The 893,610-nt window shown below is 39.5% G+C and overlaps 37 protein-coding genes, 5 long non-coding RNA genes and 1 pseudogene across 62 annotated transcripts; 21 read left to right on the forward strand and 22 right to left on the reverse strand.

Annotated features, from left to right (window-relative positions):
* Positions 1 to 68,652: 68,652 nt before the first annotated feature.
* LOC6052791 (oxysterol-binding protein-related protein 8) lies at positions 68,653 to 140,128 on the reverse strand. 8 transcript variants are annotated; one of them, XM_038249530.1, is made up of 13 exons: positions 139,590 to 140,128; positions 129,838 to 130,225; positions 111,145 to 111,297; positions 80,426 to 80,481; positions 74,158 to 74,307; positions 73,869 to 74,100; positions 73,486 to 73,716; positions 72,723 to 73,157; positions 72,459 to 72,610; positions 72,219 to 72,397; positions 71,292 to 72,156; positions 70,915 to 71,231; positions 68,653 to 70,861 (listed from the first exon to the last, which is right to left on the reverse strand). In XM_038249530.1, the coding sequence occupies exons 2-13, from the start codon at positions 130,031 to 130,033 to the stop codon at positions 70,582 to 70,584; spliced, it is 3,246 nt and encodes a 1,081-aa protein (XP_038105458.1). In that variant the 5' UTR covers positions 130,034 to 130,225; positions 139,590 to 140,128; the 3' UTR covers positions 68,653 to 70,581. The 8 variants fall into 8 exon arrangements, with proteins under 8 accessions (XP_038105458.1, XP_038105461.1, XP_038105466.1 ...); XM_038249533.1 differs by lacking the exon at positions 111,145 to 111,297 and having other exon boundaries at positions 139,590 to 140,127; XM_038249538.1 differs by lacking the exon at positions 72,723 to 73,157 and having other exon boundaries at positions 139,590 to 140,126.
* Positions 140,129 to 143,224: 3,096 nt separating this feature from the next.
* LOC6045611 (proteoglycan 4) lies at positions 143,225 to 154,114 on the forward strand. Of its 2 annotated transcripts, XM_038260166.1 has the most exons (3): positions 143,225 to 143,550; positions 150,082 to 150,117; positions 151,572 to 154,114. In XM_038260166.1, exon 3 carries the CDS (start codon positions 151,605 to 151,607, stop codon positions 153,135 to 153,137), a length of 1,533 nt encoding a protein of 510 aa, XP_038116094.1. In that variant the 5' UTR covers positions 143,225 to 143,550; positions 150,082 to 150,117; positions 151,572 to 151,604; the 3' UTR covers positions 153,138 to 154,114. The 2 variants fall into 2 exon arrangements, with proteins under 2 accessions (XP_038116094.1, XP_001862930.2); XM_001862895.2 differs by lacking the exon at positions 150,082 to 150,117.
* LOC119765837 lies at positions 143,587 to 150,819 on the reverse strand. The gene is made up of 3 exons (XM_038250087.1): positions 150,751 to 150,819; positions 149,385 to 149,854; positions 143,587 to 143,602 (listed from the first exon to the last, which is right to left on the reverse strand). Exons 1-3 carry the CDS (start codon positions 150,817 to 150,819, stop codon positions 143,587 to 143,589), a joined length of 555 nt encoding a protein of 184 aa, XP_038106015.1.
* A 2,215-nt stretch (positions 154,115 to 156,329) lies between the features above and the next one.
* Positions 156,330 to 161,802, forward strand: LOC6045590 (thioredoxin domain-containing protein 9). 2 transcript variants are annotated; one of them, XM_001862896.2, is made up of 4 exons: positions 156,330 to 156,488; positions 160,111 to 160,315; positions 160,384 to 160,743; positions 160,805 to 161,802. In XM_001862896.2, the coding sequence occupies exons 2-4, from the start codon at positions 160,139 to 160,141 to the stop codon at positions 160,919 to 160,921; spliced, it is 654 nt and encodes a 217-aa protein (XP_001862931.1). In that variant the 5' UTR covers positions 156,330 to 156,488; positions 160,111 to 160,138; the 3' UTR covers positions 160,922 to 161,802. The 2 variants fall into 2 exon arrangements, with proteins under 2 accessions (XP_001862931.1, XP_038104342.1); XM_038248414.1 differs by having other exon boundaries at positions 156,332 to 156,406.
* Positions 161,803 to 165,934: 4,132 nt separating this feature from the next.
* Positions 165,935 to 166,869, forward strand: LOC6045591 (protein THEM6). The gene is made up of 2 exons (XM_001862897.2): positions 165,935 to 166,088; positions 166,163 to 166,869. The coding sequence occupies exon 2, from the start codon at positions 166,172 to 166,174 to the stop codon at positions 166,757 to 166,759; it is 588 nt and encodes a 195-aa protein (XP_001862932.2). The 5' UTR covers positions 165,935 to 166,088; positions 166,163 to 166,171; the 3' UTR covers positions 166,760 to 166,869.
* A 2,720-nt stretch (positions 166,870 to 169,589) lies between these two features.
* LOC6045593 (protein THEM6) lies at positions 169,590 to 177,152 on the forward strand. Its single transcript, XM_001862899.2, has 2 exons — positions 169,590 to 169,697; positions 176,417 to 177,152. Exons 1-2 carry the CDS (start codon positions 169,605 to 169,607, stop codon positions 177,005 to 177,007), a joined length of 684 nt encoding a protein of 227 aa, XP_001862934.2. The 5' UTR covers positions 169,590 to 169,604; the 3' UTR covers positions 177,008 to 177,152.
* Positions 171,769 to 173,392, forward strand: LOC6045592 (nucleotide exchange factor Sil1). The gene is made up of 2 exons (XM_038249868.1): positions 171,769 to 172,026; positions 172,090 to 173,392. The coding sequence occupies exons 1-2, from the start codon at positions 171,918 to 171,920 to the stop codon at positions 173,313 to 173,315; spliced, it is 1,335 nt and encodes a 444-aa protein (XP_038105796.1). The 5' UTR covers positions 171,769 to 171,917; the 3' UTR covers positions 173,316 to 173,392.
* On the reverse strand, positions 177,053 to 201,465 carry LOC6045596 (vacuolar protein sorting-associated protein 13B). The gene is given in 10 exon segments (XM_038249862.1): positions 177,053 to 179,418; positions 188,575 to 189,226; positions 189,281 to 189,495; positions 192,394 to 192,928; positions 192,986 to 193,098; positions 193,157 to 194,719; positions 194,775 to 197,865; positions 197,932 to 199,114; positions 199,117 to 200,631; positions 200,688 to 201,465. Coding segments are annotated over 10 exon segments (11,370 nt in total). The 5' UTR covers positions 200,953 to 201,465; the 3' UTR covers positions 177,053 to 177,180.
* On the forward strand, positions 189,976 to 192,398 carry LOC6045595 (serine--pyruvate aminotransferase, mitochondrial). Its single transcript, XM_001862901.2, has 3 exons — positions 189,976 to 190,768; positions 191,785 to 191,880; positions 191,938 to 192,398. The coding sequence occupies exons 1-3, from the start codon at positions 190,098 to 190,100 to the stop codon at positions 192,350 to 192,352; spliced, it is 1,182 nt and encodes a 393-aa protein (XP_001862936.2). The 5' UTR covers positions 189,976 to 190,097; the 3' UTR covers positions 192,353 to 192,398.
* Positions 201,466 to 224,923: 23,458 nt separating the features above from the next.
* Positions 224,924 to 237,594, forward strand: LOC6045597 (facilitated trehalose transporter Tret1). Of its 2 annotated transcripts, none has more exons than XM_038249866.1 (6): positions 224,924 to 225,076; positions 231,904 to 232,021; positions 232,079 to 232,213; positions 235,086 to 235,271; positions 235,340 to 235,584; positions 235,647 to 237,594. In XM_038249866.1, the coding sequence occupies exons 2-6, from the start codon at positions 231,919 to 231,921 to the stop codon at positions 236,415 to 236,417; spliced, it is 1,440 nt and encodes a 479-aa protein (XP_038105794.1). In that variant the 5' UTR covers positions 224,924 to 225,076; positions 231,904 to 231,918; the 3' UTR covers positions 236,418 to 237,594. The 2 variants fall into 2 exon arrangements, with proteins under 2 accessions (XP_038105794.1, XP_001862938.1); XM_001862903.2 differs by lacking the exon at positions 224,924 to 225,076 and adding an exon at positions 226,971 to 227,312.
* Positions 237,595 to 240,529: 2,935 nt separating this feature from the next.
* LOC6045598 (facilitated trehalose transporter Tret1) lies at positions 240,530 to 261,154 on the forward strand. Of its 3 annotated transcripts, none has more exons than XM_038249863.1 (4): positions 240,530 to 240,906; positions 258,170 to 258,307; positions 259,541 to 259,702; positions 259,771 to 261,154. In XM_038249863.1, the coding sequence occupies exons 2-4, from the start codon at positions 258,187 to 258,189 to the stop codon at positions 260,934 to 260,936; spliced, it is 1,449 nt and encodes a 482-aa protein (XP_038105791.1). In that variant the 5' UTR covers positions 240,530 to 240,906; positions 258,170 to 258,186; the 3' UTR covers positions 260,937 to 261,154. The 3 variants fall into 3 exon arrangements, with proteins under 3 accessions (XP_038105791.1, XP_038105793.1, XP_038105792.1); XM_038249865.1 differs by lacking the exon at positions 240,530 to 240,906 and adding an exon at positions 257,311 to 257,418; XM_038249864.1 differs by lacking the exon at positions 240,530 to 240,906 and adding an exon at positions 257,949 to 258,062.
* A 5,005-nt stretch (positions 261,155 to 266,159) lies between these two features.
* LOC6045599 (facilitated trehalose transporter Tret1-like) lies at positions 266,160 to 268,435 on the forward strand. The gene is made up of 3 exons (XM_001862905.2): positions 266,160 to 266,538; positions 266,772 to 266,927; positions 266,986 to 268,435. Exons 1-3 carry the CDS (start codon positions 266,478 to 266,480, stop codon positions 268,185 to 268,187), a joined length of 1,419 nt encoding a protein of 472 aa, XP_001862940.2. The 5' UTR covers positions 266,160 to 266,477; the 3' UTR covers positions 268,188 to 268,435.
* Positions 268,436 to 268,641: 206 nt separating this feature from the next.
* LOC6045600 (facilitated trehalose transporter Tret1-2 homolog) lies at positions 268,642 to 270,302 on the forward strand. Its single transcript, XM_038248234.1, is given in 4 exon segments — positions 268,642 to 268,719; positions 268,780 to 268,927; positions 268,929 to 269,191; positions 269,249 to 270,302. Coding segments are annotated over 4 exon segments (1,401 nt in total). The 5' UTR covers positions 268,642 to 268,670; the 3' UTR covers positions 270,190 to 270,302.
* Positions 270,303 to 270,358: 56 nt separating this feature from the next.
* Positions 270,359 to 280,960, reverse strand: LOC6045601 (disintegrin and metalloproteinase domain-containing protein 33). Its single transcript, XM_038248232.1, has 4 exons — positions 280,515 to 280,960; positions 274,990 to 275,252; positions 273,436 to 273,597; positions 270,359 to 273,379 (listed from the first exon to the last, which is right to left on the reverse strand). Exons 1-4 carry the CDS (start codon positions 280,654 to 280,656, stop codon positions 270,656 to 270,658), a joined length of 3,291 nt encoding a protein of 1,096 aa, XP_038104160.1. The 5' UTR covers positions 280,657 to 280,960; the 3' UTR covers positions 270,359 to 270,655.
* A 4,293-nt stretch (positions 280,961 to 285,253) lies between these two features.
* LOC119765312 lies at positions 285,254 to 286,624 on the reverse strand. The gene is made up of 4 exons (XR_005276634.1): positions 286,476 to 286,624; positions 285,777 to 285,970; positions 285,627 to 285,722; positions 285,254 to 285,561 (listed from the first exon to the last, which is right to left on the reverse strand). It is a non-coding gene; the product is annotated as an uncharacterized LOC119765312 (long non-coding RNA).
* A 17,840-nt stretch (positions 286,625 to 304,464) lies between these two features.
* LOC6045604 (zinc metalloproteinase-disintegrin-like EoMP06) lies at positions 304,465 to 314,512 on the forward strand. Its single transcript, XM_038248931.1, is given in 6 exon segments — positions 304,465 to 305,008; positions 311,670 to 312,042; positions 312,100 to 312,298; positions 312,359 to 313,843; positions 313,846 to 314,080; positions 314,083 to 314,512. Coding segments are annotated over 6 exon segments (2,517 nt in total). The 5' UTR covers positions 304,465 to 304,866; the 3' UTR covers positions 314,166 to 314,512.
* A 1,170-nt stretch (positions 314,513 to 315,682) lies between these two features.
* LOC6045606 lies at positions 315,683 to 380,230 on the forward strand. The gene is made up of 9 exons (XM_038250088.1): positions 315,683 to 315,890; positions 315,949 to 316,236; positions 373,051 to 373,157; positions 373,217 to 373,408; positions 373,469 to 373,626; positions 374,016 to 374,121; positions 374,180 to 375,716; positions 375,785 to 375,932; positions 376,605 to 380,230. Exons 1-9 carry the CDS (start codon positions 315,683 to 315,685, stop codon positions 378,754 to 378,756), a joined length of 4,896 nt encoding a protein of 1,631 aa, XP_038106016.1. The 3' UTR covers positions 378,757 to 380,230.
* Positions 380,231 to 380,677: 447 nt separating this feature from the next.
* Positions 380,678 to 384,446, reverse strand: LOC119771232 (elongator complex protein 6). 4 transcript variants are annotated; one of them, XM_038267029.1, is made up of 2 exons: positions 384,296 to 384,446; positions 380,678 to 381,456 (listed from the first exon to the last, which is right to left on the reverse strand). In XM_038267029.1, the coding sequence occupies exon 2, from the start codon at positions 381,443 to 381,445 to the stop codon at positions 380,714 to 380,716; it is 732 nt and encodes a 243-aa protein (XP_038122957.1). In that variant the 5' UTR covers positions 381,446 to 381,456; positions 384,296 to 384,446; the 3' UTR covers positions 380,678 to 380,713. The 4 variants fall into 4 exon arrangements, with proteins under 4 accessions (XP_038122957.1, XP_038122960.1, XP_038122959.1 ...); XM_038267032.1 differs by lacking the exon at positions 384,296 to 384,446 and adding an exon at positions 382,044 to 382,227; XM_038267031.1 differs by lacking the exon at positions 384,296 to 384,446 and adding an exon at positions 381,697 to 381,937.
* LOC6045607 (mitochondrial dicarboxylate carrier) lies at positions 382,174 to 386,557 on the forward strand. Of its 3 annotated transcripts, none has more exons than XM_038267027.1 (4): positions 382,174 to 382,295; positions 385,155 to 385,628; positions 385,685 to 385,817; positions 385,871 to 386,557. In XM_038267027.1, exons 2-4 carry the CDS (start codon positions 385,216 to 385,218, stop codon positions 386,189 to 386,191), a joined length of 867 nt encoding a protein of 288 aa, XP_038122955.1. In that variant the 5' UTR covers positions 382,174 to 382,295; positions 385,155 to 385,215; the 3' UTR covers positions 386,192 to 386,557. The 3 variants fall into 3 exon arrangements, with proteins under 3 accessions (XP_038122955.1, XP_038122956.1, XP_001862945.1); XM_038267028.1 differs by having other exon boundaries at positions 382,202 to 382,220; XM_001862910.2 differs by lacking the exon at positions 382,174 to 382,295 and adding an exon at positions 384,684 to 384,840.
* Positions 386,558 to 387,348: 791 nt separating this feature from the next.
* Positions 387,349 to 650,597, forward strand: LOC6051155. 2 transcript variants are annotated; one of them, XM_038248624.1, is made up of 13 exons: positions 387,349 to 387,790; positions 395,005 to 395,906; positions 476,749 to 476,950; positions 485,654 to 485,775; positions 547,708 to 548,225; positions 555,787 to 556,480; positions 577,476 to 577,616; positions 604,650 to 604,774; positions 623,117 to 623,245; positions 644,894 to 645,062; positions 645,135 to 645,282; positions 645,349 to 645,916; positions 646,210 to 650,597. In XM_038248624.1, exons 2-13 carry the CDS (start codon positions 395,762 to 395,764, stop codon positions 648,196 to 648,198), a joined length of 4,950 nt encoding a protein of 1,649 aa, XP_038104552.1. In that variant the 5' UTR covers positions 387,349 to 387,790; positions 395,005 to 395,761; the 3' UTR covers positions 648,199 to 650,597. The 2 variants fall into 2 exon arrangements, with proteins under 2 accessions (XP_038104552.1, XP_038104554.1); XM_038248626.1 differs by having other exon boundaries at positions 387,349 to 387,776.
* LOC6051158 (parkin coregulated gene protein homolog) lies at positions 581,134 to 602,805 on the reverse strand. The gene is made up of 4 exons (XM_038248627.1): positions 602,465 to 602,805; positions 602,310 to 602,391; positions 583,336 to 583,447; positions 581,134 to 581,431 (listed from the first exon to the last, which is right to left on the reverse strand). The coding sequence occupies exons 1-4, from the start codon at positions 602,749 to 602,751 to the stop codon at positions 581,196 to 581,198; spliced, it is 717 nt and encodes a 238-aa protein (XP_038104555.1). The 5' UTR covers positions 602,752 to 602,805; the 3' UTR covers positions 581,134 to 581,195.
* Positions 650,598 to 653,931: 3,334 nt separating the features above from the next.
* Positions 653,932 to 655,290, reverse strand: LOC119765214. Its single transcript, XR_005276574.1, has 3 exons — positions 654,451 to 655,290; positions 654,234 to 654,392; positions 653,932 to 654,175 (listed from the first exon to the last, which is right to left on the reverse strand). It is a non-coding gene; the product is annotated as an uncharacterized LOC119765214 (long non-coding RNA).
* Positions 655,291 to 659,558: 4,268 nt separating this feature from the next.
* LOC6051153 (signal peptidase complex catalytic subunit SEC11A) lies at positions 659,559 to 661,509 on the reverse strand. Its single transcript, XM_001867601.2, has 3 exons — positions 661,174 to 661,509; positions 660,964 to 661,100; positions 659,559 to 660,136 (listed from the first exon to the last, which is right to left on the reverse strand). The coding sequence occupies exons 1-3, from the start codon at positions 661,240 to 661,242 to the stop codon at positions 659,788 to 659,790; spliced, it is 555 nt and encodes a 184-aa protein (XP_001867636.1). The 5' UTR covers positions 661,243 to 661,509; the 3' UTR covers positions 659,559 to 659,787.
* A 636-nt stretch (positions 661,510 to 662,145) lies between these two features.
* Positions 662,146 to 663,955, forward strand: LOC119765261. 2 transcript variants are annotated; one of them, XR_005276604.1, is made up of 4 exons: positions 662,146 to 662,767; positions 662,840 to 663,155; positions 663,216 to 663,409; positions 663,475 to 663,955. XR_005276604.1 is itself a non-coding variant. In XM_038248777.1 (3 exons), exons 2-3 carry the CDS (start codon positions 663,369 to 663,371, stop codon positions 663,899 to 663,901), a joined length of 468 nt encoding a protein of 155 aa, XP_038104705.1. In that variant the 5' UTR covers positions 662,779 to 663,155; positions 663,216 to 663,368; the 3' UTR covers positions 663,902 to 663,955. The 2 variants fall into 2 exon arrangements, 1 of the variants encoding a protein (XP_038104705.1); XM_038248777.1 differs by lacking the exon at positions 662,146 to 662,767 and having other exon boundaries at positions 662,779 to 663,155.
* A 3,009-nt stretch (positions 663,956 to 666,964) lies between these two features.
* LOC6051152 (probable cytochrome P450 304a1) lies at positions 666,965 to 676,760 on the reverse strand. The gene is given in 5 exon segments (XM_038259598.1): positions 666,965 to 667,707; positions 669,055 to 669,247; positions 669,309 to 669,387; positions 676,053 to 676,620; positions 676,623 to 676,760. Coding segments are annotated over 5 exon segments (1,560 nt in total). The 5' UTR covers positions 676,720 to 676,760; the 3' UTR covers positions 666,965 to 667,084.
* An 802-nt stretch (positions 676,761 to 677,562) lies between these two features.
* Positions 677,563 to 680,480, reverse strand: LOC6051151 (probable cytochrome P450 304a1). The gene is made up of 3 exons (XM_001867599.2): positions 679,727 to 680,480; positions 679,315 to 679,583; positions 677,563 to 678,229 (listed from the first exon to the last, which is right to left on the reverse strand). Exons 1-3 carry the CDS (start codon positions 680,377 to 680,379, stop codon positions 677,604 to 677,606), a joined length of 1,548 nt encoding a protein of 515 aa, XP_001867634.2. The 5' UTR covers positions 680,380 to 680,480; the 3' UTR covers positions 677,563 to 677,603.
* Positions 677,623 to 747,915, forward strand: LOC119768737. Of its 2 annotated transcripts, none has more exons than XM_038259643.1 (4): positions 677,623 to 677,638; positions 679,637 to 679,668; positions 745,308 to 746,119; positions 747,181 to 747,915. In XM_038259643.1, the coding sequence occupies exons 3-4, from the start codon at positions 745,325 to 745,327 to the stop codon at positions 747,880 to 747,882; spliced, it is 1,497 nt and encodes a 498-aa protein (XP_038115571.1). In that variant the 5' UTR covers positions 677,623 to 677,638; positions 679,637 to 679,668; positions 745,308 to 745,324; the 3' UTR covers positions 747,883 to 747,915. The 2 variants fall into 2 exon arrangements, with proteins under 2 accessions (XP_038115571.1, XP_038115561.1); XM_038259633.1 differs by lacking the exon at positions 677,623 to 677,638 and adding an exon at positions 679,440 to 679,566.
* On the reverse strand, positions 680,957 to 681,976 carry LOC119765893 (probable cytochrome P450 304a1). Its single transcript, XM_038250089.1, has 3 exons — positions 681,878 to 681,976; positions 681,611 to 681,830; positions 680,957 to 681,267 (listed from the first exon to the last, which is right to left on the reverse strand). The coding sequence occupies exons 1-3, from the start codon at positions 681,974 to 681,976 to the stop codon at positions 680,957 to 680,959; spliced, it is 630 nt and encodes a 209-aa protein (XP_038106017.1).
* Positions 682,317 to 684,239, reverse strand: LOC6051150 (probable cytochrome P450 304a1). The gene is given in 4 exon segments (XM_038259656.1): positions 682,317 to 682,745; positions 682,748 to 683,209; positions 683,272 to 683,540; positions 683,597 to 684,239. Coding segments are annotated over 4 exon segments (1,404 nt in total). The 5' UTR covers positions 684,109 to 684,239; the 3' UTR covers positions 682,317 to 682,584.
* LOC6051149 (probable cytochrome P450 304a1) lies at positions 684,387 to 686,611 on the reverse strand. The gene is made up of 3 exons (XM_001867597.2): positions 685,728 to 686,611; positions 685,223 to 685,491; positions 684,387 to 685,164 (listed from the first exon to the last, which is right to left on the reverse strand). The coding sequence occupies exons 1-3, from the start codon at positions 686,378 to 686,380 to the stop codon at positions 684,539 to 684,541; spliced, it is 1,548 nt and encodes a 515-aa protein (XP_001867632.1). The 5' UTR covers positions 686,381 to 686,611; the 3' UTR covers positions 684,387 to 684,538.
* LOC6051159 (probable cytochrome P450 304a1) lies at positions 690,737 to 702,341 on the reverse strand. The gene is made up of 4 exons (XM_001867596.2): positions 701,736 to 702,341; positions 692,058 to 692,358; positions 691,712 to 691,995; positions 690,737 to 691,649 (listed from the first exon to the last, which is right to left on the reverse strand). Exons 1-4 carry the CDS (start codon positions 702,088 to 702,090, stop codon positions 691,021 to 691,023), a joined length of 1,569 nt encoding a protein of 522 aa, XP_001867631.1. The 5' UTR covers positions 702,091 to 702,341; the 3' UTR covers positions 690,737 to 691,020.
* Positions 703,986 to 706,430, forward strand: LOC119768741. The gene is made up of 4 exons (XM_038259672.1): positions 703,986 to 704,615; positions 705,330 to 705,568; positions 705,760 to 706,026; positions 706,089 to 706,430. The coding sequence occupies exons 2-4, from the start codon at positions 705,476 to 705,478 to the stop codon at positions 706,203 to 706,205; spliced, it is 477 nt and encodes a 158-aa protein (XP_038115600.1). The 5' UTR covers positions 703,986 to 704,615; positions 705,330 to 705,475; the 3' UTR covers positions 706,206 to 706,430.
* LOC119768747 lies at positions 711,857 to 712,369 on the reverse strand. The gene is made up of 4 exons (XR_005278201.1): positions 712,265 to 712,369; positions 712,121 to 712,207; positions 711,993 to 712,063; positions 711,857 to 711,938 (listed from the first exon to the last, which is right to left on the reverse strand). It is a non-coding gene; the product is annotated as an uncharacterized LOC119768747 (long non-coding RNA).
* LOC119765902 lies at positions 712,531 to 713,883 on the reverse strand. Its single transcript, XM_038250098.1, has one exon. The coding sequence runs from the start codon at positions 713,881 to 713,883 to the stop codon at positions 712,531 to 712,533; it is 1,353 nt and encodes a 450-aa protein (XP_038106026.1).
* Positions 713,915 to 718,440, reverse strand: LOC119765908. Its single transcript, XM_038250111.1, has 2 exons — positions 714,024 to 718,440; positions 713,915 to 713,919 (listed from the first exon to the last, which is right to left on the reverse strand). Exons 1-2 carry the CDS (start codon positions 718,438 to 718,440, stop codon positions 713,915 to 713,917), a joined length of 4,422 nt encoding a protein of 1,473 aa, XP_038106039.1.
* On the reverse strand, positions 718,580 to 719,448 carry LOC119768745. Its single transcript, XR_005278200.1, has 4 exons — positions 719,209 to 719,448; positions 719,065 to 719,151; positions 718,937 to 719,007; positions 718,580 to 718,882 (listed from the first exon to the last, which is right to left on the reverse strand). It is a non-coding gene; the product is annotated as an uncharacterized LOC119768745 (long non-coding RNA).
* On the forward strand, positions 733,896 to 734,817 carry LOC119768744. The gene is made up of 2 exons (XM_038259683.1): positions 733,896 to 734,361; positions 734,419 to 734,817. Exons 1-2 carry the CDS (start codon positions 734,270 to 734,272, stop codon positions 734,789 to 734,791), a joined length of 465 nt encoding a protein of 154 aa, XP_038115611.1. The 5' UTR covers positions 733,896 to 734,269; the 3' UTR covers positions 734,792 to 734,817.
* LOC119768749 lies at positions 734,803 to 735,527 on the reverse strand. The gene is made up of 2 exons (XR_005278202.1): positions 735,308 to 735,527; positions 734,803 to 735,235 (listed from the first exon to the last, which is right to left on the reverse strand). It is a non-coding gene; the product is annotated as an uncharacterized LOC119768749 (long non-coding RNA).
* On the reverse strand, positions 737,476 to 738,562 carry LOC6034215 (annotated as a pseudogene).
* A 2,834-nt stretch (positions 747,916 to 750,749) lies between the features above and the next one.
* On the forward strand, positions 750,750 to 756,982 carry LOC6053768 (eukaryotic initiation factor 4A-III). The gene is made up of 3 exons (XM_038259663.1): positions 750,750 to 751,021; positions 751,106 to 751,664; positions 756,269 to 756,982. Exons 1-3 carry the CDS (start codon positions 750,886 to 750,888, stop codon positions 756,774 to 756,776), a joined length of 1,203 nt encoding a protein of 400 aa, XP_038115591.1. The 5' UTR covers positions 750,750 to 750,885; the 3' UTR covers positions 756,777 to 756,982.
* A 2,002-nt stretch (positions 756,983 to 758,984) lies between these two features.
* LOC119765267 (uncharacterized protein K02A2.6-like) lies at positions 758,985 to 763,864 on the reverse strand. The gene has a single exon (XM_038248789.1). It carries the CDS (start codon positions 763,650 to 763,652, stop codon positions 759,318 to 759,320), a length of 4,335 nt encoding a protein of 1,444 aa, XP_038104717.1. The 5' UTR covers positions 763,653 to 763,864; the 3' UTR covers positions 758,985 to 759,317.
* Positions 763,865 to 771,817: 7,953 nt separating this feature from the next.
* Positions 771,818 to 784,329, forward strand: LOC6053766. Its single transcript, XM_038249572.1, has 5 exons — positions 771,818 to 772,402; positions 778,964 to 779,126; positions 782,694 to 782,836; positions 782,930 to 783,071; positions 783,135 to 784,329. The coding sequence occupies exons 1-5, from the start codon at positions 772,351 to 772,353 to the stop codon at positions 783,364 to 783,366; spliced, it is 732 nt and encodes a 243-aa protein (XP_038105500.1). The 5' UTR covers positions 771,818 to 772,350; the 3' UTR covers positions 783,367 to 784,329.
* A 30,285-nt stretch (positions 784,330 to 814,614) lies between these two features.
* On the forward strand, positions 814,615 to 862,897 carry LOC6042425. The gene is made up of 5 exons (XM_038248566.1): positions 814,615 to 815,167; positions 840,544 to 840,724; positions 854,560 to 854,702; positions 856,584 to 856,725; positions 859,616 to 862,897. Exons 1-5 carry the CDS (start codon positions 815,122 to 815,124, stop codon positions 859,863 to 859,865), a joined length of 762 nt encoding a protein of 253 aa, XP_038104494.1. The 5' UTR covers positions 814,615 to 815,121; the 3' UTR covers positions 859,866 to 862,897.
* The last annotated feature ends 30,713 nt before the right edge of the window (positions 862,898 to 893,610 follow it).

Raw genomic sequence — 893,610 nt, forward strand, 5'->3', positions numbered from 1 at the left:
AACTTCTAAAAAAGATCTCCTAGACCCACCTTCAAGTATACATATCTAATCAGGACCAAAATCAGAGCAAATGTCTATGTGTGTGGTGGTATGTTGATTAGCAAAATTGTCACTCGATTATCCCGGCACGGCCTGAAACGATCTTGTCCGTTTTTGCATAATTCGATCCGTCTTGGGGTCCCATAAACCGCAATTGAAAATCATCAAGTTTAGTAAAGTACCTACTTCAAAAGTTATGCTTAATAAACGATTTTGACTAAAGTCCAGAAGATTGAAAAATGTGGTTTATGCAAACAATAACTTAAGACTTGCTTAAGACTATTAAAAGTCCTTTCAGAGACAAAAATATTGAAGGTCTGACAACCCTATCAAATTTTTTATGCATTTAAGTGTTATTTATTCATATTTTAGAGGCCAGATCGCAAATATTTTGACGAAAACGTTGAGCAACATTTGAAAAGGGCACATAAGCATTTTGACAGCCAGAACTATTTTGCAAATTCCGAGCCAACAGGTAGGGGAGAGTGGGGAGACTTGATCCCAAGCCTGTATCTAGAAAGTTGTGCGAAATTGACTAAAACTCATTATACAAAACAAAGAAAAAAAATTAAAAAATGTTTAGATTGAGTTACACACATTTTTCTAAGAAGTGCTGCAAAAAACTCCCAAGAGATCTTTTTTCTTTGTTTTGATAAGTATAGAAAACACTCAAAAATTATTTAAAAAAATATTTTTTATACATGAATTGTTTGATAAACATATCAACTCCAAAACCCTTACGCATTTGATGTTAAATTTATCGTCATACTATTTTTACAATCAATTGTTTAAAAAAATGCGTTTAGGGAGACTTGATCCCTGCATTTTTACAGTCACTGGAATCAGCCTCAAGATTAATTAATTGGACTGGGTTTTCGTACATAGTTTCCTTTAGTATAGTTGTACATAACTTACTGCAGTTTGGACAATTTTTCAAAAGTTTTGTAAACAAAAATTACCAGCTTTTGTAAACATGCTCAATTTTGGTCTAAAAAAGGAAATTTTAAGTTTTTAAATATTTTGCATGCTAAACTTGTTATATTTTGAACACAAACGTACAGGTTTAATGTGAAATTGCTGTAACTTATAGAAAATCAAAAGTTTGGATGACTAAGAAACATTTTGCTTAAGATTTCTTCAAAATGTTGAAAGGGGGATCAAGTTACCCCCAACATTTTGAAAATGCCGGTTTAAAATATTTTTTTAAAACGCTTGGCATGATTCGTAGAGTTTATCTGATGAAATACCCTTATCAGCCAAACATAGTTGAATGTTTAAGCTTTCAATTCATGCAAAAAGATCATAGTTTTGTGAGAAATTGACAAAGTTATGTGAGAAACAAAAAAAGGGGATCAAGTCTCCCCACTCTCCCCTAACTGTTTAACAAAACCCGCAGAGTTAAAAGGTAGCTGAGAAGGCCAGCTTCTATTTTACATTTCGATTTTTGTGAAAAAGTCACCTGTTGGCTCGGAAACTGCAAAATAGATTCAGCTGAATGAGATTGAAAGCCCAAAAAATTGAATATCTGAAACACCTATCAAAAGTCATGAGTACTTAAGCGTTATTTACACACTTTTTTTAGGCTGGAGATGAACGATGATGAAAATTAAGTCTGAATCCATCGTGCGGCCCATCTTGGATAAATAAGTATTAATAAGGCCTATTTAATAAGCCCAAAATATTGAAGATCTGATAACTCTAATAAAAGTTATGAACACTTAAGTGTTATTTATATACTTCTTTAATGGTGGGTCTCAGTTATTCTGTTGGAAATAATGTTCGTATCCAAAAATGCTACCATTAAATTGCTAATATGCGGATTTTAAAAGAGATTTACGTCGATTTACCTGTTGCAAATCAAAATAATCCATTCTGTTATTCAAATTAGGCATGTTCTTTAAATCTGCTTCATCAAGTGTCATCTGTTATTCGCAAAAACCTATTTCAACCTGTAAACAAAGTAGTTTTTCTTATTTTCTTTTGCTTCAACCGCTGAACAGTTACTGTCAGGGAACAACAACCCAAAAAAATCACAGACTTCTCCCGAGAAATCAAGCAAACCAGACTCTCACAGCATCCAGCATTTTCTCTCCACTTCCTTTTATTTTCTCTCCACTCTCTCAATCACGAGCCCCGAGTGTTATCACCGGAGAAGATAAACAAACGCGATTCGGGCTCTCGCGTGTCATGCGCAATTTTTCCACCCATAAAATGTGTTGGCTGGAAAATGCACCTTTGCTTTGTGTGTGCAGTGACAGTTCAAAACATTGGAGCTTTTTGTGCGATGAATGCTGGCAACTGCCAAAAGTCTTAACCCAGGGCAGTTACCGGTGAAATTTGACAGCATTTTTGAGCTTTCGGAGAGACGCGTTCATCGTGGAAAATGTGGGTGGAATACAGACATGGGTTAATTTACGCATTCAAATTTTTAAATCGAAATAATGGAGCATTTCCATTCGAGCAGTTTTTTGCTTTTTTCTACAATTACCGATTCTTAGCGAAGCTACACCAAAATGTCACTTTTTTCAATTTTCAATGTGATTTTTTATAAGAAAAATTTCATTTTAATTATGATCCAATAATTGCAATGTGCTTTAAATGCGTTTTCTTATCTGAAATGCCAAAAATATTGACCAAATAAGGTCTACAAGTCATTGAATGTGAGAGGAGTTTTTTCATAAACCAGCTCCTTTCGTTGTCCCGTCACGAAAAGAAATGGCTGGCAAAAACTCAAATCTCAACCAAATCTTTCAGTTCAAGGAGCAAAAGATTCGTTTTTCAATTTGTGATAATGTGTAGAAGAGCAAAAAATTTAAAAAAATCAATCTGGCAAAACTGTGTCGATTTTTTTGGTGTGCCTTTTAAAATTCCAGTTTTACGATGTTGTCCCGTCACGCTACATTTTCATTTCAGGAGAAGCACAGGTATAATATTGTTCATTATGCATGTCATTTCTATGTTGGAAAATCAATTATCTTTTCAAATATGTAATAACATTGGGGGGTTTCTTCTTTAATTGTGCCACTACAGCCAAAACGCTGAAAAAAACCTGGGAATTTTTTGAAAAGGAGCCGAAGAATCGGTCCAATGTATTCCTTATGGGAGAATTGTCATTTCTACCACTCGAATCGGGTGCTCCATTGGCAATGGAGCACCCGCAGTCGAGCAGTTTTTGACAGTTCGCTCCATAAGAAATACATTGTAGAAAAAAGCAAAAACTGCTCGAATGGAAGTGCTCCATTACGATTGCCCTTGTCTTAAATAACAAATAATCAAATAACTAAATCACCAAATCACTTGGTAAATAAAAAAACATATCTTGAGAAACATTTGATGACAGCATCACGTCAGTTGATGTTTACATCTGAAACGAGCAGGATAGACTCTTTGTTTACACTTCGGCTTCGGCCATATTACATTGTTTTGCTTGATTTTGTGCAAATGCATTTTGGCAGCTATAACTGTTTTGCAAATTCCCTGACATCCGCAGTCAAGGTAGGAGAAATATGCCCATTTTAAGCCTAATAAACGGTTGTGTTTGAATGATGCTGGATAATCTGGATGGTTCCTTGAAATTCACTAAAACCAATTACACCATCGAGTAGAGCAACTTTTTGTGAACATTTCTGTTTATTTTCGCTTTTATTAAAAGTTATGCTATTCCTTTTACAAACATTTAAAAAAAATATTTCAAAAATGCATTCTAATCAGTCCAGTGCATTGGGCCACACCCATTTTTCTATTTTCAGCTTAGTTCTTTTTTCTTCCTGCGCTCTTTTGGGTCTGCTCAGTGCTGCCAAAAATGATGAAACTTTAAGCGAACACTCACGAAAAGTAGCATTCATAGCGAAAGTTTCCTGGCAGCACTTGCTCACTCTAGCAGGCGCTGCACCAGCATGTTGGTGGTGTTGATGGCCACCCTTTGTTCTTTATTTGCTTTCGCTCCTCGCTCGGTTTTCTTCAGCCTTCGATTGGAATGGATATTCAAAATTGAAACGTCAAAAGACTTAACGCGTTTGTTTTTTTTATGGTGCTTGCTAATTATTTACATTTTTCGGGATTATTTTTCAAGTGAGCGACTAAGTAATGGTCAAAAGAACATGTTGCCGGTAGTTGGAAGCAATTTTATATCTTAAGCGCTTTGAAATCGTTAGCGCAAGTGAAAAGATATTGATGGCGACTTTCGTTAAGCAGTTAACCTCTGATCTTGCGTGTGGATGTGTGTGCCACCAAAATGATGAGAAATGGTCTCGCAAAATAGAAATTATGATCAAAAGTGCATTAAATTTGATCTTTTTGGCCAGTAAATGTCATAAATTTGCGTGCTTACTCGAGGCGATGCTGTTGCTGGTAAGTTTATAGCCTAAATAGTATTTTTGGAGCTTTCAAACACTCCATATCTGGAGTTTTTTTTTGAAAAGGTCCAATAAACCAAATTTTCAGTTTTTTGCTTTTTGGGTGTTTTTGAAACCGCCTTGAGTCAGAGGTATTAAAAAACACCCAAAAAGCAAAAATTGAAAATTTGGTTTATTGGACCTTTTCAAAAAAACTCCAGATATGACGAAGATAGGTGTTTGATTAGAAAGGGTATATTTCCCCTAGTTGGGGAGGTGCAAAAGCTGGCACTTCGAGTTGTCTCTGAATGGAGCACCCGATTCGAGTGGTACAAATGACAGATCTGCTCGAATAGAAATGCTCCATTTGCAAAAAAAAACTCCAGCTTTCAAAATACTTATTTTTTGTGGTAATGTGCAATGTGCATACTGTACTGTTCTGTACTGAACATCGAACATTCACTAAAATTCATAAGATTTAACCTGAACATGCTAAAAATTATCCTAAATTCAGGGGATTTGCACTTGAATTTCCGTTCAAATTGTATGGTTTTTTTTTTTTTTTTTTGAGAAAAAACGTTTGCTTTCTGATGCAACAGCCCTACGAATAACAAAAAAACAAATGATTTAAAAAGCGCTGCCATCATTTTTTTATTCCTCGAAAAAACTCAATCAAGAATAACTCAAGTCATCACGCTCCGAACTAAACACCCTTGAAAGATGAGCTGGAACAGCACCTTCTCCAAAGTAAAGATTAAGGTACCGTTCGCTGATTATGATGTCACACTGTGTTGTCACTCGAGAAGGGACAAACAGATTAAATTTACCGGATTAAACGGATCCCGCTGCTCTTCCGCCAGCACGGATTCCGCCGTAGGTCTACGGACAAAAAAAACACTCCCCCTGCATCGTCGAAATGTTTTCAATTTATTTCAAGCGGCTTCACGGAAAGCAAAATAGCTTCCGGGCAAGAAACCTACGACGACGACGACGGACTTTGGACCATGTGACACCGGCACCGGAGCCTCACGGGGCGTATCAAGTGGCTAATCGGTTCCGGCTGTTGGCTTCGAAAGTGAGCTATTAAAAGCTGAATGTCCCTCGGGCTGGGACTGAATCTGGGGTTTTTTTTTTTTCTATGGATTGAAAATGATTTTCCCAAGTTTTGGCGAACAACCTTCGCTCACCGTTGATTGCGTTCGCCCGCCAGCCACAAATTGAAAACAAATCCACCCAACATAGGGCTCAGCCAACGATGGGATAATCCTGGTCCGCAAAACAATCACTTTTGAGAAAACAAAAAAAAGAGGACCGCTGGCTGACGGGAATTTTGTAGGGTAGAGGACCCAGTTTTCACCCACCTACTTGTTCAAATCTGTATTTAACTAACTTATGCCATTTTTTGTTGAATCCTGTGGAACCAGTTTCCCACTCAGTGCTCAAACTCAACCCAATTATGAGTCATCTCTGCGATACGGCTTTACGCAGTAGGCCTGGCCGCTTTAACGCTTGTGATGTTTCAATGCATTCTGATGCAATGGCGCACTACAAATGTTAATGAATGACAAGAAGAGTGCTAGGCCCCGCATAATCAAAAACCATCGGGGGAATAGTCCAAACTATATTACTACTAAAAGAGATGTAGTTACCACATACTTAACCATTATCATATAGTTACGGCACTATACAAAACCATAACGAAACTGATCGTCAAATGATGACGTTTTTATTGAAGTAAATCTAATGATTCTAACTATTTTTGAACTATTTGGGGTACAATAACCTTACACTAAACAGTTCGGATTGTTTAGACAACGTGACTCAACGAAAAAATGTACAAGTCCAAATAGTTCAAACAACTTATCAACTTTATTGAGAACAATATAGCAAAATTCCACAGATTTTAGATTTTTATAGTCAGAACCTGTAAGAACTAAAAACTAAATGCTATAGTAGAACACAATTGATGGCGGCCACATTTTTTTCGATAAGTTTGTATAATCCGAATAATTTGTCAACTTACATGAAGTAAAATTACTATACACCATACTATTTTGAATTAAAATTTCTATAAGTCCAAATAGTTCAAACAATATTTCAACAGTATGGAGTACAATTACAGTTTGTTATATAATCCAACTATATGTTAAACGATTGGTACAAAAATTTCAACTTTTATCAAGTAAATTGATCACAGTCGATTCCTCTGGATGATAGAGAACCTTCAACACCCCACTTCTCCTCAGATTATCAGAAAACTCCCCAAAAGAAGAAAAATGTTACGAGGGCTCATGAAATTGACTTTCACTATTCCAGAAAAAGTAGGCATGCTGTTCTTACCATACACCAAAAATATGTGTACTACATGGTGGACTATTACTGTTCACTATAAAATGAGTCAATTGTTTGGACTACTTGGACTTATCGAAAAATACTTGCCCCCGAGCTTGCTCCCTTCTAACACAACATGTCACCAAAACCACTGAAAAACCACCAACAGATATAGATCAATCGGATAAGGCTGCAGCAGTTCGGCAGCAACGTAAATAACATCACATATAATGGCGGTAAACATTCACCAACTATCGATAGAACTTAAAAATCAAATTTGATTATATCCGAAGTAGTTATCACAACAATTGTAGGGTTCATTTTTGCGGTCTTTTTTAAAGTGTCGGCAAAGTAGTGTCGGTAAAGTAGTTTTTCAGAAACTATATAGGGAATAGTAAATTTTTTGGGCAATGACTATTTGACGTAAAATCCAAGTATATAAAAATATTTACATATGTATGAAAACCTCATATAGTTTTCTGCCTAACAACTAATTTCTCATATAGTAAAATCGACCAAAACTATTTTGGGAATGGAATTAATGGTTTGATATATCGTACATATATAGTTGGGTTACAATTTAATGAATAGTAGAGACCATTTGATAAATAGTTGAGTAACTATTTGTCATAAAGTAGTTATATAGTTCATGACTATGCGGGGCGTCATCTAACCTAAGGCACTCTCCAGGATCCCTTCGAAAGATTGGCTGCGCTAGGGTCTGATTAGATTAGATTAGATTAGATTAGAATCCTGTGGAACCAGTTTCCATTTGCCATAAAAACGTATCTAATCGTAACGAAAAGTATTTAGATATATATTTCTAACATTCTATGTTATTAAAGTTAAATAAATCGTACACAGCAAAAAATCCGATGGTAAAATCACATGCAAAAGCATGCACATCACCTTCGTCAAAATAATCACTTAATTTTACACACTGCATGTACAATTTTTGCGGCGCTTTCTGGGTCCTCTACCCTAGTCATAGCAGAAATTTTTGTTTTATTGTTTCATCAGATAACTAACATGATAACGAAAAAGAAGTCAACTGCTGGAAATGCCGAAAGGTGTTTTAAAAATTCCCATCCCGCTTAATAAGCGCCGGACGTCACGAATAGTAAAACATCCAGAAGTGGCTGAGTTTTGCTCAGTTCCGGTGAAAAATGTACATCGTTGCCCGCTAGCGCACCGATAGAGCTTCAGATCCAACGAATATTTCCATATATGAGCATCATACGCCATTTTGGACATTTTCAATTTTATTGTACAGTCTGATAAAGAATCTTAAAAGCTACCTCCTGACGAAAGAATTTTTCAAAAAACTGCTCTGGGGCCCATTTTATTAAGCAAACAAACAATGATGTATACGCCAATTTTACTCATCATGATGTATACATTGAGAATTGATAGAAGTCTAATTCAATACTGTTTGAATGTTGATTTGAGGTTTTGGGACCAAATCAAGACTGGGCAATATTTTATTACATTATTTCAATTTAATTCTTAAGGGGGCGTCCATTAGGCATCATCCATAAAGTACGTCACGTTCTGAGAGAAGAGGGGTTTTTTGAGAAAGCGTGACGTTGCGTGTTAAAAGCATAGGGAAATCGTGACAAAGGGGGGTGGAGTAAATTTTGGCTGATTTTAATGTGACGTACTTAATGGATGACACCTTATCCACATTCACGTAGACACTTTTTTGAAAAATCTAGACCCACCCACCTCCCTTGCTGACAATTGTTCATGCAAAAAATGTGTTTATGGAGCATAGACAATCGCTAAGGGAGCGTTCTTTTATTACGAAACGCAAAAAATTGGATTTTTAGACCCCCCCCTCGTAACAAAATTTCCATACAAATTTTAAAAATTTTGTATGGAGCGTAACACGGCCTCCGACCCCCCTCCCCCCAACTGCGTTACGTAATAAGAGAACGCTCCCTAATACCTTTCCCCCCCCCCTTATAGTATCCACGTGGACAATGCATTATGGGATCCACTCAGCTATCAAAATAGCTGGCACAAAAAATAAAGCCAGCTTTGATCGCTTTGATCGAGCAATGTATACATACATCATTGGGCAGGAAAAGTAGTGATTTTTTATTGCTATTTTTTCGGCCAAATGATGTTTGTGGTTTAGAATCGTAGAGAATAGGAAAAAACAAGAAATTTTGTAGGGGCCACATTTTTATTGTACTTTTTAACAGTTTCTACAGAGCAGACCTCAAATTAGTCATTTTAAATTGAAAAAATGAACAAAAACAGAAAATCGTGTCTACAGCAAAATCACCTCAATGGCGTATACATCATATCGCCGTAAAACGGCAGCATAAGGGTGTCTCATTTAAAAGCCATGGAAAAAGTGAATAGTAAATTTCACATCACCAATACAAAATTAAATTTCGATTAAGAATGTTAAAATTATATTTTATTATATTTATTTTATTCTATTCCAATCTTAAAGCAATTTAATTTGTCCGAATACTGATGATCATGATAAATTTAAGAGATTTAACTCAATTCCAGTTTTGATAATTAAATTTAGTTATTTATTCCATAGAAACTCCTGCACGAGTTCGACCATTCAAGATGCGTGAAATTCAAGGTGAAATTATATTTTAACTCTTAACAATATCATTATAAACTAAAACGGACTTATCGAGTCCACTTATGGCACCAGTGCAAAACTTTATAAAAAATATATATATGGCATAACATTATCAAAATAAAACTAATCTTCGAGCTGGTCAAAAAATAATCTTTCCAGGGTTGTTACGGAGAAGTCGAAAAAAATCCGCGCCATATTAAGAAAAAATAATTTCGCGACAAAGATTCAAGAAAGTTTCATTTTTTTATTAGAAAAAGGAGAGTACTTGAGAACAAAATTAAACTCGTTTTATGTTGAAGGGCTCTGTCAGAAGGAACGCAAAAATCACAAACGTTTTAATAACGTTGTATTCAATAAAAATAATTTTAAATCCAGAATAGCCTCATGAGCCCGAATCTTAGAACTCTGAATCTTGAAAAGCCGAATATTTAATGGACAAATTTTTGCTAGGGTAAAGTAAACCAAAGGGAAAAGCCATAACAATAATATTGTAAACAATAAAAAAATTCAAAATTTGAATATAAAAAAATAAAATAAAATTCAATGCATTTTTTTACAAAAAGCATAAAACAAATTCATAAATCTAAGGATTTAAAAATTTAAGTACAGTTCGTACTCGATGATCCTCACCAAAGTGTCACTAAGTAAAATCGAAACACGAAATCTGTAACATTTTCTTTTCTAAATTTCTCTAACCTAAAATATAACTCCAAAAATGTTCCAAAGTTTTCAGATTTTCTGTAATCTAAGATGGTGACAAAACTGTTAAAAATCAAAAAAATAAAATTCTGCTGTTTTTTATTGTGTGAAAAGTCCAGAATTTAACAAAAGAACAGTCATCTGTCATATTCGGAACAGTTTACAGATTGGCCAATGTTCAAAAAATCATAGCAAATCGATAACTGTACTTAATGATTCGCTTTTACCTTCAATTCAAAGCAATTAATTTTTTTTTTTTTTTCAATTAAATATACTTTATTGAATCTTTCTTATAATAATTACATTTGGTTTACATAATAAGTGGTCAGCTGTGGCTCTTCAGCTTTAGTTTGCTGTTCGTGATTTAAACACTGTTCATTTTCTTAACTTTAAAAGTATATGATTTATCATTTTTGTAACACTAGGTACAATGAGGAAAAAAAAATTGAAGAAAACATAACCTAACCTAAAACTAACTTAATCTTACCATAAACTAAACCAATCCTTGAATCAAGGGGTATTCAGATATAGCACATTTTTCCCTGAATTTCAAACATTTTTCTTGAATCTTCTGATCCAACATTTTTACTTCTGCTAATTCATGAACCTCACTTGATCTTGTCCAGCCAGGAACATTCAAAACCATTTTGAGTACCTTGTTTTGGACACGCTGGAGCTTCAATTTATGAGTTCTAGCGCAACACTCCCAAACAGGTACTGCATACTCAATAACGGGGTAAATTATTTGTTTGTAAACTGCTAGCTTATTTTTCAAAGATAACTTTGATTTTCTGTTAATTAAAGGATACAAACACCTGATGAGAATGCTGCACTTGTTCAATATTTTATCTACATGCTGTCGAAACAATAGTTTCGAGTCAAGTATGAGACCTAAATATACAACTTCCTTTGACCAGGGTATTGAAACATCATTCATTTTAATCAAAACATCATCCTTTGGGACAAATCTGGCCGATTTGGAAAGTGGAAAAATGATGGTTTGAGTTTTGGCTGCATTTATGCGAATTTTCCAGTCGCCAAAGTATTCGGAAAGAACGTCAAGACCCTTCTGAAGACGGCCAACTAAATATCTGGTTATTTTACCCTTATAAATAACGGCAGTGTCATCAGCAAAAAGTGACAACACACCATTACCAGGAAGAGTAGGCAAATCAGATGTAAAAATATTGTACAGAAGTGGGCCAAGAATACTTCCTTGGGAACCCCAGCATCAATGTTGAATAATCCAGAAGCAATCCCATTCAGAAAAACCTTGAACGATCTCTCCGAAAGATAGTGCTGGATAATTTTGATAAGATACATTGGAAAACCGTATAAATACAGTTTATGTATCAAACCATCATGCCAAACATTGTCAAAAGCCTTCTCAACATCCAACAAAGCCATAGCAGTTGATTTAGACTCAAGCTTGTTCTGCTTGATGATTTTAGTTACTCTCGTAAGCTGATGAGCAGTATTATGTCCCTTTCGGAAGCCAAACTGCTCATTCAAAATTATATTATTATCGTTGGTAAAATCCAAAAGCCTTGAATAGATGACCTTCTCAAAGAGTTTGGACAGACTACTCAAAAGACTAATGGGACGATAACTTGTTGGCGATGTTGGATCTTTTGAGGCTTCAAAATTGGTATGACTTTGCCCAGTTTCCAATTGGTGGGGAAGTAACCAAGTTGCAAACATTTATTGAAAATATTGGCTAGATGTTGAAAGAACTGATCACTCTGTTTTTTCAACACTAGATTAAAATGTTATCAAAGCCTGGAGCTTTCATATTTTCATTTGTTTAACTGCAACTTTGACTTCCTCACCAGAAACATGGGAATCTGCAGGAAATTCAAAGGTAGAGTCATTGATTGTTGAAATACTATTGGCAACTGATGTTTCTTTACGGCTGGTCATGGAAGCGCCAAGATTATGTGAACTAACAAAATGAAGCCCAAGTGCATTTGCCTTTTCCTCGGATGTAATCAAAGGAGAATCCTCAACAATAAGAGGAGGAATAGGCTTTGGTTTGTTTTTAAGAACTTTTGAAAGTTTCCAAAATGGTTTTGAATAATTCCCAAGCTGGCTTACATGTTTTGAAAATTCTTGATTTCTGATATTGTCAAGTCGGTCTTGTATGATTTTGTTCAAATTGTTCACTGAAATCTTTTGTCATAGTCCCCAGTCCGTTGATATTGTCTCCTATAAACATTCCTAAGTCTAATCAAGTGTTTAGTATCTACGTCAATATCAGTTACCTTAAAATTAACAGGAACCTCCCGAACGTTGGCAGCCTCTGCTTGGTTGATAGCCTGCTGGATCACCTCCAGCGAACGATCAATATCAGCAGAAGTTTCCGGGTGTTGATCATAGTCGATGTTGCTGTCTACCACTTGCTGAAACTGCTGCCAGTCAACGTTGTGGTAATCTTTCCGGGTTGGTTGCCGCTGCGGAGTAACGGAAGCTCCAACCTCCACAACCACCGGATAGTGATCAGAACTCAACTCTTCAAACACCTCAGGATGAGCCACGTTCTCAGCCATATTGGTAATGAAGAAGTCGATGATTGAGTGATTCCCAGACCGAGCCACCCTCGTTGGACGATCCGGACTCACAACGTTGTAGTATCCGTTTTGCAGATCGTTGTGCAGAATCACTCCGTTCCGATTCCTCCTGCTGTTGCCCCAAACTTCATGCTTCGCGTTGAGGTCACCAGCGATGATGTACTTTGCGCTCCGCCGTGTCAGCTTCTGGATATCGCCCTTCAGTTTTGCTGCTGAACCATCTCTGGCATTCACCTGACGTGGGCAGTATGCAGCAATGAAGAGTACTGGGCCAACCGAAGTGGGAATTTCCACTCCAACGGCCTCGATGATGTCCAGCTTAAAGTGTGGCAGCCGGCGTGGCTTGAGATCACGATGAACAGCGACAAGCACACCTCCTCCTCCAGAGGTGGTCCTATCGAGCTGCGTCGCGATCTTGTAGTTTTGCAGATAAACTTTTTCACCGGGCTTCAGATGAGTTTCCGTGATGGCAGCTACGTCGATCTCCTTCTCGCGAAGAAAATCCACCAGCTCTAAGTTCTTCCTCCTAATGGAGCAAGCGTTCCAATTCAGCAGCTTGAGGGACCTACGATCCATACTGGATGACGAACGAGGTCAGCACTTCAATCTGCTGGGTCTTGGTTTTGCATCCACGCAGTGCAGCGGACATCTGTTTGAAAATATTGAGGAGTTCGGTTGAGGTGTAAAGATCATTACCATTTTCCTCAACTGCTGGTTCTTGGGTTGGTCTTGGCTCCTGGCTGAAGCCCGGTGGTGGCGGTCTCGGCTCCTGGCTGGAACCCGGCCGTGGATGATTCATCTCAGCTCTCTTCCTGGGATCCAACGGCAACGGTGCCAAGTTCGGGACCTGGCGTCGCGGTTGAAGAGGTGGAAAATTTTGCTCCACCAGGGCTGGAGGAGTTCTACGACGCTGAGGCTGATTCTTCGTCGATGCTTGCTGCCGAATTTTCACGAACTCAGCTCTCTTGGGGCACTTTCGGTCGGTTGACGAATGCTCACCGTTGCAGTTGAGGCACTTCACCAGCGAATCTTGGATGCACTGGGATGTGATGTGCGCATCGGTACCACATTTGGCGCAACGACGCTTCAGGTGGCAGTTCTTACCTCCGTGCCCGAAGCCCAGGCAGTTGAAGCATTGTGTGACGTCACGATGCACTGGTCGGTATCGCTCCCACGACACGATAATGTTGAAAACCGCTCGAATTGCCTTCAGCTCAGGAAGCGTCGTCGATCCCTTAGCCAAATGCAGCAGGTAGAGCTGGTCACGGTACTTGATGTCTTTGTTGCGTCGGCTCATTTTGTGCACGGCCAACACATCCAGTTTCAAAACTTTTAGCTCGGCAGCTAATTCCTCCACTGGCATGTCGTACAGACCTCTGACGACGATTTTGAACGGCTTATCCATGACGACATCATGGGTAAAGTACTCCGCCTCGTTTTCGGTCAAGTAATCCTTGACCAGTTGATAGTGCTGCCTGGATTGCACCAGCACCTTAAATCCGTCCTGACACAGACGAATGTTGCCTAGGACTTTCCCAGACTTGATGAGTTCAACCAGCCCCGCTCGAAAGTCGATCGTTGCTGCTGATTGCCTCACATAAAAAGGAGGCAGTTTCTCCTTTCGCTGTTTCACTTCATTCTCCTTTGCTTCCGCTACCTGGTCCTCGTCAGGCAGTCCAGCAAACTTGTTGTTCTTCAATAGCTGCTCCTCGTGCGACGAAGAGTTCTCCTCCTCCTCATCCATCGGTACAGTACCGTCGCTCTTTTTCGTCTTTTTGCTGTTCGATGTCACTTCCAAAAGCACCTTCCTCTTGGAAATCCCCGGTTTTTGGCCATCAGTTGAGGCCTCAACCTTCCTTTTGGAAATTCCCACTTTTTTGCCTGCTTGAGCCGCAGGTAGGGCAATATTGCCGGCGTTTTGCGCCGGGACGCGACGAGTCATGTTGATTCAGACAACCTTCACCAACGAATGCTCGGATAACAATTTTCAATTCAAAGCTTTTCTTGCGATCTTTCGAATGCTGTATCGAACAACTGCAAATTTTAACTTTTATTTCAATCCACAAATTCGGAACACTTTTTCTTACAAAATAATGACTTCACGCATGAAATTCAAGCTGAGTTATGTTTTATGAATGATCTGATAACTTTTTTTTGTGAAAATATAAGTTAAATTTAGGCGTTCCACAATTGTGGGAGGCACAATAACATCCCACAATTATAGAACAGGCAATTTGAAGGCAGTGTTTTGCTGCTCTGAATAAAATAGTCTCGTAATGCAGTTTTTTGTTCAAAAAGTACTACTTTTACTAGTGAAATAGCAAGAGAATGTCCAAATAAAGGTCCTAAAATAGAAGGGTCACCATAAAAGCTCCATTTGGCATGCTATTGACAAATTATCGTTAAAGTGTTCCGAATTTGTGGGTGTTCCGAATATGTGGGATGACTGTACCGTTCTTTTTTTTAATGGTCCAGAAATCGGGAATTTTGGAATTTTGGAATTAAAGAATTGAAGAATTAAAGAATTAAAGAATTGAAGACTTGAAGACTTGAGAATTGAAGAATTGGTGAATTTAAGATTTTAAAAATTTAGGAATTTTGGTATTTTAAAATTTGAGTATTTAAACATTTGAGATTTTAAGAAATTGATTATTCAAATGTTCTTTCATTTGATTGTTTTTAACTTTTTTAAATTTTTATTTTTTTTACATTTAAAATTGTTGAATTTAGAAATCTTTGACCAATTTAATTTCATGAGTCTAATTTTAGGATTTTTTAAATTATTGAATCTGAATTTTTAAATTTTAAAACCAATTAAATTTTTTTGCATTTCATAAACTTTGAATTTTGAATGTTGGAGTCGTCCCATCAGAACAAGCCCCAAAAAAAATTTTAACATCCTAATATCTATATCTTCGGAAAAAGTGAAACATATGATTCACAAGATTAAAATTTTAATACATCCTGTATTAAATATACAATAAATAAGTTTAAAAACATAACTCATAACTGTAAAGAAATTAAACAGCCAGCAGGAGATGTTCAAAAATTAGTTGAAAAACAACAATACAATACAACAATACACAACGTTTCTCATGAAAAAAAACAAACAAGAAACTAAAAAACCTACAATTTTGGAAGAAACATCAGTTTTGTGTGTGTGTAACAATTTTAAAGAAATCAAAGTTTTTGCATTAAACGAAAAAAAAAAACTAATTATTTTTATTCGTGATAATATTTTCTTTATAACTTGAACGTAATACTATCTCTTTCAATTAATTTATTTACCATCAGTGGGGGTGACTATGGGTCAAAAAACGATACACCTCTCGTATTTTCTTAACCCTCTACAACCTAACCCCGCCTTTAGACGGGCTTCGATCTAAAAAATCGCCAAAAATCAATTTTCCAACCGATTTTTGATCTTTAAAAAGCATTGGAAAGAAGAACTCTTCAAATTTTAGAAAATTTCAGGGTTGGAAGTTAAACTTGTTTTATGTGACTTTGCCAATGTTTTTAAAAATGTCATTTTTTTAGGGGTCAACTTTGGCAGTGTTTTTTACTAACATTTCCTATATTTTCAATAAAAAGAAGTATGCAGTAATTTTTGTAGTGTCCCAGACTATGCCTCTACGCATTTTTTTGCAATTTAAATGATGATGGTGCGATTCTATAGCAGAAAATGTGAAAAACATGCAAAAAATTTAAAAAATGACTGTAAAAACATGAAAAAATTAGATAGGCGAAATGTAATTATATTAGGTGGTAGAGTAGGCCAAATACTACCAAATACAAACATAAACTAAATAAGATAAATGCAAGTTAAAATACTATAAATGAAACAAGAAAAACATAAAACAAGAAAAGTAAAGTTTTTCGTAGAACAAAAGTTGCTCAAAATGACCTCCTGAACACGGGAAAAATAAATATTTTCGAAAAAAAAATTTTGGGCAGTAGAGGGTTGATACCAAAAACAATTTAAATAACATCGAAAATCTTGCAACGTAGATTTGTTCTTAAATAGTTTACTAACATTTTCCCAAAATATGGTGGATTTTGATGAACACTACCTTAAATGCCAATAGTTTGAAAATTGACCCAATCTCACCCCTTAGAGGGGGTGACATTGGGTCAAATGAAACTAAAATGATGCTCAAATACAACGATATGGTAAAAACAAGTCATCCAACAGTGTTTCTTGTTCGAGGGAATCGTATTGACATGCTACAATGTTTGAAGAGATTTTCAAACATTTGGGTTGTGTTGGAACCCTAACATCTCTAGTGTTCCACGGTGTAATTCTAAGTAAACAAAGCACCCCTCGCCAAAGCAATGTGGTGAATAACTCATTGTCACTCCACACAAAACAAACACAACGTAGGGCAGTATTGTTATTTGTTACGAATTCAATCTGTGATAATTAACCTGTAAGCAAAAGTGAAAATAAACGATCTCTTCTAATCCAACCTCCGAGAAGGCAAGTTGCCTCTCTCGGAGCATCTGAAACCCTTGAGTTTTACTTACCCGAAGTCTGGTCCGCTGCTACTTACCGTCCGCTGGAGTTGTCTGCTGCTGCATCGATGGGATCCTGGAACCTGAAAAGAAACGGTGGGTCGTCCGCAGTTTTCTGAGTCGGCCCCCTGGCCGAACAGGTTGTTTTCGAGCAATTCTAACAAAAGTATTAGAAAAATGATTTTTCAAGAGGTCATTTTTGGCCAAAAACGTACCTCAACTTTAGACAGCTGTCAAAATAACAGGATTTGCTCTAGGAACGAGATTTTTTCAGCGAAGTCATCTTAAGATGTCTTCTACACAACCCTTTTAACAGAATTCAGTTTAATTGAGAAGAATCTGAGAAATGGTGAAATCCGTAAAAAATCACTTTGACCCAATCTCACCCCCCAGACCCAATGTCACCCCCACTGACGGTATCAAAAATGCCATCCGTGCGAAATCCGCGCTTGCCAGCTTATCTGCGCCAAATCCGCGCCATCCGCGCGATCCGCGCCGTCAGTAACAACCATGTCTTTCACTATAAATTTAAATATATTGTTGACTAGAGTTTTGTGAAAAAATAGGTATAGAGTCAAATAAACAATTTTTGAACAACATTGATAAATGAGTTGATTTACTGGACATAAGGCCGCTGCACATATTTTTCAAAGTTTATGTCATGACCCTGAAAATGTATCAATATTCACTCGGCTGGAGATCAACTAGCTGAAAGTTATTTTACAATTGGGTCCTTGAATTTGAAGAATGACTTTAGAGAACTCAAGAATTCATTCACAATTATATTTAAAAACGAAGCCTTCCCAATTCCTTATTCAACAAAAGTGTAATTTGAGCCTAAATCATCTATCTACGAAAGATGCACTAATGCACAAAGCTGCATCCCTCGCCCGTAGGCCGACTAGTACGTTTTCTTTCGCTAATGACTCCGGGAATTTAAGCATTGTTAGCGCTCAAAATGGTCGGCCCAAGCTCGGCAAAGCCCCAACCAAGGCTTAGTAAATTAGTTTCACTTTGCTCTGCACAACCAACAGCTAAAACTGGACAGGGCAAGGCCAGGTCGAACGCGCGTATGGCCACATGGCATTTACATTTTTTGAGCTTTGGGCCTGGCATTTTGTTTGCGGAATCCCTCGCCTCCACACTCGAGCGAAGGTCTGTGTAGTGAAAAATCAATTTTTTTAGATGTAAGTTTTTTTTTTTTTTTTTTGAGTATAATACAAAACATTTTCTTCGTTTTTCATATTATCGAAGGTGTATCAACCTTTTTCAGGTTCTTTTCAAATTACAAAACTGAGGACTTTTCCAACGCTGCTTCCTGGAAACGTGAAACCTCATCTCGGCTCTGTTTCCAGGCTGCAGAAAGTTGTTGTAAGCCGGTTTTGCCTCGTAGTTTTGCAGGCACATTTGTGTGGTTTCGACAGATCCGCAGCCCAGAGACCCCGTCCAGGGACCTGTGCGACCTTACAGTGGGCTGGACCCCGCTGGAACAGCTTCGAAGGAAACCTTGTCACGATGTAATCCATCATATTAATTACAGTCTGAGTATGTGAGTTTGTTGTGGTCAGTGGTTCACGTATTATCCAGAAAGATTGCATTGTAGTGTTATTCGAGTTGCAGTGGTCACCCGGGGGTGGTCATTGTTAATAATTAGACTAATGTCGACTGCTGATAACGAGAGTCTTTTGTATTACTGTTATTCTAGCTAAGTAGAAGTTCATGTCTTTAAATGGGCACCAAATATCTAATTGACACTTGGAACATGGGATTCGAACCGGTGGCCTCTAGATTATTGGTCCAGCGCTCGCTCTTATTGAACCATAAAGGCAGGCAATTATAAAGGTTGAAGTAAATCAGATTCCGCGTATCCCAATTTCCAGCAATCGAGGCCAAACTTTCCTAATAAGCTCCCTAACGGGGCTCGTTCCTGGAAGCAACGCCAAAAACGGATCTTCCCTGTATACGGATATGATTGGTTTTGATTAGTAAAGAAATCCAGTTTTCGATATAGTGACGTAAAATTTTAATTTGTTTAATAAGTTTCAAATGAAAACAAAACTGTAAAGAAAATTGCTTAATATATTTGTTTTTCAGAATTAAAAAAGAACAGTCGAGAAACAGTGAAAAAAAACAATGACAAATTATAGAAATCATTGATCCCTTTGATACCAAACCAAATAATTAGGGTTAGTGATTTTTCACGATTTCGCGGACAGCGTGAAATTCGTGAAATTTTAAGATTTCCGTGAAATCCCGTGAAATTTGTCGATTTTCTGAAATTAATTCGTTAAAATAATAACATAATCAATATTTCTTCCATTAATGACTTTTTAAATAAATGTTATTAGTTTTCAATTGAAAAGTGTGATATGAACCATTTAAAAAATTGTTAGAAAAACCTACATCAACATGAAATTGATAGAACATTTACTAAGAAGTGAATGCAGCGAAAACTACAATGATGTTAACAAAAAACCAATAAAAGAAAAAAATATAATCTCGCATTTTTTTTATAAATTCTGTATTTTTCAACCAAAACTTGTTAAAAAGTGATATTTTTTTGATTTTTTTTAGAAAAAAATAATAGCAAACATTCTTGTAAAAGTAACATCAAGTGGAAAAAGTCGTCTTTCCCTTTTCCTCCGGTCAACGATCTAACCGGAGATTGACAAATTGAATTTCATCAGTGTAAAGAAAAATATTAAGTAAATAGATTGCTATTTACTAGATAATCTAAAAATGTTTATCAATATTACTTAGAACTAACCTGGGTGCTGAAAAGACAGAACGCGTAACGTGATTTTCGAATGCTCCCTACTGCTCCTCACTACTACAGCTGCAACACAGCTGTAAACATAAACAAAGTAGAAGGCTATGTTCAAGCTCAAGCGTGACATATTTTTTGCTGCTGAAGTGACATGTTTTGATTTTTTTTGGATCTATTGCTTCGCGCTTGTTTTGTTCGTAGACTAAGATGGGTGACCAAAAGAGGTCTTTTTTGTTTTCTACGTGACGAAAAATTGCGTCAGAAGTGGATGAAATTTTGTGAATCAGAAGAAGAACCGAATGGAAGTTCCAAGATTATGTATCTTTGATGCGCAGCGATAATATCGGAGTAAGATTATATAATATTTTTTGGCAGGTGCCATTCATAATTTTCATAAATTTTAAAATTATTATTGAAATGTTTGCGACGAATTATGCTAATCTTGATTTCAACTCTCTTCTAAAGATTTGTTGTCTTTGAATATCTCAAATATAAAATTATTATAAAATCAAAATTAGTTATGGTTGATTACAATACTTCCCACTTCATGGAATCATTTTGCGAACAGTAAATTGGTTCCGCTTTGACAATTCTAAATTGAGGCCGCTTTGTAAACCACTATTCTGCACCCAGGAACTAACCTAATTTAGTAATATTTTCATGACCCCTAATAACAATTTAATCATTATTGAATTTGATATTTGAAACATATAATTTTATAAGAAATTCAAAGAGTCATGTTTATTCAACATTAAATTATTTATTTGTTAGTTTTTTTTCATTTCAGTTTTTTTTATCTTTAAAGTCACCTCTTAAGAACATTTCACCTGTTTAATTTTCACGATATTTCATTATTTGCGTAAATGGCTCCCGTGGAAATTAAAACAAAATGTTTGTTTTCTGTTCGGATTTTTTAATAATATTTTGAAGATTTCGTTACAGATTAAATTATTTTTGCCTATTGATTTTAAATTAACTTTTTGAAAAGTGAAACTTCATTGAAAACTCAAAAAATATTTTCAACTGGAAAAATGTCGCAACAAAGTTATTTTAATTATTAGATTGTGTTGTTGAATTTGGATTTGATATGAAATTCAATAAAATGTAAAGGATAAAATAGTAGCAAATCAGCGAAAACTGTTTAGCTATTTTAGTCGAACATTCAAAAAGAAGCTCAATAAATGGCTTTACGTGGATTTTTTGAAAGTTACTATAAGTTTTTTTAGTGTCCCGTTAAAATTAAGCTATGATTTTTTCAGTTTATTCAAAACAAGCATGAAAAGTACTTTCTGAGATAGTTTTTTGAATATTTTTCAAGTTCAGCGAAATTTCCGTGAAATTTGGTGTTTTAAAATTAAGGTCCCCGTGAAATTTGCAATTTTTGAGCGTGAATAATCACTAAGTCTACAAATAATCAATCCGACTACAACCACATAGGACAAATAAGCTTCAAAATTCAAAATTTTCATAGAATGGCGCCTCAGTTTCACAATAGATGCCTCCGGCTTGGCATTAATTGAGATAATACAATTAGGAATTCTCTCTCTCTCTCTCGCTCTCCGGCCGACATTGGCCAACTTGGATAGTGTTGTGCCCGAGGCTGCCGGTGGGATCCACGAACGGAAACCCGTTGACGGATGATTAATCGGAAAAAAAGCTGTGGCAGCCTTTTAACGTCCGCGAAAAAGTCAATACAGTCGGGTAATTTTCAAATGTTTATTTTTTTATTTAATTCTAGTTAAAAAAATATAAAACATTGCAAATTTTTTGCTCAATCATAATTTTAATATATTGCAGTTTAAATAAGAGTGTTTTAAAAAAAAATGTCCAATTACGCCAAATTTGAGGGCGGTGCCAACAATCAAGAGAGATTCTTGCAGTTTCTGGTAGCATAAAAAACCAAACAGATTTTTCTGAATCAGAATAGGTCAATACCGTCAAATAGAGTGAATCGGGATTGCAGTCTAAGTACAGACAGCAGTTTTTAAAGCACTTCGTCGCCGTCGTGCTAACTTGTCGTACGTGCATTTTGGGCCAAATTGAGTTAAGAACGCCATTTTGTGCAGCTCACAATGCCTCACCTTTTGACCTTCACAGATCCCCAAAATTCGATTTCAATCCTGAGATATTCAATAAAAACCAAAAAAGCTCCGCGGATTTTTGTCGCTTTTCACACGAAAGAAGTTTCAATCTTGTCGTGCTATCTTGTCACTCCCTGAAAATTGATGTAAGTGCGACAATTGGCCAAAGGGATTGCAGGTCAGGATGTGTTTGACGCACGTACAAGTAAGACTACCGTAAACATTTGTAATCATAACTCGGGAATCCAGCAACCAATTTCAACCAAACTTCGGGGCAACGCATTGAATGGTCATTGTTTACATTGCGTGCTCTCGTTTTTGTTTGTTCAAGGTCAAACATTTAAACGCGTTTTTCTCGGTACGTTGAAATGGCGGGTGCGACATGATAGCACGACAGCGTCGAGCTTGAAATTTGAAAACGATGCACATTTTTTTTTTCTGTGTCTATTCTGCTAGAATCGATGCCCAATAAAAATTTTTTTGCAGTAACAAGGCTAAAACAGCTGTCTCAAGTCGCCCCAGATGACGAAACTGTGTGTTTTGTTAAATAGTTGACCCACACATCGGCTTATAACCATTTTGATTCCCAAAATAAAAAAAATAACTAACTTTTTCATTTTTTTAAATTACAAATCCGTCTAACCATTGCCATGTCACCCCACACTCTTAGGCGAATGTTTTGGCTACAACAATGTTTGCGCGTACAAAACTTTGAATCCCTTCGACGAGGTTATTATTAACAAAATACCAATCCCTTTTCCCGCGGGAAAGAAGAGCCAAATTATGCCCTAAAGAGGAAATTTTCCAAACTTTTCCCACTGCCTAACGCCTACCAACAACGGGCAGTGACTCAGGAAATGAAAAATTGTTACGATTTTCCACGACCCCAAATGAGTTCTGAACGTGAAAAAACAATAAAAATCGATCACGATCATGATGTTAATCTGTCTGGTAGTCTCGAAAAGTATCAAACATTAAGAGTAAAATTGAACAGCTGTTCCCCAGTGAATTAACATGCAGATTTCTTGCAATTGGAAATAAAAAAATACGTTTTATAAAACATTTTTCTTGACTTTCAAGGTCCCAATTGTTGGACATCAACACTTTGAAAAAATAATTGTCAAGGGAAACAAAAAACAAAGAATTAGCCTCATTTTTAAACATAAATCTGGAGTTTTTTCTAAAGATTCAATAAACCAAATTTCCAGTTTTTGCTTTTTGGGTGTTTTTGAAACCGCCTTGAGTCAGGAGTATTGAAAACACCCAAAAAGCAAAAACTGAAAATTTGGTTTATTGGACCTTTTCAAAAAAAAAAACTCCAGAAATGTTCTGGTTGCGAGTAAACTATGCTTCTAAAACTAATTTTGAGGTTTTTTTTGTATCGTTTTCATTACGTAATGATTTAAAACAATCTTTTTGATTGCCCAAGCTTTTTTTTTTGGCCATATAGTTTCGTTTTAATGTCTTAACGAAAACTTTTCAAAAATAAAAATTAAGCAATTAAACTACCGGGTACGAAAACATTACTCTTCATGGCTCAACCTTCTGTCATTTTCCAGTTTCGGGGGGAATCGCTCAGCAAACAATGTTCGAGCGTAAATTAAAATATTTAATCACCACGCGAAAAGCAAATTTGTTCTTATTGCTCCTGTGACTACAATTTTCCGGGTAAAAGTTTTTTACTGCTTGTCATATTTACACTGTACACAAATGAAAATGTTTGGCATGCCAGTATCTGCTATGCTTGAAAAGATTTTTTTTATGAAATGTAAAAAATATTCATAGTTTTTTTCTGTATGAATGGAAATTCCATGACCCAAATGTTACAAGCAATCGACAGCGGCCAATATCACTTTATTTTCTTCCTAATAACCCAATTTTCAATTATTTTCTTCCCTCCCAAGAATACAACTGTTTACATCCCTTCCCTCAGGGAGACGTAAGAGGGGATCACTGCCTCGAAACTTTCGTCAGCGAAGAATCGCAATCGCAGATTATTAAATATTCATCGAGAGTGGCTAATTTGAAGCAAAACAACCTCCGTACTTGCGTCGTTACTACTTCTTCTCCGAAAGCAAGTTGCTGCTGATTATTTGCATCCGCGAACGAGTTTGCGGAATGTAATTTAAAGCACTTAAATTTCGCCGAAAATTGCTTTCAACAATTTCAGTCTGCCTAGGTGGGGGGGAGCGAGCAGAACATGAAGGGCAGATCGGATTTTAATGATGGAAGATGCGGTGGCAAGTGGCTAGGGTGGTTTGAAATTCAGGAAAAAAACGGGGAAATTTGAATTTCACCACCAGATGGTGTGGTTCACGGAGGACACCCTAGCTGAGCGTGTTGCACTCTTTGAGGGTGTTTCGTGATGGAAAACTTAAGAACTTTCGCATTTTCTCCCGATTAAAAAGTAATAGCTGTTGGTAGCTTAACATATTTGCATGTGCTACTTCTCTTTTGCTCTGGCATGCCATTTCTGGGTAACGAAAAGCGTTACTTTTTATAGAGGTACTGAGTGGGACGACCTCTGGAAACTGTGCGTCTTAGCGCTGCGATGTTGTTGGAGCGCAACTTTGCTCCAGTAATTCCGGATTCCACTTGAAAGCCGTTGAACATCCTGTCGGAGACTTTATAATGAAACCGATGCTATTTGCAAGCTTTCAATAGTTGTTATGCTAGTAAACACAAACCTGTTATTGTAGCAGTATTAAAAAAAAAACTTCTTCAATCCCAACCATCCGTGCAATAGGTCATTGGCAAACATAAACATAAATCTAACTTTGTTTTGATTGACCAGTCGTGTAGAGTTAACTAGATTTTCTCGGAAATACTTCATCCGTTAAACTAAAAAAAAATATTCTTGCAGTTGCAACTGCTCTGATCGCATGGAGGTGAGCATTAGGGAGTCACAAACTTCATGCCCACTACTCTTTTTTTGATGTGAATGAATGAAATGAACTACATCGGTTAAGGTTGTTCTGCTGGTTTTGGGAGAAATTGTTTGCATTGGACTAGCAGATTTCGTAACGTAAACAATACAAATTAACAGTACTGGAAGCAGAGTTCTAGCAATATATCTCAATTGGTGAATGTTTGCTGGAAAAGTTTTCAAAACATAATTCTATTTGTTTTGACATGTTTGCGAAAAAATTCCCCCTTCACATCATGGTATTTGTTTACTTACGCGTTGGATTGTGAATATTTAATTTCAATTGAGTGGTCGATTTCACTGCACTTGTTGAATTCCATCAATCAACTCTGAGATGAGAATGACAACTGTCATTTCTGCAGCTCCCCTTACAGTAGAATTTATGCCAGAGTAGGGGAAATTCTCGTATGTTTGGCAGGTTAAGCACTCGCTCATAACTCCATCCAATTTGCGGATTTTCACTATTTAAACAACTAATTTTGCAAAACTTTTGATGGAAACTTGCTTGCTCACTACTCATTGAGCTATTTATCACTCGATTTCAGTTAAAAATGCTTTTAATTAGCTTTAATTGAATGTCAAAGTTCTGACCTGTCAACATTAGAAGCACGCTGGAATTAGATGCTGTTCCCCTAGTAGAGAACTACGCTGTAAACAGCGAAAAGTTTCGCTAGATTTTCTGCTGTCAAATAGTGAAATTTTTCGCAAATATCAGCAAAATCAAACCAGGAAAATCCTTCTGTTGATTTGGCGATGGATCCCCTTTTCGTGTAGGGTTCTAAATAAAATCTAACTTAATCCACCTATGTGGTTGATGCCTTCCTCACTCTTTAGAAACAGTAGGTGACTTGACGGGACACACACGTTTGGACACAAATATCATCTATTTTTTTTAAATCCGGAATAAAAAAGTACACATATATCACATAAGTGGTTATAACTCGAGACAGGGTTGCCAGATCATCAATGTTTTGGACTCGTTGGAAGGGTCTTTCGATTACCTAACCAACGGGATCGGATGATAAATCCGGACATAGTTTACATATATTTAAGTGAGATTCGGATATAATCAGGATATTTGCAAAACACATTTTTATGCATAACTTTTGAATTCTTCATAACAAAATCGGTTTAGCCAGTGCTGAGAAAACTTGGTAAGAATTTTGGTCACACACATATACACATACACATTTGTTAAGTTTTCGATTATGAGTCGATAGATATGCATTTTTTGCTGATTTTTTTTATTAGGTCCTTTTCGGTACTGGGACCTGGTTAGGACCGAGTCAGCTTTTGTAATTACATTTTTCTTAGGGCTAAGTGTAATTACAGAGCATCTTGGGTGTAAATTTTAGCTTAAGGGGAGCATAGGTGCATGAAAGTGGGTCATAAATGCATGAAAGTGGGTCTACGGCGTTTCTGAAAGAAGATCATCTTTTACCAAGCAGGATTATAGCCTAACATTAAGTGAGGAAGGCAAAATGTTATGATTTGTTGCGTCGCTTTGGGTCATAGTTTCCATTTGGTGCGAAAGTTCAACTTAAACTTTCCGTATGTATTACATCTGTACAACCTGTGGCTATCCATTAAATAGATTGATGTGCTGCAGGCATTTTAATGATTTGAAATCTATGCATACATGCATTCTTTTTTTTAACAATTTTCTGGGCTGGTCATTCAAAATGGACATAAGAATAAATGAAAATTTGTATCTTGTATATCTCACTGTTTTCACCAAAATTCAAGCCAAGGGTTTAACTTATTATTTTCCCTCACAAACCAAGGGCTGATTTTCTTAAACCAAAAAGTCATCACATTATAAAGATGAATGAGGTAAATTTAAAGTGGGAGGATCAAGTGAAATATCTTGGACTTGCTTTTGACAAAAACCTTACTTACAAGGATCACATTGAAAGTATCCAGGTTAAATGTAACAAATATATTAAATGTTTGTATCCACTTATAAACAGGAATTCTAGACTTTGTCTCAAGAATAAACTGTTAATTTATAAACAAATTTTCAGACCTGCCATGCTTTATGCTGTGCCGATCTGGACAAGCTGTTGCCTAACCAGGAAGAAAAAACTTCAGAGGATTCAGAACAAAATTCTGAAAATGATTCTGAAACTTCCTCCTGGTTCAGCACTAGTGAACTTCATCAATTAGCCGAAGTTGACACTTTGGATGTTATGTCCAATAAGATAATTGATGCATTTCGACAAAAATCATTGCAGTCTTCAGCTGCATTGATCCGCTCTTTATATAGTTTATAAGTTAGTTTTAAGGTATCCCTTTTCCCTTTTGTACATGTAGGACCTCCTACATTTGAAATCACTGAATAGCGAAAGCTACAATATTTCATGAATAAATGAATGTTGCTAGTATTTAAAATTGAGGTGAAAAGTCATCGTTTGTGATTGGACACTCAATAATATTTTAACTGAATGAATGTACATGGAAAAGAAATTTGAATAAATATAAATTTAAAAAAAAAAAAAAAAGCCAAGGGTTTGATTTGAGATTAATATTTTTGAATTTATCGATTTTTTGCAATTAAAAAATATTTTATGAAGTAAAAGTAGTGCAGAACACCTATCTAAAGTGCGCAGGGATCCCTACGTCAACTTAGTGGTATAGATGTTTGTAGGGAACTTTTTGGCTCAATGTTAGAAGGAGAGGTAGAACCTCGAAAGGTATTGTGGGTGGATACAATTTGATTTAATATTTTGACAGTTAAACTCGCACAGCCGGCTGTACTGAGGAAAAGTATAGTGTTTATGGTGATTTATTTAATTTAATTATAAAAACAAACGATCTGGTATTTGGGGATTGAACCGACCAAATTTATATTTGATTTTCTTTTTTTACGTGGTATGCGAACGAAACGTGATTAAAAAGATGTTAGAATTTTAAACTCAAACAGCCGACTGATCTGAAAATCTACCATTTATATCAAAATATTTTGAAACTTATAACTCCAAATATTGAAATTAAATAGCAAACTGAAATTGAAAAAATACAAAAAACACGTTAAGTTTGATTCAAGTTATCAATATCGAACGAGGAAACATGTCCCGCGAAACAAAGGCCTGAAGGAAAAGCTTGTAATAAGAAGCGCCTCACCAAATTATTACTCTACTCAATTCCCTGTAACGTTTTGTGTTAAGACCATTGTTCAAACACGCTTTTTTCCTAGGATCGAAATATTCGACTGTAAACCATTTTTTTCTCTATTATTTAACTGAGAATCCGCTTACGAATCAACAAATGGCAGAGCACATCGTTCACTAAAATTAAAAAAAAGTATTGTCTATTTTCCAATTAATATTCCAATAAAAATAATGTTAATAATCAAGATTTTTTTTGCAATAACAAAGAGAAATTGATTTAGAGGAACTTTTGAGTAACTGGACTCAACTGGCCGCCCTAGCACCCCTTCGAGGTTGCGCCAAGCTCAGAACAAACAAATATTTTACTGCCCAGCACAGAAATGGTAGGGTAGTGTAGTCATCAATGAGACATGATGGCTCTCACAAGTCGAAGTTTCAAGTAATCAGGCTCATTTGGGGAATTTTGGGGAAAGGTGTGTCTACTGGATACACGTCTGCCACATTAGTAGCTTTGGTTATGGACTCTCCCTTGAGAAGTTTTTCAGAAATTTTTGATTTTGGGGTTTTAAAGTAAATTGCGGGCAAAAATTATTCTTTCGCATGTAGGCTGCCATTAATACCAACACTAAAATTTCTTCAGATTTCTTTCGACGTTCCATAAGGGATGAGTTGGGCTACAATGTCTTTTCAATAGGTTTGACCAAAATTTAGTATATACCCAGAATCCTGGGCTGTCTTATTGATCCCCACTCCTTTCAACCCGTGGGTAACAATGAGACACTTTGATTTTAATTAAATTTTTCAAAATCTATGTAAGTGTTAAAAAACATGAATAGAAAGTTATATTTATTGGTTTTTTACTCTATTTCACCAAAAATATAAAGTTAATTGGTATAAATATATGGATTTTACAAAATGTTAATACTTTTTACTATAACTTTTGTTAATTCTATTTTCAAGTGAGCAAAATTACTTTAAAATGTTCAAGGCAAGTCACCTGCAATGAAAATTACAAAAACATGTTGTTTTACTAGAAAAGTAAATTTTCTGTAGATTGTCTCTTTGTTCCTGCCAAGACAGTTGAATAACTCTGGATGTAGAAGTTGGATCAACCTCATTTTTTGGTCAATGTTAGAACGCATTAAAACAAAGAATATGCAACAAAAAGCTCATTAAAATATGCTGATGAAACCAAAAGTGTCTCATTAATGCCTACCCTACCCTACGTTAGTTTAAAGAGCCAGTGTGGCAATCTCATCTAGACGTCCTTAAAAATCACTGAAAAAAAAATAATTAAAAAATAATGAAATGGTAGCAACAAAAAAACACCCAACCAAACCACATAAAATTTATTTAATCATAATTGAATGACATTTTTTGCTTTTGGTCACGAAAAATAAATTGACTTAATAGCGTGCTCTTGTTTCACGGATCACGGATGAATAAAACTCACAATTTAAGGTAACAACGATAGGCGTAATGTTTTTGAATGGATTCAGCAACAGCGCCTTTCGAGAACGAGTGTTGCATTTTTTACGTCTGACCAGACTCGGCATTGTTTAATTTTCTGTTCAACTTTAATTGTTCCATTCGTGCTTGCAATTTAAACTTAATGTTCTGAATTATACAATGCTTTGCTCAAGCTTTTCTTTACCATATTTTTTCAATATGATTCACCTATAAGAAACCCTCAACAAAACCTTAGAAATTCTTCGAATGCTATGAGAGCACACTATCATACGCGTTGCTCTGCACTGCACCATGGATTCAATTACTATCACTTATCGATGTTTTCCGGATAATCGACTCTGAAAGAAAGCGTTACACAGATCGCTTGCCCCCGAGAAGGTAAAACGCGTGTCCTATAGTGCTGCTGGAGCTTTTATTCTGCCTGAGAGCATAAATCTTTACATCTGCACAGGAGTTTTCCTGAGAAGTATCGAGAATTCTCGAGAGTTCTTCTCGAGAAATGATACAGACTGGTTTTTTTTGTGTGTGCAAGAGAGACAACTCTTAGCAGAATTCGACTTTTTAAAAACATGGACAAAAAATGTTTTTTTTTTCTTTTAACCGTTAATTTTATTTTCAACCTGTGTGATTTTTAATCATAAACCAATGATAATAAGAATTATCAGTAAAAGCAAAAGCGATAATTTGTAAGTAATTGTAATTTTTCGGTGTGTGTTTTTGTCAAAACATAATATAAAAATCTTTATCGAGTTTTTCACTTCCGAATAAGAATATTTTTAAAAAAAATTTGGACTTTTCAAGGTTGTTCCCCCTCAGGAACTGGGAAAGATTAGCTTTTTAACTTTACTTAGAACTTTTTGCAATTTCTGAGAGTTTTTGAATTGATTCGAACATGTACAAATCTCCGAAAACAATGAGTTTTAACACATGTTATTTGTCTTTTTTTTTTCATCAAAAAATGGTATTATTAAAAAATTACTTGCATTTTTTTAAACCAAATGACAACTTGAATTAAAAAGTATAAAATAAAAAAGTATAAAATAATGAGCTTTTTGCTAGTAAATTCAATTATCTTTTCAAAAGATTGCATTCGAGTGCTGGCAGCTCTGGCCCAGCTCGGTTGTGTATTTCGTCGCGTATTTTGAATCGAAGTTTTAAGTGAGAAACTCGACAGGAAACTGTGGGAAAAGTGATTCATTCGATGCGGTAGATCGGGCTCCTCACGAGCAGCATGGAGTTTCTTCGAAGTTCGAGGAAAATAAGGAGTTTTTCGTCAAGTTGTTTTGTGTTTTTTTCTCTATCGGGCTTGTTTTACGTGACAGGTGGTGCGGTTGGTTTCGTATTTTTTACAGTTCTCTATCGAAGTTGCGTGGAAGTTGTCTTGCAACTTGCGTGCAATATTGATTTAAAGTGTTAGAAACCAGGATGCCAGAGGTTATAGAATTTAAATCAGCCCTCTGTCACTGCCGCCATGTTTATGAAACCAAAATATTCGATAACGAACATGAAGACAACAAAGAAGAAAACCACGGTGTCTACTGTCAGATTTTGAAAAATAAACAAAGTGCAGAGACGTTTTTTAAATTATGTTCTTTTTCACACGTGACAACTTGCTTGCATGTCCAGGACTCTTTAAAGAATGTTACTTATGAGTGGAAATTTGCGATCCCGGTCCTAGATTTTCCCGGTCGAATCGGATTTTTGCTTTAAATTGGTTAAAACTACTCCTGCTTATCCGGCTGCTCATCCCACCATCCGATTCAAGAGCTCCTTTGACTCCGGCCTCATACACAAACATAATATGTCCGGAAATCTGTCCTAGATATACAGGACAACTCGCGTGACCACTTCAACCGAATTTTGTAATAAATTTACACCAAAATATTATTTTTGGTTGACCTCTTTCGCGTTCGCCATTTCCCTATTTTGATGTAAACAATCAGAATACACCAATATTACTTCATCCAAAGCTTTGTTGATGGTGGGCTCTTCACACATACTAATGCACATTCTCTATCCAATGCATTGTTTATGGTGGGCTCTTCACACATACTAATGCGTGGGCTCTTCGAGGTTTTGGTGACTGTCAAACGTTCTAGACGTTTACAGTGGTGCCAGAGGGCTGATTTAAATTAATTAATAGCATTTTAATTTTTGTGTAAGCTTTGGAAAGAGATGTGCATCCGGGATTTAGCGCATTTCTCGTTGATTTGTGTTTTATGAAATCATTGGTTTCGCATGAGAAGTAGTTTTTTTCGGTTTGTGTTGGGCAAATGTTGGTCATGTAAAAGGCGCAAAGCTACGTGCAAAGGTGTCTGCTAGAAACTGGTGATAAAGCACTGAAACTCATGATTACTCTCGGAAAGAAAAGGGACACTGTATTCATCCAAAATCAGCAGTGCATTGTCTGGATTGCAGTTAATATCCTTTTCAAGAAGTCTAGATATTGGTTTCTCAAATGTTTTCCTAATTTTCCTTATCTTTTTTTTCTTTCACTATCTTCTGATAATGTTTTTACCGAAATCCGAAATCATTAAGTAGAACCCACCCATATTTTTTTTAAAGCCCAACCTTTTTTTATCTATTACATTTTTTCTTAGCGCTGTCGGTTTACTTAGACCGTTTAAGCTCAAATTCGAAAATCTTTTACTTTGAACAAATCTTAACTATCTTACTTTAGCCTCAGTACTATAACCTATAACTGTCCACCATACCTGTTTAATAATTACATGCAATTTTAAATATTTCAGCTGGGTATTAAGGTAATTTATTATAATGATAAATTGACATTATATTGAAATTATATTTTACACATGACACACCCTACACAATGCCAATGCAATACAAATATCGGAGCGTTTGGTACGGTATGTCCACGCATCCTTCCTCCCCTGTAGATTCTGCGAAATGTGATCCGTTCTCAGAATCCTCTCTGCGGTAAACACAACGCAGTAGGGCTGGCCGCTTTAATTTTTGTAATACATTTTCGGGTGTTCTCGGATGTACTGCAATTATTAATAATGACAAGAAAAGTGCTTGGGGCGTCATCTAATCACAAGACTTTCCAGCATGCTTTCATCGGACTGGCTGCGTTTGTGTTAGATTAGATTAGATTAGATTATCTTTTCAAAAGATTGCATTCACCGAGTTATAAATTTTCGAATCAACACTATTTTTTCAAAAAATCGAAATATTGGTTGCAAAATTTTTTTTTAAATAGTCGCAGTTTTTCATTTTTTTAAATTAGTGCACGTGTTTACACACTTTTGAAAAAAATATTTTTGAAAAATTCTCTATATTTTGCTTTTTTGGACTTTCCGGAAAAAATATTTTCATTTTTTTCTAATCAAGACTAACATTTCAAAAAAGGCGTGATATTGAATTTTTGGCACTTTTGAAATGTTAGTCTTGATTTGAAAATTTTAAAATTATTGTTTTCGGAAAGATCGGAAAATTTCACGAATGTTTCATATTTTAACATTGAAAATCGGACCATTAGTTGCTGAGATATCGACGTTAGAAAATGGTCGGTTGTTGGGTGAGACTTAGAAAACATCAATTTTCCTGCTTTTTAAACCTTTGCATGGCAATATCTCAGCAACTACAGGTCATATCAACAAGGTTCAAAATAGCAAAATATAGAGAATTTTCTCAGCTTTTCAAAAATATTTTTTTCAAAAGTGGGCAAACATGTGCACTTATTTAAAAAAAAAATTGAAAACTGCGACTATTTTGAAAAAAAAATCCTAAATATGGCTATATCTTGAAAACGATGAGTTACATCGAAAAATTAAGTTGAAAAATTTTTGCGACCAATATTTCGATTTATGTTGATTCGAAAATTCATAACTCGGTCAAAGATTTTTTGCACAACCTGGAAATTTCTGAAAAGTTGGCATTTTATGTCCCCTAAACATATAAAAAAAATAAAAATAGTGTTTTTTTGCAAATCAAGTTTTAGTAATAAAAAGTTAAATAAAAAAATCACCAATTTTTTTTTACCATGTATCATTTTTTTCCAATGTAGTCCGTATCCATACCTACAACTTTGCCCAAGACACCAAATCGATCAAAAAATTCCTTCAAAAGACACAGATTTTTTAATTTTCATATATCATTTTTGTATGGACAGCTGCTAAATTTGTATGGAAAATTATATGGACAAACTAATGATGCAAAATGGCTTCTTTGGGCATACCGAAGGCACCAAAAAAATTTCAGCCGGATTAAAAAATACAAAAATTAAAATTCAAAAAAAAGATCGATTTCGTAGAGAACTGCTCATGAATATGAGTAGTTCAATTATTTTTTCATATGTTATAATTTAAACATCACCAAATTTGTACAAATATTTATAACTTACTCGTGTTATGAAAACATAAATACTCCAAAGAAAACTGAAACCTAAATCATGATATTATGCATCAATACAATACAAAACAATAATACAACAAATTGATTCAAAATTAAAGGGAGAGGAGGGGGATGACGTTAATCAAAAGTATCCAAGCATGGAAAACAAAAAGGTTAAGATATACAGTGTCGATCAAAAGTATATACAATCATCAGGCATAAGCACAGGAGCCCACTCGCAGTTGCTTCTCCGGTATTGACCAGGACCTCCAGAAGTTACATCCACGAGCCGTGGAAGATGAGTGGGAGCAATCTTTCCTCGCTTCGCAACTTCTCAATCTCAAAGGCCCCTACCATGCTGATCAGTAATGGCGCCGGCTTCGACCAGTGGTAGGGTCACGTGGAAGTGGATGGGAATGTTAGTCCGATACTTGAGTGATAGAAACCGCCCAATCGACTGCATCTCCGACAAAGTATCACATGAGTTTTGAGGGGGTTAGTCGATGGGCATTTTGTTTATCGGTTGAGTATTTTTAATCTTAGGCAGCCGGCTGCGGACAGATAAATAATTGATTATTTGAAAAGTGTTTTAACCCTCTACAACCTAACCCCGCCTTTAGACGGGCTTCGATCTGAAAAATCGCCAAAAATCCATTTTTCAACCAATTTTTAACTTTGCATTGGAAAGAAGAACTCTTGAAATTTTAGAAAATTTTAGGGTTGAAAGTTTTACTTGTTTTATGTGACTTTGCCAATGTTTTTAAAAATATCATTTTTTTAGGGGTAAACTTTGGCTGTGTTTTTACTAACATTTCCTATATTTTAAGTAAAAATAAGTATGCAGTAATTTTTGTAGTGTCCCAGACTATGCCTCTACGCATTTGTTTACAATATAGATGATAATGGTGCCATTCTATAGCAGAAAAAAAGTGAAAAATAAGTAAAACATTGAAAAAGTGACTGTAAAACATGAAAAAATTAGATAGGTAAAATGTAATGATAGAAAGTGTTAGAATAGGCCAAATACTACCAAAAACAAACATAAACTAAACAAGATAAATGAAAATTAAAATACTAAAAATAAAACAAGAAAAACATAAAACAAGAGAAGTGAAGTTTTTCGTAGAACAAAAGTTGCTCAAAATGACCTCCTAAACACGGGAAAAATAAAAATTTTCGAAACAAAAATTTGGGCAGTAGAGGGTTAATCGAACGCGTGACAACCGAGCAGTAGTGCTATGGGCTGGACTTATCAATATATTTTTACTGTTTTTTACAATTGCGCAAATTTCAAAAATAGTTAATAAAAAACGCTTTATTCTTCATAAAATCGATAGTTTGATGAGTTAATACTAAAACTGTCGGTTGAAATAAATTATTACGACCAACGATTATAAACAAAACCGATTGTAATGAAATTAAAACAATAACTTAATCGAACTAAACCGGCGGCGTGCCTTCCAATCAACGATGATAAAAGAAGGACTTATGAAAAACACGTTGCAGGTCCCGCTAATCACAATCGAATCAAAAAAATTAAAAAAATGTCAGCGTGTCTTTCCATAAACGTTTCTATAGAAATGAGTTTTTCACCGTGAAAATTTAACACATTATTTGAAAAATAATCCTAATTAGACTCATACAATCAGTCAATAAAAATTAGAAATATCTACAAAATTTTAAGAGATCCTAGAAAAATAATAATTAAACACATTTAGTCTGACTTTAGCAGAAGAAATTGATAAGGTATGGTTGAAATCCCAGTAAACGCCAGCCAATTCAATTTTGAGAAATCATCCAATTCTTGTGAACGATACTGTAAAAAAAATCTTAGAGGCATTTGGCATGTTTAGAAATTTGAGCCCATTTAAAAAAAAGGTAATAAGAGGGTTAAGTTAAGTACACCCACACCGAACCGGTAAAAAGTCATCTTCACACGAAACGAACACGTATTCGATATTTATTGCATTTCGCACGAATGGAGCTCTCCGATCGTTCAGTCGAACTCAGGTAAGAAATGCACTAATACAACATTCTTGAGGCAGAATTGATTTTGTTTGGTAAACCTCCAAGCAACCAATTCTTGAAAAATGAACTTAACAGAACCCGTCGGATTATTTTTAATATTATTATCCAGCAACAACTCAACGGAATGCATCCCGTTCGGATTTGAGGAAGATACTACAAAAGAAAAATTTATTTCCCGAACATTAACCAGGAATTTTTATATTGAAACCCCTTTTGCTAGGGTGCGAAGTTATGCACGTACATAGTGCATAGCTTTCTTCTCTCTTCACAGTTATAATTTAGCTCTGATGTGTTGAGCTTGTTTAATCGAAATATCTTAAAAGTTTTTTTTTCATTTAGCAAAGGTGTAATTTATTTAATATTGATAAAACTGAAATGGTTCGAAAAAACTCCATCTGCATAAGTCGATGGCCACTTTTCGATACTGGACAGCAGGGCACGCATCGGGCCTCCTCCCCCAAAGGCAACACAACTTGCTGTCCACATCTCTACGGAAAACACTTTACCCGGAAAAGCAGGAAAAGCACTTCCCCTTCTCCCACCCGACGATGAGCAAACGCAAGCGAGCGGAGAGGCAAAATTATGAAAACTAAGTTTGAAATATATATTTATTTTATGCATGAAAAATAAATATCCGCACGAGCAAGAGCGAAAGAAAAGTCGCTTTTCCTGGACCCTGGAACCGACACACCCACAAACTCCCTGGGACGGAAGGAAAAGTTCGAGGTTGGGTGCAACTTAACGCACACACACACACACAAACACACACGTGCCCGGCCTGGTGGCAGTGACGGTACGTGCATTTCCACGGATTTCCCAGGCAAACATTTCTTTTCCATCGTTGTTGTTGTTGTTGCTCTGATTTTCATCCTGAGTGGAATCATTTTTTCGCTACTTTTCCGCCTGAAAAGTACTTTGCAGGTTCGCCCCCGATTTCGCTTCGGTCAGAATACCTCCGGAAAGTTTTGGGCTGGCTGACCGGTTGACTAAATTTAGAACGCAACGTGTTGGAATAATGAGAAAAACGGTCAATTTAAAATCTTAGTTCCGGAGATCGTCACGGTGGCGCTGGTGTCATTAAAGCGAATTTCTTAACATAGTCAGGCAACCGTTTAAACTTGACACTGCTAGGGAGTTTCGGGGCCGTTTCTTATGAGATTTTCCACCCATTTCAGCTAAATTGCAGGTCCGAAACGTGATGCAACACTTTTCCCCGTGTGCGACGTCATCGTCCCCAGCGTTTATGCATCCTGGAATGCATAAACATGCAAACGAGCGATGGTGATTCTGCAGTGCAACAACAGAAGAGAAAAAAAACACACACACAACATGCTCACACTCTCGTCGCAGTTAGGCCCTTTTTCGAAAAGGGATGTGTGTTCAGTGTATGTGTGAGGAAAATTGTTTGGAATGTTTGCATTTATCATTGTAGTTACATTTTAAAATGGTCTATTGAATTGTCAACATAGAATCGATCATTTTCTGCAACTTTCCTTAAATCAACAATGGACGAGGCTTTTTAGAGCCTGTAACAATCCGGTAGAAAGGAACATTGCAAAAACGAAGTTGACTTCTGGAGTTTTTTTTAAAAGGACCAATAAACCAAATTTTCAGTTTTTGCTTTTTGGGTGTTTTTCAATACCCCTGACTCAAGGCGGTTCTAAAAACACCCAAAAAGCAAAAACTGGAAATTTGGTTTATTGGACCTTTTCAAAAAAAACTCCAGACTTTATAGCTGTCGGCTACTATTGCTTGTACCAACCACTAGTGTCTTCCTTTTATCTACAAGGACTTCGCCGCCCTGGGCTCTTAAGTGTATGAAAGCATGGCACGGAGCGACGGCGCCGAATACCCATATTTACACAAAGAATTTTAGAGCGCCCGCCGCGGGATTCGAACCGGCGACCTCTGGATTGTGAGTCCAGTGCGCGGTCCGATTGATCCACACGGGCGGGACGGAACATTGCAGTTGAAACATAAAACAGAAATCCAGCCTTCAATTTCCCATGCTTTTGCATCAATCATCGCCGGCCGCTTCTGATGTTCTAAAAGACTTCCGATCAGCTCATCAATCCTAGCATTAATTTCTAAATCACCTGCAGACAAAACTTCTTGAGCGCATTATTAGCAGTTTATTTTCAGCCCAGCTCTTCCACACCTTGCGCCATGAATATTTATGAACCGTTGGGGATGAAATATTCGCTCGCTTCGCGTAATTATTAGCGGCAATTTAAAATCCTTCAGCCACACATGCTCCCGTTTATCACGGCGTAGCGTTTCGCGACGTCAGTTTCTTAACCCTCGAGGGTACACTTTTGACTCTGAATATATTTTTTTGCAGATTGTTCAGATTGTTGAATGTCCTGTAAATAATAAAAAAAAATATGTGGAATTATTTATACAAATAGGGATGGAAATCATAAATTAAATATTCGTTTTTAATATAATTAACTAATTTTCACAAAATATACAGGTTAACTTTCTGCGCAAATATGAAACAGTCTCGATTTTCCTTTTTCTTCCTTAGGACGAAAACGCCCAGAAAGGAAGCTCGAATGCCAGCGAAACAGGACTAATTACTCACATACAGCAGCAGCACACCCACACTGGGCGGGGCTGCGTACGAGAGCACCGGAAGTGGATGGTGTTTCCTTCCGATGAACATTTTGTACTGAAGAAGGTTACTTTTCGTACGGGATCATCGTAAGGAACAGAGGGAACAGAGATTTCGGCAGCTCTAAAGTAGGGAGAGAGAAATGAAGAGCTGTACTTAGTGTTCGTTTTAATTTACGATAAATACGTTTCATATTTAACGTTGTATCTGGCTGGCAGTTAAAGATTGAAATTTATCCAGCATGTCGCGATCAACAAAGTATTTAATTTTGTTTGGACGATGTTCAAGACATATTGAAAATAGGAAAAAAAAAACCGATTTAATCCCACCGGGGGTAAGATAGAGCCTTTCTTACTAAAGAATATAACTTCTTTCAATTCAAAACATCGACTTTGTTTATTTATAACGTCCGCACAAAGAAAGTGACATGATACAAAAAATCTTATGATGAAAGCAAGGTATTATCAATGATGTGTTTTCCAAAAGAAATTGAAAAAGCAATTTTCACCAAAAGAATATTTTTAATCGTACAAATTCTAAATCAAACAAGCGTTTATGACAAACGCGAACATAGCAAGCTTCCCATGCGAAAATGACGACGCACAACGCGGTTTTGGTGTTCTAGTATTGGTACGAGTCCATAAACCGAACAAAGCAGGCGCAAAGCAAAACCGAGGTACAAGTGAACCGCGTATGTCGCACGGTGCAGGGAAGCTTGCCATTCAGCTTTAACGAAAGTGAGAGAGTCAGAGATAGCTATTTTTACAACCACACCACTACACTCAATCGCGATACCTTTGGTAGATAGCCATTGGCGTCGCGAGCATTATTGAAAACTTTGAAAACGATATAAACGATGAAAAGCTTAGAAAGCTCCTTTTGGAATCCAATGAACTCTGTAAAATAAACTTACGAAATCACGACAAAATGAAGCCTACTAGGCGAATTTGGGAGCACACGGGAAACAAATTGTTTGTAGCCGGATGAATGTCCTATGACACAAAAGTTTTTGCATAAAAACTGGACAGTCTCCGTGACTAAATGGCTACGGCTTCTGTCTCACAAGCAGAAGGTTCAGGGATCAAATCCCGGTTGGTATCTTTGATATTTGGAATCATGAATTTGAACAAAAAACGAAAAAGGTGGGATTCAAACCCACACATTTGCATTGGGACACTAAGCAGTCGGCCATCAGAAGGTTTACACTCTAGCATTGAATTGATCCGTAGTGTTGAAACATGTTATCTTCTCATATTAAATACGCGCTGATCCCTGATTTGCCTGAGGGGATTGGAAGTCTAAATATAGAGCGAATTTCCTTCAGATGCTTGCTTCTATGCATTGGCGGGGCCGAACAATGCCCAGTGACCTCAGAATTGGGCCGCAAGGAAATCTGTCATTCTAAAATGGGTCGTTGAAAGCAGCGTGAGGGCTATCACCACCACCAAGCTGTATCACCATTCGGCATATGGGTCATTCCATCTGAAGCTGAACAGCATTTGAAAATTACCCTCTCCGATCCTGCTCAAATTTGGCAGAGCTGTTGATACTATCAAAACATGCAAGAATCCCGAATTTCATCCAAATCGGACCACCCCCTCCATTTTTGTACCTCCCCAAAAAATCGACTTTTTGGCGATTTTTGGCCAAACCTCCTAGTTTCAAACGGCGATAGCTCAGGAACCACAAATCTCAGAAGGTCGGTCTTAGACTCAATTTTGAAGGAAATTGGACGTAGAATCCATTTCCGTGATCAAAATGTTGATTAATTTATTTTTTCTACCTGTATTGCGCAATTGAAAACATTAAACGGCCGTATCTCAAAACACCCCAACTTATTTTTTTTATTTGACCTCACCATCGTGTTTCCTGGCCAATTTTACATAAGAATCACCTATCGACAGAAATGAATATGTTTCGTTCCAGAGATATCGAATTTTAAAGTTTTGTGTTTTCGAGATTACCTGCATCAGCTTCATTCGCCGCATCTGCTAGAAGCACACAGGCGGGCTGATCAATAACTGCTACCTGGCCATTTATTGAAATAATATTTCATCATAAATAATCTTCATCAAATTGAGCAAAAATTAACTGTATAATACTGTAGGAAACTGAAGTTTAATCGCAAATGTTTATCTGCTCAAAAAATTAATGAAGTGAATTTCTGTGTTAACCCACTGGACAGAGCAATGACGACACACAGTAAAGGGCAGAATTGGATTCCGACGGAGCGAGAGGAAAATGCAATTCTCGGATTAGTTTTCAAAAAGCCGTAAGAGCCATTGTTAAACAAAGTCCTTTTTGCATCGGTATTCGACCTACTTACGAAAAACCAATATCAAAATGCTCGAGATTGTTCATCTACACGTCCTTCAAGTGCCCCAAACTTAAAATAAATGAAATTTTTTGTTTCGTTTATTTTGGATCTAAAGTAATCATCACAACGTCCTTCCTTAACCTGATAAAAAGTATTATACTAACAGGCTATCGTTTCCAATAAATTACAAATTACAAAAAAAAAAATTTTCTAGAAAAACGAAAATTAGTGTCAGAGGTCACAATGGCTCTTACGGCTTTTTAAAAACTCACCCGAGAATTAATCTTGTTAGTAACACTGAAAAATAAGTGCACGATACATTATTGAGTAAAAATATGAATTAAAATGAATAAAATTTGTTGATACGTTGTACTCTAGTGAAGGACGATCACAAAGAGTAGGAAAAGGATTTCTGGAATGTATAAAACTGAAAAATGTAAGAAAATCACAAAGTTTGATCTGCTGCAAAGCGGCTAATTCTCCAAATTTAGTTGCGATGATTTCGACACCGTCCGAACAACAGTGTTTTTTTCATCTATCATTCTTGGATTCTTGGAACACAATACGGCTGCTGTCCTCACGTATAAGGATTTTTTTGATTAAATGTACCTTGACCAAAATCATATTTTAATGAAATGGAGCTGGCTCACTATATAAAAATTGATTTAATATGATCAATCTTAACCATGCATCAGAATTATGGTAAAGTGTCAATAATAAGCTATAATAATAATAATAATAAAGCAGGTTTTGGGGTTTTTGCTGAATGGCACTATTTTGCTCCACTTCATTAATTTTTTTGAGCAGATAAACATTTGCGATTAAACTTCAGTTTCCTACAGTATTATACAGTTAATTTTATCTCAATTTGATGAAGATTATTTATGATGAAATATTATTTCAATAAATGGCCAGGTAGCAGTTATTGATCAGCCCGCCTGTGTGCTTCTAGCAGATGCGGCGAATGAAGCTGATGCAGGTAATCTCGAAAACACAAAACTTTAAAATTCGATATCTCTGGAACGAAACATATTCATTTCTGTCGATAGGTGATTCTTATGTAAAATTGGCCGGGGAACACGATGGTGAGGTCAAATAAAAAAAAATAAGTTGGGGTGTTTTGAGATACGGCCGTTTAATGTTTTCAATTGCGCAATACAGGTAGAAAAAATTGATTAATCAACATTTTGATTACGGAAATGGATTCTACGTCCGATTTCCTTCAAAATTGAGTCCAAGAACGACCTTCTGAGATTTGTGGTTCCTGAGCTATCGCCGTTTGAAACGAGGAGATTTGGCCAAAAATCGCCAAAAAGTCGATTTTTTGGGGAGGTACAAAAATGGAGGGGGTGGTCCGATTTGGATGAAATTCGGGATTCTTGCATGTTTTGATAGTATCAACAGCTCAGCCAAATTTGAGCAGGATCGGAGAGGGTAATTTTCAAATTTGCACTTTTTCGTGCACAGTTGAGATGGAATGACCCATATGCAAAGTCTGGTACAAATTATACTTTCCTATAATATCGCTACCAGTTAGCGGGTATTGGATTGGAACACACAAAATGTCTCAGACGATGTCTGGGTGTTTGTGTTTTTTTTTTTATTAAATATATCTTTGTTGATCTTTCTTATAATAATTACAATTCATTTACATTCTAAGTGGTATGGCTTGTATGGCTTAATGCTCTTCATCTCTGTTGTATTTTTCGTTTACTAACTATTCACATTCATTTATTAACTTCAAATTGTTATACATTTTTGCACTTGGGTAAAAAAGAAAAATCACTTTAACAACTAAACCTAACTTAAAACTAAAATATAAACTCATTGAAATATTCAAAATCATTAGAACGAGTAAACTACGAACTGTACTTTAAGATGAATGCTCCAAGCGCTCTAACTTGTTCCTGGCGAGTTTTGCAACCACGCTGTGTTGTTGTCATCTCGATGAAAATGTTCAGAAGTTCTTGTGGTGAAAACAGGTCACTACTGCCTTCATCCGTTGATGATGGTTGATTTTCCCTCGATTGCTGACTGAAACCTGCAGGTGTTGTATTCTCTGCAACTTTTTGCCGCTGATTCAACGGCAATGGCTGCAGATTTGGAACCACTCGAACAGATCCCGCTCCAGGTGACGCCAAAGCAGGAAAATCCACGTCCTTGAATGCTGGTGGTGTTTACAAACTCAGCTCGTTTTGGGCAGCTCCGATTCTTGGTCGAATGGTCACCACCGCAATTGAAGCATTTAGCTTCGATGTTCTTGAGCTTGAGTTTTGTGTTCACCTCCGCAGGTTGCACAACGACTCTTGATGAAACAGTTCCTTCCACCATGCCCAAACTGCAAACAGTTCGAACACTGCGTCACGTCACGATGCACTGGACGATAACGTTCCCAAGTCAAGATGATGTTGAAAATTGCCCGAACTGCTTTCAGCTCAGACGGCGTTGTCGATCCTTTCTCGAAATGAACCCGGTACAGTTGATCACGATACTTGATGTCCTTGTTGTGTCTCGTCATCTCGAAGACTTCGCTCACGTTCAACTTAAGAGTTTTTAGCTCTTCTTTCAGCACACTCACATCGATGTCGTACGGGCCTCGGAGGACCTGTTTCATGGGTCATTTACCTGGATCGTCATGGCTGTAGTATTCAATCTTTGTGTTGTTCAGGAAATCCCGAACGTAGTTGTTATCCTTTCTGGTAGGTAGAAGAATTTTGAGTCCATCAGCACACAAGCGAATGGAAGCTCGTAAAGCACCAGATTTGATAAATCCGGTCACCAGTCAAATCTGCCGATCCTGCTGGTGAGGACCGCCTCTTTTTCTGTCGTGAGGCATTTTCGCACTTTTTAGCACTTTTCAGGAGCTAATATCCAGGGGTACCTCTCTCATTGTTAGTTCCCAAAGGAATGAGTGTTTGTGTTTGATTTAAGCTTTGCAGCGAAATCAACGGTAAAGACAACCAAAACAAAACCACATCCTCCAACCTCAATGTCATTTTTTTTTTCAAATAAATGAACTAATAGAACACACATAAAAAGCTTATTCAAACTAGAACGCGGACACACACACACAGAGAAGTTGCGTGAAAGTGAAATACCCAGAATGCGATGGCGTTTATGTAAATTAGCTTCAGCTCCGGCTTAGGGGTCGGGCAGTCACTCACATACAACTTTTTCCCCTTTTGGCATGTTTTATTTGCACACTTCATCGACGGCAAACAAACACACACACACAGATGGACACCACATTTGATGCACTTTTTAGTTCTGTCTTTTTTTTTTCATCTCGCAGTTGGAAAATGGCAAACGTGGGGAGATGCACGGAAAAAGCTTGTTTCAGTCTGAACCAGACACCAGGGGAGATGCTGGCAAAGCTTACGGTGTTGCTGGGTTGGGGCTTCTAGGTAGAAGGGATGTATGGCTTTGTCTTCATTAACCGTGTGCTTTCGCACTTGGGCGGCTGCAGACGATCACGATGGCGATGCTACTTTTGGGAAATATGCATCGAGGGGTCTACCACAGCAGAAGTATGATTTTTGGAATCTGATAAATGTTTTTCAGGTTTTATTCGAAGACTTTAATGCTATTTGTATTGATTGCCAACCTGTCATTGAGTTTCAACAAAAACTTGTGTTATTATGCAACCTAACCGTTTTTTTCTTTGTTTTGATTAGCGAGACAAGATAGAACGAGCATACACGGAAAGGAGTTCCATCTTAAATTTAACAATTCAAATTAGCTGGCTTCAAATTGGTGGAACAGTGATTTTTTTGATTAAATTAGCTAAAATTACAGGTAAATTTACCAACTTGGGATTGGTGAAACAGCTAACCCTGATTGCTGATTTGCTATCCAAAACTGACAGCCCAAATCAAAATGACAGGAGAGATTTCACCAAAAATAATGGTGTTTCAGCACAATTTTGCCTACTTTTTACCGAAAAACTAGCTGGAACCGGCAGCATGGATTTTTTGACAGATCATCAGTTCGAGACCAACACAAGGCAAGAGAACGTCTCGTATCGTGTTTGATCCTGTTTAAGCCGCTCAGTTCGCGGAGTTTTGTGACGATTGAAAGTCGAAAGTGCAAGTGCAAAAGGTGGAGATGGTGCGTGAGTGAATGGATTGAAAGCCAGGAAGACTTTCTGCGGGCTGAGATCTTCAGTTGATTAGGTGAGAAGTTTTTTTTTGTGTTGAGGGAAAGAGGTTAGAAGTTGAGCCTCTAATTTTGTTTGGACGATTGGTGGCATCCCTTTGTCGTGAACCCTTTGGCGGGGGAGGTGGAGGCTGGCGTTTGTCCACACTCCACTTTTTTTGTATAGACATCTGTCTACGTGGGGGGAGGCTGCGGGTACAGAGTGTCTAGATATAGACTGGCCAATGTTTGACAGGTCCGTACGAGCAGGGCACTTTATGCCTTTGAAGCACATCAAAAAATAGAGTTAAATAATGTTAAATTACTTTAAATTAATTGAAAGTTAATTTGAATTACATTTGGTTGAATTTAGAAAAAAGTAGAATTCAGTTAAATTAAGTTAAATTGATTAAATTTTGTTAAAATCAGTAAAATTTAGATAAATGTAATTAAATTTAGTTAAATCATGATTAATTAAAAATCAAGTATAATTAAGTAAAGTTAAGTTCAGTATAATTAAACTGAACATAGTAAAAAAGAAATTAATTTAGTCAAATGTGGTTATATCTAGAAATTTTTGTTAAATTTAATTAAACTAAGATACATTTTTTGAAATTTTGTTACATTTGGTAGAATTTTGTTCAATTGTTGTTAAAAGTTGTTTGGTAAAATTAAGTTAAATTAAGTTAAATTAAGTTAAATTAAGTAAAATTAAGTTAAGTTAGGTTAAATTAAGTTAAATTAAGTTAAATTAAGATAAATTTAAGTCAATAAAGTTAAGTTAAGTTAAATTAAAGTCAAATTAAGTTAAATTAAAGTCAATTAAGTTAAATTAAGTTAAATTAAGTTAAATTAAGTTAAATTAAGCTAAATTAAGTTAAATTAAGTTAAATTAAGTTAAATTAAGTAAAATTAAGTTAAATTAAGTTAAATTTAGTGAAATTTAGTTAAATTAAGTTAAATTAAGTTAAATTAAGTTGAATTAAGTAAAATTAAGTTAAATTAAGTTAAATTCAGTTAAATTCAGTTGAATTCAGTTAAATTAAGTTAAATTAAGATAAATTAGGTTAAAATAAGTTGTATTAAGTTAAATTAAGTTAAATTAAGTTAAATTAAGTTAAATTCAGTTAAATTAAGTTAAATAAAGTTAAATTTATTGTATTTTTGTATTTTTGTATTTTTTTTTTTTTGTATTTTTGTATTTTTGTATTTTTGTATTTTTGTATTTTTGTATTTTTGTATTTTTGTATTTTTGTATTTTTGTATTTTTGTATTTTTGTATTTTTGTATTTTTGTATTTTTGTATTTTTGTATTTTTGTATTTTTGTATTTTTGTATTTTTGTATTTTTGTATTTTGTATTTTGTATTTTTGTATTTTTGTATTTTTGTTTTTTGTATTTTTGTATTTTGTATTTTTGTATTTTTGTATTTTTTTTGTATTTTGTATTTTTGTATTTTTGTATTTTATTTTTGTATTTTTGTATTTTGTATTTTGTATTTTTGTATTTTTGTTTTGTATTTTTGTATTTTTATTTTTGTTTTTGTATTTTGTATTTTTGTATTTTTGTATTTTTTTGTTTTTGTATTTTTGTATTTTTGTATTTTGTATTTTTGTATTTTTGTATTTTGTATTTTGTATTTTGTATTTTTGTATTTTTGTATTTTTGTATTTTGTATTTTTGTATTTTTGTATTTTTGTATTTTGTATTTTTGTATTTTTGTATTTTTGTATTTTTATTTTTGTATTTTTGTATTTTTGTATTTTTGTATTTTGTATTTTGTATTTTTGTATTTTTGTATTTTTGTATTTTTGTATTTTTGTATTTTTGTATTTTTGTATTTTTGTATTTTTGTATTTTGTATTTTTGTATTTTGTATTTTTGTATTTTTGTATTTTGTATTTTGTATTTTTGTATTTTGTATTTTTGTATTTTTGTATTTTTGTATTTTTGTATTGTATTTTTGTATTTTTGTATTTTTGTATTTTTGTATTTTTGTATTTTTGTATTTTTGTATTTTTGTATTTTTGTATTTTTGTATTTTTGTATTTTTGTATTTTTGTATTTTTGTATTTTTGTATATTTGTATTTTTGTATTTTTGTATTTTTGTATTTTTGTATTTTTTTATTTTTGTATTTTTGTATTACTGTTTTTATTTTTTTTAATTTGTCAATAGAATAACAAAGCCGCACTATAAGGATGATCAACTATAACATAGTTTAAACAGCCTGGAAACTATTGAAACATCCAAAAAACTTGCTGGACTACCAAAAAACGTACCAAGAATAGCGGAAAATCATACTACACCAGCATAAAGTCTTTTTGAAAATATAATACAACTTTACAGGCAGCAAGGGATTTTTAAAATGATTTCGAAATTACCAGTTAAAACAGTCGAAAAATTAGCTGGACTTACCGAAAAACGAAGCAAGAACAAAAACAGAAACGAGCTAAATCAGCCAAAAGGCTGGGTGAATAATGCGTGCTTTGCAGGCAGCAACGGAGGCTTTTGAAAGAAAACTTGTAGAAATAGTGGAAAAATTAGCTATTCCAACCAAAACACCTACCAAGAATAGTGGCAAAGTTAGATAAACTAGCTAAAAAGATGTGTGAAAATACCTGGCTTCGCAGCCATCAATGGAAAATTTTGAGAATAATTCCAAAAAAACTAGTTGAAACAGCCTAAAAACTTGCTGGGCTAACTATAAAACTTCCTAGAATACCATAAAATCTAGCTAAAATAGCTAACAGACCTTCTCAAAACATACAGCTTTTGAGACTGACAGCATTTTTCCAGCTTGCAAATTAGTAAAATTTACTAAAAATTTAGCTGGATTTATCATTTTTAGGACCTGGATTCAGCTGTCAAATCCAGGATTTATTTTTAGGATTTCCATATAAAAAAATTGGTGGTTGAAAAAACAACCAATTTTTTTAGGATTTTTAACCGAAATTAAGTAAGATTCACGATAAACCTTCTTTCCGTGTATGTATAAAAAGAATTTGAAGTCATAAACACTTGCTTTAAAAAGTTTGACGTGATATAAATAAAAATCCACTTCTGATATATTAGGCCGATGCAAATATTTTTTAAAGTTTTTGTTCCTTGGCTCTGGGTCTGGCAAATAAATATAAATATTGTAATAACAAGCCAAGATTCAACATTTGCATGGAAAAAGTGTTTTAAAATTTTACACTGGTACACAGTTGTTTTGCAATCATTAGTCGAAAATTTTCTAAAATTCTAAAAAAAATTAAATCAACCCAAGCATGCTAAAAATGTTTCTAAACGCAGGGGAATGCATTTTAAATTAATTTCAACTGATTGCACTTAATTTTTCATTGAAATATTTAATTTTTTTTGAAAAAAAAATTTTGTCCCCTGATTTTTCGGGACAACTTTAAAAGGGGGAAGACAAAAACTTTAAATAAAATTTGTACCAGCCTTACATAAAATAAAAGTTATTCTCCCAACCAACATTCACGGACCTCCCGGCATGCGCTGAAAATGCACATTTTAGCAGTCAGCAGCAGTAGTTCCAGTGTATGTTCGCTCATATTTACACACGTGATAGATGCAAATGCGCAACTGGCCTCTTCTCTGTATAATAGGTGTCTTTCGGTCGTTAACCCTCAGCTGGTCACACTTTACATCATTTTTGCGAAATTCTAGATTTTTACGTTTAATAGGATTGTTCTTTTTAAATTTCATCACGAAAAGATAAATTAGGGTTACAGCGCCAAAAACAAACAGACAATACAGGGTTAACATTTGCCACAAACTCAAAAGGGTAAAGGAACTACCCTGCCAGTGCAAACATTGCCTTCCCAATCCTCCCAAAAATGGCAGAACTCGTCCAGCTGGAAAAGTTCAAACGGTGGCAAATTCTACCTTAGCTTCTCAAATTTGGAGCGTTGGAAAGTTCAGTGAGAAGGGGAAAAGCAGGAAAACTGCGACGGAAACTATTTGTATTTAATTAACAACGACCAAAAAAAAAAGGACGGAAAGTTGTGCCTTTGGGCGCAAAACCTGCGAGAAAGGTCCACTCGGGGTAGAAATATTTCAACATTTTGGGGGCGATGGGGGCGCGCAACAGACAAAGTTGTTCGTTGTGTCAGAAATCTCCCTGGGAAGGAGGTATAATGAAAAAATGTTGGATAATGTTGTAATCATCATCCGAGGATATGTGTGTATGAATCCTGTCCCAGACTGAAACACTTCACTTCTGATGAGTTCTGCCGAAATTCGAACAACTGAGCCTTTGGCAGCGATAAAAGATGAAATCCGGAAAATCATGAGTAGTAGAAATTTTTACAATATATGAAACAATTTTGCATCAATAATTTTGCCTCTAAATTTTGCAGGTTGGTCTTACTTATCACGAGAATTGATTTCCTAAATGATTCGGTGTCTTGGATTAAGTTACAGTTCTAAGCAAAAAAAATCAAATTATTCGCTCTACAATGCCTTGGCGTGCTCCTTTGCGAGATTCCTATTCGAAACTAGGTGTCCGAAGGCTTGATTGTTGAGGCAATTTGCAAAAGAGGTTTTACACCTGAGCTTCCTTCCATCCCGGGATTCGAACTGACGACTCTTGGATTGTGAGTCCAACTGCCTACCAGCGACTCCGCCGAGGCAGGACCCAGGGAGACGACTCCTACACCTGGATTGAGCTAACGACCTTACCTTCTAGGTTAGACTGGGGCTAGCATTTACTTCCCCGTCCGACGGAAGGCGTGGTCAGACAAATCTCGTCTAAAAAAAATGCCACCGAGGCAACCTAAAATTATGATAAAAATTGCAATTCCAATGTGAGACTACTTTTTTTCTGATGAAACGTATGATGAAACGGTTTACTTTTACAAGATAATCGAAAAGGTGTTATAAAATTAAATTTTCCAGCATGCCAGCAAAAATGACTATTTCGATACTGTTTTGGAGTTTGACACAAATCTTGTCGGCAAATTACATTTAAACGGGAAACAAACGTTTTACTAAAAATGCCAATCAATGGGCGTTTTCCATAATTGCAAAAAAAAATGCATTCAACTTGTTGCAAAACTTGATTTTATCAACACTCGTCGTCTACATCTCCGAAGTCTTCGGATAATCAAGTCTGGACTGTACCTCCCTTATATTTGAAACACCTTAACCTCCAATAGTAACTTTATTACGCTAAACCGAGTACATTTAAAACGCCACAACTTCGTGTAATATTTTAAATTTCCCAGTCCAATTCACTTTATTTTTCACGCCCCCAGCGCATTAAAAATCAATTTTCAAATGCACGCGTCCACCGCAAAAACCGCATAATATTTTCCACAATCATTCGCATTGCTGGTCAAACGTTTTTTTTTCCTCACCACTTTTTTTTTCATCCTCTAAATGGGTCGATTAGGCCCTGGCAGCGAGCACAAACAACTGCACCAGTGTTGCCAGCGCTCAATGTCCCCTTCAGTGACGGGAAAATTAAATTTTCTTTACACTTTTTTTCACATATCCCGCACGCTCTATCGGAACGTGTCATAGCAGCTCGCTTGCATACAATGTAGCATTTTGAACCGCAAATTTGCCAACATTGGGCGAAAGTGTGCGTGTAAAACGCATACCAGCGAGCAACGACGAAAAAATGAGTCCAATTGCATACATTTGAGCCGATTTGCCTGTTGAAGAGAGAAGGGTGACAAAGGAGCCTATTTTGTTTGACAGCGATAATGGCTTTGTTGATGCAAGACAATTACACGCTGGCAGTGACATGGCAATGCAATGTACGGTTCATTACCCAGCAACACTGACACTTGTTTGGCACGAATAATTGATGCTGTATTGGACACTCGCAAAGTGTAGTCTAGGATTGATTGAAATCACGAACAAGAGCGTCTAAATTTCATTTTTATTTTTGGTTTTTTTTTTATAACTGTTGTTTGTTGGAGATTTTGACATGATTTTTTCAATAATTTTAAATCAATACTATCAGAAATAAAAGTTATCCAATAAGTTTGTATTTCTGGAGTTTTTTTTTGAAAAGGTCCTATAAACCAAATTTTCATTTTTTGCTTTTTGGGTGTTTTTGAATACCCCTGACTCAAGGCGGTTCTAAAAACACCCAAAAAGCAAAAATTTAAAATTTGTTTTATAGGACCTTTTCAAAAAAAACTCCAGATTTTATTAATTCAAAAATGTACAGAAAATTTCAGTACGATCCTTGTCCTTAAAAAGTAAGATGAAGGGGTGAAATTTAAAAATTCTTCAATAGTTATAACAAGTAAATTTGCATAAAAGGGATTTTGTAAACTTCAAATATTTGATCAAAATGACCAAAACACAATATGAGCTTTTTAGGTAAAAATTATGTATCAAAATGGTTGTCGCGTGCCTTTGCTCCAATCTACTCTAATGGGACTAACCATAAACCACGTGGACACTTTTTTGGAAATGTCAACCCCCATTGGCCTTTAGGGTGACCAAAAATGGCAATTTTCGTAAATTTTTCGCAAAATCCACATTATTCAAAAAATCATAGTTCCGCATAATTTCACCCGATTTCAGCTATTTGAGATGCAAATGAAAGGGTGTTAGTTGGCCTTTCAAGGAAAAATAATTCAAGGACCGAAAAAACCGTGCGCAGATACGGAAAAATGACGAAAACGAGAAAAAATTAAATTAAAATGTAATATTACATGTATAATACATGTTTGGGTAACAAAAGTTGCGTCTTAAGAAAATTTTATCACGCAAACATGCAAAGGTCACCGCTGAAAATTCAAAGTTATCGTAGTTTTAGTGAAAAAAGTAGTTTTTACCGTTTTCGTCATTTTCTCGATATTGCACACGTCGCGCCGAAAATCCCAGTTTTTACTTTCAAAAAATTATATCTCGGAATCCTGTAACCGTTGGTCACAATCCTTAACGAATTCATGCTTCGCTTCAGTATTTTTATTACACATTCACCACACTTGACAGTTGGAAAGGGGTGAAGCGTGCCGCTGTAAGTGAAGCCGATGTCCATCTATTTCCCGATGGGGCAGCATGGCAGCGCCCATGCGACAGAGCGGGAAAATGGATGGGGAAATCCTGGACTTGGGATCAACAATAAAAGCGCCGATCTGGGGAGGATCGGCCTCTTTTAATCTACAGGCGTCCGAGTGGACAGTTCGCGCTCGTTGGAGTGAAGGTAGCCAATCGCCTTCACGCGGAAGTGCGGGACCAGGAGGTTCCGTGAGCGCGCGTTCACCCGGATTGGTCGGCCTAGGCAGTATAAGTCGCGTCGCGCTCTGCCTACGTCTAATCGTCGTAGGACCACCCCGTCGTCTGGTGCCTCCCGCGCCATAACCGTAAAAGACGACAACCCTCAGGCCGCTGGCCTTCATCGTCAAGGAGGGACCCCTCTCGGCACGCTCGAATCGGTGGACTCCGGAGCGTGCCGATTCGTCAAGGAGGGAAGACGCCTGCCCGAACGAAGCCTGCAACGCCCGCTGGTCGTCCAGAACAACATCCGGCGAAGGAGTCCGGAGAAGAACCGCTGCACCGGCGACGAAGACCGGATCAAGCAGCCCGTCAGCCAGCCCCCCCCCCCCAGTGGGACCGACGCCGCAGAGTGGAGCTGGAGCTCCTCTGCCGGCCCGTAACATCGCCGGAGCGCGATCATCGGCTGAGCTTGTAACGGTACGTTAGCCCCCAACAACCCACACTAAACACACCCACACCCACACTTACAGAAACAAAAATAAAGTGCTGAAAGTGAAAATTGAATCCGTCGTGTTTTTCTGTTCGATCACCATCTCCCTTGAATCACCTAGTAGTTTGCCGACCCTGGGATTACCCAAGTCGAGTCTCGTGTTACGCTGGCCAAGCCATTAGTTTCAATCCTGTTAATGAACACCTCCAGTTTTCGAGTATGTTTCGTAAAATTGTCCAGGGAATCCGATAAAAATATTTTCAGCCATAGGTTCTTTAGTTCAGACACCGTCAAGTAAGTTTTTAAGTATCAATCGACCGTTTCAAACGTTGGGCTTGATTTTTCGGTCTTTAAAATATTTTTGCTAGAAAGGCCAACTTTTCACCTTGCGTCCAAGACAACTAAAATCGGTTGAAATGACGTGGAGTTATGTTTTGCCTTTCTTAAAAAAAGGTTTAAGGTTTGCTTTTGGAAAAACGCTTTTCTCAGAAATCTTTAAAAAAATCGTGCACGGCGAGGAATCGTTCCAGAAAAAATCCTATTACTAAATAAAAGGTTTTGATGCACTCATCCGATTGAATTTTGGCCCGAAATCCGGAACTCAAAGCCTGATCTGTATCCGCTCTTAAAAATTTGTGTATTCCATCATTGGAAAACCGTTCGTAAAACCCACAATTTTTATATTTCAGATTTGTAGCCGTGGGGTTGGAGACGAACATTTTATTTTTCGATTCACAATTTTCGACCAGAAAATGTGGTCAAAGACATTTTTAGAGTTATTTTGGACTATTTTACAGATAACATTATCAAATTAGAAGAATTCAGTTTCAAACAAAAAGCCATTCGAAAACATGCGCCACAAACTGTTTGGGCCCAAAATTTATTTCCGGAGATATAGCCATATTAGTGTTTTACGTCTTATTTTTATCCTATTTTTTCTATTAAATTTTAGATTTCATACAGGATCGTATACTGAACATCAAATTCGAAGTCCCGGCTCGTTCTCGCTCGAAAGATCGACAAGTCGCTGCGAGTGAAAGTGTTCTTTCTGGCTTCTCATAATAGATCGACTATGTGCAGTATCGATACATTTTTTTTTAGTTAATCATAGACTAACATTAAAGACTGTGTACCCTTTAGTTTTTTTGATAATGTCAATTCAATATGTTTTTTTTACCTCTGAAATTAAAAAAATGGCGAAAGATTCGAAATTTTAGGTCAAATTCTCACTGGGTATCATTATGTTTCTGAAAAATTAATTGCACCAATATATTTGTCGGAGAAACGCCCTGATATTAAATTGGGGTTTTTTTTTTTTTTTTTGAAAAAGTGTCTTTTGCTAAAAATAACTAAAATGGCAATTTTCAGAAACACCCTCTAGCACGGTGTAGGTCACCCTAATGGCCAAGCAAAAAAAAATACGGGTCGAATTATTTTGGCCAAGGAACCCCCTCAAATTTTTGAGCCCAACAGCAAAAAAAAATCCGATGGTAAAATCGAGCTGAGAGGGTTGGGGCGCGGACTTGGTAATCTGAATATGACTCTCGCCGGATTGATGTTATTTTAAAGGTGTGTTAAATATATGTTTGATTCTTCCGTACATGCTTTACGTGTACACGTTTTGCCTTCCTCACTGAGGTAAGCCTATAATCCTGCTCTATGTATACATATCGACTCAGAATCGAAAACTGAACAAATGTCTGTGTGTATGTGTGTGTGTGTGTGTGTGTGTGTGTGTGTGTGTGTATGTATGTATGTGACCAACAAACTAGCTCATGTTTCTCGGCACTGGCTGAACCGATTTGACCCGAACTTGTTGCATTCGACTTGATTTAGGGTCCCATAGATCGAGTTTTATACAGATTGAAGTTTCGATGAGTAGTTCAAAAGTTATGTATAAAAATGTGTTTTCACATACATCCGGATCTCACTTAAATGTATGTAAACTATGTCCGGATCCACCATCCAATCCATCGTTGGTTAGGTTATCAGAAGATCTTTCCAACGAGCCTATAACATTGATGATCTGGCAACCCTGTCTCGAGATATGCCCACTTAAGTGATATTGATGTACTTTTTGGAAGCCGGATCTCACTTAAATGGATCCATTGTTGGTAATAAGTGAGGAAGGCTCCAACCACATAGGTGGATTAAGTTAGTTTTTTTTTTTCATACAATATTACATACTTTTGCTCACAAGGGTGATGTACATGCTTTTTTTTTGCTGTATACATAACTGCCTTAAGGGGCTACATATCACCCAACTGGCAGTCGCATGATTGTGATGCATGGCGGCATGAAAGTATATCAGAATATGCATGAAAACTGTCCTCATGCATTTTTTGCGATATAGGAGTATGACATTTTTGCCCGTTACCGACAATTATCGACATTACCGACGGCTTTTTGGTTGTATTTCACAAAAAAACACTTAGCAGAACGAGGATTGAACCACCAACTTCTTGGTTATTGATCCGACACGCTACCACCGCGCCATGGACGCTTGATGAAAAGTGAGTGAAAGAGCACCAATATATGCTTCTCTTTGGAGTGTTGCTCGGAGACGGGCCAGCATTATATGTGTTGGTGAGAACTGCAGAACGCTGAAATTTTTACACGCGGGCAAAAATGATCTACGGGCTTGCTGCAAAAAATGTTATAAAATGTGACATTTTTTGCAGCAAATCCAATGATGCAGACTTTGAGATATATTTTCCCTTTGGGTGTAGAATACCAATAATACCTGTTATTTTTTCCTCAAATACATTTTTTGAGTCACTGGTTGCTACTCTGATACGACACTCTACCTCAATTTGCCCTTAAAATCACGCAAATGAAGCATTTCTTCACAAAACTCCAGTTACTTTTTCCGGAATCAATTTCCGGCACCGGGATCTTCCAACTTTTACCGCACGGCGACGACGCCACGCCGCCGGTGATAAATATCATAAAATCTTCCCACCAGTTAAGCAGCGCCGCGCCGTCAACAACTGACTCTGAGCCGGTGTAAATACCTCGCGCGCGCCATTTTCGGTAATTGATTTCATGCAATAAAAGTCATTATGGCCCGCCGGAACGAAGTGAATTTTATTTTTTCAACTTTTCAGAAATAAATTTTGCTACCGCGCTACGCGATGTTGCTGGTGCTGGATGGTAAATATGCTTTAGTTCAAACATAACGGCGCACACTTTTCAAACGGTGCTATGTCTCACGCAAAGCCTTTGCGTAACTTGCACTATTTTAAATGTTAGCGTCGATAAATCAGCACGGAAGCTCAACACTTTGGTGCTTTCGCAAGAAGCGGAAATGATGGCTTCTGCATATTTCAGTCTATAATGGGTGTCTTGCCTTAAGGTTAAATCAGCTTTTGATAGCTTAAGAAAGGAATAATCGCAAGAAGAAGCCCTGGAAATTTAACTATTATGTACCTTAACTGCCACGTCAAATTGATCATCCGAAAAGCGATTCTCAGAAATAAGTGCGAATCTATCCAATTGTATTGCGTCAAATTGTTGATATACCAGCTGTACCACCCCTTTCAGTTGCCGAGCGTTTGTCCAGCTGCCACGACATGTCAGATTTTGATTTGCAAATTTATTCATTTGCATGTGGTGTGCATGTGACACTCAGCACTCTGGAATGTCAATGGGTTAAAGTTTTCTAAACTCTATGGGGTTCGTTGATTTGTTGATTTGTCGATTGATTTCTTGACTTTTGATTATTTGTCAATTTATTTATTAATAGCACTTTATCGCTCCAACTTAAAAGGTCACTATTATTTGAATTTTATGAAGTAATTTGAATACAGTTACCTTTGTCTTCAACCGTACAATCCCATCGGATGTTCATGTGCACATTCCTAGCACTTGAATTTTATCGTCATCATAAATCGGCCAGCAACATTTGGCCGGTTCTCGCGCGACAAACCATAAATTTCCGTCTCGATTTAAAAGCGATACCGACCAACCAACATCATCATCGTGCCAATGTTCCGACGCGCCGTCCTGGCCGTGGCCGTTCTCATCATCAAATGGGCATTCATCGCGGCCGCGTGACTCGCAATCGCGGTGATCATCCGTTGGTCATTCCGCGAAATCCCACTCGCTTGCACGCTTTTGGAGGGGGAAATTACCAATTATAAATTCATTCTCACCTGTCACCGCAATCGCACCATTAAAACCCCACTTCCGGTGGGACCTCGATTCCCCTGCCAAAAGTTGGCCAAACCGAAGTGGTGCACCGGTTGATCCGACTACGGTCATGTGAACTCGCCGAATAAACCGGTGAGCTGTAAATTGTCGAGGTGAATGAGTTTCAGTACGACCAAGTGGGCCTTTAAATGAATGCACACCTGCAGAAAAAATGAATACCATTTTGATAAACTTGCAGACTACTTCTAGATCTTTTGCTATTTTTTTTTTTTTTTTTTTTGAATAGGTCCAATATGAAACACAATAGAACCTCGTCAAAAAACAACTCTAGATTTCTCTTTTTTAGTGTGCCAAACCAATACAGACTAAAAGCAACACGATTGCCTAAATTTAGGCGCAGCGTACTCTGTTGACACTTGGTCAGCCGTTTTATTTGTTAGTATCAGCATCATGATGCTGCTGCTCCAGTCAGGACTGAGCAATTTGAGAAGAGATTGCCCGCCACACCTTGCCACCAGACGACTTGTCTACGCAGCCGTTGATTGGCAGAGCAGGACCGGACAAAGGGAGCTGCCGAGGGTTGGCAAGTGTTGAACAAGATGAATTGACCGTGGCAGCAGATGTTGATGAAGGGACGGGCTGGAATTTCGATGACCCAATTATTCTCACGTGCACGTGACACGAACGCATTTGAGGACTTTATTGGATGCAGGTCAAAATGTTCAAAGTGTTGCGGAGTGCGGAATAACTGCTAACATCTTAAGGTGAAGCCGTTGATCATTTTTGAAGAAAATTAATCATCACTATAAAATATTCTGTAGAAAATTCAATTTAACGAATTTCAGCACCAAAATGAATCAGCATGTGCCGGTTGTTGCCTTCTTGAAGCCACTGAAGGAATTTTTGATCTAAATCAATTGTGCTTCAAAATTTATATAATTTTGTGGCACAGTCATTGACGTCCTAGTTGGCAATCATTGATTAATGACGATTTCCATAACTTAACAAGGAATGGAATAATCGTTACCAAAAGGAATCAGCATGTGTAGGGCACTACTCTAAACAACTTGTTGAAGGAATTTTGTCAAAATATTGAAAGCAACGCAAAATTTATATCTTTATAGGAAAAATCATGACAATTATGGAAGTCTTCACGTTAAAGCTGATGGTCTGTTGATTGTTGATTGTTGATTGTTCATTGGTGCTTGTTGATTGTTGCTTGTTGCTTGTTGCTTGTTGATTGTCGATTGTTGATTGTTGCTTGTCGATTGTTGATTGCTGTTTGTTGCTTGTTGCTTGTTGCTTGTTGCTTGTTGCTTGTTGCTTGTTGTTTGTTGATTGTTGATTGTTGATTGTTGATTGTTGATTGTTGATTGTTGATTGTTGATTGTTGATTGTTGATTGTTGATTGTTGATTGTTGATTGTTGATTGTTGATTGTTGATTGTTGATTGTTGATTGTTGATTGTTGATTGTTGATTGTTGATTGTTGATTGTCGATTGTTGATTGTTGCTTGTCGATTGTTGATTGCTGTTTGTTGCTTGTTGCTTGTTGCTTGTTGCTTGTTGATTGTTGATTGTTGATTGTTGATTGTTGATTGTTGATTGTTGATTGTTGATTGTTGATTGTTGATTGTTGATTGTTGATTGTTGATTGTTGATTGTTGATTGTTGATTGTTGATTGTTGATTGTTGATTGTTGATTGTTGATTGTTGATTGTTGATTGTTGATTGTTGATTGTTGATTGTTGATTGTTGATTGTTGATTGTTGATTGTTGATTGTTGATTGTTGATTGTTGATTGTTGATTGTTGATTGCTGTTTGTTGATTATTGTTTTTCAACTGCAGATACATAATTTCAACTTTACATCTGGAATTCAAAGTCTCTTCGCTAAGATGGCGATTGATCAAGTTCGGGCTGGAATTTCGATGACCCAACTATTCTCACGTGCACGTGACACGAACGCATTTGAGGACTTTATTGGATGCAGGTCAAAATTTTCAAAGAGTTGCGGAGTGCGGAATAACTGCTAACATCTTAAAGCTGATGGTCTGTTGATTGTTGATTATTGATTGTTGATTGTTGATTGTTGATTGTTGATTGTTGATTGTTGATTGTTGATTGTTGATTGTTGATTGTTGATTGTTGATTGTTGATTGTTGATTGGTGCTTGTTGATTGTTGCTTGTTGCTTGTTGATTGTTGATTGTTGATTGTTGATTGTTGATTGTTGATTGTAGATTGTCAAGTTTTGATTGTTGATTGCTGTTTGTTGATTATTGTTTTTCAACAGCAGATACATAATTTCAACTTTACATCTGGAATTCAAAGTCTCTTCGCTACGATGGCGATTGATCAAGTTCCAACTTGTTTGATCTTGCAATTCTTTGCATTCACTCACAAACTCGCACACACTTTGTTCGACAATCCAATTGAAATAAACAATCAATCGTTTTATTTGAACTGTGAAATGAGTTTTACATTTTCGAGTGCCGTCGCGCGCGAGACTTTTTTTTGTATTTCCATTCCACGTGTGCACTTCAAACGGCATCCTCGCAGAACAAAAAAAAACGCAACGATTTGGTGATGATTGAAAAGTTGTCGGCGAGGGTGGAAGTCGCGTTCCACCTTTTTTTTTGCCGCTTGTCCGAGCACGAAAAATGGTTCAATGAAAGCGCGATGTTGGTAAACAAAGTCTGGCAGGGATTTTGCGAGAAAATTGGTGGCGGCAAAAAACATTCATTTTTCGTGATTATGGGAGCGAACATTACGTTATATTGAAACTTTTGAAACTATTTCACCGCGCCGAAACAGGGCAAGTCATCGGCTTTGTGAAAATAAAAGCTTGTCTAAAAAAAGACGATTTTTTTATGTACAGCTTATCCACCGACGCGTGACAAAAATGGAGTTTAAGCTGAGTGTGACTCAGTATTACTACGGTGACTGTCACTCTTCTAGGAATTTAGAATTTTAGCATAATATGAATGAATTTTGGTTTCCCGCAAAACTAACTTTTCTCAAAAAATGATGTAAAATTTAATATTTATTTCAAAAATTCGGGAAAAGCTAATACAAACTTTAGATATACTTTTGTTCAAGCCCAAAACTACCCCAAACAAGGAATACAAAAAAAGAAACTGATATAAGAATTTAAAAAAAATTGTCAAACCATAATTTCTAAATATTTAATCAATGTCAAAAATAAGTTATCTAACTCTTTTCAATTTCCACTCAGTTGGCTTTCTATAAATCCAAGGGTGCACCAAAAGCTACATAAACCGTGAACACATTTAATTAAAAGTTTTTTATCCGTTTCATTCTATTTCAATCGACTATCGGAAAACATAAAACTGTGAATAAATACAAAAGAGATGACAGATAAAAAAAAGGTCCAAATTTTTGTATGCAAGCTCTCAGACTAAGTGATCGGTCGGCCTCGCTGTAGTTTAGTAATTTGGATAATCGAAGCAGAGACAAAATCGGTAGGAAAAAATACACGGGAATTGCAATGAAATAAATAAATAAAGCAAAACAAGAGGATTGTTATCCGAGCATTCGTTGGTGAAGGTTGTCTGAATCAACATGACTCGTCGCGTCCCGGCGCAAAACGCCGGCAATATTGCCCTACCTGCGGCTCAAGCAGGCAAAAAAGTGGGAATTTCCAAAAGGAAGGTTGAGGCCTCAACTGATGGCCAAAAACCGGGAATTTCCAAAAGGAAGGTGCTTTTGGAAGTGACATCGAACAGCAAAAAGACGAAAAAGAGCGACGGTACTGTACCGATGGATGAGGAGGAGGAGAACTCTTCGTCGCACGAGGAGCAGCTATTGAAGAACAACAAGTTTGCTGGACTGCCTGACGAGGACCAGGTAGCGGAAGCAAAGGAGAATGAAGTGAAACAGCGAAAGGAGAAACTGCCTCCTTTTTATGTGAGGCAATCAGCAGCAACGATCGACTTTCGTGCGGGGCTGGTTGAACTCATCAAGTCTGGGAAAGTCCAAGGCAACATTCGTCTGTGTCAGGACGGATTTAAGGTGCTGGTGCAATCCAGGCAGCACTATCAACTGGTCAAGGATTACTTGACCGAAAACGAGGCGGAGTACTTTACCCATGATGTCGTCATGGATAAGCCGTTCAAAATCGTCGTCAGAGGTCTGTACGACATGCCAGTGGAGGAATTAGCAGCCGAGCTAAAAGTTTTGAAACTGGATGTGTTGGCCGTGCACAAAATGAGCCGACGCAACAAAGACATCAAGTACCGTGACCAGCTCTACCTGCTGCATTTGGCTAAGGGATCGACGACGCTTCCTGAGCTGAAGGCGATTCGAGCGGTTTTCAACATTATCGTGTCGTGGGAGCGATACCGACCAGTGCATCGTGACGTCACACAATGCTTCAACTGCCTGGGTTTCGGGCACGGAGGTAAGAACTGCCACCTGAAGCGTCGTTGCGCCAAATGTGGTACCGATGCGCACATCACATCCCAGTGCATCCAAGATTCGCTGGTGAAGTGCCTCAACTGCAACGGTGAGCACTCGTCAACCGACCGAAAGTGCCCCAAGAGAGCTGAGTTCGTGAAAATTCGGCAGCAAGCATCGACGAAGAATCAGCCTCAGCGTCGTAGAACTCCTCCAGCCCTGGTGGAGCAAAATTTCCCACCTCTTCAACCGCGACGCCAAGTCCCGAACTTGGCACCGTTGCCGTTGGATCCCAGGAAGAGAGCTGAGATGAATCATCCACGGCCGGGTTCTAGCCAGGAGCCGAGACCGCCACCACCGGGCTTCAGCCAGGAGCCAAGACCAACCCAAGAACCAGCAGTTGAGGAAAATGGTAATGATCTTTACACCTCAACCGAACTCCTCAATATTTTCAAACAGATGTCCGCTGCACTGCGTGGATGCAAAACCAAGACCCAGCAGATTGAAGTGCTGACCTCGTTCGTCATCCAGTATGGATCGTAGGTCCCTCAAGCTGCTGAATTGGAACGCTTGCTCCATTAGGAGGAAGAATTTAGAGCTGGTGGATTTTCTTCGCGAGAAGGAGATCGACGTAGCTGCCATCACGGAAACTCATCTGAAGCCCGGTGAAAAAGTTTATCTGCAAAACTACAAGATCGCGACGCAGCTCGATAGGACCACCTCTGGAGGAGGAGGTGTGCTTGTCGCTGTTCATCGTGATCTCAAGCCACGCCGGCTGCCACACTTCAAGCTGGACATCATCGAGGCCGTTGGGGTGGAAATTCCCACTTCGGTTGGCCCAGTACTCTTCATTGCTGCATACTGCCCACGTCAGGTGAATTCCAGAGATGGTTCAGCAGCAAAACTGAAGGGCGATATCCAGAAGCTGACACGGCGGAGCGCAAAGTACATCATTGCTGGTGACCTCAACGCGAAGCATGAAGTTTGGGGCAACAGCAGGAGGAATCGGAACGGAGTGATTCTGCACAACGATCTGCAAAACGGATACTACAACGTTGTGAGTCCGGATCGTCCAACGAGGGTGGCTCGGTCTGGGAATCACTCAATCATCGACTTCTTCATTACCAATATGGCTGAGAACGTGGCTCATCCTGAGGTGTTTGAAGAGTTGAGTTCTGATCACTATCCGGTGGTTGTGGAGGTTGGAGCTTCCGTTACTCCGCAGCGGCAACCAACCCGGAAAGATTACCACAACGTTGACTGGCAGCAGTTTCAGCAAGTGGTCGACAGCAACATCGACTATGATCAACACCCGGAAACTTCTGCTGATATTGATCGTTCGCTGGAGGTGATCCAGCAGGCTATCAACCAAGCAGAAGCTGCCAACGTTCGGGAGGTTCCTGTTAATTTTAAGGTAACTGATATTGACGTAGATACTAAACACTTGATTAGACTTAGGAATGTTTATAGGAGACAATATCAACGGACTGGGGACTATGACAAAAAGATTTCAGTGAACAATTTGAACAAAATCATACAAGACCGACTTGACAATATCAGAAATCAAGAATTTTCAAAACATGTAAGCCAGCTTGGGAATTATTCAAAACCATTTTGGAAACTTTCAAAAGTTCTTAAAAACAAACCAAAGCCTATTCCTCCTCTTATTGTTGAGGATTCTCCTTTGATTACATCCGAGGAAAAGGCAAATGCACTTGGGCTTCATTTTGTTAGTTCACATAATCTTGGCGCTTCCATGACCAGCCGTAAAGAAACATCAGTAGCCAATAGTATTTCAACAATCAATGACTCTACCTTTGAATTTCCTGCAGATTCCCATGTTTCTGGTGAGGAAGTCAAAGTTGCAGTTAAACAAATGAAAAATATGAAAGCTCCAGGCTTTGATAACATTTTTAATCTAGTGTTGAAAAACAGAGTGATCAGTTCTTTCAACATCTAGCCAATATTTTCAATAAATGTTTGCAACTTGGTTACTTCCCCACCAATTGGAAACTGGGCAAAGTCATACCAATTTTGAAGCCTCAAAAGATCCAACATCACCAACAAGTTATCGTCCCATTAGTCTTTTGAGTAGTCTGTCCAAACTCTTTGAGAAGGTCATCTATTCAAGGCTTTTGGATTTTACCAACGATAATAATATAATTTTGAATGAGCAGTTTGGCTTCCGAAAGGGACATAATACTGCTCATCAGCTTACGAGAGTAACTAAAATCATCAAGCAGAATAAGCTTGAGTCTAAATCAACTGCTATGGCTTTGTTGGATGTTGAGAAGGCTTTTGACAATGTTTGGCATGATGGTTTGATACATAAACTGTATTTATGCGGTTTTCCAATGTATCTTATCAAAATTATCCAGCACTATCTTTCGGAGAGATCGTTCAGGGTTTTTCTGAATGGGATTGCTTCTGGATTATTCAACATTGATGCTGGGGTTCCCAAGGAAGTATTCTTGGCCCACTTCTGTACAATATTTTTACATCTGATTTGCCTACTCTTCCTGGTAATGGTGTGTTGTCACTTTTGCTGATGACACTGCCGTTATTTATAAGGGTAAAATAACCAGATATTTAGTTGGCCGTCTTCAGAAGGGTCTTGACGTTCTTTCCGAATACTTTGGCGACTGGAAAATTCGCATTAATGCAGCCAAAACTCAAACCATCATTTTTCCACTTTCCAAATCGGCCAGATTTGCCCCAAAGGATGATGTTTTGATAAAAATGAATAATGTTTCGATACCCTGGTCAAAGGAAGTTGTCTATTTAGGTCTCATACTTGACTCAAAACTATTGTTTCGGCAGCATGTAGATAAAATATTGAACAAGTGCAGCATTCTCATCAGGTGTTTGTATCCTTTAATTAACAGAAAATCAAAGCTATCTTTGAAAAATAAGCTAGCAGTTTACAAACAAATAATTTACCCCGTTATTGAGTATGCAGTACCTGTTTGGGAGTGTTGCGCTAGAACTCATAAATTGAAGCTCCAGCGTGTCCAAAACAAGGTACTCAAAATGGTTTTGAATGTTCCTGGCTGGACAAGATCAAGTGAGGTTCATGAATTAGCAGAAGTAAAAATGTTGGATCAGAAGATTCAAGAAAAATGTTTGAAATTCAGGGAAAAATGTGCTATATCTGAATACCCCTTGATTCAAGGATTGGTTTAGTTTATGGTAAGATTAAGTTAGTTTTAGGTTAGGTTATGTTTTCTTAATTTTTTTTTCCTCATTGTCTCAGTGTTACAAAAATGATAAATCATATACTTTTAAAGTTAAGAAAATGAACAGTGTTTAAATCACGAAAAGCAAACTAAAGCTGAAGAGCCACAGCTGACCACTTATTATGTAAACCAAATGTAATTATTATAAGAAAGATTCAATAAAGTATATTTAATTCGAAAAAAAAAAAAAAAGCAAAACAAGAGGGGGAAAACACTGCCGCCACTTTACAGAACCGTTCCACCGTGATTTATACCGTGAGAGAACATAGTTTGCAGCTATTTTTCGACCGGAAGCCGATTTATTGCTCGATTTGGTTGTTCAGCTGGCGAGGAGCGAAACAAGAACTTGCGAAACAATCGACGTCTTACTGTCGATTGGAAAACGCTGCTCGTCAGGATGGACAAAGCGGTTTTGCTGCCGACGGAAATGCGCCAACAAAATAGATTCGAGTGGATCAAACGTTGAGACACGGAGGAAATTTACTAGGATTTATTAACATTAAAATTTGGCTAGACTTGAAAAAAAAATCAAAATTGATTTTCCAAAAACAAGTTTGCTTAAAAACAATTGAAAAAATCGAAACATCGTAGTTTCCTTCGTGACATGGAAATCACCCAACAGAATTTGTCGTGATAAATTTCCGTTTGAGAGGTTCGCTTGTCCCACCACCACTACTGCACCTTTCCCGGAGATTTCCATCCCGGAGAGTATCTTCCGCACCGAGAAGTACCATTACAAAAATTGAAAAATAACAGCAAAACAGCAAAGCGCCAATGCAAAGATTTGACTTTCAGACTTTGAGGACAACTATGCTGAAAAAACCTTAAAACAACTGACGGAATCAACAATGTGTATAATTTAATGTAGAAAACGACGACAGGGCGGTCCTTGCCTGCCAACTGAGTAAAATCCGCCGCGAAATGCATGGATTTCATGTTAAAAAAAAATAAACAATAATAAACAAACCCTCGGAAAAGGCTTTTAGTAGACCAAATTCAGTTTGAGCTCGAGGTTGTGGCGATCTTTTGACAAATAAAACGTTACTTAATCCACTTTTAGGTGGTTGGTGCCTTCCTCACATTCATATAGTCAATACATTCAGTAAAAATACCAACATTCCCCCTTAACATGTTTAACAAATCAACTATATTAGGGGAGAGTGGAGAGACTTGATCACAAGCCTGTATCTCGTCAGCATGTGGGTAAAACAATTAGCTTTGTTCTAGAAAGTTGTACGAAATTGATAAGTATAGAAAACACTCAAAGTTATTCAAAAAAATATTTTTTAGACATGAATTGTTTGATAAACATCAAAAAAAAATCAAATTATTCGCTCTACAGCATTGCCTTGGCGTTCTCGATGGCGAGATTCCTACTCGAAACTTGGTGTCCGAAGGCTTGATTGTTGAGGCAATTGCAAACCTCTTTTTACACCTTAGCTTCCATCCACCCCGGGATTCGAACTGACGACCTTTGGATTGTGAGTCCAACTGCCTACCAGCGACTCCACCAGGACAGGACCCAGGGAGACGACTCCTACACCTGGACTGAGCTAACGACCTAACCTTTTTAGGTTAGTCCGGGGCCAACATTAACTTCCCGTCCGACGGAAGGCTTGATCAGACAAATCTCGTCTCAAAATTTGCCACCGGGACCTTCTGGGATCGAACCCAGGCCGACTGGGTGAGAGGCAATCACGCTTACCCCTACACCACGGTCCCGTGATAAACATATCAACTCCAAAACCCTTACGCATTTGACGTTAAATTTATTGTCATACTATTTTTACAATCAATTGTTTAAAAAAGTGCGTTTAGGGAGACTTGATCCCTGCATTTTTACAGTCACTGGAATCAGCCTCAAGATCAAATAATTTTGCTGGGTTTTCGTACATAGTTTCCTTCAGTATAGTTGTACATAACTAACTGCAGTTTGGACCATTTTTCAAAAGTTTTGTAAACAAAAATTACCAGCTTTTGTAAACATGCTCAATTTTGGTCTAAAAAAGAAAATTTTAAGTTTTTAAATATTTTACATGCTAAACTTGTTATATTTTGAACACAAACGTACAGGTTTAATGTGAAATTGCTGTATCTTATAGAAAATTAAAAGTTTGGATTAATAAGAAACATTTTGCTTAAGATTTTTTCAAAATGTTGAAAGGGGAATCAAATTAACCCCAACATTTTGGAAATGCCGGTTTAAAATATTTTTTTAAAACGCTTGGCATTATTCGAAGAGTTTATCTGATGAAATACCCTTATCAGCCAAACATAGTTGAATGTTTAAGCTTTCAATTCATGCAAAATGATCGTAGTTTTGTGAGAAATTGATAGATTAAGTTAGTTCGCATGGAAGATTCAGACAATATTTCTATCACAATATCTGAAATCCGACCTCCAAAAAGTGTATAAATAACACTTAAGTGCTAATAACTTTTGATAAGGTTGTCAGATCTTCGATATTTTAGGCTCATTGTAAAGGTCTTTTTAATACCTTTCTGAAAATGTGTAACATGATAGGTTTTCCTGCAAAAACCACCCTTTTTACAATCTTCCGGACATACGACAAAATCGTTTTTTTTTAGCATAATTTTTGAAGTACTTAACTAAACTTGCTGATTTTAAAAAGAGACCCCAAGACGGATCGAATGAGACTAATACGGTCAAAATCCGTTCATACAGTCCGGAGATAATCGAGTGACATTTTTTTTGTCCACCCACCTACACACATCCACACAGACATTTGCTTAGAACATGATTCTGAGTCGATATGTATACGTGAAGGTGGGTCTACGAGGTCAAATTATTATGTTCATTTTTCGAGTGATTTTATAGCCTTTCCTCAGTAAAGTGAGGAACGCAAAACTCACCGTTTTAAGATAAAAATTAGAAAATGGAATGTCAAATATCTCAAAAAGCGTAAGACAGATTCTATGCACTTCATATAAAACATTAAAGATTAGCAATGATCTATCTTGACGATTATATTCAATTATGAAAACCACTAATCGTGAATTCACTTTATTTTCAACTAAACCAAAAGTTGCCCCACCAGAAATCCCTAAGTCACAACTTCCAGGAAAAAAATCCAGATTCCACTTAATTTTGCGATCTGGACCACTGTGCAATTCCCTCTTGACGCTTATTACTATTTTTTTTTTCTTTTTGGGAGGGCATCTCCACTGATTCTGATTTGGCATCAGGGTTCTGCCGTCGACAAGTAACTGTGAAAGCGGAAAATTATTTGTCTCCAGCTAAATTTCCATCCTTTTACCCTTTGCTCCGTTTTTTTTTTCCTCTGCCCCATACTGTGAGCACTCTTTTCTCAAAAATAACCACAACTCTTATTTGTTCTCCTCTGGCCCGATGAACCGGGACGGGTCGCTAGCCAAGATGCAAGATTAAATTTGGGATTGGTTTGGGTGCCAAGTCGCAGTGACTGTTGGATAATATATTTTTTTAGGAAGAAGCAAATCATAACTACAATAGAATCTCAATTTCAATGGATTGTATTTAGACTTTCAACAAAAAACAAACTATTTCTGTTTGTCCTCCAATTTTACTTTGTCACCCACACGAAATAAAAGGCATTCGAAAAAAAAGAAGAAAAAAAAACATTTACATAAAGACGTCCATTTACGCCCATAAACAATTGAATTTATTGTTTTCGATTTTCTTTCGCCAGCATGACTAAGATTTCGCTGCAGCTGAATAGCGAAGGCAAATGGAAGAATGAAAGCGAAAGACTAATCCCTTTTCATAACCCAATTAGTAAATCCCCGCGCGCGCTTCAGACAGAGACTAAATTTGCTAGCTCATCTTGAGGGTGGTTAGGGGGGGGGGGGGGGGACTGGATAGTTTTTCACGATAATTTTGAGTCTCCGGATTTTTTGTTTGCTCCTTTGTCCATCGCGGTTTGTTTTCTTGGGAACAGTTTCATTTTTTAGCACATGTTTAAAATCTTGGTGAGTGAGTGATGTAAGCGATGAGTGAGTGTGAGTGATGAGTACATCAACTTTACATAAAAACTGTTGAAACGACAAGTAGAAGTAAGATGTTTAGACGATGAGACAGACAAATGAATTCCCCAGATAATTTCTATTGTGAGTTTGAATTAGAATGTTTTGTGTACGTTACGATGTATCAAAGGAAAGTTCTTCTGTTCTGCAATAAATCAATAAACGAGCCCAACCTTTAGATGGCACCATCTTAACTCCATACAAACGAAGGAAAACAATGGAATGTCATCTGAGATATCGAAAAATCAAAAACAGATATTGTAACCATTTTAGTTTTTTATTCGCATTCAGTAACAATTGAATTCATATAATTTGTTATTTTCCCTTTTGTGTGGGCATGTTTGTGTAAGTGTTTTTTTAAGTGTGTTTGTATGTGTATGTTTTATTATTTCTTGCAAAGCAAACTTTTTCAAATAACCAGCACAAATACATGTTTTTTGTATATTTTCAATACCGCTGAACTGCTTGATTGTTTTCTCGACATACTGTTTTTCGCGCTCTAAAAAACATGCTTTCCAAATTAATTCCGAACAAATTGTTCGCGTGTTAGAACCAGTGAACTTAAACCTCCGGGGCGGGTTTAACATTTTAAAATTTCCTGTAGTTTGTTGTAAATGGTTAGGATTTAATAAGTGGCAAACATGGGTAATTTACGATTGCATTTTAGCACTGTTTAAATTTAGTGCTTTACTTAAATTTACCTGACTTAAACGTTATGTGGCTTTCACCATTTTACACAATATACACCAAAACTTGAACCATTTTGTGATGGGGTGGAGGAATCCTTCGGTTATGCAATATAATTCCACTTAACAGATACACTTAAAGTAGGATGAAGTAAGGTAGAACCTACCAAGGATTTACTGGTAAACTTAGGAAGCAAAACATGAAATATTACACAGTTCTCTAAGCGTCCCAAAGTTTCAAATAGTTTTAGTGGGCGCAATTATCCAGCCTAAAAGCGTGCCAGAACATGAAGTCAATGCAAACACTTTTTCTCTCTTCTATCACTGCACTCCATTCTCTTTCAACCTTATCCTTTATTGCATTCGATTACCGTGTGACTAATTTTTGTAAGTGTGTAAGTGTGTTGATTTGTTCATTCAAGGACCTAATAATTTATTCTTCATTTAGTTGCTCAAGCTTTTTTAAACTGCTTCTTTTTCACTACAGAGGTCCTTCTGCTACCCCGCTAACCACAGATTCTTCGATATTCTCAGCAAATCAAGAGCTTTGTCTTTATGCTTTATGTTTAGGTCAAAAACCTAACGGAATGTAGAGTAGATAACGTTTTGGAAGAAGGGAGGAAATGGCAAAGCTTTCCACAGGATATCCACTAAAAGGCTGAAGTTACTTTGCCAGAGTGGTGAATACGTGCGGATGGTTTGTATCTTGACTGTTTGATAGAGGGCTAGGTGTCTTGACTGCAACAGCTCTAGTGCGATTCTGTGATTATTCGAACCGTAAGAGTCCTGCTGGAATCTGGTTTGCAATATGCTCCTACCACTGACCAACTAGTAATACCAATTATGTTTGGGATGTGCTTTCCTAAAACGGACTTCAGAATCAAGGTATCGTCGGATAGCATGATGAGCCAATGAAAAATAACAAAAGGTAAGTGAAGTGCTAACATTGTGTTGTGTGCTGAGCAGTGGTAAGTAGATGTGACTATAGCCGAAAATGTGGATATTCGCTACAAGGTAAGTAGGCGATTCTGGTATTTGTGTCATTTCTATGCGCTGAGTTGTTCCAGCGCTCGGATAAAACGATGCGATTGCACTTCCCGCGGGAAGATTGTGTTCGAGTAGAAACGTCACACGAATCGCTTCGATCGAACGCCTGGAACAGAGGTTTGTCAAAAATTACTGAAAAGCCTTCATTTTATCGTGATCTATTATTTTCGATAGTTTATAGGAAATTCCAAGCTCTATGAAGTGTGTTATATTTAGTTTTCCACCAAATGTTGGAAATTTAAGAAAGCAGTCATATTACGGTGATTTGCTATTGACTTATAGTAATATTCTGTTCTATTTCTAATCCACCACTCGAAGCCTTTCCTGTTCCCCTTAAATAAACCCTTCAAAGCTGTCCTGCTTCCAGCAGTTGGCAATTGTTTCGATTATTGATTGTTCTTGATACTAAAAGTTACACCGAAAATGTCCAAAATATAAAACAAAACAACATTCTATTGACTACCAGTGCTGCCAGCACCACCGGAACCACTTCCGGTGGCTGCCGCTAGTGACCGTTTCGTTAGATACCATGCGATAAAGATTTGCAACAACAGCGCCAACACTCCAAATGCGATCCCCCGCAAGGTGGTTGGACTTACGAGACCCCCGAGGGCACTACCTCCCTGGTTCTTTGGCGCCCAATAAATCTTGTCCATGTCCAACTGTAGCTTCGACAGCTTCTTCGAGTGTTCTTCCAGCTTGCGGTTGATATCGTCCAGCGATTGAATAACCCTGAAATAAAGTTGGATTGTAGGTTGGAAGGTAGAGCTACCTTGGTAACCTACCTCGTATTGGAGAGCCCGGAGTCGTGGACGTCGTTCGAGTGACTAGAGTCCGAGTTGGGATCGATAAGATCCGGTGTGGACGTGTTGGACGAGATTTTACGAGACTTCAGCACGCCCGCGGTCAGAGCGCGTGTCTTACGCAGCGAGCCCCTCGATTCGACCTGCAAAATACTCAACGGATCCGAGCTTACCACGGACGCCGTCCGGACCATCGGAGCCTGGTGGCGTGTCTTCGTTTGTATCCGGTAGTTGCTCTCGTATTGGCGAAGATCGTTGCGCGGATCCCAAGGGCGCAGGTCGGCATACTTGTAGTGGTACTATGGAGGGAGATACATTTGAAAAGAAAGTCTACAAGAATTATGGAGCGGACGCCGTACCTGCCCGGTGACCAGATCCTGCTGGAACAAACCCGGAATCCACTCAGTGCAGGTAGCCTTCCGTTCCTTGGCCGAGATTCGCTGAGCTTCCTCAAGGGCGGTCTTTTCTTCGGTCGCTCCGACTTGGTCGTCCCTTCGGATCGCAGCGGCCACATGTTGCCACAGTCGTTCCGATTCGTTGGTTCCCTGTGATTCCATTGGAACGGTGAACCGCTTCAACCGCTGGGCACGTACTTCCGTGGTGGGATTAAACAGGACCGAATCTTCACCCGTTCGGGAGTCCTTTATCCGGATCTCTCCGTCCCAGTGGCCGTTGATGGTGGCCAGCGTTTCCTTACCGAGCTTCAGCTTACCCGTGACTATGTTAATGTACTCGTTACCTCCCAAGAACGGCTTCAGCTTGAACTCCAGCTCCGTCTTGTAGCCGGTATTTTCGCACTCCACCGATACCTTACCACCGAGCTCCATCGAAAGTGTTCCCATCAGAATACCCTTGCAGTGAGCGTACGGAACCGTCAGCGTGTAACTCTCTCCCCGGGGCAGCAACGTCAACGTGGCCACACCCTCCAAAATGGCCGACGTGCTGTTGCCGTAGAACTTGGACTTGGCCAAAATACTGCAACTAATGCAGAACCCGTCCTGTCGGTTTGTCACGTAAAACACCGAAATCGGAGGATGATGCGAGACCTGCTCGGCAATGTAGAACGTCCGGCTGCCGTTCTCGTGCTGCCAGTAGCAGCGGAACGTTTCACCCAGAATCGGATTGTACGGTTTCTTAAGACCTTTAGGTTTCTTGTAAAACCCGGACAGGTACCACTGAACTACCGTCTTCATTCGCGTGAAGGGATCGTCCTCCAATACAGCCCTAAAAGGAGAAACTTTTCATATTTTTCACACACACACGGAACAAGAAGTCCCTGAACTTACTTTGACAAAAGATCTGCGTGGTAGTACGAATCCGCAAGTTTGTCGAGAAAGGAGCGCGGCTCCAGAATAAACGTTGGTAGTACAACCTTGCTCAGATCCATTCCGGGTCGGACCTGCTTCACCAGGAACCAGATTAGGCTTTTGTGCTCCTCCGGAAGTTCCTCCACTTGTTCACCGGCCTAAAACGAGCGCATGCGTAAATTTTACTGCTTTACTAACAAAAACAGAGCTTTTGCTTACCGCACCAAACTCCTCCTCCGGCGAGTGCACGTACGGCGTCTCCGGGAACTCCTCCACCTCCACCATGCCTTCGCCCATGTCCGACTCCGAGTCAGACTCGCCGGCCGACATCACGAGGGTGCCCTGGTCCGGCTGACTATCAATGTCCAAATCTACAAAATCAATCGCATGTTAGAGCACTGTGGTTTTTAGCCGGATATCAACTAAAAAGCGTTCAACACTAAGATCATCAAACAACAACTCCACCCTCAATGCAATATTGACCGTCAGAGATCCGGATCGTGATTCCCGAGTTGGCTTTGCTAAACTCTGCCGGGCTGCTCCGGCGGCGTTGCTTTTCTCCCGGCGTCGAGTAGACCTGCCGCGCCGGAGAGAACCCAACCTGCAGCGAACTGCGCCGTCGGCCAATATCGCCCGCTTCGTCAAACACATCGTCCGACGGGGAAAGCATCCCCGAGCGCAGCTGATCGTCCTCGTCGAACCGCCCAGGTGACCGCGGAAACAGTTCCGGTGAATCCCGCAGGTAGCGCTCCCAGTGAGCCACCGCCAGGTACAGCTGCTGGAAGATGGGAGTCGGCGAGGGACACGAACTACGGGGTTGGGACTTTTCGATCGAGACTACCGGGAGGTGCCGCTTGTCCGGCGGCGACGGCGGGAGGTACTTCATCAGGTAGTTCAGGTGCTCTTTCAACTTGGGAACTGTGCGTACGTGCCGGGGGGGTGCCAATTACAGAGGCAGGATGTAGTACCGGGTTAGCCAACGGGGGGGGTTTGATGGGGTTAGATAGCACAAGTACAGGAGGACACAACGACAACGAGAGATGGCCCAATCAGCGGAAAATATTAGCGACCGTGAATCATGTGTGAGATTGCGAGTTTGCGCGAGGTGCAAGCAAATTTCAGACACGAAAGAAAAATAAAACGAACGAAAAAAAGGAACCGAATTAGTAATGATCAGGGCGAAAAGATCACGGGTCTAGGGTAATCACCGAACCCTTGCATTTCTTCACACTGGCAAGAAACTTACCATGCTCGTCAAAGTGCTTCTCGTAGTCGGCTTCGGACCACTGGGTCTCGTGCGTGGAGCTGGCCGTTCCCAGGTCTTCCACCACGCTCATGTCGATGGCCGGAACGGACCGCACCAGCAGGGCGGAACACCGCAGTGACAGTTCCAGCGCGTCCAGCCAGCACTTGCCGGCGGCCTGACTGGGTGCCCGGAAGATCAGATAGGACGTGGGCAGCGGTTGAACCACGGCTCCTACAAAAAAAAACGTTAGGTTAGCTTTCCCGATTACGGACGTAAGATTCAAGGTACTGTTGATCAATTTGACAAAACTTCGAGGTGTTCAGTGAAGTGTCAAGTGAAAATCAGTAAAGGTAAGTAAAAGTGAATTCAGACTAAAGCCTCACCCATCGTCTCCTTGTCCGGTCCCCGCGGGGCCCATATCGTCTGGTCCATCGGGTGGAACAGCTTGAAGCAGAAGCCATCCTTCTTGCTGGGCCGCTCGATAACCTGGCAGGACGTCAGCAGCACCGTACCGACCCAGTGACTGCTCTTGGTCTTCGGACTCTTGTAGATAAACAGCAGACCCGGCTTCAGCACGCACCACAGCTTCGTCCACGACTTGAGCGTGCCCCGGATCTACGGTGAAAAGTTGGATTAGAACTAGTCTGAACGGGGTGTCGTGCTGGAACCTACCTTCAACCAGTCCGCTAGGACGATGACGGCCGGATCCTGGAGGGAGTTGAGCAGCTCCGAAGCTACCCGTTTCTTCTCGCGGCGGTAATTCTTTCGTTGTGCTTTGTAAGATTCCTTGCGGTTTAGCTTGGCGGCATCGTTGTTCGATTGCTGTAGCACGATTCGGTTAAAGAGGAAGAAGATCAGATGAGTGTATCGATGAATAAATATTTTACCAACGCGTTAGATGGTGGTATGCCGTTCTTGGAAATACAAAGGAAAATATCTGAGCGGAATACATTAAACGTTAGTACCGCGAGTCAGTCTTCGGGACAAGGTGATGCAGGCGAATCTCGCTCGAATGGAGGCTCTCAGCTGTGTGACTGAGAAGATAATCCAATTTGATGGCAGAATAATTGATCAACTCTTCGCTTATGGCTTGTAATGAAGTTGGTGGGATGGCATATGAAAAATTATGATAATGGAGTGATCTGATGCGGTCTGCCAAATGCAGATATTTCTTCGTTTATTTACGAAAAAAATGATAATTGCTAAGTTTTTACTGATTTAGGCAAGGTTATAAAATCTATCAATTCACACTCGTTAAATTTCCAAGAAGTGATTGCTGAACTGAAACCGTGCTCAGCAATATCTTCCACGAACTAGACATAATGGCTCCACGTGGTGTTCACACACACACAAGTCGGCGATTAACATGAAAGGCGCGCCTGAACCATAAATTAATCCTGTCGCAATACCGCTTTCTCCGAACGCTACCCACAGTTTTCCTCCTCACGTGATCCACGAAGACGTGTTCGGCGGGAAACTATAGCCGATGCAAATTGCTTCACTAATGAATGTCGGAACGATTTACCGGGGCAGGAATTCTGGCCGGAATTCATGCGCTGCTGCTCGCAAAAGAAATGTTCGCTCGAAATCGTTCAAGAAGCTAGACAAATGGCACCATCTAAGGTGCCGGAAAGCATTTAGCAAAGTGTTTGACTTCTGCACCTGTTTGCTCGAGGAACTGCGGGAAGTAGTTACAGCGCTATTCAATCACGTCCGGGATTAGCGAGCAGAAAGGTCTGGAGCGTATCAAAGAAGATGGCTCTCTTGTGGAGCTCTACCACTAAAGACATGGATGCATCTGGTAAATGGTACCAGAGTCTAGCTGACTACCCTAACCCGGCGAAACTCGTTTCAGCTTAAGCTGTAGCTTTTTGAATAGGAGCGGATAAATACAGGCAGGTTTACACCCTTGAAAAGGATTATGGACAGCTTTCTCGTCAGAGTCAGAGTGCATAGGAAAATCATACTTTTACGAACTTCATAATGGTGGATAGAACTCAGAGTGAGTGTCAATAATGAAAATGTGATAACGTGATGTAATATTCAGGTTATTACTGGTAAGTAAATTTTATCAACTGTAAATTCTGTCAAATATGTAGAAGATTTTTTTTAATTGATGCGTACACGGAGAAAAAAGAGTTCCGAAAATCGTGAACAAGCGTTCATGCAAATGGGAACCACGAACAAAGTGTTCAAATCCCATGGTACGATTTTCAAAAACGTACCATGGGATTTGAACACTTTGTTCGTGGTTCCCATTTTCATGAACGCTTGTTCACGATTTTGGGAACTCTTTTTTCTCCGTGTAAACATAAAAGAAATTATTATCAAACAATAACAATAATCGCTAAAGATTTCCACAACTTTTCTTTGGAAAGAAATCCTGTTCAAACATTTCAAACGCTTTCCAACCTGGAAATAGAGCAGTAAAAGTTTTCCGACCAACATTCCTGCCCGCAAATTCCCTGTGCACATTTTCCCACAACCTCATTCTCGTTACCATTTCTTCGACATCGTTTTTCCAGCTTTCCCACAAAGACACACACACACACTACCGCGGGAAAACACAGAAGAGATAGGTGGGGAAAATAAGAATGTTTCCCGAACCGGTAGCGGGCATTTTTTTGTTTTGTTTGCGGACTTTAAGAGAAAACCGGCGACTCGCTGGGAATCATAAAATATTTAAAAAAAAAGCATAACAACTATAAGCGGTTACGATTGGTCACCGTAACCCACACTACCGCAGGACAGTCGGGAAACGCTTTCACGTTCCAGAGTTGGAGCAGGAAAAAAAAACTTTTGCGGACGAATAGTTGAGCAAATCGTTTTACGAGATTTTTACTCGATGGGCAATTAGAATAGCGTTTTCGTGCATTAAATATCGTGCTGGTATGCATTATTCATGGCGATAAGCGGGCTATGAAAATGCATGTTCGATGGCGGGGGAAAAACTAGTTGTATAGATCGATATCGGTTTCGTGGCGAGCGTCAATAAAATCGCCAACATTGAGCTAATATTGGTTTACGAGGGTTGATAGCGCACAGCTGATTCGATGCGCCTCCACGTTATGGCTAAGCCTGTGGTGGAGGTGCTCTTGAAATTATTAAATCTCGGGTGAGTTTTCAAAAAACCGTCAGAGCCACCGTGACCTCCGTCACTCATTTTCGCTTTTCTTCAAATTGCAACAATATTTCATTTGTTTTTAGTTTAGGCTACTTAAAGGACGAGCATTTTCGAAATTGGTTTACACAATCAAAAAAATCCGTGTAAAATCGCATGTAAAAGCATGCACATCACCTTTGTGAGCAAAAGCAAGTAATATAGCATGAGAAAACGTGTACACAAAAAGCATGCACGCAAGAAAAAAAAGATTTTGCAGACCCCAAAAATAACATTATTCCGGTGAGAGTCATATCCAGATCACAAAGTCCGCACCCCAACACTCTCGGCTATCTCGCCGCTGTGAAATTGACTGGATCAAAAAATGAAAAGTTGTCAAATCTTCGGTGCTCACCCCTACAATGATAGATTAGGATGTCAGGAACAATGTTTTCATACAACAAAAAATTCCCAAAAATGGTTTACAAGTCGCGCGCGGAGCTTGAATGAAAAAAAGTGCATTTTTCGAGTATTTTTCAGAAATGCGCGTAACAATCATACTAAAGTCATTCAAATTTGGTCGCCTTGGGCTTCAAGTTATAGTTTAATGTCCCCTGAACAAATTTCTGTGCAGAAATAGTCCATAAAAGCTTGTGTTTGGGCATGGCGGAGCGTTTTAGGGAGAAAAATTTGTATTTTTTAGCCAAAAAATTTCAAAATCACTCCTCAAAACGAGCCAAAAAAATTTGCAGCCAAAAGTAATGCATTAAGCTTATAGGAAACTTTACGGAGATAATTTTGCTTTTTTTAACATTTAATTTTTGTCCACGCAAAGCCGAGATATTTGCATTTTAGTGAACAAAAAGTGACGAATTTTCAAAATTCTTGGTATATAAGCGTTTTTAGCACATTAACATTGGCTACTATGATTACAAACGGGAAGGCATATATTTTGGATATTTTTATTTTGCTCGCTCAAAAACGATAATTCTGGAGTTTTTTTTTTTTTTTTTTGAAAAGGTCCTATAAACCAAATTTTCATTTTTTGCTTTTTAGGTGTTTTTGAATACCCCTGACTCAAGGCGGTTCTAAAAACACCCAAAAAGCAAAAATTTTAAATTTGGTTTATAGGACCTTTTTAAAAAAAAACTCCTGAATTGGTTATAACATTTAATGAAAAAACATGAGGTTTTCTCACAATGTGCACACGCTTGTTTGTTTATGTTTTGATTTTTTGATAGAAGAGAAACGTCAACGGTCAGGGTTTGAATATGGCTGCGTACGTGCATTTTTCAATCAAGCGTCACCAACGTCACGCTACGAAATCGAAAGAAGGCATTTGCGGATTCGGAAGCAATGCTTCCTGCTAACGAGGTGGAAACTTTTGTTTTCGATCTTCAGAGCAAATCGAAAGCAAAGTTTCCGATTCCGCAAACCGATTTTTGTTCCGTGTGACTTAAACGACATATTTATAAGTACTGCTCAGTGCTCTTCTCGATATGAACAAATAAAGCTCTAAGGCCGATGCAAATATTTAAAAAGTTTTTGTCCCTCGGCCCTGGCCGAGGTCAAGGTGGGGGGGCAAAATAATAAAAAAATATAAAAATTTAAATAACAAGCAATAGTCTTCACATTTAAATGAAAAAAGTGTTTTAAAATACATTTTACACTAGTTCAGTTGTTTTGCAATCTCTAGTTTTCAAAAAATCTAAGATTAGCATTAGCATTAGCATTAGCAATAAAGGTCGCACAATTCCGGATGGCTGCACAACGCTTATCTTGCTGTTTAACTGTAATTAAACGTATGATAGCACTAGACTCTCATCCGGTTACAATATTCCAACACGGGAGATACCATGTTTTCCTCTTTAGATGAGCGTGTAATACTATCCAGTAAGATAAGGGGCTCCTGGCCGGTACCTTGCTAACCTCGGGGATTGGAAGGTATGTTAGTAAACATCTATCTAGAATGCGCAGAGATCTCTACGTCACCTAGTGGTATAGATGTTTGTAGGGAGGTTTTGGACTCAATGTTAGTAAATTGAACGTTTGTTTTTTTTAACACCACCACCACCACCACCACCACCAAAACCATACCATCACCACAAAAAGCCATGCTAGATTTTAATACAAATACATTACAAAACGAACACAACCATAAAACCATCTTCCTGGCCCTGCTGCGTACACGATACTCTTCAAAAAATCTAAGATCTGACAAAAATAAAAATTGCATCGAAAAAAAAGATTTTGCATCGAAAATTTTCAAAAAAAAATAAGATTTTTTAATAAACCCAAACATGCTAAAAATGATTTTAAACGCAGAAGAATGTATATTTTAATTTGATTTCAGCTGGTTGCACTTGAATTTTCATTGAAATTTTGAAGTTTATTGTAAAAATATTTTTTTTGCCCCCTGATTTTTCGGGCCAATTTTGAAGGGGGGGGGGGGCGACAAAAACTTTTAAAAATATTTGTACCAGCCTAATGGGTAATGGGTTTTTTATTTTTTTTTATAAATGAATTTGTTTCATTCGAATGTACATATACATAAAAAAAATCACGTTTACAGCTTGGAGATAAGAACTTTAATAAAATAAACTTTGATTTATGATTATTTGTCGTTTACGTCACATTGTGAGATTATCTCATGTTTTTTCATGAAAAGTTGTTAACAAATATCGTTTTTGAGCGAACAAAATAAATATATCCATAATATATGCCTTCACGTTTGTAATCATAGTAGACAATGTTATATGCTAAAAACGCATAAATACCAAGAATTTTGAAAATTCATCGCTTTTTGTTCACTAAAATGCAAATATCTCGGTTTTGCGTGGACATAAATTGAATGTTAAAAAAGCAAAATGATCTCCGTAAAGTTTCCTATAAGCTTAATGCATTAGTTTTGGCTGCAAAATTTTTTGGCTCGTTTTGGGAAGTGATTTTTGTTTTTTTATTTTTTTTTTGCTAAAAAATTCAATTTTTTCTCCCTAAAACGCCCCGCCATGCCCAAACACAATCTTTTATGGACTATTTCTGTACAGGAATTTGTTCAGGGGATATTAAACTATAACTTGATGCCTAAGGCGACCAAATTTGAATGACCTTAGTATGATTGTTACGCGCATTTATGAAAAATACTAGAAAAATGCACTTTTTTCATCCAAGCTCCGCGCGCGAGTTGTAAACCATTTTTGGGATTTTTTGTTGTATGAAAACATTGTTTTTGACATCCTAATCTATCATTCTAGGGGTGAGCACCGAAGATTTGCAACTTTTCATTTTTTTTGGGACGGCCTAATCAACACCGATGTACGGGAAACGTACATTGGCATTGAACCTTGATTTAATAAGACAGTGAGATAGCCGAGATGGTTGGGACGCGGACTTGGTAATCTGGAGATTTCTCTCACTAGATTGATTTTATTTTTGGAGTGTGCGAAATCTTTTTTTTTTCTTGCGTACATGCTTTTTGTGTAAACGTTTTCTCATGCAATATTACATGCGTTTGCGTGCTATTTTTACAATCGGATTTTTTGCTGTGTATAGTAAGTAGGTCGAATACCGATGCAAAAAGGGCTTTGTTTACCAATGGCTCTTACGGCTTTTTGAAAACTCACCCTAGAAATGTAATGACGATAGGCATGTGAACCACTTAGAAGCTTGTACGATAAGCAAAACTAATACGATGAGATGTTTTAAATGTCGAAACAATAAATTTGGCTCAGCTAAGTTTTAAGTATTTCAGTGAACAGCAGGCAAATCGAAATCCACAAACATGAGGTGAGTAAATGATTTATTGATTTTTTTGTTTGTTGTATATTTTCTTCAACTTACCTTATCTGGAAAGCCGGAGTCGATTTTGGGACTGCTCTCGTTCCATCCTGAGATTCCTAGAAAGAATTTCATAGCTCGATATAGTGTTGGCGGTGACGTTTTGTTACTGCTGTTGTTGTTGTTGTTGAGGATTTTTGCAGATTTCTGAGTTTGAATTATTTTCGCCACAATGTAGCTTTCTAACACGGCAGCTGTTGTTTTCGCAGTCTCGTGCTTTCTTTCTGCCTTCCCAGAACACTTGGCTTTTGTTCAGTTTGTTAAGTTATTTTTATTTAACGCCACCACACGAGCCGTCTGGCAGATTTGGCGTCATGCTTAAGGTGCTAACGACCTAACACGCATCGCAAATGTACTGTCACTTATCACATGCTTCAAAATCTGCTAAAAAAAATCACTACCAAGATAGCAAAACTCGTACAAATCTCTACTTAAAGTCAGCTGATTTTTTATCGGGTCGACTTTGGGATCAACACATCGGGGTCGCGATTAACCGGGCTGTAATTTAAAATCGCTTTCGCAAGTTGCATTTCCCCTTAAAACAAACAACAAGCCTGTTGTCACTGTTGCAATAATGCCGATGACGCGAAAATAAAAACAACCTCAAAGTTCAACGACGACAACGGCTCCTCACTCATTAAAATTCCCTAGGGCGAGACTTTGTTTATTTCTTTCCCGGTTTAGGTTAGATTCGACACTCGACTCGAAAGTGTGAAGGAAGAAGGAACAACCACCAACTTTCGCACAAGCAAACAATCAACCAAGGATAAACAAAAACAGAGAAAAAGGCGGTTGATTGCGAATTCTCGCCGAATGACGACAGTAAAATTAAGGTATTTGACACTAATTTTCGTCTAATTAGGAATATTAAACTGATAATAATTTTAAAAACTTATTTTTTTTTTAATTCAAAGTCAGTTTTTTTTTAATCAAAAAAAGACCTCTCTACCCTTAAAAACGGAAGAGGGGCCAATCTTGCGATGATGCAAAGTTAGTCAGAAGAGTGCGGAAAACGAAATTGCTGCAGTGGACACGAGCGTTATTCTGAGGTGCCGCGCGAGGATATAAATAAAAGTAAAGTCACACAAAGCGTGGGAAATTTTTAATTTGAAAAATTAAAAAAATCCAAGTATATCCCGAATGCAAAGTGGTAGCAGAAAGAATAAAACATGCTTAACTAACAGATTATATTGAAAACAAGAATGTAGCTCGAAATTGCTGGAATCATTATAACCAACCATACGCAGTCCTTTTTAATTTTACAAATTTATATTTTGGCAGGTACCTAATTCATTAAAATTTGGTTCCCCCCAAGTTGTCCACGTGGTTTATGATTGGTCCCTATAACAGCTTTAAATTTACATGGTAAATATCATAGCTCTACAGTACCCTACTTTAAATGAAAAATAAAAAAAAAAAACATTCCCAAAAAATTAATCTGGACTAACAATAAACATTCCAAACTACAACTTGCTAACAACACAGATTGATACACATGACAAAAAAAAACCAACCCTTCGAAAAATAATATCATCAGCAAAATTTTAATTTATTTCTGCCAAACCTTCTACGATTTCAGTAAACACCTAAGCCCACCTAATAAATAAAAACAATAAAAATTACAAAACTAACTGCGCAACTGCCACCTCCTAAGCGAATTGAATTCCCAAAATCAACAACTGTCGGGTCACGTTTGGCCGAGCAGTGCAGAAAAAGAAAACATCGCGATTGCACCACAACATCCACTAACTGGCTATTGACGATGACAACAACATCTCCATCCTGACCATCATTTCTTCCACTTTTCATTCACTTTTTCGGGGGACCCGTGGCACGTTCCATAAGTCACACTCGACTAATCAATTAAACCGACACAATTGGCACGTGTTTAATTATTCTTCGACCCGGCACTTTAGCCTTGGTATTTTGGCCTTCGGTACAAATTTCTCCCCGGCTCAACCGTGAAAACAAGGCCACGTTCACGGTTCCCCAAACTCCCAAACAGTTGACGAGACCTTGGAGACTTTCCCCAAACCTCTTCTTAGCAACTCGAACTGGTTCAAGTCTCCCCGAAGCGACTTGGACAGAACCGCGCGAATAACAAATATCGGAAAACGCGTCGCACTAGCGATGCACAAAAGAAAAGAAAAACGTCCGTTCGGTAGGTCGAGTCGCGACACTCTGAGGAGCCGGACGTCGACACACACATGGTGCGGCGGTGGTATCGTCAGTCGACTGACCGAAGACGTGGTACACGACCACGAAACCAATACAGTACAGTGGGCCCTCCCCATTGAAGAAGACGGTCAATACCAACAGCAGGCAGTAGAGCCCAAGAAAGAATGAAAAAAAAAAACATCAACAGCCGGTGCGGTCATCGTCAGTAACGGTCATTGTTTTTGCGGCGCGGATCGCGTGTCATCGTGCCGACACTTTCGTATTTGTGCAATATGCATATGAAGGAAGGAACGAATCAACACCAACAACAACGATGATGATGATGCCGGGCGCCATACCGAGGGGCACGCTGACGAGTTGTGTTGTGAATACGTAATCATTGTTGGTATACTAAGGTTAAACACGATGCAGGAAATCTTTCTTCTGGACTCTCAAAAGAACATCACTGAGTAAACTACATTTCACTAGATCTGTTTAATTTTACCTCGTTGATTGTCTACAAACGTGTGTTGTTACAAAATCTGTGAAATTCTGAATTTTTTTTTCAATAATTTTTTTCCCTCAAGATATCAGATACCTAAATGTTGTATCTTCCCAAAATCTCAGCGCACTTATTTTGATGACAACACAAGGAGCTATTAAGCTATAGCAAACAAACAAAAACAAAGTTGCTCATTTTGACAGTTTGTCTGCGTTGGTTGTTCGCCATCATTTGCTCGCAGAAACGTCAACTTGCATACATTTTGTCTTGTTTGCGAGTTTGGCAAACTGTCAAACGCGAAAAAGTGCTAGTTTGTTTGTTTGTTAGGCATAGTGTAATAGCTCCTTCAGGCAGTCTGCTTGCCTTGAAAGCTCGTCGACGTGGCACCCGAGCAACAATACTAATGTTCTGTACTTGAGTGTTCAACTCTTTTTAATCTTATTCCTTCATCAGCAGGTAGCGATGGACGTAAAGATGCCGAATAGAATAAACGAACGAAGAACAACAACATTCATCCGTGTTTGTTATTATTTTCATCAAAACCTGGACTGTTGTCATAAAAAAAACTATGAAAACATATTCAGATGTCACCCAAGTTAGCTCTGTTATGTCTGTTAGGTATGTTGAGTAAAGCCTTTTAGACATTTTGAATTTTTTTGACAATTAAAACAAATTTAAAAACTTAAAAAATGGTTATGAAGGTAAGAATTTTCTCTACAGATCTGATTCAATAAATATTTTTGAGATCGATCCAAACAATCTACAACATAAAATTTTCGAAAAATGCATTTTTACCGATAGAATATCAATGTTATTATAACATTCCGTTTTCCGATTCGAATTATTTTTCATTAAGAAAATCATGACACTTTGAGAATATTATATAACATTTTCGAATTTGGGTCCTAAAATTAAGCTTAAATTGTTGATGTTATTGTACACGACGGTAAAGCTTATTTTCCTGAGTGCAATGATCCTTCCCAAGTAACATTTTTAAACCAACTAGCCACCACCTAGTTTTATTGGGGTTTTATGATAAAAGCTAAATGGCTTTAAATAAGGTTTCATGGAAGTTTTAAGAGAGTCTTGAAAACCCAATAGCAATGTCATGCCAATCGGTTTTATCGAAGGCTTTTTTAAAACCCAGGATGTTTTAGCTGTCAAGTGCCATTAGGCGTGTAAAAAGCTTACTTAAAACCATAAGCTCCTGAAAAAGCATTTAACGCGGCCCATTAGCATTGCATAAATATGGCGCTAAACGCGTGTTCTGATTGAATTTAATTGACCGCCATCTTGGTTGAAAAAATAGAAAACTGAAAAATTTAATTTAAATTTGATGATCAAACACATTTATGCTGAATTTCTGGTATATTTTGAACATTTTTTTCAAAGACTTGCAATAAAATATTTTTTAACATTAAACACTATGATTACAAAATATTGGTTTTTGATGAAGGGAGTTGAATTTTTTGGCACTATCTCCCCTACATTTATCAATAAAATTTCAATCGCAAGTGAATTTGAGCCATCAATCGCGAGAAATAAGCTTTCAAATTATTTGATTACCTCTAATATCTATTATTTATTATCGCCATTTTTGACAACCATCTCCATAATTTCATTCGGCAAGACGAAGACTTATTTAATTTTGCAAAAATAAAACCTATTTGGCATAAGACGTTTGAAGACGTATGAAATGTCATTTTTCCATAACTCTTGACTAGGTTTTAACAAAGGTTTTATCAAGGCTTTGAGGATGTTGTTAGGATTCAACTGTAAAGCCTTGAACTCCTATGTAAGTTTTATATAACGTCATGAATCCGGACACTTAGTAGCATATCATTTTTGTTATAGCTGGCAAAAAATCATGTAATAAGTTGGAAATAAAGAAAAATCATAAGGATATGAATGAGTCAGTCAGTTTCAAGAAAATGCATGCAAAATATGCCTTTTCTAACAATTTTTCATCAGAATTTTAAAATTAAAATGACTTGTTGTGCTTCGAATTCCGGACACTGATAAAAGCTGATTCGAAATCCGGACACTTTTGCTTCGAATTCCGGACACTCCATTTTACTTATGAATCGCACAAATTAGAACTGAAATGTTAGTGATTGGCATTCTTTAGGTCTCAAATAAGCTGTTAACATCAAAACAATCGATAGTTTATATAAAAATTTGCTAGAATTTAAGGAAATCGAAACCATAAATTTCTGCTTTGCCTTCCCGGTGCTTCGAACGCCTATGAAATATTTCAAGTGAAATGTTTCGCATTTTTGGTAAACTTATAATTTTATTGTATGTAATTGTTTTGGCATTAACTACAGCGTTCAAACAAACTTTAAATGAAAGTTGATGTTAGAATTGATCAAATAACACAGGTTTGACATTCATAATGCGAACTTATATCCAAATAATTGATAAAACAAGATGAAGTGTCCGGGTTTCGAAGCGTCCGGGAATTCGAATCATGACGTTATAAGCCGTAACAACCTTTTGCGGAGGTCCTTTTGGGTTTTAAGTGTGGTTTATCAAGGTTCTGGGGAGTTTGTTACGACTAAGGGGGTTTTTATGTTGGTTTTGGCTGATAGGTTTTATAGCGGTTGTGACAGCTTTGATAATACCTAAAACGTTACTTGGGTTTGTACGCCTGCAAAGGATTTGAAATTGATTTTTCATCCAATTTCATAAAGTTAGCAGCTCGTTCCAAGGGCTCAAATGTAATCCAACGTGAAATGATGTCTTGTCATTTTTTTTTACTTTAAGAGTGCACAGCAACAAAGGCAGTGATTGGCTTCTTATTCCAAAATTGGCAAACTTACGAACAAGGGATGCCACTTGGTTTATTAAGACGTCTGTAAAAAAAGACTGTTTATGTCTGTGTATTTGTCAAAAATTCAAATATACCAATTTACAGTCATTGAATTCCATTAGAAATTGCATTTCACAGTTTTTACTTAATATTAAAATAATGAAGTTTTTTTAAAAGCCTATGCACCTCAAAAATATCTGGAACAAGCATAAAAGTTTGTAAAACACAGACAAATCTGTGCATCTGGCATCCTTGTTATAGACCCAATACTGCAACAATCTGATTGTAAAAATATTCAAACTTCGTTGTGAAATATTTTGTAGGCAGTACTTTAGGAGATGAATTAAAAAATTATTGATTGTTCCCGTAGTTTTGATGTTACTAAAATGTCTGTAACAAAAGACTTGGCGCAAACACCCTGGTTGATGTGTACCGTTAAAATGGAAAAAAGTGATCAGAAATGGTATTTGATCGTGTTTTATTCTACCGTTGTACATAACATTGGCAAAGGGCTATTGTAGTTAACTAACTTTTTAAACGTTTCAAAAGTTTAAGAAAGCTTCTTGTACTCCTCATTTTACGGAGTATTTCAAAGCTATCAAAGTTACCCCGGCTGTCAATGTCAACCCAGTTTACGTTTAGTGGTATTAGGATCTTCAAGAAAATTTTTATAAAACACGTATCCAGCTGTGTTGTTATCAAGTTAAAAAAAAATGTTAGGGCCTACAATCTTTATTAATGAATTACATTGCAGTCATTTTAGGTTTCCAACCGACTTACCCCTTGGTTTTGAATCCCCGGCGATTAATACAATAACTACCTGCCACACCACCATCACCAGATTCACACAAAAAAACACCCACTTTAGTGCGGCAATCCGTTCACAGAGTGCGCACGTATTATCCTCCTCTGTCCTCCTTTGTCTCTCTACACCGTTGTTGTTGTTGTTGTTGTTGTTGTTGTTGTTGTTAATACTGTCATTTAACTTTTACGCGTTTACTACCGTGTATCTTTGTATCGCTGTATTCGTGTTTTTGTTTACATTTCGTCGCTTTTGTTGTTACTCTACCATACCTCCGATTCAATCAGTCAAAACAAAGACAAACAGACGTTAACCGTTAAAACCGTTGCTCGATGGATTTTGAAAGAGTTTTACGTCTGCTTGTCTGTGGACAAACTTTCCCGTTTGAGAGCAAATCAAGTATTTCTGCTTGTTTTCGTCTAAGCTTGTTAGACCAATTAAGAAGTTATTGCGGATCTTATTTATTTTAGAGTGTAACAACACGTTTTGTATCATTTTACTACCTACTTACAAACACTTCTGACAGAATTATCTTAGTAGTACGACGCCTCTGTGCTCTCTTATGCTAACTAGATAGGAAATCCAGCAAGCTTAGTACAAGAGAGCACAGAGGCAGCGAGTAGTTGATTGTTGTTGTTCGAAAAGTGGTTTGTTTTTGTTATTATTGGATGATGCCATAACTAAATAGTTGTTGCGGAAGAAAGGTTGTGCTTGCTAAGGTGACATCATCCTCATCGTTGGTTTGTCGTGCACGTACAGGATGATGCACTTTTTTTAGTTGGAGGGATTTGCGGTTGATGTTTGTTTTTTTTTTAAGAATTGAAAACATTTTATTCATTGTTTTCGAGATACTTCAAAGCCTTGTAGTCTTGTCTTGTTACTGTAACCAAAACAAACAACAATTTTCACAATTAACCACCCTTGAACACGTTGCCACAACCCATCACTTTATAGTGACTACTACTAGTGAAGAGGGGCACGCTAAGACGCTTAATTACAGGTGATTATTCCGCAGCACGTGTTCCACACGCGAACTTTCTAGGTCATCGTCACCATCACCAGTCGCGCGGAACATCGCTCGCTCGTACAATTCTCGACAACAACAAAAACCATGACCTTTGACTGCGACAAATTTTGCTGCCTGGTTTGGTGGTCGGTGGCGCAGTAACTAAATTTGCATAATTCGACACGTCCAAATCTCGCCGTGTACAACCCGGCGCAGCCCCCATAAAGCGTGAAATTAGCCCGTAAATTCTATATGTACTTCAATTGCGGATGGTACTTTACGGGGGATGCACGGTGAAAAATGATAACGCAAGTTTTGGCTTTAGGTTTAGGAGTCGGAGGCCGTGTTACGTCCACGCTTTATGCGTTACGTCATAAAGGAGCTCTCCCTAACTAATTTTAAGTGCTCAAAGGTTTCATGAGCATGAGCATGAGCATAAGCATGAGGGATCACCCATGGTTGCCCCTCCATTGCTGAACAGAACCGTAATATCCTTTCAGCACTACTGATCATATGCTTCGACGATCTAGTGGTGTTTCCCTTATCAACAGCATGTATGAATGCGCCGGAAAGATAAAACACCATGATTGCTAATACTAGATCGGTTGCGAATAGGTAACAGTCATTGGCCACCAACGGCGCCCGCCATGTCAGTTTGTAGATCTCGATTTTAAGGGACGGGAATGTTAGTTAGCGCAGGTTGCTACTAGGGCAGCTGATTAAATCTGTGCTTACACCCCACGAGCGCCAGGAATCTGAAAATTTAAGTGCTCAAAGGTTTCAACAAACCTTTTTGTACGATCCTCAACTGTCAAAACCATCGAAATCAAAACACAGGTGGAGGTGTTGTGCACCGCAAAACTTTTCCCCGGCCTCCGTGTCAACTACACTTTGTCACGAGCCTGTGGTCGTGTAGACTAGGTTTTTGTCATCTCCGCCCAAGTGGCAGTCGCATGACGGGAAACGTAGTGCAGCGCGCGCAACCAGTGAGTCTCCACCGGAAAGTGCCGGAAACCGGAAAAAACGGGGAGGGTGAAAAGTTTTACAGCAGCTTTTTCTTTTGCTGCAAGTGTGTGCATATCACTGCTGGACGGGGCATTTCCTGGGCAATATTGTATGGGAGGTGGAAATTTACGGCTTGCTTTCTTTTTTGCATGCCGCCCGAACTGATTCTAGTTTTTCCACTGGCATATTTATGGGATTGGTTGTAAATTTTACTTGCGGACCACTTGAAATAAATCGTACAAAATTTACTCTTATTTTATTGTTCTTCTAGTTTTATACTTAGTAAAAAGTATGCTAAAGATATCAGAAACATGTCGCTTAATCAAAAGGTGTCTGTAACCAACGCACGTAAATCAAGTTAATGACTTGTGAAAGTGAGCGCCATCTTTCGTCGGCGGTGGTGCGTGGCGTTGCATAATTTTGGGAGTTTTCTACTAAGAAATTACCCCCCCCCGCTTGCACAAGGGTTGGGAAAATTCCTGGCAGTCGAAAAAGTTCTGGCAACGACACTTAATTAATGGTGAAATCGGATTCATTTTGGCTTGCTCCGTAAAACCAACAGTTGATGATGATGATGAAAATCATCAAGGGGATTATATTCCAAAGGTCAGTTAAAAAGGATCAATCTTGATGTCGAGGAATTTCGCCTTAAACATTATTGATAAGAAGTCGAGAGGATTTAAAAGAGGAGAAAACGCAAAATTGACAGCGCGTGGGCGGTAAAAAAGGGTACCGAAAGCTTCTGAACTTTTTTTTTCTCTAGGCTAATATTATCTAGTTCAACTGTGATAAGAGCCTGTCTGTGGCGAACCGGGTGTGAAATGGAGATAAGGGAAAAAGTTGGGCAAGTTTTTTTTCCGCCTGTTTTTTTTTAATCTAAATTGCACCCAAACTTATTATACATTGATTTGTTTCAATTACAAAAAATAAGAAAGGAAAACAGTTAAGTAGTTTCAGAAATAAAAGCCAAGCTTCCTAAAAGATAACCTCAAACAAGAATTCCCCAAGAGCCATAGCAAAACGTGACAGAATGACAAAAATGTCTTCAACAGGAATTCTCACATCCCACAGGAAAAAGTGCACTGCTGTTAGAAGGTTGCACCAGGTCAACTGCAATGGTAGCACCAACAGCACGTAACCGCAGTAAAATAGCACAAGCAAATGGGTAGTGCAAAGTTTTGCTGAACAACAACAAGAGCATCGTCACGCTCCAAATTGGAACGAAATTGGAAGCTGCAGCAGGGTCAACAGATCCGATGATAATGTGACTCATCACTCACCAAATTGGTGCCAAAAATTGAACCTTCTCTCCTTGATTGAACCGCGCGCACAAACAAATTAATCCTCTGTTTTCGATTTGGCACGACGTGGCGTGACCTGGACTCCGGAAAAGCCTGTGCAAAGTTGTCACGAGCCTTCCGGTGTTCGGAATGCTGCATGCATACAGGCGCCATGCTCCCCCGTGCTGCCATCTCGGGCGAAAATTGAGTTTATTTGTGGAACTGCCGGCACGGCAAACTGAAATGTTGATGAGCCCTCGCCGGGGATCGCGTGTGACGTTTCAATTAATACGCTTTGCTCCGAAATTTAATGTGGAAAACAAATTGCATTCCGAATTGATGGGGCACGAGTGACGCGGTGCCAATTACGGGCAGATACATTTGAATTTGCTGAGGTGGAGTATCCTTCCAAATAAATCATATCGGACACATTTCGACGCTGTCGTGCTATCTTGTCACAACCGCCATTTCGAGATTCCGAGAAAACCCCGTTTTAATGTTTAACCCTGAATAAACAAAAACTATAGCACGCAATGTAAACAATAACAAACAAGTTTTGTTTGGCTGGCCGTTATTAGCATTTTCTTGAAATTTAGGCGGTCTTGTACGTATGTCGAACGCGTTCTGATCTGAAAGCCTTTTGGCCAGTTGTCGCACTTACATCAATTTTCAGGGAGTGACAAGATAGTGACAAAAATGCACGGAGTTTTTTCGGTTTTTATTGAATATCTCAGGATTGAAATCGAATTTTGGGGATCTGTGAAGGTCAAAATGTGAGGAATTGTGAGCTGCACAAAATGGCATTCTTAACTCAATTTGGCCCAAAATGCACGTGCGACAATTTAGCACGACGGCGACGATTTGGTAATGAATTTAAATGTGATGGTAAATGCCATACTTTATCTTGACCTTTTTTATTTCGGACAGACTTACAAGGAAAATCAAATAGCTATTATACTTTATTTTCTATTCTGAAGACCCACTTACCAGTTCTTGAGTTAAGCAGTTCTCTAGGATTTCGGTCATTCGATTATTTTTTGTATTTTTTAATCCGACTGAAACTTTTTTGGTTCCTTCGGTATGCCCAAAGAAGCCATTTTGCATCATTAGTTTGTCCATTTAATTTTCCATACAAATTTGCCGGCTGTCCATACAAAAATGATGTATGAAAATTCAAAAATCTGTATCTTTTGAAGGAATTTTTTGATCGATTTGCTGTCTTGGGCAAAGTTGTAGGTATGGATACGGACTACACTGGAAAAAAATAATACACGGTAAAAAAATTGGTGATTATTTTATTTAACTTTTTATCACTAAAACTTGATTTACAAAAAAACACTATTTTTTTTTATATGTTTTAGAAGACATAAAATGCCAACTTTTCAGAAATTTCCAGGTTGTGCAAAAAATCATTGACCGAGTTATATATCATTGAAACAATACTGATTTTTTCAAAAAATCGAAATTTTGGTCGCAAAAATTTTTCGATGTGAAATCAAATTTGCAATCAAAAAGTACTTTGCTGAAATTTCAATAAAGTGCACCGTTTTCAAGTAAAATCCATATTTAGGTGAGTTTTTGCAAATAGTCGAAGTTTTTCATTTTTTTTAATTAGTGCACATGTTTGCCCACTTAGGAGCGACCGTGGCTGACTGGTTACGGTGTTTGCTTTTTAAGCGAATGGTTCTGGGTTCGATTCCCATCTGCTCCCAACGAGAAAGTTAAGAACACAGAAATTTGAAATGATGAATGTTTATAAAAAAAACCAAAGTCACTCGAGGCGGGGTTCGATCCCCCGTCCTTTGGATTGGTAAGCAAAAATGCTAACCACTAGGCCATGACGACTTGGTGAGTATAGACTGGAATTAGGAATACTGTTACAACCAACCCGCAACGCTTTTCGAGGTGTATCCTAGGGTTCTACCTCTCCTACTAACATTGAGTCCAAAACCTCCCTACAAACATCTATACCACTAAGGTGGCGTAGGGATCCTTGCGCACTTTAGATAACATTCAATATTACGCCCTTTTAAAATGTAAGTCTTGATTTGAAAATTTTGAAAATGTTGTTTTCGAAAGGATCGGAAAATTTCCCAAATATTTGATATTCTAACATTGAAAATCGGACCATTAGTTGCTGAGATATCGACATTCAAAAATGGTGGGTTGTTTGGGTGAGACTTGGAAAACATCAATTTTCCTATTTTTAAACCTTTGCATTGCAATATCTCAGCAACTAAAGGTCGTATCAACAAAGTCCGAATAAGCAAAATATAAAGAATTTTCTCAGCTTTTCAAAAATATTTTTTTCAAAAGTGGGCAAACATGTGCACTAATTTAAAAAAATGAAAAACTTCGACTCTTTCAAAAAAGTCACCTAAATATGGATTTAACTTGAAAACGGTGCACTTTATCAAAATTTCAGTTAAGTACTTTTTGATTGCAAATTTGATTTCACATCGAAAAATGAAGTTGAAAAATTTTTGCGACCAAAATTTCGATTTTAAAAAAAAAAATCAGTATTGGTCAATGATTTTTTGCACAACCTGGAAATTTCTGAAAAGTTGGCATTTTATGTCCTCTAAAACATATCAAAAAATAAAAAAATAAAAATAGTGTTTTTTTTTTGCAAATCGAGTTTTTGTGACAAAAAGTTAAATAAAAAATCATCAAATTTTCTTTACCGTGTATCATTTTTTTTTTCAGTGTAGTCCATATCCATACCGACAACATAGCTGAAGACACCAAATCGATCAAAAAAATTCCTTCAAAAGATACAGATTTTTGAATTTTCATGCATCATTTTTGTATGGAAAGCTGCCAAATTTGTATGAAAAACTACCGAAGGCACCAAAAAAGTTTCAGCCGGATTAAAAAAACAAAAATTAAATTGTAGAAAAAATACCGATTTCGTAGAGAATCGCTCACTTTATTTTCTATTCTGAAGACCCACTAACCAGCTCTTGAGTTGTGGTAGACATCTAAGAGACGTCACACACAGAAGCTGATTTTGCTTTAGATGTTTGAAAAGGTCAAAGAGCAAATTGGTAACAGACTCTATTGTTCCGGTCTTGAACTGAATTCTACCGACTCAATTTTCCTAGACATTTGATACCAAAACACACCGTCCCATCAATTCCTGGAGCAATTTCGCATCCTGTTTCCGGTCCACCTGGCATCATCCGGTGTACGACAAAACACCTCTTCCTTCGGTATTGAAGCACATCCGTTAGATCTTCGACAAGGACTTCCGATCGTCTTACTCGCCCCGGCTTCGTCACCGGCCTCGACACGTTCAATTTGTTATCCGACGATGCGCCACTAACAACCCACCCCGCATCCAACATCGATGGGTGCTTCTCTCTAAAGTGCAAAATGCTCCACGGAAAGGATATAAACTTGCACAGGAAGAAACGTTGAAAGCGACAGCTTGGCGTCGAAAGTTTAATGAAGCGTAAAGAAACTTATCGTGCAGAATTGATGAGATGCATTATCTGGATAGCAAAAACTGGAGTTGCTTTTAGGTAAGTTCAAGATAGATCCAGAGATATAAACCGTGGTATCATACAAACAACCCGAACACATTAATTATCTCGACAACGAGCCTTCATCTCCAGAGTTATGTCACCGTCATACCAGAGCACAGCACAGTCAGTTTGCATAATCAACTCGGCAAACAGCGGTTACTAAATTAAGCAACTCTCTCTCGAGCGGGGAAAGGTGACGTTCCCGGGGCGTGTATATCTTTACATTGTTAAATCACGGACTAATTCGTGAGAGCATCTTGCTGTACCTGTTTTCGGAACGTCCCAGCACGGTTCCTTTCATCAGCAATGAAAAAAAAAGGAACAAGTAAACAGCGCTGTGTTCTTCCTCCACTTGAGCTCTTGTACCAAGCCCATAGAGTCAGAAACATACACGAACCGCCCCTCGCGAACATCTGTTGTCGAGAGCACCACCCTGTACTGATAGTACAAAGAAGATGACTTCTCTGCAGAATACGATGATGATAATGACGATGTCACATCGCAATGTTGCAGGTTTGATGTCAGAATGTGGACGAGATAGGAGAGGAAGGTCAACACAATACCCGTTGTTTCTCTATTCCGGACTACAAGGTTGAGGTATCACGTTGTAGCTTTTCGGACAGTGAAAGTGCAATGGTTTTGAATGAATAGGTAAGAGTACAAGTGAATAGTGCGAAGCAGCATAGGGGATGACTCAATGGTAAGTGTTACACCTGACAATTTTGTTCAAATTCGTGAACAAACAAAATTCACGAAGTTGAGCATCAAATGTTATTCAAAACTGTTAGAGCAATTCCAACTCAAATCAGGATTTTTTCTGGTACTTTTGTTCCCGACCCTCTCAATTTTCAATGAAACTTTGTAGACATGTTATCCTAGGCCTATATAAGCCATTTTTGTGTATATGGAGCCAATAGTACTCGAAAATAACATTTGAGAAGGGCGTAAGGTATTTAAATATTTTTGTATTTTGTAATTTAAAAATTACTGTATCTCGAAGCCGTTGCGTCGTATCAAAAAGTGGTCAAAGACAAACTTGTAGGAAATTGGACGGGCTTTCTGAAAAAAATACACTGAAACAAAAATACACGCCACATCTATGAGATTTTTTAATTTTTAAGTCTAAAACTTAAATTTAAAGGTGATGTCACGATTTTTTTTCGTTCGAATTTTTTGATAGCCTAAAATATAACCAAAAGACTGACGAAAAATGCAGGATGGTATGTTTCTCCTACAAAAATACAAAAATCACTTACTAAAACTGTTTTTTGAAAAGTGGTCTAAACGACAAAATTTTTGAAAACCGGTAGTGGTAATCGATTCTCCAGACAATTTTACATAAAAGTCTCAATATTCACCATTGTCCTACGTCCAATCCTTGGGAAGAAACAGCGGTTTTAAAAATGAAAATGTTGTTTTTATGGTTTTTGGAAATTTCCATATGACAGACTTGGTTTTTCAGTCTCGTAAATATGTTTACCGGAAAGCTCGTCCAATTTCCCATAAGTTTGCCTTCGACAGCTTTTTGATTTATATCGTTTTTATATTTATGTAATCAAATTTACTATCCTGGTTTCTACCACACTGAAAAAAAAATTTCTATTTTCAATTATAAGCAATGTAATTAAGCTTATCTCTGTAAGCCCTTACATCCAATTGAAATGCTGCCAATGGGAAATTGGACGAGCTTTCCGGTAAACATATTTACGAGACTGAAAAACCAAGTCTGTCATATGGAAATTTCCAAAAACCATAAAAAATCCCGTTTCTTCAACATTTTTATTTTTAAAACCGCTGTATCTTCCCAAGGATTGGACATAGGGCAATGGTGAATATTGAGACTTTTATGTAAAATTGTCTGGAGAATCGATTCCCACTACCGGTTTTCAAAAATTTTGTCGTTTAGACCACTTTTCAAAAAAACAGTTTTAGTAAGTGATTTTTGTATTTTTTTAGGAGAGACATACCATCCTGCATTTTTCGTCAGTCTTTTGGTTATATTTTAGGCTATTTCCTCAAAAATTTTGAACGAAAAAAAATCGTGACATCACCTTTAAATTTAAGTTTTAGACTCAAAAATCAAAAAATCTCATAGATGTGGCGTGTATTTTTGTTTCATTGTTTTTTTTTTTTTTTTTCAGAAAGCCCGTCCAATTTCCTACAAGTTTGTCTTTAACCACGACGCAACGGTTTCGAGATACAGTAATTTTTAAATTACAAAATACAAAAATATTCAAATACCTTACGCCCTTCTCAAATGTTATTTTCGAGTACTGTTGGCTCCATATACACAAAAATGGCTTATATAGGCCCAGGATAACATGTCTACAAAGTTTCATTGAAATCGGAGAGGGTCGGGTACAAAAGTACCAGAAAAAATCCTGATTTGAGCTGGAATTGCTCGTTAGTAGTTTCAAACATTTACCACGCTTCCCTATAAACCGTACGTCATCATCTCGCTCATACGTCAAACAAAATAAAACCTACACCGACGTTCCTCCTGCCTCCACAAACCACTACGCTCTGTTTGACTTTGCAATTTGGCGTCACTGCGAATTTCGGCTACAAATGTGGGAACATGAGTATGAATACATGTGCGAATGTTGGTACTCTGTTGATTCAATTAGGAGCGCATCAGATGATGAGATTTCATGATCCGGGCGACGTGCCTTCCAGGAAGCTGAAAATTAATCCTGAACTTCCAGGAAAGAACCGCAAAACTTTCAAGTAAGCCAAATGCTGAAGTTGGCCAAATTGGAGGGGGTGGCCGCAAAAACTTTTGCAATTTTCCAGAGAACTAAAATGAAATTTTCTTTTTCCCCAAAACGCGGCATTCGAGCAACGGGCAGACCGGTATCAAGTAAGATTATGTGCTTCGTTATTTTCTTGGAAGGCGTCCAGGGCGCGCGCTGTTGCGGCCGGACGGAAAATCTTACGACCGGTGAAGGTGGGAGTCCAGCACTGTGCAAAATTGAATGTGCATTTAAAGCAGACCAAAAGTTGACAGCCAAAAAAGTTTGGATTGTTTGCGTAAGTAGCGGTCGTCGATGACGCGAGGAAGCTCTTGCGTTTGTTTTTTTTGTTCTTAATGCGGGCCAGCAGGTGGAACGGCGAAAAAATAATACCTTTTCAAAGCAGTTCCGCCCTGGAGCGCTAAAACGCGATTCAGCGCACTTCATTACGGTTGCGGAATTTATGATTGTATTTTTAAGTGCACCCTTCATTTCGAATTGGTTGAAAAGCGGCCGTCACCTTGACTGTGCAGTAGTGGAGGGTAGGGTTATTTTGTTAGCTTTAAGCACTTCTCTAGTACGGACGTCAACATTGAGGTATATTGGGATCTTTTTCAAAGGCAGTGCTCAACTGAATCGGTAAGTACAAGTGAGAAGTGGTAGAGTGCAGTGAAAGTTGGTGTATAATCATTTGGTAAGTTATCTTCTGTCAAAACTAACAACTCTGTGTGATAACAAATTGTCAAACTACCCCGATTGAGACTATGATGCTGTGTTGGTTTCAGCGCTTCCTTCAGCTTCCAGGCTGGATGGTATTGTTTCAAAAATAGCTCCAATTTACACCAAGTAGGTACAGTGAGCCATTAGGTAATACCGCATAATGATTCTCACCTGACTGTGATGTGTGGCATGTACCTACGACGGCGGGTGGAATCTAGATCGATACGGCTCACGGTATGTCGTAAGGATTCCCTCAAAGTAGTCGTCACAAGCTGTGAGGCACTTCCTTTCGGTGGTCGTACACTGCACGACGAGAGCCAGAACTTGATTGCTTTTTCAGCACGAACCAGTGTGATACACAACTGGCAGCGTCATAAATGGGTTGGATTGTTTTTCTTGGATTTTTTTCACTGCCTTTTACACTATAAAGCGTCCCAGGGACTAAAGATTGACGATCTTTGTAATGGCTTACTTAGTGGCTTCAGCTAGTACAGCAGCAGATGTGACGAAGTCACGGGCACAGTGAAAACCAATTATTTTGAAAAAATTTCTCATAACAAAAGCAAAATTTTCGTAACAGTGGCAGAATCGTACGTCGCTCTGTTACTTTACGACGATGACGACCAGCCGGACGCTGAAAAGGGTCCCTATATTTGCTATAGGGCGTCCTTCCATACGGATGGAACGAAACGATGACATAGGCGATGGCCTCGAATCCACGTAACACACATCTCACTGGATGGTTTTTGTGCCATTTTTCGTGCTTGGCCATTTGACCTATGGACCGGCATGGTAGCATCAGATGGCGCCCTCTGGCACTGGAACTTTAATCCCACTGGGAGGCCTCGTATGGTTGACAAATTGTTGGCAAATTTTTAACACTGTGGTTCGGTTTGTTCAAATTCATCAATCTTAGAGTGAAGGACAAATTTTAAGACATTTTTGCTTATTTTTGTATAACGAAGCAAAACTGAGGACCAATCGTAAATGAAGAACGAAAAATAACCCTCAACTGTTTTAAAAGGTATTGTCAAAATCTACTGACATGTCTTCAATTTCTCAAAAAAAAATCATTTTCACCCATCTGAAGGTTAATGCCGAAAGAGCGACGTCACAGTTTGTGGCCGCGGTACGCCATCGTTGTCGCAGTTGTCATCGCTGTAAGCTGATTATATCGCAGCAAAGCTCAGACGTCCCAAGGCACAGTGGTGTCAACTACCTTCTTTTTTTTCTGCTCTTCGGTGATACACAAACACCACCTAATGGGATAACCATGTGCACGAGCGCTTTTCCAGGCATGGTTGACGATATTTGGCGGAAAATTATGCTGATTTTTTTTTTGTTGCATTTAAATGTTGTTTGGCGTCTTAGTATGAAATACTGACAATATTTCCCTAACACGGACTTCAATTCATAGAAGCCGTTTCTTCCATTTGGTTAGTGGACTCTTCTAAAACGGACGTCAATATTGAAGTATATTATCTATGTTTAGTATAAATGGTAAGTACAAGTGTTAAGTGAACAAGTGAAGCTGAAATTAATGGTAAGTTTGTAACTGTCGAAACTGAAATTTTAGAAAAAAAGCTGCACACTGAATTGTTCGCTGTTCCAAACAACTCTGTGGTTGAACTTTTTTGCCTTCCTTACTAAAGAAAGGTATAGGTTTTACTTTATGGCTGGACGTCATTTTCATCTTCGTAAATAAGACGATACAGCATGAATATTAATCGGAAAAATCGCCAAAAAATCACACTGCATTGATTTTCGATGTTCTATCGATTCATCTTGACAGAACTCGTCTATCTCCAACCCTCGAATTTTGAGAAAATAAAGTCCGTGGAGATCGAGTGATGTTCGTAAGTGGTAAAATTTTGCAAAATTTTGTGTCGCGCCGTTCTCACCTCCCATAAATCCGATTTCGATTCTTCTAAATGCAGATGAAAGCTAGTGTGCTGAACCTGGGCGAGTTGCCGCGCAAATTTCGAAATATCCATCTGTTTTCGGATGTGGACAGACTTTTCAACAAAATACACAGTTTTCAAATGAAAATATGGTCAATTTTTTTCATTTTCATATCTTTTATTTATCACAAAAATTGCATTTTTCGAGCTCTACAACCTCCCAAATTTTCATCCAGATTCATAATATGGTTCTGGAATTAGAGCCGTTTGATTAACCTACCATAAGAAAAAAAATCCCTAAAAAAAGGTCACCTGGTGTCTTTCGCCAACATTTTTCGTTTCTAATTTTATCCAAAATTTCTTCCTACATTCATGGTACAGACCATGAGTGAGCATCTGAAACAAAATTGACATCGATCGGGAATCCCGAACAACTTTTAGAACGATTTACTTTTTGCCTTTCTTACTAAAGAAAGGTATAGGTTTTACTTTAAGGCTGGACGTCATTTCCAGCTTCGTAAATATGTCAATTCAGCATGAATTTTAATCCGAAAAATCGCTAAAAAATCACACTGCATTGATTTTCGACGCTTCGTCGCCAAGTTGTCAAGTTGTGCTTCGAATACTGGCGCGAGAATGCTGGCGCATATATGTTTTGGCTCGACTTATACTCGTTTGTAGTAGCTTGTCTACTAGGGTGCCCAGAAAAAATGACCCCCTGCTCCACAAGCGGAAAACGGTTTTTTGGGTTTTTTTAAGCATCTGTGTAAATTTTGAGCGGAATTGGATGAGTTTAACCCATTGATACCCGAGCCTAAAATTGGTCAAAAAAACTTTTTTCATGCAAAAATGACTTTTTTAAATTCCCAATAACTTTTCAGGATCAAGTTTTACAGCTTTGGTGTGTTCTAAAAAGTTGTAGAGCATTAAATTTCCAATAAGAATCTCACTTTTGAGAATATTTGGATGGAAGTAGCGCACCATGCAGACCAAACCGTAAGAAACTTGGGATTCCCATACATTTTTTCGATTTTTCCCATACAAACTTCACCTCCGAGTATCAATGGGTAAATGATGACCGATTTTGCTCATATTTGGCCCAGAGTCCTAAAATAGGTCAAGGAACAATATTCAGCTTGTGGAGCGAGGTTTTGAAAAAAAGTCACATATTCTGGGCACCCTATTGTCTACCGATGTTTCCTTAAACATGGAAGATATCGAAGCTTTTCGGTTTCTTTTGCTCTGTCCTAGGACTCTGTCTTAGGACATTCGTCCCGCTACAAACAATTTGTTTCCCGTGTGCTCCTAAAATCGCCTTTAAGTAGGCTTCATTTTGTCGTGATTTCGTAAGTTTATTTAACAGAGTTCATTGGATTCCAATGGGAGCTTTCTAAGCTTCTAAGCTTTATATCGTTTTCAAAGTTTCAATGCTCGCGACGCCAATGGCTATCTACCAAAGGTATCGCGATTGAGTGTGTAGTGGTGCGGTTGTAAAAATATCTATATCTGACTCTCTCACTTTCGTAGATGCTTAATGGCAAGCTTCCCGCTGCACTGTGCGGTTAACTCGGTTTTGCTTTGCGCCTGCCTTGTTCGGTTTTTGGGCTCGTACCAAAACTAGAAAACCAAAACCGCAGTGTGCGTCGTCACTGGCGCATGGGAAGCTTGCTATGCTCGCGTTTGTCATAAACGCTTGTTTGATTAAGAATTTGTACGATTAAAAATATTCTTTTGGTGAAAATTGCGTTTTCAATTTCACATCATTAATAATACTTTGCTTTCATCATAAGATTGTTTGTATCAAGTCTATGTTATGAATTGAAAGCAGTTAAATTCTTTAGTAAGAAAGGCTCTATCTCACTCCTGGTGGGATTAAATCGGGTTTTTATATTCTATCCACCAACTCAAACGAACAAATAACTTCACGTAAATATTCCAAACTGCCGCAGGAAATGAAACTTTGTGAAGAATTTCCGCTTCCCGTAAGTGCCACAGTTGGTCATTGTTGTTGTTGCGAAGGGGGAATTGGGAGCGCACAGGGGTCAATTCGATACATCAAGCAAACGAACAACTTGGCAGGAAGCAAGGCCTGGGCTTTGACAACATTTGCGGTTTTGCCGGAAATCGATTGGAAAACTGTATGCCGTAACGAAGCCCCAAAAAAAAGGAACCCAGCATCCATCAAAAATTCCATTCCGGCGGACGAACGCTTGCAGATGAACTACGAAATCCCCAATGCGCCATCACCATCCATCGACGTTTGCCATCAAAAATTGAAAATCAATTAGGGCTATAGAGTCCTGAAGTTACCTCCGAGTCGAGGCTTCGACGGCAGTTGATCCCATTTTGTCATTCTGTATCAGAATTTCTGATCCGAACTCGGATCCGCTTTAAACCATTCCCCCATTCGATTAAAGGAGTCTCCCACAAATGACGTAACTGCAATATTCGCCAGCAATTGGCATGCTTTTCAAGCCGATCAATTGGAGTGAAAAAGCTCTCGGCACAAAAAAAAATCCGACGCAATCTCCTCTCTGCCGCTGTAAATCCCAACCATCGATATGTGAAAATCGCAAGTGGAATTTTGATGTGAATTGACGCGTTCGGTACAGCGGACGGTGATTGGGTTTGGGGGGGGGGGGGGGACGTTCGTAACGGCGGCAATAATTGATGTGGTATGCGGCCCTCCACAGACGGCGTCGACACGTGGTATTTTCCCGAACTGTGGTGTGGGATGGACCACACTCCCTCTGCACGGGTGGGATTATGGCAAATGAGCGCCGAAATTGGCAGTTTTACTGACGCGAGTAGGCCGGGGTTGATTGGTATTTTGTGTGAGTTGTTTTAACCTTTGCTGAAATGTCGGGTTGAAACTTGAAACCATTATTCACTACATTCCGTATACAATTCGGATAATTTTTTTTTATTTTTTTTTTTTTCAAAATAAAATAAAAAGGACATTGCAGTTATCATGTAGTCGGAGCCAACAGTTAGCTTTTCCTCCTCCACGATTACGCCCACATGTACCACAATGGCTCCTTTATTTTTTCTCTCCTAGTTTAAATTTGCCGTGAATAAGTTATTTTCCGAGTTTGCTCTATCCTGACTTGAATAGAAGGAAACAAAAGACTCAAACAAATAATGACAGGTTTATTTAAGCTTTGAGCAGTTCTCTACCAAAACCGGAAATAGATTTTATTTGTTTTTTTTTTATTTGGCTCAAACTTTGTGGGGGCCTTCCCTATCCCCTCCATACAATTTTGGCTGCTATCCATACAAAAATGGTACGTACATATTCAAACAGCTGTAATAGTAACTTTTGAGTGAATTTTCTAATCAATTGGTGTCTTCGGAAAAGTTGTAGGTATTGTTGAGGACTATTGAAAAAAAAAAAATAGTAAAGTAAATCTTTTCCTGTCCCTGAGGGGAACACCCGTGAAGAGTATCGGGGCCGGCATTTACAAAGCGGATTCAGTGACAGTTTATTAATCAACTTAATGTTAACATATTAAGGTTAATGTTAACATTCCATTGCTTGTCTTCCTAAGGTGAATTGATAAGGTCCAGTTTGTGACGATACACTACCTTCCCCTTTCTAAGCAATCGAATCCAGAAGAGCAATTCTCTGAGATTTCGGTCATTCGATTTTTTCTGTATTTTTTAATCCGGCTGAAACTTTTTTGGTGCCTTCGGTATGTCCAAAGAAGCCATTTTGCATCATTAGGTTGTCCATATAATTTTCCATACAAATTTGGCTGTCCATACAAAATTGATATGTGAAAATTCAAAAATCTGTATCTTTTGAAGGAATTCTTTGATCGATTTGGTGTCTTCGTCAAAGTTGTAGGTGTGGGTATGGACTACACTGAAAAAAAAATTACACGGTAAAAAATTGTGATTTTTTATTTTAATTTTTGTCACTAAACTTGATTTGCAAAAAAACACTATTTTTAATTTTTTTTTTTATGTATGTTTTAGAGGACATCGAATGCCAAATTTTCAGAAATTTCCAGAATGGGCAAAAAATCTTTGACCGAGTTATGATTTTTTGAATCAATACAATTTGTTTCAAAAAATCGAAATATTGGTCGCAAATTTTTAATTTTTAATCAAGAATAACATTTTAAAAAGACCAAACATTCACTATTACGCCCTTTTCATATGCTAGTTCTGATCTAAAATTTAAAAAATATTTTTTTCGAAAAGATCGGAAAATTTCACGACTGTTTCATATTTTAACATTGTAAATCGGACCATTAGTTGCTGAGATATCGACATTAGAAAATGGTAGGTTGTTTGGGTGAGACTTAGAAAACATCCATTTTCTTGTTTTTAACCCTTTGCATGGCAATATCTCAGCAACTCAGGGTCGTATCAACAAAGTCCGAAAAAGCAAAATATAGATAATTTTCTCAGCATTTCAAAAATATTTTTTTCAAAAGTGGGCAAAACATGGGCACTATTTTTTAAAAATCAATAACTGCGACTTTTTTTAAAAAAAAATTACATAAAAATGGCTATAACTTGAAAACGGTGCACTTAACCAAAATTTCACTGAAGTAATTTTTGATTGCAATTTCAATTTTACATCTAAAAATGAAATTGAAAAATTTTTGCGACCAGTATTTCGATTTTTTGAAAAAAGTTGTATTGATTCAAAAAATCATAACTCGGTCAAAGATTTTTTGCCCATTCTGGAAATTTCTCAAAAGTTGGCATTTGATTTAAACATATCAAAAAATTAATAAAATTAAAAATAGTGTTTCTTTGCAAATCAAGTTTTAGTGTCAAAAAGTGAAATTAAAAATCACCAAAAAATGTTTTACCGTGTATCATTTTTTTTAGTGTAGTCCATATCCATACCTACAACTTTGCCGAAGACACCAAATCGATCAAAAAATTCTTTTAAAAGATACAGATTTTTGAATTTTCACATATCAATTTTGTATGGACAGCTGCCAAATTTTGGATGGAAAATTATATAGACAAGCTTATGATGCAAAATGGCTTCTTTGGGCATACCGAAGGCACCAAAAAAGTTTCAGCCGGATTAAAAAATACAAAAATTAAAATTAAAGAAAAAGACCGATTCCGTAGAGAACTGCTCAGAAGGGAAAAGTTGTGTTGGTCCGAGCCGGGATTTGAACCCCAATCTACCGCTTACAAGGCGGAAACGTTACCACTGGGCTACATGGCTCTGTCTAAAAAATAGGTACACGGAAAAAAATTGCAGATTTTTGAATCAACTTTTTTATTACAAAAACTCAAATACCCAAAATACGTATTTTTTTAATATCGAGATTTTTTGATATATTTAAGGGGACCAAAACCCGCAACTTTTGAGCCATAGAGAAACATGGTCAAAAAATCTGCCACCGAATTATGAATTTTTGAAAAAAAATGGTCACTCATGGTCACTATTTTTAAAAATAAAAAAACTACAAATATTTCGCTAAAATCAAACTTTCGTTGGCTATATCTTGAAAACAGAGCCTTTTATCAAAAAATCTGTTAAGTACTTTTCGATTCGATTGGAAATTCAACTTTACATTAAAAAATTTGTTTTTCCAAAAATCACCATTTTTCAAAAAATGATAACTCGGCGACAGGATTTTTGACCATGTTTCTCTATGACTCAAAAGTTGCGGGTTTTTGTCCCCTAAAACATATAAAAAAAATCTCAAAAATTGTAATCGTAATCGTAATCGTATTTTGGGAAATTGAGTTTTTGTAAGATAAAACTTGATTAAAAAATCTGCAATTTTTTCCGTGTACCTATTTCTTCTCAATAGTCCTCAACAATACCTACAACTTTGCCGAAGACACCAAATTGATCAGAAAATTCACTCAAAAGTTACTGTTTGAATATGTACGAACCATTTTTGTATGGACAGCTGCCAAAATTGTATGGAAACGTGTATGGGTGAACCAATGGCACAAAATAGCTTCGTTGATCATAGGGAAAGCCCCCACACAGTTTGAGCCAAATGAAAAAATACAAAAAAGTGAAAGTAGTCGAAATCGGCCGATTTCGTAGAGAGTTACTCCTCTGTCATTTCAGGCGGATTGGTTGTTCATTTTTCTCAAGAACAAAACAAAAATACTTCCCTAACACGGACTTCAGAATCAAGATACCTCGAAGTATAAATATAGATCTCGGACTAAAATGGTAAGTACAAGTGAAACAGTGCCTTTGAATAACCGCGGTTGAAGTGGTAAGTACTTTTGTCAAACTGTCAGATCTGTCAAGTTTTAAATGATATGACTAAATAGTCACTAAATTCAACGCTTCATCATTATCTTTTTTTCCCCAGTAAGAACTTCTTCTGTTGCATCTACTTAATTATCTTCCGGACAGTTCACCGTCCCCGTCCAGAAAATATCTTATACTGCTCTGTGCTAATCATCATTTCATTAGCCAAAAAAAGCGCTCCCAACTTGCTTCCTAATACCATCATTTTGCCCTGTCACTCTGATGAAATTAAATTCGCGCGCCACTAATTGAAGCCCGGTGTGCGTCATCAAAAATGGCGCGCTCCTCTTTTTAAAAAGATCTCCACTGCCCATGTTCGCATTAATGTCCCATATGCATACGTGTTGTTTTTACGAAAAAAAGGATTTCCTCCTGATTTCTAGAACAAAGTATTGATTGTTAGGCTTTTCTGAAAGAAGATATGATTTTGAACTAAACTCATCATTAACTCAAAAGTGATGAAAATGCATATGGGACATTTATGCGATCAGGGACAGGTCAGTGTTGTTAGAGAAAATGTCCGGAGAAATAAACAGACAAACGCAGACTACGTTTAATTTCCGCCCCTGCTAAAAACGGTGGGGAAAATGTTTCACCAGTAACTGTTACCTCCCAAAATGTCTCGTGAAGAAGGAGCTCTTCTTTTTTTCTGGCTGTGGTTTCCAAAGACCTTCCGGGAAGGTAACAACCCAGAACAAAAAGCGAGAAAATCCGATAACCGAATTATTTTCACTTTGTAATTAGTGCTTGCCTTAGATCAAACGGTTATGCGTGGACAACAAAGCTTCTCCATTGAACGAATGAGCGTGATAGATTTTAGAGGAGCCGCTTGGTTGATCACGATTGTTAACGTGAGCCGATGCAACCAAATTGTAATCCGATTTATCATCAGCTGAACGACTAACTGAACAACGGCAAACAACGAACCAGTCTGTCATCTGTTGGGTATGGATCCACCCACGCTAGGCCAGCTTTCAATCAATATTCCCCCTCATCATCGGAAGCCATCAATTAGACGATAGTGCACGGTTGCGGTTGATTCCGTTCGAACAAGACCCTGGGCTAGTGTTCCCATTTGAGGTGCAGTTCTAATCGACACATATCAGGTTGGGGTTGTCCCTGAGTAACCACCCAACATTTTCAAATCGTTCAAAAATGAGTAATAATATTCCTTCACAGAATAGCTAAACAAATTGTTCCGGAACGTCTACGTAATTTAATGATGTCCCACACCAAAAATCAACATTATTGATTGGCACGTGATGACGTGAACGAGAATTTGAACATCTGAAATGGACACATAAACCTAACCTCAAATCCCCTGCTCGAAGTGACAATCGCACTCAATCAGCGTTATCGGGACTATGACAAACTGCGTTCAGAACTGTGCTCTTTTACGATAGTTTACCTCGACATCATGCAGTTTTTTGGTCGGATTAAATCGACTTCTTGTTTACTTAGCAAAAAAAAGCAGGAGTATTGTTCCAAAAGGTGTTCACTAGGATGACAAGAAAAATGGGAAATTTCTGAAAATTCTAGGTGACACTCCCTGGCTCGATTCCTTACACAGTGATAAATTTTGTAAATTTGTAAGGGTTAATTTTGGAAGGTTGAATAATACCTCTTCAAATTTGTAATTTTACCTCAATTTAGACTGGAAAAGTATCATTACACTAGTAAAGTGGAGCAATTCTCTGAGATTTCGGTCATTCGATTTTTTCTGTATTTTTTAATCCGGCTGAAACTTTTTTGGTGCCAAACATTGAATATTACGCCCATTTCAAATGCTAGTATTGATCTAAAAATATTGTTTTCGAAAAAATCGGAAAATTTAACGAGTTTTTCGTGTATTAAAATTGAAAATCTGACCATTATTTACTGAGATATGGTAATTAGAAAATGGTGGGTTGTTTTGGTGAGATTAGGAAAACATCAATTTTCGTGTTTCTTTTTCTTAAAGCGGCTCTATCTCAGCAACCCGAGGTCCAATCTTCAATGTCTCTTAGACAATTTTATAGCAAATTTTCTGAACTTCTCAAAAAAATATTTTTAGAAACGTTCACTCATGGTCACTATTTTAAAAAATTGAAAAACTGCAAATATTTCGCTAAAATCAAACTTTCGGTGGCTATATCTTGAAAACGGAGTCCTTTATCAAAAAATCTCTAAAGTACTTTTCGATTGCAAATACAATTTTGCATTACAAAATAATGTCGAACTTGTTTTTACATGAAACTTGGATTTTTTCCAAAAATCACTATTTTTTCAAAAATTCATAACTCGGCGGCAGATTTTTAGACCATGTTTCTCTATGGCTCAAAAGTAGGATTTTTGTCCCCTAAAACATATCAAAAAATCTCGAAAACCAAAAAAAGGAATTTTGGGAAATTGAGTTTTAGTGAAAAAAAGTTGATTAAAAAATCTGCAATTTTTTTTCCGTGAACCTATTTTTTCTCAAAAGTCTTCAACAATACCTACAACTTTGCCGAAGACACCAAATTGATCAGAAAATTCTCTCAAAAGTTACAGCTGTTAGAATATTTACATACCATTTTTGTATGGACAGCAGCCAAAATTGTATGGAGACTTGTATGGATGAACCAATTACACAAAATTTTTTATTTGGTCATAGGGAAGGCCCCCACAAAGTTTGAGCCAAATAAAAAAATACAAATAAAATCCATTTCCGGTTTTGGTAAAGAATTGCTCAGCTGTCCATACAAAAATGATTTATGAAAATTCAAAAATCTGTATCTTTTGAAGGAATTTTTTGATCGATTAAGTGTCTTCGGCAAAGTTGTAGGTATGGATATGGACTACACTGAAAAAAAATGATACACGGTAAAAATAATTTGATTTTTTATTTCACTTTTTGTCACTAAAACTTGATTTGCAAAAAAAAACACTATTTTTATTTATTTTATTTTTTTATATGTTTTTAACGAGAAGACTTTCATCATTGTCATGATTTTTCCTTGACAAAATTCCTTCGAAAATGATCAACGGCTTCACCTTAAGGACATCAAATGCCAACATTTCAGAAATTTCCCGAATAGGCAAAAAATCTTTGACTGAGTTATGATTTTTTGAATCAATACATTTTTTTCAAAAAATCGAAATATTGGTCACACAAATTTTTCAATTTCATTTTTCGATGTAAAGTTGAATTTCAATCAAAAAATACTTCAGTGAAATGTTTATAAAGTGCACCGTTTTCAAGTTATAGCCATTTTTATATAACTTTTTTCAAAATAGTCGCAGTTATTGATTTTTTTAAAAATAGTGCCCATGTTTGCCAACTTTTGAAAAAAAAATAATTTTGAAAAGCTGAGAAAATTATCTATGTTTTGCTTTTTCGGACTGAGATGAGACTTAGAAAACATCAAAATATAGAGAATTTTCTCAGCTTTTCAAATATATTTATTCAAAAGTGGGTAAACATGGGCACTATTTTTAAAAAAAAATATTTTTTAAAATCGATAACTGCGACTCTTTTGAAAAAAGTTACATAAAAATGGCTTTAACTTGAAAACGGTACACTTTATCAAAATTTCACTGAAGTACTTTTTGATTGCTATTTCAATTTTACATCGAAAAATGAAATTGAAAAAAAAAATTGCGACCAGTATATCGATTTTAAAGCATAAGCATAAAGCATAAGCATAAGCATAGGTGCCCACCCGCAGTTGCTACTCCGTTATTGACCAGGACCTCCAGAAGTTACATCCACGAGCCGTGGAAGATAAGTGGGTGCTATCTTTCCTCGCTTCGCAACTTCTCAAAGGCCCCTACCATGCTGATCAATACCGGCGCCGGCCACGACCAGTGGTAGGGTCACGGGGAAGTGGATGGGAATGTTAGTCCGATACTTGAGTGATAGAGACCGCCCAATCGACTGCTTCTCCGACAAAGTATCACATGAGTTTTGAGGGGTTAGTAGATGGGTATGAGGTCAGGATTCACGAGTGGCAGTGATGTGACCATGAGCATTTTGTTTATCGGTTGAAATTTTAAATCTTAGGCAGCCGGCTGCGGAAAGATAAATAATTGATTATTTAAAAAGTTTGTTTTAATCGAACGCGTGCCAACCGAGCGGTAGTGCTATGGGCTGGACTTATCAGTATATTTTTACTGTTGGTACAATTAAGATAACGCGAGCAAATGTCAAAAAAAAGTAGATGAGTTAATACTAAAGCTGCCAGTTGGAATAAATTATTACGATCAACGAATATAAACGAAAAGAAAACAGGACACCACGTAACCGATTGTAATGAAATTAAAACAATAACTTAAACGAACTTAACCGGCGGCGTGCCTTCCTATCAACGATGATAAAAGAAGGACTTATAAATTTAAAATATAAGAAGACTCCAAAAAATACGTTGCATAGTAACCGCGAAGTCCCGCTACTCACAATCGAATCCGAAAGATAGCTATCTAGAATTTTAAATATAGTATTAATTCGACCGCGATCCTCCAGAAATTCTTCGTCGGCGTGCCTTCCGATCAACGGTGATGTAAGAAGGGCTTTATTCATTAAAATGATTTTATATCATAAGCCTTAAAACATATTCGTCGGCGTGCCTTCCGATCATCAAATTGCGACCAGTATATCGATTTTCTGAAAAAAGTTGTATTGATTCAAAAAATCATAACTCGGTCAAAGATTTTTTGCCCATTCTGGAAATTTCTGAAAAGTTGGCATCTGATGTCCTCTAAAACATATGAAAAATAAAAAAATAGTGTTTTTTTGCAAATCAAGTTTTAGTGACAAAAATTTAAATTAAAAAGCACCAAAAAAAATTTCCGTGTATCATTTTTTTCAGTGTAATCCATATCCATACCTACAACTTTGCCGAAGACACCAAATCGATCAAAAATTTCCTTCAAAAGATACAGATTTTTGAATTTTCATACATCATTTTTGTATGGACAGCTGCCAAATGTGTATGGAAAGTTATATGGACAAACTAATTATGCAAAATGGCTTCTTTGGGCATACCGAAGGCACCAAAAAAGTTTCAAGCGGATTAAAAAATACAAAAATTAAAATTAAAGAAAAATTACCGATTCCGTAGAGAACTGCTCAGTGGTAAAATTACACATTTTCAGAGGTATACTTAAATAAATGTTACATAAGAGATGTACCTATCCCCAGAGAGCAAAATCAGTTAAGATTTAGGAGTCGCGGTGGATGGAAGATAATAATGTAGGTAGAAATTTGGAGTTGTCTTAATAAAACTCAACTTTATGCCAATTTAACCACTTTAGGACTATAAGGGACCATCCATAAACCACCTGAACACTTCCATACAAAAAAAAATGTTTTGTATGGTAATTGACCACGAAGAGGGGGGGGGGGGGGAGGGGTCTGAGATGGTCCCTAAAAACTAAAAGTATTTTTAAAAACTGATTGAACTCAGAATCAATAGAAAACTAGACATAAATTCTAACATCAAATCAACTACTTAGCGCAAGGCGTTCAAAAAGATGAAAGAGCCATGTTCCTGTGACTAGAATTTTCATGTTTCTCAAAAATATTTTTTATTGGCTTCTGAATAAAAGCAATTAAAGAAGTATAGATGAGCAATCTTAAGCTTTTTGTCATTTTTATTTGTTTTAGATTGATCAAGAACCAATGCAACTCTACATCATTCCAAGGTTACAATTAGGGTTTTAGTGCAATGACTATCTACGTAAGGTTTGATTGTTGGTTCGTTAATAAAGACAACAAACAAACTATTGTGTATAATACATTTACCATAACGAGTCAATAAAGTGTTTTGGTTTAGATAAGTCATTCACCATAACAAGTCAACACTTGTCGCTAATACGAGCATCTATCCTATACCTAAACTAAAACATCTACATAAGAAATAAACATCAACATTAAACATGGGTTGCACAGTTTCCGGGGCATCTGGCTCCGTAATGGTGATCACAACAGCGAAAAAAAAAATGTCAAGGTCAACATTTCAACAGGGGACCAAAACATAAATTTAGTTTGAAAAAAGTTGCGCTTCACCTGGAGACGCCGGTCCCGGACTGGGGCTGAGACTCTCCATCGATGGCCGCTTGGGCAGTGGCACCATCAGCGACGTCCGGCGGCTCTTCCGATCGTCGGCCGGGGTCGGCGGGCTGACCACCGTCGTTATAGCGGCCGCTGCCGACCGGGGATCTGTACGATCCAAAACGCGCGCGCACACACACACACACACACACACACATACAGCGATCCGACAAGAGACATTCGAGACAGTATTTTGGTAGTGGTGACGGTGAGTGGCAACGATGGATGGTGCACCAAAAACGAAAAAAAGAGAAGAAAATTTTACACGAAAAGAATAGAAAAACATTTCAAGTACTAGAAATGTTACCCAAGAGCTTAAAGAACTACATTTTGGTATGAGTGAGTATTGTGTACGCTGGACAGTTACGTGCGTGTGGGTGGTAGGTACCAATACGGCAATACAATTTTCATGACCTGACAAAAAAAAACTGCCTTGCAGCTCTGCAGGATTGTTTTTGCTCGATAGTGAGAGAGCTTTTTTACTGTAAACAAATACAAGTCATACACACACAAAAATCCGAATGTTACATCATTTACTGGATAACATTTGTGAGCAAATCTATGAAACATTTTTATGAAGTATAAATATTACTGCTGCAATGATGCCAATCTAACGTAACAGTAAACTGCAACGTTATAAGATTCACAGAAAAAAAATCATGGTAATATTACATCTGGGAAGGGGTACATCTTTTATGTCAGAAAAAATGTGTAATTTTACCTCTGGAAATGTGTAATTTTACCTCTGGAAATGTGTAATTTTACCACTTTTCTGGTGTAATTTCACTTTTTCAGTCTAAATTGATGTAAAATTACATCATAAAAGAGGTAATATCCAACCTTCAAAAATTACAGCTTCCAAATTTACATTATTTTTTTCTGTGTTCTTGACCAGACGTTTTTTTATGACCGTCTATGGGTTCTTTCTGGCCTATCGGAGTCCGTTGGAGGAAGCTTTCCAGCATACACTGGCCATGCTCTTCGAAGGGGAGGGGGGACTGAAAAAGTGATTTTACACCAGAAAAGTGGTAAAATTACACATTTCCAGAGGTAAAATTACACCTTTTTTCTGACATAAAAGATGTACCCCTTCCCAGATGTAATATTACCATGATTTTTTTTCTGTGTGGAATTCTTCAAAGGAAAACCCAATCAATAGCGTTTGTTCACTCTTGAAAATGATTGCAAATGAAAAAAAAAATTATTCATAGTTTGACAACAAAAAACTTACAACTGCGATGGATCAAAGTTGCAGGTCAAAAACCTAGTTTCCCCATCAAACCCTTTTTGATCGATCCTTGAAAGCATCACATCATGTTTCAAAAGTTCGTTGCCAAACATAACCTCAAGTCCATTAACCGCCCATCGAGAGAAAGCTTAAGCTGCGAAAATCCCTGTGAAAAAAAACCTTTGCCCATTTCACTAGTTTCGACAAAGTCAAACAACCGTCGCGGGACTTGTGGGGATTGAAAAACTAGGTCGCACGCACACCTACACACCCACAAACAAACGAAACCAATCATGTTACCACCGTCGTTGGGGTAGCTTTATCGATGTGTTTGCTTTTTTTCAATCGAGGACACCGCACAGACTGACTCCGGACACTGTACCCATAGACAATTGAATTTGAAACGTTAAACGACATATTTTTTTATTTTTCAGTATTAAAAATCATCAAAATGTAACAGTTTTACCCGAAAATGGGTAATATCAAAATGTTGGTGAATTTTCCACAAGCTGAGCCTCAGATCTTTTTATTAGTGTATTACTTAAGTTGCGTGTGAAAGGGAGGTCCTTGCGAAAATATAAGCTCCGTTAGAGAATTCCCCTAGCGAAAGTTACATGTTTGGATCCATTAGCCGTAAAAGGTTTTACCGCACGCACCGTGTGGTTCGATTCGGCAACGGCATCCATCGCATTTGTTTATGTTTTAGCTAAATTTATCGACACATAGCTATGTGAATGTTAAAAAATCTTTTGAAATTACATTAAAAACAAAATAAATTAACGGAATAAATTCTTTTTGCAGGATTATTGTGATCAAACTTTGTGAGGGTCTTCCATATGACTAAGGCTACCAACTGTACGGATTTTTTCCGTACCATACGGATTTTCGAACCTCTTCGTGGATTTTTAACAGGCCGGAATTTTTGTAGGGAATTTTACGCATAATACGGATTTGTACGGAATTTTAACAACTTTTTAATCATTGAATTGCTTTTTTGATTTGGTTGAAGGATTGGTTAACTAGAAATTTTTGGTTTCTGTGAGTTTGATTTAAAAAGGGAGAGTTTTCCGGGGTTTTCTTCAATTCAAACTTGATTATCAATTATTCTAGAGTTTTTAAACTATTGTCTTGCTTATGTTGATAGGACCTTTAAAAAAAACTTTAGAATTGTTCTTCTAGAAATTCCTTACTAAATATATTCCATTTCTAAAAGCTTTCTAAAACTTGTGAAAACATTTGAACATTTAACAATTCTAGAGTTTTTTTAAAGGTCCTATAAACTGTTGTGTTTCACATACTATAGGACCTTTTCAATAAAAAAAACTCTGGAAAAGTGTTCGTGAAAACACTAAGAGCGATATTATTCGTAAAAACAATCTTGACATTTCGTAAACTTCTGAACGTTTAACAAAACAAAATTGAAGAACATAATTATTTAATTCAAATCATGGTTTATTTTATGAATACTTTTAAACGTGCAAGTTATAAGCACTCTGATAGCATTTTGTAAAATTTGTTAGCTGTAAAAACGACACAGTTGTATATTTTTAATTCTAAGATTTATTAAATTTAATTTATCTAAATAATTCGATGACAGTTTTTGTTATACCATGGTGGCATATCGGCTAAGTGTACGGATTTTTGCTCAGCAAGAGTTGGTAGCCTTACATATGACCAAAGAAGCCATTTTGTTTCATTGGTTCACCCATAAAGGTCTCCGAACAATTTTGACAGCTGTATTTACAAACAAAATAAATATTACAAAAATCTGTATCTGTTGAAGGAATTTCCTGATCGATTTGGTGTCTTGGGCAAATTTGTAGGTATTAATAAGGAGTTTTCAGAAAAAAACGAAATAATTTCCCGAAACTCATTTTTTTTTATTTTTGAAATTTATGATATGAGCAATTCTCTACAAAAACCGGAAATGGATTTTATTTGTATTTTTTGATTTGGCTCAAACTTTGTGGGGCCTTCCCTATGACCAAATATGCTATTTTGTGTCATTGGTTCACCCATACAAGTCTCCATACAATTTTGGCAGCTGTCCATACAAAAATGGTATGTAAATATTCAAACAGCTGTAACTTTTGAGTGAATTTTCTGATCAATTTGGTGTCTTCGGCAAAGTTGTAGGTATTGTTGAGGACTTTTGAGAAAAACATAGGTACACGGAAAAAAAATTTGCAGATTTTTTTATCAACATTTTTTTCACTAAAACTCAATTTCCCAAAATACGTATTTTTTGATTTTCGAGATTTTTTGATATGTTTTAGGGGACAAAAATCCGCAACTTTTGAGCCATAGAGAAACATGGTCAAAAAATCTGCCGCCGAGTTATGATTTTTTGAAAAATAGTGATTTTTGGAAAAAATCGAAGTTTTATGCAAAAACAAGTTTGACATTACTTTTTAATGCAAAATTGAATTTGCAATCGAAAAGTACTTTACAGATTTTTTGATAAAGGGCTCCGTTTTCAAGATATAGCCACCGAAAGCTTGATTTTAGCGAAATATTTGCAGTTTTTCAATTTTTTAAAAATAGTGACCATAAGTGACCATTTCTAAAAAAAAGTTTTGAAAAGTTCAGAAAATTTGCTATAAAATTGTCTAAGAGACATTGAAGATTAAAGACAAAGAAACACGAAAATTGAACTTTTCTAAGTCTCACCCAATCAGCCCACCATTTTCTAATGACGATATCTCAGCAATGAATGGTCCGATTTTCAATGATAATACATGAAACATTCGTGAAATTTTCCGATCTTTTCGAAAAAAAATATTTTGAAATTTTTTAAATCAAGACTAGCATATTAAATGGGCGTAATATTCAATATTTGGCCCTTTTAAAATGTTAGTCTTGATTTAAAAATTCTGTTAAGTACTTTTCGATTGCAAATTCAATTTTGCATTAAAAAGTAATGTCAAACTTGTTTTTGCATGAAACTTCAATTTTTTCCAAAAATCATTTTTTTTTTTTCAAAAATTCATAACTCGGCGGCAGATTTTTTGACCATGTTTCTCTATGGCTCAAAAGTTGCGGATTTTTGTCCCCTAAAACATATCAAAAAATCTCGAAAATCAAAAAATACGTATTTTGGGAAATTGAGTTTTAGTAAAAAAATGTTGATAAAAAAATCTGCAATTTTTTTTCCGTGTACCTATTTTTTTCTCAAAAGTCCTCAACAATACCTAAAACTTTGCCGAAGACACCAAATTGAGCAGAAAATTCACTCAAAAGTTACAGCTGTTTGAATATTTACATACCATTTTTGTATGGACAGCAGCCAAAATTGTATGGAGACTTGTATGGGTGAACCAATGACGCAAAATAGCTTATTTGGTCATAGGGAAGGCCCCCACAAAGTTTGAGTCAAATAAAAAAATACAAATAAAATCCATTTCCGGTTTTTGTAGAGAATTGCTTACTTTCTGATCGAATTTTTGAAATTTATTATATGTTTTAGGGGACAAATGTTGTGATTTTTTTGAAAAGTTCAGAAGATTTTTTTTTAATTTCGTCTTAGAAACATTGAATCTCTGATTGTCGAGATACAGCGGATAAAAAAACAACAAACAGGAAAATTGATTTTTTCAAAGTCTCACAGGCCCCATTTTTTACTGCCAATAACTCAGCAACTAATGGTTCAATTTTCAATGTTCAAAAGTGAAACATTTCACAAAGACGTAATGTTGAATAAGCGAAAACATTTTTTTTCTCGCTAAATTCGCTTCTCAGACTACTGTGCACTGTGCAATGATCCATGTCGATCAGAAAGCAATGATGCTTCTGAAAATGCGTGTCAATCTAGCCTTCACGCAAAGCTTTTCAAAATCATGATAACCAGTAAGAAGCTTCCTTATCATAACTAACCTCTTAACCAAGTACCTGAGTACCACCTCCCACCACTCTAAAGCCATCACCAAACTTACACACCGCCGATAATTATCCCTCATAATTACGTAATTCCACGCCGGTCTGCTCCGGATGATGAGCCAGCGAGGGCCTGCTTCCTACCCTTGAAGGCGAAGGTAGAGGAAAAAGGTGTGTAAATGCGGTTTGCTTAATTGGACCACTTCTCTGAGCGACTGCGGGCCGGTTCTTCCGGAACACCCCGCAGGAGGGTTAATTTATGGGTTCCGCCAGCGCTCTCGGCCAGTCGATTAACCAAAGTCGTTTGCACTTTCACGCGTGCCCGCGCTGGACAGCTGGACGTACTGGTTTGTGCACTATGTTCTTAAAGAAAATGAGAAAGAGAGAGGGTGTAGTCTCTTTAAATTGTGTTCAAAGTCAAAAGAAAGTACACAGAAGCCCCGCAGCTCCAAGTGTCAATCCGAGTTAATCTCACTCACCAGGGAAGATTGTTAAATGCTGCGGAACAATGCTAGGGCAAAACAAAATGCAGAAGCCAAGAGCCAGTTTCCAGCTGAGGTCGTGAATAATTGATGAACGCGTGGCCTCTAAACGACGGTTTGCGTGTCACTGGAGGGGAAACTGGTGCTAAATTCTCTAGTTTAGCTTTGACTAGGACAGATTTTCATGTGTTTTGCAATATTAAAAAAAAAAATCGCTCTGCAGCATTGCCTTGGCGTTCTCGATTGCGATATTCCTACTCGAAACTAGGTGTCCAAAAGCTTGATTGTTGAGGCAATTGCAAACCTGTTTTTACGCCATAGCTTCCATCCACCCCAGGATTCGAACTGACGACCATTGGATTGTTAGTCCAACTGCCTACCAGCGACTCCACCGAGGCAGGACCCAGGGAGACGACTCCTACACCTGGACTGAGCTAACGACCTAACCTTTTTACGTTAGACCGGGGCCAACATTTACATAAACATAAGCCGGTAGTGGGAATCGATTCCCCAGATAATTTTACATAAAAGTCTCCATATTGACCATTGTCCTATGAGCAATCCTTGGGATGATACAGCGGTTTTAAAAATAAAAATGTTGAAAAAACGGGATTTTCGGTGGTTTTTGGCATTTTCTATATGACAGACTTGGTTTTTCAGTCTCGTAAAAAAAATTTACCGGAAAGCTCGTCCAATTTCCCATAAGTTTGCATTTGACAGCTTTTTGATTTATATCGTTTTTATATTTATGTAATCAAATTTACTATCCTGGTTTCTACCACACTGAAAAAAATATTCTATTTACAGTTACGAGCAATGTAATTTAACTTATATTTGTAAGGCCCTACATCCAATTGAAATGCTGTTATGGGAAATTAGACGAGCTTTCCGGTAAAAATATTTACGAGACTAAAAAACCAAGCCTGTCATATAGAAATTGCCAAAAACCACAAAAAAAACAGTTTTTTCACCATTTTTATTTAAAAACCCGCTGTATCTTCTCAAGGATTGGACATAGGACAATGGTCAATATGGAGAATTTTATGTAAAATTATCTGGGGAATCGATTCCCACTACCGATTTTTAAAAATTTTGACGTTTTGACCACTTTTCAAAAAAACAGTTTTAGTAAATGATTTTTGTATTTTTTTAGGAGAGACATACTGTTCGACGATAGCTCAGTTTAACACTTTTTGAAATTCGCGAGAAAATGGAGGGGTTCTGACGGGAGAAAAACACCGCGCGACTTGTCTCAACAAAGGTTCGGTTTATTCTGTTTTTTCTCTGCTTACAGGGTTGCCAGAAGGGCCATCAAAATTTGTCTGCCGTTTTAACGGGCCAAGAAATAAAGGTGCAAACAAAACACAACATCTACTTTTCCTTGGGCAGTGTGCCCAAACATTCTCCCCCCGTTGAGGCGTCAGGCTCAACCGAAGGCATCAAAGCAACCTTGGTGATTGCTCGCTTGAACTCGCTCGTTGCAGTTTTCACTGTCACCACTCTGACAGCGCCGTCTTCTCCGGGGTGTGTAGCGACGATCCGTCCGCGCCGCCACTGCTGCGGAGGCAAGTTCTCGTCGATCAGCAGGACCAGCTCACCAACCTTGAACTCCTTGACTCCAGCGTTCCACTTCGGTCGTCCTTGCAGCTGATGGAGGTACTCGCCAGACCATCTTTTCCAAAAATGTTGCTGCATGTACTGGATGTGTTGCCATCTGCTAAGACGTCCGACTTTCTCATCCGCGTACGACGGTTCCGGTAGAGCCACTCCAGACCGGCTGATCAGGAAGTGCGACGGCGTCAGCACCGTCAAATCGTTCGGGTCTTCAGACATCGGGCACAGGGGCCGGGAGTTGAGGATGGCCTCCGTCTGTGCCAGGAACGTCGTCATCTCCTCGTACGTGAGCTTGGTCTCGCCGACGACCCGCTTCATGTGGTGTTTCATGGACTTCACTCCTGCCTCCCAAATCCCTCCGAAGTGGGGGCTTCTCGGTGGAATGAAGTGCCACCGGATGCCCTTGAGACTGCAAAATTCCTCCAGCTTGTTCTTGTGCAGTTGACTGTTGAACAGTTCTCGAAGGGCTGCAAGCTCGTTGTTGCCACCGGCGAAGCAAGTGGCGTTGTCCGAATGGATGTCGCTGGGGAGCCCACGTCGGCTAGCGAATCGCTGCAGCGCGGCGATGAAGTTGTCGGTTGAGAGGTTGGTCACGAGCTCGAAATGGATGGCCTTCACCACCATGCATACGAAGACGACCACGTACGCCTTCTGCAGCCTTGATCCTCGTCCTCCGGTCTTCAGCATGAACGGACCAGCGTAGTCGATGCCCACCTTGGAGAAAGGTGGCGCGGGGTTGATCCGGTATCCTGGTAGGTTGCCCATAAGCTGACTACCAGGCTTTGGGTTCTGTCTGCGACAGATTTGGCACTTCGTAACGACTTGTTTGATCAGCAGACCTGCTCGCAAGGGCCAGTAGCGTTCGCGAACGATGGCCAACAGTCCGTTTTGGCCAACGTGGAAGTTCTCTTCGTGCATCTTGCGAACCAAGATCTTCGTGACGTGGTGGCCGTCAGGTAGGAGCACCTGATGCTTGCCGTCGTAGGGTATCGCTGAATACTTCAAACGGCCACCGACTCGGATGAGACCGTCCTCTCCAAGGAACGGCGCCAGATTGGACCACGAGTGTTGCTTGTTGGAGTTCGACCGCAGCAGCTTCAACAGGTCACCGAATGCTTGCTTTTGGACCACCGCAAGGATGGTTTTCTGCTCGGGCCACCTCGTCCGCCGAGATGCCAGATGTTTCGCGCCGCTTGTGCACCGCCAGGTTGATGTAGCGCTCGACGTACACCCACGACCGCTGCAGTCGTCGGTAGTTGCTGCATCTCGTAAAGTCGATCACTGGTTTCGGGTTGACGACCGTCAGGACGATCGCCGGCTTGAGTTCTGGTAGTTGGGACTCGTCGAACGGCTCGGACAGGTCCTCTGGTAGCTGGTGTTCCCACAACTCAGGTGCGCCGTCCTCCCAAAGCTCGTGCTCCAGCAGGTCTTCCGGCAGCGCTCCCCGGGAGAGCACATCGGCTGGGTTGTGTTCCGATCGGATGAAACGCCACGTGAACTCTCGAGTCAACTTCTGTATTGCGGCTACACGGTTCGACACAAACTGCTTCAGTGCCGATGGAGGTTTCTTGAGCCAGCACAGAACGATCTTGGAGTCGCAGTGAAGCACCACGTCGTCGAATGGAACTTCCAGGGCGGCCATGACCTTTTGAGTCAACTCCGCCAACAGTTTTGCGCCGCACGCTTCCAGCCGGGGATTGTTTGCTCCTTGAGTGGAGCCACTCGTGATTTGCTGGCAGCTCGGCACACGCTGATCTCGCCGCACTTGTTGACGCTCCGGATGTACAGCACACCACCGTATGCTCGCTTCGAGGCGTCCGAAAAGCCGTGGAGTTGCACGTTCACCGCATCCGGGGCGATCAGGCATCGCTTCTTCCGCATCTTGCTGATAGCTGGCAGCTGCACTCGAATCAGCCTCCACCGCAGTGAAAGCTCGACTGGAAGTGGTTGGTCCCAAGTTAGCGCACGAACCCAGACGTCTTGCATTACCAGTTTGCACAGCGTGATTATCGGCCCTAGGAAGCCGCAGGGGTCGAACAGGCTGGAGATCTCCGACAGCACGATTCGTTTTGTCCATTCCTCGTTGATGGGTCGGGGCACTCGAAAGACAAAGTAGTCCTCGAGCGGGTTCCAAATGAGTCCGAGAGTTTTAATTGTGTTGTTGACATCGGACTCCCCGAAATCAACCTGTTTCTCGTGCAGCTCAGCTGGAATCGCTCGTAGCACCTCGGTGCTGTTCGAGCAGAACTTGTGGACGCCGAACCCTCCTCGGCGCAGCAGCTCCGTCAGTTCTTTGTAGATTTGGACAACTTCGGCGACGGACGAACCACCGGTCAGGAAGTCATCGACGTAGCTGTCCCGCTTGACCACCCGCGCCGCGAGCGGTAGATCCTTGCCTTCATCCGTGGCCAGTTGAACCAATGCCCTTGTTGCGTGGTGAGGTGAGCTGGCGAGGCCGTAGGTCACCGTCTGCAACTCGTAGACCTTCAGCTGTCTGTCGTCATCCAACCACAAAATCCGTTGATACTTGCAGTCGTCTTGGTGCAGCTTGACCTGCCGGTACATTTTGGGATGTCGGCAGTCAGCACGACCGGGTGGGTGCAGAACTTCAGGATGATCGACAGAAGGTCGTTTTGCACTGTTGGCCCAACATCCAGAGTATCGTTCAGCGACAGACCAGACGTGATCTTCGCCGAAGCGTCGAAAACGACTCTTGTCTTGGTGGTCGAACTTGAGGCCTTGTACACCGCGTGGTGTGGGATGTAGTAACCTCCGTCGTTCACGTGTTGCACTTCCTTCATGTGGCCCAGTGTGAGATATTCGGTTAAGAACGCGGAATACTCGACACGCTTGGCTGGGTTCCTGGCCAACGAGATCATCAACTTGTCCAAGCGCTTCCGCGCGTTGTTGTACGAGTCGCCCAGTTGACTCTTCTGGTTGTTGAAAGGAAGCCGGACGACGAACCGGCCTTCGGCATCTCGGGAGTGGGTGCGCTGGAAGTGTTCCTCGACGGCAACCTCAGCTACGGTCAGGTCGGTCTCTGGGTGGACGCACTCGATCTCCCAAAACTTCACCATCGTCTTGTTCAGCTCCTCCTCGAAGTGGTTCAGTTGGCACACACGCGGGCATGGTTTGGCCTTTCTGGTCGGTACCGCTCCTCCTAGGACCCATCCGAGTTCCGTCTCGGCCAATGTTGGCGCGTTGCGGCCGATCTTGACGCGACCGCTCTTGACCAAATCAAAGAAGATTTCGTTGCCGATGATAAGGTCAATCTCTCCAGGGGTGTGGAACTTTGGGTCAGCTAGTTGCAGTCCTGGCGGCAGGGGCCAGGCTGCGACGTCGATCTCAACCACGGGTAAGTTCGACGTGATGCGTGGTACGACCAGGAAATCCAACACGGGTGAGGCGAAGGCGTTGACGCAGGACTCGATCTTCGTGGACAGCAAGTACTTCACTCGGGTCTGGATGTCGTTCAAACCGCTCACCGGTAGGTCCACGCGATCCATCTTCAGCTTAAGCTTGTTCGCCAACTTCTCGGTGATAATGTTGCTGTCAGACCCCGAGTCCAACAGCGCACGACACTTGACAGTGGAATCGGCTTGGCCGATCACCATCACTTCCGCCGTCGACAGCAGCACTTGGTGCTTCGCACCGCCGACGTTTGCACAGAGGGACACCGCGCTGCTCTGCTGCGCTGGAGCGGTTGCTGGACCGCCCGCTGGAACCGAGGGTGCCACTGGCAAGCACTGGCTCGATTCTTCCTTCTTAACTTGACCTTGGTTGCTTCGTGTACCACTGTCGTGCAGGAGACTGTGGTGCTTGCGGCCGCAGCCTTGCACCTTGCACAGAGTCTTGGACTCGCAATCACTCACCCGGTGTCTCGCCTTCAAGCAGTTGTAACACAAGTTTGCCTTGGTGGCAACGGACTTGCGCTCCGGTACGCTCAGGTCTCTGAACGTCGAGCACCGGTAGATCGGGTGATCCTCTTTGCAGTGGCCACACACTTCCGTTGTGGCCTGCACGAACGACTTGAGCTGGGGCTGGGCCTTCTGTCCGAACGCTTGGCGTTGCTTGCTTGGGGCCACTGTTGACTGCTGCGCCGGTTGCTGCTGGGAGCGATTTGTGCGCTGCAGAACACGCCCACGTTCCCGCAGGAACTCCATGAACTCCTCGAATTCCGGCAACGCTCCGCTGCCGATCTTCAGCTCCCACTGCTCTTGCGTCTCCTTGTCGAGCTTCTTGTAGATCACGTTCACCATCACTAGCTCGGCTAGCCCTTCAACTGGATACCCGTGACCAGCCAAAGCTTCACTGTGCTTCGCACACACCTCGACCAGCTTGAGATGGACTTGCCGCGGCTCTCCTTGGCGACTTTTGGGCAATCCAGAATGGCGTCGATGTGCGTGTCCAGAATGAGGCGTTTGTCCTCGTATTCGTCCTCCAAAATCCTCCAGGCCGCGTCGTAATCGTTATTATTTACGACGTCCTGGTCGATCTTGTCCTTGGCGTCGTCGACGAGCGCATTTCGGAGGTACAGAATCTTCATGGCTGGGGGGTCGTTCGTGTAACGAGACATAATGCTCTGGAACAGGTTCTTGAAACTGTACCAGCCCTCCGGTTTGCCGTTAAAGGTAGGGAATGGAGCTTGCAGGTGCGGGACCGGCGCTGGGGCTTGGATGTAGACAGGTTGCGGAGGGGCAACTGCGGCGGCCGGTGCCTTCGGCAGTTCCAACAGCTTCGTGGTGAGCTCCGACTCGGCGATCTTCGCTTGCAACTTCTCGTACACGGTACTGTGCAGCTTTTCAAACGCCGCGTACTTCCCACGCTGCTCGGCTCTTCTTTCCTTTGGCAGCAGGACGATGATGTCGGAGTAGTTTTTGTCGTAATCGTCCGCGCTACGCCGCAGCGTCTCCTCGTAGAGCTTGAGCAGGTGGACACTCACTGTCACATCCTCCAGCGAACCTTTCATCCGCTCCAACTTCTCGACGAGCATGTCCCGCCGATCCTCCAACGCTTCCAGGTTCTTCTCCATCCTGCGCTTCTTCTGCTGGGCTTCTTGTTCGACTTTCTGCTGTGCGACGGTTTTCACCACGCTTCCTTTGGATCCCGTCAGAGCGTCGAGAATATTCCTCCTCGTAATTCCGGACGACACTCCCGTGGGCGTCTGCTGGTCGCTCATCCGTGCACACTTTTTGCCGCTTCAATGGCCACTTTTTGTTTTCTCGCACTCACTGGTCTCGCGCAGAGACGGACTTTGTTAGCACTTGCCAAGATGGCGTCCTTTCGACGTGCCACGGGCACACACGCACACACACTACTGCAGCCGATCGCAACCGGCGTCAGTTTTCCACGCCAAAATGGCGACCACTTTTTCCATTTGTGCCACGGGCACACACACACACAATTTTGGTGGCGTAGCGCCGATCCCAAACTTCCGTCCAGTCGAGCGTTCTCAACTGGTTCTAAATTTTCCGTGCCACGGGCACACACTTTCTTGGTGGCGTAGCACCAACCCAAGAGTCCACTTCGCCCAAGATGGCGACTTCCCGGAACTTGTGCCACGGACACAAGAATCGACTTCACTTTGGCCGCAGCCGAACTTAGCACCGGGCTAATCACTCACGAACCGGGAACCAGCTCCAAATTCTCCGAATAATATCCGGGAGAACGGACCAAAAAATGTTCGACGATAGCTCAGTTTAACACTTTTTGAAATTCGCGAGAAAATGGAGGGGTTCTGACGGGAGAAAAACACCGCGCGACTTGTCTCAACAAAGGTTCGGTTTATTCTGTTTTTTCTCTGCTTACAGGGTTGCCAGAAGGGCCATCAAAATTTGTCTGCCGTTTTAACGGGCCAAGAAATAAAGGTGCAAACAAAACACAACATCTACTTTTCCTTGGGCAGTGTGCCCAAACACATACCATCCTGCATTTTTCGTCAGTCTTTTGGTAACATCTTAGGGTATTTCCTCAAAAATGTTGAACGAAAAAAAAATCGTAACATCACCTTCAAATTCAACTTTTAAACTTAAAAATTGAAAAATGACATAAAAGTGGCGTTTATTTTTGTTTCAGTGTATTTTTTTCAGAAAGCCCGTCCAATTTCCTACAAGTTTGTCTTTGACCACTTTTTGATACGACGTAATTTTTAAATTACAGAATACAAAAATATTTAAATACCTTACGCCCTTCTCAAATGTTATACTCGAGTACTATTTGCTCCATATGCACAAAAATGGCTTATATAGGCCTAGGATAACATGTCCACAAAGTTTCATTGAAATCGGAGAGGGTCGGGTACAAAAGTATCAGAAAAATTCCTGATTTGAGCTGGAATTGCTCTATAAGGTTTTTCAAAGAAAATATTAATTATTATAATTATTGATCTTTTGGAATAAAATGAAGTTAACAGGAGGGAAGAAATAAAAAGTTCTATCGACTGACATTTTGATTTTATTTTGCTAAGTTACATTTTTCATTGCAAATTCTGAGATCCGGAGTGAAAATGCGAGAATGAGGTTAGATTGCTAATTTTGAAAATCATTCCAATTATCATTTTCCAAGCAGAGCTTTGCTGTTACGGTAGAAGTGACTTAAGAAAATATTTGTCCACTTAGATAATCTACATTCTCAATTGATTAGTTAGGTTTTAGTTGATTAAAACATTCCCTTATTTTGAATCAGATAATGAACAGGTTAAATCGGCCATCACAAAAATATTTTCGTTTACAGACATGCCTCGGTTTAGCACCGCATATGGAGGATGCAAAACCGAGGCGTGAATAACCGAGGCACAGAGCTTATGGGATTCTGGCTATATGGGAGACATTGGCTATAATCGTATGAAAAATCATGCAAACATAAAATTATTGTAGTGTATTGGAATCGGGATGATGTCAGCTATCCATTAAAATTATAATTTCATGAAAATTTTCACACAAATACGTATTTTTTCTGTAGTTTTAAAATGCACTTTTTTTCTCTAAAGAAACCAAAAATATATTGTTCTTCCTATATGGGTATCAAATGATCAGAATTTTGCATACATTTCGAATGTAATAACTTTTTTTTTGAAAATACTTAAAATTTTCACAAAACTACGTATTTTCGAAAAAAAAATACTCAAAATTTCCGTTTTTACAATATGGTCGTCAAACGATCGGAATTTCTTCATAAATTTCGAATGTAATAAAAACATTGTTTGAAAACACTCAAAATTTTCACAAAACTACGTATTTTTGAAAAAAAATTCTGAATTTCAGTTTTTACATGCATTTTTTCATGCATTTGCAAGTAGTTTAGTGAAAATTTGGAGTATTTTCAAAAAATGTTGTTATTACATTCGAAATGCATGAAAAATTCCCGATCGTTTGATACCCATATTGTAAAAACTGAAATTTTGAGCATTTTTCGAAAATACGTAGTTTTGTAAAAAAATAGTATTTCCGAAAAATGTTGCTATCACATTCGAAATGTATGAAAAAATCCTGATCGTTTGATACCCATCTTGTAAAAACAGAAATTTTGAGTATTTTCTCGAAAATTCGTAGTTTAGTGAAATTTTTGAGTATTTCCTAAAAATGTTGTTGTTACATTCGAAATTTATGAAAAAATCCTGATCGTTTGATACCCATATTGTAAAAACTGAAACTTTGAGTATTTTTTTCGAAAATACGTAGTTTTGTGAAAATTTTAAGTGTATTCAAAATATGTTGTTATTACATTCGAAATGTATGAAAAAATCCCGATCGTGTGATACCCATATTGTAAAAACTGAAATTTTGAGTGTTTTGAAAAAAATGGTTTTACATTCGAAATGTATGAAAAATTCCAATCATTTGATACCCATATTGCAATAACAATAATTTTCTGTATTCTTTCGAGAAACATTGCATTTTCAAAATACAGGAAAAATACGTATCTTTGTGAAGATTTTCATGAAATTATAATTTTAATGGATAGCTGACATCATCCCGATTCCAAAACACTATAATATTTTTTGTTTACATGATTTTTCATACGTTTAAAGCCAATGTCTCCCATATAGCCAAAATACCATAAGCTCTGTGCTTCAGTTGAGCACTGGGCCGTGCTTAACCGAGGCAGCTGTACGAATCAAAACCGGGGCAGTGCAAAACCGAGGCGTGCAAAACCGGGGCATGGCTGTATATCAATTAAGCGTTTTATGTCTTACCTGAAAATGGTATAATTTGCTATAAATTTCGTTTTTATGATGAAATAAAACAATTTCAAATTTCAAACCAATTTACTCGCTGTGTGTTATAATGAAAACATCACTCCGGGTTTCAGCGCCCTCTAGTGGGGGGCAAGGATGCCAGATGCACAGATTTGTCTGTGTTTCACAGACATTTGAGCTTGTGTCAGACATTTTTGGAGGTACACAGACTTTTGAAAAACTTAATTAAATTAATATTTTGCAAAATTTTTAACCGAAACTTATTAAGTTAGTTCTCAAATGCCTAAAAACGCAATTTCTGATGGATTTCAATGACTGCAAATTGATATATTTAAATTTTAGACAAGTGCACAGACATGCACAGACTTGTTTACAGACATTTTAAAAAAAAACCATCTGGCATCCCTGGGGGTAATTTTACAATGTTCATAGTAATTTTCTGGAAACAGCAAAAAAAAGAGATGAAAATGGTAGTTTAGGACAAAAAATATAAAAATTTGAATTACATTTGATGTTTTTTTTACATTTTAGTGAAAAAGTGTTTTAAAATCATACATATTTCTCATGATTTAGAAACTAGTTTAACAGTAATCTTGTTTGTTTGGTTCAAAATGTGAAGGCTGCTGCAAATTATTTTTCATTTTTTTTTTTAAATTTTTGTCATTACCTGAGTAATGGAACTAAATCTTTAAAATATATTTGCATCGGCTTAATACGAATTCAAATAAAACACATAGATTTAACAAACTGTTAAACTAAATGTATGTATGTATGTATGATCCCCATACCCGCAGGCAACTTGGTCCTGGAACACATGTGAGCGCTAGGTGAACAATTCGATCATCTTTTACTCCGTAATCTGTACACCCACGTGCATAAGTTTTTTTGCACGAATTTTAGTGCTACAAATACCGGCGCATAGATCAAAATGGTATCCATCTACCCTCCCCAAGGCGCCAGAAATTTGTAGCGGGTGTAGGGACACTTCGCATAGACGCCCTTGCTCCCATCACGTCACTGAGGGTATGGAGCGACGAGAAATTAATAAGCATGCCCCCTCAGTCGAACCTTCATTAGAGAAGCAGGCAATCCACAACTCACAGCGAACGACCAAGGGAACACCCTACCGCGTATATAGTAAAGTGGCGTAGTTGTCTTCATTGAAATGTATGAATGTTAGAATAGATGAAAGAGTTATTTGAAAATAATAATGGAAAGCTCTTACCAAAAACACGAAATCTTCAAAAACAACTCCAAGCGTCTCGGGTGAAGACTCGCAAGACATATCCCGTGTTACACTTGAATCTTCACTTTACTTGAGTTCTTGTCTTGAATCGGTCTTGATCAGCAGAACTTTCGACAGTACTGGTACCGCACGATATACAGCAAGCACGACTTTAGAGTGGCAGGACGAAGATCACCACCCAAACCTTCTTTAGTAATTCTTGATTGACGCTGTTGTCGGCAAGGATCAGCCATCAAATACATCCCCGATGCCGTCCTGGCAGGAACTGGACTCACAGGAACGCTTGAATGGATGGCCACATCGCGAATGTATTTAACAAACTGTTAAACTAAAATTTAAAAAAAAAACTTTGTAATTTTACATTTATAAGAATTCCATAATTCCATGTAAGTTTCCATACAAATTTAAGGGGTGATCAAGATAATACAATAATGTTTCAAAAATCTGTATCTTGAGAAGCAATTTTAGAATAGGATGACATTAAAACATCGACAATAGGAATACCCCTTGATTCAATTCCTTGGGCCAAAATAAGTACCGTAAACCGGGTTGACATTGATAGGATTTCAATATACAGCCATTCCACGTCAAACAGGAAGTCTCCAAATCAAAAGTGTTCCGATTTGGCTCAAATTTGGAGTGGGAGTTCTTTGGCCCAAATAATTAGACCCGTATTTTTTTGTTTGGCGATTAGGGTGGTCCTATCCGAAATAGGGTGATCCAAAAAATTGCGTTTTTCGTTGATTTTCGCAAAAACCACATTTTTCAAAAAATCATATCTCCGGAACGGCTGAACCAATTTTGGAGCGCCACAATTCGAAAGAAAGGTTATAAGTTGGGGTTTTAAGGAAAAATATGTTGAGGTCCAAAAAAACTAGCTGAATATTTGAAAAGGTCATATGAAAATTTCATTTGCCGATTTCAAGGTCTCGGGACCAAAGAGCCTATGTCTGAAAATATTTTTCCCTGATTCCTTGTAATATTTTACATAACATATCAAAAAATTGCGAATATCCATTAACACGTTTCGGAGATATGATTTTTTGAACATAAAAACTGGGTTTTCCGACGCGCCACGCGCAAAAACTGAAAAATGACGAAAACGGGTAAAAATCAACTTTTTTCACTAAAACTGCGATAACTTGAAAATTTCAGCGATGACCTATACATGTTAGGGTACCAAAAGTTGCGTCTTTCAATTTCAATTCCCCCACTCCAAATTTGAGCCAAATCGGAGCAGTTTTGATTTGGAGACTTCCTGTTTGACGTGGAATGGCTGAGAATATTTTCCAATTGTTAATGTTATTTTCAAGATTATTGAATTGATTTTTTTTATTGTTAATAGCTACAGCTACAACCTTGACTGGGGCCGAGAGCCCTTCAACCCCGAACCAATGGATGACCGTGGCCAACCACCCATTAATCCCCACAACGAAATTCAACCAAGCTATAGTTGGCGCCAAAGATCCTGCCCGACTTCGTTTCTACTTCCCTGGATGAAACAGCTGAATAATCGGCCCGGAGGCAAATTATTGCACAAGACTCCCGACACGACGGCCGACGACGACGATGATGTGATAAAATTAAATCACCTGACACGAACGAACGAGTGCCAGCATGAGCTTTTCTAGAGATCTGTGTAGCTGTAGAGTTTTGTGCGTTTTTCTTTTGTAGGTGGTGTGTTTCATTTTTCCAAGTCTCTAAACAATCACTTGTCACGCAAGCTTGTGGGACGGGTCATCCCTTAAGGGCCGGCCGGAGACGTAATCAATCTTACAGGATGTGGCTAGCTTAAAACGGACCGTGACAAATTTGTACTATTTACAACCGAAAAAATCTTGCTCGAGATAAGACGCGATCCCTCAAATTTGCTAGCCTTCAATTTAACAAGCCAAACTAAACACCGAGACTACAGTTTGGGAGCTACCGTAACAACTAGCAGGTGTAACGACTCTAAGTAAACCTCAACTTTACAATCAAACATGAGAAAAGTGAACCAGCAACTCACCAAGAAACTTTCCCCCGGAGGCCGACCCGGCGGAGCTGCCCGGATTCGGCGGGGTCGACGCCTGTGACGAGCCGAGCGCCGGGGCCGAGTCGGGCCGCGCTCCGGCGTTGATCGGCGTCGAGACGACACTGACGGTCGCGGAGGGGCCACCGGTTCCTCCTCCTGCTCCGGTGGCACTGGTGCTGCTGGCACTCATCGTTTTTCGTTTTCAACAGAAAAACACGGTAATTTCCGACTAGAATTACACCGTTTTTTTTCTCCTTGTACAATTTTTGGAGCACTTTGCACGCTCAAAACTGCCGAAAGCGGGGGTGTGGGTGGTCCTCTCGGAGCAGGGTCTAGTTGGGAGACATTGCACCTGGGGCAGGAACACGATCTTTTTTGTCACCTGGAAGGAAGAAGGAACATACAGAAAATTTTAAACTCGTTAAAGTCAGTTTTTGATTAGTTTTCAGTTGAGAGCAAACCTTGCATTATTTTTTGATGCATGCTAATGCGCTGGCTGGTATTGCTGCTGCATTTAGGTAAATGTACCGTTTTTGCTTTTTAGCAACACACACAGCAGTTGCCCCGACCCCTTTTCGATTTGCGTGAAACTTTGTCCTAGGGGTAACTTTAGTCCCTGATCACGAATCCGAGGTCCGTTTTTGATATCTCGTGACGGACGGGCGGTACGACCCCTTGCATTTTTGAACATGCTAAAAAAGAGATTTTTTCAATAATTTGCAGCCTGCAACGGTGATGAGATAGAAATTTGGTGTCAAAGGGACTTTTATGTAAAATTAGACGCCCGATTTGATGGCGTACTCAGAATAAAAAAAAACGTATTTTTCATCGAAAAAAACATTAAAAAAGTTTTAAAAACTCTGCCATTTTCCATTACTCAATTGTAAATTTTTTTAGAACATGTCATTTTAAGGGAAATTTAATGTACTTTTTACCCAGAAGGGTATTTTTTTTTTTCATTTAGAACAAAATTTTTCATTATAATATTTCATGTTTTTTCTTACTTTGCAGGGTTATTTTTTGGAGTGTAACAATGTTCTACAAAGAAGAGCAGACAATGAAAAAAATTCACGAGTCACGAGTTATCGCGATTTTACGAAAAAGTTACTTTTTGCATTTCTCTTTGTTTCGTTGTCCGTGTCTGTCGGGGGTGATCATTGGGGTTAGTGATATTTCACGATTTCACGGACAGCGTGAAATCCGCGAAATTTGGCTTTTTCCGTAAAATCTCGTGAAATTTTATGTTTGTGTGAAAATGTAACGATTTTTCTTCTTTTTATCAAAATCAAAAAAGAATAAAAATAATCTTATGAACTACTATAGAATTAAGCGAGTGAATACCCTGGTTTAATTACTAATATAGGGTTAGTGCAGGCCAAGGATTGATACCTAAGAGCATGCAATGGCACTGACCGTGTTGCGTGCTCTTCGGTTGACGTCCACGTAAGGAACATCCTGGAAGGAGCGTAACTAACTACATCCGTAGTTCTGTTAGATCATCCGAATTATCTTGATCAGAACAGTATAGCTCTGGTTCCTTGCGAGTGTCCTATTGTCTTACCTCCACGTTGGCTTGGTTTTCATGATGACCTAGCTGGTGGCCTGTGGAAACGGATTGTAAACCTTTGACCACCGCGGGTCAGAGTCGAGACGGCTAAAAGAAAGGGGCGCGACAATGTGGGAAAGGGGAGGTAATTTGTGATTGTAGACGGTATTGTTTTGATTCGCAGTATGTTGAGTCAACTGCTGTGGATGTACCTGAAACATCGCACAACGGGGTTTCTCTTCTCTTCATTCTCAGCTACCACCTATCTCCTATTTTTATTTTGCTCTTCTGATTCCCAATTTTTCACTGATTCTTCTATTTAATATCCAACATTTGATTTTAATTTTACTAACTTTTGATTCTCTTATCTCTCAAAGCTTTTCCACTCTTTTCTATCAATTGATACTGCTGTAACAAACTTTGTTTTGATTTTTTTTTCCTTAAAAATATACTTTTCCTTAATGTACTAGTAATACCAAGTCTATTTATGATTCGCCTAATCTTTTTTGATTTTATTGCGAATTTATTTATTTGAATAATTCTTTATCTGTCCTATACATTATCATTACTATAATCTTAGCTTGTTTTGTATCTCTATTTATTAACTATTGTCTAATTTTACATCTAATACATCTAGCTTCTCATTTTTATTCTTCAAAATACGCTCATCATTCTCTTACTATTGATACTTGATTTTTATAAAATAAATTCTCTTTTACTGTCTATTGTTTTCAATCTTCACCTTTTTTTTTCAAACAAGTGAGGTTTGAGCCCTTACTCAATTTATGGAATGGTTAAAGTATTAACACAAATATTACTATTGTACTTTTGGTAAACTTTTATAACATGCTTAGGACCAAAATTGTAACAAAACACCGCGACAAAAGAAATAGCAACAGATAAACACGACTCAACACCAGGAAAGATTTCAGGAGAAAACAATACACAGTAAAATAACAATTAGTTTTTGAATTCAAACTAAAATAAAACAGTTTTTGCTTTAATGAAAATTGATAGGCACACTATAAATGGTTAGGCGCTTATACTTACATCAAACCCTACGTAATGTACCACCCCCGGCCGAGTTAAAATGCGTAACCGGAAAAGAAGGTGTGCATGCCTGGCACGAACACTCAAAGCGTGTTCTAGCGTGCTGCTCGTACTGACTCAGACCAAGGGTGAGATGTAGGTGTAAGGGCAGTGCGTGTTCGTCGGGAACCTAGTGCATAAGATCGGTCAAGGCCTGTTCTTACACTGAAAATTGCGAATTGCGAATTGCGAATATAGGGTTAGTGATCTTTGACGATTTCGTGGACGGCGTGAAATTCGTAAAATTTCTAATCTAATCTAATCAGACCCTAGCGCAGCCAATCTTTCGAAGGGATCCTGGAGAATGCTTTAGGTTAGATGACGCCTAGCACTCTTCTTGTCATTTATTTACATTTGTAGGGCGCCATTGCACCGGAATGCATTGAACCATCACAAGCGTTAAAGCGGCCAGGCCTACTGCGTAAAGCCGTATCGCAGAGATGACTCGTAATTGGGTTGAGTTTGAGCACTGAGTGTTCGAACAACAACACAATTCTGAATCGACAGGGGAGGAAGAAGCGTGGGGACACACCACCATACGCTCCGAGATTTGGTTGTATTCGTTGGGAGCACCATGCTAAGAAGGTTTGGTACTCAAGGACCCTTTGGGATGGGGCATTGTATTTCCACGAATGCCCTGGACACTATTTGCCGTGGTTATAGCGCCACAACTCGCTCTCTGTAACAGTATTACTAATTCCAGTCCACGCTCACCAAGTCGTCATGGCCTACTGGTTAGCATTTTTGCTTACCAATCCAAAGGACGGGGGATCGAACCCCGCCTCGAGCAACTTTGATTTTTCGTTCATATTCATCATTTCAAATTTATGTGTTCTTAACTTTCTCGTTGGAAGCAGATGGGCATCGAACCCAGAACCATTCGCTTACAAAGCGAACACCGTAACCAGTCAGCTACGGCCGCTCCCAAGCGTGAAATTCGTAAAATTTATCAATTTTCTTAAATCATTTTTTTTAATATCATTAACATCTTAATAAATATTTCATCCAAAAAGACTATTTCATTAAATTTTATTAATTTTCAATTAAAAAGCTTGAATATATATGTATATCAAATTGATATGAACCATTTGAAGAAATGTTCAGATTTTTGAGTTTTTTTTTTAATTAACTAAATTAAGTAAATTTCATCGCTGTGTTAAAAATTTTACCGCTATTTTATTTGAACGTATTGTGTTGGAAGAAATTAAAAGAATTTAGCTTTGTTTTATTCTAAATAAAATGAAGAGTATTTTTTACCTTTGGAATTACATTTTAAAAACATATCTAATTTTCTTTTTGGGCCTGTTTAATTTTAACAATATTTGTTTATTTGGGTGGATGATTCTCGCGAAAATAAAAAAAATATTAGTTTTTTTTTGTTTTCTTTTCTCATTTAGAATAAAAATATGTTAAAAATTATATTATTTTTGCAACTTGTCAAATTTAGTTTTTGAGAAGTGAATTAAAACCCTTAAAAATATGTTTAATGGGCTAAATGTCACAGAAAATTCAATTTATTTTACTTGTTTTGACCGAAGAAGATTGTTAAAATCTTGCTTCTATATTAAATTCAAAAAAATGTAAAATGATATAACAGAAGCAAATTAGCGAAAATATTTAAGCTTTATTAGTCGAATATTAAAAGCGCAGTAAATGAGAATACGCGTGCCCTACATTTTGTTTCAAAATATATATCCATAAACCAGGAGGTTTTTTTTATTTTGAAAATTAGAAGTTTTTTTTGTGACGCATTCAAATTTAGTGAGGATTTTTTAGGATTATTGAAGAAAAAGATATGATGAAGCATTAAAAGTGGTTTCTGTGATTAAAACATAGGATTTCCAGAGTCATTTTACCATTTTTCAAGTTCCGCGAAATTTGCGTGTAATTTGGTGTTTTGAAATTGAGAACCCCGTGAAATTTGCAATTTCGGAGCGTGAAAATCACTAAGCCTAGTGATCATGAACGGTCATGATCAACGACGACCAAATTTTTCAAAACTTTTTTTCGTAAAATCGCGATAAATCGTGATGTTTAGAAGCAAACCCCTTATGTTTATATATCTACAATTTTTGTAATTGTCTGCTCTACAACTTTGTAGAACATTTTAACACTCTAAAAAATAACCCTGCAAAGTTAGAAAAAAACACAATTTTTTTTTTTGTCATTTTAAAATTATGTTATAAATGAAAAAATTACCCTTCTGGGTCAATGTAGATTCGAAAAGAACATTAAATTTCCCTTAAAATGACATGTTCCAAAAAAATTTACAGTTCAGTAACGGAAATAGGCAGAGTTTTTTTTAACTTTTTTAGTGTTTTTATGAAAAATACGTTTTTTCGGAATTCTCAGTACGCCATCCAATCGGGCGTTTAATTTTCCATGAAAGTCCCTTCGACACCAAATTTCCATCTCATCACCGTTTGAGGCTGCAAATGATTGAAAAACAACTCTTTTTTCGCATGTTCAAAAATTGAAGGGGTCGTACCGCCCCTCCGTAACGAGATATCAAAAAACGGATTCGTGATCAGGGACAAAAGTTACCCCTTAGGACAAAGTTTCACGCAAATCAAAGAGGGGTCGAGGCAACTTTTCCCGATTTTGTGTGAGTTGGTTACGAATTACCCTAATACCAAAACTGGAAAACAATGTTTATTTCAGCAAATTTTTAAACAATAAACATAAAAAGGAACTAACATAAGAGATAACATGTTATTTTGTAACACAACTACTTCGAAGAACTCAACAGGGGTCGTGCCACCTGATCAACAATGATAAAGAAAGGACTGATATTGTCATTGCTAGCGAAAAATCTGACGGCCAAAGAACACGACCTGCGAAGCAACCGCGTGGCCCCGCTGCCCACAATCGACTTCACGAACAGCGACACAAAAGAAATGAAAAAACATGAAAAATCAAGACATCACGTCCCCACTGGCAGCGCATGACTTTGCTTCTCACACAGAACTCACTGATAAAACCATTGACAAAAAAAATGTCATCTCAATAGATGAAAGTTTAACCGCCACCAAACCACCTCTTTCGCTCCCTTTAAACAGCCGTGGTAAAGCCGCCAACACTTTTCCCGATCAATTCCGTCCATTGCTGCTGCTGCTGGCGATGCAAGCGATTACATCAAATGCAACAACAACAAAAACGCTGCTGCCGGTGCACTGCACTGCCATTATTACACAACCCGACCGGTTGCACTCGCTCTCTCTCTCTGTTTTCTCCATGCATGCATCTGGCTCTTCCTTTCCCTTCCAGTTTTTAACTTGTTCGAGCTTCAGTCTCAGTGGTCGGGCCCGCGACGGGATCGCGCCGAAAGTCAAATAATGTGGGCCAAGTGTGGCAGGGTGGCGACTTGGTTTGAAATAAAATAAAAAATCAAATATTTAGAACCTAATGAAAACTGATATTACAATCGTGTCTGCACCAAAACAGTGGAATAACTCCCTCAAGTTTAGAAGCGATTTGTTGCCTCCACAATTTGCGGATTGCATTTAAATTTTGTATGGGTAATTTCATGTCAACTGAGTATAATTTTTTTACTTGACCTTCACCGGACTGGACCAAACTTGGAGGAAACGTTTATCTAGCGATAATTAACAGAAATCCCAAGTCTATCCCTCTATTCCCTCTATTTTCGGCAATAACAAAAAAATTGCGCTTTTCGAAAAACTTTTTTTCCGCATAACTATGCAGACTTTCTTTAGGTTGCATTTTCTAGTAAATTGTCCACAAGAATAAATGTACAGTTTTATTTGAAAAGGTCCTTTAAACTTATAAAATGTTATAGCAATTTAATAAGACTTTAAAAAAACGTTACAGTCACGATGCCTGATTTTCTTTTACTTTTATATTGAAATTACATACAAAATGTAACTGGAATTTAATATAGGCACCGGATCTAGATTGTCAACCAACCACGTAAAACCTTATGATTTCGCCTGAAAGTTATGCAAAAAGCTACGCATTTGAATACGCCGGAGCTTTATGGCATGGGCATTTGGGTGTACTAAAAAAGCTTTCAAGGGATTTCCAGTGCTGGCCACCAGAGGCAAACACAATTCTGCATTCTGCACTCAAAGTCAGAATTGCCCTGAAAAGGGGAACTTGCGACCTTTTCCACAATTTCTTTTAGAAAAGAAAAATAACTTGTTTTGGAAAAGGTGGCAGCGGGTAGAGTTAAAAAGTGTAATTCTAATTTTTACTGCAAGTTTATATAATTCAGTAACCACTTTTCAAAAGGGCGAAACCCGCAGATGTAAACAAACTGGGTTTTCGTCAGAATCATGTAAAGCGAACAAAACTGATTCTAAAAGACCCTCCAACATCTCAAAATTCCAAAACTACGTAGTTTTAAAAGCAAAAAACAAAAGGGCTAATCAACAACCTCAATCAAAACAAACCAAATTGAGTTCCCGCCCTTGTGTTTTCACCCAACCACGAGGGGCGAATGTAGTGTTTTCTGCAAGTTCCGACGTATATTTAGAAACACCAACTTTTCGTTATAATTTAGTGAATTTTAACCTGACAATCCTAAAAATGGATCAAAATGTATGTTTCTGATGTCTCTGACCACAATTCCACAACAAACACGATAACTCAGGAACCATAAATCTTAGAGAGTCGGTCTTAGACTCAATTTTGAAGGAAATTGGACGTAGAATCCATTTCCGTGATCAAAATTTGGATTAAAATATGTTTTCTACTTGTATTGCGCAATTCAAAACTTTGAATGGCCGTATCTCAAAACAGCCCTATTTATTTTTTAAACTTGACCTCAACATCGTATTCCCCGTCCAATTTTACATAAGAATCACTTATCGACAGAAAGGAATATGTTTCGTTCCAGAGATATCGAATTTTAAAGTTTTGAGTATTTGAGATTACCTAAATTAGCTACACTCGCCACATATGCTAGAAGGACTCGGGCGCGCTGATCAATAATTACTACCTGGTGTTCTGTAAGATGAATTATTTTTATAATTTTATACGATTTTGAGATAATCAATACCTTGAACAATCTATTTTTGTTTAAGGAATATTTATTGGGTAATTTTGAATGCACTGTTTTTCCTGATGTCAGTGTCATTGAACCATATTAGGTAAAATTTGAACTTTCAATATTTATTTGCAAATGCTACAACGTTTTTACAACACAATTAAAAAAAATCTATTGTTTTCATATTTTTCCTAATTCCTCATTTCTTCCCACTTTATCAAATTATTTCTTTTATTTGAAGCAAGAACAAATGTAGAGCTGGATGTAGTAGATGAAATAATTCTCATGGGTTCTAGAGCTTTTGCCATGTGCGGTATCAAAATAGTGTCATTCAGCAATAAACCCCAAAATCTGCCTTACGGTTTGAAAGATTGAGCATGATCATATTAAACTGATTTTTATATTGTGAACCAGTTTCATCTGAAAAATTGATGATTTTTTCAATTCTGGTACATTTAATTTCAAAAACGAAACCATATACTTCTGATACATGTGGACAGCAGCTGTATCGTCTTCCAAGATTTCGAAATGATTGACAAATACAAAAGATAATTGTTCGAACGGTTAATTAATCTTTGTGATTTTCTTACTTTTTTCAGCTTTATACTTTCCAGAAATCCTCTTGCTTAATCATGCTTCACGAGAGTATTATTCATGTTAATTCATAATTTTTGATACGATAATGTATTGTACACTTTTTCTTAAGTGTTACTTACAACATCAATTTCAATTTCCTGCTAGCACAGCGGGAATTCCATTCTGCTCTGTATTGCGTGTCGTTCTTGCTCTGTCCTGTGGGCTAGCACATAAATTCACCCCATACTATTTTTTTAAATTTAAGATTAATACAGCATTTTCCTACAATTTTTGCCTAATTTGCTAATGATTAATTGGGATGAAATCGTATTTCAATAAATAAACAGGTAGCAGTTATTGATCAGCGCGCCCGAGTCCTTCTAGCATATGTGGCGAGTGTAGCTAATTTAGGTAATCTCAAATACTCAAAACTTTAAAATTCGATATCTCTGGAACGAAACATATTCCTTTCTGTCGATAAGTGATTCTTATGTAAAATTGGACGGGGCATACGATGGTGAGGTCAAATTTAAAAAATAAATAGGGCTGTTTTGAGATACGGCCATTCAAAGTTTTCAATTGCGCAATACAGGTAGAAAACATATTTTAATCCAAATTTTGATCACGGAAATGGATTCTACGTCCAATTTCCTTCAAAATTGAGTCTAAGACCGACTCTCTAAGATTTGTGGTTCCTGAGTTATCGTCGTTCGAAGATAGGGGTTTCGCTCAAAAATAGCCAAAAAGTCGATTTTTTGGGAGGGTACAAAAATGGAGGGGGTGGTCCGATTTGGATGAAATTCGGGATTTTTACATGTTTTGACAGTCTCAACAGCTCTGCCAAATTTGAGCAGAATCGGAGATGGTAATTTTCAAATTTGCATTTTTTCTTGCACACTTCAGGTGGAATGACCCAATTAAAATTTCATAATTATTATTGTGAAATTTTCAAAATGAATTTTTTATAGGTGGACCAACACGAGAAAATAAAGAGTAAAACTTTTGGATTATTTTGCAAATTTAACAGTGCTGGTATTAAAAAATTGTAGTTGTAGATGTTCATATGCTTTTGGGGAATCTTTTTTTATTTTCAAATTTTGCTCCAGATATATTGAAGCTCTTTCTAAAAACAAATTCGAGTATCTACCCTTTTACCAGCACCAAATACGAGTGCACCACAAACATCGTATGTTTCGTTCCGGCGATGACGACGACCGAAAAAATTAAAGCAACTAAACACACTAGTCCCATTTTAGGAGGGGGGCCATCGTGGATCTAGTTTCTGGCCTCGGGCCGCAGCAGCAGCATCAACTCACACGATGATGGCAAAGTGCAAAAGTGGGCCCTCTTGAACCTGTTTTGTACGGCAAGTGGGAAGTGACGATGCCTGGGGCAGGAGGGTAGGAGGTCAAAGGGGTCGTTCCTTCCCCTACCCTTCCCTGGACACAATGATTGACTTCAATTAGAACCAACTTCCCATTCATGGAGAGAACCTTTTTTCCAGAGATGATTCAAGATTTGACTCACTTTCTGCACGCGAATCTTTCCAAAGGACAGCTTCTGGTCGCCTTCTCGAAATCCACAAACTCCCGCAGTGGCAGAAAGAGAGAAGTCTTCCGGCACGTCACCTAAAGTTATCACCGTGATGATGTTTTACGATTTTTACTCTTTCAACGCTGTGCTGCTGAGGGGGCTCGCGAAAGAATCGAAATCACTAGAAAAAAAAAACTGCACAAACACGCACACAGCGAAAGCGACTGGGGCACACACGCACCCGCGACCCGCCGATGGCCACTCCGCTTAGCACAGGCTCCCCTCGCTGTCTCCAACTGGTCAACAGAAGTGACGAAGGCTACTTTTTTCTTCCTTTTTTTGCACAATAAAAAATCGACCCACGGAACTCCGGCGGGTGGAGGACGTGTACACACGGACAAACACACAGACACACACGACGGGACCGCACGGGAAATCTGGACCGAAGTGGGTTCGAAAAAATCGCGATCCGTTCCGGGACTTGAGCTGGTGTTGACTGACGAGCTGGTCAGCGAGTAAAGTGCGGATGATTAAAGTTTTTTGAGTGTGCGAGGAAAAAAAATGACAACATCACGATGACAGCGGCGGCGCTGTCAAGTTGGCGGCAGGGAAGCCAGATGCACAGATTTTTTAGATATTTTAGTTGCTGCAGATATTTTTAAAAAATTACAGACTTTGGGATTTGAAAACATAAAAGTTTAGAAACGATTTTTTTTCTAGATTTGGGTTCAAAAATAGCTATTGTCCGTTTCTTTCAAAGATACACGCCGCGCGGCATTTCAGAATGTGCCATAGACATTGTTGCCAGCGATTTTCTGCACTTTAAGTGCAATAAAAATCATACCCGGCAACAATGCCATGCAATTCGAAGAAGAAGATCAACAAAAACAAAACGCGCAGTATGAGATTTGACAGCGCGCTTTTGCCGAAAGTACGGCGCGTCGTTTCGAGGCTGGTTTGCCGCGTGTCTTTCTCGGGATTACGCGCAATATTTTCTAGAGTTAACCCCTTTCCGCCATGAGCAAAACCGATTTTTTTTGTTTTCCTTGCCATTTTCTACACAATTGGGTTCTAAAGCCCTATGTCAATTTTTATGTACAACGGTAAAAAACACGATTAAAAACAATTTCTGATCACTTTTTTTCATTTTAATGCAAAATTTTTTTTTGGCTAGACAACATTTTTTCGGTGGATCAACTATGGTCCCCTTGGAACGAGCTGTCAAGTAGGAACTTTTCTGTCAAGAAGGACCGCGAGGTTAATTTTTCAAAATTGATTTAAAAATCCATTTTAAACTCTTTGTGGTCGTACAAAAGGTCATTGTACTCAGAAAAATAAGCTTTATCTCTGTGAACAATAATATCAGCAATCTAAGCTACATTTTAGGACCCAATTGGATGCCACGCAAAACCCACACAACACAGATCTGTGTAAAAAAATTACACAGATTTTGGAACAGTTCCTGCTGTCAAATCTGTTTAATTTTTTAACACAGATCTGTGTAAAAAATACACAGATTTTCAATAGGCTTCCCTTTAAAATCTGTGTAAAAAAGTCACAATACTAAGATGGCGTCGTTCATGCAGAATCAGATGCTACGAGAACTTGGTAATTTTTTGGTCTTTTGATTTTAATTGGGTACTAAAGCCCTATGCCAATTTTTATGTACAACGGTAAAAAACACGATTAAAAACCATTTCTGATCACTATTTTTCATTTTAATGCAATTTTTTTGACAAGACAACATTTTTTCGATGGATCAACTATGGTCCCCTTGGAACGAGCTGTCAAGTAGAAGCTTTTCTGTCAAGAAGGACCGCGAGGTTAATTTTTCAAAATTGATTTAAAAATCATTTTTTAACTCTTTGTGGTCGTACAAAGGGTCATTGTACTCAGAAAAATAAGCTTTATCGCTGTAAACAATAATATCAGCAATCTAAGCTTCATTTTAGGACCCAATTATATTTTGTTCATTTGGTTTCATCTTTCAGATTATTTACATTCCGGTTCCCGGTGTCGGGAATATGAAGAAGACTCATGATCCTGCTTTTCGAGGTTCATTTTCTGCCATCTGCAGTTTCGTCTGCTGCGAAACCTATCTGGCAGCCTGCTTAACCAGCCGGAACTTCTTGTATCCGGACGAATGTCAATGTCAGTCTAAAACAATTGGGCAAAACATTCCAGCCGGTTCCGGTCGAGGTGTTCAGGAAACAGCAGAAACAAACGGACACTGCGGTGCGTCCAAAAATGTGTCAACCTCGTGTCCAAAAGAAAGAGTAAATAATGTCTTATGCATAAATCTTCAAATTGAGGATAATAAATGATACTGTTGTTTTGTTTCTATTTATCAATTAAATTTAGTTTTATATTAAAAACCAAGATAAAATTCTACCCAGATTCTGTGTATTATTTAACACAGATCTGTGTAAAATTTTACGCAGTTTTCATAATCAAAATTTCACAGATTTGACAGACAACGGCTGTACACACATCTGGGTACAAGACTTTTACACGGATTCTGTGTATTCCCGGTTTTGGGAAATCTGTGTCAAATTTTACACAGATCTGTGTTGTTTGGATTTTGCGTGTGGGATTTGAATTGGAGGCAGTAAACTACAGACTGTCTAGGGGAAACAGACTGGCCGATGCAAAATAAATACTGGCAACGTATGTTTTGTGCTTGCAACACTGCCAGTTTTGCTAAACGTAAAGGGCGTTTGGTGTCCAGCGCGTTTAGATCAGTCAAACATTGGCCAAACTGTTTCCTAGATAAACTGTAGTAAACATCTTAAATAACACTGTGCAGGAAGAATGAGATCATTTCATTCATTAGTTTTGAGAAACTGCAATTAGATCTAATCTAATCAAACTGCAATTTGAAGTGAAAAAATAGTGGTGCTCTGGAGCACCCATGGGCATTAGAGGGTTAACCTCGACGTTGAGATTGCTTATTAAATTAAGCTTAACAATAATTCTTTTTTTCTAAGCACATTGACACTAAAAGATTGTTGGCACCAGATTTACAAAACAATGGTTGCATTTTTGAAATACTCGAGACGAGACCAAGGCAAAATCACGAAATATTCTAGCATAGCTGGTTCTACGGTATATCTGATATTCAGCCCGATTTTCACCAGATTCGTCTGAGGTTACGCAGAACCAGGCTAAAACAAGTGTGCCAAGTGTGTCTGAACTGCACGAAAAACGTACTCTTCTGTGCCAGACAACCAAATTCAAAAAAGATTATATTTCGACCGGGCAGTGGCGAATCGAGATCTAACCCAAATCTTGTTTTGCTTTCTCTGAGCGTGTACACCCTTACCAAAAATCATGATTTTTTGAGTTCCAAATCCCACTTTTCATACGAATTTTTCAGTTCAACCCATATAACCATTTTTATGGTTGTAGTACCTGAACTCAAAAAATCGTATGAAAAGTGGGATTTGGAACTCAAAAAATCATGATTTTTGGTAAGGGTGTGTAAAGCCCGGCTGTCGATGTTTTCGCACCTAAACCCCGGCTGTCACTTTATCGCACTCTTTTGTTCGACCTCCTCGTCTGTTTCCTCTCCACTCACTCTCGTCGCGCGGCGTGAGTTCCTCCTTGTGCTCGCCTCAAAAAGGAAGGGCCAACAAATTTCGTCAGTTGTGTTGTGAGCGTCGGTCCGTTTGGTCGTGAAGTTGTTATCCTCGTGCGCGTTATTTTTTTGAATTTCTGGCTGTCCCCGTGTGTGTTGCCAAAGCAAGAGGGAAGAAAGAAGCAAAAGTTCGTTGCGTTTCGATTCTGGTGGTTCGTGAAAATTGTCTCGAAAAAGTGTGATTGTTGTGGGAAAGTATCGCCGTGCAAATCGTTTGTCGGATTTGCCGTAAACAAAAAGGATTACCTGCAGCAGAAAAGCCGGATAGCTTGCTTGGAAGAGAATTTTCAACCTGAAAAGGTCGCAGCATAAATCGAGGTAAAGGAAAACTCTTCTACCGCGCGTAATTTATTTTTAGCCCTTCTCTGTTCTAAAAGAAGCAAAGAAATTTGAACAAATTGTCAATGGATTCGGCAGATTCAAGGGCTCGAAAAGGATTCGTGTTGTCCCGGCCGGCGCTCCGGACAAAGATTCCGGGGCAGGGATCGTTGAGATTCTTCCGCGGGTTCGAAAATGGCGTCCGCACACAGGGAACTCATTCGCCGAGGACTTCTTTGCGAAGAGAGCCGGGCGCAGTGGCGGACGCGAAAAAGGATGAAAGAGAGGGGCGCAATTTTATGTGGAGGAGGAACAGAGGAAAACAGAGAGAGTATGAAGAAAAAACTCATCATTTTCATGTGGCTCTTTGTGTCCCATTTGGCTTCTAGACGAGATGATTTGCGTTGGAGCGAGGCGAGGTTTGCCTTAATTACCGGACCGGTTGTAACACGGCTAGAATCAAACCGGAAGTTGTGCCGGCTGATTGGAGTGGCACAGCACGCTTGACGAGAGCTAGAAAGTGACGCTGGAAAAGGAAAATAATAACAGTTTTCACCGTTGCCAGGGAAACCTGTGCCGATAGCGTGCAAGGTGGGCCGAAGAGAGGATTTTCTGTTAAAAAATGCCAATGACGAATTTACTACTGTTGTGAAGAAAGGCAAAACGAAACTGTAGCGGTTGTGTCGCAGACATAACCGGAAAGGCGACGAACAACTTAGTTCCGTAGTTACAGTTCAATAGGGCTAATCTCTTTTGCTCAAGTCACGGTTCACCTCAAGTAAGAGGGGGATAGATTATTTGTTTACTATCGCAGATTCGCCCTATTGAACTGTTACTACGAAATTAATGTCAGTCAAGTGACTTTTTTGATTAGGTTCTGTAAACATATTTATACATTTTTTTATTAGGTCCTATAAACATATGAAATACAATAGCTTATAGGACCATTTCAAATAAAACAATGATCCGTTGTTCAAACTTCAAAATTGCAGACACAAATCTAATCAAACATTGCACCTAAAAAATGTGTTCAAACGGAATTCCCGAGATTAGAAACGCCCTACAAATTTAAAGTTTGTTTGGTCTCCTAAAGGTTACAGTGGAATAATTTATAATCTTTGCTCAAATCATAATTGATTTTAATGAAGCATAAAAAAAACTTTGGACTATTGAAAAAAATATAATTTAACCCAAAAATGAAGAACTCTTCGTCACGGTGTCCTGATGCAAACAAAGATCCAGCTCGAGCTGTCATAGTTCTGCGAAATGTGTTGGCTGACATATCAGACGGTCTGTTAAAAAAAACAGCTAGAAGTCGACTGACTAAAAACTTTTGCTAGAGAGAGATAGCAAATCTGATGCAAACAAATCCCCAGCTGTAACGTAAACATACTTTGAATGTGTTGGTAAATTTCTGACTAGAAATCCTTATACACTCAAACCCCGATGGGATAGAAAATTTGGTTCCAAATCGCTACGCCCAGCAACAGAAGCAAGTCGCAAAGTGTGCAAACCTGCAGTCTCAACCAAACTGTGAACATTTGTGGCTGTACCAAGCTTAGAAAAGAGTATACTCGTGTGCGCAATAGTACCTTGACAGAACAAAAAACTTTACACTACATGTTTCTAAGGTATAAATATTCAACTAGTTACGTATTGTAATCCAGTCTTTGAAAACAAACTTTCAATAAGCCCAAAGTCACGTGCTCAGCATCTTCTTTCAACATGCACCCCCGCACTCATTTCCTTCACCAAAATCTACGCGTGAAATCCATCACCATCTCCCACCAGCAGCAGCAAGCATACAGCGAAAAAAAAATCATACATTCATTTCGCGCCGCCGCGAGCCACACGGAAAGTTCAACCACCTTTCCCTCGTCGACGCTCCACTCTACCGGCGGGAATCGAAACAGAAAATAAATATCTCTATGTGTACTACCGCTGGGACTTGCGCCTCCTAACTTTACGATACGCTTGGAGAGGATGCGAGCATAGTGGTAGCTACTAACTGACCAAATCTCAACTCATCATCACCCTGCCTGCGAGACGACTATTTATAGAACCCAAATCTTGAGCGTCTCAGAACGCACACCTCGTCGACTGTCGCTGATATCTCTTGAAGCGACTACCAGCGATAGCGGCTACACGCACTGATTGTATAATCAAACCCCTCTCGACAGTTATGATAATGTCCAGCGGAGGGAAGAAGCGACGACGATCTACTACAAAATCCGTTAACCACAACCGAGGGGAACGTGACGAAGGCTACAAACTTGGCAGCATACCAGCGCGCACAACCTGCTGCTGCACCGTCAGCGAAACCGCATTTTAAAGGAGAAACAACAAAATCACGCCGTCTCGGCTATACCTCGGCTGACAGAGTCGCTAAAGAGAAAGAAGAAAGCTGATGTGTACACAAACATAACAACGGGCGCGAAACACTAGCAGAGTGCCTGCCTGCGCTGGGCTGCATAAACTGAAATAGTTGAGAGGCACCCTGTGACCGCTGATGGAACCGGATTCGGGCTGAGTTATTACACTCGGATGAAAGTTATGTTTTGGCTGTTTTTGGCGCGAACCGCGACATTAGAGAAAGGTCCAGTTTAGAGATTTCTGCACCGCTAACAAAAAAACAAGAAAAACGACTCTAATAGTCGCGAAGACGACGCTCATTAGCTGTTAAGCTACCTGTGAAACCGGAGAGGACAAACGCATGAAAAATTCCAGAGAAACCTGTTTTCATGCGATACGTGCCTCGTGACAAACTTCCAGTTGCTACTATTCCTCGTCCCGTTGATAGCAGCTCAATAGAACAGTATAAAAAAAAATCAAACCTATCGCAAACAATTGCCGCTGCGTCGATTGATGAAGCGATTCGCCAAACTCGGTTACGTCACATTGACCCCGATTCGCCGCCCTTTTGTCCCAGAAATTCTGCGCCGATTCGGGAGTGTCGCCGCCAGTCGAGCGTAAATTGTGTGCGATGGCCTCGGCGCAGGCAAAACGATGTGAAGATCGCTGGCAGACGATGCGGGCCGACCAATTTCCGGTCGCAGATGTGAGGGCGCAAAAGTTGAAGAACTTACCTGAGAGTCGGCGCGAGTTTCGGGTGTCGTCTAGTCGTCGAGAAACAAGGATTTTGGCGTCCTTAATTGTTGTTGAGGTGACTAATTTCAGACTACAATGATTTTACCTGACAACTCGTGGAGATTGCTGATCAAATGAAGGAAAGTGTCGTTAAAGTTCTGAGAAACCTGCAGAGAAATAGGCAAAGTTGACTAATGAATTGACGTGAAAAGCAATATCATGCAAGCTCATTGACCATTAAGAATGGTTCTGAAAAAACCCACAGGAAAATCTTCGAAGTTGAAGCATGAATTGTCATGACCATCAGTGAAATCGAAGAAATTCGTTCATCAGTGAAAGCGAAAAAAAAACTCTATTTAGAACTGCGGAACATATGAAGATAAGTATATCTTAAGGTCATTGATGAATTTCAAAGACCTTCAAAATAGTTCAGGAATACCTCGGAAATACGTACCTACAGACGTACGAATTCAGATATCGAAATATCCGTTCCGGGCTGGCACCAAACAAAAGTAATTGAATGCTACGTCCGTATTAGAGATGCGATTCCTGTAAGCTGTTTAGAAGCAAGCATTCTCTGTCCCATAAGTTTCCAAACCCAACCGCTTATCCACTCGATTTGATCAACGAAGCCAGCTTAGATGAACGATGGCCCCGCGTTAATTAGCTTACGTTTACCTCCACTTGATATCTGTCTATCTTACAATTCGTTTCCAAAAGCAAACACTCGGGCAAAGTAAATATTTGCTTTCCCAACAAACTCGATGTGACCACGACGCGGTCGACGAAGCTTGGTGGTGGTACAGCATTACAAAATAAACAACCAGAAAAAAAAGATTCGACTCTTCCGATTTGCATGCGTAAGCTGTATTTAAGACGGCATTTTTTTAAACAAGATCACCTAGATTAGCCCAAGACAATCAATTGGTTGTTACAGCACCGCAGTAATTGACTCCCACGAACACTTTTCTTGCGGAGCCCATCGGTCACCGCACCTCGCAGTGTTGGGATCGCCTCCCAAGGTTCTGGGCCGCTATTTTTAAACCCTTGGCTGGTCGTCAAAGCCGATTGTGGCGAGCACATTTGCGAAAAAAAAAGCGACACAAATAAGCGAGAGAAGAAAAGTTCAAATGAATTTAAACCCACCGCACACACGCGTTAGTCTGAGTGTGTGCTAAGCCGTGTTGGTCCTGTACCCACTAGTTTGCGCTAGTCGATTCGCCGTGATGTCCTACGCGGTGATATATGGTTTAAAATAGATCCTAGTTTTAGACGGAACGCGATCATGTTGTTAGAAGCTTGTGAGCGAGATATATATTTGAAGACCACGAAAAAAAGGTGGTGCGTACGTACGTACTATCCGATTGACCAAGCGCGAAGTGATAAATGGTGGTAAACACCACCTGAGTCGTCGGCCGGCGTAAATAAAACAAATAACGTGCGGACAAATTTTGTTTATAGCTCGTTAGTAGACAAGCGCGAGCGGCGAAGCCGCCTTCTTCCGTACACTTTAAGTTTGTAGGTAGGGAATCAGAAGCAAATTTGATTTGAAGAAACTGACAAAGCAACAAAAAAAAAGAAAAATGAACGAGTAGCAGTAAAAACGATAAGGAGAAGAACGAGCCAACCTCAACCATTCCACGAGATAACTATGATGGAGTGGCTTATGCTCACCAATACACATTCGCGTGGCGAAAATGTGTCCGAGGTTCTTAAATTGAATAGGGGAACAGCATCTAATTCCAGCGTGCCTCTAATGTTGGCAGGTCAGAACTTTGACATGCAATTAAAGCTGAATAAAAGCGTTTTCAACTGAAATCGAGTGATAAATAGCTCAATAAGAAGTGAGCAAGCAAGTTTCTACCAAAAGTTTTGCAAAATTAGTTGTTTAAATAGTGAAAATCAGCATATTGGATGGAGTTAGGAGCGAGAGCTTAACCTGCCAAAGATACGAGAATTTCCCCTAATTACCGCATACAAACGGCGATGGAATTCGATGTCAACGCCGTTGCATCGCACACTTCCTCAACAAGATCTCGCAGAAGTGCAAACGAACGTGGAGCTGTGGTCAAGTGCACGAGATGTAATGCAATCCGCTGCAACGGGGTTCCAATTTCCCGCTCGACGTTGTGTGGCGCGAGACTGGAAGAGTGATTTCTCGTCGCTGCGCCGCGGTGATTGTCGATTCTGAGATGCTCAGCCTGGGTGCGATTGCTGATTAGAGGTTCCAGAATGTTTTTGATGTCCGAATCTTAATCAGGTTTTTGGGAAGAACGATTCATGGTCACTGGTAGAATACATTTGAAAGGTGTGGTACGATATCCTCTTACATTTATTTATTTATCATCTTTGCAGACTTCAGGGTTTCTTACTAACTAAGCAACAAAATTCTACTTCTAAACACAGATTTACACACATTAAAGTCAAAATTTTCCAAAATAGTCGAGTGATTGAACTTTCTACAGCAGGCGTCAAGAGGGTTGTGGTGTCCGTAGTTCGTCGTGTGTCTTGGTATGTCGAGAAGCTGATGGTTCCGAAGTTCTCTTGAGGGAACTCGGATGTGGACTTCCTCGAGTAGGTCACTGCAGTCGATGTTGTTCCGCAAGACGTCAAACACAAACAGTCGTTGAAGGAGAACTCTTCTGTGTTGGAGTGTTGGCAGGCCGACCAGAGCGCACAGGTTCGTGTAGGGTGCCAGTGTCACAGGGTCGTTCCAGGGCAACACTCGAGCTGCAAACCTTACGAACCGACGCTGGATACTCTCGATCTTCTGCTGATGGACGGCGTAATACGGCGCCCACACCGGTACGGCGTACTCCAACACACTGCGAACTAGCGAGAAGTACAGCGTTTTGAGGACCCTCACGTCGGTGAAACCAGCAGCATTTCTTCGAAGGAAACCGAGCATAGCGTACGATTTGGCCACGGAGATGGAGACGTGCTGGTTGAATTCCATCTTGCAGTCAATCGTGACGCCCAAGTCCACGATGGAGTGAACGCGTTCGAGTGTGGATCGGCCCATGTTGTACTCCGCAAGATTTGGGCTCCGAATCCTGTAGAACGAGATCAGCTTGCACTTTTTCTCGTTCACTTCCATTCCGTTCTGAACGCACCAGCGAAGCAGCACGTTGATGTCTTCCTGGAGAGCACGGACGTCGTCAGAATCGCCAATTCGCCGGAAGATTTTGAGGTCATCGGCGTACAGCAGCTTGCATGACTGGAGACGGGAACACAGGTCATTGATAAACAGCACGAAAATCAACGGCCCAAGGTGGCTTCCTTACGGCCTCTCATTACACGCGTTTAAATGGGACGAGCGGTCGCTGTTGTACCGCTCCTTTCAAATGTTGCCCAGATGTCTTGATTCATGTAAATTGTCAAAAGGTTACGAAAAAGACGAAGCTAATTATCTGCTGGTACCTAATTTGAATATTTTTTTTACAGGTTATCCGTGCAGTATATGCAAATAAACGATTGAAGGTGAGATGGATCAAAAGACGACCAGAACTACTTAACACTTGGATCATTAATCTACCAGGCTTAATCTGTTGTGAAGAAAGATCCTGCTCATTGGTCGAATCATGCAAAATCTACAGGAACAAGCAGCACACGACTGCTGGTTAAATGAATTTAGACAATGTAGTTCAATGGTCTGCTGAATCCAATGTTGAATCAAAATACCATAAGTTTATCATCAGCGAAATCGATGAGATTGCACTTGAAGTGTTGATAAAATGTTAACTGGTCTGTTACAGAGGCTCATGTAAATGATCAAAAAAAATATCAGAACATTTTATGCAACACAGGTCTACTGAAGATGACTTTCTCAAAACCGACGTGTTACTCGATCACTTCCGAGATATTATACTACCGCATTTTTGGAGGTACTTTGAATGCTAAGTCCGTGTTTGGGAAACGCACGTTTCTAGTAGCGATGCTTGGATTCCACATGGTGATACATAACCCTTCCTTTCGTCTGTTGTAACATGACTCCCCAACCCGTTTCGGATGTATCGTTTAACCGAAAGGGCAACGCCTGAAATTCGCTCACCATTTCGCCAACCGACCATCGAAACGTTTGTTTTGGGTTGCCAATCCTTCAATGATTCTCACTTCTGCATGTACAATGTATATACCGAACTCGAACTCGCGCACCACTCTCAGATACGGGTCGTTAATCATCATCAACAAAGAGCGCACATAAACGCGCCGAAAGAGAAGCGCGCGCGCACACACATGTCGGCCAATTTCTCTCCGTGTATGGGTTGTGCAACATTCACAGACCAACCATCGTACCGCCGGTCAACCCACACTTGCCCGAACGCAACTCGTATACAGCAAAACACACGCTTATGTACGAAACAGGAAGAATGCCGCTTCGGCTAGTCGCCCGACCTGTTGGCCAAGCGTGTTTGTGGATGAAAACAACTCTTCTAGACGAAATTTGCCGGCTAGAATGAACCCGCGCGTTGGCGGCCGGTCTCTAAATGCTTAACAACTGCTGCTGGTGGCAAGCGCGCGGTTTTTGTTTCATTCGGAAATTTGAAATGGTCCGAGATTTTGACGGGTTTCACGCGTTGATCGTGAACCGACCTGAACGTACTTTCGATTGTGTTTCTTTCTTTGGGTGGTTGTTGGAGATACCGATTTATGGTTTCCCAAGAATCGAGGGAGGGGCATTATGTCGTAAGACAATAAAGTGTCACGTGTTTTTTTTTTTTTTTTTGGTTGGAACGGACAAAGTTGTTTTGAATGAGGGTTTAATGTTTGGTAAGAATGCAAAACTACTTGAGCCTATAATCACTTGATCTCCGGCTTCTCGCAGGTTGGAATTCGCTCTGAGCAAGCTGTACGACCCTCGAAAATTAGTTGAACTGACTGCAAAAAAATGTTATCACAACTTCTAACAACCTCCCATCTTCTCTCTGTTTCAGATCTTCCATCAGCTAAAAACACACGCACACGCCATGTCACTGCAGGTCCAGTCAAGCCAACCGGCAGCCGCTCCGTCCGGTCGCCGTACACCACAGGTGTACCAAAATCTGGTGGCCACCCCACCGACGGCTCCGGCCAGCGCCACCCCAACTCCGCCCACCAACGGCAGCAGCAACAAACCGTCATCAGGGAACAAGCTCTCGCTGAAGGGTTCCACCAGTGGCAAGTCCAGCCCGGCGGCTTCTTCGGGCAAAGCCAGCCCGGCCCCGGCTCAACCAACCGTGACGGTCACTCCGGCGATGCCGCAGTCAGCACCCATCGTGGCCATCGTCGATCTGGTAGGCGACGAGAAGGTGGCGTCGCCAGCGAAGGCCACCGCTGAAAAGAAGGAAGTCACCAATGGCAAGGACACAAACGGCAAGCACGAGGAGGCGGCGAAGGAATCTCCGCGCAAGGAGACCAAGTCCAGTCCGAAGGCTAGCCCGAGAGCGACTCCGCAGAAGAGCATTCCGGTGGAGCAGGTCAAGACACCGGAGACGGTTTCGCCGAAGAAGCCTGCTGCTTCTGCTGCAAAGGAGGTTAAGGAAGCTGCTGTGGCAGCGGAACCTGCAAAAAAGAAGGTGGACAACTCGTTGGTCGGAGAGAAGACCCTCAAAGGGTTCACCGCCGAAGGAGACGAGATGGAGTCGCTGGTTGTGGAACCGTCCGAGTACGAGGATTCGCCAATGCCGCCACGCACCGGTGGAAAGTCCAAGCTGCTGAAGGGAGGCCCACCAACCCGGGCTCGAATCAGTCCCTTCCGAGTGGCCCAGGAAGCAGTGGCCGTGGCCAACGCTAGCACCGTGGTCAACCTGAGCACCGTCAGCGAGGGACAGCACGCTGAGTCGAACGAATCTTCCCCGGCGGTTGACTTCAACCGACCGCTGCGCGCCATTTCCGGCCGTCGCTCGACGCGTCCCCTGACCGATATCCAGTTCTCGTACCGCAAGCCGACCGCCGATCTGAACGACTCCTCGTCCAGCCTGAACGTCACCGTCGGTTCGGAAATCCACAACGACAGTCTGCGCACCCCCGCCGGCTCGTCCCGCAAGCGCAAGGCCATGACCCCGGAATCGACCTCCGACGCGCTGGACGTTAAGGAACACACCGACAGCCCCAAACGCACCCGGCTCGACTTCAGCGGCTTCCTCGGAATCGTCGCCAGCCCAGTCACCATGCTGAAGAACCGCTTCTCCCGGGTCCGGCTTCACGCCAGCACGCCCGTCGCCAAACGCAGCTTCGAAACCGAGGAAGACCTCGTCGGCAAGGTCGTCACGGCCGAAGCCACCACAACCACGGCCAACATCTCCGGTGGCGCCGCCGCTGACAACAAAATGGAAGTCGAACCGGCAGCGGAAACCGCCGACAAGACCGAGCAGAAACCGGAAGAATCCAGCACCACGATCAAGGACGGCCAAACCGATGTCCCCGCCAGCGAAGATGCCTCCACCGCCGAAGAGGCCAAAGAGGACTCGGTCGAGGTCAAAGACGTCACCGACAAGCAGCGGCGTTGTGTCATCATGTAAAGTGACCCCTTTGTATTGTAATTTTACTCTCTCTCTCTCTTCTTTTAATTTGCCCCCACCCCCCGTTTATTTCGATGCAAGTGTTGCATTTTTCCGCAACCCCCGAATGCGTGAGGGCACACCTTAAAAAACACTTCTTTTAAATGTTTTGTAAGTCCAGCACACCTTAAAAAAAAGCGGGGTGGCGTGAAGAAGAAGAACCGAGCGCGCGTTCTTCGACCGATTACAAATAAAGCTAAAATATGTTTTTTTAAATATCCGGCAAAACCGTGTCGCTTTGAAATCTTTTTCACCATTCATCCAAATCTCCAGATAACTACTCTTTAGCAATTCTCTCCGAAATCGGTCGATTTAAATTAAATTTAATTTTTATGTTTCTTGATCTGGCTAAACCTTTGTGGGCCATCGCTATCAAAACCACTTTTTTGCATTAACTTGGTTTGTCAGTGGCTCCACAATGTTGCAACCAAGAAAAATAAAATCCCGGTTTTCGTAGAGAATCGCTCTCTTATAAATCTACGATTTTAGTTTGTAACGGTTAAATTTATATGAGATTTGTTGTTAGTACCTTTTGGGTTAAGAAGCATCATCGGAAAACAATTAAAAATGAGGTAAATCAATTGCAATAAAAAGAAGAAAAAAAAGATCCTTGCTCAAATGCGAAAGTAGATCTTCCCTGAGCAACTATTGTGACCCATCTTGCAGATATAGGCTAGCTGTGGCAAATAAATGCAAACGTATCTTAGTTTTAGTAAAAGAACACACCCACATAAACCATAAACAATATTGGAAACGGATCGATCTATGAAAATTGATTGCAAACAAACAACATATTAAGAATGAAGAGTTCGGTGTAGTTGTAGAATTATCACAATCATAATCATTTTAAAATAAAATTGATTGAGTTCGGTGAAAACAAAACACAGACATTAAAGTATAGAACAAGAGAAAAACTTTGTAGTAAACCCAAAAAAAAAGTGTAAAATGTCAAAAAACAAAAAAATATATCAAATAAACTTAGTTTTTAAACTATTTGTGTAGTTTTATTTTTCGTAAATCCCGTTACAAAGAAACAATTTGCATGTCTGAAGGTTAGATTACTGCTTGCAATTCTAGAGACCAACCATCAAACCATCCACTTTCACGACCCCCGGGCCTTTGTGGTCTCTATTGCAAGTTTCTGCTCGAACCTAGGAGTCCCAAAGGCTTGAATGGGGAGAGCACTCAAACCTATTTTTACTCCAAGGAACCTTCCACCCCAGGGTTCGACCTGACGACCTTCGAATTGCGAGTCCAACCGCCGCCAGCGATTCCACCGGAGCAGGCTTGGTTTGGTGTGTTGTTTGTACTTATGACTTAACGGCCTTACAACATCCTAGGCCGGGACCGACGTTTTACTTCCCCATCCGATGGAAGGTTGGGGCAGATGGGAATTGAACTATTCGGCCAAGCCCATGTTGCACGCAGACACTCTCACTGTTAATAGAGTTATCTACGTGCGCATGTATTGCGTGTACGTACACGAAAAAGATTGAGGTTAAATTTTGTACCGTCCAGCAAAACAAATGGTGTGCTAGTGTGCGTGAGCTCGGGCTTAGATAACTCTATAGAGCTTTATGACGTTTCGCGTACGCACACTAGCGCACCATTTGATTTTGCTGTCCGGACAAAATTTAACCTCAATCTTTTTCGTGTACGTACACGCAATACATGCGCACGTAGACTATTACTCGGTGGAATAATGTATGTATAGAGGAGAAAATCGTGACGTCAGAAATGAACTCAAATCACTCAAAGTTCATTTTGTGAGTGACTTTAACATTTTGGCCTAGTTTGACAGCTACCTCGTTCCCAGGTTTTCTGTGGGAGAGAAAAGGAGGCGAATACTTTATGAAAATCATACCTGTCAAAATTCCTAGCCTCAAAATTTTGTCGCGAGTTGCTTTTCTCCTCTATTGCATGTACGTATACGTTGCACGCCTGCTACCAGCAAACTTTATTAGGTTTTACGCCGTGACGGCATTTGACAGCTCGTGTGCACTGTTTACATGGTCTTTGTCGATTGTCGACGAATTTCCCCGAACAAAATCGACGACCGCATCGAACCGCCCTGAAGAACGTTTGCATCCAGGGGCCCCGGTGACGGCCTGGTATGAGCTACCGAACAACATTGGCAATATTAGGTTTTACAGCGTGACGTCACGAGCGCACACGCACACACATTTTCGCTGAGACACACGTGCCAAAAATGTAAACAGCCAAGCTGTCAAATTTCTAACCTAAAAATTGAGTCGGCGTAAAACCTAATGGCGTCGTTTGTTTACAAACATGGGATTGTTTGTGGACGAACCGAAAAATTTAGTTTTTTGTAAAACATTCTATAACCGCATTGTGCAATAACATTAAGTCTCACAAAACAGACAAAATTTCTATAAATTCTTGACCAGAATTTGTTTTATTATTATTTTTCAATTTAAACCTCTTTTAACAAGATTCTGATCAAGATTGCACATCAAATTTTCGTGCCTTTAGTGTATCTTTAGTTTTCACATCGATTTGCTGTAGATTCGTGTTTTAATTTTGAAATTTAGCATAAATCTTGGCATAAATTAAAATAAGTTGCAAAATTCCCAACCATGTGCAACAATTTTTTTATCACCCATGCGGGAAACCGATAATGGGGTAATTCATGCGTTCCAAACTGTCAAAATTCCAAAACGTCATTGCCAATCTTCGGTACGCTTTTTTCGGATTTTGTTCGTGTTTGAAGTTTCGGGCCGAGACTCTGTTTGCATCAATCGGATTCAAACGTTATTTAAAACTTCCGAACCCTTGTCAAATGGACAAGGACCCAGCACGTATATAGTTAGAAGTGACAATATACGCTGCAAAACCGTTGTACATAAAAATTTACATAGCTATCCTAGGATTTAAGGACCCTATTCGAATTGAACTGAAAAAACCAAAAAAAAAAGTATTTATTCCATTTTAGCGTGTATGTGTACCTCTCAGCGCTCTCAGCTCAAAAATGAGCTCCCGCTGAGTGCCCAAAACCCGCGCTTCCACTCTGTTGCGATGTTCTTTTCTCTGCACCGCTGTGTCACTTTGACAGCTTGGTCTCAAAAGATTGTCTCTTTCGTTCACAAATCGTGCGCTCTCCCTCCCCCCGCCCAGAATCGCCCACACGCGAATGTTTTGCATCAGTGAGCCTTGACTTGGGACTGTGGACTGGCTTCTGTCATTGTGTGTGCAGAAGAGAAAAAAAGAGGGTAAGAGTTTTCTCGGATTTCGGCAACATTTTTCTAACGGGAGCCGGGAAAAGTGCTCAAATTCACTCGGATCAGCAAATTGGTACGTACTTCCGAGTGTTCAGCGGTTATTTAGGGCGTGGGGAGAAGCCTTCCGATGGAATTGGGTTGAAATCAGTGATTTTTGGTGCGAAATTTGCCGAAACATGAGTCATGTGCTTTTCGGTCTTTTTTTTTTTTGATTTTGGTTTCTTGCCCTCAATTCTCCCAATCAGACTATTTCCTACCGGTTCCTTCATCATGGAACCACGACAGATGACAAATGGTTAACCGGAAATGTTCTCATGTTTGAGCTAGAACAGAACTTTGACTACCGTCTAGTTCAGTGCTTGAGGAAAACTTGCTTGTTGCGCTCTTCACCCCACCCGGTCTATGTTCGAAGCAAGAGGTCTGCGGCAAATCAAATTGAAAATGACGCACTTTGTTCGTGTGCATGACAGTCTCGCACTTCTCAACATCACGGCTACCGTCATCAGGAGTGACAATGGGTCTGGGGGGTGAGATTGGGTCATACAAATTCCAGCGTTTTTGTGTGACCAAATCTTACCCCCAGACCCAATGTCAACCCCTGATGACGGTACAGGAAGTTTATGTCCGTGTTAGGGAAGCGCCTTCTCTGTGACTAATTTTATGTAATTAAGTTCTTGAAGTTCACGTCCGTGTTAAGAAAGCGCACATTTTGCTAGGAAATATTTTAGAACATTGATTTTATTTAAATAGGGAACTATACCCTTTTTCAGCCTTTTTCTATTGTTGGCCTATCAGCACTTTGATCATAAATTACAGCTTTCATAATGTGTTTCTGACTGTTCCAAAGTGATAAATAGCTCAAATTAAAGTGAGCAAGTAACTCTCCATTGTTGATACATCTGAAAATGTTGATTTAATAGCAGGAAACGGCAAAAGTGATGAGAATTGGTCGAACGGCATAGAGTGATTAAAAAAGACAATTCTGTAGGGCCGTAACTCAGGCCTGCCCAACGTCCGGCCCGCGGGCCGGATCCGACCCGTGTAGCCATTTCATCCGGCCCGCGACGGCTTTTCAAAATAGTTCTTTGATTGGCCCTTGAGGCTGTTCATGAAAAATTGGATAAATTAGTTGAGTATCAAAATTTAAAATATAGGCTTGAGATCAAATCTTTTATTAGGAACATTAAGTTTTTTTTTGCTTTAGCAATTACATATTTCGAAGTCAACGTATTATTTTGATTATGCTTCAGTATATTATTGAAATGTTTTTGTTTCATTTTCAAAAAAAAAAAAAAACATTATGTTTGAATGTAAATCTTATCATTGAAAGTGAATTATATGAAAAACTTGTATTATTGTCTATTAATGTTGGAAAAGACACTAAATATTAAATTTAATCAGTTTTACTTTGTTACTTCCAATTGACTTTTTTCTATTTTGAGCAACTTGATTAAAATTGATTTTCAAATAAATAAGTGAGTAGCCTAAAAATGATGTATTTTACTGAACAAAGTTTCATTCATTCATTCAAACTTAAAAAAAGGAAATTAATTATACTTAAAATAAAGATTGCTGCAATTTTTTTCAAAGCAATTTAAATAAGTAAAGAAATTTGGGAGCAAAAAGATATTTATTTTCATAAATTTCTAAATACTTATTCTTCGTATTTAGAAATTTATAAAAATTTAATTGAAAACTATTCAAAATATACCTTTTTACAATGTTCAAGTTTGGTGTGTTTAGAATTTTTTTTCAAATGTTTTATAAAAGTGAGGAGGTGCATAACAACGCCAAAAGTGTTTTTTTTTTTTTTGTAAAATAGATTTGAGTTCAAATTTTGATCAAATCAATTTATCATGAATCATTGATTTTTATATTTTTATCTGTTGAGCAAATTAATTTGTAAGAAATTTGAAAAAAAACATTCAAATTCGAATGTTTTTAAAAAGTTATAATGTATCAGAGTATTTAATTGCAGTTGACAAAAATAATTACAATATAATTTTAATTTTAAGTAATACAAAAAAATAAATCAGATAAACACATTTTTGTAAGTAATCTTTGTATTTCTTTTTTTAAGCAAAATATTTAAATCATATTTCCAACACTAGTTAAATACTTTGTTTACTAAACTGCCGTTCTACGCATAATTGTCCCATGTTCAAAAAAGGACAACTGAGAAAAACGCGATTGAAATTTTTCGATCGATTTCTGTGTTTCTACGCATAATTGTCCCGTGGGTCTCTTTCGCCCTATATGTCCCTAATCACCCCGGTTAACATTATATTACCCTTATTTGTAATCCTCTTGCAGGTAAACAGGTAAACAAGATAAAATGCTACGTAAAACTCATGATTTCCTGATAGAAAATACTTGACGGGACAATTATGCGTAGAAGTTCAACGATGGGACAAACAGACTTGGTGTTGTTTTTGATGAGTTTCCGAACAAAGTACCAGATTTTATGTGTGTTTCTTAAAGTATACGTAAAACTGAACTTAAAAATGATAAAAAGTCAGAATCGTCAAAAAATGACATGGGACAATTATGCGTAGAACGGCAGTAAAATGGACCTAAGAAATTAATTTTATCAGAAAAAAATTAACAAACATTACTTCCGGCCCGCCACTGCTTTAGAAAAATCAGATCCGGCCCGCAGGGTTGAAAGGTTGGGCACCCCTGCCTTAGATGTAAACAAGAAGCTTATGGGCTTATACAACCACTTTAATTAAAACATTGCACTTATCATAGGAATTTGAATCAATGGAAATGAATCTGATCTTCTCAATGGAAATGTAGTCAAATTAGAAACTTGACTCTTATGGTTTGGAATATTTCAAAATCTACAGTAAGTTGACGTTTCCATATCAAAGGTAAACAAACAACAGTTACTGCATAGCCACATATATCAGCCCAGCAAGTTTTATAAGTCGATTGTAGATGACGGCCGTTTGTTGCGTACTTTCCTAAGTAGCTTATTTATTCTACTTTACTTAGATGATCTAAACAAAGTGATTGTAGATAGCCCATTATTCTATTCACACAGACAACTTGAACCCTAGAGCCAGTTGGATAGACTGTCATTCAAGGTTATTCCAATAATTGGACCGTTGCTGTCAGTTTGACTGAAAATTACCGATTTTTTAAACAAATGGTGCACACATTTTGATAGCGTTTGAATCCTGACGCAATTTTCTTGATTGCCTTCTATGTTTTAAATACTTACTCACTCGTGTAAACTTCTTAAAAGCATCAACTTTAGAATAGAGAGTAGCTTTAAGACTCGGATTTAGTTTAAATTGAAAATAATCGATCGGTTTTTACAGAACACGGTTAATTATTATTTATCATTAAATCTGGACACGGTACCAAGTTTTTTTGCGAATGGCACCCCAGTCATTTCCTGCTTGTCTAGCTTCTTTTTATAAAAAAAAATCCAAAGATAACGTTCGTTAGTTGGCTTTGTGCTTACCATATCAATACGCACACTTCATCTGCTGTTTGTTCCTTGTACAAACGGCATGCAATTTATGGGTTGTATTCAAGTGTGACAAGTCGCCCTAATTCTGCATACAAACATTGGAGAAAAACCATTGGATCTTGTTAAAAAAAATGTTTGCAAAACTCAAAGTGCAAGTGTTTCTGGGGACCCCAAAGTAAATGCTAATTAACCGAACTATACTCCACGCACACAGTTTGTAAAACACTACCACCACCACCACCATGGAGCAAGTGCTGCAGAACTCACTCATTTCGGCCGCCGTGCAGCTTGAGAAGCAACTGGATGGCGAGTTGGCCCGGCTGGACAGCCTCGGTGGCGAAGACCTGGAGAAGCTGCGCGAGCAGCGCATCGCCGAGCTCAAAAAGCAGTCGGCCCAACGGCAAGAGTGGAAGAACAATGTAAGATCTGGGGGAAAAGGGGTTTTTTTGAAAGGAAGTTCACACTAAACGGTTGTTGGTTTTGCCAGGGTCACGGCGAGTACCAGGAGCTCGCGGACGAGAAGGAGTTCTTCGAGGTGAGCAAGAAGTCCGCCAACATCGTGTGCCACTTCTACCGCGACTCGACGCCCCGCTGCCGGATCGTGGACATGCACCTGAAGATCCTGGCCGGGCGCCACCTCGAGGCCAAGTTCTGCAAGGTGAACGCGGAAAAGTGTCCCTTTCTGACGCAGCGGCTGCGCATCAAGGTGATCCCCAGCATAGCGCTCATCAAGGACAGCAAAACCAAGGACTACATTGTGGGCTTCACCGATCTGGGCAACTGCGACGACTTTAGCACGGAGATGCTCGAGTGGCGGATCGCGCAGTCCGGCGCGATCGAGTACAATGTAAGGGGGAGAAGGGAAAGCCGCGGTCTTTCCAATTTAATTCAACTCTGCTTTTTTTTAGGGTGACCTGCTGACGCCCCCCGATGACAAGAAGAAGAAGAAGTCGACGTACGCGGCGAAAAAGACCATCCGCGGCGGTTACGACTCGGACGATTCCGATATCGACTTTGACGATTAGAGAGAGAGAGAGAGAAATTGCGAGTAGAAGCATGCACGAAGAAATCAAACTGCTCTGGTAGCAACTAGAAACAAGTGGAAGGGACGATTTTGGATCGCGACCGTGTAGTGTTAGTGTAGTTTTTAAGGATCTCTAATTTTGAAAACAATCGATTCAAATCGCTAAAAAACACGCTCTACGAGCGCATAATTTCACGCACGACTCAGCAGCATACTCAACTTTTTCTCCCAATGCCGGCTAACCCTTTTCTTGTGAGTTTTGTTTAATTTTAATCGCTATGTTTTTTCAACCGCCCCATTTTTGTAATCTAACAAGGCACTAGAATAAATTGTATAAGTGTACTTTAGTGTGTCGTCCCAACTCGAATGTAGCCAACATATCCTTTGCTACCTCTCCTCGTGACCATCCCTCCTCTTTCGCACTAGAGAACCGGTTTGTGGCTTAAACTCTTTGTCCGCTAAAATCAAATGTTCTTTTCTAAATTGTAGTAAACACGTCGATACAAAAATGTAACAAACCTGACACAGTATTTGCGAGCTCTACAGTAGGGAAATTTTACAAACAAAAAAAGACACCTTTTAGAACAAGCGAAAAACTATAATATCGAACTCTCTAGCGTGTTACATCCGTTTCTTAACGAATTTATTCACACACACACACACACTCTGGTAGACCCCGTTGTACGTTCGTTCTCTCTGACACTCCTTAGCCGTTTAACGTTAAAATAACTAAATATACAATGAAAGAAGAAGGGTTTGAACGAGTGCACGAGCTTGCATAACACTACTTAACTTTTCTACGACAAAGTTGAAACGCATGCGAGCGAGATAGATTTTGGCATAAGCTAACGCAGGAATTATTAAGATGAACAGCAAAAAAAAGGCAACATCTAGTAACTAATAATAAATTATTTAAGTTTTCTATTACTGATGGAAAATTTTTGGCTATTGATTTCTATCACACAACTGTAGGTTGTCAATCCTCATCCCTAGTCCTCGAATCGCGGTCTATTCTACAGGGTTGTTACGGACGGCGCGGATCTGGCGCGGATTTGCTGGCTAATTTTGCTCAGGCGCGGATAGCAATTTTGATAAACAAAAGGAAAATATTATAAGAAATTAAATAAATTCAATCTTTTTCGTTGAGTGAAAAACATCAATTTCTATTATCATAACATTACAACTCATTATTTTTAAAACATCTGCTTAAAAATTCATATTAATAACAATTTTATTAAAATCAAAATAACAAAATTCGAAAAATTACAGAATTTAAAAAAAAACTGAAGTTGTGAAACTTTTTAGATTTTCTAAGTTTTTACATTTAATTTAAAAATGTTTGGTTTATTGGAAAAATTAAAAAATATGTTGCCACTCTAATTCAGGTAGATTTAATTCTACTCCCAACTATCACAACATGACGAAATCCACTTAGCAATCTGCAAAATCTAAAAGCGAAATGTAATGTTAAAATTAAAAAAATAAGAAATCTGGAATTCAACAATTTGGAATTTCAGAATTTACATATTCAAATAATAAAAAAATAGAATTCATAATTTGAAATTACCAAAACTTACAGACTCAAAAAACGTAAAAAAGTACGAATCATTAAGTTGAAAAATTACAAACTTATTACAATGGTTTTTTTTTATAAGATAGTTCTTAAGTTATCAAATTATTAAATTATTTAATTATTCAATTATTCAATTATTAATTTATTAAATTATTCAATTATTGAATTATTGAATTATAAAATTATTAAATTATTAAATTATTAGATTATTAAATTATTAAATTATTCAATAATTAAATCGTTAAATTATTTAATGATGTGATTATTCAATTATTAAATTAATTCATTATTTAATTTTTATATTTTTAAATTTTGAAATTGTTAAATTAATGAATTATTGAATTATTAAATAATTTAATTATTGAATAATTTAATTATTTAATTATTTAGTAATTAAATTACTTAACACTTGTAGCCCCAACGGGGTCTAAAAAGTTGGAAATACGTTTTCACCCGCTCATACAACCCTTGGAAAAAAGTTGTAAATGCCTTTTTTATTATAACTTAAGGTAGACGCATCTGTTTTGGATCTACCTTGTTGTAGGTGATTCTTGACATCCGGATCAAATGCAACAAGAATAATCCAAATCGGTTGAGTTTTCGCCGAGATACAGCCTCTTGAAGTTGCATTTCCAACTTTTTTGACCCCCTTGGTGCTTCGCGTATGTTTTGACCCCGTTGGTGCTACAAGTGTTAATTATTAAGTAATTAAATTATTAAATTATGAAATTATTGAGTTAATAAACTATTTAATATTTATATTTTTAAATTAAAAAAATATTAAATTATTATTAATTTTTTTTTTCTTGCCATTTTCTTAGTTCGGATCATTTTCGAAGTCATATTTTAGTTTAGAGAAATTTAGAGAAGAAAATAAAAGAAATTTCGTGTTTCGATTTTCCTGAGTAAAATTTTGGCGAGAATTATCAAGTAAAAAATCCCTATATTTTATAATTCGGTGATTTATTTTATGGTCTTATTTTTTTTTAATTTTTGAATTTAATTTTTTTTCCTGAATTTGTTTTTTAAGCAACGATATTTAAGAGCGAGTCCACGAGCAAAGCATACCCATCTCGCATCTACCTCACTAATCTGCCTGAAATTTTCAGGGGTTGTTTGTACATATAAAACTAGCATCTGTCCAAAATATGAGCACTCTAGGTCAACGGGAAGTGGGGCAAATCGGGACACAATGTTTAAAGGTTCAAAAATCGTAAAAAAGCTGTAACTTGGGCAAAATTCAATTTAATTTCAAAATTCAAAACGCATCTGAAAGTTAAAAAAATCTTCGATTCACATTTATTGAAATTCAAGTTCGTTTCTAAGAATACTAGATGACACCAGAAAAAAAGAAGCATCTCAATTTTTTTTAACTTTCATTCGAATATGATAAAATTATTATCAGAAAATGGGATCTAAGGGGTCCCCCGAGCAAAAATTTACAGCCAAAAAATTCACTAAAAGTAAAAGTATCTATTTGATGTGTTAAACTGCCTTACCCAAAGCGTTCTCTGTCTAAGATGGTAGTCCCAGATGTCCCCTACAAGCTGCAGGTCGAACCGAGTTGATATCTGGATGGAACACTTTTTTATTTGAGTTTGAAAATAGTGCTATTTTTTTCACTAAAATGCCAATAACTCCCTTTAGATTCAACCAATTGGGATGCTCTACCCTGCATTTTGTTGCATTTTTTAAGCCCTTTCAGATTTTGAAATTAAATTGAATTTTGCCCAAGTTACAGCCTTTTTACAATTTTTGAACGTTTTTGAACCTTTAAACTTTGTGTCCCGATTTGCCCCACTTCCCGTTGACCTACAGTGCTCATATTTTGGCCAGATGCTAGTTTTATATGTACAAACAACCCCTGAAAATTTCAGGCAGATTGGTGAGGTCCAAACGACGTCCCATACAAAGGGGTATGCCCTGTTCGTGGACTCGCTCTTAAAGTGTTACAAAAAATGCTAATGACCGATTTTTAGCGAAGCTACACCAAGATGTCACATTTTGCAATTTTCAATACGATTTTTAATATGAAAATAGTAGTTTATGCAACAAGTTGCAAAAAAAGGATTTTTTCAGCACGAGTCGTACATTTATTCAACGAGGTTCACCGAGTTGGATAAATACGAAGAGTGCTGAAAAAATCAAGTTTTGCAACGAGTTCCATACAACATTTTTTGCAATTCCAAGAAACACACACTGAGTGAAATTTTATGTAAAATTTTCATGTATTTTGTCAATAAATCGTTTAAATCAATAAAATGTTGAAAAATTTTACTTTTCGAAACAAGTGCTGAAAAGTTCAACTTTTCAGCACCTATTTGAGTGCTAAAAAGTAGAACTTTTCAGCATTTATTTTGAAAAGTGTTGCTGTTCGATTCTGTTATTTTTAGTTCAGAAAAGTAGGCTATTTCGTAGTTCAAGAATGACAGGAAAAGTAAGTAGTTTCACGACGGAATTGCAAAAAAATCATTTTTATTATGATTCAATAATTGCAATGTGCTTTAAATGCGTTTTCTTACCGTAAAAGCCAAGAACATTGACCAAAAGTGGTCTGCAAGCCATTGTACGGGAGAGGAGTTTTTTCATAAATCTGCTCCTTTCGTTGTCCCGTCACGAAAAGAAATGGCTGGCAAAAACTCAAATTTCATCCAATTCTTTCAGTTCAAGAAGCAAAAGATTCGTTTTTTAATTTGTGATAATGTGTAGAAGAGCAAAAGTTTTTAAAAATCAAACTGGCAAAACTGTAGCGATTTTTGTAGTGTGCCTTTTAAAAGTCCAGTTTTACGATGTTGTCCCGTCACGCTACATTTTTATTTCAGGGGAAGCACAGGTACTATATGGTTCATTCTGCATGATATTTCTTTGTAGGAAAATTAATTATCTTTTCAAATATGTAATAACATTGGGGGGTTTCTTATTTTATTTTGCCACTACCGCCAAAACGCTGAAAAAACTAGGATTTTTTTTGAAAAGGAGCCGAAGAATCGGTCTAGTATTGTTTCAGAAATGACAAAAAATGTTCCACTTGGTGCAGGTTGGATATGAATCCACAAGTGATCAACGGTACTGATCCAAATGCTTTCTGTTTTTTTTTTCTTTTTTCGTTTAAAATGTCATTCATTATGTTACTCTCTTCTATGCTTGTTGCAATTTTTTTATATGGCGCGGATTGGGTTTTGGGGTCGGCGCGGATCTGGCGCAGATTTTTTTTTCGACTTTTCCGTAACAACTCTGAATCTATTAAATTGACAGGGTGACATAATTGACAGATCTCACTTTTACTTACCATCACTTCACCATCAATTTTTCTCTTACACTGATTTGGTACCTCAACTTCGACGTCCGTGTTTGGGAAACGCAGCACTGTTAACGATTCAGTTTACAAAAGCTGTACAATATTGCACACAAGATGTCATGCAACATAGTATACACCTCTAATTACTAAGAAGAGACAAACACAACCTTCTGTGTACTGAGTAAAACAGCTAGTACACAGTATCGATTTGTAGCTCTAGCAGCGAACAACACTCTGCTGCACGGTTCGTGACAATCACAACAGTTGTACTTGAAGAGGTAAACAGAGCGTTATTAGGTAAGTGATTTGCACTTTGCCGTACGAGCCGTTTCAAGTGCACCCTCGAGACTGATACGTTTCCCACCCTCAAGTCCGTCATCATGTACTGGATCATCGCCGTCCTTGTCCTGCTAGCGTTCGACGTCAACTACTACGTCCGCTTCATCTGTACCCAGCTCTCGCTGAACATCTCCAACCTGTTCCACAAAAAGAAGCTAACGGACACGGTCACGTCGTACGGCGTCTGCACCACGCAGGACATCGACATCTTCCTCGATCACATGAACAACGTGCGGTTCCTGCGCGAGCTCGACTTTGCCCGGTACCACTGGTTCGGCCGAACGAACTTCTGGTCCAAGCTGCGCTCGCGGGGAGCTTCCTCGGTGCAGGGCGCAACGTCGATCCGATACCGGCGCATGATCGGACTGTTTCGGCCGTTTCGCGTCGAAACGCGGCTCGTTTGGTGGGACGAGCGCAGTTTGTACCTCGAGCACCGGTTCGTCACGCTGACGGATGGGTTCGTGCGGGCGGTGGCCATTTCGCGGCAGGTGGCACCCGGACGCTTTAACATGGGCGAGCTGATTGAACAGTTTGACGAGTGTCGCGTGAAGCCGGAACGACCGGAGGAAATTGGCCACTGGCTGGAGGCGATCGAGGTGTCTAGTCTGAAGCTGAGAAAGGAGCGATGAGGGTGCAGTGCCGAGTGTATCAGTGGTACCAAATGTTTGTACTTGAACAACTGGCAAACCAGTATTAATGAAGAATACAAATAACCGGGAGGGCGTCATCTTAAATTTGATTATTTCTTTTTATTTAAACCAGAAATTTTATAATTGCTGCGCTAGTCGTCTTAAAAAGTTCTTGTAACATTTATTGTACAACATTAATAAATTACAAGGTCCCATGTTCAAAAAGTACTGAGAAAACGTGATTGAAATTTATCGATCGATTTCTGTGTTTCTACGCCTAATTGTCTCCCCTTTTCGCCCTATATGTCCCTAATGGCAGTAAGTAAGCAGTTTATGTTTTTTATTTGTAATCCTCATGCTATAAAACAGGAAAAAAAAGATAATATCGTACTTTCAAATAGTGACGATTCCGTTAAATAATGAAAATACTTTATGTTGCTTTCCGTGTGTTTCCAACGAGGAACTAGATCTTACGGTTTTTTTCTGGCAGAATTTTCAAAATTTTCAAAAAAAAAATCAAATTTCTTAAGTTAAAAAATTAAAAATCTCGTCAAAGTTGAATAAAAAACTGTTGTTTAAAAAACTAATGATTAAGATTGAGAAATTTAAAAATCAATAAATCACGGATTTATAAATTTTAAAATAAAAATACGCATTTAAAAAATTAAAAATTGAATAAATAATAAATTCAAAGCATCAAAAATTTCAGTGATCAAACATTTTTCAATTTGGAATTATTTTACGAATTAAAAAATTTAAAATTCGAAATATAAAAACTTAAAAAAAAACTAAATTTTTAAAATTGTAGATTTTAGATATAACATCAAAAATCAAAGATATTAAACTATTAAATAATTAGATAATTAAAAAAAAAACAAAATTTAGTAAATCAAACATTTAAAACTCGCCACAAGAATTCAAATATTGACCAACTATATAGATGAAAAAAACAAAGAAGTTACATATTTTTTTAATTCAAAACTTTAATAATTAAAATATACAATTTCTAGAATTACAAATTTTAAAATCTCGTTAAAATTTTCAATCTTTAAATTCTCTAAATTGGAGCATCTAACCTAAAATATGACTTCAACAATGTCTTTTTTTAAATGAAGGATAACAGCATTTAAAAATTTTGTAGTAAAAAAAATCTAACAGCAACTGAGGAATTTGACAATTTTAGACTTTTAGACACGAAAAGAATGCCAAACTTTTCTTGACCGCGTTCCTTCCGATCTCCGTACCGTACTTCATCCGAAGATTCGGTTAACCCTCTACCACCTAACCCCGCCTTTAGACGGGCTTCGATCTGAAAAATCGCCAAAAATCCATTTTTCAACCAATTTTTGATCTTTAAAATGCATTGGAAAGAGGAACTCTTAAAATTTTAGAAAATTTTAGGGTTGGAAGTTTTACTTGTTTTATGTGACTTTGACAATGTTTTTAAAAATGTCATTTTTTTAGGGGTCGACTTTGGCTGTGTTTTTACTAGCATTTGCTATATTTTAAGTAAAAATAAGTAGTGTCCCAGACTATGCCTCTACGCATTTGTTTACAATATAAATGATAATGGTGCCATTCTATAGCAGAAAATGTGAAAAACAAGTAAAAAATTGAAAAAAGTGACTGTAAAAACATGAAAAAATTAGATAGGCAAAATCTAATGATAGGAGGTGTTACAAAAGGCCAAATACTACCAAAAACAAACATAAACTAAACAAGATTAATGAAAATTAAAATACTAAAAATAAAACAAGAATAACATAAAACAAGAGAAGTGAAGTTTTCGTAGAAAAAAAGTTGCTCAAAATGACCTCCTCAACACGGGAAAAATAAAAATTATCGAAAAAAAGATTTGGGCAGTAGAGGGTTAACCGAAGTGAAATTTTTCCTAGGCCTTCGGATAATCGATCTCGACCTCGACTGTAGTAAAATTGGAGGAAATTATATGGCAATATCAGGTTAACTGGGGCGAATCGGGACTACAGTCTGTATGGGGATTGCATTTTAAGAGCACTTTACAATTTTTGTTGTTTTGTGTCTGTTCTATCTGAAATTAATAAAAAATATCCAAATGTTGAGCAGTCAAAAGACTAAAACAGCATTCTCAATTGGGTCCTAAAATTAGGCTTAAACCAAGGACCAAGGTCCAGACTCGATTCTCTGAAGGCCTAAGAAAAAATTCACTTCGGTTAATGAAACCTTCGAATAATCAAACCACAAAAAATTGTTTTCGTTATCTTAGATATAGTGACAGTGGCCAAAATGCCGGTGATGAAATAATAAAAAAGGCATTTTGTAATTTTATAGGCAATTAACTTTTTAAATTTGTCTTAAATATGGTCGAAAAACTATGAAAGTAAAGTTTTAGCAATTTTGCTCAATTTAAACGCTCTTGCATTAAATTCCCATACAAAATTGAAACGCTTTGCGGAAAGCCGGGCCTTCACCGATTGTTCCCAAATGTTAGGGGGTTATTTTAGAGGCCTAATTACGATCAGAGAATAGCTGTTCTGATTAAATTGGATAGTTTTTAAAGATTTTCCATGCAAACTTCAAGCCACCCTAGTACATACACACATAACAGCTGAATGTGCAAAACTGCATCTCCACGATTGTAAAACCAGAGTGATCGGGAGCTTACAAACACACTTAAATTTCAATACAGGTGAGAATAGTCCATCCATAAATAACGTCTCAATTGTTTCAGAAAGAAATTCGTCAAAACGAGGATTTGATTCTCTTCACATAAGCTAAAATAAACATTCAGATGTTCAAACAACGTAATTTAGAGACATCCCTCAAAGACACCTCAGCTAAACTGACTGCAAAGCCAGACTACGAAATGCGCTTCAGTCGCGTTTCGATCTTGAACTTGAACGCATCGATCGCGTGGCACATTTCGTGGGCTCGTCGTCACACTATTTCAATCGCCAGGGTGAGTAATGAATAATTTCTGGTCGTACCGAATTGTATTATCGAGCTAACTGTGCCCTGGAAGAAGCAACCTGAAATGGAATCTAGCGGGGGAGTTTCTGGCTTTTGAAATAAATCGAAGCACAGTCAATTTGAAAAGCGGAAATGTGAAAGTTTCTCGCTTTCTTCATTTTCGGCTTTAACGTTTTGGAAATGAAGTAAAGGTTTTTTTTTCAAGCTAGCCAGTACAATTTAAATAACTGGAAATAACCTTCAGACTAACGTGTTAATATGCAAAAAGAGGTCACTTTAGTTGGGCCCTGGTTAAGTAATGTAGCTTGGATGTTCGACAAAAGTGAAACTCATTCCGTGACGGAGAACTTCTCTGAGCTCACAATCGACACTGTGATATTTGATAATTGCAATTATAAGGTAAAATCATGTTTATAGAAATAAAGGTTAGTTATACATCGTTATTTGTTATAAAAGATCAGAGTATAGAGGTTTTTTGAAACACCATGAGGAAACATGTATACATATTTAAAATAGACATATTTAAAGATAAAACTGCAATCTTATGTCTCTCAGCATTGGCTGGTCCTACAAGATACAAAAAATATAATTTCCTAAATTAAGCGAACTGTGTGTAAACCTGAATTCTTAGATAACTCACCACAGACCAAACAATTTTTCCACAGATATGTAGGAACTGTCTCTCTCAACGATTCTCTTCCAAGGAAATGTTGGTGCTTTCCATTTTTAGGCGCAGACTTGATCAAAGAGTGACCCGTCCAGGTCACGCCTCGATTCGGTCGGATCTAACGTTCGTCCATTCGCGACCGCTGCCACCGTGCCATGTCTTGCGGTCTATAAAATAAAATGAAAATAATGCGTAAATTGAGCTACTCTTTGTGAGATTACGTCCAAAACGCACCGAAGCTCTGAGTCCTTCCGACAGCGAGGTCGTCCAGCCGCGTCGCCTTGCCTGGGCCCTCTGCATGCGATCCAGCTGCACCGAGTCCCCGGAGAACATGACCACTCCACCGGACGGCCTATCCGTCGGTATTTCGTTAGCGCTGATGATAATCCGTTCGATTAGTGTGCCCTGTCGACGACCCTTTGGCCAGTCCGCGGTAGTTCCAGGACCGCCGCTCTGCGCGGTTAGGGTGCTGATTCCGTGACACGATGCCATGCCCAGTAGGCCAAGCAGCAGTACACAAATCGTAGGCTTCATTCCGAGCAGTTTGGGCGCAGTTTCATCCCACTTTTTTACGACTGGACAACGAAAACAAAGCGCGTCCTTGAGCGCGAAGTGTGCAGAATTGGATGTACTATCTTCCGTCAACTGAAGCATGTACATATTTGTGTGCTGCATTCTCGCAAATCACACATATTCGCATCTCGGCAGTAGATTGCAAGATTTGCGAGCAAACTATTCTCTGAGCACGCCACACATACCACGTGGGATGATAATGTGAGTGCGAATTGGCACCCGGTTGCATCCTTCTTCCCACTGGACTTGCCCTACACGTGAACTTCTTTTCTCTCTGGAATTTTGCTTGATGCACACCAAGACTGAGCTGCATTTATAAACAAACGTTTGGCTGTATTCCTGCTCAATAACTTGGCGGCTTTCCAATCACCGACGTAGAAAAGATGCTCTTTCAACAAGATCGTTGCAGGCAGCGTGTGATCTCGAATAAACGTTTCGTTATTCTCTGGAACTTTACTCTAATGCATCGTTTTGGAAGTGTTTGACCTTGACTGAACTAGATGTCCCTTAGCAGCGGATGTTGTTGAATCATTCGCGAAAATAGCAGGAACCTCCATTCTCTAATTTGAACAGTTAACAGTAGCCCTAAACGGCAACTTCTGAAACGAAAAGAGAACACAATGTTAGTAAACATCTCGACTGACACGTTTAAAACCAAACTTTACCCTCAGCATCTAGTAGTCTCTCCTATTTCTTGCATGCAACGTCGCAAGTTTTGCTTTCTCCGCAAGCCTTGGTTCGCGCATGCATGGCTTATGTGCCACCACAAACACCGCGTGTTGTGTTTGTGTTAAACCGGTCAGTCGAGCACATGGTTTGCTGCGATGGTATGCGTGCGTGTCATCTCTTCTGACCACTGACGTGTGAATAATGTTGGTGGTCGCCGTCAAGCATATTTTGCATTCTACGTCGGGATTTGAAGTGATAAAGTTTGTCTCCCTCCCTGTGTTATAATAGTTTAATTCAGTGATGAAAGTTTTGGCTAAAGTGCTGGTGGCTTTGCTGGTCACGTTGTGTTACGCGACCAAGAATGACACGGTTTTTGTGGCCACAGATGAATGGCAGGAAATCGGCGACGGTAAGAAACGCCTCGCGAATATTTCGCTCTGACTTGCAACTTATCGGGATCCATTTGTTCAAGGTCAAGCAATTCCACAAGGACTGCACGTGCGGATAAATCTTCAAACGGGTAAAAAGGAAGCCAAACTACTGCAGCAGGAGTCTAACGACACCAGCAGGTCGACACTGTCGACCGTTCCGGGCGCAACCGTTCAGGACCATGACGTGGGCAGCTCGGAGCGGCTCGCCAACATGGAGAAATTAAAGGAAGCGCTGCAGCGCATTCCGACGGACGATTTTAAGTTTGACGAAAATGAACTGAAAAAGGTCAAGGCCAAGTACAAGAGCTACGAAGAGATTCGACAAGAGCTAAAGGATGCCCAGCTGGAAATCAAGACCGACAGTGACATCATGGCCGACCTGTTTGAACATTTTAACGAGATCCGAGAAGCGGGTCGATTAGCCGAGGCGGCAGTCCAAACAGAGCTGGATGTGATATTTGAAGATCTGCAATACCTAGTTCACCAAATTGACAACGCGGTTGACTTCATCAGTCGCCAAGGAATCGAGCAGATCATCTGGCCGGCGCTAAACCAAACGGAATCTTCCACGTTGAAGGTTCATGGCTTCAAGCTACTCGGAACCGTCGTTCAGAACAACCCAAAAGCCAAGGTGGCACTTTTTGAACGCAACGGCGGAGGCATCCTACTGACCAAGCTGTCTCAATCCAGCGACACGAGCGAAGTTTCAGCCGGTCTCTACGCACTGGGCAGTCTGCTCCGTAAATTTCCCTTTGCCCAAACGGAACTTCTCAACCCCCACGGGTACAGTCTCCTCTTCGAGATATTCAACAAGAAGCTCGACCTGCGGGTCAAGTTCAAAGTCGTCAAACTCATTTCCGACCTCGTCCAAGACTACGATCATGCCCTGACCGCACCGGAAGTCGACGCCCTCACCAAGGAACAATACCGATCAACCAATCTCAAAGAAGGTCTACTGAAAGCGGACTACTGTAACCAGGCCCGTGAGTTCTTCCACCACAACAAGGTCGGCTTTGCGCAAGACGAGAATCTCACCGAGGAGGTCGTGGAGGCGTTGCGTAGCGTTAGTGCGGGTATGTGTGCGGACACGTGGTCTCGCTGCGCCCTGTTCCGGCACACGCTGCTGGTGCTGCGAAACACGCTGGATACGCGACTGGGAGAACTTGGCGGCAAGGATGGAGCGTACTTGGGCGAGGTTCAGGCGGAAGTGGTGCGGTTTCTGGAGGAACTGTACGGCAAGCCGAAGGAGAGTCGCGATGAGCTGTGAGGTCGGACGGGTTTGGTGAACTAGATGCAGAGAGAATTGAAGATTGAATAAATTATTTATTTTGTTTAGCAAAAAAACTGTTGTTTCAATCTTAATTGTTATTGTCTGTGTGTGTGCGTGTGGTTCAATCTAATACCCGGGGACCGGCATCGAAATTATAAGAAAGAATAGTTTGTACAGTCGCCTCTCTAGCTGTCGATCTTCTCGATATCAATATTGTTCCATCTGTCAATTAATCTTTCATTTCCTTCAAAGGCATGCTTTGATTTTTTCGTTCTATAATTTGATACCTCCCACTCTCGACGGTCCCTTCAATATCGACACAGAGAGAGTCCACTGTATATCAGATTTGGCCCTCACGCTGCTTCCAATAACCCATTTCAGAATTACAGAGCTATAAATTTTTAAATTCATAAATTCTTGAATTCGAATGAATTTCTGTGGCATGGCATTCTAGGAAGTGGTCTCTTCTTGGGAATGGGATATGTGAGATCAGATTTTCATACGAACTTTGGCAAAGACGGATAATTCTCGCTTACTGAAGAGGGGTAGAGTGAAGAAGAGGGAGAATACTCACTGGTCGCACAAGTTCAAGTCGCCAATGAAGGCAACGGGGTTAAAATCTTTTTCGTTGACCGATGTTATTTTTGCGAAGAACTCAATCCCGACGGTATCCCGCGCCTGGGTCCACAGATGCTCCATTGTCAGCAGGTAGTCATCCGGGAACTGTTTGCCCGCCGGGGGTGAGTTCTCCAAGCAGATGACCGTTGCGTGCCACTCCTCGCCTTGCCTGACCAGCCGCATGCGGTACAGCTTACTTGGTACGAAGATGGTACGACATGCCGTTATCTGCAACGGACTTATTGTCCACAGCAGATCCCGGTCATGACCACCACCCTCCTACCTTCAGCGTAGCGTTTGTCCCATCTCTCCATTTGTACCCACGGGCCTGCATTCACCTCCCTATCCATCAGCACACAGAACGTCAAAACATCTGACACTGCTCAGTATGGTAGTACCTTGAATGCCATCTGCGATAGCATGTGGAACAGCTGAAGATGTTCCTCACGGCCGATGACGTCCACCGTCTGGATTTTTTCGGCCTTGGACAGCCCTTTTTCGACCGTTATTCCTGTGCGAGGCTGCAAAGTAAAACAAAACCGATGGTAAAATCGCATGCAAAAACATGCACATGCACTTTGTAAGCAAAAGCATGTAATATTGCACGAGAAAACGTGTACGAAAAAAAATAGTTTAATAAAATATGTTTAAAAAGAATACCTTTTAAAATTTTTTTTTTTGAAAATGCTGAAATTTTGGAAATCTTGCAGGCCAAGGATTGATACCTAAGAGCATGCAATGGCACTGACCTTGTTGCGTGCTCTTCGGTTGACATCCACGTAAGGAACATCCTGGAAGGAGCGTAACTAACTACATCCGTAGTTCTGTTAGATCATCCGAATTATCTTGATCAGAACAATATAGCTCTGGTTCCTTGCGAGTGTCCTATTTTCTTACCTCCACGTTGGCTTGGTTTTCATGATGACCTAGCTGGTGGCCTGTGGAAACGGATCGTAAACCTTTGACCACCGCGGGTCAGAGTCGAGACGGCTAAAAGAAAGGGGCGCGACAATGTGGGAAAGGGAAGTAATTTGTGATTGTAGACGGTATTGTTTCGATTCGCAGTATGTTGAGTCAACTGCTGTGGATGTACCTGAAACAACGCACAACGGGGTTTCTCTTCTCTTCATTCTCAGCTACCACCTATCTCCTATTTTTATTTTGCTCTTCTGATTCCCAATTCTTCACTGATTCTTCTATTTAATATCCAACATTTGATTTTAATTTTACTTTAAACTTTCGATTATCTTATCTCTCAAAGCTTTTCCACTCTTTTCTATCAATTGATACTGCTGTAACAAACTTTGTTTTGTTTTTTGTTTTCCTTAAAAATATACTTTTTCTTATCAAGTAGTAATATCAAGTCTATTTATCATTCGCCTAATCTTTTTTGATTTTATTGCGAATTTATTTATTTGAATAATTCTTTATGTGTCCTATAAATTATCATTGCTATAATCTAAGCTTGTTTTGTATCTCTATTTATTAACTATTGTCTACTTTTACATCTAATACATCTAGCTTCTCATTTTTATTCTTTAAAATACGCTCATCATTCTCTTACTATTGATACTTGATTTTTATAAAACAAATTCTCTTTTACTGTCAATTGTTTTCAATCTTCACCCTTTTTTTCAAACAAGTGAGGTTTGAGCCCTTACTCAATTTATGGAATGGTTAAAGGATTAACACACATATTACTATTGTATTTTTTGGTAAACTTTTATAACATTCTTAGGACCAAAAATTGTAACAAAACACCGCGACAAAAGAAATAGCAACAGATAAACAGACTCAACAATATAGGGAAGATTTCAGGAGAAAACAATACACAGTAAATAACAATAAGTTTTTGAATACAAACTAAAAATATAACAGTTTTTGCTTTAATGAAAGTTGATAGGCACACTTTAAATGGTTAGGCGCTTATACTTACATCAAACCCTACGTAATGTACCACCCCCGGCCGAGTTAAAATGCGTAACCGGAAAAGAAGGTGTGCATGCCTGGCACGAACACTCAAAGCGTGTTCTAGCGTGTTGCTCGTACTGACTCAGAGCAAGGGTGAGATGTAGGTGTAAGGGCAGTGCGTGTTCGTCGGGAACCTGGTGCATAAGAGGTCCCGTTCTTACACTGAAAATTGCGAATTGCGAATTGCGAAATGCTGAAATTTTGGAAATCTTGAGATTTTTGAAAAAGATCTAAGAATCGAGAGCCGTCAGTCGTAATTTGTCGATGTTACATACGATCGTAATATTTCGATCGAGTAATCTCCATCGTGATTCAATATTTAAATTACGAAATATTGAGATCGAGTGCAATAATCACCACGATGAGTTTTCAATATGTTTTTAAATGTTTTATGGGACTCAAAAAGACATCTTTTGTGCCATAATGCAAGAGACATGAGTTTTGGTTAAAAATTAATGTGATCAAAAAGGAATAAAATAAAATTTAAATACGTCTTACCTTCTCTACAGATGTTCTCCTGCGGCCTCCTCATCACGCTGCTGGTGCTGTACATTATCTGGGATGTCAACTACTTCATCCGGTGCGTGGCCACGCTCGGCTACGGCATGCTGTTTCAGCGCAAACGCCGCGTCACCGACCAAACCTCGATCTACGGGCTGTGCACCACCCAGGACGTGGACATCTTCATCCGGCACATGAACAACGCGCGGTACGTGCGCGAGCTGGACTTTGCGCGGTTTCACTTTTACGCACTGACCGGAATCTACGGCAAGATCAAGGCGAAGGGTGGTGGCGCCGTGCAGGGCGCGTCCAGCGTCCGGTATCGGCGCACGATTCCGATCTTTAGCGCGTACAAGATCACGACGCGGTTGGTTTGGTGGGACGACAAGGCGATCTACCTGGAGCAACAGTTTGTGACGCTGGGCGATGGGTTCGTGCGGGCGGTGGCCATGTCCAAGCAGTGCATCACGAAGGTCGACGTGGTGGAGATGATGAAGCAGTTCCCGGGGGCGGAACAACGACCTGAGATGCCGGAGGAGTTGCGCCAGTGGTTGGAGGCGATCGAGACTAGCAGTCAGAAGTTGCGGAAGGAGAAGTGAATGCTCGCGAAGGGACGTTCGGAACAGTGAATAGCGCGACGGGGGTTTGGTGCAAAATAACGTTTTTGTTTATAATTTAATACCTTATTGCATTCCCATGGAGTGGTATATAAAATAAAATAATACACCTTTGTTTAAAACAAAAGAAAACACTGACTAAAATTTCCTCTCCCTTACCTCGCATCGAACGGTGCAAACACGATCGTTCCGGCCGGCTGTTGGCACTTTTTCAGCAGGTTCACGTACCGCACCAGGTAGCGGGCCAGGTTCTCGTCCACGTACAGCACCAACCGGCGTTCGTTGTTGATCGCGTCGGTGTCGTGCTCTCCCTCGATAATCGGAACGTCCACCTCTTCCAGAAGGTGCCGACCGTTGTCGTCGTCGTCGTTGTCATTCTCGAGCGTATCTTGCTCGATCTCGACGACCGTATTGTCGGGGTCTTGTTGCGTGACGGCAATCAACGAGCCCGATGAGTCAGCGATGGTTCGTTTGGGTGGTTGGACTGCTTGAACCTGCTGAGGCCTGACGGAGGTCAACGGAGGTGGCAACGTGTAGGAGGTTAGCTTTGGCAGTTGCAGCGTCGATTCCTGCACAAACTGGTACGTTCGACTGGAGATGGGGTAGGAATCGTAATCCGTTGGCGGAGGAGGCAGCTCCGGTCGGACTCGGAGCAGAACTTGGGTTGGATCGGACGCGTCTACACTGGGGTAGACGGTCTTGAGGTCAATCACCTCCAGCAGAACGCTTTGATCAACGTCTAGAAGGACGAGCGTCTTTTGGTAGACACCAACTACAACCAGCTTGTACTGATTCCGGCTGGCGTAAGTCGCGTGGATGGTGAACAGCAGAGGTCCATCGTACAGGGCTTGAGGTTCCCAGAGGGTTTTGTACGGTATCGGTTCCAGTCGTTGCAGTGGTTGTTGGCTGTACTTTGGAGTTGGCATCGTGTTGTACCCGACACTGTGTAGCATTCCTTGCCCGGTTAGGGCGACCAGTTCCGCAGCTCCACTGATTGGTTTCGTAAACGCACCGACAATTCCCTTACCAACTCCGGTCACCACATCGATCGGACTCCTGGCCTGAAGAGGATGATGTGCTAAGCCGCCGACGGCTCCAAGAATGCTGATTCCCAGCCCGGTGAGACCCTGAGTGAACCCCTCGGTCATACCCTGAGGTCTTCGACGGCGGAGAGCGTCCGTCCTCTGCACGTGCTCCGAGTCCAAGGTCAACCGATCGAGGTTTCTCGCCACCGACGTCGCCAATTTCGTGACCGAATTCACCGTACCTGCGGTGATGTTCCGCACCAGCGAGGTCGATCCTTGCGTAAAGCCAACCAGGAATCCCCAAGGTCCACGGAACAACCCCTGCACCGGAAGCGACACGAAATCTCGCAGTCCACTGGTAACCGAACGGGCCAACCCGCTGGGACTACCGAGAATCTCGAGCGAACCGATCACCCAGCCTCCGCCAAAGATCGCCCCCGACAAATAGTGCATTCCCAGCGAGTTCCCAAACCTGATCGGCAGCGACCGGATGCTGGTTCTTTCGTAGGCGGAAAAGTCCAACGGACTATGGTCGAGCGCGATGTACAACCTCATGCACGTGTGCACGGAAAGCAGCACGTGGAGAGGTTCTATCCGGATGTACCGGAACTTGATCGGATCCGCCAGGTACGTAGATTGCTGAATCACCAGCTTCGGCACCAACACCTGCCCTGCCGGGCACTTGATTCGCTCCACGGCGACCTCCGGCTGATACAACAAGTTCATCGGCAAGCATTCCATCATGTAGTCCAGCAAGATATTGATATAAGTGTCCTCGACGTACGCCCGGATCGGATTGACCTTGAACCTCAACCCCTCAACCGCCGTCCAATTACTAGCGTCCATTTCCACATAAATCGAGCACAACGCGTTCAGCGCAAGCTGCTCCAACGCCTCGTTCAACCGATATTGGCTCGGCACCACAACCGGCTTGCGCTGCTTAGCTTCATGATCCTCACTGCACAAAATCACCGGAAAGTCGTACTCCCCGTTACAGTGCAACTCGTTATCAACCTGCACGTTGACAAACTGAACCAACGCCCGGTTGCTATCCCCGCCGGAATTCGCCTCAACCCCCAACCGATCAAAGCTGAACGAAATCAGGTCCGTCTTCGAGCAGCACCGAGCTGGCTGATCGCTAAACAGAGTCAAATTCAGCGATTTAAAGTAACCACGGAACGATACGCGCTTGGTGGGTGGGCTCGGAGTGTGTGAGTTGGAAGACGCTGGAATGCTGGAGGATTGTTGCTGCTGCGGTTTGGGTTTGTGGGCGCCACCTGCGCTGCTAGAACTCGAATCGACTATGGTCGGTGCTGGGATCGGATTCGACAGGCGCGTGCGAATGTCCTTGGCGGAGAATTCCAGGTCCTAGAATGGAAGGCAATAGGCAGATCATTAATCAACCATTAATATCATATTTAAATTTCAAAATGAAAATAGAAACTCAAAAATCAAAACGATTTACAAAATTAAGAAATTCAATTGTTTAAAATCTCAAATTTAATTTATTTCACAAATTTAAAAAAATCAAAAACTAAAAAAAAGAAAACTTAAACAAAATGAAGTTTTTGAATATTTCGAATTTTAATTTTATTTTGCCTTCCTCACCTTACTGAGGAAAGGCTATAAAATCACTCGAAAAATGAACTTTTATATATATTTACATATCGACTCAGAATCACCAGCTGAGCAAATGTCTGTGTGTTTGGCTGTATGTAGACATGTGTACCGAATCAATGTCACTGGAATAACTCGTCAGTGACTGAGCAGATTTTGACCGTATTGGCCTCATTCGATTTGTTTTGGGGTCCCATAACGTGAAGACTTCCATCATTGTCATGATTTTTCGTTCAAAGATATAAATTTTGCGTCGCTTTCAATATTTTGACAAAATTCCTTCAACAAGTTGTTTAGAATAGTGCCATACACATGCTGATTCCTTTTGGTAACGATTATCCCATTCTTTGTAAAGTTATGGAAATCGTCATTAATCAATGATTGCACAATTGATTTAGACCAAAAATTCCTTCAGTGGCTTCAAGAAGGCAACAACCGGCACATGCTGATTCCTTTTGGTGCTGAAATTCGTTAAATTGAATTTAATACAGAATATTTTATAGTGATGATCAATTTTCTTCGAAAATGATCAACGGCTTCACCACTTGAAGTTTATAAGATTTCGTAAAGTACATCAAAAGTTATGCTTAAAAAACTGCTGCATATAAATTTCACAATTTGCCAAAAAGTGTGCTTTTTGCATGAAAACCTGTCATATTATATATTTTTAGAAAGGTTCTGATATGACCTTTCTTGTGGATTAACAATTTTCAAGATCTGACTTACCTATCAAACCTTACAAGCAGTTTCGGGTCAGATCGCCACGAAAAAGCCGTGAAGAGGGATGCCATTTTCCTCAAAGGCGGTGTTTGTATAATCTTGACAAATTATTTTCCCTAAAAGAACACCCAGTTAGCAAAATCTAAACTTAGAAATATGTATCCTCCCTGCAAAGGCTTATGAATTGATCTCAGTTGAAAGGTTCTCCAAATCTCTGAATTGCAAATGTAACATCCTGGAGCAGAACTGTTAAATTCTAATAAAAACACAATTGAATTGAATTGAAAGTCTGTAGGTAGTCTGTTTTTTTTTTGCTCGTCACTTATTTTTATTAGGACCTCTTAGGTGCTGCAATCACGTTAGCGGAGATCTATGAACTATGTGGACACTTTAGGGGGGTTGGAATTACTCTATAAATTAGAGGAAGGCACCATGCACCAACCACCTAATGGTGGATTAAGTAACGCTTTCTATTTCAATTTTGTAATTTGAAATTTTTAGCTCCCCATATATATACTTGAATATTCTTGAATATTGAATCCTCATCTCAATGAGGAAAGGCTATAAAATCACTCGAAAAATGAACTTCTTTATTCGACCTCGTAGACCCACCTTCACGTATACCTATCGACTAGTTATTATTATGAAGTTTAGAAAAGTACTAAAAACGATTTTAGCTAAACTTCGGAAGATTGTAAAAAAGGTGGTTTATGTGAGAAAATTCGTCATGCTATATATTGATTGCCCTCTCCCCGTGCCCATACCTTCACACTTAGCAGACCCGGGAGGCGGAGTCTTGTCGCAAAAAGAACGATACACGCCTGTGGATCCGTTGACGAAACCGCAAGGTTTAAGAGGGCCACATTATAAGGTGTTACGTCGATTCCGTTTTTTTTTTATATACAGAGAATCCTCTTTTTACGCGGTGGCGTTATTGTTTTTGTTTCGTAGATTTCTCTAGAATCATACAATATTTTTGCAAGTTTCAAAAAGCGTTTTGTAGATCTGAACAAAACCTACAAATTGCTTTTAAAACATTGCAAAATTGTTTGGTCGTTCCTGAGAAATCGCCAAATTAGAAAAACGTAACGCACCGCGTAAAAAGAGGTTTCACTGTATTGTTAGAAAGGTATTTGAAAGACCTTTTCAACACGTTCAAAAGATTGAAGATCTGACAACCCCATCAAAAGTTATGATCACTTAAGTGTTATTTCTACACTTTTTTGAGGCCGGATCTCAAATTTTTGATCAAGAAGTTGTCCGGATTTATCATGCGACCCATCATTGGATAGGTAATCAAAAGACCTTCCCAGCAAGCCCAAAAGATTGAAGATTTGACAACCATATCAAAAGTTATAAGCCCTTTAAATTAGTGTTTTTTGTACACCTTTTTGAGGCCGGAACTCAGATATTTTGATGAAATATTCTTGGGGCAGAGGTGGAAATAACACGTCTAGCGTGGGTTACGGTTAAGAACAGAATGAAAATTTATTGAGCTGCCAGGTAACAAACTAATAACTACAAATCCATAGGTTGCTTGATTATCTCCAACACTCCTCCTCAACCTAGGGATGCTGCAGACCAAGTTGATCTCGGCAGATCTCCATCTTCGTACGGCACAGCGGTTTGGTTAGACCATCCGCTGTTTGCTCCTCGCTCCGAACGTAGTCCACGACAACCTCGCCTTTCTCCAGTGCGTCCCGGATGAAATGGTGTCGTATGTCGATGTGCTTTGTCCTCGGATGATAGCCACCGTTCCGTGCGACCGCGATCGCACTTTGGTTGTCGCAGTGGATCGTAATCGCCTCCTCCGACTCGATACGTCCCCGCAACCGGCGCCACCAGAGCGCCTCCTGCACCGCAGCCGACAACGCCATGTATTCGGCCTCGCAGGTCGAGAGTGCAACGGTTTGTTGCCTCTTGCAGCTCCAGGACACGGCTCCACCTTGGGTGGTGAACACGTACCCCGTGATCGACTTCCGGTCCTCCAGATCAGCAGCCCAGTCAGCGTCCGAAAAACCTTCGATCTTTGAAGCTCCTCCTTTCTTGTAGGTCAGACGAAACTTCGAGGTCCCGCGCAGGTAGCGGAACAGATGCTTCACACCACACCAGTGCTTCTCACCAGGGTTCGAGTTGAAGCGGCTGAGGATGTTGACCGCGTAGCAGATGTCCGGTCTGGTGCTCTGGGCCAAGTACATCAAGCACCCAACGGCTTCTTGGTACGGCACGGACTTCATCCTCTCCTTCTCTTGATCAGTCGATGGGCACGCGTCGCGCGTCAACTTCTCGCTCACGTTCATGGGCGTACTGACGGGCTTGCAGTCCGTCATCTGGAACCGACTCAGGATCGCTTCCACGTACTTCTCCTGATCCAGGGCAATCTCGTCCTTGCTCCGGCTCACCCGGATCCCCAGAACGTACTTCGCAGGTCCGATGTCCTTCATCTTGAACTCGCGGCTGAGTTGGGCCTTGATCTCCGTCTTCCAGCGGTCACAGTTCGAGAAAATCAGGACATCATCCATGTACACAGCGACGAACAGCATCTTGTCGCCGCGCACCTTGGTGTACACACACGGGTCGTAATCGGTGCATACCAGGTCAAATTTTCTCAGGGCAGCATCCAACTTCTTGTTCCAGACACGACTGGATTGCTTCAGCCCGTACAGCGCCTTCTTGAGTCGGCAGACCTTGGACCGCTTCTTGCCGTCCACGAAGCAAGGGGGTTGCTCCATGTAGATCTCCTCCGACAGTTCTCCTTGCAGGAAGGCCGTAATTGCGTCCATCTGGTCAACCTTCATGTCCAGACGGGCAGCCAGCGCGAAGAGATATCGCAGCGAACTATAGCGAACGACCGGGGCGTAGGTCTCTTCGTAATCTACCCCCTTTCGCTGCGAGTATCCTTTGATGACCAGCCTCGCTTTGTACCGGTCGATGTCCCCGTTCACGTCCAGCTTGGTCTTGTACACCCACTTGCACTTGATCGCCGAACGTCCTTCTGGTAGATCGCACAGCTCCCACGTTCCGTTCGATATGAGGGCTTCGTACTCATCCTTCATGGCCTGTTTCCAGTGTTCAGCGTCGTCCCGAGCCAGGGCTTGTTGGTGCGTGAACGGATCATCCAGAAGCGGCTGTGGATTGTCGATACCAGTATCGGGTGATTCATCAGGGTTGTCAGAATACTTGCCTTGGGGCGGGCGCCCCCTATCGCAAAGCATCAATCGTTGTTGACCGTCATCGGCAACTGATCTTTGATAAGAGCACGACGGGGGCGCAGCGGCAGGATCCTCGGGCCTCGCGGCTGCGTTGGTCATCGTCGTCGTCTTATCTGCAAATTTCGTCACGGGTAGGCCTTTGTTCCCAAGTTTAAAATCTTTATACTTGCCTGGAAGAAAGCGCTCCCTACCACTGAGCCTCAACCCCGCTTTGGGTGGTTCTGAAGATGATTGTGGCGGGAGCGCGGGCAACGGGTCATCTTCAGTAAAGGACACGTCGTCGTCGCTGCTCTCGGCCGACTCGAATGCATCTTCAGGTTCTTCGTCAGGCTCCTTTTGTGGTTCCGCGGCTTCCGGTGGAACAACCTCTTGAACGGCATCCGTTGGCACGTACTCCCAAAAGTCCAGCCGCACACATGTCCGCTCCGGTCCACTAGCCCTCGGTTCAGCGGTCACTCCACGCTTGACCACTCCTTCCGACACGAACGTCACGTCTCGGCTGTTGATGATCGACCTCGTCTTCTTGTCGTACAAGCGGTACGCCTTGGTGTCCTCTTCGTAGCCAGTGAGGATGCATTCCACGGCTTTCTTGTCCCACTTGCGGCGCTTCTGCTTCGGTACGTGGGTCATCGCGATCGTGCCGAACACTCGTACGTGTGACAAGTCCGGCTTGCGACCTGACCACGCTTCCTCCGGAGTCATCTCGATGCCCTTCGTCGGCGACCTGTTGATCAGGTAGATCGCAGCAGCCACAGCTTCTGCCCAAAACGGTTTTGGCAGATCAGCTTCGAACAGCATGCATCGAGCGCGTTCCACGGCAGTCCGGTTGACCCTTTCTCCGAGTCCGTTCTGCTCAGGGGTGTACTCCACGGTGGTTTGGTGACGGATCCCCATCCCCGACAGGTAGTCCTGGAACAGCCGATTCGTGTACTCCAGGCCGTTGTCCGTCCGAATCACCTTCAGTTTGCGGCCCGTTTGCCGCTCAGCAGTCACGTGGAAATCCTTGAAGCACTGCAGAACCTCTTCTTTGGACTTGGTTCGCAGAAAGTAGACGAAAATCTTGCGCGTCTTGTCGTCGGTGAAGCTGAGATAGTAGCGACAGCCACCCAACGACTTCTCTTCCATCGGGCCGCAGATATCGGAGTGCACCAGGTCCAGGATTCCAGCCGCACGGGTCCCTGCGTGGCTGAATGGCAATCGCGTTTGCTTACCTTCTGCACAGACAATACAGCCTCTGCCACACTCGTTGCCTTCAAACTTGATTCCGTTGACGAGACCGTTCTTCAACTTGATCAGGTTCTTCATGCACATGTGTCCCAAACGCTTGTGCCATAGCTCAGCAGTTTCGCGGGAAGAGCACGCCAGCGCTCTCGGCTTGATCTGGTCCAACTTGAACAGCCCGTTCGATCTGCTCCCAGTTGCGAAGACACTGTTGTCTTCATCGATCACCTCACATCCATCTTTGTTGAACACGACGGTATGGCCTTGATCCACGATCTTCCCGACGGAGAGTAGATTGACCGCCAACTCCGGTACCAGTTCAACGTTCTCGATCTCGATGATGTCGTCGTAGCACGTCGGCTGCAACGTCGTAGTTCCCTCAGCAACAATCCTCATCGCCTGGTTGTTCGCCGCAATTATGCTTCCAGACGTCGTTCGGGGATTCTCCAGCAGCGCCTCGTTCCTGGTCAAGTGCTTCACAGCTCCTGAGTCGAAGTACCAATCGTTGGCGTCGTCCGAATCCAGCACCGAGAGCACGGCACAGAAAGCTTTCTTCTTGCCGTCGCGGTCGTTGCGCACTGGTTCCTTGGCTGTGCAGTCCCTGGCGAAATGGCCAGCTTTGCCGCAGCGATGACACTTCGATCCCTTCGATTTGCTTGAAGCAGCACTCGGTTGAGGCTTGCTCTGCTTGTTGTCCTTGTGGCGCCCCTTGGACACGTACGCTTGTCCTCCGGCTGGTTCCACGGGCAGGTCGTCTTCCTGGAGCAATTTGGTTTTAATGGCGTCACCAGTGATTGCGATCCCGGAATTCTCGAGCCCCATGACCATCGGACGATAGTCCAGCGGTAGTCCCGCCAGCAGCATCATGCCGATCCATTTCTCGTCCAGCGGGAAGCCGATTCCGATGAGCTGATTCGCTGTAGTCGTCATCCGGTTCACGTATGCCTCCATGGACCCACTGCTCGCCAGGTTCGTCGTGATGAGCTTGTGCAGGAGCGCCCACTGACGGGTTAGTCCAGTGTCCTCGTACAGGCCACACAGCTTCGTCCACAACTCCTTGGCAGTCCTCGCGTTCTCCGCGTGGTGGAAAATCGACGGATCGAGGAAGAAAATGATTTTCCCTCGGGCGATCCGGTCCTTCTTCGCGTCGACGGCCGCGCCTTGAGCTGGTTCAATCACGTCCCACAGGTCCTCTATCTCCAGGTACGTGCGCACTGCGAACCTCCACGTCCGCCAGTTGTCACGTCCGACCAGCCGCTCGATCGGCGGATGGCCCCCGGCTCCGTAGTTCTGGCCACGAGCCTCAGGTTGGACAGCACCTTGAGCACCAGCACCGCTTCCGTCTCCGTTAGGCATCTTCTCTAGATTTTCCTACTTCTTCATAAGCTTCAGTTGAAAAGTTAAACTTCTTGAGGTAGATTTTTCAAGTTCTTCAGCGTTCCGGAACCCACTCTGGGCCCATAACCTCTTGGGGCAGAGGTGGAAATAACACGTCTAGCGTGGGTTACGGTTAAGAACAGAATGAAAATTTATTGAGCTGCCAGGTAACAAACTAATAACTACAAATCCATAGGTTGCTTGATTATCTCCAACAAATATTAGTGTTATTTATACACTTTTTTGAGGCTTCACTTTATGCATGCGAGGAAGGCACAAATCACCTAAAGGTGGATTAAGTTACGTTTTTTTTGAATGCTTTGATTTTTAAAAAAAATTTAAATACCTTGGTATCTTGTTTTTTTATTGTTTTTTTAACGCTGTTTTTTTTTTAATTTGTAGTCATCTTTGATTTTTTTTATGTATTGATTTTTTTTCTAGTTTTTTTTTCTAAATTCTTTGATTTTTTAATTTTTACATTTTTTGAATTTACAATTTGTTTATGTTTTGAATTTTTTAAATTATTAATTTATGTCTCAGATTTTATGAATTTTAAACATTTTCAAATATTAGTTTGCGAATGTTTTGATTTTTTTGTTAAACTCCGTAAATGTTTGAATAGGGTATTTGTCCCTATTTTGGGGCCTACTAAGCCGAGCACACTTTTAATTTCATGTATTCTCAAAGGCTGCTATAGGCAGCCTTGCTTATGTTACATGAATAAATTGGGTTTTTAATGCTAATGCTCTTACTTAATCACATTTTTGACGAAAATACCTTATATTTCTGTAAAAGACCGAGAAACTAAAACATTTTTTGTCCCTATTTTGGGGATATTGCTCCTAGCATACGACCTTCTCTGTGCATATTTTCGGCCTGCCTTCTGATTGGTTGAAATTTCGAAGCACGTGGCGAACTTTTTTGACGTATACGGTTCAGCCCCAGCTCGTACAGTACAGCCGCACAAATTCGGTCGACAAACATGTTATATCATTGTGATGTTTTAAGCCATAAATCAACATTAGAATGATTGATTTCACTTGCATTACATGCATAATTAGCTTGGACATGATTTATATCTTTCTTTACGAGCGACACAAAAGAGACGGAAAATAACACGTAAAAACAGTACTGCGCGTCCCTACAGGCACTGCACTACTCATATTGCTTTATTCCTAATTTAATAGAAAAAGTGAATTATTCTTGGCCACCGAAATGAAGGCAATGACAGCACGAATCATTCTCAAGTGACAGATTTTTACCAGATTTGGTGAAAAAATGCTCAATTTCGTTGATTTCTGTTTGGTAGAAATAGGTACTAGGCCCAAACTAGGGACAAATACTCTATTAAGTTTTTTTTTTTTCTGAAACTTCAATATTTTTTGATTTTTAATTTTGAGCTCTTTTTTTAATTTTGGATTTGTTTCTGTTTTTTTCCGAGCATTTTTTTTAAATGTTTTGATAAATTTTATTTTTTTAAATTTCTTGAATATCAATTTTTTTTATTTCTATTAGGCCGTTGCAAATATTTTTCAAGATTTATGTCCCCCCCCCCCCTTCAAAATCGGTCCGAAAAATCAGGGGGCAAATTGTTTTTTTTTCAAAAACCATTAAAATTTTATAGGAAATAGAAGTCTAACCAACTGAAAACAATTAAAAATGTTTTTTCCTGCATTCAAAATCATATTTAGCATGTGTTGGATCGATTTTGTGAAAGTCCAATGTACAGCACCGCAAAAAGTTCAAACAAAAAATCTCTTCAATACATGCATATTTTGAACACTAATGATTGCAACACAACTGGGCAGGTGTAAAATGCATTTTAAAATACTTTTTTCATTCAAATGTTGAGACCATGGCTTGTAATTTAATTTTTTATATATTTTTTTTATTTTTTGACATTTTTGTGATTTACATTTGGTTATGTTTTGAATGTTTTGAATTATTGAATGTTGCTTAAGTTTTTTGTTGTGATTTTAAACTTTATAGACTGTTAGCTTTTTGAATGTTTTGTTTGTTTTTTTTTTTAATTTCGTGAATGTTTTGAATATTTTGTTTTTTTCCATTTTCAAAATTTCAAATAGTTATATTTTTTCTTGAATATTTTTTTTAAATTTTGAGATTTTGTGATTTTTTTAAATTTGTTCCTACTTTTATCATTGCAATGCAAAAAGGATAGCAAAGTGAAATCCCAATGCACTGAGAGCAAGCACACTACCGCGACATGTACCGCGGTGAGCTTGCCGTCGGTTACAAACTTTATTTGCCTCGGTGTTTGCCCCGCTGCGGGGACACCCTTAGGTAAGAATCAGTCTCGTTTAGGTGCTTACCACACGATTTACATAATGCAAAACATATTAATGTGCAAAATTCTTACCTGACTGATGTAATCGATCACAATCTCCGTGGTCCGATTGCGCACGTTTACGGCCAGCTTCAGATCCCCGTACAGTGGAATGTTCAGGAAGATATTTTTGTTCTCGTCGATCCGCACCGGGTGCGACCACCGAATCGCACTTCCGCTTACGCAGGCAAAGATCAGCGCGACCTCAACGGTCTGCGCCTCCGGGAACACGGCGTCCAGTTCCGGCGGCGTGTAGAACACCGTTTGACGCGATCGTACGATCTGGTACCACACAAAGTTCGCCTCGGCCGGACACTCCGGAACGGCTTCGGCCGGTTTGCTCGCGTTGGTGGAGTCCGCCTGGGCCACGTAGATGTTAAAGTCGGTGCGGTTCTCGATCGCGTACGACGGGCACGGGTCGTCGTAGATCGAGACATAGTGCTGACCGTGGTGGGTGACGGTCGACAGGGCTAGCGGAATGTAGCGATCTTCGTGGGTGGGGGTGAGATGTTGCACGCAGAAGCTGCGCCGGGAAACGGGAGCGTTCAGGTGGATTGGGAGCGAGAATTCGGTGTCGGTTCCGTGCTGGTACAGGGCCAGATAGCACTGGTACGAACTGTTGGGTTTGAGACGGTTCTTGTGTTGGGACAGGTTGCTCAGGACGGTTACCGCCGAACCTTGGGGACTGAAATAAATAAATCAGCAATCGAAGTCTACAACCAACAATTTTATAACGTACTTATCACACTTCCGGTCATTCCGCGGAAGTCCAATGCACGCGGTATGTTGGCTCCGCTCGTCCTGCCGAATCTGATCGAGCTGTTCGTTGTCGAGCACGGCGAAGCACCACCCGTACAGCTCATAGCTGGAATAGTTGGTCACGACAAACTGCGCCGCTACGGTGATGACTCGGATGTTGTTCTCCGTGGTGGACGACAGGATGACGTTGCTGACCTAATGTGACGGGAAAAAATATTGTGACTTACATTGCAGAGCAAACAATTACGCACGGTGCTATTGGAGAAAGGTTGTTATCAGTTGGCAAATGCGAACTTCGAGTGCGGCTTAAAACCGCAGGCAAAACTGCGTAGGTCATCGATCTGGAAGATCATTCTGGAGAAAAGTGACCATAAAATCACATCTTGGTAAGAGGAAAACCGCACAGACAAGCTGATTAAACAGAGACTGGTTGATCTGAAATATCGTCTGAAGAGTTGTAACATATGGAAAGAAACCACAAAGTCTCGCGTTCACCGCGACAATGTGTTATCAGCAGCGAGTTCTCTTTCATTCGCTCTTTCTCTTTCCACGACTAGCCGGTGAGAAGGTGGAACAGCTTCAAGAGAAAACAATGGTGCCATTTCAATTCACTATCAACTGATTAACTCTCAAAACTTTTCAGCAAACCTGGCACCACTGATCCGAGAGAGAAACAGCCCACGTACGCAAGCTTAAAAACCGGTCCGTTCACCGCTCGTCCGCTCATTCAGTCTCAACTCTGCCTTCCACAATCATTCAACAAGTGAAAGTTCTCGCGCCAAAGCAAACTACGTCGAATGGAGTACAAAGTGACCTCTCCGGCGGTTCTCCGCGAACCCCTGGTCGTTCCGGACAAGCTGCTGATGGGACCGGGTCCGTCAAACGCTCCCCAGCGAGTTCTGGACGCCATGTCAAAGCCCATTCTGGGCCATCTGCACCCGGAGACGCTCAAGATCATGGACGACATCAAGGAGGGCGTTCGGTACCTGTTCCAGACGACGAACGCAGCTACCTTCTGTTTGAGCGCGTCCGGCCACGGCGGTATGGAGGCCACCCTGTGCAACCTGCTCGAGGATGGTGACGTGGTTCTGATTGGTCACACCGGACACTGGGGAGACCGATCGGCGGATATGGCTACGCGGTACGGGGCCGATGTGAGGACGGTCAAATCGAAGGTCGGCCAGTCGCTCTCGTTAGACGACATTCGCACGGCATTGGTGCAGCACAAACCGTCGGTACTATTCCTGACCCAGGGAGATTCTTCGACGGGAGTCCTCCAGGGGCTGGAGGGCGTTGGAGCGCTATGCCACGCCAACAACTGCTTGCTTATTGTGGATACGGTCGCGTCGCTGGGCGGAACCCCCTTCTTCATGGACCGCTGGGAAGTGGACGCCGTTTACACCGGTTCGCAGAAAGTGCTCGGAGCACCGCCGGGCATTACGCCAATGTCGTTCAGCCATCGAGCCGTGTAAGTACGGGGCTGCTATCTCTTGACGAAAGTTTGTATTTATAATGTGATGATGAGCTTGTTCGGGGAGACAATCTTATCTGTGGGGCAGTGGTGGCACCGGTTTTATTGCTCTGTTGTGTTTTTGAAGGTCGATGTGCGCACCGCGCCCGGGGGGAAAAGTTATGGTTGCAATTTGGAAGATTCGTCTGACGTTTTGCGACCCGGCAGATAGCGACCGCGCGTGATTGGATGCGTAAATAGCACCGCTATTAAGTAAAATTTGCGATAAGTGGGCTGTTTCTTGGAGGTAGTTGAATGCAGAGCTGTGCAAATGCATTCGAATGAATGTTCATTCTGTGGCCTCCTTAAACTTTTTTGTTTGCAATGCGTACTCACGAATTTTCCTTTTTATTCTGTTTCTCCATGACTTCTGCTTTTTTTATTGTTTACAATGCGTACTAACAAATTTCCTACTTTTCTTTTTTTATCGATCCATTTTCAATTTGAAACTTATATTTAAGATGCCTTCAAATTTTTTGTTTAGTTCTAAACAATCCCGAACAGCAAAGAACAATGCATGACAAGTTTGACTGACAGACAGCATTTTAAAAACATCAGGTTGACAGTTTAGTGCCCAGCGAGTTCAACACTGTGCGAATTGGGTCCTAAAATGAAGCTTTGATTGCTGATATTATTGTTTGCAGCGATAAAGCTTATTTTTCTGAGTACAATGACCCTTTGTACGACCACAAAGAGTTTAAAATGGATTTTTAAATCAATTTTGAAAAATTAACCTCGCGGTCCTTCTTGACAGAAAAGCTCCTACTTGACAGCTCGTTCCAAGTGAACCATAGTTGATCCATCGAAAAAATGTTGTCTTGTCATAGAAATGTTTTGCATTAAAATGAAAAAAAGTGATCAGAAATGGTTTTTAATCGTGTTTTTTACCGTTGTACATAAAAATTGACAAAGGGCTTTAGTACCCAATTGACTTTGTTTTCTCTGTAATAATCTTTTTTTTATTCTTCTTCTAGGGAACGCTTCAAAAGCCGTAACACGAAGGTCAAGGTGTACTACTGGGACATGGCGCTGGTCGGCGATTACTGGGGATGCTTCGGACGACCACGCATGTACGTAACAGTCACGTTTGTAACAACAATCTGTAAAGTGTTCTCCCGTCTTTCCAGCTATCACCACACCATTTCGGCCACCCTACTGTACGGCCTGCGCGAAGCCATCGCTCTAGCTTGTGAGGAAAGCTTGCCGACGTTGATCGCCCGCCACCAGGACTGTGCACAGCGGTTGTACCGTGGACTGGAAGCGGCTGGCTTCGAGTTGTATGCCAATTCGAAGGACCGGCTGGCTACCGTAACCACCATCAAGGTACCCCAGGGGGTCGATTGGCTCAAGGTGGCGCAGTACGCGATGAAGACTTATATGGTGGAGATCAGTGGAGGTTTGGGACCTACCGCTGGGCAGGTATTCCGGATTGGCTTGATGGGACAGAATGCTACAACCGAGAGGGTCGATCGCGTACTGCAGGTGTTCACGGAGGCCGTCAAGTCATTGCAACCAAACGTGCAGATTAAGGGCAAGATTTAGGCTAGTTTTAAGAGTACTTGTAGTGAATAAAGATGACTTACCCCACTTTCCGATCGTAAGCATATCTCAACCGAACCTTCCGCCGGCAGTACGTGGCTGTTTGGAGCCTGCTTTTTGACCGCGTCTCCGTCCAAGTAGATCACTTCCGACTGCAGCGCGAACCCAACGTCCAGCTCCAGCGTGAAGCTGCTCTCGATGTAGTGCGGCATCACAATGTTGTTCGGCTCGATCAGGTTCACCTCGTACGAGTCGCAGTTCCGAACGCGCACCGGACAGCCCAGCTGGTTGATGAACAGTGCCCAGGGAGCAATACTGAGCATCAGACAGCAGGACAGTTCGTGCGCTGCGGAACAGTTGTACAGGGGGAACGTCGCCTCCTGGATCGAATTTTCCCGCCGCCAGCGAAGTTCTTCCTCGCGCGAGCAGGGCCACGGAACGGAATGAGACTTGCGGAGCATTCCGATGGCCGCTTCGACCGTTTTGAAGCGATCGGGCACCTGGAAGAAGGTCCGTCCGTCGATCAGACGGTACGAGAGCAGCGCCTTGCGTTTGTCTTCGCCGTGCGGGGAGTTGAAGCTGGAGATTTTGGGGATGGTTAATTGCTGGTACAAATTCATAATTGGGTTAACTCACTCCATTCGGAACTGCAACTCGTGCTCGTCCGAGTTTGTTCCGGATACGAGCAGCTGGCGCCGTTCACCTTGTCCGTAGATCGAAAAGTTCTGGTCGATTTTCTCTTCGTGAGCCTGGAAGAAACGTTCGTATTACATGATCTTGTCGATCACCTCACCCAGTCAAACTTACTGTCGTGTTCACCGTCAGCATGGACTGTACCATAAATAGCGGCCAAACGACGACCAGTACCCGCTCGTTGAACGACTCCTTCAGCTCGGCGTGATCCCCAATCCGTTCCCGAATGATTCGCACCCAATAGCTGATGTATCCCTCCGTCGTCATCCCCGTAGGAATTTTCACCAAGTACGGCTTCGATCCGTTCATAATCTCCCGCATGGGAATGTCCCCGGACCAGCCCTTCCGCTCGCCGTCGATCGCCAACTTGATGCTCTGCTGGTTCTTGTTGTTGGCCGCCCCGAACACGTTCCCATCGGAACCCTCCTCGAGCAGGAAGCTCGTCGATACGTAGTGCTTGTCACTGTTTGGGACGACCTTGTAGAATCGGTACTGAACCTTCAACCGTTGGCTGGTCATGTTGAAGAAGCTGATTTGACCCTCGATCGTGACGCGCTTCTGAGCGCTGCTCAGATTCTCAACTCGCACCACAAACAACTTGTCGTCGTCAACGTCTTCTTCGTGAACCGGCAAAATCCGAACGTAGAACAAGCCTTCTTTCGTCACCTCAAACGGTTCCGTGCTGATTTCCTTGTAGTTTTCGTTGAACACAATCTGCAGCTTTTGCGGATGTCGGAAGCTTCGGAACACGTACTGACACAGCTCTTCCGTTCCCAGGAAGATCCCTTCGCCTGTACCGAACTGACCAATTCGAATACCTACGTGGGTGTGGTTGCAAACGATGTACTTCCCATACAGTAGCGTATTCTCAGGCTGCGTACAGTTCCAGATCTTCTCCGCAACGAGCAGGTTGTACCCGATCGATGGCCCATACCGCACCAAGATGTCGTCGGAGATCGCCTTGAACTCGAGCGAATCTTCCTCCGAAGATACGATCGCCTTCAGGTTGACCACTTCCAGCGCATTCTCAAACGTGAAGTGACTGTAGTCAAGCAAGTCACACTGCAGGTTCATCTCACCGCTCAGCAGAAAGTCAAAGTTGTCGTAGATTGTCGCGTGAACCCGGAAGTGCTGCGCATTCAGCATCAAGAACTTGTGACTCCTCGATTCCGACGATTCCTTGCAAAACCTGTACCGCTCAAACGGTTTCGGAAGCGTTACGACCTCCGGTCGTTCGATCACGTTGAACAGATTGACCTGCACTGGACGCAGCTCAACAGTGAGCTCCACGTTAGGGATCATGTTTGGATTGAAAATCGAGTCAACGCGCATGCAAGCCACGAAGATCTTCGGATGCAGTCGGTAGGGTAAACTCACGATTCGACCCGTAGACAGGTAGGTATCCTTCAGGGCGTCGGTTATGTTCGAAATCAACGATCTGCTCGACTCTTGCGGGTCGTTCTCGTCGTTCGCGGTGGACTCTTCCTGCTCATTACCCTCGTAGATCACGTTCTGGGTCATCACGATGCGCCAAATCGGGGATGCGATCTTGCTGGACGGTAGCCGAAGGTCGATTTTCTCATTTTCCGACAGTGTGAACTCGCACAGCTCGAAGAAGTCACCGTAGATTTCGGAAAAGTACTCCAACTTGCACTGGATATTCAACGACTTGGAGGTCTGAAACAACGCGTTGGTTATCTTGAGGTACAGTTCGGAATTCCATCATACTTACATTCATCGGCACCGGGAATACGGTAACGTTGTGCAGGGACCTCGGCTGCGGGTACCTCCAGCAGATGATGCCCACGTCTCGGTTGATGATCTTGATCTGGTACGGCAGCGGAAGTTCGTTCGCTCGCGTCGACTCGATGAACTGGAACGCCCCGGCCCGCAGGTCATCCTGGTAGTGCTCTTCCTGCGTTTTGGAAGCCTTGCTGAAGCTAGGCGCCGCTATTGGGATGAGGTTGTCGCGACTTGGAGTCATGTTGGCACTGCTGATCTCGGTAGTACGGGCGATGTCTTGTTCCGCGGATGATTTGGAGTTGAGTACTTGGTTGAACAGGTCAGTCATTTGCTGAATCTCGGTTAGGTTGTTCGGGTTAAAGTCCAACTGGAGGTAGCTCGATTTGAGCTTGGTCTGAATGAGGGGATCTCGCTTCCAGTACTCTTGCGTTAGAGTAGCTTGCAGATTGAACGAGAACGGATGAATGATCGTGAACGATTCCTGGCAGAAGATTAGTTCTTCGAGATCCAGCGTAAAAGACATACGTTCGGGGCGTTCTTGGACACGCAGGGATGATTGGATCGACGTCAGTGATAGCTTACAGTTATAGGCTTGACTATCTTCGTCGTGCAAATGGATCATAGCTTGGGACAAACGTAGACTGACTTTTTCGATGTCGTACATGTTTGACTTGATCATCTTGAACTTGTTTCGACTTAGAATTGGTTTGGGTAATTTTCTCACCTGCTTTGTAGTGGACTTTTTCTGACCACCTCCGACAGCACCGTCCAGAACGTCCACAAGATTTTGCAGGATCTGCAATTTCTGATGAGATATTGTCAGCTTGATCGGTCTCCGGAAGTCTACGATTAGTTCCTTAGTTTTCTTCGTGAAACTGTTTACAAATCGCGTTTTGATGATTGGCTGTGGAATTCCTAGATCGTCAGGTTCTCCAGAAAGGGTCTTCAACAAGGAAAGATCTCCCAGGTCGATAACCAGATCAAACAGCGAAACTTGCATGACATGCTCCAGCAAGTTCAGCGAAACCAATCCGTTCGGTTGAGCCATAACCATACGGAACAACATCTTTGGTTCCTCGGTATCCTTGACCTTCTTTTCGTACAAATTCACCTTGAAGTAACCTCCCAGGAAGCACACCTCGTATGGAACTGTCTGCTGCTCAACCGTAGTCCCCGCCGCCGCTGTCTTGATCTGGTCGGACGACCTGCTGGAAATCTTTCGCTGGCGCGAAGTCACGCTACGCCGACTGCTGGAAGTAGCTTTCTTCGCCTCAGAAGCCCGGAACGACTCCACGCCGGAATCTTCCTCGAACTTTGACAGCTTGGAGTGACTGCGGCGGAAGGTTCGGGCCGGTGGTAGCTGTTCGGACTTGATCGAGTCGATGCTGATCGTGTCCTGGCTGGTGAACAGAGTCGGGTTGAACTCGACGACGCTGCTGCGCGACGAAGAAGCGCTTGCTGGAGGAGGTGAAACGAGATGCGCGATCGAGGATAGCTTTCTGGAGATGTTGCCGGCGAGGCGGAGTTGATCGATGTCGAGGTTGATTAGCAGATCGGACATGCAGTTGAGTTCCATTGCCTGGCTGCAGATGAGGACGTTCTTGTAGATGATGCAGGGTGCGCAGATGACGGAAAAGTGGAACTCCTTGAAGATTGTGCTGACTTCGAAGTCGGACGATCGCTGGACATCTTGGAGATTGTTCCACTCGAAAGCTGGGTTATCGTGATGGGTTGTTGAGGAGGTTTGCTCTTGGATGTAGCCCAGGATGTCGGACCAGCTGGCGGTACTCAGCGAGATGTCTTTTAGTAGCAGTTCGTACTGCCGGTCTTCGATTTTGGATCCGGGAACGTTTAGGATTCTCATCTGGGCGGCTTTGGTGTAGATATCTGGTCGCAACGGAACTCGACAGATTGGATTCTCCACGTTGTGATGCATCGTAATGGAGTTGATCTTGAAGATGTACGCGTTACACTGCTCCGGACAATCCCGAAGCGGAATAAACAGCCGCAGTCCTTTGCTGGAGAACAAGATCAATGGGAGATCTTTTACCCCTAGAACACCTGTGGGTGCCTTTTCCTTACGTTGGAAAATAGTCAGAACGTCAATGCACTGTTCCAGGAGATCCAAATCCAACCGTAAATCAATCTGCTCCATTTTGGCAATCACCTCGATCAAAGTATCGTTCTGTTCCCGATTCTTGCGAACAGTATCCCACTTGGTGTGAACGTTTTTAGTCTCGGCTTTTGTTATTGTCAGATTCAGGAATGTATCGTTGGCGGACTTGCTGGACCCACCCGATTCCGTTTGCACCGTCAAACCCAGCGCTTCGTTTTTGACCCACGATCGTTTCGTCCCGTCAAATTCGTAACACTGCCCGTTCATTCCGCCGATCTTTGCCTTGATCTGCAGGTACACGTCCTGCATGTCCAAACTGTAGATGATGTCTTCCATCTCAAACACTAGCTTAACCTTCGACTCTCCGGAATCTTCCTTTACGACACAGTTGACCGTTACCTTGGAGAACGTCCATTGCAACCAGATGGACAATGGCATTGATTCTACCTTCACCTCCTTGAGCGTTTCCTCCGACGCTCCACTGGAGTTGTGAGTCAAGTCCAGAAACTCTTTCAAATCCGCAGCCGTCGTTGCACCACCAGCTTGCGATATCTCCAGCACCTGCGGTTGATCCTTCTTCCCTCCGATACCGACACCTTCCTGACTTTGCTGAAACATTGGCAGCGCAAGAATCCGGTTCAGCGTTGCACCGACCAGCACCAGCTGCTCCTTGAACACGTTCACCTTCAGTGGTGAGGTGTCCACGTGGAAGCAGGCCGACGTAGCCGTACCGTCTTCCTTGAAGTTTAGCACCAGCGAGATGTTGGTGGTCGTTTCTTCGAGCAGTTTGTCCATCGTACGGTTCTGGTACGTCCAGCTGGAGGTGTTCGCCAGCGATACCGTCCACGGGAAACTTTCGCGATCTTCGGGCCATACCGATTTGGCGAGGCTGATCGGAAAGCGGTTGATCGATGCCGACAGGCTACTGGACTTGAACGCGGAATTTACGGTGATTAGCGGGAGTCTGGAAAAGGCGGGTATCAATCACAGTATGTTTTGCATTTTGCATGGATTAGCTCTTGGTACTCACTTCAACATCACGATCTCGTTGTCTCCAAACTCCTCCTCCGGCAGTCCAGACGCGCCGCCGCTCTCCTGCACGATACTCTTCTCCGGAAAGTACACCGTACAGTGCGAAAACTCCAGATGAAAGATGATCCTCCTGGAGAGCTGCTTCCAAAAGTCCTGATCGGGCGAGCTCGTCGTCGCGGCACCAATTTCCAGCCCCCCTTCCCCTTCCTCCTCGGCCACGGTAGACGCGATCGCGGGTAAAGCTGCCCCATCGACCGCATCCGGTCCCATCGGCGGGTCCACCTGGTCCGAGCTGGAGTGTACGGACGTGATCGGTTGTGAAGTGGTGGTGGCGGTCTTTTTGGGCAACAGACGATCGGCGGATTTGCGCGGTGAGAGCGAGTGCCGGTGGGCGCGGGAGAGGGGATCTTCCGAGCGGGACTGTTGAAGCTCGGTGAAGATGCGCAGGAACTCGTGAAGCGTTGGGTCGACGTTGAGGGAGAGGTCAAGGAAGCGGCCGTAGAAGAGCGGAGGGTGATCGAGGGTGGTGAGGGTGCGATCGATCGGGAGTTGCACGATTACGGTGAGGAAGTCTTCGTCGGTGGGATAGTCTGGCCAGAGGGCGGTCAGGGAGCGTTGGGAGGAGGCGGTTGTAGGTGTGTACGTTAGACAGCGAAGGCTGCGGGATGTCAGCTTGAGGCAGGAAGTGCGCTCGGAGAGTACCTGACGCGCGTGGACGTTGGAGATGGTCAGATCTAGGATCGGAGTCGATGGTGGGTTTAGGTTTGAGAGCAGTTCTTGGGATGGATTGAAAGATGGGATCTTGTTGAGAAGGGAGGAGAGGATCGAGGATGCCACGATGGTTTGCTGGGGATTTAGGTAGAGTTTCACGTCGGAAGCGCCAAAGTTGTGTTCGGTTTTGTTGAGTTCCGCGTTGGGCCAAAGTTCCGGAAAGATCAGGTAGCGATGCTGGTGATTCAAGTTGATGGCCGTGGCGATTAAGTGGTTGGAGTCCGCGTAACGCAGCTTGGCTTGTGCGCGTTCCAGATTTCCTGAGATCGAGTGGAAGCAGCTGTCGAATAGTTTGGACGGAGGTTCTGGCAGTTGGCAGGTCGTGAAGACGAGGCGGTTTTCGTAGAGCGGAGTTAGGATATTGCACTCGATGCGGTTGAAGTCGACCTCCAGCAAGGGCCCAAGATCGGTTGTTGTGGGGTTTTGGAAGAACTTCGCTTGCGACCGAGCTGGAACCGGCCGTGATCGAACGGATGAAGTTCCAACGTTGGCGTTACGACAGTAATGTGGATCTGTTTGAGCGGGATTTCGCTCATCAGAGCGTCATAGTCTTCCGCCGATGGCGGTGGAAGTTGGGACAAACTTGGCGTCGGTTTCTGCTCGTAGTACGGCTGGTATTCGTAGGCATCCTTGTAAGAGATCAACTTTTTCACCCGATGAAGAGTATCTGCGCCGAATTTTAACCGGAATTTGCCCAAAAATCCGCGAATCATGTACTTCTCTGACAGGTTGCTGAACTCAAGATCGCTCCCAAACTCGGACGTTCGGCGATCGTCCGGAATTTGTACTTCGTGTACAATGTCCATCGCGATCGCGGGAGATCTTGCCAGCAAAACCTGTTGGGTGTACGTCCCAAGGTGATAATTCCAGTTGACGTTGTACTTCCGACTTTCACCTGTTTTTTCGTCAAAAAAGGACCCACTAACATGTAAATTCTCTTCCGAAACAGCTGCCTCACTGGTAAATATCTCCTTAATACCCATCGGATGTCCGCAGGGACAGCCTTCCAGCGACTGCAGCCCGACTTTGGCGATACCTCCGCTTAAATTGAACCACTTCAAGCCGCAAATGACCACCTCTCCATGCACTCCGTTCAAATCCAGCTGCAAAAACGGGTTGTACTTGATCTTCCGCGCCGTTCCCACCACACTATCCCCAACCAGCTCCTGCGTCTTGAAGATCATCCGCAGCCTATCGATGTAGCAACCGGCGTGAAATACGTGAAACTCATGGTCGTCCGTACTATCGGATTCACTCTCTTCCGGAAAGAACGATGGCAGCAGGTTCCAAGCCCACGACAGCAGCGACTCCTGGTTGGCCTCACCTTCCCCTTCCCCACCGCTTTCCGCCGTCAGCGAAGTTTCGCTCTTGATCTTACCCTGCTTCAGCGCCATCCCAAGCTCGTACAGCCGCATCAACATGGGAAACTGCTGTGACGAGACGTTCACGTCCAAAAAGTTGCTGTGGACATCGATTCGGGTAATCGACGAGCGGTCCTGCGATGCCGGAGCGTTGCTATATCTCATCAACACCCGTGCCTGCAGCGTACTGCGATAAAGGACCGGTTCCTGGCAAACCTCAATCTTTCCCGCCGAATTCCGCTTGTCCAAGCATATCGTCAGGTCGACAATGTTGATCAGCTTCCTCAGCGAGACCCGCGTCGGCGAAATTTCTATAAACGCCGGATTCCAGCCGGCATCCGCCGACTCCATCGACAGCTGCTGTATGTTCATCGAGACAACTATGTCTTCTTCGACATACTTGAGAATAACGTTGTGGCACCGTATCGTGATGTTGTTGGCGATCCGATTAATTAGCGAGGCCATGTAGCCGGGAGGGGGCGCCTCTTCCGTGTTTTTGTTCTTTCGCGAGGCATCTCTGCGAGGTGCGGCACGACTGCCCGGTTCTTGCAGTTTTAGGACAAATTCTGCAGAAATAAAATTTTAACATTTTAGTTCAAAGTAATTTAGCTTTCGCTTTTACCAATAGTGTTAATCGTGATGACAATCGGTTCCGACGCGATCTTGGTCCACGGCACCCGGATGGCCAGCTCGTGGATGTGGCCGGACAAGAACTGGAATGGCAGCGACAGCTCCTCCTCCAGCACGTCCAGCTTCAGGTCCAGATTTTGGAAGACCACCTCGCCGCCCCACAGCGACACCTGCGAATCTTCCGGCCGGATGTTTTTGACATACTTCTCCAGGTATGTCAAAATTATCGGCGTTATGTACGATTCGATTTTGAACATTGCGCTATCCGGAACAAACGACGGGATCAAAACATAACGGGACTCCTTGAACCACAAATTTTAATTCACGCCACACATTTGGATATCAAAAGCATTCGTTATCAAACAAAGACACCCGCGTCGATAGTGATAAGCTGCACACAATTTTCTCGTCTTTGCCTTTTTGTGACTAATTTTCGCGAGAAAATTGGCTCTGATAACGAGCCAAACATTCCACGGAGTCAATTTTTTTTTCACTCTGCAGGTCTTCTTGTTCTTCTTCTTGTTCGGTGGAATCTTGCGTTTTGTCACGAAACCGGCGATAAACGTCAGAAAGGGGACAAAAACAAACTACGAGGTTTGGGGGGTTTGGGTTGCCGGTTGTCGAAATCGAACTGGCCGAATGAATTTAAAATTTATTTTTGTTGGAATGAAGTTACTCAAAAACCAGTAAAACCCGAGTTGCATTGTAAATTTGATTTGGCTAACTGCGGTGGATTTTCTACCGGTGGATACTTTTATACCACAGTTTTTTGTATGATCAACATGGTAGATGATTTGATGGATTTTTGGCAGTTCGAATTATGTATTTCAAGAAAATCCACCGCGGTTAACCAAAATCAAATTAATAATACAACTCTACTAAAACTTACGCTCCATTTAAAAAGCTAAAACTGAGTAGGTATGTTAAATTTGTATGGAAGTTTTGTAACTAAGAGGGTAAAATCAAAATTATTGCATTATGTATTTAATAACTCAAATAATTAACAACGCAGTGGAATTTGTGGATGACACTTTGCTTGCACAATCGGTTACGCCCAAACGGTATGCAACCGCGTTTTTTTGCAGCGGCCGTAGCGACCGGGCAAGCTCGGGCGCATTCTACAGCAAAAGCTTAGTCTATAAACGCAAGCTTTATGGCATTGGTAAATTATTATGGTCAATCAGTTTGCGGTGCTGGCCACCAGCGGCAAACCCGAATCGTACACTGAGAATCAGCAATCCCTCTCGAAAACAGCATGATTCAAAAAAAAAGAAAGTTCTCCGAGCGGGCTCAAAATTTTTCTTGGCCCGTATTTTTTTGTTTGGCCATTAGGGTGACCTACGCCGTGTTAGGGTGGTCCGAAACATGGCCATTTTCGTCATTTTTCGCAAAAACCATTTTTTTTCAAAAAATCATATCTCCGCGCCATTCAATCCGATTTTATCTGTCTTAGACGCAAAAGAAAGGTAATTAATTTGGCCATTTGGAAAAAATAGTAGGAAGTTTCAAAAATCTAGCATACAATTTTAAAAGGTCGTATGAAAACTTAAAATGCTGTTTTGAAGGTGTCGGGACCAAAGAGCCTATGTCTGAAAATATTTTTACCTGATTCCTCGGAAAATTTTACACAGCATATCAAAAAATTGTGAAGTTATGTTTTAAATTTTCTGAGATACGATTTTTTAAACATAAAAACTGGGTTTTTCGACGCGCCCCGCGCAAAAATGGAAAAATGACGAAAACGGCAAAAAACGACTTTTTTCACTAAAGCTGCGATAACTTGAAAATTTCAGCGATGACCTATACGTGTTAGGGTACCAAAAGTTACGTATTTCAATTACACCCATACACTGCTCTAAAATGATTCATAATTTTTAAATCCAAGATGTCGGCCAAAATGGCGGAGATAACTCATTAAAAAATTGCAACTTTTAATTTAAAAGCCAATCAATCGCATAACTCGAATTTGACGATAAACATAAGAAAAAAAAATACGATTTTTTGTCATGATTCGACTTTTCCAAGTCCCATTAATACCTTCGGATAATCGAGGCTTCGGATTATCGAGTCTGTATACATATTTTTAAACGTGGGTATTTTTTTAATTGTTTTTGACTAAAACTCAATCGCAAGAACATTTTTTGAATAACTAAATTCGTATTCATGGAGTTTTGAAGACGTATTAAAATAGGAAATGTGTAAATATTGACGAAATCACATTTTAAAAGTCTAACACATTAAAATGCTTATCTAGAGTTACACATATGAAAGACAATAGCTTATAGGACCTTTTCAATAAAAACTCTAGATATTAAAAAAATTGTGCATGATTGGCATTTTTTAAAAGCTAAAACTGAAAAAAATATGCTAAAAGCAGTTAAGGGTGATCGTCGTCAAACATTTTATTTTGAAAACCATGGTTATATTAGCGAAAAGTAACAACCGTTTAATTTTAAACCGATGCTAAAAAAAAACAATTACATTGATAAATTGTAGAAAAATTTCAATGCATGAGGTGGCTTATGAAAGGGGAAATCGTCTTAAAAATAACTTAAAGGCCATTTTTAAAATTCGAGATATCTTCACCTTGATATGTCAAAATTTTAAAGAAAAGTTATATATATTTATTTTCAAAAGCTTTTCTAGACCTTCTGAATTTTTGCCATGTGATAAAAATAGTATTTGATACCAATTTTCAAAAATATGTAGGAATACTCAAACAGTCGTTTTTGGCGCCCCTAGTCTTACGTAAATCACTTTTCAAACATTTCAATCCTTAAAATAAAGTTATTTTGTAGTTCTACTTTAACTTTTGGTGCCCTTTCTGTTTTGAATATTGCCCATACAGAGAAAAATGTCTTAAGGCAACCCTAGATTTCTTAGCAGAGTGCGGACATTTTTCTCTGAATCGATTATAACGTTTATTTTTCATAAACATGTTAAACACTGTTTTTCCCTTTAAATCTATACATATCTGTACTGATCAGAGTGTAACAAAAATGACTTTTTGGTGGGCATTCAAGGGTTTGTTCCGATGGGCGTATTGAGCCCAAATCCAAAATATGAACTTGATTGGACGTAACAGGAGCTGGCGTTTTGCATTTGAATTTTAAATGGGATTTAACCCATAAAAAAGATTATTTTTTCAAAAACGTCACTTTTTGAGGCATTTTGGCCACTAATTTCAACATCATTGGCGTGTAGGCCAGATCCTTGCGCATCTTTTGGTATATATACACCCAGAACTGGGCATCGGCATACGAGAGGATAAAGAGCACGATTCGGTAGTAAAATGCTACTGTGTGCGGACGGAGAGGATACATCCCGAAATTACCGAGAGTACTTTACTCATGGCTCATTTTCCAAAAAAGTTCATCTATCAAAAAAAAGTACCGGTACCGAGACTCGAACCCAAGACCTTTGGCATATTGAACCGTGCCTTTGCAGTACGGGCCACCATGGTTTGTTGACTACGTGGCGGTCGTTTGTCCATATAAGCCACTCATACAGGGCCGTAGCCAGGATTTTTGTTCGGGGGTTTGGGTGCAAAAATTCAAGGAGTATAAAAATCAGCAAATCATTTATACCATCACTTGGTTTGTGGTATAATTATTGAGATGAATTGTAAAATTTTAATGTAATGTATGCAAAAAAGTTTTCGAAGATTTTCATATTAAGTTATCAATGTATTTATTGAAGAAACTCGTTCGTCTTTTTTTTCTTTATTTTAACAGCTAGTTTGTATTAAAGGAGTAGAGAAAGTGTTTTTTTTTTAACATTTTCTTGAATTGTTTAATTGTAATCCAATTTCGTGATAAACGTCGCTATATTTAAAATATACTTAACTCGAATCAAATTTTTGAAAGCATAAATTTTTTTAAAAAGAAATATCGATTTATCTAACCATAAGTATTATGTCTGGATTTACATTTTCAGCTGTGTGATAATTGTGATGGTTTATCTAACATTTTTCATTTTTTCTATTTTCTAGCACAACATAAAACTCATAACTGGAATATTTGTTTTTCTTAAAATTTTATAAACAAACTTAAACAATGTTTTAATTTAATTGTTCTAAGCTATTGAAGCCATTTCATATTTTGCGAAGCTCCTGGTGCTCTCAAAAATAAATAATTTTAATGAAATACCAAAAAATATAATCGTTGAAATTTCAGCTTCTGAAGTGTCTCCATGGCAACAAAAAAAAATTACGTCGAATCTCAAGTTTACATCAACTGAGTTTACATGTGATTCATTTTTTCCGTGTCGAGTAAATTCACATTTTTTTTCTGTATAGGCCTATAATAAATATATATTTGAAGAAAAGAAATCAGTGCCTGTGTTTAATTTTAATGTGTTAAAAAATTTAGATAAAATGTATTAAATTAATTTTTTTAACGCCAAAATATTCACTGGAAGAGTTGTGAATAATGCATATGTAACCATTTTTAAATGCATATGTAACCGTTAAAATTTTCCTCAATTGCATCAAACATTAAAACGAATCATGTTTAACTTTAATATTCCGACTAAACGCCATTTTCAAATTCATTACTCATTGTATTCTGAAAATTGGTCCAGAATTTGAGCAAAAATAAAATTTTAAAACATGACAAAAAAATTTAATCAGATCTCAATTCTAAAGATAATTTTTAATAAAATTTTAATCTATATACATGTTTAATAATTTAGGATTGTAACCATTTATTAAAATCGATGTTTGTTCAAGCAATATCTTGACTCTAGGAATGGTTTAGAAATTTTATATTTACGAAACCTTGCTAAATTAAAAATAAAGAAAACTTTATGTAAGAATTCATAAATTGATTAGTTTTATCCTGTAAATCTAATCTTAGTCTGCACTTGAATTCAAACATACCAATATTCGAAGCATCAAAAAAATAAAATTTTTAAAACATAATTTATTGAAATGATTGAAAATTATTTTTTGAATATCTTTATTTAAAAATGATAAAAAATGTTTTTTTTTTAATAATTTAAGGATTTTTTTAGTTGTAATTATTTTATGATTTTTATGTATTTGATTTTTTCATTTTTGGAATTTCTGATTTTTTTGAAATTATCATGTGTAATTATTATCTTAAATTTTTGTTTTAAAAGTAAAGAATACTTTATGTAAGAATTCTTAAATCAATTACATTTTTCCTGTAAATCAAATCTTAGTCTGAATTTTGCTACAAGAACTATATTTTACTTTCAAACGAAAATTTTAAAAAATGTCCTGTAGTACGGAGACTCTTAAAACTCCATACAAAAAATCTCAAGGAACGGTCAAGAAAAGGTTTACGAAAAGACTTCTCTTAAGCGGTACGCAGCTGAAAAGGAACAGAAACAAAAGCGTCGTTTGATATTTCTTCGGGAGCAATATGTGTTGATGAGATTTTGATTTGTTTATTTGGATGCGACTGAAAATAACGTTTGAAAATAATGTATTCGCTTAAATAATATTGAAGAATTGCCTCATGAAGCTGACTATCAAAACGCTGAATCTTAAAATGCTGAAATAAGGGAAAAGCCATTACAAAAATCACTTAATTTTCTGGTAAATATAAATTAATTTAGGAATACTAGAATTCAAACATAAAAATATTTAAAGCATCCAAAAATTAAGATTGAAAAACATAATTTATTGGATTTTGAATAACTTAATTTTAAAATGATATTTTTTTAGTTTAGGATTTCTTAAGTATCAATTATTTTATTAATTTTTCAGTTTTAGATTTTTTAATTTTTGGAATTTCAGATTTTTTATATTATTCTGTTGAATTGTTATCTTAAATTTTTATGTTTTTATTATTTTTATTTTTGATTTCTGGCATTTCTTTGTCTTATACCAAAAAAATTAAATCAAAATTATGAAAATTTAGAAATTTGAAAGTGTAAAATTTTTAAATCTTCAATTAGCCGTTGCGAATATTATTCTGAAGTTTATGTCACTAAACTCTGACCAAAGTTGAGAGGGTTACAAATCAAAACTACAAGCTATGGTTTTATTATTTTAAGTGTTCAAAACACACTTTAAATCAGTACAGTTGTTTTGCATCATTAGTTTTCAAAATATCTAGCTGATGGCGAAATCCTTTTTTCGTGAGAAAAAACTTTCCGCGGTTCCGCGACATGTTACAAAAATTCTAAATATTTTTAAACGAGCCCAAACATGTCGTATATGATTATCAAAGCAGGAAAAACATTTCAAATTTGTTTTCCGGACCGACCTGGTCGCTGGTCCTAAAAAGACTTAATCGAATTTTTTTTAATATTGTTTTTGCTTTCTGTTTTTTGGTCCATTTTGAAAAGGTGGCAACATAAACTTTGGAAAATATTTACAATTGATATTCAGAAATTAGAAATTATTAAAAAAATAATAAAGAAATTTTTTAATTTTCAAAATGCAAATTCCAATCTGTAAAATCCAAAAAATAGAAATTAAATAGTTTGAAAATGAATTATTGATCAGAAATTATATAATTTGAAAGTGATGTTTAATTAATTTAATTTCAGAGTTGTTGAATCCAAGCTTAAATTTTTTTTTACGTTTTGAATTTTTATCATTTTATTTCTTCCTTTAAAAATCGCAAGCTCATGCACAAAGTGAAAATTAGTTGATAATAAGTATTCACTTAGTTGATCTTCCGATTTTTGATATATTAAATAAAAATTGGAGATTGGCCACGGTGGAAACTAAAAAATGTGACCAAAAGAAAGCATTTTGGACGAGTGGTTTCGGAAAAAAGGTTTACGAAAAAGTAATAAAAAAAATACACGCAGATATTTCTCAAGCATTTTTCTCTAAGGTCTTAGATATGTAACTAACCATATTCTTAAAACCAAAACGATAAAATTAGAATTGTATTTCTGATAATAGTCAAAATTCACTCAAATGTTTTTCATATTAAATGCTTTCGTTTTTGAAAACAAAATCTAAATATTTTTGAGAAATTATGATAAATTTTGAAAAATGTAGAGAAAAACATGTATTAACAGTTTAAAGGTTTTAATGCAAATAAAGGAGGGCTATTAATTTTACAATCCAAATTCGACTAGCCGAAGCCTCGATTATCCAAAGTTTCGATTATCCAAAGTTCGAAGGACTTCGGATAACCGAATCAGGAACAAATGAAATCGGCATGTTTTATTTGCTTGTTTTTAACATCAAATTCGGCATCTGTTTTTAATGGTCCAATACACCAAGTTTTTGCTTTTGGGTGTTTTTAATACCCTGACGGTTTCAAAAGCACCCAAAAGCAAAAACTAGAAATTTGGTTTATTAAACCTTTAAAAAAACACCAGAAATATTTCTTGACCTCCATTTTGACCGCCACATTGAATCCAAAATTCTAAATTATTTTATGGTTCTTCAGGGGTCATACTCTACAATCAAAAATAAGACAACAAGATCTAAGGATTTTTGCTGTCCCTATTCAGACTGTAGTCCCGATTCGCCCCAGATGACGGTAATTATTTCTATGTAGCCCCTTAGAGCAGTCCGCTCGGAAATTGCTATTTTCGATGGTTAATAACTTTTAGCAAAAACCCAAAAAATAAGGTGTCTTCGGGAAAGTTTTTCCAAATTTAAAGAAGATATTAGTTCTGAAAATTGATAAGAACTGGATAGTTATTGCGCCTTCCATTGGTCAAAAACTGAAACAGTTGCTTTTCTCCATACAATTTGACGATTTTGCCCAAACTTGGTGGTCAGTGGTCAGAAAAAGCTCAAATTTTGGAACTTAGGCTAGTGATGCGTAAATCTTTGATTTCAGGGGATAGCCCCAAGTAAGCCCAGATTTGGACCATCCTAACCAATGTAATGCTAAAACTTCTAGATAAATGAGATGTTACTGAATGGAACAATGTTCAAATCTGCAGCTCAATTTTTAAATATCCAAATTTTGGATCCATAATCTACAAAAACTGAGCCCGGCAACGGACAGGCAAATTACTTAGTTTGATCAATCAATTCTTGATTCTCTATCTTAGAAATTATTTCTGGGAAGAGAACACACAATCATTGATTTAAGATTTTTTTAAGGTAGTTCAATTTTAAAAAAATTGGAAAAAATTTCGGGGGGGGCTGCAGCCCGGAAGCCCCCCCCCCCCCTGGCTACGGGCCTGCGACTCATAGGATGAACTGTTCCAATGAACGAATGAACACGCGAGAGGACTATACTCTCACAATATAGCACTTTCCTCACGTTTCTTTTCGTGAGGACTATCCCCTCGTTCTTTAACATTGGGTGTAACATTGAAATTTGGAGCACCCTGGAGCTCGACCTTCAAAGTTTGTATTTTTTTTTTCGAAAAATTGACCCCAGCAAAATCAAATGGCGCCTAGGGCGTCATTTTCGAAAAAAATCGTTTTTTACGGGTTAGATCCCATTTAAAATTCAATGCAAAGCGACAGCTCCTTCTACGTTCAATCAAGCTTATATTTTGGATTTGGGCTCAATACGCCCACCGGAACAAACCCTTGAATGCCCGCCAAAAAGTAATTTTTGTTACATCCTAGTACTGATAAAACAAAATCAAATCTTACTGTGCGACATTCACCAACACTAGAAAGCCGCGTTTCTGGGGGCTCGTCTCTTGGCTTTGAAGTACGCATGCTCCTGGCCAAATATACAACTTGAAGGGCAAAGAACCGCCAAGAAGAACGCAAATAGTTCGTTCAGTTCGGTAGGTATTTAAATATTTACCCGCCGAGACACGATAAATCATGGAAACAGAAGGTGCGAAAGGGAATGATACCAAACTACGCTGTCATAAGGATAGTTATTTTTGTTTTGTTAGATAGATGATTTTAAATTTTCATTTCTTTATGCTAGATGTCCAATATCAGCGCGTCAAAGATGAAGTCGTTTGAAATCCAAGTTTCGTCTCACGTTAATTACGTATTCTCATGCATTAAAACTGCACACTCATTAGCAATATAACACTATTCTGCTTACTTGAGATCTGCATGAGAATACGTAAGGTATTTGTCCCTATTTTAGGCCTAATAAGCCGAGCGCACTTTTAATTTGATGTATTCTCAAAGGCTGCTATAGGCAGCTTTGCTTATATTACATAAATAAGTTGGTTTTTTAATGCTAATGCTCGTAATTAACACTTGTAGCACCAACGGGGTCAAAACTTACGCGAAGCACCAAGAGGGTCAAAAAGTTGGAAATGCAACTTCAACCGGCTGTATTTTGGCGAAAACTCAACCGATTTGGATGATTCTTATTGCATTCGATCCGGAAGAATGTCAAGAATCACCACCAACAAGTTAGATCCGAAACAGATGCGTCTACCTTAAGTTATAATAAAAAAAAGGCATTTCCAACTTTTTTCTCCAAGGGTTGTATGAGCCGGTGGAATTGTATTTCCAACTTTTTTGACCCCGTTGGGGCTGTTAATAACATTTTGATAAAAATACCTCATATTTCTGTGTAAGCCCGTGAAACTGAAACATTTTTTGTCCCTATTTTGGGGATATTGCACCTAGCATACGACCTTCTTTGTGCATATTTTCGGCCTACTTTCTGATTGGTTGAAATCACGAAGAACGTGGCGAACTTTTTTGACGTACGGTTTATCCCCAGCTCGTACAGTACAGCCGCACAAATTCGGTCGACAAACATGCTTAATCATTGTGATGTTTTAAGCCATAAATCAACATAAGAATGACTGATTTCACGTGCATAAGAAGCATTTGTTGCATAGCCAAACAAAAAAACCCGTAATATGCGAGAATTTCGTTGAATTAAGTTTGATAGACCCAAAATAGATCCTAGGCCCATAATAGGGACAAATACCTTTATTAGCATAACCATCATAGTGCACAATATTTTCCTCAATTGATTTTTGTTCAAATATTTCTGATTCTGCATCAAAAACTAAATCCAAAATAAGTAACACGTATAAGAAAAAGAATGATGCTCAGCAGTTAAGGTGAAATTCCAAGCCACAAAAAAATGGCCGAAAAGGCGACCGTCGTTGGCCCTTAATTTCCTTCAATGATTTTTCTCACGACCTTGAGCTTTACCATCGAAAAAAACACATTGCTAGAAAATTAGCTCTTACACCAACATTTTGCCACCTACCTTACTCAAAAGTTAACTCCGAAATTGTACCGGCATAATCAAGCTATCTTGATACACATTCTTATTTTATTTAACAAAAAAATCGAATAAACTTAAAAAAATTAGGAGGCACCAACAATTTTCACTTCGGGGTCTTCTTTTTCGTCTTAGTTTTCCACGTTTTCCCGTTTCTTCTTCACAAACTTGGTCACAACATTATTCACTTAAATTCCGAGTGTTCCTCTGGTCAGACTGGCTTCACACGATATCACACAACGTAGTTTGGTCAGAACTTCCCGGAACACACCTTTTGACCCGACGAAATCCGAAATTTTCGATCAAAATGTGCCGATTTTTGCAGAACCCGAGCAATCCATTGAAAAAAGTATTCTTGTTACCGTCTCAATCCGTACACACAAATCTTTCCATGTATGTGTGAACCCATCATTTCTAAATAAACATTTGAAAAAGACATACTGAAAAACTGGCTCTTCCACTGCAATCAGTCATAATAAGCCATATTCAAATAATTACCAAAAAAAGATGTAGGAAGTGTTGCTAGACAAATGCACGAGATAAAATAAATAGATTTTATTTCAGCTAAAACACTCGTAAAATATAATAAAATTTACATGCTTTGTGAAAAAAAAACTTTTGAATTACCCTTGCATATTTTTTTAGCAAATAAGAGCAATTTAAACGAAAATAACACCCGACGATTTTATTTTAGTCACACTCAAACTAGCATCACTGGCACTGCCACCGCAGACAGCACCGCTGTCACAGCTAGCAGCGTTTTGAAGTTTGAACAAACAAAAAACAAAGCAGTCAATCAAAAACAGGAAAACGGGAAAATCGCTGTCGGAGCAGATTCGTTCCGCCGAAATCACCTTTTCGAATCCGGTTTGGAGTTTAGTGCACTGGTTTTTGCACTGTCGGTGTAGGTTGGCCAGCTCGGCTGTTCGAGACGGATTTTGCAAGCCGGAATAGAGGTTCGACTGCACAAAGAGGGTTACTTGCTGCTCGTGGGGTACAGCTGTGTGGTCAGGTCGCTTGTCCGGTTCCGGAAATCCATCGGTTGGTTTTCAAGAGGAAGGAAAGGAGTTTAAGAATAATAAAACCTTCTCATTTCAGGCAGCTTAGAACGGGGTCGGGTCAATCGGCAGAAAACCGAACGGCAGAATGCCGAATGGCAGAATGCCAAATGGCAGAAATTTCAATCGGCAGAAAAATAAATGGCCGAATGATAAATGGCAGAAAAGGTCAAATGGCAGAATATAATATGGCAGAAAAGGTCAATCGGCAGAAAGGGTCAATGAGCAGAAAATTAAGAAGCCGAAAAATCGAAAGGCAGAAAAATCAAAAGGCAGAAAAATTAAAAAGCAGAATAGTTAAATGGCAGAACGTTAATAAGCAGAAAAATTAATTGGCAGAAAATTAATTAGCAGAAAATTAAATGGCAGAAAGTTGATCAGCAGAAAAAATAAATAGCAGAAAATTAAATGGCAGAAAATTAAACGGCAGAATAGTTAGTTGGCAGAATAGTTAAATGGCAGAATAGTCAAATGGCAAAACAGCCAAATGGCAGAATAATCAAATGGCGGAATAATTAATTAGCAGAAGAGTTGAATGGCAGAATAGTTAAATGGCAGAATGTCAAATGGCAGAATAAATAATTCACAGGAGAGTTGAATGGCAGAATAGTCCAATGGCAGAACAGTCAAATGGCAGAATAGTCAAACGGCAGAATAGTCCAATGGCAGAACAGTCAAATGGCAGAATAGTCAAACGGCAGAATAGTCCAATGGCAGAACAGTCAAATGGCAGAATAGTCAAATGGCAGAATTCACTTGATTTAATATTATAGTACGTTCATTTGAAGTGCCGGTGCGGTACTGAGTGCCGCACTCGTCGGTGCCAGTTTTGATTCAATCGAACGTCATTTGTCAGTGTGCGTGGAACTCGCATGAAACTGAAAAAATATCGAGTGCGGCACTAGAGTTTCAGTTCCAAGATGGCAGCGAAACTCGTGCGGAACTAGGGGAACAGCATCTAATTCCAGCGTGCCTCTAATGTTGGCAGGTCAGAACTTTGACATTCAATTAAAGCTAATTAAAAGCGTTTTCAACTGAAATCGAGTGATAAATAGCTCAATAAGAAGTGAGCAAGCAAGTTTCTATCAAAAGTTTTGCTAAATTAGTTCTTTAAATAGTGAAAATCAGCAAATTGGATGGAGTTAGGAGCGAGTGCTTAACCTGCCAAACATACGAGAATTTCCCCTAGCGCGAGTTTTTCCAAAGAAACACTTTGGTTATATTGTAACTTCAGTGTTTATTCAACATAAACAGTTTATCAAACAGTTCATGCAATAAAAGTAATAATTTTTAATAAATTGTACTGTTTAACATTTAGAGTCTTTTGAATAGGTCCTTTAAACATATGAAACACAATAGCTTATAGGACCTTTTTTTTAAAAAAACTATGAACCGATGGAGGTTATGTTACACATGACCAGTCTGCCCAAGAACTATGCAAGAAGCATGTTGAAATGGTGGCAAATTTTCGATTCGGACAATGCATGTGTTTAAATGGGGAGAAAGACCGCAATGTAGTACCGCCCTTTCAAATGTTGCTCCAGCCAGCCCAGTCACGAAATATTCTAGCAGAGCTGGTTCTGCTAAAACCCTGCTAGAACGGTGGAGCATTTCTGCTAGAATGCTGTAAGAATTTCCAGCTTTGTTAGAACTGTGCTAGATCGTCGTAACTGGGAGATTTCTACCACTTGAAGCAGTGTAAAGCAGTGTAAATTTCAAATGGGCAACAACAGCAGCGAAAGCAAGCCAGAGATGGTGTAGAAAACCCCCCAAAAAATCGCTTCGTTGTTCTGCTGTTCGTAAAAATGTTTTTTGACTCCATTCCCTTTCGAGCTGCGTACTAGCCCTGTGTCCTAAATAGTTCCTTAGTAACTTTTTAAAATGGCGTAACCATTAATGTAAACAAACAGTCTATCCCACTTGCTCTGGTGACAGTTATGGTTGTGTAAGAGTGAGATAGAGTTATCTACGTGCGCATGTATTGCGTGTTTGAACACGAAGGGTTTTTAGGTTAAAATTTGTACCCGCCAGCAAAAACAAAGTGTGCGTGAGATCGGGCTTAGATAGCTTAGATTTTGATTATACTATTTTCGAGTATTGTAAGATCAGTTCCTAGCTGGACTCGGTCACTGGAAACGACCGGCGACTCAGTGACCGATGAAATAGGCGGCGGGCCAGATGCGGGCATAAAATGTCAAAATCTCTTCCCCTCACTTCGTCTCACCGTTCAGCTGCAGCTTTGTTGACAAACAAACGGAGCACGCGGTCGCATGATGGCGGCATCGAGCCAGAATTAGGGGTGATCATGTGATTAAAAATGAAAGTTTTTAAGAAAAATAATATTTTTCCGACCGAATAAAAAATTGCGAGCATGTTCAAACAATTATTCCTGATGTCGGAGAAGTGATAAAAAGCAAAATTTTAATCCATAATTTTTCTATAAATTGAATTTTTTCACTCCAACTGGGAACCCCTATCCACGACCGTTTCCAATGACCGCGAGAAGATGCCAGAAAATCCAGCTACGAGCTAAATCCACAATTGTCTGCCTGTGTGGATCAATCGGACCGCGCACTGGACTCACAATCCAGAGGTCGCCGGTTCGAATCCCGGGGCGGACGCAAAAAATTCTAAGTGTAAATATAGGTATTCGGTGCCCTCTCCCCGTGCCCATACCTTCACACTTAGGAGACCCGGGAGGCGGAGTCTTGTCGCAAAAAGAACGATACACGCCTGTGGATCCGTTGACGAAACCGCAAGGTTTAAGAGGGCCACATTATAAGGTGTTACGTCGATTCCGTTTTTTTTTTCCGCTAAATCCACAATAGATCAATCGCCTGTAAAAACCAGCTGTTTACCACGTGCACCACCACAGCTGATTTTGACAGACGAATCATTCTACTCGATTTGCCTAAGTATGCGTGTCAATTTTGTTACGAACTAACACACCCTCGCGCGTGAGAGAAACCGAGAAATTAAAAGTGAGAGTGTGTGCGTGCAACATGGAGTTAAACTTTTTGAAAAGCCTTGGTAAGCTTCACAGCAACTGCACAGAAAGTTTAACTCCATGTTGCGATTTGACAGCTCGATAGAGCTTTCTAAGCCCGATCTCACACACACTAGCGCGAATCTATGACATTTCCCGAAACCCATATTACCGAAGGGACATTTCCCGAATGCCACTTCCCGAATTCCTTTACCCGAATTTCCCATTTCCCTAATCGTCCACATCCCCGAAAGTCATTTTCCCGAATGGGCCACAATCCCGAATGCCACTTACCCGATTAGTCATATCCCTGAATAGTAATTTCTGAATGCCATTTCGAACGCGGTCAAGCGGAAATTTCCAGGGACCCCGGAGCACGCGCGCTCCTGGTCACCGGGCATTTCCGCTTGACCGCGTTCGGGGAAATAGCATTTTATAAGAAAAAAAATGATGGCAATTTTTATCACATCAAACTACATATAATATTTCTTAAAAGGTTCGTATTGGCCTTGAATGATCAACTTTCTTTTTGGATTCCCTCAGAACAGACGTAGCATTTTAGGGGGAAAGGGTGTTGAAAGGTTTGGTACTATTCATTCAAATACAATGAATATTGTTACAGACTTTTTGTTATATATTCTCAAAACAAATACTTTTTATTATAGACATGATAATAATAATGCAATAAAAAGTTTGTTATTTTTTATGACTCAGAAAACATACCGTGCGATTTTCGTAGTACAGAACCCCGTTCACACTGATCGTTTTATTCACATTGCTGGATTGAGATTTGGCGAAAAGTATAATCAACAAAACTTTAAATAAAATTTGTACCAGCCTTATGTACCTATTTGTTCGATTTTGGGTTCTTGAACAAAATTCGAAAGAAGACAAATTTCTCAAAAACAACATCTAATTATGCGGTTGAATACAAATGTTAATTGAACAAAAAAAATTCTAGTACAGTCCAGACTCGATTATCCGAAGGCTTCGGAAAAATTTCACTTCGGATAATCGAATCACGAAAAGAATTTTTTTTTTCGATGCCTAATTTTTTATTGTCGAGCTTAAGTATGACCCCTAAACTACGTTAAAGTGATTTAAAACTTTTAAATCCAAGATGGCGGCCAATATGGCAGTGCTGTAGTGTTGAAAAAATGCATTTTATTATTCAACAGGCAATCAACTATTCAAATTTGACTAAAATGGGGTTGTAGAACTGAAATGTTCGTGATTTAATTATCCGAAGTCCCATACAAACCTTCGGATAATCGAACTTCGGATGGTCGAAACTTCGGATAATCGAGGCTTCGGATAATCGAGTTTGGACTGTAATTGGGTCCTAAAATTAAGCCTAAATTTGTGATATTATTGTTCACAACGATAAAGCTTATTTTTCTAAGTACAATGACTCTTTCAATTTTTAAAAATTCACTTCACGGCCCTTCTTGGCAGAAAAGCTCCTACTTGACAGCTCGTTCCAAGGGGACCATAGTTGATCCATCGAAAAAATGTTGTCTTGTCAATAACTTTTTTTTGCATAAAAATTAAATAAAAAACTAACTTAATCCACCTATGTGGTTGATGCCTTCCTCACTTTTTACCAACAATGGGTAATATAAGTGGTTTGGACAAATATTTCAGCCATTTTTTTAGATCTAGAAAAATACTGGACTCGTTGGAAAGGTCTTTCAATTACCTAACCAACGATGGGTCGGATGTTGGATCCAGACATCGTTTACATACATTTAAGTGAGATCCGGCTTCAAAAAAGTACATAAATATCTCTTAAGTGGTCATAACTCAAGACAGGGTTGCCAGATCTTCAATGTTATGGACTCGTTGGAAAGGACTTTCAATTACCTAACCAACGATGGGTCGGATGATGGATCCGGACATCGTTTACATGCATTAAAATGAGATCCGGATATATGTGAAAACACATTTTTATACATAACTTTTGAACTAGTTATCGAAACTTCAAACAATTCAATAGCGATGTATGGGACCCTAAACCAAGTCGATTGCAACTGATTTGATCAAAATCGGTTCAGCCAGTGCTGAGAAAACTCAGTGAGAATTTTAGTCACATACATACATACACACACATACACACACACATACACAAACACACACACACACACACACATACACACACACAGACATTTGTTCAGTTTTCGATTCTGAGTCGATATGTATACATGAAGGTGGGTCTTTGAGCTTTTAATAAAAAGTTCATTTTTAGAGCAGGATTATAGCCTTACCTCAGTGAGGAAGGCAAAAACGTTATCAGAATTGGTTTTTGATCGTGTTTCTTACCTTTGTTCATAAAAATTGACAAAGGGCTTTACTACCCAATTTACAACATTTAATCAACAGCATACCCGAAAAAGCTGTTTGTTCGGTAAAATTGAGAAAGAAAATAACTGTTAGTTATGGAAAAAGGCTTTAGCGAAAATGAAGATTAGGGAATATAAAAATTCGGGAAAATTTAAATTTAAATAAACGGCAATTGGCGTAAGTGTCACTTCGGGAAATGGCATTCGGGGAAATGGCCGATTAGGGAAATGGCATTCGGGGATATAGCCGATTAGGGAAATGATTTTCGGGGAAATGGCATTCGGGGAAATGAGCTAGACCCCACTAGCGCACCATTTGTTTTGCTGGCTGGTACAAAAAAATTTTTCGTGTACGTACACGCAATACATGCGCACGTAGATAACTCTATCTCACTCTTACAAAACCATAACTGTCACCAGAGCAAGTGGGATAGACTGTTTGTTTACATTAATGGTTACGCCATTTTAAAAAGTTACTAAGGAACTATTTAGGACACAGGGCCAGTACGCAGCTCGAAAGGGAAAGGAGTCAAAAAACATTTTTACGAACAGCAGAACAACGAAGCGATTTTTTGGGGGGTTTTCTACACCATCTCTGGCTTGCTTTCGCTGCTGTTGTTGCCCATTTGAAATTTACACTGCTTTACACTGCTTCAAGTGGTAGAAATCTCCCAGTTACGACGATCTAGCACAGTTCTAACAAAGCTGGAAATTCTTACAGCATTCTAGCAGAAATGCTCCACCGTTCTAGCAGGGTTTTAGCAGAACCAGCTCTGCTAGAATATTTCGTGACTGGGCTGGCTGGAGCAACATTTGAAAGGGGCGGTACTACATTGCGGTCTTTCTCCCCATTTAAACACATGCATTGTCCGAATCGAAAATTTGCCACCATTTCAACATGCTTCTTGCATAGTTCTTGGGCAGACTGGTCATGTGTAACATAACCTCCATCGGTTCATAGTTTTTTTAAAAAAAAGGTCCTATAAGCTATTGTGTTTCATATGTTTAAAGGACCTATTCAAAAGACTCTAAATGTTAAACAGTACAATTTATTAAAAATTATTACTTTTATTGCATGAACTGTTTGATAAACTGTTTATGTTGAATAAACACTGAAGTTACAATATAACCAAAGTGTTTCTTTGGAAAAACTCGCGCTAGTTCCGCACGAGTTTCGCTGCCATCTTGGAACTGAAACTCTAGTGCTGCACTCGATATTTTTCAGTTTCATGCGAGTTCCACGCACACTGACAAATGACGTTCGATTGAATCAAAACTGGCACCGACGAGTGCGGCACTCAGTGTCGCACCGGCACTTCAAATGAACGTACTATTAATATTAAATCAAGTGAATTCTGCCATTTGCAGGCCAAGAGTGAATGATACTGATATGATGCCTCTTCGTCTTCAGTTGACGCTCAGGCGAGGAACATCCTGGAAGGAGCGTCACTGACTACGCCCGTAGTCCTGTTAGTTCATTCTTGATCAGAACAGTATAGCTCTGGTTCCTTGCAAGTGAGCAATTCTCTACCAAAACCGGAAATGGATTTTATTTGCATTTTTTGATTTGGCTCAAACTTTGTGGGGGCCTTCCCTATGACCAAAGAAGCCATTTTGCATCATTAGTTTGTCCATATAAATTTCCATACAAATTTGGCAGCTGCTCATACAAAAATGGTACGTAAATATTCGAAAATCTGTAACTTTTGAAGGAATTTTTTGATCATTTTGGTGTCTTCGGCAAAGTTGTAGGTATTGTTAAGGACTATTCAGAAAAAAATAGGTACACGGAAAAAAATCCCGATTTTTTTATTAACTTTTTTTCACAAAAACTCAAATTCCCAAAATACGTATTTTTTGATTTTCGAGATTTTTTATATGTTTTAGGGGACAAAAATCCACAACTTTTGAGCTATAGAGAAACATGGTCAAAAAATCTGCCGCCGAGTTATGATTTTTTGAAAAACTGGTGATTTTTGGAAAAAATCGAAATTTCATACATAAAATTTTTTTGACCTCATTTTTTTAAATTTGCAATCGAAAATTACTTTACAGATTTTTTGATAAAGGGCCCCGCTATAAAATGTCTAAGAGACATTGAAGATTGGACCTCTGGTTGTTGAGATACAGCGGCTTAAAGAAAAAGAAACACGAAAATTGAAGTTTTCTAAGTCTCACCCAAACAGCCCACGATTTTCTAATGACGATATCTCAGCAACTAATGGTCCGATTTTCAATGTTAATACATGAAACATTCGTGAAATTTTCCGATCTTTTCGAAAAAAATATTTTGAAAATTTTTAAATCAAGACTAGCATTTTAAATGGGCGTAATATTTAATGTTTGGCCCTTTTAAAATGTTAGTCTTGATTTAATTTTTTTAAATATTTTTTTCGAAAAGATCGGAAAATTTCACGAATGTTTCATGTATTAACATTGAAAATTGAACCATTAATTGCTGAGATATCGTCATTAGAAAATCGTGGGCTGTTTTCTGAAATTTTCAAAAAAAAATATTTTTAGAAATGGTCACTCATGGTCACTATTTTTAAAAATCGAAAAACTGCAAATATTTCGCTGAAATCAAACTTTTGGTGGCTATATCTTAAAAACGGGGCCTTTTATCAAAAAATCTGTTAAGTAATTTTCGATTGCAAATTTAATTTTGCATAAAAAAATGAGGTCAAAAAAATTTTATGTATGAAATTTCGATTTTTTCCAAAATCACCAGTTTTTCAAAAATCATAACTCGGCGGCAGATTTTTGACCATGTTTCTCTATAACTCAAAAGTTGCGGATTTTGTCCCCTAAAACATATAAAAATCTCGAAAATCAAAAATAAGTATTTTGGGAATTTGAGTTTTTGTGAAAAAAGTTAATAAAAAATCGGGAATTTTTTTCCCGTGTACCTATTTTTATGAATAGTCCTCAACAATACCTACAACTTTGCCGAAGACACCAAAATGATCAAAAATTCCTTCAAAAGTTACAGATTTTCGAATATTTACGTACCATTTTTGTATGAACAGCTGCCAAATTTGTATGGAAATTTATATGGACAAACTAATGATGCAAAATGGCTTCTTTGGTCATAGGGAAGGCCCCCACAAAGTTTGAGCCAAATCAAAAAATACAAAAAATAAAAATGGTCGAAATCGGCCGGTTTTGTAGAGAATTGCTCAAGTGTCCTATTTTCTTACCTCCACGTTGGCTTGGTTTTCATGATGACCTAGCTGGTGGCCTGTGGAAACGGATCGTAAACCTTTGACCAGCGAGGGTCAGAGTCGAGACGGCTAGAAGAAAGGGGCGCGTCAATGTGGGAAAGGGAAGTTATTTGTGATTGTAGACGGTATTGTTTTGATTCGCAGTATGTTGAGTCAACTGCTGTGGATGTACCTGAGCATCGCACAACGGGGGTTCTCTTCTTTCCATTTCAGCTAACAGCTATCTTCTGTTTATTTTGTTTCACTGATTTTCTAAAACGGCTTCTGTTTACTATCCTCCATTTGATTTCGATTTTACTTATTTGATTCTCTTATTTCTCAACGCTTTTCCACTCTATTTTAACAATTGATGCTGCTGTAACAAACTGTCTGCTTTCCCTTAATTTTGTTTATCATGTGCCTTTTCTTTATTTATCTATTTGAATAATTTCTCATCTTCCCTGAAAATTGCCCTCAATACAATCTAAGCTTGTTTGTTACCTCTATTTATTAACTATTGTTAATTTCTTTATCTACTTCATAAATTACTATCTTTCTTTTACTATTGATTCTTTACATAGTATATTTCCTTCACTGTCCATTGTTTTGAAACTTCACCTGTTTCTTAAGCAAGTGAGGTTCGAGCCCTTACTCAATTTAGGATAGACACAAATATTACTATTGTACTTTTGAAAAACTTTTCTAAAATGCTACACAGTAAATAACAATTAGTTTTTGAATTCAAACTAAAATAAAACAGTTTTTGCTTTAAAGAAAGTTGATAGGCACACTATAAATGGCTAGGCGCTTATACTTACATCAAACCCTACGTAATGTACCACCCCCGGCCGAGTTAAAATGCGTAACCGGAAAAGAAGGTGTGCATGCCTGGCACGAACACTCAAAGCGTGTTCTAGCGTGTTGCTCGTACTGACTCAGAGCAAGGGTGTGATGTAGGTGTAAGGGCAGTGCGTGTTCGTCGGGAACCTAGTGCATAAGATCGGTCAAGGCCCGTTCTTACACTGAAAATTGCGAATTGCGAATTGCGAAGTGAATTCTGCCATTTGACTATTCTGCCGTTTGACTATTCTGCCATTTGACTGTTCTGCCATTGGACTATTCTGCCGTTTGACTATTCTGCCATTTGACTGTTCTGTAATTGGACTACTCTGCCCTTCAACTCTCCTGTGAATTATTTATTCTGCCATTTGACATTCTGCCCTTTAACTATTCTGCCATTCAACTATTCTGCTAATTAATTATTCCGCCATTTGATTATTCTGCCATTTGGCGGTTCTGCCATTTGACTATTCTGCCATTTAACTATTCTGCCAACTAAGTTTTCTGCCGTTTAATTTTCTGCCATTTAATTTTCTGCTATTTATTTTTTCTGCTGATCAACTTTCTGCCATTTAATTTTCTGCTAATTAATTTTCTGCCAATTAATGTTTCTGCTTATTGACGTTCTGCCATTTAACTATTCTGCTTTTTAATTTTTCTGCCTTTTGATTTTTCTGCCTTTTGATTTTTCGGCTCTTTGACTTATTCTGCCAATTAATTTTCTGCCTTTTAATTTTCTGCTGATTGACCTTTTCCGCCATTTAATATTCTGCCATTTGACCTATTCTGCTATTTGTCCTTTCTGCCATGTAATTTTCTGCCATTTGGCATTCTGCCATTCGGCATTCTGCCGATCGATTTTCTGCCGATTGACCCGACCCCGCTTAGAACTGGCTAGATCTTCGAGAACTTATTTGCCCAGCATCCAGCCGGAACGCTGAATCGGCCGTCGTGAAAAATCGCCTAATTTGAATATATTGGCTTTTGTGAAATTCTCCTGAGAGTTACGACCGTATTGGACCGGCTACGGAAACAAGCTCCCGCACTTCTCCAGGTTGAGATGGCTACAGAACGACAAAGTAGATTCCTGGAACGATTCCACAATCCGCATGGGATCGCCGACGAGTTTTACTTGTGTGTTCTGCAGCACAGCCCGCTCGGTGACCGATCACAATCTGGAAATTTTTAGGTAAATTCTCAAAGTTGGTCAACAAGGCGATTTCGAGCAGATGGAGACAATAGTTACGCACAACACCGGTCTGACTGTAAACTCGGACAGGGCTCGTTCCGGTGAGGAAAAGCCGACATAAACTTTTGAAAAATACGCAAAAACGAAACGAAACTATTGGCACTACGCCCCCCGGGGTATGGCCTTCCTCTAACGTGGGATTTCTGCTCCAGCGCCTCTGACGAGACAGGAGAAACCGGGACCGACGTTTTACTTCACCATCCGATAGAAGCTCAGTGGATAAGGCGGGATCGAACCCGCGTCTCATAGCATCATCGGGATCGGCAGCCGAAGCCGCTACCCCTGCGCCACGAGACCCAAAATACGCAATGACCTAATAAACATTTTTTTTTTGAATGAATGGAAATTAAATATAAATTGTACTTTGAAAAACCAATACTTATCTTTACCCTGTCTCGAAATATTCTAGAACGTCGCGAGTTAGATGGTAACCCTTGGTAAAAGTTAGACCCAAAGAAGTAAGTTGGGCTGCCATGCTTTAGAATTAGACCTGATTAAATTTTAAATTTAAAATTTTCCAATGATTTGTGTACCGTCAACTGGGGCGAATCGGGACTAGAGTCTGAATAGGTACAGCAAGTTTTAGAAACTTAAACTGCCGTTCTACGCATAATTGTCCCATGTTCAAAAAAGTGCAACTGAGAAAAACGCGATTGAAATTTTTCGACCGATTTCTGTGTTTCTACGCATAATTGTCCCGTGGGTTCCTATTCACCCTATGTGTCCCTAATCGCCCCAGTTAGCAGTTTATCACCCTTATTTGTGATCCTCTTGCTATACAACAGGTAAACAAGGCATAATGCTTAGTAAAACTAATGATTCCGTGTAAGAAAATACTTGGTGGGACAATTATGCGTAGAAGTTCAACGATGGGACAAACAGACTTTGTGTTATTTTTGATGAGTTTCCGAACAAAGTACCAGATTTTATGTGTTTTTCTTAAAGTACACATCAGACTAAACTTAAAAATGGCATAAAGTCAAAATCGTCAAAAACTGACATGGGACAATTATGCGTAGAACGGCAGTAAAAGCTTCAAATTTGGGAATGACTACTAAAAATAACAAAGTCACCACGAATAAATTGGAGGCTCGTTGACGTTCAAAGAAAGGAAAAAAAATGAAACATGGTAAAAGTCACGTGTACCAAGCCTCCTTAGTACATTCACATAGAGTAATAAGGAAGCGTTTGAAACTTGCTTATCGGCTTCAGAAATAAAATTTATGTCGGAAAAACCAAGCCGTGGTACCGCTGTAAATAAAATTGAACATTGTCCAATTTTCAACACCCTCGCCTACTTTGTTATAGAGTGCACGTATTCAACACGCCCACGCACCACCTACTCGTTGGCTGTAGAAAGAAGGACACTTGGAGGTTAACCAGCGGCCCCTTCGAAACCTTGACCAGCTTTCCATAATCTTGCGATGATTCATCCCACCGACGGCAGTCCGTTGACTTTTGGACCCATTGCGTGCAGATAATTTCGGGGTTATGTACCGACGTATTGACCTCAGTACGATGGATTTTGATTCCAACATGAGTCACCACCAGTAATAAATTTGTCCTAATTCAGTTATAATGGAGCTCATTGTCAGGTCTGTTGTCATGTCAATTTGTTTTTGGCAAATAACAGCCAAAAACCCTCCACTGCCAATGCCAAAATAATGAATTACTGTACGTCAGAAAAACAATTCGTTGTGCTGAATGGTGTTTTGGCGCTCCCTTCTTATCCCGTTTGTTGGCAAACAAACTAATTGGCTTCTAACAAGCAATAATTATGGTGATTGTGCGCGGAAATATTGCCCTGCGTCATTGGGATGCGACCGCTTAAGATAAACATTTAGGTTTAATATAAACGTCAAACCACGCCATAATGGCGGCTGCCATAAAAGGGCTACTGATAAATTCGGAGTGACTGAATGTTTCTGACAGGACATTTCATCTTAATATTTCATCTTAATATTTTTTCCAGGACACCTACGCAGGGAACATTTCAGGAATGACGCATTTCGGTTACCGCTTCTTGCGTCAGCTTCAGAAAGAGTCAAAAGGGACGTGACCCTTCTTTACTTACGCTCGAATGATGAATATGAGCGACATAAACAGGAAATTCCAAACATTGGCACCATTCCGTCTCGTCGCTTGTTTTACAACCATACAGAGGTATGAGAGCACCACCACGTGGTTTTTTTCCTGAATGAGATAGGGGAGAGAGGGAATGTCCTTGTGTTGGTCCTTCCAGCATCCCTCGCGCTCCTTCAAACAGTTAAGGGGGTATGACGTCACTAATGGTGTGGTTCATTTACATAGGTATTTGTGTAACTTTGTGATAGCAGAGGGGAAAATTTCTAGTCCTGCTTCTTGCACGTGTCTGTGTTCGGTCCCCCGCAGACACATAATCGTCCCGATTGTACTGTAGCGAGAAAAGAAAATCGATCACTTCTTGGCTGGTCCTTCGGGCGGACAGACGTGACACGTCGTGACGCGAGAAAATCGTGAAAAATTAGCAAAAAAATAACGGGAAATCAAGAGTGTTACGCGTGACATTGGTGTAGTGCATTGTGACAACGCAGTAGGCGGCTTAGGAGGTGATTGGCGTGCGAGGTTGCATACTTTAAGGGGAAAACGCAATAGAATTACATAATTGCCAAAATTTGCGCTGCAAAAACTCTCACTCGTGTCAATCACACTGGTTTGCGGGAGAGCAAATTTGGCACCGAGTCGTGAAGTTTTCGGACTTTGTTGTTAGTTTGGCGTTCGATGAGATAATAACATGTGTTAAGGGGTGGTGTGTCTGCGGACCCGTCATAATGATAGGGCATTGTATTCGAAGAGTGTGTTGTTGTCTAAATTTGTGCTTCCGCTCCGCCCTAGACATGTGCTTTAACAGATGTACATGTCACCGTGAACGTGACATTCTGAAGACTAGTGATAGCGAAGTTTGATAAAATTTGGGTATAGATAATGACTTTCAAAAATGGCAGATTAACATCAATGCATATGCCAGAATTGATAGGGACAGTTAGGAATGTTAGTTGAATTAACCAAAACAATTTTTTAAACTTCATTATTTTTATCGTAATTTCTAACTTAACTTATTAAACTATCAAATACTTAAGATGAAGTGAGAGACTCCAGAGGAACCTTTATTCTGAAGTCCGTAGTAGAGAAATCAATCCTTCTTTATTTGCAAATATTTGTTTCATTGCCAAAATGTATCTTTCGGTCAAACGAACATTCACCGAGTACTTTATTCAATCACCCTAATTACCGTTCTCATTCACAAAAAAAACCTTCTCCAACACCATCCAAATGCAATTGACAGGCCGGACCTGCTGCCGCAAGGTCATTCATACCGGCGGCGGTAGGGCCCAAAAGTGAAAGGACCGTCGGGTGGACGTCGGTACCCATGCCAACGGAACAGGACGCCGCTCCCGTCGAGACGGAAGGAAGAGTTTCGTTGTATTGGTGTGTGGGAACGTGCCCTGTACGGCGCATGTCCACCTCCGGTGCAAACTTCCGATTCCCCTGAAAAAGAAGTGCAAATGACCTCGCCGCGTGGGAGGATGTTTTGTTGTTGTTGTTGCATTGTAGCAGGTTTTGACAGATTACCATAATGGAGGATGCTATAAAATGAGTTTAATTGTATTTTTGACATTATGGTTGATTGCGCAGAATAATGATCGCTTAACATTTTTTTCTGTGCCGCTGTAAAGAAACATAAAACGCTCAGTCTTGAAATGATCGGGAGACCAAAATGTAAACAAAATGCTCTATCTGAAGACAAACAAATGCCGTGACCAAATTTTTAGTCAAATTAGGTCGCTTCAAAAAGCACAAACATGATTGATTTTCCTGACAGTTCCATTAGTGAGAATCCGGAAACTGTTCGACTCCCACGTGGCTTATCTTGCACACACATTCGAAAACTATCGAAACTCAAACAGAGTGACACACAGAGAACGAACATTAATTTTACGACATTTGGCATTATCTCGGTTCCAAAAAAACGACATTCTCTCCCAAAATTGTTGCTCTCATTTGGACCTTGCACTCGCTCTTCGGCTCCAATCGTGCTGGTTGTAAATTTACTTACACGAATACTAACACTATGCCGGTTTGAGGGAGCTCTTTTAGATGTTTGGATCTACAACAAGTTTTACAAATGTCGTAAGATTTTTTTCTAGGAAGCTGTTCATAATTTATAAGACCAATCTGATAACTAGATTTTTCAAAATACATTTCATATTTTCCGATAATTCTGAAGATATCTATACATCTTACTCAATAGATGTTCTTGGATTCCGCTTCTCAGCCATGAATATTTGCCTCTAAGCTGTACAGAGATGTTTATCATCTCTCGATTTTGTCCTCTCCCGCCAATATTCCTGCATCCCGGCGTCCCCGAGTCCTCGTAATATATTTATATATTTTCCTCTCGCCGTGTACAACACCCGATTTCCACGAGCAGTGCGATGGAGGCCCGACCGTCTTGCGCGCGCGTTTTCTGTACTCGAGTGAGTTTGGTCCCAGCCGCCGACGAACCGAATCGAACCCGACTGTCAGTCGACGGTTGAGCTTCGAACGGGCAAGTTTAAGGTGCCGACACCATCAGCAGCAATTTCACCTTAAGGAGCGCGGAGAGAGGACAAACCGTGTGGAAAATTTGGGCCGGGAAGCGAGGAAAAATACGACCGATTGAACCTTGGAACGTTGGGTTTTAAAATTGTAAATCGACAGCTTTCGCGGGGTGTTAAAAAAGGACTTTTGGCAGCTTGAAAAGTGAAATTGTATCGACTAAGTCGGTTCCGTGGGAAATTCTAGGTGAGTGGAGACGGTTAGAGCAATTGGAAACCAAATATAAAGTGACTTGGAAATAGTTAACTCGATTTTTAAGAGTTTAGACTAACTTTGCAAACTTTCTTAGGCGTTGTAATTTGGCGGGAACAAAACTCATTTCGCACAAACTCAGCCAGTTCAGCTACAAAACCACTTTCATTTTCACCAAAATTTAAGAAATGAATAAAAAGTGAACTATCAACTTTCAGTATTCCACATGCGTGCTTCAAGATGGGGAAGGCACAACAATACAACTGAAAGAGATCTGTGATAAGAAAAAAAACGCCCTGCATAAAAAGTAAAAGAGCAAATCAAAAAATTAAGGAAAATAACGTGTTGTGCCTTTATAAATTGGCATCAAGCTGTGAAAAGTGCCGTCGTAAATATTTATATCCCTCCGGCAATTTCTTCGAACGACATTGTTTGCTTCTGAGGGAAATGCAAACTCGAGGGAAATCAAGGCGAAATACGTTCCGATCGCATTGCAATCCAAATTGTTTGGCTAATATTGGATTAAAGGCGATTATGCAGCGTGCCGCTGTAAACAAATCAACGTTTTTTTCTTTTTGCGCGCTTAATTAGTGCGAAAACGCATCTTTACAATTGACGGCAGCCTCCATTATGGCTAAGTAACTGTCAAGTGTCAGAACCGGTTCGATCCTGGGCAATTGCATGCTGCAGTAGCGCAACAATTCGCAATTCCATGGAAAATTTACGACCGTTCAATTGAATTGCTACGGCAAATAGATTGATTGACTGGGCACTAGGGACGGGCCTAAGTGATATTGGACGCCTGCAAGGTTCAACGGTTTGCATCCAATCAACGATGGTCTCCAAAGGGAAAGTACTTGCCAGTAATTGGGCCATTTTGCTTACAGCGGCACCATGTTCCAGGACAGCAAAGGTTGTCGAAAGGTCACGCAAACACTTTCAGATTGATTGCGCCTTATCATATCATTGTTTCGGCAGGTTCTCTTTGGTGGACTTTTGTTTTCTTGTTCAAAGCTTTTTGAGACCATCGACAGCGACAGACAACGCGAGCGCCGTCCAACAATAGAAAACTCGGGGAGATAATGTTACGTCTGCTGGAGGAAGAACGTCGATAACGAGACGAAAATATTGAATTTCAGCTGTTCAATCTCGAAGATGCGATAAGCCCAATGTTTTCTTCCACGTTGACCTTCGCAGATCTAGCAAGCGATTCCCCGACCAGAAATGGTACGCTTCGAGTAGACCTGGGATGGCTGCCTACGCGCTTGAACCGGTTCAAAACAGATAAACCTAAGAAGGCAGTGTAAATTAGAATAAAAATTCACATTCCGTGTCCCGTTTTGTGGTAACGACGCGCCATGTCTGGTTTTGGTCCACGAGGGAACGTTAATATGGAACACGGGAGAAGCATTTCAATGAATGGGACCGGTTTAGCAACCGTTCGGCGTGGATGTTTACGGTGTTGATGTCAACTGATTTAATTTTAGCACATTGGAATTTGATATCAATCTATAGTGTTTTTGAAAAGGTCCTATAAGCTATTGTCTTTCATATCGACCTAATAAAAAAAAGACTAGAAATGAAAAAAACTAGAATAGTTAAACCAGACTTATTCCATTTTAAACCAATATTTTACAATGTAAACATGTATACATGCATTCGGTTTGGCGCTATAAAACCGCAGATTCTCGGATTTTTATACCAAATGCCAACCTTGCCTGTATGCAAGCTGGTAAACTGGTTTGAACTTTTATTTTGATTCATTTTCATTAAGGTGGCGATTTTGCATCGTGTCGTACCATTTTCTGACGCTTTTGTTATCGTTAAATGAGTTACGTAAAAGTAGTTCAAGCATGTCTTTCAACGCACTTAAAACAAGAAAATTATAACTCCATCCCACATCGAACAATGTCGAGCATACGGTCAAAACGCCGGGCGTACCGCTACAAACAAACGCTTTCCCCCTAACCCGGAATTGTTGATCGTCGAAATTTATGGGTGTTTTCCTTCAAATTTGCCCTGACCATGACGATTTTTCCCCAGCACAAGCGACAAGCGTCCTCCGAGTGACCTCTACGGCACCGGCTGACGTAGGCGGGCGGAAAACACGAAACAGTTTTTCCTTCGTTTGCTCGGTTTGTTTACAACTTTTCCGACCGAAACTTTTCTCTCTGTTGTTTCGCTCTCATTTCGGACGATGACGTCAGAGTTGGTTTTGGCTGGTTTGGCCGAAGCACGTGAGGCCGCAACAGGTCGATGGATTACGTACGTGCTTCGGTTTACGATTTATTGACGTTCTGGGGGGTGCGAACCATAAAAGCATGGGCTCTGTCAAGATATGAATTTTATGGCGCTTGTTTAGGCGCCTGACGGCTTCTGGTAGGGTGAGCTGATAAGCTAGCTGGAGCCATGGCTTTTGTTAGTTTATTGATAGTTTCGAGCGATATTTTGACAGATCATCACAAGGTTGATAAGACAACTTCTTAATGGGCGCTTGCACATGGAGTACATAGTTTCAAAACTAGAATCGTTCGACTTTCAGCGATACGTTGTGCTGGTTATCGCGATGAGCTGACCGGTATCAATAAATTTGTAATCTGTAATCGGCCATAGCTCTGATCCCGATAACCTCGTGAGGGCACCCAATGATGCGCCTTCGGCTGCCACCAACATCGAAACGGCAGCCATATTTATAAAGTTTGAAATTAGTCTTTCTCGGGAAATTATTAAACGCAATCAGGAAAATAATAGCATCAACACGAGATATCGCCTGTAATCTTCTTTTACTCAATAACGCAACCGCTATAAATAAACTGGTTGGCCTTATTCCTTAACTAAATAGCCTGAATTTAAATGTGCTACAAAACATCAATTGAATTGTTAAAATGAATCTCAATTCACAAGACAATGACAGTTTAATTCCCAAAATCGGGTTTGCCAAATTTCTTCCAAATCAGGTTAACGACTGACCGGAAAGCCGGCAAGCCAGGCCGAGTGCCAAATCAATTTACATAATTTGCATTGTAGCTGCAAACAATGCTTGGACCGGTGCCAAATACGCGACGACACCCCTTTAGAATTTAAGGTAGTTCTTACTGTGATGGTCTACCGATTCACGATTTTAAACAATGGCCGAAAATGACGTTCAACAATCGGTACAGTACCCCTCTCACTGTAGACAGGTACGCGATTATAAAACCGGTCACGGTACGGTGACCGAGACAGCAGCGCCGAACCACCGTAACACGAAGTCGTGTTACGATTTCGACGGGGAAGGTAGAGAGAGAAGAGGTTTGCTTTTAAAATTCCGTTCAAAATAGCCCAACTGTGGCATAAACAATCTGTTTACATATTTATAGTTGCCGGTATAGTACGCTACACTTAGTTGCTATCTGTTTGACTACCGGTATGCTCAACAAATGAAGTGTGTTCATGCAAAATGCGCGGCTTTTAAATTTTATGAAAACTTGCAAACTGCCCTAAAAAGTTGAACTGAACGCGGCCCTAGTGGAGCTCAACTGAATTAAAATGGATAAAAAGTCGAATCTAGTTGTCTATGTCAGTATGATGTGTACACAGAAAACGCACTACACTGAGCAAAACTTACACAGCTCAACGAAGTGTTCTACACATGATCTGGCCCTGCTGTACAGAGCACTCAAATATCAATCGCAAAACACTTGAAATTTCGGTGATTGGCCATGAAATAATGTCAATAGCCAAACACTTGAATTTTAAATGGTGTTGAAAAATAAAAGTACGTACAAGTGATTTACAGGTTCTCGCTTGCTAGTCGTGCACGCTACCACTGCGCCGGCCGGCCAGTTGAAGACGGGAGAGTTTTTTGTGCTCTTGGTTCTAGCCTCGCTTCTAGCCTTCGATGAAAGTCGCGCAAAAATCAATCAGTGAAACACATTAAATTCATGTGCATAATCACGTTGACTCTGAATAGTGCCTGTTTTGGGTAGATCTTAAGATCATTTTCAAGTGTTTTGCTCATCACTTTGAATAGTTCAAGACGGTGGGACAAATTCATGAACAAAACAATTGAAAAGCTTGAGCCACCCGAATGAAAATAACATGTTAAAAAATACCAAAAAGTCAACCGCCCAAACACTTGCATTTGATAGTGGTTTGGATTGATGTTGAAACACAAACCAATTAGATCTACGATGTGACTTTATTCAATCATTCAAGTGTTTGGGCACTTGAATAAAAAGTGTGGCATATTTTCAGTGTATACACTATAGGAATTTAAACCTGAAGAGGAAAAAAAGGTGCAAACATTCTTCTTTCTTCGTTTTTTTTTGCCAGCTCATGAATGACGCGTCGTCGTCGTTTGGTGGGTGTGTTCCCGCACGGTTTGGCACCGGTTCAAAAAGTGTTTACGTTTTGGCGCACGTAGTGCAAGATGTTGTCTCCTTGGCTATCGTACTTCAAGTGCACGCTAATGGAAACCCACGAAAAGCAAATAAATCGCGTGCACATGTTTGGTCTTTTTGTCACTAGGACGCTGCAGTCACGTTTTCGCTTGGTAGAAGTGTGCCGCTGTAACTAAACGCAGTTATTCTGGTTATTTTTTCAGACAATTTAAATCACAATGAGTAACAATGGCCCAGGGGTCACGAACCCCATGCTGTACGACCCACCGGAGGGTCAAGCGTCCAACACAAAGCTGATGCAGTTTGTAGCCGGTGTTGGAGGTGAGTTGAACCTTCGTTGTCTGAACTTTATAAATCAAACATCGTCATTCTTTTCAGTGTCGTTTGCCGCCATCAGTGCAGGAACTGCCCTCGGGTGGACATCCCCGGTGCTGTCCCAGCTGACCCCGGTTGTTGAAAATGGAACGACCTCCAGCAATAGCACAGATGGATTTACAATTACGGCAGAAGAAGGTATGCGTTTATCAATCAGTCGCCACCGTAATGCCTCAGATCGATCGTTGGACTTAGCGGTGGAATTGTTCCAGAAAGCACACGATACGGCTTATCGAATCGTTTGTAATTTTATTACCGAACGTATTTCCGAATCGTTGAGACAGATTAGTGACGCAATGACAGCGTGGGGAGCCTATCTGGCTATAGTCCTTTGAATCACTCGGGCAATTCGTGATTTGTGCATTTATGGATTGGCAATAAGCGATTTGGCATTGAAATTAGCAACGTGAAAGATAAGCTGCTTCTTAAGAGGCTTCAATTTACTGATAATTTGATGGAAGCAAGCTATTAACGAATTGTCATAAACAGTACCGCTGTAAATGTGTCGTTTTGACGTTCTTCTGATTTTGAGCTGGTTCCCAGTCAAATCAATCCGAATTCTGAAATGGAATTTGTATACGATACTAATTAGATTCCGTTTCAGAATTAAGATTGAGTTAACTGGGAATCTGCTAACACATCAAGGGTTGGCTTGAGACATTTTTCTCTGTTATGGCAATACCAATGTTTTACTTGTACCCCAGTCCCAAAACATCATATCAATTACCCCGAACTCAACTCACCTGCATGACAACCCCTACACCACGGTAGCAACCGCACAGGAATCCCGCAAAGGTATTCCAATAAAGAGCCTTCACTCCATCCACCGAACCTGCCCAGACGTCTAATTGGCCTGTGACCGCGGTGACGAGATTTAATGAGCTTCAATTAATCTTGCATTTATCAAGTCGCGCCATGTGCGGGAGGTTCAACAAAGACAAATGCGTCCACCATTAGTCAGCCTCCGTCCGGCCAGACAGATTCCGGTTTGAACCGCTGTCTACAGCAGCCCAGAGAGTTCAAAATTCTCGTCGGCGGCGACCGCGCGTTCTAATTATTCGATCACGCCGATTCATCGCGCGATACTCAACTTTATTGGGTCTGCGGGAAGAGGAGGACGAAAAGGTCAATTTGTACGGGTCAGGAGAAATTTGGTCTTTGATGAGCCGGTGGGCGATTGGTTTTAGTCACTTTGTGGCGTGACATCTTGGCGTTGACGTTTATTGTGCGATTTTGCAGTGGTTGCCATAATGGCGTTGGTAGTTTTTATTCACAGCGGAACGTCAATATAGGATAGGTTGCCAAAAAGCGAAGCTCTTTTCACTCTTTCCAAGACTAATTAAATTATTAGCGAGTTTAAGCGCTAATCTTTCACTTACTTCAGGGCCCGCCTCGTCATTTGTCGTGCGCGCTAGTCAACGAGTTTATTTCTGCCAAGCTACTAATTTGTATCAGTAATTACCGCCAATTAACATCCATCGATGTACCACTGGTGGGCAACCGCAGGAGACTGTCAGTTTCGATATTTCACTTTGGCTCCATGCGTCAGATCATCATCACGATTAAGTGGGCCAACGTGTACTAAATTTAAACACTTCCCGTGGGGTAACCCTCTGCCATACAATTTTATAAAAGTTTTTAAAGATGTTTATTCTTAATATGATTTTTTAAACGAGCCGCTACATGATTGCGCTTAGGCAAAATTAAATTTTAATGATAGGAAATTATTCGTTTTTTTCTGTAATCAGAAAAGGGTTGACATTGACAGCAATCTCACTTAAACGAAATGGATATCCTCTGCTACTTTAAATAGATGTTTGTCGTAGCAGCACTCGCTTGACTTTTAATGGAGATCATAAATTAAAATGGGTTCCATTGAAGGGAAACGGGATACGAAAGGGCGGCGTAAAGTATTCATTTACACGGCGTCAATATTTGCATTTCGCTTCTCCGGCGGCAACGCGGTGGACAAGCCTCTGAAAAGGAAGCTTGCAGCTTGTCCAATTGGTAGATTATACCGTACTTTACTTGATTAAAATGGACGCAAAGGCCACAAGGAGGCTTGGTTTATGAGTGACAGTGTTTTACACCTTATGGTTTGAGAAAAAGTTGACATTATTTTGTGATATAAGTTTTAAATTCAACCTTAAATCTACTATTTATTTGTTTCTGTGTTGAACTCTAATGGAATTATGTAATATTCGAATCTAAGCTATTGCTGCAAGCGCTCTACTTCATACCTTTTTTATCCGCTCTACAGCATTGACCTGACGACCTTTGGATTTGTTAGTCCAACTGCCTACCAGCTACTCCACCGAAGCAGGACCCAGGGGACAACTCCTACACCTGGATTGAGCTATCGACCTAACCCTCTAGGTTAGACCGGGGCCAACATTTACTTCCCCGTCCGACAGGAGGCGTGATCAGACAAATCTCGTCTCGAAATATGCCACCGGGACCGTCTGGGATCCATCCCAGGCCGACTGGGTGAAAGGCAACCACGCTTACCCCTACTCCACGGGTCCCGGTGTCAATTTATACGCACTTGAATTTGCTAACTTCCTTGATGATAATGGAAGCGGCCAAAGCTGGAGTGCATACTAAATAATATAGATTATTTATTCTATTGCGTGCTTTGCAATCGCTTTATTTCCAGCGGCACCATTTTTCTGGAGATGTTGTCAAATGATTTACGACCGCCATTATGGCGACTCTTGAAAGCACTCAATCACTGCTAATCGTTGAGACAATTTGTTCTCGAAATATTAGCTCTCACTTCAGTTTAAACTGTTTGTGCGGCCCGAAAGTAAACAGATCCCAGAACAATAAACCAATCAACTTGAGTTCTACAATTTAATCGCCCCTTGGAACGCCCTTAAGCCTAGGCCGTGCAAACGTGCCCTGAAGTGGCAAAACGAGCAATAAAAACTAGTTTCGAGTGTGTTTGTCCAATATCTTCAGCAATCTAATCAATAAGAAATCAATTTTACTCACGTGTCTCCATTTTCAGGATCATGGGTCGGCTCGTTCCTGGCCATTGGCGCCTTTCTCGGAGCGCTCCCGGCGGGTGTCCTCGCCGAGAAGATCGGTCGGAAGTACACAACCATGTCGCTGGCCTTGCCGTACCTGCTGAGTTGGGCTTTAATCATCTTCGCCAATGGTGCCGGAATGCTGTACGCTGGCCGGTTTCTGATCGGTATGTTGGGACTGTTTTGCTTGCCATAATGGCGTCGGCGTTGCTATAATTCGCGCGTTTCTTCGCAGGTATCTCAACGGGAGCATCGTGCGTCGTGGCACCCATGTACATCTCGGAGTTTGCGGAAATTTCGATTCGCGGAGCGTTGGGCGCGTTCTTCCAGCTGTTCCTGACGGTCGGAATTCTGTTCGTGTACGCTATCGGTCCGTACGTTTCCTGGGTGTTGCTGAGCGTGATGTGTGCCGTCTTTCCGGCGCTTCTGATTGTGGCGATGTTCATCGTGCCGGAGAGTCCCACCTACTTGGTGAAAACGGTGAGTTTGAGCGCGGTTAGTTGGTCAAGTTTTTTGGTAGATAACGAGTTGCATTTTTTCAGGGTCGACGCAGTGAGGCGGCTGTGGCTTTGAAGTGGTTCTGGGGGCCAAATTGCAATACGCAGAATGCCGTTGAGGCCATTCAGAGTGATCTGGATGCGGTCAAGGGCGAAGCCAAGGTGTCGGATCTATTTACCAAGGCCGTCAACCGTAATGCTCTGTTCATCGCGTTGCTGTTGATGTTCTTCCAGCAGTTTTCGGGTATCAACGCGGTCATTTTCTACACTGTGCCAATCTTCCAGTCTGCCGGCAGTACGATGGACCCTGCCATCTGTGGTATTGTGGTCGGTGTCGTTCAGGTGTTGATGACCTTTGTGTCTTCAGTGCTGATCGATAAGGCCGGTCGCCGAATTCTGCTGCTGCAGAGCAGTTTCATTATGGGATCATGTTTGGTTGTCCTCGGAGTGTACTTCAAGCTGCAAGCCGACAAGGCTGACGTGTCCGGAATCGGTTGGCTCCCGTTGGCTTCAGTGGTCCTGTTCATTATCAGCTTCTCGCTCGGATTTGGACCGATTCCGTGGATGATGATGGGTGAACTGTGCGCTCCAGACGTGAAAGGACTAGCTTCGGCCCTGACGGTCATGTTCAACTGGTCGCTGGTATTTTTGGTCACCAAGACCTTTGGAACGATGCAGGAAACGCTGGGAGCCGATTGGACATTCTGGTTCTTCGGCTTTTGGATGGCGGTCGGCACGTTGTACGTGTTTTTCAAGGTTCCGGAAACTAAGGGCAAGACCAACGCAGAAATTCAGGCTCTGCTTGGAGCAAAGTAATTTCGATGCAGTCTCAATGACTAACGCACGCATACACGGGAAACGCTTTATTTGTGAAGATTTCTATGTTTTATTAGGAGATTTTCGACTGTAAGTTCGTGTTTGTACATATTTGTTTTACGTCGGTAAGAACAGAGAGTCAATTGGAAGCAATCACCCACCTTCTGAAGCCCGGGCGCAAAATTATGTTGTTATAATTTTCTGCCATAGTTACATCAAGTAGCAACATCCCTTCCAATGTTTCAGGTGTTAGATTTTAGTTTGTTCGATGCATGTGCAAAGCAAATTCGTTAAATTATAAGTACTACAGTGTAAATGTTTTACTATTTTTTTTGTCCAAATTGTAACTAATGAAAAGTCTAGCTAGTTTAATGCATGCAGTACAATAAAATAAGAAAAAAATACAGAACAAAAAAAAACATAACATGGGTGTGTTCTTAGTCAACCAAATTACTCAAATAACCGAACCTAGAGGTGTCCAAACAGCGATTAGACCATATCACCCCTTTATTTTTATAATGAAACTCAAACAAAAAATAATAATACAAACCACTAAACAATCAAGCACTGAAACAAAAACGATGAAAATACCTCTCTCAGACAGCATATTCCGAGATTCGTTTCGGGAACCTCGCGAGGTTCCCGCTCATTTCGCTCGCATTAGGAATTATCTAGAGATTTTGTTAAGTGCCATATCATTTCGAGGAGTCGGCAGTCGGTTACGGTTTTGGGCGCCATCTTGGCCAAACGCTTTGCGCATACGTGTGACGCCATCTTGCGGAAAGGACAAAATGTGTGGAAGCCATATTTACAAAACATAAGCATATATTTACACAGCAATACTTACGTGTGTGCGTGTGTGCATGGCTGGGTGAAGATATTAGTGGTTCTAAATTGTTGTTTGTTCGTCCAAATACAACTGTTCGCGCAGGACTATAGTGTTTCATGACAGATACAAATAAACCATAATGTTGGAAACTAAAATATTTAGCAAAAATTGATCAGAATGAAAAGCAAGATGTAACCGCAAGAATTGTTATATTAGTCATAACTAAACGTACAGCTATACACTATATACTACCAGAGAAAAAAAAAAAACAAAAAGGTTAGTCCAAACTCAAGCCCGCGGCGCCATGAAATGTTGGAAATAAACGAAACTGAATGAAACTATGAAAAATCTTTGTTTGCCATTTGCTAAGAAATCACTTCAACCTGTCTTATCGAATCGCGACCGCTATTTATTGAGCAAATATTTTTCGATTTGTTTGCACCTCAACTTCCGAATCACGTTTCACCGATCTACGCGTGACCACCAAGTGAGTATCCTGTATTATACATCGATGAATTGTGTTTCAAATTAGTTCAGCAAAATTATAACTTTTATTATTAAATTTTATTATTATATTTGACGTGGAATAACCAGAGCCCCGGCGATGGCCTGATATGTGCTACCGAACAACATTGGCAATATGGCGTCGTTTGTTTACCAACATGAGATTGTTTGTGGACGAACAAAAAAAATCTTTTTTTTTGTAAATCTTCTATAACCGTTGTGTACTTATTTTAAAGTCATACATAATAAACAAAATTTCGTTAAATTCTAGAACAGAAAAAATATATATATATTTTTTAAAAATTTAAACCGCTTTCATCGCGATTCTAGGCAAGATTACGCAAAAAATCGTCGTACCTTTAGTTTATCTTTAGTTTCTAAACCGGTTTGCTTTAGATTGTTGTTTAAATTTTTGAAATTTAGCATAAATTAAGATAAGTTGCAAAATTTCCAACTTAAACCATGTGCAACAATTTCCATTTCACCCGTGCGGGAAACCGATAATGGGGTGTTATTCATGCGTTCCAGACTGTCAAAATTCCATCTTTTATTATTTTACATTTGACGTGGAATAACTGCTAAGAGATGCCATAATGGCGGTTGCCATAATATGTCATGGGCTTAACCTTATTGTTTGTTGTCAACCATCGCGCGTCTCCATCGGGTTCCTCTTGCCATAATTTTGCTTCGTCCTTCACTGCAGCACCCAAGGTGAAAAATGCATGGCATCCATCAAAGTGACGCGCCCAAGAGAAATGGCGCAATCGGAAAACATCGTTGAATGCAACACAATTAAATAAACAGCGCTCCGTTTTGTAAACATAAACAGTGAAGCGGGGATGCGTTTCTCCGTGAAAACGATGACGTTGACTGAGTCGAGAGCAGTTGCAATGTACACACCAGCGTTAAACAAATTGCCGGCATCGATTTTGTAATTAGTGGCATTAGAAGCTCGTTTTAATCTTAAATGTATTTTTTTGTATGGAAAATTAGTCATTTGAGCCCTTATCACTCGTGACGGCTGTCTTTTTTTTTCTACTAACCTTTTGGGTCATTCTCATGTGTCACTCTATTCCGGGATTAGTTGGGATCGATCGGGGTGATAAGAGATGATATTTTCTTTATTTTTCATCTGTTCCGGCGCCTTCAAAGGGAATTGGGGTGAAACAAATTCATTTTTTTAAACTTTAACATTATTATAATCATAAACTTTCATTACACGTAAATTTAAATAAAATGCGTAAAAACTGCCTACAATAAGATCATTCTGCTTGGCTGGAATAACATTTTTGTTACCTTAATAAAAAAACGAGCTTGAAAACAATTTATGAAATCCATACAGGATTCCAACAGACTAAAAATCTCTTCCAAACTGATAAAAGCTTTAGGCAGACATGATCCTGCGGGATCTTTAAGGAATATTTAAATTAAAATGTTTGCCTTTCGGCAACGGAGAAATTTTCCAACGAGGTTGTTTTGTCAAGCCATGTAATGAACTTCTGTAAGACTGTGTAGTTATTTCTTGTTTTTTCCACATTGCTCCATTTCCCCCATTAAATTCAAACAAATCGTCTTTTCTAAATCTCACTTAATTAGCCGTTAACCATTAATAACGAATAAGTGTGACGGAGATAGAGCATCCTCTATTATCAGCGCAGATAAGCCTTGAGGATGATGCCGCGGTTGAATCTGGGTCCGCGATCGGCCATTATGGCACCTCGGCACCACAGCATCAGTTTCGGTTGACAACCCAAGCCGGGAAGGCGTGGTCCAGGATCGTGAAGTGAAAGTTAAACTATAGTTTATTTTCAAGGAAATTGTAAAAGTATTGTAAAGGATACTTTGGATTTGTGTATGTTTTTCTGGAAAAAGTAAAGGTTTGTATTTTTAGTTTTTTTTGTAGAAACTAGTTGTTACTGAAGTAAAAAATTAGTGAGATATATACATTGTGAACGTCAAAGAATGAAACAATATTTTAACCCTAAAATATACATTATTTAGATTTGGCGATAAAGAAAGCACTGTGGTTGCAATTCTTGAAAACAAAAATAGAAATCACGTTTGGAGTCCAACAACAGTTTGTTAGTGGGTTTGGTTGGGTACAAATTGGCTCAATAAAAAAACACTCATTAAATAGATAAACATATGTTTAACACCAATCCTATTACCATCAATTGCTTAAATTGTAATCCTGAACCATCAGTTTAAGCAAAACACTCCCGCAAACAACGCCATAATCGTTGGTAGCCTTAATGTGCCATTTCTGGCGACACAAACTGCAGAACAAACGGGGAAAACGTGTGGAAAATGTATTGCTGCTTGTTTTTCATATTTTTTTTCCTAGACGGCATGTGTACGTATCACAGTGAAGTGGCAAGTGTGATTGATTTTAACAATGACTTGGGATTTTCCTGACAATTCACTACCAACATTTTAAAATTATGCCATTGCACTATATTTACAATTAAAATTTAAATGTTTTCTGAGAAAAAAAAATTCAAACAAGAGAGAAAAGAATTATGTGAAACGTTTAACATTTTCTAGGTAATTTGACGCGATATAATTTTGACAAGCATTGGCTTTCGAGGGGTGCAACGATTTAAAGTAATCTTATTTTTAAATACTTAGAATTCTGTATAGAACCACCCTCACTCCAATACTAATCGCCTCCAGCGTGCCTGTGTTTGCTCATGTTGTGAGAGAATTTGCACATTTTTTATTCCCCATTTTCATCGCCTACTGTTGACTACTACAGCTGGACACGATCCGCCGCGTGTTCTAGATCAACTCGGGTCCCCCCATTTGTCCAGGTGCCTCGTAGTGGGGCTCCCCTGGTCAGTTTGGGAGTGACCACTGGCGGCGAAGGACGTTCTTTGTTTGAATTTGTGTAAATTATGTGAAACCATACAAAGTGTTTGCGTGCGTTTGTGTTTCTTTGTTGGGCGTTCTGATAACTGCTCTAAGAAGTTCTGCTGACTGTTGTTCTGATAACAGACTCTCTGTGCAAGAAGTCATTGCAGTGTTTTAAATTTCTCAACTCGAAAACAAAAACAATAGAAAAAAAGCAATTGTGAAAAATATTATCAAAATCCAAACTTTTGACAGTTGAACAAAGATCTTGGATTACAGAAAAGTGTCAATCATGGATTCGCACAGGTTAGTTACTTTAATTGAAGTAATCATGTTTATAGCATCATTTTTTTTTTGCCACTCATGCACGGACAACAAACTTCCATTTCACGTGAGGAAAGCCTATTACAGTTCAATCCCAGGTGTTCATCTCTAAAATTGCCCGCATCATTACACTTATAGAACAAGATTGCTCTTCCCTCGCGAGCCATATTGTTCCGCTCTCAGCAGGGCAGCTGCCAGTTTATCGCAAACCATTTCCTCCCATAGAAATTTGAGCTATTTCAGAACTGCAACACGCCGGCCGATTAAGGTTGACCTTTCGCTTGCACTTAACGCGCGCGCGATTGTGTAGCATTTTGTTGCCAGCGCGCGTACACGTGGGGTGGATTTTGACAGTTTTGCCATAATGGCGGCTGCCATACTGCTTGCACTCTAGAATGCAATGCAGACACATTGATAGACGTATTCTGGGATGGGATAAACAAAGAGAAAAAAACCTATTGTCAAACTAAACCACTTTCAACATGGCCGCTTCTGTCAACCTAAACCAGTCCTTTCTTATGAGGAGAAAATGAGAAGTATTGTAATTTGAATTGAAAAAAATTTAAAAAAATAAATCAATTTCACAAAAAATTGTAATTGCATGAATAGATTAATTAAAATATTTTCAATTGAAAGGCATTTATTTCTATCGTACACCGAATGTTGACTTATCAGCATTTTCATTTTAAAAAACAATACATTTCATGAACTGACTATTCTTTTTCCCATTTAAAACTATTGTTATTTTTTTTTGCGCGTTATATAGAAATGTCATCTAGATTGAACAATATTAAACCTGTGCTTCCTATGAAATTAAAATGTGGCGTGAAGAAACAACACCGTAGAACTGGATTTAAAATCAAACAAAAATAATGGCCACAGTTTAGCCTATTTGATTTTTTCGCACTTTTTTATTTCAACACATTGCCACAAATTGAAAAACAAACTTTTTTGCTCTTTGAAGTGAATGAATTGGTACAAATTTGAATTTTTGCCAGCCATTTCTTTCGATTCTGACACCTTAGGGCGAGCTCCTTATGAACGGATCCACCGTAAAACGATGGAACATAAACTCAGGATTCTCCACCCACGTCCAACCGCAAATTTTAACAGCCAAATCAAAAAAAATCTGCGAGGAAAAACTAAACAACCTTTCAACCAAAGAAAAAGTCATCCGCATGCTTGAGCACTGAGTTGAAAAACATCATCAAGAAAATTTGAATTGTCAAGCTATCTGAATCACAGATTGCTTGATATTTGTTTTCGAACACGAATTTTCTTGCAAAAAACAGAAGAAGAATACAAACGTAAACACTCAAAAAGAAGACTCTATCCAGCCGTCCCGTCCCAGGACGTATTGTGTAAAGAGAATTTCGATTTTTTACTTTTTTTTGACAGTTTGCCATAATGGCGCTTGCCATAACGAACCACCCTGCTCCTGCCGCCGGTTTGAAGAAGCGCGTTTGTTAGCACTTTTTTGGCACCATTTCGATCCGTTTAGCACCTTCCACGTGCTCTCCGATTTTCGCTGAATAATGATTCGTCAGGGTGGAATTTCACCAAAAGACTGACAGTTTGCGACAGTTAGCACCATGTTGTTTTGTTTGCTGCGCACCTTCATTGGCGATAGATGCAATCAGTGTTTGTCGCATTCTTGCAGGTACGGGACATTCTGCTGCACGCTGTTCTAGGGCGTTGTCTCATACAAAACTATCGAGCAAACAAGTCCCGCATTGCTCATCACTGCTCGTGGACTCACGTGGACAGTTTTGATATTCTGTCACAGAGGCTTGATAGCGCGTATCGCGTAAATTTCCTTTGTCAAGTAGTTTGCTAGTCACAGCCGATTCGATGTAAACACATTATGCAGCTTCTTGATGACTTTTATAGCACTTGTCGCGGTAGCTGAAGCAATTGCCACCGTCGCCGGTGTTCAGGAATTTGTGTGTAAGCAAATGAAGCTTCTCCTCCCCAACAACCGGCAGGCACTTGATGGAGTCCCCACATCTGGAAACTGTTTAATTTTGCCGTACATCATTTCGGGAAGTGGAAAATTTTGCATCCCCCTGTGATATTCTGGAGTTTAATTTAATGTTAAAACTTTATTATTTATAATACAAACGGGAGACAGATGCTCCATCTTTATTTGTCCAAATCTGACTGACCCCCTTCACGCATGCTGCGCACTACCACACTCGCAGTTCTACACGCTGCCAGCGGTTTACCTAATTTACACTAATATTTAGGATACCACATCCTCCCCTTACTAAAATGATAGACAAAACAAGTATAAATAACCAACAGTTTAACAATTACATAAAATCCATTTTTGCTGCCTGTACTTCAATGCTGCAACGCCTCGTAGTCGATCCATCACCCTGCTGCTCATTGAATAACTCCATCCAATTGCGTGGATTCCTCGATTGACGTTTTTCCATGTATTCCTCCGGGAAACCAAAAATTAAAAAAAAGAAAAAAAAAATAGAGCAGAAAAAAAAATGTTGGAAAAAACAAAATATCCTGAAAATAATAATGTTAAAAATAAATGATAAATCTTCCGACATGGCTAACGTCGAAATCAATATTCGTTTGCTATATCTTCCATTGATTCAACCAAAATAACTGAAGAAAGCATATACCAATTGGTTCACGAACCCATATGATCAAAATATAAAAAAAACCCCACATTGAATAAAATTGTCTTATGATAACTTGTAAGAATCTGTACTTGTAAGGATCAGTATTTTTTTTAAATTCCATTAATTAATATGTATTTAACTTTTAATTTATTTTTTTACATAGAGTTTTCTTTGACATTGTGAATACTAAGTACTTATTTTATAATGTTTTGTAGCTCCAAATATATTTTATTATAGCTCGTTAATCTTTAATCATACTTCTAGTGTTTATTTTGATGATAAATTACTTATTTTTTTCTCTCTTTCGCCTCACACAACAATTGACAAAATATTTAAAATATTGAATTTTAATGCATGACCTACAAATCATTTTTGTAAACATTTCAAAATATATTTGGTTTATCAGTTGTAGCAGGCTATTATTTACTTGATCTAATTTGCTTCTGCTTTCTCAGTATTTTGTTTAAAAACAACAAAATGCCCGTAGTTAGAAAATATTATTGAATGTTATCTGTTATTTTTCAAATTATTTATGTGATATTTCTCAGAGTTCGAAAATAAGTATTTTTTCCTATTGATTTTTGATTCAAAGCCCCAAAATCAAGATAACTTCTTATTTTCACATCACTATTATTCATGCTATGATTTGCTTTTATCTTATACTTGGTCATTTTTCTTACTATGATGAAAATTAATGTTTATCATGGGCCACAATCCAATCATGTATGTACTTTTTTTTTGCGCAGTTGGCCTTGGGCTAAACCCGACTCAACTTTTCTTCGTGATTGGCCTTGGGCTAAACCCGACTCAATCTATTGCGCAGTTGGCCTTGGGCTAAACCCGACTCAACTTTGCTCCGTGATTGGCCTTGAGCTGAAACTCGACTCAATCTTTTGCGCAGTTGGCCTTGGGCTAAACCCGACTCAACTTTTTCTTCGTGATTGGCCTTGGGCTAAACCCGACTCAATCTATTGCGCAGTTGGCCTTGGGCTAAACCCGACTCAATTTTTCTCCGTGATTGGCCTTGGGCTAAACCCGACTCAATCTTTTGCGCAGTTGGCCTTGGGCTAAACCCGACTCAACTTTTCTCCGTGATTGGCCTTGAGCTGAAACTCGACTCAATCTTTTGCGCAGTTGGCCTTGGGCTAAACCCGACTCAACTTTTTCTTCGTGATTGGCCTTGGGCTAAACCCGACTCAATCTATTGCGCAGTTGGCCTTGGGCTAAACCCGACTCAACTTTTCTCCGTGATTGGCCTTGGGCTAAACCCGACTCAATCTTTTGCGCAGTTGGCCTTGGGCTAAACCCGACTCAACTTTTCTCCGTGATTGGCCTTGGGCTGAACTCGACTCAATCTATTGCGCAGTTGGCCTTGGGCTAAACCCGACTCAACTTTTCTCCGTGATTGGCCTTGAGCTGAAACTCGACTCAATCTTTTGCGCAGTTGGCCTTGGGCTAAACCCGACTCAACTTTTCTCCGTGATTGGCCTTGGGCTAAACCCGACTCAATCTTTTGCGCAGTTGGCCTTGGGCTAAACCCGACTCAACTTTTCTTCGTGATTGGCCTTGGGCTAAACCCGACTCAATCTATTGCGCAGTTGGCCTTGGGCTAAACCCGACTCAACTTTTCTCCGTGATTGGCCTTGAGCTGAAACTCGACTCAATCTTTTGCGCAGCTGGCCTTAGGCTAAACCCGACTCAACTTTTCTTCCTGAAAAAAATAAACAAAATGAAATATTAAAAAAAAAATCTTGTATATTTAGCATATTTTTTCAGTCTAGACGGTATTCATCCATTATCAATTCTTCAAATTCCTTGCGTGAATGTGGACAACGAGGAAGAACTGAATTCATGTTTTAATAAGTGACTTCATTAATATATCTGTTGGGAATTCTTCCAAAACACAATGTAAGTGTAATAAAAATAAAAAAAAAATATTTTGACAATGTGTTGACAGGCTTTCTAAAAATCTTTGATGTTTCGCTAAAACGACCCATAGTTATCTCTGCGCCTTTTCGTAAAAATCTCCCTAAATATCTAACAACAGAAACGCAGCAATATGCATATTTTTTTTTGTTTGCTTTCCTATCATTCCCAATCGGAGTTTTTTTTTTTTTTAATCTGAACCCATAAAAATCAGAATCAAAAATGCGCAGCTCACAAAATACAACAACTTCATCATTTTACAACTTGGAAATCCTCTCAGCAAGAACTTCAAGAGAATCACCCATCGAGCATCGCAAAATCAATACATTAATTCGTGATCAGCAACAACTCAGCCAAACTGTTTAACGTGAAGACTTCCATCCTTGTCATGATTTTTCCTTCAATGATATAAATTTTGCGTCGCTTTTAATATTTTGACAAAATTCCTTCAACAAGTTGTTTAGAATAGTGCCCTACACATGCTGATTCCTTTTGGTAACGATTATCCCATTCATTGTTAAGTTATGGAAATCATCATTAGTCAATGATTGCCAACTAGGTCAATGACTGTGCCACAAAAGTTTATAAATTTTGAAGCACAATTGATTTAGATCAAAAATTCCTTCAGTGGCTTCAAGAAGGCAACAACCGGCACATGCTGATTCCTTTTGGTGCTGAAATTCGTTAAATTGAATGTAATACACAATTTTTTATAGTGATGATTAATTTTCTTCGAAAATGATCAACGGCTTCACCTTAATTACAATATGTTTAATTACAATATATTCCTCCAGGTTTTGGAAAATTACACAATCATTTCGGATAATTATCTAAACAAAATTCAACAAAATTTATTTCCATCAACTGACTAAAAATAATTCTTGTTTCCATATTTCAATTTACGATTTTATTTTAATGAAATCCTTTGAGCTAGTAATGGAATGGACTGAGAATGTGGCTTAAAAATAATAACTTTATTTTTATTAATGCATACGCAAAATTCATAACTTCTGCACAGCTACTCTTGAGAACCCATATACATATGGGAAAAGGATTATCTTGAATAACAATTCATTTTTCTAACATATCGTATGTAATTTGGTAATTGCATCGCTCAAATTGTTGAACTAGAATCATAAGTGTGCGAGCATGGACTACACATACGTGTGTAACGGGAATTAAAAAGAGAGAGAGGGCAAAGCTTCGATCGTTGCATCAGGTTGCGTGACATGATGAATAGAGTTATCTAAGCCCGAGCTCACGCACACTAGCACTCAATTTGTTTTGCTGGCGGGTACAAAATTTAACCTCAATCTTTTTCGTGTACGTACACGCAATACATGCACACGTAGATAACTCTATGGAATACATCTCCAAAACCTCTCTCTAACATCCAGTCCTCCTTGGAAGACTCACAGCAGCCTGCATTCAACAACCCATGAACAAGCTAACAGAATTAACTGCGCACTGTAAAAAAAAAAAGTACCAAAACTTCTGGCATAAAACGGAAAAAACTGATTATTATTTTTTTATGTAAAATTATACCACCATTCAAGTTTAAAAGGTAGTGTATGTTTATGAGTTGATATTTTCTCAATTTATGTGCAAAATAAACTACTAAAGTTGGGATCCTTAAGAACACATCTGACCGATAACTTCATTTAAAGTTGTACTTTTATCAAATGAAACATTTAACTGAAATACTGTGTATTTTGAATTTTACTACAGTAAATCAGAATTTATGTCATAAAAAAAATAATAAAAAATATTTTTGTTTTTACTGTGCGCAGTTTGCGCATGAATCTCAACCCTCAAGATGGCTGCCTTTAGCATCCCCCTGGGTCCATGAGTCTAAGATAGCAGTCTTCGATATTACCTAGCCAAACATTTGAAAATGGCGAAAAAATAAGCATTCTGGAATTATTTTCCTGAAAAAAAAAACTTGTTTACATATACACCCCGTTTAAAAAGTAGTCTAAAACAGTTGGAGGGAGCGTACCGAGAAAGCCGTGACAAAATAAAAGTTTCCCATGCGAATTCTGAGTTGCGTATTTTACGGACGGACTCCAACGAGCAATTGACATCTGTCGATAGCTACGCGCAACTCACGAAAACTGTCAACTTAGGGTACGAGTCCTTCAACCTCCTCCCAGAACCAAATCGAGCCGCTCACTATCAAACCCTACCTTAACGGCTCATCCAAGCAGGCCGTGCTAGTGTTCATCACACACACACACACAAGTGGCTTTTCGCTCCACTTGCCTCCAACAAACAAAACATAACAACAAAACCAGAACATGCTCACCAAAATCCAGCAAAGTCCTTCCCGCTCGTTGTCTCGTCAATGGCAACGTCAGCTCTGGCGCCCACGACACCGTCCTGTAGCGCGAAACCACCGGAACACACACCGCGTTTTTACCATCCTTTCGCACAACACACTGTTTATCCCCGATCTCGTCACTTTCACAACTTTTCAAATATTCAAAACTTTTCCACGATTTATCATCATGGCAGGATCGCCAATGTGATATTCTGGAGTTTAATTTAATGTTAAAACTTTATTATTTATAATACAAACGGGAGACAGATGCTCCATCTTTATTTGTCCAAATCTGACTGACCCCCTTCACGCATGCTGCGCACTACCACACTCGCAGTTCTACACGCTGCCAGCGGTTTACCTAATTTACACTAATATTTAGGATACCACACCCCCAAGGGCACTTTTCCTGTTTGACGAACCCGACCGTTCCGTTTTTTTTTTTTTTTAATTTATATTTATTCAAATTTCTTTTCCATGTACATTCATTCAGTTAAAATATTATTGAGTGTCCAATCACAAACGATGACTTTTCACCTCAATTTTAAATACTAGCAACTTTCATTTATTCATGAAATATTGTAGCTTTCGCTATTCAGTGATTTCAAATGTAGGAGGTCCTACATGTACAAAAGGGAAAAGGGATACCTTAAAACTAACTTATAAACTATATAAAGAGCGGATCAATGCAGCTGAAGACTGCAATGATTTTTGTCGAAATGCATCAATTATCTTATTGGACATAACATCCAAAGTGTCAACTTCGGCTAATTGATGAAGTTCACTGGTGCTGAACCAGGGAGGAAGTTTCAGAATCATTTTCAGAATTTTGTTCTGAATCCTCTGAAGTTTTTCTTCCTGGTTAAGCAACAGCTTGTCCAGATCGGCACAGCATAAAGCATGGCAGGTCTGAAAATTTGTTTATAAATTAACAGTTTATTCTTGAGACAAAGTCTAGAATTCCTGTTTATAAGTGGATACAAACATTTAATATATTTGTTACATTTAACCTGGATACTTTCAATGTGATCCTTGTAAGTAAGGTTTTGTCAAAACCAAGTCCAAGATATTTCACTTGATCCTCCCACTTTAAATTTACCTCATTCATCTTTATAATGTGATGACTTTTGGTTTAAGAAAATCAGCCCTTGGTTTGTGAGGGAAAATAATAAGTTGAGTTTTTGCAGCATTTGGAGTAATTTTCCATTCTTTCAAATAAGAATTGAAAATATCCAAGCTTTTTGTAATCTTCTTGTGATGACACGAAGGCTTCTGCCTTTGGCGGAGATGCTTGTGTCATCAGCAAAAGTGATTTCTGACATCCTGGGGCAAATCAGGCAAGTCAGAAGTAAAAATATTGTATAAAATTGGACCCAAAATGCTTCCTTGAGGGACGCCAGCACGTACAGGTAGTTGATCAGATTTGCTATTCTGATAACATACCTGCAGAGTACGATCCGTCAAATAATTTTGAATAATTTTCACGATATAAATCGGAAAATTAAACCTTTTCAATTTCGCAATCAAACCTTTATGCCAAACACTGTCAAATGCTTTTTCTATGTCTAGAAGAGCAGCGCCAGTAGAATAGCCCTCAGATTTGTTGCTTCGAATTAAATTTGAAACTCTCAACAACTGATGAGTAGTTGAATGCCCAAGGCGAAATCCAAACTGCTCATCAGCGAAAATTGAATTTTCATTAATGTGCGTCATCATTCTATTAAGAATTATTCTTTCGAATAATTTACTAATAGATGAAAGCAAACTAATGGGCCGATAGCTTGAGGCTTCAGCAGGATTTTTATCCGGTTTCAAAATCGGAATTACTTTGGCATTTTTCCAACTACTGGGAAAATATGCCAAATCAAAACATTTGTTGAAAATTTTGACCAAGCAACTTAAAGTTGCTTCTGGTAATTTTTAATTAAAATGTAAAAATGCCATCCTCACCAGGGGCTTTCATATTTTTAAATTTTTGATAATAGATTTTATTTCATTCAGATCCGTATTAAAAACTTCATCTGATGAAAATTCTTGTTCAACAATATTCTGAAATTCTATTGAAATTTGATTTTCAATAGGACTCAAAACATTCAAGTTGAAATTATGAGCACTCTCAAACTGCTGAGCAAGTTTTTGAGCTTTTTCCCCATTAGTTAATAGAATATTATCACCATCTTTTAAAGAAGGGATGGGTTTTGAGGTTTCTTAAGAACCTTTGAAAGTTTCCAAAAGGTTTGGAATAAGGTTTAATTTGTTCGACATCTCTTGCGAACTTTTCATTTCGCAGGAGAGTGAATCTGTGGTCAATAACCTTTTGCAAATCTTTTGAATTCGCTTCAGTGCAGGATCACGAGAACGTTGATACTGTCTTCGGCGAACATTTTCAGACGAATCAGAAGCTGAAGATCGTCATCAATAATGGGAGAATCAAATTTGACTTGGACTTTAGGAATAGCAATATTCCTAGCATCCAAAATTGCATTAGTTAAAGATTCCAAGGCTGAATCAATATCAGCTTTGGTTTCTAAAACAAAATCATGATTTAAATTATTCTCAATATGATGCTGATACCTGTCCCAATTAGCTTTGTGGTAATTAAACACAGAACTATTGGGTCTGGTAACTGCTTCATGAGAAAGTGAAAAAGTTACTGGAAGATGATCAGAATCAAAATCAGCATGAGTCACTAAAGGACCACAATACTGACTTTGATTTGTCAACACCAAATCAATTGTTGATGGATTTCTAACAGAAGAAAAGCAAGTTGGCCCATTCGGGTATAAAACCGAATAAAGACCAGAAGTGCAATCTCTGAACAGAATTTTACCATTGGAATTTACTTTTGAATTATTCCAAGATTGGTGTTTGGCATTAAAATCACCGATGATCAAAAATCGAGATCTATGCCGAGTAAGTTTATTCAAATCCCCTTTGAAATAATTTTTATTTTCCCCAGTGCATTGGAATGGCAAATATGCAGCTGCAATCATAATTTTCCCAAAAGAAGTTTCAAGTTCAATGCCCAAACTTTCAATAACTTTTAACTTAAAGTCACGTAACGTGCTATAAGTCATACTACGGTGGATAACTATTGCAACTCCACCGCCATTTCGATTCATTCGGTTATTAGTTATAACTTTATAATCTGGATCACTTTTCAAATAAGTGCCAGTTTTTAAAAATGTTTCGGTTATAACAGCAACATGCACGTTATGAACTCGTAAAAGTTGAAAAATTCATTTTCTTTCGCTTTTAAAGAGCGAGCATTAAAATTCATAATATTGATGGAATTACTTAGATCCATGATTAAACTTCAGGGTAAGAACAACATCATTCGCAAATTTTAATCCAATCTGGATTGCTTCCATCATGGATGTAGCATTACTCATTGTTTGAATCAAACCAAACAGTGAGTTTTGCAAAAAGTCATTTTTCAAACGTAACATCGCCGAGATCAGAAGATCCCAAAGCGTTGCCAGCAGAAACATTTTCAAATGAGATTTGAGGTACCTGCCCAATTTCAGAAAGATTGGTAGAGGATTTAAAATTCGTGGATGAACCCGAAACGACGTTAGCATAAGAAATGCCATTGTTGTTACCTAACTTTTCCACGGTAGGGGTATTTCTAGAATTGTTCGAGTGAGACAGCACGAACGTTTGATTTAAAGATGCAGGTACAACCTGACTTTGAGAAAATTTCGGTTTGGATTTCGGCTGATGCTTAGCACGAGAATCCAAAACCTTTTTCTGATGGGGCAATCCCAGAAATTTGATTTGTGATTTCCACCACAATTTGCACATTTAAATTGGGTGACTTCTTTCACGGGACAATTGTCCTTGTCGTGAGAAGAATCCCCGCAAACCATGCATTTTGGAACCATGGCGCAATGATCAGTACCGTGACCGAATGCCTGGCAACGCCGGCACTGGGTCAGATTCTGGCCATTACCGCCATGTTTCTTAAAATGCTCCCACTTTACCCGTACATGGAACAAAAACTGAACTTTGTCCAAAAGTTTCAAATTGTTGATTTCATTTCTGTTGAAATGAATCAGATAAAATTGTGAAGTCAAACCAAAGCGAGAAATATTCCCGTTTGATTTTTTCTTCATTGGTATTACTTGGGATGGGGCAAAGCCAAGCAACACCTTAAGTTCGTTTTTGATCTCATCCACCGACAAGTCGTTGGAGAGACCTTTCAAGACCGCCTTGAATGGCCGAGCATTCTTGGTCTCATACGTGTAGAAATTGTGTTTGTGGTTTTTCAAATAACCAACAAAAGTTTGGTGATCTTGTAAAGATTCCGTCAACAAGCGACATTCTCCTCTTCGACCAAGCTGGAACGAAACCTTCAAATTGCAAGTTTCCTTGCAATTCTTCAGTTGCGTTCGAAAGCTGGCCAAATCGGAGACGGAAGTCACTACAATTGGCGGAGCCTTTACTCGTTTCTCGACGGCAGAAGGCTCAGTACGAGGAGAAGGTTCCTTGTCATCAGTTTCGGATAAAACACCGAAACTGTTTGTCAATGGAATTGGAGGATTGACCTCACATTCAGAATCAGAATCAGACCTCAGAAGAGGCTGTTTTCTTTTTCTGTTTCCGTTAGCCGGTTTAGCGTTCAAACGCTTCACCGACGTAACGACCAAATCTTCAGAAGATTTGCGTTTACCTTTGTTTTGACGCATTTTGCAAGCAAAGTTCTCTTAAAAGATGGCTTCGTTTGTAAAATACAACAAAATTTCAGGCGGGGTTAGTCTTGAAAAGACTGTTTAGAATTTTGGAAAATAACTCAGGTAGTCTTTAAAAAGACTGTGAATTTTGTTTTGAAATAACTCTGAGCTTAGGTAGTAAAAAATACCGCAGCTCTAGTGTCCGTTCACCACGAAGGTTCGCAAGACACTGTCCCGACCGTTCCGTTCCAAGCGTCAACGTTTCGTTTTGTGTAATTAATTCAAACTGTTTATTCGTTATTGGCGTTCAGCTCACGTTTTGCACGGCCGTTGTGGGTTTTGGACGGTGCGTGTTTGACATTGGTTTATTCGAAGGGAACCCTTGGCTCAAATCTGGAATAAAAGACTTCAAACTATTTGTCATTTTTTTAACAAGAAATATGTTTCCAATGTGGTGGGTCTCGTGGCACAGGGGTAGCGGCTTCGGCTGCCGATCCCGATGATGCTATGAGACGCGGGTTCGATTCCCGCCTTATCCACTGAGCTTCTATCGGATGGTGAAGTAAAACGTCGGTCCCGGTTTCTCCTGTCTCGTCAGAGGCGCTGGAGCAGAAATCCCACGTTAGAGGAAGGCCATGCCCCGGGGGGCGTAGTGCCAATAGTTTCGTTTTTTTTTATGTTTCCAATGTATCCAGGTTTTTAAGCGAAAATGGCGTTCGAAAGGTGAACGCCCGAAATGTCGAAATCACACAGTGGTACCAACATTACGAAAAAAGTGTGCCATGGCATGACAGCCACATTTTTTTGTGTTGTTGGTGCTACTGCGCGATTTTGACATTCCGGACGTTCACCATTCGAACGCCATCTTCGCTTAAAAACCTGGATATAAAATCCATGATCAAAACTTACTGTCATTCATCACGAGACAATTTCAATTGTTCTAGGTAACACAGTATTGTCACAGTTGATTAAATTTTGTAATGAAGGTGGTTTTCCGCTGTTTGCAATGGTTTTATCTATCGTCAAACATTTGATTACCGTTTAGGTTTACATAAGAATGGCCTTTTTGTCGTTGAGGCTTCGTCACTGAATTTGTGATTATTTGTTGAATAAGTTTACCATTTTCATTTAGTTTATTTAAAAAAAAATAAGTATGTGGTTTGCCCTCGGTCTTGCCATTAAAAAAAAAAAATTAAAAATAGACTTGGAATTGAATTTCTTGCCAATAAATAAAATTGTAAATTTTGGGTATACTTGGAATGGAATCATCTTTAAAAAATAACCATGCGCACTTATACGTGGTGGGTCTCGTGGCGCAGGGGTAGCGGCTTCGGCTGCCGATCCCGATGATGCTATGAGACGCGGGTTCGATTCCCGCCTTATCCACTGAGCTTCTATCGGATGGTGAAGTAAAACGTCGGTCCCGGTTTCTCCTGTCTCGTCAGAGGCGCTGGAGCAGAAATCCCACGTTAGAGGAAGGCCATGCCCCGGGGGGCGTAGTGCCAATAGTTAAGTTTACTTATACGATTATGGGTCTTTCCAGGTCAACTGGGTACACCTTTGGACTTGATCTTCACCTAAATTCATTTTTTTATTTTTGAAGGGCTGTATTTCGGCAATGGTTTGGTTTAGTTTGGATATGCATTGATTCTTATGTAAAATTGTCCGAGGAACATGACGGTGATAAAAAAAACAAATATATGGAATGGGTGAAAATCACGTTTTAAACCCTAAACTGCAATGAAAAAATATTGGAAGGCACTTGAGGGTTGATATTTTATTTTTGATGAATTTCTTGGACAATTTTCTATAAAGTGAAATTAGAAGAAAGTTTTTTGGTGTAATAGTTGGAAAGTTATGAGTAAAAGAATAAAAAGGTTTGTAATAAAATCATCAAAACCCACCGACAATTTTGGCTTGAGCATGAATCGAGTCGAGTCTCGAGCCAAAATTCTCGGTGAGAAAGTAGCGGTGCCAAAAATAGAAGGATGGTCCAATCTTCACCAAACTTCTGGATTTCTGTTAACTATCGATAGGTGAACCTTCCCTCCATGTTTGGTCGAAATCGATGAAGGTCGAGTCCAAAGGTGTATCCAGTTGACCTGAAATGACCCTTATACGATGCTCTTAAGATAATCAGAACGTGATAAAAACATTAAATATAAAGAGTTCTGTGAGTAAAATATCAATCCATGTGGAACGATAACCGTGAAAAGAATGACTGAACTTTTTTTTTTTTCTTAACTTATTTTTATTAGGTCCTTTTAGGTGCTGTGACCAGGTTGGGACCGAGGATCAGTAAAACAATATATGATAACAAAAAAAAAAAACTCCTTGAATTCCATACTTGGAGATCATGTAACTGACGAGGGTTACTTGGTCCAAGCGGGTCTTGCAGGTCTTGAACCTGCCGATGTACTCGGAGAAAATCCCCACAGCTCAGCCGAACTGTAGAGTACCTCCCGGCTTCCTTCTCCGTGGCTCCACCGTCTCGGGGCCACCTTGGCTGCTTCCTGCGGGACGAGGGCGATCCTTGGATTTTCCGTCCGGAACTGCGCCCGGCAGCGGAGGGAACTCCGCCGGCGTAAACGCCGGAACTGCTGGACTCTGCTTCTTCGCCTTCCTTGCCGGCGGTTTCGGTTTCGACGCCTGCTGGCGCCTCCAGATGAAATCCGCACGATTAGGGCAGCTGCGGTCCGTGGCTTCGTGGGCTCCAGAGCAGTTGGCACACCGCTTCGGCTTGGCTTCTAGGACTTTGCACTCGTCCGTCTTGTGGGGACCCCCACAGTTGTTGCACCTGCCTTTCAGGTGACAGTTCCTGGTTCCATGACCCAGCTGCAAGCAGTTCCTGCACTGGGTCACGTTTGGCCGCTTGTTCCGGTAGGCCTCCCACCGGATGATAGTGCTTGCCACAACTTTCATTGCAGAGAGCTTCTTCAGATTGGTGTATCCCTTGGGGAAGACCACAATGTATGGAGTTTCGTCCACGGTGGACTTTTCCTTCCGCTTGATGATATGCACCTCCAGCGCGTCCAGCTTGAGATCCCTCTTCAGAAGGTACTTGACCTCGTCCGGTTTCAGTTCATCAGGAAAACTACGAAGAACCACCCGATGATTTCGTTCGCTCCGCCGATCGTGGGTGTAGAATTCCACTTTCTTCTTCTTGAGTAGCTCTTGCAACTTGTCAAAATCTTTGACAGAGAAGCAGGTCACCTTGGTTCCAAATCGGGTTAGTTTGTAAATCGGTTTGAAACCTAATTTACAACTTTCCACTATCGCCACGAGCTTGTAAAAATCGGTGGTGTTCTTCACCACCAAAGGTGGTTGCTTTTGTTTACCTGCCGACTGGCCGGGTGGTGGAACCACCGGGGCGTCCCCTCCTCCTGCTGGGCTGGCATTGTTGTTGTTTTTGTTATCCGCTAGCGGGCTGAACTTGTTGTTGTTGAGCAGGGTCTTCTCAACTTTTCTCCTTCGATGCCGATTCCAGTGACCTCGCTGGACTTCTTCCGCTTCCGATTCCCGCAGACGGGCCGAAAATCTTCCTCCTCGGAGGATTCCTCCACCTCCATCTGTCAAAAACTTCCAAGCACGCGAGATGACAACACGAGCAAAACACGTCCTAAGTTGTCGCTGGTGGTGGTGCAAGAAAGTATTTTATATTTTTTCTTGTTTAAGAAAACATTGTTTCTAAAATCATAATCTATCATTTAAGAATCAAGCACATAAAATTCCTTGACATTACCTCAAAATGGGACAGGTTAATACGCGCACCCCCTTATTTTTGTAAACCCCACAGATAAACATGGGTACGCAAATCAAACCAATCAAACCATCCACATTAACGACCCCCGGGTCTTTTGTGGTCTCTATTGCAAGTTTCTGCTTGAACCTAGGAGTCCGAAGGCTTGAATGGGGAGAGCACCCAAACCTCTTTTTACTCCAAGGAACCTTCCACCCCAGTGTTTGAACTGACGACCTTTGGATTGCGAGTCCAACCGCCGCCAGCGATTCCGCCGGAGTAGGCTTGGTTTGGTGTGTTGTTTGTACTTATGGCATCGAGACGACTCCTACACCTGGAATGACTTAACGGCCTAACAACCAAGGCCGTGACCGACATTTTTCCTCATCCGATGGAAGGTTGCAGCAGATGGGAATCGAACCCAGAATCATCCGCTTACAAAGCGGACAGCGTAACCATTCGGCCACGCACTGCCAACATGGGTACGCATGGTTGTTTAAAATGTTTCCACAGAATATATACCCGACATTGAGAAATCAAAAAGAAAGATGTGAGCCGGTAAAATGGAGTGCAACTTTTGTAGCTGTCATGATAAACTTCACAGCAGCTTGACAGAAAGTTTAACTCCATGTTGCACTTTTAATTTCTCGATTGACAGGAAACTTTATAAAATTCAATTCCGTCGAATGGAGCGTGTTCAGGAAGATCAAATCTTTTATACCTTGACGGAACTGAAGCGATTACTGACATCAACTTAAAAAATGACGAGTTGTGTAACTGGTTGATAGTATCAAGATTTCGATTGCGTCTAATCTTTTGCTTCATTTTTAAAAAGGTATGTCTTTACAGGACATAATGCAGACGATATTTCCAAGTCAAAAACAAATTATCTAAAATAAAACCAAAAAGGAGAAATTTTGCTTAAACGCTATGTTTGCTCTGAAATTAAGGACCAGCATAGCTAAGGGTTAGTGGTGGGAGAGGCAAGGAAGATACACAAACCACAAGGAAGTATTCTCACATTAAGGAAGCAAAACGGTTTATTGGATGATGACACCGGGATTGAGTTGATGTATTGCAAGCTTGTTCAGAGGATTGCCGATCGAACATTTTGGATAAGCAGGCCGACGACGATGACTGATCAGTTTGAGGTTGACCGGTGTCCAGTCAGGTTGGCGAAGAAGGATTTCCATCGAGGTTTGCTAGCTTTTAGCGTGTAAATTGAGATATTCTTTGTAATGGAATTGTTTTAAAAAACCAAGCGTCTCCATTAAGTTAAGCTGGTGGAATCGCATGGCACTTCGAGATTTCTTCACACTTTGTCCTCACAGTTGTCAACAACTGTGATTCAATTCAAATTTTCCAACGAGTCACTTTCCATTGGTCGATCATGAACGGCGCCTAGTCACGGAATAATCGGTTCTGCGCAGACACAGTAAAATGGCGTCAAATTTTAGCTATCCCTTGGCTCAAACTGCACTTCACTCGGTTTGTCCCACACTCGAGTGTCCCCGGAATCTGGACGGCACACTTCACCTGACGCCACCGCTACCGGTTTGATTTAGATTTACTCGCTGTATTTTGCCTGTTACTTATTTAGAAAATCGTGAAATATTTAGTTGCGGCGATTGCCGTTCAAGATAAGGGCGGTCTCTTCTTTGCAAAATGTGGCAACAACTGGACACTTGAGAATCTGCTGAGGGTTATTTAAGGCGATCTTGGCTTTAAAAAATGCGTTAGTGGCCTTTTAGAATCAGTTCAGTTTGAGTCTTATTGTTGAGCGTAGTGAATGGTTTGAAGAAATCTCATGATTACTTTTTTCTGTTGAAAATAGTTTATAAGTGAGTTAACATTTTATTATTTGAAAAAAAAAAAAAGTTAAATTGCGATATTAAATGTGAAAAATAAACTTAATTTTATCTGTGGGTGAACTGTGCAATCTCGACAGGCCATTGGTGAGAATCGATGAATCCAGCTGAGCTCAACTACCAACCTGTGGCAACGTTCGAGAATTACGAGAGCAGTCGCGCAAACTACAAGATGGAGAAAGGTGCCCCCACGCGGCAGTTTATAGCGGGTGTTGTTGGTGAGTTATTGTGTGGTGAAAGAAGTTCGCAAACGAAAAGAAGAATTGAAGCAAATTTTAAGACTTTTGGGTTTTTAAATAGAGCTGGAGCGTTTTATGGCATGGTTACAATTATGCACATTTTTATTGTCTTTGTGGCAAAAGTCTACAATATAAACTGGTCGATTTCTTTTTTCTATTCCGTTCAAGTGAAGGAGTGTTTAATTTTTTAATTCAAGTTTAAGATGATCTTATAACTATTATGGCAATGATTTTTTACTGTGTAAATGATTCGATTCTTATCATTAGAAAAAGTAGTATTATTTTCAAGTGCAAAAGCAAGAACAAAAAAGAAGTTTGCAAAAGGAAGTGATTGCGAGGTGTAGATTGGGATTGAAACTATCAGAAAATAATAAAAACTAAACAAGATAACTGTGGTGCTTTGGTTTCAAAACAAGAATCTATACGATTGACTGTACAGTCGATATTCGATTTTCCGAAGCCTCATTTACTCGATGTTTCAATTATCTGACGTTCTTTTTTATTTCTTGTTTTCAACATTAAATTTAAGTTCAACGAACCTATATTAGTCAGGGCGTTGACTGTTTCATTACCAAGTACATTATTGCAATATTTTATCATCGCCTTATTGGTCACCATCCTGAATTACAAACTCCTAGATTACTTTGCTCAACACTGGTTTGTTTATTGTTTAACTTTTGTGATTTTTAATTTGTGCATTACCATTTTTCATGTTTTCAAGGCATAATGAAACAAAATCAAAATTCAAAAACTAGATTTTTTCCATTCAAAACTTCATTCTAATTTGAATTTGAAAATTTCACTTATAAATCCCAAATAATTTTTGAATCAACGCAACGTTATTTCTACTGTGATGTCTAGTACTAGTTTTAATCTCAAGTACAACAGCAAAAATAAACACAACAAACTAGTAAAAGATAGTGGCTAGAAATTGTGGATTAGGATTAGTCCTATCGTAAACTGATACAAACCATGCATTAATTGTGCAATCTGCTAGAAATGAAAAAAAAGGTAAAACACATCTGTAGTTTGTTGTAAAATAAAGATGCATTTGAATAATTGTACAATAAAAAAAGTTAAATTTAAGAATATTATGTTTATGATTTTTGTAAATACCATGAATAGAAAATTCAGTGATGTCTGAAAATATTGGAAATCCTTTAAAATAATAAGCTATTGTTGCCATCATAACTAATTCCATACATTTTCCAGTCAACCTCGCCTCGGTGGCCCTCGGAACATGCTTGGGATGGACATCCCCCATGGGCCCAGTTTACTCGTCCAACGACACCAGTGTCAATCCTTTGGACGTTATTCCCGACACCGGCGAAAAGTCCTGGATCGGATCCCTGGTGGCTATGGGAGCGCTCATCGGTACGATTCACCATTGAAGCTTGTTTGGAATGATTTTTGCAATTAATAATCTTTTTTTTTCATTCCAGCTCCCTTCATCGCTGGTCCCTGCGCTGAAAAGTTTGGCCGCAAGCTAACCCTCCTGGGCAGTTCGGTATTTTTTGTCGTGAGTTGGGTGCTGCTGTTGACCACATCGACCGTTGGTCAGCTACTCGCCGCCCGGTTAATCCAGGGTTTCGGAGTTGGCTTTGTCATGACCGTGCAGACGATGTACATTGGGGAGATCGCCAGCAATGAGTACCGGGGCGCGCTCGGATCGCTGATGCAGCTGTGCATTGTCAGTGGAATCCTGTACGTGTACGCCATAGGTCCGTACGTGAGTTGGGCAGGGTTGCAGTGGGCTTGCTTGGCTCTGCCGGTCATTTTTGCGGGGACGTTCTTCTTCATGCCGGAAACCCCCACGTATTACCTAACCAAGAGTCGCCGCGATGATGCCATTGCTTCACTTCAGTGGTTACGTGGCAAAACGGCCGAAGGTGTACAAAAAGAGCTGGAAGAAACATCGGCGTCGGTTGATGAAGCCATGAAGAATAAAGCGGGTGTCATGGATCTTTTCAAGACCAAAGGAACTACAAAGGCGTTGATCATTTGCGCGGGCTTGATCAGCTTCCAGCAGCTGTCCGGAATCAACGTGATCCTGTTCTACAGTCAGACTATTTTTGCCAAAACCGGAAGCACCATGTCTCCGGCCATTTCGACAATCCTGGTCGGCATCGTTCAGGTTTTGGCAAGTGGCGCTACCCCACTCATCGTTGACCGGCTGGGTCGCAAGCCGATCTTGTTGGTGTCCGCAGGCGGAATGTGCTTGGCTCATGCAACCATGGGATTGTATTTTTACATGGACTACATAAAGTCGGACTCGGTTGACAGTATCAGCTGGTTGCCAATTTTCTCGCTGATCTTCTTTGTGACGGTGTACTGCATTGGATTTGGACCACTTCCGTGGGCTGTCCTGGGTGAAATGTTTCCGGCCAATGTCAAGTCCGTTGCTTCGTCTATCGTGGCGTCAACCTGTTGGGTTTTGGGCTTTTTGGTGCTGCAGTTCTTCTCGACGCTGGACGAGGCTGTTGGATCGCACTGGTCGTTCTGGATTTTTGGCATCATGTGTGCTATAGCGTTTGCCTTCACCCTGACTCAGGTTATGGAGACCAAGGGAATGAGCTTGAACGAGATCCAGGAAGCGCTCAATAGATAAAATGAAATCGTTTTGTGGGCCATGTTGAGAGTGTAAATGTTTGTGCTTTACTGTTAAACAAAGAAGGGTGTTTTTATTAGTTACAGTAAATTAGTTCCTCAAATTGTAAAAATCGATATATGTTTTTGATAATTAAGATTTTATCACGCCGTTAATCGCTAGATAGGGAACCAAAGTTGTTGTGTTACTGTGGTCAATAAAAAAGATTTAAAAAACGGGTTTGTTCTATTTCTGTCTCTCTTTCTCTCTGATGCAACTGATTCAATTGGCGCATTGACCTTTATCAAACATGTTGTGAATAAATTTTGAAATCTGGAGATCTGTGAAATTAACAAACGCTTATAACTTCGTTCAGCAAAATCGGAATGACACGAGTTTTGCTCCATCCGATTCAAAATTTTATCAGCAATTTTCTTTCTAGAATCATTTATAAATAACTAAACTAGTCAGTCGCGTTGATCATAGCCGTTCATCGTCGACCGATATGGACGACAAAACGAAAAGAAACGCAATTTTTTTTTTTTTCAAAACTCGTGAAGTTCATAAGCAAACCCCTAATGTTTATATATCAATTTTTTTTCTGCTCTACAACTTTGTAGAACTTTGGTACACTCAACCCCCGGTCGTTGGTCACTTTTTCGTTTGACACTTTTTTAGTTTGTACCCCGTTGGTTGGTCAAAGTAAAACTAAAAAGTGACGAACTGTCACTTTTTACACGGCGCTCACGCACACTATCAAAACAATCGTTTGGTAGTGTGTGTGAAATCCGTGTAAAAGGGGTGTCAAACTAAAAAGTGACCCCGTTCGTTTGACAACAGTTGGTGTCAAGCCATCGGGGTTTGAGTGTACACTAGAGTGTAACAAAATTGACTTTTTGGTGGGCATTCAGGGGTTTGTTCCGGTGCCCAAATCTCAAATATGAGCTTGATTGGACGTAACAAGAGCTGGCGCTCCGCCCTTCAATTTTAAATGGGATTTAACCCGTAAAAATACTTTTTTCCACAAAATTGTCTATTTTTGAGGCACTTTGGCCACCAATGCGTTTACCAAAAACATCACTGGCGTGTAGGTATATATATCATTGAAGTTTGGAGCACCCTGGAGCTCGGTACAGACCATCAAAGTTTGGCATTTTTTCGAAAAATTGTCCCCGGCAAAAAAGATATGCGTCGCTCCTCGCGACGCCCGAGACGCAATTTGATTTTGCCGGGGCTGAAAAAAAATACTCTGCAAAGTTAGAAAAAAAAACGCAAAAATTTTTAAAATGAAAAAGAAAAAACAAAATGTTCTAAATGAAAAAAATACCCTTCTGGGTTAATGTAGATTCGAAAAGTAAATTAAATTTCCCTTAAAACGACACGTTCGAAAAAAAAATACAATTGAATAACGGAAAATGACAGAGTTTTTTAAACTTTGTTTGTGTTTTTTCGATGGAAACTTCGTTTTTCGGAATTTTGAGTACGCCATCAAATTGGGTGTCCAATTTTACATAAAAGTTCCTTTGGCACCAAATTTCTATCTCATCACCGTTTCAGGCTGCAAATTATTGAAAAACACGTCTTTTTTCGCATGTTCAAAAATGAGAGGAGTCGTACCACTCTCCGTCACGAGATATAAAAAAAAACGGATTCGTGATCAGGGACAGAAGTTACCCCTTAGGACAATGTTTAAACAAATCAAAGAAGATTACTTGAAAAGGTACATGAACTGAAACGTCGGACAGAGTAACAAACTGGTGTTTACTTTTAAATAAATAAGACCGAAAGCCGAGCATAACCCCCAAACTGCACTGTCGTCTCTGTCGTCAAATTACACAAATGTTTCCATACAAGTGTTTTTTTTTTGCAATGGCAAAAAATGCTGTATGGAACGACTCGCGTAAACTTCTGTTTACATTAGTCCAGTTGTTTTCATTGTTTTCAGCATATGTTGGTATCATCATTAGGGATGACATTAGGTCTAAGGGGTGAGATTGGGTCCTACAAAAAATCAAAATCAAAATATTTTAAAGCGAGCTCATACATGCTCAGTATGATTATCAACGCACGATTCTAATTGTTTTAAGTTGATTTGACTTACATTTCCATAATAAAATTAAAATTAAGAAAATCTATATGATTTGCCTACCTAATATAATTTTCAGGCTTACTTGGAAGGGGAGGGCATCATAAACTTGGAAAAATATTTGCAAATAACAAAAGCTTATTACCATCAACGCCTGCACCTATGCAACCTCTTACCGAAGCCATTTCATCGCGAGAATCCAAATCATCGCAACGCTACTTCCCTGACTGAAAAGTCCGTCGGACGTCCGTCGTTTGTCGTCCGTGCAATCGTACGACGTCGCACGACAATGTCGCACGACTTTCGCACGAATGTCATACGTTTTTGCACCAAAATGTCGTATTTGTCGTACGATCGATCATCGAAATTGTTCGACATTGTCGTACGACATTCGACCGACGTCGCACGTTTTTGTTATTTAGGATGTCGTACCTTTGTCGTGTGCTGTCATTTCGGATTTTTAGGTTATGTTATAATAAAATGAACATTTTTTTTTTCAAATTTTAAGGCTTTATTCAAAGATAAATGTCGCTTTATCACCTACAATACACACAAAACAACAAAAAACATTGAGTTTCTAATATTATCTGGCAACGTAAAAATGCGTTTTCAAGTCTGATTTCCTTTCTCTCTGTTTGTCCGGCGGTGATGAATGTCAGCTGATCTCTGGGAGGAAGGGGACTGCCGCATGCTTTCGGGATGTTCGATGACGCCAGGCCATCCTCTGGGGAGCTGCACCTCGTGCATTCGATGGTGGAGTTGAGCGCCAGGCCTGCCGGTTCTACGGTGGTCGTTCCAGCAGGTTCTGCACCGGCGTATTTGAAAGCCATGATCTCCGAGGAACAGCACCACTTGCGTTCGATGGCGGAAATGAGCGCCAGGCTTGCCGAGTCTACGGTGGTCATTCCAGCAGGTTCTGCACCGGCGTATTTGAAAGCCATGACCTCCGAGGAACAGCACCTCGTGCATTCGATGGTGGAGTTGAGCGCCAGGCCTGCCGGTTCTACGGTGGTCGTTCCGACCTTCAGCGCGCGTCAGTTTGTCGTAATTTAACACCGAATAATCATGTACCTAAGTCAATAGAGAAATGAAAAGGAATTGAAATAAACATGTTCTTTTTTGAAGTATTCAAACTTACGCTGATTGGTCCAGCAGGTGCTGCACCGGCGTGAACGCCAGGTTTGTCTCCTGACCTCTGGGGAGCTGCACCACTTGCGTTCGATGGCGGTGATGAGCGCCAGGCTTGCCGAGTCTACGGTGGTCATTCCAACAGGTTCTGCACCGGCGTATTTGAACGCCATAACCTCCGAAGAACAGCACCTCGTGCATTCGATGGTGGAGTTGAGCGCTAGCCAGGCCTGCCTGTTTGCTGAACGCTCGTTTGGAGGCGGAATTGAAACGCCGCCTTTTGCAGGTTCTGAAAGCGAGGTCGAGCTTATAAACTTGACGTTCCTACGTGGAAAAAGAGAGAAAAAACCACTACATTGAATTATCTATGTAATTAAGTAACTTACGCATGACTGATTTCTTAGAATCATTGTCTATAACAACTCGTGGCTTTTAAAATAAAGTCATTTTTTAAAATTATTAACAATCAATCCTACACTTGTTCGTCATCACTCTTTTGAGTGCGTTGGATGGTTTTTTTATAAGGTCCTAAACATATGTAAACATTCAGTTATCTAAATAAGGTGGAAAAGGGATACATTTGCTAGCAGGACTTAACCCTCTACAACCTAACCCCGCCTTTAGACGGGCTTCGATCTAAAAAATCGCCAAAAATCAATTTTCCAATAGATTTTTGATCTTTAAAAAGCATTGGAAAGAAGAACTCTTAAATTATTTTGAAAATTTTAGGGTTGGAAGTTTAACTTGTTTTATGTGACTTTGCCAATGTTTATAAAAATTTCATTTTTTTAGGGTTCAACTTTGGCTGTGTTTTTTACTAACATTTCCTATATTTTCAGTAAAAATAAGTATGCAGTAATTTTTGTAGTGTCCCAGACTATGCCTCTACGCATTTTTTTGCAATTTAAATGATGATGGTGTGATTCTATATCAGAAAATGTGAAAAACATGCAAAAAATTTAAAAAAGTGGCTGTAAAAACATGAAAAAATTAGATAGGCGAAATGTAATTATATTAGGTGGTAAAGCAGGCCAAACACTACCAAAAACAAACATAAACTAAACAAGATAAATGCAAATTAAAATACTAAAAATGAAACGAGAAAAACATAAAACAAGAGAAGAAAAGTTTTTCGCAGAACAAAAGTTGCTCAAAATGACCTCCTGAACACGGGAAAAATAAATATTTTCGAAAAAAAAATTTGGGCAGTAGAGGGTTAAAACCATCAAACCCTACACCCTCCCCCCTACCCGTCAATATCCCCATCCCTCCGGTTCCACAATATCAATTTAAAAACATAAAGCGAAAACTTACCTGGGATTTCCAAAAACAGGTTTTCTCAGGCACCAGCCACACATTTTTTATGTACGTAGCAACCAGCAATTTGTTATATAAACAACACAAACTAAAACAAAATTTGTTTTGATTTAATCATAACTATATTGATATCGATATCAACTTTATACAGATTTGCTGTAGGAGTATAAGTGCCGGATTATAATCTATACTTGTAAGCTGTTGATTTCCCGATGCAGTTTCATCTGTTTACAATGAAATTATTCGATATCAAGCCACTTTTCCAACACCAATCGCACAACAAAACACTTTCCGAAAGCAAAAGATAAACGATACGACACGCGAGCGCGAAAATAAACCAGAAAAACATTTAAAAATACGGAGAAAACATTTTATTCCAGCTGCACCACAATTTAGAAAATTTTCTCTATCACGTCAGAACAAGATCGACACTCTGGTTATAACTGTCAAAGGAGCATCGACTAAAAATGTCGATCGCTCAAAAAATCGATGGAAAAAACGATGTCGGACATGTCGAGTGTTTGTCGCACGTTTGTCGTCCTTTCGACCAATCGATATCGAAACGGTAAAATCAAAACCGCGCGACAGCTCGCACGACGTGCGACATTTTTCAAACAGGGTTGGCGCGTACGTTGCTCTCTTCAACTTTCCCATACTCAGAGATGGGCGCAAAACACACTTGTCCAGCCGGGCTGCAATTGCTCTGCACTGACTGTTTGCACCGGATTATCAAACTCGGCGGAAGCCAGTACCATTCGGTCATCTCGGGAGAGAGGTTGACTCTTTTAATAAGGCAACGAATTGGTATAAAGAACTTGGGGCTGGCCATCGCTGCCTTCAGTTCAGTAGAACCTGTCTCACGAGTTGGACCGAAGAATACATGAAATCATTCAGTAAATGTTGTTATTTGAGGTTGTTTACTAAGTGACGACTTGTTAGTAATTATAATTAGTGTCGCGTGTGGAAGCTGTGAGGTCCGCCTCGGGGTGACCTGGCGATAGTTTTGTTGACAGTTTGGACGAAGGCGTGCAATGATTCAACTGCTGCTTAGTGCAATCAGGAAGAAGCGACAGTATGTGGCTGCACTGATAGGTGGGTTGGGATTCTTTTTGGGCTGACCTCAACTGGAGGAGACGTTATTGTCTAATTCATCCAGCGCTGATAACAGCAGTCACAATTTGGCACCGAAAGGTCAATGTCGGTGAAAGCTGATAAGTTGACTTTTCGGAGGATCTGTGATGAGTTATTCAAATTAAGTGTCCGCATTTATCTATATGGATTGATTGCAGCGATAAACAACGGAAAACTAATTAAATTTCTTGCAGCGAATCTCGCAATTGCTTGCATGGGTGCCAGCATGGCGTGGACATCACCGATGGAGTCCAAGCTGAAGGATATGGATGAGTCACCCCTGCCAGAGGCTCCTACGGCAAGTGAACTATCATGGATTGGCTCTATATTGACACTGGGATCACTACTTGGTATGGGTGTCAATTTCTAATACTTTTTTTCGTATCAATGATTATGCCTCCATTCTAGGTCCAGCTTTCGCCGGCTTTGTAGCTCATCGCTTCGGGCGAAAGCTTGCCCTGCTGATCAGCGCCGTATTTTTCCTGGCCGCGTATGTCCTTTTTCTTACGACTCAATCCGTGGCGCAGATTTTGGTTGGTCGATTCCTGCAGGGATGTGGAATCGGTTTCGCGATCACAATTACTCCGCTGTACGTGGGCGAGATCGCTACCGTAGAGCGGCGAGGAGCTCTTGGCTCTCTAGTGCAGACCTTTATCACACTGGGACTGCTTCTGGACTACGCAATTGGGCCTTACGTCAGCTACGGTGCCTTCCAGTGGATCCAAATGGCACTGCCTTTGTTGTTTGTAGCTGGCTTTGTCCAAATGCCAGAGACGCCTCATTTTTACGTGTCCAAGGGAGATTACGGGGCAGCGGCTCGATCGTTGGCGTACATCCGAGGAGAACCAATTTCCGAGTTGCAAGCTGAGTTTAACTCAATTCAATTTTCGGTCGAAGAATCGCTGCGTAACCGGGGAACAATAAAAGATCTGTTTATAGATCATGCCAACTTCAGGGCATTGATCATCTGCACCGGAGTGGTTGTGTTCCAGCAGTTCTCTGGCATCAACCCGGTGCAGTTTTTTGCTCAGACAATATTTGACCGCACGGGTACCGATATACCGGCAGATCTCTCTGCTATTGTGTTGGGTATCTTCCAGGTAATTTCCAGTATTGTGACGGCAGTGATCGTAGACAGGGTAGGTCGACGACCTACGCTCCTCACCTCGGCCTTGGGAATGTGCTGCTCGTTGACCGCCCTCGGGACGTACTTCTACCTAGACAACCAGAGCTCAGAAGTGGCAAGTACGCTCACCTTCCTACCCGTAGCTTCGCTCGTACTCTTCGTCATCATGTTCTGCACCGGATTTGGGCCCATTGCTTGGGTTCTTCTAGGAGAGATGTTTGCACCCAGCATTAAGTCACTAGCGTCCTCAGTCGTGTCTTCAATCTGCTGGCTGACATCCTTCTTCATCCTGTTTTATTTCACATCACTGGACGACGCCCTCGGATCCCATTGGTTGTTCTGGATCTTTGCGGTGTGTTGCGCGATGGCGTTTGTGTTCACGTACGTCTTCGTGGTGGAAACCAAGGGCTTGAGTTTGCCGGAAATTCAGGCCCGTTTAAATGAGAGTGCTCCAGTGATGGCGTCAGCTAGTGACAAATGTTGAGCGGGTTAAGTTTTATGGTTCTGTTGTGGTCCTCGAAGGACTACCTTGGCAATAAGTGGCTAATTGATGGCTTTTGCCTCATTTGTAGTGAAGTAAGGTGGGAAATTCAAGATGCCAAAGGCTTTTGAAGTGTTTGAAGTGGTAGCGGCTTCTTCAAAAGAATCTATGATTGCACAGATAAGTAGAATCATCCAGTGAAAGTATTACTTAAACCATGTGTTGTAAAATAAATGTTCTCAATTGACGAATGCGGCTCTGTTGTGAGTAAGATATGAAAGAAAATCACTATTGATCTCCATTTCGAGTGGTGTACGATTATTCACCTAACATTCAACAATAGCAGATGGTCACAAACATCCCTTGTAGCACTATCAACAATGTCTATTTGCCCACCGACTTCTCGCTTTTCGATAAAAAAAACCAATATCTTGGTAGAGTGCTCTGATTTGCTATCAGTTTATAGTAGAACCAGTAGCAGGTAGAATGCATCGCTCCAAAGCAACGTTTCGTGAATTTTTGGTGGCCGCAGTCGGTGAGATCATTCCGCTCAGTTTTTTTTTCTGGGATTAACAAACCTGCACCAACATTCCAGCGAATATCTCGGCGATCTGCGTCGGGCTCACTGTCGGTTGGCCGTCCCCTATGTTTCAGAAGCTGACGGATCAGGGTTTGTCGGATAATCCGATCGGTTACCCGATCGTCGAAAGCGAACAGTCCTGGATCAACTCGGTGCTGGCGGTCGGGGATTTTTGGGCCATTCGCGGCCGGCTTTTTGGCAGATTGGAAAGGTCGTAAGCTGGCCCTTTGGTTGTCGGGAGTTATTCACATTGTCGGATGGATTATGTTGCTCCAGTCGACCTCGGTGCCGGTGATGATCGCGGCTAGATTTGTGCAGGGATTCGCCGGCGGTTGCATTCTGAACGGATTAACCATGTACATTGGAGAGATTGCCAGCGATGAGTACCGCGGGATTCTCGGGTCTTTTCTGCAGATTGGGCAAACCAGTAAGCATACTTGTATAGCTTATCCAGAGGAAAACTCAAACATTTTCTATTTTTCAGTTGGTACGCTGTACGTCTACTTGATCGGTCCATATGTTAGCTACATCTCCTTCCAGTGGATCTGCTGCGCAGTTCCACTCTTGTTTACCATTCTGTTCTTCTACATGCCGGAAACGCCACACTTTTTCATATCGAAAGGTCTCTACCAGCAAGCTGCAAACTCGCTTATGTATCTACGAGACGCATCCTTAGAGGAAATTCAAGGTGATCTGCAACTTACCAAAGATTACGTTCTGCAAGAAGAATCGGTACAAAAGTCGAACGCCTTCCGCAGTCTTTTCACCAATCGAGCAAACCTGCGGGCGCTGATGATAAGCTTCTGCTTGATTTCTCTCCAGCAATGGTCCGGAATCGACTGTATCCAATCAAACAGTGAGCTAATCTTCGAAAAGGCTGAAATAGCACTGCCCAGCGAAGTTTGCACAATCATAATGGGAGCGGTTCAGGTCGTGTTTGTGTGTTGTGTCATATTCTTCGTAGATCATTCCGGACGAAGGCCAGTTCTCATGGCTTCTACACTGGGTCTTTCCGTAGTGTTGGCGCTACTTGGTGCATACTTTCTGATGGATTCACTGGATGTTCCATCGCAGAGTATTAGCTGGATTCCACTGACCGGAATGATTGGCTTCATCTCCATCTACAACGTTGGCTTTGGACCTGTACCGTGGGCTATCGCAGCGGAAATCTTCGCACACGATGTTAAAGCACTAGGAAGCATGATCATCGTCTCCAGTTCATGGGTTCTAGACTTTTTGGCACTTCGCTTCTTCTTGTTGATCAGTGAATCCTATGGTTTCGAGTGGGCTTTCTGGATCTTTGGGCTGGTCTGTGCCGGAGCGTTCCTGTTTACGTTGTTGTGCGTAATCGAAACCAAAGGTCTTAGTCTGCAGGAGATTCAGAACCGACTGGGCGGTGGGGGAAAGAAGGTGGAGGAGGAGTAGGACATTGCGGACAAGCAATATTTATTGCCATAACAGAGAAAAATGTCTCAAGCCAACCCTTGATTTCTTAGCACATTGCGGTCAATTTTCTCTGAATCAGCTATATAATGCGGTTGTTTGACCAAACTGCAGCTGGATCTTTCTCAATAAATAAATTAAACCAACGTTATAAGTGTTTAATTGACTAGTTATTTGTATTCAAGAGTTCATCGCTAAGTACTTATAGGTGTATTGCAAGCAGTCTAGTCGAGTTCGTCGAACTCGTATTATGATATGAGAGTTTCTTACAATCTATTTAAAAGTACTTCTCCGAAGTTCGTTACAAATCACAATAAAACAGTATCAAACGCATACATTCCAAAAAGGAGCGGAACGTGCGATTCAAAGTTTAACGAATGCCCAAATTGCACTAGAAAATACTTCCAACAAATACACAAAGTTTTTAACAGGTTCGGAAGCATCCACGTTACCGTTTGATGCCACCGCCAATTTGTTCCAGGTTAAGTCTCGCCTTCAGCGCAGCTACGCCTCCTCCTTCGGGAAGATCCGCCGCTTCGTCTACCACAACGGCAGGCTTCCGCTGCAACGGTGGACGACTGCGGTTTGGTCCAGCGCTCGGCAGCTGTGGTAGCTTTCGAGACAGTTTAGGCTTGCTCGCTGCTTCGCTAGACTGTTGATTGTCTACATTTTGTTGAGCCGATGGCTTTTGAGGTAGAGTTGGCTTTAATCTATTGATTGCGGGTTTTGTTAAGGGTGTTGGCTTGCTTGTTGCTGATTGTTCAGCGGTAATTTCGTCCAAGTGTTCTCGACTCAGATGAGGTGTTCGGGTTTTTGTCTTCTTCAGGGTAACGTGTCCGAACGGATTCGTAGGAGGTTCCTCTGTCGCTGGACTTCGTTTGGGATGAACTTCTGCGATGACACTTTGGAATTCTCCTATGGTTTTCTGCCTTGGCAGCTCTGGTAGTCTTCGTGGAGGTTTCTCGTCACTCTTGGAACGGTTTGAATGGAAATCGTGCACCTTTTTGAGCTTAACTTGACTAATTTGTGCTACTAGATCAGGTTCTCGAGTTTCAAGCGGTGGTGGAGTGTCGAGTACTGGTCGGTCTACGCTTTGTCCGAGCAGTGGACCTTCCGAATCGACGCTGATTGAGCGTTTCTCGAGAATAGCAGGTGTTCCTCGTGCTTTCATCTCGTGCACAGCTTCATGAGCGTCCAGTAACGTGGATTCGAGAAGGAACGGTGAGTTGACCACTTTGTTTTCGATCGTGATTTTACCCTTGTTGATGTTAACTTTAATAAAGTGCTGAGCAGGTTCAGTTTGTGGCTTTGGTGGAGGTGGAGCAGCTCTTGATGGAACGGCGTCCAGTTTGAGTGTTGTGCTGTTTATAACAGGTTTAGATACTTGCAGCCTAGCAGTTTTTGCAACTCCCATGATGGATGGCGATGCTGGTGGTACAACGTGACCGTATTTCCGCATGCGGAAGTCTTGTAAAACATTCTTTATGTAATCCCACAGAAATACTCGGTAGAAGTACACCGTTCCAGTAAAGATCATAAATAGAAGAATTGTCAACGAGATATAAAGAGCTAATGGTCCCTTGGAGCTGTCCGGATCAACAGTTGGTCCGCTATCTACCGAGCCTCCTAAACCAGCAGTTTCGCAGAATTTACCACCAAAACCTTCGTCACAGTGGCAGTTTCCTTCACTGTTGCACACTCCATGATCACTACAGCCTCCTTCGCACTCTTCACCAACGTCATTCTCCTTCAAATGAGCCAACGATACACACTTCTGGTTCCAGCACATCTTCCCCGTTCCACACTTGGCTCCATCCGGGACCAGCCCGGGGTTCGTAACATCTAGTCCTAAATCTACAATGGCGGCATTACAAACGGTGTCCCGCACCGTTCCTCTAGGTCCAAAATGGGTAAACTTGGTTGTCGTTAGCTTAGAGTACGCACCCATTCCGTAATCCAGCTTCTCATTTCTATGGCTACAGTGCAGCAATCCACACATGATGTCCTCCTGGTTGCACTTGGTGTAATCTCCCGTTAACAGGTTATTGCCACAGTTACCAAAGATGGTACCGTTGCGATTGGTTTGATAGCAGTGATCATTGAACGATCTGCCTGTGGATCCCCACAGCAGTTTGCACTGTGAATCACGGGTTCGACAACGTCCTTTGAAGCAGTAAGCTTGTCCTCCGGCACAGGGTTCCGTATCTCTGAGGTATACATCCTTTGGACAGATCGGAGACTGTCCATTGCAATGTTCCGGTAAGTCGCACTCTCCCACTGCCGATCGACAGCTTGATCCAGCTGACTTGAGCTGACAACTATCGAGATCGCAGCATTCCCCCGCTGCACAAGTTGCGTTCACCGTCAACCGACAGGTCGTGGCATCACAACACTTTGTATCACACATCTCGGACAGACCACAGTCACATTCTTCTCCAGGCTCTAGCAAACCATTGCCACATGTACTCTTGACCAACATTTTGGCCGGTTTGTTCTTCAAACACGCCCCAAGCCCATGTTGTAGACCCGTTTCAAGATGTTCGACGCTGCACGAACTCCACCGGCTAGGCGCCTTCTGGCTGCGAACCGTCTTCGCTGCCATGACGCAGTTTCCTCCAGGACACCGACATTCCGGCCCATCGTGGTCCATGTTGAAATTGTGGCCCATTTCGTGTGCTACGGTACTGGCTTGCAACGCCACGTGTTTTGTATCGACGACTTCCACTCCACCGGATCCAGCAAACGTACACATTGAGCCAAGTTCGGCCTTTCCAACGACAACTCCATCACCACTACTATCCCCAAAGTGCACTCCCGTCAGCAAGTGTGCGTTGTCGTGGGGAATCGACTGCAGCAAGGTGTCCCGCCGATATCGGAGAAAGTTATCCAGCGTTTTCTTGGAGTCCGAGCTCATCTCGATTTCGTCCTGCTCGGTCCAGATGACGACTCCGACGAGAACTATATAAATATTCAGCGGACGGTATATTATGTTCATTATGTTGACCAGGTCTAGGCAGTAGTTGTAGACCTTTTGGACGTTCATATTTCCGAGGTATAGGGCGCGATCGATCACCAGGACTAGTTCAACGTAGTTGGACTCTCGATTTGAGCGGAATGCCGTACTGAAAGCCTCTGGATGTGGCTCGTGGAATGTCTCAAGGGCACGTTTGGTCTAAAATTGTACGAAATTTAAAATATGGTTCAAGACAGATTCATCAGCTAGCTTACCCGATCCTTCTTCAACAAATCGGGATTTCGTTGTACGTAGTGGCTCTGTTCTGAGCTGTCGAATTCTATCAGGTAAGTATCGTGCGTGTCGTAGACGATGCCACTGATGCCGTCGCACGTGGACAGAGCTACCGAAGATGAGATGCTACCACGAACTGTGCCCTGGTGGATGAAGGAGAACATTGGTTAAAATTGTATACTCAATTCATTTTCAACAAATTTACAAACATTTACATTGATGAATAGAAAACCATCATTTTACACAAACATCGCTTTTTACGCAATTTTGTTATTTTTAAAACAATAAAAAAGTAGTTTATGCAACAAGTTGCAAAAAGAGGATTTTTTCAGCACGAGTCGTACATTTACCCAACGAGGTTCACCGAGTTGGATAAATACGAAGAGTGCTGAAAAAATCAAGTTTTGCAACGAGTTCCATACAACATTTTTTGCAATTAAAAAAACACACACTGAGTGAAATTTTATGTCAAATTGGTCATGTATTTTGTCAATAAATCGTTTAAATCAAATTTTTTTTTAAAAAGTGTTACTTTTCGAAACAAGTGCTGAAAAGTGTTGCTATTCGATTCTGTTATTTTTGGTACAGAAAAGTAGGCTGTTTCGTCGTTCAAGAATGACAGGAAAAGTAAGTAGTTTCACGACGGAATTGCAAAAATAAAATTTTATCGTTTATCTGATCATTGAGACACAATGCAAACTCCCCAAAAATAAAAATTCAAAAATTTGGGAATCATTCGGTATTTGTCTTCTTTTTTTCAAATTGATTGAAATGTGTTGACAATTTTGGTATTTTTTAGACGAAAATGGTGCACCACACATTAATGTTTTTTCCTAAATATAAATTTCATAAAAATAACCATAAACCTTCATGTTCATGGAAAAAATCAACTTTCTTTGCGTGGGTTGAATTTGTCAAACGAGCTGCTCAACCATTCTGTTACCGAGAAAGAGTTAATTCGAAAGGGCAAAATAAATCCATTCACAAGAAATCTCTTCACATTCCATGAAATCCACATAGGATGCTAAAAATGTATTCCTAAGCCCAGATCACCTACGTAGAGCTTGGGACAATTATATGAGACGAAAATTGTAACAATTGAAAATTCATGAAAAACCTTTGCAGAAAAAAATATGGTTAGGTAGAGGTAACTTTGTTCAAATCTTTCAGTAGGAATTTCAAAACAAGAAGAGATTTTTCATAATTATGTATATTAATTATATTCTTTCGACAGTTACTTCCTTGACCTGATAAAAAGGGTAAACTAACAGGCTATCGTATAAATAAACGCTCAGATTTAGATTCAGATTATTTTTTTATTGTAATCTATTCTTAATACGTTCATGCTTCGAAAACGAAGCAAAAATGGTTTGTCACGGTTTTATCAAAAAAAAAAAAAAAAAAAAACGCATACTCAAACAGTGCAAGGAAAATTTACTTCTTTGTGACGTCAATTGCTTATAAAAAGAACCGTGATAAATTTTAAATGAATAAAATCATAAATAGCTTTTACTCGAAATTTCCCCTCCACTTACGTGATACTGACACCGCTCCAGTTCATGTTCGGCCAGCTGTTTCCGGTGGGTTTCCCCGGACGCGCTTTGCAACAGCAGAAAATGTCCTTCGGGAGCTACTATTTCATCATTTCGCCACAAATCTAGGGTGACATTTTCCCCGTCAAGCCGGTAGCTAATGGTGAGCCGCTGTTCTCGCCCACGTGGTTTGCTGGCATTTCCATCACCACCACCGCTGCTGTCATGGAATTCCGGGAAAATCCGAGCATATCGTTCGAATGTGGCTGCAATAAAGAACCAAAAAAAAAGTAGATCAGCACATAAATTTTCCAACCCCACAGTACCCCGGGGTACAATCCCCAACAGGCAAAAGGAGAATTAATTATTCAAACATGACGAGGCGTAAGCTTTGATTGTGTCCTGATGGCTGGGAAAACCCGCTGGCGCTGGAAAAACTCGAACTCGTCGCAGAAAGAAAGCGAAAAGAAAGTGACAACGACGGCGACGTCATCGGTGACGACATACTTCCAACCAACCGACCACGTGCAACAGGTGAATCCGGCCTCGTTTTTTCCGCGCGCACGGAAGACTCACACGAAGTCACGACTAAGTTAGAACAACCGGTGAACCTCGACATTCATTTTACGCTTCGCGGGGCGGATAGTGAGTAAGCTGGGTGGGGCAATTTGCGAACGGATTTAGGATTCGACGGTTATATGATGTCAAGAAATAAATCACCAATAATCATGAGTGATGAAACAAACCTGTTACACTTTAAAAAGTTAATATAGAGATTGCCATTTTGCCCAAACCGATAGTAGATGCAACTTATTTGCGGATACCATTCAGTCAAGTCTAGTGTAGAAGTATAAGTACGTGCTTCTTCGTTCCATATCTGCTGCCTTTCTGAATGATACCGTTTTTTTCGCAATGTTTACTATACTTGGGTCGCCAGCCGTGCCCGTGTGAACTTCCGGACTTATTGAAGCGTTCAGACGGTGAACTGCACCTCGAGTGCAGTTCGAGTGGAAAACCGTATCGTAAACCAGCTGACTGGCGGTTGTTGATGAGTGTTTGACAAAAGATATAGGAAGTCAACATTTTGTTGGACGGTTTTGTTCAATAAAATTGTGATTTGATATTCACGTTAAAAAACGCCATTGGCTCTATCATGTTTGTTAAAAATAAATGTTTAAAATACACCGAGCATCATTGATATGTGTTTCAAGTTCAAGTTCAAGTCATGTAAAGAGTAACCCACCCTCCCTTCTTAATTTAAATAAATAAGTCAGAATCCAAACAACAGTGTACATTAGGTTAAAAGGAAAATTACCTTTTCATTGTAAAACAATAGAAAACATTCTATGAATTCAAATTCCTACGCTACGTTCAATTTTGTATGTAAAGTGATTAGTGATTAGTGATAGATGCTCTCAAAATACAGATCCCGATTTGCGTAAACACTAGGGTGGGTGAAATGTGATTTTTCGAGCAGCCCAAGCCAAATGTATTTTCCGAATAATTTTCCGCATTCTGGCCCTTCTATTTATTGCTGAAACTGATTTTTCTTTCAAAGCGTCTGTACAGAACTTCAGAATTTTCAAAAATTGAATGTTATTTATGCCAATTTTATCGCAATAAGTTGGTCTAAACTGCCCACGTTCGCATAAGTGTCCTACCCGTCCCAAACATTTTTCAGCTGTTTTTTGTGTAAAAGTTAAATTTTTATCAAGTTTTCAATTGGGGTTTTTTTAATCCAATTGAAAATAAATTTTATGGTATAGTAACTAATTTAGACTAAGTAGTACTTATATAACTAAAGTCTCATTTTTAGGGTTAAAAACATTGTTATAATCGGATAAGTTATATTTGTTGGTCCTATTTTGGCAGAAATACTATTTTTAGTGATTTTGAATCAATTTTATCAGAATTAAAAGTTATCCAATGTGATCTTTTTAGGGAAAATGATGGTAAAAATAAGAAGAAGAGAAATTTCAAAAATTCTTTAAGGGTTTGCAAGGTAATTAGCTAGACTAAACACTAGTTAAATGGTTTCAAAGATTTCGTGAAACTGAAGTTTTGTTATCCTTATTTGGAAAACTTCAAATATTAGATCAAAATGGCCCAAAAGTAACTTTTTCCAATATCCTTCACAATTTTAAATTTCATTTTCATTCATTCATTCATTTAAACTTCATTTTTGTAAATACATAAAATTGGCCCTAAGACAAGTCGAAACCCCAAATATGAGCTCTTTAGGTTAAAATTAAGAGCGAGTCCACGAGCAAAGCATACCCATCTCGCATCGACCTCACCAATCTGCCTGAAATTTTCAGGGGTTGTTTGTACATATAAAACAAGCATCTAGTCAAAATATGAGCACTCTAGGTCAACGGGAAGTGGGGCAAATCGTGACACAAAGTTTAAAGGTTCAAAAACGTCAAAAATCTTAAAAAGGCTATAACAAAATTCAATTAAATTTCAAAATTCAAAATGCATCTGAAAGGGCTCAAAAAATGCAACAAAATGCAGGGTAGAGCATCCCGATTGGTTAAATTTAAAGAATCTTCGATTCACATTTATTGAAAATCAAGCTCGTTTCCAAGGATACTAGATGACACCAGAAAAAAAGCAGCTTAATATTTTTTTTTAACTTTTATTTTTTAAAGGGTTAAAATGGATCAAAATAAACATTTTTATGCATGTTTCTATTGTTAAATTGTCTTAGGAACACGAATATGATAAAATTATCACAAGAAAATGGGATCTAAGGGGTCCCCGAGCAAACATTTACAACCAAAAAAATCACTAAAAGTAAAAGTGTCTATTTAATATGTTAAACTGCCTTACCCAAAGCGTTCTCAGTCTCAGATGGTAGTCCCAGATGTCCCCTACAAGCTGCAGGTCGAACCGAGTTGATATCTGGATGAAACACTTTTTTATTTGTGTTTGAAAATTATGCTATTTTTTCACTAAAATGCCAATAACTCCCTTTAGATTTAACCAATCGGGATGCTCTACCCTGCATTTTGTTGGATTTTTGAGCCCTTTCAGATGCATTTTGAATTTTGAAATTTAATTGAATTTTGCCTAAGTTATAGCCTTTTTAAGATTTTTGACGTTTTTGAACCTTTAAACTTTGTGTCCCGATTTGCCCACTTCCCGTTGACCTAGAGTGCTCATATTTTGACCAGATGCTAGTTTTATATGTACAAACAACCCCTGAAAATTTCAGGTATGCCCTGTTCGTGGACTCGCTCTTAAGTATTTAAAGCTGGTGCCCCGTGCGCACTTTTGCCCCGTACCACTCTAATTTGCAGCAAACTTTATCAATAACTCAAATATAGAGGGTTTTGAGCGGGAATTCTCGGGAATTATTTTCCAGGAAATTGAATATTTTTGGAACTTTCGATTCCCTGGAAATTTGGTCGAGACTCCCGGGAATTTTGAAACTTATAAATATAGAAGCAAAATATTATAAAGCCATTTTACACTCAAACCCCGATGGTTTGGCACCAACTGTTGTCAAACGAACGGGGTCACTTTTTAGTTTGACACCCTTTTTACACGGAGTTCATACACACTACCAAACGTATGTTTTGATAGTGTGCGTGAGCGCCGTGTAAAAAGGGACAGTTCGACCAACCAACGGGGTACAAACTAAAAAAATGTCAAACGAAAAAGTGACCAACCAGGGGGGGTTGAGTGTATATAGATTACTGTTGTTGTTAATTCATTCATTTCTGGCTGATAAATCCTTCTTGATCATTCGCCGCCCTATTCTATGAAGAGCCATATTGATGTTCGATTGTTTAAATGCTTCAGTAATTTGGTGATTGAAAAAGTAAAATCAAACTTGATGAAAATGCCAATAACTGTTGATGATGACATGACTACTAAGTTGGGGTCCCAAGAGTTTTACATAAAATAGTAGTTTATGCAACAAGTTGCAAAAAGAGGATTTTTTCAGCACGAGTCGTACATTTATCCAACGAGGTTCACCGAGTTGGATAAATACGAAGAGTGCTGAAAAAATCAAGTTTTGCAACGAGTTCCATACAACATGTTTTGCAATTCCAAAAAACACACACAGAGTGAAATTTTAAGTCAAATTTTCATGTATTTTGTCAATAAATCGTTTAAACCAAAAAAAAAATGTTGAAAAGTGTTACTTTTCAAAACAAGTGCTGAAAAGTTCAACTTTTCAGCACCCATTTGAGTGCTGAAAAGTAGAACTTTTCAGCATTTATTTTGAAAAGTGTTGCTATTCGATTCTGTTATTTTCGGTACAGAAAAGTAGGCTATTTCGTCGTTCAAGAATGACAGGAAAAGTAAGTAGTTTCACGACGGAATTGCAAAAAAAATAATTTTCACTTCCAGATTTGAAAAATCTGAAGTAGATAATATAAGAAAGGCCATAAATCATTTTATACTTTTCATTGGCACTTAAATTAAATACGATTAAAAATATATATGCATTCTGTGAAAAATAATTTGTGTTTATTTAATTTTCCGTAAGTACTGTAAATATTTATTCACTGAAAATTTAAAGTTGTCCTGGCGAGGAAAAAAACTATTTAAAATGTCGTTATTTATCATCTTAGAGAATCATATCTAAGATTTTTTTTATACATTCGGATTAAATCTTCTAACAAATTTTTGTTAGAAACATAGGAAAAATCATTCAGCATGAAGAATACTAGCGTTCTGTGACGATCGTTTACTGAATATTTTGCAAATTTAACTTCATTGGTAAATTAAAGGTTTAATTTAAAATCTAAACAACCTCAATACATTGTGGCGAAAAAATACCTACATTTCGTTCTCCCAGCAATGGTCTTCCCATCTGGAATTTCTATAAATCACCACACGCAGTCATTTCTTGTAGCCAGATGCGTTATTCCTTGAGGCAAAACATTTCCCTCAATCGGCTGCATTGTTCGTTCTGCTCTTTGCAAACCGCATAATGCTGCACGTGTCCCCACGTAGCCATTTCCTCCCAAGTTTTTGTTTAGGGAGAAACAACCTGACTCCTATTTCTTCTCCCAGCCGCCGTTTGAATACGTGCGACTACGAATGCTATGAATCACAAAATCGCGCTCAATCAGTCTGAACACCGCCGGGAGCGGTCTGTTCGCGGAATCACCTATGCCTTCTTCACCCACCAGCCAGCGTCCCCAAAAGTACCGCGGAAATTTGCGCAGCCGTTCTCCAATATTTACACTGGCTGCCGACGTCGTCGGCGCTCAAGAGTTGTTGGTGAAGTCGTCAATAGCTTCTCTTTGAGCTTCTGTCAGCAAGGCAGTGTTATAGGTTTCTGTACATCTGATGCGTTCCTCGTGTTCACTTTGTATTCCTACCCAGCAGGAAAGTCTAATGATTCATCAGCAATCGTATAGATATTTAATCGTTGCACGAGCAGACATAAAGAAATGATTTCTTGGAAGTGCACGCGCCATGTTTGAATCGTCACCAAAATTGAGCAACACAATGCCGGAACCAGCGGTTCCGGTAGCTTCAGCACGGTCTACCCCACCGATACCAACCTTCATTTCCGCTTCCGGACGAATCCTGCGATCCAGCGTCGGAAGGTTCGCTCAGACGAGCCGTCTGGACCTGGCCGCAAACCACCACCACTATGACCACTATCACAGTCGTTGAGATAAAGGCACCCGGCGCCGCAAGCATAGCACTTGTTTCGAACTTCGTCAAAGCCACAACTAAACTACAGCTGCTGAACACACGCTTTCGCGCAAGACGATCTACTCCAAACTTTTCGGGAATTATCGTCCTAAGCTATCGACACAACACATTCGCCAAACACTTGAAAAACTGATATATTAGCCGTTTCACTTAGCTTAAATTTGCGCGGCGTTCCTCACTGCATGACTAATAAACTGGTTCTTTTTTTTCCCAAACACACAACCAGCTAATTCTTATGCTCGTTCGTGGGTATTCGAGAGGTAATATCTTGGAACGTCCAGCCGCGACCGTGGACGGGTTAGTTCTGACGTTGGGTTTCGCGCTATCGGCACGACAGTCCACGGGGTGGCACATGGCAAGCCCCTCGTGAACAGTTCATTCGCTCGATGAAGTTAGTCTCTCTCTCTTTCTTGGGTTTATAGGTTTGTTGGGGTTCATTCGTAGCATTGTGCCTGTTATGTTTTAATTTATATAAAATAAAATAATATTCAAAGAAAAGTGAGTTTTTTTTTTTAAATATGAACATTAGTTTATTTGATGAAAACTTCCTTTATTTTCAGTTCAATTCAAATTCTATATTCAGAGAAAACATAGTTTTCGCACATTTAAACTCCACGTAAACTCACAACACTTGAATCTCATCTACAAATGGATTTTACAATCTTATTTAAGCCAAATATATAAGAATCTTATTTACAATAACCCAGTTGAATAGTTCGCAATCCTTGTTTAAAGAGTTCACTTGAAAGAATTCATCCGCATGGTTTGCACATTATGCCATGAGATAGGATCAAACATTTTAACAAGTCTAGAAATTCATTGATTGTTTCAAATTTGAAATCGAACGTGCATTAATAAAAAAACGAGAAAGTCAAATTCAGGATATGGCGGTTTTTTTTTTCAATACACCAACTTGAAATTTTATTCCAGAACCTCTCATTGGTATTTGTGGCCACGCTCATCTCACCCATACCCCCAAAGACCGCTTTATTATCAATGAAACCGCGTGATTCATGCTTTTTCTACTACGAACGTTGCCAGTGTTTGGGCCCGGCATCGGCAGGTGTTTGGTGGTATGGAAAGCGGGTCATCGACTGTTTACATCTGTACCAGTGTAGAGTCCACACACACCCACGAAGAGGGGTTTCCCCAGGAATTTGCTGACCGATGGTGGAGTTTGGACAGGACGTTGTGGGGGGTTTGGGTACCGGTTGCAGTGATTTTCCCAAATTTTCCATCAATTATTTCATTTGCATTTGGTGAGTCAGCATTTTGGATCGGTTTTGGTGCTTTTGCAACTTTTGTTTTATTTTTTCATAACGGTCTTACACCAAGGGCGACTTATTTTACGACTCCGATTCTACCTCTAACTTTAACGACTCCGACTTCAACAAAACTCCGACACAAAGGGCCTTATTCTACATGGAAGGCGACTCGAATCGACCACTTAAATTATGACCCAAAATTGTTGAAAATTAGCCGACTTTAACTCCGTCTCTGCCTGATTTAGTGACTCTGACTCCAGCTTCTCATAATTTGTCAACTTCGACTCCGACTCCAACAACACAACTTTGTGTCATACTTCCCTTCTCAGTAATTCAAAACTATTTAAATCTCTTTTTTATAACTTGGATCTTATGCACCCTTCGACAAAGTTGCAGGGAATTAAATTTTCTACAAAATGCTCACTCTTGTACAATTTTGGGCAACACTTGCGCCACCTGGCAGAAAAATACTAAAATGATGTTTTTCTGCATACATTTTTGCGATTTTCCCCATATAAACTTCAACGACAAAAAGCGACCCCTTAACATTAACCGATTTGGCTCAAAATTGGCACAGGGTATCTCTTCAGATTTTCCAAAATTTTCATTTTTTCTTGTCACCTAGTGTACAAGTGTAAACTACGCCTAATGCAAGTTAACCCTCTACAGCTCATCCCCGCCCTCGATTAAAAAAAATCGCCAAAAATCAATTTTTCAACCAATTTTTGATCTTTGCATTGAAAAGAAGCACTCTTATAATTATACAAAATTTATGGGATTGAAGTTTTACTTGTTTTATTGACTTTGTCAATGTTTTTAAAAATGTAAATTTTTAGAGGTCAACTTTGGCTGTTTTTTTTGCTACATTTCCTATATTTTAAGTAAAAACAAGTATGCACTAATTTTTCTAGTGTCCCAGACTATGCCTCACTTCAGAAGAAATCGGTCAAGAAAAAATATCAAATGGGCAGCAGCGACAGCGAAAGAAAGACAGAGAGGGTGCATGAAGAATAGCCCCAAGAAATCGTTTCCTTTCCTTTGTTCTGCTGTTCGTAAAGCTATTTCTTGACCCCTTTTCTTGGAATTGCGTATTAGCCCTTAAATGATAATAGAGCAGTTCTCTACGGAATCGGTATTTTTTCTTTAATTTTAATTTTTGTATTTTTTAATCCGGCTGAAACTTTTTTGGTGCTTTCGGTATGCCCAAAGAAGCCACTTTGCATCATTAGTTTGTCCATATAATTTTCCATACAAATTTGGCAGCTGTCCATACAAAAATGATGTATGAAAATTCAAAAATCTGTATCTTTTGAAGGAATTTTTTGATCAATTTGGTGTCTTCGGCAAAGTTGTAGGTATGGAAACGGACTACACTTTGAAAAAAATTTGGTGATTTTTTATTTAACTTTTTACCACTAAAACATGATTTGCAAAAAAACACTATTTCTTTTTATATGTTTTAGAGGACATTAAATGCCAACTTTTCAGAAATTTCCAGGTTGTACAAAAAATCATTGACCGAGTTATGAATTTTTTTTATCAATACTGATTTTTTCAAGAAATCGAAAATTTGGACGCAAAAATTTTTCATCTTCATTTTTCGATGTAAAATTGAATTTGCAATCAAAAAGTACTTTAGTGAAATTTTGATAAAGTGCACCGTTTTCAAGTTAAATCCATATTTATGTGACTTTTTTGAAAATAGTCGCAGTTTTTCATTTTTTAAAATTAGTGCACATGTTTGCCCACTTTTGAAAAAAATATTTTTGAAAAGCTGAGTCTCTATATTTTGCTTCGTCGGACTTTGTTGATACGACCTTAAGTTGCTGAGATATTGCAATGCAAAGGTTTTAAAACAGGAAAATTGATATTTTCTAAGTCTCACCCAAACAGCCCACCATTTTTCAATGTCGATATCTCAGCAACTAATGGTCCGATTTTCAATGTTAAAATATAAAACTTCTGTGAAATTTTCCGATCTTTTCGAAAACAATATTTTCATAATTTATAAATCAAGACTAACATTTTTAAAGGGCGTAATATTGAATGTTTGGCCCTTTTGAAATGTTAGTTTTGAATTGAAAATTTTGTAAATATTGTTTTCGAAAAGATCGGAAAATTTCACAAGTGTTTCATATTTTAACATTGAAAATCGGACCATTAGTTGCTGAGATATCGACATTGAAAAATTGTGGGCTGTTTGGGTGAGACTTAGAAAAAAACAATTATCCTGTTTTTAAACCTTTGCATTGCAATATCTCAGCAACTTAAGGTCGTATCAACAAAGTCCGACGAAGCAAAATATAGAGACTCAGCTTTTCAAAAATATTTTTTTCAAAAGTGGGCAAACATGTGCACTAATTTTAAAAAATGAAAAACTGCGACTATTTTCAAAAAAGTCACATAAATATGGATTTAACTTGAAAACGGTGCACTTTATCAAAATTTCACTAAAGTACTTTTTGATTGCAAATTCAATTTTACATCGAAAAATGAAGATGAAAAATTTTTGCGACCAAATTTTCGATTTCTTGAAAAAATCAGTATTGATAAAAAAAATTCATAACTCGGTCAATGATTTTTTGCACAACCTGGAAATTTCTGAAAAGTTGGCATTTAATGTCCTCTAAAACATATAAAAAGAAATAGTGTTTTTTTGCAAATCATGTTTTAGTGGTAAAAAGTTAAATAAAAAATCACCAAATTTTTTTTTACCGTGTATCATTTTTTTCAAGTGTAGTCCGTTTCCATACCTACAACTTTGCCGAAGACACCAAATTGATCAAAAAATTCCTTCAAAAGATACAGATTTTTGAATTTTCAAACATCATTTTTGTATGGACAGCTGCAAAATTTGTATGGAAAATTATATGGACAAACTAATGATGTAAAATGGCTTCTTTGGGCATACCGAAGGCACCAAAAAAGTTTCAGTTGGATTAAAAAATACAAAAAAAATCAAATGACCGAAATCCTAGAGAACTGCTCAATAGTGCCATTTTATGACAGAAAATGTGAAAAACAAGCAAAAAATTTAAAAAGTACCTGTAAAAACATGAAAAAAATACTTAGCCCAAATGTAATGATAGGAGGTGGTAGAATAGGCCATATACTAACAAACATAAACTAAACAAAAGTTGCTCAAAATGACCCCCTGAACACGGGAAAAATAAAAATTTTCGAAAAAAATGTGGGTGGTAGAGGGTTAACTTCATTAATGGAAAAAAAAATTAATGGGTATGGAAAAACACAAAACGCCTAGGTTGATGTTGCTTTCGTTCTTTAAAAAATATGAAGCATGTCAATAAATATCTTATTGCTTCAACAAAAGTTGAATTATTTTATTACAAACGAGGGATTTCTAAAATTTACAACAGCCCGTCAGGCAAATATCAACAATATGATAGTCTTCCATCCCGGACGCCGAAGGTGATGCACACTTGCAATAAATCAAACAGGACGACAACAACAGTAATAGAAAAGAGACTGCACTTAAGCCATAAACTAACTCTTTCGGAACTGACTGATCACTTTGATTAGATTTATTAAAAACTATGAACACGTAAGAATCTTGGCCTTCAGTTAACATCCATTTGGTTTTATCGTTACATAATGACACGTTTGACTGCAAGTAAAAGAAAAGTTTTTAATTGCAAACATTTTTATTTGAACCATCTTGAATTGCATTACCTGTTTGATTGAATCGTGTGATTCATCGAGTTGAGTGCTTCTGGTTACATTATTCAAATATTCTAATTGTTGAAATATAGGCAGATTTCCCGTTGTCTAAAAAAAATGAAGCTTTAAATATGTTTTTTTTCAATATTTGAGACGATTTACCTGTACAGAACAATTCTGAACCTTGATTGTGTCTTCTGTTATAACGCCATTTTTATTGTACACTATTGGCACTTTATTCAGTGCAACGTCCGTTAAGTCCAATAACCATGATGTACCGTTCAAAGAATACGCAACGGTAGCGCCATAAGCGTTTCGATTAATTGTTGGCTCAATGTACCATACATTTGGAGTATCTGAAAATATAAAAGCTTGCATTGTTGAATTATTATTTTTATAGTTGTTTACGGATTCTTCCATTAATGCTGCTAATATGGCAGAGAGAAGAAAGAACGCAATACAATGATTTTAGTATTCCACCAACACAGCTAACGCTAAAAATACGTTTTTTTTTCATTTTGCTTTGGTGCTAAGGAACAGTCTATACTAAGCATTCCGTTTGAGCAGTTCTGTTGTTTATCTCGGTGATTATTCAATTTGCGGTAAATTAATTGAAAATGATAATTCCCAGAAAATAAAACACTTAAAATAAGATAAGTATAATGCCACTGTTGCATTCACATTTTTCTTTAAAAAAAAACGGGGAAGGTTTGTAAAATTCCTCATCCGTTATGTGTTTTCTTTCCTCAGAAGAGGTACCCAGATTATTTATTTTTAGGTCTGCTACAATTTTTGTTGGATAATGATAACGCTTCAATGAATCGATTTAAAAAATAATGGATTTTATGTTGAAATACTCACTCTGTATGTCTTCTGATGCTACCATATGACAGATGAAAAATAATGCACACAACTTTATTTTAAAACTCAACATTCTGGCCGCACACCCTCAACGTGTTCACATGATTGTCTATACACAAATTGTGATGGCTGTATCAGCTAAAGTGACTGCTGAGAAGATGTTGGTAGTGTCAACTGAGCGTGCACGTCAGTGTCATAAACGTTTCTTGAAAATTACTCGTTATCTCAATCATTTACTACAGTTTGATCGACATCTTGATTGACAAAACATACATTTTTATTCAAGTGTAAGTGTTAACGTTAGTTGTTTAGGACATTTTTGGAGTAAAAGCTGAAAAGGAAGACTTTTATTTATTTTTAAATTATTGTTTTATTATCTGCCTTAAAAAAGACATTTTGAAAAAAAAAACTGGTACCATTCATTGTAAGCTAAATTTACACTAAGATTTATTATTATATTATGTACCCTCCCTGCAAATCCTTTTGAATTGACCACATGTCCGGGCTAGTATACCACTGTGAAAATTGAAAACCTTTAACTTTTACAAACATTCAAAGATTAATAACCTTGACGCAAGTATAGTATAAACTGCAATACTGCCCATAATTGAAAATTCGGCTATTATGCCAAATCAAGTATTCCGAGAAAAACGCGTTTTAGTGTTTGACACAAAATCTCCGTCAAGGTAATTTCCCATAAGAGTGGCATATTAGCCGTTTAGTTTTTCGCATCGGCAGCCAAGTCTAGACACTATTTCAGTAAAATTCAAGTTCCAGAAGATGCGTTGGAACGTCCTCTCTCGTTTTTGCCAAAAGTGGATATTAGCCATTTTTTCAATGGTGGGCAGAATAAACCGACATATCGTCTGTTGTGTGCTATCTTGTGACAACGACCATTTAGTACTTTTCGAGAAAATCGAATTTTAAAGTTTGATGGTAAATAATTTCAAAACTATGAACAATGGAGTCAAACTTTTTAAGCAATCGATTCGTATAATATCGCTAAACAAACGCTCTAAGTTTCAACTAATTTGGTTACACCAGTTAAAAAATACAGTAAATTATGTTAACAAAAATCTGAAAAGCACGTGTCACAAGTGTGTTTTAAAAGTAATATTGTACTACGTGTCACAAGTGTGCACAGAATTCCCATACAAACTAAAATAAGCTCAAATCAATGGTTTAATCAACTTAATCAGTATATTTTCTCAAACAAAAGATGGATTTGATTTAAACAATAAGTATCAACACAAATCTATGAAAAATTTGAATTTTTTTCCACATTTTCCAACAACATGTATGACGTGTCACAAGTGTGCAAGATAATTTTGACGATAAAATGGTCTATGTCACAAGTGTGTTTTGCGATATCTGGAAACGGAAGCGAATTTCCGAAATCGGATTAAAGCATCTTGTAGTGTTTATTAAGTACAGCAAAACGTCATCATTAACTCATTTTCGACCAAAATGGTCGTTGTCACAAGATAGCACACAACAGACGATATCATGATTTCCTCAATCAGCAAAAAAACCTCAAAATCACCTGTGGATACCCAAAATATCTCCGGTAGACAGGGACAATTTTTCCAAATCTGATCATATTCTAAAAATAGGATAAAATTCCCAACTAGGTGGATCAAATTTGGTTCGTTTGTAAAATTCTTCGTTGTAACGCCACGGAATGTACAGCGGCTGCAAAAAATAGACTTTTTTTTCGAAAACCAATGATGGCATTCGATTTAGCATTCAATTTTACGTTAAATAACATAAAAAAGTCTAGTTTTTGTTGATTATCAGAGCAGAAACACAGTCTTTTTTAAAATATAATGAAGGAACCAAATTCTTCACCGTTGTAACGTCGAGTTAGGCCGTTGCAAATATTTTTCAAAGTTTATGTCGTTTATGTCCCCCCTTCAAAATTGGTCTGAACAATCAGGGGGCAACAATTTTTTTCCAAAAAACTTCAAAATTTCCACTAAAATAGAAATCTTATCAACTGAAAACAATCTAAAATGCATTTTTCTGCATTGATTATAATATTTAGCATGTTTGGGCTTGTTAAAAAATGTTTTGAATGTTTATCCCGAGCATGGGTAAATAACAAGGGAAATGCGTAATAATACCTTTCTCTGGTATCAATACCAAATTTTGGTATTCCTGGACCCTTTAAAATTTGTCTTAAGGATTATGAAAGAGCAAAATGTGGTATCATACCAATTTAAGGTATTGTTTTGATATTGAAAAATTGCAGAATTTGTCAATGGTCGAACACCACATTTTGGTGTTATTTTGGTATTAAAGTGTTTTATCAAATTCCTCTGAAACTATGGGAAAATTTTGACCAATTTTGACAAAATAATTAATTTTGCATTAAAATGATGTCTCAAAGCTTTCATTGAAAACCGGAAATTTCAAACTTGATTTTAAACATTTTTGATATACCCCCTACAGAAATGACTTGAAATTGTGGAAAATTTTCTAAGTCAGGATGGCACATTTTGGTATTATTTTGGTATTTAAGTGTTTTATCAAATTCCTCTGAAACTATGGGAAAATTTTGACCAATTTTGACAAAATAATTAATTTTGCGCTAAAATGGTGTCTCAAAGCGAATGCTTTCATTCAAAACCGGAAATTTCAAACTTTATTTTAAACATTTTTGATATACCCCCTACAGAAATGACTTGAAATTGTGGAAAAAATTTCAAGTCAGGATGGCACATTTTGGTATTATTTGAATATTGAAAGGTTTCATCAATTTTCTCTGAAACTATGGGAAATTTGTTAAAAAAATTTACGAGTTAATTAATTTTGCGCTAAAATGACTTGAAACCCAAAAATGTTAAAGATTATTTTAAAAATTAGTGTGATATACCCACTAATATTTTTTTCAAAAACGTTGAAATATTTCTAAGTCGGGATTACCAAATACTTTGAAAAACGAGTCAATCGACAGATTAATGAATTTTTGTGAATTTCAATTCAGTTTCATTTTAATAATACTTATTTTTCAATCTTGTTATTTTTCAGAATCTTCAAGAACTTCAAGCACAGGCCGTTCATCAATGACAAATGCATTCGGTGTGGTGAAGAATATCACTAATAACAACATGGAATCATCAGGTGAGTAGATTTGGCTGTTGCATAAGGATCATTTAAGTTTTTTTCACTAACTGCAACTGCTGCACTAAAAATGGTATGAAAATACCAAATTTTGGTATTACTTGTTCAAATACCAGCGACCATAATGTGCTCTTGGTTGCCCAGTAATAGATGGTAAAATACCATGAAATCATACTAAAATCATGTATGTGAAAGACCACAGAAATACCAAAATATGATTTTCCAAGTGCGCGGGAATACCTAAAAATAAAACCATGGTAATACCAAGTTTTGGTATTCAAGCAATGTTCAAAAATCCAGAAGACTTCAACTTGGTATTGAAATGGTTCTATTTTGAGGTATTATTTTACCCTTGGAATAACATGGTTTGGTATTGTTGTGCCCTTACACATACAAGATTTTGGTATGATTTCATGGTATTTTACCATTTATTACTGGGCAACCAAGGGCACATTTTGGTCACTGTTATTTGCCCAAGTAATACCAAAATTTGGTATTCCCGTGTTATTTACCCCTGCTCGGGATGAAATTCCAATGCACAGTACAGCAAAAAAAAAAAAAAAAATCGCGAAAAATAAAATTTTCGTCAACACTTAGATATTTTGGAAACTAATGATGGCAAAAAAACTGGACAGGTGTAAAATGCATTTTAAAACACTTTTTTCATTAAAATGTTGAAACCATGGCTCTTAATTTCTATTTTTATACACGTGTTTGCTGTGAAAAGGTAAGACGTGTCACAAGATAGCACACCAGCGACGCCTTGTCAAAAATGACTGATGAATGAGACTTAGTTAATTTTTCTTCTAAATTATTGCTGATTTCAGAGATTTTGCAACAATTGTGAAAGTTGTAGAAAGCTCTCTAACAAAGTGTACACCTCAAACTAAAGCAGAAAAAAACTAGTTAAGACACACTCCCTAGTTTGAAACTGATCTAAAGTGGTCGAAAGCATAAAAGCTCAGTCGAGACTCGCACCACTCTAGGCGAGCGGGGTGGGGAAGGAATTTGATTTTCATTGTGCAAATATTTTGTGTGCAGTTATGATTTGCACAGGGGGAGAATTTGGTGCAAAGTGTGCAATAGTGATCAAAAACCAATCAAAAACTTCCCACATTGAATAATTTAAAAAAAGACGTTGACTTTTGGCAAGCCGAAATGTTTGACAAATGAATGAAAATGAAATTTGGATTTGTGTACTTCCTTCCCCTTCCCTGTTAACAAAATTTCCATACAAAATTTGTTTTTTTTAAGGTGCATAACACGGCCTTCGACCCCCATGTCCCCAAACTGCGTTACGTAATAAAAGAACACTCCCTATAAAGCATTTTTTCTATGCCGGTTTGTTGATGCTCTAAACACGTGTTGATACTCAGGTTGTTTGGTGAGAATGCGAGAGAAAGTGAGGTGGAGAGGTATCTAATAAAATTATAAAAGGGTACTATTTTTATTACAGCAACGAGTGATTTGATAGTTAATATTATAAATATATTGAGTTTTGTCTCAGTTCCATTATAAGTCATTATGTTTAATTCATTTTCATAAAACATTTTCCAAAAAATGCATGCGCCTGAATAGATTGAGAGAGAAGCAGAGAGAAAAGTCATCAGTGGTCTTTGTGCACAACAAATTGCTGAGTGGTAGTGGTATTTTCGGTATTCATGAATGAATGTTGAAAGCTGCTCGAATATTGGCCTCCACAATTCAGAACCAGATGGCAGTTTCTTGTTTTTTTGAGGATTTTTTTATCCTTTTTAATTTTTTAACCCTTTTAGGCTTGATGGGTCATATATGTATCAAAATTTTCCAAAGTAGCCTATAGTTTTTGTATGAATCATTTTCCCATCGTTAACTAAAAAAAGGTGCAGGTGGTTATGTTCTACATGACCAATATGACAAAGAACTTTGTACAAAACTCCTAAAAAATATTCTATTTTATTTTATATTTTTAAAACATTGCCTATGTATTTAATCCTAAATAATTTATTCCTATAAAATGTGTTCAATCTTTGGCACCTCTGTGGAAATAAATTGTCAAAACAAGTATGGTTCGGAAAATGTCCAATCAAAATGGTAATTTTCATGTCCAGTATCAAAAACCATGAATTTTGGTACCCATATTGCCCCAAGTCGAATAGTTCGATTAATGTCCCCCCGGTAGAACCTTCCCGAGGGCACTGGCCACTCCGGGTATGGCAAATCCAGTCAAAATGGCCATTTTCATTACCAGTTTCAAAAACCATGAATTTTGATACCCATATTGCCCTAAGTCGTATGGTTCGATTCATGTCCCCACGGTAGAACCTTCCCGAGGGCACTGGCCACTCCGGGTGTGGCCAATCCAGTCAAAATGGCCATTTTCATTATCAGTTTCAAAAACCATGAATTTTGATACCCATATTGCCCTAAGTCGTATGGTTCGATTCATGTCCCCACGGTAGAACCTTCCCGAGGGCACTGGCCACTCCGGGTGTGGCCAATCCAGTCAAAATGGCCATTTTCATTATCAGTTTCAAAAACCATGAATTTTGATACCCATATTGCCCCAAGTCGTATGGTTCGATTAATGTCCCCCGGTAGAACCTTCCCGAGGGCACTGGCCACTCCGGGTGTGGCCAATCCAGTCAAAATGGCCATTTTCATTATCAGTTTCAAAAACCATGAATTTTGATACCCATATTGCCCCAAGTCGTATGGTTCGATTTATGTCCCCCCGGTAGAACCTTCCCGAGGGCACTGGCCACTCCGGGTGTGGCCAATCCAGTCAAAATGGCCATTTTCATTATCAGTTTCAAAAACCATGAATTTTGATACCCATATTGCCCCAAGTCGTATGGTTCGATTAATGTCCCCCCGGTAGAACCTTCCCGAGGGCACTGGCCACTCCGGGTGTGGCCAATCCAGTCAAAATGGCCATTTTCATTATCAGTTTCAAAAACCATGAATTTTGATACCCATATTGCCCCAAGTCGTATGGTTCCGTAAATGTCCTCCCGGTAGAACCTTCCCTCAGGGCAATGGGCACTTCGGGTGTGGCCAATCCTGCCAAAATGGTCATTTTCATTACCAGTATCAAAAACCATGAATTTTGATACCCATATTGCCCAAATTTGTATGGTTCCGTAAATGTCCTCCCTGTAGAACCTTCCCTCAGGGCAATGGCCACTCCGGGTGTGGCCAATCCTGCCAAAATGGTCATTTTCATCACCAGTATCAAAAACCATGAATTATGATACCCATATTGCCCAAATTTGTATGGTTCCGTAAATGTCCTCCCGGTAGAACCTTCCCTCAGGGCAATGGCCACTCCGGGTGTGGCCAATCCTGCCAAAATGGTCATTTTCATTACCAGTATCAAAAACCATGAATTTTGATACCCATATTGCCCAAATTTGTATGGTTCCGTAAATGTCCTCCCGGTAGAACCTTCCCCCAGGGCACTGGCCACTCCGGGTGTGGCCAATCCTGCCAAAATGGCCATTTTCATCACCAGTATCAAAAACCATGAATTTTGATACCCATATTGCCCAAATTTGTATGGTTCCGTAAATGTCCTCCCGGTAGAACCTTCCCCCAGGGCACTGGCCACTCCGGGTGTGGCCAATCCTGCCAAAATGGTCATTTTCATTACCAGTATCAAAACCATGAATTTTGATACCCATATTGCCCAAATTTGTATGGTTCCGTAAATGTCCTCCCGGTAGAACCTTCCTCAGGGCAATGGCCACTCCGGTGTGGCCAATCCTGCCAAAATGGCCATTTTCATTACCAGTATCAAAAACCATGAATTTTGATACCCATATTGCCCAAATTTGTATGGTTCCGTAAATGTCCTCCCGGTAGAACCTTCCTCAGGGCAATGGCCACTCCGGGTGTGGCCAATCCTGCCAAAATGGTCATTTTCATCACCAGTATCAAAACCATGAATTTTGATACCCATATTGCCCAAATTTGTATGGTTCCGTAAATGTCCTCCCGGTAGAACCTTCCCTCAGGGCAATGGCCACTCCGGGTGTGGCCAATCCTGCCAAAATGGTCATTTTCATTACCAGTATCAAAAACCATGAATTTTGATACCCATATTGCCCAAATTTGTATGGTTCCGTAAATGTCCTCCCGGTAGAACCTTCCTCAGGGCAATGGCCACCCGGGTGTGGCCAATCCTGCCAAAATGGCCATTTTCATTACCAGTATCAAAACCATGAATTTTGATACCCATATTGCCCAAATTTGTATGGTTTCGTAAATGTCCTCCCGGTAGAACCTTCCCTCAGGGCAATGGCCACTCCGGGTGTGGCCAATCCTGCCAAAATGGTCATTTTCATCACCAGTATCAAAAACCATGAATTTTGATACCCATATTGCCCAAATTTGTATGGTTCCGTAAATGTCCTCCCGGTAGAACCTTCCCTCAGGGCAATGGCCACTCCGGGTGTGGCCAATCCTGCCAAAATGGTCATTTTCATTACCAGTATCAAAAACCATGAATTTTGATACCCATATTGCCCAAATTTGTATGGTTCCGTAAATGTCCTCCCGGTAGAACCTTCCCTCAGGGCAATGGCCACTCCGGGTGTGGCCAATCCTGCCAAAATGGTCATTTTCATCACCAGTATCAAAAACCATGAATTTTGATACCCATATTGCCCAAATTTGTATGGTTCCGTAAATGTCCTCCCGGTAGAACCTTCCCTCAGGGCAATGGCCACTCCGGGTGTGGCCAATCCTGCCAAAATGGTCATTTTCATTACCAGTATCAAAAACCATGAATTTTGATACCCATATTGCCCAAATTTGTATGGTTCCGTAAATGTCCTCCCGGTAGAACCTTCCTCAGGGCAATGGCCACTCCGGGTGTGGCCAATCCTGCCAAAATGGCCATTTTCATTACCAGTATCAAAACCATGAATTTTGATACCCATATTGCCCAAATTTGTATGGTTCCGTAAATGTCCTCCCGGTAGAACCTTCCTCAGGGCAATGGCCACCCGGGTGTGGCCAATCCTGCCAAAATGGTCATTTTCATCACCAGTATCAAAAACCATGAATTTTGATACCCATATTGCCCAAATTTGTATGGTTCCGTAAATGTCCTCCCGGTAGAACCTTCCCCCAGGGCACTGGCCACTCCGGGTGTGGCCAATACTGCCAAAATGGCCATTTTCATCACCAGTATCAAAAACCATGAATTTTGATACCCATATTGCCCAAATTTGTATGGTTCCGTAACTGTCCTCCCGGTAGAACCTTCCCTCAGGGCAATGGCCACTCCGGGTGTGGCCAATCCTGCCAAAATGGTCATTTTCATTACCAGTATCAAAAACCATGAATTTTGATACCCATATTGCCCAAATTTGTATGATTCCGTAAATGTCCTCCCGGTAGAACCTTCCCTCAGGGCAATGGCCACTCCGGGTGTGGCCAATCCTGCCAAAATGGCCATTTTCATTACCAGTATCAAAAACCATGAATTTTGATACCCATATTGCCCAAATTTGTATGGTTCCGTAAATGTCCTCCCGGTAGAACCTTCCCAGGGCAATGGCCACTCCGGTGTGGCCAATCCTGCCAAAATGGTCATTTTCATCACCAGTATCAAAAACCATGAATTTTGATACCCATATTGCCCAAATTTGTATGGTTCCGTAAATGTCCTCCCGGTAGAACCTTCCCTCAGGGCAATGGCCACTCCGGGTGTGACCGATATCCTACCAAATTGTTCCCAATAATTTCGGTATTCCGGTGACCGTTCTGGCTACCGTCAATAGACAAATCCAGCGAAAGCTCAACGCTGCTTTTTGATGGTGAGAGATTTGACAGCTCCCATACTAAGTGTCTCGATTTTCATACTTTTTGTTAATTTTCTTCTAAAATAAAATACTTAACATATGAAAACTATATATTTTTGGTGCCCAAAATTCCTGCTGAATCGAATGGTGTACTTATCCCAATTGCAAATTTTTCGAACAGTTTTTATTTTAATAATATTCTAGACACATTTTGTACACCTAATCAATCAATACTTTTATCATAAATAATCATTTTATTGCTTAAAAATTTAGTTTTCCTGAGCTCCCATATTCAAATACATGAAAGCTGTCATTTCTAACACCATTGGCCACCTAGCGGCCATTTCAAACTGGATACGTCTATAACTTCTTGGACTCCTCTCAAGTTCGTGCACCACCTGCGTGTGTGTGTGTGAGCAATAAAATTCCCAACGTAAGGTCCGTCTTAGATGAAAGTCTGATGGACACTAAATCCTCCAGAGGCTAACTTTTAGCTTAAATAGTTTTCACGGCATCTACGCAACAGAAACAGAATGTCACGCCGAGGGCTTGCGACGGTAACGCTACATTTTCGAAAAATTTTGCATTGACACCGCAGATAGAGCTTTAAGACAAAGTCCTTTGTCAAAATATTGTTTTGAAAATTCAGGCCTGAACGGGTTGAACCACTCTGCCCAATCCTCAAAAAAAGTTCCAAATTTGTTTTCTTTTTAACAATTGGAAAACTTCCTTTAATTTTTTGATCAAATATTACTATTCAGAAAACAACGTGACTAAAGCTGACATTTTGGTTTTTTAACTGCTTCAAAATCTTTGCTTAATAGCATTTACAAGAAAAAACAAGTAGTAGTAGAGTACAGTGCTTCTCCTTTAACCTTTTCAGGATATAGGACCCAAAAATGAAAATTTCCAAATCTAGCCTATAATTTTCGTATGGTCTGAAGAATCATTTTTCCAGCATTAAATAAAAAAAATATTTTTTGAGTCAGGCTTCAAAGGGTTAAATGGAGACTCGTATTTTTTCATTGTTTAATTGGTTCCCACGGTGTTGCCAACAGGTGGAAACTTACAAAGCGCATAACCTCATTTGTCCTGTTTGAACATCTTCTTAATAAGGTCTTTTCAGCTCAGCGCTAATCGCAAAATCAGCACACGTGACACTTAGTTTGCCCGGGGCAAATATCTAATCACGCTGTAGTTGTTACTGCTTTACGTTGCGCGGGCGCCCAGCTGGCTTCTAGTTCCAGAAGTTCAAGCAGACGTCGCGACGGCGGCCCTAAAGCGGAAAACATACACTAAACAAATAAATAAATAAACAAACATGCCACAGTTGGTATTGCTGGCTATGGAAAGATTTAGCTGTTCGATTATTAAATACCAAGTTAAGGATGTGTAAATAAGGAGTGAACGAGCTCGCAAAAAAGGAAATTCTAGCGGTGTCAGTTTTTGCACGACTTGAAAATGTAAGGACAAGGAGATAAGGCTACTTCTCAATGGTTGAAGAAATTTAAATGACACTCATGGCGAGGAAGTGTTGAACTCGAAATTGACCTGTTGGTTGAAAAAGCCAAATTGAACCTTTCGCTCAACAAAGAATGTTGAATGCTATAGAATGTACAGTATCGCACCTCCATAAAAATATGTTCCAGGAATAGAAAAGTTCCACCAATTCAAGAAGATAGCTCTATTTTTACGAGCATACGACAGGTACTATACAGCAGCTCCAGAGCGTTAACTTGACACCCGATACGTTTTCCATCGCCGTGGGCAGCTCTCGACACAGCCCCGACCCCGAGTAGCGAGTCAGTAAGGTAAATGCAAACAAAATGAAGATGAATTTCACCAGTGGCACATAGTATCACTTGCAAGCTGTTCAACGGTGTGGTAGGTCAAGTACGAGGATTGTGGCCAGATATGGCAATGTTCAATGTTTGTCAAAATATTTTATTAAAATTTCAAGCCGAACGTTCAACAGTGAAATGGTGGATTTACAAACATTTCTTCAAAAATATCTGCTTGTCGAAATTTCACAGCATTTAAATAAATATTCTACAATTCCGTCGTGAAACTATTTACTTTTCCTGTCATTCTTGAACGACGAAATAGCCTACTTTTCTGTACCAAAAATAACAGAATCGAATAGCAACACTTTTCAAAATAAATGCTGAAAAGTTCTACTTTTCAGCACTCAAATGGGTGCTGAATAATTGAACTTTTCAGCACTTGTTTCGAAAAGTAACACTTTTCAACATCTTTTTTTGATTTAAACGATTTATTGACAAAATACATGAAAATTTGACATAAAATTTCACTCAGTGTGTGTTTTTTTGGAATTGCAAATAATGTTTTTTTGGAACTCGTTGCAAAACTTGATTTTTTCAGCACTCTTTGTATTAATCCAACTCGGCGAACCTGGTTGGATAAATGTACGACTCGTGCTGAAGAAATCCTCTTTTTGCAACTTGTTGCATAAACTACTATTTTGCCTACTTTTCTCTACCAAAATAACAGTGCTGAAAAGTTCTACTTCCGCATAAGGGTGCGGTATCAAATAGTAACATTTTTCAATATTTGAAAAAAAAAACACATGGGTGTATGAAATAAAATTCCATTCAAAAGGCGTTTTTCGGAATTACAAAAAATGTTGTAAGCAACTCGTTGCAAATCATGATTTTTTCAGCCCTCGTCTTATTTATCCAACTCTGTAAACCTCTTTGGATAAATGTACGACTCGTGTTGAAAAAATCTTCATTTTGCAACTTGTTGCATATACTACTATTCAGCAAACATTTTAAGAGCTGAAAATTTCAACGTTTCACTGAAAAAAATCCAATTCAAAAGGTGTTTTCTGAAGTTGAAATAAATATGATTGAATGCAACTAAAACAAAAGATTCGCCAATTTTTCGTCGGATAGTTATTTATAAGATAGGACATAAACAGCAAGGCGAAATCCTAGTTTAAAAAAGTGAGTACCTGATCAGGGGGAGATAAACGGCTGATATTGGTAGCGTTGATAGTCTTAAAAGAAATTTTCAATCATAAGCTAGCAAAAAATGTAAGATTTGTCGTAATAAAAAATGTATGAAATTTTCTCAGCATTGTTTTTTTCTGTAGATGTGATTTTTCTTTATGAAATATTCTTAAATCACAACAAAACTGAACATTTCTAGCAAAACATTGCAATAGGGCCGAAGCCGAAGTGTAAACAAAGAGTCTATCCTGCTCATTCCTAATGTAAACATCAACTGACGTGAGCAGGATAGACTCTTTGTTTACACTTCGGCTTCGGTCCTATTACAATGTTTTGCTTGATTTGTTGAATATTTTGACCTAGAATACCTGTAACTTGGAAACGGCGCACTTTATCAAGAATTGTATTGTCAGTTTCGATCGCAAATCTGGTTTTATCCCAATATAATTGGTTATATGACTGTATGTTTGACATTTACGTAGAGAATTACTCAAATATTACAAATACTAATAAATCCTACTGGCATCCCTGCCCCACTGAAATCAGCTTCACCGCGAAACTTTTTCTTCTTCTAGGAAGTCTGGCACAACTTTTCGTCTCGGTCGAGAATTTTTCTTCATGCCCCACTGCCACCCTCTCCCGAGACAGGATTCCTCCTCATGTTCCCAGAACACATAAAGGATTATTGCCAGCGTTCCTCGCAGGTTGTTGGGCTGCTAACCTTGTCCGCTTTTCAGTGCTCTCACTCTCCCAAAAAGTAGCACCCTCTCTCACACTCGCTCTCTTGTGGAAATTTTTCCTTTGTCTAACGCCGGGAAAATTTCTCTCATTTTGCCCCTTTTTCAAAGTGCGGTAGGTCCTGGTCCCAAAATTCTGTGAGCTTTTCCTGGGAGTGGGATGGGTGAGGGTTCGTCGCCGGGGCCAAGTTCAGTGCTACTTCCTTGTTCTGTATGTGCTGTGGAAGGCACTGGAACGATGCCACTTTTATGACCGAGTGCAGGAGCCGCAGCAGCGCCAGCAAAGGTCGTAAAGAGTTCTTTATTCTAATTTCAAACTTTTCGTGAGTTGGGTGGGGGGGGGGGGGGGGCGGATGTCCTTTTTTTCGCGGGTAGGTTGTTGACCGGATGGAATGCAGCAGAGCTACACACCTGGCTAAAGGATCATTTCGTGTCTTTGTGTGAATTTATAACCCTTTCACAAGCAGGAGAAAGCAGCGCAGTGTCACCGAACTCATTAAGGCATTTCGTCTCTATAAAGAGTGGTGGCTTTCATTTTGGAACAGGTGAATTGAAATTTCGTAACGGTAACAGACCGTTGAATTGGATGGAATTTGCCGAATGAAATTTTATAGAACAAAAGAGATCTCTTGAGGTTGTGGGAAACTCTTCAACGAAAGAAAGGTTCGAAAGTAAAATTAGTAATATAGTTATCATTAAAGGAACATTAATATGGGAAGAGAAAGCTATAGATGTTTTAACTATTTATTTGGTTCAAACTTTGTAGGCAACTTCCCTATGACCGAAAAAGCCTTGGTTCACCTATACAAGTCTCTAAAAGATTTTGACAGGTTTTCATACAAAAACGGTACGTAAATATTCGAATTTTGTGATCAATTTGGTCTCTTCGACAAAGTTGTAGGTTTTTTTTTGCCGATTTTAAAACAAAAAAAAAGTCATTTTCTGATAGAATGCTCGTCTGGTTTGAGGTTTTCATTTTTTTCAAGTTCGATTCTGAGGTCTTTGCCTTAATTAGGAGTACATACGCGACTTCTTCATTACCAATATGGCTGAGAACGTGGCTCATCCTGAGGTGTTTGAAGAGTTGAGTTCTGATCACTATCCGGTGGTTGTGGAGGTTGGAGCTTCCGTTACTCCGCAGCGGCAACCAACCCGGAAAGATTACCACAACGTTGACTGGCAGCAGTTTCAGCAAGTGGTAGACAGCAACATCGACTATGATCAACACCCGGAAACTTCTGCCGATATTGATCGTTCGCTGGAGGTGATCCAGCAGGCTATCAACCAAGCAGAGGCTGCCAACGTTCGGGAGGTTCCTGTTAATTTTAAGGTAACTGATATTGACGTAGATACTAAACACTTGATTAGACTTAGGAATGTTTATAGGAGACAATATCAACGGACTGGGGACTATGACAAAAGATTTCAGTGAACAATTTGAACAAAATCATACAAGACCGACTTGACAATATCAGAAATCAAGAATTTTCAAAACATGTAAGCCAGCTTGGGAATTATTCAAAACCATTTTGGAAACTTTCAAAAGTTCTTAAAAACAAACCAAAGCCTATTCCTCCTCTTATTGTTGAGGATTCTCCTTTGATTACATCCGAGGAAAAGGCAAATGCACTTGGGCTTCATTTTGTTAGTTCACATAATCTTGGCGCTTCCATGACCAGCCGTAAAGAAACATCAGTTGCCAATAGTATTTCAACAATCAATGACTCTACCTTTGAATTTCCTGCAGATTCCCATGTTTCTGGTGAGGAAGTCAAAGTTGCAGTTAAACAAATGAAAAATATGAAAGCTCCAGGCTTTGATAACATTTTTAATCTGGTGTTGAAAAAACAGAGTGATCAGTTCTTTCAACATCTAGCCAATATTTTCAATAAATGTTTGCAACTTGGTTACTTCCCCACCAATTGGAAGCTGGGCAAAGTCATACCAATTTTGAAGCCTCAAAAAGATCCAACATCGCCAACAAGTTATCGCCCCATTAGTCTTTTGAGTAGTCTGTCCAAACTCTTTGAGAAGGTCATCTATTCAAGGCTTTTGGATTTTACCAACGATAATAATATAATTTTGAACGAGCAGTTTGGCTTCCGAAAGGGACATAATACTGCTCATCAGCTTACGAGAGTAACTAAAATCATCAAGCAGAACAAGCTTGAGTCTAAATCAACTGCTATGGCTTTGTTGGATGTTGAGAAGGCTTTTGACAATGTTTGGCATGATGGTTTGATACATAAACTGTATTTATACGGTTTTCCAATGTATCTTATCAAAATTATCCAGCACTATCTTTCGGAGAGATCGTTCAAGGTTTTTCTGAATGGGATTGCTTCTGGATTATTCAACATTGATGCTGGGGTTCCCAAGGAAGTATTCTTGGCCCACTTCTGTACAATATTTTTACATCTGATTTGCCTACTCTTCCTGGTAATGGTGTGTTGTCACTTTTTGCTGATGACACTGCCGTTATTTATAAGGGTAAAATAACCAGATATTTAGTTGGCCGTCTTCAGAAGGGTCTTGACGTTCTTTCCGAATACTTTGGCGACTGGAAAATTCGCATAAATGCAGCCAAAACTCAAACCATCATTTTTCCACTTTCCAAATCGGCCAGATTTGTCCCAAAGGATGATGTTTTGATTAAAATGAATGATGTTTCGATACCCTGGTCAAAGGAAGTTGTCTATTTAGGTCTCATACTTGACTCGAAACTTTTGTTTCGGCAGCATGTAGATAAAATATTGAACAAGTGCAGCATTCTCATCAGGTGTTTGTATCCTTTAATTAACAGAAAATCAAAGCTATCTTTGAAAAATAAGTTAGCAGTTTACAAACAAATAATTTACCCCGTTATTGAGTATGCAGTACCTGTTTGGGAGTGTTGCGCTAGAACTCATAAATTGAAGCTCCAGCGTGTCCAAAACAAGGTACTCAAAATGGTTTTGAATGTTCCTGGCTGGACAAGATCAAGTGAGGTTCATGAATTAGCAGAAGTTAAAATGTTGGATCAGAAGATTCAAGAGAAAATGTTTGAAATTCAGGGAAAAATGTGCTATTTCTGAATACCCCTTGATTCAAGGATTGGTTTAGTTTATGGTAAGATTAAGTTAGTTTTAGGTTAGGTTATGTTTTCTTAACATTTTTTTCCTCATTGTACCTAGTGTTACAAAAATGATAAATCATATACTTTTAAAGTTATAAAAATGAACAGTGTTTAAATCACGAAAAGCAAACTAAAGCTGAAGAGCCACAGCTGACCACTTATTATGTAAACCAAATGTAATTATTATAAAAAAGATTCAATAAAGTATATTTAATTCAAAAAAAAAAAAAAAAAAAAAAAGGAGTACATACGCAGTAAAAAGTAACACTCTTTAAGGTGAACCAGGAAGCCTGCATTGACTTGCGTTTTTAGAAGTACCTTTAAGGAAATGCCGTAAGTAACAAAAATTATGTGGCAGTCGACTCCAGAAATTTATTTTAGTGGACAGGGAGTTTGGAGGAAAAGTTATACCTCAAAATGTTCTAATTTATCATCACCAATAATAACTATGCTAGAATGTTTATTATAGCACTTTTATACGGGCTTAAAGATTTAAAAGTGGACTTGTTTAGAAAAGCCAAGGGGTATTTCTCGAGATTTTCCAAAGTTTGAAATTTTTCTTGTCGCCCTAGTGGTGAATCAAGCTATGAAACTTGATATACTTAAATTGAACGGATTAAAAATTGGAAATCTTCATTATATTCCAATGTACTCTACTTTGGCACGTTTGACCTGAATTCGACACATCACGTTATCAATAACCCCCCAGGGCGCCAATTTTTCATAACCGATTGCCAATCTACAAGGTGTTAATTGCCGGACAATTACAACTCGATTAATCGTTTGTTAATCACAGCGAAGGGTCATTCGCAAAAACGTGCCTCCCCAAAAGCTAGAGGAATCAATCACGCGTCATCGCGAGTTCAATGCCGTCAGTATAGGGTAGAGTAGTCATCAATGAGACACAGGGAACAATGATAAAATGGCTCTCACAAGTCGTAGTTTCAATCAATCAGGCTCATATTTGAGGGAAAGGTGTGTCTACTAGATACACATCTGACATAATAGTGGCTTTGGTTATGGACGCTCCCTTGAAAAGTAATTCATAAATGTTTGATTATGGGGTGTAAAAGTAAATTATGGACAAAAATTACTTTTTCGCTCGAAGGCTGCCATTTACACCAAAACTAATATTTCTTCAAATTTCTTTCGACGTTCCATAGAGATTAAGTTGGGTTACAATGTCCTTTCATTAGATTTGGCCAAAATTTAGAATATACCCAGAATCCAGGGCTGTCTCATTGTTCCCCACTCATTTCAGCCCATGGGTAACAATGAGACACTTTGATTTTTCTTCAATAAACTTTTCAAAATCGATGGAAATCTTTCAAAACATGAATTAAAAGTGATTTTTGGCATATTTATAGAGTTTAAACTTCATTTAACCAAACATACTAAGTTATTTGGTATTAATATATGGATTTTACAAAATTTCAATACTTTTTAGTGTAACTTTTGTTGATAAAAGTTTCATGTTGGCAAAATTGCTCTAAAATGTTCAAGGCAAGTCACCTGCAATGGAACAATACAAAAACATGATGTTTTGCTAGAAAAATGTTGATTTTCGTAAAGTGTCTCATTGTTCCCCAGCTGTCTCATTGTTCCTGCCAAGTGCGTCTACAATGAGACAGTTGAATAACTCTGGCTGTAGAAGTCGGATCGATCTCATATTTTGGTCAACGTTAGAACACATTAAAAGAAAGATAATGCAATTAAAAGCTTATTAAAACATGCTAATGAAAAAATTAGAAAAATCGTTGAAAGTTGAAAACCAAAAGTGTCTCATTGATGACTACCCTACCCTAAACAATGAAAGAGTATTGCAGTGTCCGACAATCAAGTGCCGACCAAGTGGAGGAAACATCTGCTCTGTGGGGACGCACGGTAGCACGACATGGGGGGAGACCCCCAAGTAGGCGAGCGTTACAGCCTAGCCAACAAGTTGACGAGAGACGACTCAGCGCTGCCTTTAGGGTAAAGCCGGCAATAGTTGATTTTGAAAGGATGACAAGTTAGAGTGAAACTGTCTAAGTGCCATAATGGCGTCGAATTTGCTATAAAATCTTTAAAGGGTATCAACATTCGCTGTTTGACTTTACATGAGCTATGAAATGAGAGGGTCTTACGTTGACGTTGGGGAATTATCTCTCATTTTCTCAGCTTGGAAGAGAGAACGGCGTGAACAATGTGCTCTTCTCGCGGTTAAGGATCCTGTCCTGTCGACGCCAATTCCATTCATCAGTTTCAGTTTGAACGTAGAGCTGAGCAGTCGCGACTGTTCTGAACCCTAAGTACAAGCAAAGGGATTCGTCACGTCTGAGGCCAGCAAGTGTGTCTGTGGCCAAGATTTTTCCGTTACAAATCTAGGTTAGGATTTGCTACAAGAGGGGTGCGACAAGTGAAGTGAAGTAAATCATAATTTCGTCGTCGTCGTCGTTGACTTGACCATCCAAGTGGGGGTGGTGATGACCGTGAGAGTGCTACCGACTGCTCGCTGTTGGATTTAATTAGAATTTCGGGTGTAATTGAGCCAAAACGGCGAAAGTGTCGCGAGAGCGTCGACCATGAACCGCAGGGTTGACAGCGTCTGACGAAATCGAACCCTCGCGATCCTTGGCAGTCTTTGTCCACCAGCGTGGAACACGCACAAAGAAGATGAGCAGGATGAAGACTACTCTACTCAGTGGCCTATCGCTACTGTTGCTGATAGGAGTAGCCCTTTGTACTCCCGGGATAACCGCCTCACCAGGAGCAGTGACTCATCGTGTAGACTTCGACGACCGAGCACCAGATGTTGGTAAGTTTTGCGGAGGAGGCTCGTCCCGGTGTCGCCAGCATGGCGAGTCACATCCTTTCTTTCCCCCCGTGCTGCTTTCTCGACACGTCTTGGAGTCAAAACAACGAAACGTGCTGCGTTGGATATCTTGTACGGGAGCAGGCGGAGCAGAGCAGTGGAGGCACGCTCTAATAAAAGAGTCCGATCGGCAGACTTGGCCGTTTCCTCGGTTTCCAGATAACGTGACGAAAAGGGAGAGTCAAATGAAGGAAAAAAAAACTATGTCGTCTAGCCTAGTAGAGGATACCCATAGGGACTCACATGCCAAATATCAGCCCATTTGGTTGAGAATTGGGCTGTCCCCAGCGGTTCAAAGTTTACATGTAAATTACTATGGGATTTTTATGCTTTTCGTTCAATCGTTCCTACAGGTCTGGGGACAACATGGATTCACTCGGAATAAAACAGGTGTGTAAGGGATGGTCCAATGAACAAATTCCAGAAGGAATTAGGGTTGTCCATTCTGTCCCCAAGGTGCGCATTGGATCGACGTCCGGTGTCTCCAGAATCAACGATTCACCCTTCAAATGTACGCATTGTCCCTAGTATGCTATGACGACTAGCTGAAAATTACGACGCCCCATGTCAGACGGTGAACACGTGGGGAAGCATCGATTGCATTATTATTACAAAATCATAATGTTACGTTATTTGGAATAGTTTAAATTGTTACAGGAACATCAAAAATTATAATTTTATTACTTTAAAGTATGTTTCTGAGCCAAAACTTGAGTGGATGCTCTGCCACGTGTTCACCGCCTGACATGGGGCGTCGTAATTTTCAGCTAGCCGTCATAACATACTAAGGACAATGTGTACATTTGAAGGGTGAACCGTTGATTCTGGAGACACCGGACGTCGATCCAATGCGCACCTTGGGGACAGAATGGACAACCCTAATTCCTTCTGGAATTTGTTCATTGGACCATCCCCTACACACCTGTTTTATTCCGAGTGAATCCATGTTGTCCCCAGACCTGTAGGAACGATTGAACGAAAAGCATAAAAATCCCATAGTGATTTACATGTAAACTTTGAACCGCTGGGGACAGGCCAATTCTCAACCAAATGGGCTGATATTTGGCATGAGAGTCCCTATGGGTATCCTCTACTAGGGGAACCTCGGTTTGCCTGATTCTGAGAACTTTTTTGTTTGGATGAAACACCCTATTAATCATATTCTGTACCAGATTATGCACTAGGGTGGGTACGTTTTTCAAAAAGTTCTCGGATCAAGTTTTAGTATGGTTCCCCTTGTAGGGCATGCCCATAGGGACTTTCATGCCAAATATCAGCTCATTTGGTTGTAAACTGGCTGCGCGCATCAGGTTTAAAGTTTACATGGAAATTACTATGGGAAATTGGAACTTTTTGTTCAAACGCTCCTACAGGTCTGGGAAAATCACGCGCCAACTTCTGGTATGGTTAGGCCTATGGGGAATGGTCTGGAGAACACTTTTCCCGAAGAGAGCATATGGATTCGTTGTCCCTAGACCTGGCGCATCGGCAAACAATCCGATGTCTCCGGAATCAACGGTTTTCCCTGAAAAAGCATCACATTTTCCTTAGCATGCTATGAAAGCTTGATGCACACCGCGACGCCATATGTCAGGTAGCTGCCACGTGGTTGAAATATTAGCAATAAAACACAAATTTGCTATGCAAAGATTCTGAAATCGACTAATTAATATCAGGATTGCTCAAAATGTTCATTTTCTAGTTAAAAGAATTATTGCAATTGAATATTCCAGCTATTTGCACGTTTTTTCAAATTCAAATTTTGATGTAACTTCGCTCGATTAAGTAATCTTGCAAACTAACGTGAAATTTCCCGATGATTCCGAATAGTGTCAAAATGGCACATAATGCTGTCTTTTTAGCCTACAGGGCAAAAGTTTACGTTGAAAATTGTTTGCTATAGAAAAATCGTAAAACTATGAGCAAAACTGCAAATTTTGATGTACTTCAAAAGACCTTTCGAATACATCTAAGAGAGTTGGAATTGATGAAGTTTTACGGAATTGCGAGCAATTTTAATATTTTTTTTCATGTTTTTTTGACCTCAAACTTCAATGCCAGTTTTACCCCACTTCACATGAATAAAGATTCATAAAGATTTGATTCTGCAAGTCATGATTTGCGATGTGGCGCGCCGAAAATCCAACTTTTTATTTTCGAAAAATCATATCTCGGAATCCTGTTCATGAAAACCTGCAGTTTTTGAGTCAAATAAAAAAATCAAATTATTCGCTCTACAGCATTGCCTTGGCGTTCCCGATTGCGAGATTCCTACTCGAAACTAAGTGTCCGAAGGCTTGATTGTTGAGGCACTTGCAAACCTCTTTTTACACCTAAGCTTCCATCCACCCCGGGATTCGAACTGACGACCTTTGCATTGTTAGTCCAACTGCCTACCAGCGACTCCACCGAGGCAGGACCCAGGGAGACGACTCCTACACCTGGACAGAGCTAACGACCTTACCTCTAGGTTAGACCGGGGCCAACATTTACTTCCCCGTCCGACGGAAGGCGTGATCAGACAAATCTCGTCTCGAAAAATGCCACCGGGACCTTCTGGGATCGAACCCAGGGTGAGAGGCAATCACGCTTACCCCTACACCACCTGGCTAAGTTTTTGAGTCAAAAATCAAACCATCCACATTAACGACCCCCGGGTCTTTTGTGGTCTCTATTGCAAGTTTCTGCTCGAACCTAGGAGTCCGAAGGCTTGAATGGGGAGGGCACCCAAACCTCTTTTTACTCCAAGGAACCTTCCACCCCAGTGTTTGAACTGACGACCTTCGGATTGTGAGTCCAACCGCCGCCAGCGATTCCACCGGAGTAGGCTTGGTTTGGTGTGTTGTTTGTACTTATGGCATGGAAACGACTCCTACACCTGAATGACTTAACGGCCTAACAACCAAGGCCGGGACCGACATTTTACTTCCTCATCCGATGGAAGGTTGCAGCAGATGGGAATCGAACCCAGAATCATCCGCTTACAAAGCGGACAGCGTAACCATTCGGCCACGCACTGCTGTTTTTGAGTATGTTACGTACAATTTTCCGAGGAATCCGATAAAAATATTTTCAGACATAGGCTCTTTGGTCCCGACACGGTCAAAACGCCATTTTAAGTTTTCATACGACTCTTTCAAATGTTTGGCTGGCTTTTTTTTGGTTCACAAATTATTTTTCCTTGAAAGGCCAACTAACGCCCTTTCATTTGCATTTTAGACAGCTACAATCGGTTGAAATGGAGTGAAGTTATCATTTTTTGAAAAATGTGGTTTTAGCAATTGACGAAAATGGAACACCCTAACACGGTGTAGGTCACCCTAATGGCCAAACAAAAAAGTACGGGTCTTATTATTTTGGCCAAGGAACTACCACAAAAGTTTTGAGCCCGATACGAGAACTTTTTTTTTTTGGTTTGTGACCTTTTCAAATGGAATTGTTGTGATTGCTATTTTATGATGTGTGCAGGTTGAATCAGATGAATGAGCTGCCAGCCTGGATTAATAAAAAAATGATTCCATCGGAAAAAAATGATTATGACAGGTTGCTTGAAAGAATTGCACTTAACAAGCATCGACTAACACATTGCGTATTTCAATTACGAAAATTGTAGTACCCAAACAAATATAGGTCATCGCTGAAATTTTCAAAAAGGTAGTTCTTCCCATTTTCGCCATTTTTCCGTTTAAACACCATTTTATTTACCATTTTGGGTATGTTATGTAAAACATGCAGAATAAAACCTGAGAATACCTGGTTCAGTGTGTTCCCAAGGTTTTTTTTTTGAAAAATACTGAAATCGTTAAAAACACTCACATTTTAGGACCAACCATTGCGGGTAGGATCACCCTAATCACCAAAAAAAAAAATTATAATATTTTGGCCTAGGAACTCCCATGACAAATCGCTGTTATGCTATACACAGCTTTTATGATTTTTGAATATAATTACATCACATTACAATTACACAATTTTTCGGGAAATCTATTTTCCACCTAATTTTGTGATCTGAACCACTGTGCATTGCCAAGATTGACACTGCTCTTTATTAGTCTGTCAAGAAAGTTTATCTGACACCAGAACATAATAGTTTAAAGTTCTCGGGAATCTGTCTTTCAACAAATTCTATATCAAATACATTCGAACTTTGACATTCCTGGTACTAAAGCCCTCTATCAAGCGCAAAACTAGAAATTCTCCATCATTGGTTTGCACAATTTATGCTGACTAATGGCTCAACATTGCACCTAGCAACATCGAAACCAATCCACTTTCAAACGTCGGTCGTGGTTTCCACATCCCGGTCGGAAGGAAGCTAAAACTATGCTTACTGGGTAAGGAGAAGGATGTGGACGTCATGCGCTGCATTTATGCAAAACGTTTTCTAGCTTCCCGTCTGTGTGCTCTTTATATACCGACGTATTTATGGATCTTTTTGTGATAACAAATTGCGATGTGACCGGGCACTTTTTTTGTGCAGGCTCGGTTCTCCGGAACGTCTGGGCAATCTGTTGAACTTTCTTGCCAGATGGATGTTTTTGGCTTCAAGTTGAGTGGTTTTCGTTCCAATGAAAATAAGATTCTAGATAAATTGTTTGCTGGTAATTGCTAGCGATGTTGTTACAAATAATGCCAAGAATTCGTTTCGTGCTTTGGAAGCACATTTGGAACATAATTGAAATTATTTCATTCTTATAAGAATTGTTCAGGGCCACGATTTTTCAGGGCCAACAATTTTTTTTTCTCATCGACGAAAGAAGGACGTGGTGATACACGATGAAGAAAAGCTCACCCGAACGAGTATATTCGATAGAAGAAGCGAATAAAGTTCTTACCGATGTTGATGTTGATTTTATGAACTTTCATTTCACCGATATTTCTTATCAAAGAGAAGAGAAACTCAGTCTGTTTCGATATTTTCTCCCAGTGAGTGCTCATTGAAATATTTGTTATCAAAGATTCCTGTATCGCTTTTAATAAGTCATTGTAAACAGGTTTTATATTTTACAATAAACAATTTTAGTCAAAAATCCATTCACGTGCATCGTATGAAATACAATAAAACCACATTTGTTTCCTCTCTGAGTTGTTTGTCGATAATCGAAGTGATTAAGTTTTCCGTCAAATGTTGCGACTGAATCACACTTTTAAATTCTTGTTTTTGTATGATTTGTGCTGTTAACAAGCCACGTGCACTTACTTTCAAATCACCGCGTAATTAACAAATGAACCATACAGCATTCATGGCCGAACAGCTCCCGTCAGTTGCAAAGAACGCACGCAAAATCTTTTTCGACAGCAGCCGTGTTCTTACAAGAAGATCTCACCAGACCAGGGTTTTACTCTAGTCGTTTGAACGACGTGCAATTGCCCCGAAGGGTATCTCTCAGTCTGGCACCGAACTTATATTTTTTCTATTCCAACGAAAACTGAAATTCTAACGATTCATGCTTTAAAATCGTGACACGGTGACTCACATATCTCACAGCAGCACCTGAGTGTCTCAGTCCAGTGTGGTGTCGTGATGTACCGAGGAGGCAAAATGACAAATTTTCCGTTTTAGAAGGGAAAAGACACCCTTGCGCTCCATTTTCCCAATGACGTGGCGCGCTCGTAAGTTAAACTGCCAGATGGTTATAGTGAGCACTCTCGAATTTCTGTGGTGGGGTTGGTCAGTTTTGTAATACGTGTAATCGAGGATTTGGTGCTTGTATCAATGGGTTTTTTTATGAAAATTATGTACGAGATTAAATAACATTGAACATTAAGTGAAGCGGCGTTTACGTCACTATGCCGAACATATCTTAGAACTAATTGACAGGGTTGACAGATTGACAGAATATAACACCAAACTTGTACTTACCCCAACGGCAACATCAATATTGTTTTCAAACGACTGTTTGGTACATCAACCCTGAAGTCCGTAATTGAAAGCTCCTCCAACAATACTGAGCTTCAAGCAGATTTGCAACTTTATTGCTCACAACTGGCACCGTTCCCTTAAAATTACCCTCCATAAACATCAACTTTACTGACTGCACAGCACATTTCGCCCCAGGATGGCCTCTTCCCCTCGGGGGAACATCCTGCGCAGCGAAAGGGGTTTCTCCTTGCCGTAATGGACCTTTTTTTTCGTACGAAACAGCTGATCACCATCAGCGTAGCGTCCTGGTTGGCATGACTACCGTCGTAGTAGTCCACGCTCTCTCTCGTCTCCTTAGATGCTCCGACGAGCTCAGAGGCATGGTGAGAGTTTGCTCGTCCGCTCAATTTTATGAATAATATAACAGAAAATGCATTAGCAATCGAATAAAGTAAAAAGTTTTCAATTTGAACAATTCGCAAGCGGACGAACGCAAGAAGTGGTTGCTCGTTAAAATCAGATTCCGATAGACAACAAAGCACCGCGGTTGATTGACCCTTTGGCCCAGCTGACGAGTTCGATGTCTTTATGTCGACATCAGTTCGTACTACTGCTCGGAGTACGCCCATGGTCTTAAACGTTCCAAATTAGCATCACCAATTGCCACCATCATCATCACCATTTCGGAGGAAAGTTTGCCTTGGATTCTCAGTTCGTTCTTCTTCGTTTCTTTGATTTTAGCTGGGCCAACTGCTGCTGCTGCTGGCAATGACCGGATTCCGATAGTGCCTAAAGTGGAGCACACGCGATTCGGCAATGGCACTGGTGCCACCCTAACCTACAGCCTGGACGACGACCGGACCGTCGTGGTCGAGCTGCGAGAACGATTACCGCACAGGACCTTCTTGGAGCGGCAAGGCCAACGGCGCAACGAGCCACCGATTGTGGAGTACTTTGACGAACGGTGCTACTACCAGGGTTGGATCGTGGGCAGGCCCGGCAGTGCAGTGGCGCTGTCGACTTGCGAAGGGCGCGTCCGCGGGACGGTGCTGGACCTTGACGGGACGTACTACATCGATTTCGATGAGGCCAGCGGGGGTCACTACGTTCAGAGGTGATGAGAAGCGGTTGTGGGTCGAGGAAATATTCAATAAACGTCTTTTTATTTTAGGTTGAACCACCCTGAAGGTGCTGGCAGAGCCAAAAGGAGTATGACACCCAGAATGATTACCGGACCGTTTAACGCGAACCGCCACTCAAAGTACGTCGAACTAGTTCTTGTTGTGGACAACTCACTGTACCGGAAGTTCAACTCGGACGTCTGGGAAGTGCATCGCTACTGCACCGACATCGTGAACCACGTCAACATGGTAGCCTCAAACCTCAAACATCGTATTCGCCAATCGTCTTTACCTAACGTTTTATTCCAGTTGTTCAACCAGCTGAACATCTTCGTCGCCCTAACCGGCATCGACGTGTGGGATCGTTACGACAAGATCCAGGTTAGTCAACGAGCAGACGACACCTTGAACAACTTCCTGCAGTATCGCCGGAAGGAGCTGCTCCGGAACCACCGGAACGATCACGCACAACTACTGACGGCGGTTGAGTTTCAAGACCACGTGATCGGGAAAGCCAAACTGGGTGGAATGTGCACCAGCAACAGTTCCGGAGCGGTCATAGTGGTCCATACGAACAACATCGGAATCCAAGCGGGAACGCTGGCCCACGAGATGGGCCATAGCTTCAACATGGAGCACGACGTGGATGGAGAGTGCCAGTGTCCTGATCAGAAGTGTATCATGACGGCAACGGTGACCGGACGGTCACTGAAGCACTGGAGTTCGTGCAGCGTAGAACAGCTGTCGCTGGCATTCAGTCGGGGGTTGAACCACTGCCTGAAGGATCGTCCGGATGTGGTGTATTCGGCGAGTTGTGGCAACGGATTCGTTGAAGAAGGAGAAGAGTGTGACTGTGGACTGGAAGAATCCTGTGATAATCCGTGTTGTGATGCAAAGCTCTGTCGGTTGAAGACCGGAGCGGTTTGTGCGACTGGAGAGTGTTGTGATTTGACGAGTTGTCAGCTGAAGCAGGCAGCAACCGTTTGTAGGACGGCTCATTCGGATTGCGATCTGCCAGAGTACTGTACGGGAAGTTCGGAGCATTGTCCGAGGGATGTGTTCCGAAGGGATACGGAGAGTTGCGCGGATGGCAAAGCGTACTGTAGTAATGGAGAGTGTAGAACGCGGGACGATCAGTGCCGCCTGTTGTGGGGACCTTCCGGGAAGTCTTCGGATGATGCATGCTACGAGGTAAACGTCAACGGGACAAAGTATGCAAACTGTGGGTATGATCGTGATACTCACAGCTTCCGAAAGTGTGCGGAGCGTGACGTTATGTGCGGATTGTTGTTCTGCCATCAACTGAATGACAACCGGCTTGAGTTTGGTTTGCGGGTGTTCACCGAAGAAAGAATTGGAAGAGCTCGAAAAGGTCGGGAGATGGTGGAGTGTCATGCAGCATTCATCGATCTAGGTGACACCAAACAACCCTCGTTGGTTCCGGATGGGACGGCTTGTGGGGAGAACTGAATGTGCTACCAACAGCATTGTTGGGACGTGGACAGCTTAAACGAGCGTGGAGTTGGAACTCCCTGTGAAAAGGATTGCAGTGGTCATGGTGTGTGTAATAGTGAAGGTCACTGTCATTGCGACATAGGGTACGCTCCTCCCTTCTGCGAGCACTCGGGATCTGGAGGATCCCTGGACAGCGGTCCAGCATCCAGAGGTTCCTACCTCGCACTTCTAATCACCCTCGTCATCGTCGGAGTCGTCGTAACCACCCTCTTCTTCGCCTACATCATAATCCGTTTCTGCAATCCGGATCGCTGCCGAACCCCACTCAAGATCTCCGGCTACCGTTCCCCAGCAGCCGCGGCAGTCGCCACAAACTGGTCGCCACCGTATCATCTAACTCGGCCGTAGTCCGGGACATTTCCGCACCGAAGCTATGCTCATCCACGAGGGATATCGAAGGCCCTCAGTTTACCCCAATTGCAAGACTGAAAAATACGCACAATGTGGCGTCGTCACCACCGGCGGTTGTGAACAGCGTCGTGTCGGTACGTTCCGTTGGTCAACCTTCGGTTGGCTACAAACGTATGTGGCACCTCCAGTGCCCAGTAGCCCACGGCGCCTTCCCAAACCGCCCTATCCGAGCTCAGGAAGATACTCGTGAGCGGTTGCTTTTACCCAAACATACCTCGTAACTATCTCGACTAACTAATCTTATCGTGTAACATTTTAGGTGTAGTTTTGTAGCTTTTTTGATACCAATCGTATTTTTAGCTGTTTGTGCTGTATGTGAATCTGAATGTGTACGAAAACGAAAGGGATTCAAAACGGGAAGGATGTTCGCGCGAAGCTGTAGCGGATAATAAAGTCTAGTCACACGTGGTCGTGCCTAACGGCGCACGTTATGCGGCTCTAGTACGTAACGGGCGGGTGTTACTTTACTGAACGCTTCGAAAGCTCCATAAACTTGAGGTAACGCTGTTCTGCGATTCATTTCATACTACGATGAAATTTCACGGCAAATGTAAAAGAATGTTGATGTTTTAGAGTTATTAGTATTGGTGAAAGCTTGAATCAGGTTGATGTATGTAGTGGTAACATTTTCTCTTATAAATCAAACTGACTGATTAAATGTTGATATTCCTTGAAATTGTCTTAAAATTCGTTTGTACTTTAATCATTTGAAAATTAATGCTCAACATTACCAATAAATACTGGTTATAAATAAACATATGTTTTGAATGCAATTGATAAAATGACAGATAATTGACAGTTAGACAGATTATTGACAGTTTGAAAAAATGACATTTAATTCTTTTGTACTTACCTGAAATTTAATATCACCAGACCAGAAAATTTGAAAAAAAAGTCAAGAAAACTCATTCAGTTATATCACTTATCGTGAGATCTAATTGCCTGTTTATTTGCTGATAACTTTATCTTAACCTGCAATTACTTCAGCTGACCACGCTAGTGTGACTTCCCATCAATTAAATTTGAAAGCATTTTGGGTGCTTTCACCGAGTTGTTCCTGACTGACAGATAACTATTTAATCCGCCTGACAGCACTGTCTTACCGCTGTATTAGTGCAACATAGTTTTTCAAATTCATAGGATTGGTTCAATCTGGTCACTGAAGTTTGAGTGTGTATCGTGTCTGTATACACCAAATTTTGAGGTTAAATTTTCTTACAACAGGAAATAAACATGTGTTCGTGAGGTCCGTTTAAAATAACTCAATTCTCTCCTATTCTCTCTGTTGTGGTCGAGTTCGTACGCAGACATACCAGTCGGACTCGGATAGCTTCAGATGTGAAGCGTTAGCGTTCGAGAGCGGACGTGTCCGACGGCGGTTCCGTGTGTTTCAGTACTATTACGGCTGTTTTCGGTGGTGGTTAATGGTACTCCTTTGGTAGCCGATGCGTTTTTTTTCTTGTGTTTACGGTGAAGAAGTCAACGTTCTTAGCCGAGAGACCGCGAGTGCTCGTAATCGTGGTAACACATAGAGGAAGAGAGGTCGCATTGGATGTAAGCGCCTCCAGAGGGTTGTATTGGTGGAAGTGCTGGAAGATTGATTACTTCTCAAGTTCGGAAAGAGGGAATACGGAGGAAAAGAAGCTGCAGATGCATCTGGCCATGCTGCAGGGTGTGTGCGGGCAGTTGCACTAGATTTGAGAGATCATGGGCACGGCGACTTTTCCGTCGTTGGTGGCACTGCCGCCGATGAAAACAAAGAAGCATAATACCACTACCACTACCGGGGGAAGTGTCGTGACCGCCAGCACCACTACAGCGAAAAAAGTCCGAAATAATCCGAAGAAGAACCTATGGAATAACAACAGTCCTGCTGGAGTGCTGGATCATCGGTTGCTGGCAATGGGGGTCCCAAGTGACCCTGAAGTGTCGTCGTCGTTGTCGCCTTTGAAGCAATGCAGTATCCAGCTGTTGAACGGTAGCAGCACTGGCCAGCATCCGGCGACAGAGCGACGGCGAATGTCGGAAGTCGAGCGGAGACATCGCTGGCGACGACAGTGTTCCTCAACTGGGGGGGCTCCGTTGGGGAACGTCGACGGCGGTGGGTGTGTTAGTGTTTATCGTAGTATTTATTGATCTATTTTGTGCGAGTGCATCGTCATCGATTCATAGCAGTAGTAGCGGCAGTCATCGAACGCTGGAACATGCAGCAGTAGAAGCAGCGCTAGCAGATCTTAGACTTTCGGAGATTTATGGAAAAGGTAAGTCGCGCTGTCAAAGTCGTCGACATTTCTGTAAAACTATTCCCTCAAGGGGAAGGGGGGTACGCTCTGTCTAATCGATATTTCAATTCGGTAGCTCAACGGAATAGTTTAGGTGGGGAGAATGGAAAGAATGCCGAGTGTGGTTAGAATTTATAACTAGGAATTTTTGGAGACTCCGTGCCGTGCGCTGTAGGGCTGCTGATTTATGATGATTTTTTTTTTGTTTTTGAGGTGGTATGAGCTCATCCATTCTTGGATAAGCTGGGGCTTGAGAAAGAGAGAATGGTAGTTGTTTTTCTTTTCTTTTTTTGGGGAAACAAAAGTTCGTTGGTCTTTGAAGTGTGGCGTTTCGTTCTCACGATTATTGCAGTGTTCTTTTGTTTGGTTTTATTGATGGTATCATAAATCGATAAAATTTAAACAATTGATAATATGCTAATTTGTTATATCTCAAATAACGGATAATGAAAAACAATCGATGCAGTAGAGCTTCCTTATTGTTGTTTTCCTCAGTTAATTTATTATCATAAATTTGCTACGAAATATTCCTCAGTAGGTAAAAAGCCAATTTTCACCAAACATTGTTGAAAAATAATTGATCATTTTTCTTAAAGAAGAAAACATTGTAGACAGTTCTTATGTTTAAAAAAAAATCGCTGATTTTTTTCTCATTGTTCACAGTGCCTTGGTTTAAAATTTTCTCAAATTGAAATTATTTCCGGTGACCTATTTTTACTGATGACATTTAATGTTCTCAGAATCTGTCTCTGCGGGTAATGCAACGCAGTAGGCCTGGCCGCTTAATTTTTGCAATACATGTTCGGGGTTACTCGGATGTAATGCAATAATTAAAATTGACAAGAAAGGACTTGGGGCGTAATCTAACCAAAAGTTCTTCCAGGATGCTTTCTTCGGACTGGCTGGGCTTGTGTTCGATTAGATTAGATTAGACATTTAATGAAACGTAAATCTCAAAACAATCCAGGCCATAATATTTTAATAAAAATATTTTCTTTAATCATTACTTCACTAATAAATTCTGATTGCTGAGGAGTTTTTTCTTGATTTTCTCGAAATTGCAGACTCTCTGGAATCCATTTCCAAATTTAAAAGCTTTAAAAGCTCTAACAACTGCTGTCCCTATTCAAACTGTATTCCCGATTCACTCCAGATTAAATTTCAGAATAAAGTACAAAAATAATAGTATTACTTTTGTCCGAGTTAGTTTTTGCAAACTTTCACGATAAAAGTAGGTTAGTTTAGATAGGTTGTTGAAATATGTTTTCTTTGTGTGAAGGTCAATTCTCGCTTACTTTTTCAAAAGGTCCTATGTACATAGGAAACCCATGGCACATTGATTGTTTTGAAAAAGTAATCTAGAATTATTCTTTTTTTGCGTTGATGATATTTTTTAGCATGTTTGAGCTCATTTAAAAATATTTAGAATGCTTATAATTTTTATGATTTTGAAAAAAGTTAAAAGTTAGATGTTCATAATTTGTTTACTCTAGAAAGGGAGAAAGATTCAAAACGGAGTTGCAAAAAAAAAACAGTTTTGCAATTCCGTCGCGAAACTGTTATCTTTTCCTGCCATTTTTGAACGAAGAAATGGCATATTTTTCAGTACCAAAAATAACAGAATCGAATAGCAACACTTTTCAAAATAAATGCTAAAAAGTTCTACTTGTCAGCACTGAAATGGGTGCTGAAAAGTTAAACTTTTCAGCATTTGTCCTGAAAAGTAATACTTTTCAACATTTGTTTCAATTTGAACGATTTATTGACAAAATACATGAACATTTGACTTATAATTTCACTCAAAGGGTGTTTTAGGAATTGCAAAAAATGGTGAACCTCGTTGGATAAATTTTCGACTCGTGTTGAAAAAATCTTCTTTTTGCAACTTTTTGCATAAACTACTATTAACGGCTTTTAACTTTAAGGGTAAACAGCAACCAAGGAAGATGTTGTTTCTCATTCTAAAATCGTTGAACTTATGAATTCAATCCTGAAATAATTTGATTATACAAATTGAGAAATTTGGTAGTAAATCATTATGGAAATATAGCTTAGGGAATGAATAAAAAATTATATCGATAGTTGCTGTAGCTTGGAAGATACTAATATGTCTGTAATAAAAATCTGGATGCAAAAGCCGTGGTAGATGTGCACCCTTAACGGTGCACATTAACCAAAGCATTTGCTCTAAATTTCTATCTTCAAAAGTATGTACATCAAAATTTGTCAAATATAAAAATCAGATTGTTGCAGAATTTGGTCTGTAAATTTGTCAATTTTGAAATAAAAGTTTTTTCAAAAACTCAAAAAATTAGGACGTGGGCCAACATTTTTAAAGTTACAAAAAATACTTTACATATATGAACTAGGATTGTACATTATTAAGATAGCAATTTAAAACATTATTTTTCGTTTGTTATGCTTGTAATAACAGTGCTTAAAAACACTGTTTTGCATTTTTTTGCAGTTTAGACTTTTCAACCTTGTTTATTTTTGAAATTGAATATTTTTTGTAATTGGGTACTAAAGCCCTATGTCAATTTTTATGTACAACGGTAAAAAACACGATTAAAAACCATTTCTGATCACTATTTTTCATTTTAATGCAACAATTTTTTTTGCCAAGACAACATTTTTTCGATGGATCAACTATGGTCCCCTTGGAACGAGCTGTCAAGTAGGAGCTTTTCTGTCAAGAAGGACCGCGAGGTTAATTTTTCAAAATTGAGTTAAAAATCCATTTTAAACTCTTTGTGGTCGTACAAAGGGTCATTGTACTCAGAAAAATAAGCTTTATCGCTGTAAACAATAATATCAGTAATCTATGCTTCATTTTAGGACCCAATTCAAATATTTCTTTCCACTTTCACAGTTCCTCTAAGAAATTCCCCGATCGGAGTGTGTTGTTTTCGTTGGTCATCCCAGCCCAAGCACACTCATGTTCTATTTTCGGCAACTTTGCTCCAATGATCCAGATTGAGATGACGATGAGTAACGCCACTTGGCAAGAGATAGATTCTGATCCGTCGAGTCAGGAGTTGTTTGCGAAGATTTTGGTCACAGTTTTCTGGTAGTACATTTTTTGTTGTAGATTGTTTTGAAACATGGAAAAAAATATTATTTGCTCACCAACAAGCTTGATTTAGAACCCCAAATAATCGTACGATGTGTCACAGACTCGTTTCATGTGTGTGTGTGTAGTATGTCACCCGAAACCCCGCAAACGTTGCTGCTCTCCTCATTATGTCCATTAATATTTGCCACACGATCTCCCTACCAGCCGATAGCAACCACTGGGACAGATGAGACATCTCGATGATGGATGTCGTGCTGCCCCTCAATTTATGCAATCAAATGACACAGCCGGCCGGCCAGCCTGACCGTCATCATCGCCGTTATGGGGATCGAGTTACAACGGGAGTGGCTGGGAGGAAAGCGTCGTCTATTTTAAGCGACCCTGGCGAAACTAAACCGTTGCTTCTCAGCGGGATTCCCCTTTAAAAATTAAGCTCAGGTCAAGTCTGGACCGTGTCAAGATCGATGGGGGTTGTGTTGTGTTGTTTGGTGTTTGTTTGGCAAGGTTGATTTAGTGCGAAGTTGCCCTTGAAACTGTCGTGAAAGGGCGGACACATACAATTGTTTTGAGTAATATTATCAAGATTCGCTGGCAAAAGTTTCTTGAAATATTCTCACAAACTTTCGTTAAAGTTTCAGTTTCAATTCGTTTCACTGAACCGTTTTTGAATGGTTAACTTTACTTAAGCGTTAACAAGAGGGGAACAGCATCTAATTCCAGCGTGCCTCTAATGTTGGCAGGTCAGAACTTTGACATTCAATTAAAGCTAATTAAAAGCGTTATCAACTGAAATCGAGTGATAAATAGCTCAATAAGAAGTGAGCAAGCAAGTTTCTATCAAAGGTTTTGCAAAATTAGTAAATATAAATAGTAAAAATCAGCAAATTGGATGGAGTTTGGAGTGAGAGCTTAACCTGCCAAACATACGAGAATTTCCCCGATATCAAGATCGCGTGACCAGAAAAAATCGCGCAAAAACAATTATTTTGTGCAGATGAGTTTTTAACAGCCGAGAGCCATTTCACCGTTCCTGGTGTCGTTTCCGAGCACTGAGTATTAGTGCTAAAACAACGTCGAGCAAAAAAAAAAAAAACACACGGAAAAGAGTTCTATCCAAAATTTAACAATTCAAATTAGCTGGCTTCAAATTGGTGAAACAGTGATTTTTTTGGTTGAATCAGCTAAAATTACAGCTAAATTTACCAACCAGTGATTGGTGAAATAGCTAACCCTGATTGCTGATTTGCTTTCCAAAACTGACAGCCCAAATCAAAATGACAGGAGAGATTTTACCAAAAATAATGGTGTTTCAGCACAACTTTGCGTAATTTTACCAAAAAATTAGCTGGAACCGGCAGCATGGATTTTTTGACAGGTCATCAGTTCGAGACCAAAACAAAGCATCGTCTTGTATCGTGTTCGATCCTGTTTGAGCCGCTCAGTTCGCGAAGTTTTTTGATGGTTATGTGTGCTGTTTGAGTGCAAGTGCAAGTGCAAAAGGTGATAGAATGTGTTGTGTGAGTGAATAAATCAAAAGCCTGGAAGGTTTTCTGCGGATCGGCACCTGAAGGTAAGTTTCAGTAGATAAGGTGAGAAGTTTTTTTGTGTTGAGAGAAAGTGGTTAGAAGTTGAGCCTCTCGTTATTGTTTGGATGATGAGTAGGTCCACCTGGAGGGGCGGCGGGTACAGAATGTCTAGACATAGATTGGCCAATGTTTGACAGCTCCGAACAAATAGGGTGCCTAATGCCTTTTAAGCACATCCATAAATATTGTTAAATATTGTTAGAAATGAAGTTAAATTAAGTTCAATTAAGTTAAATTAAGTGAAATTAAGTTTAATCAATTTAAGGTTACTTAAATTAAGTTACATTTGGTAAAATTTAAATAAAAATGTAGAATTCAGTTAAAATCAGTTAAATTGATAAAATTTAGTTAAAATTAGTTAAATTTAGTTGAAATTAGTAAAATTTTGTTAAAATTGATTAAATTTAGTTTAAATTAGTAAAATAAAGTAAAGTTTAAATAAGTTCAATTAAATTTTGTTGAATTTAAAAAAAATAGTTAAATTAAGCAAAATTTAGTTAAATTCAGATACATTCAGTTGAAATTAGTTATTTTTTGTGTGATTTAGTTGAATTTGCCCAAATTTGGTTAAATTAAGTTGTGTTAAGTTAAATTTAGTAAAATAAAAAAAAATTAGCAAAATTAAGTAAAATTAAGCAAAGTTAAGCAGAATTAAGCAAAATTAAGTAAAATTAAGCAAAATTAAATAAAATTAAGCATAATCAAGTAAATTATGTAAAATTAAGTAAAATTAAGTAAAATAAAGTAAATTTATGTAAAATTAAGTAAAATAAAGTTACATTAGGTAAAATTGAGATGAAATTATGTTAAATTCAGTGAATATATATCAAATTAATTTCAATCAAGTTTAATTAAGTAAAATTAAATTAAATCAGTTAAATTGAGCTTAATTAAGTTGAAAATGGTTATATTTAGAAAAATGTAGTTGAATTTAGGTAAATGTAGATGAATATAGGTAAATGTAAGTACATTTATTCAAATGTTATTACATTTGGCAGAATTCAGTTAAAATTAATGTAATTTGGTAGAATTTAGTTAAATTTAAAGTTATTTGGTAAAATTCAGTTAAATTGAGTTTAATTAAGTTAAGTTAACTTTAATTAAGTTAAAATAAGTTTATTTAAGTTAAATTAGGTTAAACTAAAATAAATTAAGTTAAATTCAATTGAATTAAGTTAAATTAAGTTGAATTAAGTTCAATTAAGTTAAATTGAGTTAAATTGAGTTAAATTAAGTTAAATTAAATTAAATTAAGTTAACTTTAATTAAGCTAAAATAAGTTTGATTAAGTTAAATTAAATTAAGTTAAATTTAGTAAAACTTAGTTAAATTAAGTTAAATTATGTTGAATTAAGTTAAATTTAGTTAAATTTAGCTAAATTAAGATAAATTAAGTTAAGTTAAGTTAAATAAAGTTAAATAGAGTCAAATAAAGTTAAATTAAGCTAAATAAAGTTGAATCAAGTTAAATTAAGTTTAGTTAAGTTTAATTAAGTTAAATTAAGTTAAATTAAGTTAAATTAAGTTAAATTAAGTTAAATTAAGTTAAATTATGTTAAATTAAGTTAAATTAAGTTAAATTAAGTTGAATTAAGTTAAGTTAAGTTAAATCAAGTTAAGTTAAATTTAGTTAAATTATGTTAAAGTATGTTAAATTAAGTTAAATTTAGTTAAATTAAGTTGGATAAAGTAAAGTTATTTTGTTTAAGTGAAAGTAATTTGATGTTATATTTAAACTTTGTAAATGCAAAACATAGTTTAAATTTAACATGAATTTACTATAATTTAACCAAAATAACTTTTGTAAGTTTTTTGTATTTTTGTTTTTGAATTTTGTATTTTTGTATTTTTGTATTTTTGTATTTTTGTATTTTTGTATTTTTGTATTTTTGTATTTTTGTATTTTTGTATTTTTGTATTTTTGTATTTTGTATTTTTTTGTATTTTTGTATTTTTGTATTTTGTATTTGTTGTATTTTGTATTTTTGTATTTTTGTATTTTTGTATTTTTGTATTTTGTATTTTTGTATTTTGTATTTTTGTTTTTGTATTTTTGTATTTTTGTATTTTGTATTTTTGTATTTTTGTATTTTTATTTTTGTATTTTTGTATTTTTGTATTTTGTATTTTGTATTTTGTATTTTGTATTTTTGTATTTTGTATTTTTGTATTTTTGTATTTTGTATTTTGTATTTTTGTATTTTTGTATTTTTGTTTTTTGTATTTCTGTATTTCTGTATTTTGTATTTTGTATTTTGTATTTTTGTATTTTTGTATTTTTGTATTTTGTATTTTGTATTTTTGTATTTTGTATTTTTGTATTTTGTATTTTTGTATTTTTGTATTTTGTATTTTGTATTTGTATTTTTGTATTTTTGTATTTTTGTATTTTTGTATTTTTATTTTTGTATTTTTATTTTTGTATTTTTGTATTTTGTATTTTTGTATTTTTGTATTTTTGTATTTTGTATTTTGTATTTTTGTATTTTTGTTTTTTGTATTTTTGTATTTTTGTATTTTTGTATTTTGTATTTTTGTATTTTTGTATTTTGTATTTTGTATTTTTGTATTTTGTATTTTATTTTTTGTATTTTTGTATTTTTGAATTTTGTATTTTTGAATTTTGTATTTTTGTATTTTGTATTTTTGTATTTTTGTATTTTTGTATTTTGTATTTTGTATTTTTGTATTTTGTATTTTTGTATTTTTGTATTTTGTATTTTGTATTTTTGTATTTTGTATTTTGTATTTTGTATTTTTGTATTTTTGTATTTTTGTATTTTGTATTTTGTATTTTTGTATTTTATTTGTATTTTTGTATTTTTGTATTTTGTATTTTTGTATTTTTGTATTTTTGTATTTTTGTATTTTTGTATTTTTGTATTTTGTATTTGTATTTTGTATTTTGTATTTTTGTATTTTTGTATTTTGTATTTTTGTATTTTTGTATTTTTGTATTTTTATTTTTGTATTTTTGTTTTTGTATTTTTGTATTTTGTATTTTTGTATTTTTGTATTTTGTATTTTTGTATTTTGTATTTTTGTATTTTTGTATTTTGTATTTTTGTATTTTTGTATTTTGTATTTTTGTATTTTGTATTTTTGTATTTTGTATTTTTGTTTTTTGAATTTTTGTATTTTTGTATTTTTGTATTTTTGTATTTTTGTATTTTTGTATTTTGTATTTTTGTATTTTTGTATTTTTGTATTTTTGTATTTTTGTATTTTTGTATTTTTGTATTTTGTATTACTGTATTTCATTTTTTTATTTGTCAATAGAATATCGCAACAAAGCCGTACAATTAGGATGATCAACTATAACATAGTTTAAAAGCCTGGAAACTATTGAAACATCCAAAAACTTGCTGGACTACCAAAAACGTACCAAGAATAGCGGAAAATCATGCTACACCAGCAAAAGTCTTTTTGAAAATAAAAACAACTTTACAGGCAGCAAGGGATTTTTAAAAATGATTTCGAAATTACCAGTTGAAACAGTCGAAAAATTAGCTGGACCTACCGAAAACGAAGCAAGAACAAAAAAGAAACGAGCTAAATCAGCCAAAAGGCTGGGTGAATAATGCGTGCTTTGCAGGCAGAAACGGAGGCTTTTGAAAGAAAACTTGTAGAAATAGTGGAAAAATTAGCTATATCAACCAAAACACCTACCAAGAATAGTGGCAAAGTTGGCTAAACTAGCTAAAAAGATGTGTGAAAATACCTGGCTTCGCAGCCATCAATGGAAAATTTTGAGAATGATTCCAAAAAAACTGGTTGAAACAGCCTAAAAACTCGCTGGGCTAACTATAAAACTTCCTAGAATACCATAAAATCTAGCTAAAATAGCTAACAGACCTTCTCAAAACATACAGCTTTTGAGACTGACAGCATTTTTCCAGCTTGCAAATTAGTAAAATTTACTAAAAATTTAGCTAGATTTATCATTTTTAGGACCTGGATCCAGCTGTCAAATCCAGGATTTTTTTTAGGATTTCCAGCTAAAAAAAATCGTGGTTGGAAAAACAACCAATTTTTTTAGGGTTTTTAACCGAAAATTAGTAAGATTCACGATAAACCTTCTTTCCGTGCAGGTATGAACATCGTAATCGCCCGGAAGGTTAGCCTGTTTGCTCCCGCGAGTGGAACAACTACGGAAGAGCACCGTTTTTCGGTGGTTGTCTCGCGGCTGTAACACCACCGAGACTATGTGTAGACAGTGGCGTTTCGTCGAGTACGGTTGATGTTGGGCTTGCCAGTACAGATTTGAACTGCACGAGACCTGAACCACCTTGATGCACGATTAAGCCGTTGCCACCCTGCGGGTGAAAACTGTGGCGGTACCGGTTTAAGCCGTGTTTTAGTTTGGTTCTGGAAATTGGACGACCTGCTGCAGGTGCAGAAAGCTAGTCACGTGACGTGATCACGGATCAGAGATTTCATCGCTTGCAGCTTAAAAGTGTGAAGCCGATTATCGAAACTACGGTGGCAGGTGCCGTGCGCTCCAGATTTTGAAATCGTGCTGAAATTGGGGCAGACTAGAGAGTGCATGTCAACGAATATAATTTGAGTTTTTGGAAATTTTGTCACGGAAATCGATTTTTGCCTTCCTCACCACAATGAGGAAAGGCTATAAAATCACTCGAAAAATGAACTTCTTTATTTGACCTCGTAGACCCACCTTCACGTATACCTATCGACTCGGAATCAAATTCTGAACAAATGTGTGTATGTCTGTAAGTCCGTGCACCGAAAAATATGCACACGATTATCTCCGGATTGGCTAAACCGATTTGGACCGTGTTGGTCTCATCCGATCCGTCTTGGAGTCCCACAAGACCCTAGTTAATATTTTGAAGTTTACTAAAATACTTCAAAAGTTATGCTAAAAAAACGATTTTAGCTAAACTTCTGAAGATTGTAAAAAGGGTGGTTTTGTAGGAAACCCCGTCATGCTATATATTGTTAGAAAGGTATTTGAAAGACCTTTCCAACGCATTCGATAGATTGATGATATGACAACCCAATCAAAAATTATAAGCACTTAAGTGATATTTATACACTTTTTTGAGGCCGTATCTCAAAAATTTTGATGAAAAAGTTATCTGGATCTATCATGCGACCCATCGTTGAAAAGGTAATCAAAAGACCTTTCCAACGAGCCCAAAAGATTGAAGATCTGACAGCCCTATCAAAAGTTATAAGTACTATAGTGTTTTCAATACCCTTGTGCCTTCCTCACCTCAATGAGGAAAGGCTTTAAAATCACTCGAAAAATGAACTTTTTTATTTGACGTCGTAGACCCACCTTCACGTATACCTATCGACTCAGAATTAAATTCTGAACAAATGTCTGTGCGTGTGTCTGGATGTGAGTCCGTGCACCGAAAAATATGCACTGGATTATCTCCGGACTGGCTGATCCGATTTGGACCGTTTTGGTCTCATTCGATCTGTCTTGGGGTCCCACAAGACCCTAGTTAATATTATGAAGTTTAGAAAAGTACTTCAAAAGTTATGCTAAAAAAACGATTTTAGCTAAACTTCGGAAGAATGTAAAAAGGGTGGTTTTTGTAAGAAAACCCATCATGCTATATATTATTAGAAAGGTATTTGAAAGACCTTTCCAACGCGTTAAAAAGATTGAAAATCTGACAACCCCATCAAAAGTTATGAGCACTTAAGTGTTATTTATAGACTTTTTTGAAGCCGGATCTCATATATTTTGATGAAAAAGTTGTCCGGATCTATCATGCGACCCATCGTTGGATAGGTAATCAAAAGACCTTTCCAACAAGCCCAAAAGATTGAAGATCTGACAACCCTATCAAAAGTTATAAGTACTTTAGTGTTTTTGATACACGATAATTTGATAAAAAAATAAGTGTTATTTATACACTTTTTTGATTATGTGTAGTGTCTTTACTTTATGAGTGTGAGGAAGGCACCAACCACCTAAAGGTGGATTAAGTAACGTTTTTGAGAACGGATCTCAGATATTTTGATAAAACAAAGTGTTATTTATTCAATTTTTTGAAGCTGTGTAGTGTATTCACTTTTATGAATGCAAGGAAGGCACCAACCACCTAAAAGTGGATAAAGTAACGTTTTTTTGACAGGAAAGGCTTTATGGAATATTTGAATTTTATGAAAATAACAGATTCGAAGTAATAACGTTATTCTGGCAGTCACTAGTTTTTCAATATTCACTAATCTAAGCACTTCATTTTTGATTGGAAACTAGGTACTTAACCCTTACGTATGCATTAGAGAAGCCCTTTTTGATATATTGAAAAGAGCATATATTCAATTCGAATAATTTGTATTTGATATGAAAACAAATCAGAAAAAAGCATTGAGAGACCTTAACTGCCCATGTTCGCATAAATGTCCCATATGCAAAAACAGCAAGCTGAGAAAAACGCATTTGAAGTTTGTCCCATACATAAGGCTACGTGTTAAATTTTCGCGAAAAAACTGGATTTTCTCCTGATTTCTAGAACAAAGTACTAGATGTAATAGGCTTTTTTGAAAGAGCATACGATTTTGAACCAAACTGCATCAATAACTCGAAATCGATGAAAATGCATATGGGACATTTATGCGATCAGGGGCAGTTAACCCAATCGCCGATCAACAAACTCGGGTCATTAATCTGTGGAAACTTTGTTTCATTTCCATCATAGCTCGTTATCAACCAACACTTTTTTCCCAGCTGAAAAGTTCCCCAACTCTCGCTTTCACGAGCCATTACACAAATTGTCCGACAGCGGCAATTATGGCTTTTCTTGCCCCGCAACGTTACTCAATTTGGCAAGTGAAATTACGCGGCTCTGTTTCCGTCCAAGTTCAAAAACTCTAAACAAACCCCTTTTTTCCGCCAGTACTGTCAAACTATGTCAAAACTCGTCGTATATTGACGTAATAAATGTCACAACCGGGCTCGTAACTTGTCTTTCCCGTCCCTCGAATTTTCCAGCCCCGGCAGCGGTTGTAATCATCAGTGTGTTCAAAAGTTCACACCACAAGTCGGAACGACCATGTCAGACTTTATCGAGTGCGAGTGAATTTATTACCCACCGGGCTTATGCTGCGCTGTTCTCCTCGCGTAGCTCTTTCTTTCGTTGGATGTGTTGTTGTTGTTTCCACCCAGCACATACACATAATTTCTTTAGCTTTCACTTTCCGCGTTACACCACCCTCACCTCGCCTGCCGAGGTCTTCGGGTTGTTCTGAGAAGTTTTTACCAGCAGCGTTTGCTCGCAGTCTTCAGCGTTCATCTATGCGCTCGAACTTCTGCGGAACTCTCTTCCTCAAAGTTGTTTTTGTTTTCCTCGGCGAAACTCACTTCTGTTTGACTCTGGTTTTCCTGGGTCTCTGGGACGCGATTCGATGTTTTCACACAACGTAAACTCAATTAACTCTAGTCGTTTGGAAGGAATTGGTTCGCCGTACGGCGTTGTTTTCTGTTGTCGAAGCTGATGCAATCACCCAAGGGTCTGGAGATGTTGAGATGCTAGTGATGTTGTTGTTTTTTGTTTTGTGGGGCCAGAGTGCAGGTTGTTATGCTTAAACCACGACTTCCTGTACTTGTGGTTTAATGCATCGGTTCTAGAACGTGGCGTGCACGCAATACACTGCGGAAAAGGGTAGTAAATGAAACATTTGTTGGACAAAAGAATAGGTGCTTTGAATAATTTTCTAAAAAAAGCTTTTCAAAGCCAATCTATTTGCAATCCGGAATAGCTAAATGTTTTTTTTTTCAACAGTTTTAAAATCACTTGCAGGCTTGGAATTGGGAAAAGATGTACTATCTGTCCCGATTTGTCCCAGTTGATGGTAGCATGATTGACTATAGTAGTTCTCTGCGATTTCGCAAATTGACTTTTCTTTGTATTTTTTTTATTTGGGTGAAACTTTGTTCATACATTCCAACAATTTTGCGGGCAGACCATACAATTCGCATTTCGTATTTGTTTATTGAACTCAAAAATACATCTTTTGAGCAATAGCACATAATGGTGCAAAATTAAGTTCAAAAGTTGTTTTGTTGAAAAACAAAAACAAAAATAGCGAAAACGTGGTCAAAAACAAAATCAAAAGATTATTTTTAAAACCCAAATCATATTTGCAATCGTAAAGAACCAAATTGTTGATATAGAGCAAGAGCACCGTTTTGGAGTTATCGTTACTTTGAGGATATAATTTTCGAAAATTAAATAAAATATATATTTTTTTAAATATTTTATGACGGAACCCTGAAAAAAGATATTTTTGAAAAGCTGAAAAAAGTCTTAATTTGAATTGGACAATTAGTTTCTGATAAACAGCCTCACGAAGAATTGGAATCGATGGAAATGAGTTTTTCTTAGTGTCAAATAATAATTATAAACCTTTAATTTTTATCTGACGATATCTCGGAAACTATTGGTTTGATTTTCAATGTTCAAAATAAAACTTATGTTGAATTTTTAGATCTATTCAAAAAAATTAAAAACAAAACAAGAAAATCAAGCATAGTTTTTGAAAACGTCACAAATAGATTATTTTCGCCATTTCATATTTTAGATGAAAAAAACAAAGAAATTATTTTTATTGATCTAAAATCTAAAAAAAAAGTTACTTAATCCACCTTTAGGTGGTTGGTGCCTTCCTCACATTCATAAAGTCAATACATTCAGTAAAAATAGCAACATCCCCTTAACATGTTTAACAAATCAATTTTATTACTGATTTCTTTTGATAGGGTTCGCAGACCTTCAATTTTTCTGGCTCATCGGCAAGGTCTGATAAAAAAAAACCTATCCAACGAAAGTTCACATGGAAGATTCAGACAATATTTTTATCACAATATCTCAGATCCGGCCTCCAGAAAGTATATATATAACACTTAAGTGCCAATAACTTTTGATAGGGTTGTCAGATCCTTGATGTTTTAGGCTCATTTGAAAGGTCTTTCAATTATCTAACTAACGATGGGTCGCATGATGGACCCGGACATAATTTTTACTGAAATATCTGAGATCCGGCCTCCAAAAAGTGTGTAAATAACACTTAAGTGCTAATAACTTTTGATAGGGTTGTCAGATCCTTGATGTTTTAGGCTCATTTGAAAGGTCTTTCAATTATCAAACTAACGATGGGTCGCATGATGGACCCGGACATAATTTTTACTGAAATATCTGAGATCCGGCCTCCAAAAAGTGTGTAAATAACACTTAAGTGCTAATAACTTTTGATAGGGTTGTCAGATCCTTGATGTTTTAGGCTCATTTGAAAGGTCTTTCAATTATCAAACTAACGATGGGTCGCATGATGGACCCGGACATAATTTTACTGAAATATCTGAGATCCGGCCTCCAAAAAGTGTATAAATAACACTTAAGCGCTAATAACTTTTGATAGGGTTGTCAGATCTTCAATATTTTGGGCTCATTGGAAAGGTCTTTTTAATACCTTTCTGAAAATGTATAAAGTGATAGGGTTTCTTGCAAAAACCACCCTTTTTACAATCTTCCGGACATACGCCAAAATCGTTTTTTTTGCATAACTTTTGAAGTACTTAACTCAACTTGCTGATTTTAAATAAAGACCTTAGGGACCCCAAGACGGATCGAATGAGACTAATACGATCAAAATCCGTTCATCCAGTCCGGAGATAATCGAGTGACAATTTTTTTGTCCACCCACCTACACACATCCACACAGACATTTGCTCAGAACATGATTCTGAGTCGATAGGTATACGTGAAGGTGGGTCTACGAGGTCGAATTAAGAAGTTCATTTTTCGAGTGATTTTATAGCCTTTCCTCAGTAAGGTGAGGAAGGCAAAAAGTGTCCACTTGATGTATCGATGGTCCCGTACCGTAATGTTACTGAAAAAGTTCGCAGCTGTAAGATACAAAATAAAATCCCAAGATAAATTATAACGCGAATTCAAATTTTGAATAATTTACATCAGCTGAATTTACGAGATTTTGATTTTTTTTATTTGCTACCAGTAAAGTAAGTGAGTGTTGTCATAATTTTTAACAAAATGAAAAGTTTAAGCTAAATTCCATTAACAGTCCAGACTCGAGTCCAATTTTCGATGCCTTTCTGCCGGGTCGCAGGATTTTTGGCGTTCGTCGTCGGTGTGATTTTCGTTTTTTTCGCGGGTCGCAAGATTTTTCGTGTTCGTCGTCGGTGTGCAACAACAACAAAACCTTTGGATACAATTTCAGCTCGTCGTTCGCTTCGTTAATCAGTACCTCACTAAACATCAATCATTTAAAACTCGTAAAAACATCTTAATTTAAAAGTCAGACTGTTAAATTCTTCATTCTTTAATTACAAATTCCACAGCCGGCCGTCTACGATTAAACCATTTCATTTAAAATTTAACAACCAATAAACAGGAAAACTCTCATCCGCAGCATCCGATTGCTTGCCTTGAGAATAATACAGAATACCGTTCAACAAACACTATGATTTTGGGTCGCATCATCATCTTCTATGATGAATCCTGACCATTTTTAGATTCCTGGCGCTCGTGGGGTGTAAGCACAGGGCAAACCAGCTGCCCCAGTAGCCTAACTAACATTCCTGTCCCTTAAAATCGAGATCTACAAACTGACATGGCGGGCACCGTTGGTGGCAAATGACTGTTACCTATTCGCAACTGATCTAGTTTTGGCAATCATGGTGTTTTATCTTTTCGGCGCATTCATACAAGCTGTTGATAAGATGGAAAGGACTTTTGATTACCTGTCCAAAGATAGGTCGCATAATGTATCTGGACAACGTTTTCATCAAAATATCTGAGATCCGGCTTCCAAAAAGTGCATAAATAACACTTAAGTGCTTATAACTTTTGATAGGGTTGTCAGATCTTCAATGTTTTGGTTGCGTTGGAAAGGTCTTTCTAATACCTTTCTGAAAATGTATAACATGATTTACAAAAACCACCCTTTTTACAATCTTCTGAACTTCAGTCAAAAAATCAAACCATCCACATTAACGACCCCCGGGTCTTTTGTGGTCTCTATTGCAAGTTTCTGCTCGAACCTAGGAGTCCGAAGGCTTGAATGGGGAGAGCACTCAAACCTCTTTTTACTCCAAGGAACCTTCCATCCCAGTGTTTGAACTGACGACCTTTGGATTGCGAGTCCAACCGCCGCCAGCGATTCCACCGGAGTAGGCTTGGTTTGGTGTGTTGTTTGTACTTATGGCATGGAGACAACTCCTACACCTGGAATGACTTAACGGCCTAACAACCAAGGCCGGGACCGACATTTTACTTCTTCATCCGATGGAAGGCTGGAGCAGATGGGAATCGAACCCAGAATCATCCGCTTACAAAGCGGACAGCGTAACCATTCGGCCACGCACTGCTAACTTCAGTCATAATCGTTTTTTAGCATAACTTTTGAAGTACTTAACTAAACTGCATAATTTATAATAGCGACTTATGGGACCCCAAGACGGATCGAATGAGACCAAAACGAACTAATCGGTTCAGACAATGTCGAGATAATCGAGTGACAATTTTTTGATCAACATCCCACCACACACACAGACATTTGCTCAGAATTTGATTCTGAGTCGATAGGTATACGTGAAGGTGGGTCTAGGAGGTCTAATTGAGAAGTTCATTTTTCGAGTGATTTTATAGCCTTTCCTCAGTAAGGTGAGGAAGGCAAAAAATCGAGTTATTTTTATTTAAAAATTACCTTATTTTTTACAATATAAAACGCTGTTTCACATTTTCTCGAGCTTCCTCAAACGCCACACACATTTAATTCCAGATGTTAACAAGCTGCCACGCAATACGGGACATTAAAAAGTTTGTAGTCTGTCTGTCGATACACCAATTATGACACAACGAGAATGACGGGGGACGTGGGCGTTTGTTTTCCCTCAGGACGAGACGGCGGCTCTGTCTGGACTGCAACGCGGGAAGTAAAACCTCTTCAAGTTTCGCTGGTTTTGCCTCATTAATCAAGCACAATTTATTCAATTATTATATTAGCATCCCCGTCGCGGGTTGAGTCTTGAGTCGCCATCGTCGCGGATGCAGTTGTTGTTGTCTGCGCGATGGGATGAAATTATGAAGAAATGTTTACTGACTCGACTCGGGGCTTCGAGATTCTACAGAATAGATGATTAGACGACGAAAACGATTCGCGGAAGTGACTTACTCACTGTAGCTCCAAATTGAGAAATTTTCCCCAATTCGTCGAAAGGTAACTGAAAACGAGCAAAAGTCCCCCCCCCCCTTCAATCAATATCTTGAAACGGGCCCATCAACGGAGACAGTAATGGCGCCTGAAATCCTGCCGAGGGTCTTTCTCTTGGCCGTCGGCGAACACAACCGTGACTAGACTCGAAAGCAGCAGCACGAAGTCCATCCGACACTCAGCCATAAAAGTAAGGACGGATGAGCCTCCCCGTTTTGTCCTGTTTTGCTGCTAGCTTGTGTATCACATAAATTCACTTTGTCAAAAGTTTTGCCCATCACCGGCGTCGTTTACCGGTTCGATGACGGCGATGATGTCCTTTTGATAAAGTTCGGTTCCGATACAGGAGGAAAAGTATGGCCGAGAAGCTGTCGAGATCATCTGGTCGGAGTTCTCTTTGGAAGAAGATGTAATCCATTCCTCCGTCCTAACCAACGCAATATGAGCCCCGGGGGCTCGGTTGTTGGATATAGATGGGTTGATCAGAGACAATGATACTTTGAAGGTATCAACTCAGAGATTCTTTTTTTTCGAATTTCGAAAGGTTTTCACGGTATCGCCAGCATTATTGACAGAGTTTTTTGACAGAATATTGACAGAAGTACAGTCATCCCTCATATTTGGAACAGTTTACAGATCGGCCAATGTTCAACAAACCATGGAAAATCGATGATTGAACATAATGATTTGCTTTTACCTTCATGTGAAAGCTTTCCTTGCGATCTTTCGATTGATTTATAGACCGGCTGATTATTTACGTTTTATATCAAGTTTTTAAAGAAAAACATTGACCCTTGAAATCCACAAATTCGGAACACTTTTTTCTTACGATGTAAAGAAACTTTTTTTTCTCTCCAGGAGTACTTATTTTTTACAAAATAATGACTTCACATTCTGAAACCAATAAAACTCATGCTTAGTAATGTTTTATGAATGGTCTGATAACTTTTTTTGCGAAAATATCAGTTAAATTCAGGTTTTCCACAATTGTGGGAGGCACAATAACATCCCACAATCATGGAACAGGCAATTTGGAGGAAGTGTTTCGCCGCTCTGGATGAAATAGTCCTGAAAGGCAGTTTTTTTTATTTAAAAAGTACTACTTTTACTAGTGAAATAGCAAGAAAATGTCCAAAAAAAGGTCCTAAAAATAGTAGGGTCGACAGAAAAGTTGCATTTGGCATCCTATTGACAATTTACCACAAAAGTGTTCCGAATTTGTGGGTGTTCCGAATATATGGGATGACTGTACTTACCCTTTGTGAATCCCGCTGCCAACACATTAACCTTTGAGAATTGTTTTTGGATTTAAAAGTTTTGAAGTCCGTAATTGACGTGAACATGTCATAACGCGATATCGCGTAACTTATGTGACATAAATCGTAGCACAATTCAACAAACCAAATTCGATTTCCACATCCCATTATCCATGACTTATTCATTTGGATGTTTTTCCTTTAAGGCTTCTTCCTTTTTTCTCTCGCTTTCTGTTGGAGGTCATGGCACGCGATCTGAACCGGTTTTTCGACCGAGAACGAGCGCGTGGGTGTGTCCGTGGTGGGATGACGACGACGACGAACACCGGAAACGACTTACACATGGACACGTAATGATGTTTCCTGGCTGGCAAGGCTGTCTGACTGGGATAATCAACTAAATTGAGCAGGATTTGTATGATTTTCGGAGAAACGATTTCTCAGATTCGTTCTCGTTTAGTGGAAGTTTTTTTCATTTAATTTGTGTTAGTAAGGAAGAATCTTTTAGTTTAAATATCGCTGCCAATTGACTTAGATTCTTATTCGTAAATGGCCAATAAATTTCTCATAAAATTGGTGTAAGAGTAAATTCCTCACAACTTGTCAAAAGTGACACAAACCAAACCACGCCGTTTCGTGTGAACAAAATTGTTCCAATTTTTCCATATAAACAAACCTCTCCGAAACTCGACACCCCATCTATACACTAAATGTCCCAGAGCTCAGAAAACTCTCGGATTCCCCCACCAACAACCGTCTTCTAACCCTTTCGCTGTGCATCGGCTTCATCAACCAAGTCTTAAAAAGTGTCGAGATTCAGACTCATAAAATCGGCTCTCGCGTAACACAAAACGATTTGTTGTGGAACTGCTTGGCCAGAAAACGAACGCGCTGACGTTCAACAGAACATTGCTCGTTGTGTGTACTGCACAGTGTACAACTCCTCGGAGAGGAAACCCTCCCAAGATCTGCAGCGAAAATTGTATCAACCATAAATGCTGGGATAGAGGGCGTATGCTACGATAGTGCCGGCTCTGTTACATGCCTTCAGTGTTTGAAGGAGGAAGAAGAACGCCAGCCAGACGGAATTCGATGCACATCTGCATCCGATATTTAGAGCACATTCGGTCTGTGATGTTTGGAGGTCTGGGATGCTGGGAGTAGAGAAAAAAACACACGGAAACACTTTGGTGCTCTCTGCCAAAAAGCGAGAATCGTGTTTAGTGTCAAAGAGGTTAGAAAATGTGCCATGTTTACAACACCATTGTGCAATTTAAACTCGTGTAATCGAATATCTTTGGGTTTTACAACCAACCTTTTTTTCAGTGTAACCCAGGAATCAACATCAGCTGAACAGAGACCGAGTCTGGCAAGTTAGCAAATATGGTTTGCATCCTGCTGGAATGTTAAAACCGGATCGCTTAGCTGCCAGAGCGGAACAGGGCAAACCAGGGCTGGAAGTCTAGCGCACGTCCCAGCAGATGCGAAAGGGTCTGTTCCGTAATCTGGGTTTGAGGGTGTAGCAAAAGATGTAATCTATGGAGTGGATTAAAATGGTAGTCATTCCTAGCATGGGTGGCACATTGTTGGAATGAAAATGTTTGCATTAATGTATTGAATGGATTTTGAAAGATGTGAGCAGTCGAGAAAGGCAAATAGAATATCAACATAAATTTGTACGTAATCGGTAGGCTAGCCTCACTTACTCTTCCATACGATAAAAATGGCTCCCCTTAAAGTCTGGCCTCATAAACGAACTTTAATCGTTATTGATTTCATCGATCGTTGAAATAAAGACGTTTTGCCTTCCTCACTTCAATGAGGAAAGGCTATAAAATCACTCGAAAAATGAACTTCTTTATTTGACCTCGTAGACCCACCTTCACGTATACCTATCGACTCGGAATCAAATTCTGAACAAATGTCTGTGCGTGTGTATGTCTGTAAGTCCGTGCACCGAAAAATATGCACACGATTATCTCCGGATTGGCTGAACCGATTTGGGCCGTGTTGGACTCATTCGATCCGTCTTGGGGTCCCACAAGACCTAGTTAATATTATTAAGTTTAGTAAAGTACTTCAAAAGTTATGCTAAAAAACGGTTTTAGCTAAACTTCTGAAGATTGTAAAAAGGGTGGTTTTTGTAGAAAAAAAACCTCGTCATGATATATACTGTTAGAAAGGTATTTGAAAGACCTTTCCAACGCATTCAAAAGATTGATGATCTGACAACCCAATCAAAAGTTATGAGCACTTAAGTGATAATTATACACTTTTTTGAGGCCGGATCTCAAATATTTTGATGAAAAAGTTGTCCGGATCTATCATGCGACCCGTCGTTGGATAGGTAATCAAAAGACCTTTCCAACGAGCCCAAAAGATTGAAGATCTGACAACCCTATCAAAAGTTATAAGTACTTTAGTGTTTCAATACACTTTTTTGAGACCGGATCTCAGATATTTTGATAAAACAAAGTGTTATTTATTCACTTTTTTGAAGCTGTGTAGTGTATTCACTTTTATGAATGCAAGGAAGGCACCAACCAACTAAAGGTGGATAAAGTAACGTTTTTTTGACAGAATAGACAAAAAATCACCATATTTTACAAATTCCATACACGCAATTCTTCGAAGATTGAGCACTTGTCTAATAAATTGATTTTTTGTAGTTTTTGATTTGGATGAAACTTTGAGTTTGACATCATTGACGAACAATAATAGTCTCCATACAAGTTATAGATATTGCTTAGGACTTATCTAAAAAAAAACAGTTACACTCTTTAAAAATATTACCCATATTTTTATTTTATTTTTCGCAAATTGTGAAATGACCATAAAAAACGAATTTTGAAAAATCTCATTTTTGAATTGTTTTATTTCATTCATTTTCAGTGTTGCCAGTTTTGGACAAAATAATTATTTTTGAAAAACGTGGAAAAAACGTTAAACACATTTTTAAACTTTAAATTTTTTTGATGAAAAATCAATCTCTCAAAAAGAACATTTTTTTCAATTTGCCTTAATATTTAGAAAGGCCTTCACACTTCGAAAAAATCGTGTAATTTTCTGTTGTTTCAATGCACATAACTGGAGCGTCAAGTAAGACGCAAAATTATGTCTCATTTGAAAATTACACGAACCACACAACCAACCGAGGTCGTGTAATATTAAGCTTTACGCTATTCTTGTGGGAAAATATTCTTATTGGAATCGACTATTTCTTACTAATGAAAGGAAACATGTTTATACGGTTTATACTCGCTTTTCTCGATATTTTTTATTGAAAAAACACCATAATTATATTTCACTCATCACAATTTTTCACGTTAAGTCACAACACTTCAGTTTGTTTTTCCTTCTAGTTTGATCATTGAATTCCTTTAAAGGTCAGATGTTGTTCCGTTGCCAAATTCCTGACGGGTCTCAGGTCGCTCGCACTCAGTTCTCTTAGCCATTTATTGTCCTCACCGGGCTGAGTTCGTCCTAACAGGTCGTGACCACCCAGCTGATTCGATCCGATCCCCATGGTTCACTTCGGTAGTAGCTTTTGGTTCCCCACGGCCAGATCACTTTTCTTCGAAAACTTGGAAGTTTGGTGGAAGTTGCCGTCTGTTACGGCCTGATCAAAGTGGAAATTCCTGGACGAATTCCGACGGAGAACAGCATCTGTGAAATCATCGAAGCAATTAATTATCAATCTGAAAAACACAAAAACCAGTTATATTTACCATTATGGACGAATTCAGGTCGAATTTTGAAGAAAGACTGCGCCTCAACCGCTGCCGCTGCAATGTTTTGATTTACAACAACATGGCTGACGTTTGTTACACTGCCAAGCAGAATGAAGCAAACCGTCGCGAAATTAAGTTTCGTTTCACTTAAAATTACATCAAAGTACACGCTCCAGTCATGTGCATTGAACGAAACGTAAAATTAAATCGAAAGTGTTTTGTTGATCATTTCATTTGATGTAATATTCTAGTTTTGTTTGCGCGGCTAAAATTTTAACTGTTGTGTGATAATTAACATTATTTTACATCGCATTTCGGATTACATGCTTTGTTTTTAAGTGAAGTTTGTGATTACGTCATGTGTAAAATTCATATTTTTTTAGTGTGTAACATTTCATATGGTAAAAAATCAGTGTTTCAATCACACTATTATTTTCGAAGTGTGTAGGATTGATTTGAAATTTTGAAAAATAATAGCACAGTCCAAACTAGATTATCCGAAGACTCGATTATCCGAAGTTAGATTATCCGAAGGCTTGTACGGGACTTCGGATAATCGAATCACGAAGGTTTTTTAGAGTTTTAAATGCCAAATCCCTTTTTCATTATTTGAACACCGCCATTTTAGTCACCATCTTGGAATTAGAAAATATAAATCACTTTAGAGCATGTTTGGGATCATATTGAAGCTAAACAATCAAAAACAAGACAACGAAACAATTTTTTTTTTCATGATTCGATTATCGGAAGTGAAATTTTTCCGAGGCCTCCGGATAATCGAATCTGGTCCGTGTTGAAAAAAAAGAAAAACGGAAAAATTTACTACAGTTTCATGTTTTAGATTTTGAAAATCGAAAGCATGTTTGCTGAGGCAGGTATTAGACTATGGCAAACAAACAAACAAACCCGCACATTTTCGTGTTGCACAGTTGTCAAACTTGTTTTCGGCAAACTCGCAAACAACTCAAAATTATCCAAACTGACGTTTCTGCACACAAAGCAGACAAACTGCCATACTGTCAAAAAGTGCGAGTCTGTGCGAGTGTGTACACCCAAAGTTAAAGAACGAAGGGATAGTCCTCACGAAAAGAAACGTGAGGAAAGTGATATTTTGCGAGAGTATAGTCCTCTCGCGTGTTCATTCGTTCATTGGAACAGTTCATCCTATTGAGTGGCTTACATGGACAAATGACCGCCTCTTAGTAATCGAACCATGGTGGCCCATACGGCAAAGGCACGGTTCAATATGCCGAAGGTCTTGGGTTCGAGTTTCGGTACCATTACTTTTTATTTTTTGATAGATGAACTTTTTTGAAGATGAACCCATGAGTAAAGTACTCTCGGTAATTTCGGGATTTATCCTCCCAGTCCGCACACAGAACCATTTTACTACCAAATCGTGATAAAGATCCTCTCGTATGCCGATGTCCAGTTCTGGGTGAATTCTAATACCTGCTTGAGTTACAGTCACTTAAACATTGACGATGTTTTGGGGATGCATTAAATACTTAGTTTTTCTTAGGCAAAACAATAAGTTTTTCTTCCAGAGCCTGCATCCATTGATCCAATCTTCTATTTATTTTAAGGGTTGTTGCCTTCTTATTACAACAATTGTTGAGCCAATTCTGAAGTAATTTGATTTCGAAAATTGTCATATTTTGTTGTAAATCCTTTTGGAGATTTTAGGGGATGAATCAAAAATTATAATAAATTATGTTTATTAGTTCCCGTAGTTGCAAAGATGCCGTGTATGTGTGTAACAAATAACTGCTCCAGGATCTGGTTGATGTGTGCCGTTAAATAAATGTGTAAGAAATGTTCTGATCTTAACGATTATTTTCAGAGGTGGTCAAGCTTGGTCGTGACTTCTGTACATACATTTAAAAATGAATTTTGACCAACTTGTGCCATAGCTCAAAAGATCCATTGTAAAGTTCGTATCTGAAGTGATGAGCAAATAAATACAGTATATCTCATTGTTTGCATAGCAAAAGCCTCCATGTTTATTTGATTGATTGATAATGGAATAATTTTAACATTGGTACAAATTTGCACTGACACTTGCATGTTGCCGAATTTTCTGCCTTCAAACTTCGAGAAAATATTTATAGTCACTTCGAGACTTTGAAAAATCTAACATAATGTACTCAAATCATCACTGAAGTTCGTATCCGAAGTGAAACTTTCCGACAAACCTTGCAAAAGTTTTCACCCGTCTAGATTGTTTCTGACCACAATTTAAGCCATAAAATCTTATCGCCCGAACCACGGTCTTGATGAGAAAAGCTGGCCAGACTGTGTGTGCGGTCTTACCCGAGCAGGGGTAAATAACACGGGAATACCAAATTTTGGTATTACTTGAGCAAATAACAGCGACCAAAATGTGCCCTTGGTTGCCCAGTAATAGATGGTAAAATACCATGAAATCATACCAAAGTCTTGTATGTGGAAGGGCACAACAATACCAAACCATGTTATTCCAAGGGTAAAATAATACCTCAAAATAGAACCATTTCAATACCAAGTTGAGGTCTTCTGGATTTTTGAACATTGCTTGAATACCAAAACTTGGTATTGCCATGGTTTTAATTTTAGGTATTCCCGCGCCCTTGGAAATCATATTTTGGTATTCCTGTGGTCTTCCACATACATGATTTTGGTTTGATTTCATGGTATTTTACCATCTATTACTGGGCAACCAAGATCACATTTTGGTCGCTGATATTCGCACAAGTAATACCAAAATTTGGTATTTTCATACCATTTTTAGTGCAGCAGTTGCAGTTAGTGAAAAAACGGAAATGATCCATATGCAACAGCCAAATCTACTCACCTGATGATTCCATGTTGTTATTAGTGATATTCTTCACCACACCGAATGCATTTGTCATTGATGAACGGCCTGTGCATGAAGTTCTTGAAGATTCTGAAAAATAACAAGATTTAAAAAAAAGTGTTATTAAAATAAAACTGGATTGAAATTCACCAAATTCAATAATATTTCGATTGACTCGTTTTTCAAAGTATTTGGTTTTTTTTTTCAAGTCATTTTATCGCAAAATTTATTATCTTGTCCAAATTGCTAAAAAAAATCCCATAGTTTCAGAGGAATTTGATAAAACACTTTAATACCAAAATAATACCAAAATGTGCCATCTTGACTTAGAAAATTTTCCAAAATTTCAAGTCATTTCTGTAGGGGGTATATCAAAAATGTTTAAAATCAAGTTTGAAATTTCCGGTTTTCAATGAAAGCATTCGCTTTGAGACATCATTTTAGCGCAAAATTAATTATTTTGTCAAAATTGGTCAAAATTTTCCCATAGTTTCAGAGAAATTTGATAAAACACTTTAATACCAAAATAATACCAATATGTGGTGTTCGACCATTGACAAATTCTGCAATTTTGCAATATCAAAACAATACCTTAAATTGGTATGATACCACATTTTGATCTTGCATAATCCTCAAGACAAATTTTAAAGGGTCCAGGAATACCAAAATTTGGTATTGATACCAGAGAAAGGTATTATTACGCATTTCCCTTGTTATTTACCCATGCTCGGGTATCTCTGCTACGTAAAGTTCACCAACTGCACACATTCCGTGTCAGTTTTGCAGCATGCAGCTTGTGTTGTGACCCTGAAGTGACATGGACTCGTGTGACTCGTTGGAATTTGGCGCAAATAATTTTTCGGCTGAATTCTGCTCCGAAGAAGTGCACTTCATCTCCGAAAAAAGCATGTCTGAAGAGCGCAGCTGTTGTTCGGTCAATCTCCCTCTCTTCATTAAAGCATAAGCACATTACGAAACATACTTTTGGTTTTCTTTTCCGAGCTTCCGCTATCTTGCAATGAGTACAGACACTCTTCAAATAAGAAAAAAAGAAGAGAAAAATCCAAGTGTTTACTTAACATCAAAAATTATAACGAGCCCGAGCGAACGCAGCACACTGTCAAAGGAGGAAACATTTCGCGTCGATTTATTATTTCGCGCGTAATTGTTGGACTTTGAGTTTCCCATTCCGTCTGCCGAGACGCGCGCCCGCCGAAAGTTGAATAAAACTGTGTATAAATATTTAAAAATAAACGCGAGATGGCGCTTCGTGCGAGGGCGTGATTCACCGGCGGAAAATTAACTTTTGTGCCAGACGCGGAAAATGGTCCAACACGTGAATTTGATTGGGATGGGACACAGGAGTTGTCGGCTGTTTGATGAGGAAGAAGTCGATGTCACTTAAGATTACTGGGATGTTCTAACGTTGAGAGCAACTGTAACATAAGGTTAAAAGCAGTGTTGGAATTCGAGCGAGAAGAAGGAAAGCATTGCTCGCGAGCGAGCGATGGAGAATCTCACCATCGTCCTAGAATCATAAAACCCCGGCTGTTGTCCTCTTCAGAATTGGGTCCACTTACCCCTTTCTGTGCCAAAAACGAAGAAAATACATTCAACTAGGGCAAGACAAAATTTATAACCCTTCACTTTGCATTTTTTCCTCTAGCTGTCTCCGTTGGCCGTTGTTTTGCACTGCTCCTCGCAAAAGGTCCCCAAAAATTCTACAAAATACTCGAACAAGACCCAAACAAAAAAAAAAAATAGCAAAAAATCCGGTAAACATGACCAACGCATCGCCATCACCCGTGTGTGTGCATTTAAATATAAACATTAGCATAAAATCTACACATGCGATAGTGTCGCCACTCTCTCTGGGTTGGCCTTCCTCGTGGTCCGTGTTGGCCGAATATCGCACGGCTTAGTTGTCGAGTTTCGGGAGGAGCATGACCCTGTTTTGGGCCTTACGTTTGTACCTATTTTCGTGCCAATTTTAGGTCGAAATAATACCCAAAATAGGGGCATTCCCGCAAATTCAACCACATGGGAAACCCGTGGCCCATAGATTTACAACCTCAACGGCGACGACGATGCGTTGATGCACCGCTTTCGCCAAGCTGCACAACCCGCCGGCGACGGTCATCTGTTTCACCAGGACCAGTTTTTAATGCGGGTCACGCCCACCACCGACCATTAGCTACGACCACGTGAAACTAGGCGCGCGAACCGCAACCGTGGTCGATGACCCCGGAACGATTTACGAACTCCCGAGCCCGGAGAATTCCGCCTGACACTGTTCAAATATTGAACGACCGTTCGAGACACGGACCGGGGGGAGGGTAAACAAGGGCTAGATTTACACTTTCCCGCTTAAACGCTACCTTCTTCAAGGTGGTCGTCGGGGTTAACACTGAGTGAAGAGTGCCGAGGGAATCGGCCGGATATCGGTCGTTAGTCGGTACTCTGGCTTCGCTTCCGGTTGGTTGATAAGAACGAAGTGACCTTTCCACTCGTAACTTGACGTAACGAATGTAAACAGTGCTGGAGATAAGACATGGGAACGGTTTTTTTGCGCACTGATTGCTGGAAGTGTAATCTGCCTGGGGAAAGTTGTACGCTGAAACCATAGTTGTGTCATTGCCGGGTTAGTGTGAAATTATGGCGTGCGTATTGATCCTTGCACTGTAACTTGGATTTGGCCCGCACTTTTCTCTCGCACTTTTGACAACAAAATTTCCAAAAACTAGGCAACCAGCAGTTGTTTATTTACATTTCTAATCGCAGTTTCCACCAAACTGGCCATTCGCACTTTAAAATTGCGATTGACAGGTGAGCAACATCGGCTCGCTTTGATCATTTTTTGAGAAAATTATAATTTCCCAAGCCAGTTTGACAAGTCGCAATAGTGCGATCGATAGCAATAATTTAGTGCGAAGTCCAAGTTAGTGAGAATTGTGCAATATAACTCAAGTCAATATCTGTCATCCAAATGTCAATGTCAGCGCATTTTTTTCTCTAAAATTGATAAACATTTCCGCGGAAATGACGATTGCAACAGTACTGCTTCCCACCCTTTTTTACCAAGTTCACGCTCACATATAGGTGCGCCCAAGTGTCAAGTTATAATTAATGCGCTCAGTTTCAGCAAAACAACAACAAAAAATACACCACTGAAACGTTACATGTTTCATGAAAACTCACGGGTTCGCGCGTGTTCAGTACATTTGCATACATGTGCGTAATGTGCAACCGGAGTGTTGTGGCCTTGTTTCCTGAACTGCTGCTGTATGTGTGCACTGTACGTGTGCTCGCGGCGTAATGTTTATGATATCATGCGTGCGCATAAGCATGGCAACGGAGTTTCATGAAGTAGCATAGAGTGGTGTTTTGTTTGTTTTGTTTTAGTTGTTTTTTTTGTGACATTTGTCACTGCAAAGTGCAGGATGTTGTTTATTTTGGGTGTATCCCATTTGGCATACAGCCATTTGGCATAATGCCGTTTGGCATAATGGACGTTTGGCATAACGGTCATTTGGCATAATGATGTTAAAATTTCAAAATAAAGTAAATATTGGAATTGCTTTAAGAAGACCAAATTAGGTTGTGATAACTGCCGGCGAAAGCTGTTTTTTTCTTTCTTTAAGATTTTTATTTCTTGATTTGAAAACTGCTGGCTATGGGTGCCCAGAACATGAAACGTCCCAGGGCTATTTTAAGCCATTGAGCCAAATATGTTTGACATTTATAAAGGTTAATATTTCCTTTAAAGAAAGGGACACTTTCTAGATTTACGGCAACTGCACAGAAAAAAAGTTGAATTTTGGAGGTTAAAAATTTGGTTGGTTGAATATAACCCCTTTTCTGAGTAATATTACCTAAAAAAATATAAAAATGTGAACCTGATCAGATAATCATGATGAATATTCACCAATTTCTTATGTAAATTAATATTTATTTTTTGGACACCAAATCCATCACCATTTCCTGATGAATATTACCATAATTTATTTTGTGTGCGCTGAAAAAAGTTGAAATTTTCTTCTTAAGTTGAATTTTCTTCATTAATCAGGGGAAAATACGCTTCAGCTGTGGTCACAACTTAGGCGAGTTTTCCCTTCTTTTTTAAAAATATTCACCTATATCAGCAGTCAAAGAGTTTTCCCTTCTTTAAAGAAGGGAAAATTCAATTTGTATCAGCAGTCAAGAGAGTTTTCCCTTCTTTAATGAAAGGAAAATTCAACTCATGTTAGTAGTTATCTCAAGTCAAAGAAAGTTTTCACTTCTTTAAAGAAAGGTAAATTTAACTTGTGTCAGCAGTTATCACAAGTCAAGAAAATTTTCCATTATTTAAAGAAGGGAAAAAAACTCACTGACTTGTGATGACTACTGACACAAGTTGAATTTTCTCTTCTTTAAAGAAGGGAAAACTCTCTTGACTGCTCATACAAATTGAATTTTCCCTTCTTTAAAGAAGGGAAAACTCTTTGACTGCTGATATAGGTGAATATTTTTAAAGGAAGGGAAAACTCGCTTGAGTTGTGACCACAGCTGAAGCGCATTATCCCCTGTTTAATGAAGAAAATTCAACTTAAGAAGAAAATTTCAACTTTTTCAAGCAGTTGTCACAAGTCTAGAAAGTGTCGCTTTCTCTAAAAGAAATATAAACCTTCAGTCAGCAGTTGAGAGTTCAGAAAAAATGAACCGCGTTTTTTGGTTAGATCCAAAGCTGAAGACGGTGAATTAATATTTGCCTACGTATATGACAAAGTGGAATGCTTTACATTTCAAATAAAAATCTCACTTTTGTGTTTTGTGAATAAATAAACAAAATGTGTGAATTTTGCTAGCATTTCAGGGCCCCAGATGAACTAAGCCTGAATCCCAAATATGAGCTTGATTGGTTTTGACAGGACCTGGTGCTTTGACTTTAAAATTTAAATGGGATAATCGGTGCGTTTTGGCTTGAGTTTTGAGTCCCTTAATGATTTTTGAATTTTTCATAGACCTCATGAGCTCATAGTTCGTGTCCAGGGAACAACCCAGGAACAACCAGGGAACCGAAGAGTGCGAAAAGATTCTCCAAAATTAAGAATGTTACAGAATTTATAACACCACTGCTGAAAACTTCAACATTTTCTTTAAGCTCTTCTGGCAGCACTTGCTGCTACTGCAGAAAAGATTAAGGCAGGCGTCGCGACTCTCATGTAAACCACCCACTGAGAATTTTGCTTGAGCCTCGACTCGATTCAGGCTCGATCTCGAACCAGATCGACTCGAGGCTCGAGCCAAAATTCTCAGTGGGCAGGCAAGCAAAAGTTGAAATTATCAGCGGTGGTGTTATAAATTCTGTAACATTCAAAAAAGTGCATCGTTTTCTAAATGTCAAGCTTTAAACTGTTCTAAAAACTGCTGTCCTCATTCAAACTGTACTGCCGATTGATCCCAGTCTATGAAAGTGAAATAATTTTGAAAATTTAATATCATTATGCCAAATGACCATTATGCCAAATGGCCATTATGCCAAATGACCATTATGCCAAATGGCATTATGCCAAATGGCATTATGCCAAACGGCGTTATGCCAAACGGCATTATGCCAAATGGCTTTACGCCAAATGGGATACACCCGTTTGTTTTGCTGGCTGACATTTGAACTTTAGAATGATGCACTATTTCCTAATTACAACATTTATTTGATGAGAAACCTCTAGCTGGAAAGTCACACACGGAGAAAAAGAGATCTTAAAATCGTACCATGGGATTTGAACACTTTGTTCGAGGTTCCCATTTTCATGAACGCTTGTTCACGGTTTTGGGAACTCTTTTTTCTCGGTGCACGTAGTGTTGCCAGGTTGGAGATATGGAGATAGATATGAGCTTCGATTTTATTTTTAAGGTTTAAAATTTCAGTTGAAATCACCAGTTTTACAACAACACAAAAATTAAAAACAAAGTATTAGACCGATTGACAATGTTGCCAGTGGCAATCAAAATTCAGGAACAATTTCAAAATCCCGGTAAGATGCATAACATGACACTTTCCTGGAATTTGATCTTTTTCGAATGCATCCAGCGAACGCTAATTGGAGTGCAAATTTCTGCGATGCATCGAGTAAATCTTTTGCTCGGCGGAAATCGTGCATAATTGAGCAGCTGGATGCCGTGAGCTCGATCCAAATACTGCAACTTCGGCGTGCGTGGTATTTTTAGAAATTTCTGGGACACACTGGGTAAACATTACGCTCCAGGGCTGCTCTCAACCTTCACTTTAATTAAAAGAAAAGTCCATCTTTTTCGTTAAAAAACTCAACTTTCCAAAAAACAAGTAATGCCTCCTGGGCTAGTTGTCCAGCCGAGGTTGACCAGCAGCAGCAGCAGCACCAAGTTCACCAACACGAGTGTACACACGACAACTATCTCCCGAAGGCTGTACACGTCGTTTTTATGGCACTGGAGTAGGTTCGCTGGAGCCCCGGCGGCACGGCCTCGACAGTCTTTTTTCATTTTTTTTTCTGCTCTCCCTCTACACATAAAGGGAAGACGCTCGGGCTTGTTAGTGAAAGTTTTATTGGCATGTTTTGCTCGGAGCTCTTGTTTTAGAGCGAAAGATGGCACCACTTTTTTTGCTCTCTTTTTGCTAGATTTGAACAAACACTTGAAAAACAACCTGAGGGAAGGGTGGGGTCGTTTAGTTTCAAGTTTCAAGGTCTTCCGGAGCTTTTGTTCCGGGATACCTTGATGGGCTGTGATCAGATTTCATGGCCGTACAGCGTAATACACTTCAATTAGTAACTTTGTTCGGCGAGCTTTTTGTTCACACCCGGGCGGCGCAGATGGGTCATTTGAATATCCCGGAATCATCGCCACCGCTGTGTAGGTTTGAACAAGAGACAGTGGATTGTGTAATTTCACGCCTCGGTTGGTCATCAGCCAGTCTTTGTTCCGAAATGAATTGTGATGCTAAATGTGGGACTTTTGAAGTTATACTAGGTTTTAATCTAAATTTAAGTCTTGATGATCGTTGAGTTTAGAAAAGGCAACACTGTTTTTTAATGTTGATTGATTTTTTTCTTTGAACATTTTGTTCCGTCCAAAATTGTTTTTCTTAGATTTTGATGTATTAGCTTAGTATGTGTAAATTTCCCTTGATGCAAAGTGCCTAATTCCTCCCCGAATGACCCATTTCAAACCCTCATTCCCATGATTACTACCAGAACCCTAAGTCATCGTCGTCCTTTTCTCGATGATTAATCACTCCACCTCGGCAGCGCCCAAGTTGGCACAGTTGCCGGTTATTACCCCACAACCAGACCAGAATGCGAACCTTTCGCTGTACTAAGCTTCCATGACCACGTTCTTCGGTTATAAATATTTCCCCAAGTCAAGCATGGCGGCAAGTTCTAAAAATAACCCACCCTTCGAATGGCATTTAGCAAGCCTGAAGGAGTCCCTCTGACGGCTTTCGAAAAGTGAAAGTTTTCACCTTAAATGCCGGTGCTCTGTGGGGAAAAAGTGAAGTGAAAATCATTTTTTTACAACTCAGTATTGAAACCACTTGTCACGAGGCTCGACCGCGGGACGCCACATGTTGGGGACATGTCGGGCACCTTCATCATGGATGCGGTGATTAACTCGGGAATGGCGGGATTATTGCGTTGTTTGTTTTTACTTGGCGGGGTTTCACCGTAGACAAGCGACCACCATGCAACGCCAGTGAAAGGTGTAATGGACGACAATTGGCTTGTCACATTTCAAGCGGGACGCGTCGGCTGGGGTGCCTAAAGTGTGACAGTGTTGACAGATATTGACCGGGGTGACAGATTTACTTACCGGAATGCACTTGGAATATGGATTATCGCTAACAGTTGTTTAGGAAAAGTAACGTAGGCTTGACAGAGTAATCTTTTGATAAAGTTCAGTTATGTTGCCAATATGATGGAATTAGCAATTATTGAAGTAAGCCGGATTAAATGCGTGTTTACATCCAAGGTTGCGCCCTTTTGAAGTGTTACCTTGGTCGCAGACAAACAGACGTAAATCAAGTAGTTTCAAACAAATGTCAAATACTTGTAAATGAGCTGTGGTGAATTCAAATTCACCGTGGTGAGTTTCACATCTTTCAAGTTGACCATTAAGTTGATGATTGATGGATTTAAAAAAACGATTTGTGTTTGTTTGTCTGTGCTTTCGTCTTGCGTATTATTACAAAATGCTCAGTAATAAATATTTGAAGTCCGGAATATAAGGTCATATAATGAGAATAATCAATTAGACTTGTTTAATCATAACAAATCGTTTTTTGTTTTCTCTTTTTCAGGTATGACAGCTTCTTCCGTATGCCATACATTTTGTTAAGGTAAATTTTGTATTAAAATACAGTATAAAAGCCACCTGGTTAAATAATCAGCAAAAGTGCCTAACAATTATCTCAGCTGTTAAAACACTAATAAAAACAATTTTCCTCACTTTTACTCGCCTTTCGCGTGTGGCAAGTGCTTGCAACCGACTGACATTTCCACCGTGGTGCTGACCTCTGGACCACTGGAAACTGTTTAGGAATGCATTTGGCGAGCGTCGCGACGCGTTGGCCGTCGTATAATTAAGGTGAAAGTCACGCGAAAGCTTTTCCCCCGTGGAGAGTTGTTGATGGTGGCAACCCGATTACGGCGGCATCTCTAATTGTTTCAATGCAATTACATTACTGTTTTTCTTGTTGAATTAAAAAAAAAAACAACTTTAACGTTGCAAAAAAACTGTTTGAGAATGTATGCACTTTGATTTAAATTATTTTAAATTCAGCAAAACTTTAATTACTAAACTGCAGTTCACACGCAGACAGAACTCTCATAAAAATTCCTACGATTGTTCCTTTTTCAGTCTGGCGGGGCACATAAATGATTCTTTTGTCTGCACACAAAACACGCTAAAAGCCGGAGAGTCAGACTTCCCTTCCAACCTTCCAAACAAGGCAAATTAATTGCAAAGTTCCTTTATATTTTATACTTTTTTGCGCAACCTTAAGCCCAACTCTTGTTCTCGACTCTCTCTCTCACACACACACAAACTTCGTGTGAGTAACGGTTTTGTAGTAAACAAGACAAAAACAAAGAAGAAAGATAAACCGTGAAGAAAAATAAAAAGAACATTGCAAATATATGTATATGTGCAGCTAAACGGCAAGAACAAAAAAGGGCGAAATCCGCAAACATGACGCACACAGCTGAAGCGAAAGACAACCAGGCCCATATGTCACATCTTGGCTCTATGGTTGGCGGAGTACTACGAGCGCGTCATATAATGACAATAAGAAAAAGTGTCTCCTCAATCATCGTTGCGATCACGTTCCGCAGCTGGCGTGGCTCTTAAACGGGGTTGAGGGTTAAAATTTAATAAAAATAAACTTTCAAATTAAAAACCTAATTATCAAAATTTGAAGCTAAAAGTGCAAATGGTTTCTCTCAATATTTTGCCACCGCCATTTTGACCGCCATCTTGGATTGGATGTTCCCAAATCCCTTTAGAGCATTTTTGGCTCAACGACCCAAAACAAGCCAACGAAAAACAATGTTCTTTTGTGTTCCAATTATTAGAAGTCTTTTTTTTAGAAATTAGGAATGTCGAGTCTGGACTGTGTGACAGTTATGCTACAGCCACAAGTTGGCAAAATATCGATGAAAATATTTTTTTTCATAGCTCAAAATTGCTTAAAAGATTCAAAAAGCCTTTATTTTAATAAACGCGCCCCCTCACTCCTTTGGTAAAAATTTGTCCTAGATTTGTCAGCGGGTAATTCACAAATACCGTAACCAAAAAAATTCTAATACGATTGACCATTCTTCTCATCTCTTATTGGATGAATTCTATCAGTAGCCCAGGTTATTTTAGCGAGGTATTTTTAGATTCAATTTCTACTGCGCTTGCAATCTTGTTTGAGTTCTGATATTCAACTTGCATTCAATTTTATTCTTTGTCCGATTCTTGTAGTCAACTATATCAGTCTCAGTCCTCCTCAAGCTACCAAAGCTCCACGGTTAAGTAAAAAAAAACTAACCTAATCCACCTATGTGGTTGATGCCTTCCTCACTTTTTACCAAAAATGGGTAATATGAGTGGTTTGGACACACATTTCAGCTTTTTTTAGTTCCAGAAAAAAACACAGATAGAGCAATTCTCTACCAAAACCGGAAATGGATTTTATTTGTATTTTTTGATTTGGCTCAAACTTTGTGGGGGCCTTCCCTATGACCAAATATGCTATTTTGTGTCATTGGTCCACCCATACAAGTCTCCATACAATTTTGGCAGCTGTCCATACAAAAATGGTATGTAAATATTCAAACAGCTGTAACTTTTGAGTGAATTTTCTGATCAATTTGGTGTCTTCGGCAAAGTTGTAGGTATTGTTGAGGACTTTTGAGAAAAAAATAGGTACACGGAAAAAAAAATTTGCAGATTTTTTTATCAACTTTTTTTTCACTAAAACTTAATTTCCCAAAATACGTTTTTTTTATTTTCGAGATTTTTTGATATGTTTTAGGGGACAAAAATCTGCAACTTTTGAGCCATAGAGAAACATGGTCAAAAAATCTGCCGCCGAGTTATGAATTTTTGAAAAAATAGTGATTTTTGGAAAAAATCGAAGTTTCATGCAAAAACAAGTTTGACATTATTTTTTAATGCAAAATTGAATTTGCAATCGAAAAGTACTTTACAGATTTTTTGATTAAGGGCTCCGTTTACAAGATATAGCCACCGAAAGTTTGATTTTAGCGAAATATTTGCAGTTTTTCAATTTTTAAAAATAGTGACCATGAGTGACCATTTCTAAAAATATTTTTTTTTTAAGTTCAGAAAATTTGCTATAAAATTGTCTAAGAGAGATTGAAGATTGGACCTCTGGTTGCTGAGATACAGCGGCTTAAAGAAAAAGAAACACGAAAATTGAAGTTTTCTAAGTCTCACCCAAACAGCCCACCATTTTCTAATGACGATATCTCAGCAACTAATGGTCCGATTTTCAATGTTAATACATGAAACATTCGTGAAATTTTCCGATCTTTTCGAAAAAAATATTTTGAAATTTTTTAAATCAAGACTAACATTTGAAAAGAGCCAAATATTGAATATTACGCCCATTTACTATTTCTAAAAATTGAAAAACTGCAAATATTTCGCTAAAATCAAACTTTCGGTGGCTATATCTTGAAAACGGAGCCCTTAATCAAAAAATCTGTGAAGTACTTTTCGATTGCAAATTCAATTTTGCATTAAAAAATAATGTCAAATTTGTTTTTGCATAAAACTTCGATTTTTTCCAAAAATCACTTTTTTTTCAAAAATTCATAACTCGGCGGCAGATTTTTTGACCATGTTTCTCTATGGCTCAAAAGTTGCAGATTTTTGTCCCCTAAAACATATCAAAAAATCTCGAAAATCAAAAAATACGTATTTTGGGAAATTGAGTTTTAGTGAAAAAAAAGTTACCGTGTACCTATTTTTTTCTCAAAAGTCCTCAACAATACCTACAACTTTGCCGAAGACACCAAATTGATCAGAAAATTCACTCAAAAGTTACAGCTGTTTGAATATTTACATACCATTTTTGTATGGACAGCTGCCAAAATTGTATAGAGACTTGTATGGGTGAACCAATGACACAAAATAGCATATTTGGCCATAGGGAAGGCCCCCACAAAGTTTGAGTCAAATAAAAAAATACAAAAAATAAAAATGGTCGAAATCGGCCGATTTCGTATTGAGTTGCTCAGATATAACTTATGTGGTCATAACTCGAGACAGGGTTGCCATATCTTCAAGGTTTTGGACTCATTGAAAAGGCCTTTTAATTGACTGACCAACGATGGGTCCAGACATAGTTTACATACATTTAGGTGAGATCCGGCTTCAAAAAGTACATAAATATCACTTAACTGGTCATAACTCGAGACAGGGTTGCCAGATCTTCAATGTTTTGGACTCATTGAAAAGGCCTCTTAATTGCCTAACCAACGATGGGTCGGATGATGGATCCGGACATAGTTTACATACATTCAGGTGAGATCCGGCTTCAAAAAAGTACATAAATATCACTTAACTGGTCATATCTCGAGACAGGGTTGCCAGATCTTCAATGTTTTGGACTCATTGGAAAGGCCTTTTAATTACCTAACCAACGATGGGTCGGATGATGGATCCGGACATCGTTTTCGTGCATATAATTGAGATCCGGATATTTGCGAATACACGTTTCTACTTATCGAAACTTCAAACAATTCAATAGCGATGTATGGGACCTGAAACCAAGTCGAATGCAACTGGTTCGATCAAAATCGGTTCAGCAAGTGCTGAGAAAACTCAGTGAGAATTTTGGTCACATACATACATACACACACATACACACACACATACACACACAGATATTTGTTCAGTTTTCAATTCTGAGTCGATATGTATACATGAAGGTGGGTCTAGGAGCTTTTAGTAAAAAGTTATTTTCAGAGCAGGATTATAGCCTTACCTCAGTGAGGAAGGCAAAAAGTGGAAAGCATTTTTGCTTGCCAATCATAAGGACAGGGGATCGAACCCCGCCGTGAGCTTCAGGTTTTTCATTTGATTCAATTTTGTTTAGTGAGTCCATAACATTCTCGTTGGGAGCAGATGGGTATCGAACCCAGGACCATTTGATTATTAAGCGAACATCGTAACCATTCAGCCACGACCGCTCCCCTGTTCAAATTCCATGGTTCATTTTTGGAAAACTCTTTTTTCTCCGTGTACAGTGTATTCTTGATGAATACAATCGATATTACTGTAAAAGGTAATTTTCTTGGAAAAAAGTTATCTGGACATTTAAAAGAGATATGCTGCACCCCCAATCGGTTCTCATAACTCTCCATTGCATCGCATGGATGATGTTTTATTGCTGCATGATGTGATGACGAATGATTTCATCAATCAATCGAGTAGTGGTGGCGCCCCTCGAGGGAGATACTGACTGCGGTGACGATGACAAGGGATAATCAATCTAATTGAAAGTTCCGCCCCTGGCCGCATATGGCTGGGTTCGAAAAATTGTAAAATGTTCTCGCTGTCGATTGGCTGTCCCGTAAATTGAATTAACGAAACTTTAAATGTGATGCTGCAGGGTAGTATTTTCCAGTTTTCACTTTGCTCAGCTCGACCCATAATCAAGTTTGCTGCTCGCGGCAAAAGCTGACAAAGGCCTGGCATTACTGTTAATTACGGCTAATTGAAAGCTTCTTGTCACTTTTGCTGGGTTCTCTCGAAAGAGAAAAGAAAGCCAATTTCGCGTTTTATTTTGCACTTTTTGCAGGGCCTCTGTCATTATCACTTCATTGTGACAAACTGGTTTCAGACGTAAATGAACTAAGTCAGCACATTTCATTGAAAAAGTATAAATCAATTTAAATAATAATGATAGTAATAAAAAATAATATTTCAATTAGATACAAACACTTTCATGTTAACAAATAATAGTGCTTATCTGCTTCGTCAAATTAAGGTGAAACGGGAAAGCAGCGCCATATTGACTCTACGACGTGAGAGTTAAACATGTTTGAATTTGAATAGAGGAATAGAACTGGCGTCCCATTTCACCTTAGAGAAAAAGATCAAAGAAAAAAATCGAATTATTGGGATGGTTCGAATCCAAAATTCAATTTTCAACTTTAGCCATCCACACGAACGTCATCTAATTGTGAATTGACAAATTGTCATCCAGCTGTGGTGAATTCAAAATTCCAGTGTGATTTTCCAAGCATTCATATTTGCCGTCAAACTATTGAATGATTAATTTAAAAAGAAATCAACTTCTGTTTGTCTGTGATCTCATTTTGATAATATTATCAAATCTAGCTCGCTCAAACACCTCTCGACGCTGGCGGTGAGCTGATCTTCCTACAACTTGGTTCCAATTTGCATTTAAATTTAATCGAAAACGCGTGAGCTTCTGGGGTGTGTGTGGGGGTGACAAAGTCGGAAAACGTGCGTTTGGCATCAAACGACGCGCAATGTCCTCACCCTTTTCGGAATCAACTTCCGACAAAGTGACGTAAGAGATACTTTCCTGTTGTGGCGCTTACTTCATCGTTCTATTTGTTTGCCATTTCTAATATAAAAGAGTAGAATTGGGTACTAAAGCCCTATGCCAATTTTTGTGTACAACTGTAAAAAACACGATTAAAAACCATTTCTGATAACTTTTTTTCATTTTAATGCAAAAAAAAATTGACAAGACAACATTTTTTCGATGGATCAACTATGGTCCCCTTGGAACGAGCTGTCAAGTAGGAGCTTTTCTGTCAAGAAGGACCGCGAGGTTAATTTTTCAAAATTGATTTAAAAATCCATTTTAAACTCTTTGTTGTCGTACAAAGGGTCATTATTCTCAGAAAAATAAGCTTTATCACTGTGAACAATAATATCAGCAATCTAAGCTTCATTTTAGGACCCAATTGAAAGCTACGTGATGCCAAATTTATTCGCGCTACTTCTGAACTTGATTAGTCAGATGGTGTGGATTTTAGACTGAAAATCAAACAAAGGATTAGCGCGGAATTTTCCCCATTATTATCAAATGGATCGGGTAATTATCTGATTCACGTAGACATACACTACCTTGTGACACGTGTAAAGCCATTGTGACTTAATGCACAGACAAAGAGACGTAAATCATATGTATATTTTATAACAAACATCCATCAATCACTTCACGCGAGGATCATCTAGTTGTCTGCACAATTTTAGCAACTGTCAAGCGCGGTTAATCACGCTGTGGTGAATTTAAGTTTGCCTTGGTGAGTTTGCTAGGCAAACGATAAATAGTTGATGGATGTATTTTACGTCTGCTTGTCTGTAATTTGAGTTTTTGTTCCGATATGTGCACCCACGCTTCAATCGACCCAATCAACCTGTTCGTACGAACGCAGTTGCACAGTGCATTTCCATGGATTGTTAGTTGAAATTATGCGTAGGTGGTTGCAACAACGGGATGCAAATTTTCCTACGTTTTCGCTAATAAAAATAATCACTTTTCATGTGGGGTGGGTGGATTGTTTGTTATTCATATAGATATAGTTTGAAAACATGCGAAATCGCACTTTTTTGCATTTCATTGAGTTGCAAGCTTAAAAACTACTTTAGTTGCATATTTAGCAGTCTGTTGAGGTTATAACTTGAATACGCATTTGCGTTTAATCAGCTGTGGTTGATTTGAAATGACGTATCCCAATACATGAGTACTATTGTTAATTTGATTTGGTTAACCGCGGTGGATTTTCTTGAAATAATTCGAGCTGTCAAAAATCCACCAAAGTATCTACTACATTGATCGCACAAAAAACTGTGGTAGAAAATTATCCACCGGTAGATACTTTGGTGGATTTTTGACAGTTCCAATTATTTCAAGAAAATCCACCGCGGTTAACCAAATCAAATTAACAATAGTACAGTCATCCCACATACTTGGAACGGTTTCCAGATTGGCCAGTGTTCAAAAAATCATAGCAAATCTAGAATTGAACTTAATGATTTGCTTTTACCTTCATTTGAAAGCTTTTCTTGCGATCTTTCGAATGCTGTATCGAACATCCGCAATTTTTAACTTTTACATGAAGTTTTTGAAGAATTACTTTGACCCTTGAAATCCACAAATTCGGAAAACTTTTTTCTTACGAATGTAAACAAACTTTGGATCTCTCCAGGGGTACATATTAATTACCAAATAATTACTTCACACACTGAAACCAATAAAGCTCAAGCTTAGTGATGTTTTATACATGGTTTGATAACTTTTTTTTTCTGAAAATGTCAGTTAAATTCAGGTGTTCCACAATTGTGGGAGGCACAATAACATCCCACAATTATGAAACAGGCCATTTGGAGGCAGCGTTTTGCTGCTCTGGACAAAATAGTCTTGGAATGAAGTTTTAGTTCAAAAAGTACTACTTTTACTAGTGAAATAGCAAGATAATGTCCAAATGAAGGTTCTTAAAATAGTAAGGTCGACAGAAAAGCTACTTTTGGCATGCTATTGACAAATTATCTTAAAAGTGTTCCGAATTTGTGGGTGTTCCGAATATGTAAGATGACTGTACTATGATGTCATGAAATTGAGTGAAATTTCAAACTCTGAATTCATGCAAGATTCCAACGACCTCTCCAAATAACGGCCAATGTCGGAAGCTGCACGGAGAAAAAACCGTTCTGGATTTCATGAACAAATGTGCATGTCTACGCGTACTTGCGCTGTTCATGAAATCGTGAACTTTTTCATGATATCATGAAGAAAATAACACGATATCGTGCATATAGTCCATGAAATAGCGTACTGAATGTTATGTCAGAAAAAGCTTTCTTACAAAAAGTTTGTGTTTGAATTACGACGCCACCTACCTGTGAACTTAGATTGGGCTAGGAAGCTTTCTAACATTTCATGCACTCACACTACAGTCTTTTGTTTAAGTGTGGAGCAATACGAAGTTTGACATGTTCAAACTGGTTTCTAATGATCAATTCACTTATTGGCGAAGCCCATGCTTTCTTATTATAATACGGTGATGGTATTTTTTTTGCAGTATAGTAGATTGAAGATAAATGGGAAAAGTTAATCAATAGAATTTAAAAAAATATGTAGGTAATTATGTTACAGATGACCAATGTGACAAAGAACTTTACCAAACTTTATCGTTGAAAATAAAAATTGACCAGATTCACCAATAAAGCTTATTTTTCTGAGTAAAAGACCGTGTTTACGACCACAAATTGTTTAAAATAGATTTTAGAACAATTTTGAGAAATTTATTTCTCAGCCTTTCTAAGCAGAAAGTATCTTACTTGACAGCTCGTTCCAAGTGAACCATAGTTAATCCATCGAACAAATGTTGTTTTGTTAATAGGGTCCTAAAGCCACATGTAAATTTTTATGTACAACGATAAAAACACGATTAAAGATTATGTCTAATCTTTTTTTCATTTTATTGCAAAAAATAACAAGACAACATTTCACGATGGATGAACTATCATCCCGGTGGAACGAGCTGTCTAATGAACAAATGGTACGTTCGTTTGAGCTGTCAAAGTGTTTTTTAGAAGAAACTCGCACTAGTTCGGCACGAGTTCTGCCGCCATCTTGGAACTGAAACTCTAGTGCCACACTAGATATTTTTTTCAGTTTCATGCGAGTTCCACGCACACTGACAAATGACGGTTGTTTGAACCAAAATTGGCACTCAGTGCCGCACCGGCTCTTTAAACGAACGTACCAATAGTTGATCCATCGAAAAAATGTTGTCTTGAAAATTTATTTTTTTGCGTTAAAATGATAAAAAGTTATCAGAAATGGGTTTTAAACGTGTTTTTAACCGTTGTACACACACATTTACATTGTGCTTTAGTACCCTATTGGGTCTTACAATTAAGCTAAAATTTGTGATATTATTGTTCACAACGATAAAGCTTATTTTTATGAGACCGCAAAGTTTTTAATATGGATTTTTATTTAATTAAAAAATATACCTTCGAGGACCTTCTTAAAAGAAAAGGTTCTATTTGACAGCTTGTTTCAAGGGAACCATAGCTAATTGATCGAAAAATGTTGTCTTGTCAATATATTTGTTTGCATTAAAATAAAAAAAGTGATCTGAAATGGGTTTTTTTAATAGTGCTTTAGGACTCTATTCAAGCGTAACTTTAGGGTCAAATTCATTATTTTTTTCAATTAATAAAGTGCGATATAAAGTGCATTAAACAAGTGATCAGATATGGTTTGAGCGTTTTCCTACCGTTGCACATAAAAATTTACATGAGGTTTAGGACCCTATTGAATTAAAATTTGTTCTAATAAAAATGCTATTATTCAACTAATTCTCAACTCAACTAATAAAGTTATAATTACATTCAACAGTTTTTGCAAAAAAAATGTTTCTGATTGTTAAGCAAAATCAAATCGTTACGTAATATCTGAATGGTTTTCCATTTCCGCGTCGCGTAATCTTTGCGCGTTCCCATAAAAAGCTCTGACGACGCAGTAGACGTCACCAATCAACAAAACAAGTTCAGACGTGTAAATTTCCTCAAATTTTCTGCTGAAGGGGACCGTTTTTTGAATTTTGGCCTTTGTTGGATCCGGAATATTCAAGATTCACCAAATTTTGGTAAGTAAAATTGTCATTTGAGCATTTCTATGACTGACCAATGAATATTTCCTACAGGAAGAAATCGCTCTCAGTCATCGAGTCGTGAAAGTACCCGGCAGAAGAATCATGAACTTCCGTTGTTCCAGATTATGTACTTACACGGCCGCCCGTTTGAGGAACCGGTCGATAATCAACGGAATCGTGAGTCCAAGGTGGATAAACAGCAAAGCAGCTGGAAAGTTTCGGTGGATATTTCTGGTTGAAAGTGTGTGCAAACTGCCTAAGTTCCAGCTCATGGATCTGGTAGCGGCCACTCACTGCCGGAAGATTTTACCCGAGTGGACGGAGGAATCTGGCAAACAACTAAATTTCAAGTGTAATATTTACAAATTGTGACATGTTATTATTAGTAATATTGTGAATAAAGTTGAATCATTTTCTCTTGTTTTCTGCAGTACAAAACATTCTTGAAAACTAATTCGTTTCATGGCAATCAGAAAGCTTTATGCTTACATTAACCACCGCTAGATGGCGGGTCAAAAGCTTCGAGTTACAGTCGTGATCGATATTCAGATGGCGCTGTTACTATTACATAAAGCTGAAAGCATTATCGATTTTAAAAGCTTGGCGGCGTGAACAAGTGTGCACGATTTGCATTTAGTTCATGGAAAGTGTTCATGGTACGTTTTCGTACCGTAGAAATCGCGTTGTTCCCAAATTCGTGGTACGTTGTTCACGAATTTCGGAACGGTTTTTTCTCCGTGTGGTGAGCTTGTTTCCGCCATGGATACGATGATGATTTTCTCATTTCATCATCAACTCAGCTGATGCGAAGAAGTAACGCGCCAAGATATAAACTCGCGTCTAATCAAATTAAGCAAATCACCTTGCCGGAGCAATCAAACTCAATTACCACGGAGAGCAACCACATCCACCACCAGCACTGGGCTTCGAAATCGTAACGACGAAGCGTGGCCAGGGTGCCGTCGGGAAGCTGATAAAGATCCGGACAACCGCCGGTGAAAAGTTCGCACCCAAAGACGCTGGATTGGTAGAGTTGATCAAATTTGTACGGGCGATCAACGCACTCGATTAAATTAAGCTGGAGCATGCAGTGGTGCCAGAAATTCCAATGAAAACTTAGATCATTGGATAATTTATCACAGACAAAGAGACGCCATAGCTGACGAACTCGCCTTAATGAGCCGTGGTGCAATCGTGGTGAGTTTGTATACTCACCAAACAAATTAAATAGACGCCAGAATTGTTGTTTAAAACAATTTTAACATCAGTTGTGAAATCGCAAATCACTGGCAACCTCGTTTAACCTTCTCGCAACAGGCCAACGACTCGCCCCAATATCTGGGCGCACTGTTTTTTTTTTCTTTCGCAAAATTAAAATTAAATCACGTGCGCTCTCTCTCCGTCGACTTTCCCCACGAACTTTTTCTTGCTTCATCAATCCGGCGCCGGCTGATTGCGTGATAATTGGACAGCATTTTCCGTTTTCGTTCAGGCTCAATGGGGGCCCCTAATTTTCGGGTCAAGGTTTGGCAACTCGAGCCAAAACAGTGTTGCCACCGGAAGTGCTTAACAGTCCCGACGGTGTCATGCATTATTCAACACCTGCAAGTTGGTCAACCGTCACCTCTCATGAGAAGGTTTTTCAACTATATACTCTATAGACGTATCCAGTTTGAAATGGCCGCTAGGTGGCCAATGGTGTTAGAAATGACAGCTTCCATGTATTTGAATATGGGAGCTCAGGAAAACTCAATTTTTAAGCAATAAAATAATTATTTATGATAAAAGTATTGATTGATTAGGTGCACAAAATGTGTCTAGAATATTATTAAAATAAAAACTGTTCAAAAAATTTGCAATTGAGATAAGTACACCATTCGATTCAGCAGGAATTTTGGGCACCAAAAATATATAGTTTTCATATGTTAAGTGTTTTATTTTAGAAGAAAATTAACAAAAAGTATGAAAATCGAGTCATTTAGTATGGGAGCTGTCAAATCTCTCACCATCAAAAAGCAGCGTTGAGCTTTCGCTGGATTTGTCTATTATCAGGTCGTAGAGACGGTCACAGATCTGTGACGTGTCATGGTCTGGTGAATGTTGCCCTTTTTTCTGCAAACAACGCGATTTCGAGTAGAATGAAGCAATGGCGGAATTCCGGGTTGACTGTGGTTATGGTTGAAATCGGGTTTGTTAATTTAAGAACAGTTTAGTTTGGCTTTATTCTATCAGGAAGTTTTTAAATGATGTTATAATGAATCTATAATTTATTATTAATTAATAAATTATTTTATGATTTAAGTGACGAACAATCACATCAATTCAAACTTTGTAGGAAGTTCGGTGAAGGATATCATAAGAATATTAATCACGTTTGACAATATTATTGGTCAAAAAGAGTGAAACAAAAAAAAATAGTTGTGAATGTCTGTCTATCTCCATTAAAAAGCTGAGAATTTTATTAAATTACTATCTTGAAGATTTGATGAGCAGTAGTGATTCTGTTAAAGATGATTGTTTGTAAACATAGAAATTGTTTCTTTTTTATTTATTGTTTTATATGACTTCTTCAAACCTGTTTTTTTCAAACCCAGAAATCTAGCTCATTTGAAACACTTTCACCTCATTCGGTGCATCAATTCAGTTCAATCTGGTTCTTCCCTAATGAAGAGTGAGAATCGTGTTGAAGCAAATCAAAATTCAGGCCACTTCATTTAACACTAATCGGACGACGAGCAACAGCCGCCGTGCGACTTGAGGACCACTAACATGTACACACACGTGCACAAGCCCACTCATAAACACGTTGATTAATTATGTGATTTATGTTGGCGAAACCAAGCATCACACATACACGCTTAACATAAATTAGCATCATCAGCAGCGTTGCATGTGCTAGTGGCTGGGGTGCAACGAAAGATATTTAAAATGTTCTATTTTTTTTAGTTCTGATTGCACTACCAGAAGAAATTACGAAGTTTTATTTTTATTTTTTTAGAAAACTTTTTTTCTATTTTAGATTTTTCGTCCAACAGAAATTAAGAGTGACATTACACGAACTGTCAAAACATGTACATTTTTTTCTCAGCGTGCAATCCACCAACTTCCAGCAAAACAGCTGGAGAGGCAGACAAAAGCCCTCTCGACCGGATGCATTTAGATTCCGAAAGATTACGGCTTCTGCTGACGTTCAAATGGGGCCCATGTGTTGTATGAAACGAGCTTCTGTGTTCCTACAGAATGACAGTTGCCAACAACAACGCCCGCAAATCTAGCACATCATCGCTCGCGCATTCGAGCTCGCTATTGCTGAAACAAATTAAAACATGAATCAATGATGAGTCACTTTTCGCCTCGTGGAAGTTCTCCCCCAGATCCGGTGGAGAAAATTGGAATTTTCATTACCCAAAGCTCATTTTACAGTCATTTGAGAAAAGTCTTACCCCTCGCTCTCCTCCCTGCTTTGGGTTGATGGTTACGAAATTTAATAAAAATCGTAAATCATTTCCCCGCTTCGAAAAAAAAGGCGTGCTCACTTCTTTACGACTTTTTCCAGTGCCACTGGCAGCACTGACTCGCGACGTGACAATTGGATTTGTGACGAACGCACCGTAGCTTACCGTAGACGGCACTTCCGGTCAGATCCGGCCCACCTTCGAAGAATTGGCAAAGAAAGACGTCAAGACGTGTCGTACATTAATAGCACTGGAGGCATTGGCGCCGGTTGATAGCTGTCAAAATGGGCAGCAATCGGCAGTTTTGTCATGGGTCGTAACGTTTGGGCGAAGTGTTGAGTAGTTTTCCTGTATATTTGACTTTGCTGAATCATGGGAAAATTTTTGAAAGGTATTGGTTGGTGGATTATTAGGAAGAAGGGATTTTAGAAGAATTGTGTTAAAAGGTATCCTTTTTACAAGGAAGTTTATTTCTTTAGACAAACCTAATAAAGGATTCACAGAATATCTCTTAATAGCGATAATACACCGCTCATTAGAGATGATCCTTTGGATATAAGACTCTTTTATTGGGTACTGCTTTCCGCCTTTCCGCACGAAGAAAAAACGTGCTACAAACAAAAGCAAAGCAAACATTTCTTTTCGCAACCATTTTTCTCCCCATTTCTTCGAACCGGCCACCAGCGGAGCAAATGGGACCTTTCGACCGTTCCGGTCCTTGAAATTTAATCCATATTTTGTTTGGTTGGAGTTTTCCAAAGCAGGTACAAACGTGGTGCGAACAAGGTGAAAATGAAGGAAATTTAAACAGCTGGTTTGGACTTTTTCTTTGTTTGATTTTTCGAGAAAGAGGGTTCACCGGTTTCGGTAATCTCAAACTAAATGTTTGATCTGTTGAACATGTGTTTTGAAATTTAATTGTTTTTAATCTCTTTACTTTCATTTGACAATAACAACAGTTGGAAAAATCCGTAGTAACAGTTCAATAGGGCGAATCTGCGTTTGTAAACAAGCAGTATATCCCCCTCTTACTTAACGTGATCTGTCACTTGAGCATAAGGGATAGACTGCTTGTTTACAAACGCAGATTCGCCCTATTGAACTGTTACTACGGAAATGATTACAAAATTGTTCCTCTTTTTGAATTATTTTTACTTTCAAATTTGGTTGTCTGTGGTTGATGAGAGGAAATGGGCTTTTGCACGCTTGTTTGATTGTAAATAAAAATGATGCTGTATTTTTACGCATTTTAAAATTTGTCCGAACTGTCAAAAAGTGCGTAAATATTGTTTTGACCAACTTTGTCATCAAATTAAAATGACAAACGAATCAATCCCCCGGCAAGCTCCAAACGTAAACAAGGAAGTGGCCTTATCTGCACCGGCGGCGACAACAAGTTTAACGACGCGGCCAGCAAATGTTTACATTTTGCCTCGCTGCAGATTAGTTACACGCTGATGCCAAACGAGGCAACTTTTTGCTGACAAAGTAGAACAGCGCTGAAGTTGACTGCCCCATATGGAATCGATTGCCAGTGTCTGCCAAAGAGGTTGAGCGTTACGATTCTGATCATGTGGTATGGAATGAAAGCAGCTTTCTCTGGGCAAAACTTGTACAGTTAGAAGGACGACGACGGCAAGCACAAACAAACAAGAACTGGGTAAATGCACTTTCTTGTTTACGTGTGCCTTTTCAAGGAAACTTGGCACAACTCGGTACGTGATGGTCAGCGTGGTCAACGAATCTTGTGAAAGTCGTCAGAGACAAGGGGACGCTGGAGATTCGTTGAAAGGGGTTGCATAACTGCAGGAGATACCGCTAACGAGCCTTAATTTATGCACATTTGCTAGCGAAAATGACAAATTGGGACCGCTGTCAAACCCGCTCACATTCACCTGTTAGTCAACGCGGACAAGCACCCGTAATCATTCCCCGTGGTCCATCTACCAACTAAAAAGGGCACGTCAAGAAAACCACAAAACAACTTCCATATCGGAGTTGGTAGGCATCGACAGTGGTGTTGCGGTTAAACTTCGTGCTAATTTCTTCCCCTTTCAGCGCAGAAATTGACGTTTATTGCAGTGTAGAGAACCTGTACCAAGGAAGCGAAGACAGAATAGTCTGCTTCAAGACACAGACTCAAATTTGGATTATTTTGAATAAGCGTGTAAGCATTCCGAGTGTCTACACCTCTTCAGCACAGGCTCCGCCCTGTTTAGCGGTAAATCTATCCAACTCGCGTAGACCATCACAGGTGCATCCAGGTTTTCGCGAATCGTCGAAATGAAAGAAAAAAAATCCGCAAACAGCCTGCAATACCTGCCCGATGATTGGAGCGATTTATAGTGGAGCCCATACGAGCTGCTGCACTAATTGAGGTTAAGTTCCGCGAGGTTTACAGTTATGGCCGCCCCGCCGGCGGCGATTGCGGTGGGAATGGACCTTCTAATAGCACTTTTCACACTTGTTGATGAAGCCGGTGGATCAATATTTGACGAAATCCTCTCCAATGGTCAGCCGAAGGTTAGTGGCAAGAAAATCCCCAAAAAAAACGAGCAGCCAACCACATCGTTTTGTGGTTTTCGATTTCAGTTTCGGGTCGGCTAATGTGGACTACTCGGTCTCGGTGGTATGCCGCAGACCCATTGGAACCGTATCTAATCGGTTCCTGAACAGAGCAGAACCAGCTGCGCGAGCACCAGCAAGCTAAATTTGGCCTAATACAGATAAATGAAGTCATATTTGGTGAAAGAAACGTTATAAAAGAAACCCACTTGTTGAAAATTGGGTTGAATTCGGTTCAACAGATTGATGCATAAGTTTTGATAGTCGTGTATTTGTCAAAATAATACACGGTGAAATGAAGCAGTGTTAAACTGTCAAAACAGTGCACGCTGGAAAATGCCTACTGAATGTCAAGTGTTTCATCAAAAATTAAGTTCAACCAAGCAATTAAACTCAATTTCAGCCCCGGTCAATCAGCTACCGAACCGATTAAACAATCATGCCGGTCCGCAAATATTTCGACGACGGACAAAAACAAACAATTTGGTTCGGAATCGTCACCGGGACATAATTCGGAATAACGAGCCGGCGGGCGCCATCGTGGACACGAACTCGGTCGAGGGCAGTGTTGGGGTTGACACAGTAAAAATCTTTGTTTTTGTCTAAAATTTGTTAGAGATAGTTTAGCGTGCACAGCTGTCAAACTGCATGGTTGAAGAGGATTATTCAACTTTCTAGAAAAAAGTTGTTTTTCATTTTTAGTTTTAGTGACATCTGCTCACAAATTGATAAAGTTCAAATTCAGGTCAATTAGTGAGTTTGGCCGTAGCTCAAGAGGCAGCAGCTTGGACTTCTTATGATGCGCCCACAAGGCATGCAAAATTGCCCTCGATCTTCGGCCCAGCAAGGTCGTCCCCACTGGTCCTGGCCATGACCGGCAGTGTCCCATTTTTCCTCCAAGGTCCTCCAAATAACGATGCCATTAGTGCGCTGTGTAGGAGAGGTTGTTAAATTTTCCAATCCCCGGACCAGACGGAAGATGTGGTCCCATAAAACCGCACCTTGTTGCGAATTAATGAGTTTTATGGGGTTTCTTTTTCATTATTATATTTGCTACAAGTGAGTCACGGGAGTGGGCGTGGGCGCTAGGACCACGGTATCGACGGCAATATTTTTCTTTTGAAACAACTTTATCTTCGGCGAAGTGCGACGGAAGTTGGCCAATTCCGATGGCCAAAGGCGTCTTCTGAATTGAATTCGTCGCATCTGCCGCCGACAATGATTTGCATGACGTTAACCTTTAAGAAGCATGGACTCAATGTGACAGCGATGAGCTTTAATAATACAGAATAAATCAGTTTTTACTAAGCGTGTGCTAACAACAGTTGCACGCTTATATAAATTTATCAACTCATTTTATCTAACAAAAAAAAAATTATATTAGAAATATGATGACATTTTTGTTAAAAAAAAGTAATTTAAACAAACTGGCACTCAAAGGTTACCGGTGTGATATTGAGACGGGCACGTGCCAACGAACAAATTTCTTCCAACAAAAAATAAAACAAGAGCCGAAATAAAAAATGTCAGTCGAGCCTCCTTTTCCACGGAGGGCGCGCAATTTATTTGCAGTACATTTTATTATGTTTGTTTTATGCCGCAAGCAGCTTCGAGGAGCGCGAAACGGTCGCGAAATTGAGTGCCGATCCTGAAAGGCAGATTCTTGGTTTCGAGGAAGCAATCGAAGAGATTGACGCCAGGAAATTGAGTTCGAACGATTTGGGCTGAATAAAATATCATTGGAAGATTTTAAAGACAATTTGGATTTCAAACTTTAAGCGTGTAGCTGTCAAGGCATGATCTTTGTGAAATAATCAGTCTCGTTTGAACATTTAAGTTAAAATTTAAATTAAAAAAATATTTTCAGAAAATTTGTGTTGGTAGGGTTGGTTTTACGCTAGTCTGCATGATTGTTGACTCCATAAAAATGTCATTGAGACTTTTGTTTTCTGTGATTTTTCTGTGTAATTTGTGAACAATGGACAAGGTTATTTGGTCATATATTTTTCGTTTCTATCTAATGCTTATCTTTTTCGTCAAAAAATCCTTATTGGGCTAGAAAAACTTTCGATTCCTTTTTTTCACAATCCAAAAATCATAACCTCTAATTCCCTGAAATTTTGTAAACATGGCCTCCTTTTTATTCCAGTCCTCTCATCAAAGCCCTCCATTATCATCAATTGTGTTTGTTCCCTCAATTTTGTCACCCTTTGGATCCCGACACGCCTCTCCCAGCGACAGATAGATGGCGCCATTAAATTTCCCCTCATCATATAAAATTTAATTCTATTTGGCCATTACTGCTCGTATATATGCCAATCAATAGCCGGCGGATGCGACACTGTTTGTTGTTAGTACCACAAGCCGGGCCCCTTTATGACAGGGAAACCACTGACAATGAGACACTTCACTCGCAAAGCTCATTGTAATTTGTTTTTTTTTTTTTTTTTTTTTTGAAACATACTGTGATGTTCTGATTTTTTTTAACTACTGCTAGTTTTACTCAAAATTTGTATTGTTTCTAGTTTGAGTGTAGATGTCATCTTCAACTGTCAGAACAATTCATTAACTTTGAAGTCTAAAAGTCTTTGAGGGAAGGCCAGTCAACGTTCACAGATTATCGCAATTGAGGCACGAGCGCCGTCCACCGCCGATGCTGGTCCAAATAAAGTATGTGGCCGCCATTTACTTTGTACGGATGATGACCAGGACGACTCTGGAATACGCAAGTCTTCCCTTGTCAAGCAGCAATTGTTTGCTAATTTGTGCCGTAAACATTGAAAAAAGAGCACACATAAAGACTGAGAATTCTATGGCGATAGTTCTATTCAATAATTGATTTAAAGTAAATCCTTCAAAATCAATTTTGTTTTCAATTTTCAAATTTTACCACATTAAAAATATTATTAAACAAAAAATGCAAAAAATATTTCCTCTAACTCATATAAAAATAATATTACAATAACAGATATTTCAACTAAGCGTGTAATTTCTGCCAAGAAGAAGTGTCACAATTAGAATAGATGACATATGACAACGCCAGCGTCATCTTTAGCCCCTCCAAGCCAATTAACGCGACAGTGTGAGAAGTTCAATGAAATGCATCTAGGCTGATGCTGGTGCATCAGGCAGCATCGATGGCAAAAATAGAAAATCGCAAAAATAGTGCAACTCACTCTCTAGTTCGATTTGCCGGGTAAGCTCACTTGGTGACGAGTTTTTCATTCACCAACCATCAGGTGCCCTAAAGTGGGACGTGGTTTTTTCTGTGGTCTTTCTTTTTTTTTGCATTTGCCTCTAATGATTTCAGACCGTGTGTTTGGTCTGGTGACTTTATTTTCACTCATTTCACTTTGAACGGTTGAATTTCATTACGTTAGATCCTTTAGGTGAAATTTGCATTGCGAGTTATATAAAATCATATTTTTTGCCTTTTTATTTTTCATTCGAATAAAAAAGAATTTTTAAGCTCAACTTTTTCAAAGCGTGAAACTGAATTCGCTCTGCATGAGTCACCAAAATTCAACCAAAAGGTTGCGATCCCCTCGTTCAACCGAAAAGTCACCCTTTATTTTCGGTCGACCTGTCAAATTTCGGCTTTTTTGTTACTCTTTTCCCACCTCCAATGCTAATCAAAAGTGAGTCATATCCAGCCGGTGGCAATCACATTTGGTTACCGCTCTAGAACCCCAGTTCGCCAGAAGTAAAAAGAAAAACAAAAACTCCAACTCAGGAGCGTCAACATTTCCCAAGGGGTCATCAAATTTGCTTCCCCACTAACTGACGTTTGAGCCGCGACTCACCCGACTGGCAAGGCCAAAAAGTAAAACCAATCTTGATTTCGTTTTGGGTTCGTCAGCTTTGGTTGGAGTTTTCTCGTCCATAACCTTAACGAGCACGGAATGGCTGCAAATGCTCGTTTTATATCAAAATAGAGTAAATTCGGGCATTCTTAATTGAGCGTGTACGATTTTGACAGTTCGATAACAATACACGTGTGAATGAACTTACACACTTTCATCTTAACTTAATCCAATCAAAGAAACTTTGACAGTTACTTTACAGGTTATGTTTTGAAAATTGTCTTGAATGACTCACGTAACTTTTCCGTGCTCTTTACATCAACCGGCAGCAACAACTACAGCAAACAAAACATAGAGAAAAAACAAAGGGCAAATTTCGCAAAATAAAGTGGCAGCCGGTTCGCTCTCTCTCACGTGTATTTATAAACTGACAGAGCCGCTTATTTCTTTATTTACGTTCAGACATAAGATTTCTACAATCACACACACACACACACATTCGACAGTTTCTGCGATGTTCTTTTTGGTTTACCAGCTCCCTTTGTGAAATCTGACGGCCGGCGGCGGCGTGTCTATTTATGGAAAAAAGGTTATGTTGGTTTCTGGAGCAACATATGAAAAGGGCGTTACACGCAATTCTGACAGCTTAGACAGCTTTTGAATGAGTCTGGTCGTTTGAGAGAAATAAAAGTGAAAAAGTTTGAAAATTTTGCAAAAGTTCCACCTTGCTCTAGTAGTTGTGCCCTCGCGCCTTTACAGGTCAGGATGGTCTGGCCCTGGTACCTTTTCGCGACCGACCATGTGTTATTAACCTTTTGGTGGAGCGCGTGCTTGGAGGTGATGCTGTTGCATGCGATAAGATATGTTTAATCGTTTAACATCTAGACTCCAATGCTCGTGAAAAATGTGAATATTGGTATGTGGTTTCCATCTTTTTCTGCGAGTTTAGGGGTTAAGATGATAATGAAAGCTTTCCGTATTTATTATAGCATATAAAATAATCGAGCCAACAGGACATTAACAAGATCCACTTCTTTCACATTGTTTTGCTCGATAGGAAGTTAATGGAGCACCGGATTCGAGTGATCTCTCATAAGGAAGACATTATAAAAAAAGCAAAAACTGCTCGAATGAAAATACTCCATTATTCGCTGATGCACGAATTCATTTGTTTACCTTTTTTGTACCCTCCGCAAACGTCAAACCACAGACAAACAGACGGGACACTCGAGTTCGGAACCATCGTCCTTCAATATCCGAGCCAAAACGGTTATTTCAAATGCAATTTAGCTTCGGCATCCACTCACCCGGCGCTGATGGCGCTGCTGTCGTGACAGCTCGCCCGTCTTTCCTCAGTGTGTGTAATGTGTTTTTGTTGTTGTAAAGTTGAGCGTGAGCACGTGGAAAATCAGGAAATCTAACGGTGATCCATATTCCAGGCTTTGCGGGACAAGATTGGGGCAGTTTCGACCAGGGTCAGATGAGCGACTGACTAGCGAGGACATACCCTTTACCCCACTATTAACCCGGTAGGCCTGCCGCTGCCGAGGCTGCTGATGAGGCGTCCGCTACTGCGGAGGAAGCCAGATTCTGTGGTGAAGTCATCTCCTTCGGAGCAACCTTGAAGCAACCTGCTTATCCTTCATGGATTGCTGCTGCTGGTCGTCCTTTTGGTGATGTTGCGTCGATCGTGAGCGCCACTCAATCTTCATCCACAGTTGTTCGCCGTGAACACGTTTCCCGCGGATGTTTCGAAACGAAACGCGGATGTTTTTGGGAGCAACGGGGAGGACCAGTGGTTTGGTCCCTGTCGTTGTGATTGTGGTGCGTCGTTGCTGATGCTGCCGCATGGTTTGGCCGTCATCTTCGGCCGTCGGTGTTAATTTTTATTTTTATTTCATCGAGTACTGACGATAAGCAACAACAACATTATTTAAATCAGCTGTTGATGATTACAATCGTTAAGGCTTGATTGTCTCACGCACACACTGTCATGACACATGACAGTAATGGGTTTGTATTGGTATGTTTGGGCTGCGCTTCGGCATAAGCTCACCAGGCAGCGCTGGCGTCGCCGTGATTTGGTGGTTTGATGAAGGACGATGAATTTCAAAAATTATTTGTATGGAGAGTCACGTCTGTTTGTCTGTGGTCAAACCATGCAAAATGGAGCACCCGCAGTCGATCCAACAGCAATGGAGCACTTCCATTCGAGCAGTTTTTGCTTTTTTCTACAATGTATTTCTTATGGAGCGAACTGTCAAAAACTGCTCGACTGCGGGTGCTCCATTTGTTGTGATTTGACGTTTGCTGAGGGTGCCGAAAAGTTCGGTTATGTTCTGCTTGCAAAAAAACAATATAGGTGAAGATTTCATAATTACACTTCAAACAGAGAACATGTATTTTGACCTTGCCGAATTTGCACCATATTTTTTACACTGGGTTTACAAAAGTCGTTGCCTAAGAAATCTGTGGACTGTATTTATACGTGACAAAGTAATTCCATTTTTAAATAGAACCAGTATTCATTGTGAAGCTTTTTTCCCTGACAGCTTCATTAGTGTCATCCCAGGTGCAAATGGCATTTCCATGTTATCCTTGGGGAAAATTACCCACATTCATCAGCATCGATTTGCATAAATATCTGCAATTGTTGACCTTCCCCGTTGTCCTGGAAATTCACGGCCAATTGGCCTCGAACCGACCCATCTGACCCCGGCCTGGACCCGATCATTACTGGCATATCACGTTCCCGCTTGATGATTTACTGGCTCGAAATTACCCACCACGCTGTAGCATGATTTATGCAAATCAATTATCATCTGGGACTAACGAACTGGAAGGCTTCGGCGAAGTGAGAGTTATGCACGATGGCTAATGACTGTTATTTGGCCAATAAATTGTAACTTGCTTATTCCAGCAACGACACCTGACGGGATGACTACAATTGTTGGTTTTTTAAGTGTTTTGAGTTGGTGTCGGTTTCGAGAACGGATTACCAGTTTCCTTATTTGGACAGTCGGAGAATGGTGCTGAAACTGGCCGCAGGTAGAAGACGCCTCAACAGTGCAGCTTTTGAATGACAAGATATAAATAAGTGATTTTATATTATTACACCAAGAGCGTCGTTCAGACACTGAAGAACTAACGAGATATGTGGAAACCATCACAAACGTGTAGGAGTTGGGGCTAATGAGATGCTTCAAAGCTATGGAACACTTCCACTCGAGCAGTTTTTGCTTTTTCTACAATGTATTTCTAAGGGAAGAATTGTAAATTCTACCACTCGAATCCGGTACTCCATTGAATTTGTGTTACTGCGGTCTGCAAAATTGGATCAATGGTCAATTTTAAATTATATCACACATCCACATTTTTAAAGTTATGTCAGTAAACGCTTCAGTTTCGTCAAGGTCTGATAGATTTGGGCTCCCTGAATACGTTCCAATCGAGTGAATTGAAATTTAGAGAACTCCCTGCCAATAAATACAAATTTTAATTTTGGGAATAAATGTTATGGAAGCATCTTAAGCAACCATGCGCACCCTTGTTAATCTGTAAGGGGAGGAAAATAAGGTGGTGCACATGATTGCTCACAAGGGGTATCAAAATCAGCCCAGACTTCGTTTAAAACCTTTGAAATAGGTAAGCAGTCCTACCCAAGTTCTGGTGGAGCGCATTCCATCGCACAACTAACAACTTGTTAGTAACAAGTTTAGTGCAAACAACTCCACATCACTCTGAACATTGCTGCGTATAAAATGTTGTTGACTAGCAATAGAAAAAAAAAAATCCGCGTCACTTGTTGTTTGCCTAGACAACTATTTGCTTGCACTGCCGGATTAACCGGGATTAGGAGAGCTTTTCCAGCGATTTCCTTGTACTATTACGGGTCGAAAGAGTTATGGCAGGTTCACGGGTGCAAGCTCTTATCAGCACCACCAGTGATAACGCTTGATTGATTGTGGATTTGTAAATAAGCTCGTGCGCTCAATGGGACGCTATCAGTCGGCCATTGAGTGGACTGTAAATTTGCATTGCTCTCGACACTCTAAACTAATTCGTTTCTTTTACTTTTCTTTCATTTTTTCAGATGACAGTCGGTTTCATCCCTCCAAAGAATTCTCGCGTCACAGCAGAATCCAGCCACGGCTAGTCCATGGCCGCCACAAGCGTTCTCTAGTGAGCACCCGTGAAGAGGTACACGACCCCCCTATTGCTTCAATTGAACTCCTTTAACCTCAAATCGTCCTTTCCAGAACGGACTTCACGCGTCGCACCTCACGCTCAGCTACCGGCTCAGCGACCGAACCGAAGATGTGATATTAGATTTACAGTTGAACGAGCGGCTTATCCCGCGGGGGCACTTCCTCAGCTACCAGCTGCCGTCGGGGGACAAGGTCGTGCAGCGGTACAACCGTACCGACGAGGTCGAGCTGTGCCACTATCGGGTAGGTCTGGACTTGATTCAAGCGTTGATCTTTTCAAATAACATTATCTGCATGTTTTAGGGTGTAATCCGGGACGTTCCGGAGTCCTCGGTAGCGCTATCGACCTGCCACGGGATTCGTGGAGTCGTCTTCGACGGTCACGATACGTACTACATCGAGAGTGATGTTAAGGCGGAAGGGTTGGAGCGGATAGATCTGGCCGATCACTACATCTATCGGTTAGTTATATAAATCTGTGAATTTAATTGTTTAAAAGTTTTAAACAAATGCGTAAGCGTTTGTACACCCAAAGAAAACATCTCTGACAGGCGATGCGATAACCTAACATTCACACTAATTGGCAGCTGTTTTGCCATCTCATGCGATTTCTCAGCCTCACTAGGTTTTGGTAAAAGAGAGAGAGAGAGAGAGTTTATTAGGCAAATATCGTCTTGATTCCAGCTATTTTTTTTATTTCATGTAATTTAATGTTTTCAAAACTATACCAATGATATAAAAAATGAGATCCAAATAATAGGTTTACAAACTTTCCTGAGCGTCTTCATCTGTCAGAGCATTTGGCTTAAAAAAATGAAATCTTAAATTGAGAAATGATTTTCCATTGCAGGCACTCAGACCTTTTAACGAGCCCAAAATGCGGCTACGAAGGCGGTTCTAACGCCACCCACGACCCGGAACTCCACCGGGAGTCGGAATTCCAAAGACTGTCGAGGGTAAGTCACACCGAACTCACCAGAAAGTCCGCCTTCAAGTAACCAATCCCTCTTGCAGCACAAACGGGCCACCGCCAAATCTTCCTCACCGATCAGGGGTCCGTACAACGCAAACAAACACTCCAGCTACGTCGAGCTGGTGATCGTGATCGACAACAAGATGTTCAAAAGCATGAAGGAGAACTTCAAGGTCGTGCAGCAGTACTGTAAGGACATTACGAACATAATCAATGCGCTGTACGAACCGTTGAACATTTTCATTGGCCTTGTCGGGGTGGTGATCTGGAACGAGGCGAACGAGATCGAGCTGTCGACGGACGGTGAGGTCACGTTGAAGAACTTTTTGCACTACCGGAAGAAGGTCCTGTCGAAAGATCACCCGAACGACAACGCGCAGTTGTTCACGAAGGAACACTTTGAGGGTGGAGTCGTTGGGAAGGCGCTAAAGGGACCGATCTGTACGTACGAGTTCAGTGGCGGGGTTGAGATGTACCACAGCGAGATCATCGGAGTCCAGGCGACTACGGTGGCGCACGAGATGGGGCATAACTTCGGAATGGAACACGATACGCCGGATTGCAAGTGCAAAGAGGACCGCTGCATCATGTCGGCGTCGAGTTCTTCCATAGCTCCACGGCACTGGAGCAGTTGCAGTATCGATCAGCTGAACTTGGCTTTTCATCACGGCATGAACTACTGTTTGAAGAACAAGCCGACGCAGTTGTTCGACTCGCCGGTTTGTGGTAACGGGTTCGTTGAACCTGGTGAACAGTGTGATTGCGGCCTGCCAGAGTTCTGTGACAACTCTTGCTGTAATCCTCGGACTTGCATGCTCCACTCGAATGCGTCCTGCGCTACGGGACAGTGTTGTGATCTGTTGACATGCAAGCCCAAAATCGGTGGAACCGTATGTCGAGAAGGCGAAGGAGAGTGCGACCTACCGGAGTATTGTTCAGGAGAATCCGAATACTGCCCAAACGATGTGTTCAAGAGAGACACCGAGACTTGTGACGATGGGAAGGCGTTCTGTTACAAGGGATCGTGCAGGTCGCAAAATGACCAATGTCGACTCTTGTGGGGACCTACCGGCAAGTCGTCGGATCAGTGTTACAAGAAAAATGAAGAAGGTACACGGCATGGGAATTGTGGGTACAATCGGGTGAAGAACGAGTACGTCAAGTGCGACGATGGGGACGTGTTCTGTGGGATGTTGCACTGTAGACATTTGAACGAGCGGCTGGAGTTCGGCATGGAGTCGGTAGCCATTCTCTCCCACAGCTTTATGACGTACAACGGCAGTGTGATCCCGTGTCGGTCGGCGATCGTTGATCTGGGACTGCAGAAGGTCGACCCGGGGCTGGCCCCGGACGGAGCTAAATGCGGTGAGGGAAAAATGTGTCTGAACCAGGTCTGCATGGCCGTAGAGAGTCTACGGGCGCAAGGCAGTGGCGTCGAATGCCCGGAAAACTGCAACGGGAACGGAATCTGTAACAGCGAAGGAAACTGCCACTGTAGTAAGGGCTTTGCACCGCCACTGTGCAACAGTCCCGGAAATGGAGGATCGGAGGACAGCGGGCCGGCATCGGATCCAAATGGTAAGTCAACCACGAGCATCAAATTCCCAAGCAACCAACCTAATGACCATTTTCTCACGCAATTCCAGCTGGTAGCGGCTTCACCCGGTTCCTGTACATCTTCTTCTGCGGCGTCGTGCCCACGTGCGCCATATTCTCCTTCTTCGTATACTACCTGCGGCGGAACGGCAGCGGACTGCTGGCAGCCAAGAAGCGCAAACCTCCGTCGGCTAGCGTGTACGTACAACGAACCAAGCGTTCGCTTTGCAATGTCTTGTTCCGTCCGGATGTTTCCACCTCTTCCCATAATCCTTCCTCCTCTTCGAACTCTGGTGGAAGTCGGGCCGGTACCGGTCCGAAAAAGCATGTTCAAATTAGTGGAATGCAGTTGATCTCTAGTACTAATCCTGAGCTACTAAACACTAGCACTGCGCTGCATATTTAGTTTGTCTTTTTTTAGGTTATGTGAACGTGTTTTTTTTTAATGTTTTAAGTCAAACATCGCTTCTTGTCAGCTTAGTTTGTAAGGTTATGTTCATTGGTTTTATTTAGCGCTAGTTTGTGTCTGCTACTTCATTTGTTTTAAATAATAATAATTTATTTGTGATTGTAAACAATGGCTTTTCGTTGACTGTACATTTTTAACCTCAACCCCCCTCCAATGTATCATACAAAATCAAATCGAAATTAGTTTTAGTTCACTAATCCGACTATTTCTGTGTCTTTGTGTACCTTTGTGTTTAATCCAGTTCCGTTTTCGTTTACCATTACCATGGTGTGTAGTTTTTAGTCGCATGTCCGCACACGCAAACACACAAACATTGCCCTGGGTAGGTGTTGTTGGTTATGTTCATAGTGTTCAACGCGAGGGATCACCTTCAAAAACTAATCGAACCAAATTCCTTGCAGGTCTACCGGAAACATGAAGACGGATTCATCGCGCAGCACCGGATCGACGCATACGATGGTTCCGTCCTCACCAAACTCCCCGGACGACATGAACTCTGCCCTGTTGAGACCCTCCAGCGATGTCGACTTCAAAACCAACAACCACATGTTTGGTAAATTCAAGGGCTTTACCCTGAAACCCCTGCCCGAGCCGGGATCGATTCTCAAATCGCCCAACGTTGCTTTTGTCCACCCAGTGTCCAAATATAGTGAAGATCCCGCTAGTACCGTTCCCAACCGCCCAGCGCCCCCAGCTCCAAAGCTTGCCAACAGTAACAAGCCAGCTCACACTGTTCAAATCGGTAACAGTACGTACAACAAACCGGCAGGTATTCATCAGATCAACGGGTACAAGCTGGCGAATCATGAACATCAGCTGGATAGTGCTGGAGCTCCGGCTTTGCCTCCATTGAATCCGGGATCCACCGCGAGACCAATCATCTCCAGTCCTATCCTAGAGTCTTCAACGTGCACCAATCGGGAGCTAGCCAATAACAATGGAAAGGTTCCGATTCGACCTGCTCCAGTCCTTCCACCGCAGGTTCAGTCCAATCCGTCCGGATCGCAGGAAAATATTGAAGTTCTGATTAACCCTACCAGCAAGGACAAGAAGCCGAAAGAGAGTAAGATAAATAGAATTACATCTTACTTGAAGAAAGAGAACGAGAAGCCACCCAAACCGGAACCGAAGAACATTAAGATTGCGGACAAGGAAAAACTCAAAAATATTGAAATTTCCGCACCGATCCCCATTGCTGGAAACGATCTGGCCAAAAGCATGCCCAAGCTGAATGAAGCCGAACCTCTAAGCCCAAAATCTGCGGCTATCCAACGCGCCAAGAGCATGCGCGATCCGGAAATGTCCGAGAAGCGATTGCCGGGAGACGGGCAAGCTTCGACGGAATCCGCCCGGAAACCTTCAACTCTTAAACGCCCTCAAAGCATGGTCGGTCACCGTCCAACGATGCCTCCTCCAAGACCTCCCGTTCCACCGGCACCTGCCATCACTGGGATGAAGATTCCGGGCGTCCCAGGCTACCAGAATCCTCCGGCGCCAAAGTCGGTCACGATCGTGACTCCTCCCCGACAGCACGACTACGACGACTGCCAGGACGTGGAAGATTCCACGACCACCACAACGGCCGGCTCGTCACCGGCACTCGGCCATGACAACATCTATTCCGTCATTGACGAATCTCCGTCGCCGCCGAGCATGCTCTCACCTCCAACGACTCTTTCGTCGGGCAGTTCCGAAAGCATGGGACTGTTGGGTGAGATTGTAAACGAAATCGAGAGTCGGGGTAGCGACTCCGTGTACATAGCGACCACTCTGAAGCGGGACGGTTCCGGCAGTGGTGTCCGACGGAAGATGGCACCACGTGCAGAGGAAGAGGATGATGAGCCGACGTACGTCAACACTTCGGAAATCCAAGACGACGAAGACGGAGAGGACGCTACGGACGCCGAGGAGGAACCGTATCCGGCCAAATCCAGTGGAAGCACCACGTCCAGTAACTACCTGCGACCATCGGCCATCAATACTCCGATCGCGCGGGTAGCTCCCACGAAGCCAGAAAGTGTTTCAACTAGCTTAAGTAGCTTTAAGAATAACGCCGGCCCAACGAACGTGCTGAGCACGCTCCAGTTCGAGGGACCGACCGTTGAGTCCGCCACGAAACCTCCGCTCACGGCCAAAACGTACAAACCTTATCACAGTACGTTGACGAACGCGCGACCCGGTTCGGTGGTGACCGCCACCAAGTCGAAACTGGCTAACGGAGACGTTGGCAAGCCCAAGCTGAACCGAACTGTCACCCCGCCCGGGCTGAGTGGCGTGACGAAAAAACCCGCCACCGGTAGCACCAGCGTCCGAACGCGAAGTCCCTCGCCCAAGGGACGGACCGCGAATGGGGGAGTGACTACGGGGAAGGCATCGGCGGCCGCCGTGTCGACTACGGCGCAGAAGCCAAAAACGGCCGCCAAACCGGATGCGGTTGTAAAGGGAAAGGTGGCGGCCAGTGGGAGTAAGATTTTGACGGCTGCCGCCCGGCCTGGTCCCGGTAAGGTTTCCAATGTGGCCTCGTTGCAGCAAAAGTTTGAGGCAAAGAAGTAAAAAGGGTTGACGTAGAGGGGTGATTTTAACAGTTTTGTCAAGTTGTTGATGTTTTATGTTTTGAAGTTATTTTCCAATTGTAAATATTTAATGTATTTATTTATATTTGTGATTAATATACGATATTTTGTTATGATTTTCAGCTGGATGATAATTTTCGGATACATTTTAGAAATTCTTATTTTGGGCCTCGAATTGTAAAGTTAATTTTGACAGCTTCATGTGTACACAATTATGTTAAGGCGAGGGGTGTGTCTTTTCATTTTTAAGGCATCGCTACCTTTAATTTAAATAAAATATGGTGTATCTTATTTTTATTGGAAAAGATTGGAATTTAAAATCTCCATTAATTTTTTCAACGAATTTTGAGCAACAAAAAGTTGACTGACGCAACATGACATTTAAATCGCCCCTTTGCGGTTACCCAAAATTAGAACAATCCGTACTAACTCTGAAATAAAATCTAACATCGATTCATATTATGTTAATATGATCAAATTTTTGGCTAGCGATATCAAAAATTACTGTATAATGCAAATATAGGCTTCGGTTACGAAAAATGCTTTGCGAAAACAGTTTTTTTTGCAAATCGATTACAGAAAACTATTATCAAATTAAATAATCATGTCACAAACAAATACTATCGCAGACATCGCCGAGAACAATCAAAATTTTCTAACGAAATAAAAACTCCACTTAAACCAGTAGAAAACCTGTCGTTGTTATACTCCAAGCCCAATAAACAAGAGACGCCGATAAACAGACGACATTTTTACGTGAAAATCAATGATAAAGTCGTCTGTTTGTTTTTGTCTTTAAACCAATCAAAATCGATTAAATCGCCAGTGGCTATTTGGAGAACTTATCCCGCTTAACTCGCTGTATAGAAAATGTTGGCTTCTTGATGTTTTATACCCACAAATCAGAAATAAACGTTGCGTTGATCTCTCCCCCTTACACCACTAGATTGATTAGCACCGTCTCGTCGTCTGTGTCTGTTCATCCCACGTGGCCCGTTGGAGCAGAATACCTTCCCCATTCCTAGCAAGTAAATCTAATAATCGAACACCTCGAATACGTCGCGATAAATGATAGAGTAATCGGAGGAAGATGCAACTAAACTTTGTAAATAGCAACCAAAGAAATGATTTGGAGATCGAAGAGTTCAGGGTCGTGTACAGAGTGGGAATGTTTTGGAAATAGTGGTATTTAAAATTATAAAATATGTTTATTAAGAGATCACAAAACGAACCTTTCGAAGCTGGCGTGGTTTCGTACCAGTGCTATGCAGATAGTCGGACGTTAAAATAAACGAGAATAATATTATTTAGTTCATATAAAGTTCTGAACTAACTTTGTCCAGAGTAACCGGTTACTGTCGGAAATGGTCGATTTTCCGTCATAAATAAGCTTTTTTTATTATAGCCGTCAGTGGAACGAATAAAAAAGTGAAATAAAAACTTTTTAAATATGATGAAATGTGTTTTACTTCAAGGTTCTTCTAGATTCTGAGTCTGATGACATAATTAAAAAAATATAGGATAAGAAATTTTTTAGTTCACAATTGTGCATTTTCATCAATCCACGGAACTAAATATAATCAAATCAAAATTTAAATATTTTGAAAAAAATTAAAAATTCAATTTTGAATGACATGATTAAAATTGATTACTACAATATGGTTCTCAAATCCTTGTTTGGCCTCCAGCCAATCCAACAGTAATTATGTCTCATGCCCACGCAATATAGATAATAACAATGGCAAATGTTAGAGGCAGGATGAAAAAACACAAGAGAAAAAGGAACGTATCTAAACGGCGGCCATTGAGATTTCCCTCTGTATTCAATCATCAGAACTCACGAAAATCTTCGTCAAACGCAGCTTCATGGCTTTCTCTATTGCAGTCCAAACGTGGCCAGATTTCCAACAGCAAATCTTATAATTCTCCAACATACCTCACAGATTCTTAATCCCCAGCTCGCCCGGCACAAACACCTTCACGTTCCGTTCGTTTACCTTAAACAGCACCTGCCGTTCCCGCTGCTTCGTCTGCACTAACGCGTCCTCCTCCTCACGCACCCTGCTCACGGTCAACCGCCCATCTACTTCGCGAAAGTTGCCCGACGTCAACCGCTCCAGCCGCAGTTCCGTCGCGGCCAGATCGTCCAAGTTTGCACCCAGCACGTCGTACAGGTCGGCCGTGTTCAGCTTGATTACGACCGCTTGATTGGGACGATTTAGCCCGGTGACGATTGCTTCGACGAAATCGATCAGCTGCGACTCGATGTGACCGAGGTTGAGGAAGAAGGTCAAGTCATCGATCAGAATTGTTGCTTGTGGTGAACTTTGGAGGAATACTTCGATGTGCTTCTGCAGGTCGCTTAGATTGGGACCTGCTTCGGGGAAGTTCTGGAATAGGTCGGCTCCAATGTCCATTGTTTGCAGTTGTCCAGAGTCTCGGGATGGTCCCAGGTTGTAGTTCAGCTTGAGGCAGGCCGAACTGTAGTGGGTGAAGTTGTGCTGGGCAGCGATCAGCAGGACTCGATGATCTTTGGACGTTTTGAGGCGATGGCCAAGAATTGCGACAATTAGGAAGCTACCGTCTACTCCGGAGTCCTGCTTGATGAGGGTGAGTGAAGGAATGGTCGCTTCGTTGAGGCCACACGTAGCTAACACAGGTTGAGCCATGTTTTAGAGTTCTGTAAAACAGACATAAAAACACGATATAGAACAACCCCAACACTCCACCTCTTTAAATATAAACCAAAAACATATAATATGTCTGCACTCATCGTGACTCAACAAGTTTGCAATTCTCTCTCATCGCACAATCCAAAAATCAATGCATAGAAAAGCTTTCAAGATTAAACATAGTATAGATTTTTTTAAATATTTCGACAGCTATCACTTTTGAAACAGTAATCACTTTTGGTATTTACATGAAATTATCTTGAACAATTCTTGAATATCATTCTTTTCGCAAAAAATGCAATTAGCAACACGAAGTTTGGCAATTGTCGCATATTGTTGGTTGGACAGGAAATAACTTCGCCAAACGCGACTTCGAGCGTCACACCCCCTGGTTATTTTAAACAATGGCGTCAGTATAGAGTGAAAACATTCATCAACAAAGTTGTCAACATCACGAAAAAAAAATCGAGAAATTCTTGGTGTTGAGAAGTTGTTGGGTAGGGTGACCAACTTGTTTGTTTTATTTTAATGATTTTATTTCAAATTTTTAACAAAAAAAAATTTTTTTTTGACCCGATTTGTATTCCTGACTTACCAAAAGACAACCCTATCTTCTCTGTCTTATCACGATTCTCTCGCAATCTCTCTCGCACTCTCACCCTGTTCTTCTTGGCACGCGTCATTCATCAACCAACTGACCACCGCCAACCAAAGCCCACAGATAATCTGATCTTGGAGGTGCCCAGCTCAGTCCGCGTTCGTCAGTCAACCGGTGAGTGTTAGATTGTACTCCATCAGCTAGTTACGGAAGAATTGAGTGGTCGGTTCGTCGTCTTGGTTCAGCGCAGTAAGTGTCATAACATTTTTTAAAGGCTGATTTAAAGCTGGGTGTTTTTACATCATAGCGCGAGAGTGAGGGTTGCAAGTGATAAGAAGTTCAGAGTTATTTAATTGGGTTCGTTAAAGGCTTGGGAAATGTAAGACAGGAGTTTTGAGAGAACAGAAGAGTATTAGCAAAAAAAAAAAACGGGAGCGTTTTGGAAAGAAAATGATTGTTCTATAATTTAATATTTAACCCATATTTGCAAATACGAAAGTAGGGAAAATATATCCATTTTAGGCCTAACAAGCAGTCGTGTTTAATCTGGAGTGTTCCTTGAAATGAAATGTGTTTAATTTGATTATTATAATTATTTTGCTCTCCGTATGGCAAAAATATGTGTTTGATTAAAATAGGCATATGTGCCTTAACTAATTTGATTATTCGACCAGTTTCAGAAAATCTCAGGGTAGGTACCATTACACAGTTCAACAAAAAATCAAATGTTTCTTGTCTCTGATACGAGAATATGTGTTCCTAGTAGATTTTTGCCTGCTGAATCCGAATCCGGGTCCAGAATTGCTCCAAATGGTCCCAATTTTGAGATACACCCGTTTGAAATGTTAGTTTAGGCCAAAATCAGCTACTTTGTTGACTATTTTACAAAAGAACTATTGAATAAACAAATAAACCAATACATGTAACTTAAAGTTCACGTTCTCCTCTTTCTGAAACACCCCTGGTTTTTTTTTAAATTTGATTGTTTCTACGCATATTTATAGCCATTTTAAAATTAGAATTTGACTTGCATGCAAGTTGGAAAAACTTGAATGAGAACCAACTGAAAATATAATTTTAAAATGGCTATAAATATGCGTAGAAACAATCAAATTTTAAAAACCAGTGGTGTTTCAGAAAGGGGAAAACGTGAACTTTAAGATACATTTATTGGTTTAATTGTTTATTCAATAGTTCTTTTGTAAAATAGTCAACAAAGTAGCTATTTTTGGCCTAAACTAACATTTCAAACGGTTGTATCTCAAAATTGGGACCATTTGGAGCAATTCTGGACCCAGATTCGGATTCAGCAAGCAAAATTCTACTAGGAACACATATACTCGTCTCAGAGACAAAATCTTGTTGGACTGTGTTATCGAATAGTTTTTACGGTTTGAAAATAATTTCTCAAAAGTTTGTCATAATTAAGCGAAAAAAATAAACTGTATTCGTGATTCGATATATTTAGCGCATTCGGATTAACGACCTGTGTCAAAGACAACATCCCGAGTTTTTTAAAGAGCTCTTTTAAGATATTGTTTTTGATATGTTTACAGGACCTTTTATTAAAAAAAAAAACCATGAAAATAATTACTTAAAGTTCGTATCAAAAGTTGAAAAAAGTGTGTTAAGAAATTGTAAAAAATAGTTTATTTTTAATTTGCTGAACTGCATTTTCTATCTACTGGCCCCTCGTTAATTGTGTTATTGTTTGTAAAGTTAGTTTGTTACAAAACCAGCTAAGTTTTTCTAGCTGTCAATATGATCAGGGATGTGTAGTCGGTGGAGTAGAATATGGAGTTTCTAATTCTCTGGAAGCTGGAGTCAGAGCCGCTCAATTTGCAAAAGTTATCTGACTTCGCAACCCCGAGTATGATACTAGCTAAATAGTTGGGATTAGTAATTAATTTTTCATCAATAGTCAAAACATTAAATCTACATAATGGAGTTAAACTTTTTATCCTGTTTATGTGAGGTTTACAATGGCAGCGACGAAAGTTTAACTTAATGTGGGGGTTTGCTACTCTCCTAGATTCAATGTCTCGATAAATAGAACTTCTAAGTTGGTTAAAAAAACGTCCTTGCTATTTACGGCCAAATCCATCTCAAAAGTGATTGACACCCGCGAAGTAAACAAATACTTTTGCATACACACGTCATTAGCGAGTGTTACGCACGGCTAGCAACATCCTGCCTTAAAAAGTATCTCAATGTGGCCAAACTTCGGCTAATCAGACAGATAAACTCACCATATATCGACGGCGACGATCTCTGTTTGGATCACGCGGATTGTTCACGAGCTAAAGGACAGAACTTTGTTATCACCACCGTTCGAGTGGCACAAGTAAACAAAACTGCGGCGTTTGTTATTGCTCAGAGCGTCTTCATTTTGACAGCTCGGTAGGGCTGTGCCGCTGGTGATTTGCTTTCTGTAGGGCTGTGCTTACTCATGTTGGTGAATAAAAATGAGTGAGGTGAATAAACAAAGTTCCTTTTCGCGAGCTTGATTAAGCATGATTTGAGCTTAATTAGTGGTGATGACACTAATAAAATGTATTTATATTTTTTTTAGCAATTAATTGTTGGGCTCATTGAATAGTTCACAAGAAAAAACTTTTTAGAAACCTGTTTTCAAATTTATAATTGCAAACTTATTGGTGGGAACAAACAAAATCAGCTGTCAACAACCCCTCCCCTCCAACTCCAGGACTTGTCTGGAGACCTTGAATTCACTGTCATTTAAGAATCTTACGTCATTCCTCTCGTCATCTGGTGGCTCGGCACCAACAGCACGGTACGTTTATTTTCGTTCCTCTTTTTATCTTGAGTAATTTCATGCCGTTCTTTATCTATAAATATCCACCAATGTGAAGTGCATGTCTTGAGACGATGAAATTAATTCGCGTCTCAACAAGGGAGTGTCCCGAAGAATGCGCTGTCGCGCACCGTTTAGCATCACTCTCATTTGTTTACATTCTCAGGCAGCTGTTATGTCACTCATTAAGAAGAAGATGTCATCAGCTGATCGTCGTCGTCGTTTGGCCTTTGATAAACGGCCAAGACGGGGTGCAATGAACTAACCCTACCTACTGCCTTTTTGTTTTGTAGATCACTACGGATCCCAAGGTCACTTCCGATTTGAACACTTGCTAACCCCTCCCGATCCAAGATGGCCGATGACAAGCGGAAACGAGTATCTTACTGGTACTTTGGAGGGCTGGCCAGCGCTGGAGCGGCGTGCTGTACCCATCCGTTGGATCTGCTGAAGGTCACACTGCAAACTCAACAGGAGGGTAAGATATCTCTGTTGCAGCTCACCGGCAAGGTCGTCCGTACGCAGGGCGTTCTGGCGTTATACAATGGGTTGTCGGCATCGCTGCTCCGACAGCTGACCTATTCCACTACCCGGTTCGGTATCTACGAGGTCGGCAAGCAAGCCATGGGCAATGATTCGGGCTTCCTGGGTAAGGCGGCTTTGGCCGGAGCTGCGGGAGCTGCCGGTGGTTTCGTGGGAACCCCAGCCGATATGGTGAACGTACGCATGCAGAACGACATCAAGCTGCCACTGGAGCAAAGAAGAAAGTAAGGAAAGGTTAAGTCGGCAAGACGTTATTTACTAACAATACCGTTTTTTACAGCTACAAGAATGCCATCGACGGTCTTTTCCGCGTCTATCGAGAAGAGGGCTTCCGTCGGCTTTTCTCAGGTGCAACAACCGCTACCTCACGTGCCGTGTTCATGACCATTGGTCAACTGTCCTTCTACGATTTGGTAAGTCGCTGCTTATACTTTACCCTACTCAAATGACTAATGTTTCCATCCAGGTCAAGGACCTTCTGCTCAACTCGGGCTATTTCGGGGATAACCTTACGACCCACTTCCTGTCGTCGCTGACGGCGGGAGCGATCGCGACCACCATGACTCAGCCGCTGGACGTGCTGAAGACGCGAGCAATGAACGCCAAACCGGGCGAGTTCGCTAGCGTGTGGGACATCGTGAAGTATACGGCCCGGCTGGGACCGCTTGGGTTCTTCAAGGGCTACGTGCCGGCCTTCGTCCGCCTCGGACCGCACACCATCCTGACGTTCGTGTTCCTCGAACAGCTGCGGATGAACTTCGGGTATCTGAAGCCGGAGAAGAAGTAACGGGAGGGTCCTACATGTTGTGTGTTTTGTTGATGTTGTTTCCTTAGGATCAAAATTTAGCTTTTTGTTGCGATAACTGTCTTTTCCGAAATAAAACGGGTAGGTTTGCCACAGTTACTCAGTACTAGGTTGAAAATATTCTAAAAATGCATGCATTTCGGTTCCTTAAACGGACAACACCAAACGAGGGAATTCATTCTTTTACCAGCTGGAGATTACGAATTAGAACTAACATTCCACTGACGCTAGTTACTACATTTTTAAAAAGGATCTACACATGTTTTATTTCTATCTGTTCAATTATGAGATCAAAGTTGCACTCAGTGCATCGTAGGGAATGAAGAATAAAGGGAACTATTTATGTGATTGTTACTGTGTTGTTAAATGATGAAAGAAAATTATCTCAAGAAATGAATTGTGCCTCAATCCTAACTATTGACTTAGACATTGTTGACAAGTTGAAAGTTTGACAGATTGACAGAAATTGCACACAAAACTTACCTGATTTTACTTACATCTATCCCCTCAAACACTTACCTGAATTCACCTTCGAATCATCACTGAATCACACGGAGGTACCTCAATTCTGACGTCCTTGTTTGGAAAATACTCTGCCGAACATCACTCAACACTACTGTTTGGCCATCAAATAAGTGCTGCCATCTCGCCGTCAACTGCTTGTCACTTGTGTGTCAGCTGGTGTAAACACTCTCGCAGGTTTCCCTGTCAGTAACATCGCAATCAAAACAAAACTGCACCAACCCCCTGCCCCTCCCGTTCCGCCCACAACCTTTCCAATAAGATTCTAGTACTGCGCACATGTAAACACACGCATACAGAGGTAAACTTCTCGCAACATCAAAACACTACTCGTCCAGCGCTCAGTCTCTTCACGGTTAATCTGACGTGTGTGCGTGGTATGTTGTCAATAATTGAACCATTCTTCAGCAGACCACCAATACTAAGGCGAGCAAAGCTCTCGCCGAATCAGATACTGGGTGGCTGCTAGTAGGCGGAGGTGGTCGGTGGAGCCGACCAAAACAGGTTTTTCTCGCCTGCTTCCCTTTTTGGGATACACGCTCATGTATTGGTGTTGCGCCGCAAGCGCTCCGTCGTCACAAGAGCGAATCCATGGCCTACTCTGCTGTTGAAGTCACTCTCAGTCAGTCAGTTGTAGTGAAACAGTAGTCTCGGTAGGACGTCTCCGCGGTCGTACGTAGTCGCGCCGGGAAGCACACTAGAGCTCCTAGAGTCCCCAGTAGTCTAAGGTCAGCTCTTTGGGGGATTAGGACTTTGATCGGGTTTATCGGGTTCGTTGTGGCGGGAAGGCTTCCGGGAAGAGTGCGTACGCGTCGTCGATCCGGAAGTTTCGTGCGAAGGGGTACGCGTGTGTATTCGTCGTTGTTGTGGTGGAGACAGACTACGGAGAAGGTGAACTAGTTGCCGTGCTCCATAAATCTTGTGCGTGTTGTTTTTGAAGGATAGAATAGACGTAGCCAGTTACCATGACGTAATTTCGAAAGCCCCGGGGAAGGATCGTAGTTGGAAGTCGTCCCTTCCAGGAGACAGACCAGTGTAGTGTTCGGTGGGTGTTCAAAGGTAATTATTACCTCCGTAGTGTCTTGTACAACTTTAGTGTTGTGTTCTGTGTTGGCCCCCTTTCTTCTCCATCGTTTCCGTCGAGAAACGTGTCAGTGTCTGCGTGTATCCGCTGGAGATGTTGAACTTTGCCAGTTCAACCAAAATAGGAACCACTGGAAGTTAGGGTTCCAACTCGAAACACCTGCAACCAACTGGAAAACGAATCTTGTCAAAGTGTCAGCCGACAAATCAACCCGCAAAGGACCCTCATTCTGAAAGTTTTCGGTGTAATGTTACCATGTTATGTCCAAAATTGATTCCCTGCGAACGTGCATGTGTAAGCGTGAAAGCTCTATCCCGCTGTGTACGAAACTTTCCTAGTGTTGGTGTGCCTTGCTGCTGTAAATGATGTTTTATTGTGGTCTTGCAAAAGGTGAAACGGTTTTGTGCTAGCAACGATGGTGTGAAGACGTCGGAGGATGATGTATAGGGAGGATGAAGCAATGTTTTTACCAGCAGCGATGTACTCGATGGACACAATGAGAGGATGTACAACTATGCCCCGTCGAGTCGCGATGTGATGGAATGGATGTCGATGTTGGCGATTGTTGAAGTATTCTGACAGAGCTGGACTAAAGTTCTGAAGTAGTGGATAAAGGGGTTGTAGTTTCGTTTGATGTGGAATAATTTACTCGGGAATATGGTAATCTCGTTTGGGGCTTCAGAGCAGTTGGTTCAATTGACGGTTGAAAAGTTTTCAATGGTCCTTACGCTTTTATGGAATGCAGTGAAGCGTTGTGGGTTCTGTGAAGCGTGGGGCTAAAGTTGTATTTATATGATAAGCAGTTCAATTAATTCAGCAAATGAAGTAGCTCTGCTATTGAAGAGATGCTTTTTCCTCTTTATTATTGAAATGACTAGTGCAAAGAATATAATTTAACCCAAAAATGACAAACTCTTCGTCACAGTGTCCTGATGCAAACAATGATTGAGTACGAGCTGTCACAGTCCTTCGAAAAATGTTGACTGACATATCGGGCGGTTAGTAAAAACAAACCAGCTAGAAGTCGCTAGGCAGAAAACAATTTAAGAAAGAGATAGCAAATCTGATGCAAACAAACACTCAACTGGCATGTAAACATACTTTGAATGTGTAGGTAAATTTCAGACTAGAAAGCCTTATACAAATGTCGCTTCTTTGAATGTCCGCTAATTTGAATGCTCGCCAATTCTAACGTTTTCGAATAAAAAACTACTCAAACGTTATTTTGTGCTTTTCGCAGCTTTCAGTCGTTTCGCTTATACAAATGCATTTCCATTCGAATTAACGAATCCGCTCTGTATACTAGTACCCACTGTAAACAATATGGTTGAAGTTTACCAACTTTAAAACTAACATCACACAGAGGTTATATGACAAAAACCATTTTTTTTTTGTAGTGGCTGAATTTTAGAGACCTGAAACATTTTACATAAAGCCATTCGTTCCAATCAGCTGGCTAGGCACCTGCTAGTAGTGACGGATGTAACCCTCCCGACCATTCCGTCCATCACTTCTCAACACCGTTCGTTCTTGAATTCTTTGCACATTTCCTCCTAACTATGAGCATCCCGTTTTGGCTCGACTCCAGCATACAGTCGTCGGACAGCGTCGCGAACCGGTTCGGACTTGTGCGTTTCTTGCAAAACTGGTTCTCCCTCTCGCTGATAACAATCATCTGGGTTATAGAACGACGGCGACGACGACGGAGGAAACGGTTCTTTTGCGTCCAATCAAACGCACCCAGAAGAGATAGATGCAAGGAATAGTGCTGATGATGCAAGCTCAAATCGCAAATCCAGTTAGAATCCCCTCTGGAAATTCCCTCGCTCAAGCGTTGCAATTCTAGTATGAATTGTTTTCCCCACCCACCCCAACTACGACTCTGGTGTAGTTTGGATGGGTGAGGGAAAACTTGTTCCGTTTAGAATTGTTAATCAGTCACTATGGTTTTATTTTCAAATTGGATTTATTATTTTATGGATTACGCTTTTGATACAACAGTTTTAAAGCTAACGCAACGTTCAAGTAAAACATGGAAATCGTTCTTGGAATGGTTTGCTTAATACCTTTTTAATTAATTTCTGCACCAAGATTAATTATTTGTTCTAAATCGAATATTTCTCATTGTAAAGCCTTCCTTAACTTAGAAATGGGGATAGGAACATCGTTACTAAAAATTAAATCTTTTTAACAAGATTGTTTACACTGAAAGATTTTTTTTAAAGTAATTTTGAATGTAAGTCAATGTACAAGTATTCCAGTTTTTCTTCGGTTTTTATTGCAGTTTAATACATATATTAAAATTTTGTTTTGTAGATGCCGCTACATGTTATATCCCAATCTGCGAAACAACTCTTCACCCCAAATTTGTGGGCAACGTTGCGTGTAATCTTCCAAGAATTCATCACAACCACTCCAGAACTTTTTATCTCTTGACCAAACTCACCGTAATTCCCGGAAGAGCGTCTCGCACAATTCAATGACCTTTCACTACTCTACCATCGACGCCAGGCTGACAAAAACAACTCCACCCACCAAATTCGTTCCCCTCGTCAATGCCGGTTCCGTTTCCATAACAACCCAATCGAGTGTCCCTTGGGCGAACAACAAAATATAAGATAGGAGACAGAAAAAAACACCCCCGCCTAAGCTGGAGGAAGCACAAAAAGTCTCGAACAAAAACCACAATCACTCTCTCTCTCTGCCGGGGCTTTCCGTTTTCGCAGTAACCACCCTTAAAGCAAGACACAATTCGTCCCTTGATTGCGCCCCCCCTTGCTTTCCAACCTACCCTCTAATCATTTTAATTTATCATACATGCGAGTTTTTATAGGATTTTCCCGGTTTGTGAGCAAAATAAACAAACAGCCCAGCGCATTGGCAAATAAATTTTCTTATCTGTTTTCACCCCACAGCCCACCCCCTTGTGGCGGGCACTCAGAAATTTCTTGAGGATTTTTCTTTCCATTTTATTTTATATTTGTCTCCAAGACGAGAAACTCAGTGCGCGCAAGCAAACAGGGTCCCGCTCTCCTTAATTTATGTTTCTTTTCGCTCCCGCGCCTGACGTGCTGCAACACTCCGTGTCCGTGTTGTAAGGAAAAAGAAAGCGGGAAATGAAAAAAAAAGCTGGGTGGCATACTTTCAGGCGCGCACCACCAAAATAAATAAACTCCCCGGGAAAGAAATTTATGATGAATGGTAAGGGGGAGGAAAATTGCTCACGCAACGATTTTAGTATTGGGTTGAGAAAATACATACATAGCTGAAGAATTTTGTTTTTCAGGAGTGATAAAATTTTCTTTGAACTCACTCTAAATGACAAATTTTAAGTTTTTTCGGAGTTGTCATTCTTCACCTTCATACATTTTTTTAAAAATTTGATGGTTTCGTGCAATGTACACCCAACTGGCAGTCGCATGATTGTGATGCATGGCGGCATGAAAGTATATCAGAATCTGCATGAAATCTGTCCTCATGCATTTTTTGCGATATAGGAGTATGACATTTTTGCCCGTTACCGACAATTATCGTCATTACCGACGGCTTTTTGGTTGTATTTCACAAAAAAAACACTTAGCAGAACGAGGATTGAACCACCAACTTCTTGGTTATTGATCCGACACGCTACCACCGCGCCATGGACGCTTGATGAAAAGTTAGTGAAAGAGCACCAACATATGCTTCTCTTTGGAGTGTTGCTCGGGGACGGGCCAGCTTTATATGTGTTGGTGAGAACTGCAGATCGCTGAAGTTTTTACACGCGGGCAAAAATGATCTACGGGCTTGGTGCAAAAAATGTTATAAAATATGACATTTTCTGCAGCAAATCCAATGTTGCAGATTTTGAGATATATTTTTCCTTCGGGTGTAGGATTCACTCCACTGAGAGTAGTCTATAATCCTGCTCTAATCGATTCCTTAAAAAGAATATAGCATGAAGGGTTTTTTTAGGGCTAAAAAAACATAACTGAAAATAATGTACCGTAATCTGGGGTGAATCGGGACTACAGTCTGAATAGGGACAGCAGTTTCTAGAGCACTTAAAGCTTTTAAATTTGGAAATGGATGTACACATTTTGTTGGCCTGAGTCTGTTCTAACCGAAACCAATCAGAAAAATCAAAATATTGTATTCCAACATGGTTAAAACTGCTGTCCCAATTCACCCCATGTGTCCCGATTGACCCCAGTTTACGGTAACCATTTACACGATTTTAATTTTTTAACATGATTTTAAACCAATTTTAAAATATGTTAACTTATGTGAAATTTCAATATACATTTGATATATCAAGTAAGGAATCGTTTGTACCCAACCCTCTCCGATGTCAATTAAACTTTATATAGATGTTATCCTAGGCCAGGGGTGCCCAACCTTTTGGCCCTGCGGGCCAGATCTGATATTTCTGAAGTAGTGGCGGGCTAGTTCCGGCTAGTTGTTTAATAAAAGTTAAAAAAGTAAACATTTTTTAATAAAAAAATATTTTATTAGGTTGTTTCAAGTAAACAAATAAATAAACTAGTGTTGCAAATATGATTCATATATCTTAATTTTAAGAAAGAAAAAACAAAGATAACTTCCACAGGTGTGTTTATTGGATTTATTTTTATTTTGTTTTGGGTAAAATTGTCTTGCAATTGTTTATGTCGATTGAAGTTTATTACCTTAATATCATTAACTAAAAAAAACCTGCAAGTTTTTTTTTTAGTTTGAAAAATCTACGAGACAAGATAAAATTTATTGAAGTGGAATTAGATTTAGTGACACGTCAATATTTCTTCGTATGATTGATTTTCTTTTTTAAATGTTTTTTTTTTTCAGCAAAACTTTATCAGTGAAAAGTTGTTCTGAAAAAATAAGTTATTTTTGCTTATCCATTTATGAAAAATCAATTTTAATCAAAATCCTCAAAAAGTAATAATTTAATTAGAAGTAAAATCAGCAAAAACTTTTTAATTAAGTATTTTTTGCAATCTTTTTGCAAGGTTGACAAGAATAAAAATCAAAGAATGATTAAATGTGAAATAAAAGCATTTAAAAAAACAAAGGCAAAATCCAAACAAAACTTTGAATTTGTAACATGTTATGTCAAAAGTAAAAAAAAATCAAATAAGAGTTTTGTTATAATACCTAAAAGATTGATCTCAAGATTATTTTTAAAATTTTGACACTCGATTTATTTATTAAGTATTTCATGAAGAGCCTTAAGGGCCGGTCATAGAACTATTTTGAAAAGCCATCGCGGTTCTGATAAAATGGCTTCACGGGCCGGATACAATACAATGTACGAGAAACCTATTGCTGCATTGGCGTTGAACCAAGTTTAAATAAGACGGTGAGATAGCCGAGATGGTTGGGACGCGGACATGGTAGTGAAAATATACCCTTTCTAATCAAACACCTATCTTCGTCATATGGAGAGTTTGATGCTCGATTTAAGCTCCAAAAATACTATTTAGGCTATAAACATACCAGGAACAGCACCGCCTCGTGTAAGCACGCAAATTTATGGCATTTACTGGCCAAAAAGATCAAATTTAATGCACTTTTGATCATAATTTCTATTTTGCGAGACCATTTCTCATCATTTTGTTGGCACACACATCCACACGCAAGATAAGAGCTTAACTGCTTAAGTCGCCATCAATATCTTTTCACTTGCGCTAACGATTTCAAAGCGCTTAAGATATAAAATTGCTTTCAACTACCGGCAACATGTTCTTTTGACCATTACTTAGTCACTCACTTGAAAAATAATCCCGAAAAATGTAAATAATTAGCAAGCACCATAAAAAAACAAACGCGCTAAGTCTTTTGACGTTTCGATTTTGACTACACATTCCAATCGAAGGCTGAAGAAAACCGAGCGAGGAGCGAAGGCAAATAAAGAACAAAGGGTGGCCACCAACACCACCAGCAGCGCCTGTTGGAGTCAGCCAGTGATGCCAGGAAACTTTCGCCATGAATGCTACTTTTCGTGAGTGTTCGCTTAAAATTTCATCAATTTTAACAGCATTGAGCAGTCCCAAAAGAGCGCTGGAAGAAAAAAAGAACTAAGCTGAAAATAGAAAAAAGGGTGTGGCCGAATGCACTCGACTGATCAGAATGCATTTTTGAATATTTTTTTTTAAATGCTTGTAAAAGGAATAGCATAACTTTTAATAAAACTTAAAATAAACAGAAATGTTCACAAAAAGTTGCTCTACTCGTTGGTGAACTTGGTTTTAGAGAATTTCAAGGAACAATCCAGATTATCCAGCATCATTCAAACACGACCGCTTATTAGGCTTAAAATGGGCATTTTCCCCTAATCTGAATTTGACTCTCGCCAGATTGATGTTGTTTTTGGGGTGAGCAGACCTGATTTTTTTTTCTTTTGTACATGCTTTTTGTGTACACGTTTTCTCATACAATATTACATGCTTTTTCTCACAAAGGAGATGTGCACGCTTTCGCATGCGATTTTACCATCGGATTTATTGCTGTGATATGATGCCAGTTGCACTCGAAAACAACATTTGAGAAACACTCAAGTTATTTAAATATTTTTTGTTTTCGTAATTTAAGTATAACTGAATCTCGAAACCGTTGCATGTTTTAATAAGAGGTGAAAGACAAACTTTTAGGAAATTTAGGAAATACATTTACGGACCCAATATTTCAACAATGTGATTGTTAAAATCATTAAACTTTCTTTTAAATTAAATTGTAGACATTACTTTAGTGGATGAATAAAAAATATTCCGATAGTAATTTAAATTTTGCCTAACAAAAATCTTGATGCATGACCGCTTTTGTTTTTATTTTTCGAGACTAGAAAAAAAGAAACTTCATTGATGGTAAGATTCTTATTGCGAAGCAAAAGGAACTGAATGTTTTCAATACCACTCATTAAACTAATGCGCAACTCTTTAAAATCGCCATTAAGCCCGTCCCTGAACGAATCTTCTCCGTCATCACTGCTGTCCTGACTCACCGATTAAAACTTCCTGGTCCCTAAAAAAGCCTTGAGATCGCTAATAGGCATCAGAGGGAAAAAAGTTTCTCAAAAATCCACTCATAACTCATCCACTTAAGCAGTACTCCGGCTCTTGGTCAGCGAGTTGATATCACTTTTTATTTTTGTTAATCATCCCGATTAATTCAAGTTGAACTTTTTCCATCTTGTTTTTTTTTTCGCTTGCAGACCTTGGCGAGTTACCAACTCATCCTCCGGCGTAGAAGACGTGGTAGACCGACACAAGTCCAGCTGAACTCCAGCGGCGTACTAGTTCAGAGAGGAAGCACCGAAAATTATAATAAATGATCGTTAATTAGAACTATGACTGGAAGCTTTTCAGTCGGTCGCCGGCACTTCACCGCCAAGCCAAGTTTGCCAGAGCTGGTGCCACGAGTGTGGTGAGTTGATGATTACCGCGAGTTCGAACTAGCGTGTGCCCTCTAGTTCAACCATCACGGCTTCTTCGTGTGGATAACGCCAACAACCTCTGCTGTGCAGTGTGAAATATTTGATTACCTTTGGAAAAATAAGCTGTATGAAGAGAGTGAAGGAAGCATAAAGTGTTGGAAAGGTGAGAAAATTGAAGAGAGATAGTGATCAACAAATAAAAGAAGGTAGAATTGGGTGGAATTCTGGAAAAAGAAAGCGAGGAAGAGCTTCCACCATTTTATAATAATTTCGCCTAATGTGTCCTAGAGTAGTGCTTAAGATTTCAACCCCGTCAAATCAGTGTCTATTTGGTGTTTTAAACAGTGAAAATCGCATTGAATAGCTCAAGTAGTGAATAGTCAAATTAGGAAAAAAAATCCACAAATTAGTGCTCAATTGGTGAAGTTGTCCAAGCCATGACGTCGTGCTCAGTTCCGACCAAAACCGTTCTTCGTCGTCCTTCCTCCTGGTGATATGTCACTGCTGCGAAGTGGTGGCGTGGACGACGAGAAGAATGAACTGGATCATACTCGGGGTGGTCTTCATCCTAGCCTCGCCGCAGCTCCGTACGGATCGTCTCTCCTCGCCGTCGTTGGAGTCACTGACGAGTTTTGTCGGTGGTGGGATAGCCGCCGTCCAGGGGACGCCACTAGTTTCAGGTTAGTGATCTTATTCAAGATTTTTTTTGTCGGTTTGAAGTCTTAGATATAGACTTAGGAATGTTTTCCATTCCTTAAAATTCCCATAAAAAATGTAAATCGATTTAAGGTTACCAAAAATGTAGTTTTAGCTAGAGACCCTAAATAGGGAGACTGGTCTAAGCTTGCTAAATCGATCTGGCAACGTATGTTTTGAGCTTGGCAACACTGATAAGTTTTGCTGGGCGTAAAGGCAAATGCTCGTTTGGATACGTCAAACTCGCGTCTGTTTGTTTACGTCACATTCACTTCGTCCAGTCTCCCTATTTAGGATCTCTAGTTTTAGCTCCTTTTCTAAATACAGTCCAGGCTCGATTATCCGAAGTTTCGATTATCCAAAGTTCGATTATCCGAAGTTTAAAATAAAAACTAACCTTCTACCTACATGATTGGTGCCTTCCTCACTCCTAACCAAATATGGATCACACGCAAAATCCGGAAATAATTTCCATCTGGATTATAAATTTATTGGAAACAAAGTACGAAGAAAACAAGAACTCAGGTATGGAATTAACTAAATTCAATTAAAATCTAGCTCAAACAGTATTGACAGAGTCGCCAGATTTTAGATCTTCCAGACTCTTTTGGATGGTTTTCAATAGCCTATTAAACGATAGGTCGGAAGATGGTTTCGGACATAGTTTTCGCTCAGATAAGTGAGATCCGGCTTCAAAAAAGTACATAAATATGATTTAAGTGGTCTGACAGGGTGAAACAGGGATGCCAGATCTTCAATATTTTAGACTCGTCTTTCAATTATCTATCAAACGGTACATAACATGATGATTTTTGATATGATTTCCGGGCATTTATGTAACATTAGGGTGTAATATGGTTGTATGGAAAAAAATAAAGTTGTCCAAATTTAGTGAGCACAGCACTTTTTTAGTTCCTTCTGGGGTCCTAAACAACTCCCCAAAGTTTGGGACCGATTGGTTTAGTCCTCACTTTGCGCAAAGCGATTCAATTTTCCATATAAATTTGTATGGGGAAAACCATTTTTTTGGATTTTGGTATTTATCAAATCCACGTTTCATATTATATCAAAACCGGACTCATATTCGGATGCTCTGGAATGTCCTCTACATTTTTCCCGAAGAGAGTATGGTGCTAGCTTGCCCCTAAAAAAAGATACAACGTGTTCAAAACTCGTCTAAAACGTGTTTTTTGCTCGAAAATCACGTTTTAGACGAGTTTCAGGGTGGCCACTCAAGTCGGGAAATCGGGAAAGTCGGGAAAAAGTCGGGAATTCGTCAAAATCCGCCAAAAATCGGGGAAAAGTCGGGAATTTATGATTTTATGTAAAAAAGTCGGGAAAAGTCGGGAATTCTGAGCTTTTTTAACTCTTGAATAAATTTTGAAATATTTTGTACAATTTTCAAATTGAATTCACTAATTTCTGCTTTGGTAACTTACTTTAAATTTAAGGTTATTTTCACTATTTCAATATATTGAGTATGGAAAAGCTGTTTAAGACCTTTAAAATCTTTATAAATATTGGAGTCTTTCACACAGATTTTCAAAATATTTTTTTATGAATCAAATGATCACTTTTAATTTTTGTTCACAAAACAAGAGGTAAAGTTGATGAAAAACTAATATAAAAATAGAGCGTAATGGCCAGCTTAGAGTTATGATTCTATTTCATTTTGTCACAGAATTGAATATTTGAAACAGGATTCGAACTTGAGTTTGGCAATAGTTTTTTTGAATAAATATTTGTAATTGTTTAACTAAATTCATTAAGTAATTTAAAATGTGTTTTTTCCAAATGTTGCCCTTGAACTTTTTTTTGTGAGTATGGACGGTTTCCACGCGAAATCGACCATAAAAATACGATTTTGAACCGGACCATTTCCGATCTTAATAAAACTTGCTGGATCGTTTGTCCTGCTCATATCAACAACTCCTGTGCACTCAGTTTAGTAATTCACAATGGCATTTGAATTTTAGGAATTCTTTTAGTTTTAAATTATTGGTAATTACATTTAAATTTTAAAAATCATATCTTTTGAAGCAGATGTTCAAAAAATCGATCGAAAGTGTGTTTTAACGAAAATCGTGCGCTCTTTTCAATGAAAATATTTCCACAAGCCGAAACTTTCATTTTCGATCAAAAAACAGCCAAAAATCAAATTTTCTTCGAAAATCAGGCTGAATACACCCTTTGATTCAAATTTTGCCATTACCATTCGAAAGAGCGGACAATTTCCCACTTTTCTTCCATAGACACCAAGTTGGAGCGAAAGCGTTTTCGAGTGGTTTGTAAATAAAAACCTCTTTTCGTTTTTTTTTAATTTTTCCAAAAAAATAAATTACATGTTAAATGGCAAATTTTGTAACAGATCCCTTTTTTAAACTTAAAATAAAGTTCTGCTTCCGTGTTTTTGAGTTTTTCCTTGACGTACCAGTTTCAAATACATATAAAAGGAACGAAATAATTACTAAAGATAACCAAAAAAGGTGCACTTAAGGTAACATTTCCTGAACCACTTTTATTATGGAAAAAATGTTTATCTCACTCGTCAGTGTTGTTAATACCTGCAAAATATTTTTTTCCTATTTTTTATGGGTCTTAGGGTGATTTCTGTAGCGTCAGGGCGGTTCAAAGATGACAATTTTGAGTATTTTTTAATAATCATTGTCAAACGCCGTTTAAACTGAACTCATGCGTATTTTTCCTTGAAAGCCAAATTAGTCACTTTCCATGTTCAAACCGGATAAATTAAGTTGGTTTAAACAATGTCAAGTTGTTTTTGGAAATATGTGTTTTTTTTTTTTTTGCAAAATCGCCATAATTGTCATTTTAAAGCACACCCTGACGTGCCAGGAACCACCCTAATTACCTAACAAAAATTATGTATAAAACCCGAGAATTCCGGAGATTTGAAGCCGATCCGAGCACTTTAGAGTTTGGCCATGCCGTTTGCCTGGAAAATTGTTGTAAGTCACTTAGCAGAATTTTGTAAGATGTTCAATAATTTGTCAACGTATTTTTTTTCCTACAATTAAAATTAAATTCAAATCCAACACAGGATTTTTGATTTGTCATCCTGAGAATAATTAAAGTAATAGTAGGACGAAAAGGGAATAAATATCACAGATTTTTACAATTTGCAGATTTTCTATACAAAAATTGTTGTAACTTTTCAGAGATTTGATGAAATAGCATGTTTATTCTGCAAATTTATGCTTGATATAATTAGCTTCAAATCTACGCAAATAGTTTTGATAAACACGAATAAATGATGTTTCCAGATGAATTTGGAAAATATAAAAAGAAAAAAACGTTTTTGCATGTATTAACAACACTGACGAGTGAGATAAACATTTTTCCATAATAAAATGGTTCAGGAAATGTTACCTTAAGTGCACCTTTTTTGGTTATCTTTAGTAATTATTTCGTTATGTATTTGAAACTGGTACGTCAAGGAAAAACTCAAAAACACGGAAGCAGAACTTTATTTTAAGTTTAAAAAAGGGATCTGTTACAAAATTTGCCATTTAACATGTAATTTAGTTTTTTGGAAAAATAAAAAATAAACGAAAAAAGGTTTTTATTTACAAACCACTCGAAAACGCTTTCGCTCCAACTTGGTGTCTATGGAAGAAAAGTGGGAAATTGTGCACTCTTTCGAATGGTAATGGCAAAATTTGAATCAAAGGGTGTATTCAGCCTGATTTTAGAAGAAAATTTGATTTTTGGCTGTTTTTTTATCGAAACTGAAAGTTTCGGCTTTTGGAAATATTTTCATTGAAAAGAGCGCACGATTTTCGTTAAAACACACTTTCGATCGATTTTTTGAACATCTGCTTCAAAAGATATGATTTTTAAAATTTAAATGTAATTACCAATAATTTAAAACTAAAAGAATTCCTAAAATTCAAATGCCATTGTGAATTACTAAACTGAGTGCACAGGAATTGTTGATATGAGCAGAACAAACGATCCAGTAAGTTTTATTAAGATCGGAGATGGTCCGGATTTTGAGTGGTCGATTTCGCGTGGAAACCGTCTATGGGTAAATTACCTGCCATAGATAAAGCTTGATTTTCAGTTTACGGAAAACTTAAATATCGAATAAAATCCAAAATTGAAAAGATTTTTACGTTTTGAAAACATAAAGAAAATAATGAAATTGAAAAAAAATAATCCAAGAAATTTTGAGTTCTTGCATAATTATTCAAAAAAATTGTCTCTTCAAACAGTCGCTTAAAATAAGTGGGAAAGCATAAAATCATATTAAACTGAATTTTCATTGAAAAAAAATAAAAACAGTTAAATTCAATATCAAAAATTACGTAATTAAAAAGGGAACTTGGCAAAAACATTTTCTTTTATGAATTCCTTGACATTTTTCTAAATCCTTTGAATGAATAATAACAGAAATTACGTTTTAATCATTTTTTGATTTAAAATGATGATGATGTTAAAAAATATCAAAAACTATACGTTTGCCAATTTTAAAAATACCATGGATGTTATAAGTATTGTTGAACTTTCGATTATTTTTTTTAAAGACTAATTGTTTGTGTTTCTACTCTGAATCATAATAATGAAATTCCATTTTTGAAGTTTTCTTTATTTACTCGGATTAGTTTTTTGTTGTTTAGTTTCTGTATTTTCAAAAAATACCAAAATTTGTTTTTTTTAATTCATTGAGATTTTTTTTTCGGTGGTTAATATTGACTTTTCTTATAGAAAGTTTTATGTTTAAAATCATTCTTTAGATAAGAAATGCCTATTATTTGAGCATTCTGGAAAAGTCTGGAAAAAAGTCGGGAAAAAGTCGGGAATTTGAAAATGGAGTTTGAGTGGTCACCCTGGAGTTTTGAGGACGCTACATCTTCTTTCAGGAGCAAGTTAGCACCATACTCTCTTCGGCAAAGTTGTAGAGGACATTCTAGAGCATCCGAATATGAGTCCGGTTTTGATATAGCATGAAACGTGGATTTGATAAATACCAAAATCCAAAAAAAATATTTTCCCCATACAAATTTATATGGAAAATTGAATCGCTTTGCGCAAAGTGAGGACTAAACCAATCGGTCTCAAACTTTGGGGAGTTGTTTAGGACCCCAAAAGGAACTGAAAAAGTGCTGTGCTGGAAAATCGATTTTGATATTACACCCTAATGTAACATCTGAATATAGACTAAAACACATTTGTTTGTACACAATAACTTTCGAATTACTTATCAAAACTATTTTTAAAAAACTCGATCTATGAGACCCTAAACCGAATCAAATGCGACCGGTTTGGCATACACACATACACACAGAAGGAATGGCATTTGTTCAGTTTTCGATTATGAGTCGATAAGTATACGTGAAGGTGGGTCTACGAGCTTTATGTGAAAAGATCATTTTCAGAGCCTTTCCTCAGTGAGGAAGGCAAAATATCAACTATGAAGTTTGATTTCATAGCAATGAAAAGTGAAATGAAAAAAGGGAAGTCTTTTAGATAAATATTTTTTTGTTGAATTCTCCTTGCATTTGCCTACAAGTTACTTGATAATATATCAACAAATCGAAATGTTTTCAGTGCAACACATATTGGTCAAGCGGTACTTTCCAATTAAAATGCCTAATTTGAAAGTGCTAGCTTTCGTCCCACATTTAAATTTGCGAAAATTGCTTTTGGTCACAGCCAAACCGCCTCATCAGTTCGCGTTTTGGCTAACCACGAGCTATGCATTGACGTGCGTTGGGGTGGTTGACAAGCAACTGTCAAAGGCATATACACTCAACCCCCGGTGGTTGGTCACTTTTTCGTTTGACACTTTTTTAGTTTGTACCCCGTTGGTTGGTCAAAGTCAAACTAAAAAGTGACGAACTGTCAATGTTTACACGGCGCTCACGCACACTATCAAAACAAACGTTTAGTAGTGTGTGTGAACTCCGTGTAAAAGGAGTGTCTAACTAAAAAGTGTACCCGTTCGTTTAACAACAGTTGGTGTCAAACCATCGGGGTTTGAGTGTATTTGAGCAGTGGTGAGTTCAAATTTTGCCTAGTGAGTTTCAGAGCATTCTAATTGACCGTTAAATTGTTGACTGATGGATTTTGCATGAGATTTGTCTGTGCAGATAAAAAAAGTTGCTAAGCAATTCCCTTACCCACTGAAAATTTTGGCTCGATCTGGCTCGAGATCGAGCCTGAATCGAGTCAAGGCTCGAGTTAAAATTCTCAGTGGGTAATGATGTCAGATTACCTAGAAGATCCGATTTCTGGGCTCATTGTTCATCTGCCCTCGAAGCAGGTGCGGAGATAGTCAAAAAAATTAGTTTCGTTTTATGTTTTAACTTCGCAAAAAAAAAGATTAACAAATTACACAACAGTTCGATTCGCAATCGCAGTCACATTTCCCACGAGATTGATTGACATGCGCTCGCACACATTCTTCGCCTTCGCCAAATTTGGCCCCAAAACAAACTCGGCTGTCGTCGCAGCCGTCAGTTCAGCTCGCGCGCGCCCTTCTTTTCTGACCCAAAAAGGCGCCAAACCGTGAAGGAATCCGCGCCTAAAAGTGCATTTCGTTCGGCCAGAGTAGCTTTCGTCGATGCTCGCAAAACCGTGAAGAAAAGGCAGCGAAGTGGGCGAAGCATCAAAAGAAGAAGAAGAAGCAGAAGACGCAACAAAAACAAACAAATCCAAGGCCACGTGGTCGTAAGAGGGAGGAAGTGGTGTCGGTTGGTCGGGTACTCTCGTTACCCAATTATCTAATTGCATCGAGCCGTGTCAAATGCCGATCAACATCTCAATGTCCCGATTCGAATGGCTTCATTTACATGCGCGGTTCTTCAGTGGAAAACAAACAAATCTAACGATGCAAGGCTCTGCGCGAGAGAAGCGCCACCTTCACGGAGATTGGCACCCACAATTGGCTTTAATTCAGCTTTATAAGCCAATGTGAAGCATTCTAGTCGAACATTTTTCATTGATTGAGCGTTTCGTTCCGTCCATCCAATTCACAGTGCATCTTCAAAGCTGACATTCTGAATTTTGAGGGGGAGGCCAAAGTCAACGATCCAATTAAATCGTTACCCACCTCACTTCCCCAAATCACCACTCACCGGTGGCAGCGGCGGTAATGATGAGAAAACAAAAATCTCGTCAAATTTGTACGCCCGAACCAAATTGACTCAACGACACGCGGTCCGAAACTGGTCTTGAAAGATCGCGTAAATCAGGGGTGCTCAAAGTTTTTGGAGACCGGGCCAAATTTGAAGCTCAAATGAGCTTGCGGGCCAAATAAGATATTTATAAAAAAAATACGTTATTTTAATTTATAAGAGACTAGAAAAAAAAATTATCAGCAGAAGTTTTTTTTTTAATTTCTATCATTTTTCAACATTTTTTTTAATTAAAAATAATGAAAGACACAAAAGCTTTTAGCTGAATGTACTTGTGCTCTCCGTGAAATTTTACAGTTTTTTTTATATTTTGAAAACGGTGACATGTAATCTGCCTAATTTAGTATCGGCGTAATTTTATCTTAAAATCAAGTGTGACTAATTAAATATCGTAATTTTATCTTTGAATTACGTGTGACTAATAAGAAATCTTTGAGAGCAAGAAATTTAACAATTCCATGAAACATTTTTAGAAAATGTTTTAAGCACCCGTAAAGATGAATTGTAAATGTAAACATTTCAGCAAAAAAAAATTCATCTAATTTTTTATGATCCAGAACATGCTCAAAATGATTTTAAACGCAAAGGATTGCATTTTTAATTGATTTCAGCTAATTGCACTTAAATTTCTATCGATATTTTGAAATTTTTTTTTTTTTGAATTAAATTTGCCCATGAGCCAATTTGTAATAATGGGAGGAGGGGAGGGTTCTCGAAAAAACTATGTAAAATACTTGCAACAGCCTTACTCCTCCGATTTCAACATTTAATCTGCCTTAATCCTGAAAGCCTGAATTTTCAAAAAATGTTCGATGAATATTTACTAGTTTCACTCACATTGAAACTTGTGAAACTGTGTCCTAAAATAGGGATCAAAACATTAATAAATCATTAGTATTTTTATCAGCAAAAAAAAATTAGCATAAAAATGTAAGTAAAAAAACACTTTACAAGTGATCATCGGGCCATTATACATGATTATTCAAAATGGGTCCGCGGGCCACAAAAAATCACCTCGCGGGCCACGTTTGGCCCGCGGGCCATACTTTGGTCACCCCTGGCGTAAATGAATTGAACCATATACACCGCCATGACCTGACACAAACGCGCGTTCACACACAAACGCACGTGTGGTGGGTGAGACGTGAGTGCGACCAAGTGGTGAATAATGTATACCGTATGAATTGACCCAATTTCTGGGGTGACCGCAGCTTTTTGTTGTTTGTTTTCTTTTATGTGGTATTTACGGTGTGTGGTCTTCCATGTGAAACTGAGTGGTTCCATGATTTTTTCATGTGTCACAACTCATTGGGATGTTAATGGACGCGATGGTACGGATGCGTTTCCCTAACGGGGACTTCAACGCTGAGGTTTACGTTGGAGTATTGTTCAAAGATTAAAGATTAAAGCTCGGATTAAAGTGATAAGTTTTAAGTGAGAGATTATCAATGAGAAGTGAAAAACACTAGGGGAAATATACCCTTTCTAATCACGATGCTCGATTAAAGCTCCAAAAATTCTTTTCAGGCTATAAACTTACCAGCAACAGTACCGCCTCGAGTGAGCACGCAAATTTATGCCACTTACTGGCCAAAATGATCTAATTTAATGCAATTTTGATCATAATTTCTATTTTGCGAGACCATTTCTCATCATTTTGGTGACACACAAATCCACACGCAAGATCAGAGGTTAACTGCTTAACGAAAGTCGCCATCAATATCTTTTCACTTGCGCTAACGATTTCAATGCGCTTAAGATATAAAATTGCTTCCAACTACCGGCAACATGTTCTTTTGACCATTACTTAGTCACGCACTTGAAAAATAATCCCGAAAAATGTAAATAATTAGCAAGCACCAACAAAAAAACAAACGCGCTAAGTCTTTTGACGTTTCAATTTTGAATACCGATTCCAATCGAAGGCTGAAGAAAAGCGAGCGAGAAGCGAAGGCAAATAAAGAACAAAGGGTGGCCACCAAAACCACCAACATTCTGGTGCAGCGCCTGTTAGAGTGAGCAAGTGATGCCAGGAAACTTTCGCCATGAATGCTACTTTTCGTGAGTGTTCGCTTAAAATTTCATCAATTTTGGCAGCACTAAGCAGACCCAAAAGAGCGCTGGAAGAAAAAAAGAAATAAGCTGAAAATAGAAAAATGGGCGTGGCCCAATGCTCTCGACTGATTAGAATGCATTTTTGAAATATTTTTTTAAATGCTTGTAAAAGGAATAGCATAACCTTTAATAAAAGTGAAAATAAACAGAAATGTTCACAAAAAGTTGCTCTACTCGTTGGTGTACTTGGTTTTAGTGAATTTCAAGGAACAATCCAGGTTATCCAGCATCATTCAAACACGACCGCTTATTAGGCTTAAAATGGGCATATTTCCCCTACGTGCTGTCATATTTCTGTCAACTATCTGTTAAAATTGTAAACTTTCAAACACAGGTTAGAGTCATTTGTTGGTGGTGGTGGTAACGAGAACTGCCTTCGCAATTATCAAGATCACATCGTTCTTGATCTTATAAATTTGACACTTACAAAAGCTGGAAAAAGGCGCACTGTCAGACGCACCAGCTCGAGCTTTGTCTCCGCAAACTTGGTCTGGGATGGTTTTTGCGAAAGGACTGAGCCGTCAGAACAAAGACGCGCTGCAATAAAGCAACACCTGATGCTGTGTCGTGGAGTTCGAACACAATGCGCAATTATGCACACACGACAAAGCTGTGTGAAAAAGTGGGTAAAAACGCACACACATACACATAAAGACACACACATTTTGAAAGGAGAAGAAAAAACAAAAGACTCGCGTGTGACCATTGCGTCGCGAGGTAGTACTAAATGACCCTATATTGGACCTAGATGCTTTATTTGGCGCATTTTTTTCTTACATTAGGTCCAAAATAAGGTCAAGAACCTCACGTGGGGACAAAAACCTGGTGAAGCAAAAAAGAACAAATAAATCATCGTGTGAGTCGCGCACTCTCGATGGTGAAATGACCCGGTTTTTTTTTTTGCTTTTTGCTATGTTCGGAAAGGGACATGTGGCTCCTCCGCCGGGGGCCTGACACACGCGAGCATTCCGGTGGAACCGGAAGGCGAAATGCCGTGTTCTGGTGCTAATTGGCTCGAATGAGGGCTGTTTGAGAGCGTGGTTTACGGGATGTCGTGCCGCTGTAAACAAACCCTCTGACATTTAGTACTATGTTTCAACAAGCTTGTCTAATGACCGCTTTGAAAGATTTTTCAAAAGCCAAATGGTCAGTCCAGACCGACCGCCACAAATTACACCAGCCATATTTCCCAACCCATGATTAATGACAGCACAACGGCTGCAACAGTTTATATAGATCGTAACAAAAAAAACTCCTTTGCGGAGCCCTTTTCGCGACTGGCATTTCTTCATCCCTCGTGCTCTACGGGAACAGATGGCCACAGCTCCAACCCTACAACTAATGGAGGTATATCTGTCTATGTGGTCATACCGGCGGATTGGAGCCCACGCGTCACACTTACAGGCTCACGGGGGAGTTTGTACATTTATTCAACCTAATTTTAATTTGAGCCTAAAAGTTTGTGTGACGTTGGATCAAAGTTGTTGTTATTACTTGATTTGGTTAAGCTTCAATTTGAACGGAAAAATCCCATTTCCAAAGCCAAGTTGCAAAGCACAAAATCTAAACAAATCCCAAAGCTACTGCTACTACTACTGACCATACCCCTCTCACCAATCCACCCACCGAGTTACTTCCACCTTAGCCAGCTTACCACCTTCTTGGTAGTGGTGTGTTTGTGTGTGTGTGTGAGCGAGAAGGCAGAAAAATACACCTCGTACTTTATAATTTAACGCTTCTCGCTGTTTTGTTTTTCTTACTACGTTCTTCATCCTCCGCCGTCGTAAGCTCTATAACTAAGTACGTATCTATGTATCTACTTGTACCGTAACTGAATGCCAGTTTGACATTTTATAGTTGATGTTAACCTACATATTATAGTCTTGCTTTCAGCACCTCATCTGTCAAAAAATGGCGAGCATGTAGCCCTTAAAAGTATTCCGTCTGCCCTACATCTGACCATTCTTTCGTCTTTGTGTATCCTTTGAAAAATTAGGGACAGAAATTTACCGGTAAAAACTGACTGCACTACTGTTTACCATTCCGCGTTGGCCCATTTACATAGTCTTGTATGACTTGTTCACAACTTCTGTTCAACATCGGGCAGTCGGACTAGAACAGCAGACACAGTTTGAAGTCCAAAGTAACCCCACACCACGCTTTCCCACCCTCGGTCCCAAAGCTGCTCGACGTGCCGAGACTCTGGCCGGCAGACCCCGCCGGACGAACCGACCATCCATTACATCATAATTAGTTACAGTTTGTTGTGGAACTTTGCTTGCACTTTTTCTTCTTATTTTGTTTGCCGCTTCTTCGGCTAGCGTCCATCCTCATCGATTTCTTCGGGTACTCACACTAGCCCGCCTTGCGAACAATTGAACTTTCCAACGGGCTTGGCCAGACGCGGTTCGGGTTCGGATGGTGGGACGGGACGGGACAAGATCGCAGCCAGACTGCGGAGTTTGTACAGCTGCCGGTTCTAGCTATAACTGGGTTCTGCTGGTCGATGCTTGGTAGGAGCACAATTGGTGTCTTCCATTTTGACTTGTTGTGCTCTTTGCGTGAGTTGTTCAAATTGAACGCACCTAGAATTAATCAAGAGGGTTGAACGTTTCGCTGAGTTGCGATGGGGGTTTTAGATTTTTTTTTTTACAATTTAGTTTACATACTTTACTTATTACTAATTTTGACGAAAAACATGTTTAGTTTATAAAAAATAGACTTGAATTAAATTTTGTGGACCCTATTCATTGCATCACCTTCAATTACAGTTCGATACAGTGAGGTAGAAAATTATTTAATTAACTCTTATCTAGCTGACTCAAATATTGAAAGTGCTTACTGGCGTTTCATCTGATCTTTAATTTGCTTTGCCTGGACAAATTAATTTGAAAAACGGCGTTTACGTTCTAATTTTACGTTCCATCGCGATTCCATTGACACGGAAAGTTTACCTACAAACACGAGGACAGTTACATGCCTTACTTTTACTTACTTTTACTTACTTTTACTGCTCGTACAACCTCCGGGTCATGAGCTGTCTCCAGATGCGCTGCCACTGGACTCGGTCCTGGGCTGCTACTCTCCAATTCCGCTGCGGAACTCCCACACTTTCCAGATCTTCCTCCACTTGGTTCAACCACCGTGCACGTTGCGCCCTCCGCCGCGTTCCAGCCGGCTCCGAATTAAACACCAACTTCACCGGATTGATAGTCTGGTTCGGTTGGCGCGCATCCAGCGCGTCCGGCATTCTTGCGACGTGTCCGGCCCACCGGATTCGGCCAGCCTTGGCGACCTTCCGAATACTTGGCTTGCCGTAGAGTTGCGCCAGCTCGTGGTTCATCCTTCTCCTCCATACAGTGTTCTCACGCACGCCGCCAAAGATCGTCCTAAGCACTCGTCGCTCGAAAACTTCAAGCGCTTGCAGGTCCTCCTCGAGCATCGTCCACGTCTCGTGCCCGTAGAGGACGACGGGTCTTATCAGCGTTTCGTACATGGTACACTTTGTACGCCGGGAAAGGTGACCAGACCGTAAGGTCTTGTGGAGTCCGTAGTAGGCACGACTACCGGTGATGATGCGCCTCCGAATTTCTCTGCTGCAGTTGTTGTCCGACGTAACCAACGATCCGAGGTACACAAACTCCTCCACAACCTCGAACTCGTCGCCGTCGATCGTCACGCTCGGTCCTATGCGAGTCCTAAGGGACTCGGTTCCTCCTGCCAGCAGATACTTCGTCTTCGCCACATTCACCTTCAATCCAACCTTATCCGCTTCCCGCTTCAATTCGGTGTACCGCCTGGCCACCTCCTCGAACGTTCTGCCGACAATGTCCATGTCGTCGGCATAGCAGATGAACTGGCTGGATCGGTTGATAATCGTGCCTCGCATGTTGAAGCCCGCCCGCCTCATAACACCTTCAAGCCCAATGTTGAAACAGAGGCCGGAGATACCGTCGCCTTGTCGCAGTCCCTTGCGCGATTCGATCGGGTCGGACATCGCTCCCGAAATCTTCACGCTGCACCGCGCCCCGTCCATCGTCGGTTTCACCAGTCTGATCAGCTTCCCGGGAAAGCCGTTCTCGTACATGATCTTCCATAGCTCTTCGCGATCGACCGAGTCGTACGCGGCTTTGAAATCGATGAATAGGTGGTGCGTCGGGATCTGGTACTCGCGACACTTTTGGAGGATTTGGCGTAGCAAAAAGATTTGGTCCGTCGTCGATTTCCCCTCCACAAAACCGGCTTGGTACGTCCCAACGAAATCCTTTGCTCGCTCCGACAGACGACAGAAGATGATCTGAGACAGCACTTTGTAGGCCGCGTTGAGAATAGTGATAGCTCGATAGTTCTCACATTCCAACTTGTCCCCCTTCTTGTAGATCGGGCATATTACTCCCTCTTTCCACTCCTCCGGTAGCTGTTCTGTGTCCCAGACCTTGACTATCAGCCGGTGTAGACAGGCTGCCAGCTTGTCCGGGCCCATCTTGATGAGTTCAGCACCGATACCATCCTTACCCGCTGCTTTGTTGTTCTTCAGCTTCTTGATGGCATCCTTAACTTCCCTCATCGTGGGTGCTGGCTCGTCCTCGTCGTCCACCATACCGCTGACGTCGTTTCCCCCGTCGCCCTGGTACTCCGCCTCTGGGCCGTTCAGGTGCTCGTCGAAGTGCTGCTTCCACCTTTCGATCACCTCACGCTCGTCCGTCAAGATTCCCCTGTCCTTATCCCGGCACATTTCGGCTCGCGGCATGAAGCCAGTCCGGGATTGACTGAGTTTCTTGTAGAACTTGCGCGTTTCGTTGGAGCGATACAGCTGATCCATGTCCTGGCACTCCAACTCTTCCAAGCGGCGCTTCTTATCCCGGAAGAGATGGGTTTGCTGTCTTCGCAACTGTTTGTACGACTCCTTGTTCCCACGGGTGTTGTGCAGCAGCCACTTGTCCCGCGCTGCTTTCTTCTCGTCCCAAATCGCCTGACATTCCTCGTCGAACCAGCCGTTCCGTCGAACTCGGTCCACGTACCCGATGGCGCTCGATGCCGCTGCGTTGATGGCTGCTTCCATATGGCTCCAGCAGGCCTCCAGAGGGGCTTCGTCGAGCTCACCCTCGTCAGGCAACGCAGCTTCGAGTTCCCGCGCGTACTGGGTAGCGACCTCATGGTCCTTGAGTCGCTCCAGGTTATACCGCTGCGGGCGACGGTACCGGATCTTGTTGACCTCGGACAGGCGTTGGCGCAGCTTTGCCACCACCAGGTAGTGGTCCGAGTCGATGTCCGCGCCACGGTAGGTTCTGACGTCGATTATGTTCGAGAAGTGCCGACCATCGATGAGAACATGGTAGTTACATGCCTATTAAATTTAAAATTTAATTTATTTCAGATACACATCTAATGAAAGATCTGAAACTGATTTGAAAAATGTTCAAATAATTTAGATTATTTCATGGTTCATTTATCACACATCAACATCAGAATTTATTTATTGTAACGAAAATTGGGTCCTAAAATGAAGCTTAGATTGCTGATATTATTGTTCACAGCGATAAAGCTTATTTTTCTGAGTACAATGACCCTTTGTACGACCATAAAGAGCTTAAAATGGATTTTTGGATCAATTTTGAAAAATTAACCTCGCGGTCCTTCTTGACAGAAAAGCTCCTACTTGACAGGTCGTTCCAAGGGGACCATAGTTGATCCATCGAAAAAATGTTGTCTTGTAAAAAAAAAGTTGCATTAAAATGAAAAAAAAAGTGATCAGAAATGGTTTTTAATCGTGTTTTTTACCGATGTACATAAAAATTGGCATAGGGCTTTAGTACCCAATTAAGTGCATCGAAAAAAACCATGCCCTTTTCAGAATCGGCAAACAAAAAAAAAACGGCATGAACATAAAATACATCGCCTGCCAGAATAAGTGTTTCAGCTAGAGGGCGTGCGCACATAATGAATTGTTAATAAATTGCACGGAAAATTGTGTGTTAGTGCGCAACATGGAAAAAGTAAACAAAAACACGGTGGAACAGTCGGTAGGAATCGGGGAAGTTAAAACAAAGTAGGGAGCTTATGAAAGGATTTGTTTTTCATAATAATGCAAATAAAAAAGAGTAAATTTTTAAAATGTAGCAAATGATTTTCCAAAAATTAATCATTTCTACAAAACCGGAAATAATGATGACTCTTTGAATATTTGTTTTGTTCGAGTAACATTCGAGAGGGTTTTTTTCCCAATAATTTAAACAATAACAAACAAGTTTTGTTTGGCTAGCCGTTATGCGCATTTTCCCGAAGTTTGGTTGAATTTGGTTGCCGAAGTTATAATTACAAACGTCAACCGTAGTCGGACTTGCACGTATGTCAAACGCGTTCGGATCTGAAATCCTTTTGGCCAGTGGTCGCACATACATCAATTTTCAGGGTGTATCAAGATTTCTATCAAGATTTCTAAACACTTTAAGATTGAAACTTCGAAGTTTTTTCGGTTTTGAAAATCGAATTTTGGGGATCTGTGAAGGTCGAAAGGTGAGGCATTATGAGCTGCACATAATGTCATACTTAACTCAATTTGGCCCAAAATGCACGTGCGACAAGATAGCACGACAGCGACGAAATGAATACTTGAATATCGGGAGGTGGTAGTGGATAAATCCGCGTTTTCGAGCTGAAAATCATTTAAAATTTGTCGTAATAGAAATCAACAAAAAACCCCCTATCATAAGATATCAAAAAATAGAACTTAAATTCATGATTAGGAACCAATATTTCCCTTAAGTTTCCTGAAAATTGAATGGAGGTTGTGGCAACTGTATAGTTAGGCAGAGGGTGATTCATTTTTTATTTTTAGTGTTTATTTTTAAATTTTTGTTATTTTCATTTGTATTTGCTTAGATTAAAAAATTTCTTCCAGTACTAAAACCTCAAATCATTACCATTTGCCTATTTTGGGTGTTTGAAATTTTTCTAGTTACTTTTTCAATCAATTCATTGATTGGCGTTTTTATTTATTATTATTTTATTCAGCGATTTTTTAAACAGTGAGTTTTTCAAATCAAAAATGGTAATACATTGGTAATACATATTTCATGACAAAATTAAAGTGTGTTATGCAATTTGTTTGTTCTTGATTCAAACATAACAAAATCCAACGCTACAATTCCAAAATGCATTTCTGCTGCCAGTCTGGCACGTAAGTTTTTACTTCCCCTCTCGGGCCGTGCTCGACGACGTCAGGGTATTCCATTTGGCTGCTTGCTGCAAAGCTGGAAGCTGAGTGGGTGGTCCCTTCAACGTAAAGCTCCATTTTCTCCCTTCCCTTCTCCATCATTCAGGTGAAACAACAAAAAATCGCGCACTTAATGGTGTGTATGTGTGTGAATTTTTGTGTGGCAGTTTGAGTGTTACTATCCACTATTTCCTGAAAAAAGGGCACCAAAGCAATATCAACAAAATAGACTTTTGCAAATGCATTTTCCTCCCACCACCACCTCGCCACGCTGTCGTAAAAACAAATGGCGTGGATTTTAGTTGAATTTATGGTGTTAAAAGTACGGAAAAATCAACACACAAACACTTTTGTATGGAGTGAACGAACATATTCGCTAAACGATTTCAATCGGAAAATTGCACCAAATTGAACGCAAATGTGGGCCAGTTGGTTTGAGCGTGCACTAAATAAAGTGGAACAAATATTTCAGAGCATTTTTTTCGTTATGTATAGAGCTTTATGACGTTTCGCGTACACACACTAGCGCACCATTTGATTTTGCTGTCCGGACAAAATTTAACCTCAATCTTTTTCGTGTACGTACACGCAATACATGCGCACGTAGATTACTCTATACATTTCCTCTCTACACTAAACCAACAACAATGTTATTGTTAATTGTTGGTAGTGCTCACGCGTACACGTTTAAACAAAACAAACAGCAAAAAACTAACCTAAACAAAACAAAGTGAGAAATCAGCACTCACCCACACCGGCAGCATATTTTACTACGTTAATCAAGCGGGCGAGCGGTGTTGGTTTGATTCTGAACCGAACCGGTTTTGCTTCATTTAATTTTTTTTGCGAACATTTGCCGACCGGTGCAAATTTGATCGCAATTTGTCCAACTATTTCGCGCGGGGGATTTTTTGTTTGCGTTAGTTGCAGTTATTTTCGCGATGTGTTGACTAACGGTGGGAATTTGCTGTACTTTTTGTTCAATGGACTTTTAACGCAGGAAACAAATGCTTAGGCTTGTTTTCAAGTTCAAGCTAATGTTTTTTTGTGTAGTTATAATCAATTTGTAGACTTTGATTGAGTATAGCATTGATTTAAAGAAAAAATTCTGACATAGTGAAACACGATGGAAAAATCTTTTGCGAGCTCTTTAAAGATATCAAAGAGAAAACGATCATTTCGTGAATATCTTTGCTATTTTTCACATTGTATTGTATAGCAATATTGCTCTTCTACGAAAAGTGAAAGCACCCACATTTAATTTAAGCCTCTTTATAAAAGTGTAATAAAAATTTCTACAAAAATTTTGAAACTCGTTTATCTGGCTTTCATTCAACCCACACTTGCACAAGAGAGATAAACACTCAAATACTTGTATAACAAACTCTGTTTATTCATCGCTGGTTAGTGTATTCAAACAATAAAATAAATGCCAATGAAATTCAAACTTTTTTTTATCTAAATTCTTTATCACATTCGTGATTTTTTATTATAGTAATTTTTCTTACAATTTTACAGAAATAAAGTAAGAATTATGGGAAAAATAGGGATGACAACAACTTGCCAAAGAAAATTATAATAGGCAAAAAGATTGAAACATCTTTATTTAATTTTTCAGAATCAGCACTGTGTCATGACCAACAAAAGATAAATTTTTTGTGCATTCATAATTTGGAATAGCATCATGAATATAATGTTTAGCAAATACAATCACAATATTTTGATCAGAACATAGCAAATATGTTTAGCCATGAAAAAAGCTTCTGAAAAACAACATTTTTATTTATTCCTCTGCCCAATTTTTTTTAACATCATTTTTTCAACTTGTCGTGTTAACTAATCTATTTTGGAAAATAATTGGGTAATTAAATTAAACCTAAACTACCAGATTTATTTAAGAGAAATGGCTAATTGTTTGGCCAAAAAATAAATAAGAGATTCAAATGGGGCTTTAAGTTATAAATCTTGTTAGAAAGTATCTTCTTCGACAGCTCCATAGAAGACTTATGTTGATCTAGCCTGTAATTTGTTCTAGTTCAAAAATCCGCAGAATAAAGCACCTGAGCAATTCTCTGAGATTTCGGTCATTCGATTTTTTTTTGTATTTTTTAATCCGGCTGAAACTTTTTTGGCGCCTTCGCTATGCCCAAAGAAGCCATTTTGCATCATTAGTTTGTCCATATAATTTTCCATACAAATTTGGCAGCTGTCCATACAAAAATGATGTATGAAAATTCAAAAATCTGTATCTTTTGAAGGAATTTTTCGATCAATTTGGTGTCTTCAGCAAAGTTGTAGGTATGGATATGGACTACACTGAAAAAAATGATACACGGTAAAAAAAAAAATTGGTCATTTTTAATTTAATTTTTTGTCACTAAAACTTGATTTGCAAAAAAACACTATTTTTATTTTTTTTTAATTTTTTGATATGTTTTAGAGGACACAAAATGCCAACTTTTCAGAAATTTCCAGAATGGGCAAAAAATCTTTGACCGAGTTATGATTTTTTGAATCAATACAGATTTTTTTAAAAAATCGAAATATTGGTTGCCCAAATATTGGTCATTTTTTAAAAATAGTGCCCATGTTTGCCCACTATTGAAAAAAATATTTTTGAAAAGCTGAGAAAATTCTCTATATTTTGCTTTTTCGGACTTTGTTGTACGACCCGTAGTTGCTGAGATATTGCCGTGCAAAGGTTAAAAAACAGGAAAATTGATGTTTTCTAAGTCTCACCCAAACAACCCACCATTTTCTAATGACGATATCTTAGCAACTATAGGTCCGATTTACAATGTTAAAACATGAAACATTTGTGAAATTTTCCGATCTTTTCGAAAAAAATATTTTCAAAAATTTAAAATCAAGACTAACATTTCAAACGGGACAAACATTCAATATTACGCCCATACGACTTGGGGCAATATGGATATCAAAATTAATGGTTTTTGAAACTAGTAATGAAAATGGCCATTTTGACCGGATTGGCCACACCCGGAGTGGCCAGTGCCCTGGGGAAGGTTCTACCGGGGGGACATTAATCGAACCATACGACTTGAGGCAATATGGGTATCAAAATTCATGGTTTTTGAAACTGGTAATGAAAATGGCCATTTTGACCGGATTGGTCACACCCGGAGTGGCCAGTGCCCTGGGGAAGGTTCTACCGTGGGGACATTAATCGAACCGTACGACTTAGGGCAATATGGGTATCAAAATTCATAGTTTCAAAAACCATGGACATGAAAATTACCATTTTGATAGTGGTGGCCACAACCTAGAGTGGCCGGTTCCCTCTGGAAGGTTCTCCCGGGGGGACATTTTCCGAACCATACTTGTTTTGGCAATTTATTTCCACAGAGGTGCCAAAGATTAAAACATTTAATTAGGATTAAATAAATAGGCAATGATCTAAAAATAAATATACAGAAAAATTAAATAATTTTTTAGGAGTTTTGTACAAAGTTCTTTGTCATATTGGTCATGTAGAACATAACCACCTGCACCTTTTTTTCCATACAACCATATTACACCCTATTGGGTCATACAAATTTCAGCATTTTTGTATGACCCAATCTCACCCCCAGACCCAATATCACCCCTGATGACGATTTTCTTCTCGTTTTTGCGCGTGGCGCGTCGAGAAACTCAGTTTTATTTCTAAAAAATTATGTCTAGGGAACGTACTGGTCGACATTTCTCATTTTTTTTATTTGTTATGTAAAATTTTCCGAGGCATCCGATACAAATATTTTCGGTTAAAACGCTATTTTAAGTTTTTATTTGACTTTAAAAATCATCAAATTATTATAATTATTTTTACTTGAATGGCAAACTAATCTCCTTCCATTTGCGCCCAAGACAGCTAAAATCAATTTACGAAAATGTCCGTTTTTGAGACCGCCCTATCAAGATGTAGGTCACCCTAATGGCCATAAAATACAAAGTGGAGAACTTTTTTTTTCGGTTTATGCTTTTTTTTGAATGGAATTGCGATAAAGTTCTTAATTTTTGTGAATTTTATTTAAAAATATTTTTTTATCAAAACCAATGTAAAAAAGAAACAAAATAAAATCAAACTGTCTCCTTTTCTGGTTTTGGTAGTTTTCCCGGGTATGTTTTTTTTTTTAAAGTTTTGCTTTCCCACTCATCAATTGTCCATTTTAAGAGAAGGTATAGTGCACTTTTTAAGCATAAGCATAAGCTTGGGATAAGCATAGGTGCCCACCTCGCATCCTGGGGAGTTCCTTCTTTTTTGTTTCGTCCTTCCGCGGATGAGCTTTTCCGAACAGCTTTTCCCCGGCTTAGAAGGACGAAAAAGGGGTTGAGGCGAGGAAGCAAAAGACAGTGCGCACAATTTGTGCGACAGTGATAATAATGACGGTGACTGCTGAAAGCATGTGTTTACGACCGTCACCAACGGCTCTCCCGAGAACGACGACGATGGGACAACAATCAGACAGGACGCCAACCATGGCGTTAACGCTGACGACCGACCGACGGTGATGTCCTTTGGTCTTCCGTTTGTGCTTTTTTTTTGTTCTTTGCTACTCTGCTGCTGATTGTTTGTTCGTTTGGTCGGGTTTTATGCTTCTTTTTGCTCATCTTGATATTTTTGATTTTTTTGTTTTGTTTCTTTTCGAATAAAAAAAAAGTGACTGATGAACTTTCAACAAAATATTCATGAGTAAACGATATTTTTAGAGTATCTTTGTAATTACGCTTTCGCTGGTCTTATTACCCACGATTTTGACATCCTTAACTTCAAATACAGACATTAAATATGTTTCAAAATTAAGATTTTAGTCACTTAACCAACTATTCGTCCATGTTATCATACATAGGTTCACATCTGGCGCTTATTACCACAAAATCTTTTCCAAAAACTTTTCCCGCAAACTTTCCCTAAAACTGCATTCAACCGCCGGGCTTTATTAACCGAGAACTGATGTTGCATCTGGCTGAGGGGTGGCAGCACGCATCCACTACCTCGCTGTTGGTCCCCAGGACGACGACGACGAACACACTTAGCAAACTCGCTTTGAATGCTTAAGCAGGAAGTTTTGCGGAAATTCCGCCCCCCGCAAGCCGTCGCCCTTTCCTGCCAGTGGAGCGCCCGACTGTATGCAATCAATTTTTAATAAACTTTCCTTGATCAATAATTGCATTTTCGTCCAAGTTTATAATTAAAATCCATTTGAACCGGAGGGCAGTTTGGGTGAATGTTGGAAGGGGGGGATGAAGGGTACCAAGTGTAAATTCAATTTCTGGAGCACGCTCCCACTTTACCCACCCCACCCCCTCCGGAGAACCCCCCTCTCGTACACCCATAAATTCTTGTTATAATAATCGAAAGCACCGTTCCCTGAGTTTTCCTCGTTCTTCTCGCAAAAGTTGGGCCAAAAGTTGGACCTCTCCGGCGGGGTGGGTTGCGCGCGCGAAAAATAGAACCATTAAAATTGGAAAGTTATTGCTTCCTGTATAGTACACTTGCTTGCCTTGCCCATCAGAGCTGGCTTCAGCACACGTGCACCGGTGTGTGGTGGTTTAGTGCGATCCTCGACGATTGCGCGAAAAGAGGGAGAGCACGTGTGTGAATTGTGGATAACGTACACACACACACACACACACACACTCACTTTAGTTTGGGGTGGAAAAAGCCATGATTGAGAAACGGTAACGAGAGGGCGGTTCGTCGCTTGTTTCGTGTTGCGGCTCTGGCCGTCTTTTTTGAAGTACAGTTGTAATCAAAGTTGTAAAACTGTTTAACTTTGAGATACCGTATGAGTGATATTTCTCAATTTGCTATTGGCGATCAAACATGTTTTCAATACATCCAGAGAGCAAATTAGTTTAAAATTCGAAATTGTCTTATTTTATTTAAAAATCGACATCAGTAATACATTGTACCATAAATTCCCATAAACTTTCTTCATTCATACATGAAAGCCGTCGTCATCACTTTGGTACAGCAATAGCACCCCAGAACAAAACTCCATGCAAGTTAATATTTCACCAACGTTTTAGCTCGGCGCACCGGAAATTTCCCTTGATTGCTTTATGAAATTTTCACAACATTAATAACTTCACCGACTTTCGGTCGGTTGTACGAAGTCTGCTAAGATCCAAGCTTCAATCAGCAGGGGGAGGGGGAGTAAGAATCAAAGCAAAGGAAGCTTTAACCTCCCCCACCTTCTCACACGTTTGAAAGCTCGCAACTATTTGCTATCGATTTGTTGTTCGTTCTACTACTCCGCGTGCGAGCATATATTCTGAGTTGCGAGGATTAACCCGGACCACTTTCGTCTTTTTGGAGCTAACCGGCTCCGTGGCTTAATGGTTACGGCTTCTGCCTCACAAGCAGGAAGGTTCAGGGATCAAATCCCGGTCGGTTCCTTTGAAATTTGGAATCATGAATTTGAACTTTGAATATAAACAAAACCACAAAAAAGAAAATTAATCAGGCGGGATTCGAACTCACGCCTTAGGACTGGTGGTCTGGGACGCTAAGCAGTCGGCCATCAGAAGGTTTACATTCTAGCAGTGAAATGATCCGTAGTGTTGAAAAATGTTATCGTCTCATATAAAATACGCGCCGATCCCTGATTTGCCTGACGGGATTAAACCAAAAAAATAATAAAAAAAATAAAAGTTGGAAAAAATCAACAAATCTTTTTTCATGAAACGATTTTTTCCAAGTTATTTTAAAGTAAATAAATAAATAAACAAGTATTATATTATATTTTTTTATGTTTGTTTTTGTTTAAAATTGTATTGTAATTATAGTTCAACTTCCTCAACACACCAATATATTTAAAAATCAATGAAACATAATAAAATTTATAATCAAAATATGTATCGAAATCTTCTTTACAAAAAATACCATTTGTGCTGTTGTGCACCTTAATTCAAATATTTTTCAAAATATTGTAAAATATATTTAAATAGTGTCGAATATATATATACAGCAATTCCATTTCAAAAGAGCCTAAACCGAAAAAAAAGTTCTCCAATCGGGCTCAAAATTTTTCTGGGGGTTCCTTGGCCAAAATAATTAGACCCGTATTTTTTTGTTTGCCCATTAGGGTGACCTTCATCTTGCTAGGGTGGTTCGAAAAATGGCAATTTTCGTCATTTTTCGCAAAAATCACTTTTTTCGAAAAATCATATCTCCGCGCCATTTCATCCGATTTTAGCTGTCTTAGACGCAAAAGAAAGGTGATAAGTTTGGCTATTTGGGAAAAATAGTAAGAAGTTCCAAAAATCTAGCTTAACTATTGAAAAAGTCGTTTGAAAACTTAAGATGGCGTTTTGACCGTGTCTGGACCAAAGAGCCTATGTCTGAAAATATTTTTATCGGATTCCTCGGAAAATTTCACATGCTATGTGTAAAAATTGGCGATGTCGAACCGTACGTTTCCAAGATATGATTTTTTGAAAATAAAAACAGAGTTTTTCGACGCGCCACGCGCAAGAACAGGAAAATGACGAAATCGGCAAAAAATCAACTTTTTTCACTAAAACTGCGATAACTTAAAAAAATTCAGCGATGACCTATACATGTCTGGGTATCAAAATTTTTGTAATTGAAAGACGCAACTTTTGGTACCCAGACATGTACAGTATGTAAAAAAAGTATTTACACCCCTTGGGCACTATGCACATTTTGTGATGAAACATGTAAAAAAATTAAAGTTTGACAGGAACCTAGTACTACGTTTTGTTCAGAAACTCATGCCAAACATTTTGCTACAAAAGCTCATGAAAATATGTTTTCTATAAAAAGTTATATAACAAATACTATTACAAAAATAAAAAAGGTGCAAAAAAAGTTTGTACACCTTTCGAAAAATTAACATAAATAAAGTTATTTGTTGACAAATCACCATAAATCCAGTCTCCCAACTCCAAATATGCATCCTTGACTGATTAAAAAAATAATTTGGATTGAATATAAAGTTTACTAATTACTTAGTATAAAAGTTTATATAACTCTGGAAATTCTATATAAAACTTATCTAAACTTAATTTTGCAAACTTTCAATTTAACTAAATGTCAATATATTACCATAGAATTGCTAAATAAACATTTTGGAGTGGGTATAACACCGTTTTGGGGGTCTTTGTATCGCTAGAATAGATTTTTCGTTGGAATTTCGTACCGACCCGGAATTACGTCGTCGAAAAATCCGCCGGCATCCAAACCGGTCCACGATTCACAAGTCAACCTATGTGAAATCGGAAAGGGCATAAAATTTCCGATCTTTTGATACCCATACATCTAGGTTTTCTAAAAAACCTACGTTTTTAAATACCAGGGCAAAAAGTAAGTTTGATCCACGAGAACAAAAATTACGAAATTCCATACATTTTTGGCAGATTGCTCTAACGAAACCATAACAACGTTTTTGCCTAGGTATTTAAAAACGTGGGTTTTATAGAAAACCTAGATGTCTGGGTATCAAAAGATCGGAAATTTTATGCCCTTTCCGATGCCACATAGGTTAACTTGTGAATTGTGAACCGGTTCGGATGCCGGCGGATTTTCCGACGACGTAATTCCGGGTTGGTACGAAATTCCAACGAAAAATCTATTCTAGCGATACAAAGACCCCCAAAACGGTGTTATACCCACTCCAAAATGTTTATTTAGCAATTCTATGGTAATATATTGACATTTAGTTAAATTGAAAGTTTGCAAAATTAAGTTTAGATAAGTTTTATATAGAATTTCCAGAGTTATATAAACTTTTATACTAAGTAATTAGTAAACTTTATATTCAATCCAAATTATTTTAATCAGTCAAGGATGCATATTTGGAGTTGGGAGACTGGATTTATGGTGATTTGTCAACAAATAACTTTATTTATGTTAATTTTTCGAAAGGTGTACAAACTTTTTTGCACCTTTTATTTTTGTAATAGTATTTGTTATATAACTTTTTATAGAAAACATATTTTCATGAGCTTTTTGCAGCAAAATGTTCGGCATGAGTTTCTGAACAAAACGTAGTACTAGGTTTATGTCAACATTGAATTGTTTACATGTTTCATCACAAAATGTGCATAGTGCCCAAGGGGTGTAAATACTTTTTTTACATACTGTACATGTCTGGGTACCAAAAGTTGCGTCTTTCAATTACAAAAATTTTGATACCCAGACATGTATAGGTCATCGCTGATTTTTTTTTAGTTATCGCAGTTTTAGTGAAAAAAGCTAATTTTTTGCCGATTTCGTCATTTTTCTGTTTTTGCGCGCGGCGCGTCAAAAAACGTAGTTTTATTTTTTTTAAATCATGTATCGGAAACGCACGGTTTGACATCGCCAATTTTTTGATATGTTATGTGAAATTTTCCGAGGAATCCGATAAAAATATTTTCAGACATAGGCTCTTTGGTCCAGACAAGGTCAAAACGCCATTTTAAGTTTTCAAACGACTTTTTCAATAGTTAAGCTATATTTTTGGAACTTCTTACAATTTTTCTCAAATAGCCAAACTCATCACCTTTCTTTTGCGTCTAAGACAGCAAAAATCGGATGAAATGGCGCGGAGATATGATTTTTTGAAAAAAGTGGTTTTTGGGAAAAATGACGAAAATTGCCATTTTTCGAACCACCCTAGCAAGATGTAGGTCACCCTAATGGCCAAACAAAAAAATACGGGTCTAATTATTTTGGCCAAGGAACCCCCAGAAAAATTTTGAGCCCGATTGGAGAACTTTTTTTTCGGTTTAGGCTCTTTTCAAACGGAATTGCTGTATATATATTGAATACTTTCAATGAGTTATTCTTCAAATTTGTAAAACTATTGAAGTTTATGAAAAAATATAGTTTTGCTTCTCGATTTCTTGACAATTCGAGGCTATATTTAAATATTTTTTTAAAACATTTGCAGTGATTTTTATTTTCACTTTGAATAATTCGCGGTTTCAAGCCTTTATTTTTACCAAAACTTTAAGCATGAGCATGAGCATGAGCATGGTTGACTGCCAATGAGCTGCTACTCCGTTATTGACGGATCAGCTGAAGTTACACAATGAACCAACAGATGATTAGTGGGAGCTAATCATCCTCACTGTATAACCCCTGAAGATCTCTGCTTCAAGTCAATACCGGCGCCCCCCCAAGGAGATGCAGTTCAACAAAGGTAGGAATGTTAGTCCGATAGTTGAAGTTGCAGACTCATCAGACACAGAGTTTGTCGCTCTATACCTGTTGACACCGCATGAGACCGTTGAATCCACAGCATCTCCTTCAAGCATCACGGGAAGTGGGGAATTGTGTTAGTAGGGAAGGAAAGGGAAGGTCAGGATTCATCTTGGTAGATGATATGACCAGAAAGTGAAACATAATCGTTGCCTTCCGAGCTACGACGCTATAAGAAGGACTTTTCACATCTTACCGCCGGCGTGCCATCCGAGCAACGATGCTATGGGAAGGACTTTCAAAATTAAATGTTATTGTATTTATCGATTTATTCGGCGACGTGCAATTTTAAATAGATCAGGGAAACATAATCGTTGCCTTCTGAGCTACGACGCTATGAGAAGGACTTATCAATTCCTCAATCGCGATTTTTCACATCTACCGCCGTCGTGCCATCCGAGCAACGGTGCTATGGGAAGGACTTTCAAAATTAAATGTTATTGTATATATCGATTTATTCGGCGACGTGCAATTTTAAATAGATCAGGAAACATAATCGTTGCCTTCCGAGCTACGACGCTATGAGAAGGACTTATCAATTCCTCAATCGCGATTTTTCACTTCTACCGCCGGCGTGCCATCCGAGCAACGATGCTATGGGAAGGACTTTCAAAATTAAATGTTATTGTATTTATCGATTTATTCGGCGACGTGCAATTTTAAATAGATCAGGGAAACATAATCGTTGCCTTCCGAGCTACGACGCTATGAGAAGGACTTATCAATTCCTCAATCGCGATTTTTCACTTCTACCGCCGGCGTGCCATCCGAGCAACGATGCTATGGGAAGGACTTTCAAAATTAAATGTTATTGTATTTATCGATTTATTCGGCGACGTGCAATTTTAAATAGATCAGGGAAACATAATCGTTGCCTTCTGAGCTACGACGCTATGAGAAGGACTTATCAATTCCTCAATCGCGATTTTTCACATCTACCGCCGTCGTGCCATCCGAGCAACGGTGCTATGGGAAGGACTTTCAAAATTAAATGTTATTGTATATATCGATTTATTCGGCGACGTGCAATTTTAAATAGATCAGGAAACATAATCGTTGCCTTCCGAGCTACGACGCTATGAGAAGGACTTATCAATTCCTCAATCGCGATTTTTCACTTCTACCGCCGGCGTGCCATCCGAGCAACGATGCTATGGGAAGGACTTTCAAAATTAAATGTTATTGTATTTATCGATTTATTCGGCGACGTGCAATTTTAAATAGATCAGGGAAACATAATCGTTGCCTTCCGAGCTACGACGCTATGAGAAGGACTTATCAATTCCTCAATCGCGATTTTTCACTTCTACCGCCGGCGTGCCATCCGAGCAACGATGCTATGGGAAGGACTTTCAAAATTAAATGTTATTGTATTTATCGATTTATTCGGCGACGTGCAATTTTAAATAGATCAGGGAAACATAATCGTTGCCTTCCGAGCTACGACGCTATGAGAAGGACTTATCAATTCCTCAATCGCGATTTTTCACTTCTACCGCCGTCGTGCCATCCGAGCAACGATGCTATGGGAAGGGCTTCCAAAACTAAATGAAAGTGAATATACACACGACGACGTGAATCTCTTTTCAATGAAATCCAGAAATCTCCACCACTTTCTCGCGGATTCTCGCGCGCGACGTCACACACCGATCCCCCCGACGAACACCACACGACTGATGGCCCAACTTCCAAGGCCTCGACGCGAACTTCTTTTCAATGATTCCAGAATCTTCCACCACTTTCTCGCGGATTCTCGCGCGCGACGTCACACACTGATCCCCCCGACGAACACCACACGACTGATGGCCCAACTTCCAAGGCCTCGACGCGAACTTCTTTTCAATGAATTCCAGAAATCTTCACAACTTTCTCGCGGATTCTCGCGCGTGACGTCACACACCGATCCCCCCGACGAACACCACACGACTAATGTCCCAACTTCCAAGGCCTTGACCCGAACTTCTTTTCAATGATTCCAGAATCTTCCACCACTTTCTCGCGTATTCTCGCGCGCGACGTCACACACCGATCCCCCCGACGAACACCACACGACTGATGGCCCAACTTCCAAGGCCTCGACGCGAACTTCTTTTCAATGATTCCAGAATCTTCCACCACTTTCTCGCGGATTCTCGCGCGCGACGTCACACACCGATCCCCCCGACGAACACCACACGACTGATGGCCCAACTTCCAAGGCCTCGACGCGAACTTCTTTTCAATGGTTCCAGAATCTTCCACCACTTTCTCGCGGATTCTCGCGCGCGACGTCACACACCGATCCCCCCGACGAACACCACACGACTGATGGCCCAACTTCCAAGGCCTCGACGCGAACTTCTTTTCAATGAATTCCAGAAATCTTCACAACTTTCTCGCGGATTCTCGCGCGCGACGTCACACACCGATCCCCCCGACGAACACCACACGACTCCCTTTATTTTTACCAAAACTTTAACACCGTAAAGTTGTTCTGAAAAATACATTATTTTTTGCTTATTTATTTATTCAAAAATAAATTTTAATCAAGTTCCTCAAAAAAAAAGTTAATTCGAAGTAAGCTCAGAAAAAAATATTTAGTGTCTGTTTGTAAATTTTTAGACAAAAATTCAATTTTTCATATATTTTACAAAATGGATAATTTTGTTTTCTTGCTCAGTTTATCAGTTTGATAATTGATTCTGAAAATATCAATAAAAAAATAATAAGAATTAAATTCCAACATAAAAAATTTTTGAATTTCAAACCAAATTTGAAAAAGTACAAAGGCAAAATTAAAAAAACTAACTTAATCCACCAATGTGGTTGGAGCCTTCCTTACTTATTACCAACAATGGCTGATACATTGGAATTGTACAAAAAATTCATCTATTTTTTAGATCCGGAATAAAAAAGCACATAAATATCCCTTAAGTGGCCATACCTCGAGACAGGGTTGCCAGATCATCAATGTTTTGGATTCGTTGAAAAAAGGTCTTTTGATAACCTAACCAACGATGGGTGGGATGGTGGATCCGGACATAGTATACATACATTTAAATGAGATCCAGCTTCAAAAAAGTACATAAATGTCACTTAAGTGGTCAGAACTCGAGACAGGGTTGCCAGATCTTCAATGTTTTTAGACTCGTTGGAAAGGTCTTTTGATAACCTAACCAACGATGGATCCGGACATAGTTTACATATTTATTTATTTTTATATTCAAAAATTTGATGTTAATCTCATTTCTTTTTAATTTGAAAAAATAATTAATTAATCTAATATTCCATGGACAGTCTTATTATGGAATTATTTTGAAAAGCCGTCACGGGCCGGATGAAATGGCTTCACGGACGTTGGGCAGGCCTGGTTTAATGAAACAACTCTATTAGGTTATAAGAAATGGGAAATTGAGAATTGATTCTTTACTTATAACTAAATGAAAGAATCTGAATTGAATAAATAAAAAGAAAATCGAATTATTAAAAATATACACAAAAACAAAAAAGATATGCAAATACAGTAGATAGGAGAGAAGTAAGCACTGACCACAATAACAGAATTAGAAATACAGGAAATCAAACAGTAGAAACTTGAATAATCAAAAGTTCGGCACTACGGAAGACGTTCAAAATATTGTTGAAACCAACTGTAAACAAATAGTGAAAGTTCGTGGCACAAAAAAGAAAAAAAAAACATTGCGACTGAGTACCAAACCCCCAAACAGTTAGCAACCCCAAAAGCCAAACATCCCACCTCTGTTCACTGTGTGCGAGTGGGTGCTCGTTTGTTTTCCTGCTGTTGTATTTTCGTTCTCCTACTATCCATTTGGTCAACACGCCGATGTCACCGCAGCAAATTAGCGACTGTGTGCTAATTTCTGCTTGCTGACCAGCTATTCTGTCCGGCGCAAATTCTGTTGGCTGAAAGCTTCTCGCAGTCGTTAACGGTTCAAGGTGATAAAAGTTGAGTGGGAGCGACACGATGATTTTGGGGAATTTTGCACGATAAAAGCGGGTTCTTCTGTTGATGGGTTCTTGTTTGTGAGAAGTTGCCCAGTTTGACCTGGATTCGGCAAAACCCCCACGCATGGTGTGGCTGGAAGTGATGATTCATTGAAGCTGAATAGCTTTTGTTCAAGATCAAGATCACGACGAGATTGGAAATATGTCCACAGAGGCGAATTTGAGAGTTCGTCGCTTAAAGTTGAAATCTCTTTAAGAAAAGTCAAGTTTTTAACCAACTTTATGCATTTTCACACCTGAACGTTACATAATTTAGTTCCAGTTGTTCAAATTGTATCATTTTGATTCCCTTTTAGCAATTTTTCGCTATAGTTCAGGCAAAGTCATTCTCCGAAAGAAGCAAATTGTCTCCCATGATTTGCCCTACCTGCGCGCTGGTCATTTGTTTTGTCACTCAAGCTACACGAACCATGGGAACGGTCTGTCAATCGTGCAAATAGCCACAGGTCAATCAAACCAGTTTTTGCACCTATCTGGATCAGTAGTGTCAATGGGAGCCAGTAAAAACAATTTAACCCTTAGACTTGTGCTTTTTTTTTAAAGTTCGCTTTTGTTTGTTTTCATTTTCATATTTGTTTGTTTTAAAATCAATACATTATGATTGCAAATATTTCAATAAATTAAAGAGCATTAAAAAAAAATAACTGCCCCTGTTCGTCAAGGGATAACCCCGGGTACACTATTACCCACCAGCGTCCGCCGTTTGCTTTAGTTGATTATAACTTATTGAAGTAAATCACACTCTCGGCTGGACAAACGAGCTCACATTGATCGACTTTTGCAACGCGCTTCGATCGCGCTAATTGATACCGATGAGCGTGGCCTAACGTGATTGATTGATAGTTGGGAGCACTGTTTGCTCTTTTTTTTTTGCCACTGGCTGGTTACAACTTTTTGTTACATATCGAGTGAGGGTACTCACTTTGTCAACAATAGAAGGTGAAGTGTCAAATGAGCGATAATTGTAGCGTGTTTTTGTGTTTAAACTCTACCCACACGAAAAAAAAACGATATGAACTAATTCAACCAACTTTAAGATACAAGATACAAGTCTCTCAGCGCAAAGGTTATGCTCTCTTCAACGTCATCAACGTCATCAACGTCATACTTCGGACGTCTTGACGAAAAGTTGGTGCTGACGCGCAGACACTGCTAAGACGACATCAGAAAGTGCTGTCTTTTTGGAATTTTTGTCTATAAATTTCAAACTGCCATGTGTGACATATAAAATGAAACAGTTCAAATAACAATTAAGTATATGGGTCATTCCTTCTCAAACGTATACGGCACTCGAAATCAATCTCAAATTTGGTGAGGCAAGCAAGAATCTCGCTTTTCGTCCAAATCGGATCACCCCCTCCTTTTTGATGCTAACTTTAAGTTTTTCACAAAAAATGTGATAACCCTCCATTTTGAAACTGCGATATCTCTGGAATCATTAGCCGTACAAAGTCGAGCCAGGGCTTTCATACTCTAACCAATTTTGAAGGTGACACAAACTTTGAAAAAACATTTGCAACAACCTAAGACTGCATTTGTTTTGTCAGTGTCAATTTTTTTTATGTTTTCATTGGAATTACATAAGATATATTTTGATTGATCTTATATAAGAATATATATTTTTTGATTTTTAACCTCGGAACAATTTTTATTCATGATTTGATCATTCGAAGTCCCATACGAACCTTCGGATAACTGAACCTTGGACAATCAAAACATCGTATAATCGAGGCTATGGAAAATCACTGTATATGTGGACTGTATACGAATTGCACAGAAGCATATTATTTACCTTTTGCTGGGAACTTTACCGAAACTCTTGATTCTAAGTAACGTCTTGATTCGAATTCCCGGACGCTTCGAAACCCGGACACTTCAACTTGTTCTAACAATTATTTGGATACAAGTTCGCATTATGAATGTCAAAACTGTGTTATTTGATGAATTCTAACATCAACTTTCATTTAAAGTTTGTTTGAACGCTGTAGTTAATGCCAAAACAATTAAATAAAATAAAATTATAAGTTTACCAAAAATGCGAAACATTTCAACGGAAATATTTCATAGGCGTCCGAAGTACCGGGAAGGCAAAGCAGAAATTTATGTTTTTGATTTTCCTAAATTCTAGCCATTTTTTACATAAACTATCGATTGTTTTGATGTTAACAGCTTATTTGAGACCTAAAAAATGCCATTCACTAACATTTCAGTCCAAATTTGTGCAATTCATAAGCAAAATCGAGTGTCCGGAATTCGAATATAAAGTGTCCGGATTTCGAATCAGTTTTAACAGTGTAACAAGTCATTTTAATTTTCAAATTATGATGAAAAAATGTTAGAAAGGTCATATTTTGCATGCATTCTCTTAAAACTGACTGTTTATACTAAATCCTGATGAAATTTCTACATTTTCAACTTATTACATGATTTTTTGCCAGCTATAACAAAAATCTCTCTCTTGACCGAGCCACGTAGCCCAGTGGTAACGCTTCCGCCTCGTAAGCGGTAGATCGGGGTTTCAAATCCCGGCTCGGACCAACACAACTGGTGATCTTTTCCCTTCTGGAATCGATTGCTTAGTAAAGGGAAGGTAGTGTATCAGGGATGCCACATGATTTTTTAAAATGTCTGTGAAAAAGTCTGTGTATGTCTGTGTCTTTGTCTAAAATTCAAATAAATCAATTTACAGTCATAGAAATCTATCAAAAATTGTGTTTTTAAGCATTTGAAGACTAACGAAATAAGTTTCGATTGATATTTTAACAAAATAAAAATTTAATGAAGTTTTTAAAAAGTCTGTGTACCTCAAAAAAATGTCTGGCACGAGCTCAAATCGTCGCCATCGTGCTAACTTGTCGTACGTGCATTTTGGGCCAAATTGAGTTAAGAACGCCATATTGTGCAGCTCACAATGCCTCACCTTTTGACCTTCACAGATCCCCAAAATTCGATTTCAATCCTGAGATATTCAACAAAAACCGAAAAAACTCCGTGCATTTTTGTCACTTTATATATGAAAGTAGTTTCAATCTTGTCGTGCTATCTTGTCACTCCATGAAAATTGATGTAAGTGTGACAAAAGGCCAAAGGGATTTCAGGCCAGGAAAGTCAGGATGCGTTTGTCGCACGTACAAGCTAGACTACCGTAAACATTTGTAATTATAACTCGGGACTCCAGCAACCAACTTCAACCAAACTTTGGGACAATGCACAGAATGGTCAGCCAAACAAAACGTGTTTGTTATTGTTTACATTGCGTGCTCTCGTTTTTGTATATTCAAGGTCAAACATTAAAACGCGTTTTTCTCGGAACGTCAAAATGGCGGGTGCGACAAGATAGCACGACGACGTCGAAATGTCTGTGAAACACAGACAAATCTGTGTATCTGGCATCCCTGTAGTGTATCGTCACAAACTGGACCTTATCACACGACACCTTAGGGAGGCGACCATTAACATTAACCTTAACATGTTAACATTAAGTTGAGAATGAAACTGCCACTGAATCCGCTTTGTAAATGCCGGCCCCGATACTCTTCAAGGGTGTTCCCCTCAGGAACTGGGAAAGATTTACTTTTATAACAAAAATAATATTGTACTAAGTGTCCGGATTTTGAATCATGACGTTAATTAAAATGATTTTGCTTTTCATTCGAACCAAATAACCATTCTTCCCGAAAGCGGCAAATGAATTGAAATATAAAAATATGTTAAATTTATTTATTTAATCTGGAATTTTATTTGGTATCCTTTCCTATGACTGAAATAGTAGAAATAGTCATTACGGTGACCTAGGGTGGCCAAAAAAAGTTGCTAAAATTCAGGGCTGCGGAGTCGGGTCATATTTCAAACGACTCCGACTCCGGCTTTCTCAGATCAGCCGACTCCGACTCCGACTCCGGCTCCGACTTTCAACTAATGGTTGGCTCCGACTCCGACTCCGACTCCGGCCTATCAACTCTAGCCGACTCCGACTCCGACTCCGACTCCAGCGTTCAACAAATGGTTGGCTCCGACTCCGACTCCACATATTTTTGAATGTTTTTAAAACATTGATAAAAAGGATTATTTAGATACTCTCTAAACATCATGTTTTTCTCAAGAAAATAAGTTCGAATCACAAAATGGAAAAAAGTTTCTAGGTTACAAGTTTCATACGTCATGGAAACAGAAATCAAAAAATGTCTTCAGTTGTAGAGGCATTTTGAGAAGAACAGTTTTGTAAGTAAATTTGGATTCATTTGCTTAACCTCAAATTTTCAATTAATTTATTCAAAGCTAATAAATTTAAACATTATTTTTTTATTGTTGAATGAATAATTAAAAGAAACCTGGCCTTAATGATATATTGAACATAAGAATTCAATTTGCTCACATTATAAGAAGCACAGTAACAGTCACCTTGTTTTTTAAATGACAATTTTAAACGAAAAAAAAATTTTTTTTTTAAGACATGCATGGACATCACGCCATGGCTGGAGGAGATTATTATTGCAAATCAATGTATCTGAACAATTTCTTCGTTGAAAGGACGCTTAAGAGGTCCTTTTCAAATATCTATAATATATTTGTTCTATAATTTTTTTATTAGTTCATTTTTGTATTGAAATCTTGAGATTTGTTCAACGATAATTTGCAACGATATCATAATAGTTTACCTAACATTAACATCAACATCAACATTCAATGATTAATTCAAAATTAGTTGCAACTTTTTTGATATTTTTTGTTAGTTTCAATTATTTTAAATGCAACACTTTGATTTTATTGTACTCAGTTATAAACAAAATGCGCATGTTGAGTTCCAAGTAAGAGATTGTTATTATCGTTGTTTATTTGTTACAAAAGTTGAACTGTCACTGACTCTTTTTCGATTTCCAAAAACATTAAATACTATTTTTGATCTTTTTATGTACCTCGTAATTTTTTTTCCCAGAAAATGATTTAACTTAAAACCTCCAAGACATTCGCTATCGGGGTAAAAGATGACTGTCAAGAATCAATTAGATAACCAACCAATACATACATAACCAATATTTTTATATATTTTTTTAAATAATGATGCTACATACTTGGGTAAGAGGTTATCATTAAAAGATTATTGTGAAATAGCACAATTAGAGCTTTTCAATCACAATAAAAAGCTTCAAAAACAAAATGGCATCTGAGAAATCTAAAAAAAATGAAAATAATGGCGACGCAGTGCATGCGACGTAAAAATCAATTAAAAATATAATAAGTTTTGTAAATTAAGCTGTTATATAGCAAATACTGAACAATAAAAAAACATATTTTTTGTTGAATTTGAGATAACTCCGACTCCGACTCCAGCTCTTAAAATTTAGCCGACTCCGGCTCTGACTCCGACTCCAGCTGTTCGAGTTTTGATGACTCCGACTCCAGGTCCCCAAAAAAGACCCGACTCCACCGACTCCGGCTCCGACTCCGACTCCGACTCCACAGCCCTGGCTAAAATCACACTCAAAAAAAACTTTAAACATTTTCTCCCAAAAAGCATATCTCAAACCTTTCGTTTTCATTCAAGACAGCTTAGCGTGGCTGGAATAGTGCGGAGTTATGATTTTTGGAATAATGTGGTTTTTGCAAAAATCGACAAAAAGGCCACACGGCGTGAGTGGGTGGCCAAAAAATACCGTTCTAATTATTTTGGCAAAGGAAACCCAAGACAAATGTTGAGACCGAAAAACTTTTTCATTCACTTGTGCTTTTCGTGGGGAATTGCTGTATATAAACAAATAAAAATTTTAAAGTATCAGAATTCGAGAACAAATTTTGAGTAAAAAATCGCTTTTGCATAAAATGTTTAATAAATAAATGAAATAATTTTCATTAGAATCAAAAAGTAAGAAAATGTCAAAAACGATTTTAATTGTGATAATATTGGTAGTTTTAGAAGAAAATTTTAACGTCAAATTTAACATTTAATTTGCTCAGCCCCAAATTTATATCCATTTTTTAAGTAACTCATAACTTGTTAATTTTTTAAAGTTGAAAATTGAACTATTTCATCAAAATTACACTAAGTGTTCAAATGTAGCGTTCAGTGTTGATCAATTAGTTGAATCAGAACCACGATAAAACGTGAACACAAGTGTTGAATGAAAAAGTGAAGTTCACCTGTTTGGCAAAATAGTAACAAATTAATTAAAAATATTTGTGTTGCCTTTGCGGATCACAAATTTTTACCTGCAGAAAATTCAACCTAACTAATTCCATGTCCATAAAGAGAGATTTTCCCCGGGGAAAAGCACAAAAACGAGGGTGTCGGACAAATTTCGTGCCCGCTTGATTTATTTGCAATTTGTCATAAGCGATAGCAAGAGAAGGTGGCTGATGGGGCAGAGGGAGAAGGACAGTTTCCTGTGTAGAAGTTAGAGGGGGAAACAGTAAAATTACATGCTGTGCAAGTAAAGTTACTGCGAACATTGATGATGGCGGGGGAAAAGTTGGCCCTTCGTTGTCTGTGTTTGGCTGGCAAAAAGAAGCTGGAAGGGATGGAGGATATTTTCCTATTCTAGGGAGGCTAATTGAGAGCGTAGTCGTCGTTCTAATTGATGGCTGGATAATGTCCAAAGGGGTGTAGGAGGGGCTTTTCCTTGTCAAACAATACAGACAAGCATGAATTGTGTGCTAATTTTAATCTTGTTTTACTTTCCTTTCTCTTTTCAGGTTTGTATGATTTGTGGGGGTGTTAGAGATGTTCCTTCCAAAGACAGGACAACGAGGTGAATTGATTGTGTAACTAAAGGATCGGTGAGTTTATGATTTGAATTTTAATGGTGTAATGGAAAGATTTTCCGCCAAATCAACTTTCAACGAAGTGGATTGAATACGAATCAGCATGCAACAATTTTTGCTTGAGATGATCAGGAAAAAAAACTGCTATAGCTTGAATATCAAAAACTTTCTTCAAAATAAAAAAAACAACCAGGTCAAACAGTTTAGGCTGACGTCAACTGCAGACCAAATTTCGCCAACACCCTCACCCTCCTTCTATTTTTGCATAAATGCCGCCGAAAAAAAGAAACGAAACAAAATCTCGCAAAGATTGCTTTTCACTCTCCACTCACACACTTTATTGGTCAATTTGTTCATCATTTTGCGTGTGCATGTCAGAGTGCAGCCTCATACACACCTCTTTTTTTGTGCTATCGTTTATCGCTCTTTCCAGGTTAATTGACTCGCGCGTCGATCTTTTCCCTTTTCCCACTCACACTCACTCATTTGTGATATTTTCATTCGATCGCTCTCCTCCGAATCGGGTCGTTTCGATCCGGAGAACTTTTTTGTCGCGTTTTTGGCGTTTCGTTTTCTAAACGATGCGTGCGAGCAGAAAGTAATTACTTCCGGTTTGGGAAGCGAACATCTTCCCCCTTTTTTGTGTGAGTTGGGAGAAAATGACCTTTTTTGCTGGATTTTTTTTAACGATTTCCCATGATGGTCACAAAGAACTGTCAAATCGAATCGGGTTGAAAAAGATATAAGATGCGGTGCAAAGTTTTATCGCTGTTGGAATCTATTGGAAATTGAAATGGGAAGGTCTCTGAGGGAAGGGGAGCCTTTAGTTAACCCTTAACCGATGATGATTTGGTTGTCTTCTTTTATTGTACCGACTCCGAGACAGTTTACTAAGAGAACGACTGTTGGATATAATTTTTTTTAATTCTAATTAAATTTAGAAAACAAAGTGACTCGCTGATGATCTTCAAACATTAAAATTTAAAAATAACGGCTAAAGAATTTTATATATCCCTAGCATGTAACAAATCGATGCTTCTGTGCTCTCTTGTACTAAGTACTACAAAACCAAATTGACAACAGAATTGAAAATTCAGACTAGCAGCTAAGGGTTATTTCCTGTGCCAATTTTGCGTTCTCCATTGATTGAGTAATTAAATTCATCGAAATTGAAAGAATCGCTGAAGCGAACCAGTTCGCTGAACCAGCAGTGATACTGTTCAAGATTGTCCAACTGTTTCTGGTTTCTGGCCAGAGCTGTTTCTCTTTCTATTTGAGTTTCACAAGTTTGGAAACGCTTTCAAATGATATTAAATCAATCACCTGTTTGCTGTTTAGATTCAAATCTGCGCTATAAAAATGTGGAAAATAAACCAACTATTTCGAAGTTGCGTGTCAGAAACACATGTACTACATCGTCACTAAAGCATAAGACAGCTTAGCACCTTTCCCACCCCAAAAAGGTACATATGATGTTCACATTTTCCAGACGTACAGCAGTCACGAACTCTCGTGAACCTCTAGGAAGCAGCTCAAGAGGGGGACAACCCATCAGAGCGCCCCAAGTTTTCCAATCTTGCAAATGCTCGCACACGGTCTGCATCCACCCAGCTTTCTTTGCGGGCCAGAACAGGTTGCGAACTGAACTTAGAAGTAGTCACCGTTCACAACACGAGCTGCACCTTCTCCGCTTGCAGGCGTCTGCAAGTCTGCTGTTCCAAACTAGTTCGAGGTTCTACACCAGATGTGTATCAACCTGCCTGCGGCGCGGAGACCAATGTTTTTCGTGTAATTTATATAAGATTAGTAGCGAAACTAAGTTAATTACACACATCGTGAACCCCGTTTTCAAGCCAAGGCCCAGGCTGCTAGAGTCTAGTTGATGGTGGCGGTTCCGCAAGTCGAGCTTAATTTAGCTCATTTTGTCGGTGCCAGCAGGCTAAGAAGAAGAAGAAGCATCTCGGGTGATGACAAACACCTTCGAAGGGAGAGCTAGCTTGCTAGAGTCGGAAGATCAAATCAGCTGCTGGTGGAGCAGTCTGCAGCAGCAGCAGTTTCCAAACGGTGTATATTACTGCTGCTACCGACTTTATTGCAGTTGTGGAAGAGTTGTTTTTTGCTGAATTTGTGAAATGGATCTTGGCTGACGTAATTCATCTCGAAATGACATCTTTGAAAATTATGAACAAACACAGTAAAAGTATTTTTTTTTTGTTATAAAATGCAATTTAGAAGTTTTACCGTAAATGAACTTTTTTTCCCGAACATTAATTTATGCTCAGAATCTAGATATACATTTGAGCCTATGTTAAATGAATTTCACTTTTAAACACAAAGTTGCATTCTCAAAATACGTTTTTTTTCGAAATATTTTGTTTCTCTACTTTTGCGCCCGATTTTAGGAAAGTGGAATGTGGTATCGGAGTTATGAATATTTGAAAAAAAGATGATTTTTACAAATTTTTGAGAATGTTGGAAATAAAATGATGGAATATATTCCATCTGCATTCTACAGCGTTGTTTTAGAATTAAATGATTTTTTTCTCTGCTTTTCTTATACAGTCATGCCTCGGTTTGGCACCGCATATGGGGGATGCAAAACCGAGGCGTGCATAACCGAGGCACAGAGCTTATGGGATTTTGGCTATATGGGAGACATTGGCTTTAATCGTACGAAAAATCATGCAAACATCAAAAATTTATAGTGTTTTGAAATCAGGATGATGTCAGCTATCCATTAAAATTATTATTTCATGAAAATTTTCACAAAAATACGTATTTTTCCTGAAAATGCCCAAAATTTTCACAAAACTACGTCTTTTTGAAAAAAAAAAACTTAAAATTTCAATATTTACAATATGGGTATGAAACGATCCGGATTTTTTCATACATTTCGAATGTAATAACAACATTTTTAGAAAATACTCAAAATTTTCACAAAACATCGTATTTTCGAATAAAATACTCAAAATATCCGTTTTTACAATGTGGGTATTGAACGATCGGGATTTTTTCATACATTTCGAATGTAATAAGAATATTTTTTGAAAATACTCCAAATTTTCACAAAACTACGTATTTACGAAAATATACTCAAAATTTCTGTTTTTACAATGTTGGTATCAAATGATCGGGATTTTTTCATACATTTCGAATGTTATAACAAATTTTTTTGAAAATACTCCATATTTTCACAAAACTACGTATTTCCGAAAAAAATACTCAAAATGTCTGTTTTTACAATGTTGGTATCAAATGATCGGGATTTTTTCATACATTTCGAATGTTATAACAATTTTTTTTGAAAATACTCCATATTTTCACAAAAATACGTATTTTTTTAAAAAATACTCAAAATTTCCGTTTTTACGATGTGGGTGTCGAACGATCGGGAATTTTTTCATATATTTCGAATGTAATAACAATATTTTTTGAAAATACTCTAAATTTTCACAAAACTGCGTATTTTCGAAAAAAATACTAAAAATATCCGTTTTACAATGTAGGTATCAAACAATCGGGATTTTTTCATACATTTCGAAAGTTATTGATAAAATGAACATACTTAAAATTTTCACAAAACTACGTAATTTTGAAAAAAAAATTGATTTGATTATTTGATACCCATATTGTAAAAACTGAAATTTTGAAAAGTTTTACAAAAATACGTAGTTTTGTGAAAATTTTGAGTATTTTCAAAAAAAAAATTGTTATTACATTCGAAATGCATGAAAAAATCCCGAGCGTTTGATACCCACATTGTAAAAACGGAAATTTTGGGTATTTTATTCGAAAATACGTAGTTTTATGAAAAATAAGAGTATTTTCTAAAAATGTTGTTATTACATTCGAAATGTATGAAAAAATCCCGATCGTTTAATACCCATATTGTTTAAATTGAAATTTTGAGAATTTTATTACAAAATACGTAGTTTTGTGAAAATTTTGAGTATTTTCTAAAAATATTGTTATTACATTCGAAATGTATGAAAAAATCCCGATCGTTTGATACCCATATTGTAAAAATTGAAATTTTGAGTATTTTTTTCGAAAAAAAGTAGTTTTGTGAAAATTTCGAGTATTTTCTAAAAATATTGTTATTTTATCCGAAATGTATGAAAAAAACTTGATCATTTGATACCCATATTCCAATAACAAGATAATTTGGATTCTTTAGAGAAAAAAAATGCATTTTCAAAATACAGGAAAAATACGTATTTTGTGAAAATTTTCATGAAATAATAATTTTAATGGATAACTGACATCATACCGATTCCAAAACACTATAATTTTTTTGATGTTTGCATGATTTTTCATACGATTAAAGCCAATGTCTCCCATATAGCCAAAAACCCATAAGCTCTGTGCTTCAGTTAAGCACTGGGCTGTACTTAACTGAGGCAGCTGAACGGTGCAAAACCAGGGCAGTGCAAAACCGAGGCGTGCAAAACCGAGGCATGACTGTTATATATTTTTGAATTGAAAAAAAACCCTTTTCCGAAATTTTTAAACATAAAAACCAATAACTTGAAAACAGTGCATTTTATAAAAAAACGTTTTTATTGTGAATTTGACTTTACATCTAAAAATGAATTGAACAATTTTGTAAGACCATATTTTGATTTTTAGCTTTAAAACATCATTTTCAAACATTCAATACCTTAGAACCAGATTTTGCACCATTTTAACTCCGACGAAAAAAAAATCCTTTTTTGTCTATTTTGTTTTCCTCAAAACAAATTAAAAATCTCTATAATAATAAAATCTATTTTGCGACAAATTTGTAAAAAAATATATAGCGGTAAAAAGTAAAATCAAGAAATTGAGCGATTTTTTTCCTTGTACACATTTTTTTTAACAGTCCTAATCATAACGAATTACAAAATCTGAAAATTCGAAAATTGCAAAATTCTCTTTTCTAAACTTTTTTTTGTAAATGATGTTATCTTATTGAAATTAGGTCTCAATCCATATGACTGGGACGTTTTACAGCACAGTGAAAAATGTGTAAATTTATCGTGTAATTTTACCTCGAATAAGAATGAAAAAGAGGCAAATCACTGAAAAAGTGGTGACTCTACACATTTTTAGAGGTTAAATTATACACTTTTTTCTGACATAAATGATGTACCCATTCTTATACCATGTTTTTTTTTACCGTGTGTCACAACTTTTTAAACTGAGTGAGAAAAAAATCAAAGTTTTCGACACAAGTGTAGTAAAGTTGAATGTTTTAGCACTCAAGTGAGTGTAAAATAGATAGGGGAGAGTGGGGAGACTTGATCCCCGGGGAGACTTGATCCCAAGCCTGTATCTCGTCAGCATGTGGGTAAAACAATTAGCTTTGTTCTAGAAAGTTGTGCGAAATTGACTAAAACTCATTGTAGAAAACAAAGAAAAAAAATAAAAAATGTTTAGATTGAGTTACACACATTTTTCGAAGAAGTGCTCCAAAAAACTTCCTCGAGATCTTTTTTCTTTGTTTTGATAAGTATAGAAAACACTCAAAAATTATTAAATAAAATATTTTTCATACATGAATTGTTTGATAAACATATCAACTCCAAAACCCTAACGCATTTGACGTTAAATTTATCGTCATACTATTTTTACAATCAATTGTTTAAAAAAGTGCGTTTAGGGAGACTTGATCCCTGCATTTTTACAGTCACTGGAATCAGCCTCAAGATTAAATAATTTGGCTGGGTTTTTGTACATAGTTTCCTTCAGTATAGTTGTACATAACTAACTGCAGTTTGAACCATTTTTCAAAAGTTTTGTAAACAAAAATGACCAGCTTTTGTAAACATGCTCAATTTTGGTCTAAAAAAGTGCTCAATTTTGGTCTTAAAAAGAAAATTTTAAGTTTTTAAATATCTTACATGCTAAACTTGTTATATTTTGAACACAAACGTACAGGTTTAATGTGAAATTGCTGTATCTTATAGAAAATTAAAAGTTTGGATTAATAAGAAACATTTTGCTTAAGATTTCTTCAAAATGTTGAAAGGGGGATCAAATTACCCCCAACATTTTGAAAATGCCGGTTTAGAATATTTTTTTAAAACGCTTGGCATTTTTCTAAGAGTTTATCTGATGAAATACCCTTATCAGCCAAACATAGTTGAATGTTTAAGCTTTCAATTCATGCAAAAAGATCATAGTTTTGTGAGAAATTGACAGAGTTATGTGCAATACAAAAAAAGGGGATCAAGTCTCCCCACTCTCCCCTATGTCTCAATTTTTTGGGTGGTATAAAGAAAGTATTGCAGTTCCATTTTTGAAACATAATAAACGATAAATTATGTAAAATATGTTAGTTAGTTTTGCTATTGATTAAAATAGAAACTTTAAACTCAATCTCTGTCAAGGGAAAACTACTACGGTATTAATTATTGCTCGCAAACTTGGCACATCACTCACATGCGAGCATCCGACAAGACCTGCAACTTCTACACTACACTTGATAATTTCAATGACGTGCAATAAAGATCAGGTTTGGAAATGTTTCTTCTTAATTTTAGAAAAAAGTTCTAGAGTTTTTATTTTTTTTATTTTTAAAAAGGTCCTTTAAGCTTTTTTGTTTCATATGTTTATAACCCCCTTTATTTTAAAAAAACTCTAGATTTTTAGATTTTGGCATTTTTAGTCCTGTTTCAAATTAGGGATTCCTCTTTTTTGGTCTCACCTAGAATCCAAGCCAGTGACCAACACATAACGTGAGTCGCCCTGCGACCTGCAGCCATGGAGTGTATATCTGTGTACGTGCACAAAATGGTGTGGTGTGTATCGAGCGAAAGACCGACGCCAGCGTCGACGTCGGACACCGAGGTAGAATTAAAACTTTTTCCATTAAAGCCAAAAATTATGATTAAATGAGCGAAGAGCCGCGACAACTTTGACAAATTTGGATTTTTTTTTTCTTTCACTGGGAAAATTTTACCACCTCTTCACTGCACAGGGCGATGTTCTTCGTCGTGTTTTAATTGTGAAATTCTCGCGAGGATTTTTGAAGCCGAGAATAGAACAATGAGCGATGCAAAAAGTTGAACGTCATAAAGTCGGTGAGCAAGGATGAGTTGAGTGGCCTGAGCGGTACCGGGAAAGGGATTAAATCTATTCATTAAGTAATTAGTCAGAACCAGCGAGGACCTAGAGAGTGAGGTATCTCCCGGCGCAGTCTGTCTAGCTTTAAGCGATTCTTCAACCTAGCCAGGTGTTTTGCAACCTGGGGAGAAGTGAGGAAGTGATGAGTCATGAGCTCTGCAGAGCTCGTGGCACAACGGTGAAGAAGTGCTACGGAGAACAAAATTCCCAAAGTGCAAACACTGGCGAGAATTGCTTGGACAGCAGATCAAGTTACCGTTGCCGAGGTGGGCTTTGAAATTGCATAATTATTGACAGTGGAAAAGCTGAAGCCCATGCAGCAAAACACAATGAAAGAAGAGCTTTAACTCAAACACTGGGTACTGCTTCGTGAGCGTGTAACTTGACAGGTCGTTCCAAACCAACTGCCGAGACCTGTGTTTTCTCTTCAAACAGCTATCAGCGATTCTTGTCGGATACCTTCTGCACACAAACGCACTCACCCACAGCGATGAGCTGGCCAGTTCTCCTTTGTCTGGGGGCCAGTCAGTCGGTGACGGGTCGGTGAATGCGCCACCACCTTCGTTCTGACAACAACGCTCAGACAGGCGAGACCGTAGCACCGCGCCGGTCAGTGGCACGCGCGATGGGTGCGTGCCGTGAAATTTACTGTTACACCTGGGTCAACGAATCCGTCGGTCAACGGGCTGGCTGGCTAGCTGGCTGGTCGAGACTCTAACCAGTCAGCCAAATTTAATAAACTTTTCATTCAAAAAAAAAAAAAAATCTTCAAAAATGGTAAAACTATTAAATGTTGTACAAACATTACTCCCAAAGAGCGAAAAAGCGTTGGAAAAACTTTTCCAACCAAAAACCGACAAACCGACGGGGAAGCAGGTCACCCCGTCCGGTTTTAACCATGATTGTACATTGCCATGTACACCTCAACAACAATGACGGTCGCGTCATTGGCCGTGTCCGAGTTTCCCCCTTCCTCCTTAGGGAAGAACGACTGACATAGTCAGTGGTGCTAGCCGGACTCCCGGGGTGGCAATTATCTGACCGGGCGAAGCGCCGCAGGTCAATAATATTGCTGGTTGGGCCAAATTTGATATTAAAATTTGCAACCGTACTGAGCCGACCTGGAAGTTGGTACAGTGAGTCAAATATTTGTCCGTACCCCCCCGTACGGGAAATGTTTGTGATATAAAAGTACATAAAATTCGACTAAAGTGCCATGTTTTATACATCAATCGACGCGGCAAAATGTCCTCTTTAAGACATTATCATTGGATTTGCAAAAAACTTTTTCTTGAAAAATACAAAATTGTTTACTGAAAAAGTTAAAAAAGAGGTCAAATAATTGTCCGTACCCCTAGTAAAAGTAAAAATCTGATCGATTTAAGTGAATTCATTTATGAAATGTTGTTTCAGTGTCAAATACTAGTACCTTTAGCCAGTTTGTGACAACTTTGAACTTCTGATAAGTTTGTTTAGTTAATTTATATTAAAAATTGGATTAAATTTAGTTTTTAAAGTAAAACTTATCAAAACATTAGTTTATAAACAACTATTTTTATAAAATTGCTATTTTGTGTTGTAAGAGTCTCTATTGAACAAGTTTCAACAATATTTGTTCAAAATATACATTGTTTTCATCTTTTTATTAACATTTTTCGACCAAAAATACTGTTTCGGAACAATACCGTTAAACAATCCGGATTGTCCCGGAACCGGTTCAACCCTCGGAGGAAATTTTGTGGTGATCAGATAGAGGACAAAACCCACCTCTTGCAATTTGAAGCATCAATTTCGTCCACTACAGCCCGATTACGAGTCCCTAGTCTGAAATTTGAAATTTTCACTTTCCGTGCTGAGAATTTCTGTACCGTTCTGGGTCAGAATGTTTTGCTTGGGGAATTTGAAAATTTCAAATTTCAGACTAGGGAATCGTAATCGGGCTGTAGTGGACGAAATTGGATGCTTCAAATTGCAAGAGGTGGGTTTTTTTGTCCTCTATCTGATCACCACAAAATTTCCCTCCGAGGGGTTGAACCGGTTCCGGGACAATCCGGATTGTTTAACGGTATTGTTCCGAAACAGTATTTTTGGTCGAAAAATGTCAATAAAAAAGATGAAATCAATGTATATTTTGAACAAATATTGTTGAAACATGTTCAATAGAGACTCTTACAACACAAAATAGCAATTTTATAAAAATAGTTGTTTATAAACTAATGTTTTGATAAGTTTTACTTTAGAAAACTAAATTTAATCCAATTTTTAATATAAATTAACTAAACAAACTTATCAGAAGTTCAAAGTTGTCACAAACTGGCTAAAGGTACTAGTATTTGACACTGAAACAACATTTCATAAATGAATTCACTTAAATCGATCAGATTTTGTACTTTTACTAGGGTACGGACAATTATTTGACCTCTTTTTGACTTTTTCAGTAAACAATTTTTGTATTTTTCAAGAAAAAGTTTTTTGCAAATCCAATGACAGTGTCTTAAAGAGGACATTCTGCCGCGTCGATTGATGTATAAAACATGGCACTTTAGTCGAATTTTATGTACTTTTATATCACAAACATTTCCCGTACGGGGGGGTACGGACAAATATTTGACTCACTGTAGTGACCAATGATTGCAATATCCAGAGTTCAACCAAGGTGGGAAATGCTATTTGCATGGTGACCGGTCTGCGGAACTCCGGCGGATGGGTCAAACCAATACAGGATGGACAGAGGCCAACTCATAGAGACACACCATGGAAATGACCGAGCCCTCGGGTGGCCACTGGAATTCAATTTACGACCCGGGCAAAAAACCACCCACTCAACCCGCGGAACTGTGCCAATTGTTCGTTCGTTCGATTTTTCGTGGAAAATTCCCGCGGGAAATAATTGAAACTCCGGTACTAATTGTGAAGGGTTGGAAATTCCCTCACCAGCACGGCTGCGGTGTCCTTTGAATGACCACTCCAATTATTGGCTACTACTGACTGATGTGCACTACTGTTGGGAGATCCTGCACTAGTGACTGCAATTTATTATGTCCAATGATTGCTAATTCCGGTTAGATAGTGGGGAGGGATCAATCCTAGTCACTAGCGAAAAGTGAAATGCAATGCAATTAGCGTTGGGGTTGTGATTTATTGAAGGGTTCGTAGTAATGTTACAAATCAAAGTGGTAATTAGAAAGCACTTGGCTAGAATTCTGCGAGCCAAATTATTAATTTTTTGATAAATTTTATGTTGTAAACTAGAGCTTTCTGTTTTTTGATTTATTTTAATTGTTGTATAGAAGAAAGAGTAGGGGAACAGCATCTAATTCCAGCGTGCCTCTAATGTTGGCAGGTCAGAACTTTGACATGCAATTAAAGCTAATTAAAAGCGTTTTCAACTGAAATCGAGTGATAAATAGCTCAATAAGAAGTGAGCAAGCAAGTTTCTACCAAAAGTTTTGCAAAATTAGTTGTTTAAATAGTGAAAATCAGCAAATTGGATGGAGTTAGGAGCGAGAGCTTAACCTGCCAAAGATACGAGAATTTCCCCTAAAACAGTTTAATTTGGAAGGTGGGAAACTTGATCGTTGAATATTACCTCTATATAACTATTTGTTCGGCCATAGGCCGACTTCGAATTTCCTACGTTGTGTCTTCAATTGATCCAGGCGCGTAGAATCTTTCATAGTAAAAGAATAAAACTCGGGTTAGTTTTCAAAAGGTCGTAAGCGCCAGTTGTCCAAAATTGAGTTTTTGGCATGGTTGCACTCTTCTAACGCCCTACTGACGATCTACTCGAGCAGAATTTCCAAAAAAATAAATTTAAACAAAAATATCGCCCGCATATAAAAGGTCGAATGTGCTTTTCATATGCACAGAAAAAAATAATGTAAATTTGGAAGCTTTAATTTTGGAAGGTTGAATATTACCTCTTTTATGATGTAATTTTACCTCAATTTAGACTGAAAAAGTGACATTACAACAGAAAAGTGGTAAAATTACACATTTCCAGAGGTAAAATTACACCTTTTTTTCTGACATAAAAGATGTACCCCTTCCCAGATGTAATTTTACCATGAAGTCACATACGTCCTTGGTGATGCAAGGTCGTAAGTACTGATAATTTCAAAAATGTACTTACGCTCATAGAAAAAGGACGTAAGTTCAGGTTTAATTGCTTTATGATTATGCGCACATGAGTTTGTACGAAAAATAAATGAATATTTGCTATCCCGTTAAAAACATTGCGCTGATTATATGACTTAAAGGATGCGCGAACAATATTTTCCAATTTTCCAGTCAGCAAAACCCAGTTTCAGTCAATAAATAAATTTTATTACGGAAGAGACGGCTAGCTTCCCCCAAAATCATCATTTTGTGTGGCAGCCTAAACCAACACAAAATCAAGTTGCATACCCGAGCAGGGGTAAATAACACGGGAATACCAAATTTTGGTATTACTTGTGCAAATAACAGCGAACAAAATGTGCCCTTGGTTGCCCAGTAATAGATGGTAAAATACCATGAAATCATACCAAAAGCTTGTATGTGGAAGGGCATAACAATACCATACCATGTTATTCCAAAGGTAAAATAATACCTCAAAATAAAACCATTTCAATACCAAGTTGAGGTCTTCTGGATTTTTGAACATTGCTTGAATACCAAAACTTGGTATTGTCATGGTTTTAATTTTAGGTATTCCCGCGCCCTTGGAAAATCATATTTTGGTATTCCTGTGGTCTTCCACAAACATGATATTGGTTTGATTTCATGGTTTTTTACCATCTATCACTGGGCAACCAAGAGCACATTTTGGTCGCTGGTATTTGCACAAGTAATACCAAAATTTGCTATTTTCATACCATTTTTAGTGCAGCAGTTGCAGTTAGTGAAAAAACGTAAATGATCCTTATGCAACAACCAAATCTACTCACCTGATGATTCCATGTTGTTTTTAGTGATATTCTTCACCACACCGAATGCATTTGTCATTGATGAACGGCTGTACTTGAAGTTCTTGAAGCTTCTGAAAAATAACAAGATTGAAAAATAAGTATTATTAAAATGAAACTGGATTGAAATTCACCAAAATTCAATAATCTGTTGATTGACTCGTTTTTCAAAGTATTTGGTTATCCCAACTTAGAAAAATTTCAATGTTTTTGAAAAAAAATATTAGTGGGTATATCACAAAAAAAAAATTAAATCACCTTTAACATTTTTGGGTTTCAAGTCATTTTAGCGCAAAATTAATTATCTCGTCAAAAATTAAAAAAATCCATAGTTTCAGAGAAAATTGATGAAACCTTTCAATACCAAAATAATACCAAAATGTGGCATCCTGATTTAGAAATTTTTCCACAATGTCAAGTCATTTCTGTAGGGGGTATATCAAAAATGTTTAAAATCAAGTTTGAAATTTCCGGTTTTCAATGAAAGCATTCGCTTTGAGACATCATTTTAGCGCAAAATTAATTATTTTGTCAAAATTGGTCAAAATTTTCCCATAGTTTCAGAGGAATTTGATGAAACACTTTAATACCAAAATAATACCAAAATGTGGTGTTCGACCATTGACAAATTCTGCAATTTTGCAATATCAAAACAATACCTTAAATTGGTATGATACCACATTTTGCTCTTGCATAATCCTTAAGACAAATTTTTAAGGGTCCAGGAATACCAAAATTTGGTATTGATACCAGAGAAAGGTATTATTACGCTTTTCCCTTGTTATTTACCCATGCTCGGGTAATCTGTTCAGGAACAAGCGATAAAGACCGCATCCATCTTATCACGCATAAACGCGCTCTCAAAACTCCAGGAACCCCGAGTTCTTTAAGGTCCTATAGACCACTGAAGAAAAGATAAACAAATCAGCGTCATTTTGTTCGTGCTCTCAGCTAGCGTATGAGCCAAAGCGAGAGAGGGAGAATAAAATCTGTCAGGTGGACCTTTCTCCTCTGTGATGTTTTCTCCCAATCTCACACAAAACATCGACTGCTCTCTTTGCGGGGGGTGTTGAAACGATGTTCAAAATAATAATGTTTGATTTAAATGTGGTTTAGTCAAAAAATAAAAGAATTTTGCCAATGGTCGTATTGTCATTCTTACTCAAAAAAAGTCCCAAGTACAGGGATGTATGGAACAATTTGCTCATCTAAAAGGTCGAATCAAAAAACAAGGCTAAAACACACATTAATTGTTTAAAAATATTAATTCACTTGATATGGCAACCATAGCTTATAGTCAAAGCAATGATTTTGACTAAAAATATGGCCTTGAAACCCAATTACACATAAATAATTATTAAAATAATGATCGAAAACTTCAAAAAATCAAACCATCCACATTAACGACCCCCGGGTCTTTTGTGGTCTCTATTGCAAGTTTCTGCTCGAACCTAGGAGTCCGAAGGCTTGAATAGGGAGAGCACCCAAACCTCTTTTACTCCAAGGAACCTTCCACCCCAGTGTTTGAACTGACGACCTTTGGATTGCGAGTCCAACCGCCGCCAGCGATTCCACCGGAGTAGGCTTGGTTTGGTGTGTTGTTTGTACTTCTGGCATGGATACGACTCCTACACGTGGATTGACTTAACGGCCTATCAACCAAGGCCGGGACCAACATTTTACTTCCTCATCCGATGGAAGGTTGCAGCAGATGGGAATCGAACCCAGAAACATCCGCTTACAAAGCGGACAGCGTAACCATTCGGCCACGTCCTGCACATCGAAAACTTGTTCATGGGTTTTCCCCACTTGAGGGGTTTGGCCCTTACGACGTTTTGAAAACTAACCCGAGAAAACAACTCGTTTGTGTAGCTGCTGAGCCAACCGTCTCGGACGGTGGTCAGAGCGCGAAGAGGCAGAATAAAAGTTTATTGTTCTCGAAAGGGTACGGAAGTAAACACACGGATACAAATACCGTCTTGCACGAACACTATTACATTTTCCTGACACAACATATGTCCAAATTATCAGATTTTACACATAACCATGTTTTTTTTATACTGTTCAACACCACGAGTTGTGGTGGCCGAAACTGTAAAAGCATCGTAATCATTATTCAAAGTAGTGACGAATGACCTCACTTGGTTAAAGTCACGTTAATAAAATAAACAACATCATTATTCAAAGATCGCTTCCCACGATCGGCAATTTTGTTGTTTTGGCATAGGTAAACTATTTTTAAGGATGAAACTGCGTGTAAAATGCTCTAAATCAAAAACTCCTTCGTCTCAGCTAGGTTCTGCTTGATAAGCCTATGGCATTGCAAATCACTAGATCTGAGGCCTTCAACCTTGAGCCATTCGTGGGATCAATCACACTCATCAGAAAAAAACGTTTCACGCACATAAAGAAAGCCATAAAGCGGCACCTTCTCATCAGTGTAGCATCATCACCTTCAGTTCACAGCTTTAAGCTGCTGAAAATTTTGTCGGCGAAACAATAAAACGAACGGTTGCGCGATAACAACAATAATCCCCTGCTCTGTGCTGAGATGAACTCGCCCAAGCCTCGTCAGAGTTGTTCAACCTGGCTGATTGCAGTTCAAGTTGCGTCACACATACACAAACACATGCCGAGTTCAAAGTATACCCACACCTGCAAACAAAAAGATACCTTCAAAAGTTCCGCGCGATGGCCAGGTTCAAAGGAGCGTTACGATTTTTTACGATTATGATTTTTTTTAACTTTTGTGCTTTCTTCTTTTTTCTGGCATTCTAACCGGAGTTGATGCCTTCATGCGCACCCAGCCAAATAATTATAACAAGAATGAATATTTAAGCAGCTTCAGGGGAACTGGAAAGTTGCCATCGCGTAGGTCGGATTTTTGCCCAGGACATGAACTTTTATGCTCGTATGATTCTGCCAGCTTCGTTCAGTTTCTGACATAGATTAGTGGACCACAGAATATTTCTTAAATGTGAGATTATTTTAAGCTGTTTTGCGTCAGTGCTAAACCCAATAAGCTTGCTCAACTTTAGGAACATATTAACATTTTTCTACATTTTACTCGGTTTGTGGTAGAGGTCGTATTAAGGTGTCCCAATTTGTATGAAATTTTCAGCGTTTATTTGAGCTCTCTGTGAAAAAATTGAGGTCTGAAAAGCATTAAAAATCTTTATATTGCTCACATTTTCGTAAAATTTGATGAAATCCAATCCTCCATATGGCATTTAGAAGGACTTTTGAAAAACTTCAATTACGTAGCTCAATCAATAACAAAAAAACCTGAAGTTTCCACTCTGTTTGTCTGTGCCCAGCGCACTGCAAACCGAGCTGCCGAAATGGCACTTTCAAAAGGTCGTTCCACGTGTGTAATTGTTACTGCCACTACATACTACCAATTATAATTTGAGAATTTTTATTGCTGTGCTGCTGCCACTTCTTTTGGTGCTATTCGTACGGCGAGAAGGTGTGCCACCCCAAAAATGGTTTTAGCTACATTTTTGGATTCCCTCGCAAAAGTAGGGGTCCTTCGTTTCGTTTGCCAGCTATAGGGTACAATCCTTCTGGTGCTATTGAAGTGGTTATGAAACTTGAGAGAAGCTGGTTGTAAAAGGGATTGTCTCGTTATTTTGTTGCTACAATGAACCTTCAAAGTTACATGAAAAAATATAATTTCGTTATTGGTTAAAATTTCAAAAAAATAGTATATTTAATAATGTTTCAAAATATTCGCGGCATTAAGATATGCTGAACTACAAACATGTTTCCGTTATTATAATTTTCATTTTTTCAAAGTGCGTATACGGGGAAAAAGGAGTTCCGAAAATCGTACCATGAAATTTTAACACTTTATTCGTGGTTCCCATGTTCATGAACGCTTGTTCACGAATTGCGGAACTATTTTTTCCCGTTTAGGCATGTCTTTAAACTGGTGAAGTCTCAAAGATAAGATATTCTTAAGCTTTGGAGGATTTATATAATAAAAATATATAGATTCAAGCGGCAAACAAGTAATTCTTCAAAATGTCTTCAATATATGCAAGTATGTAGGACAGTCCTACCAAATTAGTAAGTCTACGTGAAAAAATAAGTTTCCAAGTTGAATAAGTCGCCGTAATAAGGTTTGACGCCGACTAGATTTTGAAGTTAGGATTATGACAGTTCGCGTGCATTGTTTACATTTTTGCTGCACAAAAGCTGTCAAATGACGACACGGCGTTAAACATAATTTGAAAGACACAATAAGTCTCAAAGCAAGCACAACAAACAAGTCTCCATAACGTCTGTAAGATATGCAAACCTTCAAGATGTACCAATCTCTAAAACTGCAGCTTTCCAACTCTCTAAATTCACGTCCATCACCAGCTCTTCAAATCACTACAAACCTTCAATCTAAAATCCGATAAACGTGATTAACGCCCCGCGTCCGTTCTCAAAACTACTCCACCTTCCAAGATGATAAGTCGTTTTGCATTAAAGCTAATTTAGTTGCACTATACGGCTAGCCTGTCATTAGGCAGCTCTCGTGACTTAAATGACACGGCGCGTGCCACTCCATCTCCTGGGCAAAATGTTGACGTTTGCAAATGCATAGCACAAACACAATCTAGCCCCGCGCACGCTGCCACAACCACTACTCGGACTTCAAGGTCCGACTTCAGACTTAAAGTCTGTTTTTGTCTTTGCTTTGTTTCGTTTGTTTTAGTATGTTTTTGCTTAGTCGTAGCGTTGTTGATGGTGATGCAATTCGCTCATAAAGTTAGTTCCGCGCGCTCAATTTGAATAAAACCGAAAAGCAAACTAAATATTGTTACTTTCAATTTCGTACGGTTTGGACCGTGTATGACTGCTCGAAGCGCAAAGCAAGCCACCGGTTACGAGTTATTTATGAGCGGGATTTCCTATTGACAGCTGGCGATCAAAAAAAAAATGTGGCGGAAAAAGTGCACAACAAAAGTAAATAATAACCAATTTGGAGAGTTTTCGCTCTGTGCTTAATTGGCTGTTAGGACCCCCTCCGGCTTTTTGGCATGCAAAACAAACGTAACTGAGTTGTTTCATTTTTCCACTTTTTTTTTTCATTTTGACTGGAGTGAAATTTTTCGATTGCTCATAACTGGTTAGGGCATTTTCACCGCTATATCTTTTTTTTTTTTTTTGATAACTGTCAAATGGCAGTGCTTTCAGTTATTTATTTTTAATTGAGTTCGTTTTATTGAAATTCATTGCAGGTAAGGTTATTCCGTATTTTATAAAACTTTGGGAATAATTTGCTTGCTCACAACCCATAAAGTAATTTACGTCAGAGGTGATATGACAACATTAGATACACGGTGCAATCATATGCTGCTCCTCATATTTTCTTCAAACACAGTAGAGAGTGTATTCGCTTATTCGAATGGAACTGCATTCGAATGGGCGATTCCGAATTCGCTAATAGGAACGATTGACAGCTGTCAAAATCGTGGGGTAAAATGTCAACGTCAGTTTGACAACTTGTTTTGACGTTAAAGAGCTTTTTAATTCGAATACGAATAGCGAGCATTCGAATTAGCGGACATTCGAAGAAATTCGTATTAACAAACCCGGTTTGTACAGTATTTTCGATACAAGTTGATAAAGAGTCCGTCGCTTGTGTAGTGTACTCGAAATTTGCTCAATGTTTTCAAAGATATCATCATGAATATCGCGTAAGCAAGTGTCCGTGTACATAACGGTAATGGCGTTGTATTCATAGCTTAACATCAACAGATCGGCAATGTTGCAGCAAAAGCGATTATGGTACCACGGATTTCGTTACGTTTGCATTTGCATAGGACAACAACCTAACAGTGGCTTGATGTTCCGGCTGTCCCAGGAGGGTTGTCAGTACTTGAAGGTGCTTTGGTACTAGAGCTATTTTGAATTCTTCGGATTCACACCAACATATTAAATGTCTACAAATAAAAACATTTAAATCACACTGAAAAGTTTAAACTTAAACGACGCTAACCGCTGCCTTAACCTTAACTCATCAAGCCGTGTCTAATGCGTCCTTAACTACGACCCCCGACTCACGTCGACTAAGCGCCATTCGAATCATCAAAGAGCTTTTCCAACCCAATGTTCTACACCACCGCCGCCGCCACCATTGTAAATTTATTGTTTGCCCTGGGTAAACAAAAGCCTGTAAAACTTTCTCCCTTTCGCTTTTGTTTCCTCCCGAAGCTCGGTGTTAACTGGTTCGAACAAAGCCGGCTGTTGTTACTTTTATACAGTCGGATTCGCGTTGAAAGAAATCACTCAGATGACGCGGGGGGACCTTTCAAGATTTTGCGGGTTGGCGACCTAGAAAAGTAAAAAAAAAAAGATGAAATCTTGACGCGTAACGAATCAAGCTCCAATGTCATCCACTGTGAGGTTAGGCGTGACAGTTGATGAACTCAAGTTCACGAACTTGCGCGTTTAGCAAACAAAACAAAACAAGTCTAGTAATTGACAAATCACCCGCCGTTGAAAGCTATGAAAAGTAAAAACAAACAAAGAGTTGAACTCAAGCGGCGGGGAGGAGACTTGAACTTGATCTGCCATATTGGCAAGCTGACTGACACGCTAAAGAAGCATACACTCACGCACGCATGCGGAGTTAATCTGGAGAAGAAAAGAAGCGAGTCTGTGTGCGTGTTTGTCGACGAAAAGTTCAACAAAAGTGTGTTTGTTTTGTTTTTGGACCATTTGTACCTTTAGGTGCTTGGTAGATGGCAAAAGTTTGAGTAAATATTCTCTTGTAATAGATTAATATTCATGACTGAGAAAGGTAAGACGGCGTGCTCAATCTTGAATATCAGTCTATGATTAACCTGTGCATGACCTTGCTGCTGTTCGCTGGAATACTGATGGAATCTGGCTGCAGTCTTCCGGTACATGTGAAAAGTACTTGAAAGGTTCGATGAAACTTGAATAAAAAGGTTAATGTCATTAATGATCTGTTGACATCATAAAACATCTACCTTGTTTTCCCATTTTGGATGACTTAGTCGGAAACGAGCTGTCAATAGTTTGTATACATTACACGTAAAACCAAGTCCCAACAATTTTAGCTTCATTTTGATTTTGCTGCATGGGCTTTCATTGCATAATCTGTATTACTGTTTCAAGCCACTAGAAAGTGTCTTTCAAATGTTAGACAAAACAACATGATGTCATCAACCGTCAAAAAACCCTCCCGCTGATTCATCTCGCCGCAAAGAATCACCATCAATTTGTCAACCAATATGTCGGCGACACAACTTTCGAAACTCATTAAGCTACATCATATCATTCGCAGCTAAAAATAGTTGCCGTAATCGGTCTCACTTTCACACTGCCTGCGCCGGCGGTCATTCATCGACATAACCTCACTCTCGACGCGTGATGAGCCCCTAAATCGGAATTCCATCACTTTCCATTGAGCGCCACGACAACAACCATATCGAGTCACTGATCATCACCACCGCGTCAGGACCGGATTGATGAACGTTATCACAAACCGGGGCAAAGACTTTCTCAGCTGGACCACAACTATTGGGTTTTATGGGGCCTGTCACCGCCAACGGCCACTGACGGCGCAATAAATCTGGTTCCGAAATAAGGAGCAACAGGCACGCGGCAAGTGTTAATCAGCTTCTTGCTGTTTTATGGGGTAGTTTTGTTTTTTTTCTGCTTCTTGGTTATAGTTGTTCTGGTTGAACTTGTTGGTACCTGTATGTTGTTTAGATAAACTCCGATGGTTTGACACTGTTGTCAAACGAACGGGGTCACTTTTTAGTTTGACACCCCTGTTACACGGAGTTCACACACACTACCAAACGTGTGTTTGATAGTGTGCATGAGCGCCGTGTAAAAGTTTCGCAGGGACTGTGACAGCTCGAGCTCGATCATTGTTTGCATCAGGACACTGCACAGTGGATGGCAAAATTAAGTGGGAAATGGATTTTCCGAAAAGAGTGCAGTTTTGAAGCACCAAGTCTTCTTTCTTTTCAATTAAATACCCCTGGGATCATCAGCGTTAATAGTGCTAGATTTCCTCTTTGGAATACAACCCTAAAATGGCTGTAACTTATGACCCTTAATTTCAAATTGAATTGTCAAAAAAAACAGGATTGTGTCACGTTCCCCAGAAAACCATTCCCCCGAATACCATTCCCCAGAAATCAATTCCCCAGAATGAACCGTTCCCCAGAATGTATTATTCCCCAGAAAACCATTCCCCAGAATGTTCCGTTCCTCAGAAATATTTATCCCGGTGATTATAATTATTTCCAAAATTTAAAAAAAATCCAAAATTTTCAAAATTTCTGAATATTTTTAAAAAAAATCCAAATTTCCCAAATTTTCAAAATTTCCAAAATGTTCAAAATTTCCAAAATTTTCAAAATTTCAAAAAAAAAATCAAATTGTCTAAAATTTCTAAAATTTCCAAAATTTCCAAAATTTCCAAAATTTCCAAAATTTAAAAAAAACCCAAAATTACTAAAATATCCAAAATTTCCAAAAGTTCCAAAATTTCTAAAATTTCCAAAATTTCCAAATTTTCCAAAATTTTCAAAATTGCCAAAAAAAAATTCAAATTGTCTAAAATTTCTAAAATTTACAAAATTTCAAAATTTTCAAAATTACCTAAATTTCCAAAATTTACAAAATTTACAAAAATTTTAAAGTTTCCAAAATTTCCAAAATTTCCAAAAATTCAAAAAAAAAAAATCAAAATTTTCATAATTTCAAATTAAAAAAAAAACTAAAAAAAAATAAAATTCACAATCGTTGATTTTTTTTAATTTTTAAATTTCTTTTCTCTTTAATTTCGATTTTTGAATTCCAAACTTTTTGATTTTTTTTGAGAATTTTGAAAATGTTTTTAATTTGACTTTTTGACTTACCATTGACAAATTATGATCATAATATTTAGATCGAAAAATCTCGAACGTGATGCGAGAATTAAAGATTGAAATATTACGCTCGAGTGCAATAATCACCACGTTATTTTGTGTCAGCAGTTATTACAAGGCTAGAAAGTTTTCCCTTCTTTAAAGAAGGTGAAATTCAACTTGTGTCAGGAGACCTTAAAAGAAGGAAAAATTAGTCAGTTATTGTAAGTCAAGAGAGTTTTCTTCTTCCAAAAATGATAAATTAATTTTTGTCACCTTAAATCAAATTTAGAAAAATTAAATCATCATGCAAAATGAGCAATATGCCAAAGGTCCAATATGTCAAATGGAATTATACCAATGACACCCATAATCATATTTTAATTTTAACAAACATTTTTCTTCTTTGCAAAATAAAAATAGCATTCACGGAAAACAAGAAATAAAAAGAAACTGCAATTTATTCGTCATTTGTATAACAAATTTAACATGACTGAAAAAGAAGGAAAAATTTCTTAGAATAATAGAACGAGTCATAAGCCGAATTAACATTTTCTGTTATTTTCTCAAGAATTGTTGTAAAAAAAAGGAAAATTTCTTGGCATGGATAAAATAACCTTGTCTAATTTATATATTTTCTAAGAAATTTCAAACAAACTAATATTTGAAACTACTTTGATTTTTCGAGAAAGAAACTTTTCTGGGGAATGTTTTTCTGGGAAATGGTACATTCGGGGGAATGGTTTTCTGGGGAACGGTTTTCTGGGGAATGGTTTTCTGTGGAACGTGACACAATTAAAACAGTTTGTTTTTTAGAGCTCTGAAAGTGCCCCGAACATCACTTTTCTCTTAAAACTTAACCCTGTGATTGCTACGTTAAAAAATTGATTTTTGAAGGTTTGCTCAGATGCTTTCTTGAAATTCGGCCTTAGAAGCAATCTACGCGATTGCAAAATAAAATGTTGGTATCTTGGACAAAGTTGCTTGGCCTTATTGCCACTGTTTTAAATAGTGGATTTTGTCAGTTCTTTGCCCAAAAAATAATTATAAAAAAGCACTCTGTACATTTACTGTGTGTTTCGCTCAGTACTTGTACAGAGCCAAATTAGAAGGCTAAAAGACTTGATCACACACACATACTTCCTCAAATGGCCCTTCGCTGACTTAGTTTCCGTCCTTTATATCTTCTTCTATGACTCCTAGTTGACCTATCCACCTAAAATTTCATTATCTTTCTTTTAAAATTTGCGTCAGATTTCACCGATAAAGACCGATTAGATTAAATTAACTTTTAAAGAATGTTTTCAAGCCTAATTTTCAAACTATTGCTCCAAAGAGTATACTTTCACTGCAGCTCATTAAGGTCACACTTTATGCAGTGCCCAAACATGTCTATATTGGTTTCGTTTCCTGTCAAGTTTGTGGCGCCAACACTGGATGATGTTTACGTTGTTGTTGTTGCCGACGATGATGATGTCGGATGCAACCAGCGACGTAATTACGGTGGGCAACTTTACCTCCTATATTCATAAGCTGTGAGTTTATAAATTGTTATTAAAAGCATATTTTTTCACATTTTTTAGCGTGTGGGAGAGAGTGCATGTGTCAAATCGGATGACAAAATCTGTCAGGATAGACCACGGGGATGTGTCACTCCTGTTGCGGCGCCACGCTGAGGTTGGCAGTGGATTAATTTAAATTTTATGAATCCCAAATTACATCAAGTGCATGTCGTTTTTCAGACAGACCACAATGTTGCACCATAAATGCATTAATTTACTTGGCCAGATTGGAGTGCATTTAAAGGGTCTTTTTTCCCTAGAGAATTTAAAGCTTGGATATTTATTCACGATTTCCCACAGATTATCACCCTCAAACCTAGTTCTCACCTCCGGTAAGATCTAGATATCTCCAGAATTCTCAACCTCAACCTGGCAGGCGGCAAAGCCCGGGTAATTCAAGGTCTGTTACGCAAAGCAAGCCCGCAAGCAACGCGATTAGATCGTCGCGGTTGATGCAGTTGGCCACAGACAAACGGACAAAACATTTGGCGCTGGCAAAGTAATTCGTGTTCAAACGAGTTTCCCGTTTGTTTATCGGTGCCGTCACGGTTGGGAAGGTCGAACTTCCTCGCGCACTGTTTTCAAAAGGGTTGGGAAATCGGTCTTAAGAGAGGTGCGTGTCGAGCGTGTGGGTGGGTGGATGGCGTGGCGAAAACATGGCCGGTTTTTCATTGGCAGTAGTGTGAAGGTTACCGACGGCTGGTTTAGCTCAAGACAGGTCGGGGCAATAATTGGCCCTTGCCTGGGTAAGGATGATGAACCGGCTCTGCCGACACGGAGTGAAACCCGCGAACCGGTTCAGGTGGCGTAATTGAAGGGCTGCTCAGGGAAATTGCTAGCCTATGAGCATTAATTGAAATCGTCAGAGAGACACGGGATCGCCGTGAGCTTTTGTTCTTGTTTTTTTTTTTTGCTTATGTCGCATTTAAGGTTTTTAAATAGTTGACTCCAAAGAAAGCCAAAAAGTAATTCTGATTTTCACAGTATTTTTTTTTCTTTTTTTTCATTTCATTTAATTTTGTTGTTGTTAAAGCATTACTTGAATGAAGTTTTTATCCTAAGCTGAGACGCGGACTACCATTCAACATGATAACCATTCAAAGTTGGGAACAGAGTTTGCGGGTGCTTAAAGAATCGAGTAAATCTACTGAAAGAAAACTAACTTAATCCACCTATGTGGTTGAAGCCTTCCTCACTCATTACCATCAATGGCTGTCCACAAATTTCAACTATTTTTTAGATCTGGATTAAAAAAGAACATAAATATCACTTAAATGGCCATATCTCGAGACAGGGTTGCCAGATCTTCAATGTTTTGGACTCGTTGGAAAGGTCTTTTGATAACCTAACCAACAATGGGTCGGATGGTGGATCCGGACATAGTTTACATACATTTAAGTGAGATCCGGCTTCAAAAAAGTACATAAATATCACTTAAGTGGCCATATCTCGAGACAGGGTTGCCAGATCTTCTATGTTTTAAACTCGTTGGAATGGTCTTTTGATAACCTAACCAACGATGGGTCGGATGGTGGATCCGGACATAGTTTACATACATTTAAGTGAGATCCGGCTTCAAAAAAGTACATAAATATCACTTAAGCGGCCATATCTCGAGTAAGGGTTGCCAGATCTTCAATGTTTTGGATTCGTTGGAAAGGTCTTTTGATAACCTAACCAACGATGGGTCGGATATTGGATCCGGACATAGTTTAAATACATTTTAGTGAGATCCGGATATATATGAAAACACATTTTTATACATAACTTTTGAACTACTTATTGAAACTTCAATCTGTATAAAACTCGATCTATGGGACCCTAAACCAAGTCGAATGCAACAAGTTCGGGTCAAATCGGTTCAGCCAGTGCCGAGAAACATGAGCTGGTTTGTTGGTCACATACATACATACACACACATACACACACATACACACACACACACACATACACACACATACACACACATACACACACATACACACACACATACACACACATACACACACACACATACACACAGACATTTGTTCAGTTTTCGATTCTGAGTCGATATGTATACATGAAGATGGGTCTACGATGTTTTTATACAAAGTTCATTTTTAGAGCAGGATTATAGCCTTACCTCAGTGAGGAAGGCAAAAATGTTTCAAAATAACCTCCGAAATAGCTAATAAATAGTTAGAGGAAAGGAGGCGTTTCTTATTCTTGTAATTATTTTTTTCTTGGTTTTATGATTTGACTCTTTATCAGTAAAAGTTGAATTCCCAAAATAACCCAATAACGAAATCTTTCTATTAGGTTTTACGCCGACTCGATTTGGAGGTTAGAAAGGAGTGCACTGTTTACATGGACTTAGCACAGTTCGATGCGGTCGTCGATTTTGTTCGGGGAAATTTGTCGACAATCGACGAAGACCATGTAAACAGTGCACACGAGCTGACGTCACGGTGTTAAACCTTATTGTGACAATTCTGAACGCATTTTCTGTTGTGATTTGAAATGTCAAAAAATTCAGCTCAAGTACAACTCTGAGTCTTAAAGTTGATTTAATTTAAGCTCGACAAATTTACGAAATTCGGTTATCACCAAGTCAATCGCACCCGGGGAAAAAAACTCATTTGGCTGTTATTTGCACACATTCGTCCCATTTCATAATTAAACCTTCCATAAGCTGATGAGCACAGAGATTTACAGTACACCAAACAAGCAGGGAGGTGGAGGTCAAAAATTAACAAACGTAAATTTCCCGTCCCTTGGAACGCACGCGGGGGAGGGACACTGAACTGAAATCCCAGAAAGAAATGATGAGGTACGATGATGAAATAATAACACACTCGAACAAATATACTCAAGTACACACACACAAGTGCTGCAGGCAATCCATTGTGGCAGAGTTCTCATCCTTCTCCACAGGAATGGATATATTTTTATTTGCTGTGTGTGTCTGTGTGTGTGTGTACAATGCAAATAGAACCATTTTACACACATACACACATAAGTGTGTTCATTTTCAAACGTCGTCACTGTGTAAGTTGTGGAAAATCAGGACAAACACCCGGAAGGGGAAATGGAAAGACTCACACACATGCACACACCATTTTGCATGTTGAACAACTTTATCATTTCCATTATCGCACACACACACACACACAATTGCACAAGCTGGCAGTTCTGGCTCATCATCGCATTAAGTGTGCAAACTTCGTCAGAAGCATTTTCGGGATGGCAACGGTACTAAATTATCATCATCATCGTCAGCGACGTCAGCTTGTTTTGATGAGCCAACTCCAACCCTTCTCGGAATTTGAAGTATGATTTTTATGACATTTCCAGCGAACTGAGGCTTAGCATCAAATTTGCACGCACATAATTCAAATTGATGTGAGCATTTGAGAGTTATTTGCTTTCGAAAGACCAGTGTTGCCAAAACACTTTGATTTGATTTATATTCTTCAAATGCCTCTGAATTGGATTCAACCATTTTTGAACATTGCTATCTTATTTCATCTTCAAGACCAACCTCAAACCTCTGCAATAAAATTCAAAATATTTTTTTGCTTTCTCTTTCGACTACCACATAAAACATGACTTTTGGTACCACTGTTCAATCGCTTTGCCAAAATCTCGAAAAATGTTTGATACTTTATGACTCTTTCACATTTGCTTCCACAATGCTGTCAGAAATTTTGTTCATAAAATGAAAAACTTTTTTAGCGAGTCTCAGTTGGTTAGATGCTACTAGTTAGGTACAAGACTGTTTATTTTATGTCTTGATAAAAGGGTCAAAGCATGTTGTCAGGTGTGGTATTCGACAAAAGAACGACGAGCTGAAATTGTCTGTTCGGTTTTCATTATAAAAAAAATATTTCGATGGGAAATAATGTTAAATTTGATAATTCAAAATATTTCAGTTGAATGCAAAGAGCAAAGCAATCCACTTTAACGACCCCCAGGTCTTTTGGTGGGCTCTGTTGCAAGTTTCTGCTCATTTCAAGGCATCCGAAGGTTATGTGTGGTGGTGACCTCTTTTACGCAAATGGACCAACGTTTTACTTCCCCATCTGATAGAAGGCCAGGAGGATAAGGCGGGAATCGAACCCGCGCCCCATAGCATCTAAGGGATCGGCAGCCGCAGCCGCTAACCACCGCGCCACGAGGCCCTCATTTGAATGACAACCTTCAAAATAAGATAAACAAGAACGCAGAGCAAATATAGAACGTCATTGTGTATAAATCAAACATAAAAAAAATAAAATAAAAAACAAAAGAAGAACCATTATTTCAACTAGTAGCTTCCTCCCTTATCAGACAACAAAAGCAAACACAGCAACCACGGCTCAGCTCAAGTATACTGTCAGGTAAAATGATGTCTCATTATAAATTACATCCTCCTTCGCCTGTGGAACAAAACCCCGAGTGTTCACAAAGGAAAACTCTCTCATTAGCCGGACTATTATTCAATATTCATTCCGTACCCGCGACTTGGCAATTTCAGTCAATCACGAGGTCCTTCCCCTAGCCCACCCTACTTCCTTCCTCCTTCATCAATTTCAAACATATGCACGGGTAAAAGAATAATTGGCTAGACGCGCCTTGCATGGCCACACAACTGGTGATTATTTGTAAACAGAGTGTGGTATGTGCTTAGAGAGCACAAAAAACATGAATATTATAACATAATATAATATAATCAATGGTATCTTTGTTCAGACAAACAGACGTTAAACTTGTCACAAAATAATAAATCAACAATTTAATGGTAAATTTGAATGAGTGTATAATTCATCACAGCTTATTTGACACTACACTGACAAACAAAAATTGACTTAAATGACTGCGCAGGCTCAACTCGAGGGGAAGCATGAAGTTTGGGGTCCCCAGAAGCACTTGCACTTTGAATTTTTCCAAAATATTTAGACAGGACAGAATGTTTTTCTCCAAAGTTTGTTTAGAGAATTAGAGCGGTTCGTCGCCTTTGTATACAAGCAAAAATTGCATGCAATATATGGGAGCAGCGAGCAGCACTAATTCTCCAAAGAAACTTCTAATCTAATCTTATCTAACCCTAGCGCAGCCAGTCTTTCGAGGGCATCCTGGAAAATACCTTAGGTTGATTAACGCCTAGCATCCTCTTGTCATTATTAACAATTGCAGTGCCCCAATGCAATAAATTGCTTTGAAACATCACAAACATTAAAGCGGCCAGGCCAACTGCGTAAAGTTTACCGCAAAGATGATTCGTTGAAGTGGGTTGAGTTTGAGCACGAATGTTCAAACAACAACACAATTCTGAATCTACAGGGGAAGAAACGTGGGGATCCCCCGCTCACGTTCCTGTTTGTTAGAGCAATAAATCGATGGGAGCACCATGCTAAGAAGTTTTGGTGCTCCGGGACCCTCGGGGATGGGACATTGTATTTCCACAAATGCCCTGGGCACTATTTGCCGTGGTTATAGCGCCACAACTCGCTACGCACTAATTCTCCAAAAAAACATTGGAGAAAAGCCATTTGGCCCTGTCTAAACATTTTTGAAAAATCAAAGTGCACGTGTTTCTGGTGACCGCAAAGATCATGCTTCCTCTCGAGTTGAGCCTGCGCAGAAATTTTATTTTTATCCTTCAGGCTTTCTTTACCTTTATCTTGACCATTTTTAAGCACACTTGCAGTATAAAATCCTTTGCAATCTTGATTTTGCATGTCGTCAATCCTTTAGGCCGTTGTGGTTCGAAAAATCGGGAGCAAGTTTCAAGGGAAAAAGAAGTATAATGAACTGAAAATAATTTGGAATGCGTTTTCCTGCGTTTATGCAAAAGTTTTTTCGACAAAAAAAAAATATTTCGCCAATACTTTAATATTTTGAAAACTAAAGATTGCAAAACATCTGGGTTAGTGTAAAATGCATTTTAAAACCCTTTTTTTTTCTTCAAATGTTTAAACCATGGTACAGTGGGCGAAATGGAACCCAAAATCGGACTTAGGGGGAGAGGGGGTAATATGCACCCAGGGAGGGCAAAATGCACCCCCTGCTTTTCTCGGTATTTGGAAGAATTTTCCGGGGAAAAAATCATAGAAATTGGAAGCTAAACATTGCTAAACCATGCTGGAAAATTTAGAGCATCACATTATAAAAACAGCTTAAGTTATTTGCAAAACTTTAAATTGTTGTATTTTCATCTAATTGTCATTGAACTTTTATTATGATTTTTGGACAATATAAAAACATTTATTAATATTGTAAGTGTAGAGGTATGCATACAGTTTTTGCCATAATGTTCAATATTCTGTAGATAGATAAGTTCAAAAACATCAAAAAATGCATTTTTAATTATATTTTCTGCAAAAAGCGTGGTCGGGGCAAAAGGCACCGCTGTGAAGCTCCTTTGTAAGCGGTGTCATCTAGTGGCGACTAGTGAAAACTTTTTTTACCCGGTGCATTTTGCCCCATGTTGTGGTGCATTTTGCCCCGAATGGTTATTTGAAATGAATCAAAAATGTTTTTAGAAATTTGATATTTTCGAGCAATTTTGTAGTTTTTTAAGACATTTTTCACATGGATGACAAAGAATAATAGTTGTTTTAGAACATCAAACAAAATTCTTCCAAAGTAATGCTGTAATGGTTGAGAAATTACAGTTTTCCCTTAGGGGGTGCATATTACCCCCTCTCCCCCTAATTGAACGCGGCTGGTTCCCTGGTATGAAAAATAGTGTTTCTTATGTAAAAAAAAAATTCCGGAGAATCGATTGGTGATGGTTTCATCCACCGCACGAAACGGCAAAGGGCCCATTTTGCCCAAATTCCCCATTTTTACATTTTTTCTTAAAAATCAGTCTGTATTTAGAGCGGAGGCTTCATGCGGCCATCCAAAATGCACTTAACTTATGTGAAAATGTCTCAGAAATCCAGTAAGATTTGGTGGTTAAATCATCTAGGGTCCATTTAACCCCAATTCCTCTATAAAAGAATTTTTGGCTGTTTTCAAATGTTAGGTCAGATTTTAAAAATCTGAAAATAGTTTTATCGTAAAGATCAGACAATTTTACATTAGAATGACGATTTGCACTTGATAGTTTGATACATTTATGTTGATTTAGAATTTAAACTAAATAAAAAGATTAAAGAATCAGTTTTAGACCAATTTTCCCAAACGCAGAATAAACTGCCTTTTACATATTGCGCAATTCTCACTAACTTGGACTTCGCGCTAAATTATTGCTATCGATCGCACTATTGCGACTTGTCAAACTGGCTTGGAAAATTTTAATTTTCTCAAAAAATTATCAAAGCGAGCCGATGTTGTTCACCTGTCAATCGCATTTTTAAAGTGCGAATGTCCAGTTTGGTGGGAACTGCGACTGAAAATGTAAATAAACAACTGCTGGTTGCCTAGTTTTTGGAAATTTTGTTGTCAAAAGTGCGAGAGAAAAGTGCGGGCCAAATCCAAGTTACAGTGCAAGGATCAATATGTTTTTATTTTTATCAATGTGTCAAACTATCAAGTGCAAATCGTCATTCTAATGTTAAATTGTCTGACCTTAAGGTAAAAATATTTTCAGATTTTAAAATCTGACCTAATTCCTGGGACATTTTCACATAAATTAGGTGCATTTTGGATGGCCGCATGAAGCCTCCGCTCTAAATACAGACCGATTTTCAAAAAAATGGGGAATTGGGGCAAAATGGACCCTTTGCCGTTTCGTGCGGTGGATGAAACCATCACTAATCGATTCCCCGGATTTTTTACATTAGAAACACTGTTTTTCATACCAGGGAACCAGCCGCGTTCAATCAAATCCGATTTTGGGTTCCATTTCGCCCACTTTGCATGGCTTGTAATTGCAATTTTCCTCATCCCCCCACCTGACGTTGGCCAGAGATATAAAGTTTAAAAAATAGTTGCAACGGCCTGATTTTAAATTTTAACGATCATATTTTCTTTTTTCAGAATTCAGAATCATTTGGAAATGCTGCATTTCTAAGCGTTTTTCTAAGCGTTTTTTACCGTTAGAGGTTTTTTCATCTCTGCAATGTCCCATCCCAGAGGGTCCCGGAGTACCAAACCTTCTTAGCATGGTGCTCCCAACGAATACAACCAAATCTCGGAGCGTATGGTGGTGTGTCCCCACGCTTCTTCCTCCCCTGTCGATTCAGAATTGTGTTGTTGTTCGAACACTCAGTGCTCAAACTCAACCCAATTACGAGTCATCTCTGCGATACGGCTTTACGCAGTAGGCCTGGTCGCTTTAACCCTTGTGATGTTTCAATGCATTCCGATGCAATGGTGCACTACAAATGTTAATAAATGACAAGAAGAACGCTAGGCGTCATCTAACCTAAGGCACTCTCCAGGATCCCTTCGAAAGATTGGCTGCGCTAGGGTCTGATTAGATTAGATTAGATTAGTTAGAGGATTTTTTCGTCTCTGCCGTAGCCTTAATACTAGCACTAAAGGTATTGATTTGAGTAACTTGAAATGATTGGAAAGCTTTCCCTAGAATAACATGGCGCATCGCTAAAACACTTTGAAGTAACAATCAAGATGCAGCTCTAAAAGCGCTGCGGTTGAATTAACAGTTTGACAGCTATGACATGGCAATATCAGTGTAATTCGCAACACTTGCATTTAACATTGAAGGAATGACCTTTGAACTTTGTTTCACTCTTCCTTTTTTGAAGGGCAAATTTTCAATTAACTTAAATTTCCTCGATTATCCCGCAATTAGCTCGACCAGACACTTTAACAACAGTTTCACTCGCATTCTCAGCTATCCTTTTATCCCAGAGCCTTGAGAAGAACCCCCTTTTCAAAGAAATTAAACTTTCACTCGCTACAACACCAGCAGCAGTGCAGGAAAGCTTTCGCGTACTTGACTCCCCCATTGTTTCCGCGGGATTGTGCCATTGTGTTTCCGGTATTGTTTGTGAATCGTGAAAGAGCACACAAACAAAGCAACAACAAAACAATACGGAAAGGATTTTAAACTTTGTCTGCTTCTCGCTAGTCGAGCCGGAAGAAGAAGTGTGAAAGTTCACGCCCGGAAGCTCTCGCGGAGCTTGATTTGAGTGGCGGCAATTAAAGTGTCGACCGTTTACGAAAAACTCACAAAATTGACAAAATTAGATTGAGCACGAACTTTAACCTAACTCAACTAGCGGTCAAAATGTAGTGCTGCCAGCTGATCGGAGCAAACCGGAAACCGCAAACACTTGACCGGAAGTTTTTGAACCTGGCTAATTTTGCTTGAGCTGTGAATTAAGGGAAAACGAGGATGACGGGGAGAGCCACTTTTAATTAAGTTTTCAACTAATGCCGTACGCCGACGGGTTTGTCAACAAACTTTGGATGCAGTTTCGATTGCTGACTGGTAGCTGTGTGTACTTTTGACAGATCAAGCTGTCAAAAACACGCTTTCGCAATGTTGCCGAGTTTTCCCATCAAATCGGGAAATAACTAGACTAGAAGAATTGTGTTGATATTATGAATGGCCGCGTGATTTTTTTTTCTGTTTTTTTTTTGTTTGGGACCGAAGCCTTCTTTTTGGACTACCGGAACAAAGACCGTTACTGATGGGGTGTCTCCCGGCCATTTTCCGTTTCGCTAACCGGTGTGGAAAGACAGAAGAGAAATTGATTTTTGCTTTTATTTTTATTTTTTGTGGAATCGTGCACGTGTTAGTTTTCTGTTTGCTTTTGTAGTTTTTCCTTTGTTGTGTTTAAGGTGTTTCAAAGTTAGAATCGATTTTTTGACATAATGATTTCGTATTTTTTAAGGAGTGCTAGTAACCGATGATGCAGTGATTGGATGTGTTTGGTTAAGTTTGTTTTTTAGTAGTTCTGGTTTTTTTATTTACTTTGTTTGAGTGAGCTAGTGAGTATGCATTAGGGTGACAAGAAAAATTGATTTTTTTGAAAATCTCAGCAGATACCCTCTGGCTCGATTATTTAGAGAAAAATAAGTAAATGTGCCAATTTTGCCGCTAATTTATCGTTGAAATTTGTATGGAAAAAATCGAAAAAATGTACGGGGAAAAGCAAAAATTCCAAAATTCCACCAAAACGTGGTGTTAAATGTGTCGGATCATTTTCAAGTGTGAGATTCTTATGTAAAAAACAACTTTGTCGAAACCGCAAAACGATCGGAGTTAACCCTGACGAGTTATTAGCGATTTGTTTGTTTGTTATTCACATTTCTTCATTTTAAATAGAATAAAAAATATGGACGGATTTATGCAGGAATAAAAACTAGTTTTAATAAACATTGCAAAATAGCTAATGATTTAAAACATGCAGAGAAATTCCATTACATTGAACGTTAGAATGTGCGTTGGTTATTATTTTCGCTGCTGTTGCCCCCGTGTGGAAAGTAAATTAGTGCGAACAGGTTCACTTGTGTGTGTGTGTATTTGTGTGCAAGAGTTAATTACTTCTCACGGGGGTAACTTTATGTTGCGTGGCATCAGCAGACAACCAAGCTGGATGTTGGTGTGATGGAAATATGTGCCAAGAGGTAGGTAGACCCGACGATAAGAAATGTGATGTGATCGTCGGCGAGGTTAAGTACCGACCGAGAATGCCTTCATTAGTACGCGGTACGAGGTTATAAAGGTCTTGATGATTACTTGTTGACCTTAGCAGAAGTTGGAGAACTGGAAGTGAATTCATTGGTCTAAATTATTTCTTGGTTTTGAGTAAACAAATTTGCGTGTTTATCTGTGATGCAGCGTTCCTATTCTTGGGAGGTCTCAACGATTTTTACTAAAACAAATGGAACATGAGTTCTTCATGTTTTTACCTTCCGAGGTGGATTGAAAACTGTATTGTTGTTTGAACATAAGAGTTCAAAATCAGTTCAAATCCAATCGTCCTTTTGTCAATTTTACGCAGCGGGTCTGACTAACCTCAAAAAAAAAAATCATGGTAATTTTACATCTGGAAAGGGGTACATCTTTTACGTCAGAGAAAATGTGTAATTTTACCACTATTCTGGTGTAATGTCGCTTTTTCAGTCTAAATTAAGTTAAAATTACATCATAGAAGAGGTAATATTCAACCTTCCAAAATTACACCTTCCAAATTTACAAAAAAAATCTGTGTTTATGTTATTGATGTTTCATCGCTTCTAATTCTCCTGAATGCCCGGGTAAATTTTCAATTTTATAAGTTTTAACACGTTGACAATGCTGAAACAGTCACTAATCCAGCTAGATCTATCCATATGCCGTGTGATTTTCACTTCGCCGCTGGAAACCACAATGCCCCGTAAAGCTCTCCGGAGAATTGACTTGCAAATCCCCTTCTCTCCACATATCACCTAAAAGTCAGCCCTAAACACTAAACCGTTTGAAGGTGCTAAACGGTACCGTTCCCTAGCATTCCATTCCAAACCCTCATTCGATAAATCTGTGCCCGCCTATCATCATTTGTAGCTGGAAACGATTGAATAGTCCTTTCGTTTTGCAAAGGACCCTTTTGGAAAGATTGAAAAGATTTTGAATCATAATTTTTACCGGACTGAATCAAACTGTGAAGGGCACGCCAGACAGGAACAATGATTTCTTGGAAAAATAGTATGTCAGTTGCTTTCAATAAACAGAGCTGATTTCATCAAAGTCAGGAAATTTCAACAAAATTAGTGGATTTTAGCGAATCTCTTTGAAGTCTGAAGACTTTAACGTCCTCAGTTAATCTCAGTGACTTAATCGAGATGAGGTCTGTCGACCTCAAGGAAGTTTGTTTGGTCTCGTGTCAGATTTTTTCACAAAATGAGCAAATTCAACGGAGTCTGTTAAAATGAATAAATATCAGTCGATTTCAACGAAGTCAGTCGATCTCATCAAAGTCAGTAGACTTCAAGGTACTCAGTAGGTTGAATCGAATTCATTGAATCAGTCGATCTCAACAAAGTCTGCAGATTAAGAAAATTATAGTGGATTTAATCGCAGTTAGGCGATATCAACGAAGATCGTTGACCTCATTAAACTCCGAACACTTTAATGTACTTAGTCGATCTTAAATTAGCCATTGAAGCTAAATGAGTCAGCTATAGTGACACTCAACGGAGTCAGTTGGTCTCAATAAATTTAGTAAGCCTAAACGTACTAATTCAATAAATCCTAACCTATCAGTTGACCTAAGAAAAGTCAGGATACGCATTCGATCTTAAATTAGCCATTGAATCTAATGATACGTTCGTTTAAAGTAGAGAACCTTCAAAAAGAAATGACATGGCACTAGTGCGTCCATCCCGGGAATTCCCGGGACAAAAATCCCGGGATTTTTCCAAAACTGGGAATTCCCGAATCCCGGGAATTTTCATAACTTGTCACGGGAATTCCCGAAATTGAAAAAAAAATCAAATTTTGGGCTGGAAATTCAGATTTGGTTATAGAAATAGATGAACAGTTAAATACATAGTAATCAATCCGAATTTTAAGGCATTAAAATTTGGCTTCGGCATATATCAGCTTTAATTTGGCTTATTAGGGAAAATGGTTTAAATTTTAGTTCACAGATACACAAAATGCCTGACGCTTTGAATATTTTCTATTTAATTATATGTTTTTTAAAAGACTAGGTATTATATTTATATTTAGGATTTTAAATTTGAAAAAAAAAAATCTTAAATAATTTTTCATCAAACACCGGAATCAAGACAGTTAGTACACCGATTTCCATTTTTTTTGCTCTGAAATCCCCTGTACCTTTTTAGTATGTAGTCCTGAATTTCCTCAGTTGGCGCAAGTAAGTAGTAAAATATGTTTTATATAAAATAAGACATTCCAAATTTATCTGAAATTTTACATTGACTGGTATTATTTTATTTCCAGAGATTTTTTTTAAATCTCTGTAATTACTCTTAGCTTTAAGGGGTTACATACATGTAAATCGTCAAAAATGTCAGAGGTTGGTTTGGGAACAAACTTAAACTTTTTTTAAATCTGTTTCCAGGACAGTACAATATACATTTTCAACTTTCATCAAAATAAATTTTAAGACATTTGGTTGTACCGTTCCCAAGATACAGCTATATGAAGTTAGCATATTCAAAAAACGGGTGCCACGATATCTCAACACTGCCTTGACCAAATTGGCTTAAAATTTTGGTGAAGACTCATTAAACCGGTCCCGTGTGCATAAAGAAGGCCGATTTTCAAAAAGTTTTATTTAAAAAAAATTAAAAACATTTTTATGTTTTTCATATTAAAAATCGTCAGTTTTTGATTTTTGTATTTTTTTAAATGCAAAATTTTAAAATCGGGCTTCGTCATGCACACGGAATATGTCTTGCGAGTCTTCATCCCAAATTTCAGCCGATTTGGTCCATCCCATCTCGAGATATCGTGGCACCCGTAAATCAACTCGTTGTTCAGAGAAAAACGCTCGCAAAGCTTTGCGCATGACAAAATTTTCAGCTTAAATCGTCTCTTACTCAGTTTAATCGTGAGATATCTTCATGAAATTTTCAGGAGTGATTGAAAATCATCTTTGAAGTTGATTTAATAAAATTTCCGTAATATGAAATGTTGTGTTTTTTTTACATGTATGTAACCCCTTAAGAAAAATGTAATTACAAAGGCTGACTCGGTCCTCACCAGGTCCCAGTACCGAGAAGGACCTAATAAAAATAATTTTATGATTTTTTTTTTTTTTGAAAACATGAAAGAAAATAGCTTATAGGAACTTTTTTTTTAAAAAAAGTCTGGTTTTGTTGTCGCTTCTCGTTTTTGAAGACATTTTTGCAGAAATTTTTCAAGCTTTTCTAGTTATGGCATATAAAAATATATAAATGAAATATATTTATAAAATACTTAGGCCGCTGCAAATATTTTTCAAAGTTTATGTCGCCCCCCCTCCCCTTCAAAATTGGTCTGAAAAATCAGGGGGCAAAAAAAATATTTTTCCACAAAACTTCATAATTTCCATGAATTTTTCTGCATTGATAATCATATTTAGCATGTTTGGGCTTGTTTAAAAATGTTTTGCATTTTTATGAAATTCCAATGTACAGTACCGCAAAAAAATATTTTTCGCAAAAAAAAATTGTCAATAGGGTAGGGTAGTCATCAATGAGACACTTTTGGTTTTCAACTTTCAACGATTTTCCTAATTTTTTCATCAGCATGTTTTAATGAGCTTTTTGTTGCATTTTATTTCTTTTAGTGTGTTCAAACATTGACCAAAATATGAGATCGATCCGACATCTACAGACAGAGTTATTTAACTGTCTCATTGTAGACGCACTTGGCAGGAACAATGAGACAGCTGGGGAACAATGAGACACTCTATGAAAATCAATACTCATGTGCTTCTAAACGAAGAAACTCAATTTTGACAAGTAATTCAAGCCCTGCACTGAGTGACGACGCTTCTCTCTCAGGTTCTCTAGTTTAAAGAATCGGTGCGGCACTGAGTGCCGCACTCGACGAGTGCCTGTTTTGGTTCAATCGAACATCATTTGTCAATGTGCGTGGAACTCGTATGACACTGAAAAAAAATCTACTAGTTCAATTCCAAGATGGCGGCAAAACTCGTGCAGCACTCGCGCGGGTTTCTAAAAAAAAACTCTGAGTGCGGCACTCTGTGCGGAACTCGCCCTCCATCGACCGTACCATAAATGATGTTAGTTGAGTGGTTCACTTTATCAACATTTGACTGAAGTACTTTTTATTGCAAATTTGATTTTACATCGAAAAATGAAGTTGAAAATTTTTTGCGACCAATATTTCGCATTTAAAAAACAGTATTGATTCAAAATTTCATAACTTACAGATTTTAAGAACAACGTGGAAATTTCTGGAAAGTTGGCATTTGATGTCCCCTTAAACATATCAAAAAATAAAAATAAATAAAAATAGTGTTTGTTTTGCAAATCAAGTTTGAGTGACAAAATTTTAAATAAAAAATCACCAATTTTTGTTACCTTGTATCATTTTTTCAGTGTAGTCCTTATCCATACCAACAACTTTGCCGAAGACACGAAATCGATAAAAAAAATCCTTCAAAAGATACAGATTTTTGAATTTTCATGCATCATTTTTGTATGGACGGCTGCCAAATTTGCATGGAAAATTAAATGGACAAACTCATGATGCAAAATTGTTTCTTTGGGCAAAGGCACCAAAAAAGTATCAGCCGAATTAAAAAGAACAAAAATTAAATTAAAAAAACGATTTCGTAGATAATTGCTTCATTTGAAAAAAAAAAATCAGTCTGATTTTGTCTCAACCGAGTCGATGCTTCTTAACAATTCCTTTCCAATTGGGCGTTCTAACGAACCCCTTGAGGCGTAAAAAGTGAGGTTAGGCTTCACTCTAGGCAACAACAACGTTTCATTAGTATTCAGGACCAAAACTGCTGACACGGGGGCTGCGTTCAAACCCTGATATGTGTTGGAGAGTTCGACTGAAAGAGGGTCGGTCAATCGTGCTGTTTGTGGTCCTTTTATCCCTCTGGCAGGGCAGGGTGGCTAGTCGTATGTGGAGCCTTAATTAACATAGACTCACACACTCCCGCCCTTTTGTTTCCTTCGCAGAGAAGATAAACTCGACCCCGAAGATGCGTTTCTCATCTTTTCGAAGTATCGTTGTACGGGATGGGTCTGAGTTGGGTGGGGCAGGATTAGACTCGTTGAGGTTTTTGTGGGAAACCGCAACCTTTTCTGTTCTCCTCCCCCACCCACTTTCTCCTTGACGGGACGTACAAGTATCAATCATTTGCTCGTTAGATACTTTAGGAAGTGGTTGGGGCTTCGATCTGAAGTGCTAATTCCTTCCAGCTATGGGGGTAAGTTGGGATCGTTTAACGACTCCGAGTGAGCAAAATTTATGATCCAATAGTTGTTGTTTAGAGAGAGCTAGAACTATTAAAGGTTTACATAGCTTTGGCCCTTTTTCAGTGCCGTTCATGCAAGCTTTAACAGTTTTGTTTTCGGTGTGAAGGGAAGCATTATTTTTATCGTCTTACAATTTTTGATTGCTGTCATTTTGGAAGGAGATTAGGTCAAATCATAAGCTGAAAAGGTTATTTCAACTCTGAGTTTAACAAAATAAAAACAACACAAAGTAAAATTAAAACACAATTTTCCCGTGGAAAGCAAGGAACAAAAATCGATTTTCCCCATACTTTAAGCTTTCGGGTGCAAAAATGAAAACCTGCCTGCTTCCCCAGTATTTAGTGCGGTAATACTGTGACGAAAGCAGAAAGGGAAGAAGCAAACTTTGGAATAAAAGTGTCACAGTGGCACGTGCTTTGCATACCTTGTGGCGGTGCCTTGCTGACACTTTACCATTTTTTGTGTTGTAGAGGTTAGGGTAGAGAACACACACACACACACTTGTTTCAAGCTCGAAACAACGAAACTAATAATAAAGTGAATATCGGGAAGTGGGAAATGAAAGAGACACGTGTGTATGGGAAGTCGTGGGAGTGCCAAAGTAGGTGCGAGTGTATAGTACTTACAAAGCCGCATAAAAGTTGATGGTGGTGGCATTACGACAAGGGAAAAATACCTGGAAAAGCCCACTTCTGCTGTGAATTAAAGACTGCCGTTGGAGAGAAAAGCTGCGACCTGAATATGGTAGGAGTAAAATATTTATTGATAAAATATGCATATGCAATTTTAAAATAAATATTTTTTCGTGAATCAACCTCTGCTTTAACGTATAATCCAGAGGTTTTATCTCTAACGAATCTTCTTATGAATTCCAAGAAGATTTCAAGCGCCTTCAGACGTTATAGCCCACACTTCAAAAGCACTCAAGTCAAACACCTCAACTGAAAGCCGGTATAATTTTCTTAACAAACAGAATTGAGAGCAAGAAAAACAAAACTCGTAGTCATCCTGAAAAGCCTATCATTTATCAAATTCTCACCTGCAACACACTCGCAAGAAAAGGAGCAAATTTTATTCACCTTGGCTTGACGCCCACCTGCTGATTGACTTTGATTAAATTGGACAATTTAGCTTCTTTTTTAGATTTGTTGGAAGGGGGAAGAATTTTTCTAAATTAGATTTTGTAAAGATAAAGAGGAAAAACTTGTTAAATAATTTTATGTTGAGCTTGAATTCCAGTGATTTCAAACAACTTTAAATTTAAAATCATCCAACAAATTAAATTAAAATGAAAATCTACTCAATTTAGTCAGCCACCACGTTAAACTCCCTAATGAGTTTCAATTTCAAGCAACGCCACGAGAACAGGTGTTCAAGCCAAGTCTCCGAGCTAGTTGCGGGTATTTCTAGCCTTGAACTTGACCTAAAGACTCTGCCAGCACTGCCGGCTCCATGAAGTCATCATCGTTTGGGTCGTGCTTTAAGCCGCTGACCATCGTGAGATGACGACGGAATTCGATCTTGTGCCAAAGTCGGGTGAGTCACGGTGATTGATGAGCACTCCGGACAATGTTGCTCCCTCGAGGGCAGGTTGAAGGTTTTCTTGGAACGATAACTTTCCTTGCCGAAATCGTGACCCTTGGTTGTGGGGCGTAATTTGATTGGATTTTTGGAAGCAGAAATTGTTCAAAGGTTATGTTTTTAAATTTTTTAGATCCTGAACATTCAACTGCAAGGATAGTTCTAAAATTGAATCTGCCTCAAAACATTTCTAAAAACCACTTCAAAATCGATCATTTTTCCAGCGGTAACGTTGGTGACGTCCGCGTCAGAAAAGCTACTCCACGGCCATATCAGAGGAGATTTATATTCATATCCTTCCCCGTTCAATCCAGTGATGTTTTTATTGGCATTCAAATCCGGCATCGCAAACGGGGAACCACACCACCATCATCACCCCTAAAGGGATAAAGGAGTGGCTGGGTTATTGATCCAGCTTGCCCCGTTGAGTTTTTGCAGTCAATCGAAAAGTCGTTTTGCCTTCCTCACTGAGGTAAGGCTATAATCTGGCTCTAAAAATGAACTTTTTATTAAAAGCTCGAAGACCCACCTTCATATATACATATCGACTCAGAATCGAAAACTGAACAAATGTCTGTGTGTGTGTGTGTGTATGTGTGTGTATGTATGTATGTATGTGTTCAAAAATCTTGCAAAGTTTTCTCAGCACTGGCTAAACCGATTTTGATCGAACCAGTTGCATTCGACTTGATTTAGGGTCCCATACATCGCTATTGAATTGTTTGAAGTTTCGATAAGTAGTTCAAAAGTTATGTATAAAAATGTGTATTCACACATATCCGGATCTCAATTATATGCACCTTTCCAACAAGTCCACAACATTGAAGATCTGGCAACCCTGTCTCGAGTTATGACCACTTAAGTGATATTTATGTACTTTTTTGAAGCCGGATCCCACTTAAATGCATGTAAACGATGTCCGGATCCATCATCCGACCCATCGTTGGTTAGGTGATCAAGAGACCTTTCCAACAAGTCCACAACATTGAAGATCTAGCAACCCTGTCTCGAGTTATGACCACTTAAGTGATATTTATGTACTTTTTTGAAGCCGGATCTCACTTAAATGCATGTAAACGATGTCCATCATCCGACCCATCATTGGTTAGGTAATCGAGAGACCTTTCCAACGAGTCCACAACATTGAAAATCTGGCAACCCTGTCTCGAGTTATGACCACTTAAGTGATATTTATGAACTTTTTTGAAGCCGGATCTCACTTAAATGTATGTAAACGATGTCCGGATTCATCATCCGACCCATCATTGGTTAGGTAATCAAGAGACTTTTCCAACGAGTCCACATAATTGAAAATCTGGCAACCCTGTCTCGAGTTATGACCACTTAAGTGATATTTATGTACTTTTTTGAAGCCGGATCTCACTTAAATGCATGTAAACGATGTCCGGAACCATCATCCGACCCATCGTTGGTTAGGTGATCAAGAAACCTTTCCAACAAGTCCACAACATTGAAGATCTGGCAAACCCTGTCTCGAGTTATGACCACTTAAGTGATATTTATGTACTTTTTTGAAGCCGGATCTCACTTAAATGCATGTAAACGATGTCCGGATCCATGATCCGACCCATCATTGCTTAGGTTATCGAGAGACCTTTCCAACGAGTTCACAAAATTGAAAATTTGGCAACCCTGTCTCGAGTTATGACCACTTAAGTGATATTTATGTACTTTTTTGAAGCCGGATCTCACTTAAATGCATGTAAACGATGTCTGGATCAATCATCCGACACATCATTGGTTAGGTAATCGAGAGACCTTTCCAACGAGTCCACAACATTGATGATCTGGCAACCCTGCCTCGAGTTATGACCACTTAAGTGATATTTATGAACTTTTTTGAAGCCGGATCTCACTTAAATGCATGTAAACGATGTCCTGATCCATCATCCGACCCATCATTGGTTAGATAATCGAGAGACCTTTCCAACGAGTCCACAAAATTGAAAATCTGGCAACCCTGTGTCGAGTTATGACCACTTAAGTGATATTTATGTACTTTTTTGAAGCCGGATCTCACTTAAATGCATGTAAACGATGTCCGGATCCATCATCCGACCCATCGTTGTTTAGGTGATCAAGAGACCTTTCCAACAAGTCCTCAACATTGAAGATCTGGCAACCCTGTCTCGAGTTATGACCACTTAAGTGATATTTATGTACTTTTTTGAAGCCGGATCTCACTTAAATGCATGTAAACGATGTCCGGATCCATCATCCGACCCATCATTGGTTAGATAATCGAGAGACCTTTCCAACGAGTCCACAAAATTGAAAATCTGGCAACCCTGTGTCGAGTTATGACCACTTAAGTGATATTTATGTACTTTTTTGAAGCCGGATCTCACTTAAATGCATGTAAACGATGTCCGGATCCATCATCCGACCCATCATTGGTTAGGTAATCGAGAGACCTTTCCAACGAGTCCACAAAATTGAAAATCTGGCAACCCTGTCTCGAGTTATGACAACTTAAGTTATATCTGTTTACTTATTTTTCTGGACCTAAAAAAAATAGCTGAAATATGTGTCCAAACCACTCATATTACCCATTGTTGGTAAAAGGTGAGGAAGGCATCAACCACATAGGTGGATTAAGTTAGTTTTTTTTTTTTCATTTTGACAAAAGGCCTATGAATATCGTCCCACCCCAACGCTGAATGACGGCTAATGGAGAATGTGTGCTCTGGAATGTGTGTTAAAACGAAACATTGATTTATGAATGCACTCAACTGAAAGGCCACTTTTCGATTGAAGTTATTTTGGGAATGTTGATGCACTTAGATGGTAAAGTTACCAATTTAAACTATCGTCAATTAAATTTCAGAAACTCTCAATTTTTGATAATTTATATTATTTTAATTTCTTAGTTTCTTAATTTAAAATTGGATTGCAAGTTTAAAGTTAGTTCGAGGATTCGTTTGAATATTGCTTTATATTTAGACGGGTCCTGTCAATGCCTAATGGCCTCGAAATTTGGCCGCCAGTTTCTCTGCCAATCTGAAAAAGGGTTGTTGGCTGCCTAATACTCGGGACTGGACTAAGCTGTATCAGGGTATCCCAAGACTGATATAAACGATACTTTCCCATAATTTCGCTGCCGGCCAGTGGGTAGTATGATAAATTACACACATTGGCCTTATAATTTCCCAAACTTACACGCTTAGTAACTTTTCTACATTTTGTAAGCTTATCATTTTTGGAATTGAAAGAAAATGCCTGTGCCTAGTATTGGGACACCAACCCTTTGCATCTTGTGAATTTGACGCACGCAAGTTTGCACCCGTCTATCATTCATCTTTCAAAAAAAAACTCCACGAGTAAAAGCTGAATGCCTCGCGGCATTTCAGCTGACGAATTCATCGTATTAATTTGATTCGCTTTCAATAACGTGTGTCTGTTTCTCGCTCCGTCAATTGCAGATCCCATTTCGGCATCACTGCGTGCGATAAATCCATTCATCAAGCACTGGGAACCGGCGCGGTTCGACCGGGCCCAGCTGGAGGTGGCCCACCGGCACCACGAGGCCCACCGGAGGCGGCGACGGAGCGTCAACTATGACCACGGGGCGGCCAGCTACGGCCCCGCCAACGTGGTCCGGCTCAACTTTCGGGCCCACGATCGGTAAGTGACAAATAGATTTCGTTTTCGTGTTAGAGCAGCGGTCATTATGGCACATGTCGATTCTTAATATTAAGGTAATTTTACAATAAGACGCAACATAAACGTTTTCAAGAAACGGTACGTCCTTTTGAAAAATTTCTTTAGAATTATGATATTAGAAGTCTTCAAACTAGTTTCCCATACATCCTCTTTTGAAATCAGTTTGTAGCATCACTGTTATAGCATCCGCCATACAGGCTCCACGATTGCCAGTTCTTGCTACGAAGACTTTCAACCAACTCCTGGGCCCCAAAAGCCCTAAATCCCCAGTCCCATCAACTCAAGCTCACCACAGAACAACATGTTAACTCGTTCGAGCTTAATTACAATCTTGCGAAACTTCTCACTCTAGTCGCACACTAATCACAGAAACTTTTTAGCCAAAAATGCCATCACCACAAAGCGGCCGGGAGACACAAGTTCTCGCAAATTTCATCCCTCTTCGGGTGCGAATATTCGTCTCCTCCCGCTTGTTTTGAATGATGATGAATCCAGGCAAAGCTGATTCATCTTCTTCCAAAGCAGGAATCGCTTTCACGACAGTCAGCTGGAATTTATCCATTAAATTGGACTCATCTCAATGTCAAAGGATCTGACGTTTAGGGGTGATTGCAACATTTTAGTCAGAAAATGATATTTTTTTTCAAGTTGCAAATTAAATTAAGCTCATTTTATTTTGTCATGCGATGAAATTAGAGCGTCCAATTTCCCGTCCCGGGAATTCCCGGGATTTCCCTAAAAAAAATATATTTCCCGTTTCCCGGGATTTTTTAATTTTACCGGGAATTTCCGAAATTCCAGCGCAAGTATTTTTTTAAATTTTTGGTACATTTTTTTAAACTTATAAAAAAAACTCAATTCTATTTTATTAAATTCAATTTACTGTTCTTATTGAACTTATCAGTTCGTCTGAAAATTTCATGTCAAGATTTTAATAGGTCCTATAAACAAATGAAAGACAATGGCTTATAGGACTTTAAAAAAAAAAACTCTAGATATTCCGTTTATTTGTTGGGCAACAAAAAAATACGACATTATGGAATGGGACCATTCATAAACCACGTGGACACTTTTTAGGGAATCTGTACTTAAACGAAAATTATTGTTATATTATTTGAAAATAAGGTACCTCTTCCCCCCAAGATCAAAATTGATTTTGATCGGTTTGAATTTGAATTTTGAATTTGAATTTAATCGGTATCATTAAATGTATCGAAGAGGATTTTTGCTAGAAGAATTAGGTTGATTTGTTTAAAAGAGTTTGAGAAATTACAGTTAAAAGATGAAAATTTATAAAGCACTTGAGTTACCAAATGGCGTAAGAAGTTTAAATATTAAATTACGAAACTACTTTTGCCTTCCTCACTGAGGTAAGGCTATAATCCTGCTCTAAAAATGAACTTTTTATTAAAAGACCCACCTTCATGTATACATATCGACTCAGAATCGAAAACTGAACAAATGTCTGTGTGTGTATGTGTGTGTGTATATGTATGTATGTGTCAAAATTCTTGCCAAGTTTTCTCAGCATTTGCATTCGACTTGGTTTAGGGTCCCATAGATCGCTATTGAATTGTTTGATGTTTCGATAAGTAGTTCAAAAGTTGTGTATGAAAATGTGTTTTCACATATATCCGGATCTCACTTAAATGTATGTAAACGATGTCCGGATCTATCATTCAACCCATCGTTGGTTGGGTAATTGAAAGACCTTTCCAACGAGTCCAAAACATTGAAGATCTGGCAACCCTGTCTTGAGTTATGACCACTTAAGTGATATTTATGTACCTTTTTGAAGCCGGATCTCACTTAAATGTACGTTAGTGATGTCCGAATATATCATCCAACCCATCGTTGGTTGGGTAATTGAAAGACCTTTCCAACGAGTCTAAAATATTGATAATCTGGCAACCCTGCCTTGAGTTAAGACCACTTAAGTGGTATTTATGTACCTTATTGAAGCCGGATCTCACTTAAATGTATGTAAACAATGTCCGGATCTATCATCCAACCCATCGTTGGTTGGGTAATTGAAAGACCTTTCCAACGAGTCCAAACAATTGAAGAACTGGCAACCCTGTCTCGAGTTATTACCACTTATGTTATATTTGTACTTTTTTCTGGATCTAAAAAAATAGCTGAAATTTGTGTCCAATCCAAGGCCGAATCATTAAAAAAATCATTATAAAAGGTGGCCAAAAATGCAAACATGTTTCAAATACTCGCTCCAAACATTTGAAAACATTACATAAAATCAAAGTGGTATGATACTAGTAAGATTTGTTCTGGATAAAAAAGTTGCCATGATTTTTTTTTCTATATTATTTTTTTTTCATTTCAATGTTATGCCATGAAAATTATATTTGCTTATCTAAACTTTTCTTTGTCATATTCTCTCAAACTGGTCACCGAGACGTATTCAAAAGCTTTTTTATCGTTTTGGAACATGGATTTACTTTACACACTTTCCAAACACTGTGATTAAAAAAATAATACCTGACTACGTCTTATTAAAACAAAATACTTATAATTATTATTTTTTAATATTTTTAACGAATTGAAAGACAGCTTATATATTTAGAAAATTTGTATATTTTCTTGAAGTTGTATGTTTTTTTACATGCAGCCAAGGTATTAACATTCCAACGCCCAAGGCTCCAAAAAAGTTGGAACGGTAACTTCAACTCAATGGTTCTCGGGCATAACTCAACCAATCAAGATGATTCTTCTTTCCAGTGATTTGTAAGGATGTCTAGAAGATTCTAGACCTTTGCAGAACTAAATTTGATCAAATCTGTAATTTTTGCGATCAAAAACATCGTTCCAACTTTTTTTTTCGAGTGTAAAAAAAAATTCGCGAAAAATTCCGCGGAGGCAGTCGTTTAAAAAAAGTTGGAACGATGTTTTCGGTCGCAGAAATTACAGATTTGTTCAAATCAAGTTCTGCAAAATTTTAGGATCATCTAGACATTCTTACAAATCACTGGGAACAAGAATCGTCCCGATTGGTTGAGTTATGCCCGAGAAAGGGCGTGTTGAAGTTACCGTTCCAACTTTTTTGGGAGGCTTGGGCGTCCGTGTAAGTTGGACATGCGTTGGGCGTTCCAGTGTTAATTGAACCTTACATTTATTTTGACCATTAGAGTTGTTATTCTATAAAATTTTGTTGCAAAATATTAATCAAAACCCAGGATTAGAACAATTTTTGAAAATTAAAAATTTCCCGGAAATTCCCGGGATTTCCCGGGAAATTTGTTGAAAATTTGCCGTTTTCCGGGAATTTTGTAACTCCGGGAAATTGGACGCTCAAGATGAAATATCAAATTATCATTTAAGAAGTTCCACTGAATATCTGATTGAGACGTTTCTCTTTCGATGAGTATTGGTAAAATGAAAGTTAAAGAAATGAATTTCAGCCGAAGGTGAATCGTCAAACGCTGATAAATTGAGAGACTTTAAGAACTATTTTCTGCACCGTTATTTCTAACATTTGATATAATTGTTAAAAAGTTAAAGCAAGATGCAACACTTTGAAATCTTTAAAAATTAGATAATTTTAATCCTGTGATTTTTTCTTGTTTATTGTAAACGCCATTATTGCCAAGTTACCCTACAATTTTCCATACCGACAACACGTGACGGCTTCCCGGGAAAGCCATTTTTCCGCTGTTTCCCACTTTTGATGTGTGCCAGCCCCAGCAGCAAGAAATCTGTGTTTTCTTCCTCATAAGCTCAAAATTAAGCCACATGAATCGCACCCAAGACGGCACGGCAGCAGTGGCGTCGCAAAGCTCAACGATCTCAAGTTTCGCGTCGCGACGTCGAGCTTTACCTCAGGTACAGGTAAGCTTCTTATACCGTATTCATCGTCTTGCTGGTGTCACCTTCCTTTGATGAATGGTGTGTTGGGAGGTTTTTTTTGCCTCTTTCTTCTTGTGAGCCGGGAGGAAGACGCTGAAGTGTTCTAATTACGAAACCTTGAAGATTTGCCTCGAGCCAGGAGGGCAGATTAAAAGTTGCTTTTGAATTGGTTTTGTGACGGGAGCTTTTGGTTGAAAGCTTAAGAACAAGAATTATTACAATTGAAATTTTGTTTTGGAATGACGCGATCAACTTTCAAGAAGTTTTTCGATGAAGTCTTTCAATTTAACAACACAATGAAGGCTTATTTCGAGATAACCTTTTCCACCATATGGGTCACATTGGCCGTCGTCGTCACCGGGGTTTTGCAAGCGATACAACTTTCCTGTCCCACGAAGAATCATCTGTTGGAAGCAAATTTTAAACTTTGGGCCATAAAAAACGAAGCCAAGTTAACATCGGTCGCACAGCCAACCCGGAAAAAGTTTGCCTATAATATTTCAGCAAGTGTTTCGGCCTTTCCTGCATTGTGGTGGCACCTTAAACAAGACAACGATGAACTACGAGAACCGTAAGGTGGGGCGATCTTGAAAAAAAGTGTTTCTTAATTGTAAATAAAATATTTGTTAGGCGTTCCACCCAAACTACGAAGTCATAAAAGGAGCACATAGGGGAAATATACCCTTTCTAATCAATCACCTATCTTCGTTATATGGAGAGTTTAATGCTCGATTAAAGCTCCAAAAATACTATTTAGGCTATAAACATACCAGCAACAGCACCGCCTCAAGTAAGCACGCAAATTTATGCCACTTACTGGCCAAAAAGATCAAATTTAATGCACTTTTGATCATAATTTCTATTTTGCGAGACCATTTCTCATCATTTTGGTGGCACACACATCCACACGCAAGATCAGAGGTTAACTGCTTAACAAAAGTAACAAAATAAAAGCGCTTAAGATATAAAATTGATTCCAACTACCGGCAACATGTTCTTTTGCCCATTAGTTAGTCACTCACTTGAAAAATAATCCCGAAACATGTAAATAATTAGCATGCACCATAAAAAAAACAAACGCGCCAAGTCGTTTGACGTTTCAATTTTGAATACACATTCCAATCGAAGGCTGAAGAAAACCGAGCGAGAAGCGAAGGCAAATAAAGAACAAAGGGTGGCCACCAACACCACCAACATGCTGGTGCAGCACCTGTTGGAGTGAGCAAGTGATGCCAGGAAAATTTCGCTATAAATGCTACTTTTCGTGAGTGTTCGCTTGAAATTTCATCAATTTTGGCAGCACTAAGCAGACCCAAAAGAGCGCTGGAAGAAAAAAAGAACTAAGCTGAAAATAGAAAAATGGGCGTTGCCCAATGCACTCGACTGATTAGAATGCATTTTTGAAATATTTTTTTTAAATGCTTGTAAAAGGAATAGCATAACTTTCAATAAAAGTGAAAAAAAAAATACAGAAATGTTCACAAAAAGTTGCTCTACTCGTTGGTGTACTTGGTTTTAGTGAATTTAAAGGAACATTCCAGATTATCCAGCATCATTCAAACACGACCGCTTATTAGGCTTAAAATGGGCATATTTCCCCTATACGCTGAAATGAAAAAATATCAAACTGTATTGCGCATTTTGCACTTTACTAGAGTGTTGCGCAATTATTTTCATCACAGTATTTTTTCATCACAGTGATTTTTCTTCACAGTGATGACGAAGATATGCGTTGCTATGGCAGGCTGTTTATGTTTATTTATTTATTTTTGGAAATTCAGAACTATTGGCTCGTCAAGCCTAGAAAGTTTTACGGACTGGCAAAGTGATTCAAGGGACGAAGGCTTGTTCCGGAATCGTGGTCTCCGGTGATTTAAGATGGATCTTTGACTTATTGCCGGACGGATGGTGGACAACCAGCGTGCGTTGCAGGCTACGTTGCGGACAGGCGTCTTCAGTACCCGATGATCCTGCGATGCCCAGAGGGGCCCCTTCATGGCGATGAAGGCCAGTGGCATGAGGGTTATCGTCCTCTACGGTCCTCATATGGGGAGGCGACAGACAGGGGCGGAGGGATTCACGCTACCGATCAATACAATTAATACGAGATGGACGAATGCTCGGAGTTTCGTCGATGGAGAGTGATTCAAGAAATGATTTGTTACCCTTCGCTACCCTGGAGCTTGTCGGATGTACCAATGCCATTTAATACATGTAATCTTTTCTAATAAAGTCTTTTAAAAAATATGTTCTTTCGGTTCTAGCACTAATAGGGTAATAACTGTTTTTACTGAAAAATGTAAAGGCTTCTTTCGTCTAAGAAGGATTGATTTTAGCCAGAACTCTGTTAAATTTATAGCCAATTCATGGTACCGTTTACGGACTCAGCGAACACATCTCGAGGTGGCCGATAGAATTATGCCCTCGAGCTCATTAGGAAAAAAAAAATAACCTGTAAAAAAAACTCACAAGTTCCAACTACGAGAATCGAGCCAGGAACCTTTAACAGACCATCTCAATGACTTACTGCCTCAACTATCACAGCTTGGTGACTAGATTACGGTTAGAAGGCGATGCATTACAGTTGTTTTGTTTTGATAGTGTGATGGAAAATCAGTTTGCCAACTGTGATGAAAATTTTCCCGCAGCACTCTCCTGAGGTGCAAAGTGCGCAAAGTTGACAGTTCTCAGTCCTGCAAAGCAGTGTGATGAAAAAATCTAGGCCTAGCACGATTGACACAAAACTCTAGAAATTGCTGCAAGGCGCAATATTTTAGGTGAGATTTGTTTGCACCCATCGATGTAGTGGACTGTTTGTTATAAACTGTACCAATCAAAAGTTAGTTGTGCGGTAAAAAAAGGATTTTTTTTTACTTTTAGGAAAAATATCAATCATTTCTTTCAATTTCCGTTACATGACGGTACCACAAAACTTTCAACTCTGATCCAGTGGGCTTCCCTCGGTCTATCTCGGGTTGCTGCGAAAGTTAGTACATCGGTGCCGGCTAGCAAGCCGAAAGCTTGACAAAGTTTCCGGCCATCTTCCGGGTCCAAAATGGCCCATTTTGAAAAGAAGGGAATGCAAGGGCAAAGGGAGTGCTAAAGTAGACTATTTTCCAACAGAATGGCGTAAAACCGGCGATAAAACACACGAAAAAGGCCGAAAAGTTTCGTTGGACACCCATGGCGTATGTTTTTTTGCTCACAAGAACAGGAAATGAGTAACAAGACTTGGACAACCTTTTGGCAGGGTGTCTAGTGCAGGTTTATGATTGTAGTTCGACATAATTTTTAATGTGAAAGACGTAATCTTCTAGAAAGCTTTTTTTTAAGAGCTCATCAAACTCTTCTAAAAGTGTAACATCAGACCATCCATGTCAGGAGTACCTAATTTGATTCTGTTTAAATTTAGAAAGAAAAAAAATCATAGGTTTTGAGTACATTTTCACTTTATTTTTAATATTTTTTGTGAGCGTTTATTACCTCAATTCTTTTTTATTTATTGGTTGAAATTAATTTTATCCAAAATTCTAGCTGACAGCTTAATTATTCAATGTCACAACTTGCGCCCACCGTGTCAATAATTATAATTACTTTCCAATGAGCTGCAGTTGCACCAAAGTCCATTATTTGGTCACGGGAACCAGCAGTAGCGTGCGAAAGGCCTGCCAATCTGACCACCTGCCAATTCCGGGTGCGCGCACATGAAACAGCCTTTCAATTCCGACAATCAATTCAACGAATATCGAATGCAAATCATCATAGAGGCTGGATCGATTTTAGGATATCTGAATTCACAGTAAAACTATCGTTCTGTCTCACGCAGTTGTCAGTGCTTCGGAGGTTAACCACACAAGCCTTCACATGAGTGAGCGTTGGAGGCCAAAGTTGGTTGTTGGGCTTCTGGTAACTTTCCAAGCGTGCACTTGTCGAAGAGGTTGACAGCTTACACTTCTAACGAAGGATACCCATTTGAAAAATTCGTTTGAACAATAATGTGATACAGTAGATCTGACATTCATTGAACTAGAGTCAGGACCATTTCCAGGGAACTCGTACCAGACAATTGGTCGCTTGTTATCCTGTTCCGTAGAAGAAAACACAATTGGCAAATGTCAACTTGATGACGCCACCTCGACGTCCAAACTGATTAATCAGAGCCTCGGAATTGCTGTGGGAGTTTTCAATCCCGTGGTATCACCGTTCCGGAGAATTGCTGCTCGACCCGTAGACAATGTGTTGAACTCAAACTAGGTTGTTTATGGTCGAGCGGCGGCCGTTCTGTGTGGTTAAAATAGCAACCACAGGAAAACGAGCATGTCGTCACAGCAGTGATATCCTTGTACGGTTGCCGACGACGATGGTTGTCATTGTCACCGTGCATCCTGGAAACCCCGGACTCTGTGTGGAAAGGATGTGGCGAGCCTGTCATTCATCCCCTGGCCGTGAACATAAATTGGCTTTTAAACTCTTGTCTGCAATGCAAACCAACTGGAGTGGAGAGCAGACAACCCTTAACTAGTTTAGCATTGTTCAATAACGGGAACGCTTGCTGCAGTTCAGATCCGCACGGAACATGCCATAATGGCGGATGCTATAAAGCATACATTGACAGATTGCAGTTATCGCCGTTTCCACACGCTCATTCAAAGAGACTTAAATTAAAGCTACACGCGAAAAAAGTTAAATCTGAAAATTAAACATCAATCACAACTATCGGAGACTTTGAGTTTTAAAATCTATTCAAAGTGGATTGTTACAACAAATGTTAACCCAAAAAATATTCTTTTCTTTTACTTCCAGTGACTTCCGGCTGGTGCTGCGCGAGGATCCGACCTCGGTGTACGCGCAAAACGTGCAGATCGAGAACACCGAGGGACCGGTCGATTACGACCTGTCCCGGGTCTACACCGGCATCGTCGAAGGTAGGTTGAGGAGGCAGGTTTAGAAACAGAGTGAAACAATTTACTGAATTGTCAATGAATGCACATATTTTTTCACAATTCTTAAAAAAAAAATAGTGATCTTGAATTTAGGGAGTAAGAGCTGAGGGCTTTTGTTAATTTGATTTGGTTAACCGCGGTGGATTTTCTTGAAATAATTCGAACTGTCAAAAATCCACCAAAGCATCTACCGGTGGATACTTTTCTACCACAAATTTTTGTGCGATCAATGTGGTAGATGCTTTGGTGGATTTTTGACAGTTCGAATTATTTCAAGAAAATCCACCGCGGTTAACCAAATCAAATTAACAAAAGCCCTCTGAATTTAGTGGAGCTGGTACTTTTGGACCTTAAATCATTAATGATTTTGGACATTTTTGATTAAAAATATTGAACATGTTTAGTTATTGATATAACTATCATTGAAGGATGAATTGTTGTGAAATACTTTATATATATTTTTTGAATGTTCAAGGTAAATCAAATTTCTTAAATTTCCTGACATATCCCGATCCATTTCCGTCCTTGAATGTCCAAGAAAACAGACAAAGTGTTTGCCAACAATTTTCTTATTAATATTAAGAAAAAAACGAGCTTCAAACTTGGCTCGTTTCCAACACAATTTAACTTTCTTCCTCAAACGTTTGCAGGACATCTGCTCTTCTCCCCGAATAGCTTTTCTTCTACTGCAGTTGCAACTGCAGCCGGCACAGAACACAAAATTCACGTCTATGCAGTTTCCCAAAATTCAATTTCTTGTTGCCGTAATTTTTTCCCTTTGAAGGTGGGTCAAAGAGAGGAAAAAAAAAACTGCCAATCTCACCAGAACTGTGTGTTTGCAGTGTGTTCATAATCCGTATGGCCACCCCTCTGAATGGCCACCGACGGAACCGAGCAGATCATAACGTTTGGAAATGGACATGCGACCGACCGACCTAGGTTCGTTGGAAGGAGGACGACACCGAAAAACTAATCCCAAGTCTTTGCTAGGGAAGCAATTGGTTGGACTCACGTCGCTGGACATTCCTTCCAAGTCATGAACTTTTTGACTGGTTTTGTCCCGAGGACATTGTGAGGTGGCCAAAGTTCAAATTTCGGCATGTACTAGGTGCAGTTAGCACTTTCCAGGGTCGATTTTTGGGTCGTCTGGTCAAACTGTTTGTCAGTTTTTATTGTTATTGCAGTGGTGTACAAAGTTATTCATTCTATTTTAAATATATAGCCCATCAGTATGGGAATCCTACATGACCGAAATATGAAGCTCATATATGAGCAATTCTCTACAAAATCAATTTTCAAAGTTTCGGAATCCCTGGCTCCAACCTCTTCAGTTCAATAGCTTGCCCTCAAAGATGACCAACATGCGATTTGTGTCCCCACTAGAAAAAAAGTGCGCTCACACACACACCCTACTTTGCTCATTTCAAAGCTTTCCTTTAGCCAAGTCTCATCCCAAAGATTTCCATGAAGTAGAATATTTCATTGTACCCGCACTAGCCTGTCCCATTTTGAGGTCATGTCGAGGAATTTCAGGTGCTCACTTCTTAAATGGTAGATTATGATGTTAGGAACAATGTTTTCTTAGACAAGAAAAAATAATAAAATACTTTCTCGCACCCCCTAGTCGATTTACTGAAAAAAGTCACTTTTTTGAACAAATTTTCTAAAATCGCTTGGAATCAATACAAAAACTGTTTCGATCAGGTGTGTATTATCTTCAAACGATAGGTTTTTGTCCATAGATTAAGATGCACTATCAATATTGGACGAAAATTTAAGTTTTGGACTCTCCCAGGCGGATCTGTGTCGAAAAATCGCATTTTTTCGAAACTTTTTTCAGAAATGTTCATTTAATTCAGGGTAGCCTATTTTTCCCAGTGAAACCAATACGTGCAGCTTGTAGGAAATTTCATGGCGAACATTTTTCTCTCTGAGAAAATGCAATTTCGACACTCCAGAGCCAAGATATTTGAGTTTTAGTGAGGAAAAAAGTGCCAATTTTCAAAATTTCTCAGAATTCTGAAGCAAGGCCTACTAATTACACGATGTAGCAAGCACATGTCTCAAAGGTCAGGGTATGCTTTTATAGTAATTTTGGCCGCTGAATCCGAATCTGAAATCAAATTTCGTGCAAACAGTGATGTTTTGGAGCTACACCCTTTTGGAATGTTATTTGCGTGTTTAAGAGGCAGTTTTTGTAAATATTGCTCGGTTTGTTCTAGAGTCGTATCGAGGTGCTCCGATTTGGATGAAACTTTCAGCGTTTGTTTGTCTATACATGAGATAAACTCATGCCAAAAATGAGCCCTCTAAGACAAAGGGAAGTGGGGTAAAACGGGCATTGAAGATTGAGGTCCAAAAAACATAAAAAATCTTAAAATTGCTCGTATTTAAGTAAAACTTCATCAATTTCAACTATCTTAGATGCATTTGAATGGTCTTTTGAAGCACTTCAAAATGAGCCATAGACATCCAAGATTGGTTTAACTTTTCTCATAGCTTTTGCAAATTACTGTTAAAAATTGTTTTTTAAACCTCAATATATTTTTGCAACACCCTCCAACACCCATACTCTTTTAGTTCAAGTTAGGGAATTTCATGGACTATAAGCCTACAGTAATAACTTTTGGCCAATCGCAGTTTTTCTCATAGTTTTTCGATTTTTCTATAACAAACATTTTACAATGTTAGTTATTGTCCTGTTGTTTAGTCTCACTTTTGTCATATTCGAAATCCTCGGAAAATTCAAACTCCAAACTGGCATGAGTTCATCTCATGTATAGACAAACAAACGCTGAAAGTTTCATCCAAATCGGAGCACCTTGATACGACAACAAACCGAGCAATATTTACAAAAACTACCTCTTAAACACGCAAATAACATTCCAAAAGGTGTAGCTCCAAAACATCACTGTTTGCACGAAATTTGATTTCAGATTCGGATTCAGCGGCCAAAATTACTATAAAAGCATACCCTGACCTTTGAGACATATGCTTGCTACATCGTGTAATTAGTAGGCCTTGCTTCAGAATTCTGAGAAATTTTGAAAATTGGCACTTTTTCCTCACTAAAACTCAAATATCTCGGCTCTGGAGTGTCGAAATTGCATTTTCTCAGAGAGAAAATGTTCGCCATGAAATTTCCTACAAGCTGCACGTATTGGTTTTACTGGGAAAAATAGGCTACCCTAAATTAAATGAACATTGCTGAAAAAAGTTTCGAAAAAATGCGATTTTTTCGACACAAATCCGCCTGGGAGAGTCCAAAAACTTAAATTTTCGTCCAATATTGATAGTGCATCTTAATCTATGGACAAAAACCTATCGTTTGAAGATAATACACACCTGATCGAAACAGTTTTTGTATTGATTCCAAGCGATTTTAGAAAATTTGTTCAAAAAAGTGACTTTTTTCAGTAAATCGACTAGGGGGTGCGAGAAAGTATTTTATTATTTTTTCTTGTCTAAGAAAACATTGTTCCTAACATCATAATCTACCATTTAAGAAGTGAGCACCTGAAATTCCTCGACATGACCTCAAAATGGGACAGGCTAACCCGCACCCACCCCCTTGGGAATGGTTTCGCTGCGATTTGTCCCGTTATTAACACCGCCACCCCATAATGTCCTTTCTCCTCCTAAATTTCTCGACTTTTTGAGGTTGTCCTGGGCAACCGGCAGGATACGACAAAGAGGATGTTTTTTTTTTATTCGTTGGAAAATTTGAACAAGCCAAGCATGGAAATTCTGACCGAGTTCGAATTAGTCATCCCGAGCTCGGGGCAGAAAAATTGGCCACGGGATTAGGACCGGACAAATGGTCGAGGTTGTCTCCCGGAGCAGTGCTCTTTGTTCCGAGGACAATGCGCTGGGATTTACATGGATGGGGAATTTGTTTTTCATTTTATGAATTGAGTAAATTTTGGCGGGTTGACTGCAGATAGCTCAACGAATCATAAATCATAAATGATCATAGTGATTTGTTATTATACAGTGATTTTTACAGGAGATGTATGATTTATGATTTATGATTTATGATTTATGATTTATGATTTATGATTTATGATTTATGATTTATGATTTATGATTTATGATTTATGATTTATGATTTATGATTTATGATTTATGATTTATGATTTATGATTTATGATTTATGATTTATGATTTATGATTTATGATTTATGATTTATGATTTATGATTTATGATTTATGATTTATGATTTATGATTTATGATTTATGATTTATGATTTATGATTTATGATTTATGATTTATGATTTATGATTTATGATTTATGATTTATGATTTATGATTTATGATTTATGATTTATGATTTATGATTTATGATTTATGATTTATGATTTATGATTTATGATTTATGATTTATGATTTATGATTTATGATTTATGATTTATGATTTATGATTTATGATTTATGATTTATGATTTATGATTTATGATTTATGATTTATGATTTATGATTTATGATTTATGATTTATGATTTATGATTTATGATTTATGATTTATGATTTATGATTTATGATTTATGATTTATGATTTATGATTTATGATTTATGATTTATGATTTATGATTTATGATTTATGATTTATGATTTATGATTTATGATTTATGATTTATGATTTATGATTTATGATTTATGATTTATGATTTATGATTTATGATTTATGATTTATGATTTATGATTTATGATTTATGATTTATGATTTATGATTTATGATTTATGATTTATGATTTATGATTTATGATTTATGATTTATGATTTATGATTTATGATTTATGATTTATGATTTATGATTTATGATTTATGATTTATGATTTATGATTTATGATTTATGATTTATGATTTATGATTTATGATTTATGATTTATGATTTATGATTTATGATTGAAAACAGCGCTACGTGAACTATTTTCATATTCTTATTACTTTTCTAGGGTAATAAAGTTCTCATTACCATACGAAATTGTACCAAAACCATAGGGACAAAATGTTGAAAAAGTCAGGTAAAATATCTCGTCTCGACTGTTAGATAAAGAGGATGCATCCATGATTGCTCACTGGATTAGGTTTTTCAACGTTTGTGTGATATTTGTAACTTCGTTATTGTTTATGATTAGGGCTAGTCATTTTTCACGGCCAAAAAATCGAAATTACGGGACATGTTAGTTTTTGAAACCATGGTTTTCACGGCACTCTAAAATTTGCTCAAAATAAACATAATGTACTTTGTTTATGCATAATTATGTACAGAAAAGTGTCTTAAATAGTAAGCAGTAGTTCAAGATACAAATAAAACTACCTCAAACATATTATTCAATTTCCAAAAAATATTGGTATTTTTTTTAAATTATGCAGAATTTGCGTCAGCTAAATTATGATTCAGCTTTTTTAATTTTACTGAGATTTTAGAAATTGATTTTGCTAAAAAATCTCTAAATCGAAGCAAAACCTAAAAGTAAAATCAGCAATAAAAATGTTATAAAAAAATTGTTTGTTTTTATAAATTTCAGCAAAAGATATTTTTTTGCATTCAAACAAAGATCAGAAAATTATGATACCATACAAAATGCAAAGTAAATTTTATTTCAACCTGTTCATTTATAACCAAATATAAAAATTCTCTTCTCTTAAAAATATAAAATAGCTTTTTTTTAACTTTTTCTTTTACTCAATAACGTTATTTGACAAACTTTTAGAATTTTGCGAAGTCAAAAAATTTAGCTAGAAATTTTCAATTAATAATCTGTACATCAAAGAATGAACTATATTTTCAAAAAAATCTAAATTTGCGTTGCATTTTGTTTAATTTGGAAACTTGTAAAGCGTATGAATAAAAATTGCTCTGAAAAGTAATTTTCTAATAACTATTTCAAATTTTGCGGCATTTCACAATATTTACTAAATTTCAAGGCCAGGGGCGAATTTCACGGATTACGCGGCTACCGCGAAATCGCGAAAAAATCACTAGCCCTAGTTTACTTGGAAACCTGATTAAAATTTTATGATTTTAAAGCAATTACTGAAGATTTTAATTTGACATGTTTAAACAAGCTGGCTTGCTTAGCCCCCATGAAGCGCAATCTTCTAAATGACGTAATAAACCTTCAAGAGAAAGAGATTACAAAACACACTCACACACACACACATACACATCCCAGCAAATCCACCGAAAACTTGTTGAAAAGCCATTTATTTTTCATTATGAATAAAATTACTTCCTCTAGCTGGGAGATGCCACTTGCATCAAGTTTCCAGCTATTCGCCACCAGAGTGCAGCAGCATCAGCACGGTTGCCTAGTTGTCGGCGTTTTTGGCTTACAACCAACCAACAGTGAGTTAAGCGCTGCAATTTTGTGTGTGTGTGTGTGTGTGTGTGTGTGTGTGTGTGTGTGTGTGTGTGTGTGTGCACAAGTGGGGACACACTCTAAGCAAAATACTTCGAAAAACTCGGAAAAAGGGAAAAAAACATTCCGTAGGAAATGAACACCCGAGAGGTGGAAACGTCACTGGGGCAGCAAATGCAAAGTGAAGGCAATTTGTTGGTGATGGGCAGTGTGGTAGAAATCCACTGTAAATCAAAAATGCAATAGTTAAACAAAAAGAAACATTTAATAAAGTCTGCCAAACGAATCAATGATTTTGTTATCTTCAAAATTATTCAAACTAAATTTAAAAAAAAAAACACCTAAATTAAATAAAAAATAAATAATTATTCTTGATTTTGTTGAACCACCCTAAAGACCACCCAACTTTCCCGAGACAAACCACTTCGAGTTGCCAGAATTAGTTTCTCTTCAAGCCGAAAAACAAGCCAGCCGGGTCCCGGAAAAGTGTGTCGTCCTGTCGCTGTTAATTCGCATTGTTGTGACAGTTTCTATTGGTTGGCTTGGTGGTGGTGGCAGGGTTTTGTAATTTTCCGCTTTTCCACCCTGCTGCTGAAGTCAGGCTTTTCCATCACGGACTTTAGCTTCAATATGCAGTTTTCCATCTTAGGGACCATCCATAAACCACGTGGACACTTTTTTGGAAATCTTCGACCAACCCCCCCCCCCCCCTCCTCCCCCCTCACGAACAATTTCCATGCAAAACACTCTTTTGTATGGAGCGTGGAAAATCGTCTAACCCCTCCCCCCCCCCCACGGGGACCACGTGGTTTATGGATGGTCCCCATCTTGGTTGGGTTATTTATTTTCGGTGAGTTGTTTGGAACTTTTTCACGAAAAAAGAAGGGGACGAGAAACGTGGTTGTCTACAGTACCGTCGTTGATGGAGAGCCCGAGTGAAGTCCGGAATTAAATTCTTGACTTGCTTTCAAGAAGAGCGGCAAAGCTCGTCGAGATGGAAAAACTCGCCAAACAGGAAAAGTCGTCCTTAAAAGGGGGAAGAAAAGTGGAAGCACAGCAAACTGCTTGACTTACTTTTCTCCGACAGTGCACAGTGGGCGAAATGGAACCCAAAATCGGACTTAATTGAACGCGGCTGGTTCCCTGGTATGAAAAATAGTGTTTCTTATGTAAAAAAATCCGGGAAATCGATTGGTGATGGTTTCATCCACCGCACGAAACGGCAAAGGGTCCATTTTGCCCCAATTGCCCATTTTTTACATTTTTTCTTGAAAATCGGTCTGTATTTAGAGCGGAGGCTTTAAGCGGCCATCCAAAATGCACTTAACTTATGTGAAAATGTCCCAGGAATCCAGTAAAAATAACCACTTGCACCGCAAAAATCATCTAGGGTCCATTTAACCCGAATTCCGCTATAAAAGCATTTTTGGCCATTTTCAAATGTTAGGTCAGATTTTACAAATCTGAAAATATTTTTTTCGTAAAGATCAGACAATTTGACATAAGAATGACGATTTGCATTTGATAGTTAAACACATTTATTTTGATATAGGAATTAAACTAAATAAAAAGATTGAAGAATCAGTTTTGGCCCAATTTCCCAAACGCAGAATAAACTGCCTTTTACATAATTTTTATTTTTATCAACATAAATGTGTTAAACTATCAAGTGCAAATCGTCATTCTTATGTAAAATTGTCTGATCTTTACGATAAAATTATTTTCAGATTTGTAAAATCTGACCTAACATTTGAAAATGGCCAAAAAATGCTTTTATAGCGGAATTTGGGTTAAATGGACCCTAGATGATTTTTGCGTTGAAGTGGTTATTTTTACTGGATTCCTGGGACATTTTCACATAAGTTAAGTGCATTTTGGATGGCCGCTTAAAGCCTCCGCTCTAAATACAGACCGATTTTCAAGAAAAAATGTAAAAAAAATGGCATTTGGGGCAAAATGGACCCTTTGCCGTTTCGTGCGGTGGATGAAACCATCACCAATCGATTTCCCGGATTTTTTTACATAAGAAACACTATTTTTCATACCAGGGAACCAGCCGCGTTCAATTAAGTCCGATTTTGGGTTCCATTTCGCCCACTGTGCAGTGTGTACCGGATTGTTGGAGCCCTTGTTGCTGACTGAATTTTGAAATTAAGCTGATTCAGATGTCCCTGACCTGTCCAATTTCAATGACATCTGAGGCAAATTAACGTTTTATTATATTTTTTTTTTTCATTTAGGCTGTTACAAATTTTACTTAAAGTAAAATAGATATTATGAACTACCAGCGTTTATGGCTAAAAGACTCCTAAAAAAAACAACTAACAGCTAACTAACTGACTGTTGATTTTTTTTGGTTAATACAGTCATCCCTCATATTCGGAACAGTTTACAGATCTGCCAATGTTCAACAAGTCATAGAAAATCGATAATTGAACATAGTGATTTGCTTTTACCTTCATGTGAAAGCTTTTCTTGCGATCTTTCGATTGATGTATAGACCGGCTGTACATTTCTACGTTTTATATCAAGTTTCTAAAGAAAAACATTGACCCTCGAAATCCACAATTTCGGAACACTTTTTTATTACGATGTAAACAAACTTTTTTTTTCTCACCAGGAGTACATATTTTCACAAAAAAATACTTCATACTCTGAAACCAATAAAACTCAAGCTAAGTGATGTTTTAAACATAGTCTGATAACTTTTTTGTGAAAATATCAATTAAATTCAGGTGTTCCACAATTATGGGAGGCACAATAACATCCCACAATTATGAAACAGGCAATTTGGAGGCAGTGTTTTGCTGCTCTGGATAAAATAGTCTTGAAATTAGGTTTTTTGTTCAAAAAGTACTATTTTTACTAGTGAAATAGCAAGAGAATGTCCAAATAAAGGTCCTAAAAATAACAGGGACGGCAGAAAAGTTGCATTTTGCATCCTATTGCCAAATTACCACAAAAGTGTTCCGAATTTGTGGGTGTTCCGAATATGTGGGATGACTGTACTTGGAGAATACTGATTCTTCCCTAAGATCAAACTTTTAAATATTTGGTTCTTGTTAGGTTTCAGCTATAATAGTTAATATAAAAAATACAAATCTAAAATGATGCATACTCTTAAAAAATACCAATAAATACGGAACGGAATCCCACTTTAACCAACAGCAGATACCAAAATTCGTATCCCTAAAAAATTGTCCCCACGGGTCCCATTCGCAAGAACCGTTTTTCGGCCACATGGCGGCTTACGTTGCATCGCCCCAACCAGAGGAGTCTCCCCTGAGCGGAAGTTAAAAATATGAGAATTTATGTCCTGATGGCTCACCAAATCCGAGTCCCGAAAAACAGCTCACCGTCTACAAGGAAAAACTTGTTCACTCTGGCGATTACCAGACCGTACTGGTGAGCGTGAATCCTTTGTTTGCCACTCTTCCGGAAGGGCCATCAAACGGTTACGGGACTTGACAGCGTGGACGTCCTCCGGGATGTCCCGTTTAATGGGCTGTCATTTGTCTCAATTTGAGTGGTTTGTGCTTAGCGGCTTTGTTTCGGTGCAGTCTGCTGAGATTGTGGACAATGTTCTTTTTAAAATTATTTGTTTGAAAAAACGTGAAAGCTGAACATCCTCGGATATGAGTGTAAATTGTCAAAACAAGAAGAGCTGTCATTTTTACACGCTAAAATTATGTAGGGGGTCAGGGGGTAATATGCACCCCCTAAGGGAAAACTAGGATTTCTCAACCATAACAGCATTTCTGTGAAAGAATTTCGTTAGATGTTCATAAGTAACTATTATTCAACGTCATCCAAGTAAAAAAAGTCTTTAAACCCTCAAAATTGTTTAAAAATAGCAGATTTCTAAAAATATTTTTGATTCATTTCAAACAACCATGCAGGGCAATTCGCGATTAAAAGCTCCATAATTCCGACAGATGGCGCAAAGCATCGAAGAATGACGATTCAAATTTTCGCTGTTCGGTTACATAGGAATGCAAATTTAAAATTGAATTTACAGCTCTTAGAACAACTTTTGAGAAAAAACTCAAGTAGTACGAGTGTAAACATTTTGCCCACTATAAATTAACGCAATAAAAAAAATTTTAAAACAAAAATAATTTTGAAAAAATAATATTGTTTAAAATGATAGAGCATCAAAAGTTAACAAAGTATCAGCTCGAATTTTTGATCAAAAATTGTCGTTCAAGAGCCAAACGACATGCGACACCTAGTGTTGAGTAGCAGAACAGAGCGAAGAATGTCGATTGAAATTTCCGCCCTTTGAGGTTATGTATGCGAATTCTGTTTTGTTAAATTACAGTGTTCAAAACAACTTTTGAGCAAAAATTCGAGCTGATACTTTGTTCACTTCTGATGCTCTATCATTTTGAACAATTTTTTTCAAAATTATTTTTTTCAAAATCTTTTTTATTGCTTTAATTTATAAAGGGCAAAAAGTTTACACTCGTACTACTTGAATTTTTCTCAAAAATTGTTCTAAGAGCTGTAAATTCAATTTTAAGTTTGCATTCCTATGTAACCGAACAGCGAAAATTTGAATCGTCATTCTTCGATGCTTTGCGCCACCTGTCGGAATTATGGAGCTTTTAATCACGAATTAAAAATGCATTTTTTTTTGTTTTTGGACTCAGTTATCTACAGAATAATGAAGATAACAATAAATGCTTTTTATATTGCCCAAAAATAATAATGAAAGTTCAATGAAAATTAGATGAAAACACAACAATTTAAAGTTTTGCAAATAACTTAAGCTGTTTTTAAACTACGATGCTCAAATTTTTCCAACATGGTTTAGCAGTGTTAAGCTTACAATTTCTATGATTTTTTCCCCGGAAAATTCTTCCAAATACCGAGAAAAGCAGGATGTGCATTTTGCCCCGGGGGTGTATATTACACCCTCTCCTCCTAAGGTGTCTCTATGTATGACTCTATTTTATTAATGCATTTTCGCAACTCTGCCTTCGTTGACTGTCCGCCATGTTGACACAACTTGAAGACCTTATTCTGGCAAAAGTGGTTTCACGGCTGAGTTTTTCCACGAAGAAGGCTCAAATCCGTCCCCTTCCCTCCGAAAATCAAATCCTTCATTTCGTAACCGAAATTTTCCCCGAAATCCTGCCAGCTGAAATAAATTATTACAACTGGGCAAAGCCTCCGGAAGGTTCGCAATTGTTTCGCGTCACTCCGACTGATTCCCACCTTGGAATTCCTCGGAGGGTATCAACAATTTTTGCAGAAAAGGGCAACAGTTGCGCAAGAATCCAACCCGACGTCGGTATGCTTCCGGCTTGAAAGGGGGGAAAAGTGTATTTTTCCCTCTTACTGAGCTTTTCCGGATTTCCACCTTTTTTTTCTTTCTTTGGTTCAATAGAAAAGGTTGAATGTACATTTGCTGGCTTTCCCGGAACAGGGTCCTAAAGCCCTATGCCAATTTTTATGTATAACGGTATAAAACACGGTTAAAACCCATTTCTGATCACTTTTTTTTTTCAAGACAAGACAACATTTTTTCGCTGAATCAACTATGATCCTCTTGGGACGAGCTGTCAAATAGGAACTTTTCTGTTTAGAAGTCAACCAAGAGTGTTGTCATTTTTACTATACTTTCCATTTTTTTTCAGACTGTTATTTTGATAGCTCTCAGTATTGCATGTTTAACATTTACAGTTTTAACAGTAAGCAAATTTACCCGATTGTAAAAAATCAACTTAAGCGAAAAATCAGCTTAAGCTCTGAATAAAGCAATTTTCTCTTATTTGACCTGTTTCTACCTCATATCAAAATCCGGAAAATCTCGACAAAAAAAAACACCCACAACATCATTGCCCAGATCACATATTTATGAGCCCACTACACATTGATGTGGCGAAATGTTTGTGCCCTGGCCAAACCTGAGATTTATCTTGCCCCGAGTCCCACGCCGCACGGTGTTGGCCATGGCAAAGCGTCGAGGACGACGATGTCGATTTCGTCGATGGTCCCTAGTTGCTTCTGGGAATCCCACGCAGCTAATGAAATCAAATCGAATTAATATTTATCGTTCTCCGAGTCTCCCTGCCCGGGACTTCTCCAGGAGCTCCCGAGAAGCTCTGGAAGCTAAGCGTCTGAAATCGGATCTTCGAACTCTCCCCCTTTGGCTTTCTAGGAATGTAGCCGCGTCTAAGAATTCATATCGAAATGTGGAAAGGTGAGGGACAGCGGGATTTGGGGAGAAAGTGGACAAAATTGACAATTGAGAATAAAAAGCTTCTGGATTTTTGATTTCAAAATGTTGATATCGTGGATTTTAACAAAAATGCAGTTTAAAGTATCATAATTTAAATTAATTAAGAAGATTGTAAAAAAACATACAATAAACAATCAGAGGTAAAAAATTGGTTTTTGGTGATGTTTTAACAGTGGATCCAATGGACGTTATAGTTATTGGCAATATTGATTTTACCAACTTTTAGTGTCTTCCCTTTTATCTAGAAAGACTTCGCCATCTTGGGCTTCTATCACCGAGGAATACCTGGAATTTGGCTACCCTAATGTGCTGTAAGATGTTTTTCATTTTTCATCTTATGAACAGCAGAGGAAAATAACACGGGAATACCCAATGCTGATCCTTCTTGGGCACAACACAGCAACAATTGAAGTTCATTCAGAGATTTAAGCAAACAATAAAATTATTTGTAAATGAAAGAAATTATTTGGAGTCATCGTGATACATTATTAATCACTTTCCACAATAATGTCAATGTTTTGAGAAAGTGATTAATAATGTATCAAGCTTGGCCACAAACCAAATATAAAAATCTTGATTTTAAGATGGGTAATTCTCCACCAACTCACTAGGCAGTTGCCCCGACCCCTCTTCGATTTGCGTGAAACTTTGTCCTAAGGGGTAACTTTTGTCCTTGATCACGAATCCGAGGTCCGTTTTTTGATATCTCGTGACGGAGGGGCGGTACGACCCCTTCCATTTTTGAACATGCGATAAAAGAGGTGTTTTTCAATATTTTGCAGCCTGAAACGGTGATGAGATAGAAATTTGGTGTCTAAACTTTTATGTAAAATTAGACGCCCGATTTGATGGCTTACTCAGGATTCCGAAAAAAACGTATTTTTCATAAAAAAAACACTAAAACAGTTTTAAAAATTCTCACATTTTCCGTTACTCGACTGTAATTTTTTTTGGATGTCATTTTATGGGAAATTTAATGTACTTCTCGAATCTACATTGCACAGTGGTCCGAAACCGAAATCTAACGTGACAAAATTGATAGCGGCCACACGTTAAGATTTAGAGCTTTGATGTCTTCGGGACAAATGATCAGGGTCAATAGAGGCATCTTTTGGTATGGTGGGCATTAGGGTGGTCCAAATTTTAGGGTGGTTCAGAATTTTTATTTTAGCGGGATGACGAGATAGCGCTTTGGTGTCTTCAGAAAAGTTGTAGAGATCACCATTCTGAGCAACTTTGCTCAAGAGCACAAAGCTCTATCTTCAAACGGGAAGTTTCTAGAGCCATTTTTGTAATTTAGGTTAGGTTGAAGTGTTTATGAAAAAATGAGTTTTTTTTAATTTATCAACTCAGGCTTGTGTCGTAGCGAGTTGATGTCTTCTAGACATTTGTAGAGCTTATCAAAGCACACATTTATCTTCCAAGAGAGCAAAAATCGGACCTTTAAAACGAAAGTTATAGCCAAAATACGACGAAAAAGACGCTATTTTGAAATGTGAATAACTCGAAAAGGTGGTGGAGTTTGACCTCGCTCTTAGAAGCATCTGAAAGTACACATTTTAGAGTACATTTGCTGAAAATATCTCGGGGGTCTTTTTTGTTTAACTTATTTAATCTCAATTTGAATATGAGCATTTTTTAATCGTTTTTTGCCCATAATTTTTGATAGAATTGACCAAAATTCATTTTTCAGGAATAAAAATGTTCATTTTGACAAGCTCTACAATTGTCTAGAAGGGCTCAAAAAATGTACAAAATGATCTAGTAGGGGAACAGCATCTAATTCCAGCGTGCCTCTAATGTTGGCAGGTCAGAACTTTGACATTCAATTAAAGCTAATTAAAAGCGTTTTCAACTGAAATCGACTGATAATTAGCTCAGTAAGAAGTGAGCAAGCAATATTCTATCAAAAGTTTTGCAAAATTAGTTGTTTAAATAGTGAAAATCAGCAAATTGGATTGAGTTAGGAGCAAATGCTTAATCTGCCAAACATACGAGAATTTCCCCTAGTTGTAAAAGAAGAAACAAGTTTTTGCTGAAATATTTCAGAAATAAATTTAATTATATGGAGGCCTACAGGGCAATCGAAAAATCGAAAAACTATGAGAAAAACTGCGATTGGCCAAAAAGTTAATACCGTAGGCTTATAGTCCATATAATTACCTATCTTTTGACCTATGGAAGTATGGGTGTTGGAGGCTGTTGCAAAAAGATATTAGGGTTTTAAAAAAATCCATTTTGAACAGTAATTTGCAAAAGCTATGAGAAAAAGTCAAACCAATCCTGGATGTCTATGGCCCATTTTGAAGTGCTTCAAAAGACCTTTCAAATGCATCTACGAGAGTTGGGATTGATGAAGTTTTACGGGAATGCGAACAATTTTAAAAATTTTCATGTATTTTTGACCTCAAACTTCAATGCCCGTTTTACCCCACTTCCCTTTGTCGTAGAGGGCTCATATTTGGCATGAGCTCATCTCATGTATAGACAAACAAACGCTGAAAGTTTCATCCAAATCGGAGCACCTCGATACGACCTCTAGAACAAACCGAGCAGAATTTACAAATACTGCCTCTTAAAGTAACATGTTCCACAATTTTTTACAGTCAAGTAAAGGAAAATGGCAGAGTTTTTAAAACTTTTTTAAGTGTTTTATTCGATGAAAAATACGTTTTTTCGGAACTCTGAGTACGCCATCAAATCGGGCGTCTAATTTTACATAAAAGTTTAGACACCAAATTTCTATCTCATCACCGTTTCAGGCTGCAAATTATTCAAAAACACCTCTTTTTTCGCGTGTTCAAAAATGGAAGAGGTCGTACCGCCCCTCCGAGATAACAAAAAACGGACCTCGGATTTGTGATCAGGGACAAAAGTTATCCCTTAGGACAAAGTTTCACGCAAATTGAAGAGGGTTTGGGGCAACTTTTCCCGATTTCGTGTGAGTTGGTAAAGAATTACCCAGATTATCTTTTCTCATGATGCCACATGAAATTTGTTGAAAATTCGCAAAAATGCTATACAATGTATTTATTTTAAATTGTTTACAATTAGTTCTTCAAGTTCTAAATAATATGCTTTAATTTTTAGCAATAATTATTATTTCTGCTCTCTGTTTTTTTGGTGATTTTTTTGAAAAGAAAACAGGGATAAACATTTGAAATAAAATTTGCAATGGCATAAACACTGAAATGCGTTCTTGTCGGAGCGTTAAAGACCCTTAGTTTGTTTGCAAATTAGAACCTCGAAAAAATGTTCAGGCGTGTTTTTCAATCGAACTGCATAATTACAAAATGCTACCACTTTTTGTACCAAATGCAATACGGGCAAATTGAATTTGGTGGTTGTGGACTTGTTGTTCGGACATCGACAAACCGGCATGCACAAATGTTCGTGTTTTCAGCAAGGTAGCCAATTTATTGACAGCTCTGTAATGAGTTTTCCACAATGAGGTGCGTGAAATTGTGAACGTTTCGATGTAGCAGGTTGTTAGATTGAATTATTAAATGTCTTTTACAATGTAGTTGTTAGATTGAAACGAATAACGTTGAGCTTTCCCTAGCTAAACGCAACGCATGAATTTGAATGTCAATAAGGATTTTTTCTATATCAATGTGGTATCAGTGTCGATTTGTTAAAAAAAATGCAACATACAAATTTTCCCACTGTATACCGACAATCGAAAGGAAATCAGCATCATTCCTGGTTGCAGGAATTGCAGGAAACATACCACAAGGTTGGTTATTGATTGCAGAGACCACTGCCACTAAATAGAGTGTAAACAGTTCGGCAACAGTAGGCGGTGACAAAATCGAAGCGGTTATGATTTCCAGCTTAGAATTCCCACGAGAATACGGTTAGGGTAGCTGCTTGAATCTCCTGATTGGATTGGACGGTTTGGTTCAACGATTGACAAATCCCGCAAAACTTTCGCAATCATTTTGGCTCAACCTTACACCATCCGCTTGCATAATTTATCACGCAACTATCGCCCAACGAACTTTGCGAAGAAAGCAGCAACGACCACTTTTAGTCGGTGATTGATTGATTTGCCCTTATCGACCTCCAGGGACACTGGCTCGTAAGGTTAACCTTCCGCAAGAAGTGGGAGTTTTGGTTTATCTTTTCCCGAGCAAGATGGTAATTTGTTAGCACAATGCTCCCACGCGTCGTCTTGAAGTTGCGCTATGGTAGGGAACAAACACGCACTGATGAGTTCAGAAACATGGGAATATCTCAAATCAGGTCACGTGGAACGCTTCGGGAATCTATAAATTTGTACGAGTTCTGAACGATTGCATAACTTGTGGGGGGAACTTTCCGGAAAAGCCTTCCGGTCACGATTTTGACGAAGAGCTGAACCAGAGAGGGAGCGAAAACTTCAAAGGGGAAATTGAATTTGCTACGGGACAATGACGAAGAGGAAACTGTCCAGCTATACCTGTATCGGAGAGTGGAACGTTCTGGACTTGGACAGAAACAATCCTCTTTGTATGAGAGGTTGACTTTGATCTTTCCAGGTTGAGTGGGAAAAGGTGGGAGCAAATGGCAGCTGTTACCGGTTCTTTTGCGGACATCCCTTGGTTCAAACATGTCCAAAGGCCAATGATATCAACAGGTTGCTCGATGACTTATGTAATCTCCTGTCTATGGGACTAAGACGCTATTTTGCAGTCGACATTTTCTTTGATATAGAAGAGGTTCTGCAGGTTCTGGTGGCTTGAAATTATGGTACAAATGGAAGAACTACTTTTACAACGGCAATTGAAGATAATCCGAAATAACGATTGAAAATGGTTTACAAGAAGTTTGATGTTTTTGAATAGATGAATTTTAATAAAATGTTATGAGCATTTTCTTCACAATCAATTGTCATTTTTTTAAAAGCACCTTTTTCTGATTATAATAAAAATACATTCACAGTATAACACTCTAGCAATCCAATTTTCCCACAAGAAATACTATACTCACAGTTTTGCAAACAACGAATCCATCCACAACCGGCGCTCGCGATCCCCTTGAGTAAACACTAATTTTACTCCTTAATTACAAAACCAGGGCTTTCCCGCTTTTCAAACCAACGAGAAGGGGTGGAAAAACTTCATCATAAAGTTGTTATCCTTGTTCCTTGGTTGGTATCACATGGCCCCTCGGAATCACACGTGGAGCACAGACAACACGAAGCTGGTTTTCAACCCGGCTAGGTTTTTTTTATCTTCTGCTACTTGCTCCTACACCGTGAGAACATAAATCAGAAACTACACCAGCTCCACTGGGTAGTTTTCCTCCAGAATCCGGGCTAAAAGTTACCCGTTCCCGATGGAAATATGCCTCGTTCCCGTGAAGTACAAGACACGGCAAGAAGGTTAATTTTCCTCTTTTTCCTCTTCGACAACGTCACTTTCCATTTTTTTTTTGCTTTCATCAGCACGACGGTCTCTAAACCAGGAAAGCCACTTTGACTTCGATGGGCCAAGGTTGAGGAGGCATGTGTCCTCCGAGGCTTGTCCTAGTTGCCTTTGTACTGGTACTCGACCTCCCGCTCAATATCGGAACTGAGAATAGTAAAAATGGAGATCTACACAGAAAAAAATATGTGAATTTACTCGACACGGAAAAAATGAATCACATGTAAACTCAGTTGATGTAAACATGACATTCGACGTAAACGGTTGAATCATACGTAAAATCATGTTTTTACGTATAATTTGTTGCAAATTTACATGAAATTGCATTTAAATATAAATGTTTAATGATGTGCAAAGGTGTTACATCATAAATGAGGTAACATTCGGAAATATTTTTTTGAGTATAGTTTGTCCATATAATTTTCCATACAAATTTGGCAGCTGGCCATACAAAAATGATGCATGAAAATTCAAAAATATGTATCTTTTGAAGGAATTTTTTGATCAATTTGGTGTCTTCGGCAAAGTTGTAGGTATGGATATGGACTACACTGTAAAAAATATGGTACACGGTAAAAAAAAATTGGTGATTTTTTTATTTAAGTTTTTATTACTAAAACTTGAGTTGCAAAAAAAACCCTATTTTTATTTTTTTTATTTTTGATATGTTTTAGAGGACATAAAATGCCAACTTTTCAGAAATTTCCAGGTTGTGCAAATAATCTTTGAGCGAGTTATGATTTTTTTAATCAATACTGATTTTTTCAAAAAATCGAAATATTGGTCGCAAAAATTTTTCAACTTCATTTTTCGATGTAAAATCAAATTTACAATCGAAAAGTACTTTAGTAAAATTTTGATAAAGTGCACCGTTAAATCCATATTTAGGTGACTTTTTTGAAAATAGTCGCAGTTTTTCATTTTTTTAAATTAGTGCACATGTTTGCCCACCTTTGAAAAATTATTTTTGAAAAGCGTTTCTCCATATTTTGCATTTTTGAACTTTGTTGATACGACCCTTAGTTGCTGAGATATTGCCATGCAAAGGTTAAAAAACAGGAAAATTGATGTTTTCTAAGTCCCACCCAAACAACACATCATTTTCTTATGTCAGTATCTCAGCAACTAATGGTCCGATTTTCAATGTTAAAATATGAAATATTCGTGAAATTTTCCGATCTTTTCGAAAAAAATATTTAAATTTAAATTTTTAAACCAAGAATAACATTTTAAAAGGGCATAATATAGAATGTTTGGCCCTTTTGAAATGTTATTCTTGGTTTAAAATATTTGAAAATATTTTTTTCTAAAGGATCGAAAAATTTCACGAATGTTTCATATTTTAACATTGAAAATTGGACCATTAATTGCTGAGATATCGACATTAGAAAATGATGTGTTGTTTGGGTGGGACTTAGAAAACATCAATTTTCCTGTTTTTAAACCTTTGCATGGCATGGCATCTCAGCAACTAATTGTCGTATCAACTAAATTCAAAAATGCAAAATATAGAGAATTTTCTCAGCTTTTCAAAAACATTTTTTTCAAAGGTGGGCAAACATGTGCATTAATTCAAGCAAAACAATGTAAATGGGCCAAAACCGAAGAGTAAACAAACTGTCTGTCCTGCTTACGTCATAGGATGTTTACATTAGGAACGAACAGGGTCCATTTACATTGTTTTGCTTGAATTTATAAAATGAAAAATTGCGACTATTTTCAAAAAAGTCACCTAAACATGGATTTAACATGAAAACGGTGCACTTTATCAAAATTTCACTAGAGTACTTTTCGATTGCAAATTTGATTTTACATCGAAAAATGAAGTTGAAAAATGTTTGCGACCAATTTTTCGATTTTTTTGCAAAAATCAGTATTGATTCAAAAATCATAACTCGCACAAAGATTTTTGCACAATCTGGAAATTTCTGAAAAGTTGGCGTTCGATGTCAATCAAAAAATAAAAAAAATAAAAATAAAAAATCAAGTTTTAGTGACAAAAAGTTAAATAAAAAATCACCAAATTTTTTTTACCGTGTATTATTTTTTTCAGTGTAGTCCATATCCATACCTACAATTTTGCCGAAGCCACCAAATCGATCAAAAAATCCTTCAAAAGATACAGATTTTTGAATTTTCATACATCATTTTTGTATGGCCAGCTGCCAAATTTGTATGGAAAATTATATGGACAAACTAATGATGCAAAATGGCTTCTTTGGACATTCCGAAGGCACCAAAAAAAGTTTCAGTTGGATTAAAAAATACAAAAAAAAAACGAATGACCGAAATCTGAGAGAACTGCTCTAATGTTTTTTTTTGGTTTATGTGGAGGAGCAACAAAATAGTAGTTTATGCAACAAGTTACAAAAAGAGGATTTTTTCAGCACGAGTCGTACATTTATCTCACGAGGTTCACCGAGTAGGATAAATACGAAGAGTGCTGAAAAAATCATGTTTTGCAGCGAGTTCCATACAATTTTTTTTGCAATTCCAAAAAACACACACTGAGTGAAATTTTATGTCAAATTTTCATGTATTTTGTTAATAAATCGTTTAAATAAAAAAAATGTTGAAGAGTGTTACTTTTCGAAACAAGTGCTGAAAAGTTCAACTTTTCAGCACCCATTTGAGTGCTGAAAAGTAGAACTTTTCAGCATTTATTTTAAAAAGTGTTGCTATTCGATTTTGTTATTTTTGGTACAGAAAAGTAGGCTATTTCGTCGTCCAAGAATGACAGGAAAAGTAAGTAACGTCATGATTCGAATTCCCGGACGCTTCGAAACCCGGACACTTCATCTTGTTTTATCAATTATTTGGATATACACGCAACTGGCAGTCGCATGATTATGATGCATGGCGGCATGAAAGTATATCAGAATCTGCATGAAAACTGTCCTCATGCATTTTTTGCGATATAGGAGTATGACATTTTTGCCCGTTACCGACAATTATCGACATTACCGACGGCTTTTTGGTTGTATTTAAAAAAACACTGCGCAGAACGAGGATTGAACCACCAACTTCTTGGTTATTGATCCGACACGCTACCACCGCGCCATGGACGCTTGACGAAAATAGAGTGAAAGAGAACCAACATATGCTTCTCTTTGGAGTGTTGCTCGGGGACGGGCCAGCATTGTATGTGTTGGTGAGAACATCAGATAGCTGAAATTTTTACACGCGGGCAAAAATGATCTACGGGCTTGCTGCAAAAAATGTTATAAAATGTGTCATTTTCTGCCGCAAATCCAATGTTGCAGATTTTGAGATATATTTTTCCTTTGGGTGTAAGTTCGCATTATGAATGACAAAACTGTGTTATATGATGAATTCCAACATCAACTTTCATTTAAAGTTTGTTTGAACGCTGTAGTTAATGCCAAAACAATTAAATACAATAAAATTATAAGTTTACCAAAAATGCGAAACATTTCACTTGAAATATTTCATAGGCGTTCGAAGCACCGGGGAGGCAAAGCAGAAATTTTTGGTTTCGATTTCCTCAAATTCTAGCTAATTTTTATATAAACTATCGATTGTTTTGATGTTAACAGCTTATTTGAGACCTAAAGAATGCCATTCACTATTATTTCAGTCCAAATTTGTACGATTCATAAGTAAAATCGAGTGTCCGGAATTCGAAGCAAAAGTGCCCGGATTTCGAATCAGCTTTTATTAGTGTCCGGGATTCGAAGCACAACACGTCATTTTAATTTTAAAATTCAGATGAAACATTGTTAGAAAAGACATATTTTGCATGCATTTTCTTGAAACTGACTGTTGATATTTCCATAATTTCCAACTTATTACCAAGGGGTTGGAAACTCTTAGAGCTTTATTTATTATGTTCACCAGTATATCAAAATATATGTTAGTATACTTATTATTTCCTTTACATATCGCCAGTATACTCACCAATATACTGAGAGTATCTTTAATATACTAACAGTTTATTGCTTTTCAGTTAGTATACTAACAAGTATACTGGAATATCGTTAGTATACTCAGTATTCCTAAGTAATATTAGAGTTTCCAGCCCCTTGCTTATTACATGATTTTTTGCCAGCTATCACAAAAATGATATGCTACTAAGTGTCCGGATTTAGAATCATGACGTTAGTTTCACGACGGAATTGCAAAAAATATTTTTTGATTTGCTATTAAGAAAAATACTTAATTTATTTCAAAAATTTCAATGCGTATATTAAAAAGAAAAACAATGTGAACAATAAGGTTAAAACAAATCAAACAATTAATGACTTATATTTTAATCAAAATGTTCAAGTTAAATCTTATGAAATTTTTTTTTGAAAAAAACATCTGATTTGTTACGCATCTTTTTTTAGATTTGTTGAAAAAAAGTTTGAAACAAAAAGTAAACAATCAATTTACTTAAAGGATCATCTATAAACCACGTGGACACCTTAGGGAGGGGGGAGGGGGGCGGGAAGGGGTGGTAGGTGATTGTTCACGCTCCATTTAAAAAGATCTTATTTGTATGGAAATTGTCCACGATGGGAGGAGGTAGAGATCTCTAAAAAAAAAGTGTCCACGTGGTGTATGGATAGTCTTTTTATACCTCAAATAATTAGAAACTGCCTTCAAAGTGTAAATCTTCACACCACTACCGTCCCACTAGCCCCTCCCGGAAATTGAAATCCTTCGGCAAACTTGTTCGGCATCCCCTTTCTTCTAAGCGAAAATTGCTTCGTCAAGTGAATTGGCCTTTCTTGCCAAATAACATCCCCCCTTCCACGAAATTTCACCTCCCTTCCGAGGCAATAACAACAACAACAACAACTGCAATCCCCAGTCGGTGAGCCATGAAAATTGAGGAAAATCGCTCCAAGCATAGTTTTTCCAGGTGAAACAGGAAAGCGTTCCCACGATATGCGGGAGGAAGATTCGCTATTGTTCTTTCACCCCCACCGAAACTTGCCCCCGAATGTATGCAGCACCAGAAGCCGGGGCGTTGATGGCGAAAATATCCGCTGCTGAACTGTGTGGGAACCATTTTCCAGCTGAAATGCTTCGACGACGACGGCGACGATGAGTTCTGAGTTGCGGGAGGACGATGTTTTTGGAAGGAAACAATATCGATTTTTCCACACTTCCTTATCTTTGTGTGGAGAGTGGGAGTTTGAAGGAAAGTGGAAAAACGACTCCCGGCGTGAAAAGTGGCGAAAAAGGATACGATAAAGTGCCGAAAGCGAAATTGAACCAAACTGGCGATAAATTTGGATTTTTATCGTCGAACGGTTTGTGTTTTGTTCTTCTTCCCATATTGGAACAGATAACCGATCGCCAGGAACGTCGTCATCGTTTGTGTGGAAAATATGGTTAAATATTGCTCTCCTCGAGTAATGTACAAACACAGAGGCAGTGGCTCAAACGCTATATTGGCAAAGTTTTGACTAATCCGGGCCAAACAAACAAGCGAGATCATTGGGCGAACGTCCTAATTTGCATCAAATCTCTCACTTTTGGCGGAGGACTAACATTTTCCCACCGATATGGAGTAGGAAAAGCCTTCGAAAAGTTAAAATTCCATTCGAAATGCCAACAAAAATTATAGGTACTTGACAAAACCATAAAAACCACATTTAAAAAAATCAATGATCATTTTCAATTCATTTAAATATTGGAAAAATGGTATTTTTCATGAATGATAAACCAACATTAATTTAATGTTATCATGATCATTTATTTACTACTTAACGTTATTTTTTATGTTAAGGCTGTTGTAAATATATTTAAAAGTTTTTTTTCAATTCTGTCGTGAAATATTTACTTTTCCTGTCATTTTCGAACCGCGGAACAGCCTACTTTCCTGTACCAAAAATAATAGAATCAAATAGTAACCCTTTTCAAAACAAATGCTGAAAAGTTCTACTTTTCAGCAATGAAATGGATGCTGAAATGTTGAACTTTTCAGCACTTATTTGAAAAAGTATTTTTTGATTTAAACGATTCATTGACTCAATGCATGGACATTTGTCCAATAATTCTGTTCAAATGGTGTTTTTCGGCTTTGCAAAAAAAAAGTTGTATGGAACTCTTTGCAAAACTTTATTTTTTCATCACTCGTCGTATTTATCCAACTTGGTGAGCCTCGTTGGCTAATGTACGACTCGTGCTTAAAATATCATCTTTTTGAAACTTGTTGCATAAACTACTATTAAAGTAAAAAAGCAGAAAATTACAAAAATAATCATTTATGGAAAAAATAACCAAAGATGCCTAAAAGTTCAAAATCGTGCACCTCGGATTTAGATTTTTCATCATCCAGCGAAAAATGATTTTATAATCTTCTTAAACAAAATTCTTAAATTGTTTTACTTTTTGGCACTGAAATTGATGCTGAAAAGTTGAGATCAGCATTTTTATCGACATAGTAGTAGAATAGAATATTTTTCCAGCTCGACATTTATCCAACGAGGTTAACCGAGTAGGATAAACACGATGCTCTCTAAAGAATTCAAGTTTTGCAAGATTTTCACACACCATAATGAGCAATTCCGAAAACAACCTATAAATTGAATTCAACAGTTGACTTGAACAATGTTGAAAAGTAATACTTCATTTATTAAATCCATAATGCACAGAATAATCGAAATTAAAGAATTTTCAGCTGGATTCCTGCTCCTTCCCTCAAATTCTTGCCTGTCACCATCGGTTTCGTTTAGCATAAATTTGCATGATCCGTTCACTCTCTCCAGCCGTGCGCCGCCGTTTTTACATCTCAATTTTAATCTCACCTGACGCTGCTCCACAAAGCTCTTCACCCGGCCACGTCACCACGACATTGGGCTGTGATTTTTCCCGTGCAAGTTCCAAAGTCGAGCCGAGACTAATGGCTCAAGCTAGACCGGGAGTGGCAACTAATTTGAAATTCATGCTGCGTCTAAAGCTTTAGGACCGATGAAAAGGGGGGGGGCATCCTCGCGCAGCCTGACGCTTGATAAACGATCAATTTCAGAGGAAAAAAGTGGGATCCCAAAAGTTTGGGCTTTTTTTTTTATTTTCTTGGACGCATAACAGATTGTGCGTGAAAGGCAGTGGGTCTGCGAATTTGAAGAAGAATGTTATCTAACAGTTACGTTCCACCTGAATGGGAAAAGGGACAGTTTACTGTGCGGGGAAGTTTGTCATCTGGAAAATGGCTTGGATTCAAAAGTTTTTTAAAACGAATACAGATTGTTCGTTTCTGGATAAAAGCTAAATAACACTTTAAGAAAACAAGAAACTTCATTAAATGTTAGTAGACGAAATAGTTTACTTGTATTGCTCGTATTTTTCATTATCATTGAATTCAACAATTTCCTAATTTCCATTCAACTCAGGTTATGCGACATTTTCAGTTGTCTACAAATTTCGTTTTCCGATAAAAATCAATATTTCAATTGAAAATATTTATAACTTGCGTACATTTGTTATTTCTATTGATTCTTCGGAAATTTCAAACTTAAGCTCAATGCTGTCTAAAACAAGCTGTCACTCGAATATTACTCCCTCCACCATGTTGAATTTTTGTTCCCATTCCAGAATATTACAAGTTGTTTTTCACTTTTTTCCATGTCATCGAAACTTGAGCTGATGGCCAAGAGGACGGCTTATTTCCAGTTCTTCCTGTTTGGCAGCATCCAGGTCATTGCTTGTGACAGCCTCGGGTTGAAGGTTCTCCATTTTTTTTGCTGCCTTTGACGAGCAGGGAAGGAGACTGAAAGGACTTGTCACTTTATTTTCCACAGTCGCTTAGTAATGAAGGTAAACAAGGGAGGAGCTGCAAAATGAGCATGCAATGATATTCTTAATTATAATATTTCATTTACTGGTGTTTAATTTTATCCGGGTTTATCTTAATGTTCGTTCATCCAACTAAACAAAAAAAATCTTGAAAAATAGTTTTTCAACTTACATTTTGATCATCGAAAAGCATTGAAACGAAAATTGTTATTCTAATTTTATAAGTTTGGCATTTAAACTTCATTTGACTGGTGAATGGGTTTTTTGGGGGTAAATTTTGGCCGTGTCCTAATAAATATGCAAACATCAAATGAAAATAATAGATAAAGCTTTATTGAAGAAAAAATCACTTTTTATATTTTAATAGTGACGTAATGACCTACCTATCATCATCAAAACTAACAGTGCTGAAATAGTAGTTTATGCAACAAGTTGCAAAAAGAGGATTTTTTCAGCACGAGTCGTACATTTATCCAACGAGGTTCACCGAGTTGGATAAATACGAAGAGTGCTGAAAAAATCAAGTTTTGCAACGAGTTCCATACAACATATTTTGCAATTCCAAAAAACACACAATGAGTGAAATTTTTCGTCAAATTTTCATGTATTTTGTCAATAAATCGTTTAAATCTAAAATGTTGAAAAGTGTTACTTTTCGAAACAAGTGCTGAAAAGTTCAACTTTTCAGCACCCATTTGATTGCTGAAATGTAGAACTTTTCAGCATTTATTTTGGTGTTATTTTTGGTACAGAAAAGTAGGCTATTTCGTCGTTCAAGATTGACAGGAAAAGTAAGTAGTTTCACGACTAGGGCGTCCAAATTTCCCGGGTTTTGAATTTCCCGGGAAACGGGAAAAATATTTTTGGAATCCCGGAAATTCCCAGGATCCCGGGAAATTTTTTAAACAGAGCAGTTCTCTAGGATTTCGGTCATTCGATTTTTTTTGTATTTTTTAATCCGACTGAAACTTTTTTGGTGCCTTCGGTATGCTCAAGGAAGCCATTTTGCATCATTAGTTTGTCCATATAATTTTCCATACAAATTTGGCAGCTGTCCATACAAAAATGATATGTGAAAATTCAAAAATCTGTATCTTTTGAAGGAATTTTTTGATCGATTTGGTATCTTCGGCAAAGTTGTAGGTATGGATATGGACTACACTGGAAAAAATGATACACGGTAAAAAAATTTGGTGATTTTTTATTTAACTTTTATCACTAAAACTTGATTTGCAAAAAACACTACTTTAATTTTTTTATTTTTGATATGTTTTAGAGGACATAAAATGCCAACTTTTCAGAAATTTTCAGGTTGTGCAAAAATCTTTGAACGAGTTATGAATTTTTAATCAATACTGATTTTTCAAAAATCGAAAATTGGTCGCAAAATTTTTCAACTTCATTTTTCGATGTAAAATCAAATTTGCAATCGAAAAGTACTTTAGTAAAATTTTGATAAAGTGCACCGTTTTCAAGATAAATCCATATTTAGGTGACTTTTTTGAAAATAGTCGCAGTTTTTCATTTTTTTAAATTAGTGCACATGTTTGCACACTTTTGGAAAAAATATTTTTGAAAAGCTGAGAAAATTCTCTATATTTTGCTTCTTCGGACTTTGTTGATACGATCTTTAGTTGCTGAGATATTGCCATGCAAAGGTTTAAAAACAGGAAAATTTATGTTTTCTAAGTCTCACCCAAACAACCCACCATTTTCTAATGTCGATATCTCAGCAACTAATGGTCCGATTTTCAATGTTAATATATGAAACATTTGTAAAATTTTCCGATCTTTTCGAAAACAATATTTTCAAAATTTTCAATTCAAGACTAACATTTTACAAGGGCGTAATATTGAATGTTTGGCCCTTTTGAAATGTTAGTCTTGATTTGAAATTTTTGAAAATATTTTTTTCGAAAAGATGGGAAAATTTCACAAATGTTTCATATATTAACATTGAAAATCAGACCATTAGTTGCTGAGATATCGACATTAGAAAATGGTGGGTTGTTTGGGTGAGACTTAGAAAACATAAATTTTCCTGTTTTTAAACCTTTGCATGGCAATATCTCAGCAACTAAAGGTCGTATCAACAAAGTCCGAAGAAGCAAAATATAGAGAATTTTCTCAGCTTTTCAAAAATATTTTTTCCAAAGTGTGCAAACATGTGCACTAATTTAAAAAAAATGAATAATTGCGACTATTTTCAAAAAAAGTCACCTAAATATGGATTTAACTTGAAAACGGTGCACTTTATCAAAATTTTACTAAAGTACTTTTCGATTGCAAATTTGATTTTACATCGAAAAATGAAGTTGAAAAAATTTTGCAACCAATATTTCGATTTTTTGAAAAAATCAATATTGATTAAAAAATTCATAACTCGCTCAAAGATTTTTTGCACAACCTGAAAATTTCTGAAAAGTTGGCATTTTATGTCCTCTAAAACATATCAAAAAATAAAAAAAAATTAAAAATAGTGACACATTCTCCGGCAATGTACACCTTAGGATGAAATTTTGAAAAGCGTGTATGAGCTATTTGGATATTTTTCCTCGATTCTAGACTACTGGAAGCTTCAAAAATCATGGTTTTCATTAATTGATCATTTGAATATCATTTTGTACAAGTTGGTTAGGTTATGCATCAATTCGTGATAAAATCATCGTTTTAAAACATTTTTCTAAAAACTCCTGGTTTTCAGCGAAATAAAATCCAAAAAATATTCTTTTGATTGCATATTGTAGGTTTTTAGTTGTACTAAACGGAAATGTCATGGGTTTGCAGTTTATCTTAAGTTAAGTATTTTTGCAAACTAGTGTAAGTTTACCATTTTATTGCGTTGCAACGTCACGAAAAAGGGACATTTGTTTATGTCAACAAAAAACTAAACATTCAATCATTTTGATATTTCGGATGCTCTTTGTACTTGGAAAGAGCTTTCAAATGCAATCTAGAGCGACTTAATTGGTTGTCTAGATCCAAAGTTACAACAGGTTTAAGTTTGCGTTGCAACGTCACGAAATTTTAAATCATATTGGTCACATGGCAAAAAGGTGTATGCGTAGTTGGTTGTTGAAGATAAAAGGGTACTAAATATTATATATTTGTTATATAATGTTTCCGAGCATATTTACAGAAGAATTGTACATGGGTCATTCACAAATTCCGTCATTTAAGTTTGATGCAACTCGAAAAAAAAGTATTTTATGAAACTTGTTGAACAAATCAAAATAGACCGATGTTCACAAGGGGGAAAAATTCTAAAACTTTCAAAAAAGTAATCAACGTGGTTACTGGATGGCCCTTTATGATAAACTGATTTACGTGAGGGTTCATTCTAATACAACGCAATGATTTTTTTTTATCCCACACCCTTATGTAAGTCAAATTACAGTGAAATTCATTAAACAATAAAAATCACGTGATTCGATTGTTTTTTTTTCACAAACTTTTGTCACTCTGTTTTTGGACGAACCCTAACTTAAATAAGTTGTATGCAACGTTTTGTTGTTCACAATTAAAAATGTTATGTTGCGCAGTTAAACAGTTATATTATTTCCTCAAATTTAATTTAAAAGCACAAAAGTCAACAAAATAAGTTACGTTGTTTGCAGATCACCCCTTAGGGGCCATGAACAAACGATATGGGCACTTTATTTATAAATTCAAAATAAGCCCTCCTGAAAACTTGAAGCTCCTCACCTCCCTTCTAAAACTTCCACGTGTTTTGTAAGTTGCCCAAAACCATTAAAATATTAAGAGAGCGTTCTTGCATTACGTAACAAAACATTTATATTTTTAGACCCCCTCCACCCCCTGGAAATACATTTCCGATACACTTTTTTTGTATAAATCCTCGAACCCTCCTCCCTCCCCCTTGATATTACGCCGTTACGTAATGCATGGACGTCCCGTTACATGGATAGTGGATGGAAGAGGGGGGGGGGGTTTGCTTCGTGATAATGGAATAATACAAAAAAAAATATTTTGAATACCCTTTGGAAAACTTCGTAAATCGTACTGCAACTGTGAAAGCAGAATAGGGGGGGGGGTCTAACATGGGCAGGCCAATCAATTCACATGTCCTTGTACTGTCTATTAATGTCTTACAATCAAATCTTAACCTACAGTTGTTCAGCCTAACAAAAACTATGATTTATTTTGAAAATATAATTTCGTGACGTTGCAACGCAACGAAAAACCCTGTTTTCAAAAACAGAGCGTTGCAACGTCACGAAATGTAAGCGGTCTTTAAAAATCGAGGTTTAGTTTTTTCGATAAACTAATGATTGCATTCGATTTGTTGGCCAATTCTACACTAAAAATGGAAGAAGAACTCCAAATTTGCCGTTTAACAGAGCAGAGTTAATGGCGAAACATGAATTAATTCAGGATTGAGAAAAAGTCACGCGTTGCAACGTCACGCTACATATCCCCCTCTCAAAAATAGAATATTCGCTTAAAATAATGTTTCAACATTGTTTCTAATAGGAAATTTAATGTACTTTCCGAATCTGTAATAACATATGTACCTTTTAAATGTAATTTTTGAGTTACAGCCGAAATACTGAAAAAAGAAAAGTCAAAGCGTTGCAACGTCACGGCGGAATGTGTCAGTGTTTTTTTGCAAATCAAGTTTTAGTAATAAAAAGTTAAATAAAAAAATCACCAAATTTTTTTTACCGTGTATTATTTTTTTCCAGTGTAATCCATATCCATACCTACAACTTTGCCGAAGACACCAAATCGATCAAAAAATTCCTTCAAAAGATACAGATTTTTTAATTTTCACATATCATTTTTGTATGGACAGCTGCCAAATTTGTATGGAAAATTATATGGACAAACTAATGATGCAAAATGGCTTCTTTGGGCATACCGAAGCCACCAAAAAAGTTTCAGCCGGATTCAAAAATACAAAAAATAAAATTGAAGAAAAAAGACCGATTTCGTAGAGAATTGCTCAACAGTAATAAAATCTATGTTTTCATTATATTTGTTTTGTTTTCAAGCATAAAATCATAGAATTAGCTCAATCATATAAATTGCTGATAATCTACACTTCAATCTATACAAGGACGACAGTTTTTAAAAAGCCTATATAAAATTAAAATATGTTTTTTTGTTCTTTGTTGTGCTTTGGATTTTAAATGAACTACAATGTGATTCAAATTGAATAAACTTATACAAATATATTTCTTTTTTATTTGACATGATCAGAAAAGCTTGAAAAATTTCTTTGAAAATATCTTTCAAAAACAAGAGGCGACAACAAATTAAATGACACCAGCCAATGTAAAATTTAAGATAAGTTTTGAATTTCATGTTTTACACAACGAAAATGTGTGCAACAAGTGGCAAAAAGAAGATTTTTTCAACACGAGTCGTACATTTATCGGATAAATCTCGATTACTTTTTCAAATGGTCCTATGTACATAGGAAACTCTTGGCGCATTTGTTGTTTTGAAAAAGTTATCTAAAAATACGACAAGTGCTGGAAAAATCAATTTCAAAGTGAATGAAAAAGTGGTTTTACATTAATTTCTATAATTTCCAACACTTTGGCCACAGCCAAGCTATCCTAACTAACACAAACAATCCCCGTGGCTATTATCGATGCAAATCATGTTCAACAAGCAATGCGATATGTCAAGCCTCGGTCTATGGTTTGGTTTAAAAATAGATACCTATAAATTACCTCGGGGCTGGTACCTCCCATCGAACACTACACACAATGTTCAATGTCCTAATTATGCCACAATTTCCTCCCATACAACCCCAACTAATTCCATTTAAAGTGGCAAATCCCAAATATCAAATATGAATAATTCACCTCGTGATGGTGGCACTCACGTTCCGAACTCTAATCCCCTGCAGGATTCCGGTGTGACGGTTGCAATTTTACCACCGGAATTTTCGTGGCAAACATAAATACACACTTTGGCCGGAAAAAGTGGCACCTCTAATCACGGGATATTCAAGCCCAACTCATTCAATTAAACTCAATAAATCTCACAAATTACGGTGGGATATTGGGCTGAGGTGGGGCAAGGTGGAATCAACGCAATAATCCGGAATGTTACCTGCCACGTTTGTGTGTGTGTGCGCGCTCTGAAATCCACGTGGTAAATAACGGAACTCGAGGATGGCATTGCCATGGTTCGATTATAATCAGAATTTCCAATTATGTTAATTAGATAAATAAATTATGTCCACCAATGGTGATACACGTGTGAGTTTGTGTGGATATAATGGGCAATGCACACGTGTGCACGGAACGTAGGTAGGTGACAATTGTGACGCTTCCGGGCGTCGCGTGCACCCTTTTGGTGTCAAGCTCAAATTGAGAGCGATTTTTAGGTTCACCTACTGGTAATCCCAACTTAAATCTTATAACAATAACTTAAAAAGACTCAATGCTAACCTGACTGTTAAGTTTTACTATAAATTTTAATCTTGTTTTATTCGTTACCAAAAGCTGCAAAAAATAAAAAAATAGAAGCTGTTTGCCCATTGAATGCCTCTGTTACAACGGCTTTTATACTATTCTGCAGCCATAAAACATCCTTCAGTGCATCTGTTCATTTCGTCTCGCCTCAAAGCTCTCACTTCCCAAAAAAGGAAACTGACATAGGCAAAAACCTACCCAACCGCTGCCTGGACTATTTCTTGCTTTGGTTTTGGTCTGTACAAAAGTTGGTCAAAAGTAAAACTTGCTTAATTAATTTTTGGCAAAATCTGTGACCCTCCCGGTCATCCCGATGAGGATGGCCACCTTTAGTTGGATCATCTTGTAGATCTGATAAGCTTGAGGATGGCCCTTTAAAAATTGAAAAATTGAAATGAATAAGCACATCGCAAAGCAAAGCGTTCAAAACTAATTTATTTTCTCTTTTTCATTGCAGGTAAACACAATGTCATTTCGTCTCCATTGGATAAGTACACAAGATTTTATATGAATTCAAACATCAATCAATGTCTCTGTTGATGATTTTCTCAAGAACCATTTAATTCTTGAAAGCATCAAGCTTCCTACTACCTACTTTCTTTTGTGGGAAAACTTTTCCCCTATGAAAGTAATATGCCATATTTTCCCGGAAGCTCGAAATTCATCCGTCTTTAATTTAACGAGCACCCATTTCCTCCCGTTCCTCGTCATTCAGTAAAAAACATAGGTGGCAAAGAAACGCCATTATACTTTGCTGAAAACTTGAGAGTCGTAGCAAATATTTTAGTGCACGTCGTCGTTGGGCATCGTCAACAAGGGAAAAAGGACTTGATGACGACGTCACGGGAAACTGGAGCTCATCAAAGAAGGAAAAAGAAAAGTTTACCGAACCATCAACCGGGAAAATTTGGAGAAATTACATTGCTTTCACCCGTTTGTGGGTGGGACTTTTGGACTTTTGAAGGAGTGAGCGGCGCTGTTATTTTATTTTTATTTTTTGTTAATATATAAAAACCGTCCTATGTCCTATCAGAACCGACCAAAGGACAGGTCGATGTGAATTTGACTTGTCTGAATATTTGACACTTCTAAACGAGCTTTCGTGAGTTTTACTCAGCAAAACTGAGATGTGATTGCTAGCTCATAACATGGTTGCCAGCAACTGACATTGTTGTTTTTTTTAAAAGCAACAAAAAAAAACAAAAGTATGATTACTAGAGTGACTCATACACCCAAAACTGGCAGCGCTAGTCCGAGAGAATGATGGTCTCGAGTCGAGAGAATAGTGGTACCATTCACGGACGCAGAGAACACAGCTCGAGATGGGCGATAGAACTATTCTCTCGAGGTTCATTTGCAAAAAAAGTTCATCAGTCAAACAAAAAACCAAAAGTGTCGACAACGGGAATTGAGCCAGAGACCTTTGACAAATCAATCCAATGACTTAGCTGCCTCGGCCACCACAGCTTGGTGACCAAGGAGAAGTCAGAAGTCGATGTATGACACTTGTTGGAGATTTATGGATTCAACTAACGAATGAACTCATTTGTTATGATGGTGTGAGTTGGTACCATTATTCTATCGATTTTGGCACTGAGCCTTCAATAAATTTTGAGAGAACGATTATCTCGACTCTGAATTTTGGGTGTAGGTTTTTCGGGACTTTTCTAATACCAAAATATCCCGAATCCTAGAAACTCAAATATTTTGCTTCGGTTGTCCAGAAATTGCAAAATAAAAAAAAAATGATCGCATGACTGTACATATGGTTTTGGAACTGGTGTCATCAACAGCTTTTCATATTTGAATATTTAATTATGTTTTATAAGTTAAGCCACAGACTTATAATATTCAACATAATGTTTTAATAAAAAAAATATTTTAACCAAAAGTGGACACTAGGGTGGTCAAAATCTGAGCTTTTTCGGGGCTCCCTCCCTCTAATCGCTTGAAGTTTGTATGAGAAAAATCGTCAAAGTGTATGGAGAAAAGTAACTGTTTCAGTTTTTTTCCTGTGGTAGGCACAATAGTCGTCCAATATCTATTATTTCGCAGATGCAGAACCTTCATTGAATTTTGAATCTCTTTCCCCAAGACACCATACTTTTAGGATTTTTTGCTGACAAGTTATTAGCTTCACAGAAAAAAAACTAACTTAATCCACCTATGTGGTTGATGCCTTCCTCACTGTTTACCAACAATGGGTAATATGATTGGTTTGGACACATATTTCAGCTATTTTTTTGAATCCAGAAAAAAACGAACACACATATAACTTAAGTAATCATAATTCGAGACAAGGTTGCCAGATCTTCAATGTTTTGGACTCGTTGGAAAGGTTTTTCGATTACCTAACCAACGATGGGTCGGATGATGGATCCGGACATAGTTTACATACATTTAAGTGAGATCCGGCTTCCAAAAAGTACATAAATATTACTTAAGTGGCCATATGTCGAAACAGTATTGCCAGATCTTCAATATTTTGGACTCGTTAGAAAGGTCTCTCGATTACCTAACCAACGATGGGTTGGATGAGACAGGGTTGCCAGATCTTCAATGTTTTGGACTCGTTGGAAAGGTTTTTCGATTACCTAACCAACAATTGGTCAGAGAACCGGCTCTGTGGCTTAATGGTTACGGCTTCTGCCTCACAAGCAGAAGGTTCAGGGATCAAATCCCGGCCGGTACCTTTGAAATTTGGAATCAGGAATTTGAACTTTGAATATGAACAAAAACGAAAATGAATCAGGTGGGATTCGAACTCACACCTCTGGATTGGTGGTCTGGGACGCTAAGCAGTCGGCCATCAGAAGGTTTACACTCTAACAGTGAATTGATCCGTAGTGTTGAAACATGTTATCTTCTCATATTAAATACGCGCTGATCCCTGATTTGCCTGACGGGATTGGAAGTCTAAATATAGATCGAGTTTCCTTCAGATGCTTGCTTCTATGTTTAGGCGGGGCCGAACAATGCCCAGCGACCTCGGAATTGGACCGCAAGGAGGCTCTGTCATTCTGAAACGGGTCGTTGGAAGCAGCGCGAGGGCTATCACCACCTAATACCCGGGACTGAGATAAGTTGTATCAGCATTCGGCATATACAAAGTCTGATACAAACTATGCTTTCCCATAATATCGCTACCGGTTAGCGGGTATTGGATTGGACCACACACACACACACCTAACCAACAATTGGTCAGATGATGGATCCGGACATCGTTTACATACGTGTTTTGGATTCGTTGGAAAGGTTTTTCGATTACTTTACCAACGATGGGTCGGATGGTGGATCCGGACATAGTTTACATACATTTAAGTGGGATCCGGATTCCAAAAAGTGCATCAATATCACTTAAGAGGACATATCTCGAGACAGGGTTGCGAGATCTTCAATGTTTTGGACTCGTTGGAAAGGTCTTTTGATTACCTAACCAACGATGGGTTGGATGATGGATCCGGACATAGTTTTAATGCATATAAGTGAGATCCGGATAAATGTGAAAACACATTTTTATACATAACTTTTGAACTACTTATCGAAACTTGAAAAACAATTCAATAGCGATGTATGGGACCCTAAATCAAGTCGAATGCAACCGGTTTGATCAAAATCGGTCCAGCCAGTGCTGAGAAAACTTGGCAAGAATTTTGAACACATACATACATACACACACACACATACACACACACACACACACACACACACAGACATTTGTTCAGTTTTCGATTCTGAGTCAATAGGTATACATGAATATAGGTCTACGAGCTGTATTTCAAAAGTTCATTTTTCGAGCAGGATTATATAGCCTTACCTCAGTGAGGAAGGCAAAACCATGGTAATATTACATCTGGAAAGGGGTACATCTTTTATGTCAGAAAAAATGTGTAATTTTACCTCTGAAAATGTGTAATTTTACCACTATTCTGGTGGAATGTCGCATTTTCAGTCTAAATTGAGGTAAAATTACATCATAAAAGAGGTAATATTCAACCTTCTAAAATTACACCTTCCAAATTTACAATTTTTTTGCTGTGTTCCGAAAAGGCCCCTTTTGCGCAGACGGCTCTAAGGAGCTACCGAGAATTTTTTTTTAATGTACTTGCTGACTGCCTGATAATGTGCCTGTTATGTTGCCCCTTTGAACCGGCTGCACAAAAACTATCCTTTGCGGAAGATAATAACATTCAATCAAAAAATCCTAAAAATATGGTGTCTTCGAGAAATTTGTTCAAAATTAAATGATGGTCCTGCATCTGAGAATTGATAAAGATTGGTAGACTATAAAGCTCTCCACAGGTAAAACAATGAATCAGTTGCTTTTCCCCATACATTTTGACGATGTTTTACATACAAAGTTCCAGCGATTATAGGGAGGGGTTTCCGAGGTCAGAATGAGCTCAAATCTAGATTTAAGCCTCAATCAAACCATCCACATTAACGACCCCCGGGTCTTTTGTGGTCTCTATTGCAAGTTTCTTCTAGAACCTAGGAGTCCGAAGGCTTGAATGGGGAGAGCACCCAAACCTCTTTTTACTCCAAGGAACCTTCCACCCCAGTGTTTGAACTGACGACCTTTGGATTGTGAGTCCAACCGCCGCCAGCGATTCCACCGGAGTAGGCTTGGTTTGGTGTGTTGTTTGTACTTATGGCATGGAGACGACTCCTACACCTGGAATGACTTAACGGCCTAACAACCAAGGCCGGGACCGACATTTTACTTCCTCATCCGATGGAAGGTTGCAGCAGATGGGAATCGAACCCAGAATCATCCGCTTACAAAGCGGACAGCGTAACCATTCGGCCACGCACTGCCACAGATTTAAGCCTAGTGATGGGTCAATCTACGAATTCAAGGGGTTGCCTCTAGCAGAGTTGATAAGCATTTTTCACAAGTTATCACTATTTTAAGCACTATTTCATAACTTATTGTAAAGAACTCTGAAATCTGAAGACGTCTTCAAAACTCTTCTGAAACGTGATTTTCGAGCAAAAACACGTTTTAGACGAGTTTTGAACACGCTGTATCATTTTTTACGCTGTATCATTTTTTAGGGGCAAGTTAGCACCATACTCTCTTCGGCAAAGTTGTAGAACACATTCCATAGCATCCGAATATGAGTCCGGTTTTGATATAGCATGAAACGTGGATTTGCTATATATCAAAATCCAATAAAAATGGTTTTCTCCATACAAATTTATATTGAAAATTGAATCGCTTTGCGCAAAGTGAAGACTAAACCAATCGGTCCCAAACTTTGGGGAGTTGTTTAGGACCCCAAAAGGAACTGCAACCACTACAACCATATTACACCCTACACAGAAAAAAATATGTGAATTTACTCGACACGGAAAAATGAATCACATGTAAACACAGTTGATGTAAACTTGAGATTCGACGTAAACGGTTGAATCATACGTAAAATCATGTTTTTACGTATAATTTGTTGCAAATTTACATCAAATTACATTTAAATTTAAATGTTTAATGACGTGCAAAAGTGTTACATCATAAATGATGTAACATTAGGAAATATTTTTTTGTGTGTAGTGGTCCAATTTCCTCAAATAATGAAAAAAAAACTCACTGAAAAACCTACCTCGAAAAAGGGGGAACTTCCTTACAAATTCTTCATTTATTTTCTCGAACTTGAAAATTTAGGTGCTGACCCAAACCAACATTGAACTTTCCGCCAAGGCCACCAGACGGTAATAAACAGATTCGTTCTTCAACTTGGGAAATGAGCACCAGTCAGTGGGCAAAAAACATCCAATTGATGTATTATTCATGTCTGAAGATGGCGCAACGTTGTTGATGCGCAGCATAAATTTAGGCGCACTCTGGGTGGTTCTAAATTTGCAACTTTTTAGGAAAGCTTTAATTCACTCAAACATCATGCCCGTATTTCGTGCTACAAAGAAATATTGTGATTGCGTGACGGACGAAAATAGGGTAATAAATTGTAAGCAAAAGTAGAACTACAAAAAACAGGCGAGGCGACCACCACAAGCTACAAGTGTTTGCGTGGGTGTGCGATTTTAAATGTTTTCTTCAGCACTACGTTCGTAGTTTATGTTCGGCAGCTTACGAGGCTGACGCCTTAGTTTTACGCCATAAGATAGGCAACTTGCAGCAACAGAGCCTCGCGCAATTGCTTAAGAGAATGAATTACGTTAAAAAGAGGAAAGGAAAGTTACATCGTGCATAATTTCACCCGAATTTGCAATTTACTTCCGCAAAAGTAATTGCGTAAGCAAACCTCATTGCCAAACTCGCCCCCGACCGTTACAAACTGCAGAATAAGCAGCAGCAGCAGCAGCATTTCAAATAGAATCCAACCCAATTTTCGCTCCACTTTTCACTCGACAGTCGCTTTTTTCGCAGCCTTTCGTTTTGCAAATGCAAATTTTCCCTTTCATCCGAAAAAAAAACGCTTCACCAGTTTCATTCACTGGAAAAATGATAGGAAAATTGAGGGGAGGGACACGTGGGGCCCGTTGGTCAAACAGCGCAATATGTGTATGAGTGTGTGTGCCCCCAAAAGGGTAACCGAAAATCCCAACGTCGAAACCCAAATAGCTCGTAATGAGAGTCGTAATGTGCCTTTTTTTAAGGGTGGTCCCCCTTTGGACCAGCTATTCGGTCGTTTGCTCGTTTATTTTGCTGATGAACGAGTTTTTTTTTCAGTTTGAAAGAATGGACCAACTCATCCCACAAGGAAAGGATCCCACATTGGCTAAGGAAACATCCCAGTCAACTGAATCGGATTTTTGAAATGGAATTCAATTCGAATCATTTACATACGCCATTTCAAACGCAACAACCGGACGTAGACGGAATTTGTTGTTGAGTTTGAAACCGAATACGCTTAACGATTCGAATTGAATTCCATTTCAGAATTCCGGTTGAGTTGACTGGGAAGTATTTTTTTACTTTAAGAATTTCTAAATATTCTCAAGGCGCACTCAAATATCTGCAGAAGTCTGCAAACTACACATTTGTTTATAATAAACGAATTTATTCTTAATTGTCAACAATACAAAATTGAACGTTAACAAATCCACAAAAATATCTACAAAGTTTCTACAGTTATGGATGATTTCCAAAGGTTCAAATCACGATCTACAAATCCTAAAAAATGACAATAGTCTTTGAAAAGTTGTCGCAAGTTTAAGAACTTCATGAAATTTTTACACAAGTCTACCATTCTTTGATTTTCGGAAAATTTTAATTGTCTACAAAAGTCTCCAAATATGAATAACTAAGACATGGTTTGAATATGTCGAAAAAAAAAACAAAATAATTCCAATATTTACTCAAATCAACAAAATTTCAATTCACATGAAGCTTCTATGAATTTCCCAAAAACATTCCACCCTTATTTCCGGAAAATTTCTCCCCCCTTTCTTACCCATTCCCCCTCACCCCCCACAGCAATTTTCCGCTTGTTGCCTTCTCATCTGTCGTGTTCGGGCAGCGTGTGGAATTTTGCTCTGGTCCACGCGCCTCAAATTTTAGGCAATTCTAAACTTGCGCTGGCCTTTTTTTTGCATTTCAGCAAGCCAACATAACAAAAAATCCTTTTACTGAAAGTCATTTGCCTGAATGTGGGCAGCCGGATCCTCGGGGTTTTCGCGCTCGCAAAAGTTGCCGCGGAATGCTCTCCCTGAAGCTGTTTAACACTTTTGGTTTGGCCGACCAAAAAAAAGTCGGAATGGAATTTGGACCATTTCGTCGGGTCCGGATTCATTTCGTGGCAACCTTTGTTCCGTTCTTCTCGGGAACCTCACCGGAAGCGGGGATGGTGTCGGTTTGCGGAAGGTGCCATGGCTTCGTAAAATGGAAATTTATTAGATTTTATTGCACAGCATGTGGTAGATTCGGTAGATGTGTGCTGTAAGGAGGCGACGAAGGCGTGTCGTCGATTTGATGGAAAGGCAGCACCCCCAGGAGGTCCTGCTGAGGCGAAGGTCGAGTTAGTGGACGTACAGGTTGATTGAGTTTGAGATCGGCTGAGTGAAATCGATGGTGTTGTTTATCGAGGTGCTTATTTACGTAGAGTACACTGACCTACAAAAATGACTACGCAGGCTCAACTCGAGAGGAAGCATGGACTTTGGGGCCTCCAGCATCCAAGCAAAAATTTCATGCAATATGTGGGGGTAGCGAACAGCACTAATTTTTCATACAAACTTTGGAGAAAAATCATTCGGCCCTGTCTAAATATTTTTGAAAAAAATCAAAGTGCACGAGTTTTGGGAGACCTAATGTTCATGCTTTCCCTCGAGTTGAGCCTGCGCAGTAATTTTGTTGCTCGGTGGTATAAATTCTCATGATGTGAGTGGCTGAACCTCAACTATATTCATCATTTCATAAGTCTCCACAGGTCTACATATGATAATGCTGTTGAAGTTTTTTAAATATACCTAATAAAATTAAAACATTAGTCTCCAAAGTTTTAACTTAAATTATTCACAATTCTAGAATTATGCATAGTTTTAGCAAGTTAATTTGACAAGTCTCCATAAAATTTTGAAAGGTTCTATCATTTTTCAAAGTCTCCAAATGTTACTTAAACTAAAAATATTGAATATTACGTCTTTTTCTATAAAAATAACATAGATCTCCATACGTTACTAGAGGCCATCACGACTGTTCATCAAATTTCTATATCCCTCCACAAAGCATTAGAGCAGTTCTCTCAGATTGCGGTCATTCGATATTTTTTGTATTTTTGAATCCGGCTGAAACTTTTTTGGTGCCTTCGGTATGCCCAAAGAAGCCATTTTGCATCATTAATTTGTCCATATAATTTTCCATACAAATTTGGCAGCTGTCCATACAAAAATGATGTATGAATATTAAAAAATCTGTATCTCTTGAAGAAATTTTTTGATCGATTTGATGTCTTCGGCAAAGTTGTAGGTATGGATACGGACTACACTGTAAAAAAATGATACACGGTAAAAAAATTGTTAATTTTCATTTAACTTTTTGTCACTAAAACTTGATTTGCAAAAAAAACACTATTATTATTTTTTTTTAATTTTCAGATATGTTTTAGAGGAAATTAAATGCCAACTTTTCAGAAATTTCCAGGCTGTGCAAAAAATCTTTGACCGAGTTATGATTTTTTTAATCAATACTGATTTTTTCAAAAATGCGAAATATTGGTCGCAAAAATTTATCATCTTCATTTACAAGTATTTACAAAAACGTAGGTTTTATAGAAAACCTAGATGTCTGGTGATCAAAAGATCGGAAATTTTATGCCCTTTCCAATGCTACATAGGTTGACTTGTGAATCGTGGACCGGTTCGGCTGCCGTAATTCCAGGTTGGTACGAAATTCAAACGAAAAATCTATTCTAGCCATACAAAGACCCCCAAAACGGTGTTATACCCACTCAAAAATGCTATGGTAATATATTGACATTTAGTTGAATTAAAAGTTTGCAAAATTAAGTTTAGATAAGTTTTATATAGAATTTCCAGAGTTATATAATCATTTATACTAAGTAGTTAGTAAACTTTATATTCAATCCCAATTATTTTTTCAATCAGTCAAGGATGCCTGTTTGGAGTTGGGAGACTGGATTTATGGTGATGTGTCAACAAATTACTTTGTTTATGTTAATTTTTCGAAAGGTGTACAAACTTTTTTTGCACCTTTTTCGATTTTTGTAATAGTATTTGTTATATAACTTTTCATATAAATCATCTTTTCATGAGCTTTTCGTAACAAAATGTTCTGTATGAGTTTCTGAACGAAACGTAGTACTAGGTTTCTGAAAATTTTTAAATTTTTTACATGTTTCATCACAAAATGTGCATAGTGCCCAAGGGTGTAAATACTTTTTTTACATACTGTAAAATCAAATTTGCAAAAAAATATTTTTGAAAAGCTGAGAAAATTCTCTGAAAACAAAAAAAAAATGATGATTTCCAAGTTTCACTTAAACAACCCAACATTTTCTAACGGCGATATCTCGGCAACGGATGGTCCGATTTACAATGTTAAAATATGAAACATTCGTAAAATTTTCCGATCTCTTCGAAAAAAATATCTTCAATATTTTTAAACCAAGACTAACATTTCAAAAGGGCGTAATATTGAATATTAACCCTTTAGAAATGTTAGTCCTGATTTTTTTGAAAATATGGTTTTCGAAGAGATCGGAAAATTTCACGAATGTTTCATATTTTAACCAGTCATGCTTTTGAACGGGTTCTCCGTTCGTTCAAGTTCACACAGCAACACGAAAATAACAGCTCTGAGAACGAACGCTCGTCTCTAAGAAACGTTCGTTCAGTAGGCCTTTTGAAACGAACGGAGAACCCAGTTCAGAACTTCAACATTTACCTTTGATAAGACCTCAGTAGACTAGCTAAATTTCATTGACTTTTAATCACCCGTTTACATGTCAGTACTGCTAGCTTAGTGGTAACAATTAGGTTTAGCAATCAGAGGTAGTGAGTTCGAATCTCTTTTTTCCTGAACTAGAAAAGCATTGATTTTTTTTAATCACGGTGGCAATAAGTTTTCGTCTCCATTTTAGTTGGGGTGCTTTTTGTTTTTTAACCGTTTAATTTAGTCTTCCTAGCCTCCCAGCTGGAGTGTCCCTTGATTTGTATAAAATGTAATTTCAGTCGTCGTCAAAAAGTTGGTACCCAACCACACAAAAAAATATTTCCAAAAATTTAGATTCGAACTCACATCCTTTGAATACTGTTCTTGCATGCTACCACCGAGCTAACTAAGCTCTGTGCAAATCATTCTACTGAATGTTTATTTAAGTTTAACAGTTGCCATAGAGAGCCTCTGGCTACAGGCGGTTCACAGAACGCGTTCCAAACTTTGAAGAGAACGGCACGAAAAAGTGACGTTCTGTTTTTGGAACGAAAAGCAATGGCTCCTGCGCGGTGGGTTCAGTTCGTTTTGAAGAAAGAGAACGAACGCAGAACGGGTTCCGTTCAAATTGCATGACTGATTTTAACATTGTAAATCGGACCATTAGTTGCCGAGATATCGACGTTAGAAAATGTTGGATTGTTTAAGTGAAACTTGGAAATCATCAACTTTCATGTTTTCAAACCTTTGCATAGCAATATCTCAGCATCTGAGGGCCGTATCAACAAAGTTCAAAAAGCAAAATAAAGAGAATTTTCTCAGCCTTTCAAAATATTTTTTTTCAAAAGTGGGCAAACATGTGCACTTATTTGAAAAAATGAAAAGTGCGACTATTTTCCAAAAGTTACCTATCAATGGCCATAACTTGAAAACGGTGTACTTTATCAAAATTTCACTTGAGTACTTTTTGATTGCAAATTTGATTTTACATCGAAAAATGAAGTTGAAATTTTTTTGCGACCAATGTTTCGATTTTTTTTAAATCAGTGTTGATTAAAAAATTTATAACTCGGTCAAAGATTTTTTGCACAACCTGGAAATTTCAGAAAAGTTGGCATTTGATGTCCTCAAAACATATAAAAAAAAATTAAAAATAGTGTTTTTTTGCAAATCAAGTTTTAGTGACAAAAAGTTAAATAAAAAATCACCGAAATATTTTTACCGTGTATCATTTTTTCCAAGTGTAGTCCATATCCATACCTACAACTTTGCCGAAGACACCAAATCGATCAGAAAATTCCTTCAAAAGATACAGAATTTTGAATTTTCATATATCGTTTTTGTATGGACAGCTGCCAAATTTGTTTTTCCATTCATTATATGGACTAATGATGCAAAATGGCTTTGGGCTTATCGAAGGCACCAAAAAAATTTCAGTCGGATTAAAAAATACAAAAATTAAAATTCTGAAAAAGACCGATTTCGTAGAGAATTGCTCATTAGCATTTTCCGTGGCTTGCAGCAACTTTAAGCTTGTTCTTCAAAGTATTTAGTATCAAGTATCAGTATTTACAAAGCAAATTGGTCCAAAAGCTTCATTTTTTTTAATCATCACATCAGCGATTCAAGAAGACACTTTATCTTAAAAAAATGTCTCTAGTCGTAAGTCTCAAGCAATTTCTTCCAAATTAATCCTTCGACTCGATTACTGCTCCAAGAAACAGAACCTCTCCGGTTCTGGCTTTTATCACGATGTCTGCGACCATATCTGATTAGGAGTAATGAGCGCCATCTTCCGAAGCCAATTTGAAACATCTTCGTTAAAGTTGAGTACGTCCCACCTCCGTCGTCGTCTACAGAGATTCTTTATTTTACGACTGAAAAACTTTCCAACAAAGAAGAGCCGGAACCGTCCCTCCAAAGCTCATAACCCAACCACACCGTCAACGAACCGGGTTCTAAATGGTTGATGGAGCCTCGTCGCGTCGGGTTGGGGACCGTGCGCCCCCGACAGATGGCGCACATTCGGTGGAAATTTATGTCACCAAAAGTGTTGTACGACGTGGTTTGTTATAAAACAACTACCAGCCATAAATTTATCGATAGTAATAATAATGGGTTGTACCCATCCCCCCCCCCCCTAGACCATAGTTTATGGTGCCGGAAAGAGCAGAAGCTCGCTCGTTTGGCGCTCCTTCCGGCTACCCTGAATGGAGGGTTGTTTTTCTCGCCATTTTCTCCGATTTTCTGAGCTGTGCTCAGTCTAATGTGTCCTCACCATTATCGTATTATGCGCTGGTACCCACCCCCAAACTACCCAGCACGGAAAGGATTGGTAGGTGACGGTAGTTTTTTGTATTTCGAGACTGCACTGGTTTGGAATTCGACATTTGATGGTGCTTGAGGAGAAGTGCATGGAAAGGAACACATGCACAGCTAAAAAGTAGTAATCCAGCTGCGTGTAAAAAGCCTGGGTGTAAAATAAATATTGCATTATTTTATGTAATTTTATGTAATTTTACACCCTAAAATATGTAGCCCATATATGCGTTTATCCTTACAGTGTTTCATCGGTCTGATGGCCGAGTGGGCTAAGGCGCCAGTCCTCACTGTTGGTGCTGGGTTTGAATCTCGTTGGTTGCAACTTTTTTTTTATTTTTTTGCAAAAAATGTACATGCAGTGTGTAATATTAAGTGTTTATTTTGACGAAGGTAATGTTCATGCTTTTGCATGCGATTTTACGATCGGATTTTTTGCTGTGTGGGTGAGCTTTTCTACAGAGTAATAACACTGGTGTATTTATGCCAGCGTATATTGATAATTTTGACTGGTTTCGTTGACGAACAGACACATATCAACAGAACAATATAAATATTAGATTCAACAATATGTTTGAATGTAAATCGCCATGAAATAAATTGTGTGGAGAATATCATTTTGTTTGAAACAACATAGTCTCTACACCACTTTCGGCATCATTCAATTTGATGTTTCAAATTCACCGATTTTTTCCCCTTGATTAAGCTTATTCAAATGGTTTCATATAAACTCTCACAGAATATTGAAAATTTACCCGAGCTTTATTATATTTCGCAGTTAATAAATATTCATTTAATTATTTTTTTTTTTTTTTTCATTTTAAATATGCACAATTATTTTGTTTCCAAGCATCAGCAACATTGAGAATATGTGAACCCTACAATTCTTCGAATTGTCAAACATGAGCTCGAATCCCAATTATGAGCTTGATTGTTTGCGACAGGAGCTAGCCTTGCCATTTGAATGGAATTTTCACTATAACTCAAGTTTGTAAACGGTTTTTGGACAATTCACAAACATCAAGCCTTTTCATTTGTGTTCCAAGGAAAAGCATTGCCGACGAGTGCGATTAGATCCGTCCACACTGACCCGTTTTTTTGAAACTGCTAACTTCAAATAGCTATATCTCGGCAATGATGCAACCAAATGTTTTCAAATTTGTTTTGATAATACTTGAAAATGTATATTTTAATGCCCTGAAAACAGATTCTAAATAAAATTAAGTGTGTGCTCACACCAACCTCTGACTTTTTGGTCGAATTACATGTATGTAACCCCTTAATTAGAAATCTTTTTCAAACGAACGCGTGCCAACCCAGCAGTAGTGCTATGGGATGGATTTACATTATTGATAACGCGTGCTTGTATAAAAAATACTTTATAAAAGATGGTTGACTCTTTGATACATTGGAAACAGGGCCGTGTTCAAGGGGGGGGTTTTAGGGGTTTAACCCCCCCCTGGCAAATTAAGTTAGTTACACCCCATGCGCCCCTCGGCCTATTTAGCTATGTTGCTAAAATGCCAAAGTGATTTTTTTCTTTTTTCAAATCGAAATGAAAAATTTGACTGGAGGCGCCCCTATGACTACCAGATTTTTATGAAATTTATGAAAATTTAATTGGACGCGCCCCTAAGACTTAATTTTTTTCAATACGAATATGCAATATAAAAATTTGACTGGAGGCGCCCCTACGACTTTAATAAAATCATACAAATGTTGTTATGAAAATTTGACTGGAGGCGCCCTTATGACTAAAAAAAATCATGCAAATTCTCGATATGAAAAATTTGACTTGAGGCGCCTCTACGACTTAAAAAAATCATGCAAATTCTCGATATAGAAAATGGAATGCCCCTATGACGTAAACATTTTTATGTAAATTATCAATATGTAAGTTTTACTGGCGCTATTATGAGTGGGGAAAAAAATTGGTAAAATTGGTAATAATATATTCCTTTGTGGACCATCATTCAGTGAGGTACTCCTGGATTTTAGCTCCTGAAAAGTGCTTAAAAAGTGCAAAAATGCCTCAGGGCAAGAAAAAGAGGCGGTCCTCACCAGCAGGATCGGCAGATTTGAAGAAGCTAAAGAATGCCGAAGCGCTACCTGCAAAGCCAGGCAGTTTGAGCAAGGACGCTCAAAATTGTCTGAAACCAGTTCGCTACCCTCCCTGTGGACGTGAGCGAGAAGGAAGAATTTGAACGACGGGAAAAGTTGCCACCCATTTTGTGAAAACATCGTCATCGGATTCGGTGCGAAAGTGGCTGACCGGGTTTATCAAATCTGGTGCTTTACGAGCTTCCATTCGCTTGTGTGCTGATGGACTCAAAATTCTGCTACCTACCAGAAAGGATTACAACTACGTTCGGGATTTCCTGAACAACACAAAGATTGAATACTACAGCCATGACGATCCAGGTAAACGCCCCATGAAACAGGTCCTCCGAGGCCTGTACGACATGGATGTGAGTGTGCTGAAAGAAGAGCTCAAAACTCTTAAGTTGAACGTGATCGAAGTCTTCAAGATGACGAGACACAACAAGGACATCAAGTATCGTGATCAACTGTACCTGGTTCATCTCGAGAGAGGATCGACAACGCCGTCTGAGCTGAAAGCAGTTCGGGCAATTTTCAACATCATCGTGACTTGGGAACGTTATCGTCCAGTGCACAGTGACGTGACACAGTGTTCGAACTGTTTGCAGTTTGGACATGGTGGAAGGAACTGTTTCATCAAGAGTCGTTGTGCAACCTGCGGAGGTGAGCACAAAACTCAAGCTTGCGAAACAATCAACGAGAACATTGAAGCCAAATGCTTCAATTGCGGTGGCGACCATTCGACCAAGAATCGAAGCTGCCCAAAACGTGCTGAGTTTGTGAAAATTCGGCAGCAAGCGACGACGAGGCACCAACCAAATCGTCGCAAAACACCACCAACTTTCACGGACGTGGATTTTCCTGCTTTGGCGTCACCAGGAGCTGGATCTGTTCGAGTGGTTCCAAATCTGCAGCCATTGCCGTTGAATCAGCGGCAAAGAGTTGCAGAGCATACAACACCTCCAGGCTTCAGTCAGCAACCGAGGGAAAACCAACCAACATCAACGGGTGAAGGCAGTAGTGACCTGTTTTCACCACAAGAACTTCTGAACATTTTCATCGAGATGACAACAACTCTGCGTGGGTGCAAAACTCGCCAGGAACAAGTAAGAACTCTTGGAGCATTCATCTTAAAATACAGTTCGTAGTTTACTCGTTCTAGTGATTTTGAATATTTCTATGGATTTATTTATTTTTTAGTTTTAAGTTAGGATTAGTTGTTAAAGTGATTTTTTTTTCTTTTTACCCAAATGTAATCAATTCAATGCAATAATGTAAAACAATTTGAAGCAAATAAATAAATGTGATCAGTTAATAATAAAACGAAAAATACAACAAAGATGAAGAGCATTAGGCCATACCACTTATCATGTAAAAGAAATGTAATTATTATAAGAATGTTCAATAAAGACATATTTAATTTGAAAAAAAAAAAATTGAAATTTGAAAAAATACAGTTCGTAGTTTACTCGTTCTAGTGATTTTGAATATTTCAATGGATTTATTTTTTTAGTTTTAGGTTAGGATTAGCTGTTAAAGTGATTTTTTTCTTTTTCCCAAATGTATTCAATTCAATGCAATAATGTAAAACAATTTGAAGCAAATAAATAAATGTGATCAGTTAATAATAAAACGAAAAATACAACAAAGATGAAGAGCATTAGGCCATACCACTTATCATGTAAAAGAAATGTAATTATTATAAGAATGTTCAATAAAGACATATTTAATTTCAAAATTTCGACAGCAAGCGACGACGAGACACCAACCAAATCGTCGCAAAACACCACCAGCATACACGGACGTGGATTTTTCTGTTTTGGCGTCACAAGGAGCGGGTTCTGTTCGAGTGGTTCTAAATCTGCAGCCATTGCCGTTCAACTTTTCAGCATCCATTTCAGTGCTGAAAAGTAGAACTTTTCAGCATTTGTTTTGAGATGTGTTTCTATTCAATTCTGTTATTTTTAGTAGATAAAAGTAGGCTGTTTTGTCACGCGAGAATGACAGGAAAAGTAGGAAGTTTCAAGACGGAATTGCAAAAAGTGATTTTTTTCTTTTTTACCCAAATGTATTCGATTCAATGCAAAAATGTATAACAATTTAAAGTAAATAAATGAATGTGAACAGTTAATAATAAAACGAAAAGTACAACAAAGATAAAGAGCATATAGCCATATCACTTAGCATGTAAAAGAAATGTAATTATTATAAGAAAGTTCAATAAAGACATATTTAATTCCAAAAAATTTGGTGATAATATTGAATAAAAAAGTTGAATAATCGGTGCCCAAAGCAGCTTAAAAATGATAAAAATATTTTAAAAATAAGATTTTACTGGAAACGCTATTATGACAAAATTAAAACATTCAACAAAAAAAAGTTTGACTATCGACGCCCCTCTAGCAACATAAAGGCTGTTTATTAAGAGCCAAACAAAGTTTGGCATACGGTAACATAAAAAAAAAAAAATTTCTGTATAGCGTTCTAGCTACAACATTTTTTTGCGCCAGTTGGCAAACTTTGTTTTACTAATTTTGAACAGTCTTTATAGCTTAAGGAGCGCCGATAGTCAAATAATTTTATTTTGTTTTTATTTTAACAAAACGCCGCTGGTAAAATCCTATTTTCAAAATATCTTTGATCTTTTTATATGTTGCTCTACTTTTTTCATTTTTTTTTATTTTGTCATAAGGGCACCTCTAGTGAAATTTTATTTTCAAAAAGGTATTCAAATTGTTTTATTTAACATTTTTATTTCATCACAAGGCGCAACTTTTTATCATTTTTATGTTGCTTAAGCTACCTTTTTTTGATTATTTTTTTTTTACGTGTTGTGAAACTTTCTTTGAAATCTGATTTTCAAAATATTTTCATCATTTCTATGGTGCTTTTCAGGCGTTGATAGTATTTTTTTAATATGTTAATTATTTTATCATTTTTTAAATTTTGCTTATGAGAGAGGTGCCTTTTCGGAACATTTTCTGGGGTAAATCGAAATATATATTTGTTTCCTGTAGCAACTTTATTACTTTTTTCTAGGACGTTTCTTCGGAAAAGTCAAGGAATCGATAGAGATATATTCAAAATTATCTTTTTTCATTTTTTATACTCAAAAGTCTGTTACAAATGTTTGACCCAAAAATGAAGTTTCTAATCTAATTTTTCAGATTTTCAGAAAATTCCGTCCAAAGGTACAAAATTTCATACGTTTACATACCCATTCCAGCCCTCAAAATTGTATGGAGACTTGTATGGGAAAACAAATGATGCAAAATTGCTTCTTTTGACATAGGGCATATTTTCTATTGTCTCAGACTATACATCTAAGCATTTTTTAACAATTTAAATGATAATAGTTTGTTCTAGAGTAAAAAAAATGGAAAACATACAAAAATAATGAAAAGTTGGCTGTAAAAAACTTGACAAATTTAGTGCTAGAATAGGCCAAATACTACCAAAAACAAATATCAACTAAACAAGATAAATGCAAATATAAAAACTAAAAATGAAACAAAAACAACATAAAACACGAGAAGTAAAGTTTTTCGTAGAACAAAAGTTGCTTAAAATGACAAGGGAAAAATTAAAAAAATCTAAATAATTTGGGCAGCAAAGGGTTAACACTTAAAAAAATCAAGTTCATCGATTTGATTTCTTTGAGATTGTGTATCTCAGAAACAAATTGCTCGATTTGAAAGTTTCAGAGAGAAAATTGTACAAAATTTTCTTGGCTCTTCAAAAATATTTTTTAGGGAAACTTTAAATTCCAGAAGTATTATTTTAAAATAAAAAGAAACCAAAATAAATTGAAAATGCAGTCCTAAAATGAGCATGAGCATGAGCATGAGCATGAGAGACCACCCATGGTTGTCCTTCTCCGTTGCTGAACAGGACCGTAATATCTTATCAATACAACGATCATACGCTTCAACGATCTAATGGTGTTTCCCTTATCAACAGCATGTATGAATGCGCTGAAAAGATAAAACGTCAAGATCATCAAAACTAGATCTGGAATAAATAGGTAACAGTCATTGGCCACCAACGGCGCCCGCCATGTCAGTTTGTAGATCTCGGGGGGATTGGGACGGGAATGTTAGTTAGCACAGGTTTCTACCAAGGGTGGGTTCTATACGATATCCACACCCCCACGTGTGCCGGAAAAACTACTTCTACTTGGGATTTTGTTAGTGGGTAAGGGTAATGGCCAGGATTCATCATAGAGGATGATGATGCGACCCAATAATCAATAAATTTCGTTAATAGTGTGATGAATTATGCATTCTCAAGGCAAACAATCGGATGATGCGGATGAGACTATTCCCGATTATTTGGTGTTGAGTTAAGAATAAATGATTCAATCTTAGACAGCCGGCTGTGGAAAGATGAAACCAAGATAATATGCGAAAACGCGAAACCGCTCGGATAGATAAACACACACAATCGTGGGACAACAAAGACGGAAACGGCAACGAAAATCCTGCGTGACGACCGCAACGCGCACCGTTTAAGATCACCAACGCAATTCACGACATCGTGAGGAGATGATTAAAAACAAAAGTAATTGAAAATGTAGTCCTAAAATTAGCTTTAACCTGAATACGGTATATTTTGTTAACAAAATTGCTTCAATAATTTTTGTCCACTTTTTCGTTTTTTTTCTTCAAAAAAATCATATCTCCTAAACCAGATTTTGCACCATCACTAAAGCTCCGAAGATGTCTTTTTTAGTCCCCTAAAACATAAAAAAACGGATTTTTTGCTTTACCCAAGACACCAAATCGATCAGAAAATCCCTTGTCAAGATATAGAAATTCATTCATTTGCATATAAATTTAATATGACCAGCCCCCAGAATTGTATGGACATTTGTATAGAAAAACGAATGATGCAAAATTGCTTCTTTTGACATAGAGAATGCATGGTGAGTGGCAAAGTTTCATCCAAATCAAAAAAAAAAAATGAAAAGTTAATAATCGTGAAAAAAAAATTGCGAAATCGTAGAGAACTACTTGTTTTGAGAAATTACCGCTCCACAAGTGAACGGCCCATCCCTCTTCCGATTTACGCCAAAACTCTCATTTGCGCAAAAATCTCAAATTCACTCAAACTTCGAATTAACGCGTTTAAAGATTGACTGTTAGCGCCCTTTCGCAATCTAAACAAGCACTCCATGCGCCCCATTCGAGAAAACCCTCCCCTTTCAAAAATCCTGTGCACGGCCCTGATTGGAAAGCCGGATTAGGTTATACTGAAACTGGAATTCAATATTGAATTCAGACATTTTGAAAACCAAAAAAAAATGAAAAGGAACAATCAATCAATCAATCAATCCTACGAAGGAGCCACATGGCCCCGCTACCCAGAATCGACTTCACGTACATCGTAACAAAATAAACATGAAAAATCATGACTTCATGTCCCGAGTGTCAGCTTAATCGCATGCAAAATCGGATCACAAATAAAACTAAAGAAACAAAAAAAAAATCGACCACGCGTAGGTATTCGTTTCTCGAACAGAACTGATTAATTTTGTTATTAATATTTTTGTAAAAACAGCTTTCAACAAAATTTTGCAACAAAAAAAATTATATGTGCTAAATTCGGGTATTTTTTTCCATTTTCAGCAGCTGAAATAGTGATGAAATTTAGTTTATTTTTAACTAATTCTCAAAATTCGCCATTTTTAATTTACTATAACGCTGTAATGTCAGGCAAAAAAAATCAAGTTGTAAATTTTTACATGTTTTCAATGAGAAATTGTGATTTTTTCAATGTTTCGATTAATGAAAACCTTTTTCCCGATCCTGAAAACCTATCGAAATCCGGGTGAGGTGAGTGTTTCCGCTAAATTGCGTTTTTTAGACTCGTTATCCTGACAAAAAAAATATTGAATCTCTTTAAACAAAATCATTTTTTAAATGCTGGGAAAATTCAATATTTTCTATAGGAGAACGTATCTTCATTGCAATATTAAGTATTTGCTTCTTAATAGCAAGCATACACTCGATAATGAGGCCAATCATAAAATATAACAATAACTTAATTATACCGTAAACCGCAAACAACCGCCCAAGTCAACAAGTAGAATTATTCTCCCCATCCAGGTCAATTGGAACGCAAACAAATATAAATCGCATCTACATGGCTTCTCTTCCTAGGCAGGGACACACGTGCCACCTCAACCCCGACAATGGTGGCACTCCCGGTACAGCCAGCGTGATGAGTGTATTATGCCATGCATGGAAACTGAAGGACGACCCTGAACCTATACCGCATGAAGGTTACCTAATTATGAAAAAAAGGGCGAAAGTCAACAGGGATGACCACAAATACGCACAGCCAGAAGGAAGCCAGCGTTGACAGCTAGTCACGTGGCGGCCTTTTCGTTGACTTTGGCCTTTTCTGGGAGTGTTTGTTTGTAAACAAAATGTGTCGCAACCTACATCTTAATATCGTACTTCTGTGCTCTCTTGTCCTAGTTTTGCTGGTTTTCCAATTTAGTTAGCACCGTTAGCACAAGAAAGCCTAGAGGCTTCGTTATCTTGATTAAAAGTTGCGTGCAATTTTTTGAATAACTTTAACACCAACATGAACTTAAAATTGAATCGATTTCCTTTAACATTTGAATATCCGAGGGATTTTCAAAAAAAAACATTTCTCAAAGCTTGAAACACACTCCGAAAACAACACCGTTGCGTTGATATCAACTCGACGCAAAACATCTGTAAATCACCGATTTAACCGAAGCTAAGCGGCTTATCGGGCTCTGGTCGCTGGAGAATGATATATATCCCAGGATCAACCTGGAGGATGATGTACCATACCCAACAGATTACGAATGAAGAGTCGAAAAATTTCGTTTGAAATGTTTTTTTTTCTAGGAATTGAAGCTTGGTAAAATAATTGCATGCAATGTTTGATGCAATTCTTGCATCTTCATGTGCTGCCATCTATGCTTCACTAGCTGTGTTAACCAGAAAACACCACACTTCTTTCTCGGTTTTCCGTTAACAAAGCGTTTTTCTTTGCTCCACTTTAAAATCCCCCAATAAATTTCGGATTACAAGGCCAACAAGTCGACCCATTTTTCGCAAAAGATATCTTCCCTTTCTGCCCTAGATATGCATAATATAAGAAACATTCACCCTTCCTTTGCCAGGCATCACCCGCACACACACGTGCTCCAAATGAAGATGGTTATTTATGAAGTCACTTTTTCCTGCCTCCGGCAAAAGGATCAATCTTATTTCTGGTACTAAGGGTCTCTTATCTGGCGTGGCGGACCAAACAGCAACCAAGGACGAATGATGGGTTGAAAAAGGGTCCTTTGTGAGCATTTTATTGGAACGAAAAGTGTATCCTTTTGCCTTCTTTTTTTCTCTTGAAACGATAGTTTGATTCTGGGAATTTTGTACGCTTTTTATTCTGGTATTCTTCGACCTACATGATAATAAATCTGTAAGACCCTTTAAAAAATTATAGGTGGTCAACAAAAGAGCAGCTTAAAGTTCCAGCTCGTCCGGTTTCCCCGGTTCCAATTAATGGTGTGACATATGCAAATTGGAAAACCTGATGCACACAAAAAAGTGTTTCGAAACAAGTGCCACGCAAAAACAAACTACAAATTTATTCGATTTACTTATTTATTTTATTTAGTCAATCCATTGGAATTCCCAGCGTGATACACATCCACAAACTGAAAGTGCAGCAACAAAAAATAGCATGGAGTTGATTCAACTAGCAGGGGGAAAGCTTGAGTAACAAAATAATCGTTCATAAAAAATTACGTCTTAATTTCAAAATTCTACAAACCAAGGTTCCCCAAATCATTTAGTTTAAGTAGCAAACTATCGACCTTTATAAGAAACGACGAAGAAAATCTCACTCGAGCTCTCAAAAAAGCATCAATGTGTGAACGATTCAGTGAGAATCTCTACCCCAACTTGATTCGGTTATTTTTACATTGTTTGTTTTTTTTTTTTTGCACTTTATTTAAACATTGATTGACTACAAAGAGTGACAGAACATTTACAGCAACTTAACCTTAGCCAGATTCAAAATTTTCATCGATATTACTTGCAACAGAGACGAGAATGAGAGTTCTTTAAACTCTTTTGATGGAGATTCTTTCACCGCTGTTCACAAGAAAAGTAAAAGCAGCTCAGTGAATTCAAAAGCTTCCGTTTTATGTTGTGTTTCCAAGCTTCCACCCTATTTCCCTCTTTCCGCCTCCCGACACTAATTCAACATATTTACAGAAAAACGTACACGTGTGTATTCTCTCTCACTCACTCTCCCAAGTTCCGAATCGATGTCGCTGGTCCACGTGGAGGCGGCGTGGAAGGTTCTCGGTCCCGTGCTGAGCGTCATTCCAACCGGAAAATCGTTTGATGCCAGGCCAGAGTTCCCAGTTTGAGTTCGTTTATTCGTTAGAGTGAGTGGCGGCACTGCACTGAGCCGTCCCGCTGCCCAGAGTTTATGTTGGATGTTTTGTTAGATTTGCATAATTTGCATAACTAATACCCACTCTGGCCGGTCGCCGACTAACCACCGCCGCCACCACCCTCGGCTCCAAGAGCTGCAACAAATTCAACAAGCCACAGTGACAGGGAATTGCAATTTTACTTTGTGTGAGTGTGTGTGTGTGTGTTGTTTTTCGGCAAAATCAAAACCAAGGGGAGGGCAACATTGTTATGTTTGGGGAAATTCATTGCCACCGGCAGCCACCAGATGGCAGCACGCACACTGCATAGTTTCGGGCGATTTTGGCTTTAAAATTTGTACGGGGAGGAGCTTTTGACTAGCTCTGTTTGTGCCTTCATTAGCGAGGGATTGTTTCAATTATTCGCTTGGGTGAGAATTTGGGAGGAGGGCGTGCCACGTGCGATTTTGTCGTTGATTTTGTAGCAATTTAAGTGAATTAGAGTAGGACAAAGAATCTGACTCAAGGAGCCAGTATTTAAATACACTTTTATAGAAGCAAATTTGCAACCTTGAGCGAACATTTTTTAATGATTATAAACTGTAGGAAATATGTTAACCAAATAGTGGAATACTCTCGCCAATGATGAACCGTATTCAATTCTGATGAAAACGATCGGATTGATGTGGAGTCCTGCGAAGTGGAAATAAAACGAAATCAGAATGTTGAAAATGTTGAAATATGTTCAACGACTGGCTGGATTCTTTAGGTAAAAATAAGTTACTATGCCAATTTTGAGTCAAATCGGTTAAGAGTTAAAGGTCGCATTTTATCGTTGAAGTTTGTATGGAAAAAATCTAAAAAATGTATGGGGAAAAGAAAAAAACAAAATTCCGGCAAAGGTGGCGTTTAATTTGTCGGATCATTGTCAAGTGTGAGATTCTGACTAACAAACAACTTTGCCGAAGACCGCAAAATGATCTGAGTTAACCCTGATGAGTTATTTATGATTTAAAGAAGACGTTTTTGTATGAAATAGTAGTTTATGCAACAAGTTGCAAAAATAGGATTTTTTCAGCACGAGTCGTACATTTAAGCAACGAGGTTCACCGAGTTGGATAAATACGAAGAGTGCTGAAAAAATCAAGTTTTGCAACGAGTTCTATACAACATTTTTTGCAATTCCGAAAAACACCCATTGAGTGAAATTTTAAGTAAAACTTTCATGTATTTTGTCAATAAATCGTTTAAATCTAAAAAATGTGAAAAAGTGTTGCTTTTCGAAACAAGTGCTGAAAAGTTCAACTTTTCAGCACCCATTTCAGTGCTGAAAAGTAGAACTTTTCAGCATTTATTTTGAAAAGTTTTGCTATTCGATTCTGTTATTTTTGGTACAGAAAAGTAGGCTTTTTCGTCGTTTAAAACCCGATTTAATATCACCAGAGGTGAAATAGAGCCTTTCTTACAAAATGATGAAACACCGAGAAATATATTGGTGCAATTATTTTTTTCAAAAACATAATGATACCATCCAGTGATAATTTTACCTAAAGCTTCTAATCTTTAAAGGCTAAACCTCAAATGCCATTTTTTTAATTTCAGAAGTACATTATTTGTCGCAAGACATTTAAATTTAATTAAGAAAAACATATTGGATTGACATTATTAAAAAAATAAAAAAGGGTACTCAGTCTATAATGTTAGTCTATGATTAACTTTAAAAAATATGTATCGCTATTGCACTTTGTCGATCAATTATGAGAAGCCAGAAAGAACACTTTCACGCGCAGCGTAAAACGCGCAAGCGTAAAAGCGCTGGCGTTGAAGCGCTGGCGTTGAAGCGCTGGCGTTGAAGCGCTGGCGTTGAAGCGCTGGCGTTGAAGCGCTGGCGTTGAAGCGCTGGCGTTGAAGCGCTGGCGTTGAAGCGCTGGCGTTGAAGCGCTGGCGTTGAAGCGCTGGCGTTGAAGCGCTGGCGTTGAAGCGCTGGCGTTGAAGCGCTGGCGTTGAAGCGCTGGCGTTGAAGCGCTGGCGTTGAAGCGCTGGCGTTGAAGCGCTGGCGTTGAAGCGCTGGCGTTGAAGCGCTGGCGTTGAAGCGCTGGCGTTGAAGCGCTGGCGTTGAAGCGCTGGCGTTGAAGCGCTGGCGTTGAAGCGCTGGCGTTGAAGCGCTGGCGTTGAAGCGCTGGCGTTGAAGCGCTGGCGTTGAAGCGCTGGCGTTGAAGCGCTGGCGTTGAAGCGCTGGCGTTGAAGCGCTGGCGTTGAAGCGCTGGCGTTGAAGCGCTGGCGTTGAAGCGCTGGCGTTGAAGCGCTGGCGTTGAAGCGCTGGCGTTGAAGCGCTGGCGTTGAAGCGCTGGCGTTGAAGCGCTGGCGTTGAAGCGCTGGCGTTGAAGCGCTGGCGTTGAAGCGCTGGCGTTGAAGCGCTGGCGTTGAAGCGCTGGCGTTGAAGCGCTGGCGTTGAAGCGCTGGCGTTGAAGCGCTGGCGTTGAAGCGCTGGCGTTGAAGCGCTGGCGTTGAAGCGCTGGCGTTGAAGCGCTGGCGTTAAAGCGCTGGCGTTAAAGCGCTGGCGTTGAAGCTTCGACTTGACGACTTGTCGAGCTTTCGAGCGAGAACGAGCCGGGACTTCGAATTTGATGTTCAGTATATGATTTTGTATAAATCCAAAAATTTAATAGGAAAAATAGGGTAAAAATAAGACGAAAAACACTAAAATCGCTATATCTCTGGAAATACATTTTGGAAAAGCTTCAAATTTTGGGCCCAAATAGTTTATGGCGCATGTTTTCGAATGGCTTTTTGTTTGAAACTGAATTCTTTAAATTTGATAGTGTTATCTGTAAAATAGTCCAAAAAATACCTCTAAAAATGGCTTTGACCACATTTACTGGTCGAAAATTGTGAATCGAAAAATAAAATGTTCGTCTCCGACCCCACGGCTACAGATCTGGCTTTTAAAAATTGTGGGTTTTACGAGCGGTTTTCCAGTGATGGAAAACACAAATTTTTAAGAGCGGATACAGACATCGGCCATGTATTTCAAAAAAGAGCTCTCAAAATCAGACTTTGAGTTCCGGGTTTCGGGCCAAAATTCAAGCGAAAGAGCGCATCTTAACCTTCAATTTAGTAATAGGATTTTTTCCTGGGACGAATCCTCGCCGTGCACGATTTTTTTTAGATTTCAAAAAAAAGCGTTTTTCCAAAAGCAAACCTTAAACCTTTCTTTTGTAAGAAAGGCAAAAAGGCAAAAAGTCAAACGCTCTCAAATAAAAGTGCGGAATCCAATCGATGTAAAATTTGCTGAGAAGTTTGATCGAGTCGTGAACACTCAGTTAGAAAGATAAATTTAAGTGAAATTACAAATAAATCCTTGGGGAGAATTATTCTGAATGACCCCTTACCTTTTTTGAAAAATTTGCTCTGTATATAAAGAAAAATCATACAGCTATAACTTTTGAACCAACCGTCTGATCAATACCAAAATTTACTCGAATACAATTCATACCAAATGCTTTCGATCGAGAATGGGCTGGGACTTTGAATTTGATGTTCAGTATATGATTTTGTATAAATCCAAAAATTTAATAGGAAAAAATAGGGTAAAAATAAGACGAAAAACACTAAAATCGCTATATCTCTGGAAATACATTTTGGAAAAGCTTCAAATTTGGGCCCAAACAGTTTATGGCGCATGTTTTCGAATGGCTTTTTGTTTGAAACTGAATTCTTTAAATTTGATAGTGTTATCTGTAAAATAGTCCAAAAAATACCTCTAAAAATGGCTTTGACCACATTTACTGGTCGAAAATTGTGAATCGAAAAATAAAATGTTCGTCTCCGACCCCACGGCTACAGATCTGGCTTTTAAAAATTGTGGGTTTTACGAGCGGTTTTCCAGTGATGGAAAACACAAATTTTTAAGAGCGGATACAGACATCGGCCATGTATTTCAGAAAAAGAGCTCTCAAAATCAGACTTTGAGTTCCGGGTTTCGGGCCAAAATTCAAGCGAAAGAGCGCATCTTAACCTTCAATTTAGTAATAGGATTTTTCCTGGGACGAATCCTCGCCGTGCACGATTTTTTTTAGATTTCTAAAAAAACGTTTTTCCAAAAGCAAACCTTAAACCTTTCTTTTGTAAGAAAGGCAAAAATGACAGGAAAAGTAAGTAGTTTCACGACGGAATTGCAAAAAGATTTTTTTTTCACCAATTACAACGATAAAAAGTGACCCTTAACCTTAACCGATTTCTTTCAAAAATTTCACAGTTACTCATTTATGTCTAAGAAATCGAATCAGGGGGTATCTCTGATGTCTATTTTTTATTGTCACAATACTGTCCAATTTAAAAAAAGGTGTGAAAGCGAACTCAACCAATCATTTGCCAATTTTTGGTTTAGCCTCACCAACAATCAAACTTACGCAAACTCCTGCAAAAACAATCATCAAGTTAATCCAGATGTCAGTCGAGTATCGACCTTTGGTTGCTGCGATCCCTTTCTGTAACAAAGTAAACAGAGGCAAAAAAAGACAGACGCAACATTCTTGCGATTTGCCATTGTAGATCCCTAGAACGTGTGACGTAAATGCCTAGAACGTTTGACAGTCACCAAAACCTCGAAGAGCCCACGCATTAGTATGTCGACGTCGTCGTGCTATCTTGTCGCACCCGCCATTTCGACGTTCCGAGAAAAACGCGTTTTAATGTTTGACCTTGAATAAACAAAAACGAAAGCACGCAATGTAAACAATAACAAACACGTTTTGTTTGGCTGACCATTCTGCGTATTGTCCCGAAGTTTGGTTGAAGTTGGTTGCTGGAGTCCCGAGTTATAATTACAAAGGTTTACGGTAGTCTAGTTTGCACGTGCGTCAAACGCATCCTGACCTGAAATCCCTTTGGCCTTTTGACGCACTTACATCAATTTTCAGGGAGTAACAAGATAGCACGACAAGTTTGAAACTTCTTTCATATGAAAAGTGACAAAAATTTTCGGAGCTCTTTTGGTTTTCATTGAATATCTCAGGATTGAAATCGAATTTTGGGGATCTGTGAAGGTCAAAAGATGAGGCATTGTGAGCTGCACAAAATGGCGGTCTTAACTCAATTTGGCCCAAAATGCACGTACGACAAGTTAGCACGACGGCGACGATGTGTGAATAGTCCACCACAGACAAACTGTGAGCCCACCATAAACAATGCTTTGGATTAGTATTGATTAGTATTGAAATAGTATTGATGTCATCAGATTGTTTCCCGTCATCAGGGGTGACATTGGTCTGGGGGTGAGATTGGGTCATACAAATTTCAGCATTTTTGTTTAACCCAAGGGTTTTTGTTAATTTGATTTGGTTAACCGCGGTGGATTTTCTTGAAATAATTCGAACTGTCAAAAATCCACCAAAGCATCTACCGGTGGATACTTTTCTACCATAGATTTTTGTGCGATAAATGTGGTAGATGCTTTGGTGGATTTTTGAAAATTCGAATTATTTCAAGAAAATCCACCGCGGTTAACCAAATCAAATTAACAAAAGCCCTCCAATCTCACCTCCCAGACCCAATGTCACCTCTGACAATTCCGCATACCTTATTGCAAGATGCTTTAGGTAAACACCGAAAATTTGGTTGAAATTTTAAATAAACAAAAAATGCTATAAAGCTTTTTATTTTATCTGCTTTCGATAAGAAGCCGATTAATTGAATCATTTTATAGGCGATAGACTATTTTGCTAAGCTCCAAAACATATTTTTGTTAAGAAAAATTGTTGCAAAATTGGGTCCTAAAATGAAGCTTAGATTGCTGATATTATTGTTTACAGCGATAAAGCTTATTTTTCTGAGTACAATGACCCTTTGTACGACCACAAAGAGTTTAAAATTGATTTTTAAATCAATTTTGAAAAATGAACCTCGCAATCCTTCTTGACAGAAAAGCTCCTACTTGACAGCTCGTTCCAAGAGGACTCTAGTTAATGCATCGAAAAAAAATTGTCTTTTCCAAATAAAATTTTGCATTAAAATGAAATAAAGTGATCAGAAATTGTTTTTAATCGTGTTTTTTATCGTTGTACATAAAAATTTACATGGGGCTTTAGTACCCAATTGTCTTGCATAATTTGTGTTCACCAATATTAGTGTCTTGAATTTGTTTATCTTTTGCTCTTTGGTCTGTCAGGGAGATTGGCAGCCAAACCCACTTTGGTCTGACAGCTTTATGCTACAGTTTGTTTGTTCCCCTGAACAGTCTGTACTTTATGCTGGATTTTGGTCTGACCACGCGTGGGATTGGCAGCCACACCACCTTGTGTAGAAGGGGTTTCAAAGTAATAAAAGGACCCCGATGATTGGACAATACAGCGCAGATTCGTTGATTCGGATGGAACTGCATTCGAATGAGCGAATCCAAATTTACATCTTTACATCAACTAATCTTCTGAAGTTCCTTCTTCTGTTCTGTATGAACAACTTATCCTAAACTCCTCTCTTTTTCATCCTTCCAGATGACGACGCCTCGCTGGTGACCGGGGTGCTGACGCGGGACGCCCTGTTCGACGGCACGATCGTGACGAGCCTCGAGCAGTACTACATCGAGCCGGCCGCCCGGTACGAGCCGGACCTGCTGGAGCGGCACGGCATTCACACTGTGATCTACAAACTCAGCGACGTCCGGATCCGGCAGGACCACCACGGTCACGACGACGACGACCACCACCACGTTCAAAAGGAAGAGGGTGGTTCCAGGGGGAAGAATCAATTCAATCAAAAGTCTGATGGTAGTGGTAGCAACAGCAACAGTAGTAGTATTAGTAGCAACGTTAGCAGCACAGGCGGAAGCAATAGGAAGAGTATTAGTGATAGCGGAAGTGGCCGAACGCGGAGCGGTGATAGGTTAAGTAGCCAAAGTGCGAGTGCGGTAAGTGGAAACGAGTTTGTGGCAAGTGAAGGTGGAGTGGTGCGACGGAAACGGAGCAACCGGAAGAGCGACATCAAGCGGAGGAAACGATGGCTGCCGGAAGAGGTAAGATACTGACAGCACTCGAGCCCATAAGTGGCAGAATTTGAAAGTTTGTGCCAGATTTATAAATTGAAAATTTCACATTGAATATTCACAAATTCATAGAGCATCTCGAATCGAATACACTCAAACCCCGATGGTTTGACACCAACTGTTGTCAAACGAACGGGGTCACTTTTTAGTTTGACACCCTTTTTACACGGAGTTCACACACACTACCAAACGTTTGTTTTGATAGTGTGCGTGAGCGCCGAGTAAAAAGTGACAGTTCGTCACTTTTTAGTTTGACTTTGACCAACCAACGGGGAACAAACTAAAATAGTGTCAAACGAAAAAGTGACCAACCACCGGGGGCTGAGTGTATAATTAAAAACTTAATCCCGTAAATTTTGTTTATGAACAGGGGAATCATGAAATACCCTAATCATCAATACAGTCGTTCATGACTGATAATACCATATAGTTTCCGGATTCAGTAGCTACCTCGTTGAAAAACCTTGTAATTCACTTCAATTGAATTTACCCTCTTTAAATACATCAGCCCAGAATCAATAGCTCCGATTGCATCCATTACAAACCCCCACTCAAATGAAAGCCAACAGACGAAAACTAATAAAAGCTCACTCGAAACGCATCCCCGATAATGTAATTGCACCCAAAATTTCCCCAAAAAAGGCACAACCCTCTTCTCTATTTGCCAACCGAAGCGGCAATGAGGCACTCTTTTTACAGGCTTCCAAATCCCACTCGTTTGCTCAAAATAGCAAAAAGGACTTCAATGAGCATTTGCCTCCCCCCGCCCCCAACTCCCTCTTCAAGATTCCCTCATTGAAGTAGGGAGCAGATCTCGAAATGAGCACGAGTTGAAAGCACTTCCATTGCCTGTTTGCCATTTCTATACAGTAATGCAATCTCGAAAATGGGGAAATTATTGTACTCTGTTTTCTTCGGTTTCGTCTCAGTGAGCGCCTGCATTGCTGCAATATCAAGGCATCTAATCCTTCCTGGTTATGGCCCCGTTCTGGGGATTCTGATACGGTTCTACAGGAAGGGATCCAACTTGATGCCGTTTCATAGAATGACGATTCTGTACCGGGAAGATGTAAATGCTAGAGTCGATCTACTCTTGGAAAGCTTTCGTTATAATCTTCTTTAGCACTGTGTTTTGATCTTTCAGTTCAGAATTCCAGGTGGCACAAACTTCAAACTTTGCTTGCATAAAGTTGAATCCAGTAAATAAATTTTAAGCTAGATCTTGTACAATGCAAACCGAAGCAGTAGAAACCATCGAAAAACAGTCGAGAAAAGTTAAGCTTAGGCACCAGCTTAACTTTTCTCGAGACTCACTCGTCAGCCTTTTTACGTGTTTCGCACTTTTGAGTCATCGACGAGTTGAGTTCGTTAACATAGAATGACGATTTTTGATTTTGTGACCTCTTCAGCAGATTGCAAAACGGAAAATGTCACATGAACTTGCTCAACTTGTTCTTTCTTGAACTTGTTCAAAAATTTCTGGTAGAGCAAATTCCTCCAGGTGTGAACCCAGGTGACGGCAAACTTTTCAGCAAAAGTTGCCATTGTCCAAACTAACAAAAAAAAAGCTTCGAGGGGAAAAAACACGCAACACCTACTTTTAAAACTTATTTTTTTCCGCATTTAAAAGCAGGCAAATCGAAAAATCTGCGAAATTTTGCATTCACATTTTTTCCCTCACTGCTCGTTTTCCACCATTTTACCACAATAAACGTTTTTTTTAAGGGGGAAAAGGGAGGGGTGGAATTCTCAAGTTGAAAAAAGTTTCGCTTTTTTTCTCACCCGGACTTGTGGTGCCTAAATTATGTACAAACAAACCGTAAAATATAAAATAACTGGCCTCGAGAGCGGCACCAGTGGTTTCATGTGTACGCTAAAGAGAAGTGAACAGAAATGTTTAAACTTGCTACAGGAATAAATTGTTTGAATTTTTAATTCGTGTTGTATTTCTTCACATTGTTTATATTTGAACAGAGATTTTTTTACTGGTAATTTTAAACTTTTTCTTTTCTTTAGCAACAGTTGCAAAAATCAGCTCAAAAAAAGTTTTGAAAAGATTGGAAATTGTAAAAGAAACGGGTGGTTTGTGGTGTTTGTTCCCGTTTCTTTCACTCAGAAAAGTATTTAACAAAAAAATAATTTTCAACTGCTTGTCTCATGAATAGCTATTGCCTCATTAAAAGTTGCACAACAAGATGTAGGGTATTTTAACCATTAATGGACCCCCAGGTAGAGCCGATGCATATTTTTCACAAATTTTCAATATTTTAAGCCCTTTTTCATAACCCTTTGTACAAAACAATGAAAACTGAAGTCTTTTGAACAATTTTGACTATTTGTTTTATCAGTTTATTTGTTTTTGAGCAGAAAAACAGCCATTTGAAAAAAAAAGTTTTTTTGCCTGTTATGGACCCCCTTTTCCTATAGTGGACCCGGGTCCATAATCCGATTGTGGACCCGGGTCCACTATAGGCAAACTGTTATTTTTATACCAAATTTAACCGATATTTGATGTTTTGATACCATGCATCCATGTAGGTCTAATGATAGATACAATGAATAAAAGATGGATTTTGCTCACTTTTCATCATAAACAAATATGTTTTGTTAACAAATTTGGATTCAAACAACAAAAAAACCTAACAGACATTTAAAAACATTTATTTCCGAACAAGATCAGAGAAAACGTTTCAAAAATCACTGTAAACATAAAAATAATTAAAAAAAGTTATTTTGATGCACATTTTTTCATATTAATTACATAAATGGTTGACCGAAACTAAACAATAGATTTGTTTACAGTTGCTGATAAAACCATGCATGTTTATTTAAAAAAAATGTTTTGTTCTTAATTTATCATTATAAAATATCATTTCAAACTGCAATTATGATGCTTCAGTTAAGTACAATTGACTATAGTTTTGATTAATTATAATTTTTTACGGCTTCAGCATTTATGGTACTTTTAACATGAAACAGCTATATTTATACTCATAATTGAAAAAAATTTGCATTTAGGTTGATAACAACAAGCATTTATTGTATGTTTAAGAGAAACTTTTGCTTTTTTTTAATTTAAATATGTCTTTATTGAACTTTCTTATAATAATTACATTTCATTTACATTCTAAGTGGTATGGCTACATGCTCTTCATCTTTGTTATATTTTTCGTTTTCTTATTAACTGTTCACATTCATTTATTTACTTCAAATTGTTTTACATTTTTGCATTGAATCGAATACATTTGGGTAAAAAAGAAAAAAAATCACTTTAACAACTAATCCTAACTTAAAACTAAAAAAGCAAATTCATTGAAATATTAAAAATCATTAGAACGTGTAAACTACGAACTGTATTTTAAGATAAATCCTCCAAGCGTTCTTACTTGTTCCGCACGAGTTTTGCAACCACGCAGTGTTGTTGTCCTGGGTCCCAGTTGTTGTCATCTCGATGAAAATGTTCATAAGTTCTTGTGGTGAAAACAGGTCACTGCTGCCTTCATCCGTTGATGCTGGTTGGTTTTCCCTCGGTTGCTGACTGAAGCCAGGAGGTGTTGTATTCTCTGCAACTTTTTGCCGCTGATTCAACGGCAATGGCTGCAGATTTGGAACCACTCTAACAGATCCCGCTTCAGGTGACGCCAAAACAGGAAAATCCACGTCCGTGTATAGCATACACGTTTTGCGACGATTTAGTTGGTGCCTCGTTGTCGCTTGCTGCCGAATTTTTACAAACTCAGCACGTTTTGGGCAGCTTCGATTCTTGGTAGAATGGTCGCCGCCGCATTTCGCTTCGATGTTCTCGTTGATTGTTTCACAAGCTTGAGTTTTGTGCTCACCTCCGCAGGTTGCACAACGACTCTTGATGAAACAGTTCCTTCCACCATGTCCAAACTGCAAGCAATTCGAACATTGTGTCACGTCACGGTGCACTGGACGATAACGTTCCCAAGACACGATGATGTTGAAAATTGCCCGAACTGCTTTCAGCTCAGACGGCGTTGTCGATCCTTTCTCGAGATGAACCAGGTACAGTTGATCACGATACTTGATGTCCTTGTTGTGTCTCGTCATCTTGAAGACTTCGATCACGTTCAACTTAAGAGTTTTGAGCTCTTCTTTCAGCACACTCACATCCATGTCGTACAGGCCTCGGAGGACCTGCTTCATGGGGCGTTTACCTGGATCGTCATGGCTGTAGTATTCAATCTTTGTGTTGTTCAGGAAATCCCGAACGTAGTTGTAATCCTTTCTGGTACACGGAATAAAAAGAGTTCCTAAAATCGTGAACAAGCGTTCATGAAAATGGGAACCAGGAACAAAGTGTTCAAATTTCATGGTACGTTTTTCAAAATCGTACCATGGGATTTGAACACTTTGTTCGAGGTTCCCATTTTCATGAACGATTGTTCACGATATTGGGAACTCTTTTTTCTCCGTGTAGGTATCAGAATTTTGAGTCCATCAGCACACAAGCGAATGGAAGCTCGTAAAGCACCAGATTTGATAAACCCGGTCAGCCACTTTCGCACCGAATCCGATGACGATGTTTTCACAAAAATGGGTGGCAACTTTTCCCGTCGTTCAAATTCTTCCTTCTCGCTCACGTCCACAGGGAGGGTAGCGAACTGGTTTCCAGACAATTTTTGAGCGTCCTTGCTCAAACTGCCTGGCTTTGCAGGTAGCGCTTCGGCATTCTTTAGCTTCTTCAAATCTGCCGATCCTGCTGGTGAGGACCGCCTCTTTTTCTTGCCGTGAGACATTTTTGCACTTTTTAAGCACTTTTTTGGTTTGTGAGGGACGCACGTCTGACTCGCTTCTCTGCTGATCGCAGACTGAAACTTTTGCTTAAATACACAGTTTTCTTCATTTTTGAAGGTTTAATTAAAAGGGGTCCACTTTTGAAAAAGTTTGGATTTTCGTTGTCCTATATTGGACCCCCCTAATTTTTGCTCGAAAATGAGCAGTTCTTCGCTTTATTTTAGTAAAGTTCCTTAAAATTACATTGTTTCGACTTGCTGAAGTTAAATAATCAGTCAAAAAATGATTGAATAGTTAATTCAATCATAAAATAATTGCAGTTTTTTTTTTAGTTGTGAAAATGCTAGTGGCCCTGGCTGATTTCTGATGTCGAACTCAAAACACTTATTTTGGTAAAAAGGACAATTCAATATCAGTCAACATTGATTTAAATGATGCTGAACATGCAAAATAAAAGATTTGTAGGCAACAACACGCTTGAAATTGTGATTTTATTGTATTTTTCATCAAAAACCCTTCATAGGGTCCTCTATAGGAAAGGTGAAAACAATGTTTTTTTAAGCAAAAAAAAATGGGTGGACGACGACGCTTTGACATCCACACAAGATTTTTTTTATCGCCAATTGGGTTCTAAAATTAAGCTCAAATTTGTGATATTATTGTTTAAAAAGATAAAGCTTATTTTTCTAAGTACAAGTGACCCTTTGTATGACCGCAAAGGAATTAAAATGAAATTTTAAATCAATTTGAAAAAATAACTTCGCGCCCCTTCTTCACAGAAAAGGCCCTACTTGACAGCTCGTTCCAAGGGGACCATAGTTGATCCATCGAAAAAATGTTGTCTTGTATTTTTTTGCGTAAGAATGAAAAAAGTGATCAGAAATTGTTTTAAATCGTTTTGTTTACCGTTGTACATAAACATTTACATAGGGCTTTAGGACCCTATTGTCCTAGAGAGGGAGGAGGGGTTTTGACATTTCCAAAAAAGGGCCAACGTGATTTATGGATTGCATAAATATTTTGACAACTGATGATTGCAAACAAAACTGGACAAGTATAAAATGAATTTTAAAACACTGGTTTCTAACTGTGTTCTAACCGTGGCTTGTTATGTAATTTTATTTTTTGCTGCCCCGCCCCCTCCCTCCTCGACTTGGTCAGAGTCGATCGACATAAACTTCAAAAAATATTTGCAACCTTATTGATTTTGACATTTGAATTTGATTATTTCAGATATAAGGATCACTTCCTGTTCCTGATATTTTTTGTGTTTTTTTTTCTCATTGATTATTATCAGATTTTTAAAAAAGTTTTTTAAATAATGCAGGCTTAGAAACGGCGTTTTCCGGTGTGAAGCTTTCCAAATTCGAACAGGTGCAAACAGTCAGCCAAACAACACCGGAAAGCTCCGCAAATATCCCGGTTGCACAAGCGGCGGATTTCGACCGAGTTTGAAAACGCAAAACTTTTCTCCTCCCCGTGGTCGTTTGCAACTCTGTTATTCTAACCAAGGAGAGTAGACAAGACAAAAAAAAACCTCCGGCATCAAATTTTCGTCGGGATTCGAGAAGACTAGTTTGTTTGGCTTTGGGGGATTTTTTTTTCGAGGGAGGAAAAACTAACTTTCCAGCTGTGACTCTTTCGTGAAGGCAGGGTTGTTTGATTTTTGGATAAAATAAATAAAACAAGTTAAACTTTAAATTTTAACTACTTTTAAAAGAAATCATTTAGAAATGTAGCATTGATTGCAACTTTGCATGCCAATATTTTTGTTCATACAATAATTTCCAAAACCTATATCTTTAATGGGACCACTCTATAACTCAAAGTTTCACGTGTGCACCCTAGGCTCGAGGTAAAAAATGTTGCATAAAATATAGAGTGAAAATTGGGATTAGTTGTAACACACACCACATGCCCCCACCTTAACCCTTCAATTTCGTTTTGGTCAGAGGGTGGCACCCTGTGGTTCCTTTCTCTCTGCCGGAGCGAAGAGCGTCTGCTGGATGCAGGCAAAGTTGGTCCGTTTTCTATTCCAGGCCGGATTGCCTGGGAAATGGAACTAATTTCACAACTGGCGCAAATAATCGCGGTTCTGGTGTGAGGGTGTGTTTGTTCCCCACTGGGAAAGGGATTTGGCAGAAATCACTTACGTAAGCAAACGTAATCCTAGTGATGAGCATTCGTAACTTGCTGGTGTACATTTTGGAAAGATTTTGGGTTGGATAATTGGAAACATTTTTCAGTTTATTTTGAATCAAGAGTTTTGTCTTGGATGGCGAAACAATACATGTTTTGTTCTAAGATTAGAACTAATCCTTTTTAAACTAGGGATTTGCTATAATCTAAATGTGCAATAATTGGGTCAGTTCTAATCATTTTGATGCTATTTTTTAATCGAAAAGCTGTTATTTCTTATATACCTCAAAAGCTTCTCCATTTTATCAGAGCTCCCAGATAAATCAAACAAAGGCATTCAAGCGAATTAGCTCTCTTTGGACCAAGCTCCAATCATCGCAAAAGCCAATTAATTAGTACAATTACTCTTACTTTTTTGCTCCCTTGCATGCACATCATACCCTGTGCAGAGGCTTGCTGACTATGCTGATCGATAACGAATCAATTAAACTTCCTATTGACCACCATGGTACCTTAATGCCGGGTGCTATAAAATGTAGAAATGCCAAACGTACACGCTGAAAGAACTCGACCAGACCAAAAAAACATTACCCAATATGTCGTTCTAACCTGAGCTTATCTTCCGTTGCAGATGCAGGAAACTCGAGGAGCTCCGTCACTCCCGCTAGATCTCGAGGTTCCATACAACGATGATTTCAGCCTGACGCGCAACCATAACCTCAACCTTAACTTTAAGGATCGCATCATCACGCGAACCAGTCTGGCCAACAATAACAATAACAACAACAACAACAATGGTGCCGGCATTCCGGGAACCACCGGCCAAACGGTAAACCGAAACATCAACTCGAACTTGCAGGACCGGTTCCACCCGCCGACGCCGATGAACAACCGCAAGAATCACTTCCTGATCAACACGTACAACCCGAACGGGGATCCGAACCAGCGGATCATAACCCGCAACCGGAACATCATCGGAAACGTGTACGACGCGAACCAGAACAACGGTTCCAATCCGAACCACAAAACGCACGTCGAAATCATCACCAAGAACGGGTCCACCAAGAAGAACATCATCGTGAACCAGTACGATCCGGACGTGACCATCAGCGGAGGAACGGGCGGAAACGTCAACCTGAACGTGCGCAACGAGCTGAACGAGCAGAAGCACTCGTTCGCGAACTCGCTGTACGACCGGAAGAGCACGTGCATGCTGTACCTGCAGGCGGACCACACGTTCTTCACCAAAATGGGCTCGGACGAGGCCAGCATCGATGCCATTACGCGGCACGTGCAGCGGGCGAACATGATCTACGAGAAGACTGGTGAGTTTTTTGACAGTTGCATGGGAAATGACATGACGCCATTATGGCAACCTGCCATAATGTCTTCTGATAGCCATTCGCTGGTCATCAAACTGTATACCCTAATCCGATCGATGACTCAACGGGCATAACTTGTGCACAATGTTCCCACAGTTTCACTTTGTATAATTTTGACATATTGAAGCAAATCCTTCCGCAGCTGGCAGCTGCTCTGGCAGTGCTGCCGCCTCTCTAGCTTGCATTTCACATCCAGTTAAATTAACTTATGAATAATTCTTGCCCCTAATGAAGCCGAGCATATTTCGCGCGTGTCTCGCCATCATCAACTCCTCGCGCAAACACAATGCAATCCATCCTTTCCGTTGTTTGCCGGCTAGATTGTGCGGGGGTTAGTCCTGAAATCGACAACTGCGACGCAGCTAGTCTTCACCGCTTGCCGTTCGTGAATATGGCTTAATCCCGGCACTTAATTATTAAAGACAAGCCATAATTCACAAAACGCGCGCGGTTGCGGGTACGGTGCAAACCTAACCTCAATTTGAAAACACGGTCCGCCACGGGATCAAAATCAATATGTGCGTTGTTTTGGCCTCGAGTGGAAGTGCATGCGGATGACGATGACGTACGGTTTGCTGGAACCACAGAAATGGATGCAAAACATGTTTCAAAGAGGGGTCGCTCGTCTAAGGTGATGTGTTACAAGGTGGTGGATTTGAGGTGTACCCAAAGTTTTAAGATACATTGCCCACCATCTGGTCTTTTTGAGTTATTAGTTTGATTCAGACAATTTTAAGCTAAATTTCGCTTTCATTTTACCTAAAATATACCTTCTTGATAATATTTATGCTTCAGTATTAACAGGGGACGCTCGACAAACAGGAGTCATTACGACGTCGCCCCCGTCTGCTGATGATAATCGGAAGGAGCACACACACTTCAAGGGACACGCAGTGGAGAGCATAATAGAACTTTTTAAGATAGTTGATGTTCTTAGTCCCTGCAGGTGTCATCGTAACATGGTTGTCTTTATTTTGAAAATATTTCTAGTTTTTTTTTAAACGTCCTATAAGCTATTGTCTCTCATGTGTGTAAAGGACCTATTCAAAAATAAACTTTAGATTTTGGATTCTTAGGATTCCTAATTCTTCCAACACTGCTTTGAACATCTGCTGTCAGTGCCAGACAACAATAATTGGGTTCTTCTCTCTCCTTGCTGCAACAGCACCTGTTGTACCACATTAAACACAAGACAATCTACAGCAAACCAGCCTTATAGCCCCACATGTAGTTTGATGAAGTTCCGGTCATGTCCTACCCCTACCATTTCGACCACAAAACAAAACATGCTGATGACCTGTAGGCAGTGGCAGGCAGTGCATCATGGAAGCATTAATCAATAAATCTATAAAACACGGACCCGTGGTCCGCTGTTTCGCTAACCGGAAACCTCTGTCCGACGGACCCAGCGAACCATCCGGGGCGTCCATGTCGGCGGTGGCCCCAAAAACCACTAACTACACGTGTCAGGCCCCGTGGACAACATCTGTCCACATCCCTGTCCTACACCGCTTTGAACAGTCCCTCGTGTCGTGACATCATAATTTATAACCGGCCGGACAGGACCGGGCACGGTGCATTAGCTAATGGCCACGGTGGTGAGAGGACAGAAGTTGACCTCGACCGGAAAACTGCATGAACCCAGGAATGTGCTGTGTCCTATCCCTCGCCTAGACCAGACCAAAATCCATAATAAAGCTGTCAGACCAAATCTGTCAGACCAAGACTGTCAGACCAAAGAGCAAAAAGTAAACAATCTTGGTCTTCGACGTAGGTGCAAACAAATCAAGAAAAGAAAATTCGAAAAAAGCATTTTATTTTTCCAATTCAATAACTGGGTTTGGACTGCAAAATTGAATGTACGTCAGAAAATGATAAAACGGTGCGGCGTCCTGTACACCGACAATTAAATAAGCAGTTAAAAGCCTAATTTTTCCACTTCAATTTTTTATCGCGTTTTCGGATTACACCTGAAAAATCTTGAAATTATTTATACGGATTTGTGATTCCTCTCTTTCCACCATTCCCTTGCATGAACCGGGAAGGACAAGTTTCCGTAGCAATATTTGTGTGTGAACAATACGTCACGTAACTTGCAGGCTCTGGCAGCTGTCAAATAGAGCCTAACATTTCAAAAGGGCACAAAACTTGTGTAAACAATAGTGTATCCCTTTCACTCGAATGACATAAGGTGTGAGAGGGGTCCACTCTTGTTTACAAAAGTTTTTTGCCCTAATGAAATGGAAAGCACGAAATGTATCCGTCAAATGATTTTTGACATTTTTTTCAATTCGTTTTCTAAAAGTAGATCAAAACTTCCATTTCTAAATCTAAAACCGGAATCGCTTAGTTAACAAACTGTACTAAACAGAATTTTAAATCTGAGTGGTCCAGTGAACTTGCCACTGCTGACGTTGTCGCCGCTGGCACTTCGTTCGAGTCCGACAAGAGGCCAGTATTCTCTTTTTCGATCGACATCGAGTGTTTGTTTGTGTGCATGTGGGGTGGAAAACAATTGGTCTTAATTGGAAAAACAAACATTTTTTCAATTTCGCAGTTTGAGAGGGAGATTGGTAATTGGAAAACTCCCAAATTGATATGCTGGGAGACCTTCAAATGACGCGAAACGTTTTTTTTTATTTTATTGAAAATTGATTCTGAAAGCCTGCTAATATTTGTTTAATTTAAACCAAGTTGCAAGAATACCTATAAATTCAAAACAAATAAAACATATTCAACAACGATCAACCTGTCCCTAAGTTCATCAAATTTCCCTTCCGCAGCCCGCAAAAGCTCCTAATGAAATCGAAACCTTTCCCGGAAGCATCTCTAATCCAATTTGTCCCCTTCGTTACGAGGAGGTAAAAATATACCCGAGCAAAATGTGACTTTACTACCAACCCAGCATATCGCAACTTCACACTAGACCGCAACCAATTTGTGCCTGGACTCAGCTGGCCAAATAGGTCGGAGGTCGAAGGCTTGAACTAGTTTCTTTGGCTTATTAAATTCTAATGCTCATTTGTAACAGTGTGGAAGAAATCAAATGGCCAGCCCTACCTTGTCGCGTTAACCGTTCAGCTTAATACTTGGATAATCAAACTTAAGTCATATTTCAACAAAAAATGTTAAAAATCGCACTTAAGATCGCATTTTACCTCACATCACCCTCACGCAACAGCAAACGGAAAGCGCGTAGTTTTTTTTATCGCCACGGAAAACATCAAAATTCGGCCGCAGGGCCCTTCTCCTGATAAGACTCGCCACCCTCTACGAGGGTTGCCCAAGGCGATCCGGAAGCAGGGAACGACCCCGGCAGCGTATGGGCAGCAAATCCGATTTGCTGCACGATTCTCGTGAACCCCCCGAAGAGGGAGGCCCTGGCAATGATCCTTGATTTCCGGGATGGTGGAGGGGACGGTTTATGAGGGATGATTCGCAGATAAGGCGCCAGGAAGTGGGATTAAAACGAAGGGCCGGCCCGCTCTCAATTTAATGCGTCAAGTGAGCCCCCCGAAAAATTCCGGAAGGGAAAATGGTGTGACGAGAGATAAAAAAAAAAGATGATGACCGGTCCGGAAAATATGCTGTGATCAGGCCGAAATAAAGGGACTCTTTTCTATACCAACAGTTTCGCAGAAATTTGTGCGTGATTGATTTCAAGAAAAAAAAAATGCTATCTTCTTTTTGCGAAAAACCATTTTTTACAGTGTAGAGCAATTCCAGCTCAAATCAGGATTTTTTCTGATACTTTTGTACCCGACCCTCTCCGATTTCAATAAAACTTTGCAGACGTGTTATCCTAAGCCATTTTTGTGCATATGGAGCAAATAGTACTCGAGAATAACATTTGAGAAGGGCGTAAGGTATTTAAATATTTTTGTATTTTGTAATTTAAAAATTACTGTATCTCGAAGCCGTTGCGTCAAATCAAAAAGTGGTCAAAGACAAACTTGTAGGAAATTGGACGGGCTTTCTGAAAAAAAATACACTGAAACAAAAATACACGCCACATCTATGAGATTTTTTGATTTTTAAGTCTAAAACTTAAATTTGAAGGTGATGCCACGATTTTTTTTCGTTCAAAATTTTTGAGGAAATAGCCTAAAATGTTACTAAAAGACTGACGAAAAATTCAGGATGGTATGTCTCTCCTGAAAAAATACAAAAATCATTTACTAAAACTGTTTTTTGAAAAACTAAACGTCAAAATTTTTAAAAACCGGTAGTGGGAAACGATTCTCCAGACAATTTTACATAAAAGTCTCTTTATTGACCATTGTCCTATGTCCAATCCTTGGGAAGATACAGCGATTTTAAAAATAAAAATGTTGAAAAAACGGGATTTTTGGTGGTTTTTGGCATTTTCTATATGACAGACTTGGTTTTTCAGTCTCGTAAATATTTTTACCAGAAAGCTCGTCCAATTTCCCATAAGTTTGCCAGTCTTTTGGTAACATCTTAGGGTATTTCCTCAAAAATTTTGAGCGAAAAAATAACCGTGACATCACCTTTAAATTTAACTTATAAACTTAAAAATTGAAAAATGACATAAAAGTGGCGTGTATTTTTGTTTCAGTGTATTTTATCAGAAAGTCCTCCAATTTCCTACAAGTTTGTCTTTGACCACTTTTTGATACGATGCAACGGCTTCGAGATACAGTAATTTTAAATTGCAAAATACTAAAATATTTAAATACCTTACGCCCTTCTCAAATGTTATTCTCGAGTACTATTGGCTCCATATACACAAAAATGACTTATATAGGCCTAGGATAACATGTCTACAAAGTTTCATTGAAATCGGAGAGGGTCGGGTACAAAAGTACCCGAAAAAATCCTGATTTGAGCTGGAATTGCTCTGTAGCCGATTGTATTGGGCAGCTGCTCATAAATCTATTTTGGTTTGTTCCAAATTTTTCGTCAAATTGAAAATTGATTTTAATTTGAAAAAAAAAAATCTGGAATGCAATCAGCATTGAAAAACTGGAACAGAATAAACCAGGCTAAATTTTTATCGACTTTCTATTGGTCCAGTGGACCACAGACAAGCTGCCGTAAAATATTATTTTGTTTAAAAAAAATTCAAGGTGTTAAGGGGTGCTCCCTAAGCTATCTAATTGTAAGAGCGCGTACAGCATGAAGTTTTTTTGGTTTCAAATAATTACACTAACCAACAAAAATTGACAAAAATGGCTCAACTCTGGGGGAAGAATAAGGTTTGAGGTCCCCAGAAACACGTAGACTGCTAGGTTCGAGCAGAAACGTGCAATAGAGACCACAAAAAACCTGGGGGTCGTTAATTTGGATGGTTTGATTTGTGTTTCTGGGGACCCCAAACTTCATGGTTCCCCTCGAGTTAACCCTGCCCAGAAATTTTTTTGGTCGGTGTTATCAAAGCTTTTTAAATTAATGGATTTTTTTATTCTTTCTTGTTCTACAAATTAACCGGTAAAACCTACGATTGTCTGTGGTGGTTCAACCTAGCTTGCTGTTTGTTTACCAATTATTGCGTTGACTTCGTCCCGAGTGATGATGCTCGGTGGTGCAATTTAATTTATTCTATTTTGCGAACCGATTTGCATTTCCATTCCCGGTGTTGCTGGGAGAGCGTTCTTTTTTTTGCATTTATGTCAGGATTTATCTGCGTGCAGCAACGAGTGTACCTGATGGGATTGGATTGATTGGGAATCAATTTTGTTTTGTTCGGTTGGCTAAAATGAATTCAATCAAATAATTTAAGCAGAATCGCATTCTGATGATTGAATGACTGAAATTTTAGGGATGCTCCAAAAAAGTAGATATGGTAAAACATGATTTATAAGATACAAAAAAATTATAAGATACGAATATTTTTTTTTCATATTTGATTGATCAAAATGGATAACATTTCTTAATTTGTATAGGGGAAAGTGGGGCGAGTGTTACAAGCTAAGGAAATGCTAATTATAACCCATTAAAAACGTAAAAAACTGTCGGATTTTTTATAATCATCTTATTCCAGGTTTTGATTAAGACTTTGATAAAACAAGTTTTTTAACAATCCTGTTTTTAATGTAAAAAAATGATTTTAAAATTTTGGATTTTCCGTACGTTCTACTCAGCTAGTGTGTAAGAAGATTTTTTAGAAGACGTAAAGATGATATAAGAAGAGTCTAGAAGTCTTTTGTTGGGTTTTTTTCTTTCTAGCAAATTAGAAAAAAGGGAGAAGAGCACAAGGAGTCCAACTAGGTGGATTGCTCCTTAGGGTCGGCATACGGTACTCCACGGGACATAACAATAACTTCTAATAAATAACGAATAATTACACTTTAAAATACTTACACTGAATCACACACTTTACAGGGGAAAACAAGCAAAAGACCAGATATTATAAATAATTTAAGGCGACACAGCATGATTGATCTTGACCTACATTTTATTTTATTTTAGACGGGTTTCAATAATTTTAAACACTTTACTTAAGGGGGCTTAGGGGGGGGGGGGAAGGGGCAAGAGGGGGGGGGGGATTTAAAGACCTTTTAACTTGTTCACGTGTATTTGTCTTTGTTACTGTACTTGCATGCTTTTAGGTTAGTATCGTTGCTGCTCGTTGGTCGACTTGCTGCTGCTGTTGATCCGCTGCTGGTGGCTGGTTCCGGAACTCGGCGGGAACGTCGGCGATGCCTCAAAGGCCGCCGGGATTCGATGGCTTCGCCCAAAAGGGCCACAAAAGGGGGGGGGGGGGTTTCTTCTTCGGCGTTTCGCGGGCCATATGGTGACGGATGGCCAAGTTCGCTGTCCGGGGAGTGGTACCGTGCACACAATAGAGTGGTCCATCCCGAGCGAGGCACACCACTGTTCTTTGGGGGACTGGTCCACAGTATTTGACGAGTACCACAATGCACTCAGTACCGCGGTACTTCGTGCGACCAGACCCGACCACTTTACACTTTTCACTGCAGTTTCTTTACACTACACTCGCTCGGGGGTACGATTTTGACCGAGGGGATTTAACGCGGCTAGGGTTTTTAACTTGTCCGTGGTGCCCACTAACCGTTTGTAGTGTTGTCCTTCCTCAGTCCGTACTATTAACTTTAAGTGATTTTAATCTGTGGTACGTCACTGTTTATCACTGTTTGATGTGTGAATTTTAATTAGATTTTCAAATTGCACACGCGAACTTAAAAACCGGGTCACATGTTGACGGGTGACACCGGCGCGATTGCCGATCTTCACTCCTCCGGACGATGGTAAAATAAGAGAGCGGGCCTTCGTTTGGGTCCGCTTTTATACCCCAGAAAATCCGTTCCCGCCAGCTCACTTCCGCTTGCGACGATGACAGTTGGTTGACAGTGACATCTGTCACTGTCAGCTGGAACAGGCTGAAACTTACATTTCATATGGGGTTGGTGTCTTTGAATTTTTCTTATGAATTTTCTCGACTTAATAAAGTCGCCTACTTTTAATTGATTTTTACTGTGCTTGTTTTCTAATTGTTTTTTTTTATCATGCATGAATAGGTTTTAATAAATAGGATTTAAAAAATTAATAAAATCTCCTAGTTTGACACCAACCAAGCGCTAATAAATATAAAATAAATGCATGTGGCACACGATAAACATGAAGACATACATTTAAATATATTTAAACATTTACAGACAACAAATTAAAAATTTACAATCTTCCTTTTAGTCAAATCATGCTGGTCTTTGATTCAGTGTGTATTTTTTTTATTGGAACTGTGAAAACACAGGTTACAAGTGGGGCAAGACGAACCCGTTGGGGCAAGAGGAACAATGCATTAAACAACATATTAATTTGCTAACAATTGAACTGTTATCACTTAGACACATCAGATTACAATGTATTTGAAACGTTTCTCTCATTTTTAGATTAAAAAGTAATATTTTACTAAAAATTTGATCGTTTTTACGAAAAAAAATATTACTTAGATGATAAACATTAAATTTTCATAATATCACAATATTTTGCATGGACAATTTTTTTTAACAATTGCTTATCAGTTTTTAAGTACTTTTATGTATTTATTTCACATTAAAATATGTTGTTGCAGCAATTCGTAACTTTTCCCATACTAAAAATCCATATGGTACACTTGCCCCACCTGAACATGAATTTTTAAAAGCTCTCAACAAAAATAAGCCAAAGTTAAATCATACTTTATAATAGCTGCAAGTCATTGGTAGGGACACTACTTATCTAGGAAAAATAGCATTTTGATAAAATGGGCCTTAAAACGAACCCTAAGCCTTGTTTTGTACTTTCCAAATATTATAAGAAAACAAAGGTTTTGAAAAAAAAACTTCATTCAATCTTATGCCCAGTTGCATTTACGTAGTTGAATCAGCTAATTGCATTGCTAGCAGCAATTCCTCATACTGGAAATAATCAAAATTGTAAAAATTACTGCCGTACGAGCGATTGTTTCTCTTGCCCCATATGGTCGTCTTGCCCCACCTTCCCTACTCAAAACTGAGAAATGCCAAACGAACTGTCCTCAGGAAAAAAAGTCACTTCGTAAAATCGAATCACTAGTATTTCCGTTGCCTTGTTTTGGGTCTTTGGGCTCGTATAAGACCCCATAAACTGCCCCTGATCGCATAATTGTCCCATATGCATTTTCATCGATTTCGAGTTATTGATGTAGTTTGGTTCAAAATTGTGTGCTCTTTCGAAAGAGCCTATAACATCCAGTACTTTGTTCTGGATATCAGGAGGAAATCCAGTTTTTTCGCGAAAATTTAACACGTAGCCTTATGTATGGGACAAACTTCAAATGCGTATTTCTCAGCTTGCTGTTTTTGCATATGGGACATTTAAGCGAACATGGGCAGTAAAGTGGTTAAGAAATTTAAAATTCAAGATGGCGGTGATGAATTATTTAAAATTGCATTTGGTAATATTTTTTTAAGTTTGAAAACGATAAAAAACATGAAAGCGTTTTTTTTTCATAATATTTATTAATTTTCAACATCTAACATTTTTAAGGAACCCTTTTTTAAGCGTAAATTATACAATTTAATGTTTTTATCAGACTGAGAATTTGCAGGTGAAAAACAACATAACGATACTTGTCACGTTTGCTTTCCAGTGAGCACGTGTACCGCTGAATTTTCAACTTCAATGAGTCAAGTCCTTTTGAACGCTCGCTCACTCACAATCACTTATCATGCTCGTTGCCTCTTTCACTCGTGAAATCTTCAAAGACATCATTTTCCTGTGTCTACTCAAGCAATACACGAGCGTTTGTTCCATTATCCCGATTTGTGTGGGGAGAAAATTCGTTTATCCTACGACCCTCGTGGTTGTGCTCTTTCGTACGATTGAAAAAAGGGCCTCCTCACCCACTCACCCACTCACAAGTGATTCGTTTGTTGTTATTTGGCGAAGCGTGAAAATCATCTGGCAAATTTTTTTCCACGATGTGATGTTGATGATTTTTTTGTGATTATCGGAATTCTTAACAAAATCATTGCACTGCCTTGAAACTGTTTAGTTCAGCTAAATAGACTAAACATTAAGAAGGATTACAAAATTATTTTTAATATGAAAAACGCACAAAATTCAAATCAAACCATAAAACAAACGAAATCAATCACAGTCTTGCAGTGAACAATAAAAACAGCCAAAAGCCATAACAATTCCTCTCGCTTTGATCCTTTCGGCAAGAAAATTAATGCCCCCCCTGTTTTCACATGGCTGATTAGCAATCACACCAGCGGAATCAATTCAAAGCTGGAGGAAAAAAAATCTTCAAATCTCTCCAACGAAACGAAACGATTCCGGGGGGAATATCCGCTCAAAGCTCCCGGGATCGACTTCCGTCCCGTTTTCCTCGTTTGGACTCTTTTTCTTTCGTTGTCGCTTTTCGACGAAGACGGCTTAGATTGGCGAATAAAAAAGAAGGCAGTGAAAAACGGCACCAAGAGCGATAATGAGCAATTGCTCCTTCCGGTGGAAGAAATCGGCTTCAGCGACGCGCATCGTCGGATTTGATACGGTGGCGAGAAGCACGGAAAGAATTGTCAATTTCGACATCATGACCTAGCGCAGATTGACAAATCATTTTATGGACTATAATTTAATAAACCTAAAATGTACGGAAAAATAATATGCCAGTTTATATCACAAAAATATCGTGTTTTTGTCTGTGGATTAAAATAGGATGACTAATCCGTCTACTCAGGCTACTTAGAAATGTTTCCAGGTGTAAAAGAGGATACAATTTTCAAGCCATCAAGTCAGCATGGAAAAGGCAACTTGAGAGCGCAAATAAATCAAACGCATCACTTCTGCATTAACTTCTTGGCTTGTAGTTCTCCCGAACTATAGACCGCAAATTTTCGATAATTTCGAAACCATGCTCATGTGGTTATTCGTACCAGTAAAATTTTATCTTTTTGATTTAAATAGCGTTTGAAAGGTACTCATTACCACAGATTAGGCATTATTCTTATTACACTGATGTTTTTTTCAGAACAACCCAACAAATAAAGTGAAATGAAGCTCTTGGTCCACTCAACAATATAAAATCATTTTAATTCGCAGAAAGATCTAAATATCGAATGAGCAGTTCTCTTGGTTTTCACAAAAAAAATGGAATACTGTCCACAGACAAGTTCCATAAAAATATTCCAAAATCTATTTAATTTCTAATCGAATACGTATCTTTGACACTTTTTATCACAAAAACTTGATGTCAACAGACTTTCCCTCCATCGATTTTTTTAATATTCAGTGGAGAAAACAAAACTAAAAACCAAAAGAACTGCTCATGTTTGAAAGAATGCGAAAACTCACAAAAATTATATAAATAATTTGCTTGAAAAACAAAGAATGCAAAAACAAACAGAAATAATTTAAATAACAAGCAGCCAATTAAAAGAACTGCTCATTAGCCCGGGTCAAAAAAATTAAAGTTGCTCAAATCAAAATTTATATGAGATTGCCCGAAAGATTACTCAAAATGGAGGCTCAGGCCAAAATTTCAGCCCATTTGGTTGAAAACTGGCTTGCCTTGAGAGGGAACAAGTTTAAATGGGAATTAACCCGTAAAACTGGAGCATTTAGGTAAATTGCTCTGTACAAGTCAGCCGTTAACAAATGATGACTTTTGCATACCATGGGGTCCTAGGGGACGGTCTGGGGAACAATTCCTCCGAAGGGTGCAAGACGATCCGAGGCCCCTGGTCTTGCCTTGAACCGGATTTATTCCGGCGTCGTAGAAATACTCATGGTCCCAGCTAAATGTATAGGGAAAAATCAAAGCACACTAAGAAGGCTGCCTCGATCAGAGGACGCCACATGGCAATCAGCCACCACGTGGCAGGAAAATAACTTCAAATTCGGTTTCAAAATTACGTTTAGCGTTGTTAAGGTGTTTTCGATCAAATATCTGGTTGAATAAAGTGTCCTAGGAATATAATAAAACCACTTTAAAAGCAAAAATGGTTGATAACCTCCTGCAACGTGGTGGCTGATTGCCATGTGGCGTCCTCTGATCGAGGCAGCCTCCTTAGTGTGCTTTGATTTTTCCCTATACATTTAGCTGGGACCATGAGAATTTCTGCGACGCCGGAATGAATCCGGTTCAAGGCAAGACCAGGGGCCTCGGATCGTCTTGCACCCTTCGGAGGAATTGTTCCCCAGACCATCCCCTAGGACCCCATGGTATGCAAAAGTCATCATTTGTTAACGGCTGACTTGTACAGAGCAATTTACCTAAATGCTCCAGTTTTACGGGTTAATTTCCATTTAAACTTGTTCCTTCTCAAGGCAAGCCAGTTTTCAACCAAATGGGCTGAAATTTTGGCCTGAACCTCCATTTTGAGTACTCTTTCGGGCAATCTCATATAATTTTTGATTTGAGCAACTTTAATTTTTTTGACCCGGGCTACTGCTCATGTTTGAAAGAATGCAAAAACTCACAGAAATAATTAAAAAAAATATGCTTGAATACAAAGAATGCAAAAACTAACAAAAAAATTTAAAAATGTTATACTAAAAATCAAAAGAACTGCTCATGTTTGAAAGAATGCAAAAACTCACAAAAATTATATAAATAATATGCTTAAAAAACAAAGAATGCAAAAACAAACAGAAATAGTTAAAATTATAAGCAGAAAATAAAAAAAATGTTCATGTTTGAAAGAATGCAAAAACTCTCAGACATAATTTAAAAAATATGCTCAGTTAACAAAGAATGCAAAAATTACCGGCATTTTTTCAAAATGTTATGCTGAAAATCAAAAGGACTCTTTATGTTGGAAAGAATACAAAAACATACAAAAAATATACAAATAATATGCTTAAAAAACAAAGAATGCAAAAACTAACAGAAATTTATCAAAATTATAAGCAGAAAATTTAAAGAACTGCTCATGGTTGACAGAACGCAGAAACTCACAGAAATAATTCAAATGATATATTAAAACAAGAATGCAAAAACTCACAGAAATGATTTAAAATTGTTTGCTGTAATTAAATTACTGCTTATATATTTGAAAGAATGCAAAAACTCGCACAATTTTTTTCAGCTAGATTATTTTTTAAGCGATTGTTTATGCATGTTATAATACATAAACTTATAAAAATAACATACTAAGAAACAATTTAAAAAAAAAAAAAGATTGCAAAATCACCTTTTAGGGACATTATACTTTTTCAAAATATTTTAATACAATTTGTGTCTATTTTATATATTTATTTTACGATTATTTGTCAATTCGGCGAAACGTCCCATGCGGCGAAAGATATTCGGCGAAATGATCGTCGGCGAAACGGCATTCAGCGCACCCGTTTTTTTTATTTAAAAGTAAATAATTAAATGTTTGTATAACTAAGTTTTTGTTAGTTTTGAATGAAATGTAGATATATTTGAGGTTAGGTAGAAAATAATGAAAATTAGACGTGAAATTTAGATTGTCTTCCGTCTTCAACCACCCGTCGATCTTGACCAGACTGTGGTTGGTACGAAAATTTTTTTGTATGGAGAGCGGACAATCGCCAAGCCCGCAAGCCCATGTAAGCACCAAATATGGCCTGCCATTCGAAAACTTTGGGACCTCTGCGTTACAAGGAATCTATGGACAAAAGGAATGAAAAGTCGATTTGCAAAAACCTACAGAATTGCTCAAACGCTTCAAATCAGTCTAATGCACATAATACACGATTCCGTTGAAGTGTTTTTTTCGGTTCCACAGTACAAATATCAATTCCACTCAAATCTCGCTCAACAGCGTCGAGCGTGTGTATTTTCGCTGAAGCGCCACCGTTTAACAGTGATGGTGCTCAAGTATCGTTTTGCTTTGGTCTGAAAATCCCACTTTCCGAAAAATTCCCATCGCAAAACAACTTCAGCCCAAATTGAGCCGTATCCAGTTTCAGTTATCAATCAAACCGCGTGCTCGCGAGCATATTTCGGTTGGGCATAACGTGAATAAAAAGAACTCAGTTTGTCTTTAACGTATGAAGCACTCACGCGCGAAAAAGGGTAAAATTCTCTGTTTTCAAGTGCGGAAAACCATTTACCGTCTCTTTCCTCGGAAATACTCTTTGGCATGCCACACATATGACATTTCCTCACATAAAGGGACGCACACAGAATGAAAGGCTCGAGCACAAAGAGACATCTAGACAGATACACGTTTCTCGAGGAAGTAAAGGCAACATGGGAAAAATGAAAGCAATTTCGATGAATAAACATCATTTTCCGCTCGACAAATAGAGGCAATGATTGGTGGATTAACTTTTGGCGTTTTTTTGGTAAGGGCTCTCTCTCTTATGTCGGTTTCTTTGTGGCACTCCGGATTGGTTATGTGTGGCGCGTGAGATAGTGTTTTTTCCAGCTGTGATTGACGGTGTTTGTCTTACGAGCGTATTTGTACGGATTTGAGGGAGAATCCCAGCCGTTACGGGGATATATTGATCCAACAGATTTGGTGAGATCACCATTGTGCGTCTTCGGGCAGAGCTTCAAAATGTTTCAGAGTCACACGACTCCACCGAGACAGAACCCAGGGAGACGACTCCTACCCCTGGATTGAGCTAACGACTTAACCTCAAGGTTAGACCGGGGACAACATTTACTTCCCCGTCCGACGGAAGGCGTAATCAGATAAATCTCGTCTCGAAAAATGTGAGATCGAACCCAGGCCGACTGGGTGAGGGACAATCATCGGAGTCACGTATTCTAGGTATTATTCAAAACATTAACGTACGAATCTATAAAAATATTGAGGTGATTTCTTTGAAATTTTCGAGTTACAGCAAAAAAAAACTGAAAAAAGAAATGTCAAATCGTTGTAACGTCACGGCAGAATGTATCATATCATAAGTACTCGCGATCTTGGTTTGCATTAGTGTGAGTTCACCACTCCGTGCCTCGAAAACCAAAACATAAGCTAACGAACAATAGAGTTATCTTAGCTCGTTCTCACACACACTAGCGCACCATTTGTTTTGCTGACCGGTACAAAATTTAACCTCAATCTTTTTCGTGTACGTACACGCAATACATGCGCACGTAGATAACTCTATGGACCGTGCCAGGAAAACCAAAACATAAACATCGCGAGTGCCTTAGGTAGAAAGCCATGACCTTCCGGAACGATTACACACGCCACAAACAAAACACTTTTATTTTTACAATTCACACCTCAAAAAACTTCTGTTAATTCCAGAGGGAAATAAATACCTAGCTCGGTTGTTACGTCTATAATAGAGAAGCAAGAATCAAAGTAAGCTTCTGCTGCACGACTTTATTTCCCAAAATTCAGCTGACACACTGACCCAGCACATCACTCAATTTGGCTTAACGATGCCCCAGTGGTCCTCAAACACCATGAATGGGGGGCAGCACTTCATCATCATCCCAGAAGCAGCACACACATCACATCATTTTGTGGTGCCCCCAGAAAAGCCAGCTGGATAATTAGACTGTGGAGTACATCCCACAAGCAAATCTGACGAGTACTAATGAAGTACCAACTGCTCCCCAACGCTCCTCCTTCGACCAAATTCCGGGGAAAACACAGAAAAGCACTTCCGGCACACGTAAAACGAAAAACAGCTCATTTGCGAGCGCGACGCCACCTGTCGTCCCAGCTCCACCCGAAATCAACAGGAAGGGCACGTTCCAGATGGCTAGAAGAGAGAAGACAGGAAGCAAAAAGAAAAACTAGTGTGTTTAAATCAAAACAACACACGTCGAGCAGTTCGAGGAAAAACACAACGAAACGAGTTGTGTAGTGCCAAAAAGCAGAACTCGAACGATGATCCTGTTAGGGGTGAACACATGTGCCGCATTGGCGGCATGTCTATTTTGTGTCTGTCGATTGACATCGATAAATAGCGTTCCGGGGGGCACGTCTTCATCGAAGACAATGGGACCGACACGGAGAAATGAGGCGAAACTGTGGCGCTCCAATTGTCTGTGTCAGTTTTCGGGAAATAAATGATCCTCGGTTGTCCTCGATGCAGGCGTGCTGACATGTTCTGACCAGGGATGTGCAATAAGCGCTCATGAAGTTTGTTTGACAGAAAATTGACGGAGTTGACAGATGACAACACTTTTCATCGAGCACAACATGACTTACCTCATTGAGGTCGTAGATGATGGCATTCACTCTTGGAGCATTGACTGTCACTGATGGTTCTAAATTTATGGTCCCGAAATCAATCACGATATGTAAAATGCTTCTACAAACAACACGAAGAACCCCATTTTATTGATGCATTCTAAATCTAGTTTTTAATGGTTTGTTTTCCTAAAGAACATGGCCGACATAGAATGATATCTTTCAGAGTCTTAAACCAATGTATTTTGGGCAACCTTAAGTAGAAAAAATAGTCATCGTGTCAATGTCAATAGTCAATGTGTCTTATAGGAAATTTTCTCAGCTTTCCAATGCTTCTAAAAGCGAAATGTTTCATCGGGAAATTTTTGAGAAATTTCCTCTATTTTAAGCTTTTTGTTTTAAAATCCTTTATCATTTATTGGAAACTTTTAAATAACAGTCCAGGAAACTTGTCAAATGATGCGTTTCATGTGTCATTTACTCATCAAAATGTGCAAAACAAGACAAGAAACAATTTTTTAGAACGTTGCAATTCGCTAAACATTAGAATAATGAAGTTTTAACCGGATTTTTGAAGATATGGGATTTATTCAGAAATAAAAATCATTAAACCGTATTTAAATATGATTTTTACAAGAACAAATAGATTATTACATAACTGTTGTGTACAAATAACACCGGTCTGCTCTGATTTAGCTTGTTCAACCGAAACTTTGGCAGGTTCGTGATTGATAGGGTATTCCCAAGATTTTTATGAATAACTATCATATTTCCTTAACCAAACATCAACCAGTTCCATGGATTCAAAACATGTTTAATATTCGAAATTGAAATGCAAACTACTGTTACAAGCTTTAGGAGAAATACTTTTCATTAGTATGAATGATTGTTTTAGTTTTTTTGGTAATAAATGAATAAAGAATTAGCAATATAATAGAAGTCTTATAATTCGCCTTTTTTTATTTTTTTTTATATGTACCATGATTTTTGTTCTAATAGTTTGGAAAAGAAGTTTCTGTTTGTTTTTTTTTTTTTTTTGTTAAAATAATATTTAATTTTTGTTCAAACAAAAAAAATGTTTGTGACGGTGTTTTCAGGCTGATATCTTTCAGAGCCTAAATCCAAGGTATTTGACACTTCAAAAAGATTACTTCTGTCAAATCGATGCCAACATTTCAAAAAGCATCATGTACAAACTATGCGTTTTGAGAAAAACGCATTTGAATGTTGAGCATCCATTTTCAATTCCCATTTTAATATAAAAGCAAAATAAGATGCTCTAATGATAACAAACGATGAAAAACGTTACTTTTATTGATACTTGATCATCAAAATTCAAAAAAACATTTTTTCCGTAATTTTATTTGAGAAAAACAAACATAACTTCTTTCTAAATCACCAACGTCGATATCACCCTGCTGTCATTGAAGGGGACGCTTTTCTTATGATTCGTTTTTCTTCGCCGAATGTACATGGCGCTTTTTTCATGTTGCCTTTTTTTTCGTCACGAGGTTCATGTAGTCTTTTATTTGACAGGTTGACAGGGCTTTATAAACAGGGACTACTGATGGCAGAGATTTTGCTTATGTTACTTTATTTAAAATCATGACTAAACAGACTTTACTGAAGTAACTTTTTCTAATTTTGGTGGAGAGGTAGCTTACTAGGAGTACTTTCAGAATATGCAATAACCCAGAAAGTGTCAAAATGTACATGATGCCTTTTGAAATGTTACCGTCGAAATGGGTGTAGAAATTTTTGATGTCATATTAGACAGGTCCAGGGAATCTTTCCAAACACTGCCTATACGGTTTTACGCCGACTCAATTTTCAGGTTAGAAATTTGACAGCTTGGCTGCACTGTTTACATTTGTTGCACGTGTGTCAGCAAAAATGTGAGTGCGTGTGCGCTCGTGACGTCACGCAGTAAAACCTAATTCTGTTTATCGTGGAACTTCAGAGCATAAACATACATAAACGTGTAGCTGAGGATGATAAACTGGGGCCACCCTTATACTAGTGACATTTGCAACAAAGTCAAGGTAACTCTAGGAGCTTGTTGTTTGTCATCTTTTATCAAACTGGGTAGGCTGAGCGACAGTTTAGAAAGGAAATTCGATTCAATGCATTTCCGCTGGATGCACTTTTCTGGAAGGGATGCACTCCGAAGCAATATGAAACTCGATTCTAGCCATAAAATAATTCAATAACATGCTGATGTGTTGACTCAAATGTTTCTTTTTGAATTTATTTTCGATTCGATTGGAATCGATATTATATAGATGTAGAATCGAATAACCTTTTGAATAAATATTATACATCGTTGTGATACGAGTACCACATTACATACCTTTCAGCACTAAACTCATCAATATGCTCCGTTTTACGCCAAAGGTGTCTGAAATCTCTTTGAAGACATTTTTTGAAGTCACGCTAAACCTGTTCGCAAATAATGACATTGCGCTTTGACAGTGAGATGTCATTGTTTTTCCTTCTCAAGTCCACGTCTGTCCCTACTATTTTCACTTCAATTAAATTAAGCATTCAGAGCTGTCTCCAATGGAGCACTTCCATTCGAGCAGTTTTTGCTTTTTTCTACAATGTATTTCTTATGGAGCGAACTGTCAAAAACTGCTCGACTGCAGGTGCTTCATTCTGACAATTCAATATTCAGTTCGAAAACACCTCACCCCCAACCCTCAAATCACGTTCGCTCCCCAGAGCTATTTAAATAGTTTGACAGTTTTCTCATCGAATAATGCTGTTAACGCTCTGGTTCGGTACGCTCGAAAGGTTCTTTTCCGGGGAAAAGGCAAATTCTCGTTACCATTTTTCACTCTCTTGGAGATTCTAGAATGAATAAGAAAACACACGAGATTTTTTTTTCATTTCACATTCCCACCCGCTTTCGCCCGTGGCGCAAAACTTTGGCCAAACAAACAAATTGCTGTCAATCGAAAACAATCCGACAGCACTGGCACTGGATTCAGGCCATGCAAATGGTTCGAACAAGTGCAACTTTCGAAATGGATTAATTTCGCTAATGGAATTGTTGAAAGTTTGAAGAAATGTTTCGCCGCGTGGCGGGAGGTGGGGGAAGGCTTAGGCGAGTTCTTCTAGATGATATTGTCGATTTGACCCGAGCCTGCCACTTCAGCATTTTTTTAATTTTTTCCAAATAACTAAATTACCATTGCTAGAAACACTGTTTTGTAACTATTAAAATGGTTAATGCTGTCCTTACTCTTCATTTTCAGTCTATGGTCTAATTCTTGAAGAAGATCCTGAGAATGGCCATCGCTGAATTCGTAAAAGAAACCAATTCCCAGAATCGCAACTGGCCAGACCAGCGCCCCCAGCATCAGACTCTGTCACAATATTTACTGACCACATAAAACGCCGCTCCACCTTCCAGCAAGTACCATCAAAATCTATGGGCCCATTTGGGTTCATTTTAGAGAAAAGTCCAATATTTACTTTGCATTCCAAGCCACCAACGACCCCACTCTTGCCAGTTGGTATTCCGGAACCTCTACACAAGATTATTTATGCATTAGAGTAGGAAGTCCTTTGTCCACATTTCCTCCAGTTTTGGAAACTTTCGGCTGCGACCCACATCTTGGACTGGAAGTTTCACCGGAAGAACATCTCCAGACATTCAACAAATGTCACTCAATTATTTACTCTGTCAAACGTACAAGAACAAGACAAGACATTCTTCGCATTCAACGATCCGGATTCCTCCTTGGCCAGGTTGTAGTTACCATTTTACACCTTTTTGTTTGTTTACGTTGCAATATTACCCAGAACCAGGTTGGCGTCGTCGTTCCGTTCCAGTCATTTCTAGAGTGTAAGATGACGACGACGACGTTTATTGCCTTCCGGTCATGGCAACACTCCCACTCCCTTTCTGCGGTTCAACAGCAGGTTCTGGTTCCGGGAGATGCTGGCATTCTGCATACACATCGTAACGTCAACGTCGCCGTAGTCGTGGAGCTATTTCCATCTCCAGAATGGCTTTATTCTAATTGACATATTGACAGATTGACAGTGGTGTACCTACTCGGTGAAGGGTGGCCAAACTCATTACGTACCTTTAGGTTTACATTTCTTGCCTTTTTTAACATAAGCACCAAAGTGTAATGTAAGCATTCAGAGTTTTTTGCTCACGCGTTATGCCAACATCCGTTTGAAGTAGATATTTGTGTCAATATTGTGGCCAACTGACAAGAGTTAGAGGAATTCCCTAAATATAGGGGAAATATACCCTTTCTAATCAAACGCCTATCTTCGTCATATGGAGAGTTTGATGCTCGATTAAAGCTCCAAAAATACTTTTCACGCTACAAACCTACCAGCAACAGCACCGCCTCGAGTAAGCACGCAAATTTATGCCACTTTATGGCCAAAAAAGATCAAATTTAATGCACTTTTGATCATAATTTCTATTTTGCGAGACCATTTTTCATCATTTTGGTGGCACACACATCCACACGCAAGATCAGAGGTTTACTGCTTAACGAAAGTCGCCATCAATATCTTTTAACTTGCGCTAACGATTTCAAAGCGCTTAAGATATAAAATTGCTTCCAACTACCGGCAACATGTTCTTTTGCACATTAGTTAGTCACTCACTTGAAAAATAATCCCAAAAAAATGTAAATAATTAGCAAGCGCCATCAAAAAAACAAACGCGCCAAGTCTTTTGACGTTTCAATTTTGACTACCCATTCCAATCGAAGGCTGAAGAAAACCGAGCGAGAAGCGAAGGCAAATAAAGAACAAAGGGTGGCCACCAACACCACCAACATACTGGTGCAGCGCCTGTTGGGGTGAGCAAGTGCTGCCAGGAAAGTTTCGCTATGAATGCTACTTTTCGTGAGTGTTCGCTTAAAATTTCATCAATTTTGGCAGCACTAAGCAGACCCAAAAGAGCGCTGGAAGAAAAAAAGAACTAAGCTGAAAATAGAAAAATGGGCGTGGCCCAATGCACTCGACTGATTAGAATGCATTTTTGAAATATTTTTTTTAAATGCTTGTAAAAGAAATAGCATAACTTTTAATAAAACTGAAAATAAACAGAAATGTTCACAAAAAGTTGCTCTACTCGTTGGTGTACTTGGTTTTAGTGAATTTCAAGGAACAATCCAGATTATCCAGCATCATTCAAACACGACCGCTTATTAGGCTTAAAATAGGCATATTTCCCCTAGCTATGTACCATTCCCGCAACTGTTGTGATTCATGAGTTCACTTTCACCCTTCGATACGTGTCTTCTCGGATAAAAAAGGCTTTTGCCTTTTTTTCTTTCCTCATCCAACTTACCGTACTGTTTTTCTTCTCTTTCCGTTTCCAGATTTCAACGGCGACGGCAAACCAGACAACATCACGTTCATGATCAAACGCATCAAGGTGCACAACCTGAACGCCCTTAAGGATCCGTCCTATCGGTTCGCCGGCAGCTACGGCGTCGAGAAGTTCCTGGAGCTATTTTCGGGTAAGTTTTGCGCAGTTTTCTCTGTGTTTTTTTTTTTAGTTTTTTTCCACGTGACGGTTTGCAAATCATTCGGAATGTAAATATAAATATTTATTCACTATGCATGCACTCTTCATCGTGCGCCATTTTGTGCTCGATTGGCTCAATTTTATTGGTGGATTTTTTTCCGCTCTCAAACAAAACAGAATTGCTTGCATTCGACCGAGTCGACGACAGGGTTTCCCGATTGACTTATATTGCTGTCAAATGCAATATAACATTGAATAATGTGATATTAAATCAGCGTGTTACAAACTGTCTTTAAAAAACACACACACACTGATTAAAAAGTATTTAGAAAAAAATTATGTTCTTTTTTAAATTATAAAAACAGTTCCAAAATTTCAGCAACACTGCCCCTAACACACGGCGGCGAGATGAAAATGGTTTGCCATAAAACTGGCGCGATGACTGTCAATGCATATTTTATTGGTCATTCCGCGAGCGAGGAGGTCCCCACTTCCTTCACACACCGCATGGGAGCCGAGGTTGACCGAAAATAAATTGCCCTGCTCCGGCATTCGAGGAATGGTTTGGGAAGCGGAAGGACGCGTATTTTCGATTACCTTTTTTAAGGGGTTTCACCATTTTCCATCTAAAGTAAGGTGATAGATCAGCGAGAAGTGATTTGTATTTTCGTTGGGAAAAACCAATCGTTGTGCTTTGGAAGAAACTGCGCGTAAGAACTGGCAACACTGCCAGTTCTACGACGTTGCAACGAAGTAGGCATGGTGGCCTCCGAGCCCGAATTCACTAACTTTGACCTCAGCTCTCAAAAATGACCCGACTCTGACTCTAATTACTACTCTGATGGCCTATCTACAATCACTTAGCTTAGAATAGTTAAGTAAAGTAAAACTTAGAAAATGTACACAACTTACGGCCGTCATCCACAATCAACTTAGAAAAATTGCTGGGCTGATATACGTTGCTATGCAGTTGTTTGTTTACCTTTGATATGGCAACGTCAACTTACCGTAGATTTTGAAATTTTCCAAACCATACGTCAAGTTTCTAATTTTATTCCTTTTCATTGTAGAAGATCAGATTCATTTCCATTGATTCAAACTCCTAAGCTAAGTGAAATTTTCTAAGTTAAGTGATTGTAGATAGGCCATGACGCCGACTCTGAAGGCTTCTCGACACCGGCGGCCATCTCTCCAAAATGTCCCGACTCCACAGACTCCAACTCCAACTCCGACTCCGACTCCACTACCTTGGTTGCTAGAAACACGAGTAATATAATTTTTGTGCCTTCAAATGTTGGTTTGTCCCAAGACGCAACCTAACCTAAGAAACGCAAATAAATCAACGCCAACTGCAATCGATTCCTGCTCCGAATGCGAAGAGCTCCGAAAACCAAGCCAAACTAGAGGTGTCATCGTACCAGATCGGTCCTCCGGTCGGTGGATTTCCCAACCGTCTAGTCTGGTGTCTGTTGCTTTCGCTACCACATCCTAGAACTCGTCCCCACAAAAAAAAACCCGGACCTACGGTTTTCCCCAAAAATGCACACATTTTCCCGGAAGCGCACCAGGTTTTCCCCCAATTTTCTGCTTATCATGGCACACATTATTTTCCCTAGATTTCCGCCGCTTTTCTTGCCACGGCCACACACACACACACACATTCCCGAGACCGGAAAGCGCCGAAACGGATGAAGTTCCTGAGGTCTGAAAAATGACCGGTTTTCAGGAGGGTTGGGGAGGAGAGGGTGGCACAGTAAGAGCATAAATTTATGCTTCTTTTTTCCCGGTGCCGCTGGAACCCGGAATTTATGGCACCAAGTTCGCGTGATCCGCCAGCACGAAAGTTTATTTTCGTTTATTTCGTATTTGCATTTTTCTGGTGGTGGAGCTAGCCCGGCTTGCTGGCAGCACTGCTTTCCTAAGGATGCGCGTCAAATGAGCAAAAGGAGATTGTCATTTACGGTGGTATAAAATATAAGCTTTGGAGAATTATTGCCATTCAATGAGATCGAATTTTATTCTTGGTTTATGACCAGATTTTGGGACATTGATACGAGATTTGTGTTTTTAATGGTTTCAATTAAAACAAAATTATCGTGTACTCGTGACAGCTCTATTGAGTTAAATTAAACAACCTATTCTGATCTATTTAAACGTGTACAAGTGACAATCATAACATTGCATTGGCGCTGGCATTAAATCCATTCATGTCACGGAAACCACTCAATGCACTTTGCAAAGCTTTTAAAACGCACTAGTGAAATTATTTTGTATCCCACTTAGAAGTTTCAAAAAGGCACAAAAAAAAAACAAAAAAAAAATCTGGTTAGAACGTTTAGAACCAACCGTTTTTAAACAAACAATTAGGGGAAATATGCCCATTTTAAGCCTAATAAGCGGTCGGGTTTGAATGATGCTGGGTAACCTGGATTGTTTCCTTAAATTCACTAAAACCAAGTACACCAACGAGAAGAGCAACTTTTTGTGAACATTTCTGTTTATTTTCACTTTTATTAAAAGTTATGCTATTCCTTTTACAAGCATTTAAAAAAAATATTTCAAAAGTGCATTCTAATCAGTCGAGTGCATTGGGCCACGCCCATTTTTTTATTTTCAGCTTAGTTCTTTTTTTCTTCCGGCGTCTGCTTAGTGCTGCCAAAATTGATGAAATTTTAAGCGAACACTCACGAAAAGTAGCATTTATAGCGAAAGTTTCCTGGCAGCACTTGCTCACTCCAACAGGCGCTGCACCAGCATGTTGGTGGTGTTGGTGGCCACCCTTTGTTCTTTATTTGCCTTCGCTTCTCGCTCGGTTTTCTTGAGCCTTCGATTGGAATGTGTATTCAAAATTGAAACGTCAAACGACTTGGCGCGTTTGTTTTTTTGATGGTGCTTGCTAATTGTTTAAATTTTTCTGGATTATTTTTCAAGTGAGTGACTAAGTAATGGTCAAAAGAACATGTTGCCGGTAGTTGGAAGCAATTTTATATCTTAACTTCATAAGCGTAAGTGAAAAGATATTGATGGCGACTTTCGTTAAGCAGTTAACCTCTCATTTTGCGTGTGGATGTGTGTTCTACCAAAATGATGAGAAATGGTCTCGCAAAATAGAAATTATGATCAAAAGTGCATTAAATTTGATCTTTTTGGCCAGTAAGTGGCATAAATTTGCGTGCTTACTTGAGGCGGTGCTGTTGCTGGTAAGTTTATAGCCTAAATAGTATTTTTGGAGCTTTAATCGAGCATCAAACTCTCCATATGACGAAGATAGGTGTTTGATTGGAAAGGGTATATTTCCCCTATTATCGGCTTACTGCTGCTGCTCAAATTTTCAAATCCTGCGACCACAGTTGGCAATGCGTTCTTGCAAAATATTTGATCGTGTTTTTTTCTGCCTAAAAGTTGATTAAAGTGACAATTTTCTTTATTAAAAGCGAAATTGTGCAATTTTGCATAATCGTGTATTGATGACAGATTGGGCAACAGAACACTCTGAATGAGTATGTGTATAAGAAATGAGAAATGTTTGGGTTTTCCCTCTTTTTATTACAAACAAATATCGTTCTCAAGTTCAGCGATTGTGAACGCAGCTCTCGTACGTCGGAACCATGTACTTGATGTTGAGGTACGCGTCCTTGCCGCCGGTTCGCTCGAGCACCATCAGCGTTTCGTTTATCACGTCTCCGAGCCGGTGGCCACCCTGGAAGTCAATGTGGCCGCCAATGTTGCAGTTGACCGGCTTGAACATGTTCATCACCGGCAGCAGCTGCCGATAGTACGGCACGAGGGCCGGACCGACCCAGGGACCTTTGAGAAAAACAAAGAGAAACAAGAATTGTGGCTTATCTGAAAAACATCATGTGTCTCCACCAAACCGACTAGTTAGGTTAGATTTATGCAACATATAAATCTCTATTTATGTATTGTGTCCTGCTAGTATTACAACAAGTGACAACAAGTGCAGTGTTGCCAAACGTAGAGTAACCGTTTCTTTCAAATTCTTTGGACATTAAAAGTTCCTAGCTTGTTCGTCGTAAATCACACCAGGATGTCTTCCCGTAAAAAAAGTTCCTCAGATTTTCCTGGGACTGATGCCCCAACACCGCGTTGGTGCACAACAGGTGTTGCCGTAATAACAAGAAAATGCCACACACCACCCTGCTTGATTGCCCGAATCGGCGTGGAATTTTTTAATTTAATTTTTATCTCCCGCGACGTTTTCCGACTTTCTGCTGTAACACTTCCGGCCCCCCGTGGAGTTCCGGCAGTCCTGCTGGGGCTCTGTCTACCCAAAAAAACGTGAACCCTGACAGACAACAGCGGCGGCAACACGCAAGTCGTAATTAAATGTTTCCCCTGGTTCTTCCGTTGGCCGCACCGTTGCACCTAGCAGTGAACAGGAAAAAGTCATCAAGGACCGCCGCACGGCAAATGTATTCTTGGGAAGACGGCAAAATCCAGCTTCAGTGCTTTCCTCCAACGGTCTAATTAAATGAAAATTTATTATTTCTGGAAGCACAGGTGTGACCGCACTAGTGGCGACCCAATGTAGCGAAAGAAATAATAACAAAAACAACAACAACAGGCCCATTAAACGTCAAATGAAGGACGAAACCGGAAAGGTATTGTGCGACAGTGCGTGGGATCCCGGAAGTAATGACGGCCAATAACAATTATTTTAATGGAAGCACTCCGCGTCAACACGATACCGATGTGATGACAATTTTTTGTTCAGCATTGTGAAGCCAAAAATCATACTGCTTTTAAAAAATAAATTGTTAGTATGCTAACTTAAGTAGTTAGGCAAAACAGATAGTTCTGTTTTAACGAAGTAAATTATCTGAAAATTATAGTCAATCGCAACAAAACACAACATAATTGCATCCTTACTACAATTTAATCTCGATGATTTGACAATGAGAGCTGTCTTTTTGGAGCAATCAAATCCTTGTTTTGAATGAGCGCGTAAGCTAGTCTCGTGACAACGTGGTTCAAAGTGACATTTCTTAAATTTTAATTTACCTTTGTCAAACCATCGGAATTCTACTGTATTGTCCTGTTGAAGCTAGCGCCCATGGCCAATCAATTAATTATGTACCGGCCAGCGAACTGAACTCTACTACTAACGATAGGTCCTACCTTGCACTGAACAGACCAATCTACTCCGCTGCCCTTGATCGCATGATTGTCCTATATGCATTTTCATCGCTTTTGAGATATTTATTCAGTTTGCTGAGTTTGCTTCAAAATCGTGTGATATTTTGTTCTAGAAATATGGAGGAAATCCAGTTTTTTTTCGCGAAAACTTAACAAGTAGCCTTATATGTGGGACAAACTAGTTTGTTTTTGCACATGGGACATTTATGCGAACATGGGCAGTCCGGGGCGGACATCCACAACGATTGTTTCGTGTGTGTAAAATAATAATGACTTGCTTTCCCCACGACTCAGGACCCAGAACCTAGTAATGCGTGGAGCGTGGAACTTGCTGCACCGGATGACGACACCGGAAGTTGTCCATGGCATTCAGGGATGTATTTTCGGCAAAAAAAGTTGGCTACATCATTGAAAAAGTGGCAAATATTCAGTGAAACTGAAGGCACGGAAGCAATCGTTGCTCTGTCCTCCAAAAACACTCCCCCGGCCCGCCTCCCGGAATGAAGCCATCACACGGTCAGGATGGCGAATACGAGGTCCCGTACGGTACTCACCCGCCTGTACCAGCTGCTGGAGCGCCCTTAATGTGGCAATTATAACGTCCGGGTCTTTCGTATTCAGGGCTCGTTTGGCCGGCAGTATCAGCATCGGCAGGCAGCACAGCAGCTACGAGAGAGGACCATCCAGAGTCCAGCGGCCGGTCAATACGGAGCGTCGTGTGTTTCGATCCGGATTTCCGAAGGGATCCCAGAACGACCGAGAAAGACATAAAAACCATACAGCGTGTTGTTAGTTAGGGTAGCAAATTTGTCTTGGTCATTGGAGGGCTAACAGGCACAGTCTTGTCCCGTTCTGGAATTGTCAATTTCCATGTTGTAAGCAGTAAATCGACTGCAAGTAACAGTTTTAATTACAGCTTCAATCCCGTTGGACCATGTCTTGACCAGATCCGGAATATCGTTCAAATCTCTGGTGAAGATTTTTTTTGCAGCGCCAACTTTGGCAAAGTAAATTAATTTTCCAACAAGTTTAACCGTCTCTCACAAACAAGGGATGCGCTTCCGGGCTTTTGGCGCAACTTATGGTTCGGTTAAACAATCATTTTCATTATGGTTTTATCAGAGGGAGCATCATAATCACCACGAAAGATGAGCGTAAAAAAGTTTTTCCTCCTATTTTGAGCTCGTTTCCTTTTTGATAAGAGGCGGCACGTGGCGAACGGTGTAGTTAGGGTTGCTTTTTTATGTTTTTAAGCTTTTTATCTTTTAATGCAATTTTCTATAAAACATAACGTTGATTATTTTGATTTAGAGAAATTTTATGGTTGAATATCTAGACATTGCAAACAATTCTCTTTGTTTTTTTATCGACTTTTGGCAGCGAGTAACCAAGAAGGTTAAAGCTGCTAGTCATTAATAAATTAACAACAAAAACGTTTATCTAGTGTATTATTATTTTTATTCTATTAAAAAAAATAGTTTTGCCACGGACTTGTTTCAACATCACTTTTCCCTTTTCTCACTTTCATTTTCTTCACTTTCCATCGTACCCTTTTGTAGCACACTTAAACCTTCCATGATCGGGTCCGTAATGTTGCCGCAGAATTAATTTAATAAATTATTCACCGTCAAGTTTATCCGATCGGCGCCGACAGGAGACCAGCTAATTTTTCCCGTCCTTACCTCGTTTACGCCTGAATTGCTGCAAAAAATAAAGTTCTCACAAGCAAGCAGAAAAAAAAAACTTCAACCACCTGATGGGCATGTTTGATGTTTGTTTTTTTTGGAAGAAATACTCCGTGGAATACCCTTTTTTCCCTCCACCGTGATCCCTCCGTCAACCCTTTTCCGCAACATCTGTAATTTCGCCAAAGTGCGTATGCGGTTGAGTTTTAATTTTAGATTTTTGATTGCAAGAGACGGAAAACAACTTTCGGAAGGGTCGATCACGTTTCGGCAACCGCACGCGTTCATTATTTAATGGGGCGCAATTTTCAGCGGACTCTGCGAGGAAACAGATGTATGAATGGGTGTTTTGCCTTCCTCACTGAGGTAAGGCTATAATCCTGCTCTAAAAATGAACTTTGAATCAAAACGTCGTAGACCCACCTTCATGTATACATATCGACTCAGAATCGAAAACTGAACAAATGTCTGTGTGTATGTGTGTGTGTGTGTGTATGTGTGTGTGTATGTATGTATGTGACCAACAAACTAGCTCATGTTTCTCGGCACTGGCTGAACCGATTTGACCCGAACCTGTTGCATTCGACTTGGTTTAGGGTCCCATAGATCGAGTTTTATACAGATTGAAGTTTTGATAAGTAGTTCAAAAGTTATGTATAAAAATGTGTTTTCACATATATCCGGATCCCACTTAAATGTATGTAAACTATGTCCGGGTCCATCATCCGACCCATTGCTGGTTAGGTTATCAAAAGAACTCTCCAACGAGCCTAAAACATTGAAGATCTGGCAACCCTGTCTCGAGATATGGTCACTTAAATGATATTGATGTACTTTTTGGAAGCCGGATCTCACTTAAATGTATGTAAACTATGTCCGGGTCCATCGTTGGTTATGTTAAGAAAAGACCTTTCCAACGAGTCCAAAACATTGAAGATCTGGCAACCCTGTCTCGAGATATGGCCACTTAAGTGACATTTATGTACTTTTTGGATGCCAGATCTCACTTAAATGTATGTAAACTATGTCCGGATCCACCATCCAACCCATCGTTGGTTAGTTTATCAAAAAACCTTTCCAACGAGTTCAAAACATTGAAGATCTGGCAACACTGTCTCGAGATATGGCCACTTAAGTGACATTTATGTACTTTTTGCAAACCGGATCTCACTTAAATGTATGTAAACTATGCCTGGATCCACCATCCGACCCATTGTTGGTAAGGTTATCAAAAGACCTTTTCAACGAGTTCAAAACATTAGAGATCTGGCTACCCTGTCTTAAGATATGTACACTTAAGTGATATTGGTACTTTTTTACTCCGGATCTAAAAAAGAGATGAAATTTTTGTATCTGAAAGAGATGAAATTTCATATCAGCCATTGTTGGTAATAAGTGAGGAAGGCTCCAACCACATAGGTGGATTAAGTTAGTTTTTATGTTGGAGAAGACTGCCCTTCGTGAGGTGGCCTTTTCCAGAGCAAATCCCTTTTTCAAATGGCTGCACGGTCACGGACATCAAATTTGAGGTACCTGCCGACACAAATTGATGATTTTTGACATAATTTCAGCAAGTAATTTACTTTAAAGACTTGGACGTTTCTAGTACGGACTTCAAACTGAACGGTTTAAGTGAAAAAGTGTTGTGTTGTGAAGTGATTTCCTCCAAGTAGCTTCGATCATCATTAGGTAAGTAAATTAACTTTTCAAACTCACTAATCCAGTCAATCTGTCAAGATATCAGGCTAATGGCAAATTTGACTGTTTTCCAATTTGCCATTATCTGATCAAAGTACTAACGACACAATGGCCGTTCCGACCACAAAACTTAACTTCATTAAGCTTCGTTCCATAATGTTAAATTTAATCCCCTTAAGGATTGGCAGACCCGCGACCGTTTTGCATCATAATCCTCGCGGGATTTTTCGCCAGGCTCTTAATTCGGTTTGACTGGAAAACTTTTCTCTCGAACCAGTCCGGGATGCGGCACCTATCCGCAAGTCAAAATCATCAATCATCGTTATCTGCTAGCGAGCAAGTGGACTATCCTTGCAGGTTTGAAGCGTCTATCTGGTTTAGAGAAACTTGTTTTAAAAACTCTTTAATTTTTTATTTTTTTTCATAAATATGATTGTTTACCTTTTGATTAGTGATTTCTTGCAAACCTTCTTAAATTTCATAGACTTCAATTTTGAGACTGGTTCCCAAAAAAAACCCACCACCCTTTCCGGATTTCTTTGTCGAAACGGCCAACAAGGGTGCCGTTTGTTCCAATTCTCGGCTAATGATGCCCGCGCGCTCCGTCTGTCCTGTCCTTTGTCCTGACGAAACCAGATTGTTGTGTTTCTTTCATTCCCAAAGACACAGCTTTCGTCTGCGTTTTCTACACCAACGGGAGCGACTCCAAAGCAAGTGAAAGAGCGTGCCGCAGTCTGATTTTCCCCGACAGAAAAAAATGGGATAATTTTTCCCAGAAATTTTCACGCCATATCTACCCATTTTTTTCCTCCTTCCCAGAAAGGATTAAAGATTTTCTTGTTAGGGTCAGTTTGAAATTCCGACGATCCAGCTGCTGACGAATAGGGGAGCAAGGATAGTCATGTCTCCGTTCTACGAAGCGTAGGATAATTAAATTGCAGCTTTGCGCAAGGACGATCCCCTTCTTTATGGGTTTAATCAGTTGGAGGAGACGTCAAGGAAGCCCTGCACCCGCCTCGAGAAGTTAAACACAAGAAACAAGGAAAATCCAGAAGCCCAGTATTTATCTTGCCCAGCAGCAGGACGTTCAAGGATCACCCGCGAGAATAGTCGGTCACCTTTAATTATAGTCACGGTGTTGCTGATAAAATAATCAGCACGAAAATTACTCATTAAAACGAGAGGGAGAGAAAGGATTGCGAGGCCGTGGCGTTTTATTCCGCTAATTAATTGTTTGGAAATACTAAGCGTTTATGAAAGTGGCCCTCTTTCGAAACAGCGAGGATTGTGGAGAAATCACCTTTCGTAAACTGATCGTTTAATTTGTTAAAACAAAAGAGATGTCGATTTACACACAATACACAGAAAAAAAAATGTAAATTTGGAAGCTGTAATTTTTGAACGTTGAATTTTACTTCTTTTATGATGTACAGTAGACTCTCTGGTTGTCGATCTTCTCGATATCAATAATTCTCCATCTATCGATGAATTCTTCAGTCCCTTCAATCTGCATACTTCAATTATCTTCATTCCTCGATATTTTCCCTTGCTTGAAGGATCTCTTCCTCGACGGTCCCTTGGATTCTGTTTGCTTTAAAAATCTCTTCCGGTTGTCAATAATTTCAATTTCTCATGGCTTGCATAGACATATTTCTTGGCGAAACGAGGGTGTTTTACATTAGTTTGTTTTTGTTTGATGGACGTTGCCATGATTCTCTCCCATAGCTGGGTATCAAGATAAAAATATTTTCAATTGAGTCTTCATTTTGCATCGTTCTGTAAGCTGATGATTCTCTTCCTCGACGGTCCCTTGGATATTGACAACCAGAGAGTCGACTGTAATTTTACGTCAATTTAGACTGAAAAAGTGACATTACACCAGAAAAGTGGTAAAATTACACATTTCCAAAGGTAAAATTACATCTTTTTTCTGACATAAAAGATGTACCCCTTCTCAGATGTAATATTACCATGACTTTTGTGCTTTACTTCAACCCTCTACTGGGCTTTTTTCCCTGTTCAGAAGGTCATTATGAGCAACTTTTGTTCTATACCAAAAATTTTACTTCTCTTGTTTTATTTTTAGTATTTTAATTTGCATTTATCTTATTTAGTTTGTCTTTGTTTTTGATAGTATTTGGCCTAATCTACCACCTTCTACCATTACATTTAGCCTATTGCCTTGTAGGTCAGTGTTATTATTGCAAATCAATGTACCTAAAAAATGTCTTGGTCGGAAGGACGCTTAGAGCTGCTTAGAGGGTACTTTTCAAATATTTGTGCCCTAGAAAATATTTTACCCAGGGGTTTTTGTTTTTTTCCAATTTAATGTTTTTTTCATGTATTTTGATGGAGGCGCACGATCATTCACAAATCAACGTTATAGGCGAAGATTCAAGAAGTATCGCACGCCTCCTTTGACCCAAGTAGCATCGCGAAACATGTTTCAAATGGCTAAGTCCGAAGTATGTTGCATCAAGAGCGTAAAAAAGTTACATTTGTTGCAATTGTTTGGAATTTGTGGTCGACACTTATTTACAACTAATTTGAAACAAAATATAATGAGTGCCTTTGACTTACTGCTAGCCTCCCGAGAAACTAAAAAAAGCTGATGTTTTGCAACATATTCTGCACAGAAAAAAATAATGTAAATTTGGAAGCTTTAATTTTGGAAGGTTGAATATTACCTCTTTAATGATGTAATTTTACCTCAATTTAGACTGAAAAAGTGGCATTACACCAGAAAAGTGGTAAAATTACACATTTCCAGAAGTAAAATTACACCCTTTTTCTGACATAAAAGAGGTACCCCTTCCCAGATGTAATATTACCATGATTTTTTTTTCTGTGTGTTGCAGGGATGCCAGATACACAGATTTGTCTGTGTTTCACAGACATTTGAGCTCGTGTCAGACATTTTTTGAGGTACACAGACTTTTTAAAAACTTCATTAAATTGTTATTTTGTTAAAATATCAATTGAAACATATTTCGTTAGTCTTCAAATGCTTAAAAACACAATTTTTGATAGATTTCTATGACTGTAAATTGATTTATTTGAATTTTAGACAAAGACACAGACATACACAGACTTTTTCACAGACATTTTAAAAAATCAAGTGGCATCCCTGGTGTGTTGCCATAAAGTTATTTTTGAAACAACTTGAACAACTTTACGAATGTTTTTAGATAGTAAGCAATATGTTATGGATATGTAACTGTAACATTTATTAGTCAACTTTTTTGTGTGCTACGTTTGTCATGGCTACAATGTTTTGGTACATTCAATTTATGCCGCTTTCGGATTTCGAAATTTGCCGTAATATCCAGAGAAATGGGCCTTCCGGTTTAAGAAGGCGGAACTGGTCATCGAAAATGCAGAACAAACCAACAAAATCGAAAACCTACAACCATCGGATGGATTCATAACACTCCCGATAGGACCAGGACCAACAGTCGGATGATTTTGCAGAATCATCGTCTGCCATTGAATTATTTTTCCCTGGTCTAACGGTGATGTGCCTGCAGATTTCCCCAAATATAACACGATTGAACTAGGAGCGCCACATTTACTGATAAGAACGCACTGTTATTTTTTAAAAGTTTTAATCCCAGCAATGCTCTTCCAAAAGACGCCGAAAGCTCCTCAAAACGCCAGCAAAGATTGACATAGGCTTAGCTCCAGAACTAGAACGAAAATACTGGCATTACCATCTCCAGAATAGTATTTTGAACTTTGTTACCGTTGTGACTAAATCGTTCTACCTTTACCCCGCCCCGTTAAGGGTAAATAGGAGCTTAGGGAGTAACTACAGTAGCATGCATAGGGATTAAGGATGAGGATGTTTGTGTATTTGTCTTTTCAAGCGTCTTTATGTAAAACTTAAAGTAAATTAAAACACAAACTAATAAATAAATTGGAGCACAGTTAGATTAAAACTAAATATCACAGATCGCAAACCATAGCCATTTAAGTGTTAACACACGAAGCAGAGTCTGTAACGAAATTTGCTGCAAGGGTTGCTTATTCGCGAGATCTGCACGAAAAAGGGGTAATAAAGAGAGCGAGTGTGGGATCGAGAGCCGAGAAGGGCTACTGGTGGCCATTGCAAAAATTAAAAGGTCTTTTCCAACACGCCGTGACTGTGAGCAGTAGTGCATCTCGAAAAAGAAGGACAACTGACTGTCCATTTCAATTAACTTACCCAATCGTAACTGGGTAATTCTCCGCCAACTCACACAGCAGTTGCCCCGACCCCTCTTCGATTTGCGTGAAACTTTGTCCTAAGGGGTAACTTTTGTCCCTGATCACGAATCCGAGGTCCGTTTTTGATATCTCGTGACGGAGGGCGGTACGACCCCTTCCATTTTGAACATGCGAAAAAGAGGTGTTTTTCAATAATTTGCAGCCTGAAACGGTGATGAGATAGAAATTTGGTGTCAAAGGGACTTTTATGTAAAATTAGACGCCCGATTTGATGGCGTACTCAGAATTCCGAAAAACGTATTTTCATCGAAAAACACTAAAAGTTTTAAAAATTCTCCCATTTTCCGTTACTCGACTGTAAAAATTTTGGAACATGTCATTTTATGGGAAATTTAATGTACTTTTCGAATCTACATTGTCCCAGAAGGGTCATTTTTCATTTAGAACAAAATTTTTCATTTTAAAATTTCGTGTTTTTCTAACTTTGCAGGGTTATTTTTAGAGTGTAACAATGTTCTACAAAGTTGTAGAGCAGACAATTACAAAATTTTGATATATATACATAAGGGTTTGCTTATAAACATCACAAGTTATCACGATTTTACGAAAAAAGTTTTAAAAAAGTTGGTCGTCATCGATCATGGCCGTTCATGGTCACCCGCGACAGACACGGACGACGAAACAAAGAGAAACGCAAAAGTAACTTTTTCAAAACTTTTTTCGTAAAATCGCGATAACTTGTGATGTTTATAAGCAAACTCCTTATGTCTATATATCAAAATTTTTGTAATTGTCTGCTCTACAACTTTGTACAACATTGTTACACTCTAAAAACAACCCTGCAAAGTTAGAAAAACACGAAATTTTAAAATAAAAATTTTGTTCTAAATGAAAAATGACCCTTCTGGGACAATGTAGATTCGAAAAGTACATTAAATTTCCCATAAAATGACATGTTCCAAAATTTTTACAGTCGAGTAACGGAAAATGGGAGAATTTTAAAACTTTTTAGTGTTTTTTCGATGAAAATACGTTTTTCGAATTCTGAGTACGCCATCAAATCGGGCGTCTAATTTTACATAAAAGTCCCTTTGACACCAAATTTCTATCTCATCACCGTTTCAGGCTGCAAATTATTGAAAAACACCTCTTTTTCGCATGTTCAAAATGGAAGGGGTCGTACCGCCCTCCGTCACGAGATATCAAAAAACGGACCTCGGATTCGTGATCAGGGACAAAAGTTACCCCTTAGGACAAAGTTTCACGCAAATCGAAGAGGGGTCGGGGCAACTTTTCCCGATTTCGTGTGAGTTGGTAGAGAATTACCCAACTACAAGTGACCGGCTTCACCAAACTAAACGGAAAAGTGAGATAACCGTGCCTGTTGAACGAGTAATCAGGACCCAGTGGTTGTAGCTTAAACGCCCTGTTTTGAAGCTATAGTCCGTCGATCAAGTGCTGCACCGCCGAGCGGTGCCCACTGACGAGGTCGCTTCGGCGTCCCCAAGCCATTCGGTGCGCTGAGGATCTAACCTCCTGCCGCGCCGTCGTCGCGCTGAGGATATTACCTCCTGCGACGCGTCGAGCACCCCTGCCCAAAGCCTACCACCAGCATCCCGCGAGCGTTCGCGGCCGAAGACGAGCCAGAGTCCGGCGTACCCGTCGCTGCATGATTTGCGACACAGCCCGGCACGAGATAACACGCGCATCCACCCCCGCATGAACACCCGGCGTGTGCACGAGGCCGAAACTGTCTTGGAGGACGGCCCGCACCCCGAAGCTGGAAGCGCGAGCTCGAGAGCAGGAGATCGTCGACGACCGTGCGTGGAGCACGTGCACGGATGCCCCGTCGACACCAGCAGCAGCAGCAGCGTCGCCAGCACCAACCGGCCAGCCATAATCCCCCCCACACACACATACAGAATCGTAAGTGCAATAAACGTTTTACCATGAAACTCCTTTGTGTTTAGGCGTTTAGTGTTTTGATGGCGAGCCCCCTTGAGATTAAGGCTCTTGTTCTTGTCTCTTTGCCCGCCAGCGCGTAAAAAGAGGCCGAGGCCCACCCCTGTCGGTCGTGGCTCTAAGACCAACCGGCAGGGGCGTTTCAGGGTCCGTCTGATCCAGCAGGTAACAACTTGCTGACACTAGCTGAAACTATCTTAAAAAGGTCGACCATCAATTTCTTGCCAATCCTCGTAAATGTGCGCGAAATGAAGCAAGCACTCTGTAAGCTGCTGGCAATTTGACAGTTCTTGATACAGACAGATTAAATTTGCAAACTTGTTTGAAACAAAGCAAAACATACGTTGTGATGGTCAACATGTTAGTTGATGATTCTGAAAACATTATCACAACAAAAATGCAACAAACTGAATGTTGTCAAAAAATGTCTAAACAGGGTCGTATTAAGATGCACGATAGTGCAATTCAGGGGGTAGCGAAGAAGCCGCCATCTTGGAAGTTCAGATAACAAACACTCAGAATCAGTATTATTCATATTACTTTGGTAACACGAAGTGTGTTATCCTGGTTAAACTCAAAAGTCCCATGCAAATGTATAAAACCAAACTGAAAAATGTGTAATGCCGATTCAGAGTGTACGGGCGCTACTTTGATCGACCAAAAGAAAAAAGCAAAAAGGTAAACAGAAAAATCACTTTTTCGATATGAATTTTCAGCCAATATTGGGATGGAATCTCCAAGGATATGATAGAATTTGGCATCAGCAACACAATTCACCTGTTTTTTCAGGTATTTATCGTTTGAATTGCGGGAAATTTTAAAATCAAAAACCCAAACAATGATTTGTTATGGGCTACCATTTGACAGCTAGTGCTTTTGTTGTGGGCTCTCATTTGACAACCGTGCTAATGTCGACTGTTGTCAGTTTGCTTTGGTCGGAATAGGGTTGCCATCCCCCCGGTGCAATTAGATGTTGTTTTTTGCTTTTAAATATTTTTTTGTATTTTCAATTTAATATTTATGTGTACTTCGAGTAATATCTGCAGGAGAGCGATTACTCGAAGATTAAAATGTGTCATTTTAGAAAGACAAATATAATATTTTTTTTACGCCTGCATTCGACCCTGTTTTGTATAGAAGCCATGTTGTTTCTTCCATTTAATGTGATATTGCAATTATTAGAAATGAAATGATTTCATAATCATGCGGTTAAACTGATTTAATTTGGTTCGAAATGAATGGAATCAATCGATGCATTTATTTCTTATGACTCTCTGTTGTGTTCATAGATAAAAATATAATTAGGGTTCATTTTTTAACAAATTTTAGTTAAAAATATACTTCAAATATGAAGCGCGTTGAAAATTTAAAAGTATAATTAAAAATTCTACGGTGAATGACAATTCGCATTAGAATCAGTAGTTCATTGATCATCTTTATTATCTTTCACTACATCATTATCAGATACAGTTCCATAGAAGGAATGAAAAATATTTTGAACTTGTTCATTTTTGTCATCTTCAGCAGAACATAATTGAGACATCAATATTCCTAAATATGTTTATTATTTGTTGAGGTTCACTTCCAATAAAAAAAGAAATCATCATGTTAACATAATATTGCTGCAACTTAAACATAACATATGTGGTACAAGTTTATTAAATTTACTTAATTTGACAACTTACACGAAACTTATTGACAACGTTCTGTCAACAAATTTCAAAACGTGAAATATGTTTTAAAACAGCTTCCAAATTGCGCTTTTCCAGTCACGCCGAAGGTTACACATTAGTCGGATCCACTCATTTGTTTTGTTTCAAACTAGTCAGGAATATGCATCGGTCACAAATAATGTTACTTGGGGAAATATATGGAAAATATATAGATTCTAAAATTTGAATAAATTTAAATTAAAATCCCTAGTGGAACTATTTCCTTGGTCACGGATACGAAGAACAATTTTAGCTACATTATTTTACAATAATAATCTAAATGTATGGAGACTTTTATGGGTGAACCAATGCACAGTGGTCCAGCTCGCTAAATTAGGAGGAAAATGGATTTTCCGAAAAATTGTCAAGTTTTGGCGGCTTCAGGAGGGTTGTTGCAAATGAAACTTTTCGTTTGGTTCAACAATATTGGTTCACGATTAGGGTGATTTTGAAAATCTAACTTTTCAGGAATATTTTTGGATTTTTTTTGTCTTCTAGAAAGTTGATGGCGAGCGAGCAACTTTGTCCAAGACACCAAAATTTTGTCTCGCAATCTTCGCCTTTTACAACCAAATTAAGAGAAAGCATCTGAGCAAATCTGTTTTTTGAACGTAGAAATTCCGGGCTAAGTTTTAAGAAAAATAATGTTAATAAGATCTGAAAAGTGAACATTTTGAAATTTGTGAAATGTGAATTTGGACTTAAGGGTCAAAAGTTACAGCCGTTTTAAGGTAAAAAAGATGCAAATTTAAAACTCAAATATCTCGAAAAAGCGCAGGCCTGCATTAGAAACAGGAGATCTAGCACGGAGAAAAAATCCCAGGGGTATCTAAAATTATCATAGAAACCCAAAATATGATCAAAAATCGATTTGTTGACACTTTAGCTCAATTCTGAGGACAGATTCAAATTCAGCGCTCAAAATTACATGGAAAAAAACATGTAGTTGGACAATTTTCGAATTATGTTAGGGTGGTCCCATGCACTTTTCCCTTGAAAGTTAGACAGATATAGATTAGATATCTCGAGTTTAAAGAAAAATAGCCCTGAGATTTTTTCAGTGTTTATAGTGCTAAAGCTCCTACAACGTGACGCTTGAAATTTGGCTTGCGCATTTTTGAGATATTTGAGTTTTAAATTTGCATCTTTTATACCTAACAAAAACTGTAACTTTTGTCCCAACCATTGCCAAACAATGAATATTACGCCCATTTAAAATGCTAGTCTTGATTTAAAAAATTTCAAAATATTTTTTTCAAAAAGATCGGAAAATTTCACGAATGTTTCATGTATTACCATTGATAATCGGACCATTAGTTGCTGAGATATCGTCATTAGAAAATGGTGGGTTATTTTGGTGAGATAAAGAAAACTTCAATTTTCGTATTTCTTTTTCTTAAAGCGGCTCTATCTCAGCAACCCGAGGTCCAATCTTCAATGTCTCTTAGACAATTTTACAGCAAATTTTCTGAAATTCTCAAAAAATTTTTTTTAGAAATGGTCACTTATGGTCACTATTTTTAAAAATTGCAAAACTGCAAATATTTCTCTAAAATCAAACTTTCGGTGGCTTTATCTTGAAAACGGAGCCCTTTATCAAAAAATCTGTATAGTACTTTTCGATTGCAAATTCAATTTTGCATTAAAAATAATGTCAAACTTGTTTTTGCATGAAACTTAAATTTTTTCCAAAAATCACTGTTTTTTTCAAAAATTCATAACTCGGCGGCAGATTTTTGAGCATGTTTCTCTATGGCTCAAAAGTTGCGGATTTTTGTCTCCCAAAACATATCAAAAAATCTCGAAAATCAAAAAATACGTATTTTGGAAAATTGAGTCTAAGTGATTAAAAAATCTGCGATTTTTTTCCTTGTACCAATTTATCTCAAAAGTCCTCAACAATATCTACAACTTTGCCGAAAACACCAAATTGATCAGAAAATTCACTCAAAAGTTACAGCTGTTTGAATATTTACATACCATTTTTGTATGGACAGCAGCCAAAATTGTATGGAGACTTGTATGGATGAACCAATCACACAAAATAGTTTATTTGGTCATAGGGAAGGCCCCCACAAAATTTGAGTCAAATAAAAAATACAAATAATATCCATTTCCGGTTTTGGTAGAGAATTGCTCATTTTGAGAATGCATACAAAGTATTTCATTCCAATCGAAACATTCAAATTAAAGAAAAACATGATTTTCTGGTAACCAATTACAGCGTAAACTAACAAAAAACTTATGCATTTCCTTCAAAGTTGACGCTCTACTTTTCATTTTCTCACTGTCATAAAAAGGGAGGAAAAACTTCCAACTTTCGTTGCTCTACACCGCAGCCAATTTGTTTCACTGTCAAGGACTTTTCATTTTCTTCCACCACTTCATCATCTTTCGCCAAGACGACGGTAAACTGCGTAGGCCAGAAAGAAGCAGGGGAAAAAAGTTTTAATTGCGACACATTTCCTCAATGATCTAGTTCAACTTCCCTCCCGGCGGTTTCTTCCTTCCGGTTCGCAATACCAAGTTGGGTGGAAAAACGAAAAAATAACCGTTATTTCTTAAAACTTTTACTTCCGTGTTTATTTTGTGATTTTTTTTTTGGATAATATTTTTTTGTTCCACCATTTCACTGTATTTTTAAAAGTCGTATAAAAAAAGATTTCATGTAGACGAGTTTCACAACCAAGCTGTCAAGTTTTCCTCTCGGAGTGCATGGGTAAAACTTGCCAGATTGCTTGCAAGAGGGTAATGATATTTAAATACTGAGCAGTGATTTACATACAAATTCGCCAACACAGGACATCGTCCCCCGAAGCGAGCCAATCCACCCACCTACGGAAACTAACACGTGGCGGACTTTGGTGGAATCACAAACTTTTTTTTCTCGCCAACTCTGCGTTCCAGGTGAGAAGAAACTGAATCCTGATTCGCTCAAGGGCAATCCTGGCTCGAAGACGATGGTGGCATCGCCAGCCAGAGGAATAAACATAAATCATTTAATATTCCAAACGAGTTTGGCGGAAAGGAAACGCTCATAGCTCGCGCCAGCCAGCCAAATCCGATTTGTGATTCCGGTGGAACGCGTCCGACTTCCGCGAAGCTTCGAAGGAATTTCCCAGATTTTGAAGAAAAGTTTCCTGCGCTCGCGCGTTTTCCAGGCCAAGCGCGATTGTAATGTTTTCACCCCCTGCGGGCAAGACCATAAATAAAAATTGTTCCTCGTGTTTGCTCTTGGGGCGCACGAATCCAATTCTCACTTTGCAAACATTTCACAAATGAATTCCCCAACTGGATGCAAATTTCTTTTCTTGCCCAAGTCCCGTTTGCCAACGAGAGCCAACTTTGTCTGCAACGGTGAGCAGCATTCAGAAAAAATGCACACGCAAAAGCAAACCCAGAAGACCAGCGCTGATAAAAATAGTTTGGAAAATTTAATAAACTTTTTGCCAACTCAAGCAGTTGCCAATCCCCAGACTGACAGCAATTGCTTGCAGTTGGGAAAATGCTGCGAGCGCAAAGACAAACCGATTCTTCAACAAGTGGAAATATTTGCTAGCAGTTTGACTTTGAAATTCCACAAAAATAATGTATTTTTTTTTCATTCAATTAATTTTGCTAGTAAATAGTCAATACACAATTACATAGTTCCTTTCAACTTTAATATGTTGATTGAAACCCTTTTATGAGCTGTAATTGAACGTTGAACTGTTGATATGCCAACATTAGAGGCACGATGTAATCACATGCTATTCCTCTAATTAGCTTTTCAAAGAATGGGTTTGGCAAGAGAGGAAAAAAATAAAACAACGAAAAAACGTTCTGTTTCATTTTTCGAGTGATTTTATAGCCTTTCCTTTGTAAAGTGAGAAAGGCAAAACCTTCGAGATTGGCTTAAAAAAAGGAAAGAAATATAAAAGCTTTAAACTTAACACAGGTTTTTATCTTTTGACGTCGAAAACTTCGCTGTTCAAGATAGCTTATCCGTTGAAGATGTACTTTATCATCAGCTCGCTGAGAGTTGGGAAATGATCTGCCTTGATCCAGGATGCACGAAAGTGCGTAAGCAGTTCTCGATATAAGGATTATTATGACTGCTCGCCTGCACTGTTTACATTTTTTTCCACGAGTATCTCTGTTATATATAGAGAAACCTCTTTTTACGCGGTGGCGTTGCGCTTTTTGTTTCGCACTAGCACCCCATTTGTTTTGCTGGCAGGCACAAAATTTTACCTCAATCTTTTTCGTGTACGTACACGCAATACATGCGCACGTAGATTACTCTATTAGGTTTTACAGCGTGACGTCACGAGCGCACACGCACACATATTTTTACTGAGGCACACGTGCAAAAAATGTAAACAGTGCAGCCAAGCTGTCAAATTTCTAACCTAAAACCGAGACGGCGTAAAACCTAATTATGGGTGCGGGTGCGCTTTGGTTTACATGAGCTGTCAAATGTCGTCACGGCCTAAAACCTAATTTTGACTTTTGAAACGGGCGTAATTCTCGAATGTAAACAAATTAAAATTTTGTCATGTATGGGAGCGAGTCTCCCTACCCCCTCTGTAGCCTCCCTACCCCCTCTGTAACACGTAACACAAGGTCTTTTTGTAAATTTTTATGAGTGCTTTTATGATTTTTTTATTTTTTTTTTTTTCAAAATTTATTTTCTCTAAAAGAGCAATCAGCTAGCAAAATCTCACCTTAGAAATGTGGAGCAGAACTGCGTTACGTAATAAAAGAATGCTCCCTATGCGTGCATGACCACGGGGATTCTACGGCTGTCTTCTGCATACAATGTCACTGAAGCCTAAAAACTACCAAAGTGTTGGTGTCTAGTGTCAAAATTATAAGGAGTAACATTTTTGTTTCGTTAGTTAAAATGAAATTAAATGTGTACCATTATCCGGGGCAAATTGGGACACATGAAGTGAATTGGGAAGTGATTTTAGCAATGTTTTTGCACAATATTTGAATATTTTTTATTGGTTTCAGTTAGAATAGACACAAAACAACATAATTAGTTTCGTTAGATTTGAACAATTGGGATGCTTCACCCTTCATTTTGTAGCATTTTTAAGCCTTGTTTAAGAATTTTGAGACTCAATTGAAATTTGCCTTAGCTGCAAATATTTTCATTTTTTTAGGTGTTTAAAAGTTTAAAAGTTGCGTCCAGATTTGTTCCACTTTCCATTGAGCTAGAGTGCTCATATTTAGCCCAGATGTTAGTTATATAAGTTCAAACAACCCCTGCATTTCAGGCAGATTGGTGAGCTCCACAACGTCCCTAACAATGGGCTATGCCCTGTTCGTGGACTCGCTCTTAAGGTTTCCCAACAACATGGTTGAGCTCACATATTGGTTTAATCGCCTCAAATTGTAGATTTAAATTAACATTAGGATAATCTGTAAGTTCATTGGCCAAATAAGAATTTGCGGAAGACATTTCAGAGGATTTTAAAAAGACACCTGCTGGGAAGCTTTGCCTTAGACCTGATGCTAAACATATATTGTTGTTGGCGGCATTTTTGGTTTATTTTAACGAAAAGAATCATTCTGAGCAGCCACAGCATTTTTTTTTTTTTTTCAAAAAAAAAAGATTTATTTTATTTTGATTTGTGGCCTTCTGAAATGTTATTCCCGAAACAGCGCCACCAAACATTTGGTGGTGGCTTCAGCAAGCTACGTCAGTATAACGGGCCTGTGCATGACAGAGAAACCTAGTCACGAAATATTCTAGCAGAGCTGGTTCTGTCAGAATCCTGCTAGAACGGTGGAACATTTCTGCTAGAATGGTGTAAGAATAACCAGCTCTGTGAGAACTCTGCTAGAATCCTGCTAGAACGTCGTGACTGGGAAGACTTGGTAGAACTCTAAAAAAAATAAAATAAAATAAAATTTAAAAAAAAAAACATAATAATAATTAAATTTAAAAAAAATCTCAACATACAAAACTGTGGCATTCGCAACGAGTCCCACCACCATCTTCAACCTGACAACCTAGCGTTGATAAAACTAGTCAGTTTTTCACATCCGTCCACCGTCCCATCCAGCATGGCTTTTCGGTGGAAAATGACGGTAGGGAATTGGGACATCACCTGGAAACGTGCAGATGGCAAGATGAAGCAAATTTTGATCATCAGTATTCCAAAAACAGCAAGCAAGTTTTGTCAGTCAAAGCACCAGCAGCAGCAGGTGGTTTCCGCCAAATCCACCGACAGCTGCTGTCAGGTGTGATTTGCGAGTGCAAACCACGTGGTGGCAGCAGTGTTGGCTTCCTTGGGAACGTGCCAGCCTGCGACGACAACGTGGGGGAAAAAGCTGACGTCAGCTTGTTAGGGAAGCGATAACAATGGCAACTTCTGTGATTCTAGTAATTTGACAGATTGCGACATAGATGAAATTATCCCCTCATGTCCATCATACAAGGTTGTAGAAACATTTGCGCACATAAAATTTAATATGTGTTTACATTTAAAAACAAATATCCGCCCGGAATATCAGAATCACGCAGTAATGACATAGAGCTTTATGACGTTTCGCGTACACACACTAGCGCACCATTTGATTTTGCTGGCCGGACAAAATTTAACCTCAATCTTTTTCATGTTGTCCGTGTAGTCAAAATTGAGTGCCCGATTGCAGAGACATCTAGATAGTAAAAATCCGGATCCCTGACTGGTTGGGATAGCGAAATCTACAGATGAGAATTAACCCTAAATAAGGATCGTGTATTTCTTTTGGTTGGCTCTCAACCAATCAAATTGTCTCATTTTAAATGAGTTTAATGACGCATCTTTTGAAGAATCTTTATGACCCACTTTTTTTTTGTATTGCCATCTTTGCTTAAAAATCTGATGAACATACTGAATAAGGCTTTCTAGTCAGAAATTTACCCATACATTCAAGGTATCAGGTTTCCTATCTCTTTCTATCAATAGTTTTTTGTCAGGCGACTTCTAACTGGTTTTTTTTTTTTTTTGATTGACCGCCCGATATGTCAACCAACATACTTCACAGGGCTTTGACAGCTCGAGCTCGGTCATTGTTTGCATCAGGACACTGTGACGAGAAGTTCGCAATTTTTGGGTTAAATTATATTTTTTATAGAAATCGTTTACATTGAATTTTATTATCGAGTAAAGTCTACTTATACTTTCAATAAAATTAACCTCAAACTGAGGTTTTAAACCACCTTTAAAACATAAAACTGAGTTATTTTTCTCAGCTTTTATGCAAAAAAATGTAATTTAAAACGCAAAGCTTCCAACTAAAAATACATTTGTCAAATTGAGCTCCCCCCCGAAAACCAGCCAGAAACCACATCACATGCCAAAAACTCTTGTTCAAATCAGACAACTTGAAGAGCTCATATCTGTTTGGAGGAAAACTCATGATATGGGAGTTGGTTTGTGTCACCGAAAACCCGAGAAGAGTGGAAAACCACCAAAACCAAATCATGCTCACTCGCCCCGTGTCGTATGAGGATGGCTCCGGCGATGATGATGTTCCCTGGGATGTTGAGAGTGTGGTGTGGTGATGTGTCAGCGGTTCCCGAAAAACGACTGCACAAACGGAACTGAGTATCTGGTGGTGGGTGTGCACGAGTGTGTGCGGTACGAAGAGTACATTTGACTGTGCCACCACGTGTTCGCCATCATGATCAGAACTGATGGAGGGCTGTTTGACTTTTGAAGAACAAAGCTTCATAAATCAAACGATGAAATATGACGTATTTTTTTCTGGGAAAGCAGCGCGAAAATTACTTGGACTGGGTAGGAGTAAAATATTAACTTCTGCTTGAGAACGTGTAGTTTGACAGTTGTAACATTCACCCAAAATATGGGTTTCCAATTACGCAATTTGGTGTTATGAGCAGTGTGTATTGCACAAAAAAAATCATCCTAAATCTAATAATAATTCTTTCAAAATAATATTTTCTGCAGCAAAAAAAATAGCTGTCAAATAGTAGGGAAACCCCCGAAACCCCATATCTCATTAAAAACCTGACATTAACAACAGGGGAGTTGTCAGTGGAAAGAAAAACATCCATCTGATTCCGAATCCGGACGCCGTGTTTGTCATGAGAAATGTTGACTTATTATTTTGAGCCCCGATCCCCACATGCTTTCGTGTCAGGTCCCTCTCTGACATTTTTGTGGTCATGTACGTGCTGTTTGTTTTGCGTCACATATGATTAGTGGCTGATTTATGTGACCTACTGCGTGAAAAAATGATTAATTGCCGCTGGGGCACACCTACCTGTTTTTCCCGGGCCTTCGAAATCATGTCACGGACCCCGTTCCGGGCAAACTCCCGATACGGGAAGGTTGTCTCGCAGAGGCTGCAAAAAGCGAGAGCGAGAGCCATAACCTCAAATACACTTCGGCAACAAAGCAAAAAAAAGCCGTACTTACCCTTCAAAAAACAGCGGCAGATAGCGCTGAAAGTCGAGCTTTTCCGGTGGAACCTGCCACTGGATGAACTTCCTAGGGCGACCACCAGCTCGAGCGTAGTTACGGCATATGGGGATGTCCCCCCGTAGGAAGTACATCCGAAACTGCGAGCGGCACGGGCATCGCTTGCGCCGGAACACCGGAAGTCGAGGAGGACCGGGGGGTGTGCGGGTGCAGCATTGGAAGGTTCGGTAGCTGAAGGGCGGAACGGTGCGGATCCGGGGACAGGGGCACGGGCAGTAGCACATTTTTTTGTGGATTTCAAAACTTTAAATTTATATTACACAGCAAATTTAGTGACAGCTAAGCCAGAATGAAAGAGAAACTGTAGTAGATTGAGGCAGAGCCAACTTGATCTTTATAGACAAATCCAGCGAAAGCTCAACGCTGCTTTTTGATGGTGAGAGATTTGACAGCTCCCATACTAAATGTCTGGATTTTCATACTTTTTGTTAATTTTCTTTTAAAATAAAATACTTAACATATGAAAACTATATATTTTTGGTGCCCAAAATTCCTGCTGAATCGAATGGTGTACTTATCTCGATTACAAATTTTTCGAACAGTTTTTATTTTAATAATATTCTAGACACATTTTGTGCACCTAATCAATCAATACTTTTATCATAAATAATCATTTTATTGCTTAAAATTGAGTTTTCCTGAGCTCCCATATTCAAATACATGGAAGCTGTCATTTCTAACACCATTGGCCACCTATCGGCCATTTCAAATTGGATTCGTCTATTTAAAATTTATTTTTTCAACGAACTTCTTTTAAGGTAAGAACAAGATTGTCCGTCAGACCTGGACGCAAACGCAAAATTTTGCGCCTGTCATCATAGCCTGCCAGCCATCGACCATTGAACAAAGCAACCCCTGTATATTGTTCGACTGACAGTTGTTGGAAAAATCAAACTGGCACAGCGTTCTGCGTTCACCACTGCGTCAAACGGACAATCTTGTTCTTAGCTTTACTGAGGATGTTGAAAATCGTGGAAAATCGGTCCCAAAGTCCCTAAAATAACAGCAATGAGTAAACAATTTTTATGTACATTCTTTTCTACGATTCGAATCGAATTTCATTTCAGAATTTTATTTGAACTGACCGGGGTAGAGTGAAAACATTAAATTTTGAGGAAACTGAACTTTACCCGCATCTTACATCAATTAGAATAAGGCTAACTAGGCTCATTGAAAAAAATTACTCAAAAATTACGAACTTCTCGTCACAGTGTTCTGATGCAAAAAAAAATCGAGCTCGAGCTGTTACTGTTCCTGCGAAATATGTTGGCTGTCATCAGGCGGTAGGCCTTAAAAACAGCTAGGAGTCGCATGACAACTTTTGCGAGGAATAGAAAGCAGATACTGTAAATTTTCGACTAGAAAGCCTTATTAGAAGTCTGCTTTCTCAGTCTGCTCTCAAGTTGTTCATCACAAGTTTATCATGCGTTTTCTTTCTGGTTTTTACTAACCGCTCGATGTCAGACAACAAATTTCACAGGGACTGTGACAGCTCTTTGTTTACATCAGAACACGGGCATTTATTGATTTTTGAGTTTATTCATGCAAACTGTCAAATTTTCAACTTAGAATAAAAATTTAGTATTTTTTTTATCAGGTCCTATTGTGGATTTAGCTCGTAGCTGGATTTTCTGGCATCTTCTCACGGTCATTGGAAACGGTCGTGAATAGACCTAGGGGTTCCCAGTTGGAGTGAAAAATTCAATTTGTAGACAAATTATGGATTAAAATTTTGCTTTTTATCACTTCTCCGACATCAGTAATAATTGTTTGAACATGGTCGCAATTTTTTTATTCGGTCGAAAAAATATTATTTTTCTTGAAAAAACTTTCATTTGTAATCACATGATCACCCCTAATTCTGGCTCGATGCCGCCATCATGCGACCGCGTGCTCCGTTTGTTTGTCAACAAAGCTGCAGCTGGATGGAGATTTTGACATTTTTATGCCCGCCGCCTATTTCGTCGGTCGTTGAGTCGCCGGTCGTTTCCAGCGACCGAGTCCAGCTAGGAACTGATCGTACAATATAAACATATGAAACACAATAGTTTATAGGACCTTTGAAAAAATCTAGAAATCGACACTAATTTTCTAATCAAAACTTTTTTTTAACTTTTTACAGAGGAAGACTACGACGCATTCTGTCTGGCTTACATGTTCACCTACCGGGACTTCGAGATGGGCACCCTCGGTCTAGCTTGGACCGGTGATCTCAAGAATGCCGGTGGAGTCTGCGAAAAGAACGGGGTAAGTGCTGCTGCGGAGAATGACTAACAAAGACCTACCCGCTCTGGCGGAGATGTAATTCGTCTGGAAGAGTTCCTTTCTAACGAAAGAAAGAAAACCGGAGTTGTTCTTGAAAAGCGAAGGAGAGGAAATCGATTTTGCATTCACAAAGAAGCTGTAAGTTCTTTTTTTTAAAAAAAAAAAAAAAAGAAGGAGAGGATAATCGTGGACAGAATGCCGGAACCAAGTTCTAGCGGGTCCTTGTTTAACCTTTGCAAGTCTGCTCAGAAAGGTAGATCCACTCAGACGGACACAAAGCTGTAGCTGTTGGGGGGGAAACAAAATAAAATTTCATCCCATAAATAAGTAAGTGCATAAAAGCTGCTTTTTAGCAAACAAGGATGCCCCAAATAATGGAATCTTGTACTTTCTTGTATTTAAGATTCCATTTTCAAAGGCATTTATGCGCTAAGGGCTTCTATGCACGTTGTCGAATAATTAGTCATTTTTGAAAAAAAAAAACAAAGTTGAACACATTTCGAGACAAACCTCCCGATTTGCTTCACCACACCCAACTGGCAGTCGCATGATTGTGATGCATGGCGGCATGAAAGTATATCAGAATCTGCATGAAATCTGTCCTCATGCATTTTTTGCGATATAGGAGTATGACATTTTTGCCCGTTACCGACAATTATCGACATTACCGACGGCTTTTTGATTGTATTTCACAAAAAAAAAACACTTAGCAGAACGAGGAATGAACCACCAACTTCTTGGTTATTAATCCGACACGCTACCACCGCGCCATGGACGCTTGATGAAAAGTAAGTGAAAGAGCACCAAGATATGCTTCTCTTTGGAGTGTTGCTCGGGGACGGGCCAGCTTTATATGTGTTGGTGAGAACTGCAGATCGCTGAAATTTTTACACGCGGGCAAAAATGATCTACGGGCTTGCTGCAAAAAATGTTATAAAATATGACATTTTCTGCAGCAAATCCTATGTTGCAGATTTTGAGATATATTTTTCCTTTGGGTGCATTTTCATTTGAAAGATCTTAAAAAACAAACATCGCTCTACGTTCGAATTTCGGTCCCGAACAAAAAATAACGGTCGCCGGAAAAGGGAAAACACAAAATTACATCAATTTTAATGGACAACGGTGACGGAAATCGGAACGTTCGGGACACCAGTCGGATCCTCTTCCCTTCCACACGGCTGCCCAAGTCTATCGATTTTATCGCCCATCCTGATATGAATTTTCCATTTTCCACCGATGCGGAACAGCTGCTGCTGCCGTTGCACTCGAAGCCGGTGCGATGAATTTCGAAGCGAATGGAGCGTTTTATAGGCGGTTTATGGAGCAATAAGGACATGTACCTACTTCGGAGAGGAGAAAAAATACCACCAAACTTGAAAGCACTTCTGAAATCTTAAAGCGAGGTCAGAAAGAAATACAAACCTGCTGGAAGGGTCAAATCCGGTGCGTTATGGGAACCCATCGCTGCCATTATAGCGGCCCGTGTGACAGCTCAGTGTTACACGATTAATTAAAACCAGCAATTCCTCGAACATTTGTTGATCTACTGATTTTCTGTGAAGAAACTCAACAGAGTTCCGTTCGTTTGAAACTCAAAAGCACAATTCTGGGTGATTTTTGAAATTAAAATTTTCCCAGAAAGTAATTCTGATGCAGCAGGGAATTAACCGCCTTGATCACAATAAATAAATCATATTTTGCCATCGCCGGAAGCTTCGACTTATTGCCTCTTGCTAACCAATCTCAGAGCCGGTGCCTCAATTTAATCAAAACATTTCCAAGAACACTGATTGTTGTCATCCGATAAAGGTAAGAGAATGAACCAGAGGAAATTGCATTTCCTGCAAAAACTATATTGTAACATGCTTCTTTTTAATTGCAAGGATATTTGAACTAAATTGCACGAGGTATTTGACAAATTAATTGAATCTGAACGTGCAGTTTCATCCAAACGTGTCTTTTTATACGCTCTCAATTTAAATAATTACACAGAAAAAAATTATGGACACATTCCGCCGTGACGTTGCAACCACAGAGTAATCCAGAGGGACCAGTCCGAACTAAAGTCATCAAATTTTGTGGCTGCGTTACAGTTGTTGTTGTTGGACTTCGTAACGGTAGCAGGCGTTTCTATTCTCGATGCAGGCGTTACGAAAAAAATCCAAACGATCTAGTAGCAACTTTTAGGTTTCCGTTGTCAACACAAACAAAATCAATTTTCTTTTTGAAACCAGCTCTGATGGTGAGTTGCTTTGCAGTAAATATATATTTTTTTCTAAATTGATTCAAATTCATCTTTCTAGGACACATGATGATCGTGATTTGTGCGACTCCTTTGCATTTTAAACGGAGATTCTGATGGTGGCAATAACAAATCAAAGATCGACAGTCCGGAAAAGCTCCGCTAGAAAAAAAAATGTTTATTTGTTTGTAAAGTTTGTACGCTGCCTAAAGAAAGGGGGACAAGAAAATTTAAATTTGCAGCAGTGGTAGCGGAAGCGAGCCAGAGAGGAGCACGAGGATAAGCCCTAAAATTGGTTACCTTTCTTTTGTTATGCTGTTCGAAAAGCAATTTCTTGACCCCTTTTTTTGGGAGGTATGAGTGGCACTTTATGTTAAGAGTGGAAATAAAATATGAATGTGACTTTCATGGCTGCAAGTCCTTGTGCTAAAAATGGTTTAATTTCAAAGATTTAAATTAAAAGAATGTGTTGAGATCCGAAGCCCCGACTCCGGTGGAGGCATGGGACCTTGTCATCTCCCCCACTTTCTAAATTTAGACCCTTTCCCTTAGCGAGATAGACTGCCTCCATGTGTCCCCACAAATGCCCCCTCATACTCAGTCAGAATTTTGCACCGCTGGTTAATATTCGAAACGGATAACCGGATAACGCAATCTTGCTTCTGATGACGCCCACTTTTTGAATAAAAATATTGATTCTTTGCACTGGGAAATAAATACTATTATTTTGTTGCTCCACATGACAAAGCCAGAGTCAAAGTTGAAAAAAAAACCAGCGCAAACATACCTTTGAAAATTCTATGCAAGCTGTTATATTTTCATGAAAAGAAACTTACTTTCTTTAGAAGTTCAATGAAAACGGATTGAAAAACTCTGGAAACAGTGCGAGGGCAGCAACAAGAATTATAAATTTTGAATTTTCTTGTTGAGTTTGTTGATACGGCAACAACTGTCAAGAAGCTTGGAAACGTAACGCCTCGAATCCAGTGAACTGAGATTTAATGGTGTCCTACAGACAGTTTTCCTGAAGGGGGGATGTACCACGATGTACCGCGTAACGCAACCATAAATTAAAGGCCAGTGCGTCCTCTGGATTACTCTGTGTTGCAACGCTTTCACTTTTCTTTTTTCAGTATTTCGGCTGTAACTCAAAAATTACATTGAAAAGGTACATATGTTATTACAGATTCGGAAAGTACATTAAATTTCCTATAAGAAACAATGTTGAAACATTATTTTAAGCGAATATTTTATTTTTGAGAGGGGGATATGTAGCGTGACGTTGCAACGCGTGACTTTTTCTCAATTCTGACCCAATTCATGTTTCGCCATTAACTCTGCTCTGTTAAAGGCAAATTTGGAGTTCTTCTTCCATTTTAAGTGTAAAATTGGCCAACAAATCGAATGCAATCATTAGTTTTTCGAAAAAATTAAACCTCGATTTTTGAAGACAGCTTACATTTCGTGACGTTGCAACGCTCTGTTTTTGAAAACAGGGTTTTTCGTTGCGTTGCAACGTCACGAAATAATAGTTTCAAAATAAATCATAGTTTTTGTTAGGCTGAACAACTGTAGGTTAAGATTTGATTATAAGACATTAATAGACAGTACAAGGACATGTGAATTAATTGGCCTGCCCATGTTAGACCCCCTATTCTGCTTTCATAGTTGCAGTACGATTTACGAAGTTTTCCAAAGGGTTTTCAAAATATTTTTTTTGGTATTATTCCATTATCACGAAGGAAACCCCCCCCCCTCTCCCGTCCTCTATCCATGTAACGGGACGTCCATGCATTACGTAACGGCGTAATATCAAGGGGGAGGGAGGAGGGTTCGAGGATTTATACAAAAAAAGGGTATCGGAAATGTATTTCCAGGGGGTGGAGAAGGTCTAAAAATATAAATGTTTTGTTACGTAATGCAAGAACGCTCCCTTAATATTTTAATGGTTTTGGGCAACTTACAAAACACGTGAAAATTTTAGAAGGGAGGTGAGGAGCTTCATGTTTTCAGGAGGGCTTATTTTGAATTTATAAATAAAGTGCCCATATCGTTTGTTCATGGAACCTAAGGGGAGATCTGCAAACAACGTAACTTTTTTTGTTGACTTTTGTGCTGTTTAAATTAAATTTGAGGAAATAATATAACTGTTTAACCCTCTACTGCCCAAATTTTTTTTCGAAAATATTTATTTTTCCCGTGTTCAGGAGGTCATTTTGAGCAACTTTTGTTCTACGAAAAACTTTACTTCTCTTGTTTTATGGTTTTCTCGTTTTATTTTTAGTATTTTAATTTGCATTTATCTTGTTTAGTTTATGTTTGTTTTTGGTAGTATTTGGCCTATTCTACCATCTAATATAATTACATTTTGCCTATCTAATTTTTTTTTTGCATGTTTTTCACATTTTCTGCTATAGAATGGCACCATCATCATTTAAATTGCGAAAAAATGCGTAGGGGCATAGTCTGGGACACTACAAAAATTACTGCATACTTCTTTTTACTGAAAGTATAGGAAATGTTAGTAAAAACCACAGCCAAAGTTGACCCCTAAAAAATGACATTTTTAAAAACACTGGCTAAGTCACATAAAACAAGTTAAACTCCCAACCCTGAAATTTTCTAAAATTTTAAGAGTTCTTCTTTCAATGCTTTTTAAAGATCAAAAATCGGTTGGAAAATGGATTTTTAGCGATTTTTTAGATTGAAGCCCGTCTAGAGGCGGGGTTAGGTTGTAGAGGGTTAACTGCGCAACATAACATTTTTAATTGTGAACAACAAAACGTTGCATACAACTTATTTAAGTAAGGGTTCGTCCAAAAACAGAGTGACAAAAGTTTGTGAAAAAAAAAACAATCGAATCACGTGATTTTTATTGTTTAATGAATTTCACTGTAATTTGACTTACATAAGGGTGTGGGATAAAAAAAATCATTGCGTTGTATTAGAATGAACCCTCACGTAAATCAGTTTATCATAAAGGGGCCATCCAGTAACCACGTGATTACTTTTTTGAAAGTTTTAGAATTTTTCCCCTTGTGAACATCGGTCTATTTTGATTTGTTCAACAAGTTTCATAAAATACTTTGTTTTTCGAGTTGCATACAAACTTAAATGACGGAATTTGTGAATGACCCATGTACAATTCTTCTGTAAATATGCTCGGAAACATTATATAAAAAAATATGTAATATTTAGTACCCTTTTATCTTCAACAACCAACTACGCATACACCTTTTTTGCCATGTGACCAATATGATTTAAAATTTCGTGACGTTGCAACGCAAACTTAAACCTGTTGTAACTTTGGATCTAGACAACCAATTAAGTCGCTCTAGATTGCATTTGAAAGCTCTTTCCAAGTACAAAGAGCATCCGAAATATCAAAATGATTGAATGTTTAGTTTTTTTGTTGACATCAACAAATGTCCCTTTTTCGTGACGTTGCAACGCAATAAAATGGTAAACTTACACTAGTTTGAAAAAATACTTTACTTAAGATAAACTGCAAACCCATGACATTTCCGTTTAGTACAACTAAAAACCTACAAAATGCAATCAAAAGAATATTTTTTGGATTTTATTTCGCTGAAAACCAGGAGTTTTTAGAAAAATGTTTTAAAACGATGATTTTATCACGAATTGATGCATAACCTAACCAACTTGTACAAAATGATATGCAAATGATCAATTAATGAAAACCATGATTTTTGAAGCTTCAAGTAGTCTAGAATCGAGGAAAAATATCCAAATAGCTCATACACGCTATTCAAAATTTCATCCTAAGGTGTACATTGCCGGAGAATGTGTCTATGATACATAATATTCATCAGGGAATGCAGATTTCCGTAATTGTGTGTACTTTTATTGATAATTGTTTTCATACACTTGAAATCTTAAAACGATTGACTTTCAAATGTACCCAATCGCGCGAGCACAAGCGAGACATTTCGCTAAGAACATCCCAAATTTCTCCTCAAGAAAGCCATTCAGCTTACACATACCCTCCTCCCATACAGAAAGGGGGCGCCACCGCAGTTTGGCGCTTTGTGATCGCGGTCACGTTTCTCCGTCGTCGACTCCAACATTGGCATCGGGCACAGCTCAAAAGTCGCCAAAGTCGAAATAGTTGCCGGTTTACCACCAGAGTTGCCATTACGTCAACAAAGGGCGCCCTCGGAAGAATCGTTTTCCCATTAACTCGGCCAAATTGGCTATTTCTGTGGAGAAAGCGAGGCTGCACGAGGGCTTCGCTTTGTGCCAATTGACAAGATGTGATATATTGTACACTGGTTCGGAAATGAGTGTCGGACCAACATTTCCGTTCTTCCTGATTTATGGGTAGGAATAAAAAAAAGCTCGCCAGAAGAGGGCGCTTGCTCTTAGCCAAACAGCAGCAGTAACCAGGCTTGCCACAAATACAGATTTTTTTGGCACATACCAAACACTCAATCGAGTATAACTTTAAAGAATAATATTCTTACCAAAAACTGAACATGTCAAAAGATGCTAACAATGTTTATTTTTTTGGCCAATTTAACAAAAACTGCTCAAATTTATTTTAACTGTAAAAAAAATCGTTTGTGTTTCGGGCCTGTGCTGAAAAATCTGTATTTTGTGGCAAGCCTGGCAGTAACACGAGAAATGTCACAGCGAGAACGAAAAAAGCCCGACACGCAAACATTCAATCAAGTCACGTCTGGTTAGTGGTTCTATCATTCTGTCGCACGAGTACAAGTCCGTTCAAGTCAAACGTCACACCACGTTGTAGCGGGTCTCGATTTAGAGGTTAGGTTCAACGGTCTCCATTCATGCACCGACTACAGCGTGGAGGTTCTTTCTTTTTTCGGATATAGTTTAACGAGTCTCGCCGGATCAAAATATACATGCAAAGTTCATTTCCCGTGGTTGACTGGGGGAGATTGTCTGCACGAGACGGCAGCCATCATGGTCTGGTATCTTGAATATGATAATGTGGGTAAAAGTTTGTTTCAATTTAGTGTGTTCTTAGAGCTGTCAAAACAATACACGCTTATCAAATTACACATTTGGATCAGATTGCATAATTCACGTCAAGAAATTACACTTGCAAGTTGCGAGCAAACCCCCACGCTAACTGACAATTTACGCCACGTCATATAGCTGCAGAAAGCTGTCATCACCAGGAGAGCAGACCCATCTTATGACATTCCCCTGCTCCTCGACCACCACCATCACAAACCAAATTAAACTGTAACCGGTGCCGTTTTGCACGTTGCATAACTCTCAGGCGCTGCGATCAACGTGATGAAACATGACAACGCGTCTGGTTCCGGAACTGCCCTGTCCCCAACGGTTCCATTCTGACCAGCGGCGACGAGCATCTCCCACAAAGCTCCAGAAGTATAAATTAATTATTGTTACTCGGTTTCATTTTGTTTCCTCGTTGTCTGACAACCGACGAGGAGGACGGCGCCGGAAAGTAGACAACAAGGAAAACTTCCGCGCGCCACGTTACTTTAATAACGAATCGGAACCCGTCGCTCGATGCGGGTCGCTCTTTGTACTATGTTGGCACGAAGAGGGCGCCTTAAAGGTAGGCAACACGCGCTACGCAACAAGCTGAAATTCAATTAAGACGATGGCTATTTTATTTCGCTTGTTTCGTTTTTTTTTTCTCTTCTTCAAAGCATTTTCATTTGGAGCAGAACGAGGCAATAAAGTAAATAGCAAGCTAGAAGCCGGTTCCACTTTTGCATGTTTCACCCTTCTAACTAGAGGAATTCATTTATTTATTTTCTTCGTTGCCGTGAATTCAACCCAACTGGTGAAGAAGGAGGAGGTGTGGGAGGGGCGCAATGCAATCAGACAGCATGCTACTTATAAAATGTTTAACTCGAATACTTTGAAATACCGTGTATCAATCTGTCAATTTGCACTCTGATTTCAATATTTCAATTTTCGGGTAGCTCTCACGTGGCATGAAATATTGATAGAAATTAATAAAAAAAAATCACAATAGAAAATCCGTCTTTTTGGCATCACTGCTGTCAAAATAAAACCACCCAAAAGTGGGTTAAATCATCAAACAAAGCAAAACAAGCCAGAAAAACAAGTAATCCAGTATGAATAAATACATCCGTTTAAAAAAACATTTCTTTGCTTTGTCCCCCGCGATGGGCCTCATTGCACAGATTTCGAAGGGATTACCAGTGAGTGCGCTTCCTCCTGGAAGGAGTTTAGGTTCCGCCGCCCGCCAGTCCATCGATGGCGTGATTGAGTGCCATCAAATTGGACGGATTTTTTCCCTTTCGTTTGCTCTGATGCGTCGGCAGCGCTCCTAGTTGGAAATTCAAACCGTACACTCGAGACGGAAATTTTTATGAGGATTTGGGTGTTTCTTTTTCGGGTAAGGGTGTATACTTTATTATTCTTGAGCAAACAACCCGGAAAATCGGACCGATTTTCGACGGTGGGGACTTGAAGCGGCTAGCCATTCAATTGAGAAATTATTGACATAATGAAAAAAAATCGTATCGATTTATTAGAATTGATAATAGTTCTTCCGACGTCGTTTTTTCCCAATTTTGATAATTTTCTGTTAACCACCAATTGGGTACTAAAGCCCTATGTCAATTTTTATGTACAACGTTCAAAAACACGATTAAAAACCATTTCTGATCACTTTTTTTCATTTAAACGCAAAAATTTTTTTTGACAAGACAACATTTTTTCGATGGATTAACTATGGTCCCCTTGGAACGAGCTGTCAAGTAGGAGCTTTTCTGTCAAGAAGGACCGCGAGATTAATTTTTCAAAATTGATTTAAAAATCCATTTTAAACTCTATGTGGTCGTACAAAGGGTAATTGTACTCAGAAAAATAAGCTTAATCGCTGTAAACAATAATATCAGCAATCTAAGCTTCATTTTAGGACCCAATTACACGAGTAATAGTCTGAACCCGGTGCCTGCAATTCCCGTTACAGTGTATATGGAATTCCCATAAAATTGTTACAGTAAAATCAGCCATCGGGTCCAGACGAACTGGTTTTGAGCAGTTCTCTAGCTTTTTGCATAAAAACGCATTTTTTTTATTTATTCATCCCCTTGGAACGAGCTGTCACCCAGTCAATTCATTTCATATTATGAAACGGAATCTAATCAGATTCTAATCATAATAAGTTTCAAACGCAACAACCGGTCCCTTGTTCGAACCCGGGCCCTGCTTAAGGCCAAATAAATATCCGCAGTAACAGTTTAATAGGGCGCAGTCCATCACCCTTTTACTTGACTTGAACTGTCACTTCGTCGTCTTCGTGCTAACTTGTCGTACGTGCATTTTGGGCCAAATTGAGTTCAGGACGCCATTTTGTGTAGCTCACAATGCCTCACCTTTTGACCTTCACAGATCCCCAAAATTCGATTTCAATCCTGAGATATTCAACAAAAACTGAAAAAACTCCGTGTATTTTTGTCACTTTACATATGAAAGTAGTTTCAATCTTGTCGTGCTATCTTGTCACTCCCTGAAAACTGATATAAGTGCGACAATTGGCCAAAGGGATTTCAGGTCAGGATGCGTTTGACGCACGTACAAGCTCGACTACCGTAAACATTTGTAATTATAATTCGAGACTTCAGCAACCAATTTCAACCAAACTTCGGGACAATGCACAGAATGGTCAGCCAAACAAAACGTGTTTGTTATTGTTTACATTGCGTGCTCTAGTTTTCGTTTATTCAAGGTCAAACATTAAAATGCGTTTTTCTCGGAACGTCGAAATGGCGGGTGCGACAAGATAGCACGACGACGTCGACTTGAGTACTGTTGCTACAGATCCTACGGATATTTAATAAGGCATTCCAGTCAGAAATTTACCAACACATTCAAAGTATGTTTACACGGCTGCTGGGAGATGGTTTGCATCAGATCTGCTATCTCTTTCTAGCAAAAATTTTTTGTTAGGCGACATCAAGCTGGATTTTTTAACATAACGCCTGATATGTCAGCCAATATACTACGCATGGCTGTAACAGTTCGAGCTCGATCATTGTTGGGTCGTGAAAGTCGTCATTTTAGGGTTAAATTGTATTATTTTCAGTGGACCACAGACTGCCTTGTACTAAAAAATTGACAGTTTATGGAGTAATTTATGCAAATGGCTTATTTTGATGGACAAAAATTCAAACATTCTAAAATGCAATGAAAAGTAGAACGAAAACGTAGAGAATTCCTCTGTTGGCTATAAAAAATTGCTCAATATAAACAACTAGATCTAACGTGGTCAAAGATGGTCTTATCCAAATAAAGGTTTTCGAAGCAACTTTCACCAGAAAAAAAACAAATCAGGACCAAAGCGGAAGCATTCTGCGGATTTCCCCGAAGCGCTAGCAGCAGGAGATGTAAATTTTAATAAATCAGCAGCTCCACCTGAGTGTTCTTGCTCGTTCTGGGTGATTCTTACGCTCTGTTTGACGCGGAGTTAATTTCAGATTTTCCTAAACTGTTCCGTTGCACCACGAAACATCCAAAAATCCCCGAAAAAGGTTCATGATTCTGCTTCAAAGCTCCTCCGTTCGCGATTGCCATCAATTTTCCGGCGAACGCTACCGAAGCGCTTAGCGCCATCTGTTGTTCGTTAATGCGACGAGCGGCAGTTCTACACTAGAATCGCCGGAATGTAGGCAACCCCCCAACAAACACAGATTTTTTGTGTCACCGAAGAGATGGAAAAGTTCTGTCGACGAATGGTTTGAATCGCACATTTCGGAGAAATTATTATCCACACATTCCGCGTTCTGTCAAGCTTGTCACAGACAAGCAGAAGTCACACACTGTCAACGGGTGCCATAATGGCGCCCGAAAAGGCGGATCCTCCCCACCAATCTTGGTCCCTTGAAGCCCAGCACGACGCTACGTGCGCCGTGATTTATGCAACCGAGACCGTCATTCGCACCATCATAGCGGGTCTGGCTACGCTCGTGCCGGTAAAGCAGCTTAGCCGGCCACTATCTACTGCTAATTCTCGCCAGCCGGCGTATGTGGCGTGATTTAGGATTTTCCACCGTTGTGAACTACCCTGGAGGGACACGAACGCTAAAGGACCGATGGTTGTTGCCATCAACACCATGCGAGCTTACATCGCACAACAGCAGCTGTCAGAGTAGTGCGCGATGAGTTGGATTATGAACGGCGAGGCCGTTTTTATGGCAGCGCCGCCATTATGGCAAAGATTGACAACTGCACCCCGGCGATTGCGTGCTTTGACGGCATTGTTTCGTTTTGGCAAGTTTTAGTTACACGAATATTCAAGATAACTTAATTCTGAGTTATTTTTACACAGATTTCGTCGAACCGGACCTAGTTATAATGACTTTTAGGCGCCTTTAGAAAGTTTGATGTCCATGTATTTGTAAATTTCACTGAAATGCTGATGAATTTGAAAATTTTCTTCATGCCTTAAAAACTAGAGCAATCTTCATTGTGCTGAGATTTGTGCTATATTTCGAAAAAGCCAACCAGAGTGGTCCCAACTCATTATTTTCCCATTTAAGCACATTTATCTGGACTTTCCCTCCCACCCAATTCCCAAAATCGTAACAAATTGCAATCACGGGAACTAATTCCACCAAATCGCACCTAAATTGATCAATAAAGCGCCGAAACAGCAGTGTTGCCAGCTGGACCCCCACGAGCTGCAACATCTCTGGACATTCTTGTCACGATCACGCCGAAGGGCCCACATAAAACGAGACAAAAAAAGTACGAAAACCTCCACCACGTGATGATAAATGAGGTTTCTTTTTGCGATTCGATGCCTATCGGAGAGGATTCACTGAGGAAAAAGGTCTTGAGAAAATTGCAATTATTGATTGCCAAACCTTCGCCCGAGAAATAGAAATAGTTTTTCATTTTGTCGATTTCCCGCACGTAGCGCGTCCTTCATGAAGTTTTCTTTTTCTACTCGTGTGAAGATAATTTGAACCTGGGGACAAACTTGAACTTGGAGCGTGAGAAATTTCGCTAATCTCGGCGCAATTATTGCGGGGATGACAGGGCTATTAAATAATGTCGATGGGAATGAGTCTTTTTTCAATTAGGGGTTCAGCGAATTCATTTCGTTTGACACCTATGCCATTTTTCACGAATGTTACAACACAACACTGTTAGTAAAATTGTCTGGGCTTTCAATGTGACTAAGTTTTAATTGAATCACTCGAAACCGAACCTATACTCAGGCATGCTTAAATGCTCGCAATCCCTTTCGGCATTATTTTGCGAGTAGTCGAGTGATTTTAACAAAATTTCCCAAAAAAATCTCAGTGTAAAACATTTATCCCTGAAACCAATATAATTTTCCTTGTTTTTGAGCTGAGAACAATTCTAGCAAGACATTGTAAAAGGACCGAAGCCGAAGTGTAAACAAAGAGTCTATTCTGCCTTTCCTAATGTAAACATAAACTGACGTGAGCAGGATTTTTAACACTTCGGCTTCGGCCCTATTACATTGTTTTGCTCGATTTAAACATTTAAATGTTTTCAAAATCGACAGCGTTGTTATTCAAAATCGGATTTTTTTTTTACCATTTTGATTGCATTTCAATGTTTACAAATTCGATAACAAAGGTTTACCGGATTAGCTTCCAATATTTCTAGCCGTGCACTACACTTTGGCAAGAAAATACCTACATTGAGTTAAACCAACGTGCACCATACTTTTTTCATCGGGGCTGTTCTTGCTGATGATGTAGTGAACTTTAAACACATATTTCAAACCAAAAAACTGTGGCAGAACAAAACCGAGTTAATAAAAAATTTGCGGTCCTTCGTCCAAATCTAGAAATTCTTTTGAATGAAACCACAGAACCATTCATCCACGCTTACGCTCTTGGGGACTGCCACCCCACCGATTATCTCTTTCATCATCATTTATCAGCCCTCTGCCAGCTTGGGGCACACGGGCTATGCTGTCAGTTCCAGTTGCTCGCACACATGTCCCCGCTTGGTCCTAGCGCTCGCGCGTCATTGTAGAACATTAATTACGAACTCCAGTTAGGCCAACATAATCAGATCTTGACTGAATGTGGAGTATCCCCTCCTCGTCATTAGGGCCAAAAGTTTCCCACACAAACACACTCACATCACATCAGTACAAAAAATAGCCGCCATTGAGGCGCGAGAGGCGTAGAAAAAAAAGACATGAAAATATTCGTCATGGTAGCCTGGTCCTGAAAGAAGAGTGACCACACGTGGAAAGATTGATTACCAGAGGCGAGTTGTTCGAATACGAAAAGCAACAGGACCCACGTGGGTGGTCTATTACCGAGCGGAAACACCTAATTAGGATATCAAAGACATGGTCGTTCGAGTGCTTTGTTGTCCGTAATAGGATCAAAACGGGATCATTCCTACGAACGCCGCGTAAAAATGAAAGACTTGCGTTGAATGAGACACGTGTAAGCCTCTAATTGTGGGTATTACATAAGGAGAGCACACTCTGGCGGCCAAAGCACGTACTAAATCGTGAGGTAGGCCACGACATGCGTGTACAAGAATACAAAGCCGATCAAAGATGGCAGTGACAAAGCATCTCTGTCACTTGGACGACACTAATTATTCTCTTACCCAAGCAAGAGCTTTAAGCTCTCTAATCTTCACTTTAAGCCTGCGACAAGCCCCCGTCGTCGACGCCGACGAACCAGCGTAAACAACAATCTTAAAGGGGCTGACTTTTCGCGATTACGGTCATTTTTCACACCACGCAGCAGTGGTGCCATCTTGAGATACCGAGAACCGAGCGACCCCCCCGAGGGATCAGGAAGTCTACTTTCCAGGCGCGTAAACCTAGATTCTTTACATCCGGTTGTCGTTCCCCACGCACACCTCGTTTTCATCTCCGGCACAACAACCGAAGAATTATGGCTCCATTCGGGACACCCAGTGCCCGAAAAAAAGGGTGTTTGCAAGATACAATCGAGTGACGGGTGGAAAAAAAATCCAACAAAACCTCTCGGACACGTAAAAGCTTTTTATCTTGGAGTTACACGCCTCCGCGTGAGACCTTCTGTTTTGTAAAGAAAAAAGAAAAAGAAAATTACACAAGCAAATGGTAACGCTTCTTTACGAAACCGAAAAGCACTGGCAACACTACCTTTGACGTTTGCGTTCTATCGCCAAAAGAACGCAATCAAATCACGCGCGCTCAAATTAAAGTACAATATCGATTGCGGGTCGTTTGTTTTTGGCGTGCACAGGTTTGTCAGAGAGCAGCTGACACTCCCTCGAGAAGTGTGAAAATTTATCACTTCCGATTCGTCATGTTTACAGTCATGGATAGCGTTTTGGTTGATTGATTGCGATGGCATATGACCGTTTGTCAAATGTCAAATTGTGTTTTTTGTTAGTTGAAAATTGAGGGCCAGTCGTTACACTGGGTGACTACTTCCAATTCAAAATAAAAAGCGTAACTACACGATCATCAGGGATTACTCAGATTACGTTGATACCGTATTAGGTTTTACAGCGTGACGTCACGAGCGCACACGCACACACATTTTTACAGAGACACACGTGCAAATAATGTAAACAGTGCAGCCAAGCTGTCAAATTTCTAACCTCCAAATCGAGTCGGCGTAAAACCTAATTGGAAAAGAATTAATAGATGAATCCAGTTTGAAATGGCCGCTAGGTGGCCAATGGTGTTAGAAATGACAGCTTCCATGTATTTGAATATGGGAGCTTAGGAAAACTCAATTTTAAGCAATAAAATGATTATTTATAGTAAAAAGTATTGATTGATTAGGTGCACAAAATGTGTCTAGAATATTATTAAAATGAAAACTGCTCAAAAAATTTGCAATCGAGATAAGTACACCATTCAATTCAGCAGGAATTTTGGGCACCAAAAATATATAGTTTTCATATGTTAAGTATTTTATTTTAAAAGATAATTAACAAAAAGTATGAAAATCGAGACATTTAGTATGGGAGCTGTCAAATCTCTCACCATCAAAAAGCAGCGTTGAGCTTTCGCTGGATTTGTCTATTGACACTGTCAACTTGACAGTGGATTCTTCGATAGAGTGGAATTGTTTGAGTGGATAAGTTGTTATACTCATATTGAGGTAAATTTACGCAATTTTTGATGAAAATACCAAGTAAAAGCATTCAAAAATAACTTTGGAAAACTCTTTTTTGTAAATTTTGAAGCCTTAGGAAAATTAAATTATTCTGCAGTACTTTAAGTTAGCAATTAAATTCACATTGCAAAACATTGCGATTGTCCACGCTCCTCACAAACTACATTTTTTGTATGGACAATTGCCCACAAAGGGAGGTAAGAGATTTCCAACAAAGTGTCCACGTGGTTTATGGATGGTCCCATTCTTAAATTCCATGCCACGACTACAAACCCCAAAATGTCCTTCGCACAACAAAGAAAATATTGACAATTTTCACACCCCCAAAATAAAGAAAAGCAAAGTAAACGCGACCTGTACGTGCGCACTTTTGGCCTCTTACAAAAATAAAAGTAGGCAAAAAAACACCGCCACCCTTCCATTTTGCACGAAGGGCACGTCCAAGCCGTAAAAAGTCGCAGTTTTTTTTACTCTCTTTTCGGAAGAATAACTCGCGGAAGTGCGTGAATTTTCACGCCGAGCGTAATCTTTTCTGACTTGCCTTTGCCTTTTCCTTCCAGATAAAATATTTGCAATGTCTTTTGACATTTTGTGTTGGTTTTGGTTTCTTTCATCCAAAATTGTCAGCATTGTTTCGATTTATTTCAGTCGTTTTGCTTTCATTGCACTGCTGGGCAAGCTTCCCGCGATAATCCGCTGTTGTGGTAGTAGCAATTTCCACCGCCAGGCGTCGCTCATCTGTCAGAATAGAGTGCTCGCGGCAAATATCGACGCGTTTGAGGTTAGGGCACGCAAATATTGAGCCCGATAGTGCAAGGATGCAGGACTGCTACTGGCGGCACGTTTTATTTGCGGATTAGTGTCGAACGTGTCCCGGCAGTGGAGTGTGTGAGTGTTTTGAAAATAAATAAAATTTCAACACGCTGAGGAAAAACAAGGTATTGTAGCATTGCCCCCGTCAGAAAAAGGGGTGACATGGGGCAGCTAGGTAGAAAAACTTTGAAAAACAAAGGGTAGGTGACATAAGCCAGAGGGGAATCGTGAACCGGTAATCCTACAGTTGGAGGAAAGCAAATATATTTAATTTAATTAGGGAACACTCTCTGTAAACGAATTCATCGTCACAGACATGCGACTCTTCTTGTCTCAAAACTTTACTAATCCATTTTACTGTGCAGGTTGACTTATCAATTCAATAACTGAAGATACTCAAAGTTGGGTAGAAACTGCAATTTGACAGCTCGCGTGCACTGTTTACATGGTCTCCATCGATTTTTTTCCGAACAAAATCGACTATCGCATTGAACTGCCCTAGATCCATGTATGTAAACAGTGCATTCATTAAATTTTCTAACCTCCAAATCGTGTATACGTAAAACCTAATTCTACGTACCAAAAAAACTAATCAATTTTCGATCTGTGATCACCAAACTGACCATCGCAATCGCAGTGACGCTCCGACTACTTCTGGAAAAGGTGAAAATTGAAGGTGACAGTTTTCGTTTCAATTTGGATTAATTATGCTAAGCGGATGTGACCGGAATGAAACGAGCGTGTCGACAAGAGGGTAATGTGATATAGCTTCCGGATGGGAGTGCGAGTGCCCTAATCATCACATCAATCCGAGCTTAAAACTAAAAAAAGTACTTTTTGAGGTGGGCCTGGACGACAGTGTTCCATTGAAAAATAAACAAATCTCGGTTGAGAAGTACATAAATCCTATCATCGATCAAAAATTTGCATTTTTGTACCCAATTCTGGCTCTGATCGAATTTTCCACACAAGTTGAGATTTAACACAACTTAGATTATTTAAAGTAGCCTTTGTTTGACAAAAGTTTCATTAAAGGAATTATTGTCATTTTTCCAACCCCCAACACAGGAAAACCAACTGGTTCTGTCTCAAATTACTTGGCGTTTGATGTGCACCATTTGAAGTTTACAACCCTATCGTTGATAACGAGCTCGAGGTGTGACGCAAGTGGTGGATCGCTTTTAATACCTTCTCACGCTTTGCGGTAACTTCCTGGAAAGTCCTCTTAAATTTAGCCTGGCTAAATTTACGCGCGGTTTAAACCCAAATAACTTTCTGAGAAACGGGATTTTACTTTAATCGTTTTTACCGTTTATCTGTCACATTGCAACAGTGAGCGCTCGCTTTCTTGAATTGATCAATTTGATCCAATTTATTTCCGATGCATTGGAAAATGTGTTTCAACAGAGCAAAAAATTCCATCAAGCATCGACAAAAAAAACAAAATTCCTCGAAAAATGTATGGCACCAAAGTGGTGTGAATGTGACCACACGTTGGGAAAATATTTTCAGCCGTTTTTTTCCCGGGTACGCACAACACATAAAGTGGTGCAAAAGTGTTGCATTTTCACGCCCCAGCCGTTGTCAGTGGAGGCCGTGCCGGAAATTCCTTTGCGAACGAGTGGTACGCGGAAGTGGAAAAATGCCACACCGAAAAAATTGCCTCCAAAATGTGAAATTATTCATTATTATAAAACCATTAAATGCATCGGTGCCTGGCGTGGAGCAGTTGATAGCATGTCACAGACAAAATGACGTTGAAATTGAACTACAAAACTTAATTTGCCAGCTTTCTCAGCTTACTCAGAAAACATTCCCCATCCATTGTCCATTGTTGAAATTGTTATACGGCAAACAAAACATCAAAAGCGGAAGGTCACGATGCCGGAAGGATTTGCCCTTGGCATGCGTCCTGAGGGCTGTGAACCGCAAACAAGCGCCAACTTTTCCACGCGCTAACTGCGTTTGCAAGGCCCCCGAGGGACATTTGGCAAGAAACCAACACGCCGTGACCTCGAAGAAGCCTGGCTTCAAGGTCCCTCCGGAATTTCTTCCCAGATGATTTACAGTTTTTTCTTTTCGTCCGAAACGTTGCCAAGTAAATATCGATTTAAAATTAATTTTATTTTCATTTTTGTCCCCCAGCACTACCGAGGATCGCTCAAGTCGCTCAACACCGGCATCGTGACGCTGCTCAACTATGGCAAGCACGTGCCACCGGCCGTTTCGCACGTGACGTTGGCCCACGAAATTGGACACAACTTCGGATCACCGGTGAGTGCAGTTTGGTTTTGTTAAGATTAAAATCTCAAATTGATACATCAATTATAAATGTTTTACCTAACCTCAAATTAGTGTGTATTCTGACAAGAGATATCTCTTCCCATATGGAAGATGTACACGCAGATTAAAACATACTCAAAATAATCACACATTATATAATGATTTAAGGATTAATCAACTCAGGAGCACATCACTTAAATGGAGTCAAAATATTTTTATTAATTTCCCCTCAATTCTCCCCTTTTTATCTGCGGCCTTTTTCGAAAGAAAAAGAAACGCTTCAGACTTTTCCGGAAGATGTAAAAATACCCGAACCCCATGTTCAACCAGCCGGAATCGGTAATGAAGAGAGAAGTCGTCCTGAATTGGTTTGTTCGACTTTCTTTTAAATAAAATTCGACACACTCACAAAAAAAAACTTTCTTCCTTTCATACTGAAAATTGCGTTTTTTTTTTTTGCTTCTTCTGTTTGCATTCGAGAAGGAATTTATCGATTTGTTAGTACGCATTCGTAGCGGCTCTTTTTAAAGGGGACGGGACGCGTGCCTGTTGCTGGAGGTCAGCTGTAATCAGGAAATTGTTGGACTATTAAATTTTGTTTTCAGTCAAAATATATTTTTATCGTCACGCAGTTGACTCTCTGGTTGTCGATCCTCGTTGTCTCAATATTGCTTAATCTATCGATTGGGTAGCGAAGAAGCCGCCATCTTGGAAGTTCAGATAACAAACACTAAGAATCAGTATTATACATATTACTTTGGTAACACGAAGTGTGTTATTCTGGTTAAACTCAAAAGTACCATGCAAATGTGTAAAACCAAACTGAAAAATGTGTAATGCCGATTCTTAGTGTACGGGTGCACTGTTTGATCAGGTTTGATCGACCCAAAGAAAAAAAGCAAAAAAAGGTAAACAGAAAAATCACATTTTTCAATACTAATTTTCAGCCAATATTGGAATGGAATCTCCAAGGATACGATAGAATTTACCATCAGCAACACAATTCTCGTGTTTTTTCAAATATTTATCGTTTGAATTGCGGGAAATTTGAAAATCAAAACCCCAAGCAATGATTTGTTATGGGCTACCATTTGACAGCTAGTGCGTTTGTTGTGGGCTCTCAATTGACAACCGTGCTAATGTCGAGTGTTGTCAGTTTGCTAAGGTCGGAATAGGGTTGCCATCCCCCCGGTTTCTTCAGTCCCTCCAAATTGCATGCTTCGATGCTCAGATAGTCTCGAAATTCTCCTAACTAGATGAACCCTTCCCTCGATGGTTTGGTTAAAAAACCAAAGAGCCGACTGTTATTCAAAGCAACCATGCTAGCTATACAGAAACAAATGTATTTTACAGAATTATCGGACCTCAATTTAACAATTCCCCCAAATTATTTAAATAAACACAAACATTTTTGACACTCTCCCCCACACACCCTATCCTCAAATGACACGAAGCGCAGCAACGCTCTCTCTCACACTCACTCGCGCGCATATTCACAATCGTATCGTGAATATTGAATCACACACAGCCTGCTGTAATGGAATAATCTCATCTGCAATTTGAATTTCACCCGTTTTTTTTTCCTCCTCGACGATATCGCGCGTTCTTTGTTACTCAAAGCTTCTTTCGGCAAAATCAGGATTTCCCGTAATAAGCTTTTCTTTCTTGTCTGGTTTTGCATCTCTTCCTCCGTGTATTTGATGTTTGATTATTGGGCCACATCATCATCCTCTATGATGAATCCTGGCCATTACCCTTCCCCACTAACAAAATCCCAAGTAGAAGTAGTTTTCCGGCACACGCGGGGGTGTGGATATCGTATAGAACCCACCCTTGGTAGCAGCCTGTGCTAACTAACATTCCCGTCCCATCCCCTCGAGATCTACAAACTGACATGGCGGGCGCCGTTGGTGGCCAACGACTGTTTCCTATTCGCACCGGCTCTAGTTTTGATGATCGTGATGTTTTATCTTTTCAGCGCATTCATGCATGCTGTTGATAAGGGAAACATCATTTGATCGTTGAAGCGTGTGACCAGTTGTACTGATGGGATATTACGGTCCTGTTCAGCAACGGAGAAGGACAACCATGGGTGGTCTCTCATGCTCATGCTCATGCTCATGCTCTTCCTCCGTGTATTTGATGTTTTCTTCCCACCTTTTTGGGGTAGGCCATCGAGGACGCCATTATGGCACCTTGTTTGACAGCTGCGCGCGTCCATTATGGCAAATTTCTATTGTTTGCCGAAAATTCCAAGTAAGCCAGGCAACTTTCAGAATTCTCGGAGATGTCCACCAGACCAGAGAGCGCAGAAATGGCTGCGGGAATAGTTTTCGAGGATGGAGTCGAAGAAACTTTTCAATTGATTCCCCACTTTTTGGCTTTCCATCTGCTGTTCTAGCTTTGAATGTGTGTGCGTTCAAATATTTGAGCAGAAAGCGGCCACAGCTGGTCGCGCCAAGCAAGGACATTCCTAGCAAAAGGAACAAGTTTTTCGGGACTATTTAGAAGCTTTTAACCTCCGCGGGAGTTGGGCTGGGAAGAAGTCGAAAGACAAATATGCCAAACATTTCTTCGATACCCGGAGCGCGAAGAAGGGGGCTTCTCTCTGTGGCAAGCCTGGAGCGGTCGATAGCGTGGAATGTATTGGCGCAAATTTGCTTCGAGCTCGGTATAAGCCTTTTTGAGGCCGAAGAAAATTTGAAAATATCACTGCGGTAGTTTGGCTTCAAACGGCTTCCGGTTGGCGTCGAGCTTGAACTTTGTCTTAGTCAAAATTAATTTCATCCTCGAGATGAAAGAGATGATAGCTGAAACCATTTGCCTGGATTTTAATTTGATTAGCTAACAACATTGCGTGGACCTTGTTTCGATCAGGCTTCTACTACAACTTTAATAAAACTCTATAACTATAACTTTAATAATTTTACTCTATCAGTTTTTTTCTTTTCTTTTCTTTAAAAAAGTTGTTAAAATGTATTCTTGTGCTTTGAAGAAAAAAAAATCCCTGAAAACGTGTATCTAAATGGTCAACCCCATAATTGTACACGCACATCCAAATCACTCAGAGTTCATAAAAGCCGAACTCCTGTCAATCCTTATAAGGCTTTCTAGGCCCAGTGAAAAAAATATAATTTAACTCAATAATGATGAACTTCTCGTCACAGTGTCCTGATGCAAACAATGATCGAGCTCGAGCTGTCACAGCCCTGCGAAGTATGTTGGCTGACATATCGGGCGGTCAGTCAAAAAAACCAGCTAGAAGTCGCATGACAAAAAACATTTGGTAGAAAGAGATAGGAAACCTGATGCAAACAATCGTGCAGCTGTAATGTAAACATACTTTGAATGTATTGGTATTTTCTGACTAAAAAGCCTTATAGAGATCTCCACGGTTTCTCTCACGCACACCATAATTCTGTGTTAGTATTCGTATTTAAAGTATTGTTTTGGTTTTGATCGATTGTGATTGGCTGAATTTCAAGCAGCTGATTTTGTTTACACTATTTTTACGCAGACATACGCAAATCGAGTAGACTAGTCGCCTGTAAAAACCAGCTGTTTACCACGTGCTCGTGGTATAACAAAGGACACAGCTGATTTTGACAGACGAATCATTCTACTCGATTTGCCTGTGTCTGCGTGTAACTAAACTCCAAACTAACACACTCTCGCGCGTGGATACCTCTATTGAGGGGTTAAATAAGGCTTTCTAGTCAGAAATTTACCAATACATTCTAAGTATGTTTACATTACAGCTGCACGATTGTTTGCATCAGGTTTCCTATCTCTTTCTACCAAATGTTTTTTGTCAGGCGACTTCTAGCTGGTTTATTTGACTGACCGCCCGATATGTCAGCCAACATACTTCGCAGGGCTGTGACAGCTCGAGCTCGATCATTGTTTGCATCAGGACACTGTGATGAGAAGTTCATCATTATTGAGTTAAATTATATTTTTTTCACTGGGCCTAGAAAGCCTTATACATGTAGAAAATCACGAAATTTCATTTTACAGAAAATTCACTAAATCCTCTAAAAAGATGATTTCCAATAACTCCTGAAAGTTTCATGAAGATATTTCGTGACTAAACTGAGTAAGAGACGATTTAAATTCAAAATTTTGCCATCCGTCAAGCGAACTGACTAACTTTGTGAATGTTTTTCTATAAACACCGAGTTGATTTATGGGTGCCACTATATCTCGAGATGGGATGGACCAAAATGGTTGAAATTTAGGGTGAAGACTCCCAAGACATATCCTCTGTGTGCATGACAAAGTCCGATTTTGAAATTTTGCTTTTTTAAAAAATGCAAAAATCAAAAACTGAGTATTTTTTACATCACAAACAAAAAAATATTTTTATATATATTTTTTTAAATTAAGTTTTTCAAAATTGTCTTTCGTCACGCACACGGGACCGATTTAACGAGTCTTCACCAAAATTTTGAGCCGATTCGGTCAAAGCAGTGTTGAGGTATCGTGGCACCCGTTTTTTGAAACTGCTAACTTTAAATAAGGCTTTCTAGGCCCAGTGAAAAAAATATAATTTAACTCAAAAATGACGAACTCCTCGTCACAGTGTCCTGATGCAAACAATGATCGAGCTGTAGCTGTCACAGCCCTGCGAAGTATGTTGGCTGACATATCGGGCAGTCAGTCAAAAAAAGCTAGAAGTCGCCTGACAAAAATTTTTGCTAGAAAGAGATAGGAAACCTGATGCAAACAAACGTCCAGCTGTCATGTAAACATACTTTGAATGTGTTGGTAAATTTCTGACTAGAAAGCCTTCCCACTCAGCGCGTTCCGTTTGAATTCCGTTTAGAATTCCGCTTGAGCGAAAAAAGTTCGATTCGAATTCTAAACAGTGTTCGTTTTAGATTCTAAAACGCATTCCGTTTCAAACGCAACAACCGGTTCCGTTTGAGTTTTCGCCGCAAATCGGTTCAAGCGGAATTCAAACGGAATCGAAACGGAATGGACGTGTTGGCTTTGACAGTTGCTTCTTCTTCTTGTTTTTTCTTGCTGGTTTTCTTTTTTGTTTTTGTTGAATCCATTTGAAATTGGAATTCAAGCATAGAAATAGATTAAACTTTTTTATGATTTTACATTTTTTATTGTCCCTTTAACTAATCGTTCATTAAAACGCATCCCAACCCCGAGCCCGCTTTATTTTTTTTTTGTTTAGCAGAGTTAACATATTGCACAGATTTTTTTGTTCCTATCGAGGCGGTTCACAACGACGTCATTCTTGGCGCATTGGTTGACACTTTAGATCTCTGGCCATCGCCATCGTCGAGCAGCTCCAGTAGGTTGGTCAGATCAAAGCGGGAAGTCTTCAGAACCTCGACCTTGGTGTGCGGCGGGTACGCTTCTTGGCAAGCATCTTAGGTGTCCTCTCCAAAAAACGCATGGGCGGAGTGTTCACGATCGGGAGCGTTCCCTTGTCGCTGATCTCGACGACATATTTGGAAAGGGTTCGGTGCATCGTCCTCGAAAAGCGCCGTGTATTGGTTCACCGGCTCGCTAGTATCTTGTCCGTTGTAGAGTGAAATCGGTGGCTGGTCTCGCCGATGGCAGCTGGCACGGACGTTCCACTACCTTATCGGCGTTCTTGCGCTCGGCGATGGCAGCTTCGATGCAGGACGCTATCTGCTTCTCCAAGAGCTCAATCAGTGGGGTCCCCTCTAAGCGCTTGGCATCCAGAAAATGGCTGAAGCCGCCTCTGATTGGCTGTTGCTATCTTGCGCCCTTGTTGGCCGGAACTGCTGCTGCTGCTGAGTTTGGCCGGGAAGCTGCATCTGAAAGGAGGAGGGAATAAAATTTGTAATGTTGATTATTGCACCAAGTCCTAAGTCCACTCCGTTTCGAATTAATTGAAGAAAATATCCAACTCACCTTGGGAGGAGGAGGATACGCCATTTTCCATCACGTCACGAAAGCTCCCACAACGACTTTTGAGAAAAGTCCAAGATCAAACATGTTTGACGTTTCTTAGAAAGCCGCCTCACAAATACACTCAAAGAAAAACCGCTTCGGCGAATCGCGGCGAAATGTCACCGAGGTTCCGTCTTACACCAGCAGGTGTCGCCCTTGTGCAAAAATGGTCAAACGGAATTGAAACGGAGTCCAACCGGAGATTCCGTTTAGAAAATTTCGAAACAATTTTCGAAGCGGAATTCGAAGCGGAATGAACCCGTCAAGTGGAGAACGGTTTGATTGGGTTATAGCTATATCTCGGCAATGATACAGCCAGATGTCCTCAAATTTGTTGTGTTAATATATGAAAATGTATATGTTAATGCCCTGAAAATTGATTTACAAAAAGTACGATTGTGTGCTCATACCAACCTCTGACATTTTTGCCGATTTACACGTATGTAACCCCTTAAGTTCGGTTAAAAAAAATCCTTAGTAATTTTTGATGTGTGTGCAAGAATGAGTAACCCCCACTTTTTCGTTTGACTCTTTTTAGTTTGTACCTCGTTGGTTTGACAAAGTCAACCTAAAAAGTGACGAATTGTCACTTTTTACAAGGACCTCACGGACCTAACGTCTGTGGAAAGATGGTGTCAAACCTACCCGTGGTAGTGTCAAACCATGGGGGTTTCAGTGTATGTACCACCTAGTACCTATTAAAAAAAGTCAAATATTTCAATTTAAACAAAAAAAAAATAATAACGACTCTTAAAATCATCATCATCAGCTTCTCAAATTGTTATTCTCAACAGTGTTGTTTACTTGACGGCGAGACATAACGACAGTCCACCTCAATCCCACCTTGCTTAACGACCTTGGCAAGGTGGGAGCCCAGCGTGACAGCCTAAATCGAAAGACGACAAACTTTTCTTTGTTTATTTTTTTTTTTCACCCGCAAATTGCTCAATTTAGTGTGCGGTTTTTATTCTGGGTCCTGCGATGATTGGTCAGTAATCATAAACGGTTTCTTCTTCACAACCTCACCGTAATCCGCGCCGAACGACGATGGGTGTTGATGCCGTTAGCCATGGAAATTTAATGCAAATTGCATCAATTGCTGCCGCCATTGTTGACAGAATGGCTGACAGAATAACAAATGGCGGGAAGCAACACTGGGTGCGGGGACTCCCCTAGCGGCCCTAATCATTACGGCTGATTGCACCCAAAAATCGACGTCGTCGTGCTATCATGTCATACGTGTCGCGATGTTCCGAGAAAAAACGCGTTTTAATGTTTGACCTTGAAATAAACAAAAACGAGAGCACGCGATGTAAACAATAACAAACACGTTTTGTTTGGTTGACCATTATGTGCATTGCCCCGAAGTTTGGTTGAAGTTGGTTTCTGGTGTCCCGGGTTATAATTACAAATGTTTACCGTAGTCTAACTTGTACGTGCGTCAAACGCGTTCTGACCTGAAATCCCTTTGGCCAATTGTCGCACTTACATCAACTTTCAGGCTGGGTCAAGATAGCACGACAAGATTAGAACATCTATCATATGAAAAGTGACAAAAAAAAGTCTGACCTTTTTTGGTTTTTATTGAATATCTCAGGATTGAAATCGAATTTTGGGGATATGTAAAGGTTAGAAGATGAGGCATTGGCTGCACAAAATGGCGTTCTTAACTCAATTTGGCCCAAAATGCACGTACGACAAGTTAGCACGACGGCGACGAAATGACATGAATCAATCATCACTGCGTGCCAGCGGTCGATTGGAGCTAGGGGAAAATAATTCAAAAAATAAGGGTATTTATTTTTTGAGGGATCAGTATAATACAAAACTAGAAGATAAAAAAAAAACAAATACCAGCTGAGCACCAGCACAGTTTAGAAAAATAGCTTTGACTTCGTCCGTGCTTTGACAATATTTATGATGAGACCAGATTATCATGCGCCTTATAGCTGAATTTTTCAGCTTACCGTCCAATCAGGGTTGCCAGGTTGCCAGATAAATCAGGGAATGCCAGATTTTTCAAGTGACAGCCAGAATAAAGATTCACCCTTCTCTGTGCCAGTTATTGACAGATTTTGCAAGATTTTTCACTTAATGCCCATTTTGAACAACTTTTTGATTAAAATGAGCCAATTTAATTGAAAATCACTTTTAAATTAATTCATGTACTCCCTCATCTTCATCTTTCAAAATTGTTAGATTTTCGTCTGTCAGATTTTTCCAGATTTTTAATCGATGCTTTGCCAGATTTTTCAAATTTTGACCTTGTAACCCTGTGTCCAATGTCTAGCCGACAAAGTTGGAAGTTATGATCAGAACTTTTAATCCAAAAAATATGTACGCGAAAAAAATAAAAATAGCTTTTTTATCATTAAATAAGTTTTTCGCCCAAAATTTCAAGTCTGTTTGGTATGTGTTTGCGGTCGAAACGAAATTAAAGAAAAGTCGCGACGAACTCTAACAACGTGTTGCTCTTTATTCTGCTTGTTCGAGAATGATCGCTCCTAACGGAAGTTTTTTGGGGATTTGACGTTTACTGGGCCTTTTTCTGTGTCAGTGTGTGTGTGTGTGTGTGTGATGTTGTGTTGGGAAGTGGACTGTACACGGTTAAGGGGTTTAAGTCAAATTCTACACACTGCGTTGGTTCTACCCAAACATCCTCCCCACCTTGAGGCAGTAGCCTCAATCAGTCGGTAGTGGAACCAACTTCTGGATCGGTCTCTGGTACTCCGTTGTTCCTCTGCGCAGCGTGACGGTCCGCACGATGCCATTGCGATCCGGGTGTGTCGCAACTACTCTGGCCAACTCCCACTGGGCCGGCGGGGTGTTCTCGTTCTTGACCAGCACCAAGCGGTTGACCTGCAAGTTGTCGATCTCCGATTGCCACTTGCTGCGCGGTTGCAGCGACGTCACGTACTCGTTGCGCCAACGCGTCCAGATTTCTTCCACCTTCTGCTGGACGAGCTGCCAGTTGTCCAGTCGGTTACGCGGTACGTCCGAAACGCTGGGTTCCGGCAGGAGGTTCATCGGCTGTTGGATGATGAAGTGTCCGGGGTGAGGGCCTCGCAGCTATCGGGAGAGTTGGAGAGGGCGCAAAGTGGGCGCGAGTTGAGGCAGGCCTCGATTTGCGTCAGGATGGTGTAGAGCTCTTCGTAGGTGGCCGACTCGTTTCCCAGGACCTTGCGCAGGTGGGTCTTCGCACTCTTGACCGCTGCTTCCCACAATCCTCCCATGTGGGGTGCGGAAGGCGGAATGAAGGTCCACTTGATCCCAATGTTGGCAGCGAAGTGGGCGGCTTGTTGCTTGAACTCGTCGGTTTCAAAAACTCCTGCATCTGCCGATCGGCTCCGACGAAGTTCGTCCCGTTGTCGGACCATATCTCGGTGCACAGTCCCCTTCTGGCGATGAACCGTTTGAGTGCACCGAAGAAGGCCTTCGTAGACAGGTCACCGGCGACTTCCAAGTGCACAGCTTTCGTACAGAGACATACGAACACTGCGATGTAGCCCTTTGTCACGTGTGGTTTCCTTGGGTTGCCGCTCTTGACGAGGATTGGCCCTGCGTAGTCGACTCCGACGTGGACGAATGCTCTGGCCGGTGTTGTTCGTACCGCCGGAAGACTTCCCATCAGCTGCTGAGCGGTTCTGGCTTTCATTCGGCAGCAGCGAACGCACTTTTGCAGTTGCTGTCGCACGACCGTTTGGCATCCCATCACCCAAAAGCGCTGGTTGAGGGTTGAGATCACCAAGGTAGGCCCTGCGTGTAGGTTGTCCAGGTGAAGGTCTTGAATGACAAGTGTTGTCAGTCGGTGCTGCTGCGGCAGAATGGGCGGGTGTCTCATGTCGTAGGGGATGTCGGCGTTCTGCAGCCTTCCTCCGACACGAAGTGTTCCGTCTCGGTCGATGAACGGAAAGAGCGGGCGCAGCTTGCTCTTGTTGGAAACCTCGGTCGATTTGCGCAGGCAGGCAATCTCCTTCGCAAATGCTTCGTGTTGTGCTAGTCGCACGAGTTGTAGACCAGCTACCTTGAGTTCCGCCGGTGTCAGCGGTCCGGTTAAGCGTTCCACCTTCGGTCGCGCCAGGTTGAACAGGAACCGTCGGATCGTCGCCAGCGTCCGAGTGCAGCGGCGTAGCGAGGAGAACCGATCGAGAAGGTAGCGCTCCAGGGTGAAGTTGCTACGCGGGGGAGCCAATCTCCAGACAGAATGTGCGAATTTGTCGTTCTTCGAGGGGTGGTGCCTTCGGTGCTGGTGCTGCGCAGTGTTCCAAGAACGACTGCTCGCTGTGAGCCCAGTAGGGGGGAGTCCCACCACAGCGGATGGTTGAGCAGCTCGAGCGGCGAGATCCCTCGCGACGCACAGTCGGCCGGGTTGTCCTTCGATGACACATGGTGCCACATGCTCCTGGGCAGGAAGTCCAGGATCGCTGACGTTCGATTGGCGACGAAAGTCTTCCACTTGCGAGGGTGTGCCGACAACCATTCCAGTACGATTGCCGAGTCCGTGAAGGCAAAGTGTTGCAGCTCGAGGTGGCACAAAGCGAGGAAGACTCGCTTCATCAGGGCGGCCAGCAGCCAGGAACCGTTGAGTTCGAGCTTTGGGACGCAGATCTGCTGAATTGGCGCAACCTTGGTTTTAGCGCAAATCAGCACGATGTGGATTTTCCCGTTGCGGTCCGCAGACCGACCGTAGACGACTGCTGAGTACGCCGACTCCGAGGCGTCCGAGAATCCGAGCAGCTGCAACTTGCCGTTGAAGGCTGGAATTCGGCGAGGCACGCGAATCTGCTCCAGCAGGTGAAGCGTTTGCTTGATGGTGTTCCAATCTGCTTCGGGAAGGGGTGGCAGCGGGTCGTCCCACAGCAAGTCGTACAGCCACAGCAGTTGGAAGATGATTTTGATCTTGACGATCACTGGAGCGAGCCATCCGAACGGATCGAATAGCCTGGATGCGTCGGAGAGGAGTTGACGCTTCGTGTTCGGGCTGTTGATGTCCAGGTTGACCTTGAACTCGAACCAGTCACTAGTTGGAGACCAGTGAATCCCAAGTGCCTTGACTGACGCTGTCACGTTCGTGAACTCAACAGGGACTGGTCCCTGTCGGCTGTCTGCGATGTTCTCCAGCAGCTCGGGTGCGTTGGAGGACCACTTACGGAGGACGAATCCAGCTTTGCCCAGGATGGTTGTGATCTGGCCAGCTAGCTCTTGAGCTTCTTCGACTGTGTCGGCGCCGGACATCAGGTCGTCCACGTAGAACCCTTTGAGGATCCTGTCAGCTGCTACGGGGTGCTTCTCAGCGTTGTCTCGGGCCGCTTGTCGGAGAGACTCGGTCGCTAAGTAGGCTGCGCTTGAAGTGCCGTACGTCACCGTCGTCAGACGGTAGTGCTGCACCGGTTGGTCGGGATCATCGCGCCAGACGATCCGTTGGAAGTCCGTGTCCTGCTTGTCCACCCGTACTTGCCTGTACATCTTCTCGATGTCGCTCACGAAGACCACGGGGTAGGTGCGGAAGCGGCAGTAGACGTCGTACAGGTCTTCGTTGTTGTTTGGACCAATCAGCAACCGGTCGTTCAACGACACGCCAGAACTGGTTCTGCACGAGCCATCGAAGACGACACGCAACTTCGTTGTTGAACTGTCCTCCTTCTGGACTGCGTGGTGAGGCAAATAGAAGCACTCGCTGGGGTGCTTGTCGACTTCGGATTGCGGGATGAGCTCCATGTGTCCCAGTTGTTGGTACTCGGACATGAAGTTGCGGTAGGCTTGCTTGAACGGCGGATTCGAGAGGAACTTCCGCTCCATCGCATGCAGCCTTCTGAGTGCCGCACCGAGCGAGTCGCCCAATGCCGGCTTGGAGTCGTCGAAGGGGAGCCGAACCACGAATCGGCCCTCGTCGTTGCGCCTGGTGGTTGTGTTGAAGATGTCAACAGCGCGCTTCTCGTCGGCGGTGAGTACCTTGGCCGCAGGCACTTCCTCGGTTTCCCAAAACTTGCGCAGCGTCTGGTCGATGTTGACATCTAGCTGCACCGTGAAGGACACCAAATTTGTTTGCAGCATTGTTTCACCACCGAACTTGCCGGCGACGAGCCAGCCGAGCGATGACTTCTGGGCCACGGGTAGACCGTCCTCGTCTGTAACCTGACCCGCTTGTAGAATTGGCAGGAACAGCTCGGCGCCTAGGATGACGTCTACCGGTCCCGCTTTGTAGTACTCCGGATCGGCTAGCTGGAGCCCTCGGAGTAATTCCAATTGCTTGGGCTTGAAGCTTTGGCACGGTGTGGGGGGAGCCAACACTTCAAGCACGTACGCCTGCGTCTTCATCACCACTTCGTCGCTGAAACGGGGTGCAATCTCCAGCAGCGCCATTCCCCGGGTGGTTCCTGCTTGTGTCCCGGCAACTCCGGTTACTGGGAACCGCGCGTTGCTCCGGCTGATCCCGAGTCGCGTCATGCAGGCCTCGCTTATCAGCGACGCGCCAGAGCACGAGTCTATCATCGCCCTAGCAGTGTGGAAGACACCATTCTTACCGCGCAGCTTGACGAGCGCAGTGGGTAGAACGGTGATCTTGACGGCTGGATCACTGGTGACCTCCGCCTTGAAACTCGGAACCGTGGGTTGAGCTTCCATGGCCGGTTGCTGGACCGGCATCGCTGCTATCTGTTGACCCGGAAGCCCTGCGGTAGCTGCCTGTCTGCCGCCGTGTTGACAGAGGAGCGTATGATGACGCTGGTTGCATCCATCAGTCTTGCAGGTGTGCTTCGAGGAACAGGTTTTTGCCGTGTGCGACGTCCTCAGGCAGTTGAAGCAAAGTCTGGACTTCTGCACCAACTCCCGACGGTCGGCGACGCTGGACGCCTTGAACGCTTCGCACAGGAACAGCAAGTGCTCTTTGGAACACTTTGGGCAGGGCTGCGGTGTTGCGACGTAGCTCTGCACCTTCTTCTCAGCTGGCTTGGCCGGCTGCTTCCGTATCTCCTTCTTCGCCCCCGCTCCACTCAAGGTGCACTTTCGTGTGAATGATGAGCAGGTTTCGATGGCGTCGCACCGGTCCTCAAGGAACTTCAGGAAGTCCGTGAGGCTCGGGTTCTCCAAGGTGACGAGTTTTTGCGCCCAGAGCGCCTGCGTCTCCTCGTCAATCTTCTCCAGGAGCAGCTGGATCAGCCAGGGGTCCCGTGACTGGTACTGCTCGCCCAAGACGTCGAGCTGCCGAACTACCTCGTCCGAGGTCGTGACCAGCTTCTGGAGGTTGCCAGCGGTTGCGTCTGACACGACAGGTTGGTCCAGGAACTCCTTCACAAGCGCGAACACGGTGTACTTCTTCTGGTCGTACTTCCTCAGCAGCTTGTCCCACGCCAGCGGGTAGTTGTCATCCGAGATGCCGAATGAGCTGATTTGGGATGCTGCGTCTCCTCCAGCAGCGACTTCAAGTACTGCAGCTTCTGTGACGGCCGCAGCGACTCCTTGCTGTGGATGGTGCTGACGAACAGGTCCTTGAACGAAAGCCATTCTTTCCGGACTCCCGCGTACTTCGGGATGTTGATTGGAGGAAGCCGGACGTTGATGAAGGGATCCGGTTGCGCTTGAGCTGGTTGTCCTACTGGAGGTTGGTTTCCTGCTGAATCTGGTTCAGCTGGGCTGCGTGGGCCGCTTGGTTGGACAGGAGCGCTCGTTGCGTTTCCAACAGCGCCGCTACCGCAGTCTTTAGGTTGTTCGCCGGCTCAGCGAACGATCGATCGCTGGCGCCGGAACCTTCGTCGAGGGCAGCGTAGATCGCCTTCGCTGCATAGTACCGATCTTCAAACTCCTTCCGGTAGTCGAAGACCGAGACTAGGTTTTCCAAGGTGGTCGCTGAGGTTCCGTCCTCGAACTGGTCCTGGACGTCGAAAAAACTGTTCCCCAGCGCCTCGAGGCGCACCAGACGCTCCCGGACCTCAGAGAGTGAGGGGTTTTGCGTCTTCACTCGTTCCGCGGTTTCGAGTTCGCGTTTCACTTTCGCAAAGAGAGAATTCCGTTTCGCGGTGATCGATTCCATCGGGAAATCGCACGGTTCTACTATTCGGTTCGCGAAGGACCATAAATGTTTGCGGTCGAAACGAAATTAAAGAAAAGTCGCGACGAACTCTAACAACGTGTTGCTCTTTATTCTGCTTGTTCGAGAATGATCGCTCCTAACGGAAGTTTTTGGGGATTTGACGTTTACTGGGCCTTTTCTGTGTCAGTGTGTGTGTGTGTGTGTGATGTTGTGTTGGGAAGTGGACTGTACACGGTTAAGGGGTTTAAGTCAAATTCTACACACTGCGTTGGTTCTACCCAAACAGTATGTCTGGTACTTTTTCAAATTTCTTGTTTATTTTGTTCACCTTTTCTGCATAATTAAATCGTAGTTTCTTGAATTTCAATTTAGCAACATTCCAGCAATAATTTACCAACTGAGCAGTTCTCTAGGATTTCGGTCATTCGATTTTTTTTGTATTTTTTAATCCGACTGAAACTTTTTTGGTGCCTTCGGTATGCCCAAAGAAGCCATTTTGCATCATTAGTTTGTCCATATAATTTTCCATACAAATTTGGCAGCTGTCCATACAAAAGTGATGTATGAAAATTCAAAAATCTGTATCTTTTGAAGGAATTTTTTGATCGATTTGGTGTCTTCGGCAAAGTTGTAGGTATGGATACGGACTACACTGGAAAAAATAATACACGGTAAAAAAATTTGGTGATTTTTTATTTAACTTTATCACTAAAACTTGATTTACAAAAACACTATTTTTAATTTTTTTATTTTGATATGTTTTAGAGGACATAAAATGCCAACTTTTCAGAAATTTCAGGTTGTGCAAAAATCATTGACCGAGTTATGAATTTTTAATCAATACTGATTTTTCAAAAATCGAAATTTTGCTCGTAAAAATTTTTAACTTCATTTTTCGATGTAAAATCAAATTTGCAATAAAAAGTACTTTAGTGAAATTTTGATAAAGTGCACCGTTTTCAAGTTATAGCCATATTTAAGTGACTTTTTGAAAATAGTCGCAGTTTTCATTTTTAAAATTAGTGCACATGTTTGCCCAGTTTTGAAAAAATATTTTTGAAAAGCTGAGAAAATTCTCTATATTTTGCTTATTCGGACTTTGTTGATACGACCTTTAGTTGCTGAGATATTGCAATGCAAAGGTTTAAAAACAGGAAAATTGATGTTTTCTAAGTTTCACCCAAACAACCCACCATTTTCTATCTTTAATATCTTAGCAACTAATGGTCCGATTTTCAATGTTAATATATGAAACATTCGTGAAATTTTCCGATCTTTTCGAAAAATATTTTCGGAATTTTCAAATCAAGACTAACATTTCAAAAAGGCCAAACATTCAATATTACGCCCTTTTAAAATGTTAGTCTTGATTTGAAAATTCCGAAAATATTTTTTTCGAAAAGATCGGAAAATTTCACAATCGTTTCATATATTAACATTGAAAATCGGACCATTAGTTGCTGAGATATTGACGATAAAAAATGGTGGGTTGTTTGGGTGAAACTTAGAAAACATCAATTTTCCTGTTTTTAAACCTTTGCATTTCAATATCTCAGCAACTAAAGGTCGTATCAACAAAGTCCGAATAAGCAAAATATAGAGAATTTTCTCAGCTTTTCAAAAATATTTTTTTCAAAACTGGGCAAACATGTGCACTAATTTAAAAAAATGAAAAACTGCGGCTATTTTCAAAAAAGTCACTTAAATATGGCTATAACTTGAAATCGGTGCACTTTATCAAAATTTCACTAAAGTACTTTTTTATTGCAAATTTGATTTTACATCGAAAAATGAAGTTAAAAAATTTTTACGAGAAAAATTTCGATTTTTTGAAAAAATCAGTATTGATTAAAAAATTCATAACTCGGTCAATGATTTTTTGCACAACCTGGAAATTTCTGAAAAGTTGGCATTTTATGTCCTCTAAAACATATCAAAAAATAAAAAAAATTAAAAATAGTGTTTTTTTGTAAATCAAGTTTTAGTGATAAAGTTAAATAAAAAATCACCAAATTTTTTTACCGTGTATTATTTTTTCCAGTGTAGTCCGTATCCATACCTACAACTTTGCCGAAGACACCAAATCGATCAAAAAATTCCTTCAAAAGATACAGATTTTTGAATTTTCATACATCACTTTTGTATGGACAGCTGCCAAATTTGTATGGAAAATTATATGGACAAACTAATGATGCAAAATGGCTTCTTTGGGCATACCGAAGGCACCAAAAAAGTTTCAGTTGGATTTAAAAATACAAAAATTAAAATTGAAGAAAAAAGACCGATTTCGTAGAGAATTGCTCAACTGACCAACTCTATACAAACACTAAACACGCACGAAGCTCTGTTGACCGCTACAAACAGCGTCCTCTTATTTATCCCGTATTAGCAGTAAATTATTTTCAAATAAATCCCACGTTGAACACGGGGATTAAAACTATCACCCGACCCGTTACTCGGGTTTGTCCGACTTCCTCCGGTTGCTGCGAAGGAAAAAGCTCCGGTGAAAAGCTTTCACCGCACAAAAAGGGTAATATTTCATTTTACTACTTTCCTGGTGTGACTACCTCCCCTCTCCCACACGCTACCTTCTTCCGGAACTTCCGCCCCCTGTAGAACACCGTCGTCGTCGGTCATCCGTCGACTGACTTGCATACAAAATGCTCTGAAAGACCACGAAAAGGACTAGTTTTTCACTGTCGTCGGGAGTCATTTATTTGTGTTGTTGTGTGTATAGGTACATCCAAGAAGGCGAAAGGGGTAAATGTAAACAAACTGGCATCCCAGCGCAACTGACGTGTTCTGGCAGGCGGCGGCGGCGCCTGGATTTATGCAGCCGGTGGAAAAGTCACAGTTTCGTGTGTGGGCCTGGGCTGACTTGACGGTTTGTGTCCGGGGAGGTCAAAATCTGATCCCGCTATGGACTGGAACGGATTTGGGTACACTAAGTTGCTTGAAAAAGGTCAGTTGTAATTATGGTTGAATTCAATTCAATTCGGTTTTATTTGTGAATAACACTCAAACGCTCGGGTAGTCATTTGACCCCTATTTTTTTTTTCTTAAAAATCTCACAACTTTGAAGAGAATCGACCAATTTGGATGCTTCTGGTTGCAAAAGATCCAGATTTGTCAATATTTTTAACTGTCAGATGGGGGACGAATATGGTCCACTTTTACCGGAGATATTCCGGATTCCGTTGGGGTACCTCGGCCCTCCTATTTGGGTTTTTGGTCATTATAACAAAATTTATTCCACAAAACAAAGCCGCAAATAATGCAAAACTTCAAAGCATCATTCTAATACATCATTCTGCAAAAATAATTGACATGGTTAAGTGCGACCGCGTGCTCCGTTTGTTTGTCAACAAAGCTGCAGCTGGATGGTGAGACGAAGTGAGGGGGGAAGAGATTTTGACATTTTTATGCCCGCATTTGGCCCGCCGCCTAGTTCGTCGGTCGTTGAGTCGCCGGTCGTTTCCAGCGACCGAGTCCAGCTAGGAACTGATCATACAATAAAAGTTCATTCAAAATTAATCGCAAACTGACAAAATTCATTTAGATTTAAGTGAAATAATAACACTCAGTTCTGACAAAATGGATGGCATTGGACGTGTATATGGGTTACAGAGAATCTACACGCTCATTTCAAATAGCTCATTTCTCATTCATTTTTCAAATCGATGTCCTTCAACTCGCGCTGAAAATAGTAATATTTTGCAACTAGTTGCACAAACTAATTTTTCGCAATTGTCACAAATCAAATTTGTACTTTTTATAAAACTGGATGTGTTTGCCATATCTACAACTAAACATCCCTGGCATTTATACGAACGAAATGTGCATTCTGTCTGGCTTTATGTCCAGAAGGGAAAAAACACCACCACAGGTATGCGCTCACAGTCGGAACTTTGGCCGACAACCGCAGGAAAATGCCCGGCCTGTATGGCAAAGAAGAAATTTTCAGTTTTGCTTGGTCAATTGTTTGTGAACCAAGAAGAGTGCTTTACTACTGTGGTAAGAGTGCTTTTGCTACGAAACTGGGTCAAGTTTGAGTCCACTTTGGTGTGGTTTTACGATGGAAATCGTATGTACGGGTGAGCCGTCCGGAAAAGATTTGACAACACCACTATTGAAATTTTAGTTGTTGAGATAACCCAATTTTAGGCAGTTTAGTAGAAACGTGGATTTACTGCATAATTGTTTTTGCAAGATTTTGAAAAAAGATGCTAAGAAAATTTGTTTTTCTACCCACATGAAAATAAAAAATAACAAATGTCTGATAATTTTAATTGTCTTGTCACTGTCACTTAATAATTTTCACATGTGACTTTCTCTCATAATTAACGCCATTCTACCGATAAAAACTTTCGAGAGTACATGATTCGGTCGTGTAACGAGTTCCAGACTCTATTTGTATCCTGTCAGGCAATTGTAATAACTTTTCCATTCAAAATCCTGCTGTAAACTTTTTTTGCCCGCTTCGGTGTTTCTATTCTGAAATTCACGTTGATTCACACCAGTTGCTAGCCCGAAGGTCTACTACAAAAAACCAACCGAGTTCAACAATAACTTTAAATTACAACTTTTCCATCCCCATTATTACAATTCCCCCCCTCGCACTGAATTAACAACCATTTCCCAATCGACCAATTTGCCCTGGAGTTACGCGCCCAAATGACCACGGTCCCCATTAAATCACTTTATTACCACCACCACCACCACCACCACCACAATTCAAAGAGAAAGCAGCGAGGACTAACTAAGCTTCCTGCCATTGTCCGCGCCCATTTGTGGCCGGACCGGAAATTAATCACCTGGCATAAATCGTTTGCCATGATGGGCCCCAAGTCCAGGTGACTTCTTTATGGTCGACCTGCCGCGGTATAGAACTCTCGCTTATTGACAAATGAGCACTGTCCTTCGGGGAGGGACAGCCCACTTCCGGTCGTCAAAGTTGTTATTTTGGACTCAATTCATCAGGCATAATTTTCCCCAATTGCCTCTTCGCGCGAAGCCACACGTGCAACCGGTTGCACTTCCTGCGAGATAGCTTCCTTCCTCCAACGGAACACAAAAAAAGTATATATTTAGGCCCCCGGAAGTGAAGTGCAACCCCCGGACGTTGCGCGAAGGAGCTAACAATTTATGGTTCAATAATGATTGTAATAAATTTCCGGCTGACCCTCCAGTCCGACTTTCTTTTATGGCTCGTTTTTGTTGCTGTCCGCCATTTTTATAGTTGGCCACGACGTCCGTGTCCGTGGCACGAAATAAAAACTGACAAAGTGAGAAGGCACTAATCAAGTCCATAAATTCGGACCCGGAGGCGGACATTCCCTCCGTCCCGCGCGTTCGCTTGGGGAATAAATTTTATGAAAAGTATAGCTCGATAACTTTGTGTGTTTCCGTCCAACTGGCTGCACAATATCGCAGCAAAATTGCTGTGCACTAAAATGTTCCTTGTTGATGATGATCCCCACCCAGGGAAGACGGAACAAAGTGCTGAACTGACGGTGACAGTAACGAGGAGAAACACTTTGTTGGCGTCGCAGCTTGACGAGGAAAATTTCCACTCGACTCCTGGCTGCCGAAGAGGCAGTCGCAGTCAGGAACAATGTTGCGCCGGATATTGTGATCATATTTCTCAAAAGCTCGGAAAATTTAGTAATAATGACACAGCTAACTTTCTTGCTGCTTTCAAAACAAACTGACACCTGTTGAACTGTCAAACGTGTAGTGCCTACACTTTCAAGTAAAATCACTCATATTGAGGGTACTATTTAATTCGCTTTCGCAACATCGAGCCTACTCGGCCTACTCAGAAATATTGTGAGGGCAGACAAAAACCAAAATACGAGCGCAACCTGTCAAAGCCTGTTGCGCCACAGGCTGATGTACACGCTTACGATAAACCACTTAATTTTTGTACGGCCCTATAGATTTTTTCGCGCAACAGAAGAGATGCGCACTCCAGTTTGGTGGTGCGCGGATAATAAGTTTTTTCAACTAAAATTTCATGTCATGATGTATCCACAATTTCGAAAGATATGCGCCTCTTGTACTGACCCCGCAATGCAATTTTCCATCAAATATCCACATCCATTTTCTAACGCTGGAACACAGACACTTCCGATGTGGACCATCACCCGTCATACTCTTCAATCTCTCGATGCATTTCCATTTCGATTACGTCGTGTGCCAACCCTTACTTCAATTTCCGGCTCGTCTCGGCCAGTTCGCTGTATGGCAACGATTTTGGAGGGGTGAACAATCGAACAAAAATCGATCTCTCCGTGCACAAGTGTGCATCCTCCGAAATTTGGTGACCTGCTTTTGACGGGTTCAACCTTTTTGCTCTGAAGCTCAGCAGGTGTGAGCTCTCTTTCTAGCTCTTCACACCTGTCTGCCGGAATTTTCTGCATACATCATCGGATTCGCAATTGATTCACCAAATATACAGATGATGATGTTGCAGCTTGTCGGAATTGATTAGCTCGGGCGAAGTCTCCCGATGCAACATGTTTGCACATCTAATTTTCAAAATGGAAGGCAAATACACCTACATACACGGCACAATTAGTACTCGAATTGTTCACTGGACAGGGATGTTCATACATTGCATTGAGTCTGATCCTTCTCACTCACGGAAACGGCCTCGGGGCTGGAAAGCGGTGCATCAGCGTTATGCTATTACCGTCAGTTCATAGCTGTTTGAGCATGCTGACGAGAACATTACCACCTGTGAGCAGCCCCCAGAAGGTGCATTAAATAAATTAGTAAAGTACGAATTTTCCGGTCCAGAAGTGCCCTTTTGAGAGGCACGAAACTATTCATAATTCTATTATGGTAGCTAGCCGAAAGCTGGAATTATTCTGTTGTGATACCAGCCAAGCAGCATATAATGCATTTAGGGAACGTTCTTTTATAACGTTACGCAAAAACATCTTTTTGGACACGGCCTACGACCCCCGGCCTCCTTCCCACCAAATGCGTTACGTTATAAAAGAAGGCTCCCTTTGAAATAGGAAAGTTCTAAAGCCAAATTTGCGTAGTTTTATCTAAGCGTGTAAAGTTTTGGCAGGAGTTGGTTCCAACGTCCAACCTCGCATAAACGTGTAGCGCCATTGACAAGTGTTTCAGTTGTCAAAATGAAGGTGCAGGAATTTCAAGCTTTTGAGAAATATGATCACAAAAACGACCGTTTCCCCCGGCGAAATTCGTCGTAAAGCAAGTCCATGAACTAGGTTCCACTTATGACACTTTACCCAGCCTAATCCCATTCATAAATGGAAAGCAATTTCACAAAATCTAATTCATTTATGGCACTTGCCAAAACCACCATACACACATACACATTCCGGGGCACAAAATAAACGTCGGACCACTTTCGCTCACTATTTGCATACAGGCTGTCCGTCGGACGGTCATATTTCGTTATTTTCCCCACGGGAGCCAACCTGTCCTAACCCTGCCCCTCTCCCTGCTCAGGTTATGACCCATTTCACTCAACGTGAGTTATGTACACACCCTTTCGGGTCCGGTTCCGTTTTCCTCAAATCCGGTCACATGTTGAATATTGCAGGTTATGTTACGCTCCGGAACGATAATTGGCGCGACTTAATTTCCCCTCCAACACGATGCTACAATAATTGCGCTTGTTTTTCCTGTTCCAGCACGACCCGGAGCAGTGCACGCCGGGCGGCGAGGACGGCAACTTTATCATGTTCGCCCGGGCCACGTCCGGCGACAAGCGCAACAACAACAAGTTTTCGCCGTGCTCGCTCAAGGCCATCGAACCGGTGCTGAACGCGAAGGCCCGCAGCGCGAAGGGGTGCTTCACCGGTAATGGGATTCTGTCCGGGTTGATTGAGACCACCGTTGCTTAACCGTCCTTAATTTTTTCTTTCGTTACAGAACCCCAGGCATCGATCTGCGGCAACGGCGTGGTGGAGCCGGGTGAGCAGTGCGACTGCGGCTGGGAAGAGGACTGCAAGGATTCCTGTTGTTACCCGATGTCCAGACATCCCCGTATCGACCAGAAGCCGTGCACGTTGACGCCGAAGTAAGTGTATTGGGGTTCGGGTTAGTCGATACTCTGATGATTAATCGATATCTCCCTCCTTCACAGATCGCAGTGCAGTCCGTCGCAGGGTCCGTGCTGTACGCTGGAGTGCACGCTGAAGCTCGGCGACAAGTGCCGCGAGGACAACGGATGTCGCGATCCGGCGTTCTGCGACGGCACGATGCCGGTGTGTCCGGCGTCCGTTAACAAGCCCAACAAGACGATCTGCAACAAGGAGTACGTGTGCTACATGGGCGAGTGCACCGGCTCGATCTGTCTGGCGTACGGGCTGGAGTCGTGCCAGTGCGCGGTCGGTCCGAACGATCCGGCCATCCGGGCGTGCGAGCTGTGCTGCAAGCAACCTGGCGAGGACAAGCCCTGCCTCAGCTCGTTCGAGTGGAACGAGCCACCGTTCGACGTGCCGGATATGTACGCCAAACCTGGGACTCCGTGCAACGACTACAACGGGTACTGCGACGTGTCGCAAAAGTGCCGTGAAGTGGACCCATCGGGACCGCTGGCAACCCTCCGGAAGCTGCTCCTCTCCGAGGAGAGCATCGCCAGCTTCAAGAAGTGGGTCGTGTCCAACTGGCCGGCAGTTGCCCTGGTAGCGGTCATCATTCTAGCCCTATTGGTAAGCATCCTTCCAACTTGTTAACAACGCACCGACTTTACACTGGTTTCGTTCGGATCTTCTCAGAAGACACGCCACTCGCTGCGCAAGTGGAAGGACATTCCGCTGGACATTGAGAGTTATTGTGAGTTTTCAAGAGGTTCCTCCCCAACTCCGACAAAATGGCCGCTAGTTCCGCTCGAAGCTCCGGTAGTCTTGCTAGTCCGACACCCTTCTTTTTGGCGATCTTCAAAACAGTCTTTTGTCCAAACTTGCCCTTACAATACTTCTTCCCTTTCTTCCCCCTTACACAGGTACTGAGCGCGAAATTGCTGGGCAAGCGGACAAGCCTCAAGCTCAAGACGGTCACGATCATCCACTCGGCGACCACGGAGACGGTCCGGCTGCCGGAGGACAACAACGGCGTCATAGTGCACACGGCCGTCCGAACCAAGGTTCCACTGAAGAAAAAGGTCCGCGGCGAGCGTTCGGGCAAGGGCTCCAAAACGGGTCCCCTTCCGCCGGGTCAGAACGGTCAGCAAGTGCTAGTGGCCGGCGTTCCGAAGCAGCTGCTCGCCACAGCCAATGGTCCGAATGGCGGAGTTGTCACTACGGCAGCGGCAGCCGGAAATCCGGTGACAATGATTCCGTCCACCTCCAAGGACCGGTTCCATCTGTCCAGGTCGTCAACGAACAACCCGGCCGCGGTGGTCATTAAGCAGGTCAAGCGACACGTCGGCAAGACTACGACGACGACCACTGGTGGAACGGATAGTCCTAAGAAGTTGTTGAAGAAGAAAAAGAAGCGATCCAGTGCTGGGGCGCAACCCGGCGTACCCTCGGATGAGTCACCGGTGAAGGAACCAGTGGTGAAGCAGAAGAAAAAGAAGACCAAATCAAAACACAAAGAAGTAATCGACTATTCGAGTCGAACCGATGCGCACGGTCATACAAACACGTTCGGAAAGGTTCACCGCTGGTTGCTGGAGTCTCCGATCGTGACAAACGCCACGAACCAGTTTGAGCATGCTTCCAAAATCACCAACATCATGAACAAGAGCCAATCGACGCCGGAGCATTTGACGACCGGGACGGCGGTGCCACAGCTGGCACAACCTGCACCACAGCAACGATCGCCGAAGAAGACCCGCGTGAAGACCAAGTCGGTCGGAAACATCAACGAGAAGGTTCGACTTCAGGTGGTGTACAAGCCGCCGTTCAAGTTCAGCTTAAAGCTGTCCAAAAACGATCCCTCCGTCAAGACCCACATCGTGGCTGGTCCCGTGGGCAAGCGGAAGGGTCGAATGGTCGACCGAAAGCGGGTGGCCGCTGCCATCCAATCGGAGTCCCAACGGGGCCGGCCAGCGATTCTGGTACGGCCGGCACTGGACGACGTAATGCCGATCATGTCCGAGCCAAACTACGAGACGTTGAATCCACGGAACGTAGCTCCGGACGGTGGACCGGTCCCAACCACGACCGACCCTCACGTGTACGAGAATCTTCAGTTTGGCTCGACCGAACTGCCCAACTCAGTGCCTCCTCCAGCGCCCATCAACACGGCCACGTTTCGCATCAACCGTAGCGCTAGTGGTAGCAATATAGTCCATCCGGGGGCGGCGCACCTCAACCATCAACGGCCTGGCAGTAGCACCAACAGCCGGGAACGTGACAAACATCGTCGGTCGTACGGTGGTGCCATCGGCGGTGAAAGCACCGAAAGTCTCATCCGATCGAGCACAACGAACCTGGCCAAGCGAACCGGCAGCATCAAGCGAAACAGCTTCGCCGAGAAGCGACGATCCAGCTCGACCAGTCTGCACCAGCGGCACTCCGGATCCACGTCGAACCTCCACTCTATGAAGCGGCAGGGCTCCTCAAGCCAGTATCTCAACCAAGAACCACCCCACGAACCGTCCATCGGACGGCGGCATAGTACCAGTGTCAAACCAGTAGATAGCAGCAGCATCAAGAAGCAGAAAATCGCCCGAACCTCCAGTAGTAATAACCTTCCGGCTTCCGGTAGCTCCGGAAGTGGCGCCCAACGGCGCAGTAGTATAGGTCCCAGTAGCAGTAGTAGATCCGGCGGCGGCCCGTCGACCTCCAACAACCACAACCTCATCCTCAGCCGGCAGACTTCGCTGAACGTGGCGAAAAGTGGCCCCAAACCAACCGGCCCTCCGGATCGGAGGCCACACACGTCATCCTGCGACGAACGACAGGCCTTCGAGTGGCCCTCCAACGATCCGCTGCCCTCGGACATGGAGGTCATGGTGTCGGACGCAGAGAACCTGGACAGATAACCTTAGGCTTAGGCAGCATAGTTAGCGCGAATTAGTCACCCCGAGGGAGGGCCGCTGCAGGCGCCGGCGGCCCTCGTGTTCATATCGATTTTAAAACAAAGAACTCCCTGATTTTAATACAACCCCTTCTCCAAAATAAAAGAACCAGATTAGTTTCTGTTTTTATCAAGTGCCAAGAACATTTTACGGGAAGATAAAGAAAGCAGCACACATCAATCACCGATCGCGATCAATCAAAACTAGACGGATACTTGTGGATCTGATATTTACACGACCTATTTTCTCGAATGGAAGCATATCAGAACAAGTAGATCTTGAATAAAAAGGTAGAATTCGTAGAAAAGCGTTGGACTCATCACAAATTCTTTCACTAACATTCTGCGTTAGCGATGGCCAAGCACCTCACTCAACCCTGACAGCTCAAAACTGCTGGGCAGACACGTTTTGACAGCACCCACACGCGATTGCAGCGCTGCTCTACACGTCACATTTCCGGCTGCACTGAAACAAATCATTCCATGCAATTCATACGCGAAAGAAATCGAAAAAAATAACCATCAACAAAAGAAACCTGCCAAAATTTTACCAATTCTCGGTTTTATAGAAAAAACAAAAGGTGTCTAAATTCATCGAAATTTTTGCCGTATTTGCAAACAACAACACATTTTTTAATGAACCCGCTTTTTGGAGATTGTGCGCAACTCTGTTGAGACTCAGTGATAAGAGAGAGAATGCATCCAAATTCCCACGCAAACCACACTGACACGATGTAGGATAAAGTAATTTACACAGTAACTAACAGAAGTAATCATGTAAATAGTGATACATTCCAAACTAGCTATAATGAAATTAGTTTGAGCGGTGGCGCAAAGTGACAAGATAAAGCTTTTATTGTGAATAAATTTTGAACAAAGAAAATCAACAGAAAAAAACTTATAAATAACTCAACTTGTCGAGAAGAACTAATTTTATACATAAATTATATTAAAAGTTAAGGCGAATGGATGAAACTAAAACTAATAAAGCAACTAATTCAAATAAGTTGAATGTGATTCTAATCTTTAAATAAATCAAATTTATGGAAAAGCAAACGAGAGTCGTGCAACTGTGAAAGGTGTTTATTTTTAACTTGTAAACCACACTCACACTTACACAGCCCAACACATTCGCAAAACAGAGATCTTCTATTTATACACGCAAAATAATATGACTAACATTGTGCACGCAGACAAATAACGCAAAACGATACCCTTCCTCAGCCCCCAAGTCCCTTTCTCTAGTTCGTCACAAATTCGAAACATGTCAATAAAGTAATGTTTGAGGCTTCCACTGTTACGAAGATTTGATGCAAAACTAAACCTCCCTAACAAAAAAAAAGAATAAAGACCTAAATCTACCTTACCGATAAGCAAACAAAACATCAAAAAACATTTTATTTTTCTACTTACCAATTACCGATTGTGCATCCGCGAATCCCGCAACTCCCTGTTTGCAGCCTTTTTTGAAAAACTACTTTTTTCGCAACACACTAATACAATTGCTGTACTGAAGACAGATGAATGATTCCTACATCAAATGATATTAATCGAAAACAAATAAAAGAAGAATAAAAACTGTAACAAAACGAGAGAAACTGGAATGCAATTATTTTCTGTGAAGTAGAACAATAGCAAGACACTAGATCGATGCATACAGAAAGACACACACACACACACAAACACCTACAGACATATGGTACGTTCGTTTCAAGAGCCGGTGCGGCACTGAGTGCCGCACTCGTCGGTGCCAGTTTTGGTTTAATCGAACGTCATTTGTCAGTGTGCGTGGAACTCGCGTGAAACTGAAAAAACGAGTGCTTTACTAGAGTTTCAGTTCCAAGATGGCGGTGAAACTCGTGCGGAACTAGCGGAAGTTTCTTCAAAGAAGCTCTGAGTGCGGCACTCAGTGTGGAACTAGCTCTCAAACGAACGTACCGATAGTATGTGTGTAATATATTTTCTCACAGACGTCAGAAAGCGAAACGAGAACACTGACAGTTCACTCCTCGATGACGCGTACGCCACGCAGCGGCCAAAGGACGAAACACTGTGGCCAGGTCGTTCAATTTTCTTTCCAAATTTAAATCGCAGAAAACAGTTTTAAAGCGTCCTGTAAATAGGTGAAACAAATTTAAAACTAAAACCCCCGCGGCGATTTCAACAAACGGCTACAAATCATAAACGGTTACCACACCACGCAAACCCAATTATGATCGTAATGGAAAAATAAACGCAGTATTATTTTTTATCGAGGCTCGCGAGGCGTTGCGGAGAAAAATGGTTAAATAAATTCCAAAAAATCAATGAACCATCTCATTTCGCGCGACGGGATAATGTAAACAGAAAAAAAGTAGGTGCAACCGAGGGGGACGTCACTCCTGCGTTCACCGAGCGATAAAGCTCCCCTTTTAAACCTTTGCAGCGCTAACATTTGCTTTTCCGCTTTAACTTGCTTTAACTCGCGTTAACCGCGATAACTTGCTTTTTGGCTTACCTTTTGTTGCGATCACGCTTCAGACTGCTCGATTTTTTTGACAGCGAGAACTGTCAAAAGCAAATGACATTTCTCGTTGTCAAACCATTCGAGCAGTGTATTTTGCTTTCTTCTTGAAAGAAAAGTGTCAGGGACAAATCTTCCGCCGGAACCGTATCCGGCGCTTGTGACGGGTTTGTATTCCAGGGTTTTCCTTTTGCCGGCAAAGTTGTCTTTTTTATGTTGAGCCCTTCCGGATTGTCCGGAAGATGCAAACGTGGTTCCGGGAATCATTTGTTTCTTTGTTTTTGGACCTTCCGGACAGTCCGGAAGGTGCAAAACTTATTGGAGAAGGAATGTATTTTCTATGATTTTGCATCTTCCAGACGATCCGGATGGTGCAAAACCAGACGAAGGTGGGGAATAAACTTTTTCTTGTTTTTTTTTGCATTCTAGATTGCTACAACCCTTGCCAGCTGCGACCTCTAGTGTGAGCAGCTCGATTACGCCAGGCAGTGCACCGACCACTGTTGCGCTCCGATTCAAATCTTACAGCCAAGGGTCTGCCAACCTCGTTTGGCAACTTCTCTTCATCATCGAAGATGCCAACGGCCGGTAACACCATGTCAACGCAGTCCTCGCCAGGTCCAACCAGGATGAGCCTCCAATGCCAACATCACCGCTTCAAGCGTTCAGTAAGCAAGCTACTTTCGCCCCCGGTGTCGATGACCGCGGTGGATCAACCTTCAACACCAACTTAACCGGCTCTGATCAGATCAGACTGCTTCAAACCGCGCTCACTTCTTCCGCGGCAGTGATAATATCAACCAGCTGCGCCGGTCCAACCGACAGCGGAATACCAACTACAATCGCTTCTTTCTCTTTAGCGGCAACAGCCAAGCTATCGCCAACAAGCTGCAGTACAAGATCAACAACAACCTTCAGGCGCATTCGTACCCGCTGTTTAACGGCGTGGCACCCAGAATCATCACCGTGGTCACCGTGTTACCGGTGTGGTTGGTGTAGGGCAGAACAACCACTATCAGCCATCGCACGTCCGAGACGCGGACGAAGGAGGTCGGGGTCACGAACACGGACCCGACGGATCACATGGCGTTGCTGGAGCATTTTTGATCGACGAACGAACCGCTGCAGGTAGGATGAATTAGTAGTTAGGTTTAGAAAACGTACATCTTCTCTCTGTGATTTCAGCTGGCGCCGAGTTGACCTGGAGGACGCGGGATCTTCGTCAGTTGCTACAGCAGATGCCCGTAATTCATTCCGGGGAGGAGTTGGAAGAGGATTGGATGGCTTGGCGGGACCGAGGACTTTGGAGAAGCTTTTTCATGTTGATCGAAAGGATTTTTGGAGATACGACGCGGCTGGTGATCTCCACGTCGCACCAGGATTCGAGTACGAGTCCGGATGGCGTAGATCGGCCACGCTACCAGCACCACCACCGGAACCACCCCGGGTGACCGCGTCAATCCTAATGAACAGTACAAATTGCTCCTCTTCAATCGCTCGACTGTTCTTCCAGCAGACAGGCAGCTCGTTTTCCGCGAAAAAAGGAGAGCGGCGGAATTAACAAGGTTAACTTCTCCGTCACTGTCGCCGTAGCTCCGGTAAGCAGCCAATCATCCCAAATCTCAAACTCCTTCTAAACCTAATTATCTTCCAGAAAATCCCCTGTATAGACAAACTCGATGAAAAGTCCCGAAAGAAGCCGCCGTTGAACAACCCGCTGATTGTGGTTCCACGCGGGAACTGGAGGAAAACCTACGTCTACGTCATCCATCCCAAAGATTGTTACCTGAAGACAAGGCTAGGCAACCAGAAGGTTGACCACCTAACTTCGGTGCAGTGAATTGGCCGCGTCATCCCAAAGTTGAACCAACGCGGGCCAAGCGCGCTTTCGAGAGCTCCATGTCCTCCCAGCATGCGGCAAAAAATGCCAAACTAAGCGAGCACATGCGGAGGCGGCGAGTTAAACGAGCATAATGTTCTCAACAAACTGTTCAAACTCCCCGCGGAACCCAACTCCGTCTTCACCACCGGGTACTTCCCACTCGCGCGTATCGTGACAGTCCCCCAGCAGATCCTGCGAATTGCCGAAACGTACGCCAATGGTTTTGTCGACTTGCGCTTGGGCCAGGTGCGTCCTCCGTGTCCTGTGTAATAGTGTGAAATCTGAAGGAAACTAAACTGTATTTAAAAAATATCTTTTTAATAAATTCATTCAATTTAACATCAATTTAATTCGATGAGAAAACAGGCAAGATCGGGACCGTGGTTGATCAGAAGCGACGGGATCGGGCGGAATCGTAAACGGAAGTTGATGTTCTACGGTAACAAGAAAACTTTTCCACACAAACTGTACATGCCGCGGGGTGGGGCATTTTCTTGCGCGGGACCAGTACCCTGCAGTGCTTGGGAACGTCCAACTTGAAGTTGCCGCCCTTGCTGAACGCTGCAGTTGAACCGTTGATCTCTTTCTCTGAATGCTGCCCAGCTGGTTGACGGTGTTTTGCGCTCGATCCTGTCCGTGATTGTGATGCAGCAATGTCGGTGCTTGACGAATCCACGCTTGTAGATCAGGTTGCGGATCGAAATGAGCGAAAAGTAGCCGTTAAGTGAAGTACGGATCAGCGATGCGCAGCATTTTCTTGGTGGCCATGTTCAGCTTGAGGATGGTGGTTGTTGATATGGCGCAGACGGAACAGAAGCAGCACTTTGCAGGCCATCGGACTTGTGTCGATGGGTCATCTTTTTTCGCATCAGGTTGAACCAATCGTAACCGGTCACTTTACTGCGCGGAAGAGTCCCTCCGATGAGGCCAGACGGCAGCGATGGAATAATCATCATCAATAGAAAATCTTTGAATGCTCATCAAGAGAAAAAATCCAAAGGGAGCATGGCTCTCCTCTCTCGCGCACGAAAGATCGGTAAAAAGAACCTAAAAAAGTCATCATCTTGATTATTCAGTGGAACATCTTTTATACTACTACACTTGCAAGTGTAACGTCACACGTCGAAAAATGACCTGTCACATTTTGTAGATGGGCAATGTGTGTAAACAAAGTGAAATAAATATTTTTAAGTGGTGCTGACAAGGAAATTCACAAAAAATCATCAGCAGATTGATTTTCTTGGAGAATTTCTGGAGTGATTTTATTATGCGTGATTTGCCTCCTCTCTCTTTCGCGGTTGAAGAAAGTTCGCAAGCGAAATTGATTTTTTTGCGATTATTCCATCCCTGCCAGACGGGAATGTTCAGCTTGGAGTTGCTCTTCCTTGTAGTACTCCGCCAGCATAGGCACCGGTGCCGGCAAACTATTACTGTTGGTGCTGTCCCCGCGGTGGTCCAGATTCAACAGCGGACCTCCATTGGACGCACCCGCGAGAACATTCGTATTCGCGAGGAGCAGGAGAAACTCGAGAATCAGCGCATGGCGAAACTGTTAGTCTGCAAAAGAACCCAAATTAAACCACTAAAGCCTCCAGGTAGATTCGGATAAACTGACGTGACACTCTGCTGCTCGTAAAGGCCGTGTAACAGACGTAGACTCTGCCGTCGCCATCGCGGTACAAGGTTTCTCCTGTCGCTGGTTTTAATCGCCGAAGTTTATCGTGCCCAGATGGCGTTCGTACTCCTGGACGAAGTCGCCACTGCGGGTGTCCCACTATAAGAGAAGAAAATCTGAGATTTCTTATCCCATATTTTTTGTAAAACCTACTCACGCAGATGATCTTAGCGGACGTCGGACGTTCCCACCACTAGCAGGTGTTGCTTGCTGTGATCCGGGCTGAAAAACGGTATCTTCCGTGAGATAACGTGTGACACGACGTCGCCGTTTCGTTGCCCACAGCTTGAGGTAGCAAATGTACCCGACACGAACTTATCCCCGCCTGGCCTGCTGGTGGCCCTAGCAGGTTCGCAAGCAACGCCACTCGTAGTAAAACTCTCCGATCTTGATCCGGGCGTCCATGCTACAGTACAGCAGAAGATGGGCCAGGGGAACAACCGGATGGCGGAAATATCCTTGGTGTCTCGGCGATCTCAACCCGCTCGGTCCCGTTCGGCCTCGATACAAGTTCCTCATCCAAGTATTCACCTCACGGTCCCAAAAATCTATCAACTTCTTCCGGCGTGTTGATCACCAACGCCCGATTCGCTCTAGAATCAAACGTGTTCGTGTCGTACGTGGCCTGCATGTGCCCCATCATCTCCACTCGGTCCTTCCTCCACCGAGATGTCGACCGTCTTTTGCTGGTTCTACGGGCTCCTCCACAAAACCTGAAGCATTTGCTTCTGCTCCGTCAAACCGAATTCGCCGGCCCAGCCATCGGTGGAAACATCTCCTCGTACCGCGAACTCGGGAATATTCCCCCTGTCCCTTGGGACCGCCGGCGGAGCGGCAAACCTGCAGCGTTTTTGTCACCGAGCGGGGGAAAAAAAATAAACTCGCGGATTGCAGATTGCTTTGTTTATTTACAAAAACTGCAGGAAAAGCAAAACAAACACCGAGTTGCCAAACTCGATTAAAAACTACTCGATTTGAGATGGCAAGGCTGCAAGAACGATTTTGTTTAGTTCAAAATCGAGCAGTCGCTGACCGCTTTAAATCGCTTTAACGCGCGTTAACTTGCGATAACTTGCTTTAAGGTGGCGTTATGTGAAATCTCGGCACGATGAGAAGCGTTGATGCTTTTCGAGCTCGTTTTTGTGCGTTTTAGTGTGTTATCGCGGAGTGACGTCCCCCTCGGGTGCAACATTAAATTGAAAAAAAAAAAAAACAAAAACCAACAGTGGCGCGAGAATAACTTTGCGGCAAAAAGCAAACACTGCGATTGTGAACCAGAAGTAAGTGAAATTAACATTAATAAAGAATGAAAAAGAGCGAAATAAAAAGTCATAAAAATTAATTGATGGTGATGTGTTTTATTAATTTATTTTCGTTGACTCTCCATTGATCGCGAAAAAAAGCAATAATGGGTGCAAGAATTAGGTCAGCTGGATATAATTTATAACCGCAAATCGACAAACAAACACAAATCTTTGGTGAAAATCATCAGTCAAATTTTTAACGGCCAATTTGAACAAGAAAAAACTCACGAAAATACTGAATTCTTACATTCTTGAAGTCTTAAATTCATGAATTCTTTTTAAAAAATCTCGAATTCTTAAACTCATGAATTCTTAAATTCTTGAATCTTGAACTCTTAAACTCTTGAATTCGACGGCAACATTTCAAAAGGCATCATGTACATTTTGAGTCTTTCTGGGTTATTGCATATTCAGAAAGTATTCCTAATAAACTACAGTAGTTGTTCGGTAACTGGGCGTTGTTTAACTGGGCTGCTTTTTAACTGGGCGCTCGATAACTGGGCCGTAGCCCAGTTAAAAAACAGACAAACGTCAAAAAACCAAAACAACCCAAAATGACCGAGGGGTTAGTGGATGCAAAAATCATATTCTATAAATAAAAAAACTTTTTACAAACTTTTGTTTAATTTCAAGTTAAAATTAAAGAAATATGAAAAGTAAGCATTGTAAATAAATTTGAGTAACTTTTATTTTTAATATTTCATCTGGAAAATAGTATGCATCGGTGGTCCCCTCCTTATTTTTTGTTCAGCCCAGTTAACGAGCAACATTCGGTGACTGGGCTACGTACTACTATACAAAAATGCACTTCAATGCAAAAAATGCAAAAATTACTTCAATAAAGTCTGTTTAATAATGAATTTAAATAAAGTAACATAAACAAAATCTCTGGCATCAGCAGTCCCTTTTTGCATAACCCTCTCAACCTGTCAAAGAAAAGACTACATGAACCTGACGACGAAAAAAAAGCATGCACGCCATGTACATTTGCCGACGAAAAGCGAATCATAACAAAGGGTGATATAGACATTGGTGATTTCAAAAGAAGTTATGCTTGTTTTTCTTAAATATAATGAAAAAAAAAACAATGTCAATAAAAGCAACGTTTTTCATCGCTTGTGATCATTAGAACATCTCCCTTTGCTTTTATTATATTAATATGGGAATTGAAAAAATGATGCTAATCGTTCAAATGCGTTTTTCTCAAAACGCATAACTTGTACATGATGCTTTTTGAAATGTTGGCGTCGAATTCTTCAGTTCTATAAAATTCAAAAAATCATGAAATTATTAAATTTACCAGTTCTTTACGAAATCGATCTTCTTTTTTGTTTTTTTTTAATCCGACTGAAACTTTTTTGGTGCCTTCGGTATGCCCAAAGAAGCCATTTTGCATCATTAGTTTGTCCATATAATTTTCCATACAAATTTGGCAGCTGTCCATACAAAAATGATATATGGAAATTCAAAAATCTGTATCTTTTGAAGGAATTTTTTGATCGAAAATCGATACAAGGCAAAAAAAAATTGGTGATTTTTAATTTAACTTTTTGTCACTAAAACTTGATTTGCGAAAAAACACTATTTTTATTTTTTTAATATGTTTTAGGGGACATAAAATGCCAACTTTTCAGAAATTTCCAGGTTGTGCAAAAAATCTTTGACCGAGTTATGAATTTTCGAATCAACACTATTTTTTTTCCAAAAAAAATCGAAATATTGGTCGCAAAAATTTTTCAACTTCATTTTTCGATGTAAAATCAAATTTGCAATCAAACAGTACTTAAGTGAAATTTTGATAAAGTGCACCGTTTTCAAGTTAAAGCCATATTTAGGAATTTTTTTATAAATGGTCGCAGTTTTCCATTTTTTTTAAATTAGTGCACATGTTTGCCCACTTTTGAAAAAAAAATTGAGAGAATTCTCTATATTATGCTTTTTTGAACTTTGTTGATGCGACCCTTAGTTGCTGAGGTATTGGCATGCAAAGGTTTAAAAAGCAGGAAAATTGATGTTTTCTAAGTCTCACCCAAACAACCCACCATTTTCTAACGTCGATATCTCAGCAAATAATTGTCCGATCTTCAAAGTTCTATATGAAACATTCGTGAAATTTTGCGATCTTTCCGAAAACAATACTTTTAAGATTTTCAGATCAAGACTAACATTTCAAAAGGGCCAAACATTCAATTTAAAAAAATTGAAAATATTTTTTTCGGAAAGATCGGAAAATTTCACGAATGTTTCATATTTTAACTTTGAAGATCGGACAATTATTTGCTGAGATATCAACGTTAGAAAATGGTGGGTTGTTTGGGTGAGACTTAGAAAACATAAATTTTCCTGCTTTTAAACCTTTGCATTGCAATATCTCAGCAACTATAGGTCGTATCAACAAAGTTCAAAAAAGTAAAATATAGAGAATTTTCTCAGCTTATCAAAAAAATTTTTTTTTTTCAAAGGTGGGCAAACATGTGCATTAATTAAAAAAAATGGAAAACTGCGACTATTTTCAAAGAAGTTACCTAAAAATGGCTATAACTTGAAAACGGTGAACGGTTGAAAATTCATAACTCGGTCAAAGATTTTTTGCACAACCTAGAAATTTCTGAAAAGTTGGCATTTTATGTCCCCTAAAACATATCAAAAAATAAAAAAAATAAAAATAGTGTTTTTTGCAAATCAAGTTTTAGTGACAAAAAATAATATAAAAAATCACCAATTTTTTTTACCGTGTATCACTTTTTTCAGTGTAGTCCTTATCCATACCTACAACTTTGCCGAAGACACCAAATCGATGAAAAAATCCTTCAAAAGATACAATTTTTTGAATTTTCATACATCATTTTTGTATGGGCAGCAAATTTGTATGGAAAGTTATATGAATGAACTAATGATGCAAAATGGCTTCTGTGGGCATACCAAAGGCACCAAAAAAGTTTCAGCCGGATTAAACAATACAAAAAAAAATCGAATGACCGAAATCTCAGAGAATTGCTCAATTCTTAAAATCTTAAAATTCTTTAATTATTAAATTTCTAAATTACTAAAATTACAAAAACTATTAAAATTACTAAATTTACTAAAATTACCAAAATTATTAAAATACGTTAGTTGTCTGCCAGAGTCGCCGGTTTGAATCCCGAGGCGGACGCAAACAAATGCTGAAAAATCTATCTTTTAGAACCAATGTAGGTAACACGTTTTAATGTGATTTAAAAGAGTTAATTTTGTCAAAATTGTCATCAAACATTTTTGGAAATGAGTTATTAATTAAAGCAGGAAACTGTAAAGCTAGCTAAAATATAGGTATATAATAATTCAAAAATCATTACGTTACGTTCATTTATTTATTATCTGGGCCTCAAAATTATTTTGCACTTAGAAACCTTCCACCACGTGATTTGAACTCATAACGTGTGGGTTACGAGTAACTAACACCTGATTAGGGCAGAGTTACATTTATTGAAAATTTATTGAAATTGGAGTTTTTTTTAAATCCATAAGTAACGATTTATTATTAAATTTGCACATTATTCGAAAATAAAATTACACACTTTTACAAAGTTTGTGCCACCTCTTCTATAATATAAATAAATAACAAAAAATCAATGAAAATACAATTACATTCAATTAAATGCATTTTAATTTTATTTGTGAAATCTCGATTGAATTCTGTCAAAAATATTGTATTGATTTCAATGATTGTTGGGGCACGAAAAGGGCAATCATAAGCAGATGAATAATATTTGTGTTGCTATCATGTTGAATTTTCTGTTTTAATAAAATTGAACCAATTGTTTGGAAGTTTTTTTTTTTTTTGTGAAAATCTATGGAAAACAAATCAAGAGTTTTTGAAAGAGAAAAGCTGATAGGACCTTATAAAAAAACACTGACAAAACTGACAATAAATAGTCAAAAGAACTTTGGAATATTTCTCAATGATTATTTTATTACGCACTTTTCAAGGACAAAACTTTTTATTATTATTATTTATTTCACTTATCTAATGTAAGTTTCACGTTTGTAGCTCTCCCCTGCTGTCGCTCATTCTGTTTCAAATGATTTTTTTTCTTTGTAAGTGTCTCTTTTGTGTGCTTTTTGTCTCCCTCTCTCAAACTGACTGGATTTCTATGCGAAATTTTTCCAAAACAAACAAAAAAAAAAAGAAAAATTTACCCCTCTGAGATCTACTCCCGGTGCAGCAGCACGTACAGCGCCAGCAGGCCCAAAATGCCGTACTTCAGGTTCGGGTACTCGTTCATGTAGATCGTGATCATGCCGACGTACGGCAGGAAGCCCCTGGCCCGGCCCACGATGTCCTTCTTGGTGAGCCACAGCTGGCCGGGCGCGTACAGGCCCCGGTCGTCCACCGAGTTGTTGTCGCCCTTGGTCAAGAACTTGACCGTGCCGTTGGACTTTTCGTGCAGCTTGATGACCCGGTGGACGATCGGAATGTCGCGGCCCTCGATCTTGAACACGACGATCTCGCCGACGCGCACCGGTTCCTCCTGGTTCGTCAGAAACAGCAGGTCACCACTGTGGCGAACGGGGGGGAGGGAAAGAGATTGTTACGTTTTAATTCATTCAAGATTAAAAAATATTTAAGGTTGCAAAAAAATCCGGAGCAAAATTCTAAGATTTGAAAATTTTTAAAGGTGAAAATTTTAAAATCCGCAATCATTTTTTTGAATTTAATAATGCTTTAAACCTCTTTAAACCCTTATTTCTTGATTGGATTGGAATTTTGGCAAGGTTTTTTTTTATCTTTTATTTTTTGAATTTTTCTAATTATAGCTTGTTTGAATTTAATGAAATTATTTTTTTTCGAACTGTTGAATTTGAAATTTTTAACATTTGAATGTTTTAAATAATTGAATGCGGATGGTGGTTTGTTTCCGCACAGTTTTTGTTTGTGTTAGTGATTCAAATTGTTTTCCGCATAAATAAATCGTGTAGTTCAATCATGGCAACGAGATATCAGATCGACATTGACTTAATTTAGCCTGACATTGGGTCAACGCAAGATAAACAAATAGCTGGGTGTTTTTTTAAGTGACAGCTAATTTTTCAGTTAATTTCGTTTGGTAAGAAAGTCTTATCCTCTAAAATTCTGGAGCCGATAGCTTTCGACGAGCTCCACAAAACTTTAAAAACTTAATATGATTGAACACAAAAACATTCCCCTCGATTCTTCAATCTTGAAAAAAGGCTTATTTTTTACATCGCATAAAATAACCCAGAACTTGAGTAATTCCTCGCTAACGTGTCCAACCGGTGCCCAAATCGATGATCGAACTGGCATGAACCTGCATTGCAATGATTTAGAAGAAACCAAGCCAACCCACCCTCTAAGATCCACTCACCGATGGAAGGCCGGTTCCATGCTGCCACTGAGGACGACCACAATCGGCGACTCACTGCCGGTGACCACCATCAGGCCCTTCCAGATCATCAGCGCAGAGGAGACGATCATTCCGAAGCTCAGTACCTGGAAGAAAAACTGTGCGTCCCACAGAAGCGCCCGGATTAGCCGCAGGTTCTTTAACACACACACATTCGACCCGAGAACTTACCTGCCGCTTGTCCATCCGCTGGACGTCGCTGAGCAATCCGTCCACGCCGAGAGATTCAAAGACGCCCATTTTTGCACGCAAAGTATCGGCTTTTTGTGTACCGCAAACTAGCTTTCCTATTCAACTGCTGACTGCAAGTGGTGCTTCGCGATCCGGAGCAATCGATGTCGTGTTCCGAGGAACGAAAAATCCGGTTCCACCGCCTGGCAAGGTTCGATAAATTTCGGCAAACGCGTCAACGTCGTCGATTTCCAGCCAACAGCAAAGAGAAGAGAAGTTTGACAGCGGCTTGTGCCTCTGACGTGTCGCGTTGTTTTGTGGCAATCGCGGTCATGACAGATCAGGGCCAGGGCTGGAGTCAGGTATTCGGGTATTTTCAAAAGTCTGCGCAATCTCTACTATAATATATGCACTTAAAAGGTAGTTAAATTTTGATAATGGGTTTGGAAAAAAAGGTCGATAACATGAAAAAGTTTTTTTTTGTTTTTTTTTTAACTATTGGTACGCTCGTTTGAGGGCTTGTTCCGCACTGAGTGCCGCTTACAGCTGTCAAAGTGTTTCTTTGAAGAAACTCGCACTAGTTCCGCACAAATTTTGCCGTCATTTTGGAACTGAAACTCTAGTGCCGCACTGAATTTATATATTTTTTGCGAGTTCCACGCACACTGACAAATGACGTTCGATTGTACCAAAACTGGCACCGACGAGTGCGGCACTCATTGCCGTACAGGCTTTTTAAACGAACGTGCCTTATGTTACATATGATAGGGTGCGTACTTTCATTACGTAATGAAAATTTGGGATTTTTAGCCTCCCCCCCCCCCTTTTCGTAACAAATCGTAACAGATGAGCGATCCCCCTGCCTCCCCTGTAACGCGTAACACAAAGTCTTTTTGAATTTTTTTTATGAAAGCTTAAATGAAAATTTTGTGTTACGCAACATAATTTTTCATCACACCCCCTTCACTGAAACTAAAATCATGATTGAATTTGTATGCAAACTGCATATACACGATTTTTAAATCAACATAATAATATCTATGGCAATACCCTATGAACCTCATTTGACCACATATAACTAATAACAAAAATCTCAATACATGTTATATGCGCATAGCTCATAACCGTGCTTGACTTATGCGTGATAGAAAGCATTGTTCTCGCATATACACTTTGTGAGCATCGCATATACATTGTATGGACGAGATACTATAGATTTTTGCAATATGCTTTTTCAGATGAAATTTATATGCGGAGTTCACAAGGTGTATTAAACCGGGTTATCTATCTCTCTTTTCCTCTTTGACGCACAAAGATGGCGAAATTGAAGTAAAAATGACTTGTTCGTTCGATAAAAAAAATGTGTTTTCGGAATGATAAGATAAGTATTTGAGAATTATTTATGATTAAACTAGTTTAAATCAAATTCCTTTTTAGGTCACCTAACCTGGTCCTTTCCGGCACTTTGCCATTTCGGTAGATTAAAGTGCCGGTATATTCGGGAGGATTTGCGTCAGATTGAACGGTTAATCCGTTGCCTGGTACGGTGATGGCCGGAGTCGGATGTAGTTTTCAATTTAATTTCTTTGTTATGGTAAGTATTTCGCTGCATCTAGTCCGATCCAGCCACAGCAGGTCCTAGTTACTTTAAGCAATCCCATCGCAGCAAATCGTGATCAACGCCACCCGAAATCCAGAGATGACATCACGCGGAAGAGATCCGCCCCAAGCAGGTAACCTTCAACGCGTCCAACTTCGCCGACATGGCCCCAGAACACGATGACAAAACCGCCGTCTGCTGCCAACGCCGATTGCAACCATCGCTGCAGCAGCAACCTACGTCACAGCCGGTTCCGTTTGCTTCAGACGGCCGAACCAAGTCGTGCGCCAACAGCTACGCGATCCGGAACTGGCTCGTAATCGGCGAAATGCTGTGGAACGCGTCCTGAGCAAGCTGGAGAAACGATGCTGAGCAAGAATGAGTACGTTTGAACGGGTTTTTGTCCGGAATTTTGCTAAACTCATTTCTTTTATCTTTACAGTCATCGGTTGCGAACGGGACCCAGGACATACGGTCGGTGGCATTTTGCGGGTATCCACGAACTGGCCGAAAGATTATCGAGACCAGCAGTTCAGGCGTTCAAGAGTCTAATCGGCCAGTTCAACCAGGGCTAGCCATAGAACCTTTCGATTCGATGCGAGGAACAGGAGGAGGTTATCTCTGCCAAAATAAAGGGTAAGGTGCTTTCCCCTTGCCTAATACAAATTGAACTTGTGTTTGATGTCTTTATTGTTTTCCAGAACCTACGGCTGGAATCGGAGAGCTGGTCCAAAACATGATCCGGGTCGAAAGGCAGCACAAGGTGCACGGCAAACAGGAGCAAAATACAAAGGCGGACCCAGAGGCGATCATCCGGTACAAAATCTGCTGCAGCTTAACTGTAGGGCAATGTGGCCCTCGTCGCAGCTGCTTGACGCCTTGGTCAGTGACAACGCCTTCGGCAGCCCAACCCCATCCAAGACTAATTCCAGCCCGGCCATGATTCCGCTCTTGTTCGCAATCTCCGCCTTCAAATGGTCCCGAGTCAACGCCCGGGCCTGTCTCCCGGACTTCAACAGCGCCTTCTGTACCAGTTCCCGTTACTCCTTCAACCATTCATTCTCCCGCTTAGTGCTTCTTCCGCAGTTGGTTCTCCAGGGCCATGACCTGACGACTTTCGGAGTTTAGTATATTCTCGGGTATATTGTAAATAAAAATTGATGAATAATAAAATAAAAAAAACTATAATAAATTATTCATTTTTGATAGAAAATAAAACAGGAATTTGACCAAAAAATATCTAATAAAATCAAAATGTTTAACTTATTAAAAATCATATCAAGAATCTATTACAAACTATGAGTTCTGCACATTTATGTTATATGTGGCTGCATATTGCTAGATAATTCAATCTGTGAGCATTGCATATAACTTTCATGTGCCGTGTACATATATGTTATATGCGGAGGTATATTTCGCATTTGTATCCGTTTACTTGCAGTGCTCATACAGTTTATATGCATTGCACTTAATGTGTATGTGCAGAAGCATTTTGCAAAAATCTATATGCAAAACTAATAGCATCAAGCCTGATATTTTTTTCAGTGTTCCTCTTTCCCTCAAATTTCAAACATTTTGTAACAGACGCCGACAACAGATTGTCAAGGAAACAGATTGGTCGATGCATAATAAATCGGCACTGGCAACGTATGCTTTGCGCATGCAACACTTCCAGTTTTGCTAAGCGTAAAGGGCGGTTGGTGTCCAGCAAGTTTGAATCTATAAAACATTGGCCAATCTGTTTCCTTGACAATCTGTAACGTAAACACCCCCTCCCCCCTTAACTGCGTTACGTAATAAAAGAACGCTCTTATAGACAATACTTCATAGGACCTTTTCAATAAAAAATTGCCCTAGATATGTTTATAGAAGAATCCAGTTTGAAATGGCCGCTAGGTGGCCAATGGTGTTAGAAATGACAGCTTCCATGTATTTGAATATGGGAGCTCAGGAAAACTCAATTTTTAAGCAATAAAATGATTATTTATGATAAAAGTATTGATTGATTAGGTGCACAAAATGTGTCGAGAATATAATAAAAATAAAAACTGTTCGAAAAATTTGCAATCGATATAAGTACACCATTCGATTCAGCAGGAATTTTGGGCACCGAAAATATATAGTTTTGATATGTTAAGTATTTTATTTTAAAAGAAAATTAACAAAAAGTATGAAAATCCAGACATTTAGTATGGGAGCTGTCAAATCTCTCACCATCAAAAAGCAGCGTTGAGCTTTCGCTGGATTTGTCTATAGGACCTTTTTTTTTAAAAAAAAACTTTAGATATGAAACATAAAACACTGAAGTTGCATTGTTAATTTAATTTTGGTTAACCGCGGTAAATTTTCTTGAAATAATTCGTTGACGCCGAACTGTCAAAAATGAGCGCGGTGGAATTCAGTGGATACTTTTTTACCACCTTATTTTTTGACAGTTCGAAATATTTCAAGAAAATTTACCGCGGTTAACCAAAATCAAATTAACAATGCAAATTGAAACTCTGATGCTTTGACACCAAAGGGCTTTTGTTAATTTGATTTAGTTAACCACGGTGTATTTTTTTGAAATAATTCGAACTGTCAAAAATCCACCAGAGCATCTACCGACGGATACTTTTCTACCACAGATTTTTGTGCGATCAATGTGGTAGATGCTTTGGTGGATTTTTTCCAGTTCGAATTATTTCAAGAAAATCCACCGCGGTTAACCAAATCAAATTAACAAAAGCCCTCAATTGTTGTCGAACGAACGGGGACACTTTTGAGTTTGACATCCCTTTTACACGGAGTTCGCACACACTACCAAACGTTTGTTTTGATATTGTGTGTGAGCGCCGTGTAAAAAGTGACAGTTCATCACTTTTTAGTTTGACTTTGACAAACCATCGGGGTACAAACTAATGGTACGTTCGTTTGAAGAGCCGGTTCGTCGGTGTCAGTTTTGGTTCAATCGAACGTCATTTGTCAGTGCGCGTGGAACTCGCATGAAACTGAAAAAATATCGAGTGCGGCACTAGAGTTTCAGTTCCAAGATGGTGGCAAAACTCGTGCGGAACTAGCGCGAGTTTCTTCAAAGAATCACTTTGACAGCTCTGAGTGCGGCACTCAGTGTGGCACTAGCTATCAAACGAACGTACCATAAGAAAGTGTCAAACGAAAATGTGACAAACCACCGGGGGTTGAGTGTAGCTTATAGAGCTTTATGACGTTTCGCGTACACACACTAGCGCACCATTTGATTTTGCTGGCTGGACAAAATTTAACCTCAATCTTTTTCGTGTACGTACACGCAATACATGCGCACGTAGAAACCTCTATATGACCTCTTTGAAAAAAAACTCTACACTGAAAATACGCCACCCTTTTTTTCCAAGTGCCCAAACACTTGAATGATTCAATTAAGCCGCATCTTAGATCTAATTTGTTTGTATTTAAATTTTAATCCATTCCATAATTAAATTCAAGTGTTTTGGCGATTGAATTTTATGTATTTTTTGACTCCTTATTTCATTCGGGTGGCTCAAATTTTTCCAGTGTTTTGGTCATGAATGTGACTGCCAGTGGAAGTGGATTAAAATTTTAAATTATTAATTATTAATTATTATTTTAATTTGGGTACTAAAGCCCTATGTCAATTTTTATGTACAACGGTAAAAAACACGATTAAAAACCATTTCTAATCACTTTTTTTCATTTTAACGGAAAATTTTTTTTTGACAAGACAACATTTTTTCGATGGATCTACTATGGTCCCCTTGGAACGAGCTGTCAAGTAGGAGCTTTTCTGTCAAGAAGGACCGCGTGGTTAATTTTTCAAAATTGATTTAAAAATCCATTTTCAACTCTTTGTGGTCGTACAAAGGGTCATTGTACTCAGAAAAGTAAGCTTTATCGCTGTAAACAATAATATCAGCCATCTAAGCTTCATTTTAGGACCCAATTAAGAAAAAATTGAATTTATTATTTATTTTAATATATTTATTAATTAAATTATTTTTTTAACTAATCATTAAAACTATGTAAATCGTTCGACCTTAACGTCCAGTGCCACTGACTGCTTTAAGAATTTGATTTGTTTACGAAAAGGAGAGGTACAAACAAAGCAAAGATTGGAAAACAGTTCAAAGCGCTAAATGCCGGGGGTTTCGCTGATGATTAGTGAAATTTCGTGAATAAAACGGAAGAATCAAATTAAAAGTTTTTTAATAATACACTTTATTAGTGAAATATCGTGATTCTAGCTCCAGAAGCAACATTTTGCTGACTACAAGGTAAGACAACTCTTTGTACTTTTTACATTCGAAGTTTGGCCTATCTCGGCTCGAACTTGAGCCAAATCGGTTCCGACGAGATGACCACTCCGGTCAACCGCTTGGTAACATCCGGCAGTGGATCTCCGGGCCGTACCTTGATGTCAAAGTTCTGCATCAGAGCGGAAAACATCAGAAACATTGAATTCCGTGCAAAGGTTTCTCCAGCGCATAATCGCTTCCCGGCTCCGAACGGTATCGAACGGTCCTTGGCCAGCGAGAGTCCTCCGACATCCAAGAATCGTTCTGGCCGGAAGTTGTTCGGATCTCCCCATACGTCCTCTTGATGGTGAATGGCATCGAGGGCAATCATGAGCACCGTGTCCTTGGGAATGTTGTATCCCCGCAGGGTGGTGTTCTCGAGGGCCACGTGGGCCACTCCCGAAGGAACTAGCGTGTCGATGCGCAGCTCTTCTCGCAGAGTCGCCTCGGTGTAGGGCATCTGGCAGCGGTCATCCAGCGTTGGAAGACGGCCACGGCCACAAACGTTGTCGATTTCCTGCTTCACCTTGGCTGCCACGTGCGGATTGAGGATCATTCGCTCGAGCAGCATCGACAGCTGGTAGGCCGTTCCGGTAAACGTGGGTAGAAGAAAGTCCGCCAGGATCATAACCAGTTGATCATCTTTAGGAAAAAATAAATGGGATATTTGAAAAATACATTAAATTTTATAAAAAAAAAACGTTCCTTAATCCACCATTAGGTGGGTGGTGCCTTCCTCACATTTATAAAGTAATAATGAAAATAAGTTTATGAAAAAAATATATACCTGATACAGACTTTTCCAGAAAACATGCAGACTCTCATTTGAAACAATGTGGCAACCGGGCGTTTCGCATATGGCGTTTTTTGTATCTACAAAAATAATTTTCTTGGCATAACTTTTTAAATACTTAACTAAACAGAATAAAATTTAATAGGGTCTTAGGGGACCCCAAAACGAACAGAATAAGGCGGATTCGGCTAATATCGGTTCAGCCAGTTCTGAGATAATCGTGTGGAAAAAACATCATGTCTACACACATCCCCACAGACATTTGTTCAGATTTTGATTCTGAGTCGATAGGTATACGTGAAGGTATATCTAGGAGTCGTATTTAAGAAGTTCATTTTTCGAGTGATTTTATAGCCTTGCCTCAGTGAGGTGAGGAAGGCAAAAACGTTACTTAATCCACCCTTAGGTGGTTGGTGCCTTCCTCTCATTCAAAGGGTAATGCTATACAAAATAGACACGCTCGTGGGAAGGTCTTTAAATTACCTATCCAAAGATAGGTTTCATGATATATTTGGAATACGTTTTCATCTAAATATCTGAGAACTAGCCTCCAAAAAGTGTATAAATAACTCTCAAGTGCTTATAACTTTTGATAGGGTTGTCAGATCTTCAATGTTTTGGACCGTTGGAAAGGTCTTTTGATTACCTGTTCAACGACGGGTTGCTTGATAGATCCGGACAACGTTTTCATCGTGATATCTGAGATCCGGCTTCCAAAAAGTGCATAAATAACACTTAATTGCTAATAACTTTTGATAGGGTTGTCAGATCTTCAATGTATTGGTCGCGTTTGAAATACCTTTCTAAAAATGTATAACATGCTGGGGTTTCTTACAAAAACCACCCTTTTTACAATCTTCCGGACTTTAGTCAAAATCGTTTTTTTAGCATAGCTTTTGAAGTACTTTACTAAACTTCATAATTTTCAATAGGGACTTATGGGACCCCAAGACGAATCGAATGAGACCAAAACGGTCCAAATCGGTTAAGCCAGTGCTGAGATAATCGAGTGCATATTTTTTGGTGCACAGACCCACATTCCTACAAACACACACACACAGACATTTGCTCAGAATTCGATTCTGAGTCGATAGGTATACATGAAGGTGGGTCTAGGAGGTCTAATTGAGAAGTTCAGTTTTCGAGTGATTTTATAGCCTTTCCTCAGTAAGGTGAGGAAGGCAGAACCAACTCACATTGAAAAGTAAACGACTGTCCCTCGAGCGGAGCGCACTTTTTCATCTCCCGGATGTACTGATCTAGGAAGCACCGGATGTGGCCTTCCTCGTACGATTTCTGGTACCGCTCTATGATGGACTCGACCAGGTCGTTCATTTTGGCATTGGCCTCGCGCAGCACGCGGTAGTTTGTTGCCTCTGGGAAGTAGTCCTATGAAAAAAAAAAATAATTAATTAAAAAAAGAACTTAAGGACATTTATTTCTAAATTACCTTCAACCAGGTCACGTAGCTGAGAATGGTTCCGAAATCGTCTCCCTTCTGCTGGAAGTGCTGCGCATAATAAGCGGTTCTGGAAAGTTAAAATTTTGTTTTATTTTAGATGCGAAATGCTCTTAGGAATCTGAGAATACCTCTGCCTATGCCTCGACGTTTTTTTTTTGTTTTTAGTTGCATGGAAAATTATTTGATTTATTTAGCTTTATGACTGAGCCATGCCCGGAAAGCTGAAAGCTTAAATTACCAATTTTCTCAATCTTAAATCATAAAAATCATAGAAAATCGATTGTGAAAGCTTTTCTTGTGGTCTTTCAATTGATGTATCAACTAACTGTTATTTTTGTCGCTTTATATTAAGTCACCATTGACCCTTGAAATCCACAAATTTCGAACACTATTTTCTTACGGATGTAAAAAAAAAACTTTGGTTCTCTCCAGGAGTACTCACTTTATAACAAAATGATGACTTCACTCACTGAAACCTATCAAACTCAAGCTTAGTATTTATGAATGGTCTGATAACTTTTTTTTTGTGAAACTATCTTGGAAATTATGATTTAAATTCATGTGTTCCAGAATTGTGGGAGGCTCAATAACATCCCACAATTATGAACAGCCAATTTGGAGGCATTGTTTAGCTGATCTGGATAAATTTAAATTTAATTTTTTTTTTGAAAATATCAGAAAATCAAAAGAAAAAAACATCATCATCCGGTGCATGGTGGAAATGGGAGCGGCTGGCAATAGATGGCTTCCATAGTGCTGCCTGTCCTGCTCTGCAGGGCTGTGGAGTCGGAGTCGGAGTCGGAGCCGAAGTCGGTGGAGTCGGGTCTTTTTGGGAAGCCTGGAGTCGGAGTCGTAAAATCTCGAACAGCTGGAGTCGGAGTCGGAGCCGGAGTCGGCTAAATTTTATTAGCTGGAGTCGGAGTCGGAGTCGGAGCCGAAAATTTCTTATTACCCGGAGTTGGAGTTGGAGTCGGAGTTATCTTAAATTCAACAAAAAATATGTTTATTTTTTAGTTTTAAGTATTTGCTATAAAACAGATTAATTAACAAAACTTCTTATATTTTTAATTTTGTTTAAGTTGCATGCGCTGCGTTGCCATTTTTATTTTTTTTCACTAAATGATAACCTGTTAAACAGCTCTTACCCAAGTATGTAGTATCATCATAACATAATTGGTTTTGTAGTCAGAAATATTTAATTTATTTTTGACTGCATCCTTTTGTCAATATTTATGTACCCTTTAAACTCAAATTTGACCAAATTTAATCTAGTTCTTTCTGAAAAAAGTACACACACAGTCATCTTATACCCCGATAGTAAATGTCTTGGTGGTTTTAAGTAAATCAATGTTCAGGAAAAAAGTTACGAGGTACATCAAAAAATATAAATAATAATCACTATTTATGGAAATCGAAAACGAAAAAATCACTGACAGGATAACTCTTCTACGATTACAACAATCTGTTGCTTGGAACTCAACATGCGCATTTTGTTTATAACTGTGTGAGACCAGATTCCGCCCGGGAAATCGTCTGCCGAGGATGACCAGTGCGGACTGACATCCGATCTGGCCGAGCGTCGCTCGAGGAAAGAGGACGAGAGCTGGACCTGCTTTGCCAGCTGTCACCGAACCGTTCGCGTGGCTGCGTCCATGCGCTGTCAGCGCTTGGCTGCGTCGAGCCCAGCGTACGAGGGGCTTATTCGACTACATCCAATGGAGTGCGTTCGCATTCACCGCAACAGGGTGTATCACGCCACACATCTCTCCTCTTCTCCATAAAAAAAAACAAAATCTTACATGTGTTAAGCCACATACTTCTTTTGGTCTACAATCGGCTCGGTCTTTAGCTGCTAGTCCATGACTCGGTCAACTGTTTTCCCATCTCGGCATTAAAGCTTTTCGGCCAATTTTAGAGCAAGCCCAATAATGTAGTGGTAGTTCATGAAATATGCCGCGATATTCAAACCTATCCAATATTTCTCTTAAACTCTCAGTTATACAAGATTAAATAATAAGCATCAGATAAACATCATCAATCTCTTAAAAGATCAAAAAAAAAAAAATTACTACTGCGGGAATGTAAACATACATAATCGGACACCCAAATATTGCTGCCAATCTACATTTCTCTCTCTCTCTCGTTCTCTCTCTATCTACATTTCTCTATCTAGCTTTTCTCTATCTTTCTACCTTTCTCTCTCTCTATCTACCTTTCTCTCTCTCTCTTTCCTTTCTCTCTCTCTCTTCCTTTCTCTCTCTCTCTACCTTTCTCTATCTCTCTCTCTATCTTCCATTCTCTCTCTCTACCTTTGTCTATCTCTCTCTCTCTGCCTTTGTCTATCTCTCTCTCTCTACCTTTGTCTATCTCTCTCTCTACCTTTGTCTATCGCTATTTCTACATTTTACTCTCCCTACATTTCTCTCTATCTTCCTCTCTATTTCCCTCTCGCTGTTTTTGGTTCCTTCTTTATACAACTATGCTTGTTCTCATAATTCTAACACATTTTCTCGAAACGCAATTCTTCGCTACCTTCTAGCCCAAGTTTACGCTTAAAAGTTCACTGCTTAGCGTATCAATAACATCCTATCACAGCTTTATAGTTTATAGCTAAAATAGTAACAACAATAGCGGCATTTCAGATTACCACGTCAAACCGGCCTACCGTGCCAACGCAACTCAATCTTATCTTATAACAATCGCGGCCTTTCAGGCTATTTACCACGGTGGGCTCATCTGACCCACCGTGCCCAACGCGATAAAATATTCCACTAATCGCGGCCTTCCAGGCTACTTACCACGGCAGGCCCATCTGACCTCCGTACCCAACGCGATTCTTTTTCTTGGAACAATCGCGGCCTTCCAGGCTATTTACCACGGCAGGTCAATCAGACCTACCGTGCCCAACGCGATAACCTGTTCCACTAATCGCGGCCTTCCAGGCTATTTACCACGGTAGGCCCATCTGACCTCCGTGCCCAACGCGATTCTTTTTTTTATTGGAACAATCGCGGCCTTTCAGGCTATTTACCACGGCGGGTCAATCAGACCCACCGTGCCCAACGCGATAACGTGTTCCACCAATCGCGGCCTTCCAGGCTACTTACCACGGCAGGCCCATCTGACCTCCGTGCCCAACGCGATTCTTTTTTCTTGGAACAATCGCGGCCTTCCAGGCTATTTACCACGGCGGGTCAATCAGACCCACCGTGCCCAACGCGATAACGTGTTCCACCAATCGCGGCCTTCCAGGCTACTTACCACGGCAGGCCCATCTGACCTCCGTGCCCAACGCGATTCTTTTTTTCTTGAAACAATCGCGGCCTTCCAGGCTATTTACCACGGCGGGTCAATCAGACCCACTGTGCCCAACGCGATAACGTGTTCTACCAATCGCGGCCTTCCAGGCTACTTACTACGGCAGGCCCATCTGACCTCCGTGCCCAACGCGATTCTTTTTTTTTCTTGGAACAATCGCGGCCTTTCAGGCTATTTACCACGGCGGGTCAATCAGACCCACCGTGCCCAACGCGATAACGTGTTCCATCAATCGCGGCCTTCCAGGCTACTTACCACGGCAGGCCCATCTGACCTCCGTGCCCAACGCGATTCTTTTTTTCTTGGAACAATCGCGGCCTTCCAGGCTATTTACCACGGCGGGTCAATCAGAACCACCGTGCCCAACGCGATAACGTGTTCCACCAATCGCGGCCTTCCAGGCTACTTACCACGGCAGGCCCATCTGACCTCCGTGCCCAACGCGATTCTTTTTTTCTTGGAACAATCGCGGCCTTCCAGGCTATTTACCACGGCGGGTCAATCAGACCCACCGTGCCCAACGCGATAACGTGTTCCACCAATCGCGGCCTTCCAGGCTACTTACCACGGCAGGCCCATCTGACCTCCGTGCCCAACGCGATTCTTTTTTTCTTGGAACAATCGCGGCCTTCCAGGCTATTTACCACGGCGGGTCAATCAGACCCACCGTGCCCAACGCGATAACGTGTTCCACCCATCGCGGCCTTCCAGGCTACTTACCACGGCAGGCCCACCTGACCTCCGTGCCCAACGCGATTCTTTTTTTTTATTGGAACAATCGCGGCCTTTCAGGCTATTTACCACGGCGGGTCAATCAGACCCACCGTGCCCAACGCGATAACGTGTTCCACCAATCGCGGCCTTCCAGGCTATTTACCACGGCAGGCCCATCTGACCTCCGTGCCCAACGCGATTCTTTTTTTCTTGGAACAATCGCGGCCTTCCAGGCTATTTACCACGGCGGGTCAATCAGACCCACCGTGCCCAACGCGAAAACGTGTTCCTCCAATCGCGGCCTTCCAGGCTATTTACCACGGCAGGCCCATCTGACCTCCGTGCCCAACGCGATTCTTTTTTCTTGGAACAATCGCGGCCTTCCAGGCTATTTACCACGGCGGGTCAATCTGACCCACCGTGCCCAACGCGACAAGATGTTCCTCCAATCGCGGCCTTCCAGGCTATTTACCACGGCAGGCCCATCGGCCCACCGTGCCCAACGCGATTTTCGAAAATGATTTGACTTTCTGTCAAATTCAATTCCACCAAAAACTTGCTCTAACCATTGAGCAAACTTCCGCACACAACCACAAATCTTTATTTCACCGATTCTTGTCCACTTGCCACACTCTACTTACGATGAAAACAAAATTGCCAAAACCTTCTTTCGACAACTTTCCTCACACACTTCCCTACTTTTCCACTTTCCTTGGCAGACGATTTCCCGCAGATTCTTTTAAATTGCAAATAAAAATGCAACTCCGTCACGGTCGCCAATGTGTGAGACCAGATTCCGCCCGGGAAATCGTCTGCCGAGGATGACCAGTGCGGACTGACATCCGATCTGGCCGAGCGTCGCTCGAGGAAAGAGGACGAGAGCTGGACCTGCTTTGCCAGCTGTCACCGAACCGTTCGCGTGGCTGCGTCCATGCGCTGTCAGCGCTTGGCTGCGTCGAGCCCAGCGTACGAGGGGCTTATTCGACTACATCCAATGGAGTGCGTTCGCATTCACCGCAACAGGGTGTATCACGCCACACAATAACTTTGTACACAAAATTAAAATCGTCTGAGATATCTCCTTATTTTGATATTGTTGCAAATTATCGTTGAACAAATCTCAAGATTTCAGGATAGGACAGGATTTCAAGTTAAAAAAATATCCGTGACCTAAAAGATATTTATCCTGGGGATTCTTGTTTTTTATCCAATTCTAAGTTTTTTTTCATATATTTTCATGGAGGCGCACGACCATTCATAAAGCTTCGTTTTAGGTGAAGATGCAAGAAGTATCGTGCGCCTCCTTTTAAATATATAAAAAAATTAAAATTCAAATAAATCCAAAATTCCGAGGTAAAATATTATCTAGGTCACGGATATTTGAAAAGGAACCCTTAAGCGTTCTTACCACGAAGATTTTTTTAGATACATTGGTTTCTAATAATAAACTTCTTCAGCCTTGGCGTGATGTCCATGTACGTCTTAAAAATTTCAATGGAGCTTTAAAAAATAGTTTCGTTTAAAATTGTTATTTAAAAATACAAGGTGACTATGATAGTCACTGTGTTTCTTATGAATGTCAACTTAAAAGTGAGCAAATTGTATTTATATGTTTAATCAATCATTAGGGCCAGCTTTTCTTTAAAAAAATAACAATTTAATATTTTAGCTTTTAATCAATTTAATTAAAATTTGAGGTTAAGTAAGTAAATCCCAATTTACTTACCAAACTGTTCTTCTGAAAATGCCTTCAAAACTGGCGTTTTTTATTATTTTTTTCAATAACGTCAAAAACTTGTAAAACTAGAAAATTCTTTCCGGTTTTTTCCACTTCGAGAGTTTTTTAATATTCCTATTTATCAATGTTTTCGAAATAATACTAACTTTTGAAATATTTAAAAAATTGTGGAGTTGGAGTCGGAGTCGGAGCCAACCATTTTTTGAAAGCTGGAGTCGGAGTTGGAGTCGGCTAGAGTTGGTGGGCCGGAGTTGGAGTCGGAGTCGGTTGGATCTGAAAGCCGGAGCTGGAGTCGGAGTCGACTAATCCCAGAAAGCTGGAGTCGGAGTCGCTTAAAATATGACCCGACTCCGCAGCCCTGCTGCTCTGAATTGGTTATCATTCTTTTCAATCAATTTTTAAGCAACCTAAGCTTGACAATTACCACATAAACATGACGAAATCCAGTCTGCAACCCGCTTGTATCACCATCTTTATGCAAATACGAAGAAAAAACATTTCCCCCTTATGACGAAAGATCTGGAGTTCTGGCTTCGATTGTTTAGTAAAGGGAAGGTATTGTATCATCCCTGCACGTGCTGCACGTTATCTGTTCACGAAAGTGAAAAGTTCTAAGATCCGGAAGGGTGTTGTTCCCTTGAATTGAATGCCCAGGGAATAGTTCATCACATTAATTGGCGAGGCCGTATTAGCAAACTACCATATTCATTCATCCGTGAAGGTCAATACAGTAAAGGCTCAGATTCTTTATGTCAAGGATCTCGGGTTCCCGATAAGAACAAACTTTGTTTATGGATGACCTTGGTTTTTCGTATGAACTATTGAGAATAATGATCTCGGACAAATCAAGATTTATTCTCTCAGTACCAATTTACTACCAGTCTGTGCACTTTGTCCTCTCGAAGTGAAGCCGCGCTGCTGCAGGTGTAGAAAGTGTTCTCTTGTTAAAAATAAATACTCACTCAAACAGCACGCCCATCTCCTGCCGCGGGAATCTCTCGCCGCAAATAACCTGCAGGTACAGATTTGCCAAACATCCGAAGAATGCTTCCGCGCACAACGCGTACCCTCCGCCCTCCACGGCAAACGTTTTCTCGTGCTCCCACTTGGCCCCGTACTGGATCGTTTCCAGCAGGGTTCGGATTTCATCCCGTGCGACCTCCTCCAGTTCCTGGAAGCGCCGTCCGAAGCCGTAATCGCGGAGGTGTCTCAGCACGAACCGACGCTGCTCCTTCCACTTGGCCCCGTCGGTAAAGAAGATGCCCCGCCGGAGGAAGTTCCGCTCGCGCAACCGGTTCAGGAACATGTCCGAGCGACCGTCAAACTCCGGCCGGTTCATCACCTCGCGCACAATGTCGTAGTCATGGACGACCACCGCCAGGAAGCTTCCGAGGTAGATGCCGAGAATTTTCGTTCCGTAGTACCGGCACAAACTGTCCACCGCTTTGTGCATGTGGCGGTAGTTGAGCATCAGCATGATGCCGTATCCGCCGACCAGGGGTAACCGGGGAGGTCCTTTCGGGAAGTTTGGGGCCGGTCGTACAGGAACCGGTAGAACCGATACAACAGCAGGGCGGCGGCCAACGACCACAGCAGCACGCTGGGACTGAGCGCTGGCAGGAGCAGCATCGCGGAAGTTCTGGATGATCCAGCGGTAGACTAAACCGGGTTCCGCGCCGTGGTGGCCATTATATAGCTCGTCTAACTACCGGCGATTAGGTGCAGTTAGAGGTGGATTTTTCAAGCTAAGTGGAGGAGGACTCATTAGTGTAATCCCTCAGGGGATGAATGTTTGAGTATTCAAAGTGATAGACGATAAGTCTCTTCAATCCCTCGAGCGTGCGATTTGAATGAGAAGGGATAATTTTTCGCACGTTTCATTGAGAGCTGTGCGTGATTGCTACTTGACTCCGTTCCTTAGAAAGTGTGGCTGGGTTTAGTAAACAACTAGCAGTGCAAGACTGTTTGAAGTAGCTCTAAGTAAAAGTGGTCCTTGAAAAGTTCAGATTGTAGCTAAGTGGGTTATCAGGGAATTCTTATCCAGATTTATAAGCGAAAATGGCGTTCGAATGGTGAACGCCAGAAATGTCAAAATCACGCAGTGGTACCAACATTAGAAAAATTATGACAGTCATGCCATGGTACACTTTTTTTTGTAATGTTGGTACTACTGCGCGATTTTGAAATTCCGGGCATGTACCATTCGTAACGCCATGTTTGCTTAAAATCTGGAATCAGCTTAAATTGTTCCTTGTTTACCAGTTATTGTTCAGTCAAACTTCTGGGAAACGAATATTGAAAACAGTATCTTGCGTGCCCGTAATGATCTGCCATAATGTACACTCATCAAAGACATACTTAGCAAACTGGTGCGATTATTAAATAAATTAAAACGACATTGATAATTTGATGAAATTAGAGCTATATAGTATAATATCGTTGTCATCAGTGGCAAAGGATTGATCATAAATCAACAGTCAACCTGTAGTTTAATTTTAGTTTTAAATTCAATCTCATCGTGGCTCAAACTTCAACCAAAAATCGGCAGGTGAGATGGCCACTCCAGTCGATCGTGCCCCAAGATCGGGTTTCTTGTCCGAGCCCGGCTGTCGCAGGTTGAAGTTCTGAACGAGTGCAGCCACAACCAAAAACATAGTATTGCGCGAAAAGGTCTCGCCAGCGCAGAGTCGCTTCCCGGCTCCAAACGGAACGGATACGTCCTTGGCCAAAGACATTCGCCCGTGTGAATCTAGAAACCGTCCCGGTCGAAACACCTCCGGATCTCCCCAGATGTCCCACTGGTTGTGGATCGCGTCGAGGCCGAGCATTAGGATAGTTCCTTTTGGAACGTCGTACCCTCGAAGGGTCGTATCCTGCTGAGCCATGTGGGCGAATCCGGACGGGACCAGCGTGTCGATACGCATGGCTTCGCGCAGGGTTGCCTCTGTGTACGGCAGGTTGATACGGTCATCGAGGGTTGGTAGCCGACCGTGACCTACGACGTTGTCGATTTCTGCTTGCATTTTGGATAGGACGATCGGGTTGAGGAGTAAACGTTGGAAGAGCAAAGACAACTGGATCGATACACCGGCAATGGCTGCGACGAAGAAGTCTGCCAGAGCGACGATTAGCTGATCAACTGTTTCGGGTGGGGAAGATATCGTTTAGATCTTGGTTTCTAGTTCTTGTTACAATCACTTAGCTTAGAAAATTGTAAGTATACAAAAAAATATTACTGTAATGACAAAAGTAACTTACTTTTGAACTAAAAAGTGCTGAAAATTTGCTTCACTCAAAGTTTTTTTCTTGTTTTAAAAACGAAAACTTTTACTGCTACAGTTTTGGAAAATCTCACTACCAATAGATTTAAAAGTTTTTACTTTTAATACGACTGGATTATTTCTTTCATTTTGTCGTTCTCGTGTAATCGTGTACGCATGCCTAAGTCCCAAATGTAAACAAACATGTTGGTAGTGCCGGTGGTTACCATCGGTAAACTTGAAAAAGGGTTAGAATTACCCCCCTTACCTTGGTAGGCAGAATCCTTTTTGAGGGGTACTTCTGATTTTGAGTGTGCAATAGAAAAGTAAGCAAATTAGTGGCTTGACGTATGGTTTGGAATATTTCAAAATCTACCGTAGATTGAGGTAGTTGACGTTTCCATATCAAAGGTAAACAAACAACTGCATAGCAACGTAGCCTGTGTGGATCAATAGGGACGTGGCGTTACATCGTGCTGCCACCTGGTTTTTTGAGGTGCGAAAGTGGAAAAGTGCTGAGTCATCGTCTAAAAATAGTCGGCGTCCTATCTCGACCAGCAAAATTAAGTCGATAAAGTAGTCGGTTTCGATGAGAAAAAGTGGAAAACGTGGTCTAAAAATAGCGACGCCATCCCCCCTATCGGACCGCGCCCTGGACTCACAATCCAGAGGTCGCCGGTTCGAATCCCAAGGCGGACGCAAAAATTCTAAGTGTAAATATAGGTATTCGGTGCCCTCTCTCCGTACCATACCTTCACACTTAGGTGACCCGGGAGGCGGAATCTTGTCGCAAAAAGAACGATACACGCCTGTGGATTCATTAACGAAACCTCAAGGTTTAAGAGTGCCACATTATAAAGTTGTTTTGTCGACTTTTTCTAAGCAATTACTTATCCTTTAAACACAACTTACTATTCTAAGCTAAGTGATTGTAGCTGGGCCATTACTCTTATTGAGAACTTACCCTGAAAGCCGAAACCTTCCTTCTTGGGCTCAACCTTCTTCATCTCCTGGAAGTACAAATCAAGAAAGCATCGTACGTGACTTTCCTCGTAACTGTCCAAGTGCTTCCGGACAACGGACTCGATGAACGCGTTCAGGCCCATGCTGGCGTTCCGCAGCCGGGTGTAGTTGGAAGCATGCGGGAACAGATGTCGGATCCACGGGATCAAGCTTAAGACAGTTCCGTAGTCGTCGCCGTGACGTAGGAACGCCAGTGCGTGCTTTCCGACCCTGTTTGCAGACAAAATATCGCTTAGTAATCAAAATTTTCTTTTTATTTACAGGTTCTTGTGACTATCAGCAGAGGCGTTCAAAGGTAAGCACCCCTTTAGAAATTTGTTTCCGCGAATTCAACGAAATCTGGTAGAACTTACTCAAACAATGGTGCCGCCTCAGCTCGATCAATCCGCTCCCCAGACAACACGTAGAGAAACGTGTTGGCGAAGCATCCAAACAGCACATGCGGACACTTGACGGAACCATCCGGCGCGATAAATTCCCCCTCGTGCTCGTACTTTGCCCCATACCGAACCATCTCGATCAACGTCCGAATCTCGCAGTCTGTTTCCACTTCCAGTTCGGCAAACCTCCTACCAAACCCAAAATCCCGCAGATATCGTAGCATAAACCATCGCTGCTCCTTCCAATCCGGTCCATCGGTCAGGAGGATTCCCCGCCGTTCGAAGGTTTTTTCGCGCAATCGACCCAGAAACAAATCCGGTCGTCCGTCGAACTCCACCCGGGTCAGCACCTCCTTGACGGTGTCGTAATCATTCACGAGAATTGACGGGTAGCTGGCCAAGTGTATTCCGACTAGCTTTGTATTGTAGAAGTTACTCAGCCAAGCGGCAGCTTTGTGGAGGTGCTTGTAGTTGATCATCAGCATGATTCCGTAACCTCCTAGCAGGGGCAGTCTGGGAGGTCCCTTCGGGAAGTTCTGTGGACGTCCAAAGAGAAATCGATAGCAATAATACGCCGCCAGACCGGCAGTGACCATCCAGAGGAGAGTGGTAGACGTTACGAGCATGGCTTTGATGAACCTTCCGTTACACGTTCGTCAGCGATAACTGAGGCGAACCCCGTCAGGAGTTATTCTTATGAAATACGCTTCAACCCTTGATATCATATCGTCCTGCTCTCGGTAAGTGTTTACTTAGCTATTAGACAATATTTCTCAAGAACGTCGTATTGCTGTGCAAACCTGAGATAGGTCGTCGGTCGCGCTCGAGGTGAACTCACTACGGTCAACGTTGTTTGCCGCTCGGGGTTCTAATTGGTCATAACTGTATTGTAGCTCTGTGTTAGGAGAGTTCTCAAATTGCGGCACATGTGTGGAAGGAGTGGCGCGTGTTGATAAACGATTTGATACAAAGTACACAGCAACTCGTTTATATTGTCGATCGGCAGCATTACAACCCAATTGGGAGCGTGTTTTGTGATTGATGGCGCTATTAGCATTATACAAATGAGATGCAATTTGGTCTGACGGTGGAGTATATTGATTAAACTTTTATTTGCGACAGATTCATTCGGTTTATCGTGGTTCAAACTTAATCCAGTAATCCGCCGGTGAGATGATGACCCCCGTCGATCGAGCCCCAAGATCAAAAACATGGTATTCGGAATAACTCCGGATCACCCCAAACGTCCCGCTGGTTGTGAATGTCGGTGAGGCCCAACATCAGCAGGGTTCCTTTCGGAATGTCGTACCCTCGGAGGGTAGTGTCGTGTAGGACTACGTGGGACATTCCGGACGGGACCAGCGTGTCGATCCGTAGACTTTCGCGTAGGGTTGCCTCGGCGAACGACAGTTTTATGCTATCGTCTAGGGTTCCGTCGCCGATTTCCCTTGCATCTTGGCTAGGACTTGTGGGTTGAGGAGTAGGCGTTCCAACAGTAGGGCTGTTATTCGGATCTTTCGCGGGTCAAAAACGCAATCAAATTTCGTGGACTGTAAAACGCGTGTTTATTCTCCGAAAACTTATTGGGAATGATCTCCTAGCCTACTGCCCGTCCTAACCGGAAATCGCTCGGTCGCAAGAAAAAATCAAGCTAGCTGTCAAACAACAGGGCTGTGCATCACCCTACACTCTACCCAATTTTGGGTAAACAAGGGCTAATAGAGTTATCTACGTGCGCATGTATTGCGTGTACATACACGAAAAAGATTGAGATTAAATTTTGTCCGGCCAGCAAAATCAAATGGTGCGCTAGTGTGTGTACGCGAAACGTCATAAAGCTCAATTGAGTCGTTGCACCGAAAGTGGCCGGGAAGAAAAAGTCCACCAAGGCGAGGATCATCTCATCTGTCACGAGACCGTCATCGTGACTGTCCAGGTGCTTCTTAACGATGGAATCAATGAACGCATTCATCTCCAAACTAGCCTTCCGGATGTGGTTGTAGCAGGTAGCGTTCGGAAGCAGATGTCGGATCCACGGGATCACGCTTAGCACGGTACCGTAGTCATCGCCGAGCCGCTGAAAGGCGTCTTTACCGACTCTAAACAGTTGGGCAGTTTCCGCACGGGTCCGTCGGTGAACAGGATCCCACGCCGTTCAAAGTTCTTCTCACGAATCCGTGCCATGAACAAGTCCGGCCGGTCGTCGAAGTCAACACGGTTCATCTCTTCCGTCACGGTGTCAAAGTCGTTCACCAGTAGTGGGTGCTGGACGTCAAGGTCGAGCTTTTATAAATGTCCGTCTGTTCGTCATCTGGCGCGCTGATAATGGAACCGGCTTAGTGGGTTGAATCTTGTTTTGTTTTTCTTGCACTCTTCCCAATTAAAATGGAGGGGGATTGTAAAACGCACTTATCTCACCGGGGATATCAGCGACTAAATCCTCGAAAACAAACAGGTGTACTGTGCGTTGAATAAATAAGTTGGAAGCGTGGTAACATCGAGATCCGCTAGAGGTTGACCTAGGTCAATCAGTGATGATTCGCAGTTAGAACGAGTTACGATATTTTTACAATGGATTTTTTTTCGATCTCATTTATTTTGGCGTTTGAAACCGGACAGACTAGCATCTATATAATTTGTTGTTGGTGATGGTGAAAGATTCGGCTAAGCTATTCGTCGACTTGCTTCAGATGGGTCGTAAACTTTAACGACCCTGTTTTGCAGAGCACGTAATTTGCAAACTTTTTAACAGTATTGCTTGGGAGGCGTGGTCAGTGATATCTCTTCAAGGGCTTTCAACAAGTATTTGGGACAGTTGAAACTTGCAGTGGTCATCGCGGCTCAAATTTTACCCAAAAATCTTCCGGCGTAATGATGACCCCCGTTTGTCGCGTTCCAAGGTCAGGCTTCTTATCGAATGGCCGCTGCTTCAAACTAAAGTTCTGCACGAGGGCTGTCACCACCAGGAACATGGTGTTCCGGGCGAAGGTCTCCCGGCACAGAGCCGCTTCCCGGCTCCAAACGGCACGGACACATCTTTAGCTAGTGAGAGGCGTCCTTGCGAGTCCAGGAATCGTTCCGGTCGGAACACTTCCGGATCGCCCCAGATGTCCCGTTGATTGTGGATCGCGTCGAGACCGAGCATCAGAATAGTTCCTTTCGGGATGTCGTACCCTTGGAGGGTTGTGTCCTGAAGGGCCATGTGGCCGATTCCGGACGGGACCAGCGTGTCGATACGCATGGCTTCACGCAGGGTTGCCTCCGTGTACGGCAGGTAGACGCGATCATCGAGGGTTGGTAGTCGATCGCGACCAACAACTTCGTCGATCTCCTTCTGCATTTTGGTTAGAACCTCCAGATTGAGTAGCAAGCGTTGCAGCAGCAACGACCCTTGCGATGCTGATGCTGCAATGGTTGGTAGGAAGAAATCGGCTAGTGCGATGATCAGCTGATCATCTGAAAGAAAGAGAGGAAATCCTGCCAATGTACTTATCCCCAACAAGTCACCTGTAACCTACACTGGAAACCAATTCCTTCTTCCTTGGGCGCAGTCTTCTTCATCTCCTGAAAATACAGATCCAGGAAGCATCGTACCCGACCTTCATCGTGACTGTCCAGAAACTTCCGGACAACAGTAGCAATGAACGCGTTAACGCCCCGATTAGACTTGCGAATGTTGTTATAATTAGTAGCGTTCGGAAACAGGTATCGGATCCACGGTATCAGACTCAGTATCGTTCCGTAGTCATCTCCGCATCGCAGAAACGTCATCGAGTGCCTTCCCAGACTGTAGAATACTCTAGCTGTTTACTCGCTTTCAATCAAGGGTCTACAAACACTTACTCAAATAGTGATTCAGCGTTTGCGCGCTCAATTCGCTCTCCAGCTATCACGTAGAGCAGCACGTTGGCAAAGCATCCAAAAAATACCTCCGGACACTTGACAAACCCATCCGGACCGCAAAAGCCCCGTTCATGCTCGTACCTCGACCCGTCCCGGATTATGTCGATCAACGTCCGTATCTCGGCTTCCGTTTCCACTTCCAGCTGCTCCAACCTCCTACCAAACCCAAAATCTCGCAGATATCGCAGCATAAACCGTCGCTGCTCCTTCCAATCCGGTCCGTCTATGAAGAAGATCCCCCTCCGCTGGAAGTTCTTTTCGCGTATTCGGACCATATACATGTCCGGCCGGCCGTCAAACTCCCTTCGGTTCAGTACCTCCTTCACGGTGTCAAAATCGTTCACCAGGACCGTTGGGTAGCTGCCGACGTGCAGTCCGATCAGGTTGGATTTGTAGAACTCACTCAACCGGGTAGCGGCCTTGTGCAGATGCTTGTAGTTGATCATCAGCATGATCCCGTAACCTCCTAGGAGGGGTAGTCTGGGAGGACCTTTGGGGAAGTTGGGTGGTCGATCGAACAGGTACCGGTAGCATCGGAAAGTTACCAAGCAGATTACTAGCGAGCATAGTAAAATTGTTGCGATCATCCTTACACCTGATCGATTACTGGTCTGGTTGAACACTCTAAAGGTGCTCAACGCCATCATTTAGCTTTATATATAATGGTTGAGCGTGACACGCAAGGTTTCTTATGGATTGGTTCTTTCGTGAATATTTATCATTGCCTCGGTCACATCATGGTCTACACCTAACCATTGCATTATGAGTTTATTTGTTCGTGTTTTATCAACAAAGTTTTACGTCTAGTGTAATAAGTACTTATAATTAATTCATCATTATCGACAGTGATCCCTAAAACTAAATTAACTTCTCATAATCATCTCATCGTGGTTCGAATTTCACCCAAAAATCTGCCGGCGAGATGATGACTCCCGTCGACCTTGCCCCCAGATCGGGTTTCTTGTCCGTAGGTCGCAGTCGCAGGTTGAAGTTCTGGACGAGACCTGCCAGAACCAAGAACAACGTATTCCGAGCGAACGTCTCCCCGGCACAGAGTCGCTTCCCGGCTCCAAACGGTACGGACACATCCTTGGCCAGCACGAGTCGTCCTTTCAAGTCCAGGAAGCGTTCCGGTCGGAACACGTCCGGATCGCCCCAAACGTCCCGCTGATTGTGCATGGCGTCGAGTCCCAGCATCAGTATCGTTCCCTTCGGGATGTCATACCCTCGGAGGGTCGTGTCCTGCTGGGCCACGTGGGCGATTCCGGACGGAACGAGTGTGTCGATTCGCATGGCTTCGCGAAGAGTCGCTTCCGTGTACGGCAGGTTGATACGGTCATCGAGCGATGGTAGTCGGCCGTGACCTACGACGTCGTCGATTTCCGCTTGCATCTTGGCGAGCACTTCCGGGTTGAGCAGGAGACGCTCGAACAGCATTGCCATCTGGGTCGTTGCTCCGGAAATGGCCGGGAAGAAAAAGTCCACCACGCCCAGGACCAGTTGATCATCTGTGAAGGGAATATTTTGGTGAATTCTTCAAATCTTAACAAACATAACTTTACTTACACTGAAACCCAAAGCCATTCTCCTTGGGCTCGGTCTTCTTCATCTCCTGGAAGTACAGATCCAGGAAGCACCGCGCGTGGCCTTCCTCGTAGCTGGCCAGATTTTTCTGGATGACGGTCTCGATGAACGCGTTGACGCCCATGCTGGCCTTCCGGATTTGGTTGTAGTGGGTACCGTTTGGGAACAGATGTCGGAGCCACGGGATCAGGCTCAGCACGGTGCCGTAGTCATCGCCAAGCCGCTGGAACACCATTGCGTGCTTGCCGGTTCTGGTGCATAAATTAGACTTGAGTTAGTTAGTCATTCACTGAGGTTGAACGTAATCTAGTCCGTTTAGTAAACATCATTCTATCATTGAGTCTGTCAATACTACAACCTTACTGAGGATCTTCACTTTCATCACTATCGACCTCGATCTGAGTTCCTCGACCTGATCCGTCCGTCACATAAGCACTCCACCATGGCATAACTGATATCACTACTAGTAGAAATGCACTCAACTTACTCGAACAAGGGTGCAGCTTCCGCGCGGTCCATCCGCTCTCCGGACAGCACGTGCAGAAATGCGTTCGCAAAGCATCCAAAAAGAACATTCGGGCACTTGACAAACCCATCCCGATCGATAAATTCCCGTTCGTGGTCGTACTTGGCCCCGTACCGGATCATCTCGATCAGGTTCCCGATCTCGGAGCTGGTTTCCGCTTCCAGTTCGTCGAACCGGCGACCGAATCCGTAATCTCGGAGGTAGCGCAAGATGAACCACCGTTGCTCCTTCCAGTCCGGGCCGTCGGTGAAGAAGATGCCTCGCCGCTGGAAGTTCTTTTCGCGCATCCTGGCCAGGAAGAGATCCGGCCGATTGTCGAACTCTACGCGGTTCAGCACTTCCTTCACGGTGTCGAAGTCGTTCACCAGGACCGTTTCGTACTCTCCGAGGTGTAGTCCGACAATGTTGGTCTTGTAGAAGCTACTGAGCCAGGCCGCGGCCTTGTGCAGGTGCTTGTAGTTGATCATCAGCATGACTCCGTAACCGCCCAGCAGGGGTAGTCTGGGAGGTCCCTTGGGGAAGTTGGGTGGCCGTCCATACAGGTACCGGTAGCACCGGAATGCCACCAGTCCTACCACAACCGTCCATAGCAGGATGGTGGGCGTTAAGAACATCTTTTCACAGTTTTCAAACTCTTGTCACGTTAAAGCTGAACGTCGCGAGGACCATTCCCGGTCCATAGTCGAACCGTAACTAAGTGGGTCCTCGACGACGTAGTCGGGCTTTTATAAACCTCTCGCAAGTGCGTATCACGAGAGGGCTGCTGATAAAGAAACCCCCAATGGGTCAAAGTGAGTAGTGCTTGTAGTGCTCTCCGTCTCTTTCCGTAGATGTGTCATAAAAGTGCGCAGACCTGTCGTACAGTGGGAAGATCATCCGCGGTGATTAAAGTCCCCGAAAAACAAATTGACTGGTGCGGTGTGCATGGAATAAACAAACAATTTGGGAGCGTACTATCAATCCTTGGCCTTGGATAGTGCAATTTACAAACATTGATTGGAGTTGTGGTTTAATATTTCATTGTTTTTGTATAAAAAAAGTTCAAGATGGTATGTCAGAGACATAACCGAAAGACATAGGACCAAACAATTTGAATGTGTTTTTGGATTGCTAGTGAAATCTGAAATAAGATTATTTTATTTTGTTTCATAGATTTGTCGGCAAAATTGTCATAAATGTTCTCCCAAGGTGAACCTTCTATGAGGGCACCGGCAACTCCAGGTTGTGGCCACTACGGTCGAAATGTCAATTTTCATGTTCAGTATCAAAACCATGAATTTTGATATCCATATTGCCACAACTCGTATGGTTCTGTTAAAGACCCTCCGGGCCCCGGGGAAACCTGCTTTGAGATCACCGGTCACTCAAGGTTGTGGCCACTACTGTCGGAATGTCAATTTTCATGTACAGTATCAAAAACCATGAATTTTGATACCAATATGCCACAACTCGTATGGTTCTGTAAAAAGTCCTCCGGGCCCCGGGGGAACCTGCTTTAAGGGCACCGGCCACTCCAGGTTGTGGCCACTACTGTCGAAATGGCCATTATGTTCAGTATCAAAAACCATGAATTTTGATACCCATATTGCCACAACTCGTATGTTTCTGTAAATGTCCCCCAGGCCCCGGGGGAACCTTCTTTGAGGGCACCGGCCACTCCAGGTTGTGGCCACTACTGTCGAAATGGCCATTATTATGTTCAGTATCAAAAACCATGAATTTTGATACCCATATTGCCACAACTCGTATGTTTCTGTAAATGTCCCCCCAGGCCCCGGGGGAACCTTCTTTGAGGGCACCGGCCACTCCAGGTTGTGGCCACTACTGTCAAAATGGCCATTATTATGTTCAGTATCAAAAACCATGAATTTTGATACCCATATTGCCAAAACTCGTATGTTTCTGTAAATGTCCCCCCAGGCCCCGGAGGAACCTTCTTTGAGGGCACCGGCCACTCCAGGTTGTGGCCACTACTGTCGAAATGGCCATTATTATGTTCAGTATCAAAAACCATGAATTTTGATACCCATATTGCCACAACTCGTATGTTTCTGTAAATGTCCCCCAGGCCCCGGGGAACCTTCTTTGAGGGCACCGGCCACTCCAGGTTGTGGCCACTACTGTCAAAATGGCCATTATTATGTTCAGTATCAAAAACCATGAATTTTGATACCCATATTGCCAAAACTCGTATGTTTCTGTAAATGTCCCCCCAGGCCCCGGAGGAACCTTCTTTGAGGGCACCGGCCACTCCAGGTTGTGGCCACTACTGTCGAAATGGCCATTATTATGTTCAGTATCAAAAACCATGAATTTTGATACCCATATTGCCACAACTCGTATGTTTCTGTAAATGTCCCCCAGGCCCCGGGGAACCTTCTTTGAGGGCACCGGCCACTCCAGGTTGTGGCCACTACTGTCGAAATGGCCATTATTATGTTCAGTATCAAAACCATGAATTTTGATACCCATATTGCCACAACTCGTATGTTTCTGTAAATGTCCCCCAGGCCCCGGGGAACCTTCTTTGAGGGCACCGGCCACTCCAGGTTGTGGCCACTACTGTCGAAATGGCCATTATTATGTTCAGTATAAAAACCATGAATTTTGATACTCATATTGCCACAACTCGTATGTTTCTGTAAATGTCCCCCAGGCCCCGGGGAACCTTCTTTGAGGGCACCGGCCACTCCAGGTTGTGGCCACTACTGTCAAAATGGCCATTATTATGTTCAGTATCAAAAACCATGAATTTTGATACCCATATTGCCAAAACTCGTATGTTTCTGTAAATGTCCCCCCAGGCCCCGGAGGAACCTTCTTTGAGGGCACCGGCCACTCCAGGTTGTGGCCACTACTGTCGAAATGGCCATTATTATGTTCAGTATCAAAACCATGAATTTTGATACCCATATTGCCACAACTCGTATGTTTCTGTAAATGTCCCCCAGGCCCCGGGGAACCTTCTTTGAGGGCACCGGCCACTCCAGGTTGTGGCCACTACTGTCGAAATGGCCATTATTATGTTCAGTATCAAAACCATGAATTTTGATACCCATATTGCCACAACTCGTATGTTTCTGTAAATGTCCCCCAGGCCCCGGGGACCTTCTTTGAGGGCACCGGCCACTCCAGGTTGTGGCCACTACTGTCGAAATGGCCATTATTATGTTCAGTATAAAAAACCATGAATTTTGATACCCATATTGCCACAACTCGTATGTTTCTGTAAATGTCCCCCCAGGCCCCGGGGGAACCTTCTTTGAGGGCACCGGCCACTCCAGGTTGTGGTCACTACTGTCGAAATGGCCATTATTATGTTCAGTATAAAAAACCATGAATTTTGATACCCATATTGCCACAACTCGTATGTTTCTGTAAATGTCCCCCCAGGCCCCGGGGGAACCTTCTTTGAGGGCACCGGCCACTCCAGGTTATGGCCACTACTGTCAAAATGGTCATTATTATGTTCAGTATCAAAAACCATGAATTTTGATACCCATATTGCCACAACTCGTATGTTTCTGTAAATGTCCCCCCAGGCCCCGGGGGAACCTTCTTTGAGGGCACCGGCCACTCCAGGTTGTGGCCACTACTGTCGAAATGGCCATTATTATGTTCAGTATAAAAACCATGAATTTTGATACCCATATTGCCACAACTCGTATGTTTCTGTAAATGTCCCCCCAGGCCCCGGGGGAACCTTCTTTGAGGGCACCGGCCACTCCAGGTTATGGCCACTACTGTCAAAATGGTCATTATTATGTTCAGTATCAAAAACCATGAATTTTGATACCCATATTGCCACAACTCGTATGTTTCTGTAAATGTCCCCCCAGGCCCCGGGGGAACCTTCTTTGAGGGCACCGGCCACTCCAGGTTGTGGCCACTACTGTCGAAATGGCCATTATTATGTTCAGTATCAAAACCATGAATTTTGATACCCATATTGCCACAACTCGTATGTTTCTGTAAATGTCCCCCAGGCCCCGGGGACCTTCTTTGAGGGCACCGGCCACTCCAGGTTGTGGCCACTACTGTCGAAATGGCCATTATTATGTTCAGTATAAAAACCATGAATTTTGATACCCATATTGCCACAACTCGTATGTTTCTGTAAATGTCCCCCAGGCCCGGGGAACCTTCTTTGAGGGCATCGGCCACTCCTGGTTTTGGCCACCACTGTCGAATTGGCCATTTTTCATGAGAACCGCCGCATCATCGCGACTTCCACGCCGTCCGCTTCGCTTGGATTTCCTCCTTCTGCTGCTGGTGGTTCTTCCTTCTGGTTGCTGGTCCTCTTCTTCTATTGGCCGCTGCTGCTGCTGCTCCGCGCCGGCCCGACGTGCACAGTTCGAGTGCTCGTTCCAAAGTGACTTGCTTTTGCGAAATTTTCTGCTTAAATAGCGGCACAACCGGAGAACGGCACAAAAGGGGCGCGGTCTCGAATGCATACGCTCGCTCTGATTGGTCATCTGTCCGATTTGTACCGAAAAATTACTCATTTTGATTGCATGTTTTAAGTGCTTTAACTATGTTTAGTCAGACTATCTATGTAGTTAAACAATAGCTGAAGTCTTCCTCTTTCGATTGGTGGTCCAACCATCTGGATTGATTCACAGGAAAAAGATATAAGCGTTCAAAATGTCCCCTTTTAACGCTTAAAAGTGACGCTTTGGATCGAATTTCTGAACTGGCCCCCCAATATAGTAAGTAAAGACATAGTCCTATGTCAAAAAGTTTAAGTTATGGAGCTGAATGTTTTTATTTTTATAATTTTAGATCAGTTGATACGAAGCCCTTCGAACGCTAGCAACATAAGAATCTCGGGAATGCAATGCTCACAGAACAGCTTTCAATCAATGCAATAATTTTGTAGTCTACTTTGATGTCTTTCATTTGGGTGTAAATTTTCTCATTTTATGTTTTTAATGCGACTGATAACTACAGAATTGGAACAACAAGCAATAGTAAGGTTAAATAATCTTTATTTGTATCGGTTAGGTTGTAAAAATAAGCACACACTATCGAGAAATTAAAAGTGAGAGTGTGTGCAACATGGAGTTAAACTTTTTGAAAAGCCTTGGTAAGCTTCACAGCAACTGCACAGAAAGTTTAACTCCATGTTGCGATTTGACAGCTCGATACACATCTACATACACACACACTCTCGGGGGGGTGAAGAAACGTCGAAAAATGGGCTTTTGTCTGTGCTGGACGCGTTGATTCTAAACATCTAGGGTTAATCTCAAACTCAACGACGGCTAACAAACTTGAGCCGAAAGTCCGGCGTTGTGCGTATGACTCCGGTCGCTCGTTGGCTCAGATCGGGACCGCCCTGGCCGGGAGGCAACTGGAAGGTAAAGTTCTGCACCAACGAGGTGATCGCTAGGAACAGCCCATTTCGGGCAAACTGCTCTCCGGCGCAGACGCGCTTTCCTGCTCCGAAGGGCAGCGATTTGTCCAGGTCCAGCGATAGCTGCTCGTCAGAGTTCAGGAACCGTTCCGGCTTGAAGCTGTTCGGATCGCAGAAAATCTCCTGCTGGTGGTGAATGTAGTCGAGGGAGTTGACGATCACCGTGCCTTTAGGTATCTGGTAACCAGCCAGTTGGGTGTCCTTGATCGCCACGTGTGGGATTCCGGACGGGACTAGGGTGTCCAGTCGGAGACCTTCCCGTATGACGGCTTCGCAGTACGGTAGACTAGCGCGATCGTCCAGCGTTGGGAGGCGACCCGTTCCGACTACCTCGGTCAACTCGCGGTACATCTTCTCCGGAACTTCCGGATGCTGGATCAACCGTTCCAAGATGAGACACATCATCGCGGGGATTGCCGACAGCGGTGGAACCAGGAAGTCGGCACAACCGATGACCAGTTGATCATCTGGAACGAAAAAAAATCCCAATATTAATTTGATCTATCTTTTTCGAAAGAATCAAACTCACATTCAAATCCAAACGTGTCTTTCCCGGTGGACACTCCTCCCGTTTTCCCGCTGCGTATTTCCTTGATGTACGCATCGATAAAGCAACGGATGTCGTTCTCGTCGTAACTACTCTCGACCTTCTGGGCCAAACTCAGCACCACTGCGTTCGCCTTCTTGTTCACCTCTCGTAACAACTCATACCCGGAAGCCTTCGGGAACAGATGCCGAATCCAGGGAATATAGCTCAGCACCATACCGTAGTCATCGCCACCGCGGTGAAACGCGATCGAGTTCTTGCCAACTCTGAAACCAAACAAAAAAAAGATCATCGACAATTCCCAAAATACCCACTCCGTCCAACTCACTCGAACAGCACGCCCTGATCCTCGCGGCCCAACCGCGCTCCGATCAACATCCGCAGGACCACGTTGGAGAACAGCGCAAAGAACACCGTCGGGCAGAGAGCGAATCCGGAGTTCGCGTCAACCAGCGCGTGTTCGTGCTCGTGCTTGGGACCGTCGCGCAGCAGCGCGATCAGCTCCTCCAGCCCGCTCTGGATGTCCGCCTCGGACTCGGCGCTCCGCCGGCCAAAGCCAAACTGGTGCAGCGTTTTGAGGAAGAACTTGCGCTGATCGCGCCAGCTGTCGCCGTCGGTGAAGAAGAGGCCTGCCAATAGGGAAGAGGTCATTTGTTAGGGGTTGCAACTTTTTCAACATTTCCGTTTGTTTATCAATTTATCATGCAATCTTGATAAAGAAATATAAGTTGGTTTAACAACTGAGACAAAATTGTTGCTGCTGGGCTCCGTACAAGATTTTGTGACGCTATCTGGTAACTTGTTTTTAATGGGTATTGTAATTAACTTTAACGAGTAAGATGAACAGAGTACTAAACGAATATGACTGTTTTCACCAGTTATTTACCCGTCGACGAAAATTAAAAAATCTCTAGAAAACTCAGCCATTTTTTTATAATTTACAGTCTAGACTAGATTATCCAAAGGTCTTGGATAAATTTCACTTCGGATATCACAGACCAATAAAATTTCTGCGCAGACTCAACTCGAGGGAAAGCATGAAAGTTGGGTCCCAGAAACACGTGCACTTGGTTTTTCTCCAAATGTTTGTATGGAAGAATAGGGCGGTTCGTCACTGTTGCATATAAGCAAAAATTGCATGCAATATGTGGGAGTAACGAACAGCACTAATTCTCCATAGAAACATAGGAAAAAAAAAACCATTCGGCACTGTCTAAATATTTAAAAAAAGTCCCATACAAACCTTCGCATAATCGAAACTTCGGATAATCGAGTGTGGACTGTATAAACTTTTATATTTTTTTATTTAACTTAAACTTTGTGAATTATTTTTCTATTACCAAAAAAGCACATTTATAGGGTATTTGTCCCTATTTTGGGCTTACTAAGCCGAGCGCACTTTTTATTTGATGTATTCTCAAAGGTTGCTATAGGCAGCCTTGCTTGTATTACATGAATAAGTTCGGTTTTTAATGCTTAAGCTCGTACATTATCAACATTTTCATAAAAATACATTAATCGCTATAAAAGCACGAAAAACTAAAACACTTTTTGCCCCTATTTGGTGAATATTGCTCCTAGCATACGATCTTCTTTGTGCATATTTTCGGCCTACCTTCTGATTGGTTGAAATCTCGAAGCACGTGGCGAACTTTTTTGACGTACGGTTCAGCCCCAGCTCGTACAGTACAGCCGCACAAATTCGGTCGACAAACATGCTCAATCATTGTGATGTTTTAAGCCACAAATCAACATTAGAACGATTGATTTCACTTGCATTACGTGCATAATTAGCTTGGACATGATTTATATCATTCTTTACGAGTTTTAAACACAATAAAACATTTGTTGCGTAGCCAAACAACAAGCCCGTAATATGCAAAAAAGACTGTAACTTTTGAAAAGCGCACACACATTGTCAAAATTTGTAGAAGTGTCAAATGGACTGAATATATAGCCATTCTCTCCGAAATGGACGAAGTAACTTATATCAGTTATTTCATTGATTTGGTGGTAGTTTGGTGATTGTTTTTGCAACGGGATTGTGCAACCCACCAACAAAAACATATTGCCGGTGGTTTGAGATTCGGGGACGGCTCTCATTCATGTGCTGAGCGATGAAAGCCGTGATGCTGAGTGTCAACAAGCGGTAAGCAAAAGTGGTGAAAATTTTTGACCTAATGGGCAACTAGCGATTTGCAAAGAAAAAAGTGAAGAGTGTTATTTTTATTGCTTTATTTCTAATTTAGAAGGAAAAAGTAAATTATTCTTGCCCACCAAAATGAAGATAATGACTGCACGTATCATTATCAAGTGACAGAGTCCTGCCAGATTTGGTGAAATGCTCAATTTCGTTGAATTAAGTTTGGTAGACTAAAAATAGGTACTAGGCCCAAAATAGGGACAAATACCCTATGATTGGTTTTTAAATGGGGGCCTTACACAAACTGCGCACATAGTTTTGGTTCACTATATGAATCCGTAATATGACGTACTTTATTCAATGATTCTAAAATTTAAAAATAAAAAAATAAAAATAAAAACGAAGTACACCATCATCACGATATGTATAACGCTTCTGCTAACAACATGTAGAAATTATTTTTTTATTGAAATATTCTCAATAAAGATTTGAATGTTTTTCTGAAACAAATATGGCTGAAAAGTAACCATTTGGAAATAAAATCGTTTACAGCCTCTTTGATTTATACAGATTTTTTGAATCAACTAAAAAAATAAACCGCAAACGCAATAAAAAGGAAAACCCAAGTTAAAAGATGTCGAATCAAAGATTCCGACCTAGACATCACACCAAAGTTTATCATCATCAAATAGGTCAGGGTGCTGTTGTCTAATCGATTTATGATTTCATTCTATCCAAAATCTTCTTATCACTTTATAATAACCCCCAAACGAGCTTCAGTGCATCGAAAAATATCAGCGCCTGTTGACCGCGGGACCGGCCATAAATTAATCAAACAATCATCACCTCGAGAGTGTATCCACTTTGACAAATTCTCCTCAAGAGGGAAGCAAACAAACACAAACTTGGGGAGTGTGAGTGAGATTAATTCGGGGTTGCCCGCCTGTCGCCTAGAAGCATTCAATCTCAAGTTCACTTTAAACGATAATAAGTAGGGCTAGTGATTTTTCACGGCACACAAATTGAAATTTCGCGGCATGCCAATTGGGTCCTAAAATGAAGCTTAGATTGCTGATATTATTGTTTAAAGCGATAAAGCTTATTTTTCTGAGTACAATGACCCTTTGTACGGCCACAAAGAGTTTAAAATGGATTTTTAAATCAATTTTGAAAAATTATCCTCGCGGTCCTTCTTGACAGAAAAGCTCCTACTTGACAGCTCGTTCCAAGGGGACCATAGTTGATCCATCGAAAAAATGTTGTCTTGTCAAATTTTTTTTTTGCATTAAAATGAAAAAAAAGTGATCAGAAATGGTTTTTAATCGTGTTTTATACCGTTGTACATAAAAATTGACATAGGGCTTTAGTACCCAATTACAAAACACAGGGATTTCACGGCAATTTCACGGTACTCTGGAAACTGCTCAAAAATGAATCAGAATTTTTTTTTCTTTTAGCATAATTATGAACAGAAAAGTGTCCTAAAAATTTGCAATAGCTCAAAATGCCAAATAAACCCCCTGACACCAAAAAATAGTTATATCAGATTAATTAGGCCGTTGCAAATATTTTTCAAAGTTTATGTCCCCCCCCCCCCCCTCCCTCACAAAGTTGTGAAAAATCAGGGGGCAAAAATATTTTTTCGAAAAACTTCTAAATTTTAATGAAAATAAAAGTTAAACCAACTGAAAACCAGTTAAAATGCATTTTCCTGCGTTTATAATCATATTTATCATGTTTGAACTCCTTTGCAAACATTTTAAATTTTCATGAAATACCAATGTACAGTAGAGAGCCTATATGGAGAGGCGAAATGTCACTCTCAGGGTTCCAATCGAACTGTCAAATCGGGGTTCCAATCGAGCAACAAGATCATGCAAGAACAAGGTTGGAATCAATTTAAAATAATTTTCGCAAAAAAACGAGACTTATAACAATCACAAATAGCATAGCATAGCATAGCATTGGTGTCTACCCGTAGCTGCTACTTCGTTATTGACCAGGACCCCCAAAAATTGCTCCGTGGACCACAGATAAAAAGTAGGAACCAATCATCACCCCTTCGCAATTTTCAAAGGTCCCTATCGTGCTGATCAATACCGACGCCGGCCACGACCAGTGGTAAGACACGGGGAAGTGGATGGGAATGTTAGTCCGATACTTGAGTGATGGGACCGCCAAATCAACTGCGTCTCCGACAAAGTATCACATGAGTTTTGAGGGGTTAGTAAGATGGGTATGAGGTCAGGATTCACTGTGGTAGGTGATGCGACCATAAGCAATTTGTTTATCGGTTGAAATTTTTAAAATCTTAGGCAGCCGGCTGCGGAAAGATACATTGTTAATTATTTAGAAAGTTTTTAAACGAACGCGTGCCTCCCGAGCATTTGTGCTGTGGGAAGGACTTTTGATTTTCGAAAACATATTAAATTTTTAATAAAAAAATATACGGTAAACGTGGCAAAACATATTGTGGACGAAAACGAAACCGAACAACTTTTCGGCCCGAAAAATCATTCGCGACTCGGGACAACAAAGACGAAAAAGGCAACGAAAATCCTGCGAGACGACCGTGACGCGCACACAATCGTGATGATCTAATTAATCACAAGAGAAACATTTTTAATTATCGACCGATTTTGAATTATTTCGCGGCAAAAGAATAGTATTAAGCCATTGAGAAGATTGAGAAAATATTTAAAAGCAATGTAAAGTCGAATCAACCACGCACGGAAAAGAGATAAAACCTATGATTACAATAAGGCTGACGCGCTCGAATCGAAGCCGGATAAAAATAAACAACTTTTCGATCAGATCTATTCACATGGAACGACAAACCGGCGGTACGAAACCGTGTACGAAACGATAACTACGGAATTACTTAGCGGGGAGAACTGACCACGACACGGAACGTTTAACAGCACCGAATGATATACTCTGAAAATAAAAACACTGACACAGAAAATACAAACAAGCAAATACACACACACACACACACACACACACACACACACACACACACACACACACACACACACACACACACACACACACACACACACACACACACACACTGGTCACGGCTTTAATCCACATTGTAGCGAATTCACTAAACCGTTTAGTAGTTCCTCATTTTGGTAGCCGATTGTTTCGCAAAAGTCAACGCGTATAAATTATGGAAAAAAAAATAGGATTCAAAAAATATTGGACAATCCGGCAACACTGATGGCCTATCTACAATCACTTAGCTTAGAATAGTTAAGTAAAGTAAAACTTAGAAAATGTACACAACTTACGGCCGTCATCCACAATCAACTTAGAAAATTTGCTGGGCTGATATACGTTGCTATGCAGTTGTTTGTTTACCTTTGATATGGAAACGTCAACTTACCGTAGATTTTGAAATTTTCCAAACCATACGTCAAGTTTCTAATTTTATTCCTTTTCATTGTAGAAGATCAGATTCATTTCCATTGATTCAAACTCCTAAGCTAAGTGAAATTTTCTAAGTTAAGTGATTGTAGATAGGCCATGAATCTAGCTCAATTGTACTCTCACATGCAAACACGCAAACCCTCATACGTGCACTCTCTCACTCTGAATTCCTATTGGAATTTCCTCACCAGTTTCTGCCGCTGCTCCTGCCGACACCAGTCTCGCGCCACGATCACAGAGTTTGCCACAAAACTTGCCGAACAAAATGATGCCGCTCTGCTCTCTCAGACTTATGAGTGCTGCGCGTCTCCTTCGCCCCTTTCCTTTCGTTCAGAGTCCCGTTACCGTGTCCCACTTATAACAATCACAAATATTGTTAAACTGTCGTTGATAATAATCTGGTAGTTTTTGTTATGTTTGTGCTTGTTCGGTACACGAAAAGTGCCAGCACCAAAGAAAAACTACTAGTTTTTCAACCTTATATTTGAATGACTTTGGGTGTTCGAAATTTCTCCCAGAACATTTCATTTCCCTATGTAGGTCCCTAATGTACAGTCCCACAAAATTTTTTTTTTTTTGGGAAAAAAGATTCCGTCAATACCTCGATATTTTCAAAACTATTGATTGGAAAGCAACTGTACGCCTGTAAAAAAGATTTTGAAAAACTTTTTTCAATCAAATGTTGAAACCTAGGCTTGTAATTTCAATTTTTATATTTTTTTATATTTCAATCTTATAAATTTCAATAGGGATTTATGGGACCCCAAGACGAATCGAATGAGGCCAATACGGTCAAAATCGGCTCAGTCAGTGACGAGATATTCCAGTGACATTGATTCGGTACACATGTCTACATACAGCCAAACACACAGACATTTGCTCAGCTGGTGATTCTGAGTCGTTATGTATAAATGACGGTAGGTCTAGGAGGTCTAATAAAAATGTTCATTTTTCGAGTGATTTTATAGCCTTTCCTCAGTAAGGTGAGGAAGGCAAAATCCGTCAAAGTCATTCATGTTTCAGCTATTTTTTTTTTTGTTGAGATTTTAAAAATTGGATTTGCTACACTATCTCAAAAACGAAGCACATTCTAAACGTCATATTCATGAAAAGTAGAATCAGTAAGAAAGGTGTAGTAAAATTTTGTTTGTTTTCCTAAATTTCAGTTCAGGAAAAACTTCATAAATATCAGTTTTTATATTTAGTGATAATTCCAACTTGTTCATCATTATTTTACAATGATTTAAAAATTATAAAGTTTAAACTTTTCACGTTGTCTTTTATTGTAGAATTGAATAATATTACTCAACAACCTTTTTGTAATTTTAGGTAATATTTTTGAATTGGAAACTGCTTCCAAAATGCTTGAGAAGTGTTTGTCCATAGGCATAGTCCCACACACTTTTCACACTATTGAAAACTCTCATTTACATGTGTTCACTCGAATAAATAACGCAGAAACATGCTATGCAAACTATATAAATCAACAGAAAACAGTCGAGAGTAAAATGGTCTCGATTGAGATTGAGAGTATTACGGTAGCAGTAATGCCATGTGTTCACTTGATTTCGACTGTTTCCTTCATCAGTGCATCACTTTGACGTTACCGTTCACTATACAATTCCACTACCCGATTGGAAACATCAGTTTGGTGCTGACTGAAAAAAATGTATGCAATGCGGCAACACAGAACGATGTCGTTGATTTGTAGAAGTAGATTGAAACTCAGAGAGCAAAATTGAGAGTCATTGTACTTTATTTAACCACATGTGTATGTCTATGAGCGCTTCATGTAGCTACGAACGGCAACACGCGAATTCAACGTACATGTATGCCATATTAAAACAAAATTAAATAAACAACAACAATCGTCAGCATCGTCAACGGAAAGTGGCTCTTTTTGTGATCATCGAGCGCTGCTGTCGCCGGTAGCCCTTGGCGTGGTTTGTTTTGTTTGTTTTTGCTTATTTGGTGTCACATTACGCTTTCCAGCAGCAGCAGCTGCCCACTCAATCAGACGCAACACAACCAAGCAGCGCTGCTCTGGATTTGCGGAAGTATGCTCCGAAAGACATTATTCTTTTTGCTTCTTGTGGTCTTTGGCGCTTTAATTTTTGAATGATATAATAAGAATGTATTAGTACATAATTAAATTTAATGTCCTCTTATTCTTTTTAAATTTTATTTGGTTCGTGTTATTAAAACGAAAATAAGTCTTTAAAAATTTGTGAAGGCTTTTTTCAAATTGAAAAATACTAATGTGACGGGTTTTGGACAAAACATACAATGGCCGTGGTATCAAAAGATCAGAAATTTTAAGCCCTTTCCAATTTCACATAGGTTGACTTGTGAATCGAGGACCGGTTCGGATGCCGGCGGATTTTCCGATGACGTAATTCCGGGTGGGTACGAAATTCCAACAAAAAATCTATTCTATCTATTCAGAGTTATATAAAATTTTATACTAAGTAGTTAGTAAACTTTATATTCAATCCAAACTATTTTTTTAATCAGTCAAGAATGCCTATTTGGAGTTGGATGACTGGATTCATGGTGATTTGGCAATAAATAACTTTATTTGTGTTAAGTTTTCGAAAGGTGTACAAACTTTTTTTGTATTTGTTATATTACCTTTTATAGAAATCATCTTTTCATGAGATTTTTGTAGCAAAATGTTTGGCATGAGTTTCTGTACAAAACGTAGTACAAGGTTTCTGTCAAACTTTATATTGTTTACTTGTTCCATCACAAAATGTGCAAAGTGCCCAAGGGGTGTAAACACTTTTTTGCAATTCCGTCGTGAAATTACTTACTTTTCCTGTCCTTCTTGAACGACGAAATAGCCTACTTTTCTGTACCAAAAATAACAGAATCGAATAGCAACACTTTTCAAAATAAATGTCTCAAATAGGTGCTGAACAGTTGAACTTTTCAGCACTTGCTTCGAAAAGTAACACTTTTCAACATTTTTTTGATTTAAACGATTTATTAACAAAATACATGAAAACCTCGGTGAACCTCGTTGGATAAATGCAAATCCTCTTTTGCAACTTGTTGCATAAACTACTATTTTTACGTACTGTAGGTCGTTAGCTCAGCCCAGGTGTAGGAGTCGTCTCTCTGGGTCTTGCCTCAGTGGAGTCGCTGGTAGGCAGTTGGACTCACAATCCCAAAGGTTGTCAGTTCGAATCCCGGGGTGGATGGGAAGTACAGGTGTTAAAAGAGATGTGCAATTGCCTTCGGACACCTAGTTTTAAGTAGGAATCTCGCTATCGAGAACGGGAGATCCTCAAAAAATGCATGAAGTTATCGAGAATTGGCCATAATTTGACTGGTGATTACTTTCAGGGAAAAAAATAGATTACTTGAAAGTCTTACCTGAACTAAAGTGGTACGCACTGGAAAACGAAGCTTTTTGACATGGTCTCGGAAAACCCGACTCGCTAGAAAATTGAATGCCCTGATCGGCCTACGTCAGCCCAAGTTTGGTTGCAAATTTGTTTAATATAAAATTTTAAACCTTTTTGAAATGTTTGTCCGGATTCCAAAAAATCTAAATACTTTTTTCGATGAGATCAGAAAATTTGGAATCATTAATATGTAACAGAGATATTGGCAAATAAAAATAGGACTGCTTGGATACGACTCAAACTTCAATGTTTTGTTTTTTTTATTCGCGGTAATTTTGTCAATTTTTAGTTAAGGAAAAAATAGTTCCGTTGAAGATTCTTATTGGGATGACTTAAATAGTCATAGTTTTTCTAGCTAAAATCAGATTTGAACACTTAACTTTTACGTCAAATGTATCATCATCATTTTAAGAAAAAAATCAATGTTGATATTTAGTTGACTAAGTTTTTATAAGCTTTTTAGCTAAGTGCATCTAAATCTACAAGTCAGAATGTTGTTTAAAATTAATTAAAATTAGTTTTGTTGATAAAGTTATAGCTCTACACAAAAATTTCACTCACAAATGCCGTGCAAATGTTCTTCAATGCTGCTATAGTAAAAACATCTTTGAAGAGCTTTACTGGAGATTTGAACTGCACAGGTAGTTCCGAAAAAAACTCTTTTGTCTTCCGCTAAATAACCGTAATATATGATGCTATCTTCTTCTCCGCATGGAGACGCTTATTTTTTCATATTTACTATGAAGCACCATGCGTCTCCATTTTTGCCATATTTTTTCCAAATTCAAACTTGTACAACCACCATGACGACTTCGAATTCATTGAGCGCCTTTAGGTTATCAGTTCCGACGTCGTATTTGAAATTGCCATCACTCAACAAATAAATCAACCAACACACATCGAAGAAAGATCACCTTGCGCAGTTCCCAGAGGACAGCGGTTTTACAGTACAAACACATCAATTAAGTTTGATTTGTGCAACCGGGCACGGTGAAGAAGAAGCCATATATCAACAAACCTCGCCGCTGGAAGTGCTCGTCCCGAAGTCGCGCCATAAACAGATCCGGACGGCCGTCGAAATCGGACCGCTGAAGTACCTCCCGGACGGTGTCGTAATCGTTGACGATGACCGCCGGCAGCGGACCCAGATAGAGCCCGACCAGCTTGCTGCGGTACAGCTGGGAAAGACGGGCCGCGGCCTGATGTAAGTGCCGGTAGTCCAGAGCCAGCAGGAACGGATAGCCGCCCAGCAGAGGAAGTCGCGGCGGTCCCGGCGGGAAGTTCGCCGAGGGACGATCCGTCAGGAAGCGGTAGGCTCGGTAGATCACCAGCCCCAGGACCGCGGCCACAAACAACTCCGTCAGCAGGACCATGATGGTCGTCTTTGCAGGTCGTAGATAAGTTTCAAGCACACACAACAAACCGACGAATCGTCGTAAAATGGCACACGCACACACCACTAGAGAGAAAGAGAAAGAGCAAATACCGTGTGTTTTTTTCCTACTTTTTTGAAATTTGTATTTTTTATTTATCTATGCTGGACCACGCGGGCCGCAACACACGAGGCTTCGACACGTCTCTCGGCGTCGAGCGTGAGTAAACGACTGCGAACGGTTCTCATCTTTCGATGGTCTCGTTCCCATGGCCCCACGGCCAGGTCTCTCCCGATTTTGAATCCGCTCTCAAAACGTCGGTGGGGTGGCCGGTCGGCGGGTGGCCCTGGCCATGTGATGTTTTCATTTTGGCATATTTCTTCCAGTGGTTTTTGAGCTCGTTCTCTCCTCTTTCGTTTAGAGATGTTTTTTACAGTTCTTACAGGGAAAATGTTTTAATGTCCGGACAATTCTTTTCCAGAGTTATGTTTTTTAATGTTCCTATAATCTATGGATTTCTTATGTTTATAGAACCATTTCCAATAGATTTACCTTAAACTTTGACCAGTGATTTCTTGGCTCCACTTTTTTTAACGGGTAAGGGAAATTCTCCACTGTATCGCCAAACAAGTCTAGGATTCGCTCTAAGCAAGCTTTGCAACCAATGGCATAATGATATTAAGGGGTAAGATTTTATTCAGATTTCAAGCAATCGGATGCTGCTGTCGAGACGATTCCCGTTTGTCTTTTGATATATTGATGTAAAGAGTTCCAAATTATTCCCAACGCTAGCATATGACGGGGCTGTCGAGATGTTTTCTGTTAAACTATACATTGCTGTCAAACCATCGGGGTCCATCTTTAGTTTAACATCCGCTTTACACGGAGCCTTTACATACTACCAAACGTTGATTTTGGTCGTGTGAAAAAAGCAACAGTTCGTCAAACGAAAATGTACCCAGCCACCGTAGCGGAAATATACCCATTTTAAGCCTAATAAGCGGTCGTGTTTGAATGATGCTGGATAATGTGGAGTGTTCCTTGAAATTTACTAAAACCAAGTACAACAACGAGTAGAGCAGCTTTTTGTGAACATTTCTGTTTATTTTCAATTTTACTAAAAGTTATTTTATTCCATTTACAAATATTAAAAAAAAAAAATATATTTTCAAATTGCATTCTAATCAGTCGAGTGCATTGGGCCACGCCCATTTTCCTATTTTCAGCTTAGTTCTTTTTCTCTTCCAGCACTCTTTGGATCTGCTTAGTGCTCCCAAAATGGATGAAATTTTAAGCGAAAACTCACGAAAAGTAGCATTTATAGAGAAAATTTCCTGGCATCACTGGCTGACTCCAACAGGCACTGCTGGTGGTGTTGGTGGCCACCCTTTGTTCTTTATTTGCCTTCGTTTCTCGCTCGGTTTTCTTCAGCCTTCGATTGGAATGGGTCGTCAAAAATCAAACGTCAAAAGACTTGGCGCGTTTGTTTTTTTGATGGCGCTTGCTAATTATTTACATGTTTCGGGATTATTTTTTAAATTGAGTGACTAACTAAAGTTCAAAAGAACATGTTGCCGGTAGTTGGTAGCAATTTCATATCCTAAGCGCTTTGAAAACGCAAGTGAAAAGATATTGATGGCGACTTTCGTTAAGCAGTTAAGCTCTCATCTTGCGTGCTGATGTGTGCGAATAAAACGATAAGAAATGGTCTATCAAAATTGAAATTATGATCAAAATTGCATTAAATTTGATCTTTTGGCCAGTAAGTGGCATACATTTGTGTGCTTACTCGAGGCGGTGCTGTTTCAGTAGTGCTGAAAGGGTATTACGGTTCTGTTCAGCAACGGAGGGGCAACCATGGGTGGTCTCTCATGCTCATGCTCATGCTTTAATCGAGCATCAAACTTTCCTTATAATTTGCAGACTGGATTTCGTCATGTGGATGTGGTGATTTTTCTAACTCAGGTTGCTTGGGAATTGATTGGATGTTTGTTTTTTTTGCAATCAAGTACACAACAAACTCAATTCTCTAAAATTTACTCTGACTCCGATTCGGGGTTCTGGAGATTTAGCTCCAATTAAAAGTTGTTGAACTGTTGAACTTGCTAACTCCGACCTCGACTCCCGATTTCGAAGATCAAGCGACTCTGACTCTCAGAATTTGACGACTCCAACTCCGGCTATGAATTTTTACTACAGTCCAGACACGATTATTCGAAGGCGAGGGGACGTCACTCCTGCGTTCACCGAGCGATAAAGCTCCCTTTTAAACCTTTGCAGCGCTAACATTTGCTTTTCCGCTTTAACTTGCTTTAACTCGCGTTAACCGCGATAACTTGCTTTTTGGCTTACCTTTTGTTGCGATCACGCTTCAGACTGCTCGATTTTTTTGACAGCGAGAACTGTCAAATGCAAATGACATTTCTCGTTGTCAAACCATTCGAGCAGTTTATTTTGCTTTCTTCTTGAAAGAAAAGTGTCAGGGACAAATCTTCCGCCGGAACCGTATCCGGCGCTTGTGACGGGTTTTAGTTCCAGGGACTTCAGACGCACGGTCGGCTGGAGGTACTCAAAATCAAGTTCAAGTTGATTTTGAGTGGATTTTTCACTCAAACGACAGTTCAAAAGCTGAACTGTCGTTTGAGTAGTTAGGGATTAAAATGTCAAGTTGGTGCTTGCAGTTTGCACTGAGCAGTGAACTTTTCTTCAAAGTGGAGGTAAGTATTGCTCAAATGCCGTTTTTCCCTTTCCCGGAACAGTTTGGGAAGGTTGATGGACCACTTTCGCAGCTGGCAATCCAGTTTTCCTTTTGCCGGCAAAGTTGTCTTTTATGTTGAGCCCTTCCGGATTGTCCGGAAGATGCAAACGTGGTTCCGAGAATCATTTGTTTCTTTGTTTTTGGACCTTCCGGACAGTCCGGCAGGTGGAAAGAACTTTGGAGGAGGAATTTGTTTCTTTGTTTTTGGACCTTCCGGAAGGTGCATAGAACGTTTGAGGAGGAATTTGTTTCACTGTTTGTGTTCCCTCCGGATTGTTCCGAAGATGCTAACAAGGTTAAAGGAGACATTAAATTTTGTTTCTTTGTTTATGGACCTTCCGGACAGTCCGGAAGGTGCAAAACTTGTTGGAGAAGGAATGTATTTTCTATGATTTTGCATCTTCCAGACGATCCGGATAGTGCAAAACCAGACGAAGGTGGGGAATAAACTTTTTCTTGTTTTTTTTTTTTTGCATTCTAGATTGCTGCAACCCTTGCCAGCTGCGACCTCTATTGTGAGCAGCTCGATTACGCCAGGCAGTGCACCGACCACTGTTGCGCTCCGATTCAAATGTTACAGCCAAGGGTCTGCCAACATCGTTTGGCAACATCTCTTCATCATCGAAGATGCCAACGGCCGGTAACACCATGTCGACGCAGTCCTCGCCAGGTCCAACCACGATGAGCCTCCAATGCCAACATCACCGCTTCAAGCGTTCAGTAAGCAAGCTACTTTCGCCCCCGGTGTTGATGACCGCGGTGGCTCAACCTTCACACCAACTTAACCGGCTCTGATCGGATCAGACTGCTTCAAACCGCGCTCACTTCTTCCGCGGCAGTGATAATATCAACCAGCTGCGCCGGTCCAACCGACAGCGGAATACCAACTACAATCGCTTCTTTCTCTTTAGCGGCAACAGCCAAGCTATCGCCAACAGCTGCAGTACAAGATCAACAACAACCTTCAGGCGCATTCATACCCGCTGTTTAACGGCGTGGCACCCAGAATCATCACCGTGGTCACCGTGTTACCGGTGTGGTTGGTGGAGGGCAGAACAACCACTACCAGCCATCGCAAGTCCGAGACGCGGACGAAGGAGGTCGGGGTCACGAACACGGACCCGACGGATCACATGGCGTTGCTGGAGCATTTTTGGTCGACGAACGAACCGCTGCAGGTAGGATGAATTAGATGTTAGGTTTAGATTCATGAGTTGAACGTTTGTTTTTTCTCCTCTCAGGGGATGCCTCGAAGGAATCAGGTTACCGAGGAAATGCCGAATCATCGCCAATCAGCTCCAAAGCATCGCATCGCAGTTCGCATACCAGTCTGCAGCAGCAGCAGCAACAACAATAACAGCAGTCTTCTCTCGCATCCAATGGGGGAGTTAACAGCCTAGCGGGCTCGTCGTATGCAACACCTCGTCCCAGATTCGATCAATTAGATAAAACAACTCTGAAGACTATGATAGTATGATGAACTCGCACAATCATCACCACCGAAGATGGGAAGTTCGCGGCGCCACCACCGTCAATTTTCGACGCGTTGGCATCTCGAAATCAGCTTTGGTCCTGATCTGCTTCAGTCGTCCTACCAAAGTCACATGCGGAACATGCTGAAGTGGCCGCGGGAGACAATTTGATTGACCCTGGCGATTCCACCATCGCAGAACCATCAATTGGCAGCGTCGAGAAGCAAGCTATCCTCGTCGAATCAGTTCAGTATCATCCCGGACCGATCGGAAAGTACCAGAATCTACTGAGCGAACTTTCGCTGGGCAGTACCAACGGTGAGTTTTGGTTGAAATTTTAACCTCTTACAAAAAGTCGATCAATCGGTTAATGCGGATAAAAACGTACATCTTCTCTCTGTTATTTCAGCTGGCGCCGAGTTGACCTGGAGGACGCGGGATCTTCGTCAGTTGCTACAGCAGATGCCCGTTATTCATTCCGGGGAGGAGTTGGGCGTGATTGGAAGAGGATTGGATGGCTTGGCGGGACCGAAGACTCCGGAGAAGCTTTTTCATGTTGATCGAAAGGATTTTTGGAGATACGACGCGGCTGGTGATCTCCACGTCGTAGCTCCGGTAAGCAGCCAATCATCCCAAATCTCAAACTCCTTCTAAACCTAATTATCTTCCAGAAAATCCCCTGTATGGACAAACTCGATGAAAAGTCCCGAAAGAAGCCGCCGTTGAACAACCCGCTGATTGTGGTTCCAAGCGGGAACTGGAGGAAAACCTACATCTAAGTCATCCATCCCAAAGATTGTTACCTGAAGACAAGGCTAGGCGACCAGAGAGTGACCACCTAACTTCGGTGCAGTGAATTGGCCGCGTCATCCCAAAGTTGAACAAACGCGGGCCAAGCGCGCCTTCGAGAGCTCCATGTCCTCCCAGCATGCGGCAAAAAATGCCAAACTAAGCGAGCTCATGCGGCGGCGGCGAGTTAAACGAGCATAATGTTCTCAACAAACTGTTCAAACTCCCCGCGGAACCCAACTCCGTCTACACCACCGGGTACTTCCCACTCGCGCGTAACGTGACAGTCCCCCAGCAGATCCTGCGAATTGCCGAAACGTACGCCAATGGTTTGGTCGACTTGCGCTTGGGCCAGGCGCGTCCTCCGTGACCAAGGAACCGCCGATGCGGTCCTGAAACTCTCTGTTCCCGACAATGCCGTAGTCCGTAACAAGACCATTCACAACCGTTCCAAATGTTGGTTGAAACAAAAGAAATAAAGATTTTTTTTTATCAAAATGTTTTATTTCATAGGAAAGTTTCCTGAATGTTGTTATAAATTGCACCTATCTCAATTTATTTAGCTATCTTTAGGTATCTTCCGTGAGCTGACACGACATCGCCCGTTTCGTTGCCCACAGCTTGAGGTAGCAAATGTACCCAACACGAACTTATCCCCGCCTGGCCTGCTGGTGGCCCTAGCAGGTTCGCAAGCAACGCCACTCGTAGTAAAACTCTCCGATCTTGATCCGGGCGTCCATGCTACAGTACAGCAGAAGATGGACCAGGGGAACAACCGGATGGCGGAAATATTTTTGGTGTCTCGGCGATCTCAACCCGCTCGGTCCCGTTCGGCCTCGATACAAGTCCCTCATCCAAGTATTCACCTCACGGTCCCAAAAATCTATCAACTTCTTCCGGCGTGTCGATCACCAACGCCCGATTCGCTCTAGAATCAAACGTGTTCGTGGCCTGCATGTGCCCCACCATCTCCACTCGGTCCTTCCTCCACCGAGATGTAGACCGTCTTTCGCTGGTTCTACGGGCTCCTCCACAAACCCTGAAGCATTTGCTTCTGCTCCGTCAAACCGAATTCGCCGGCCCAGCCATCGGTGGAAACATCTCCTCGTACCGCGAACTCAGGAATATTCCCCCTGTCCTTTGGGACCGCCGGCGGAGCGGCAAACCTGCAGCGTTTTTGTCACCGAGCGGGAAAAAAAACTCGCGGATTGCAGATTGCTTTGTTTATTTACAAAAACTGCAGGAAAAGCAAAACAAACACCGAGTTGCCAAACTCGATTAAAAACTACTCGATTTGAGATGGCAAGGCTGCAAGAACGATTTTGCTTAGTTCAAAATCGAGCAGTCGCTGACCGCTTTAAATCGCTTTAACGCGCGTTAACTTGCGATAACTTGCTTTAAGGTGGCGTTATGTGAAAACTCGGCACGATGAGTAGCGTTGATGTTTTTCGAGCTCGTTTTTGTGCGTTTTAGTGTGTTATCGCGGAGTGACGTCCCCCTCGTTCGAAGGCCTTGACAAAATTTCGCTTCGGATAATCGAATCACAATTTTTTTTTGCAATTCCGTCGTGAATCTACTTACTTTTCCTGTCATTCTTGAACGACGAAATAGCCTACTTTTCTGTACCAAAATTAACAGAATCGAATAGCAACACTTTTCAAAATAAATGCTGAAAAGTTCTACTTTTCAGCACTTAAATGGGTGTTGAAAAGTTGAACTTTTCAGCACTTGTTTTGAAAAGTAACACTTTTAAATATTTTTTTTTTGATTTTAACGATTTATTGACAAAATACATGAAAATTTGACATAAAATTTCACTCAGTGTGTGTTTTTTGGAATTGCAAAAAATGTTGTATAGAACTCGTTGCAAAACTTGATTTTTTTCAGCACTCATCGTATTTATCCAACTCGGTGAACCTCGTTGGATAAATGTACGACTCGTGCTGAAAAAATCCTCTTTATGCAACTTGTTGCATAAAATACTATTTCGCTGTCTTATTTTTTGTTTGCCAAGCTTAAATGATCAATACACTACTCTAAAGCGATTTAAAATTAAAAACTAACTTAATCCACCTATGTGGTTGGAGCCTTCCTCACTTATTACCAACAATTGCTGATATGATGGAATTGTACAAAAATTTCATCTATTTTTAAGATCCAGAATAAAAAAGTACATAAATATCACTTAAGTGGCCATACCTCGAGACAGGGTTGTCAGATCATCAATGTTTTAAACTTGTTGGAAAGGTCTTTTGACCTAACCAACGATGGGTTGAATGGTGGATCCGGACATAGTTTACATACATTTAAGTGAGACCCGGCTTCAAAAAAGTTCATAAATGTCACTTAAGTGGCCATATCTCGAGACAGGGTTGCCAGATCTTCAATGTTTTGGACTCGTTGGAAAGGTCTTTTGATAACCTAACCAACAATGGGTCGGATGGTGGATCCGGACATGGTTTACATACATTTAAGTGAGACCCGGCTTCCAAAAAGTACATAAATATCACTTAAGTGGCCATACCTCGAGACAGGGTTGCCAGATCTTCAATGTTTTGGACTCGTTGGAAAGGTCTTTTGATAACCTAACCAACGATGGGTTGAATGGTGGATCCGGACATAGTTTACATACATTTAAGTGAGATCCGGCTTCAAAAAAGTTCATAAATGTCACTTAAGTGGCCATATCTCGAGACAGGGTTGCCAGATCTTCAATGTTTTGGACTCGTTGGAAAGGTCTTTTGATAACCTTACCAACAATGGGTCGGATGGTGGATCCGGACATGTTTTACATACATTTAAGTGAGATCCGGCTTCCAAAAAGTACATAAATATCACTCAAGTGGCCATACCTCGAGACAGGGTTGCCAGATCATCAATGTTTTAAACTCGTTGGAAAGGTCTTTTGATAACCTAACCAACGATGGGTTGAATGGTGGATCCGGACATAGTTTACATACATTTAAGTGAGATCCGGCTTCAAAAAAGTACATAAATGTCACTTAAGTGGGCATATCTCGAGACAGGGTTGCCAGATCTTCAATGTTTTGGACTCGTTGGAAAGGTCTTTTGATAACCTAACCAACGACAGGTTGGATGGTGGATCCGGACATAGTTTTCATACATTTAAGTGAGATCCGGATATATGTGAAAACACATTTTTATACATAACTTTTGAACTACTTATCGAAACTTCAAACTGTATAAAACTCGATCTATGGGACCCTAAACCAAGTCGAATGCAACAGGTTCGGGTCAAATCGGTTCAGCCAGTGCCGAGAAACATGAGCTAGTTTGTTGGTCACATACATACATACACACACACATACACACACACATACACACAGACATTTGTTCAGTTTTCGATTCTGAGTCGATATGTATACATGAAGGTGGGTCTACGACGTTTTTATACAAAGTTCATTTTTAGAGCAGGATTATAGCCTTAATTCAGTGAGGAAGGCAAAAATCCAAGATTGTGGCCAAAATGATGAAATATTAAAAAAAAATGCATTTTGCAGTTTAATTGACAATCAACCTTTTACATTTCGAGCCTAACATTTCATTAGGGCACAAAAGCAAAAACCGCGATTCGAGAAAATCGCTTGCAAAAAAATGGACAACTTGTTTCAATTCCTATTTAAAAAATAAGCATGACTGATGGTATTTTTACTGATGATTCGATAAAACACACCATTATCCTCAACTCTGCTTTACTGCTTCTTAATTTATGTTGATTTTCGCAATAAAACTCATAATTTTAAAAAATCTCGTTATTAGGCCCTTTTAGCTTTCCAACTGCTGTTCATAATGGGCCCTTTCTAAATGCAATTTCGAAGAGAACTAAAAGGGCACTAAAGCGCTGTCACCGGATTGTTGTTTTGAATGATGTTTATGGGCCCTTTTGTTTAGTTAGAAATAATGAGGAATTCAGTGGAAATTTTGATAATTGGTGAAGTTTTATGATCGAATGGAGCAGATAAGGTATGTGAAACATTAAAATTCTTCAAAAGTGTACTGAACAGCAGCCGCGGGCCGTATTCAATATTGTATTTCGACGAAGTTTTTTTCTGCAGAAACCCTTGGTGAAACGTTAACCAAACTTTGTTTTGAAGTGAATTAGTGTTAAGAATGTATGAAAAGTTCACTTTATAACATAGAAAGTTCCTTAACCACGAAAAACTAACGAAAAAGAAAAGGGCACAATTGAACTTTTTTTCTGGTTTGGAGTGAACATTGTTATGTGCCCTTTTGTTTTTTTGATTTTTTCAATAGGAAATTGTTTGCTATCAATCTGATTCTTGGAGGGCATGTAGGGAGTGTTCTATGGAGTGGAATAGTGGAATAATCCCGAATGTTTACTTTTTGGTTTTGTGCCCTAATGAAATGTTTGGCTCGATTTGACTAAAGTGGGGTCGCAGAAATTGATGTTTAAGCACTGGGTGCTGAAAAGTGGTTCGCAAAACGACCTCAATTCTGAACTGTCAAAGTGGAACCGATTAACTGTTCCCAAAAGTAGAGACTGTAGAGAGTATTGTTATCGATCATTGAAAATTGTTTTGTTTTTTTTTTTGCGAGAATGAAAAATGTATGGCTTTTGAGGACCTCGAGTTGAAGTCATGAAATCTTAAGAAAATTGAAGGCGAGATCGTCATTTTTTAATAATTATGAATGGAAGTTGTTTATGGAGTCGATGCGGTTGTATCTATCCAGAAGCTGTCTTTATTGTTTGATTCCGTTTGAAAACCTGGTGTTAGAAAAGTGTTTATTTTCGGAGAAAATACTCGAGAAACCGTCTTCGTAGCGTGTCCGTTTGGTTCAGCTCGAAACTGAAATGCATTTCAAATAAGTAACGGTAATTCAAACAAGGTGGCGAATCTTACGATTATGGTTCCCTCGGTTAAACGGTGTATCCGAAACACTCCTAACTATCTCCTTCACCGAACGTCCGGTCCTTGGGAACAAAGGTTAACGTTACTTGCGCTTATTTAGCTAATAATCAACAACTTACAATCGAATTAAACAATTCTTGCTTCGACCGTTGGATTCGGTGGCGTTTTCTAACCTCAAAGTAGGCTTGGGTGGGCTGTGTGGTTTCCTACAGAAAGTTCAACGTTTTACACATGTTTGAACAAGTAAAAATATGTCCACTTACGCGCTAAGTGTAGTTCTGCTAACTATTACAAATTTCTGAATTATTTTCCTCGCGCAATACGCACTTTAACTAATTTTGTGGCTAAGCAAAAACGAGGCGAGCTGCTTGCTCCAGCTTTAGCCGAAAAAGACAAAAAAACTCCTTCCGGTTCGTTGACAGTGCTGTCAGACCTGTCAACCGGGCTCGATCTACTTTCCAAGATTGTACAGTTTGAGGTTGCCTGGCACAGCTCTACAGGGTCGGCAACAGTTCCCAGCCCGTGAACCTTAGTCCCGAGGTTTCTCGGAATGAGGTTCACTCCGTCCATTAGCTCCAACCTCGATGACCGCCAGTTTCGCCACCGGCCGCTTGTACAACTTTCCTTGAGCACGAACAACAGCTTGTCGAACTCGCCCATCCTTCGCCTTAATCACCTCATCCACGATCCCGCGGATCCACGTCTTCCGCTGCTCTTCATCCGCGATGAACACCAAGTCACCCGCCTTCACCGGTTCCCGTTCCTCGTGCCACTTGGGTCGGCGGTTGAGCGACGGCACGTACTCGGATATCCAGCGCTTCCACATCTTTTGAGCCAACATCTGGGACCGCTGGTAGCTGTCCGTCAGCGCTTGACCTACGTTCGCCGCTTCAAGAACCAATTCTTCATTTGCAGGGCCTACGCGCAAAAAGTGATTCGGCGTGAGCGCCTCCGGAGACGAAGCATCTTGCGGTTGATACGTTAAAGGTCTCGAGTTAATGATTTCTGCAGCTTCTGCTAGCACCGTCAACAGTACTTCGTCCGTCAAATTTCTACCGTCATCCAGCACCTTCAGACACTCTTTAACGGACCGGACCATGCGTTCCCAAACTCCCCCCATGTGTGGGGCGGACGGAGGGTTGAAATTCCACTTGAGTCGAGCATCTGTCACCACGTCCGCACAGTTGTTGTTAATGGCACGGATCAGGACTCCCTCGTTGTTCGCGCCGTGGAAATTTGTTCCGTTGTCGGAGAATATTTCTCTGGGCACGCCGTACTTGCACATGAACCTCCTCAGTGCCATGAGACAGGACTGCTTGTTGAGACTGTGGGCTACTTCTAGGTGAACCGCTCTGGTGTTGAAACAGGTAAACACGGCAATCCACCGCTTCTCGCTGCGTCTCCCAACAGTTACAGTGATTGGGCCACAGTAATCCACGCCGACGAAACTGAACGGCCGCAGGTACGGCTGCAAACGCTGAATCGGTAGCGGTGCCATACGGGGTACAGCAGGTCGACTCTTACGGATCTTACACAGCTGGCAGTCGTTCGCGACCATCCGTACGACGGCTCGTAGATTCCCGATGAAAAACCGTTGCCGCATTTCATTGACGACCGTTTCGTTGTTGCCATGCCGGAGCTTGCGATGATAATGTTCTACAAGCTTGATGGTAATCGGATGTTTCTTCGGTAGGATCACGGGAAAACGCAGGTCAAAAGGCAACTCTTCCGCAGCCTCGGCTCGGCCTTCCATTCGAAGCACCCCAGCGTGGTCGAGAAAAGGCGACAATTGGTAGATGACACTCGTTTTTTCCACCTGGTGCCACTCCTCTCGAGGCAGCTCCCGATTCTTCATCAGCACCTTCACTTCATCCGGAAACATATCTGCCTGCACCAACCTCCAGAAACAATGTTCAGCCTGGGCGTACTCTTCTTGGCGCAAAGGAACTTCTGTGGACGAAACTGCTCCTTTCACGTGTCCGGTTACTGCAGATGTAGCGGGAACAGCTTCAATCGGCAAACCACGCGCCTTGCGCTGGCAGTTTGATCGGAAGCGGAAGATGACGGCCAGCGATCTGACCAGCGTCTTCCAGGATGAAAAGCGCTCTGCATCGATGACGGGCTCCGGCAAGTGAATTTCATGGAACAGGAAAGCTGCTCTCAGTTCTTCTTCCACATTTTCAATCGGCGTTGCAGGCACAGACCAGCTCTTAGAGTCCGTGTAGATAAAATCTGGTCCTCGGATTGAACGGTCTTCGCTGCTCATCGTAAATCGCTTCCTCCACTTCGTCAGGTCGTCCGCCACGTTGGATTTCGTAGAAACGAAGTGCCACTCGTCGACACTCGTGAGCGAGAGAATTTCGCTTATCCGGTGCGCGACGAACGGTTTGTACTTTCGATGATCAGAGTGAATCCAGGCAATCACAGTAGCCGAGTCCACCCAGAACACTCGTCGAGAAATTGGCAACGAATGACAAGTTTCTGCTGTGTTGGCTAGTCTGGCTCCAAGGACTGCCCCTGAAACTTCGAGGCGAGGAATCGACAGCAGCTTGAGCGGCGCAACCTTGGTCTTCGCTAGGGCGAGCGTACAGCGGATGGCTCCATCGCAAACAATGCGCAGATAGGCCCCACTTCCGTAGGCCTTCTCGCTAGCGTCACTGAACACATGAAGCTCGACGGATTCAATTCTGGAGCTGCGAATGTCGCCAAAGTAGCTGCGAGGGATTTGAAGTTGTTCCAGGTGGGGCAGCCACTTAATCCACTGTGTCCATCCAGCGTAACAGTCGTCGTTTATCGTCGCCTTCCAGTCACAACCGGAACGCCAGATGTCCTGCATGAGGATTTTTCCGTGTACCAAGTAGTGAGCGATCAGGCCTAGCGGGTCAAAGAACGACATGAGGAACTTCAGCACGATACTTTTGGTCGGCCGGGCTTTTCCGGTCAGGAATGGCTGCAGTGCTTCGTTTGTCGGGATGGAGAACACGAAAACGTCCAGCACGGAGTTCCAGGTGATTCCAAGAATACGCTCGGTGTTGGTGTGCTTGTCGCTGGTGAACTGGACGGTCTGTTTCTGGTTTGGTTCTCCTAGTGCTTCCAGGAAGCGCGTCGAGTTGGACACCCAGTTACGTATATGGAACCCTCCTTGTGCGTGGATATGCTTCACTGCTTGAGCTCGTTCTATCGCCTCTTCTTCCGTATCCGCACTGTCAAAATAATCATCAACATAGTGCCGCTGGATTATCGCCGCTGCTGCTTCCGGGTGGACGTGGGCGAACTCGGCTGCGTTCTTGTTCTTGACGAACTGTGCGGATGCAGGAGAACTAGTGGCTCCAAATGTAGCCACGTCCATAACGTACACGTCGGGCTTCAGAGTCGGGTTGTCTCTAAAAAGGAATCGTTGTGCTTGCTTGTCTTCCGACCGGATGCGGACCTGGTGGTACATCTCTTGCAGATCACCTCCGAAAGCCACTGGCCGCTCACGAAAGCGACAGAGAACTTCGATCAAGCTCACCAGAAGGTCAGGGCCTTTGAGGAGTTGACTGTTCAGCGATATTCCGTTGACGGAAGCAGCCGCGTCCCACACCAGTCGCACTTTTGCCTTCCTGGGGTTTACAACCACGCTGAGTGGTATGTACCACACTTTGCGAGGATCCGAATCGGACAATTCCTTTGGCGTAGCCTTGTGCGCGTATTCCTTCAGCTGGTACTCCGTAATCTGTCGCCGCACATTCTCCGCCAGTTCTGGGTTCTTGGAGAGCTTCTTCTCCAACTGCTCTAGACGTCGCACCGCCATGGGATAGCTGTTCGGAAAATCGTAATCATCCGAGCGCCACAAGAGTCCCGTTTCGTATCGGCCGCCGACTTTCACTGTGGTGTTCTCCAAAATAACTCTTGCTCGGCGATCATCGTCGGATTCTAGAACTCCAGCGGTTACGCCAGCTTCCTCCACGGCGAAGTACTCCTTGATGAGGTCGTGCAGCTCTTGGTTCGAGATGTTTTCCGTGAAGTGTGAACCGACGACACCTCCGCCGCACTTGTTGTCACTGCTAGGGCCGTACACGCTCCAACCCAGCTTTGACTTGACGGCTATGGGTTCGTTGGGCTGGCCAATGCGGGATTCTTGGGGAGCGAACAAATGCAGGTTATCTAATCCCAAAAGCAACCTCGGCTTGCCTAGGTTATCGTCGACTTCGAGGTCTCCCAGGTGCTTGAACTGCTTCGTCAGGCTGGATATTTTAAACGACGGTGTTGGTAGTTTCAGCTCGGTAACGGTGCGCAACGCCAGCTGATGTTTCTGGTCACACCCGGCCGTTGATATCTGGACGCTGATTTTCTTGGAGTTTTTCTCAGTTCGACTGATATCCGCCGTCCAAATCAAGCGCAACGGCTCAAGTTCTCCTCCTTTGACGCCGAGAACATCAACCAGTGAGCGCTCCACCAAACTCATCGATGAGCCCTCATCCAGGAATGCGGTCGTTCGCACAGAACGCGTTCCGTGGTGCAGCGTGACCGCGACGAGGCGAAACTGCATTTGCCCAATATCAGCTCGATGGGCATTGTGTGCCGCTTCCGTTGCTTCCGCAGCATGGGTTGTTGCAGCTTCGCCGTGCATCAACGGATGGTGACGCTCCCGGCATTGTTCGACATTGCACTGGATCTTAAACCGGCATCGCGAGTCCCCGTGTTCGTTGAGGCAGATGCGACAGATCTTCCACTTGTCAACTAGTGTCGTCTTGTCTGCTTGCGTTAGGTTCTTGAACCCATCGCAGTTCCGGATCTTGTGCTCGGTGCTCTGGCAGACTCGACAGGGCTTGATATCAACTCGTTCTTTAGTGGTCTGCTCTGGAACAGTAGTCGCATCATGGGCGTGAACGAACCCCTTTTCCTTGGTCCGCTTTTCCACTCGTTTGTCACCCGCAAGCTGCTTGTTGTCTATCATGGGCGCCACTTCACACGCGTCTTCGGCTATGCCGGCCATGAAATCCGCGAACGTTCTCAGAGTGACTTGACCGTGACGGCGTTTGAATCGGACCCACTCCATCTTCGTGCCAGCCGGGGTTTTGTCCACAAGTTCCTGAAGTAGCATGGGGTTTACCAGGTGGTCTTGAAGGTTCGTTGCCTCCAAGTGGTCGCACAGCTGTTCAATGACCAGGCTGAAGGTGATAAACGTTTCCAGTCGATCAGATTTGGGGGGTTCGCAACGTCTAGCCTTCATCAACAGAGACTGCAACAGTTGTTCAGGACGTCCGTAGATCCTCCGCAACGTTTCGATAACTCTGGGAACCGACTGTGGGAGCAACAACTGACCGCGTACATGCCCAAGAGCAGGATCTCTCAAACAATCCAAGAGACGAACAAGGTTCTCGTTGTCCGTATAGCCGCACGCTTCGGTGGTTGTATTATAGCAGCTGATAAACAGCGGCCACTCTTCGTAGCTCCCAGAGAAGATTGGCAGCTTTCGGGGCAGAACTTGTCGCGAGGCAAGCTGTTCTGGCGTTATTCCACCAAACTGACCACGGTCATGGGGGCCACGATCGTTTCCATCGCGCTGCTCACTCTGGTTGTACTGTAGATGTTCTTGTGGTGACTTGAAACGGTAGCGTCCGTCACCTACGTCAAAAGGTTGTGGCGGTTGTGGTTGCAGTTGTTGATTAGGAGCACCGCTCAACAACGCAAGTGTGCCGTCTGCGTGGGGCGCAGGTGGATCTCCGAAGCTGTTCCGATCAGTTCTGCCGTCGTTTCCACGTGAGATTAGCGGCCAATATTGCCCCGCTTCTCCTTCTACTCCTTCTCTTGGCTGTCCTGCAAAGGGCACATAATCCTCAACTCGTCTCGTTCCTAGCGCGTCTCTTGCTGAGGTCGATGGCATTTTGCGCTGCCCCAGCCCGTCGACGAAGTTTCTTGGTGCCGGACACGGACGCCGCGTATCTTGGGCGAAAGTTGATGGCATGTTGTGTTGTTGTCGTGGAGCGGGGCATGGGCGTCCGACATTTTGTTCTGGGTTTGCGGGAACATTCCGGCGCCCCAGCCCGTCAGAAACTCCTTCATATCCTGTACCGCCACTTGCTTCATTGGACGGAAACTCTTGCGGCTTACCCACACGGACAGTGCCGTCAATTTTACTCGCCCTCTCGCACTGTTGTGGCATGTTAGGGTTTCGAAGAGGAGACACATCTTGAGCTGGCTTGATGTTTGGAAAAGCTCCGCGTGGAACCACTTTCCGTGGATTTTCCACCGGATTTTGCTGTTTTTCCATCCATTGCCGAACTCTTTCACTGCGCACAGCACTTGCTCGACTGCGCGCACTGCCTCGACTTCCACTAACGCTCATGTCTCGCAGAGACGAGAGCAGCTCTTGGCGAACCTTGAGGTGCTCTTCACGTAGATCGTTCTGTTGCTTGGCGTATTCTTCTTCGAGCGCCAATCTTCGCTCCTGCATGGCCTTCTCCTCGGCCAACCTCTTCTGCCGAACTTGAAACTGCTCATCCAACAGCTGCAGTCCTTGCCGAATGGACGAACTGGTGTGGGATCGGAGCGACGAAAGTTCAGATGGAGGGACCGAGAAGTTGTCCTCCTCGCTGCCGGCAGGATTTAGTTCGGGATTCGGGCCGTAATGTCGTTCGGCCTGGCACGGCCCGCAGAACCATGACTGGTGTTTCACTGCCCGCGTCACTCCGGCACATCGGAAGTGGTACCAGACGTCGCATCGGTCGCATTGGACTATTTCCCGATCGGCTTCGTCCGGAAGCCCGCAATACGGGCAGTTCTCATCTGGCCGGATAGTTGTCATAATCTTTCGAGAATGTTAGAAAAGTGTTTATTTTCGGAGAAAATACTCGAGAAACCGTCTTCGTAGCGTGTCCGTTTGGTTCAGCTCGAAACTGAAATGCATTTCAAATAAGTAACGGTAATTCAAACAAGGTGGCGAATCTTACGATTATGGTTCCCTCGGTTAAACGGTGTATCCGAAACACTCCTAACTATCTCCTTCACCGAACGTCCGGTCCTTGGGAACAAAGGTTAACGTTACTTGCGCTTATTTAGCTAATAATCAACAACTTACAATCGAATTAAACAATTCTTGCTTCGACCGTTGGATTCGGTGGCGTTTTCTAACCTCAAAGTAGGCTTGGGTGGGCTGTGTGGTTTCCTACAGAAAGTTCAACGTTTTACACATGTTTGAACAAGTAAAAATATGTCCACTTACGCGCTAAGTGTAGTTCTGCTAACTATTACAAATTTCTGAATTATTTTCCTCGCGCAATACGCACTTTAACTAATTTTGTGGCTAAGCAAAAAACGAGGCGAGCTGCTTGCTCCAGCTTTAGCCGAAAAAGACAAAAAAAAAACTCCTTCCGGTTCGTTGACAGTGCTGTCAGACCTGTCAACCGGGCTCGATCTACTTTCCAAGATTGTACAGTTTGAGGTTGCCTGGCACAGCTCTACAGGGTCGGCAACACCTGGTTTAGTGAAAATCTCATCATTTACCAGTAAAAAAAAAGCGAGGAAAAAAGTCATGCTTGTGTTTGAACAGCCTTCCACTTTGTAGATGTAAACAAAGTGGGATCATTCGAAAATCACGTTACGCATTCTCTCTTTTCATCACCCAGTTTAAGAAAAGGAAAAAAAGACGACAAAAAAATTATGTTCACGATTCGATTATCCGAAGTCCCATATAAACCTTCGGATAATCGAGTCTCGAATCTACTGGAAGACGTGTTTAGGTGGATTATTCACGAGTTTTTTTTATATGTCTTGCGAATTTCGAGCGGAGAGCGAAACATTTGTGTGCATCCCTCAACCGCCAAACCACAGAACGTGGAACGCCAGCATCCCACTATTAGAACCAGCAACTAGTGAAACGGTATGCTGGTATGCAGAGATAACACTATTGCAACATTCTAGCGTCCACACGAGAAAAAACTTTACATAATTTTGAACAAAATAATGCAAAAAAAATCTGAAAATTATGAAAAATCCTTAAAAAAGAGATTATTTTTTTTTTTTTTCAAAAATATGATTTTTGTCTTGTTTGCTGTGGTTTGTTTTGATAGGACTTTGTCTCGCGAGAGAGTGGCCAGTGCAGCGGTGGTCATTCCTTTGTGGACCATCATTCAGTGAGGTACTCCTGGATTTTAGCTCCTGAAAAGTGCTTAAAAAGTGCAAAAATGCCTCAGGGCAAGAAAAAGAGGCGGTCCTCACCAGCAGGATCGGCAGATTTGAAGAAGCTAAAGAATGCCGAAGCGCTACCTGCAAAGCCAGGCAGTTTGAGCAAGGACGCTCAAAATTGTCTGGAAACCAGTTCGCTACCCTCCTGTGGACGTGAGCGAGAAGGAAGAATTTGAACGACGGGAAAAGTTGCCACCCATTTTTGTGAAAACATCGTCATCGGATTCGGTGCGAAAGTGGCTGACCGGGTTTATCAAATCTGGTGCTTTACGAGCTTCCATTCGCTTGTGTGCTGATGGACTCAAAATTCTGCTACCTACCAGAAAGGATTACAACTACGTTCGGGATTTCCTGAACAACACAAAGATTGAATACTACAGCCATGACGATCCAGGTAAACGCCCCATGAAACAGGTCCTTCGAGGCCTGTATGACATGGATGTGAGTGTGCTGAAAGAAGAGCTCAAAACTCTTAAGTTGAACGTGATCGAAGTCTTCAAGATGACGAGACACAACAAGGACATCAAGTATCGTGATCAACTGTACCTGGTTCATCTCGAGAGAGGATCGACAACGCCGTCTGAGCTGAAAGCAGTTCGGGCAATTTTCAACATCATCGTGACTTGGGAACGTTATCGCCCAGTGCACCGTGACGTGACACAATGTTCGAATTGCTTGCAGTTTGGACATGGTGGAAGGAACTGTTTCATAAAGAGTCGTTGTGCAACCTGCGGAGGTGAGCACAAAACTCAAGCTTGCGAAACAATCAACGAGAACATCGAAGCGATATGCTTCAATTGCGGCGGCGACCATTCTACCAAGAATCGAAGCTGCCCAAAACGTGCTGAGTTTGTAAAAATTCGGCAGCAAGCGACGACGAGGCACCAACCAAATCGTCGCAAAACACCACCAGCATACACGGACGTGGATTTTCCTGCTTTGGCGTCACCAGGAGCAGGATCTACTCGAGTGGTTCCAAATCTGCAGCCATTGCCGTTAAATCAGCGGCAAAGAGTTGCAGAGCATACAACACCCCCAGGCTTCAGTCAGCAACCGAGGGAAACCCAACCAACATCAACGGATGAAGGCAGTAGTGACCTGTTTTCACCACAAGAACTTCTGAACATTTTCATCGAGATGACAACAACTCTGCGTGGGTGCAAAACTCGCCAGGAACAAGTAAGAACTCTTGGAGCATTCATCTTAAAATGCAGTTCGTAGTTTTCTCGTTCTAGTGATTTTGAATATTTCAATGGATTTTTTTTTTTTTGTTTTAGGTTAGGATTAGTTGTTAAAGTGATTTTTTTTTCTTTTTTACCCAAATGTATTCAATTCAGTGCAAAAATGTAAAACAATTTGAAGCAAATAAATAAATGTGATCAGTTAATAATAAAACCAAAAATACAACAAAGATGAAGAGCATTAGGCCATACCACTTATCATGTAAAAGAAATGTAATTATTATAAGAATGTTCAATAAAGACATATTTAATTTCAAAAATTTCAGTGCAGCGGTGGTAGGATTATGATGGTGCAGTTTTTTTTTGTGTGTGTTTATTGGCAGAATGTTTGGAACGTGGCCAATTTAACGATAGATCGAGCACGCTCCACGTCTCTTTCATCGATTGAAAACGTTACAAAGTTTCAATTTGGCAATACTATTTGTTTTTGAGACATTTTTAGATGCAATGTAGGAATTGTGTGCGTATTTTTACTTTTCGATTTAGAAAATTTCTCTGACATAATGTTCGAAGATTACTGTCATGTAAATTATATAAATAATAATCAACTCTTAGAACTTTATATTTTGAAAATATGTTCAACTCATAGAGGCTCGTCGCTGTGGAATTATTGAACAGCGAAGCAAAAGCTAATAAACACAAATCGCCTACTGTGATAATTGTTGGTTTAAATTGGCTGTAACATTTGTCGTGGAATTTTAAATGAGCTTCGTTGGAGCCACATGGCGCGTGTCAAACAAATTGGCTATAGTAAAACCCCGTTGGTTAGATGTCTTTAAGTCTAACTGTTGTGGAATTGAGTCAATGTTACTTTTTTGCTGCAATCTATCAAAAACTAAACTGTTATCAAATCCATCAGCAACAATTCACGATTTTGAGAATTGATTTTTTTCGGTGGACAAGTTTGACATGCTGACAAGCTCATAAATGTTCTCCTAAAAGCAATAACTAAAATGTAAGGTTAGGTCAGGCTTTAACGTGACTTTGTGGATAGATTTCCCCCCACACAGTAAGGACGACAATGTAACGAACATCTAATATCATCATTCAGAAGGGAGGAAGGTGCGGACGAGCTCAAATAATAAAATCTTGAACGAAACACGACGACAACGGTGCAAATACCCAAGGGGCAAACCCTTGAGGATGTTTACCGGTCCGTGTGATGGGATGATTAAAGAGGGATCAGTGGATGGGGTATCTCAGCACAGAATTTAAAGAAGTCGTGGAAAGTAAAAATTGTCTTGGCTTTTTATTGAAGTTTAAAGAGTGGCTTTTGAAATAATGCAACTTGAACCGTTTTAGCGTGTAATATGGCCAATCACTATAAACTTAAAGAGAGAAGTGAAAGATGAACCTTAAACCATCAAAACTTCCAACTGAAAAGCGGAGAATTGGGACTCTCAATGGTTGCAAATTGTTGTTGGTGCCGTTTTCCGCTTCGATTTTTCCAACGGTGGCTGGACGCCTGTTGCTACGGTGATTGAGTCGGAAATCGATGGTAATCGGATTTAGAGAATATTGTCTCGCAACATTTACCCACTTTTGTGTTCCTACCGAGATCGTCGTCCGGCTCTTTGCAAGCTTCAGAAGTTTGAGGAGACAGTGATGGAAAAATGTCATATTAAATTTGAGAACTGTTAAATCGTGAAAAGAAGAAAAAAAATAAAAAAATAAAATAGTGTTTTTTTTTGCAAATCAAGTTTGAGTGACAAAAAGTAAAATAAAAAATCATTAAAAAAAATTTACCGTGTATCATTTTTTTTTCAGTGTAGTTCATATTCATACCTACAACTTTGCTGAAGACACCAAATCGATCAAAAAATTCCTTCAAAAGATACAGATTTTTGAATTTTCACATATTATTTTTGTACGGACAGCTGCCAAATTTGTGTGGGAAATTATATGGACAAACTAATGATGCAAAATGGCTTCTTCGAAGGCACCAATAAAGTTTCAGCAAAAATTAAAATTAAAGAAGAAACGATACTTAATCCACCTTTAGGTGGTTGGCGCCTTCCTCACATTTAAAGGGTGTTATCCAAAATGCAAAAAGTGCGTAAATAACACTTAAGTGCTTATAACTTCTGATAGGGTTGTCAGATTTTCAATCTCTTTGACTCTTTGGAAAGGTCTTTTGAATACCTATCCAACGATAGGTTGCATGAGAGATCCGGACAGCATTTTCATCAAAATATCTGAGATACGGCCTCAAAAAAGTGCGTAAATGACACTTAAGTGCTCATAACTTTTGATAGGGTTGTCAGATCTTCAACCTTTCTGAAAATGTATAACATGACGGGTTTTCTTACAAAAACCACCCTTTTTACAATCTTCCGGACTTTTGTTAAAATCGTTTTTTTAGCATAACTTCTGAAATACTTAACTAAACTGCATAATTTTTAATAGCGACTTATGGGACCCCAAGACGGATCGAATGACGCCAAAACGGACAAAATTGGTTCAGCCAATGTCGAGATAATCGAGTGACAATTTTTGATCAACATCCCACCACACACACAGACATTTGCTTAGAATTTGATTCTGAGTCGATAGGTATACATGAAGGTGGGTCCAGGAGGTCTAATTGACGAGTTCATTTTTCGAGTGATATTATAGCCATTCCTCAGTAACGTGAGGAAGGCAAAAGACCGATTCCGTAGAGAACTGCTCAGTTGTCTTCTTCTTGTTTGGCGTTTTTGCTTCTAGCGAACAATCTGTCAACCGATTTTTCTCTCTTCCTTCTCTTCACTAGCTCTCTTCTCTCACTTCGCGCCAATGTTTATATCCAATGTATTGTTGAAGTCGACATAAACTGACACACGCTTTCGCCGAAACGAACAGCGCGCTCCAAAATCGTTCTGGGCGCATATTTTTTTGAAACGACGCAGATTACAAATTGAATCATAGTCGCAATATCGAAAAAACGTGTGGACAACGATGCCAGATTATTTTATGGGAGATCTGTATTTTCTTTAAAATAAATCTGTATTTTATCTGTATCATGTCAAATTCGAATCCACAGATTTTTTTTCTTAATTTTTAACAGCAGGTTTAAGTTTTTTAATCATATTAAAGCATAATTCAATTACTAAATTGTTGAAATTTAATCATTAAAAAAAAACTGTATTTACAGATTTTTGTGTTTTTTTGGGATCGAAAAATCTGTATAATACAGATTTATCTGTATATCTGGCATGGCTGCGTGTGGAAGAGAGAATTAGTTCAGCGAACCCGAAGGTAGATGGAGTTGGTGTTCGCTGGAGAATTTGCGGTCAGAAATTTCTAAAAAAATATGTATGGGGTGGCACGTCAGTTCGTCAGTGGTATTTTGTTTTGTTTACCTGTTGTATAGCAAGAAGATTACTAATGAGAGTGATAAACTGCTAACTGGGATGATTAGGGACTTATAGGGTGAATAGGGACCCACGGGACAATTATGCGTAAAAACACAAAAAAACGGTCGAAAAATTTAAATCGCGTTTTTCTTAGTTGCACTTTTTGGAACATGGGACAGTTATGCGTAGAACGGCAGTAAAGGAACGTCGAAGTTCTGGTATGACAACATTAGAGGAACGATGGAATTACGTGCTGTTTCCCTATTTACCAGTATTATATTGAATATTTGATAGTACCATTTTGATCAATAAGGATTTTTTTTACCCAATGATGATAAATAACGCGAATTTCTGCCACCACCGTATAGTCTCGTAGAGGTTATGTTTACGATGGTGACTTCTACTGTAGCAGGGAAACATCGTTTCCCCACCCCTAACTGTGGTCCCGGAGGAGCGGAACTTCCTCCGTTTCTAAAACGAAACGAAAACGAAACTATTGGCACTACGCCCCCCGGGGCATGGCCTTCCTCTAACGTGGGATTTCTGCTCCAGCGCCTCTGACGAGACAGGAGAAACCGGGACCGACGTTTTACTTCACCATCCGATAGAAGCTCAGTGGATAAGGCGGGAATCGAACCCGCGTCTCATAGCATCATCGGGATCGGCAGCCGAAGCCGCTACCCCTGCGCCACGAGACCCACTTCCTCCGTTTCTATTGAGCGCAAAATGCTATTTATGCCCATCATCATCGTCGTTCGTTATTGCGTTTCGAGTGCTGCTTGGCTGTAAGGTTGGAAGTGTGAGGAAATTGACACTCCACAAAGACGGAACATAACCTCAACCTCCTTCGCCCTCTCCACAGCTTAGTGGTTTTCGGTGGAATTGGGTACTCCTCTGAAGAGTACCAATTTATATTTGATTAAATTTTGAAATGTGGTCAACTGATATTTGAGTTATATTTGTAAAATGTTTTGTTGACTCAAAATAAAGTGGCGCCCTCAATTATAAGTGCGGCTGTACTATTTGACATTTATAGAAACTGTTTCGCAGCAGTAATGTGGTTAAATACCCTATTGATAGAATGCGCGATGGTTTCAAATTTGACTGACTGTTGGGGATTGGCGTTTTGAAAACATGTCAGAAATTGAACTGAAGGGAGAGATGGAGTGGGGGCTTAAAATTTCCGCCAAACTCCCGGCGGGATCCAGCATCGTAGCTTCTGATGTGGGGCCGCCATGTTGAATGTTGTTTGCGATGGGCACACATATGGAATGATGATGATGGAAATCGAAATGGGATATTTATTTAGGTCGAATCGGATCCTGGCTGTTTGATTTTTGGGTTGGTGGTGGAAATGAAACACGGTTAAACGATTCGACGGTTTGCAGTGGAGCGGAAGTTCTGAGCGGAAATGAGCGTAACTTTCGTCGGTTGGGGAAGGGGAAGTTTTGGTGAATGGTAGGTGGGGTTAAATGGTCCAGATGGTCAATCCGTGGCCAGGATTTAAATTACATTTCCGACAGCCAATACTGATGCTTATATTGGATTTGCTTGAGTTGTTTTGTTAAACTTACAACTTTGGTGGATTTTCTGAAAACATTTTATCGCAAAAAATTAATGACACATGTCAGGCTGACATTTGGCGAAGAAGTGTCAAACCCCGCTCAACTTTTCACCGACATGACATGAGAAAACCTGCCGATGAAACATTTTTAGAAAATCCACCAAAATTGTAGGTTTAACAATACGGTTTTGAACTGATTTCCGTAGATCCGTGATAGATATTCTTGCAATAATTCGTTAGCTATCTTTACTATAAAAAATCTACCAAATCATTGAACACATTGATCACACTAAAAACTGTGCGTAGGAAAGTATGAAGGGACAGATTAAGCCAATTGTGAATTTGTTATTGATTTGTCAAAATACATCTGTAATCCAAATCACCATGATTCATTTTTGATAACTCTCAAAATATTGAAAACACGTGCCAGTTAACTACGTTCGTTTACTGTTTTAAATTTAATCTGATGCTAATCTGAGAACAACCACAAGTCACCAATATTCATCGTGAGTTTGTATTTATTTTCAATTTTCTTAATTACGCTTCCCTCAAGATAACGACGGCGACGCAAATAATAATCGACACAGTTCGTCCAGCTATGCGTCATCCCGTCTTCAGAGCGCACTAATCAACCGTGACGAACGGGGATCGGCAAAGAGGGACTTTGCACCATTCGTTTCTGATGTTACATTCAAAGCCGTCAGCCAGCTGATGGGCACTATCTAAAATTGAAATCATCGTTTGCGCGTTCCATTTGTGCAGAAAATGCGAGTCTTCTACGACTCATTCCAAGTGGAACAGCTGTCAAGTTGCCATAATGGTGGATGCTATAAAACATGCACGGTTCCAGCGTAAAACGAGTTCAACTCTCGCGTTTCGGCAAATGTCCAACAAGCGCGTTCAATGCCAACCTGGCTAATTAGCATTCAAAAGCCATTTCCTAAACAAACTCAGCCACCTTTGTGACTGAGCTGTCCCTTGGCCATAACGTCCGTCTGATTGCTAATGGTCCGATTAACGCGCCGTTGCTCTCACAAACCGGAAAGGGTATCTCGAGGGAGGGTAGTGTGCGTAGTGTGTCAAGGCAGTGGGAATTGTAATTCAAATTCGTGAGGAGAATGACAACTTTGCAGGTGACGATGGAAAAGGAAGGCACAGCTGCAAGAATTAAAAAGCTGCGCAATGTGTAATAACTTACTGTGTGGTCGAGCGATTCTGTACTAGCATGTACAACGCAAGTAGGACCTAAATCTGTGGTTTATTATTATTATTATTAGTTTAATTAAATTTCATTTTTCTTTCATCAGCAGTTTCTAAGTACCGAAAAAAATCAATCAGAAATTTTAAGCACGTCATGTTTCGAGTCGGGTCCTAAAATTAAGCTTAAACAGGTCACTTTCCATCGGATGGGGAAGTAAAACGTCGGTCCGATGGTGCTCCGATTAGGAAGAAACTCCAACACCTCAAATTAACGTGGAATTTCCCAAACATGTCAAAATTGAGACCAAAAGTGCCGTCTTCTTGACCTACAGGAAAAAAGTTACCGTTGAAAAATGTTTTTTATTAATTCCAGCCCAAAACAGTACTTTTTTCTCGACCCTCTCCGATTTCAATGAAACTTTGTAGACATCTTATCCTACGCTTATATAAGCCATTTTTGTGTTTATGGAGCCAGTTACACTCGATAATGACATTTGAGAAGGGCGTAAGCGTTTTAAATATTTTTGTAATTCGCAATTTAAATATTTATGTATCTCGAAGCCGTTGCATCGTATCAAAAAGTGGTCTAAAACAAAATTGTAGGAAATTTGCCGGGTTTACCGAAAAAAATACACTGAAGGAAAAAAACACGCAACTTTCATGAGATTTTTTGATTTTTATGTTTAAAAGTCAAATTTGAAGGTGAGCCTACGATTTTTTTGTGAAAATAGCGAAAAATGCAAGATGGAGCAACTCACCTAAAAAAGTACAAAAATCATTTACTGAAACTGTTTTTTTTTTTTCAAAGGTGCTCTAAACATCAAAATTTTCGAAAACCGAACACGATAGTCAATTCTCCGGACAATTTTACATAAAAGTCTCCACTACGAAAAAGTGTAATTAGTTGTTTTTATGCTCAACAGTAAGTCACTTTTATTAATTTTGGATTTTAACGTAATTATCATATTTTTGTTTGTTTTGGTTATAAAATGTACCGTTTTCATTATATTTTCACCTTTTTTGTGAGTTCATGGTCCACATGAAATTTGTTTTATTTAATTGAGATCTGCAGTTTAACAACAATCTCAGAGATACTATTTCTATGCATTTTGCTAATTTTTACACTTCAGTTTAAAAGTTTAAATGAATACAAAAACACAAAGTTAATCTTAAAAAATTGAGCTATAAATGTAAAAAAAGTCTGGCAGCCATGCCCCCAATACTGTTGTGCTTACATTGGATTTGCTCCACTGGAAATGATTCTCAAACTCATACCAAATGGATATTTTTACCAAAGTCATCGTGTTGATTTTTAACTATTCGCGAAAATGGTGGATTTTCTGAAAACATTTTATCGCAAAAATTAATGACACATGTCAGGCTGACATTTGGCGAAGAAGTGTCAAACCCCGCCCAACTTTTCACCGACATTACATGAGAAAACTTATTGATGAAACATTTTTTAGAAAATCAATCAAAATTGTAGGTTTAACAATACGGGTTTGTACTGATTTCCGTAGATCCGTGATAGATATTCTTGCAATAATTCGTTAGCTATCTTTACTATAAAAAATCTACCAAATCATTGAACACATTGATCACACTAAAAACTGTGCTCCGGAAAGTATGAAGGGACAGCTTAAGCCAATTGTGAATTTGTTATTGATTTGTCAAAATACATCTGTAATCCAAATCACCATGATTCATTTTTGATAACTCTCAAAATATTAAAAACACGTGCCAGTTAACTACGTTCGTTTACTGTTTTAAATTTAATCTGATGCTAATCTGAGAACAACCACAAGTCACCAATATTCATCGTGAGTTTGTATTTATTTCCAATTTTCTTAATTACGCTTCCCTCAAGATAACGACGGCGACGCAAATAATAATCGACACAGTTCGTCCAGTTATGCGTCATCCCGTCTCAACTCTCGCGTTTCGGCAAATGTCCAACAAGCGCGTTCAATGCCAACCTGGCTAATTAGCATTCAAAAGCCATTTCCTAAACAAACTCAGCCACCTTTGTGACTGAGCTGTCCCTTGGCCATAACGTCCGTCTGATTGCTAATGGTCCGATTAACGCGCCGTTGCTCTCACAAACCGGAAAGGGTATCTCGAGGGAGGGTAGTGTGCGTAGTGTGTCAAGGCAGTGGGAATTGTAATTCAAATTCGTGAGGAGAATGACAACTTTGCAGGTGACGATGGAAAAGGAAGGCACAGCTGCAAGAATTAAAAAGCTGCGCAATGTGTAATAACTTACTGTGTGGTCGAGCGATTCTGTACTAGCATGTACAACGCAAGTAGGACCTAAATCTGTGGTTTATTATTATTATTATTAGTTTAATTAAATTTCATTTTTCTTTCATCAGCAGTTTCTAAGTACCGAAAAAAAAAATCAATCAGAAATTTTTAAGCACGTCATGTTTCGAGTCGGGTCCTAAAATTAAGCTTAAACAGGTCACTTTCCATCGGATGGGGAAGTAAAACGTCGGTCCGATGGTGCTCCGATTAGGAAGAAACTCCAACACCTCAAATTAACGTGGAATTTCCCAAACATGTCAAAATTGAGACCAAAAAGTGCCGTCTTCTTGACCTACAGGAAAAAAGTTACCGTTGAAAAATGTTTTTTATTAATTCCAGCCCAAAACAGTACTTTTTTCTCGACCCTCTCCGATTTCAATGAAACTTTGTAGACATCTTATCCTACGCTTATATAAGCCATTTTTGTGTTTATGGAGCCAGTTACACTCGATAATGACATTTGAGAAGGGCGTAAGCGTTTTAAATATTTTTGTAATTCGCAATTTAAATATGTATCTCGAAGCCGTTGCATCGTATCAAAAAGTGGTCTAAAACAAAATTGTAGGAAATTTGCCGGGTTTACCGAAAAAAATACACTGAAGGAAAAAAACACGCAACTTTCATGAGATTTTTTGATTTTTATGTTTAAAAGTCAAATTTGAAGGTGAGCCTACGATTTTTTTGTGAAAATAGCGAAAAATGCAAGATGGAGCAACTCACCTAAAAAAGTACAAAAATCATTTACTGAAACTGTTTTTTTTTTTTCAAAGGTGCTCTAAACATCAAAATTTTCGAAAACCGAACACGATAGTCAATTCTCCGGACAATTTTACATAAAAGTCTCCACTACGAAAAAGTGTAATTAGTTGTTTTTATGCTCAACAGTAAGTCACTTTTATTAATTTTGGATTTTAACGTAATTATCATATTTTTGTTTGTTTTGGTTATAAAATGTACCGTTTTCATTATATTTTCACCTTTTTTGTGAGTTCATGGTCCACATGAAATTTGTTTTATTTAATTGAGATCTGCAGTTTAACAACAATCTCAGAGATACTATTTCTATGCATTTTGCTAATTTTTACACTTCAGTTTAAAAGTTTAAATGAATACAAAAACACAAAGTTAATCTTAAAAATTGAGCTATAAATGTAAAAAAGTCTGGCAGCCATGCCCCCAATACTGTTGTGCTTACATTGGATTTGCTCCACTGGAAATGATTCTCAAACTCATACCAAATGGATATTTTTACCAAAGTCATCGTGTTGATTTTTAACTATTCGCGAAAATGGTGGATTTTCTGAAAACATTTTATCGCAAAAAAATTAATGACACATGTCAGGCTGACATTTGGCGAAGAAGTGTCAAACCCCGCCCAACTTTTCACCGACATTACATGAGAAAACTTATTGATGAAACATTTTTTAGAAAATCAATCAAAATTGTAGGTTTAACAATACGGGTTTGTACTGATTTCCGTAGATCCGTGATAGATATTCTTGCAATAATTCGTTAGCTATCTTTACTATAAAAAATCTACCAAATCATTGAACACATTGATCACACTAAAAACTGTGCTCCGGAAAGTATGAAGGGACAGCTTAAGCCAATTGTGAATTTGTTATTGATTTGTCAAAATACATCTGTAATCCAAATCACCATGATTCATTTTTGATAACTCTCAAAATATTAAAAACACGTGCCAGTTAACTACGTTCGTTTACTGTTTTAAATTTAATCTGATGCTAATCTGAGAACAACCACAAGTCACCAATATTCATCGTGAGTTTGTATTTATTTCCAATTTTCTTAATTACGCTTCCCTCAAGATAACGACGGCGACGCAAATAATAATCGACACAGTTCGTCCAGTTATGCGTCATCCCGTCTCAACTCTCGCGTTTCGGCAAATGTCCCACAAGCGCGTTCAATGCCAACCTGGCTAATTAGCATTCAAAAGCCATTTCCTAAACAAACTCAGCCACCTTTGTGACTGAGCTGTCCCTTGGCCATAACGTCCGTCTGATTGCTAATGGTCCGATTAACGCGCCGTTGCTCTCACAAACCGGAAAGGGTATCTCGAGGAAGGTTGGTTTGCGTAGTGTGTCAAGGCAGTGGGAATTGTAATTCAAATTCGTGAGGAGAATGACAACTTTGCAGGTGACGATGGAAAAGGAAGGCACAGCTGCAAAAATTAAAAAGCTGCGCAATTTGTAATAACTTGTGGTCGAGCGATTCTGTACTAGCATGTAGGGGAAATCTACCCTTTCCAATCAAACACCTATCTTCGTCATATGGAGAGTTTGATGCTAGATTAAAGCTCCAAAAATACTATTTGGGCTATAAACTTACCAGCAACAGCACCGCCTCGAGTAAGCACGCAAATGTATGCCACTTACTGGCCAAAAAGATCACATTTAATGCACTTTTGATCATAATTTGTATTTTGCGAGACCACTTCTCATCATTTTGTTGGCACACACAGTGACACACACGAGAATCCCTCAAACGCTTAATGAATATCGCCAAAATTAACTTTTCACTTTCGCTTACTTTTTCACGGCGCTTAAGATATGAAATTGCTTCCAACTACCGGCAACATGTTCTTTTGATCATTAGTAAGGCACTCACTTGAAGAATAATCCCGAAATATGTAATAAATTAGCAAGCGCCATCAAAAAAACAAACGCGCCAAGTCGTTTGACGTTTCAATTTTCACTTTGCATTCCACTCGAAGGCTGAAGAAAACCGAGCGAGAGACGAAGGCAAAAAAGAACAAAGGCTGGCCGTCAACACCACCAGCAGCACAGCCAGCGATGCCAGGAAACTTTCCCTATAAATGCCACTTTTCGATTAGAATACCCTTGGGAATTTTTTTTTGTAAAATGCTTGGTAAAGAAATAGAATAACTTTTAGTGAAAGTGAAAATAAACAGAAATGTTCACAAAAACTTGCTCTACTCGTTGGTGTACTTGGTTTTAGTAAAATTCAAGGGAGACTCTAGATTATCCAGCATCATTCATACACGACCGCTTATTAGGATTAAAATGGGTAGATTTCCCCTACAACTCAAGTAGAACCTAAATCTCTGGTTTATTATTATTATTATTATTATTAGTTTAATTAAATTTCATTTTTCTTTCATCAGCAGTTTCTAAGTACTGAAAAAAAAATCAATCACAAATTTTTAAGCACGTCATGTTTCGAGTTGGGTCCTAAAATTAAGCTTAAACAGGTCACTTTCCATCGGATGGGGAAGTAAAACGTCGGTCCGATGGTGCTCCGATTAGGAAGAAACTCCAACACCTCAAACTAACGTGGAATTTCCCAAACATGTCAAAATTGAGACCAAAAAGTGCCGTCTTCTTGACCTACAGGAAAAAAGTTACCGTTGAAAAATGTTTTTTTATTAATTCCAGCCCAAAACAGTACTTTTTTCTCGACCCTCTCTGATTTCAATGAAACTTTGTAGACATCTTATCCTACGCTTATATAAGCCATTTTTGTGTTTATGGAGCCAGTTACACTCGATAATGACATTTGAGAAGGGCGTAAGTGTTTTAAACATTTTCTTTTTGTAATTCGCCATTTAAATATTTCTGTATCTCGAAGCCGATGCATCGTATCAAAAAGTGGTCAAAAACAAACTTGTAGGAAATTTGACGGGGTTTCCGAAAAAAATACACGGAAGGAAAAAAACACGCCACTTTCATGAGATTTTTTGATTTTTAAGTTGAAAAGTCAAATTTGAAGGTGAGCCCACGATTTTTTTCGTTCAATTTTTTGTGAAAATAGCCTAAAATGTTACAAAAAGACTCGCGAAAAATGCAGGATGGAGCAACTCTGGGTGCTGAAAAGACAGAATGCGTAACGTGATTTTCGAATGCTCCCTACTGCTCCTCACTACTACAACTGCACCACAGCTGTAAATAAACAAAGCAGAAGGCTATATTCAAGCTCAAGCGTGACATATATTTTGCTGCTGAAGTGACTTGTTTTGAAACATTTTGGATCTGTTGAGTTTTTGCCGAAAAATTAAGTGCTTCGAGCGAGGGGCGTGACATTGGCTTTAATGTATTAATTTTCGCGTTTAATTAATTAAGGAATTAAATTTCTCGCGTCATTTAATATTTGACAGCACCACACCTGCTTTGAAAACATTGATTTGCCTCGTGTCACTTTCGCTGGCAGAACTGTCAAGTTTGTTTTGATTTAGTTTTAGAAAGAAAATATGTCGCGAGTTTAATTAGGTTTTTTTTATGAAAACTTGCGATTCGAGGTGCCACCATTCTTTTGCTTCGACACGCATCTAGTGGAGGATTGCGGAGGCGAAGGCATTGGCAGTATGCCGGACGATTTGGAGTTCGACGAGCTGAACGACTGGGAAGAGTGCACGAAGATTTAGTTCGGTTGAAACAGAGGGAAGCGAGGTTGCAGCTGGATCTGAACGTGTTGATGATGCCGAACATGCTAGAAACGCAGCATCCGACGTCACATCCGGCAATGCAGCAGCATCATTTGGAGAAATCGCAGCAGCGGGGAGAAAAGTAAGGAGGGGATTTTGAATGATGGGAGATTGTTGATTAATTTTATGTTTATTGTAGGTGGTTTCTTCATCGGTCTTCAGCCAAGCTTTCCGTTGTCGAAACCCGCTTAGATGCGTATCTTTTTGGCGGACGAATTCCCGGCATAACGAACCAGCCGACGTTTACGATTCCAGTAAACTTTCCTCCGGCGTTTAACATGGTTGCCGCCGTTGAACTTCAACCAGCGGCTGGTTCAGGAGGTTCAGCAAAATCATCCGGTGTTGAATCAGCACCGTTATCATCAACAGCAGCAGCAGGGTCAGAATCCCTGTCAGCAGCAGCCCAAAAACTGCAAAATTACCAGCAGAACCAGAAAAAGATGCAACACCATCGTGTTAGGCTGAACCGATCGGGGGAGTACGAAGCGTACGCGATTGTCCCATTGTTATAAATAAATACAAGTTGTTTTAAACCCTAGTTTATATTTCAAAGCAATTTCATTCACCATATTCTGGCCACCGTGATGCGATATTCGAGCGGTCGTTAAGTACCTTTAACTACCGACTGATGCCTGACTGCAACTGGGCGATGCGCACCCGGTTCGGGAGGATGCAGCACTCGTCCAGCAGAAGGTCGTTCGGCTTGTTGGCGCGTTTTCGGAGCAGACTGACCTCTTCCACATCCGACCCCGTTGACCGTCAGGGTCGTTCTTCGGCTGACGGTTATCACGAATTCTAGGACCACCCGAGGACCATTGTTCCAGTTACCCCTCCTTTACTGGTAGTGGTGGTGGTGCTGCTGCTGCGAAACATCATCGTTGAAGTGATCATCGAACCAGGTTTGCCGACAGGATGGCTGCCCTCCTTCTCGGAAACTCTTTGGGTGGCAATTGATTCTGAAACGAGTAAGTATAATTTATATACACACAAAAATGGAGGAAAACCTGCCGGATTGTGCCACGATTCACCGAAGTCACAATCTCCCGCCGCAATCAAACGCTTATCTGGAGAAACATCTCCTGCTGCTGATCCGGGTGTCCACCACCGCCAACTCCGTTGCGATTTTTGTGGCAACCACCTTGGTTGTGGTTGTAGAACCAGCCTTCTCCGCCGCCGGAATGTCCACCGGAGTGATCTTACCATGAAGCCGCCACCACCGGGAGAATGCATTCTCCCATTAGACCGACTTTTCGGCGACAAACAAATTGCACCAAACACAACAACAATCGTGCGCAATGTCAAACCGTCAAACTGTCAAATCAATGTGGTGCAAAAAGAGGTGGCGATGTTTTGATCGAAAACAATCGTTAATTAATTAATTTCGGCAGTTAATTAATTAAATTATTTAATTTTTTACTATTGTCCCGCCCCTCGGCTTCGAGCCTTTTTTGTTCGTAGACGATGGGCGACCAAAAGAGTTCTTTTTTGTTTTACACGTGACGAAAAATTGCGTTAGAAGTGGGTAAATTTTTGTGAATCAGAAGAGGAACCGAATGAAAGTTCCGAGATTATGTATCTTTGATGCGCAGCGATAACATTATTTGGCAGGTGCAAGGGGGTTGACACTCAATCATTCTGGAATAATTCCAGTTTAATTCCAGAATAATTGGAATGATGAGAATGTTTTGCTCTATTATATGAGTTTTTCAGATTAGCGTGTAAACGTCATCACATCAAAACAAAACAACATGTTTTCATCCAATGTTTTTATACACGTTTTCGTTCTGGCATCATTTGCGGCAAGCAAAAGTCCCTGCGGATATATCCCAACCATCCCAACGAGGCACCCGGAAGTGGACCTTGTCCGAGACCTTGTCGAATTTACTGGTGGAAGATGACGTTTAAAAAATAAGCCAGTGACGAGCTGGGTGGAGGAGTTTTAAACAGCAATCCAACCATCATCGCGGCCACCTCCATTTCGACTATCGTCTCCACCAGCAGATTGCCGTGGCGGAAGATTGTCTCGTGGTGAACCAATCCGGCGAGAACTCCCTCGACCTGAGTTGGTCGTATCCCGGGATTTCGAAACGGTAACCGGGGAGATGCGTCCACTGTCTCCGGTGGGGAAGCTCCACTGACCAACGGTGGAAATTACCCAGGTCAGGATGGCAGTGTCACCGGCAAGGAGGAGATGATACGCGGAACACGATTCCGGTCGAGCTGGTCAATCTTTACAAGGTTTACACCGAACGTGTCAAAGGCGGTTTCGATCCTAGGGTAAAGCCGGAGAGCATCGACAAGTTGATCACGGTTCGAAGAATCGTTACCCGTAGCACCGAGGTGAGGCCCATGATGCCGGTGGCCAGTTATACATTTGGCCGTTGTGATGCCGATATGTACAAAAGGTGAGATGGGTGAGCTTCTTGCCAACGATCGATTGTCCTGCGGAGGATTTCCGGGTGCACACATCCGGTGACCGTTTGTACCTGCAGACGCGAAGATTATGAATTTCAAAGAGATAAAGATCCAGGAGCACAGCGATCATGTTCTCGTGGGACACATTCCGCGCTCAGTGACCGTTATGTGTCACGGTAATCGACCCGGAGATCACGTCGTTATTAGCGGAATCCTTTGCCGATTCATCAAAGTGGTTTCAAGGCCATGGTTTCGGAACTGAGAGAAGAAGACTTTCCTGGAAGCAAACCGGATCGGCTGTCTGAACAACTCCGCGGATGGCGTGACAAGCAACAAACTGACTCTGACCAAGGTACTTTCACACGCGAATTGCCAGAGATTCGCCCTTGCCCGGCTCCGTCTGGCCGACGAGGTTGACAAGGATGACGTGAAGGAGGTCCTTCGTCTGCTGCAAATGTCCAAGACCAAACTGAACTAAACCGAGCAGAAGACCACTCAGTAAGTTACTTTTTATAAATGACTCAAATTACGACCTACTAACAAATCATTCTTTATTTACAGCGTCCAAACACGTCGGACAAGGTCTTCGTGCTGGTGCGGGAGTTGGCCGGGGCAAACAAGACGGTCAAGATTTCGGACGTGATGAAGCGCTGCACGACCAAGGCTACAGGTCGGCAAGTCGGGCCAGAATTTAGGAATACGAATCCAGAAAGGAAAAGATAAGAAATAAGAAAGCCAACAATCTAATACTGGTTCCAAAATAAAAAGAATGTAAAATATTTCAGCGTGACGGGGAGGGTGTGTAATCGTCATCCTCGACCGAAATGTAAACCACCTTGGAAATGTTCCGTCCGCTCGCAGGGAAGCTTGTCTTCGCCGGCGACGCTGCACTAACCAAGAACAAGTCAACCTTGCTGGTCGATGCCCTACGACCTCCGCGACTCCCTCTTCCCCGACCCGTAATGCTAGAATCGACCACCGCTCTCGATCCCCTTCCTCCGCGACTTCCCCGACCTCCTCGAGTCGTCATCGGCGCTGGTGGCACCGCCTTTGAGCTTGACGTGGAGTTGTTGCGGGATTTTGTGTTTAAGCCAATGTCGTCGTCATCGTAATCAAGGAACCGCGCGGTGGATTTGGATCTCCGCGTTTTTGAATGCGAGAGTGCAACATTTTGAGTATGTCATTGTAGGTTGTAGGTTCCTTCTCGTAAAACCCAGCCAGCACCTCGTCAATGTTGTCCTCGTTGATGGCGTCGGCGACCGCGTCCAGGTGAGTCATCCCTTGCCTTTCGTAGAACATGATAATAAGCTCCGCCGCGTCGTCGTCCTCGTAGTCGACTATCCTGCGGGTCAGCTCAGTCATACTGTTCGCCGATAGCACCTCTAGCTGCTTGTCCGGATCTACCTCCTTGAACCGATGGACGACCTCTTCCGCGCACTTTCCCTTCGCCCTCTCAATCATTTCTTCGACCTTCTCCGCCGCGAAGTTTTGCACCTTCTGTTGAACGTCTCCCTCGTCCAGCTGCAATTCGTCCGCGATCTACACCAAATTGACCGTTTCAAACACAAACGGACGAACCGTCTGCAGCTTGATCGGGTTCATCCGGAACAGACTTTTGTGAATACTCAAAATGCCACAGCGCTTGTCGAAGGACTCGCCCTCCGCTAGGGAAGTGGCCTCTTCCGTGCTCGTTACCCCAGATGGCCAGGACCAGGAAACCTGTCAACGATTTCTCCGGCAGGTAGTTCTTCGGCCCCCGATCGGCCAGGTTCTGGTGCAGCACCATAAAATATTGAACCAACCGCCTTCTCCAGAAACACTTTGACCAGTGTCAGTCGGGCATCGCTGATGTAGTTCAAAGATATCATTCCGATTTCATTCTGGAATCAACGGAATGATGGAACCTCGAATCTTAGGTTGCCAGCCGATCATTCTGAATTGATTCTGGAATGACGAGAATTTGTTTGATTTTCAAAACATGTTTACTTTCCCTTCAATAAAATGACAGCTGCTGATCGCTAACACGCAAAATCAAAATTAATTAGAAACGGAATAATCATGTTTATGCCAGCATCATTCCAGAATAATTCTGGAATGAGCAGAATGATTCGAATGAAAATATTTGATGTGTCAACCCCCTTGGGCAGGTGCCATTCATAATTTTTGAAAATCCATCGCTAAAATTTTGAAATGTTAGCAACGAATTATGCAAAACTTGATTTCAACCCTCTTCTTAAACTTTGAATATCTCAAATATAAATTAATTATAAAATCAAAAGAAATTATAAATCGATTACAATACTTCGCACTTCGTGCTATCATTTTGCGATCAGTAAATTGGTTCCGCTTTGACAGTTCTAAATTGAGGCCGCTTTGCGAACCACTATTCTGCACCCAGGAGCAACTCACCTAAAAAATACAAAAATCATTTACTGTAACAGTTTTTTTCAAAAGTGCTCTTAACAGAGCAGATACTATTTCTATGCATTTTGCTAATTTTTATGTCCATTTGGGCTATATTATTTGCATTGAAAATACAAAGTTGAAGTTCAAGTTACTACACCCAAAGTTAAAGAACGAGAGGATAGTCCTCACGAAAAGAAACGTGAAGAAAGTGCTATTTTGCGAGAGTATAGTCCTCTCGCGTGTTCATTCGTTCATTGGAACAGTTCATCCTATTGAGTGGCTTATATGGACACATGACCGCCACTTTGTCACCAATCCGCGGTGGCCCATACGGCAAAGGCACGGTTCAATATGCCGAAGGTCTTGGGTTCGAGTCTCGGTACCGGTACTTTTTTTTTGATAGATGAACTTTTTTTGAAGATGAACCCATGAGTAAAGTACTCTCGGTAATTTCGGGATTTATTCTCTCAGTCCGCACACAGTACCATTTTACTACCGAATCGTGCCCTTTATCCTCTCGTATGCCGATGTCCAGTTCTGGGTGTAGTAATAACGTAAATTTTGTGTACACTTCAGTTTAAATGTATACAAAATCACAAAGTTAATGTTAAAAAATTGATCTATAAATGTAAAAATAGTCTGGCTGCCTTATTTGAAACAATTATAAACACAATAAATCAATTGTTTTGATAAACAAAACCACAAATTATTATTTTTTTTGATTACCATATTGTCATTTGACCTCAAAATAAGTGCGAGTTATCCTGTGAGTTTTAATAAGACTAATAAAAATGTGAAAATATAATGAAAACGGTACATTTTATAACCAAAACAAAAAAAAAATATGATAATTCGGTTAAAATTCAAAATTAATAAAATTGACTTACGGTTGAGCATAAACACAACCAATTACACTTTTCCGTAGTGATTTGTATACTCAATGGACCCAGAAACATTTCCCAAAAGAGAATTCATCAAAACAATCATTTCAAAATCATAAACATTGCGGTTTTTGGGAAAGAGGGTGTGCAATTTTAACAGTAAATTTATCTATTTTTTTTTAAGATTTTTCAATTCAATTCAATTCGGTTTTATTGGTGAATAATCAAGATACAATGAGTTATTTTGAAGTGCATAACAGAGTTTTGGAGTTCCTTACAGCTGTGTGTTGCATCATAATCCATTTAGGAACAATTATTTCTTTAACTAAGGCACTAGCAAGAGTAAGAAAAAACTATAAAAAAAAACTTACAGAAATTGCAAAGGAAAGGGGATAGAGGAAGAGAAAGCTTATATCTAGATCACAGGTAGTTTATCCTTTGTAGATGTGTTTGATCATCAGTTCCCCAAGGGCCAGGAATTGTTCTGCCTTGTTCCGGCAGCTCCGAAACCGCGTCATCATCTCCCCCGCGAGAGCAAAGAACTCCGGCAGGGTGAAGAGATCTTCCCCGGTGACTTCTTGCTGGGCCGTACTGCCGCTACCGGCAGCGACCACGCTGGCGAACGATCGCCCCCATCCAGGAGGGAACGCTAAGTTGTCCGCTGGAACCGTACGCTGTCCAGCTGCAGGAACGGCTGCGCTCGTACTTCGCTGAGGAGGGTGGGACGCTTTCTTCTTCCTCTTTTCCTGCTCCTCGAGGTAGACCTTGCGCGCGACGCATCCGCGGTAATTGCCGGTATGGTTACCGTCACAGTTTGCACACTTTACGCGTAGCTTAGTTTGTTCTGCCTTGTCCCCCAAGTCCGCCTTACGTGGCAGTGCGCACGCCTCCGAGAGGTGTGACTCACCGCACTTCACGCAGCGGGGCCGGAGGTTGCAGTTCCGCGAGCCGTGGCCGAATTTCTGGCAACGGTGGCATTGCGCTACGTCCGTCGGGTTTTTGGTGTAAAACCGCCAGTTTACCCAAAAACCGTCCAACGTCTTAGTCCGCCGCAGATCTTGGAGCTTGACGGTGCCGCGGTCGAAGTACAACAGGTACAGTGTGTGCACACCCGTGACTGTTGTCTTTCGCGAGAGCACTTTAATCTCCCGCGGTTTTATTCCGGCGTCCGAAAGGTGACCCTTCAGGTCGGAGATCGGACGGTCTTGATAACCCTGCAAGACGACCTTAACAGGGGGCTTCTCGGGGTTGAATGTGTAGAAGTTGAAGTTGCTACGCTTCAATTCTTCAAACACCAGGTCGAAATTCTTTTTGGTCAGTGTGATCACTTGCACTGCCGACTTACCGATTTTCAGACAATATCCGAGGCCTTCCAGCAACTCGTCAACATCGTCCGCTAACGTGTCCAAAACAAAAATTGGAGGTGGTCTACGTTCCACTGGAGAGTTGTTCTTTTTTGACGTCGGCACTTTTTACCGTGCACGACCATCATCGTCGTCGTCGTCGTCGGTAGTGCTGCTACCGTCAGAGTTGTTATTTTCTTCGTCGTCGCTCAGCATCTGGAACTCGTTCCTGATGGGGATGTTGGCGGATGTTGATGTGCCACTGGTCGTGGCACCGGAAGTACCGGAACGGGTTCGCACTGGTGATCTTGGGACATATCCGGGATGTAGTAACTTTTTGTCGATGCCTTCAGCGCTGACGCTCCCCTGCGCGATGGCGGCCGACACGGCGTTGGTTTGTTTACCTTTTTGCACACGGCCGGTAGACGAACTTCGCGGGGTTTTCGAGGCCGCACTCGAACTGCCACGGCCACGGCCGGCCTTTGGCATGCTGGAGAAGCAAACTCGCGGGTGACCACAATCAATTACGGCGAAAAAAATCGAAAAAACGATGGAGCACTGAGCACTAGCTGCATGCTCTCGTGCGTACACGGAGGGAGCTGAACAGTAAATTTACAAAATTTTCAATAATACCTTTATAACCTTTTTCCCTTATTTCTAATCACTTTGCGTGCTTCAGGAAAAATGTTCCCTGCATCATTTCCAATAAGAAATGGTATGATCTGAGGGCTTTTGTTAATTTGATTTGGTTGAACGCGGTGGATTTTCTTGAAATAATTCGAAATAGTTCGAATTATTTCAAGAAAATCCACCGCGATTAACCAAATCAAATTAACAAAAGCCCTCTGAACAATAAATCATGTCCACGTCCACGTGGACTCATAACCTGGGTGATGAATTGAGAGAATGCGTAACGTGATTTTCGAATGATCCCACTTTGTTTACATCTACAAAGTGGATGGCTGTTCAAACACAAGCATGACTTTTTTCTTACAGGTAAATGAACTGTTTTATAATCAGTAGTATGTGTTTAATTTTGTCTAGTTTTTGACATTTTTTGCTGTAAAATTGACTTATTCACCGATCAAGGTTAGAATCGATTTTTTACAGGTGACGAAAAACTACTGCGAGATTGTCACTAAACCAGGTGTTGCAAAAAAGACTCCTTCTACAGAAAAAACACTTCACTTTATCGACTTATAATGATTTATTGACCCCAACTTCCCCTACATGGCCTCAACCTTCGCCCTTGGCGTCCTCTTCTTCTTCTCTCTGTCACAAAGCACTTCTTTATTAGTTCAATCTTCTCTTCCTCCTCCTGGGCACGACCAACAACCAACACTACACCGCTCGTTCTTCAGCAGCCAACCTGCGCCACGGCCTCCGGTCCAGAACCGGCCACCGCGCGCCTTCGATACGCGGCCTCCCGCCGCACGCGTTCCGCCGGCCAGAGTCGTTCAGCTGTACCGCTTCTGCTGGAATTCGTCGGCGCCCCGGGCTGCCGTCGTCCGCCGGGATGTGTCCGATCCGAGTCGTGGCAGTAGTTGGCCACCGGCGAGATCCGGATACGTTCGCGCACGCCGCGGAAGTTCGTTTGTTCGGTTCGAGGGCTTTACGTGACTTTGACGTGTAATGATCGCGGACAACCGCGAAAGTGCGATCCGTTCGCTTGCTTGGATCGCCGGGAACTGAGCAACCCCGAAGCGTTGAGAGATGTGGAACCCTCCGATCCGTAGAAACGCTCTCCTCTCCCCAACTTGTTCGCTCTCTCGCTCTTTTGCAGCCGAAGTTCTTGCCGGAAGTCGGTTGCTGGTATTGGTGAGGTCGTGTTGGCGTGCAGAAGATGCACGTTTATGGAGATATGCTTGTTATTTATCGTTATTTTAATGATGTTCAAGTGCGTACAAAAATGTTTTACTCCAAATAAGCTCAAATTACAGCAAAATTTTCCTAACGTTACACAATCCCCCTTTAACAGAAAAGTTTTTTGTGTGCTCCGAAAGGAAAGCACGCAAAAAACTTTCAACCTTCTCTGCTCTGGACGCCGTGCCGAAACGGACAAATCAAAAGGGCCTATGCCCGAAAAACTAATCTAAAATCAACTGATAACCACGAGCCTTTACTGCTCGTCAGATCATATGTTCCGTACTATCAACACCAGCTCAAAACTAAACGGCAGCGTTCCTGCCAAAGGTTGATTTGAACGTCATCGAGTCATGACAAATTGTTCCGACACGGTCCACTCCTCCTGCCCAAACCATTCACAAAAATCCGGATCTAATCTTGCTTCATCTCTAAAACTTGCCGATCGCACAGTTAACAAAATCAACGATTACAATTTTTTTCTTTAGTTGTTCAGAGTGGGTCATTAACGTTGGGCGCCATGTTGCAAAAAAGACTCCTTCTACAGAAAAAACACTTCACTTTATCGACTTATAATGATTTATTGACCCCAACTTCCCCTACATGGCCTCAACCTTCGCCCTTGGCGTCCTCTTCTTCTTCTCTCTGTCACAAAGCACTTCTTTATTAGTTCAATCTTCTCTTCCTCCTCCTGGGCACGACCAACAACCAACACTACACCGCTCGTTCTTCAGCAGCCAACCTGCGCCACGGCCTCCGGTCCAGAACCGGCCACCGCGCGCCTTCGATACGCGGCCTCCCGCCGCACGCGTTCCGCCGGCCAGAGTCGTTCAGCTGTACCGCTTCTGCTGGAATTCGTCGGCGCCCCGGGCTGCCGTCGTCCGCCGGGATGTGTCCGATCCGAGTCGTGGCAGTAGTTGGCCACCGGCGAGATCCGGATACGTTCGCGCACGCCGCGGAAGTTCGTTTGTTCGGTTCGAGGGCTTTACGTGACTTTGACGTGTAATGATCGCGGACAACCGCGAAAGTGCGATCCGTTCGCTTGCTTGGATCGCCGGGAACTGAGCAACCCCGAAGCGTTGAGAGATGTGGAACCCTCCGATCCGTAGAAACGCTCTCCTCTCCCCAACTTGTTCGCTCTCTCGCTCTTTTGCAGCCGAAGTTCTTGCCGGAAGTCGGTTGCTGGTATTGGTGAGGTCGTGTTGGCGTGCAGAAGATGCACGTTTATGGAGATATGCTTGTTATTTATCGTTATTTTAATGATGTTCAAGTGCGTACAAAAATGTTTTACTCCAAATAAGCTCAAATTACAGCAAAATTTTCCTAACGTTACACAGGTTTTCTAACGGAATCAAACAATAAAGACAACTTCTGGATGGATACAACCGCATCGACTCCATAAACAATTTCCATTCATAATTATTAAAAAATGACGATCTCGCCTCCAATTTTCTTAAGATTTCTTGTCCTCAAAAGCCATACATTTTTCATTCTCGCAAAAAAAAAACAAAACTATTTTTAATGATCGATAACTATACTCTCTACTTTTGGGAACAGTAAATCGGTTCCACTTTGACAGTTCAGAATTGAGGTCGTTTTGCGAACCACTATTCAGCACCCAGCTCATAACAATACAAAATTGAAATAGGCGAAATTTCGTCCCATACGAAAAAAAGTTCAAAAACTTCTGACGATGATAACTCCCCTAAGGAAATGATTTAAAATTGCGGAAAATTTTCTAATGCCACATTTTGGTATTATTTTTTATTTAAGTGTTTTATCAAACTCCTTTGAAACTATGGGAGAACTTTGACCAATTTTGACAAAATAATTAATTTTGCGAATGACTTAAAAACCAAATATGTTGAAGGTGATTTTATTTTTTTATAAACCCACTAAGAAAATTTGTAAAATCGTTTAAATTTCTCGGGGATAATCAAATACTTTGAAAAACGAGTCAATCGACAGATTATTGAATTTTGGAGAATTTCAATCCAGTTTCAATCCAGTTTTATTTTAATAACATTTATTTTTCAATCTTGTTATTTTTCAGAAGCTTTACGCCGTTCATCAATAAAATAGGCCTATGGTCTGAACACGATGCTTCTTTCTCTTTCCAGATCCCACCCCCGCAATCATGGACGAAGGCACCCTCATCTGCGAGCGAGCCACCAGTGCCATCAAGTGCTGCAAACTTCCCCGGCTAACGCGTAGTCTGGACGAGGGCCAACTCCGTCCGGAAAGCTTCCGGGAATTCCACGCTGTTTTAAACGATACACTTCCAAAAGTATTCGACCTGCTTGCATCCTACGAGAACCAACTAGTTTGCTACGACGAGTTCAATGCGGACAACACTGAATTCCGGTTGAATTTGGTGCTCGTCTTGGCTGAACAGCTTGCCGTTCCGGGCGAAATTTACGACTTTCAGACGGAAAATGTGTCCTATCGGCAGCGAATTGAGCAGATTTTTGCCGGTGGGCTGTTGGAGCGAATTCTGCTCGAGGACGGAGGTTGCCGGTTGCGGGAACAACTGTGGGAACACTTCCGTAAGATTCTACCGGGAAATGAGTGGATGTTCCATCCGGGTGATGTCGTCAGCTTTGTGCGGCTTTGTGAGTTTCTGTACGGAGGCTTCCTAGAGCAAGCTCAGGAATTTCCCCAGGCTTTGGCTTCGTTCGTCCTAGCCATAGGAATCGCTCTAGCAGAATATCACGATCCAGAGTATGAATTGCTTGGGGTGAGGTTGTTCAATGTGCTGCTGGGGTCGCAACATTGCGCTCTTATGAAGGAGACCAACATTCACGAGGTAGTGTATCAGCACGCCTTCCGGTTGACAGTAAAGGCGAAAGGAGAACGCCTTGTTCGGGAATTATGGCGCTGCCACTACCAGTACGTGCAGTTGGCGGAAGTAGGACGCAAAGATCTCAGCGAGGTAAGTTATAGGGGCCTTACTTATTTGTCAATTTTTGGCAGATTTTGGGAGAAATGTTTCATCATTTGACTTTTTATAGCTGTCGGCCACCATTGCTAGGTACCAACCACTAGTGTCTTCCTTTTATCTACAAGGACTTCGCCGCCCTGGGCTTCTAAGTGTATGAAAGTATGGCACGGAGCGACGGCGCCGAATACCCATATTTACACAAAGAATTTTAGAGCGCCCGCCGCGGGATTCGAACCGTCGACCTCTGGGTTGTGAGTCCAGTGCGCGGTCCGATTGATCCACACGGGCGGGACATTTAATAATTTATAAATGTTGTACTCAGTTTGGTTTACTTGTAACAGATTTTAAGAACTGATGAAACATTTCATCCGGTGAATTACGCGTCGTGTGTCACTAATAGACGAATCCAGTTTGAAATGGCCGCTAGGTGGCCAATGGTGTTACAAATGACAGCTTCCATGTATTTGAATATGAAAGCTCAGAGGGCTTTTGTTAATTTGATTTGGTTAACCGCGGTGGATTTTCTTGAAATAATTCGAACTGTCAAAAATCCACCAAAGCATCTACCACATTGATCGCACAAAAATCTGTGGTAGAAAAGTGTCCACCGGTAGATGCTTTGGTGGATTTTTGACAGTTCGAATTATTTCAAGAAAATCCACCGTGGTTAACCAAATAAAATTAACAAAAGCCCTCAGGAAAACTAAATTTTTAAGCAATAAAATGATTATTTATGATAAAAGTATTGATGGATTGGGTGCACAAAATGTGTCTAGAATATTATTAAAATAAAAACTGTTCGAAAAATTTGCAATCGAGATAAGTACACCACTCGATTCAGCAGGAATTTTGGGCACCAAAAATATATAGTTTTCATATGTTAAGTAATATCTTTTAAAAGAAAATTAACAAAAAGTATGAAAATCGAGACATTTAGTATGGGAGCTGTCAAATCTCTCACCATCAAAAAGCAGCGTTGAGCTTTCGCTGGATTTGTCTATTGTTTTTCATTTTCAATATTTCATGTGTCCACAAATTATTTTTTTTTTCAGTGGTCCAAAATGGACGACCTCGTAGAGTCCTTGCTGGACGCCCTTTCCTTCGAGCAAAACCTAGAACTGTCCTCGATCTTTCTACTGTATCTACTGAAGTTCCTAACCCTCGACATGAAAAACATTCTAATCGACGACCTTGACGACGTTCAGGCCGTCGACAGCAAGTGCCACCTGTACGAACCGGTCCTGGAGCAGTTACGCAAGCTGTGCGCCCTGGAGTTCCACAACCGGCGGTTCTACCGGTGGAACCGACGTCTAGTTGCCATGCTACCGTTCGAGCTGGAGAAAGCCTGCGGCAACGATCGCATCCACGGCAAGTACATGCACGGCGTCAACCTGCTGTTTGTCCTCACCGTGTTTCCCGTGGAACCGGATGCGTGCGCCTCGTCACCGGAAGTACAGTCAACTCTGCTGGATTTTGTAATCGCGTTCAAGCGCCATCTGCGCGAGCAGTACGGGCGGATTCAGGCGTTGACTGGCCGTTGTGATTTTTTGCACTCGCTTAAGGCGACCATTTCGTGCGACAAGTCGATTGCCGTGTTTGGGCGAATCGTGGCTCGGAAATATTTCATGGACAATTTAGATGCGTTGGCCGGGACGGGACTAGACGGGGATGAAACGTATCAAGAGGACCGTATTTTTTACGAGTGTTTAAAGGAACTACAGTCTGGCAACGTCGGATTGGGGGGATTGTTTTAAATTAAGCAAGTGTTGTTAATGTTCAGCAACAAATGAGAAGACGTTTATAATTCAGAAAGAAACTCCATTCGGTAGCTGTTTAGACGTAATTTCGGGTTTATTTGTGTTGTGTTCTTAAACATACGAGTTGCATTGTTAATTTTATTTTGGTTAACCGCGGTACATTTTCTTGAAATAATTCGTTGGCGTAGAACTGTCAAAAATTGATCGCAGTGGATATGTTTTGACCACAGTTTTTTGTGTGATCAATGTGGTAAATTAATGCTTTGCAATGGTGGATTTTTGACAGTTCGAAACATTTCAAGTAAATTTACAATGCAACTGAGCAGTTCTCTAGGATTTCGGTCATTCGATTTTTTTTTTGTATTTTTTAATCCGACTGAAACTTTTTTGGTGCCTTCGGTATGCCCAAAGAAGCCATTTTGCATCATTAGTTTGTCCATATAATTTTCCATACAAATTTGGCAGCTGGCCATACAAAAATGATGTATGAAAATTCAAAAATCTGTATCTTTTGAAGGAATTTTTTGATAGATTTGGTGTCTTGGGCAAAGTTGTAGGTATAGACACGGACTACACTGGAAAAAAATTATACACGGTAAAAAAATTTGGTGATTTTTTTATTTAACTTTTTATCACTAAAACTTAATTTACAAAAAAAACACAATTTTTAATTTTTTTTAATTTTTTGATATGTTTTAGAGGACATAAATGTTTCCGATTTACAATGTTAAAATATGAAACATTCGTGAAATTTTCCGATCTTTTCAAAAAAAATGTTTTCAAAAATTTTAAATCAAGACTAACAAATCAAAAGGGCGTAATATTGAATGTTTGGTCTTTTTGAAATGTTAGTCTTGATTTGAAAATTTTAAAAATATTTTTTTCGAAAAGATCGGAAAATTTCACAAATGATTCATATATTAACATTGAAAATCGGACCATTAGTTGCTGAGATATTGACGATAGAAAATGGTGGGTTGTTTGGGTGAGACTTAGAAAACATCAATTTTCCTGTTTTTAAACCTTTGCATTGCAATATCTCAGCAACTAAAGGTCGTATCAACAAAGTCCGAAAAAGCAAAATTTAGAGAATTTTCTCAGCTTTTCAAAAATATTTTTTTCAAAACGGTGCAAACATGTGCACTGATTTAAAAAAATTAAAAACTGCGACTATTTTCAAAAAAGTCACCTAAAAATGGATTCAACTTGAAAATTGTGCACTTTATCAAAAATTCACTAAAGTACTTTTTGATTGCAAATTGGAATTTACAGTCATCCCACATATTCGGAACGGTTTCCAGATCGGCCAATGTTCAAAAAATCATAGCAAATCGATAATTGAACTTAATGATTCGCTTTTACCTTCATTTGAAAGCTTTTCTTGCGATCTTTCGATAGCTGTATCGAACATCTGCAAATTATAACTTTTATATGAAGTTGTTGAAGAATTACTTTGACCCTTGAAATCTACAAATTCGGAACACTTTTTTCATACGAATGTAAACAAACTTTGGATCTTTCAAGGAGTACATATTTATTACCAAATAATGACTTCACACACTGAAACCAATGAAACTCAAGCTTAGTGATGTTTTATACATGGTTTGATAACTTTTTTTGTGAAAATATCAGTTAAATTCAGGCGTTCCACAATAGTGGGAGGCACAATAACATCCCACAATTATGAAACAGGACATTTGGAGGCAGTGTTTTGCTGCTCTGGACAAAATAGTCTTGGAATGAAGTTTTTTGTTCAAAAAGTACTACTTTTACTAGTGAAATAGCAAGATAATGTCCAAATGAAGATTCTAGAAATAGTAAGGTCGACAGAAAAGCTAGTTTTGGCATGCTATAGACAAATTATCATAAAAGTGTTCCGAATTTGTGGGATGACTGTACATCGAAAAATGAAGTTGAAAAATTTTTGCGACCAATATTTTGATTTTTTGAAAAAATCAGTATTGATTAAAAAATTCATAACTCGGTCAATGATTTTTTGCACAACCTGGAAATTTCTGAAAAGTTGGCATTTTATGTCCTTAAAAACATATCAAAAAATAAAAAAAAATTAAAAATAGTGTTTTTTTGTAAATCAAGTTTTAGTGATAAAAAGTTAAATAAAAAAATCACCAAATTTTTTTTTACCGTGTATCATTTTTTTCGGTGTAGTCCATATCCATACCTACAACTTTGCCGAAGACACCAAATCGATCAAAAAATTCCTTCAAAAGATACAGATTTTTGAATTTTCATACATCATTTTTGTATGGACATCTGCCAAATTTGTATGGAAAATTATATGGACAAACTAATGATGCAAAATGGCTTCTTTGGGCATACCGAAGGCACCAAAAAAGTTTCAGTCGGATTAAAAAATACAAAAATTAAAATGGAAGAAAAAAGTCCGATTTCGTAGAGAATTGCTCAACTACAATTTTGGTGGATTTCTGGAAACATTTCATCGCAAAAATTTTTTTTTTTCTTTCGCTGCTCGTCCCATCCCTCTGAGAGTAACGCCCCAATTAGTCTGATGGTTGCATAAAATCAGGCTGACGAGGCGTTTAATTTCTAAACGGGAAACTTCTGAGCTGTGGATGCTTTTGCTCTCGACAGGATATCATTTTTGTTACAGATGCCAAAGATATGTGCGATAAAATATTTCCAGTAAATTTGCCAAAGTTGTAAGCTTAACAATACAAACTTTTTGGTCATTTGCTACCCTGTGAAGTGCGTTGAAATGTTTCAAATCTACCGAAATTGTAAGTTTAACAATACGGCTCATGTCTCGTCCGTTTATCTGGCACCCCTGCTAGCTTTGACAGAAGCTGTCATTTTGTTTTAGGTAGCGTCGCTGGATTCTGCACATGCTCTCTCTTTAGCGCCCGTCAAAAAAGTGAAAAGAAACGCCATCATCAACACACATCGCTGCTGCCGGAGTGAAAACGCGTTCATTTTGCTTCGAATTTTCTGCTCCAAAATCCCCGGGAAGTTGCAGTGACCATGGCCGGAAGACGCGCCGCGGCGAACGAGGACCTGTCAAACGTGGAGTTTGAGACAAGCGAGGATGTCGAGGTGCTGCCGACGTTCAACTCGATGGGCCTCCGGGAGGAGCTGCTGCGCGGTGTTTACGCTTACGGTAGGTTCACCTTTTCCGGACGAGGGGGGTGGTTCCACACTTTCACTAATGACTAACGGTGTTTGATTGGGGGGGGGGAGGTAGGTTTCGAGAAGCCGTCGGCCATCCAGCAGCGAAGCATCCTGCCGATCGTCAAGGGACGCGACGTGATCGCCCAGGCGCAGTCCGGAACGGGTAAGACGGCCACTTTCTCCATCTCGATTCTGCAGTCGATGGACACGACGCTGCGTGAAACGCAGGTCCTCTGTTTGTCGCCGACCCGTGAGTTGGCCGTCCAAATTCAGAAGGTCATCTTGGCGTTGGGAGATTTCATGAACGTCCAGTGTCACGCCTGCATCGGCGGAACCAACCTTGGCGAAGACATTCGCAAGCTGGACTATGGCCAGCACGTCGTCAGCGGAACGCCGGGCCGAGTGTTCGACATGATTAAGCGCCGGGTGCTGCGAACGCGGTCCATCAAGATGCTGGTGCTGGACGAAGCGGACGAAATGTTGAACAAGGGATTCAAGGAGCAGATTTACGACGTCTATCGGTACCTTCCGCCGGCGACGCAGGTGGTGCTCATTTCGGCCACGCTGCCTCACGAGATCCTCGAGATGACGTCTAAATTTATGACGGATCCGATTCGGATTCTGGTCAAGCGGTAAGTAGTGCCTTTGGAGATTTATGGCAAAATTAAACCGGGCATGAGGGGGTTAAGTTTTGAATACTATTCTAAAGAATGAAATTAGACACCCGGAATGGAATGGCTTTAAAAACGAATCAAGAGAGGTATTGATGGATTTGTCAATCATTCGATTTCTTCATAATTTAATGCATTAGAAGTCAAAAATAGAAGTTTCAAATGCTTATGCTAAAATATGAAAAGGTCTTTTGAAACTTTAAAATGCCATTTTAACGGTGTCTGAACCAAAGAGCCTATGTCTGGAATATTTTTATCGGATTCCTTGGAAAATGTTACCTAACATACTAAAAATGGGAGGAGTTCATTAACAGGATTCCGAGATATGATTTCTGGAGCAACATTTGAAAACGGCGGTACGACATTGCTCTTACGGCCTTTGATTACACGCGTTTAAATGGCACGAAAAGCCGTAAGAGCAATGTTGTACCGCCCTTTCAAATGTTGCTCCAGATTTTTGAAAATAAAATCCGGATTTTTCCAAGAATACATGCAACCCCCCTTTGGTTGATACATTTTTTTGTCTTCTCTTCAACATTGTTGAGCAATTGTTACCCTATAAAAGGTAACTGAGCAATTTTCTACCAAAACCGGAAATGGATTTTATTAGTTTTTTTTTTGGTTTGGCTCAAACTTTCCCCCCAATTACCTATTACCAAAAAAAACTATTTTGTACCATTGGTTCACCCAATAAGCACCTGTCCATACAAAAATGATAATCGTATTTAGCATGTTTGGGCTTATTTCAAAATGTTTTGATTTTTTATGAAATTCTAATGTACAGCACCGCAAAAATTTTATTTTTCGCAAAAAATAAAATTTTCGTCAATACTTAGATATTTTGGAAACTAATGATGGCAAAACAACTGGTGTACAATGTATTTTAAAACACTTTTTTTCATTAAAATGTTGAAGCCATGGCTCGTAATTTCAATTATTATAAATACTTTTTTTAAGTAGATTTGTCGATGAAGGGTACCGTCACGGGTCACTATTTTTTAAATCGAAAAACTGCAAAAGTTTCACTGAAAACAAACTTTCGGTGGCTACATCTTGAAAACGAAGCTCTTTATCAAAAACTCTATGATGTACTTTTCGATTGCAAATTCAATTTTGCATAAAAAATTGGTTAATTTTTTTTTTTGTATAGAGCGTCGATTTTTTTCCATAAATTGCTCTTTTTTTAAATTTTATAACTCGGCGGCAGATTTTTTGACCATACTTCTCTATGGTTTAAAAGTTGGGGGTTTGTGCCCTTAAACATTTAAAAAATCTCAAAAATACATAAATACGTATTTTGGGAAATTGAGTTTTTGTGAAAAAAATGCTAATACAAAAATCAGATTTTTTTTCCGTGTACCTATTTTTTTCTCAATAGTCCTCAACTGTACCTACAACTTTGCCGAAGACACCAAATTGTTCAGAAAAATCACTCAAAAGTAACAGCTGTTTGAATATTTACCTACCATTTTTGTATGGACAGGTGCAACAACTTGTATGGAGACTTATATGGGTGAACCAATGACACAAAATAGCTTCTTTGGTCATAGGGAAGGCCCCAACGAAGTTTTAGCCAAAAAAAAATACAAAAGAATATGGTCGATATTTGTCGATTTTGTATAGAATTGCTCAACTGCAATGTTTTGTAACACGTGATTAAAAAAACGAATTGTATTATTCTAAATGAAAAAAATACCTCTTTGGGGTATTAAATATTTGAAAAGTACATTAAATTTCCCATAAAATGACATGTCTCGCGATTTAATAAAAATTTACAAAAAAAAGATCCCTTTGACAAGAAATTTCTATTTCTAAACTGTTTCGAGCAAAAATTGACAATACACTTGTTTGAGTAAAAATGTAGAAAAATTAAAGGGGTCACCGTCACGAGATATCGAAAAACGGACTGTGAAGGACGTATAAGACTAAGGAGCGTTATTTGATTACGTAACGCAGTCGGGGGGAGTGGGGTCTGAGGCCGTGTTTTATACAAAAATTATAAAATACGTATTAAAAGAACGCTCCTCTTCCACAAACAAACAAGACAAGACACGAACCAAAGACGCTTCGCAAACTAACAAACAGTTTGTGGTCCCATAAAAGACATACCTGTTAGACTATAACAAACAAACAAACTCGCCCTTTTTCGTGTTTGTTTTTGCAGAGACAAACTGCCAAACTGTTAACTAGTTTGTTTGTCGTAGTCTAATACTTCCTTTACTTCATTTACAATAACATTTTTATATGTATGTAGCCAAACAATTCATTTAGAGTAAAATAATTTTTATTTAGAATACCACACATTATTTGCAGGCCAAGTGCGAATGATTCTGATGATATCCCTTCAGTTGACGCTCAGGCGAGGAACATCCTGGAAGGAGCGTCACTGACTACGTCCGTAGTCCTGTTAGATCTTTCTTGATCAGGACAGTATAGCTCTGGTTCCTTGCAAGTATCCTATTTTCTTACCTCCACGTTGGCTTGGTTTTCATGATGACCTAGCTGGTGGCCTGTGGAAACGGATCGTAAACCTTTGACCAGCGAGGGTCAGAGTCGAGACGGCTAGAAGAAAGGGGCGCGACAATGTGGGAAAGGAAGTAATTTGTGATTGTAGACGGTATTGTTTTGATTCGCAGTATGTTGAGTCAACTGCTGTGGATGTACCTGAAACATCACACAACGGGGTTTCTCTTCTTTCCGTTTTTATCTATCATCTATATTCTGTTAATTTTGTTTCACTGATTCTCTAACGCAGCTTCTGTTTACTATCCTCCATTTGATTTCGATTTTACTTATTTGATTCTCTTATTTCTCAACGCTTTTCCACTCAATTTTACTAATTGATGCTGCTGCAACAAACTGTCTGCTTTCCCTTAATTTGGCAGCGATGTCAATTTTGTTTATCATGTGCCTTTTCTTTATTTATCTATTTCAATAATTTCTCATCTTCCCTGTAAATTGCCCATCATAACAATAATCTAAGCTTGTTTGTTATCTCTTTTCATTAACTATTGTTAATTTCTTTATCTTCTTCATAAATTACTATCTTTCTTTTACTATTGATTCTTTACATAGTATATTTCTTTCACTGTCCATTGTTTTGAAACTTCACCTTTTTCTTAAGCAAGTGAGGTTCGAGCCCTGACTCAATTTATGAAATGATTAAAGGATTAACGCAACTATTACTATTGTACTTTTGAAAAACTTTTAAAAAATGCTTAGGACCAAAATATTGTAACAAAACACCGCGACAAAAGAAATAGCAACAGATAAACACGACTCAACAATAGGGAAGATTTCAGGAGAAAACAATACACAGTAAATAACAATAAGTTTTTGAATTCAAACTAAAAATAAAACAGTTTTGACTTTATGAAAGTTGATAGGCACACTTTAAATGGTTAGGCGCTTATACTTACATCAAACCCTACTTAATGTACCACCCCCGGCCGAGTTAAAATGCGTAACCGGAAAAGAAGGTGTGCATGCCTGGCACGAACACTCAAAGCGTGTTCTAGCGTGCTGCTCGTACTGACTCAGAGCAAGGGTGAGATGTAGGTGTAAGGGCAGTGCGTGTTCGTCGGGAACCTGGTGCATAAGATCGGTCAAGGCCCGTTCTTACACTGAAAATTGCGAAATTGCGAAAATTGCGAAATACCACACATTATTTGTAAGAAATACTTTCCATTAATTATCCTACACCTATCTTTTCATTTGTGACCAAAATAGTTACTTCTTCCCTAGATTCTACCGATTCTACCTTACTACAAGACCCGCTTGGACCAAGTAACGCTCGTCAGTTACATGATCTTCAAGTATGGAATTTAAGAAGTTTTTTTTGTTTTTTTTTTTTATATATTGTTTACTGATCCTCGGTCCCAACCTGGTCACAGCACCTAAAAGGACCTAATAAAAATAAGTTAAGAAAAAAAATGTTTCATGAACTTTCCGGTTTTCGTGTGAGTTAGCGGAGAATCAGCCTGTGACGAGAATAGGAGTATTTCTCCTAAAAACTGTTATTTAAATACTGTTACTTTTCATGGGTGTTCCCCTCAAAAACAGGGAAAGATTCTGCCCTTCTGCCAAAAAGCAACAGATGAACATTATCTTTATCAAGAAATATTTTTTTAAATTGTCCAAAGGTCAAGTTCTGTTACTAGCTATTTTGAAAAGGAAGTGTGAATACAATTTTCCAGGAAATAATTTTCTATACGGTACAACAAAATAAAAGAGAAGCACTAATCTATGGCAGGGTACTTAGAGTTTGTCTGCGACTCAGTGTTCTCGATTCTCGTGTAATCTAGCTACTTATTTCTATGTAAAGCAGTGGATAGCAGTAGCAATCATTTTGATGGAAAAACGCCTCAACATAAATAACCAGCTGTTGTTTTTTTGCAAGTCGTATTTGTAATGGGATATAACTTTCTGCTCCAGAGTTCTGCAGTTTTTGGAATTTATTTCATTACCGTATCGCTCTGTTTTTTGCTCGAAGTTCTTTTCGATGCAATTGTAAAAATACATTTCTTTGAATCAGGCAGTAATTTTCCCATTTATTCTCCCAACAGTGACGAGTTGACGCTCGAGGGCATCAAGCAGTTCTTCGTGGCGGTCGAGCGCGAGGAGTGGAAGTTTGACACGCTGTGCGACCTGTACGACACGCTGACCATCACGCAGGCCGTTATCTTTTGCAACACGAAGCGCAAGGTCGACTGGCTGACGGAGAAGATGCGCGAGGCAAACTTTACCGTTAGCTCGATGCACGGCGACATGCCGCAGAAGGAGCGTGACGAAATTATGAAGGAGTTCCGTTCCGGCCAGAGCCGGGTGCTGATCACGACGGACGTGTGGGCGCGTGGCATCGACGTCCAGCAGGTTTCGCTCGTCATCAACTACGATCTGCCGAACAATCGTGAGCTGTACATTCACCGCATCGGCCGATCGGGTCGATTTGGCCGCAAGGGTGTGGCGATCAACTTCGTGAAGAGCGACGACATTAGAATTTTGCGCGACATTGAACAGTACTACTCGACGCAGATCGACGAAATGCCGATGAACGTGGCCGATTTGATTTAAATTATTTGCTTTAGTAACGGTTTGATAGAGTGTAAGTAAACCAACAATTTGAAAAGAAAAAAAAAAAACAATAATCTGTACACAATGATGTAATAGAAATGCGAACAAATATTATCTCTATTTGTGTAACCCTGAAAATATGTAACTCTTGATCATTTCATCAAAATGGACTAACTAATAAAGAGAAGTACTCTTTCAATCTCAAACTTTTGTTTGTTGTCTTACTATACTGATCCGGAGCCAGTTCGTTCAATGTGTTAAAAAATGGATCTCTGTGGTGAGCTATGACTGATGTTCTTTCACAAACAACTAAGTACGCGCTGCACACCTTCTTTTCCGGTTACGCATTTTAACTCGGCCGGGGGTGGTACATTGCGTAGGGTTTGATGTAAGTATAAGCGCCTAACCATTTAAAGTGTGCCTATCAACTTTCATTAAAGCAAAAACTGTTTTATTTTAGTTTGGATTCAAAAACTAGTTGTTATTTTACTGTGTATTGTTTTACTCCTAAAATCTTTCCTAGTGTTGAGTCGTTTTTATTTGTTGCTATTTCTTTTGTCGCGGTGTTTTGTTACAATTTTTGGTCCTAAGCAAGTTATAAAAGTTTACCAAAAGTACAATAGCAATATTTGTGTTAATCCTTTAATTATTCCATAAATTGAGTAAGGGCTCAAACCTCACTTGTTTGAAAAAAAGGGTGAAGATTGAAAACAATAGACAATAGTTAATAAATAGAGATAAAAAACAAACTTAGATTGTAGTAATGATTATGTATAGGACAGATAAAGATTTTTTCAAATAAATAAATTCGCAATAAAATCCAAAAGGATTAGGCAAATGATAAATAATACTTGATATTACTAGTACATTAAGGAAAAGTGTATTTTTAAGGAAAAAAATACAAAGTTTGTTACAGAGCAGTTCTCTAAGATTTCGGTCATTCGATTTTTATTTGTATTTTTTAATCCGACTGAAACTTTTTTGGTGCCTTCGGTATGCCCAAAGAAGCCATTTTGCATCATTAGTTTGTCCATATAATTTTCCATACAAATTTGGCAGCTCTCCATACAAAAATGATGTATGAAAATTCAAAAATCTGTATCCTTTGAAGGAATTTTTTGATCGATTGCGAATTGCGAATTGCGATTTGGTGTCTTGGGCAAAGTTGTAGGTATGGATACGGACTACACTGGAAAAAAATGATACAAGGTAAAAAAAATTTGGTGATTTTTTTATTTAACTTTTATCACTAAAACTTGATTTGCAAAAAAACACTATTTTTATTTTTTTTTATTTTTTGATATGTTTTAGAGGACATCAAATGACATCTTTCCAGAAATTTCCAGGTTGTGCAAAAAATCATTGACCGAGTTATGAATTTTTTAATCAATACTGATTTTTTCAAAAAATCGAAATTTTGGTCGCAAAAATTTTTCAACTTTATTTTTCGATGTAAAATTGAATTTGCAATCAAAAAGTACTTTAGTGAAATTTTGATAAAGTGCACCGTTTTCAAGTTATAGCCATTTTTATGTAACTTTTTTCAAAATAGTCGCAGTTTTTCATTTTTTTAAATTAATGCACATGTTTGCCCACTTTTGAAAAAAAATATTTTTGAAAAGCTGAGAAAATTCTATATATTTTGCATTTTTGAACATTGTTGATACGACCCTTAGTTGCTGAGATATTGCCATGCAAAGGTTAAAAAACAGGAAAATTGACGTATTCTAAGTCTCACCCAAACAACCCACCATTTTCTAATGTCGATATCTCAGCAACTAATGGTCCGATTTTCAATTTTTAAATCAAGACTAACATTTCAAAAGGGCAAAATATTCAATATTACGCCCTTTTAAAATGGTAGTCTTGATTTGAAAATTTTGAAAATATTGTTTTCAAAAAGATCGGAAAATTTCACTAATGTTTCATATTGCGCGTATTGAGAAATAATCAGTTTTGGTGATTATCTTGAAGGGGTCCCAAATATAGGAGCGCAAGGAGTTTTTCAATTGATCGCAGCAATCGGTTTGATTTTCACTTTACATTGCTGTCAGTTCAGATCAACAATTTATGTTTTTTTTCGTTTCGAAAGTCTTTTTTTCAGATGGTGAGCGTTTTTAATGAAACAATATTTTTAATATTAAAAATAAAACTCCTTCCTTCTATTGCAGGGATCATGTTTGATTTAAAAAATATATCAATCCTGAGGCTTTTTCGCAACTGCGTTCATTTATTGTGTAATGCAGTTAGGGGGATGTTTTGCCAAAAACGGATTCCGGTTGTGACCACCGGGGAACATGGGAACCGCAGACCGCCCAGCAGACAAATTAATACACTAATACACTGAAGACGCTCTTCATTCTGCTGTGTTTAGCAGCTAGCAAAACACGTGTTTTTTTGCTTCTACAAACTAGTGTTGTTTATTCTCTGGCGTCTCTACATAAACTCAACTTTTTCTCTCTTGCGTGTCTGACAGCACAGGGTCGCAACACTGCGCTCGCGGCAGGGTTGTACTCTGCGGTAGCATCTCCCCTTGAAGACTCAGCCCATCACGAAGTTCTTCAATCTTTCCGGAAGTTTGATAGGACGTTTGGGTCGCGACGGGATGGACGGTGCAGGTTCGACAACAGCAGGTTGGGCTGTTTGCTCAGCTTCGGACTCGGCAGACTCGTACTCGTCGGTATCATCTGGTAGATCTGGAAGAAGTGCTGGATGCTGTGCAGAACTGCTGGGCTGTGTCGGTGGTTTGAGGCCGAAGTCATCCACCAAAATGCTCAACGGTGACTTCGCAGTAGTTGGCTGTCTTGCGTGATACCCGGGGTCCTCATACCGTAGGCGTAGCTGATTTGCATGAGACCTGATAAGTTTTCTGCGACCCGATGGGTGTTCCAGCAACACGTTGAAGTTAACGGAACCGAATGCCTCGATTATAGTTCCGGCGACCCATTTCCACTTTTCGGCATTACTGTACAGCTTAGCGTACACGGTTGATCCAGTCGAAAACTTTGCTTGAGGCGGACCAGCCGGACTGTCACGGTGAGATGGTGGGCGTAATAGGTCCAACGTTGTCCTCATTGGCCGGCCCAACATCTCTTCTGCAGGAGACTTCCCGTTTAGCACAGCACTGGGTGTTGAACGATACACCTGAAGAAAAGTCTGCAACGCTTCGGCCGATGGCATACCTTCCCCTTCAACGAGTTTCTTCAGCGACCGCTTGAGGGTGTCGACAAATCTCTCGGCTTGTCCATTCGATTGCGGGTGATAGGGTGCTGTGCGTATGTGTATGATTCCGAGTTTATCACACATTTCCTTGAATTCCCCACTGCAGAATTGACTTCCGTTGTCCGTGATGATAGTCTCCGGAATGCCGAATCTTGCGAACATCTCAAACAGGAAGCGAATGGTAGCGGCTGACGTGGTCGAGCGCGTCGCGAAGATCTCTGGCCACTTCGAGAAGGAGTCCACAGCAACCAAGTAGTACAGGCCGTCAAGTGGACCTGCATAATCCAGATGAATCCGTTTCCATGGGCCGTCCGCTCTGGGCCACGGTTGAGGTTGATGATGGGCTGGCGACTTCGCGGCCATGGCGCAAATTCCGCACTGATGCACCAACTGCTGGATGTCTGCATCTATGTTCGGCCAGAAAACAATACTGCGTGCGATTGATTTCATCCGCTCCATGCCTTGATGACCACGGTGGATCTGCCGCAAGATTCGCTGACTCAACACCTCCGGAACAACAACTCGATCCTCCATCATTATGCATCCGTTGACCACCGATAGCGAGTCTCTGCGGGAGTGAAATGCCTTCAACTTGGAATCGCTTATCAGTTTGGAATGCGGCCAACTGGTGTTGATGTACCGGGTGACAAGCTGCAACGTAGGATCGGAAGATGTTGCAGTTTTGAGCTTCTTGAAACTCAGCGGAAGATCGTCGACGCTTTCTTGGAGACTTGCTTTCACCTCTTTCTCGACACAGACGTTAGCAACAACGAATTCTTCGTCTGGCTTCGGATGATTGCTAATCAAACGGGAGAGCACATCTGCGTAGCCAAAATGATCCGTTGAGACGTACTCCAATCCGAAGTCGAATCCAAGCATAGAAAGGGCCCAACGCTGCAGGCGGTTTGCCGTGTGTAGTGGTATGCCTTTCTTAGATCCGAACACTCGCAAAAGGGGCTTGTGGTCTGTTTGGAGTTTGAACGTTCGTCCCAGCAGCATGCGCCGGAATTTCTCCAACGCGAAAACGAGAGCCAGTGCTTCTTTTTCCACCTGGCTGTAGTTTTGTTCAGCTGAAGTGAGCGTTTTCGATGCGTGGGCGATTGCTTTGATCTGGCCATCAGGAAACCGATGCATGATGACCGCTCCCACGCCAGTCTTCGAAGCGTCCCCGGCCACTATCAGCTCCAACGCAGGGTTGTAGTGTGTGAGTAGAAGGTCCGATTGCAGCACGTTCTTGATGTTCTCGAACGCTTCTTGGCAAGCCCCAGTCCAAACGAACTTGTTGCCTTTCTTCAGCAAATCGTCCAACGGGCGTCGGATGCGGTGAATCTCCGGAACGAATTTCCCGTAAAAATTAGCTGCACCCAGGAAAGAGCGGAGTGTGCTGACGTCTGTAGGCTGTGGCATGCGAGAGATGGCGGCGACTTTTTCCGGGTCCGGCTTGATTCCTGCAGCGTTCACGATGTAGCCAAGATATTTGATCTCCGCCTTGTAGAAACTGCACTTTTCTGGTCGGAGGTGGAATCCGTATTCTTGTATGCGAGCGAAGAGAGCGTTGAGAATTTCATCATGCTCGCGTGCGGTGGCGCTGTAGATGATGAAATCATCTAGAAAGTTGTCCACTCCCTTGAGCCCAGCGCACATCTTGGCCATTAGCTGCTGGAATGCTCCCGTTGCTGGTTTTACTCCCGGCGACAGCCGGTTGAACTGGAACAGTCCACGGTGAGTATTGATCGTCAGCAACTTCTTCGAGTCATCATCCACCTCAACTTGCAGGTAGGCGTCTGATAGATCAATGATGCTGAAGATCTTGCTTCCGGAGAGCTTCGAGAAGATGTCGTCTGGCGTTGGCAGCGGGTAGTGGTGCGATTCCAGCACCGCGTTCAGGCCAGTTGAGTAATCCGCACATATCCGGATTTTACCTCCTGGTTTCCTGACCGAGACAATTGGAGCAGCCCAGTCAGCATAATCTACTGGCGTGATGATGTTCAGTTGTTGTAACCGGTCCAGCTCGGCATCGATCAACTCAACGGCATGGAACGGCACCGGTCGCTTTGGCCGGAACACGGGTTGTGCGTCAGCCTTGAGGTAAAGTTTCACTTTAGTTTTGGTGCAGTGCCCCAGCGTGTCACTGAAAACTTCAGGAAATCGGGTGAGGTACCGGCTAGCAGGATTGATCAAATTGGAACGATTTACCTGATTGCAAACGGTAGTCAGCGGTTTGCTCCAGAGGTCGAACGAGTCAATGAAGTCAAGGCCCAGCAAGTTGAGTCCTTTCACCGACGTGACGTAGCAAACTCCGGTCCGCGATTCCTCCCCAATCTTCATAGCGCAGTTGAATTCACCGACGATCGGTAACGGCTGACCCGAAGCTGTGTTGGCCCGGTGCAGAGTCGGAACGAGCGCAGGAGATCCACAGATCTGCCAGGATTGCTCCGAAATGACTGTGATGTCCGATCCACAGTCCAGCTGTAGTTTAACCACGTTGTTGTTGATACGAGTAGTTACGTATTTTCTGCGGTTGCCAATGTTGTTGATTACGTGGACATGGTTCGACTGCGCCGGTTTCTTTTTCTGCTTCCGGAATTGCTTGTTGGAGTCACTTTGTCCTGAACTGCTGGTTCTGTTTACGCAGTTGCAGTATCCTTCCTTGTGCCCTTGCTTGTGGCACTGCCTGCACGTGTGTTCGGTGTAAGGGCACTCCTTTACGAAGTGCATTGCTCCACACTGCCAGCAAGGTGACGGTGGTACTGCTTCTGCTGGGTGTTTCGCGACTTCCGCTGTGCTTGGCTTCGGCGACCTGTGCCGCTGGTGAGCTGCTACAGCTTGAACCGAAGCGGGCGGCTGCTGCGACGTGACGGCTTGAACCACTGCGGATTGCGGATTTTCCACCAGCGCGGTGTCGTGTTTAAGATTCGACAAACGCTGACACTCGGTAATGAGCGCCTCCAAGTTGATCTCTGTAGCTCCTTCCGCTTCCAGCTTAGACAGAAGTCTGGTTCGTACTTCGGCTTCCTTAGATGACTGCAGACCACAAATGAACACCAGCGCTTTGAACTGGTCGATTTTCAATTGCGGCAGCTCAAATTCCTCGCAGTGTCGATTCACAAGCGAGGCAAACGTGATGTAGTCATCGGCGTCGCTCTTGGCCAGTCGAAGGCAATCGTAACGCTTGCTGAACAGGGATCTGTTAACTCCGAAAATGGCCTTCAGCTTGTCTACCACCTCCTTGAACTTGTAGTCGCGTGGGTGCTTTGGCAAAAGATAGCTCAAAAACTTTTCGTGCACAGGAACACTCAAGCTACGAAGAAGAAGTCGAATCTTCGCCGCATCGTTGAGCTCTTTGCCATCCTCCTCGAAGAGATCGTCATATTTGTTGTACCACCGATCGAACGACATGCCAGCCTCCGGATCATAACAAAACTCCTTAATCACCGATGACAGGGATTCGATGATTTGTTCCGGCCTCCTTTGGACCGGCGCAGGATTCGCTGTTTGTGCCGCCGGCTGCGTTGAGAGCCGTTCCAGTAGCTGCAATAGCCGAGCATTGTTGTCGGCCATTTGCTTCAGCAACTCCTGCGTCGCCGGATCCTTGAATCCAGGGAAATCCTTTTGTTGGTCATCGTCACTGTCATCACTTCCGTTGCCGGACATGGCTCTTCGATCCCGACGTTAGATCACTTTGGAGGATAAACCTCGTCGCCAAAATGCTGTGTTTAGCAGCTAGCAAAACACGTGTTTTTTTGCTTCTACAAACTAGTGTTGTTTATTCTCTGGCGTCTCTACATAAACTCAACTTTTTCTCTCTTGCGTGTCTGACAGCACAGGGTCGCAACACTGCGCTCGCGGCAGGGTTGTACTCTGCGGTAGCACATTCAAAATTAAAAAGTTTCATACGTCGCATGGCCAGTTAACCGACGAGTTAACGCTGTTTCCTAAATACGGTTCTGGAACTGGTTCCGATGTTCCGTCTCATGGATTTTGTTTTGCTATTCTAGAATTGTTTTGTATGGAAAAAGCAATGGAATCAAAATTCTTGACCAAACTGGATCTATCGGTGGTCCGTACCCCGCCAACCGGTCTGAAGGGTAATTTTCTATCAGATTCTTATCAGATACTTAAACATGGGTTTCTTGGAACCAAAGAGAAGTAATTTTTGGTGGAACCATGTTTTGTTAAATTTTTGGTCATTTTCTCACTTTTACCCATTGTCTTTTAGTGTAATCTACAAAATCAGGGCCGATAGCCCTCAAGCCGCTGACCTTAACCGTCAGGTAATGTCCCCTCTGAGCATGCCCGGGTTAGCGTATAACAATGCCCGCTGTGCGTCCATCCGACCAGGTACCCGGTTCTATCAAGCCGGCCACAAAGGTCTCAAAACGGTAGATTCCGCCACCAGAAACCAGACAACCGCAGCCAAAACCGACAATCAATCATCAGCCAGCAGTAAAAGTCCCTACGAATATCTCAGATTGGCAGTCAACAATAATTTTAAAAAATTGTCTAAGCCTACTCTCCTGCCTTCTCTAGGTTTCCCAGGGTTTTCCCATTGCGACGATATCTTTCTGCGGCGATTAATTGGAGCGCAAGATTCTAATTTTTCTCGAAATTATTAATATTTTGACATTGAAAATCGGACGATTAGTTGCTGAGATATCGACATTGAAAAATTGTGGGCTGTTTGGGAAAAACATCAAAAAAAAAACATCAATTTTCCTGTTTTTAAACCTTTGCATTGCAATATCTCAGCAACTAAAGGTCGTGACAACAAAGGCCTTTCAAAAGTGAGCAAACATGTGCACTAATTTAAAAAAATGAAAAACTGCGACTTTTTTGAAAAAAGTTACATAAAAATGGCTATAACTTGAAAACGGTGCACTTTATCAAAATTTCACTAAAGTACTTTTTGATTGCAAATTCAATTTTACATCGAAAAATAAAGTTGAAAAATTTTTGCGACCAAAATTTCGATTTTTTGAAAAAATCAGTATTGATTAAAAAATTCATAACTCGGTCAATGATTTTTTGCACAACCTGGAAATTTCTGGAAAGATGTCATTTGATGTCCTCTAAAACATATCAAAAAATAAAAAAAAATAAAAATAGTGTTTTTTTGCAAATCAAGTTTTAGTGATAAAAGTTAAATAAAAAAATCACCAAATTTTTTTTACCGTGTATCATTTTTTTCCAGTGTAGTCCGTATCCATGCCTACAACTTTGCCGAAGACACCAAATCGATCAAAAAATTCCTTCAAAAGATACAGATTTTTGAATTTTCATACATCATTTTTGTATGGACAGCTGCCAAATTTGTATGGAAAATTATATGGACAAACTAATGATGCAAAATGGCTTCTTTGGGCATACCGAAGGCACCAAAAAAAGTTTCAGTCGGATTAAAAAATACAAAAATTAAAATTGAAGAAAAAAGACCGATTTCGTAGAAAATTGCTCTACAGCAGTACTGCCGCTCTAATCTAGTCCGTCCCATATGTATTTTTGTCAAAATTGAGATAAACTTGACAAAAGTATTAATTTTACATGTACTTTTAGGCTATTGAATAAAAAAGTAGTGTTTGTTCTAAAAAATCCAAAATAAATATGACTTTCGTGCTGTCCCATATGCAAAATAAAGGCAAGTCAGTTCCTCATATCGAAATGTCTCGCAAATCGTTTAAATGGCTGCGAAATTATTTGAAATCTACAGAGTAATTTTTGAAATTAAATATGTCTTTATTGAACTTTCTTATAATAATTACATTTCATTTACATTCTAAGTGGTATGGCTACATGCTCTTCATCTTTGTTATATTTTTCGTTTTCTTATTAACTGTTCACATTCATTTATTTACTTCAAATTGTTTTACATTTTTGCATTGAATCGAATACATTTGGGTAAAAAGAAAAAACTCACTTTAACAACTAATCCTAACTTAAAACTAAGAAAGCAAATTCATTGAAATATTCAAAGTCATTAGAACGAGTAAACTACAAACTGTATTTTAAGATAAATCCTCCAAGCGTTCTTACTTGTTCCGCACGAGTTTTGCAACCACGCAGTGTTGTTGTCATCTCGATGAAAATGTTCATAAGTTCTTGTGGTGAAAACAGGTCACTACTGCCTTCATCTGTTGATGCTGGTTGGTTTTCCCTCGGTTGCTGACTGAAGCCAGGAGGTGTTGTATTCTCTGCAACTTTTGGCCGCTGATTCAACGGCAATGGCTGCAGATTTGGAACCACTCGAACAGATTCCGCTCCAGGTGACGCCAAAGCAGGAAAATCCACGTCCGTGAAAGTTGGTGGTGTTTTGCGACGATTTGGTTGGTGCCTCGTCGTCGCTTGCTGCCGAATTTTCACAAACTCAGCACGTTTTGGGCAGCTTCGATTCTTGGTCGAATGGTCGCCGCCGCAATTGAAGCATTTGGCTTCTATGTTCTCGTTGATTGTTTCGCAAGCTTGAGTTTTGTGCTCACCTCCGCAGGTTGCACAACGACTCTTGATGAAACAGTTCCTTCCACCATGCCCAAACTGCAAACAGTTCGAACATTGTGTCACGTCACGGTGCACTGGACGATAACGTTCCCAAGTCACGATGATGTTGAAAATTGCCCGAACTGCTTTCAGCTCAGACGGCGTTGTCGATCCTTTCTCGAGATGAACCAGGTACAGTTGATCACGATACTTGATGTCCTTGTTGTGTCTCGTCATCTTGAAGACTTCGATCACGTTCAACTTAAGAGTTTTGAGCTCTTCTTTCAGCACACTCACATCCATGTCGTACAGACCTCGGAGGACCTGTTTCATGGGGCGTTTACCTGGATCGTCATGGCTGTAGTATTCAATCTTTGTGTTGTTCAGGAAATCCCGAACGTAGTTGTAATCCTTTCTGGTAGGCAGCAGAATTTTGAGTCCATCAGCACACAAGCGAATGGATGCTCGTAAAGCACCAGATTTGATAAACCCGGTCAGCCACTTTCGCACCGAATCCGATGACGATGTTTTCACAAAAATGGGTGGCAACTTTTCCCGTCGTTCAAATACTTCCTTCTCGCTCACGTCTACAGGGAGGGTAGCGAACTGGTTTCAGACGAATCTTGAGCGTCCTTGCTCAAACTGCCTGGCTTTGCAGGTAGCGCTTCGGCATTCTTTAGCTTTTTCAAATCTGCCGATCCTGCTGGTGAGGACCGCCTCTTTTTCTTGCCGTGAGGCATTTTTTGCACTTTTTAGCACTTTTTTGGTTTGTGAGGGACGCACGTCTGACTCGCTTCTCTGCTGATCGCAGACTCATCTACAGAGTATGTTTTTAATAGAACGTATAACTTGAAAATATCATTTATTGTTCATTTCTGAAGAAATAGTTGAAGACTTAAAAACAAGATACTCCAAACCTTTAGTGACTTTTTTCTTTTGAAATGTACAACTACGGAAAGAAAATATAAAATACATACCGTTATTAACCATAAAAATAGTTATATTTTTTCTTGAATGAATAAGTTTGATCCTGGTTCTGGGAGAGACTCCATCAACGATAAGCGTAGTTTTTAAAATTATTTTCCAGAGCTTAGCAGTTGAGAATTTGCCTCTGTAATATTTTTCCAATTTCCTGGTGTCGTTGCAGATCACATTTTTATATCCAGGAACTTTATTAAATACATTATTTAAAGCAAATAAATCTGAAATAAACATTTTTTTATAATTATTTACTTAGAAAACTACCAAAACAAACCTGGGAATGACAGTTGAACCAGGTTGAAACTGTGTTGTAAATGTTCAAGCCTACCTTGATATCATAACTGACTTGCCTTTATTTATGGACAAATAAAGTCAAGTTGGTCTCTTGCTGTAAATTTCTCAAATTTACCTCCAAATTATCAATTTTTTTTAATCAAATTTATGGTACTTGCGTTTTTAAGACTGATATTGAAATAACAGTATCAATAATTATATAGAAATATTTAGATTAGAACGGGAAAAATGGTGAAACTTTTTTTGGGTTTCTCACAGCGTTATCTCAGCACTCACTTTTTACATATGGGACGGACCAGATTAGAGCGGCAGAGTATCAATTGGTTAAAAAATAGTGGAAAAGCTTTGAGAGATAAGAGAGTCAAAAGTTAGTAAAATCAAAATCAAATGATGGATATTACATAGAAGAATCAGTGAAGAAGTGAGAATCAGTAGAGCAAAATAAAAATAGAAGATAGGTGGTACAGTCATCCCACATATTCGAAACATCCACAAACGTTTTTGTGGTAATTTGTCAATAACATGCCAAATGCAGCTTTTCTGTCGACCCTACTATTTTTAGGACCTTCATTTGGACATTCTCTTGCTTTTTCACGGGTAAAAGTAGTACTACCTAGTACCTCTTTTCAAGACTATTTTATCCAGAGCATGTAAAACACTGCCTCCAAATTGCCTGTTTCATAATTGTGGAATGTTATTGTGCCTATTTTTACAAAAAAAAAGTTATCAGAGCATAACTAAGCATGAGTTTCGTTGGTCATTTTTTTTTAATTATGTACTCATGGAGAGAACCAAAGTTTGTTTACATCCGTAAGAAAAAAGTGTTCCGAATTTGTGGATTTCAAGGGTCCAAAGTTTTTCTTCAAAAACTTGATATAAAGGTTAAAACTTGCAGTTGTTCGATACAGCATTCGAAAGATCGCAAGAAAAGCTTTCAAATGAAAGTAAAAGCGAATCATTAAGTTCAATCATTGATTTACCGTTCCGAACATGAGGGATGGCTGGAGCTGAGAATGAAAAGAAGAGATACCCCGTTCTGCGACGTTCAGGTACATCCACAGCGGTTGACTCAACATGCTGCGAATCAAAACAATACCGTCTACAATCACAAATTACTTCCCTTTCCCACATTGCCGCGCCCCTTTCTTTTAGCCGTCTTGACTCTGATCCGCTGTGGTCAAATGTTTACGAGCCGTTTCCACAGGTCACCAGCTAGGTCATCATGAAAACCAAGCCAACGTGGAGGTAAGAAAATAAGACACTTGCAAGCAACCAGAGCTATACTGTTCTGATCAAAAAAATTCGGATGATCTAACAGAACTATGGATGTAGTTAGTTGCGCTCCCTCCAGGATGTTCCTTACCTGGACGTCAACCGAAGAGCACGCAACAAGGTCAGTGCCATTGCATGCTCTTAGGAATCAATCCTTGGCCTGGACGAACCCAAATCGAATACGACAAAAAACTGCTCTGACCGTTTCCTACCGTTTGTCCCTTCCACACCAATTGCTACAGAATACTCGCTCTTTGCTCTCCCTTCACTCCAATCGGGTAGTACAGTGGAATGGTTTCAGAGAGACGGATTGCGTTATGTCGCTCAGTCACTGAGTCAAAAAAGTCGCTAATAAGACCGGTTGTCCTCTACGGGCACGAGACGTGGACAATGATCGAGGAGGACTTACGTGCGCTAAGCGTCTTCGAACGTCGAGTGCTAGGGACCGTCTTTGGCGGTGTAAATGTGGACGAGGAATGAATGGCAGCGGAGAATGAACCACGAACTTGCACAACTCTATAACGAACCAAGCATCCGGAAGGTCGCAAAGGCTGGCCAGTTGCAGAACGATTCAGAAAGTGTGGGTGCTCCGCGAGACGTGCAGAACGAGCTTGTTTCGTATCGAGAATCGTACAGCAGGTCAAGCTAAAGGTGTAGCGCCAATAAAAGTAAAGTTAAGTTGGATTTGGCTCAACTTTGCATTCAGAGTTTCTTGGCCAAAATAAAAAGTCCCGATTTTTGTTTTGTTTTGCGACTAGGCAAAATAGGGTGGGCCAAAAATGACGTTCAATTCAATTCAATTCGGTTTTATTGGTGAATAATCAAGATACAATAAGTTCTTTTGAGGTACATAACAGAGTTTTGGAGTTCCTTACAGCTGTGTGTTACATCATAATCCATTTTGGAACAGTTATTGCTTGTAAATAAAGGTGTCACCAAGAGTAAGAAAAATATAAAAAAAAACTTACTAAAATTGAAAGGGAAAGGGGATAGAAATAGAAAAAGCTTAAAACTAGATCACAGTATTTTATCCTTTATAGATGTGTTTGATCATCAGCTCCCCAAGGGCCAGGAATTGCTCCGCCTTGTTACGGCAGGTCCGAAACCGCGTCATCATCTCCCCTGCGAGAGCAAAGAACTCTGGCAGGGTAAAGAGATCTTCTCCGGTAACTTCTTTCTGGGCCGTATTGCCACTGCCGGCAGCGACCACGCTGGCGAACGATCGCCCCCATCCAGGAGGGAACGCTAAGTTGTCCGCTGGAACCGTACGATGACCAGCTGCCGGCACGGTTTCGCTCGTACTTCGCTGAGGAGGGTGGGACGCTGCTGCTTTCTTCTTCCTCTTTTCCTGCTCCTCGAGGTAGTTTTTCCGTGCGCTGCATCCACGGTAGTTGCTGGTATGGTTACCTCCGCAGTTGGCGCACTTGATGCGCGCCTTCGTTTGCTCTGCCTTGTCCCCCAAGTCCGCTTTGCACGGCAGTGCACACGCCTCAGAGAGGTGTGATTCACCACACTTCACACAGCGGGGCGGGAGGTTGCAGTTCCGCGAGCCGTGGCCGAATTTCTGGCAACGGTGGCATTGTGCTGCGTCCGACGGGTTCTTTGAGTAGAACCGCCAGTTTACCCAAAACCCGTCCAACGCCTTAGTTCGCCGCAGGTCTTGAATTTTGACGGTGCCGCGGTCGAAATACAACAGGTACAGTGTGTGTGTACCTGTGACTGTAGTCTTCCGCGAGAGCACTTTTATGTCACGCGGCGTTATTCCAGCACCCGAGAGGTCCTTCTTGAGGTCGGAGATCGGACGGTCTTGGTACCCCTGCAAAACGACCTTAACGGCAGTCTTCTGCACGGGGTCGAATGTGTAAAACTTGAAGTTTTGACGCTTCAATTTCTCCACAACCAGGTCGAAGTTCTTTTCGTCAAATGTGTAAACTTGCACTGACGACTTACCGATTTTCAGACAATATCCGAGGCCTTCCAGCAACTCGTCAATATCGTCCACCAACGTATCCAAAACAAAAATTGGAGGTGGTCTACGTTCCTTTGGAGAATTGTTCTTTTTTGGCGTCGACACTTTCTTCCGTGCACGTCCGTCATCGTCGTCGTTGTCGTCGGTAGTGCTGCTACCATCGGTGTTGTTGTTTTCTTCGTCGTCGCTCAGCATCTGGAACTCGTTTCTGATGGGGATGTTGGCGGATGTTGATGTGCCACTGGTCGTGGCACCGGAAGTACCGGAACGGGTTCGCACTGGTGATCTCGGAACGTATCCGGGATGTAGATACTTTTTGTCGATTCCATCTGCGCTCACGCTCCCCTGCGCGATGGCGGCCGACACGGCGTTGGTTTGTTTACCTTTTTGCACACGGCCGGTAGACGAACTTCGCGGGTTTTTCGAGGCCGCACTCGTACTGCCACGGCCACGGCCGGCCTTTGGCATGCTGGAGAAGCAAACTCGCGGGTAATCACTAACAACTACGGCGAAAAATTTCGAAAAAACGGTAGAGCACAGAGCACTTGACTGCTACTTGCTCTCGTGCGTACACGGAGGACCAAAAATGACGTTATTCGTCTAATTTCGCAAAAAACACATTTAAAAATACCTACTCCATTCGAAGTTGGGCTCGGTTTGTCTTTATTTTTCATTTTCTGATATTCTGATTATTTCTTTTTTTGTGGATTAGGGCTACATACGCGCTCATCTTTTCGGCGATAATTACAGAACTCCTTTACCTTGTAATCTGGCCCAAAACGGATTGGCATGCTGGGATCATCCATAATCCACTTGGTCACTTCGTTAAAATAATGACGCATGCTTCCTTCTAATTCGATCGGCCACGTACCAACTACAAACCACTCACTATCGTTCTCGTCGTTTGCCACGTGGTGGCACTCTGAGCACTAACCTTATCAGACACTCACCCGAGTCGAGCACCGCCAGTCAAAACAAATTTTCCATCGGATCATAAATCTTGTCACATTCTTTCAGTATCCAGTTTTCCGGCAACCACCAAGCCGAAAAGAGTACTATTTTGGCTGGTGTCTACATTCAGGGGCCGTGTTTCTTGTTAATTTTCGCGCGGGAAAACATCTTCGTTAGTGACAAGTTCGCGACGACACGAATCAAAGAAGATCGAAATAGAACTGCCCTTCCAGCCTAATGATGCCGAGGAATTTCTGGGAAAAGTCTGGCGCGAAAGAGTGTTGGCGGAAAAATGCCGTCGTTTAGTGCGTCTTCGTTTTTGCAAAGATGTTGTGTAGGGTTGGAATTTTGATCCGTTAAAACCTTAATTGGACAATTCAAAACTTTTGAGCGAACAACCAAAAAGATCAAAGCATGCTGACTGTACTGTGGATAGCGGTGACCTTCCTGAGGATGAGCTACAGTGGTAAGTGAACAAAAAAGTATTTAAAATAAAACAATGTGGGAGGACAACTAACGACACAATGGTGAAAAATCTTCAATCAACTAATGCTTAGTGAGCTTCAGCATAATCAGATTACAAAGTTCGAACATTTTTGAAGTTACGTTGAAGGGAGTTTTTTTAAAGTATCAAAAATCAGACTCGAATATCCAAAATTATCGGAAAAAATCACTTCGGAGAATTGAATCATCAGATTATCGAATAATGAATAAATGTTTTTTCGTTGTCTTTTTTTGGATTGTCAGCAGTCAAGAAACGTTCGTTAATTTTTCAAGTAATCAGTCATTCCAAATTTGAGTAAAATAGGGTCGCAAAACTCTAATTAGATGTTTAAAGTAAGAAAAAAATAAAAAATAATTTCCGCACTTTGTTCTCTCACGCTTGCGCGCTCTCGCGCTCATCGCACAATCTGTCAAGTAAGCAAACAAGGTAATATTTTTTGGATTTTCAAATTTAAGCTTAATTTTAGGATCCAATTGTCGACATTACCGACGGCTGTTTGACTGTATTGCAGAAAAAAAACTGAACAGAATGATGATTGAACCAACGGTCCTGATTTTCGGTTCAATGAACAGAAACCACTCACTTATCGCTCGTTCATTCGTCGTCTATTCCAACCCGCTAGCATTCATGAGCGAATGAGACTCGCAAGCAGCCAGCGAGTGGCCCGAACTGTTCACTCAGCGAACAAATAGGGGAAATATACCCTTTCTAATCAAACACCTATCTTCGTCATATGGAGAGTTTGATGATCGATTAAAGCTCCAAAAATACAATTTAGGCTATGAACTTGCCAGCAACAGCACCGCCTCGAGTAAGCACGCAAATGTATGCCACTTACTGGTCAAAAAGATCAAATTTAATGCACTTTTGATCATAATTTCTATTTTGCGAGACCATTTCTCATCATTTTGGTGGCACACACATCCACACGCAAGATCAGCCGCCATCAATATCTTTTCACTTGCGCCAACGATTTAAAAGCGCTTAAGATATAAAATTGCTTCCAACTACAGGCAACATGGTCTTTTGCACATAAGTTAGTCAATCACTTGAAAAATAATCCCGAAACATGCAAATAATTAGCAAGCGCCATAAAAAAACAAACGCGTTAAGTCTTTTGACGTTTCAATTTTAACTCCCCATTCCAATCGAAGGCTGAAGAAAACCGAGCGAGGAGCAAAGGTACTTTTCGTGAGTGTTCGCTTAAAATTTCATCAATTTTGGCAGCACGAATCAGACCCAAAAGAGCGCTGGAAGAAAAAAAGAACTAAGCTGAAAATAGAAAAATGGGCGTGGGCCAATGCACTCGACTGATTAGAATGCAATTTGGAAATATTTTTTTAAAATGCTTTTGATAGGAATAGCATAACTATTATTAAATGTGAAAATAAACAGAAATGTTCAGAAAAAGTTGCTCTACTCGTTGGTGTACTTGGTTTTAGTAAATTTCAAGGAACACTCCAGATTATCCAGCACCATTCAAACACGACAGCTTATTAGGCTTAAAATGGGTATATTTCCCCTATTTGTGCTCGCGAATGGAGCGGTTGGTTTTGAGCAATTAGGACCCTTGGATTGATTGTGGATCCGACACGCTACCACCGCGCTAGACGCTGGAAATATTGGACAGAGCTCCAACATATTCTTCTCTCTGGAGTGTTGCTCGAGGACGCGCCAGCATTTTACGTGTTGGTGGGAACTGCAGGTCGCTGACATGTTTACACACGGGCAAAATTGATCTACAGTCATCCCTCATATTCGGAACAGTTAACAGATCGGTCAATGTTCAAAAAATCATAGAAAATCGATAATTGAACATAATAATTCGCTTTTACCATCATTTGAAAGCTGTTTTTGCGATCATTCTAATGCTGTATCGCAACCGCAAATTTTAACTTTTATATCAAGTTTTTGAAGAACCTTTGACCCTTGAAATCCACAAATTCGGAACACTTTTTTCTTATGATGTAAACAATCTTTTTTATTGCTCCAAGGGTACATATTTAAAAAAAAAATAATGGCTTAACATTCTGAAACCAATATAACTCATGCTTAGTAATGTTTTATGAATGGTCTGCTAACTTTTTTTTTGTGAAAATATCAGTTAAATTCAGGTGTTCCACAATTGTGGGAGGCACAATAACATCTCACCATTACGGAACAGGCAATTTGGAAGCAGCGTTTTGCTGCTCTGAATAAAATAGTCTCGAAATGCAGTTTTTTATTTTAAAAGTACTACTTATATTAATGAAAAAGCAAAAGAATGTCCAAATAAAGGTCCTATAAATAGTAGGGTACACAGAAAAGATGCATTTGTTATAAATGTAACATTTTCTGCAGCAAATTCACTGTTGCAGATTTTGATATATATTTTTCCTGTGAGTGTAGAGGATTCGCCGGTTCGAATCCCGGGGCGGGCGCTCTAAAATTCTTTGTGTAAATATGGGTATTCGGCGCCGTCGCTCCGTGCCATACTTTCATACACTTAGGAGCCCAGGGCGGCGAAGTCCTTGTAGATAAAAAGGAAGACATTAGTGGTTGGTACTAGCAATGGTGGCCGACAGCTATAAAGTCAACTTCGTTTTTTTTTCGTAAAGGATTAATTTTGATTACCCCTCTACAACCCAACCCCGCGTTTAGAGGGCTTCGATTTAAAAAATCGCAAAAAAAAAAACAAATTTCAACCAATGTTTGATTCTTAAAAACCATTGGAAAGAAGAACTCTTAGAATTATAAAATTTATGGCTTGAAAGTTTTACTTGTGGGTTTTATCCCTTATCCCCGAATCCCACATTCCCGAATCTTATATCCCCGAAAATTCCACATCCCCGAAAATCATTTCCCCGAAAGTGCCACTTCCCCGAAAATGATATTCCCGAAAATTCCACATCCCCGAAAATCATTTTCCCGAAAATTCCATTTCCCCGAATGTCATTTACCTGAATGGCCATTTCACCGAACTGTCGTTTTCCCGAATTTACATATGCCCGAATGGTTACTTCACCAAAAAATCAATTTTCCCGAATGATAACCTTGATATAAACTAAATTGTTATTTTGAGATTTTTTTTATAAAAGTATGACGTTAATATTAAATTCTCCTACGTGTTTTTAAAGATTAAAACCGTAGAAGGCCATCCATAAACTACGCGGACGCTTCAAGAGTGCGGGGTATTGAGATCATCCACGTTACATAAAAAAGATTTTTTTTTGTAGCGGCGATTTTCAGCAAAGGACAATTTTCCAAAACGGTATCTACGTGGTAAGGATTGAACAGCAACGATAGCTTTATGCGACGACTCGATGCGCAGGATTCAGTTTGTTCTAGATTTTGTTTAACTGAACTGATTTGTCTTTATCAATTTTAGCTGGATGAAGGCTCTGAACATTTTTTTATTTTTTTTTTTTTGCGTCCAATTCGAGTTCTGCGACCAACCCTTTCAATCAAATCTAAATTGTTGATAATTGAATTACAAAATACATTTTTGAATATTTCATCACCGCCATTTTAGATTTAAAATTACTAAATCACTTTAAAGTAGTTTAGGGACTCGACAGCAAAAAAAAAAACAACTAAACAATTTTTTATTATTCGATTATCCGAAGTGAACTTTTGACAAGGCCTTCGGATAATCGAGTCTGAACTGTATTTTGATTTTCAACTAAATGAATTTTTTTGCGAAATGACCAATGTATCAAATCGACGTTGTTGTGTTATCTTGTCGTTTGTCGCTTTTTGACGTCCCGAGAAAAACGCGTTTTAATGTTTGGACTTGAATAATCGAAAAATAGAGCCAAACACGTTTAGTTTGGTTGACCATTCTGTGCATTGTCCCGAAGTTTGGTTGATTTTGGTTGCCAAGGTCCCGAGTAACAATTACAAATTTTTGCGGTAGTCGGGCCTGAACGTGTGTCAAACACGTTCTGACCTGAAATCCCTCTGGCCAGTTGTCGCACTTACATCAATTTGAATATTCAAAATTCAATTGAAGCTCGGAATTTTTTGAACGTTCAATCGTGGACATGATACTTCATTGATCCCTACTTCCCCGAGCCCGGTCAGGCGGTTCTGGGCAACGGCCATACCCGCCTGACCGGGTTCGGGGATGTGGCGTTCGGGGAAATGGCCGTTCGGGGATATGTCATTCGGGAAAATGATTTTCAGGGATGTGAAAAATTAGGGGAAGTGGCCATTCGGGAAAATGGTTTTTAGGGGAAGTCGCCATTCGGGGATGTGGCCGTTCGGGGAAATGGATTGTTCGGGGAAATGATTTTCGGGTAAATGACATTTCGGGGAAGTGTCTTTTCGGAGATGTGGAATTCGGGGAAATGTCTCTTCGGGAATGTGGGTTTCGGGGAAATGTCATAGATTCTACTTGTGTTATGTTACTTTGCCAATGTTTTTAAAAATTTAATTTTTTTAGGGGTCAACTTTGGCTGTATTTTTACTAACATTTCCTATATTTTAAGTGAAAAGAAGTATGCAGTAATTTTTATAGTGTCCTAGACTATGTTTCAACGCATTGTTTTACAATTTAAATGATAATGGTGCCATTTCATATCAGAAAGTGTGAAAAACAAGCAAAAGATTTAAAAAAGACTGTAAAAACATTAAAAAAATTGATAGACATAATGTAGTAAATGAGGTGGTAGAATAGGCCAAATACTACCAAAAACAAACATAAACATAAGATAAATGCAAATTAAAATACTAAAAATTAAACAAGAAAAACATAAAACAAGAGAAGTAAAGTTTTTCGTAGAACAAAAGTGGCTCAAAATGACCTTCTGAACACGGGAAAATTTGAGAATTGGTCAGTAGAGGGTTAATGTCATATTCATTGGACAACACCTACACAAAAAAAAATATTCCTGTAAATTGACATTATTTATCATGTACCAAAAGGTATCATGATAAATGATGTATATTTGATTTACATTAAATAGGAATTTATAGGAAGCCGAACTCGGGTAGAAATTCATCAGATTTGAGTTTCCATGCTCAACGTTTCCATTAGATTGATGATTTACATTAGATTTAGATTTATATTGGAGTAATTTCTATGACTTTTTACTCTTTACATCATATTTCAACATTTCATTGAGTGAGTTTACATAAGATACAGCAATTACGTGCTGTGTAAATTTACACATTTTTTTGTGTGTAGTTGAGTGCTTGTTTGAGAACTTGATACTTTTATTCAACTTCACGTATTATGTACTATGGCATAACGTGATTCAATATCTGTCAATATTAAATCATAATTCCGAAATATGCCGTGAGGCCCGTCGTGCCTGGGACAACAAAACTCCGCAAGCACACTATCGTTAAGGAGCGTTCTTTTATTACGAAACGCAAAAATTTAATTTTTTGGACCACCTCACCTAAAACTAAATTGCGATACAAATTTAAAAAAAATTGTATGGGCTTAATGGCCTATCTACAATCACTTAGCTTAGAAAATTTCACTTAGCTTAGGAATTTGAATCAATGGAAATGAATCTGAGTTTCTACAATGGAAAAGTAATCAAATTAGAAACTGACGTTTGGTTTGGAAAATTTCAAAATCTACGGTAAGTTGACGTTTCCATATCAAAGGTAAACAAACAACTGCATAGCAACGTATATCAGCCCAGCAAGTTTTCTAAGTTGATTGTGGATGACGAACGTAAGTTGCAGACTTTCCTAAGTAACTACTTTACTTAGATGTTCTAAGCTAAGTGATTGTAGATAGGCCATAACACGACCTTGGACCCCCTCCCTTTCAACTGCGTTGCGTAATAGAAAGAACGTTCCCTTAAAACCCCACAAGCTAGTTTGCTTTCGTTGCCATGTCAACTTCAATCGCGCCTACCTTTCTCATGTGTAGAAAACTGTAGCAAGAGGCACACGTGGCGGCTAAAACATGACCATATGAGCATGTTGGCTTAGATAATATGTTATTGTTTTCATTATGTCGCTACTCTTTTGTAGAGGGAATAAGCATGTACTAATTACCAGCCTGCTGGCACTAATGATGTTTTCCTCGGCACTTTATGTTGACCAATCGGATTTTTTAAACTGGCCTCAAATGGTGCATTTTTCTCCTCAATTATCAATCAAAATTCTCCCATAACTTGAGGTGTTGATAATTAAGTTTGACATGGAACTGATTGGATGGCGTAACTGGAGAAGCTTAGCAGCAATTAGTTTGAATCAGTTTCAAGTAATGTTTCATTCTGGCTCCCAACATAAGACCCAAACTTCAGAAGAGAAGTTGCTCCACATCTGTTTTTCAAAGAAAATGATACCTAATTCTTCTTTTAAAAAGCCTTTATAGATCGCGACAACTCGTGAGACACTAACCATCGCAGTCGTGCTATCTTGACGCAGGGTAGAATAAATAAACAAGGGAAAGAGTCAAGACGGGCCAATAACTGTTGGCACAACAATTCATCAGAATTCCGTAATGGAACCAACGAAAGTGGTTGTGCGATTCAACGGCCAACGGTCACCATTCTGCTCTGCTTACGTACATTCCAGGCGCAGCTTCCGGCCCGTTCGGTCCCATTCCGGAGCCGGTATGTGGTCAGATTGCGGTCATGATGGACAGCTGTTTCAACAACACGACGCCGCCGGTTTCGCTGGACCTGCTGTATACGGTCAAAATTCCCGACTCGATGGAGGACGTCAGCAGTCGGTGTTTGTGAGTATACGCAAGGCAATAATGATCAGCCCTAAATTCCAGCTAATGACTTTGCATCAATCACACCGAATCACATTAACTTCAAACATCTGAACTTATGAGTGATAAGCATAAATTAGAAATTCACTCAACCCCCGTTGGTTGGTCAAAGTCAAACTAAAAAGTGACGAACTGTCACTTTTTACACGGCGCTCACGCACACTATCAAAATACACGTTTGGTAGTGTGTGTGAGCTCCGTATAAAAGGGGTGTCAAACTAAAAAGTGACCCCGTTCGTTTGACAACAGTTGGTGTCAAAACATCGGGGTTTGAATGTAGTGTTTAGAGATTTACAATAATAGCCGAATGTTCAATAAAGGGTAGTGCTTCTCTTTGCACAATGTTTAAGATGAATCAGTGTCTTTCTTGTTTTTTTTTAAATTGATACACTGAAAAATAAAGGTACCAAATTCCTAAATTTTAGGAATTTTGGCTCCTTTCCTTATTAAGTAATCCAAAACACCCGATAACTAAATAAGGAAAAGAGGCAAAATTCCTAGAATAAAGGAATTTGGTACTATTTTTTTTTTATTTCAGCGTACAGTATGTAAAAAAAGAATGTACACCCTTTGGGCACTATGCACATTGTGTGATGAAACATGCAAACTATTTAAAGTTTGACAGAAACCTAGTACAGTCCAGGCTTGATTATCCGAAGGCTTTGGTCAATTTTCACTTCTGATACAGTTTAACCTCGCATAGTGCGCAGGCGTTACGCTTTATATTTCGTTGATTTCTCAAACATGGCATAATAATTTCTGCAATTAATTTGAAGCAATTTGTTCGTCTTGTTTCAATCTACAATTAGCTTCAAAAAGATGGCAAAAATATTGTGTCGTTTTGGAGTAATCGGAGAAATACAAAGCGTAACGCCTGCGCACTATGCGAGGTTTGACTGTAATCGAAACTTCTGATAATCGAATCATGAAAAAAAAACTGTAGTCTTATTTTTGATTATCGAGTTTTAGTATGCCCTTGAAACTACTAAGAGATTAAGATTTTTTAAAGGATTCGCGTGTAGTGAATCCTTAAATCCAAGATCCAAGAAAAAATGCGGTTTTGAAACATTTGAAATAATATAATTCAAATTTGACTAAAACGGTTTTGCTGAACTCGAAATTAAAAAGTCAGAAAATAAAAAAAATGTTCGTGATTCGATTATCCGAAGTTCCATACAAACCTTCGGATACTCGAAACTTCGAATAATCGAGTCTGAACATTTTGCTACAAAAGCTCCTGAAAAGATGATTTCTATAAAAAGTTCTATAACAAAGGTAGGTTTTATAGAAAACATAGATCAGGGGTGCTCAAAGTTTTTGGAGGCCGGGCCAAATTTAAAGCTCAAATGAGCTTGCGGGCCAAATTTACAAAAAAGGTTGTAAAAAAATAAATGACGTTATTTTAATGTAAAAGATTACATTTCTGTTATTTAAAAAAAAGTGTATTCAAAATAATAGAAACCACAAAATAACTGGTTTCTATCGGTATTGTTGATTTTGTTGTTTCTGGTATTTTTAGCTGATTGTACTTATGTTTTCAAAAAAAAATTACATTACATGTTGAACAATTCATCTATAAGTTAAGTGTGGCTAATGAAAAATCGTTGAGATCCAGAATTTCAACATTTCAATGAAAAAACAAATTTTTAGAAAATTATTTAAGCTTCCGTATAGTTAACCTGCAATCATTATTTTCAAAAAAAAAGCGAAACAACATTTATTTATTACATCGAAAATTTACTAAAATTCAAATTATTTTTAATAAACTCAAACATGCTCAAATGATTTTAAATGCAAAGGAATGCATATTTAATTAATTTCAGCTAAATGCACTTAAATTTCATTTTTTTTAAGTTTTTTGAAAATATATTTTTGCTCCCGGCTTTCGAGCCAATTTTTTTAATAATGGTGGAGGGGTGGGTTGATCGACGAAAGCTTTGTAAAATATTTGCTGCAAACTTGATTCTCAGATTTCCACATTTTGTCTGCCTGAGTCAGTTGATAGTCAATCAGATTCGTTATCTAACTATAATGAGTTCGAATCCCTAAGGAAAAACAATGTAAGTTTGAGGGTCAGTTCATAAAAGGGTCATTATGACTTGCAAATTAATAAAGAAAACTTTTATTTTTGCAACTATTACAGAATACTACCTAAGACAAACTTGAACGTTTTTTTGATATTTCTAAAAATATTTGATAAAAGTTTTGACGATATTTACTAGTTTCACTCACATTTGTTTAACTACAAATTATTCCCTAAATAATATAATTATAATCCTAAAGTGAGGATCAAAATATTGATAAATCATAAGATATTTTTTATTAACAAAAAATAAAAACGATTAGCATTAAAAAGCTTAAAATAAACCTTAATTTTTAAAAAGTATAAAATCATTTTACAAGTGGTCATCGGGCTATTTTACATGATCATTCAAAATGGGCCACGGGCCACAAAATATCACCTCGCGGGCCACGTTTGGCCCGCGGGCCATACTTTGGGCACCCCTGACATAGATGTTTGGGTACCTTCTATCGGATAGGGAAGTAAAACGTCGGTCTATTTAAGTAAAAGAGATTTTGGGAGACTCACCACACATAACCTTCGGACGCCTAGAAATTAGCAACAGAGACCACAAAAGATCCGGGGGTCGTTAAAATGGATTGCTTTGGGTTTTTTTTAGAAAAGAAAAAGAAAAGAGTTTTTTTTTAAAAGATCGGAAATTTTTTGCCCTTTCCGATGACGCATAGATTGACGTGGAACGGTTCAGATGCCGGCGGATTTTTCGACGACTTGATTCCGGGTTGATACGAAATTCCAACGAAAAATCAATTTTATCGATACAAAGACCCTCAAAACGATGCTTTATCCACTCCAAAATGTTTATTTAGCAACTCTATGGTACTATATTGAAATTTAGATGTATTGAAAGTTTTAAAAATTAAGTTTAAATAAGTTTTATATTTTAGCAGTTTTTGCTTTTTTATACAATGTATTCCTTATTAGGTTTTACGCCAACTCGATTTGGATGTTAGAAAGCAGTGCACTGTTTACATGGACTTAGCACAGTTCGATACGGTCGTCGATTTTGTTTGGGGAAATTCGTCGACAATCGACGAAGACCATGTAAACAGTGCACACGAGCTGTCAAATGACGTCACGGTGTAAAACCTAATGGGAGAGCTGTCATTTCTACCACTCGAATCCGGTGCTCCATTAAAAATGGAGCACCCGAATCGAGTGGTGAAAATGACAGTTCTCCCATAAGGAATATATCCAGGTTTTTAAGCGAAGATGGCGTTCGAATTGTGAACGTCCGAATTGTCAAAATCGCACAATAGCACCAACATTAGAAAAAAGTATGGCTGTCATGCCATGGCACAATTTTTTCGTAATGTTGGTACCACTGCGTGATTTTGACACTTCGGGCGTTCACCATTCGAACGCCATCTTCGCTTAAAAATCTGGATTGTAGAAAAAAGCATAAACTGCTCGAATGGAAGTGGTCTATTGTCTACATTTTTTGACAGGCTCTTCAAGCGAGGCATGGCGTGCGTCGAGCACTATCTGGACCGTTGCGTATCGCAAAGGAATCGACGGATCGTCGAAAACGAAGTTTATGGCGCAAAGCGACTGTACGAATATCTCTGCCACGATCCAACGTTCCAGCACGGTAGGAGGACGTTCCGCTAAGACACGGATGGGACGGGGGGTGTCTAGCTTGACAGTTTAATGACATTCTTTTTGTTCTTCTTTTGGGCTGTAGACTTCCTGAAGCATAAAATGTGCTTCCACTTCGTCCACGATGATTGGGACACGTGCTCGGACCAGTACCTCGACATCTTGCGCGAAGACATGCCACGCCCGTCCGAACAGTCCTACCACATGCAGTACGTGCACTTTTGCTGGTGAGCCGCCATTATGGCAACTTTTTATGGCAACAACTGTCACTCGTGTCTTTTTTCTGCCAGCGCCCGGTTCGCGTACGAAAGGTGCGTCCATACAAGCGCCCTGCTCAAGTGCAACAAAGATTCGGCCATATTTCTGCAGAAGGTGGCCAAGCTGCTGTCCAGCGAGACGAACTTTTTAACCTGTGATAGAATCGACCACGCGAGGTGCTCCACAGGAAGGAGGGTAGTGGTTGGCCAGATGCTGTTGATGATTTTATTGCTGTTGATAATGGAGAGGATTTCACAAGCTTAAGGTTGAATTAGCATTTTGATCGAGTAGTTTGACAGAAAGGGAAGAGGATAAGCCGCTTGATTTCTGATAAATACAGGGTGTGATAGTTCATAAGAAATAAATGTTCCTTTATGTGATAAATGCTCGTTACAAGGTTAAGATATCGAAAACACCGTAAAACCGCCTTGTCATCTGGGATGAAACGGGACAGCAAAGTTAACCATGTTTCGGCACAACTGTTGATATTTTGGTTTGGTTTCAATTCAAACAAATACGTAACAACAACGTTGAAACATCGATTTTAAGCATTTTAAGTAATCAACTGCTTCAAAAACTGCTGTCTCTATTTAGACTGAAGTCACGATGCACCCCAGTTCACGATATATGATCCATCAATCAATACGATTGAACTTGTGTACATTACTATAGTTGTAGTAGGGTAAATGTCCCTATATTGGACATACCCAGCAAAGCTCCTACTCATTCAGGTTGTTTCCAAGAACATTCAAAACATCGCAATACACAGACGAGGTTGATCAAAACAAGCGGTTGGAATAAAAATAATGCTTTTAAAATAATCTGTGAGTAATTCTCTACGTCTTCGCATTTTATTATTTTCTTAGATTTTTAAATTGTTTTGTTTTTTATACAAAAGGCTCCATACATTATTTCTTATATGCAAAAATGGCTAAAAATTTGATTGAAATCGGAACCTTGAGTAGGTGTCTTTGACAAAGTTGTAGTTTATGATTTGTACTTTTCAGAAAAAGACACAAAAAACATTACGTGTTTAATTTTTTTTATAAATATAAGAACAGTTCTTTCAAACCATCGGTATCGGTATCGTTTCGGTAAGACTAGATTCAGAGCAACAAAATGTTTTCGAACTAATTACACTCAACCCCCTGTGGTTGGTAACTTTTTGGTTTGACACTTTTTTAGTTTGTACCCCGTTGGTTGGTCAAAGTCAGACTAAAAAGTGACGAACTGTCACTTTGTACACGGCGCTCACGCACACTACCAAAACAAACGTTTAGTAGTGTGTGTGAACTCCGTGTAAAAGGGGTGCCAAACTAAAACGTGACCCCGTTCGTTTGACAACAGTTGGTGTCAAACCATCGGGGTTTGAGTGAACACATTACACAAAATCACACATGGGACGGATTTGATTTGAGCAGCAGTGTACTGCCCATGTTCACATAAATGTCCCATATGCAAAAACAGCAAGCTGAGAAAAACGCGAAAGAAGTGTATCCCATACATAAGGCTACGTGTTAAGCTATCTCGAGAAAACTGGATTTCCCCCTGATTTTTAGAACTAGAACTTTTTTTAAGGTAAGAAATAGCCACTGAATCCGCGAAGTAAATGCGGCCCCGATACTCCGAAATCTAGAAAGGAAACGATCACCAGTTGTTTTGTTCGATCGACCACCAACTAGGGGAAATATGCCCATTTTAAGCCTAATAAGCGGTCGTGTTTGAATGATGCTGGATAATCTGGATTGTTCCTTGAAATTCACTAAAACCAAGTACACCAACGAATAGAGCAACTTTTTGTGAACATTTCTGTTTATTTTCACTTTTATTAAAAGTTATGCTATTCCTTTTACAAGCATTTAAAAAAAATATTTCAAAAATGCATTCTAATCAGTCGAGTGCATTGGGCCACGCCCATTTTTCTATTTTAAGCTTAGTTCTTTTTTTTCTTCCAGCGCTCTTTTGGGTCTGCTTAGTGCTGCCAAAATTGATGAAATTTTAAGCGAACACTCACGAAAAGTAGCTTTTATAGCGAAAGTTTCCTGGCAGCACTTGCTCACTCTAACAGGCGCTGCACCAGCATAGGGGGATGGCGTCGCTATTTTTAGACCACGTTTTCCACTTTTTCTCATCGAAACCGACTACTTTATCGACTTCATTTTGCTGGGCGAGATAGGACGCCGTCTATTTTTAGACGATGACTCAGCACTTTTCCACTCTTGCGCTTAAAAAAACCAGGTGGCAGCACGATGTAACGCCACGTCCCTATGTTGGTGGTGTTGGTGGCCACCCTTTGTTCTTTATTTGCCTTCGCTCCTCGCTCGGTTTTCTTCAGCCTTCGATTGGAATGTGTAGTCAAAATTGAAACGTCAAAAGACTTAGCGCGTTTGTTTTTTTGATGGTGCTTGCTAACTATTTACATTTTTCGGGATTATTTTTCAAGCGAGTGACTTAGTAATGGTCAAAAGAACATGTTGCCGGTAGTTGGAAGCAAATTAATATCTTAAGCGCTTTGAAATCGTTAGCGCAAGTGAAAAGATATTGTTGGCGACTTTCGTTAAGCAGTTAACCTCTGATCTTGCGTGTGGATGTGTGTGCCAGCAAAATGATGAGAAATGGTTTCGCAAAATAGAAATTATGATCAAAAGTGCATTAAATTTGATCTTTTTGGCCAGTAAATAGCATACATTTGCGTGCTTACTCGAGGCGGTGTTGTTGCTAGTAAGTTTATAGCCTAAATAGTATTTTTGGAGCTTAAATCGAGCATCAAACTCTCCATATGACGAAGATAGGTGTTTGATTAGAAAGGTTATATTTCCCCTAGGTTGAAACCTTACCACTAGGATATATGGCACGGTTAAGGATACGAAAAAATAGGACGAATTGGAAATCATCCAGGCTAAATGTTTTCGAGGAATCAACAAGAGAATGTTGCTTGTTATTTTGAGCAATTTACTACCTTCAGAAAGTCGAAAACACTGTTTGACAGTTGTTATTCAAGACCAAATTGTATACAGGAAAAGTGAAATGTGATTGGAATAGACATATTGCCCCTTAATATTTGAGTTATACATTTACTTAACAGTCCCCGAGCTTGTTATTGCTAAGTACCAAACAAAATCTGAAAAAAAACAAAAACACAAAGCGTTCGATGAATGTTGAATGTATTTCAATATTTCCTGTATGTACGATGTTTACAGAAAAACAACAACGAATTGATTTTTGTCGTTACTGTCACATTTAATCAAATATATCCGAATTCCTACTTCTTTTCCTTTGAACAACATTTATCTCAACCATGCTAATTATATATTTTTTTAAAAGAATGAAACGGTTAACATTCCAAATTCTTCAATCGAATTAAGTTTATTTTAGAGTTAGGAATAGGTAAGGAGGGGGTCAAGAATGATCATGTTTTTTTGTCAAGCCATAATACCACTGCAACCAATTACAGGAATATTGTGTGTGTGTGTGTGTGTGTGTGTGTGTGTGTGTGCAACCGACCAAACGGGACCACGCGGTCGCTTCTTACAAATTGAGTTGTTTCCATGTATTTTCAGATCTACATTCTATACATGCAAATAACTCGCATAGGCATTTGGAAGGTGTTAGCTCTGCCGAGCTTCGGTGACCCATTTCTACGCTGGCTAGCCGAGCGCGAGGTACTTCAGCTTTATCGACAAGCCCCGCCCTGAAGAACGTTTGGACCAATCGGATTCAAACGTTATTTAGAACTTCCGAACCCTTGTCAAATGGACAAGGACCCAGCGCGTATATAGTTGATAGTAACAGTATTCCTAATTCCAATCATAGCTCACCAAGTCGCGATGGCCTAGTGGTTAGCATTTTTGCTTACCAATCCAAAGGACGGGAGATCGAACTCCGACTCGGGCGACTTTGATTTTTCGTTCATGTTCAGAGTTTCAAGATTTATATCTCCTTTACTTTCTCGTTGGGAGCAGATGGGAATCGAACCCAGAACCATTCGCTTACAAAGCGAACACCGTAACCAGTCAGCCACGGCCGCTCCCACCAATTACAGGAATATTGTGATCCTTTTTATAGCAGATAAGTTCACCCAGCACCATATAGCGTGAAGAGCGTTAGGGAGCGTTCTTTTATTACGTAACGCAGTAGGGGGGAGGGGGGGGGGTCGGAGGCCGTGTTACGCTCCATACAAAATTTTTAAAATTTGTATGGAAATTTTGTTACGAGGGGGGGGGGGAGGGGGTCTAAAAGTCCGATTTTTCGCGTTACGTAATAAAAGAACGCTCCCTTACTTAAAAGCTGCATACGTCCCACTTAGGATCGACTCGTTTGATAAAGTCGATTACCCTACTAGGAGTCGCTCCCCAAATATCTCTGGGCAGCAAAAATCCTTTTCCAAAAAATAAAAATTCTTCTTTGAATAAGAGCACTGCATTCACACAGCAGGTACTCGGCTGTTTCATTTTCAATGTTGCAAAAACGACATCATGAATCCTTAAGGCTCTAAAAGGCATTATTCCCGATCGGCCATTTGGCGGCCATCTTTGTTTTGGAAAAACATCCAAATCTTAATGAAGAATTTATCAATCAAAGAACGGTTTTCTTTCTATTGTTTGTTCGTTCGTTCGGAAATTCACAAAAAATCATCAACAGATTGATTTTTTTTGGGGAAGTGGAGACAAATCTTTTGTGAACCAAAAAAGCTCGCAAGCGAATATGATTTGTTTGTGATTATTCCATTCCTGATTACGTAACTCTGTTTTGCAGTGAAAAATTACTTCATGGTTCAATTTAAGAGTAAGAACACCATTAATAAGATCCCCAAGCAGCCTGTGCCGATGAATCATTAAACTTAGTCATTTTAGTTGAAAGTAAATTGTCAAGACCAGTCGCTGGAGGGTTTTTCCACAAAGTAAATTTATCATTCAGAAGTCCAACCGGAACGACACAGAAGAAGGAAGCAATATCAATCAACCTGTCGTGAACGGGTTCAACTTTTGTACATATGCAAATGACACTCGTCAATTTACAGGCTTTCATCGTAGCTAGGTATGGTAATGTATTCCCATGTAGGTACCATTAGAATCAGCAGTAGATATATACTTTTGTATCATGACACTGTTGGTTTGACTTAGTCCAACCAAAGAGTGAGGGCTGACGATTCAGCGGTGTTTTACTGTACTCGCAACTAGGCTTTGGGGGACGAATAATTGAAAACTTGAGCAACGAGTAGCTACCGTCAACTTGGGCGAATCGGGACAACAGTCTGAATAGGGATAGCAGTTTTTTGAGCACTTATAAGCTTAAAATTTGGAAACCGATGTACTAATTTTGGCAGTGCGTGGCCGAATGGTTACGCTGTCCGCTTTGTAAGCGGAAGATCACGGGGTTGGATTCCCATCTGCTCCAACGTTCCGTCGGATGGGGAAGCAAAACGTCGGTCCCGGCCTTGACAGTTGTTAGGCCGTTAAGTCATTCTGGGTGAGGAAGTCGTCTCGTGTCATAAAGAAAAACAACACCAAAACAAGCCTGCTCCGGTGGCATCGCTGGCGGCGGTTTGACTCGCAATCCAAAGGTCGTCAGTTCGAACCCTGGGGTGGAAGGTTCCTTGGAGTAGAAAGAGGTTTGGGTGCCCGCCTCATTCAGTCCTTCGGACTAGGTTCGAGCAAAAACTTGCAATAGAGACCACAAAAGACCTGGGGGACGTTAAAGTGGATGGTTTGATTTTTTGTACTAATTTTATTGTTCTCTCTATGTTCTATCTAAAACCAATCAAAAATACCAAAATATTGGTCGAAACTTAGCAAAACCACTGTCCCAATTCGCCCCAGATGACGGTACCTAAACATCGAGTAGAAAAAGTTTCATTTTGGGCGTGTACTTGGATGGTAATCAGATTATAGCTTAAGCTTTTATTGGTTTCTCATCATCACACATGCACACATGTATTTTTGAATTGAATTGAATTGGCCTGTTCAATCGTATATAAGGGTCGAAATACTTTTGGCAGAATAACGTCTTAGTCGATGGTACTGGGTTCCAACTACCGGCAACATGTTCTTTTGAACATGGTTTAGCCACTCACTTGAAAAATAATCCCGAAACATGTAATTAGTAAGCAAGTGCTATAAAATAACAAATCTAGAGTTTTTTTTTGAATAGGTCCTATAAGGCTGGTACAAATTTTATTTAAAGTTTTTGTCACCTCAGCACCCCCTCCCCCCTTCAAAGCTGGCCCAAAAAATCAGGAGGCATTTTTTTCAATTTAAATGCAATCAGCTGAAATTGATTTCAAATGCATTCCCCTACGTTTTAAGTCATTTTTAGCATGTTTGGGTTAATTTAAACATCTTTTGAATTTTTGAAAATTTTCGATGTTTAGTACAGTCCAGACTCGATTATCCGAACCCTCGAATATCCGAAGTTTCGATTATTCGAAGTTTGATTATCCGAATGTTTGTATGGGACTTCGGATGATCGAATCACGAACAAAAAGTTGTTTTTTTTCTTTTTCTTGTTTTAAACATCAAATTCAAGTTCTGTGACCCCATTCTAGTCAAATTTGAATAGTTGATTGCTTATTAAATTATAAAATGCATTTTATCAATATTTCGTCACCGCCATTTTGGCCGCCACCTCGACAATCCAAAATAAGAAAGCAAAAACAAAATTGTTTTTTCGTGATTCGATTATCTGAAGTTTCGATTATCCGAAGTGAAATTTTTCCGAGGCCTTCGGATAATCGAGTCTGGACTGTATCGCAAAAATTTTTTTATTTCGCTAATTTGGTTGTTTTCGTCTTTTTTTTGAAATTAATGTTTGCAAAACACCTGAACTAGTGTAACATGCATTTTAAAACACTCTTTGCATTCAAATGTTGAGACTATTGAGACTTGTTATTTCATCTTTTTTATTTTTTTGCTTTGAAAACTTTTTGAATTTTGAAAAATATTTGCATCGGCCTAAACATATGAAACACAATAGCTTATAAGACCTTGAAAAAAACTGTGGAAATGAACTGTTCACGATTTTGGGAACTTTTTTTCTCCGCGTAGACAAAAAAAAAGAGCGCTGAAAGAAAAAAAACTCAGCCGATAATTGAAATTGCGTGCATTCTCGTTAGACCAAAATTCACTTAGGAAATATTTTTGTAATATGCTTGTAGATGGAATTCAAACAACTTTTAGTGAAAGTTAAATTTAACAGAAATGTTCACAAAAAGCTGCTCTACTGGTCTTGGTGTACTTGATTTTACTGAATTTCACGGCGCAGATGCAGCGACCTGTAGGTTATCTCAAATACTCAAAACTTTAAAATTCTAGAGCTTTTTTTGAAAAGGTCCTATAAGCTGTTGTATTTCATATGTTTGTAGGACCTTTTAAAAAAATCTGGAATTCAACATCTCCGGAACGAAACATATTCATTTGTGAAACATAAGTGATTCTTTTGTGAAATTGGCCGAGGAATACGATGGTGATACAAGTAGAACAAATAACTTAATCTAAATTTTGATCAAGGAAATGGATTCTACGTCCAATTTCCTTTAAAATTGATACTAAGACTGACCTTCTAAGATTTGTGGTTCCTGAGCTATCATCGTTTGAAAAAGGGCTACCAAAATTGAGGGGGTGGTCCGATTTGGATGAAATTCGGGATTCTGGCATGCTTTGATAGTATCAATAGCCCGGCCAAATTTGAGCAGGGTCAGAGAAGGTAATTTTCAAGTACTGTTCCGCTTCAGATGGAATGACCCATACAGAATGTCTTGACTGGCTCTCTTGAAAGCAACCGACAATTAGGGCTGTGACAATTTAACCAAAACAGGACTGAATTTTAACGGCAAACTTGAAAATTCTATAATGGCGATTGTTTGCTATGTGTCGGAAAGTTATTCATCTCAATTAGATTGACAACGTAACTAAGTTTCTTATCGGATCTGTTCTGGGGAATCATGTGCACTAGGGTGGTCCAAATCCGGGCTTTCTCGGGGCTACCCATACAAAATTCAAGGGTTTAGAGAATGAGCTAAACTTTGAAATTAAGTCTAGTGATGGGTTAATCTTTGATTTCATGGGGTGGCCCCGAAATATCCCGGATTTGGACCACCCTAATGTGCACTCAATTAGTTTCCACAACATTGGAAAATGTAGTTAATAGCATTCCGAACGAAAGATTTTCAAAAGCCCATGGTGAAATCAGGATATGCGTCAATGTATGATGCCTAGCTATCAAAGTGGCGTCGTAAGGTGACTTTCTACGTTGAAATAAATTGCCTTCTTCCTTTACGGGACGTCTATTTTCTTCGCCATGCTGGATGAGACAGGCATCCGGTATAATCAAGGAAAGGAAGGACGGCATTTAAGTGAAGACTGCAGGCCAGTCTCTTTATCATATTGATTGCTGATGTTTATTCTATGTTTCAATGGCGAACCAGCAGCGATCCGGGAGTTTTTTTTTATTCAGTGTGAGCTACGTAAAAGACACTGTTTTCAAGGTTATATATGAATCTAATTAGTTTTTGTTTGCCTCAATAAATGTCTAAAACTATACATGGCATGGATGCGAAGTGTGCAGTGACGTAAAAGGCTTTAAGGATCCTACGAAATTCCTGACTCGTGGTCATGCTGAAAGCACAGTAAATATGATGCTAACTCAACAAACAGGCAGTGGCAGTCATCATGGTCAGCAAAATATGTGTACACTCAACAACCGGTGGTTGGTCACTTTTTTTGTTTGTACCCCGTTGGTTTGACAAAGTCAAATTAAAAAAGTGACAAACTGTCACTTTTTACACGAGTTTCACATTTACTCTTAAACCGAAACGTTTAGTAGTAAGTGTGATCTCTGTGTTATAAAAACGTTATACAAATAATTGGTGTCAAACCGTCGGGGTTACAGTGTATTTTTTTTTTCAGAAAAGGTGTTACTGCCCAGCTTTATTTTGCTGTGCACCGTAGTTTACCGTTAATGTTAAGATTCGATCAGAACCGGTAAACTCGGAAAACCACAAGCTTTCATAAGGCTGCGGTTTGTTTGCTTTAGGCATTCCCTGTACGGAGTGCGGTCACAAACCACAATCGATGTTGAGTTTCTTCTGCTTTTGTTCCATGCAGACTCGGAAATTCCAACTGTTACGAGAAGAAAACTATGCGTTACGGAATCTGAGGTGAATAGGGACAATAGGCTGAATAGAGATATGTACTTCAGTTGAACCCGTTCATCACTTTGAAGGAAATCTGGCCATCACGCTTAAATGCATGTGCAGGTTGTACCCATCTTAAAGTCAGGTATGCAGTTAAGTTTTTAAATAGTTTGAAATGTACTATACTGCCGTTCTACGCATAATTGTCCCATGTTCAAAAAAGTGCAACTGAGAAAAAAGCGATTGAAATTTTTCGAAAGATTTCTGTGTTTCTACGCATAATTGTCCCGTGGGTTCGTATTCGCCCTATGTGTCCCTAATCACCCCAGTTAGCAGTTTATCACACTTATTTGCGTTTCTCTTGCTATACAACAGGTAAACAAGACATAATGCTTAGTAAAACTAATGATTCCGTGTAAGAAAATACTTGGTGGGACAATTATGCGTAGAAGTTCAACGATGGGACAAACAGACTTGGTGTTGTTTTTGATGAGTTTCCGAACAAAGTACCAGATTTTAAGTGTTTTTCTTAAAGTACACATCAGACTGAACTTAAAAATGGCATAAAGTCAAAATCTTCCAAAACTGACATGGGACAATTATGCGTAGAACGGCAGTATATAGAGTTGAAATTGGTTCAGCCATTCCGAAGATATGACCATTTCATGCAACTTTATCACACCCCATTGACAAAGTTTAGTAATATGAGCGATGGCAGCCTTTTATGGAAAAAAACGAGTAAACCGAGCAATATTTTACTCATTTTAAAATTCATGGAATAGACAACTTTGAGAGTTGGCGGATAAAATGCATTTTTCATGGAGATGGTGATTTATTGTACACGCAGTTTTTGACAAAGAGTTAACAGGAACTGACAGATTGTCAGTGGGAGAAGTTAACATGTACTCGTACCGCCCATGTGTATCACTGAACGAAATAGGTTCTGAGAAATGTTGATCCATTTAGAAATATACTACCATGTTCAACCTAAAAATAATTTGCTGTAGTGTAACGCAGTTTTAGGAATTTAATTTATTGTGAGGAGGCTTGAAAATTTATATATTCGAGATATATTCTCAACTGGTCGTTTTATAGATAACTTAATAATTTAAATTAAGAGCGATGCCCATTTTAACAACCCGTTTTTCACAAAGTTCAGATTTCGAGCAGGAGGTTAGAGGAAGAAAAGAGGTATAAATGACGAAGAGTCAATCCCATTCCGGTGCCAGGTTCTGGTGAAAGTTTTGCTGCTCGTCAACAAAACCAAGCACAAACCTATTGTTCACTACTGATTTGCCTGAAGGAATCAGGGAATTGAATGACTCGGGCATTCGGTACCAGGTTCTCTACCATTTCAAAATTGAAAGCAGCGTGAGGGCTGTCACTACCTAGAAGAATCGAGCTCGATTCCAATTCCTTAAAAAGTTCACTCGTCTAAAAAAAAAAAAAAAAATAAGGCGTCATCCATAAAGTATATCACGCTCTATGAGTATCCAGGTTTTTAAGCAAAGATGGCGTTCGAATGTTGAACGTCCGAAATGTCAAAATCGCGCAGTAGCACCAACATTAGAAAAAAATGCGGCTGTCATGCCATCCCGAGCAGGGGTGAATAACACGGGAATACCAAATTTTGGTATTACTTGAGCAAATAACAGCGACCAAAATGTGCCCTTGGTTGCCCAGTAATAGATGGTAAAATACCATGAAATCATACCAAAGTCTTGTATGTGGAAGGGCACAACAATACCAAACCATGTTGTTCCAAGTGTAAAATAATACCTCAAAATTAAACCATTTCAATACCAAGTTGAGGTCTTCTGGATTTGTGAACATTGCTTGAATACCAAAACTTGGTATTGTCATGGTTTTAATTTTAGGTATTCCCGCGCCCTTGGAAAATCATATTTTGGTATTCCTGTGGTCTTCCACAAACATGATATTGGTTTGATTTCATGGTATTTTACCATCTATTACTGGGCAACCAAGAGCACATTTTGGTCGCTGGTATTTGCACAAGTAATACCAAAATTTGCTATTTTCATACCATGTTTAGTGCAGGTTGCAGTTAGTGAAAAAAACGTAAATGATCCTTATGCAACAACCAAATCTACTCACCTGATGATTCCATGTTGTTTTTAGTGATATTCTTCACCACACCGAATGCATTTGTCATTGATGAACGGCTTTACTTGAAGTTCTTGGAGCTTCTGAAAAATAACAAGATTGAAAAATAAGTATTATTAAAATGAAACTGGATTGAAATGTGTGTGTGTGTGTGTGTGTGTGTGTGTGTGCAACCAACCAAACGGGACCATGCGGTCGCTTTTTACAAATTGAGTTGTTTCCATGTATTTTTTTTTTTTTTAGATCTACATTCTATACATGCAAATAACTCGCATAGGCATTTGGAAGGTGTTAGCTCTGCCGAGCTTCGGTGACCCATTTCTACGCTGGCTAGCCGAGCGCGAGGTACTTCAGCTTTATCGACAAGCCCCGCCCTGAAGAACGTTTGGACCAATCAGATTCAAACGTTATTTAGAACTTCCGAACCCTTGTCAAATGGACAAGGACCCAGCGCGTATATAGTTGGTAGTAACAGTATTCCTAATTCCAGGCATAGCTCACCAAGTAGCGAAGGCATAGGTGGTTAGCATTTTTGCTTACCAATCCAAAGGACGGGGGATCGAACCCCGGCTCGAGCGACTTTGATTTTTCGTTCATGTTCAGAGTTTCAAGATTTATATTTCCTATACTTTCTCGTTGGGAGCAGATGGGATTCGAGCCCAGGACCATTCGCTTACAAAGCGAACACCGTGACCAGTCAGCCACGGCCGCTCCTATAAAATGAAACTGGATTGAAATTCACCAAAATTCAATAATCTGTTGATTGACTCGTTTTTCAAAGTATTTGGTTATCCCAACTTAGAAAAGTTTCAACGTTTTTGAAAAAAATATTAGTGGGTTTATCACAAAAAAAAATTTAAATCAGCTTTAACATTTTTGGGTTTCAAGTCATTTTAGCGCAAAATTAATTATCTCGTCAAAAATTTAAAAAAAATCCATAGTTTCAGAGAAAATTGATGAAACCTTTCAATACCAAAATAATACCAAAATGTGGCATCCTGACTTAGAAATTTTTCCACAATGTCAAGTCATTTTTGTAGGGGGTATATCAAAAATGTTTAAAATCAAGTTTGAAATTTCCGGTTTTCAATGAAAGCATTCGCTTTGAGACATCATTTTAGCGCAAAATTAATTATTTTGTCAAAATTGGTCAAAATTTTCCCATAGTTTCAGAGGAATTTGGTAAAACACTTTAATACCAAAATAATACCAAAATGTGGTGTTCGACCATTGACAGATTCTGCAATTTTGCAATATCAAAAAAATACCTTAAATTAGTATGATACCACATTTTGCTCTTGCATAATCCTTAAGACAAATTTTTAAGGGTCCAGGAATACCAAAATTTGGTATTGATACCAGAGAAAGGTATTATTACGCATTTCCCTTGTTATTTACCCATGCTCGGGATGGCACACTTTTTTCGTAAAGTTGGTACCATTGCGTGATTTTGATATTTCGGGCGTTCACCATTCGAACGCCATTTTCGCTTAAAAAGCTGGATAGGAAAAACGTGACAAAGGGGAAAGGGGGATATATTTAGGCTGATTTTAGCGTGACGTTCATTATGAATGAAGGCTTAGAGGGTCGACTACAAGAATCAAACCTGGAACTTCTAACAAACTACCTCCATGAATTAACTACCTCTACAACCATAACTTGGTAATTCTAGGATGGTGAGTCCCTCGAGTCTGCACTTTGGGTGTATAACTGCAAATCAGCATTACTTCGTACAAAAAGATACCGTAATTTTTAATGACTTCAGCGATTGATGCAGTGGAATAGTCACACAACCCTTTAACTGTATCACATAGGGACGTGGCGTTACATCGTGATGCCACCTGGTTTTTTTTTTTAAGCGCAAGAGTGGAAAAGTGCTGAGTCATCGTCTAAAAATAGACGGCGTCCTATCTCGCCCAGCAAAATGAAGTCGATAAAGTAGTCGGTTTCGATGAGAAAAAGTGGAAAATGTGGTCTAAAAATAGCGACGCCATCCCCCTATTGTGTGATCGATAATCTCACTGATGCATTCACCCACATTGAGTGAGTTATTTTCATGTTAAATTAAATTTATGCATCACTCCCTCCTGGGATTCCCTTGAAACAATCCATCGCAGTTTATACTGCATAGCAGAAGAAGAGCTACTTCGAGGAAGAGCAACGCTGACCGCACTGCCATAACGATGACGGACAAATTCTGCGGAACGGTTCTTCTCAGTTAAACGGAACTCCGTGGAACCGGGTAGATAAACCATTCAGCTGAATCGTCGTATGCAAACAGAACGGCAACTCGAGATGAATTTGGCTTAACTATTAGAGGTTGTACTGGGACCCGTGGTTGCCTCTCACCTAGAGGTTAGGTCGTTAGCTCAGTCCAGGTGTAGGAGTCGTCTCCCTGGGTCCTGTCCCAGTGGAGTCACTGGTAGGCAGTTGGACTAATAATCAGTTGATTTTTATTAGAGATTGGTTTAAGCTCGCAATTTTCAAATGCGATTTTCAGTAAATCAACCGATTATTTTTACATAAATTCATTTGGTAAATGCTGGGATATAACAAATCAGAGTATAAAGCAGACCGAAACTAAGTTGATCTTGTACCTTTATGTTTGTATCAACTCCAGGGAGGCAACTTCTACACTTGGAATGACATAACATAACACTCAGACCTTTACCGATATTCTCTTGTGATCTTACATTTCTCATGTTTTTTTCTGATACAGTAGTTGTTCGGTAACTGGGCGTTGTTTAACTGGGCTGCTTTTTAACTGGGCGCTCGATAACTGGGCCGTAGCCCAGTTAAAAAGCAGACAAACGTCAAAAACCCAAAACAAACCGAAATCACCGAGGGGTTAATGGATGCAAAAATCATGGTCAGCAAATAAAAAAACTTTTTTCAAACTTTTATGTAATTTCAAGTCACAATTAAAGAAATATGAAAAGTGATCATTGTAAACAAATTTGAGTTACTTTTATTTTTATATTTCATCAAATAAATACTATGCATCGGTAGTCCCCTCGTTATTTTTCGTTCAGCCCAGTTAGCGAACAGCATTCGATGACTGGGCTACGTTCTCAGCCCAGTTACCGAACAACTACTGTATTTGCGATTTTTATTGGGACCATCCATAATCCACACGTGGACACTTTTTTGGAAATCCAAACCGACCATCGATTGCTGCGATCCCTGTCTGACACCGAAGTAAAAAAGAAAACAGGGTCAGAAGCGACAGACGCAGAAATGACAGTTGTCACTCTCATCTCAAATTTGATTGACGGAACTATATATTTAAGTGAAGAGGTAGACATAAAATCGGACGGAAAGTTTTTGCACTGTAGTTTTTTTCTCTTTCCAAAGAAGTGGATTTTTCTCAAGATTGTTCAAGGTTTTTCGTGGAGTTTAGTTCCGATGGAGTTCATTTCCGGGTGGAGTTCAGTGCCGGTGGATCACTTTGAATGTGGATTGGTTCCTGGTTCGTGCTGTTCCGGTTCAATTTATTTTTCAGTGGACTTCAGCTAAAGTGAAACTTTCCCGACGGTTTTTCGGTTCCGGTGGATTAGAAGTATATTTCCAGCTGGTGAAACTCTTAATCTAAAGTATAACTGATAAGGAGAATTGTGGAGATAACAGCCTGTCTTCCAAGAGCAACAATCGAGGCGTTGGGGAACAACACTCTCCGGCTATATCAAGTTGGAACCAGGAAGTTCATCTGGTTGCTGTAGCACGAAGTTGACATATTCAAATGGACCTGGATTCTTCATTCTGTGAGCTCGTTCTGTTATGAATACACAAAAATCACTTACCTTTACACATGAACACAACAGTTAACTGAATCCCCGCCAATATAACAAAATACGCGGTAAAGTACTACCCTGGTCATTCGCTGTGAGTGTTCGATTGCCGGCACTCTGTTGAAGGTTCGGCTTATTGGTTTGCTTATTAATTTTGCGACATCTCATACCCTTAATGTCGTGTGGGTTAAACAAGGGCGTCTGTGTGATGTGTCCCTACACCTGTTACAAATTTCCGTTGCTTTGAGGGATTGGAAATTTCATTCGATATCAGCACTGGTATTTGTAACAACCAAATTCGTACTACTGTTACATAAGATGACGAACTTTGGTTTATTGAACCTTTTCAAAAAAACTCCAGAAATGATCACCTGTGAACTGGACCAAGCTGCCGGCGTGTGTGAGAATTATTCATTCAGTCAAGAGGTAGAGTGCACTGGAAATGATCACTCAATTGAAATAGTAAAAAATTAACAATTCCAATTTGTAAACAAACAAAAACCGTAATGTCCAGGGGAAAATTGTTTGCCAACTTGGAGCCTAACATTTCAAAAGGGCACATAACTTTTGTAAACAATAGTGTATCCCTTTCACTCAAATGACAGTTAACATAAGGTGTAAAAGGAACACACTCTTGGTTAAAAAAGTTATGTGCCCTAAACAGTAGAAATCATAACATCAAAAATGGAACCGGAAGTAAAACTTCACATTTATGGCGACTTTAATCAAAGCAAAGTCGAATTTATATCTGACCAAGAAAATGAAGCAATTCTTCTCCCAGTCATTGGGGAAAATGAAACTTTGCATTTTCTCTTTGACAATATTGCAAATTATGGACTTTTCCAAATCAATCATGTAAAAAACCAAAGAAATTCATTTTTAGACCTTTTATTCACTAACTGTATTGAAGACTTTCATGTACAAGAATCTGTAACCCCCCTTTGGAAGAATGAAGTCTTCCATATAGCAATTGAATATTCTATTTATGTCCATAAAAACACTTTGCCCATTGACTGGGAATATGAAGAAGTCCTGGAATACAATAAAACAAACTTTGTAGAAGCCTAACGTAAACTACTTGCAATTGACTGGCAAAATTTATTTAATAATGAAGGAAATGTCGACGAATTAGTAGGAAAATTCTATACGGAAATTAACACTATAACATCTGAAACCGTACCTACTAGAAGAAGACGACGTAATAACACAGGCAATAAATACCCAGTGTGGTTCACTCCACAACTAAGAAATTTAAAAATAGAAAACAAAAAGCCTACAAACTATACAGAAACAATACAAATGACACAAATCTTCTGAATTATCTGAATATTTCCGACCATTTTTTTTCGGCACTCAATTCTGCCAACGAAGAATATAATAGTAAAGTCGAATCTGAAGTCAAATCATGCCCGAAAAATTTCTTTAATTACGTAAAATCCAAATCCAAAAGTAGTAACTTCCCATCGCAAATGCAACTGGACGAAAATGTAGGCAGTAACTCAAAAGAAATTTGCAATCTTTTTTCAAAATTTTTCAAAGAAGTATACACCTCATTTTCCGAAGAAGACCGCGACCGCGACTACGTCTCAGTCAATTCTTTGTCAGAAACGGAAGTACGCCAGGCATTGAAGCACTTAGACTCATCAAAAGGACCAGGACCCGACGGAATAGCACCTGCATTCCTAAAGAACCTTGCAGAAGAATTGACATATCCACTGCATCATCTTTTCAACATGTCAATAAATACTGGAAAATTCCCACAAACATGGAAAAGTCTTTTTGGTGCCTATTTTCAAGTCAGGCCCAAAATCAGACATACGTAATTATCGCGGAATTGCCCTTTTGTCTTGCATTCCAAAACTTTTCGAATCTATTATAAATGAAAAAATCTTTCAGCAAGTAAAAACCGCATCACATGTAAACAGAACGGCTTTTTAAAGGCCGCTCTACTAGCACCAACCTTTTAGAATTTGTAAATTTTACACTGAATGCAATGCATAATCGCAATTTCGTAGAAGCAATTTACACAGACTTTAGTAAGGCATTTGACAGAATCGACATACCATTATTACTCTTCAAACTGCAGAAAATTGGAATTCAACCGAATCTTTTGGAATGGCTTAAGTCATATTTGACTAAGCGCGAACAAATTGTTCGCTTCCAAAATGTACTATCGGAATCAATTCACGTCACCTCTGGGGTTCCGCAAGGATCCCATCTAGGACCTCTTCTTTTCATCTTGTATGTAAACGACATTTCCTTCATTCTTAAAAAAATTAACGTACTTGTATATGCAGACGACATGAAATTGTATATGGAAATAGGAAATGCCAATGACAGTCATGTATTCCAAAACGAAATTAATCTTTTCTACACATTGTGTAGTAAAAGCCTACTCCAATTGAATGTAAAGAAATGTAATTCCATTGCCTTCAGCAGAAAACATGAAACACCAAACATAACAGTATTATTAGGAAACCAACCAGTAGAAAAATGCAAAGTAGTACGTGATCTAGGTGTCATCCTAGACTCACAACTAACTTTGTAGAACACTATAACACAATAATAAACAAGGCAAAAGTACATTAGGCTTTATAAAGCGCTTTGCATTCAACTTCCAGGACCCGTATACTATTAAATTACTCTATATAACGTATGTCAGGCCACTCTTGGAATACTGTAGTATCGTCTGGAATCCATACTATGTCGTACACCAAGCACGTATTGAATCTGTCCAAAAACAATTCTTACTGTACGCACTACGTAAACTTAACTGGACTGCATTTCCTCTCCCATCGTATGAAGCACGCTGCATGCTCATAAACATACAATCATTACAAGAACGTCGTAAATTTGCCATGCTCTCTTTCATCAACGACATTATTTCTCAACGCATACAGTCAGCAGCATTATTTTCAGTAATACGCAATAGTATTCATGAACCAAGCCGTACTCTTAGACATTCACCACTTTTTAGAATAACTGCATACACGACAAATTATTTAAAAATTCGCCATTAAATCAAATGATGCGCTTTTATAATGAAAATTCACAGTACATACATTTCGACATGTCTAAACCGGAACTACGAAAAAATCTGTACAATAGAAATAATATCTAGTATGTAAGAAAATTGTAAGTAGTCTACATAAGCTTGACGAATAAACAATAAACTTTGTTGTACTTTGTTAATGAAATGGCAAGCACGACTTGTCTAAATGTTTTGAAAAACTTATCAACATAGTTCCACTTGTTGAGAAACATCAATATAATAACTGGTTAAACAATCTGACTCTCCATATATTTATTGTGCTATCCCATACTTGTCACTGGAACCGGGTACCGGAAAATTCAATTAGCAAAGTTCCGTTTTAAATCTGTTCACACAGCTCGGCAGGTGGTCACCGCGAAGTTAGTTGATTGTTTATTTCATTCCCGGGCGTCGGGCGTCGTCGTCGGGTTGGAGTCGGTCGGAAAGTTTTCGCCACCAAAATGCTAATATGCTAATTATGGCACTTCCCCTGCTGCGAGCCAACACCGTTGCTTAAGGGGAGGAAAATTGGGCATCATTATCGAAGGTTCTTATGAGATGTTTTAAGTGGCCCAGTCCACCAAAGAGGGGGGTTTGATTCATGCACAAATAATATTCATCAAACTTTAAAATACTATTCAGAAAGCTAAAGTTTCTCCTTGTATTTGGTTGAAGCTACAGCCTTGTTGTGCCAGAGCTAAAATTTAAATTTTTCCCAGCCATGCCTTGAGGGCGCAACCTCCAGTCCACAGCATGTCGCGGTTAATTACCAGGAACGTTCCGGCTCATAAATATCAGTTACCTTCGGGTAAAAAAAAAAATGTAATAAATTCATGCAAATTTAATGTAGGGTAGTTTGGAGTAATATGGACAGTGGGGGTAATTTGGATAACCCTTTAAAAATCATTTCGGATATAAAATGAAAACAGCAATTTAAGTGATAAGGCTAGTACTAGTAATAGCTTAGGAGTATGGACAAACCAAAAAAGTTGGAATATGTTACTTTCATGGTTGGTTGAGTTTTTGAAGGGATTCAGACAAATTTAGAGGGATTTAAAATGTCAAAACACTCAAAAAGGAATCTGAGCAATGAGAACTTTCACAAAACTCCTATTTTTAATTTATTCCAATATTCGAACGGATGAAAATCTGATTACTGCACATTTGGTGTTCAACTTGACTCTAATGTTGATTGCTTTTCATTAATTGTTTTGACATTTATAATTTCCACAGAATTTAAAATTTAAAAAAAATGATAGTTTCAGGTTAACTGAAAACTATACTTGTGCCTAATCCAGAATAAATGTTTAAATCATTTCAGAATTAATGATTAAATTATGTATACGACACTGAACTATCTGTTATCTTCCTATTCAATTAAAGTTTTATGACAAAATCATTATTTAAACCTTTGATGAAATATTGTGAGCAAAACAAACACTTCAAAAAATAAAGCATTTACAAAACCAGGTTGAAGGATAAAAAACATGCTCAAAAAATCAAATGTTAAACTTATTCTTAAACAAGTGTCCAAATTACCCTACAAAAGGTGTCCATATTACCCCACAAGGCCTGTCAAAATTACCTCACAAGGTATGTCCAAATTACCCCATAGGGGTGTTCATATTACCCTCACACAAAAATGTGGGGGTAATTTGGACACCTTTTAATTTTTGCGATAAAAATAGGTTTTTCATCAAAGTTCATCGAAATGATTTTTCCATAAAATATGGTATCTTTTATACTCTGGTGTCATCCACATTCCTTTAAAATATCCATACAGCCCATGGCAGAGCAATTTCCTTAGGGTGTCCAAATTACCCCACACTCCCCTAAGGGTAAAGCTTCCAGAAAATTACAATGAATCCAATGTTGTTGAAAATTACCTCTTACGTCATAAACCGAGCATACTGGTTCGTTTGAATACAGTCCAGACTCGATTATCGAAAGGCTTTGGCAATGATTCACTTCGGACAATCAAAACTTGAAATAATCGAACCACGACAAATTTTTGTTGTTCTCATATTTTCAATTGTCTAGCTTTATTATGATGCCTGAACTACCCTGAAGTGATTCGACTTTGATTTTACATTTATATCTTTCGATCTTAAAATTCAGAAAAACTCGTTCTCCCTTAAGTCAATCTTTGATGACCGAGGTTATCACCTGAGGATGTTTGATTTGAATCAACCTAGTGGTTTTGTTACAGACATCACCAGTGAAAAAGAACAGTGTTAGATAATATAATAAAAAGTTCGCTTAAGATCGTAATTTATTAATGTAAAATCAAATTTGCAATCGAATAGTACTTTGCAGATTTTTTTGATAAAGAGCAAGCTATTGTGGATTTAGTTGGTAGATGGATTTTCTGGCATCTTCTCACGGAAAAATCGGAAAAATGTTATTTTTCTAATTCTGGCTCAATGCCGCAATCACGCGACTGCGTGCTCCGTTTGTTTGCCAACAAAGCTGCAGCTGGAAGGTGAGACGAAGTGAGAGGGGCCGCATCTGGTTCGCCGCCTATTTCGTCGGTCGTTGAGCCGAAGGTCGTTTCCAACGACCGAGTCCAGCAAGGTACTGATCGTACAATATAGACACCACTAGCACAGGATGGGGCAGCTGCACCACCATCCTCAGAATTTTGTTCTAAATTTGGTCAGGGGGTGGCCACAAATTACGTGTTTTTCAAAACGTCCATATTATTGCCCCTTCTATCTCAAAGAGCTGGGCTCGCTAGTGATAGACACATAAAGTTTAATTTTAGTTGAAAAAAAGTTTGAGCCAAATTTAAAAAAAATCCCACATCTGCAAAAATGTTAACTGGTTTAATTTGTTTACTGGTTTAGTTAACCAACGAAAAAAAAGCGATTCCTGGTAATTTTACTACATTTCTGAGAAAATAGCGTCATTTTTCGCTAGTTTTAGTGTTTTGGCTCTACGAAATCGGCCGATTTAGATCATTTTTATTTTTTGTATTTTTTGATTTGACTCAAACTTTGTGGGGGCCTTCCCTATGACCAAAAAAGCTTTTTTGTGTCAATTGGTTCACCCATACAAGTCTCCATACAGTTTTGGCAGCTATCGATACAAAAATGGTACGTAAATATTCAAACAGCTGAGCAGTTCTCTAGGATTTCGGTCATTCGATTTTTTATGTATTTTTTAATCCGACTGAAACTTTTTTGATGCCTTCGGTATGCCCAAAGAAGCCATTTTGCATAATTAGTTTGTCCATATAATTTTCCATACAAATTTGGCAGCTGTCCATACAAAAATGATGTATGAAAATTCAAAAATCTGTATCTTTTGAAGGAATTTTTTGATCGATTTGGTGTCTTCGGCAAAGTTTTAGGTATGGATACGGACTACACTGTAAAAAAATGATACACGGTAAAAAAAATTTGGTGATTTTTTTATTTAACTTTTTATCACTAAAACTTGATTTGCAGAAAAACACTATTTTTAATTTTTTTTTATTTTTTGATATGTTTTAGAGGACATAAAATGCCAACTTTTCAGAAATTTCCAGGTTGTGCAAAAAATCATTGACCGAGTTATGATTTTTTAATCAATACTGATTTTAAAAAAAAATCGAAATCTTGGTCGCAAAAATTTTTCAACTTCATTTTTCGATGTAAAATTGAATTTGCAATCAAAAAGTACTTTAGTGAAATTTTGATAAAGTGCACCGTTTTCAAGTTATTGCCATTTTTATGTAACTTTTTTCAAAATAGTCGCAGTTTTTAATTTTTTTAAATTAGTGCACATGTTTGCCCACTTTTGAAAAAAATATTTTTGAAAAGCTGAGAAAATTCTCTATATTTTGCTTCTTCAGACTTTGTTGATACGACCTTTAGTTGCTAAGATATTGCAATGCAAAGGTTTAAAAACAGGAAAATTGATGTTTTCTAAGTCTCACCCAAACAGCCCACCATTTTTCAATGTCGATATCTCAGCAACTAATGGTCCGATTTTCAATGTTAAAACATGAAACATTTGTGAAATTTTCCGATCTTTTCGAAAACAATATTTTCAAAATTTTCAAATCAAGACTAACATTTTAAAAGGGCGTAACATTGAGACGTAGAAAACATCAATTTTCCTGTTTTTAAACCTTTGCATTGCAATATCTCAGCAACTAAAGGTCGTATCAACAAAGTCCAAAGAAGCAAAATATAGAGATTTTTTTCAGCTTTACAAAAATATTTTTTTCAAAACTGGGCAAACGTGTACACTAATTTAAAAAAATGAAAAACTGCGACTATTTTCAAAAAAGTCACCTAAAAATGGCTATAACTTGAAAACGGTGCACTTTATCAAAATTTTACTAAAGTACTTTTTGATTGCAAATTTGATTTTACATCGAAAAATGAAGTTGAAAAATTTTTGCGACCAAAATTTCGATTTTTTGAAAAAATCGGTATTAATTTAAAAAATCATAACTCGGTCAATGATTTTTTGCACAACCTGGAAATTTCTGAAAAGTTGGCATTTTATGTCCTCTAAAACATATCAAAAAATAAAAAAAATAAAAAATAGTGTTTTTTTGTAAATCAAGTTTTAGTGATAAAAAGATAAATAAAAAATCACCAAATTTTTTTTTACCGTGTATTATTTTTTTCCTGTGTAGTTCGTATCCATACCTACAACTTTGCCGAAGACACCAAATCGATCAAAAAATTCCTTCAAAAGATACAGATTTTCGAATTTTCATGCATTATTTTTGTATGGACAGCTGCCAAATTTGTATGGAAAATTATATGGACAAACTATTGATGCAAAATGGCTTCTTTGGGCATACCGAAGGCATCAAAAAAGTTTCAGACGGATTAAAAAATACAAAAATTAAAATTGAAGAAAAAAGACCGATTTCGTAGAGAGTTGCTCAGCTGTAACTTTTGAGTGAATTTTCTGATCAATTTGGAGTTTTCAGCAAAAATGTAGGTATTGTTAAGGACTATTGAGAAAAAAATAGGTACACGGAATTTTTGTTTTGCAGATTTTTTAATCAATTTTTTTCACAAACACTCAATTTCCCAAAATACGTATTTTTTTATTTGTTTTATGGGACAAAAACCCACAACTTTCGAGCCATAAAGAAACATGGTCAACAAATCTGCCGCCAAGTTATGATTTTTTGAAAAAATGTGTTTTTTGGAAAAAATCGAAATTTTATGCAAAAACAAATTTGACGTAATTTTTTTAATGTAAAATCGAATATCCAATCGAAAAGTACCTTACAGATTTTTTGATAAAGCGCTCTGTTTTTAAGATATTGTCACCGAAAGTTTGATTTAAGCGAAACATTCGTAGCTTTTCGATTTAAAAAAAAAACGATTTCTAAATATTTTGTTTTTGAAAAATTCAGAAAATTTGTTTTTGCAATTCCGTCGTGAAACTACATACTTTTCCTGTCATTCTTGAACGACGAAATAGCCTACTTTTCTGTACCAAAAATAACAGAATCGAATAGCAACACTTTTCAAAATAAATGCTGAAAAGTTCTACTTTTCAGCACTCAAATGGGTGCTGAAAAGTTGAACTTTTCAGCACATGTTTCGAAAAGCAACACTTTTTAACATTTTTTTGATTTAAACGATTTATTGACAAAATACATGAAAATTTGACATAAAATTTCACTCAGTGTGTGTTTTTTGGAATTGCAAAAAATGTTGTATGGAACTCGTTGCAAAACTTGATTATTTCAGCACTCTTCGTATTTATCCAACTCGGTGAACCTCGTTGGATAAATGTACGACTCGTGCTGAAAAAATCCTCTTTTTGCAACTTGTTGCATAAACTACTATTTTCGGGTTGCTGAGATATAGCCGCTTAAGAAAAAGAAACAAAACAACCCACAATTTTTTAATGTCGATATCTCAGCAATTAATGGTCCGATTTTCAATGTTAAAACATGAAACATTTTCAATGTTAAAACATGAAACATTCGTGAAATTTTCCGATCTTTTCGAAAACAATATTTAGATTTTTTTTTAAATCCAGACTAACATTTTTAAAGGGCCAATCATTGAATATTACGACCATTTTAAATGCTAGTCTTGATTTAATTTGTTTCAAAATATTTTTTTCGAAAAGATCGGAAAATTTCACGAATGTTTCATGTTTTAACATTGAAAATGGTCCGCCATTAGTTGCTGGAACCCTTTTATACGGATCTTTCGTAGCGGCCATTTGAGGTTAGGTTGAAAAGCACCCATTTTTCAACTCGTTTTTATAGTTTTTTCATCATAATTTTTACTACTAAATGTAACTTACAATTTTCAATACCAAGCTTGCTCAGAATTGGATGTTGAGTCGATAAGTACAAATACTAAGAGCTCAATTTGAAAAAGTTCATTTGAGTTATTTCACCATCTCTCCCTAGTGAGGAAGGCAATATCAGTTTGTTGCAGGGAAAAAATGCAGTTTTTAGAGCTCGCAATGGCTTAACCTCAGATAAAAACCTCTTCTCTTATATAGGGAATTTAGTTTAAAAAAAAAATGTACCTTTCGTGACTCATGAGCAATTTGTCCATTTCAATTTTGGCCTTTCGAGATTCTGCCTTTTGAGTTTTATGGGGCAGCATGGTATCTCATTACACATTTAAAGTACCATGCGCTAACTGAAGAACAATTTCCTTCCGTACGCGTTCAAGCTGGTATAGCAAGCAAAAAAGAAACTTTCCACGCTATCGCAGCAAAGCAGTGCAGCCACAAAACTTTGGCCAAACAACTCGTTCATCAAACGCTTCCCGTCGAGACCAAAACATTCTTTTCATGCAAATTTTCTGTTTCAGCTGCTGTGGCGGTGGCATGACGTTAAAGTAAACGAACATTCAAGCTCCTTTTTGTTGTATGTTGTATGCTCATGTTAGCATCTGAAGAGCAGCCGGCTGTTTCCCCAAGCGATCTGGATATTCCCAGTTGTTTTCGGGGGGTTGGCCATCGTCCAAATCCATGAAACGAAACTAAACGAAACTATTGGCACTACGCCCCCCGGGGCATGGCCTTCCTCTAACGTGGGATTTCTGCTCCAGCGCCTCTGACGAGACAGGAGAAACCGGGACCGACGTTTTACTTCACCATCCGATAGAAGCTCAGTGGATAAGGCGGGAATCGAACCCGCGTCTCATAGCATCATCGGGATCGGCAGCCGAAGCCGCTACCCCTGCGCCACGAGACCCAAATCCATGCCAACGTCAAATTAAGCCATAGACTATAGTGTTGAACGTTGAACGCAGCTGGAAGCCACGGTGGTCAGACGATTGGAAACGTGGCGTGACACTCCAGTGTGAGCATCCAATTTATGTCGGACTTCGGGCCTGTAGTGTTGTAATTTCCTCGGGGTATTACAGTTGGTGTCCATGACAGTCAGTTTGATATGTTTGATTTCGGTGGGAGGAAAAAGTTCTCAAATTAAATACACGCACAGGAACGCCCGAATTAAGCTGTTATTCATTGTTTCACAGAGCAAACGCATGTTCGTGTTGAAACCTTTTCATCAAAGTGAGGTCAGAATAATTAAGGCGGCTAAAAATAAACTTCTGAACCTTATTGTGATTCTTTCCTTTTCTCCAACAATAATGGAAAGCTGTAAAGTTGGCAGATCGTTCAGCTCGAGATGGGTGAAAAGTTTTTGCGTCCCTTTTCAGAATTAAATGGCTATGTCGGCAAAGTGAAAACTGTCATCAGATAATTGGGAAGGCTTTGAACGGAACATTTTTTTCTCTCTTCAGAAACGAAAAATTACGATGCCTTTGAGGTTGATGCATCAAGCGGACTATCCAGTGGAGCAGGATCGTTGTAATTGAATGCACACAAATTGACCGACACCTGAAAAAAAAAATATAATTTCGTGATACTCAAAAAAGAGAGGGGGAGGGGGGGGGAACAAAAATTAATTGCGGAAAATTAATTAAGGGATCGAAAAAATGTGCAATTTTTTTTAAATGTGCGTGCGAGAGGTAAGATAGTAGGGGAAGGTAGGGCAAGTGTAACAAACAAGCTAAGAGAATGCCCGTTAAAGTCTCGTTCAGGCCTGCAAAAAGTTTACAACCCAGCATACACATGAAGCAAACCAAAATGTCAGTTCACTGCTAGCTTTTGACTGTCAGCCTACTGTGTCCGTTCAACCACTGCCGCCTGACTCGTGCCGGTCAGCTGCTGGAGGATGAGAGACGTGAAAAAATGAGCTAAACTATTTTGACTATTTTTAAACAATTGAATTTTTCTAGTCTGTGCAAAACACTTAAAACAAGCATAACTTATATTCAAAACTACATTTCCAAGCAAAAATACAAACTTTTGGTGTAAAAACTTGTCTCTTTATGTGTGTGCGTGCAACGTCGAATGAGTGTTGGTCAACTACTGCCTCGCATTGCATCTGCTCAATGAGCTAGAGCACTCACGACTGCGCCGGGTTTGTTTATGTCTGGAGTTTTTTTTAAAAGGTCCAATAAACCAAATTTCCAGTTTTTGCAATTTGGGTGTTTTTTAATACCCCTGACTCAAGGCGGTTTCAAAAACACCCAAAAAGCAAAAACTGGAAATTTGGTTTATTGGTCCTTTTCAAAAAAAACTCCAGATGTCACGGTTTTGCGGTTCAGTGAATGGATCTGAAAAATTCGTGTCAGCGTCGCCGATTTTAGCGTCATGACCCCTGACATTTTCAGCACTGGTCTCGTTCAACGCAACTAATCAGTCGGATTATTTGAAACAATAATTTCATTCCAGATCTTTCCTTTGACTTTGTTTAATCGAGTTTTAAACAAAATCTGTTTTTTACTACCAAAAAAAAAAACGATTTCAAAAATATTGTTATGCTGCAAAACAGTTTTACAGCTAGGTGGGATAAAAAGAACAACTCGTTATGGTAAAAGGAACAATGCATGAAAAAAATGATTATTTGCTAACAATTGAATAGTTATCATATAGAAACCTGCGATTACAATGTACATGAAACATTTCTTTTGGTTTAAAAGAGATATCAAAAAAAAAAAAAAATAACAATTGGTTAAATATTTATAAGATGAACTTGGGTTTGTTTACGTCTGTCATTTGAAGTCATGATTCAAACGAGAGCGGTCGATTTGTTGAGTTTGTGTTATCAATTGTGAAGTGAGAGGATGTTAAAGGTGAAAATCACACTATTTGGCGAAGTGCCCACTGTGCACAACTGTGGAGGTGTAATTGGTGAGTAAGTTTGTTGATGATTTCTTTGCAGGTGATAAACTATGAAGAGCAAGACAAGGACATTCGCAATGAGAACCTCTGATGCGAGGGGACTTCATGACAATGTTTGAAGGAAAGGGAAGGGCAGTGAAAGGAAGAGGCGGGCGAACTCATGCACAAGAAAATTTAACAAAATTTTGGTTAATCTAAGTAAGTATGGGTTTATTTTTACACAACAATTTATCTTATGTGACTGAATCATTAAAAAGCTTCGTGCTTACGACGGATAAAATATGAATGAACCTTTTTTCAGAATCATCAATTATAAAATACATATAAATGCGTACACATGACAGCATAAAAATAGATATGAAATGAAATATAAAAAAATATAAAAGTATATAAAATATATAAAAGAAAATAATTATTATCTTAAAACTTTTGTTGCAATACGACTGCTCGATAAACTGGTAAGTAAAACTCATTTTTTTTCAGGAATAGGAGTACGTTGAATAAATTGAATCAAATGCAGTGAAAGTGTGTTGCCAAAAGTAATTGTTAAATTAATGCATGCTTGGTAAGTAGCATTATTGATATTTCTTCTTTTCTCTTATTTACGTTCCTTTTTTCAGTTTATAGCCGAAATTAAGAATTTTGTCTTAAATTACTAATGAATTTCACATGTGTCTATTTGCAGCAAAAGGTTCACTTTAGTTAAAATTTTGTGTCCCACCACAACAAAAATAACTAAACCTGAGCTGAGACCGTTGTAGATGATGACGACTTATCAGATGATTTCACAGTGATTGTAAGTGAATACAACACTTAATTTTAATCATAACATAATACAGCAATTCCATTTGAAAAGAGCCTAAACCGAAAAAAAAGTTCTCCGATCGGGCTCAAAATTTTTCTGGGGGTTCCTTGGCCAAAATAATTAGACCCGTATTTTTTTGTTTGGCCATTAGGGTGACCTACATCGTGCTAGGGTGGTTCGAAAAATGGCAATTTTCGTCATTTTCGCAAAAACCACTTTTTCGAAAAATCATATCTCCGCGCCATTTCATCCGATTTTAGCTGTCCTAGACGCAAAGAAAGGTGATGAGTTTGGCTATTTGGGAAAAATAGTAAGAAGTTCCAAAATCTAGCTTAACTATTGAAAAGTCGTATGAAAACTTAAAATGGCGTTTTGCCCGTGTCTGGACCAAAGATGTCTGAAAATATTTTTATCGGATTCCTCGAAAATTTCACATAAAATATCAAAATTGGCGATGTCGAACCGTACATTTCAGAGATATGATTTTTGAAAATAAAAACTGAGTTTTCGACGCGCCACGCGCAAAAACAGGAAAATGACGAAATCGGCAAAAAATCAACTTTTTTTACTAAAACTGCGATAACTTTAAAATTTCAGCGATGACCTATAGATGTTATGGTACCAAAAGTTGCGTCTTTCAATTACGAAAATTTTGATACCCAAACATCTATAGGTCATCGCTGAAATTTTAAAGTTATCGCAGTTTTAGTGAAAAAAGTTGATTTTTTGCCGATTTCGTCATTTTCCCGTTTTTGCGCGTGGCGCGTCGAAAAACGCAGTTTTTATTTTCAAAAAATCGTATCTCCAAAACGTACGGTTCGACATCGCCAATTTTTGATATGTTATGTGAAATTTTCCGAGGAATCCGATAAAATATTTTCAGACATAGGCTCTTTGGTCCAGACACGGTCAAAACGCCATTTTATGTTTTCATAAGACTTTTCAATAGTTAAGCTAGATTTTTGGAACTTTTACTATTTTTCCCAAATAGCCAAACTCATCACCTTTCTTTGCATCTAAGACAGCTAAAATCGGATGAAATGGCGCGGAGATATGATTTTAGAAAAAGTGGTTTTTGCGAAAAATGACGAAAATTCCCATAATTCGAACCACCCTAGCACGATGTAGGTCACCCTAATGGCCAAACAAAAAAATACGGGTCTAATTATTTTGGCCAAGGAACCCCCAGAAAAATTTTGAGCCCGATCGGAGAACTTTTTTTCGGTTTAGGCTCTTTTCAAATGGAATTGCTGAATAACAATATAAGCTTTAAAAATTGGTGAAAATTTTGCTCGGATTCTATTTTTAAGGAATTCACGATAAATCTGTAATATGCTTTTTTATTTATTTTTTTAGATAAATGCAACGTAATTTTTTAAAACATTAGTCAAACTTTACATGTTTTATAACAACAGTTAAAAAAAGTTTTGTTTTGATGCTTTTTAACAGGAATTTAACAACTTAATGCAAAAAAAAAAAACAAATTAGTACAAAACGTTAACTTTTTATGCAGAATAAATGCGAAAATAAAAACAGTCAGCATTAATTTGTGAGGCATTATTACAAAATTTAATGCAAATTCAATAAAAAATATTGCTAACAACAGCTAATTATTGACTACATGTACGAATATTTTTCTGTACTCAAGGAAGACATTAGTTAAAATATAGCTAGAAATTCGGCCCAGCCTATATCGCTAGATAATTAAAAAAATATATACCAATAACATAAATTTTGTCAAATTAAAAAATATTTTGTTATAAACCACTAATCATTTGCTGCATGCAAAAATATTTTGGTTGATACAACGAAAAAAAAATGTTGAAAAATTGTTAAAAAAATATATCCCAGCCAGATTTTAACTGAATATTCCACAATATTTCATCTGAAAACAAGAAATATTTAGTTAATTTTCTGAAAAAAATATTCTAGCAGTCGACTGCTAGAATTTTTTTTCGGCCAACCAACAAAAATGGCAATTCCAACTATTTTTTTTAGTTAATTTTAGTTACTGGTGGTCAGCAATTTCGGGTTAACAAAAAAAGCTGTGTAAAAAATTAACCCATACTTTTAGTTAAATTAACCAAGATTTTCTTAGATTTGCCCTGACCGGTCTCTCCGTGCAATAAACCAAATTTCCAGTTTTTGCTTTTTGGGTGTTTTTAAAAGCGCCTTGAGTCAGGGGTATTAAAATACACCCAAAAAGCAAAAACTGAAAATTTGATTTATTGGACCTTTTTTAAAAAAAACTCCAGAATTTAACAATTCTAAATCCTCACCCCCTCCGAAATCATTTAATCGACTAAAAAATGTAGGATCTTGTGTGTAAATGTTAGTGGGAGGGGAGCCGCGGCCTACTCGGGGTTAGTAGAAGGGATTGATGCTAAAAACGTAAGAAGGGAAGGGGGATCAAAAATCAAACCATCCACATTAACGACCCCCGGGTCTTTTGTGGTCTCTATTGCAAGTTTCTGCTCGAACCTAGGAGTCCGAAGGCTTTGAATGGGGAGAGCACCCAAACCTCTTTTTACTCCAAGGAACCTTCCACCCCAGTGTTTGAACTGACGACCTTTGGATTGTGAGTCCAACCGCCGCCAGCGATTCCACCGGAGTAGGCTTGGTTTGGTGTGTTGTTTGTACTTATGGCATGGAGACGACTCCTACACCTGGAATGACTTAACGGCCTAACAACCAAGGCCGGGACCGACATTTTACTTCCTCATCCGATGGAAGGTTGCAGCAGATGGGAATCGAACCCAGAATCATCCGCTTACAAAGCGGACAGCGTAACCATTCGGCCACGCACTGCCAGAGGATCATGTAGGGGGTTTTGGTTGGCTCTGCTAGCCTTTGTTGTTGTCCTCAGCCGCAACTCAATGTCCAGCTGCTGGAGCGCATCTGAAAAGTTTTAGATAAATAAAAACACTAATAGAAAATAAAATGCCATAAAATCTATCGATTACGAAAAGAGTTGCTTCCACTGTTATTCATTGCAAACAAAAAAATAATGAAGGCAAAATTTATCCTCAGAACAGAAGGAAACTTCTCCCCGATTGAAAAACGCTGCTCTAGCGAATATTTACACCGAGCGTGGGCTGGTAAATGCTTTTCGTCCTCAACTGTAGCGTCGCCCTATATATTTATAACATTTGTCGCAGAAATGTCCCAATAGCTAAAACAACATTGACAGTGAATGATCAAATTTGGAGATGCTTCAGGTAGCATCTAAAGTGAAAGTGAAAAATTCAATTATCTAACTCATACCAGCTCAGCAACAGTTAGTGGCACGTGCTAGCAACTGTGTGTAAACAAAAACACTCATTTCCTGTCGGTCACTCGCCACGAGGCCAAATCGGTGCGCATGTCCTGTACCAGCCTCGGTCCAGAACTCACTCCCGAAGGCGCCGCAGCATCCGCCGTCAAAAGGAGACTACCGGCATCGTCGCACCGTTCAGTCCTCCGGTGACAGCCAACAGGACCAGACGCGCGCCTCCTTCCGTCAAACTGCTCGGTTCGTCTGTTTTGAATCGCTGGCGTCGTTTGTCATTTTTATTTTTTCATTGCCGGTGACGTTGTTGTTGTTGCGGCGGTGCGAATCTGGTAGATTGCGTTCAATCTCTTTTGTGGTTAGCTTTTTGTATCACATGTGAAGTTGAGTAACGAAATTGCTTGTGCTATTTGCCTGAAGTTATGCTGTTGATGTGACAAATGGAAGTACCTAATCATTTGATGGAAGTGGCTTAGAAGTGTGCCAATCATGGCCGTATTTGTTTCCCAAGAGGTAGAAGATCAACGGCCAACAGTGGGATGCCGTTTTCAATGAAGAAGTTTTTCTTTGGAGAGAAAAGTTTTGCTGAATAGGTGATAGTACACAAAAGTAGCGCGAATAATTTATCAGAGAAAAAGAACCTCGTCCCCACGTGACAAGTGACGACCGAGCACAGCTGAACACTTGAAGATGCTTGCAATTCTATGGATTACGTTGGTTCTGGTGAAAACTGGCGGTAAGTAGCTGAAAACAGTTATGTTGTTAACAAAAGGGAAAAGAAATTTTGCCTTTGTGAATCGTATACCATTCTAGAGTAAATTTTCAAAACAACCTATGAGTCATGAGTTTTCTATGCAGTTACGACTTATTGAAAATTTAATCCAGCATTGTTCTTCATTTAACCTTCCTACGGTATTGGGGTCCTTTTCGGCCTTTTTGAAAATTAAATTTGCCGTTACTTTTGATATAAACATGCTAGAGTCTTGAAATTTTCTGACATTAAATTTATAGTACAAATACACATTTTACAAAACAAATAAACCTCGGACGACCCCTAGGGGACGTCCATAACAAAAAGTTTTTTAAAGGTATTGGGGTCCTTTTCGACCCCAAACTTTAAAAAATCGTAAAAAATCCAGTTTTTGACCGATTCCGGTTCTTTTGGTCACAAATGAAAGTCGTCTTCTTTCTAAAACCGACCTTAAAAACCGTATTTGGTCACTGCGGCCACCGGGAATCGGCTAGAACCGAAAAAATACCCTTTTGAGAACCCAACTTTGACGACCTGTATCTCCGGCAAATTTCAACCAAATAGGATGCTCCGGTTTAAATTCGACAGGTATTTACCTGTACTTTGATCATTAATATCAGGTCAGATGACCTACCGGTTCCGGAAATCCAGAACATCCGAAAAGTTCATGTTTTACTGTTTTTCACATATAGGTGATACCAAAACTCTCATGATAGTTAAAATTGATACATGAAACTTACTAAAAACACAATACACGATTGCCAGAACCACTCTGGAGTGTTAGTAAATCACTTCCAGGTAACTTGGAACCGGTTCCCGGGTACCCGATGAACGGCCAACTTGACTTTTTTGGTGAAAACCCATCATGTTGCACATGAAACTCCATGAAGTTGAAAGATATGTCTGTTCGATAGCTCGTTGTGGTCGCTCCGGATTGGCTGGTCGTTTGGGGAATCGCAGGTCCTTCTGCGGTTCGGGTTGGAGGGTTTGCCGTGGGTTGGCACTAGTGATCGTCGGACCCGTTTGGTGTAGCACAAAAACTCGCGATGTTTAATTGAAACCACACAACTAGTAAAACTAGTACTTTATTTAAAGAGACGTATCACTAATTTAAGTTTTATTAATTCTAGTCAAATAATTTTCCTTTTCGCACTGCTCGTAAGATGGGTCAATTTGGAATGGGGGGAATCATACAATCTTCGGCTTGAAGCCACTTCTTGCCGCGCTAGTCGCTTTTGTTTTAGAACTACAAGAACTTTTCGTTTAGATTTACAATTCGTACAACTCGTTGGTAGCCATGCCCGTCAGCACAAGCTATATGGAAGATGTGATCGGATTGGTCTCCAACATCCTCCCCCCCTCTGGAACAGCCGGAGTTCCAGCATTCTCACCTGTCTCCGCCTCCGCCGGATTCTCCACTGGATCCGCGACCGTACTCTCCACCGGCAGGATACAGATCTTCGTTACCGGTCGCTTGATGACACCGTCCGCCGTCTTCAGCGAGACGACTCGAACCACGCCATCGTCCCCCGGAAACACCTCCAGGATGCGCGCCATCCGCCAGCGTGTCGGTGGTTGATTGTCGTCCCGTATGATCACCAGACTCCCAGGCTTGATCTCCTTCGGCGGCTTCCACCACTTGGTTCTTCCCTGCAGCTGTGTGAGGTACTCCGACCTCCACCGTTTCCAGTAGAGCTGCACACACTGTTGGATCTGCTGCCGATGGTCCAATCGGCCCGTTGCAATGTTGGTCAGGTCCTCCTCGGGTAGCGCTTGCAACGATGTGGTGACCAAAAAGTGCCCTGGGGTCAGGGGCTCCAGGTCATTGGGGTCGTCCGAGAGTTGAGTCAGCGGCCTTGAATTGAGACAACACTCCACTTGGCAGAGAAGCGTCGCCATATCTTCGTACGACACAGCTGTGTCGCCTAGCACCTTCAATAGATGAACTTTCGCCGCCCGTACCGCACTCTCCCAAAGCCCACCAAAATGGGGGGCCCCAGGGGGAATAAAACTCCACTGCATACCGTCGTCCGCACACCACCTCGACACCGCCTCCCGGTGTTCCTTGGATCGCAACAGCTTGAAAAAATCCTCCAGTTGATTCCGCGCACCCACGAAATTTGTGCCGTTGTCCGAAAACAGCTTGGCACACTTTCCACGACGCGAAATAAACCGCCGCAACGCTTGGATAAAACACGCCGTCGATAGGTCGGTCACCAACTCCAGATGAACCGCCTTCGTGGAGAAACAGACGAATACTGCCACGTACGCCTTCACTGCTGCCCGTCGGTACCCTGGTCGTACGTAGATCGGTCCAAAATAGTCGACACCAGTTGTAGAAAAGGGTTTGGATGGTACGACTCTTGGTGTTGGTAGTTCAGCCATGAACTGGTGTATGTTTGCTGGCTTGGTCCTGTAGCAAACAATACATTGGTGGCAGACTTCTCTGGCTAGGTTGCGTCCACCAAGTGGCCAAAATCGAAGTCGGATTGTGCTCAGCATTAGTTGTGGTCCAGCGTGCAGAAGATTCAAGTGGTAGTGCCGCATCAACAGCTTGGTCAGCGTGTGACGTGCTGGCAATACGATCGGGTGCTTCACACTCTCACACTCTCCCGAATTCCCAAGTCTACCCCCTACCCTCAAGAGACCATCCCGCGACAGAAATGGATTGTACCATCGCAGGGGCGATGACCGCGAAACACAATCTCGCTTGCCGATTGCCATCAGCTCGCGAGCGAAACACTCCCCTTGCACCAGCTGTAGAATGTAGGTCTCTGCTTGTAGTAGTTCAGCTGAAGTTAACGGTCCAATGTAGCGATCATCCTTAGGGGTTCGTAGGTTGTGTGTACAGCGCTGCCACCAGGCCGTGTGGCGCACCATCTGTGTGTAGGTTGAGTAGTGTGCTATGTACTTGTCGATGAAGCTGGGCTCATCAGCTGTTGTCGCTGCTACCACTTTCCGCCTCTCCTCCTCCAGTCCATCAGCCGTGAAGACTGTCCGCCTCGGCCAGTGATCCATGCTCAGCAGTAACCATTCGCCTTCCCACCACAGCGGCTCGTCCAGTAGGTCCTCTGGTGCCACTCCGCGGGAGATGAGGTCTGCAGGGTTCTTCTTCCCAGAAATATGGTTCCAGTGGCAGTTCTCGGTCAAACGCTGGATCTTAGCAACTCGGTTGGCGACAAACGTTGTCCAGGTCGCCGGAACACCAGCCAGCCAGCGCAAAACTATTTCTGAATCGGTCCAAAAGAAGATTTCAGGAGAGAGATGGCAAAGTTCGAGGGATTCCATGACCTCGACGTACATTTCGGCCGCCAGGGTTGTACCACGGAGCTCAAGTTTTGGAATGCTTTGGGTTTTGAGGGGTGCCACTCTAGATTTGGACATCAGTGGGGCGACAAGGATGTGACCGATCGAATCTTCCGACCTGACGTAGGCAACCGCTCCGAGGGCCTTTTCCGAAGCGTCAGAGAAGAAATGTAGTTGGATTACCACAGCCCCAGGGATTACTACCACACGCTTAATCCGCAATTCGTTCAGTCGGGGAATTTGTTCGTAGAACTTTCTGAACTCTGCTTCGACCCTTGTTGGTAGTGGTGACGTCCATGTCAGTTTGTGACCATTTGCATCCAACAGCGACCAAGAAAGCTGCATCATTATCTTTGCTCGGGTTATCACGGGGCCAATAAAACCAAGGGGATCGAACAAACTAGCAACGATCGAGAAGAGTTTCTGCTTCGTCAGCGGAGTGTCGGGCAAGAGTGGTGCTTTGAACTGGAACCTGAAGACGTCAGTGTGGGGCATCCAAATCAGTCCAAGAGTTTTCACCATGGGATCGGGGTCAAGGTGGATTCCGTCCGCTGATTGGATCGAGAAGTCTTCGTTGGGTAGGCCTTCCAGCACCTCTGGGCAGTTCGACGCAAACTTCCTCAGCTTGAATCCTCCACTGTTCAGCATGTCTTGCAGCTCAACACGTAGTTGTTTGGCGGTGATTGGATCGTCCGCCCCCGTAATCGCATCGTCCATATAGAAGTCTTCCTTCACAGCAGCTGACGCCAGTGGGTAGCGTTCGGCCTCGTCATCAGCTAGCTGCACCAGGGTTCTCGTCGCGAGGAATGGGGCAGGTTTGGTTCCATAGGTTACAGTTGACATTTCGTAGGTTGCCAAGGGTTGGTCTGGGGTTGGGCGCCACAGGATCGACTGGAACCGCCTGTCTTCCGGGCAGACATCCACCTGCCGAAACATTTTTTCAATGTCGGCTACCACCATAATGGGACGGAAACGACTGCGTAGGATGATGGACCGTAGGCTTCGCTGGATGATCGGTCCGGACAGCAGGCAATCGTTGACGGACAGGTTGGTGGATGTTTTGGCTGAAGCGTCGAACACTACTCGGACCCGTGTGGTAGTGCTCGCTTCTCGCACGACTGGGTGGTGAGGGAGGTAGAATCGGTCCACACCATCCTCTTCGGGTGAGACACGCCGCATGTGTCCCAAGGCCTCGTATTCCTCCATAAAGGCCACGTACTGATCGCGCAACGACGAGTCCCGGTTAAGTCGCCGCTCGATCTGGAAAACCTCCGTTCCGCAGTCACCTTGGAATCGCCTAGACTACGGATGAGTTCCTCATTCCTTGGCAGAGAAACTTGGTACCGTCCAGATGGTTGTCTTTGGGTGGTCTTGACAAAATGGTCCTCACATCTGGCTTCATCGGGTGAGTAATTGTTCTCCAAACCAACCTCTTCGTACTCCCAAAACTTCTCGATCAGCTCGTCTAGTCGACTCGAAACAACAGCATCGCACAGGACAGACGTAATAGGGCCATCCACCGGGTATCTGCCTGCGACTACCCATCCAAAAACAGAGTCGACCAAAAGGGGTAAATTGTCGCCCAACTGCATGCGACGTCCAGTAACGAAATAATCGAAAAAGTGTTCTGCGCCTAGTACGAGATCAATGGGGTGGGATTCCAGAAACCTTGGGTCTGCTAACTCTATTCCAGCTGGTAGGTTCCAAGCAGAAGTGTTAACAGCAGCCGTAGTAGATTGGGACGAGAGTTTGGGCATAACGTAAACTTCCATGGGTTGGGAAAATTGGGAGTTACGTGACCGGACAGTCACGTTGACCTTAGCTTGGACCTTGGAAGCTATGCCTTGGATGCCTACCACCTGAATTGTGCTCCGAGCCTCCCGGAGCATCAGCTGTTTCCTCATGTGTCTGCTCATCAGATTGCATTCCGCTGCACTATCTAGAAGAGCCCTTGCCTGCACTCGATGACCCTGGTCGTCCTCCAATACAACCATCGCTGTGAGCAATAAAACTCCCGCAGTCGATCCAGTTGCTGTGTTGCAGGTCACGGTGCTAGTGGTTGCCGAGTTAACCACCTTGGTGTTGGTGTCGTCAACAGCTGTTTCCATGGGTGTGTGGGTTGGTTCAGTGGTGGTGGTGTTGGTCATTGGTCTTGGGTCGCTTGACTTCCCCTTGAAGCAAACGAGTGTGTGGTGCTTTCCTCTACAGTTCCTACATGTAAACCTCGATCTGCAGTCCCGAGCTAGGTGATCGCTGCGAAAACAGTTTCGGCACAGTGAGTTAGTCCGCAGTAGGCCGTCTCGTTCCTGCACAGACATCTTGAGAAAGCGTGGGCATGTGTAGAGCAGATGGTTATCCGAACACGCAACACACTTAGGGCCTAATTGGGTAGTGGTTTTACAGCTTCTGACCGTGGAGACCTTCTTGACCGGTTTAGCTGCTACAGTCTCGTTTCTCTGCTCGGCCGGCCGGGTGGGAAGTGACTTTAGAACGCAAACGCGCCGGTGTAGGAAGTCGGTTAAGTCCTTCGCGCTGTCGGTGTCCTTAGGTGCAGAATGTTCCTCCCAACTCCTTCTGGTGGAACTATCCAAGCGCGAGCTGAGCAGGTGCACGAGCAGCAAATCCTTGTACTGCGAGGGTTGGGTTACCTGGTCCAGCGACTTCACGATCCTCTCGAAGGCATCCAACAAATCGGTCAACTCGGATGCGGACTCCTTCCGCAGGACAGGGAGATCAAAAAGAGCCTGAACCTGTTGTCTGTGGAGGGATTTGGTGTTGGAGTATTCTTTGCACAGGAGTTCCCATGCCAACGAGTAGTTAGCCTTCGTGAATCGGACACTTTCAACAATGGTGAGCGGCCTGCCCAACAGCTGACTACGAAGGTAGTGGAATTTTTCGATGTCGGGTAAGTCAGGTTGAAAGTGGATGAGAGAAGTGTACAAGTCGCGAAATGTGTGCCATTCATCGATGTTACCCGTGAACTTGGGGAGTGCGATTTGGGGTAGCTTGACATGGGGGGTGGAACCGGGTAGAGTGTTTTGGTGTGAGAGTGAGGTGGTATTGAGCACAGAATCTTCAGTATTCTCCCGAATCGTGTCCATAAGGAACGACTTGAGTTCAAAGTATTTGTTCTCAAACGTTACCCGATCTTGGACACCAGCAAGTGCTTCAGGGGTGTACTCTTCGTGAGACTCCACTTCTTCTCGGCATTCGTTAATCCGGTCCCAGAGACGGTCGAGCCTCTCCAGTCGCACTTTGACCTCGGTTAGGTTTACTGCTTCGGTCCAGTCCTTCATGAACTGGTAGATGTTGTCGAACGTCGTTTGGTGCCCTTTCATCCGCGTCTGCAGGACTTTCAGCGACGTTTTCGCTTTCGGCGGCATTGTTCCTCGAAAAATGAGACCAAAGTAGCACAACTTGGGGGAGTGAATTTATTGGAGCGCTAATTACCTGCTGGCTCTAGGATTTGAGCCTTGTAAAATCTTTAAAGATGATCCTCGTTCGCAGCAGAGCCAGCGGTCGCTTCGCAACGCATCAGCTGGACCACAGGTGATTCAGTGCCGACCATGTGCTTCGGCCTGAGACAATAGGGCGTCTCGAACACAATGGGATGGGCAATAGTCGATGTGGCACGGCGTTTCAGCAGTTCGGTTCGAACGAATGAACGAATTACGCTCCGTGCACTCGCCACCGACGATGTGGGTGGGATGGTGATCGCGATCAATTAGCAGCCGTGCTAACCGATCCTCAGCCAGTGTGGTGATGAATGGGTTGGGTGTGTCGAGGGTACCTGAGACACAGAGACCACGAGCAGTACTGGATTTTTGGGTGTAAGGTTTTGAAACCGCACTCACCTAGATTTCCATAGGAAATATGCCTTGTAGGATGACTACGCTGAATTTCCTCGAACAGGTGAGCCGTACCGACGCCGTCCAAAATGGCGTTCTCCTTGCCGTTTCGTGAATGGGCTTGGAATTTCACGATGGCGATTTTTGGCTCCTTCCGTCCTTCGACCAGACCAATCCGGTTCGAAGGACCAATGTTCGATAGCTCGTTGTGGTCGCTCCGGATTGGCTGGTCGTTTGGGGAATCGCAGGTCCTTCTGCGGTTCGGGTTGGAGGGTTTGCCGTGGGTTGGCACTAGTGATCGTCGGACCCGTTTGGTGTAGCACAAAAACTCGCGATGTTTAATTGAAACCACACAACTAGTAAAACTAGTACTTTATTTAAAGAGACGTATCACTAATTTAAGTTTTATTAATTCTAGTCAAATAATTTTCCTTTTCGCACTGCTCGTAAGATGGGTCAATTTGGAATGGGGGGAATCATACAATCTTCGGCTTGAAGCCACTTCTTGCCGCGCTAGTCGCTTTTGTTTTAGAACTACAAGAACTTTTCGTTTAGATTTACAATTCGTACAACTCGTTGGTAGCCATGCCCGTCAGCACAAGCTATATGGAAGATGTGATCGGATTGGTCTCCAACAATGTCCATCTCGGGTAATGCCGTTGTTCGCTGGGCCATTCTGGCCAATCTGGAACCGGTTACCGGTTGCCCCTTGGGGACACTTCCGGAATATGAGATAAACCTCATCATCCGACATATCAAACTTCATGAAATTGATAGATGTGTCAATCTACGGGCATGCCGTTGATCGCTGACCCATCCTGGCCAATCTGGAACTGGTTCCCGGTGGCCCCTTGGGGACACCTCCGGAATATTAGAGAAACCCTATCATCCGAGAGTATCAAACGTGTTAGAGATTTATAAAGTAACCAAGTAACCACTGATTTATATGGGTTCGAATGCTTTCTTTTTTAAATTGACTGTTATGAAAAAATAAAAATAAAATAGAAACATCGACCAGTTTTCACAGCGGCGAGTTGGCCGTGCGGGTTAGGGCGCGGACTTAGTGAGCTAGATAAAACTATCGCCGGTTTGTTATTTTTTGGGATTACAGATATTTTTTCCTAGCGTCTGCCAGATGTAAATTTACACATTATTAGAGGTAAAATTAAAGCTTAAGAGATAAAAGATGTACACCTTTTTTAATGTAATTTTATCATGATTTTTTTTTCTTGGGTAACTAGAATTATTTTTTCTGTTTTTCAATTTTTGAATATGTTTGAACGCCGGGACCGGTGGTGTAGTGGTATACGTGATTGCCTTTCACCCCAGCTGGACTGGATTCGATTCCAGAAGGTCCCGGTGGCATTTTTCGAGACGAGATTTGTCTAATCATGCCTTCTGTCGGGCGGTGAAGTAAATATTGCCCGCAGTCTAACCTAGAAATAAGGTCGTCAGGTCAGTCCAAGTGTAGGACATGACTCTGTCTCGGTTTGAATCGCGGAGTGGATGCCCACTGAGAATTTTGGCTCGAGCTTCGACTCTGTTCAGGCTCGATCTCGAACCAGATCGACTCGAGGCTACACAGAAAAAAAAATCATGATCATATTACATCTGGGAAGGGGTATATCTTTAATGTCAGAAAAAAGGTGTAATTTTACCTCTGGAAATGTGTAGTTTTACCACTTTTCTGGTCTAATGTCACTTTTTCAGTCTAAATTGAGGTAAAATTACATCATAAAAGAGGTAATATTGAACCTTCCAAATTACAGCTTCTAAATTTGCATTATTTTTTACTGTGTAGAGACAAAATTCTCAGTAGGTGGAAACTTAGGAGTACAGTCCAGACTCGATTATCCGAAGGCCTTGGCAAAATTTCACTTCGGATAATCGCCGTTTCAAGCCTTCGGACACCTAGTTTTGAGTACGAATCTCGCAATCGAGAACGCCAACGCAATTGCTGTAGAGCGAACTATTTGATTTGGTATATTGTTGAAGTTTCCAATATTTTTTTTTGTGGTTTTGACACAGATATCTCGGGAGTTGTGGTTTGGGTTGATCGCGGCAAATGTCGGCCTACTAAGTTTGTTGCTAGCAGTGTTGATTGATATCGGGAAAGATTCGCGAAAAATAAAACAAAATACGCAAAACATTGTTGTGTCAGTGTATTTGGATATTCAGGCTGGTAGGAAAATCTGTCGACCTCGGGAGGGTGCGCTGGAAGCAATTATAATTTGCTATGTTGAGTATCAGTGTTTGCTCTGCTCAGGTTGTGCGTAGGCGGAAGAGTTGAGCCTGTGTTTGCTGGAGAATTTCAGTCCGGAGGCAGCTGGTAAATAACCAAAAGCGTTCTTTGACTGGCTTACCGAGGAAAAGTTGGTGAGCTCGAGATGGATAAATTCACAACAGTAAGGACTGAAGAATCTAATCTAAGGATCCTGCGGGGCACCAAAGCCGGTTCCAAGTGGCCACCTGAACCTGTTCCGGTATCACGAAGGTCTTGACTATGTCAAGTATTTTGCAGGATGATGTATTTGGAAATTGGACCATTAGTTTTTAAGAATGGGGGGCTGTTTGGTCAAAACTTCATTTTTTTTTTTCTTTTTCTCTTACCTTTCATTTTTCTAATCTAATCTATCACAAATGCCGCCAGTCCGACGAAAGCATGCTGGAAAGTCTTGTGATTAGATTCTTGTCAATATTAATAATTGCAGTACATCCGAGAATACCCAAAAATGTAATACAAAAATCAAAGCGGCACGTTGTGTTTATCGCAGAGAGGATTTTGTGAACGGATCACATTTCACAGAATCTACAGGGGAGGAAGGATGCGTGGACATGCCGTACCAAACGCTTCGAATAAGTTAGGGGTGGTGTTAGTGTAAATTTGGCAGATATTATATTTTTAGATGGAAGTAGAATTGGCAATTTGGGATTAAGGAACGGGGAAGTGGAGAATGGGTAGAAGGGTTATTTATTTTATATAATAGTAGTATAGGAGAATATAATCATCTAGCAAATAATGATGGAAAGATCCCACCAAGAATCTGCATATTTTATGCGCGATTGAGGCTTTTACTCAGCTAAGCAACGTCTTCTCGGGCATACAACGGTTCCTAGTTTTGCTAAATCCACAAAAGGAATCTATGCCAGGATATCTTTACCATGTCCACCTTATCCACTAACACTCACAAGTTCGTTCAAAACTAACCGATAAGACATTGACGGAAATCCCCGGAAGACGAAAAACACGGAGCGAAAAGTCAAACCAACCGGTAGCGATCATAGCTTACTTCGATCTCCGCATTTTATAAACATTTCTTTAAAGTTACACATTTCTACAGGACTGATGACTATTTTTTAATAGTCTACATGGATACCTACAACTTTGGTCAGAATAAACTGCCAAAAATTGTATGGAACATTGTTTTAGTGAACTAGGTAGTGGTCATAAAGAAGCTTTCCACAAAGTTTGAGCCAAATTAAAAAAAAAAACAAAAAGGGCATTTTCAAAATTCAGGGAAATTTACTCAATGCATTTTCAACACTTTTGATCTTATGTTGCGACAAAACCCGATGGTGTTGACCACTATTACTACTACTAATGGCTAGAATTGTCTTCCTTTATTCTCATTTGCTTTTAGCAGTACTTTAGAAGCTCCGGTTACTCCAAGCATCGCAGTTTTCGTCAAGTCTAGAATAGTTGAAGCATTTTCCTCATCCCTTAATCCTTAACTATTATTTGGATTTCGTGTGGGTCTCGTGGCGCAGGGGTAGCGGCTTCGGCGGCCGATCCCGATGATGCTATGAGACGCGGGTTCGATTCCCGCCTTATCCACTGAGCTTCTATCGGATGGTGAAGTAAAACGTCGGTCCCGGTTTCTCCTGTCTCGTCAGAGGCGCTGTAGCAGAAATCCCACGTTAGAGGAAGGCCATGCCCCGGGGGGCGTAGTGCCAATAGTTTCGTTTTCGTGTTACTTTACCTTATAACGTCAGCCCAACCATTCCCCACTTCAAGCCGGCACTTTACTTGATGGCGTTGAGTGGGTGTTAGCTTAGCCAAAACGAAACAATATCCATCACATTATATGTCTACACTGACCATCAACCATTCGTCGGATACTTGGGAGAGAGGGAGAGAGATCGGACTGGGGGTATCCTTTAATTATAGCGAATCGTTGGAAAATGGTTGTTTTTTGTGCCAACGGTCTTCAATGTGTTGTAGTGTTGTTTACAAATTATTCGACTTAGATACAAGTTGAAAATTTACAATAATGGTAGCTTAAAAGTAAAAAACATTTTTTATGTACATTTTGCCTTTTAGTTTGCGATATTCATCACGAATTTTGTTTCGCCGTTAACCCACACGGATGATGTCCTACAGATTTAGTCGACAAAACAAGCTTCGTCTGAATGCCTATGGGCAGCTTTGTTTACTGGAGACTGGATAAATGTCTACTGGCAGCAGAGCCGTACCTAGGGTCCACGGCGCCCTTGGCGAAGCATCAATTTGGCGCCCCTCCAAATTTTTCATCATTTTGATATGTTTACTTAAATTTTCAGCGATTGATTCAAAGAGTTTTAATAATATAATGGTAATTGATTGCATAAATATAACAGCTAAAAAATCCAACCACAATTTAATTCTTTGAAGAATTCAAATGTTTTATTATTTTTAAACCATTTCAATCGATTTATATCTTTCCAATACAGATAGGTTGTAACGAAAAGGTGCTTTAGGATTAATGTTGACTGAAAATAGCAGAGTGTTGTTTTATCGTTTTATCGTTGATCTGACCTAGCTTAAATTTCATTGTATCAGCATTTTCCTGCATTCCTGAAAAAATAGTTTAACTGATTAGAAAATGGACTCCTTTTCAAACTTGTTTTTGGATGGATTCCTTTTGAAACTTTTTTTTTCAATTTATTTTTGAAAACAATATTTCTCTTCTCTGTGACTGTGTTTTTTGATTGATATAAAATTCCTAAAATTTGTTTTTTGAAAATTCATAGCTTCAAACAAAGGCAATTAGTTTTTACCTTTTTAACACATTGAAATTTTTTGTTCGAAATTGTTCAGAACATTGGGTGTTCAATGTAAGATGTTCAAGTTCGAATGAACCAATGCTTCTCTTATCTTCTAATTCAGAAAGTGTAAATTTTAACTTATTAAAAATTCCAATAACTATAATTGGGAAAACTTAAAATAATGTGGACCCTAAAATTAACCTTAAAGCATACTTATCAGTTAGCCACAAGAAGAAAGTCTAATTTTTTTTTTATATTTTTGTTTATTATTTCTAAGAGTATAATTTTCATATCCTCTTTCAAGCATAGCAATTCTTATAATCCATTTTTTTATTCTTATTATTTTAATTTCGCTGTATCAAGGTAATTTCCTTTTTTGATGTCATGGAGTAATTTTGTGTTTCGCTTAAACCTCAATATTAAATTATATCTTAGAAAAAAAACTCTGCAAATCTTTGTAAAGTCCGCCAAATGTGAACATTCGGGTTTTCCGGATCACTATTTCTTCAATGCATATTTACAGTTTTAAAAAAGAAAAAAAAATATTAAAATTGTTGTTTTGAGTCGTTATTTATTATATTGTAAAAATCCTGATACTGGGAAATTATATATTAGCTATTTTGTTATTTCACAAAAATCTAATAACAAGTTCATACAACAAGTTGTATTGCAGATTCAGAAAAAAATCAAGAAGTAGATCATAGTTCCCAAAAATAATGAGGCTACTAATTAACGTTTCATTAAATAAGCATGAATAAATCGTAACTGAATTCATTGAAAAGAAACACATTTATAACTTTTCTTTATACATTACTGGCACTATTGGCATAGTTATAAACACTACCAGGTCCCGGGAATTCCCGGGAAATTTCCAAATTCAACTCTCGATTCCCGGGAAATTGAAAATCTCGAGAATAGTCGCCCTCTACACACAAAGCTTTTAGAACCGTTTGTGTAAATGTGAAAATTTAGGCGAAATTACACTGGATAGCCCAACACATGGAATCCATGAAATAAAAAAAATGTATGTGAAAGATAAGCAACTTTATCCATTCCATTAAAACATAACAAAACAAAAATTTTCAAGGAAAATGTTACTAACATTCTTCAAATTATTGACCCTAGAAACAAAATTAAGTGGAACTTAGTGTTTTCCCAAAAAATATTGCTGTTTTTGGAGTTGGAATTTTGCTTTGGTTTAAATTCTAATGGGTCCGCGATAATGGTGTTTCTGCAAATCAAAATTATACAAGAAATTGTATAATATTTTACTTTTACGACTAAAAAGTTGGTGGGCATGCCAATCTACGCAACTTTGTCGAAGACACCCAAATTTTACTTTTTCACTCTTGCTACAAGCAATTGAATACAAGCAGCAGAATATAATATATTTAGAGCAATTTATGTGCTCTTAAAAAACCAACATTTTTATGTTGAAAAAAAAATATTTTGCTGGAAATTTAACAAAAGTTCAAGCATTTTTTGTGTTAAAAATATTCAATTTTAACACTTCAGTAATTCGAAAACGTAGGCCAATCTCAACGCACAAGTTTGCATTTAATACGATAAAAATATGTCAAATGCCATTTTCTTTAAACTTGAAATATCTTATTCTTTTTATTTCAGATTTTCAATAGAAATGTGTAAATTTCAATTAAATAGCTGATTATATAAAAAAATACTTCAAAACATAAAAAAGCTTGATGGTTCCTGATGCTGGAAAAAATTGTGAAATTTAAATTGAATTTTATATACTGTAGTTGGAATATAAAATCTCTAGCTATTTCAAAGAATTGTTATAAAACCCTAAAATTTTTGCCACTTGAGCGCCCCCTTTGATAAATGAATTGAGAGAATTTAATTTTAAATTTAATTCTTGTACAATTATTGAAATAGTTGATTTTGGCGCCCCAAGTGTTATAAGTAATATTTGTAATATTCCGACCAAGATTATCGAGTTATTTTGTAGTCCTACTTTAAAATTTGGCGCCCCTTTTGTTCTGAATACCTTTTTAGGATTTTATAATAACATGACAAATTTGTACAATCATCGTTACTGCGCCAACCCCTAGGTACGGCGCTGACTGGCAGTAATTGTCTTTTTAAACAGATCGGATAAAAAGATAAATTTACTGCATTTTTACAGAACGAAGATGATTACTTTCAGATTAGGTGAACCTAGAGTACATTCTGAACAGGAACGGCCACTTGATGAAATATAAACTTCCAGGTGGACCAGGTGGACTGTAAAAGAAGATCTTTAATTTACTTTAAGTAATTTATTGGATGTATTTTTTACCTGACTCCAACACGCAACCAAACAGTAGACAGGAAAAAATCGTTTGATGAAAACGCAGCTGTTGCTACAGGTTGCTACGATAGCACTCGACCCTGAACTGAAACCAAGGTTTGTTTTTTAAAAATTTTAAATATTTAAATAGCTTCCGTTTCTTTCAATCACATCGGTGGAAAATGCACGGAAAGAAATCAATCCGGTTTATTGTTCATTGTTAATTGGCAAATTTCAAGGAAATTTGACCTATTTTTCCTTACAAAGTATAGTATGTCAAAGTTCATCGGCCAAATTAAATTTCCAACGATTCCTGTAGTTCAAATTTCCCTTCGTGCAATTCTTCAGGATCGTTTCAATTTATTTGTTCCTTCAGAGAAGCGAATCACAATTCCGCTCGAGCGTTATGCGCAAACTGGAAAAGGAATATTCCGAAAATAGGAAAACAACAGCGTTCTGAGGTAAAGTTTCCTGATTTCCGTATCCAGTCAAGTGCTTTCCAAATGTCCAAGTCGTGGTGATACTGTTTTGAACATTTGATTTTCAAAAAAAAAAAGTTAAGTAGCTCTCAGAGTTTGACCGAGCCACGTAGCCCAGTAGTATCGCTTCCGCCTCGTAAGCGGTAGATCGGGGTTCAAATCCCGGCTCGGACCAACACAACTGGTGATCTTTTCCCTTCTGGAATCGATCGCTTAGTAAAGGGAAGGTAGTGTATCGTCACAAACTGGACCTTATCACGACACCTTAGGGAGGCGACCTATGGAATGTTAACATTAACCTTAACATGTTAACATTAAGTTGGGAATGAAACTGCCACTGAATCCGCTTTGTAAATGCCGGCCCCGATACTCTTCAAGGGTGTTCCCCTCAGGAACTGGGAAAGATTTACTTTACTTGCAGAGTTAACCTGAGTTGCAAAAACCGATTTAAGCATAGCTACGATGTGCATATATGCATAATTGTTCATTGTGATTGATTTTTATTAAGTTTTTTTGGACCTAAATACTTATTTTATATAATATTTTGTGAAAACCAAGCATAATCGAACCTTTGTTCCGTGGATTGCCTTTTTTGTGTTAATTATGCCTGAACTTGCACAAACGACAAATAACCTTTTTTGTGGGTAGTACTTTCCTCTTTCGATTCATTCGAAAAAAAAAATCTTCAGACAGCTTCAATTTTGAGAAGATCGCAAATATTCTTGAAGTCCTCAAATAAAAGGTCAACGACAATCTTAGTAATCCGTCACGTTATGTCAGATTTCGTTTGAATCAATCCCCCTCAACGGAGTATGTCGAAGTTCTCGGAAGCAATTTCACTCGTAATTTATTCTGCAGCAGCGGAGTTTTTCCTACCGTATCTTTGTAGGTTGAGCCGTCTCAGTGTAAGCTGGCTTATCAATTTGGTTTGGATTGCATACCGTGCGTTGGAAGCGTATAATCGCAATGATTTGATATTCAGATTTATACCACGGCTCCGGACCACGGTATGAATGGTGGGATAGAATTTCATAATGAAGCGTAAAATTTCTAGCATTTCATTATTTTTTATCGAATCTGCTATGCACGGAGAGTTTAGTCGAAATATAATCCAAATGTGTAAAATAAGTTTATATGTTTTGAATTCACTCAACGAATCAATTTAAATTTAACTACAGATATTATATTATATTATACTGCCGCTCGAATCTAGTCCGTCCCATATGTAAAAACAGCAAGCCGAGAAAAACGCACTTCAAATTTGTCCCGCGCATAAGCTTATGTGTTAGAATTTTTCGAAAAAGGGAATTTTCTACGGTTTTCTGGAACAAAGTCCTAAATTTTATTGGTTTTTCTGATAGGTCACAAGATTTCGAATCGAACTACATCATTACTTCAAAATTGACGAAATTACATATGGGACGGACTTGCTTCGAGCGGCAGTATAAGTTGCTGTAAAAAACATAATCTTGAAAATACACATGGATACACATAGGTACATGGAGTTCCTTTCCAATATCCAATAAACAAAATTTGAAAGTTTTGCTTTATTAGTATTTTAGGTTTAGGGACTGCTGTTGACGTTGAGAGTAGAAGTTTACATAGGATTTAAAAAAACGGTGAAAGGCAAATTTGTAGGGCAAATGCATGAAACAGATTATTTTTGCCATTTTATCTTGAAAAAACTTCAACGCTCAAAGGCGCCCCTGAATTTTAGTAATTTTTTTTTTCAATTATCACCCTACCGGTATCGACGCATGATTACAATGCACAATGGTCCAGCTAATAAAATTCGAAAAATGGATTTTCCGAAAAATTATAATGTTTTGGAGCTTAGAGTTGTATTGATAATATGGTTTTGGTTAACAGTGGCGAATTTTCTTGAAATAATTCGTTGGCGACGAACTGTCAAAAATTGATCGCGGTAGATCGCGGTGGATACTTTTCTACCACAGTTTTTTTGTGTTACCAATGCTGTAGATACTTTGGTGGATTTTTGACAATTCGAATTATTTCAAGAACATCCACTGCAGTTAACCATAATCAAATTTACAATGCAACTATAGTGTAAATTTTTTGTTTGGTTGCAAATTTGGTTTGTTCACTATTAGGGTGATCTCTCAGGAATATTTTTGGGAATTTTTTAATTCTTCTAGAAAGTTTTGGGCTTGCCAATCCAAGCAACTTTTTCTGAGACACGCAAATTTTATCTCGTATGCTACGCCGATTGTGACCAAATTTAGAGATCCGGAGTTTTTTTTTTTTGAAAAGGTCCAATAAACCAATTTTCCAGTTTTTGCTTTTTGGGTGTTTTTAGAGCCGCCTTGAGTCAGGGGTGTTAAAAAACACCCAAAAAGCAAAAATTGAAAATTTGGTTTATTGGTCCTTTTCAAAAAAAAAACTCCAGAGAAAGTTTCTGAGCACACCTTTAAAAATCATTTTTTTGAACGTAGCAATTCAGAGTCAAGTTTTACCGATAAGTGATATAAAGGAGAAAAGTTCTGAACATAACCTCAAAGGTAAATAAACCAAATGAACTTTTTTGACAGGAGTCGTTTCCGGGACTAAGCATTTAAAATTAGAATTTTGTTTCGGTTGTTCCGTTCCTCATGGAAACAAACACGGTCGGAAGCACGGCAAGTACACGGCCACGGGAACAAGCAGCATCACGACCAGCACAGAAAAAAAAAATAATTGTAATATTACATCTGGAAAGGGGTACATCTTTTATGTTAGAAAAAGGTGTAATTTTACCTCTGAAAATGTGTAATTTTTCCACTAGAAAGGTGTAATGTCACTTTTTTAGTCTAAATTGAGGTAAAATTACAACATAAAAGAGGTAATTTTCAACCTTACAAAATTACAGCTTCCAAATTTACACATTTTTCTACTGTGAGGGGTACGAAAAAAACGGCTGGAGGTCAAAATATAAAAATATTTTTTAAAGCTCTAGAAGTGCACCGAATATCACTTTTCTCTTAAACTTAACCCTGAATTGCCAAGTTCAGGAAACTGATTTTTTAAGGTGTGCTCAGATGTTTTCTATAAATGAGCAATTCTCTGAGATTTCGGTCATTCGTTTTTTTTTTTGTATTTTTAATCCGGCTGAAACTTTTTTGGTGTCTTCGGTATGCCCAAAGAAGCCATTTTGCATCATTAGTTTGTCCATATAATTTTCCATACAAATTTGGCAGCTGTCCATACAAAAATGATATGTGAAAATTCAAAAATCTGTATCTTTTGAAGGAATTTTTTGATCGATTTGGTGTCTTCGGCAAAGTTGTAGGTATGGATATGATACACGGTAAAATTTTTTTGGTGATTTTTAATTTAACTTTTTGTCACTAAAATTTGATTTGCAAAAAAACACTATTTTTAATTTTTTTTATTTTTTGATATGTTTTAGAGGACATAAAATGCCAACTTTTCAGAAATTTCCAGAATGGGCAAAAAATCTTTGACCGAGTTATGATTTTTTGAATCAATACAGATTTTTTCAAAAAATCGAAATATTGGTCGCAAAAATTTTTCAACTTCATTTTTCGATGTAAAATCGAATTTGCAATTAAAAAGTACTTTAGTGAATTTTTGATAAAGTACACCGTTTTCAAGTTATTTAGGTAACTTTTTTGAAAATAGTCTCAGTTTTTCATTTTTAAAAATTAGTGCCCATGTTTGCCCACCTTTGAAAAAAATATTTTTGAAAAGCTGAGAAAATTCTCTATATTTTGCTTTATTGAACTTTGTTGATACGACCCATAGTTGCTGAGATATTGCCATGCAAAGGCTAAAAAACAGGAAAATTGATGTTTTCCAAGTCTCACCCAAACAACCCGCCATTTTCTAATGTCGATATCTCAGCAACTATAAATCCGATTTACAATGTTAAAACATGAAACATTCGTGAAATTTTCCGATCTTTTCGAAATCAGGACTAACATTTCAAACGGGCCAAACATTCAATATTACGCCAATTTGAAAAATTTTTGCGTCCAATATTTCGATTTTTTTGAAAAAATCTGTATTGATTCAAAAAATCATAACTCGGTCAAAGATTTTTTGCCCATTCTGGAAATTTCTGAAAAGTTGGCATTTTATGTCCTCTAAAACATATCAAAAAATAAAAAAAATTAAAAATAGTGTTTTTTTGCAAATCAAATTTTAGTGACAAAAAGTTAAATTAAAAATCACCAAAATTTTTTTTACCGTGTATCATTTTTTTTCAGTGTAGTCCATATCCATACCTACAACTTTGCCGAAGACACCAAATCGATCAAAAAATTCCTTCAAAAGATACAGATTTTTGAATTTTCACATATCATTTTTGTATGGACAGCTGCCAAATTTGTATGGAAAATTATATGGACAAACTAATGATGCAAAATGGCTTCTTTGGGCATACCGAAGGCACCAAAAAAGTTTCAGCCGGATTAAAAAATACAAAAAATAAAATTAAAGAAAAAAGACCGATTCCGTAGAGAACTGCTCAAATTTGGTCGTACAAGGCGTAGATTACGAGATAAAACGTTGGTGTCTTCGACAAAGTTGCTTAGATTGGCAAGCCCTAGAAGACAAAAAAATTCCCAAAAATTTTCCTGAAAAGTTAGATTTTCAAAATCACCCTAATCGTGAACCACGCCAATTTTCAACCAAACCAAAAGTTGCCCCTTATTATTTACAACAACTCTTTGATATCAAATATGCAAAAATACGTGGGAATCGAAAAAAGATTTCAAACAGACTTTTACAGATTCAATCGACCATCAGCTATTCTCAATTTAACTGAGCACAAAAAGCCTTCCGTATTAGCACTTAAATCAGCATGAAACCGGCACAACTTTTTTAATGCACGGAACAAAAAAAAAACTTTCAACGGAGAATGATCACTCCCACGGCCGGGTGCGAATTTCGACGCTGCTTGCGATTCTTGGAAGATGCTTTTATGATGTTTTGCTCAGGATTTTTCTTTTCCGAGGAAAAATGTCGAATGGTTTTCGTGCCAAAAGTTTGCCTATATGCCAAACACTTTTACTCGTTTGCTTGTTTTATTTTTTTATACGGAAGAATTACCTTGGGTTGATGCCTTGCAAAGAAAATTTGACAATTTGACAAGTTTTCAGATTATGTTCAATTTCACCGTTAAATTGTTGACTGATGGATTTTGGAAGAGATTTGCTTCGTTTGTCTGTGATTTCACAATTGGAACTAACTGAATGAATTGATAATGCAAATTGATATCCTTTGATCGCAAAAACGAGCTCATCCCAGAATTGACAAAATGTAATTAAAAAGAACAGGATAAAAACTCAACCAGGTTTTGCTTTAAAACTATGAAAGACAAAAAGCATTCCACACAACAGCACCAATCAACTGACTCCCTTAAAGTTGACAAGAGCATTTTTCGGGGGAAATTTAATTAAACTTTTCCAACCTTATGCCAACCCATCACCACAAAAATAAGCCCATCCCGAATTTCACCTTTCCATCGCAATAAATTTGAATCAACCAGCAAAGTGGAGGATGCGCCCAAAAGTATGGAAAAGTTACATTCAAAACTTTCCTACTTTACAGTGCCACACGTTAGTAACTCTTAGACCGGTGCTGGCATTGTAGCACCAAATCGGCGGAAATTCCATGCTGGCGGCTGTGGAACAACTTTTTCCCGAAAAGCGACAGAAATATATTTCATTAGAGTGTCACACTCTTGTAGCAGACTTGGTAAACTGTTTGCTCGGAAATGGCACCAAGTAGAGAGCCGTTGTATTGAGTTAGTTGAAAGGCTCAAGGGTGCAGGGCTTGTTGGAGTCAGAGTTATTAAATTTATTGAATATGTTTTTTTTTTTCTAGACGGCTTGTGATGAATTTTTTTCCAGCTAACTAGATCATCCAACAAGGGTCATGATTTTCAGTTCAGAAATCACTCATTCATTACCGAACGAATCTTTGCCGACAGGAGCGCGCAACCATTCGCAAGCAAACACGACATACAAAAGTAAACTTATGTTTTATTTTAAAAATAAAAAAGTGGTTTGAAAAAATCATCATCACGTACTCATCAGGATCTGTCATAAAATCATTAGGTCTATTCCCGTACCTGCAGAATTCTGCAGCCAGCATAAGTCACTTTTTTGCAGCACGTTCCCGTACTTTTCAGCTCGCTATCTTCATCTCTCTCTTTTGCAAAAGTTCTGCAAGCCGAGAAACCGCAAAACTTTTGCCTGGGTAGCGCGTTCCAGTACTTTTTCTGCAATATTGTACACAGTTGAGTGGATTTACTCAAATTGGGTATTAAAGTTTTTTAATTATTTCAAAATATTTAAAAAATGGTTCACAAAAAAAAGTAACTGAAAGAAGTTTTTCTCTATAACGGGGATATTATTTTTTATGCAATACAACATTTTATTTAAAAAATCAAGGATGTATGCTTAGGTAGAAATTAATATTCGAAACAACTATTTATTTACATTAGGTAACAATTTAACAAATGAGAGTGGCAGGTACGTTAATAAATATGATTTAAAAAAGACAAACAAAGGTTTTATATAGAAGGGACCAAAAACACATGTTTTAATTGCAGAATGTTTGAAAGATTATTCATAATAACATAAATTAATTATTACTGGATGTCACACGAAAGAACAACGGTGACGCAGCGAAATTGACAAATTTAAAAAAAAAATGAATCAAAAACTCACAATTTGTGAAACACTTTGATTAAGAAATCTGGAAATGTAGAAATCCATAATTAAAAATATATACAAAAAAACTAATATTTTCAAATTGAGAATCTTTCAAAAAACATAAATCAGATATTTGAGAAATTTAAAAAGGCAATTAATTATATCAGAAAAAAATCACAAGTTAAAAGCTTAAAAATTTAAATAATTATAAACTTAATATTTCAAAATTTATAAAATTTCAAAACAATCCTATTTTTTTAAATTCAAAATGAAAAAATAAAGGTTGAAAAAAAATCGATATAAAAAAAACTAAAGTTTGAATATTTTTGAGTTCAGAACACCAAAAAATCAAAAGCTACAGTTAAAAATAATAAGATAGAAAATTAAGGAAACTATTAATTCAAAAATAAGTAAAGTTAAAACACTCTTTGAATCAAACATCTTAAAACTCAATCATAAATAAAATAGGAACAGTCCAAATTTCCAATCTCTAGATCCTCTAAATTTAAGTTTCTAACCTAAAATATGACTCCAAAAATGTGTGTTTTTTATGATTCAAGATGGCGAAGAATTTAGGAATTTAGAAACCTAAGAATTTAAAAATTTGATTATTGAGGAATTTAAAAATTCAAGCATTTCAGTATTTTCAGAATTTTAATTTCGACAAAATTACATCATTTTGTTGTTCATATAAGAATACAAATTGCTAGCACCGTTAAAGGTACAATTTATTATTTGCCAATTAAATTTAGGTATTGTTTTAACACACATATTTTGTATATTCAAAATCAATTAAAGATCAAAAATTATTCCTTAACAAATATTTATTTGAAATTATTTAACTCAAAAGAAATGTGTCTTTTAAAAGTTTAAACAAAAATAGTACAATTTTTTGTTGAGGTACTAGCCGTGCTGTAATACTATGGCTTAAGTTATCAATTTTTTATCAGGTAAAAATAATAACACAAAAAAATCGCTTTATCAGTTACATTAATTAACTAAGCCTGAAATCGTTAACATAAAAAAATCGATCTCAATAAAACCAGACAAAAAAAAACCCCAAAATCATTTATTATTACAGCTAATTATAAAATGTTTGATTTCACCAAACTTGCAAATTTTAAGTAAGCGTGTACTCAACATCCATCACACCAAATTGCAGTAACTTTTCATCAAGAAAGAGAAGAGAGAACTTGCAGAAAAGTACGGGAACGCTCTGCTGCCGTTTTTGTGCAGAATTGCAGAATTCTGCAGTAGGGGAAAGTGGGGCAAGTGTAACAAGCTAAGGAAATTATCGTTGTAACCCATTAAAAACGTTAAAAATCTGTCGGATTTTATAATAATCATCTTATTCCAGGTCTTGACTTAGACTTTGATAGCACAAGTTTTCAAAAAATCCTGTTTTTAATGCAAAAAAAATGATTTTAATTTTTTTTATTTTCCGTATGTTCTACTCAACTACTGGGGCAAGACGAACAACCCGTTGGGGCAAGAGGAACAATGCATGAAAAAACATGTTAATTTGCTGACAATTGAACTGTTATCACTTAGATACATCAGATTAGGATGTATTTGAAACGTTTCTTTCATTTTTAGAATAAAGAATATTATTTTACTAAAAATTTGATCGTTTTTACGAAAAAGATTATTAATTAGATGAAAAAAAGGAAATTTTCATAATATCACTATATTTTGCATGGACATTTTTTTAAACAATTGTTTATCAGTTCACACTTCGAAAAAATCGTGTAATTTTCTGTCTTTTCGATGCACATAACTGGAGCGTCAAATAAGACATAAAATTACATCTGATTTTGAAATTACATGAACCAAACCGTCAACCTAGATGGTCGTGTAAAATTACAACAACCCAATTCATTGGAAATTATTCCTATTGGAATCATATTGGAATTTAGTTTTATTTGATTTTTGGATTAATTGGGAAGAGAAAAATCACAACATTCATGTCTAAATATATGATTTTTATTTGCACATTATAGTTTTAAAAGAACATATTTTGTAGCACTAGTTTTTTGGCCGCGTCGGGACCGGATAATTAACCTAGCACTTTCACTTGCAATCCCTTGATTGACCAACCTGCCTTAATCGATGCGTGGGTCCTTTTACGCATTTGAGACTTTTTTTTAAACCGGGCCACGAAGCACTCTGTCGTGCCAACAGGATCGAGGACCGCGTCCCGGATGGCTTCGTCGGTTGGTGTACCAAAAGTGGTCTTCATCGCGAAATGCCGCCACTGGACCAACTGATTATTGCAAACCTCCACGACACTATCAACCGTGGTCGTCCGTTGCCAGCAGCTTGGCAAACTCCGTCTCCTGCGAGTTTTTTGTGTGGCCATCTTCAATCGCGGACCGAATCCAGGAAGAAAATTGTTTCCGTCCGGAAGAGGTAATGTTTCTGGCTGAAAGGAAGCATTCAGATTTTAAATTGCTGCCCAGATTTTAACAAAAAATCTTTACACCTACCTTGATTATTGATTCACTAAGCTATTTCAGCTGAATGAGTTTCGAAAGCTGAGAAATTCTCAATAATTTCTACCGGGACAACTAATCCGCGACAATTTTTCGAGTGATTCATTATGGCTGACGTTTGTTGCACTGTGAAGTGAAAAGCATCAAATCATAGTATAATTGGGTTAATTTTGACATAGGATTAAATCATCGCACAGAATATTACACGAAAAAAGACGCTCTAATCATGTGCATCATATTTAATTTAATGTTCAGTTTAAAATGATGTAATGTTAAATTGTATAAGATTATTTTTTTTGGATTAGGTTGTAAAGGTGGATTTGGCCATTCTGCGTCAAACCAAACATAATATTACATTTGATTTAAAGTTACATGACTAGTTTCTACGTTAGGTTTTGGATTCTGTTGGATGTAATATTCATATTTTTTTAGTGTGTTATTAAGTACGTTTATGTATTTATTTCCCAATAAAATATGTTGTTGCAGCAATTCGTATTTTTTCCATACTAAAAATCCATATGGTACACTTGCCCCACCTGAACATTTTTTTTTAAAAGCTCTCAACAAATATAACCAAAAGTTAAATCATACTTTATAATAGGTGCAAGTCATTGGTAGGGACACTACTGATCTAGGAAAAATTGCATTTTGATAAAATGAGCCTTAAAACTAACCCAAAGTCTTATTTTGTACTTTCCAAATATTATAAGAAAATAAAGGTTTGTTAAAAAACTTCATTAAATCTTATGCTCCGTGGCGTTTACGTCGTTTTGGCGGTTATGTGGTAGTAGAATCAGCTAATTGCATTGCTAGCAACATTTCCTCATACTGGAAATAATCAAAATTGATTACGGCCGTACGAGCGATTGTTCCTCTTGCCCCACCTTCCCCTACGGGAATAGACCTATTATCTCTAACCGAAACCAATGAAATATATCGAACTTTAAGCAATACTATTGCTACGTCCCAAATCGCCCAGACGATGTTATTTAGAAAAAAGGAGAACATTTCATTTCTCCATAAAAGGCAGTTGAATGTCCATCAATTACCTTGAAATATAAATCTCATCCTACAAACACTACACACAAATCGGTGGCATGTAGTTTTCTCGCTGAAAATTTCCAATTTACTCATCCCCCTCCCCTAACCGGAACGTTCCGGGAACTAATATAAATCCATCATCATTTGTGGCGCGCTGACCGTGGCCTTCCACGTTTTGTTTGCTTGTTCCCCCTCGACAGATTTCAACGACGCAGCGACGACGGCGGTCGGCCCATTCGGCACCATTCCGGCGCCAGTTTGCGGCCAAATCCAGCTCATGATGGACAACTGCTTTCACAACACCACACCGCGGGTCGTGGCGGACACGCTGTACACGGTGAAAATCCCGGAAAATGCCGATGACATCGCCAGTCGGTGCCTGTAAGTATTCAACGCGAAACGGTTAACTATGAATTACATAACCGGTAGTTGTTTGAGAAAACCACACTCTCGCTGATTAGTTTTAGATGAATTTCTCCTCTGAAGTTGGTACGTTAGGTGAAGCATCTTTTGCCAGTGTCTCGTCGACGTACGTGTTGAAAAAATGTTACGTTCTAGAAGGTTGGGCGAAATTAACAAAACGCACTATGGATGTAATGAAAACAATTGACTGAGTTACAAAAAAAATCTCTAGTGAATAAACATTATTTATTCGATTTTTTATGTCATTCATTTTTTTATTAACTTATCAACTAAATAATTAAATAGCTCTTTACGCACTTAATCTAATCTAATCAAATCAACAACACAAACGCATCCAGTCAGAAGAAAGCATTCAAGAAGAACTTGTGGTTGGATTACACCCCAAGTCTTTGTCAATTTGAAATATTGCAGTAGAGCAGTTAGCTACGAAATATTTTTTTTTAATTTTAATTTTTGTGGTTTTAAATCCTGCTGAAACTTTTTTGGTGCCTTCGGTATGCCCAAAGAAGCCATTTTGCATCATTAGTTTGTCCATAAAAAAATGATGTATGAAAATTCAAAAATATCTCTTGAAGGATTTTTTTGATCGATTTGGTGTCTTCGGCAAAGTTGTAGGTATGGATAAGGACTACACTTAAAAAATGATACATGGTGAAAAAAATTTGATGATTTTTAATTTAGCTTTTTGTCAATAAAACTTGATTTGCAAAAAACACTATTTCAATTTTTTTTCTTGATATGTTGGCATGAAATGCCAACTTTTCAGAAATTTCCAGGGCGTAATATTCAAGGTAATATTGAATGTTTGGCCCTTTTGAAATGCTAGTCTCGATTTGAAAATTTTAAAAATATTGTTTTCGAAAAGATCGGAAATTTTTGCGACCAATTTCTGGATTTTTTGAAAAAATCTGTATTGATTCGAAAATTCATAACTCGGTCAAAGATTTTTTGCACAACCTGTAAATTTCTGAAAAGTTGGCATTTTATGTCCCCTAAAACATATTAATAATTTCGAGAAAAATTAGAATCCTGCGCTCCAATTAATCGCCGCAGAAAGATATCGTCGCAATTGAAAAGTTCAGGTTAAGCTCTCCAGTTTCTAGTAGGCTTCGATGTAATTGAAAATAAAAGTTGTTCGAAACTGTCAATTTCGTGGTGTTTTTCTTTCAATTGGTAAATTTATTTAAATTATTTGGTTAAAGTTGGTTGTTGGAGCCCACTAACTACGTAGACAGACATGTATTTAGTAACGTTTTTATGTTTTTCTTACAAAAAAAAACTAATCTTAATTTATAAGCTTGGACATAACTCACCCAAAGCATTTCGATTTGCTCCAGTAGAAAATTCTTCATTTGAGGATAGTTGAATTCTAGTTCCTTCAAATGGGGCGAATCAGGATAAAATGTGGGGCTGCAACATGTCTAAAACAGATGTCCCGATTCGCCTTGTTGACGATAAATCAATTGTGGCAGATTCGATTATCTGAAAACTTCGGATAATAAATGACTTCGGGCTATGGACCGAATAAAAAAATGCGCATTAGAGTGTTAACATGTTTTTATTTTGAATTCAGTAATATTTCGGATAGAAGTTAGAAACAACTACAGATTATCCCTACGATGATCTTCATCTCACAAATCGCCTAGCAGACCCTCAACTTGCTGATCATGACCCTGTAGATTATTATCTTGTTGATCATCATCACCATCACTCACATGATCATCATCAACACAATTGGTGACAGTATTAGCCAGTAAAAGGGAATGCCGATTTTCCTTGACTGAAACTGTACCACTCAATATCTGCGCAATATCTTCATTAAGCTTTGGCAGAATCTGACCATAAGCTTCGTTTACGGTGTTTGCGACTTGAAGATCCAATCTTGCCTTGTCAAGGAGCACGTCGCTGTGAACGGGAACAGTAGTGAATAAATCGACAAGATGTGTAGTTGGAGCGCTTCTGATGAGCTCATCACGTTCGTCCAACGGCTTTTCACAGATAAAGCTTGCCCAGCAGTACCAACCAACGTTTTCTGAACACAAATACTTCCCGTGTTGCTTCTTCAACTCAGCTTGAACGGCGTTAACGGCCGACACAGAGGCAGCACCGGCTCTGTCTTTTTCCTTCGGACGCAGCAGATTATTCTGGACCGTATTCCACCGTTTGAGCGTGGTGACCGCATCGGAGTACTTCAGGATAACTACCGAGATCTCCTTTCCCTCCCAGCTAAGAAGCGTCTTCGAGTCAACCTTGTCTGGTCGGTGGCTTCGCTTGCTCTTAACGTCCAGGAAGTACATGAAGCCACCGCTTCCGGTGGAACCAAGCGGCCACGGCGAACTCGGCGGATCCGGGGAAGGCTGCTCGCTAGCGGGCCAGAAACGGGGGGGTAACTCCCCGCAAGCACTCCCCCCGAAGCGGCCAACCCTCGTGGATGGTGATGACGCAACGATCGTCATCCCCAGCGGAAGCGACGACGACGACGACGGGTACGGTGAGAACGGAGCGAAGAAGAATGGACGAAGCGAAGGCGGCGGCAACGGCGATGGGCACAGGGACCGTAACAAGTCCCTGGAAGGTCCCGAGTGACCCCGCCCGGCCGATCCCAGCCAGCCGCTGAACAGCACCACCACCACCACCACCACTACCCTACACGACGCACACCATCGGGCTGCATGCCGGGGGGTTCCGAGCTATGCTGCCGAGGCCCAACCAACCCCTCCCACCGGTGGGCGGCTCCTTTGCCCACCAGGCCTTGTGTGGAGACGGGGAGGTTTGGCCCTGCCTTAGCCGGGATCTTCCCGCGCATTGTGGCCCACCACACAATTCCCCCTCCCCCTTAAAACTAAAAACAAAAAACATCAAGCCCCAAGGGCATGGGAGTGCTGTAGCCAGCTTTCAGCTGACGGCGCCCGTGCTCTCAACCCCCACCTCCCACCATCTAGTTTTTCCCCTTCCTTTTTTCTCCCCCCCCCCCAACGACACACACGAACCGTCCGCGGTTCTCGAAATTGGGAAGTTCATCGTCCCACTTGACGATCGCAATAGAACGATCTTCTTCTGCTGCAATAATTTCGTGCGGAGAATCATGGAAAGTGACACCACGATAAACTTTTCCGCGACACTGCTCCCAGATGCCCGCCGAGATGTCGGCAACTTTTTTCGTTTCCACGCTGACCTCTCCACAGCGGTCGGGAATCTTCTGCCCTTTGAAATTTTTCACCAAAATATCACCCTTGAAACGGTAAGATCGGTGGCCTGGTTCTGTTAAAATCGTATAAATTTCAAAAAAAAGCTTAGCAAACATCAAGAACTAAAACGTATTCACCTTCCGTTTACGACCGGTCGTTTTAATGGCGGAACAGGCTGCTTCCGGTTCACTGCTGCTGCTTGCCAAATCGTCCGGCCCATCCGAAAAAAACACATTGTAGTCAACCGGAAGTGGCTCATTCAACGGAACGTTAACCTCTTCGCGCAGAATTTCCAACTGCTCAAAGTCCTGCGAAGAGGCAACCGGCTGAAATCCCTCGGGTTGAGATCGAGGGATGTATGAGGACAGGAAATTATTTCATCCGATTCCGACATGGTCCCTAATAGAAAGAAGTTTTATTTAAAATATTCGTTTTTTTTTTTTATTTAGAAAAACACTTACCGTCAGAAACAAGCACGTTGAAGAAAACAAAATAATTGAGGATGAAAATTTGAACTGAACCGACAGCAACGGAAATCGGAAACCAACATGGTTGCTACGATGGATTGAAAATAGCTTGCGCTCCTATCTCATAGACCCCCAAAAGATAATCACCAAAACTGATTTTTTCTCAATACGCGCAATATCGAAAAATAAAAAAATGATTTTTTTTTGCAAATCAAGTTTTAGTTACAAAAAATTATATTAAAAATCACCAATTTTTTCTAATCGAGTATCATTTTTTTCAGTGTAGTCCTTATCCATACCTACAACTTTGCCCAAGACACCAAGTCGATCAAAAAAATCCTTCAAAAGATACAGATTTTTGAATTTTCATACATCATGTTATTTGAAATTAAATATGTCTTTATTGAACTTTCTTATAATAATTACATTTCATTTACATTCTAAGTGGTATGGCTACATGCTCTTCATCTTTGTTATATTTTTCGTTTTCTAATTAACTGTTTACATTCATTTATTTACTTCAAATCGTTTTACATTTTTGCATTGAATCGAATACATTTGGGTGAAAAAGAAAAAAATCACTTTAAGAACTAATCCTAACTTAAAACTAAAAAAGTAAATTCATTGAAATATTCAAAATCATTAGAACGTGTAAACTACGAACTGTATTTTAAGATAAATCCTCCAAGCGTTCTTACTTGTTCCGCACGAGTTTTGCAATCACGCAGTGTTGTTGTCATCTCGATGAAAATGTTCAGAAGTTCTTGTGATGAAAACAGGCCACTGCTGCCTTCATCCGTTGATGCTGGTTGGTTTTCCCTCGGTTGCTGACTGAAGCCAGGAGGTGTTGTATTCTCTGCAACTTTTTGCCGCTGATTCAACGGCAATGGCTGCAGATTTGGAACCACTCGAACAGATCCCGCTCCAGGTGACGCCAAAGCAGGAAAATCCACGTCCGTGAATGCTGGTGGTGTTTTGCGACGATTTGGTTGGTGCCTCGTCGTCGCTTGCTGCCGAATTTTCACAAACTCAGCTCGTTTTGGGCAGCTTCGATTCTTGGTCGAATGGTCGCCAACGCAATTGAAGCATTTGGCTTCAATGTTCTCGTTGATTGTTTCACAAGCTTGAGTTTTGTGCTCACCTCCGCAGGTTGCACAACGACTCTTGATGAAACAGTTCCTTCCACCATGTCCAAACTGCAAACAGTTCGAACACTGTGTCACGTCACGGTGCACTGGACGATAACGTTCCCAAGTCACGATGATGTTAAAAATTGCCCGAACTGCTTTCAGCTCAGACGGCGTTGTCGATCCTTTCTCGAGATGAACCAGGTACAGTTGATCACGATACTTGATGTCCTTGTTGTGTCTCGTCATCTTGAAGACTTCGATCACGTTCAACTTAAGAGTTTTTAGCTCTTCTTTCAGGACACTCACATCCATGTCGTACAGGCCTCGGAGGACCTGTTTCATGGGGCGTTTACCTGGATCGTCATGGCTGTAGTATTCAATCTTTGTGTTGTTCAAGAAATCCCGAACGTAGTTGTAATCCTTTCTGCCAGGTAGCAGAATTTTGAGTCCATCAGCACACAAGCGAATGGAAGATCGTAATGCACCAGATTTGATAAATCCGGTCAGCCACTTTCGCACCGAATCCGATGACGATGTTTTCACAAAAATGGGTGGCAACTTTTCCCGTCGTTCAAATTCTTCCTTCTCGCTCACGTCCACAGGGAGGGTAGCGAACTGGTTTCCAGACGAATTTTGAGCGTCCTTGCTCAAACTGCCTGGCTTTGCAGGTAGCGCTTCGGCATTCTTTAGCTTCTTCAAATCTGCCGATCCTGCTGGTGAGGACTGCCTCTTTTTCTTGCCGTGAGGCATTTTTTGCACTTTTTAGCACTTTTTTGGTTTGTGAGGGACGCACGTCTGACTCGCTTCTCTGCTGATCGCAGACTACTTCATACATCATGTTTGTATGGACAGCTGTCAAATTTGTAAGGAAATTTACATGGACAGACTAATGATGCAAAATGGCTTCTTTGGGCATACCAAAGGCACAAAAAAAATGTCAAAATCGCGCAGTGGTACCAACATAAGAGAAAAAAAGTGTGGCTGTCATGCCATAACCAATTTTTGGAGTGGGATCAGGTACACAAAACTGACATTGTTTCTGCTCCTACCACACGGGAAAGGCTTGGCTTTATGCCAGCCAGATCTTGGTGTTCAGTGAAGCCGGCCCGAAAATGTTATGCTAAAATTATAGCGGCCAGGCCTACTGCGTCGCATTAGTCGCAGAGACAGATTCTGTGAACGGACCACAGAATCAACAGGGGAAGAAGGATGCGTAGACATACCGTACCAAACGCTCCGGATCAGTAATGATGAGGTGTGTAAATGTAAATTGGTGAATTGGTGAACAATTTGTGGTCGATGTCGAAAAGGCCGATGTCTGATCCATGCAGGGGAACCTATCGACCTAAGGGTGTAATGTTTTTGACCGTGTTTTGTGATTTTCGGCAGAAAACTAATATTTTCATTCAAATAAGTTCCATTTTGTTCTACAAAATCGCCAAATCTGCTCCGACAGAATCGACCACCATATGTTTAGAACGATCCGTGAAACTTTTTGCAAAACGGATTTCACTAACGCTAAAGGATCTTACCAATATCGGTTCAAACCCATTCCCCAGAAATCGATTCCTAAGAATTTCATTCCCTAAGATCCCAAAACACATAATGTCCCACTGCCTAGAATGACTAATGTGTGTTTTAGTATGTTGAAAATAAAAGGGATTTTATTATTGGTCCGGTGTTCTGTTGAAAGTTCACGGATAGAAATCCGGTCCGCATAACCGAAAACAAGTTGCGATAAAATCGAAAACAACGATTGTTTTCGATTTGATCGACAATGTTTTCAAAATCGACAACATTCTCTTCGATTTTGAAACATTTTGTTCTCAAAATTGGCAACCGTCCCCTACGATTTCCCCGAGCGTAACAACTGTCAAAACGCAGCCTAAATTAATCAAAACGTCAACCGAGCGATCGTGGCAGTTTGTGTTTTTTTGTCGAAATCGGCAAGGCGTCCTCCATCTCCACCGGAGTGACCCCGCCGCAGCAGCAGCAGCAGCAAGGCCAAGGCCAGACGCAGCAGTCGTCGAATCAACAGCAGGGTGGGCGTCGGATCAACAGCAAGAAGACGGCCAGAGCAATAACGAGGGCACGACGCGGCGGAAGATTGAGCTGCGCACGCCGATGGACTTTTCGGAGGCGGAAACAATCAGCTCCGGGTTCTCGGACAAGATCAGCAGCAAGACGACGCAGATGGACGAACGGCCGAGGAACTTTTTGTGCACGATGGCGGGCCGTAGGACTGCAAGTTCAGCATCTACGAGGATCAAGCCGTGATTGACTCGCGGTTCCGGTTCAGCCCGTCGCACCGGGAGTTGTTCCGGGAGATCTTTGGGATGTAGAAGAAGGCGGCGGATAACAAGCAATCTGTTGCCACTGTTGGACGATCAGAATCCGTTTGTGGGAGGGAGCGGGGGGCAAGGCTGGAACTCCGAAGGTTCCTCCGGTAACGCCTGCTGGGGAGGAACCACCGAGCGAATTTGGGGACGACACGCGGAGCGTCATCTCGTCGGCGGTTTTCGAGCAGTCGTTTGTACGAGTGCATCACCTATTCGAAGCGCAAGGAGATCGCCGGTCATCTCCTCCAACCTGGTCAGCACCTCTTCATCCAACTGAACGGCCAACGCCGAGTAGAACGGGACCTCGGGGACCATCCACAACCGTAGCCTCATCTCGCCAACGCCCTCCTCACAGCAGCAGCAGCTCAGCACTCCCGCCTGTGGCCAAAGTGGTGCCTCCTCCTCCTCCTCCTCCTCCTCCTCCTCCTCCTCCTCCTCCACAGACTGCGTCGCCGACCTTTTCCACTGGATCTTCAGCCACCTCGGCAAGGAAAGCGGCCCGGCCAACATCATCCGTACATCTTGGTCAAGCTTCGGTCGGTCGTGCAGAAGGCGCTGTATATCCACACACACACACACACACTTTGCTACACTCTACCACCACAAAACTCTAAACCATAATCCATAATTCCAAAATTTTAAATTCTTAGATTCTAAATTTCTAAAATTCGATAATACTGTCATTTTTTTAAACAACACAAACAACAAATCTTAAAACACTGAAATTTTCTAATCTTAAAAATCTTTAATTCTAGAACTTTGAAGTTTTTTAATTCAAAATTCTAAAATTTCTTAAATTTTCAAATCTATACTTTCAAAATTTTACATTCAAATATTCTAAGTTCCAAATATTCTAAACATAAACTAAAATTTCAAAACCTAAAAATCTTAAACTCTAGAATTAGAGAGTTTTTAAATTTTTTATAAAAAAAATCTACAGTTCTAACATTTCAAAATTCAAAAACTCTAACACTCCAAAATTTTAAATTTCTGAAAATCTTAAATTCTAAAATTTCAAAATTCTGTAATAAGTAAATTGTAAAATTTTGAAATTATAAAATTGTAAAATTCTGAAATTCTAACATGCTAAAATTTAAAAATTCTCAAATTCTTAAATTATAAACTATTATTTTTGAATTCTAAAATTATAATTTCAGAATATTAATTCAAAAATTATAAAATCCTGAAATTATAAATTTTTAATTTTTGTAATTCTGAAACAGTCGACATAAGTGCATTTGCACTAATTCTGAAATAATAAACTTAAAAAATATATAGTTCAAAAATTCTAAAATCCTGAAATTTTGAAATGCTGACATTTTAAAATTCTGATATTCTAAAATTGTTAATTTCTGAAATTTTAAAATTGTAAAACTGTGAAATTCTAACGTTCTAAAATTTAAAATTCTCAAATTCAAAACTTATAAACTTCATAATTATATGATTCTTAAACTCTGAAATTCTAAAATTATGAATTTCTGAAACTCTAAAATAGTAAAATTCTGAATTATAAAATACCACGATTCTAAAAGATTACAATTTTAAAATTCTTAAATTCTAAAATTGTAAATTTCAATTATTCAAAAATTTTAAAAATCCTCGAATTCTAAAATAATAAACCTCAAGAATTATATAATTCTAAATATCTAAAATTTTTAACTTCTAAAATTCTAAAACAGTAAAATTCTAAAATACAACAATTCAAAAATTTTAAAATACTGAAATCCTAAAATTGTTAAATTCAAACATTCTAAAATTTTCAAATTCTCAAATTCAATATTAGAAATATTTTAAAATTCTAAAATTCTAAAATTCTAAAATTCTAAAATTCTAAAATTCTAAAATTCTAAAATTCTAAAATTCTAAAATTTAAAATTTAAAATTTAAAATTTAAAATTTAAAATTCTAAAATTCTAAAATTTAAAATTCTAAAATTCTAAAATTTAAAATTCTAAAATTTAAAATTCTAAAATTCTAAAATTCTAAAATTCTAAAATTCTAAAATTCTAAAATTTAAAATTCTGAAATTTAAAATTCTAAAATTCTAAAATTTAAAATTCTAAAATTTAAAATTCTAAAATTCTAAAATTCTAAAATTCTAAAATTCTAAAATTCTAAAATTCTAAAATTCTAAAATTCTAAAATTCTAAAATTCTAAAATTCTAAAATTCTAAAATTCTAAAATTCTAAAATTCTAAAATTCTAAAATTCTAAAATTCTAAAATTCTAAAATTCTAAAATTCTAAAATTCTAAATTCTAAAATTCGAAAATTCAAAAATTCGAAAATTTGAAAATTCGAAAATTAGAAAATTATAAAATTATAAAATTATAAAATTATAAAATTATAAAATTATAAAATTATAAAATTATAAAATTATAAAATTATAAAATTATAAAATTATAAAATTATAAAATTATAAAATTATAAAATTATAAAATTATAAAATTATAAAATTATAAAATTATAAAATTATAAAATTATAAAATTATAAAATTATAAAATTATAAAATTATAAAATTATAAAATTATAAAATTATAAAATTATAAAATTATAAAATTATAAAATTATAAAATTATAAAATTATAAAATTATAAAATTATAAAATTATAAAATTATAAAATTATAAAATTATAAAATTATAAAATTATAAAATTATAAAATTATAAAATTATAAAATTATAAAATTATAAAATTATAAAATTATAAAATTATAAAATTATAAAATTATAAAATTATAAAATTATAAAATTATAAAATTATAAAATTATAAAATTATAAAATTATAAAATTATAAAATTATAAAATTATAAAATTATAAAATTATAAAATTATAAAATTATAAAATTATAAAATTATAAAATTATAAAATTATAAAATTATAAAATTATAAAATTATAAAATTATAAAATTATAAAATAATAAAATTATAAAATTATAAAATTATAAAATTATAAAATTATAAAATTATAAAATTATAAAATTATAAAATTATAAAATTATAAAATTATAAAATTATAAAATTATAAAATTATAAAATTATAAAATTATAAAATTATAAAATTATAAAATTATAAAATTATAAAATTATAAAATTATAAAATTATAAAATTATAAAATTATAAAATTATAAAATTATAAAATTATAAAATTATAAAATAATAAAATTATAAAATTATAAAATTATAAAATTATAAAATTATAAAATTATAAAATTATAAAATTATAAAATTATAAAATTATAAAATTATAAAATTATAAAATTATAAAATTATAAAATTCTAAAATTCTAAAATTCTAAAATTCTAAAATTCTAAAATTCTAAAATTCTAAAATTCTAAAATTCTAAAATTCTAAAATTCTAAAATTCTAAAATTCTAAAATTCTAAAATTCTAAAATTCTAAAATTCTAAAATTTAAAATTCTAAAATTTAAAATTCTAAAATTTAAAATTTAAAATTCTAAATTCTTAAATTCTAAAATTTAAAATTCTAAAATTCTAAAATTCTAAAATTCTAAAATTCTAAAATTCTAAAATTCTAAAATTCTAAAATTCTAAAATTCTAAAATTCTAAAATTCTAAAATTCTAAAATTATAAAATTATAAAATTATAAAATTCTAAAATTCTAAAATTCTAAAATTCTAAAATTCTAAAATTTTAAAACTCTAAAACTCTAAAATTCTAAAATTCTAAAATTCTAAACTTCTAAACTTCTAAACTTCTAAAATTTTAAAATTCAAAAATTCAAAAATTCTAAAATTCTAAACTTCTAAACTTCTAAACTTCTAAAATTTTAAAATTCAAAAATTCAAAAATTTTAAAATTTAAAAATTTAAAAAATCCTTAATTCCTTAATTTCGTAAATTCCTAAATTTTTAAATTCCCAAATTCCCAAATACCCGAATTCCCAAACTCCCAAATTCTCGAATTCTCAAATTCCTAAATTCCTAAATTCCTAAATTCCTAAATTCTCAAATTCCCAAATTCTCAAATTCTTAAATTCCCATTTTACCAAATTCCCGAATCCTCAAATTAACAAATTCACTAATTTCCAAATTCCCAAATGCTCGAATTCCCAAACTCCCAAATTCCCGAATTCCCAAATTCCTAAATTCCTAAATTCTCAAATTCTCAAATTCCCAAGTTCACAAATTCCCAAATTCCCAAATTCTTAAATTCCCAAATTCCTTAATTCCTAAATTCCTGAATTCCCAAATTCCCAAATACCCGAATTCCCAAACTTCCAAATTCCCGAATTATCAAATTCCTAAATTCCTAAATTCTCAAATTCCCAAATTCCCAAATTCTTAAATTCTCATATTACCAAATTCCCGAATTCCCAAATTAACAAATTCACTAATTTCTAAAATCAAAAATTCCCCAGTTCCCAAATTCTCAAATTCCCAAATTCTTAGATTCCCAAATTCACAAATTCACATGTTCCCAAATTCTTAATTCCCAAATTCTCAAATTCTTAAATTCCCATATTCCCAAATTCTAAAATTCCCAAATAACCAAATTTTAAAATTCCCAAATTCCCAAATACCTGAATTCCCAAACTCCTAAATTCCCGAATTCTCAAATTCCTAAATTCCTAAATTCCCAAATTCTCAAATTCCCAAATTCACAAATTCCCAAATTCTTAAATTCCCAAATTCCTTAATTCCTAAATTCCCAAATTCTCAAATTCCCAAAATCCCAAATTCTCAAATTCCTAAATTCCCAAATTCTTTAATTCCCAAATTCCCAAAATCCCAAATTCCTGAATTCTCAAATTCACAAATTCCCAAATTCCTTAATTCCTAAATTTCTAAATTCTCTAATTCCTAAATTCCTATATTCCTAAATTCCTAAATTTCTAAATTCCTAAATTCCGAAATTACCAAATTCTTAAATTCCCAATTTCCCATATTCCCAAATTCTCAAATTCCCAAATTCCCAAAATCCCAAATTCACAAATTCCCAAATTCACAAATTCTCAAATCACCAAATTCACAAATTGTATTCCCATATTCCAAACACACACACACACACACACACACACACACACACACACACACACACACACACACACACACACACACACACACACACACACACACTCACACAAAGATTAATTTTATAATTAATGATGTATTTTTTGCCTCAATAAATAAAAAAAACGAATCAACTGTTTTACTGAACCAAAAGAAATATCCAACGGTCAATTCAAAAACCAAAACCAACGGTCAATTCAAAAACCGATTAAATCGTTCGGGATGGCTGCGTGCATTTTGTTTTGCCAGCCGTCACCAACCGTGACGACACAAAATCGACAACATTGTTCTCGATTTTGTTGCAAATGTTACCGGACGACTGGTCGACAACATTCTGAAACGAATTTCAGAACGAATCGAGAACAATGTTGTCGATTTCCCGGACAGGATTTCTATCCGTGTTGTAATCCATAATTTATTTTCTATGACATTACAAGCGAAAAAAAATCTTATTCAAAATAAAAACCAAAATTCTCCAATCTCTCAAACAATAACTCTTCCATAGTTTCAAAATCAGGCATAACATTTCAAAAGGGTATGTATTAGGGTGGGTACATTTTTCAAAAAGTTCTCTGATCAAGTTTTAGTATGGTTTCCCTAGTAGGGCATGTCCATAGGGACTCTAATGCCAAATATCAGCTCATTTGGTTGTAAACTGGCTGCGCGCATCAGGGTTAAAGTTTACATGGGAATTACTATGGGAAATTGGAACTTCAGGCAGCTACCACGTGGTTGAAATATTTGCAAATTTTCTATGCAAAGATTCTGATTCGACTAAATAATTTCAGGATTACTCGAAATGTTCATTTTCTAGTTAAAAGAAGGTTTGCAATTAAATATTTCAGCCGTTTCTCACCCACGTGGTAGCTGCCTGACGTATGGCGTCGCGGTGTTCATCGAGCTTTCATAGCATGCTAAGGAAAATTTGATGCTTTTTGAGGAAAAACCGTTGATTCCGGAGACATCGGATTGTTTGTCGATGCGCCAGGTCTAGGGACAACGAATCCATATGCTCTCTTCGGGAAAAGTGTTATCCAGACCATTCCCCATAGGCCTGACCATACCAGAAGTTGGCGCGTGATTTTCCCAGACCTGTAGGAGCGTTTGAACAAAAAGTTCCAATTTCCCATAGTAATTCCCATGTAAACTTTAACCCTGATGCGCGCAGCCAGTTTACAACCAAATGAGCTGATATTTGGCATGAAAGTCTCTATGGGCATGCCCTACAAGGGGAACCATACTAAAACTTGATCCGAGAACTTTTTGAAAAACGTACCCACCCTAGTATGTATGTTTTTTTAATGAACACTTCCAAATGTCTGGAGACTTGCCTGAGCAAACCAATGATACACAATAATTCCTCTGGAATGCACTATGTGTCAGCCAAAAAAACAATAAAAAATTCGATTTCTCCCAAAAGGTGAAAAGCATTACTAGGCTACTGGTCTTGCCTGGATTCAAAACAGCTTTAATTTGTATGACCTGTTCCAATATTCACCCTAAAGTATGTTATAAACAAAGCGCTTACAAATTAAATTCCCCAACTCTATTTCTATACGTAATTCAATTGAAATTCCATGGCTGTTTTCGGGTTTTTTTTAATGTTTGCCTGTTTTGCTTCCCATTTTCAGATTATTCAACCGGGGCATGGATTGCGTTCAGCACTATCTGGATAGCTGCGTGGACCAAAAGGACCGGAAGATCGTCGAGAACGAGGTTTACGGTGCCAGGAAGCTGTACGAGTTCCTCTGCCGGGATAAATCGTTCCAGCGAGGTTAGTGCCGGGTGTTTGGGTGTTATCCCATTTCGGGTGAAACGTAACATTCTGTTCAAACTTTATCCATCATGCACCGAATCTTGATGAGCTGGCGTTTTCGAGGCAAACAGGATTTCCGGTGTTTATAATACATATGATTGCGTTTTGTGTGTGAAAAACGTGCTTGATCTTTACACACCATTAACGTGACCAGTGAAACAAGCTTGGCATATTCAAAATAATCATTGGGATTTAGCATTTCTTGTCTGTTTGCCTATGGGCTTAGTTTTTCATTATCTTCACTATTAAAATGTAGAAGGGAACTTCCCAAGTTCATCCACATTACATTGATAGGGAAACAGAAAAAAAAAACACCAGAAAAACCAATTAGGGTACGTTATCCATTAGTGGACCCCTTTCCTATAGTGGACCCTCTGAAGGGTTTTTGATGAAAAATTCAATAAAATCACAATTTCAAGCGTGTTGTTGTCTACAAATCTTTTATTTGGCATGTTCAGCATCATTTAAAACAATGTTGACTGACATTGAATTTTCCTTTTTACCAAAATAAGTGTTTTGAGTTCGACATCTGAAATCAGCCATGGCCACTAGCATTTTCACAACAAAACTGCATTTATATTTTATGATTGAATTAACCATCCAATCATTTTTTGACTGATTATTTAACTTCAGCAAGTCGAAATAATGTAAGTTAAAGGATCTTTACTAAAATATAGCGAAGAACTGCCATTTTCGAGCAAAAATTAGGGGGGTCCAATATAGGACAACGAAATCCAAACTTTTCCAAAAGTGGACCCCTGTTAATTTAACTTTCAAAAATGAAGAAAACTGTGTATCCAAGCAAAAGTTTCTCTGAAACATACAATAAATGCTTGTTTTTATCAACCTAAACGCATATTTGTTCAATTATGAGTATAAATCTAGCTGTTTTCATGTTAATAGTACCAAAAAGCTGAAGCCGTAAGAATTTATAATTAATCAAAACTATAGTTAATTGTACTTAACTGAAGCATCATAATTGCAGTTTGAAATGATATTTCATAATAATAAATCAATAAAAAAAACATTTTTTTAAATAAACAAGCGTGGTTTTATCAGCAACTGAAAACAAATCTAATGTTTAGGTTCGGTCAACCATTTATGTAATTAATATGGGAAAATTTGCATCAAGATTACTTTTTTTAAATTATTTTTATGTTTGCAGTGGGTTTTGAATCGTTATCTCTGATCTTTTTCGGAAATAAATGTGTTTAAATATCTGTAAGGTTTTTTTGTTGTTTAAAGCCAAATTTGTTAACAAAACATATTTGTTTATGATGAAAAGTGAGCAAAATCCATCTTTTATTCAGTATATCTATCATTAGACCTACACCATGCACCAAAACATCAAATATCGGTTAAATTTGATATAAAAATAACAGTTTGCCTATAGTGGACCCGGGTCCACAATCGGATTATGGACCCGGGTCCACTATAGGAAAAGGGGGTCCATAACAGGCAAAAAACACTTTATTTTCAAATGGCTATTTTTCTGCTCAAAAACAAGTAACTGATGAAACAAATAGTCAACATTGTTCAAAAGACTTCAGATTTAATTGTTTTGTACAAAAGGTTATGAAAAAGTGCTTAAAATATTGAAAATTTGTTAAAAAATATGCTTCGGCTCTACTAGGGGGTCCACTAATGGTTAAAATACCCTAACAAGCACTTTTTAGGGAACGTTTTTAATGAAATTCCATAGTGTTGGAAAGCGTAAGAAATAGGTGATTTTAGGCTTTCCTTTAATCTACTTATAGTTGCACATTCACAAGATCCCCACCGACATTTGAGCTTTCAACTACTGTTATGACGAAGCTCTGGTTTTTTGTTCCTTCGCAGAATTCCTCCGGCACAAAACGTGCTTTCACCACGTGCACCCGGACTGGGACCGGTGCTCGAAGGACTTTGTCACCATCATGAAGGAAGAGATGGCCAAAACGAACGAACAAACGTACAACGTGCAGTACATGCACTTTTGCTGGTAAGTTTCTCTCTCTTTCTCTTTATTCAAACATTGGATCAACCCCTAATCCGACAGCTTTATAGTGGGCCGCCATTATGGCACCTCTCGGCGTTAAAATTATGGCAAAAAAAAAAAGATTCAAAGTAGATTTTCCGAATTCCCACTCAGCTAGATTTGATAAATCGTTCAAATGGTGCTTCGTCACGATCGTCGTCATTCACAGGCTATATAGGAAACTGCCCTTTCAACAGAAAAAAAAAAAGATTTATGAAATAGAATTTCATCCATATCGGTCGTAATCTCCCTTGGAACATACATTTCATTCCACGTCTCCGGCGGAGCGCAACGAACCAAGATGCCGTTATTTGATATCATTTCCTTTCTTCCGCCTCTGACTTGAGAAAAGTTTTTGGTATTGCTTTTTAGAGAAGTGAGAGTAAAATTGAAGATGTTTCACTAACATTTTGGGGAATTTCAATTTGAAAAGGATGAAACTTTGGAAGTAAACAAACAGTCTATCCCACCTGCTCTAGTGACAGTTTACGTTGAGTAAGAGTGGGATAGGCTACTTGTTTACAACCAAGGTTTCGCCTTTTTGAAAATTTACTACGAAAATAATCTGCAACAAAAAAATCATTTGAAGACCAAGTGTGAGAAATATGTAAAGATAATTTTTCGCAAACTGACACGAAATCGGGAAGAGTTGCCCCGACCCCTCTTCGATTTGCATGAAACTTTGTCCAAGCTCCGTCCTTGCATTCAAAAAAAAGTGAATTTTACGACATTTTCTCATCTCTTCATTAAGTTTTTTAAAGTTTTTAAATTGAAATTTCTATACGACTTTCCAGGCCCAGTGAAAAAAAATAATTCAACACTAAAATTAAGAACCTCTCGTCACAGTGTCCTGCTGCAAACAATGATCGAACTCAAACTGTCACAGTCCTGCGAAATATGTAGGCTTACATATCGGGCGGTCAGCTAAAAAAACCAGCTAGAAGTCGCCCGAACTTTTGCTAGAACGGTACCGAATCAGCGTAACACCCAGCTATAATGAAAACATACTTTAAATGTGTTGGAAAAATGACTGAGTAGAAAGCCTTATTACTTAGAATTGGTGCAATTAATCGAAAAAAAAAATATATATATATATTCCGGGTACAAGGTTTTAAACCATCCCATGCTCCTGCGCAAAAGAATCTTTTTAATCCCTTAAAACACATCACACAATTTCGAATATTAATCAGGCCGGGACTCGTGGTGTAGGGGTAAGCGTAGTTGCCTCTCATCCAGTCGGCTTGGGTTCGATCTCAGACGGTCCCGGTGGCATTTTTCGTTAGCTCAGTCTAGGTATAGGAGTCGTCTCTCTGGGTCTTGACATGGTGGAGTCGCTTGCAGGCAGTATTATTGTCGACTACCCTTTCCCTCCGCCATTGTTAAAAATAATACACTGAAACCCCGATGGTTTGACACCAACTGTTGTCAAACGAACGGGGTCACTTTTTAGTTTTACACCCCTTTTACACGGAATTCACACACACTATCAAACGTGTGTTTTGATAGTGTGCGTTAGCGCCCAGTAAAAAGTGACAGTTCGTCAAGTATTGACAAATAAAAATATATAAAATTTAAATTACGAACCATGGTTTCAACATTTTAATGAAAAAAGTGTTTTAAAATGCATTATACACCAGTCCAGTTGTTTTGCCATCATTAGTTTCCAAAATATGTAAGTATTGACGAAAATTTTATTTTTTGCGAGTAATATTTTTTTTTTTTTGCGGTGCTGTACATTGGAATTCATAAAAATGCAAAACATTTTTAAACAAGCCCAAACATGCTAAATATGATTATCAATGCAGGAAAATGCATTTTAGATTGTTTTCAGTTGATTTGACTTCTATTTTCATTGAAATTTTGAAGTTTTTTGGAAAAATATTTTTTGTCCCCTGTTTTTTCCGACCACAAAACTTGAAAAATATTTGCAACGACCTAATCAATTTTGTAAATTTGGCTCGCAAGCTCATTTGAGCTTCAAATTTGGCCCGGCCTCCAAAAACATTGAGCACCCCTGCACTAAAGCGATTGGAAAATCTATTCAATAGAAACAAATTTTCAAATATTCACATGGCCATTTTATATGACTTGCCCACAACATTGTATGGAGCCTTTTAATGGCTTCTTATGACATAGGGATTTTATAGGCAAAGTTTCTTGCAAATCTACACGGAAAGGGTATCCATCGCTAAAAAGCGAACAAGTTAACTAAAACTAGCGAAAAGGCGCTATATTTTCTAAACTTGCAGAAAAAATACCTTGGATAGCTAATTTTTTTTTCGCTGATTTGGAAACCGGTCAAAATTGTCGCTGGTTGGGGGATCAGTTTTGCTAGAATCAGCTACTTTTTTCGCTGGATCAGAAAGAGCTGCAGGTCTTCAAAATCAACCAGGAGATTTCTCTGCTGGTTTCGGGAGACAATGCGCTGGTCCAGCGTTTTATTTCGCTGACGTCTGGATTACCTTTCCGTGCAATGACAAATCGCTGAATGTTGCGTCTGTCACTTTTGCCCCTGTTTCCGCGACGTCAGACAGGGATCGCAGCAACCGATGGTCGATATTCGAGTGACATCTTGATCAACTTGATGATTGTTTTCGCAAGAGTTAGCAAATGTTTGATTGTGGATGGCAAAACAACTGTCAACACTTTGAATGTCAGGATCCCTACCTTTGTGTGTACATTTTGGATTATTGCTAGTTTCATTTAAACGGTAACAATTTCAACGTCTTAAACATTAATCTATGTTTTCCTCCTACGATTTCTCTCTCTCTCTCTCTCTCTCTCTCTCTCTCTCTCTCTGTCTATCTTTCTCTCTCTCCCTCCCTCCCTTCCTCTGTGTCTCTCTCGATTCCAGTGCGCGGTACGGCTACGAGGAATGCGTCTTCAAAGCGGCCCAGTACAAGTGCAAACCAGAGTCGGCTGTCTTCCTGCAGCGGATCGCCCGACTACTTTCCACCGATAAGCACTTCCAGAACTGTGATAAAATCGAGCAGCAGATTTGCTCTTCCGGACTGCGCCACGCCACCACCGGAACCGGCCTGCTGATGATGCTGATGGTGGTGGTTTTGGCGGGCTTGCCCTTGACGAGACTCGAACATCGATAAGCACCACACAAAGTGGGCATTGTAGCCCCACCACCGGCTGTTTAGATTATGATAGATCTGTGTACCGTCTATCGAGAAGTGGTTTATTGACGAAAATGGTGCTGAGTTGATGTTATGCGGTTTTTTCCGGAACGTGGCCGAGATCATTACTGCGGCGGATGAACAAAGTGCGGGGAGTTTTGCGAAACGTATTGTGATGTTTGTATTGTGTGATAGGATGAATTGCCAATTAGATATCGACTGGGGGGGAATTAAATGTGGCTTGATGTTGGTTTTTCAGGAGAGCTAACATAACGATAGTAATGAGGTTTCATTTTGAACAGTTAGGCAACCGTGATGGATTAGCGTTAGTCAGTGTCACAGAGCGTGGCGTTGTAGGCGTAGACTAAAGAAATTGACGACATTTTAGAACGATTTTCTTTTCATTCCCGATGGTTAAATAAAAACGACATCCTGTAACTTATACCTGCATGATTGTGACTAGTGCAACGGCTTACTAGAAATAACATTCATTATCTTGTAACGACTTAACTTAAAAATTTCACCATGTGTAAAGCGAATAACGCACGTTTATGCAAAGAAATGCATTTATTATAAGAGAAAAACACTTTTTATGAAAGCAAATGACCAACAACAACAAAACGTTTGACCTATTCTCAGATTTTTGCGGTTTTCGTTATTCAAACAACATTTTCAGATGCATCAGAGTTACTTGCTAACTTTTATTTTAGCTATTTTTAGCTATTTTTAAAGAATATTAAAAAAAATATCATCCGCTTACAAAGCGGACAGCGTAACCATTGGGCTAAGCCTGCTGCAAAATATTTTCAACAGCCTAATTGGTTGGAGAATAGCATGATTTTAAGCAGGGCACCTAATTGAGACTCATCAGCACTTTGACGCTAGATTAGGAAAGATCAAGGAGACTCGTTCCTATTTTATATGTAAATTTATGACCAACGTTTTATCAGCAAAATTATTTTTTTCGCAATTTTCAAAAAACGTAATTTTTTACAACAAATATTCCTCAAAAACGTTGCACATCGCAAAAGAAATGTTATAAGTAGAGACTTCAAGTAAAATAACTAAGAAATTTCCCAAAGATAACTGACAAAATTATACGTATCGTCACGCAAAGCTGTTCATGGCGCTATTTGAAATGTTTGATCGACTCAGTTTGAGGTAAAATGAATATTTTAACTGCTGATCTTGGGACCAAAAAACCGGTTGATGAAAATATGTCAATGCCTCAGTGATCTCTTGTTCTAAGCTTGCTGGGATTCCTATCTAGCTTGCACAAGAGAGCACAGATGCATAAATTTATCCGATTTGCGAAAATCAACCGAAGGTAAAGTACCATGCTTCTCCATAGAAACAAGTTTCCAGTAGAATTGGGTCCGAAAATGAAGCTTAAATTTGAGATATTATTGTTCTCAATGATGAAGCTTATTTTCCTGAGTACAATGATCCTTTGTACGACTGCATAGGATTTAAAATGGATTTTTGAATCAATTTTGAAAAATTTACTTCGCGCCCCTTCTCGACAGAAAAGCTACTTGACAGTTGTTCCAATGGGACCAAAGTTGATCCATCGAAATAATGTTGTCTAGACAATTTATTTTTTGCATTACAATGAAAAATAGTTATCAGAAATGGTTTTTAATCATGTTTTTTACCGTTATACATAAACATTTACATAGACCCTATTGTTACGTTTTGCTGGAGGTGCTTTAAGTTCGATCAATGTATCGTAAACTGGGCGAATCGGGACTACATTCTGAATAGGACAGCAGTTTTAAAGCATTTTAAAGCTTCAAATTTGGAAATCAATGCACTAATTTAGTTGATCTGTATCTGATCTAACCTAAATAAATAAAAAATATTAAAATATAGTACAAGAAACGCCCCAAAAACTAGAGCACGAAATGAAAACAATAACTAACACGTTTTGTTTGTTTGTCCATTCTGTGCATTCTCCCACAGTTTGGTTAAATGTGCTTGCCGGGATGCCCGAGTTATAATTTGGAAATGTGTTCGGAAGTCGGGCATGTCCGTGTGTCAAACGCGTTCTGGCCTGAAATCCCTGTGGCCAGTCGTCGCACTAACATTAATTTTCAGGGTGTGTCAAGATATCATGACAAGCTTGAAACTTCTTTTATGTAATAACAACAATGCACGGAGTTTTTTTTTTTGTTTTTATTGAACATCTCTGGATTGGAATCGAATTTTGGGGATTTGTGAAGGTCATAAAGTGAACTCAATTTGGCCCAAAATGCACGTGCGACAAGATAGCATGACAACGATTAATCGCTTTACTACTTGAATCAAGAACTGATAGGGCTTCCAAACACTTGTTTTCAATACGAAAAGAAGCAGAGAAAAAAATCTGTTGAAGATTTTTTGTTGCACATCTTCTAGATAAAATGTGTGAAATTCATTTTTTATACATTTTTATTTACGTTTTCTATTGTTAATTTGAGTCAATTTAACAAAACATTCTAGAAAATTACATATTAAAAAAAAGCTATTTTGCGAGATATAGGATTGAAATCAGTTATTAAAAACTAAGTGAGCAAATAAGTTTCCATCAGAAATTTTGTAATACAATTCGTTTATATTAGTGACAAGAAAGATGGAAATAAAATCCGTGTACGTGTTTTCCCTTAAAGTGTCAGAAGCTTGCTAAAATCAAAACGTCTCATCATCTGAATTGTGGTTTGGATAACGATTGAAATAAAATCTAAAGAGGGAAATTTGGTGATTGTTCTTGACCCCGTAAAACGACCAGTCTTAGTACATTGAGAGTCTATGCCACCATACAATAAACCAAGCATAAAATCAAATAAAAAGTTTCATCTCTATGTAGCAAACATTAAAAAAAAAACACAAAGTTTGAGTAGAAAGCTGTTATCAACCCGAAACTGAATATTTATCTCTTTAGACTTAACTGGTAGCTGGATCCAAATGTTATGTACCTAGACTTGTTCAAGATTTTCTTTCAAATAAAAAAACAAAGCAAATAATCAATGAAACCAGATTGTTTCACTTCATTTTAAAACTACCGAATTCTAAATGTGTTGGTTGCACCTCGTCCGAAACTCGAAGTTTTTTGACACTTATCACGCGGTTCGACGTCGTCGTGCTATCTTGTCGCACCCGCCATTTTGACGTTCCGAGAAAAACGCGTTTTAATGTTTGACCTTGAATATTCAAAAACGAGAGCACGCAATGTAAACAATAACAAACACGTTTTGTTTGGCTCACCATTCAGTGCATTGTCCCAAAGTTTGGTTGAAGTTGGTTGCTGGAGTCCCGAGTTATAATTACAAATGTTTACGGTAGTCTAGCTTGTACGTGCGACAGACGCATCCTGACTTTCCTGGCCTGAAATCCCTTTGGCCTTTTGTCGCACTTGCATCAATTTTCATGGAGTGACAAGATAGCACGACAAGATTGAAACTACTTTCATATGTAAAGTGACAAAAATGCACGGAGTTTTTTCGGTTTTTGTTGAATATCTCAGGATTAAAATCGAATTTTGGGGATCTGTGAAGGTCAAAAGGTGAGGCATTGTGAGCTGCACAAAATGGCGTTCTTAACTCAATTTGGCCCAAAATGCTCGTACGACAAGTTAGCACGATGGCGACGGGTTGGAGATTCAGGGAATGCCTCTCATTCGTTTGTAGAAATATGAAAGTCAGTTTCATATTTCTACAAACGAATGAGAGGCTTTCCCTGAATCTCCAACCTTCTTCACAATAACATTCACTAAACTATAACCAAATCGATAAAATAGTTGAGGGGCCATCCCTTAACCACGTGCGTCTTCTGAGGGGAAGAGATAAGTTTGCCGATTGCTTAAGCTTCATACAGATAAAGGTTCTGCAATTTTCGAAAAAAAAGTTCACGTAGTTTATGGATGGTTCCTGATTAATGTTAACTTTCTTAGCACGCATGAATATGTTGATTGTTCGTCAAATTTCCGATAACATTTTGTCAAGGTATGATACATTTGAGCATCATGAACACGCTCCAATAAAAAAAATTAAATTAAATTTCCTGACCAAAGATCAAATTGTAAGTTTTGAGTATAAGTGTTATAAAATCATTTTAAGTTGATCTATGTGGGTAGCAAAAATAAGATATGCATGTTGATAATTATAATTCCATACCAACTGTAACTAAAATTTTAAATTTTATTTATTACCAAAAATTTACTTAAATTCAGCACAATCGATTGATGCATGTTCAAGAAGCCCAAATCTATCAAACCTTAACAAAACCGATGCGTTTACCGAACTCAACTTCAAAAATGGCGAGTTGTGTTATCACTAAAATAGCATTAAGCATTTTTGTTCATCCCTTAAAGTACCAGTGCTATAGAAAATGTGTTCCCAGCATTAAACGCACGGCATCTTCCCGTTCTAATTTCGAGAGCACTTTGGCTCTCTGCATTCCTTCCGGCGGCGTGGCAGCAAATTGCCTTTTCGTTGTAGGACCACCAAAACGTAGTTTTCCCGCCCCTCTATTGACGTATTGACATAGGCACAAGTGAAGAGTGGGGGTAAAATTGCACATTGTGAGCGTGGAGAAAGGTCCAACATTCCTGCGGGGATGTATTAATTAACTAGACCAGACAGGGAGAGAGGAAGAATCTACCTTTGTGTAGGGTTGAACGGTAAAAGGTTGCACCGTGGGTTGTTCCGGACCAGACCAGACCCGGTGGTGCGTTGGAATCGATGGAACGTTTCAACATGTTTTTTGCTCCTTCGATGCGAATCTAGGGGAAACGCATGTATTTTCGTTCACTTTATTCACATTTTTTGTTGTTGTTTGGATAATCCATTGTGGTAAAAAAAGGAAAGGACGAAATAGAAAAAAAAAATCATAAACTTGTAAAAAAAACAAGTGGTTTCCCCTGGTTGGAAGTTTGCTTTCGATGAAATTCATTTATATTGCATGACTCAATAAAAGGTTTGCTATGGAATCCATTTTTTTCGCCACTGCAAATCTAAACCATTCCATTGCTTTCATAACGCAAACGATCAAAGTTATTTATCAAAAACAAACGTTTCTGAATCTGTCACTTTCTAAAACAGAGATACTAATAAATTTCAGTTCCGAGGATTTTGTATAGTGTTGTTACATTATAGTGAACTATCCCCATAGATGAAATACGACGCCAGATTGTTACAACAAAAGCCAATAAATACACTAAACGGAGATAAAACAGCTTGAAACCCTACCTGAAATTTGCGAAAATCCGATGTCGTAAATTACACCTAGCAAATCGGCATATCGTTCCTCGACAAAAAGCTAACATAAAAAAGTAGAAACTAGGCCAGGCTCTCCATCTTCGATAACACTTGCTGAAATGGTTCCTTTGGGTGGTATACACTCGGTACCGAAGTTTAAATTGTGGCAAATCGATGTTGCTCGTCCTACTATCTTCACAGTGTGAAAGATAGCAGCGACTAGAATATTTTAAAATTTGATGTTACCTCATCTTGTCATTGGGTAATTCTCCGCCAACTCACACAGCAGTTGGTCCGACCCCTCTTCGATTTGCGTGAAACTTTGTCCTAAGGGGTAACTTTTGTCCCTGATCACGAATCCGAGGTCCGTTTTTTGATATCTCGTGACGGAGGGGCGGTACGACCCCTTCCATTTTTGAACATTCGAAAAAGAGGTGTTTTTCAGTAATTTGCAGCCTGAAACGGTGATGAGATAGAAATTTGGTGTCAAAGGGACTTTTATGTAAATTTAGACGCCCGATTTGATGGCGTACTCAGAATTCCGAAAAAAACGTATTTTTCATCGAAAAAAACACTAAAACAGTTTTAAAAATTATCCCATTTTCCGTTACTTGACTGTAAAATTTTTTGGAATATGTCATTTTATGGGAAATTTTTTCATTTAGAACATTTTTTTTCATTTTACAATTTCGTGTTTTTTCTAACTTTGCAGGGTTATTTTTTAGAGTGTAACAATGTTCCACAAAGTTGTAGAGCAGACAATTACAAAAATTTTGATATAAAGACATAAGGGGTTTGCTTATAAACATTACGAGTTATCGCGATTTTACGAAAAAAAGTTTTGAAAAAGTTACTTTTTGCGTTTCTCTTTGTTTCGTCGTCCGTGTCTGTCGCGGGTGACCATGAACGGCCATGATCGATGACGACCAACTTTTTCAAAACTTTTTTTCGTAAAATCGCGATAACTCGTAATGTTTATAAGCAAACCCCTTATGTCTTTATACCAAAATTTTTGTAATTGTCTGCTCTACAACTTTGTGGAACATTGTTACACTCTAAAAAATAACCCTGCAAAGTTAGAAAAAACACGAAAGTTTAAAATGAAAAAAAATGTTCTAAATGAAAACATTACCATTCTGGGTCAATGTAGATTTGAAAAGTACATTAAATTTCCCATAAAATGACATACTCCAAATTTTTTTTACAGTCGAGTAACGGAAAATGGGATAATTTTTTAAATTTTTTTAGTGTTTTTTCGATGAAAAATACGTTTTTTCGGAATTCTGAGTACGCCATCAAATCGGGCGTCTAATTTTACATAAAGCCCCTTTGACACCAATTTTCTATCTCATCACCGTTTCAGTTTGCAAATTACTGAAAAACACCTCTTTTTTCGCATGTTCAAAAATGCAAGGGGTCGTACCGCCCTTTTTTTCGTACCGCCCCTCCGTCACGAGATATCAAAAAAACGGACCTCGGATTCGTGATCAGGGACAAAAGTTACCCTTTGGACAAAGTTTCACGCAAATCGCAGAGTGGTCGGGGCAACTTTTCCCAATTTCGTGTGAGTTGGTAGAGAATTATCCCATTAAAAATATTTTCAGTAGAGTAGTACGGAGCAAACAGCTTTTGTTTCTAATAAATTTGATTCAAAATCACAAAAATAGTATGCCTGCCAAAATAGGACCAAAAAACAAACTTATGAGAAAATAGGAAGATTTTTAACCCTAAAAATGAAACTTTAGTTATATAAGTACTTCTTAGTTTAAAGTAGTTACTATATCATAAAATTATCTTCAATTGGGGTAAAAAACAACCCCCAATTGAAAACTTGATGAAAAGTTACCTTTAACATAAAAATTAACTGAAAAATCATTTTGCCCCACATATGGGGCAAAGGAGGCAAAGGAGGATGCGTGGACATAAGGCTTTCTAGGCCCAGTGAAAAAATATAATTTAACTCAAAAATGATGAACTTCTCGTCACAGTGTCCTGATGCAAACAATGATCGAGCTCAAGCTGTCACAGCCCTGCGAAGTATGTTGGCTGACATATCGGGCGGTCAGTAAAAAAAAAACAGCTAGAAGTCGCCTGACAAAAATCTTTTGCTAGAAAGAGATAGGAAACCTGATGCAAACAATCGTCCAGCTGTAATGTAAACATACTTTGAATGTATTGGTAAATTTCTGACTAGAAAGCCTTATACCGTACCGCTCGCTCCGGTCTTTGGAATGACCCATTTTTGGGTAGAAATTAGAAAGGCCACGTAGGTGGATTAAGTTAGTTTTTTTTTCTAACCTAACCTAATGGCAAGGTTTCAGCCTTTTGCCGAAACGTTTTGAATTTGAATGATTTTTTATTTTGCTACAGAGTGCACAAGTTTGCACAAACAGTTTCACGGCAATGCAACAATGTGCGGGTGTTTCTGCCTGGAGCTTTAGCTTTCGACACAGAAGAAGTTTTTCGAAGCAAATTGCGCTTTTTCGTGTTTGTGTGAGAGATTAGGGAAGGATGACCAACTGATGCCATCAAACAAAATTTTAAATAAAGAATTTTGGAATATTAGGGAAAAAATGTGGTTTTCATTTATAATTTGATATATTATTTAAAAAAAAATACTCCTCCTACATTAACACATTAGTTTGATTAGTTTTTTGTGGCGGCTCTTTAACTTTACCATAATGATACAACAGTTGCAGTACAATTCAACGAGCAAAAAAACACTTCCGAAGGTTGCAAATAAATTCAGATTAATTTAAATCGCACAAAAATACTGGAACGGACGCCTCCGAGAGAAAGTTTTGCAATTAAAATTATACGTCCGGTTGGAATAAAGTAACTTTAAAACCAATTCAAACCCGACAAATGAGCGGAACTTAATCTACGTAAGGTGTGCCACATTGAAACTAGTTATCGAATTGATGCATTTGGATCAACTTGATTTGGAAAGCATGACATTTTTGAGTTTTAGGAAAATAGAATTTTGAAATTCAGAACTCGAACATGCACCATTGCACATAATGCCATTCATTATTCACACAAAGTAGGCCACACGAGTGCTCATCAGGCCAGCTTGGACAGACCTTTATCCGGGCACGATTATTCATGACATGCTGCATTATACCACATTCACTGCCAGTGTTTGGTTTGCTCGTCCAGGATAGCTGATTGTTACCGGCTACCCGGCTTCAATGACCCTTTTAGAAACAATGCTATCACAGGTTGACATTTTGACGTTTGGATGAGCAACGGTCTCTCGGTACGTTGCAATGCACCATCCGTCATATTAATACGGTTGCTGAAGGTACACCAAGGCTACATTTTCATTTTGCTTCAAAACTTGAACTCAAAGTTTGCTCTATGAAAGTGTCACGATTTTCGTAAATTAGTTTTTTCGGGAATTCATAAGTCAAACAAATCTGGTTTTCGTGAGAATTGTTCGTGCTTTCATAAGCAAATTTACAAACTCGAGAAAACTTTTTCTAGGTGGGATCAGGAAGTGGCGACCGGCCGAAACGGCATCAATAAAACCGGTGAGCTGCAACAGGTTCCAGCTACAGGAGGAAATTAAAGTCAATTTCAATTGAGCAAGGAATGTTTGAGATTGAGCATGATTGTCGACAGTAGCTAAATAGAGTGAAATTCGAGACGATTCGAGACGATTCGAGAGATTCCATAGTATCGTACATTAGAGATGCTCAAAGAAATATGTATCTTGCCCAATTTTGATGAATCCAGCAAGGGACCAGCGAATGGCCAAGAAGGTTAAAGCTGAAAGAAATAAATGAATTAACAACAACAAAAAGGGGGGGGTCGTGGTCCACTTGGTTTATGCATGGTCTCCAACTGCAGCAAACAATTGAAGCACTCCTAGCTTGCCACAAGCTCACAAACGTCACCATGGCAGCTAAATAGCCTGGTGCTTTTAAGTTCAACCAAGCCGGATACCACTTCCATCGGCTATATGTACTAATGCATTTTGCCGGAAATTGCATCCTTTGGCAATTTTGCTGACCTCACCAGCCGTCGTCGCAATCCAGGGCTACGGCTACATTCCAACTCAAGCCGTTGATCCAGGTGGCTGTGTGACGGGGAAATGGAGCGCATGGTAGAAGGATCCTTCTTACGGTTTCAGCAATTTTGTTGTCCATCTCTCCTTAGCAGAGACTAAGTGGATTTATTTTTGATGCTTTTATTTCAAAATGGGAACCAAAAAATGATGCTCAGCAATCGACTCCATTTTTTTTTTCGAAAGTTGAAACGTATGGTTTTTACATGACGATTTTTAAAAAACTAACTTAATCCACCTATGTGGTTGGCGCCTTCCTCACTTTTTACCAACATTTGGTGATATGATGGGTTTGGACACCAATTTCATCTATTTCTCAATATAAAAAAATACACAAATGCCACTTAAGCGGTCATAACTTGAGACTGAGTCATATCTCGAGTCAGGGTTGCCAGATCTTCAAAATTTTGAACTCATTGGAAAGGTTTTTTGATAACCTAACCAACGATGGGTTGGATGATGGATCCGGACATAGTTTACATACATTTAAGTGAGATCCGGCTTAAAAAAAGTACATAAATATCACTTAAGTGGTCATAACTTGAGACAGGGTTGCCAGATCTTCGATGTTTTGAACTCATTGGAAAGGTCTTTTGATTACCTAACTTACGATGGGCAGATGATGGAACCGGCCATAGTTTACAAACATTTAAGTGAGATCCGGCTTCAAAAAAGTACATAAATATCACTTAAGTGGTCATAACTTGAGACAGGATTGCCAGATCTTCGATGTTTTGGACTCATTGGAAAGGTCTTTTGATTACCTAACTTACGATGGGTTGGATGATGGATCCGGACATAGTTTACAAACATTTAAGTGAGATCCGGCTTCAAAAAAGTACATAAATATCACTCAAGTGGTCATAACTTGAGACAGGGTTGCCAGATCTTCAATGTTTTGGACTCATTGGAAAGTTCTTTTGATTACCTAACTAATGATGGGTCGGGTGATGGATCCGGACATAGTTTACATACATTTAAGTGAGATCCGGCTTTAAAAAAGTACATAAATATCACTTAAGTGGTCATATCTCGAGACAGGGTTGCCAGATCTTCAATGTCTTGAACTCATTGGAAAGGTCTTTTGATTACCTAACTAACAATGGGTTGGATGATCGGTTCGGACATCGTTTACATACATTTAAGTGAGATCCGGCTTCAAAAAAGTACATAAATATCACTTAAGTGGTCATAACTTGAGACAGGGTTGCCAGATCTTCAATGTTTTGGACTCATTGGAAAGGTCTTTTGATTACCTAACCAACGATTGGTTGGATGATGGATCCGGACATAGTTTACATACATTTAAGTGAGATCCGGCTTCAAAAAAGTACATAAATATCACTTAAGTGGTCATATATCGAGACAGGGTTGCCAGATCTTCAATGTTTTGGACTCATTGGAAAGGTCTTTTGATTACCTAACCAACGATGTGCCGGATGATAGATCCGGACATGGTTTTCATACAGATAAGTGAGATCCGGCATCTAAATTCCAGCACCCGATTCGCAACTCTTACACTTTTTTATACGTAACTTTTGAACTACTTATCGGATCTCCAAACAATTCAATAGTGCAGCATGGGGCACCAAAACCAATCGAATGCAACTTGTTTGACTCAAATCGGATCAGCCAGTGCCGAGAAAACTTGGCAAGAATTTTGAGCACCAAAGTAAATACGCACACACATACACACACACACACACACACACACACAGAGACATTTGTTCAGTTTTCGATTCTGAGTCGATAGGTATACATGAATATAGGTCTACGAGCTGTTTTTTAAAAGTTCATTTTTCGAGCAGGACTATAGCCTTACCTCAGTGAGGAAGGCAAAACCTTAAGGGGGGGGGGGGGGGTCCGTTCAAATACGTGGTTTATGGATGGTCCCTTTGCATTATTGTATGAATTTGACCAGGGCTACGGAGTCGGAGTTGGGTCTTTTTATCGGAATCGGAGTCCTGTTTTCGCCAAGCCTTCTGTAGCCTCACGAATGCGTTGTTCGACTACAGTCATACCACATATTCGGAACAAACACAAACTTGGAACACTTTTGTGGTTTTTTTTTCAATAGGATGAAAAATGCAACTTTTCTGTCGACCCTGCTATTTTAGGACCTGTAGGAAAAGACAGAATGCGTAATGTGGTTTTCGAATGCTACCCACTAAAACATCTGCACTAGAACTGTAAACATAAACAAAGTGGCAAGGCTACGTTCAAGCTCAAGCGTGACATTTTCTTTTGCTGCTGAAATAAACTTGTTTTGATTTTTTTAATCTCTCCAAGTTTAAATTTTCGTCGGAAATTAAGGGCTTCGCACTTTTTTTGTTCGTAGACTAATCGATGTGTGGCTAAAAGAGGCCTGGTTTGATTTCCACGTGACGAAATATTGCGTCAGAAGTGGGTGGAATTTTGTGAATCAGAAGAACAACCGAATCGAAGTTCCGAGATTGTGTATCTTTGGCATGTGCCATTCATAGTTATTGATTATTCGCCGCTAATATTTAGAAAAAAAGCGTATTAAACGCAGGTTTTGCGTGAGACATAGCGCTTATTGAAATGCTAGCGACGAATTTACCCAATCTCCATTTCTACCCTCTTCTTAAGATTTGTTTACTTCGAATACCTCAAAAGCTCGACGCCACCGACAAAATAAATTATAGATCGATTACAATACTTGCCACTTCTTGGTATCATTTTGCGAACAGTAAAATTGTGTATGACCTAAGATGTATGAAGCTCAAGAAAAAAAATGGTATAAAAATACAAACATTGAAGTGCCGTAGTTGAAATCGACAAAAAAAATCGAAAAATAAGTTGAAACTAATTTTAAATCAATCCTTTAACATATGAAACATATCGTTTAACTTAATGTTTAAAATATTCCTCTACAATAATGTGGCAGTGTTGAACCATAGGCAAGAATGATATTTTTGTCCTCTATTTGACCATCCGAAAAGATTCTCACGGGGAGTCTACTTGGTCTTGTGACAAATATTACAACTTTTACAAACTTTGAATAAACATTGGATGAAAAGTTACCAAAAGGCGAATCTACAATGTCAAGTGCTGCTCCTGACACTTTGGCAGTGACTGGATAATTAATTCGTTATTAGGAACTTCCGAACCCTTGCCAAAGGCCCAGCGCGTATATAGTTGGTAGTAATGGTATTCCTTATTCCAGAGATAGCTCACTAAGCCGCGATGGCATAGTGGTTAGAATTTTGGGCTACTCATCCAAAGGATGGGGAATCAAACCCCGGCACAAGCTACTTTGTTTTTTTTTTTAATTTTTGTTCAGAGTTTCAAAAAGTCACAACTCCTTCACTTTCTCGTTGGGAGCAGATGGGAATCGAATCTAGGACCATTCTGCTTCATGGAAACACCTTACCGGTTTTGTCTGAATGATGTGAGTGAATGTCAAAAAAATGAAAGATTGGTGGTCTTATAAAAAGAACGACCTCACCAGTCAACAAATTCTTCAGTAACAGTGACGAACCGCCCTAATTCTCCATACAAACTTTGGAGAAAAACCATTCGGCCCAGACAAAGTTCAAAGTTCATGCTTCCCCTCGAGTTGAGTCTGCGCAGATATTTGGTTGGTCGGTGTTATTGAAGCCCGAGAAAAACTGTGACAGCGAAAAATTTTCACGTCCGCACACCCCGATTGCTACGATTGCATCCTGTTGAATACACAGCTAAAAACTCGATGGTAAAATCGCATGCAAAAGCATGCACATCACCTTCGTCAAAATAAACACTTGATATCACACACTGCATTTACAAAGTCGCAACCGACGGGATTCAAACCCGCCACCAACAGTAAGGACTGGCGCCTTAGCCCACTCGGCCATCAGACCAATGAAAAGTTGTAAGGATAAACGCATATATGAGCTTGATATTTCGGTCAAGTAGGTTTCCCATTTTGATGGGCTACATATTTCAGGGTGTAAAATCACATAAAATTGCATAAAATAATGCAATATTTATTTTACACCCAGGCCTTTTACACGCAGCTGTGATAGTAAATATGTGTGTCCCAAAAAGATGTCATTGCCTGAAATTTTTACGAATTTCGCTCTCAAAAAAAATCGTTCGCCAAAACCCATAACATTATCTTATAGGCAACTTCTTTCTAAACAATTGTTTTTGTCACTTCAGTGCCAAAATTCTATATGCAAACTCAATTTTTCAATTTCACACTGTTTCAGCTACTGCCAGTATTTTATTTCATTCCAATTCTCTCCTCACTCAAGCCTATTTGTAAGTTGCTATTATAAAACAATGCAAAATGTTTGGAGACATAAAAATACTGACAGTAGCTGAAACAGTTAGGTTGTAAAATTGAGTTTTCATGTGTAATTTTGAAAATTCACTATTTTTATTTTAACAATATGGCTGTGAGGTGGCACTGGAGAGACAAAACAACATGTTTTAAAAAGCAAAATAGTACAGAAAGAAGGTTACAAGGTGATGGCATTGATTTTGACGGCAAAATGTTTTAGTTGATTTGTGACAAAAATCGTAAAAATCTCGAGCATTTTTTTTCCAGCTTTAACATGCGACCAATCATACATGACGACTTCCTGAATCAATATGAATACAGAACATTATTGGTTGGACCACTAGCTATGGTTTGGTGTTGAATACGTTTTCTATGAAAACAGATCTTTTTTTTTAGTAAATCGCAAAACGTGAGTTTTAACCATTTTTTTTTATTTTTCGTTGTGTGAAAACAGGCAACACGAATGTTTCCTCCACATTGGCTTTTTTGGACACACTAGTGAATATCCATTAACAGGATTCTGAGATATGATCTTTGAAAAAAATAAAGAATATCGGAATTCGGTACATTTATTGAACAAGAACCACCACGCGTCTCCAGCAAAGTGTACTGGAAACAAATTTAGATTGATATTCAACATTTTTGGTTCCGGAGGTTTTGATGTGGATTCTGATGGTTTGACGTGGATTCGCTGAATTATGGTATTTATCCTGAATAATTGCTCCCTAACTAACAGCAGTTATACACTTCATCAGGTCACATCACATCTAGTTTAAACATGCAACAGACAGGATCCACTGTTTCTAAGCGTTTTAGATGTTCTTTAATAAAATGTTTGAGCTTGAAAATGTATAAAAAAAGCAAGTACACTGAGATATTCCCGGGGAAAAAATCTGTCAATTCCACTCCATTGAATCCCATGAATGACAAAATTGCACTCTTCCGAACACAATGAAAAGTTCCTAGTATAATATTTTATCACTTTATTCACGCCCGTAAGCCCGTCACAACACAGACCGTCAACCAAAACAACCTGGCAGCAGGGTCACAGCAGGTAATAATCCTGCCCTGGAGGATATGTCCATCGGAGGAACGAAACGACTATCTGTTTGTGCAGCAACGAGAAAAATATGTGCATCATTTCACATATCATGATAGTGAGAGTGGCTGTTTGCTTCTGATAGGCTCTGCATGAAATGTGAATTGTCGAAAATTGATGCGAATTTTATTTAAATGTTCCTGTGAACTCAACTCCATGTTTCCGTCATGACTCGCCGTAGCGACTCACTGGTGGGTGGGTCCAAATCTAAACTGGGCACACAATTTAAATAATATTGGTTGGAAAAGTGAAATGAGTTATGATGTGCGGAAAAGCGTAAATTATGAGCCCATAACGGGTCCGGAAAATTATTGTGAATAAACCGGAGTTTGGATTGGTCCTGGGAAGTCACTGGTGTCAGTTTCGACTAAAAACAATTAAGTTTGATGAATACAGTTCATGTTACTGATCAGACCGAAATTGAATTTAGTGAAAAATACGTGATTATTTCTGGAAAGATATACGGATAAAAGTCTATTGAAAATCCTTAGAAATTTTGTGTTGATTGTAATTTAATTTCTGTAAAATGAAAAACGGATCACATCCTGTAAGTTGTGAAGCATTCGTTTATGTCTGGTTAGCATCAAACAAGTCTGTGAACCCCCCTCTTTCAGGCCACCGTGGTGACATTTGAGTTCCATTTATATTGGAATCGGAAAATTTAACCGAGTGTCTCGATTTGGGTGTCACCCTAATTAAGGTAATTAGGCAACCGGAGTTTTTGCTCTTTTCACAGCAACGGTAATTAAATCCTATTTCGGAATTTTTTTTTTTTTTTTTTTTTTTTTTTATTTTATATTTATTCAAATTTCTTTTCCATGTACATTCATTCAGTTAAAATATTATTGAGTGTCCAATCACAAACGATGACTTTTCACCTCAATTTTAAATACTAGCAACTTTCATTTATTCATGAAATATTGTAGCTTTCGCTATTCAGTGATTTCAAATGTATAAAGAGCGGATCAATGCAGCTGAAGACTGCAATGATTTTTGTCGAAATGCATCAATTATCTTATTGGACATAACATCCAAAGTGTCAACTTCGGCTAATTGATGAAGTTCACTGGTGCTGAACCAGGGAGGAAGTTTCAGAATCATTTTCAGAATTTTGTTCTGAATCCTCTGAAGTTTTTTCTTCCTGGTTAAGCAACAGCTTGTCCAGATCGGCACAGCATAAAGCATGGCAGGTCTGAAAATTTGTTTATAAATTAACAGTTTATTCTTGAGACAAAGTCTAGAATTCCTGTTTATAAGTGGATACAAACATTTAATATATTTGTTACATTTAACCTGGATACTTTCAATGTGATCCTTGTAAGTAAGGTTTTTGTCAAAACCAAGTCCAAGATATTTCACTTGATCCTCCCACTTTAAATTTACCTCATTCATCTTTATAATGTGATGACTTTTTGGTTTAAGAAAATCAGCCCTTGGTTTGTGAGGGAAAATAATAAGTTGAGTTTTTGCAGCATTTGGAGTAATTTTCCATTCTTTCAAATAAGAATTGAAAATATCCAAGCTTTTTTTGTAATCTTCTTGTGATGACACGAAGGCTTCTGCCTTTGGCGGAGATGCTTGTGTCATCAGCAAAAAAGTGATTTCTGACATCCTGGGGGCAAATCAGGCAAGTCAGAAGTAAAAATATTGTATAAAATTGGACCCAAAATGCTTCCTTGAGGGACGCCAGCACGTACAGGTAGTTGATCAGATTTGCTATTCTGATAACATACCTGCAGAGTACGATCCGTCAAATAATTTTGAATAATTTTCACGATATAAATCGGAAAATTAAACCTTTTCAATTTCGCAATCAAACCTTTATGCCAAACACTGTCAAATGCTTTTTCTATGTCTAGAAGAGCAGCGCCAGTAGAATAGCCCTCAGATTTGTTGCTTCGAATTAAATTTGAAACTCTCAACAACTGATGAGTAGTTGAATGCCCAAGGCGAAATCCAAACTGCTCATCAGCGAAAATTGAATTTTCATTAATGTGCGTCATCATTCTATTAAGAATTATTCTTTCGAATAATTTACTAATAGATGAAAGCAAACTAATGGGCCGATAGCTTGAGGCTTCAGCAGGATTTTTATCCGGTTTCAAAATCGGAATTACTTTGGCATTTTTCCAACTACTGGGAAAATATGCCAAATCAAAACATTTGTTGAAAATTTTGACCAAGCAACTTAAAGTTGCTTCTGGTAATTTTTAATTAAAATGTAAAAATGCCATCCTCACCAGGGGCTTTCATATTTTTAAATTTTTGATAATAGATTTTATTTCATTCAGATCCGTATTAAAAACTTCATCTGATGAAAATTCTTGTTCAACAATATTCTGAAATTCTATTGAAATTTGATTTTCAATAGGACTCAAAACATTTAAGTTGAAATTATGAGCACTCTCAAACTGCTGAGCAAGTTTTTGAGCTTTTTCCCATTAGTTAATAGAATATTATCACCATCTTTTAAAGAAGGGATGGGTTTTGAGGTTTCTTAAGAACCTTTGAAAGTTTCCAAAAGGTTTGGAATAAGGTTTAATTTGTTCGACATCTCTTGCGAACTTTTCATTTCGCAGGAGAGTGAATCTGTGGTCAATAACCTTTTGCAAATCTTTTGAATTCGCTTCAGTGCAGGATCACGAGAACGTTGATACTGTCTTCGGCGAACATTTTTCAGACGAATCAGAAGCTGAAGATCGTCATCAATAATGGGAGAATCAAATTTGACTTGGACTTTAGGAATAGCAATATTCCTAGCATCCAAAATTGCATTAGTTAAAGATTCCAAGGCTGAATCAATATCAGCTTTGGTTTCTAAAACAAAATCATGATTTAAATTATTCTCAATATGATGCTGATACCTGTCCCAATTAGCTTTGTGGTAATTAAACACAGAACTATTGGGTCTGGTAACTGCTTCATGAGAAAGTGAAAAAGTTACTGGAAGATGATCAGAATCAAAATCAGCATGAGTCACTAAAGGACCACAATACTGACTTTGATTTGTCAACACCAAATCAATTGTTGATGGATTTCTAACAGAAGAAAAGCAAGTTGGCCCATTCGGGTATAAAACCGAATAAAGACCAGAAGTGCAATCTCTGAACAGAATTTTACCATTGGAATTTACTTTTGAATTATTCCAAGATTGGTGTTTGGCATTAAAATCACCGATGATCAAAAATCGAGATCTATGCCGAGTAAGTTTATTCAAATCCCCTTTGAAATAATTTTTATTTTCCCCAGTGCACTGGAAAGGCAAATATGCAGCTGCAATCATAATTTTCCCAAAAGAAGTTTCAAGTTCAATGCCCAAACTTTCAATAACTTTTAACTTAAAGTCACGTAACGTGCTATAAGTCATACTACGGTGGATAACTATTGCAACTCCACCGCCATTTCGATTCATTCGGTTATTAGTTATAACTTTATAATCTGGATCACTTTTCAAATAAGTGCCAGTTTTTAAAATGTTTCGGTTATAACAGCAACATGCACGTTATGAACTCGTAAAAGTTGAAAAATTCATTTTCTTTCGCTTTTAAAGAGCGAGCATTAAAATTCATAATATTGATGGAATTACTTAGATCCATGATTAAACTTCAGGGTAAGAACAACATCATTCGCAAATTTTAATCCAATCTGGATTGCTTCCATCATGGATGTAGCATTACTCATTGTTTGAATCAAACCAAACAGTGAGTTTTGCAAAAAGTCATTTTTCAAACGTAACATCGCCGAGATCAGAAGATCCCAAAGCGTTGCCAGCAGAAACATTTTCAAATGAGATTTGAGGTACCTGCCCAATTTCAGAAAGATTGGTAGAGGATTTAAAATTCGTGGATGAACCCGAAACGACGTTAGCATAAGAAATGCCATTGTTGTTACCTAACTTTTCCACGGTAGGGGTATTTCTAGAATTGTTCGAGTGAGACAGCACGAACGTTTGATTTAAAGATGCAGGTACAACCTGACTTTGAGAAAATTTCGGTTTGGATTTCGGCTGATGCTTAGCACGAGAATCCAAAACCTTTTTCTGATGGGGCAATCCCAAAATTTGATTTGTGATTTTCACCACAATTTGCACATTTAAATTGGGTGACTTCTTTCACGGGACAATTGTCCTTGTCGTGAGAAGAATCCCCGCAAACCATGCATTTTGGAACCATGGCGCAATGATCAGTACCGTGACCGAATGCCTGGCAACGCCGGCACTGGGTCAGATTCTGGCCATTACCGCCATGTTTCTTAAAATGCTCCCACTTTACCCGTACATGGAACAAAAACTGAACTTTGTCCAAAAGTTTCAAATTGTTGATTTCATTTCTGTTGAAATGAATCAGATAAAATTGTGAAGTCAAACCAAAGCGAGAAATATTCCCGTTTGATTTTTTCTTCATTGGTATTACTTGGGATGGGGCAAAGCCAAGCAACACCTTAAGTTCGTTTTTGATCTCATCCACCGACAAGTCGTTGGAGAGACCTTTCAAGACCGCCTTGAATGGCCGAGCATTCTTGGTCTCATACGTGTAGAAATTGTGTTTGTGGTTTTTCAAATAACCAACAAAGGTTTGGTGATCTTGTAAAGATTCCGTCAACAAGCGACATTCTCCTCTTCGACCAAGCTGGAACGAAACTTTCAAATTGCAAGTTTCCTTGCAATTCTTCAGTTGCGTTCGAAAGCTGGCCAAATCGGAGACGGAAGTCACTACAATTGGCGGAGCCTTTACTCGTTTCTCGACGGCAGAAGGCTCAGTACGAGGAGAAGGTTCCTTGTCACCAGTTTCGGATAAAACACCGAAACTGTTTGTCAATGGAATTGGAGGATTGACCTCACATTCAGAATCAGAATCAGACCTCAGAAGAGGCTGTTTTCTTTTTCTGTTTCCGTTAGCCGGTTTAGCGTTCAAACGCTTCACCGACGTAACGACCAAATCTTCAGAAGATTTGCGTTTACCTTTGTTTTGACGCATTTTGCAAGCAAAGTTCTCTTAAAAGATGGCTTCGTTTGTAAAATACAACAAAATTTCAGGTGGGGTTAGTCTTGAAAAGACTGTTTAGAATTTTGGAAAATAACTCAGGTAGTCTTTAAAAAGACTGTGAATTTTGTTTTGAAATAACTCTGAGCTTAGGTAGTAAAAAATACCGCAGCTCTAGTGTCCGTTCACCACGAAGGTTCGCAAGACACTCTATTTCGGAATTATTTGCACGCTTCATTGGGTGACAGTGGCAACGTAATTAAAAGAGCATATTAAACTTTTGTAAGGCAGCTCTCCAGGATATTGGCCAATTGTTTTTTTTTATTTGTCTGTACCATTGTGGCGGCTTTCCCAATGACCAAAGAAGCCAATTTGGTTCATCGGTTTCAGAGCTATGATTGGAATTAGGAATACTGTTACTACTAATTTTGGTTCGGAAGTTCTGAAAAACGTTTGTATCCGATTGAAGCAAACGATCTTCAGGGCGGGGCTTGTCGATTCAAGCTGAGGTACCTCGCGCACGGCTAGCATGCGTAGAAATTGGTTAACGAAGCTCGGCAGAGCTAACACCTCCCTCCAAAAGCCTATGCAGGTTATTTGCATGTATAGAATGTAAAATCTAAAAAATACAGGGAAACAACTCAATTTGTAAGAAGCGGCCGTTTGGTAGGTTTTAGTCACAAAAAAATGCCCTGAAGTGAAATGTAAATAAAATTTTCCACATAATGTGAGGTGAAATTACATAAAAAGTGTAGGTTAAAATCCAAAAACCGCGTGCACACTTTGTTGGAAATTCCAGTTCCCTTTGCCCCTACCACTCTGTGGACAGTTTTAGGTTTAGAAATAAAAATAACGTAAGCAACTGAAAAAAAATATTCACCTTCCGATCGTAACATCACCATTTATCAAGACTTTCAACATTATTTGTGTATGCTTGAAAAGAGAAATCGTCATTATAAGCACTAATGACTGAAATTAAAAATCTGATGTAGCACAGTCGGGTTGAAAGGGGTTTAACGTTTCACAAATAAGGGGTTTCTACATCACTCGCATTGTCGTTGTCGCATTGCCGTACCCAGTCCTGGCACAATAAAATTGTAACATCGTTCTTACTTTGTTCATTTGTTGTATTTTAGTCCTTTTTAGCCAACAGTGCCGTAGTTTTAACCATTTTTTTGCGAAGTTAGGAAATGTAGGTATAATGCGCTTGGTTTCTTCTTTTCTTCTGTTTACTTTGCGTGGTAATATGTATAGCCGATTCTTTAACTATGGGCAGTTTTGATTTGCTTGCAACCAGGGCTTGTAAACATTCTAAATTATTACATTCGACTCTCTGGCTGTCGATCTTCTCGATATCAATAATTCTCCATCTATCGATGAATTCTTCAGTCCCCTTTTTGTTTGATGGACGTTGCCATGATTCTCTCCCATAGCTGGGTATCAAGAAAAAAATATTTTCAATCGAGTCTTCATTTTGCATCGTTCTGTAAACTGATGATTCTCTTCCTCGACGGCCCCTTGGATATTGACAACCAGAGAGTCGACTGTAGTGCATATTGACTGAGCCCTTTGTTCACCTTCAACACCAACATTTGTTTTTAAATGGCAACATTATTCTTAGCTAATTATTGAGCAGAAAATTAGGTAATTTAAAACTTGACCATGTCGCGGTCTATTAAATTGGATGCTCTGATCTTCTTATCGGCGCGTTCGTAATCCTGCACGAAATATGAATCCAACATCGCTCTGCTCACGGCCACCGCCGTAATTAAGGCGGCTTTCGGTGCAGATATTTCATCTGATAGCGAAATTATTTCACCAAGATTAGCTCTTCTCGTTCCAGCCCGGTTGTCAAAGATGGCCTTTGCCCCATATATAAATCTAATTAGTATTCATATCTGGCACAAAATATTGGTCCAGGTATTTTCGCACAACCTTGTAGCCATCAGCATCCACGCGGTCAGAATTTGCGCTGTTCACTAGGGACCATCCATAAATTACGTGGACTTTTTTTTAGGGGGGGAGGTAACGCGGTTGTCCACGCTCCATATAAAAAAGTTTTTTATGAACAATTGTCCACGAGGGGGGGGGGTGAGATTTCCAAAAAAGTGTCCACGTGGTTTTTGGATGGTCCACATTACTTCCGGTGGCAACGCTGGCATCCGGTCTACTATAGGGCTTGGCGAGTTGCATATTAATAATACCAGGTACTAGGTTGGTCTTGCTCTTTTTTTGTCAGTATTCAATTATATGAAATTCAATGCGAGTATGCAGACAACGTTTTAAATCAACAGGAATTATTCGTGGTACGCTATTATCAAAGAAAAATAAATGCGAAATTTTGTTTTTACTGGGATTGTTAGATACAGGTTTCGTTACGTTTGAAAGAAAGGAAACAGAACTTGTTTGTGTTCTCTTCAGAGAATACATTCCTTGGCATTTGTTTAAATATAAATTCTAAAAATGTCGCTAGCAAAAAAATAGGAAATAATGGTGAAAAGGCATTAAAAAGTTCACCTGCGTTTAAGATGAAGCCGTACATCATTCACGATCCAAATCAAATGTGACCTCCTGGGACAAAATTTATAAACGATGATTTTCATATCATTGGAACACAAGGAATTTCGCTAAAATTTATCAATTGGGTACTTGAGCTGTATGTCAACTTTTCTGTACAACGGTAAAAAACTAACTTAATCCACCTATGTGGTTGGAGCCTTCCTCACAACAATGGCTGTACACAAGTTTCATCTATTTTTTAGATCCGGCTTCAAAAAAGTACATCAATATCACTTAAGAGGCCATATCTCGAGACAGGGTTGCCAGATCTTCAATGTTTTGCACTCGTTGGAAAGGTCTTTTGATAACCTAACCAACGTCGGGTCGGATGATGGACCCGGACATAGTTAACATACATTTAAGTGAGATCCGGCTTCAAAAAAGTACATCAATATCACTTAAGAGGCCATATCTCGAGACAGGGTTGCCAGATCTTCAATATTTTGGACTCGTTGGAAAGGTCTTTTGATAACCTAACCAACGTCGGGTCGGATGATGGACCCGGACATAGTTAACATACATTTAAGTGAGATCCAAATATATGTGAAAACACATTTTTATACATAACTTTTGAACTACTTATCGAAACTTCAATCTGTATAAAACTCGATCTATGGGACCCTAAACCAAGTCGAATGCAACAAGTTTGGGTCAAATCGGTTCAGCCAGTGCCGAGAAACATGAGCTAGTTTGTTGGTCACATACATACATACACACACACATACACACACACATACACATACACACACACACATACACACAGACATTTGTTCAGTTATCGATTCTGAGTCGATATGTATACATGAAGGTGGGTCTACGACGTTTTTATACGAAGTTCATTTTTAGAGCAGGATTATAGCCTCACCTCAGTGAGGAAGGCAAAACACGATTAAAAACCATTTCTAATCACTTTTTTTGCCTTCCTCACTGAGGTAAGGCTATAATCCTGCTATAAAAATGAACTTTGTATGAAAACGTCGTAGACCCACCTTCATGTATACATATCGACTCAGAATCGAAAACTGAACAAATGTCTGTGTGTATGTGTGTGTGTATGTGTGTGTGTATGTGTGTGTGTATGTATGTATGTGACCAACAAACTAGCTCATGTTTCTCGGCACTGGCTGAACCGATTTGACCCAAACCTTTTGCATTCGACTTGATTTAAGGTTCCATAGATCGAGTTTAATACAGATTGAAGTTTCGATAAGTAGTTCAAAAGTTATGTTTAAAAATGTGTTCTCACTTACATCCGGATCTCACTTAAATGTATGTAAACTATGTCCGGGTCCATCATCCGACCCATCGTTGATTAGGTTATCAAAAGACCTTTCCAACGAGTCCAAAACATTGACGATCTGGCAACCCTGTCTCGAGATATGGCCCCTTAAGTAATATTGATGTACTTTTTGGAAGCCGGATCTCACTTAAATGTATGTAAACTATGTCCGAATCCACCATCCGACCCATCGTTGGTTAGGTTATCAAAAGACCTTTCCAACGAGTCCAAAACATTGACGATCTGGCAACCCTGCCTCGAGATATGGTCACTTAAGTGATATTTATGTACTTTTTGGAAGCCGGATCTCACTTAAATGTATGTATACTATGTCCGGATCCACCATCCGACCCATCGTTGGTTAGATTATCAAAAGACCTTTCCAACGAGTCCAAAACATTGACGATCTGGCAACCCTGCCTCGAGATATGGTCACTTAAGTGATATTGATGTACTTTTTGGAAGCCGAATCTCACTTAAATGTATGTAAACTATGTCCGGATCCACCATCCGACCCATCGTTGATTAGGTTATCAAAAGACCTTTTCAACGAGTCCAAAACATTGACGATCTGGCAACCCTGCCTCGAGATATGGTCACTTAAGTGATATTTATGTACTTTTTGGAAGCCGGATCTCACTTAAATGTATGTATACTATGTCCGGATCCACCATCTGACCCATCGTTGGATAGGTTATCAAAAGACCTTTCCAACGAGTCCAAAACATTGACGATCTGGCAACCATGCCGTGAGATATGACCACTTAAGGAATATTCATGTACTTTTTTATTCTGCATCTAAAAAATAGATGAAATTTGTGTACAGCCATTGCTGGTATTGAGTGAGGAAGGCCCCAACCACATAGGTGGATTAAGTTAGTTTTTATTTTGACAAGACAACATTTTTTCGATTGATAAAATATGGTCCCCTTGGAACGAGCTGTCAAGTTGGACCTTTTCTGTCAAAAAGGACCATGAAGTTATTTTTTTTAATTTCAATTAAAAATCCATTTTAAATCCTTTGTGGTCGTTCAAAGGGTCATTGTACTTAGAAAAATAAGCTTTATCGTTATGAGCGATAATATCATAAATTTGAACTTCATTTTAGGACCCAATTAATCAATCAATTATTCGATGCGTTTAGAACTTAATTTTCCATGCACCAAAAATTTGCTCGCATTGTCTACCTGGAACACAACAAACTTAAAGTTAAACGGGAAAAGTTTTCTCGAAAACTAGTCAAGCGTTAAACACTTTTCACTGTCAACCGTCGGTGCACCCAAGCAAAAACCATCGAAATTCGGCTCGGTGAACCGATGGGAAGCATACTTTATTACCTGTGATTTCTTTTTTGCTTTAAATGAGTGGCCTACATCAAATAACCGATTTAAATTTAAAACAATCGATTGTGGGACGCAATGATTATTAACGATGGGGTTAAAAATTGATACGAATCGAAAATAAGTGAAGGGTTAATTGAAAGCGCATATTGCAATAATTAGCTTAATTAGAGGAGTGGGTTCAATGGCTCTAAACAACATTTTTCCATAACACTTTCCAATTCACAAATCCAGATTTGGAGATGGATGTGGGTGATTTAACAGATTAAACAGATTAAACCTCAAACGTGTCACTCAGCTGTTCAGCACGGTTTTGTTTGATATAAGAGTGGATAGTTGGCACTCGGCTGTGATGCAACGTGATGGATCAATAAATGGCTTACCACAATTTTCAGTGCAGTGCTGTGACAGTGGTTTTGTTTTCCAATTGAATGGTGAAAAAGAATCAACTTGTAGTGATTTCCAATGAGTGCATTGTGAATGATGGTTTTATCTTGGTAAGTTAAAACAGCCCAGAATCAGCTCAAAACAGGGGCAAATGGTGCTGCTCATTTAATAATTTTCGACGGTAAGTTAGAATACATTGCAACACGATTGGAAAGTATTAAAAGAACCTCTTCCCGAAGAGGTTGAAAATCAGACAACCCTATTCAAAGACATGAGCATATAAGTGTAGGGGAGAGTTTGAGACTTGATCACCTTTTGACCATGATATTTTTTAATGAGTTGAAAGCATAAACTGATCAGAAATTTTGTTACAAAGAGTTCTTTGAGTATGCTATGAAGAATAACTTGAGCAATTCTCTACCAAAACCGGAAATGGATTTTATTTGTATTTTTTGATTTGGCTCAAACTTTGTGGGGGCCTTCCCTATGACCAAATAAGCTATTTTGTGTCATTGGTTTACCCAAGTCTCCATACAATTTTGGCAGCTGTCCATACAAAAATGGTATGTAAATATTCAAACAACTGTAACTTTTGAGTGAATTTTCTGATCAAAGTTGTAGGTATTGTTGAGGACTTTTGAGAAAAAAAAGGTTCACGGAAAAAAATTGCAGATTTTTTAATCAACTTCTTTTTCACTAAAACTCAATTTCCCAAAATACGTATTTTTTTCGGGATTTTTTGATATGTTTTAGGGGACAAAAATCCGCAACTTTTGAGCTATAGAGAAACATGGTCAAAAAATCTGCCCCCGAATTATGATTTTTTGAAAAAACAGTGATTTTTGGAAAAAATCGAACTTTCATGCAAAAACAAGTTTTGCATTAATTTTTAACGCAAAATTGAATTTGCAATCGAAAAGTACTTTACAATTTTGTTGATAAAGGGCTCCGTTTTCAAGATATAGCCACCGAAACTTCGATTTTAGCGATTTTTTTGCAGTTTTTCAATTTTTAAAAATAGTGACCTTGAGTGACCATTTCTAAAAATAATTTTTTAAGAAAAGTTTAGAAAATTTGCTATAAAATTGTCTAAGAGACATTGAAGATTGGACCTCGGGTTGCTAAGATAGAGCCGCTTTAAGAAAAAGAAACACGAAAACTTTTTATTATTGACCCTGAGTTAGGCCATGACTCTTTTTACTTGGAAGACGAAAATTGAAGTTTTCTAAGTCTCACCGAAACAACCCACCATTTTCTAATGAGGATATCTAAGCAACCAATGGTCGAATTTTCAATGTTAATACATGAAACATTCGTGATTCCGATCTTTTTGAAAAAAATATTTTGAAATTTTGTAAATCAAGACTAGCATTTTAAATGGTTTTTTCTTAAAGCGGCTCTATCTCAGCAACCCGAGGTCCAATCTTCAATGTCTCTCAGACAATTTTATTGCAAATTTTCTGAACTTTCCTAAAAAAATATTTTTAGAAATGGTCACTCATGGTCACTTTTTTTAAAAATTGAAAAACTGCAAAACTTTCGCTAAAATCAAACTTTCAGTGGCTATATCTTGAAAACGGAGCCCTTTATCAAAAAATCTGTAAAGTACTTTTCGATTGCAAATTCAATTTTGCATTTAAAACTAATGTCAAACTTGTTTTTGCATGAAACTACGATTTTTTCCAAAAATCACTGTTTTTTCAAAAATTCATTACTCGGTGGCAGATTTTTTGTCCATGTTTCTCTATGGCTCAAAAGTAGCGGATGTTTGTCCCCTAAAACATATCAAAAAATCTCGAAAATCAGAAAATACATATTTTGGGAAATTGAGTTTAAGTGAAAAAAAAGTTGATTAAAAAATCTGCAATTTTTTCCGTGTACCTATTTGTTTCTCAAAAGTCCTCAACAATACCTACAACTTTGCGTGGTTGAAATATTTGAAAAAAAAAAATACAAATTTGCTATGCAAAGAATCTGAATTCGACTTAGTAATATCAGAATTACGGGAACTATACCCTATCCCCTTCAGCCTATTTCTATTATCGGCCTATCAGCATTTTGATCATGAATTACAGCTTTCATAAAGTGTTTTTGACGGTTCCAAAGTAATAAATAGCTCAAATAAAAGTGAGCAAGTAATTCTCTATTGTTGATACATCTGAAAATATTGATTTAATAGCGGAAAACGGCAAAAGTGATGAGAATTGGTCGAACGGCTTAGAGTGATTAAAAAAGGTATATTTCCCCTACTCGAAATGATCATTTTCTAGTTAAAAGAAGGTTTGCAATTAAATATTCCAGCCGTTTCTCACCCACGTGGTAGCTGTCTGACGTATGGCGTCGCGGTGTTCATCAAGCTTTCATAGCATGCTTAGGAAAATTTGATGCTTTTTGATGGAAAACCGTTGATTCCGGAGACATCGGATTGTTTGCCGATGCGCCAGGTCTAGGGACAACGAATCCATATGCTCTCTTCGGGAAAAGTGTTCTCCAGACCATTCCCCTTAGGCCTGACCATACCAGAAGTTGGCGCGTGATTTTCCCAGACCTGTACGAGCGTTTGAACAAAAAGTTCCAATTTCCCATAGTAATTCCCATGCAAACTTTAACCCTGATGCGCGCAGCCAGTTTACAACCAAATGGGCTGATATTTGGCATGAAAGTCCCTATGGGCATGCCCTACAAGGGGAACCATACTAAAACTTGATCAGAGAACTTTTTGAAAAACGTACCCACCCTATTATTCATCCATACTTCACACTTTTCTTGTATTGTTTTGCAGCACTGATTAGAAAAATATGTATGATTCAAAATACATATATGACCGATTCTTAGCGAAGCTACACCAAAATGTCACATTTTTCAATTTTCAATATGATTTTTAATATGATGCAATAATTGCAATGTGCTTTAAATGCGTTTTCTTACCTTAAAAGCCAAGAACATTGACCAAAAGTGGTCTGCAAGCCATTGTACGGGAGAGGAGTTTTTTCATAAATCTGCTCCTTTCGTTGTCCCGTCACGAAAAGAAATGGCTGGCAAAAACTCAAATTTCATTCAATTCTTTCAGTTCAAGGAGCAAAAGATTCGTTTTTTAATTTGTGATAATGTGTAGAAGAGCAAAATTTTTTTTAAATCAAATTGGCAAAACTGTAGCGATTTTTGTAGTGTGCCTTTTAAAAGTCCAGTTTTACGATGTTGTCCCGTCACGCTCCATTTTTATTTCAGGGGAAGCACAGGTACTATATGGTTCATTCTGCATGATATTTCTTTGTCGGAAAATCAATTATCTTTCCAAATATGTAATAACATTGGGGGGTTTCTTCTTTTATTTTGCCACTACAGCCAAAACGCTGAAACAAACTTGGATTTTTTTTTGAAAAGGAGCCGAAGAATCGGTCATATATATTTTTTCGTTTTCTTCGCAAATCAATAAAAATCAGCTTATAAAAGATATTATTCATGAACAAAGTTCCTGATTGTTCCGGAAAAAAAATCACTCGTGATCATAAATCGAAAGCGACGAAAAAATGCTCTAACCGTTTTCTACCGTTTGTCACTTCCAGTTCAATTGCTACTGAATACTCTCTCTTTGCTTTACCTCTTACACTGAAATAAAAAAATAGTACTACATTCCTTTATTCTAGGAATTTTGCCTCTTTTCCTTATTTAGTAATTGGGTTTTTTGGATTACTTAATAAGGAAAAGAACCAAAATTCCTAGAATTTAGGAATTTGGTACTTTTATTTTTTTTCAGTGTACTTCCACTCACTCCTCGGGTTGGCCAAAGCGCTGACAGCTAGCGGATCGTGTTCGCTCGTGAATGATTATGCGCTCCAGTCGGCAAAGATTCGTGCGGCGATGAGTGAGTGATTTCTGATCTTAGAGCCGAAAATCAGGACAATAAACTTTTAACATTTCCTCTATATATTATAAATCCAATTAAATCTTAAATTTAAAATGCATTAATTCTTATTCGGACAAGGCGCTACTAAACTTTGTTGCGGGCCCTGTGGTGCACCGCTTTTAACATGAGCTATTTATTACCCGTGGCCGGGGCGTGTGAAATTCGACGCCACAAAGTGGGTCAATAAATTTTGCACCGAGATGGGAACAAATTAAACTAAATGGAACCCTAAAAGTGGTCACCATCATCGGTACACGAAATTCAAGGAATCTCGTTTCTGTGCCCTGGAGCAAGCATGCATTCTCTTTTTTTTTTTTCATTCTGCAGCCTGTGATGTTTTTCCCCTGTGAGGTGCCTTTTAGCGGTTCAACCGGAAGGGACTTCTCTGACCCACTGGTTTGCCTGGCATGACTTTATGGCAACAGAATCATATTTTCTGTTGGTACATGTATGGCATGCACACTATAGGGTGGTCCAAATCCGGGTACCCCCCGGGTATGCCTCCCTGAAAAAGAGATAGATTTGACCACACTTTCCCAGTAGAGCGTCCAATTTCCCGGAGTTACAGAATTTCCGGAAATTCCGGAAAAATTTTAAATTTAGCGAAAATTATTCTGATCCTGTTTCTGATTAATATTTCGCAACATAATTGCATAGAACAGCAACTTTAATGGTCAATTTAGTGTGAGGATCAATTAATGGCGTGACTGGTTATAAAAAATTATGCAGCTTTGAGAAAATATATATTTTTTTGCTGACTTTCAAATTGAACCAGATCAAAAAAAATATATTATTTGTATTTTTTACTAAGAAGTTTTTTTTTAAACAAATGTTAGGACAGTGATAAACCAACAATAAAATTGTTTTTTGAAAAAATCATCCAGAAATAATGTTTTTCATGGCGAATAATTTATTCCAGAATAGTTATTTTCAACTTGTGAATAAATAGATAATCATTGAAATTTCTATCGCTATTTAACTTGAAATACTATTTCATGATATCACAATTCAAAGTTTTAAAATATTTGAAGTGAGTTTTGAAATATGGTTGCATATTTTGGGTAAATTCCATATGATACGAAGTCGTTTAATAATGATTTTTCATTATTCCATTTATAGGGTTATAGGGTTATATGGCCTAATAAATTAATTAGATTTAAATAATTTTCATAGTGTAAAAGTATCAATTCAATTTTCATCTAATTTGGACAAAGTAAACAAAATTGTTCAAATATCTTTTTTGATTTTGGCCGGAAGATGTGAATATTTTATTTTCAAATGATATAATAGAAAAATCGTTAAAAAAGATAGTCGAAAATAAAATAGTTAATATCAATCCCATAATAGCGTAATTTTTGTTGCCCAACATACAAGCAAACAAAATTCCTTGTTGTGAATGCATTCAGAACGCATGCTCCAGAAATAAACATTATCTGAATTAAACCTTAACATAAAACTTACAGACAAGCTAAATAGTTCAATATGAACAGTAGATTAAAATTAATAAGATCAAATCAGGTTATCTAATTATTATTTTTTGTTTAATTTCAAAAGATTGGTGCCAAAAAATGCCAAAAGGAAACAAATTTCTCGGGAAACTGGAAATATTTTTTTCTGGGAAATCCCAGGAATTCCTGAAAAATGTTTTCCCAGGACGGGGAATAAGACGCTCTAAAGTCAGTTCAAAAAAAAATCCGAAAATGTCAAAAAGTGCAACAGTTGCTTTTTTCCATACATTTTGTCGATTTTCACATTACCAAATCTAAGGGCCATAAGGAAATACCCATATTTGTACTACCCTAATGAACACAAACCACAGGGGGAACATACCTGGTGCATAGGGAAGATGTGAGCAGGGTTACCAGGTCTGAACAGAAAAAAAGTCTGTCAAACAACTGGAAAAAACCTGGCAAGCCACTTTTCTCAAAGCAATGGTGTATTTTCACCTTTTATACTTTATAGCTTCACATAATAAACATCATAACAAAGTCTGGAAGAAATAGATTTTTTTTTCAAATTGTCACTCAAAAAATCTGGCAATGCCAGATTTATCTGGCAATCTGACATCCCTGGATTTGAGTAACCTTCCTGTGTTCCTGTCACGAAAGAAATCTGATTTTTTATATCCATCTCGGGAAACCTTCGCGAACACATTAAAAAATTGTGTAAATTTTGGAAGGTTTAATATTACCTTTTTTATGATGAGCAATTCTCTAGTAAATCGGTCTATTTTCTTAAATTTTAATTTTTGTATTTTTTAATCCGACTGAAACTTTTTTGGTGCCTTCGGTATGCCCAAAGAAGCCATTTTGCATCATTAGTTTATCCATATAATTTTCCATACAAATTTGGCAGCTTGTCATACAAAAATGATGTATGAAAATTCAAAAATCTATATCTTTTGAAGGATTTTTTTGATCGATTTGGTGTCTTCGGCAATGTTGTAGGTATGGATATGGACTACACTGCAAAAAAATGATACACGGTAAAAAAAATTTGGTGATTTTTTATTTTGCTTTTTGTCATTACAACTTGATTTGCAAAAAAAACACTATTTTTTTATTTTATGATATGTTTTAGAGGACATCAAATGCCAACTTTCAAATCAAACAATCAAATTTGCAATCAAAAAGTACTTTAATGAAATTTTGATAAACTGCACCGTTTTCAAGTTAAATCCATTTTTAGGTGACTTTTTTGAAAATGGTCTCAGTTTTTCATTTTTTTAAATAAGTGCACATGTTTGCTTACTCCTGAAAAAAATATTTTTGAAAAGCTGAGAAAATTCTCTATATTTTGCTTTTTTGAACATTTTTTATACGACCCTTAATTGCTGAGATATTGCCATGAAAAGGTTAAAAAACAGGAAAATTGATGTTTTCTAAGTCTCACCCAAACAACACACCATTTTTTAATGATATCTCAGCAGCTAATAGTCCGATTTACAATGTTGAATTATGAAACATTCGTGAAATTTTCCGATCTTTTCGATAAAAATGTTTTCAAAATTTATAAACCTAGACTAACATTTCAAAAGGGCGAAACATTCAATATTACGCCCTTTTAAAATGTTAGTTAAAATACCATTTTTAACCGTGTATCATTTTTTTTGCAGTGTATCCATACCTACAACTTTGCCGAAGACACCAAATCGATCAAAAAAATCCTTCAAAAGATACAGATTTTTGAATTTCATACATCATTTTTGTATGACCAGCTGCCAAATTTGTATTGAAAATTATATGGACAAACTAATGATGCAAAATGGCTTCTTTGGGCATATCGAAGGCACCAAAAAAGTTTCAGTCGGATTAAAAAATACAAAAAAAAAACGAATGACCGAAATCTGGGAGCACTGCTATGATGTAATTTTACCTCAATTTAGACTGAAAAAGTGACATTAGTCCAGTGTAATTTTACCTCAATTTAGACTGAAAAAGTGACATTAGTCCAGAAAAGAGGTAAAATTACACATTTTCAGAGGTTAACTAACACTTTTTTCTGACAAAAAAAAAATATTACATCTTACCATGATTTTTATTACTGTGTAGTGGTTTGCACTTTGCTGTGTTCTGTTTACCACTTACTCATCAGAAGTCGTCACCAAACGTTATAAAATTCATGCTATTATACTAAACTACACTAAAGTTGCAACTCTAATGGTTCTAAATAATTAGAAGGTCAATTTGAAAGAATGTTGATACACAGTTCAAAAGAATTATGCTAATATCTGGGAACATCTTTTATGCCAGAAAAAATGTGTAATTTTACCCCTGAAAATGTGTAAGTTTACCACTTTTCTAGTGTAATGTGTTAAAAGAGGTAGGTAATATTCAACCATCCAAAATGTTACCTTCCAAATGTACAAAGTTTTTACTGTGTATATATGGAATTCTGATTTGAAAATGTGTCCAATTGGATCGAATTCGGATGCGAATTCAGCAAAAATAAACCCCTTTAAGACATTATCCTTCTATGAGTCCAAATTTGACGGATTCTTTAATTTTTAATGCGCATACAGCTTTTTACCAGTCCCATAATTCTATTTGTGTCGGCGTTACCATGGGGAATTTCCTTAAACGGCTGTAGAGTTGCCCCAGCCGCCTTTGATGTATAAAGTAAACATCGATCAACAAATCAAATGGAAAGAAGCTCAGCAAATTCAAGGAACAAGCAACAGAGGCAGAACTCTGAGTTTGAAAGCTCTTCGATGCTGAGGCCAGAAGAAAAAGCACAACAATCTCCCGTAAGGAACGTTGTACGACGAAGATGATACCCAGACGACCAGACTACAAATTCAATCAAAAAAGCAAAAGCAGATCAAAACCAATCAAATTCGGCATCCCTTTACACGCCACGCAAATATTGGGCCCGACTGAATATTAGCACCCTCGGGGCAATTCAATCTACAGTGGTTTGTAAACGGAGAGTGGATGTGATAAGGTTAGACGTTGCTCGAACGCCAATGATAGAACAGTCTATTTAAAAGTTTAATTAGTGGCTTCAACTTAAATATTTTTGGAAAGGTCACATGCATCTTCAGGAAACATTTTTGAAAAACAATCGATGTTTTAAACATG

Source organism: Culex quinquefasciatus, chromosome 1 (assembly GCF_015732765.1).
Source record: "Culex quinquefasciatus strain JHB chromosome 1, VPISU_Cqui_1.0_pri_paternal, whole genome shotgun sequence".
Taxonomy (NCBI): Eukaryota; Metazoa; Arthropoda; class Insecta; order Diptera; family Culicidae; genus Culex; species Culex quinquefasciatus.

Bases quoted from the DNA above. Each gene is read 5' to 3' on its own strand.
- LOC6052791 (XM_038249530.1), bottom strand. From the start codon at position 130,033: ATGAGTGCCAGCAGCACCAGTGCCACCGGAGCAGGAGGAGGAACCGGT. The intron at 80,482-111,144 runs GTGAAGCGCAAC...AATTCTTTCTAG, and splicing joins TCCGGGACCGGCGTCTCCAG to GAATCTCAGGATGGAACGAG. The intron at 72,398-72,458 runs GTAAGCAAAAGC...CGCTCGTTTTAG, and splicing joins CGGAGGAGGAGTTTGGTGCG to GCCGGTGAACAAGTGGAGGA.
- LOC119765837 (XM_038250087.1), bottom strand. From the start codon at position 150,819: ATGATTAACGACCCGTATCTGAGAGTGGTGCGCGAGTTCGAGTTCGGT. The intron at 149,855-150,750 runs GTGAGAATCATT...TCCCGTCTCCAG, and splicing joins TATACATTGTACATGCAGAA to TCATGCAAGCTGCTGTACGC.
- LOC6045611 (XM_038260166.1), top strand. From the start codon at position 151,605: ATGTCACTGCAGGTCCAGTCAAGCCAACCGGCAGCCGCTCCGTCCGGT.
- LOC6045590 (XM_001862896.2), top strand. From the start codon at position 160,139: ATGGAGCAAGTGCTGCAGAACTCACTCATTTCGGCCGCCGTGCAGCTT. The intron at 160,316-160,383 runs GTAAGATCTGGG...TGGTTTTGCCAG, and splicing joins GGCAAGAGTGGAAGAACAAT to GGTCACGGCGAGTACCAGGA. The intron at 160,744-160,804 runs GTAAGGGGGAGA...GCTTTTTTTTAG, and splicing joins CCGGCGCGATCGAGTACAAT to GGTGACCTGCTGACGCCCCC.
- LOC6045591 (XM_001862897.2), top strand. From the start codon at position 166,172: ATGTACTGGATCATCGCCGTCCTTGTCCTGCTAGCGTTCGACGTCAAC.
- LOC6045593 (XM_001862899.2), top strand. From the start codon at position 169,605: ATGCGCTTCAGTCGCGTTTCGATCTTGAACTTGAACGCATCGATCGCG. The intron at 169,698-176,416 runs GTGAGTAATGAA...CCTTCTCTACAG, and splicing joins ACACTATTTCAATCGCCAGG to ATGTTCTCCTGCGGCCTCCT.
- LOC6045592 (XM_038249868.1), top strand. From the start codon at position 171,918: ATGAAAGTTTTGGCTAAAGTGCTGGTGGCTTTGCTGGTCACGTTGTGT. The intron at 172,027-172,089 runs GTAAGAAACGCC...CATTTGTTCAAG, and splicing joins ATGGCAGGAAATCGGCGACG to GTCAAGCAATTCCACAAGGA.
- LOC6045595 (XM_001862901.2), top strand. From the start codon at position 190,098: ATGGAGTACAAAGTGACCTCTCCGGCGGTTCTCCGCGAACCCCTGGTC. The intron at 190,769-191,784 runs GTAAGTACGGGG...TTCTTCTTCTAG, and splicing joins TCGTTCAGCCATCGAGCCGT to GGAACGCTTCAAAAGCCGTA. The intron at 191,881-191,937 runs GTACGTAACAGT...CCGTCTTTCCAG, and splicing joins TGCTTCGGACGACCACGCAT to CTATCACCACACCATTTCGG.
- LOC6045597 (XM_038249866.1), top strand. From the start codon at position 231,919: ATGAGTAACAATGGCCCAGGGGTCACGAACCCCATGCTGTACGACCCA. The intron at 232,214-235,085 runs GTATGCGTTTAT...CTCCATTTTCAG, and splicing joins TACAATTACGGCAGAAGAAG to GATCATGGGTCGGCTCGTTC. The intron at 235,272-235,339 runs GTATGTTGGGAC...GTTTCTTCGCAG, and splicing joins CGCTGGCCGGTTTCTGATCG to GTATCTCAACGGGAGCATCG.
- LOC6045598 (XM_038249863.1), top strand. From the start codon at position 258,187: ATGAATCCAGCTGAGCTCAACTACCAACCTGTGGCAACGTTCGAGAAT. The intron at 258,308-259,540 runs GTGAGTTATTGT...TACATTTTCCAG, and splicing joins GTTTATAGCGGGTGTTGTTG to TCAACCTCGCCTCGGTGGCC. The intron at 259,703-259,770 runs GTACGATTCACC...TTTTCATTCCAG, and splicing joins GGCTATGGGAGCGCTCATCG to CTCCCTTCATCGCTGGTCCC.
- LOC6045599 (XM_001862905.2), top strand. From the start codon at position 266,478: ATGATTCAACTGCTGCTTAGTGCAATCAGGAAGAAGCGACAGTATGTG. The intron at 266,539-266,771 runs GTGGGTTGGGAT...AATTTCTTGCAG, and splicing joins GTATGTGGCTGCACTGATAG to CGAATCTCGCAATTGCTTGC. The intron at 266,928-266,985 runs GTATGGGTGTCA...CCTCCATTCTAG, and splicing joins GACACTGGGATCACTACTTG to GTCCAGCTTTCGCCGGCTTT.
- LOC6045601 (XM_038248232.1), bottom strand. From the start codon at position 280,656: ATGCTTGCGGCGCCGGGTGCCTTTATCTCAACGACTGTGATAGTGGTC. The intron at 273,598-274,989 runs GTAAGTGGAGGG...TTCATCCACCAG, and splicing joins TGGAGCGGTGTCAGTATCAC to GGCACAGTTCGTGGTAGCAT. The intron at 273,380-273,435 runs GTAAGCTAGCTG...GTACAATTTTAG, and splicing joins ATTTGTTGAAGAAGGATCGG to ACCAAACGTGCCCTTGAGAC.
- LOC6045606 (XM_038250088.1), top strand. From the start codon at position 315,683: ATGGGCACGGCGACTTTTCCGTCGTTGGTGGCACTGCCGCCGATGAAA. The intron at 373,627-374,015 runs GTTAGTTATATA...TTTCCATTGCAG, and splicing joins GCCGATCACTACATCTATCG to GCACTCAGACCTTTTAACGA. The intron at 374,122-374,179 runs GTAAGTCACACC...TCCCTCTTGCAG, and splicing joins AATTCCAAAGACTGTCGAGG to CACAAACGGGCCACCGCCAA.
- LOC119771232 (XM_038267029.1), bottom strand. From the start codon at position 381,445: ATGGCTCAACCTGTGTTAGCTACGTGTGGCCTCAACGAAGCGACCATT.
- LOC6045607 (XM_038267027.1), top strand. From the start codon at position 385,216: ATGGCCGATGACAAGCGGAAACGAGTATCTTACTGGTACTTTGGAGGG. The intron at 385,629-385,684 runs GTAAGGAAAGGT...CGTTTTTTACAG, and splicing joins CCACTGGAGCAAAGAAGAAA to CTACAAGAATGCCATCGACG. The intron at 385,818-385,870 runs GTAAGTCGCTGC...GTTTCCATCCAG, and splicing joins AACTGTCCTTCTACGATTTG to GTCAAGGACCTTCTGCTCAA.
- LOC6051155 (XM_038248624.1), top strand. From the start codon at position 395,762: ATGAACTGGATCATACTCGGGGTGGTCTTCATCCTAGCCTCGCCGCAG. The intron at 485,776-547,707 runs GTAGGTTGAGGA...TCATCCTTCCAG, and splicing joins CTACACCGGCATCGTCGAAG to ATGACGACGCCTCGCTGGTG. The intron at 556,481-577,475 runs GTGAGTTTTTTG...TTCCGTTTCCAG, and splicing joins CATGATCTACGAGAAGACTG to ATTTCAACGGCGACGGCAAA.
- LOC6051158 (XM_038248627.1), bottom strand. From the start codon at position 602,751: ATGTGCTACTGCCCGTGCCCCTGTCCCCGGATCCGCACCGTTCCGCCC. The intron at 583,448-602,309 runs GTAGGTGTGCCC...CCTCTCTCGTAG, and splicing joins CGAAGGCCCGGGAAAAACAG to CTGCTGTGCTGCCTGCCGAT. The intron at 581,432-583,335 runs GTGAGTACCGTA...TTTTTCTCAAAG, and splicing joins CCAGCAGCTGGTACAGGCGG to GTCCCTGGGTCGGTCCGGCC.
- LOC6051153 (XM_001867601.2), bottom strand. From the start codon at position 661,242: ATGGGCGTCTTTGAATCTCTCGGCGTGGACGGATTGCTCAGCGACGTC. The intron at 661,101-661,173 runs GTAAGTTCTCGG...TGGGACGCACAG, and splicing joins AGCGGATGGACAAGCGGCAG to TTTTTCTTCCAGGTACTGAG. The intron at 660,137-660,963 runs GTGAGTGGATCT...CGTTCGCCACAG, and splicing joins ATGGAACCGGCCTTCCATCG to TGGTGACCTGCTGTTTCTGA.
- LOC119765261 (XM_038248777.1), top strand. From the start codon at position 663,369: ATGCGAGGAACAGGAGGAGGTTATCTCTGCCAAAATAAAGG. The intron at 663,410-663,474 runs GTAAGGTGCTTT...ATTGTTTTCCAG, and splicing joins TATCTCTGCCAAAATAAAGG to AACCTACGGCTGGAATCGGA.
- LOC6051151 (XM_001867599.2), bottom strand. From the start codon at position 680,379: ATGCTCGTAACGTCTACCACTCTCCTCTGGATGGTCACTGCCGGTCTG. The intron at 679,584-679,726 runs GTAAGTTCTACC...GTCTGCAAACAG, and splicing joins GAGGCGGCACCATTGTTTGA to GGTCGGAAAGCACGCACTGG. The intron at 678,230-679,314 runs GTAAGTTCTCAA...CACCCGAAACAG, and splicing joins GGAAGGTTTCGGCTTTCAGG to TTGATCAGCTAATCGTCGCT.
- LOC119765893 (XM_038250089.1), bottom strand. From the start codon at position 681,976: ATGAACCGTGTTGACTTCGACGACCGGCCGGACTTGTTCATGGCACGG. The intron at 681,831-681,877 runs GTGCGGAAACTG...GACGCCTTTCAG, and splicing joins TCCTGTTCACCGACGGACCC to CGGCTCGGCGATGACTACGG. The intron at 681,268-681,610 runs GTGCAACGACTC...GACCCGCGAAAG, and splicing joins TTTCTTCCCGGCCACTTTCG to ATCCGAATAACAGCCCTACT.
- LOC6051149 (XM_001867597.2), bottom strand. From the start codon at position 686,380: ATGTTCTTAACGCCCACCATCCTGCTATGGACGGTTGTGGTAGGACTG. The intron at 685,492-685,727 runs GTAAGTTGAGTG...TTTATGCACCAG, and splicing joins GAAGCTGCACCCTTGTTCGA to AACCGGCAAGCACGCAATGG. The intron at 685,165-685,222 runs GTAAGTAAAGTT...TTCCCTTCACAG, and splicing joins GAATGGCTTTGGGTTTCAGT to ATGATCAACTGGTCCTGGGC.
- LOC6051159 (XM_001867596.2), bottom strand. From the start codon at position 702,090: ATGGTCCTGCTGACGGAGTTGTTTGTGGCCGCGGTCCTGGGGCTGGTG. The intron at 692,359-701,735 runs GTTTGTTGATAT...CCCTATTGGCAG, and splicing joins CGAGCACTTCCAGCGGCGAG to GCCTCTTCTTCACCGACGGC. The intron at 691,650-691,711 runs GTGAGTTTGATT...TTTTCGTTCCAG, and splicing joins AGACACGTTTGGATTTGAAT to ATGATCAACTGGTCATCGGT.
- LOC119768741 (XM_038259672.1), top strand. From the start codon at position 705,476: ATGCCAACGGCCGGTAACACCATGTCGACGCAGTCCTCGCCAGGTCCA. The intron at 705,569-705,759 runs GTAAGCAAGCTA...CTTTCTCTTTAG, and splicing joins ATCACCGCTTCAAGCGTTCA to CGGCAACAGCCAAGCTATCG. The intron at 706,027-706,088 runs GTAGGATGAATT...TTTCTCCTCTCA, and splicing joins CGACGAACGAACCGCTGCAG to GGGGATGCCTCGAAGGAATC.
- LOC119765902 (XM_038250098.1), bottom strand. From the start codon at position 713,883: ATGTTTCCGGATGAAGTGAAGGTGCTGATGAAGAATCGGGAGCTGCCT.
- LOC119765908 (XM_038250111.1), bottom strand. From the start codon at position 718,440: ATGCAGGAGCGAAGATTGGCGCTCGAAGAAGAATACGCCAAGCAACAG.
- LOC119768744 (XM_038259683.1), top strand. From the start codon at position 734,270: ATGATGCCGAACATGCTAGAAACGCAGCATCCGACGTCACATCCGGCA. The intron at 734,362-734,418 runs GTAAGGAGGGGA...TGTTTATTGTAG, and splicing joins TCGCAGCAGCGGGGAGAAAA to GTGGTTTCTTCATCGGTCTT.
- LOC119768737 (XM_038259643.1), top strand. From the start codon at position 745,325: ATGGACGAAGGCACCCTCATCTGCGAGCGAGCCACCAGTGCCATCAAG. The intron at 746,120-747,180 runs GTAAGTTATAGG...TTTTTTTTTCAG, and splicing joins GACGCAAAGATCTCAGCGAG to TGGTCCAAAATGGACGACCT.
- LOC6053768 (XM_038259663.1), top strand. From the start codon at position 750,886: ATGGCCGGAAGACGCGCCGCGGCGAACGAGGACCTGTCAAACGTGGAG. The intron at 751,022-751,105 runs GTAGGTTCACCT...GGGGGGAGGTAG, and splicing joins GCGCGGTGTTTACGCTTACG to GTTTCGAGAAGCCGTCGGCC. The intron at 751,665-756,268 runs GTAAGTAGTGCC...TTCTCCCAACAG, and splicing joins ATTCGGATTCTGGTCAAGCG to TGACGAGTTGACGCTCGAGG.
- LOC119765267 (XM_038248789.1), bottom strand. From the start codon at position 763,652: ATGTCCGGCAACGGAAGTGATGACAGTGACGATGACCAACAAAAGGAT.
- LOC6053766 (XM_038249572.1), top strand. From the start codon at position 772,351: ATGCTGACTGTACTGTGGATAGCGGTGACCTTCCTGAGGATGAGCTAC. The intron at 782,837-782,929 runs GTAGGAGGACGT...TTTGGGCTGTAG, and splicing joins CGATCCAACGTTCCAGCACG to ACTTCCTGAAGCATAAAATG. The intron at 783,072-783,134 runs GTGAGCCGCCAT...TTTTTCTGCCAG, and splicing joins CAGTACGTGCACTTTTGCTG to CGCCCGGTTCGCGTACGAAA.
- LOC6042425 (XM_038248566.1), top strand. From the start codon at position 815,122: ATGCTTGCAATTCTATGGATTACGTTGGTTCTGGTGAAAACTGGCG. The intron at 854,703-856,583 runs GTTAGTGCCGGG...GTTCCTTCGCAG, and splicing joins GGATAAATCGTTCCAGCGAG to AATTCCTCCGGCACAAAACG. The intron at 856,726-859,615 runs GTAAGTTTCTCT...TCTCGATTCCAG, and splicing joins CAGTACATGCACTTTTGCTG to TGCGCGGTACGGCTACGAGG.